General features: G+C 46.1%; 1 protein-coding gene, 2 long non-coding RNA genes and 1 pseudogene across 7 annotated transcripts; 3 read left to right on the top strand and 1 right to left on the bottom strand.

Moving 5' to 3' along the window:
• Positions 1–191,199: 191,199 nt before the first annotated feature.
• LOC146811975 (uncharacterized) lies at positions 191,200–887,780 on the bottom strand. Of its 5 annotated transcripts, none has more exons than XM_085618948.1 (11): positions 887,649–887,776; positions 687,941–690,757; positions 573,948–574,106; positions 463,021–463,143; positions 412,259–412,331; positions 378,038–378,161; positions 358,684–358,764; positions 271,183–271,351; positions 262,596–262,740; positions 203,606–203,718; positions 191,200–192,488 (listed from the first exon to the last, which is right to left on the bottom strand). In XM_085618948.1, exons 1-11 carry the CDS (start codon positions 887,649–887,651, stop codon positions 192,330–192,332), a joined length of 3,966 nt encoding a protein of 1,321 aa, XP_085475074.1. In that variant the 5' UTR covers positions 887,652–887,776; the 3' UTR covers positions 191,200–192,329. The 5 variants fall into 5 exon arrangements, with proteins under 5 accessions (XP_085475074.1, XP_085475075.1, XP_085475078.1 ...); XM_085618949.1 differs by having other exon boundaries at positions 463,021–463,140; XM_085618952.1 differs by lacking the exon at positions 203,606–203,718 and having other exon boundaries at positions 887,649–887,780.
• Positions 367,300–367,681, top strand: LOC146811977 (uncharacterized). The gene is made up of 3 exons (XR_014965855.1): positions 367,300–367,338; positions 367,432–367,501; positions 367,583–367,681. It is a non-coding gene; the product is annotated as an uncharacterized LOC146811977 (long non-coding RNA).
• LOC146811976 (elongation factor 1-alpha-like) lies at positions 510,455–538,307 on the top strand (annotated as a pseudogene).
• A 1,099-nt stretch (positions 887,781–888,879) lies between the features above and the next one.
• On the top strand, positions 888,880–915,546 carry LOC146811974 (uncharacterized). Its single transcript, XR_014965854.1, has 3 exons — positions 888,880–888,981; positions 895,892–895,999; positions 915,239–915,546. It is a non-coding gene; the product is annotated as an uncharacterized LOC146811974 (long non-coding RNA).
• The last annotated feature ends 71,466 nt before the right edge of the window (positions 915,547–987,012 follow it).

Raw genomic sequence — 987,012 nt, 5'->3', positions numbered from 1 at the left:
CTTGCCGGCCGCATTTCCCATCTCCAACAAGACGTGGACGCCACAGGATCCAGGGTGCTAGAACTGGTAGAACAGACAAAATCTCTTAATGAAAACACGGCCAAGCTGCAGGACGCATAACAAAATCACTAATCGCAACTCCACCAGGTCCTCTTGAAGACGGAGGATTTGGAAAATAGATCCCAACGGGAGAACATTCGGATTCAGGATTTAGAAGGAGCGGAGGGACAAGATCTGGGGCCCTTTGTGGAGGGCCTATTTCCTGAGATATTGAGCCCACGACAGATGAAGATCGAGATCGACGGGGTTTACCGGGTGGGCAGCCAACAACCCGGAGAACGACGGCGCACGAGGGATATCTTAGTCAAGTTACACTCGTTCACGAGGAAGGAAGCGATCCTACAAGCGGCACACAAAAAAGAGGAGACCTCCTTTCAAGGATACAAATGTGACCTGTTCCAGAATTTGTCCCCCTCCACGCTGGCGCGTAGGCAGTAATTGCGACCAATTACAACGAAACTGCGGGACAATAACATCCACTACAGATGGACCTTTCCCTTTGGACTGGCTTTAGAATTTAATAAGACTAGACACATCACCGAGCTGGATGAAGGTTTGCGCATTCTGGGACTCCTGCTACCAGCCGAGGAGGGCAGTCTGGCCCTAAGAAAGAGCCAAAGACATCACATGGCAAAGTGCGGCAGTGGCACACAATCCCTAAAGGCTAGCCCGCCCCAAGATGAAGATACTGCAACAATGCAGGTTCATACCAGGAGGAGATTCTTACCAAGACTCTTGTGTAGCATCCCATCGATATACTGTAACAGAGTGTAATTCTGCTGCCACAAGAATTTCTATACGACTCCCACGAGGTTCTTTGCTGCAGTGGACTCTGGTTCACGCCACTCACAGAGGTTATCCACATCATGAAGCATCCAGCACCCATGTCTGCGGGCTCTGACCATGACACCCTTTACTACATGGTGCTCATTTAAGGTCCAAGTTGTTTGGAGCCCGTTGGCTCTTTATCGTAAGGTTTATCTGATACTATGTTACTTTCCTTTGTTGGGGGGGGTTCCCGGTGATGGTACGGGGAATCTCACATGCACTCCAGACGCATACAGAAGGTAGACATCGCAATCACAGTTGGGGTGGACACGAGGGAGACAGGAGGCAAAGCGGTCAGGACAAGGGGACGGGGTTTTGGGAAGCAGACTACAGAAACACAGGAGACACATATTCTTAAAATGGTTTCCTTAGCCTCCTGGAACGTGAAGGGGTTGAGTTCTCCCCTCCAAAAGGCAAAAAGTCTGGAAATATCTCACAGATCATCAATTCGAGGTCGTAGCATTGCAAGACATGCACCTTAAAAGGTCAGACGAAAGTAGATTCCGCCAGTGAAACTACCCCTTAATCTATAGGTCCTCGGCCAATTCCAATCAAAGAGGGGTGGCTGATCAATTCCATACAGCAGCTAAGTTCTAACCATTAGAGGTCAAGGCCGATAAAGGACGGCAGGTCCATAATGGTAAAGGGGAAACTAAGTGGTAGACTCTGTACACGGGTCTCCCTCTACGCCCCCAACACAGGACAGGTAATATTCCTAACCTCACTTCTAGACCAGTTAAGTGGCTTTGCGGAGGGCCTTGTAGTTCTCATGGGAGACTTCAACCTCACGTGGCACGGCGCTCTAGATAGTACATACCCACAAAGGGGGCGTGGCTTGGCCGGCAATGAAGTCATTCATGTAGTTGCGGAGCTCCGTCAATGGCTCCCTTCCCTGGCCGCAATACTCCATCTACAACTGAATTGAAGGGGCCGCTGCCAGCCGCGGCTTATCCTGTTAAGGTCCTGATGCCCTAGTGAGCTAGAAAATGGACGGAACCAGTAAAGCACCGATACAGACCCCCCTGCCTACATTACTGCCGAGAGCGGCTCCAGGACGTTGAGTGCAACGAGGTACGTGGAGCCGGGGATTGTCCCCGCCCCCTAGGCCCCGATCTGTGCTGCGGCCCCGTTTCGCCTCCCAGACCTTCCACGATAACCCCAGATTCACCCTGAGTGACACTGTGAGGGGACGCGGAAAGGGTCCCGCTTGGGCCCGGACTGAATTCCACTGCTTCTGAGCTACTGAGCGGGGGACGCTGCTGCCGGCCATGGCTCCCAACGCGAGGCTGGGGTTTAGCTCCACCCACTGGGCCTAATCAGGTGAAATGGAGCTGTGTTGGCGTGAGGGCCGTGTCCTGCTGCGTGGACTCTGCGATCGCCAGTGAGGCTGATGTGGGAAGTAGCGGAGAAGGGGCTGCCATACGGGGATTGATCTAGCCCCCCTGGGTCCGGGGCCGGCGGGACCTGCCTAGTTACCTTCATGTCAGCGCCTAGCAGCTTAGCCACTAGCAGCACAGCCGAAGCACGCTTGCCCTTTTGGATTGATCTCGGTCCTTGCTAGTGGTGTATGGTAGATGGGGAATTTGATCACTGCTCCAGAGGCAGCAGAGAAGTGATATGTCCAGCATAGCGCTCGTTATCTGCCACTTCATGTAGTGAGGGGGCTGAACGAAGACTGGCACCGGGGTGCGACGGGCTTTCACCCACAGACCCGGGTGCAGGCAGACATGATGGTGGAGGCGGAGACAGTGGATCCCATGTCACATAAGCTGGATGCGGTGCTGGCGGCAGTTGAGAAACTCGGAGAGACGATGAATCAAATCCGTACCTCTTTAGAAGGTAAAATAGACAAAGTGGCACTTGATCTAACGCTGCTGCATGCAGACCATCGGAAACTTGCTGATAGTACCGCTGCCACAGAAGGGGAAATTGTGGAGGTTTCACCATGAGTATCTACGGCTGAGAAGAACATCCTCGATTTACTCAACCGGATCGAATTCATGAAAGATAGAGCGGAGGATGCTGAAGGCAGGGCCCGCCGCAACAAAGTACGCATTGTGGGCCTTCTGGAGGGAGTGTAAGGGAAGAGCACAGTAACCTACGCGGAAGGTTGGATCCGGTCGCTGCTGCCCGGAGAGGCCCTGTCCCCACACTTTGTTGTTGAAAGAGCACACACGGTACCTGCCAAACCCCCACCTCCGGGCTCGAACCCAAGACCATTTTTAATCCATCTATTAAACTACAGGGACAGAGACGCAGTTCTTCAAGAAACTAGAAAGTTGCAGGACATACAAGTGGACATCAACAATGTAATGATCTTCCCGGACTACACTTTTCAGTCCAGAAACAGCACCATTCTTACTTAGCGGTGAAGAGACACCTACGGCAATCTGATCTTAAGTACTTGTTGTTTCCTGCGAAGCTGACTGTCATTGCAAATGGACGGGCCTTTTTTTTTTTTTCACTACACAGGAAGGCGCAGAGGAATGGCTGGCTTCTTTCAACTCTTCACAAACAGGGCGCAGAGAACAACCGCCAGAGACCACTCTACGGCGCCGCAGATGGAGGCGGAAAGGGTTGCAGTCTTCTGCCCACCAGGTATCTGGCCTGACTCCAGAACAGATACTGAGCTGACAACTCAAGGCAGTGGTGAACATCAGCGAATCCCCGGAGGGGGAATCCGACTCACCTAGGGCCAAATAGTGATGAGGAACCTTCGGACGCTTTCCCCGTTTCCCAAGGCTCCAGCCTACTGCCACATGTCACTCCGCAGACCTCCGAGGACATTGCTTGAATGTGTGAATATTCATTGCTCACCTTTTCTCTCCTCCATACCCTGAGCGATGCACGGACCTTTTGGTCACGCAAGTATAAACAAATACTCAGTATGTTGTATCCGCACTGTAATGATTACGCCTTGTATTCATGCACAGGTCAGCATTGAGGGGTGGGTCCTGGAACTGTTGACACACTCTTTCCGTCAGCTTCGAAATGTATGGGAATTTTATGTATAATAAGCAGGCAGCGACCCCGTTCAGAAAAGAGTCTGGCCGGGGACAGGCTCAGCTATGCATGACGGTCCCCTCCTTTATTTTCTTTGGCTGTGCACAATAGCCTCCCCCAGACAGTAGCTGTGTGCTATTGCGTTTAAAGTTTTGGCAATTGCCTGTTACAAAATTGCTCTCATGATATTTTTGATTGTGAGTTGTTTTTATGTTTCTTCTGCCATCATTCTTAGACAAGGGTATGATTGTTGCACTGTCGGGCTCCGCAAAGAAGCACACACTAAAATGGTCTATACACACCCACTGCCATCTTCTCCCATCACTCGGCTGGATGAGCCCAGATGCGCCCCTAACGCTTGCTGGTTATAACGCCCATTAAAATAGGCACATGGAACGTGCGAGGCATCCACAGCCCGTAACGCCGCTATCTCATAAACTCCTATTTGAAACTTCATCACATACAAATAGCGCTTCTTCAGGAGACACATTTAGTTCAAACAGAAGTCACACGGCTCCACAGACGATGGAGGGGGCAACTATATGTGACAGGCTATTCTGCATACGCGTGGGAAGTCCTAGTGTGGGTGAGGCCGGGTGCTCCATTTAAAGTGGTGGATGCAGTGGTAGACGGGGAGGGCAGATATGTTATAGCTAAAGGGGTGCTTGATGGGAAAACAGTAGTATTGGCATCACTCTATGCACCCAATACTGAGCAGGCAGCCTTCTTAGATCTTTTATCGCAAAAACTGTCCTATGGCATGATCTCCCTATGATCCTGGTGGAGACTATTATTGTGTGCTGGACGTCTCCTTGGACCGGTCCTTCCCTCCCTTGCCTGGCACCGCCACACACACATCCGCAAAAGCGCTGGGGCACTGGGCACTACAGTGGCGCTTCTCCGATGTATGGCGATACAGAAACCCGCTAGACAGGGTATATTCCTATTACTCCGGGGCACATAGGCTACGCGTACGTTTGGACCGTTTCATGGTGTCAAACTACCTCCTACCATGAATTCCAGACTCCACCTACATAGGGCGTACACACTCTGATCATAACCCGCACATCATGGAGCTACAGTGGGAGGATGAGCTGTCACCAATCCCAATCTGGCGCCTTCAGCCAGATGTCCTATTGGACGCACCCTTTCGGGATTTGCTAGCTACCACTGTGGCACAATATTTTGAAGAAAATGCAGGTACAGCCACTTCGCCATTGGTGGAATGGGACACCCTTAGGGTGGTTGTCAGGGGACATTGTTTGGGGGCACAAGCAGGTATGCGCACACAGCTGGAGAAGGAACTCAACGCTTTAGAGCGCAGGCTAGCCACCACAGAGCAGGCAGACATAGATGACACCCAGGGGCAGCTGGGCTCCCTCAAGGAGGAACATGCGCAACTACTAGAGCGACCGAGATGCCTCAACTATGCAGCGCATTTGGCGAGGACTCACCATATGGGTGATAAAGCAGGCAAACTGCTCTCATGGCTCTTCCGTGGGAATGAGTCGTCGGCACCCAGAGTGTCGGTGAGGAAGACGACAGGGGAAATTGCATATATGCAGCGGGACATTCATGACGCGTTTGTGACACACTATCGGGATCTGTATAAGTCGCGTGTACTAGTCACACCCCTGGAGGTAGACATATCTGGACGGTCTAGACCTGCCGCAGCTAACACGCGCACAAAGTGAAGAGCTAAATGCCCCTCTCCACTCGGGAACTTCGAGACCGTATTTTTTCTCTGTCCAATGGGAAGTCGCCAGGACCGGACGGCCTGCCGACTGAATTTTACAAGGCATACACACACACACACACATTTTAGTACCGCAACTGTTAAAAGTGTACGAAACCGCGCTCGACGACGCTACCCTTCCTGCTATGCAGAATGAGGCTCTGTTGGTTTACCTCCTTAAACCTGATAAGAATCCCGACCTCTTAGGCTCCTATTGTCCGCTAGCACTCAGATTATAAAATTTTTGCATCACTATTAGCTAGGCGTCTCTCACCCCTTGTAAAAACGTTGGTGCACCCTGATCAGAATGGTTTTGTTCCTGCACGCTGCACCTCCCTAAATATACGTAGATTTTTTAGAGTGCAGCAGTACGCCATGTATACCTGGCCTCGTTCGGGCTGCCTGGTACTAGATTTGGGGAAGGCCTTTGATTCATTGGAATTGCTTTATCTGGCGTCTGTGCCGGGTAAATATGAACTAGGGGAACACTACTTGTATATGGTTTATTTATTGTACCAGCGGCCCACAGTTCGGGTTCGTACAGGCAAGTTAATATCAGATTGCATTAGAGTGAGACGAGGGACAAGTCAAGGGTGCCCACTATCTCCGTTACTGTTCTCCCTAGCTATGGAGCCTTTAGCAATGCTGCTCCGGAGAGATGGCGAAGAGTGGGGGTTACGGTTGGCAGATGGGCTACATGCCGTTTTCCTGTATGCAGATGATCTGTTGTTGTATCTACGGAATATCTCTGCAATCCCGACTTCCATCGCAGACATACTTAGGTCCTTTGGGGAGAAGTCAGGGCTCTGGGTTAATTGGGCCAACTCATACAGCGCTAACACACTAGAGGTAGATATCGCTCTAAATGGCACACCCCTCGCATGGTACCCCACCACATTCAGATATCTTGGCGTTTTTATATATCGCTCACCGGAAGACTTAATGGACGGCAATACGACAGCCATACGAGCTCAATCGCAATTCTGGAAGACGCTTCCGCTGAATGTAATGAGTAATATCACCTTGCTGAAAATGATTGTGCTTCCAAAACTGCTGTACTATTTTTCAAGTCTCCCACTTTACATCCCACCTAAGACATTCCAAGACCTGGAGCGACTATCCCGGGACTTAATATGGAATACAGGAAGGCCGTGTATCGCTTTGTGGAAGTTGTATTCTCCCATTAGCCAGGGCGGGCTGTCTGTCCCTAATATGGAACTGTACTATTTAGCTGCCCAGCTCCAATGGGCGACGAAGTGATTGAATGACAAGTGCCTGGATGACACAGCGACCATGCACCAGCCCTGGACCCTATCCTAGGTTTGTCATTTGTTCCATCCCATTTCCAAACTCCCGCGGCCACCACAGTTACACTTGGGATTATCCCATAAATGCTATAAAAGAAGTTTATATCTCACCCGCAAGACACTTCCATACGCCCCGATTCTACCGTTGCTGGGGACACCAAGGGGTAGGTTGGGTACCCCGGAGGCAGCCTGTTAGACCTGTCAGCCCTTTGGCAGTTCCCTCCTCATTTTATTATTTTTGTCCTTTTTCCCCTTCTCATTTTTCCTGTCTACTAAACTTTTTGGGGTGCTGATGTAGAGGTTCTGGGCGCCTTTTCCTCCTCACATGAGGAAGAGGCGCAAGATGCTCCACTGAGGTAGATAATGGGGGAAGGTAGGATTCACAAAATGGTGTCTCCAACTGTCACCTCAGCACCTGGGCCATGACTGCCATGAGAGGTTCCGGAACCTTCTGGGCCCCTCTGGCAAGTCAGGCCCAAGGTGATAAATAGAGGTGGCAGGGGGGCAGCCATTTTAGGTTAGTGTGAGGCAGCAGGTTAGTCAGGAGTAAGGCACGTGAGTGGGGAGGTGGCTGCGCTGGACAAGGAGTGGACAGATCTCAGGATTTGCCAGGGTATCTTCGTCAGTGACACCACCCTCAACCACCTGACCGATCCCTGAACGCAGCCGGGACTTGGAGATCCCCGTACCAGAGAAGGTCTCAAGGTGGTTTGAACCCCTGATTCACTGGACCTGGAAGTGAAGCAACGCCTGGGGCCGCCTACTCCCCGAATCCATTGTTACCTGGGATTGCAGGACGGGCTGGTTGTGGCCAAACCCCTTTGACCGATAGAAGAGGTGATCGTGCCCAAGCCCCAAGAGTCTATCTGGCCTCTGTCTGCCCCCGTGTGGGATTCGGCACCCGTTAACTACCCCCCCCCCTTTTCTTTTGTCCTGGGGTGTGAGGAGTGGGACGCAGCCGCAACAGGAGGACTGGGCCTTATTGTCCAACTTTCCCGAAGCCTCATTACCCCGTAATCGGACCAGGTCGAGTCCCTACCTGAAATGGACCCCATCGCAATGGTCGAGTGGCTGGTGGTCCACTGAATGGACTTGCGGAGCCCGGGGGCATGAAGAGGTGAGGGGCCGGGAGTCAGCGACTCCGTTGAAGCTTCGGCGAGAGTTACTTCAGGAAATCGTAGCGGAGGGGGCGGGCCTGGCCTGGAGGCCGCCGTCCTCGTATCACGTGAGGAGGGCCCGAAGCGCCGCCCTTCGCCAAGACGAGTGAGGAAGTCTGCGCCCTGTGTTGGTGTTAAGGGGGGAGTACAAGGAACATCCAGGGCCCCAACTCAAGTTACCGCGACTGGCTGGTAGCGAAGCCATAGCGGAGGGAGCACTGGTCCCACAGTTGTGAGGGACAACCTGAAGAAGCTCCCGGAGGTTTGCCATACAAAAGGGGAAGGATTCCTTGCTAAGGAGCAGACCCGACGCTCACGGTGTGAGGGGACAGCAGCTCTCATACCGGTAGAACACCGGGAGCGGAGGACATCGAGACTGGACCGTAAGCTGGGCCTGGTACAGAGGGGAGGGGGAGAGCGAGTTCTGTGAGGTTCACAGCTGACTGCAGGGGGCGTCATAAATATTCCTGCTAACTTTATTTTCTTGAAAGCCAAGACCTCGAGGAGATTAGAGCCTAAGTAGTTTTGTAAAGAAATGCACGGTTGTAATGGTTATTAATCTCTAGTTGCCAGGACTGTTACCATGGCTACCATGAAAGGCATTAGAAACTGTTATTTAATTAAGTTGTTGTGAGACATCCTAGAGGGTCCAGGTGTCGTACAAAGGCCCAGGGAAGTAGTAGTGGGGTGCCAAGTTGGAAATAACATACCCTGGGGAGAGGTCAAGTCATACTGAGAAATGCCAGACTGAGATGTGACAGGGGGGGTTAAGCTTTTGTTGCTGAAAACACTGTTTGAAAAGCTTATTGTGTACTGTAAGACCTCGTGTGCCTCGACATATAGGGGACTTTTGGAAATGTACTGATATGTTAATAGGAAATTGATTATCTGAGCCTAACAAGGAAGAGAGGTGTTAAAGTCTTTTTAATAAAGCTTTACATTTAATCAGTGTAGAGTCCTTTTTGGGTGAGGCTGCGCCAGATTGCAAGCTGGGTAGGATGCAAGCATGAGAAGCCAGAGGGAGGTGTAAGCCTGTTGACCCGAGCCAAGCTACCCCCAGGACATAGGTCCAACAGTTTGGTGCTCAGCGGTGGGATTACTTATTCAGTGCTTGCATCCGCTTAGTGGCAATTTTGCGCGCATCACCACCTACACTGAATTGTTTTGACTGGAGTTTTCTCCAGATTGTTTTCTAATTGGAGGATTTTTTTGAAATTGTCCTGTGTATGTTCCCTTCTTGAGTAAAGTTCCTGTGTTGGGGTCCCATCTGGCAGGATGGAATTCGAATTGGGTAGGCTGGAGGAGTATACGGTGGCCCAGTTGAAGGAGTTCTGCCAGGAACGGGGGGTATTCTTTAAGCAGGGGGCAAAGAAGACAGAGCTCCAAGCAAGCTTAAGAGCCTGGGTTATGGCCCACCCTAGCGGGAAACGGGAAGAAGAACCAGGACTAGATCTCCTAGAAGAACCGGAAGTCCTTCTACCCCCTGGGAGCGGTAATATGGACGTGGGGTCCAGGGCCCCATCAAGAGTGGGAAGTAGCGCCTCGGGGGGGAGCCTGTCCTCTGCTGACCTAGTTGATCGGAGGGAAGAGAGACAGCTTAGAATGGATCTGGCCCGGTTGGAAAAGGAGAGGGAGGAGAGGAAGTTCCTCCACGAGCTTCGCTTAAAAGAGTTAGAGCTCAAAGCTCTTCAACTTGGAACCCCCAGCAGTCCTAATGGTGGCAGCATACCGAGAGAAGTCTCGAGAGAGTCCAGGCCCTACCTGCCCAAAGACGTGGTTGCTAGCTATGGCATAGGGGATGATATTGTAAAATGGCTGGCTGCCTATGAGGTTTCTCTAAGAGCCCATGGGGTCCCTGAAGCCCAGTGGGGGGGTGGCCTGTATAGGTATATGCCTCCGGTGGGGAGGGATGCCTTGTTAGCGCTAGAACAGCCAGACCAGACCAGGTACCCCGTCATGAAGGTAGCCCTAGTAAGGAAATTCGGACTGACCCCTGAAAAATTCAGGCAGAGGTTCCGGGGTAGTCAGAAGTTGTCCACTCAGAATTGGGTGGACTTCTTGGACTATGCCCGGAAAGCCTTAGAGGGCTGGGTGCAAGGTAGTGAAGTCAAGGACTATGAGGGACTGTACAATTTAATCTTAAAGGAGCATCTCCTCGAGAAAAGTTTTCCAGAGCTGCGTCAGCACCTAGTAGACAGCAAGCTCACTAATCCCAGGAAGCTTGCAGAGGAGGCGGATATCTGGGCGAGTACCCGGGTATCCTCAAAAGGGACTGGAGGGAATTTCCAAGGGGCTGGACAGGGCGCCCCCCAGAAGAAAGGGGGGGAAGACAAAAAGAGGGAGTTCTCTAAAGGCCCCCAAAAGAGTTCACCAGGGAAGGGAGTAGGATTCCCTCCTAAGGTTGTTCCCCACAAACCCCCTTATCCTGACCGTGGTCAGCAGCCTAGGGTTGTCCGATGTTACGAGTGTGGTGAGGTTGGGCACTATAAGGGGGATGCCAAGTGTCCCAAGAGACCACACCCTCCCATTGGAGGAAAGACCCCTGGGGTGGCGAGTGTAGTGCTCGGGGAGGAGTTGCCCTTAGATAAGGGAGGTGAGTGGGCAGGGCTAACCCTAGTGTCCTTAGGGGATTGTGAGATGGTTCCTAAGACCCAGATGCCCTCAAATACTACTAAGTACAGGCAATGGGTCACCATCAATGCCCAGAGGGTGGAGGCTCTGAGGGACACAGGAGCCAGCATGACTATGGTAAGGAGTCAGCTGGTGTCCCCAGAGCAGGTGGTCCCCAATGTAGTCCACCCGGTTGTGATGGCTGACAACCGAGAGGGTCACTATCCGGTGGCCCAGGTTCCCTTTGAGTGGGGAGGGGTTGCGGGTCCTCTACGAGTTGCGATCAGCCCTGCCATGCCGGTCGACTGCCTGTTGGGAAATGACCTTGAACACTCGGCGTGGAAGGAGGTTGAGTTCAGGGCCCACATGGAAATGTTGGGGACCCCTGAGTGGACGTGTGCCCACACTCGGTCCGTGACCACCCGAAGAGGGGATTCACAGAGGTTGGAGCCTGGGACAAAGGCCCAACCAGCTGCCGGAAAGGGTAGACGGGGACGGGGAAAGCCTGCCCCGGCATCTGACCCTCCAAAGGTGGATGGGGCAACTAAGGTTGTCCCGGAGTCTACGGAGGGGGATGTAACGTCCCTGGAGGGCTTGCCTACCCCTGCAGACTGGCAGGTGGAGGGAGGACCTACTAGGGAAGAGTTTTGTCGGGCCCAGAAGGAGTGCCCTACCCTTGAGGGTTTACGGCGGCAGGCCGAAGCCCAGGCAGCGGGTAACGATTCGGGGAACTTCCACATATACTGGGAAGATGGACTCCTGTATAGCGAACCCAAGGCTCCGGTGCATGGTTCATCCCGGGCCTTGGTAGTTCCCCAGCGTTACCGAGCCTTCCTATTAGGACTGGCTCACGAAATACCCTTGGCAGGACACTTGGGACAAGACAAGACCTTTGCTCGACTTGTCCCTCATTTTTACTGGCCTCAGATGAGGATTACGTCCGATACTTTTTGTAGGACGTGTGTAACCTGCCAAGCTAGTGGGAAGACCGGGGTGAAGCTGAAAGCTCCCCTGGAACCACTGCCTGTCGTTGGTACCCCCTTTGAAAGGGTGGGCATCGACATTGTCGGGCCATTGGATCCACCAACATCGGCCGGTCACAGGTTTATCCTGGTCCTGGTGGATCATGCCACACGGTACCCAGAGGCTATCCCTCTGAGGACCATTACTGCACCTGCGGTGGCACGGGCCCTTATGGGAATTTTTACCCGGATGGGATTCCCCAAAGAAGTGGTGTCGGACAGAGGTACCAACTTCATGTCGGCATACATGCGGGCTATGTGGAAAGAGTGTGGAGTTACCTACCGGTTCTCCACTCCTTATCACCCCCAGACTAATGGTCTGGTGGAAAGGTTTAACAAAACCTTGAAGGGCATGATCCGGAGTCTGCCCGAGAGCCTGCGGAGGAGATGGGACATCCTCCTACCTTGTTTGCTGTTTTCGTACAGGGAGGTACCACAGAAGGGAGTGGGCTTCAGCCCCTTCGAATTGTTGTACGGGCACCCTGTGCGTGGACCCCTCAGCCTGGTGAAGGAAGGATGGGAAAAGTCTCCCAAAAAACTTCCCACGGATGTGGTGAGCTACATGCTGGCCTTTCGTAGCCAAATGGCTAGGTTGTGGAAGCAAGCTTCTGAAAACCTAGAAGCCAGCCAAACGGTCATGAAGGAATGGTACGACCGAAACGCTCACCCGGTGGAGCTGGAGCCTGGCCAGAAGGTGTGGGTGATGGAACCTGGAGAGCTTAGTGCCCTCCAGGATCGCTGGTCAGGCCCCTGTGAGGTGGTTGAGAAAAAGGGCAAGGTTACCTACGTGGTAGATCTTAAGACCCCCAGGCAGCCCCATCGGGTGCTCCATGTCAACCGCCTCAAGCCTCACCAAGAGAGACCCGAGGTCACGTTAATGATGGTGACTGATGGGTCAGAGGAAGAGGACAGTGAACCTCTTCCCGATCTGTTTGCGTCCCGAGAAAAGGATGGATCGGTGGAGGGAGTGATCCTTTCACCGTCACTTACTCCTGAACAACGGAAGGACTGTCGCCAGGTACTGGAGCAGTTTGCTTCCTTGTTCTCCCTTATTCCGGGAAGGACTCATCTGTGTACCCATGATGTGGACACAGGGGATAGCCCACCTGTGAAGTCCAAGTCCTACCGACTGTCGGATAAGGTGAAGGCTAGCATCCATGAGGAAGTTACCAAGATGCTAGAGCTAGGAGTAATTGAGCCTTCAGGAAGTCCCTGGTCCAGTCCGGTGGTACTGGTACCCAAAGCTGCCCCACCGGGCACTACCCCAGAACTCCGGTTCTGTGTGGATTATAGGGGACTGAATTCTGTGACAAAGACAGACGCTCATCCAATCCCGAGGGCGGATGAGCTCATTGACCGGTTGGGAGCTGCCCAATATCTCAGTACCTTTGACCTCACATCCGGGTACTGGCAGATTTCCCTGACGGATGGAGCCAAGGAAAGGTCAGCCTTCTCCACACCCGAGGGTCACTACCAGTTCTGTGTGATGCCCTTTGGGCTCAAGAACGCCCCTGCTACGTTCCAGCGACTGGTGAACCAGGTCCTCTCTGGAATGGAAGCCTTTTCAGTTGCGTACCTGGATGACATCGCTGTCTTCAGCCGCAGCTGGGAGGACCATTTGTGTCACCTTCAGGCTGTACTTCAGGCTCTGCAGCAGGCAGGTCTGACGATCAAAGCCAGTAAGTGCCAGATCGGGCAGGGGTCGGTAGTGTACCTCGGTCACTTGGTAGTCCGGGCAAGGTGCAACCCCTCCAGGCCAAGATCGAAACCATCATGGCCTGGGAACCCCCCAAGACTCAGACAGAGGTTCGGGCCTTCTTGGGCCTCACTGGTTACTACCGACGCTTTGTCAAGGGGTACGGAACCATCGTGGCCCCCTTGACTGAGCTCACCTCCAAAAAGCACCCTCGGCGGGTGATCTGGACCGAGGGATGTCAACAAGCTTTTGACACCTTGAAAAAGGCCATGTGTGCGGCACCTGTTCTCAGGGCCCCTGACTTCACTAAGGAGTTCATCGTCCAGACAGACGCGTCGGAGCACGGTATTGGGGCGGTGCTGTCGCAACTCAATGATGAGGGTCTAGACCAACCGGTGGTTTTCCTATCTAGGAGACTACTCCCCCGGGAACAGAGGTGGAGTGCAATTGAGAGGGAAGCTTTTGCGGTGGTGTGGGCTCTGAAGAAGCTGCGGCCATACTTGTTTGGCTCGCACTTCCTGGTTCAGACCGACCACCGGCCCCTCAGGTGGCTGATGCAAATGAGGGGCGAAAATCCCAAGCTGTTGAGGTGGTCCATTTCCCTACAGGGGATGGACTTTAGGGTGGAACATCGTCCAGGAGTGGACCACGCCAATGCTGACGGTCTCTCCAGGTATTTCCGCCTTAGTGAAGAGGACTCCCAAGGGGTTGGGTAGCTCTCCCCACTTTCAGCTGGGGGGGACGCGTGTTAGACCTGTCAGCCCTTTGGCAGTTCCCTCCTCATTTTATTATTTTTGTCCTTTTTCCCCTTCTCATTTTTCCTGTCTACTAAACTTTTTGGGGTGCTGATGTTGAGGTTCTGGGCGCCTTTTCCTCCTCACATGAGGAAGAGGCGCAAGATGCTCCACTGAGGTAGATAATGGGGGAAGGTAGGATTCACAAAATGGTGGCTCCAACTGTCACCTCAGCACCTGGGCCATGACTGCCATGAGAGGTTCCGGAACCTTCTGGGCCCCTCTGGCAAGTCAGGCCCAAGGTGATAAATAGAGGTGGCAGGGGGGCAGCCATTTTAGGTTAGTGTGAGGCAGCAGGTTAGTCAGGAGTAAGGCACGTGAGTGGGGAGGTGGCTGCGCTGGACAAGGAGTGGACAGATCTCAGGATTTGCCAGGGTATCTTCGTCAGTGACACCACCCTCAACCACCTGACCGATCCCTGAACGCAGCCGGGACTTGGAGATCCCCGTACCAGAGAAGGTCTCAAGGTGGTTTGAACCCCTGATTCACTGGACCTGGAAGTGAAGCAACGCCTGGGGCCGCCTACTCCCCGAATCCATTGTTACCTGGGATTGCAGGACGGGCTGGTTGTGGCCAAACCCCTTTGACCGATAGAAGAGGTGATCGTGCCCAAGCCCCAAGAGTCTATCTGGCCTCTGTCTGCCCCCGTGTGGGATTCGGCACCCGTTAACTACCCCCCCCCTTTTCTTTTGTCCTGGGGTGTGAGGAGTGGGACGCAGCCGCAACAGGAGGACTGGGCCTTATTGTCCAACTTTCCCGAAGCCTCATTACCCCGTAATCGGACCAGGTCGAGTCCCTACCTGAAATGGACCCCATCGCAATGGTCGAGTGGCTGGTGGTCCGCTGAATGGACTTGCGGAGCCCGGGGGCATGAAGAGGTGAGGGGCCGGGAGTCAGCGACTCCGTTTAAGCTTCGGCGAGAGTTACTTCAGGAAATCGTAGCGGAGGGGGCGGGCCTGGCCTGGAGGCCGCCGTCCTCGTATCACGTGAGGAGGGCCCGAAGCGCCGCCCTTCGCCAAGACGAGTGAGGAAGTCTGCGCCCTGTGTTGGTGTTAAGGGGGGAGTACAAGGAACATCCAGGGCCCCAACTCAAGTTACCGCGACTGGCTGGTAGCGAAGCCATAGCGGAGGGAGCACTGGTCCCACAGTTGTGAGGGACAACCTGAAGAAGCTCCCAGAGGTTTGCCATACAAAAGGGGAAGGATTCCTCGCTAAGGAGCAGACCCGACGCTCACGGTGTGAGGGGACAGCAGCTCTCATACCGGTAGAACACCGGGAGCGGAGGACATCGAGACTGGACCGTAAGCTGGGCCTGGTACAGAGGGGAGGGGGAGAGCGAGTTCTGTGAGGTTCACAGCTGACTGCAGGGGGCGTCATAAATATTCCTGCTAACTTTATTTTCTTGAAAGCCAAGACCTCGAGGAGATTAGAGCCTAAGTAGTTTTGTAAAGAAATGCACGGTTGTAATGGTTATTAATCTCTAGTTGCCAGGACTGTTACCATGGCTACCATGAAAGGCATTAGAAACTGTTATTTAATTAAGTTGTTGTGAGACATCCTAGAGGGTCCAGGTGTCGTACAAAGGCCCAGGGAAGTAGTAGTGGGGTGCCAAGTTGGAAATAACATACCCTGGGGAGAGGTCAAGTCATACTGAGAAATGCCAGACTGAGATGTGACAGGGGGGGTTAAGCTTTTGTTGCTGAAAACACTGTTTGAAAAGCTTATTGTGTACTGTAAGACCTCGTGTGCCTCGACATATAGGGGACTTTTGGAAATGTACTGATATGTTAATAGGAAATTGATTATCTGAGCCTAACAAGGAAGAGAGGTGTTAAAGTCTTTTTAATAAAGCTTTACATTTAATCAGTGTAGAGTCCTTTTTGGGTGAGGCTGCGCCAGATTGCAAGCTGGGTAGGATGCAAGCATGAGAAGCCAGAGGGAGGTGTAAGCCTGTTGACCCGAGCCAAGCTACCCCCAGGACATAGGTCCAACACAGCCCTAACGGCCTGGCATGCGGCAGAGCTCAACACATTGGTCGACTTATATAGGGATGGCGTATTATTTACATTTGAGACGCTAGTTGAAGACAATGAATTGCCAGCGGGCCAATTTCTGTTACACACTTCCCCCCCCTGAAGGCTCTGTCAACTGCCTGGGGAGATCTGGCAATTAAGCCACCGACACATCTGTTAGTACAATATTTACATGTAATGGGAGCGGGGTCACATGTGGTGCATTGGCTGGTGGAGGCATTTCTCACACACATGCTGAGGCTGATGCAATGGCTTAAAGTTAGGTGGAAGGCAGATAGAGGCCAGCCTTGGACAGACACGGAATGGGATGCTATATTAGCGAGTGCTAGGAACATACCCAGGAACTCTAGGTTCAAGCTTATTCAAACATATATCATACAAAGGGCATATCTCTCGCAGGATATGATAAATAGATACTTCCACATTGTCACTTCTGCATGTCCACGCTGTCCGCATCCTAATGCAGACTTGCTACATATGCTGTGGGCTTGCCCATCCCTTCAGCATTATTGGCGAGAAGTAGTCACAACACTAGCTTCATGCACAAACACGGTGATGCCATTGTCATGGGAAGTCTACCTTCTAGGGCTTTACACCAGATTTAAAAAAAATAGTCGCCTCGAGGTTCCGAGATCTGGGACTCATTACTGCAAAACGTCTCATAACTAAAAAATGGAAAAATGCAGTCCCACGGAAGATACTTAGTTGGAAGCGCTCACTCATAATATGGGCACAGGCAGAAAGTACGGCACTACATAGAGAGGAGACAGCAGGGCTTCGTAAGTTTCCCATTGCACAGAGTTGGGACATATTGCATGCAGCCTTACAGACCGGCAACCCGATAGCAGTTGATAATGCCTCATTAGCTAATCAGTGATAAACCCACCAGCCCCCAATCTCTCAGCCGAAGGGAGTTGACACGACTCAGAATCGGCAGAATGGATTCATGTCGTTCCCCCTGGCCTGCCATGGATAGCCACCTGCTATCCATGGCAGGCTGGAAATGTACCGATAATATATCTTTGTACTCAATCATGCACAATGGATATTGTTTGTATTTAATGGATGGCAGATGTTCTTTTTATGTTCTAAGTTTGTTTATTTTGAATGTTTTGGAAAATGAGATTTATTGGTATTCACTGGTGACCATTATTTGCACTTTATCATCATTCAAGTAATTTCTCCTTACTAAGCAGTGAATAGACGATAAGGCCAGACTGGCAAAGTTTTGTATGTATAGAGTATACACGCGCAAGATCCTGTCATGACTGCTTAGATAAGTTGTGGGGGCGTGGCTAAGATGGCCACCGCGACGGACGTGTCTAGCTGAGGCTCCGTGACTGGGCTTTCACCTTGCCCGGTTTCAATGAGCCTGGCTGGTTCTGGCCCACACCTGGCGGATCCTGGAGGCGCGAGGAGCCCGGTGCCCAGGTTCTAAATGCAGCTTTGGCCCTGCGGGGATTGAAATCCGGAGTTTGCGGCGGAGCCATAGCGGAGGGGGCATGGACAGTGTGGGTGCACTGGAGGAGGTAATCCCGGACCTCCGACCCTGAGGGAGCTGCCTGGGCGTTCCGGTGGACGGCGGGGGCGGCGGAGTGGCTGCTCACGGGTGCCGGCGCCCTCCTGCGGCTTCACCTGGCATGCGGCGGAGGCCCACCCCTGCTTGGGGCCCACCGAAGACGCACCGCGGCCCGCATGCGACAGTGGCAATCGGGGGGGGGGGGCACGCATTGTTGGGGAGCACCGCCTCCGCCTGAACTGGCCGCGGGGGACACGTCTACTGTCGGCCTGGAAGGCTGTGCGGCGCACTCTTGGAGGCCCTGAACGAGCGCCGGCCGCCCCGGAGGCAGGTGCATTGCTGGACACTGGGCGGCCACTGGAGCAGAGATGAGCCCATGCGACGGTGAGGGGGACTAGGTGCAACGCTATGACTATGCCTCGCAGGAGCTGCTGTCCCTCGCGGCCATAAGGTGGCCTGCCCGACTCCAAGATGACGGCCCACCTCGCTTCTGCCTAGCGGTCTGCACAGGAGAGCGGGGGCCCTAGTGGACGGGGCGACGATTGCTGAGGCCCAGTGGTGTTACCCCGGCGCTTGCCTTCACTGTCGCGGCCCGCATGGACTTTCTGGGAGCTGCGGGAAGCCGTGGAGGACTAGTGGTGCACTGACCCTGATCTCGCCTCTTGCTGCCGCGCGCCGGAGCGGGGCGGCCTCACAGCTGCGGCATCACCAGTCCGGGCGGGAGGATTTGCCCTGGAGACAGAGGGGGATGGGGCCCCCACCGGCAGGAGTGGCCGCTGATATCCCTGCAGCTGCGCAACGCCGGCGGACTCCATCACCGGAGCAGCCACACAGTTTACCGAACCCCCGCCTGCCCAACGGGCGACACTCACCTGCAGTGGCACATGACTGCGCAGCAACGGAACACAGTGCCAGGGGGCCCATCATCGGCTAAAACTGCACCTCGTCCTGTCATAGAGTCCTCTTCACGTTTGTGGGGCCCCCAACAGACAGTATGGGCAAACCCAAAGCGGCGACGCCGGCCCCAGGGGCTGCGTCGGGGGCTCCGGCCAGCCAATCCAGCGGTGCCTCCAAAGCCGTTGGATCGTCGGGGGATCACTCTATCGGCCAAGCTCGCGCTGGCGGCGATAGAGCAGTCGCGGCTCTCCCTGGAGCACCAGCTAGGCACCCTCACTATGGACGTCAGCCTCCTCCGCGATGATCATCGAAAGCTGTCGGATAAAGTCTCAGACAATGCGAGAGCGGTCGCCGACATCCAACCTATGGTGCAGACACACCAGGACTCTATGCGTACCCTGATGGGTCGCATGACCACCATGGAAGAACGCATTGATGACCTGGAAGGGCGGTCACGACGCTGCAACATTTGCGTCCTTGGTTTGCCGGAGGGAATTGAACGATCTGACGCAGTGGAGTATATGGAGACCTGGACTAAATCATTCACCCCCAGTGATGACCGCACAGTGTACTTTTCCGTCGAAAGGGCGCACCGAGTTCCAGCGCGCCGCCCCCAGCCGGGAGCCCCGCCGCGTCCTATGCTGGCCAAATTTCTAAACTTCAGAGACCGTGATGCGGTGCTCCGGGCGACTCGGCAGTCGGGACTGCTCCGAGTCGAGAATAAAATCATCATGCTCTTTCCCGACTACTCGCGAGTGGTCCAGCGTCAATGGGCGTCCTTTCTGGAGGTGAAACGATGCCTACGGGCGGAGAAAATACAGTACTCCCTGCTGTTCCCGGTCGTCTTAAAATCATACACGATGGCGTTACTCACTTCTTTACAACACCGGAGGAGGCGCATGACTGGGCGGACCAGAATTGTACCGCGGGCCACCGAGCGGAGCGCACCCAGGAACAACGCGTGAGAACAGCGGGCCCCAGAAGACAACGCTCGCGGAGGCGACCTCGTCCAGGTGCCCCCGCACCGCTTCCACATACCTTGGGGTCCCCGGACCTGGAGCAGATAGTTCAGGCGAGGTGCCAGGCCCTGAAAGCGGCAGCGGGCCTTTTTCCTGCCTCCCCAGCAACAGACCTTGAACGCGCCCCCCATATATTTACGTCGGAGGAGGAGGGGGACAGCGAGGCGACCCAGTCCGGGGTGGACTCGGTGGCTCTGCCCTCGGTCACTCCGCGAACGGCGGACGACCTGATATGACCGTACCCTTGCAATATGTTGAGCAATTACAGCGAGGGGAGATGCCCTCAATCCACTGCTACTGATAGCTCCCGCGCTGCGCGCTTCCCCTCTCCGCCTATGTGCCTACCTTTCCCAGATGCAAATCGGCAGACCAGCAGCTAGTCACAGATAGCTCGCATAGCCCACATGTTGAGACCCCTAGCGGACACTGGCCGACACCCCTATATTATGTTGATGCTCTCGCACCAATTGAGAGCTAGTTTGGACGTATCGCCTCTGACGATAGGTCCCCTGCATTGGGGCAGGTTATTTTCGCCTCACCCCAGTTTTACCTTCCCCTTGCACACACATCTTCTGCACTGTGTCCTAGTCCACAAGTTGCTGAGCAGCTGCACTGACATCTTAGTGGCGCGGGCATGGGGAGAATGGGTCAGAGCTGGGTACCTCCGGGGGAGCCCGCTGATCCATCCTACACTATACGCGCGCACTGATGGCACACACTGGTAAAACCACAATTCTTACACTGAATGTGCGCGGCATGCATACTGCGCGCAAGAGATACTCCATATATGCATACATCAAGCGCCACCAAGCACAAATTGCGTTTCTGCAGGAGACGCACCTTACAGCAGGGGAGGTAGCGAAATTGCGCAGGCGATGGAGGGGAACCATATGCGCCACAACTTATTCGGCCTTCGCCCGAGGCACCCTCATATGGGTACGTCCTGGGGTTCCCTTTCAAGAACAGTCACATATAATAGACCCAGCTAGTTTTATTACTAGGCCGATTGGATGGTCAGGCAGTACTACTGGGCAGCATCTATGGGCCCAATGCCGACAAATACATTTTGGGACGCGCTGTCTACTCCCTTAAGCACATACACACAAGTACCCTGGATCCTGGGTGGGGATTACAACTACGTGCAAAACATAGCACTAGACAGGTCCCATCCTCCCCATCCGACATCCCCCATTGTAGTGCAGGCAAAGCGGTTTGCAACATGGGCGCAACACTGGTCCCTGGCGGATGCTTGGCGAACCCGGAATCCTACCACCAGACTCTACTCGTTCCACTCACAACCTCATGACCTTAGGGTGCCCCTGGACTGTTTCCTTTGCTCCCCTACCATCCTACCTATCCTCTCAGACACTGACTATTTAGGTAGAACCATATCACACCACGACGTCCACACGATAACGATCCGGTGGCACCCGCCACACTCTCCTGTCCCTAATTGGCGCCTCCCTAGGGATAGTCTCGACGACCCGGTCTTTAAGCAAATTCTAGCGGACCACATCCGCCATTATTTCCAAGAGAACACAGGCACGGCCACTACACGCGCGCAGGAGTGGAATGCCTTCAAGCTCGTAATGCGTGGTACCTGCATTCGCCACATCACGGGTCCTGGAGCGGGATATCCAGAAGGCGGAACAAGCGTTAGCCGAGCTCACCAAAGAGACCAACCCGGCTAACGCCACGCCGGTTCAGATAGCTGGCGCCGAGACGCTGGCAAGTATGCGCCGATATAATTTCGCAGCGTATGCAGCTCGGGTCCATAAAGAGGGCGACCGGGCGGGCACGTTATTAGCATGGCTTGTCAAGCAGGATTTGATCCTTCCGCCCATCACGGCCATTCGTGACGCTCAAGGCACTCTGTTATACTTGCAGGACCTGATTCTCAAAGCCTTTCAGGAGCACTACACGCTATTATATGCCAGCCCCCTCCCCCCGGTATCGGACGACATCCTTTCCGAGTTTCTAGATCGCTTCCAGCTACCCCACATAGATCATGACACACGCCAAGACCTCGACAGACCTATCAGGGCGACTAAGATTAGGCACGCTATGAAGGCGCTAGCTACCCACAAGGCTCTTAGTTTAGATGGCCTTCCGCTAGAATTTTATCACGCCTTTGCGTCCCAATTAGTCCCCCAGCTGGAGTCACAATTCCAGGCAGCCTTAGACGAGGGGGCTTTACCCCAATCCATGCGCGAATCAGTCGTAGTGTCCCTTCTCAAGCCGGATAGGGACCCTCATCAACTGGGCTCCTATCGACCCATAGCCTTATTGCCAGCGGACTATAAAATTTACGGGAAGGTCCTGTCGGATAGGTACGCAACGGTCCTCCCGCAGCTAATCCACCCGGATCAGAATGGATTCGTCCCACGCAGGCATACCTCTTATAACATCCGGCGGCTGTTCCACGTCCCGGACCAGATACGGGATCGGTTTCCCCGGGCGGTATGTCTGGTGCTGGACCTCAAGAAAGCTTTTGACACTCTCTCGTGGGCCTACCTGTTTCGGGTCCTACAACGCATGGGCATAGGACCCAGGCTACAAGCCTACACTCAGCTCAGCTACTCCGCGCCCAGCTCCAGAGCGCGACTAGGCTCCCTTATTTCGGCCTCCTTTCCAGTCCGCCGTGGCACCAGACAAGGATGCCCACTCTCCCCCTTACTTTTCGCCATGGCGATGGAGCCTTTGGCGACTCTACTCCGCGCCGCGGGCGAGCAGTGGGGTATCCCAATAGGTGATTCCACCCACTCGGTATCGTTATATGCTGACGACGTACTTGCATATGTCCGGGATATTACAGCCGATTTAACTCCTATACTGCGTATCCTACACGACTTTGCGGAAGTGGCAGGACTCGGGGTCAACTGGCCCAAATCCACTGTCTATCCCCTGGTGCAGGCTATGCCCCACTGTCCAATACGAATGGGTAATGTGGACATCTCGTGGAGTCCCCAAGCGGTTCGCTACCTAGGAGTTAGACTATACCATACACCGCAGGATATATATGAGGGGAACTACCGCAAACTGCTGGGTAGCATTCGATCCTCTGTCCACTTTTGGAAAGACCTTCCACTGGCGGTCACGGGGAAGATAGCGGTCGCAAAAATGATCCTCGTCCCGTGCCTGATATATCAATTCTCCAATCTCCCGGTAGTCCCCCCCACGATCCCTATTTCGTGAGCTCGACAACCTGCTGGGGACCCTCATCTGGGGCTCTGGCCGCCGGCGTATTGCTCTGGCAAAACTGCAACTGCCCCTTGACCAAGGAGGGCTAGCGGCCCCATCATTTGAGGCGTATTTCTTGGCAGCCAGTTGCAGTGGGTGTCTCGCTGGACGGCGGGTCGAGCACAGAGGGAGCTGATCACTACGACAGGGCACATTCAAACCCCTACTATTCACCGCATGTTGTTACCAGGGGCAGCGCCGCTGCCGACTAAGCCCGTCCAAGTGATGACTGCGCGCGCCTGTTTGGCACGTATTCATCGTATGAATCGGGCTGCGCCCCTGTACTCCCCACTTCTTCCACTGATAGGGTTCCCCAAGGGCCGGGTACATTACACAGAGAGATTGCTGCAAATATGGACGGATCACGCCGTGACGGAGGTGGGGGCGTTATTTTTTGAGGGACAATTTCAGACTTTTGACGCACTTGTCGACGACTTTGAACTTCCCAGGGGACAGTTCCTACTGCATAGACAGCTCCTCACAGACTGTCGCAGGCAGTGGCGCGCGATTGACACAGAGCCCCCCACGCATCCGGTCATCCATGCGATCCTACAGATGGGGCCTGGGTGCCACTTAGTCACCTGGATCTACAAAGCCATACAGACTCTAAAACAACCCACACTTGCACCCCTCAGAGAATACTGGGAAACTGACTTCCGCAGACCACTACATGACAGGGAATGGACCAGGGCCCTTGAGCATACCAAGAAGGTATCCCGCAATTACCGCTTTAAGAATATACAATTGCACATCCTGCATAGGGCATACCTCACTCCCGAAAAATTACAGAAATATTTCCCTGACAGCTCGTTTGCTTGCCCCAGGTGCCTGAAGCCCACTGCCTCTTTCATACACCTGTTCTGGGATTGTCCGACGCTTCACAGTTACTGGCACGTGGTCCACACCGCCCTCCGCACGGTCATGGGGCTGCAGGACCTATATACCTGGGAGGCTAGCGCCCTGGGCATCCACAAGCGACACAAGCACATGAAAGTAGAGAGACGGTTTATTTCCTTGGTGCTCCTCCTGGCCAAACGGTGCATCACCATGCACTGGAAGACACCGGAGGGGCCTCCCCTAGCGGCATGGGTGGGCGCAGTCAAAAAGTGGGGTAAGGCAGAGGAAGAGCTACTCCGAACGGAGGAAGCCCAGGGACTTCGCAAACACCCGATTTCCCTGCCCTGGGCCATGCTACTGCATTCCTTCGCACAGGAAACGATAACGGTGGCGGGACCACGAACGATTGGTCCCTCCCGGGGCCCCCATGGGCCCACCCAGGGAGACGTACAGGGAGCCCAGACGCCCGGCGGGTCATAATTGCGCTCCCACCTCCCTCCTCCCCTCTTGCGCCCGCGTAATCCCAACAATATACCTTGCAATGGTATAGCTCTCAGGCGCAAGTTTAGTACTGCTCATCATCCGTGACACAGTGCACCCCCAGTTTATATATCCCCAGTTTGTTTATGGTTAACCTGTGGCTGCAATTCCATAGCCCCTATGATAAAATACAAAGGGGAATAGGCACACCCCGCAGCCCCTGCAAGGCGCAGCGACCACCACGCAAGCTGGTTGGGTATACTTAGGCATAGGCCTCGGGAGACTGTTCTCAGCTCATAGACAGAGTGGGGGCCCACATACCCTAGGCTCAGAAGTCCACACAGGGCGCGATTGAGCGCTCTTGCTTGTATGTCTATATCAATCGCATTACCAGATGTGGTGGTGTTTGTCCAATTATATAAATGCCAATAAAAAAGGTTTTAAAAAAAAATGACTGCTTAGATAAGTTGTGTCAAGAGTAAGAAGTGGATAGCAATGACACTCATTTACAAACTATGATGTAGCTACACTATGGGCAATGGCACACAGAGGCACTAGTACGATATATATGTAATGGTGAATGGCACCTTCGTGTTGTTTATATATTGCTTTGATGGATAATGCTATTCTGCACATGGGTGTGTAATTCTGATGTCGACATACAAATATTTTTGTACAGATTCGTGATGACCGTCATGTTAAAAAGAAATATGCCAATGAAGATATTTAAACAAAAAAATAGTACATACCCACAAAGGGCAGCTACTAACAACTTCCCCAAGGGTCTTAAGCAGAAATTGATGGCCTTAGATTTGAAAGATGCATGGCGCTCTCTATACCGCACTACTAAAGACTATTCATTTTTTTCACATGTTCACATGACCTACTCCACACTAGACCACATATTTATAAGTCAATCCATGCTGGGCTCCCTACAAGCAGCGAAAATGCTCCCAATTACGCTCTTGTATCATAGCCTAGTGACTATCAACATGTCCTAGGGCACCAGGGAGCAGGATAAACCGAGCTGGTATTTTCTGCTCGCAGTAACGAGGGATAGGGTGCTGAGGGACGAGTTGAGAACTGCCATTTCTGATTATTGTGATCTGAACCAGCCCCAGGCCACATCACCTCAGAATAATTGGGATGTGTTTAAAGCACTCATTGGAGGCAAATGTATCCAGCACTGGACAAGCGCAGGACTAAGTAACGAGAAGAGCTAGAGGTGGAACTGGAGAAGGTGGAAAAGGCCCACAAGAATGCTCCCTCCCGAACGCTGCAGCGCCAACTGAGTTTACTCAAGGGGAAAATCAAGGAAATTTATACCAACAGGGCGGAATATACCCTGCTGAGAGTCAGACAGATATCCTACGCTCAGGGGGGGGTAAGGTGGGTACACTTGGTGCGACAGCTACGTGAGAAAAGAGAGCGGGGTTATATTGGACCGGGACAGGACATTGACCCCTTCAGACAAGTCCAAGGCTAGCATCATTGGGCAATTCTATAGGGACCTTTACACTGGCTCTTTTGCTGATGCAGAAGCGCAAAAGCTATACCTAGACTCTGTAGATCTGCCCCCACATTTCATTGGCTGAAAGTAATCATTTAAATGCCCCAATCACGTCGGACGAAGTGAGGCAGGCAATTGCTAAACTTAAACTCCACAAAGCCCCTGGACCGTTTTGTAAAACGTACATGGCGGAACTTCTCCCTCATCTTACGGCGCTTTTTAATGCCATAGCGGATGACTCAACAGTATCCAGCTCAATGGTGGAGGCGGTGGTCACGGTCATCCCCAAGGTGGGGAAAAACCCTCAAAGCTGCGCCTCATACAGGCCCATTGCACTGCTAAATCTGGACACCAAAATCTCCGCAATATTGGCTTCCCGATTAGAGACCCTGATGCCCACACTAATCCACCCTGATCAATCCAACTTTATAAAAGGCAGACAGACGCACGATAATATCCGGCGGACTATCCATTTGATTGAAAAAGTTTCCAAATTTAACATTCCTGCATTACTGATAGAGCTGGACGTGGAAAAGGCCTGGTATAGAGTCATAATATCGGTTTAAATATTGATATGCCATAATATCGATGTTTAAATATCGACACATTATCGACCTGCAAGAATATCGTCGACCAGAATATCGACATGCAGGTAAGAAATATTGCTTTTGTTAATATCGAAGTTAGTAATATCGTTAGTCAAAATATCGTTTATAATATCGAAATTTGTTCTGTATTTTAGTATACGTGTTAAAAGTATAGTTTATTTTTCTAATGTATGTTTGAATTTTTTTAGAAGTAATTACTTTTATGTTACGTAATTTTTGCGTATTATAGTTCCGTAGTGGGTTGTGGGTTTATAGGGGAATAGGGTGGGAATTAATTTAATTATAATATATTTATTAACACATTTTTAGAAATTATTAATTTTTAAAGAAATTAAATATTGAGTTTTAGTTCCGTAGCGGGTTGTGGGTTTATAGGGGAATAGAGTGGGAAGTAATTAAAAAAAAGTATTTATTAATAATTGTAATTAATATTTTTGTATTTGATTTATATTAATTGTTATTTAAGTTATTAATTAGTTATTAATTGGGTATTAATTATTAATTATTGGTAAATATGGTGTTATTTTTTTAGGAGTGGGTTGTGGGTTTATAAGGGAGTAGGGTGGGAAGAAATTTAATTATAATTAATTAATTGATATTTATATATTGAATATTTTGTTGTGTTAAATATTTTATTAATTATTAATAGTTAATTGGTAAATATCTTGTATTTTTTTTTAAGAGGGGGTTGTGGGTTTATAGGGGAGTAGGGTGGGAAGTAATTTAATTATAATTCATTCATTAATACTTTTTATTAATTACTATTTGTGTATTTAATATTTCATATAGTTAATTGTGTTAAATAATGTGTTATTAATTGGTTATTTATTAATAATTAATTGGTAAATATGTAAATTGTGTCTATTTTTATGAGCGAGTTGTGTATTTAGAGGGGAGTAGTGTGGCAAGTAATTAACAATAATATATAATTTATTTTTTTAGATAATATTTTTAAAAAATTATTTTATAGTCCTAATAGTATGAATTAATTTATTACTCATTGTTTTTAATTTTTTTATTTATTGTTATTAGTTAATTAATTGTTTAATCAATTATGTTAATTGTGTCATGTTTTACAATAGTGGTGGTGTTATTTATAGGGGTATTTGGTGAGAGGTAAAATATTTATTATTATTTAAGTATTTGTTAATTAATGTTTATTATTTTGCTGGAGTGGGAATAGTAAATTATTCACCTCCGCTATCCAACACTTTCCCTATTTTTGCAGTTGGAGTGGGAATAGTAATTGTATCCCCTCCGCTATTTAACACTTTTCCTACTGTTGCAATTGTTGGAGTGGGAATAGTCATTTTCTCCCCTCTGCTATCCAATACTTTCCCTACTGTTGCACTCGTTGGAGTGGGAATAGTAAATCTATCCCCTCCGCTATCTTGGTTTCGATATTTTTGTACTTAAGTTTGTAGAGATAGGATGTCGATATTTTGTCCATCGATATTCTTGACACGATATTCTGGTAGGTCGATATTGTTGTCGCCGATAATATGTCAGTGATCCAAAAGGCCTTTGACAGGGTGGATTGGTCGTTCCTCTTCCTCACCATGCAAAAGCTCTGCTTTGGGGACCGTTTTCTCAGGATGGTTGGAGCAAACTATAGACATCCCCACTCTAGAGTCCAGATTAATGGTGTCTCGTCTCTACCATTTGAGTTAAGCAGGGGTACTAGGCAGGGATATCCTCTCTCTCCCCTATTATTTGCTCTCAGCATTGAACTCTATCTTCCCGATTCAAGCGAATCCAGAGATTAAAGGCATCCACTTTGGGGGTACGGAACCCAAAGCCTCACTCTTTGCAGACTATATTCTGATGACACTCACGGATCTGGGTCCCTCACTTCAGGCACTGCAGACAGAATTGGGTCAATTTGAAGGGGTGGCGGGGTTCAAGGCCAATCTGTCAATATCCTACATCCTGAACCTTACGGTCCCTGAACGGGCCCAGCAACTCCGAGACCAATCCTCCCTCCAATGGGCCAAACGATCTCTACAATACTTAGGCATCCAACTTACGCCAAAGATCGCTGACCTGTATAAAGCTAACTAGCCCACTTTATTATCTCCGGTCCAGGAAGAGCTTAAACACTGGAGGATAAATGCCATTAAATGACGCTGTTCCCCAAACTACTTTATCTATTCCAAGGACTCCCAGTTGATTTAGACCACAAATTATTACCCAAAATCCGCTCCCTCATCACTAAATTTATATGGCAGGGAGGTAGGGCAATGTTGCTATTCTATGTCTTACGACGTCCCGAGAGGGAAGGGGGTGTTGCCCTCCTGGATTTTGCACTCTATTACAAAGCGGGACAACTACGAGTGATGGAGTGGTCCATGCGCAAATCAGACAAGCACTGGCTCCATATGGACAGAGCGATAGTAGGCAGGGCAATCTGGGATGTGCTATGAAAAACAAAAAAAGACAGACCGGCAAACGCTTACATCTGCACCCTGACTTGCACTACCCTCAAGGTCTGGGATGAGGTTACGAAGGATGAGAGATGGACTACCTTCCCCTCACCATACACTCCCATTGATTTCAACCCAGATTTTCCCCCTGCAACGCGGGAAGGCCCTTTTGACAGGTGGAGGGAGGGGGGTTGTTTGAGGGTATCCGACCTCCATAATTTCGAGATACTTACATTCGCGAGCTGCCAGCGGGAATTTCAAGTTCTGTCCAGCGAGCACTATCATTATCTTCAACTCAAACGCTGTGTTTCCCAGCCACAGATGAGAGAAGCAGCCACTAGAGAGCACACACAACTAGAACTCTGGATACGGAGGGTGGGCTCTATGAAAGGGGCAATCGCTACACTCTACTCACTGCTATCATCAACCACATACGCTCTACATGCACGCTATCCAGCATTTTGGGAACAGGTAGTGGGGAGAGACCTAACCGAACAGGACTGGCTTCATATATGGACAGACATACCCAAACACAATCATTCCATATCCTGGAGGGAAGCCCACTATAAGACCCTGTTTGACTGGTATTTATACCCCTCCAAGCTCAAAAAGATATTCCCAGACACTTCCGAGCTCTGTTGGTGCGGCTGCAGTCTCCTCTGAGACTTCCGCCACATCTGGTGGGACTGCCCTGCAATACGACCCTTTTGGGATGAAATCCTATCGCATATTAAGGATATGCTGGGGTACCCCATCCCTACTTCCAGAGAGGGAGTGCTCTTAGGAATTGGAGACCCGGATCTTGAGCACCAGACAAGGGCGGATAAAGCTACTCTGCCGCTGACCGCGGCCCCCGCAGGGGGCCACTCGGCGGTCGGCGCCTTAGTGGCCCCGGGGCCCCGGTCACCCCTCCCCACTCCCTCCTTTGGGGGGGGGCGGGTGCGGGGATCCCGATTGTTGCCCCCCTCCGTGTCGAGGGCCGGAAGTGACGCGAAAGGCGCGTCACTTCCGGGCCCAGGTGTGAGGGGAAGACTATTTAGCCTTCCCCCACCCTCACTGGCGACCTCTTTGTCGCCCACCTCGCCTTTTTCCTCACCTCGTGCATCGCTCCGTCGTCCTGCGCCGTCCTCGTGTGTCTCCGGCCCCCACGGCTCTGTGATCGTCGTCGCCTCCACGCGCCTGATTGTGGTGAGTCTTGCAGCACCCACTCCGCCCCGGCCCTGTCCCTGGGCAGTGCCAGGTTGACGGGGCCCTGTGGCGAGGATGGCCACGGGCGGAGGGGATGCAAGATAGGGGCATGGGGGGCTGGGAAGGCAGGCATGGGCGGAATATCGCGCTGACTAGTCACTCGGAGCTGTGCCTAGGTTGGGGGTGCGGGCCTCGCATGGAGCAGTTTCGCGAGGGCGGCTGCCATTAATATGCGGTCCCGGCACCCTCTGTCGTCGGAGGGTTCCTATGGCCCGACTGCCTTTGGGCGCCAGGGACCCTGGCGCGTGCTTCCGATCGCGTTCATTACGGGTAGCGAGGGAAACCGGGCGTGGAGCACTCGTACTGGTTCAGGGATCTTGGGGCATGCAGCGTATCGCGCTCCCATAATGAGCGAGCGCGCGCAGCAGTGGAAACCAACCCCCCCCGTCCCGAGGTGTAACGGCTCGCTGTATGGGGGCTCAGTCCTGCACCGCAACGATCGAGCGCGCGCAGCACTGGAAGCCAACACCCCCACTCGTTGCATTGGGGGATTAGTCCTGAATCGCCCTCGCGTGGGCGCCCCCGCCCACAGGTGGGTGTTGCGGCAACAGAGCAGCTGTTTGTGGTCCGTCGGCGGCGCTGCCTCCTCCGGTGCACGAATCAGGGGGCGAGCCGCGAGGTCGCGTCCTCTTCTGTTATTCGGTTGAAACCACTTAATTCACCTGCCTCAATATGCGTGTAAATACGGTGCCGTGTGCTTCAATTCCTTCGGGTTGATTTCCCTCTAGATAATGCTTAGAGGCATAATATGCAAATATGATGCAAAGTCCGAGGCGCAGGGCCTCAATCGCAATGTGGTCTGTGTTTTGATAGTCCCGGGGCCGCGTCCTCATTAAGGGTTTCGGGGCGTATCGCTTAATCTCCCCGTGCCTCCATATGTTTGTAATTACGGGCTGCGCGCTCCAATTCCTTCGGGTCGAGCTCCCGCTAGAGGAAGGTTATAGATATGGAGAGGGAAACAGATGCAAGGACCGAGTTTCAGGTCCTCAATCGGAATCAGGTTAGTAATTGAGTGAATCTTGTAAACACGTCCGCATTATGTGTTTCGGGGCAAATCACTGAGCTCCCCGCGCCTGCATATGTTGGTAATCACTGTGCGGCGCGCTCCAATATCTTCGGGTCGAGTTCCCGACAGAAGACGCATTAGGCATGCAAAGGAATTCATATGCGAGGACCCAGGCTCAGGTCCTCACACGCGATTTGTGGTTGTAAACATGGTGCCTCCAGCGCTCCAATACCTTCCGGTTGTGCCCGCGCTACTACTTCCTGTGATCCTGGGCAAATCATTTAACCCCCCCCCCCCCTCCCCCCGTGCCTTGAGTGGGGTCCGGGTGATGACGCGGGGAATGTAGCGCGAATGTCAGAGAATGGGGTCCATTAAAAGAAATGGGCATACATTTAAATCACGTAATCTCCGTGATGAGGATGTGATTAAAACGGGTCTCTTTATAGTAAGCAATGCAACTATCAACCACTTAATGTAAATACGTGCCCAACAGCTGGTAAATAACTTGTCTGAACTCATTGCTATCGGAGAGGTCAAGCAAAGAATCGACCAAAATGAACACTGCTTTGTGGATCCTCTAAACCCTAAACTCTAAAACTGTGTCTTTTAACCAATATCGGCGAGAGAAAAAGAGGTTGTGGCGTAACGGCCAGAGCTGCCGACATTGGAAATAGGAAACGAGGTTCGAAGCCTCGGCGTCGGCAAAACATCCCGTGATTCTGGGCAATTCACTTAATCTCCCCGTGCCCAACAAGAAACAAGCATTTACGCGAGTTTAAACTATTCACGGCCCGATGTGTAAATTTAGACGGTGATTATGACATTCGAGCACCTGAGTGGCCCGGTGATCAAAGGCATATCATTTGGTTTGAATTACGTGCCTAGTGCCTGGTTGTGTAATGTAATTAGGGCACTCGGGTAAAGCGCTCAAATACCTTCGGGACGATGGCGCGCTGCATAAATATGCAACAGGTTGCTCCTGACACTCGCTCACGCAAGATGATACTTGGGAGCGAAGCGCCCAGTGCCTAGATTTAGAAGTTTAAATACGGCACTCATGTGAAGCGCAGCACCACCTTCGGTCGAGCTCGCGCAATTATGTTCATCCATCGAGATTGGTGACGGGGCGGCCGGGGTCCAACAGGAATTGGGGGCTGCCTAGAGTGCATAATCACGGAGTATTGGACTTGTCATGTAAGCTCTCCAATACACTTTGTGCTATGCAACCGGCGCTCTTGCAAAGCGCTTCAATGCGTTCGTGTGGAGCTCGCGTGATCTGGGGCATTCAAGCATGGTAATATTGTACTGCGAGACTTAAGTAAGGCGCCACAATACCTCGTGTCGATTTCGCGTTCGAACGCGATTGAGGTACTGAGTTACCAGTGCCTGGGTAGGGTCAATACGATGCTCATACGCGTGCAAAGTAAATGAATGGGGGTTCGACGGCAAAGAAGCCGCACAACCTGCGCCGGGGGAGCCGTTAGGAGATTAGCGTCGGTTCACGGCCCTAATACACCAGCACTGCAAGGCTGGGAGCTGCCTGGGTCCCCGCTGATCGCGGGCGGTGCAACACCTGTGGCGCTCCCTGGTTAAGGTTATCTCCCCCCCCCTCCCGCTGCAGTTGGGGGTGGGGGGGGCATGCAGTGGGCTGCGGCAGGCGCAATGGACCTGGCACGGGGATCGTTTAGTATGGTACGAATTTTGTAAGCTCCCCGTGCTTGAATGTGTAATGTAATAAGGTTCTCAGGTAAAGCGCTCCAACACCTTCAGGTCGCGTTCGCGCTATATAATTATGCAACATGTATTGCTGGCTTCCTATAAGGCAGATAAATGATACAAGTGCATGCATTGTTCACATACGCGATTACGGGCATTAATAAACCCCCCGCACGTCAATGGATAATCGGGTGCGGTACTCGCATGATCAGGTGCGGGGAGCTGGTAATATGGTATGAATGTCTTAAGCACCCCCTGCGTGAAGATGTAATGTAAATACGGTGCTCATGTAAAGTGCTCCAATGCCTTCCGGTCGAGTTTGCGCTATATAAATATTCATCATGTAATTGCAGGCTTCCTATAAGGCAGATACATGATACCAGTACATGCACTGTCCACATCACGCGATTACGGGTATTACGAATCCCCCCCCCCCCGCACCTCAAGGGTTAATCTGGTGCGGTGCTCGCGTGACCTGCCACGGGGATCGTGTTATTGGTACGAATCTCCTACGCTCCCCGTGCCGGTTTGTTTAATGTAGATACGGTGCTCATATAAAGCGCTCCAATACCTTTGGCATCGAGTTCGCGCTATACAAATATGCAATATGTATGTGCTGGCTTCCTATAAGGCAGATACTTGATACAAGTGCAGGCATGGTTCACAAGATTTTGCTCCAATACCTTCCGGTCGAGTTCACGATAGATAAATATGCAACAAGTAGTGGCTGGCTTCCTATAATGCAGACACATGATTCAAGTGCATGTATTACTCACAAGAATTTGCTCGTGCCCACATTCGCGCGCATTAGGTGATTCCGGGCATTACGACGACTCCTGCACATGAATGGTATTTGGTCGGTGCTTGTGTCCAGCGCTCTAATAATTTTGCGCGCATTACGGTTTGAGCTAATCACTAATCGACCGTGCCCGAATAGGTATGTAAATACGGGGCTCATGTACTGCACTCCCAACACCTTCGGGCGGGTCACGCTGTGCCTCTGGACAGATAATTATTATCCGCGTGCCTGATGATGTATGTATATCGGAGCTCATGAACGGCGCACCATTACCTTCGGATCGAGTTCGCGCTGTGGTTGTGACTCCGGGCAAATCACTGATCACCCCATGCCCAGATATGCATACGTGCTGCTGGGCCTGGTCCACCTGGACCCCCGAGGGTCGCGAATATGCACGCGTGCGGCTGGGCCTGGTCTACCTGCCCCCCCCCCCCGAGGGTCGCGACTCATGATCACACTTCCGTGCCCGAATATGTATGTAGATACGGGGCGCATGGACTGCGCTCCATATACCGTTGGCCGAGTCGCGCTGTGCCTGCGGGCAGATCACTTAATCTCTCCGTGCCCGATTATGTATGTAAATACGGTGCTCATGAACTGCGTGCCTATACCTTCGGATCGAGTTCGCGCTGGGTTTGTGACACTGGGTAAATCAATGAATATCGCCGTGCCCGAATATGTATGCGAGCTGCTGGACCTGGTATGCCCGGGTTCCCGAGGGTCGCGGACCTGGCGGCTCATGATCTCACTCCCGTGCCCGAATATGTGTGTAAATATGTTGCTCATGCACAGCGTTGCCATACCTTCGGGTCGAGTTTGCGCGACATAAAAGTGCTAATTACAGCAAGGGTCGCGCAGTCCGATCCCGACCACACGTGACCACGTGTCGCTCGTCTCCAACCTTTTGCTGAAAGGGGGCTTGGGTCGTTTGTCATTGTTGTTTTTGTCTCGACACCCACCCCCATTGCTTACGGCCTCGCCCTCCCAGGTGCATCAGTCCTTGGGCAGGGCGGACCAGTGTGGGGATAGTCCTAATGTAGAACGGTCATTGCCATGTTAGTAACAGTTAAACGCGGGTCGCTGCCGACAGTCTAAAAGAGGTATGCTTAAGCACGCAACTCGGCCCCGCCAACATGCTTATGTGGGCCGCCTTCAACGGTCACTGATATGGGGAACTCACACATATCTAACTGTAACCTAGACACCCGGGTGGGTGCCTAGTCGGGCAGGGCAACGCAACCGAGATAGAATGGTAGTTATTATCTAATGCTAAAGGAAGTCTGGATTGAGCCACTAGATGGTGTAGATATGGGTGCAGCTCAGCGCCCCAATCCCATTGAATTCGGGGACGCACTGGCATAGCGGCAAAAGAATAAGTGGTCACCACATAGCGCATCACTAGGGCCTAATCACGGCAAGGTTACCGGCGTGATTGTCCAAGTGGTTGCGGGTGCGCCGCTCGCGAGCGGATTGCAACCCGTGGTTTTCCTCTGTCTCAAATCGACCGATAGTTCATGGTTAAGCCGTTTGGCCTGCAGAACACTGAGCTGGGCTCCATAACCAAGAGTTAGGCCTGCAGGAGGATTAGCTGAAGGAACCATATAGGAATAGGTCCAGATGTACTTTGGGGGGCATTCCCCTGCAACCAAAGACAGATTTCGGGTTGCGCAATGAAGACCTTCCACCCGGCTGGTGGGTGGTATGGTTGTTATATAGCAAGTGTGCGGTCGTTCAAAGTTTGGTAAAGACCACGTAGAGCCCCAGGGCATCAGGGCATTATTGACCGTGCAGCACTCGCTACGTTCAGAATAGGGCCGGTATTTGCACCAAAGTCTCCGGTTGGTTCCCACAGACTTGTCTGCTCCCAAGGTTATCCTCCAGGGGTAGAACTTGACCTAAGGGGGTATTGCCTGCTTCGGCGGCACAAATAAGCGATAGCTACGCCGGGATGGAGTTACCATGCAGGTCCTGCCACCACTGGGTTCCCCCCAGGTGATGGGATCAAGTTAGGTGGGACCGCGAAGTCTACGGTTCTTGGGAAACTTCCTGCAGTAGGGCATTTAGCAACAGATAAGATACCAGCTTGTGAGTATCAGATATCTGCTTTCCAGCAGCTCCGTGCCCTGGGAGCACACGCGTTGCCCTAACCCTGTGGCCCTCCCACAAGGGAGCCGGGTAGCAAAACAAGTGAATAGGCTCCTTAGGCGGGCCTCTGGCCTTCAGCTGGGTGTAATCACCATCAATTGAAGAGAGGCCCAGGTAAAAGGGGCTTTCCGTAATGCTTGGAGGACCATTGCGGTTGGTGGCACCCCCCACCGGAATCACTGGTCGCGTACGGCAGCTGCAGGAGACTGGTGCTGCTGTCCCAATATCTGGGGTGTCAGCGGGGCAAATACAAGGGGACATTATGACAGCGCGCAACGCTTAAGCCAAACGGATTCCCGAAGCTGGTATGCCTATGGGATCATCACTGAGCGATCCGTAGGGGCATAATTCCTATAAGGTATAAGGGATGGTGGGCAGGGGCAAGAGTCGCCCCTTGCCCATGGTCACGCGCTGGCAGTGAGGTGCACTCCTGTGCCCCAGGTTAACTATCTGAGGGGACTGTACAAATGTTAAGTAACCCTTCTCGTCATAATAGTCAAAGCGGGCAGGCCCAGGATTGTGAATAGGTGTAACCTTCCCGCTGGGGGGCGAATAGTTATCGCACATCTTCACAGGCCCCTCTATTTCAACAGACCCCATCCGATTGGGATAGCGTCTAGGGATTGGGGACATAGATGGGGCCATCTACAATCCAGGAGCTATAGCTCACTGGTATGTCTTGGGCCTGTGGTTATAAGGGATCTCACAGGGTTTGAGTCCCGCCCAAAGGGGTTTGGGCTTTATTCGCCATGAGATGATCCGGGGGAATGTAAAGGGGTACTTCGACTTGGATGGAGTACACCTCTCCCAAAGAGGCATGGATCTGTTTTATTGGATTTAAGCGAAGCATTGGTGAATAGAGGGTGCAGGTAAAGAGCTAGGTTGGTGGGGGGCCCTGGCTGCGACGGTTAGCCGCCTCCAGGGCTGTGGCGGAGTTACAGGGCGATCTGGAAGCAGGCCGGTACAAAGGGTACCTCTGCGCGGCACCACGTGGTGCCTGAGCCAAAACGAGGAGCCTCCAGAGAGGTCCCGGAAGCCGGTCGGCGCCCCGCTAGGCCTGTGGGCGGTTGTGGGCCTGAACAACCGGGGGCTTGCTATGCGACGCTCCGCCCCGAGAGGGGGGGTGTGAGTAGAATCTCAACGGCACGTGATCGAAAAAAGAATCACTTGGGGGGCAGCACTTGCGGGTCGTTCCCGTGCTGCCCGGCTCATCAGGCGGGGCAGGTGAAGTAGATGGCCGCCTGCCCTTGGATCGCCCGTAAGATAACCCACCTATTACATATCCTGGAATTATGTAATAAATCCTGCAGCATTTGTTACCCAGTTACAACTGTTTCTTGTGTCTTCTTTGGGTAACCTAATTTGGGGGAGGGGGGAAAGCGGGGTGCCCCTGGGGGTACTATGCCGCTGACCGCGGCCCCCGCAGGGAGCCACTCGGCGGTCGGCGCCTTAGTGGCCCCGAGGCCCCGGTCACCCCTCCCCACTCCCTCCTTTGGGGGGGGCGGGTGCGGGGATCCCGATTGTTGCCCCCCTCCGTGTCGAGGGCCGGAAGTGACGCGAAAGGCGCGTCACTTCCGGGCCCAGGTGTGAGGGGAAGACTATTTAGCCTTCCCCCACCCTCACTGGCGACCTCTTTGTCGCCCACCTCGCCTTTTTACCCTCCCTACCGCTTACCCGGCGTGGTGTGGTGGGGTGGGGTTTTTGGCTGAACGTTTTAATGTTTTCTTTTCGTTGCAGGCGGAGTTACAGGGCGATCTGGAAGCAGGCCGGTACAAAGGGTACCTCTGCGCGGCACCACGTGGTGCCTGAGCCAAAACGAGGAGCCTCCAGAGAGGTCCCGGAAGCCGGTCGGCGCCCCGCTAGGCCTGTGGGCGGTTGTGGGCCTGAACAACCGGGGGCTTGCTATGCGACGCTCCGCCCCGAGAGGGGGGGTGTGAGTAGAATCTCAACGGCACGTGATCGAAAAAAGAATCACTTGGGGGGCAGCACTTGCGGGTCGTTCCCGTGCTGCCCGGCTCATCAGGCGGGGCAGGTGAAGTAGATGGCCGCCTGCCCTTGGATCGCCCGTAAGATAACCCACCTATTACATATCCTGGAATTATGTAATAAATCCTGCAGCATTTGTTACCCAGTTACAACTGTTTCTTGTGTCTTCTTTGGGTAACCTAATTTGGGGGAGGGGGGAAAGCGGGGTGCCCCTGGGGGTACTATGTGGTCGTGCCTTGGGGCGGTGAAAATCACCATTGCAGCAGCCTGGAAAAAGGAGGCTCCTGTGATATCACTTTGGCATTCATGGCTCTGGAGCGTCCTCACCATGGAGCGGAAGGCGGACATCTTCAGGGATGAATATAATTTTTTTTAATACAAATGGGGCCCGCTGATCACTTTCCTGTCCCTGGGCCTTTCCTCAGCTGTATGTCACCCTACTGTCAGAGCTATGCACATCTTTCAGTTTTAAACTAACGAATCTCCAATCCATTTTTCAGGCAGCAGTTTGTTACGAAAGGCCCGATATAGGGGTGTAAGGTTTCGCACAAAGTTTTTGCTCACACCTGACAGTTCACACTCGTACTGTAGATAATTGTCAACCACCAGGGAAGGTGGGAGGGACGGGCGGGTTAGGGAGGCGTTTTTCGTTCGTCTTTTTTCCTGTTGATGTAATTTGTCTAGGGGCTTCCCCCAATGTTGGGTTTTGGTAAAATAGACTAGACTTCCAAGGTATGGGGGGGGGGGGGGGCGCGAGGGACCTTTTCAACATTAGAAACTGAATCTTTATTTGTTGATTTTACACGCGGAGCATCCTGTATACTCTGCAATGTGTTGTACCCTTTGCAGTAGTCTTGTTGAATAAAAAGATCTTTCAAAAAACAATTAAAAAGAAAAAACGTTTTATAATACTGGCGGAAGAGCAAACCTATCTTATGGCATGTCAAAACTTGAATGTTTTCCATCTTTAGAAGTGGCAAGGTTTATTTTTCAAATACTTTTCACTCAGGAATTTCTGATCAGAATTTTAAAAGTAAGGTAGTGTCAGAATGTGAAGAGAAACGCTTGCCAGGGCCTTATTTAACATAGGATTCAGCTATTTGGTCTTCCCTCAGCAGTCCAGAGGGTAGATCTACAGGCTCCCAGGAAAAGTGTTATGCTCATTACAGTTTCTGCCTCTGGCTCAACTGCATAAGTTAGGCAGATGGCCTTTCCCACAGTGCCATAAATGCCTGGATGCCAAAGCTTATGCATTCATGCAATAAATGGAATGCAGTCAATAAAGCAAAAACAACCCTTAAATTCTGCTCTTCAGCCACACACCATCAAAAATATCCATATTGCTGTGCTTTTACAGGCTGGGAGGGGTGGGAAGCATCACAGAGCAGGGAGAGGGGTGGGTATTTGAGTGTTGGAAAGCAGGGAGATACAACTTGAAACTAAATGTACTCAAGATGTGCCAAGTAAAACAAATAAATGCGTTTCCTAAATTTGAGTAGTGTAAAGATACATGTCAGCCTTTCAAAAGAATTGTGAAGAAACTGTGCTCCAGAAAAGGGACAAACACAACAAGAGAAATGCCAGCCATAGAACAATAAGTAAGCTAATGTGTGTGTGTGAGATAATGAAGTCAACCAACAGTAAGCAATCATCGGACTCTTAAGCCCACTGTATGTTCACAATAGGGTGCGATCCGTTAAAAACCGGGTACGAACCGTCGGACGGAGCATATTCTCCGTCCGACGCGTACCCGGTCGTCAAAATCTACCAACATGGAATTACGATTCGCACGGAAACAACATTTCCTTACGAATCGTACAAAACCCCGACCGACGAAAATAAACATACAAATGCGATCCGGGAAAGCGCCGACCTGACGTCGGGACGCACGCAGCCTGCCATTCACGAACCAGGAATTACGATTCGCACCGACGTCATCCCGCACGGTGAATATTTTCCGGCAGCCAAAAACTGCCGGGAAATCAGGACGACGCGAACAAGGAGTACCAGTACGCGACGGACAGACAGGACGATGCGAACAAGGAGTACGCGACGGACAGACATGGACCCGAACCTACGTGTCATCCCGGCCCTCATAGCAGTCGACCTCCTCTACAGGTTACGACGCAGACGCCGCAGAAGGTCAGAACAACTAAGGGAGGGGGGAAGGGGGGGGTGGCAGGACCAGGGCAGGCCACAAAACCCCCACCAAAGTCACACAGCACACATGCCCTGGACATACCTGACTCCCAGGCCCTGGTCACTACGAGGGGGTGGGGGCGTGTCCAGCTAAGCCAGCGACCGCCACAACGGAAGTTCTTGACGCGAACCGGCAACACAACCAGACAGGCACGTCCCGTACCCACGCCTTAAGAGCGTGGGTATGAGTCGTACCACGCCCACACCTACATCACCCCAACAATGGCGGGACGGCTCGTACCCACGTGGCAAAGGCCTGGGTACGGCCCGCACAAGCATCACATAGCGTGGGGACGGATATGTACGGACCGTACCCCCACCCCGTATGCAAGGAGCGTACCCCCAACCCCAACAGTGTAAGTACGACACGTACCCTCACCTCGATTGCATGGAGCGTACCCCCCATGCCAACAGTGTAAGTACGACCCATACCCTCACCCGCGGACGTATGGAGCGTACCCCCACCCCAACAGTGTAAGTACGACCCGTACCCTCACCTCGAATGCATGGAGCGTTCCCCCCATGCCAACAGTGTAAGTACGACACGTACCCCCACCCATGTATGCAAGGAGCGTACCCCCAACCCCAACAGTGTAAGTACGACACGTACCCCCACCCGCGTATGCAAGGAGCGTACCCCCAACCCCAACAGTGTAAGTACGACCCGTACCCTCACCCTTGTATGCATGGAGCGTACCCCCCATGCCAACAGTGTAAGTACGACACGTACCCCCACCCGCGTATGCAAGGAGCATACCCCCAACCCCAACAGTGTAAGTACGACCCGTACCCCCACCCGCGTATGCATGGAGCGTACCCCCATGCCAACAATGTAAGTACGACACGCACCCCCAGCCACGTATGCGAGGTGCGTACCCCCCATGCCAACATTGTAAGTACGACCCGTACCCTCACCCGCGGACGTATGGAGCGTACCCCCCCACCCCAACAGTGTAAGTACGACAAGTACCCCCAACTCGATTGCATGGAGCGTACCCACATCCGTGTATGTCATGAGCGTACATATTGTGAAATAGGAGAGGTGGGTGCAGAGTCCTCCCAGCAGTGCCCTGAGACAGGAGGGGTGGGTGCCTATCACTCCCAGCAGTGCCCTGAGACAGGAGGGGTGTGTGCCTATCCCTCCCAGCAGTGCCCAGACACAGGAGGGGTGGGTGTAGAGTCCTCCCAGCAGTGCCCAGACACAGGAGGGGTGTGTGCAGAGTCCTCCCAGCAGTGCCCAGACATGAGAGGGGTGGGTGCAGAGTCCTCCCAGCAGTGCCCTGAGACAGGAGGGGTGGGTGCCTATCACTCCCAGCAGTGCCCTGAGACAGGAGGGGTGGGTGCCTATCACTCCCAGCAGTGCCCTGAGACAGGAGGGGTGGGTGCAGAGTCCTCCCAGCAGTGCCCAGACACAGGAGGGGTGTGTGCAGAGTCCTCCCAGCAGTGCCCTGAGACAGGAGGGGTGGGTGCCTATCACTCCCAGCAGTGCCCTGAGACAGGAGGGGTGGGTGCCTATCGTGCCCAGACACAGGAGGGGTGTGAGCAGAGTCCTCCCAGCAGTGCACAGACACAGGAGGGGTGGGTGCAGAGTCCTCCCAGCAGTGCCCAGACATGAGAGGGGTGAGTGCAGAGTCCTCCCAGCAGTGCCCTGAGACAGGAGGGGTGGGTGCCTATCACTCCCAGCAGTGCCCTGAGACAGGAGGGGTGTGTGCCTATCCCTCCCAGCAGTGCCCAGACACAGGAGGGGTGGGTGTAGAGTCCTCCCAGCAGTGCCCAGACACAGGAGGGGTGTGTGCAGAGTCCTCCCAGCAGTGCCCAGACATGAGAGGGGTGGGTGCAGAGTCCTCCCAGCAGTGCCCTGAGACAGGAGGGGTGGGTGCCTATCACTCCCAGCAGTGCCCTGAGACAGGAGGGGTGGGTGCCTATCACTCCCAGCAGTGCCCTGAGACAGGAGGGGTGGGTGCAGAGTCCTCCCAGCAGTGCCCAGACATGAGAGGGGTGGGTGCAGAGTCCTCCCAGCAGTGCCCTGAGACAGGAGGGGTGGGTGCCTATCACTCCCAGCAGTGCCCTGAGACAGGAGGGGTGGGTGCCTATCACTCCCAGCAGTGCCCTGAGACAGGAGGGGTGGGTGCCTATCACTCCCAGCAGTGCCCTGAGACAGGAGGGGTGGGTGCAGAGTCCTCCCAGCAGTGCCCAGACACAGGAGGGGTGTGTGCAGAGTCCTCCCAGCAGTGCCCTGAGACAGGAGGGGTGGGTGCCTATCACTCCCAGCAGTGCCCTGAGACAGGAGGGGTGGGTGCCTAACACTCCCAGCAGTGCCCATGGAACGCAAAGGGTGGAGTAGCCACAGATACCATGCCCACAAATGTCAGTCAGGTGCACAAAGACCCTGCAGTACATGTACCACATGTGTGCGAGGCTGGGAGTATACGCATGCATAGGGCCAAAAAGAAAACATGTACACATGAAGTCATGTCAATAGTCCACATACACAAGTACAATGACTACCAAGGATGCCACGAATGATGCAGGTGGAGAATGGCTCAGCATGCATGTGCAAAGTTGAAGGACTCCGTCACACACCCAGCTAATGTACACACAGCTCTGCGCTAAAGTCTGGGGACACCCTGCAGGGAAGAAGTCAGGGTACACAGAGGAAGGAAAACACCTTGGGACAATTGCAACATGCAGCAACTGCTTACATGAATTGAGAAAGCTAGCTAACACCGTGTGATGGCACACAGATCCCATGGTCCCCCCTATGAGCAGCACACTACTACATTTCCCACACACCCAACACATGAACACCACCCACAACCATGTAGCAGCCCCACCGACAGCAATGCCAGCAAAGCAGGAGTGTTCCAAGGGCAAAAAATAAATAGCTTTATTCAGCATGATCCAAAAACTGGTATGTAGTAAGTTCAATATTTACAAAGCCCATAGGGCAGTCCAGGAGTCACAGCTGGATGGGGGACACAGTGGGATGCGTGTCCCCTAGCTTGCCTGCACAGTTACAAGCCGTTGTCTTCCACAGGGGTGAGGGCATCAAGTGGGGGGGAAGGAACAGGCACCGCAGGGACAGGAGGGCGAAGGGTAGGCGACGTGGGTGCAGGGATGGAGGACTCCACCACAGGGGGTGGGGCAGGGCCAAAGGTGGATTCTAGGAGCGCGCTGCACACCTCGGCAAGGTCCTCCAGGGACTCCCCTGCACCCGAAGGAACCACAGGCCCCAAGGAGGGGGGGGGTCAGAGGGATGGGTCGCAGCGCCACTGGGGGAGGGTGTGGACAGGGGGGGGACTCAACCACCCTGATCGGGGACTTCCTTGACCGCTTGTGGGGTGGTGTCACTGTGGGGCTCAGGGACAGAGCGGCCATGAAGGAGTCTTTGGGGGAGATGTGGCCAGGAGAGCTGAGGGGAGGGGATTTGGAGGGAGTGGATTGGGTGGAATGCGGACTCCCACTCTGGCTGCGTGTCACACGTTTGCCCCCCGACCCAATGGGTGTGCCTACTTCACCCTGTGTGTGCGTGTCAGGAGGTGTGCGGCGGACCTTCCCTGCTGGTGTGGTGCCTGTGTCTGTTGTGGTGGGTGCATGCTTACGTCTGTGTGTATGTGGGACAGGCATGGGAGTGGGAAGTGTGGAAGGAGCAGGGGTAGAGGGTGGGACGTAGCGCTGCAGGAGACCCACTGCTGCAGTCAGTGTGGAGTCTATGGACCTCAGCAAGTTGCGTTGGTCAGCCTGCGATGAACGAATGCCCTCCAAGTATGCCTCCATGTTGTTGAGGACCTGGCTGTGGCCATGGAGGACATAAAGGATCGCAGTCTGACCAATCTGCAACTGCCGCTGGATGTCCACAGACTCCGCATTGGTGGCAGCAGTGGAGACAGGGGCAGGGGGTGCGGTGCCTGGCAGGAAGGAGACATGTGGTGATCGGGCACGTTGGGAAGGGACACGAGCAAGTGGGAGGCGGCTGATGCCAATGGAGGGGGCGGTGCGAGATGTAGGGCTGCTGTCAGATGGTGGTGCAGCCACCGCCCACTCGGAGAGATCATCCTCGGACCCGTCAGCTTCATACTCTGTTGTGCCAGTCGACAGGTCCCCGGGTTCACTCTCTTCCGCCTCAGTCCCACTCGAAGTGCCAGGCACGATGTCACCTCTGGCACTGGTGCTCGGTCCCTCCGCGCCGTCTGTGTCCATGTCTCCCTCCGTGTCCCCCGACGATGCTGTGGGCAGGGTGAAGAGACAGAAATTAATCATACACCTGTATACATATGTCACATGAGTCAAATCTACTTAGGTCACAGTGCATAGCCTGAAACAAAGGAAGAGTTACAACTACAAAACAAGGTACATATGTAGGCCCTGCAAGACACAGTTGTGTGACCCACCATGCCATGTAAAAACTATGGAGAGCATGACACAATAGCAAATGAGATGACATGGAATTTTGACTGAGGAGCAAGGCCCTGGGGACAATCCAGCACTGCATCTGCACCACACAGCGTGGCAGGCAATAGGGATGAGCAGGGACCACATCCAGGAACTAGAGGCACATGCAGCATAGGTAATACTGATAACATGCCCACCCTGACTGGCACAATGCACCTTGAGTGTATGTCCAGACAAACATCACACACTGGCCAGTCCTAGCAAGGAGATGACAGGTCTTGAGATGTAGGCCATGCCCGCACCACCCACCCCCTACATAAGACAAATCTGTGGAGACACAGGAAGCACTTACATCTCTTAGTCAGGGTGAAATACACATGGGATGCAAAACAGCAATATTGCACACAAACTACCCAAGGTGCGCCTGTCCAAATAATCATGTACAAATGGGCATCATCAAATGATTGCAACCAGACACAAAGGCAATGGCCACCGTGAGTATGTAATTGGAAAATCAGCTCAGGCTGGACAGTGGACACTTGTAATACATCTCACGTCAATATACATGGTGCCAGGGGACAATGGCACAGAGCACAACCTATGCTGTAGACACAGAGAATGTCGACATTCTCGGATTACACACATGATACCTAGGAAAAGATGCCCCTGGGGACAGTAGTGGCCACACAACTCCATGCTCCTGAATGGGAATGACTGCAACACACGCTAACATCCCTGCACTATGCGTAACGCACAATCATGCACATCATGTCACAGGCCACCACATGGGACATGCCTGCTGGAAGGCCTCGCACTCGAGAGATTAACTCCCATGTCTGGAATCAGCATTAGTGCCAACTGACATGGAACCCACAAGTCCAGAACTGGACAGGGCACAGGCAAGGTCACTAAACCTGTTACACACCACCCCCACACATGATGCTGCAGGCATTGTACACTTGGAGAATGTGTCAGGCTACATAACCTTGTGATGGAGTGACTACACACAGACCAGGGAACACATTGCAAGGAGGGGAAGGGAGGCAGGAGAGCCCTGCAACACTGTGGGTAACAGGATCTGCACAGCACCATAAACCCTGGAAGTGTATCCATGGAACAGTACACTTACAAATGCTGGTGAAACACAACAAACACACACATGTACCTACCCCCTTCCGGCTGCTGCATCTCCTGTAGGCGCCTGTCCAAGTCAGGAAAGACCACCGCCAGCACACGTTTCTGGATGTGGGAGAGACGGCGGCGCCCGCGGTTCTTATGGCTCTCAGGTGAGTCCCCCAGCAGGACCCGTGCGATCCTCCGCGTCCAGCACCGGATATCCTGCCAGCGTTTCCTCACCTGGGGCAGGCGCCGCTTCCAACCATCCGCACTCCTCACGGCACTGACGGCGTCCAGCCATATCTTCTCCTTGGCAGAGGTGTCTACCTGTGAGGATGGACAAGTGACACTACATCAATACACCTGACACATGTCACAGGGACACAGATTAGAACACATTTGCTGTTTATAACAAGGCATAGTATGCATCCAATGCATTGCACCTATGTCATAGGGACATGATCCTCTGGGGGAAGGCCAAAAGCAGTACGTGCCATTGAAAGGACACAGGTGGAATGAGGGCAACTACACAATCAATGATCCAGGCTCACACTGTGCATCACACCCACCCCTCCTGTCTCAGGGCACTGCTGGGAGTGTTAGGCACCTGCCCCTCCTGTCTCAGGGCACTGCTGGGAGGACTCTGCACCCACCCCTCCTGTCTCAGGGCACTGCTGGGAGGACTGTGCACCCACCCCTCCTGTCTCAGGGCACTGCTGGGAGGACTCTGCGCCCACCCCTCCTGTCTCTGGGCACCGCTGGGAGTGATAGGCACCCACCCCTCCTGTGACTGGGCACTGCTGGGAGGACTCTGCACCCACCCCTCTCATGTCTGGGCACTGCTGGGAGGACTCTGCACACACCCCTCCTGTCTCAGGGCACTGCTGGGAGGACTCTGCACACACCCCTCCTGTCTCAGGGCACTGCTGGGAGTGATAGGCCCCACCCCTCCTGTCTCAGGGCACTGCTGGGAGTGATAGGCCCCCACCCCTCCTGTCTCAGGGCACTGCTGGGAGACATCAGGCATTCCCCCCCCTACAGTACATAGCATGTGTGTCACACCTGGACACAATGGCAGAAGTCACAGTCACAAAAAAGGGACACAGTCTGTGGCAGTGGACACTGCACTCACCTGATAACCTGGTCGCCCATACAGCATGGGAGGATCACATCCACCAAAGCCATGTTCTCCTCCAGGGTGAATGGCTGTGACCTCTCCACAGCCCTTGACATGGTTCCAGGGAATCAGTAGCAGCAGCTGGGTCGTGGAATACAGAGATGTGCAGGCAAGTGCTCCCTCATGGGACCTGGCTGCCTTATATCTGCCTTGCTGGCCCATCTCATGCACAGGAGTACAGAGTGATTGGTCACTCACATTTGCATCCTATGTTTCCTCCAATCCCTTCAAACCTAGCAGTCTGTGGGTTCTCAATCTGTTTTTTTCTCCTGCATGATGTCAGCCCCACACATTGCAACAAAGTAGATTCATTCCAACTGACTTCTGCCGTGCAGCTTCCTGAACAAATTCAAAATTTGAACTTGGTCTCCATGACAACCAGCATGCATGTAGGCCTTAATACTTGTCCCTCATGTGTCCCCTATGGAATTTGGAGCTTCACACACCGGTACGGTGCGTTCCGGGGCCCTAGGGCACCCCAAATGCATAGCAACGGCCCGTACACGCGTGCCTACGTTCACTATCACTATGGGTGTCCTCGCGTATGCGTACTCGTAGTGGTACGGGCCGTACACGTGCCTGTACGCTCCCTATCACTACGTGTACGCATACGCGAGAACACCCATAGTGATATGGAGCGTACAGGCGTGTGTACGGTCCGTACCACTACGAGTACGCATACGCAAGAACACCCATAGTGGTAGGGCCGTACACGCGCCTGTACGCTCCCTATCAGTATGGGTGTCCTCGCGTATGCGTACTCGTAGTGGTACGGGCCGTACACGCGCCTGTACGCTCCCTATCACTACGTGTACGTGAGGACACCCATACTGATAGGGAGCGTACAGGCGCGTGTACGGCCCGTACCACTACGAGTACGCATACGCGAGGACACCCATACTGATAGGGAACGTACAGGCGCGTGTACGGCCCTACCACTATGGGTGTTCTTGCGTATGCGTACTCGTAGTGGTACGGACCGTAAACATGCCTGTACGCTCACCATCACTATGGGTACACATACGGCAGCACTCCCATAGTGATATTGGAACGTACACAGGCCCTCTTAGCAGCAGTACGGCGGTTTTCACACATCACAGTGGTGACAGGCAGCACACAGGAAGGAATAAGGCGGACATACTTGTCCATGGATGGCCATCAAGGCATTGTCTGTGCATTACTACATGTCTGGGGCACAGGTGTGACAGGCTGTGATGTGGAACATTACTCCTGAGTCGAGAAGGCACCAGATGTATGATGAGATGTGTACAGATGTAATGTGTGACGGTGCAATGTGTGCCAGGCATGCCCTTGACTCCTTTGACATGTGTGCATGTCGTACTGCACACTTGGGATGAGCGTCACTGGCATGTCACGGACACCAACACACGGAAGTGTCCCCTGATGCCCGGTACAGGGGTTACCACACCTGACTTGTCACTACCCACGGTGCACGATGTGACTATGTCATGTATGTGTGGGGGTTTCCCATTAGGTTGATGTTGGAGCACCCTCAAAAGCTGCAGCTGTTGCAGCAACCAACATGTGTCTGTGTGTAGATTGACATTGCACACTGTTCCGCACACCATGCCACATGTGGTATCGGATGTGAGGAGCGTATGTATGCATGGGACACAGAGTAGCGTAACAAGGACATGTCTGCATCCTCTCTATGAATGTGTGGTGAGTCATGACATGTGCACCTTCATGGCAAGGTGTGTGGGCTGTCCTAGTGTAATGTCATGTGACCTGTGGCTCTAGTGTTCCGCTACCAGTCTCTGCAATCGGCATCCTACTTCTGCTGATGTGTTGGTGTATGTCACTCCTGTGTTGCGTCTGGCTGTTCACTTGCACTGGGACACAGCTAATCCCATGGCATGGCATGTGGAGGTTCTCAATCTCCGTGTGTAGCTGGGTCTTGATTGGAGTGTCAGCTGCCAGCCATACGTGTCCAGGGCATGTGGCACATACCTGACTCCGTATGTAGCATATGTGTATAGACAGATTAACATGTGCTCAGTACAAATTATTTGTTGTTGTGGGGCACTCACTCTTCCTTGTCACTTCCAAATTACTGCAGAGCGCCGCCTCTTCCCCGAGCAATTCCGGACTTGGCTGCCATGCGGGAGAATGATCGTATCCGGTGCTACCGCTTCCCCCAACGTTTGATTCTGGAGTTGACGGCGAGACTGGCACCACACCTGCAACCGCTGCACAGGTATCCTACGGCACGGACACCCAAGCTGAAGGTAATGGCAGCCCTACATTTTCTAGCCACGGGTACCTTTCAAAATACCATAGCTCATGTTGGTGGCATGTCCCAGAGCATGTTCTGCCGTGTGCTGCATGATTTCTTAGAGGCCATGTTGATTCACCTGTATGACTTAATCAAGTTCCCAACCCCTGAACAGTTGACTGGGGTCAAGCGTGGATTCTATGCCCTGGGAGGGATGCCCCATGTCATTGGGTCCATAGATGGGACACATGTTGCTTTGGTACCACCACACGCACAGGAGGTAGCGTACCGCAATCGGAAGCACTACCACTCCATCAATGCCCTTGTGGTGTGTCTCTCCAACATGGTGATTTCACATGTCTGTGCTCGTTTTCCAGGATCAGCACACGATGCCTGCATCATGAGGCGTAGCAGGGTGCCTGAAATGATGATGCAGCTGCGCAACGAACGAGCATGTGTTGTTGGTGGGTACAGTCTGTCTGTCCTGTATTTTGCATAGCCTACCAGCACGACCGCTTCACCAGTTCTAACGATGTCCATGTGCTTCCCATGTAGGGGACGCTGGCTATCCCAACAGGCCATGGCTGCTCACACCTCTCCGCAACCCCATCACGCCGGCCCAGCTCCGCTACAACACCGCCCATGGCCGGACAAGGCAAGTGATAGAGAGGACGTTTGGCCTGCTGAAGAGCCAATTTAGGTGCCTCCACAAGACCGGCGGCGCGCTCCCATATGCCCCTGCGAAGGTCTGCAAAATCTTCATGGTCTGCTGCATGCTGCACAACATGGCAGTTGAGAAAGCTGTGCCACTCATCCTGGATCAAGATGACGAGGACCATCCACCCGTGGAGGACGAAGGGCTTGGCAATGGGGCTAGTGATGTGGAGGATGTGTAGCCGCAAGAGGACATCCGGACTCGGCTCATACGCGACTTCTTTGCTTAGTGGTGAGTACCAGTGTCTGAGTGTGCACACATTGCTCCACGTGTGGCATGTGTTGTGATGTGTGTCTCCACCTGCATGTATGGCACGTGAGTCAGAGGTGTGTGTGGGTGTGTCACTGGAGTGATGGTGGCAGTGATGGTTGTATTTCCCCAGTCATAATTGTGAACTAGCATGTTGTCATCCATACATGTGTCGAGTACATGCACATGCAAGTGGCTGTGCTTTTTGTGGCTGACTTCTTGTGTGTCTCTCATCCCCAGGTACTTGCGCATGCCGTCTGCTGGTTGCATTGTTGTGGCACTGCTATTCCTCATGGACACGTCATCGTGTGCTGACTCAGCGTAACACGCACGGACAAGTTTGGAAGTCTCCTTAGGGTAAGGGATGCATCAGGGGTGTATTGGGTGTGGCAGTTGTTCACGATGTATGCACACTGCCCCTGTCGATGTTTGGTTCCTCTGCAGCCATGTAGCATCACCATGGGACACGACATGCAGCTGTGTACACCTGAATAGATGGTCTGACTGGTTGACAGTCATCAGTGATGGGATAGTGGATTGTGATGATGGCATCAATGTGTGTAACACTGCCCTCGGACACATACGGTTTGCATTGGCTTGACATGGTGTGGGACTTCTACATCAGCGGATCAATGGTGTATGGCAGTCTCTCCGTGAGCAGCTGTGGGTGTTTAGCTGTTGGCCGACAATTGTGTGCCAGTTCCATGGCTATCACGCATTTGTGCTGCCGAAGGGGGGTGCCAGTGTTGGACCCACATGTTACTCCACATGAAGTGTTCATGTGTACTTCAAGTTGCCTCTGCAATCCCGAAAACATGACTAATAAAGGTGTCCCTATGCCTCCAAGGTGCCTCTTCTCAGTCAATGCTGGTGTGTTGCCACGGTGCATCCAGCATGTCTGGCATGGTTTTCCCTGATAGTGGCTATGTGTCTATGTGTCGAGTAGCAAGTTGCAAGCTGTGTGTGTGGGCTGAGACTGTGTATTGTGCATCATGTCCATGACTGTGTGGGTATTGTGACATGTGCCATCCCCATGCATCCAACGTTGGCCAGGCCCCCATTCTCTGCATCCACCGGACTCAGGCTTGCAGGACATGGTTCTGCCACCTGTCTACACATACCTGGGTGCCCCCCAGGACACTGGACTGGATCCCTGACCTCTGCGCATGACTGTTGCTGTACTCAATGTGTCTGTCAGCACGGTTGTGCGGCCACCCCCTCAGCTGGTTAGGCCCATCACGGGTGTGTATGGTGCTCCATGTCTGTCTTGCCTAATACACTGTGACCCGTGTGTCCTGTGCCAGACTCAGGCCCCAGGGTGTGGATGGTTGAAGTCAAAAGAGAACTCAGGCATGTTTAGACTTTACAAGACACATGTAAGGTAATAATGCAACCAGCAGGCATCTTCTCTTCATGGTGTGAATTTTTATTTTTGTGGGGGGGGTGGGGGGGGGGGGGGGTATGACGTGAGGGGCTTTCCGGGAGTTTGGAATCCAAAGTTCAGTAGGGGAGTTGGTGTCCTTGCCATTGGAAATCCTCAGAGTCCATGCCACAGTCTTTGTCAACATTGGTCAGACAGTGACCAGCAAGGCCATGTGGCAGAGAATGTCTCTTGATGCTGTGATGCTGTTGCTCCAGTGGGCCAGGTGCCAGGCCAGGTGTCCTGGGAGATGGTGATGTAGCGCCGACCCTCACGGTCCTTTCCGTGGACGACCCGGCCTCCTGCGGGGACCCTCAGAAGCAGGCCGTGACGATGTTTGGGATGCTCCATAGGATGTTTCCTCCTCCTCCTGATCCCTCCCTGTGGGTGGTGATGTTCTACGCCTTCTGGCACAGGGAGGGTTGCCCATGTTGTCGGCCATCCGACGGAGTGTATTGTGAATCCCCTGGAACACCGTCACGAGCTCAGCCTGTCTGTCCTCCATCCTCCGTTGGTGTTGCAGTTGACAGGCATGTTGCTGGGCCTGCTGGGTCTTTATCTCATCGAGGGTCCCCTTGATCTCATTGAGGGTGGACACAACCTGGGCCATGCCCGTGGTGTCCTGCCGGTATGTGTCCAGGATGTTACGGACATGGGAATATACCGGTTCCCCAGCCAACTGGTCAGGCAGGCGCCTCCGCCGTCCTCCACTCCCACCACCCCTGCCCACTTGCACCTGGCCTGCCCTTGTGGGCACATCGGGTCTCCGGGACCCCTGAGGGGTGGCATTGGCGTTGTCGCCTGCCTCCTCCTGGGTGCCCGGGACACCGTGTCCCTCCTGGCCAGCCTGGCTGCTTTGTGGTGGTGGGGCAGGGATCCTGGGTGTCTCCTGGGATGTGGCAGGAGTGGGGGTAGTGGTTGGCCCCGTTGTACCTGACGCAGGTGCTGCAGGTGGTTGGACACCAGAGGGGCCCGGTTGGTCGGGGTCGTCCACAGAGTGGTGAGAGTCGTTGCTGCCGGTGGGCTTGGCCTCCTGCAGATCCGGGTCCTGTGAGTCTTCCCCCCCAGTGTTGGGGGGTGAACCACGAGGTTGACCTGTGTGTGAGAGAGACAATGTTAATTTTGGTCCATGCAACATCCATGTTTCATGAGTTTCAAAGTTGGCACATTTCCTCCTGGAATTAGGATCTGTCTTGCATTCCACTCACAGTGCACTTGTGCATGGGTGTGTCCCTTGGGCACCACTTTGGCCCCTTTAACTATGTGTGGCACAGTCTTACTTGCTGCGTCAAGTGTGACTGCAGTCAGCAGTGGAGTGGGCAGGTGTGGCAAGCCATGCATTGGCGCCTTCCGTGTAGCACTGTACATGTGCACATGGAGTGGATCCACACACTTATATAATGCAGGTAGCTGTCGTGCTCGTGAACAGGTTGTGACATGGCCCTGTGTTTTGCCATGGAGAAGAGGGGTGGTTCTGGCACTGGCCACCCTTGGCTACATGCACGCAGTCTACCTGCTGACGAGCAGACATTCCCACACACCACACGGCTGATTTGCTCTCCCTGTGTCTCCCTCCCTCTCTGTCCCCCTCTCCCTCCCTGTGTCAGCCTCCTCCCTCTATCCGTGTCCCTGTGTCTCCCTCCCTCTCTGTCCCCCTCTCCCTCCCTCCGTGTGTCAGCCTCCTCCCTCTGTCCGTGTCCCTGTGTCTCCCTCCCTCTCTGTCCCCCTCTCCCTCCCTCCGTGTGTCAGCCTCCTCCCTCTGTCCGTGTCCCTGTGTCTCCCTCCCTCTCTGTCCCCCTCTCCCTCCCTCCGTGTGTCAGCCTCCTCCCTCCGTCCGTCTCCCTGTGTCTCCCTCCCTCTCTGTCCCCCTCTCCCTCCCTCTGTGTGTCACCCTCTGTCACCTCAGCCCAGCTTCCTGGGCACACACTGTTAACAGATCTTTGAATGGCCCTTGGCTTGTTGATGTGAGTTTGTTTCTGATCTCCAGGCACCCATTGGGTGTAGTGTGTGTCTCTGCGCTGCTGCTGTGGTGATGTGTGCTGCCACTCTTTCACAATGTTGGCTGTTCATTAGCTGCTGTCATGTGCAAAACAGTGCCTTCACCCCCATGTGTTGATGCAAGGCGTCCGCCATTTGCTGGCGAGTCTTTCCTGTGTGGGGACACACTGTTTGTCTAGCTGTGACCTAGGCCATATGGGCAGAGGGCATTGTTGTCTGCTTCTGAGTTGCACTATGTGAATTTTGGGGCCCACCCTCCCGCCACCCGGGTTACCGTGTCATGTGTTGGTGTCTTCTGTGGCCTGTGACTTGACATTGTCCAGCTGGGTGCATGGGGCATGGTGGCGGCAGTGGCATGTGCGTGTTCATGGAGTGTGGTTGAGTCATGCGATAGCTTGGGGTGGTTGCGTGCCTGTTTGTGATTTTGGTTGTGGATGACATTCCCCCCATGTGAGGTGCGTTGTTTGTGTACTCACCCGGGTCTCGGAAGTCCTAATCCTTCGACTGCCTCCACCGGCAGTATGGCCATCACCCTCTCCTCCCAGGGATGGTAGTGTACGGGTCTGCGGGACGGCCTCCTCCAGTGACGTTGGCCTGGTTGTGTTCGTCCGTCATCTTGGCTCGGACCCTCCTCCGCAGATCGTACCACCTGGCTTGGCATTCCTGCTTGTTCCTTCTGGTGTCCGCAACAGCATTCACAGCATCGACGATGGTCTGCCACATGGCTGTTTTTGCTGCCATGCTGGTCTGTCTGACCAATGTTCCAAAGAGCTGTGGCTCGACTCTGAGGATTTCATCGACAAGGACCTCCAACTCTCGGTTACTGAACTTTGGATTCTTGTTAGTGGGCATGGTGAGAGGTGTGGGTGTGGATGATGGGGGGTGTGTGTGGATGGTTGTGGGGGTGTTTGTGAAGGTGGTTGTGTGAAGGTGTGTAAGGTGTGGTGAAGCTTGTAGTATGGTGCTGTAGGTTGTCTGTGGTGTCTAGCAGCAGTGAGTCTGTTGCAAAGGCTCATGGTTTGTGTGTGTGGGCCCTTTTTATTGGTCCATTGGTGGGTGTGGCTGTGTTTGAAGTTTGGGTGGGTGTGTTATAAGGAGTGGTGGTGTTTTGGGCCTCTGTTTGTTTTTGGCAGTTGCAGGTCAGTGAATGTGTTTTTTTGGTGGTTGTTGGACATGTTTTGTGGCTTTGTGCCATTCGAATGGTGTATTCTTGTGTTGTTTTGGTTTGTCCTGGTTGTGTACGTGCGTTTTTAGCGTGTGTACGGTGTGTACATGGGCCATTTGGTTGTACCGTGCTGTCCTTGTGTGTGGCTTGGTACGACTCGTACATGCGGTTGTGATGTTGGGGCCTGGGGTGCGCTATGTACTTAGGAGGTTGTGGTGGTGGTGTACATACAGGGGGGTACGACACGTACAGGGGTGGGGGTACGACTCGAACGTACAGGGGTGTACATACACGGGGGTAGGACACGTACACGGGTGGGGGTACGACTCGAACGTACAGGGGTGTACATACACGGGGGTACGACACGTACAGGGGTGTACATACACGGTGGTACGACACGTACACGGGTGGGGGTACGACTCGAACGTACGGGGGTGTACATACACGGTGGTACGACACGTACAGGGGTGAGGGTACGACTCGAACGTACAGTGGTGTACATACACGGGGGTAGGACACGTACACGGGTGGGGGTACGACTCGAACGTACAGGGGTGTACATACACGGTGGTACGACACGTACAGGGGTGAGGGTACGACTCGAACGTACAGTGGTGTACATACACGGGGGTAGGACACGTACACGGGTGGGGGTACGACTCGAACGTACAGGGGTGTACATACACGGGTGGGGGTGTACATACACGGGGGTACGACTCGACCGTACGGGGGCTGGGGGGAGTGTTGGGCGCGTATGCGGGCACATGTCTCTCATGTTGCTATGGGAGTTCGGTGCGGACGGTGTTTTTTCCATACGGTTGTAACATCGGACGCACGGGATGGATCGTGATTCCGCAGTCGGACTTCACTTTTCACATTTGTACGGTAAATCGTCCGAGGACGTGTCGGACACATTTTCCGACCCGAGGACGTGTAGGGAATAATTCCCAATGCGATTCGTATGGTCTTTTTCCCATGCGAATCGTAATTGGCAGTTTGTACGGCACTTGTACGATTCGTACGGTAAAAAGACCGGATACGAGTCGTACGGGCTATTTTTTTACCGGATCGTGATCGGCATCTAGGTCTTTTGCAACAATACAGTTTGTGATATCTGTAGGCAAGTTTCAAAATGCACATGAAAATATGTGACATAATCCAAATATGCAGATGCCTAGAACAGAGTTTTCCAAACGTTTTAGAATCACGACCCAGGGACTAACACAACGTGCAGGGCAAAGTCCTCTGGCCGATGTTTGGTGGCTGCAGCTGCCACTCTGGACACCTCCAGAGTGCTGCTTGATGATTTTATACCAAAAAACACCCCCAATCATGGCGGGAGGTTATTCGTATTTAGGAATTACTAATAATTCCCAGCATAGATTCATTCTAATCAGATTCCGAATGAACTTAATTCTATTGATGTTGGTCTTTCCTGCTAATAAGTATACATTTTCTGACCTATTACCTTGCCCCTGTGATATATTGAAGCAGTCTGATCTTCATATTGCTTTATTTTGCACTCTTCTTTAAAATTGGCTCAAGCAAAGTATATTTTACCAATTTTAAAAAGCCATACTTTTAGACAATCAGGAGTAGCATTATATTTTTTTAATTCTCTCCCAGGCCCTTTTAGATGCTGCTCAGTTGTTGCTTTTTTATGGGCCTGCATGAGCATTAGGAAGACCCTGTTCTTTAGTACTGTCAGATAGTGACATGGCCCTCCGGTTCAAGAGTATTTACCTGGCCTTGCCTCTCAACACTTTTAGGCTCTGTCAAAATGCTGAGTTATTTTATCTTCTATTCTTATCCTATTCATTGGATTGAATTTCTGCTTGTACTTTGCACATTTGTTTGTACAAAATTGACTTGGGCTTTTTATGTGTTTTTATCCGGAACTGTATATTTTATTAAACAAATTCAATCTCATGTATTAATAATGATGTTATGTAAATGCACATTGTAGGCTGTAAAGCGAGCTGTCTTTTTTTTCTTGTGCTTTTATGGAATTATGTTTAAATCCGAATAAAGTTTAACTGAGTGCCGCAAAGGATCCATGGTCGTTCTGACTAAGGAGCAACTTGGGCTGTGGCCGCGGATTCCCCACGAGTGCTGCAGAGGATCCATGGTTGTTTTGCCTAAGGGGCAACTTGGGCTGTGGCCACAGTGATTGCAGAAGATTCCGGCGGGCACATCAAACCCCTTGTAGGGGCTAAGCGGCCTGTCTGCTTGCAGCACGGCCAACTATTTGGCCCTGGGGTGATCAAGTCACATTGTGCCATGGAAGTATCTTGACAGCCTGAGGCATGGGTGTGGGTGAGCTCGGGCATTAGGCACCTATGGGAAGGGTTGAGTGTAGGGCGATATGGAAGCCGCTCGCTTAGGAGTGGGTGCGGCTTTCTCCCCCTGCTTATAATTTGTAATCATTTGCAGCCATTTAAGGAGTTCTACATGCCTCTGAGAGTACAAAAATATTGGAGGCTACAAAACTGGACAGGCACAGTTGGATATCTGACGTCAATAAAGATGCTTGACAAAACAAATAAAAAGCAACTAAGGGAAAGTCCCAAGGTGTAACCACCGAACAGGTGAAACAGGCATTCCACAGCTTATACCAAGCTCTCTATAACATTGAGTAGGCTCCCTTAGATCTTAGACTCCTGTGCCTTCGACTCTCTCGACCTGCAACATACTGAACTCTTGGAAGACCCCATTACCCTTGCTGAGCTGAAACATGCTCTGAGGGAACTACCTATTGGCAAGACGCCCAGCCCGAGTGGGCTTCTCATCGCTTTTTACCAAGAATTCCTCTAGTACCACATGCAGACTCGATTTAATATGCTGACGTCAGATACAAACCTGACCCCTACGATCGCAGAAGCAGAAATTGCCCTTATTACTAAGCCTGGCAAAGATTTCTCCTTCTGTGACTCTTACCGCCCAGTTGCTCTCTTAAACAAGAATACTAAGATCTACATTAAGATCTTGGGGAATTGGTTGGAGTCATACCTCCCTGGCCTATTCAAACCGGATCAGGTAGAATTTATCTGCTATTGACAATGGGGGGGTAATATCTGTTGTATTGCACATCTGGTGTAAAAGTCCCACTGCCACAGCATCCCTTCCTGTTGTCATTTGCTTGATGCAGAGAAGGCTTTTGATAGGGCTAGTTGGCCATTCCTAAGTTCGGTTCTCAAGATGATTTTGGACTAGGACTGGGCATGATTGCTAACCTTATGGCCTCCTATTTCTCCCCAATGGCCACAATTAGAGTAGATGGTCAGCATACGAGGCCAATACACCTGGCGAGGGGCACTTAGCAGGGTTGTCTACTTTCACCCCCTGCTGTTTGGTGGTGGAACCCCTGGCCATCACCATCGGGCAGAGGGAGTCTATCGTGGGCATTCCTTTCGGCTGACGCCCCCACAAACTCAGTCTTTTTGCGGAGGGCCTCTTGCCCACTCTCACTCAACCTGCCATCTCCCTCCCAGCGTTGGTGCATGCTTTTACAGATTTTGAGCGGGTCTCCAGTTTCAGGATTAACATGCCCAAATCCCCCACTCTGAACCTCACGGTACCCAAGCCAGACCTCCCCGCCGTGCAATCTCTTATTCCTTTCCGATGGGCCCCACGAGCCATACGATACCTAGGTCTTAATCTGACCCCCACCTTAATGACCTGAATGCAAGTTAACTGGTTAGGATACTTCAAGTCCATCATCGAGGACATCTGTTGGTGGAGACCACTGCATGTGTCGTGGTTGGGTCGACTTAACACTGTCGACATGACTTTCCTTCGAAAGTTCATTTATCTATTCCAGACCTTGATCACCCCCATCCCAAACGATAGCATAGCACTTGTCCAGCGAGCTATACATACCTTCATCTTGGGTGGGGAGGGGGGGATGTCCCAACCTCTGGAATCTTGTTTGGCTCCCTAAATATGCAAGACCATGAAACGCCTACATAGTAACCCCTGCCACGACTTTCCTTGGGATCTGGGATAGGATGGCACTTTAAAGGGGCCTCACCATATTCCCCTCTCCAATTACTCCAGTTGCTCAAAACCCAGAGATTACAACGGCCTTCAAGGCTCACTCATTTCCCAGCAGGGGGGTGCGGGAGACTGCTGTACCTTACGAGACTTATGTGGGGGTGTGCCCATTAAATGCAACACAAAAAGATGATGGACGGAATGCTGAACATTGTCATACATTCACCTCTAGTCACAGATCTGGGTTTAATCCATCGTTATTTTGCTCGCTACACCATTCCAATTTGGACCCAGCCATATGCAAATCAGCTTTGACCCTGCCGCCGGAAACAGTCAAGCCCGAACTGCCTGGCCAGGTTCTCCATGGGCCGGAAAACAAGTACTCTAGGACCGGTTTTGGGGTATCACCTCTCAACAGCCAGGCTAGCTTGAAACCAGTGGTGTAGCAAGCAAAGGACTAATGTCTAGGCATACCCTTCCCACTAAGGGCGAAAATGCAACATAAAAAGATGATGGATGCAATGCTGAACACTGTCATACATTCACCCCCAGTCACAGATCTGGGTTTAATCCATGCCTATTTTGCTTGCCAAGGTATTCCAGTTTAGACCCAGCCATACGCAAATCAGCCTTGATCCTGCTCCCCCATGGGATCAGTCCAACCCGAACTGCCAAGCCAGGTCCACACTGGACCGGAAAACAAGCATACTATGACGGGTTTCCGGGTATCACCCCTCATCATCCAGGCTAGCTTGAAACCAGTGGTGTAGCGAGCAAGGAATCCACGTCTGGGTACACCCTTCCCGCTTAGGGCGTGACCATTAAGACATTGAAGCAAAGCAACATTCCAGGTCCCCGAAACAGCCTGGCTGTAATATTGTCAGATGCACCATTGGGCACTTCATCCTTCTAAGGTCCAGGGAGTACCGCGGCAATGCACCCTCTGAGACACTAGTCGGGGCATACAATGGCACAAAGAGCTTGATATTGAGCATCTATTGGGTACTCCAGCACTCTGTGCAACTGTGGCCTTACACATACAATTCACAAAGGCATGATGATACTACTCAGGGCATCTTCCAGAAGCAATGGGAAACACTTTGGCGGGACGTTCCCAAGACATACAGAAGCATGTTGCAGCACGAAACAGCGTACAAACTGAAGACAAGGTGGTACTGTACGCCGACTTGCCTTTGTATCATTTACCCAACCACCTCTCACCTATGTTGGCAAGGCAGTGCAGCCCATGGAGACTCATCATAAATGGCGGTCATGCTCTCTTATCACTATTTACTGTAAGGAAGTACTTGGCATATAAAAGGCAAGGCGGGTTTCCCCGTCCCGATTCCTATAACAAGGTTGTCCTGGGTGTCCACCCTGTAAAACTGGAAGCAATGACTCGCACTGATTGGCGCCTTATAAGTCAAATGCTTGGAGCTGCCAAACAACTCCTAGCTCTTCATGGGAAGAAACTTTCTGCTTCTCATATGGCCTAAAGGTTTACGCGCTCTGGTATGTCATGGCCATGGAACTCCTGTCCTATAAGATAGCGCACACAGACACAAAATTTTCCAGCACCTGGCAACTCCTGATTGACTACTTTACCCACCTGAAATACTCCTAATTTACACCGCTCAAGCTCATAGCGATACAACTCTTTGATTAGGCATATAATAATAATAATAATAATAATAATAATATCTTCTTTATTCGGTTTTTTACAATTTTAAAAACCATAAAAGAACAATTGTTTCGACAATGCAATACAAAATAAAAGAAAAAGAGAAAAAAAAAAACCACTAATCTTAAAAGGTGTTAGTTAAAACTAATCGAATATCATGTCATATAGCTTTAAACCATGGAATTACATAGTTTCGTTAACATAGACTCAGATCAAACTCCAGTTTACAGGTTATTCCTATGTTTCACAATACATCTTAGAAAGTTGAGGACATGATAACAGATCAATTCAGAGTCTAACATTTGTAGACGCAGCATCGCCGGGCGACATTTTCTTAATCCCCATCGCTTTAAAACAGGTAGTAACCAAACCTTCCTATGTGGATGATGAAATTTACAAAACAGAATAGTATGTAAATTTGACTGTGTTGATACTTCATCGCAAGGACAAAGGGTGGGAATCGAATCCCAACTATTTCTATCGGGGAAAGAAACTAATCTGAAAAAAGAATCTAATCTGAATTTTGTCAGCAACATTCTATGATAGGTGCTAATCTGTAATGTCAAGTATGGTTGAATGGAGTAAGTGATCTGAATCAGATTGGCATGAATGGCCGATGGCTTTGTCGCAACAGAGGTCATCCTCAAGGACTCCAGATGCGTTAACGCCAATTTTTTCAGCGTTCTCTTTGGGATTTCAATAATTTTTTTAGGGTCGGAATAATATTTCTCCAAGCCAAGATCCATGAGGAAATTTCTTACATAACATAACCATTTTATTTTTACAGAACGGTCTATGGTCATTGAGTCCGTCAAAATTTCCTGCGAAAAGACATTATTATCGGACGTCCAAATACGTCTCCAGAGCAATAGGGGCTGAATTCTTATCAAATCCTCGAGATAGGGGATTCCAAGCTCCAAATGGAGAGCGTATACTGAGGTGCTCGTTGGTACGGCTAAAAGAAATCTCAGGAAGTTATTTTCAGCAACCTGGAGGGCGCTGACCTCTGCGGATCCCCATACTCCGGCTCCGTAGAGGGCAATCGCCTGGCATTTAGCTAAGTAGATTTTTAGAAGGTCCACTGGGGGCCTTTTCCCTAGTCTCTGTGAGAAACTTATCAGGGACATTATTGCTCTCTTAAACAAGTGACATCTGGCCTCTACTGCTGCTCTCCAGTTGAGCCGTCGTCAATCATTACCCCCAGATAGCAATACTTCGTAGTCACCTCCAATTTTTGATCTTTGAGAAAGATGTTCTTTACTCGCTTCTTTTTTTCGCCCGGCTACCATAACAAATGTTTTTTTGACATTGACTTGTAAGTCCAAGCCGCCCATAAACTCGACATATCTATTTAGGGATTTCTGCAGTTCGCATGGGGTGCGGGCCAGAATGACCGCATCGTCCGCGTAGAGCAAGGCAGGTATCAAACGCCGTTTTACCCGAGGTAGGTCCAGAGCCCCCCTCATCATCTCCACCTCCAAACCATTTGTATACAAGGAGAAGAGGAAGGGGGCGAGGACACACCCCTGCCTGACTCCTCGCTCCACTCCGAAAGGCGCGGTCAATTCACCCGTCGTACCATTAGGCATATAGCGAAGCAGCCATGGTGGCGATGGCCCGCTTGCCCTCAACCCATTTATACCCCCCTTCTTATGTTCTTTCTCCCCGCCTCAAGGCCTCATGATATTTTGCCGATCATGAGCTATGTTCTCCTGACTGCTAATGTTCAATTGTTCACTTGCATTATCCCTTTACTTATGTGATGGCACATGCAGAGTTATCACACTTGACATGTGCCCTCGTTGAGCACTCCATGCTTGTGCAAGTCTGGCTGGCAAATACTCACTTTTTAGGTCTCACCTACGCAGGGCGCATGCTCTGGAGGAGACCTTTAGAAATCGATTCTGTTTTTCAGGCAAAAACGTGCACGCATTGCATTGCTTTGAATGGCAACGCGTGCACGTTTGGCGATTCCCTTGTGGGAGCGAGCTTTAAAACCATCGGTTTGTAATTAACAGATGGTTCCTGCTCGCTCCCGCAAGGGAAACAGGTGCAGGCCCCCTCCTCTCTCCCCTCCCCCTGCTTCCTCCGCCTCTCCTCGTCATTTTTACTTTCAGCACCAGGCGGCGCGTTTGTTTTTCATGCCTATGATTAACTAGCTCCGGTACTGTCTTGAATGCTCCTGGGGTCAGAGGTTAAAGATGTGCTATACAATGAATGGACTTTAGTTGCTGACTCACGGGGTGGAGGGCGCAGGGCCTCTGGCATTAATGACTAACAGTTGAGAAGAGCACTGCTTATTTAATTGTTTCAAATTCTAATTTTCCAAATCGGCAAAGCCGTCCACCAGTAGTGCTCTGATGTGTAACTGCAGCTCTTACTTCCTAACATTCCCTTTACTTCTAGCGCCCAGAAATCTTCTGGTGACAGAGCGCTTTCACAAATTAAAAAGTCTTGTTTATAGATGAACCGATGCTCGCACGAATTCTTAAATTTATATAGCAAGTATCGAGACGTTCTTTTGACGTGTTCAAGTTTGCTTTGCTCTTTTTAAATAGACTTCTGTATACGTTTTCGAAAATTCGTCACTCAAACATATATACTTGACCGACTCCGAGGGACATTAATCAGTCTTTCCTTTCTATCACGACCCGGGGGACGCATATTGGGCTTGCGTGTGCCATTATTTCAGCCTTCTCCGTTGCCCTTTAACCCTCTGCCCCAAAATTGTGACTTTTAAACTAAGACATGCATTGTGAGTGCCAGGTTTCGTCTCTGGTAAAGGTTTCCCATCCCAGAACTTTTCACCCTTTGTGCTGCGAGTATAAATGTGCTGGGCCAGCTAATCTGCTCCCCGGGGCCCACGGGCGTCATTGTCCGAATGTCCCGGTTATTGAAATGTGTGTAGGGTCCTGGGCCCCGGACCCTACAAGCATATGGCCGTGCGCAGCGGTGTGTGGCTTCTGTTGTGGGGCCGGCGTGTGCCGGGTCACAGGGGCCGCAGATGTCTGGGAGGGGCCTGGAGCGTGCCCAGTGGCTGACACTATAATCATGAAAGATTGCCAAATTCAATTTCCAAGCGGGCGAAGCTTTTTGGCTGCGCGCTCTGCGTCGATTTCTGGTGACCATATACAGATACATACCACGAGCCCGGGGTCTCTGCATTCTGGATTTTTTGTAGGAGTAAGCCTACAGCACATTTGGTAAGAGCACGAATTGTTTTCTCTAAGATTTTACGTGGAAAAACACTATCAAGTAAATCCGTAGGCATGTTTAAAAAGTAATTTGGAAGCAAGCGAGCTTTAGTTTCACCTTCTCGTCCTTGTGAAATGTCATGTGCACTTATCGGATGGAAGCAGTACGACTGTGCAAAACAGCAATTTATTTTCTTTCGCATTTAAGGAAAACTGATATGACACATCTTTAAGTTTTCAATGCGTGCTATTCGAGTGACATAGCTTCTTTAACCATGCTTTCATGTTTTTTTTTTATTTACCAGCCTCATAGTTTGCCTAAACCAAACATTATTGTTTATTGTAGAGTGTGAGGAGTCATTATAGAAAGTATTATCTTGACACACGCATTCATTTAAAATATGTTATTGAATTCGGTTATACTTTAGAGCGTTGACACATCTGTGTTGCCTAAAGTTTCAGTTTTTCTTTTTTTTTAAATTATTTTTATTATTAACATAGGGCATCAACAATTCGCATGATCTACACAAAAATATTTCTGGACATCACCAATACATGTTTACCTGTATAGAAGCAATATGTGGACCGAACTTCAATAAGTTTCAGACAACATTTCCGTAAAAGTTTCGTTTTTGATGTCATTAAATTTTCAAATTCGTTTCTTAAATTATTTGTATTTTTACACCCAACCCTTAAGCCTAGCTTTTCAGGGGCATGGCACGGACTTGTGTGGAGAAGCCTGAAACACCTGTGTTTTTTTTATAAATGTATTTATTACATGTGCATTTTTAGATTTTGGGGCTGTGCTTCTCCATTACCGCTTCTGTACAGTATTGCAGAAACGAGTTGTTTTGCAGCCCTGTGCCTTGTTACAAACCACATTACCAATAGCCAGGTCTGCACACGCTGCTTGTACTCTCTACAGGGCCATGTTCTATGTACCATCACATGTTCCAAACATGCAAACGGATGTTGGTTAAAAAAAAAAAAAACATGGGTAAATTAAGTGCAGGCAGGTAGATGCAAACAGCTGGTTTAAGTACATGAAAGACATGCAAAGTAAAATATGTGAACAAGAAGTGAATATGAAAATAAATGTGTTTTATTGCATGTGTGTATAAAGGTATGACTGGCACAGATCTATAGGTAGAAACAAGTGCTACCAGGCAGAGGCATTGCTCAAGTGTGAGCAGTTATCTAAAAGAGACCTCTTATAAACAAATGTTATGTCACTTCTCTCAACAAAAGTACATTATGTCACTTCTCGTAACATTTCGTCGGGCAGTCTGTACTTGTCACTCAAACCTTAATTCTACGGCCTTTTCTCCTATCTCCAGGGACAGCCCCAGGTCCCTTTGGTGAGAAGCCATGCAGCCTGCACTTAGGCACTTTGACAGAGGCGGTCTCTGATGACAGCTTGTTCCTGCAAGCTACTGCTGGACACAGTGAAGTTGACCCCTGCTGCCCCGGGGCATGGCCTTTTGAACTGATGGGGCATCAATGTGGGTACAGTTCCACTTCTTCCATCTTGAAGTTCAATCGTGAAGCCCCAGTTTGGTCTGTTTACCTCTTATTTTAAAGTGTTTTATTGTGGGAAGGAAAGCTATGTTTCTATATGCCGCAGTTTGTGATAGGTCGCGCAATGGCTTCTATAATCGGAGCTAGAAATGACCACACTTCTCATAGGCGCTAAATGGGACGGCTCATTTTTATTGTTAGTCCAAAACATATGGGCCTAACTCAAAAATAAATGAGAAAGTAAGCGCACTCAGGATTATTACTCCCAAACAAGAAATGTACTCACTTTAAGAATTTAGAAAAGTTTTCCAGTTTACTCCCGGAAACTCGCAGCAGTTTCAGGTTTCCATGTGCACTCCTGAGAATCTTGCAAATTCAGTTTTCGAATGTACTAATATAAACGGGTACGTTTTTGCAATAGAAAATCGGCAGCACAAATGTATAAGGGAAAATATGTTCCCTAGTTGGTAGAATATGTTTAAACCTCTTCTTTAATAACCCCCACCAATTGTGGTGTTCCCTTTTCATTCTAGAAGGAAGTTTAATTGTTACCCATAAACCGAATATCCACAAACGGGCGTGCACCCCCTTCCAGAGCATTCGTGCCCTGGAATGCTCACTAAGTTCCTCGAACAATCATTTGACAATCTTTGTGAGTAAATCTTTTTACTAGAACAACGGTTTCGGTGGCCCTCTAACACCAGTGATGAATGACATTATCCACTAATAATACTGCCAGTCGCCACTGGCTACCCCAGAATGCAGAGAGAAGGCCTCACAAACTGCACACACAAGTCATCTACCCGGTCCATCAGTGGGGACTATTAGAGCCATCTGAGCAAACTTCTTACCTCCTAATCCCTGAAAACATCTGTCAAAAGGTGGAAGGTGATAATTGAACTTTTGCAGAGTCAGGAGCTGCATTCCATTCAGTGTTCAAGACATTAGCAATCTTTCATCGTTTGAGGGATAAAATATGTAAATTATGCAGCAGACTGTGGGTTCAGTAACAAAAGCATGGGACCCATGACTATGAAAACAAGCATTGGCATAGCCAATAGGTCTCGCCTTTGGGACCTTAAACTGTTCAGTTAGCCAGCACAATATCGTTGATGCAACAACATTAACTATTACATAGGTAAACATTTATAAGGTCCCAAAGGCGAGACCTATTGGCTATGCCAATGATTGTTTAAAGTTGTACTTACTACCATGATACAGCAATACGGTGGATGCCTTTATATGCTATCAGCATGCTGTGTTGTATGTTCTTTTTAACCTGTCATTTAATTTATTAAAATGCTATAGTTATATCATTATAAATGTTTTATTATCATGTACTCTTAACTCGCCATTTGTCATTCAATTTGTTATGATGTTGTGCTTTTATGGGTACTAAGCTACCCGAATAAAGTTTATGAACTGAACTGTATGTTACTTTGATTTGTGAGAATATTCCCAAAAAAGAATTCTAGTAAAAACAAAAAAGACCTGAATCAATATAGCCCACAAAAGGACAGCTGGTGCCTAAAACATGTAGCATCATCACAAGGACATTACGTCATTGTTTTGGGAAAATCGGCGCAAATGATCTATCCACCAGGGGTACAGTGCAAGTTGGAGGCCCGTCAAAATACACCCAGGTTCACGATGATGATTATCAGAGGGGCTCGAAAACCATTACCTGACGCCGTGACACTGTCTGCTGCATTTTCCCTGGGCTGCTCACGCTGTTGGTCTCCCCCGCCGCCACTGCTACCGCTGGCCGCTGTGGGGGGAGACTACAGCTCCCAGAGTTCCCGGTGCCACTTCCTGCTACGGTGCAACGAGCTGCGCGCCCGGAGGCGCATAAATTACTGAGGCTTCCTCCGCGTCGCGGGACGCGCGCGGGCGGCGCCGGGCGAAGCCCGGGCCCGTTTGTGCCCGTTAGAGACCGAGTAAGGCCGGGCCGGGCCCTCCCCCTTTAAATTTCGTCAAAAGGTCAGTAATTCCTGGATATTTGAAAGTTGTGTGTCCTCAGGTACTCTTGATGCAGCGGCTCCAGCCCACCATGCACCATAGCCGAACAACATTCGTATAACTTGCACTGATGCTTGGAGCTTTGCTGCCTAATTGAACCTGTACGCAAAGAGTTGAATATTCACCACTGAAAGATGTCTACCGCACCAGTAACAGGCCGGAAGTCCCTTGTTGGTACATTAGACCAATTCTTGGTAAGAGTGTCCTCTATCTTGGACAAGGAGATTGATGTTACTGAGAAGCGTTTGTCGCTGGGTTCCCTTGCTAACAAACGCTCATCGTTGGGCTATCTGTCACAAGTACGTTCCCCTGTTCGTACCATGGAATCGGGAACTGATACCGGCATTGTAAGCCTTGTGCCGGACGACTGTGATATTAATCCCTCTTGCCATGACTCACCAATGTTTTGCATTCCAGAATCTGATGGAACTAATCTCAACACTAGACCAAAAAAGGGCTCCACTAATCCCCCACAAATCATTGGTGTGACGGAAAGTGTAAAGACTAGGTCTGCCACGAATCCAAAGGCTAAAGCTCCCACCTTAAACAACAAAGAAGCCCTGAAAACCTTGAAACCTAAGAGAAAGCGGAGAGAACCACTGGACGTTGGTCACACAGCAAAGTCCAGAAGAATTAGTTTAGGGGCCCCACCTGAGAATATCCCTGACCCCAAAGGAGCATCGTTAGCTAGTGGGAAGGAGAGCGCTCCTATGCTGTCCCCCTTGATCCCGCTCAAGGACTTGCATAATTTGGATGAAGACTTTTGGGGGAAATTGGAATCCATTTTTTATAAAAACCTGTCAACCAATTTATAGTAGGCTGGACAGAATTGAAAACAGATTGACTTGTCAGGAGTTGTTGTGTTCATCAACGCAGTCCCGGCAGAAACATGCTACCAGTAGCCGGGGGTGTGAAAAATCTACTGTGAAAACCCCGAATAAAAATGTCTCAGCTACTAATATCGCATCCACTTCCAACCCAATTATTGCTGCAACCAACCCATCTGACAAGGCCTTAGGGAACCCAATGCACACCTCACATGTAGGTAGCCTAGAGTGTGGGGGGATTATACAAGCAACAGCCAGTAGTAGCCATGTAACAAAAATAGTAGATAGGGCAGATTATAGTCTTCGAGCGACATTGAAACACCCAAATATTCACCTCCCCCCTGAGTCAAGCCCCTACGTTATAATATTGGCAGGAGTTAAACCCTTGGGCCCAGACTCTAGGGAGAACTACGGGGACCTGAAGAACAAGTGTGTGTATTGGCTAAATTCCAATCGCCCCTTACCCCAGAATGTTTCCACAGAAATCCTCTTTGCGCGTCGAGTTAATTGGATGGGCCCCAAAAAGAAAAACATAGCAGGAGATTGCGTAATAATTAATTTTAGAGATCCCAGGGCAGTTGAGCATATTTGTCACTGGCCAAACTCAAACCCTCGCACTCCCATCCTCTCCCTGCCTTTGTCCTACTTCTATGATAATCGCCAGTGCCCCAATATAGTGGATGTCGGCTACAGTGGTAACAACACGTGGCCTAGAAGCAACAGATATCCTAACGTGCAGATGGAGGGTATCATTTCCTCTGGTCTGGAAGACTGCGATTGACGACCAAATTCCTGCAGGTTTAGGAAACACTCGTGCAATATAGATGTAACCCATGCAGAAAACTGGGTAGCTTACTATACCATAACCAAGGATGACAACATTGATACTAACATAATTAATGAAACTTTACTGGACCAGCGCCAGCTGGGGGAAATATACCGGCCTCCAGCTGGGACCGGACTTATAACCCCACCGAATACCGATATAGCTGCAGCTGGTACATTTGGTAATGTCATGCTTGATATTTTAACTAATGGGAAAACTAGTAGTATCATCAACCTGACTTCTTTAGCAAGGGAAAGCTTAAGCCTATCACAAGGGCCTTCAAGCCCTCACAAGGGTAGACTGCAAGTAAGTGGCCAATTGTCAATAATGTCTTGGAACATAGCAGGCCTAGGTACAAAGATGGTAGACCCTGATTGGCTGGGTTTTATATCAAAATTTGACATGTGTCTCTTTCAAGAGACTTGGTTGATAGATCCCTTGATATGCAGTGGATTTCTCAATTATCATATCCCAGCTCTAAAAAAAGGAAGAGGTCGACCATCTGGCGGGCTAACAATATGGATTAAGCAAGACCTAGGATGTCAAGTCACCCAAAGTTCAAACATTAGTAACGATATATTATCTGTAAAGATTGCCTCAAAGGACGGGGTAAACCTCGTAATTTTTAATGTTTACGCACGAGGTCTGCCGGGGGGGAAAGAGTCTCCAGTAGTACAACTGCTGGAAGAATCAATTGACTCACTGCCCTCTAACTATCTACCCATTATAGCAGGCGATTTCAATACCTCGTTTGAGCCCCTGGATCACGATATAACTCAGCTTGCGGATGAAGAAGATGCAAGCTGGGGAATCCCAACCCTTGAGATAGCCCCAGTAAAAAGGTGGTCTGGGGCAGCAATCCAGCTAAGTGGATTATGTCTAGGGAGTCATTTGAGAGCAGCTAATGGCAGGAGCCCGTCCGACAAAAGTGGCTCAAACACTTTTGACAATGGTCGTAGGGCAAGCAGAATCGATTATTTATTGATTCATACCAAACTTTGGCCCTACTTCATAGATATGGAGGTAGTAAATAGAACCGAGAGTGATCATCACCCGTTGGTCTCATCATTTGATTCATCCTTACTTGGCGCTACAGAAAAGCCACAAATAATATATGAGCCAGAGCATCGCCTGTCTAACGACATGCGCCACCTAAAATGGGACCAGGTTGTAGATGACCCAGAAGTTTTATTAGCTATAAAAGGAGAAGTTACCCTTGCATTGGAAGAATTGAGCTTACCGGTCGAGGACCAGGACTTCCATCAACGTACAGTGGAAATTCACGCAAGGCTTTTTGCGGGCCTGCGGAAATATTTCCTCAAACCTGCCCCTCCCAGGAGCTCCATGCCGCAAAGGAAAGCGGGATGGTATAATAGTAAGTGCAGGAAGGCCCGGGACGAATTAGGCAGTGCACTCAAGCAGAAGGACCCAACATTCGTAAGATTAGCTAGGTCAAAATATGGGAAAACTCTCAAAGAGGCAAAGGTAACCTGGGAAAATGAAATTTGGAAGGACCTTCTTGAGGCCTCAAAAAATAAGAACAGCAAAGTTTTTTGGGATACCTACAAATGGGATAGGGGTGGTATAGCAGAGCGTCCTCAAAACAATGTGCCACAGAATGCTTGGATCGACCATTTTAAACCCCAATATGCCGCGCCCGCCCAAAACTTTCTTATTGAGACCTCTCCCTATGTATTCTACAAAAAGGCCATATTCACGCTTAAGGATGTGGACAGAGCACTAGATGGAGTAGTCAGAGGAAAGGCCCCGGGAATGGATGGTATCCCCGCAGACATGTTTACCAATGACAGAAGCCTCTGGTCTAGCTATATTATGCGACTTGCCAACGCAATTTCACAGGGGGCAGACATACCGCCTTCATGGAAGTGCGCTGAAATTGTCCCAGTATTCAAAAAAGGAGACAAATCAACCCCTAGCAATTACAGACCAATCAGTCTGATTGATTCGGTCCAAAAGATCGTAGGCCGCATGCTTTTAAACATAATTCAAACTTGGATGGATGATTATGACATCCTCAGCCCAATGCAGGCAGGGTTCCGTTCCCGGATAAGTACAATCGACCAAGTCTTCCGGTTTGTCAACTTATATTGGAAGACGGTGGTCTTGGGGAAGGGCGCCCTCTATGCAGTCTTTGTAGACTTAAAAGCTGCATTTGACTTGGTCCCAAGAAATAAGCTTTGGCAGGTCCTGATGGAGCTGGGAATAGCACCTGAACTTCTCACCGTGATCATCCGCTTGCATGAGGGAAATGTTGCCAGGGTCCGCTGGGGGGGCCCGGGGGAGGTGACAGAGGATTTCCCGGTTGGCAGAGGAGGGAGGCAGGGCTGCGTCATGGCGCCGACCCTGTTCTCGCTCTTCGTCAACGGGGTCGCCGGTTGGCTCTTGCGGACCCCCACCGATGCGCCGATTCTGGCAGGAGTGCGTATCCCTATCCTCATGTTCGCGGATGACACGCTGATAATTTCTAAGACCCCTGGCGGATTGCAGAAGGCTGTTGGGTGTTTTGAGGAATTGTGCGCAGAAAGAGGTCTGGAGGTAAACACGGGGAAGACAAAGTACATGTCCTTTAATGGATCAAAAACCTTTAGAGGAAAAATAATTATGAATAAGTCGCCCCTGGAGGAAGTGACATCATTTACATATCTGGGGATAACATTGCAAAATGATATGCGTTGGGGTTGCCAATTAGACCGGGCTGGCCTACAACATAAACAACAAGCAGGGGCCTTGTTGGCTAGATTTAAAACCTCACTAACTAAGCCAATTTCTCCAGTTTTAGAAATCTATGGTACTAAGGTCCTGGGCTCATGCCTCTATGGGGCCGAGCTCTGGGGCTTTAATAACTTGAATAGCTTGAAAGCCCTAGAAAATGCTTTTTTGCGCAAAGTCACAAACCTCCCTCCCAGCACACCACTGCGACCGCTATTATTGGATTTGGGCAAAAAACCCCTAGAACATCTGGTGAGGCTACGTCCAATATTATATTGGCGTCGACTCTGGTGTACTGATGAATTAATCCATTACAGGAGTGGCTTTAAAGATATCATAGACTCCGACAGGTCACAAAAAATATCATGGCTACAAGGGATAAAATCCCTTTTGGGAAGTATAGGCCTGACAGATCTCTGGAAAAAACCTGCAGACACCATTTTTCCTTCCAAAGAAAACTTGAAAAACATGTACTGGGAATGGGTATATAGATTGGAAACTACCCAAGGCCTTTCTACCCATTTAACAGCCCGCTTTTTGGATTTAAAAGTCCTTCCCCATCGAGAGGATTACTGGGATATCATTGAAAAAACCACTGACCGCAAGTTGTATTTCCAGCTGCGGGTGGGTACACTACCCATAGCAGAATTTATCTCTAGATGGGGGAGGCAAGGCAGTAATAATGATAAGTGTTACAGATGTGCTGAATCATGTGAGAATATCGGACACCTATTATTTTTCTGCCCAATGTACATGGCACCTCGTAAAAGATGGATACAACCCATCTGCAAGCTCTTTGGTATGAGAAGATATGCTATCGCCCTTCGTATCCTGTGCACTGATCCTACCCCTCCAATATGTATAGCTGTGGCCAAATTCCTAGGGTGGGCCTGGTGTATAAGAACAAATGCCCTGAGGCAAATTGCCAATTCCTCTTCTTTGACTTAACACATAATTGCATATCCTCCTTGGATAATCTACCGGTTGCTAACAAACAGAGTATTGGGATGTGAAAGCTACGTTTAGCTAATTTTTGTATATTATAAGCTGACATGTAAAGTCTTTTAAATCTAATTTTTACTACAAGCTCGTCGGCCACTGGAAATTTAATTGTAATTTTATCCTTTTAGGTAATTTATATGTATTTATATGTAATGTTTGTATGTGCTTTTATGACTTAATTGCCGAATAAAGCTAACTGAACTGAACTGATTATCAGTGTAATTAGGTGCAAGAAGGGAGAAACATCCTAAACAATGAAGTGTGAACAACGACTTACCTGAACAACGAAGTGTGAACAACGAAGAATCGCATACAACGAAGTCCTGTAACCACGAAGTCCTGAACCACGAAGTGCTGTAACCACGAAGTCAATTAGTAATGGGCAATTTAAAGTATTTTCGTTGTTTAGGAAGTCATTGTAAAAAAAGTAGTGGTTAAGCATTGGTCGTTGTTTAGCTTTCATTTTTTAGGAAGTCGTGGTTTAGGCAGTAGTTGTTCAGTCATACAATCGCAAGAAGAAGCACCCCGTCAGAAAGAAGATTACGACGCAACCAACTAGTTCTCTTAATACCAATGCGGAAGAGGCGGCAAAGGAGGACCCTCGGTTATCCATCTTAGTCATGACACAAGTCACAGTGGAGGCCCTAAACCTCCACTTTGAAAAGCTAGCGATTCAGGTAGGTTTATTAAACACGATGGCACTGTATGTTACCGGAATCAACGCCAAGTTAGAAACATTACTACACATTTCTTCCCCTTCAATGAGATCTGCCAACGTGGATTCCAAGGACTGTTCATGCTCTCCCCTTGTAGACAAGTTCACTACTGAGCATTTTGCAATCCTTATTAACAGAAATAAAGTATAATTTGAAGACTTTTTTCACCAACAGGCAAGACAAACCGTCCGAAACAACTAGTACAACAACAAATTACATTACTAGAACCACAACCCAATTTTTAGAACAACAAACTTTGGTGACCCACCTAGCTTCAACGGGTTGTGGGGCAATTTTTTATGTAAAAGTAGACATAATTTAAAAATGTTGTGAATTACCAAAATAATTACTAAATATTAATTACCGAAATAACATACACTTTACAATTTTTTTTGTGTTCCTCTTTTACATCATCGAACTGTGGCCAAAATATTGATCTACCCATTGAACAAAAGATGGTGAAATGCACTGGAGCTGAAACACTTTTCAGAGAGCTATGTTGGCATGTGGCATCTGCTTACTAAAATCACAAGGCTTCTGAAAAAAAAAAAAAAATCTTGGTGTTGATTGATACCAGTGCTTTGAGCAAATTTGAAAAACTCCTGCAGCAGAGTTAGGGTAAGGCCTCATATCCACATTGTGGGGGGGGGGGGTGAGGGGGGTGTGTGTGTGTTTGTCTGTGTCTGTGTCTCTGTGTGGAGTAAAAAAGCAGCAGAAAATAATACCGGAAGATTCACCTGGTGTCTTGCTTGGGAATACTTGCAAGAGTTTTTTGATCAAACATCAGCATTACAGTGCTTAATCTTTGCTTTTCTAACGGCTGATATATTCTCAAATATGTTTACAGTTAATTTACATTTTGTTGTGTAACAAATAAATGACATCCTAGAGCTTTTCCTTTCACACTCACTGTACCCCAGAAAGATTGTCACGTAGTTCACTTTAAAAACTCCTCTCACTTTGCAGTCAGTGAAAGAAAATTAAACACTAATCCCCATGTTAAAAGAATAAGCAGCAAATTGTTAAGCTATAGCCAGACATTTGACCCCTGTCTTTGCAGAACAGCAAATGTGACCAGATAAAAACATTTAAAGGCATCCTTATTTATTACTCTTTCGTGACCCACCAGCAATTGGCTGACAACCAACTAGTAGTTCGCAAACCAAAGTTTGGGAAACGCTAGCCTAGAATGTAATATGTTATGTATGAGGGAGTGGGGACCACGGAGCAGTTATATATATATATATATATATATACACATCTTCTTAAGTGTAGAATTTTGCCTTACTTCAGAAAGGCCTGTCAAGGCACTTATGAAAAAGAGACAGATTATGCAGCCTATTTACCTAGGCTACACTGGCCAGGCTCTCCATACTGAAGAGAAAAAAGGGGGCAGAATAAGTACATTTGAGATAGTTTTAGTATTAGTCAGTAGAAATATCGCTGACAAACCCTTTTTTATCTTTATGATAGAGATGAAGGAGCAGGGCAGAGTAGCATCATTGGCTGTCATTATATGTCTAAGAAAAAAAACACTGTGCCTTTAAGGAACCACGCACCACCAGTATCCCATCATGCATAGCAGGTGGCAGTTACTTCAGTTCTTTTTTCCGGCTCCTGCTGACAGGATCCTGGACCATTGAGCTCAACCAAATTGTTTTTTTTCTTCTGAATGCTTCATTGAATTCTTACTTTGAACGTTTCACTCGACGTCTTTTGTCTCCCCCTGCCTTTGTCTGTTTTTTCCTGACAGGAATTAACAGCATTTGGTCAAGAAATGACATCTCTCTTTGACAAATGCCCAGCTTGTGGGAGAAAGAAGGCCAAGACAAACCCCCCCGAGGTCTGTATCATCTGTCTTCCAGACAATCATTTTCCTGAGACATGCCAGCACTGCAGGAACTTCACTAGGAGTACCCTGAAAGACCGGGAGAAGATTTGTCTCCATGGGACTGAGGAGCGCAGAAGGCTGCAGTCTGAAGGTGGGACTTCAGGACTTGGAGAGGGTAGAACCTCTACCAAGTCTCTGTCTACAACTTCCACAGAGAGTCCCAGGAAGAGGGGAATGCAGAGACGACATCGGTCCCAGTCAACGTCTAGGACATTGACGTCGAGAAGAGGGACGGTGCCCATATGTTCGCCATTGATCCAAAACCAACATCTAGCAAGCGCCAGAGGACGATGTCGAAGACTCCAAGTAGGTCTCCGTCGAGACACTGGCAATTCAAGTTGACGTAGAAGCGGACAAGATCAACACTGAGGCATGGTGGACACCGATCGGCATCCAGTTGAAGACCGAGTTTGTCGTCAAAGCACCGAAGATCGCCGTCGAGGCATCGAACATCGCTGTCGAGGCACACTGGAAGCTCGACCTCGAGGCGCACCCGCAGATCAAAGCGCCGTCAATACTTGCCGTCGCGGCATTAGACGTTGAAGTCTTTATCTCCATCTTCCAGGCTTGAAGAGTCCAAGAAAAAGAGGAGGCTCCTCTATTCATCATCAGACTCTGAATATTCAAGAACATATTCTCCATCGTTGCAGCATTCACCAGTGCAGCCTGTATCACCTCCTTCTCCGCTTCCTCCTTCTCCGCTTCCTCCTCCTCCACCTCCACCGCCTCCAGCTCCAGTAAAAGCGCAGAGATCAAGGTCTAGCTCGCGCCATCACTCTAGACATCATCGCTCCTCTACTTCGTCCCAAAGATCTCTTCACCATCATCACCACCATTCGAGATCTTCTACATCCACAGGTCAATACTTTGACTGACTCTCCACTGCCACGAGTCTCTCTGGTAGATGATATCTCGACTTTCCAGGAAGTCTTAATAACGGGTGCTACAAAACTGAATATCCCTTTATCCATGCCAACTCCGATGACATCAGTCATTTGGAAATGCTTAAACAAAAATCTATTACTAGACCCTTGTTGCACCTGGTACCAGGCCTCCTTGAACCAGCCATGGAGCTCTTCCTTACACCAGAATCAATAAAAACAGCTCCTTCGAGACGTCCAAAAAAGTATTGACCTCTGGAGCAGGATCCAGCTTTTCTCCGCTCTGACCCAGCTCCATATTCGGTTATTGTGGTAGCGGCGAGACAGCATGCCATTTCTCCTTCATCCACCGTCCCTCCGGATAAAGAAAGCCGCAAACTAGATTCTGTGGCCCGCAGGATGTGCGGAACAGCCGCTACAACCATGAAGGCAGCTAGCGCTACTGCCTTGCTAGGCAGGTATGACAGAGCCCTCTGGGAGTCCTTAAACCAATTTCTGGACTATCTGCCCAGGGACAAAAGAGAGGACTTTACGGAAATCCTCAACTAAAACCTTGTGTCTCCAGAGAAGGGCTGCGACTACTGCTATGCATTTGAAGAATATTCTGGGTGCTGACCTTAGCCCGAATGGAAGGACCCGGTACTGGTAATGGTCCTTTCCCACCACGAACATCAAGAATTTGCAATGCTTTCTGGCAATTGGAATATGAAAGTACGCGTCTTGAAGGACGATCAAACAAAGTCAAGAAATGCCTTGTTTTTGTTGTTGGTGAGGAACTGATTCCACTGCCAATTTCTGTAAAAGGATGTTGACCTCCGCTTGTAAGAGAGGAAGCTGGAAGTTGGTTGGCCTCCTCTCTTACAAGCGGAGGTCAACATCCTTTTACAGAAATTGGCAGTGGAACCAGTTCCTCACCAACCACAAGGACAAGGCATTTATTCAAGATACTTTCTTGGCTTTGTTTGCTCGACCTTCAAAATGCGTACTTTCATATTCCAATTGCTAGAAAGCATTGCAAATTCTTGAGGTTCGTGGTGGGAAAGGACCATTACCAGTACCGGGTCCTTCATTCGGGCTAAAGTCAGCACCCAGAACATTCTTCAAATGCATGGCAGTAGTCGCAGCCCTTCTACGGAGACACACGTTTTTCGTATATCCATACTTGGACGATTGGCTCATCAAGGCTTCCCCCACTCAAGAGGCGCAGCTTTATTTCAGCTGTGTAGAAATATACCTTTTTAGGGGTACACTGGTGCAGGGTCACCCTTTTGTCCCCGGGTTCAAAAAACCAACAAAGTAGAGATCAGCACTGGAGTTGGGAATAAATAACAAGTTTATTAATCACTCATGAGTGGGATCACGCCTACACAGCACTGTCAAGTGCTGCCTGAGGTAGTACACTGAAGTCACAGAACACAGAGCTTATACACAGATTTTGTGCATTGTAAGCATGTGATCAGAAGTAGGAAGACACGTTTTAGAAATAGTTTTCAGCAAACCAGGACAGGTGAAAAACCACATGGTCAGCAAAGTGGGAGGGGGAGCAGGAGTGCTTATGGCAGTAGTAGATGATTGACATTTAATAGGTGTACTGGCAGCTACAAACTCTCAGCACGTACATTGCTTTTAGCTGAGTCAGGAAGTCAACTAAAATAGATAGCACAGGCAGGAAAAAAGACTAGCAGCAGAGGACGGGAAAATTACGAAGGAAACAAAATGGACACCTCAGCAAAAATGGCTGTTACTGATGCCAAATAAATATTACACGTTTTCCACAACTGGACTCGCGACCTCTTACAGAGATTGGGGCTTCAGATCAGCCCCAACAAATCAATCTCTACCCCATTACAGACCTTGCATTATCTAGGTGGCTTAATCGACACAGTAAAGGCAAAAGTGTTTCCTTCGGAGTAGAGACGCTTATCGATCCTTCTGAAGAGTCAGAGGCTCATGAAATCTTCCCATCCAACAGTCAGGACAGTTGCCTCTCTCCTCGGCTCGATGGCTTTGTGCATATTCCTCACATCGAATGCCCGTCTGCACATGAGACCTCTGCAGGAATGCCTCGAGGATCAATGGGATCAATTGACGGGGAATTGGGAGGACAGGATACAACTATCCCTCCATGTGAAGTCGTCTCTCAAATGGTTGTGCTCCCCATCCAATCTACTCCAGGGCACTCCTTTCCATCAGGAGATTCCTCCTCGACTATTGTCATGGACGCATCATTGCTGGGCTGGGGAGCGTATATGGACCATCTCCAGATCCAGGGGAAATGGTCAGAAAGGAAACTTAGTACCACATCAAACTCTTGGAGCTTTGGGCAGTCCATCTGGCATTGAAAGCTTTCTGATCCTCGTTCAACACCTCGTGCCTGCTTGTTCAAACGGACAACACAACAACTACCTCAAGAAGCGGGGGGGGCAAGGTCCAGAGTCTTATCCCGCGAGTCTCGGATGAACTGGAAGTAGCTCCTTGCCAGGGGCCTGACGATCACAACAGTACACCTCCCAGGTGTCCAAAATGCTCAAGCGGACTCACTCAGCAGAATCCTGCAAGAAAACCATGAGTAGGTCTTGCACGACGACTTGGTACTAGACTTATTTCAGCGTCGACTTGTTCACCACCACAGAAAACAGAAAATGCCAAAGCTTTGCATCAAGATTCTACCAGACAGGAACTCTGGGGAATGCCCTGTGGATCTATTGGTCCGGGAAATTTGTCTATGCCTTTCCTCCAATCTCCCTGATTCCGAAAGTTCTCACCAAATTGACTCAATCGTCAACCAGGATGATCCTCACAGCTCCGGAATGGCCACGCCAATGGTGGTTCACGGACCTCCTTCACCGGTCCATCTGTCCACATCTGCGGCTGCCATGCAGGCCGAATCTGCTAACGAAATTCGGAGGCCAGATAGTACAACCCAACCTCTCCTCTTTGAATTTGGTGGCATGGCTCCTGAACTGATACAGTATGGACATCTGAATCTGCCACAAGACTGCATGGAGATCCTCAAAGAGGCTAAACGACCTTCCATGCGATCGGCATATGCATTCAAGTGCAAGAGATTCTGCATATGGTGTTCTTCCAGAAACGTGGATCCCACTTCTTGTCAGGAAGATGTTATTCTTCCTTACTTACTTCACTTAGCAAAATCTGGCTTACAAATATCCTCGATAAAAGTCCACTTAGCAGCTTTGACTGCTTATAGAAAATGTCCCTCACAAATCTCCTTTTTTAGAATCCCTGTGATTAAGGATTTCTTAGTTCCATTATTTGGGCATCATGGTATCTCCCACTACCCTGCAGTGATGATGCTGCAATATTGACAGAATCACGGAAGGTCGGAGTGCCTCAGTCCAATTTCAGAATACCCTTACGTTGTCCCAAATTGAACGAGTAGTCGTGGCTAAGATGGTGTTTTTGTCACGGCGTCTGTACACTATGCAGCATTCGTTTGAAACTCTTCTCACGACGCTTGTATGGGCAGTGGCAGGAGTAGTGTGGCACATGAATTTCGGTTTTTGCCTACACTGGAGGGTAGGTAGGCAGTCCTTAATATGGCTATGGAATACACGGCCTCCTAGTTGCAGCATGCCGCCCATTGGTTGTCAGAGGGGGAGAACTGGGAGAAAGCATTTTGGACGATGAGACATGTGGGATTACTCTACCAAAGTTGTTCTTTTCGGGGGACGGAATGAGGCGTCGGTATCGTACCTCATTAAGCACGCAGCTTCTCTTTGGGGGATAGTTGTCAAGGTAGTGCTGAGTAGAGCCCCCTTTGCTTGGGAGTTTAACCTGTAGACCTACCAGGTTTTCGTACACTTGCGGAGTAGGTCGATGTTTCTGTATCCCAATGAGGACTTTATCACCTTTGAAGCAGCTCAGGATACCTTTGGAAATGGGCAATTTTTACCACATGCGGCCGTAAATCGTGTAATATGGCCCACGTTTCCTGTTGCACTGTCCACTTTACTCTTGTTCCAAGAGTTGTTGCAGTTGGGGGGGAGCATGCCACTTAGTCTCACACCTATATAGGGCCATGATCCCTGATAAACCTCGAATCCTATTCCCAACCAGGGCTGCATGGGAGGAGCTGGGAGTGCCCCTGGAAGATGCACAATGGATCATGACCTATTTTATTGTCCAAACTGTATCCTGAAATGCACAATTTAAGCTGGTCCATTTTAATTTCTTGTACTGTACATATGTTACTCCGGTGCTGCTTCAAAGGTTAGACCCTAGTAGGTATTTGTTACACCTTGCCTGGTGCTGTCCCCTGGTCAGCTCCTTTCGGGAATCTGTAGTGAGGTGGCTGGTCACGGTCTTTGGAGCTGCAATAGTGCAGGACCCGGTTGTTTGCCACTTGGGAGATGTTAAAAACCGTAAAGGCAAAAAGATGGCATGTAAATTCTTGCAGTTGCTCTTGCTGCTAGTGAAGATGAGAATCGCAATTACCTGAATGGGGTAGGTTGGACCTAGTGTGGATGGTTAGATGAAGGGTGTGAGTGAGTGGGCGGTGGCTAAAGAAGTACACTACCGGAAATGTAGACATGATAAAGTCGAGAATGACCTGCAGGCTTAGGGGGGTGCTGCTGACTAAATTTGTGGGACGGGAGGGGAGTGGTGGTCACAGGATGTGTTCTCTGAATGATGAGGTGCAGGCTCCTCCTGTCGGGGACAATGTGGCACCTGTGGTAAAATGAGAGGAGAGTGCTGGGGCAGAATACATACGATTTCTTCCTTCTTTTGGCTTTGATCTATGATAACCGATTACTGCATGTCAAATGCTTGGGTATGCCTGCAGTTTGTGTCTCTTTCATTTGTGTTGCTGTTTTCTGCTGTAAACAATAAATAAAGATCTGTTTGCCAAATTTTAAATGTTTTAGTACTGCCACCCCCACCCCAACCCCCCGTATTTTTCCTGGCACCTGCTTGAAGGATTGGTGCACAACTTTCCATGAAGGAGCTTGGATGGATAAAAGCTTTTTCTTTTTTTGTGGAAAGTTTCTTTAGGTTTGTCAAACAGCGCCAGAATTATTGGTAAAATAAAAAGATGTCTTACTATGTAATCTCTAATCTAACTAGAACTACACAGTGGTGACAGCTGCTGTGTTGAAAGTTTTGGGGTGATTCGTCAAGCTGGGACTGAGAAAAAGGGGGATCCCAAAACTCGTTTTCTCCATTTTAATTTCCATAGGAAACTTTACACACGGCTACAGCCCGAACTGCTGAACGAAATTACACTAAATTTGGCAAAAAGGTTTGTCTTGGTTCAGAAAGAACTCTTACTATTAAATGGTGTAAGTCTGTTCTGTAGCTCCTGAAAAAGTTTAACATTTCTCAGATATACAACTGGGTACGAGGAGGATCCGTGAACCCTCCCGTTTTCATGCATGCAATCTGATTGGCTGCCAACACTTCAAACCAGGAAGTGTTGGCAGCCATCTTGTGACCCTGATCCCCTAGGCCTGCTCAGGGGGTCCCTGCGGGACCCCTAGGGCCAAAAAAAGCGTTTTTTAAAAACATTTTGTGCAGCTTCGCTGTGGATCTGCAGATTCGGATGAAAGTTTTTTTCCCAGAGCAAAAGCTGGAAATGCAGGGTTCCATCAACCAACACACCCAGTGGAAACAGCATCGATTTGCCCTAATTAATCTTAAGAACTTTAAGCGTGCCAAACGTTTTGAGGTATTGTAGGAGCAGAGGTAAGGACTCCTGGATGTCAGTAAGATAAAGAAGGATGTCGTCCGCATAAAGAAACACCAGGTGATTTAAGTCACCCACTCTGACATTTTCTGTAGAATTTGGATCACTAGTGCCTCAAGCACTATTGAGAAAGAGTAAAGGCGAGAGAGAGGGCAGCCCATTGTGTACCCCCAACCACGAGTCAGAGCACAAGTGACCACCTTCACCCTAGCCGTCCGTGCAGTATACAACAGACGCACCCATGACCAATACTGTGCCCCACTGTATCAAGTCTTAGCAATATCAATATAAGCCACAGCCAATTCCTCTCGCCTACCCTCCGCTTCATAGTTAAACAGTTAGAACTTTAGTCAAAGTATGCTTTTTATGATGTGGTGTAAAGCCATTCATCTGTTTTAGAGAAATTTGTGTTTAAAAAGGTGCTCAGGTTGGCTTAAAGAGGTTAAAAAGTTAGGTATATCTGGACGGTTGGTCCTACAGAAGTCCAGTGGTACTAACATTTTAAAAATAGGGCCCTCTGATTGCCTGAGGGAGCTTTTTCTGCCATCTTGGTACTGCAGGACTGGTCTTGCGTTAACAAGAGATCTAATGAGCTGGCTGAAACACTGAACATTTTTTGCAGTTGACTTTACAGGACTCTTGGACCCGGTCCCCATGTTCTGAAAAGGTTTTAAAAATGGGATATAGGGGCAAGGTAGGGACACCCTTAAATGCAGGCACTTGTGGGGAGACGAGGAGCAGGGGCCAAAATTGTTTTTTGAAAACAGTACTACAATACTACCGCTGGACCTAGCACGGCTCTCCCGTGAAGTACCACAGTAGTCCGACAGGAACCGCTGTTCAAGCTTCACCCTCCCCCCATGCTGCTGAGAAACCATGTAAGCTTCCGCAAGGAAGCTTGCATAGCACCGTGTTACTATGTGGATGAAGATTGAGCAGCAGGTACCGCAGGAGTAATGAAATAGACGCAAAAACTGTAAAAATAAATAAATAAACGTGCATTGGGCATCTGAGAGGTGTTGGACTCTGGCAGGGTCTCACAGCCAACCCTTTGCTCTGCATGGCAGAAGGCCATGCATAGTGGGGGTTATAGTTTACTGAGTTAATTATAACTAGGGCTCCCGGTTTTACGGTATTTATTTTTTTGACATTTCCATCTGTATTCATCCATATTTATTTTTTGTCAGCTTTATCTGTATTTATTCATATTTACTATGGAGTTTGTGAAAAAAATAAAGCTGAAACTGGTCTATTTCCACGTTTATGTAACCAATAAATATGCAATCCTGGTTGAATGCCTGCCAGGTTTTAGTGATATGACAGCTGCAGAAGATAAATCAATGCACTTGTATGAAAATATGCACATTTCGTTATCAGCCTTGTGCATATCTACTGCTGTTTAAGCTTCTTTCCTAAAACTCCTTTCTTTTTTAACCCTGTTACCTATCAATCCACACAGTTATTGGCCTGGAAGTTATGGCAACGTGTATTTAGAATCACTCAGAAAGCACCAAATTTCAGTTTTTATCCACATTTAAAAATAAATACAGACAAGAAAATAAATGGTTTTCTGTCTGTATTTATCTGTAAAAAAATCAGTGAAAACGGAAAACAGGGAGCCTTAATTATAACTTGTGGCCTGCCATATACTGCTTATGACCTTACATATTACATCCCTCATGACAAGTTATAGGTAACTCAGTAAACTATAATGGGTAAATTTCAGTGTTTTTTATTTTTAATGTTAGTTTTTATCTTATTTTACACCTAACTAAGCATTCACTTTAACTGGTTGTTTTGTTAAGTGGCAGTTGCCACTGTGTAGTTGGTTATTGTTAGGACCTAGTTACCATAGAAGATTGATTTTTTTTTGTTTGCCAATAAACTTTGACACCATTTGATAAAACGTCACAAAACGTTGAAAGCTTTGGGGTTGTGCATCAAGCAGGGTTTAAAAAAAAAAGGGGGGAACCCCATAACCTAATTTCTCCATTCAATTTCCATAGGAAAACTTTTGATACCTGTACAGGCAAAATGGCTCAACAGAATCTTACCAAATTCATCAGAAAGGTAGATCTTTATCCGGAAAATGTTTTTATGATTTGGTGTAAATCTCTTCAGTAGTTTTGGAGAAATTAGTGTTCAAAATGTATAGATATCTGGATAGTTGGACAACAATTATACTCTTCTGATTGGCTGACGGGGCTTTTTCAAAGTGATCACTCTGGCTGGTCGTAACATGAAACTGAATGATGTGGCATCCATTACAGAACATGGGTGCTTGGTCCCCTATCTTTAAAATGCATCACCCCTTAGCCCTTTGGGGGTTCGCTCCTAGAGGGATACCGCTGGGGCCAAAATGATTTTTTCAATTTTTTCTTAGTCCCACTGTACTCCTGTGGGACTGTAAAAAAAAATATTTTTAAAAAAGAGTAGGCACCCTTTTTATTAAAAAAACATAATGTCCGTGGGTCTAGAAATGCCACCTCGAACTATGGTAGCATGTGTGCCTATAGTGCACCAGAGACTTAGCCTACACAGAAAGTCCTAACTAAAGAACGGAATCCCATTACTCACCGAAGTGACATGCTTCATCATCTGGGATCTCCTCCCGGCTGTAACTCCTAGTACAGCCTGGGGCTACAACCCCCTCACTGTGAGGGAGGAGCTCTGGGATGTTTTTTGATGTTATCCCTGGCTAGGGGCTATTAAAACCCAGGATGAAGAGCTGTGTATATTATGTAAGTGATGAGCGCAGTGCAACCAAATGTGGAAAGGTGAGCTAAAACTTACTAACAAGAGAAAAAAGACTTTTAATGGTTGTCTCTTGTTGTTAGGATTAAAAACAGGGTTACTGCAGTTTTAACATAATAACTGCAATGTTGGTCTACATGTCTCGGCTATCATGACCTAACAAGTGTCTAGCCTTCTTCAGGACCTAGATGTTGTGTGCTACTGCGTAATGTGTATCAAAAAGGTGTAACCAAAGCATAAATCAATGGAACAGATACAACCTACACCACAAAATATCTCTGCTGGAGGGTCATGGTGTACTGGTCAACCCGTGTAGAAAAAGAGATGCAAGACATCAAATACTTATGTATTAATTAAAGTTACGCATAAGTCAGTTGTTCTCACTAACTCTTAAACATGTGGGGCCATATGTAGGAAGCCCAAAACCGGTCGGTAACGGCCGATTTTCGGTAAATATCCCGTTACCGACCGGTATTCAGGCTTTTGGTATGTAGGGGGCACATTTCAGGATTCGGTAATTTACCGAATCGGTAAAATTACCGATTCGGTAATTTTACCGATTCGGTAAATACCGAATCCTGAAATGATATGTAGGGGGAGTGTGTGGTTGTTGTGGGGATTCGTTATTTACCACCAACTAAAAGTTGGTGGTAAATGACGAATGGCTGTGAAAAAGCATTTTTTTGCACTTTGAAGTGTGCAATGTGGCAGACATACATGCCCTTAGGGCATGTATGTGTGCCACATGTGCACACATGCAGGAATCAGGGGTGCAACAGGGTGTCACCCTGCCACCCTTGATTGTGCTCCCCCCATTACCGAATTGGTATTTACCGATTCGGTAATGGTAACTGGCTTCCCATTGATTCCTATGGGCCTCCTGGCCCATAGGAATCAATGGGAAGCCAGTTACCATTACCGAATCGGTAAATACTGATTCTAAATTACCGACCCATTCCGAATCGGTAAATATTACCGATGGATTACCTACATAGCATTTACCACTTCATAAATACTGAATCGGTAAAATTCGGTATTTATGAAGTGGTAAATGTTAGGCCACCTACATATGGCCCGTGATGTCTAGTGGAAACTTACCCGTAAATTACGAGTAAGGAACCTCACCTCACCTGGCAACAGCTCAGGACGTGAGGCACCGCGCTGAAAAAGAACAAAGCATAAACCAATGACAGTGTCAGATCCAATCGAGTGGTCTGACCTGTTTACATCAACAAACTGTGATTAGTAGAAAGGCTTTGTTAAAACAGGAAAAAGACCTACATGCAAAATGTTGATGTCAAGACTGAGTTAAAATAAATGGAACCCTTAATCCAACTACAGAATGTATGTCAGCTATGTAGCTGATTATTGTTTAAATGTATAAAGTATCATTGCAAAGCTATGCATCAGTGACACCAGTATAGTGCGTAAGATCGATATTAGTGTTGGCCATGATGATCAAAGGACAGTGTGGACCTATGTTCCAATATAAAGTGTACGTCCACGTGTGTGTTAGGGTAATAATCAGAGATGTGATGCTATATTAGCCACAGACATACCGTCCATTTAACTTCTCTTTATTGTGATCAAAACCCATTCATGAGTGATCAATAAATGCGGAAGACACCGAGACTCTCTAAAGTATTGGTGGAACGGTGTATCTTTAGGAATGTGTAACTGCTCACTAACCCCGCCAAAACGTGCATCAACAAACAAGCAGTTTTAATAAAACATGTCATGCGCCTCATGAGCGATAATACGACCTATTGGCATGTTCTACCTAACGCTCAGCCTGTTTCGGAAAGAATGTAGTCTATACGGGCACCTCGAATCCGATTTTCGAGGCACGAAGGAGGCAGAGCGCGTAGCGTGATTAACAACCTGCAAGTGGCAAAACTAGGGAAGTCTTAGCTCTCCGTCGGTACCCCGGGCTTCCCTCAAAGCTGCAACCGGAGGCCATGTGTAAGGATCCTACCCCTTCATTTTATACATGGAAGTTCCTCTAGCATGTTGATCTTCCTGTAGTCGCTCAGGAATGATGTCACTGAACTGATGGGAATCCTGGGTAGTGTAGTTTTCCATAACGACACAAACTGTCTCCCGACCGATACAGATAATCTCCGCACCACTTGAGGAGACTAGGTGACCTAACAACTCTGCTTGCATACGGGAACATAGATAAAATGTTCCGAATGTCAAAAAGACCTGACCTCAAAAATAAAGCGTTAGAGAGCTTATTAGACAGTCATTCGAATGCATGGGTGGTAAATATTGCACAATAGTACAATAAAGTTACCGGGTGTTGAATGTGCACATCAGTATGCCACGAACGGCCAATTTAAGTGTGTACATATAGTCAATGGCTTTAAGTCAACTGCACAAAAACGCTTTAATTATGAACATACACTTCTTTAAAACCATAGCGTGTCAGCATTCGTAAAGATTCTTAAGGGGTATGATTAGTAACAGTAAAGTTATACCGCTGTTGAGTGTTATCAAATGAAGACAAACGTGCCCAGAGAGCACACCACAATGGTCAATGTAACTCCCCTATCTAGCGAGCTGAATGTAACACCCCAATAAGCGAGCTGGAAAAATGGTAACCAAAGAATCTTAACATCGTTTAGATGGTAAACAAGGAGATTGTTATGATCTCGCATATGTCAGGGGAGGAACGCCCGTAAATCGGACTAGTTCATGCTCAAGTCATATTTAGATTACGCTTGTATCGAATGCTCCTGATGGGCGAAAGAACACATGCCAGGTCAAAAACTACAAACCTGCCACCCTGGTTAGAAAAGAACAGCCCGGTAACAACAGAGTGATTATAAAAGGGTCCACTGTATATTATCATTAAGACCTCTGCTGTCACTTTTGAGCTTGAACACCCAACGGTGTTCTTTTTGGAACAGAAATTTCATAACATCTGTTACATGAGCAGGAATGAAAGGTTGCTCTAGCACTGTCCAACGCAGCTCATCTGCTTTGTGTTTATGGGTTAGAAAATGACTGGTCAGCTTAGTGGACTGTTTATTGCACCTAATCGTGCTCTTATGCTCTGAAATGCGAAGTTTGATCGTACGGGTAGTCATCACTACGTATTTCAGTTGGCAAGGGCATGTTATAAGGTAAATGAGTTTATCACTGTTGCAGTTGGTATGCTTAACTTGAGACCATGGTCTATCAGTCCCCATATCTACCGTGGTGGTATGACTAGTTTGGGGATAAGCTGCACATGACCCACAAGGGTAATGCCCCTGGACCGGTGGCAAGTTCCACAGTGTGTCGTGAGTTGAGAGTATTGAATCTTTGTTGAATGGTCGTGTATGTACCAGGCTGTCTCTAATGTTAGAACTCCTTTTGAAAGCAAACAGAGGTGGAGGTATAGTTTCTTTATCGATGTTCAAAATACGCCAATGATTGTGAATGGCTTTTTGAATACCTTTCGATGATGCGCTGAATGTGTTCACGCACATGGAGTTAGGTGCTTTGATTTCCAGAAGCGCCTCCCTGTTGTTGTTGGATGCACGTTTCATAGACAGGCGTATCTGTTTTCTGGGATATTTCCTTTCTTTTAATTGTAAGGAGAGAGATTCTACGTGTTCAACGAATTTCTCTTTAGTTGAGCAGTTGCGTCTGATACGCAAAAATTGTGCACATGGTAAATGGTTACGGAGTGACCTAGGATGGTGACTACTATATAGTAATAGTGAGTTCCGTGCCATAGGTTTTCTGTGAGTTCCGAGCCATAGGTTTTCTGTAACGTTTACTCTGTAGTCCATCTTCCGTAGGGAAAATCCTAAGATCAAGGAAAGGCAAGCTATCCTTGCTCACATCTACTGTGAATTTGAGGAAGGCATTCCTAGAATTTAGCCATGCTCGGAATTTGTGGATGGTTGCCTCTTCACCTCTCCACACCAAAACAACATTGTCAATATACCTTTTCCATGTCAATATCTGATCATGGAAAGGGTTAGCAGAATTGAGCGTGTTCTTGTTCGAACAGATGGCCATAAAGATTCGCCATACTAGGCGCAAAAACGCTGCCTATCGATGTCCCCGATGTTTGTAAATAGATTGTGTCCTCAAATTTAAAGAAATTCTCTTTCATCGTCAATCGATGGGCAGCCACCCTGACTTCAGGATCACAAAGGTCTGCTATAGGGGTGACTTATAGGTTTTAAGTACAGTGACCCTAGATATAGGAAAACTTTCATAAGTGGTGCAAACACCAGCTTACACAGGCTGTAATGGCAGGCCTGTAGTTCCATTTTTAATGGTCTCCCATGGGTGGCATAATGCATGCTTCAGCCCATGGGGGACCTCTGGGGTACCTATGCCCTGGGTACCTTAGTACCATATACTAGGGACTAATAAGGGCACCCCAGTATCCAATCTGGGATGTACCTAAGTACTGAACATAACAATCTAAGGGAGAAAGCAGATAGACTGGGGTCCTGATTAGCAGGATCCCAGTCAGACTAGTCAATAACAGCGTAGCACCAGGCAAAACGTGGGGGTAACCATAAAAGTGGATCCTACTTTCCTACACTATTGTTCCTGTGGTGCATACAGTGTGACCCCTAGGAAACATTTAGGGTCTTTTGTAAGCAATACCATAGCTGGAGGTTTTGCTTTTCAGCTGATAGTAGGGGCCCCTTGTGTTTGGTGTTATGGCTGCATTACGTGGCCTGAGAAGGGTAAAATAAAGACAGTAACATACATTTAATATTGTTAATAAAGCCAATAGGTGTGTTTCTATATACTGATATTTTGACCACTTTACAAAGCCAGTAGGCTGGTTTAGTATATTGATGTGATAATTTCTTGATAAAGGCAGGAGGCTTGTCTTGTATATTGATGTGACCACCTGTGGCGCTGTAGAAGCAAGGCAGAGACTGTGCTCAGTATTCAGGTGCTTTATTTAACCAACAGAAAGTAGGTTTTTCTTTAGTTGGGATGAATAAAGGGGATCCTTTGCTGTCTGTCTCTTCTGTTCAGAGATCTGGAAGGATTCTTTCCTACTTCGTGTAGGGCTCTGCGATCCTCCGGACAATAGCAGAACAAAAAGAAAACACAAAACAAAAAATAACTATACGAGGTTGTTGCCCTAAAGGTTCTTAGCGTAAAAAGGGAAGGGTGTGAAGGGAGGCTTCACCCGAAGGTTCGCCACCAGTGTTGTCTATGCTGAGATCGCACTGTACTTTACGCACAGCCTTTTATGCTACACAAGCCGGACAAAGCCATATGCAAATCAGTATTGACCCTGTGCCCAATGGGAACAGTTCAGCCCGAACTGCCAAGCGAGGTCCTACCTGGACCAGAAACAAGCATCCTAGGACCGGTTTCGGGGCATCGCCCCCCCATCAGCCAGGCCATGGCATGGGGTGCAAAAAAAGATGTATTTAGGCCCAGATCTCTGTACTGGGGTGAATGTTTGACATTGTTCAACATTCTGTCCATCAGTTATTCTTTTTGCATTTGTCACCTCGAGTGGGACGGGTATGCTCAGACGTGGGTTCTGTGCTCTCCATGCCACTGGAGTCAAGACAGCCTGGATGATGAGGGGCGAAACCCTGAAACTGTTCTAGGATGCTTGTTTTCAAGTCAGGGCCGGACTGGCTGTAGCGGGCACCGGGCAATCCCCCGGTGCGCCGCACGGGTGGGGGCCGGTATTGGGCCCCTGGGGGCCGTTTTTGTTACAGGGCCGTTTTTGAAGCATAGCTGCAAAATCGGCCCTGTAACAAAATCGGCCGAAAACCGGCCCTGGCAAAGAGCTCGGCGGCACCCCCAAGCCCCAGGGGGGCCGGCCGAGCACTTTGCCAGGGCCGGTTTTGGGTCCCAGTCCGGCCCTGTTTCCAGTACAGGGAGAACCTGGGCTGGCAGTTCGGGCTGGACTGTTCCCATAGTGAACAGGGTGAAGACTGATTTGCATATGGCTAGGTTTAAACTGGAATGGCATGGGGAGCAAAAAAACAATGGATTGAGGCCCACATCTCTGTCCTGGGTGAATGTTTGACATTGTTCAATATTCTGTCTATCAATGGTTCTTTTTGCATTTGTCACCCCGAGTGGGAAGGATATGCCCAGACTTGGTCCCATGCTCTCCATTCCACTGGAGTCAAGCTAGCCTGGCCGATGAGGGGTGAAACCCTGAAATCGGCCCAATGATGCTTGTTTTCAAGTCCAGGGAGAACCTGGGCTGGCAGTTCGGGCTGGACTGTTCCCTCGGGGAACAGGGTCATGGCTGATTTGCATATGACTGGGTTTAAACTGTAATGGCATGGGGAGCAAAAAACAATGGATTTAGGCCCTGATCTCTGTACTGAGGTGAATGTTTGACATTGTTCAATATTCTGTCCATCAATTGTTCTTTTTGCTGTTATTCGATAGGCGTGGGTGCACTTTGCAGGGCCTGTCTGACCACGTATCTCTGACATGGGCTAATGGAGAGGTCACCGTGGGTAAATCCGACAGAATGGCACGAGTTCACGGGAACTCCTAAAAATAATATGGCAGTCACTGGTGTCATTTTTATCGACATTCTCAATAGCTCGTGTAGAGGTGTCATAGCATACATTGGTATTGTTTTTACCAATATTGACATGATTATGCATTCCTGGATCATGAAATACTTTGACATCACTTTTACTGGTAACAACATTGTTGTTTGTCCATGGTTTATGGCATCAATTGACATAACGACTGTATGCATCATCATTGTGCAGTCCTAGATTATGACATACATTGTATTTATGAACACTGACATTGTCATATGGGCATGGTCATGGGATACATTGGCATTGCATTTATTGATATTGTTGTTGGGCTTGGTCACATCATGGTACTCACTTACATCGTATTTACCCATTCCAACACTACATTCCGATACCATTAACAAAGGGGGGAGAAAGGACGACCCAGCCTACCTTCTAACCGCTAGTAGGGTGCGGTAAGTAGAGAGGGGGTGCTCTCCAGATGTCCCCTCTAGTGACGTAAGTGTAGGTGGTACCGGAACTCTATTTAACTCTCAAGGACCACTACGTTTTCTTTCCTGGAACATCGCAGGGTTAAAAAAAAACTGATGCTCCCTGAGTGGAACACTTTTATAGACGATCATGACATCTGCCTGTTTCAGGAAACATGGAGCATGGTGCCCCTTCATAAGCCCGGGTTTACCACCCACTTCATCCCAGCCACTAGATCAGGGAAAGGCCGTCCTGCGGGGGGACTCCACATTTGGATAGATGTTCATCTTAACCGGGTAGTTTCTTTTCACCCAACCCCCTCGATTGACATTCTGCATCTGACGATAAAAGGCCCAAAAAAAGATCCCAACTTGGAAATTTTCAATGTCTATGCCAGAGGGTCTTCTGGGGCTCAATTTTCCCCAACTATATTATCATTAGAGAGAGAGTTATCCCAAATCAGTTGTTATTGTGGCCGGCGACTTCAATTGCACTTTCGAACCTCTATGTACTCTGGATGTCCTGGGCACCGGGGACCAGGATACTAAATTTGCTATTCCTCCTCTCAGCTTGGCCCCAATTAAGAAATGGTCCCAAAGGGCAACGCAATTGTGCGCCCTCACATTGGAGCACAACCTCAGAGCCGTTAATGGCAGATCACGCTCTGATATCTGTGGGGCCAATACATACAATAGAGCTAGCTGCCCGTCCAGGATAGATTACATCTTACTGGACTTACGACTCTGGCACGATTTAGTTGACATGGAAATTTTACCTTCCCAGGACAGCGATCACAACCCGCTTTGTATGCTTTTAACCAATTCCTGGTCGGTCTCTAAACCTGTTAATGCAATGAAACTGACAACAAAAGAGGTAGTCCCCTCTCATTGCAACAGACGCCTCAAATGGCATAAGGTTGCACAAGACTAAGAGAAACTGTGTAAGATAAAAACTTTAGTAGAGCAGAAGTCCAGGGAGCTTGGTATTCTCCAAGAGCCCCCTATGGGTGCACAGAACTCCCCCTTTTTACATCAGTATCAAGATTTTATTGATAAAATGGGTTTTCTTCTTAGTATCCCAGATTCCCATACTTTTTTTTTTTTAAACTCTTTATTTTGAGATTATACAGCAAAATACAACGAACATTACACTTTTGTTGAGGCGGAGACACAGAAATATCAACATACCACTGGGTATCATACATTTGAGTCAATCGCTTGGTCATAGCAGTCCTCCCCTCCGATAGGGCCCCTCTGAACGGCATTATTGCCCAATAGGAATACCAGTCCTCCCTCCAAGCCCAACACATAATTCCAATCATCACCCCTCAGCAGCAAAAGGGGGCGATCTCTGGTCCTCATGTGCAGCGAGGTACCGCGTCAGGGGCCCCCAAATGTCAAGGGGCCGGGACACAGGTGGCAACAATTCAGCATACAGAAGAACATTTTCCTGACAGGTAAGCATATCCCGCAACCATTCCTTAAACTTAGGACTTCTCCCCCGCCCCCATCGACACGCCACACGACGCTTGGCAAGCAACAGAGCGCAAGCGACAAAGCGACGATCTGACTTAGGTATATCCCGGGTATATCCTAGTAAAGCCTGCAGAGGAGAGGGACGTAGCGGGGACCCCAGCATCTCGCCCAAGGCGTCGTAGACCCGGTTCCAATAGTCGTCTATGCTCGGGCAGGTCCAGGCCAACTGTAAGAAATCCGACCCAGGGGAGCGGCACCTATCGCATCGGTCATCATCACGGAGATGAAACCTATGCATCTGAACTGGGGTGCAATAAAGGCGATGCAGGAATTTATAATGGATAACCCGGAACCTACTACTCGAGGAGATCATCTCGGTTTGCAAACAACAGTACTCCCACTGTTCATCTGTGAAAACAGTGCCAATCTCAGTCTCCCAGCCGGCACGGGACCTCAGAATCTTCCCCCCGGCACGGTTATAGAGGCGCCGGTTAAGCGAGGAGACCATGTGCGATGGGGAAGAAGAGTCAAGAAGATAATGGAACGGTTCCAGAACCGTAGGCTCTGCCGGGAATGCCGGCAATATTTTCTGTAGTCCACTGCGAAGTCGAATAAACGCAAAGACCTCCAGAGGTGTAGGGACCACGGTTCCGAAAAGGAGCGAGAGGTCGCGAAACCTACCCTCATGGAATAAGTCACCCCAGCACGTGATCCCCGTTTTAAGTTTGATTCTCTGGAACAGGCCTTCTTCTAAAAGCGGAAGAGCTGGATGATACACCAGGGGCATCAGTGGGGAATAAAGGAGCGGCGCGCCCATGTGTCCAGCCAGTACACTCCAAGCATGCGCCGTGGCATGTACAGGATTGTGATCGGCACGAGACGAAGGAACCTCCGCAAGGGCCGCCCCCTCAAGCGGGACCGGATCCGCCAGCCAGTGCTCCACCGCTATCTGTGGCATGAAAGGGGAGGGACGAAACCAATAATACGCGTAGTGTGCCTGAGCGCAGTTGTAATAGAGTTCGAAATTGGGAATATCAAGGCCTCCTTGTATATACGGGCGCGTGAGCACGGACCACTTAAGCCGCGGTCGTTTCCCTCCCACACCAGGCGGATAAGTTCCGATCGCAATGCCCTGAAGAAATATCCACCCGGATGAAACGGTATGTTGAGGAATAGGTAGAGTAGTTTGTGAAGTATAACCATCTTTATAAGTGAGACCCGGCCAGCCATAGTCAGCGGTAATGTCAGCCACCTGACCACGCTCGAGCGTATAACCTCCAGAGCCTTACCGTAATTCATGCGCATCACCTCCCGTCGGTCCCTAGAAACCCACACCTCCAAGTACTTCACGTCGGTGTCGCGCCACTCCAGTGGAAAGTCGAGCGGGAATCTGTCGACCCCCTCAGTTTGGGGGAAGACCGCAGATTTGCCCCAGTTGATGTGTATGCCCGAGTACAGCGAGAATCTAACAAACTCCCTAAGTATAGGGTTTAAATGATCCCGGGTGTGCTTGATGTAAAGCGCGAGGTCGTCCGCGTAGAGCGACAACAAAATTTGCCTCTGTTGACACCGCAGGGACGCCGCAAGGTAATTCTGCCGGAGGCGGGACGCCAGCGGTTCTATCGCTAAGGCAAAGAGGAGCGGTGATAATGGGCACCCCTGCCGAGTACCTCTTGTGACCGGGAAGGGCTCAGAGACACGACCATTAATAAGGACTCGCGCCATGGGGCGGTGATACAGGATTTGGATCCATCTGGAGAAAGCTAATGGCATACCCATGTTACGTAGGATCAGATGGAGATAGTCCCACTCGACCGAGTCAAACGCCTTGGTGGCATCCAAAGAACACCGCCACTAGCGCAAGAGAGGGATCAGCATTGTTCAGGACCGAGAAAAGAGTCCGCAGATTGTGGGAGGTAGACCTGCCAGGGATGAACCCCGCTTGATCTGGCAGGATCAAGTCCCCAATCAGGAGATTGACGCGATTCGCTAGTACCTTGGCGAGGATCTTCACATCGCTATTAAGGAGGGAAAGGGGCCTATAGGAATCGCAGGAATCCGGGGGCTTCCCCGGCTTGAGAAGCGAGACTATCAGAGTCTCCGACATACTAGGTGGCAAAGAGCCAGTCTCATTCGCCTCCTCGAACACCTCACGCAGGACCGCCGCCAACGGGTCAATGAAGGCTTTGTAGTATTCAATAGGGAAGCCGTCTAGGCCCGGTGCCTTCCCCGATGACATCTGCATTATGGCTTCCTTGATTTCGGCAAGCCCTATGGGGGCCGCCAAGAGTTCCCGCTGGGCATTAGATAGCCATCCAAGAGTAAGCTCCGACAAATACTCAGACATTTCCAACGGCGACTCACGCCTAGATGTGTACAAGGCAGAGTAGTGTGTGACGAAGGAGGAGAGTATAGAGGGCGTATCATGGTACATAGTGCCATCAGGGGCTCTAACCTCCAAGATGTGATTGGCGCCTCGCGGAGGACGGACCACCCCCGCCAGAAATCTGCTGGGCCGCTCCCCCTCCCCATACGCCCGCGCCGTGAAATGTTTCCCCCGGAAGTGGACTTCTCTCTCCGCGGTGAGCTTGTACTCCGAGAGCTTAGTACGATATTCTAGCTGCACCGTGGGATCCTCCAGGAAATCAGGGGCAGTTTCTAGTACCCGCAGATCCTGCTCCAGGGAGGTCAGAGTGGTGCGAAGGGAGCGCAGGACCCCCGAGCCCTTAGAAATACACCCCCCCCGCATAGTGACCTTGAAGGCCTCCCACACCGTCACCACGCAGTCCACCGACCCCCTATTGCCGTCTATAAAATCCATGATCTCCTGGGACATTTCATGCTGGAAAAGCTCATCCAGGAGAATATTAGGTTGCATGCGCCAGGGGAGCGGCGCGCCAACCAGTCCAGTTCTAGCCAAAGTGATCAGCACAGGTGCATGGTCTGAAAAGGTACGAGGTAAGTGTCGTGCAGCCAGCAATGAGGACCCCAAGCTCCTTGAAAGCAGCATGTAGTCCAGCCGAGCCCATGTGGAGTGCGGTGCCGACCAGTGCGTGCCCTCCTGCGTATCCGGGTGAATACGGCGCCAGGCGTCGATCAGTAAATGGTGAGCCATCAAGTCAGAGATATAAGCCCGAGAGCGGGGGTGATGTGCGGTGTCTACATTGGAGCGGTCCAGAGCAGGGTTCAGAGTGACATTGAAATCTCTTCCCCAGATCAAGTGCGTACACCCTATGCCTAGTATGACTTCCCATAGGGAAATAAAGTGCGCAGGCTCGTCCAGATTAGACCCATAAAAGGACGCGATAGTGACCGTGGCGTTACCCCTCCGACCCCACACGACACAGAAACGTCCCTCGGCATCCGTTTTGTCCCCCAGGGGCACAAATGGAGTGTGTTTCTTGACCAATATGTCTGTTCCCCTAGAATAAGTGGAATACGAGGAGAACAGGCCATAAGACGCCCATCGGGATGCAAAGGTGGGTGAGCCACGAGGGTCCGTGTGAGTTTCCTGCAGCAACGCTATGTGTATCTGATGGCGGTCGAGATAACCCAGGAGCTGTCGGCGCTTGCGCAGGTCCCCCAACCCCCGTATGTTCCAGGCCAGGACATTGATCCTGCTATGCGGATCTCGCAGCATGTTCCCCTCTTCCTGCGCCATCACGCGGACTGGCATCAGAGTCCGAATCTAAGCATATCTCGCTGCCGAGCCTCGCAGCCCCGCCGTCTCTTCCCTCCCAGACCGAGAACGTAGCGCTCTGCCAGCTCCAGGCCCCATCGCAGGCACTGCCAGACAGCCAACCCCAACGTACAAGAGTGCATGGTCCAGTGTACAAGTGTAGTGCTGTATTCACATTCCCTCCCCTCCCCCGTTCCAGCCGACTCCCCCAACTCGTCGGAGGAGACCCTCCCAATAAACCATCCCTCCATCAAACAGTCCCTACCCCATCCCGCCGCCTCCCACCACGACAGCCCAATCCTGCCGGGATCCAGACCCCCCCCCCAAAACCCTATAGCGAACAAAACCAGTGTTGTGGGGTATTCCCTCTCAGGGTGACACCAGTGAGCTGGACCTACCCTCCCCTCTCCCGATATTTCACCCACTGCATCGCCCCCGCTAAGGGCGAGGAGCAGAAGTGGGGTGGGAGGGGGAGTGCCAAGGCAAACAGCAGCCACAATAACCCTACCAGTACCTCATAAGTATTGAGAGGCGGTACAAATGGGGCACTTGATCTCAATGCTCCCCCCAACCACCACAAGCTCCTCTAAAAGTCAACGGACTGGAATAGCGCACCCCACAGTCAAGGCAGTCCAACTTGTGGATTCAACCAGTCCATGTCTACAACCAGAAGGTGGCAGGAGCAAAAGGGAAGAGAAAAAGAAGCAGAAAAGGATGAGCTAGGAGAAGTGAGAGGGATGCAGAAAAAGAAGGAGCACAAAGGGATCATGACGTTAATACTCATCAGTCCGGAGCAGACGTCGGAGACCGGGACCCAGATCTCGCCCCAGGGCTACGCCGCGGGGACGCGGAGGGTCGCTGGTCCCTAAGGAAGTCCTCCACCTGTTGAGGAGTGCCGAAGAAGAGGGGTTTGATCTTGAGCTTGGCGGGATACAGCATTGAATATGGGATGTCGCGCTGCTGCAGCTTTTTCTTTACTCCTGCAAACTTGCGACGAGCCTCTTGCACCATCTGGGTGAAGTCCGGGTAGAACGAGAGTGTGGTATTTCCATGCTGGATCGGTTGCTGCTCTCGCGCCAGGCGCAGCAGGGTGTTACGGTCCCTATAGTTGAGGAACTTGATAATTACTGGGCGCGGTGGAGCTCCAGGGACCGGCCGGGGCCCCAAGGATCTGTGAGCCCGCTCTACCACCAGCTGAGGCGAGAAGGAGTCCCGTCCAAATTTATCTACCAGTAGGCGTTCTATGTCCTATGCGGCCGCCGCCACTGGATTCCGCAAGGCCAACCAGGCGGACGTTATTCCTCTGGGAACGCGCCTCCAAATCCTCATTCTTATCCGCAATGACTTTGAGTAGGCGATCCATCTGTGAGAGTTTAGTTGCGCCAGTCCCGGCCCCATCCTCCAGCTCCGAAATCCGACCCTCCGCCTCCTTCGGCCGCTCCCCGTGCTGATCCAGCCGGTGCACCACCGCGTCCAGCCGAGTATTCATATTATCGATCTTGGCGTCAATGGAGGTTAAACTCCGCTGCATGCCCACAAGCAGGGACTTCCAGACCAAGTCCTCCTCCTCACTGGGACCTGGTTCCCCTCCATCCGCAGTCTGGGCGCGCGTTTTTTTCTTTGGGGGGATGAAATGCAGCGTCGATTGTTTCGTGTCCGGTTTGCCCATAGTGTCTTCAGATGCCAAGATCAGTCCGTGCGGGGAGCGGGCTGTTCAAATCACGCGATTGGCGCCAGGCTGCGTACCCCCCGCCCCGCACCGCCCCTCCACACCAGCTCCAACGGGGGCACCTACGGGACCGTCCCCCAATGGCCGTCGGGAGCACCACACCCGGAACTCCAGCCAGGGAGCCCAATCCTGACCAGCGGCAAGTAGGAGCAGCCGTGCCTCTCGCGCACCCCCAGCCACTGCACCAGTCCGTCACGCACCTGCAGGACCAAGCAGAGGTCCGAAGAAGCACCCACCGGGCCAGGTCTCAGCGCCTTGCGCCAGAAAGGAAATCACGACGGGGTCGATACAGCCAGACCCAGCTTCTCTCCGGTCACAGGCGCACCTCCAGCGCCCCGCAGATGACGTCCAGGCGCAGGATCCCACCGCTCCTGTCCCCCGGAGCGCTGGCAAGGTAGGCGGGGGCAGCGGAGAGCACGCCGCCAGTCCCCTCGGCCCCACGACCCTCAAAACGGGCCTCTAGCGCATCCGCCGGCAGCAGCCCGCGTCCCCCAGGTGGAAGGGGGGGGCACTCCTCCGCCAGCCCCCAGGGGGGGGCACAGCACCGGCAGCAGTCTCAAAGTGGCAGCGACGCCGCGGCCCCAGCAGGCCCCGAGGATCCCCGGCCGAAGGTTGCGCCAGCGGCCGCCTCGTCGCTCCGCCCCGTTCACCAGGCTTCTCCCAGCAATTTCGGAAGCTGATCTCTCCGCCTCCGGATCTCCACTTCCCCTCAAATCACCACCGGACCGTCTGAGTGCTTCGCCTCTCACCGATGCGGTCAGTTCACCATTAACTGGCCGGGAGGATGATACTGCAGGATAAATGTTTGCCTGGCCGGCTGGAGCCTCACAGAAGCGCGGCCATGACGGTCCAGCGCCACCTAGCGCCCCCCCAGATTCCCATACTTACAAACCAATTAGTGGGTCCACCAACCTTTGGTATTCCAGGGAATGCAGGGTGATGAGACGTAAGCTAACAGCTGCCCTCCAAAGTAACAATATCACTATGGTTAGGCATGCGAGGAAAGAGTACGCCAAGACAATTGTGAAAGCCAAGCATATATGGGAGGAAGCGCATTGGCAGGATCTTCGATCCGCGGCTCTTTTGCGGGACGCTACGTTGTTCTGGGAACTTATTGATAAAGGCAGTCGTATGGGTGAGGCCCCAATTCCCAACCACATCTCTTCGCATCAGTGGCATACACACTTTACTAGTTTGTATAGTGTGGTTAATCCCCAGCCACAACTGACATCCGTCTCGCCCCCTACATCTTCTCAGGCCCTTCCATCAGCTGTGATTTCTGTGTCCGTTATGGACTCCGATCTCTTCAAGTCTAACGAGGTCTCTATTACCATCTCAGGGTTGTCTACCGGGAAGGCGGCAGGCCCGGATGGCATTGTGGGCGATCTCCTCCTTCACGCCCCAAAACTCTGGTCAGACTTCATTCTCGTTATAATGAATTTAGTTGCTAGAGGTCCTCCTGTCCCAGACTCATGGAAGGGCGCCGAAGTTGTAGCGATATTCACGAAGGGGAATAGGGAGGAGCCTGCCAACTACAGGCCGATAAGCCTAATAGATGTCATCCAGAAGGTGGTTGGCAGGGTCCTCCTCATGAGGGCCAGGACTTGGCTGGACGAAGCAAATGTGCTTTCTCATCTCCAGGCGGGCTTTAGACACAGGGTGGGTACGATGGACCAGGTCTTCCGGTTTTTTACGATCTACTGGAAAGCGGTTGTCATTGGGAAAGGGAGCTTATATCTGGCCTTCATTGACCTAAAGACTGCATTTGACCCGGTCCCTCGCTCCAAACTCTGGTCGGTGTTGTCTGACCTGGGCTTTCCTCCCTTGATTCTGGATATCATCATGCGCCTCTATGAGGGGAACTACGCAAAGATCAGGTGGGGTAACCAGGGCCAGTTGACAGACAGGGTGGCGGTAGACAGGGGAGTCCGGCAGGGCTGCGTGCTGGCCCCAACCCTGTTCTCTCTCTACATAAATGGGGTGGTCGATTATCTGATAGAGATTCCTTCAGATGCTCCAACTTTAGCAGGGAAAAAAACACCTATTCTCCTTTTTGCCGACGACACCCTCTTGATGTCAAAAAGCCCAAGCGGCCTACAAAAGCTGCTTGATAGGTTCTGCCAGTTTTGTGATGTACGAGGTTTAGTAATTAACACTTCCAAAACTAAACTAATGACACGATCTCCATCCAAACGTTTTAAGAACAACATTACACTTAATGGCACTCCACTAGACATCGTAGACTCCTTTGACTATCTGGGAATTCGGATCAATAAGTCGATGAAATGGAACGATCATATAGCTAAAATGTTCCTCAATCACAAGAGGGTGGCGGGAGCCATTTTAAGAAAACAGCGGCTCTCCTTTAGCAGACCAATTGTCCCGGCACTTGAGATTTATGACGGGAAAGCCTTGCCTTCGGCCCTATACGGAGCGGAGCTATGGGGGTTCGAGAACCTATCTGACCTGGAGAAATCAGAGAACCACTTCTTGAGAGGTTTGGTTTCTCTCCCTCTCTCCACTCCCCTGCTACCGCTTCGTATGGATCTGGGTAAACATCCCATTAGGGATATTGCAAGATTACGTCCACTGCTTTTTTGGGTCCGCCTGAGACGCACCCCTGAACTGGCTAGTTACGCCGACGCCTTGGATGAGATCATTAAGATAAACACAGGCACCAAGATTAAATAAATCTCCAACCATAAGCGATTGGTGACCGATATTGGCTATGGTGAGGCATGGCTTAACCAGACCCCACCGCCAAAACAAGTCATCAAAAAAGCATACTGGGTCTGGGTAAGGGGAGAGGAAGCAAGAAACCCTAAGAGGTTCTCTCACTAAGTTGTTTCTTGAGCACAAGCTGGTGGCAAAATCTGAGCAATATCTTGATTATATTCTTGGGTTGCAGGGTGGAATTGTCAGTCTCCAACAACTGCTGACTGCCCTGGGTGCCCTGCCCCTAGTGAATCCATTCCCCATTTCCTCTTTGCATGCCAAATGTACAGGGCGGCCAGGAGGAAGTGGCTCAGACCCATTTGCAGGAACCTGGGGTTTGAGAATTATAGGGTGGCACTCCGCTTCCTCTCAACCGATGCCTCGTCCCTGGTGGTGGTTTGCGGGGTAGCCAAATTTTTGGGGTGTGCCTGGTTGATCCGCTCTAAACTGTTAAAATCTCAGAAGAGCCCGGTCATTGGAGACACATGAGCATTGGTCCCTGTATATCTCGAACTGTTTCTATGTTTTATCATCTGCCTATAATCACTCTTTTTTAATCTTTTAATATTTGTTGTATATAAATGGATTTTAGGATGCTCGTAAATGTACATACTTTTATGATATTTTTTATATCGAATAAAGTTATACAACAACAACAACGCTACATTCCTCAAACAACCAAAAATATTAATTTTTTTAATCAGAGATGTAGAGTCTGTGCCCAATGAGGAGTACGAAAGGAGAGTTGTACATACTGCCTCAAATGTCTTTCCTCCCCTATGTGTGCCCGCTTGTTTTAAACTATAACACACAACGCAAGGTCTGGGAGAAACCATGAGTGTAAAAGATAACTGATGCTATGAACTTTAGTGCTATATATTTTCTGTTTTGACACCAGGATGCCAATTGTTTGATGTGTTTATTATCATCTCTCGTGCCTACAAACTTGATTGATTTTTCCTTTTCTACCAAATGGGAGTTATTTTACATTTGGGGGGAAAAGACCTGAAATTAATGTGCTGCTTTTAGTCAAATGTTTGATTTTTTTCTGTACCTGCTTTGTGTGTAATCTGTTCATTCTTGGTGTTTTTTAGAAATTAAAGTGGCATGGAGCTTCATGATGATGCTTGGGTGACGGTTGGCTGGTGGTGTGTGGGTGTACTTTGGATGGGTGTGCAGTAATATTTGTCTTTTCAATTATCACTGCAAGGGTATATATTGTCTCTAGAGAAAACCTATCAACCCTAGCTATTTGTATGCACTAAAAACTAGGGGGATTCCAGGGTGGTGTGCTTTTCATGTGTCCCACTGGATTTGATCATCCATGAGCTCTTGCAACCCTAATTGGTTAGAAACATTCATTTTCCTCACATTTCTGTGATTAAAAGTGCTGGAATCTAGGGCTCCCACACATTTCTTTCACCCAGCATTCCCCCATGTCTTAAATGGTACCTCTCTTGTTAGGGTGGACCTAGTGCACACAACAAGAAAGGGCCAAAAACGCAATGTGGAGATCTCAACACTTCCTATCAAAAAAACCATCTGATTTGGCAAGGTGGTTAGATGCAGTATTGGGGCCCTCAATTAGTGGCCTCCCTGACTTCCTAAAAGCATGGATTTTCCATGCATTTCTGTGATGTAAACTTCTGGAATCCACAAGGATCCACAAAATTCCTTCCACCCAGCGATCTCCCACTTTTCCCAATAAAAATGCTGGGACACTTGTGTGGCTGGGCCTATTGCCTGCAACAGGAACAGATCAAACCAGGGTCAATGGGAGTCTTTGCGGGGCCCTCTTCTGCTAACTTGAGTAGCTCTCTTGTGTACATCTCAGCCAACTAAACTAGATGTTTTGGTTGTTGAGTTAATATATGAATCTCAAAATTGAAAAGCATGTATTCAAGACTAAAAGAACATGTTATTTACCTTCAGTAACACTCTTTGTGGTAGAGACACATTCCTCACATTTTTAATGCTCCACCAGGTGTCAGACTAAATCTGGAAAATCTTCAGCAGTACACCAGCGGCTTTGCGACAACATAATTGTGCGCTGGATGTGACATGTGCGGGCCTATATAGGCGCCTGTCTTGCAAGCTGACATTAGTTGCTTTTAGATAAGTTTGTGCATGCAGAGCCATCAGACTGGTTGTGACCGGTGTGAACATTCCTAAATAGGGATCTTTTTATGTTGAGAGACCAGTTTACGGAACAGGAAGGATCAGTGAGGAATCTGCGGGTGGATAGAGCCACTACCAGAAAGAGCATGACCAAAGCTAAGTAACTTGCTCTTCTCTGAGACTTCTAACTGTAGATTTCTCACCTTTTGAATAGATGCCCAAGCAATACCACCTAGGTGGTAGGTATGTGAGCGAACTAAAACTAAAAAGTCCTGATGTACCGAGCGGACAAACCTCTCTACCTGGTGACCCAGACAGTCTAGACAATAGTGGCTTGTGAACAGATGTAGTGACACCCACATTGCAGCCTGGCAAATGCCAAGAACCAGCACCCCATGAGCGAATGCAGTGGTAGCAGCCTAGACCCTGGTAAAATGAGTTCTTAACCATCAAGGGGCACTTTTTGGCCAGTTGTTTCAGATTTTAATGCAGAGTATGATCCAGCAAGAGATGGGCCTGTTCTGACATCCTTGAATGTATTTCTTTGCTTCAGTCAACCTGATAAAGTGTTGGTAGTCCACCAGATACCTTTTCAAATCCAACCAGTGAAGTTGCTTCTCCTCAAGAAGAGTTAGGTGGAGTAAAGAATACCGGAATAGTGATGTACGGGGCAACATGAAAGGGAGTCACTTACCTTCAGAAGGAAGGAGGCTGGAGTCCGCAGAACCAGCTTGTCCAGGTAGACCGTGGTAAAGCGCAGATTAACAGAAAGGGCTTGCAACTCTGACACATTGTGCCGATGTAATAGCCACAAGAAAGACTGTCTTCTGGGTAAAAAGCCTGAGAGAACAACTGTGGAGGGGCTCAAAAGTCATACACGATTAAAGTGGGGACCAAATTTAAGTCCTATTAAGGCAAAACAAACGAAGAACTGAGGAACAGATGTTGTAAAACTTTAAGCAAACACGTTTTTATTTTATTTATGTGTCTTATAGAGCGCCCAAATCACCCCCAAAGGGGTATCTCAGTGCTAAAGTAGTGCTTGGAGCTCAGCGTCTGGTAGGTGAGGTGGATTACAGAGTCATCGAAGGGGATTGAAAAAAAAAGCACGGTTTTGAGAAGTCGTCGGAATTGGAGATAGTTGGTACATTTGCGAAGGTGAAGAGGAAGTTGATTCTAGTATGTGGGGGCAAGATAGTAAAATGCCTTCCCCCCCCAGTGCGTGATTTCTTTATCCGGGGAACAACAAGGAGAGATTTCGATCCAGACTGGAGTGTTCTGGAGGGCTGATGGCGCGTGAGACTATCACTCAGATAACTGGGGGGTTTGCCGTGGAGTGCCTTGTGTACTAGACAGCAGATTTTAAAGCGAATCCGTTTCCAAACAGGCAACCAGTGAAGTCCCTGGAGTAGAGGTGAGGAAGCGGTTCTGGCTGGGTAATTGGACACCAGACGTGCGGCAGTATATTGAACCACCTGAAGCCTATTGAGTGATGCTTCAGAGGCTGCAATCAGGAGGGCATTACAGTAGTCAAGACGACTTGCCACATGGGCCTGTAGCAGAGTTTCCCTGACTGTTAGAGGGAGAAAAGGAAAAGCCTTTTTCAAAAGACTTAATGTAAAGAAGCAGGTACCCACTGTGGCTGAAACTTGTGTTTCCATCGAGAGTTTCAGATCTAAATGCACGCCTACATTTTTCACCCCTGCCTTAGGGGTAGGAGCGGGACCTCAATTGGTGGGCCACCAATCTGGGGACCATAGTAAGGGTGCCTCTCCAAAGAGCATGATTTCCGTTTTACTGGCATTTAACTGGAGAACGTTGTTTCTCATCCATTCCGAAATTGCATTCAAACCTTCAGAGAAGGCTGACTGAGTGTTAGCAGAATTTCTGTCAAATGCCATTAGCAGCTGGGTGTCATCCGCATACGAAATGGGGATGAAGCCCAGGGTCCTCAGTAGATCTGTAAGGGGGGCCACATAAATGCTAAACAACGTGGGGCTCAGGCAGGCTCCCTGGGGCACACCTTTAGTCAGCTTTGATGTAGAGGATTGGAAAGTACCTAAAGTGACAGTTTGAGTGCGGTTATTTAGGAAATTAGCCAGCCACAGATAAGCTTGATTTTGAATACCAACATTTCTTAGTCTGGATAGAAGAATAGTATGGGATATTGTGTCAAACGCTGCTGACAAATCCAGCAGCACTAACAGTACCGCCTGTCCCTTATCTAGGAAATGTCGGAGGATGTCTTGACTGCAGCTAAAGCTGTTTCTGTACTAAATCTGGGGCGAAAACCTGACTGGGAAGAATCTAGACCCCGGTTGATTCCATGAAATCAGAAAGATGATGATTCACATGTTTCTCCAGGAATTTACTCAAGTAAGGCAGCAAGGAGATAGGATGGTAATTAGATAGATCTTCCTGAAGAGCATTGGGTTATTTCCGGATTGGTATTATTTCAGCAGTTTTCCATTCAGATGGTAGTGTGCCCGAGGTCAACAAGGAGTTAAGGATAGGGCAGATCAATGGGGCCAGCTGTTTATGAAGCAGCATGGAAGTCTTGGCAGGTAAAACATCCTGAGGAGAGACAGATTTGACTGTTTTCATGAGGGACTCCACTGTGTCAATGGTTAGAAGGGGGAAGCAATCTAAAAGGATTGCGGGGTTAGGGTGAGGAAGATGAAATACAGTGTTAGTTAGTTGGGGATTTTTATCGTTAATAATACTGTCAATTTTCTGAGGGAAGTGCTCGGCCAGTTTATCAGAGAGGTCTTGTGAGAGTGTTACATCATTATGGCATGCCTTGGGATTGATGAATTAATTTAAAATGCGGAAAAGCTCCTTAGAGGAATTTCCTGCCTGATTCAGCTGGGACTCAATATGTGTCTTGCGAGCCTTTTTTATATTTTTATGGTAGCGAGTCAAGCAGAGCTTATAAGCTTCTTTATCAGTTGCACTATGAGAAAACCGCCAGCGCCTTTCTAGCTTTCTACAGTGGCTTTTTTCTTCCCGTAGAATAGGAGAGAACCAAGTTGCTTGTGCTCTGTTCGATTTAGAGGGGAGGGATTTTAAGGGGGCTAGTTGGTCAAGTGTGGAAGTAACTAGAGCATTATAGTTAGCTAGGTTTTCTTCAATGTTTTCGGATGCCGAATATCTACTACTAGAAAGGATATTCGAAAAATGGCCAGGCGTTATTTTATGCCACTGTCTTCGCCATCTATGTGAAGATGTCATAGGAGTAGCGAAGGTTCTGCTCGCTTTTATGTGGAAGCGAAGTAGAGAATGATCGGTCCAGATAAGGGGGCAAGGAGCCTCGCAATATATGTTAGGGGTAGTAGTCAGAATAAGATCAAGGGTATGTTCCGCTAAATGGGTGGGGCCGGTGTTGATCTGTTTCAGACCAATAAAAGCTAAATCCAATAGAAATGTAGAAGCCTCTGCATTAGAGGAGACTTCACTGTGAACATTAAAATCTCCAAGTAAGAGGAAATTGTTAGAGGAGATAATATGAGGGGCAATCAATTCCATGAGCCGAACTGAGAAGTTCATGAGGGGACCTGGAGGGCAGTAAACTAGGGCCCCTTTCCAACAATGATGGGTAGATGAATATATTCTAAATACCATGATTTCAAGTTAGTCATCCCTCTGATGTTCTGTAATGGAAACCTTGTTTGATTCCTTATGGACTATTGCTATTCCCCCACCTATCTTAGCTAATCTATCACATTTGTGGATTTGGTAGCCTGCAGGGATGGCCGCCGTAATGGCGGGGGAGGAAGTGGGCTTCAGCCAGGTTTCTGTTAAAAAGAATAGATCTGTGGGCCCTGATAAAAGTAAGTCCCAAATCTCAATGGCATGTTTAGGAAGGGATCTGACATTCAACAGGAGGTAATGCCAGCCGCGATCAGAATGACACATATAATGTGGCTGAGCCTTATTAGCCGCTGGGGAATGTATTTTGTTCCCGTTATCTAGTCCATCATTAATTGATGAAAAGGTCAGGCTATTAAACTGGCACTTTATTCAAGCAAAACCAACCTCCAATGCTACTGGAGCCTTAAGGCAGCTGGAAGCGCAGGCCCCTCTTAGTGCTTTAAGCCTAAGACTAGAATAGGTGTATTTCAGGTTTTGTTTAAATTGAAGATTAGAAAGAGCAGGGGTTCTGGCTCCTGGCGACGGCAGGGTGCGGACGGGCGCAGACGGGCTTGCCTTAGGCGCGCCAGTGGCGTGTCCGCTCTCGCATGGTGCTTTAATAGGGATTCCCCAGAGGTAATGAGGCAGGGGAGGAGCTGCGTCCCTCCGCAACAAATCGGCACTAGGAGCTGCGGCGGACCGGGGACCGGCGTACAAGCAATCAATAAGGTACAAGCAAAATAACTAAATACTGTAATACAGTTGGCTAAGCTAACGTTTATTTTAAAAGATGATATGTGCAAATAGTGCTAACAAAGTACGAGTGAGAAATGGGAGCAGCAAGTTAGAGCAAAGTTAAAAAAGAAATGCGAGCAGCAAAATTAGAGCAAGGTTAAAAACAAAGTTTAAGAATCTGGCCCGCACTGACCCTCTAGTGCTAATCCGTGCGCGTCAGCTCCCACATGGTGCTTTTATAGGGATTCCCCGGCAGTAATGAGGCAGGGGGAGGAGCCGCGTCCCTCCGCAACAATAGGCACTAGGAGCCGCGGCGGACTGGGGACCGGCATACAAGCAATCAATAAGGTACGAGCAAAATAACTAAATACTGTAATACAGTTGGCTGAGCTAACGTTGATTTTAAAAGATATGTGCAAATAGTGCTAACATATCACAACCTATGATTTAAATAATTATGTCTGGTCTGGCAACCGTAAAAAGAACAAGAGAGCTGACAGGTACCCTTTAACAGTGCCCACGCAAGGCTCTGCTGAGCAAGGGACAACACAAACACAACTTCAAACAGTTTGGTGTGCAGTGGGTCCATCTGTTTAATAGAGCACCATGGAACACACTTATCCCTACGGCAGGCGTATAGAGATTTGGGATGCCTGGCTGCCACAATGACATGCACTACTTAGTGAGTCCTCTAAACTTTCCTCCCGTTCGCCACTGAATCTCTAAGCATGGAGGTGTTGGTTGCCCAGGTCCAGGTGTAGAACCCTGACAGCTGTTGCTACAGCAGATCCTCCCAAAGAGGCTGTGTGATTGAAAGACAAATGTCCAGGAGTTCGGGACACAATACATTGTGCCCAATCAGGGGGCCACTAGGATGATTTGGGCCCAGTTGGTCCTTCTCTTCTCCAGAACCCGGGTAGAACATGTATCTGCGGAAAGGTGTGCAGTAGCCCCGAGTGCCACTATATGTGGAACACACCCCAAGCGAGAAACACCGTGGAAATTCCTATATGTAATAGTGCTGAAATTGTGCGCTCTCGGACGTGGCTAAAAGATCGAGCCAGGGTTCTCCACACTCCTGGAAAAGACCTTGTACCACCTCAGAATGTAACTGCCATTCATGATCCACAAGGTGCTGACTTCTTAGTTTATCTGTTCTGGTGTCCAGGGAACCTGCCAGTTAGTGTCACCAGAAAAATTCCTTGGTGTTCTAGCTACAACCAGAGACAAAGAGCCTTCTAGCTCAAGTTCCATGATCCCACCCTGTCCTGCTTGATGCAGTACCTAATGGCAGAGGTGTTTTACGTTAGCACCCGAACCAGCTTCCCTTTGATGAAGGGCATTAAGGCTTTCAATGCGAAGTGGATGGCTCCGCTCCAAAAGATAAATATGGAGCTGAGCCTCTGCCAAAGATCAGTCGCCTCTGATGTCCACCTCTCCTAGATGGCATCCATTAACCAGAAGCAATGCATCGGCACCACTGTGAGCTGTGGGTGGGGTAAGGAGAGGGGTCTGCTGCTGACCTAGTCGCAGTGCTGCAGCACCGACTTCAAATCTTTTGCATTCTGCAACAAAGCCTGGTCCCCCTGGTGCGGTGCCCACTGGTACTTACGATCCCACTGCAGAGCCCTCATATGCCATCTGACATGCTTGACCAGCAGGATGCAAGAAGCCATCAGTCCCAGCAGCCTCAGAGTCATCCTCCCGGAGTTCTAGTGCAGACGTTGCCTGCATGCCCTGTACTCTGTCTGGGGTGGGGGAAATATTGTTATGTTATGTTATGTTATGTTAAGGGAGATTTGTTAAGCGCACTGTCACCATAAGTTTCCTGGCGCTGATAGACCACCGAGATTGTGCAAGAGGGACTTAGCGGGGGTGTGAAAAGAGCAGAGTTTTCAAGGATTTCCTAAAGGACAGAAGAGAGGGCTCAGTCTTGATGGAGAGTGGAAGAGAATTCCACACCTTGGGAGCCAGGTGGATGAAGCTGCGGCCGCCTAGTCTGGAGAGTTTGAAACGAGGGATGACCAGAAGCAGGAGGTTAGTGGACCTCAAAGTACGGGAGGGACAGTAGGGGGTGACCAGGGACTTCACGAAAGCCGGGGAGGGGCCAGTCCGGGCTTTAAAGAGAAGATTAAGAGTGAAACAGCTTGTGTCCACAGTAGCTCAGGTGAAGGGGGGGGGGGGTCGTCTGCGAAGGAGTCGGTGTGACTTCAGCTCATTGACAGAACCCCAAGGATGTCAGGAGTTTTGCCATAGTCTGGAGGTGGCTGACAACTGCCTCGGGCGAGCCTGCCTTCAAAAAACATTTATGGAGGTAGGGGAAGACTGGAACCCCAGACCTCCAAACATGGGCTACTACCAACGCCATCATTTTTTTAACACCGTGAGACGCTGGGAGCACTAAACTGAAAGGCTTGTGGCCTACTGTGACTCACCGTGCAGGACACGGATGTGGAAATAAGCATCCTTCAAGTTCAGCGCTACCAGCCAGTCTCCAGGGTCGGTTGAACTTGTCTTTCTGCAGAAAGGCATTGAGAGGGCGAAGGTCTGAAGTGGGACAGAGGCCCTATCCCTTTTCAGCACCAGGAAGTAGCAGGATTAACAACCATTATCAACTTCTGGAACCAATACCCTCTATATGGCTCCTTTGGCCAAATGAGCCTGCGCTTCCTGCTGCTAGAGCGACAGGTGGTCCTCCATCAGCTGATCTGGGTATGATGCAAAGTGTGGCAGGGTATGGAGTAGTGATAACGGGCTTAGCAATTTGCAGGACCCAAATGTACAAAGTTATAGTCTGCCACCCTGGCAGAAAGAGCCAGATCAATCCTCTGACAGGGTGGCTTTTTGCAACAGTTCATTGTCTTCTCCTGTGGGTACCGCAGCCAGGAGAAGGCTGGGGTGATTGTTGAACCGGCTGGGACTGTTGGCAATATTGTAAGCCCATACAATAGCCACAGAGGGGTCAAAACTGCTGGTGTGGCTGGTGCGGAGGAGTGGATAAACCAATGGAGTGCGCTGTGGCCCTGCTATCTTTGAATCACTTTGGGGCAGAGTCCGCTTTATCCCTAAAAAGGAAGAAGCCACCAAACATCATGTCCAAAAGACTGGCCTGATTGTCTCTGTAAAAGCCAGTGGACCGCATCCAGGCATGCCTGCAAATGTCCACTCTGGTGCCAATAGCCCTAAAGAGGGAATCAGTGGTATCTAGCCCACAGCAGATGCTGAACGTGGCCGCATCATGACCATATTGCATGGCCTGGGAAGGAATGAGCCAGGCTTCTTCCACGACCATGGGCAATACTTGGGCCACAGAGTCACACATGGCGTGAGTGTAGCGGCCAAAGAGGCAGCTCACATTTACTGAGCAAAGGGCCAGGCATGTAGAAGAAAAAACCTGTGTACCAAAGGTCTCTATCCCCTTCGATTCCCAGTTGGGAAGTATTGGAATGAGTTTGGGTTAACTGTACTGACAGAAGCTTGCACCACAAGGCTCTCGGTAGTGGGGGAGCTAGGTGAGGAAAGCTGTATTTCCTAGAGTAGTACATGCAGGTGAACCTGAGCAGGGTTTGGCTGAGGTACCTATTAGTGTACCAGGGAGAGCCTCATTGAAGGAGAGTAGGTGCTCAGAACTTGACTTGCCAGGCTCCAGCACCTCCGTCAGAACATTGGTTTTAACTTCCGGAATGGGGAGTTGAAAACAGAGCACCTCCGATGCCCTTTGCATACCCATAGCAAAGGAGGTGCTGTCTTCCGTAGCAGGTATCCAGACTGCTTGCATCTTGGAGATCCTTGTACTAGTTATCCTCTAGGTATAGCTGAATATTCTCATCCCCACCATCATAGCCCCTATTATCGGAGTCTGTGCTAAAACACTCATGAAAGACATGAGCCCTTCCAGCAGGTAAATGGATTTTGCCAGAATCAAGGGTGGTAAAGAGGTTGAGGCTCGGATAAAGGAGCATTCAGCCTAAGTCAGGGCGGCATTGTCTGTGTGTAGGACAGTGCTATAGATTGGCTGTTGTAATTTGGAGCCAATGGTGCTGGCATCAGCAGATCACATTCTGGTGTGGGTTGTGGCACCAAGGAGGGAACTGGTACCGAATTCGGTCCAAAACCCTGAACAAATCCAGGGGGCCTAACTGGCACAGAGGATGGACCCACCAATGGAAGCCCAGTTGGGAGGTCTTTCTGCTCCTTGGAGAATGCAGGCGCACCATAGAGAGCCAGCAAACTGTGACAAAGCCACCGCATCGCTTCCCTAAAGCCTTTAATTTGCTGCAATGTAGAAGGCGCCCCTGAAAATTCTGGTTGCCGCAGAACAACGGATGGATTAGACTCCAAAGCACAGCGACTTTGGGAGTGTAACCTGGCGGCAGAATTACGCCATGAGTCATCACTTGAAATAGAGTGGCAGGACAGAGCAAAGTCCTGCTTGGACTTCTTGTGCTTCTTTTTGATTTTGCTCAAGGACTTGGATCATGAAGATAATTGATCCCAGCGCAAGGTCTTGCGGTGCTCCTCCATGAAGAGCTTCTTTTCCCGATCTTGAATGGCCTTGGGGTGCATCAAGGCAGAATTACTGCAGGCCTGGGCATTGTGATCCGACCCCTGGCAAACCACGTGGGTCAGTCAAACATTTGTGTGCGAAATTCCCCTCACAGAGTTTAAACCCTGTAGATTTTGGAGGTCACATATTCCCTTGCATACTGCTTTTTAAAGTAGAAATGTTTGAAGTGCCTCAATGAGATGAGGAGCAGCTCTGAATCCATGTCTGTTGGTGCAAAAAGAAAGGAACTGATGTCAGTGCTCGTGGGTGGAGTCTATATAGGCCATGTGGAACGACATAGATGCAGAGCCACCAGCAGGCAGGGGTAATGCTGAAGATTTTCCAGTTTGACGCCTTGGAGAGTAGTCCAAAGGTGAGGAATCTGCAGTAACAAATCTTTATTAGAATGTGTGTATTGCATAACTGTGTGTAACTTGTAACCCGATGTTTGAAGAAAATGGTTGAATTTTGAAAAACTATTCAAAGCGGCTATATGAGTGATAAATCATGAAGTGTTGATGATACTAGTTACTCATTTTATTACCTTGGTGCCAGTGGCATGCAGCTGTGGCTGTTCTGTATTATCCATGTAGAGGCATTCCAAATAAATTAAGCCTTTTTATAATACTGCTGATAATCTTGTCTGATGTGGTCACTAATACAACGCTAATAATCTGTAACTCAGGATGATTTCATTGACCATAAGTAGCTCTTATTACATAAAAGGTTGGAGATCACTGCTATACCCTTTCTTAAACAAATGAATGAGTATAACTAATTTAAGTGTTTGCAAAAAAGAATACACAACTTTGTGACTTCAGGAACCAATTTTTCACCACGGATACGTTGGAAAACTGATATTTCCACACAGCTTTATTGTGATCACAATCTACAGTAAGAGCATAGATAGAATTTGAGTCTAAATAGTAATAATGTATTAAAATAAAGTGCTTCAAATCATTCATGTTGTTTCTAAGCGCAGCATGAAAAAAACAGAGGTCACCTTTTTGAGACATCTAATTAATTTACAAAAACTAAATTGAATAAGTGCTGAAATTAAATAAATACGTTCCCCCTTGGATGTGAAGTGGGGTGGGGTTTGAGTGGGGTAGGGAGGGGTATTTTATATCCAGTTCCTATGTGTCCATTTTGTTTATAAAGAACCACATTTTATGATTACTTTTCCCTAGCGACTGCCATCCAAATATCAGACAAAGGCATTTCTGCAACAATCTTAATTAGTAGATCAATTCTCATTAGGTGATCTCCCCTTTGCTACAATGTTATGCATTTCAGTTACCCCAGTCTTTCTTTTCAGGGGTAGGATTAATCCTTCCATTTTTTTAAATATTTATCTGGCTGCCAAGGTCCCAAACAAATTAGATGGCCATTAATTTCCAAACGGGTTCAGACCGGTACAGAGTTTCTAAGAGGGCCATCTTGGTGGTTATTTCAGTTCTTTCCCCGATCTCATTCTGCAGATTTTCTTTGATTTTGCTCCAATAGGTTTTCTGTCAAGGACATTCTACCATGTTTCTATATAGCTACTGTAATGTGAACTGGCTTTGGGGCTAACGTGTAGTGTATAATACAGTCTAAATGTAAAACATATAAAGTGTCTCATATTTTACCCTTCACACTAAGGTGCACCTTGAAAATTTGAAAGAGCACCTCTATAAGAAAATGTACACCTACTTGCTCCCATTTCTGTATCATGTAATCCAAATCCGCTTCTCCTGAAGGTTACAACACAAGTGGTAATAGACAATTGTGTTCTTCTGTAGGGTGCTGGACAGTGAGAAATCAAATCCAAAGTTGCAGATACTTTAAATATATATATAAAAACAAATCCTTTCATTGGTTATCCCGTACTTCACCACATATTATTTGGCCAAACTCTGTTATTCCCTTTGACCCCAGGCCCCGGCCCATTCTGAAACTTCTGGCGGCATGGGCAGATTAGACCATAGGAGTGAATATGAATGCCATTCAGAGTTCTGTTGCATTTTGATCACAGTGATACATATTTAACTCAAATATATATATATATACGCTCTTACAGTACATTGTGGTCACAATAAAGCTGTGTGAAAATAGCAGACTTCCAACGCATCCCTTAGTGGCGAAAAATTGGTTCCTAAAGTTGTGAAATTCTTTATGGCATGAAAACAAATGTTCCTGAAATATATTAGGGTGGCCATTTTTTATTATGGACCCTTTTAGTGACTGATCATATCATTTCAGCAATGACACCTAAATCTCTGTGTCTTGGTAAGTCTGGGTCCACAAACCGTTTTAAGTAGCACAAATCTGCCATCCGATTGTACCGTTCAAACTCCAACAATGTCCAATCCCTAGAAAACATGGCCCAGCACATCTTTATTCTGTATGCCCAACACCCCTTTCTAGGTCATATAAATTGATTAATCACTGAATTTGATAAACAGAAAAATCTGTTGCCTAAGTGACATGGGATAGCACAAAACAGGAAGAGACACTGCAGAAGGACTGCATTTCAATTAGGTTTACCCTTAACTATTAGCATGAATGGAAGGGAGGTTACATTTTTCAGCTGTCTTTGTATTTTACTAAGCAGCAGCACAAACGTCGGTTCATTATGATTTCATAGGTCCTTACTGACCCTTACCCCAAAGTATTTTAGGGGAAATTGGTAATTCCGATTCTTGGCTCTGCAGTGAGCTCTACTGTTTCTGCACAGAAAGCGAAACACCCTCCATCTTGCTTTGAAAACCTTTATACCCAACTACTTCTTGGACAAAGCTAGGCGGATAGAAAACCTAGGATACGCTCAGAGACCCTCACCATACTGTACAAGAAATGGGTATTAGAAGTCACAGACCTATTACTTAGAAGCCCAGGGAAATTTTATAAGATGGTGGTACCACTCTGAAAGGTGACTGCAATAGATCATCCCTGAGAAGAACCAAAACGCAGATACCCCTTTCTCCCTCCCCCCAACCCGGCATCTTTGCTACCGAAGTCCCACACTAGGTTTGAGATTATCACCACTGAACCTTCGACCAAGGCCTAGAAGATGGCATTAGTGACAGGACTTCCTCTGCTATACTCTTCATCTCTCAGAGTAGCGGATAACCCTCTCCGCCACTTGATGAATGAAATCAGTGTTCAATGCACATTGTCAAATGTCTGCATCATGGGCCTCATTCACCTATACCCCAACAAGAATATCGTGACCCATGATCAATTCTTACAACGTAGTGACAAGTCAATCCTCATTACTTACACATATAAAAGTACTTTGACGTATGACTCAAGAAGCTTTCTGGGGGTTTCAAGAAAGAACCTCAGGAATTGACACAGCTACTTAAGTCTCACGATGCGACAAGGTGGGTTTCTCGACTCTACCTTGTGGTACAGGGACTGCGCACAGGTGACTCATTGCATAAACTGGCCTGAGAAAGGGACCTCGGGGTGAGATCACAGCAACTAAATGGGCCTACTGCTGCTCCAAAACTCAACCTGTTTCATTCAATCTCTGCCTCAAACTTTTACATTAGAAGTTCCTCCTTCAAGCTTATATTACACCAGCCAAACAGCACAGGACTGACTCGTCCCCACAACTGCCAGAGTTACAGAGCTGTTTGGGCAGATTTTTTTCATTTGACATGGACGCTCACCTCTAGCCATTAATATTGGCATGATATTTTTCTGCACATTAACTGATATGACTGGTAGCAGAATAACCACAGACCCAGAGTTTGCCTCTTAGGATATGTGAAAATGGTGCCACCTCACATTCATATATATGGGGCTAAGCAAAGAGTAGCCATGTGCTGGTGTGGCAGGCGGCCCCTGACCATAGATGATTTGTTACAAGACTTGGGGCCTGAATTAGAGTTTGGCAGACCAGGTTACTCCTCACAAAGTTGACAGATATCCAGTCCACTGTATTACAAGTCTATTATATCTAGGCTGTCCGGTTTTAGGTTTAAACCTATAATAACTGATAAAACCCCACGGGAAGGGAAATAGCCCTCACTAGTGTAAACATATAAACACTGAAAAAAACCCTGCACAACTACAAACTAAATGCGATTCAAAGAAAGGAAAAGGAGAGTGAAAGAGTCATTTTTTATTTCCTCCTGAAGGGTCCAATACAATGTAACTTTGTTATATAAGGTAGCAGTAAGAAAGACTGGGCTAACATTCTGCTTGAGTATTGTTGTTTAGGGATGTCACTAAAATATTGTTTCTTCTACTTTTTTTAGTTTTGTTGTCTTTGGTGTAAAGATACAGGGGTTAAAAGCATGTTTTTGGTGTTTTGTATTTATTTTTTACACTGTAGAGAAACAGGAAATATCAAAATCATATTTGATTTTTTTGGCCATGTTTATTCTTTCACTGAGAGGAAAAATGTAGGTTTCATAAGAATCTTTCCCAATATGTACCAACACATTTACCCACAGAGAAAGGGTAAAAACCCTTGATACATCAGCCCCCCCATTTCTTGTGAGTCAGTATTGATAGGTGAATTGGCAAACACCCCAGGATTTAAACATTCAATGCAAGGTTTAGTGACAGGTATATGTGAAAAGAGTGCAGTCACAAAGCATCTGGGATACTGGTGAAAACATGACACCAGACGTTTGGAAAACATGGAATGCAGTGTCACTTGGAATGCTGCTGCAAAAAGTTCTTACCAAGTTCAACAAGGATTGGAGTGATATTGTTTCTATTTGCAGTGATTCAGCTACGTATGTGAAAAAGTTGTGGATGACCTGTCAAAATCGATACCTGAGCTGAAGCACTTCCCTGTAAGAGATTCTTGCCACTTGTTAGATGGTATGCTGAAAGCATCTTTACAATCTTCAGAGTTAATGAAGAATGCAATTGACTTTTTGCATTGTTTTGTTATTCGTGGAAACATTTCTCATTTTATGCATTGTGTGGCATCAAAGAAAGGGTCATCCCAACAGTGTCACTTAGCTGGTGGTTCTCAGTCCTAGAGGCCATGAGTGCTATATTAGCCATGTGGCAACCGTTTACAGAACATTTGCTGAGTGATGATGCCAAAGGCAAGAAATGTGAGGATCTTTGGTCACATATTGATAGTGATTTGAAAAAAAGTACACTCTACATGAATTCCTAGATTTTTACAGGAAAGCATTACTGCTGCAGTGGACATAATAAAAAACTAGAGTCTGAAAACACCACAGTCTACCAAGTGTTCAGTCTAATTGGTATAGATGTGAAACATCTCCTTGAGAGTAGGCTGGGCCACTTTTAGTGAATTTGGCACTGAAGCATGTTTCATATTTGAGTGTTTGCCACTTGGTAAGCAAAGAAATGCTGAGGAACAATTCAGGAACTTTTATTTTACAATGTATGAGAAATGGCCCTTCACCAACCATGGCATTTGAAGTCAGTGAAGCCTCACTGTGGTAGTCTGCACAATTTATAGATCCCTTCCGTAAAGAGAAATTTTCTCTGGAGTTTAAAAAGTGCTGCTTCATTTTTGACCACTTCACTAACTCTGAGGGCATATGCGCCCAGTTCTAGGCATATGTTGCACAACCTGTCGCAGAGAATCACAATCTTCAGGTGCACCAGTATTGGCATGGGAAGCTATGTCAGTGGCCAGAGTTAGCAAATTGTGTACTGGCTATTTTGCCATTGCCTATCTCAAGTGCCAATGTTGAGAGGGCCTTTTCACATATAAAAGTTTAGGTGGGAAGGAAAGAGTGAGCATGCATGATGACCAAAGACTCACAGAAAAAGTATCGTATGGTGTACTACGATAAGTTTGGTTTGTAAAAATGTATTTGGACCTCATATACACTGTACGTACACGGTCTATATACCATGCGCTAACAGTGCAGAAAGCAAGCAATAATAAAAGCAAAACATTCCATAAACACTGGAAAAACAGTTTCTGTTTTTAATGGCACGAAAAAGTGTAACCACTGTTTTTTTTAAGGTATTGAAATCATTTGAAAACACTGACAAAACCCCACCAGAATTTACCAAAAATAGAAACTGAAAACAGGAAAGCCTAATTATATCCAATGGCACTTGAAATACGGCGGACAGGATATCTGTCAGGTTTGTGATGGAGTAATCTGTCCAACATACTCTAAATCAGGCTCTTAATCACCTGTAATGACTGATCTGAGTAGTATGCTTCCTGTCTAACTGGTCACTTCCAGACCGCAAAAATATCTGTGGTCTGCTCATGATGTACCTGGCGCAGCGCGACTTAAATAACCCTCCTGCTCCGCCCACAGCAGGCACACAGAATGACTCCGTTTAGTGCTTAATATTCTTTGGAAATTATATTTGAGGGCTTCTACTTCTCTCCCCCATGACGAACCGGCTGTATGTTTATTGTCAGGGCTGACCTCCCCGTGGCTTGAAGACCTGATGCCTTTTATTTTGCTTACATGTATTAATACACTGTACAATTTTTTTGCTTTGTTACTGCTCTGATGTAATTCCTACTTTATACTGACAACTACAGTAGTTAAAAAATATATGTGCCTAATGGCTAGGGCGTTTGATCTCAAATCTGGGGAACCTGATTCGAGTGTCGGCAAGGATGCTCAGCATCCTGTGATTCTGGGCAAATCACTCAATCTCCCTGTGCCCAACAAAAAATGTATGTGTACTCATGTAAAGCAACTGGTGCTCAAGTAAAACGCTGTGATACCTAATTTCGGGTCGATTTCGCGCTATAGAGATATATATATATTTATATTCACTGAAAAAAACATAGGTTTCAGGTACGTTATAGTTAGGAATTAGCATTTCAAAAACCTTAGAAATTCACTGAAAAAACCATAGGTTTCAGGGGCGTTCTAGTTAGCTGGACTTTTCACTTGTACAAAACCATTGAAATTCCCCCGTTATAGTTAGTTCAGCTAACTATAACTTGCGCGCTCGCAATGCACTGCTGATGACGTCACATATTACATCACTCATGACATGGTCAGTAACATCACTCATGACATCACTGATAACATCATCCAGTGAATGCGTGTATTTCTGAAAATTACATATGTTTTATATATGTATATCTCAAAGTCGATGGAAGAATAAATGGGTATATAAGTGTCTAAATAGATGATTTGTTTATGAAAAATTGATTGTATAACTGACTGATTAAGTGTATCTTAGTGAATACATGGCTTAGTGAGTAATGTTTAAATATGTAAATATCTGTATCAGTCTCTCACTTTGTGTATAAGTGGCTGCATGGGTTGGTGAGTAGCTACATGAGTGTCTATATAGGTTATTAGTTGGTTTTTTGAGTATCAGTATGAGTGTCTGAGTGTCTGTATGGTTCGGTGGGGGGTATTACGTAGTGCATAGGTGCACGAATGAGTGACTCACTGTTTGTATGTGTTGAAGACAGCATGTGTGCAGGACTGTATGGGTGGATGAGTTTGTGCATGGGTGTGTTAGTGCGTGAATGACTGTCTCAATAGTGTCTTTATGAGTAACTACATATGTTTTAAACAAGTATATGTGACTATTGGTGTATATAAGTGAGTATATGTGAGAGTGAGAGATTGGAAGAGTTCCTGTATGAATAAGTATGTGTTTCTATAAGTGATTGTTTAAAAGACTAAGTATGTGTAAGTTTCTGTAGAAGTGTGGTGGTGTGTGTATAACTGTATATGCAAGTAAATGGATGTTTGATTCTTTATTAGCATGAGTGACTATGTGTGTGAGTAACTCTATGGATGAGTGGCGTTGTGTAACAGGATGTATAGGTGTATGAGTACATATGATGAGTGAGTACATGTATGAGTGACTGTATAGGACTGTTGGTGAATGAGTGGATGTGTATGTGGATCTTAGAATTACTGAATAGGTTGTTGTAACTGGTATTGGTAGGTCCATTGTTTTGAAAATTTTGGTTTCTATTTTTGAATGTGTGTATCAAAGGTTATATTAGGGGGAGAGGAGGTCTGCCACTCTATCACAAAGATGATGTCATCAGTGATGTCATAAGTGATGTCACTGACCATGTCATGAATGATGTAATATGTGACATCAGCAGTGCATTGCGGGCGCGCGTGTTATAGTTAGCTGAACTAACTATAACGGGGGAATTTCAATGGTTTTGTACAAGTGAAAAGTCCAGCTAACTATAACGCCCCTGAAACCTATGGTTTTTTTCAGTGAATTTCTAAGGTTTTTTAAATGCTAATTCCTTACTATAACGTGCCTGAAACCTATGTTTTTTTCAGTGAATTTCAAAGGTTTTTTAAATGCTAATTTCTAACTATGCCTACAGAGATAGGATGTGAAGAAAGAAGAAAAAAGGCACAGGAAGAAAAAAAAAATGCAGAAAGAAGCAACAGAAGTCCTCAAAGACAAAGAAAAGTGCAGGAAGAAGGATATCGTGCAGAAAGAACAAACAGAAGAGCAGAAAGAAGCCTTGTTGAAAAATCATCCTGTACCCTCAACTTTTTCAGACGGATACTGGTGGTAACTGAGTCTGACTAACCAGTTCTAGAGCTAGTGCTATGTTAAAAGACACTCAGAATACAGTGAAAACACCTACATACACTAGGGAACACTATGTGTTGGGGTCCATCTGTGATTAGCATGACCTCTCCTCTGTAAGCCCCTAGTATATAATAGGGCAGGGGATTAAAACTACCTCTTAAAATGCGCCACAGGGCGTGTTTGCACATGTCACCTCAGGCCCCGTCCCCTCCCTTCCCCACTGTGTAAACACGCCCTGTGGCCATTTTAAGTTGGGAGATTAAGTCCCCTTGAATCCTGAGGGTCCCTAGGGTCCAATAATCCCACTAGGTACCTCCAGTAAGCGCCACAGAGCTGCGTTGCAGAGAGGTGTAAAAAGTGGCACGGCCTGGACCACCTCTCTGTAACGCAGCTCAGTGGCGCTTACTGGAAGCACCTGGTGGGCTAGTTAGCCCCCAGGGGCCCTCAGGATTGAAGGGGAATTATTTCCCCAACTTAAAACGCGCCACAGGGCGTGTTTGCACACGTCACCTCAGGCCCCGTCCCCTCCCTTCACCACTGTGTAAACGGGCCCTGTGGCTGTTCTAAGTTGAGAGATTAAGTCCCCTTGAATCCTAAGGGTCCCTAGGGTCAAACTAGCCCACTAGGTACCTCCAGTAAGCCCCACAGAGCTGCGTTGCATAGAGGTGTAAAAATGGGCATGGCCTCAGAACACCTGTCTGCAACGCAGCTACCTGGCGCATACTGGAGATACCTGTTGGGCTAGTTGGCCCTCAGGGACCCTCAGTATTGAAGGAGAATTGATTCCTCAACTTACAACTGGCCAGGGGGCGCGTTTGCAGAGTGCTGCAAGGAGGGGGCGTGGCCTCTGGCGCGATGCCGGTCTTTTATTTATTTTATTAAGAAGGAGGGCTGTGTGGCCCCCCTTCTTTTTCTAATTTATTGGCCCTGGGGACTCCATCCCCAGGGCCTGCACCCTAATTTTTTTTGTTGAAAAAAAATTCATTTGGAAGGGGGCCGCGTGGCCCCCCTCCCAAGGCCTTAATCAGCCCCGGGGACCCCAACCCCCGGGTCATGGCCTTTTTTTTTTTATTATTTAAAAAAATATATATATTTATAGAAACACCTAGGACGTGCTGGACAAACCGTATGTACCTATCACCATGACAATGTGCGTGATATTCATTAAAAGGCGACTATGCATACAATGAATCCACGTGGAATGTATTTACACCGCTAGTGAAGCTCGGACGTGTTTGACGCCCTACCGTGCCTAATCCCGGCGCCCCCGCCGATGGGTACTCTCCAAGTAGACACCCTTGTCATTTATGTATACAAACATGGGTAGCTATTGACGGGCACATTTAATATACATGCACACCAAGCCATTCAAAGGGGATTCAACAAAAATTCGACCAAACTATGCAAGAAACCCCCCTCACGGTTAATAAAACACACATCCACCGCCGGAGGTGTAATACTTTTTATTTTACTCTCTGGAAAGGAGATGAACTTCACTTGAGTCACAGCGTGCTGCTGGCTGAGCCCAATGCTGTGTTACACCCACCAGTGCCCGCCGAGTGCCACACACCTCTGTGTTGTATTCCACCAGCTAGTGCGTATGTTATGACACTCTCTAGCCCATGTGCACTGTAACACCACCCCGTGAATGTCATGCCACACTTGCCTTCGCACGGGTTATATTGCCACATCTAACGTGCCTTCCTCGATGCCTGTGTTATAACGCACAGCCCTATGCCACACATATTACAATCTGGGATCCATATCTTTGTCACAGTGCATATACAATGTTACACTCCCCAGCACATATTTTATATTACAACTTTAGAGACTAGTTAGGTTACACAACACTGCCCTGTGCATATTGCACTCCAAGGGGCATATTGCATAGCACGCACTAGTGCCTGTGCTATCTCGCGCTCTCCAATGAATCTGTCATTGCGCACAATGTATTGCATATTATATTTCACGCCCCGGTTCATCTTATATCACACTTTTTGGTGCATAGTTTATACCATATACTAGATCTAGTTTTCATTTTCAATCGTGCTCTCTGGACTATGTTCTATATAACACTGCGTCCACCTACCCTTTTCACGGGCATTACATTTTGCGATGGGGGTGGAGGGTCAGGGAGTGTTTCTGCCAAGTGAGCCCGGAGTCACAGTCACAAATGTCCTCTTCTTCCTGAATAAAAGTGAGATTATGCTGTATACTTGTTCATATTTTAAGTAGTTCGCACAGACACACATTTTAAAAACAATAAAGTTCCTAATACCCACCTTCTCTGAACAGTTAGCTTGCTGCCCCATCCACCACCTCACTATCCTCTGTTGACTGAATCCATGGACTAGCCTCCTCCCTCCTGCCATGCATGGTCTGATGTGCTGCCACTGCCCTCCATTTAGCATGATGTACCAGTCCACTCCTCATGCCCTCCATTGCCCAATTCTATGGCCCATCATTTACCTCCTGCTTAGCCTCTGTGCTTAGCTTGCTGCCCCTATTCTCCTTCCCTCTGCCCTCCGATGTCTTTGTGCAGGCCCTGCTCCATCCTTTTTGCCCACCATGTTCCATGGACCTGCCACTCCTATTTACTCTGAGTGTTCTGTTGAGCTGCCACTCCCCTCCCACCTGCCTAGCATTGTCAGATGACTGTAACCTGTCCCTGCCACCTCCACCCTGCCTGTCCACATGACATGCCCCTATCTCCTTCCTCCTGTCCTCCATTGTCCATTTTACTGCCACACCCTTCTGCCCTCCCTGGTCTGTTGTGCTGCAACTGCTCCTTCTGCCTGCCCAGTGCATTCTGTTGTGAGGCCCCTTCCCCTGAACTCTCTTGTCTGTGCCCAGGTCATGACCCTCCCTTCTATCCTCCATGGACCTTTGAGCATGCCCCTGCACCCTCCTTCTTGCCCATCATAGCCATTGTGCTGCCACTAACCCTCCCGCTTGCCATGCATGGTCATCTGTGCTGCCATGGCCCCTCCAACCGTCCCTATGTGGTCAGCTAGCTGCCCCTGACCCCCTCCCACCTTCCCTCCATGGTCTGTGTGTATGCCATCATAGTCTCACTGTTGCTCTCCATGGTGTGTCTTGTTTCTAGTGCCCATCCTGCCTGACCTCCATGGTCATCTTGCTGCTCCTGCCCTGCCCCCGTCCCCCAGCTCTGTTTCCATGTGCAGACCCCTATTCCCTCCCTCATTGTAATGCCCCTGATCCGTCCCTTCTGCCCTTTATGGTCTGTTATGCTGCAGTTTCTCTCCTGTCTGTCCATTATGGTCAGCTAGCTACCATTGCCTCTTTCCCCTCTGTTCTCTGTTGTCCATGTGCATGGTCCTGTCCCCGCCCTATTGCTTTCTATGGATTGTTGTGCTGCACTCCCGTCCCGCATGCCCTGTGTGGTGTATTGTGCTGCTGCAAACCCTGATGCCTGCCCTGTAGGGTCAGTTTGGTGCACCTCTCCATGTCCCTCCTGTCCTCTGTTATACGAGTCCATGTCCCTACCACAATTCTGCCTGCCTACCATGATCCAATGTACCATACTTGCGAACATTTTGAACTTGGTAAGAGGGAGATTTTTTAAAAAAACTGGGGTATTAATTTACCCCTTTGAGTTACATTGAAAAAGAGGAGATTGTAGACAGGAGACAGATCAAATAAAGCCCATTTGAGCTTAAAAACATTGGACGTTTCCTGGCTGAAACGGGTCTGTTGGCATGTATGGTTGTACTACCACTGCCTCTTCCTTCCGCCCACAATGGTCTATTATATTGCCACAGCCTCACTTGCCAGTCCTGTATTGTTGGTTTGTTGCCCCTGCAACCCTTTCCACTGCCCTCCATAGTCTGTTGTGCTGCCACTGCCCTTCCTTCCTGCCTGCCCAGTGTGGTCAAATTGTTGCCTCTGCACTCTCCTTCCTGCCTTCAATTGTCAGAGCCCGTGCCCCTGGTCTCTGCCTCTCAACAGTATCCCAATGAACAACTAGATTGCTAACATTCTATATTTATTACAAAAGTGTGGAACGTCTGACGTCATCTTGATGTAAGCAAAACTGTAATACCTAGAGCATTTCCTTTAGAAATTACATATATCAGAGGGTCTTATTTGCATCAAAATTATGGTTAGTGCTCTAAAAAACTAAAATGAGGACATCTTTTCTGAGTTTTCAAATAGCGACAAACAACTTTTAAATTATTTGTAATCTTTATGTTTTTTTATACAGTTGACCACTTGATTAAATGTTGCACTGAGTGGAGAGGATGTGGTGGTACTTCCAGAGCTGCAGACTTTGCAAATGGGGAGATTCTGCTTCAGCTCAACATTCCGTGATTCTGGTCAAATCACTTAATCTCCCCATGTCTACAACCAAAATGAATTTGATCTTGTGTGATGTAACCAATGCTCATGTAAAGCACTCCAATACCTGACAAGTCTGCACTATATAAAACTGCAAATACACAACAAATAAGTGTTTTGCACACTTCTGTCATTGGGCTACATGTGGGCTACATCTGGGTGATATTTGTGCTGCTTTTAGGCTCTTTTGTCTCTGGTGGCCATCTTGGGAGATTTATTTGTTATGAAGTTTCCTAATTTCCTCATTTACTGCAGTCTCCTCAGTTGGAAATGCTTTCAGTTTTTTACTTTGATTCCATCAAGAAGGTATTCAGATATGTCACACATTTGCCATAAATTCTGAATGTTAGCACTCTAGTTGCTCATTAGATCACTGTAGTAAAGCTACTGCTCACCACGGAAGTCTGCTGCTGGTATTAAAAGTGTATGTTTCAGTCTGCATGTCAGAATATCTTTATGAAATAGAAGAGGATTTGAGAAGTCAAAATGTGCCCTAATTTTTTTTCTGCAGCACTAATCATAATTTCTATGGCAAAATTAACCCCCTCATTTTGTTCCTTTGTAAATTAAATGTTTTAAGTGTTACCACGTTATTCCAATCAAGATGGCTTCAGGTGTGCCATACTTTTGTCATAAGTAAGACTGTTAGCGCTCTAGTTGTTCGTTAGAACACTCTGGGACATTCTGTCATTGGGCTATACTTGGGCTACATCTGGGTGATATTTGGGCTACATTTGGGCTCTTTTGTCTCTGGTGGCTATTTTGGGAGACTTAGTTGTTATGATGTTTCCTAATTTACTACAGTCTCCTCAGTAGGAAATACTTTGTTTTTTACTTTGATTCCATCAAGAAGGCATTCAGATGTGTCACACATTTGCCATAAATTCAGAATGTTAGCACTCTAGTTGCTTATTAGATCACTGTAGTAAAGCTACTGCTCACCAGGGAAGTCTGCTGCTGGTATTGAAAGTGCATGTTTCTGTCTGCATGTCAGAATCTTTTATTGAAATAGAAGAGGATTTGAGAAGTCACTCAAAATGTGCCCTAATTTTTCTTTCTGAAGCACTAATCATACTTTCTATGGCAAAATGAACCCCCTCATTTTGTTCCTTTTTAAATTTAATGTTTTAAGAGATACCACTTTATTCCAACCAAGATGGCTTCAGGTGTGCCATACGTTTGTCATAAGTAGGACTGTTAGCGCTCTAGTTGTTCTTTAGAACACTCTGGGAAGCTGCAGTAGAACACAAAGGAATCAACTGACAGTCTCTGCCCTTGTTGGATGTACATGTTTTACTGAGAATGTCAGACTTCAGTCTCACATGACTGAGAAAGATAATGTGAATTTACAGAAAATATGCTCGCAGTTTAGCTTATAGATCACCTTCCAAACCTCTGTGGGAAAAGCATGAGAAAATAGTTCTCTCAAACATGATTCATGATATCACAGCAGAAGGCTTTTTCACATGGTAAAATCACCTTAGAACACACCACAATTCCTAAAATGAGTATGGTACCATCAACACATGATTTATAATGTAACTAAAGTCTTAAAACCTTCTATTAACTGCAAGGCTTTTTAATGAGGTGCTATCATGTATATTGGTCCCAAGATGGCTGCCAACACTTCTTGGATGAAGTGCTGACAGCCAATCAGATCTCACGGTGAGATGTGTGGTTAGGCTCCGCCCAGATATATATGCGATTTTACTTTTGATTATCTCAGGAACTACTGAACGGATTTACACCATTTAAGCAAAAGGCACGAGTCTGAACCGAGGACTACCTCTTTGCCAAATTTGGTGTAATTCCGTTCAGCACTTCCGGCTGTAGCTGCGTCAACAGGTCCTATGGGAAAATGCATGGGGAAAACGCGTTTTGGGACCCCCCTTTTTTCTCGGCCCCCGCTTGACGAATCACCGTGAAATTTTCAGGATAGGAGCGGACCGGAGCTGCCCAAAAGTTTGGAAAATTTCGCGAAGATTCATCAATCGACGCCAACGTTATTCCAAATAGAATGTTGCGGATTTCCTATGGAAAATAGGTCCTAACCATAACTACCTACTGGCGACTGCTGAAGGAGGTTTTTTTCAGTGAGAGGGAGCCGGCGCGAGAGGTGCGAGGGTTGAAGAACGCTCCTTCTCCTCGCAGCTCGTTCCTTGTTGTGTGCTGTGTTTCTGCTGTTTCTGCCCCGGTCTTTAGGCTTCTTGGGCAGGTGTGCCTTTAGAGACACAGAGCCACGGAGTCTGCCCGCTTGATCCTCTCCCAGGAGGGTGTTTCCCATAGGCCTGTAGTGGGCCTGTAGTGGCAGTGGAGGGGCGCGTCTGAGGGCAGAGTACATACCCAGGAGCGCAGGCTGCCTGAACTGAGCACTGTGCTAACCCAGAGCAGAACAGTGGCAGCGTGGAGGAACAATTTAGAGTTGTGAATGAGGGAGTAATTCGACTTGCACGGTCCTTTGTTTGGAGCATTTTCTCGGAGCACCGCCTCTGGGCTGCCCTCGTTCTCTGGCTCTCCTGTTGTCGGTCAGCACCCCCCCCCCCCCCCCTGGTTGGAGCTGGGGACTGGGAGCCGGAGCTGGGTGCTGGGATTTCATGTTGGACTGTGCCGGCGCCAGTCTGTACTTAACAGCGCGTCGGTGGCAGTGCAGCAGCGGGGAGCAGGAGGGCTCACTAGGTCTACCAGGGTCTACAGCAGCCCGCTGACGGAGAAGCTCTACGCCAGATACAGTCACCCCTGCCCGCCCGCTCTGGCGCTCCATTTGCCCTCACAGGTGACTGTTTTCATCGCCTCTTTCTGTGGAGTCCTGCGGAGTATTTCTGGTTGTTGCTTTTTCTTTGCCCTTTACCTTGCTCCTGGCTCTTCACTCCTCCTGCCGCCGCCATAGCCTTTTCCATCTTGGCACGGCCGCAGAGACGGGGGAGACTTCAAGGTCCAGGCTGCTCTACGGCAGGGCAGGGGGCCGCCTCAGCTGACCCGCGCACCTGCAGGCATTCTGAAGACGGTCAGCCCCCACTGGGGCGCGTGCGGGTGACACCGGACTAAAGCTTGGGCGGGCCCGTTCGAGATCGGTGGAGACCGGACCGGGCCACTTCTCTTTGTGTGACACTTTTTACATCTGAATAGCTGGGTTCATTTGTAAGTAGTTGCTTGCATTGTGAAATGTCAACACGCGAAAGTAGAAGCAAGGTAGCGAACCCAAGTGGGAGCTTAACAGGGACATTGGACAATTTCATTATTAGGGCAAATTCAGTTATTGACCAGGGGATCATCTTAATGGAGTGCCGGGTTTCTCAAGACCTTGCCCTGGCAAAAAGATCTTCTATGGGACATTTTGCTAACGCCCGCACCCCAGATCCGCTTTTACGATCAAACACCTTTGTCGCCCCCGTACATAGCCCGCTTACCCCCCAATCCCATTGCACCAACTGATCAGCTTCAATCCTCTATGGATACAGCGTCCACTTTGGTGCCCACTAGCAGTTTATCTGAAAAATCAAATACCAGGCAGACGCGAGGGAGGCGTCAAGGGGCTATATCGAAGAGGAAGCGGGGGTCAAATGCTGCTGCTGGAGGCAGGAAACTTAAACCTGCCAAACGAGCTCGCATCGGCAATACACCTCCAAAGGGTTTAGGCGCCGAGGATGTGCATCAAACAGAGAAAAGAGGGTCATCAACGCCGTCTGAAACTATCACAGACACGATTAAATCTGTTGATGCACCACTGGTACCGGAGGATTTAGTTCTTGCTAATCTGGGATCGTTGCTAAGGTCATCTTTTAAATCATTCGAAGATAGACTGACACAGATTGAGCAGCGGTTGTTCAACATTGAGAAAGCTACATTGGAAATTATGGACAAGATCAAGTTAAATGTGCTGTCTTTGGGTAATGTTCAAATGAATACCATACAGGGGGGGGGCTGTAACATATAAATCTACCCCACCTCTAGCACCACCCACTCTAAATGTATCTACAGCTGAACCACCTACTCCTGTGATATTACCCGCTAACAACTCAATAGGGGTCAATGCCATTATGTCTAAAGAAACCTCGCGGGATTTACCCGATGCAGGCCCCTCTGTGGATCTTAGAATTGATTTACCTCCAGAATCGAGCCCATACCTGGTGGTTTTAACTGGGGTCCCTAAATTAAGCAACCAGAAGGAGGAATCATTTTTGTCTTTACAAAATAAAACCATTGATTGGCTTAATAGAAACAGACCACTCCCCCGTAATATCTCCAGCGAAATCCTGATGGTGCGCAGGTTGTCCTGGGTGGGGCATGGGCCAAAAACGATACAAGGTGATTGTGTACTGGTGAATTTTAGTGACCCACGTACTGTGGGACACATCTGTAATTGGAGTCATCACAGTCATGGGTCTTCGATTCAACTCCACCCACTGTCATTTTTCTACCCTGCACCACATCCCTTAGATTCGGAAAGTGAATGGACCTTAGTAAAGCATCATGGTGCTGGGAGGGTGGTCGGGGGTCGGTATGTGAAATCGCATACACCTAGTCAAACACACATACTAAATAGGTATAGTAGTCTAGAAATGGTTGATTCACTCCACCAAATCAGGGATGAAATTTACGGGGCATTAGAACGTGGAAGCACTATAGACCACAAGGTAGCCACTGAGTCATGTACCAGCCAAACATCTTGTGCCCCCTTATCGCTGACGAGGGTCGCCATCGCAGGTAACAATGCCGATTCATTAGGGAATATGACCACAGCCCGAGTGCTTAACTCAGCTGCAAGTAAGGAATTAGCCTATAACGTTATTTCCTGGAATATTGCTGGGCTGGCGGGTAAGGTTAAAGATCCAGAATGGGTAGGATTTATAAGATCATTCCCGGTGTTCTGCTTGCAAGACACATGGCTGGTAGAGAGGGATATATTCTTAGAAGGCTATAAATGTTTTTTTGTGCCGGCTGAACCGTCATGTAGCGGCAGAGCAAAAGGGGGTTTGGCCTTGTACATTGACCTAGCCTTGTTCTGTGTTGTTAAAATAATAACTACCAACAACACTGACATTCAAGCAGTGACAATAAAAAGACGGAATAAAATGGTGACCCTGATTAACTTTTACAATGCTGTAAGTACAAGAGGGGAATGTAGGATTGTTGAACTGGGTGATTTCATTCGGAATCATTGTGAAAGTCTGTTCCACCAGATCCTCATTATGGGGGACTTCAATGTGCACCCTTGTGGGAACCCTATGAATACTGCAATGGGAACTTTAGGTTGCCATAGGATGGGGGGTCTTCACTTTGAACACTCTGGCCGGGGAGACATGCTGAACCAATTATTAAATGAATTTGATTTAATTTCCGCTATGTCTTTGGTTGATGTTTGTAGTTATCAGCCTGTTCCCACATTTAAAGGACATTCGGGGAAGGGGGGGGGGGGGGGGGTTTATTGATCATATCCTTCTCTCCAACGGCCTACAATCAATTATTTCAGGCTTTAAAATCCAGGAAAACTCATATAGTGATCATAACCCTGTATGTATCTCAATGGTTGGCAACCTCTTAAACTTACGGGAAAAGACGCCAACCTGTGGTGTCCTGAAATGCACGGATGGAAGGCGTCGCCTAAAATGGTGAATTCGGATCAACTATATGATAAGATCCATAAAACCTGTGCCCCCGAGTTATCATTATGTGTGTCTTCTGTATCCCTTCCCCCAGATATTCTCTTAGCATTTGACGGGATTGTTTTAAAAGTAGGTGAAATGTTAACTGTACCAACGTCGGGCCCTCCTTGCAGGGACCCCAAATGGTTTGACCATTCCTGTTCAAAAGTTGGTCGAGAGCTAAAGGTGGCTTTGAAGATTAGCCCCAGGGATCCCACATTGATCAGGTTGTTACGCCTGTCCTATAAAAAGGCCTTGGCAAAGCGCAAGGCAGAAATAAAGGACAAAATTTGGCAAGATCTGTTAGACCCCAATACCCTTTGTAACAGCGAAAGAGTCTGGGGTATTATCAACAAACCTGTGTTTGATATGGTAGGGGACAATTCAGTTGGCACCAATATCACTGAAGATGAGTGGGTATCCCACTTTAGTTTCATCTTCAACAGCAATATTCCTCAGATAGAGGTAGACAGAGGTGATCAAAGTGTAACTCTACCACTTTTTACAATTAGCAAGGTTGCGAAGGGTATTATGGGGTCAACAAGTAACAAAGCACCTGGCCCAGACGGTATGCCCCCGGATTTATTTAAATCCAAAGTATCTCTTTGGGCGCCAGTTCTTACTGCTGAGTTTAACACAGCTGCAGAACATGGCTGCCCCAGGTCTTGGGGGACATCTACGATAGTGCCAGTATTTAAGAAAGGTGACCGTAATAGAACTACCTGTTACAGGCCGATCTCGCTTATCGACTCTGTGGTCAAGGTAGTGGGTGGAGTAATCCTGAACAGGTTAACAGCCTGGGCCAATGAGCACGGGATCATCTCCAGAATCCAATATGGGTTTCGGCCTGGCCACTCAATAGCGCAATGCCTTAACCTGTACATGGTCCTAGGGAAATATACCATGGCTCGGCAAGGCACCATCCACATGGCGTTCCTGGACCTTTCCTCCGCGTTTGACTGTGTCAATCGGGGGAAGCTCTGGGAGGGCATGGGTGCGGAGCCTAATTTGGTTAACCTTCTGAGGGATCTGCATCAGGATACCAAGGCCAATGTGAGGTATTCACAGGATCTAAGGGTGTCGAGGGATTTTAGTGTTCATAGGGGTGTTAGACAGGGCTGCATTTTGGCCCCCTTTCTCTTTAATTTATATATTAATAATTTGGAGGAGTTTTTATTAAATACTGGTGCCGATTACCCCTATGTCGGCCGCAAGGGTTTGTCTGTATTATTATATGCGGACGACGCCGTCCTCTTGGCTAGGACCGCAAGAGGTCTCCAAACCCTATTAAACGCTTTTCATAGTTTCATGGAAGCTCGTGACCTATCGATTAACAACACTAAATCCTTTATAATGCAGGTGGGGCAGCGCCCTAAGAAACCGTATTTATTTAGGGTTAATCAGGAGAAGGTCTCCACAACCAGAACATTCTCTTATTTGGGAGTGTTGTTCGATGACCAGTTGAAATGGAGTCCACTACTCCAAAGGAAAAGGGGGGGGAGATAACTCGGGTTAACGCTGCAATATTTAATTTTGCCAGGAAAATGGATAATCGACCTATTGCTGCACTATTAAAGATCTACCAGGCAAAGAGTGTGGCAATAGGGAGTTACGGCAGTGAACTTTGGGGGTATGCGGCAGTTAATGATATCGTGGTGGCAGAAAATATCTTCCTGAACAATTGTTGGGGGTTCCAAAGGGGACTCCCAACCAAATAGTGCATGAAGAAACTGGTACACCTTTTATTAGTGACATTCTAGCACTACGGCCACTAACTTTTTGGTTAAAATGTTGGCTAAATAAAGATCTGATTTTAAATCACCTACTCCTAAGGGAAGCAATATCTATGGATAATATGCTTAAAATCCCTTGGCTAAAATATCTGAAAGACTGCTTTTCTGTTATGGGGCGCTCAGAACTTTTTTTTTAATCCTGAGTTGATTAAACTTGCTGATGTAGAGTTTGTGAGGAAAACCTTTTTCTTATCACGACAAATGAATCGTGAAGAGGTGGAATTAAACAAACTGAGTGTTTGAAAACATGCCATGTTGAAAACTACACTTTTAATGGAGCCTTATTTATCATGGCCCTTGTCGGGCTTTGAGCGATACCTGTTAATTAGGTTCCGGCTGGACTATTTTCATCTTCTTTTAACTGTTCCAAGGGGTTGTCATCATGGTCAAGTGTTACCAAACTGCGGCTGCGACAATGAGTCTCCGCAGGATTTGGTGCACTTTTTATTTATTTGTCCCTTTTACGATTTACCCCGGAGGTTCTATCTAAAGCCCCTTTTAAAAAAACTGAATTTTACCCAGGTTAGACCAGCCCTTTGTTATTTACAAATGTTAAACTCCGAAAGTACATTTTTTTTGACTGGTTTTCTAAAAACTGCCTTAAAACTCAGAAACAGCAGGGCGAGTTAACTGTCTAGAATTGCTGCTATTATGTTATATGATTAATTGTGTCTGTTGTTCTTAATACATATTTTAACACTTGGGTATTTTATCTCTGTACATCAAGTTTTTCTTTTGTGCATTATTTTTTATCTGTCATTCTGCTTTTATGGTTCTTTCTGTCTGAAAAACCGAATAAAGATTTCTATCTATCTATCTACTGGCGACTGCCAGTAGGTAATATAGACACCTTGCTACCTCAGAGAACTCTGACAAGATTTTGTTCTCTCTCCCTCCAGTTTTTTTTACGCAGCCATATTAAAGACCACGTCGTCTACGTATTAAGGGCCTCCAAGTAGACACCTATGGAGGAAGGTATAATTTCCAGTTTTCCACCAGGGGTTTGATGTACAGTGCAAAAGTGGAGCTAAAGGACAGTCCAAACTGGTACCTCTAGACATTGGTGTCTTGGAATTTCTCTTTCCATTAATATTTAAGCTGGCTGGGAAGCTTCTGTAAATTGATGCTATTCATTTAATAATCAAGATGAAGCTTCTAAGTGTTATCAAAAAGGCCCCTGTGTTGCTCAAATTCATCTGGTGAATTGCATTTTCGGCATCTAAAAAAGTAATCGGGCTGTTTTCCCCTCTCCCATAGATAGGATTATTGCTCTTTCTGGTATGACCGCTGCCTGATTCTTTTCCACCACCTATGATAATCTAGTGGCAGCAATGATTTTTCATATACATTTTATCATCTGCGTTTAGAAGCATGATGGTTCTATATGAACAGCATTTCTTTGGGTTCTTATGTGGCTTGAAACAACACAATCACTAAGTCCCTTTCGGGAAAGTGCCCAAATATCCCCGGAAGGTAACGTTTTAAAAACCTGTTCCAATTTCTCAGATTGATAGGAGCAGCTATAGTTTTATCCTGTTTCTCAGTCAATCTAGGCATCAAAATTTACTGGAGGCAATCTTCGATAGCGTTAGCATCTGATAATCAGGTTTCCTCCTACTGTTGTTTATAGTCTTAAAGGACAAAAAAGGTGGCAGATTTCATTCAAACTGTCTTCCTAAATCTAGATCTACAATGGCTATTTCCTTGCTCGATGCCTTACCTTAGATTGCCATGCCAGCAGCCTCCCAAGTTTTCTGTTTTCTGTGTATTACTTTGGTTCATAGTCCTAAACTTAACACCTGCTTTATCCCGTCAAAATGCTTAATTTCATGGTGCAATTTGTTTTCTTCAGACAAAGAGCACACTTCCATTTCCGCAACTTACTTGCATATGCAGAATATGAAATAATTAGGCCCCGTTTAGTTCATACTATCCTCGACCATTCTGGCATCAGTGCAGTCCTTGATTATTAAAAATAATAATTCTGCAACTGATTTTTAGAGGTAGTATCAAAGCTAATCTATTTTTATCAAGGAACAGATTGTTTCATCCAATGTCCCGACTCCTGTTTTTGAGAGGACTCCAGGTAATTAGCTGAGGCATATTTTATATGGGCAGCTGGAACATATCTAACCCAGCCATAATTGGAGCCCAAGGTTAGTAGTCTACTTTCAGTTTGAAGGTTACATTTCACTCATCTTCCACACTGACCGGGCTCTGTTTTCAGCAGCCTTATTTACTTTAAATCTTATTGCTATATGCTGATGTACTGCTGAAGCACATGGGGCAAAGACGGCAGATAGAAGGATTGTTGCATGAAGCCCAAGTTCCTTCCTACTCTTCCCAGGGAGCATATTTAGCCCAAAAAAAGTTCCCTGAACCCTCCTGCTGACTTACAAGGCTTACTAGAGGGACAAAGGGAGCAGCTGCAAGAGGAGACTGTAGCTCTGTAATAAATGCGCGTGGTGGCTCTGGGTGAAGGGTTTCTATGTGGCAGCAATCCAAAAGGGAGCAGAGCAGTGAATATTTGAACGGAACAGCTGTGTAGTGAAGGGAAGCAGAGGAGTGTAGAAATAGCACGCAGCAGTGTGAATAGAACGCAGCACATTACGTGCCTTGCTGGTCTTCTATGAGAGGGACGCCCTTAGGGGAAAGAACTTGCTTGGGTAAACACACATTGCTCAATGCAAGCAACATTGAATATACGAGACAGTCAAAGAGCCGAGTTATAGATAAGAGGTCTTGACTTTGAAAAACAGCAACCACCACTACTTAACATAAGTCACTTCTCAAAAAGAATGGAGATGATGTGGTCCGTCGGCTAGATTGCCGACTTTGGTTTTGGAAACCAGGGTTCGAGCCTCGGGGTCGCGTCCTCATCCTGTGATTCTGGGCAAATCACTTTATCTCCCCGTGCCTGAATATGTAATGTAAATACGGTGCTCATGTACAGCGCTCCAATACATTCGGGTCGAGTTCGCGCTATATAAAAGATGCAAAAAATAAATAAATAGAAAAACATTAGAGACTGGTGTTTGAACGGCCTAAGTTATTATTCTATTAGCTTCTGAGGCTACTCAATCTTAGCGTTAATGGGGAAAATTAAGAGAGGAAGTAAAAAAAAGTTCTACATAAATACATTTATAAACAAGCAAAAGGCCCATACATCTGCATAACTGCAAGAGGAACAATAAAGCCCCACAGATCCGATGAAGGGGGTAGCTCCAGATTTAATCACAAACTGGGCAAGGAGGGCGTGGAAAGAGGCCAGGGGCACATACAAGATAAGGAACTCCTGATGGACTTTTGACATACAATAAAAGCTTAAGACGTACTAAGACACTAATACTGGAACAAGGCAAACAGAAGTTGTCACAATTTGGAAGGAGATACAGCTATAGGTGATGGAGCTCAGAGCACCAGGCTGAAGCAAATATATATTGAGTTATCCAAGAGACCCATAATAAAATCATTAGCAGAACCCTCTTCTGGAACAGGTAAAATGATTGAAGAAACTGGATAAGACACCAGGGAAAGTATCAAAAACCAAACAAGCCTTTGGGAAACTGGCAGATCAGAACCGTATCTTTACATATGTCTTCTCATGACCGTAAATATACCTGTGTGGGCAATCAGCAATCACCAAGTGATCTACCGAGAATTTAGCAACCCTAGCTGGGTAATATGACCAGCTTCAAATTAGATTCAAGACTTCCATCTTTCGTACCATTGTCTAAAAAAGGTGAAACAGAAGGACGCAAAGCAGCCCAGGCAGAAAGAGGAGGGAAAATAGAGAACTGTTAATAAATTCTGGACATTCGAGTTTTCCACTCCTGCCACTATGCCATGAATGTGAGACACAGAGGCCCATATTTGTCAATTTCATGCAAAACAGCCAGCCACCTTGTTGCGCTGCATGAAAGGTATGAAATGTGCCGTATTTAACATTATACAGCGCATTCCTTTCCTTTCTTGGCACTGGCAGAATACAGCACACATAGAAAGAGGAATAAACGAGGAGAAATAAAGATATTTCTCCTCATTTCACCTCACCTGGGTGGCGTAGCTTTTTGATGCATTCCCAAGTCTAAAATGAATGGTAAATCTGTGAACGTGTCAAAATCCATGGGTGGAAGTGCCAAAACACCCATGCTCCACCCATGGAACACCTCTCTGAGGCAGACTAAAGCAAGGCAGCGATTTGTGCTGTCTTGCGTTACTCAAGATTTACCAAGCCATGCAAGGTAGTCTTTCATGACTTGATAAGTCTGACTTAGGTCTTCCATCACAAGGGCGAAGCAAAAGAAAATTGGGTACTTACCTGAAACTGTGATTCCCCAGTATTGGTATCTTTTATAGATTCACATTCTTGAACCATTCCCCGTCGAAGTAAGAGTCCCTCGGTTTCATAACAAGCAATGTGAAAAAGTACAATAGATAGATATAGCATTGAACCACAGTTATAGAGCATATGTCCTTTTTAAAAAGTACCTAATGTACAACCTTTAACCAATCAGGTTCCAGCAACAGCTATAATTTTACCAAGAGAGGCAGAGTTCCTCACAGTTATAGGCGCGAGTGTGCTATAGTAGATGTAGAGGAAAAGTTAAGCCTCACCAGGGAGGAGGGTGGGTTGCATGTGAATCTATAAAAGATACCAATACTGGAGAACCACAGTTACAGATGAGTAACCAATTTTCTTCTCCAGTATTAGATCTTTTATAGATTCACATGCTTGAATCTGAATAATCAGCGGTGAACATACACATGTATCTATCTCAATCTCTAGCTCTCTCGGTCTCTATATATATATATTCATATAAATTACCTACTGGCGGCCACCAGTAGGTAGTTCTAGTTAGAATCAAAGATTCCATGGGAAAAGCATTTTTTGTTTTGCTAATAACTTTATCGCCACTTGACGAATCTTCACATACTTTACACATAACTTCCCCTTTTTGGTTCAGCTGCTATGTTGAAAGTTTCGGGGTGATCCGTCTAAGTGGGGTCCGAGAAAAAAGGGGGGTCCCAAAACGCATTTTCCCCATGTTAAGTCTATGGGGGCTTTTCATTTTCTGAACACGACTACAGCCCGAACCGCTGAACAGAATTACACCAACTGGCAGAAAGCTAGATGTTGGTCCAGAAAGTGTGCTTTTTGGGATTTGGGGTATATCACTCCAGGGCCGAACTGGCCATAGCGGGCACCGGGTGTTTCCCCGGTGGCCCGTCAGGGTGGGGAACGGTTTTGAGCCCGCGGGGGCTGTTTGTTACCGGGGGTGGCAATATCGGCCACCTGTAGCAAAATCGGCCAAACCTGGCCTTAGCAAAGAGCTCAGCCCCACACCCTCCTGACCCCCAGAGGGGGCCAGCCGAGCAGTTTGCCAGGGCCGGTTTTGGTTCCCAATCCGGCCCTGAATCAGTCCAGTAGTTTCAGAGATATTAAAGATTTAAAAAATAGATATCGTACCCAAAAACCTACTGAAATGCTAGTGGAATTTGATTGCTGCCCACACTTTAACCAGGAAGTTTTGGCAGCGATCTTGGGACCAATATACATGACAGCACCTCATTGAAATTCAGTGTAGTGAATGGCAGGTTGAGGGTCACAAAAAGGAGAACGTATAAACGGTGATAACAGATTTTAGTTACAAAATATATCATTTGTTGATGGTACCATATTAATTTTAAGAACAGTGGTGTTTTCTAGGGTGATTTTGAAAAGCCTTCTGCTGGGATTTCATGAATCATGTTTGAGAGAAAACCGTTTTCTCATGATTTTCCCATAGAGATAATAGAATGTGCTCCAGAAGCTAAAATGCAGAGCATATTTTCTGTAAATTCACACTATCTTTCTCAGCCATATTAAAATGAAGTCTGACATTCTCAGTAAATCATGTGCTTCCAACAGGAGCAGCCTGTCAGTTAATTCCCTTTGGTTCTATTTCAGGCTCCCAGAGTGTTCTAAAGAACAACTAGAGCGCTAACAATGTTACATATGACAAAACTATGACACACTTGAAGCCATGTTGATTGAATCATACTGGTAGAACTTTAAACATTTAATTTAGTAAGGAACAAAATGCAGGGGTTCAGTTTGTTGTAGAAATTATGGTTAGTGAGGTAAAAGAAATATTAGGACTCCTTTTAAGTGATTTCTCAAATATCTTCCCCTTTTATTTCATTAAACAATTCTGGCATGCAGACTGAAACATGCACTTTCAACACCAGCAGCAGATTGCCAGTTAACTCACTGGTGATCAGCAGCTTTACTATAGTGTTCTAATGAGCAACTAAAGTGCTAGCATTCTGAATTCATCCCAAAAGTGTGGCACATCTGAATGCCATCTTGATAGAATGGAAGTAGAAAATGTAAAGCATTTTCTCCTGAGGATACTGCAGAAAATGAGGAAATCAGGAGCTACATAACCGATTAGTCTCCCAAGATGGCCACTAGAGAAAAAAAAAAAACCAAATATAGCACAGATATCATCAAAATGTAGCCCAATGTCAGAAAAGTGACAGTATTGTATAGCGCCGACTTGACCCGGAGGTATAGGAGTGCATTACATGAGCATCATTACTCAAGGACACATTAATTTAGTTTTTAGGCATGGGGAGATTGAGTGATTTGTACAGAGTTGATGCGGGAACTCTAATCTGGTTCCCCAGGTGCAAAGTCTGCAGCTCTGGCCGTAACGCCATATCCTCTCCCTTAAGTGTAACAAATAATCAAGTGATCAACTATGTAAAAACAAACAAAGATAGCACATTATTTAAAAGTGCTTTGTTGCTATTCGAGAACTCAGAAAATATGTCCTTATTTTAGTTGTTTAGAGCACAAACTATAATTTCTCTGGGAATAAGAGCCTCTCATGCAAGGGGGGCGCAGAAGCAATAAGTTGACCCTGCTGGGCAGGCAGGAGGGCAGTGGCAGCACAATGGACCATGGAGGGCAGAGGAAAGATGGTAAGGGCAGCAAACTAACCATGCTGTACAGGCAAAAGAGGCTGTGGCAACACGAAAGACCATTGAGGGCAGAAAGAAGAGGCAGTGGCAGTACAACCATACATACCAACAGACCCAATTCAGGCAGGAGACTCCCGATGTTTTTAAGCCCAAAAGGGCTTTATTCTTATCTGTCTCCTGTCTAAAAGCTCCTCTTTTCAATGTACGTCAATGGGGAAAATCCATTCCCCAGGTTTTCTTTTTCAAAATCTCCTTCTAACCAAGTTCAAAATGTTGGCAAATAAGGTACACTGGATAATGGAGGGCAGGTGGAATGGGGTAGAGACTTGCACTCGGATAAGAGAGGACAGGGGAAGATGGGCACTAAACTGACCTTACAGTGCAGGCATCAGGGGTTATAGCAGCACAATAAACCACACAGGCCAAGTGGGATCGCAGTGCAGCACAACAGACCATGGAAAGCAATAGGGAGGGGACAGGGCCATGCACATAGACAACAGAGAGCAGAGGGGAAAGAGGCAAGGGCAGCAAGCTGACCATACTGGAAAGACTGAAGGGATAGTTGCAGCATAACGGACCATGAAGGGCAGGAGGGGGGAGTGAGGGAATAGGGGTCTGCACATGGCAAACGCAGGCCGGGGGCAAGAGGGCAGGGCAGAAGCAGCATGCTGACCATTTAGGGCAGGAGCAGGCGGGATGGGCACTGGAAGCACAATACACCACAGAGGGCAACAGTGAGACAAAAATAGCACATACACACAGATATTGGAGGAGAGGGGGGTCAGGGGCAGCAAACTGACTACACAAGACAGGTGGGAGGGGATGTGGCAGCACAGAACACCATGCATGACAAGCAGGAGGGTTAGTCTCAACACAACAACCATGGTGGGCAAGAGGGAGGGGACAGGAGAATTCACAAAGGACCATGGAGGACCAAAGGGAGGGAAAAGGGGCTGGACACACATAAAGAGGGCAGGGGAAGGAGCTTCACAACAGACAGCGTAGGGCAGGCATGAGGAGCAGTTGCAGCAAAACAGAGCATGGAGAGCAGAAGCGAGTGGCAGCAAAATGGACCATGGAGAACAGGAGAGAAGGGATGGGGCATGGAACTTGGAAAGGCAGGGTGGAGGTGGCAGGGACAGGCGGACCCCATCTGAGCATGCTAGGCAGGTGGAAGGGGCAGTGGCAGCTCAACAGAACACTCAGAGTAGGTAGGAGTGTGGCAGGTCCATGGAATAAGGTGGGCAGAAATTAGGGAGGTGGGGCATGCACACAGACATCATAGGGCAAGTGGAAGGAGAGTAGGGGCAGCAAGCTAAGCACAGAGGCTAAGCAGGAGGGAAATGATGATGCATAGAATTGGGCAACGGAGGGCAGGAGGGGTGGGAAGGGACATCAAACCGAATGGAGGGCAGTGGCAGCACATCAGACCATGCAGGGCAGGAGGAAGGGGCCTTGTGCATTGACTCGGACAACAGAGGGTAGGGAGGAGGTGGATGTGGTAGCAAGCTAACTGTTTAGGGCAGGCTGGAAGGGCAGTGGCAGAACAATGACAACAAATGGCTGTGATGAGGGAGCAGGGTCACGGACTTGGACAATGGATGGCAAGGAGGTGGGGTGCAGGGGCAGCAAGCTTGGGTTGGGCAGCACAATGCCAGGCACTGGTTAACCCACCCACTGTGCATCTTACTTAGCGTTAAAAAAAAACCTTAGCAGTTCAATGACAAAAAACAAAGCTTACAAGAACGTTATAGTTAGGCTCAGACTTCATTCGCTAACTATAATTTATGCTCCCACGATGCACTGCACCTCACATATTAGATCACTCATGGCACTCCCATAGTAGATCACTCATGACATGGTCAATGATTACTCATGACGTCCCTGATGACATCTCAAAGGACATCACCGATGACATCATCCAGTGATTGTTAGTATATATGTTTAAAACTCAAACTTTTTTTAAAAAACACTAAGGTACTACAAAAGTACCATATACAGCCAGAAATACAAATTTGGTATTCTAGAACATCTCAAACTACTGAATGGATTTACACCAAATAAGAAAAAGCATGAACTCCGGATTAGAATCTACCTTTCTCCCAAATTTTGTGTAATTCTGTCCAGTGGTTCACGCTGCAGGACTGTCTAAAGACTCTAGGCAATTAGCTTGAGAAACTCACTTTTTTTAACCTCTGCTTATTTCTGTGCCCCCAAAACATTCCGTGCACAGCTAGCATCACAGGCACACCTTTTTGGGAAATGTTGTGAAGATTCACCATCTGGTGAAAAAGAAAAAACACGAAAAATTCCTTTGCCATCCAATAACCCATACCCTCCCGAACCCTTAAATATTCCCTTGCCAATCAGAAACCCATACCCACCCTAAACCCTAACAAATCCCTTGCCACCCATACCCACCCTAAACCCTTAAAATGTCCTTGCCACACAAAAACCCATACACACGATAAACTCTAAAAATTCCTTTGCGACTCTTTCCCTAAACAAATCCTTTACCACCCAAAAGCCTATACCCACCCTAACCTTAAAAAATGAACTTTCCACCCAAAAACCCATACCCAACATAAACCCTACAAAATACCTTACCCACCCAATAATCACCAAAAACCCTAAAAATTCCCTTGCCACCAATAACCAACCTAAACTTGAAAAAATACCTTACCACCAAAAACACACAACAATTCTAAAACACCAAAAACTCTAAAAATTCCATTATCCCCCCAAAACCCATACCAACCCCAAACATAACATTTCCCTTGCCCCCAAAAATCTACACCCACCCTCAACCTTAAAAATAACCTTGTCACCCAAAAACCCATACCCACCCTGAACCCTAGAAAAATCCCTTGCCAACCCTGAATTCAGAAAATTCCTTTGGCCCCCCAAAAACCTACACCCACCCTAAACCTCCTTTGGCACCCAAAAACCCATACCCACCGTAGCCCCTACAAGATTCCTAGCCACTGAAAATCCCACACCCACCTAAATGCAAAAAAATCCCTTGCCACCCATGGGTGGCATAAACCCTAACAAATCCCTCAACATTCAAAAACCTACACCCAGCCTAAACCCTAAAAATATGCTTACCGCCAAAATACCCACACCCTAAACCCTTAAAAATACATCACCAGCCAAAAACACACACCCTTCCTAAACCCTAAAAATTCCTTAACACCCAAAAACTCATACCCGTCCTAAACCATAAAAATGTCTCTTGCCCCCCCCCCTCCCCCAAATCGACAACCACCCTAAACCTTAAAAATTCCCATGGCACCCAAAAACCTATACCCACCGTAGACCCTACAAAATCCCTTGCCACCGAAAATCCCATACCCACCCTTAAGGTAAAAAAAATCCCTTCCCTCCCATAGAACCCATACTGCCCCTGACAAATCCCTCAACACTCAAAACCCTACACCCACCCTAAACCTTTGAAAATGTGCTCGCCACCCGAAAACCCATAGCCACCCTTAACCCTAAAGGTTCCCTGGCCACCCAAAACCCATTCCCACCCTGAACCCTAATATCAATATATATATATAACTGCTGAATATCACTGGTATTGTATGAGTGGAACCTGAGCCTAACAACTATAACGTCCCTGTAACCGTTATTTATAGTAGGTAGATATAGTTAGGACCTATTTTCCATAAGAAATCTGCAACATTCTATTTGGAATAACGTTGGCGCCGATTGACGAATCTTCACAAAATTTTCCAAACTTTTGGCCAGCTCCGGTCCGCTCCTTTCTTGAAAATTTAACGGTGATTCGTCAAGCGGGGGCCAAGAAAAAAGGGGGGGGGGGGTCGGTCCCAAAACGTGTTTTCCCCATGCATTTTCCTATAGGACCTGTTGACGCAGCTACAGCCCGAACTGCATTACACCAAATTTGGCAAAGCGGTAGTCCTCAGTTCAGACTCGTGCCTTTTGCTTAAATGGTGTAAATCCGTTCAGTAGTTCCTGAGAAAATCAAAAGTAATATATATATATATATATATATATATATATATATATATATATATATATATATATATATTCACTTAAAAAACCATAAGTTTCACACATGTTATAGTTAGCTGGACATTTCCCTCGTAAAAAAACCAATGAAATTCCCCCGTTATAGTTAGTGCAGGCAACTATAACTCACGCGACCGCAATCCTCTGCTGATGACGTCAGATATTACATCACTGTATTTAGACACCTATTTACCCATGTCTTCTTCCATTAATCTTTAGCTATACATATATTACAAATATTTATTTTTCAGAAAGACACATGTAATCAGTGATGTAATATCTGACGTCATCAGCAGAGGATTGCGGTCGCGTGAGTTATAGTTGCCTGCACTAACTATAACGGGGGAATTTCATTGGTTTTTTACGAGGGAAATGTCCAGCTAACTATAACATGTGTGAAACCTATGGTTTTTTAAGTGAATTTGCAAGGTTTATTAAATGCTAATTCCTAACTATAACGTGTGTGAAACCTATGGTTTTTTTAAGTGAATTTGTATGTTTTTTTAAATGCTAAGTTATGCATTTATTAATTTTTTTTTTTTCAGGTTTTTCACCGTGCGCAACGTGCGCACGCTGTGGGCACTCGTGCGCTTCGCGCACCGAGCGCCCATGAAGTATTGTGCGTACCGTGCGCGCACCCTGCGTATTTTCGTAAAAAAAATAAATGTTTTTTTCACCCTTGGGGGTCCTTCAGTGACCCCCTGACAAAGGCTAGGGGGTCAGGAACTGTCCACCCTGCCCCCTTTTCACGTTCTCCACCTTTGTTTTTCACTGCCTCAGACTGCGAGAGACAAAATGGCGGCCGCTACTTCCTGATTTCGACCGATTCGAATGTTTACTGACATCTAACAACCAATCAGAATTGCGCTCGTGCACGTCACCGTGCGCGCACCGTGCGCGCTTATAGATATATATGTACTTTTAACTGAAATTTTCTCAGGAACTACTGAACAGATTGACTCCAGATATTCAAAAGGCACATCCCTGACCTGAGGACTACCTCTCTGCCAAATTTCATGTAATTCTGTTCAGCCGTTCGGGCTGTACCTTGGACTAAAGGTCCCTATGGAAATATGCATGGGGAAAACGCGTTTTGGGACCCCTCTTTTTTCTCGGCCCCCGCTTGACTAATCACCCCGAGACTTTAAGGGTAGGAGCAGAGCGGAGCGCCCCACCTATTTTGAAAAATTCGCGAGGATTCGTCAACCGGCGCCAAAGTTATTCAAAATAGAATTTTCAGATTTCCTATGGAAACCCGGTGCTAACTATAACTATCTACTGGCGACCGCCAGTAGATAATATATATACACATATACACACACAAAAAACCACTGCTTTCCATATTCTACAGTCAATGTGTATGCATATAACATCTGTAGCACAGAGCATGCATGCATGCATTAATATATACGTATAAAAGAGCGGTTGGTGGGATTGAAGTTGAAAGAGGCTTACGTTATTGAAATAGGTGTCTGAGCACCGCTTGGCCCATGGCCACATTTGCCTTGTCTGTCTCATCTTGGCAGTAGTGCTTTGTGAAAGTGTGCCTGTTGGACCACAATGCAGCTCTGCAGGTAAGTCGATTGGACAAAATGGCAAAAAGAGCTTGGTATAGTGACCTTTTACCTTGTCTTGTAATGGCTTTCCAGCTTGTCGGTGGCAGAAAGCAATAGTGGAGGCTATCCACCTTGCAATAGTTTGGGCTACCTTGATAGGTTAAACCAAAGGGGCATGATGGACGGAGTGTCGATAATTGGAAGCACCCCCCCCCCCCCAGTCAACTGATCTGGGTTTAATCCATCATCATTCTTTAGCTCACTCAGCCACCCCAGTTCAGACATGGTCATATGCAAATCAGTCTGACCCTGTGCCGCATGAGAACAGTCCAGCCCGAACTGCCAAGTCTTCCCTGGACCGGAAACAAGCATCCTGGGACCGGTTTCTGGCTAATCAGCCATCGATATCGCTAACCCTCTTGGTGGAAGTGAGGGCCAACAGAATAGCTGTTTTCCATGTGAAGAATTTCAACTCAGATTTGTGAATTGGCTCAAATGGGGCTTTCATGAGCTGGCCTATAACCACGTTGAGTAATCATGATGGTTGAGGTTTTCTCACTAGAGGTAATGCTCAGAACAGACCCTTGAGAAACGGTTGGATAATCCGGGAGGACCATAATGATGGGAGATGGCGTCTCACCAGAGTGTCGGCATCTAGAGACTGCTGCATGGTGAACCCTTATGGAGCAATGTACTAATCCAGATCTAGCCAAAGTGAGTAGATACGGAACGATTTGATCTAGCAAAGAAGAGAAGGGATGAATGTTATTTTGTGTACACCAGAGGCAAAACCGCTTCCATTTGCATGTCTTATTAGTGGACTCTGCTCTTCCTTGGGCAAGGATTTGTCTACAATTCGAAGGAATATCTACATTGGCAAACTCATGGTACACAGGAGCCAGGCTGATGTGTAGCGATGTTGGATTGGGATGACGGATCGGTTCCTGGATCATGGTGGGCAGTGATGATATAGGTTGAGTGAAACGTGAGGTTGGTTGGACAGGAGGAGTTCTGTGAACCATAACTGCCTTGGCCAACGTGAGGCAATAACTAGAATTTGACATGGTTCTCCTTTCATTTTCTTGAGAATCCGTGGTATAAGAGGGATCGGGGGAAAAGCGTAAACATAAATTCTGAACATCTCAAGTACTGGCATTTCTTTTTCTCTCATGTGGGGAAGAGGTCTAACCTCAGTGTGCCCTAAAGGTGGAATAGTTTGTCCAAAGTGAGCTGATCTAGTTCCCACTCAAGGCAGGCAATGCTGGTTCTGCCTAATGAGTTTGCGAGGCTGTTGGACTCCCGGAACTTGTTCGCCTTCAGGGATATGCGATGTTGGAGTGCTCGGGTCCAGAATTGTTGAGCTTGAGTTGATAGTGCAAATGAGCGTGTTCCTCCTTGTTTGTTCAAGTAGAACATGCTTGTGGTGTTGTCCGTTGTAATGAGGACCGAGGAGGGTTTAATCTTGGGGAGGAAAGCCTTTAACGCCAGAGCAATAGCTCAGAGTTCCAAAAGATTTATGTGTACGTTTCTTTCCTGTGAATGCCATCTTCCGCTGACAGTAAGGTCCTGAAGTTGAGCACCCCAGCCTTCTAGGGGTGCATCGGTTGTGATAGCATAATCTGGTATCTGCGCCAGAAAGGAAAGACCTTTGGAAATATTGATTCCAGTGATCACCAGTGCTTGGTTCTTGACATGAGAGGGGTGATCTGAAAAAGGTCCTTGAATGAACCTTGTGCCTGAAGCCATTGTTTGTCCAATTCTTCTTGAAGTGGTTTCATCTGAAGACGGCAAATTGGAATGAGGTGGATGCACAAAGAGACATTACAGAGTAGAGATTTGTATGTCCAGAACGAAGTGGACTCTTTTGCGGCCAATGTTTTTGCTAATTGGTGAATCTTTCGTTGTCTGTCTTTGGAAACAGGCTTTGTTTCGAGCTGTGTCCAAGAAGTACCCAAAGAATGTTATAGTTTGGGTGGGCTGTAAATGTGATTTTTGATAGTTGATGGTAATGCCCAGATTGTGGAAGAGCATGAGGCAGATGGATGTTGCTTTGGACCCTTGGCGATGCGTTATTAGCCAATCACCCAAGTATGGAAATACCTGGATTCTCGGTTGTCTGAGATAAGCGGCTACTGATGCCAGGCCCTTTGTAAAAATTTGACATGCTGATTTTAATCAGAAGGGAAGGATGGTGAACTGATAGTGTGTGATGGCTACCTTGAACCTCAGAAACTTACGGTGTTTCTGGAGGATGGGTACACGAAAAATATGCACCCTGAAGTTACAGGGCCATCTTATGGTCTCCGGATTTGAGGAGGTGAAAAACTTCCTGGATTGTTACCATGTGCAGTGATTGCTTTTTTAGAGAATTTGTTTAATTTGCAGAGGTCCAAAATGGGTCGCCATTCTCCTAATTTCTTCCAAATGGGAAAGAAACTATAATAAAATCCCATTCCTCTCTGACCTTTGGGGACTACTTCTATTGCTCCTTTTTGTAACATGATGGACAATCTGTTGAAGAGCTGTTTGAGGTGAAACAGGTGGCCATTTCGAAACGGTGTTTGGAGGCCCATGGATGATCTCCAGAGTATGACCCCGTAAGAACATCAAGTACCCACCCCACTTGTCAGAAGTTATGAAGGATGAATTGATGTAGATGGTGAGAAATGTGACCTGCCAATTGTATAAGAGGATGAGGAGGGTAGTCGGCACTCTAAAGGGTCACAGCTTTCCATTGGAATCTCTTCCACGGGGAGGGGGTCAAACTTTCCTTCGTTGGAATTTTTGTACAATGCAGACAATTGCGGCCTGTAAGACTGCTGCAGTCAATTTTGGTACAGATGCTGATACAGATGTTGCGATGGATGATTTTGGGTTCTGTAAGACTGAACTCCGCCTCTGAAATAGTAGGTGTCTTTGCCCCAGGCTTCCCAAAAGGGCTGCTTTGGAAATTGTAGAGACCCAAGAGATCTAGCAGTGTCCTTATCTACTTTAATGGACTGAAGCACTTCCTCAACGTGCTTACCGAACACGGATTCCCAATTAAAGGGCAAATCCCAAATCTTTGCTTGTACCTCTGGAGGGAAGGAGGTAGAATTGAGCCAACCGTGTCTGCTTTGAACTGCTGCTCCTGCAAGCTGACTGAAACCAGTGTTTGAAATTTCAATGGCACAATCTATAATCTCTGCTGAGGTTCTCTCTTCCTCCTACAGGATCTTACAAGCTTCCAGTTTACTGTCCTCGGGTAACAGGTTGATATATGTGGAAAGGACTAACCACATCTGGCTGTCGTAGCGGGCAAGTATTGCAAGAGAGTTGGCAGCCTTCACTGTGGTGGCCGCTGTCGATAAGAATCACTTGCAATGCTGTCAAGCTTGCAATCTTCTTTGCCAGGAGGTGCAGAAAGTGGCGTGGATGGGTTCTTGGAGCAGCATTGCGCCGTCTGTGAAAACACTGAATCTGGTTTTAGTTGGCTGATAAGGCATGCAGGCGAGTCCTCAGGGGCATTATATTTTTTATCTAGTTTTGGAATGGCTGCTGAGACTGTCGCTGGAGTTTATATATTATCAGGCCTTCTTGCCAAATAAAATCAATGATAGAGATAGATCGAATAAAGTTTTTGGTGGGTTCCTTAAAATACTAAAGGAAGCAATCCGCTTACTTAGATAATGACGGATGATCAAATCTTTTGTAGCTCTCTCCATCAAATTGTGGTTTCCACCTATATCTTACGGTGGGGAATCTAGGGCTGGCGGGCATGGAGTGGATGGAGTTGGCATTATATATTCGTCCCACTCATGAGGAAGTGATGCAGAGTCTCTAATTTCAGCCTCCTCTCCCTCTTCGTTCGTGGAGATTTGATGATCAGCAGGAGGATCTGCAATAACAGAAGAAACCTGTGGAGTAGACGGGCCTTGGTCAGCCTTGATATAGTTGTAAGTGGTGTCCTAGGTGAAGGAGAATGATATGGAAAGCTAGGTTGCTGTCCTGCCGTTTTGCCAGCTGGTTCCGAAAATCTACCATAATCTTGTAGCATGTGTTGCAAGTTGTTCACCGGAGACATGGGCATTTGGATAGATTAGTGCTGAGAATAATGGGAATATTCTTGTTGGTATTTCGCCGCCTGCTAGTCCTAAGTGAAATAGTCCTGGTAATACTGCTCTTTCTCATAGTCTTCCTCACATTTGACGCAGAACTCAGATGGACTATGAACTATACCAAAATCCTCCTCTTCCAAATTGTCTTCCAGGTGATAGGATGGTGGAAGAGAGGGGATTTTAGTTGGTGATGTGTGAGATGGAAGGATCTATTTAGTAGAGGATATGAACGGGGGTGGATGGAATGATGTAGATGACATAAGCTGCACCGTGGAGTCATTTGTCATCGAGCCCTGCGCGGAAAGCACTGTCGTCGACAGTTCCTTCGTCAACGGTTCCCTTGTCGATGGCTCTCTCGACGGTTCTCTCGTCGACTGTTCCCTTGTCAATGTCTCCATTGTTGGCGGCTTCCTTTCTTTTGTCAACGATTCTCCCGTCGACTGTTCCTTGGGGGAGAATTCCATTGTCGATGGGACTTTCAACAAGTCCTTATTTTATCTCATCAACGGGGCTTTCGTTGATATGTGCTTTTTCAATGAGCCCTTCATCAGCGAATCCTTAGTGGATTTATCCAAAAGTGAGGAAAGTTTTGTTGATGGAAGCTTTGTCAAACAGTGAGTTTTCATTGTTGTAGACGAGTCCTTTAGCTAATCCCTTGTGGATGGAACGTTAGCAATACTATCTTATCATTATTCTGGTAGTTGAGGACAACAGTGAGGATGTCAGGATCATGGGCGACGTCGCCCAAGTGAATGTTGCAGTCGGCGTTGTACTCAACGATGGAGTCACCGTCGACATTGACACTGAGGAGATCTTGAAGCCTGAGGTGAGGACAGTTTTTGTAGTCAACAGGAGCAATTGTGAGGCTCCTTTGGATGGAGCCTGTTTATGGGAAGGAGATGTTGGCTCTTAGCGAACCGTCTTAGCAGTAAGTTTTCCCTTTTCTGAGGAAGATGTGAAGAACCAGAACCTTTTGGGCCTGGCGGCGCAGGGTACGCCCTATGTCTCCGGAGTTCACCTGCTTCGCTACACAGAGACACGGGACACTCTGTCGGCGATAGAAGATCAGATTTATTTAGCTGCAGCTAGTACAGTTATTCTAGAAGTACACAAAGTAGGTTCTCAGGAGACTGCCACTTCACTCTGTGGCGCATCAGATTAAATACTATACAACGATACAATTATTAACGAGATACACTCCCAGAGCATATAAGAAAGCGCCAATAAGGAAAGTTGGAAAACAAGGCGGAACCAATAGGAAAGGTTCGAAAACAGGAATATCAGATGACTCGAAGAGACCTCTCCTCCAACTGTGTTTGTCACCCCACCGTCAAGCTAATAGATTAACAGATTCATAACTAACTTGCAGGTGGCGAGACCCGTTTGTGTGTATTGGAGGACAGTCGTGAAACGAGAGAATGCTAGCAGGAGACAGTGAAGGCCAGTCGATAAGATAAAGTCAGGAAAGAATAGTGTGAGCCAACAGATAGTTGAAACAGGGATTAGAAAAGCCAGACAGGGATTAGTGTACTCGGCTAGTTCTAACACCAGCTTTGCAAATAGAGGCCGAGGACGTATTTCGACACCAGGCTACAGAAAAAGCAGAATAGACTTTGTTCGCCGTGCTGCCTGAGTGATGGCAACACAAAATGGCGGCGGGTCACAAAATGGCGGGTCGATTCGATCGTGATCGAAAATCGAAGTTCCTCAGATGTGGTTTCTTCAGGGTTGTGCAATGTTGAGGTATGGCAAGATTTTTTTCACAGCCTTGAGAGGGGATGGTGAAGTCTTTCACTACATCTAGACCTCTTCTTAGATGACAGTTTTTCTTTTGTGTCCTCTTTTGAAAGAGGATAGTTTTAAGTACCTGGAGCCCCAAAAGTAACCTGCCTTCCCTATCTTTAAATGTTTTGTGGGAAAAGATGTAGCAAATTTTGCAATCCCTCACCTTAAGCTAGGATCAAGGCAGTATATACATTGCTTGTGAAGGTCATCAATATGTAGTCGCTTTTTTCCACAGGTGTCACAGGACCTAAAAAGTCATTTTTTTTAACCTGTTCTGATATGATGTCCAGTCAGAATATCTGTAGATGTGTAGGTATGAAGAAAAGCCTGAAGAAAAATCTATTCAGCAATTTGAATAAAGTCGAAAACTGAGCAAAGGCGCAGGGAGACTCCTATCACACAACATGCAGTAAAAGAATCTGAGGAACTCTGCCTCTCTTGGGAGCATTCTAGAGGGTGCTGGTACCTGATTGGTTAAAGGTTAAACTTTATCCTTTTTTTTTTTTTTTTTTAAAAGGACAGATCGGCTACAGAACTGTGGTTCAATGGAATATCCATCTACTGTACTTTTGCACATTGTTATGATATCGAGGGACTCCTACTTTGTCAACAGGGAATTATTCAATCATGTGCATATATAAAAGATCCAATACTGGAGAACCTTGATAAATCTGGTCCTGACTTTGTAAACCTTCACATGTCACAAAAGAAAAGGATAAAGGCAGAGAAGTTGAAATCGCAAGCCTTACTAGAGCTCCGGAGGCTCATCAGCAAGCCCACAACAAAGATTTAAAAAAAAAAAAAAATTACTAAAGTTTTTGCATCTATTACAGCGCAGAGATATACCAAACAGCTCTGTGCATAAGCAACACCAGCCTAGCACAAACATCAAAGAATAAAAATACAAATGCAACAAAACAAAGAAAAAAACAAAAGCAGTAATCAAAATCAGGTACATGTTCATGGTTAAAATATGTGACATGCACATCTGGTTTATCCTTTACATGCTGTAGACTTGTCCATTTCGGGTGATTGTGAGGAAGCCCACAACAAAGATGAAACAAAATAAGAATGAAGTCAGCAGCTCAACCAGCAGGACTGATATGCTACTTGTTTACTGGAGGAAGGCTCCAGATTTACAGCCCTTTGGCAATCATCTGAATCTCTTTGCACAATAATCAAACTGACATGGACAAGTCTGGAGCAATAAAAAAACAAATAGGCATGACAGATCATCACCTGTGCCACAATACAAATGTATTTTAATCCTTTCTATGCTCATGACGGAAAAGTTCAGTCATGAGCCACGGTGGGTGTTTGCATGATGGTACCGTTCCGTAATGGCACCCAACCATGGGAGAAGTGCAGGCGCTCACCCAGGTGCAGCCCATCTACCCCCATACAGGGATGGCAGCAGAAGAGTTTAGGATGCTACCCGACCCCCCTCCCCCCCAGGAGCCCCATGATGTCTGCGCTAGAGGAACAGGTAGGTGTTTCCTGCTCCTTTGTTCTCCGTGCATCGAGAGACAGTAAAGAGTTTTTTCTCTTCCCCGATGTCTCTTTGCAGGAATTTCGATTGCGCATGGGGTCACTATAGTGCAGCAGGAATGCCCCCACTAGGCACAAGGGATTTTTTTCTTGTTGAATGGAACTGGCATTTTTTAGGTCTTTCTGTCCCCAGTGGGTGCAGAAAACCCCACTAGGCACCAGGGATTATTTTATTTTCCTTACAGGTGGAAGCGGCCCATCGGGTAAGAGTCACTTCCAGAGGGGGCAATTTTTTCTCTGCAGTTTTCAGATGAAGTGCCTGTTTTAGAGGAGGACATTGATGTGCCGGTAGTGCAGTAAGAGGCATCTAGAATGCAGCCTGGGGCTGCAAGGCTTCCCATTGGAAGAGCTGACCTCTGGGTTGCCCCAAGCATGATGAAGCCGGCATTGCCTGACTTTACTGGTGTCCCAGAGTGTAGAGTGGATACTGAAAACATTTTGCCTATACATTTTTTTCAGTTGTTTATGGACGATGTATTTTTGGTGGAAATTGTTGAGCAGACTAATTTGTATGCTGAATAGTATTTGAGGGACAGCAGTGCCAGACTTAGGCCCCACTCTAGGGCTACCCAGTGTACTCCAACAAACTGGAATAGTTGAAGTTCTTGGGTTTAACGTTTTTTGATGTGCTTGATAAGGAAACCATTGATGTCTTCATATTGGTCCACTAGTCCCTTGATAGCAACGGCTGTATTTTCGGCAATCATGAGTGGTGATCTGTATTTGCTTCTGCTTCGGTTGCTGTGTTTTGTCGATAATGGTTTAGCGTTGCCACAAGATCACCTGTATTGTGACCGTCTTTTTAAGAATCAGCCTGTTATTGACCACTTTGTAGATTGAGTCTTTGGTCTTGTTCAAGGGCCACTTGGTTATTAGGCAGTACATTCCTAGCAAGAGGACATGCAATGGAATTAAAATGTATATGATGCATGACAGTAGGACTGGATATGTCTATAATTTGAGGGGTGTACACGAGTAGGGATTCCAGAATTGTCCCCCCTGGTCATCTGTCCACTTTTGGATTGAGTGAGAAAATTGTGTGGGAACTGGTAGAGAACTTTTTCAACAAAGGTCACCATTTATATGTAGATAACATCTACACTGGAGTGCAGTTGTTCAGGGAATTGTTCAAAGTGGGCACAATTCGCTCTAACCATTAAGGTTTCCCAAAAGAACTGGTTTGTCAAAGGCTTGAGTGGAGACAGTGCAGTGCGTTGCGTAGCGAGGAATTTCTAGCTGTGAAGTTTGCAGACAGGAGAGATGTCTACATGCTGAATACCATCCATGATGAAAGTACTCCACCTGTGACTCTTTCGGTCTAGGTTGCTAAAGTGCACAAACCTGTGTGCATTTTAGACTATAATGGACACATGGGTGGTGTTGATATTGTATTACAGAGGTTGGAAACTTACGCTGGTCTTCGTAAGGCTTACATTTGGTAAAAGAAGTTGGCTATCCATCTTTTCCATTTGGCAACTTTTTATGCTTTAATTGCATTTAAGGATTGTTCTCCTGAGTCAACGATGATTTTTGTTAAGTTTTAGGAGTCTGTGATAGGCAACCTTGTTGTAGTGGAACAGGCAGGTATTCCTGGAGTTGGAGTGGTGGAGGATGTGGCTAGATTGAAAGATTACCACTTTCCCGATCACATTCCTTCCACGCCCACAAAAAACTTTCCCAGTAGATGTAGAGTCTGTTGGCGAAGAGGTACCCAGAAGGAGACTCGTACGTACTGCCCTGAGTGTCCTTCTAACCCTGCCCTGTGTGCCTGCTTGTTTTAGAATGTACTATGTAAGTGATGTATCATTTTACTCTGGAGACTGAGGGGAACGCTGGGTGGTAGGATCTTTGTGCTGGCGTGGTGATCCCAGACAGAAATGGGAGGAAAATGTGATTTTTAAAAATCTAAATTTGATGTTTGCAGAGGATTCTGGGTAAGAATAATGTTATATCCTACTTAATTGATTAACCTGTAGTCCAGCCCTGCTGCCACTAGCTGCTCAGCCAGAGCGTGAGATGGTCATAGAATGTTGGTGTGCCTGTGATGCATGGAATGCCTGGGTGTCTGAGTGGATGAGTGTTGGCAGTTGAAGATGGGCTGAGCAGCTAGGGAGGCTGCTCCTGGTGGGGCTGGTACCACACTAGGGTGGCTGGAGTAGAGACAGATGTAACCTGAACTGGAGACTGAATAAAGATGGCTTAAGAATACCTCCTGGCTCCAGGTGTCTTTCTACAGAGATCACAACATTTATTTTGGCGACGAGGACATGCACATCTTGGGGGATCCATGCAAGCCATACATCCTTGGACTCCCCCCGGCTGTCAAGTTTCCAGAAATGTCTGGGTTGGGTAGGTTTCCCAAGAGGGCCGCCGAGCCTGGGACCACAAACCCAGGTGACCCCCTGCAAATCCAGGTCGCTTTGTGATAGGTGTTTTGATGTCTCCACCATACGTTTTGGGCCCTTTCCTGTCATGGGTACTTAGCTCACCCACACAAGTGAGGTACCATTTTTATCGGGAGACCTGGGGGAACGCTGGTTGGTAGGAAATTTGTGTCAAGCCGGTGATCCCACATATTTCCCACACAGAAATGTGAGAAAAATTAGATCTTTTCAGCTAAATTTGAGGTTTGCAGGGGATTCTGGATAGGAAAACAGGGGATTCATGCAAGCAATACATCCCTGGACTCTCCCGGCTGTCTAGTTTTCAGGAATGTCTGGGTTAGGTAGGTTTCTCTAGATGGCCACTGATCCCACAATCAAAAATGCAGGTGACCCCCCCTTAGCAAACCAGGTCATTTTGAGATAGGTAATTTTGATGTCTCCACAATAAGTTTTGGGCCCATCGCTGCTGCAGGTACTTGGCCCACCCACACAAGTGAGGTACCATTTTTATCGGGAGACTTGGGGAAAATCTAGGTGGGTGGAAATGTATTACTCCTAGCAGATTCCAGAACGTACCATCACAGAAATGTGAGGAAAATGTGTTTTTTGTGGCAAAGTTTGAGGTTTACAAGGGATTCTGGGAAACAGAACCTGGTGATAGCCACTCAAGGCACCACATCTTGGATTTCCCTGGATGTCTAGTTTAAAAAAACATATAGGTTTGATGGGTTTCCTTAGGTTCCAGCTGAGCTAGGGTCCAAAATCCACAGCTAGGCACACTGCAGAAAAAGGGTCAACTTTCACTGGAAAAATGTTGCGCGTCCACATTGTGTTTTGGGCTGTTTCCTATTGCTGGTACTAGGCCTACCCACACAAGTGAGGTACCATTTTTATGGGGAGACTATAGGAAACACAGAATAGTAAAACAAGTGTTAATGCCAATTGACTTTCTTTGCATTTCTTCCTTCCAAATGTAAGACAATGTAGAAAAAATAAGTCACTTTGCAAAATGTCCTAATTTACATGCATGTATGGGCACCCACAATTTCAAAGATGTGCAAATAACCGCTGCTTCTAAACTCTATATTTTGTTCCCATTTTGGAAATATATAGGTTTCCTGGATACGATTTTTCCCTCTTTATATTTCACAAAATGAATTGCTACATATCCGGTACACAATGAAAAACCATTGCAAGACACAGCTCAGTTATTTACTCTGGGTTCCTTGGTGAACCTACAAGTATCCTCGCAACCACAAGGGTCCAGCGGACGTAACGGTATATTGCTTTAAAAAAAAAAATCTATCTACTTAGAAGAACTTACAGGTGAAAATGTTGGCACAAATTGCTGTTTTCTCAACTCAATTCTTTTCAATATTTTTTTTATTTTCAACTGTTACGTATAGAAATGTATAGCTTTCAGGGATCGGTTATTGCTTTCACACCCATATCTACCACCAACTAGGAGGTTGAAAGCACAAAAAATTGCAAAAATTGGCTAAGTCCCAGTAAAATGCCAAAGTAGTGTAAGAAATTTAGATTTTCTGACAAAAGGCTGCCTGTTCTTGAAAGCTGGGAAGATAGTGATTTCAGCACCACAAACTCTTTGTTGATACAATTTGCAGGGAAAAACAGATGCTTTCTTCTGCAGCACTTTTCCCATTTAAAAAAAAAAACAAAAAAAAAAGAATTTTGATGTTTTTTGGCTCATTTCTGGGTCCCCTCCAAGGGAATCCTCAAACCCTGGCTACCTTTAGAATGCTCTGGGTTGGGAAAAAAAGGACGCAAATTTGACGTGAATACCTTATGTGGACTAATGGTTACAGAGGCCCAAGCGCGAACTATCCCAAATAGCCAAAAAAAGGCTCAGCACAGTGTGTGTGGTGGGTATAAAATAATCTTAAAAATGCCTGCTGCAAACAATCCTCCAAGAAGCGAAGGCAATTAAAATAGCACAAAGAGCATGTAGCCATTTCTGCCCAACTTACGGAGGGTGATGCTCTTGATAATAAATTGAGGTTTTAAGTGTGGTTTATGGAGGCACCGAGGAGCAACTCACAGTTCTTGAGACTACTGTGCAAGAAAAAAGTGAAAAAACAGAAAACCGGTGTAAAGCCTTAGAACAAAAATACAAATACCTTGGTCTAAGGAATAATTTACGAGGACTCCTAACATAGGTATGATTAAGAGGAAGATTTGAGCAAATGTACAGGTGGCCGACTACTGGAAGAGTAGTAAAAAAAAAAAAAAAGATGGCGTAGGAGGCTGCACAGACTTCCCATATTTTCATACAGAAAGCCTAACATCATATTCAGCAACTTTCTCAGTGAACAGGAGGGTTTGAAATATTCACACTCTACCCCCCTCAAAAATAACTTCCAGAGTGCCACCCCATAAGATGGTAGAGAGATGGAGGAAAAATCTTCGTTGGGGGAAACAAGTCTGCAGGAGCAAACCGGTTAAAAGTTAACATGAAAAATTGTGGCGGCAGGCCACCTAGGATAAAATTATTAAGGTTTAATGTAAACATATTAATAAGAGAAAATGTGGCTGAAGCTTTGTAGTAAAATAACAAGTAGTGATGATGCAGTAAACCTATATACCAAGAAAAGGAAAGAATATTAAATTGTTTTAAGGGTATAAAAGGATGCAGAAAGTCCATTTCTCAATCAATCGTGTAGATTTGTAGAGCGCTTCTTGTCACCAATTAGGGTATACAAGTGCTGGCAGGGTACAGTTATTTAGCCATATAGCTAGGTCTTCAGGGACTGTCAGAACTCTGGAAGAGCTGGAGCAGTCCAGAAATGAAATGGTAACTTGTTCCATGCCTTTGCTGCTAGGCAGAAGAAGGAGCGACCTTCACATCTGCTATGTCAGACCTTCGCATCTATAGTTCGATAGTTCAATGAGGTGGGTCCGCAATTATACAGGGCCTTGAATTTGAGCTTCAGGAGTTTAAACTGGCATCTTTTCTGCACAGGAAGCTAGTGGAGTTCCCTGAGGTAGGGGGTGATATGGGTTTTTCTAGGGAGATCCAGGGCAAGTCTGGCTGCGATGGTCTGTATGGTTTGTAGTCATCAGAGAAGACAAGCTGCAACCCCTTCGTAGAGTGTTGCTGAAGATGAGGGCCTGGGTGATGTGCGTCTTGAGCCTTGGGGTAGCAGTTTGAATATCTTACGAAGTATGCACAGCATGAAGAAGCAGGAGGAGACAGTTGCCCTGAGTCGTCATTGTTAGCTTGTTGTCCAGAATGATGCCTGGATTGCTAGTGTGGTCAGTCGGGGTAGGAGTAGGTCACAGTTCTGAGGGCCACCAGGATGCAGCCAATGGTGAACTTTTGATTCTGAAGATCAGTACCTCTGTGTTGTCTATGATGAGCTTCAGGCAGTTGTCCTTCATCCAGTTGGAAAAGTCTGTCATGCAGTTGTGGAAGTTGGTTTTGGTGGATAAGTTGTGGATCGTCAGCAAAGGATATGCTGTTGAGTACATGGGTTTTGATAATGCTGGCCAGAGGGCTCATAAGTGTTGAAAAGAGTGGGGCTGAGTGAGAATCCTTGGGGTACTCTAGCTTTCAGAGGTGAAGGGGGGGCGGACCTTTTGTGTTCTTACAGTGAGAAAAGAAGGCGATCCATCTGAATGCGGCTCCTTGGATTCCTATGTTGTGTAGCCTTATGCTTCACTGTCAATTATGGTTAGGCTTTCTTGTTTTAAGTTTAAACCTATAATACCTGATAAAACCCCACCGAATAGGAAATCGCCCTCACCAGTGTAAACATAGAAACACTGGAAAAACATCTGCACAACCCCAAACTAAATGCCAGTCAGGGAAAGGAGAATGAAAGAGTCATGTTTATTTCTTCCTGAAGGGGACAATACATTGTAACTTTGTTATACAAGGTAGCAGCAAGAAAGACAGGGCTAACATTATTCCGCTTGAGTGTTGTTTTTTTAAGGATGTCACTAAAATGTTGTTTCTTCTTCCTTTTTTTTTAGTTTTGTGGTCTTCGGTCTAAAGATGCAGGGTTTAGAAGCATGTTGTAGGCCTTATTTAATTATTTTATAAACTGTAGAGAATCAGGAAATATCAAAATCATATTTGATATTTTGGCTATGTTTAATTTCTTTTACTGATAGGTAAAATTGCTGGTTTCATAAGAATCTTTCCCAATATGAAGCATCACATTTACCAACAGACAGAGAATGGGTAAACCCCATTGATACATCAGCCCTCTTTTCTAGCGAGTCAGTATTGATAGATGGTGAATTGCCAAACACCCAAGGCTTTAAGCATTCAATGCAAGATGTAGTGACAGGTATATGTGAAAAGAGTGCAGTCGACAAGCATCTGGGATAGTGGTGAAAACATGACACCAGACGTTTGGAAAATATGGAATGCCGTGTCACTTGGAATGCTGCTGCAAAAAGTTTTAAAAAAATTGGAGTGATATGGTTTGTATTTGCAGTGATTCAGTTACGTATATGAAAACGTTGTGTGATGACCTTTCAAAATCAATACCTGAGCTGAAGTGCTTTCCTGAAAAATGTCATTGACACTTGCTAGATGGTATGCTGAAAGCATCTTTACAATTTCAGAGTTAATGAAGAATGCTATTGTCTTTGAAGCCCGTTCTGGTGCACTGTTTTAATATCTACAGGAACTAAAACACAAATATTCTCATTGTTATGCTATGTGCGGCATCAAAGAAAAAGAGTAATTTCAACTGCAACATTTAGTCAGTGATTCTCAGGCCTTGAGGCCGAGAATGCTATATCATTCATGTGGCAACAGTTTACAGAATTTTTGCTTAGTGATGATGCCAAAAGCAAGAAATGTGAGGATCTTTGGTCATATATTAAGTTATTCGAAAAAAAGTTCACTCTACTGCATTCTTAGATTTTTACAGGAAAACAAGACTGCTGTAGTGGACATAATCAAGAAACTAGAGTTTAAAATATCCGAGAGTTCAACGCAATTAGTGTATATGTGAAACATCTCCTTGAGAGTAGGCTGGGCGATACTTTTAGTCACTTTAGCACTGCAACATGTTCCATGTTAGAATGCTTGCCACTTGGTAAGCAAAGATTTATTGAGGAGCAATTCAGGAAATTGTATTTTATAATGCAAAAGAAATAGCTTGCAATGATGCAGACACGTCCCTTCACCAACCATGGCATCTGAAGTCAATGATGCCTCACTGTGGTACTCAGCTCAAGGGGAATTTTCTCTGGACTTTCAAAAGTACTGCCTCATTTTTGACCGCTTCAAGAAATCTGAGGGCATATGCGCCCAGTTCAATGCATATGTTGCAGAAACTGTCCCAGAGAATAGCAATCTTTAGATGCGCCAGTATTGACATGGAAAGCTATGTCAGTGGCCAGAGTTAGCAAATTGTGTACTGGCATTGCCAGTCTCAAGTGCCAATGTTGAGAGAGGCTTTTCACAGATAAGTTTACAGGGGAAGGAAAGAGCGAGCGAACATGGCCAAAAACTCACTGAAGAAGTATTGTATGGCGTACTACAATAAGTTTGCTTCGGAAAAATGTATTTGGACCTCATATAAACTGTATGTACATTCTCCGTATACCATGCATTATCAGTGCAGAAAGCATGTGATAAAAGCGAAACGTTCCATAAACACAGGAAAAACACTTTTTCTGTTATTTTTAGTGGCGTGAAAATGTGTAACTTGTGTTTGTTTGAGGTATTGGAAACACTGCAAAAAAACCACAAAATCTACCACAAATATGAACTGAAAACATGAAAGCCTAGTTATGGGTATAGTAAAAACAGATGTCACCATGCTACTCAGTTTACGGATTTTGGAAGAATGGAAGGCAGAGTAAAAAAATCAGAGTCAAAATGCATTCTGTTGGAAACGCCCACTCCCACTCCGCAGGGTGGTGGTGGACTCCCCGAACACACTGTGGTAGCTTGGCTCGAGTGGTCAGGAAACAGGCGCAGTGCTAAGCATACAATATACCCATACAAGAACCATGCGTGCATCCGTTCCAAAAACGACTCTACATCGTAAAAATTATGAAAATATTCTTTCTTTATCTTTTTCTCTTAGTTGCTGATTGGAAAAATAAATAACTAGGTCAATCACAATATACAAGTGTCAATTAGTGCAGGTCAAATAAATATTGGCTGTTTGATGAAATAAATAGGGGTGATCATAAATAACAGGGCATAAATACAAGTGCAATATATACAGACAATTAAATACTTTGAGGCAATAAATACTGTACCAATAAATATTGTACACCAACAAGTCCTGTGGACCTATAAATATAGTGCAGCAATAAATAGATAAAAATTCAATAAATACAGAATCCCCAATAAATAATTACAAGTATACAGCACCCCTCATATAATCAGATGACACTTCACTTCTTAAGGGCTGATTTGGCCCAGGCACAGCTTGTAGGGTTGTGGAAGGCTTGAGGGGGGCTACTCCCTGGCTGGGACAAGGCTGAGGCCTAATCTGAGGTAGATCAAAGGGGGGAATACCAGTGCCCTGGCTTTCTCTCTCCACACAACCTCTCTAGGTTAGTCCCAGTTCACCCCTTGCACAGTCAGGTTGGTTTCAGCACCTCCCTAGCCCCTTAGAGCAGTCTCTCAGGTCTCCACAGGGCCTTAGGCGCCCTCTACTCCACTTACTGCCCTTTTTCTGATGTTCCGACGCCGCTGGAGTCGTGTCGACGCCATGAGGCGGTTCCGGTTCGGTCTCGGCGGCCTCGGCACAATGTCAGTTCTTTGACGACGCCGGTAGGCGGTTCCGGTCCGATGTCGGTGGCCTCGGTTCGATCTCGACCTCCGGTTCGACGGCGTCGGGCAGTCTCTTCACGATGTCGACTTCGGGCGGCTCCGGTCCGATGGCGCTCTCGGCTCCGATGACGTCAGCCGGCCTGGCCTCGATGTCGACTTCCGGCGACTCCGGGGTGCGATCCTCACCCCCGACCTCCGGTGCTCCTCCTCACAGGCTCCGGGCGACTCCGGAGTGCGATCCTCACTCCCGACCTCCGGTGCTCCTCTACCTCGGTCTCCGACGACTCCGGAGGGCGGACTTCACTCCTCCGATGACGCCGCTCGCTCGACCTCGGTTCACTTCCTCCTCGACCTCTGGTATTCCTCACGGCCTCCGTCGGCGCCCTCTCACGACCTCAGGCGGCTCCGGGTACGACGTCTGCTACTTCAGTCAGCGCCGCTTCTCCACCTCGGGCTCCAGGTCTTAGGCTACTCGACGCCGGACTCCAGGGAAACCAGTTTCCAGGTCAGGATCTTGCTGCTTCCTTGGTTCTAAGGCCTGTTCCTGCTGTCCAGGTCCTTAGGATAAGTTTCTTCTGTCTTCTTCCCACACAGGGCTATAGGCTGGGATCCATCAGTAGGGACAAGTATCAAGGGTGGGTTTATGGACCCCACTCCAGGCACAAGTTTCCACCCCTGCTGCTTCACTCCTTCCTCCTTCACTGTTGTGCTCCTCTCTCTTCACCAGTCAGGTGCCAACTGCCAGCTCCAACTGCCAACACTCTGTCTTAACCTCCCAACATTCTAAACGGTCTCCAACTGTCACAGAGTTCTGGAATCTCCTGGAATGTTCTGGAAGGTGCTGGTAGGTTCCAGTGGATGCTGGTGATGTCACAGGTGGCCACCATTTTGTGCTCCAGGCCCTCAGACAGAAGTTTCAGGGGTAGCTAAAATGGCTCCCTGAATCTGTAGCAACACTACAAAAAAAAATCTGGTGGTTCCCAAAAAGGAAAAATTCAAACAGGGTTTGAGGCAAAAGTGGGACAAAATAAATAATGATGAGGAGGGACCACCCAAAGGGCTGACAGGTCTAACACGCGTCCCCCCCAGCTGAAAGTGGGGAGAGCTACCCAACCCCTTGGGAGTTCTCATCACTAAGGCGGAAATACCTTGAGAGACCGTCTGCATTGGCGTGGTCCACTCCAGGCCGATGTTCCACCTGAAAGTCCATCCCCTGTAGGGAAATAGACCACCTCAACAACTTGGGATTCTCCCCCTTCATTTGCATCAGCCAACGAAGGGGTCTGTGGTCGGTCTGAACTAGGAAGTGCGAGCCAAACAGGTATGGCCGCAACTTCTTCAGAGCCCATACCACTGCAAAGGCTTCACGCTCTATTGCACTCCACTTCTGTTCCCTGGGAAGTAGTCTCCGGGATAGGAAGACCACGGGTTGATCCAGACCCTCTTCGTTGAGCTGCGATAACACTGCCCCAATGCCATGTTCTGATGCATCTGTCTGGACAATGAACTCCTTGGAAAAGTCTGGGGCCCGTAAGACCGGGGCCTCGCACATGGCTTTCTTCAATCTCTCAAAGGCTTGCTGACAAGCCTCCGTCCAGACTACCCGTCGAGGTTGTTTCTTGGACGTGAGCTCCGTGAGGGGGGCTACGATGGTACCGTACCCCTTCACGAAGCGGCGGTAGTATCCCGTGAGGCCCAAAAATGCTCGGACCTCAGTCTGTGTCTTGGGGGGTTCCCAGGCCATGATGGCCTCGATCTTCGCCTGGAGGGGTTGCACCGCTCCCCTACCCACCAAGTGTCCAAGGTACACTACCGACCCCTGCCCGATCTGGCACTTGCTGGCCTTGATCGTCAATCCAGCTTGTCTCAGGGCCTGGAGAACAGCTTGCAGGTGACGCAAGTGATCCTCCCAGCTGTTACTGAAGACGGCTATGTCATCCAGATAAGCAGCAGAGAAACTCTCCATTCCGGTGAGGATCTGGTTTACCAGGCGCTGAAACGTGGCAGGTGCGTTCTTGAGCCCAAAGGGCATCACACAGAACTGGTAGTGGCCATTGGGCGTGGAGAAGGCTGACCTTTCCCTTGCTCCATCAGTCAAAGAGATCTGCCAGTACCCAGAGGTAAGGTCAAAGGTACTTAGATATTGGGCAGCTCCCAGCCGGTCAATTAATTCATCCGCCCTAGGGATCGGATGTGCATCAGTCTTTGTCACTGAATTCAGTCCCCGGTAGTCCACACAGAACCTCAGTTCTGGTTGGGCACCCGGTGGTGCAGCTTTTGGTACTAACACCACCGGACTGGACCAGGGGCTGCTAGAAGGTTCAATCACTCCTAGCTCCAGCATCTTAGTGACTTCACTATGAATGCTGGCCTTCACCTTGTCTGACATCCGGTAGATCTTGGACTTCACAGGTGGGCTGTCTCCTGTGTCCACGTCATGGACGCACAGGTGAGTCCTACCCGGGACAAGGGAGAACAACGCAGAGTACTGCCCCAGGGCCTGGCGACAGTCCTCCTGCTGTTCAGGAGTTAGAGATGGGGAGAGAATCACTCCCTCCACCGACCCATCCTTTTCTTGAGACGCGAACAGATCAGGGAGAGGCTCGCTTTCCACGTCCTCTCCTCCGTCAGTCACCATCATCAAGATGACTTCGGGCCTCTCGTGGTGGGGTTTGAGGCGGTTGGCATGCAGCACCCGCAGGGGCTGACGAGGGGTCTTCAGGTCCACCAAGTAGGTAGCCTTTCCCTTCTTCTCCAACACCTCAAAGGGTCCTGACCAGCGATCCTGGAGGGCACTAAGCTCTCCTGGTTCGATCACCCACACCTTCTGGCCAGGCTCCAACTCCACCGGGTGAGCGTTGTGGTCATACCACGCCTTCATTACTGCTTGGCTGGCTTCCAAGTTGTCAGAAGCTTGCTTCCACAACTTAGCCATTTGGCTCCGGAAGGCCAGCATGTAGCTCACCACATCCTGGGGGAGCTTTCTGGGAGTTCTTTCCCATCCGTCTCTCACCAGGTTAAGAGGTCCACGTACAGGGTGCCCATACAGAAGCTCGAAGGGGCTGAAGCCCACTCCCTTCTGTGGCACTTCCCTGTAGGAAAAAAGTAAACAGGGTAGGAGGACGTCCCATTTCCTCCGCAGGCTTTCAGGCAGACTTCTGATCATGCCCTTCAAGGTTTTGTTAAACCTCTCCACCAGACCATTGGTCTGGGGGTGGTAAGGAGTGGTGAACCGGTAGGTCACTCCACACTCCTTCCACATTGCCCGCATATACGCTGACATGAAGTTGGTCCCCCTGTCGGACACAACTTCCTTGGGAAAACCCACTCGGGTAAAGATTCCCATCAGGGCCCTAGCCACAACAGGTGCTGTTATGGTCCTCAGAGGTATTGCCTCTGGGTACCGTGTGGCATGATCCACCAGAACCAGGATAAACCTGTGACCAGCTGTAGTCGGTGGATCTAATGGACCCACAATGTCGATGCCCACCCTTTCAAAGGGGGTGCTAACGACAGGAAGTGGTTCCAGGGGAGCTTTCAGCTTCACCCCTGTTTTCCCACTGGCTTGGCATGACACACATGTCCGGCAGTAGGTATCGGACGACACTTTCATCTGAGGCCAATAAAAGTGTGGGACAAGACGGGCGAAGGTCTTGTCTTGCCCCAGGTGTCCTGCCAATGGTATCTCGTGAGCCAACTCCAGAAGGAAGGCTCGATAACGTTGAGGAACTACCAAGGCTCGTGACGATCCATGTAGGGGTGCCTTGGGTTCACTGTAGAGGAGGCCATCCTCCCAGTAAACACTGTAGTTCCCTTCAACGTTCCCTGCTGCCTGGGCTTCGGCCTGTCGCCTCAGCCCCTCAAGGGTAGGGCACTCCCTCTGCCCCTGGCAGAATTCCTCCCTGGACGGGCCTCCCTCCACGTGCCACTCGGCCGGGATGGGTAGGTCCTCCAGGTTGGTAACGTCCCCCTCCGCAGACTCCTGGTCCACCACCTCCGGTGGCCTATCCGTCCTACGGGGTGGAGACGCCGAGGCAGGCTCCTCCTGTCCTCGGTTCTTCCCTTGACTGGCAGCTGGCTGGGCCTTTGTTCCAGGCTCCAGCCGGAATGAACTCCCTCTTCGGGTAGTCTCGGACCTTGTGCTAACACAGGCCCAGTCAGGTGTACCCAGCATCTCGGTGTGAGTCCGGTATTCCACCTCCTTCCAAGCGTTGTGCTCCATGTCATTGCCCAGCAGACAATCGACTGGCACGGCAGGGCTTACGGCAACTCGAAGTGGACCTGCAACCCCCCCCCCATTCAAAGGGAACCTCGGCCACTGGATAGTGACCTGTTCTGCCGTCAGCCATCGCGGCTGGGTGGAGTACATCGGGAATTACCTGCTCTGGAGACACCAGCTGGCTACGCACCATAGTCATACTGGCTCCTGTGTCTCTCAGAGCCTCCCCTCTTTGGCCGTTGATGGTGATCCACTGCCCATACTTTGCGGTATTTGCGGGCACCTGGATCTTAGGAACCATCTCCCGTTCTCCCAGGGACACTAAAGTGACACCCGCCCACTCCCTTCCCTTAGTTAAGGGCATCTCCTCCCCGAGCACTACACTAGCTACTCCGGGGGGCTTTCCTCCAGTGGGAGGGGGTGATCGTTTCTGACACTTCGGGTCTCCTTTATAGTGTCCAACGCCACCGCACTCGTAGCAATGGACAACCCTTGGCTGCTGACTCTGGCCAGGATTAGGGTTTCTGGGTGGGTTAGCCTTAGAGGTGAATCCTGTTCCCTTCCCTTGGAAGTTATTTTGGGGGCCTTTGGAGAACTCCTTTTTCTTTTCCCCTCCTTCTTTCTTCTGGGGGGCGCCCTGTCCGGCCTTTTGAGTATCCCCTCCAGTCCCCCTTGTGGACACCCGGGTACTAGCCCAAATGTCCGCCTCCTCAGCAAGCTTCCGGGGGCTGGTCAGCTTGCTATCCACCAGGTGTTGCCGCAGTTCAGGGAAACATTTCTCGAGTAGGTGTTCCTTCAGTACTAGGTCGAACAACTCCTCGTAGTTCCTTACTTCACTGCCCTGAATCCAACCTTCCAGTGCCTTCTTTGCATAGTCCAGGAAGTCCACCCAATTCTGTGTGCCCAGCTTGTGACTACCCCTGAACTTCTGTCTGTACTTTTCAGGTGTTAGTCCAAACTTTCTGATGAGCGCCAGTTTCATGGTGGGGTAGTGGGTCTGCTCATCCTCTTCGAGGGCCAATAAAGCATCCCTACCAGCTGGAGGCATGTACTTATACAATCCCCCTCCCCAGTACTTCACTGGAACCCCATGGGCCCTCAACGAGACCTCATAGGCTGCTAGCCACTTGGCGATGTCGTCACCCGCCCCATAGCTAGCTACTATGTCCTTTGGCAGGTAAGGTTTGGATTCCCTGGTGACCTCTTGGTTTTGGCTGCCACCATTAGGAACAGGTGGTGCTCCAATTCTTAGGATCTGAAGCTCTATCTCTTTCAGTCTTATCTCATGAGCCATCCTCTCTTTCTCCGTCTCATGAGCCAACCTCTGTTCCTCCTTCTCCTTCTCCAGCTTTGCTAAATCCCATGTGAGCTGTCTTTTCTCTCTCCGATCTGCTAACTCCACGCTGGATAAGCCCCCGCTAGAGACAGTGCTGCCCTTCCTAGAAAGTGTCCTGGGCCCTGCTGACAGGTTCCCCACCTCAGGTTGGTACATCTCAGCCCCCTCGGGGTTAGGCTCTCCATCCCTGTCTTCCTCCTCAGCCTTGCTTTCTCGGCGTGCCTCCCCCCAAGCCCTTAAGCTGGTTTGGAGTGCACCCTTCTTTGCTCCTGGGGGACAGTACACCCCCTCCCGCTGGCAAAACTCCCTGAGTTGGGCCACAGTGTACGTTTCTAAATCTTCCAGTACAAACTCCATCTTGCCCACTCAGGTTAGAGGTCAGGTTTTGTGCAGTAACAATGCAGGGGGGTACCTTTAGTAATACCTCCTCCCACCACCAGAGTAAATTTGGAAAAAACAAAAACCCACAATTTGGAAGGCCGCTGTGAGAAAACTCCCGGTGTAGGCCTATGGACTACCCACAGTTATTGTTGAGTATATGTAGGCACAGCTCTATCCCACCACTGAACACCAATTTATGTTGGAAACGCCCACTCCCACTCCGCAGGGTGGTGGTGGACTCCCCGAACACACTGTGGTAGCTTGGCTCGAGTGGTCAGGAAACAGGCGCAGTGCTAAGCATACAATATACCCATACAAGAACCATGCGTGCATCCGTTCCAAAAACGACTCTACACCGTAAAAATTATGAAAATATTCTTTCTTTATCTTTTTCTCTTAGTTGCTGATTGGAAAAATAAATAACTAGGTCAATCACAATATACAAGTGTCAATTAGTGCAGGTCAAATAAATATTGGCTGTTTGATGAAATAAATAGGGGTGATCATAAATAACAGGGCATAAATACAAGTGCAATATATACAGACAATTAAATACTTTGAGGCAATAAATACTGTACCAATAAATATTGTACACCAACAAGTCCTGTGGACCTATAAATATAGTGCAGCAATAAATAGATAAAAATTCAATAAATACAGAATCCCCAATAAATAATTACAAGTATACAGCACCCCTCATATAATCAGATGACACTTCACTTCTTAAGGGCTGATTTGGCCCAGGCACAGCTTGTAGGGTTGTGGAAGGCTTGAGGGGGGCTACTCCCTGGCTGGGACAAGGCTGAGGCCTAATCTGAGGTAGATCAAAGGGGGGAATACCAGTGCCCTGGCTTTCTCTCTCCACGCAACCTCTCTAGGTTAGTCCCAGTTCACCCCTTGCACAGTCAGGTTGGTTTCAGCACCTCCCTAGCCCCTTAGAGCAGTCTCTCAGGTCTCCACAGGGCCTTAGGCGCCCTCTACTCCACTTACTGCCCTTTTTCTGATGTTCCGACGCCGCTGGAGTCGTGTCGACGCCGTGAGGCGGTTCCGGTTCGGTCTCGGCGGCCTCGGCACAATGTCAGTTCTTTGACGACGCCGGTAGGCGGTTCCGGTCCGATGTCGGTGGCCTCGGTTCGATCTCGACCTCCGGTTCGACGGCGTCGGGCAGTCTCTTCACGATGTCGACTTCGGGCGGCTCCGGTCCGATGGCGCTCTCGGCTCCGATGACGTCAGCCGGCCTGGCCTCGATGTCGACTTCCGGCGACTCCGGGGTGCGATCCTCACCCCCGACCTCCGGTGCTCCTCCTCACAGGCTCCGGGCGACTCCGGAGTGCGATCCTCACTCCCGACCTCCGGTGCTCCTCTACCTCGGTCTCCGACGACTCCGGAGGGCGGACTTCACTCCTCCGATGACGCCGCTCGCTCGACCTCGGTTCACTTCCTCCTCGACCTCTGGTATTCCTCACGGCCTCCGTCGGCGCCCTCTCACGACCTCAGGCGGCTCCGGGTACGACGTCTGCTACTTCAGTCAGCGCCGCTTCTCCACCTCGGGCTCCAGGTCGTAGGCTACTCGACGCCGGACTCCAGGGAAACCAGTTTCCAGGTCAGGATCTTGCTGCTTCCTTGGTTCTAAGGCCTGTTCCTGCTGTCCAGGTCCTTAGGATAAGTTTCTTCTGTCTTCTTCCCACACAGGGCTATAGGCTGGGATCCATCAGTAGGGACAAGTATCAAGGGTGGGTTTATGGACCCCACTCCAGGCACAAGTTTCCACCCCTGCTGCTTCACTCCTTCCTCCTTCACTGTTGTGCTCCTCTCTCTTCACCAGTCAGGTGCCAACTGCCAGCTCCAACTGCCAACACTCTGTCTTAACCTCCCAACATTCTAAACGGTCTCCAACTGTCACAGAGTTCTGGAATCTCCTGGAATGTTCTGGAAGGTGCTGGTAGGTTCCAGTGGATGCTGGTGATGTCACAGGTGGCCACCATTTTGTGCTCCAGGCCCTCAGACAGAAGTTTCAGGGGTAGCTAAAATGGCTCCCTGAATCTGTAGCAACACTACAAAAAAAAATCTGGTGGTTCCCAAAAAGGAAAAATTCAAACAGGGTTTGAGGCAAAAGTGGGACAAAATAAATAATGATGAGGAGGGACCACCCAAAGGGCTGACAGGTCTAACACATTCAGAAAATTACTAACCAACAGCACACAATGTAGTCACATGAGGATGGGGGGAAAAAACATGTCTTTTGGTTTCATAGTTCCCAGCTTGCACACAACTGGGGTGGAGGAGGTTCTGATGAAAAGGCCCAGGGCTACCAAGATAAATACCACTGTGATGGGTACCCTGACAATATTTTTAATGTACAAGCTACTTATTTTCAGCAATCCTCTTTCTGGTACAGATTATCTAATCACAGATTCCTCTCCTTTTAAATAGAACTCCGGGCATCAGACCAGATATGTAAACTTTTCAGTAGTACCTCCATGTGCTACGAGATGGTGGCGGTTCTGCTACAGAAAAGACCTGCAAAGCCAATATAGGGGGCCACTCCCATGTGTGGACCTGTGCAGATTCCTAGCGTTGGAAGTTTTTTAATGGCCAGGGCCCAATTCACAGAATGGGGAAAATAGGCAGGTCAGTGAGGAATCTGTGATTAGAGTTTATACAACAAAGAGCACGACTGAAGGTAAGCACCGTGTTCTTCTTTCAAACTTCCAACAGCAGATTACTAATTTTTTGAATGAATACCAAAGCGATACCTATTCAAAGGTGGGTCTGTGATTTGGCTCAAACCAAAAGTCCTGTAGGACTGAGCCAGTGACATGCCCCTCCTGGTGAGGCTTATTGCCCAGATAATAGTGCTTTATGAGTGTCTGGAGGGATACCCACCAAGCAGTCTGACAAATGTCCAGGACAGAACTCCTCATGCCTAAGCAGTGGGGTCAGACTTGGGTATAGTGGAAATCAGCCATTAACACTTCCAGGGCCTGCTTCTTGGAATCCTAATCTTGATGCAGTCTTGATGCAGTCTGATCCTACGAGAGATGCCCCTTTTCTGCACAGATTTTCCCGTGTTTGCTCCCATGGACCCCATGAAGAGTTGATCTTCCACTATGTTTTCTCTATCTATGTAAAAGCTCAGTGCTCCTCCTCAGAGGGGTGAGAAAGATTACAGAATGCCGGCAAGGTGATGTTTGACAGAAATGGAATAGCATCACTACTTTTGAAAGAAAGGATGCCAGAGTTTGCAGAACCAGTTTGTCTTGGAATGTGGTGTACAGAGGGTTGACACAGAGCTTGGAGCTCACACACCAGCTGTGCTGATGTATGGCTTCAAGAGACAGTCTTGAGGATGTGAAGCTGCAACAGTCAGCTGTGCAGCAGCTCAAAGGAAGTACACGTAGTATTTGAGGACCAGGTTAAAATCCGCGCGGCATAACAAAGGAAGAAGGGAAAAAAGAAAAACATGTCAACAGATGATTTAAACAATGAGGGCAGGTCCAGCAGCCGTTACAAGGATGAAAGGTACTTTTTGACTGTGCTCTAAGCAAAGCCTTCCTAGGTGAGGGACAAAACAAACAAAAAAAAAAAAAAATCCGAAAGCCTGGCTGGAGGTCTATCTTTCTCGTACCACATCAAAACACAAATGTATTCTAACGGCAGGTATATACAGTTTGTTGAGGGACACCTGGTTGCCAAGATGACATCAACCATATCCAGAGGAAGGTCTATAGTGTTCCGCTGTCACCGCTCAATCTGCTACCATAAAGGTGGAGATTACAGCAGGCCCGGTGGAGGGATCCTCCAGGACAGGCTGCATGTTTGAAGGATAGAGGATCAAGCTCTGGATATCATTCTCTGTGCCTAATCTGGTGCCACAAGAATGACTTGGACCCAGTCACTCCTGATCTTCAGAGCTCAGGAGAGGAAAGGTATCCGCAGGATGGCATAAAGGAGCCACGAGTCCCACCATAGGCGGAACCATGTCTCAGAGAGAGAAACCTAGGGAACTCCAACACAGAGAACTGTTGACACTGCTTGTTCTTTGCAGTGTCGAAGAGGCCGAGCCAAGGTCCTCCCCATGCATGGAAAAGACATTGTACCACCTCTGGGTGTGAACTAACACTTGTGATCTGCTAGGCATTACTGGCTGAGTTTGTTTGCCTTGGCGCTCAAAGAACCTACCAGGTGGTTCATCACAAGGAAGATTACTTGACGGTCCAGCCATTTCCAGAGGCGCAGTACCTCCTGGCACGGGGTCCACACCCCACCCAGTTTGTTGCGATACCACGTAGCACTTATGCTCAGCACTTGCACCAGCTTTCCCTTGAGGGAGGGCAGGAAGGTTTACAATGCCAAGTGATGACTCAATTCCAGAACGTTAATGTGCACTCGGGCCTCTTCTGGAGGCCAGATGCCTCTGATCTTTAGCTCTCCCAGGTGGCCACCCCCAACCTACAAGTGATGCACCGGTCACCACTATTAGCTCTGGGTGGGGTAGAGAAAGGGGTCTGCCACTGACAATTGTGTTCGAGCAACCACCACTGCCGTTCTTTTGCAGTTTCCTACCAGATCTGGACATGGTCAGAAAGGTTTCTTGTTGTTGGGCTCACTAATACTTCAGATTCCACGGCAGAGCTCGCATATGCCACCTGGCCTGCTTGACCTGCAGGAAGTTCGGGCAAGGAGTCCCAGCAGCCTTAGAGACGAAAAGATGGAGGGTGAATGACAGGGGTCCATATCTTGGACTTCCCTTTTTGGGGGAAAAGGCAACAAACCAGACCATGTCCAGAATAGGTCCAATAAAATGGAGCATCTGTGGAGTCAGGGGACAGTTAGCCCCAGGATGTAGCTGTGTCGTAGCCATCCTGAATACCTATGATCAGTACAGGACAAAGGTCTTCTGGAGTACCTGGGAGAACCAGAGCTACAGGATCCAAGAGAATGGTAAGAGGCCCAAATGACAACCAAAATTGACCGATGGGTAACAAAATTATGGATAGAAAATACCCTCTTTCCAGAGGTCTCCACTCTTAGACTCCCTATCAGTGGGAGTAGTTATAAAAGCATTCGGGTTTGTCTGACTGGTGGAGGCTTACACCATCATGCTCTCAGGAAAAGCATGCAGTCAAAAAAGCAAGGTAGTCTGAGGCAGGACTATGGTCCCGCACAATTTGCTGATTCACCAGGAGACCATAACCGGGTTTGGCCCGTGCTCTAAAGAGGGTATCAGTCAGCACCTCTTTAAGTGTCAACAGGTGCTCAGTATTGGTTTGCCACAGCTGCAGGACTTGTTTTAGAACATTAGTTATGACCTTCAAGATGCAGAGCTGTAGTTCAAGAACTTCAACCGCCATCCACATAACCATCACAAAGGAGGCACTTTCTATTTAAAAGGTGGGGAATCTCAATCAGATACAGTGTTTACAACCAGTATATTTTGGAAACAAAGTTCTATCTCTGATACTGGAGAGCAGGTCTCCTAGTGCCATTGCTAAATCCTATACAGTTTTACAGAGTTGTGATGTTTGCTTCCCTCTGTGAACCCCCCCCCCCACCTTGTTGGGAGTCGTTACAAGGTTCTCTTTCCTGACAGCACTATTTTAACTGAGCCTGTTTTCAAGTACTCCAAATGTTTACAGATAAGTAGATGAAGGGAGAAAGATTGGAACGTGGAACAGTAGGTGGATTTTGGGCATTATTAATGGGAGATACAGTTTACCATTGGTGTCATGATGCTACTTTTTTTCAATTGGCTAGCCAAGGTACTTCCTCCGTACACCTAATATTAAAGCATTTGGGGGGGGGGCGACCAAGATGGCGTCAGACGCTCAGTGAAGAGCTCCAGCCCAGGTGTAAAATCGTGTATAAAAGGTGGTGCGTCTGCTCTGGGACACTGCGAGCTGCCAGACCCCCCCCCCCCCCCCCTGAATACGGCAGTGGGTCTGGAAAAGGCCTAAAAAAAACGACAACCAATCCAGGTGCGGCGAACACAGGTGCAAGGTCCTGGCTGAGAGAGTAGAAGTAGGGGAGCGTCAGAGAAGATGCAGCGCCCAAGACACTGTAACCAGAAGGCAAGGAGAATTCCCCTATCGCCTAGGAAGGCCCCGGACCAGGCAGGCTTATCATTGGCAGGACTGCCTGAGAACAAAAAAGGGTGGCTGGTGCTGCTGGGTTGCCTTCAGTAGCACTTGCGACAAGTCTGAATGTTGCAGGAGTGAGTGACCGGCTCGGGCTGAGGGAACAGAGGTCTGCAGGCACCAGAGTGGACATAGCGCCCTGGACACAATACGCAGAGGGAGAGGAGAGTGCCCGCGTTATCTGGTGGGGCCCTCCGAGCCACCTGGCACTGAGCTGGTGGGAGTGACTGGGACTCAAGCCAGGTGATTGAAGTTTTTAAACTGCCTTTTGGTGGCACATACAGCAGAGGCCACGAGAGACCCGTACTGTGCCACAGCGAGAGCGAGCAGTGTCACGCTGGGTTAGAAGAGGCACCCCGCCCTGTGCCTTGAGAAGCATTATGCTACAACTGAGCAAGGGTTGAAAAAATCCAAGAACTGGGAGAGGTGTGGGATTTGCAGAGCCTGAAAGACGTTAGGGCCAAGTATAGTGCATTTAAGGCACACAGTTGCACGGACAGCGAGGGGGGGGGGGGGGCTGAAAGAAAAGAGGCTTATACCTGGCACTGAGAGGAGGGCAATATATGTTACCTCTCTCAGGAGAAGAGGACTGCTGGGAGCCTACATGAGGACTCCCTGAACTGGGGTGTTTAAGTGCCCACTAAAGAGAGTGTTTGAAGGCCCAGGACTAGACAATGGAGTTAAAGTGGTGATGCGAGGCCTAACATGAAAAAGGAACTCGAAAGGACACTTGGAATGGGGTTCCTGGAGGAGTGGAAAGGGGGAGTTAGTCAAAGGAAGAAGGGGAAAAACCTGCCTTATGCCAGAGTTGAATGTAAAATGCTCTCACCAGGAAATTAAGCTCATATCTTGAAATGTGAGGGGGATGGGATCCTCTGTCAAACGCCATAAGATGCATAGTTAGCCTATAAGGAGAGGGGCACAGAAGTCAATAATTACAGTAATGGTATTATCTTTGGATACATCCTTTCTTCTATTTACACACTGGGTGGTACTTCATCACCAGGGGTGAAAATGCCAGGGAATATTTTGGATGTAAGCTGCAAATGATATCTAATACTACAGTGGCAGCTTTGCACAACATCACAACTCAGTTGGAAAGTATGCAGATATATTCAGAACAGACTAGATATGCAGTGGATTTTATTCTAGCCAAAAGTGGTGGTGTATGCGCAGTAGTTGGCGATCAGTGTGTAGTTGGGATCAAGAATATGGAAAAGAATATTACTAAACACATTTTAGATATTCTTGAAAAGGTCAAGGGAATGGATGGTGGAAGTGGGAGTTGGTCCCTCTTTGGCAGCTGGGGCTGGACCTTGAAAAAGTGATTTATCTTATTGTGGTATTGATGCTCTGCTGTGTCCTCATTTAGTGTCTCCCCTTTTGTTGTTCTTATTGTACCACTGCCTTCACACCCAAACAGAAAATATCAGTTCACGATACAGATGCTGCTATAATGCTTCAGAAGGATGTTGCTGATTTGATGAATATAGATGAAGGAATATTTGAGATCTCATCCCTCCTTACTGTTTCACTTTCGGATGTTGATGCTATGGAGTGTTCATAAGTATATCCCAATTTGCTATTCTGTTATTTGCAATTCTGTTCTTTTTTGCGATAGTTGAAAATGTTTTAGCTCATGCTAAAATGAGGATCTGTTAGAAAAGACCCGTGAATGCTTACGCTGTGCCCTATATAAGTTAGCATTCGCTGCACCATTTTCTGCTGAAACTAATCCTTATCAGTTTGAGAAAAGAACTCTGTTAAGTTTTGTATCTGAAATGTTAGTTTTGCTTCAGTAATAGACTTCATATTAATGCATACCTTTCTCACTAGATAGAGGCCCTCTCCCACTTGTCTGGTGGCAGGTGCAGTGTGAAGCAACTTTGGATTGTGCCAAGATACGAGAGCCGAAACCTATTTTTTTGAATTTCACTGTCCAGCTGCATCTGCCTAGAAAAGTCCACTGTGGGTGTGTCTTTGCCCTGCTATGAAATGTACTTAATGGATCTCTATGCTTGTTTATTTCAATTCCCTCTGTACCACTCTTCGAGACTGTCCAGACGGGGCTCCACTCTGAGTGCATCTGAATAAAACAATTATTGGTATATTCTCCATTGTTCTTCCAACTCTTCATTTGGTATGGAAGGCAGAGAGGCGGTCCGAGGTGACCCTGGTGGCCCCAAGCAGGTCACTTCCTTCACTGGGCTTTAGTGAATGGTTGAAGCTGTGGGAATGAATTGATGTTTGGAGGGTGCAGCACATAAAGCAAAAGGATTATGTTACTTACCCAGTAAGCATATGTTCTTGGCATGTAGAGTTGTAGATTCACATGCTTTGCATAACTCTTGCCATCTAGTGTTGGGGCCAGATGTTGCAAGTTGTTTTTCTTTGAAGTCTTTCCAGTCACGAGGTAAGGTGACTCCTCCTTTCGGTTATAGTGTGCATGGGCATCGACTCCATTGATTGTTTTCCCGCAAGAGGGTGAGAATGGAGTGAGTGTAGTAAAGAGAGGTCCACGGGTACGTAATGTAAATAATGAGAACTGCAACAACTACAGGTGTCCGGTGAGGTGGGAGGGCACATGTAAATCTACAGCTCTACATTTCAAGAACAGATGCTTACTGGGTAATTAACATAAGCCTAAGAGACATGTGTGATGTAGATACACCTGCTTTGCATATACTATATAGCAGTATTCCGCCAAAATGGTGGCTAACCAGTAGATGTTGCAGTTGTCTAAAAAAAAGTGTCTTTAGCACTGCTTGCCCTACATTGGCTTGTTGACGTGCTAATACATCCACACATTAGTGTTTGGTAATGTGTGGTGTAGACGCCGCACTACATGACCATGGCTTGCAATTGACAGAACATGTGCATACTCACAGGCACATGGACACCACGAGAAAGGCGTATAACAGTGCATTGGGGAGGCTGAGAACCTTGGACTTACACGAATATCAAGCTAGGGTACATGAGGAAGGAGGTAAAGCGGATAGATTATTAGCATGGTTAGTGCAGCCTCATTCTATGGGGAACGCCCATTACCCATATCAAAACAGCAGAGGAGGCAAGCTTATACTCACCAACGGCGATCAACGAAGCATTTAGCACATACTATGAGAAGTTATACAAGGGCCCCGGTAGCTCACGCGGAAGAGACTTTATACAAGAGTTTGTGACGCCATGACCCCTGAGGATGTTAGACGCTCAGGTGCAGATGACATTGGGAGGCCCGTCACGGCCCATGATATAAAAAGAGGCCATCCGGGAAATGGCTATTGAGAAAACACCAGGGCTGGATGGCCTACCGGTAGAGCTCTATGTGGCACTGTCAAACACTCTGGCCCCTAAATTGGAAGCAGTATATGCGGAAGCACTGGAAGCAGGCATATTACTGGCATCGACTAGAGACACGTTAGTGATACCTCTGCCAAAGTCAGAGCAAGTGGGGGTGCAAGTGGTGGGGTTCCAGCCTCCGTCTATGCTGAACGTCGACTAACATTTTGACAAAGGTTTTTGCCTCACACCTTTTACCACACATGGCATACCTAGTCCACGGTGATCAGAACAGGTTCATACTGCCAATATCTGTAGAATTTTCTACATTATGCACCACCCAGATAGGAGTAAATATCCAGACGTACTCATGTCAGTGGATTTGGCGAAAGCTTTCAATTCGATAAGATAGGACGTTTTGCGTGCCACGAGGTCTAGAATGGGGTTGGGAGCGGAGTGGACACAATGGATGAGATTACCATACTCGCCCCATGGCTTGAGTGAAGGTGGAGGGTGATATCTCATCTATATAATATATTTAGAGGCACTCGACAGGGGTGCCCACTCTCCCCACTTCTGTTTGCCCTGGACATAGAGCCTCTGGTAGAAATGTTTCAATTAGAAGGCCAGGGACTTGGGATACTATTAAGTAATAGAGACCTTAATATCTCACTTTACGCAGACGATCTATTATTATACTTAGGGGACGGAAATTGTGGGGTGAGTCGGGCGCTGACCCTCCTGGACTCCTATCCTGTCTTGGCTGGATTGCGACTGAATAAAACAAAAAACTGTATATTCCTATTAGTAGAAGGGACTCAGTGCCCAAGGGACTTGCCTACAGATTTATCTTGGGCTCCCTGCTCGTTTAAATATCTTGGAATACAGGTATTTCATGAGATGGAAGACCTGAAGGAGGGAAACTTGAACCCTGTTATGCAGTCCCTCAAGACGTGCGTCCCATTTTGGCGCTCCCCAAGACTTCCCATGATGGCTCGAATTGCACTGACCAACATGGTCATGCTACCCAGGTTACTGTACTACTTTGTGAATCTTCCAGTGGTGATCCCACCTGGGTGGTTCACGGGATTTAATACCTTGCTACGAGAATTGATCTAGAATGGGGGGGAAGAAACTGTTTTGTTGGCAGTCCTGCAGAGTGCCCCAGAAGGAGAATTGGGGCCCCAGAGTTTGAGCTCTACTACTTTGCAGCACAGCTACAATGGCTGAAAGTATGCAACTTGGACCTTTCAAACACTTTAGGCTCAGCCATCGAATGGCAGCACTTACTGGCGGGAATGCTACATTCGTCTGTGACCCAGGGGTATTGCTGTGGGCGGCAATTGAATGTTGGAAGAGATGCTGCCGAAGCATGATGGGCATACCGCTGTATGCCCAGAGTTTACCTATTGCGGGACTCCCAGGGTGGAAACCACCTGTATTGCTCTCAAAACTCACAAATGGGTAGTTGGACAGAAGCTGGCGCATTAACAGTGGGGGACTGCTGTCAGAACGGGGTATTAATTTTGCTAGCAGATTTCCTGGCCCAATATGACTTGCCTAGCGGCCAGTTCCTCCCTTACCATGCAGTAGTCAAAAGATTCACGAATCTTTGGGGAAGCGACCACCTGGAACCGCGGACACATGATGCGCTACAAGTGTTGGTCCCATTGGGGTCTGCCAGACACTTAGTAAAATAGCATTATAGAGCACTGATCAGTATGGCAAAAACACCTCTGGGGTGTTTAAGAGATCGGTGGAAGGCAGCAGTGGGAAATCAGGAGTAGTCTTGGGTGTCAAGAAGCCCGAGACAAATATCCAGAAATGCTGCAATCAAACTTATTCAATTATATTCATATGGTCCATCTTACACCTCGTAGACTAAACGTAATGCATGGGGGGAGCTGCTGGGCTGCCCCACATGTGGGCAAGAAGATGTGGCATTTATACACATGAACATGGGGATGTGAGGTACTGCAATAATACTGTGGCTCAGACCTTGCACAGATTAACCTAACACTAGCCCAAACGCTGCCATGCTCAGTGGAAGTATGCCTCCTTGGAATGTTCCCTAGACCAAAGGGTGGGTTCTAGATTTGTAGACCTAGCTTAGCCATGAATTGGAAAGCGCAGAAAGCCCCCCCCCCCCCCCCAAAAAAGTGTTGTGGGAGAAGGATGTGGATAGTTGGCAGAAGATGCGAGGAAAGGGCAATACAGCGAGGTGAAGCCAGAGACATTTGAAGACGCCCCATAGCAGAGTTATGGACTGATGCACGGGGAGAGCCTGGATTGGTAGACGAGATGAGCAAGGTGAAATAGATGGGCGTACAGAGAAAGATAGTGATATATCTAGAAGTCGACTAAACGCGGCGATTTAGGCTGCGTGTGGCATGTTGATGCGGACTCTGCCTATGCTTATGGAATTATACTTCCTTAATGATTTTACTGAGCACGCTTAAAAAAAGCTTTGTTTTTAAACATTGTATTGCACTTCTGTTACTGACCTGTTTGCACTCCCTCGTGACCCCGTTCCGTCCCGGCTTTGTGCAGTTTGTGCGGAGGGTCAGCTCGAGGAATCCCACTCCCTGCTCCGACACCACTTCCGCCCTGCACGCCATCTTTGCAGGTTAGCGGTCTAGTGCTGCCGAGCGTGAAGGGTATTTAGCCTCCGTTATAGCTCAGCCCATTGACTAAACGCGGCGATTTAGGCTGCGTGTGGCATGTTGATGCGGACTCTGCCTATGCTTATGGAATTATACTTGCTTAATGATTTTACTGAGCACGCTTAAAAAAGCTTTGTTTTTAAACATTGTATTGCACTTCTGTTACTGACTTGTTTGCACTCCCTCGTGACCCCGTTCCGTCCCGGCTTTGTGCCGTTTGTGCGGAGGGTCAGCTCGAGGAATCCCACTCCCTGCTCGCGACACCACTTCCGCCCTGCACGCCATCTTTGCAGGTTAGCGGTCTAGTGCTGCCGAGCGTGAAGGGTATTTAGCCTCCGTTATAGCTCAGCCCATTGACTAAACGCGGCGATTTAGGCTGCGTGTGGCATGTTGATGCGGACTCTGCCTATGCTTATGGAATTATACTTACTTAATGATTTTACTGAGCACGCTTAAAAAAGCTTTGTTTTTAAACATTGTATTGCACTTCTGTTACTGACCTGTTTGCACTCCCTCGTGACCCCGTTCCGTCCCGGCTTTGTGCCGTTTGTGCGGAGGGTCAGCTCGAGGAATCCCACTCCCTGCTCGCGACACCACTTCCGCCCTGCACGCCATCTTTGCAGGTTAGCGGTCTAGTGCTCCCTCGCCTCAGGTACTTAATGGCCATCTGGAGGAAGCGCAGCGGACGAGCGCCGACTTCGCGCCGAAGTCGCGCATAAGTCAAGCCCGTCTGCGCCCGTCCGCGGCCGACCAGGCCCAGGGCCCTGCCGTAATGCCCAATTCTATTCTTATTCCTCCACCGAGCTTATGAGACTTAAATCCTCAGGTCCCATTCCTGCCCGTGCTGTCAGAGCGGCCCAAGCATGTGGCATACGCATTCCTTCTGACCTCTCGGCACCGGACTTTGTGTATGACCCTTCCCCTTTGCCACCGCAGATCTCTGCCTCTTTACTGATCTACTATCTCAATACCCGTTCCCTCATTGGCCATCAGCTTGAGATTTTTCAACTACTGCATCAAAGCACCATAGATATCCTTCTTTTAGCAGAAACCTGGATCACTGAAGATTCAGCTCCGGATATTCTTGCAGCAATCCCTTCGGGATACTATATTATACACACTAACCGGCCTGCGGGGAAGACTGGTGGCGGAGTGGCGGCCATCATCCGCTCGACACACACCTTCTCCAAGGTTAAGGCAACTTCTATCCCCAAATCGGATTTTCTGGCACTGAAATTCATTTCCCCTAAATCGTCTTTCATTTGTGTTCTTGTATATCGACCCCCTGACTATATGCCTCTTTTCCCCAAACTCTTCAGCGACTCCATCGCCCAATTAGCAATAGACCACGCTAACCTTGTGGTGATTGGCGACTTCAATTACTGGCCTTCAGATGCCCACGAAAGTCAATTATCGGTCGAGTTTTCTGACCTTTTGAAAGGCATGAATCTTTCCCAACACATCCACACCCCCACTCATTTAAAGGGTCATATCCTTGACCAAGTCTGGACATCGGATCTTGATATCTCACCCCCTTTAGTCTTTCCTTGCCCCTGGTCGGACCACTATTTTATCTCTTTCTATCTTCATTTGCACATCCCGTGTCCTCCCCCCCGCATCAAGAATCTCATGGCCCGTAACTGGAAAAGAGCTAACCTGTCCGAATTCCATGACATTCTCGCTTCTACTGCTCCTATATCTCTGACCTCTCTTGAGGTTCAGGCAGCTAATCTTGAAGAATGGATACGTCAGGCTAGTGACAAAGTAGCCGCTCCAAACAAGATCAAAATTAAGCGCCCCATGACGCGCAACAATGGTTTACGGACCAACTTAAAGCAGATAAACTTGCCTTGCGGCAAGCTGAACGCCGTTGGCGTCACCACTATGACCCACAGTTAAAACTTGTCTATATTGGGGCTCTAAAAACCTATAAACAAGCGATCTTAACAGCCAAGACGGCGTACTTCTCCCAATTAATCCTGGACTCTAACAACAAATCGAAAGACATCTTCTCGATAGTAAATGAGCTTTCCTTGCCAGACAGGGTTACCCCTCAGCCCCAGCCGACCCAAACCCTCTGTAACGCACTAAACTCTTACTTTATAGAGAAAATAACAACCATAAGGAACAATATCCCTAACCCGGCATCTTCTGTCCCCCCCCCTCTTCCTCCCAGAAACATCAGTATCTTGTCGGAATTTCCACCTATCTCCCTTCAAGAATTCACCTCACTCCTTCTCAAAGTCAAGTCAGGTTCCCCTAATGATTGCTGCCCCCCGCAGATTTTGAGAGAGGCCTTTCTTGCTTGCCCTGGCCCCCCCCTTGCTTTATTAAACAACTCTCTTGCAAAGGGGGAGGTCCCTCTCTCTTTCAAGCAAGCCGCTATCCTACCCATCTTGAAGAAGTCTAACGCTGATCCCACTATACTTAGTAATTTTAGACCTATCTCTCTCCTCCCTTACTTAGGAAAAATTCTGGAGACCTACGTTACCCGCTGTTTGAGCTCTTTCATAGAGAAATCCTCTTATTTGGATCCTCAACAAGCGGGATTCAGACCCCTCCATTCCACCGAGGCGGTCACAGTAGCAGTCTTGGACACCCTCAGGAAGGGCGCTGACAATAATATATCTCAGGCCCTTGTCCTACTAGATCTCTCAGCGGCGTTCGACACGGTCGATCATACCATCTTGATCGACCGTGTCCACAATGCCGGTATCCAGGGAGTGGTCCTCGACTGGCTCAGATCTTTTCTCCATCAGCGATCACAGTCCGTCTATCTTTCCACTTTGTCCGCACCCTTTGTTTCCCTCCCTTGCGGAGTCCCACAGGGCTCGGCATTATCCCCGCATCTTTTTAATTTGTATCTCCAACCCTTATTAGCCTCCCTCCGAAACTCTCCAGCCACAATCTTTAATTATGCGGACGACCTCCAGTTAATTTTTCCTATTGACCCTCTTCCCTCCTCCCGTGTTAATTTTCAGACTACTATGCTGACTATCGCAGAGTGGATGTATCACAGCCACTTAAAACTGAACCCTACCAAGACCGAGCTTGTCTTGGTAGGTGGCACTAACCACCCATGGAATTCCACCTACTGGCCAACATCTCTGGGGGCCGCACCGACTCCCGTGCGTTCAGTCAAAAGCCTCGGGGTGATCATTTCGGAAGATCTTTCAATGAAATCGCAAATCAACTCGGTCACTTCAGCCTGTTTTTTCCATCTCAGGCTGATCCGTAAGATTAGCAGGTTTCTTACCAAAGATGCTTTGACCCAAGTTGTTATTGCACTTATTACCTCAAGGCTTGACTATGCCAATATGCTGTATGCGGGTATCCCAGCCGGTCTCCTTCATCGACTTCAGCTAGTCCAGAATCAAGCTGCCCGCCTGATTTACCACCAGCCCAAATATCAGCATGTTACTCCCCTCCTCTTTAGTCTGCATTGGCTCCCCATCTCCAAGCGTTGCATCTACAAATTGGCATGTTCCACCTTCAAGGCCCTCTCGAATGCAGCCCCTGCGTTCATCTCCTCGTGCCTGACTCGCTATACTCCCTCTAGGGCCCTTCGCTCAGCTTCTCTCAATCTCCTTGAGGTCCCCAAATTTAAAAGGAAGAAGCACGGTGGCTTGAGTTTCTCAGTCCAGGCTCCCTCTACCTGGAACTCCCTGCCACTCTCACTCCGCCTCTGTCCTCAGTATGATTCCTTTCGCAGACTTTTAAAAACTCTGCTTTTTCGTTCTGCATATGATTAACCCTCTCTCCTGAATCACGCTACTGGTCAATTGAGCGCCAAGAAACCTATGGTGATAGTGCGCGTTACAAATTTCTTTTAACATAACATAACATGTCTACAGGAAAACCGATATGAACGAAAAGAATACATTGAAAATGACACATTCTCTCCCCCCCCCCCCCCAGTAGTAAATAGAAAACAAGTAGGGCACAAGGTGGAGTCGAACAGACCAAATGCAGTCATAGGGGAATACCACTGAATACAATTAAATTACTTATTTTTTTCAGGTTACCAAGTTATTGGATCATCAGTATAAGATATAGCTATGAATCGTATGAATGTCTTCTATCTCCCCAGAATACATTTAACACAGTGTTAGAGCAGAAATGTATAGTTAAAAATGTTATGAGACCATTGTATTAGAGTACATGTAGAGGCCAGAATTAGAGAAACTATTGAATGTGGGGTTACAGATGAGAGATGGCACTCAAATATGCAATTACTGTATTAGATACTCCATTAGAAGTCTTGAAATGTTAACCACTAAGAGATATCAACAAAAAAAAAAACTTAAGTGTGGTGACATGGCGCAGTCGAGGCTAACTCCACAAGGCAGCGCAAAAGTTCTCAACTGAGAATCAAAGAGTCTGATCATGCCTACTCGACCACATTGTGCAATTCCTGGTTATATCAAGTTCCCACTGACACTCAGTTCCCTTAGTTGCCCCAATTTTCACCTTATGCTTCGTGCTAGCTCAATGACTGCACATTTAGATTTTGTAAATAGATAACCATACAAGATCTCACCTTGTGAGGAGACCGAGGCGCCAGGGTGAAACTGGAAACTTCTTCAGCAATTCCTTTGCACATCAGTAAGTGGCCGTGCGACTCCACATCGGGTCTATTGTGCCCCAGATGGGAAGCAGAGCCCCTACAGTCACCATCTACGCGCTCTCATCAGTTTCTTTCTGATCACTGACCGTGCAATCAGACGCAGACTTTGGAAATCCAATTATACCAGCCTGCAGATCTCTAGACTGGGATATTCTTAATAGGGACTGTAGGAGTCCATTCCACAGAATGGGGAGGAGGGTGTGTCACTGAGGAATTTGCAGTTAGAGTATCCACCAGAAAGAGTGTTACAGAAGCAAAGAAACTTTCTTCTAATGGATACTTATAACCACAGATTCCTCACCTTGTGCACAGATACCAAAGCAGTGCCTTCCGTAGTGGTAGACCTGTAGAATGACTCGGACCTGAAATCCTGTAGGCCAGATCGGGTGAAATGCCCTTCTTGCCGAACCTGGTTATCCAGGCAGTAGTGCCTCGTGAACATATGGACTGATGCCCATGTAGCACCCTAGCAAATGTCCAAGACTAGCACATCGCATGCCAGTGCTGATGTAGCAGCCTTTGCTCTGGTGGAACAAGCACTTAAACATTCAGGGAACTGTTTTAGCCAGCCCATAACACATCTTGAGGCAGAAGACAATCGACCAAGAAATGGTTCTTTTTTTGTACAGCCTTCCCCTTTTTGCCCCAGAGAAACCGACAAACTTCTACATTAATTACACCAAAGAATATCAAGTGACTGATCAGCTAATGTCAGGAATCCAAATTCTAGCTTAAAGAAATGTCAACTAGTAGGGGCTACCAATGGATACAGGAGACAATCATGTATAAAAAAAAAAAAGTTCTTAGAAAGTGCAATGACCAGTCTTGGACAGAACTGGTCAGAAAGCATCCCTTTAAGATGGCTGACAGCGCTATGGTTAGGGCTACAGCCTATTGCCAGTAAGCATGAGATCCTAAGCACAGCTGAGGCTCCCGCTCACCCTCAGCTGTGCTTCACAATGGATCACAAATGATGTTGGCAGGAACATGTTAAGAAATACAATACAACACAAGTGATTTAAAAAAAGAGATGGCTAATCAGACAGCTGTAAAACACGTCTTAACTGTTGCCACAGCAAGGACTTCCTTGGCTAGAGAAAGACAAAACAAAACGTCAGCTAACTCACTCTGTAAAGACTGAATCTTGTGGGAGGAATGCCATACAACAAACTTCTCCCAGTGTCCCGTATGGATGGTTACTTACCCTGTAAGGATCTGTTCATGACATGTACTACAGTAGATTCACATGCTCTACATACTCCTGTCATCTAGTTTGTGGAAACGTTTTGTTTGCTACAGCCAACCTAAACAAAGCCACTGTGCAAGACCTTGTTACTTGCTTCATTTGCAAAACTCCAATTTAGCATCCACTTCCATTAGGTTCCACCTTGATGCAATAGCTGCCTGTCTCCAAAATAGACAGCATCTTTCAGTCTTTCACTCAAAATTAGTCATTAAAGCATTCATGGAAGGACTCAAATGAGTCATCCCATCCTATATACATCCAGGACCCTTTTGGAACCTAAAAATTGTGCTTACTAGGCTCATGGTTAGTCCTTATGAGCCACTGCATTCCTGCCCCTTAAATTTCTATCATGGAAAGTAGCATTTTTGGTTGCCATTACCTCACTCAAGCGTGTTAGTGTGCGCCAGGCATTAACCTTAGAAGAACTCTTCTTTCAAATACATATAGACAAACTAGTTCTTCGGCCTAATCCTAAATTCCTACCCAAGGTAGTGCTGGAGATGGCCCTTTTTGCAGGGTTATCCCCAAAATTTGTGGTTCTTTCTCCTATTGCTCCTGACCTGCTGTTGTTGGTTATGGGACTCTGGGCACTTTACCACTGCTATTCAGTGCTAAAGTGCATACCCTCTGTGAAATTTGTATTATGGATTGGTGTTTCCATGATTGGCATATTTGATTTACTGATAAGCCCCTAGTAAAGTGCATTGAGTGTGCCAGGGCCTGTAAATCAAATGCTACAAGTGGGCCTGCAGCACGGATTGTGCCACCCACATGAGTAGCCCTGAAAAGGTAACTCAGGCCTGCCATTGCAGAGCTTGTGTGCCGTCTGGTACTGCTATGTTGACATAGCAAGTGCACCCACTTGCCAGGCCCTAGTCTTCCCTTTTTTTACGTGAGTCACCCCTAAGGTAGGCCCAATGTACCCCTATGGTCAGGGTGCAGTCTACGTGAAAGGCAGGACATGCCCTGATGTGTGTGGCATGTCCGGATAGTGAAATACTACCAATTTAGTTTTTCAATATTGAAAGGCTATCTGGCCTATAGGAAAGCATGGGAGTTAAATTTATAACCCCTTATAAATTTAACTTCCCATTGGGACCAGATAGGAAAATAAAGTTTAGTATGCCTGAACTCAGAATCTATAGAAGTAAACGTGATTTTTACATTCTGTGTTTAAAAATACCACTATTAGAAAGTAGGTATTTTCTTGCTTAGTCATCCTCTGTGCCTCTGCTATCAAGTTTATTGACTGTATGGCTTTGGAGTGACAGGGGCAGGGGATGTGCAGTGGCTCCAGAGAGTCTGGATGAGTCAGGGCTGGGCTGAATAAACCTGGGCTGCATTTAGAGTAGTGGGAGATTTCGTTGCACCTGAATGGGCCTGGTCTGCTACAAACAATGCTGTCTCCACCTCCTGCTGGGAGGCTGGGCCAGAGAGGACCAAACTGGATTTGACTAAGCACAGAAACTCTCTGCCTAGGAGGACAAAGGAATTTGGAGTATAAATATTGGGGCGCCAGACCCCAGAACTTTAGAACTCTTTTGGACCAAGAAGAATGCCAAGAAGAGCCGAGGAAGCTGTAAGGAGGAACTACCACTTTGCAGAGTGCTTTGCGGTGTTGCCCAGCAGTGGCTGCTTCGGTCTTGAGCAGTGAAAGGACTGGACTGAACTATCTACAACTTCTATATAGAGTTTCTCTAAGGGCTTGAGGTAGAGCTTGCCCTCTGTTCAAGAAGTCTCAGGAACAGCAAAGACTTCAAGTTCTTCTGCCATCAGCAATGGGGACTGTGTGTTTTGTGCTGCACCAGAAGAAAAAGAAACCCGACGCCGCTGATGACTGTGTCCTGAAAGCACTGCAGAGGGACCCACTGAACCGCAACCCTGGCCTCCCTGACGACGCCACCGGGCAGCTGCTTGCACCGCGACCTGTGGGCACCGCACTTCACACTATCTCGCTTCAAAACACCGCCTTGGTATCCACAGCACTGCAGCTCCATGCCGGCATTGAAGCCGCTGCTCAGATCGTGGTTCGAGGACACGGCTCATAAATTACACAACACACCGTCCTAATCCCGCACCGCAGCCTTGGCACACTGAAGCCGGCGCCATGGACTACAGTTCGTCAGCCGACAACAGCGCTTCAGCAACGACGCCGCCGCTGCTTGCACCGTGACCTGCCAGCACCGCAACGAGCACTGCATCACTTGGCCCCGCAGCCCTGATCACACCGACGTTGCTGGAAGACCGTCACCAAGCCACTGCCTGCACCGTGAAGTGAGGCCCCGCACGTCACACCGCTGCACTTCGCATTACAGCCCTGATGCCCGTCAATGCAGGAGCTCCTGATTTCAACTATGAGGTGTTCGATCTGCAACACATGTGACTTCAAAGGCCCGACTACTCCTGCACCAGCCTCCGGAATAGACGCCTGCGAAGGCTGGCCCTTCGGGGCTCACCGATAGGTCACCGATGCCGTACATTTCTAAAGGTACTGTTTTGCGGGTCTTCCTGACACCGTAGCTGGCCCGCGATCAGCCAGAACTGTTTGGATTTGTTGTTCACGACGCCGTGATAGCCCAAGACGGATCTATCGACTTCAAGGAACTGTATTTCAAGTCTATTTTAATTAGTGAAGATTTGAGAACTGTATGGTGGATTTTTATCGCTTTGGTCTTGTTTTGAATATATAAAAATATTGGATATTTTTGTAAACTGGTGTGGTGTCCTTTTGTAGTGTCTTCGCTGTATTACTGTTGGTTATGTGCAAATGCTTTACACACTGCCTCCAAGATAAGCCTGACTGCTCACAAGCTATCAAAGGGGTGAGACAGGATTATTTTAGGAGTGTAACTCCCTTATCCTGACTAGAAAGAAGGGTCCCTACTTGGACAAAGGTGCAAACCCTTGCAAACTAGAGACCCCCATTTCTAACAGGTAGTTTCAGTTTGATCTCAATTAATCCGTTGAGCTACCGGTCTTCAACCCTAACCCTGATTCTCTAGCAGAAAGAGCACTTCATACCTTAGACGTAAAAAGAGCACTCATGTTCTATATCGATCGAACCAAAACATTCAGAAAAACAAAGCAACTCTTTGTACCCTTTTCTCTACCATATAAAGACAACCCTATACCAAATCAGGCATAGCCAAATGGATAGTAAAATGTATTCAATCTTGCTATATTAACGCCAAAAGACCTTTACCAGCAACTCCCAGAGCACAATCTACTCGTAAAAATGGAGCGCCTATGGCTTTTTAGGACATATCCCCATAGCCGACATTTGTAAAGCAGTTACATGGTCTACCCTACACACATTTATTAAACACTACTATGTAGATGTGTTAGCACATCACAAAGCCAGTGTACGTCAGGCAGAGCAGTGTACCCTTTTTTTAAACTACTGCAACTCCCACACATTAGCCACCACTTCTAAGGAGGGACTGCTTTACAGTCTATGCAGAGCAGGTGTATCTACAGCCACACATTGCATTGAAGAAAGCATTTTGTTAGAGGGATGCCTGACTGCCAAGATAACACCCATCACTTTGGAAGATCAAAAGAAATAAACTGTCGCTGTTCAATCTCCATGCATGGAGGTACTGGTTATTCAGTTTCCGATGCAAGACCCCGCCCTGCTGCTGTGACAAAGTCCTCTCCAAGAGGCAGCCGGATTTGAGAACAGATGCTCATGGGTACCACAATCTCCTCCCTAGTCTGGAGTCGCTATGATGAATTGGGCCTGGTCTTTCCTGATCTTCAGAACGCTAAAGCCCCAAGCCCCAATCAAATAGTCTGCGCGTCATTGGCAGTGGTGAAGAGATTGAGCCAGATTTCTCAGCCTTGCTGGAAAATGCCCTGTGCCACCGCTGAGTGGTCATTGAGGCAACGCTAGCCGAGTTAGTCTGCTCTGGTGTTCAAAGATCCTGCAAAGTGCTATATGGTAAGGGAGATGCCCCGAAAATTCAACCACATCCAGAAGCAAACGGCCACCCTGCACACGCCCAAAACCCCACTCTGCTCTGTTTACTGCACTGTGGTACTGCAACAGTGTTGTATGCGAGAATCTGTACCAGTTTTCCCTTGATGGAAGGGAGTAAAGCTTTCAGTACTAAGCAAATTGCTTGCAACTCCAAATTGATGTTAAGGCAAGCTTCTGCCAGAGACCAGGCTCCTATGGCCTCCACTTCTTCCATATTACCTCCAAACCAAGCAATAATGCATCTGTCACTACAGTTAACTCCGGATGGGGCAGGGACGGGAGAGTGGGGGGGTCACTCTGCCCTCGGTTCGATTGAGTCTAGCAGCCACCAAAGCATCAGTCTAGGTATCATGGGCAGCATCAGACAAGGAGTTATGCCTGAAGTCGCGGCTGACCTCAAGGTGAGGTCAAGTGGCAGAGTCTGTATCGGGGCTGAATCCACAGATTGTCACTGATCCTTAGGAGCTCCAGATGGATCTAGTCGAGAAAAAAAATACTGTCCATGGCCTCCTTGAATTCCAATGTCCGGCAGAGATGCTGCAATGAATAAGTGAAGTCGAGGCGAACTGGGAGGAGGGGCAATCAGTTCTGGAATCAGAGACAGTTCAGTCTGGAGGTCCTAGAGACACTGTGCAACTCCGAGTGCTAGCAGTGACAGGACGAATGGGATCTGTGCTTCTGTTTCTTGCGTTTCTTCGACTTACCCGAGGAGCTCTACCTCGAATATTGGTTGCGAAATTGCATCCTTGGTTTTATACTGTTTTGAGATATATACTTAAACTTGGGATCTCGGATGGACTTAAGGTTCATTTTAGCATAGTTATCACACAACTTTATACCATATTTTGTGCCAGACAGACCTTGTGGGGTGTATGTCACTAACATCTGTCTGCAGAAATGCTTACATGGCTTGACCCCTGTCATTTTTGGAAGAGAGCTGTCCCTTGAAAACGTCTGTCAACTTAACAGGTTTTTGGAATGGTGCTCTGGATACATGTCAGAAAGCACAGAAAGAAAGGAACTGATGTCAGCGCGTGGAGGTGGTCACATCCAGGGCAGAACGCACCCGATGTGACCCATCGATGTGCTAGAGGATTGTTGAAAAAAAATGCCTTGGATCCACCCTGGCGCCGTGGGGTATGGACATGGTGAGGAATCTGTAAGGAGAAAGTATCCATTAGAAGTGGCAGTTTCAGGGTTGGAATGTGCACACTCACAAACTTATGTTTAAAAGGTATTCAGAAGAAATGCCTGCACTTCCTCTGCAAATAGTTCTGTATATTATAATGACCCCAATGATTTTTTTTTAAAAGTTTGCCCATAATTGGCCTCACAAATTTTCCAGTATTTTATAATACTGGCCCGCAAACATGCTTTATTAAAGAAAATGGTATGTAAGGTTGACCTTAAAAATTGCACCATATCTTTGACGAAACAGTCTGTAACCTTCATCTATTTTTTTTCCAAGTATCAAATACTTTTTGTGAACATTTTATTTTGAACAGTCATTAATTTGGTTTCCATTCGTCTGCATGCTATCAAGGAGCATTCTGGGAGCATTATGAACAGCCACAATAGTTTTATATTGCAAACCTGTGTAAATAATTTTACATTGGAACTGCTTCCAGTAAAGCAAGCTGTTCTTATTGCATACTGTATTGTGAAGGTTTTGTGTTAAGGAATCCTATATACAAGTTTGAACAACTTATCCATTAGAGTAAGTCTGGTCTTAGCAGCCGACAAACTGGTAGCTAAAGTTTTTGTTCTGTAGAGGGTGTGGCACTTTGTTGAAGGGAAAAATAAACATGAAGATTCGTTGTTCTTGACCCCCAACAGTGTGGCAAGGGCCGCGGGCGATGGAAATTTCCCTCCTAACCCCGACAGGACTCTTGATATGATGAGTGGAAATTGTTTCACCCTTCTTTACCTCAAGCCTTTTAGATTAGATTGTAATAGATTAGAATGTCAGACACATCCCAACCCTCAAAGCACAATATTGAAACACTGCCGAAATATGTCTTTTGTTACCACAGCAAGGTACTAGATTTCACAGTTATCCACTGGATAAACATTAACAAATATTTTACCAGCAGCTGTGCACTAACTTTCATTTTCTGGCATGTAGAAACAAGCGGTTTTAAAAACATCACTACTGGTGAAAGTATACGCTTTCCATAACACTGTTGCATATCACCCATAACGGAGTTTAGGCAGATCTTTAAGAAAAAATATTTAATTTATTCATTACAAAAAGGAAAATTCTGCACAAAAGAATTATTTTGACAACAAAAAAGTTGTAGTCACTTCCATACCAAAAAAACAAATGATTGGTGCAAATGCTAATTTATAAATAGGTCAGCTCATCAACCAATCAGTATTTAAGACTTCAGGGGCACCTAAACAGACAGCATCTGTATATCTGAGAAGTAAACTGATCACAGACCGGAGTTAAGCAAAGCAGACCTCAACAGAACTGACGTAGGCACCAGAGTTTAATTTTGGGAAACGGCCAATTCAACTGCAGAAGAAAAAATCTCATCCACTCAAAGCTTGAAGCATGGTGCTGACTTTACACTTATTTTATGTCACATCAGGAGTCAATGCGTACTTCTCGCTGAAGCATGCTTCATGTTTGGCATCATTTTGGAAGAGGAGTAAATTAATCTCTACAGCGGTAGATTTTGTATCGGGCTTTGTAATCCTTGCTCAGATGTTCCTTCCGATCCAGAATACGGGGTTCTGTTTAGTCACCTTTTGCTTTCATCTGTAAGCGGAACATCAAGTTGATGGTGCAAGTACAACATTGAAATTGATCAACACTTGGACATTTATGCTGGCCTGCTAGCCAGTGGAGTAGAATTATTCAAAGTAATCTGGCATGTTAGCTGTTCTTTAACTGTAAGCTGGGCATCACTGGAAACAAACCACACATTAACCTATGATGGGGGCCAAAGCATTTGATTTCGTGCACTCTAGAGGATTATGCAAATAGTTTGGATGTTTCAGGTCTAACACCTGTTACAGTGACTGAGTACATTACATTGTTAGGGTTTATGTAACTAAAATGGCACCTGTCGCCCCCCCCCCCCATCCCTCAAGCACAGGCACCAAGTGGTTAAAACTCTGCAGTAGATGGAATCTGACTTCATCAGCCTGGATTGAAGTGCCTATCAGTGAGGTAGGATCACACAAGAGTTTGACAAGAGCCCTTCTTGCTCTGGGTTGCACAAATAGTAAATCACTTCAAGAACCAGCCTCAAAGCTGAGAACAGCCTTGGAAACGCATAACAGTGTTCACCACATGAGGGCCCGGTCCGGTCACCCTAGTCCACAACAGAGCACCCATGTTAGATCCACAGCTCGATTACATCGTCAGGTTCCATGCCCAGCTGCTCAGGGGTGGACCTGGCAGTCAGTTTCTGCCCTTCAAAGAGAAAGGAGACCTTGCGCCCTTGCAGCCCCTTAGCTTGCTTGTACTTCTCCATGAGCACTTTTAGAGGTTCCGTCTGTAAAGAAAGAGACAAAGACTCAAGGAAAGCACAGAATGAGAAAAGAGGGCAAATGAGACATGGTGAAGTGAAGCATAATTAAAACGTACCTGAAACTAAAACTCCAGAATGTATGTTTTTTTTTTTTTTTAAAGGTCTACATGCTTTAAATTATTCCCAGCTGCCTCATGGGTAAATTATCTGCACATTAACATAATAATATTAAGGTTATCCATTTACCTCACATAAGGCTGCACTGGTCGCATGGTGGAAGAAAAGATACTTTCATCTACCCTTGCAGGTGGAGGAGCTTACTGCATTTATTGACTTGTTTTTTCATAGTCGACACTGAGGTGGATTGGACAGTTCTTCACACTCCTGCCACTACACTGCAAGATAACCTTAACCGGTTCACAAGTCGAAGGATGTGGGATTTCCATCTTGAATACATTATTGTTACAGCTATTTTGGCAGGCACCCTCCTGGGCCATATTTAATTTTTCCTATCTGCCAAACTTTGATGCATGTGCTGCACTTGAGCGGTCGGGTGCTGTGGACTCGAACCAGAACCATCAAGTGGTCGATCAAGCATAGTATGCTACTCAGCAACTAAACATGGGCACTGCCAGGTATGCTAAGAAAAACTGCATTTTAAATTATTATTATTATTTTTTTAATGAGTTCAGCAATAGAGAACATTGGTGACTGATGGGGTTTGTGTTTCATCGGCAGTGGTAATTTGGGCCACTGGACAGGAACCTATTTTGAGTAATTTTAAGAATGTCCAAATAATTGAGGTCTGTTACAACACCCAAAGAGGCAAGAGTTAATTTCTACAGTTGGTTTGTGTGTCCCCTTGTATCAGCATGGATCTCCCACATTTGCTTTAGAATCCTGGAGATATCCAGTCAATGGTTTAAAATGCTTTATATACTGGCAACAGATGACCATAGGTGTTGTGCAAGAAATAAACCAGACACTTTGCTCAAAGTTCAGGGGTGCGATGGGCATAGGTTATTTTGTGATCCTAAGTTACTTAAGTGGAGAAAGAGGTAAATGGGATTTCTTTTCAAAGCCATCGCCAAAAAAGACTAATGAAGTGATTGAGAGACACACCATCTACAGACCTTTAAGGCACTGGGTGAGTACGGCCAGACTTCACTTACTAGCTAAGAATTGCAAATTATGGGACCATTCTGGATCAGATTGTGTGCTCAACTAAGGAGTCACAAGATTATTTTTTTTTTAAACCCCCCCCCCCCCCCCTCCCAATACGCCATTCAGAAATAGGTATGGTTAATGCAGGACTGGAGCTGTGAATATTGCTTACTTCATGAAGCAGCAAATGGAGCGGGTCAAAGAAAATAAGCGGGGAGATCCCTGGTGTCAAGAGGTCAAGATCAAGGATGCAATTAGGCATAAGGAGAAAAAAAAAAAAAAGGACGACTTCAGGTATGGTAGAGAAGGTCCACTCAGTCTACTAGTGGTGTTTAGCTGAAGGAGGGTAATGGGTGCACGAAGAATGGGAATTTGGCCATGGTAAGTCAGAAAATAATGGTGCCTATTCACGAAGGTAATTCTTACAATTTGGAATAACTTCACACTCTGAAATGGTAAGTAGCCAAAAGTAGCAAAGTTATTCTAAAGGGTAAACGTGCATGCCTCCACCTGCAGAAACCGGGTGGTGGAGCCAAATTTACAAGAGTAAAGTTTCTACTAATAACTTTCAACATTGGCAGGGGTCTCTACTAAAGTGAGATCCCCGATCCGGTAGCACAGTGTAGGGAACATAAATAAGTTCAATAAAATTAGTGTGGGGGGGCGGAGGAAATAAAAAGTACAAAATGAGCACCAATATTTTATTAATGTAAAATTATTTTAAACCTAGAACAAATAAAATGTTACAGCACTACAAACAGTATATTCAATAATTCAATACACTAAGCTTTATTCGGTTAAAATGTGGCAACCATAAAAGCAAATGTACATATACAGATTCAATGTCCAAATTCATTAGGAACAGGAGTTTCAAAATGTCATTAAAACAACGTACAATTCCCAGCAAATCAAACTTAAAATAGATGTCACAACATACAAATTAATCGCAACTCTTTGTGTAAACAATAGACTAAAAGCAGCATTTCATAAACGATTGTTTAAAATAGACAATTCTAAAGTTCAAGAACAAGTCACATGGAGGTTGAAAGTACAAAGTGCTCTATTAGTATGCCCGTCCCATGGTCATGGGGAGACTGGTCACAATTCCAAATTCATTAAAAGCTGCAAAAAATTCAATTACAGTTCAAAATGTCATTAAAACATCATACTTTTCCTGGCATTAATGAACAAAATAAATGTCGCAGCATAAAAACAAATCTCAGGTTCTCTTAGCGTGAACAGTAGGCTCATAGCAGCATTAGTGGTTTTGGGGTTATATTTCTTGAACAGTGGTTTAAGAAAGGCGATTCTAAAATTCAGGTACAAGTCACATAGAAGTAAAAAGTGCAAGGTGCTCTGTTTAGTATGCCCATGTTTCAATGTGGGGAACGCTACTAAATGGTGGACAAGGCTAACCTCATTCTTGTTAAGACATATTGGTGGGAGGGTCATGACAAGTGTTCGATAGCTTTGAAAGCCATTGGTATGCAGATGGTAAAGCTGGTACATGGTTTGCTTCCCTACTGTTCTCAGCCTGCATTCTTTCTTATGGTACAGGAAAGTATTCTTTATCTCCTGTTTAGACAATCCTGTAACATCATTTGGGTTTTCCAGGATCATCAGATTGAATAAGTCTCTATAGGTATTACCTAAATATTTAAGCCAGGGAATCTTAAAACAGTTATCTAATCGCAGGCAGTCATTAATAGATTTAGTGAATATGGTCTCCTCTTCGGACCATATTGATCTCCACAACAGTAGGGGTCACAGTGCAATCAAGTCTGACAAATAATTGAGCCCCACTTCACGATGGATTAGTTTAGAGGAAGCAGAGGCCGGCAGGCATAAAGGCTTTTAAAGTTTTCCCTGGTTTGCAATTCTTGATTTGGGTGGTGGCCCCACACACCTGCCCCATATAATGCAACAGAGGCGCATCTGGCTTTATAGATATAGGCCATGTCTTTAATGCGGCGATCCCCCAGTTTAGAAGCAAACGTATAGTTTACCCGTCGGTGTAGTTTCGCAGCTTGAAGACTTTCTGGATTCACTATGCTGTGCATTATTCCGCCATCTAGTGGTTGGGTCCGGAATTGTAGAATTTCTTTTCTTTTTCGTGGCCCAGGTGGGCGTCGACATACCACCATTTGTTGTCCTTCGTGACGTCGACGCGCTTCCTCCAGAAGCTCCCACCTTTGGTCGCCATCTTCCGATTCTTTTTTCTCTTTCTTGAGCTACTTTTTTTATCTGACCTTGTAAAGTCTTTTCACCTTCTGCCCCTCTTTATCCTCCGGTCTCATCTTTCTGGCGGAGGAGGGTGGGTTCGCTAGTGATTCCAGAAAGTCTTCAAGCTGCAAAACTACACCAACAGGTAAGAAACTATACGTTTTGCAGCGTGAATCTTTCTGGATGCACTATGCTGTGCATAGACTTTGTAGCGGTTTGTCCTTAAAGTGGTGGTTGGGTGGAAGATGAGCACTGGTTACTGAAAATGTGTTGCAAGACCTTCTGTCCCACTTGCGCTTTTGTTCATTTGGATATCCACACAGTAGTGCTTAGTGAACGTGTGCACTGAAGACCATGTAGCCGCTTGGCAAATGTCTTGAATTGGTGTGTTTGCTAGAAACGCAATTGTTGCTCCTTTCTTCCTTGTTGACTGAGCGTGAGCTGCTCTTTGTAATGGTTGCACTGCTAGTTTGTTGCAAAGCAGTATGGTTTGTGCAATCCATAGTGCAATGGTATTTTTGGTAACTGGTCGTCCCAAAAAACTGCTGGCAAAGGATACAAAGAATTGCTTTGTTTTCCTGCACTCCTTTGTCCTTTCCATATAGTGCATCACTGCCCTCCTGGCATCCAGCGTGTGTAAGGCCCTCTGTGCTTTTGGAGGGTTTTTGGAAAAAACTCGGTATTTGAATTGTCTGATTGATGTGGAACTTATGTGAGATCAAAAAGGACTAGCCTATTTGTGAATTTACATACTCAAGACTGTAAGGCAGGGTAAAAACCATTTTGTTTGTTCATGAAGCCCTCACCCACCAACCTAGTTGGTGGCATGCTTTATCATCGTGCCCACCCAGTGACAGAGTGTGTCCCGGGTGTGCTTCGACGCCTGGATACAGCAGAGCAGGTATGTATCTGAGTGTGCAGTGTAGTGACGTGAAGGTGACGATTTAAAAGCTATGCAGGGATCTCAGTACCTGAGGGTAAATTATATTTTAATAACTGGGTCACTGCTAGCATTAAAAAAGGCTGTTGGATGTTATAGGAATGTTAATTAGGGTTTCCTACATCCAGGTGTGGTCTACATGTTTCAGCCAGGCCTTTATGATTAAAACTGGCTTTCCTCAGGACCAAGGTGTGTAGGTGCAAATTACTTAGATTTAAGTGATTGTGTAATTTTGAGAAATGTGTAGCACTCGCTAAGGTGCTTTACATGTGAGGGGGATTCCCTCTTAGAGCATTACTGGACATACAACAAGTATGACAGGACACACATACAGGGGAGAGTCTCAGTATGGTTACATATTCACAAGACAGATTGATTGCCGATATCTATTGTGCTGTGTAGACGATAAATAAGCGGCAAATGGTGTAGCCATATTGGTGGTATGGCTAAGGTGAGAGTTATCATATGTACACGAAGTTTTGTGGTGGGCTAAGCATCGTAAGCGCATTAACACAAAAAAACGGTGGAAAGTGCATGAAAGGAAGATTATCCTCACGTTGGCCTGTTGCCAAACATACCCCATGGAGTAGTCCGGCAGAGGAATGGACCCTGGGAAGATAAAGGGTCCTTAGGGGGTTAGGGACCTGTGGAAAAAGAGCTTACCCGGCTTGTAGCTGAAGCGCTTGGTTTACTCACGATTCTTACGGTCAGTGTCTGCGTTGAGCCTCCAGTCGACTCTGCGGCCTCCGTTGGGCTGTACTCGGCCGTGTTTGTGCTTTAAATGCAGGCTGCATCATTCTGAACACCTGTGCGGGGAAGGACAGAGAAGACAGACTGTGCGAGGACACGCCGGGTCATGGCTGTACTGCACATGGGCGGGAGAGCAGTGTATCCTTTTGTGAACATGCCCAGAAGAGTATCCTGCTGCGAGCATGCCCATGTGCGGGGGAGTAGTGTGCTCTGCTGTGAGCATGTGCGGTGCCGAATGTCGGCGCCTGCGCATTGGAATGGCTGGGTGAGCTGTACCCAGTGTACACAGATTAGTGTACAGTTGTAAAACAAAAGAGCGCTAACTGGGGAAAGAGAGAACTTAAAGAGCGCTGTGGGGTGCCAGGTGTGTTATAACTGGCCAATACAACAGGGGGACATTTAACACAGAGGGGAATCAAGAGTAAGAAATTCAGGTTTTTAGTGAGCTCCATGGTATGGAACGAGCAAACAGTGATCCCTGATACACCCACATCCCTGGTGTTTAATCTATCGAGTACACCTGTGACAGAAAGCGAAACAGCGGTCCTTAGTGAAGGCCTATCGTTTGTCCCTCCCACACAACTGGACAAATTCAAGCTCCATGTCGAACTAGCTGAGTTTTTTAGAAAGCTCAAACTTAAGGCCTTCTTTGAAAACAGTCCATGGTTTCCTAGGGAAGAAAATTCAAGTTACGGGTAAAGTATATTTGTTACTTTTGTAATCCAGTGCTGGGACATCGATCTTAAACAGGCAAGTAATTACGTTTTCACAGTTGGTACGATTTTTAAAGAAGATTTGTAGTTTGCAAAAATTGACAGAAGAAATTTCACAGAAAAACAGTGAATGGTTTCCTATGGAAGAAAATGGAGTTAGTGGTAAGTGCGGTTGTAAGTACTTTTCAGGGTCAGTGCTGGGCACCAAGATCCAGCACTGTGATCTCTCCTAATAGCAGGTGAGTATTTCCGTTACGCGGTTGATTTTAGGTGAATATTTTAAAGTTTAGAAACTCCACACTTAGAAGAAATTTCAAGAGAAACCAGTCAATGTTACCCTATGGAAGAAAAGTGAGTTATCGGCTTTTGGGTAAGTACTCGGCTGGCAGAGTTAAGGTTCTGGGCATAGACTCAGGGGTCTCCCACTGTCAGGTAAGTACAGTTGTTACACCCTCAGCGGCACAGGGGCAGCTGGGTGCAGAGTGAGTTAGGTCCAATGTTACCCTATGGGAGGCAGGGGGCCCATGGTTGGTGGCTGCTGACTAGCAGGCCACGCGGCTGTGGGAGCTGGGCTCCTGGTCACTTGCTCAGGGCAAATGGGGAAGTAGATCGGAGTAGAAGTTGCACTGCCAGGGCTGCAAGCTCGGGGACGAAGATTCTTTAGGTGTGACCACCACTTGGTGAGGTAAGTTGGGTAGTTGGAGGATAGGTAGGTACCCAGGAGTTGGGCACAGGGGGCCGCAGGGCGCCAGATGCAGGGGTGCCTTTTGGTGTCGGGAAATCTTACCCTCGGTTGATTGCAGTTGGGGGTGGTCCCTGGTTCTGAGGCTGCAGGCGTCAGGAGCGTCGAGGTGGGTCCTTGGGTGCCGGATTCGGGGTCACAGTCGCCGGGGGGACGTCCTCGGGGTCATTGTCCACTCCAGCACAGGCCAGGCTTGGCAGGTGTAGAGTGTGCAGGGTTTGCGGTTCCTGGCTGGTGCCAGGGGTTGGTTACTTGCTTTGAGCAGTGCCACTGCTCGTGGGAGTCCCAGATGCTCAGAGTCACAAGGTAGCCAGGTCCTCTGGGGTTTGTGAGGTTGCTGGCCACAGGAGGTGCCGGGATTTAGCAGGAGCAGGTTCGAGGGTCGACAGGCCGGTAGGGCTGGGGCCAAAGCGGTTGGTGTCTTCCTCTTGTTAGCAGCTGCACGGCAGGTCGTCTTTCTTCTTGATCTTTGCCGTTTCGGAATCTGGAATCTAAGGAAGGAAGGTTCAGGGTGCCCCTAAACACTAAATTTAGGGACGTTACAGGTAGGTAAAGGGCTGGGACCACTGGGTCCCTGCCCTGGGGTGGGTACACCCCCTATACTGCCACTCCTGTGGGAGGGGGGCAGTGGCCTAGTCCTGATTGGGTAGGGCTCCCCATCTTCAAGATGGCGAGAACCCGGGGATGTGCTTCACCTTGCCTCCCCCACCTGAGGGGTGGGGTTGGCAGGCTAGCACACCCCCTGTCCTTTCTTGGGGTTTCCGGCCAGTCTTCCCGCCAGAGAGGGGGTTTAGAACCGGTAGGGGACAGTTGCTGGGTACAGCAAGTGGCCTGGAGAAGCTCACAAAGGCGGCATGCCTTTGAAGCTTCCCCTGCCCATCCTGGGGAAGGAGACCTAGCAACTCGCCCAGGATGTGTATTGTTGCAGGCCCAGGAGAGCGGATGGCTCTCTACCCAGGGGTCCAGCAACATGTCTGCTGTGTGGCAGCCTAGGCAGCCCCTCAGACCAGACGTGGATTGTAGGTTAGGTTCAGGGGGCATCTCTAAGATGCCCTCGGTCGTGCATTGTACATTAAATTCTGCATTGGCATCAGTGCAGGTTTAATGTGCTGAGAAGTTTGATACCAAACTTCAGGCTTCAGTGGAGCCATCATGGTGCTGTGGAGTTCGTGTCGACGATCTCCCAGCACCATATACTCTTAAATGGCAGCACTGCACTTACAGTACCCAGGAATGGACCTGGGTACTGTAGGGGCACAGGGCTCATGCTCCTTTACCCACACCACTGGCATAGGGCACCCAGCTAGAGGGGTGGCTGATGTATGCCAGGGCAGTGTATGTTGTGGGCATGGCACACAGGGATGTGTGCCATGTCGACTCTGTTTTGTTCTATACCCAGGCACTCGCCCTGCAAGGGCAGTGTGTTTGTGTCAGGGTCTCTAAGGGTGGCACAATAAGTGCTGCAGCCCTTAGGCGCCTTCCCTGGTCACAAGGCCCTGGGTACCTAGGGTACCATTTACCAGGGCTGACATGTGGCCAGGGTTTGCCAAATTGGGTTTTAGGTTTCAGCATAGTTTTTAGGGAAGGAACATAGGCCCTGGGCACCTGATTGGCAGGAGCCCAGGGCACACTCAGTCAAAGTACATTCAGAAATTCAGCAAAAAGTGGGGGCATACCATGCAAGAAAGATGGCACTTTATCACAGTAGTCACCCTAAGGTCGGTAGCCCTTTGGTTACTGACCTAAAGACCCCTAAAACACCCACTAAATAAAAGTATTTAAGGGGCAGCCCTGAACCAAGAAGACAGATTAGAAGACACCCAGCAGAGGAGACTGCAGAGAAGAACTGACTTGGCCCCAGCCCTACCGGCCCGTCTGCAATTTCCAGAGATCCTGTCCCAAAAGTTGCCTTGTCCTGCAGCCAGTGACCTCCAGAACCCCTGGGAGAACGGACTGCCTTCAATAAAGACCGGATCTCCTGTGAACAGCAGCTCTGTTCAAAAGAAACACCAAGGACAGCCTGCCGAGGGCAAAGAAACCAGACGCCTGGAACCACCACTGCACCAGACGCCTACGGCCCAAATCAGAGTGGCCCACCGGTCCCAAGGCGGTCCCCCAGCGCAATCGATCCCCCACCCCTCCAGAGTCAGAGTCCACCGTGGGATGACCCCTCCAGGACATCCCAAAGGTCACCTGCAGCCTCTGGTATAGTATATACAGATGCAAAAACAACAGTTGATGGACAGAATGCAGAACAATGTCATACATTCACCCCAGTACAGAGATCTGGGCCTAAATCCATCGTTTTTTTGCTCACCATGCCATTCCAGTTTGACCCCAGCCATATGCAAATCAGTCTTGACCCTGTGCCTCATGGGAACAGTCCAGCCCGAACTACCGGTCCCAGGATGCTTGTTTCCGGTCCAGGGAAGACATGGCTTGGCAGTTCGGGCTGAACTGTTCCCATAAGGCACAGGGTCAGACTGATTTGCATATGGCCATGTCTGAACTGGGGTGGTGGAGTGAGCTAAAGAATGATGATAGATTAAACCCAGACCAGTTGACTGGGGGGGGGGGGGGGGGGGGGAGTGTTTGATTTGCTCTAACGTTCCGTCCATCATCCCCTTTGGTATCGCATAGTATATACAGAGCCAGCTTCCTACAGTGACTGAATGCTAAACCATTCCTCGCTGCAGGAGCCTAACCCTAAACTATGGCTGGCATTTGGTTATATTAATTGCCCCACCTGACTTTGAGTCCTAAGTACAGCCAAGCCAAAAACTGTAGAAATTAAATGAAATACTGCAGCCAGGTCAATTGAGACTCAAATGTGGAGTAAAATCTCACATTGCTTGAGAAGCAGGAATGGCACCCTACAGGTAAAATCTCTGAATCAAGTTGTAACGTGACCCCGCCCCCCTTTGTGCATTTTAAGATCTAAACTCGGCACTAGAAAGCTTACTTGCCCTAGACATCTAATGTAAGCCAGGTATAGTGCTAAAATATACAGGCTGTACCCACTTTGTTTAAAGGGTAGCAGGGGCTAAAGAGCTCTATAACAAGTGAGGCTGCAGCAGTTGACTTTTGGTAAATATCCTGAGAGTCAAAAGCCATTTCATTTTGACCTTGCCTAGAAAATGAGTCATTTTAGAGACATACCCACTTTAAAAAAGAAAAATAGAAAAATTAAAACCATTTAGAATTTTATTTTGTATGCCACTTTATTAATTTGTTAAGGTTTCCATTATCCTGCCTTTAAGCAACCCAATTTGAAAATGTTAGCTTTAATTTGCCGACGTGGCTGGGCAGAAATCCTTGGAACACAGAACAGCAGTCAACTCTGGGCTAGACTATTATAACTATTTCCCACGTACTCCAGCCTCGCCCCTGCTCGACAGTGAACAGTCAAAAGCTGATCATTTTACCAGGTATCAGGCCTTTGGACAGTTTTGAACACTCACAAATAAGTATCTCGCCTCCAGCTTTTGCAAGTTTAACTCGAAAAGGTATCAATCACCATAGTGTATCCTGTTGAAGTTGGGGGGGGGGGGGGGGGGGGGGTGACACTGAGGGGCCTTACTTACTCCATGGAGGGAGAGATGGCAAGAAAGGTGGTGCATTGAACTTACGTCAAAGAGCCTGGAACAAGGGTTTTTTTCAGCATCCAGGATGTAAAAGAATTCAAGCCTTTTGGGGCAGATTATTCTATGTACCCCAGGAACTTAGTGGTAGTATTGCAAAGGAAAAGGCAATTGTGGAGGAGTTGTGTCATGATTTGTTTAGGGAAATTAGCGAATCACTGGTGGGTCAACCATATAAACATTACACCCACCACTCTAAAAAGACTGCTTCTTGGATCTTAGATGACTGTTGCCTGAAGGAGAACAGTGTTATTCTTGCTCCCTCTGAATTCTTCAGCTCTAGGGGTCAGGAAAGTTTTCTGGATTTAATTCCATAGGTGGAAAAAAGTGACAGACTACTGCCAAAAGTTGCATCTAGCCTTTCTAAAAAGAGTAGAAAATCCCATGAATCTGAGGTCTAGAAAGCCACCCTCCAAGTAGGGGAGCACCAGAGAACTTGTAGGGAACCCCTACAAATGAGATATGCGGACTTTACATTGAGAACCATCCTGAAGGACATTTACTCAATCACTTCTGATACATGAATGTTTGCTAAAGAGACCAAAACTGTTGAAAGGCAGCACTTTTCTGAATGAATCACAATTTGTGTCAAAACAACCATACTGCTTACCTCTAGTAGCTGTATTTCGATAAAGAAAGAAACGTTTCAGTCTTTGATACAGGAAAACTCTCAATACGTTTTTCAATACCTCCTGGGCCAAACATCAGATGTACTTCATTTCTGAGCAGGACACTTTTATACTAGGACAGGGGAGGGTGTTTGAGGGAAATGACTGATCTTGTACACAGAGTGCAAGTGATTAACAAAATGGGAGAATAGTATCAAAAGGCTTCTAGTCAGTTACTCTACCTCCTTCGGACTCAAGAATGAGATTTCTCAACCCATCTTAACCTAGAACTTAAGACAGCTAAAAATTTACAGTACCCTAGGGATAGAGGCGCAACAAGGCTGCAACGTAATTTCTTACCCTCCGGAGAGTGACAGAAAAGTGAGACTGTTTCTCCTGTCCTTGAATCCTCAATGTTATGTCGTCATTGCCGTCTGGATTCTGCTCCATGGTTTGGGACAAAACTACACAATCTAGAGCAGAAAAAATACATTAACGATGTGCCACCTGTTTCTAAACAAAACACAATGTATTCCCAAACAATCGTCTATCCTGCTGCTACAAGGAAAAGTGACCAACAGGAAGTCACAGCTGCTGAAGAATTCAATGTAATCGATGCGTTTAGTTTGTCCATCAAGAGTAGAATGCTAAAGTACGACCCAGCCAAAATTCAGGTACCAGAGGAAGTGGTGCAGAATAAACCAGTGTTGCAATATCCCTTGAAAAGAGGTAGGTCACCATTACACCATGTCGTTCACTGAAGATTAGGAATTAAACAAGCAAAACCCGTACATATTGCACCAGTGACAGACTGAAGGTGAAAAACTGGTTATCTTTGCTCTCATTAAGATTCAGAAACACATGGTACCGTTCTAAAGTAGCATGCATCACCATCAAATGTAATAATGGCAATGAGAAAATCAAGTTAATAGCCCATCTATGACCAAACAAACTATAAACAATCTGGGGACAGCACCCTCTAGAACACTCCCAACAGGGGCAGAGTACCTCAGATTTTCAAGCTCAAGTGGGAATAAATAATCCTGAGGTACAAGGACAGCCTCTCCTGGGAGGAGAGTGGGTCGCAAGTAAATCTATGAAAGATACCAATACTGGAATACTGCAGTTACAGGTAAGTAGGAATATGCTACTTACCAGTATGCATCTGTTCTTGGCATGTAGAACTGCAGAGTCACACACTTAGAATAGTAGATGGCCATCTGGTGGTGGGCTTGGATGCTTGCAGGTTGTTGTCTTCGGAAGAAGTCTTTGGTTACGAGATAAGACCCTTGGATGACAGTGCGCATGGGCATCAACTCCATCGTTAGATTGTTTTTCGCCATGATGGGAAATGATGGCGTTTGTAGAAAAGAGAGAGATGTCCATGTGTGCTGTCTAAGTAAAACAATGCTGGAACAGATACAGGTCTCGGGGAGGTGGGTGGGCGTGTGTCTCTGCAGCTCTACATGCCAAGAACAGATGCATACTGGTAAGTAGCATATTCCGTTTGAGGCATATGAGCTGCAGATCGCACACTTAGGATAGACTATATAGCAGTGTCTCCCCTAGCGGTGGTCACCTGTATCGGTTGCAGCAGTTTGAAATAATATTTTAAGGACAGCCTGACCCACAGAAGCTTGCTGCTTTGCTTGCACGTCAACACAATAGTGTTTAGTGAAGGTGTGTGTTGTAGACCATGTGGCTGCCTTACAAATATCTTCATGGGGAATGTTTCCTAAGAATGCCATGAAGTCCATATTTTGCGTGTGGAATGCGCTCTAGGGGGAACTGTTAGAGTGCGTTTAGCATTGTGGTAGCATATTTGGATACATTTAACTATCCACCTAGCTATCCCAGATTTGGAAATGGGGTTGCCTTTATGTGGTGGAGAGAAAGCAAAGAAGGAATATGCTACTTACCAGTATGCATCTGTTCTTGGCATGTAGAGCTGCAGAGCCACACACCAAGGATAAGATCGCCATCTGGTGTTGGGCTCGGATGATTGCAGGTTGTTGTCTTCGGAAGAAGTCTTTGGTCACAAGATTGGTGACTCCTCCCCTGGACAACAGTGCGCATGGGCATCCACTCCATCCTCAGATTGTTTTTCGCCATGATGGGAAATGGAGTGTGTAAGAAGTAAAGAGAAAGGATGTCCAGGTGTAGTGTCTAATTAAGACAATGCTGGAACAGATACAGGTCCCGGGGAGGCGGGTGGGCGTGTGTGGCTCTGCAGCTCTACATGCTAAGAACAGATGCATACTGGTAAGTAGCATATTCCGTTCGAGTAATATGAGCTGCATATCACACACTAAGGATAGACTATATAGCAGTGTCTCCCCTAGCGGTGGTCACCTGTATCAGTTGCAGCAGTTTGGAATAGAGTTTTTAGGACAGCTTGGCCTACTGAAGCTTGTTGTTTGGATTGCACATCAACACAGTAATGCTTAGTGAAGGTGTGTGTAGTAGACCATGTGGCTGCTTTGCAAATGTCTTCTAAAGGGATGTTCCCTAAGAATGCCATAGAGGCCCCTATTTTACGCGTGGAGTGTGCCCTAGGGGGGACGGTAAGAGTACGTTTAGCTTTTTGGTAACATATTTGGATACATTTGACTAGCCATATGGCGATACCCGATTTGGAAATAGGGTTGCCTTTGTGTGGTGGAGCGAAAGCAACAAGCAGAACCAAACCTTTTCGGAAAACCAAGCAACTGTCGATGTAATAGAGCAAGGCTCTTCTAACATCTAAGGTATGAAGTGCCCTCTCGGCTACTGAGTCTGGATTAGGGAAGAAGACTGGCAGTTCCACTGACTGGTTTAGATGGAAATGGGAAATGACTTTAGGGAGGAATTTTGGATTCGTCCTAAGAACCACTTTGTTCCGATGTAGTTGTAGGAAGGGTTCTTCGAGAGTTAAGGCTTGTATTTCACTTACTCTTCGCAGGGATGTGATTGCGATGAGGAAAGCCACTTTCCATGTTAGGAACTGCAGTTCGCATTTGTGCATTGGTTCAAATGGTGGACCCATGAGCCTTGTTAGAACAATATTAAGGTTCCACACCGGGGAAGGCGGTAACCTTGGAGGAATGATTCTTTAAAGACCCTCCATAAATGCTTTAATGGCTGGTACCTTAAAGAGGGACAGGTGTTGTCTATTTTGCAAATAGGCTGCTAATGCCGCTAGATGTAGACGTATAGAGGAATACGCTAAATTACATCTTTGCAAGTGCAATAAATAGCAAATGATGTTCTGGATGGAAGCATCCAGTGGTTGTATGTCATTGTTAGCGCAGTAAATGGCAAATCGTTACCATTTTGCAGCATAGCATGCCCTAGTAGTAGGTCTCCTGGCTTCTTTAATGATATTCATAGTCTGGAGGAAGGTTGAGGTACCCGAACTCTAAGACTTCAGGAGCCAGATTGCCAAGTTCAGTGTTTGAGGATCTGGGTGTCTGATTTCTCCTTGGTTCTGGGTTAAGAGATCCGGGGAGAGATGCAGTTTTTGATGTGGAACTAGCGATAGTTCCAAAAGTGTGGTGAACCAGGGTTGACGTGCCCAAGTGGGAGCCACTAGGATAAGTGTCAGCGACTGTTGTTTGTTTGCGTACCACAAATGGAATGAGAGGGAGAGGCGGAAAAGCGTACGCAAATCTGCCTGACCAGTTCATCCATATTGCATTGCCCTTTGATCGTGGGTGTGGGAACCTGGCGGCGAAGGTTGGGCATTTAACGTTTTCTGGTGTGGCGAACAGGTCTATGTCTGGTTGTCCCCACTTTTGGAAGAATGGGAGTAAGACTTTGGGGTGTAGTTCCCATTCGTGTATCTGCTGTGTGTGGCGACTTAAGAGGTCGGCCACCTGGTTCTGAACCCCTGGGAGGTGTTCTGCTAGCAGGTAGATGTTTCGTGGAATTGCCCATCTCCAAATTTGTTGCGGCAGTTGGGACAGTTGTAGAGAATGTGTTCCTCCTTGTTTCTGTATGCAATACATTGTGGTCATGTTGTCCGTGCGGATGAGGACAGTTTTGTTTTGTAGATGCACTTGGAAGGATTTCAGTGCTAGGAACACCGCTAGAAGTTCTAGGTGATTGATGTGGAACTGTTTTTGTTGAGTGGTCCACCGTCCCTAAGTGGTGTGTTGAAGGAGGTGGGCTCCCCACCCCGTGAGATGCGTCGGTGGTCAGCACAACTTGTGGAAGGGGCTCCAAGAACGGCCGCCCTTTGGACAGGTTGATGGTGTTCCACCACTTCAGCGAGCGAAGTGAGCGGCTGTCCACCAACACCAGATCGGTAAGTTGTCCGTGGGCCTGATTCCACTGTTGTGCTAGACATTCCTGTAAGGGACGCATTTGAAGGCGTGTGTAGGGTACTATGGAGATGCAGGACGCCATCATGCCGAAGAGTTGCATGAACACTCTTGCGGGGAAGAGTGTTGGGTTTGAAATGTTTTAATCAGACTTTGTATGTTGGCTATTCTGGCTATGCTGGGATAAGCTACGGCTTTGGCTGTGTCTATGGTGGCTCCCAGGTATTGTTGTACTTGGGAGGGTTGTAGTTGAGATTTGGGATAGTTGATGGTAAATCCCAAGTTGTGCAGGGTTTGAATAGTGCGGTGGGTGTGGTGAACGCATTTGTCTAGAGTATTGGCTTTTATGAGCTAGTCGTCCAGATAGGGGAAGACATGGATTTGTTGTCTCCTGAGATATGCTGCCACAACTGCCAAGCACTTGGTGAACACCCTTGGTGCAGTTGTTACTCCGAATGGGAGAACTGTAAACTGATAGTGCTGACCGTCTACCACGAATCGTAGATACTTCCTGTGAGCGGGATGCATAGGGATGTGAAAATATGCGTCCTTGAGGTCTAATGTGGCAAGGAAGTCTCCTTGTTGAAGTAATGGAAGGACCTGTTGGAGAGTGATCATGTGGAAATGATCCGATTGTATGTACTGGTTAAGTAGTCTGAGGTCCAGTATGGGTCTTAAGGTTTTGTCCTTTTTGGGAATGAGGAAGTATAGGGAATATACTCCCGTGCCCTGATGTTGTAGTGGAACAGGTTCTATTGAACAAGTTACTTACCTTTGGTAACGATGTATCTGTAAGAAACATTAGTTAGTTAGATTCCTCACCTTAGAATATCCCCAGGCGTCAGACTGGATCCGGAAGATTTTTCGTCAGCAATACCCCTTGCGCGTCGCTAGGCGTCGTCTGCGGCTCCGCGTCAGTCGTCGGCGTCGTGCGCCGGAATGACGTCGGAGTACTTAGACGCCGCCCTCGCGCGCTGACGTCTGTTCTTGTACATAGCTTTCCGCGCCAGGAACGCAGAGCCATGCAAAGACCGACACTGGTGCCAAAAATAAAATCTAGGGGCCTGAAAAGGATAACCTTAACCCTAGATGTCAGTTCGCAGAATGGGGAGGATGGGTGGGTCGGTGAGGAATCTAACTAATGTTTCTTACAGATACATCGTTACCGAAGGTAAGTAACTTGTTCATCTGAAAGAAACACGTTAGTTAGATTCCTCACCTTAGAATAGATACCCAAGCAATACCATCCCCGGTGGTGGGTCTGCGAACCAAGATCACACCAGAAAGTCCTGGAGGACAGAACGGCCAAAGAAGCCATCCCTCCGGACTTGGCTGTCAAGGCAATAATGCCTGGCAAACGTGTGTAGCGAAGCCCACGTTGCCGCCTGACAGATGTCCTGCAAAGGAACACCCCGTCCCAAAGCAGTAGTAGCCGCCGTGGCCAGAGTAGAATGGGCGCGTAGCCCAACAGGAGGGTCCTTTTTAGCCAAGGAATAACAAATTTTGATGCACAAAACGACCCACCGAGAGATGGTCAGTTTGTGCACAGCTTTCCCCTTCTTAGCACCCACGTATCCAACGAAAAGTTGGTCGTCCACCCGGAACTGCTTTGTGCGGTCCAGATAAAAGGAGAGCGCACGTTTTGGGTCCAGACGGTGGAGCCTCTCTTCCTCTTTGGAAGGATGCGGAGGCAGAAAGAAGGTGGGCAAGGTGACAGACTGCCCAAGATGAAAGGGGGACACCACTTTCGGAAGAAAGGATGGACGAGGCCGAAGGACAACCTTGTCCGGATGAACAGAGAGAAAAGGAGGCTTTGATGATAAAGCCTGGAGCCGAGGTGATGGCTACCAGAAAAGCAGTCTTAAGCGTCAGCAGACGAAGAGGACAAGTATGAAGAGGCTCAAAGGGAGCGCACATTAGAAATGTGAGAACAAGATTCAAGTCCCACTGAGGCATTACAAAAGGGACAGGAGGGAACGTGTGAGTAATGCCTTTTAGAAAGCGTGTAACTACAGGGGACTTGAAAAGAGAAGGCTGATCAGGAAGCCGCAAGAAGGCAGAGATGGCAGCAAGATAACCTTTCAAGGTGCCCAGGGCAGAGCCCTGCCGGGCCAAAGAAAGAAGAAAGAGGAGGACCTCAGAAAGAGGGGCGGAAAGGGGATCCACAGCCTTTGCTGTGCACCATGCCACAAATTTGTTCCACCGGCAGGCGTATACCGTCTTTGTGGAGGGACGCCTGGCTGCCAGAATGATATCACAGACTTCAGGAGGCAAGTCAAATGGCATCAACTGCCGCCGCTCAATCTCCACGCATGGAGGTGGAGGCTGGACAGGTTCGGGTGTAGAACCGTCCCCTGCTGCTGAGACAGAAGATCCTCCCGAAGGGGCAGACGTATCGGAGGATCGGTCAACATACTGAGTAGCTCGGGATACCAGTACCTTCGTGCCCAATCCGGAGCCACCAAGATGACTTGGGCCCGGTCGTGCCTGATCTTCTTCAGCACTCTGGGCAGAAGTGGTATAGGCGGAAAGGCGTACAACAGACCGCAACTCCACTCGTGACGAAAAGCGTCGACGAGCGAGTGCCGCCTTGGAAATTCCAACGCGCAGAACTGCTGACATTGCGCGTTCTCTTCGATGGCGAATAGATCTAACCAAGGCTCTCCCCACTGCTGAAAGAGACCTTGCGCCACTTCGAAGTTCAGACGCCATTCGTGATCCATCATGCACCGGCAGCTGAGTTCGTCTGCTCTGGCGTTCAGAGAGCCCGCCAGATGTTGAACCACCAGGGTGACGCCCTGGTGTTCCAGCCATGTCCAGAGGCGCAGAGCCTCCTGACAAAGGGTCCACGACCCCACCCCGCCCTGTTTGTTGCAATACCACATGGCGGTGGTGTTGTCCGTGAACACCTGCACGACACTTCCCCTGACAGAGGGAAGGAAGGCTTTCAGTGCAAGTCGGATCGCTCTCAACTCCAACAGGTTGATGTGGAGACGAGACTCCGCCGGAGACCAGAGGCCTCTGATCTCCGCCTCTCCCATATGGCCACCCCATCCCAGGAGGGACGCATCCGTCACTACGACATGCTCCGGTTGGGGAAGGGAGAGGCTCTTGCCCTTGACTCAATCGCGGTCCGTGAGCCACCACTGCAACTGCTGTGCAGTGCCCTCCGAGATCAAGACATGGTCGGACAGGTTGCCGTGATGCTGGGCCCACTGAAACTTCAGGTCCCACTGCAGAGCCCGCATGCGCCGCCTGGCGTGATGCACTAGTAGGATGCAGGAGGCCATCAGCCCCAGGAGCCGCAACACTAGCCTGACCGAAACCCAGGATAGAGGCCGAAAGATGGGAATCAGGGCCTGAATATCCCGGACCTGCTGTTCCGGTGGATAGACCCGGAACTGCGCCGAATCGAGAACCGCTCCGATGAAGAGGAGCTTCTGAGAGGGACTCAGGTGTGACTTCGGCACGTTGATGGAAAACCCCAGCAAATGCAGGAGATCCGCCGTAGTCTGGAGGTGGGAGACGACTGCCTGGGGCGAGCCCGCCTTCAACAACCAGTCGTCGAGATAGGGGAAGACTGGAACCCCTGATCTGCGCAGATGAGCTGCGACCACCGCCATCACTTTCGTGAACACCCGAGGGGCACTGGTGAGGCCGAAGGGGAGCACGGTAAACTGAAAGTGCTCTTGACCCACCGTGAACCGCAGGTAACGCCGGTGGGCCGGCAGGACGGGGATGTGGAAATATGCGTCCTGCAAGTCCAACGCTACCATCCAGTCTCCAGGGTCTAGGGCAGCTAGAACCTGAGCCAAAGTTAACATCTTGAACCTCTCCTTCCGGAGGAAGGCATTGACGTTCCGGAGGTCCAAGATAGGGCGTAGGCCCCCTTTGCCCTTCTTGGGAACCAGAAAGTAGTGGGAATAACAACCACGACCTACTTCTGGGCTCGGAACGCGCTCGACGGCCCCCTTGGCCAAGAGGGCCGAAACTTCCTCGTGGAGAAGATTCAAATGATCCCCCGAGATACGGTGGTGCTGCGGTGGCATGGCTGGAGTGGTCGTCTCGAAGGGGAGGGAGTAGCCCCTTCGGACGATTTGCAGCACCCACCTGTCCGATGTGATGGACCGCCAGTGGAGCAGGTGATGGCGAACTCTGCCGCCCACTGGCGTGGAATGGGCCTGAAAGCTCGGACTAGGAAGGCTTTGAGGCGGATGCTGCCGGGGTGGATGTGGGCTGACCGCGTCGTCCTCCAGAACCGCCTCGGCGGAAACCACGTCCGCAACCGCGCGCAGGTTGGTTCTGCGGCTGGTGACTAGGCGTACGTGAGGAGGCACCCCTTCCTTCGCCACGAAAGGGGCGAAAGGCGGAAGTTTGCGACCGCGGGGCCGAGAGGCCCAAGGACTTGGCCGTAGCCCGGGAGTCCTTACAGCGATTCAGCGCACTGTCCGCTTTCTCGCCAAAAAGGCGAGTGCCATCAAAGGGCATGTCCATGAGAGTGCTCTGGACATTGCCCAAAAAGGACGTGGACCGCAGCCAGGCGTGACGTCTAAGCGCCACTGTGGTAGAAATTGCCCTACCCAGCGAGTCCGTAGTGTCAAGCCCACATCGGATAGCATGTCGCGCTGCATCCCTCCCATCGGCCAGAGCCTGGGTAAGTCGTGTCTGGACCTCCTCCGGACACAGGGGCAGCACGTCCTCCACCGTATCCCACAGAGAGTGGGAATAACGGTCCAAGAGACAGGCGGTGTTCAAAGACCGCAGGCCCAAACTAAGGGAGGACAACAGCTTTTTGCCAAACTGTTCCAGTCTCTTGGAATCCCGGTCCGGCGGAGCGGTCGGGAAGGAGGATTGGGAGGTAGAGGCCTGGATAACCAGGCTCTCGGGGGTAGGGTGTTGGGACAGAAAACTGGGGTCGCCCGGAGCAGGGCGGTGGCGCCTGGCGACGTTCCTGTCCAAAGGAGGAACTGTGGAGGGCTTGGACCAGGTGCCCTGCAGAACGTCAATGAGGGCCTCATTGAATTGCAGCAGAGGCTCAGTGGAGCTTGCTGCAGACTGAAGCACCTCAGTGAGGACGTTAGTCCTCACAGCCACGGCAGGTAGCTTGAGCCCAAGGGCTGCGGCCGCCTTGCGCAGCACCACAGAGAAAGCAGCACCCTCCTCCGAAGCCACAGTCGGAGGAGAGATGAATCCAGTGTCCGGAGAGGTATCCAGACCACTGGCCTCCCCCAGTTCATCTGCCCAGTCCTGTGACAGTTGAGCCTGAGCGGCCATAGGATCCTCGGATCCCTCCCATTCACCCCCATCATCCGATTCCTGGTATGCAGGAGGAAGGATCGGAGCCGGGCGATAGACAAAATGTGTCTCCAGCGGCGCCGAACGCGGCGTCCATCGACGCCGTATCGGCGCCGGGCCCGGAGTGGGGCTGAACCGGGGCTCGACGCCGAGCAGAGTCGGCGTCGGCGGAGGAGGCGTGACGAGGTCGACCGGCGTCGGCGGGGACTCGGGAACGGGTCCCTCGGGCGCTTGCGGCGTCGAGGCCGGAGCCGTCGATGGCGCCGGGGCCGGAGCCGCCGGCAGGCAAGGTTGCCCAGTCGGGTCCGCGGGGCCCGAAGGCGCGCCAGCGGGCGTCGACGGCGGAGCCAGGTTCCTCATGGCCGAGTGGAAGGCACTGACTTCCGCCGGCGTCGCGTCAGTCCCAGGGACCGGTGGGTATGGGGACTTGCGCGGCGCCTGCGGCTCCGCCGGAGCCGCGGGGGTGGAACCACCCTGACCCACGGCGAGTCGCGCGACCGGCGAGGGGAGTCCGAAGAGCGGTGTCGCCTCTTGGACTTCTTGGAGTGCTTCGACTTACCCGAAGACTTGGATCCCGACGACCGATGATGACGTCGGCTGCGGCTCCGCGACCGATCCTTGGACCTCCTCCTGGACCGGGATCGAGAGGGGCGCGGAGCCGAGTGGCGAATCTCGAGAAGCTTACGGGACCGCTCCCGTCTAGCCTTCGAGGTCAGGGCCTTGCAGTCCGAACACGACTCCGCGTCGTGGTCGAGGCCCAAGCAGTAAAGGCACCGGCGGTGATGGTCCGTAACCGACATCAAGCGGCTACAGTCAGCACAGGCTTTAAAACTAGGCATCCTACCGGCACCGGAGTGGAGACAAGATCAAAAAGGATCGAAAAAGTTAGTCAAAAAGTGACTAAAGGGGTAGCTCTCCCGGATCTGCGCTTACTGGCGCGGAAAAAAGAAGAACTGACGTCAGCGCGCGAGGGCGGCGTCTAAGTACTCCGACGACGTCATTCCGGCGCACGACGCCGATGACGGACGCGGAGCCGCAGACGACGCCTAGCGACACGCAAGGGGTATTGCTGACGAAAAATCTTCCGGATCCAGTCTGACGCCTGGGGATATTCTAAGGTGAGGAATCTAACTAACGTGTTTCTTTCAGATGCGTTTTTCTGAAGCAAAGACTGTATTTCTTGTTTGTGGAGCGTGAGGTGGTGAGACGTCATGGGATGGTGTCTGGGTGGTATGTTTGGGGGCGGGTTTATGAGTTAGAGGCAGTAGCCAGATTGGATCATTTGTCTTACCCACCTGTCTGTGGTGATGGTATTCCAGACAGGTAGGAACTGTTGAAGCCTGCCCCCGACCGGAGTGGAATGGTCTGGGGGGGGAGTGGTGGCAAATCACTGTTTGGTGGCTGTAGAGGTGCGGGTGTTGTTGTTGCCCCGTCCTCGGCCTTTATTATCGTTTCCCCGATACCCTCCTCTAAAATATCCTCTGTTAGGGGATGTTTGACCTGATGCTTTGAAGGTGGAAGAGTTGTCTGTTCCCACATTTTTGGAAGCTCCTCTATAAAAGGAGCGACGAAAGGAGCTTCTGGGTTGAGTAGACTGCAATGCTCCCATAGATTTGGCAGTCTCATTATCTTTCTTCATTTTTTCTAGGGCAGTGTCTACTGCAGGGACGAATAGTTGCTCCTGATTGAAGGGTTGAGCAAGAATGGAGGTTTGTACTTCCGGCTTGAAGCCGGAGATGCGCAGCCATGCGTGGCGTCTAAGCAATACGCTTGTGTTGACTGCCCTAGAGGCGGTGTCCGCCGCATCTAATGCACATTTAATGGAGGCATTGGATATTAGTTTGCCCTCTTGTATGAGGTCAGTGGCCTGTGTTTTGAAAGGTTCAGGCAGGTGTTGCAAGAGATCCTCTAGTTGATCATAATGGGCTCTATCATAACGAGCCAATAGGGCTTGTGTATTTGCGATACGCCAGTGGTTAGCCGCTTGAGCGGCAACCCTTTTGCCGGAAGCCTCCAGGAGTTTAGACTCCTTGTCTGGGGGCGGCGTGTCTCCGGTTGTTTGGGAGTTGGCCCGTTTTCTGGCATTTGAGACGACTAGTGAGTCTAGGGGGAGTTGCGCCTTGATGTACGCAGGATCTTGTGGCGCCGGTCTGTATTTTTTTTCTATTCTGGGGTTGAGAACACTGGCCCTGATAGGGTCTTTAAAAACCTCAGTGGCATGCTTTATCACTCCCTTAATCATGGGTAGAATGTGGACTGTTTTCTGGGACTGCTCAAAAGTGTAGAGTAGAAAATCCTCCTCAGGAGTGTCGGTGTGCATGGTGACACCATGAAACGATGCTGCTCTGTTAATAAGCTGACCGAACCCTAAATGGTCATCAGGAGGGGAGGGTTTTGAGGGGTATGGAGCGGGGTCAGGCACATCAGGCATAGGGTAAGTCCAGTCATCTACTGGTGCTGTATCCGGGAGTGTAAAGGGATCAGTGGGATAAGTAAAGAAATCTGTGTCTCCCCCTCCCCCAAAATCATCATCATCCTGTGGAGGTGGTGTGTGAGAAGGAGATGGTAGAGGTGAAGGCGGTGGGGGATGGAATAGGAGGTAATGTAGGAGAGGAAGGACGTATGGGTGAAGTGGCACAGTCCTTCTCTGGAGGTGCTGGAGGAGGTGTTGAGTCCAGCTTCCTTTTCTTGTAGGGCACTGCTGTGACATGTCCAGTTTTTGGATTTATGTAAATCCGTTTTTGCTTAGGATCAGGCCGAAAGAGTTCCTCAGTGTCCGAAGGCGGCTGTGGCGCCGACTTTTTTGGTTCTTTATGGACGTGTTTTGGCACCGAAGATGTTTTGGGTGCCGAAGAACTTTTCGGTTCCGGTGGATTTTTCAGTGCCGAAGCACCTTTCGGTGTCGGTGGAGATCTCGGTGCCGACGAGCCTTTCGGTGCCGGTGGAGATGTCGGTACCGAGTGACGTTTCGGGCCCGATGGAGATTTCTGTCTCGAAGCCTGCTTTGGTGCCGAAGGTATTATAGGCACAATGACATGAGGTTTGATCGAGCCCGAGCCACCTCCAGGCTTACTTTTCTTCGGAGCCGGGCCCGAGGGCAGGGCTTCCGAAGATGTTTTTGGATCGCGACTCGGCCCAGCTGGCAGAGTCTTGACCAATGTCTTTTTGGGTGGTGTTGGGGTAGGGGGGCTGGTACTCACAGGCTGCCCCGGATCTGAATCGTCGGCCTCGGACACGATCTGGAGATCTTCGGAGTCATCGTCAGGGACGTCCTGTGCAAAGATGTCTTCTGGTTCCGGAACCGGCTTGGCCATGATATGGCGTCGAGCTCTTCGGTCCCGGATGGTTTTTTTCGAACGGAATGCGGCGCAGGCTGGACAGCTGGATTCGTTGTGGTCTGGTGAAAGGCACAAATTACAGACCTCGTGGTGATCGCTATGAGGGAACTTTGCTCCACATTGGGGGCATTTTTTAAAAGGTGTCGTTTCCATCAGCCGCGTCCGGAGTCGGTCCGATATGGTTTGACGTCGAAATTATGAGAGTTGTAGTGATTGCTGTAAGTTTTCTGCTGGAGCGGAAAAAAGTTCATCCGAACCCAATGGCAGAAAAAAAACAATCTGAGGATGGAGTGGATGCCCATGCGCGCTGTTGTCCAGGGGAGGAGTCACCAATCTCGTAACCAAAGACTTCTTCCGAAGACAACAACAACCTGCAATCATCCGAGCCCAACACCAGATGGCGATCTTATCCTTAGTGTGTGATCTGCAGCTCATATGCCTCGAACCAATTGTTTTGCGGAATGATTTGGTTCTGTCAATGTAGTAAAGAAGGGCTCTTAACGTCGAAGGTATGAAGAGCTCTTTCAGCTACCGAGTCGGGATTTGGGAAGAACACTGGTGGCTCTACTGATTGGTTAAGATGGAACGGAGATGTGACTTTTGGAAGGAATTTCGGATTTGTTCTAAGAACCACTTTGTTACGGTGTAATTGTAAGAATGGTTCTTGTATGGTTAAAGCCTGGATTTCACTTACCCTTCTGAGGGATGTGATAGCGATAAGGAAAGCCACTTTCCATGTGAGGAACTGTAGTTCGTATTTATGCAGAGGTTCAAATGGGGGTCCCATGAGCCTTGTAAGTACAATGTTTAGATTCCACACTGGAGAGGGTGGTAATCTGGGAGGAATAATTATTTTTAGTCCGTCCATGAAGGCTTTGATCGCAGGTACTCTAAAGAGTGACAAGTGTTGTCTATTTTGTAAGTAGGCTGCTAATGCTGCTAGGTGGAGACGTATGTATGAGTATGCCAAATTACATCTTTGTAAGTGCAGTAAGTAGCAAATGATGTCCTGGATTGATGCATCCAGTGGGTTTATAGGATTGTTAGTGCAGTAAATGGCAAATCTTTTCTATTTTGCAGCGTAGCAGGCTCTAGTGGTAGGTCGTCTGGCCTCTCTTATAATATTCATGCAGTCTGGTGGTAGGTTAAGATAACCGAACTGTAGGACTTCAGGAGCCAGATTGCCAAGTTCAGTTGAGCTGGATCTGGGTGTCTGATTTCTCCATGGTTCTGGGTTAATAAGGACGGGGAGAGATGCAGTTTTTGGTGGGGCACTAGCGAGAGTTCCAGTAGTGTTGGGAAGCACGGTTGGCGTGCCCATGTGGGAGCTACTAAGATCAGTTTGAGAGACTGTTGCCTGAGCTTGCGTACCACGAATGGAATGAGTGGGAGAGGCAGAAAAGCGTACGCAAATCTGCCTGACCAGTTCATCAATATTGCATTGCCCTTTGACTCCGGGTGGGGAAACCTGGCGGCGAAGGTTGGGCATTTTGCGTTTGTGTGTGGCAAACAGATCTATGTCTGGTTGGCCCCATTTTTGGAAAAAGGGTATTAGAACTTGGGGACGTAGTTCCCAATCGTGGATCTGTTGAGTCTGTCGACTTAACAGATCGGCAATCTGATTGTGAACCCCTGGAAGGTGTTCTGCAAGTAGGTATATTTTCTGGGGAATATCCCAACTCCAAATGTTCTGTGCGAGCTGGGACAGCTGGAGAGAATGTGTGCCTCCTTGTTTTTGTATGTAATACATGGCTGTCATGTTGTCTGTCCGAATGAGGACAGTTGTTTTGGAGATGTAGTTGGAATGATTTTAGTGCTAGGAACACTGCTAGCAGTTCCAGGTTATTGATATGGAGCATTTTTTGTTGAGTGGTCCATTTGCCCTGAGTGGTGTGGCCGAGGAGGTGGGCTCCCCATCTTGTGAGCGATGCGTCCGTTGTCAGCACTATCTGTGGAAGAGGCTCTAGGAACGGCCGCCCTTTGGAGAGGTTTGTTATGTTCCACCATTTGAGAGAGCGATGTGTGCGGCTGTCCACCAACACCAGATCCGTAATTTGTCCGTGAGCCTGGTTCCACTGACGTGCTAGACATTCTTGCAAGGGGCGCATTTGAAGTCTGGCATAAGGCACAATGAAGATGCATGACGCCATCATGCCTATGAGTTGCATGAACCCTCTTGCTGGAAGAGAGTGTTGGATTTGGAATTTTGCGATAAGAGCTTGCATATTGGCTATCCTGGCTGGATTGGGATATGCTAAGGCTGTGGAGGGGTTTATGGTGGCTCCTAGATACTGATGTATGTGAGCAGGTTGGAGTGAATTTGGGATAGTTTATTGTGAATCCCAAGTTGTGTAAAGTTTGGATAGTTTGGTGAGTGTGTAGGACACACTTGTTGAATGACTTGGCTTTTATTAGCCAGTCGTCTAGATACGAGACGGCATGAATATGTTGCCGTCTGAGATGTGCTGCTGCTACTGCTAGACATTTTGTGAATAGTCTGGGTGCGGTTGTTAACCCGAATGGGAGGACTGTAAACTGGTAGTGTTGTCCGTTCACCACAAACCTTAAATACCTCCTGTGGGCAGGATGTATGGGAATGTGGAAGTAGGCGTCCTTGAGATCTAGTGTGGTAAGGAAATCGCCTTGTTGCAGTAGTGGGTGCACTTGTTTAAGAGTGATCATATGGAAATTATCTGAGTTGATACAGATTTAGGAGTCTGAGGTGGAGTATTGGTCTTAGAGTCCCGTCCTTTTTGGGGATTAGGAAGTAGAGAGAATATACCCCTGTACCCTGATGTTCTAAGGGAACTGGTTCTATTGCGTGCTTTTGAAGCAATGAGAGAACCTCTTGTTTGAGGAGTGTAAGATGGTCTTGTGACATGGAACGCTGTTTGGGTGGGTGGGGGAGGGGGGGGGGGGCGTAGTTGTGAGTTCCAGGCAGTAACCATACTGGATAATTTGTTTGACCCACTTGTCTGTTGTGATGGAGTTCCAGACAGGTAGGAACTGTGTTAGTCTTCCCCCGACCGGAGTGGAATGGTCTGGGGGGAGTGGAGGAAAGTCACTGTTTTGTGTCAGGGGAGGTGCGAGTGTTATTACCTCGACCTCGCCCCTTGTTGTGGATTCCTCTGTATCCGCCTCTAAAATATCCTCTACTAGGGGATGTGTGTGTGACTGTTTTGAATGTAGAGAAGGTGTCCGTTCCAATATTTTTGGAGGCTCCGCTATAGAAGGAGCGTCGAAAGACGCCACGTGGTTGGGGAGATTGTAATGCCCCCATGGACTTAGCCGTCCGTCTCTGTGTCCTTTTTCATTTTTTCAAGGGCAGCGTCTACTGCTGGCCCAAAGAGCTGTTCCTGATTGAATGGCTGACTAAGTATGGTAGTTTGTACCTCTGGCTTAAAGCCTGAGATGCGTAGCCATGCATGTCGAAGGAGCACACTTGTGTTAATTGCTCTAGAGGCGGTGTCTGCAGCGTCAAGTGCACATTTAATTGCTGCATTTGAAATGAGCTTTCCCTCCTGAATGAGGTCATTTGCCTGAGTTTTGTATTGGTCTGGCAGATGTTGTAAGAGAGTCTAATTGATTGTAGTGGGCCCTGTCATAGCGTGCTAGTAGGGCTTGGGTGTTGGCAATACGCCAGTGTTTAGCGGCTTGTGCTGCTACTCTTTTGCCAGAGGCTTCTAATAGTTTGGATTCTTTGTCTGGGGGTGGTGTATCTCCTGTGGTTTGGGAGTTGGCGCGTTTCCGAGCAATGGAAACGACCAAAGAATCCAAAAGGGAGTTGGCCCTTGATGTAGTTAGGATCTTCAGGAGCAGGCCTATATTTCTTTTCGATCCGTGGGTTGAGAACCCTAGCACGAACGGGGTCTTTAAAGACTTCAGGGGCAAGTTTTGTGACTCCTTTAATCATGGGCAGAATTTGTACAGACTTTTGATACGGTTCGAAAGTGTCTAATAGGAAGTCTTCCTCTGGTGCATCTGAGTGCATTGTGACGCAGTGGTATATTGCTGCTCTATTTAATAACTGTCCAAACCCCAGGTGATCATCAGGAGGCGATGGTTTTGAGGGATATGGCTGAGGGTCAGGCATGTCTGCTAAGGAGAATGCCCAATCATCCAGTGGAGGTGTCTGGATCCGTGAACTGATCATTAGGATCACCCCCATCCCCTAGGTCATCATAATCATCCTGTGGTGGTGGTGTATGAGATGGAGAGGGTGTAGGTAATGGTGGTGTAGGCAGAGGGGGTGGGATAGGAGGCAGTATAGGAGAGGAAGGAGGGATAGGGGATGTTGAAGAGTCCTTCCTATTTACAGGAACTGGGGCAGGTGGTGTGTCCAGTTTCCGTTTTTTACATGGCACCGCGGTGACATGTCCAGTCTTGGGGTTGATATAGATCTTTTTCTGCCTTAGGTCTGGATGAAAAAGTTCTTGTTCTTCAGGAACAGTCTTTGGTACTGATTTTTTTGGTTCCGATCGAGGTTTTGGTTGATCGGTAGCTTGTTTGGCTTAAGGAGGCATATGAGAGTCCTTAGCCGGTGGTTTCAGAAACGATGATGGTTTCGGTGCCGATGTGGTTTTCAGAGTCGAAGGTGTTATTTGTGGGCTTGGGAACCTTCGTTGCCGGTGTGTATTGGACTTGGTGTTTTTGGGGCCGAGGACTTTGGAGCCAATTTCCGTGCCGAGTGGTCTTTTGTCTTCGGTGCCGGTTGGACAATGACATGCGGTTTGCTCGGTCCCGAGCTACCGGAAGGCTTATGTTTCTTCGGAGCCGACCCCAGAGGCGGGGCTTCTGAATGATGTTTTCGGTCTAGACTGGGGCCAGCAGGCGAAGTCTTGCCCAATGCCTTTGGTTTTGGTGGGGTTGGGGAAGGGGCAGTAGTACTCACACGTTACCCAGGAGTGATGGGGTCGTCTGAGTAGTCTGTTCGGAAATTATTGGCAGATCTTCTGAATCTTCTTCCGGGACATCGGGGCCTTCATCAAAGATGTCCTCTGGTTCCGGAGCTGGTCTTTGTGCCATGATGTGGCGTCGAGCCCTTCGATCCCGAATGGCCTTTTTGGATTTTAAGGATGCGCAGGCTGGACAGCTGGACTCTTCGTGTTCCAGTGATAGGCACAGGTAGCAGACTATGTGGTGGTCACTGTGCGGAAATTTTGCTCCACACTGGGGGCATTTTTTGAACGGCGTCCTTTCCAAGAGCCGTAGGCCTCACGGCGTGGATAGGCCCAGCAGCCCGCGTCGACGTCCGGAATCGAGCCGAAGTAATCGATGTCGAGGATGAAGGTGTTCGATGTCTTGTTGAAGTTTTTCGCCTCGAAAAGCTTGGAATTGATATTTCCAACCGGAGCGGAAAAGTTGCATCCGAACCCAATGGCGGAAAAAAACAATCTAACGATGGAGTTGATGCCCATGCGCACTGTCATCCAAGGGAGGAGTCACCTATCTCGTGACCAAAGACTTCTTCCGAAGCCAACAACAACCTGCAAGCATCCGAGCCCAACACCAGATGGCGATCTACTATCCTAAGTGTGTGATCTGCAGCTCATATGCCTCAAACACTTATTTTCTTCTCCAGTATTGGATCTTAAATATATTCACATGCTTGACTCAGAATAGCAAGCAGTTACTGTATTTGTATACCTCATAGTATTAATGTAAATAGCAGATGGTGGGTAGAAAATATATACACATTTATAAGCAGTTTTAAAAATATATAAATATATTATCTACTGGCGGTCGCCAGTAGATAGTTATAGTTAGGACCGTGTTTCCATAGGAAATCTGAAAATTCTATTTTGAATAAGTTTGGCGCCGGTTGACGAATCCTCGCGAAATTTTCAAAACTAATGGGGCGCTCCGCTCAGCTCCTACCCTGAAAGTCTTGGGGTGATTCGTCAAGCAGGGGCCGAGAAAAAAGGGGGGGTCCCAAAACACGTTTCCCCCATGCATTTTCCCATAGGACCTTTAGTCCAAGGTACAGCCCGAACAGCTGAACAGAATTACTTGAAATTTGGCAGAGAGGTAGTCCTCAGGTGAGGCATGTGCCTTTTGCATGTATGGAGTCAATCTGTTCAGTATTTCCTGAGAAAATTGCAGTTAAAGCACATAAATATCTATAGCCGCGCACAGTGCGCGCACCCTAACGTGCGCGAGCGTAATTCTGATTGGTGGTTACATGTCAGTCAACGTTCGAATCGGTCGAAATCAGGAAGTGTCGGCCGCCATTTTGTTGTGGGTGCGAGAGCAACCGCCACTCTATCACAAGGATGAGGTCATGAGTGATGTCATGAGTGATGCCACTGACCAGGTCATGAGTGATGTAATAGGTGACGTCATGAGCAGTGGATTGCGGGCGCGCGAGTTATAGTTATCTGAACTAACTATAACGGGGGAATTTCATTGGTTTTTTACGAGTGAAATGTCCACCTAACTATAACATGTGTGAAACCTATGGTTTTTTAAGTGAATATATATATATATATATATATATATATATATATATATATATATATATACACACATATACACACACACACACACACACACATATATATATATACACCATGTCATGAGTGATGTAATATGTGACGTCATCAGCAGTGCATTGCGGGCGCGCGAGTTATAGTTAGCCGAACTAACTATAACGGGGGAATTTCAATGGTTTTGTACGAGTGAAAAGTCCAGCTAACTATAACGCCCCTGAAACCTATGGTTTTTTCAGTGAATTTCTAAGGTTTTTTAAAATGCTAATTCCTAACTATAACATGCCTGAAACCTATGGTTTTTTCAGTGAATTTCAAAGGTTTTTTAAATGCTAATTTTTAACTATGCTTACAGAGATAGGACATGTGAAGAAAGAAGAATAAACGCACAGAAAGAAAAAAAAGAAATGCAGAAAGAAGCAACAGAAGTCCTCAAAGACTAAGAAAAGTGCAGGAAGAAGGATACCGTGCAGAAAGAACAAACAGAAGAGCAGAAAGAAGCCTTGTTTCAAAATCATCCTGTACCCTCAACTTTTTCAGACGGATACTGGTGGTAACTGAGTCTGACTAACCAGTCCTAGAGCCAGTGCTATGTTAAAAGACACTCGGAATACAGTGAAAACACCTACATACACTAGGGAACACTATGCGTTGGGGTCCCCCTGTGATTAGCATGACATCCTCTGTAAGCCCCTAGTATATAATAGGGCAGGGGATTAAAACGAACTCTTAAAACGCGCCACAGGGCATGTTTGCACACGTCACCTCAGGCCCCGTCCCCTCCCTTCACCACTGAGTAAACACGCCCTGTGGCCGTTCTAAGTTGAGAGATTAAGTCCCCTTGTATCCTAAGGGTCCCTAGGGTCAAACTAGCCCACTAGGTACCTCCAGTGAACGCCACAGAGGTGCGTTGCATAGAGGTGTAAAAAGGGGCATGGCCTCAGAATACCTGTCTGCAACGCAGCTCCCTGGCGCATACTGGAGATACCGGTTGGGCTAGTTGGCCCTCAGGGACCCTCAGTATTGAAGGGGCATTAATTCCCCAACTTACAACTGGCCAGGGGGGCGCGTTTACAGAGTGCTGCAAGGAGGGGGCATGGCTTCCGGCACGATGCCAGTCTTATTTATTTTTTTAAGAAGGAGGGCTGTGTGGGCCCCCCTTCTTTTTCTAATTTATTGGCCCTGGGGACCCCATCCCCCAGGGCCTGCACCCTCTTTTTTTTGTTGAAAGAAATACATTTGGAAGGGGGCCGCGTGGCCGCCCTCCCAAGGCCTTAATCGGCCCCGGTGAACCCAACCCCCGAGTCATGGCCTTTTTTGTTTTGTTTTATTCTTTAGGAGGGGGACTGCGTTGCCCCCCTCCTCAGGCCACTTATGGCCCCGGGGACCCCATCCCCGGGGGCCGGCCTTTGTTTTTTATTATTTTAAAAAAATATATATTTATAGAAACACCTAGGACATGCTGGACAAACCGTATGTACCTATCACCATGACGATTTGCGTGATATTCATTAAAAGGCAACTATGCATACAATGAATCCACGTGGAATGTATTTACACCGCTAGTGAAGCTCTGACGTCCTACTGTGCCTAATCCCCGGCGCCCCCGCCGGTGGGTACTCTCCATGTAGACACCCTTGTCGTTTATTTATACAAATATGGGTAGCTGTTCACTGGCACATTTAATACACACGCACACTAAGCCATTCAAAGGGGATTCGACCAAACTATGCAAGAAACCCCCCTCATGGTTAATAAAACACGCATCCACCGCCGGATGTGTAATACTTTTTATTTTACTCTCTGGAAAGGAGACAAACCTCACTTGAGAGTCACAGCGTGCTCCTGGCTGAGCCCAATGCTGTGTTACACCCACCAGTGCCCGCCGAGTGCCACACACCTCTGTGTTGTATTCCACCAGCTAGTGCGTATGCTATGACACTCTCTAGCCCATGTGCACTGTAACACCACCCCGTGAATATGTCATGCCACACTTGCCTTCGCACGGGTTATATTGCCCCATCTAACGTGCCTTCCTCGATGCCTATGTTATAACGCACAGCGCTACGCCATACATATTACAATCTGGGATCCATATCTTTGTCACAGTGCATATGCAACGTTACACTCCCCAGCACATATTTTATATTACAACTTTAGAGACTAGTTAGGTTACACAACACTGCCCTGTGCATATTACACTCCAAGGCGCATATCGAATAGCACGCGCTAGTGCCTGTGCTATCTCGCGCTCTCCAATGAATCTGTCATTGCGCACAATGTATTACATATTATATTTCACGCCCCGGTACATCTTATATCACACTTTTTGGTGCATAGCTAATACCATATACTATATCAAGTTTTCATTTTCAATCGTGCTCTCAGGACTATGTTCTATGTACCACTGCGTCCACCTACCCTTTTCACAGGCATTACATTTTGCGATGGGGGTGAGAGTCAGGGGGTGTTTCTGCCAAGTGAGCCCGGAGTCACAGTCACAAACGTCCTCTTCTTCCTGAATAAAAGTGAGATTATGCTGCATACTTGTTCATATTTTAAGTAGTTCGCACAGACACACATTTTAAAAACAATAAAGTTCCTAATACCCACCTTCTCTGAACAGTTAGCTTGCTGCCCCATCCACCACCTCCCTATCCTCTGTTGTCTGAATCCATGGACTAGCCTCCTCCCTCCTGCCATGCATGGTCTGATGTGCTGCCACTCCCCTCCCACCTACGTAGCATTGTCAGATGACTGTAACCTGTCCCTGCCACCTCCACCTTGCCTGTCCACATGCCATGCCCCTATCCCCTTCTTCCTGTCCTCCATGGTCCATTTTACTGCCACACCCTTCTGCCTTCCCTGGTCTGTTGTGCTGCAACTGCTCCTCCTGCCTGCCCCGCGTGGTCTGTTGTGAGGCCCCTTTCCCTGAACTTTCTTGTCTGTGCCCAGGTCCTGACCCTCCCTTCTATCCTCCATGGTCCTTTGTGCATGCCCCTGCACCCTCCTTCTTGCCCATCATAGCCATTGTGCTGCCACTAACCCTCCCGCTTGCCATGCATGGCCTTCTGTGCTGCCACAGCCCCTCCCACCTTCCCTGTGTGGTCAGCTAGCTGCCCCTGACCCCCTCCCACCTTTCCTATATGGTCTGTGTATGCCATCATAGTCTTACTGTTGCTCTCCATGGTGTGTCTTGCTTCTAGTGCCCATCCTGCCTGACCTCCATGGTCATCTTGCTGCTCCTGCCCTGCCCCCTTGCCCCCAGCCCTCTGTTTCCATGTGCAGACCCCTATTCCCTCCCTCCTGGCGTGTCTGTTCCATTGTAATGCCCCTGATCCGTCCCTCCTGCCCTTTATGGTCTGTTATGCTGCAGCTTTCTCTCCTGTCTGTCCATTATGGTCAGCTAGCTACCATTGCCTCTTTCCCCTCTGTTCTCTGTTGTCCATGTGCATGGTCCTGTCCCCTCCCTATTGCTTTCTATGGATTGTTGTGCTGCACTCCCGTCCCGCATGCCCTGTGTGGTGTATTGTGCTGCTGCAAACCCTGATGCCTGCCCTGTAGGGTCAGTTTGGTGCACCTCTCCATGTCCCTCCTGTCGACTGTTATCCAACTCCATGTCCCTACCCCAATTCCTACTGCCTTCCATGATCCAATGTACCATACTTGCGAACATTTTGAACTTGGTAAGAGGGAGATTTTGAAAAAAAACTGGGGTATTGATTTTCCCCTTTGAGTTACATTGAAAAAGAGGAGATTGTAAACAGGAGACAGATCAAATAAAGCCCATTTGAGCTTAAAAACATTTGACTGAATCAGGTCTGTTGACATGTATGGTTGTACTACCACTGCCTCTTCCTTCTGCCCACAATGGTCTATTATATTGCCATAGCCTCTCTTGCCAGTCCTGTATTGTTGGTTTTTTGCCTTTGCCCCCCTTTCCACTGCCCTCCATAGTCTGTTGTGCTGCCACGGCCCTTCCTGCCTGCCCAGTGTGGTCAAATTGTTGCCTCTGCACCCTCCTACCTGCCTTCAATTTTCAGAGTCTGTGCCCCTGGCCTCTGCCTCTCAACAGTATCCTAATGAACAACTAGATTGCTAAAATTCTATATTTATTACAAAAGTGTGGAATGCCTGACGTCATCTTGATGTAATAAAAACTAATACCTAGAGCATTTCCTTTAGAAATTACATATACGAGGGTCTTATTTGCATCAAAATTATGGTTAGTGCTGTAAAAAACTAAAATGAGGACATATTTTCTGAGTTTTCAAATAGCGACAAAGCACTTTTAAATTATTTGTTAGCTTTATGTTTTTTTATTCAGTTGACCACTTGATTAAATGTTGCACTTAGGGGAGAGGATGTGGTGTTACTTCCAGAGCTGCAGACTTTGCAACTGGGGAACCAGGTTGGAGTTTCTGCTTCAGCTCGACATTCTGTGATTCTGGTCAAATCACTTGATCTCCCCATGTCTACAACCAAAATGAATTTGTTCTTGTGTGATGTAACCAATGCTCATGTAAAGCACTCCAATACCTGACAAATCTGCAAAAACACAAAGAATAAGTGTTTTGCACACTTCTGTCATTGGGCTATACTTGGGCTACATCTGGGTGATATTTGGGCCACATTTGGGCTCTTTTGTCTCTGGTGGCCATCTTGGGAGATTTATTTGTTATGACGTTTCCTAATTTCCTCATTTACTGCAGTCTCCTCAGTAGGAAATGCTTTGTTTTTTACTTTGATTCCATCAAGAAGGTATTCAGATATGTCACACATTTGCCATAAATTCTGAATGTTAGCACTCTAGTTGCTCATTAGATCACTGTAGTAAAGCTACTGCTTACCACAGAAGTCTGCTGCTGGTATTAAAAGTGCATGTTTCAGTCTGCATGTCAGAATTTTTTAATTAAATATAAGAGGATTTGAGAAGTCACTCAAAATGTGCCCTAATTTTTCTTTCTGCAGCACTAATCATAATTTATATAGCAAAATAAACCCCCTCACTGTGTTCCTTTTTAAATTAAATGTTTTAAGTGTTACTAGTTTATTCCACTCAAGATGGCTTCAGTTGTGCCATACTTTTGTCATAAGTAAGACAGTAAGCGCTCTAGTTGTTCTTCAGAACACTCTGGGAAGCTGTCGTAGAACACAAAGGAATCAACTGACAGTCTCTGCCCTTGTTGGATGTACATGTTTTACTGAGAATGTCAGACTTCATTCTCACATGACTGAGAAAGATAATGTGAATTTACAGAAAATATGCTCTTAGTTTAGCTTATAGATCACCTTCCAAACCTCTGTGGGAAAAGCATGAGAAAATAGTTCTCTCAAACAGGATTCATGATATCACAGCAGAAGGCTTTTTCACATGGTAAAATCACCTTAGAACACACCACAATTCCTAAAATGAGTATGATACCATCAACAAATGATTTATATTGTAACTAAAGTCTTAAAACCTTCTATTAACTGCAATGCTTTTAATGAGGTGCTATCATGTATATTGGTCCCAAGATGGCTGCCAACACTTCTTGGATGAAGTACTGACAGCCAATCAGATTTCACGATGAGATGTGTGGTTAGGCTCCGCCCAGATATATCTATCTTTTTAACTCTAATTTTCTCAGGAACTACTGAACGGATTTACACCATTTAAGCAAAAGGCACGAGTCTGAACTGAGGACTACCTCTTTGCCAAATTTGGTGTAATTCCGTTGAGCAGTTCGGGCTGTAGCTGCGTCAACAGGTCCTATGGGGAAAACGCGTTTTGGGACATCCCTTTTTTCTCGCCCCCAGCTTGACGAATCACCGTAACATTATCAGGATAGGAGCGGACCGGAGCTGGCCAAAAGTTTGGAAAATTTCGCGAAGATTGGTCAATCGGCGTCAACGTTATTCCAAATAGAATGTTGCGTATTTCGAAAATAGGTCCTAACTAGAACTACCTACTGGCGACTGCTGAGAACCTTTGGTATTTAAGATATCGGGGGAAAAGGTAGGCATAGATCCAATACCATCTGTCGAAAGGCATTCCCCTATGATCCTGGATGTGAATACCAACTTGCATAGAACTGGCATTTGCAGTTTGTTGAAAAGAGATCTAGAGCTGGTTTGCCCCAGAATGAGAAGATCATATCTAGCGCTGACTGATCAAACTCCATTCTTGGAGGCTGTTTCCAGTTCTGCTGCGAGATTGCTAGTCCTCGGAACATGTTCGGCCCGAAGGTTATTCTGTGTGTTAGCAGGCTTCAGATTCTCATCTTTTTTGGACAGCGCCAGTGATCTTGTGCCGCTTATTTTGTTTATGCATTGCATTCTGTTGGTATTGTCCATGCGATTAAACACAGAAGACCCTGCTATCATTGGCAGGATAGCTTGGAGACAGAGTTAGATGGCTTTGAACTCCAAACAATTAATATGTATGCTCTTCAGGAGCAGAGACCACTTCCCTTGAATTTACAGGTTCTGTAGATGACCACCCCATGTCTCTAGGGAAGCATACGTAGTCATTAGGAAGTGAGGTATTTGAGGTAAGAACGTGAGGTCCTCAGATAGGGGAGAGGTCTGGGACCACCAGGCAAGAGCTTCCATCATACAGGTGTGAACATTTTTTTTGTTTAAATCTATTGTTTTTGTTGCTGTTCCTGTAAGGTTTTAATTTTCAGGAGTGCAAGAGGGATGTTGATCGCTGAGGACATGATGCACAGAAACTAGTTTAACAGATGCACTGATTTTTTTCCTGTTTTTTTTTGTTTAAGAGCCTTCGTTGCTTGTCAGGGGATAGAAAGCCTTTGTCTTAGACAGTATCTAGTGTTGCGTCTCAGGAAGAAAACAAGTTACTAACCTGTAACTGTAGTTCTCCAGTATTGGAAACCTTCATAGATTCAAATGCTTGAATAATTTCCCGTCGTCGAGATGGGAGTCCCCGGTATATCAAAAAAGCAATTCTTAATGCAATACAAAGCATAAAAAAGGCCTAGGCCCATTTCAGTTTTGTAACCCATAACTCTTGTTTTGTAAAAGAGACCAAAAATAATAATTGAACCAATCAGGACCCTTCACCCTCTAGAACCCACCTTAGACCTACAGATTTGCGAGCACTTGTGCCCATGACAACCCTGTGCAAAAGACCAAAGGTGAGCCTCTCAGGGGAGGAGGGGGGGGGTCGCATGTGAATCTATGAAAGTTTCCAATACTGGAAAACTACAGTTACAGGTAAGTAACTTGTTTTCTTACTCCAGTATTGGAACTTTCTAGATTCACATGCTTGAATCAGAGTAGCTAGCAGTACGTAGCACATTTTATACTGCATGAACAAAATAAATTGTCCATTTGTAGGGAGGAACAGCTTTACCTGGGAAAACACATAAAACTCCCAATCGTTAAATATTCCATGCTTAAACTGTATAACCCTAAACAGCACAGAGAATAAACAGTTCTTTCGGAAACCACTACATTATAAATGTGTATACAATGAGAAATGCATTTGTTATAAAATGTGCATATTTTAACAGTAAAAAAGGAAGGAGGGATGAAAGCTCACCATCACTAGAAAAGGTTTCTCAGCACCGCCAGTCCCACTGCCACATCATTCTCCGCGGCTGCATCCAGGCAGTAATGCCTGGTGAAGGTGTGTGTACTCTTCCAGGTAGCGGGTTTGCATATATCCTGGATAGGTACTCCAGCAAACACAGCGGATTTTGATCCAACACTTGTCGAATGAGCACGAACCCGTGCTCCCAAAGGCTTTCCTGCTGCTTGATGGCATTATTGGATTTCACTTGAGATCCGCCGAGCAATTCCTCTTTTGGAAAGAGGATAGCCCTTTCTGGGTGCACTGAAGGATACAAAGAGCTGAGGCGATTTGCGAAAAGCTTTAGTTCTTTGTAGATAAAATTTTGGACAACGCTGGATATCCAGGAAATGGAGAGTCCTCTCCGCTGCAGTAGTCGCTTGAAAAAATAACCTATTTAGGATAAGAGGCTCATTCAAGTGAAAGTCTGATGTTACTTTGCGTATAAACTTTGGATTAGTTCGATGGACTATCTGATCCTCTTTGAACGGTAGAACAGCTTCCTGAATGGTCAGGGCTTGAATCTCCCCAAATCTTCTGGCCGATGTGAGCACCAGGAGAAGAGCCACCTTCCAAGACAAGATTAAGGTCTGCCATGTGAATGGGTTCAAATGGATGCTTCATTAGTTGGGATAGCACTATATTCAGCTGCCAGAGAGGTGGCAGAGTTTGACTGAGGGAAAGGTACGAAATAATCCTTTCATGAACTGTTTTATGATTTTTTCAGACCATAACGATGGTCCTGAAGAGGTCCTTCTATAACGAGATATAGCGGTTAGATGGACCTTTATTGATGCATGCGCTAATCCAGATTTTGCCAAAAGAAGGATGTAAGGAAGAATTTTATGAAAAGCAGATCTTAGAGGATGAATATTTGACTCCTGGCACCATAAACAGAATCTACTCCATTTTATCCTGTACGTCTTACTCATACTCTGTGCTCTGGCATTTGAGAGAATACTCCCGCATTCAGATGGTAGTTTTAGATGTTCAAATTGACCGTGCTAAACATAGTGACTTGCGGTCTGGATGAAGCACTTGTCCCCGCGACACCATCAAGAGAGATGGAATGGGCTGAAAGAGAATAGTTTGTGTTTCCGAAAGGAGAAGCTCCGTGAACCAGTGTTGTCTGGACCACCATGGGGCTATCAGGATCATTCTGCCCGGCTCTTGATCTTCGTGAGAAGACGTGGTAGTAGGGGGGAATCGGTGGAAAGGCGTAGGCAAAAAAGGACTGTGCCATCAAAAACGCATGCCCCAGGCAGCGACATTTACCAATAACCATCCCTCATAGCAGTCAAACCTACCGGCCTGTCTTGTAGCCATGGTAGGGCAGAGGGCAGCGTGAGACGCAAGTGAATAAATTGGATAAATAGGCATACCGGGTCTACAAACCACAGACCCCAGAGACTCCAAAAGAGGGAGAGGACGGCGCCCTGTCAGGAAAACCTAAAGATGTAACCCTGCAGGATATAATGCATGCACTAAACCAACTGAAGACATCTATTGGTATGATTTCTACAGATATCACACTCCTGTGTGCAGACGTTTACAAAATAAGTGACCGATTGAAAAGGTGGAATCCACGACGACAACTCTGTACACGGATACAGCGACGCTGCAAAGACAGATACAGACTCTGAAAAAGGCGCACAAACTACTGGAAGCGAAGCTGGACTACCAGGAAGGCCGCTCCAGACGTAACATCCACCTGGTGGGGGTTCCGGAAAGTGTGCGGGGTCCGGCGCTGGACCTCTGTGTGGACGAACTAGTCACTACTCAACTGCGACCAAAAGGATTATCCAGCTTTTCGGTGGAAAGCGCCCATAGAGTACCGTGTGGGAGACCAAAGCCAGGAGCTTCACCCAGGCCAATCCTACCTCGGATATTCAATTTCCGCGACCGAGATGCTATCCTGCAGGCAGCACGTATAGCACCCCCACTGTTAGTTGACAACAGCAAGATAGAGATATACCCGGATAAAACCGCGCTAGTAAACAGGAGATGACGCAACTTCCTGGAGGTGAAAAAAGAGCTCCGGAATAGAGAATTCAAATACGCAATGCTCTTCCCCGCGAAACTGAGAGTTGAAGCAGAGGGGAAAGACTTGGTTCTTTACGTCGCCGCAGGAGGCCTCAGACTGGCTGGAAGGCTGGCGCAAAGCCCAGGGATCCCGGAGATCGGCACAGACAAGCAGCCCAGAAATCCACAGGTTCGGAGACACCACACAAGAGAACCAATGGTGGAGAAACGTCCCAGACTATACAGGATGACTCAGACTGAGACTGAATCGATCAAGCACAGACACCAGTACCACGACCAACCCCAGAAAGAACCGAGGGTTTTCAAAACTCAGAGTGTGTTCACTCCGATGCGACACTGGAACATAGATCTCACAGCCAACGTAAAGATGATACGTGGATGATGGTGGACTACAGAGACTATGTTACTGAATACAATGTAGGCAGCCGTGGACATGTCATAGCATACAGGGAGAGACCAGGACTGGTCGCAATTGGCTCTCTCCCTCAGTACGCAAGTACACAGTTATGGGGACTAAGCACTCTGCTCAGTTGGGAAGGTGGGTAGTTTGGAATCCGCCGGGCAGGGAAGCAGGGGGGGGGGGGGGGGGGGGGGGGAGAGATGGGTTCAGTTACAGGGGTTGTTTAAATTGGTTCGGCTGCATACCAAATACAACAGGACAATACGAACTAACAGTAATGCATACACGCCTCACTTACTACGCGTTCCGTAGCGGGGTAACACAAGAATATAAACTTAACTGATGGGCGACAACACACACTATAGACCGTGACAGGAGTCTTGCACACCTCTCCGTGATGTCCTGGAATGTGAATGGGTTGGGGGACAAGATCAAGAGGTGGCTGGTCCTACAATATATTAAGAGAAAGGGACCGGCGGTAGCCCTACTACAAGAATCGCACCTGATGGGCTCCACCTGTAAGGCCCTAGACAGATGGGGATACAAAATGGCGGTGCATTCCGAATTCACTTCAGGGTCTAGAGTTGAGGTCCTAATACAGAAACGTTGCCCTTTAATAGTAATAAAGTCTTGGAAAGACGAACACGGCAGATTCGCAGCAGTCACGTACTAATGGGATGGAAAACCATATGACCTAGTATTGGTCTACATCCCATGGTCTCCATCGCTCCACCCTCCCAGACCTAGGTAAATTCCTGCTCGCTTATTATAGGGCGAGATTTCAAGGCAGTCATTAATGCACCCATGGATAGTGCCCCCCCCCCCCCTTCTCCCCCGAGACCCCGGTAACCCCAATTCCAAACTGCGGGATTTCATAAACGCGATTGGCTTAACAGATGTTTGGAGGACCAAACACCCACATGAGCGCCAATATACCTTTCACTCTGGGGCACACAACAGTTTGTCAAGAAGTGACTATATATTTACACTGGGGGCGGGGATGGAGAGGGTACTAGATATAGCACACCTACCTAGGGGTATATCAGACCACTCACCAGTATTGCTTATATTTGCCTCCTTCGTCCCAGGTAGGTACAGGATTTTCCCCCATATACCCACACTATTTAAGGAATAAAGACAGAGAAAAAACTAATCACAACCACGAAACGATACTTTGTAGAAAATGTTCACTTCGTGCCGGCGCAAACGACGATGTGGGAAGCATACAAAGCAGTCCTACGTGGCCAAGCTATATCACTGGTGACAAATCATAAGACAACAACGTCAACAAATCCAAGCGTTAGAACAACAGTTAGAGAGGGCAGAAGGGGCCCACGTCTCTAATATTAACGAAGATACCACCCACGGGTTTCAGTTAGCACAATAGGAATATAAAACTTATGTATGGAAAGAAACAAAGTCCAGACTCACGACCACACAGCACACCATTTACGAACAAGGTGATAAGGCAGGAAAGCTGCTAGCATGGCTGGATAAAAAGGAAAAAGCCAGCAGATGGATGGCACAGCTAGAAATAAAACAAGGGGTGATGGTAACAGACCCACAGGTCATAGTCGACAAACTAGCAACCCATTATGAACACATCTATACACCTACAGCCACTACCACAGAGGAGGAGAATATAGTCTTTCTTAAAGACATTAAAATGCATCGGCTAACCCAAGAGGAAGCGCAATCACTGGAGGTGGATCTCACGCAAGATGAACTAACACGGGAAATATCAGCCCTACATACAGGTACAGCCCTGGGACCCAACGGAATCCCGGTCGGATTTTATAAACAGGCAACTGATATTTTTACACCCCACCTCCTTACTATGTACACAGACAGTTTAGATAAAGGCGAGACCAATGCCTGGCATCCCACGACTCCCGCGCAATTGTGACATACAAATAGCTCAGGAAGGGTTTAAGTACCTCGGTATTTATATCACGTATCAAGACAGTTTATTTCTGAAAATCTCATGAAACCTCTGGCGCGTCTTCATCGAGATGTAACACTGGCGATCCCTGCTACTCACATTATTAGGCAGGGCAGCCCCTTTTAAAATGATGGCGCTCCCTAGATTTCTCTATATCCTGCAAAAAACGCCATTCCCGGTCCCACCGACGTACTTCATAGCAATTAACACTGAAGTGAATAAACTATTGTGGGATGGTAAGGCAACCCGTATTGCCATGCATAAGCTGGTCAAAAGCTGGTACGATGGAGGCGTGGCGCTCCCCCATTTCAAGACATACTACTGGGCATTGCAACTGGCAGTAGTGAATCAATGGCTAAACGCTGCTCAAGACGAACCGGCTTACCGCATGGACAGACATCTCCTGGGTGTAGATTGTATGATGGAGGAACTATACAATAAAAACAAGACAAAGAATATAACAGGACCCACAGCGCACACAATCAGGATATGCCATGAGGCGCAGAGAGAGTTGGGGTGAGAAGGAGTCCTGACGCAGGTGACGCCATTATGGGACACGAGACTATTAGGCAGACTACGCAACACCAAGGGCTTTAAGCAATGGGACCTAATAGGCATCTCGAAGATTAGAGACCTATGGAAAAAAGGTGAGATCATCTTTCCACAACATCAACAGTCCTATGGCCTAGCAAAATCGGAGGCTTATAGATACATGCAAAGAAGACTCGCACTCACGACGTTGATACCACATGGCACGCAACTACCAGAGTCGTCACCCCTAGAAGATAGACTCCTCACTGATCATATGATGAAAAGAGCTCTCATGGACTTATAAAAAAAATAATAACCGACCAGACACTAACCCTGAAAACCAGATGGGAAGCCGACCTGGGTGAAATAGATGAGGCAGAATGGCAGGAAGCACTGGCGTCCCCTAGAGAGGTAGCGATCCCCTCCAGATTCAAGCTAATACAACTCAGGGTTCTACACCGCACGCATTATACTAGAACACTGCTTTACAAACTACACAAGACAGACACACCACTTTGCCTCCGGCAATGTGGAGAAAATGGAACATTCTGGCATACAATCTGGCAGTGCGAAGAGATCACCGTGTATTGGAAGGCAATCATGTACACAATTTCACAGGTGACTGGAATAACGATAGACTTGGAACCGAAAAGATGTTTACTCAACATCTAGGAGCCTACTGATCTCAATCACGCAGCTCAAACTTGGGTGGCGTTGGGTATGACCTTAGCTAAAAGTAACATAGCACAATTATGGGGGGTCACACTCCCACGGTGGGTAGATGGTGCTGAGACATGGACGACTTAATGGTGACTGAAAAATCAGTATTTGTGCATAGGAGATGCCCCAAAAAATGGACACGAATATGGGGAAAGTGGAATTCATATAGGGGAAACATTTATGATCCCCCACAAGAAGACTATCAGAAGATACGGATTAGATGTTAACAGAAGATGTTGGTACGCTATATATCAATGTGGGCAGAAACGAAGGTGCAAAAGAAAATCCCCGAAATGGAGATCCAATTGTAGTATTTCATGATTCTGTAGTGATATGTTACGGTGATATATGCCGCAATGAACATGTATGGTATGGCAGCATTGGTATTTTCATTGAAAAATTAATAAAAATATATTTATTTTTTTATACGCATTCCCCCAGGATCCCTGTTGGTGACGCCAACTTGCAAAGAAGCGGCGTTTATTGTTCGGAGCCGTCGCAAATAGGTCCACTGTTGGCTTGCCCCACTTTAGAAAGATACTGTCTAGGGTTTTCTGATTGATCTCCCACTCGTGGCAGGTTCTGAAGGTTCTGAACTGCCCATTTGCAGATTCTCTGGGAATCTTGAAATTAGGGGGGGGATAGGGGGAGAGAGATCTCGTACCTCCTTGCTTGTTGAGGTAATGCACTGCTGTTGTGTTTTCTGTCCTGATCAGCACAGCAGAGTTCTTGATCCTCAAAAGAAAAGCCTGCAGTGCTAATCTCACTGCTGAGTTCCAAAAGATTGTTGTAAAGTTGTTGGTCTCTACTCTGCCATCGCCCACTGACCTGAAGGTCTTGAAGGAAGGCCCCCCCAACCTTTCAGGGAAGCATCGGTGGTGAGGACTTGTGGAGCCGGCATGGTAAGAAAGGAAAGGCCAACAAATATTTTGACGTTGGGTCCACCAAGACACTGCCTGCATCATACCTGGTGTGATTGTGATGACTTCCTCGAAGGATCCCACAGTTTGACGCCATTGACCGATCCAGTTTCTCCTGTAATGGGCACATCCTTAACCGGCAGAAAGGGATGCATAAAGACATTGTCCCCAGGAGTGATTTGTAGTGGCATACTGTAAGTGACTCTTCTTGTGAATGCCTGGGACAGAGATTAGCTTCTGCTGTCTCTCGAGAGAAGGAAAAGCCCTGTTTATTGTGGTGTTGAGAATTGCCCCTAAGAACGTAATGCTCTTGGAAGGATGAAGAGCCGATTTCTCCCTGTTCAGAGTCAGGCCTAATTCGGTGAAAAGTGTTGTGCATGCCACCGTGGATGACTGAGCAGCTGCGTGTGAAGGTGCTTTGATCAACCAGTCGTCCAGGTACGGAACTACCCAATGCCTTTTTCCCCCCTCAAAACAGCTGCCAGACACTTTGTAAAAAATCCTTGGGGCGGACTTGAGGCCAAATGGCAGCACCTTGAACTGGTAATGGCTTCCAGCTACGACAAATCAAAGGGACTGCCTGTAGGAGGGATGAGTGGGGATGTGAAAATATGCATCTTGTAAGTCCAAGGTGGTCATATGATCCCCTGGGTTTAGGAGTAGCAGAATGTCCTGAAGGGAAACCATCGGAAGGACTTTGAGATAAGTAGTTAGAGATCTCAGATCCAGGATACGACACCATTGACAAAAGTTCTTGAGGACCAGAAAGAAACTGGAATAAAATCCCCTCTGGGAGATTGGCACCGGTTCTATTGCTCCTTTTCGGAGCATTGTAAGAATCTCCAAGTGTATGAGATGTAGATGTTTGACTTCCTGACATCCCGGAGGAGTACAAGGAGGAATCTGAAGAAACTTCAATGTATGGCCAAAATGTATTAAATTGAGGTCCCGTCGGTCCGTGGTTATTTTTTGCCACTGGGAAAGACTAAAAGAAATGTGTCCTCCCAGGGGAACTTCTGGAGAGGAAGGAATAGACCTAGTCGGAGCCTGAAGCTCGTCACTGACGTCTTGAGGTGTCTTTTCCCTGACGCCCTGTTTTTCCTCTGGGGGTAGATCTAGAGTATGCCCCCGACTGTTGCAGTCGTTGAACATACTGCTGACGGTATGGTTGGGAAGATGTAGTGAAAGAGGGGTATCTGTATTGTTGGTATTCTCCTCTAAGATGGAAGTCCTCTTCCTCTGGCTCCTGTAAAGGGCACCTTCTGATATTGTAGTGTCCCTAGCGCTTTCGCTGTATCGGTATCCTTCTTGATATGCTGCAACGCACCATCTACATGCATTCGCCGCTCTGACCAACCGAGCGGACATTGAGGAGAAACGCTTACCAGCGTTATCTAGGCGTCTGCCTTCTCTATTCGGGGGTGCTGTAATGGGTGTCGATGGATGGTCTACTGCAGGCGCTCCAGAGGGTTAAGGAAGAACATACGAGGGGACAACCTGAGGGGTGAGGTGTGAGTCCAGGGTTGGCACTGGAGTCTGTAATCGGGTGTGGTCGTGTTCCATATTTTATATTTCATGTTCCATGCATGTATTGATTTCGCATCACTATCAATGGAGAAAAGGATAAATGCCGCTATAGGGGGATAATAATCTGTCATGCTGGACGAGATTACTGGGGAAGGCAAGTTGAGGGGCGGAATGGGGACACCATCACTTGCGCCGGTCTGAGTTGGGATCGTTGGGATTGTTGGGGGGTTCACTGTTTTTATTCTGCTATGTTTGTTTGGAAGTCCATATGGCACTAACGGAAGGACTTATGTACTGGACTCTCGACGCTAAGCAGTTCCCGAATAGGGATGTATTCCAGACACGGCAAGAACTGAACGCTATTCTTATGTTTAATCTGATGCAGCGGCTGTGTCTTGGACGGGTATAAGGCCCAACATGTATGCGGTGAGAACCTGTACTTATTGCGTTTAGATGCCATCATGTATGGAGTGTACACAATTCATGATGTCTTTCAAGTGTCTGTAAATATTCGAAATTTCAATAAATAAAAATAGATATAAAAAAAAAAAAATGGCCGGCGATGGATTTTTGGATTTCCGTTGTGCTGCTTGGGAAATAACGGAATCCGGTTTGGGATTGCCCACCAAACAGGCTGGCGCATCCTCTGGGGCCTTGTACTTTATTTCCAACCTGGAGTGTACAGGTGTTAGTCGCTGGTATCTTCATGACCTTAAGGCCTTACTTCCAAACGTGACTTATTGGGATGGCCCCCACAGACTTCCTATATGGCTCCTTAAAATCATATAAAAACACTGTCGCTGGCATAGGTAGGTCAAATCTTTTTGCAGCTCTTTCCATTAAATTATGAAATTCACCAATATCCTCTGGTGGGGAGTCAACCGGTACCGGAGAGGGAGAAGAGGGCGTAGGAATGAGGTAGTCATCCCATTCTCTATTAGGATCTGTAATTTATCCCTCCTCTCAGTCGCAGTCAGTAGTAACCGGATCCTGGGGAGGGATTAATGAAAGCAAACTCTGCAACGGTTCTGCCAGCACAGCTTGGCTTCTCATCGGAGTAGATGGTATGGATCATGGGCGAGGAACTGCTGATGGCATCTCTTGAGATGCAGGAGTTAGTGGAAATCTCTTCCTGTAGTCAGCTAACATGAATTGTAGGACCGTCAACAATTAGGACAGCATGCAAGCCACTTCCTCCTGATAACCCTGGCAGTATTGTATCTGAGGAGGGAATTGTTATTCGCCATATAACTCATCAAAATCGTCGTCCTGGCACTTTACATGCAGCTGAGATGGGCTACTTGCATAGCCATAAGGCCCTTCGTCTTCATCAGAATCCTGCTCTTCTAGCAGGTGAGATGGCTAAAGAGGCGTAACTTTGCTAGGAAATGTGATTTCAGATGCAATTCTCCTTTTCCTAGCGCTTTCTGACCTGTCCAATGTTTTTTCCCTCGTCGACGAGATCACCGACGACAGTCGAAGTTGCAGCCATCGGCGGTAACCTGGACACCATCAGCAATGGTCTAACCTCCGCCGACGTTGTTACCGTAAACTACTCCGCCGTCGTCGCTACTGTAATAGTCGCCATCGATGATACTGGCATCGGAATTGTAGTCGACGGTGACATCTTTGTCAACGGTAACCCCATCGACAGAGCTCCTAACCCCGCCGTAGACGCTTAAACAGTCTTTGGTAGTAGGCGAATCTCAATGGTAGTCGACGACGATATATCAATGATTTCTTCGTTGATGGTCCCGTCGACAATGAGGATTTAGTCATCATTTTTACCTCAGGAGGCACTGAAGGCTTTTTGAAAGAGTGCCTGATTTGCGGGGGGGTCTTAGGCGGTTCAGAACTCGCCTTTTTTTGCAGTTTTAGCCCCCGAAGCATGTCCCTTCCGCTCCTTTTCATGTCTGAGATTTTGACGGACTGCGCCCTTGAGTTGTCTTTTTAAGGGCTTTTCCTGGACACTCCTCAGAAGAGTGAGTATGTGGTAGTGATCTTTTATGGGACCTTCTGGATGAGAAACAGGAGGCCTCATCACTTTCACTAGAAATCCCCTACTTTCTGGCCTTCAGCCTTTGAAGCCATATCAAAAGGCGTCCCTCACGGTCCTTTAAGGTGTTACTAGAAAAGGTACAACATACCTTGCAGTCCTGTGCTTGATGGTCTGGATAGAGACAATAAATACAGTCCTCGTGAGGGTCATCAGTATAAAGTCTCTTCTTGGAGCAAGTAGCACAGGCTCTAAACAGACCCCTCGTTTCCGGACATAATAAAGTCAGAGTGATAACAAACCAGCACTGAAAATGGATCCTGCAGATGAAATCTGAGATGAAAGCTAAGAATACTGTCCAAAAACACTAATTAACCAGAGAAAACTGAGCAGAGCTCAGAGGAGACTCCCTATGTCTAAGGTTCTCTCAGGAGGGTTCGAAAAGGTGAAGGGTCCCGATTGGTTCAAGGATTAGGTTTGGTCTCTTTTACTAAACTACAGTTATGGTTTACGAAACTGAAAGGGGCCTGTTTGGCAGCAACATAAAGCGCTGCGGTGTTAATCTCCTGCACACAGGACACCTCGGCTCTTCACAGGCGGCCTTAATATTTTTTTACGTTTCAGCTCCTATCTTCATATTGGCTCCTTGAAGCATTCCTGCAACCCTCCAGAGCTATGCTCCCGACAGCCTGGATTTTTTTTCGAAGAAATGCAGTGACATTTGCTTCAAATGTCACGTTTCTCCCCACAGTTTAAAAACAGCATATCTCATGACTCCCGTCATCGAAGAGACTGTTGATTTGCAAACAGAGTGAGGTGCCCCCAAACCCCGCCCCTTCCTTCATTCACCACGCTATCAATGTATTTATCCACCGTGTCTACATGCTGCCTTATTTTTTACCAAACGAGACAAATCAGTGGATTATGATTCCGGAGCAGTCTTTGCAGGGTCCCCCCACCCCCTTTTTTTTAGGTGTTTCCGAGGTCAGTTGAGCGGCGGACCCGTGAGTGACAGCATACTATCTGTCGAAATAAGGTGCCCTTTTACAGTAATGTGACATTTTATGAGCCGGCTGACTGCTTTCATAACTGCGATTTATGAGCAAAATCCTGTGTGGCTGGAGGTTGGCTCGGGCGAGGGAAAGGGGGAAGAGGCGGGGCAGAAAAATCAGGGTGTGTTTCATTAGAGGCGCTTCTTCAGCAGGACTTGCTCTCAAGAGGCCGCTTCAGTGCGCTTCTGACCAGCTGAAAGGTCCTTGTACGCAGCGGATATGTGGATGGTGCTTGATGGTGAACGAAATATACCAATCTCGGTAAAGCTGATAAAATAATGCTATCTGTCGTTTGTACGAGGCTCTGCTCTGACGTCGTGGCCGTGACTGGAGGGATCACTGGTCTGGTAAACAAGCATTGGCATAGCCAATAGGTCTCACCTTTGGGACCTTATAAGTGTTTAGTTATCCATCACAATATCCTTGGTGCAACAACATCAAGTGTTGCATGGCCAAACACTTATAAGGTCGCAAAGGCGAGACTTATTGGCTATGCCTATGCTCGTTTCTGCTTTGTATTGGTTTAAGCATTGCTTTTTTGATATACCTGGGATTCCCATTTCGACGACGGGGAAGGATTCAAACATGTGAATCTATGAAAGTTCCAATACTGGAGTAACATTATCTTCTTGAATGAGGAGTTGATGAGCTTTGATAATTCACAAGGAGACAGTTAGGCTTTTGTCAGCCAGTTGGCGAGGAGAATACCTGCTGATCGTCCCTCCTGACAAAAGCTGCCACAGGGGCTAGGCAGTAGGTAAAAGTGTAGGAAGCCGATTTGAAGCCAAATGGGAGAACTTTGATGCGTGGGTTGGAATGAGGAAGTATGAATCCTGTAAATTCAGAGCAGTCATGTGGTGTCGGAGAGGGTGACCACATAAAAGGAATGTTTCTGGAAATACTGGTTTAAATCCTGGAGGTCTATGATTGATCAAAACTTCACTGTTTTCATGTGTACAAGGAAAAACGGAGAATAGAAGCCCGTTCCTTGTGAGAACGTGGACCTTTCTCTACAGAACCTTTGGTTAGCATACCTAGCACTCCCTTCCGAAGCAGATGGAGATGAGGTGGTCGTCCTTGTTTTGGTCGAGTGTTGGGTGGAAACTAACATCTGACCATATGTGATGAGTTCCAGGACTTTTGTCCAAAGCTATTTTCTGCAGTAGGTGTCAACATTTTGGAATTGTTTCTCCCACAGGTTGGTGTAAACAGCATCAGAATGTGGTCACTGTAGGTAAGCTAGCCTAAGGGCTACTGGGAGGATTTAGAAGTCTGATACCTCTGGTATCCTCCTTGATACGGATAAGTCTTTTTTGCAGGTCCCTCAAAAGGGTGTTCCTTTCGAAATTGTAATGTGCCAATGATACTGTTTGCAAGGCGCTGTTGAAGTGCTTGCAAACAGAGCATAGCCATGGTAAGGTAGTATAATGTTACTTACCCAGTAAGCATCTGTTTTTGACATGTAGAGCTGTAGATTCACATGCTTTGCATACTCCTGCCATCTAGTGTTGGGTCCGGATGTTAGCAGGTTGATTTTTTCAAAGAAGTCTTTCCGGTCATGAGGAAAAAGATTCCTCCTTTCGGTGATAGTGTACTCGGGCATTGACTCCACTGTTAGATTACTTTCCAGCAGAGGGTGAGAATGGCGTTCGTAAAGAAAGAATAGAGATTTCCACGCATATGTATTTAGAGTAAGAGAACTGCAACAGGTAGAGGTACCCGGGGAGGTGGGTGGGCACATGTGATTCTACAGCGCTACTGAAGTGACCTGGTTCCATAGGTTGATGTGACACAGCAGACGTAGCCAGTATATATCTTTAGGTTATTTATTAAGATAGTAAAGTCCATAGTATAGCCCCACCAGGAGCAGCCTGCTAGCTGCTCAGCCCATCCTCTCAACTGTCTCTCTCACACACCAACATTCTAGTCAGGTCATCATTCCACATGGAACACTCACACTGGCTGAGCAGCTAGTTACAATATACAGGAGAACAGTAAACCTTATATGAAGATACTACAATATCTCCCTTCTTTCCAATTGACAATAAATAAAGAACACTAAAAGTAGATAGTAACTAAACACAAAATATAAACAAAAGATAAATAGTCCAAAACCCAAGGGTAAGATGAATTAAACATACCACAAAAGGGAACCAGACTATAAAACGAAAGGAAAAGGATAAGAAAAGGATGAATAATAAGAATGAACTATCACCATCCTCCTCTTATATTAAGAATTTAAAGAAAACATTAAACTCACACACAATCCCCAACCTCCTCCTTTAATGAGACACAAAAAAAACGTTAAACTACCAGACGGAGATAGAAAAGGCACCACATAAGATACATAAAGGAGAAAAACCCTAAAACAAACTATAAAATGTATTGGAACCCAATACGACTTACATAGGTGGACCCAACCCCCCCTATACACTGAGTAGTTAATGGGATTAACCCAACACTAAAACGTAGGTGGGACTATTACCCCCTAAACACTGAATACTAGGTGGGACTAACACCCCCTAAACACGAAGTATATGGGACTAACACCCATTACTAACTTAATAGGTGGGACTAACACCCCCTAAACACTAAGTATATGGGACTAACACCCATTACTAATATAATAGGTGGGACTAACACCCCCTATGCACCGACAAGAGAGTCACAGCATGACCAACACACAGAATCGTAGACAATGTGCATCACAAAGTGACTAATACACACTACACGACCAACACAAAAAATGAAAATGGTACAAAATCAGAACACCACCATAAGTATGCACAAACATTCTCACTAGAAGTGCAGTAATAAACTGTGACCAAAACCATTCTCACTAGTAGTGCAATATTAAACTGTGACCCGCCGGTGAGCGATCTCTCACCCGAGTAGTGAGACACTGGATACACTCTCACATAGTGCACCCCAACATGAATTTTCCATTAGATAGCATCAAAGTAAAAAACTTTGCATACATATTTAACTGACAGTAAATTGGTTCCAAGTGACAGCAACCAGGCTCAGTAAAGAAGGAAAGCATAAACAAGCATTGCAAAAATGCACACCCACAGTTAAATGTACACAAGAATATTAAAAATTGCCACACACATATTGCATAGTGATACAATAAAAAACGAAGCTTCCACCATCAGACTCCAAGTACAGGAACCGAAAAGTGTGGATAAACTTCACTCGGACTGAAAACAAAAGAACATTGCAGTCAAAATCAAACTTGGCACTAGGTGGCAGCGTAACACTGGGCAGTGAATACAAGAAAGTACCTGAAAACAAGATTACACCATTAAGTACAATCCTACGCTGCACTCGAGAAAATAAGAGCTCCGATAACCCTTCCAAGTTTGTTTTCCACATTTCGATAAAGACATTTCTTCATGTGGCAGTATCTTGAAATCCTGGTGTGGAACGCGAAGAAGAAAAATAATATCCTGGAACCAGATGGTAGACACTTTGAAAATAAAACAACTTTCACTCACGGCCGGTGTAGAAAAAAAACAGCCTCATCCTAATTCACTTTGAAAACGACATTCCCGTCAGGCTTCAGGCTCCAAATAACCCTGTTGCATACGACGTTAGATGACGCCGTGCTGGGTGGTTGTAGGCGAGAAAGTGCGCCCAACATTGCTGCTTAGTAAGGCAGAGACGGAGGAGAAATCTTATGCGTCACTGAACACTGAAAGTCAGAGAATCCACAAGAAGGTGAGTGCGCGAGCTGAGCATGGCGCACTTTGTTATTTTAAACACCAACAGGACGGTTGAACTTCCAAAAGTGTAGGAGACGGCTGGGGCCCAAAATAGGAGTAAAAAAAACAAGAAGTCCACTAATACAACCGCAACAAGAATGATTGAGTGACAAAAATACACCAAACAGTTACCATACCAGACTTGCTTCATTTGAAGTGCAGGGCCATGTTTACTAATCTCTGCGACAGAAGTAGACATAGTCCACACCTTGATGGGAGGGAGCAGAAAGAGACAAAATGTAGACATTTTCTACGTTGTGCCCACATCTCGATATAATACCTTGCGCAGCCTGTAAAAACCTGTATCATACACAGTCATTCTTCAGGCACCTCCAAAGTCGCGCCAACACCTGGCAGTAGACAGGTTTATCGCAGGACAGCTGTCCATGTGAGTCTTGACGTGTGCTGCGCCCATGTAGCTTGCAGACATGTAGAAAGCCACATCCAAGTACTAGACTTTCCATGCAGGCGCAGAACTTGTGGGTGTACGCACAACCAAACGGTACAGCACGCTGTTGTTGGGGCTGTCCGCAATATAGGACAAACAGTACCACACAGGGATCTGGGGTTAGTAGCACTCCTCACCAGAAACACCTCTTCCGGTGACAGCTCCCCAAACACTTACTTCACGATCATCAAGTGGCCCTCCACAGTCCAACACAAAGAGACTGCAGGTACTTCTCCTACACGACTGTCACAGGGGCCAGCAGCCTTCAAAAGACACCAATCTTGGTCGCGAAGACATCCACAAGGAGGCTCTTTGACACAACACCTCGAAGTAAAAACTGGACTGAGGCAAACCTCTGTGCTGCGCTAGGGAACAGCTTGCAGCTCCACTCCTCACCCCAACTGGCACATGGAGGTTTGGACGACCGGTGTTGTGGTCACTGGTGGGGCTCACGGTGCCAGGTAGTTTCGCCAAATGAGGAGTTTCTTTTCTTCAGTCCAAATTTCTTCAAGACACACCAGTTTAGTTACACACCAGTCTGTTGAGGTTACACGCACGGTTTCTTTAGTCCAACTCGTCGCCAATTGAAGTGACCTGGTTCCATAGGTTGATGTGACACAGCAGACGTAGCCAGTATATATCTTTAGGTTATTTATTAAGATAGTAAAGTCCATAGTATAGCCCCACCAGGAGCAGCCTGCTAGCTGCTCAGCCCATCCTCTCAACTGTCTCTCTCACACACCAACATTCTAGTCAGGTCATCATTCCACATGGAACACTCACACTGGCTGAGCAGCTAGTTACAATATACAGGAGAACAGTAAACCTTATATGAAGATACTACAGCTACATTCCAAGAACAGATGATTACTATGCAAGTAACATTATCCATTCGAAGCATGTGAGCTGTAGATCACATGGTTTGCATAGATTTACAGCAGTATTCTCCCAAATAGGTGGCTAGCCTGTAGCTGTTGGAGTTGTCTGAAAGTGTGTTCCAAGTACTGCTGGGGCCACATTAGCTTGTCTCCGTAACCCATCTACATAATAGTGCTTGGTGAATGTGTGCGGTGTAGACTAGGTTGTAGATTTAAAAAATCTCAACTATGGGGATGTTTCCTAAGAAAGCCATAGTAGCCCCTATTTTGCAAGTGGAATGAGCTCTAGGGGGTATTATTAAAGTACTTTGCTTTGGATAACAAATTTGAATTAATTTAAAAATCCATCTGGCAATAATGGACTTGGATACAGGATTGCCCTTGTGTGGTGGAGCAAAAGCAACAAAAAGTTGTTTAGTTTTACGAAATGATTTTGTTCTTTCAATGTAATTTAAAAGGGCTCTTTGAACATTTAAGGTGTGTTGAACTTGTTCTGCCACTGAATCAGGCTGAGGAAAGAATACAGGTAACGTAACCGTCTGATGTGAGAGGCAGAAACTACCTTGGGTAGAAACTTGGGGTTAGTACGAAGTACCACTTTGGCTCTGTGAAGTTGGAAAAAAGGTTCTTCTATGGTTAGTGCCTGTAGTTCACCCACTCTCCCAGTAGAGTGACTGCAATGAGGAAATCGATTTTCCAGGAGAGAAACTGTAGTTCACATTTATGCATGGGTTCAAAAGGTGGCCCCATTAATCGTGTGAGGACTATGTTAAGATTCCATACAGGGGCAGGTGGAAGTCTTGGAGGGATAACTCAAGTCCTTCTAGTAAGGCTTTGATTACTGGCACTCTAAAAAGAGATTAAGTGTTGCCTCATTTTGTAGATATGCAGCTATTGCAGCAAGATGTAGTCGGATCAAGGTGTAAGCTAACCCCGACTGCTGCAAGTGTAACAAGCAAATGATATTTTGTATTGAAGCATCAAGAGCATTAATATTATTGCAATAGATAACAAAACGTTTCTATTTAGCTGCATAATATGCTTTTGTGTTAGGCCTTCTGGCCTCTCTAAAGATGTTCATACAGTCTGGTGGGAGATTTAGATAGCCAAACTCTGATTTCAGGAGCCAGATCGCGAGGTTCAGTTGTTTGGGATCTGGGTGTTTGATTTCTCCATGGCTCGGTGTGAGGAGACTGGATGTGAGGTGCAGTTTTTGATGTAGAACAAGTGACAGCTCCAATAGGGTTGAGAACCAAGGTATGAGGGCCCCATGCGGGACCTACTAGGATCAGTCTGAGGGATGTTTGCCTGAGCTTCTGAACCAGGCAGAAAAACGTAAGCAAATATCCCTGACCAGTTCATCCATATCGCATTGCCTTTGGAGAGCGGGTGTGGGTACCTGGAGGTGAAGTTTGGGCATTTTGTGTTTTGGTGTGTGCCAAAAATATCTATTTGAGGGACTCCCCAACTTTGAAAGTATGGGAGGAGAACTTGAGGGTGAAGTTCCCATTCGTGGATTTGCAGTCTCCGTCTGCTGAGAAGATCAGCAATCTGATTGTTCACTCCTGGGAGGTGTTCTGCTAGGAGATAGATTTTGTGTTGAATGGCCCACTTCCAAATGTCTTGAGCCAAGTGTGACAGTTAAAAAGAGTGTGCCCCTCTCGTTTTTGTATATACTACATAGCTGTCATGTTGACGGTACGAACTAGGACAGCTTTACCAACCAGGTGAGTCAAATGCTTTGAGTACTAGAAACACCGCTAGCAGCTCTAGATTTATGTGGAGAGTTTTTTGCTGTTGACTCCACAGTCCTTGCACTGTGTGATGTTGAAGATGAGCCCCCCCCAACCAGTGGACGCGCCCGCTGTTAGCATAGTCTGTGGAACTGGGTCTATGAAGGGCCATCCTTTTGATACATTTTGTGGGTTTTACCGCTGCAGAGAGGCATACGGGCGCTTACCAACACTAGGGCGCTTACCAACACTAGGGCGCTTATCAACACTAGGTCGGTTAAAAGACCCTGTGATTCGTTTCACTGACTTGCTAAGCATTCCTGTAGGGGAGGCATGTGAATCCTGTCATGGGGAACAATCATGATGCAAGAGGACATCATTCCCAGCAGTTCCATATACACTCGAGCTGGTAGTGAGTGATCTGAAGCAGGAGAACTAGAGCCTAAATATTGCAAATTCTGGCTGTATTGGGGAAGGCTAGAGCCCTTTGAGTATCTAAATTGGCTCTGAGATAGTCTTGAGTGTTGGAAGGTTGAAGATGCAATTTCAACATACCGTTCACACTGAATCCCAGTTGGTGCAATAACTGCATTGTCCTGTGAGTGTGTTAGAGACACTATGGATACGTACTGGCTTTGTTGAGCCAGTCGTCCAAGTAGGGGAAGACATGAAGGTGTTGTCTACTTAGGTGAGCAGCGACCACTGTCAGACACTTTGTAAAGACTCTGGGAGCTGTGGTGACAGGAGTACTTCGAACTGGTAATGATGCCCCGCTACCACAAATCTTAGAAATTTGCGATGAGCGGTATTGTATTGGAATACGGAAGAGGGCGTCCTTTAAGTCTAGAGTGGACAGAAAGTTGCCCTGTTGTAGGAGTGGGAGCACTTGTTGAAGTGTTACCAAGAGAAAATGGTCTGATTGTATGGAAAGATTGAATTCTCTGAGGTCAAAGATAGGCCTGAGAGAACCGTCCTGCTTGGGTATGAGAAAGTAGGAGTATACGCCAGACACATGGTATTGTAGTGGTACAGGCTCTATAGTTTCTTTTAACCCCTTCGATGCTCATGACGGAGCAGTTCCGTCATGAGAATCAGGGTTGGACTGTGCTTATGACGGGACTGCTCCGTCATGAGCACAGCCCCTGGGGGATTGATTTTGGCACCACTTAGGGGAATGGCAGCGGAAGAGTTTCCGCTGCCACCCCCGAGCCCTCCCACGCTTCCCCATGATGTCAGCGCGCGCAGCGCGCGCCGTCATCAGGAAGCACTGGAAATCCTTTCTTTCCAGCGCGTCCAGCGAAGGAGGTACGTGTTTTGCCTCCGGTGGGGCCAAATCAGGATGCCTTGAGGCATCGGGGGAGAGGAAAGAGTATTTCCTCTCCCCTGATGTCTCAATGCAGGGCATTCCTGCTTCACGATCGTGCACAGCGTCGCGATCGTGGAGCAGGAATGCCCCACTAGACACCAGCGAGGTTTCTTTTTTAAAAGGAAGCGACCCCTTGGGCAAGGGTCGCTTCCTATGGGGGCCAAATTTAACTAAGACTTTTCTGTCCCCCCCCATGGGGACAGATCGGCCATTTATTCTGCCATTTCTGGACCTGGGGGGGAGGGGGCAGAAAAGCCCACTAGACCCAGAGCTTAGTTGTGCAATTATAATGGAAGCGACCCGTTGGGCAAGGGTCACTTCCAGGGGGGCAATTTTGTTTGATTGGATATTCTGCCTCCCCTGGGGTCAGATCGCCTCGTTTTCTTGGCCTTTCTGCCCCCAGAACCCCCCACTAGACACCAGGGCATTTTGTAAAATATGATTGAAGTGTCCCCTTGGGCAAGGGTCGCTTCCAGGGGGCAATTTTGTTTTTTTTTAATCTGCATTTTTATTGGGCCTGCAGAAAACCCAACTAGACACCAGGGACTCATTCATAAAAATGAAATGGGAGTGACCCCTTGGGCAACAGTCGCTGCTAGGGGGCATATTGTTTTTGTATGCGCATTCTGCCCCCCCCCCCCCCCCCGGGACAGATTAGCCTTTCTGCCCGGGTGGGGGGCTGAAAACCCCACTAGACACCAGGGACTTAAATTTAAATGGAAGCAACCCCTTGGCCAAGGGTCACTTACAGGAGGCAGATTTTATATGTGTATTCTGCCCCCTCTGGGGGCAGATCAGCCTATTTGTGCCCTTTCTGCCCCCGGGAGGGGCAGAAAACCCCACTAGGCACCAGGGATTTTATTTCGTGAGTAATGGAAGCGACGTGGTTGCTTCCTGGGAACAGATCTGCCCCTTTTTTGGCCTTTCTGCCCTAGGCGGGAGGCAGAAAACCCTACTAGGGATTTATTACTTTTGCAAGGGGGCAAATTTCTGTCTGCTGATGAATACCCACCTGAGGGGCAGATTGGCCTGGCAGACAACCTCACCCGATCCCTTGGGCAAGATCACCCCCTATTTCTCAGCCCTATTTGAAGGCCCATCTGGCCGATTGACCATTTGGGTAGTAACATCGCATGTTAGAATGTTAATTGTTTTATTTTTTGTGAATTGCAATTGTAATGCTTTATTTTTCCTTTTTTGTTCTAGGTGAAGGCTTTTGCTCTTTAGACTGTTCCAGGTTGCGGTTTCATTACTGGTGGTTCTGCTGTTTGTGTAGTTGCATGTGTTTGGTAAGAGACTTTTTGTGTACAATGTAAATGAGTTTCATTTCTCTGCATGAATTTCTTTTTTGCAAATGGTGTCATAATAGCAGTATGTTTGGCTTCTGGTTTTTGAGTGTCAATCTTTTTGCATTTGTGCTCGATGTGTATTTGTGGTCTTGTGAGTAATTTGTTTTGTTTTTTTCTTTCTAGTGGGATATCGTCGGTTTTTGCTGTGTCTCTGCAGAGTAGGTGCTAGTGAGTGTAGCTGTCTCTTGTAAGTGAATTGTATAGTTTGAGTATATAGATCTTTGTGATAAAGGCACACATTTTTTTACTTAATTGTTTTGCCCAGTGTTGGTGGTTGTGGACTTGTTTGTGCAGTCTCATTTCTTAGTGAGGATAATGGCTAGCCGCAGGATTACTGCTCAGCAGGTTGTTGGTATGCTTTTTGAGTCTTCCTCTGACCATGTTTCAGAGAGAGACTGCATCTGAGGCAGAGGCGGCAGGGGACGATTCTGGCAGTGAGTTTTCTCTCCATATGGAATCATCGGATGATGAAGAAGATACTCTTAGTGTGGATGAAGTGCCTGTGTTAGAGGAGGAGATTGATGTGCCGATAGTGCGGCAAGAGGCATCTGGGCTGCAGCCTGGGGCTTTAAGGCTTCCCGTTGGTGTAGTGCGGCAAGAGGCATCTGGGACTGCAAGACTTCCCGTTGGTATAGTGCAGCAAGGGGCATCTGGGCTGCAACCTGGGGCTGCAAGGCTTCCCTCTGGGTTGCCCCAGGCATGGTGCAGCCAGCATTGCCAGACTTTACTGGTGTTCCAGGGTGTAGAGTGAATACTGAAAACTTTTTGCCGATACATTTTTTTTAGTGGTTTATGGACGATGTGTTTTTGGCAGATATTGTTGAGCAGACTAATTTGTATGCCGAACAGTTTGAGGGACAACAGTGCCAGTCTTAAGCCCCACTCTAGAGCTACCCGGTGGACTCCCACAAATCTGGAAGAGATGAAGATGATCTTGGGTTTAACTTTTTTGATGGGCTTGCTAAGGAAGCCATCAATGTCTTCATATTGGTCTACTAGTCCCTTGATGGCAACTGCTATTTTTCCGGCAGTCATGGGTCGTGACAGGTATTTGCTTCTGCTTCGGATGATGCATTTGGTCGATAATGGTTTCGCGTTGCCACGAGATCACCCCAATTGTGACCGTCTTTAAGATTCGGCCTGTCATTGATCACTTTGTTGACCGATTTTCTGAGATCTATGCTGCTGGGAAAGAAATTGCAGTAGATGAGTCTTTGGTGTTCAAGGGTCGCTTGGATTTTAGGCAAGACATTCCTAGTAAGAGGGCACGCTATGAAATTAAGCTGTATATGCTGTGTGACTGTAGGACTGGATAGGTCTCTAATTTCAGGGTGTACACCGGTAAGGAATCCAGGATTAACCCCCCTGGTTGTCCGTCCACTTTTGGAGGGACTGAGAAAATTGTGTGGGAACTTGGAAGAGGATTTAACAAAAGGCCACCATTTATATGTAGATAACTTCTACACTGGTGTGCGGTTGTTCAGGGAATTGGCCAAAGTGGACACTGTTGCTTGTGGCACAATCCTCTCACCGTAAAGGTTTCCCAAAAGAACTTGTTTGTCAAAAGCTTGTGCGGGGAGCTTCTAGCTGTGAAGTTCTCAGACAGGAGAGATGTCTATATGCTGACTACCATCCATGATGAAAGCACCGCACCTGTGACTGTTTGGGGTCAGGTTGCTGAAGCACGCAAACCTGTGTGCATTTTAGACTATAATAGGCACATGGGTGGTGTTGACAGTAGATCAGAGGTTGGAACCTTACGCTGCTCTTCGTAAGGCTTACATTTGGTACAAGAAGTTGGCTATCTATCTTTTCCACTTGGCAACCTTTAATGCTTTTGTTGTGTTCCAGGATTCTTGTCCCGAGTCCAGGATGACTTTTGCTAAGTTTCAGGAGTCTGTAATAGGCAGCCTTGTTTTAGTGGAACAGGCAAGTGTTCCTAGAGTTGGAGTGGTGGAGGATGTTGCTAGATTGAAAGATCGCCACTTTCCTGATCACATTCCTCCCACACCCTCAAAAGACTTTCCCAGTAGGAGATGTAGAGTCTGTTGGCGAAGATGTATGCAGAAGGAGACTCGTATGTACTGCCTCGAGTGTCCTTCTAACCCTCGGCTCTGTGCGCCTGCTTATTTTAGAATGTACCACACGCAAAATTATTTTTGGGAGCATCCATGAGTGGTAAAGCGAACTGCCTGGCCTCTATTGTTTAATATTTTTTGTTCAGTTTCAAGGTTGGCATTTGTGTAGTATATTTAGTTTGTTTGTGTTAGTAGATTTGTATCTATTTTCAATTTGTTGGTGTTTTCTTATTTATATATAAAAAAATCCTAAATGTGATGGTGGTGTGCGTGGAGTAGCACTTGTCTGGCGGTGTGCATGGTCTGGCGCTTGGCTGGCGGTGTGCATGGTCTGGCGCTTGGCTGGCGGTGTGTTTGTACTGGCGCTTGGCTGGCGGTGTGTTTGTACTGGCGCTTGGCTGGCGGTGTGTTTGTACTGGCGCTTGGCTGGCGGTGTGTTTGTACTGGCGCTTGGCTGGCGGTGTGTTTGTACTGGCGCTTGGCTGGCGGTGTGTTTGTACAGGCACTTGGCTGGCGGTGTGTTTGTACAGGCGCTTGGCTGGCGGTGTGGTGTGCGTGGACTGGCGCTTGGCTGGCGGTGTGGTGTGCGTGGACTGGCGCTTGGCTGGCGGTGTGCGTGGACTGGCGCTTGGCTGGCGATGTGCGTGGACTGGCGCTTGGCTGGCGATGTGCGTGGACTGGCGCTTGGCTGGCGATGTGCGTGGACTGGCGCTTGGCTGGCGATGTGCGTGGACTGGCGCTTGGCTGGCGATGTGCAAGTAGTGACTAGCTGCTGGTCACTACACACACTGCCAGCCAAATGCCACTCAACGTAATCCGTGAGCTGGTGTGGTTGCTGTAGGAATGTGGGCATGTGAAAGTGATGGGCTCTTGAATGGCGCTGTCTGCTGGTGTGAGTGTTGTAATGTGCTGGGCCTGCGGCTGGCGTTGTGAATGGTTTTGTATGTGTCACACGTATGAAAGGTGTATGAATGGCCTATAAAGAGGTCGGTGCCTTGTCGTGGCTTTACAGCTCACGAGCTGTGAGTCAATGGTTTAGTTTATCGTCCTTTCAATTAACAGTGCATTTCATTTTTGTGAACTCTCTGGTTAATACAACTGTATATACTGAATCATCACTCACCCTTGTGCCAAATCCAACCAGTATGTAGGTGTGCTTGAGGAATTGGTGGTTATGCATAAAAATGTGTCTTTTCTGTTTTTGTCAAGCAGGGTGTACCTTGTCCTTTTTTGTGACTGTTGTAATGTGTTGATTTTGTGCCTGGTGTAAATGGTCTTGTGTGTATCATGTATGAAAGGTGTGTGAATGGCCTGTAAAGCGGTTGGTGCCTTGAAGTGGCTTTACACCTCACGAGCTGCGAGTCACTGGTTCAGTTTTTGTCCATTCAATTATTGACAGTGCATTTCATTTTTGTGAAATCTCTTAATACAATTTTATATACTGAACCATCACTCGCCCTCGTGCCAAATCCAACCAGTAGGTGTGTGTGCTTGAGGAATAGATGGCTGTGCAGTAATCTTTGTCTGTTTTGTCTCTCTGCCAAGCTGTACATTTCATTTAAGAATAACCTAACTGTAGTTTTTGTCGTAAACTAAACACCCATGGGAGTGCATGGTGAGGTCTCTTGTGGGTCCCAACAAGTTATCTTACCCACAGTGTCCTGCAAACCTCAAAATGTGACTGACATTTTCATTGCATCATTGTGCTCAAATTTTCACACGGCGGAAAGTAACAAATTTCCAACCCCCCCAGCATTTTTACAAGTATCACAATAGAAATGGTACCTCACTTGTCTGGAAGGCCCAAGTACCCACGACAGGCAAGGGCCCAAAACGTAGTGAGGCAACATCAAAATTGCCCATCTCAAAACCACCTGGTTTTGCAAGGGGGGGGGGGTCCCCTGGGTTTTTGGCCCCAGGATCGGCAGCCATCTAGGGAAACCTACCAAACCCACACATTTCTGAAAACTTGACACCCGGGGCTTCCAGGGAGGTATGGCTTGCGTGGATCCCCCAACGTTTCCTTAACCAGAATCCCTTCAAACCTCAATTTTAGCTGGAAAAAAAATAATTTTCCACACATTTGTGTGGGAACGTTGTGGCATCACCGGGCGCTCACAAATTTCCCACCAACCAGCGTTCCCCCAGGTCTCCCAATAAAAATGTTGCCTCACTTGTGTGGGAGGCCCAAGTACCAGCGACAGGCAAGGGCCCAAAACATTTTTTGATGGGCAATGTTGATGTCGCCTCACTACGTTTTGGGCCCTTGCCTGTCGCGGGTACTTGGGCCTCCCACACAAGTAAGGCACCATTTTTATCGGGAGACCTGGGGGAATGCTGGGTGGTGGGAAATTTGTGTGAGCCCGGTGATGCCACAAAAGTGGGAAAAAATGTGATTTTTTCAGCTAAAATTGAGGTTTGCAGGGGATTCTGGGTAAGGAAACAGGGGATCCACGCAGGCCATACCTCCCTGGAAGAAATGTGTGAGTTTGGTAGGTTTCCCTAGGTGCCGGCAGAGCTAGGGTTCACAAACTACAGCTAGGCACTTTGCTAAAAAAGGGTCATTTTTCACTGCAAAATTGAGGTGTGACCACATTGCATTTTGCGCTGTTTCCTGTTGCGGGCACTAGGCCAACCCACACAAGTGAGGTACCATTTTTCTCGTAAGACTTTGGGGAACGCGGGGTGGGTGGAAATCTGTGGATCCACACAGATTTCAAAACTTTCCACCACAGAAATGTGGGGAAAATATGGTTATGTTTGACAATTTGTTAGGTTTGCAAGGGATTCTGGGTAACAGAACCTGGTGGGAGGCAGTCAAGTCACCCCTTCCTGGATTCCCCTGGGTGTCTAGTTTTCAAAAAGGTATAGGTTTGCTAGGTTTCCCTAAGTGCCAGCAGAGCTAGTGTTCAGAAACTACCGCTAGACACTTCGCAAAAAAAGGGTACATTTTCATTGTGAAAATGTGGTGTTCACGTTGGGTTTTGAGCCATTTCCTGTTGTGGGCACTATGCCTACCCACACAAGTGAGGTACCATTTTTATCGGGAGACTTGTGGTAATTCAGATTTGTAAAGCAACTGTTATTACCTATTGATTTTTGATGCATTTCTGCCTTCCAAATGAAAGACATGGTGTAAAAAAGTAGTCATTTTGAAAAATGACCGATAATTCTCATGCTAGTATGAGTATTCCCAATTTCAAAATGTGCAAATATATACTGTTTCTAAACTCTATATTTTGTTCCCATTTCAGAAATACATAGGTGTCTATCATACCGATTTTTCCATGTATACATTTTCCCACAATAATTGCTATATACCCGGAACATAATAAAAAACCATTGCAAATTGCTGCTCAGTTTTTGACTCTGGGTTCGTCGGGTTCATGGTGAACCTACCAGTCCTATATATCCCCACAACCAGGATGGTCCAGCGGATGCAACGGTATATTGCTTTCAAAGAGCTGTCATAATTAGAAGTTACAGGTGAAAACGTTGACAAAGGCTGTTTTTTCAACTACATTTTTCCTATATTTAACTGTTAGTTTCTATAAAGAAAACTTGATGGATCTACACAAATGACCCCTTGCTGATTTCAGAATTGTGTCTTTTCTAAAATGTATAGCTTTCCAGGATCCATTATTGCTTTCACATCCATTTCTACCATTAACTGGAAGGAGGTTGAAAGCACAAAAAATAGGCTATGTCCCAGAAAAATGCCAAAACTGTAAAAAAAACCAAAAAAGTTGGTTTTCTGACAAACGTCCGTCATTCCCTAAGAGCTGGGAAGATGGTGATTTCAACCGCACAAACCTTTGATACCATTTGCAGAGAAAAACCCAGACGCTTTCATTTGCAGCCCGTTTTTCCCCCAAAAAAACCAAAATGTTGCTGTATTTTGGCTAATTTCTGGGACCCCTCCAGGGGAATCCACAAACCCTGGGTACCTTTAAAATCCCAATGATGTTGGAAGAAAAGGACGCAAATTTGGCGTGGATAACTTATGTGGTCAAAAAGTTACAGGGGCCTAAGCGCGCACTACCCCAAATAGCCCAAAAAAGGCTTAGCACGGGGCAGGGGGTGAGATGTAAGTGGTTTGGTGACAGTTTGTGTGAACATGGAGAGATATTTAGAGGATTGTTGGTAAACTCCAGGCAATAACTAGAACAGATAATTTACAGTACCCATTTGTCTGTAGTTATTGACAGCCAGGAATTGGGAAAGTCACTGTTTGTGTTGGGTGTGTTGGAACCTCTACCTTAGCACCCTTGCCATTGTTACTTCTGTACCCCCCACTGAAGAAAAACTTAGAAGCAGAGGGCTGATTTTTGCCTTGTAGAGGCAGTGTGAGGAGGGGTTCTTGAACCCTCCACGATAGAAGGCGTTCCGAAAGGAACCAGGTCCTGAAGGTGACTTAAGTGCTCCAATAGATTTCGCCACCTCAGTGTCTTTTCATCTTTTCTAATGATGGGTCTACTAACGGGCCAAAGAGGTGCTGCTTGTCAAATGGTGTGTTAAGGATAGAAGCTTGAACCCCTGGTTTAAACCCTGAAATGCACAACCAGGCATGCCTTCTTAATATAACACTGGTGTTAATGGCTCTAGCCGTATTGTCAGCTGCATCTAAAGCGCACCTGATGGAATTGTTCGAGATGAGCTGTCCCTCCCGCACTAGGTCTTGAGCTTTGGACTTGTGCTCATCAGGCAGAAATTAGGGCACATTGGGATGCAATGGAGCAATTGCTCAATTTCATCACAATGTGCCATTTCATACCTGGCTAAAAGTGCTTGGGTATTGAAAATGCGCCAAAAGTTTGCAGCTTGGGAGGCTAGTCTTTTTCCCCGAGGCGTCTATCAACTTTTCTTTTGTCTACCCTAGAGGTGAGGATACTTGCCGGCACAGGATCATTACAAATGTCATCCACATGTCTAAGCATCCCCTGGAGCATGGGAAGTGTGTGCGAGGATTTGGGAACTACTAAGTGTTTCGAAAAGGAAATCTAAGGATTCCTTATGTAACTCGACCCCATGGTAATTAGCAGCTCTACTTAATTCTATATATCCTACAGTGTCTGGTGGAGAAGGCTTAGCAGGGTACAGATCAGGATTGTTACCTGTGTGAGAATTTGAGTTATAATCTCTCCAGGGGTCTGTAGGTGTTGGATCATTGTCCCCAGCCCCATCCCCATCATTCTGATCATCAGGTGTATATGGTGCTTGTGAGTCAGCAGGTGAAATTAGCAATGGTTGAGACTCAGGAGATGGTGATGGAGGAGGGTTAGTACCCACATTTTTCCTTTTTAAAGGAATGTGGTAAGCTTCTTCAGTCTCCGGTTTACCTTTGTGTGTCACTTTGGTTGTAATATGCCCAGTTGTTGGATGAATGCAGAGTTCTCTCTGTTTTGGATCCAGTTTTGAGGGCAGAATACTGAAACGTTGCTCTTTTGATGGAAGCGGCACATCTGTTTATTTCAGCGTAGAAGGTTTTGGTGCGGGTGTTTTGGATGCCGATAATTTCGGATGCGAAGACGTTTTCGGCAAAGGGCGTTGGAGCTGAGCCTAACTTCAACCCCAAAGGATTTTGGCTCTGTGCCCAATTTCAAACGACTCAGTATGTGTTTCGGTGCGAAGCTAGAAGGCGGGGTGTCGGAAACATGTTCTCTGTACAGACCGTGGCCCGCAGGCGGGGGTTGGACCGGAACTTTCTTGGGCTGAGGTAGACTCTGGGGCAAGGGAGGATCAGTACTCCTGGTACATTGCCCTTGCGGGATGTCTTTATCCACATCGGAGTCGTATTCGGAGACTGAGATAGGCTCTTGTTCTTCCTCGGCTCCCATGGCATCTGCGGTCTCTTGTTCTGAATCTTTGCCGAAGAGGTCCGGGTTGGAACTGGTGTGTTGGCTCTGCATGTCGCGACATCTAGCCAGACGGTCGCGAAGCGCCTTCTTCGTTCGGAAAGCCTTACATGCGTTGCAGCCCTGTTCTTTGTGATCCGGAGATAAGCACAAGTTGCACACATCGCGCGAGTCGGCGCACGGGAATTTCACGTGGTATCCAGGGCAGAATTTAAATGGAGTCTGTCCCATCTACTTCGAGGTGGACCGACACAGGTAGACCCAACAGCCTTCCACCAGCTCCCGGTCAAGAGATTTTCAGTAAATAAGATATGCGGAGAATGTAAATATGTGATCGAAAACAATACCGTTGAGAGTGAGTGTATTGCTAACAATGGAGACGATGTCCAAGCGCACTACCACCGAAAAGAAGAGTCACCTACCTCGTGATTGGAACTACTTCTTCAAAGAAAAATAACTTGCAAATATCCTGACCCAACAGTAGATGGCAGGAGTATGCAAAGCATGTGATCTACAGCTCACATGCCTCAAACAAAATATTCGGTGTCTTTGCACCTAAGGTTCTAAATGTTGTGGTCTTGAACCAACCTTGGCGTCTAAGGACCACTGACCCTGCCAGTTGTGGGAATCCTATTGACGCTCTCTCTATAGCGCAATCTGTTTGATGAGGAGGTTTCATCCCCCTGCAGCATCTTAGAATTTCTACCAGAACACAAAGGGCAGAAATCATGTATATGACAATGTCTGACCACATCTGGTGGTTATACCTGCTCCATATCGCCAGTGAACCTGCAGCCCAGTTGAGAAGGTCTCCTTGCTGGTTAGGCAACGTTATCGGTAACAGGGTTTTTCATGACTAATTCCTCCCAGATATATCAACAATCTGAATAGGAAACCACCAAAAATCATCTGGTGGGGAATACACTGGTTGTGAGCCTTCTCTTTATCACCAGATTTGAACGGGTCATTCTTAGAAAGCATGGCAATGTTTGATACTGGGATCATGCTTACATAGTACAGTGTGTAACCTTGCCAGCTCGTGAAAATGTTGTAGTAATCCTGTAACATTCCTTGTAGGTCTAGTACTGAAGTTACATAGACCTGACCCATGCTCTGAAGTTTGAGGTGGGGCGAAGTGGTGAAATTGCGGACTGTTGTATACATGTGCATTCATACAAGTCCCCTTAATTCTGGACATGAAGTTTGTGTTCTTGTTGACTACGGTGTTTGTCGTCCTTGGTATTATCGAGATAGTTGCAGACGAGGAGGACGTAGACTAGCCTGACGTCAAAAATGTTTGTTGTAGATGAAGCCTTCATTGAATGTAAAAATACGTAAATGTATGGTTTCTTATATAGCGCTGATCACCACTACGGCTATCTCAGCGCTGTATTCATACCGCTGAAGGAACCCTTCCTGGCTTTCCATGTGAGGTGTCCACTCCTGGGCACCTCCATGGTGAAGGCCAGGCATCCCAGCGCTGTTGGGGCCGTTGTGGAGATTAAGCAAGCTATTGCCCAGAGTTGCAGCGTGGGATCCATGATTAGAATAGGCACTGAGGCGAGAATATCCGGTCTGCGGAATTTATAGCCCGAGACCCTGCCGCGACGGGAATCGAACCCTGGTCCCGGACCAGTGCTCTGCATCGAGGTCTGCCGCTCTAACCATTGAGCCACACTTCTCCACTTGAAGAAGAGGCAGTCGTAGAGGATGCAGTCATAAGAAGCCACAGTAGACTGGACAGTCGTCGTAGACAACAGTCATTGACCAGGCAGTCATAGACCATCAAAGATGAGGCTGTTGTAGACCCTTGGCACAACCTTTCCCTTTGACCTCTCCTGCAAGATGAAAGGAATCTGCACCGTCCTCATCAGCAGTGACAGATTTAAGTTTCTGTAGTCCCAATAATAGCCTCATCTCTCTGAACCAGTGAGGTTGAGGAAAAGGTTAGACCTAATTTGTAGTCCTTTACCGTGTTTTCAGCTACTTTTACATATTAGTGCCAGGGTCAGAGAAATGAAACATGAAATATAATCTCGGATGATCAAAAAAGTAGTAATAGCTGGAGAAACTGAGCAAAGCTCCGGGAGACTCCCTTCACACGATGTGTGGTAGAAAATCTGAGGGACAGCCTCTGCAGGGAGCATTCTAGAAGGTGCTGTTGCAGGATTGGTTATAGTTCAAGTTTGGTCTTTATTTTTTTAAGACATAGATCGGCTACTACACTGACATTTAAATTTCCATTATAGCCTTTCATAGTGATACATGCTGCTTTATTATGGTACAGTGGTACTCTCACTTCGATGACTGTGAATGAGTCAAGCATGTGACTATGAAAGATTCACTACTGGAGAAGATATATTCTTCTGATGAATGTTAACTAGTATTTTTTCAGGATTAAGTCAGATAAATGAAAGATTTGTGCTGGCTTATCCAGTACTAAGTGCAGGGTGGACACATCTACACATTTCTACATTAAATCAGGTTGACCCTCCCATTCTGTGCAATTGGATCACTGGCAAGAAATTTACTGCCTTTTCATTCCTTCTCTGATGCATATCCAGGGTGAGTCTACAATTCAATACCAGTCTTAAATACCTGGACTGCACTTAAGTAGAAGCTGGGTGAGTGGAAATAGCTCAAACAATACAGGTACATGCCACAATATAGTGTATATATTTCAAGAGCACTAGCTAGATAGGTTTAGGTTTCCATTTGCTTCAATTTCCTTTCTAGTACATTTGCAGTAAAATAGACATTAAAGACAGTTGTGCATTTATTTTAAACGTGGATATTTGTTGGCTATCTTCTAGTTTAACACTGTGTAAATGAATGGTACAAGATGGTGGATAATAAGTTGAGATCCCTTTACACCCTCCTCCAATATTTCAAGCCATTCAGTGATCTTACTCAGAGGAATCTCCTGCTTCTCTTTTTGCACATCTTTCACCCTCTCCTCCGTAACAAGTTCCTGTACCTCTTGACAGCTTTTCAGCACTTCACTACTGCACTGATCTGTTTCACCTACTTCATGATTGATGCCACCATCAGTCTTTCTAACGTGTCTAGTGCTGGAATACTAAGAGCTACAGGGTCTAGCAGAGGAGGTATTGGACAAGAAAGACTGATCAGCCCTAACAGACAGGATATGTTTTTATTCATTTACATTATTTTAATGTATTGAAGCGGTTATTCTTAGATTCCATATTAAATGGATGAGATTTATTTAGTCCGAAATCAAAGAAGTCATGTTAACAACCACATACCAACCAACACGGTACTATCTGAATGATAAAGCAAACAGCGGAAACCTGAACCTCACCTGCTACATGACTGATCTGCAAGACAGACGCCAGCAAATAGAATGAAAGTGTAGGGCACGATAATCTATGTCACTATCAAACATTCACATCTTTTCCTAATGTGGTAGAGAGTTCTCTTGTCAAGAACCTGAAGCAACTAAAGCACGAGTGGTAGACAATGCTATAGAGGTGATGAGATGCTACATTTCATCACAGGGGGAGGGTTACGGAGTTGGGATGAGCTCGAGATGAAGACTACCAAGTTATTGAAAAGACCGACCGAGTGCTGCAGTAATGTTAAGATGGGGTGAGGATACCGTACAAGAAGTATAGGTGCAGAAACATCTTGGGCCAAGAGTCTAATGTACATGCCTGGGATCGGCGTGAAACAGCAGTCGGGCTGGGTCACCCTGTAGATAATGACATGACCCCCAAACCCTCTTACCTATAATATCAGCAATGGTGAGGTTTAGGGTGCGGGGTGTGTCACTAGGGCGCAGTTCCTCGTCTCGCAACATCAGAAGTATCTGACTGGAGTTCACCTTCAGTGTGGAAGCCATCTGATCTACTACAGTGTGAAGACTGTCAGACTGTAGGGGTTAAAGATGGACAGTCAGTGAGTAAGAGGAAAAAAATGGTGCCAGCATGGTCAGGAACAGCAAAGGAGCCAATACATTAGGACAGGTTGATCAGTAAGGAGACCAGCACAGTGGAAAGAAAACTGCAACAAAGAAAATAGCCTCACTGAGTAGCAATAAAGAAGTCTTTATTCGGCCAATCAAGGCCATAAAGAAAATCTACCGAAACAGCACAGTGAATTAAAACAATAAAACAAGAATTCAAAACAGCATAATCTGCTGCACTGAGAAATGTAACATTACCTAGTCATACAAACATATTAGGAGCAGCTTGTAGGTCAAACAGTTTAGCAGCAGTGATATAACGTGCAAAGTGTATAACAAATAATATCTAGTTCCGATGTTGACATGCTGTTTCTTGATATACAAGGACGTGTGTTTCCGTTTTTTTCCTTTATCCTTTTTATACTCATTTTTAACCTTTATTTGCATGTGGGATATAGGACATACTATATATCCCACAATGCACTGTGTTGGTAATAACATTCGTCACCTCATTGTTATAAATAGATCGTTTTTAATATTATGGCAGATTATATGGCCACACATTTGGCAGAGCACATTGAATTTTGAGGAGAATGCTTTGAAATTAGTGAAAGCACCCGAGTGTTTACATTACTGCCGATAATGCGCTCCGTGAACCGGAAGTAGTATGATGCACTTCCTGGCTGAGTAACGCGGAGTTAACTGTTAAAAACTGAGTCAGGAAATGCACGCTCTTCCTTCAGCCTTTATATATGTAAGAGATATGCTGAGATATTTGGTGAGTTGAATTATTGATGGGCAATATGGGCACCCGTACATCATTTCATTATGGCTTTTCCTATCGAGTGAGAGACGAGATTGTTCGCTTCTGCACACCCAAACCTTTTTTGGCACCCACATAGCCAACAAAGAGCTGAACGTCCACCCGGAAATGCTTCGTGCGGTCAAGGTAGGAAGACAGCGAGTCTCTCCTCCTCCTTGGAAGGTGCGGCAGAGTAATTAGTCTGTCCGATGTTAAAACTTTAGGCAGTAACGAGGGCTTCGCTCTAAGCACCATTTTGTCTGGATGGACCGAGAAGAACAGGGGCTTAGACGAAATAACCTGAAGCTCACTCTGCGAGCAGAGGTGATGGCAACAAGAAAGGCAGTCTTAAGAGTGAGAAGCCTAAGAGGACAGTTGTGAAGAGGCTCGAAGGGAGCGCACATAAGAAGTCAAAACAAGGTTCAAGTCACACTGAGGCATTATGAAAGGAGATGGAAGAAAGATTATTAAAGCCTTTAAAGAACAGACCTACAATAGGGGACTTTAACAAAGCGAGCTGATCTGGCAGCCGAAGAAAAGCAGCAATGGCTGCCAGATAGCCTTTAAGAGTGCCCAGAGCAGTTGACACTATTCAAGACGTAACAGGCTTCCGCCCGGACCGAAACCCTCTCACAGCCCTGCTGGGACATGTGGCGGAGGCACCCACAGGCATGGGCTGCTTTACGGTCATGATGATCCTCCTGGCTAAACGCTGCATTGCGATGCACTGGGGATCAAAAAACACACTTAATGTAAACTCATGGATTCAGGACATCTTATTGCCAGGAGCTGCTGTAGGCATACTGGGAATTAATGCCCACGGCGTCCAGACCCAAAGATATCTGGGCTCAGTTTGTCACATGGGCCCGCCACACGCAGTGCACTGGAAACCCCTGCGATTCCTGTACCAGACCTCACAGACCCTGAATCACCGCCCTCACCCATGCCCTCACTGGACACCACTGATTCGCTGAGCAACTTACAAGGTACCCCTATTACACTCCGACATGCCAGCGTACTATTTCAGGCACCACTGACATCTAGATCCAAGGGAAATGACACTGTCCCTATTTAAACTTACCACTCTCAGACTATGTATAATGGCTATAATGTACTACCTGCTATGTTATACTGCTGTCACTTTAAAGGAAAGTGCTTTTATGACCTATACGCTCAGGAGGGCCCACTGACCGAGCAACAACGATGGGATCCGTGCTGATGCGATGTACACAATGTTTGTATGATGTACATTTGATGTAAAATAAATAAACAATTTAAATTAAAAAAAAAAAAAAAAAAAAAAGGAAATGCATCCGTAGATGCTGGTTTGCTGAGGCTGTTTATCAAAAACATTTGCTCTCTTCAAAGCAGAGTAGAGTCCTGCTGGGCCAAAGAAAGAAGGAACAAAAGAAACTCTGAAAGAAGGGCAGAAAAGGGGTCCACAGCCTTTGCTGTGCACCATGCCTAAAACTTGTTCCATCGACAGGCGTATACAGTCTTCGCAGAGGGATGCCTTTACAGACATTACAGACTTCGGGAGGAAGGTCGAAAGCTGTCAACTGTCGCCGCTCAATCGCCATGCAAGGAGGTGGAGGCTGGACAGGTTTGGGTGGAGGACCGTCTCCTGCTGCGACAGAAGAACCTCCAGAAGGGGCAGTCTGATCTGAGGATCGATGGCCATGCTCGGGGTACCATACTCTTCGTGCCCAGTCCGGAGACACAAGAATGACTTGGGCCCTGTTACACTTGATCTTCAGCACTCGGGAAAAACGTGTACAGGCGGCAAGGCGTACAGGCGGCCGCAGCTCCACTCGTGATGAAAGGAGTCACCGAGCGAGTGCCGCCTTGGAAACTCCAACACACAGAACTGCTGACATTGCGCATTCTCTTTGGTGGCCAACAGATCTAACCAAGGCTCTCCCTACTGCTGAAAGAGACCTTGCACCACCTTTGAGCAAAGACGCCATTCGTGATCCACTGGACACTGGCAGCAGAGTTTGTCCGCCCTGGCGTTCAGAGAACCTGCCAGGTGTTGAACCACCAGGGTAATGCCCTGATGTCCCAGCCATGTCCAAAGGCGAGGAGCCTCTTGACAAAGGGTCCACGACCCCACCCTGCCTTGTTTATTGCAGTACTACATGGCAGTGGTGTCCGTGAACACCTGCACTGCCTTCCCCTTGAGAGAGAGAGAGAAGGAATGCCTTCAGTGCCAAGCGAATCGCCCGGAGTTCCAACAGGTTGATTTGGAGCCCAGACTCTGCCGAAGACCAGATTCCTCTGATCTACGTCTCTACCAGGTGGCCTACCATCCCAGAAGTGATGCATCGGTCACCACCGTGAGGTCTGGTTGGGGAAGGGAGGGGGAGCTGCCTCGGACCCAATTCTGGTTTGTTAACCACCACTGCAGTTGTTGCACAGTTCCCTCAGATCTGGACATAGTCGAAGAGATTCCCCTGATGCTGCACCCACTGGAACTTCAGGTTCCACTGCAGAGCCCGCATATGCCATCTGGCATGCTCCACCACCAGGATGCAGGAGGCCATGAGGCCCAGCAGCCTCAGGGTCAATCTCACCGAAATCCAGGATAAAAGCTAAAACATCGGTATCATAGCCTGAATATCCGGGACTTGCTGCTTGGGAGGATTGGCCCTAAACTGCACTGTGTCCATAACAGCTCCAATGAAAGGGAGCGACAGAGGGAGTCCGGTGTGACTTCGGCACGTTGATAGTGAACCCCAGGGAATGCAGGAGGACCACCGTAGTCTGGAGATGGGAGACAACAGGCTGGGTCGAATCCGCTTTCAACAGCCAGTCGTTGATAGGGGAAAACTGGAACCCCTGATCTGTACAGATGAGCTGCGACCACCGCCATCACTTTCGTGAACACCCAAGGGCACTGGTAAGGCTGAAAGGGAGCACAGTGAACAGAACAGGCTTGTGGCCTACCGTGAAAAGTAGGCAACGTCTGAGCTGGCAGGATGGGGATGTGAAAGTAGGTGTCCTGCAAGTTCAACGCCAGCATCCAGTCTCCAGGGTCAAGGGCAGATAGAACCTGAGCCACAGTTAGCATTTTGAACTTCTCCTTCCGGAGGAAGCTGTTGAGGGCCCAGAGGTCTAGGATAGGACGCAGGTCTCTGTCCTTCTTGGGCACCAGAAGTAGTGGGAATAGCAACCGCGACCTACTTCTGGCGCAGAGACCCTCTCTCTAGCTCCCTTGGCCAGAACAGCAGAGACTTCCTGGCGGAGAAGCACCAAACGATCCTCTGACATGTGATTGAAAGACAGTGGCACAGAAGGAGGGGTAGTCTCAAAGGGGAGGGAGTAGCCCCTTCGGACTATCTGCAAAACCCACCTGTGATGTGATGGATTGCCAGTGGGGGAGGTGATGGTAAATCCTGCCACCCACTGGCCGCTGATGGTCCTGGAAGGTCAGACTAAGGGTTTGGAGGCTGCTGCAGGGGGGAAAGGGAGGACTGACCTGCCCGCTGGTTCCCAGAGCTGCGTCGCTGTGTCTCACATCCGCGGCCACGCAGAGGCTGGGCAGCTTGCATGGACCGGTGGGTGGACTGAGCAGGATGTGGTGGGGTGCTCCTTTCGTAGCCACGAAAGGGGCAAAAGGCAGACTGTGGGGGGACAGGAGGACGCAGCAAGGCCCAAGGGACTGGCAATAGCCCGGGAATCCTTAAAGCGCTCCAGCGCAGAGTCTGCCTTGTCACAAAAAAGGTGACTGACATCAGATGGCATGTCCAGCAGGGTAGACTGAACATCCCCCGAAAAACCAGACGTCCTACCAGGCGTAGCGCTGAAGGGCTACCGACGTGGCAATCGTTCTACCCAGAATGTCGGTGGACTCCAGTCCACAGCAGATTGTGAATTTTCCTGCGTCCCTTCTATCCGCCACTGCCTGGGAGAGAATGTCCTGGGCCTCCTTCGGGAAATGAGGCAGCACTTGCGCAACCGCATCCCATTCTGGATGGGTATAGCGGCCCCAGAGGCATGCGGTATTCACAGACTGCAGTGCCAAGCTGGAGGTAGTGAACATTTGTGAGATGTTGTCCTGGTATATGCTGTTCACTAGTTACAGTGGGCACCCTGTACCAGTACACACAACCCCATATTGGTTATAGGTTAAAGACAACCTTTATTGACAGCTATCCCAGTGGTACCTATGGAGAGCAGCCTTCAGGCTAAGTCTTGAAGGAATGTAAAGCAGCTTGTTTTACCAGTCTATAATCTCTTGAATGGCTAAATGAAAGACAACCACACCAGGTATATATATAAAAAAATATATGTATTTACAACTAAACACACCCTCCTAGTCTCTTTATGAGGCTAGAGGTTAAAACACTTCAAGTATGACAGTAAAATAGCACAAATACACATCTGGCCCTAGGGGCCAGCCAAACCATATACTGAAATAGTGGTATAAGAATCACGACTTAACTAGACAAGGCCTAGAGCCTGTAGAATCGCTGGGACCCCAAGGAACCACCCAAGGTAGTGCCACAGGGGACCCACGGGGGCCGTGTGCAGTGTGAGAAAACAGACGCGAGATTAGATTTTTGAAGATTAGGGACACTTCGAAACGAACTAGGACCAAACTCTTTGGGACTTCGGCAGGTCTAGGGCCAGGGAAGCCAGGTGCATAGGTGTCAAATGGTGTTGGGTCGCGTCATTGAGGTCAATGGGAGCTGGCAAAGAAGTGCTGCTGCTGGGAAGATGCGAAGTGTCCGATGAGATCCAAGCCTGGATCAAAGAGAAGAACCTTAAAGCAGCGGGGACAGAGTCTGGGTCACTTGCCAGTGACCAGGAAGGCGATAGGTGGATGCCCACCGAGGTCGGGTGATTTCAGGTGAAGGAAGTGAAGCTGGACTCTTCAGCCATGAGGACCAGGAGGCGTCGAAGACGACCAGTAGCTGGACTCGAGCTGTCCCACGAAGGATGTAGAGTGCTGCAGCATTGGTGCCCGGATTGGACACAACATGCCCTGGCAGCAGCAACCCACACAGAAACAAGAAAGCTGCTTCAGTGCAGACCAGCAATGTCTGTGGGACTCACCACTTGGCTGGGAGTCAGGGCACGTCTGGAGCAACCAGGGAAGCCCAAGGAAATACAAAGTTACCCCCTCAGGGACCCACCAGTCAACGGACCAGGGATCGCGAAGGGACCTCGAGACTAAACAGATGGCGGCCCACGGTTCACTCGGAATGACCAGGCCGACAATCTTGGGTGGATTCAGTGCTCGAGGTGGGGGCTACAAGTCAGCCCAAGCGCCACTTTAAGAGACGGCGAGACGTCAATGCACTTGCAGAAGTGCACGGTGACCAGGAGTTCCGGTTCCACGCTACTCACGAGGGCTACGGGTCTCAGCTTTGCTGGGGACTCGGGTCGGCCTCTGAGATGTCTGGAAATCCTCTTCCTGGGCTGCAAATACTTCAGAGTCTGGTGACAACTTCGATAATGCAGACCGGCAAATAGCTTTGTTGGTGCCTGCCAAGCAGGGGAGTCACTCCTTGACCCCAAGGGAGATTTCTTCAGTCCTCTGGTCTTTAGCAGAGCGTCGTAGGTCCAGGATTCAGCTTCATAGTTTCGTCCAGGGTAATCTAAAGTCCTAAGGACTCATACTTCTACTAAGGTAGGGGGTTGGAAATACTTTGGGGACCCACCTATGGGAGGAGTTTGGAAAGAGTGGTGGCTACATCAATTTCCTTTGTTCAGTTTCGCACCAGAGCAGGGGCTGGAAGCCCCTGAACCGGTCTGAAATGGTTTATGCACCGGGCCACCAAATGTGCCCCGAGTGCAGGACTTCAAAGCACTCTTGGAGTGCTCCCACCCAGCCCCAATACACATCAGCGTGTCTGGGAGGTGGTTACACCTCCCTGTGACAGGAAACCTATTGTCCATGCCTCCCCTGCCCGAGTTTCCGACAGCAGCAGGAGGCCGGACCACTGTCTGTGGCTGCAGCATCCATTTTGTGATGCCAGGACTGTATTAAGTTTCTACCAGGTATACCAGTGCGGTCATGTCTCTCCCTCTAGAAGGGTGGGATCGTACTCCCACACCAGTTACTGGTGTGGGGGTATAATTCCAAGGTGTTTGACACCAAACACGGCATGTTTCCGTGCAGCCAGTCCAAAGTTCGCATTAACCGTTTGGTTATAATGCACTTAAGAGTATATGGCTATGTCTGAACTGGGGTGGTGTGGTGAGCAAAATAACGATGGATTAAACCCAGATCTGTGACTGGGGGTGAATGTTTGCCAATGTGCAACATTACGTCCATCATCTTGTGCGTTTTGCTGTTCGCCCTATGTGGGAAGGGTATGCCCAGACGTGGGTCCCGTGCTCACTACGCCACTGGAGTCAAGCTATCCTGGCAGAAGAGGGGTGAAACCCCGAAACCGGTCCTAGGATGCTTGATTCCAGTCCAGGGAAGACATGGCTTGGCAGTTCGGGCTGGACTGTTCCCATGAGGCACAGGGTCAAGACTGATTTGAATATGGCCATGTCTGAACTGGGGTGGCGAGCAAAATAACGATGGATTAAACCCAGATCTGTGACTGGGGGTAAATGTTTGCCAATGTGCAACATTCCGTCCATCATCTTGTGTGTTTTGTAGGCTGCACTACAAACAGCATCAGAGAAGGGTCTCCGAACGCTGCAGAGGGGCTCTGCTCATGCAAGGGGCACCCGCTCACATAAGAACCAAGCACTCTGCATTCAGGATTGATAAGGCCTGCCATAGGAGTGATGACTTCTAGGTTTATATGTGTGTATATGGTGAGATATAGTGAACCTATATCTCAGTAAGGGGTGCATGCACCACCTTACCCAGGCTGCAGTAGCAGACCTGCGGTGTCATTTTGGGTGGCTTTCCAGGGGTGGCATAATACATGCTTCAGCCCCTGGTAGGCATCTGGGGTACCTATGCCATAGGTACATAGTATACCATATACTAGGGGCTTACAAGAGCACCTCAGATCCAATCTGTAATGTACCTAAAGTACATAGAATCATTTTAGAGAGGAAGCAGCTAGGCTGGGGCCTTGAATGGGTCCTAGCCAGACTAAAGTAAAAAAAACAGTGAAACACCAGCTAAAAGTGGGGGTAAACATGTGAAGCAGATCCTACTCTCCCACACTTTTGTTGCTAACTCTACATGATTCCAGCATCTCAAAGTGGTCTACAACAGCCTAAGGGTAGTACAATGCAATATAGAGAACGTTCAGCATTTAGTCTAAAAAAATTGTCTTCCTCCAAGTAAAATCCCACCCAACAACCACTTTCAAAACAAGGCCAAGGAATGGCCTGATCATTTATTGATAATGTAATACATGCTTGAAAGAACGCAAGAAATAACACCTCAAGCCTCTGAGCTCTCACTGTAGAGCCATTACCCTATAGGAATAACAAGCACAGGAGTATCTTACCAATCCAAGATTCCAATGTTTAATGATGGAATATCTCTCCATCAGCCTCCGGTGTGGTCAGCGATTTCCCTCTCCCTGTTCTTTCCTCAAAATAAATGCCACTTCTAGTTCATAAGCTTACAACAGCCAAAGGCTTGCATGTTAAGCATGTGAGATGCTTGTAATACCATAACTTACCATCTGCATGGAGACTCTGTAAAGTTTGGAATGCCGCCGCACTTTTAAAGTGATTTCTTGTGGAACGCTGGAATCCACTAGGATGACTTCATCATCACTATCATTCAGTAAGGCTTGGCTGGTCGGTGATCGCAACATGTCTAGGTCTTTGAGTTTTGCATTTACTTCACTGGACGCAAAAAATGAAAAATTTCAGTTCAATAGCAAGGGCCGCTTACAAGGACTAAGCTCTACACATTAAAGAAAATACTCAGCTGTATTTCACCATTTGAAAAGATTACCTATTGACACTTCAGAAATGCAACAAAAAAAATATTGGTCATCAAGCAGACCTCATTCCACGATGGACACAACAAACGAATTCCACTTTTGAGCAAAATATTACAAATCAGTTGTCTTAAATACAAAGTGGGCAATAACCAAAACACAAGACATAACCACCCACCACAATCAGAACAGTTACTAATTCATCTCAGAAACCCTATTCATGGCCACTCAATCAGGTCTAAAATCTAAAGGGAGCGTCATGTCAAAAGCAGCTTTCCCCGTTCAGATAACCTATTTTCTCATCTGTCCATATACCTCTGAACAATGCCCCTGCATGCACTTGAATCTTTATGCCCTAAAACAGTGGCTCTTACACCTATCCAGTTAAGTGTTTATGGAAATGAACAGTTTACTATTCTTAGCAGCAGAGAGGAGTCCCAACAGGCATATCGAAATATTTCTTCCCCCGTCAAGAGACAATGTACTAGTCACTTGCTGTCCAAAAAATGAACCTGCATTGCCATGTGAAAAATAGTAGTTCTACTAAAGGTAAACATGTAGCAGCTCCATTTTACGCCAGATATACTAGTAATCAGCCAGAGTCCACATTTAGGGACATTCAAGTTCCACCCAGCGGTAGAACTTTAATTTCAATGCTTTTTCAAAGGATCAGTTACAAAATAAGTCAAAAAGGCAACTGCTGTTCTGGAGTTACGACCCTGGTGTGTGGGATTCATACTGCCCAACAAGTTTATCAAGTTGATGCTTATTGTGGGCATGAAGATGCAATTTTCTTTATTGCCTGAAGGTCACAGACCCTAGATTACAGCAAACAATGCAAGGGCTGTGACACTTTGGACCTCACAGCCAACCATGAAGGCTCTTGCAGTGCTCAATTTCAGCTGGTGGACCCCACCAGCACTTATTTATGAGGTGACTAATAAAGCTGCGTTGCAGCCCAGTTTCCCAAAGTTTAAAGCGAATGAGAGTGGCCTATGGGAGAGCCAAGTTGCTGGGTGTTTTCCCAGTCCACACTATACCATGTTAAACAAAGTAAAAAAAAAAATGCAAATAAAAAAAAAAAAAAACACAAGTCTTGGCAAGGCAAATAGGTTTCACATATGCGAGATTTCTGTGCTTTATTTTTTTTTTAGACCTGTTTCACATGTGCAAAACGTCTAAAAGTCAAGAAAATAATAGCAGTATGAGGCAACCAATGCGAGCACAACGTATTTGACAAGACTGGGGTTTACAGGCGCTGTAGAATGAGGGTTAAAGCAGTAGGCACACAAAATGCAGTTAATGATTGACAAATTAAGTACTTTTTACTTCTGAAAGTATGCATGTGTGCGCGTGCTTGCATATGTACATTTCCTGCACATTAACAGAAATGGATGGACAAGTGGATGGATGACGGATTGTGTTTACTTATTGTTTACTTATGTGGCTCAGTGCTTTTAAAAAATAAAATGAAACAAAGAAGGCATATTGCACACCCTTGGCTTTATGACCGGTATATTCTGTATTTGCAGGGAGTTATCCCAGGCCTGGGGCTTCATATTTAGTGGTCGAAATTTCACGCAAGCACTGGGTATATATCCTGTGGAGGCAGAGGGCGGAAGTCTAAAACAATTCTGCTGTTGTCATAAAAACGTAAACATTGAGTGTGAGAGAACTCACACAATGAAACGGATGTGTTTATCGCATTACATGCACATAAACCTGTTTGATACATGTTAATTGGATGAGCAGACTTTCAGCATCCAAGCTTTTTACAGCAAGCCAAAATCACTACAAAAACACCAGTACAGGCAGGATCTCAATTTTTTTTTTTTTTTTATCACCAATGGAAATATTGCAGGGGCATTAAACTAGCACACATTTTTCTCTTCTGAAAGAAAAAAATAAATAAATTGATGCTTTGATGGCATAGAAAGAAAAGTCGCTTACCTGTAATCCTGGGAGCATGCATGTAATATAGATTTTCACAGAAAAAAACATAGGTTTCAGGGGTGTTCGAGTTAGCTGGCCATTTCACTCGTACAAAACCATAGAAATTCCTCTGTTATAGTTAGTTCTACTAACTATAACTCGCGAGCCCGCAATGCACTGGTGATGATGTCACACACTGCATCATTCATGACATGGTCAGTGACATTACTGATGACATCACTGATGGCATCATCCAGTGAATGTGGTTTAGTTTGAAATTTAAATATGTAACCAATCTGTATTGAAGATTGAGTGGATATATAACTGTCTGAATGGAGGATTTAGTAGCGGTAAGTGAGTAATTAAAAGTGTCCCACTTAGTACATGGATTAGTAACTAAACTATGTGAATGTGTGCAGCACGGTCTGTCGTATAATATGCTGCATCAGTTGGTCACTAACTACATGTGTGTATATTAGTTATTGATTAGTTGGGTGAGTATTTGTATGGGACACTGAGTTTGTGTGTGGTTGGATGGGGTGTGTGTAACTATGCATAGATGTGTGAATGGTTGATTGACTAGGTGTATAGATTTAAGAGTGCATGTGGAAACAGTAGTTTGGGTGACCAAGTGTATTTGTGTGTTGGTGAGCGAATATATGTTTTAGTTGTACATCTTCAACGGAGTAAAAAAATAACAGGCATTGTATGTGAGAGTTGGTGTACATACATTAGTATGTGTAAGAGTCAGTGATTGTGAGAGTAACTATATGAATGAGTGTATAATTGTAATGGTGATGGTGATTTTTTTTAGCATCAACTATGAGTTACTATGTGTTTGAATAAATGAGGTGTTGGATAATTGTGTAAGTGAGTAAATGTAAGTGTGACTAATTTTTTTCATGAGCGAGTAGGATGACTGCATAACCGACTAAGATGACTGCTGATGTGTCAATGTCTATATATGTGTATAAGTGCATTTGATAGTGTTCTATTAATTAGCGACTGCATGTATAAATGATTGTTGTTGAATGGATAGTTGTGTGTGTAGACGTAGGAATCAGTGAGTGGGTATGTAGTAACTGGTATTGGTGTGTCAATGGTTTAAAATACGGTACTCTTTATTTTACAGTGCGATGAAAGGTTATACTAGTGTATGATGAGTTGTATCAGATTGTCACGATGATGATGTCATCAGTGATGTCACTGACCATGTCATGAATGATGCAATATGTGACCTCATTAGCAGTGCATTGCGGGCGCGCGAGTTATAGTTAGCAGAACTAACTATAACGGAGGAATTTCTATAGTTTAATACGAGTGAAATGGCCAGCTAACTATAACACCCCTGAAACCTATGATTTTTCTGTGAATTTCTAAGGTTTTTTAAATGCTAATTTCTAACTAGAACGTCTCTAAAACCTATGTTTTTTTTCAGTGAATTTCAAAGGGTTTTAAAAAGCTAATTTCAGTGTGAAAGTAGTTATACCTATTTTATTTTACTGATTTTTTACAGTTTAACTGTTTATTTATAAATATTGTATTCATTAAATAACATTTTCCGAAAATTAAAAAAAAAAAATTAAGAAATTCAAACTGAAATATTGATTAATTTTCTTGTTTTCATTTTTTATTGTAATCTATTTGTATTCATTTTTTTTCCGGAGTCACGCACTCAAAGCGTACACATCACGGTGGGTGCGCGCATTCTAGACGCCATTTTAGAAAAGTCGTGAAGGATCCGCGTACGTTGTGCGACGGCTGCGTGTTTTTCAGTTACGTCCTATACATTTAATATTACGTGATGTGCGTGATTTGGTATGCGACCGGTCCGCGACTCCTGCTCCCACGCATTTGCGACACATGCGTATTACGGTACGAGATGCTTGCGGGTCCCGCGTGACGTCATACATGCTGGGGCGCACTGGGTGCACGACTCCAGCAAAAAAAATCTATGTTCCAAAATGATATGTAGGTGTCTTTAATATACATATTAGGGCAAGAGATTATCTAAGATATTCATAAAAATATATTTGTACTTATAATAAACATATTTTTGAATATATATTTTCGCTTAGTCGGGTGCGTGCATCATGAGTGCAGAGAACCAGGTCAGCAGAGCCGTTGTAGAACCAGAGAACCAGGTCAGCAGAGTTGCTCTAGAGCCAGAGAACCAGGTCAGCAGAGCTGCTCTAGAGGCTGAGAAGAACAAGTTACTTACCTTCGGTAACGATGTATCTGTAAGAAACATTAGTTAGTTAGATTCCTCACCTTAGAATATCCCCAGGCGTCAGACTGGATCCGGAAGATTTTTCGTCAGCAATACCCCTTGCGCGTCGCTAGGCGTCGTCTGCGGCTCCGCGTCCGTCGTCGGCGTCGTGCGCCGGGATGACGTCGTCGGAGTACTTAGACGCCGCCCTCGTGCGCTGACGTCAGTTCTTGTACATAGCCTTCCGCGCCAGGAACGCAGAGCCATGCAAAGACCGACACTGGTGCCAAAAATAAAATCTAGGGGCCTGAAAAGGATAACCTTAACCCTAGATGTCAGTTCGCAGAACGGGGAGGATGGGAGGGTCGGTGAGGAATCTAACTAACTAATGTTTCTTACAGATACATCGTTACCGAAGGTAAGTAACTTGTTCATCTGAAAGAAACACGTTAGTTAGATTCCTCACCTTAGAATAGATACCCAAGCAATACCATCCCCGGTGGTGGGTCTGCGAACCAAGATCACACCAGAAAGTCCTGGAGGACAGAACGGCCAAAGAAGCCATCCCTCCGGACTTGGCTGTCAAGGCAATAATGCCTGGCAAACGTGTGTAGCGAAGCCCACGTCGCCGCCTGACAGATGTCCTGCAAAGGGACTCCCCGTCCCAAGGCAGTAGTAGCCGCCGTGGCCCGAGTAGAATGGGCGCGCAGCCCAACAGGAGGGTCCTTTTTAGCCAAGGAATAGCAGATTTTTATACACAAAACGACCCACCGAGAGATGGTTCGTTTGTGCACAGCTTTCCCCTTCTTAGCGCCCACGTACCCAACAAAAAGCTGGTCGTCCACCCGGAACTGTTTTGTGCGGTCCAGATAAAAGGAGAGCGCACGTTTTGGGTCCAGACGGTGGAGCCTCTCTTCCTCTTTGGAAGGATGCGGAGGCGGAAAGAAGGTGGGCAAGGTGACACTGCCCAAGGTGAAATGGAGTCACCACTTTAGGAAGAAAGGAGGGACGAGGCCGAAGGACAACCTTGTCCGGATGAACAGACAGAAAAGGAGGCTTTGAAGATAAAGCCTGGAGCTCACTCACCCGTCTAGCCGAGGTGATGGCTACCAGAAAAGCAGTCTTTAGAGTTAGAAGACGAAGAGGGCAATTGTGAAGAGGCTCGAAGGGAGCGCACATCAGGAATGTCAAAACCAGATTCAAGTCCCACTGAGGCATCACAAAAGGGACAGGAGGGAACGTGTGTGTAATGCCTTTGAGAAAGCGTGTAACCACAGGGGACTTGAAAAGAGAAGGCTGATCAGGAAGCCGCAAGAAGGCGGAGATGGCAGCAAGATAACCTTTCAGGGTGCCCAGGGCAGAGCCCTGCCGGGCCAGAGAAAGAAGGAAGAGGAGAACCTCGGAAAGAGGGGCGGAAAGGGGATCCACAGCCTTTGCTGTGCACCATGCCACAAATTTGTTCCACCGGCAGGCGTATACCGACTTTGTGGAGGGACGCCTGGCTGCCAGAATGATATCACAGACTTCAGGAGGCAAGTCAAATGGCATCAACTGCCGCCGCTCAATCTCCACGCATGGAGGTGGAGGCTGGACAGGTTCGGGTGGAGGACCGTCCCCTGCTGCTGCGACAGAAGATCCTCCCGAAGGGGCAGACGTATCGGGGGATCGGTCAACAGACTGAGTAGCTCGGGATACCAGTATCTTCGTGCCCAATCCGGAGCCACCAGGATGACTTGGGCCCGGTCGTGCCTGATCTTCTTCAGCACTCTGGGCAGAAGTGGTATAGGCGGAAAGGCGTACAACAGACCGCAACTCCACACGAGACGAAAAGCGTCGCCGAGCGAGTGCCGCCTTGGAAATTCCAACGCGCAGAACTGCTGACATTGCGCGTTCTCTTCGGTGGCGAATAGATCTAACCAAGGCTCTCCCCACTGCTGAAAGAGGCCTTGCGCCACTTCGGAGTTCAGACGCCATTCGTGATCCATCATGCACCGGCGGCTGAGTTCGTCTGCTCTGGCGTTCAGAGAGCCCGCCAGATGTTGAACCACCAGGGTGACGACCTGGTGTTCCAGCCATGTCCAGAGGCGCAGAGCCTCCTGACAAAGGGTCCACGACCCCACCCCGCCCTGTTTGTTGCAATACCACATGGCGGTGGTGTTGTCCGTGAACACCTGCACGACACTTCCCCTGACAGAGGGAAGGAAGGCTTTCAGTGCAAGCCGGATCGCTCTCAACTCCAACAGGTTGATGTGGAGACGAGACTCCGCCGGAGACCAGAGGCCTCTGATCTCCGCCTCTCCCATATGGCCACCCCATCCCAGGAGGGACGCATCCGTCACTACGACATGCTCTGGTTGGGGAAGGGAGAGGCTCTTGCCCTTGACCCACTCGCGGTCCGTGAGCCACCACTGCAACTGTTGTGCAGTGCCCTCCGAGATCAAGACATGGTCGGACAGGTTGCCGTGATGCTGGGCCCACTGAAACTTCAGGTCCCACTGCAGAGCCCGCATGCGCCGCCTGGCGTGATGCACTAGTAGGATGCAGGAAGCCATCAGCCCCAGAAGCCGCAACACTAGCCTGACCGAAACCCGGGATAGAGGCCGAAAGATGGGAATCAGGGCCCGTATATCCCGGACCCGCTGTTCCGGTGGATGGACCCGGAACCGCGCCGAATCGAGAACCGCTCCGATGAAGAGGAGCTTCTGAGAGGGACTCAGGTGTGACTTCGGCACGTTGATGGAAAACCCCAGCAAATGCAGGAGATCCGCCGTAGTCTGGAGGTGGGAGACGACTGCCTGGGGCGAGCCCGCCTTCAACAACCAGTCGTCGAGATAGGGGAAGACTGGAACCCCTGATCTGCGCAGATGAGCTGCGACCACCGCCATCACTTTCGTGAACACCCGAGGGGCACTGGTGAGGCCGAAGGGGAGCACGGTAAACTGAAAGTGCTCTTGGCCCACCGTGAACCGCAGGTAACGCCGGTGGGCCGGCAGGACGGGGATGTGGAAATAAGCGTCCTGCAAGTCCAACGCTACCATCCAGTCTCCAGGGTCTAGGGCAGCTAAAACCTGAGCCAACGTTAGCATCTTGAACCTTTCCTTTCGGAGGAAGGCATTGACGTTCCGGAGGTCCAAGATAGGGCGTAGGCCCCCCCTTGCCCTTCTTGGGAACCAGAAAGTAGTGGGAATAACAACCACGACCTACTTCTGGACTCGGAACGCGCTCGACGGCCCCCTTGGCCAAGAGAGCCGAAACTTCCTCGCGGAGAAGATCCAAATGATCCCCCGAGATACGGTGGTGCTGCGGTGGCATGGCTGGAGGGGTCGTCTCGAAGGGGAGGGAGTAGCCCCTTCGGACGATTTGCAGCACCCACCTGTCCGATGTTATGGACCGCCAGTGGAGCAGGTGATGGCGAACTCTGCCGCCCACTGGCGTGGTATGGGCCTGAAAGCTCGGACTAGGAAGGCTTTGAGGCGGATGTGGGCTGACCACGTCGGCCTCCATTTCCGCCACGGCGGAAGGCACGTCCGCGACCGCGCGCAGGTTGGTTCTGCGGCTGGTGGCTTTGCGGACGTGAGGAGGCGCCCCTTCCTTGGCCACGAAAGGGGCGAAAAGCGGAGGTGTGCGCCCGCGGAGCCGCAAGGCCCAAGGACTTGGCCGTAGCCCGGGAGTCCTTAAAGCGGTTCAGCGCACTGTCCGCCTTCTCACCAAACAGGCGAGTGCCATCAAAGGGCATGTCCATGAGGGTTGTCTGGACATCCCCGGAAAATGACGTGGACCGCATCCAGGCGTGGCGGCGGAGCGCCACCGTGGTGGAAATCGCCCGACCCAGCGAGTCCGTGGTGTCAAGCCCACATCGTATGGCGTGCCGTGCTGCATCCCTCCCATCGGCCAAAGCCTGGGTAAGACGCGTCCGGACCTCCTCCGGACACAGGGGCAGCACGTCCTCCACCGTATCCCACAGGGAATGGGAATAACGGTCCAAGAGACAGGCGGTATTTAAGGACCGCAGGCCCAAACTAAGGGACGAAAACAGTTTCTTGCCGAACTGCTCGAGTCTCTTGGAATCCCGATCCGGCGGAGCGGTCGGGAAGGAGGATTGGGAAGTAGAGGCCTGGATAACCAGACTCTCGGGGGTGGGGTGTTGGGACAGGAAACTGGGGTCGCCCGGAGCAGGGCGGTGGCGCCTGGCAACGTTCCTATCCACAGGAGGAACTGTGGAGGGCTTGGACCAGGTGCCCTGCAGAACGTCAGTGAGGGCCTCGTTGAACGGCAGCAGAGGCTCAGTGGAGCTTGCTGAGGTTTGAAGCACCTCAGTGAGGATGTTAGTCCTCACAGCCACGGCAGGCAACTCGAGCCCAAGGGCCTCGGCCGCCTTGCGCAGCACCACAGAAAATGCTGCACCCTCCTCCGAAGCCACGGTCGGAGGAGAAGTGAATCCAGTGTCTGGCGAGGTGTCCAGCCCACTGGCCTCCCCCAGTTCATCTGCCCAGTCCTGAGAAAGCTGTGACTGAACAGCCAGAGGGTCCTCGAACCCCTCCCAGTCGCCCCCTTCTTCCGATTCCTGATAAACAGGAGGAATGATCGGAACCGGACTGTAGAGATGGTAGGACTCAAGCGGCGCCGGATGCGGCGTCGGCGGACGCCGTGCCGGCGTCGGGTCCGGATGAGGGCTAAACCGGGGTGTCGGCGTCACAGGCGTCGGCGGCGCCGGTGACGGCGTCGGTGGTTCAGGCGTCGGCGCCGGTGGAGGAGTGACTAGGTCAACCGGCGTCGACTGGGGCCCAGGCAAGGGCCCCGCGGGGACCTGCGGCGTCGAGACCGGAGTCGTCGACGGCGCCGGGGCCGGAGCCGCCGGCACGCGAGGTCGCCCAGTCGAGTCCGCGGGGCCCGAAGGCGCGCCAGCGGGCGTCGACGGCGGGACCAGGCTCCTCATGGCCGAGAGGAAGGCACTGATCTCCGCCGGCGCCGCGTCAGCCCCAGGGACCGGAAGGTATGGGGGCGGACGCGGCACCTGCGGCTCCGCCGGAGCCGCGGGGGTGGAACCACCCTGACCCTCGGCAGAGTCGCGCGACCGGCGAGGGGAGTCCGAAGAGCGATGTCGCCTCTTGGACTTCTTTGAGCGTTTGGACTTACCCGACGACTTGGAGCCGGACGAGCGATGGCGTCGGCTAGGGCTCCGCGAGCGATCCTTGGACCTCCTCCTGGACCGGGATCGCGCACGACGCGGAGCCGAGTGGCGAAGCTCGAGAAGCTTGCGGGACCGCTCCCGCCTAGCCTTCGAAGTCAGGGCCTGACAGTCGTTGCACGACTCCGCGTCGTGGTCGGGGCCTAAGCAGTAGAGGCACCGGCGGTGGTGATCGGTCACCGACATCAGACGATGACAATCCTCACAAGCCTTGAACCCAGGCATCCTACCGGCACCAGATGTCGACAGACAAGGATCAAAAAGATTTAGTCAAAAAAGACTAAAAGGGGTAGCTCTCCCGGATCTGCGCTTACTGGCGCGAAAAAAAGAAGAACTGACGTCAGCGCGCGAGGGCGGCGTCTAAGTACTCCGACGACGTCATCCCGGCGCACGACGCCGACGACGAACGCGGAGCCGCAGACGACGCCTAGCGACGCGCAAGGGGTATTGCTGACGAAAAATCTTCCGGATCCAGTCTGACGCCTGGGGATATTCTAAGGTGAGGAATCTAACTAACGTGTTTCTTTCAGATCCAGGTAATCAGAGCTGCTCTAGAGGCAGAGAACCAGGTCAGCAGAGCTGCTCTAGCTGACACTGACAGACACTGACACAGACACTGACTACTCACACTCTACTACTCACACACCTCCACCTCTCTACACGCCCACATATGCACATCTATATGCATATGCATATATATATATATATATATATATGTATGTGTATATATATATATATATATATATACACACACACACACACACACACACACACACACACACACACACATATATATATAACCTGCATATCTATATAAATACAAATATAAATGCATGCATACATATACATATATGCATACATATGCAGGTTTTGTACATGAAAGTTTGAAAAACACTAATACAAGCAAAGCTAAAAAGCCACCTAATTACAAACAGAATTGCTTTAACTTAAACGAGGGCGAGACCTATTGCATTTTCAATGCTTGTTTACTTTGGTTCCAGCAAGAAGGCATTCAGATGTGTCACACATTTGCCATAAATTCTGAATGGTAGCACTCTAGTTGCCCATTAGATCACTGTAGTAAAGCTACTGCTCACCAGGGAAGTCTGCTGCTGGTATTCAAAGTGCATGTTTCAGTCTGCATGTCAGAATTTTTTAATGAAATAGAAAAGGATTTGAGAAGTCAAAATATGCCCTAATTTTTCTTTCTGCAGCACTAATCATAATTTCTATGGCAAAATTAACCCCCTCATTTTGTTCCTTTGCAAATTAAATGTTTTAAATGTTACCACTTTATTCCAATCAAGATGGCTTCAGGTGTGCCATACTTTTGTCATAAGTAAGACTGTTAGCGCTCTAGTTGTTCTTTGGAACACTCTGGGAAGCTGCAGTAGAACACAAAGGAATCAAGTGACAGCCTCTGCCTTTGTTGGATGTACATGTTTTACTGAGAATGTCAGACTTCATTCTCACATGACTGAGAAAGATAATGTGAATTTACAGAAAATATGCTCGCAGTTTAGCTTATAGATCACCTTCCAAACCTCTGTGGGAAAAGCATGAGAAAATAGTTCTCTCAAACAGGATTCAGGATATCCCAGCAGAAGGCTTTTTCACATGGTAAAATCACAGAACATACCACAATTCCTAAAATGAGTATGGTACCATCAACAAATGATTTATAATGCAACTAAAGTCTTAAAACCTTCTATTAACTGCAATGCTTTTTAATGAGGTGCTATCATGTATATTGGTCCCAAGATGGCTGCCAACACTTCTTGGATGAAGTGCTGACAGCCAATCAGATCTCACGATGAGATGTGTGGTTAGGCTCCGCCCAGATATATATGTGATTTTACTTTTGATTTTCTCAGGAACTACTGAACGGATTTACACCATTTAAGCAAAAGGCAAGACTCTGAAGCAAGGTCTACCTTTCTGCCAAATTTGGTATAATTCCGTTCAGCAGTTCGGGCTGTAGCTGAGACTAAAAGGTCCCTATGGAAAATTGCATGGGGAAAACACGTTTTGGGACCCCCTTTTTTCTCGGCCCCTGCTTGACGAATCACCCCGAGACTTTCAGGATAGGAGCGGACCGGAGCGGGCCACGAGTTTTGAAAATATTGCGAAGATTCGTCAACCGGCGCCAAAGTTATTCTAAATAGAATGTTGCGGATATCCTATTTCATCATGTTATAGAGATCTGGATACTCATGCTTGTAATGCACCTTAAAACGAAGATTTTGAACATTATTTAAAACTAATTGAGTATTTATGTCCATCTTGACCCTAGAATTTATTGTCATCAGGCATTATTGATCACAATTTTTGATCTTTTACTAAACGAGGAGCGGCCGAGAATTGCACCATCTATAGATTCAACTAAAGGTAAAATATTATAAGTAGCATCACATCCTAAACAAGCATTTACAATGCAATGGTCTCGGCAATATTATAGGTAGAGCTATTGGTATTGCTCATTATTTTTTTATCCCTAAATAAATGGCATTGTCATTTCTATTGGCATTATACCTGTATGTCCAATACATTTTAGTTGACTGATGAATTAGATATCATCATAGAAGCAAGATAGCGCCAAGTGTCCAGTAATGACCAAAGGCTACCTCTGCATTTCCAGAACTGCTGAATGGAAATATACACAATAATCCTGATCAGTTTAACGCTTGTTGTAGCGGAGAGTGCTGGGAGGAGTCAATGATGTGAAACTAGTCAGATACTAGTAATGAAGAAATAAGTGTACAACAGGCCAACACTTACTTTGGTACAATGTTGTGCAGATGAACGGACTCCTATAAATGTTGTATTGTTGATTTAAGAATTGCTGCAAAGCAAATAAACCAAAGCCATTAAGTGGAGAAAGAATGTGAAAAGCCACTTGTATAATGTAATATGATCACAGGCATTCATAATCCCTGCTATTTTCGAATTGACACTGTCGTGTTTGATTATATATGCGTCTAGTTCTCAATCAAAACGGGGGAGAAATGGGGGGGGGGGGGAGGGAGGCAATGACATTTGCAAAATATCTTGTATAATAAACCGACATTCAGGACAAATATAGGCCATTTATGCAATATAGTGCACTTACAGGCATCGCGGTCACTGCCAATTATGTGTTAAAACTGGCAGGATTTAGTATATCGGCGTGTGGTTCATGTTATTTAACTCGTGCCTTGTAACATAAATAAACGAAAATATAGACCAAAAATGTAAAGATTACAGCTTGATCACACGAGTTAAACCGAAAAATGTAAATGGAAAAATAAATCGAAATGTGATTAGTGATGATATGGGAGAATAATGCATCAGCAGTAATAGGTAAATCGGTTTGCGAAGCTGGCAGGTTGCCACGTACACCTATTAACAGCTAAAGAGGGTCAAATGGCGCGTACTTACTTTTCATTCGATTTCGGGACACCGGATGTGGGGTTCCTACTTTTCGTGATTACGTTCGGAAACTGAAACCAGTGTGTGCCGGTTGCGTTGTTTTAACCTGCAGCTGATGTGTCACGTGGTAAAGATTATCCTATCATCCGCGTCCTACATGTTTGCATGCACGACGATAAACAATATGCAATTTTGATATCTAGTGCTACTATGTAAAGCAATCAGTGGTGACTCCACATTTCTAATATGAAAAGTGGTATCGCTCCCATCATAGGAAAGCATACATGTCGATATTTTTCGCCACCTCTTTTGTGCTTGACGCCGTGGGTGCCTTGGGTGAGAGAGTGGGGGAAGGAAGGGGCTGAGCAGCGCCACGTCCCCTTACCGAAGAGAAGGATATTGACTTCAGCAGGAAGAACGGATATTGACTTCAGAAGAGACGCTGTGTCGATAGACCCTCGCCATTTCTCTGCTCACGGCCAGACGACAACAAAAAAATGGCGGATGGAAGCTTCGGAAATTTTTCGGATTCGGGGGCGTGTTCCTGCTGTTCTAAAAGGGCGTGGCTAAAAAGTGGAAAGAACAGCAAGGAACACGCCCCCGAATCTGAAAAAGACGGAGCCTATTTGAGGGACGGCTCTCTCCTCCAATGGCTGGCCTCCGTTTAGGAAGCCAGCCAATGGAGGAGAAGCAAAAAGAGAGGCGGGCTAAATAGCCACTCTAGAAAACATTAAATCTCCGACTTCCGGTTCTGCCTTTGGCAGACCGGTAGTCCTCGACCTAAAAATGTGAATGTTAGTTGTCTGTTGCAACAGAAAAACAAAATTATTATCCATGGTATTCCTTTGTAATTGATAAGACTAAGAACATCAGGCACAGCAACATAGGATCCTATTTGAGGATCCACGCATGATTAATTTTCGACTAATTAATTTTTTGTTTAAGTTTATTTTAATTTTGATTTGCATTTATTAGTTCACTTTTGACAGAGAGAGATTGCTTAACTATCAGCAACATGTACAGTCATTGTTACTCACACAATGTCCAGGTTGTTATCTCAGACCCTCTTGGTGTATGTTATCCTTAAATATAAAATTCCCTTAGGTATGTATATATTTTAATGATTTGTTGAAAGAGCGTTTAAACTATAGATCACAATTATGTATATATATTTTTTCCATTGTAGTAACCACTGGTATGAACATCCTGAAGAAGGCTTTGCCGAAACGCGTTATTTCATGAATATTGCCAGTGTCTTCAGATATGGCTTTGATTACATGTTCAACTGCATAAGGATAATGCAAATTATGATGAAATTAAGACTACCATAGATATAGTTGTATCTTTTATTTGCATTCGTGATATATATTCCTTCGGTTGCATTGTTACTTTAACGGACCGGCGATTCTAATGTATACAACAAATATTTATCATGTGCATTTATCCATGGAGTGAAATTAAGATTGATTGAATTGTAAATGTCTTTTACACAAATTACTTCTTTTATAATTAAAATCAAAAAACAAAAAGAGTAATAAAATTAAATATATTTTTTCAAGATGTGTATGTATTTGTGTTTCTAGAGTGTATAGGCCCTTCTAGGTTATTCTTGGCACTTAACCCGGTGCAGTGTTTTTCCAAAATGCGGATTTCCTATGGATAATAGGTCCTAACTATAACTACCTACTGGCGACTGCCAGTAGGATATATATATTTATTTTTTTTACACAATTCCTTCTGCACAAGGGAGGAGGCACACTCACAGATCGGCAATTCCATCAATTTATTTTCAAAACCGGACAGCAGTCCGGACTCGTTTCTGTCATTGCGACCTTTCTCCAAGGTAAAGTCCAGCATTAACATCATGGTAACCCTTCATCCGATTGCCTATATATACACAATCATCCAAATGGGTCCCCATGACAGCTTGCTCATCAAAGGGTGCAGGTGATCAGGCCAGAACCATGTCCTGTTATTATACAAAGATAACGCCACACTCCAGGAGTCTATTGCAGAGTTGTGTTAAGTGGGCCTCTCTTACCACTCCCCACACCAGCACATTTGGACAAAAAAGTCTTGTTCACATTTATATACACAATATATATATATATATATATATATATATATATATACACATATACACACACACCCATACACATTGCCACACAAACGCTCTTCCAGACCAAAGACCCAAGAGCGGTGGTATGTACACCGGCAGAGTACCGGGCTGCAAAACCCACAAAACACATCGTCAATACACACTCTCGTACTCTCAAGACACAAATGGTTCGTAAGTTTCAGGAATGTTTAATCTGCTTCTCCGTAACACCTTAATCACATGTAATCAGCTAAACAGTCTATATGCTAATACCAGGACAGAGAAAGGACACAGCCACTCAATAGATTGGTACATAGGTAGCAGCCATCTTGACATGTCAAAAAGAGTAACCATTTGTCCAAATACAAAGCGAAAATGCTTGTGACCCCATAACGCAAATATTAATCAAAACGCTAATTTTGTAAATACAAGGGTCTCACTGGATACCTTTTCAATCTAAATATACACACAATGAGAATTGTAGGCAACGACAAATACCACAGTATGCAGTCTCCATCGAGCAGCGGGACTATCAAGTTTGTATGGCGGCAATCTAAAACAGAGTGGGACCACAGTGACCGATGAACATAAAAGAGTAACAGGAGGTGTAAGAGAACCAGTGTTCCCAGATGTCAGATTCGGTTCTGCACGACAAGTCTGTTATAACGGAAAATAAGGTCATCTGTGAAACCTTGTGAGTGCTGTGTGTAGCAACAGTGCCTGCACTCAATACTTATGCCTCTATCCACCATGTTGGAATTACACATATCACAGGGAAGTGCCTGGGTGGAAGGAGCACTGAGCAGTAGTGTGTTTGGGTTTATGGCTGGTATTAAAAGCATGAGTGTACGTGAGAGGGTAAGAACGCTATCATTCTCCTCCTATTGTGATGCTGTGTAGGGGCAGTGCCATCGAGCTTTGCCTTGCTCATGGCAGAGCTAACTAATACTTGGGCTGGAAGGTGAAAGCACATGAACAGGTATGACAAGCCTGTGCTGTACACGACGGGCAAGTGCCCACATTTACCCAGCGAAAAAAAAATATGATACTGAAAATAACCAGGCAAATTGTACATGGACGTAGGCATCCAAAGGTGTACATGAAGTCACGTTAGTAGCAAGACAGTGCCTGTTGTTGGTTACCTGTACGATACATCATGGGTAAGTGCCCACAATTTACCCAACAAGAAAAATACTGGCAACTTGCACATCAGTGTAGGCAACCTATGGTATGCGTGAAGTCACGTATATAGCAGGACAATGCCCAACCTAGGTAACCAGGGCAGGCAAAACAAGAGAACATGGTAAAAACAGTGAAAAAACAAAATCAGACGCAAGGTGTGTGTTCTGGACTGAAGTGGCTACTACGGCCATGTGCCTCTGAAGAAAAGAGTAAGGTACCCATGAAGTGGAGCTACCAAGGCAGATTGTTTTCTTTGCACAAGGAAAGGAAGGGGCCCAAAGGAAAGACAATATATTAAAACCATAAAGTGAAAAGTGCATATTCTTAATAAAATATGAATAAAATACAATGTACAAATGATGTTGCAATACTTAGAAGCAAAACAGGTTAAGGTAGGGCATATAGGTACTATCAACAAATCAGATTTCATGTAAATGAATGCTCAGTTCCTCAAAGGTTGAGACCACCTGGGCTCTTAGTTTGAAACACAAAGATAAACTTCGATTACCGTTGTCTAAGTTTCAGTGTTCTATCACCAGCCCTGTGTGGTTTAGGGATGAGTTCTATTGCATAGTAGCTGAGTGGTGCACTGTTGGAGTAGTGGTGTGTTGCTGGAAATGTCGTGCAAACGGGTCTTGTTGATCACCATTGGTGAACGCTCACATGTGCTCCAATACACACTTTTTGGCAGGTTAAATAGTGTTGACAATATACAAGTTTGCACAGACACTCAACAACATGCACAACATATGGGGTGCTACATGTCAAGGAACTGTGTGATCTTTTTGGAGAACCCTTTGTCAGTGTTAAGTTCCTTTTTCATGTAGCTGTTTTTGCAAGCTTTACAGTGACCACAGGGAAAGATGCAGATTAACCCTTGATCCCTAGTGGTACTGTAGCTAGTATCAATGTGAACTAGTCTGTCCCTGAGACTGTGGCCTTTTCTGTAAGTGATACTGGGCTGCTTTTTAACAAGTTGACCAATGGTAGGGTCACTCATGAGTATATCCCAGTGTTTGGTGAGAATACCTTTGATCTCCCTGGCCCGCTTATTGTAATTGAGGATGATCCTGGTGTTATTCTCTTGGGCAGCGTCTTTGTTTTCTTTCCCTACTTTGGTAAAGTGTCTCCCTTCTCTGGACTTGTTCTACTTTGGTAATTGCTCTATTAAGGATCATTTGGGGATTACCCCTCTCTCTGAATCTAGTGGTCATGGTTTATCACTTCCAAGAATGCGGAGTTGGAACAGCAATTACGTTTTGCCCTCAGCAGTTCACCATAGGGTATACTCTATTTCAGGGGATCAGGGTGACTGCTAAGGGCATGAAGCAAGGTGTTGCCCGCTGTCTGAGAAACAACTTGGTGTGAATAATGTCTCCCAGGATCTCAACTCTGACATCTAGAAAATCCACTGCACTCCTGCTGACCGTTCTGGTGAGGATGATATTTCTGGTATTCACATTAAGTTTGTCAATGAATCTGTTGACCTAATCTTCGCTTCCCTTCCACACCATGAAGATGTTGTCGACATAGCGGAGCCATAATAAGGCTTGCTCCACCTCAGCGAAGGTGGGATTGTCCACGAAGACTTCCTCCTCCAACTGGCCCAGAAAAAGGTTGGCAAAGCTAGGGACAAAACAGGTCCCCCATGGCAGCCCCGAGGACCTATTTGTAGAGTGTCCCATCAAATAGAATGAGGTTATTGGTGAGACAGAATCTTATCTCTAGTATCATTGTGGTATGGGCTTTGTATCATGTGTCTGCTCTGCAGAAAGTGTTGGCACGCCTGCATGCCCTGGTTATGGTCTATAATGGTATACAGTTAATTTACATCTAAGGTAACCAGCAGGAAGTCATTTCCCAAGTGGGTACCTTCAAGTTTACCAAGGAAATCTGTTGTATCCTTCACATACGAAGGAAGATTAACAAATTCACGTAGGAAATGATAGACTTCTTAGGAAATGTTTTCGGTCGCCCACCCCTTGGATGAGAATGGTGGATTTTCCTCATCTTTGGTAAAAAGTATAGAATGGGATGGTCTTCCTTCAGGTAACAATACTCCTCCCACTCTAGTCCCCCTTTGTCTCTCCACTCCTTCAGTTTGTCCCAGATATCTTCTACACTCTGGAAGTATGCCTCCCTGTTGGACCATGGGTAGAACCGGCCATCCGTCAGTTGGCGTAAGGCCTCCTTGATATATTTCTCCCTACTCATGACCACTAGGTTGCCTTCCTTATCAGCCGGACGAACGATGATATTGCTGTCCTCTGCTAATGATCTGAGTGTTTGTCTTTGTGAGAAAGTGAGATCGTGGCTGCCTTTATCTGATCTTGTGACTGGAAGCAAGTGTCTGAAAAGTTTCAGGGCTCCGTCCAGCATCACTTTGTGTTTGCTTTGTTCGCCCTAAGTTGGCAATGTATGCCCAGACATGGGTCCCTTGCTCACTTTGCCACTGGATTTAAGCTAGCCTGGCTGATGACGGCTGTTAGCCAAAAATCGGTACCAGGATGCTTGTTTCCGGTCCAGGGAAGACATGGTTGGCAGTTCGGGCTGGACTGTTCCCATGAGGCACAGGGTCAAGACTGATTTGCATAGGATTGTGTCTGAACTGGGGAGGCAAGGTGAGCTAAAGAACGATGATGGATTCAACCCAGATCTGTGACTGGGGGTGAGTGTATGAAAAGTTTCAGCGCTCCGTCCATCACTGTGTTTTGCCTTGATCTTTAAACCACTCCTTCTGTCGGAATTTTATAAGGTTGGTCGTGACTACATCGTAAAAGTGGTCTATGTTGTCGTGAGCAAATGTTGGGCAAAATGTGGAGCGTGGTCTCAAGTGTGTTTTGGCAATGTCATCATAGGTGATATCCAGGTCATCAAGAATATTTTCAATAGCGGTATTGCTCCCTTCATCTACCATGCCCATTTCAAGTTGGTGTAGTGTGCTAAGGGAATCTATATCTCTAATGTAGGTCAGGATCTTTCTTCCTTGCCGAAATGCCTTGTCTGCTATGTGTGTTCCCCTCCATCAATATATGCCGTTTTTTCAATTTCAACTTGCGTATGAATTTAAAGTGGTCAATGAGGGTTTCTGCATAGTTGAAAGGAAGAGTGGGGCAAAATGAGAGACCTAGGAAAAGAGTTTTCTTGTCAACTTTGTTTAAGTGTCTTTCAGATAAGTGGATTATAGTTTTGTTCACCGTGTCCATCATGACTATGCTTTGGAGCTTTGCTTGTCTCATGTGTCCCCTTCCTCTTTTTCCACCTTGGTCTGATTCTTTTTCTTCTCTCATGATTCTGGCTCATCCTCTTCCCCTTCCTTGACCCCTCTGTCCTTTGGGTTTCGTTGTCAGTGTTCCTCGTGGTGCTTGTCGGCCCAATCGTAGGAGCCTGTACTCGTCTAAAAAAGTAATGAGGTGTTTATATCTCTCAACTGAGTGACTGCTAGATGCTGCCGAATTGCCAGTTTCATTGGCGCTCATAGTAGGGTCTTCAGAAAGAGAACTTCCTGATATTCTTGAAGACGGTCCGGTGCCAGGCATATGTGATTTGAAAACGTGGTCGTATTTCTTACTGAATGAGAGTATGTGGCCATATTCATAATCTTCACTGTCTGTGATTTCCACAGTTTTCTTTTTATATAATCCTGATGTTTGAGTTTGTTTCATATTTTCATTTCTTTGTTAAAGGCCACTGCCTCAATCGTTTTCTCTAGAACTTCATTAAGTACTTTGATGTCCTTAAGTAATTTCTCCCTGTCTAGCCAAGCGTATTTCACAAGGATTTCAAGCATTCTCCTTGAGCTTGCTGCCAAGTTATCTGCCCATTCCTCAAGCATTTTGGGGTCGGGTGTTTCTTAGGATGGGATAGTATTAATACGAAGGCCTCTGGATCTATACCCTTGTCTATGTAATCCTGTCAGGATATGGCTTCCCACCATTTTGAAACTTCAGATTTACGTAATTTTTAGGTCTCGCCTGACCCAGCCCTTGCACTGGCCTGGCGAGACTTATTGGGAGGGCTCCAAAAAGTGCTACCAAGTCAACCTAGAGCTACAGTGCATGTGCGCGGGTGCTGCGTTTTACCGCAATTACTTTCGCTTTCGGCCGTACGGCCGCTTTGATGTTTGATCGTGATCGCGATCACTTTCACGGCCACACGGCCGCTTTGCATAGCCAATAGGTCTCGCTTTTGGGACCTTATAAGTATTTAGTTACGCAACTGTTGCATGTCTAAACACTTATAAGGTCCCAAAGGCGAGACCTATTGGCTATGCCAATGCTTGTTCTAGTTTAATCGGCTTCTTTCCCTGTGGTCACTAAAGCTTGCAAAAAAACGCTACATGAAAAAGGAACTTACCACTGACAAAGGGTTCTCCAAAAAGATCACACAATTCCTGACATGTAACACCTCATATGTTGTGTATGTTCTGGAGTGTTCGTGTAAACTCAGATATTGGCAGCACTATTAAACTTGCCAAAAAACGTGTGTTGGAGCACATGAGAGCGTTCACCAATGGTGGATAACAATACCCGGTTGCACGACATTTCCAGCAACACCACTACTCCAACAGTACACTACTCAGCTACTATGCAATAGAACACATCCCTAAACCACACAGGGGGGAGATCGAACAATCCAACTTAGACAACGGGAATTTAAGTAGAACATCGAGCTTCAAACTAAGAGCCCAGGTGGTCTCAACCTCGATGAGGAATGGAGCATTCATTTATATGAAACATGATTTGTTGATAGTACCTATATGCCCTACCTTAACCTGTTTTGCTTCTAAGGATGGATTGCAACATCATTTGTACATTGTATTTTATTCACATTTTATTATGAATATGCACTTTTCACTTTATGGTTTTAATATATTGTCTTTCCTTTGTTTTCTTTGCAGGAGGAAAGGAAGGGACCCAATTTACCTTGGTATCCACATCACGAGCACCCTACCCTTTTCTTCAGAGGCACGTGGTGGTAGTAGTCACTTCAGTCCAGAACACCCACCTTGGGTCCGATTTTGGTTTTTCACCATGTTCGCCTCTATGTTTTGCCTACCCTGGTTACCTAGGGTAGGCAATGTCATGCTACATACGTGACTTCACGCATACAATAGGTTGCCTACACTGATGTGCAAGTTGCCAGGATTTTTCTTGTTGGGTAAATTGTGGTCACTTGCCTGTGATGTATAGTACAGGTATCTGAGAACAGATACTGTCTTGCTACTAACGTGACTTCATGTACACCTTTGGATGCCTACATCTATGTACAATTTGCCTGGTTATTTTCAGTACCATTATAATTTTTTACACTGGGTAAATGTGGGCACTTGCCAGTCATGTAAGCACAGACTTGTTATATCTGTTCATGTGCTTTCACCTTAAAGCCCAAGTATTAGTTAGCTCTGACACGAGCAGGGCAAAGCTCGATGGCACTGCCCCTACACAGCATCACAATAGGAGGAGAATGATAGCGTTCCTACTCTCTCACGTACACTAACACTTCTAATACCAGCCATAAACCCAAAAACTCTACTGCTCAGTGCTCCTTCCACCCAGGAACTTGCCTGTGGTGTGTAATTCCAACATGGTGGGTAGAGGCATAAGTATTGATTGCAGCCACTGTTGCTACACAGCACTCAAGGTTTCGCAGATTACCTTTTTTTCCTGTTATCACACAGAATTGTCGTGCAGGACGTTATCTGACATCTGGGAACACTGGTTCTCTTACACCTCCTGCTACTCTTATGTACAATCGGTCATTGAGGTCCCACTCAGTTTTAAGATGGCTGCCATACAAACTTGACAGTCCCACTGCATACTGTGGTATTTGTCATTACCTACAATTCTCATTGCGGGTATATTTAGATTGAAGTAGTTATCCAGTGAGACTGTTGTATTTACAAAATTTGCGTTTTGACTCATATTTGCATTATGGGTCACAAGCATTTGCTTTGTATTTGGACAAATGTTCACTCTTTTTGACATGTCAAGAGTGTCTGTGTGTCCATTCTGTATGTCCTGGTATTTGCATATAGACTGTTTAGCTTCACACGTCGAAACGCGTTACGGAGAAGCATAATAAACTTTCCTGAAACTTACGAACCAATCGTGTCTTGAGTACGTGATTCCGAATTGACGGCGTGTTTTGAGGAGATATACACACACACATATATATATATACACATATCCACAAACACCCCTGCTTCCACAGAACAACAAGGACACACACACGAAGTCTGTAAAATCTTCACCATAGATCTTTATTGCAAAGGGCTCTCTCGACCCTGCAGTAGAAAGACGCGTTTCGGCAGATCTCGCTGCCTATATCAATCTAAAATATGCCTTTACAATGCGGCAGTTAAATGGATAAAAAATGGTAAACATGAATGATGCACTACAAAGTCTGCTGCAGTTCTGGACCAATCATTTAGTTGATTATTCACTGTGCTGCCAGAGTGGGAGGAAGAACAAAAGTTACTTACCTGTAAACTGTGGTTCTCCAGTATTGGTGTCTTTCATAGTCACATGCTTGAATATTCCCCGAAGTGGGAGTCCCACGGTACATAACATAGCAATGTAGTAATAAACATAAGTCTAATGGGCATAAAAGAAAGTAAAACCATATAGTTGATGGATAGACATCTTGTCACATCTATAACACATTACTGTCATTCTGTTTTAGCCCACAATCCAGCCAATCAGGCGTCCGCACCCTCTAGAACCTTCTCCCCAGAGGCTCCGGCCCTCAGATTTTCGTAGCACAAGAGTGACATAATAGTCAAATACATGATAGGAGCCTCTGAGGGGGAGGTGGGTGGGTCGCATGTGAATCTATGAAAGACACCAATACTGGAGAACCACAGTTTACAGGTAAGTAACTTTTGTTCTTCCAGTATTGGGGTGTCTTTCATAGATTCACATGCTTGAATAAGAGTAGTGAGCAGTGATATCAGAATAATACAAGGTACATAAGAATCAAAGCAATAACAATACCCAGTTCAAAAGACTATAGGCATATAAAAAAATATATAAATAATAAATGTACCTTGTATACAGGAGGAGGGAAGCATCAGAGGCTCACCTTATTTAAAATGATTTCAAAGGACTGCCTGTCCCACAGCCTTGTCTGCAGCATCCAGACAGTAGTGTCTCGTAAAGGTGTCTGCTGGACCATGTTGCAGCTCTGCAGATGTATTGAAGAGGCACCCCAGCAAATAGCGCAGTGGATGAAGAAACCTTCCTGGTGGAATGCGCTTGAACGGTTGATGCAAGTGGTTTTCCAGCTTGTTGATGGCAAAAAGCAATAGTAGAAGAAATCCAGCGGGCTATAGTTTGTTTGGTGACCGGATGTCCCTTTCGCATCCGTCCGTAGGCCACAAAGAGTTGGTCATTCTTACGAATAGTAGCTGTTCTTTGAAGGTAAAACTTGAGACATCTCTTGACATCCAAATAATGAAGCGTTTTCTCTGCAGGAATTTGAGGATTTGGAAAAAAATTTTTTAAAACAACTGGCTCATTGAGGTGAAAATCCGATGGCACCTTGGGAATAAAGGACGGATTGGTGAGGAGTAGGACAAAGTCTTTAGTAAATTGAAGAAAAGGTGGTTTAGTAGTAAACGCCTGCAAGTCACTGACCCGGAAGGATGTAAGAGCCATGATTAGAGAAGTCTTCCAAGTAACATATTTGAGACAGACCTTATGGATTGGCTCAAATGGTGGTTTCATGAGCTGTGCCAATACAATGTTTAGATGCCAAGGTGGAGGTGGCCGACGTATCGGAGGAAACATTCGAAAAAGACCCTTGAAAAATTGTTGAATTACTCTGGACGAGGAACGCGAGTTGGAGCCATCTTGACGGAATCATGAGATTGCTGCTAGGAAAACTTTAAGGGTAGAGTACGAGAGGCCTGATTTTGCTAGGTGCAAGGAAAACGTTGTTCTGGCTTGGAATGTATAGAATGTACTTGAGCTTCATTGCACCATAGAACGAATCGTTTCCATTTGAGTTTATATGTTTTCAGTTGAAGGTGCTCTAGCCTGAGCCAAAACCTCTCTACAATCTAAAGGAATGTCCAAATTTACAAATTCATAGTGCTCAGGTTCCAAGCCGCTAAACGTAGAGATGCTGGATCGGGATGACAAATTTGGCAGTGTTCCATGGTCAGAAGATTTGGAAGAGGGCGAAGAATGATCGGGTCGCACTGAGACGGGAGCAGGAGTACCGTGAACCAGATTTGTCGAGGCCACCGGGGGGCTATATGAATAATATGACAGGGCTATTTCCTCATTTTCCGTAGAACCTTGGGGACTAGAGGTATCGGTGGAAAAGCATAAGCATATATCTTTGAGCAGTTCATCAAAAGTGCATTCCCGCATGACCTTGGTTGGGGAAGCCAACTTGCGTAAAACAGGCATTTGCGGTTCAGATATGTTGCGAAAACATCTAGATCTGGGAGACCCCATAATTGAAAAATGTGATCCAGAGTGGGTTAGTGCAATTCCCATTCGTGATTGGTGGTGGACGATCTGCTTAGGGAATCCGCAAGATTGTTAGACGCTCCCGGAACATGAACTGCTGTGAGGACGATGTGATGTTGAATCGCCCAGTTCCAAATTTGTTGAGCCTAAAGGGACAACAAGACGGACCTTGTGCCTCCCTGTTTGTTGATGTAGTGCATGCACGTTGTGTTGTCCGTACGGATCAATACTCGGAAAGCTTTCAGAGCCAGAAAAATGGCCAGTAACTCTAAAAGGTTGATGTGGCTTGTCTTTTGTTGAACAGTCCATTTGCCTTTTACAGTCAGTCCTTGTAAGTGGGCGTCCCAACCCTCAAGAGACGCATCGGTCATGAGGGTGAAATTTGGAGTGTCCGTCAGAAACGGACGCCCCGAGGAGATATTTTCCTCGTGATTCCACCATAAAAGAGCCCTCCTTAGTCGAAGTGTGACTCTGACTAGGTCGTTGAAAGTTCCTGAGACTTGAGCCCATTGTTTGTCCAATTCCTCCTGGACAGGTCTCATTTTCAGGCGGCAGTGAGGGACTAGAGGAATGCACGAGGACAACATCCCTAGGAAAGATTTTAACTGTCGGACAGAAACGGACTCTTTTAGATGGATAGAAATGGCTAGATTGCGAAGACGTTGACGTCTTTTGTGCGACACAAAAGCTTTCCTTTGCCTGGTATCTAAAATGGCTCCCAAGAACAGTCTATTTTGAGTTGGGAGAAACTGAGATTTGTCCATGTTAATGTGAAGCCCAGAGATTGGAAGAGGGACCTGCATAAAAGAGTTTGTTTGGATGCCAGTTCGAACGACTTTGCCTTCAGTAGGCAGTCGTTTAAGTATGGAAAGATTTGCACTCCTTGTAGACGAAGGTAAGCTGCCACTCGTGCAAGGACTTTTGTAAACACTCGGGGACGCGGAATGAAGGCCGAATGGCAGAACCTTGAATTGGAGGTCCTTTCCGGGCACTCTGAATCTGAAAAATTTTCTGTGTCTCGGCAGTATGGGAAGATTAAAATAAGCATCTTGAAGATCCAAAGTTGTCATATACTCTCCTCGGGATAGAAAAGGAAGTACTTCTTGAAGGGACACCATGCGAAAAGTTTGTGTTTTTATGTATTTGTTCAGGGCACTTAAATCCAAAATGGGGCGCCATTCTCCCGAATTTTTCTGTATGAGGAAGAACTTTGAATAGAACCCTCTTCCCTTCTGTAGTTTTGGCACCACTTCAATCGCGCCCTTTCTTAATATTTTCAGCTGATTCAGAAGTAATTTTAGGTGAGCAGGAGGGGGACCTCTTGGTGGAGTATTGGGAGGAATCTTTACGAATTCCATTGCGTGTCCCCTGCGCACAATATCCAGAACCCATTGATCGGTAGTAATTAGTGACCATTTGGAGTAGAAGTGGGAGATTCGACCTCCAAGTTTTGAAAAAGCGGGAGGATTTTGCGACGATGTGTGGTGAGTCATTGTTTCTTGGAGGAATCCTTCTCTATAAGAGTATTTTCCTCTGTATTGCCTGTAGGTGGAAGGAGAAGTGTGGCTCAATGGTTAGAGCGTCAGACCCTGATGCAGAGGTCTGGCCCGGGACCAGGGTTCAATTCCCGCCTCGGCGGGTCTTGGGCTCATAATTCCTCGGACCTGATTTCTCGCCTCGGTGCCTACTCTAATCATAGGTCCCACGCTGCAACTCTGGGCAATAGCTTGCTTAATCACCACAACGGCCCCAACAGCGCTGGGATGCCTGGCTTCACCCTGGGGATGCCCAGGAGTGGACATTACACAGGGAAAAGCCAGGAAGGGTTCCCTAGCGGTGTGAGTACAGCGCCGGGAAACCCCGAAATGGGGTAGCTGTGCGCTATATAAGTACAAACACATTTACAAGAATGCTGTTGCCTATATGACTGCTGATTCTGGGAGGAGTAGCGACTGACTGTACTGATTAGAATTTCCTCGAAAGGAAGTAGAGGAGCCACGACCTCTTGCGCCTCGAAAAGGCTGCTTTTTGAATTGTAAAAACCCAAGAGCACGAGCAGGGTCAGTGTCTTTTTTTAAAAACTTTTTTTTATTATTTTCATATTCAAGGCATAGACAATTCTGATACTTTAACCAAATACTTGGTGTTATAGAATCATAAACATCTCGATAAAATGAAAACAGTCTTCACGTTACATTTCCAGCTCCGTTTTCAGTGTCCGAGTCCTCCTGTACTCTTATGTCGGGGGGGTTCACAAATGTATCCCCTGTACTTATTCCAGGCCCCCCCATACCTTGTTCCATTTCCTCGGGCAGCCACGATTTATAAGCACTGCTTTCTCTGCCAGCATGGCCATATCAAGATCCCCACACCAGGCGGCAAGCAACGGCGTCTCTCTCGCACCCCATTTTTGTGCGATGTTGCGCTTTGCCACCAGTATCCCCATTGTTACCCATTCCTGTGCTGGGCGTGTAAGATCGTTCGGCTCCCACACATTTAAAATGCATCTTCTAGGTTCGGGCGCCAGCGATATCTCTACCACCTGTGACCTATTCCTCATCACTTTTACCCAGTATTCCATTATCTTGTGACATTTCCACAAGGTATGAAGGAAAGTACACCCTCCTCCCCACAGCGTCTCAGGCAGTACGGGTGTGGTGCCGACCCTATTGTGTGCAGAATATATCTAGTGTAATAAGTTCTATGTAAGATTTTTAGTTGCACTAGTCTGGACGGTATCCCCACCTCCCGTGGTGAGGCAAGCACCTCCCGCCATTCATGGTCGTCAAAATCGCCCACATCTCGTGACCATTTTCCCCTGAGTGCCCCGTGAGGGTCCGGGAGATTGTTCACTAGTTTGATATGTGAAAGAGGAAGCTCGTTTATACATGCAGTTTGTCAACAGCCTATCCTCTAAGGGGGTGGCTTCATGGACCTCCGTGCCGGGTGGTAGGGGCGCCTGCAGCGCAGGTCTAATCTGCAGGTATCTAGAGCATTCAGAGGACGCCAGGTCGTATTGCGCCCGGAGGTGCTCGAACGTGGCTATTCCTCTCTTATGCCACATATCACCCACTGTCGAAATTCCAATTGCATCCCATTTGTCAAAGCCCTTGCAGTGCCTCAAGCCGCCCAGCCGCTGTGTCACCCACAGCGGGGTGAGCTGGGTTATCTTTCCTGCCTATCCCATTTTAGCATGTGCTGCATGCCAGATGTCGACCGTCTGCCTAGTGGGTCCGAGTAATATCGGTGTACGCTTTCTGTTGTAAAGTGCGGACATCATGCCTTCAGCCCGAGCCCATATCTATCTGCCTTATAGGCGGGATTAGTCTGTGGAGCATGCACCCATTGATTAATAACTTTCAAGTGCGCCGCCCAATAATTTAGCTGTACGTCCGGCAGTGCAATGACCCTATCATACCACCCTTTGGTGAGCTTGCGCTGTGCGAGTTTGTTCCCCCACATGAGCCCCGTGACCTGAGCCGCAATGTGCTTAAAGTAGGCAGGCGGCACAGAGTATGGCGTATTTGAGGGCATACAGGAATAGAGGCAATGCCATCATCTTAAAAAGCGCTGCCTTCCCCAGCAGCGTTAGCAGAGTGTACCCCAGTGGGTGGCATCTCTTTTTAGACGCTCCAGGGGAGGCATAAGATTTTTCTTAAATAATTCATCTGGGTCCGCCGTGATGTAGATTCCCAAATATCGGAATCCCGCCACCGAGATCTGCAGTGGACAGTCCTCTGGGAGCTGTGGCGGCGGGCTCCGGAGCACAAAAAGTATTGATTTGGACCAATTGATAGTATAGCCCGATGCACTACCAAATTGATCACATAAATTGAGAAGTACCAGGATGGAGTGCCTGGGTGAGGCCAAATAAAGTAGAACTTCATCCGCGTAAAGCGATATACGATCTTCTCAGTCTGCTGTCCATCGCAGTCCGCGTATCTGGGACTCCCACCTGATCCATGCCGCCAGTGGTTCCAGCACCAGCGCAAATAACGGCGACAGCAGGCAGCCCTGACGCGTGCCTCGGGACAGTGGGAAGTCCTTGGATATGTGCCCATTAGCCGCTACGTGGGCCAGTGGCTTTGTGTAGAGTAGGCGCACCCACCCACAAAACCTTGGGCCAAACTCCAAGTCTGTCAAAACCGCAAATAAGAAGGGCCATTCCACCATGTCGAACGCCATACGGGCGTCCAATGACAGGATAACTGCTGGCTCCCGAAGATAAGCTATACGGACCATCACTCCATGCAGTCGCCTCAGATTTAACGCCGTGTTTCTACTAGGCATAAACCCCGATTGATCTGGGTGAACCAGGGTGGCGAGATGCGGAGTAAGCCGCAGCGCAAGGACCTTTGCTAATATTTTGGCTTTAGCATTAATTATGGAAATGGGGCGGTATGATGTACATTCTTCCGGGATCGCCACTATTGTGGCTACACGCTGATCCCGCGGGAGTTCTCCCTTCGCCAAGCTGTCCCGGTACATATTGAGTAGGTGCGGGGCCACTGTCTCCGCCAGCCTTTTGTGAAGTTCTATGGGGATTCCATTCGGTCCTAGAGCTTTCCCTGTCTGTAAGGAGCCAATTGCTACCTGTAGCTCCTCGGTCAGATCCGCCTCCCATGTGAGGACTGTCTCTGGGCGCAAGCTTGGGCATCGCGATATCCCCGATATAGGTCAGTGCCTCTTCCATTGTCATCGCTGACGGTGATGTGTACACCTGCTGAAAGTGCTGCGCTAGCCTATGTACTATGGTCCGTGGGTCAGCGTCCATTGCATTATCTGTCATTCTAAGCTGCGCTATCCACTTTCTATCTCGCTCCCTTTTATCAAGCCACGCCAACAGCTTCCCAGCTTTATCACCGGCCTCGTACACCCTATGACTCGTTGCCGAAAGTCTAAGTACGGTCACCCCCCTCAAATGTTCCCTATGTAATTGTTGTTGGAGGTGTAGGGTGCGGGCCGTGATGGGAATCAGGTTTTGTGAATGTTGTGCGTCAGCCTTCTGGAGCTCGGATTCCAAGGCAGTGAGTTCTCACCGCTGTTCTTGCTTATAGCCTGCTACAGAAGAGATAGCTTGCCCTCTGAGTACAGTCTTATAGGCCTCCCAGAGGGTGGACGGGGAGTGGACCGACCCTGCATTTTCCCTGAAGTATTGTTGTGTAGAGGTACGTATGGATTTTATGATCTTAGAACTTTCAAGTATACCAGGAATATGGGGAATATTCACCGCCTTCCCCCTTGGTGATACGTGTACGTTAAGACCACTGGCGAGTGGTCTGAAATACCTCTAGGCCAAATGTCAACTGAGTCTACGTGCTTGAGGCTCTCCGAGGAGGCTACAAAATAGTCTATTCTCGATAAGCTATTATGCACCGCAGAATGAAAAGTAAATTGACGCTCCATGGGATGCCGATGCCGCCAGGCGTCCACCAGCCCCATTGCCTCCAGAAAACCCCTCAGACGCGACCCCCCCCCCCCCCCTCCCCATCGCCCGCTCCCTCACAGGATGCCGATCCATGTCCCCGTCCACCACGTCATTAAAGTCTCCTCCAATCAGCAGTTCCCCTTCCGGGAGATCAAGGAGGAAGTCACTCAGGGTCGGAAGCACAACTGCCTGTAGCGCCGGGGGAATATACACTAACAGTAGGTTGATAAGAGTGTCCCTCCCATTGTCCCACCAGAGCCGCGAAGCGGCCATGTGCGTCCATCTTCTTTCTATGTATAATGAGTGTTGATTGTTTACGTACCAAGATACCCACCCCTCTGGACCCTGACGTGAACTCCGATTGGGCCACCATCCTGAACCCCCATCTGTCTAGCGCCCGACATGCACTCCCAGTGAGATGAGTCTCTTGCAGCAGGACAACAGCCGGGGAGCTTCGCTTAATGCACTGCAGCACCAGACCCCTCTTAATTTTATCCCCAAGGCCACGCACATTACACGTCATTAGTGTTAGGGATCTCTCCTTTGAGTCCGGCCTCTGCCCCCACTCAGTTGACTGCGAGTGTGATTGTCATGATCGTCAAGACGCATAATCAATAGGAGGGATGAGCGTGGATGGAGTCTCTGCCATCCCCATGTGAGGACATAATTTCCAAGTGCCTGCATACAAAACGTGAACAAATAAAACAAAACCATAACAAAACCCCACCCTCCACCCTGCCTAATTGCTAGACGGACTTCCAACTACCCGCCACCCCAACTTTGCAGAGCGCTTTATACCCATTCCCAGTAACAGTACTTCCGTGTCTGGGGGATTGTCCTTTTTAATAGTTTGAAGGGCATCGTCTATATGCTGGCCAAACAATGATTCACCATCGTAAGGCATGTCCAGTATTTTAGCCTGTACCTCCTGACTGGAAGACGTAGCCCGTAACCAGCCCTGACGCCGGAGGACTGCTGCACCATCCAAAAGACGGACGCCAGTAGAGGATACATCAATAGCGCAATCGATAGTTTCCGAAGAAATTCTTTCCCCGTCTTGGAGAATTTGTAATGCCTCTGGCCTAGACACTTCAGGGATAAGGTTTATAAGGCATGAAATGTCTGACCACGTTTGGCGGTCGTAACGTCGCAGGATTGCTAAGGAATTGGCCGCACGAACTGTAGTTGCATCCATAGTGGAATTTTTTTTCCTATACCCTCCAGGCATCGACCTTTTCGATCTGGCAGTGCAGACAAAGGAGACGATGGGTTTCTGGATCGACGCTGAGCTGCTTGAGTAATGATGGAATCAGGCTTTGTTTGTGAAATTAGACAAGCAGGAGAATTTGGAGGGGCTTTGTATTTTTTATCTATCCTAGGAAGGATAGCTGGAATGGAGTTAGGAGTTTGCATTAGCTTGGAGGCCTTCTTGCCAGATAAAATCGATAATTGGAATACAACGGACTTGTTTGAGGTTGATCCTTAAAATCATATAGGAAACAATCTTCCTCCCTGGTGGTCATAGGAAGGTGGAATCTTTTAGCTGCTATTTCCATGAGCAAATGAAAACCACCAATGTCGACCGGTGGAGAATCCAAAGGAGCTGGATCAGCAGGAGATGGCGTTTGTATTTGATAGTTGTCCCATTCAGAAAGAAGGGATCCGTCATCCAGCTCACCTTTGTCACCGTCGTCATCCTGCTAGTCAACGTCTTCCTCTATGATTTGAAGAACTGCAAGATGTTGGACTCTTGTCGCCGACGTAGGTGTGACCACTGATTCCTTATTTGAAAACGGCTGTGGAGGTACCTGCGGCGTTGGAGAAGTATGCACAGAACGTGGAAAACGGCGGTTGTAATCATACAACATATATTGGAGGTTGGAAATAAGACTTAAAGGCAGTTGTGCCATAGGAAGTTCTCGCGCCGGGTGTGTGTCACAAGTAGAGAAATCGTCCTCTTGTAAGTCGTCATCATTATCAGATTTCTGACACTTTATTAGAAGTTCAGAGGGACTGCGAGCAGCCCGAAATCTGTCATCCTCGGATTCCTCATCGTCAGATGTAAATAGCACCTCTGGAGGCTGAGAAGGAGCTTTAATTGGTATTAGGGTATACAAAGAGGAATGGTGTCGTTGAAGCAAAGAGCTTGAAGACTTTAGTGGTATCAGATCCTTAGATGGAGTCGTAGCCGAGCCACCGTCTAAGCCACCGTCTACGACGTGTGCTTTTTTCTATGTTTGCTTGCCGTCGTTGACGAAGTTAAAGGCACTGTAGACAAAATGGGTCTCACCTTAACAGATACCAACGTAGACGGTGAAGATGTAGACGACTAGATCATAGCCGGCTTCATAGACGCCGAAGTCGTCGATGTAGAAGCGACGGCAGCTCTAGTCGACGGAGAAAGCATTGATGAGCTAGTCGACGAGAGAGACTGTTTGAGGTAAAAACTGCACAGATGGAGTCTTTGGTGCCTGAGAATCAGATCTCGGGGGCGTAAAGGATTCAGATAGGCTCTGGGGGTGGGGGGGGGGGGAATCACCCCTTTTGAAGTTGAAGGTTGGGTAGTGGGCTTATCAACATGATGTTTCTTCACCACCTTAGGTCTTGAAGAAACCTTCTGAGAGTCACTTGTTCTCTTCAAGGAGGGAGCAGTTTTGATTGAAGACACTCTCCACATCTGAAAGAGGATTCTCTGAAGTCTTCAACTTCTGTAACCACAGAAGGAGACGCCCTTCTCGGTCTCCTAAAGTTTTCTGAGAGAAGGTCCTACAAATTTTACAATCTTTAACCTGATGTTCAGGGTATAAGCAATAAATACATTTTTTGTGAGGGTCTTCAGAATGAAGCCTTTGTTTACCACAACTTCCACAAGGTCTGAAGAGGGATTTCTTGGATGTAGACATCATAGAGGTAATCTTCTGAGGAGATATGAGAAGAAAAACTGAGCAAGCTCAGGTAGACTCCCTTCACACGACGTGCAGTAGAAAATCTGAGGGCCTGAGCCTCTGGGGAGAAGGTGCTAGAGGGTGCGGACACCCGATTGGCTGGATTTTGAACTAAAACATAATGACAGTAATGCGTTATAGATGTGACAAGTTGTCTATTCATGAAAACTCTATGGTTTTACTTTCTTTTATCCCTATTAGGCTTATGTTTATTACTACATTGCTATGTTATGTACCGAGGGACTCCCACTTCGACGACTGGGAATATTCAAGCATGTGAATCTATGAAAGACACCTCCAATACTGGAGAACTTTCAGTTTCAGGTGACAGACTGCATTGTATGAAATAAAACCTCCGTAGGTAAATGTCACAAATATTGTTCTTTTCCGTTTAGTAACGTGAGCTGTCACACATTAATCCACACTGAAGTATTCTTGAGTTACAGACTGGGATGTCAGAACTGACAGTAGCACAAACTCCCCCTCAGTTTACCAAAATGATCATCATCAAGCACGGCAAAAATCAAACTATAAATGCTGCCTACCGTCATGGATTCTCTTGTTTCCATTCAACTCTAAACCTTATCGAGGCAGCTCCTAGGATATAACGAATAGTTTCTTACCTGTCGGTGTAGTTTTGCAGCTTGAAGATCTTTCTGGATTCACTATGCTGTGCATTATTCCGCGATCTGGTGGTTGGGTCCGGATTCGTAGTCTTTTTTTTTTTCGTAGCCCAGGTGGGCGTCGACGTCCCACCATTTGGGGCACCTCTCGTGACGTCGACGTGCTTGCTGCGGAAGTCCCACCTTTGGGGCGCCATCTTCGGGTTCTTTTTTCCTCTTTTTTTCTTCTTTTTTTAACCCTAGGCGAATGATTAACTTATATGTCCATTTTTCTGTAGTATTTCATTCCTTCTGTCCTTCTCTGTTTTTCCCCCTCTTCCTCCAGCCTCATCTTCCTGGCGGAGGTGGGTGGGTTCGCTAGTGAATCCAGAAAGATCTTCAAGCTGCAAAACTACACCGACAGGTAAGAAACTATTCGTTTTGCAGCGTGAATCTTTCTGGATTCACTATGCTGTGCATAGACTTTGTAGCGGTTTGTTATCTTTGTGGTGGCTGGGTGGTAGATGAGCATTGGTCGTTGAATATGTGTTGAAGCACCTTCTGTCCTACTTGTGCTACCTAGTTCATCTGTATGTCCACACAGTAGTGCTTGGTGAACGTGTGCACCGAAGCCCATGTTGCCGCCAGGCATATGTCCTGAATGGGCGTGTTTGCCAGAAAGGCAATGGTTGCCCCTTTCTTCCTTGTGGAGTGAGCTTGAGGTCCCTCCGTTAGCTCCTGTCCTGCCCGATTGTGGCAAAACTGTATAGTTAGTGCAATCCATCTCGCAATGGTGCCCTTTGTCACTGGTCTCCCCATGAAGCTTGATGCAAAGGACACAAAGAGCTGCTGAGTTTTTCTGTGCTCCTTGGTCCTCTCAATGTAGTGCATCACCGCTCTCCTAGCGTCTAGAGTGTGTAGAGCCCTTTCTGCGTTTGAAGTTGGGTTTTGAAAGAAACTCTGTATCTGAATACTCTGGTTCAAATGGAATGCCGACACGACCTTAGGCATGAAGTGTGGGTCCGTTCTCAGGACAACCCTGTCCTTGTGTATCTGTATGTAGGGCTCTTGTAGCGTTAGTGCTTGCAGTTAGCTCACCCTGCGTAGCGAGGTTATGGCTACCAGAAATGCAGTTTTCATAGTCAACATTTGCATTGATGCCTTGTGTATGGGTTCAAATGGTGCTTTCATCAGCTCCGTCAGGACCACGTTAAGGTTCCATGCCGGCGGCAGCAACCTTTTAGGTGGCGCGATTCGTTTCGCTCCTTCCTTCCATGAATCTCTTTACTACCTGCGACGTAAAGAAACTTTCACCCTTCTCCCCTCTTGTGTAGGCTACTATCGCCGCTAGGTGTACCCTTAGGGAGGTGGAGCATAGGTTACTTTTTAGAAGGTGCGTGAGGTATCTCAGCACTGTTGAGTCCTTTGTCATTTTATTCTGCAGGCCTTTTTTGCCACACCATATTGTAAATCTTTTCCATTTTGCACTATAGCATTTGCGTGTAGTTGGTCTCCTTGCCTCTCGCAGCACTCGCATAGTGCTTGCAGGCAATCTAAGGTCCGCAAACTCTAACTCTTCAGGAGCCATGCCGCTAGGCTGAGGCTTTCTGGCTCTGGATGTAGAACCTCTCAGTTCTGCATGGAGAGCAGGTCCTTTCTTCTTGTGAATCTGTGGGGATTCCCTTGAGCCATTTCCAGAATTTGGGAGAACCACGTCTGCCTTGCCCACTGTGGTGCCACCAGGATCAGTGTCATGTTGCTGGTTCTGCATTTCTCGAGCACCCTGTGTAACAGTGGTATCGGCGGAAAGGCGTAGGCAAATGTCCTTGACCAGCTTATCCATAGGGCATTCCCTTGGGATTGCTGATCTGGTTGCCTGGATGCGAAGCTTTGGCATTTTGCATTCTGGCGTGTTGCAAATAGGTCTATTGTGGGAGTTCCCCATTTCTGGAAAAGCTTCTGCGTTTCGTTCCCATTGAGCTCCCACTCGTGTGAAGCCGAGGTCTGCCTGCTTAGCCAGTCTGCCTCCACATTGTCCTTCCCTGGTAGGTGAATCGCTAGCAGGTCTATCTTGAGAGGTATGGCCCATCTCCAAATCTCCTGTGCCAGAGTGGAAAGGGGGGAACGACTGTGTCCCACCCGGTTTGTTGATATAAAACATTGTTGTGGTATTGTCCGTTTGAATCAACACTCTGGTTGTACAGGTGCTTCTGGAATGCCTTCAGGGCTAGCAGGACAGTCTTCAATTCCAGGTAATTGATATGTCTGACCGCATCTGCTGGAGTCCACAGACCCCTCACTCTGAGTTGGTCCATGTGTGCTCCCCATCCCCTTTGAGATGAGTCCGTGGTGATGGTCACAGTTGGGCTTGGTGGTGTCAGGCTTTTCCCTGTAGTTATGTTGTCCCTGTTCCACCATATTATCTCTTCCTGCACTGCGTGCGTAACAACCACTAGATCTTCCCAACCTCCGCTTGCCTGTGACCATTGCTGTTGTAGCCATTCTTGGAATGGTCTCATGTGAAGTCGTACATTCGGGACCAGGTGGATGCATGACGCCATCATCCCCATGATCTTGCTCACTGTTCACTGTCAGAACTCGCCCCTTCTGGTAGAGGCTTGTCTCTCTCAGTAGGGCTTCTGCTCTCCTGTCGCTGGGCACGACTGTCTATGGTGTTGATTTTTGCTCCCAGGAAAATCTTCACCTGTTCTGGCTTCATTGATGACTTCCCCCAGTGTATGGAGAACACCAGGTTCGTCAGTGTCTTTGTCAGCTGCGCTGCGTGTTTCTCGCACTTTTCTTGGGTGTTTGCTTTGATCAGCCAGTCGTCTAGGTAAGGGTACAAATGAATCCCCTTCCTTCGTAGGTATGCTGCGACTGCCGACAGGCATTTCGTGACTACCCTTGATGCTGATTTTAGCCCGAAGGCCAGGGTCGTGAATTGGTAATGGTCCTGGTTGATGCTGAATCTTAAAAGTCTTTTGTGCCTTCTGTTTATTGGGATGTGCAGTTAGGCATCCTTGAGGTCCACGGTGGACATGAAGTCTCCGTCCCTTAATTGGGACAGCACCTCCTGTAGTGATGTCATTTTGAACTTTTGTGTTCTGATGTATTTGTTTAGGTATCGCAGATCCAGGATGGGTCTGAGATTTCCGTCTACTTTTGGTACCACGAAGTAGTTCGAGTAGACCCCTTTGTTCCTTTCCTTGTAAGGCACTGGCTCGATGGCTCTCTTTTCGAGCAGCTTCAGTGTTTCCTCTCTGAGTTGAGCAAGCTCCTGACCTGAGCGTTGCCTTAGTCTTGGTTTTCTGTTTGGAGGCGTCCCCTCCAAGTCCACGCAGTAACCGTGTTGTACGACGTTCAGTATCCACTTGTCCGTGGTTATACGTTGCCATTCCTGTAGGTAGAGTCCCAGCCTTCCGCCTACGGGTGTTGTATGTTCGTAGGCGATTGGGTCTCTTCTCCCCCTTGTTTTTGCATTGCGCCTCACCCCTGGGGGTATGTTGGGGGTGAGCGTCCCCATGCGTGCCGAGTCACTTCGATGAGGGTTGGTCACTCCCTCGTCTCCTTTGGCCACGTCAGTTTCCTCTCCCGCGAAAGGACTGGCCCCTTGGCTGGTACTGCCAGTTTTGCTTTTGCTGACCTTGCTGGCCGTGACTTTCACCCTGCTGTCCCTGCTGGAACGTCTGGTGCGATGTTCCCTGCTGGTTACCCCCTCTACCGTAGGGCCTTCTAGTGCCTCTTCTCATCCCCCTGAACAGTAGGGCCCCCATGGACCTTGCCGTCTCGTTCTCTTTCTTCAGCTGGCTGAGTTTTTCGTCCACTGTCGCCCCGAACAGTGTTTCAGCGTTGAAAGGGGTGCTTAATATGTTGCTCTGCACCTCCTGTTTGAATCCAGAGATTCTCAGCCAGGCCTATCTCCGTTCGGTGATCCCAATACCCATTAGTCTGCTGGAAGTTTCCGCCCCGTCCAATGCAGTTTTAATGCAGGAGTTGGCTATGTTTTTACCTTCTTCTACAAGGTGGGATGCTCTTTGGCAGTACTCTTCAGGGAGGTGTTTGACTAACTCCCCCATCTCGTCCCAGTGCTGGTACTGGTGTCGATTGAGAAGCGCATTGGAGTTCGCCATGCGCCAGTGCATCGCCGCGTTCCTTTCGACCTTCCTTCCAGTGAGGTCCATTCTCCTGCTTTCCTTATCGGGGGGTGGTCCAGAGGTCGCTGGCACGTTGGCCCTTCTCCTGGCCGTGGAAGCGATGGAGTCGGCAGTGACCGCTCCCTTGATGTAAGGCGGGTCCAGGGAGGAGTGCTTGTATTTCTTCTCCGTCCTGGGCGTGATGGACCGGCATGTTGCTGGCTCCTTAAAGGCTTCCTTCCCCTGGTTCATTACGCTTTGGAGCATGGGAAGGAACTGGCTCCTCGTCTGAATGGGGAGCAGGGTCTCGAGGAGGAAATCAGCTTTCGGCTTCTCCTCGTCCAGTTTTACCCCAAAGGCTGCTGCAGCACTCCTGACGACCATATTATACACCCCGATGTCGTCCGGCGGCGAAGGCCTCGAAGGATACGCGTCCACGGGCTCTTCGGGATTTTCGGCGTCGATATCTTGCCAATCCAGTTCGTGAGTGGTTGATGGCGCCGAGCCGTAGAATGACTGCTGGTCGGCCTCCTCGTCTTCGCCTTCATAGTAGGTGCCTTCTTCCTCCTCCTCATGATCTCTCGGCAGCCCTTTGGTGTAGAATTCGTCCTGCTCCTCGATCTCGACGACGTCCGTCGACTGAGTCGTTGGAATTCGGAATTCTTTCAATTTGGCGTCGAACTCCTTCCTCTGAAGGATGCTCTCCATCTCCGCTTCGAGTCTTCTCTTCTTCTCCATTTCGGAGATGCTTTCGACGTCTACCGCGGCTCTTTGACGGAGCCTGCGTCGACTCTGGCCTGTCTTTCTGCGTCGAACGGCCCACTTCGTGGGCTGCTTTCGACGAGCTCAGCCTTTCGGCGTCCTTCGGCACCAGGGAGTCCTTCTCGCAGGATCCGCTCGGCCTTTTGTCCATGGATCCACCCTTGGTCGTCCAAATTTTCGGCGCCGGTGCTCCTTTTGAGGACTTTGACTTGGATTTTCGAGAGTCTGTTTCTGGTTTTCGAGGCCCTTTCGGGGGTTTTGAACTCTACGATTCTCTTACCTCATCAGGCGTTTTCGTATCGGTCTCTGCGACCGTGAAGCTGTCGGGTCCTTCGGCGATGTCATCCTAGTCGGTGGAGAGGCCCAGATCGTAAAGCGACGGGGCCTTACCTTTGCCTTCCATGCTGAAGTTAGCTCTTCTCTGGCGTTCTCTCACTCGGAGCGTCTTCGGCGCGAAAGCTGAACAGGCGTTGCAGTCCTTGCTCGGGTGGTCGATCGGCAGGCAAAGGTTGCAGACCGGATGCTGGTCCTTCTGCGCGAACTTGTGGTGGCAGTTAGGGCAGAATTTGAATGGTGTCTTGTCCATTGCGCTCAGAGCCTCTGAGTGCGCATCCTCGAAGGGCGAAGAAAATTCCTGGGAATTCTTCCTTCTTCGCGTCCCGGATGTAATTTATTTCTCTGTTATCTCAGCTGTTTTTTATCGATGAAACTCGCGTTTCTCCTTCCTTCGATTGAAATCCTGGAGCTTCTCGATGACGATCCAGACCCAACGGCGGAAAAAAGAATCTGAAGAATGCGCCCTAAAGGTGGGACTTCCGCAGGCAGCACGACGACGTCACGAGAGGTGCACCAAATGGTGGGACGTCGACGCCCACCTGGGCTACGAAAAAAAAAAAAAAAGAAAAAAAAAAGACTACGAATCCGGACCCAACCACCAGATCGCGGAATAATGCACAGCATAGTGAATCCAGAAAGATTCACGCTGCAAAATTATATATAGCTCGCCGTTAATACAGCAAGTCCCATAATCCTTGAGGTGAGCTCTGCTTCGGTAATCATAAATCTTAACTGGCAGCACCATTAAAATTGTTCTTTGCAGTGTCGAGGGGGGCCCCCATGAAAGATATACAAAAAGGGGTTCACAAAGATCACCGCTTAAGTAATACTCAGTGCCCAGTCACCAGTTATCCATAAACAAATACACACACACACACACACACACACATACATGCCTGTGTTTATGAGCACAATGCTCTCTGGTTGAAAAAGAGAAAAAATTCAAAAAGCGCACCTGAAGCAACTACTCTGGCTGTGCTGCTTTTTCCTGTCTGCAGGAGTTCTTGGGAATTGGAGCATTGAGATTACACGGCATTAAGGGTACAGAGGAGAGATATTATATATGTGTGTGAAACACAAAACCAAAGGTCTAGTTGGGTTCAGAATTTACACAAACAAAGCTGTACAAGTTCAGCAGTTACCAAGAAACTATAACACGTGCCCCAAGGTAACTATAACTAGCGCCCCCGCCATGCAGTTCTCGTCAATAATTTTACAGCAAATGTTGCAGTGATATCAAGGAGGTCATACAAGTTGTCATGAGTGATGTAATATGTGGGGTAATTAGCAGTGCATGGCAAGGGCGCAAGCTAGTTACCTTAGGGCACGAGTTATAGTTTGACATAACTGCTGAATTTGTAGGGCTTTGGGTGTTTAAATTCTGAATCTAATTTTAACATCCGGGTAACTTTTTTTCCCCAGTACATTTTAAAGTTATGTTATGCGGGGGGGGGGGGGGATGAGGGAAGGCAGGCCCTGCAGCCAAACCCTGCATGCAGCCAACCCCACTTCTCGCACAATATGGCGTGGGGTGGGTTTCGGCCGTGCACAGCAAGGGGTTGGCTGTAGTGCCCTGTGCCCCCCATATGACAAAATGCATGGGCCAATGTTAATTACTAGCTTTACCACTTTTATTGATTTATCAATTTGGACCTAGAGTTGGTCTCTTCTCATCTTGGAGCTACTTAGATCCTGTACATAGTACCTTCCTCGTTTATGCTGCTTGTTTGCTATAAGAGTTTGTTCTTTGCTTACTATTTGTAAAGCGCTTCTGTTAGACTTGGCACAATTGGCGTGAGTCTCCCTTCCACTTTTTGCTGTTGCCTCATCTGTTTTTGTTGGTCTGGATGCTTTGGGCACTTTGCCACTGCTGATCAGTGCCAAAGTGCAAGTGCTCCCTATTGTAAAGTATGCAATGGATTAGCGGTTCCATGATTGGCTATTTGATTTACTTGTCAGACCATAGTAAAGTACACCACGTGTGCCCAGGGCCCGTAAATCAAATGCTGCTGGTGGGCTTGCAGCACTGATTGTGCCACCCATAGAAGCAGCTTGTAAAATATGGCTCAGGCCTGCCACAGCAGAGCCTGTGTGCAGTATGGGACTGCCATGTCGACTTGGCAAGTGCACCCACTTGCCAGTCCCTAAACCTTCCTTTTTTCTACATATTAGTCACCCCTAAGGTAGGCCCAAGGGCAGGGGGCATTGTATGTAAAAGGTAGGACATGCTCAGATGTGTGTGGCATGTCCTGATAGTGAATTACAGCCAATTTTGTTTTTCACTATTGCAAGGCTACCTGTTCCCATAGGCCAGAACGGGCAATTTGATTATAACATCTTATAATCCTAACTGGCCCAGGGAACAGGGTAGAAAGTAGAGTTTAGTATGCCTGAACTCAGAATGTTAAAATGCATCTTTTAGTTGGGGTGATTGTTACATTCTGCGTTTGAAAATACCACTTTTAGAAAGTAGGTATTTTTTTTAACCATCCAGCATACCTCTGCTTGGTTAGTGTATTCCATGTCTGGGTTGTGAGTGACAGGAGGCTGGAGAGAGCCTTAGCTCCAGCAGTCTGATGTGTCAGGGCTGGGCTGAATAGGACCTGCATTGAATACAGAGTAGGGGGCAGAGATTTCCTTTCACTGACCTGAGCCCTCATAGAATAGAGAGTAGGGGGAGGAGATTTCCTTTCAGCTACTTGGGCCTGGTCTGCTCTCAAACAATGCTGTCTTCACCTCCTGCCAGGAAGCTGGACAGAACTGGCTTTGACTAAGTACAGATACTCTCTGCCTTCAAGAGACAAAGGATTTGTGTGTATAAAAAGGGGGACCCAAAACTTTAAATCACTTCTGGGAAATCAAGAGGAATCTTTGCCAAGGAGAAGAAAACTGAGAAGCTGAAGGAGTATTACCGCCCCTGTGCTGTTTGCTGCCTAGGGTTGGCCTGCAGTGGTTACTTGCTGCCACGGAAGAGAAAAGGACTTTGAGGTTTGCTTGGTCATCTTGAGGAAGATCTCCAAGGGCTTGAACTGAGCTTGCCTCCTGTCTGAAGTCTCAGGGACAAAAAGATTTCACCACCAGCTCCCCCCCTGAATTTCCTTGCTGGGAATTCTAACCTACAGAGAGGTGCCTACAGCTGTTTAGGACCTCTAAAGACTGTCGCTGGAAGCGTGACGCAACGAGAAGCGTGTCGGCGGCGCATCAGTTGCCATCGCATCACCGAAGAAGCGTGCCGTCGCCGCTGTTCGCAGTCGCATCATAGACTAAGCATGTCGCATCACTGGAGAAGCGTGCCGCCACGGCAGAGGTCGCCATCGCATCACCGGAGAAGCATGTCGCAGGGCCTTTCGTGGCTCCAAAGTTAGATTGACGCACAGCCGTTGGGCGTGCACGCATCGCATCCACATTGTCGCATCGCATCAAAGACGCCATTTTGTCGCATCGCACCAGATCGTCGCATCGCGGCGCCAGCTTGTCGCATTGCACCAGATCACAGTAAGAAACACTCATCACCTGCTCTCCAGTAAGGAACCGACGCATCACCTCCCCTGTGCTGCAGTGAGGAACAGACACATCACCTCCCCCGAAGCAAGGAATCACCTTCACTGCAACCCTTTTGATTGTTTTGCGTGACGCATCCAAGGTACTTTGAGAGTAAAGTGTTGCATTTACCAGCTACATTGAACTAAGCTATTTCTACCATTTTAATGTCATTTTTATGACAGTATTGGCAATTTGTCGTTTGGTCTTGTGTTAATGATTACTTATTTTTCTAAACTGGTGTGGTGTCCATTTGTAGTGTTTTCACTGTTTTACTGTATGTGTTCACACAGGCTTTACACACTGCCTCTGAGATAAGCTGGTCTGCTCGTGCCAAGCTACCAAGGGGGTGAGCAGGGGTTATTCAGGAGTAACCCCCTTTCCCTGACTAGAAGCAAGGGTCCCTATTTGGACAAAGGTGTATAGCATTGCCAACTAGAGACCCCCATTTCTAACAGCTTCGATAGCCTCAACGGACATGTTCACGCTGTATTAAACTATCCATAAATAAAAATAAAGGTCAGTTCCCAGCAGGTGGGAGCATTTTATATGCTCCTGCCCGCTGAGATCAGACTTAGTGTTTGCTCTCGCTTGGGGGGCTTTAAAATTGCTCCTGCCAAGCGAGAGCAAACATGCTATGTCCTGGCAGTGGGCACATTTGGACGCAACAGGAGCCCATCCCTGGGGAATGGGGTCCTGGGGGCCATTAATGGCTCCGGGAAGAGGACCACACGGTCCCCCGGCCTTTCCTATCAACAACCAGGCCCGAAAGGAGTGGGGTCCCGAGGCTGAAGGCAGTCTGGGAGGGGTGGTACGACACCTCCCCTCCATTTTGTTTAGGTGAGGACCCCAGGGATGAAATCAGCACGGGAAGGGGCCAATGCGGTCTCTGGGAATTGGGACCAAACTTGGACCCCACCCTGTATTTTTAGCCCCCCCCCGGACCAGGCCCATCCAGGGGGCAAAGACAAGCGAACGCAGGCTACCACCTGTGCTCCACCCCCCCCCTCAATTTTGCCATGAGTTTGCAGCAACAAAAATTTGACTTTTTTTAAAACATTTTTGGCCCCCCTGGCGGAGTCCCTTTGGGACCCCCACGACCAGGCCTAGAGGGGGGTATTTCTACCCTGCCCCCTTTTTTTTGCCTTTTTTCTTGGTACTCTGACAAGTCAGAGTCCCTAGATGGCTGCCAACACTTCCTGGTTTGAGTGTTGGCAGCCAATTAGATCTCAACATAAGATCTGTTGGCTCCGCAAATGTAGTTGCTTTAATCACTCCAAAACTACTAAACAGTTTTACACCAGATCACAAAAGTGGTCTGTCTGGACCAGGAGCTAGCTTTCTACTTGGTGTAATTCAGTCTAGCCGTTCGGGCAGTAGTTGTGTCTAAAATTCCTGTTGGAAATTGCATGGGGAAAACACGTTTTGCACCCTCCTCCCTTTTCTCTGCCCCCTCGACGGATCAACAAAACACTTTTAAGACGAAAGCGGAAGAAAGTGCCAAACTAGTTGACACTTTCGTGAAGATTAATCTAATCGCGCCAAAGTTAACAAAACAAAAATGCTTAGTCTATGAAAACTAGGTCCCAATTATAACTACCTACCAACGACAGTCAGTAGGTAATGTATCTGCAGCCTAAACAGGCTAAAAATGGTCACCTTACATATTGAATTTATATTACAAGCTACACAATTACAGAAAATCGTGTCATTAATAAACAAACATTTGCAATGCAATAGGTCTCGCATTTACATGAGTTTAAGCTAGTGGCTTTGTAAATGAAAATGCCTTTTATTTAGGTTTTAAAAACGAACAAAAATAAAAGGCATTGTTATTTGCAATATCAATAGCTCAAACTCGCGTAAATGCGAGACCTATTGCATTGCAAATGCTTGTGTTTAGCTGTTACCATAACACCAATCTGTGTACAGGACAATACTGTGATCTCTTATTCTGCTAAGTGCTATAATCATTGTGACAAGCCTGTATGACTCGTTCCCTCCTCCTTTCTTTATATTATTTAGTTGTAACATCCAACATGTATTTTTTAAAAAAAAACACATTTAGAAAAAAAGTAGGGGCCGAACTTTCTTCCTGGGTCCAAGTGCAACAAAAAGGTGTTGTAGGTATAGGGATTCAGATACAGTTGCATTGCAAATATTTACCAAAATAGAATGGCACCCAATGTATTGACCTTGGAAGAGTGAAAGGCTGGGTTGGTCTTACTAGAAATCAAAGGCATCATTACTTGCAAGTCACTCTAGATACCAGATGAATGCTGAACTCACTTGCACATCTTTCTTCCAAACGACTTATTTTCGAATTTTTGATTATGCAAATCATGGCGTGCACAGCTAAATATGCAAAACAATGAAGCAACTCTAGTAGCCTACATAGAAAATGCTCCAAACGATTGAGCTGAAATTCGAGTAACAAATTACCCACTGCAAATTTAGAAGTGTTATTACGCAAGAAGTACGTAAACATAAGGCACTCCTATTTCTATACTGAAGCAGTGCCTAATTGAAGATCTGGTTGGGCGAATAAGAAGTGTTTGCTGAAAAACGATAGGAGAGAAGTGACACCATTTGTATTCCTTTTGTACGCCGGCTGTTTGACTAGCACCGGCAGCTCCGGCGCCACACAAGGTGAGGGGCACAGATACCACACAATCTACACGGTTTACATTCTCCGCTTCCCCCAAGAAAAGCGTCAGAATCTATTAAAATTATTGGGCGCAGATAGCAACATGACAAATCACAGGCCAAGAGGCAAGATACCTCCGAATGTATCATGGCCTACGGGGGCCTGGCCCATTTGCAAGCAAATGATATTGTGCGGATCTGGCCTGACCCGCGAGCATGCCAAACTGATGCAATTTCAGCCGTGGCGCACAGGATGCGGCGTCAGATGCCACGAACTCATGCTGGGTTTACTCTGACGAACTGCGCAGAGTACCCAGGTTGGAATCACCAGAGATCTTAAAGGGAGTCCGACAAGCCACGAATAATTGCAGTCCACTCACCCCACTGTACTCGATTATTCTGCACTCCTTATCTCCAGGGTCCGGGCAGCCGCAAAGAGGCAGGGGGGCTTACTTTGCAACTGAAACAAACTGTGCAGAGAATCAAAGGGAGTAGGTGGCTCAAAATAGAACGCTGCCGACTTTGGAGCTGGAGAACAAGGTTCGAGTCTCGGGGTAGGCTGTATTAAAAAAAAAAAACTCAGAGGGGGTAGTGAGACCGATAAAAAGCTACCTCTGTGTGCGTAGCTCCAGCCGCTAGTTTATATTTGTGTGCCTAAATAAAAAGCATTACACAATAAAAAAAACCACAAGCGCTGTGCTATAGCGCGGTACATGGCGGCCCGTGAAGCACGAGTGGCCTTGCTAAAGCAGAATGAGCACAAAAGAGCGCTTACCCACTAATAAAGGAGACATTGTAACGCCGCAAGTGAAAGATCCAGTCCGGATGGGCCATCCGAGAAGGAGACTGGGCGGTAACAAAGAAGCCTAATTTTGAATCAGAAGCCAACGTTTAGCATAAACGATGAAGCCAGCCAATAGGAATGATAGGCGGGGCTTCAAGTCCACTTCTGAAATCTCCGATTACAAGAAGCCTCGCAGAGCGAGCAGCGCATAACGCAGGTCTGCGAGACCTAAAAAAGGAGGTCAGTAAAATTCCCATTTAAAAGACTTTGTCAAAATGCCTCAAACATTGATGACCCTCAACGTAAATGAGGTAGCAGCAAGATTTGGGTCAAGGAGTGTGTGCGCATGCAGAGCATGCAAAAAATACAGCACAACATATTTTAAAAGAGTTTATAAGTGATGGGTCATCCACTAACTTCAAATGCAAAGACCCTCTAATGTGTCCACGGTTCTCACCAATGACCTGTTTTATTGACAGACCGAGAACAGTGTCTAAACTGGAGCTTAGATGTTGATCACCACAAAATGTCCTCGTGTTTAGCAAATGCCTCTTGATACCACCCACGGCTTTCCAAAATGATAATGTCCACCAGTGGTAGTTAAAATCATCAAATTACACAAAATGTACCATTGGACATCATGCTTTTTCCAGAAAATGCAATTTACAACTGAGAAACAAATACTGGCAAAGCCAACAGGCCTGGTCTTAACAAGCTGATGCAATGTTTTTTTATTGCAAGCAAATGCCACAAAAATAAGATATAAACATGCTGCTGCCGAGTGCATGCCACATTTCTCGAACAATGCCTCGCAAGTTCATACAACTGCTGAAACAATTTCTATTCCTCCCATACTGCTATGTTGAGGTCTGGATTCTTCTTTGCATTCATGTACTTGCATACGTCAAATACGCATTTAAACACAAAAACTGAGTTTGATGTTTTTTGCACCTTGGGCCGTATTACACATTGTTTGCACCCAACGCACCTTTCAAACCGTGATAATGCGCCTCATTATGGTGTATGTGCTGCCCCCAGGGAAGCCGTGACCTTGCGCTGCCCCAGGGCAGCGCATATATTTGAAAACACAGAGCAGCCGATCCATGTTATCACAGTGCAGGCAGCACCCACCTACACTTTCAAAGGGATTAGAGATCCCCTTGCACGCGGGGCAGTCCGTCACTGCACCCACCTGCAAGGGGATGTCTGGGGGGTCCATGGGACCCCCCCTCTACCCTCTGCAGAGGGCTGCTGTCAGGAGGTGCACTGACAGTGTGCCACCTTTTAAATGGCGCACTGTCAGCGTGCCTCCCGAGGGCTTCTTTGAATCCACGTCTGTAATATGGCGCGGGCGCAGAATTCCATCCTTTGCATAGGGCACGCCCCTATGCAAATGAATGCCCTCTGTTAGTAGCACTGGCGCTTTAAAACCAGTAGCGCTGGTGCACTTATAGAAGGGGATGCACAAGCGTCTGGGCCCCCTTCTATAATACCAAAGTGCCCCATGGGCCCGCAAAACGGGCGCAAACACACGTTGCGCCCCTGGGGCACCATCTGTAATACGGCCCCAGGAGCGCTCAGTGGGTCGACGTTAGAATAGAGCACTATGCAATGGGGGCGAATGTGAAGTCCCTGAAGTGGGGGAAGGTGATTTTTTTCTGGATTTTAGGGTTTTAACTAACAAAACCTAGAAAGCTGGGCATCAAAGTTTGGACTAAAAAAATAAAATAATTTTTTTGCAGTATACTATGTAATCAGCCAACTGTTGCACTCTGCTTTCCAACAGAGATCATATTAGCACGTTTTGTGCAATACAAAGCAATATCTAAATAGAACAGGTTGGTGTTTTGGTCGAGAGTCTGAACAACTTCCTCCGTAAGAGTAACAGGGATGGTGAGTGTCGTGAAGACGATAATGATGAGGTTCCCTCATCTTCATTACACTTCTTTTGGCAGCATTGTACTGAGCTGTTTGCCAAGCATTAGGTTGTTCTCATTCTCGACACTCAAATGTGCATTTCTTTTCAATATCCCTGGAAAATTCATATTGGCAGAGCCTTCAGTTTTCCACTGTTGCTTCTCTCCTAGAGGGATTGTAAAGACTTTCCAAGCAATGAACTGGGAAGAGCTCTTAGTTCACTCCTGATTCTCCTCCTCTACTCTGCGCTTTTCTTTAGATTACATTTTTCTTAACCAAATCCCCCCCCCAAAAGTTTGAAATATACAGAGAAAATGATCAGAGAGATCAGAGAATATTGATACACTCAAGAGGCACTCCTTAATAACAGAAATTGGGCAGGAACTCCTGCAAAACATATCAAATCAAATAAAAACTGCAAGAGATTTATCTTGGTTACTTGTGCCTTTGAGGAAACCCCTAGGCTCAAACTTAAAATATAATACCCATTTCAAAGTAACTACAATTTTTTGTTTGTTTTTTAAACTTCCAGCAGATTCTCACAGGACCCAGAAAAGCAATAAAAGACCCTGTGGGAGAGAGGTGACTGTCATTGGCTCTAATGGCCCCACAGGCCTACTGCGATAATGTGGGAGATCAAAAGAAATAAAAACAAGCGGGCATCTGATTGTTTAACTACTATGCACTTTCTGGCCAAAGTCCACATGCTATATAACAAGCATTGAAAATGCAATAGGTCTCGCCCTCGTTTAAGTTAAAGCAATTCTGTTTGTAATTAGGCAGCTTTTTAGCTTCGCTTTTATTAGTGTTTTTCAAACTTTCATGTACATAACATGCATATGTATGCATATATGTATATGTATGCATGCATATATTTGTATTTATGAGGTAGAGTAGTAGTAGAGAGGTAGAGTGAGCAGTAGAGAGTGAGCAGTAGAGAATAATAGTGTGAGTAGTAGAGAGTGAGTAGAGTGTGAGTAGTAGAGAATGAGGAATATGAGTAGAGAATGAGGAATATGAGGAGTAGTAGAGAATGAGGAATATGAGTAGAGAATGAGGAATATGAGGAGTAGTAGAGAATGAGGAATATGAGTAGAGAATGAGGAATATGAGGAGTAGTAGAGAATGAGTAATAGGAGGAGTAGAGAATGAGGAGTATGAGGAGTAGTAGAGAGTAGTAGAGAATGAGGAGTATGAGGAGTAGTAGAGAGTAGTAGAGAATGAGGAGTATGAGGAGGAGTAGAGAATGAGGAGGAGTAGAGAATGAGGAGGAGAGAGAGTAGCAGGGAGTAATAGAGAGCAGTAGAGAGAGTAGCAGGGAGTAATAGAGAGCAGTAGAGAGAGTAGCAGGGAGTAATAGAGAGCAGTAGAGAGAGTAGCAGAGTGAGTAGCAGAGTGAGTAGCGGGAAAGGGAGTAGCGGGAAAGGGAGTAGCGGGAAAGGGAGTAGCGGGAAAGGGAGTAGCGGGAAAGGGAGTAGCGGGAAAGGGAGTAGCGGGAAAGGGAGTAGCGGGAAAGGGAGTAGCGGGAAAGGGAGTAGCGGGAAAGGGAGTAGCGGGAAAGGGAGTAGCGGGAAAGGGAGTAGCGGGAAAGGGAGTAGCGGGAAAGGGAGTAGCGGGAAAGGGAGTAGCGGGAAAGGGAGTAGCGGGAAAGGGAGTAGCGGGAAAGGGAGTAGCGGGAAAGGGAGTAGCGGGAAAGGGAGTAGCGGGAAAGGGAGTAGCGGGAAAGGGAGTAGCGGGAAAGGGAGTAGCGGGAAAGGGAGTAGCGGGAAAGGGAGTAGCGGGAAAGGGAGTAGCGGGAAAGGGAGTAGCGGGAAAGGGAGTAGCGGGAAAGGGAGTAGCGGGAAAGGGAGTAGCGGGAAAGGGAGTAAGGGAAAGGGAGTAGCGGGAAAGGGAGTAGAGGGAAAGGGAGTAAGGGAAAGGGAGTAAGGGAAAGGGAGTAAGGGAAAGGGAGTAAGGGAAAGGGAGTAAGGGAAAGGGAGTAAGGGAAAGGGAGTAAGGGAAAGGGAGTAAGGGAAAGGGAGTAAGGGAAAGGGAGTAAGGGAAAGGGAGTAAGGGAAAGGGAGTAAGGGAAAGGGAGTAAGGGAAAGGGAGTAAGGGAAAGGGAGTAAGGGAAAGGGAGAAAGGGAGTAAGGGAAAGGGAGTAAGGGAAAGGGAGTAAGGGAAAGGGAGTAAGGGAAAGGGAGTAGCAGAAAGAGCAGCAGAGAGTGAGCAAGTAGAGTAGAGCTCCCAAGCCCAGGCACCAGGGGGCTTCTCAACCGAGAGCAGTCTCTGCTGCACTACCGAGCCCAGGCTCCAGGGGGCCTCTCAGCCGAGAGCAGTCTCTGATGCACTCCTGGTCTGTGTACCAGGGGCAGACTCTGCTGCACTCCCGAGCCCAGACACCAGGGGGCCTCTCAGCTGAGAGCAGTCTGCTGCACTCCTGGTATGTATACCAGGGGGCCTCTCAGCCGAGAGCAGTCTTTGCTGCACCCCCAAGCCCAGGAGGTCTCTCAGCTGATAGCGGTCTCAGCTGCACCCCCGAGCCCCGGCAGCTCACATCACACAGGGGCAGCTGCGCTGCTCGGATTTCAGGCCTCCGGTCACGTTTACATTTTTTTCAGATTTTGCGACTTGGAGCGGTGTATAGCGCTAGTGCAGGCGACGCAGGCTTCAGGCAGGTGTATTATTTCTGAAGGCCACGCCCCCGGTGCATGCAGCACGGGTCCTGAGCACCGCTACAGTAAAGTGGGGAGCATTGTGTTAGAGGCAGCTGTGTGAAAGCCGTGACATGCTCTGCCCTCACACAGCGCCACAAACAGGCAGAGTGTGGTGTTGTCACAGTACAGAGGAGCCCCACTTACAGGCCTGGGCCCTTAAACATTCCAGCGCGCACAGCTGCTCCTGACCCGGACTGCCCAGATGCCTGTCGTACTGCACCGTACAGTGCCGAGCACAGGTGGAGTGCTTCAAGCGCTAGAATACTGCCGCGATGACAACCCCGCCCCCCCACCCCCACCCTCCCCGCCCTACGAGCAGGGCATCCCAGAGGGCGTCCATCCTCAGCAGCGCTCACACGGCACCACCACGGGCGCGTTTCTCTTTCCTGGTGCGTTCAGCGACGTAGCTTCGGTCGGTGCAGCAGGTGCAGTGCCACCGGGCCCATCGGTCTGAGGGCCCACTGAACCCTGATTATTGGTGTATTTCACTGTTCAAACAGGAGCCAGTGGACCCATTTCATTCCTTGCACTAGGGTCCGGGGCACAGTGGCTGCGCCCCTGGGTACGTGGTACAGCGCCGAGGGTAGTGCTTTCCAAAAACCGATGCAATAAGACGCTCCGTCCTTCCATCGCCTAATACATTTATTCTTTTGTACCGTTGGCACCTGTTGGTTTCGAGGCACTATGCAGTATGAAATGGTTCAAATGCAGCAGTTCACAGTAGCCCGTTCATGTGTGGCGCTTCACAGAAGCTGGGAGTCAGTCCTTTGGAGAGGGGCTTCAAGGCGCTTGTTGGTTCTTTTTAAATCCAGTCTATAATTATATATTTCCTGTCTTCAAAACAACCTAAACTTGACAAACAATCCGCACATTTCTGGTGTGTTTGCTGTGGGGCTGGTCTGCCTTCCAGGGCTGTGGGCTCAGCGAGCGCTCCCGGGGGCAGGACGCGCCATGCCCGAGCCAAGCGGAGTCTGATCTCTGGAAGCGCACGACGCTTTCATCTCAATGCTGCTTTCGCGCCGTGAGCCCTGCGTGGGAGCGGGCGAGCTCTGACGCGGAAACCTAGGACATACGTGCGCTTTACAGCCAGAGGTGTGTCCAGATGCGGGCCCTTGCCAACCTCAGAGCTGGTAGAACCGGTGGTGTGCCCAGATTGCGGGCCCTTGCCACCATCGGAGCTGGCACTAACTGTGGTGTCCAGATATTGCGGCATAGCCTTTGGTGTTCTCAGAGAGCCCTCCAGTTGCACCTGCAGAGCTGGTAGTGTCTGGCAGGCTCAGAGCGCACGCCACGGCCTTCAGCGTGCCCAGTGTGCATGGCTGTGCCCTCTGCCAGTGCTGCGTGTACCCAGTGTGCAGAACCGTGCCATCTGCCTGTGGTGCACCTGGAGTGCAGTCTAGTGCCACCCGCAGAGCTGGTAGAGCCTGTTGTGAGCCCAGATGTATGTATGCATGTGCGGTCTTATATAGCGCTCAAATTACCCTTGGGCATCTCGGCGCTTGCATTGGGAACCCGTCCTGGTTTTTCCCTGTGAGATAACCCGTACTGGGCATCCCCAAGGTGAAAGTCAGGCATCCCGCCGCGGGGGGCCGTTGTGGAGATTAAGCAAGTTTGTTGCCCAGAGCTGCATAGTGTGAACTCATGCTGCCAGCCTGAGTCACCTACGGAGTGAAGACTGTCGAGGAGTTCACAGATGGTAAGCCGGAGCCATCTGCAATGCTGGCACAGTCTCCGTTGTGTCGCGGTAGCCCTGCCAGGCCCTCCCAGCTCTTGTCAGTTCGCATGTGAGGCGGGTTCAAAGTGCACTACAAACTCTGGGGTGAGAAACCAGATGAATCGCACAGTAAAAGTGAGTCTGCACAGCTTACATATAACAAGTGGCAGTGAAAGATCTGGTTTTCGTTGCTATGACAACGAAAGCATCGCAAGTCTGCATTGGACAGATGGCGAGAACAGCCATCTTTGTCCATGCAGGCGCGTGCATGAGCCCACGGCGGAGAATCGATTCCAAAAGGTCTGTCTGACGAGAGCAACGCATGCGCTGCTTTTCGCCAGGCAAGACCTAAAAATGACTAAAGAAAAGGTTTCACAAACCTATATTTAAAAGTAAAAAAAAAAAAAAGGAATGCGAGATAGTCAATAGGTTGCCATTCAAAGAATAACATTAAACTGGTACTGTGCCTTTATGAATCACAACACGCCCTGTATCCCATCATGGCTCACAGGCGACAGGCAAGGACGTTTTCACGGAGATTAGGAATCCTGGGAGAAGAATTTGAGAGCCGTAACTATTTCTGTCCTGGAAGGTGAAAGGGTTGCTTATGACTGATGATGATCACCCTGGAAGAGAACTAGGATTACAGGTAAGCAACTTTTCCTTCTCTTTCTGGGGATCCTCCGCAATACTCATAAGCACTAAATAGAATAGCAAGCCCATTCCACAAGAAGTGGACATGAAGTAACCGCTCCAACAACTACCCGAAAAGATTCCACAAAGAAGGCTCTCCTACTTCAGTATCTGCTTTAGAATCTGAGTCTAGACAATGCCTTGTGAAAGTATGTACAGATCAATGCGCCGGCTTTTCATATTTCTGAAATTGGTACATTTCTTTAAAGAGAAAAAGTTGCAGCCTTCTCTAGTAGTGTGCGCTTTAGGTCTCCTAGGCAAAGACTTCTTGGCTAATTGATATGAGAGAAGTATACAGGAAACCATCCACCTGGAGATAGTCTGTTTTGATGATGCCAACCCTGTTCTTATTGGGCCATAATTAATGAAGGGGTGATCTAACCTCCCAATGTCTTCGGTTTTAGCTAGGTAGAAATACAGAACACTTCACATCAAGAGAATGTAAAGCTCGTTCAGCTGCAGTAGATGGAGTAGGGAAAAGAAGTAGGAAGGAAGCTGGGATGAGTTCTCATCACAGCTCTATTGTGGCTCTTCAGAGTATAATGCCTAAATTTCACTAACCATGTATGCTGAAATGATGAACACAAGAAAAGTCGCTTTCCATGATGGATGCTGCAAAGAGGCTTTTTGGATAGGTTCAACAAGGGACCTATTAAATTGGAAAGGACAACATTAATTTCCCATGAAAAAGAGGTGATCTAATTGGAGGGAACACTTTAAGCCCATCTAATTCCTTGATCACTGGCATTTTAAAGAAGAAGTCTGATGGAGATTTTCTACAGACTGTAATAGCTGCGAGATGCACCTTAACAGAAGAAAATCCCGGGCCAGATTTAACTAAATGAAGATGCAGCATAACCATATCTTCACACACAATTGGATTGTGTATGTTTTGAATGCACCATAAATACTACCTCTTCCACTAAAAAGGGATATGATTTTCCAGTGCAAGGTCTTTTAGCCTCTTAAAAAGTCCATGCAGTCTAGAGCGCATCCCAAGTGCCCATATTGCCCATATTGGAGTAATTCAGGAGCCATGATGTCAAGTTCAGTGATGGAAGGTTGGGGTGCAGTATCTGTCCTCAGAGCTTGTACAGAAGATCTTGCCTGCATGGCAATCTCCTGTGTGGTTGTTTTGACAGGTGTAGAAGGTCTTGAACCACCATGGACAAGGCCATTCAGGTGATCAGTATCGTCCTAGACCCGGACTTGTACAATTTGATAATCACTGTTCGTACGAGAGGAAAAGGGGGCAATGCATAGAAAATTTTCCCTAATTAATTATAAGGGCATTCCCCTTAGACCGTGGTTGGATGAATCTGGATGAGTGATCTTGGCATTTGTGGTTTGTCTGAAACGACAAGGTCTTGCAGTTGGAGAGTTGTTTCCACTGGTCTTCTATGCATTGCTGCAGAGGTCTCCTGTGTAGTCTTGTGTGAGGCACTAAAGATGCAAGAGACCATTGACCCCCAGTAGGAATGCAATTTGCCTCGCTGATGGATTGCAAGCCTGTGGAAGATTGAGACTGCAACACTTCAGACTGATAGAAGTCTCTCCTCTAAAGGATACCCCATTAAGGATTGTGTATCAAGTGTTGCTCCCAGATAGTGTAGCTCTTGAACTGGACACACTGTCTACTTTCTGAAGTTGATCTGGAGACTCCGATTGGTTGATAAAGTTCGTCACCATAGATGGGGAAACATTATGAGAGGTCTGTCAAAACATTAATCCAACATCTAGGTAAGGATAAACCAACATCTGGTTCCTTACAGACACCAAGACCACAGCCATACATTTAGAGAATGTTCGTGCAAACAGATTTTAGGCCGAACGGTAGGACTTTGTACTGATAGCATCAAGATTCTACTTTGAACCAGAGAAATTTCCGATGTTTTGTGGAAATTGAGATGTCAAAGTAGACATTTCAAAGATTTATCAAACCCATCCAGTCTCTTTGATGCAGCTGTGGGTAGATCAAATAAAGTGCCAGCATTCTGAACGTTTCTTTTCATAGGTATTTGTTCAGAACTTGTAAAACTAAAATGGGTTTGAACTCCTGATTTGGTCCTTTCTTTCTTAATGGAAAGAAACCGGAATAAAACGCCAGTGCTTTTTTTTTTGACATTGTACCTCCTCAACAGCTTGTTTTTGTAACAGAATGTTGACTTTTCTGTAACAGGTCTTGTTGATATTGTGATGTTTTGTCAGTGGAACAGAAGGAGGAGGAGACCTGAATCGAAGAGACTATCCATTTTGAATAATCAAGAACCATCTGTCTTGTTACTAAGCACCACTCTTCCAGATGATTGTTGATACCCCTGTCCCCCTGCAAACTTACCCCTCCAAACCTTGCCCCGTGGCAAACCTTTTTGGAGCTGCGTCAATCCTTTTACTCTTTGTCTGGAGGAGGTGGCCCGCCAGTGCCTTGTGGGGCCTGCATATACACATGCTATGCCTACTCCTGCCATCTAGTGTTAAGGCCAGACACTGCAAGTTGTTTTATGATCGGCCTTGTGCATAGTATTTCCTCCCCTCTCGAGGCATTGCACATGTCGAACGCTTTGTTCCTTAGAATATTTGCTTCTGCCATCGGGCCCAGACGGACTGTGTCGAAGCTGTGAAGAATTAGATGCCACACGGCCTACGGGATAACCGAAGATAGACTACAAAATGAGACTTCCCAACATCCCAATAGTCGACCCTGGAAAATGTCAGTCTCTGGGTGATGGAGCCATAGAAAGAACGTTTCCAACGGTCGTACAGTCCTAGTAAGGCAAAAGCACTTGCCACCTCCACGTAAGATTCAGATGTTCCACACATCTTTTTACCTCACGGGTGACAAAGCGCGCTCTATAAATACTGATTGAATGGAGTCTATCTGCTCACTTTCCTTGTCAAGTGGAACCAAAAAGGAAGAAGCCGCAGAGTGATATTTCGGTGTGGCAGCCAGTATCACTTAATCAGGAGGACGATCAGCCCTGAGAAACAAAGGGTCCTGGTCAGGGGCTTAATATTTAAGGACAGAGATGGGACAGATTTTAATGACGTTGTTAGAAATAATTGCACTGCGGGCTCCAAGAATCCTGCAACCAGTGGCAGGAGTGGTCTTCTTACTGCTCTATGATTCAGGGTCTCAAATATAACAGTTGAAGTGGCTGTAGTAGTTGGAATGTTAGTTTAATTTAGTTGCATCTTTGACGAGAGCATCATTAAAAGTCAAGAAATAGTCTACTGGAGACACTCTTGCAGGAGGTGTGTTCATTAATGTAGGAGAATATTCTTGTACTGAGGAGCGAGAAGGCGTAGACCAGGAAGGTGATCATATTCTGTGCCTGGACACAGAAGAATGCTTCTCGGAGAGGAATTGAAGTAGGTCTTCCATCTCGTCCCGTGGGCCTCATCATACCTGGCCAATAGGCCCTGCATGTTGGCAATACTCCAGTGGTTAGAGGCTTGAGCAGCCACTTACCAGATGAGTCTATCAACTTAACTACTGTCTGGAGGAGGTGCATCTGCAGAGGTCTGTGAATTTGCCCTTGCCAGCATTCGAGACTACTAGCGAGTCTAAAGGCAACTGTCCCTTAATAAAAATGGGACCCGATGGTGGAGGTTTGTATTTTTTGTCAACCCAAGGTGTTAATATGCAGGCACGAACAGGGTCCTTAAAGATTATCAGCATGTCTCATCATGCCCTCTAACATAGATAGACTCAAACTTGTCCTATGTGCAGACCCTAGTGTCTCAAATAAGTCATCTTCAAAATACTTTTATAATTTAACCCCCATGTTAAGCTGCTGCTCTTGAAATCATCCCTTGATCAGCTACATCATCTGGAGAGGATTGCTTTGCAGGTTATAAATCTGGATTATACATATGGGGGGGGGGGGGAAATCAATATTATAGTCATGCCATGCGTCTGCTGGTAAAGGACCAATGTCATCATCCCATATATCCCACTTTGTACCGGTTATTTAATGTGATCCTGACTGGAAATGCACTGGGTTCCTGCTAATCGGGTCCTCAGTGCCAGATCTCTTCCCCCAAAACTGTACATTTGTTAACCCAATTACTAATACCTTTAGCACTCACTTTAAGTGCCTTGTAAATTGTACCCCTGGTACCTAGAACACTGGTGTAAACTAGTTCCCCCAGCTATATGATGGCTTCACTGAAGCCAGAGATATTGAATATCAAATAACTCATATTAAGCCCACACTGATTCCAGTTTGGGATTTATTAATATATGCACCCAAAGGGCACCTTAGAGGTGCCCACTGAAAACATACCACCTACGGCTCTTAGCCAGCCACTCCAGATGAGTTTGCCCCCCCAAGGGTGAGGACCTTTGCTCTCAGGAGGACAGGAACAAAGCCTGCTCCTGGAAAAGGGGGTGGTTACATCCCCTCCCAGAGGGTGACCTGCAAATTAGCATTCCAAGGCAGGGAGTTTCAAAGAGCCCACTGGCTTTGGTACGCAAATCTGGCTTTCCTCACAGGAGAGGATGCCGACCTCCATTGAGCAGGGCCCATTTGGTGCTTGAACAAGGCAGGAAAATTGGTAGTCAAATAGGTGTGTTACCTTCAGTCTATTTCGACCCTTAAGGTGGGCTACCTGAAGTGAAGAAGACATTTCAGAGTCTACCATCTTTGTGATGCAAACTTAGGAACTCTGGAACAGGGTTATGGCCACTTTCCACATGAAGTGGTCATATAGGGGCTGTAGTGACCCCAGGGGTAAGTAGCCCATTGGCTACTACCTTACTCTCCCCTAACGTCCCAAATTCAAGTATTTAGGGGAGCCCCTGGCACAAGGAAAGCAGATCCTATCGACCTGAAAGAAGACAGACATGAAGAGTCGCAGGAAGGAAGAACAGAAGAATCAGTAACCAACTTAGTGCCAAACCTGCCAGCCAGTCTGCTTACTTCGATAATTGCAACAAAATACAACTTGTCCTGCAGCATCTATGTATCCAACGCTGATAGAACTGCCAGCACTTTGTCCAAGAACCAAGAATTCCCAGGAACAGTGGAACTGCTCCCCTACACCTTGCAGGTACCAAGAGAGCTGTGAGTCTCCAAGACTGCAAAAACTTTATGCCGGACAGCACCTCTGCACCAGAGCCGCCTAGCCCAACTGAAGTGGGCCAACGGTGCCAAGGTGGTCCCCAGACTCGAACCCCCCCCCCCCCCCTCCCCCTCTGGTTTCGTCACTGGACTTCCATGCCACTTGCTGCCTCTGTTTGCTGGCCCCTCTACCGCTCCCGGTGACAAAAACCCAACGCCTAAGAACACCTCTGCACCCATTACCCCATGCGCCATGGAGAAGAGGACCAAAGATGTCCCCCACATTCGAGCATCGCAAAGCCTGAGCCCCCCGCTTGGTTTAGCCCAAATGGCCTACCAGTCGAAACCTACAGCCCCTTTTCACGCAGACTGATCCCCATTGACTAACATTGGACACCCGATGCTGTACTGCACCCAGCCACCCGGGTGCCACTGGAGGTGACCTGCTGTTGCTGCCTTGGACCTTGTCCCATAATCACCGTAAGTCCAGAAGATTGGTCTAGTAAATTGCTGTATGCCATTCTTGTTTTTACTCCCAGAGGATAACATTGCAGCTTTGGAAAACTAAATGCATTTCTCTTGCAAAACATACCTACCCGATGGTATTGATTCTGGTGCCTAAATATATATAAAGATGCAGGTTATTTCTTAGAAATTGGTGTGGATCTCCCTATTGAGTTGTGTGCATAATTTATTGGCTGTGAGTGTATTCTGCAGGTGTCGAACACTCCTCTCTGATATGCCTAAGGCTGCTCGGCCACACTACCCCCTAGAAGCATACCTTGGGATTGCTAGAGCAAGCCACTGCCCAATAGAAAGGGTATACCTATGCACTTTAGATCTACTAAAATGAGGTATATCGTGCAAAAAGTCATCTTCCTACAGTCTGCAAGTGTACGTTTCCGAGAAAGAGCATGTCTCAAACATAGAAGGTTCAAGAGTGTATTAGACAAAGGGAATTCGAGAGACAGAGACAGACAGACAGAGAGAGACACAGACAGAGAGAGACACAGACAGACAGAGACACAGACAGACAGAGACACAGACAGACAGAGACACAGACAGACAGACACAGACAGACAGAGACACAGACAGACAGAGACACAGACAGACAGAGACACAGACAGACAGAGACACAGACAGACAGAGACACAGACAGACAGAGACACAGACAGACAGAGACACAGACAGACAGAGACACAGACAGACAGAGACAGACAGACAGAGACACAGACAGACAGAGACACAGACAGACAGAGACACAGACAGACAGAGACACAGACAGACAGAGACACAGACAGACAGAGACACAGACAGACAGAGACACAGACAGACAGAGACACAGACAGACAGAGACACAGACAGACAGAGACACAGACAGACAGAGACACAGACAGACAGAGACACAGACAGACAGAGACACAGACAGACAGAGACACAGACAGACAGAGACACAGACAGACAGAGACACAGACAGACAGACCCGTTTACAGTGTCTTCTCCTATCTCAAAGTCAGCCCAGTAGTCTTTGCAATGAAATACATGTGCTAGGGTGGCAAACCATTCCAAATTTTGCAGTTTTGTCCTGCAATTGTGGCTCCTTTACCTCAGCCTACACAGAGCCACTGTTGATACCCATTGTCTAGTATTTTGGTTCCTAACCACTTTTAGCCCTCTCACAAGACAATCCACTGTCTTTCTGCCCTATAGGAGCTACGCAAGAGCCTCTAGGTAGCTGGGAAGGAGGACCTGCAGCACTGGGAGGGTGTAGCAAAGCACAACTTCGGGAGAACATTCCACTACTGAGATGCCACTGAGATTCTACTTGCCAACAAACAGCCCTGAATGAGAGAAGGAAAACCGGTCCGGGATCCTGTGCAGTGAATGGGTTCTTAGTGTTGGTTTCTTCCATTAAACATGCTTCCAAGTGCTGAGAAATATTTACAGATCAGTGAATACAAGCCCAGGGTCTGTGCAATTTGGGCAGGATCAAATAGTTTGTTAAAGTAGATCTGAGATTACAGTACACTGTTCTTTGCTAAAAACTCTACAACACATTTAGCACTATATTGCATTTGGTAGAAATACTAAGACATGGCACTTCTCTGTTCTCTCAAGTAATATCCATTCCATTTTTAACAATGCACTTCCTAGCAGCTTTTACACAGATTCTAAATAATCCCCAATTTGCCAAAGGGGAAGGGGGGTGGGGGGGGAGGAATATGTTCGAAAAGGGATTGCCCTGAATGGCTCCTGCGAAAATGGCTTATTGGCGTTTTTGGAATTTTTCTTCATGCCAGGTTGCTGCCTCTAAACACTTTAACTCTTGGAAGTTACTGAGTAGTTAAAATAAGTTAGGCTGTACAGGACACGATGGGCACTGCCTGTAGTGCAGCAGATGTACCTAAACCCATCTCAATTTTTCTTTAAGCCTAGCCATCTGTTACTGATCTGCCTCACACCGCTTTAGCCGTGGCTAATGGAAGACAGTGCACTGATGCACTCTGAACAAGAGATGTGCAGAGATGCCTATCCTACACCAACATTTGTTACATGATCAAGCGGGGAGATTAGCTGGAGCAATGGTGCATTGCACATTACCTCTTTAGCATATTTCGAGGTAATAATCTTTTTCTAACACTTACATAGCAGCCATCCTCCACAAAAAGGAGACAAACCCTCACCAGCTGGAAATTACCCCAAAAACATGCAAGCAGTTTGGCCCTACCCAGTAGTCTGGATTGATGGTAATCTCTCACCAGGCAAACAGGGAATAGGTGGGACCCTTTACGATATCTTTATTTGAATTCAGTCAGGCCTGTCCACTTAGAGCAGCGCTTCATACAACTGCCTCATGCCTTCCCAGGACCCAGACAACCGCCTCCATAATTTAGGAGGTGGGTTTGTTGGATTATATCTCCACCAAGCCTGTGTTTGCTGCACATATGTACTATATGTGTGTGCAGCATCCGAGTGCTTCCCAGGACTGCATATCTAAGATGCGAGTCTCTCCAAGTGTTTCTAGACAGTGACTGTAGATCTGTATACTCACTTGCAGGATGTTTGTCTTGAGGAGGTATCTGTCTACACTGTTTACAATGGGGGTGTGCACCTATATAAGGGATTTAATGAATCTGTGCTGAGGCATAGTGCATATGTACCAGGGAGTGCCTGTAGGCCTGGGCCAAGAGGGTGGAGGGTTGGATGTGTGTGCAGCAGTGCTATGGGTAATATAAAGGAATGTGTGTATAGGGGTTTTATGTCTGCAAATAGGTAAGGTCAACAAGGGAAGACAAGGGGAAGTCAGGAAAGGGAGAGAACGAACAGGGAAGGAAGTGAGAACAAAAATGCGAGAGCTACATTTATCGTTGTACTCCAGCACATTTGAGTAATAAGGGCAGATACCATATTTCATGCGTCTCTAGCATTATTGCAAAGCATCCCTTTTGTTTAGCAGGTTTAAAAAACCAAAATAAAAATATATTTATGTTTGACTGTATGATTAATGTAGGAAGTCAATGGGACAAGTAGTTTTTACAGTAGTTACTTTATTTTTCGGAGGCATAATGTACCTTGCACAAGATTTTAAAAAAAAATCTACAAGGCTTTTATCACCCCATATATGGTTAGCATTAACATTTTGGATTTTCTAGAACAATGGTATTCTAGTCAGTGGTGAGGAAGGATTCAGCTGATTCTAGGAACCTGTAGACTTGTTGGGTATTTTAGTACAGTTTCAAAATCCAACTAGTCTCTGAAGTTTCAGTTGCAGGTCTGAGGAACAAGAAAATTATTTATTGCAGCAACCTTGCTGTGATAGATCTGCTTATTTGTCCTAAACTCCTGCTGCAAAACTAGACATCTCAGTGGGGGTGAGATTCAGGTACAGAGTTTCCAGTCAAAAATCCCATTTTCATTGAAACCAGCCACCCAAACCATACGGAACCCAAATAATTAAGTTAATGGTAAAGTTTTCAAAGTTTGTGTCAGGTGGCTAAAACAAGATTGCCCACATTGCTGGATTTTCGCCTGGGCCTTCTCCACTGCCCTCGGGGCATTCAGAGAGTCAAAGACCAGCAAGATCCACCACGACGGAGACTTGCACGCAGGAATCGTGGCTGGGCCAGCACCCAGTATCCCGTGGAGTTATGGCAGCGTAAAAGCAGTATTGTTGACCAACACCTTGTGCCTCACTGATGCAGAGGTACTAGCGCTATGTGGTGAGTGGATGCCCACAACCCTTCTCCAGAGCTGTGTGGGGGGGGGGGGGGGGGTCTGCGGCTGTGGGCCATTGGAGTGCAAGTGAGGGGGGAGCTCAGACAAACTGAAATATAAGGTCTAAAGAAGTTGTAGCCAGCATCTGCGCAGGTACTCACCATGGAGGGAAGTCTCTTGGCAAGTGACTGGAGTCTGCAGTAACAGCACCTAGTCATGGAGGACCATCACAGGAGCAGTTCACTAAACTGACCAAGAGTGCAGGTGCTGATGTCTGCGTGGGACATTGCAGAGCTGACCTATTGATAACTTATCCACTCACATGGCTATTTCTAAAGGCAAGAAAGACCACAATTTGCAGAACATGCTCACAAGCTCTCCACTAGGAGGGTCAGTTATTGCAGCAACGTCAGACTGTGGAGGACTCCATGCAGAATGCCGCGTCAATCACAAAGGCAATACTTGAATCTCTCTTCAACCAACAAACAGCAAACAGCAACCTTTCTCTCAGGAGGCGCTGGAGGACAGTGTATAATCTTGTACAAAAGGGGGTGGTGATGGACGGAGCATCAGAACCAATCAAACTCACACCCAGTCAACAGATCTGGGTTTGATCCATCACCGTTCTTTAGCCCACTCTGCCACCCCAGTTCAGACATGGCCATATGCAAATCAGTCTGACCCTGTGCCTCATGGGAACAGTCCAGCCCGATCTGCCAAGCCATGCCTTCCCTGGACTGGAAACAAGCTTCCTAGGACCGGTTTCTGGCATTTCAGCCATCTTCAGCCAGGCTTGCTTGAATCCAGTGGCAAAGTGAGCAAGGGACTCACGTCTGAGCATACCCTGCCAACTTATGGCAAACAAAGCAGTGTCCATCAACTGTTTTTGCATTTGTCACCCGAGTGGGTCAGGTATTCTCAGACGCGAGTCCCGTGGTCTCCATGCCACTGGAATCAAGCTATCCTGGCTGAAGAGGGGTGAAGCCCCGACACCGGTCCTAGGATGCTTGATTCCAGTCCAGGGAGGACCTGGCTTGGCAGTTCGCGCTGGACTGTTCCCATGAGGCACAGGGTCAAGACTGATTTGCATATGGCTGGGTTCAAACTGGAATGGTATGGTGAGCAAAAAAACTATGGATTTAGGCCCAGATCTCTGTACTGGGGTGAATGTATGACATTGTCCTGCATTCTGTCCATCAACTGTTTTTGCAGTGTATAATCATGAGCATAATGAGATGGAGCACAGCAAGGAAAAAAAGGCAGCTCCAATAAGAGGTGGTGCTCCTGCAAGGCTCACCTCCACAGCCATGCAGAGGACCTGGAGAACCGCTCATGTAGAACCATTAGACTAAGAAGTGCCGATAGGCGCAGAGGGAACAGGCATTACAAGCTATGTGAAAGGCCTGCTCCGCCAGATCCTGGGTGGGGATGAAAAGGGTAACATCCAATTGGACAGGGTCCACCAGGTGGGAAACCCTGGAAGAAGGAAAAGTTAAGAATGTGTCCAATACTACTATATTTATAGGTTTACAGCATAAAGAAGCTTAGAAATGGTAAGATTTCCTGTTTCATTAAAAGATATGCCAATTGCAAGGACATGCATCACGATAAAAAGGTGCCACAGAAAATCTTTCACAAACCTTTTTTAAAAGGAAAAAAGGGGAATGAGACATCATTAGCCAATAGACTGCAATGCAAAGCATCGAAGAGAAAACTGCCACTGTGCCTTTGAGAACCTCACAATATCCCCGTATCCCATCATGCCTTACAGGTCACAGTTTGGTCCGGTCAGTTTTATGGAATAGGAATTCTGAGTGAAGCAATTGTTGAGAGCTGTAATGGTTTCTGTCTAGGGAGGTGTGAGGGTTGGTTGTGACTTTGATGAGGATTGCCCTGGAAGAAAAACTAGGATTACAGGCAAGTAACTTTTTCGTCTCTTCCAGGGGATCGTTATCAATAGTCATAAGCACTGAACAGAATAGCAAGCCCACACCATAAAAAGACAGAATAAAAACAGCTCCAACCATCAACCAAAGAGGATTTTCTAAGAAGCCTGCCCTACTGGAGTATCCACTCTGAAGTCTGAATCTAGACAGAAGTGTCTAGTTAATGTATGAACAGATATCCAAGTAGCTGCCTTGCATATCTCTCAAATGGAAAAATTCCAAGGAAGAGTTATGGTAGCAGCCTTTCCCCATGTAGAATGTTTTGGACCAGGTAGGGGTTTCTTTGCTATCTGGTACGAGCGACTAATGCATGATACAATCCATCTAGAAATAGCTGGTTTAGAAGGCAAGCCTGTACATGTTGGACCATAGTTTACGAAAAGACACCCTGACTGTCTTATGACTTTGGTTCTGTCTTGATAAAATTTCAGGACTTTTAACATTCAGAGAATGCAAGTACTTCTCTGCTGGCAAAGGATTAGGAAAAATATGGTTAAGGAAATAGTTTTGTTATTGTGAAAATCCAAATTCACCTTAAGGAGAAAACTGGGGCGTCTTCTTAACCACTATTACTATGGAGTAGTGTGCATGGTCAAGTGGCGCTTAGAGCCTGAATCTGACTAACACTACGCACAATAGCTACAAAGAAAGCTGATTTCCATATACGATGTTGTGAAATAGCTTTGTGTATGGGTTCAAAGGGCAGGCCCATTAATTTAGAGAGAACAGTGTTAAGTTCCAATAGAGGAAAAATTAACATAATTAACATAATTGGTGGGAAAATCTTAATACATTCTAGAAAATATTTAATCACAGGTATTTTAAATAAAAAAGGGATTGTGAAGGACACTTCCTGTAGGCAGTTCTAGTCGCAAGGTGATCTTTTATAGTAGAAAACTGTAAAGCAGACCTTGCTAGGTGAAGATTAGGTATAAGTACATCTTCCTGACTGTTCTGGATGCACCAAATGCAAAATCTCTCCCACTTGACGGCATAGGATTTTCTCGTGGAAGCACGCTTGGCTTCTTTTAGAACGTTCATGCATCATCTGGACAACCTAGATGGCCATATTGCAAGAATTCAGTAAAAATGCTGCTAAGTTCAGTGATGGAAGGTTGGAATGCAGAATCGGGCCCCCAAACCTTAACAGGAGATCCTGTCTGCACTGCAATCTCATGTGGTTGCTCCGAGAGGTAAAGGTCCGTGAAACACCACTGGCGATGCCATTCCTATGCAATCATATTGGTTTCGGAGCAAAAGAATTTGGCCAGAACTGTTGGAATGAGGGGAAGTGGTGGAAATGTCTAGATACATTTATTTGACCAGTCCATCAAAGAAGCAATCCTCTTTGTTGCTGGTTAGTAATATCTGGAGACGTAGTCTTCAAAAAAACAAAATTATTAAATGTCAGCAAATACATCTATTCGAGGATATCCGCCACCTTGGAAAATTTCTTCTATAAACTTAGTCATTTAGAATCCAGTTATGGTATTTTTGGGAAGGTTCGACTGAAGGTGTCCACTTCCATGTTTTGAGCACCAAGGAGATGGACAGCTGTAATTGTCAAGTTTCTTGCTAGAAGCCAATTCCAAATGGCTTGTGATTCTAGGTACAAAGATCTTGAATGTGTTAATCCCTGCTTGTTCATGTGATACATTGTTGTATTGTCCGTCTGAACAAGCAGAGAAGTAGTTTTGATTGCAGGAGAAAAGATTTTAAAGCTTGATGAACTTCTCTCAATTCTTAATAGGCTGATATGGTAGGCCTTTGTGCGACCATAACCCCTAGGACCTTAATTGGCCCAAGTGTGCTCCTCATCCTTGTAGGTAATGTATCTATGACTAGAGTGAGCTGGGAGATGCGGATGGAATTAGGTCGCTTTCATCAGTTTTTCCGATTTGGTCCACCATGGGAGCGATTAGATGGCGGACTGTGTTAGTTTCTTTTGATAGAGACTCTATCCTAACAGATGAAATCTGCGGAGTTGTTGGGTGAGGTGTTTGCATTAGAGGGTGACACGTTAGTTGGATTGATAAGTCTATCCTTCGAAGAATGCTTTTTCAAACTGCATATATATTATAGCTCCCAGATAATTCAAGTTTTAAACTGGGGAGATTGTTGATTTTTTTTTTAGGTTTACATGCAGACCTAACTGAGGTTGTGGAGACATGTTTGAAAATGGCTTGGTGTTTCGTCTGAGTATACTCCTTTTCTGAGCCAGTCTAGTTAAGGGTAGATGAAGTTTTGCTTTCTCAGATGTAATGGGATAACCGCCATACATTTTGCAAATGTTAAGGGAGAGGACTTTAGTCCGAAAGGAAGGACTGGAAATGCCTTGAGCCTGTAAACCTTATAAAAAACTTCTGATGCATGAGGATTGGAATGTGGAAGTAGGAATGTTGAAGATGTATCTATTACATCCAGCCCTCTTGATGTAGTTGAGGGTAGAGCTGATGAAGTGCAAGCATTCTGAATTTCTTTTCTAATGTACTAGTTCAGTACCCTGGAGGTCGAGAATGGGTCTCAATCAATGTTCCCTCTAATTATTTTCCTCTTTGTGCGGCAGAGTAAGGTCTCTGTGCGCTGCAGCCAAAGCTATGTGTGCCAAGAACCTGACCACGCGTGTAGACCAAGGCTTTGAGTGGGATGAAAATACTCTGGGATCTTTCAAAGGGGCGTAACCAATGCAATTAAGGGTGTGGCTTTCAAGCAATTACGCTAAAAATATGTGCATCGCATAGTGTGCCACCCTACTGATATTTTGTTGCTTCTGTCATTGCATCCAGATATATAATACAAGTAACATTACACCTACAAGAAGCCAAAACTATTGTCTTTGTCAATGGCTGTTTTTTGCATCAAGTTGTATATAATTTTGAAAATGCTTCCGCTCTTGTGGTTGGGGTTGTGGCTTAATGCTCGAGCTGTCGGTTTAGGAGATGGGTTTTTAGTCTCGGGTCAGCCTAACATCCTGTGATTCTGGGCAAATCAATAAAACTCCCCATGCATACAAAAAAATATATAATAAATCATGTAAAGCGCTCCAATACTTTTGGGTTGAGTTTGCACTATAGAAAAACTCGCTGCATTTCTTTTCTAAATGCGGTGTAGAAACCATAACAGATGGAGAAAGAATGAGGGAAATAGAGGGAAAGAGAACGAGAGGGCAGAAAGGAAGAATGAAATATAGGAAATATGAAAAGGAAGAAACTGCGAGAAGGAGAGGTCAATATAAGGTTGGATACAAAGGTGAAAGGTTTGAGAGATGGCAGAATAAAGTTATATTTGCATGGGTGGGTGCACGTAAGAATGGATTGAAGGATGAATGTTTGGATAGATGGATGGAAACCTTGATGGAAGGGTGAAAGGATGGGCGATGGATAAAAGGTGGGTGAAAGGATGGATGGATGGATTAGATGAAAAGAGAGACGGATGGGAGCATGAATAGACAGGTGAAATGGACGCTGGATGAAAGGCTTAAAGGGTGGAGAGATTAATAGATAGAAGGGATGAAAGCACCTCTTCTAGGGAGGACAGACCTTACTAGCTTCACTCTCCTCTTGGTATTTGAGGTACCGATCGAATTGGGGTGGGGGTATTTTAGTTTGCTTTTTGCCTACCCCTGTGTCCACAATACGTCATCGACAACAGCTAAAGGCTGTCTATAGGCGAGAACTGGAAAGGACTGGCTAGGGAAAGGTTTAAAGTTGATGGCCCCTAAGACCAAGGGCATGAGGGGCCCACAGCCATCTTTTACTACCAGATGATGGTTTTGGGAGTAAATCATTTAAATGTAAGGGGGTATTGGTTCTAATCTTGTGGAATGATTACTTCTGGCTTTTTCTTATGAATCATATGGCAATAAAAGCACTAACTTATTATTTATGTCTTTTGAACTTTTAAACAAAACAACCGAGAGGATGAAGGAAAGGCAATGTCTTTCGGATGTACAACACATGGAGCTTTTAGAGAAATGCATAGCTGACAATTTACGCAGCTCTCGGATTCTTCTACATGCGCCGCTGTAACATGGTGTTTACTCCGTGTCATACTGGAACCATTTGACAAACCTTAATTTCACACATTACCCTCCGCTTCCTCTTATCTTGAATGTTGGTGCTATAACTCTATCTGGCTCTGTGAATTGAATGATGTTAATTTACTTACGAGTTTCATGAAGTGAGTGTATAGTGCTTTTTGGAGAAATTGGTTTTGAGCTTTTTCTGCATTCAGTATGGGTCATTTGGATTTACATGCAGGCCTGCCAAGTATCACGCATCAGGCGTTATACTAACGCATTTCAGTGTGGTGGTCTGCATCACCGCACTGAAATGCAGTCACGCACAAGTATAGGGCCTGTTGGCTCTCAAATCCTAGCGCTGGCTGCTAATCATGCACTAATAATTCGGACTGAAACCAACGCTAGAGTGGAGCGTGCCATGCGCGCTGCTCCCGGCAGGCTTGGGGGCTGGTGGAGCTGCTTTGCAGGTCTAGCTGGTACAATGTAACAATACGATTCGCGCGGCGCCGCATTAAATGATGACTGACATCACATCCGGAGAGAACGGCGAATGGCTGCAGTTCTGGGGATTAAGTTGTGGGAGGCTGCAGCCAGTGGCACCTCGGTAAATTTTACATGAATAATGACCCAACCCATCGACCTGCTGCTGAGCCAGAGTCTTAATCGCGCCCGGGCGGCCGGCGTTTCTGAAGTAAGCAAAGTGAGTCAGTGGCTGCAGTGAGCTAGCTCTCACTCTGCTACTTCTAATAATGAAAATGGGCTTTTGCAAATTATAAAATCACTTAACACTCGCTCGTCAGCTACCTCTAATGCAGCTGAAGTACTGCAGTCAGTCTTTGCGCCTTTTCAGCAATGAAAGAGCTGCGTGACAGATTTACTAGTCACAGTACTAATCTCGTTTTGGGCCGCTCAGATCATGTATGAGACTTCTGCCAGTCCAACAAATTACTTTTAACAGTGACACAGCGGCGTTACAATCAGCAGAGCCTGGTGTAGCTCTGTGACAGCCTGCTTGTGTGATCTGTGCCACTGGCTGCATAGGTGTCGGCGCGCCGACCGGGGTGGACCGCTGGAGACATGTTTTGAAATACAGCGTCCTGGCTAGCTTTGACCTATATGGGTCAGCTGGGGAATTTTCAGACCCGACAGTTTTCTTTGTCTGTTTATTGCTGGAGTGTATGAAAAATGCTGCAGTCGTCAAGTGTGTGACACAAAAAATGAAGACCGTCAGAGAATTGTATATTTTAGTATTCAGCCTCTCACAACTGAGCTCGCCGTTCGGTGGTAATGTACCCACCTGCTTTTGAGCATTTACTGGCCTTGGTGAAGGGGCACTAACCTCATGACATCCTATGTGTCTGGCACATTCCAATGACATCGTTTAGAGAAAACAAGAATAGAAGTTACAGGCACGTGCTCTCAAAGTGCCCACGAGACATTAGTTTGCGTCTTTCCAGAGCCTTTTTGGGCCTTTGTGATCAGTTTGATCCTTTTAAGCTCACGGGCCTATTTGAAACCCGCTTCGAAACGCGAGGGCCTGAGCAGCACTATTTATAGCCCCTAGGCCTGGAACTCCCAGGCTTTTATTAGAAAAAACTCTAACGAAAGTCTCCCTAGACTGGTGACACCTAGCCTCAACCCACCCTTCACCATAAAGAACTGAAAAAAAATAAAAGAGACCGGTTTGCCAATGTGCAGACCGTACTGCAAGCTCACTCGAGGTACTTCTGATAGAATTACTAGTACATATCAGTCCAAAAAGTAAACATGAAGCCCCAGGCAGGCACTGCAAAAAATATTCCGAGTTATTTTTAATCTCAGTTTCCTGCCCGCCCGGACCCCAGGAGTTAATTGCCATTTGCGCCCCTGTGCAGAATTAAATAAACAGGAGGAGGCCAGTGTTCGACCAGTCACCTCCTGACCTTGACACTTGCTGCCTGCCCAACCCAAGTTGTGGGGGGTCCCCATGTGTTGTGTCCGGTCGGTGCGAGTCTGAGAGGAGGTGCTGAGTGTCTTTAAAAGGCACAAGCAGGGCTCTCGCGACTTAGCAGCTCGTCATTACGTGATCATTTATCCCAATTCCCAGCAGCTGCTGTATGCCGCCAAGCAGGGTGATGGACTCTAAGACACAACGAAGGTCCATGGCGCTACATTCCCAGCTACAGCATTGGGACTGAGACACTTGTTAAGTGTAAAAAATTAACATTAGGAATGTTCCTGCTGAAGGTCGAAGTTGAAGTTGTAACGTCATTGTTAGATATTTGTTTTACAGGTCGATTAGGTTACAGCGGTTTCTAGATCTTAAGGTGTTTCTTGTTGTGCACACGAGTGTAATTTCTGATATTTATAGGCTTCCCTGGTCATCACTGCTTGATTTTGCTCGCAAAAAGTGTCTCATTGTCGTTGAAATTTCTCTTAAATACACTAAAATTAGGAAAATGTCACACACAGCAATCTGACACCTTGGCAGCTATGCCCGCGTTTAAAACGCGAGCGGCGAAAAACAGCAATTTACCGGTTGCCTGAGGCATTTGTGAAAGTATTACTGTTAATCACAGCACCCTTCATGCGCTGCAATTAACAGGAATACTTTCACAAATGCCCACAATCAGCCCGCAGCTTCTCTCTATTGAGGAAAGACATGCATCAAGTCCAAACCCACGACGTGTGCTTTACACTCATGCTTTTTGACTTGCTGCATTTGTAATGGATCCTGGCTGCGGCTGATTGTGGGCCTTTGTGAAAGGATTCCGGTTAATCCCAGCGCCCGTCATGCGCTGCAAATTACAGGAATATTTTCACAATGACCTACAATCAGCACCCAGCTGCGTTGTATTTAGAAAATAAATTAAGCAAGTCCGAAAGCACGATGTGTAAAGCACACGTCGTGCTGTTGGACTTGATGCATGTCTTCTCAATAGAGCGCGGCTGGGTGCTGATTGTGGGCATTTGTGAAAGTATTCCTGTTAATTGCAGCACATGACGGGCGCTGGGATTAACAGGAATCCCTTCACAAAGGCCTCCGGCAACTGGTAAATTGCTGTTTTTCGCCGCTCGCGTTTTAAATGCGGGCGGCGGCGAGAATGTGTGCGCGCTTCACATGGGACACTGCGCGCTCGGTGCCTTAAAGGAGCGCGGGCGCGCAGGAGCGCACGTTAGAGAGAACATAGGTCTCAATTTCTATTTTGAGCCTTACTTTCAAACCAAAAAGTACCAGGAGTAGACTCCCAATTCTTTTTGATATGAAGTGTTGGAAGGCTCTGGGGAGTCGGCGGGTCACCCAGTGGGCCTCCTTACTGCAAGGAAGTAGCGAGCGCCGCTGAGAAGCCTCCTAGGAGAGGTCCTTCCCCTATGATCGTACTAGCCCAGTAACACCACCACACAGGACTCGACACTGGTATCAGTTCTCATATTTTTATCGGTAATTATCGTAGGTTACTTTGGCAATATGTACAGGTGGATCGAGGGATCCGAAAAGAGTCTATGTCCTTGTGGGGAAGGGGTAGCGGGACAGTCTCAGTACCAGCCTGGTACGGGGGTACCCTGCGCCCAGGTATTAAGCCTCAAGCTGGGAGGGACTCCGGGAGTCGGAGCGTCGGGTGCCGGACACAAGGGCGGCTCGAAGAGGTCGAGCCGCGACAGAGTCAGCAGGGCTCGGAGGGTCAGTTCAGCTAGCTCGAGCCGCGACGAAGTCAGCAGGGCTCCGATGGTAGTTCCGCTAGGTCGAGCCGCGACGAGGTCAGCAGGGCTCCGAGGGTAGTTCAGCGAGGTTGGGCCGCGATGGCGTCAGCAGGGCCCCGATGTTTCCGTGAGGATCTTATTCTCAGCAAGGTGGAGCCGCGACGCAGTCAGCAGGGCTCGGGGTACAGTTCCAGGCAAGAGTCTTTTCTCCGTAGGGTCAGCCGCGATCCGATCAGCAGGGCTCTCGACTCCAGGATACAACTGTCCTGGTGCGGGTTCGCCCCAGATATAGGTCTGGAGCCCTTTGATGTCCGGACCCTTGCGTCCGGGGGGCGGAGAGGCCGGGCTGGGAGAGGCCAGACGCCCAGCGGGAGAGGTGCCAGTGCCCAGGGAGGCCGGAGAGCGATCGTACCCAGGCGTTGGGGGACGGTTGGGGGTCCCATCGAAACTCCCCTCCTCCGGGATCGGGGGATTGGCCACGTGGTGCCCCCTGGCCGGATCTTGGTGCCTCGATGTCGGGGTTTCGCTGGGGCCGCGGCCGGGGGGAGCCGGGTCACGTTGGCTGGTGCAGGTAGAGGTGTACAATCCAGGGGGGACCCCGAAGGGTGAAAAGGTCCCCGGTCGGCCAGAAAAGGGGGCCAGGACCACGCCACGAGGCCGGGTCCAACATGAAGGAACCTCCTCCACTACATTTTTCTGTAGTAAATTGCTCATTTCCTTCTGTAATTGAGCTTGGTGATACAGCTATGTTTTTGTTGAAGGAAGAGATTAGGGAGGGTATTTGAAACGAAAAGAGTAACCATTCTGAATATTCAGAATCCATCTGTCTGTAGTTATTTACAGTCAGCCTGAAAAACAGGTTCCAATACGTTCACCTACCTTTCCTATCTTCCTCTGGATCTTCATGGAAATCCATATTAAGATTTAGGACTGTCGTGTGAGGACAGGAGAAGCAGGAGGTATTCCAGGTGATGTTACTAAACCTGGAGAATAATTGGGTGGTGTGGCTCCCTGTGGGGAAGCTGTACCAGAAAGCACAATATCTGGCATGTGATGTGGCATATGTTTGGGAGTGATCGGAACCTAGAGTGGCAGGTCTCTGGTTGGGACTCCTGTGACCATCTAGAAGCTCCATGGCAACAAAGATTTTGCTCTAGATGTCACTTTTGAAGGCTGGTGTGGCTTTGATGCCGAAGGTAGAGTCTTGCAGTCAAAGAAAGTGGCTTCAGCGTCGACTTAGAGGCCACGTCAGTCAACATCAAGGACATCTATGTAACAGGGGGTGTCCTAGACGTTGACTGAGTTGGTCTCAGCATCAATGGAGCCAGTCTAGACCTCAACGGGGTAGACGCCATTGACTGAAATTGTTTCGACATCGACAGATGTTGTCTTACCAGTGATGGAGATGTTCTCACCATCGACTGTTCGAGTGCAAACGCTGGGGTTCTTTTACCGTTGAGTCTCAAAGTACCTGATGGCAAGCAAGTAGGTATGTGTCTAGTCTTCGCTGCTATGCTCATCTATGTCAGAATTCTCCACACTGAACAGGAGTGATGTCTCTTCCTCAGAGGTCGCGGCAGAATCCAAAGTAGAAGCAGAAGCCGGACCGAGAAGGGTCGAGCTTTTCACAACCCTATAATACAAGCCTGGGGTGCGACTTCACCATCAGTACTGATGGTAGTACGAGGAGACAACACTATCCCTACTTTATCTAGGATACCGTATTTACACCTGCATGAGTCAACTTTGGTCTAGAGGAGGATCATAAAATACGGCTTCCAGGTTCTGAACAAAGAATGTGGGCAAATTAAAAGTAGACAGATTTTACTAACATCCATTGTGAAGAGGGAGAAAAATCCCATATTGTTTTATTGTCCTGAAGGTGGTTTTAACAGTTGTACCCTCCGAAACGCGTCGACGCTGAGCACTGCTGAATCCTACCACAAGGAACTACTGGAATTAATGGATTCTCACATTCACCAGGACAAACTTGATGTGAACTCTTGGATCAGTTAATGCAACAGCTTCTTTTCAGAACGGTGCAAAAAGGGTTCCCCGTTAAGATATCTTTTTTTCAGATACTTCAAAAAAGTGTTTATATACTGCACATATTGTTTTTAAATTGCATGCTAAATATGAACTTTGACATTTTGATGTGATGTGAATATAAACAGTAAGAAATTACAATTTGATATAAAGAAGAATACCTTTTCTATTAAAACAACTTTTTATATTAAGAAAGTGTTGAAGTTGTTTACAGGTTAAAGTAACCAAAGTGAGCCTGTGTTTTCATATGAGTGTGTGTGTATATTAGATTTCCAAGGGGAATTTTTGTTCTCTTCACTGTTCTTCAAAGTTCTTCTGTAGAAGTACAAGCCAGGAGTACAGAAATAAGGGATGTGGTCTTCTGTAAGGCACACAATACCAAACCTGTGGGAGCCCAATTGTGCCTTCTTCCCACATAAACTACCCTTCTCAATCAGTGAAGGCATTTTTAACAGAAATGACATTTTCTGTCGGGAAAAAAAAGCTTCACGCTCTTAAATGACAAAAGATGTTGAGTGAAAACTAACTATAAACTGCCACTTGACCGGAGATATTTCATCAAGTATTGTCTTGTTAGGGGTTGTTACTGTTGGTTTGGATTATGTTTCAGGGTTACATTCACAATAGCACCTCAACCTGTCACCCAACCCACTTTGAGGTCACACCACACAATACCAGGGTACTGATACGCTATGTTTCCCGCCCACCTCCTGGTACATGCGCTCCAGTCTCTTCTGGGTTTGATTTGGCTCTCTCACCCATTTCCACTGAAGAGGCCCCACATGAATGGCCATCTAATTTCTAGAAAAGCAAGGGGGTTGGGGAATGGGACTGGGATTCAATGTCACACAGTACTTCCAGGCAGCACAACTTGGGTAAATGGTGGAGTGGGGAAGTGCCCCTCTCAGAGAAGCACTTGTGCTTCATGGACCAAGGGGTAGTGGGTGTACACATCTGAAAGGTCCCCTGACTGACCAGGAGACAGGGCATGGGGACTGTACTCCCCATAACAAGGAATAAACTGGCAGTCTGGGACAGATTTACGGTGTGCAAGGGGTTAAAATAATACCCATCGGCGAAGGCCCCCCATCTTCACTAACTGATTTCACCCTGGGCATCAAAATGGACAGCTTCCTCCATTGGCAGCTCGCAGTTTGTAAAAGAATAGTTAGGCTTTTTGAAGAGAGGAGTAGGATTTCCTTGAATTAGACCGCATAAAATACTTGCATATGAGGCACTGGGTGACCTCCTTCCATTAAGCTTCATGCACAGACTAACACCATTTGAGAAATTGATCTACCTAAGGGACAAAGATAGCTGCCTGATAATAGAGTTATACCTCTTCAGGCACAGCCCCCTCCACCCCCTAACAAAAACAGTAGAAAGAAGGGCAGACAATGGGAAACCGAAATAGAGCTGACACATGCACACAGAGAATGAAAAGACCTGCCACTGCATACAGCACAGAGACTGCTTTCAAACTAGTTTCCTACTTGTATCAGACTCCTGCCCGGGTACAGAAATGGTTCCCAGAGCGCAGTCAAGAATGTTGGAGTGTATGAAGGGGTAAAGGCACTTCTGGGCATTCCCAAGCGAATGCAACAAACTGGCTCTGTACTGGGGGAAGGTTCTACATGATCATGCCGATACTTCAACAGTAAGATCCCACGCTTCCCTGCATATGTCCTCCTGTGGCTACCCAACACTTTAACAAACCTGTTGAAATCCCTGCGAGGTCAAGCAATCCTGTCCCTAGGGAACGGAGATTCCCAGACTACATTGCTTGGCTTCACAATCTGTTAAATAGTGGGTACTAAAAATGACACTTCGCAGAATATAAATTAGATACTTATCAAGAGGTCTGGGCCCCCTTTATCAAAATTATTTCCTATGAATTTAATGAGCGGATCGGCACCAAGTACTGTAAATTGCTACATTTGTTTCCTCCTCTGCAAGGTAGCACAGTGGACAACAATGATCAGTGGGTATGTAGTTGGAGGATAGTGGCACAAGGGGTCTAGGTTTTGATTCATGGCAGAAATTGTGGAGACACTTAAACTACCTTTATAACAAAAGAGTATGGGGGAGGGTTGTATGGTGGGGGAGTTTCCGGTTCGATTTGAAATCCTACAATATGTACATTTGGTGGAAGTCTCTGGGTTGTAGGCGATTGAGCTGCATTGCTTTTTTGATATTCTTCATAAAACTAATACAAAACAGAAGTGATCCATAAAGCCAAATAGGGTTCTAAATGCTTTAAAGTCTTCATAAAGTGGCAAATGTAACAGAGCGTGGGTAGGTGATAAGGAGGAATCCTCCATTTTCAGCTGCCTAGGTCTTGAAAAGTACAGTTCTAATTAATATTTTTAAGTGATAGGACCAGAGGATCACCCACAATTTTAAAAAGTTAACTCGGAACTGACCTTCTAGGCCTTACAAATCCATAATGCTGATTTCAGAACAGCCTGCTTTAGCCATCAGAACTTAACCCCACATCAGTGATGTGAAGTCACAAACTCCAGGACTTTCTGGTATTGAAGAAGGATATAAAGTTTATAGGGCAGGGTCTGTACAGTATATAGTTTGCGGAAGACCGACACAAATGGGTTCATTAGCTTAGGCAGTGTTAGAGTGAAAATGCATACAGAAAACTCCTGTACCACACTGCGATAGCAGATCTTGTGATGCTGGTTTCTAGTAGACCATTATATGTACTGCCAAGGTGCAGTGTTTACTGTACCAGGCAGGGGCATGTGGATTGTGGGAGACCTACTGTGGAGGTTGTACTGACCACCTTGCCTGGGAGCAATTTGAAGGCCCTAGGAGGATGACTGGTACCAGTGAGAGCAAGAGGAGTCTCTCCTGGGTTGGCAAAAACACTAAACATTAAGAGAACGACTGGTGCAAAATGGTAACATGTTGTGTAAGCCGGCTATTAGTGTATAAAAGGAGGGGTGCAGATGCCTTGGGGAAGTTCAGTCATGCAGATCTGCTGTCATGCTAATTCTATCGTGCAAGGATTGAATTCAGCTGAGGAATGGCGAGGTTGTGACCACCCTTAGTTCTTAACCATGTATTACTTCGAAGGCCACTTAGTACCAATTCAGTGAACCACGCAAAATATGTGCTGTAATAACATGTCGTAGCAGTCTAACTCAAATGCTAACATTAATTTTGTTTTTGTATATGTACAGTTCTCATTGGGGCAGTTGTTCTCCAGTCTCTATATATAACGTAATGAAATTATTTTTAAACTTACACTGTGCCCTCTATCACATAATTATGTTAATTCTGTGTTTAACTGTATATCTGAGTGATCTGTTAAGATTTGCGATGTGGTTGTCTGGCCCCAGCTCATAAATGCTGGTTGATTTTGAAGTTGGCCTGTGTGACAGTCAGCTTTTTCTGCATGAAGTGGCGACAAAAGGTTGTGCACCACACACTGAGGCTGCAGTCAGTAGGGGAGGCTTGCCTTGATCGGGTACACATCTTATAGCGGTAATCCCTAATATAATGGATAGCCCATACACTACCATTTTAATCTTCTATTCCCCGTTTCCGGCTGACGGACAGTTCTGCAGCATTGCCGGTTGCATAGTAACGGCATACAGATACTGTGATAGTTCAATCATATTGAAACCTGCAGCTAAAGGAGGTGGTATTGTTGTACAAAACAGAAATGATTATGATAAGGAGATTAGGAAACAAGTAGGAGAAGAAAGACACTATAAAAAACTAGATAACAATCCGTTGGTGACAATAAAGGTAGAGATTCTTAAACTAACCACAGAAGGCTTAGATCAAGGGTTTGTCAATAAAAAAAAAAAAAGAATTTGAGTATCTTAATGCAGATCATCCAAGAACCCCTGTTCTGTATACTCTGCCTAAAATACATAAAAATATCACCAACCCTCCTGGACGTCCTATACTTTCCGGCTGTGGTTCAATTCTTGAACCCATCGGAAGGTATATTGATTTCTTTATCAAGGATTACGTCCCGTTACAAGAAACCTATGTCAGAGACTCTATGCACATGATAAACTTGCTAGAAAATAGGCCATTTGATACTGAAAAAAACTGGTTGGCCACCCTTGACATTACCTCACTTTATACAAACATACCGCAACAGGAGTGCATAAGGTGATTCAAGATCTATTAGATACAAGACAAAGACCCACCCAGGTCCCCATCCAGTTTATTGTAGCACTTCTGCGGATTGCACTGATGCATAATTATTTTATATCTGAAGGAAAGTGCTACCAACAATGCTCCGGGACCAGCATGGGTGCAATTTTTGCCCCAAATCTAGCAAATATCTATATGGACCATCTAGAACACAAGTATGTCTTGAATAACACCAATATGTACTGCTCCAAAATCACCTGTTGGAAGCGGTACATAGATGATATTTTTTTAATTTGGTCAGATACCATCTGAGTTCAATGATTTTATTATGTATTTAAATACAGTACAACAACACCTGACATTTACTTCACCAATACACAAATCAAGTATTGCCTTCCTGGACTTAAACATTCCGTATGAAGAAGGAAAATTATATACCTCTTTGCACAGAAAACCAACGGAACACAACACTCTACTTGCCTACCATAGTCATCATTCACGTGCGCTAAGAGATGGTCTACCATATGGTCAGTTCTTACGACTACGTCGTAACTGTACGAAAAAAGAGGATTACATGAGAGAACCTAACACATTGCGAGAAACTGTTAGCCAGAGGGTACCTGAGGAAACTAGTAAAAAATTCTTTAAAAAGGGCTTGGTTCTGCCCTAGAGAAACATTACTTACTCCGAAAGAAAAATCCAAAATAAATAGACTGATTTGCGTTACAACTTTTGGGATACATACCAACCAAATTCGCAAATTAATAACAAAGAATTGGCACATCATAAAAAGTGCAGACCCTAATATTGATGTTCCCAAGTTTGCCTTTAAGAGAGGCAAAAATATGAAAGACCATCTTATTAGATCATCTTTGGAAACTCCTTTCCAAACGACCAGATCGCTGCGGTCAAACTGGGGCTTACCGGAGGTAAAAGGAAATTACAAATGTGGAAATTGTGTCGCATGTGCACTTACAGCAAATAAAGTTTGAGCATGGAAATGTGAACCAGAATCTTGAATTCTATGCAAATTGCAATACTAGAAATGTTGTGTATTGTATAAAATGTCCATGTGGATTACTCTATATTGGACAAACCCAGCAACCAGTTAAAGCAAGAATTGGACAACACCGCAGTAGAATTAGGAAATTGGTCCCTAACGCCCCCTTAGTTAACCACTTCCTGGAACAAGGTCATACAGCAGATGACATCCACTGGCAAGTAATAGACAAAGTGGTAGCTCCTACCAGAGGCGGCGATCTGTCACAGATCTTACAGCGACTGGAATGTCGCTGGATTGAACGCACTAATTCTATCGTGCAAGGACTGAATTCAGCTGAGGAATGGCGAGGTTTTGTGACCACCTTTAGTACTTAACCATGTATTACTTCGAAGGCCACTTAGTACCAATTCAGTGAACCACGCAAAATGTGCTGTAATAACATGTCGTAGCAGTCTAACTCAAATGCTAACATTAATTTTGTTTTTGTATATATACAGTTCTCATTGGGGCAGTTGTTCTCCAGTCTCTATATATAACGTAATGAAATGATTTTTAAACTTACACTGTGCCCTCTATCACATAATTATGTTAATTCTGTGTTTAACTGCATATCTGAGTGATGTGATAAGATTTGCGATGTGGTTGGCTGGCCCCAGCTCATAAATGCTGGTTGATTTTGAAGTTGGCCTGTGTGACAGTCAGCTTTTTCTGCATGAAGTGGCAACAAAAGGTTGTGCACCACACTGAGGCTGCCGTCAATAGGTGAGGCATGCCTTGATCGGGTACACCTCTTATAGCGGCAATCCCCAATTTAATGGATAGCCCATACACTACCATTTTAATCTTATATTCCCCGTTTCCGGCTGACGGACAGTTCTTCTGCAGCATTGCCGGTTGCATAGTAACGGCATACAGATATGTGCATTGCCCTTGTGTTTTGTGCCTCCGAGTTTCTTGCCGCGACACATTCTGGCGGTTTTTTAGCTTGCATTATTGTTCTCACCATTGCAAACGGGTATACAATTCTTTATGCCTATTGATGGTTTATTACGATTACACTGGCACTCTACACATAGCCATTCCCATTCACATCCCCGCTTCCGGGTTAAACGCAGCCCTTCTGCAACGTCACCGGTTGCTTGGTTACAGCACGCAGATACGTAGATCCAACCCTAGTTTCGCGCTCCTTAGTTTGGTCTGCCGCTTTGCATTCTGGCAGCGACTCACTTTGAAAGACCGCGTCCCCACCATTGAGACGGACGCTCTTCTGCTTCACTCATCAGCGGGGATTCCAGTCTACGTAATTACCGTATGACAGGTATTGACCTTACTTATAACTTACACACTACTCCGTAGAGATTTAATATCGTATAATAATGTTTGGCTGTAATTTCTTTCAGCGTACAACCAAATAGGTGCGCATTAAGAGGCACAATCACGTATTTTGGGTACCTTCACCAAATAAAGTCCTCCAACTTCCCTGCCAATGGAGCGTTATCAACAGCTCTTTGTTTTATTACATCCAATAATTACATCCATGAATGGAACGGAGACTCAACAGTAGTTCCCTGATCTCCCTACCTGACATCACCCTCATAAGGGGTAAGTTATTTCTGTTTGTGCAACTATCATCTTAGGATTCGGGCATGCCCTCTCTCTACCCCCGTTTTCCTGCCCTTTTTAATTTTTAAATATATGGATACCTGTATATGTATTCTTCTTACAGCACCCGGACGGGTACCCTGTGAGTTCCCTTTCTTTCACTAGACTCACAGTGTCGCTAACTTTTCTACATTAGGTGGTGCATTCAACTATTCAGGTACACCCTACTAGTAGTTTTGGCTAATATCATCCTTTCACTAAGCACTCGGTATTGATGGTATTATTCCATTCCCCTTTTAGGTGTCCCTACATCCTAAGGTCCTGAAGAGACCCTACATCCAATATAGGGTTGAAACGCCGTCGACAATTGACCATGGCGAATCACTATACAACACCTATGACTGTTGTGAATTATATTGCTTTATTCCAGATGGTCGCTGTTGTGTTTAAATTGAAACCTTGTATACAAGTCACAGTAAATGTCACCTTTAGTTTAGGTTCAATCACTTTTTCACTGGGACACCTTTTTATTATCTTTTTTATATGATGAATTGTTAAGCTTGTTAAGTGCAATTAATTGTGTATTTATAAACTGTTTATCTGTTGCCTATTTAAAAACATAAGAATACTATCATGCATTGTCTTGTCTGATATGTATAGCAAACTTTCTTTCTGACATCAAGTTGAACCTTTTATATCGCCATTTATTTATTTATTTAAGCAATTTATAGAGCGCGCAAATACCCGTGGGTGTCTCGGCGCTACGGACTGCAAGGAGTAGGTCTCATTGAAATGCTCATTGATTGAAAAGCCAGGTTTTTATGAGTTTCCTAAAGGTAGATAGCGTTGGGCATGTTTTTAGGTGTTGGGGAAGAGAATTCCATAACTTGGTAGTGGCAATGGTGAAAATCTTGTCACCCCAGGATGCCTTATATGTGCGGGGAACCCTTAGCAAGTTGGCAGTTGAGGAGCGTAAGGTTCGATTAGGCACATGGGCACAAAAGGCTTTTTCCAGAAAGTCTGGTCTCGTGTTGTGAATGGCCTTAAAGGCGAAGCAGAGGGCCTTAAACTTGATGCAGCTTGATATTGGTAGCCAGTGCAGATTCCAGACTACCGGGGAGATGGAGTTGTACTTAGGGGTGCCTGTTATTAGTCTGGCGGCGGCGTTCTGCACCATCTGTAAGCTCTTGATAATCTTTTGTTGGGCATTCATAAGCAAGCAGTTACAGTAGTCAATTTTTGAAAATACTAGCATGCTAACCAGTGTTTTTCCTGCATTTGGGGGGGAAGGAACGGTAGTAGTTTTTTAATCATTCTGAGAGTATAAAAAGATGAGACGATGGTGTTTGTATGAGCTAAGAAGGTTAGCTTGTCGTCGAATATGACCCCTAAGTTTCTAGCCTTGGGTACAGGGATGGGTGGAGGTCCCAAGATGGTCGGCCACCAAGTAGGAGACCAAGCTGGATGTAGTTTGCCAAATATCACTACCTCCGTTTTATCGGAGTTCAGCTTTAGGCAGTTCTCAGCCGTCCCGGAACTGATGGCAAGCATGCCAGTTTGAAAATTGGCTGCAATTGCTTCTCCGTCGTTAATTGTAAGCACCAGCTGTGTGTCATCGGCGTAGGTGGTCAACCTGATCCCATGGGTTTTAATTACCTTGGCCAGGTCCGACACGTAGATATTAAATAGTGTCGAACTCAAGGATGATCCTTGTGGCACTCCGCAAGGGAGGGTAAATGGGGGAGAGTTAAATTTGCCGAGACTCACCAGCTGAGAGCGATTGGATAGGAAGGAGGCCAAAAGTTCCTTCGCTTTAAGTTTGACACCTAAGTTTGAGACACGGTCGATCAGAGTGGCATGGTCGACCGTGTCAAAGGCCGCTGATAAATCCAGCAATATCAGAATTGCTGATCCACCTTGATCCAAAGTGGCTCTGATTTCATCTGCTGCCTTAATAAGGGCAGTTTCCGTCCCATGGTCCCTTCTAAAGCCAAATTGTCTCATCCAAAAGGTTGTTTTCTTCAATGAAGTTGGCTAGTTGCGTGTACATTATTATTTCAAAAATCTTGGCTGGGAAAGGGAGGTTTGTAATGGGTCGGTAGTTTTTGGTGTCTAGATGCTGCTTCTTCAGCAAAGGTTTGATAGTTGCCCTTTTCCAGGCTGTGGGGTAGATACCTGTATCGAACATGGCGTTGCAGATGTCTGCAAGGTTAGGGGCTAGTAGGTCAGGAATGAGTTTTAATACCGAGGGGGGGGCAAGGGTCCGTTGGGGAGACCGATTTTATGGTTTGGATGTGGTCTTTTATTAATTCAGGTGAGACTTGATGAAAGTGCGAAAAAGAAGGGGAGTTGTTGTTATTTTCAGGAAAGATTAGGTGATCGTTTTTTGATTGCGTGGTGAAGTCGTCGTATATTTTGCTGACTTTGTCTTGGAATGCACTGGCCAAGGCATTGCATAGGTCCTGGGTAGGAGCGGGTAGGGGATTTACAGTAGATCCTGATAGTTTAAGGACTACCTGAAAGAGACTCTTATTGGAATCTTGGGCTGCTTCTATTTGATTGGTGTAGTATTTACTTTTCTCGGTGATTAGGAGCTGTTTATATTGGTGGATTGCCTCTCTATAGCGTGTTTTATCGGAGATGTTATAATCTCTGCGCCAGTCTCTCGAGGTTCCTGCAGCATTGCCTTTCTAGTCTGAGGGTTTCGGAGAACCAAGGTGCTGAAGGAGAGGTTCTGTTTTTTGACAGATTTTTGAGGGGTACCAGTACTTTAAAGGCATTGTTCAGCCAGTCGGAGTATTTAGAGGAATGCTAGTGTAGGATTGACTGTGGGCTCATAGTTGGATGCTAATATTGTGCCATTGTGCCTTTGTGTATCAAATAAGTTGTCACAAGAGTTTTTCCATAGGAGCCATTGTTTTTTGTCTAGATTAACTACCCAGGCTCCGAGTGAGTAGGGCTCCCTGGTTTCTCTCTCAGGTTTTGATTAGAGGCATATTGTATCAGCTGCATGTGTTTCTTACTTTGTCTCCTTATTGATTTGTATCTGACTGATATTAATTGGGTTGGTTGCCAGCAACCAGTCCAGCAGAGCGTCCGTGCAAACTTACCAGTGAAGAACCAGGAAAGAGGTCCTGCTTCAAAACATCCCAGTGGTTTCTAAACTGGTCTAGCTTTTACATCAGCTGGGCTGCTGCGATCCCATGACCCCCGGGCAAACAGTGACCAGAGTAGACCACCATGCAGATCCTCACACAGATTAGCTGATCAGGACATCTGAAAAGAGCTGGACAAAGATCATCGGACAGTCCAAGTCTTTGTCAACCACAGGTCACACTAATAAGCGTCAAATAAAACAGACCTGCTCCCGCTATGAAGGAGAGCCACAACCAATAAGGATTTAGCCACTGGCATCACATCCTCCAATCTGTGTGCAGCAAAGTCTCTGGACAGAAATCTCTTATTTAAGCTGTTCTGGGACACTGGCAGTATGCATGAGAAAATGCAGTAACTCTGTCAGTCCCTAAGATGCAACTCTTCCTTTGTCCTTTACTTGGGGTTCCAGAGCAGAACTTCCCAGGTCAATTAGCTAAAGTGAGGCTATGGACTGCCCTCAGATCGTGGCCTACTACAGTGTAACAGTTGTCCCATGGGACTACATTAAATGCAATACCCTTTTTATGATTAGGCGGTATTATCCATATTTTGTCCATTCATTTAACATATGATAAAAACAAATTTGTTTGAGCGAAAAATAAATACGTTTTAGCAAAAAAGTACATTGTACAGTTAGTCAAGATACTTTTATTCAGCAGTATAGCCATAAACAGACATACCCATCAACAATTAAACACTGTAAAAGCACAATAGGAACAAGCATTGCAATGCAATCAGTCTCGCCTTAGGGACCTTATATGTATTTAGCCATGCAGCACTTTCGCCTGGGTGCTGAAACATCTACTGTTCTTTAACATGGAAGGAAAGTAAGCACCAAACTGCGTGACATCAGTTATGGGAACATGGAGGGAAATATTGCCTTTCAGTAGGAAATGGTATAGTCCAAAGCTCTGTTTTTAATATAAAATCAGGGCCTTTGGTGGTCATATCTGAAAAAATATTGTTGTTTTCGGGTGCTCATGGAAGTCAATTTCTATGGATTGGAAACTAGAGAATGTTAAAGTGACTCTGGTATTAAACTGACCTTTGAAGGTCATTTTCTATCAAGACAGAGGCAGTTGAACAGAAAAAGAAAGTCCCTAAACGGAAGCAGACAAGTACTAGGGCTGATCTCCAGAGTCCACAAAGTACATACACAAGTATATACTAAATTATATTCAAGAGGTTTCGAATGCTCGACCTAAAAAAGGGCAGTACAATTTGCACAAAAAAAAAAGCATAGCCTATTGCCCCTTCAGCCTAAACGGTTTTCACATAAATGAAAGTGGTATATTTATTTATTTTTCAATCTCTATTGATATGAAATTTAGTGCCATATATACAATGTTTTAACAGTGCTGAGGAAGCAGTGCTCGATAGTGAAGACATTTATACAAACAAGGACAAATGTTATCTGCCTACTGCACCATACTATGTCCTAATATATAGGCACTCACAATGTCACCATCCACATATTCCTGTAAGGTATTCAGAGTATCGCAAGGGCCTTCTCTATCACTTTCAGGCACCAGTAGTTCAATCAACTTAATCTATGCAAAAGTGCTTCCCATTGTCTACTTACTCTAATGCTCTTATCACCATCAATGTCAAACTTAAGTTTGACATTGATAACAATAGCGCTCGAGTAAGCAGAATGTGGGAAGCACTTTTGCAGAAATTGTCCTGATGAGACCAGACTAACTATAAATTGGTTGAAACGCTGACATTACTCCCTCTGGTATGTGAATTTTTACTGAAACGTTTGTGCAACATGGAGGAAAACTGCTCTGAACCAATAGAGGGTGCCAACATTCTCCCCCAAACTAACATCGAAGAACCAGCTTTAAGGCAGTGTTTCTGAACAAGGACATTGAAGCAGGCACATCCACCCTGTACAAAACAGCCTGCATGAGAACCATCATCTTGCACATCCAAGTACAGTGTCCCAGTGCACACTGCTACTTACCTGTGTTACTGTGAAAAACAAAGCTATGTAAGAAGCCCCAGTTGTTGGTGTGCAGAGTTTGTAGGGTATAGTCAGTAAGTATTGTCCCCATAGGGTAGATCGATTTAAAAGGCTGTTCATATAGGTCGGAACTACAATACCACCAACCTCCATTCCTTAAAGTCCGGAGCGAAGGGGGGGGGGGGAATAGAGAATTACTCCGACATGCCAGAAGAATTATTGTGGAGCACATCCAGTGAACCAGATTAATGTAGTGTTCACTGAGGATGCAAGGGAAGAGTAGGCCAGGAGAAGAAGATTTAAAGTAAGATGTGGTTTTACTAAGTATTTCATAGTCATTGTCCTGACATACCCCATTAATTACATACATTGGACTTTCAAAAGAACAGTCATTGCAATGAGTAGCTTCTTCTCAAAAGATCATCCTTACTTTCTTCATGGGGCAACCATACCATTTCATGAATTAAAGCTCGAAGTCAGATACTGAAAATGACAGCCAATTTCCATCACCTTATAACCATTGGTGACGCTGAGCCAGTCTAGTCCGAGGGTCTTCAGTGGGATTAAACAATTAGACAGAGGAGTTGAATCCATGGAGTTTACTGGGTCACTAGAAGGCAAAGAACTATCTGGGCAAAAAAGAAAGTCGTTGATTTACCCAGAAACAAGTGTCAAATCAAAGGGTGCAGTGATCGCACCACCAGAGGGAGGAACTGTGGAGGTGATCGAAGCAGCCCAGACGATGCAAATGAAGGCTGGTAATTGGCAACCATGTCCAAAATGTGTTCTTTGTGCTTTTCAACAACAGAGTTGCAAAATAAGGTGCTCTGCTCAGAAACAAGAACACTAGTCTTCTAAAGAAGCTAGACAGGCTTCAAAGGCTAGAGAACCAAGCAACCATAATGCATCAAAACCATTAGCAGCAGCACCAGATAATGCAAGTTTTGTAAACGCTCTACTGGTTCCCAATAGGTGCGAGAATACAATGTTCTTTGTATCGTGCACAAACCAGGCTAACAGTAGCTCAGGATATCTTCAATGAATGGTCACCCACCATCTACCCCAAAAAACTTTTTGCTTGGCAATTGCAAACCTTTTTTTCTAACAAGAAGCCTTCAAAGGGAACAAACCTGGAGATAGATCCATGGGAATACAGGTATCTAGACAAGAACATGCTGAACTCAGTTCCGAGGCTATAACCAAGCAAGGTTTCAGAAAAAACCTTGATAAAAGACTTGTCCTAGCAACCATTACACGAAACCCCACACATTTGGGGTAGTAAGGGAATGTGGCCTGGGAAATCTTTGTTCAGACTCCCATTCTGTGTCCCATCTATGGCCAGATGTAGGAAAATAATTTGCAGTAACTAATGGTCTGAATTGCAAAATCAGAGGCACAGACTATAAAACACCTTTATTCAATGGGAAAAAAACCATGAGCCATATACATTTCTGATACACAAAATGCTTTCATGGTCCTTTCGGAATCACAAATGGGAAGCAGCATGATGAATGCATCCCCATCCATTTACAAGTTGCAATCAGTGGTTTGAGACCACATCGAAATCACAAACCACTGATAAGACCACACCTCGGGGGTAGGTAACTTAACAGACGCAAAAGGAGGCTGTACCTAGTTCAAACTACACTAGAACTGATCCCACAAGCAGCGCTACATACAGTCACTAATATATTGCAAATGAAGCAACTCTGGTTACCTGATTTTCTTGTATGCTCGCCCCCGCCTCTTTTTCGGTGACAGTGATGCTGGTGGCGGAGATGGGGACTTGTCCCGTTTGCTGAAAGTAAACATTTTTGATCAGAAAAAATGTATGCTAGGCCTAATGAAACAATCCTCCACCCCCCCCCCCCCCCCAATTAACCTGCCCAGTCAGATCCCAAATAAAACAGAACACACAAATTCCCGTCTCACAGCCTCTCCAAACGTCACATCGGTTCTACCGGTCAGCCATCTCGTCAGACTTCCAAAACATCCGCACCCTTGCCTTATTCAACCCCCATGCCCTCTGATGAACTCCCTCCCCCAACTCCGAAAAAAGACAACTATATAAATTATACATACAGCCTCCCAGACCGGAAAAGGACAACTGTACAGTGGAAAAACAAAATGTAGCCTGTGCATCCAGAAGTATTTCCTCTCGATAACAGAAATCCGGGTAGGAGCCACCAACGGATTGAAAAATCTAGTATTTTACAGAATTTTATAAAGATGGCACCCAAAACCATTTTAGGATTACTCTACTGTAATAAAAGAAATTGAGCACCCAGGGTGGACGACTGGGGATGGGGAAGAGAATGTTAGAGTTGCACAAGTCAAAGGGTTGGAGTCTTCATGATGTTTATGTTGGGGAATGAGGGCAGCCATTAACTGTAAAGTTTATGAATACTAAGGGCTGGAATTTAAATGCCCAGTACATATTATTCTGTACAAATGAGGTAAGCATGATCTGTAAAAGCTCCTGGGGGCCTCCATCACACAGCCATGGAACTCAACAGGGCTCATAAGGTGGGGGCTGACTATCGGGAGGCATGGCAGTTGGTAGTGTTCCCTATCATAACTTGGAAAAACGTTTGGCTAAACTGCATTTTCCAGCTCAATACTCAACAAGCATTGGCATAGCCAATAGGTCTCGCTTTTGGGACCTTATAAGTGTTTAGTTATACAACTGTTGCAAGGCTAAACACTTATAAGGTCACAAAAGCGAGACCTATTGGCTATGCCAATGCTTGTTAATTTTGCATGTATTGCATTGGTTTTAAGTAACTTTGCAAATAAATAAACTTCAAAGACTAGATGCTGAGGCTGTGTTGGCAACTGTAACATGAACGTGTTTTCCGTGCAGGTATTGGATTTTGAAAACGCTGAATACATTCTTTTTTTAAATTGTAGTATTACATAGTGTGAACTTGACTGAACGATATTGTTGCGCTTTACGTGAGCACCAGTTACATTAAGCAAGACCATCAACATTTTTTATATGTAGGCAAAGGGAGATTAAGTGATTTGCCCAGAATCACAGGATGTTGAGCCAGCGCCGAGATTCAAAACTAAATCGCCCTGCCCCAAAACCTGCAGCTCTGGCCGTTTCACCGCATCCTCTTCCTCGTTCGACCTGGACGGTCTATTTGCTTCTAAGAGTCTCTCGGAAGGGATTTCCTAGTTTCAAGGCTGAAGCTTTGTTATTTAGAGACTAACATGCTTTTGTTTCTGGCTGTACCTACCGCAGCTGGTGGCACTAGGCGCTACAGGCACATACACACATATTGTAATTGCAGATGTCATCATTAGTAGCAGAGTGACACTCACAAGAGGGACTGCACCAAGCTTTTTTCTGCACATAACGTACGAACCTGCTATAATTAATGCAGCTGGTGGCACTATACATGCACATCTGTTGCAATTTCAGTTGTAATCAGAGAGTGATACTCACAAGAGGGACTGCACCGAGCGGTTGTCTGCATATACTACGAGCCTGGTATACATAATGCAGCTGGCGGCAATAGGCGCTATACACACACATCTGTTGTTGTAATCAGTCATTCATTCATTCTCACAAGAGGGACTGCACCGAGTGGTTGGTCTGCAGGGCCTCAGCCAGCAGCCGCACCCGCTCCAGGCTGCCCACCACCCCCAGGTTGAGGTTGAGCTGGGCCAGGGAGTGGGACTCGCCCAGGCCCAGGCAGACGCGCCCCAAGTCCCGGTCGGAGAGGCGTCAGCCCCGCAGTGAGAGCAGACGCACCTAGTTCTCCCACAGGCTCTCGACTACATCCATCACCTCGGCGCTGGACAGGCTCTCCCCCGGAGATCTGGATGGAGCTGGGCAGCATCTTCAGGGGGGTTTGGGCGCCTGCGGTGGAGATCTGTGTGCAGCCCACTGGTCACAGGCTCGACTCCTGGGAAGCTAGATCAGAGGGGTTATGCACCTGGGGCGGCGACCCGAGGTCAGGGGGTCCAGTTCTAAAATTATGGTAGTTCAGTGGAGTAATACACCCAAAGGAAAATCAAAGCAACATGCAGCTCAAATTCCAATTTGAAAGGCTGGTGGGTTAATGCACCTGCCACTGGGAGTTTAAGTAAATAAATCGCCAGGCGAGACATTAAAAACGGAACCGCCCACAAACAAGACGGCTTCACCAATTTAATACAAGCATTGGCCGCGCGGCCGTGAAAGTGAAAGTAATAGCGATCGCGATCAAAGCGAAAGTGATCGCGATCCCTAGGACAGGACGCGCTGTGTGGCAAGCACGCGAGTGGTGCGCGCGCAGCAGTGACTGGCGGCTGCGCACGTGCACGCTCGCGTGCACTCAAGCTTTAGGCCACAGGCAGCACTTTAAAAATCCCAAATACAAAAGGTCTCTCCGAGCCAGCGCAAGCGCTGGGGCTCAGCGAGACCTAAAAAGAACAAAAGCACTATGTTAGAGGCTGTTCGCAAAACCAGAGTATGCAATTTCACATGAACTATTGGCTTGTATAACCATCTACTTCTACGCAAAACTTCATTTTTTCCACCCTTCCTCATTCAAATAGTATGCCATACGTCGACTCAGTATCTGAAAGAACACAATGAAAAAATTAGCCCTTTCACAGAACTCCCCTCGATCAGATCTTAATGGCGCAGAGCTACCATTACAAATCATACAGACTAATGCTATCAGTAGTCAGAATAGGCCAATTTCAAATATTAAATCACCCCAAGCCTAAACACCACCCCCTTCGTTTCAGCCTTAGTTTAGTAGGTGCCCTGGGGTACCAATAAACCAATTCAGCATTGTGTTTCCCAGTTCTTCAATTGCATGTATTCGGTCCTCAAACATGAGCTTGGCATTCTATTTAACTAAACACTACGCTAGCAAATAAAGTTTATTTTGGATAAAGAAACACACACAAAAGCAAGTTTCATGAAACACCTGTGTTGGCCTCAAATCTAGCTTTAAAAAACAAAGTTTTACTACAAATAGGATTAGCACACAGTGCAGCATATGTAGACAGCTACTGTATTTCATGCATTTTTGTTAGATTTATTAGAAAGTGACGTCCACTGTATGCCAAGTACTTCCACCACAATCAACCAAGATTTAAAAAGTGCAGCAAATGCCCCGACAGGGTATCCAGGCGTTTAGGAGTCAAGTGTGGGCACCATCATGCTATGAATATCCAAACTATGCTGAAAATGATCACATTTATGCTATGCCATGCGGTTTATAAAAGATGGGCTCCAAGCGCCATGAATGCAGACAATATACTGCATAGGATCATCATTATGCAAATGGTTGGCACCAATGTGACAAGGATGCCCACAGTGTTGGAAGAATTGATAGCATTATGCAAGGACATTTCACCCCCACCCAATCAGTCAGTCCCAGTGGTATTTTGGTACCCAGTGGCGGCTCGCAAAGGTAATGCTGTGGGGCGGGGCAAGGTGGGGGGTAGGGGAGTCCAACATACGACAGCAAAGGTGAACGTAAATATCTGCCGTTGTACGTCGGACTCCACTACCCCCTCACACAGCCCTGCTTCACCACCCCCACAGCGTTACCTTTGCGAGCCGCCACTGGTGGTACCTGGTGGAGATGCTAGGCAGTCAGGTCGAAAGGTGCTCTGGGCCCACTGCTCAATCCTCTTGACTGGTAGACCTTGCTTATACACACGCCACTCCCCTGGTGACAAGACGTTTTTGGGATGGGAGGGGTAGCTTGTCATTAGATCTCGACAGAGAGCGAAGTCCTGAATAGTAGTCAGAGGCCGTGGAGACACCAATGCTGTAGATCCACGGTGAGCCCCACAAAGGTCAAAGCACAGACCGAAAGGGACAAGGTGGTCGTGGTACTACAGGAAGGTCTTCGGCAGCCCTCCTTGAACCAGTGGAACTCCTAGACACTCTGGAAAGTCTGATGAAGGATCGACTGGCTAAAGGGATGCTGCTGAGGGCGTGGACCTGCAGACAGTCACCCCCCCATGATGGCAGATGAGGTTGCTTGAAGTAGCCAGCCAGAGGGGAGACTTTGGATGAGCTCACGAAGGCTATGGATCGGGTGGTGGGTATTAATGGATGTTACATAACTTCAGCAGGAGAAAAGCCAGCAGGATCGGCTACGCTGGACCCCTATTTTTCATGCTGAATACAATACTAAGATTGAATCAAAGTTGGGTGAGGGGGAGACCGGTGCCTCGAGAATTGGGAAGGTGGGAGGTTGAATACTGTCAGCACGAGTTGGCGGGTGTGGGGGTAACAGTTGAAGGTAGCTATGGCTGCTCATTCTAGACAGGTGGTGCAATGGCGCTGGGAAAGAGGGGATGACTCAGAACACACATAAGGACAGGTGGGTTTTCAATCACTAGGAAATGGCATCTCCTTTGGTATCTCTTGGAATGTGAATGGGCTTGGGAGTAAATTAAAGAGTGTAGTGGTAATGAGATATTTGGCACTAAATTCACCAGACATGATCTGCAGCAGGAAACACATTTGAGAGGCGCCAATTGAGATTTCCTAGGGAAGGGCCTGCAGGCGCAAATCACTAATGCCACCAAGGGAGTCAATCACTAGATGAGTATACTAAGGAAACTTAAACCCTTTCTACCACAAACCGACTTAAAAATGGCGGTACAAGCCCTAGTGTTACCAAGATTGGACTATGGAAGCACAACTCTACGCGGTCTACCCAGATACAAGCTGGCCTCACTGAGGGCATCGCTTAACGATGCGGCCAGACTGGTCTCCAGAACTAAAAGAAATAACCACATTTCACCGACCTTGAAAGCTATGAACCGGCTGCCATACGAAGCAAGAATACACCTAAAGTTCGCCTGCATGACCCTCAAAGCCCTGCATAGCAATACCCCCAGTTACTTAGCACTAAAGCTAGAGCGTTCTGGAGGATGCAGGCAATTGCAAAGTGCAAGTTCACTACTACCAAAACCACAATGCTTCCATAAACAAAAAATTTTTTTAATTTTTTTTTTAAAAAAAAAAAAAAAAAAAAAAAAAAAGAACTGGTTGCAGAGCTCTCAGGGATCGCGCCGAAAATGTGGAACTCCCTACCGCCGGTGATACGTGGAATCCCCTCACTTACCTCCTTCAAAAAAGTAAAAATGCTTCTAATGAACAAACTCACCTCCTAAGACTTTAATGCGAAGTCTACTACTAGTCACCTATGCTACCCATTTATTAGGGTCTACCTCTTTTGTATTGATTGACGATTACCGAATGTACATATACTACCTCAACCTCCTAATGTTTAATAGCGGTGTGTGGATCATTCTTTATTGACTACCAGTCACCTATGCTATCCATATATCACTATCTATATCTATTGTACTGAATGGTGAATATCGATTGTATGTATAACACCTCAACCATCTAATGTTTAATAACTGTATATTGTAAAGCGCTCAGATACCCTTGTGGGTCGTGTTCGCGCTATATATAACTTTATAAATAAATATAAAGGGCCAGTACAATACAATAGTAAATGCAGGGTATTAGACTGGGGCCAGAATGGCTGGGATCCCTATTCGTAGATCCACACTGTTCCAGGTCACAAAAACGGTGGACAGACCCATCTGGATGCTAGGCAGCAGTAAGGGTGGGGAGGGGGGGGGCACAGGGAACATCTGGCTAAAGGGGGTGGTAATTGGAGTGCTCAATGCCCAGAGGTACTGTTGCTGGTAAGAACAACCTCAATATTACTCTCCATGGGGAAATGGATTACATGCTGCATAGGGTTGGGGCGTTGGGATTGGCAGGACGCCCATAGATTATTATTAGCTCGGTTCTTTGAGGGCCCAAGGATTGGAGGACCTCTGGTGGGCCTCACACCAGAGGGACAGACCGTGCTCACATGCAGCCAACGATGCCCGTTTATTAGCACACCTATATGACTTATTGGTGCCCGGGTCCCAACGATAGTTACAGAAAAACAAATACTTGACAAAGGACATATCAGACCTTTCCTCGATCCTCTCAGAGCTGAGGGCACCTAGATCCTTGGGCGCTGACGGACTAGGCCACCCGTGGCCAGATCCTGGAGGTGTCCAACTTGTACTTTCATGAAAATGAGGGATCGTGTCCTCTGGGGCAGCTTTCTGGGATGTCAATAAAGTAGTAATGTGAGGCCACATGATAGCCCAAGGGACGGGAAAGAGGGACAGACTGTACAGTTGAAGAATTGAAGAAGGAATTGTAAGACAGGAAGGCAGGCTACGTGGTGGCACCAGACTTTGAGCAGGCACCCCTTAGCAAGCTTCGGAGAAATATTGGCGCCTCGTCCATTAGGAGGCCAGGACACTTTATAGAGCATACAGCAGGCCAAAATTTATGAGACCGGATATACGGCACAAACGATGCTAGCCTGGCTGGCCATGAAGGAGGAGGATCAACGCTGGATTCCAGCAATTTGCATGAGGCAGGGGGAGCTGGCAAAAATATCTACGGCTACAGCCCGGACCCTCGCCAGACACCTAAAAGACTTGTACCTCGCGCCTCTAGTCATGCAGAGTAATACCTGTGCAATTGTGTGCGCAACCTCCCAGTGAGAATTCCGTAGGGAGGCCAGAAACTCACTAAAGGACATAAGAAAAAAAAAAAAGAAAAGTTATTTTCTACAGAAGTCGCAGAAGCCCTGGTCCAAATCAAGAGTTTGGAAGACCCCAGGTCCTAACTTATCTGCGCCCCCCCCCCCCACCCCCCTATATATTTTAAATGTGTTAAGGGTAAGGTGATCAAACCTTTTTAGGTCTCGCCTTGCGAATGCAGGGCGAAAGCGCCGTCGCCAGCGAGATCTATTGTTGCTAACTTGCCTCGGAAGTGGGACAGGAGATGGGAACGCACAGGGCTTTTGGCGGATTGGAGCCTGTGTACACGCACGTACAGCCACGCGGTGTGCACATCTCCTGTCCGCCTTCCGTCCTCAGCAGCCTCATGCACTTTCACTTTCCATTCCCCCCCGTTGGCTCAACGGAGACAGCTTGTTAAATGTCTAACCAGCGAACCATTGACTACTAAAAGTTAGCGATTGTTTAGCATCGGGAATTCTGGGACGATAGACTATAATATGTTAATGAAGCATTCAGATATACGCGACCTAGTAGTCGCAGACATCCACAGGTTTGCCTCACAGCTCAGGCTGCCCGCAGTCTAGAACTGTCCAGACATGGACAACAAGCTCCCTCCCGGTACTCCTGGCCACTGGCAGGAATTGCCCCCACTTTCCCCTAGGGATCTCCGTTTAACTTTCAAACCATCCAAAAGGTCAAAACAAGGATTCTATAGCAGAGCAGGATCTGCTGCAAGGTCCAAGGTGCCCCCTTGGTTGAGCACTTCTCCCTGAATAACCACACAGCAGATGACCTACAGTGGTGGGTTCTGGACAAAATCATTCTACACCCCAGAGGCAGTGTGGTCGCACTACTAAACCTAAGTGAATGCAGATGGATACACACTCTAGACTCTATAAACACAAGGTTAAACAAACTAGAGGAGACGTACAGACAAATGGTTAAACTTTAGACTGCACTGTACCTCACACATCAGCACTCGTGGGTCCCACTATTGTGCCCCCTTGTTACATAACCATTGGTTCTGAGTTTCATTGTGACATACTGCCCCTGGTACATTCGATTTTGATTCTCTGTTACACACAGTTTTTGGACCGGATACAACTACCCGATTATATCAAGAGCATTTTTATATTAACAAAATGTTTTAAAAAGCACGTATTATTGTCCTTTATTTTTCGCTGCTATAAATCGGTCCATGAACTTGTTGCATCATCGTTTATATAAATAATTGACTTTGCAAATTGTATGTTTTCCTCGTGTATTAATTGCATAATACCCGTCACAAATAGTATGTTTTCCTCGAATATTATTTTGCATAATTGTCACAAGTTTCATGCTCCAATGTGTGTTATTTACTTTTCCATATACAACACTTGAATATGTCCATGCAATGCACTTTAGCCTACTGAGCCTTAGCGTCTCACAGCCAGTTTATCGCTATTGCGTATGTAGCATTAACATCTTTCTCTACATCTAGGAAAACAGACATCCGCCAACTGAGTCATACGACGTCACTGCCATTCACACGCATTCACGCGCCCTACGCATGGCTCCCCGACAGGCTTAGTAATTGATTTCATTCTCCCGATTAGCAGCTTGGCTCCAGCCTAGGATAACCGAGCTACCACGCATGCACGTCTTCTCCTGCATGACGCTCCATGCGATTGCTACGGTAATACGAGCCAACGTGCACGTTACCCACACGCTATTGAGACTATTTATAGCCTCTGCTATTCCAGCCCCTCATTTCTGAAAACACTGACGGACGGAAAGATGCTCTAAATTCCAGATCACGGTGAGCAATAATTAGGGACTTTACAGCGTAGCGCGCTTCGCGCTCGTCATTTTAAACTCTAGACTTATGCCGTCCTCAATATCTTGTTTCTAGAAATACTTTGGACTGGCACAAATAATTTCCCAAACCGACTGGTGGATGCTTAACTCAATATTTCTATCAGGTATGTCTCAGCCCTCAGACTTGTGTTTCATTAATGAAAGCACAGTGGTCAGTCACTGATTCAGGTCTTCGATTTTCACAGGCTCCAAACCGGCTGGTGGAGTTCCTTCTGATTTATTCTCCCACACTTACCTGACCAAGAATCATTCATCGCAGGGTTAAGTTAGAATCTACTTTTGGGTAAGACTCATCGCTTTTAAGTAATATAGTGTCACACACCTTTGCTCTATAACACACCTGACTGTGCTCTTTAAATCAATCCTTAGGCTGCCATCTCTCCCCCTCCTGCCTTGAGGAAGACCCGCCTTGACGCATACACTTTTGCGCGATATACAGGGTCGAACGTCGGCGTATTACCTATGTCCACACAAAGCTTAAGAATACAGTCCCATTCGCCATTGGATTATTAAGCATGTGTAAAATAATAAGGACTTTATGAATTGTTTCCCCTCCGTCATTGTTTACAAATGGTTTTTGTATATAGTATTTTATCACCATTCACCACATGTCACTGCTCACCACAGTCACGTATTTCACATTTGCAATTGAAAGTGTAAATTGCGACAGCCTTTGATCAATTCTTGATCTTTTCTTAAAAATTTGATGGACTCATTTTTCTGGTGTGTATTATACTTTGTTCTTTGCAAATCATTGATTTTGATGCCAATAAGCTATTGCTATGTACTCCAAGTAATTGACCCCCGACAGAACCAAATTTCTCTTTTAAATACGTATACCCAGGTTCTGAGGGACACTGGGTTGCCCCATTACGTTTACATTGCATAAGATAAATAAGCAGCAATTAATACTTGTTTTCCTCTGGGACGTGACGGCGTGCCAGCTCATTGGCTGCGTCACCATCTTCATGTCTTCCCTCAGCTTCACGGCCGTCTTGCTTTGCTTGAAGGAACACAAGAACAGAGCAGTCACTCGCACTCACTACGGGCAGCTGCATGCTGCAAAACCTAACGTTTCACATACAACCCACGCGTCTCATGCAATGCCTTTAGGACTAATGCGGAGTTTAGTGCGCAAGCCCGCTGGCCCCTTGTTCAAATGGGTGTGGGCTTTTATTTACTGAGGAAAAGGCGACCGTGCGCAGGAGCACACGGGACGGAGTCGGTGTGTAGCTAGGTGATAAGAGTGCTTTCACAGCTGGCATAGGAGGACTGTATCCAAGGAATGAGCTCTACAGCAACCGGAGGGTGTGACTCAGCAGACATTGCGCAACCGCACGACAGACAGTGGCAAACAAGGAAGTCTGCGCAAGTTTACAGAAGTAGACAGCAGGAGCACTCTGGGGCGAAATAATGCTGCGGTCGGGTCGTGAAAACTTGAAGCATCTCAGAACAGCACAACGTGAGCGTCAGTGTGATGAGCACGGGGCGTTTTCAGTCAGGAAGTGGGATATAACACTTGAAAGATGGGGACTGTGCATACCGTACGGGTGCGCCCTGATGCAACTGTAAACAATTTAAGAATTTTGTTTCAAACAAATGAGCTGGTCTCAGTTTTTTTCCCCCAGCAGAAACTAAAAACTTTCTATACAACGCTCAAATCTGCACGCAACTTCGGGGCAGTGTCCATGTTTTTTTAGCACAACTGGGACTCGCCGAATTATGAGATACAATTCGAAACAGCTGCAGGCAGCAACCGCCATAGCTTGATAATATAGGATGACCAGATTCTCAAAACAACAAACATTTGCAATGCAATAGGTCTCGCATTTACGAGAGTTTGAGCTATTGGCATTGTAAATGACAATGCCTTTTATGTGTTAATTTTTAAAACATAAATAAAAGGCATTTAACAATGCCAATAGCTTAAACTCTCGCGAATGCGAGACCTATTGCATTGCAAATGCTTGTTATAATATTTATCATGAGGTCCAGCCATGGGGTGAAGTCACTCGAAATCTTAGAAGGGAAACGATTCTGCTAATCCACAAACCTGGGAAACCTCTGGAGGAGTGTGCCTCATATAGGCAGATATCCCTACTGCACATGGAGAAGTGTGGCTCACTGGTTAGAGTAGGCAGACCTGGAAGCAGAGGTCAGCCCACGACCAGGGTTCAATTCCCGGCTCGGCTGGGTCTTGAGTCCATAAATTGTCCATGGACTCGATAATTCTCGCTCCAGTGCATACTCGATTCATGGGTTCACACTCTGCGACTCTGGGCAATAGCTTGCTTAATCTCCACAATGGCCCCTCGCGGCGGGATGCCTGGCTTTCACCTTGTGGATGCCCTGCTGGGTTATCTCACAGGGGAATACCAGGACGGGTTCCCTAAGCAAGCGCTTAGAGACCGGTTGGCGATTTGCGCTATATAAATATCTGCACATTTACATTTACATGGAGACAAAATTATTTGCAAAGGCGTTGGCAACTCGTCTATTGCAGGCGATAGACGGCATAGTGGCCCAGAACCAGTCTGGATTCATGCCCTATAGGTCCACAAGATAATCTCTGGTGGCTCTTAGGTTGCCAGACAACTCCAGGTGAGGGAGGGACTACTACGAGAGATTGTTCGACTCCTTGGAGTGACCCTACCTGATGGCCTTTCTAGAACGTATTGACTTTAGTCCAGTGTACTGCGAGTGTCTTCTACCTCATGGACCAACGGAGAAGATACGGCTAAATGGCACATTGTCTGACGAATTTGTGCTGGGCATGGCTGCTCTTTGTGGTGGCAAACTGGATGCACTGCTGAGCAGCCTCTAATGGGACGGAGATTGGGGAAGACATGGTCTCCCTATATGCAGACGACCTACTTCTATACCTTGCGGAGCCAGGCCAATCCCTTTCGCATTCCATGGCGATCCTGTGGATCTTTGGGCTTTACACTTGCATTACGATCAACTGGGAAAAGTCCATAGCACACCTATTGTCGCAGTGGACGTCACAGGCGGATGTCCTGTCTCAGTGGGATGCCATTGGGTTTACCCATTTAGGAATATACTAGACTACGGACTGCAAATTGTGTTATGACATATGAGACGTGTGACACTGGTGCTGGCTCCCCCTTTCCTTACTAGTAAGGGTGGCACTATATAAAATGATTTACCTCCCAAGTTTCATTACATACTGCAAAATTCAATGGTCGGAGTCCCTTAACCACTTTTTTCAGGCATTCTCTAGCATTGAAGCATACTGCGGATTTCCCTTGGAACTCCGATGAGACAGGGGACAGATGCCTTGCCAGATTTAGAGTTGTACTACTGGGCTGCCCTACCTACTGATAGTAAACGATTGGTTCTTCACTGACAAGAGGGAACAAGCCCCGATGGCCGATAGATGGCAACTGTAGCCCTCTTACTTCACTTAATTGCTCTAAGAGACAGGAAGACGGACTACCCTTCTAAGCAAATGCTGTAGTAGGGTCTCCAGCTGGTCATAGTGGCCCCTATCATATCTAGCCAGCAGTGCTTGAGTGTTGGCTATGCGCCAATGATTGGCCGCCTGCGCAGCTACCCTTTTGCCCGATGCATCTAGTAACTTGGATTCTTTATCCGGGGGTGGTGCATCCCTGGAGGTTTGTGAATTGGCGCGCTTTCTAGCTGTGGTAACCACTAGTGAATCCAAAGGCAGCTGTCCTTTGATGTACGCAGAGTCGTCAGAGGCAGATCTATATTTTTTGATTCTAAGATTAGGAATCCTGGCTCGTAAAGGATCTTTGAATATTTCAGGGGCATGCTTAATGACCCCTTTAATCATTGGTAGAATTTGTACAGTTTTCTGGGACTGTTCAAATGTATCTAAAAGGAAATCCTCCTCTGTTGTGTCGGAGTGCATGTGCACACCGTGAAAAACAGCAGCCCTATTAATGAGTTGTCCAAAACCAATATTGTCATCTGGGGGAGATGGTTTTGTTGGGTATGGTTGATGGCTTGGGAGGTCTGGTAGATCTATTGGGTCGTTGTAATCCCAATCGTCTTGTGGTATGTCATCTGGATCCGTGAACGTGTGATTAGGGTCTCCCCCCTAAGTCATCATTATCATCACCTTGTGGTGGTGTATATGGTGGAGAAGTTACAGGTAGAGGTGGTGTAACAGGTTTTGGGAGAGGAAGGGGATTAGAAGGAAGGACAGGAGAAGGAGGCATAGGTGAAGTGGCACAGTCCTTCTTGACAGGCATTGGAGGGGTATGTGCTGTGTCTGACTTCCTCTTCTTGCATGGCACAGCTGTGACATGTCCTGTTTAAGGATTAATGGAGATCTTTTTCTGTTTGGAATCGACAGGATCCGGATGAAAAAGTTACTCTTCCTCGATAACCGCTTTTGGCGTTGTTTTTTTCGGTTCCGAGCGGGGCTGGATTTCATGCTCTTTGGCCTTAGGAGGCGTTTTAGAATCCTTTGGCTTGTTTTTCGGTTCCGAAGGCTTGGGTTTCTAAGCCGAAGTATGGTCTTTAGGTTTGGAAGTGTTTGAAGACGGTTTTTCTGTCGGCCTCGAGGTGTTGGGGGCCGATTTGTCTTCCAACGTCTATTTTGGAGCCGAATGTTCATTTGGCTTTGGTATCGAAGGCGCCGGTGGGACTATTACATGCAGTTTGCTTGGTGCCAAGCTACCGGAAGGCTTGTCTTTCTTCTTCGGAGCCGGGGTTTCTGAAGTGTGCTTTCAGTCGCGACTGGGGCCAACAGGCGAAGTCTTGACCAGTGCCTTCTGTTTTGGAGGTGGGGTTGGGGCAGTAGTACTCTCGTTGACCAGGAGTGATGGGGTCGTCTGAGTCTTCTGCCTCACACGATTTGTAGATCTTCGGAATCTTCTTTGGAGACACCTGGGCCTTCAAAAAAGTCCACTGGTTCCGGAGCTGATCTCTGCGCCATGATGGGACGTCGAGCCTGACGATCTCGAATGGTCTTTTTCGATTGAAAAGAGGCGCAGGCTTGGCAGCTGAACTCGTGTTCTGGCGAGAGGCACAGGTTACAACCTTATGATGGTCACTGTGTGGGAACATCGCTCCACACTGGGGGCATTTTTTGAACAGCGTCCTTTCCATGAGCCGTAGGAATGAACTGCGTTGATAGGCCTAGCGGCCCGCGTCAACGACTGGAATCGAACCGATGAAAGGCGTGTCGAAGATTGATGTTCGAATTCAATTCAAAGAGTTACAGAAAGTTATGCACGTCGGAAAAGTTTGAAAACAAAGTTTCAAACCGGTGCGCAAAAGTTGCATCCGAACCCAATGGCGAAAAAAAACCATCGGAGAACGGAGTCTATGCCCATGCGCACTATCGTCCAAGGGAGGAGTCACCTATCTCTTGACTACAAAGACTTCTTCCAAGACAACAACAAGGTGCAAGCATCCGAGCCCAACACCAGATGGCGATCTAATGCAAAGTGTGCAATCTGCAGCTTATATGCCTCGAACATTATGCTTCAAGAACTTTGTATAGCTGAACAGACCAATTCACTAAAAGCATGCTAGAAAAGATCTAGCTTTCTGCCAAATTAGATGTAATTCAGTTCAGCCGTTTGAGTTATCACTGTTCAATTCTTATGGAAAAATGAATGGGGATTTTAAGTTTTAGGACCTTTTTTCGCAGCCTCAGCTTGTATATCTAACTTGAAACGTTCCAGGAAGGAGCTGAGAGGATGAACTTTTGTTTGGAAAGTTTTGTTTAGATTCGGCAAACAATGGCAAAGTTATAAGCAAACCAAAAACTCCATCTCCTATGGCAACTAGATCCTAGGCAACCACCACTCTAAATGAATATACACACATATATATACACACACACACATATACACACACATTGAGAAAATGCCTCTTATTACATGGTTAGCCCCCCTCCCCTATTTGCCTGGAAATATGGTTCCCATTTAAAGTGCACAGGGTCCCTGCCAATCAGGTCCCCTGTGCCAGCGCTCCTTCCTTAGAAGCTGTACCAGTTGGCACTTCACACCCCCTGTAAGTCCTCAGTAAATGGCACCCTGGTACCTAGGGCATTGGGACTGAAGAGGGTCCCCTAGGGACCCCTCACCAAGGCCATGTACACTGTCACTGCAGCATGCATGCAAAGTAGACACTGCCAGTGTGCCATGCCTCCCAGCCCTACCTAAGCTACAGGTAAGTCACCCCTCTAGCAGGCCTTACAAGCCCTAAGACAGGGTGCATTGTATCTCTGGTGTGGCCACATCTGGACAAGTAGATATGCCCCAACAATATTTGAGTCTATTTTTAATATTTTCAGTGCCAGTAAAGCCATAGAGAGTAAATGGACTGGAAACAACTCTAGTTCCCCAGCACCATGATGGCTTTACTGAATTCAGGAGTGTTTGGTACTAAACATATCCTCCCCATAAACCAACACTGATGCCAGTGTGGCATTTATTGTAACATGTATCCAGAGGGCACCTCAGAGGTACCCCTGAAAACCTACCAACCTTGGTGTAGTCACAGACTGGCTTAAGGCAGACTGACACCACCAGACATGTTTCTGGATCCCTGGGTTGAGACCCTACTCGGAGGAAAGAACAAAGCACATCCTGAGAGGTGTCGCATCTCTTCCCCCAGCAGGAGCATAGTAGGTGAGAGGGAAGCTTGCAACCTCTGTAATGACTCCCAGCATCTGCTGCTAGCAGCAGATGGCAGCCCCCAATTCATCAAACCCCTATGTTTGGTGGGAGAACAAGCGGGAAAGAATAGGAGGTGTGCCCCTCTACGACAACTCCACCCATCTGGTACAGGAGGCAAAGTGAAGCACATTTTTCAGTGCACAACCTTTTGAACGTGGTGGGTCTTATCCAATCAGGGCTAGGGCTATTGCACCCCTCCCCCCAGGGAGGATGGCATAATAGTGGGTTTAAACCCAAGTAAATTATGGATGGAGTGCAGACATTTTTCAGACACTCACCCCCAGTCAACGATCTGGGTTGGATCCATCATAGTTCTTTAGCTCACTTTGCCACCCCAGTTCAGTCCCAGCAATATGCAAATCAGTCTTGACCCTGTGCCTCATGGGAACAGTCCAGGCAGAACTTCCAAGCCAGGTCTTCCATGGACCGGAAACAAGAATCCTGGGACTGGTTTCAGGGTATCACACCTTATCAGCCAGGCTAGCTAGTGGGCATAGACACCAAAGGAAAGAGATCCATTGGTCCCTCCCTGTCACTCACCTATAACACCCCTAAATCTAGTATTTAGGTGGCACCCCAGGACCCTGAATAAGAGCTGGACACTAGTGTTGCACCAGTGGAGAAGACTACAGGCACCTGCTGATTTGGCCCAAGCTCTACAGGCCTGTCTGCAGCCATAGACTATCCTGTGCCAAAAGACAAGTCTCAGATTTTAACCACCTACCCACCCCCACCCAAATACCATACAATAATTAGGCAGTTGGAGTCCCACACAACCAGCATTAATCCAAGTGAGGAATACTTCCAAGATGGAAAACCTGTACTAAAATAAAAATGAAGTTTCAGGAAAGAAAAGGGAGAAAATAAAGCCGATTTTAGATTAGGACATTATAGTGGGGTGAGTGGTGAGGTGGGGGTATTAACATGTTTCCAAAATGAAGTGTTTCATAGTAAATTGTACCTTTCATAAAATAACTTGTTTGGGAAAAAAAGGACTGCATTTCCCAGAGGCATAACTATCATTTGAGGCCCATTGTATCCCAATTATGGCGACTTACCCTCCCAAACCAGGAGCAGAACATTGCCCTTGCATTTATATTAAGGCCCATGGCGCTCTAGCTATGTTACAGGCATTGCTAAATCTATACTTGCAGGATATTTGTGTGAGGAGTATAGCTGAAAGATTAGTCCGAGTCAAGAATCCCTTATCTGTACCTGAAGCACCTGACATCGGTGGCCATTCGTCAACATATCCTCTGGTCACTCTGAAGTGGCCCAGACTGTCCCTGCTGCTTTCAGGTCGCTTCCTTCCAGAATCCAGGCTGGGATTCCACCGGACCCTTTTCACCTTCATGGCAGCAGTACTTCTGCACACTTCCTCCATTGAGAACGATGGCGGTTTCCTACACCACTCCAGGCCTATGCACCCGGCTTCCCTGGGATAGTTAACTCTGGTACCACGGTATCCACGGGTGGGGTGGCTCTTCAAACTCTTAAGTTCCAAAGGGTTTGCTCGAAGTCCTCCTAGAAGGGTCCTTAAACTTTAAAACTGTAACCGTGACTTTCCCATAGAATGGTACAGAGCCCGCGGTTGTGTTAGCACACTGCACCCGTCCTCCGTGGGGTCCTTATCTACTCACCTTAGGGTCACAGCAATTCTACATGCTCTAGACTGTCTTGACCAGAGTCGTGGTGGTTATATCACTATTTTAGTATATGGTTTGGTCTCCTCCTGGAGCCTGCTGTGTATTGTGCTACTTACATTTGTTCTATTGATCTCGTATTGTGTGCATTGTGTTCTATCGTTGTCTAGAAATTACCAGAGTGTTATATTAATAAATACTTTTTTTTATATAACTACTGAGTGGTTCTACTTTCATTTAATCAATATAGGAGATTATATTCTAGTAAAACAAGCTGCTTTACATTCCTTCAAGATGAAGCCTGAAGGCTTCTCTCCACAGCTACCACTAGGATAGCTTTCTAAAGGTCATCTTTGACCTCATACATCATAATGGTCGTTTGGACTGGTGCAATTTGCCCACTTTAATTAGTGGACAGCATATACCAGGCCAACTTTGCACAGGAGCAAGTTTAGTGGGCACCAGTAAAGTAAATGTCCACAAACTGAAGACTACATGACATCTTCCAGCTAGAGCAGCCTTTCACTTCAACAAACCGTTTATTCAATGCCCAATAAGTATCATGTGCAAAAAAATCTGTCCGCCACAGTAGGTAGACACTAAAAATCTAATCTGCCTATTACTGTGCGCACTCTCAAACAGAACAAATGCAACTGCAATGCAAACTATCCCAAAAAAACGGTACAATATGTGCAGTAACAGTAATGACTCCACTATACAAACCGGACAGGTTGAACAAAGCATCATTGAAAGTTCCCCTTGTGTGCACATGGAAAAAGAAAGCAGTGCTAGCAGCAGGGTCATCTTCATGCACATTAAGACTGGTACAGCATAGATATCAGCAGTGCAAACTTCCCCCACTCAAACATAACCGGTATCGCACATGCTGCAAACGTGTAAGCTCCCATTACAGACAAAGTAAACCACTTGTAGCAAGCTTTTATCACACAGGCACAGTATGGTAAGCAAAAGTTCACAATACATCCAAACAATACAAACGCTGTGCAAGCATCGCATACAAACCCCTCTCCCCATAGATGTCCAGAACATACATCAGTATAGCAAGCTCTCACTGACAACATAAGGTCTATGCTACTAACAGCCCTCTAGGGGTGAGATTGTGGACCTCAAATCCTTCTAGCAGAGACTGTCCATTATCTTGTCCTGTTCATTATTGCAGCGTCAGCGCTGGGTGAATGCAAAATGCACAAATACGGGTACCAGCATGCACATTAAAACAGTGCTTCAATATCAGGAGAACATATGTGGCTGGACAAATGAATGAATGCAAGAGCCAGTCACTAGATGGCTGCAACAATGCAAAGATGAGCAACCAAGTGAAAGGGTGACTGGTAACTAAGAGGATGTATAGATAGATAAGTAACTGCATGAATAGAAGCATCCGGGCACTGTTAGAAACCAGAGTCACTCGTATTGTCCAATGTATGTTCCATTTACAGGAGTCCTCTCTTCACCCTCCATGATTTCCCACTTCATGTTTCTCGCAATAGGGTGTAATATGGTTGCAAACGGTTCAAATACTTTGAGCAAGTTAGTGAGCCAAGTTGTTGTTAATGTACCTAATCTCCCCATCACAATTGCAGGCAAAAGTGCTGCAAATGTTGTAGAAAGGGTACTCTATAGGATGTCTAGGATAACAAGGGGTTTTGCGCTGTCCTATGCCATTATGTGACAGGAAAAAAACATTCAAAGTTACACCTAGATCACAAATTTAGGGAACACAAAGTGTTACATGCATGAGGGTAGCAAGGGTGTCAAAAAAAGCCATACAAGTCCATCTACAGATAAGTGTCGTTATCTAGTCAGCTAGTGTTGCAGCCACTCACTGCTTCAGCCATGAGATCTGCCAGTTTAGTCCATATCTCCCCGCAAACCATCCTCAACTCATTCAGTTGAGTTCGAACTCTGGGCAGTCCTCTCAGCAGTGAGGACAGATATCAGAAGTGAAAGTTTACATATTTCACGAATGTGGCTGCGCATCATTCAGCTCTTTTGAAGGGAGATTCCCAAAATAACCTATTTAAAGTGTACATGTTTCAGCCTTCCAGAGTGAGTCAGCCTTTACTTATCCCGAATTAATTCAGTGGAATTAAGTAAGAGGTTAACCCTTCTATAGCCAGATGGCTGACAAGCAAAAGGAAAGAGCCTAGCAAGTAAAGAATGAGAAAGGCAACAGATTTTTATGGGCAAGTGAAGCTTTAAGAGGAGTAGGTATGCACCCATGGGACAGTCAAGGAGAGTAGGACGCATGGAATTAAGACTGAATACTGGGACGCTATCAAACACCATCACATACTTTTCTGCAGAACTCATCTCGTGGGTTTCATCTTCTGAATCTGTAAGCTCATACAGCGGTAAGCTCTTCGAGCACTGGTGGGGCTGCATATTTGGAAGGGAGCCAAAACCATCGTTCTCCACATCTGTCAGAGAATGAGAAAACGTTACTGCCATTAAAGTATCTTACTTGTATTGGCTTGAATGATTAAAGATCAACATTGTGCATATCCTACCATACAGTAGCAGAGTCAGAAGTTAGTTCTTTTTCCTCACTTTGTAATGAGGCAGTTATCCAGGGAACTTCAGGCCTCGCAGCTTCATCCAATGCTTTCCACGCACTGACAATCACCAAGACAGCATATTTGTACCTTCTATCACTGCCTATGTGCATCTGGTGTAGGATTTAGGACTACTGCAGAACCTCTGGAGGGACGGTTGGGTCACATATGGCCATTAAAATGTAATGACTAAAAAGTACATTTGCAATTAGTTTCCTTAGCAACAGGATTCCTTTAAAGACCGAAATGCCATGCACAGACTCGCAAATAGTAGCTTATGTTAAAGACTTTAGCAGTCCATTTTTTCCAAAGCTTTATTCGACAATTTGTCTATAAGCAGATCACAATACAACATGATTTAACATTAAAATACAGTAAGTTCAAAGAATAACAAGCATTGGCATAGCCAATAGGTCTCGCCTCTGGGACCTTATAAGTGTTTAGCCATGCAACACTTGATGTTGCACCAAGGATATTGTACTGGATAACTAAACACTTATGAGCTCCCAAAGGGGAGACCTATTGGCTATGCCAATGCTTTTTTTTTTTTTAAAGGACAAGCAGTGCTATCAGGCTCCGGCTGCCACTTAGTCCTCCATATCCCATGTCGACGCTGCAGCCATCTTTGAGAGGGGTAGAAAGAGCGCGCGAGGGGGGGTAGAGCGCGAGGGGGTAGAGCGGTATAGAGGCTGTGAGACCCGTTGAGGCCCCCTTAAAAAAAACTGCCGGTGCTCAGACCCGGCCCACTTAAAGCCCTGGATGTATTCAAATAGTGCTTAGCAAGAGCATATCTCATATAGTAGCTCAGTGCATTGTGTAACTGCTGCTGAGTTTTATGTTCCCCCATAAGTTAGTCGAACTCAACCTTTCATCCTGTTGAGAAGCTTAGAGTGAGTACCCCTGAGCTGGGCAGCAACAGCACCTTTTTAAGATTGCAAAATAACTGCAAATTGGCAAGACATTTCATTAGTTCGATGGAAGCACACCAAGACTACGACTCCCAGAATGCACTTAAATTATTTGTATATTGTAGATTAGGACTAAACCGCAATGCTTGGCAGGCACAGAGTGCTTGCGTGCTCTGTGCAAATGACCTGTGTGCAACTGTATCACCAAGAAATGACACGAGGGAATGCTCACAAAACTGCTGTGAAGGTGTAGTGCGGGTGTTTGAGCAGTGCAACGAGTCGTGCATGGTGCACCAGAAAAGGTAGCTTCTGTTGAAAGAAAATAACTACTGGCAAGATGTTCTCCCAGAAACACAGAGTACTCGAATCGTAAGATGGGAATTGGGGTAAAGAATGAAGGGTAGGGATCACCGATAGCCAGCCTGGAACTGTTTCACAGATCGCCACCGTGGAGGTCCTCTGCATAACCAAATGAGCAATCTTTATTAATATAAATTACGAAGCATGTTTAATAATGCTGATGAGCCCAGTGCCATATTCATTCTCGGTTATAATGAATACAGTATATAGCTCAATCATATTTTAATGTGAATCGCGTCCAGGCACTGAAATCTGTGGTTAATGGCACACCTTATCCAACTCAGGATGGAAAACTGGGTGAATCCCACGAAGACAAGCTTCAAAACTTTAGGTTAAAAGAACGCTGAAAGCGTGCGCGGCCCGGACGGCAGCTAAATGCTGTTTATGTAAACTGATAGTGGAGAGGGCACGGGTCAGTATCATGGATACTGAAGAGTTACTGGGTCACAACAAAACTCAGACATAAAAACAGGACCCAAATAGCGTGCCGCTTACGGTTAGAAAGTGACATTCCCTTAAAAAATAATTAAGGTAATTTGAGAATGCCGATTGACCCTTACGGGAGTACCGCGTTATGGGCATTCAGAAGCAGAGCTATGGAGGAAAGAAATTGAATGAGAGGAGTCAAAGTAGGAATCTGCAAGCGGCAAAGCAGCTGTTATTCCAACATGCAGACAAGCCCGGGAGTGGTGCGTGCATGCGCAGTCTGCTCTTTTGGGAAGCACCTACTCGTGCTTGTGGTGCACCCCTGCGTGCTCCCGCAAGGTGGATGCCGCCACAAGCAAGAGTATGTGCTTCCAAAAAGAGCAGAGCGACGGCTAAAGGTCCTCCTATGCAGCGCATGCACACGGCGTAGGCAAGACCTAACAAGCATTTACAATGCAATGGTCTCGGCATTGGTAAAGTTAGAGCTATTGGCATTGCTCAGGACATTATTTTTGTTTATGTTTTTAAAACATTTAAAGAAACGGCATTGTCATGAGCAATGCCAATAGCTCTAACTTTACCAATGCCGAGACCATTGCATTGTAAATGCTTGTTATCAATAAGCCTGGGTTACCATGCAGAAACTCTTGTAACATGTTAAGCATATCATCATTTTGAGCAGCCTTTTTACTGCTTTTCTCATTTTGCAAACGTAGTTGCTCTGACTTTTACCCAAATCTAACAGACACTGCCTAGCTATACGTACATTCCCCTCTTTAGTTAACAAAATTAAAAAAAGTTTAAGCTAACTTCCATTTAAAGTGCTGGGGCCTCTGAATGTTGTTTTGAGACCGACGCACTGGGCAGGCCTAAGACTTGGCAAAGTACCCTTCATCCATACCATATATTTTAAAATCGGAGGCTTTACCCAGTATTATTCCTGCATTACCGTAATTCAGAATGGGATTTATTTTAGAAGAATAGTCTTAAAAATGGAACAACCATTTGCCTGCATAGTGTTGGTTAAATCGAAAAATACCATAACGGGATATTTTTTCTTGATTCAAAGCATACTGCATATGTTTGTCAAAATGTAACTTATTGTTAAATAGAACTCCCACATACTTATAAGGGTCCACAGTGTTGAGCTTTCTGTGCATTATTTAGTGTCCGGCTAAACGAACTATTCCTATTAATGTGCTTGACCTCGGGTTTTTAATAATAATACGTTTATTTGCCTTGCAAGACATTTCAGGGGAAATTAGCTGGCTTACTTGTACATCTGCAGTTCTATCAAGTTATGTAGGGTTGTCCAAATAAAATAGTGCATTCACTAGCCTGCGTTTAATGTAGGGGGGCTGGCTTGTGATTTCTTAGAAATTTCCGGAAGATCCCTTTAAGATGGGAGGGTGGGAGGGGCGGGGGACCAATGGATCCAAAAAAAACAGAAAAGAGAAGCAGGTACACATTAGATACAAAGCAGAATAACAGGAGCCAAGCAAATAAAACGGTGGCCAACAAACTAAGAAACCGACTGCCCTGCTGTACGTGATGGGTGGCCACTACTTAAGCACTGGCTGGCATGTATGGCAATGGTAGGTACACCTCTGACAGAGAATGGCTCATTGGTGCGTCTTAGAGCTGGCAGAAAAGTGTTGGTTGGGCTGTGTGTCTATGGCCCAGCAGCTCCCCCTGCAATAACCTTTTAGAGAAATTCATGATACAACAAAACACGCATTGACAAAGTCAAAAGTTTGGCAGCCAAAGACAGTTTTATTGGCTTTATCAGTGCTTGTTTTATAGCATGGCATCACATTTTTTAAATAACTCACTTATTTGCTCAATCTCACCTGCTTTCCATGAGCAGAAAACAAGCAGGTGTTGCACTCCGCACCTTTTGTTTTTATTAAAGTAATAATCTGGTATTTGTATGGCGCTTTTACAAAAGTGCTTTGGGTCGAAGATGGAAAGGAACATGAGTGGCTCAAATTATGGCTGCCATGCTATCAGCTTGATCTGGGGGTGGGCATCACAGGGTCATTTTGTGTAACAGGAAAAATGTACTTTTTAATGGCTTCTTTGATTGTTCAGAGACTCTGGCCTCCAGGAAGTTCGTAAATACAATCTCTTGCGGTGCAAGGGGGGAAGAAGGATGAAGAGAGAAGGATGGAGAGAAGGAAGGATGGAGAGAAGGAAGGATGGAGAGAAGGAAGGATGGAGAGAAGGAAGGATGGAGAGAAGGAAGGATGGAGAGAAGGAAGGATGGAGAGAAGGAAGGATGGAGAGAAGGATGGCTGAAGGTGAGAAGGGTGAATGGAGAGAAGGATGAATGGGTGGATGGAGAGAAAAGATAGACTGATGTGTGGATGGAAAGAATGGTGGATGGAAGGATGGAAGAGGAAGGGAGGGAGGAGAAGGATGAACAGGGGGAAGAGTGGATGGAAAGAAAGATGGAGAGAAGGAAGGGTAGATGGAAAAGACAGAAAGGTGGATGAATGGCAAAATGGACAGAAAGGATGGAAGAAAGCATGATGGAATAAGACAGACGAAGGACGGAAAGAAAGAAGGACCAAAAGACTGAAAAAAGGATGCAGAGAAGGAAGGAAATGAAAGAATTTCAGAATCCCCTAATGGGGGCAATCTCCCGAGCGACTGGAAGCAGAGCATCCGGTAACACTGAGTCGCCTGGTAACCCTAGCTTCAATGCCTAAAGTGGCTTCATGAAGTTCTGAAAATAAGAGAAACAGACCTTTGGTGCTGGGTATTTTGTCTGAGGTTCAGGGGAGATGTGGACTCGGAAAAACAGGGGATAGTCCCGGAGAAGGTGCGATCACAGCTCAGGACCTAGAAATTGGATCCATTTTAGCACCCACTTGTCCCGCCCCCTTGCCCTCCTGTGACTGAGGGGAAACAAAGGCTTTGTGTGTTCTAAACAAACACACAGGACAGCTCTTTAGATAGAGTGAGAGATCCCTCGGAAACACATGGGGGTGGGGAGAAGGGGGGGGGGTTGTAAGGAGTGGGGCAGGGAACGGACGGCGCCCGGAAGAAAGGTAGAATTGCATAGACGACGATGCTCAGCACGCGCTTTACGCGCACCTACCTCTATGTGTCATCTGCGGTTTGGGTGGGACAAAGAATTTGTAAACCAGACATTTGTAAGCGACCCCTGCGAGGAGGCAGAAACCCCCTGGACAGCCTCCCTCTGCGCCGCGGAACTGGTGTGTTTGAGACCCAGCGAGGCCGCCTCTCCTCCCGCTTCCGCACGAGGTTTGTTTGTTGGGAATTACAGCGTTCATCACGCTTTGCAAAGAGCCCTCTGGACTGGCGCCGATCGATGGCCGCTGTGGTTTCGGAGAGCTGGATCCCTGCCACCGCATCCATTAACCCGTGCACGGACGCACAGCCCGCGCTGGGGGTTGGGAACCCCGGGGTGCAGAACCCGGTAGGCCGCAGGCTGTTTAAAACGGGGATCTCTTAGTTACCCACACATCTCCACAGCTGAGGCATTAACTTACCCGCGGTCTGAAGCGACTGAAATCTTGGACCTGCAGAGAGATGACAAGCAGGAACAAGCATTATCAAGCACACCACTGCATAAGCACACCACTGCCTTTCTCCGAGGCGAAGCAGAAATGCCTCGGAGAAACGCAGTGGCGGTTTCGAATTCGGGGGCGTGTTTTCCTTTACTCTCCTCTTGCCATTGGCTGGAGGAGATAATTAGACTTCTTGAAAAAAACACGCCCCCGAATCCGAAAAGGACGGGGCCTGTTCAGAGTGACGGACCTCTTCTCCAATGGCTGGCCAGCATTCAATAGGCCAGCCAATGCAGAACAGGGGAGAAGAGGGGCAGGTTCAAGCCCCTCTTCTCCAAGTCATTAAATCTCGGATCGAGACTGCGCAAGCGCAGCCTTCGAGCAGAGACCTAAAAAGCGTTAAAATTACATACAGCAAACATGATCCAGGTAAAAAGCATTATTGAATTTAAAAAGAGTGCATATCGTATTGGTATTAAGAGCCATAGTGGGTATAAATAGCGTGGGGAACTTTTTTTTCAGACATCGCCACAGATATATAACTGGAACACAGTCAAAGTTTGAGGTTTTTAGGTTTTGCCTAGCGAACGCAGCGCATGCGCTGCTTCGCCTTGACGAGACTATTGTTGTCGGTTTGGTGCGCGAAGGGAGACAAACCATGTGTGCGCCCAGACAGGCGATGTGCATACGCATGGTGTCTTTCTGCCTCACATGCTCCCACCGCACGCTCCCACCGCGCGCTTGATTCAGCTTTTAGTTTCACAAGGCAGATACGCACTTGTTTTCCTCTTGCAGTTTCCAAAGTGCATACATTTTACTCATAATTTCACCGAATTAGTGCACGAACTGCAGGGAACACAACTCGGAAACAGTAAGCAGTGAAAGCCTCTGATTCAGAGCGCGTGCGGGCCTGTGGCAGCCATGGGGCTCCGTGGATTCTTGGCCACCTCGCCTGGCAGGTGTACGGTGTCTGGCCCCTGCCTGCTGTACCACCGAGGCAGCAAGATCTGTGGAGGGTTGTCGTATCTGAACCCTGGGTGTCCCTGGTGGAGGGAGGCTCCTTCCAGGACGCTTGGGAGGCCGGTGCGTGGCGGTTCTTCACTCTCCTCGCACGAGTGTGGTCCGTCCTCCTCCGAGCTGCCAGGCACCCAGCCAGTGTGTGGGCTGCGAGGGCATGCAGAGGTGCTGCTCTGGAAGTGTCAGTTTGTTCTGACTGCTCTACCTTCGTGAACATGGTACGAGCCGAAATCGATAGGTTTGTCATACCTGCGTGATGTGTCAAATTCCCACTGTCAGAACTATTTCCCACTGCACATCAAGTTTGAGGTGGGGAAGGCCACAAATTAAGAGGGAGAATCGGGAGAAGGGTCTGACTCTGCTCTTAGAGTCCGTAGACTAGCCGAGCCCTGAAAATGTTTGCTATGTAAATTATAAAACAAACATCTCATAAAAATATGACAAAGTCTCTTAAAAATTCAAAAAAGCGTATTGACGAGTGGAAGCTTTGACATTAACATGTCACATTATAGCACTGCACCAAGAACCACTTATTAAAAGTGTTTTAAATGTGAACAATTAGCAGTGGGTCAGGTGGTACCTGGTGCAGAAAATTTAGTCTAGGTGTTTAAAACACTTATTTTTGCCATTTTGTCACCCCTCAGTGATTTTTTTTTGTCATCCCCTGCTTGACAAAATGGCCAAAATGTGTATAAAAGACATTTTTGCCATTTTGTCACCACCCCCCCCCCCCCCCCCAGTGACGTCACCCTGGGTGGCCCGCACCCACCTTCCTACGCCACTGACAATTAGTGAACTAAAAAGACGGACTGTTGTCATGCAAACCCTGTATGTTGCACAGATTATTATGAGGGCTGCTAGAATTATGCAATCCGGTGGCTTTTTGCCTGATTATGGGTTTGCCACATAATCCATCATCTTCTACACAAGTGGCAGATTTTAGCTGTTTCTAGCTAAAGTGGATCAAAAGTTAATAAAAACATGGAGACGTGTTTGTGCATAGTAGAAGGCCCTTTACTAAAAGGTTCACTGGTCATCTTTTACTTGCTTATTTTTGAATTTGGTTGTTAAACTAATATGTGGCACATAATTTGCCTTTTGATTGCCGCTTGATTTAGCCACCAAACTACATAATTTGATGCTTCACTGCTGCATAATTCTAGTGGCCCCGATTATTATGGAGCAACAGTGTAGTCTATTAAATGAAATAACTAACCGATGCAAGACCTGTTGCATTGCAAATGCTGGTTTAAATAGCATCTGTAGTACGAGATCTAATTATCCACACCCAACTTAAGAACTTGGCTACTGCTATTGTAATACATGGCAGTGTGTCGGTGCACAATATTCTTAGAGCAATGCTACTTGTTCTGGTACTCAAGTTCCTGCAGGTTGGTGTCAGCCACGCTTTGCGAGGGCCAGAGTAGGCAGGGAAAACGAACAGGACGTGGGCATAGGACTATTCCAGTGCCTTGCAAAAGGGGCATTTACTACTGCTGATTTGGCCCATTTTGCTGTATATGTTAACGGCAAGGTTTCCACTCTGAAATGGAAGTACAACTTCCGATTGAAAGGTTTGGATACAACGTCCCAGTACAGTTCCAGGCTTGGCCAAGGCTTAACTGTTAAAAAAGCCCCGGTTAGCGTTGAACTGTCACGATCTGTCTCTATTGAAGTAAACCAATTGCCAATATCTTTTTATAATCTCTTTAGAGGGGAATTGGCAGTCATAAGATCAGGTTCAGCTTTCCCAACTGCATTTCTTCTCTGGACCGACTCAACATAGTAATGCTTTGCTAACTTTGCATGTGACGAACAAATCAGTGCACTGTATCTTTTCACAAATGCAGATTATATAACCAGCATACATAGTTTACTTTTCCAATCATGACAAGTAGAGCGTTGAGACCCAGGGTCAAGTACCCGGTTTGTTTGATATGCCACCAATACTCTGCTGAGTTTTGCCTCATATTCCTAGTTAAGAGGGACAATACAATAGGAGTATAGACCAGCCTAGCCCAGTTAAAATAAAAAATATATGTTAAGACTAGGACTTTGGTCTTATTTGCGCTTACTCCATAGGACAATTAACAGGTGAATAGAAGGATTATGTTACTTACCCTGAAAGAATCTGTGCCCGACATGCAGTGCTGTAGATTCACGTTCGGCATACTGCTGCAATGTAGTGTTGTATCCAGATGGGGGCAAGTTGTTTTTCTTCAAAGAACTCTTGGGAGTCACGAGTGAGTGACTCCTCCTCTTGGTGATAATGCGCATGGGCATCAACTCCATTGTTGGATTGTTTTCTCGCACGCAGGTAAGAATGGAGTGTGCAGTAAGTGTAGTAAAAAGATGTCCAAGCATAGCAAAAAAAGATTAAAGTAACTGCAATGGCCACAGGTGTCCGGGAAGGAGGGTGGGCGCATGTTAATCTACAGCACTATATGCCATGAACAGATGCTTATAGGGTAAATAACCAGTTTGAGGGATGTGTACCTGTAGATACACATACTTTACATAGACTGTAAACCAGTGCGCCTCAAAGCGGTGGCTAAACTGTGGGTGTTGTAGTTGTTTTAAAGTGTAGGCAGCACTGCCTGTTGTACATTAGCTTGTTGGCATGCTAGAACATCAACACAATATTGGTTTGTGACAGTGTGTGGTATAGACCATGAAGTTGCTTTACATATACGTCAGCTAATGGGATTTTGCCCAGGAAAGCCATAGAAACCCCTATTTATCAGAGTAAACAGCTCCAGGTAAAATTATTTTTGGCTTTAACGTAACATGTTTGAATACTCTTAACTATCCAGCTGGCTATGCTGGATTTTTGAAATTGGCTTTCCCTTACGGGAGGCGAAAACGCAATAAAAGGTTGCTTTGTTTTTCTAGAAGTTCTAGTTCTGTCAATTCTGGTTGTGGAAAGATTTGATTTGTTAAGATGAAATGTGGGAGCCGACCTGTTGGAGAAATTTTAGGTTGGTGTGAAGGACCACCCTTTCCCTATGAAGTTGGAAGAAGCGTTCTTCCAAGGTTAATGTCCCAAGCTCACTAACAGGTCATAGTGATGTAAAAGCAATTTGAAATGCCTTCAAAAGAAAAATTGGAGGGGGCAGTTAAGTAGGGGTTCGAATGGAGGACCCATGAGTCTTGAGAGCAATGTTCAGACTCCAGGAGGGTGCAGGTGGATCCTGGGGAGGAATCACTTAAGATGCTCCATGAAGGCCTAAATAACGTACTTTGAATAAAGACAGGTGTCTATTTTGCAAATATGCACCGACCGCTGCCAGATGTAATCTAATGGATGTGAACGAGAGTCCAGAGACCTGTGAATGCATTTGATAAATGTTTTATACGGTGGCTTTAAATGGATTTGTTTAGTGTGACAGTAACAAACCAATCTTCACCATTTACCCACGAAGCATGCCCTTGTGGTAGGTCTACAAGCTTCGACAATGGGCATACATTCAGGTGGGAGACTGAGGTAGCTGAATTCTATGACCTCATGAGCCATATCGCTAGTTTGTCTTGGGATTTGGCTGCCTGATTTCACAAAGATTTTGATTGAGATGGCCCGTTCTGTAGGGAAGTTTCTGGTGGGGTACTACTGAGAGGTCTAGTAGAGTTGTAAACCAGCTACTATTATGAGAGCTAGAGATGTGTGCCTGAGTTTCCAAACCAGAAACTGAATGAGAGGGCGCAGAGGAAAAGCATAAGCAAATATCCCAGACCGATTCATCCAAAGAACATTGCCCTTGGACAGTGGGTATAGGAACCTGGAAGCAAATTCCAGGCATTTTGCGTAGTCTGTGGTTGCAAACAGCTCTATTTGTGGAAGTACGGGAGAAAGACTTGGTGGTGGAGTTCCCATTTGTGGACAAGTTGCCGCATCCTGCTGAGGAGGTCAGCAAAATTGTTGTCGGTTTCCAGAAGGTGTTCCGCTGACATACGAATCTTGTGATGTACAGCCCAGCACTAAATGGTCTGAGATAGGCGGGAGAGCAATTAAGAGTCTGCCCCTCCCCTCTTTGTAGATAATACATGTTTTTTGTATACTCAGTCTAATAGGACAACCTTGCTGATCAGGTGAGATAGGAACACTTTCAATGCTAGGTGAACAGCTTGAAGCTCTAGGTAGTGGACGTGGAGAACTTGATGCTTGCTAAGTGTCGATTTCTGCAAACTTTAAATATTCTTTAAAAATCGTATAAATTGTGAAAACTTAATTACTTACTTGTTTTGGATAAATGTTCCAGTACTGAGTCTAGGCACCCAGTACTGGATTACAAAAGTAACGAGACCATACTATACCTGAAACTTGAATTTTCTTCCATAGGGAATCATTGACTGTTTTCTATGGAATATTTTCTAAGTGTCAGCTTTTAAAATAGCAAAATATGGTCTAAAAATCATAACAGTAACTAAGTCTTTTATCACTTGTTTCTAAGTACTGTCCCAGGACTGAATCTAGGATCCAGTCCTGGAATCACAAAAGTAATCCTAAAAGTAATCGATTGCAAATAACTTGAAACTTCCATTGAACTCAATGCATTATTATGTTTAAAGTTGTGTTGCCTATTGCAACCACTTGTAACTTTCTACAAAAGCCAATTGCATATTGAAAATTTATATAAAGCATCTCATTCTGAGAAAGTATATTTTAATACCTATTGTTGGTTCTAAAATAAAACAAGCATATATTTTTTTATATATAAACCATTGGCCTAGAGTTCAGTTATTGAGTGTGTGAGACCATTTGCTGACTGAGTGTGTGCAACAAATGCTTTACACTGTCCTCTGATACTGCCTTACTGCTCGACCAACCTACCACTTTAGAGAGTAAGGTTATATCTAACTTAAGCCTCTGCCAAACCTTTGGGGACTGTGGACTCTGTACACCCTGTACCTATTTGAGAACAGTATATACAGAGCCACTTTCTCACACTTGGAATCCCAAAGACCCTGGACTAAGGTCTTGTAAGTGTGCACCCCAGCCTGTGAGGGATGCATTCGCTGTCAGAGTAATGTGGGAAACAGGGTCTAGAAAAGGAAGCCCTTTTAATAGGTTATTGTTGGTTCACCACTGCAGAGTGATTAGTGCGGTGATTTATTGTTGGACTTGGCCCCTTTTGCAGGGTCATCCCTGAACTTTTACCTTACTCCTGTATTTTCTCCGACCTGTTTTGGTTGGTTTTATGACTCTGGGCACTTTACCCCTGCTAATCAGTGCTAAAGTGCATATGCTCTCCCTATTATAAATTGATGCATTGATTAGTGACTCCATGATTGGGTTATTTGATTTACTTGTCAAACCCTAGTAGAGTGCACCATGTGTGGCCAAGGCTTGTAAATCAAATGCTGCTGGTAGGCTTGCAGCACTGGTTGTGCCACCCACAGAAGCAGCTTGTAAAATGTGTCTTAGGCCTGCCATTGCAGAGCTGTGTGCAGTCTCTGACTGCCATGTCGACTTGGCAAGTGCACCCACTTGCCAGTCCCTAAGCCTTCCCTTCATATCAGACACCCCTAAGGTAGGACCAAGTGCAAGGTGCATTGTAAGTATAAGGTAGGACATGCCCTGGTGTGTGTGGCATGTCCCAATAGTGAATTACAGCCATTTTCGTTTTTCACTATTGCAAGGCTACCTGTTCCCCATAGGCCAGAATGGGCAGTTTGATTATTACATCCTATAATCCCAACTGACCCAGGGAACATGGTAGAAATTCGAGTTTAGTATGCCTGAACTCAGAATGATAAAATACATTTTAGTGAAGTTGGTTTTACCAACATTGTGTTTGAAAATACCACTTTTAGAAAGTAGGTATTTTCTTGCCTAACTGTCCAAGCCTGCCTCTGCTAGGTTGTGTATTGTGTGTCTGGTTTTGTGAGTGACAGGGGCTGGGGGAATCCAGGATAGAGGGCGAGTCAGCACAAGGCTGAATAGAGAGATCTGCATGTAGAGTGATGGGAGGAGTTGCACCTGGGTCTGAATAGGGCTGTGCCTTCCCTCCACAATGCTGGCTCCACCTCCTGTCGCGCGTCTGATGCCCCTGGCCTACACTGTCAAAGGAAAGAAGGAGTCCTGTAAACAAAGTGCTCCAGGACTGACCAGAACTGGTTTGGACTAGGCAAAGGATTTATGAGTATAAATACTATGGCCCTGACCCCAGAACTTGAGATCACTTCTGGAACTACAAGACAAACCTCTGCCAAGGAGCAGAACCAAGGAAGCTGTAGGAGTTGGACTGCCCCCCTGCCAGTGTGCTATTGGGTTGGCCTGCAGTGGTGTCTTCATTGCCAAGGAGAGAAGGAACTTGAAGAAATTTCATCATCTTACAGAATATTACTCCAAGGGCTTGATTTGAGCTTGCCTACTGACCGAAGTCTCAAGGATACCAGACTTCACCCCTTCTGTTTGCCTGCATCTGTAACTTGCTGTTCTAGTTGCTACAGAGGGAATTTTGCAACACCGACTCTGGTGAACGACGGCGTCGTCTGCACCGAAGTCGTGAGCGCTGCTCCAACTTGCAACGTAGACCCGACGCCGGCCGCCCTGCCACATCGACGCCAGCGAACGACATCGTAAGCCTGCCATAGCCGTGAGTGCTGCTCCGACTTGTGACGCCGGCCCGACACCTGCTGCTGTGCCGCATCGACTCCGAAGCAGACATCAATGTGGAGCCAATTGTCGACGTGGGTGGTCAAGAATCCATCGACATCATACGGAACCGTGGTTTCGGCGCCATCGTGACGTCAACCCCTCTCTGGTAAGGAACCAACGCCTCCCCTGCCAGTGCAAGCATCCAGGTCCCGATGCATCATCTCCCCCGAAGCAAGGAACAGACGCAGCAGCGCCGACCCTCCACGACGCAGTGAGCTGTCTTTGTTTTCCCTTTTCCAAGGTACTGTTCTTTGTGGGTCTGTTTGGACTCCGAACCAGACGCCGCGCACCTCACGGTCGGCACCGTACTTTGGGATTTCTTGGACCTAAACGTTGATAACTCCAGTTGGGATTATTTGTTGCTAAAGTCTGCTTTTAAGTGAAGAACCTATTTTTGAACCATTTTTACCATCTTGAAATATTATTTTGATTACAGTATTGTGGATTTTTGTAGTTTATGGTCTTGTGATAAATCTATATAAAGAATCCCTATTTTTATAATACAACCTGTGTGGTGTCCATCTGTAGTGTTTTCACTGTATTACTGTATGTGTTCACAAATGCTTAACACACTGCCTCTGAGATAAGCCTGTCTGCTTGTGCCAAGCTACCAAGGGGGTAAGCAGGGGTTATCCAGTAGTGTAATCCCCTTTCCCTGACTTAGAAGCAAGGGTCCCTATTTGGTCAAAGGTACCTACCTCTGCCAACTAGAGACCCCCAGTTCTAACATGTATCAACACTATCTTGTAATTGACCATGTGATTGAAATAACTGTTGCGCTAGGCATTCCTGCAATGGGCACATGTGTAGCAGTGAATGGGGCACTACAGAAATGCAGGAAGCCATTGTGCCTGTTCTTACTGTGATTTGCTGATTGTGTTGAAGTTGGAATAGTAGTGTTTGCAAATTTTGAATTCTTGTTGTACTGGAACAAGCGAATCCTAGTTGTGCGTGTGAAGGATAGTTCCCCGATGTGGCTGAATTTGTTGAGGTTGAATGTGAGATTTTGTTCAACTGATTCTGAAACCTAAGTGATGGAGCAGATCTATGGTAGCTCAAGTGTGTTGCTGGCATAGAGGAGTATCTGCTTTAATGAGTCAGTCATCCAGATAGGGGGAAGACTTAAAATGTTTTGTCCGCGCATATATGCTGCTACAACTGCTAGGCACTTGGTGAATACCTGAAGGGCAGTCGTGACCCCAAAAGGTAGTACTTTGAGTTGGCAATGTAATCCTGCTATTACAAATCGTAGGTGTTTGCGATGAAAGGGAAGGTGAGGGAAGTCACGGTTGTTGGTGGGTGTTTCACCGCGTGGGGAAGCACCTCTGTCTCTACCTTTGGAATTGTTGCCCCTGTAGTAGTCTTTGTAGTAACCTCTGTTGGAGAAATACGGATTCTGGCTACATTGGTAAGAAGGAGACTTTTGGAGTTTCGATTTTGGAGCCCCCCACAGTAGCTGTAGCAGCAAAAGGAGCCCTAAGGTGTAGGTGTCTGAAGGGCCACCATGGACTTTGGCATTTGTCTTTATTTTTCTCTAGGGCCTCGCTGACCTGGGGCCCAAAGATGTTCCTTATCAAAGGGTACATTTAGGAGTTTTTTTTGCACCTGTGGCTTGGAGCCTGAAATGCGCAGCCAAGCATGGCGGCGGAGCTGAATGCTAGTGTTAATTCCTTGTGCCGCTGTCAGCCGAGTCTAGGGCACTACATATAGGTGTTTGATGCAAGTTTGCCCTCTGCGACCCAGTTTTGTCCCCTTTCCCTGTGCTCATCTGGAAGATGTTGGAGGAGCTCCTCCATTTTGTCCCAATGCGCAAAGTCATACCTAGCCAGTAAATCCTGTGAGCTGGCGATATGCTAATGGTTTGCAGATTGGTCTGCCTCTTCTCTGCTGTGTCAATGCGCTTGCTCATCTTGTCGGATGGGGGGGTACATCACCGCTAGCTTGAAAGTTTGCTCTTTCTGGTGACTACCAGCAAGTCTGGTGGTACCTATCTTCTGTTATAAATGGAATCGGAGGGAGAAGGTTTGTATTTAACTATATAATTTTTGAAAAGGTCACCTGTGTGACGTAACATACCCTTCAGCATCGGTCAGTATTGGATGCTCATATGTGTAGATAAGGTTTCAAATAGGAAATCCTCTTCTAGGGGTTGTGTAGTAAGTCATGAAAAGAACGGGCCCTGCCTAGTAACTCCTGATATGTGGTGGAATCCTCAGAAGGTGATGGACATGTAGGATAGGCCCGGATCAGTGTCCCCTAGAGGATCCACATCATATGCGTTCCAGGGATCATCATATGATGGTGTTCCAAATGTGTCATCCACTGCATTGTGTCCCCTTATGTCATCACTCGCTATTTCCTGAGGTGAGAAGTCTAGGGGATCTCCAACAGACGATGTGGAGATTGTGAGCTTTGTGGTGGTGGAAGTGGTAGAGGACAAGTGGCTTTCTCCATCTTCCTCTTTTTTGGCGGAGTAGGTAAATCCATTGCCTCTTGAAGACAGCGGTGTTTTTGATGGCAGTGTTCTAGCCGGAGGCTTTGTGAGGATGCATGCAGTCTGCCTGAATCTGGATTTGCTTATGTTTAGTGTCCAATTTCTCCAGCAGTCGATGGAGAATCGGTTCGACTGGCGTTTCAGCAGTCTCTTAGCCAGCCTCGGAGGTTTCATATCCGAGCAGTGTTTGTGTTACAGCGCCAAAGTTCTGCTCAGTGCCAAAGCAGCAGGTGTGGAAGATTGGCTCGGCACAGATGGGTAGGTAGGTGCCTGGGTTCTCTGTTCCAAAGGCTTTGGCTGAGGCTTCGGAGCTTGTCGTGGAGCCTCTGGATTCACACTGTAGGCGCAAACGTGGAGGTCAGCAGCGGTCAGCCAACACTGGACATGAGGTCAGGATCACAGGGAAGACTTCACTGCACAGGTGAGCCACTCGGGCCGTGGATGTCCGGATCCAAGTGTCACATGCACACCCTGCACCCAAGTCCTTGGATCTTGTTTCTTCTTGGACAGGTCCACTGTCCAAGGAAGATTGGAGAAATTTTCGAAGCCCGCAGTCCTCCCAGGGTTTTCAGAGGTTGCAGGCTGCAACCTCTGGTAAAGACAGTCTGGTATGGCTGGGGAAAGACAGTCATTTGCAGTCTTCTCTGCAGGGTCGTCTTCCTTCTTAGGTCCTCGCAGATCTGGTTTCTAGGTTTATGAGGAGCCACCTAAATACTAAGCTTAGGATGCGTTTTAGGAGAATAGTAGGTAGGGCCAATTGGCACCTAACCTAGGGTGCCTACACCATCTATTATGCCACCCTCCTGCGAGAGGGGACATAGACCTAGCACTAATTGAAGGGGTCTCCCCATCTTCCTGGTGACGGGGACTGAAAGGTGTGCTTTACCTCTCCTCCCCCACCTTAGGGGTGGAGGATGGAAGAGGTGGGCACACCTATTTTTATCTTTTCCTGCAGGTTTTCCCACCCAAAGAGGGGGGGGGGGGACACCAGGGCTGCCATCTGCTGCTAGCAGCAGAGGCTAGGGGTCCCATTAAAAAGGTGGGAGGCCTTTGATGCTTCCCTCTTCGAGCACTGTCCCATCCTGGGGGGAAGAGGAGTGACACCTGCCCAGGATGGGCATGGTTTCTGGCCCCAGAGAGCAGGGGCTTTTACCCAGAGGTCCAGAAACATGTCTGGTGGCGGCTGGCTGCCTACAGCCGGCCAGAGACCACACCAGGGTTGGTAGGTTTTCAGAGGGCACCTCTGAAGTGCCCTCTGGGTACATGGTACAATAAATATCACACTGGCATCAGTGTGGAGTTATTGAAAGGAGTAGTTTGGTACCAAACACTCCGTTGTTCAGTAAAGCCATTGTGATGCTGTGGAACTAGTGTTGTTGCGTTTCCTACCCATGTACTCTATAGGTTCCCTGGAACTTACAATATTTGGAAATGGACCTCAATATTATAGGGGCATATCTACTCATGCAGATATGCCCTCACCAGTGGTATAGTGCACCCTACCTTAGGGCTGTGAGGCCTGCTAGAGAGGGGACTTACCTAGGCCTTCAGGTAGTGTTAGCTGGCATGGCACACAGGCAATGTGCCAGGTCGACTTGGTTTTCTTCTTAACAGGGGCATGCAAGCTTTAAGGCAGTGGCATAGCCCCAGTGAGGGGTGTCTCAGGAAACCCTCTTCAGCTCCAAAATCCTGGGTACCCAGGGTACCATTTACTAGGGACTTACAAGGGGTAGAGGTACCAATTGGGGATTTGTTTTTAGGGAAGAAGTACTGGCACATGGAACCTGGTTTCCAGGAGACTGACGCATTAACAAAGATTTGGTAACTCTCGTGACTAGGATGAAGGGCGTGATTTTGTGCTTCCTTTTCAGCACAGTAATTATGGCACCACTGGGCCTCAGCAGAATTTTACATTAATTCCTTGACGCAAGTAGTGTGTGTGAGGAATCCCCCACTACATGTTATAGGTGACATTGGTCTGTTTCTTTGTCCTTTTGGAGCCCTTGAAGCCTATCAACATTTAAATCCTCCATCCAGTCAAGGGTGGACTCTGGTGCCCCTTTCTTAGTCCTGATGGGGTTGAAACTTAGACTACATCACTGCCCTATGCCAGTTTGATCAACAGTGCTTGCTTCACTGTGATAGTGTATTGCAAACAATGGCCTTTTTACTTGTCTGAGTGAAGCCGGCTCTAATTGTAATGCATTTGATGTCACTACCTTTCTCTTTCACTCCCCTAACCCTCACAAAGCGCACCTTACTATTTCCCCTTTCTTTTCCCCACCTGTGGGGCACTTAGAATACACTGTCCCAGATTTATTCTGATTCTAATAGGATTAAATAATATTGAACGCTTTATTGTGTTGTGTAATTTGAATTAATGTCAGCTGGCATTTAATTGAGTGTTTTTTGAATTGTAAGACTGAGACCACTCCCTTTCTGTACTGTATTCTACCCAGGACTTGTCTGGGTTTACCCTTTTGTGTAACTGGCCATGCTATCCAGCAGCTCACCATCTACTCACCCTCTTGAGATCCTCCTTAAATGCAGCACGAGCAGACACCTAATCACATCTCTACAGGGCAATGCGATCAGACACTAAAGATGCTCTTCACTGGGCCATGACGATCTTGAAACTAGACACCGATTGGAGATGCAGACTTAGGCATGGATGTAAACTCAGTTTCCAGTAATGCCCACTTTCGACTCGTACATTATATTTTTCTACAGATAACTTATTTATTTGACCCCCACTGACCTCCATAGACTAGGCCAGTCTCGCCCAGACACATGGCCACGCTGTGACACTAGTGGGGTCGACTTGATGCACCTGGCATAGTCATGTGACACAATATACTCCTTCTGGCAGCATGTGGTCGAAGAAATGGTGCAGAGGAGGTACATATAAAGCGGAGTAGAAAGGATGACAAACTAGAAGTGATACACGTGTCGTGCATTGATAGACAAGCTCTTATCCCCACCTCTGAGAAGTCAGACAGACTCTGGCACCAACATAGAAGAGGCTGAGCAACAACATCTATATTAGGTATGGTACTATCTGGACCCGGGTCCAGTGACAGCGCACAATCCTGGGAGAGGGAGACATACTCGTCCCATGCTACAGTGGTATACTTCATAATAAACAACGAATATTATTTATCAATGTATGTTATGACCAAATGCTTTTTGATTGAAAGTTGTAGGTTTGGTAAAATGAAAAATAAAGTTTAAGAAAAAAAAAAAAGGTATGCGGACATAAAGTTTATTCCTCTGTCTGCTACTACCTCCTTTGGAAAACCAACACTAGTAAACACACCAAGCAGGGCCTTTTCCATCACTGGGGCAGTGGTGGCCCTTGAGGGAATAGCTTCAGGGTACTGTAGGAAGCTGGCTCTGTATATACTATACCAAAGTGAGGTATAGTGTGTACAGAGTCCAGTGGAACCCCAAAGGTAGGCAGAGGTAAAGTTTGAGAGCACCTCACCCTCTATTAGCGGTAGTGTGGTCGAGCAGTAAGGCTTTATCAGAGGACAGGGTTAAGCATTTGTTGTACCCACTCAGTCATCAAATGTATTCACACACTCAAAGACTGAACTTCAGACCAATTATTTTTGTATAAAAATATTCTTTGTTTGCAATGGGGCACCTCCGGTTTGCAAAGGCACTGCAGGCTCGGGGACAAGTCTGGGTGCGACCACCACTTCGAGAGGTAAGTTGGGATGTTGGGGGTTGTTTAGGCACCGTCAGTTGAACCACCCAAGGCCGTGGGGCTTCGGGTGCAAGGGTGCCATTTAGGGTCGGATCTTCTGGTCACGGTTGGGGGAACCTTCCGGATATAGGCTGCAGGCGTCAGATGGAAGTTTGAGGCAGGTCAGGGGTCGCTGTGGAGACCTCGTGGTTTTTGAGCTTGGGTCGTGGACGGCAGGTGCAGAGTGGTGTGGATTATTGGTGTCCAGCCTGAGCCAGGGGTTGGGAATGAACAAATCCGGTGTTCATGGGAGACACAGACTTTGTGGTTGAAGGCAGGCAGGTCCTCCAGGGTTTGAGGTTGGTGACTGCAGGACACCGGGATTTCACAGGAGCAAGTTCGAGGTGGAAACAGGCCTGTAGGGCAGGGGCCAAGTCAGTGGGCGTCCTCCTCTGGTTAGCTTCGGCACGGCTGTTCGGTCCTTTCTTGAAAATTTTTCTGGGCTGAGGAAGCAAGGTTCAGGGTTGCCTCTAAATACTAGATTTAGGGGTGATCCAATTGGTCCCTTCCCTGGGGTGGGTACAACTCCTATTATGCCACCCTCCAGCGGGAGGGTGACATAAGCCTTTCCCTGGTTGGCCGACTCTCCCCCCCCCCCCCTGCAAGATGGTGGGATTGGGAGTTGTGCTTCACATCGCCTCCCCCACCTGATGGGTGGAGTTGGCAGAGGTGGGCACACCTCTCTTCCTCACTTGTTTTTCCCGCCGGTTCTCCCGCCCAAAGTGAGGGTCAGAACCAGTTGCTGAAAGCGGCAAGTGGCCTGGGGAAGCTCACAAAGGCGGCAAGCTTGGCACCTCATCCCAGGATGTGCATTGTTTCAGGCCCCCCCAGAGCAGCAGGCTCTCGACCCAGGGGTCCAGAAACCGGTCTGGTGGTGGCAGCTGAAAGCAGCCACTCTGCCTGGACACTAGTGGTGGGTTCATTGTCAGGGGGCATCTCTAAGATGCCCTCTGTGTGCATTTTTCATTAAATCCCACACTGGCATCAGTGTGGGTATAATGTGCTGAGAAGTTTGATATCAAACTTCTCAGTTTTCAGTAAAGCCTTTATGATGCTGCGGAGTTCGTAATGACAAACTCCCAGCACCATATACTCTTAATGGCATTAGTGCACTTACAATGTCTATGACTTGGCTTAGACACTGTAGGGGTACAGGACTTAAGCAACTGTACCCTCAGCACTGGTATAGTGCACCCAGCTAGAGGGGTGACTGATCTATGCCAGGGCAGTAGGCTGTTGGCATGGCACAGGGATGTGTGCCATGTCAAGACTTCACTCTGTTCTACATCAAAACACGCAGCCTACAAAGGCATTGTGTGAGTGTGAAGGTACAGCTCCCCCCCCACCCCCTTCCACGAAATCCAAAGTGACCATAACCATGGGATGGACTGGCAATATTGCTAGCATCAGTGACTGGATATGTTCTTCCATTCATGTACTGATCGGAGTAAACTAGCTGCTGGGTCACCGTGGTGACACTAGGCCTGTATCCCTCAAAGCCTCTATCCTGGACCCATTAATCTTGGGAAACTGCCTGTTTTGTCATGTTATCTGGCCAGGCAGCACAGACTAAGTATACCTCTCCCTCAAACACTAATGTTGCCTCAGTCGGGCTATTGACATAGTTAGGCCACACCTTGGATCCCATCTGGTTGGTAGAAACTACAGGTACTGCAGGTGGGCTAGAGGCATATTCCTTGTTTTACAGGGAAGATCTCCAGTTCTGTGTCCTACTGCTTAATAATCATGACATCAAGCCTTGTTGAGATCTCAGTTCTTCCCCTGATACCCACCCTTACACTCTGTAGAGACTCTGGGCCCCAGCCTCCTGAGCAGGGTTTGGGGGCGTGTAGAAGACTCTTGATTATTTTTAGTCTTTCCCTCTGTCTCGGGGGGGGGGTCATTTTTGCCTCTTACTTTTGTTCTTCCCTACCAGTGTTAGTTTTGGTGACCCTCGTTTTGACCCAGTGGTCTGCCCTCTTGACCAGTGCTGAATCTAGATCCCTCAATCAGGGAACCCTTCATGACGTCATAGGATGTAGCCTTTTTCTCATTAAGTGTCAGGAGCCTATCACTGCACTTTCCTGAGACCATTTCCCACAGGATAACACTCCACAGCTTCCTGTGAACTTGTACACTAAGACAGGCTCTTTCAAATGCAATGAACTACTTAGTGATAGCATCACCCTAAAAATATTTAGGGTCAATCCTTTTGGGGATTTTGTAGTCAAAGTCTACCACCCTAATAATTATTGTGCTGCCACCAGATATGGGTCCTATGACCATCTCAGCTCTTTTTCTGATGACTAGGAGTTTAGCTTCTAGAGCTATCCTCTTGGCCAGTTTCTGAAGATCTGCCTTTTCAGTATCTACCTCATCTGGGACACTACTGGGATATCTTGCACCAGAGGTGTTTCTATCTTAGGTGGTAGTGATGGAGTTCTTAGCATGTGCTAATCTCATACAACAGGTGTTCTCCACGACGCATATAGCGGGACACACCTTAGATCTGTTTTTTTCCAACCTCTCTGCTATTGATATAGAGACTCCGATCCCTCTGACTTGGTCAGATCATTATCTGATCCCTTTTGGGTTTACTTTGCCCAGCCGGGGGCATGCTAAGGGTACTCTTTATTCAAAAGAGAAATTGGAAAAACCTGAACGAAGAGTATTAAGCACTGTTTTGCAGGACACTTACCCCTGCTTATCCGCTGACCCCAATGCAGACGCAGCCTCCATACATCAATGGATTGCTACTGCAGTAGACTCAGTTGCGCCGGTTAGAATAGTGAAATCTACTAGACTGTCCCCCCACTGCCCCCTGGTTTTCTTATGCCCTTAAAGAAACAAAAAGTAAGTGCAAAAGATTGGAACGCCAGTGGAGATTGAGTTAAAATGACTGATCCAAGGCATCCTACAAAAAAAGCATTAAAAGATTTCCATAAAGACATACAAATAGCCAGGAGGGACTATATCGTGACCCGCATTCAGAACGCAGACCATTCCTGTAGTGAGGTTTTTAAAGTAGTTCAATCCTTTTTAATCCCAAGGCGTTAGAGACCGAAGTATTACCATCCCTAGCCTTGTGTGAAAGAATTGCTAGTCACTTTGAAAATAAAATGTTAAAGGTTTACGACTCCTTTGAGCCGTCTGAGGCAACTATGGCAGCAGACATCCCCGATCACGGCGGAGGCACCTGTGCTTATCAATTTCACTCCAATATTACCTCAGGATGCCCTAGCTGTAATCCAGAAATGCCGATCAGGCGCTCCTGATGATCCATGCCCGCCCAAACTGTGGGAGATATTATCCCTGACTGACGCGCTACTTCAGATATGGAACTCTTCTCTGGATACGGGCATCTTCCCTGATAAATGGAAATATGCGACACTTCTCCATCTGAGGGAGAAACCAAATGTGGATCCAGATGATCTTAGCAACCTTAGCACTATTTATTTACTTTCCGCCCCAGGTAAAATGCTGGATAAATTGGTTCAGCGCCAACTGACCACTTTTATTGAGCAGAGTGGGGCTTTGCATGTTACACAATTGGGTTTTCGGGCTGGCTTTAGTACGGAGACCGCTCTACTTGAAGTAGCAGAGTCGGTAAGATGGTCATGGGATTCAGGAGAATCAGCTCTGTTGGTGCTCCTGGATCTGTCTGCGGCTTTTGATACCGTGGACCATTCCATACTGGTCCAGAGACTACAAGGTGTAGGATTTGGGGGAGGGGGGGTTCTGACCTGGCTGACATCCTATCTGAATGGGCGCACTCAGAGGGTCGCCCTTAAACCATTTGAATCCAATGCAAAACAGCTCTGGTGTGGTGTCCCTCAGGGCTCAGCCCCGAGCCCCCTACTCTTTAACCTCTACCTAGCCCCGCTATTCTCTTTGATTGCCAACTGGGGAGTGAATTCGATTTCTTACGCCGATGACAACCAGTTGATTTTCTCATTTAAGGAGCAGACGGTAGAGGCTTTTAAGAATTTTAAAGGTTGCTTGCGCGACATAGCTTTATGGATGAATTCGAATAAATTAAAGCTCAATGCGGGGAAGACTGAAGTTCTGTTTTTCAGCCAGGGCTCAGTCCCTGATGCAGATTTATGGTGGCTGCCAGAAATGGGCCCACCACCTTCCCCCGCCAAATGCATTCGGAATTTGGGGGTGAGATGGGAGTCTGACCCATTTTCTAGCCCAAATGCAGCAGGTCTCTGCAATCTGTTTTAGTAAATTAAAACATTTAGGGAAAATTTTGCACCTTTTACCGGAAGACTGCCGAAAAATAGTAGTTCATGCCACAGTCACATCTAGGCTGGACTACGCCAAGGGCCTGTATCTTGGCCTTCCCAAATATGCCACCCAACGCCTTCAGATGATACAGAATGCGGCTGCGAGACTGGTTTGTCATATACCATTTCAACACCATGTCTCTCCGCACCTTCAGAAGCTCCACTGGCTACCAGTGGAGAAAAGAATCATTCAAGGCCATGACTTTGAATGGAAAATGCCAGAGATATTTGAAAGATAGACTAGGTCCCTACAAGCAAAACCGTGCGCTACAATCCAATTCCCATACATTGCTGCGCTCTTCTCGCTTTGTGAAATCACGCATGGGCGGTAGAACTTTCACGGTCAGAACGGCCTCACTGTGGAATGCCGTGCCAGGTCATCTACAGCAGGCGAACTCTGAATCTTGTTTTCGCAAGGCTTTGAAGACGTGCTTTTTAGGTCAGATTAATAATGGGAGGTTGCTCTTTACCCTCTCTACACTATGGTTACCTGATGTTTTAGTGCCGGGACACCCCTGCTTGGGGTAGCTGTTGCGCTTTATAAGCTTTGGTAATATTCATTTATTATTTGTTTTTTTTAATTATAATTATTTTTTATTATTTTTATTTTTTATTATTTTTATTTTTTATTATTTTTATTTTTTATCATCATTATTATTGTCATCCCCCTCTACCTCCTTTTCTTCCTCATTCGGGAAGTTCTGCTTACCAGGACATTGTCATTATCTGCCAGCAACTGCTGGGGATGGGCTTTATTGAGTTTATGACCCATGGCAAGTTTCTATACTTAGCACAAATCTTTAAGTTGAGAAACTTTAAAATGCGCATAGGGACCCAGGCTGAGGTCCTTGCTGGTCCCTGCAGCAATAGTCATGATGTTTGTAGTAAGTGGGGTGTTAGATTTTTTGTAAACTATTTCTAAGTCCTAAATACTTTATGGTTTATGTTTATGAACAGTGGGCGACAACCAAGGCCCTAACACAATTTTTAATGAATTCTAACTAAATAATTTTTGGAATTCCTCACTGAAATCAATTATCAATCAAGTGGTACAAAAAATTTCAAAAAGTCTTCTACCCCACCGATGCACCACCAATGTAGAAAGCTGGCTCTGTAGATGATATTGCCACTAGGTGATAATAGCGGGCAGAGTCCAGGGGTTTCCCAAATTGTACAGGGTTCAATGTAAAACCCAAAGTGTACTTTGTGGTAGTATGGGCAAGCAGCCTTGGGCCTACAGAGGAGTGTAAGACATTTATTGAACAGTGATCAATAATGGACAAGAAGGAGATCCTGACCAATTTTAGAAAATTACACTTTGTGCTTTGTTTTAAGACCAAGATCTTCATAATAAGATAAGTATGTTTTTAATTGAAAAATAGACACTTCAAATATTTTCATAACAGTTCAATGTTATCCTATGGGGGAAACAGCGTTGCAGTTAATCAGCTAAGTGCGCAACTTACAGTTCAAGTCTTCAGGACCAAAGGTCAGTAGTGGGCGAAGAGTGGGCAAATACCAACACTGTACCACCAGCAGCATGGGGACGGCCAGGTGCAGAGATCAAACTCGGAGTTCGGCCCAATGCATTAAAATGGAAACAGGGGGTCCTTGGAGCCATGATGCTTGCAGGTAAGATGAACGGTTTCAGGGGCCAAGCTTTGGGTGTTAGGATCTTCACGGGGGGTTCACAAAGCAGCACCAAACATACACCACCAGCAGCACCGGTGCAGCCAGGTGTAGGGTGCCAACACAGCGTTGGGCACCCAATGCAAACCTATGAAGTTTATTCTTTTTGAAACCGGTTGCAGGCATCGAACCAGAGGGTCCAGAGAGAGCACCAACAGTACAGTTAAGTTGAGGTGTTGGGGGTCACAGGGGGACTGCTGGCTGAGCTCACCAAAGTGGGTGCAGGGGTGCCCTTAGAATTCGAAAATCGTACCGGGCCCGTCGTATTGGGGGGTGGTATTTGACCCTTCAGATTCATGCTGCAGGTGCTGTTGTGGGGGTAAGCCAACGCTGGATTCAGAGTCCTGGTCGCTGGGGAGACTTCATTGGGCTGATGGGCCACTCAGACTTGGGCCGTGGGTGTCAGGTGTAGAGGGAGCATGAGTCGCTGATCCACCTGGATCCGGAGTTTTTGTTCACTTCTGGACAGGTCCACTGTCTACAGGAGATTGGAGTCTTTGTTGAAGGTAGCAGTCCTCCCAGTGGTTTTAGAGGTCGCTGGCTGCAAGACCGTTTGCAGGTTAGTCGTTGCTGAAGACAGGCCGTACGAGCTGGATCCAAGGCAGTTGTCCTCTTCAGTCTTCTCTGCAGGGTAGTCACAGATCTACTTTCTAGGTCTCGGGAGCCACCTAAATACTAAGCTTAGGAGGAGTTTTGGGGTAGGTAAGGCCAATGGGCACCTTACCTGGGGTGACTACACCCTCTATTATGCCACCCTCCGGTGGGAGAGGAGGATAGACCCAGACCCGATTAGAGGGGTTCTCCATCTTCAAGATGGCGGAGAATGAAACATGTGCTTCACCTTGCCTCCCCCACTTTAGGGGTGGAGCTGGCTGAGTATGGGCACACCTGAATTTTTCCCGCCGGTTTTCCCCACTCAAAGTAGGGGGTGTAAACAAAGGACTGCCATTTGCTGCTAGCAGCAGAGACTGGGGGTAGCATTACAAAGACAGCAGCCTTTGAAGCTGCTCTCCTGGTCGAGCACTAGCCCATCCTGGGGAGGACGCATGACACCTCTGCCCAGGATGGGCACCGTTTCTGGTCCCAGAGAGCAGGGGCTCTCTACCCAGGGGTCCAGAATCCTGTCTGGTGGTGGCTGGCTGCCTACAGCTGTCAGAGACCACACCAGGGTTGGCAGGTTTTCAAGGGGCACATCTGAGATGCCCTCTGGGTACATTGTACAATAAATCCCACAGTGGCATCAATGTGGATTTAATAAAAGGAGTAGTTTGGTACCAAATACTCCTGTGGTCCGTAAAATGATCATGGCGCTGTGAAACTAGAGTTGTTGAATTTCCAGCCCATGGAGTCTCCATGGTTTCACTGTATCATCTCTATCATGTCAGAGAACCAGGTTTGTCCAATTAGATCATGGCATTTGACTTTGAACTTGTTCATCTCGAGCGGAATTAAAAGAATCTGCGGAAAAGCATCAACAAATTTCCCTGACCAGTCTATGGACAGGGCATTCCCATGGAGTAGCAGTGTGGTGCCTGGACACAAAGGCTTAAGGTTTTTTTTGGTTTTCTGGTGTTGCAAACAGGTCGATCTCTTGGGTGCCCCACTGTCTGAAGATCTCTTGGAGCACCTGCGTCTAGTTCCACATTAGAGTGATGTGGCTACCTACCTGCGTAGCCTGTCTGCTTCTTTGTTTTTTATTCCTGGCAGATGTATTGTAAAGGAGATTCCTCTTGAAATGTCCCACCTTACTTAAGATACAACATCTAGTTAGATCCCAGCCGGACCGGACTACCGACGCAAATACAGCAGCACAGATTTTCCACCTGGATTAAAAATGAAGTGAATCCCTTGGCCCCTTCAAGATCTTCTCTAACAGGCGGAACAAGCCGTGGTTCTCTGAGAATTTAAGAAATCAAAAACCGATCTGTAGAAGGAAGGAAAGGAGGTGGAGATTGAAGTATGACTCCGCTGACAAAACACTGTATAAGCAATCATGGAGTATAAAAAATTATTACGGGATGAGAAAAACAAATATTTTACTTCAAAAATACAACAGGCAAAGAACTCAACTAAGGAATTGTTTCAAACAGTGAAAAGCCTAGCCAAACTACCAGAGCCTCCGAAGATGGTTGGCAGTAATGAATTCTGCAATATATTGGCTGAATTTTTTAGGGACAAAGTGGAGGCAGCATATAAAGATCTTAGTGGATATGGTAATACATTGATTGACATGTCCCTAGTTGGCTTGCCAGCCTCTCCTGCCCACCTTCTGACCGGTTTCTTGCCTCCTCCCATAGAGCAGATTATTCAAGTGGTTAAAACGTCTAAATCCGGGGAACCGCAAGATCCCTGCCCCCTAAAATATTGCATTTGGTCCCGGAAATGAGCAACTATGGGTCCTGTTTAAAGGGATAATCGAGTCCGTTATTTTTCTTGCTGCATGAAAAAATGCTTCAATTTTACCACTTTTGAAGAAATCTGAGCTGGACCCAGTTGAGTCGAGCAATTACAGACCCATTTCAAGACTACCCTTCCCCACAAAAATATTGGAGAGAATACTTCGTTTGCAACTCTCATCCTTCATCTCCTCTGTGAACCTCATGGATCCAACGCAATATGGGTTCCAGGAGGGACATAGTACAGAAACTGCCTTGATTATGGCCACCGAGGAACTAAGATCTATTTTGGATGAGGGAGGGAAGGCCGCATTGATATTATTAGATCTATAAGCGGCCTTCGATACCGTGAACCATACTATTTTAATCAATAGATTATCAGAACTGGGTATTAGAGGACCGGCCCTTAAATTGTTGAACTCCTTCCTCTGATAGATTCCAATCAGTTGAAGCGGGGGCTTTTGCTTCAGAACAGTTCTCACTCCCGTGCAGGGTGCCTCAGGGTTCTGCCCTCAGCCCTATGCTGTTCAATTCGTATGTCTCCTCTCCGGCCAAGATCATCTGGCAATGTCGGTTCTCAGTGGTCTCGTACGCTGATGACACCCAATTGGTGGTGTCAGTTTCCAGCAATATGGAAGAGACTGCAGATCGTTTCAATGTTTGTATGTCTCTGGATGAGTCTAAACTGCCTGAAGCTGAATGGAGGGAAGACATTGGTCCTCTTATTGGGCTCAGAATCCTATTTCTGGACACCTAGATGGTGGCCAACGTGCCTAGGTGACACCCCCAAGACAGAAAACAAGGCCATAAATGTAGGCATGGTCTTCGATGACAAACTGACCTTCAAATATCAGATCACCTCCCGGTCTTCCTCCATTTTTTTCATCCTGAAGAGGATTAGAAAAATACGCCCCTTCATTCCACCGGAGTCAGTAAAAAATCTGGTGACAGCACTGGCAATGTCCAAACTGGACTATGGAAACGTGCTTTATGTAGGGATCCAAAAGCAGCATCTTCAAAAGCTACAACAGCTTCAGAATGCAGCAGCTAGATTGCTGCTGGATATTCCAAAATTCAAGCTGGTCTCACAGAAGTTGAAGAGCCTACATTGGCTCCCGGTGGAGAAGAGAATTATATTCAAAGCACAATGTTAAGCTTTTAAGGCACTCCATGGGGTAGGCCCTGACTTCTTGAAAAAGCAATCGAAATGGTATACACCAACCAGAAATTTGAGGTCGGCTCATTGCAATCTCCTCAAAAATGCCCAGATTCAAAAGAGTTTGTTGGGGTGGAAGAAGTTTTATTTCAGAAACCATTAAAACCTGGAATGTGCTTCCCGGTGAGAAAGAATTGTCCCACTATCCTGGCCTTCAGAAAAGCTTAAAAAACATGGCTGTTTGTAAATTAAGTTCAATTCTGGATTGCGTGGAAACCTTTTTCCATCCGGCTCAAGCACCTAGACGCCGTTTGGCATTTGTGCGTTATATAAAATCTACATTGTGGTGGTTAGCCTTCTGGATTTGAACAGCCTTTCCGCTTACATGTGTCTGAAAGGGTCAGTTGGTTGACCTCCTTTGCGGCTACAGGGAAACAGGCTGCAAGAGATCTTTTTCCTTGAACGAACAGTTGCAACTGGAAGAGGACAGGCCCATGCTGGTGGCCTCTGCTGGAAGTGAGACCTGAACCCCACCAAGTCCCTGTGGTCCTGAGGGCCTATGGGATGCCCAGGACTTATTCTACAATGTCTGAAGAATCTGAACTTGTAGAAACTTTGGACTTGCAGAGCCTACGTAGGACCACCAAAGTCAATCTAGCCAAGGCACTGCTACACTGGGCAAGAAATTCAAGTTGGCTCTGTCCAGAACATTCTGCTGCTGGAAAAATTTCAGCAGACGGCCACAGGAAGCCTATCACTTTGGTGCGACCTTCCCAGATACAGCCTAGGCCCACTTGAAAATTCCATACTCCAAAAAAGAGACTGTGGTAACATAGAAAATTTACCCAGGTGAAGTAGCCAAAGGTATCAGACTGAACTTCCCTGGGTGCAAAATTGCAAATATTCACACTGAGCTTTTCCCAGCCAAAATCAATGGCTTAAGCAGGACCTTGTTTAATGGCAATTTGGTGTTGAGCGGACTTCCTCAGAAACAGTCTGCAGCCTTTCCCAGTTGAAGGACTTTGACTTCCTTTCTGGGACGAAGGTCTAAGAGAAAAACATTGTCCGGGATGAACTTTCCTGGAGTTCCCAGTATCGCAGTAGACCTGAAATCGCACCAAAGTGTTGCTGGGAAGAAAAAGTCCTCTTCATGGTAAAGAGGTGTACCCCTGCCCTGAGTGCCCAAACTGTAGTCTTGTTTGGCTTCCTAATGCCGATTTTTTGTTATAGACCAACATGGATCATGAATGGGTGCCATGACACAGCCCGTCTCACGGACTGGCGTCTTGTTGGACCAGGAGGGGCACCCAAAGAGCTACTCTCGGTGGTGGAAGGCTACTGGCTTCACCAGGAGTTAGTGTTACCACAAACAAATGATGGACGGAATGCTGACAAGGCAAACATTCTCCCCCAGTCAAAAGATCTGGGTTAAATCCATGGTTCTTTTGCCCACTACGCCACCCCAGTTTGGACCCAGCCATATGCAAATCAGTCTCGACCCTGTGCCCCATGGGAACAGTTCAGACCGAACGGCCAGGACAGTTCCTCCCTGGACCAGAAACAAGCATCCTGGGACCGGTTTCAGGATAGGTCACCCTTCTTCAGCCAGGCTAGCTTGAATCCAGTGGCACACTGAGCAAGGAACCCACATCTAGGCATACCCATCCCACTAGGGGCGAAAAGTGTTACCGCAAACAAATGGATAGAATGCTGACAATGCAAACATTCTCCCCTAGTCAAAAGATCTGGGTTAAATCCATTGTTCTTTTGCCCACTACGCCACCCCAGTTTGGACCCAGCCATATGCAAATCAGTCTTGACCCTATGCCCCATGGGAACAGTCCAGACCAAACTGCCAGGCCAGGAGGTCCCTGGACCGGAAACAAGCATCCTGGGATCGGTTTCAGGGTGTCACCCTTCTTCAGCCAGGCTAGCTTGAATCCAGTGGCACAGGATGCTCGTTTCCGGTCCAGGGAGGAACTGGCTTGGCAGTTCGGGCTGGACTGTTCCCACAAGGAACAGGGTCAAGACTGATTTGCATATGGCTGGGTCCAAACTGGGGTGGTGCGGTGAGCAAAAGAATGATGGATTTAATCCTGATCTTTGAGACTGGGGTTGAATGTTTGCATTGTCCAGTCGTCCATCTGTTTCTTTTGCATTAACTATGAGTTAAGGACCACAAGCCAGGTGGTGGCAGCATACCCTGTAGTGATCATGACCCTTTATCCTGTGTCACTGGAGTGATGCCTACAAGCTCAATCACCTTTTAAGCTTTCCGCTGCTGTGTGCTTAACTCACCCTTCGCATACATCGGGTAGATATGTAGTACTGCATAGCACAAAAGTAGTAACTGCATTGGTTGTATGTGTTTTAGTTTCAGAATAAGGTTCAAGGGTTCTGTCCCTGGATGTAATTGCCTCAAATCCTGTGTTGAGGGGAGGCTATTCGAGGTATTGAACCTTTTATACCTCAATTGACAGTTGGAAGTATGGGAGTACATCCTCCTCCATTTGTCAGTATTCTTCCATTAACAGACATGGTAAACAGTTCTAAGAGGTGATTTTGAATGTTTATTTATTTGAATATCCGGTACTCCTTACAAAGTAAGGTACAAAAGAGATCCTACACAGCCGACACGTGTTTTGCCCTACAGGGGCAATCAAACCGGGCTTCCTCAAGGCTTTCATAATAATCCCATCAGGTTTTTAAAAATCTGCTAGAGGTAAACAAATCTTGTAGCACAAAACTCATTCAGCATGTATAATTTCTCTGCTGTCTGTCCAGCAGCATACCTCTCAATTAGATTCTCAAGTGATATGTGAGGAACTCTTGTGTACCTTACTTTGTAATGAGTACCGGATATTCAAATAAATACATTAAAAATCACCACTTGGAACTGTATACCATGTCTGTTAATGGAAGAATACTGACAAATGGAAAAGGAGGTACTCACATACTTCGAATTGGTTGTGTGTGTGCCTGGAAAGGGTTTAGTACAGGGCGAGAGCAGTTCATGTGAGATTAATGCACGGGCCTAGTGTATGCATTTAAGGAATAGATGACATGAAACATGTAGTGCTGCACAGAGCGTGCGCAATGCAAGCGGGTGTATGTGTGCAGTACAATACATGAAGGGTAAAGTGTTATGCAATGCACAAAGGTAACAGTGCTGGACAAAAAGTGTGCTGTGAATGTACAGTACATTACATGGAGGGCCGTGGGTCAAATTGAGAAGTATAGGCATACCTGATGAAGACATGAGGAGGAGAGGAAACCCTGAGACAGATTGTTATTACTGCATTCAGGTTAGCTGGATGGGACACACTGGAGCGAAAAGGAAGACTGCCTTTACACTTCAAAAGACTGCTCTTTGATTCAGTGATGTGTTCCAGGCCCTTTCCTTGTGATCTCTCTCAGGAAGAGAGATGGGGATAAAAGAATCATAACGAGTAGGTCTGGGATTAACATTTTGATGCACATAGAACTGTGGGCTACATCCAGGTGTGAAATCTGGTCTCTCACATGAGTGGTGGTGTGGGACAGTACTCTTCGGAGTCTTGCCTGCTATGACAGACATCTTTCAGATGCAGAACCATAACATAAAACTTCAAAGACTTCTCAGACCCTAAATCACATTTGGTGTCTGGGAAATGACTACAAGAAGGGTGGTGGGGGGGGGGGGGGGGGGGGGGGTTTGAGTCACCTGACCGGCAGACTGGGTTGTGTGAGAAGGGGAAGCTTTGCAAAATTTCTGCCTGTGACTAGGCCTGAGGGCAAAGGCCTGCTAGTCTCCTTGCTGCATGAGGGGAAAATCACCCAGGGCACAACAAAAACCTGCCCAGGAGCACCATCCCCCGCCTGCTTGCTAGGACCAGTGTGCCCTGTAAGGGAAAGGTGAGCACTGGAGAGAGCAAGGTGATTTTGGGGCAGAGCTATAAATTGCTGAAATTGGTGATCCCGTATGCCAGGAGGTGCAGCTGGTACCAAATTGGCCTAGGGATCTGGTAAGTACCCGGACTGAAGGAGCACTGCTGTGAGCACCGAGTGGTGCCTGCATGCAGTGATCTGCACCTGAAGTCCCTTAGGTCACGAAGATGCTGCAGAGAATGTCGTAACCTCATTGTGATACTCCGGCTCCTACCCGGAGCTCGAACTACAATCCCCACCCCCACGCTAGGGGGAAGAGCATCTTACCTTGTGTCCACCGAGAGGGAGTAGTCCTGATCACTGGAACAGACCAGCAACTCTGCTTGACAGGGAGAGACTGCACTGCCACCTCTTTCGATTGCAGAGTTGTGATCGCCAGAGGAGAAGGAACTCGCTGCACATCTGAATCCTGCCTTTACCACTCTGGCGTTAAGACAGACACTGGGCCTTTAGGACCCCAGTGGACTAGCTGCTAACTGGGCTGGAGCACCATAGACACTTGACTACTTCTTAAATAGTCAAAGGGAGAACTCTAGTATGGCACAATAGTTTGCAATCCCTGGATGTGGCAATCATTGAATGGGGAAAAACACAGAACACGTTACACAAAGGAAGGTGGAACATGGATTTGCCTATCAACTACTAAATCCCCAGCCTGTTTTATTGCTTTTGAATGTTGTATACCTTTGCACGTGTAGAGTTAGAAATAAAATAATCCTATTTTCCATAACAAGTTCACTGACCTATAGCTACATGCCCCACGGCCCAAGCCCCAAAAATGTCTAGACTGCTCTGCAACAGCTACCACTAAGTCAGAGGCAGTAGGGGTGCTTCGCTCAGTTGCTCAGGACCTATAGTAGGCCTGGCCCTGGGACATCAGAAGTACAAGGCCTCAATGCCTGCGGTTTGGTCCATCAGCCCCGCATGCCCGTGGACCTCTAAAAAGTGTTTTGACCGGTCCCATAAGCGAACAGTAATTACTGACTGGCGCTACATTTTCTTTGAACTTTTAAATCTTTAAAAATGCATAACTCTGGTTCCGTTTATTGGAGATTTGTCCTCTATATTTATAAATTGCAGAATCATTTTTACTGTGTTGAGTTTTTAGCAGTCTTGCTACTCCTAAAAGCTTTACACATTCTTACCAAGGTAAGCCAGTTTGCTCTGTGTGATCGTTTGCAGGAACCTTAGTCATGAACTTGTTATGTCATTGCAAACACTTGTGGTGGTCTACCATCCAAATTAATAAATACTTCTATTTCTTACAATATGCAATTGTCTTGTACCAACTTGGTCAATGGTGTATTGCCAGTTGACTGCTGCTTCCTCCAAACACCAGCCACAAGCATTACACTTACCTTCTGAGGGCTCCTTTAGTTGTTTAGCCAGCGCAGTTATATCACCAGGGTTAAGTTTCAAACTGCTATTGACCTGAAACAAGAAAAGGTACACCATCCCAGTGCATAGGGCACATTATTATACTGGAATTATGCAGAAAGTCGTACATTCAAAAACATTTCATTTTTGTAAAGTCGTTCAGAGGATGCAGGCAGTAGATCCAGAATATGCCAGTGTTGTCAAGCGGCAATCAAAAAGTTGGTAAAAACATTGATGGTATAATAGATGCACATTTTCCACAGTAAAAATTCAGGTTAAGGAATTATAAGCAATATTAAACCCAATTGCACACTGACAAAGGGCCTCAGTCTCATTTGCACAAGGATGGATGAGAAACATGTACTAATGAAGCAATGAATGTATAAATCCTTGGATGTTTTTTCCCCTAAAAAATATTCATTGAATAAAATAACAAGCTTCAAGCCCTCCAGTGAGCCCTACACCCATTAAATACTTAGAAGTACATTACCACTCTTTGGAAAGCTAATAGCAGAAGTACTTCAAAATGTTATGAGGGCAGAGATGCATGGGGCAATAAAATGGTGGGATTGGGCAGGCTCCTACTTCATAGGAATTTGTAGGCCTTAGTCACCCTACTGCAACCGCTATACAAATCTTATGTGGGATTTAATATAACCTTGCCTTCTAACACTGCCCTATTAAAGTAAACAGTTAGATTATCCATGTGGGAACAGATCACTAAGAAAGATTGTTATTCCACTTGCCTTTCTGGGATGCCAGGTATTCCCTGAACCCTGTGTACTACATACACACACTAGGGCTGCCAGAGAAAACATGCTTTTCTTGATGAAGGATGTAAACAGTGGGAGTTTATAACGGGGACAAATGGGTACTGTGCTTGGCCAAAAGTTATGCTCCACTGTACATGGCTGAAGGCTGTGCGGTTAATGTGGGTCAGCTGTATCGAGATGGTTTGACTTTGGGTGTGGTTGTAGAGCAGGCCTTGAGGACAATCCTCTTTAGGCACAGGTGAGGGTGCATGTAGCATATGTTGACCATGTGCATAGAGTGGTCTGTGAAAGTTGATAGGGGCCTTACTAACCAACCCTTGCTGCACACAGCCAAATTGTGGGACGAGTATGTCCAGAAGTGGGTCCCGTGTTCTCCATGCCACTGGAGTCAAGCTATCCTGGCTGATGAGGTGAAACCCCGAAACTGGTCCAAGGATGCATGTTTCCAGTACAGGGAGGAGCTGGCCTGGCATTTTGGGCTAGATTGTTCCCATTGGGCACAGGGTCAAGAATTATTTGCATATGGCTGGGTTCAAACTGGAATGGCGAGCCAAAAAACAGCGGATCCAGGCCCAGATCTCTGTACTGGGGTTAATGTATGACATTGTTCTGCATTCTGTCAATTATTTGTAATTGTCCTTTTTGCATGTGTCACCCAGAGTGGGAGACTGGTATGCCCAGACGTGGGTCCAGTGTTCTCCATGCCACTGGAGTCAAGCTATCCTGGCTGATGAGGGGTGAAACCACGAAACCGGTCCTAGGATGCTTGTTTCCAGTCCAGAGAGGACCTGGCCTGGCATTTTGGGCTGGACTGGGGACAAGACTGTTTGCATATAGGTGTGGGGAAAAAGGAGAAAATATCATGGGATGGATGGAGGGATGGGAGTGGCATAGCACGACACGGCTCTTGGATCTAACTGGACTCTGGATGGAGGGACCACTGAGCCTCTCTCAGAGTATTGGTGGTGGAGGAATGGGGGGGGTGGGTGGAGGGGGAGGAGGAGACCAGGATGTTGGGAAGCATAATGTTAGTACAGTGCTTGGCGTGGAGACCACTTGTTTCACCAGTCTATGGGTTGTGGGGAATGAGGTGTTTTTTGATGTGGCTAACATGTAGACGCTTTGATGCGGTTGCGATAACGGACACGCTACCTGTTTTGTATTAGTTTATAAATGCAAATAAAAAAAAAATATATATATATATATATCACCAAAACTGCCCAGCAGATGAGGCCGCAGCACACAGCAAGTGAAGGCACAACCTTTATTTTCCACAACAGAAAGTTTACGATTCCGTTTTTTATTCCTCCTGGCCTGACGCGTTTCAAAGGGTGTCTCCCTTCTCCTCAGAGGCCCCTTGTGCAAATGGATTTCGTGCTGCCACAAGTTCCCTGCATGTTTTAACGTTTCTTTTAATTGGCACCAGGTGTGCCTTCTTCGTTCCATTCAACCAATGCATGCTGGTCCTTGTGGTAAAAATGATGCAAATGTAACCCTCCAGTGGGTCCCAAGAGTCACAAGTCTTTTAAAAGAGTTAATTCAAGCCCCGTTTGGGACCCCGAATCGTACGTTAACTGTTGAAATTAATATATAATAATATAATCTATATATATATATATGTCTTCCACAAAGCCACTGAAGAAAGGATTAGGTTCCTGAAACGAGTCTGGCACGATAATTGAGGTCGTTTTCATGAAGTGTTCCTGCTGGCAAGCTGTCATTAAAGATATTCGAGTACAATTTACCTCCGTGTGGCTTGATTCCAAAGTGGGTTCCTGTTTAATGTGGATATATATATATTTTCACTTAAAAAACCATAGGTTTCCCACACGTTATAGTTAGGAATTAGCATTTAAAAAACCTTGCAAATTCACTTAAAAAACCATAGGTTTCACAAATGTTAGTTAGGTGGACATTTCACTCGTAAAAAAACAATGAAATTCCCCCGTTATAGTTAGTTCAGATCACTATATGTCCACCTAACTATAACATGTGTGAACCCTATGGTTTTTGAAGTGAATTTGCAAGGTTTTTTAAATGCTAATTCCCAACTATAACGTGTGTGAAACCTATGGTTTAAGTGAATTTGTACGTTTTTTTAAATGCTTAGTTATGCAGGTTATTTTTTTTTTAAAGGTTATTCACCATGCGCGCACCCCGCGATTAAAAAAAAATGTGTTTTCACCCTTCGGGGTCCTTTAGGGACCCCCTGACAAAGGCTAGGGGGTCAGGAACTCTCTACCCTGCCCCCTTTTCACGTTTGCCACCTCTTTTTCACTCTCGCACCAACAAACAAACAAAATGGCGGCCGACACTTCCTGATTTCGACCGATTCGAACGTTGACTGACATGTAACCACCAATCAGAATTACGCTCGCGCATGTTAGGGTGCGCGGCTATAGATATTTATGTGCTTTAACTGAAATTTTCTCAGGAAATACTGAACAGATTGACTCCATACATGCAAAAGGCACATGCCCGACCGGAGGACTACCTCTGCCAAATTTCAAGTAATTCTGTTCAGCCGTTTGGGCTGTACCTTTGACTAAAGGTCCTATGGGAAAATGCATGGGGAAAACATGTTTGGGGACCCCCTTTTTTCTCAGCCCCGCTTGACGAATCACCCAGAAACTTTCAGGGTAGGAGCTGAGCGAAAATTTTGCGAGGATTCGTCAACCGGCGCCAAAGTTATTCAAAATAGAATTTTCAGATTTCCTATGGAAACACGGTACTAACTAACTATCTACTGGCGACCGCCAGTAGATTATATATATATATATATATTTTTTTAAGGCTGATTTGCATATGGCTGTGTTCAAACTGGAATGGCATGGAGAGCAAAAAAACAATGGATTCAGGCCCAGATCTCTGTACTGGGGTGAATGTATGACATTGTTCTGCATCAATTGTTCTTTTTGCATTTGTCTGTATATACACCAAAAAGGAGGTATAGTGTGCACCGAGTCCAGTGAGTCCCCAAAGGTATGGCAGAGGTTAAAGTAGAGAATACCTTACTCTCCATTTAGTGGTAGCTGGGCTTAGCAGTTAGGCTTATCAGAGGGTAGTGTTAAGCATTTATTGTACACACTAAAACAAGAAATGAGGTCACAAACTCAGACTAAATCCAGACCAATTGGTCGTACAAAAAGTTGTTACTTTGTATTACTAGAACCAAGAATCACTTAGTGCCGTACAGTTTGTCAATGTAGCAATACTTTGATAATGAAGTAATGTTTTGTATATGCAGTTGTATATTTTACAGTATTAAGAATATTTTCTGTAAATGTCAATCCAGTACAGTTATATGCTTTTGTAGTGATAAGGTTAGACAGTTTAATGCAATAGATAGAATTACAATGCAATCCTATGGAGGAAAACAAAGTTAAACAGTTTGCAGGTAAGTACTGTACTTACTTCCCCAGGCTTGGGGGGGGGGGGGGGGGTTTAGGACAAGACGGGGCAAGGCTCAAGACCAGGTAGGTACTGCACCACCAGCAGCACTGGGGCAGCCGGGCGCAAAGGTCACTGGGCCCAATGTTATCCAATAGAGCCGAGGGGTGGTACCTCGAAGAGGCACAGTTTGCAAATAGGTACCCGCGGGTCCTAGGACAATTGCCCCAGGGGTTGAAGTGAGCACGAGAGGGCAACAAAGCAGCACCAAATCTACACCACCAGCATAACAGGGGCAGACGGGTGCAAATCAGCCTCAGGCGGCCAATGCTTTCCAATGGAAGTCATCTGTTTTGGAAAGAGACTTCAGGCTTGGACCAAGAGGCTGGACAAAGGCAACCAACCGCTAGGCAGGTAAGTTGGACAGCTGGAGGACACCTGAGCACCATCGGCTGGGCTCCCGAAAGTCGAGGCGGAGGATGCCTGGGTTCCTTCGGGGGGGGGGGGGGGGGGGGGGGGTGTTTGAGGGGCAACTCCGTAAAACAAGTTTTCAATATTGCCTCCTTTATCCCTGGACTGCAACTATATTCACATTAGGATGTGAACCTGTGAAAAGAGCACAGTGATTAGCACACTGACAAACCAAATTAGAACAATACATTGTTTAAGGCAAGGATGCGTTCTAGGGTAATTGTCATTGGGTTTACATTTTGCATACTTCCTCACTAAATTTAAAGCATACTTACCCACAAATTCAATGATACTGGACAGTACTCATTAATGCAGTCATTCAGCTAAATTACTCCTGGGTTACATTTGCCCAAAAAACTAGATACAATCAAATGGGTTTACCTCATAATACATAGAAAACAATGTGATTTAGGCATGAGACAAGACCCAATTATGTAGGTTCTGAATAGACAGTCCTTTCAGGCGGTGGTGCCCTACTGCCTTTGGGGAAATGTTTAGTAAACACAGCAATTAAACAGATAGCTACTTAAGGTTCAAGCAGCAGCTAGTGGCTAATTGAAATTTAAGATTAATGGGGGTACAGACACCACTAAAAATGTTGTACATCTAACAACTGCACCAATATTTGTAGCAAAGGCCCACTTCAGCTCATATAGGGTAAAATAACAATGCAAGATAGACAACCAGGGTCAACCAGGACAGAATATGCCCCAGCAACAAAATAAAAATCAATACTCCTAAGCAGATCCACATTTACAAATTGGTGCAGTTTTGAACTTGTAAAGACAGACATGTTGTATAGATGTTTGCAAGGTATGGGAGAGACCCATGCATTTGTGCTTGTTGCAGGCAACGTTTTGCAGTAATCAGAGAAATCAATAGCCAATGCCAGCACATAAAACAGGCAGAAACAAAACAAAAACAAAACAAAAAATGTATTCACATATTGATGGACCGGTCAGGCCAGCCCTTTGGGCACTGTCAGATTTCCTTATTGGCCAGTATAATACTGCAGACCGTGTTGGTGCATGCATAAGAACTAATGAGCAACCTGGTGAACAGAATATGGCAAGAAATCGATCTATACTGTCAATTGAAAATATATCCAATACAGTGGGGAGGAAGGAGGGGTGTTGCCACTCTTTAGTTACAGCTGGTCAGAATTTCCAAACTAAGCTTTGTTACGCTAACAACTTTAATGCAAATTGTCAAAAACAAAATTCACCCACCTTTGCTTCTTCATGAAAGACTTCACAATGGTCCATCAAGTAGTTTCAAAGAAAAAAAAGGGCGAGGGTGTTGAGGAGGCAGATGGGATTTTCCATGTTACTTGCGAACGGAAAATTTTGTTTCTCAATGCAGACAAAATGGCTACACAGAATTACACTGAAGTTGGCAGAAAGAACTTTGTACCAAACCAATACACAGGATTTGAGTAAACCTGTTCAGAATTTTAAAAAAATAGGTGCTCCGGTCCAGATATGCTCTGACTGGCCAATATAAAGGCAACTAGTGAATCCTGATTGGCTGGACACAACACGAACACTAGGTTTTGGCTGCCATTATAGGACTCGTGGGACATGGTCGCCATTTAAATGCATAGTAGTGAATGGCAGATTGAGGGTTATAAAAAGGAGTATGTAGTAAAGAAGGTCCATGCAGGTAGGATGTAGGTTATGAAGTTTTATTGAAGATAGTTACTTGTAGATAGTTCCAGTACAGCAGCTAGTTTAGTTCTGTAGAGTAGCCTGCTTGCTGCTCAGCTCATTCTCAACTGACACTTCAACTCACAGGCACCCAACATTCCGAAGCGCATCACTCCAACATTCCATTCAGCACACAGCACAAACACACTGGCGGAGCAGGAGGTGACAAAGGTATAACATTAACATGGGCAGGATACTACATATCCCCTTTCCGTTTACAACAGAAGAATTGATGTGGTTACCTGAAACACTATGAACCAAGAAAAGGAATAAAAGAGGAACACATATGCAGCTGAGAAGATAGGTGGAAGGAAGAGGAAGCAATAGATAAATAAGCAGATTGATATGACCCATCCTCCCCTTCTGTAAATATAAACAGAAGAGAATACTAATGTAAGGCATAAGAAACATGAAAAAGACTGACGAAAAAAAACACCAATGACTAACCCCAAACACCCACTGGCCAGACAGGCATGCAAGAAGGAAAGACCTAGCACAACCCAAATTGAACACTAGACTTACACCCAAACACACAAAAAGGAAGGATCTCCTAAACATAGTAAAAAGAGAAACACTAAAAAGAGGGAGAGACTATGGACAAAGGAAGAACAGCAACCATAAATAGTCCAGATACCAAAGATGAAAAAAAGATGTAATATCACTAGGATAACTGAACAAGTTCGAAAACAGAGGAGAAGAATAAACATACAAAAAAGTATAAATCATCCTCCCCATTTACAAAATGAGAAGTTATACAATGGTAGCATAACGTTGCAAGTAAAATGAACAGAAAAGTCTAGGCATAGACTAAAACAAAACAGTACCTCAAACAGGGATAGATAATGTAGACGATGGGAATGAACCCAATAAGACACCCTGTGTGAGGGTAAACGTGTACAAGAAGGTGGGACTGAAACCCATGACCTACCCCCAATATAAGGGAGGAAGCAAATGTACATGGGACTGACTCAGTAAGGCACACCCCGGATAAGGGTAATGATGGAACACTCGTGTGTGAAAATGGGACTAGAACCTATTACCTAACCATAGCATAAAGGAGGTAAGGTAAAGTAAATGGGACTGAACCCATGACCTATCCCCAGGTATAGGGATGTTTAGCTACTGTAATTTGGAATAAAACCCATATCCTACCCTAAAAACAGAAGGTGGTAAAAGGTAGTGTAAATGGGACTGTGACCCATACAGTGATACCCTGAGTGAGGGTAGAAACTGTAAATAACCATGTAGGCAAATGTACAATAAAAGAATGGGGTAGGAAACCCATTCCCATACCTAATTTAAGGGAGAGTACAGTGTTATGTACATACAGACAGAACTTAACAGTGAATAAACCATGGCGAATATGAGCGACAAAGCAACTACTCATCACAAAATAGAACGAATGTAAAACAGCTTTCAGAAAGTTGTTGTGAGTATAGTCCATACTGCAGTAGGTAATCCATAAGCTATGTTGACTGAAGAGGTTTGGGGTGAGGTGTCACTGCAATCCTGTGTGAAAACACCAAGATTATAGTGAGCAAAGCCTGCCTGTTGCTGATTGAGATGCGCGTGTACTCTCAAGAAGTTGCCACTTGCGGGCCAACAATTAGGCATCCAATGTCCAGTGTGCTTTATACAGTCATAAGACAGCATGCGGCGAGGACTTATCAAAACCTATGGTGCACACACTTGAACCTCTGAAGATTTGAGACAGACGTCAATATTATGCACAGACGCAGACGTGCCGCTAGTCTGCACCGTACACTAACACAAGACTTAATCTGAAACTCTTGAAAATGGCTTCACGTACCCTACACACTCCCGGGTGGTTCCTGGCACGTTCGTGTAACAAAGCGCCCTAGAGCAGCTCAAGAAGCTGCCTAGCAACATTCGAGGCTTCACACGACGTAGAATGTTGAGGCATGTCAGCACTGTGGGTCCTCATCGGCGAGAGGATTCACGCGGCTTCAAAAACGAGGTAAGAAGCCCATGCACAAACTGCCATGGCAACTGTAATAACGGCAAAGCGTCAACACGATGAGGAGAAATAGTAAATACACAGACAATAAAATTAAGTTTGTTAGACTTGGCATCTTTTGGCGTGTTTCCCCTAAGTTTCTGCTTTCTGACCTCCCGACTTTGATTTGTTTTTGCTGGCATAGCGTTTATGCACACTTTTCGCAGTGCTGATCAGTGGCAAAGTGCAAGTGGTCCTGTGGTAAAATATGTTATGGATTGGTGTTTCCATGATTGGATGTTTGGTTTACTTGTCAGTCCCTAGTAAAGTGCACCGAGTGTGCCAGGGCCTGTGAATCAAATGCTACTCATGGGCCTGCAGCACGGATTGTGCCACCCACGTGAGTAGCCTGGAAAAGGTACCTCATACGAGCCATTGCAGAGTCTGGGCGCAGTTTGTAACTGCCATGTCGACTTGGCCCGTGCACACACCGGCCAATCCCTAACCTTCCTTTTTCTTACATGTCAGGCACCCCCAAGGTACCCCTGTGGGCAGGATGCAGTGTATGTGAAAGGCAGGACATGCCCTGGTGTGTGTGGCATGCCCAGATAGTGAATTACAGCCAATTTCGTTTTTCCACTATTGCAGGGCTACCTGTTCCCCATAGGACAGAATGGGAAGTTTGTTTAGAACATCTTATAAACATAAGCCCGGGGAATTGGGTAAGAAAATTAAGTTTAGTATGCCTGAACTCAGAATCTAAAGATGCATCTTTTAGTGAAGGCGATTACTACATTTTGTGTTTGAAAATACCACTTTTAGAAAGTAGGTATTTTCTTGCTCAGTCTTCCTGTGTGCCTCTGCTGGAATGTGGATTGCCTGTCTGGGTTTTGGATGACAGAAGGCTGGGGAGCAGGAGTGGCTCCAAATAGTCAAGGTGGGTCAGGAAAGGGCTGAATAGGCCTGGGCTGCAATGGGGGAAGGGGAGGAGATTTCCTTGCCCCTCAAAGGGCCTGGTCTGCCTCTGACAATGCAGTCTCCACCTCCTGCTAGGAACTCACACCAGAGAAGGTAGCACTGGTACTGGCTGGGCACAGACACTAAGATCAAAGGATTTGGGGATATAAATATTGGGGCCCAGACCCTTGAACTTTAGAACTCTTTTGGATCAAGAAGAGCTGGAGAATCTGTGAGGAGGAACTGTGTGCTTTGGTACTGGGCCTGCAGTGGCAGCTTCGGTCTTGGACAGTAAAAGGACTGGACTGAACTTTCTGCAATCTGCCTTTGGGTATCTCCAAGGGCTTGAGGTAGAGCATGCCCCCTGTTCAAGAGGTCTCAGGAACTACAAAGACTTCAAGCTCTACTGCCCTCAGCACTGGGTACTGTGTGTTTTGTGCTGCAACAGCAGAACAGCAACTAGATGACGTGTCTTGAAGGCACCGCAGAGGGCACCGCCGCAACGCAACCCTGGACTCTCCTGCTGACGCCGCAGAGCTGCTGCTCGCACCGTGACCTGTGGGCACCCCACTCCGCCCCGCTTCACGAAGATGCCTTGGTATCCCAGACGCCGCGCCATGCCAAAATAGACTCCGCCGCTTGCACTGTGGTTCGAGGGCACCGCTCGTAAAGTTAAGACGCACCACCCTCATCCCGCACCGCAGCACTTGGCCTACGGACGCCATCAACTCCAGTTCGTCAGCCGACAGCAGCACTTCAGCAACGACGCCGCTGGTGCTTGCACCGTGACGAGCACTGCCTTCATCTCGCACCGCGACCCTGGTCTCACCGATGACTCCATCCGATTCCCCCACCGAGCCGCTGCTCGCACCGCGACCTGAGGGCACCACACTGCACTTCGCACAGCAGTACCCGACGCCAGTGCTCCGGACGCCATCAGAGAAGAGATCGACATGCAAAACGCGTGTGACTTATAGGGCCCTGACGACTCCTGCACCAACCCCCGGACGGACGCCTGCGGACGCAGTGTTTTCGGAAGCTCAACGAGGCGTCATCGACACCTTGCATTTCTAAAAGGCACTGTTTGCTGGTCTTCCTGACACCATAGCTGGCTCGTGACTAAGTGGCTCTGTATATACTGTTCCCAAATAGGTACAGTGTGCACAGAGTCCACAGTCCCCAGAGGTTTGGCAGAAGCTAAAGTTAAATATAACGTTACTCTCTAAAGTGGTAGCTTGGTCGAGCAGTAAGGCAGTATCAGAGGACATTGTAAAGCATTTGTTGTACACAGTCAGCAAATGGTCTCACACACAAGAACTGAACTCTAGGCCAAAGGTTTTGTATAAATATATAGTTTTATTTTAGAACCAACAATAGGTATCAAAATATACTCTCAGAATGAGATGCTTTAGATAAATACTTTAATAGGCAATAGACTTTTGAATGCAATAGTTACAGTTGTTGCAATAGGCAACACAATTTCAAACAATACAAAATTGAGCTCAATGGGAATTCCTAGTTCAATGCAATTGATTACTTTTTGGATTACTTTTCTTACCACAGGACTGGATTGTAGATTCAGTCCTGGGACATTTCCTGTAAATAGTTGAGTAAAAACGTTTTGGTTACAGTTGTGATTTAAGGATTATTAATGTATTTTAAAAGTGGACACAAACTTTCACATAGAATCACCAATGTTATCCTATGGGAGGAAATTCACTTAGCGGGTAAGTGGGGTTATTGTTACTTTTTCTAACTCAGTGTTGGATCCTGGATCCAGCACTGGGGCATCTCCTGTAAACAGTTGAAAGAATGTGTTTGTTATACAGGCGATTTTTAAGGAATATTTGTAAGTTTGCACAATCGACAGAAGAATTTCTGATGAAAACCAGGCAATGTTATCATATGGAAGGAAAATCAAGTTATAGGCAAGTACGGTTGTAATTACTTTTCAGGGTCAGTGCTGGGCACCAAGATCCAGCACTGGATCTCTCCTGATAACAGGCGAGTAAATTAGTTTTCGTAATTCAGCTGATTTTAGATGAATATTTTAAAGTTTCAAAACTCGACACTTAGAAGAATTTCCAAGTGAAACCAGTCAATGTTACCCTATGGAAGAAAAGTGAGTTATCCGTTTTTTGGTAAGTACTCAACTGGCAGAGTTAAGGTTCTGGGCATAGACTCCGGGGTCTCCCAGGGTCAGGTAGGTACAGTTGTTACACCCTCAGCGGCACAGGGGCAGCTAGGTGCAGTGTGAATTAGGCCCAATGTTATCCTATGGGAGGCAGGGGGCCTTTGGTTGGTGGCTGCTGGCTAACAGGCCACACGGCTGTGGGAGCTGGGCTCCTGGTCACTTGCTCAGGGCAAATGGGGGAAGTAGATTAGATTAGAGTAGAGGCTGCACTGCCAGGGGCACTCGGGCGGCTGGGTGCAGGGTGCTTTTGAGCCGTAGGGCGCTCAATGGATTTCAACGGAGAAGCTCAAGAACGAACAAAGGCTGCAAGCTCTGGGACCATGATTCTTCAGGTGCGACCACCACTTCGAGAGGTAAGTTGGGTAGTTGGAGGATAGGTAGGCACCCAGGAGTTGGGCACAGGGGGCCGCAGGGTGCCGGGGTGCCTTTTGGTGTTGTGAAATCTTACCCTCTGCTGGTCGCGGTTGGAGGGGTCCCTGGTTCGGAGGCTGCAGGCGTCAGGAGCGTCGAGGTGGGTCCTTGGGTTCTGGGTTCGGGGTCACAGTCGCCAGGGGTACGCCCTCATTGTCTTTGTTCACTCCAGCACAGGCCAGGCTTGGTGGGTGCAGTGTGCAGGGTTCTCGGTTCCTGGCTGATGCCAGGGGTCAGTTACTTGCTTTGAGCAGTACCACTGCTCGTGGGAGTCCCAGGTAGTTAGAGTCATAAGGCAGTCCGGTCCTCCGGGGTTTTTGAGGTTGCGGACCACTGGAGATGCTGGGGTTTAGCAGGAGCAGGTTTGAGGGTCAACAGGCCGGTAGGGCTGGGGCCAAATCAGTTGGTGTCTTCCTCTTGTTAGCAGCTGCATGGCAGGTCTTGTTCCTGGATTATCTTTCTTGTTACGGAATCTGGATCTGAGGAAGGATAGGTTCAGGGTGACCCTAAATACTAAATGTAGGGGCGTTACAGGTAGACATAGGGCAGGGACCAATGGGTCCACTCCCTGGGGTGGGTACACCCCCTATCCTGCGCCACTCCGGGGGGGGGGGGGCAGTAGCCTAGTCCTGATTGGGCAGGGCTTCCCATCTTCAAGACGCCGAGAGCCCAGAGATGTGCTTCACCTCACCTCCCCCACCTGAGGGGTGGGGTTGGAAGGGGCTGGCACACCCCCTTTCCTTACTTGGGGTTTCCGGCCAGTCTTCCTGCCAGAGTGGGGGTCAGAACTGGTAGGGGCCAGTTGCTCTCAAGCAGGTCGCTTCCCACGCTGCTGTACTGCTCCAGGTCATAATTATCCTGTTTTCTGTTTTGCTGACTGTATTCGCTCCGATTGTGCCCTTCTGTTGTGCATTGCCTCAATTCCTTTTTCCCCCTCCTGCTTCCTTTCTGTGCCCCGTTCTGCCCTCCGCTCCCCTCGCCATCCCTTACCAGTTTCCTGCCGCTGCATCCCTGCGGCCACGCCCCCCCTTTTCGCCGCCCCGCTTCTGCCTCCCAGAAGCTCCTCCCTCCCACCTTCCCTCTTACGGAGGCCGTGCAGTGGACGCGCCGGCGCACCTAAGGCAAGCCCGTCTGCACCCGTCCACGCCTGGACCGCGCCCAGCGCCAGGACCCCTGGCCCCCACGAACGCCACGACACCAGACGCCGCTACGATGTCAGCACCCTCCACACACTCAACATCGAACGATCACACTTCTGCTTCCAGGCCGCCCCGAAGCACACCAAAGGACCCTTTTCCTGCCGGAACTGCAGCTTCACCAGCATCCGGCCCGCCAAACAACCTACCAAAAACCCAACCACCTCAGATGCAACCTTCTCAACACTCACTCCGTCCGCAAACATGCCGTTGAACTCTGGGACCTACTCTACTCAAACACCCCAGACGTCGCCTTCCTGACGGAGACCTGGCTGAACCCCTCCTCGGCACCCAACATCGCCATAGCCATCCCGGAAGGCTACAAGATCACCCGCAAGGACCACACCAATGGAGTAGGAGGAGGAATCGTCAACGTCCACAGGCACACTCAAAGTATCAACAAACAGACGACACTCCGCACAGCCGAACACCTGCACTTCCAGATCCACACCGATCCCAACACCACCCTTAAAGGAACCCTCATGTACAGACCCCCCCCCCCCCCCCCCGACCCCGGCCACAGTTCAGCGACTCAATCGCCGACTTAGTCAGCACACACGCCCTCGCCTCCACAGACTACATCCTCCTCAGGGACCTGAACTTCCACCTCGAGAACAACAACTCCAACTCTTCCACCCTGATCTCCAACCTCGGACTCCGACAACTCTGTACTACACCCACCTCCTCCGCAGGCCACACGCTCGACCCCATCTTCTCCGCAAGCCCCTACGTCTCCTTCAACCACACCACTGCACTCCACTGGACCGACCACCGATGCATCCACTTTACCTTCAGTAAACCCATCACGCACCACCGCACTCAGTTGCCTCACCGCTGCTGGAGCAAAGTCACCGAAGAGCAGCTATCCACAAGCCTCACCCAGAGCCCTCCCGCAGACCCAGCCAACCCTGACGCCGCCACCCACAACCTCAGACAGTGAATCGACGACTGCGCCAACACCCTCGCCCCGCTCAAAAAACCCTCCAACAGCCACACCAGCAAGAAAGCCAGCTGGTTCACTGAATACCTCCAGGCCTCCAAGCAAACCTGCCGAAGGCGACAGAAGAACTGGCTCCGTGAATGAACACCGGGAATCTACACAGCCCACAAGAACGCCACCCGCAGACACCATCACCTCATCAGATCCGCCAAAAAGGCCTTCTTCAAAGACCGCCTAGACAGCAGCGCACACAACAGCAAAGAGCTCTTTAACATCATGAAGGAACTCTCCAACCCCAGCGCCAACACCAACATCCCACCTTCACAGACCTGTGCGACTCGCTGGCCACCTTCTTCCAGACATCCACGACAGCCTCAGCACCGCGACCGCCCTGGTAACGACCGAGACTCCCCACGACCACCATCCGGTCCAACCGTCTGACCTCCTGGACCAACATCAACAACGATGACATCATCAAGATCATGAACTCCGTCCACTCCAGATCCCCGTCAGACCCATGCCCTCACCATATCTTCAACAAAGCCAGCACCACCATCGCACCGCATCTCCGGAAAGCCATCAACTTCTCCTTCGAGACAGCAACCTTCCCGGAGAGCTGGAAGCACGCCGAGATCAACGCCTTACTAAAGAAACCCAAGGCGGACCCCAAGGACCTCAAGAACTTCCGACCCATCTCCCTGCTCCCCTTCCTGGCGAAGGTCACAGAGAAGGCCATCAGCAAACAACTGACCAAATTACTAGAGATGAACAGCATCCTGGACCCGTCCCAGTCCAGATTCTGCAGCAACCACAGCACCAACACTGCCCTCATCACCACCAACGACATCAGGACCCTGCTAGACAACTGAGAAACAGCGGCCCTCATCCTCCTGGACCTGTCAGCCGTCTTCGACACAGTCTTCCACTGCACACTACGAACACGCCTCCACGACGCCGGGATCCAAGAGAAGGCCCTGGACTGGACCACCTCCTTCCCCTCCGGCAGAACACAGAGCGTCTGCCCCCCCCCCCCCCCCCCCCCTTCCGCTCCGAAGCCACCGAAATAATCTGCGGCGTACCACGGGGCTCATCCCTCAGCCCAACGCTGTTCAACATGTACATGGCACCGCTCGCCCACGTCGCCAGACTGTGCAACCTCAACATCTTACGCAGACAACACCCAGCTGATCCTCTCCCTCACCAGAGAACCCCACACCGCCAAAACCACTCTCCAATAGGGAATAAAGGCCGATTGGATAAGAAACAGCCAACTGAAGTTGAACTTGGACAAGACGGAGGTCCTCCTCCTCGGAGCCACCCCCCTCAGCCTGGGACGACTCCTGGTGGCCGACCACACTAGGAACAGCTCCAATGCCCACCAACCACGCATGCAACCTGGAGGTCATATTCAACTCCACCCTCTCCATGACGTCAACGCAGTCTCCTCCTCCTGCTTCAACACCCTCCGCATGATCTACAAGTAGATCCCCACTGAAACGAGTAGGACGGTCACCCAAGCCCTCGTCAGCAGCAGACTGGACTACGGAAACACCCTCTACGCAGGAGCCTCGGCAAAACTCCTGAAACTGCTCCAACACATCTGGAACGCCTCCGCACGCCTGATCCTCGACATCACTCGTCACAGCCACATCACACCCCACCTGAGAGCCCTACACTGGCTTCCCGTCAACAAGAGGATAACCTTCAAGCTCCTCACCCACGCACACAAAGCACTCCACAACACCGGACCAGCCTACCTCAACAGCAGTCTCCGCTGCTACACTCCCTCCCGCCAGCTCCGCTCTGCCGACCACGCCCTCGCCACTTCCCCCGTATCTGAAGAGTGACCACCGGTGGCAGATCATTCTCCCACCTCACCGCCAAGACATGGAACATCCTCCCCATCCACCTACGGCACACCCAAGACCTACTGACCTCCAGAAAACTCAAGACCTGGCTCTTCGAACAGTAGCACCATTCCCCTCCCCTTAGCGCCTTGAGACCCTCAAGGGTAAGTAGTGCGCTTTACAAATGCTTGATTGATTGCTGAGTACAGCAAGTGGCCTGGAGAAGCTCACAAAGGCGGCATGCCTTTGAAGCTTCCCCTGCCCATCCTGGGGGAGGAGACCTAGCACCTTGCCCAGGACGTGCATTGTTGTAGGCCAAGGAGAGCGAATGGCTCTCTACCCAGGGGTCCAGCAACATGTCTGCTGTGTGGCAGCCCCTCAGACAAGACGTGGATTGTAGGTTAGGTTCAGGGGGCATCTCTAAGATGCCTTCTGTCGTGCATTGCACATTAAATCCCACACTGGAATCAGTGCGGGTTTAATGTGCTGAGAAGTTTGATAACAAACTTCAGTCTTTAGTGTAGCCATCATGGTGCTGTGGAGTTTGTGTTGACGATCTCCCAGCACCACATACTCTTAAATGGCAGCACTGCACTTAGTTCCCAGGAATGGACCTGGGTACTGTAGGGGCATAGGGCTCATGCACCTGTACCCACACCACTGGCATAGGGCACCCAGCTAAAGGGGTAGCTGATGTATGCCAGGGCAGTGTGTGTTGTGGGCATGGCACACAGGTATGTGTGCCAGGTCTACTCTGTTTTGTTCTGCACCCAAACACTCAGCCTGCAAGGGCAGTGGGTGTGTGTGTCAGGGTACAGGGCCTCTAAAGGTGGCACAATAAGTGCTGCAGCCCTTAGGGGCCTTCTCTGGTCACAAGGCCCTGGGTACCTAGTGTTCAGTTTACCAGGGGCTGACATGTGGCCAGAGATGCCAATTGGGTTTAGGCTTCAACAATTTTAGGGAAGAAACATAGGCCCTGGGTACCCGATTGGCAGGAGCCCAAGGCACACTGTTAAAAATTGTTGAACCGTTAGGGTGCAAGATAATCTCCTTTGCTGACGATACTCAGCTGATGTTCCCAATCGGTTCGAATATAGAAGATGAGAAAATCCGATTTTCGGCAGGTGTGCTCGCCATCTCCAACTGGATGACGGAGAACTGCCTCCAGCTGAATCCTAGCAAAACCGAGGTTATGCTTATGGGTAAAGCCTCAACCATCTGGACGGTTAACTGGTGGCCTTGTCAGCCGGGAACTGCTCCCATTCCAACTCAATCCGTGAAAAATCTTGGATTAAAACTGGACCAGACACTAACTATGAAGGATCACATTGCGGCCACCATCAGGCCTTGTTATTACAGCCTACGTCTTCTACGCAAGATACTTCCTTATTTGCCTATTAAACATCGTAGAACCTTGGTCCAGGCTACGGTGATTTGTCGCCTTGACTATGGGAATGCGCTGTTGGCTGAAGTAGGAGAGACGCAGCTTGCTAAACTGCAGGTGATACAAAACACCGCGGCAAGGATGATTCTGAATCGCCCTTCAGGCTCCTCCTCAGCCCCCTTGCTAAGAGAGCTCCACTGGTTACCAGTGAAGAAGCGATCCTTTAAGATTTGTTGCCTTACTTATAATGCCTTAAACAGCAAAGGTCCCTATTTGCAAAAGAAATTTACAAAGCAGGTTTCGGGCTGTAACCTCAGATCCAACTCATTAGCTCTTCTAAAAGTCCCCCAAATACGTCTAAGTCGTACCGGGGGCAGAGCCTTCTCGTACCTTGCCCCACAGTACTGGAATCAGCTCCCCATGGCCGTGCGCAAATGTACCTCGTACACCGTTTTTTAGGAAACATCTAAAAACCTTTGTTTTAATATATTCATCAATTGCTGCCGGTTTTCCCTCTCTTCACTAGGTAAGCCCCCGGGTGAGACGTGCGCAATAGAAATATTTATAACATAACGTAACTCAGTCAAAGTACGTCAGCAATTCAGCAAAAAGTGGGGGCATACCATGCAAGAAAGATGGCACTTTCTCACAGTGACACAGCAGTCAGCCAGAACTGTTTGGATTTGTTTGCTCACGAAACCGTGATAGTTGCAGCCTTTGCACAAACCGAGATGGAGATATGGTGTCAAAGGCTGAAGACAGGCCAAGCATAACACAAATGGCTGCACCACCCTGATCCACTAAACAGCACATCAAATCAGACGCTGCCAGTAGAGCAGATTCAATGTTGTGGTTCCTTCTAAACCAGTTTTGAGAAGGGTCTATATGTTCCTATGACAAAAAGGGCCACCTAATTTTGTACATTTCTAATGGAAAGGCTTTTAGTTTTGCAGCTTTGAATTCATCAAGAGGGATTCAGATGTGCCATACTGGTCATAAGAACAGAATGTTAGCATTCTACCAGTTCATTAGAACACTGGAAAACTGCAGCAGAGCACTGACGAATGAACAGACTGCTGCTTTAAAATTAAATGTTTTACTCAGAATGTTAAACGTCATTCTCATGTGGCTGAGGATAGCATGTACGTCTAGAAAATACACTCACTTTACCTTCTGGAGCACCTTCCATAACCTGTATGATAAACTCATAAGAGAAAAAGTGATCTTTCAATCATGGCTGATCAAATCATAGCAGTTGGTCAGCATTTTTCACATGGTAAAATCACCTTAGAACACAGCACAATTTCTAAAAGGAGTATTGTACCAACAAATGAATTATGACTAAAATTGCAGGTTGTTTTGTGCAAGTGTAGAAAGCAAGAGTTGCGAGTCAGTCCTAGGGTACAGTTAGAACGCTACTGTGGGAGAGATGCAAGAGTGCTAGGATATTCCTCTGTAGTATTGAAGCACAAGAGATCAGCCACGGTTTGGAGCCGCTGGGGACTAAATCACACAAACCCTAGCTAACTCATCACTTGTTTTCACTTGAGGAATATAAGAAAGCGCATTCCCCTGATGTGCAAGATGTGCCCGGCCCAAGGGCGGGCCCGCACTGCAGTCGTCAGTTCCAGGAAGAGGCAGGCCAGCCTCGTGGGTCCGATCTCCTACCTTTCGCACCGCCAGCAACTGTTGCTGGAGCTCAGTGAGGCATTCCCTGAGGCAGTCCATGGCATTGGATGAACTGTGACCTGGATTCAGAATATAACTAAGTGTGGATGATACTTCAAAGCTCACACAGGACTAGTGGAAAGCAGGGTACGGCCAATTAAACACTTCCCTTGTTAGTTAAGATAGGCCACCCTGGCCGCTCGACATACTGTCCACAAGGGCTTATGGAGGGCTGTATTATTCACCAATAGCCCCCAAGCCCAGTAGGCAGCCACCTGCCTTTTAACCCGTCAAATTGTTTTGCCTCCATGAGTGGTCTGGAGTCATTTGATTGACTGGGTTCCATCTACCAACCATCCTCTGCCCCGCCAGCCAGCCAACAGTTTAGGTCAATTTGCAACATTATCCATTTTCTCAGCTGGTTACCGCCCCCCCCCCCCCCCCAGATACCAGATTGTCTACAGGAATCTTGCGAGGTGAATAACAAATTCTTCCTGGAAGATTATAGGACATACTTTTTACCATCAGTGCCTTCGATGGCAGGTAGGGCCATTGGGGGTTTGATTACCTTTGTGACAGTGGGCTGTTAACTTGGCAAGGGACTCCATGGTATTGCAGGGACTGATATCTGCCCCAGGTGTGTTCCCATGTTTGTTGGTAAACTTTATCAACCGATTGTAGGAAACTGGCTCTGTATGTGATATACCAAAGTGAGGTAAAGTGTGCACAGAGCCCAGTAGAACGCCAGAGGTAAAGTTAGCTAGCACATCACTATTTGTGGTAGTGTTGCCGAGCAGTAAGGCAGTATCAGAAGACCGTGTTCAGCATTTGTTGTCCACACTCAGTCAGCAAATGAATTCACACTCTCAAAGACTGAGCTTCAGACCAATTGCTTTTGTATGAACATATTCTTTTATTTTTTAGAACCATCCAACCTGGCACAGGTAAGCAATAAATACTTCACAGTAGTAATGCAGTTTGCTAACAGTTTGAATTGTAATTGTATATGCACTTTGTTTTGACTTACAGTATGGTTGCAGAGAAATGCAGTACTTAGTAAATACAGTACATAGACCTGAATGGGCTTTTCCACAAAATACCAGGTAAGTTACTTTTCTTACTCAGAGTAGTATACCTGGATACTACTCTGGGACATATCCTGTAAGCAGTTAAGTAAAATCGTTCTGGTCAAATAGTACGTTTAAAAAAAAAAAATCTTAAGGTTTTCTAACTCCATACTTTTCCCCAAAAAACAGTCAATGTTATCCTAGAGAGGAAAATAGTGTTATCTGTTTTGAGGTAAGTATTTGGTAGTGGGAGTTGAGGTTCTGGGGGTAGACTCAGCGGTCCCCCAGATTGAGGGATGCACTCTAGTTACACCCTCAGCAGCAGCAGGGTGCAGAGTGCTGAGGCCCAATGTTATCCAATTGGGGAAAGGGGCCTCCAGTTGGTGGCTGCTGGTGAGCAGGCCACTAGGTTGTGGGAGCAAAGCTCCTAGACTGTAGCTCAGGGCAAACAAAGTAGCACCGAAGGTGCACCCTCAGCAGCACTAGGGCGGCCAGTGGTGCAGGGTGCTGTTTCGACATCCGGCGCCCTGTTTGCAATGGGGAACCTCCGGTTTGCAAAGGCACTGCAGGCTTGATGAGGAAGGTCTTCTGGGTGCGACCACCACTTTTAGAGGTAAGTTAGGGGTTGGTTAGGCACCGTCAGTTTGGCCAGCGAAGGCCATGAGGCATCGGGTGCAGGGGGTTCCCTTTGAGTTCGGATCTTCTTACCAGCTCCTGGTCGCGGTTGGGGGGGGGGGGGGGGGCGTTTGACCTTCCAGATTTAGGCTGCAGGCTTCGGCTGGAGGTTTGAGGCAGGTCAGGGCTTGCCGGATCTTGTGTTAGGATCGCCAGAGGGACCTCCTTGTGGCGTTTGCCCACTCAAGCCCGAGCCATGGGCGGCGGGTACAGAGAGGGGCGGATCCGCGCTGTCCGGCTGGAACCAGAGGTTGCAGATCAACCGTGTCTCCTGTGAACACCGGAGTTGTTAAAGGCAGGCAGGTCCTCCAGGGTTTGCGAGGTTGCTGGCTGCAGGACAATGGGATTTCGCAGGAGCAGGTTTAAGGTGGAGACAGGCCGGTAGGGCTGGGGTGAAAGTCAGTGGGCGTCTTCCTCTTGTTAGCTTCTGCACGGCTCTTCGGTATTCCTCTTGTAGTTGGTCTGCTTACTTGGTTCAGGGATGCCCCCTAAATACTGTATTAAGGGAGCGTTTTAGAGATAGAGGTCAGCAGTCAATGGGCTACTGACCTTAGGGTGACTACACCCTTGGTGTGCTCACCCTACGTAGGGGAGTGAGCATAACAAAAGTTATTTACCTGTAAACTGTGGTTCTCCAGTATTGGTGTCTTTCATAGATTCACATGCTTGAATATTCCGTCGTCGAAGTGGGAGTCCCACGGTACATAACAAAGCAATGTAGTAATAACATAAGCCTATTAGGCCTACAGGAAAGAAAAAACCATAGAGTTTATGGATAGACAACATGTCACCTTTATAACATATCACTGTCGTTATGTTCTAGGTCAAATCCAGCCAATCAGGTGTCCGCACCCTCTAGAACCCTCTCCCCAGAGACTCAGGCTCTCAGATTTTCGTAGCACAAGAGTGACATAAAGTCAAATACAAGGAAGAGCCTCTGAGGGGAGGTGGGTGGGTCGCATGTGAATCTATGAAAGACACCAATACTGGAGAACCACAGTTTACAGGTAAGTAACTTTTGTTCTTCTCCAGTATTGGGGTGTCTTTCATAGATTTACATGCTTGAATAAGAGTAGTGAGCAGTAGTAGCAGAATAATACAAGGTACAGAAGAAGCCAGATAGTAGTATAGACAGTGCAAAGATTATATGCATAAAATCGACGTCTATATATATATTCACTTAAAAAACCATAGGTTTCACACATGTTATAGTTTGCTGTACATTTCACTCGTAAAAAACCAATGAAATTCCACGTTATAGTTAGATCAGGTAACTATAACTTGCGCGCCCACAATAAACTGCTGATGACGTCACATAGTACATCACTCATGACATGGTCAGTGACATCACTCATGACATCAATGATGACATCTGAAATTACACATTGTGGATTGCGGTCGCGCAAGATATATATAGATATATATATAGATATATTACCTACTGGCGGTCGCCAGTAGGTAGTTATAGTTAGGACCACGTTTCCATAGGAAATCCGCAACATTCTATTTTGAATAACTTTGGCGCCGGTCGACGAATCCTCGCGAATTTTTCAAAATAGGTGGGGCGCTACGCTCCGCTCCTTCCCTGAAAGTCTCGGGGGGATTCGTCAAGCGGGGGCTGAGATAAAAGGGGGGTCCCAAAACGCGTTTTTCCCATGCATTTTTCCATAGGACCTTTAGACAGGGCTACAGCCCGAACGGCTGAACAGAATTACTAGAAATTTGGCAGAGAGGTAGTCCTCAGGTCAAGGAAGTGCCTTTTGTAGGTTTGGTGTAAATCTGTTCAGTAGATTCTGAGAAAATAGCCTTTAAATCAATATATATATCTGAGCCAGCTTACGGTGCGCTTACGGTACGCTTACCGTACGCGTACGGTGGCGTGCGCGAGCGCGATTCTGATTGGCTCTTAGATCTTAGTAAACATTCGAATCGGCCGAAACCAGGAAGCGGCGGCCGCCATTTTCTCTCTCGCACTGAGAGTGATGTTTAAAATATAAAGCACAAAAACATGTAAAGGGGCTGTTTAGACAGCTCCCACACACATAGCAATGTTGAGGGAGTCCCCAAAGATCCCCAAAGGCCAAAAACGGAATTTATTTTTTCGCTAATTTCGCTGATTACGCTTACCATACGCGTACGGTAAAAAATTATTAAAAAAAAAAATCCACACTCTCCCCACCCCGTGTGCAATTGGAGCCCGAAGGGCACCAATTGTGCATGGCTTATTAAAGAGGAGTTAAACTAAAATATTAAAAAAATAAAATAAAAATTATCCACACTCTCTCCACCCCGTGTGCAAATGGTGCCCGAAGAGCACCATTTGTGCATGGCTTATAACATACGAAAAATTAAAATATTACCTTTCAAAACGAAGTGCATCATATGTCCTCCATGTGCGCGAAGCGCATCGTGCGTACATGGCCCATCTAGCGTAACGTGGGCACGCGGTGCGCGTAGCGCACCGCGTGCCCACCGTGCGTGCACGGCACTAACTGCGTAAAGTGGGCGCGCGGTGCGCAAAGCGCACCGCGTGCTCACTGTGCGCGCACGGTGCGCGAAGCGCACCGTGCGCGCACGGAACGAACTGCGTTAAGTGGGCGCGCACGCCACGAATGGCGTAAAGTAACTTAGCATTTAAAAAAAACGTACAAATTCACTGAAAAAACCATAGGTTTCACACATGTTATAGTTAGCGGAAATTTTACTGATAAAAAACCAATGAAATTCCCCCGTTATAGTTAGTGCAGGCAACTATAACTCACGCGACCGCAATCTTCTGCTGATGACATATGTCTTTATGAAAAAAAAATATTTGTAATATATGTATAGCTAAAAATGTATGGAAGAAGACATGGGCAAATAAGTGTCTAAATACAGTATTCGCATCAGCAGAGGATTGCGGTCGCGTGAGTTATAGTTGCCTGCACTAACTATAACGGGGGAATTTCATTGGTTTTTTATCAGTAAAATTTCCGCTAACTATAACATGTGTGAAACCTATGGTTTTTTCAGTGAATATAGATATATATACACATATATACACATATATACACATATATACACATATATACACATATATACACATATATACACATATATACACACACATACACACACACATACACATACACATACACATACACATACACATACACATACACATACACATACATATATATAGAAATAAATGTACCTTGTATGCAGGAGGAGGGAAGCAACAGAGGCTCACCTTAATTAAAAAGATTACGAAGGACTGCCTGTCCCACAGCTGTATCCGTGTTGTCTGCAGCATCCAGACAGTAGTGTCTCGTAAAAGGTGTGTGTTGGACCATGTCGCCGCTTTACAGATGGCTTGAAGAGGAACTCCAGCAAACAGCGCAGTGGAAGAAGAAACCTTCCTTGTGGAGTGCGCTTTCACAGCAGCAGCGAGAGGTTTTCCTGCTTGTTGATGGCAAAAGGCAATAGCAGAGGATATCCAACGTGCTATAGATGGTTTGGTGACAGGATGACCTTGCCGCATGCGCCCGTAGGCGACAGAGTTGGTCAGTTTTACGAATGGCCGCAGTTCTCTGAAGATAGAATTTGAGACATCTCTTGATATCCAAAGAATGAAGTGACTTTTCTGCAAACGTCTGAGGATTAGGAAAATGTTTTCAAAACAACCGGCTGATTGAGGTGGAAATCAGATGGCACCTTCGGGATATAGGCCGGATTGGTGCGAAGCAGAACAGAGCCTTTAGTAAATTGAAGAAAAGGTGGGTTAATGGTAAAGGCTTGCAAGTCACTGACCCGGCGAGAGGATGTAAGCGCCAGGAGAAGAGAAGTCTTCCAGGTGACATGTTTGAGGCTGACCTTATGTATAGGCTCGAAAGGCGATTTCATCAGCTGCGCCAATACCATGTTTAGATGCCAAGGAGGAGGAGGCCGACGTATCGGAGGAAACATACGAAACAGTCCCTTGAAGAATTGTTTCATTACTCTTGACGAGTAAAGTGAGTTCGAGCCATCTTGGCGGAATCGGGAGATCGCTGCTAAAAAGACCTTAAGGGTAGCATATGACAGGCCTGATTTTGCGAGGTGCAAAAAGAAAGGTAGTAGTTGTTCAGGCTTGGAATGGATAGGATGAATTTTGACATCACTGCACCAGGAACAAAAGCGTTTCCATTTGAGTTTGTAAGTTGACAGTAGAGGGAGCTCTAGCCTTTGCCAATACTTCTCTGCACTCCAAAGGGATGTCCATATTCACAAATTCAAAGTACTCAGGTTCCAAGCTGCTAAGTGTAGAGACGCAAGATCGGGATGGCAAATTTGACCGTGTTCCATGGTCAAGAGATTCGGAAGAGGACGAAGCATGATTGGGTCGCACTGAGACAGAAGCAGCAGCTCCGTGAACCATATTTGTCGAGGCCAACGGGGGGGCTATTAAGATGAGCCGACAGGGTTCTCTCCTCATTTTCCGTAGGACCTTGGGGACTAGAGGTATCGGTGGAAAGGCGTAAGCATACATTTTGGACCAGTTCATCAAAAAGGCATTCCCGCAAGACTTTGGTTGGGGAAGCCAACTTGCGTAGAACTGGCATTTCCGGTTCAGGTAGGTTGCGAAGAGCTCCAGATTCGGGGGACCCCATAGCTGGAATATGCGATCCAGAATGGGTTGGTGTAATTCCCATTCGTGATAGGTCGTGGAGGATCTGCTTAGGGAATCCGCGAGTATGTTGGACGCTCCCGGAACATGGACTGCAGTGAGGGCGATGTGGTGTTGAATCGCCCAATTCCAAATCTTTTGGGTCTGAAGGGACAACAGAACGGACCTCGTGCCTCCTTGTTTGTTGATATAATGCATGCACGTGGTGTTGTCCGTTCTGATCGATACCGTGCTTCCATAAATGATGCTTCGGAAAGCTTTCAGAGCCAGAAAGATGGCCAGTAATTCTAACAGGTTGATGTGTCTTGTCTTTTGATGAACAGACCACCTGCCTTTCACAGTAAGACCCTGCAGGTGAGCGCCCCAACCTTCAAGAGAGGCGTCGGTGGTGAGGGTGAATTGTGGAGAGTCCGCCAGAAAAGGACGCCCCGAGGAGACATTTTCTTCGTGAGTCCACCATAGAAGAGCCTTTCTGAGGCGAGGAGTGACTGACTAGGTCGTTGAAATTGCCGGAGACCTGAGCCCATTGCTTGTCCAGTTCTTCTTGGACAGGTCTCATCTTCAGGCGGCAGTGAGGGACTAGAGGAATGCAGGAGGACAACATCCCTAGGAATGACTTCAACTGTCGGACAGAAACAAACTTTTAGATGGATAGAGGCCGCTAGATTGCGAAGACTTTGTCGTCGTTCGTGCGACACAAAAGCTTTCCCTAGAGTTGTATCCAGAATGGCTCCCAAGAACAGTGTTTTGAGCTGGGTGCAACTGAGATTTTTCCAAGTTCAGCGTGAGGCCCAGAGATTGGAACAGGTAGCTGCACACCAGGGTTTGTGTTGACGCTAGTTCGAAGGACTTTGCCTTCAGAAGGCAGTCGTCTAGGTAGGGAAAGATTTGGACTCCCTGAAGGCGAAGGTAAGCTGCCACCGGTGCAAGGACCTTTGTGAACACTCGGGGAACCGAACGAAGGCCGAACGGCAGGACTTTGAATTGAAAATCCCGTCCGGCCACCCTGAATCGGAGGAACTTTGTGTCTTGGCAAGATGGGAAGATGAAAGTAAGCATCTTGTAGATCTAGGGTTGTCATGAAATCTCAGTGAGAGAAGAGGAAGGACCTCTTGTAGGGACAACATACGAAAAGTTTGTGTCTTGATAAATTTGTTCAGGGCTCTCAAATCCAAAATGGGACGCCATTCTCCCAACTTCTTCTGAATAAGGAAGAACCTTGAGTAGAACCCCCTGCCCTTCTGTAGTTTTGGCACCACTTCGATCGCGCCCTCTCAATAAAATGTTTAGCTGAATCAAAAGCTCCTTCAAATGTGCAGGAGGGGGACCTCTTGGTGGAGTATTTGGAGGAATCTTTAGGAATTCCAAAGCATGTCCCCTGTGCACAAGATCGAGAATCTATTGATCTGTGGTGATTTGCGACCATTTGCAGAAGAAGCGGGAGATTCGACCTCCAAGTTTTGGAGGAGTCCGTGAGTGAGGGTAAGGAGAGTCATTGTTTCTTTGAGGAGTCCTTTCCTCTGTAGGAAGATTTGCCTCTGTATTGCCTGTAATTGGAGGAATTTTGCTGCCGATACGATTGTTGGTTCTGCGAGGAGTAGCGGCCTTGTCCTTGCCTGTACTGGTTGGAATTGCCTCGAAAGGAAGAAGAGGAACCACGACCTCTTGCGCCTCGAAATGGCTGTTTTTTGAATTGTAAAGACCCTAGAGCACAAGCTGTGTCAGTGTCCTTCTTGATTGCTTGAAGGGCATCATCTATATGTTGGCCGCAAAGGGATTCGCCGTCGTAAGGCATGTCCAGGATCTTCGTTTGCACTTCTTGACGAAAGGACGTGGCCCGTAACCAGCCCTGACGCCTGAGGACTGCAGCGCCCGCCAAAAGACAGAAACCAGAAGAGGACACATCGATGGTGCAATCTATAATCTCCGAAGAAATTCTTTCTCCCTCTTGGAGAATCTTCAAAGCCTCTGGTCTGGATGATTCGGGAATAAGATTGATCAAGAAAGATGAAATGTCCGACCACATTTGGCGATCGTAGCGGCATAAGATCGCCAAAGAATTGGCGGCGCGTACCGTGGCCGCCGCCATAGTGGACATTTTTTTCCCTATACCATCCAGTCTGCGACCTTCATGATCTGGAGGTGCAGACACAGGCGATGAAGGATTTCTGGATCGGCGTTGGGCTGCCTGAGTGATGATAGAATCAGGCTTCGTTTGCGAAGTCAAACAGGCAGGAGAATTTGGAGGAGCCTTGTATTTCTTGTCAATCCTATGAAGGATGGCTGGAATCTAGTTAGGGGTTTGCATTATTTTAAGGCCTTCTTGCCATATGAAATCAATGATTGGAATGCAGCGGACCTGCTTTTGAGGTTGGTCCTTAAAGTCCTATAAAAAACAATCTTCCTCTCTAGTCGTCATAGGGAGGTGAAATCTTTTAGCCGCTCTCTCCATGAGCAAATGGAAACCACCAATGTCAACTGGGGGAGAATCCAAAAGAGCGGGATCAGCGGGAGAAGGTGTTTGGATCGGATAGTTGTCCCAGTCAGAAAGGAGGGAAGCATCGTCAAGCTCACCCTCCTCCTTGTCAGCGTCATCATCCTGGTCCTAGACAACATCCTCAAGCGTGAAAAGAGGAACCCCAAGAGATTGTTCACGAGTCACTGGCGTCGGTGTGACTACTGGTTCCGTATGAAACACAGATTGTTGAGGTGTCTGTGGTGTTGGAGTGGTATGGCCAGACCGTGGAAAACGGCGATTATAATCAAGCATATACTGCAAATTGGAAATCAGGCTTAAAGGCAATTGTGCCATGGAAGGTTGCGGAACCGGATGAGTGTCATAAGACGAGAGATCCTCTTGTCGCAAATCCTCATCATCATCAGTTTCCTGACATTTAATCAAGAGCTCGGAAGGACTGCGAGCAGGCCGAAATCTGTCATCCTCATATTCATCATTGTCAGATGAAAACAGCAGCTCAGGAGGTTGCACAGGTGGTTTGAGTGGCATGAGGGTCTCCAGAGACAATTGCCGACGTTGAAGTAGAGAGGTTGATGTGTCCAATGGTAGCAAAGCCAGAATTGGAGCTGTAGCCGTCGTTGCCGGTGCTGAAATTCGCCGTTGGGCTGCTGTCGACGACAAAGCCACCCTTCGACGACAAAGCCACCCTTCGACGACAAAGCCACCCTTCGACGACAAAGCCACCCTTCGACGACAAAGCCACCCTTCGACGACAAAGCCACCCTTCGACGACAAAGCCACCCTTCGACGACAAAGCCACCCTTCGACGACAAAGCCACCCTTCGACGACAAAGCCACCCTTCGACGACAAAGCCACCCTTCGACGACAAAGCCACCCTTCGACGACAAAGCCACCCTTCGACGACGAAGCACCCTTCGACGACGAAGCACCCTTCGACGACGAAGGGTGCTTCGTCGTCGAAGCACCCTTCGACGACGTCTGCTTTTTCTTATGCTTGATACTAGTCGACGACGAACTTAAAGGCAACGTCGACAAGATGGGTCTCACCTTCACAGATACCAGCGTCGACGGTGAAGACGCCGACATGATCATTGCCGTCTTCAGAGACATAGATGCCGAGGTCATCGATGTAGGTGCAACGACGGCAGCTCTCGTCGACGGAGGAAGGCTTGATGAACTAGTCGACGAGAGAGGCAGTTTTTGAGGTAAAAACTGCGCAGCTGGAGTCTTAGACACCTGAGAATCAGATCTCTTGGGCGTCAGGGAAACAGAGACTCCTGTGAGGGGAAATCATCCCTCTTTAAGTTGAAGGTTCTCCATGCTGTTTCTTCACCATTTTTGGACGAGGAGAAACTTTGAGAGTCAGAAGACCTCTTGAAAGAGGGAGCAGTTTGGATAGAAGACACACTCCACATCAGAAACAGGATTTTCTGAAGTCTTCAGCTTCTGTAGCCACAGAAGGATACGCCCCTCTCTGTCCTTCAAAGTTTTCTGTGAGAAGGTTCTACAGATTTTACAGTCCTTAACCAAATGTTCAGGATACAAACAATACATTTTTTGTGAGGATCTTCAGAATGAAGTCAGTTTACCACAGCTCCTACAAGATCTGAAGAGGGATTTCTTGGTTGAAGACATCCTAGACTCAATCTCTGTGAAATATGAGATGAAAAAACTGAGCAAGCTCAGGGAGACTCCCTTCACACGACGTGCGGTAGAAAATCTGAGAGCCTGAGTCTCTGGGGAGAGGGTTCTAGAGGGTGCGGACACCTGATTGGCTGGATTTGACCTAGAACATAACGACAGTGATATGTTATAAAGGTGACAAGTTGTCTATCCATGAAAACGATGTTTTTTCTTTCCTGTAGGCCTAATAGGCTTATGTTATTACTACATTGCTTTGTTATGTACCGTGGGACTCCCACTTCGACGACGGGGAATATTCAAGCATGTGAATCTATGAAAGACACCCCAATACTGGAGAATCCCTAATCCCGATTGTAGAGTGCCTGCAATCTGCAAGATGGTGGGCACTGAAGAGTAGGCTTCACCTCGCCTCCCCCACCTGAGGGGTGGAGTTGGCAGAGGTGGGACACCACCTGGGCTGGCTAGATTTTCCCACCTGACTTCCCGCTGAAAAGGGGAGACAGGAAGGGGGCCTGCTCCTGATAGCAGAGGCTGAGGGTCGCATTACTAAGGCTGCCAGGCATTTGAAGCTCCCCTGCCACAGATGGCTCTTCCTGGACTGGGGAGGCGTGAACACATCCGCCCAGGAAAGGATTTGTTTCTGGGCTCAGGGAGCGTAGGCTTCCACCCTAGGGGTCCAGAAACATGTCTCGTGGTGGCTGGCTGGAGTGTACCAGTCAGGGAACAGGTTGGACTTGGTTCCTTTTTTTTGGCTAAAGTTCCTTAAACTTTTTGCCTTCCTCCTAGACCTTTTTCTGACATTGTGTTGCCGACAGATGCTTTGGGCACTTATCCACTGCTAATCAGTGTCAAAGTGCAAGAGCTCCGTGTATAAAGTTATGGTAATTGGTTGTCAATAATTGGCAGGTTTGTCTTACTAGTAAAGTCCCGAGTAAAGTGCACTATGTGTGCCAGGGCTGGTAATGCAATTGCTACTAGTGGGCCTGCAGCACTAATTGTGCCACCCACACAAGTAGCCCTAAAGAGAACTCAGGCCTGCCACTGCAGTGCCTGCGTGCAGGTTGTTAACCGTCTTGCTGCCCTGACAAGTGCACCCATTTGCCAGGCCTTTCCCTTCCCTTTTTATGCACATCAGACACCCCTATAGTAGACCCAAGGTACCCCCCCCTGGGCAGGGTGCAGTGTATGTGAAAGGTAGGACATGTACTGAGGTGTGTACCATGTCCTGACAGTGAAATACTGCTAAATTTGTTTTTCACTGTTGCAAGGCCATCTTGCGCACAGGACAGAATGGGGAATGCTGTGTCACATGTTTCCAGCATATCTTCCCATAGGCATAAGATGGAGGGATGGAGTTTAGTGTGCCTGAACTCGTAATTTAATACCACCCTTTTTTGTGAAGATGTTTTTTAAATGGTGTGTGTTCAGAAGCCACACTTTTAGAAGTAGCTGGTTTCTTGTCCTAACCATCCAGAGTGCCTCTGTCTGGTTGTGTATTGACTGGGTTTGGATGTGACAGGGTCTGGGTAGTGTCCTGACACCAGGCAGGAGTATGTGAGACAGCAACAGGCTGGCCTGCATTTGGTGTGGTGGGAGGAGTAGCCACTTTGAAGCGCAGAGGGCGGTGCTGCTGCCACAAAAGAATGGCTCTACCTCCTGCAGAGTGTCTGAGGCCCAGACCCGGACTATCAAAGAAAGAATGTACGCACTGGCAGGAAGATACCCACGTCTGGTTTGGACCTGGCTCAGAGCCCCCTGAACACAAAGACTTCAGAGGCATTTAGGGGAATAAATGTGAGAGCTGAAACCCCTGAACTGAAGACTGAGCTAAAGCCTGAAGGATTGAAACTGCTTGTGATCAAGAGAAACCTCTGCCAAGAAAGAACAACTGAAGAGACTGAGGAGAAGGAGTGCCCATGCTGTGTGCTCTGGGGCTGGCCTGCAGTTTGCTGATTTTACTGAGGAGAGGACAAGGGACTTTGCTGAGTGCTGTGTTCCCCTGCTTGAAAGGCTTTGCTGTGTCCTGAAGTAACTGGTCTGCAAGGGCCCGAGAGGAGCAGACTCCGTGTTGTGGCAACTCAGGAACATAAGTTTCCAAGTGTGTCTCAGCGACGCTGGGTGCGTTTGCTTTTTGCAGCCTAAGACTTTCGTGAGAACTGCCCCATGACCGTGTGCCCCGGAGCAGTCTTGCACCCTGCTTTGATCGACAGCGTGACCAGAAGTGCTGTGATAGTTAGCCATTGGCCCAGACAGTCGTCCCAAGAGGGGAGTCGTGAGAAATCACCGCTGCCGGCCCGAGCCTGCCTTTGCCAAGGAGAGGCTTGTGAACCTTCACCATCGTGGGTCCGAGGTTCTCTGCCCAAGATCAACAGAGTCACGCCAGGAGCCGATCAGCTCCGAGGCAGTCGCCTGGTAGCCCGACTCACTGCGAGGAGCAGCCGCCACCAAGCCACATCCACACAGCGTGACGCCCAAGCCACGAGGAGAGAGAGACTGCAACCCCCCAGGTAATGCTCAGTGATCGTGCGTATGTCGCCGCGTGGGGCGGAGCGCATGCTACGAGAGACTGGTCTCGGCCTTTCCAATCTTTGCAGCACGAGCCTCCGCTCAAGTCAGTATCGTGGGCCATACTCGCCGAGTGGCAGTACCGGGGTCAGATTGTGGAGCTGCATGTTTCCTTCGTAACAGTATTGGGGCATATTTTGGCAGTTGCTGACAGTCAGCCATGAGTGGCAGAGCTTCATTAGCACCGTGATCGGTGCCGAACTGCATTGTTACTTGCAGTTACGATCCACATTAGTACTTGCATCACGAACTGGATTATTAATTGCTTCTACGATCCGCATTAGTACTTGCATTACGAACTGCATTATTACGTGCTTCTACGATCCGCATTAGTACTTGCATTTCGAACTGCATTATTACGTGCTTCTACGATCCGCATTAGTACTTGCATTAAGGACTGGATTACTTGCTTTTACGATCCGCATTAGTACTTTCATTACGAACTGCATTATGTGCTTCTACAATCCACATTAGTACCTGCATTACGAACGGAATTACGTGCTTCTATGATCCGCATTAGTACTTGCATTAAGGACTGTTTTATTTCTGCATTACGAACTGCATAGCATTGCATTAGGACTGCATTAGACCATCATGAACTGCACGTTGATACAGCAAGACCCTACAGGTTATTGTTGGCATAATAACTGACCTAGTGAAATATTATGAATACGCATATGCTGGATATTTTTATCATTTGGTCTCAGTATTTCTTCTGGATAAAGAGACCACTATTTTCCTAAATCAGTGTGGTGTTCATTTGTGGTGTTATCACTGTTACTGGGAGTGTGGTTGCACATACTTTACACATTGCCTTGGAGATCAGCCTGGCTGCTTGTGCCAAGCTACCAGGGGGTGAGCAGAGTTTATCTAAGAGTGTGTCCCTCCTTTCCCTGACTAGAAGCAAGGGTCCCTATTAGGACTAAGGTATCTACCTCAGCCAACTAGAGACCCCCATTTCTAACAGAACCCACCAGAGGCAGATCGTTTTTCAGGGGATAGATAGATGTACACACACACACACCCCCTCTAAGGGTGGCACAATAAGTGCTGCAGCCCTTAGAGGTCTTCCCTGGTCACAGTGCCCTGGGTACCATTTACCAGGGGCTGACCTGTGGCCAGAAATGCCAATTGGATTAGTTTTGGGAAAACACAGGCCCTGGGATCCTGATTGGCAGGGACCCAGGGCACCGAGTCAAACTGCATCATTAGTCTGGTAAAAAAGAAGGGGGGGCGGTTACAACAACAGAAACTCAGCTTCTCACACAGATGCCAACAAGTCTAGGTGTATGGTGGCAAAGGGACTCCACTTCATTCATTCCAAGGAAGGTTTGAAGCTTTGTATGTTATTGAAAACTCATAATTTGGTTCTTACCATGGAGAGGTTGGTGAACTCACCTAACCAAAGTATTGTGCCAACCTTTAAAGGGGGGGTGGGGGGTGAACTTCTATTGCTGATTTTATCTTTGTGTCTGCACCCCTATTCTTTGCATATCACTGATTATAACATTGTCCATTGCCCTTTCAGTGACCATTATGGGTTCCAGAGTAGTGTTCTACTTGCCAAAAGCACTTTATAAATGCAAACCTTTTCCCCCCTCTATCCCTCCGCTACCCTTCTCAATCCACATAACTGACTAACCTATCCACCAATCAAATTACTTTCAGATTTCAATATACTAATTCAACACTAATCCTTTAAGGGTTCCGGAGTAGCGTGCTACTCGCCGAAAAAGAGCTTGGACGCCTGGTCAGAGGTAGTAAGCAAATGCTGTTACAATACGATCAGCCTTTGTCCCTGGAACTCGAGGGATTCATGAACGGCATTAGCCCACATGGGGGTATCCGCAATGGGCTCCTTCTCTTTGACAAGGTAGGAGACTAAACTGGACCCAGGTAGACCCGGTGGCCTTTAAAGTCACTCTAGTCCAACGCAACTAAGGTGGTAGCAACCTATTTGGATGCAAAGGCAGTCGAGAAGGATATGGCGCTAGCTTTCGAGGGCACTGCGAGCAAAACAAAGGAACTGCTGACTGTGCCCTCCATCAATCAAGGCGGATAGGCAACACGGAAATGGTTCGACAGTGTCTGTCCCAAGTACCTTCAGCAGCTGAAGCTTGCCCTGCAACAGTTACCTAGAGACAGGAGCCTTGTGGCAGCTAGAAGGCAGGCGTACAAGCAGGCAGCTGCCATACACAAATATACTCTTCAGGAACTAGCATGGGAGGAGTTAAGTCTAGGCAAATGGGAGACAGTTCTCATTTTTGAAGAGTAGTGAATAGACCCTATTTTGCTGATGGGACAGACCCGGTCATCTGTACCCACATATCTGATCAACAGTTCGACCACTTTGCAGGGTTTTACAATGTGGGTGATAAGGTAGAGTAGAGGTCCCGTGGTCTTCACCATGGCAGAAGTAACTAATGATCTGGTCAGATGCTAAAGATATTCTGATGGACGTCAAATACCGCTTTAGAATAAGGAGGTCCACACTGGACCAATGCTTGAACCTTCAACTATAACAAGCATTTGCAATGCAATAGGTCTCACATTAGTGAAACTTTGAGCGATTGGCGTTGCAAATGTTTTTTTGTTTTCCTTTGGTTAAAAAAATATCCCAGGAGTAGGAGAAGTATTTTTAAAAATCCGCAAAGCAAGGAAAAGGTGCAGTACCACAGGCTATAACTAGGTGTACCTATGGAATTGTAAAGGGACCTCTATTAGCTACATAAAATATTGCACCCTTAATGCAATTATAAACAGAAAAAGTTGCAGCTGAGCATAGGATTCCATTTGTTTTTTATTGCTAGCTTGCGTTTTAAAAAGGCACCATTTAATTAAACAATGGTGCATTTTTAAAATGCAAGCAAACAAAAAACTAACTTCAAATAAAAATAAATGGAAAAGTACGCGGAGCAGCAATCTTTATAATTGCATTAAGGGTGCAGTATCTTATGTGGCTAATACAGGTTCCTTTACAAATCTACAGGGACAACCTAGTAACAGCCTGTGTTACTGCATCCTTTCCTTAAGACCTATTACAGGCATTCCATTACCCAGTGGCTGAAGGAAGGAGCACGAACATTTATTCCTTCATAAGTGGAATTCCTGTTCTTTTTGCTTAGGCTACAAAAGGCTAAATAAAATGCCCGTGCTTGTTCCTAAAGCCACTGGGTAATGGAATTTCTATATTTGGTCTTAAGGAAAGGGTGCAGTACCACAGGCGGTTACTAGGTGTCCCACTAACAGGCTGCGATAGTGCACTCTTTCCTTAAGACCGAATAGTTAAATTCCATTACGCTGTGGATTTTCAAAACCGGAAGTTTACCCTTTTCTTAAGATCTGTTAACTTCTATGTTTATGTAGAAGTAGCACTTCCACAAAAAGCAGTGATGAAACATAAAAACCTGTCAAGACTCAAAACACTGAAATTAACCCATATGGCCATAATAAAACAAGATAATTGTGAAAGTCGGATGCGCCTGTCGACTATTAACTTTGAGATAGCGCGTTAGTCTTCTGAATATAGGAGTTCGCCATACTTCCTCATGCAAGTGTCTAAGACTAAAATTTTACGTAACTAGTCTACATCATTAAGTCTACGGTAGATAAAGCGGCCGTTCTGCCAATAACCACTCGTACTAAAACGTGAAATCCCAAACAATGCGCCAAAAGCAAAACCTTAGATTGCGACGAAAAGTGGAGTACGCTGGGGCTTCCAGTTTGAACACCCCTCCGGTGTGTTTGGTACATCTATCTCATAAGGGCTTCCTTACCCCCAAGGGATGATAATGGGCGACAATCAAAGGTGGTTAGCCCCTCTTAGATGCCACAATGTCAAAGGAACATCACATCTAGTGCCTCCCACTTGGTGCCTTGTTCCATTGTTTATGAGGTAGAGCATGGGGGTTGCAGAGGAGAGCCGGAAAGATATCAGTTCCAAATTATATGCAAACATGCACAATTGTATGTTATGACGACGACTGCACCGCTGAGTGCCTAGCGCACCGCTTTATGAAACACTACGTGCTTCCTGAGGGGGAAACCATTCACCTCCTTATTGCACTACATCTGGCTGACTGCCCTATCATGCCGGAGGGGAGTTCAAACACAAATGTAAACATTTTCAAAGGTCAACCCAGATTGGTTTTAATACTTTAAAATTTAGAGATCCCGAACTCTACAAACCTTTCCCACACAAGTGAGGAGTTAATACTTTTATAAAAGTCTGATTGGCCGCACTCTGCTCGTCCTACCAGCGTGTTACCCCAAAGCACTGTGGTCCATGAAGTAGCGTCGGCGAGTACGCCTATGCCAAAGTTTAAAGTGAAAATGAGTGTCGCGTTAGCCATCCCTGGACACGTGTTTCGAGGTAGTTGCCTCTCGTCAGCAGGGAGTAGGTGTGTGTGTGGGGTTGCTGCGTAGGCTGCCATAAAAAGTATTCTCAGGTAAAGTACCACTCAAGGCGCGCAGGTGCGTAGCCATGGGCTCGTCAGCCCCACCGGCTCAAGGGAGCCTGAATATAAACAAAAGTCTGATTGGCCGCACTCTGCTCGTCCTACCAGCGTGTTACCCCAAAGCACTGTGGTCCATGAAGTAGCGTCGGCGAGTACGCCTATGCCAAAGTTTAAAGTGAAAATGAGTGTCGCGTTAGCCATCCCTGGACACGTGTTTCGAGGTAGTTGCCTCTTGTCAGCAGGGAGTAGGTGTGTGTGTGGGGTTGCTGCGTAGGCTGCCATAAAAAGTATTCTCAGGTAAAGTACCACTCAAGGCGCGCAGGTGCGTAGCCATGGGCTCGTCAGCCCCACCGGCTCAAGGGAGCCTGAATATAAACAAAAGTCTGATTGGCCGCACTCTGCTCGTCCTACCAGCGTGTTACCCCAAAGCACTGTGGTCCATGAAGTAGCGTCGGCGAGTACGCCTATGCCAAAGTTTAAAGTGAAAATGAGTGTCGCTGGTAGGACTAGCAGAGTGCGGCCAATCGGATTTTTGTTTACATTCAGGCTCCCTTGAGCCGGTGGGGCTGACGAGCCCATGGCTACGCACCTGCGCGCCTTGAGTGGTACTTTACCTGAGAATATTTTTTGGCAGCCTACGCAGCAACCCTACACACATACCTACTCCCTGCTGACGAGAGGCAACTACCTCGAAACACGTGTCCAGGGATGGCTAACGCGACACTTATTTTCATTTTAAACTTTTGGCATAGGCGTACCCGCCGACGCTACTTCATGGACCACAATTCTTTAGGGTAACACGCTGGTAGGACTAGCAGAGTGCGGCCAATCGGATTTTTGTTTACATTCAGGCTCCCTTGAGCCGGTGGGGCTGACGAGCCCATGGCTACGCACCTGCGCGCCTTGAGTGGTACTTTACCTGAGAATATTTTTTGGCAGCCTACGCAGCAACCCTACACACATACCTACTCCCTGCTGACGAGAGGCAACTACCTCGAAACACGTGTCCAGGGATGGCTAACGCGACACTTATTTTCATTTTAAACTTTTGGCATAGGCGTACCCGCCGACGCTACTTCATGGACCACAATTCTTTAGGGTAACACGCTGGTAGGACTAGCAGAGTGCGGCCAATCGGATTTTTGTTTACATTCAGGCTCCCTTGAGCCGGTGGGGCTGACGAGCCCATGGCTACGCACCTGCGCGCCTTGAGTGGTACTTTACCTGAGAATATTTTTTGGCAGCCTACGCAGCAACCCTACACACATACCTACTCCCTGCTGACGAGAGGCAACTACCTCGAAACACGTGTCCAGGGATGGCTAACGCGACACTTATTTTCATTTTAAACTTTTGGCATAGGCGTACCCGCCGACGCTACTTCATGGACCACAATTCTTTAGGGTAACACGCTGGTAGGACTAGCAGAGTGCGGCCAATCGGATTTTTGTTTACATTCAGGCTCCCTTGAGCCGGTGGGGCTGACGAGCCCATGGCTACGCACCTGCGCGCCTTGAGTGGTACTTTACCTGAGAATATTTTTTGGCAGCCTACGCAGCAACCCTACACACATACCTACTCCCTGCTGACGAGAGGCAACTACCTCGAAACACGTGTCCAGGGATGGCTAACGCGACACTTATTTTCATTTTAAACTTTTGGCATAGGCGTACCCGCCGACGCTACTTCATGGACCACAATTCTTTAGGGTAACACGCTGGTAGGACTAGCAGAGTGCGGCCAATCGGATTTTAGTTAATACTTTTATGTTGTGAGCAGTGCCAGACTAAGACCCGAAAGCAGTCCAGAACATTTTGTCGGAAGAGCCCTCGTGCTGCACGTAGCGAGGGAGAGCGAACACTGCAAGTCCCAGGGACACCTATTAACAGAATGTTGTGCTGCACCCTTTCTTTGAGCCCTTATATTTAAATTCTATTACCCAGTAGCTTTAGCAACGAGAGCGAGCATTTTACACCATTTTGTTTTTAGGCTTTTGTGGAATACTGGACTTTAAAGTTCAAGTGGGCCATTTTGGTCAATGCTAGAAAAGTAAATGGCTGCCACCATGTTGAAAGGTCATGCAGACATTGATGTGACGGCGGCACCCACCATTAATGTGCATTTACTTGTAATGTAATAAGGCACTGCACGCTTTAAGTTAAAGTGACAAATGCAAAAAGAACAATTTATGGACAGAATGCAGAACAATGTCATACATTCACCCCAGTACAGAGCTCTGGGCCTAAATCCATCGTTTTTTGCCCACCGTGCCATTCCAGTTTAAACCCAGCCATGTGCAAATCAGTCTTGACCCTGTGCCTCATTGGAACAGTCCAGCCCGAACTGCCAGGCCAGGTCCTTCCTGGATTGGAAACAAGCATCGTAGGACGGTTTCGAGGTTTCACCCCCTCAAAAAGCCAGGATAGCTTGGTTCCAGTGGCATGGAGAGCACGGGACACGTCTGGGCATACCAGTCCCACTAGGGGTGACCAATGCAAATAGAACAATTTGACAGATCCTTGTGACTGGGGGTGAATGTTTGCATTGTTACACATTCCATCCATCAATTGTTTCTTTTGCATTTGTAGCCCTAAGTGGGAAAGGTATGCCCAGACGTGGGTCTCGTGCTCACTGCACCACTGGATTCAAGCTAGCCAGGCTGATGAAGGATGATGCCCTGAAACTGGTCCAGGATGCTGGTTTCCGGTCCCAGGAGGACCTGGCTTGGCAGTTTGGGCTGGACAGGGTCAAGTCTGATTTGCATATAGCTGGGTCCAAACTGGGGTGGCGTGGTGATCAAAAGAATGATGGATTAAACCCAGATCCTTGCTACTGGGGGTGAATGTTTGCATTGCTCAGCATTCTGTCAATCAATTGTTTATTTTGCTTAAATTAAAGTGAGGCATACTGAAACAAAAACGTGGTAAGCAAATAGAAAAATATTTGCAATGCAATAGTTCTCGCGATACCTATGGCACTGGGAAAAAAGTGGCCGTCATGCCTGCAGTAAGAAAAGCTCAAGAAAATAGCGCTTACAGACCAACACGTAAAAGGGCCAGTCCCCATGGGAGGTTACAAAGGAAGACATGGAGATAGAAAGGAGGGATTAACAAGCCTATTTACGAATCAGAAGCCAGCATTTAATGACAAGCCAGTGACAAATATGGGTGGACAGTGGGCGGAGCTTGTAATCCATACTCTAGTACAACAAGTCTCGCAGTGCAGCGCATGCGAGCAGACTCTAGGCTCGACCTAAAAAATTACACTGTTGCCTGCCCGGAATCCCTTCATTTGGCTTTCACTGACCTTACGTCCGCATTCAATAGGGTAAATCGTGCCAAGTTGCGAGCCTTTTTGCTTGAGCTAGGGGTGAAGACTAAATTGGTGGCCTATTGGCAAATTTGCATTCACACCTCTGCATTCGTAATACATGCGCTGCGTGCACCAGGTCCTTTCCAACCAGCATAGTGGTGCGGCAGATGGGGTGGTGCACTGGGGTACATCCTTTCACCTTTTTTGTTCATCCTGTACATCACTAAGCTTGAGCAGGCTCTTCTCGGCTCAGGCAGGCTGCCCTAGGTTGGGCTTTAGGTTGCTCCCGGTATTGTTATATGTCTAAATGGCCTGCACGGTTTGAGTATTGCAGCTTCATGATGAATGTGTTGCCTTTACGGATAGTCTTTACCTGGGAGTGAAATGTACGAAATCCCACATTTTGGTCATAGTTCCACGGTCTACCAGTTCCAAGAGCTTCATGGTGGGCCATCACACCCTGGGCAAAGTCTTGTCTTATGCATATCTAGGGGTGTTATTGGCAGTCAAGAATAACTGACAGACCCTGAGAGCAAAAGAGCGGGACTTATTAAAACTATGGGGACTGTGGCCCGTTTTGCTCATACCTACGGCTGCAAAAATGTCTATGCAGGACACCTTAAATTTTGTTATGTTTTGTGGGTATTTTAGCTGGCCCAGAAAGATTCCTACTACCACTGCGGAGAACACCCCAATGTACATTTTATTTGTTGTGAGTTTTCTAAGTGCAATCATAGTATCTATGCACTTCCAACCTGACTGAATATCATTTGCATATATCTGGCGCTGTCTTAACTTGTTTTTATATTTTTATGGAGTTTTTAATATACATGTGTTTTATTCACATGAATTTATATCTTTGTATTTCGCTCTTCTTAGGATTGCTGTGTACAACCGAATAAAGATTTTGATGACTAAAATCGGTTATCACCCTTTATATGTGCTTCTCTTTATGACCCTCAAAACTTGATGTTTTCACCCCCCGCCTTCTCGGGGATTCCTAAACTAATCAGCCAAAAACTTTGCAGGAAAGAGTGGAAGAGGCTCAACTTTGTGGAAAGTTGTGTACATTTAAATGGCACCAAAGGTATTTGCAAAATAATAAAAACTTTTACTACAGAAACTCTGGCCTAACTAGAACTCCAGAACCACGGGGGGGGGGGTTGATTGAAGTAGAAGCATTAGTAAGCAACGCTGTGACAGGACATGGGTCTGGTGTTAGGTGGGTGAGAAAGAAGTAATCAAGAGTGAATTTTGAGAACATACACTATAGACAATACTTGAACAGTACAACTTTGATATTAAACTAGCTTTGTTCAGCCAAAAGGTTTGTTGCCGAAAGGGTGGTCCTTCATCTTTCCGATTCACAGAGGTTTTTTTCAGGAAGTAGAGGGGTATGGCTTGATGAACACCAAGGATAACGGAAAACGTACCTGGAAGGAAGATCCAATACAGGGGAGATAAATGGCTGAGTGTGTAAAATCTGGATGGTTTCAAGACTAGCTGGGTGGTTCAAAGGTTGGAGTTACGAACAGTAGGTGCATGCAAACGCATGTGAGTGAGGTACCTAGGAGCAGCCCTGTGTAGAGTCTATAGCAGTACTAACGAGAGCTGCTCGGCTGAACCACTAATTTAGGTGGGACTTAATTACTTAAACCACTCTTCTCCCCTAAATTCACAATTTACAGTGGAATAAGTACACAAAAGCAAGTTAGACTACAAAGACTGGTATACTACAGCAGTCTAGCTTGCTTTTCTTAGTGTCTGGTATATTTACCTTAGCAGTGGTGGAAACATTCACATTCTCTGGCTGAGCAGTAGAAAGAAGTTCTCTGCGGTAAAGGAAGGAAGATTTTTTAGGTCAAGCCTGAGCCAGCACGCAAGTGTTGCTCTGGTGATGATCAGTTGCAGTACAGTAAGGGAGAGAAGCCCAGCCCACTGCCCTGCCCATATATTTTATTGGTCTGTGTCTGTTTTACGCAATTGCGGTCTTCTGATTCCTAAATAGGTTTGTTAGTCCTTCCTTAGCACGGGCATGTCTATTTGTAACCTCCCATGGCTACTGGCCCCTTCCTTGACTTTGTTGTTACACGGTACATGTACTATTTTTTTTATTGAGTTTCTCCTACATTAGGCACAACGACTTGCTTTGCTTACATTGAGCGGGCTATGCCCGCTTTCACTTTTGAAGCAGCCGGGACAATGGCAGCAGATTGTTTGCAATGACATAGGTCTATAGCATTGCAAATATTTTTTTAATTCACTTTAAAAGGGTGGGTTTACGTGACCACTTGCCTTAAAAAAACATAAGGACGCATCTTTGTCTTTTTAATTCGAACATGCTCAGGACTGCCATAAGCACTCGGAATTTGCCGTCAACTAACACTCGGAATTTGCCGTCAACTAACAAATGCCTATTTGGTAACCTACATCTTTGCTCTATTTTCGGCCTCGCACAGTTTGTTTATTCTGTGGCCGTTCTCAACTAATCACGGCACAAGTTCACTGCGCAGCTTCTGATTAACCCCTTCCATGCTCATGACGGAACGGTTCCGTCATGAGCATCGGTTGAGCTGTGCTCATGACGGAACCGTTCCGTCATGGCCCCGCCCGCGCTCGAACCCTTCAGCACCGCGGGGGAATCCACGCCGCGCTGAAGGGTAACAGCTGTGGCAGTAGTCAGGGCACGCAACTCCAGGTGACGTACAACACTATTGGCTGCTGACGCGGGGCTCCTATCCCTGCCAAGATAACGGGGATGAGGAGCTTCCTCTGCTCCCAGGTTCAACGCCTGACACTGACCGGCGTAGTCTCGTTTCTGTTCCAAACCAAGCCGGAGAGAGATGAAGAGGAAACGGCACCAGAGGGCAAAGACACGAGCTTCTGTACGAAAGGTAAAGGCCAACATACACTGCCCAGTGATTGCAGCTGCACAGGAAAGCACTATATCGTGGGTATGTGAAGGGGGGGGGATGGAAGTCATGGGGTTGTCAGGCAGGAGTCTACGATGGCAGTGTGTGAAGATCAGAGGTGGTTATGGATGAGAGGACAGGCACTTTGGAGCATCAGTTGTTTGAAGTATCTTACTGGCGGAGTGAAAGAGGAGCGAAACTCAGTGAGTGTTGTCCCGGTTCACTTAATTTTACAACCCCTCCTTCCTTGGTCCCCTCCACCCGGGTGAAAATACAGTTTCTTTGTGAAGCCGGTTTTTCTTCCATTGCTGTACCAGAACTTCCTCTGAGAACAAGCATTTGCAATGCAATAGGTCTCGCATTTATACGAGTTTGAGCTATTGGCATTGTAAATGACAATGCTTTATTTAAGTTTTTTTTTTTTTAAACATAAATAAAAGGCACTGTCATTTACAATGCCAATAGCTCAAACTCGTATAACTGCGAGACCTATTGCATTGCAAATGCTTGTTTTCCTATGTGTTTACTTTTGTAAAAGCCCCTTTAAACATGTTAAAAGCTAATGCGCTGGTCCTGCGATTGCTGCAAACGTAAAGAAATAGACAAAAAAAAATGATGTCTTTACTTTTGAAGCAATCACACTACGTTTTAGCTTAACTGCCTTAACATGTTTAAAGGTAAAGCGCGGGAGCCCCGAATGTTTTTCTATTTAATTACTGATCCGAGTTCTAACTAAAATGAAACCCAAGTGCAAAAACGTTTTTTTTTTTTAATGAAAACTGGTTTGGAAAGCACCCGCTTTAGCTTACGATGTTTACGCGTAAAGCGCTGGTACCGCCAATGTAAAAAAAAAGTTGATAGGGAAAAAAAAGGCATGCGACCGAGTTCAGCAATCGCAAGGAATAAAAGAAAAGCGCGGCCACCATTATTAGTGCTCAGGCGTGCCGTGCTGGTTAAATAAACAAGCATTTGCAATGCAATAGGTCTCTCTATAAAAGTGTGAGCAGTTGGCATTGCTAATAATAATGCAACACTAGCTATTGGCATTGTAAATGATAATGGCATTTATTTACGTGTTTGTTTTATAAAATAGATAAAAAAAGGCATTGTCATGAACAATGCCAATAGCTTAAACTTTTGCAAATGCGAGACCTATTGCATTGCAAATGCTTGTCCCTTTGTTTGCTGGAGTTATCCACAATCCTCGGCCCACGCACCCTTGTCATTGACATCATCAGATACGTCATCCTCAATGGAGATCACCCAAATACTGATTAATATAATTTCTCTTTGGGCTTTTAAACGTGTCTGTCTGCTGGGGAATGTAGATATTTATTTTTCCTACTATAATGTTATGAGTGCACATTGGTATTACTGTCTGCAGGCCTGCGGTGTTGGTGCCAACGTGAGAAACATTTAAACGGTGTCACAACGCGTTTGTAGATCGCCTCAATGTTGGCAATCTTTATTACAGCTGGGATTTTGGTGTTATTTTAGGTCTGCACAAATGTGCTTTTTTTCCAACCTTTGCAAAAGTTTGTAGCAACGTTCAATGAGTTAGTGAAGGTTTAGCTTCGTGACATTAGCATAAACATCGTGACACTGACAAAATATTCTTTTTGGCCGCTAAAACTGTTCTGAAGAGGCATTCTTTGCAGTTTCTAGTTAGGGTTCTTGTTTAGATTTGCCTTTTACATAGCTGTGAGCTAGTGATTTTCCCGAATTGTGATTTGTTCTCGACTTCATCTTGTTGCCTTCGCCCTATTAGAGAGCTCTTTTCAGCTGTCTGTGCAGTGCAAGTGATGCCTCTCCCATCGTCACAGGAGGCTGCAGGCCGACCCTGATTGACTTCACCGGACCACCTAGTCTCCGTGCTTAGCCATCTGTGTGAATGCGACAGGGCAGACCGCGTGAGTGGCGCCAGCGTGCGGTGATGTCTTTGTTAGGGGTGAGATGTTCCTGCTGTGACATAATAGGGGAGTGGGTTGGATGTGGCAGACCACCTCTGATGCTGACTCCCAATGACAGATACATGAGCCAGACGCACGTCAATACAGATTGCAAGTGACTCTGCCGGCGCTAAAGGTACAGAAACATTCTCAGCTGCTCTTCAGGTATCCTGGACACAGAAGAGAGTTTCAATGGTAAACCTCATAGCCAATAGGTCCCGCCTTTGTGGCCTTATATGTGTTTAGCCATGCAACCGTTGATGTTGTTGCACTAAGGATATTGTGCTGGTTAATCAAACACTTATAAGGTCCCAAAGGCGAGACCTATTGGCTATGCCAATGATTGTTTTTTTTTTGCTCCCCTTCTCTCGGGCAAAGTTTGTTGAGGAAAAATGAGTGCCATTGGCCCCACCTGCAACCACAGATTGAAATTACACCCGGTCTCCATTTCAGTGCCGCACCTACCCTCACATAATTGCAGACGTAACAGTATGTTTTATGCTCAGTTGATTTTGCTTCTGCGCTGGAATGTTGGACTCATCTTGGAAAGGGGATTATTTATAAATACGGGCCCAGCGAGATAGCAGCAGTTTGTGTGTTTATGTCAACGTTTCATCGTGATGTAAACTTTCGTGTAGGTTTCTGACGGTGCCTTTAATCAAATCTTAATTAGGCAACAATTGTGCTTCCACCCCTTGGTTATTACCGACACTTAATGACTGGTTTGCGAGTTTACAGCCAAGGGGAAGGCATGGGTGACTGAAGTTTGAAGAAACAGCTTGATTTAACTGCAGTGGAGACTGATTTAAAGGGGGCGCTCAAAAAAAGAAGGCTGGCCAGATTGATGTGCTTAGCAGAGAGATGCAAGTGTCTGGAGCTCATTTGAGGCCCAGCTGCATAGGAAACGTCTCCTCGCGTTGTCCTCTGTCGGTTTACCGTGTATTTTCTTACCGGTAATAATACAAGACATTCCCTCGGTTATTTTTATTACGGGAACTGTATCGCTTTGATCCAAGCCGAGATCTAAAAGACAGCCCATCAATATAGCGTGAGAGAAAATTAAGAGCACAACAACCCAGCAGCATTGTTAAGATGAAAAACATGTTAACGTGATGACTATGTGCCATAATTTGCTCATAAATGAGGAGAAATGTATTTCCGCCTCGTGCAACCCGCAGGAAGTTTGTGTTCTGAATACAGTACTGGCGGCATGAGGTGTGTCTGAGCATTTGTAGGATTATTGGATCAAAGTGGTCGACCTCCTGTTGGCAGTCGTATGCTGATCCCTCCCGCCTGCCCATGTTCAGAGGCGACTTCCGAGTCTTTTAATGAGGAGACCGTGCTTTCCTTTCTCTAGGTCTGGCTGGAGACTTCTTTGGTAAAACTAACCTAATCACACAAAAAAGGAAATAAAAAGCAGTATAGCTATATGGGCTTTGGTGGCACCCCTTTGTTGAACATTTCTTTAGGAACATGTGATTAGGCAGCAGTTATGTCAGTCTGCCCGTGAAATAGATTCCTGGCTCATAAATAGTAAAATATTGTTAATGCAGACCCCATGTTCAATACAGGAATGAGGGTCTTTTTATGTAGTTACTTCGTAAACAAGAGCGCACTGAAGCCGACGAGGAGGGAATGGGAGGGGGGAGTGGGGGCGGCACAGTGGTGCGGGCCGCAGTTGTAAAAGGCAGGGAGAGGGTGAGATTGAGAAAGGGAAAGATAGGGATCAAAGGAAACAAGGACGACACCTAGATAGACAATAACAAGCAAGAAGGGAGTGGCAAATGGTGTGCACTTTTATGTCCTCAGTGGCCACGCGGCTCACTGAGGACATCAAAGCGAAAGTGATCAGGCAGTGCTTTTCCGGCTGCCAAATGGTGCGCGCGCCCGGCCGACGCACATGCACTGTATTTGGAGGCCTGAAAAGCCACGGTTTGCACTTCCAAAACTCGCTTACTATAAGTCTCGCCAGAGCAGCGCTAAAGAGCTGTCTCAGGCGAGACCTAAAAAAAAAAGTAAGAGTTGGCATGCTTGGAACTTTTGGCTGAAAGTTGCGAGGCGAGTTGTTGACTGCTACTTGAGTAGTGTCGTTAGTGACAAATGTTTGCCCCCATGTAGCAGGCTCCTCCTTGTCTGTGTGCTTTGGGTTGCATGCTTCGCTGCAATGCTCCTTCAAAGGCCTAGACTGCACTTCACACAGCTGTGTGTGTCTCAGTACAAACATCAGAAGTTTCACACCTCCGTGTTTGTCTCCCAACATGTGTTCCTCGCCCGTCCCTTTCTTTCTGGAGAGAAAGAATGTTCCCATTGCCTAAAGTTGCGCATTTTCAGTTTTGCTGCATGTTTTGGTATGCCAATGTGACCCACTTTGCTCGGTTGTGCTGGTTTTAAATGACTCAGTTGAACTCTGCGAGTGGTTACGTCTTCGGATGTTTGACATCGAATGGGGGCCGCCTGTTACCAGACATGGCCTTTTGGGGGGGGGGGTGTTGTGTGTGATAAGGATGATAATGCAGGCTTGTGCTCATGCAGGCCATGTCATTTGTACAAATCTTTTAATCGAAAACATTGTGCTGTGATTTGCTCGAGATTTTTTTAAGTATCAGCTAGTGGTGCCGAACAACATAGTAAAAACTTTTGGTGGGAGGATTGTGATAGTCGTTGGCAGGAGAGAGGGGTGTGAGAGACAAAAGGTTTGATTTAAGGAGTTATTAAAGTCTTGTTCTTTTAGCAATAACTCGTGCTGGACATTTGGGCTCTATGGTGACTGTAATTTCCTTGCTAAGCTATATCGAGTCTCAACCTTTACGCCACCTCCTTTGAGCCGGACTTGACCTCTCAATCACGCTATAAGAGAGGACCAAATAGGTTTGTAGGCCGCTTTCCTTCCCAGACCAAGTACCCAGCCTCTTGGTCCATGGGAAGCACGTGTAGTCTCTCATTCAATATTTCTGGGTGAAGCCACGACACTGACCTAGGGAAAGGCGCTGGAAAACATCTTTAGAGCAGAGCACCCTTCTATCTCACATTGCTGGGGATTTCACACTCTTTCTTTTATTCCAGAGTATAAAAAAATATTTTCACTTGTTTCAAAAGATTGCGAGACGCTTGCACTGCTGCTCACGGACTTAACATCACAAGCCAAGGCAAGTCTGCAAAGGGCGTGTGAGGAACGGAGTCACCTCGTTAAAGCAAGGAGGGCACACTAATGCTGCACAGCCGAGGCACAGCCTGCACAGAGCACGCTCCCATCATAGACGAAGACTGCAAGGAGAAGACCCAGACCACAGGGCAGCATGGAGAAGACAGCAGGGGAAATGAAGAACCCACAAAGATGAGGAAAGCCACACCTACACTGCCAAGAAATGAGGGAGGCCAAAACAAAAATAATTTACAAGAGCTGAAGGTCCAAGACAACCAAGAAGACGGGAAGGCCACAGGTGACGGGACACCATAGGTCCTATGGAAGTTATGTCGTCACACATTCTACGTTTGATTATAGCATTCTGAGGCCCCACCTCCTTCCTCGCGTAATTTATTTTAAATGTGTTGGCAGGTCTGCTACAGCTTGATGCCACAGATTGAATGAATGTGCTGCTTTGATGTTTTCTTAGTATTATGTTTTTACTTGCAATCCCTCACTCTTAATGCACAAAACCAAAGACGTTTGAAAAAGGTACTGTGTTTTATTGATTTAATTGCTTCATTTAATGCAGTTTTAAATGTGCAATCTAAATCAACCCGCCGCTTGCTTTAAGTGGTATTTACTTTGGACGTGTTTTAAGCTGTGTTATTCCTGTAATTGCTAAAGAAAAGCATATAATTTGAAATAATGAAAATGGCACTGGCGTCTATCGCTCTCTCATCTTCTGGCGTAAAACAGTCTAGTTCGTCCTGCCCTGGACAGAACACGCAGAGTGCTAGAACTATCCAAAATGAATACGCTTCAGACCCAAGTATGACCTTTTGAAGTGGTGCACATTTTCCAAACTAGGCTCTTCGACCAAATTGTAGGCGCTGTCCTTCCCACTTTTGCCTCTTTGTTTCTATAGTGCCTAGAGACGATTTGCGTGTGCGCTCTATGCTTGGTAAATGCCAATACTGATTGAAAGAGAGATGAGAAAGGTTGTTTCAAGGAGGAACAAAGATGTGGGGCAGTGAGGAAGTGGACCCCGCGTGGAAAGGAGTAATAAAAAGCCTGCAAGGAGCGCAGGAATGTCACAGTCAGAAACAGGAGTATAGCTGGGAGAACACTTGGAAGAAAGGAAAATGCAAGGAGAACCAAAAAAGACTGCTAGAAGAGGGTGAGAAGTTGAACAAAGTGACGCTGGGTGAGATTTAAGCCTTCCAAGAACAAGCGGCCGTGAAAGTTAAAGTGATCGCGATCAAACATCAAAGCAGCCGTGCGGCCGGAAAGTGAAAGCAAATGGTGTGCAGGCCTCCAAATGGTGCGCGCGCCCGGCCGGCGCACGTGCACTGTATTTGGAGGCCTGAAAGCACTAGTTTGCACTTCCAGATCCCCCATTTACAAAAGCTCTTGCGAGAGCAGCGCTAAAGCGTTGTCTCAGGCGAGACATAAAAAGGTCCACTGGCTCTCAGTGGATGTCATTCTAAGCAGGGATTGATGTATTCAGTCATGGAGCAGTAGGCATTCATCCTGCGCTGTGGAGTGGCCGGTGCCTTGGGCAGCAAGCCATACAGGAAAACGTATTGTTAGTTTAAATCCATTGGCTACATTTAGTTTAATAGAATGCTTTCTACTTGCATTTGTACAGTGCTTGCTATCCATGCAAAGGAGTTACTGTTTTTCGGCAATATGCATAATACTCAAGTATCCCCAGAGACTTATGGGCTCTAGGGGACTTTTAAAAGGGGCTCATATGAGAATAGGTGCAAAGTAAATACTCAGATTTATTTCCCCATGGTTACACAAGTGGGTCAAAACTAACTAGGACTGTGTTTCGCTGGTGTCCCAGACCACAATTTAAGTCTTAAAGACATTCCGGATTATGGTATTGTTTGCAGGTGCCATCTCGCTTCATGGAAAGTGCTGACCTGATTAATCTTTCCAGATTTCTGAACAGCCCAGTTTGTTTTGTAGTGTCTTCATCATTTCCCCCGAGTGAGGGTTGAGTCGCAATAAGTGGATGGGTCAATTCAAATGTCAAAACAATGAAAAATAGGGCTACCAGTTTAACCAAAAAATAAACATTGTTCGAAAACCAGACTGCAAGAGCCTCTTCAAATGAGGAAGGATGCAAATCACATTAAATTGTCGAGATTTTAAATAATTTGTTATCTCCAGAGCATACTTTATAAACTTCTTCCTAGAGTAAAGTAACGTTTTTAAAAAAGACCAGATTTCTTCGAAATACAAGGACTAGAAGGATGGTGCTCTGTGTTGGTAGATTTTTTATCATGCCATCAACAGAACTTTACACTTTTATTCCCCATTTTATTGTATCATTATTCCATTTAGAAATATAAAATTATCTTTTTGATTATATGCTAAACAGCTTTAACTTGTTTCGATTTCCTTACATACAATTGGTAATATGGCCAGCTTGTTAGGTCGAGCATACCACCTCCGCATCACTGCACCACCAACGCAGCACCACTTCAGTGCAGCTCCACCTCCTCATATCAGCGCATCAACAAGTTAGCCTCCCTCAGCACCACCGGAGCACCAGCGCAACACCACCTCAGCATCACCACAGCACTACTTAAGCATCAGTGCACCACCAACGCACAACCACCTCAGCACCAGCACAGCACCACCTCAACAAAGCATCAGCACCACCTCCGTCCTCAGCCCCATTGCAACACCTGTGCAGCCCCACCGTAGCAGCGCCTTAGCTATACATAATGGGGCTGCTGCAAATACAGTTCATCTTGCTGGGTAGAGGACCGTTAAAGAACCTTCTTCCCTTGTTGATGGGAAGTTAAACGTCACAGTGGCACACCCCTCCACCCCCAACTCTTGTTGGGCTAGCAAGAGGCTGGCAGACCTTTCCTAAACTTTGGTAAGTTTTCAAGGCCAATCTCCAAAAGCTGGATTTAACAAAGGGTGATAGGCTGCCTTATACTAGATGTCTGTCTGATAACTATACCTTACTGATACAGATCTGGTTAAAGCGCCTTACCTTGTTTGAATAGATGGGGACAGTGGTGATCTCAGAGGGGTTGAGGATCCTACGACGTTTGACACGTGGACCACTAGGCATTTTGGTGCGTATTATCTCCACGTCGCTGTCACTGCTATCCTGCTGAAGAAAAAACGGTTTAATGGGTTGATCAGGTTATATAAATAAGTGGATCATTTATGTCTCACATGACAAGCAGGAAGTTTACAGGTCTAGGCAGGAAGAAAGCCAGGTTGAGGTATGTACACTAGGAATTCTGTGGGTTAAAGCAGAACCTGTGTTCAGGAAAAGGCAGCAGGCATGGAGAGCACATGAAAGAAAATGGCAGGTTAAACACTAACAGGAATAAAGTAACCGGGTGGAGGCACAAAATCTGCACACAATGGCAAAGACCGGTGTAGTGTGTAGGAAGCTGGCTCTGTATATACTATACCAAAGTGAGGTATAGTGTGCACAGAGTCCAGTGGAACCCCAAAGGTAGGCAGAGGTAAAGTAAGATAGCACCTCACTCTCTATTTGTGGTAGTGTGGTTGAGCAGTAAGGCAGTATCAGAGGACAGTGTAAAGCATTTATTGTACACTCAGTCAATACTGATCAATTTTATGAGTCAAGCACATTGATTTACCCTCTCAAAAATAATATTTAAAGTGAATATATCAAAATCAATTTACAACACACACGGGCAAGGCGCCTATTCAAAGAACACATGACATCACAATACAAATTACATAACATTGACAATCTTCTTCTTTAATCTTTATTTCGACTAAGTAAAGTCATTAAAGAAATACAATACAAGTACAACCAAATTTTCCACAATAAACAAACTTCTAGGGTGAAAAAGGTTACATCTTCTAGAGAAAAATCTATCGGAAATAAGAACCACATATGATACAATAAAAAATTCAAATCATCAAAAGTTCTTCTGATATTCCATACGGCAGCTAAATACTTGCTGACAGCAAATACAGTAGGGGGGATAAGTCAGATTTCAACAATCGGTAGGCATCCAAGTGGTGCCTGAAACCCCAATTTCTGCAGATGGGAATAATCCACTTTTTCCTTGATTTCAGATAATATGGACAAAAAAACATTAAATGAATATCATTCTCCAGCTCGCTAGTGCAAGCTGGACAATTTTTGGAAGTAGGTGGGTGCCAACTACTGGTAAGGGCTCTGATTGGTAATGCATTATGTCTCCATTGGAGGAATAGTTTCCTAAGACCAATGGGATTAATGTCATCCAAAACTGTCTCCAACTTGTAATAGTCCTTCACTGTTAGGAAGGTAGTAGACCTAGGCCCCAAAGTATTAGTTGCTAGAGAAACAGTCAAATTTCGATCATAATATAGCGCAACCAAGCCTTTGCGGGATATAGAACTGCATGCCTCATGAGGATTTGCCCACAGGGCCGATAGGCCCAACCCCGATAGTTCGTCCTTTATATACTTGAGCCATGGAATTTTACGTAAGGCTGTATGTTGATAAAGCTTCATGAACTCACAACGATAACTCAAAAGTTCAGGGGTTGTCCAGAGTCGTCTCCAGAAAGTGAGGAGCTTCACACCTAATACTTCCTTTATTGGTCTTAGTCCCAGATCAAGCCTAAGGGGAAGAAGTGGTGTACTCCGCGGTAAAGCGGCCAAGTTCCGTAAGAACTGGTTTTCCGTTGCAACAATGTCGTGGGCGCAGTTGTTGCCCCACAATTCACCACCATATAATACTGCGCCACGCGCCTGCAATTTATAAATTTCGAGTGGCGAGCCAATAGGATGTATCATGGATTTTTTCCATAAATTCAAGATGCCCCCCGCCTTTTGAGATAGCTTTAAATTAGATTTTATCTGATGGTGAGTCCATGTCATCTTTTCGTTCAGGGTCAATCCCAAATACTCGAACGTGTGAACTCTCTCAATACTGGTACCATGGATAACAGGATTGGGGCGAGTTGACCTAGGAGGATTAAAGATCATAAATTTTGTTTTGGCCGTGTTGATTTCTAGCCCCCGATCAGCACAAAAGGAGACGAAACCGTCCAAGACTCGTTGGGCACCCATAGGTGTCTTAGCAAGTAATAAGGTATCATCAGCAAACATAATAGCTGAGATACCTATACCAGCGAGTCGTGGAGCATCGCGATTTGGTACTTCATTCAGGTGGGAGATGAGTCCATTTACGTAGAGGCAAAACAGGGTCGGTGCCAGGACACAGCCCTGCCGTACCCCCTTTCAACGGGGAGGCTAGCTGATAGGCCTCCTTCTCTCCCACATCTGACCTTTGCAAAATTATTGGTGTGAAGGCGCACTATAATCTGCAAAAGAGGTGGTGGGAGGCCTAGTTCCTGCAACACAGTCCAAAGTTTCGTGCGTGGAACCAGGTCGAAGGCCGCACGTAAGTCAACAAAAATAGTATAGAGTGAGCCCCCCTCCACCCTGACTGTCTTCCAAAAGAGCATGCATAATCTAAAGATCTGATCAGTTGTTGAGACGCTCTTTCTGAATCCAGCCTGGTAGGGGCTCAGGATCTCAAATTCCTCCATCCAGTCCATGAGATGATCTAGGATCAGCCTTGAGAAGAGTTTCTGGGCAACATCTATCAGACAAATAGGCCTGTAGTTACCAGGGAGCAAAGGGGACCCCTTATTGAAAATAGGGACAACTTCTGCACCCGACCATGTAGGGGGAATTGGCATACCTCCGAGAATCGCATTAAATAATGCAGTAAGATATGGGGCCCAGACTCTGGGTTTGTGTTTGTACAAATCACCAGGGACCCGGTCCAGACCGGGAGCTTTGCCCGCAGGAAGCAGGGATATAGCACGTTGGACCTCGCTCAAGGTAAAATTGCCGTGCGTAGCATCACAGCGGATAAATTCAATTGAAGGGGGGTCCCCCCTGTAGAGAGTGTTAAAATGTTCTTCACAGATTACAGGGGCAATATTAGGATTTACTGCTAAGACTGGTTCCGTTGCGCCAGTGGACACAATCAACCAGAATCTCCGTGAGTCTCTGCACTGGAGGGCAGATGTTAACCTGTCCCAATTTTCTGTTGCCCACTCAAGTTTGGCATGGTGTATTAAAATCCTATAGTTACGTCTCTTTTGTTGTATATCCTCCCTGTTGGCTTTCTTTTTTATTGCATCCAGCAAATCACTTTTAGCCGATCGACAAGCCCTGTTATACCATTGGGACCGTCTACAGGTCCTTTTAGTACAAGGAACAGTTGGATTAAGTATATCAGCTAAGGTGGAGAATAGCTCTTTATTAACCTCTGCCAGTTTTGGACAGTAATCAGGGGAAGAGTGCTGGTCCATAAGATTTAGAACATCGTCCAGTGCACGTCCAGCCCCCACATAGACTTGGGAGAGTTCTCCTTGATTGCCGGCCAATTTAGCCCATTTAACTCTGCGTTTGTTGTTAGTCAGAGTAGCTTTGTTCGATATCAAAGATTTGGGTTCTGAGTGTGGGTCATCGGGACACAATCCAGATAGAGATAAATCCAGTATCAAGGGATTGTGATCGCTCTCGCCCCTGGAGACCACCTCAAAGTCCAAAACTCTATTCCACTCCTTACATTGGAGAAAAATGTAGTCAAGTCTAGCCTCCCGCCCTGGCTTGTTAAACGTAGGCCTTGAGGGATTATCCGAAGTTGTTCGGCCATTACAGGCCCTGATTGAATGGGTCATCGCCAGGGAGGTGATTTGGACGGCCAAGGGAGCCCAAGACCTAACCATTGGGCCCGTGACCTGTGGGATGTGCAATATTTCATCCTCATCTTGATTTGTTTGGTCCACCAACCCCTGGAGTGGTTCAAAGTGGGAATTAAAATCTCCCGCTATAAGGAACATTATACCCTCAGGGATCTTGGATAAAACATTGGATAAAACATCAATTACCCCAGATTCCGCACATACATTCACGGGCCTAGAATACACATTAATCACGGCTAACTTCGTGCCAGGAGACCAATCTAACAGCAAACAGAACATCCTCAGAGCCAGTTTCTAGAATCGTAACACTGCAGCCCAGATGTGTGGCAACCCAAGTGGTTAGGCCTCCTGATGGGAGGCCTCTACCTCCCCACACAGCCGGAATAGAGAAGGTAGCAAAGCCCACACGATGGCATTCTTGCCTTGCCCATGTCTCCTGAAAACAGCATATATGATGGAGGTCTATGAAGGAGCCCCACAGAGGGCAATCGAGCTTACTAGCTAAGCCAGCTATATTCCACGAGAGTACTTTATGTGTAATTGATGAATTTACGGTAGAATCTAATTTTTTTTTTTTTTTTTTTTTACACAGAGGGTTCACTCGGGATCATTCATAAAACATACAAAAAACAATAACCCTAAAGAGGTTATTCGTACTAGTGTCCCCCTTAAAAAATGATGGCCGATCCACTTAGAGGTAGTCCGACGTGAGACACTGCATGGCTAATAAACTAGTTGGCCTAGCTCTAGCGTAACAAGATTTTGAGAATCGCCATCAGTCCTGTGATGACTCCTTCCAAGTGTCGACGTGACCACGTTTCAGCCTTATCTTCTTAAGCCTCTTCAGGACAGAGGTTATGCAATACTAAAAATAAAATACCACAACATTACTCTCATCCAACACTACAGTGGGAGTATGTTGGCTGATCAGGTTGACTGCCCAATATGCCAAAAGCACCTATATATCACAGTGCCACCAAAGACCATTAAAACCACACGAATATCACACCAAAGTGTGCCCAAAAATATGTATGCCAACCACAGCTGCCGTTTATCACCATAGACGTGTATCTATCATCCAAAAAGCAAATTACTACACTACATGCAAATCCATCAAAATAAGTGCAACCCACCTCTACAAAGTGAGTGAAAATCAACCTAAACAAAGGGCGGAAACACTTACAGGTATACAACTTCAAAAGTAGGTTGACTATCCCTTGCTAGATGGAAGTTATCCACCGCCGCCCGAAGGCATCCGCAACACGCGACTGCCGGCGTGTAGGACGTGGAAGTACTCTTCCCAACACCACACCGTCCCGCCCACCAAAGGCCGGGACAGAGAGGACTGCGCTAAGGACACACTGTCCACCGGAACATAGTACAATAGCAAAGAATAATCTCTAAATACTCTTTATGTGTAGGGTCTTGCGGGTGACGGGAAAGGTATTTTACCCGCAAACTGGGCCGATTTAACAAATGGTGTGCTTGGCTTTTGTAGGTTTAATTTGGAAGGTTGCCGAGGGATCAGTATTAAACTCTTGCAGAGGGGGTGCCCCACCTATTAGGAAGGTAAGCCCCTTTTTATGGTATTATAGGCTATGGATAGATTTGGACCAGGATTGTGAGCCACCTGCCCAGGTTTGTATTTGTTATCTATAGGTTGAGCCCCCTGGTCACTGTAATTTGTTTCAGCATGAGGAACCTCGCGCGCCCCAACTAATGTGAATATGCAAGTAGTTTTTGAGCGGTCACGGAATGTGTGGGTGTGTACTAACACGGATTAAGATATTTGAATTTGGGTTTTAGGTTGATTTTCACTCACTTTGGAGAGGTGGGTTGCACTTATTTTGATGGATTTGCATGTAGTGTAGTGATTTGCTTTTTGGATGATAGATACAAGTCTACGGTGATAAACGGCAGCTGTAGTTGGCAAACATACTACCTCTAAGTGGATCGCCCATCATTTTTTAAGGGGGACACTAGTACGAATAACATCTTTAGGGTTATTGTTTTTTGTATATGTTTTATGATTGTCAATGTTATGTAATTTGTATTGTGATATATGTCATGTGTTTTCTCTTTGAATAGGTGCCTTGCCAGTGTGTGTTGTAAATTGATTTTGGTATATTCACTTTAAATATTAATTTTTGAGAGGGTAATTAAATGTGCTCGACTCATAAAATTGATCAGTATTGATTCCTTGATACCTTTTGTCCTTTGTATATAACTACGTGTCCATACCCAGGTATTTAAGGGTTATTTGGGTATACCTCTGTTGCTTTTGCTAGTACACACTCAGTCAGCAATTGAATTCACACACTCAGACAACTTCTGACCAATTGTTTTTGTATGAAAATATTTGTTATTTTATTTTCTATAACCAAGCAAGCCTGGCACAGATAAGCAATAAATACTTTACAGCAGTTTAACAGTTTGAAGTGTAATTGTATATGCACTTTGTTTTGACTTGCAGTATGGTTGCAGAGGAATGCAATACTTTGTAAATACAGTACATAGACATGAATGGGCTTTTCCATAAAATACCAGGCGAGTTACTTTTTAGATTACTTTTCTTACTCAGAGTAGTATACCTGGAAACTACTATGGGACATTTCCTGTAAACAGGTAAGTAAAATTTTGGTTAAATAGTTTACAGTAATAGTTCTACAATTCTGTTTTGAGGTAAGTAATTGGTAGTGGGAGATTAGGTTCTGGGGTAGACCTGCGGGTCCCATAGGGTCGAGAAGGCACTCAGGCGGCCGGGCGCAGAGAGCTGAGAGCCAATGTTATCCACTGGGGGATAGGGGGCCTCCGGGTTGGTAGCTGCTGATGAGCAGGCCACAAGGGTGTGGGAGCCAATCTCCTGGTGTTAGGCTCAGGGCAAATGGGGGATCCGGTTTAGCCCACAAAGAGCACCCGCAGCGGCAGATGGGTGCTGTTTTAGCATTGGATGCCCCGTTTTCAATGGGGATTTTTGTTTTTAGTTTTCAGCTGCAGGCTCAGTCCAGGAAGACTTCCGGGAGGAACCAACAGCTGGGCAGTTAAGTTGGGGGGCTTGGGGAAGTAGGTGCACCTTGGGTTCTTTTCTCCAGAGCACAGGGCAGCTGGATGCAGGGGTGTCTTGAGGTCGGATTTCACCTTACCAGGCTACTCGCGGTTGGGGGATCTCTGTGCAGAGGCTGCAGGGGACGTTGGGGAGTCCTGGAGGGGTCAACCCAAAGTAGACTACTCTGGAGCGCTGGAGGACCTCGCTGGGCCTCTTGAACTTGGGCTGTAGGAGACGGGTGCAGAGGTGGTTCCAGGCATCTGGTTTCTTTTTCCTCAGCAGGCTCTGAGTCTTTCATTGGTGTTTCTTCTGAACAGAGCTGCTGTTCAAAGGAGATCCGGTCTTTGTTAAAGGCAGTCAGTCCTCCCAGGGGTTCTGGAGGTCGCTGGCTGCAGGACAAGATTTTTGTCACATGATCTCTGGAAACTGCAAAGGGGCCAGTAGGCCAAGGGCCATGTCAGTTGTTCCCTGCAGTCTCATCCTTTTTCTTCTTAGGTTGCAGGAATCTGCAATCTTGGTTCAGGGCTACCCCCTAAATATTGTATTTAGGGGGCGTTTTAGGGGGTCTTGTGGTCAGTAGCCAATGGACTTCTGACCTTCTGGTGAATACACCCTGGGTGTGCTCACCCCACCTGGGGGAGTGAGCACAATCCTTAATCCTCATTGGGGAGTGCCTGCCATCTGCAAGATAGCGGGCACTGAAGAGAGGGCTTCACCTCGCCTCGCCTCCTCCACTAGAGGGGTGGAGTTGGCAGAGGTGGGCACACCTGGGCTGGCTAGTTTTTCCCACATGTCTTCCCGCCAAAAAGGAGGGGAGACAGGAAGGGGGCCTGCTCCAGATAGGAGAGGCTGGAGGAAAGGCTTTGTTTATGGGCTCAGGGAGCAGCGAAGGCTCTCACGCTAGAGGTCCAGAAACATGTCTCGTGGTGGCAGGCTGGTGTGTACCAGTCAGGGAACCCAACAGAGGCTGGTCGTTTTTCAGGGTGCATCTCTAGGATGCCCTCCGTGTGCATTTTTCATTAAATCCCACACTTGCATCAGTGTGGGTTTAATATGCTGAGAAGCTGGATACCAAACAGTTTTCAGTGTAGCCATTATGGTGCTGTGGAGTTCGTAATGACAAACTCCCAGCACTGCACTTACAATATCTAAGAATGGACTTCGACACTGTTGGGGTACAGGGCTCATTTACCTGTACCCTCACCACTGGTATAATGCACCCAGCTAGAAGGGTGACTGATCTATGCAAGGGCAGTGGGTTGTAGGCATGGCACACAGATGCGTGCCATGTCGACGCTTCACTTTGTTGTGCACCAAAACATGCAGCCTGCAAGGGCAGTGGGTAAGTGCAATGGTACAGAACCTCCAAGGGTGGAACAATAAGTGCTGCAGCCCATAGAGGTATTCCCTGGTCACAGTGCCCTGGGTACCTGTGGTAACATTTACCAGGGGCTGACCTGAGGCTAAAGATGCCAATTAGGTTAGTTTTGGGGAAAGAACACCGGTCCTGGAAACCTGATTGGCAGGGATCCAGGGCACATCAAGCCAAAGTGCATCAGTAGTCTGACAAAAAAAGTGTGGGGGTTACTACAACAGAAACCCACTTTCCTACGCAGTGGCATCACGTTTACTGTTCTGTGTAAGAATGCAGCTTTAACTTAAATTATTTAAATCGTTCCACTCCAACAAACCCAACACTGTCCCTACAGCCTGCACACAATTACCCTAGCACATAAATACCGTTCTAAACTACCTGTCAAGCACCATACAGCAGGTCAGGGACAGTTTAAACAATAGTGTTTACCATTCCAGAAGCAACTGAATGACCCAAGCATATCTTCCCAACTGTGCCCCAGTGTCTGTCTCATAGGTAGCCATCAAGGAAAGGGAGAACCTTTTGCTCTCCAGCAGGGCAGTCTGCGCATACACTTAGTCACAGAAAATAAATCATTTCATTAGTCTGAATTGACCCTGACTGGGAGCACTGGAGCGGGGGAACTAGAAAACAGTTTAAGGGCAAGGTGTATGCATCCAATTGAGCTTAATCATTCCATAAGGGAAACGGGTACTCAGCAAATCACATCGCAGGTTGACAAACTCTGTCTTCAGCTTCCGATGTGCATTTGGGAATGCCAGGAATGCACATGTTTTTGCACTGGTCTAAAACTTTAGACTGCATAATGCATATTTTGAACTTAAGTTAATTGCTGCCAAAACAAACCCAGCTTACACCTTGCAGATTATATGCAAGCTATATAACAATATTGGAATTAGACTATGCTTCAATTACTTACTGGTAATTGCATTACCCTGAGATCTTCCCTCGCTTCTATTCTTTACACACTAGGCATTCCAGCCTCACCAGACACCCATACCACGTGATTTATTAATCACTAGATAAAAATCCCCCTCCATCCTCCTGTAATACCACAATCTGAAACATCAATGACGGTTGGCCTGGACTACCAGGGAGGGATGGAATTAACAGAACTGAGGGAAGAGGACTACGAGTAATGCAATTACCGGTAAGTAATTGAAGCATTACCTTCTCATCCCTCCCTCGCTTCCCTTCATTACACACGACATGTACAAAGTCAAACAGGACAACCAAACTGGAAAAGTACACAAACATGTTTGTTTGAATAACAGACCAAAAGGAAGAACCGCTATTCAGGCACCATAGCGGACAAAACCCTGGAACCAAGACCCTCAGACCAGTCAACCACCTGAACTATCTAGTAATGAGAGGTAAACTTAAAGGGGAAGCCTAGCGGAATGACCCTGACCCCCCTCCCCCCCTCCCCCCCCCGCCAGGGAGAAACCTGACCAGCAGTCTTGTAGGCCAGAGAAATCGGGGTCGGAACCCACCGACTCAAGGAAGTGGAAGGAAGCAACCCCCTATTCACTGAACCAAAATTCACCAACAGGGAATCGGAAATCCGAATGGAAGCAACCCGCTCCAAACAGATCAGGAGAGCCCTCCTGACATCCAAAGGATGTAGCTGCACCTCAAACTTGGGAGGAGACTCAAAAATCGAGGACAGAATCAACTACTGGTCCCAATGGTACAAGGAATCACACTTGAGATGAAAAGGCAAGCCTCAAAATGATCCAGTCAGTCATCAAAAACCCTACAAAAGGGATGCTTGAAAGACAAAGTGCATACCTCACTCAAACGCCGAGCAGAGGAAATAGCCACCAAAAAGAAAGTCTTAAAGGACAACAAACGCAAATCCACAGAAACCAGTGTCACAAACAGAGGAGACATCAAGGCCTCCAAAACCAAAGACCGATCCCACAAAGGGAAGCGCTTCTGAGGAGAAGGAAGAACATTAAGCAACCCATTGAAAAAAGACGCCCCACCAAACCATCGGGATCCGACAGATTGTCCAAGAACTCCGAAAAGCCTTAATTGCAGCCCACTGTACCGTACGGGAGGAAACCTTCAACCCCTAAGAAGCTCTGTCCTACAGAAACAGCATCACATCAAAGGTAGAAGACATATGATCCAAACCCTTATCACGACACCTACTGAAAGAACGCCTGTGCTGTAAGTAACATTTGCAGGTAGTGAAGCGCCAAGCCACCTGCAGAGTCTAGGTCGAACTAGCCGGAACCCCCCCCCTTATACAGCAGACCTAAGAGTTCAACCTCCAGGCCGCCAAGCGCATCAAGGACAAAACATCCTGCTGCAACACAGGAAACACCAAGGTAGAGGGAGTCGGTGGTAACAACCACTACAACTCTGTCTTCATCTCCACAAGGAGAGAACCAAGAGGCCCAATGCCAAGCGGGGGCAATCAGAACAGACTCGCCCAACGTCCGGACCCCGAGAAGTAGTGAAACGGGATAAAAAAACATTGAAAGAAGCCCTGAGGCTAAGGCAGGAAAGAGCGTACACCGCCCAAGCAGAACCCTCCTGACTCCGAGAGCAAATCAAGGGCACTTTGGCATTGAGACCACTCGCATAAAAGGTCCATCACAGGGACACCCCAGCGCACAACGAGTTCCACAAACAACTCCTGATGGAGGAAAAAAGCCACTGATGATGGAATGGCTCTGCTGACAGCATCCGCCAGAGTATTGGAGACCCCCTGAATATGGATCGCAGACAGTGCCAACAGGTGGGACTCCATCTAATGAAACAACTTTGCCACCAGAGCCAAAAAAGGGTACCTGGCCCCCCTGTGTGTTCACATAAGCCATCGTAGTAACGTGGTCAGTCCTGACCAGAACAACTGAACCCCTCAGAAACTGAGAGAAGGCCATCAAAGCCAATCATACTGCCTCCAACTCCCTCCAATTCGAAGACCTCCTGCTCTGAGACAGGGACTAATAGCCCTTGACCCAATGTACACACATCCAGGCACCCCAAGCAGATAGGTTGGCATCCGTTGTGACAACAAAGGGGGCAGGAGGAGCAAGAGACACCCCCTGCAGCACATGATCCCTGACAAGCTACCAAGCCAGATCCCTCCAGATCCAAAGGGAAGACAGGAATCGGTAGAGGGAGAGGGGGGGAGGGGGGGAGACCAATGCACCAGGATGTGAGCTATTAGTTTGTGCAAATGAAAGCGGGCCCAGGGAACCAGAAACACCATCTCAGCCGGATCCGCTAAACTTGGAGCCAACGAGCACCCACCTAGACGAGCTGGGACAAAAGATCCAGAATGTGAGACTGGATTTTTGACACCCGAACCTCAGGCAAGGTGACCACACCCAAATGGGTACGAAAGCTTGCCCCAATAAAGAGACGGTCCTGGGACAGAACAAGACAGGATTTTTCCAGATTAACAAGAAATTCGTGCTCCTGTAAAATGTCCAGAACCACCCTTGTGTGACTGTGCCAACATGGAGGGAGCATGAACCAACCCACCGTTGAGGTAGGGATGAAGAAAAATACCAGACTGTGGACCAACGGAGACCACAGTTTTCCGACGACCCCCTGAGGCAGACTTCAGCCTGAATGGCAACACAGCGAACTGAAAGTGGCAGTCCCACAACGCAAATCTCTATGTTCCAATGGCTCTGGATCATCAGAAGATTCAGAGGTAAGCATCCTGGAGGTCTATGGAGGTCACAAAGTCCTGGACACCGACCAATGGATTTATCTACTGTTAAGTCACAATCTTGAAATTAACGTTCCTGACTCACCCATTCACCATCTAGGTCTAGAACCAGTCTGAAACTCCCAGACACCTTCCGAACCAGAAAAAGAATTGAATAGCAACCCAGTCCCTGTTCTTCTAATGGGACTGGAACGATGCCCTTTTCCAGAAGAGCCGGAACCCCATCCAGCAGAGCCTGCCTCCTCCCTGGTTCAAGGCTGACTTCGCAACTGCCAAGTATGAGGACTTTTTCGGCTGGACCTTCCATCGATGGGCCAAAAAAGGCTTGGAGGACTGACTGGAGGATTGAAAGGAAGAATTTCAAAAGCGACGCGAGTAGGAAGAAGACAAAGCCTTCCCCATGTAAGTAGGAGCATGCTTCCAATCCTTCCTAGATCTTCAGGATAGTGGACTTATCGGACACGTCCTCCTTCCAGTCTTTCTGCCACAATTCCGCCACGACCACGGAACCAGTCACAATGGCAGAAGACCTCAGAACATCCGAACACATGTCCGCCAATAATTTGAATTGTTGTTCCATGTGAACCAGCAATTCAGAGCAATCCGTCTCATCCTGAATCGCCTTGGCCAACTTCTCAAAGTCCGAAAGCAGGGACTGAGCCACATGAGCAGAATAGATACTGGTCTTCAAAGTTAAATTCTCTGCAGAGAAAGCTTTATGCGCCCCATCAACTTTGTCCGTAGCGCCAGAAAGAGAACAATCCTCAGGATTAATAGCCGTACGACCAATCAGAGTGGCCAACATGGCGTCCACCCTAACAGGTGGAGAGTCCTCCTTGCCCCCCCCCCCCCCCCCGCCCGCCCCCCCCCCTTCCTCCAGAGAATACAGCTTCTGCAGAAAGGGCGGAACTGAAGAGCGTTCCAGGTCACGCCATTCACCAGAGATCAAGTCCTTGATCCGGCCATTAAATGGCATGGCAAGAAGAAGACAGCACATGCTTGAGTTTATATGTACGTTCCACCACCATAATGACAATCAAGCTAGCAGCGTAGCAGCTAGACACAGGTATACCACCCCCACCCCCCCCCCCCCAGCCAGTAAAGGACCCTTGTCATGCCCCTCAATGAAGTTCTTATGTTGTAAATATGTAATCTATGCTTGTACGATCGAAATCCTATTGTGTTTTTGACTTCTGTGTGACTACCATCTATTGTTCATCTTACTTTTTAATCTTCCTCGTTTGCATTTCTAACTTGCAAATATGTACATGTCCTCATGTAACGGTCTTAGTTTAATTGCGAAGAGCTCCAACTCTTGGGTAAAGTCCGCGCTATATAAAATTGCATTAAATAAAAAAAAAGGACAGACAACTAGGAAATATGCCCCAGTCCCAATATGCATGGGCATAACACAAACCAATCCAACATTTACACGAAGGTATGAAGTAATAAAAAACGGTCTGCTCCGAGGCCCGTCGTGAAATTGCATTCCAGAAACTAGCAGCAGAGGAGCAGCTCTTTCCCCACGCTGCAGCTTCCCAAGGCTGGCCTCCGACCCGGAAGCACAGCCCCAGAAACCCTGAGCCGGCAACACCGTCATCTGGACTCAGCCCGATCAGAGTAACGCTGCAAGGAAGGGAGTGCACCGCGACACCCTGACACACCGCTCACTAAACCCCCACTCCTGCCACTTTAAAGTGCAATGTATGCAGGGCTCACTGTACCACAGCAGAGCGCTCCGTGCAACCCGCTTCCCCTTCAGTTTGAACACTAGCTCCCCAAGAATTGTCCAACAATGAAACGTCCACGACCTCACCCCCTCCTTCCTATTACTGTAACCGGACTGCCCACCACAACTTCCCCAATGCCCTCCGCCACCCATCATACACCTGCCTTTCCTCAAGTAATCCACTCCTAATTTACTGCGTCACTGATTATACCAGACCCCTTTTGTCCAGAGGTCTCCGTCAGGCCTCACCTCGAACTCTTGAAATTATAACCTTACAACGCCAAACCTACCTCCTCTAGGACGTCCCGCTCCACAACACTTTCGGTAGAATGCAATGATCTGGCTTTCTCCGCCATGATCCCCGGATCCGCCATTTGTTGACCTGTCCTAGGTCCCGCTCTCGAAATCCTTAGCGGTCATTGGTGACTGCTTCTGTCACCTACGCTATACTAGTTTGCCATTGGCAAGCTCCGAGTTTGTTATAGTTAAACATCCTCCCATTGGTCACCCAGGATTGCGGTCCCAATGTTTTGACGATTTAGCATAGTTGCTATTTATAGCAGATACGAAGCCCTGTTGGTCGTTTTGGGGCTGGATTTTCATTGGTGGTTCTTCTAAAGCACTCTGGGAATTTTAGTTTACGATTTATGAGAAAACTTTCTATTCGGCCTGGTAGTGAATCACTCGCCTAGCTGGCAAGTTTTATATGCAATACTTTCGTCCTTTCGCTGCGTTAATGTGTGATATTTTAAGGGTTCGAGTGACACTTTGTGAGTAGCAGGAAGTATGATCACATAATAAGGCCGATTTTTACATATTAGCCCCTTTTGTATGCGATAGTGTGGAAAATAATTTACAACCGGTGCAAGGCACATGATTGAAGTGTACACACAAATTCTATGTCAGGAAGCGGAGGCGAGGATTATGCATTACTTTCTACACTTTTATTTCACAGCAAGTTCAAAGGTTATAGGCAAAAACACATGTCCTTGAACTACAACTCCCATGAACCTCGGGAGTAACCATGGTCACCTACAGTCCAATCCCAGTCAACATTAGGCCATATAACACTGTTGTTGCTGTAGTCCTTCCTCTTTCTTCACTGCTCAGTTAACTCCCTTCTCTGTGATTGTTTGGGGTTAGCTAAACGGGTTGTGGTTGCTTGTTCATTGCCTGTGTTCATTTCTTGTATTTACGGTCGCTCTTCGCGAGCGCTTTATTTAGCGGGTCCTCCCGCTCCTTTAGTCTGCGCGGTAGGCTTGTAGCCAGAGCGTGTCTTTTGCTTACAGCGCGTGTGCGCTAGGTGGCGGTGTTTTGCGCCGTCACCGCATCCGTCGCTCCACAGCGCCCTTCGCGCCGCTTGTGGACGATCCAGCGCTGAGGGATAGGAGCGCTTCTGCTCGTGCCTGCATTCCCTCGCCTGACACCGCCGCAGCAGTAAGCTTGACAGGCTTAGCCCTTAATTTGCATTTTCAGCCGATCGCGGCTCCTGACAGTCACCGCTTCGGGTGGCTGTGTTTCAGGGCACCGGCGATGGGGCGGCCCCCCCCCCCCTTATCTTTATTGGGACGTCTTTATCTGAATTGGTGCCCTTCCCTCCTGGAACATGCAATCCCAACGGGAGCATGATTATTTACCCTCTGTATCCTCTGTGGAGGAACGGGTTCCCTCATCGCGCATTCCTCCAGAGGTGGACAGGTTCCTCTCTTCGGCCATTGCCCAGGCGCTGGCCCCTCTCCAGGACAGCATGAATAAACTATCTGCCCAGGTCTTCAAAGGCACAGGGATCCTGGAGGACGGGGGAGCCGGGCCTAGCGGGGTGCTAGCTGCTTACCCGCGTAAGGCTCCTAAGCGTGACGTGGTGCACCTGGAGGGCTTCAGTCGCCTTACTGAAGCTTTCCATAAGAGTGCACGCACGCTACGAGACGCACCCTACTGGGAGTAAGACTTGCCCGGAGTTACCGGTGACTATGTCACCACGGAGTTTGACCCCGGTGAGGGGTTCCCCGATATGGGGGAGGGCGATGGCGATGACAGGATTCATCGGATGACCTTCAGGACTCCAGCAGGCCCTGCCGTCCGCAATCTTCCGCCTCAGATGCGGGGGAAGGGGAGGCCCCCGCAGATATGTTTGATCCAACGTGTATTTTCAAGCCCAGGTCCGCAGAATGGTTCCCTGACAAGAAGGTGGCCAACTACGTCGCCCACAAGATTAGAACACCCCTCGACAAAGTGAGGGCGAAACTTCGCTCGGAGTGCCCTAGGCCTTCCCTCCCCAATAGTCACATTAACACCTGAGATGGATCCCAAATTATGTACCTTTTCTCGAAATACATGAAGGATCCTAAAAAGGGGATAGATCATGGAGAGCCTGCCAAGACAAGCTCTTGAACGTGGTTGGGCCGCTGACCAAGAGCAACCGAATTGGCGTTGAGAGCCAGGGAATCTGGTCAACCCCTTCCCACGGACGATGTGGCGGGATGGGCACAGAGGGCTATGTGCTTCCTCTGCAATGCCAACTGTGTCCTCTCGGCTGACCGCAGTCGATCCCTGTTGCTTAAGATTTATCCCAAACTCTGGGAGCTCTCTTCTTAGGAAGCAGGCCCCATAGCTCAGGGTTCCTTATTCGGCGACCCTTTAGTCAGGGAGCTAGGAAAATGTGTCTCTACCTTCTCGGCTTTGGATAAAGCGCAAGCTTCGATGAAGATCTTTCCCAGGAAGGTTTTTGGCGGGGCCGGACGAGTCAGGGGTCGCTCCTCTGGCCGACAATCCTCCCAAGGCCCTAACAGACAACAAGCCAAAAGGAACAACGGGTGGCACGACAGCCGCCAAGGGACTTTCTATCCCTCTCGAGGCGGTAGAGGGACGAACACCCGAGGGCATGGAAGAGCACAGAACAACTCCGGTGGATACAACGGTAAGCACTACTCTCGTCTCCCATCCGATTGGGGGGGAAGAATTGCTCAGTTCTTTCACGAGTGGGCAGGGCTCGCCTCAGATCCGTGGGTGCTGGAGACCGTAAGAGGGTTCCATATAGATTTATACGGGACGCCGGTACAGGCCTCCCGTCCTCGCCTGCTAGTATTCTCCTCACAGGACGAAGCCCTTATAGATCAGGAGGTGCACGATCTTTTATCCAAAGGGGCTATTTGTCAGGCAGATCTCCACCCCAGAGGTTTCTTGAGCAACATTTTCCTAGTAGAAAAGGAAAAAGGCTTCCGTCCAGCCATCAACCTCAGCTTTCAACGAGTGGCTGGTTTACCACCACTTCAAGATGGAAGGGATCCATCTCCTCAGGGATCTCCTTCAGGGAGGCTGGCTGGCTCGGCTAGACCTCAAAGACATCTACCTCTCGGTTCCCATTTTTCCCCCACACTGCAGGTTTCTCCAATTCCAGTGGAGAGATCAGTTTTTCGAGTTCCGGACCCTGCCCTTCGGTCTGTCAGCACCTTGGTGCTTTACGAAGCTCCTCAAACCAATGGTGGAACACCTCCGGACATTGGGCATCCGGCTGATCATTTATCTGGACAATGTTCTTTTGATAGAACAGTCCAGGGAGCAATTGGTGGCTCATTTGGAGACCACCATCTCCTCCTCCAAGCTCTTGGATTTACCATCAACCGTCAGAAGTCGGATCTCACCCCGCAGCAGAGCATGACATTTTTGGGTTTCCGGATAGACTCCAGGGCGGCGACCCTGAACCTCCTGTAGCAGAAGATTTGCAAGATCAAGAAAGTTACGAAAGGTTCCCCGACGGGACAGGATATCCTTACGCCAGTTGGCCAGGATATAGTTTACTTCCTAGCTGAACTGTTTCAGGAAGGGTTGGCCTATTGCACCATCAATTCCTTCCGATCTGCCATCTCTGCACGCCATATTCCTGTCGACAGGGCACCTGTGGGGGAGCACCCCTGGGTGTGTAAGCTCCTCAAAGGCATCAGGATTTCTCTACCTCCCGAGCCCCGATACGCAGGCCTTTGGGACGTCAACCTGGTCCTCCGCTTGTTGCTATCCTGGCATAATAATCAGTATCTGTCCAGAAAGGAGATCTCAGCAAAACTGGCAATGCTACTTTGCCTTCTCTTGTAAGAGGGCGTCGGATGTAAGAGCCCTAGACATTACTGCTAGGATTTTTACCCCCAAAGGGGTTACCTTCACCATCTCCAGGAGAACAAAGACTAGTAAAAGGTCAGTAACTTATCCTGCTTTCCCCGATTCTCCAAAATTGTGTGTAGTCAGATGCTTAAAGACACGAGGACATGACATTGGAGGTATGGCCTCCGGGGGAACAGCAGCTCCCGATTGCCATTAAAAAAACCTTTCAAAGCGGTGTCCTCTCCCACCATTGCTCGATGGGTCAGATGGATAATGTCAGAGGCTGGCATAGATTCTAGAGAATTTGGCGCACATTCTACGAGGAGGGCTATGGCTTCCAAGGCCATCCACATTGGAGGGAGGTTGGAAGACATTATGAATGCGGTGGATTGGTCCTCTGAGTCAACTTTTAAAAAGTTCTACTTCAAACCAATCCATGAAGCGGCTGCATTGGTGGTAAGCAAGCTTTAAAAATGCATAATCCTCGCCTCCGCTTCCTGACATAGAAAGATAAATTTCCTAGTTAGCACAAAGGAAAGTTTCAATTCAATTAAGGACGCGGAGGCGAGGATTATCACCCCCGGGCAGGTTATACATTCGCCTCCCACCCTCTCAGAAGGGATACAATGCTTATGGGGGAGTGCAATACACCAGGTCCAGTCTCATCAGGGAAGTACTATTCTTTACTCTCTATGAGGTTCTCCTGGTCTCATGAAAATGATGTTGTCATGATTGTTTCTGTTGCTCAAATTGCTAACTGGTTTTATGGATAGAGAAAATTATATATGCATTGCGACTGTCATGTTTATCCTTTGTTACGGATTCTATTTTGATTACCTTGGTTGTTTGATTGAATTGCGGCCCTGATTATTGTGCCCAAGAGAGTGCTCAATATCTTCTTAATATCCTCCTAGATTCAGACTCAAGGACGGACTAAATTTTGGAGGGCTTAACTTCCTGCAGCAGAGAAAGAGGAAGGACTACGGCAACAACAGTGTTATATGGCCTAATGTTATGGACTGGGATTGGACTGTTGATGACCATGGTTACTCCTGAGGTTCATGGGGAGTTGTAGTTCAAGGACATGTGTTTATTCCTATAACCTTTGAACTTACTGTTAAATAAAAGTGAAGAAAGTAATGCATAATCCTCGCCTCCGCGTCCTTAATAGAATTGAAACTTTCCTTTGTGCTAACTAGGAAATTTCTCAGTCTAACCTTTGCATTTTCTAGGAGATTAGTTCTAGTTGTGTATGTTGTCCCATAATAAAGTAAACCCCTTTTTAGGTCTCGCCTGGTGTTGGAGCACGCACACCCTCCTCGCCGGCGAGAGATATTGTAAATAGAATTTCTAAAAGGGACTCCAAGCCCCGCCCCTCATTTCCATTGGGTAGCGTCAGTGTTTACGGTAAACGCTGGCTTCCCATTGGAAAGGAGGGTTTTTGGTTGCTGCCCTGTCTGTTTTTTGGACGGCCCCTCCTGACACAATCGCCTGCTTTCCTTTGGTCGTAAAAGATTTCTCATCAGAGGCTCTGTCAAGCTGACTTCATGGCTGGAGCACGCGCCAGTCCAGCTCTCTCATTGGGCGTGTAGTGACTGATCACGCTTCCTTCACGCCTAAAGTAAACGTGCAGTCGGCACACAAGTCACTCGCAGAACGGCAGCCCCTTATCAGGAATAGTGGAGGTTGGGCAAAACTTCGTAATGAAATTCGAAGGCGCGTATAGTTTGGCAACTCCATTAAATGGCATGATACGTAATCAGCCTGAATATTATTCAGTTAATGTGGCTGTTTTCTTGGACAGGTTGAGCAGTAAACATGATTATTCTGCGCTCTTAACAAAGCGGGACCAATCACAGCCAGCGGGCATTTTTGCCCTTTCCGATATCACTTTAAGGACTCACGCGAAAACATGCTATTTGCTGCCATCTACTGGTCATAGATTCACTGTTGGGCTCTGTGAGACTGCGTGTGAGTATCATTTAAACATAATCCTGTCAGCACAGACTCAGAGTCCTGACACTAGATGCATTTTTGCTTTTCAGACCGGCAATTACCTTTCATGCTAGTTAAAACACTAAGAGCGCTCTGACTGGAATCACAGGTCCAGCTCGGTTTTATCACTTTAGAAGGCTGCATTTAAAAACAGCATTTGCATGCCAGATTTTATTTTACATATATAGAGAGTGGAGTGTATGTGAGATAGAGGGGTGTGAAGCACACAGACACCAACCCACCAGCAGTAACATGCGCGCGCACACACAGATAGAACACCTCACAGACAGCAGATAGTAAAAGCAGAAACACTTACATTTAGAGCACAGAGACACTGCTGGGCGTTTGCCTTTGGGCTATCCTGCTCTGGAATGGCTTTCAAGCTGAACTTTATTGCCCCAATAAGTTCCCTGGGCCGAGGCTCCCCGCTGCCTTCACACTTACGTCCACTGTAGAGAATTTACACTGCTTGGGATAAAAAGGTTACATTGTGTCTGGAAACTGAATTAGGTGCTCAACAAACTTTTGAAGTTGTCAGATATCCAAGAACGCTCTGTTTTTTATGGGGTGGGGCGCGTTTTACTTTGTACATTTGTCTTAAGAAATAGACTAAAGCCTGGCCTTTTCACCTGTCAGTGCAAGTCCCAGCGAGCGTTACACAGAGCAGCGCACTCTCGTGTTTGTGTATATAAAATGTTAATACTTGGTTTAGCTGAGTGACACCTAAAAAGGATAGATAGGCCCTGCCTGCTTTGGCTAGTCACTCGCTGCCTTTGCCCCATACTGCAGACAGCTTATGAATGTATTTTACGCGCTGAACACACTCCAAGGGTTGACAATAGTCTACGGAGGAAAAAGGCATGCAAATCAATATTTGTTGGATTGCACTAGAAAAAAAAATAATATATCAGACTCGCAGTGATATAGTGCGCTGATTTACGCTGCGAAAATAAAATATCCAGGGTTCAGGCCACGGCCAAATCGTACTAAAGACGTGCTACATGCTCTTCCGTCAGGGCGCCTTAATTTCAGGTGTCCATAAATGTATCATGGAATTATTTTATCCTGGCAGGCGGCATGCAGCTGCAATTTTGGAATACCTAAAACAGCGTGGAGTTTTCATCTGCTCAAGTAGCCAAGCGCAGCGGAACTGCAGGGTTCACAGAGAGCTGAACAGGAGGCACGGAACGCAAGGACAGCTTCTGCTTTGCCAATGTACGGCACCACAAGAGCTAGAACCCTGTAAAAACACTGATTTCTCAGGGTGCATTTAAATTCTCCATCAATGAAGGCACAGGAGACCGGTTACTAATTATGGCAATCTTAATATTTCGTTGGTATAAATGTGTAAGAAGTGCCACAGAAACCGGGTGTATGTCAGTGTTTGTGAGATATTGGTATTGTTAATGACCATGCCATTTATCATTGCAGGTTTATTTTAATCACATAAATAAGAGGCATTATAAAAAGGCATTGCCATTTACAATGCCAATAGCTCCAAAACTCGCAGTTGCAAGATCTATTGCATTTTCAATGCTTGCTTTTAATCCCACTCACACATGCCAACATTTTAGAAGAGTGAAGTGGGAGATTTAAAATAAATTATAATCGGGATAATGTATTTCTACCATTGACTTCTATTGAAGTAAAGGCAATTTCCGGCAGGAGACAGCCAAAAGAAAGTCCTTTCTTTGCTTTCAAAATGAAGACTCGCCCGCATGAATCGTGCCCATTTACAAGTATGCACTCTTTAGTGATTCAGTATTACCTCATGACAATGGTCAACTTCCTCTCTTTACTCAGCTGCCAAGTCCCATTAATAGTGCTATGACTGATCGAAGGTAGGCTGGCACACCAGAAGCAGTAGATGGCTAAAGTTTGCCTGCAGGCCCAACCCCCTTACTCCCCAACTGAGACCACGAGGCTCCCAGTGCACTAAGAATCTATCATTTAAAGTAACTTATCAGCTCTGTAACGCTGACCAGTGGCTACCCTCAACAAACACAAGTTCAAATCACTCTTCAAATCAGCAGATTAACGGAATGCATACATTACAATAGTACGAATTACTGAATTAAAATGTTTTGTAAAAATCAAACAGCTACCAAAAAAAAGACATCCAGGCATGAAGCACAAATGACCATGTGTTAGACTTCAAATCAAGGAGCATTTATTTAGTGCACACATCACCCGAAGGTCTCATGGCGCTGGCGAACGACTCCCCTGTTATCAGCAAAAAAGAGAGCTAGTGTTCAAACAGCCAAGTTTTTAAATTCCGGCGGAAACAATTATGGTCAGAAATAGTACGTACATCTGGAGGCAATTTGTTCCATAGAGTGGGAGCAAGAAAAGAAAAAGCCCGACCCCCATTTCTGACAGTACGTACAGACTTGACATCTTTTGCCGTTTTCCCCTGAGGTTTTGCTTGCTGACCTCCCAGTTTTGCCTCTGTTTTTGCTGGAGTAGTGTTTCTGCGCACTTTTCTCATGGCTGATCATTGGTAAAGTGCAAGTGCTCCTGTGGTAAATTGTTTTATGGATTTGTGTTTCCATGATTCGATATTTGATTTACTGGTTAATCCCCAATAAAGTGCACTGAGTGTGCCAGGACCTGTGAATCAAATGCTACTAGTGGGCCTGCAGCACTGATTGTGCCACCCACGTGAGTAGCCCTGAAAAGGTACCTCAGACCTGCCATTGCGGAGTCTGTACACAGTTTGTAACTGCCATGCCAACTTGGCCAGTGCACACTTGCCAGTCCCTCACCTTCCCTTTTCTTACATGTCAACCACCCCCAAGGTAGGCCCAAGGTAAGCCTGTGGGCAGGGTGCAGTGTATGTGAAAGGTAGGACATGCCCTGGTGTGTGTGGCATGTCCTGATACTGAATTACAGCCAATTTCGTTTTTCGCTATTGAAAGGCTACCTGTACCCCATAGGACAGAATGGGGAGTTTGTTTATAACCTCTTATAAACATAACTGGCCCCGGGAATTAGGTAGGAAAATAAAGTTTGGTATGCTTGCACTCAGAATCTAAAGATGCATCCTTTAGTGAAGGGGATTTTTACATTCTGTGTTTGAAAATAGCAGTTAGAAAGTAGGTATTTTCTTGCTCAGTCATCCCGTGTGCCTCTGCTAGAAAGTGGATTGCCTGTCTGGCTTTTGGATGACAGAAGGCTGGGGAGCAGGAGTGGCTCCAGATAGTCTAGGTAGGTCAGAAAAGGGCTGAATAGACCTGGGCTGAAATGGGAGAGGGGGGAGGAGATTTCCTTGCCCCTCAAAGGGTCTGGTCTGCCTCTGACCATGCTGTCTCCACCTCCTGCCAGGAAGTCACACCAGATAAGGCAGAACTGGCTGGGCCAGACACTCTGTGCCCAATAGATCAAAATATTTTGGGATATAAATATTGGGACCCAGACCCTTGAACTTTAGAACTCTTTTGGATAAAGAAGACTGCCAAGAAGAGCTGGAGAAGCTGTGAGGAGGAACTACCACTTTGCTGTGTGCTTTGCTGTGTGCTTTGCTGTGTTGGCCTGCAGTTGCTGCTTCTGCCTTGGGCAGTGAAAGCACTGGACTGAACTTTCTGCAATCTACTTTGTGAGTTTCTCCAAGGGCTTGAGGTAGACCCTCCCCCCCCCCCTGTTCAAGAAGTCTCAGGAACAGCAAAGACTTCAAGCTCTTCTGCCCTCATCACTGGGGACTGTGTATTCTGCTGCAAAAGAAGAGAAGTAACCAGACTATGTCTAGGACGCCACTGCCGACTCAGTGCCCTGAGGGCACCACCACAACGTCACATGACAACCCTTGTCTCAGACGCCTGCTGACACCACCACTGAGCCACTGCTTACACTGCAACCTGTGGGCTCCGCACCGCCTCTCGACTATGAAGCTCCAAGCCGAAACGGACACCGCTACTTGCACCATGGTTCAAGGGCACCGCTCGCAAAGTCACACGATGCACGCTCTCCTCCCGCACCGCAGCCTTGGCCTACCAATGCCATAAACTCGAATCCATCAGCCGACGACAGCGCTTCGGCAACAGCGACATCGCTGCTTGCACTGGGACCTGCCAGAACCGCGACGAGCACCGCCTTAACCTCGCAGCGCGACCCTGGTCTCACTGACGCCACCTGATGCCGCCACCTAGCCGCTGCACGCACCGCGACCCGAGTTGGCTGCACTGCTGCCCTTCATACCGCAGCACCCGATGCCTGCACTCCTGACTCCAGAGAGGAGATAGATCTGCAACGCGTGTGGCTTAGAGGGCCCCGGCGACTCCTGCACCGACCTCCAGAACAGACACCTGCAGACGCTGTGCTTTCAGAAGCTCAACGAGAGGTTGCCGGCACCCTCCATTTCTAAAAGGTACTGTTTGCGGGTCTTCCAGACACTGTAGCTGGCCCGCGACACCACGGTCAGCCAGAACTGTTTGGATCCGTTTGTTCACGACGCCGTGTTATACCTCAAACGGAGCTATCGACATCAAGGAACCATTTTGCAAGCATATTTTGATAACCGAAGATTTTTAAGTACTGTATTGTGGATTTTTATCGTTTTTGGTCTGGTCTTAAGTATATACAAATATCGGATATTTTTCTAAACTGGTGTGGTGTCCTTTTGTAGTGCTTACACTGTATTACTGTTGGTTATGTGCAAATGCTTTACACACTGCTTCTAAGATAAGCCTGACTGCTCGTGCCAATCTACCAAGGGGGTGAGCAGGGGTTATTGTAGGAGTGTACCTCCCTTATCCTGACTAGAGTGGTGGTTTCTGCCTGGCTTTGGCACATGCCCTAGCCTACCACATTCCATTTCTAACACCAAGACATAATTAGTTCATCATACATCCACTTGTTAAAGTCTAGGTCGATCTACACAGTTCTCTTCAGAGGGGGATAGGTCTTTCTAGTAGAGTGAGCGGTGAAAGGAAACAAATCCCTGGTTCGCATTTTGATGCAGTGTAACCAATGTGACTACACATTAATTTACTGGACTTCTTTGGGGGTGTGCCCAGGCTGAGCTCCAAGATTGCCACTTGACGGTGAAGCTCCAGAGCTGCCGCAAGCTAATTACAGCCTTTCCCCGGCTCACTGGTGTCCTTTTGGCAGTGTTCGGACTGAGATGCCCCCTGGCTCACGGAGGAACCTAGGAGGCTGAGCGGTGATCTGGACACCTCTGCGGTGATGCAACGGCCCTCGCTGTCGGCGGCCTGACAAGTCCCTTAGAGGCCCCGAGAGGACAGGGATCATGAGCGAGCCTGAGGCCAGGGTTGCAGTGCAGACCTGTGACAGCATAACAGAGCACTCTTATCTGGATAGTCGTTTAGCAGACGGGCTGCGGCGGTGAGTGCCTCTCATTTTACAAGTTGCTGCTTTCCCTTGTCTCGACCTGGCTGGGTCTAATAATCAGCGCTAACTGTAAAGTGCTGGGAGATGGGGCGGCGATATGAATGAGGGCTTTCCCTCCCACTGATATAGGTGGAGGGTTGCCTGCACTGCCCTCCGAGTCCTCGCTGTACTGCTTATCACCTTTGAGCCTCCGGACGCTGTACTTGTGACCGGTTTGGGGCCCGCTCATCACACTTGAGTCGGTGGACCTCACTACAGTACTTGTCCCCCTCATCTTCCGGACGCTCACACCCCGATGACGCTTTTCCTTGCCTCGTGTGTCACACAAACATCAGTTTGTTGACCTACCTTGATGCTTTGCCCAATGTGTTACTTACTCTGGCAGTGCCCTGTATATACTCATAGGGCATGTAGCGGGCATTATATTCCTAGGCAAATTACCACCTTCAACCAATTCTATCATCCTGATCCCGTCCCACATTAGCACAAACCGGTAACTTGGTCCTGAAGATGACACTAACCTACTACGGATCAAAACGCCGTTGACTTCCCAGACCAACTTTTGGCACTCTACTCTGGTTCACAAATTGCTAAAACCCTTATATAACTTGGGTAAATATTTGTTTGGGAACCAAAAGTACCTAGTAAATATCTTCACTTTGCTCACTCTGCACCGTTCACCGCCGTGTCACCTCCGCCGTTCACCTAATGCGTCATGAACACTTAGGTGCGCATAGTTACTTTCGGGTTATACCCACATTTAATGAACAGTGCCGATACAATGGTTTCTTCTGTTTTTCACATTATCTATCTATCCATCTGTAGGAGAGTAGGGTCTGCAATCCTATGATCACCCAGATTTTTGGCTTTTGCTTCATTGGTTTACGACTTTCTCCGGCTGTGGGCCTGCCAATCAGACCCACAGCCTAGCTGTTCTCTCTCGAAATTAACACACATGTACGTTAGGTGCATCCACTAATTGGAACTGGGCCGCCTTGTCAGTCCCTGTCTCAGCATACCACAGGTATCCAGGGCATCGGTGTACCCAGGGCCTACCAGGGGCTGAAGCATGTATTATGCCACCCCTGGAATGGCCGCCCAAATCTGACACAACTGGCTGCATGACAGCTGGGGCCACGTGGTGTAATCACCCGTTGCTGTAGGTGTAGTATTCCTACACCTAAACCCTAAAATGGACACATGGATTCCTATCAGTCACTCCTATAGCAGGCCTTATCAATCCTGAAGGCAGAGTGCAGGGAATCATGTGGGACGGTGCTCTGGCGCGAGCTGAGCCCGTCGACGGCTTGCGGAACCAAGTCCTAATAGCCGTTCCATGGTGACGCGGGCCAACTACTTTTAATGCATTATAATCCTTGCGGTTATTTGCTAACTTTGGCATCGCATCACCTATACATGTCGAGTAAGGTGTCATACGAATGGGAATACGAACCCCTCGCCAGTCCTGGTGCCGGGGTTAGCATTCCCCCCTTTTAGAGGGACACAACATGGAAGTAACCTTGAACCCCGGTTAAAGTTGACTCAAGCCTCAGCATCACAAAATGGATGCTGCCACCAGACACAAGTCTGACCTCCTGCTGCTGGGGGACCTTCCAGCAAGGGGAGCTTGGACAAAGGGTTTCCTGTCGAGGGCGGTGTTAGCACCGTCCCAGACAGGGTTTGTGTATCCCAGGTAGGCAGGGCTGAAAGGAAGGTGATTGCAAGTGGCACCCCGGTGCTCACTGTGCATAGCCCGGCTCAAACCAGTTTCGGGGGCACACCAGCCCCTGAGCTGGCGCGAAGCCGGACAAAGGACAGGGGTGTAACCACCCCCCTCCTGGCTCCACCCATAGGTAGAACCTAGTCACGGGCCAGCCCCTTTTCTTAGAATAAAGGTAGGAGCGAGTCCCCTTCCCAAATTGGATAATCAGATAATCGGATAACTCCGAATCACGAACTACTTTCCACGAAAGGAACTCTTGACTATTTCTGAAGACTCTCCCTTGTGGCTAAGGAGTAGCCACCCTGCACCAGCAGGCACCATCTAAGCGCTTGCGGTTTGCTGTAAGTCTCCTACGGATCAAGACTGCCCAGCTCGACGAGACCCGAGTCCCTGCCATCTCTGACCTTTTACCTACCTCATCAGCCCAGCTGAGAGTCGTAGGTGTGACGAGACCTGCGGGACCGGCTATCTTCAGAACCTGCACGACGCTTATCTAGCACGCCCACCGAGGGACCCTCGAGTGAGTGCACCTAGGGTTTGAGAAGCCCTAACCCTGAGCAGCTCCAGCATCGAAGTCTGCCTCCCCAGCATCCCCGAGATCTGCGTGGGGGCCCTTCCGCTCCTTGTTGTTCACCGCGTTGTTCGACCACTTGCCGACCGGCGTGTGGCCCTCTTCACGACGCACCACGATTGTTTCATCACTAGTCTGGTTGCTCCAGACTGGCTCTTGCTCCCCTTCAACAGAGGAGTACCACGGACCCTCCTGGTCCACTCCCGACGCCATCTTGACTCCCCCGCTTGGGTTGCCACTGCCAAGATCCGCTGCCCCTGCCTGGGCCCAGCATCATCGACAGCAGACACCTTCGTGGGACAGCTCGCCCTCCATCCTGGTCGCCGCCGCGCCTCCTGGTCCGAGGAACAGCCGAGTCCGACGTCACCCACTCACCTGGTCGAGGTGACTTCAGCCGGTACCCTCCTGGTACCCACACGATCGCTGGCTAGCGGTTGAGAACTGAGTCCCCTCTGCTTTCAGGTTTCCTTCATCACCGATCCAGGCTTGGATCGCTCCGAACATAGTCACTGGTCGCCTGCCAGCAACTTCTTCTTTCAGGCTCCTGAGACTACACGAGGACTCCCGACATCTTGCCGAACTTCACGCAGCCGCAGCCTCCGGGCTAGGTAACTCGAGCATCTCGGTGCTCCATCGCAGGTTCGCTCTACAAGTGTCCAGTTCCTTTTTCGTTTAGTCCCACTGATCGGATCACTCCGGAATCAGTACCTCCAGACTCTAACCATTCGCATTTCACTGTTAGTGTAGATGGTTTCTCGTGCCCCTCGGGCATTTGTGTAAATTGTGCAACTGAAGTATTTTCCTAAGAGTTTTGTAGTGTGCTTAGCTCCCTGACTCCTAAAGAGCCAGGGTAGTCTTGTTATAAATAAATATCCTTTTATTTTCATAACAACTTGTGTGGTGTCCTTTCACTTGGTGTTCAAGGGGTATATGTGATGGTAAACAGCTGGCTTAACACGCCCTCTAGAGTTTAGCCTAAAGACTGCTCGTATCCACGCTACTAGGATAGCTGGTCTAAAAGGTTGACTTACAACCAATCATCAATAAGGGTCGTTTGGAATGATACACAGTGATCACTAGAATAGTGAGCACTACATATCAGGCCAACTTCTCACACCATCTATCTATCTATCCCTGGCACATAGCTTTACCTTGTAGTCTCCGTGTCCATTCTTTTTTTGCAACTATATGTGCATGTTTGCTTATTAGCCTACTAAGTATTACCGGTTGACATTGTTTCCGTTACACATATTCACTACCCAAGTCTCAATTGTGTATACGGGTATACTCGCTTAGTCTGATCTCTATACTTTTAGAAAGTAGGCATTTTCTTGCTTAATCATTCTGTGCCTGTCTGTGGAATCCACACCTGGTATAGATTGTCAGGGGCCGTTTGTGCATTTACTCCAGATACTCACACAAAGTGAGCAGAGTTGTGCCCTGCAATTCCGGATGGGTCTTCCTGAGCTAGAGTAGTGAGTAGAGTTGTCACTGACACCTGAATAGGGCTGTCTCCCTTTCACAATGCTGTCTCCACCCCCTGTTGTGTGGCTGTACCAGCGAGGACAGAACTGGTTCTAGTAAGGCAAGAAATACTTTTCTTTGAAGTTTGCCAACTTTAAAGCCTAAAACTGGTATAAGTATTGGGGCTCTGACCCCACAACTTTACTTTAGAGCTCTTCTGGAATAAGGAACCTGCCAAGAAGAGCTGGAGAAGCTGTCAGGAGGGACTTCCACTTTGCTGTGTGCGTGGGTGTATTGGCCTGCTGCTTGCTGTTTCTATCTTGGGCAGTGAAAGGACTGGACTGATCTTTCTGCAACTTATTGCAGAGTTTCTCCATGAGGTTGAAGTAGAACTGGTCTCCTAATGGAATATTCAGAACAAAGACTTCATGTTCATCTGCCATCAGCACTGGGGGCGGTGTGATTTTTGCTGCAACAGAAGAAAAACTGCAATGCATTTGCCGGCTCCATGACCTGAAGGCTCTGCCCGGATCATCGTCCTGCTTTACAACGCAACCCTGGTCTCACCATCACCACACGATGCAGTCTACGACGCCGCTGCCTGCACCTTGGTCTGTGGACACCGCTCGTGAGATACAATAAGCATCGCCCCATGTCACACTGCAGCCCTGGGCCACCTATGTCTGCGCCATCGACTCCAGCCTCTACCAATGATACTGCTTTCACCGTGATCTGTAGGCACCACACATGGCATCGGCCCGCTTCACATCACAACCTTGGGTCTACCAACAGCTTCAGCCACGACGACATCACTGTCTGCACAGTGGACACCTCACATCTCATCGTCCTGCTTCACACTGCAGCCCTTTGTCACGGATGGCAGACGCAGTCCACAAACCACTGCCTGCACTTTGACTGGTGGGCACCGCACGTCGCATTGTTAGACATCGCATTTCAGCCCAGACACCAGCGTTCCTGACTTACTCATGAGTTAGATCTGCAATGCGTGAGACTTCAAAGGCCCGATGACTCCTGCACTGAACTCCTGAAAAGACACCTGGTGACGCCACCTCTGGAGTTCATCCCAAGGTCCACGATGCCCTGCATTTCCGAGGTACTGTTTGCAAGTCTACCAAACACCAGAGCAGGCCCACAACCTCGCTGTCGGCCTGAACTGTTGAATTTGTTTGTTCACGACATTGTGAATGCCCCAGATGGAGCTATCAAGTTCAAGGGACTGTATGTGAAGTTGATTCTTGCAATATTTATATTTTGTTTTATATAGCGGGAACTAGACCCGAAGGTATCAGAGCGCTTTACATGAGCACCAGTTGTGTTACAGACGGGCACACTCATTTTTGTTATATTACTGTATGCTGGATGTTTGTTTTGGTCTTGTTTTACGCAGAAATATTGGCATTTTCTAACACAGGTGTTATTTTGTATTTTCACTGTATTACCGTGTGAGGTGCAAACGCTTTACACATTTCCTCTAAGATAAGCTTGACTGCTTGTGCCAAGCTACCAAGGGGTTGACCCAGGATTATTTTAGAAGTCTAACTCCCTTAGCCTGACTAGAAGGAAGGGTCCCTCCTTGGACAGTGTACAAACCTGCAAACCAGAGACCTCCATTTCTAACAACCATCAGGTACTTTGCAAAGGAAGAATAGAATATGTACTGCTTTTATTACTCCATTTGGCTGCTTTAAATTCTGCAGAGTGCCGTTTAGATTCACTTCAGCAGCAGCTGTTTTCCAACAGCTTGTGTTTATATTGGTCAAGGACGTTAAAAAGGAATTTTTTTTTATTTTTTAATTATTATTATTTTTTTTTAAGTGTTAGACCTGACAGCCTTGGGGTTGTCTTCCCAACTTTTTGCCTGCCTCCCTTTATTTTCTGACATTGTTTTTGCTGGTTTTGGGACTGCGCACTTCACCACTGCTCAAGTGCTTGTGCTCTCTCCCCTAAACACGATTATTGGTTTAAACCCCAACTGACAGATCTAATTTACATTTAAGTCCTTAATAGAGTGCACTACACATGCCCAGGTCTGTAAATTAAATGCTACTAGTGGGCCTGCAACATTCATTGTGCCATCCACTTCAGTAGGCCTCCAACTATGGATCAGGCCATCCATTGCAATGCCTGTATGTGCAGTTTTACACTGCCACTTTGACCTGGCAAGGTAACCCTCCTACTGGGCCTAGACCTCCCCTTTTTATACATACAAGTCATCCCTGTGGTAGGGCCTATCTAACTCACAGGGCAGGGTACAATGTATTTCAAAGGCAGGACATGTACTTGTGCATTTTACATGGCTTGGTAGTGTAGAACCCCAATCCCAAACAAAGTTCACCCCAATTAGACCAGAAGGGACCGAGTAGTTAACACTTGTAAAAAACAAAATTCCCTCATGTGTCAGATTCACTAAGCTTACAATAGTTTGCACTGAACCAAAGTCTGCACTTCAATATAAGATATCGTGACTAGTCTATTTAGACAAGTATATTTTTATTTTATTATACGCCAAGTAGCCAAAGACCTGCTTATGTTTGCAATGGTTTTTAAAATGTGTTAAAAAATCATCCTATGACTGATTGGCAATACATGTTCAACAAAGCATTTCGAGAAAAAAGTTATACATAATACTCGCATCAGTTTTATACATTCAAAGAAAAACAAACATGATAAAAAACATATCAATACATTAACTCAAATGATAATGTTAAAGAACAATGTGTCGACGCAGCATTTCAGTGTATCTTATATTTTCTCGATACCTTCTTCAGGACGGATATGACATTCGTAACTTTTTCATAAAATTCATAAAAAACAGACCGTACATCTAAAAATAGAGAAAATACAATTAAAATTGATTCTTCTTTTGAGGAAACAGACTTTGTACTGCTTAGTGCATTCTATATTCAATTCTCGTAATACTAAACTTATTATCAAATCCATTAAGACTAGGTTGGCAGTTACTAAAGGATCTTAGCTACTGCATATACATTTATTCCAATATTCCAGGTGTTTTGAAAGAACTTTGAAAAATTCACCCGAATAAGTATTTGCAGGGAAACTCCAACTATGCAACCACCTTTAAATCGTGTTGCACCTATTCAAGGATATCCTTTTCCACAGATTATCTTAAGAGGCACCCTAAAATTAACGGACCTATTATTCACATATCCCTTATTTACGGTTTTATTATCCTGGTCTAGAAACCTTAACTTTGGACCTAACCTGAAAGCCCTTAAGTAAGCAACCACTTAGGATATGTTGTCCAATGAGTTGTACACCTATTTAAAACATATTTTCTTACTTATATTAGTCTTTGGTTACTTGGTGTATAATAAAATAAAAATATACTTATCTAAATAGACTAGTCACTATATCTTATATTGAAGTGCAGGCTTTGGTTCAGTGCAAACTATTTTAAGCTTTAAGCTTAGTGAATCTGACACATAAGGGAATTTTGTTTACAAGTTGGTAGTGAAGAACTCAGTTTTATTTTTCACTACTACAAGACCCATCTCTCCCATAGGATAATATTGGGATTAGATTATTTTAAGTGCAATTCCCAATTGCAAAGAGACTTCAAGTCTGAGGTCGTTGGACTCAATTTAAAATCACAACTTATGGCAAAGTTGTATCTTAGGTTACAGTTTAGCAGATGCCACTTTTAGAAAGCTGGTATTTACTTACTTTAGCCATTTGGTACCTGCCACCTGTCTCCGTTCGGGCTAGGTGACAGTTGGAGTTTGTGCATTCCCTCCAGACAGCCACACACAAAGGACGCATAGGTGTGTCTTGATGAGCGGGAGGAGCTGGGCACAGCCTCGCACTTACCCCTGAATATGTCCTGTCCACACACGCAGGGCTGCATATCGCCCTGTAGTGAGTCTGGAGCCAGGGCAGGAAGGGAGGACCTCTGTGCACTTCAAATATTTCTTTGAAGTCTTCCCCCACTATAAAGGCACAACTGGGTACAAGTACTGGACCTCTGACAGCATAAATCAGCACACTTCTAGACCCGTGAACACTATGCCAGGAAGAACTGCTGTGCTGCTGAAAAGACTGCCACTCTGATCGACTGCTGCTGCTTTGCTTGACCCTTGGCTTGCTGAGCTGATCTGCCCTGCTGTTCTCCTGCCTGGGGGAGAAGGACTGAACCTGCATCATTTAAACCCAGAGTAACTCCAAGGGCTTCGCCTCCTGTTGTAAGTTTCAGGGATATCAAAGACTTCAACTACCTGCACCTGGACTCTACAAGCTGCGAGTGTCCTTCCAAGTGGGGTCACCCCAGTCCTGGACCCTTTGAAGTGAGGCATATGAACCCATGCACCTCTGCCTTTGCGTGAGTCCGAACCAGTGCACCCTCATCGTTGCATGGAGTGGACCCAGTGCATTGCCTTCAGAATCAGCGCACTGCAATCTGAATCAAAGCATCGCCTACTGTGGAAGCAGCAGCCGAACATCGCATTGGGTACCAGCACTTTGCACTGTGAACCGTCGCAGTTGCATGAAGAAAAACCAACATGTCTCATCAACTGCGTGGCTCTACATAGATGCATCACTTTGGCTCCACCTGGCATCTTTGTCAACGCAATCCGGATCAAGGTACTTTTACTCAGCGGGCCCAAGTGGGTCCCTGTGTCCGGCCCGCGCTCGGCCTGAACTTTTGACTTTGCTCCAGTCCAGCACAACCAGATAACTTCTTTAAGCACTTATTACTTCTAAGGGCCATTTTACATTTACTCCTTAAAATTTTTTTATTTCTACTTGGATTTTTGTTGTTTTGGTCTCGTTTCATTCATAAAAATTAAGCTCCATTCTTTCTAAACTGGTGTGGAGTCTGTGTGGTGTTTTTACTGTTAGTGTTTGAAGTGTTGCACAAATACTTTACACATGGCCTCTTACTTTAAACCTGGCTGCTGTGCCAAGCTACCACTGGGTGAGCACGTGATAATTTAGGGTTTGTGGTGACCTCCCTTTACTAGGATTGTGGTTCCTGCTTGGACAGGGTGCATAACTGCAAGCCAGAAATCCAATTTCTAACAGGAAGATATTAAGCATACTACAAGCCAATGTTAGATCTGATAAATTCAAAAAAGTTACATTTGCACCAAGCTTAGCATCAAAAATGGTTTGTAATGGAGGGAAACCCAAGAAAGAACCGATTGAAAGTATAAAGAAAGCCCTAGCACCTAAAAATAAGGATGTCAATTTTTTCAGGTTTAGCGGAGTTATGCAAAATGTGTTAGAAATTCAGTGGAGAAAGCATGTGATTAGACAACTATTGAACACATCACTATTTTTGTGGAATGCACCCATCAGCAAGCTTTTGAGGAAATTAAGGAAGACACAAGTAACAACTCCATTGCAAGGTTCTGACCCACATATATGCACTATTGTGACTACTGATGCGAGCAACACAGGATTGGGTGCTGTCCTATCTCAGAAAGGAATGTATGGTCCAGAGGTAGTTATTGCCTTTGCAAATAGATCTTTTCACCCCAGCAGAGGAGTACTCGGGTATTGAAAGACGCTCGTGTCTGGAGTTTGGAAAAATGTAGGCAGTACAGTTGAGGGTTTTAATATTAATGAGAAGTGAACATAAGCCACTTGTTAAAGTCCTTACTTCACAAGGAATGGAAAAAGCAACTCCACGTATTACAAGAACGTCTGAGACTACTGGATTATAGTTATACAACTGAATATTTCCAGGTACTAGAAACAGTTGCAAATTTCAAGTTGCCTACTAAGATGGTACCACAAAATGTGTGAAGAATGTAGGGTTGCTGTGTGGAAAAAGTCAGAATGCTCTATAGATAAAGATGTATGGTGTTCTAACATGTCAAGGAATGTAGTTGTTGCCGTTACATTGTCACTGGATGCCCCAAAGAATAATTGAATAGTAAATACAGAAATACTGTGAGTTAAGAGATGAATTAAACATTACTAAGGAATGTGTGTGATTAGGATCACAGGTGATGCCACTGCATAACTTAAGAAATAAATTGGATATTTTCCATGAAGGTATTTTTAGGGTGCTCAAAACCAAAAGGAGGGTCACAGACTGGATTTGGTGGACAAGAACAGATATGGGGTTTAACGATTGGTGAGGGAGGAGTGTGAAAATTCATAGAAGTCTCAAGAAACATTTAGACCACCGTCATGTCCTATGAAGTATCCCAATATGCCTTCGGAAAAGTTTGTCAGTGACATCAAGACACCAGTGAGGCATGAGAAGGAAATGTCTGTGCCATAGTGTTGGTGGATATTTATTCCAAATGGCCTTAAGAGGAGTTCACATAAACTGTTAATACTGTCTAGGTCTATGTAGGGGTATTTGTAAAGCGCAGCTGCTACTCCAAGGAGTGTTCTATTTATACTATTGCTGTTATCAGATTTATGGACAGGATTTTTTTTAAAGGAAGGATTGACAAAGCTGGTTATTAGTGACAATGACAGTTTGAGGCAATCAAGAAATATTTTAAAATGAAAGGCATTACACACAATACTACTAATTATCACCCGTCTGGCAATGTAGAGACTCAAGAGTTAAGAGGAGTCCTACAATTGTCTAGGAAAAATAATTTTGATTGGGAATGGGAGCAGGCAGAAGCCCTATCTGTCAAGTGCATCCATGCCATTTTTTTAGCTCTTGCCTAGCGTCGCAGCGCGCATGCGTTGCTCGCTTTGCGAGGCATATGGTATATACTATAGCGGGGAAGCTTTGCGTAAGCTCCGCCCACTCTCCACCCATCTTTGTTTGGCTTTCATTGTAAATGCTGCCTTCTCATTGGGTTTTACCTTGTTAGTCCGTCCTCCTAACATCCATGGCGTAATTTGTACACAGAGGCTATTGGCCCCTTTACTCAACGTTAATTGTTTTCGTGTCCCCCCCTTACGCAATCTGTGATATTCACCAACCCCTCACCCCCCCCACTCCATTTTCTGCCTTTTTGCCCGCCCGCACTCCCGTTTAAAATGCAATAGAACTGGCGTAAATGCGAGTCCTATTGCATTTCAAATGCTTGTTTTTAAAATAGTGCGCATTAAAATGCAGGCGCTGCCTTATATGGCACGCATGCACCAAAAGTCCGCGCGCTCGTGGATTACCTGGCTGACCCGGAAGTTGTTAGGAGCGGGTTGACTCTTCAGGCGTTTGCTGCGCTTCATCAACGCTGCTGTTTGCACATCCTAAAAGCTGCCCACCATTGCGCTTCACAGATGCTGCCGCTTTCACATCCGAAAAGCTGCCTACCATGACTGTTGGCAAAGGTAGGAGTGCTGTACGCAGCACAGCAGGGCCACGGGGGACTTGTTTTGAGGGACAGTTGACAGGCAGTAGCCTGTTATGGATCCTCACCTAATTATCTCTGCAGTTTGAAGTTCAGAGGCGTATTGAAATTAGCAAAGTGATTTGAGGGAAATAAATTCTATGTGGCCGCGTGAATGCAGCACACCTTGCGTAACTGGTGAGCGCGTGATGTATCGTGCACCATGTTGGGGATTTGTTATGCGTCAGTATTTTTTGTGAAAGGGGTAAGTTTATATATGTTCAAAAGGCTTGTGTTTGAGTTCCATGCCGATTAAGTCAAAAGCCGCTTGTGACGTTTTGTTTTTCTGTTGAAAAAGTTGTAAATGGAAGTGAAACATTGGGGCTAGGCGGGAAAGGGGCTTATAATGGAATCCATGACATTTATGCAAGTGTCCAGAGTATTTTTGTTAATAGGTTGGTATATGGAAAAGGCACGGATTGGCAGGAGACAATCGCAGCTATCTGCGTGCTAATACAATTTGCTGCCACACCACATATACATGTGTAAAGAGGGAGGGGGGGGGGGATTTTTTTTTCAGTGTTTGGAATTCCATAGGCTTCGTAATTGAGCCCTATGCCCAATACTGTTTACATGCTTCCTTGTTTGTTGAGGAGAGGAACACGCAGGAGTTTTGCACGCTGTCTTCACCTGTCCCGCCAGCCCGATAGCTATTGTTTCCGACAAGGGGTCAGCAGGAGTGCCGGTCATTACTGGCTGACAGAAGCCATGTCAGATAGGCGCTGGCTATTGCAACATCGATCTTTTGTACAGAGGCGGGCAGAGTTCTGCAAGTTGTAGTCATCCCTTCCCATATGCCTGTTTATGATTTTGTACTAGTAAAACTAAAAAAAAAAAACTCAGGGTCATCCTCGTTTCCTCTCTTTTGAAACCCCTCACATTCCCCAACGGTCGCTATTTATCTCCCATGTATCTTTTTACTTACCCTCTTTCGGTCTTCTCGGCCCCATCTCTTCCCTTACATATATTTCATAATTACATATTACATCTCTGCCTTGCCTGATAACTTCTCCCCACCCCATCATTTTCTATTGTCCCCTTCTTTCATCCACTGTTTTCACTTTTCTTTATACATCACACTAAAGAACAGAATTTGCACTGAGATTTCCATAGAGGCCAAGAAATTGGTGAACTATGCAAAATATATTAAAAACAAATCTCTCCTCCTAATTCGCTTTATAAAATCTATTACAATCCCTTCCTTAATTTTCCTCTTTCATCCCACTGACCCTTTTTCCTTCATGTTCACTTCTCCTGCTCCATTTCCTCCTTTTCAGTCTCCTTGTTTTACGTTTCAGTGTCACTGAGAACAAGTGCTCTTTTCATCCGGTTATAGCAGTTGTGTAAGGCTAAATAAAAACAGTTGATATAACACCTAGCGAAATATTCTGCATAGCTAAATACTTTTAATGTCTTAAAAGCGAGACCGTTGCATTGCAAATGCTTGTTTGGAGGTAGTTCCCCTTTAGGCTCTCATAACGTCTTAAATGGTGTCCAGTCTACATTTTCGACTTTTTCCTGCAAGATCCTGAGGATTGTAAAGGTGCCCAGGGTTTGGCGATTCCCCTTGTAGTGTAGGGAACAGAGGAAATAGCCAAAATACAAATAAATATTTTTGGGGCAAAATGAGAAAATGGCGCTTTGTAAGAAAGCATTTTTTTACATAGCATTTAAATCAACAAAATGTTTGCTGTACTTTGATCACCACCTTCACAGTGGTCAGGAACAAGCAGATCTAAAACTATTATTTTCACAACAGTTTCTGCATTTTTCGAAGTAGTTCATTTTTCCAACTTTTTTGTGGTTTCAACCTACTTGCAATTTGTGGTGGAAACTGGTTTATCAGCCATGGTGATTCTGGAAAGCTGACAACATTCTGAATTTACCATGGGTTCATTAAAGTAGATCCTCCAACGTTTGCAAATTTTTCATTATTTTTGTTATTTCAAATATTGGTTTCTTTGGGCAATGATGAAATGGGGACAACGTTTGCATCTGTAATTTGTCACAATGGCAGATTTACAAAAGCAATATACCCTAACACATAGCTGCTAAGGTTTCAGTTTGCTTTGTGACACATTTACATAATTTCAGTGTAATGATGAGTGACATTTAGGATCAATTCTGTTTATTAATATAGTCCACATAAATACTCAGCTTTCCGCGTACAACCCAACAGGACCGGCCACATTCAATGTTTTGGATTGTTATTGGTGCAAGTGTATGTTCCGAACAAAGACTGAGGTTTAAGTACAGTAACTAAAACAAGACAAAAAAGATAAAAGAACCCCACCCTCCTTCCTTCCAAGCTGCTACTAAAAGGGGAGACAAGTAATGGTCAAGTAGCCCGTGACCAGGGCCCACTCTGCTACCTTGAACAGCACCCATCAATATTTAGGAGGGGTGGGGTTAGGCTCAGGAATCTAGCTTAAGATGCATAGATAGGATGGGCAGGACAACTACCTAAATTCACTAGAAAGAATTGAAATAAAGAGGCCAGATTTCTGAATAGGAGGAACTCCCAGGAGTGACCGCCAAGGATAACTTCTTCATTCCCAAAAGGTGCCACAGTTGGTGCAAAAAGCAGTGTGGTCCAGTGTTTTTTCAGTGTCCTAGAGAGAAAACACCGAGGTAATGTCAACGTATTTGGGAGCCACAGGATAGCGTATGCTGGTAATCGTGGGATAGTTTTGAAAGCAATGTCAATGTCACCTATGACTCGCTCCCAAGATCTAGTGAGTTCTGGACAGTGCCATAGGAGGTTAAGCAAGATTCCGGCACTCCTGCAACCTCTCCAGCAGTCTCCTGAATAGTCCAGATTCAACTTCTGTAATACCAATAGGCTATTTTATATGCCATTTTGATGTTTGTCATAGTGTGTGCCGTGTGATTGACTCTATAAAATGTCCTCCCACTCCTTATTCGAGAAGGATCTACCCTTCTCGGCCTCCAACCGCCTCTGACCCAGAGTCCGCAGTTGGGGCCCTGTCCTGCTTAAATGGGCATAAATCTCCAAGACCAGCCACTTAACGTCTGCTGTAAGAAACAACCATTTTTTAAATGAGTCATCAAGCGACTAGCTCCCGGGTGCATGTCAGGACCTAATACCCTAAAAACGAGAACTGGTACGTTTCAGTCAGGGAGTAGCCAAATTTAAGTTTGTCAAACGAGATGAGACCATCCAGATCAAATAAGCAGCCAAGGTGCTTACAAGCCCCCCCCCCCCCCCCCCCCACCCATCTGCAAAAGCTGCCCTGCTCCATCCCGGGAGGAAAGTCTGGATTAGTGAAAAGAGGTGTCATGGGTGAAGGATAAGTGGTTAGGCCAGCTATGACTGCCACTATGTCTCATAATTTCAGGGTTGCACTGGTCACAGGTGATGAGTAGGGTACGCAAAGTCCTATGACAGCGAGGCAGCCACATCTCCTTCCAAATCGGATTGCCAGCCACAGACTGGTGAATATAGACCCAGTGCATCTCAGAGCAGTGTCTATTCCACTTAATGAGGTAGAGGAGCTTGGCAATAGCACGATAGCAAGGGCACCCCTCCTGTTTTGCCCATTGCAATAAGTGTTTCTGGAGCCTAGGTTTCTTGCCTCCCCTTATGAAATTATTGCTGACTAGTGGGACAGAGTGAATTGCTCCAGCAGGCGGGGTCAGCAGGAGTGTTTGAAAAATATAAAGGGTGAGCAGGAATGGACATCTTAACCACTGCGTTCAGACTGAGTTATGAGAGAGAGGCAACTGGTGCCATGTTGCTAGATCGTTGCGAATCTGTGCAGCCAGAGATGTGTAATTTGCCACCACAGTCCTAGGTAGCATTCATGCCAGGAAGAGACAGCAATAGGCAAGGCCCTCGGTCACCCATTTCAAAGCAAAATGCGCTTTCAGAACGTGTTTAGTTTCTTGGGTTACCACAAGATCAAAAATCTGGGACTTCTGCATATTGACCCAACAGCCCGAAATTGAGCCAAATGTCTGGAGCTCTGCTGCGATCGCCGTAAGAAGTCAAGGGCTTTGTGATCGAGAAAATAACATTGGCATATATGCTAACCAAATGGTGTCTGGGGCCAAATGGGATCCCAGTGGCTATAGGGGTCTCTCAACCTTTGCGTCAACGGCTCAATGTAGAGCGCAAAAAGTGGGGAGAGCTGGCATCCCCATGTGCCACAGGGGATGGGGTAGTATTGGGACTGGACTCAGTTAAATCTGACCGCCACCTGGGGAGCACTATAAATACACTGAACCCACTTCCCAAACCTCGCGACAATGACAAATTACTTCACGTTCTCAAAAAGATGCCATTTTAACAGCTTTAATAAACATGAGATTCAACCTCAGAATTCAAATTGGGAATAACCTTATATAAGTCAAGAGCTTGACAGACCTACAGTAAATGGGGTGGTCTATTTACTGTAGGAGGTAACCAATATTACACTGGACGTTTCGGACATACGTTTGTAAGCACAAAGTTGGTCTTTGAGTGTGTAATCAAAAACTATTAAAAAGCCCCTAAAAAAAGAAACCCAATTTATCACTATGATACGCAGCCTGGTACTCTTACCCAGATCTACAACGTTTGGCTTACCAGCCTGTGGGTGCAGGGCCAACAAACTTCAATCATTTGTAGCGCACACTACATACCCACGAGGGTCTCAAGGCACTGGGAGAGGGGGTGGTGGGGGGCCGCTACTGGTCAAACAGCCAGGTCGGGAGTAGCCTCCTGAAGGTGAGCAGCCTTGGACGCAGCGATAAAGTGCGGTTTTATTTTACTTTGATTGTAAATTGTATTTAGAAAATATTTATTGCGGGGTGGGAGGGTCCGGGGCTGAACTCCACTGCGGAGACGGATGTTTTGCAGGAACTTCGCGTTCTCTGCGGAATGCGGAGTATGCAAAATTCCACAAACTCCGCCAGCGGAGCGGAGTTCAGTGCCCAGGGTTAATTGCGACGCCCTGCTGTATTGCTGCCAGACGTTGTGTGGAGTGCTGCTAAAAGAGGGCCTACAAGCCCCAGAAGGCTGTGCTCTGGAGGATGGGTCTTACGCCGTTTGAACCCGAAAGGGACTCACTCTGCCTGTGAGTTCTGGGAAAATGGAATGAGATGGCAGTAGTGCCACAAGGTACTACCATGGAAACTTTCCTGGTAAGAGCTGAGGGGATTGACAAGGAGATAGAGCTTGTCACCCCGCCGATTGTCACGCTCCCCAGTTGCTGGTCATCATTCCAGCTTCCCCAGCACCTTAAGGGTTAGTACAGATCAGCCTGAGGAACAGGTAGAGCCAGGCTCGGGCCCCTTATTTCCCGGTTCTAGCACCATCGGACTGGGGGTCGACGCAAGATGGGGCCAGGTAAAGCAAGGGGGAAAGGTGTTACAATGCAGAGGGTTGAAAGTTCCTTGCCCGGCCTCCATGACCACAGGGGACATGGGTGTGGAGCTTACCCCTACGCCATGAAACACTGGGGTGTGGAGAGGTCCTGGAACTGGGCAAGGGAGTTAAAAGAAAAAGGCCTTTGACCACGACTAAAGCCAAATGCCTCAGAGCAAAAGGGTTGGTGCCAATGGCTAATTCATTGCTAAGTGTAACCAAAGGAGATCTGGAGATATTGGATTGCTGGATGGGGTCATTACTAGCAAGTATGGATCTGAAACTTAACCCTATTGTGCAACGTTTATCAGCCATTGAACTGGAACTCCTCAGGTCACGATAGGATAGGCCAGCGGAGGATATAGCTGTCCTGAGTAGGCCGAGCAGGCCAGGGGAGCGTTTGGCTCACGACCAGTCGGTGCCAGGGCTCTTCAACATGTGCCCAATGGGCAGAGCTGTTTACAATCCGAAGTTTCTTTTAGTGTCTCGGACAGAAGAGAATCCAGTCCCTCCCGATTGCGAATGGACTTGAATCTCTCAAAGGGCGATGCTGTGGAAGCATTTGTGGATTCGGAAAGCTCCCAAAATAAAATCCAGACCTGTTCAAGGTGATCAAATACCCTACGTGAAGAACAGAAAAAGGGGGAAGGACCCTGTCAGGAGTCATGGGCATCAGTGTATCATGAGACAAGACAGATGCAGAGGCTATCGGATATAGCCCTATCCCCAGAGTCTACCCCATATGTAGTGGTACTTAGAAATGTTCCGGCTCTTCCTCAGGGTGGCATAGAAGCCTTCGATCAACTTAAGAATAATATTCTACACTGGCTACCTCGTAACATGTCTTTGGGTCCAAGAATGGAGGGTTTTATTAACATGGTTCGAAGAGTCTCGTGGGTTGGAAAATCCAGCAAATATATGGAAGGAGACTGCATTGTAATCAACTTTAATAGGCCTCATCTGGTAGACAGGCTTCTGCATGCAGTCATGCAGAATAATCCCCGTGGCCATGTATCATCTATAGAAGCCCTCCCCTTGGGTCACTTTTATAGCTCCAGGAATAGAATAAAATCATCTGGGAACTGAATGACTATTTACCCGGTTCTACCACTGCAACGACAGCCTTGTAGACAGCCAACTCAAGATACCTCCCTCTTTAACCGATTTGCTCCCCTGGATACCTGGGATTCTTGTGACTGACTTAGTGATAAGAATCGGGCAGTTATCTGTTATCCCTGTGATTATGCCTGCTCCAATTGGCACGAGAGAAGGAAGGGCATGTAAACTTGCTTCATGGAACATTGCCTGGATAATAAGTAAGATGTCTGACCCCTTCTGGTGTGCTTTTATAAAAGGTTTTGAAGTGATATGTCTCCAGGAGACATGGGTCAGCACTAATAGTATTTTCCTTGAGGGATACAAGACCTTTTCTGTGCCTGCAATTCCTTCAAAAGCGTGAAGACATAAGGGTGGTCTGATTATTTTTGTTTCCTTGGACGTAAACTGTTGTATGAAGGTGCTGCCAACGGACAACCCTTGCGTGCAGGGGTTATTTTCAAAGGGATCTGACAAGCTGCTTTTATTGAATTTCTATAATGCTATTACTCCCCTAGATGTCTAATATTGCTAGGTTAGTTTATAAATATTATGATATTGAAGTCTAATCAAAATGGTTTTTGTTATGTTGGTGGGAGATTTCAATCTTCATTTATGTGGGACAACAGCTATGTTATATCACCTTAATATAGGATGTCCATGTTGGGCGGGAAGGCATGTAGCGCATTGGAAGCAGGGTGAATTACTTAATACATTAGTGGAAGAACTGGCTCTGACTATGGCAATGTGTCTGGAGGATAGTAAGGGAAGGACTCTTGTACCCACCTTCTCAGGTAGGGGGGGTGCATCTCATATGGATTATATTTATGTGTCTACTCCCTTCCTCCCTTTTCTGATGGAGTTTAATTATGGAGAGTATTTATAGCGATCACAATCCCTTATATGCTACAGTGAGTTGGTTCAAGTTAAGGAATGATAGATCGAAAAGAGAAAGGAGATCTCTCAAGGTCACAGATCAGGGCAGAAGACCAAGCTGGACCCAGATCAAACTGGAACCTTTCTATGAGTACCGCGCAGCCAGGTGTAAAGATGAATTAGATATTTGCCGTAAAAGGCAGGATGTGCTGGGGATCATCCAGGAGGCATTTGCTTTTATTTCCGGTGTAATTTGGGATCGCCTAATGGCACTGCCCAGGCACTCAAATGAACATACCCCAAGATGTATTGAGCACAATTGTTAGAGAGCAGCAAGGGCACTGAGGAAAGCGTTCGGCACCAAACCCAGGGACCCAGTCATAGTGAAAACTTGTCGAGGCCAGTATAAGGTAGAACAAGCGAGGTGCAAGGCCGAACTCAGGGACGAGGCTTGGACTAAGCTTGCAGAGGCCAGTACCCTAAAGAACAGCTAAATGTTTCGGAAAATCGTTAACAGCCCTTTTTTGGCAGGAGATACTGGACTGGCCCTGGATGCACATATAACAGAGGAGGAATGGGTTGGATATTTCCAGAAAGTGTTTTCTAGTCAGATTGAACCGCGGGCAGAGGATGGTTGGGGAACTGGAAAGTCTGCACTGGTTATTTATGCTGAGGTTAAAAAAGGTGTTTAGGGACTGTCCAGAAAGAAGGCCCCTGGTCCGGATGGCATACCCCCTGTTTTTAATCTAATCCTCAACTGTGGCTGGCTATACTTACCTCTACGATTAACAATGCCATCAGAGACTCCTACGTCTTGGGCGATTTCTACCATCATTCCAATCTTTAAGAAAGGAAATAGGGACAGCACCTCTTGTTATAGGCCCATATCTCTGCTGGACTCAACAGTAAAGTCGGTGGGTCGCATTTTATTGGAGAGGTTAACCACTTGGGCGGACGATAATATACTGGCAGATATCCAATATGGGAGGTCAACAGTAGACCAATGTCTTAGCCTGTATGTGATTCTAAATAAATACACTGTCACGCTTCCGGGCACGATTTACCTGGCCTTCATGGATTTGTGGTCAGCATTCGACCGGGTGCATACAAGTAAACTTTGGGAGACACTTCAGTGCATGGGAGTAGATATTAACATTATCCTCTTTACAGGAGCTCCACAGGGATACTACAGCGGTGGTTCGCTATACTAATGATGGCAAAGTATCCAGTCAATTACTGATACAGGGAGGGGTACAACAGGGATGTATATTGGTACATTTTTATTTAACTTGTATATTAACAGTTTAGAGAAGTATTTGATAGCCACACACGCAGATGTCCCCCGGGTGGGCCAGAGTGGCCTGCCTGCATTATTGACGATGCAGTTCTCATGGCTCGGACTGCGAGGGGGTTGCAAACATTACTCAACTCCTTTGTGTCCTTTATGGAAGACCGGGACCTGCTAATTAATTCCAAGTCATATGTGATGCAGATAGGTCAAGGGCAAACCAAATCCTTCAATTTTAAGGTAGGGACCATCCCTGTCCCCAGGACAAATATTTTCTCCTATTTAGGAGTTACACTGGATGCTAAGCTAAACTGGTGCTCTCGAAAAAAGAGTAAGCAGGGGGTCTCCTTTGTGCCATTGCAGCTATTTTTAATTTAGCTTCCCGTCTGGGTAAAAAAACCTATAGGTGCCCTACTACAGATTTATAGATCCAGGTGTGTATCTCAGGTTATGAACGGTTGTGAAATCTGGGGCTACACTCCCCACGAGGAGCTTCAAACAGTGGAAAAGTATCCGAGACAACTGTTGTGTCCCACAGGGCACTGCTACATATATTGTCCATGATTAATTGGGTGTGCCCTATTTTACAGACTATCTTTCTTTACGCCCCTTATTTTGCAGGCTAAAAGTCTGGTTGAATGAAGGGAGTACCCTTAACAAGGCGATATTAAGGGATTGTCTGGGTCTAGATGGTGCTCATCATATACCCTGGTTCAAATATACACGGGATGGATTTAGGAAATTAGGTAGGCCCGTCCTCTTCTGCACTCCTGATATAATTAGTAGTAAAGACCTGCCCTGAGCAAAGAAATCCTTTTTTAGATGGAGGGTGGTGGAAAGGGGAGAATGAGAGCTAAAGAAGCCTAGCGTGCGAAGATGCAATCTTCTGAAAACAGTCCCCATCATGGAACCTTACCTTTTAGGGCTCCCTAGCTCATATGACCACTTTTTATTGACCAGATTTCGTCTTGATTTATTCCATCTTCTCCTTGCCCACCCTAGAGGAAGCAAGAAAAGCGAGATCTTGCTGCCCTGTGGCTGTGATGGTACGTCTACAGGACATACTCCATTTTTTAATGTTTTGTAGCAATTACGAGATGCCTAGGTCGTCCTTTTTTATCTCCATTTTAAAGCAAGCCAATTTTAAACAAGTGCGACCCGCTTTTACCTTTCTATAAATGCTTTCAGGGAGCACTGTGTCGCATGTTCTTAGCTTTTTTAAAGGTGGCAGTAAGTCTTAGAGCAACATGTGATTAATTACCAGGGGAGGGGAGAAGGGGATATGGAGTAAAGTGTACAATTCTTAACCCATTTTATTGTAAACTTTGTGTTTGGTGTTGTATTTTTGACTCATGTAATTATGGGTATTGGTGATAAAAACCATAAAAGACGGAAATTTATTACAAAAGCCGAATAAAGTTTGATTGAGTTGCACATTCAAGGATCCCCAGAAACAAGAGATGCATTTCAAAATATTTATTTTTAAAATAGTATTTAAACTCCAGGATGTAGTGCATACAATATTGTTTGGTAACATCAAAAGATGATAACAATTTGAAACAGCTACTGTCTTTCATGAACTGTGTAAACCTGAAAATATTGTAATATCGTAGCCCTTAACATCCTCAATGTGGTATCTCTAGCCGCAATAATATCTCCAGCAGATGAATAAATACTAAGCTTATTTCAAGAGTCAAAGAGGTGGTGTGCATACTTGGGACAAGGTAGGTTATCTGCCTGGGGTAGCTGGTCAGCTATTCCATGCACAAGTGCAAGGAGATTGAATCTGTCAAAGAACACAATCCTGGCACTAGTAAGTGAAGGCAAAATGCTTTGCAGAGACTTGCAGAATCTTGCCGGAGCCTAATTCGGTGAAGGTGGAATCTGGTGAAGTGCCCAACTGGTTCTGTGCTTGGATTAGTGACCCGGGTGAGGTTTCTCTTTCTACTGATCAGTTTGTGGAGCTCATAAAAGATTGACCACTACCTTTTAGCCTTCATTGCAGAATCAAATTAGGATTTGAAGACAAGATCTAATTGGACTAAATCAGTGGGATGCAAAGTCACCTGTAAAAAAAGCCCCAAAGAATTTGTATAAACTTTAGATCGTGTTTACTTTATCTAATTCTAAAACCTTGAGATGTAAATTTTGACAGGATGTACTAGACGTGTGTCATCTGATAGTGCAGCAATTCAGGCTAAAGGGTGTTTAAAGTAACATTTTCAAAGGCTAACTAAAAACGAAACAGTAGCTAAAATACGTGTTTAAGAACTTCAAACTTTCTACTAAAACAAACAAAAAAAAGCCTACAAGCAAGTGATTAAAATAAATAAAATATTATAATTTTGAAGGGGATTGGTCATGACATGACATTCCTGGATTAACTTCTGAACTAAACAATCACTGAATATGTTTTTGCATGAGCTTGATTATCATAACTTGACAAAATTACAGAAGAGAATATGCTAGAAACGTGCATTTGATGGAATCAAAGTTCATCACTTGGTTGCATGTCTAATACATGTTTCCGTAATGAAATGAAAGGGGTCTCTGCATTGGCGGACAAGATTTATGACAAATGAAGCTGCAACCCATATGGAGCGCTCAAACTTGCCTTAGGCAAGCCCACTGTACGTTTCTACTGTGCAAATGCACGGCGTTTTCTCTTAAATGAATGTTTGAGTGAGTGCCGCCTTATGCAAACAATTGAAAAAATGGGGCGACTTCTCACCCCAATGCCGAATGAACAGCGATATGTGCATACCAATGATGCCACAAATAAGTGCCCGCTTAAAACATACTCCGTAACAGTCCAGGTAAGCTAGACTCCTAACCCAGCATGATGGCTCCCAGAAATACAGCAGCCCTCTCCACCAAGCACATGATATGCAGGCAACCAGAGAAAAAAAAAAAAAGGGTCACTGCCGATATTAAAATACTGAGGAGCAATGAGACCTAATGGAGACCTCTAGCCGCAGATTCCTTACCTTATTCCCCATGCATCAGATTGGATTTGGAAAATATTGCACAGTACCTCTGCATGTCGTTAGGTCGTGTCGTTCGGCTCCACCCCAGCGCCGTCGGCATGGTCCGTGCCGGAAGTGATGTGTGCAGTGCCTACATAGGCTCCACCCCAGTGCACAGACAGTTCTTTTCTTTCTACTCCATCAGGGCAGATCCAGAGAATGATACCGCCGTCCAGTTTTTGGACCAATTTGTTGACATTTTGTTGACTCTTATTAGATTCGGCTCCCAGTGTGCAGGTGTTGTCACCCAAAAAAACCTTGGGGCTCCTGTCACAGACTGACATCTGTGACAGACCCCCGTCTTGTGTTGTCTTAGGTGCCTGGAACTGGGCCATGACTTCAAGACCTGTGAAAAGTGTTTAACTATGAACCACAAGGCGCAGCAGGAGCGATCCCTGAAGCTCCTGGTCGCCCAATGCCAATCGACACTGCAAATATCCTGGTCACAAGGAAGGTCTTGGGCATGTTCGCAAAGCCGTTCAAGGCACTCATCATTTTGCTCCTAGTCATCAGGTGAGTCCCACAAAAAAATCTAAGAAATCCAAGAAGCCACTCTTGGCCCCGCTCCCACGTGTCAGCCGTGGGGCCTTCCAATGATTCCGCTCCATGCCTAACCGCATTTCCCAGAGCCAGAGTAACCCCCTGACAAACTATGTGTGTTTTATGAGGCCATGCACCTCATATTTGGGTGGGCTGACCTGTTGAGCACCTTCGGCCCTATGGGTTTGGCAAGTGCCCCTACTGGATTCCCGCTGGTGGGTCTACTTTCAGCACCAGTCGGGTGCCCCTGATCCAGTGCTGGATCCCAACCGCCTCTGCTCACGAGACCATAACCTTCCCTGGAGCCAGTTACAATGACATTGTTCCTGGCGCCGCTGACATCCAACAGTGGAACCAACCATCCCACCCGACTCAGATATAAAGCTGGATCGGCATCGCCCAATGTTGACTCCAGCACTGACTGGAACTCGACCTTCCGAGTTGAAGGGAGGGCCTTCTTACTTTGACTTCTGCTCAAGACAAGAGCAACCCAAATGTCCATGCGACCTTGGGTATTGAAACAAAGTTTAAGCAAGCGTTCACATGGAACTCATTCAGTATACAGTAAGAAAATGAAATCACTGTCATGAATAAATCAAGAGAAAACCAGCATGCTAAAATTACTTTAGAATAATTGAGTTGAATTTATTGTACATAAGAATACAGTTAAACATTGAAGAATCAGTGTAAAGTGCGCATTACCCCAAGTGACATACCTTAACAAGAAAAAGTTGTGAAAACAGTGTAGTACAGGTGTATTGGTGGGATCAGACAGCCATATACAGTATTAGTTTCTGAAGACTACAGGAGCACTAAGGAAGGTTAAAGTAGTGTTCTGGTAAACAAATTGTGGAAGTGTTGATGACGATTTGACCCTGTTGAAACAACCGTGTCTCACCAGGTCCTACAGCATACCCCTCTATAGACTGCCAATACAGACTTGCTGGTCCTCTGTGCGGGGGGGGCTGGGGAGTGCAGACACCACTGTCAGGACACCGCTTTTGCCTAACACGACGTAGGTGGTGGCGCCTGCTCCCTGCAAACAGCATGACAGACACAAGAGGGTCACTGAGGATGCACTTATGTCACCAAAGGCGGAGACTACCAATGTCACCAACTACTTTCCTCCTGCTGAGAAAATAAAACCACCGGCGCAGGGTGAATTCACGGACACCATGGCACTAACGATAGACTATCTAATCTTCCCAGCGAGAGTTCAAGACGGAACTGCGCGCAGAGCTTAACCAGGACATCAAAGCCTCCATCGAGCAACTCAAATCGGACCTGACTGCCCGGGTGGCCACGCTCCAGCAAGATGTGGACTCGGTAGGCATGCGAGTGCTGAATTTAGAGACCCAAGACCTAGACAAGCGGACTGCGGCTACACAAGAACAGATGCACGATCTCCAGAAGCAATTACAGCTCGCACTGCTGAAGTCGGAAGATTTAGAAAACAGAGCCCGGAGACACAACATTCGGATCCGGGATCTGGAGGAGGGAGTGGAGGGGCAGAATCAGGAGGCCTTCCTTGAGGGTCTCTTCGTGGAGATTCTCAGTCCACAACAGCCCCATATTAAGTTGGAGCGGGCACACCGGCTAGGGAGACAGTCTACTGGAGATCGACGTCAGACAAGACATTCGTGGAATTCCACTCCTTCAAGGTAAAGGAAGCAGTCTTACAATGTGGTACTTTGAAATTTGGGACCGCGTGGGAGACAGGGCCCTACCCCTGTCTATTCCGGTATCAGCGAACCGCGAATGGACAATGCGGCATGTACAAGCGCTTTGTATAACGTTTTATCGATAAATGCACTTCATATACGATATTACATATTGACTTCGTGGGTTCCATCTTGGAGCGGTGGCCATCTTATGGTTGCCCTCACATAGGCTACACATTATGAGCAAATACGGGCCTTTATAACACATGTACTTTCTGTTTGACTTCTGTGACCTGTGCAGCTTGGCTCCGCTGCCCCAGGTCAGTTCGGTCCCACGAGCTCCCCGTCCTACGGCCACCTGTGATTAGCATCAGGGTTTGACACACCATAAAGCCTTTTCATCCCACACGAGCCTCCGGCTAATCTCTTTCACACCTGACTCTTCCTGCTTTATGGCGTGTTTTCCAAACAGGAGATGCCCGTGTTTATTGGGGCCTGTTGATATCTGATGTGGGATCTGAGCCTCGCTGGGTAAATAATTGTGGGCTGGCTTAACTGGAATTTGGGATGGTCATCATGACTCTGCCTTTTCGTTTGTAATGAATACATGTAAATGACCATATCGTAAAACAAGGAATGTGTGCCTGAAGCATGATATTTTGTATACAAGGAGAAGGCCGTTTCTGTAATTTTTAAGCAGTCTCCTGAGAACATACATTGTGTTGTACTTCTCGGATACCTGTAATTGGTCTGCAGCCAATAAATCGATCTTTGACTTCACCCAGAAGACTGTTTCTGTAGGTCTGAAACAGGAAGAACCCGAAGTCTTAGGGTGTGTTCCCCTGCACCGCTGGGCTTTAAATTCCCAGTACTTCAACAAGAGGCCCGGAAAACTAGTGACATCTCCTTCCAGGGATTTCGCTGCAGCATGTACCTAGATCTGGCACCCGTGACACTGGGGAGGAGGCAACAATTCTGGCCTTTCACAATGAAACTCCGCGATGACCTCAAAGTACAGATGGACGTATCCGTTCCGACTGAGCTTTGAATACAATAAGATGCGCCACATCACTGAACTCGAGGAGGGTCTGTGGGTGCTGGATCTCACCTCTGGAGATACCGTGACCACACGAGACACCAGGGGGAACGGGCCGAGGCAGCCACAAACCTGCAGTGGAGCACAAGCCTGAAGGGAGGGCATAAATGACCAACGCTCCCAACGGAGCTTGCACACAAACTGTCAGCAAGGAAAGTTGCAGCATACTTCAAAGAAGGGGAGGCCTCACCGGGATAATGAACTCTCAGGGGACATTGCGCGGGGACAGGCCGAAGTAGTTGAACACTCGTATGCATCATAAGAACCATCATTTTAGGAGGGAGTGGTGTATCTCCCAGCTAGAGCGTCTTTGAATGTTCAGTGCACGCCCTGGGGACATTAGCCGAAGTCCTTAAAGGATGCCGATGCATGCCCTCAGCTGAGCACCAATCAATGGAGAATTTTTGAGAAGCCGCGATGGGCGCGGACAGGGACTCCGGTTGAGTCACCCCCCCAACATGCCCAATCATGTGGTAACCTACACCTGTCGAAGTTCCAGTTTTCATCTGATACAACTGGATGTTGGTATTGTTGGAGTTTTTGTTTTTGTTGGAAGGCGGGGTGGGCATGGTGGTGGCTTGCAGGATACAGGACATCGGTGGACAATGTTTGTTTTATGGGGGGGGGGGGTGGGGGGGGAGGGGAGGGTTTCGGGGTTAGGTTGGTGGTGGACAAAAGATTTTCCATACACTCAGTATTTGGCCCACATGACTTGGTGGGGAGTTAGAGCGGGAGGCCCAGTGGCTAGGGGGTTGTAGAGCTAAAATTGGGATTGATGACCAAGTAGATAGGTGGAAGGAGGTAGGAATTAAATAACGTAATGGTATGGTCTATTGTGTCATGGAACATATGAGGAGTAAACGCCACTTAAAAGGTCAAAAATTTAGAAATACCTAACGGATCACAGATTTGAGATAGTGGCACTACAGGAGACGCACTTAAGCCATGCAGAAGAGTCTAGGTTATGCCACAAACAATACCCCCTCATATATAGGTCCTCGGCCGCTACCAAACAAGGTGTGGCGCTCCTCTTCCATAGCTCAACCAAATTCCAACCAGCAGCTGTCAAAGCCGATAAAGATGGCCGGATAGTCATGGTGAAGGGGACATTACGGGGGAGAACCTGCACATTTGTTGCAACATATTCACCTAATGTAGGCCAACCCACTTTTTTGACATCACTTCTAGACCAGGTAGGGGAATTTGCAGAAGGTCCGACGACCCTATTGGGAGATTTTAACCTTACCTGGCAGGCAGAATTACAGTACCCACCCACACAGGACAGCTACAAGCTCCTTCCCTGAGGGGGCCACGCAGACTCTCCACAATCTCAGACTTTGAGATGCCTGGCGTACTCTTTAGCCCGCTACCAAAGATTACACTTTTTGCTCCCACATAGACCAATCTTATTCTGGGTTTGACTATGTTTTTATTAGCCAGTGCTTGTTGGGTTCCCTCCAGGAGGCAAAAATTCTCACTCACGATCTCCGACCATTGCCCCGTTTCGATTTGTTTGAGTTGGGGGCCATGCCGCGCCCGGGACCCCTAGGTGGTACTTTCCGATCTCCCTGACGAGAGACAGGTTGCTGAGGGAGGCAATTACAGATTTGTATACACTAAATTCACCCCAAGACACTTCGACATTCAACAATTGGGACACCGTCAAGGCGGTCATAAGAGGTAAATGCCTTGTACTCCATACCACCTTAACTAGAGAGCTTGGAGACAGAGCTAGAACGGGTGGAGAAAGAACATAAGGGCACACCATACAGAGAAGGGCAACGCAAACTCACCGCCCTCAGGGGGAAGATAAGATCGATATACAACAGGGTGGAATATACCTTGTCACGTTTACGACAGATCTCCTACACGCGGGGTAACAAAATAGGTAAACACCTAGCCAGACAGCTTAGAGAACAGAGAGAAAAGGAATACATCGGGGGTATACAAAATGGGGAGGGCATCACGCTGCACTCAGACACTAAAAATACCAATATATTCAGGGAATTCTATGAGAAATTATATACAGGGGATCCACGAGACGAACAAACAAACTCAGTACACAGTCACTGAAGCTCCCACAAGTCTCCGAGACCTGGAATGACGCCCTCACTGCTCCTATAACTCAGGAGGAAGTGAGAGCGGCAATTAAAGTGCTTAAATCCAATAAGGCACCGGGTCCAGATGGCCTGACGGCCCAATTTTTAAAACATTTGCGCCTGACATTATTCCCCACTTAAAGCAGCTCTTCAACCACATGGCTGAGGAGGTAGGGGTGACCCCATCTATGGCAGAGGCAGTGATCACAGTGATTCCTAAACCGGGGAAAAATACCTCCACTGCGCATCCTACTGACCCATCGCACTCCTGAACTTAGATGCTAAATTGTACTCTATTCTGGTGGTGAGACTGAATGACCGGATGCCAGACCTAGTCCATCCTGATCAATCAGGCTTCATACAAGGCAGGCAGACAAACTACAATATACGGAGAATACACTGAATTGAAAAAGCCAATAGACGTCAGAAACTGGCAATGATAGTGGGCCTGAATGCTGAAAAGGCATTTGGCAGGGTGGACTGGGAGTTTTTTTACCACGCTACAACACTTTGGCACCAAATTTATAAATATGATCAGGGCCAACTACGTACAACCCCGCTCTAGAGTGCAAGTTAATGGGACTGCATCCTCCGCGTTTCCCCTTCCAGAGGGACTAGGCAGGGGTGCCCATTGTCACCCCTTCTATTCGCGCTAAACATTGAACCCCTGGCGATCAGAATACGGGAGTCTCAAGAGATAAAAGCAATTCCCTTTGGGGGAGAGACAAAATCTGTTTGCAGACAATGTGTTCCTGTCCCTCACCGAACCAACAACCTCACTCATTGCTCTGCAGAAAGAACTGACCCTATTTGTGACTGCACCGAAAATGCCATCTACTCCATGCTTCCTTGGCTCAGCTGTGCAAATGTGCTGCGGAAATTCACTGCCACTGCATTATACTTGCAAGCGCTCCGGGTGGCAACTATTACATGCTCACTTGAAATGCCTATCGGCTACACCTTTAACCTCGTGGTATGAGGGCCACTAACGTTCTGGCCCTCGGCAAGGATGCTCCTACTTGTCAGTGAGCTGGCCGCCCTCACAGACCGCATGACTGTCTTATCCCCCTGTCTCGGGACCAGCACTAGATTGTTCATCCGGTACAGCCCATCCCACTGGATGTAACCTTCTCCTAGTCATAACAAGCATGGAGTAAACAAATAGAAAGAAAATGGCAGGCCACTCTTTCTATTGCTTTACTTTTGCAGCAATCGTGGCACTCGCGCTTTAGCTTAACATGGCTAAAGGTAAAGCACGTGTGCCGCCAACATGAAAAAAAAGTAAATAATTAGAAAAACAAGCGCGGCCGACTAAAGTGAAAGCGACCACGCTGCAAATAGAAACAAGCTCCCGCCATTGTGCAAAGGCAGCCGGCTTGTTAATATTTGGATCGCGCTTTCACTTTAGTGCGATGCAAAAATAAACATGCGGCCACCCTTGCCGAAGGGGACTGAAAAAAATAGTTACTGACTAATGAAGGAGACAGAGTAACGCTGCGAGTAAACGATCCAATCCGGATGGGCGGTCCCAAAAGGAGACCGGGCAGTAACAAAGAAGCCTCATTTTCAATCAGAAGCCAGCCACTAAAAAAGATGGGTGGGGATTCAACTCCACTTCTAAAACCTACCCTACTACAATATACCTCAGAGCGGACAGCGCCTGCGCGCCGCAACGTTAGGTCTGCGAGGCCTAAAAAGGAATGTAGGCACAGGAGTAAATAGCCCCACAAGCGGTTGTGCCCTAGTTCAGCATGCTATTGGTGCTGCCATGGTGACCTCACACTAGGGAGCCGGGGGGAGGGAGACGCGTGACAGAACTCAGTCACTAGGGGCGCAGGTAGGTCCGCCTATTATCAGTGACAACTGAGGGGATAAGCTGGTTAAAGAGCTGGAGCACAAGAGGAAGAGTGGTGGCGGCTCCAGCACGGACATAGACAGTCGGAGAGGAGGTAAGTGCAGTGGAAATCTTGGTTCTCTAAAGGGATATTCCAAGCCTTGGACGAAGTGGACTGGCTCATTGGTGTAAAACAGCTTAACACTGGTATAAGAAAGGGGACTATTCATTAATTGAATGCTGTCGCACCCCCCAAAAAATATGAACATCCAAACAACGAAAGGGAAGTTGAAAGGGGAGAGAGAACCAGAGCCAAATGGGAGAAACCAAGGGGCAGAATGAGATGGGAATAAATGATGATCCTATAAAGGGGGTGAGAAAAAAAACCATGGAGGCCTTAAACAGCCCTGCCAAGAGGGATCCTGGAGGGTTTATTAGCATGTCAGTAACTGAATTCATAAAAGATATTGTGGGGAAGCATTTTAACTAAAGGCAGATACAAATTGATAATCTATAATAAGAGGACAATGCAACTAACAATGTAAGTGAAGATCAAATCGGTAACATGAATATTATAAGATCAGGAAATTAATAGATTATGTATTGATGAACTGAAATAAAATGCAACTAGAACCAAGGTTTTCTTATTTCACCCCGAATATTTTCGCCTGTCTTTGATATAACAAGTCATGAAGTAGCTATTGGAAATATAGGAGGGTGGAGGGTGGGTGAGATTAAGCTAGTATATATAGGTTCTAATTTTAGCTTGGAGGAGATATGGAATATATTTAGGCAAAGCCCCATAATGGATAAGAGTGGATCAAGAGAACAATCAAAATTCCTCCCTAGTTCTGGAAATGTCAACTTAGTCAACGACAGCCATGCTCGATATGTTAATATTGCAAAAAACACTGCAGGGTATCCTTGAAGTGAGTATTGAATAATTACATTTTGCATTTCCAGAAGCTGCAAGGCATCGTTGATGAACTAAGACAAATAGATTAGCGTGTGCCTATTCTACTGCGACCTGTGGAGGAAAATAGGGAAGTAACTCCACAGGAAGAATCAGAGGGGAAGGGGGAGGCCGCGCCCAAAAAAAAAAAATACAATACACCAAAAGTATACATTTCCAAACATCTGATACTGCTTAAAAATAAAAAAATAAAAAAAGGGAAACTACTATATATAGCCATATGGAAAAGTGTGGAAAATGCAAACAAGAGTGAAGTTGGGCTGAAGTTGGGGGATAAGTGAGGCAATAAGGGTAGAAGAGTGGGCACAGAGCTCACAACAGCACAAGTAATAAGATGGAGGTTAAGACCTCTAGAGGATGTGAGTTGAAAGCATCAGTTAAAAGAACAGGAGAGAATGACGGAAGAGGAAATAATGTATGGGTATTTGAGTGGTTGCAAATGGATACAAGTATTGGCAAAGCCAATAGGGCTTGTATATGTGAGAGCTATTCGCTTTGGCAGTGTGTTTTAGCTATGTTGTACACCAGTGTGGCTGCTGTTCAGCATGGCTAAAGGTTAGTGGTGTGGGGTTAGTTAGATGGGGGGGGGGGCGGGGAATTGGGGCGATCACTGTGGTAGATTGGAGTGGGGTAGATTGAACTGGGGTAGAGTAGGTTGTGGTAGAGTGGAGTGGGATACATTGGGGTAGATTGGAGTGGGGTGGATTGAGGAAGAGTGGATTGGGGGTAGATTGGAGTGAAGTAGAGTAGATTGGAGTGGAGTAGATTGGGTGGATTATAATAGGGTGGAATGGAGTGGGGGTGAATGCACCTTTATATAGTTAGAATTTAGTTGCCGCTGATCAATCTAGAATCCCCAGAAGATGATTGCAACCCCAATCCCCTTAGTCGCTAGGACTCTGACCTCACATAGAACAAAAGAACTAAGATATATCGAAGCATAAATAAATCAGCCTTCTGGTGGAGACCCAGGAAATAAACTGCATCAGGTGTAATTACGAAATTTGCAAAGATCAGTGGGAAAGTTCGCACCTGCCAAGCACTGAAAATACTATTCAAATTAAGGACGCTGATATCCGCCCTCAGATTCCCCAGAGTGCACCCCATATATTATCCTGGAAAATGTCCCAAGCTAGCAACTTCCTCCTCTGAAACTCATGCCTCTTTATTAAACAAAGTGATCTATTGGCTCAGGAAGCACTCACAATGAACCTGCAGTTTGTATGCAGAGATCCACTCTCAGAAGAGTCTCCTAGGTTGGCCACATGTAAAGACCTCTTCAGGGGACTGCATAATCATTTTAAAAGACCGAACTTCAAATGAGCAATGTTACATTGTTAACATCCTCGAAAAGCAATGCAAGGGAATATCAATGCTCACCCCTTAGGCTTCTTTAATGGCTCACTAAGGGACTATGAGATCATTGTTCACTCAGGAATTAAAAACAGGACGTTGTGATCCAAACATACTTCTGTTGTGCAAGCTGCAGGTCTCTAGTAGATACGAGGCTTGATCATCTTTGGAGCAGGCAGACTAACCAGCCAGCTGTTTCCAGGCTGCTTCTAACCACAAACACCAGCCTCTCTCATGGGGAAGATTTGTCTGCTGCTAGGTGGGCTCTGTTCTGTCAAGTTTAAATGTTACATCATGGAACAAGGCGGGCCTGAAGCCCAAATTGCATAATCCTAATTGGTTTCAATTAGTCAAGCATTATGAGATTATCTGTTGCCAAGAGACATGGGAAAAGGATCAGAGACTTTATTATTCCCCCTTTTGAAGTGCAGCAATCCCATCACTCTCAGGAAGGGCCAAGGGTGGTCTGATATCTAGTTTTGTCAAACTTGTCAGCCCGACTGTGCAGGAACTGTATTGTACACCCCACTATTAAATATTTTTTAAAAGCATCAAAAAAGTTTCATCTTCTACCTATACATTTGTATCATAACGTTTAATTCCTCCATGACAAAAGAAGTTGATTTGCCGATATCTTACAGCATGTAGAGAGCAGGCAAAACAAGGAAATTTAGATAATGTGGTTAGGGGACTTTAACATCTGCATACGCTGCTCTAAAACCATGGTGACCTGTGGTTTTCAGAAGGATTTAGATGTACCACTGCCGCACCCTAGACAGACCCCCTATGGAGATGCTTTGAATAGGTTAATTTTGTCAAAGAAACTTATTATACAGGATTTTAATTCACTTAGTAATACATTAGCCCCGACATTAGTCGCAGGGTCTTGCAGCACAAATGATATGCTTTTTTCATCAGACCTACTACCCATCTTTTAGAAATGAGGTTTTAAGAAGCTGTATTAGGGACCATAACCTGCTTACTCTGCAGTTGTCAATGGGGCTCACTAATACAGTCAGGCTTCACATACTGCCAAATAGACCAATAAGTGTGAAATTCGTATTAAGTGGAACCAGGTAGATCGGGATCAATTTATGATCAATATAGTGGCAAACAATGAGGCATCCACTTTACCTCCTCTAAGGACATTCAGGCATTTGCTTCCTTAAGGGTCCATATAGCAACACAACTAACCATGAGAAAATCCGTTAAACCAAGCAGCCCTAGATGGTTTAATGGAGTATGCTCTAAAGCTCATAAAAGTTTAAAGTCCGCTCTTGGGAAAAACCCATAGGGTAAGCTAGAAATAGTGATTGCTAGGAAAGCCTACAAAGGCGCCATCTCAGCTAAAAAGGCTGAAATCCGGCCAAAGAGTGGGAAGACTGATGCAAGTAGCCTAAAGGTTTTTTTTTTATAATTTGTTTATTTACATTTTCCAAAGAAATGACATACAAAAGAGATAACAAAGAAAAAGAAAGTCGGTCAGGATCATAACTTACATAATCTGTGGTAGCACAAGGAACACATCAATCAATAGGAATATCCCCAGTGGTTAGTACAGGTCTAACAAATAACTCATGGTATACAGCCACATCTACACTGCTGGTTTCGACCTTACAGCAATTGTCATGAACAAGTAGCCTAAAGGTTCACTGTGCCTTTTGGAAAGAAATTCCACCCCTTCTCAAGCAACGAAAGACCAGATAGAGGCGGTCTTTTCCGTTGATGCTCGAGTAGCACACTTTTCCAAGATCTTTGCTCCCAGTAATTAGTCAGCCTCTTTGGAGAAATAAATCATGATCTTAAAGCTGCTGTCCTCCTGAGTCATTCAGTTTGACCTGACCAACGTTATTGTGGCTATTGAATGTTGTCCTACAGGAAAAGCCTCAGGCCCGGATGGAACATCCTCAGACTTCAAGAGCACCCTCAATTTTGGGCCGTCCGTTATTGCAAATGTTTTGAGAGCAGCCACTGTAGGCCCACTGGTCCCAACCATGAGGCAATAATTGTACCTATATTCAAAAGGTGGGATAAAAGCCAGCCTTGCTGTTATCCTCCTGTCTTATAAGATAGCATCGTAAAAATATTGGCCAGGGTTAGGTTGTCTAAACTTGGAGACCGGGGTCTTGAAAATCCAGTATTGTCTGATGTACAGTTTGGGTTTCGTCCAGGGTTGGTTACAGTGAACCAGAGTGTTAACCTTTATCTTATTACCCAAAAACATGTCAAGGCTAAGAAGGGATCTATACACTTGGCCTTTCTGGACCCAACGGTGCCTTTGACATGGTCCAACGGTCCAAACCTTGGGGCATCACGGAAGGCATGGGGATGGACAGGGCACTGGTTGATTTACTCAGTCTGTCTGGTCAACTCTTAGCCAAGATCCGTTATATAGCAGGGAGGGCAATCTTTTGCTAAAATTAATTTTAAAGTAGGGGTATGCCAAAGTTGTGTATTGGCTCCCTTTCTATTCTACATTAACCTCTTGAGTGCTCATGACGAGCTGGTCTCGTCATGGGCCGCGGTTGCGCTGTGCCCATGACGAGACCAGCTCGTCATAAACCCCGCCCGCTAAAGAAATGCCCGGCACAGGGCGGGGAAAGGGGCGGGCACTCAAGGGGTTAATGGCCTAGAAGAGTTCTTCAGATGTAAAGGTAAAGACTAGCCCAAGATTGGCTCCTGCCCAGTACCAATAATTTTGCACACGGACGATGCAGTTCTCAAAGCCAGAACCGAGAATAGACTGCAGGCTCTGCTGGATGCCTTTAACACCTTTTTGGATGGCTTTGGACTAAAGAAATATTTAGCTAAGTCATTTATAATAAAGTGTGGACCCAGGTTTTCTAAGTCCAGAAAATTCTGCCTTTCTGGGGCAGAGATTGTTAAAGTCCAGAGTTTTTCTTACTAGGGAATTTGATTTGATTCTGCAATTAACTGGAATTTTTTGGTAAAGTTTTCAGAGAAGTGTTCAGAGAACTGCTTACTCAATTTTTCGAGTTGCAAAAAAACTAGGGCACAAACCGGTCAAAGAACTAGTCTATATTTTTAAACTGAAATGCCTTTCCATTGGTACTTCTGGAGCAGGAATGTGGGTTATATGGTCTCTCCAAAAAGAGAAACACAATTAATTTACACGTAGACTCTTGGCTGTTCCCCAATCAGCACCACCAACCTTCTGTCACAACGATATGGGTCTCGGCTTTATAGAAGAATACATTTAATTACAACCTTTATTATGGCTACGATTATGGAGGAAACCTGAAGCGCATTTCTCGAGTGCCATAATGTCAGATTGACTTTAGATAAGGTGACTGACATACCATGGTTGCTTAAGGTTAAAAAAATATAAAAATTTGCACTTGACCTCCTCTGCAATCAAGGAACTGTTTTATACGCAATGTTTTCCTGTGCATTTGACAAATTTGCAAGCTAGGAATCCATAACTTCTCGGAATCAGACTATAAACCCAATGCCAGCACTTTATCTCCAGCTCATTTTTACTCATGAAGTTTTTTTAATGACTGTTTATTGTAATGTATTGTAATGTATTTAGTCTCTGCTATGCACTTTTATGGCTCATTGTTGCAGATTAAAGTATAACTGTCTTGACTGAGCGTAGATTGGGCGTATGATAGGAGGGTGGAATGGAGTGGGGGTAGATTAGGTAGCTTGGTTTAGGGTAGATGTCTAGACTGGTGTGGGGTAGATTGAGTAGTCTAGATTGGAGTTGGATAGAAGGGTGTAGGGTAGATTGGATTAAGGTGGGGTAGATGGGGTGTATTGGAGAGGGGCAGATTGGATAGGGTAGATTGGAGTAGTATAGTTTGGAGTGAGTAGGGTAAATTGGAGTGGGGTTGAGTGCAGAGGATTTGGGTGAAGTGGGTTGGATTGGACTGGTGTAGACTTAAGTGGCATGTGGTGAGTGGAGTGTGGTAGATTGGGGTGGAGTTGGATGGATTGGAGTGAGATTGGAGTGAGATTGTGGAGTAGTGGGTTAGATTAAAGAGGATTAGAGTGATAGATTGGATTGGGGTAGGGTGAGGTAGATTTGAGTGGAGTAGATAGTAGATCGGAGTTGGGAAGATTGTGGGGGGTAGATTGGGGTGGAGTTTGGTGGGGTGGAGTGGGTTACATAGGAGTGGGGCAGATTGGAATGAAGTGGGGTAAACTGGAGTGGAGTTGGATTTGAGTGGTGTGGGGTGGGGTGGATGGGGTTAGGATGGAGTAGATTGGAGTGTGGCAGAATCAAGTGGGGTAGATTGGAGTAGGATAGTTTGGGGTATGGTAGATTGTAGTGGGGTAGATTTGAGTTGCATGTGGTAGTTGAGTGAAATGGGGTAGACTGTGGTAGATTGGTGTGGAGTAGGGTAGAATATTGTGGACTGGGGAAGAGTGAAGTATTAGAGTGGAGAGGAGTTGGAGACTACAATGGATGTTGCAGCGAAGTATATTGGGGAGAGGTAGAGTGGTGTGGGTTGGATAGGAGAGAGGTACATTAGGGTGGGGTGGATTCAGGTAGATTGGATTGTAGCGGAGGGGGCAGCTTTGAGTGGGGTAGACTGAATAGAGTGGGGTAGATCGGATTCTAGTGGAGTAGATTGGAGTGGGATAAATAGGAGTGGAGTAGGTTGATGTGGAGCTGGATAGAGTGATGTGGGACAGATTGGATAGGGTAGACTGGAGCAGGGTTGTTTGGAGTGGGGTAGGGTAGCTTGGAAAAGGGTTGAGTGGGGTGGGTTAGCTTAGACTGGAGTTGGGAAGATTTGAGTGGCATGAGGTGCAGTGGAGTGTGGTAGATTGGAGTAGAATGGAGTGTGGTAGATTGGGTGGATTGGAGTGGTGTAGGTTAGAGTGGATCAACATTGGAGTGAAAAACATTGGGGAGGAGTAAAGTGGGGTAGCTTAGGGTCGAGTGGTAGACTGGGTCAATTAGACACGATCGATTGGAATGGAGTGGGGCAGATTTAAGTGGGGTAGAGAGGGGCTGATTGGAGTCTGGTAGTGTGGGGTGGAGTGGGGTAGGTTGGAGTGGGTTAGATTTGAGTGGAGCTGGTTAGATTGGAGTGGGGTAGAGTGGAGCGGGGTGGGTTAGATTGGGGTGTATTGGAGTGGGGTGTATTTGGGAAGATTGGGGTGCATTTGGGTAGATTGGGGTGGGGTGGATTAGTATGGAGTGAAGTCCAGATTGGTAAGGAGTGGAGTGGGCTAAATTGGAGTGGGGTAGATTGTGTGGATTAGAGGAGGTTGGAATGCAGTGGGCTAGATTGGAGTAGGGTAGATTGGACTGGAGTAGGGTAGAGTGAGGTGGGGTAGAGTGAGGAGGAATAGTGGGGTAGATTGGAGAGGAAAAGATTAAGGTGGATTGGAGTGGGGCAGATTGCGGCGGCGTGGGGTTGAGTTGAGTGAGGTAGATTGGAGAAGAGTTGGACAGATTGTAATGGATTTTGCATTGGGGTAAATTGGACGGGGTGGAGTGGGTTGGATTGGGGTACATTGGAGTGGGTGGATTTGGGCTGATTGGAGTGGGGAGTAGTGGGTAGACTGGAGAAGTGTTGTATATTGGGGTAGATTGTAGTGGAGTGGGGTAGACTGGATTGGGGTGCTGTGGAGTGGAATGGCATGAGGTGGGGTAGAGTGGAGCTGTGTGTTATGGAGTGAGTGGATGGAGACAAGTGGGGTGTTGCAGAGTGATGGAGAGGAGTGGAGTTGCATGTCATGGAGGGTCATAGAATAGAGTGCAGTGGAAGGGCATAGAGTGAAGTAGAATGGCATAGTGTGTATGCATGGTGTGGTAGCGCACTGCCATTACAAAGAACACATTTTCAATTGAAACCACCATTATATTTGCACTGAAATATAGTTTTGCTGCACACAACGATAATGCATGCAAATGTCAACTAGTGTATTGATTTATTTTGATTGTATTCAAATTTGTTTCCACCACACTTCAGGATTACAAAAACAGTGCTTCATTTGTACCAATTCAGATATATTCTAAAACATCAGCACAGTTTGTGTGCTAGAAAAATACTTCCTACACCCTCTCCTCTTACATGGGTACTCAATAGGATTGTCACATTCTCTCATTTTGAAGTCAAAGAAAAATGAAGACCAAGCTCCCTGGAAGAGAGCCAGATATTAGACCTGTCTGTATGTATGCACAGCAAATGAGACAAAAAACAATTTTAAGGCCTTTTTACAGAAAGTGAGTTTATGAAATCTAGTAAATAAGGTTTGAGCAACAGGAGGGACAAACTCAAGCTGGATAGCCTAAAGCAAATAAAGCCAGTATATAGAAAGCCAGAAAATAGGAGTTACAAACCACAAGGCCAATGGTAGGCAACAGGCGGAATAAATTCCTAGGTCAGCTTGTCCAAGATGTCTTTAGCAAACCAGACAGCGTGACCTAAAAAGGTTTAGAGCTATGAAGTCAATTCCTCTCAATAAATGACAATTATTGCACCCCATTTCAAAATGCCCAAGCTTAAAAGCAATAACTTCAAAAGATAAAACTAGTAGGGATGATTAGTAGCAAAGATGGGAGAGAAATACAGTGATGCACTTCTCAAAATTTGTTAAAAAAGCCTTCGAAAAATCAGAGAAAGATACTAAAAGAAGGTATAAAGTTAGTATCGGAAAGGGACATAGTAAAATAATTCACATTAAGAACAACCTTTGACTAATCATGCCAGACTGGGAAAACAAGTGAAGTTAAACAGACAAGAAAAGGATGCGTGATGGGTAGAAAATAGCTATAGAGGATCACTAAGTTGCCATTCCATTGAATAGTCCTAATGAGTATAGGAGTATATATGAAGAGGAGACTCAATGTGCATCCCCTGTTGTGAAGAAATCTGAGGGTTTGATGGATCTCGACTAAGATATAATTAATTCACACAGCCTGTTCGTTCAATCATGGAATATTTGTCGTTTGACTAGAATGTTAAATGTTAGATTTAGAAATTGTTAATTAAATAACATAATCACATAGGATTATATGTTCACAGAAGACAAGGCTGTGCAATGAACCACCAGCAATAGATTGATTTCACCAGGTCTCAAATAAAGCCAACAGGCATGGGTGGTTGCAAACACTGTTGTACGCAAAAATCACAATAACTTAATGCTATCAGTAAGAAGCAATTAGATTGTGGCTTGCCGGGAGCATTTATGTAATCTGGATATGTACATTAATATTTACACATTCACAATGATTTTCCAAGTAGGCAATGTGGAAGAACATGAAGCTGAATTTACAGCATTTAAGGAGGCTATAGAATGGCTATGTTTAGGCAAATGCACAGATTTGGTTTTGTTACGGGGAGACTATTCATAAATTGGGCCAGGGAATTTGCGATTGATATTAGACATCTTATCCGCATATAATATTAGATCTGCAAGCTTCCCAGAATGGTCTACAACAGCATGCAATACAGCTTTGGTTAATTTTTTGGGATCAAATAGGAGGTTATGCAAAAATGGACGCACTGCCATAGCTCAACCAGCCAGGCATACATTTACAGCCGGGAATCAAATACTTCGACTGATTACATATTCTATGCATGCTTGATTTTTTTATACAGTCAAGAGATTTACGGTAAAATAGATTTGTGGAAGTGACCATTATCCTCTGCATTTAGAGCCAAGTATATATGCTACTATGAGTAGAAAGTAGGTCCTTTTCCTAGAAGACTTACAACTAGGATCTGCAAAAAACAGTTAGAGCTGGCCATCTTTCAATAAAAGCCAGATATTCTACTCCAAGAAAACATACCCGATATCTAAGGGTTGCATAATAATGTTTAAGGGTGGAGTTGCCCTCTAAGGGGAAACAATCGAAAATAGCACAGGCTGTAATAAGGCAAGTAAAGATATGGTAGAAGAGAAAATGGTAGAGAATATTTGAGATAAAATAGTATTATAAGATAAATACCCTTCTGAACAGCACCAAAAACAAATACAACAATTGATAAGCAGTAAGAAAAGGATTTATAGGGAGCTGTATTGGAAACAAATAATTGAAGCACAGAAAATACAAATATTTTGGCAGCTGGTACAGCATGGACCAGGTAGGTCTAAGAAAAATGAGCTGTGTAGTGGAAGAGGCATGGGTTTCATATCTGGAAGAGATATATGGCAGGGGAGGGGAGTGCACAAAGAGGAAAGTATATAAAGTGATTTTCCGTTGATATTTTTGGTTAGAAATATTAAGGATTAACCAGAGCATTAGGTCCAGATAATGTACCCACCATTATAGTTAAAACAAGTGTGGATTGGCGGGCAACATTTTATTTAGTGTTTCAACAAATATATATATTTCCTGAAAATTGGAAGGTTGCAGTTTAGACCAATCTTTAAAAAGGGTGGGGCAAAAAACAAAAACCTTAAAAGTTACAGGTTAATAAATCTACTTTGATGTAGGGGACAAATTGTTTTCCAAAATAAACTTGGGTAAGCTGAAGGAATGGGTAGAAACTAAACAATTCCCATAGAAAAGTGGGGCTTAAGGCGGGACATTCTACAATAGACCAGCAACTTTACTAGCAACACCAGGACTGGTGCTCTTGATGGAACTTTAACGATGCCCTCTGGGCGGAAACCAAAAACTGTTCTTACCGCAGTGCCCGAGCACCTTTGGCTGATGCCCAGTGGAGCTATAATATGCAGCTATAGAGGAGTTTGGCTCTGGTTCACCCCTCGCCCGGCCCCTACCCAGCCGGACATCAGACCGTTCTCCTCGCCTCCCCGTTGTGTTTTCCTACCTGCATTCCCTACCCCTGTTTACCAGTACCCCTCTACCTCTTCACTCCCCGTAAGCTTCATGTAAAGCGCTCCGATACCTCTGGGTCTAGCCAGTGCTATATACAACTTTGCTAATACTGCGGTGCCCGAGCTACTTTGGCTGATGCCCGGTGGAGCTGTCATATGCAGATATAGAGGAGTTTGGCTCTGGTTCACCCCTCGGCTGGCACCTACCCAGCCGGACATCGGACATAGTTTCTCGCCTCCCTGTTTTCCTACCTGCATTCCCTACCCCCATTTACCATTCCCCCTCTACCTCTTCACTCCCATAAGACGTGTGTATCAGCCAATTATCTCACATTATGTAACCTCATGTTTTCTTTTTCCGATGTCTATACTTGTTTATGCAACCTGTAACTCACTGATCCTCATGTAAAGCGCTCTGATACCTCCGGGTCTAGCCAGCGCTATATAAAACTTTGCAAATAAAATAAAAAAATAAATAGACCATTGGGCAATTTGTTCTGCTGCTTTGTGGTTCTTAGAGTGCCATTTGACAAGGTGGATCGGGAAACTCTATGGACTTTTTAAAAAAAAGTTTAGAAGTTCTATTAAACAGAATACACCATCACAAGAGACTGGACACAGGGTATTAAGAATCCAATACATAGTACAATTAACAATGAATTACATTCCATCACACATCCCGGCCTACTATTTAGTGATCCACCTTGTGTTGTAGTCCTTGTGCTATTCACTGTGTTTCACCCCTGTATGCTTCACATGCTGACCAAATCTTTTCCCATTTTGCTGGGCATCCTCTACTCTGGTAGATCGTTTTTTCTGCCTGTTGGCACCAATCTAGATCATTTTGCTAGCTAAATTCTCAAGGGGGCCTCTTCCCCAGTTTCTAGCAATATTTTTTTTTACCACAGCCGCAGCCATGTTCTGGTATGTGCAGGCCATTGAATTTCCCTGGTCACTCCCGTTCGGTGCCACCAGGAGTCTATTCCAATCTGCTGTCCTGCCACTGATCCGAATCACCCCACTCCAGTACCGCTGTATCACTGGACAAGCCCAGAGTATATGGAAGAAGGTACCTCTCTCTCTCTCCGCACCCCCAGATGCAGTGGTCCAAATCGCTCCAGCCCAGTCTATACTGGAGTGTTCTAGGGGTATATGACCAGTGTAGAATCCAGAGCCACACTAACCTGAATCTTGATCTTATGGCAATCTACCTAGGACTTTGGATGGCTTCCCTCCAGTAGTCCTAGATCTGACTCCCAGGCCTCCCTCAGAGGTACCAAGAGGTCCGGGGAATTATTCATGATCTATCGGTAAGTGAGGGACACTGCTTTTTCTATCATCAGGTCTAACAGTAACCTGTCTTCCAATGGAGAGGACTCTGGTAGTATGTATCCTACTATATATTTCCTTACGGCATGCCTGAGCTGAAGAAAGCAAAATCTGACTCAGCTAGGTGATATTCTGTCTGCATTTCCTCAAACTTGATCATTGAGTCCTTTTTCCATATGTCCCCCAACCGTTCCACATCTATAAGGTGCCATTTATGAAATCCTTGCAATTGCCCCACTTCCCTCAACATGTCACTGTCCCATACTGGGGTCTGTTCATTCAGTTTAGTCTCCCACTCCAACTTTTCCGTGGTCTACCCCAAGCTCGTATCACCTGTGTGTTCATGGGTATGCTTGCCGGACTTTTTTTTTTTTACAATATAGGGCGTTTAAATAGTTCCCATTCCCCATGGCCTGTCTGTTCACCTGGTAAGCCGGTGCCAATACAGATGAGAAAGCCCATTCATTATCAACTGAGATGCTAAATAGTAACTTAATGTCAGGGATCGGAACCCGCACTCATAAACCCCTTGTTGTAATTTCCTTAGTGAAAACACATGGGAACCCCCCATTCCACAGTAGATTTAGAAGGTCTCCATTTATTGTCTTAAATACGGACTTGGGGAACCGATGCGGTAAGTTTTGCAGAATGTATAGCAGGTGGGGGCACCATCATCTTAAAAAGGACAGCCCATCCCATTAATGAGACCAGGAGCTTCCACCAGTGGGCCACATGTTCGCGTAGTCTCATCCACTGTGGGTTCAAATTCAGTGTCAGGAAGTCTGCTCCTGATTTGGTAATATTTATTCCCAGATATCTGAATTTGTTCCTCTTCAGTGCTGCACATGCTGACGTAAGTGTTGGTGGTTCCCACGTCAGCGGGAATACCAGTAACTTAACCCAATTTATCTGGTAGCATGAGTAGCTGCTGAATAATTAGAGTACATGCATGAGTTTATGAATTGTCTTCCGTGGTTTATAGGCGTACAACAGTATATCATCTGCATAGAGGGAGATTAATTCCTCCCCTCCTCCAGTGTCAATCCCATACACCAAAGGGTCATTGCGCACCCATGCACCGAGTGGTTCCATTGCAAAAATCAGAGGGTAGAGTGGGCACCCCTGACCCGTCCCTCTGTGTATTTTAAAGGGCCTGGATTGTTCCATTTACCCTCACCCTTGCTAGTGGGTCGCTGTGCAAGAGGGCTATCCATGCCCGAAACCGCGACTCGAATCCCAACCGGGTGAGAATCTCGAGCAGTTATGGCCATTAATTACTGTTGAACGTCATACATGCATCCAGTGCCAGTACCGCCGCTGCCTCTGCTTGTCTCTACGCTATTTTGTGCATTACTCTAAAGAGCCTTCTGAGGTTGAGGCTAGTGCTTCTATCCTGACTGGTCCAGGTGGATTATTGTTGAGATTACTGGTTGTATTCTATTTGCTAAGGCCTTAGCTAGTACCTTAGCTTCTAAATTAATCAGAGATATTACTAACTGCAGAGCAAAGCACCTTCATGGGACAATCTCAGGCAGTACAGGAACATTTGGCCCTCTGAGCCTATCCTGGGAGGAGTAGGAATCTGGTAAAAAGTGTGCATTGAAAACTGTGGGCTAATATGATGGAGAAAGTGGCAAAACCAAACGAGTTACTGTGGTGTTGACATAAGACCCAATGTCCACTCAAACGGAACCGAATAAAAAAAAACAAAAAAAACACTAGCACCTTTTAAATGTAGTTCTGCCTTCCAAGGCACGACTAATTTGAAGGATTAGTTGGTTCATTCCAGGTCCTGGAAGACAACTATGAAATCTGACAGGCTTTTTTTTTTTTAATCAGTTTTTCCTGGTCCATTTTTTTCGTGACCCTTACCTTTTGAGTGAAAGCATGATCCCTGCTCAGCAAATTTGAATGATTCCTGTTTGAGTGAAAGCATGATTGTTTAATGAGAACTAGACAAAGTTCTTTTTTATGCTCGACCGACTTGGTTGGGGCAGGATTCCCTTACGATGTCCTTTTGTAGATATTAACGGCAATTATCTCACGTATATGGGCTCTTGACCACCATGTGATTTCAGGGGTTGAGTATCTGTGCAATCAATGATGTCTGGTTTTTTCCAGCCTCTTGGCTGAATTAATGCAAAGGTTGAGATGAATTTTCTGGCTCCCTAGAAGTCTTTTGTTCGAAATGCATGCCATCTTTTCTAATGATGTGTTGCAGGTGGTAGCAGTAAACCATAATTCTTTCACATCTGGTTGGTATGTATGTACACCCCTGGTGGACATTAGGTAAATATACATTTTGTGATAGAGTTTTTTGATAAAGTCAATTTCCATAGCTTAATTGTTTGATGACCATTATAACGAGTCTAGGTTGGCCTTCCGTTTTATGCTTCTTTAAGATGCAGTACAAAATGGATGTTTGCATGGCCCTCTGGCCCTGAAAAACGTGGCTTAAGATGTGGTGGCAATGAAACAGGTTGGCATTTCATAACTATTGGTCAGAACATGAATTGGTGTTAGTCATGTGCCAGAACCTGGACGATTAAATTTATGAATGGGTTTTCTGTACGTATATTTAAACAATTGTTCTGTCGAGTGAATACGTGCTTTTATTTTATTAGAGGGCCTTTACCCAGACACCACTAGCAGGGTTTCAGTTGCAAGAGTACTGCAGATTTTCCACTTACCTCCATGTTTGGATGAAGACACCAACTGAGGGTTAGTGTTTTGGTATCTTTCAGGCATGAATTTTCAGTGCCATCCCTTGGCAATGACGAGAAGCAGGTCATAGTGGAATTCGCTCCCATTGGCACGTGGTGGACATTTTGCAAGAGTCAACTCCTACTTTTATGCAATTGAGAAAATGTATACCTGGTGAGATATTACGTTTAAGTTAAACACCTCTAATCTTTTTGAACCCGATGACACTAGTTAATCCCTACGCTTTGAAGTCCTATTTCTTGGACCTAATTTATCTGTGAAATAAGATCTTTTAGGGGTGTGAGAAATTGGAGTCTTTTTGCTATAAAGTATAGCAAGCCAAAACCCACAAATACCCGCACAAAGACTGAAAACTTTGTAAAACCACAAATGAATGAGCAAGAACAGGACTCGAGATATTTAGAAGTGGAAAATCTTGAACCAGTTTTAAGCAAACCTCTTGGCAAAATAAGGAATGGCTCCCATATATACAGGCCTCACTAAATCCAACACTCAGATTAGAGTTGTTAAAGCTTAGAATTGGTTTATTACTGTACCATGAACGGAAATGTGAAAAAAGCAGCCATAGACATTAATGGGAAATGTACCTGGGCAGTAAATGTGATTGTTAGCTCATTTTAGAATGCCAAATGTTACTTGAGCTTCATAAAGTCTTTTTTAGATAAGTTGTTTTAAATATGGTATTTTAGAATGCAGACAAGCATTGGAGCTTTTAGGGGAGATTAAATATCTAGATACATCATGTGCAATAGGGAGATTTTTGGTAGTGCTACTAGAATTCTCAAAAGTGTTTTATCTTAGTTAATAAACAGAAGGGTATGTGTAATAGGAAGACCATTTTTAAATCTAGGAAGGAAATCTTGTATAGTGTACAATGGTATGTATGTGATTTTATAGTATATTGTATAATGGGATTTGTGTAGGTTGTTTTATGGTGGTTTAAAGACCAAGGTCTAATATTACATCAGTCAAAAGATAAGTTCTGCAACTATCGCGCCATCTGCTATTTTGCTACCTGCCAGGTGCCTGGGCTTGGTGTGCATTAGAACTTCAGTACCTTAGTTCTACAGTTCTTTAGGATTGTTGACCTTTCCTCAGGTCTGTAACAGCCACCAGGCACTGGGCACTAGTCGCAACCTGCTGGGTTGATGCAAATATATTTGCAGCTGCAGCTACTATCAGCTTCTGCCATCCTCTACAGTCTGCCTTCTAATGTCTGGAGACTACGGATTGCAGTTCTTGGTCAGCTGTGTGGGTGGAGGTTGCATCTGCAAGACCAGGGAGAGGTAAATGGGCATTGTTGCTGGGTGCTGTGAGCCGTGTCATATGCTGTGTCATGCTGCAGACTTTGTGGGCCTAATGGACCTGCCAAACCCTGCTGAACAGTTGTGTTCTGCACTTGAGCGTTGGATAATTTTATTAGCAGTGCTTCCTGCTCCAGATGCACAATTTTGTTTTTCTGGCCTTTGCCCTGGTCTTAATCTTGTGCCTTTGTCATCCCCGAGCTCTGTTACAAGCGCATCGGTGGCAAGTCCTGCCTTTGGACGCTGCTACCAAGGTCACGGTCAGGACACCTTTTGGGGTTTCTGGGTTTCCTGCTTCATATCAGTCATTTGTTTTACTTCTGTTCCCTCCATTGCTTATTTGCCATGGCGAAACAGAAGGCTACAGAGGAGCGTGTGGGGGCCGGTAAACAGAAAAATCCTAAGAAAAGTCATAAATCTGCCGAGGACAACTGTGTATTTGACAGAACTGATGATTTATTGGTGGATTGTGAACGGATCCCAACTCCAGACGCCACCAAACCTCCCTCTTCTATTGTTCATATTCTTCCAACTATTAGTGTTCAAAATAGTTTATTAAGTTTTATAATAAACAACTGACAATACAGAAAATCGCACTATGAAAATACCCAAAGAGAACACATGGAAATTGAGAACAATTAAATATCAACAGGTACAATATAATATAAAATATTACTGAAAATAAAAAGGGGGAAGAAACAGGTATACATGTTTACATATGTTATCATTAAAATACAGCTATCAAATTGGGACTAAGTTGATATAACACTAATTATTTAGAGAGAAAAATAAATTTCAAGAAAATAAATAATCAATAGGTTTCCAAAATAGATAATTATGATGAATACCATTCAAAGATAAAAGACCTCCTCTTCTAGTAAAAATAACCCATGCCCACCAAACATGGACAGATAACAATGAAACATCTTCCCAACATGTTGTAATGGATTTTAAAGCTGCTGATAGATGGTAAACCTTTTAATTTCCTGTTAATTCAAGTAATTGAGTAAGAACGACAGATTTACAAATTAACTTAAATGAAAAATCTTCATGAATATTAAGTATTTTTCTTACAATATTCCAAACTTCAGTCCAAAATGTAATAACAGAAGGACATTCAAAAAGCATATGTTTTAACGAACCAGCATGCAAATTACAGTCCCAACAATTTGAAGTTGAAAGAAGTTTAGCTTTAAACAATCTCAATGGAGACCATAGACAATTGTATAAAATATAGGAGTTTGTTTGATAAAGCGAAACAGGTAACCATCCTGAAATATTAAGCCAAATAGTTTTCCATGTTTCATGAGATAGAGATATTGAAAGTTCATTATTCCAGAAAGTTGAAATTATGTTAATGTTTTTACCTTGAAATGCAATCATCTTTATATACAATATAGAAACACCATGAGATAAAGTAGATACCGTTTGAATATAAATTGATAAATCTGATTTAGTATTAGAAGGTATATTTTGAGGAAATTAATCCAATATAGAATTGCATAGAAGTTCATATTTTAGGACATCAAAGGAAGGTACATTGAATTGTGTCTGTAAAACATTAAAGGAAATAAAAGCATTATTATAGTAGACATCTTGAAGATAAAAAATACCAGCTTTAATCCAGGAGTGCCAAAATCTGACATTTTTAGCAAGTTTTATATGTGAATTATACCATAATGACATATGTTCAGTAATGGACATGGGTGATTGAAAAATTAAATCTAAATCATTTAATATTAACTTAGTGAAATTTAAAATAACATTTATGAAAAAATATTGATTTATTGGGCAGAGTTAACAGAGTAGGTAAAGGAAACTATTCTATTAAACCGCTTTCTAAAGAAAGCCATGTAGGGGAATAATCAAATGAGAATGATTAAACCAAAAAGAACTTTGTTTTAATATAAAAGCTTTATGATAATAAAAACGTCTGGCAAACCAAAACCTCCATTACATTTAGCCAATTTTAGTTTTTTATATCCAATACGAGGTGCTTTATTGCTCCAAAGAAATTTTGAAAGACGTTGATCTACAACTTTATAAAACTTCATAGGAAATTGAATAGGAATCATGGCAAGGGACTAAAATGTTTTTGGTGCTAGTAATTTTTGTGGAGTCCATTTTTCCCCACCATTAAAGATTAAGTGAAGACCATTTAAATATTTATCTTTGATGTAACTTAAAATAGAATCACAATTTAATGATAATGTAGTTTTCATAGATGAAGAAAAGAAAATGCCTAAATATTTAAATTTCTTTGCAAAATTATTTCCTTCATGGGTAACATATCTGGGGTGCAGTGAATATTTATTGGAAAAAAAAAATCTTTGAGTCGTGCCAATATTTTATTCAGAAATCACAGACGGGGAATAACCAGAATGTAAGTCACAAAATATTAGAACATCAGAACAAGTGCCAAGTTCAGCCTCCCTTTCCTGTGGAGGCTCTTGTGATGGACCCTAATGCTCAGTACCCAGTCCCTGATCATAGAGTGCAGGTGGCGATCCGAGACCAGAGGATTCTTGGTACCCAGTGCCATTAGGGCACCTGGGTGTGGCTGGCGCTACTTCTTGCCAGAGGCCTTGATTGCGGACTTTGCCAGCACTGGCAGCCTTCTTCTCAAACGCCTTGATAACTGCGACAGCTACCGTCTGCCTCATGTCACGGACAGCAAAACGGCCAAGAGGGTAGTTGGAGAAGCTCTCCACACACATGGGTTTGCCTGGAATCATGTCCACAATGGCTGCATCTCCAGACTTGAGTGCTTTGGGGCCATCTTCAAGCTTCTTTCCAGATCTGTTGATTTTTTCCTTTAGCTCAGCGAATTTGCAGGCAATGTGAGCGGTATGGCAATCCAACACAGGGGCGTATCCCTGGCTGATATGGCCAGGGTGATTCAGAATGACTTGGGCTTTGAAACTCCCAACCTCCATCGGGGGATCATTTTTGCTGTCAACGGCTACCTTCCCTCTTCGGATATCTTTCACAGACACGTTCTTCACCTTGAAGCCAACGTTGTCACCTGGGAGAGCCTTCACCACGGCCACCTCATCTACAAGTGTGGGGGCATCGATAAGAGAACCATCGAAAAGTAGAAGGAGGCAGCCGAGATGGGCAAAGAATCTTTCAAGTACGCCTGGGTGTTGGACAAGCTCAAGGTGGAGAGGGAACGTGGCATCACCAACTCCCTCTGTAAGTTCGAGACTGCCAAGTATAACGTCATCATCGATGCCCCCGGGCACAGGGATTGCATCAAGAACATGATCACCGGCACCTCGCAGGCTGACTGTGCGGTGCCGATTGTTGCTGGCGGCGTGGGTGAGAGAAGCTGGTATTTCCAAGAACGGACAGACCCGCGAGCACGCCCTGCTCACCTACACCCTGGGGGTGAAGCAGCTGATCATTGGTGTGAGCAAGATTGACTCTACCGAACCCCCCTACAGCCAGAATAGTTTCGTAGAAATCATCAAGGAAGTCAGCACCTACATCAAGAAAATCTGTTACAACCCAGCCTCAGTGGCATTTGTGCCAATCTCCCGCTGGCATGGGGACAACATGCTCAAGCCCAGCACCAACATGGCCTGGTTTAAGGACTGGAAGGTTGACCGTTAGAAGATCTGCCAGTGGGGTCACCCTGCTCGAAGCCCTAGACTCAATAATCCCGCCTACCCGTCCCACTGACAAGCCCCTGCGTCTGTCCCTGCAGGACGTCTACAAGATAGGAGGTATTGGCACAGTCCCAGTGGGCCGTGTGGAAACCGTTATCATTAAGGCTGGCATGGTGGTGATCTTTGCCCCCAGTAACTTAACCACTGAAGTTAAGTCTGTGGAAAAATTCAGTTTTATTAGTATTTAACTTATAACCAGAAATCTTGGAATAAGATGAAATCTTGTCAAATAAAGGAGGGAATGAGAATAAAGGGTTGCTAATAAATAAAAGTACATCTGCATATGCTACCGTTTTTATAGTAACCTCCTTAATATTAATTCCTGAAATATTACATTTCCTGATGGAAACCAGCAAAGGTTCAACAACAAGAAGAAATAGGAGCGGGGAAAGGGAACAACCTTGTCTAGTACCTCTGATAAGAGAAAACGGATTGGAAATATGTCCATTAATAAATAAACGAGCAGTAGGAGTAGAATAAAGAGCAGATATCATACAAATAAATAATCAAAATTAAATGCTAGTAAAGTACGAAATAAAAACTGCCAATGAACTTTGTCGAAAGCTTTCTCAGCATCTAATGCTAGTACTCCTGATGGTAAAACTAAAGTGGACCCTTGTTCCATAACCTGTAGCAAGTTCTTGTATTGTTGGCAGAATATCTATTTTTCATAAACCCAGACTGATCCGGATTAATAATAGAATCTAAAACAGAGGATAACCAAGTTGCAAGTATTTTGGCATAGAGCTTACAATCTTGATTTATTAAGGGAATTGGATGGTAATTTGATACAAGTGTAGGGTCTTTATTAGGTTTGGTAATTCAACAATTAAAGCCTTGGTAAAAGAACCTGTAGTACTCCCTGTAGAACTAAAAAAGGTAAATAGTTTAAATCAGCTCTTCTGCTAAGGATTGAATTAAACCCATATCGAAGTTTTGGCAATTGTAATCTATATTGAGGGTCATTGCAAGTAATAAAAAGTCGCTAAAATTTTGCAATTTGTTTATCTAATTCCTTAATTTTTGCATTAAAAGTTTTGTTTTCATGTGCCATGAGAGAAATGGAGGCTTCCGTAATATATGCTTTAAAAGCGTCCCATGTATTCACCATGGAAGTAGCGCCTTCTGGGTTGAGATGAAAGTATTCTTGAAGAGCATTTAAGATTTTCGATTTGTTTTGTTCATTAAGATTAGTGTTCATTCGCAATCTGCATTGGGTTTTGATATTTGAATTAAATTGTAGAACAAAGGATATTAAGGCGTGATCCGAAATATCAATATTACCAATGGTAGGAGTAACCACAGAATTATTTAGAAATTAATAGTAAAGTCTTGAATATAAATTATGTGGGTTAGAGAAAAAGGTAAACATTTTTTCCGTAGGAAAATGTAATCGCCAAATGTCTACCAATTTTGTAATTTTAAGAAAAGCTAAAAAAAAAAGCTAAAAAAAACCAGAGGTCAAAATTTAGTGAGAGAAGATCTATTAAATTATCAGATAGAAGGTTGATATCTCCAACTATAAGAGGAACGTTACCCAATTTGAGTAATTCAGAAGTTAAATTTGACAAAAACAGGATCAGCCGTTGGACCATATACATTAAAAACAACTGAATCATGAATTTTAATTTTAGCTAGGACGCATCCACCTTCTGCATCTGATGATTTACTTAAAATTTGACAATGTAGTCTTTTTGCAAAAAGAGCAACACCATTTTTCTACCCAACAAGGAGGAGATAACAGTATCAACCCACTTTTTTTTCATATAATCCAAGACTCAATATGAGTTTCCTGTATGAAGCAAATATCTGCTTTACAACTTCCTAAATAATCTAAAATTCTTGTATGTTTTACAGGATGTCTAAAACCCTTAACATTTAAAGAAATTTTAAAAATATGAACATTAGCCATAGTAAGTTAAAGACGAAAAAATTAGAGGAAAAAAAATTGAACATGACAAATAGTATCTCTAGAAAGGGGTATAGGGAAAGAGAAAACGAAAAGAAGACATACTAACATAGAAAAGACGACAACAAATAGATGTGAAAAGCACACACACTTCACAAGCATGACCAAACCGTTGGAGCCCAGTGTGGAAAATATAGTAAAATTAGTCAGAAATGAGGAGCCTAGCGCTTGACCAAGATGGCCGCGTGAGCCTTGAGCTCCCGCGACCCTCGCGTCCTCCTGCAATTATCCTGTCCTAAATCCTGATTCTCATGCACTGAATCCTGCAGATGAGTCACAGCTGGGGCGACTGACGTTGTCCGGGCTAAAATCGACCACCGGGAACCGAAGTTGTGCATGGCGGAAGATTGCGGCCTACCTCCGAAGGATGCCCGGCCACTAATTGAACAACAGCGGCCTTGGGAGGTGTGAACTGGCGGACGGGTGCCGCTGCACTTTCACTTTCGCTTTCTCGCCCTTTGATTGCTCAGGCCCGGGGGTGCTTCCTGCCGATCCCCCGATATCTGGGAGACCTGCACTCGACCCTGGCTGGCTGTTGACGTCCTGGTTGACCCGGTTTCCTCTGGCTGAGCAAGGGATGTCTTTGGTAACTGACCGCCCCGCTGTTCGAGATGTCGACCAAACCGGAGGTAGACAAGCCGAAGTCTAAAGCTACCAGGCGGGGAGGCTATACCCAATCCAACAATATGGATCGCTATGCCCAGCAGAAGGGATCGCCTGGTGGCTCGGGACAGTCGCTGGAAGCACAGAAGGCTGATCCATCCCCAGCCTCGGAGTTATCATTGCAGGATATCAAGGGGGCGATTGAGGGGATGCAATCATCGATTGGGCGACAGTTCGAGGCCCTGGCGCACAAGGTGGACATGATTTTGGTCGATGTCAACTTGATTCGCGCGGACCTGGGCAAAACCAATGAGCGGGTCAAGTCCCTGGATCTCAAGACCACTGGCCTCGCAGATGATGTCTCGGAACTCCAGGCTGAGGTTCGCAAGTTGCGGACCGCGAATGACCTCTCGACCCGCCGGCTCGAAGACTTTGAAGGCCGGGCCCGACGCAACAATGTGCGCCTAATCAGGGTCCCGGAAACTTCGGGGGAGCTCTCTGTGGATTTACTAGTCGAGGACTTGGTGGTGAACCATCTTGCGCCTAAGGGCCTCGGAAAGTTTTTTGCGGTGGAGCGGGCTCACCGAGTGCCTGGCGGGAGGCCTAAGGTGGGAGCCCCCCCGCGGCCGATTGTCGCCCGGATCTTTAATTTGAGACAGAGACGCTATCCTGCAAGCATCGAGGGTGACGGGCCCGGTGCCTTTTCAGAATGCCTCTGTGAGCTTTTATCCTGACTTCACCCAGATGGTGCAGAAGCAACGGCAGAGTTTCCTGGGGGTGAAGAGGCGGCTTAGGGAAATGGACCTGAAATATGCCATGCTTTTCCCCGCCAGGCTGCGTGTGGTGTATGAGGATCGGACTTTCTTCTTCGAATCGCCGGACATGGCAGGGGACTGGTTGGATGCGCTCCCTCGGCGACAACCCGGCGGGGACCGCGTGGTTGGAGCGGAAGGCGACTGGGATGAACAGGAGTGATACCTCCGGTATCGGTCTGTTTGGACTCAGCCCCGGACAGTGACTCGCACTCTACTGCAGTAATGGGAGGGCGGCGGGGGGAAAGATAGGAGCTCTTTCCTCCCTTGGGGTACTTTTTGTAGATTTGTTTTTGATAGGGCGACAGGCACACTGCAAGTTGGGGGGGCTTTGTAAGCTGACGCAGGGAGGGGGGGATTTGGGATGTTGGAGTTGTTGGGGTTTTTTTTCTTGCAAGGCGTAGTAATTGTTGTCAGTATTGTCCGATTGTGGTTCTCCGGGGGGTGGAGGTCCCTTTGTGTTTGGGGATGGGGGAATAGGGGCTTAAACATAGTTAGCTGGCATGTTAATGGCTTGCGGGATCGTATTAAACTGGGGATAGTCCTGCAATTCTTGAAACGGACCTCGCCAGATGTGGTCCTCTTGCAGGAGACCCACCTTATAGGAAATACGTGTTATGCACTTAATAGAAAGGGTTATAAATTCATTGCTCACTCGGGGTTCTCCTCGGGCTCCAGGGGTGCGGGCATACTTGTTAGAGCTTTCCTACCATTTGAGGTTGACTCCACCATTGCTGATGATAGGGGGCGCTTTGCGGCTGTGGCGGGGAGGTGGGAGGGCAGAACGTTGGTATTGGTGTCTGTTTATGTCCCTCCTGCCCTGCAGGCCTCCACGTTTGCTGATCTGGGCAAGGCCTTGTTGGAACTCCCTGAAGGGATGCTGGTGGTGGGAGGAGACTTCAATGCGGTTGGATCTGGATTGCTCGATAGGTACCCGCCCAGGGACACCGGGTGGGCTCAGAAGTGGCTTCCTGACTTTATAGATACTTTTGGTCTGGTAGACTGTTGGAGGCTACGGCACCCCACTCAGAGACAATATACCTTTCACTCCGGGGCCCACTGTAGTCTCTCTCGGATTGATTACTTGCTCACTCTGGCTGCGCACGCCTCATTGGTATCTGAGGCTAGGCACATGGCACGGGGTATATCTGATCACTCGCCGGTGTGGGCCCGTCTGGATATTGGCCGGGTGGTGGGGGGCAGGGTGGCTCCCATTAACCCCTGGTACTTTCGTGACCCCAAGCTGCGCAGTGCGTTGTTGAAGGCAGTTGATCACTATTTTCAGGATAATCAGGGTTCAGTTGAATCTGCGGTGTCCTTGTGGGAAGCGTTTAAGACTGTATTGAGAGGGGAGGCCCTTTCCTTGGTAGTGGCCGCCAAACGGCGGAGAGACACCGAGGTGACACAAGTAGAGGACGAGTTTGCGGCTTTAGACGTGGCCTTGGAGGAGGAGGTTGCAGCAGCCACACTGCATAACTTGAGCTTGAAGCAATTGGAATACAGGGATCTGGTGACAAACGCAGCCAAGACCCTCAATAGGGAGCAGCAGGGTCGATTGTACGATGTCGGTGATAAGGCCGTGAAACTGTTGGCGTGGTTGGATAAAAAAGAAAGTGTTAATCGAGTGGTGCCGGAATTGTCGATGGATGGGGGAGAGGTTGTCACTGACCCCGATGGTATAGTCCAGTGTTTCTCGGACTATTTTCGTACGGTGTACACCTCGGTTTCGGATAGGCCGACTGAGGACTCGTGCGACCTTCTGCGTGATATTGCTCTGCCCTGCCTTTCCGCCATAGATCGGGATGACCTCGATGGTGATATAACCGTTGACGAAGTGGCGGGTGCTATCCGTGCGTTGCGCTCGGGTAAGGCCTCGGGCCCAAATGGTTTGCCGATTGAGTTATATAAGCTTCATCCGGATAAGTTGGCTCCTCACCTGCGCGCCATGTTCGTGGAGGCGCGGGTGAATGGGTTTCTTCCGCTCGATCAACGACTGGCGACTATTGTAGTGATACACAAAAACGGTAAGCCCCGGGATAAGTGTGGTTCCTATCGGCCGATATCACTTCTCAACGCCGAGCCGAAAATCCTTGCCAAGATTCTTGCTAACCGCCTGGTCCGGGTGCTTGGAGATTTCATCCACCCGGACCAGTCGGGCTTTATCCCACACCGTAACACTGCACTGAATCTTAGACGCCTACATGGAGTGATTGCTAGGACGGGCACGATGCGAGAGCCGGCCGTTGTGGCGGCCCTCGATGCCACGATGGCTTTCGACACGGTTGAGTGGGCATACCTGTGGGCTGTGCTAGCTAAGTTCGGCTTCGGACCCGGCTTTGTAGGCTGGGTGAGGTTGCTTTATGAGGGACCCCTGGCTAGCGTCGTGGTGAACGGGCGGGCGTCGACACCGTTTGAGCTCGGGAGGGGCACCCGGCAGGGCTATCCCCTGTCGCTGTTATTGTTCGCCCTTGCTCTTGAACCGCTGGCGGCGTGGATACGATGGCACCCGGATATACGTGGGATTCGTTGGTCGCCTGGCCACGAGGACCGTATTTCGCTTTACGCCGACGATATTCTGTTATACTTCACCTCGCCCAAGAAATCTCTCATAGTGGTTTGTGACGTCCTGACTTCTTTCGGTAGGAACTCTGGTCTTGTTATTAATTGGGGTAAGTCATACTTGTATGTCCTGTGTGGGGATGTCCCGCCTGTCCCGCGAGACTGCTCGATCCAGATCGCCCGGCAGGGCTTTACGTATTTAGGCATCTATATTTCCACTGACCCCACTTTACGATACGAGAAAAACTTGCTCCCTCCCTTGGCACGTTTGCGGCGGGACGTGGCGGGCTGGCGGCGGTTGCCGCTTTCCCTCCTTGGCCGCGCCGCCCTGTTTAAAATGATGTCTCTTCCCCGTTTCCTCTATGCCTTACAGAATACTCTAGAATTGGTCCCGGCCAGTTATTTCCGTGAGGTTGAAAGCCTCCAGCGTGCGCTATTGTGGGAAGGGCGACCGCGCATAGCGATTGCCAAGTTGACGCTTCCGTGGTATGACGGGGGTATCGCGCTTCCAGACATTCGACGCTATTATTGGGCCACTCAGTTGAGCGCGATTAACCATGGTGTCTATGGTCCGGCGCTGAGCCCCGGCTACGCCATGGACCGGCGGTTGCTGCGCGGGGGTAATTACCCCAGAGCGTTGTACTCGAAGTCGCTGGACTCAACTCTTACGGGGCCCACCAGGGTGGCCGTGCACGTGTGGAAGGTGGCGACAGCTTCACTGGGCTGGAAGGATAAGCTCACCCTTGCCACCCCGTTGTTTGATTCCGATATTCTGGGTAAGCTTTGGCATACAAAGGGGTTTGAGAAATGGGACCTCATCGGTATATCCAGGGTTGGAGAACTTTTGGTTAAGGGTAGGGTGAAGTCATTCGAGGAGCTGCAGAAGGAATACGAGCTAGGGAGCGCGGAGTTCTTCCGATACGCTCAAGTGAGTCACGCCTTGCGGTCAGTCCTTGTAGAGGGGGAGACGGTGCCTGAGTCCTCTCCGTTAGAAGACCGGATCCTGGATGGCCATATGCCAGAGAGTACTGTCTCTCATCTATAAGAAACTAATTAACGTTCGAGCAGATCTTCTTCTAGGGTTGCGCGATCAATGGACTAGGGACGGCCTCGAATTAGATGAGGATTGGCAGTATGCAGTTTCTTCTCCCAAAGAGGTCGCGATCCCTGCGCGCCTGCGGCTGGTGCAGCTTAAAGTACTCCATAGAGTTTACGTGACTGGGCCCAGGCTGGTCCATATGGGTTTCTCTGAGGAGGGCTTATGTAAGAGGCTGTGGTATGGTGGGCACCTTCCTACATATTTGGGAATGCGGTGCGATCATGGAGTTCTGGAAGCGAATCCACGATGTGATGGGGGAGGTGACGGGCATCGTCATGCAGCCTGAGGCGCGGTGTTGTCTCCTGAATGTTTGGGGTCCTACCGACCACGACACGGCACAGACTCAGTGGGTGACCCTAGGGAACATGGTAGCCAAGCGCGACATCGCTCGCCTGTGGGGCTCTACTAGGCCTCCTACATTGACAGCGTGGATGGAAAACATGGATTGGAGCATGTTTAGGGAGAAGACAGTGTATTGTGCTCGAGGGCGCCCCCAGAAATTGCACACCGTATGGGGGCAATGGAACCAGTACAGAGGGGGCATATGCCTGCCCCCAGACCCCGACCCGCCTGAGGAGCAGCTCTCCCCTTAGCATTCTTTCCGGCTATGTATTCCTTGCTGGCATGTGTTTGCCTTCCTGAGTCTCTGCCTTCCCCTCCTTTCCCTTACTATTGACCTGTGTCTGATGGACGAAATGGGGCTCGCTCCCCCTGTTGGGAACCCTTTTTGTGCTTTAAGTACTTATTGCCTTGCTTGTGTTTGGGTTTGTGTTTATTTAAAACGGAACCTTTCTGATTCTTCTATCAGTGAAATGTGGACGCTCATTTGTGTTGTGTTTCTAAAGCTGCCGTACCTCCGGGTTGTCGGCTGAATAGCTGTGTCCCTGACTTAAAAGAATAAAGGTTTTATAAAAATTAAAAAAAAAATTAGTCAGAAATACATATTAAAGCAATGCTCAAGTAGCAGAATTATGCTTATCCATAGGGTGCTGTGAATGTTGGTCCAGGAACGATTTCAAATCTTCCGGACGTTGGAAGGACCTAGAAAAATACAGAAATACATATTAAAGCAATGCTCAAGTAGCAGAATTATGCTTATCCATAGGGTGCTGTGAATGTTGGTCCAGAAATAATTTTAAATCTTCTGGACGTTGAAAGGACTTCGAAAAAGTATCTTGCCAAATTCTCATTGTTGAAGGATCAAAGAGACCATATTTAAATCCAGGACTTCTCAACTGAGGACAAAGGTCAGTGAATTCCTTATGAGTCTTAACAGGGTCTTTGGCGAAGTCTTGGTGAATACATTTTTTATTGCCATTGACCATTAAGGAAGGAATTTCTTGTGCTGCTTTCCTTATCAAAACCAAATGATGACAAAAACTTAAAAATTATTTTTCTTGGCTTCGTGTGATAAGGATTTCGCCGAGACGAAATCCTATGTGCTTTATCGATTTAAAATTTCTCTGGAAATTTGAGGTTTAAAAAGACCAGGTATCAAATTCTCCAAGTATAGTCTGCAATTGGAACCTTCAACATCTTCTGGCAAATTAAAAATACACCAATTGTATTGCCTATTATGATTTTCCATATCCAGGAGAGCAGACCTAGGAGAGATTTTTGCAACAAGTGGTATAAAAGGATCCATTTTTACTTTGTCTTGTATTTTAATTTAATTATCTGAAACTTTCATTGACATACTAGCCATATCTTTGTGCAGCCTTTTAATCTGACACTATAGTATCAGTGTTAGCACGAAGTGCTTGAATTTCTTCAAGAATTAAATTTAAGGAAGGTTCACCGGATTCCACCACTTTAGAATTTACTGGAGGAGAAATTTGTTCCTTCCTCTTATTATAAGGCGTTTGCGCATTTTTATTCTCCATTTTCCTATTGTAAAAGTCAAGGATGTAGATCGATGTAAAGTGAAGGAAAAGGAGATTATTGCAGGAAAAATGCTTGAAAGGAAAAGCTGGTGCAGCAGCTTAAACAGACTGTTGGAGTGGGTAGGCCAAAGCCAGGCCCTTTCCTGAGTATTAACTCCACCCCCCTGACAGGAAATCTGGGCTGTACCTTGAAGCAGAGTACGAAGATGAAGCAGGAGGAAAAACCGCCACAGCAACAGGTAAGCCTTCAGAGCGCTGCTAAATTCATTTTGAGCAAGTTTGACTGAAAATGCGCAAAAAATCATCGAAAACAGGCTGTTCTGACGTGGAGCTCACCGGGAGGCTGCCATCTTGAATCGCTCGCACGTCTCTATTCTTCCATCTTTTAATGTAGCGAGAACCCAATTCTGGGGAGGTTTTTGGAAATCCAGGGGACAGGGGCAGGGTGAGGAACAGACCTCAGTTGCTCAGATAGTACCGTGTTCGTCTTCACTAAATATTATTGCATCACCTGTGCCCTCTTCCCCCTCTGCTCTTAAATACTTATTTCAATGTGGTTGATGTGGCAGACTTCGCTTGCAGAAATCGTTTTACTCCTTTGAGCGCTACACAAGCAGATCGAAATACCCAACAAGAGCATTCAATGGCTGAAGGAGACTAGTTAAAGTCTGTAGTCCGGCGTTGCAGTAACAGTTTTTATCGTCTGGCTTGACTGCACAGCGGTCAGATAATTATGTGACAAACAGGAGCGGCTTTGGTTCCACCCACATGGTAGGAGCCAGGAGTATGTTTCGATTGGGCAAGAGATGTGTGCTTCCACAAAAAAATGTTCTTGCCCTCCAAACAGCTGTGATCATTTTGTATATTTATCCATCTCCATGAGATTGAACATTCAGGGACACACAACAATGTAAAGCTATTAAAGTGGCTTTGAGAACTTGATAATTTATGGTGTTTCTCTGGCAGCAGCCCAGATGGGAGGAGGGTAGACTACAACCTACATGTATTTTTAGGTCTGACTTGACAGTGCAACTGTCACTTGACCTTTGAACCTACACTAATATTTTACATTTTTCATTCTACACAAATACATATCCATGCTATCTGCTTGTAATGATTCACATTACCATAAAACATTCAATTCAAGCCAGGCCTATTGGAATTGCCAATGCTTGTTCTAACTTTTGATCTGTTTGAGTTGAGCATTTTTGCAAGTGTGGCTAATTTAGATTTACCCAAAACACCATTGCTGCACAATCTTGCTTCGTCATTGCCCTGAAGATGAGCCAGCATTATAAATAGGGTTTCTGGGTTAGCTATTGCAATGCATCAAGGAGATGAACGCCCGTATTGCGGAGGACACTTTGAATAATAGAGACCCGCCGGAAAAAGAAGAGGAACTAAAGCCTCGGGGTGGTGGCACTCCTCTGCACAAAAGAATTATAAGAACGCAATACAGAACGTAGTCCTACCGACACGGACAAGAGATCGTTGAGAGGGATAGTACTCTACCATTGAAATAATAAAGGTAGAGGAAAATCCACAGAACTGTTGCGCAATTAGCAGGAGGACAAAATCGATGACTATGCAATAACTTTATTTTACAATAAGGAATAAGACTAATAAAGGTGGGAGACAGAATCATTGTGTCTTGATAAAGATGGTACTATCGATCTAAAGCCATCGAAACGCGTTGACTGTTGAAAGCACAATCAAAGGACCAATACAGACAAATCAAAAAACAGATTTATCAATGTATAATACACTGTAATTTAGAGTCCAATATGATGTGCACCTGTAAAGAATAGTAGCTATGTCTTCCATTTATGTCTGTCTCTCCTATGCTGGTCATAACTGTTTTGTTATTGTACATAAACTATTTGATTCATCTGTATTTTATGATGCTTTTTTTATAATTTTTATTTGAATGATCATGATATGTGATTTTATTTGTTTCAAAATGACAAGGAAAATATTTTTCTAAATAAAACCATTTTTGATATAGATTTTGGATATAGCATTCAATGTTTTAATATTGTAGGATCAAGGGAATTCTTCTTTTTTCTGGTTACAAGTACCTTATTTCCCTTGAGTATTTTAAGGGATCCCTCTCCTTTTTTTCTACTATCAAGGAGATCTGCACAGGAACTCAAGATTCTGTACTGGTATAAAAGCAGAAGAATCCTTGCCCGACATGCCCTCTGCAAACTGTCTCAACAAGAAAACAATCAACGTTGCACTAGATTGACCCACAGCAGCCATGTGCAAGCTGCTAACAGGTACCCTTCCACTGTAACAAAAAGACACTAGAGAAAAAAACCACACTGCTTTCATCACTTCAGACTAGGCTTCTCCCGAACCAATATCAGTGTGACAGCAGCATAACATTGCTAGTGCAAACGTGTGATCCAGTGTCCCAGACTAGAAAAGACATGCACTGCAACAAGCATGGGTAGATGCCATCAGTAGTAAAACTAGCACTGGCAATGCTAATAGGTCTGGCTTATGAATAAAGGTGCCTTTGGGTCACTGATGGGTATAGACACTCAAACAAGTTACTTACCTTTGGTAACAATGTATCTGGTACAGACAGTCTAGCCACATATTCCTTAAATTGTGAGTTCTCCCCAGGTGTCAGTCTGGATCCAAAACATCTCAACAGTACCTCTGCGTGCTTCGGGGTGGTGCCACATGACCCCTACACAAATAAAAAAATGGGGAAAGAAATGGTATGATAATACCAAGACCCTTAAGGAAAAGGCCAAAAAGTCAATGAAGCACAAGTCATGTGGGAACACTGCGAAGAGGGGCATAACAGTAGACAAGAGAAATACCGCCAACACCCATAACCATATACCTGGAGGAAAAGGTGGAACTCCCTTCACCATATACCAAGAGAAAAAGCTTCATATAAGGTCAGGAAACTAAACCAGTTGAACTGGAGGACCGCATCACAATGGGAGCAGAAAGGAAAAGGGGGGGGGGGGGGTGGAACACTCCCACACCAAAGGTCATAGAATCAATAAGTGAACTAAAAACACCAAGCACAAACCTCAAGGTCATTCGCAGAGTGGGGAGAATGGGCGGGGTGTTCAGGAATCTACGGCTAGACTAGGCTTCTACCAGATACATAGTCACCGAAGGGAAGTAACTTGTTCATCTGATAAAGGCATCTAGCCGCAGATACCATACCTTGTGAATTAGATAACAGCCAAAAACTCTAGGAGTGTCGGGGCACCCATCCCACAATAGGTCCAGATGACAGATTAAAATCGGCCACACCTCAGAGAAAAACTATGCGGACGAGCTCACTTGTAAAGGTGGTAATGACCATAGCAAAAACACAAGCAAGCAATATTCACCAGGAGTAAGGAGCATGTTTCCTCAGGCATAGTGGTACCAAAGTACAGATGCTCAGTAACCCAACTTCAAGGATGATAGGCATGGATCCAATTAAAATGAAAGGCTAATTGACACCACTGGAACATGGATATTTGACCACTAGAAGGGGCAAAGGAGTCTGCAATGTCTACAATAGAGGACTGTGCCACCAGACTAACTAACCAGAGGATGGCATCTATCTTAGGTGAAAGAACATGGCCACTAGTGGAAAGAAGAAACTAAGATATGAAGAAAGTGTGAATGGCATCCGTCCAAGCACAACAAAATAAATTAAGTCTCCATCACCAGGTGGGAAATAGATACGTAAATAGCACAGGACACTTCCTCTGAGCTACAGCACCAGTCCAAAGAGGAGATCAGGCAATCCCTGCAAGGAAAAACTGAGTCTGGGGAAAAAAGGAGGAATTAAATCCTACACAAAATTACCTAAGACAGGATGCCGCATGTGAACCCTAAGAACAAACAATGGGTACAAAAAACACACGAGGCTCCTGCCCTGAAAAGAGCAACAGAAGAGTCCATGTGCGTGACCAATCCACAAGATGGAAACAGTCAACAGGGGAAAAACTTTACAGGATGGAATGCGTAAAAAATCTCTGCAAGAAAACATGTTGCCATTGTAACAACCGAAGGATAGAAGGAAACACCTCCAAGGGAGTGTAGAGCAAAAACTGCATACCATGGATACATGATGGCTCCCCCAAGGGGGGGGGGGGATTAGAGGCTGCCAAACGAACTGAACCAGGAAACAAGGTTTCCAATGCAATAATAGGACAGGATAAGTCTAGAGGCACAGTTCAGGAACAGAAGAAAGGGCAATAAGTCTGAGTGGTCAATATCACACATCACAAAGCTAAAGGGAATTGCATGATAAGGGATTCACCAAACAGACATCTAAAGAACCCCACCGGCCAGTAGAAGGAGACCCTATGCAGTGTCTCATGACAGGAAGCTAGCCAGCAGCACCAGAAATCATGATAGACACTGATCAGGCAACCAATGCCAGAAAACGAAGATGCAGCATTGCAATACCAAAGAGAAAAAAAAAATGGGAGGGGGGCAAACTAAGGGTCTGCCCCACCCCCTGGACTAGCCTTAAACCTACGTAAGGCTCCATCTGCTTGGGCTCCAAAAAGATGAACCCCACCAAAGCTGTCAAGCAAGGCTGCCTGGGCAGATTCTGAAAATCCAGATGCACAAAGCCAGGCATGCCAGGCGCAATGCAACAGCGGATGCCGTGGCTCGACCAAAGGTATTGGTGGTGTCCATTCCACAACTGATGAGCAGTTTGACCACCTGGTGACCATTGAAAATCAACTGGGTCAACTCGTCCTTGTTAGCCTCTGGGAACAAAGGTAAAAGCTGTACCAGGGAGTCCCACAAGGCATGGAGAAAACATCAGGACTCAAATCGTGTTGGCGCGTAATGCTGCACTAGTAGGGAAAAATGCATTTCCCGCAAGTATCCAGCTTGACTGGCACTGGGGAAGGTGCACCATCTCAGGGGACGCCTAAATGGCCTGGATCAAAAAGCTGCGGTGGGTCAGCTGACAGATGAGGCAAGTGGGGTCCCCTGTGGCAGAGCAGTATTTGTGGGCAAAAGCACGGTCCACTGGTACACTTTACTCAGGTTTTCCCGAACCCTCAATAAAATATCACAGTGCCTCACAAAAGGGAAGTACTGGTTCAACCCCCGACTGGTCGAAATGAAGGACCTCAATAACCGGCTCCGTAGCATTCGCCATTGTAGGTAGAGTGAGATGCAAGACAGCCACTCTTTAAAACATTTGCTTAAGAACTGGCTTCCAAGGCAAGGCCAGGAGGTGACTAGAAAGCAGGGGGGTGAATCTAGCCCGCTTGCTTTGCCCAGCTCAGCAATACAGCTATCCAACATAGGAGCCACAAGCATTGGCTGCTCCAATGGGGCTATCCTCTCACATTCTTCCCCCAACTGGTCCTGTTAAACCTCCACAGAAACCATTGGCGCTAAAAACTGCTCCATAACCGGTGCTGTACCGACATCTGCCAGGGAAGGGGGAAAGTAGTCCGACGACGTTGGCGCAGATGCAAGGAGCAAATGTGAAGTAGACCCCACAAAGCTTACAGCTGTGTCATGCACTGACTCTGGGTCGGAGTCATCTGGTGCTGTGGAAATAGGAACCGGCGGGGCAACTGACGTCACGTCAGTCAGACGTTACTAGTGTAGGTCCCGAAGGACCATGCACCGACGCCTCGGTCGGTGACTGGAACGGCCAGAGGGCGAACCCATTGGCAAAGACAGTTACTGCACCTACAACCTCCTTTGGGCCCGCAGGCGCTCCAGAGGGAGACGAGGGCCCAAAGACAATATGGAAAGCCTTGTATTAGTCCTGCATCTGGTTCTAGATTACCCTGGCTCCAGAAAAAGGCAGGAGCTACGCCGGACCAGAAGTAGAAGTCTCCACGATCCACCCCACAAGTCAATGGAGCCACAGAGGTCCATGACTGAACTCTTGCGACCGCACTTGACATGAGGTAGCTGGAGACTGGGAACGCGGACGTTGACCACAGGGAGAAGAGCGGGGCTCACAGAAAGGACCCCTGCCATCAGAAGTTGCATGTGCCTCTCCCGCAGAACCTTAGGCTTCAACCGCTGGCAGGCATCACTGAGTCGTGGTGCTCACACAAGCGCCACATGCAGATAGAATGTGGGTCCGTACCAAACATTTGACGAGCACAGGACCACAGGACTTAAACCTAGACTGCATAGGAATTTAGCACACTGTTTCAGGTGAAAAAAGCTCATCACAGCAGGTGGAAAACTGCTAGAGATAAACTACTGCGAATCCACGCTGGCGTAGACTTGTATGGCTCCATTGACGTCATATCCCAGAGCTGACGTTTTACAGAGCCATGTGGTGCTGCCCCCGGTGTGCGGAGGTCCTTCTGAGAAAACCTTTCCTGATCCAGCCTAACGCCTGGGGAGAATTCACAAGTTAAGAAATCTGCAGCTAGAAATCTATCAGATAAGCATGAGACACATACTGTCACTCATGTTAGTACTCATGCATCCATCCACTGAGGCATCATTCCATTCACCCTCTGACAACCACAACACAAACTCAACACATGAAAGTTGATAAAAGAATACAAGTAGAAAAAAGAGCATGCTGCTTCTAAACAGTGTGCATACGTTTGCACTAACAAAACACTACATAGGAGGGGTGTAGGGCTTGCAACGGTATAGGAACTAGTGTATCATTTTAAAGTTAAAGGATGGCCGCCACATTTAGAACAAACATTTTGGCTATCTTGGAATGGTCAACCAGGATACCCTACTGACATCAGCATTCCATAATAATCCCCTGGTTTAGAGACAGTGGCTTCATGGAATGCGGCACACTGAAGACGAAAACAACCAGTTCGCACTGCCTGAAAAGCTGTATCACATTAAGAAACATTAGGGATTAAAAGAGAAGGACAGAAATGAAAAGGGAAACTATAAAAGGAGAAAAATCTGAACGAAAGGATTGGCCAGCCAGCCCTCACACTCAATCAATCACTCATTTGTAGGTGGGTGTACACGTGATTAGAAAATATTCACTGGGCAAGAGAGCCAATGACCGATGTGGACTGAACCATTACCCCATGGAGTTGTGTAAATGAAACCCATACAGACCACTGGCAGAACAGAGTGGCTCCATAGGCCCTCTATGTAGCTACATGGATATATATTTATATATGGATGCCTGGATTAGTTCGTTTTATCATGGCTAACATCCAAGATAAGATTCTTGCAATAATTTTTAAAGTGCATTTATTCTTCCGAGGGTTTGTCAGAGGCAGTAACCAACACCAAAATCGTTCCCAAAGGTAATCGGACATGGAGTATCGTAACAAAATGCCTATCTATAGCCTTTAATTCAGAGAACTAAAAATCCACCTTTAAATGTCTTGATTTTAACATATGCTTTTCACAGTCAATAGGTCAAGCACAATGATTTTAACACAACTTTTCAGAAGCAGATTAGAAAAATGAGAACAGACCTATTGGTTTCCTAGTAAACCAATCAGGCCTGTAACTGTTGACAAAGGCTTATTACCATAACAGACTTCGTGTACTAAGCATAAGCTTTGGCAAATGGCAACCATCAGGCATATAGTGAAAATTAGTAAGGGCCCGATTCACAAAGGTATACTTCCACTTCTTTAAGGTTAATACTATGTGGTTTTCACATAGCATAGGGAGTGTGGATCTTTTCAACTTCACACTCCCTGTACTTGTGTGCGGATGTCCAGAACACTGCACTCAGATATAGTGGGTGTGAAGTGGGGAAACTCCACACAGTTTGTGAATACCATACTGTAGCAAACGTACACAAAAGTGTAAGTTTACCTTTGTGAATCAGACCCATTGCATACAGAATTGCAGTTTGCAGAGCAAAACATTGTTTTCTAAGACAGTCTAACAAGGATTCTAATAGTAAACATCTTCTACACCCACAGGGTCAGTGGGGGTAACCAGCACCAAAATGCTTGCCTACTACGGTAAACAGAGAATCAATGTAACAAAATACCCATCTATAGGCTTTAACAGAGAAATCAACTCTTAAATGCCTAGACGTTAAAAATGCTTTTCACAATCAGTGTCAGGCCTACTGCCTTTATTGTAACCTTTAATTCAGCCTATAACCTTTATCATTAGAATATCACCATAAGCAACTCTGACCAACTGTGTTGGTTCATAAGCTTCCCACCATTAGGTACACTGCAACGAAATTAGAAATATGTACAAAATACAGTTGTAAAAACAGTAAAAAATCCCACTAATGGATCACAATGAGGATAACTGCATTACAAATAGTCTATGGTTTGTTCAGGTGGGTCACAAGCACCAAAACTCTTGACTACAGTAATCTACGAGATTTCATGCAACAAAATGGCAGCCTAGAGGCTTCTTTAGCACAGTGTAATATGAATCACTCCTTAAAAGTGGTTTGCCTTTGACACACTTTAATATAAATAAGGCCCACTTGCTTTGCCACCTGTTCACGAAAAACAGATCACATCTAGGGCCAGATGTACGACCATTCACTTTTGCGACTCAAAATTTGCGACTCGCAAAAGGGAAATATACAACAGTGTCTCAGACACTGTTTGCGATTCCCAGTGGGGTCACAAATTGCATGCCTCATTGATATTCATGAGACTGTTGCAATTTACAACCCTATTGTTAATGGCTCGCACTTAGATGGTGGCCTGCTGGGGTCAGCAGACCACCATGTCCAACTGCTTTTTTAATAAAGCATTTTCTTTTTTCCAGCCCGTTTTCCTTAGAGGAAAACGGAATGCATTTGAAAAAGAAATTACACTTTTCAGTTTCATTTAAGGGAAGGCAGTGGTCCCTCGGACCACTACCTGCTCTTAAATATTTACGCACTCATTCCCAAAGGGCTACCACCCTTTTGAAAAAGCTGGTAAGCTGCAATTGTTTTGCGGTCGCAAAGCAACTGTACATTTCAGTCATACTCGCTTTTAGGAAGGGACGCCCTTGGCACGCCCCTTGATAATATCAAGTCACAAACCATATTTTGCGAGTCGCTAATAGGTTAGCGACTCAAAATATGTTTTGTACATGGGGCTGACCAATTTTGTGGCTGCAAACGGGCTAAATTCCCATTTTTGACCACAAATAACATTCATACATCTGCCCTCCAAGGTTCTGACCTAACTTCTCAGCGAACTGTTAAGGCCTCTATCTAGCCTTTACCAGTGGCTTGACACTATATGCAAACCAGGAAGCACGCAGAAGCTGGCAACCATTAGGCATGCATTTCTACAATTTTAAACATGTATACATTACAATTTGCAAAATACAAAACGCCTCTCAATAGGGCCGAATAAGAATCAGTGAAATTCTACACAGCTTGTCAGAATAGGTGACCAACTCCCAAACCGTTGCCTATTAAAGCAATCTGAGATTACTGTAACCGAATAACTTTCTACGGCCTATAACCTAATGAATTAAACAATCCATTGTTAGACGCCTACTGACTTCCATATACTTTTAACACAATAAGCCTGCCCTACTGCCTTTGTAATACCTTTTCATAATAAACATGTCAGACCTACGGCATCAGCATTACATTTCCCTACACACCAATCAAGCCTATTGCAATTTTTGGCATGTCACCATAACCAACTGAGGCCTACTCTACTCATCATAAGCGTCTATCGCAGCAGGCATACAATCAAAATTGCATGTATAAAATAAATTAGTTGGTAAGGCAAAATAATCTCTTAACAGGGCTTGACAAGGATTCTCAGTGCAAATCTTCTGTACTAATGTCAGAGAGTAACCAACACAAAAACCCTTGCCTACTAAGGTAACACGAAATTCATGCAACAAAAAAACTATTAGAGTTTAATTCTGATAACAATGCACCCTTAAATGCCTATTGATATTAACCTATGCTTTTCACAATAAATAGGTTAGGCCTACTGCCTACATCATAACGTCTGATAGTAAACAATCAGGCATATAGACTTGATCATTGGCTTGTCACAATAACCAACCTAAACTCAATGTTTTCAGCATAAGCTTTCCACAAGGCAAAAATCCGGCATAGTCATAAAAGTACAAATATTTACAAAATGACAGTTGCCAAAGCAAAATACTAGCTCTCCTAGGGCAGCCTAATAAGGATTTGTCAGAATACCTTTCAAAGGACCATGGGGTACACAGGTGCTACTGGGCCCAACCGTGGTGGTTGCGGTCTTGCTTCTGATGTCCCAGGTCCTGGCCTCATATGAATCCTGACCAAGTACCCCTTCCGCACTAGACTGTGGTAGCTGGGGATAGAAATCAAAGGCTTCTTTGTGGGAATGGAGGGGCATGTAGATACAGATGTATGATGGCTCATATCTCAAAGTGCACACAGTACAAAGAATAAATCAATGTCCAGACAAATACTTGCTTTAATATGAAAAAAGTTATTTAATTTCTAACTACACATGGAAAGGAACAATACTCCAATGCAATACCACTCCCATTGAGGTCGGGGCTATAGTCAAGCAAATCCCTGTCCCACCTTCTAAATGTTTGGGGTTATTCCCCATTCAGTGGTAACTGCATCCAGGAAATGCATAGTAGGTCATACTCAAGAGCTCCCCTTTGGCTCTTTATTAGTAAAGTGATCAGTTTTAACAGGACAGTTGTCGATTCTCTGAAATTGGATGGGGGGGGGGGGATCTTCTATATCATGGTTAAAATAAGTTTGCAACTTGGACGATATTGGCCTTTCAGAATTATTTGGTGCCCCTGGTATAGTTAATAAAACTAGTAAAAAAGTGGTTAAGGAGAGCTCCCCTGATCATATTTCTCTGCAGATTCAGGACGTAGCTGATAAGGACACGATTTGTCACTATTATTCCATGTTTGCAATGGGCGACATCCCCCTGTACCTTAGGTTAAAATTAACTCTGGGAAAGGTCACTACCAGTGGCATTAACAAAGGCCCCCACAGTGCATGGAGGCACCCTCAGCACAGTACCCTGGCCTCCGCTCCTGAGTCCGGCCCTCCATGTAATTTTGAAGGGGGCCCCTCAAGTTTCGTTATATGCAACTGTTCCCTCCTATTTAGATTCAGGTCAGGGATGGTCTGGTGCTAAGCATGCTTCTATGAAACAAAGTGTATGGAGCAAGGAACTACCTCCCAGTCCTTGTTACGGCAAGGAAGAACAATCCTGGTTCCATTTTCTTTTTTGTGGTTTTTGTCAATTTTTTCAGTTGAGTCTTAAACCCTTTTTGAGAAAATTATCTTTCTTGAAATGTAGGACGGCGTTAATCCATCTTCAAATCTTAAACAGCCCAGACATCCATTTACTGTATGTGGTTTACTCAACATGGCCAAACAAATGGATAGGAGGCTATAGGGCTCTTTGGCTGCTGTTGGTCCTGTATTCTTTGACAAATTGCTGCATTTAATGGTTTTATCTATTGTATTGCACTTTGATTAGTATTTTATTACAATAAATGTGCCGTTAAATTTGTGCTTTTATGATCTTTAAGAACGAATAAAGATTTATTGAATTGAATAGTTAAGTGTCTATGGCAGCGCAGCACCGTTAGTGGCAATTCCCCAGGGGCCCCACAGAAACCGTTCAGATCTTACCAGCTCCAGGAGTATAGAAGTGTTCACTGGTGCAGTGAGTGCCAACTCTATGGGTGCTCCAGTGTCCAGATCCGGTTTGGCAAAGACGAGCCACATGCAGTTTATTCAGCAGGCACTTTCCAGGCACAGGCTCTCATTCGAGCCATGCTACTGGCTTGTCAAGTGATTGGAGCTGCTCCAGCTCAGTCAACACAAGGTAAGTTCTCTTTCCTTAAGTAATGGGATTCTCCGGCTCCTGACTGGTGCTCTGGAAAGGGTGGGACTTCAGCAGTGTCGTGCGATCCTCAGGGAAGCAGTCAGGTGTGGTTGGTAGGCTTGACCCACCGGTCAGAGCAGTAATGTCCTAGTGTGGAACTCAACTGAAATGCTTGGCCTCTTGAGAACTGGCAGCCCTTCTGACATACAGGGTTGCAGCATTACTCACAATCAGGCACAGACACTTCTGGTGCAATCACCCTCACAATGCTGGAGCGGGTAATGCAAAATTGTTGTGTACCCTCCCCATTTTGCATGTTTATACTAATTAGATTAATTAATATCGAACTAATGGATTGAAGTGGACGTTACTAATCAACCTTATTAATGACTGAAATACACTTGAGATGGCTTTGCATGACTATTAAATCGTAAACTAAATTATGTACGCATACTGAGACAATTAGAATTTTGCATGATATATGTTGCTTTTGTGATTTGTGCTTTATTCAGTAAGTATAAACCGCTTGAGTGTTGCTTTCTGCTAGATAACTACACACATATGGGTATTAGAGAGGGAATAACATTTATTTAGTCATTTCTATGTATTACGTTTTGTGTCTTTTGCTTAAGTTGACCATCTGGGCCTGCCACAAAATGGCTGCCTCTGGTATCTAACCCGACCATCGATGCTTCATGAGGTTTGGGTGAAGTGCGCCTGCGCTAACGCCAGCTACAGTGGCCTCGTCATGACCCTAACTAGACTGTACCCACCAAGGTCGTCCTGTGAAGCAAGCCAGCTTTTCAGAAAGAACAATAAGACTCCTTTTTAAGCCGGAAAAGCAAGACTGATGAACAAAGAAATTGTGTGAAGCCTGTCAGACGATTTTCGATTGACCAATCAGAGGAGCTGAAGACCCATTTTTGTTACAATTTGTCAATGATTTTTACTATAAATTATGGTAGAATAGAGAGGTTGGCGCGGGTTCGTTTTTGGCTTTTCTCGATTGCCTGACGTTATGCTGACGGAGAGGACGGTGACGCTGCTGGACAGCTGTTTCCCTGAATCTTTGACGGACTGAATTAATGCCCAAACTCCCGATGAACTGAAATTACTTAATTTTATGGGCATAGATTTGCGAGACTATCAGATTTGACATAGAGGACGACGATTAGCCAGAATAGGCAAATATGATTGGCGACTTGATTAAATGAATGATTTGCATTAATTAGATAAAGATTGAATTGAATAACTACAGAATGAGTTGGGTTGTTTATTTATTGAAAATTTATTAATGAAAAGGTAAATTAGAGAATTGGAAATCAACCTAAACCTGCAACTAACTGATCCATCCCGATTGATGAGGGGAATACTAAAAGGTGAAGTTCAGGGCCTAATGAGTATCAGAAGGTTGCGTAGATTTGTTGCTCATTAGGGTAAAAAGGTAATTCCTTTCATGCCATCGTTTTGAAGATCATCAACTCCCAAGAAACCGATTAATGGTGAGTGAATGTTGGTGTTATGGGCTCCACCAGCGAAAGTTTGGATAGTGTATGTATGTGAGATCTTTGGTCTGTGACGGAGGGAGGGATTTTGTACTCTAGAGCAGTTTTTCTGGTAGCAGTATGATGGTTAGTTTGTTTGGTGATTATTGCTTGTACATTGCTTATTGGTTGGTATTGATTTATGTACTAACACTCTATGTTGAGTTGTGTCGAGTTCTATGTCGTTAGCACGGTTTCTGGGATGTAGGAAGTCGGAAGTTTGTAACGGTTCCATAGTAGAGCAGAGGTAAGTGCTGCTCTCGGGAAAGACGGAATTGTTGTTGCCCTGTAGGCACACAGGGGAAACGTGTGACAATTGAAGTTGCACGATGCATTGTCTGGGTTCAATTCGGTTGTATCGTCGTGTATTGCCATTAGAGACATTTTCTGTGTGAGAGAAGAGTGTATGATAGCAAAGGTTACCTGTGAAGTTCTGGTCTTAGGTACCAGGGATCTAACTGGCATTCCGAGAACGCTCATCACTCGAAAGGTAATAGGTACTCTGAGCTTGTTAGAAGGAGAAAGGAGAGGCAAGCGCTGCTTTGTCAACGTATGTCTTAATTCTGTAGTAGAACAGACTGTTCGCTGTTCGAGAAAGACAGGATTCTGTGTGAATGTACTACATTTTTCTTGTGTGAACGAGCGTGAATGTAAAGGCATTTGGGTTAATTGCGAAACTCTGGGTTTATTTCTCAGGAGCATTGGGTCGCCAACTATGTGTCTTAAATACTAGAGAAACAATTAGCTAATGCTTGTTAGAAGGGTGAAGTAGAGGGATGTGCTACTTTATTAACGGAAGTAATGATTCTGTAGTAGGGCAGAGGTAAGCGCTGCTCTCGGGAAAGACGTAATTCTCGTGAGAAAGGTCTTTTGCTATTCTTTGGTTAGTGAAGCGGACAATGGAGACGTTTCTATGTTGTTACTAACAGAGTTTTAGAAATTGAACCAAAAACTTACTGAGCAGATTTGTAAAGGAGGGGCAGACAGGAGCAGGAGCTGCCGCAGTGGCTACTGATGTCAGAACGACCGCGCTGGGATTGGACAGTTGGTCAGAACTGTGAAACGCTCCGGATTGGTGCGTTAGTGTACGCTGCGCTAGGAGTGGAGAAATACAGGGGGACGTAGACGCTCCTTATTGGTGCGTTGGTGTGTGTCGCGCTGGGATTTGAGGATTGTAACAGTGACGTAGACGCCCTGAATTGGTGCGTTAGTGTGAGTCGCGCTGTGATTGGATAGAAGAGCGGTACAGTTGTAAAGAGAGACTAGCGACACACGGAAAACAAGAAAATGTATTACGATCCACCAGAAAAAGAGAAAAGGTCATGGTTAGGAAGAATCAAGAAGTTGTTTAAGAAGGACAAACCGGTCAAAACTAGGGAAGGACAGTTACTTCCTCCATCGAAAACCCCCACATCCTTTATGATTGCGAAATATGGATATCATACTTGTATTTGGTTAGACAATTGGTGGAGTATTAGCTTTTCCAGAACATGGTTCATTTAATTCGGCTGTTTTGAGAAATTTGAGAGAGAAAATTATGAATTTAGAACCAAGACCTAGACCGACACAGTTTGAGGCTTTGACGGAATGGGAAGACGAAATGCATGTACAAGAGAGACAAAGAAATGGTAGAGGATATAGGTACCTGTTTGGTAGACCATACAGACATGAAACGCATAATGATCGAATGAGAAGATGGCGGGATGCAAGTATGACTGAGGGTTTGTTCCCTGTAAGAACTGCAGGCGAGAATGAAGGACGAAAGTGCGTAGAAAAGAGGCATAATGTGGAGTCGAGAGGGTATGGAGTGAAGGAGTCCGAGGATTATGTTCTTGATGATGTGTTCTATAAGAATCCACCACCGTATCGACCAGAACCAGAAATATTAACCCCAAGTGCCCCAATGAGAGAAACACTACAAATCATAAAATCGGAACCAGAATCCCAAAGTTTGGGTAAAAACAATGCTACTAGAGAAGTAGAAAAGAGATTGGAAGAAAAAACAGATGGAGAAAATTCTGTAGAATTAGCAAACACGACCCTAGAATTAACTGCGAAAATAAGAGAATTGACTAAGAATCTTGAAGAGGTAACTGTTCCAGTAACGATAGGTCCAGTAATGCCCATTTTTGACAAACAGAAGGACATTGAGCATTGTTTGACAGTCCCTTATAGAAGTAATAAACCTGCTGAACAACTAAGAGTGAGTCAGAATGAGAATCTGTGGAGACAGACTAGGAGTATAATTGAACCGAATTTTTCAAATAACCAGTTTGTAGGTCAGAACTGTGCAGAAAGACGTATGACAATGTTAGTGTGTCAGAAATACAAAAAGATTTTGGACAAGGAAACGTAGAAAAACCAGTAGGGCCATCGACAGAGGAGTTAAGTGAATGGCTAAGAAGCTTGTAGAGGAAAGATTAAGAATCCCAATCAATTGATGTGGCCAAGTTACGAATGGTATTGGAAGAATAGTAGGGACTATCCCAACAGAAAAATTGAAAACCTATCAGGATGAAGAATTATTTGTGCAAAAGTGTGACCTAGAGAGCGAAAAACTTACATGAAAGGTTAGAAGTGGCAAATGAGATGGGTATTGATATTGAAAAGGTAAAAGCCTTACAGAAACCCTATCGAGTAGATTTCACTGAAAAGGATATTGAAAACATGAACACAGGACGAATAGGTCAGATTAAGGACATAATCATTTTATTGAGAAAATGGGGAGATGTGGATAAATGGAGAAGCAGGTGATATAGAAAACGTGATGATGCCTCAGCTAAGACAATTTCAGCATTTCATGTAAGAGAAAAGGAAAAGGTAGTGACAGAATGCCCTATGAGAGAGATTCCAGTAGGAGGATATGTACATGTCCCATGGACGAGACAGGATATTTTGTCTTTTACGAATGATTTCCCTCGACTGCGTGAAAAGCCCGTCAAGTGGGACAGGCAGGTAGATAGATTTGTAAAATTGTCTAAAGTACTATGGATTGATTTGAATAGTCTATTTGACATAATTGTACCAGCAGATTTATGGACAGAGTGCAAGCTCATGATAAATTGGCCAACCCAGGAATATCCTAGGGATCCTAAAACAGGAGCTCCAGACCCCGAGGTAATAAAGAAATATGAACAGGTTATGGTATATTTTGAAAAACAAAGTGCCCCCTAAAGAGACAGATTGGGTAAAAATTGATCGAACACATCAAGAAAGTAAAGAGTCAGTACATGCACATTATGAGAGGCTAATACTAGCTTTTAAGCAGTTTAGCGGAGATGAGAATCTGAGGGAAAAGGATTGGAGTCATTTTGTATACAGATTTGTATATGGTTTACGTCCAGAAATTGGAGAAATGATTAAACAGCATACGGTAGATTGGCAAATCAAGAAAATAGACGAAGTATTGAGACATGCTAAATATTTCATTGATGAAATTGAAGCAAAACAGCGGAAACTAAAAGAGAAGGCAATGTGGGCACAGGTAAAAGTAGCAGAGAGACAAGAAGCACAATTGGTGGAACAAGCAGGGTCAAAGCCGAAATTTAATCCTGGGAAAAATAAAGGGAATATTGAGGAAGCTAAAAAGAAATTTCCGTGTCATAATTGCAGTAGGATAGGGCATTGGAAATCTGAGTGTAAATTTCCCCCAAATACTAACAATAAAAATCCATCATTGAACCCACAGGTGCAGCATGAGGTGAGTGGTCAACAGCAGCAAGTTGTTACCCCACAGAATCAGGTGCCAAACTGCCTTTTCCACAGAGCAGAAACTCACAGAAGTATAGTAGTGAAACGAGATTCTACAATGAAGAACAGGTAAATAAGCTGCCACGCACTAGCGCTGTCTCGCAGTATTGGCTGCAACGCGATGAAAGTGACTCAGAAGAAAATTATTGATGGTACGCAAGGGAGGAAGGAGAGTGCGTACTTGGCGCAACTCTAGAAGTAGACCAGACAGGACCTTTTGTAGATGGGAAGGTTAATGAAAATATTACTTTCCTAGTGGATACTGGTGCTACTCGATCAACTGTTAGATCAGCTGATATTAAGAATCTTCCTCTCTTGGATGAAACGATTCAAGTAGTTGGTGTGTCCAACAGACAGATTAAAACATATCTTACAGAACCAGTGAAAGTTAGCATAGGGAAATTTTCAGAAATGCACCGCTTTGTGGTGTGCGACACCAATCCTGTGAATTTATTAGGTAGGGACCGGTTGTGCAAAATGAATTGCACTATATTCTGTACTCCGGATGGAATAGATTTTGAAACACCGGATGATGTACTGTATAAGATGACCATAGCTAACGGAGAAAATGAAGTTACTGAAACATATGCTGTATTCAACCCTGATGAATTACCTAAAGAATTGACAGTCTGTAAAAGCAGAAGTTTGGTATTTCACTGGAGAAGATGTAGGGCTAATGAGAAATGTAGATCCAATAAAAATAACAGTAAAGGAAGGAGTAACATATCCAAAGGTTGCGCAATACAAATTGGACACCTGAAATAATTGGAGTAAGTCCTGTAATTGAGAAAATGATCAGGCAAGGAATTTGAGAAATAATGAGTAGTCCATGTAATTCACCGATAATGGGACTGAAAAAGCCTAATGGGAAATTCAGGATAGTGCAAGATCTGAGAAAGGTGAATAAAATTGTGGTATCATGTTGCCCCATTGTCCCCAATCCATCAGTGATCATATACCAGATTCCCCATGATGCAGAATGGTATACAGTGATTGATCTGTGCCATGCTTTCTTTTCCATCCCATTGCACCACAACAGTCAGCAAATGTTGCATTTCGTTTTGGTGAGCGTATTTTGGCATGGTGCCGAATCCCACAGGGGTATACAGAAAGCCCCTCAATATAATCAGTTATTGAAGTCTTTGGAGAGTCTAGAAACTCGAGAATTCAGTGTTAGTTCAATACATTGACGACCTTTTGGTGGAGTCAAAAACACGTGAAGCCTGTGCGGTAGACACGATAGCGTTGTTGAATCATTTGGCAAATGGAGGACTTAAAGTGTTCCCATCAAAGTTACAATTTTGCAAAAAGGAAGTACAGTATTTAGGACATAACATTGAGAAAGGACTAAGGAAAATAACCATAGACAGAATCAGAATTATAAAAGGAAAGAGCTCCCATGACTCAGAGGTGAGAATGTTTTTGGGAATGGTTGGATACGGTCGTCAGTGGATCAGCAACTTCTCTTTGATTGCAAAACCTTTGGTGCGATTGACGAAAAGTGATGTGAAAGATCCCATTGAGTTGAACAAGGAGGAATTGGCAGCATTTAGAAAATTTAGAGATAGTTTGTGTGAAGCACCTGCATTAGGTATGCCTGGCTACGAGAAAGAATTTGAGTTGTATTGCAGTGAGAGAAATAGATGTGCACTTTGTGTTGATCCAGAAGCATGGAAAACTGAGACCAATTGCATATTTTTTATCAATGCTTGATCAAGTAGCTGTAGCTTTACCTGGATGTTTGAAAGCGGTGGCTGCAACATGTCGAAGTTTGGAGCAGAGTGAAGGAATTGTGATGGGATATCCATTGAAAGTGGTTGTACCTCATGATGTAGCGATCCTGTTAACAAGGAGTCGTACTCAGTATATGACAGTCGGCTGACTAAGTATGAAAAGGTCATATTGGGTGCAACTAATGTGAGTCTTGCAAGATGTTTGAATGTGAATCCTGTAACATTGTTGCCTGATGCCGAAATTGTGGAAGTAAGAGATGAAGTAGATCATGATTGTTTGGATGTACTTGATTTTTGTACTAAACCATGACCAGATATAAAAGATGTACCTTTGCCAGAAAGGGATTTTGTGATGTTCGTTGATGGGTCATGTTTGAGAACAGATGAAGGAGTGCTGAGTGCAGCGTATGCAGTATGCACAGTCGCAGCAGTAATAGAAGCCTCCTATCTGAAAGGAGTAAAATCGGCCCAAGTAGCAGAACTCGTGGCTTTGACAAGCATGCAAGATTGGGAAAAGTGTAAGAGTGACTGTGATAACTGACAGCCAGTATGGCTTTGGAGTGGTCCACGACTTTGGCCAACTATGGCTACAAAGAGGTTTCCTGACCGAGTGGAACTCCTATTAAGAATGCTGAAGTGGTTGGAAAATTGCTTGAGGCGATACAGCTGCCTAGACAATTGGCTGTTGTAAAATGTGCTGCCCATAGTCAAGGTGGTGATAATATCGCCACAGGAAATTGATATGCAAATGACATGGCACAGTATTCTGCACGTAATCAGAATTCGGTCAATCGGGCTAAGGAAAAAGAAAAGTCTCCTTGCTCATTGAGGTTTACTAACATTGTAGGAACTTGGGAAGAGGTAAGACAGTTTCAAGAAGAGGCAGGAGATGAGGAAATGAAACAGTGGGTAAAAGCAGGATGTGCCCCAAGGGAAAAGGATCATGTGTGGGTCTATCGAGATGGAAGACAGTATCATGGCCAGGGACACAGGGAGAGATGCCATGATCAGGTCATTTAAGCAGACCTGGTACAATGCAAAATTCAGACTTGTAGCAGAAAGTCTGTCAAAGATGCCTAAAATGTTAGCAATACAATCCTGGGAGAAAGACCGTGAGTCTGGGAACAATAGGTCGAGAAGGAGGGCCTTTCACCAGAATGCAATTGGATTTCATTGAAATGCCTCGCTGTAACAGACTGAGGTATGTTTTGGTAGTGGTCTGCCTATTCTCTAGGTGGGTGGAAGCATTCTCAACAAGGAGAAATGATGAGATGACAGTAGCCAAGCTACTGCTGAGAGAGTTCATCCCTAGATTCGGGTTCCCAGTGACAATTTAATCAGACAGAGGACATTTCCATAATGAGATTGTAGGATTAATTTGTGAAGCATTGAATGTACCACAAAAACTATATTGTGCCTACCGACCAGAGTCTTCTGGTGTGGTTGAACAGATAAATGGTACTATCAAAAATAGAATATGGAAAATGTGTTTGGCCACAGGTATAAAATGGCCTGATGTCTTGCCTCTGGTACTCATGACTATTAGATCAATTCCAGACAGAACTACAGGATTAGGTCCTCATGAAATAATCATGGGACGAGCAATGAGACACATGTTCATACCAGTCAACAAGCTGATGACTAACTGATGACATGATGTTGGAATACTGTAAAGGCCTGGCTGACGCAGTTCATTCTGTGTTTCATCAGGTTGGACCAGATGCCACCACACTTGAAAAGAAGCCAGCCCATGATCTGAGACACGAGAAAACTCTGAAAGGGGTGGAAACAGAACCAAGTCTAGCTTTAGTCACAAGAAGTAGCTCTCTGAGAAGATTGCAGATTTCTGAATCCAGCGATTCCGGAAATGAATAAGCAGCGCAGGGTTCTAGAAAAGAACAGAAAGAAAAGAGGGAAAAATACTGAAGAAACAATAAAAGAAATTCGTGAAAAGGAAGTACCAGATGAGACAAATTCCACCGGAAATAACAAATTTAAGTGAACAAGGGACAGGTACAGAGAGAGAGGGACAGATTTCTGCGGAAGAACCCCGAGGAGGTGTAGGGAACTGCAACATCCAGTTAGGTGAAGGGACAAGTAGTCAGCAGGAAGATTGCGTGTCAGATCCGAGGAGGGACAGAAGTAGGGAAAACAAAACAAGTGGTGGAAGTAGAAATTGTTGAAAAGACAAAGCAAGTTGAGACAGAGTCTGAAGAGAGTGAAAATAGAATACCTGAAGATCGAGTTCTAAGAAAGAGCTTGGAGGAATGAAAAGAACGACAAAGGAAGTAAAGTAAAAAGAGTTGCAAAGGATGACGTTTGGCCCAATAAAATAAGGAAATTGAGATAGACTGACACGAGTGAATTCACCAAGAGCTGAACAGGTGAATGAAGTAACAAGTCAAGAAAAATCAAAAGACGACAAAATAACTGAGAATAAAGAGAGTAAAAGAACAATGAAACCTAACCAGAAGTATAAGTCACCAGAATGGACGTGCGTGGCTCTGCCTGAAAAGGGAGAAGAGGCAGATAGTCAAGGAAATCCAGAGGAGACCGTACTGAAAGTGGTTGAAGAAGAAGAATCGGAAATCCTGAGAGTTCTCTTGTCTGACATAGGAGAAGAAGAAACGGAAATTCTGTATTTGGATGACGAGAGGAAAGTGAATGATGAGATGCTAAACTGAATAAATCAAGAAAGTTGTTGATGAAGAAAATAAGAAATTAAGTCAATATATAGATACTGGTGTTAGAGCCTTAGGTTTGAAAGACTAGTTGTAAAGTGAAAAGAGGCCAAGTCAAAAGACACGGTCCATTTAAACAAAGATGGCTAACATAGATAGTAGCAAAGATAGATGTACATTCATGAAAAGATGGTGTAAAATGTGTTGTTGTACAGGATTATTAATGCTTTTATGGAGCATCCTTGCTCTGGTCATTTCTTTTAAGGTCACTAGAGATACATTAGAAGGACATAGTGAGAATACAACTAATATAGTGAAGATTCCAGAGGTAGTTCCAACTAGAATAGATAATTATTTGCTTAAAGACAGGTCAATAACAGATTTTTCTAATAATGTGTTTTCAAAATTATTGTATGAATATGTAAAGACAATGGATGTAAGGGACTGCTACGTATGCATGCAGTTACCTGCCTCTGTTTCAGAAGGAGTGACTTATGGAACAACATTTAGTGTAATAGCTAGTTTATTTTATCAGACAGGGAAATTAGAATATTATTTTTCAGATGTAGATAACATTTTTGCGCAGGTTCCTTCTTTTAATAAATTAAACAAGGTAAAACCAGCTAAAGGATTAGGTGAATTTTTCTTAGAAACGAAAGAACATTAGAATTTATTTTTAGAAACAATTTGACGTGCAGTTTGAAGAAAGAGGAAAGGACATTCTTAGACATGGTTGAAGAAAGGAGACTGAAAATGCTAAGAAAGGCAGCAGAAGGGAAAGTGGAGAAAACAGTCTAGGATGTAGAAAGAGAAAAACCACTTGAAAGGAGAAGCTAGTCCAACTATAGCTTTAAATTGGCCTCAGAAAGGGAAATTTTTTATTCGAAGGAATCAAACTGTGTATGATAATTATTTTTTAGGTAATAGTGAGTGCCATGATACATATCGAATCATGGGTGAATGGGGATTTAAAGGTGGAAAAGATCCAGTCTTTCCTGGATTATATTTTATTTGTGGTAACAGGGCATATTATCGTTTGCTAGACCATTGATATGGCACATGTTATGTAGGCCTGGTCTTTCTGAATATTTTTCATATGGATAGAGGAGAAGATGGTGTACATATTTTAAGTAATCATTTAGCGCGTAGTAAGAGAATCTTGGGCAGAAATTGTAGGTGACATTTTTGGAGCATTGATACCAGCAGTGGGAATATCTCTGAATGCAAACAAAATTAGAAGACTTTCAACAGTAGTGGATCGCTTGTCAACAAGCACTGCTGGAGGATTCTTATTGGTAGACACTGAAATGGTTGCCATGCGTGCTATGGTAGTGCAAAATAGACTTGCCCTTGATACATTATTGGCAAAAGAGGGTGGAGTCTGTGGAATGCTGAAAGTTCAACATTGTTGTACTTACATTCCTCACGAAAGCAAAGATCTGAAAATTTATATTAGGAATATTACTGAATTGCATGATGAAATTGTACCACTGGAGGTTGAAGGTGTTTGGGAAAAGATTGGAAAGAAAATAGCCGCTATTAAAAATTTTAGTAAAGCTTGGTAGTACATTTGTAGGCAAAATATGGGTTCCGTTAACATGTGTAATTTGCATAATAGTGATAAGATTAGGTTGTATTTGTTGTAAAAATAGTAAAAACAAGAAAAGAGTAAAAAGCGAAAAATTAAGAAGAAAAGATAAGTAACAAGAAAGGGAAATTGAAGAGATAGAATTGAAAGAGTGGAAGGAGAGTATGTATGAATCAGCAAAAAGAGAAGACGTAGGTGAAACTGAATTATGATTAAGAGCAAGAAAACATTTTAAAGATTCCTTAAAGATACAACAATTTTTTTTGGTTGATATGGTGATAAAATCACCAAAGGGGGATTGCTGGAGCGGGTAATGCAAAGATTTTGTATACCCTCCCCATTTTGCATGTTTATACTAATTAGATTAATTAATTATAATCAAACTAATGGATGGGGTGGAAGTTACTAATCAACCTTATTAATGACTGAAATACACGTGGGTTGGTTTTGCATGACTATTAAATCGTAAACTAAATTGTGTACGCATACTAATGCGACAATTAGAATATTGCATGATATATGTTGCTTTTGTGATGTATTTGTGATTTGTGCTTTATTCAGTAAGTATAAACCGCTTGAGTGTTGCTTTCTGCTAGATGAATACACACATATATGGGTATTAGAGAGGGAATAGCATTTATTTAGTCATTTCTATGTATCAATTACGTTTTGTGTTTCTTTTGCTTAAGTTGACCATCTGGGCCTGCCACAAAATGGCTGCCTCTGGTATCTAACCCGACCATCGACGCTTCATGAGGTTTGGGTGAAGTGCGCCTGCGCTAATGCCAGCTACAGTGGCCTCGTCATGATCCTAACTAGACTGTACCCACCAAGGTCGTCCTGGGAAGCAAGCTAGCTTTTCAGAAACAATAAGACTCCTTTTAAAACCGGAAAAGCAAGACTGATGACCTAAGAGACATTTTGTGTGAACCCTGTCAGACGATTTTCGATTGACCCATCAGAGGAGCTGAAGACCCATTTTTGTTACAATTTGTCAATGATTTTTACTATAAATTATGGTAGAATAGAGAGGTTGGCGCGGGTTCGTTTTTGGCTTTCCTCGATTTCCTGACGTTATACTGATGGAGGACGGTGACGCTGCAGGACAGCTGTTTCCATGAATCTTTGACGGACTGAATTAATGCCCAAACTCCTGATGAACTGAAATGACTAAATTTGATGGGCATAGATTTGCGAGACTATCAGATTTGACATAGAGGACGACGATTAGCCAGAATAGGTAAATATGATTGGCGACTTGATTAAATGAATGATTTGATTTGCATTAATTAGATAAAGATTGAATTGAATGAGTTGGATTGTTTATTCATTGAAAATGTATTAATGAAAAGATAAATTAAAGCATTGGAAATCAACCTAAACCTACAACTAACTGATCCATCCCGATTGATGAGGAATACTAAAAGGTGAAGTTCAGGGCCTAATGAGTATCAGAAGGTTGCGTAGATTTGTTGCTCATTAGGGTAAAAAGGTAATTCCTTTCATGCCAGCGTTTGGAAGATAATCGCTTCCCAAGAAACACAGATTGATGGTGAGTGAAGGTTGGTGTTATGGGCCCCACCAGCGAAAGTTTGGATAGTGTATGATTGTGAGATCTTTGGTCTGTGACGGAGGGAGGGATTTTGTACACTATGGTGGCCCCTCCTTCACCCACACTATGGTGGCCCCTCCTTCACCCGCACTATAGTGGCCCCTCCTTACATACAGGGACACTGATCTTGTAGGACACAAGTCCCACGTTTCTGGCCCAAATAAGTTCAGCGATGGCCCCCCTCAGGCAAAATGGGTCATCGCAGTGCGGTATTGTGGGCCTGGTGCTTACCGCACTACTTTTTTCACAGCGGAGATCCCACAACCCTCTCCCAGCATACTGAGATTGCAGAACCGCTCCAGCACATGGGAAGCTACCTGATCAGTAGTAATTCAAGCCTTGCTCAGTGAGTTGTCTCTGTAGAGCTCCCCACTGGACCGCACTCCCTCCAATGCTCTTCCCTTCCTCAGAAGGCACACTGGTCTTGACAAGCAGGCAGGTGCTGGTACTCCAGGCCAAGTGATCTTGATTTTTCCCTGGTCGATTTCCTCTCACCTAGCAGGGAGACTAGCAAGCCTTGGTCCCCAGCCCTGGTCACAAACAGAAGCCTTGCAGAGATTCCCCTTCTCACACAGGCTGTCTGGCTGCTTGGCAGATGACAAAGTCTGGGGTCTCAATCTCCCCTTATTATAATCCCTTCCAAAAACCCAAATGTGACTTACAGTCTGAGGTTTTGAAGTTTTGTTGTGATTCTGCTTCTTTTGAAGTGCCCACTTCTGTTTTTCTTCTTTCCCCTTGAAAGGAGGTCTGTCACAGCAGGCAGGACTATGAAACTGATTGACCCACAACACCATTCATGGGATTGACCAGAGTTTACACCTTGCTGCTAGCCACAGTGATATGTTCATCAAAGTTTTAATCCCAGGCTCCCAGCCCTACTCTTTATGGTTCCCTTATCAGCCCCATCTCCTTTCCTGATATATGTCCAGACCCCTTTCTTGTGGTTGATCTTTAAATCAAAGCGCAACCTTTTGAAGTGCAAATGTCCCACCAGCTCACAGGAATGCAGCAACACAAACATGCCTGAGGGGATTCCTCTACTCATGTTTCCACCAGGCAGTCCTAGGCTTCCCAAAATGGAGACCAGGGTCCTCCAGATAATGTATCAGTGTAATCACACTTAGGGCATCATTATGATGTTGGTCAGAAAGCAATCTGACCAACTCCTTGTTGGAATCTATTCCGACCAACTTGCCTCCAGCAAGTTCAACCGACCGATTACGATGTTCCTGAACACAGTTTGGAAAGTCTCCCATTGACTTCAATGGGCGCCTGTGTTCTTCTGACCAACAAAATAGGCTCCCATTGAAAAGAGGGGTGGTTGCGGAAAACCTTGCACCCTGTCGCAGGCACCCCATGGTGCCTACCACACACTGCATGGTTGTATGGGGGGTTCCTTGGGTACCCCCATGGGCCCCAACCAGAGGCCTCCGGGTGAAGGAGGCCTGCTACGGGCCCCCAAAGTGAGTTTGACAGCCGTTCCGTGTCCGACCACTTCAGAAAGGATGTCCAAATCCAACATCGTAATAAGTCGGTCGGAAACACGGCCAGTAGAGCTGTACAATTCGGCTTCGACCGACTCAGTCTCCGAATGCTGGTCGGAATTGATTCGGACTGACCGAACGGTTACCTTTCCATCCTAATCGGTCAGTCAAATGTTTGAGTCTGTCAGAAACATAGGTTCCAACACGGTTTAGAAGAATCAGATTGCCATTTGGAGCCTTTCAGACTATCGAAAGGAAGCCCTTAGTGTGCATGCACAGTACTTACTGTCCAGCATTGTTACCTTCATGCATTGTACCATTGCAAGTACACATTCAGTCTGCATGCACTGTTCTGCACAGAAGCTTTTCTATACTGTACCAGGGTGTGCCATTTGCAAACACAATGCCAGCAGACACCCATCATGTACGTGCTGCACAATACTTCACCTTTCATGTCCTGTACTTCACACAAGTACACATACACCCTGAACATGCACTACATCTCATGTAATATTTCCAACAGGCATATATACACTCAAGTGCATGCACTAACCACACATACTGCACAGTACTCCTCTATCCCAGTACTGTACCCTTCCAAGGCACACATGCATCCAGCACGGTTTCTACTTCTGCACTGCGCAGCACTCCATAGCTACCTGATGTAGGCCAAGCACGAGTTATGCTCACATCAGCAGAACTTTTGAAAGTTGAATGAGCCTTTAGACATCACTCCAGTAAGAGTAAAAAGAACCACTCACTACACAGTATGATGGCATCACTTTGCTTCTGCTGGTTAACTCCTTGCAAAGGTGGTGACTTCCACCATTGAGGGTAGCGCTTTGGGCGTCCCCCAGGTCCATCAAGACTGCAATTTGTGAGGCAGACCCATGTTGTGGCTCACATGCATGATCAGTGTTCTACTAAAACAAAAAAAAACAGCATTAGGGATCCAAACAGTACAGCAGGGCAGGGGTACATGTCTTTAACCAGGCAGAGGACTTTTCCTTCCCAATGGGGTTATTGCAGTGCCCATCTTATCCATAGTTAGTTTGGGTATATCACCAACGCCAAACCCTTTGCCTGCTACAGTAATCTGTGAAATTCCATGTAACAAAGTACTTGCCTACAGGCCACAGTGTAATAACAATCCATCCTTAAAAGCCTATTATCTTTAACACATGCTTTTCACAATAAGTAGGTTAGATCTACTGGTTTTGTTGAAACGCTTCAGAATAGACAAAAACCTATGAAGTCTGACATGCTTCTGAATAAGCAGATGTAGCCTTTAACATTGGCTTTAGTCTTTATCCAACTCTGGTCTGTTAAAGTGCATATAAAATGGCAACCATAATGCATACAGTTCTAAAATTACACATATGTAGCCAAATACAGCTTGCAAAATATACAAACCCTCTCAACAGGCATTAACCAGAATCGATTAAACACCTCCGGGTTTCTCTACAGTCGATGACCAACGCCAAAACCTGCCTACTAAGGTAATGTGATATTCCATATATAATGCCTACCTGTAAGCTTTACTATAGAGTAATCTGTAGTATCTTGGTTATAGTGCTGTTCTGGTCATTCACTGCTCTACCATTGGAACACTGGAGAGGATGTAATATGGAATGTTGATCTATGAAATCCACAGTTGAAGGGCTGAGCGCCTTGCTGGCTGCTCCTAATGGGGCTGAATTACTGCTGTATTACTCCTGTACTATTGATCTACAATACTCCTAAATCATCTCAACCAGCCTGGAGTGGTCACTACAATTTTATGGCGACAAGTTGAACCAAAGAATCTGTTTCTGCTACCTCTGAGGACTTCAATTTCAAGTCTGGAGTACCTTCTCTCAACCTCTAGCTTATTTGCTGAAGTTAATTTCTTATATGGCTTCCTGAGATCTCATGAACTCTTCAAATGATGCGATGTGGTCAGTGACTACTACTTGTTGCTTCAATTTCTCGCTTGTCATCTTTCATTGCTACATTCCTCGGTGACAGGCACACCTGATCTGCAAACGATTTAAGATGTCATTTGAGGTTGTTTAAAGGCACAATTTTTATGTATTTATTTTTTTTTAAACATCTTTACCTGGTTTTCTTTCTTTCACAGCTGGACACGTTTAGGATTTTAACTGTAACAGGCATTTTCAATACTGTTGGTCTGATTACAATGTTGGGCTCCAATCTAAAATGTTCCAGAGGTTGGCCAGCTCGGGTGAGAATTCGCTCACCGGTGTATCAATGGTTTGATTAGGTTCTCCTCTACAGAGCATATTTACTCTTGATTTTTACAACGTTTGTAGAGTTGAGGTATCCTTGTTTAAGGGATGGGAGTGGGTTTTAGTCCCATTTCCCCTCTTACACATTTTATTCAAGGGGTCTGTCCCATGTCACGTTGGAATGGGTGTCCGCTCCATTTCCAGTTCATTGCAGTTAATTTACATTGCACAATATTTTTAGTGTAGTACAGTGCACAACAGTTTTACCTTCACAGTGCACAATGTCTAGGTTTACATGTTACCCTACATAGGGTGTCTAAGGTTTTTACCTTCACACAGTGCACAATCTTTACCTCAACACGAGGTGTCTCGCAGGGGTTTTATTCCCGTCTTTTCAGCGCACAGGATTTTAGTCCAATCTTTACAGTGAACATTATCCTTACATCCACACGAGGTGTCTCAAGGGTTTTTGTCCTGCTACTCTAGTGCACAACGTTTACCTCTCCACAAGGTATTTATCTCTTGTTTAAGTGCACACCTATCTAGGTTCACATGTTTTGTTGCTTTTGTCCCGCTTTTGCAATGCACAATCTCTTGACTTCTCCGGAGGTATGTTTGTTGGGTCTCCCCTTCATCTTGTGCATAACACTGTACCTCCATTTGAGGTGCGCCCTTACACGAACATGACATTACACATGTCATTACATTATTTATACCTTCACTACAGGGCACGTTCTTACCTTACTTAAGGTGTCTAGTGTGGGTGGTTTGTTTTATTCTACAGTGCACAATAGTTTTATTTTCTTTTGTGGTTGCCTCTGCACGTTCATATTTTTCCCACATGGGCGTATAGTTTGGGTCTTGTCCATTACCTATACTGCATTGGTCCACGTTAGACTGGGCGTTTTACACTCAACTCGGTTTTCTTTTTCATTCTCAACACTGTAGCCCAGTTCTTTTCTATTTGGTTTTAACTCAAATGTTTATTATATCATGGAGAAGTAAGAGTTATATCATCCATTTCTCTTCTTCTCGGTCATCTTCTATTCTCCTGATATGGATTGCTCTCTTGCATACTTACCTGGCCAGTTGGTGTACAGAGAGTATTCATTGATAGTTTCTTTCTTTATTTCCTTTTCCCATTTATAGAAAGGAGGATGGGAAACAGGTTATATATTCATCTGTTTCTTTAAGACTTTTGGTTGTTTTCTTTCTTTCTACCTCTGCTCCGTTTATCCCTAGTACTCTCCTCTCTATTTTGTTCTTCTAGCTTCTACATATTATTCTTTATTTCGCTTTTCGTTTGGAAGAAAGGAGGATATGTAGTATCTTGGTTATAGTGCTGTTCTTGTCGTTCACTGCTCACCCATTGGAACACTGGAGAGGATGTAATATGGAATGTTGATCTATGAAATCCACAGTTGGTGAAGGGCTGAGCGCCTTGCTGGCTGCTCCTGGTGGGGCTGAATTACTGCTGTATTACTCCTGTGCTATTGATCTACAATAAATACTCCTAAATCATCTCCACCAGCCTGGAGTGATCACTACATAATCCCAATCCACACTAAATGCCTATCAATTTTAGCAAATACGTTTCACAATAAACGAATGAGGCCTAGTGCCTCTATCATAAGGTTTTAAAACGATCAGGCCTATAGCCATCATTGGCTTTTTCGCCATAACCAACTTAGTCCTGCTGTAGAGTGTAACACTTGCCACAATCCAAAAACTGCAATACAAGTAGTTTAGTGGATATGACCAATTTGGGTCAATCAAATCCTGTACTCCAGAGGAACATGTGGGTGCAGCCTAAACCCTCCTCTCAGTAGAACTCAAAGCTCTTTTGTTGAGTACATAAGGTCTGGTGACAGTTGCACAACTTGCACTTTCAAGGTGGACCTAAAGAAAACATGTAGATTAAGGACTGCCCACATCTGTGCTGCGGCTGCCGAAAAAAAAATATTGTAAGTTATCTTGTTTTCCCAAGACATTTTAAAAGCAATACAATCACGTGTGTGCACCCCTGAAAATTCACGCTCAGACAGCTAGGTAAACAAAATGATTACAGCTGGTGAAGCACCTTTTTGGTAATTGTACACAATTTATGCCCAATCAAAGCACATACTCCTGGCTTCCAATATGTTGGCATAGCAAAGCCCCTCTAGCGATTGCCACATTATTTTCTGGTGATGCTATGTTCTCAAGCTAAACCATTTAAAAAAACGAGGGCAGGAAACCAAAATAAAATCTATACAAGCAATTGCACTATTTAAGAGGAAAATACCCAACAGCCCAAACCAAAGATTGTGATCTTCACTACGGAGGACATTCATTGGGAGGCTATGCATAGCTACAACCTTCGAATCATGCTGTAAGGGGTTGTCTTTGCCCACATCCAAAACTCTACAAGCTTTGCCAAATGACAAGCACACAGTATCTGGTATCAACGAGAGAGTGAGGGATGGAACAAAAGGAACACTCTTGGCCCCCCAGTCTAAATCGTATAAACAGAAGTGTAGTTTCAAACAAAAAGAGCGAGCTTGAAGAATCTCATTAGAATATTTAGGAAAGCCCTCACTCACAAACCTAGTTGGTGACATGCTTCATCGTGCCCCACCGGGAGAGGCTGAGTGCCTCCCCGGTGTGCTGCAACGCCAGAGTTACTGCAGATCTGGATTTGTGGTGAAAGGTGATGGTGTGGTCAAGTGTTTTAAAAATTAGGATTGTGTCCAAAAAGAATTTTATTCAATGGCCAATCAGACACACTAAAAACAGTGTGGGAAATTGTGGCTTAATTAATTGTTCAGCTAGTTCTTATGGTGTGGGGTCGACATGTTTCTGCCCAAGTGGTGTAATTTACCAGGCATTCATCAGGACCAATAAAACGAAACCTCGGCAGTATGGGCGCGCTAAAGCCCACCCTGACCTGAGGACGTGAAAGTGAAAAATAGTGAAAAGGTGCAATCAAAAATTGTAAGTGGTCGCTCTTATTGCAGAGAAAGTGTCAAAAGTTAGAGCCAAACAGATGGACTCCACGCTTGTCAAACTGTCAGTAAAAAAACATTCACGATTCCATCAAATCAGAAAGTAATGAGGCCATTAGAGGCAGAGTCAATTCCAGGGCTGGGGTACCCCCTACAGCAAATTATGAGAAAGGCATTCGCAATGGAAGATACTGAGGTGCAGAACCACACTCGGCGGCCCAATGTCCGACACAAAATAAGACCTGTATGAACTGTGAGAAATCCAATCATTTCGCCGGTATGCCTAGGTGAATTCAGAGGAAATAGCATGCATCCAAGTGGAGAACTCTACACTCAAAAACAAGAATGCAGTGAGGAGGTGCACTATACACAACTGCAAACAACTACCACCGTTGTCTGTCCTGATCAAGAACTGGTCTTTAAAATCTTTCACAAAAACCCAGAAAGAACTGATGAACGCCACCTGTAAATTTCAGATCCAATGCCTCATTATAAATCCATTTATACAGAGCTTCCATGAATGTTGTAGATAAAAAACATTCAAGCAACTCCTGCACGAGGTTGCCGCCCACCTGAACATGAATTTATGTCTGGCGGCATAGCCCTCCATTACCCTAGGTGCCACAATTATAACCAACGTTACTTAGCGTCTTAATCTGGACTAAAGTATTAGTAACCAAACAGGCACTGGCCCCTAATTAGCTGCACAGACGCTGAAGAATTAAAATGATCTCATTCGAATACAGCACGGACACCTAGAACACTGGTGACATTGTGGGAGAATTTAACTTATTCCAAGGACTGGGGCTTTTAAAAGCAAAACCATTTCAGATCCAAAGACCACAAGGTCAAACCCATATTGCCAAGGCACCAAAGAAATTAATTCTATCGCTGACCACTGGAAGTGAAACAGCAACGTTTTTTATAAACAGTCACTGAAAAGATCTGGGCCACCACCCTGAATGTCCCTGTGGTTGGTACAATAGAGCCCAAGCTTCGCAGTGCATATCTGCATAGAAATGAGATTACCAAATAAAGCAATCAAAAGGGAACAGCATTTCACCTCCACAGTTGGTATCCTCAGACTTGAACTGACCTCACCGACACAAATGTCTCAACTTTGAAATATCTTCAGGGATTGAGATATTCCAAAATGCCATCAAGAACGCACTATCATGACTAGATTAGTTCAAAAAGTAGGCAATGACATGCTGAATCATGTGAAGAAAAATCACTGACCACTACCAATGCAACTGCAAACGAAAGTGTGACTGCATTTACTCTACGAGAAACATTTTTAGTTAACAATATAAACCTTTATGGGGGGGGGGGGGAAACATGGCGGCGGCTAACTAGGCTGCTGCGGCGCCCCGAGGCGAGCTCCCGTCGGAGTTGAACCCACCTCGTCATGCGATGAAGTTATAACCGAAACTTGATGTTCAGAGTTGTAGGGTCTGCGATGGAGATTGTCAGGGTTTTCAACATTCCATTTTGAATCAAGAAACACGCATTTCGGATCGGGTTTGTTTTCACCAGGCGGTTGTCCCTTTAACGAACGCCGAAGATGCAATACTGTGTTTCTCCATTAGACGCCCCGCGTTACGTTGCCTGCCTGTGTTCAGTCTTCAGCTTTTGCCTGCGTGGCTCCTCTGGATGGTGCTTGCCGAGTTTTTCCTCCCCATACTGGCTCCGTGTGTGTCATTTTTTCGACTGTGGCGAGAGTGCTTCAGTGTTCCTTGAAGAACGCCCCCCAGGAGCTAATTTCCGGCCAAAATTCGTTTTCTTCATCACTGCAAGTGCCCCCGGGGAAGCCGAGGCTGCGTCTGTGGTCAGCCGCGCTGGAGCTAAGGCGGGGGAGAAAGGTGCGGAGCCTGGTCCAGTCACGTCGAGGTACTGCCAATGGGGCTAGATCCAAAGTCGTAGCCACTAAGGACGCGTCAGGTGGGTTGCAGAAGTCTGTGATATCGCCTCCTCGGAGAGAAGCCGAGGGAGGAAGGTTGGCGAAAAGTTTGTCTGTGGTGAGAGTTCTAAGAGTGTTAATACGCTGGCTGAACTGCCGCCTGGGCCTGAGGTTTCTCGTGGGGAGTTTGTTGACTGTTTACTTACCGCTGATGGGGAGCAGGTTATTCAAGAGTCAAGTGAGGTAGTTTCACAAGCTCTAGGTACTGTTCAGCATTCTCAGTTTCTGGTCAGAGGGAAATCTTATCTAAATACAGAAGTCAAGGCTAGAGGGAGCAAACAAATCTAAATCCAAAGTAAAGGGTCCTAAGGTAGTACTATCTTTAGGATCCAAGATCACTCCATCACTTAGATCTTATTTTAAAGCGGTCCCCCAGATTCTCAATCTTGTGGAAGATCATAATATGGCAGGGGTTTTGATTGTCCCAGACACTCTCCCCTCTCCATCTGAAAATGGGTCATTATCCTCCCGCACACCAGCTAGGGACGAAGCCACAGAAGAGGGATCGGCTACACCGCTACAGTGTACCCCACAAGTGAAAGACCTCGAAGAAGCCGGTACAGGTCAAGAGGTGGTGTTGGGAGCTCAGGCATCAGGGGGTTTGTCTATCATCGAACAGTGTCCTCCCTTGAGTCCCTCTCTAAACCTGACAAGGTCCGCAAGATCCAACTCCGATGTACAAGTGGTAGCGACATCTGTGGTGGAAGGGGCAGCTGGTGGAGAGTGTCCGGATGAAGTCAACATCAAGGCTCTGCATCAGAATGCTTCTGCTGGTGTTATTACTGCCAACCTTGAGGCGGAATCTTCCATCTCTGTCGCCTCGTTGTTGGGGATGTTTTCTGCGCTCACGATGGAGATTAGGAAGGGGTTTTCTGAGTCTTCTGCAAATCAGTTAGAGATAAGGAAACACTGAAGCTCTGGACAAGAAGATTGAGGGGTTGAATGTCAGAACAGGAGCTTTGGAAGAGACCTCTGCAGCACTCTCTACTAATATGAAAGCAAGTTAAGGATGATATAAAAAAGCTTACTAGAGAGGAGCAAAGTCTAAACGAGAGATTGGAGTCGTTAGAAAATAATGCCAGGCGGGGGAATATACGGATCCTCAATATTCCGGAAGGTTCTGAGGGCTCTGATATAAAGCATTTTATTTCTGTTTTGTTAAAGGAGTCCCTGGGCTTAGAGCACTCAGTAGAGGAGTTAGCCATGGACATACAACGAGTCCACAGAGATCCCTTTCGGCGGAATCCCCAGAGATCGAAGCCCCGTAAGATTCTGGTCAACTTCCATACGTATGTGTTGAAGGAGCAGATTCTAAATTTGGCATTAAGGCAAAAATCTCTTGTGGGGAGTGGGTTTACTTTCTTAGTTAGGTCTGACCTCTCTAGAATTACATTGGAGAAGCAATGGGAGTTTGGGAGGAGACTGGACGCTTTTAGGAAAGTAGGAGCAACAGCTCAGCTCATGTTTCCGGCAGCCATCAAAGTGATGCATAATAATCGGATGTATAACATCAGGTCAGTTCAGGAAGCCGATGAGCTTTTGTTGATTCTAGGCAAGGAGCATAAATAGTCTAAATATGCATCGTTATAACCTTGGTGTCTCTCTCCTGATAAGCCTTATGGACCGCGTTCATCTTTAACATATAGGTCTAGCCTCCTTACTTTGCCATATTTTTTTACAACACAAAAAATGTCTCTCTTCCGATCTCCATGCAGCTAAATTGGCCAAAGTTAAGTTTTGGTTACTTATTTTTTTTATTTTTTTTTACTGCCTCATGGGTGGGGGCTTACATCATCGACGTATATTTCATATCTTATTTTCCATCGCTGGAAGGGAGGGGGTTCTCTTTGACGGGAGCCTTGTCAAGGGGTGCTTCTACCGGATCATTTTCCGGCTAGATAACACAAGGGTTTTCCAAGGGGGGTGGGGTAGCTGGGAGATGTTTCACGGGGGTAGGAGGGGGGTTGGGGGGTGGCAAAAATATAAAATGGTCCTCATAGCTCGAAGCAGTTCTATTAAAGATGGAAGTAGGCATATATTGATTCAGGAACCAATGCAACAAACGGTAATCTTGGCTTTGTTTTTACTGTTTTTTCCCTTTAAGTATGGGTAGTGTAAAATATATCTCCTGGAATGTTAATGGCCTCCGCACCAAGCCCAGAGCTAATAGAATCATGCAATATTTGCGGGATTTGGATGCGCAGATCTTGGTGCTCCAGGAGACACACCTAACTCACACGGAAATGCTTACCCTTAAGAAAAACAACTGGATAGACTTTGCAGTTTCGACTACCCAAACATCTAATACAAGAGGGGTCTCAATTGTATTTAAAAAAGGAGCTAAAGCTAGGCTGATATCACAGGCAGTTGACCCAGGTGGCAGATGGGCCATAGTGTCAGTTGTTATATCTGGTAAACAAAGTACAATCTTAGGATATTATGGTCCGAATCAGGACGATCCCTCCATTTTGGAATCTATATTCTCACATTTGATTACCTTCCCTGAACCCATTATCTTGGCAGGCGATTTTAATATCGTACTGGATCCTCTGTTGGACAAATCACCCAATAATAGATCCTCTGTTTTTTCTAAGACGAGGGCCCTGCTCCAAAGCGCCATGAAGCAATATGGGTATGTTGATATCTGGAGAGCGAGGTCGGGGCAACAACAAGGGGTCTCTTTCAGGAACTATAAATATCACCACCAGTCCAGAATAGATTTCATCTTAATAAGTCTGAGGCTGGTGGATTCCGTAAAGAGTATTAGCTACCTCCCATCACATCTGTCGGACCATGCAGCGGTAGTAATAGAGATTGCCAGTTTGAATAAAAAGAGTTCCACCACATGGTCTTTTGACCGGTCTCTTCTCTCATCAGTAGAGGATATTACTTTTCTTAAATCAGAAACCCATAATTTTTTGATTTCCAACAGTGGCTCAGCTACGTCTAGGATAATCTGGGACTCGTTTAAAGCTTTCTTGAGAGGGGTTATCATTGGGAAAGTTTCATACCGTAGGAAGTTGCATAGAGAGGAAGTCACTTCTATTGAAGATCAGATATCTCAAATACAACAAGATATAGATTCCAACTGTATGGATTCCGGTTTAGATCTGCCCACTCTCCATAATGAATTAGTGACTTTGAAGGGTAGTCTGAGTTCTTTATTAAATCTTCGACTTCAACAAAGATGGGAAGCCAGTAAATTGGCCCATTTTGAATACACTGAAGGGGCTGGGAAATTACTGGCCTGGAAAACCAAAACTGATCTGGTGCGGAATAACATCGCTGCAATAATGGTAGATAACATCATCTTCTCTTCAGATGAGGACATCAGGGCAGCCTTCAGAGATTACTTTCAAGTAATCTATGAGGAGGATAAGCAGATCTCGCCAGAGTCTGTTGAGGGTTGGTTAAGGGACATCAATTTACCTTCACTATCTGCCGAGCAATCTCAATCTTTAGATAAAGCTATCACTGAGGATGAGGTAAGATCTGCCATTAAAAGAAATAAGAAGGGGAAGGCGGCTGGACCCGACGGTCTGCCGGCAGAAATCTATAGAGCCCTAGAAATAGAATTAGTTCCATTCCTCACCGTTCTTTTTAACCAAATCCTACTGGAAGGTCAGCTTCCGCCAGATTCCTGGGATAATGCCTCAATCACCCTTATTCTGAAGCCAGGGAAACCAAAGACGGCTTGTGGTTCTTATAGGCCAATTTCAATCCTGAATGTGGATTACAAGATCTTTACCACAATCTTGGCATCTAGGTTGGCTGTGATTGCGCCTCTGGTTCTCCATCCGGACCAAAAGGGTTTCGTTAAGGGGCGACAATTATTCGAGCTAACCTATGATTTAATAGGTGCCATAGATATAGCATCGGCTCGGACCCTTCCCTTGGCCGCCCTCACGTTGGATGCGACCAAGGCCTTCGATAGAGTTAACTGGGTGTACCTGTCGGGGGCCTTGGCTAAGTTTGGCGTGGGGGATGGGATACGTAGGGCAATTGGCTTGTTATATCATAATCCTGTAGCACGCCTCTTGGTCAATGGAGATCTGTCTGACCCGGTTACCATCACTAGGGGGACACGGCAGGGCTGCCCACTTTCTCCCCTTTTGTTTGATTTTTATATCGAACCCTTTGCGCAACAACTGAGGGAGGAGACTTCTATTAAGCCATTCTCGTATAAAGGGTGGGTGAGGAAAGTAGCCCTATATGCTGACGTGCTTATTCTTACCTCAGATGTTGGCTCTGCACTCCCTATAATTTTAAAGATTGCTCGTTCATTTGGTCAAGTCTCCGGTTACGAAATTAATGATACTAAAACCGAGATGCTTGTTTGGAAGCATGAAGGGCAAGCTATAGACTTACAAACGGGCTCCTCGATGAGATATTTGGGTCTACAGATAGGGAAGGACATAGAAAAAATAGCTCAAGTTAATTTAACATTGGTAGCTAAAGAATGCCGTAGGTTACTACACTCATGGTCTCATATCCCACCATCTTTAATTGTGAGGGTCAACTTAATCAAGATGTCGATCCTTCCTAAAATTTCGTTTTTGTTTTGTACCATTCCCTTGCACTTGGATTATTCTTGTTTAGTTAAATTGCAGTCAGACATAACATCTTTAATCTGGAACAACAAACAGGCAAGGATTTCTTGGAAAAAGCTTAGAAGGCGAAGGGACAAAGGGGGTTTGGCAGCCCCGGACTTGAAATTATATGCTTGGGCCTTCCAGTTAACTCATTCCCGCATGTTAAAAATACCTACAGACTACGGGGTGGGTCTAATGTTTTCAGCCATGTTAGAAGGGGAAGAAGCTAGTCAATCAGCCTTTCTATTTAAATTCGGCAACCCCAAGTACTTCAAAAAGATCAAACTGAAGGTACTACAAGGCTTGGCAAAATTATGGGCCGAAGTCACAAGATCGATAAAAGTAAGCTACTTTTGTGAAAGGACGCCGCTATGGGGTCTCCCTAAAAACCCTGTTTGGCTTGAAGACATTCTAGCGGCTCCAATAAGAGACGCAGGCTTAGAGGTCTGGGGAGACCTTTTTTTTGACAGGGAGCTGCTTTCATGGGAACATCTTCTGGCTAAGATCGGCCCTAATCTGTCAAGACTTAAATACCTTCAAATACATAGTTGGACTCAGGCCTACAAATCTCAAGCCTTAGAAAGAAATAAGTTTCCACTTGGAGGATATAGCCTGCTCATAAACAACTTGATGAACAACCCCGTGGGAAAAAAGGAGACCTCACAGTGGTATAATCTTTTGTTGGAGGAAACGGATGGAGTCTTTGATCTGCCTGATTCACTTTGGAGCCCTTCAATCTCTGGCCCAAACTTACAAAATCTTTGGACAGACTCATTCGGCCTTTTGTGCAGCATAGTTAAGCCTTCTTGGTTACGGAGGAACCACTTGCTAACACTGCATAGGGCATATTATTCTCCTCTTAGACTATCTAAATTTTCCGAGGGTAACTCAATTGCTTGTTCCAGATGTGGGTTTCTGGCGGCACCAGACACCCATATGTTTTTTGACTGCCCCAGTTTAGTGTCATACTGGGCAGCTATCAGTAACTTTCTAACTACTTCATTGGGTGTTAAAGTAAACATTGACTTACCTCTTGTGATCTTCGGGATTTTGGAAGGAGCTCAAGGTGCAGCCAAAAATTTAGTGTTCTATACGATTTTGTTGGCAAGAAGGGAGATCTGCAAGAAATGGAAGGACGTGTCCCCTCCTTCCTTCGGCGAATGGCAGGCCTCCGTCATATATACATCACGTATGGACCTGGCTAGGGCTGGTAATCAGAGCAAAAGAGCTTTTTGGTATTTGTTGCCATGGGTACACTGAAATACCCGGGTTTTTTTTTTTTTTTTTTTTGTTTTTTTTCCCCGGGTCCGATGATTACCCTATTATGGTGTTCTAGCCATTTGTACCATACCTGGTCCTAGCCCGGGCTGACTTGGTTGCCACTTACACCAAGGTGGTTTACAAGAAGGGAAATGCATGGTTCTTCGCCTTCCAAGATTGAAACTGCAATTGCTGAGGGATATTTTCTACTCACTTCCTTGGTCATACATCCCTGCCAGTTCTTTTGAACTGAGACAGCTGACTGTAGGGTAATCTGGTATGGCACTGAAACCATGGTAGCAATGAGGACAAAAAAAAAAAAAAAAAAAAAAAAAAAAACAATATAAACCTTTATGGGTATGTATTCTTATGACATTGAGTCTGTGCCAATATTCAAAAGATCAAGAAAGTGAAAGACCCACAAAATGGATCAGTTTTCTTGGGATGGTTAATTACCAAGGGCGATTCAATCCAAACTTAGCCACCTTCAGGAAGCCAATGAAGCAGTTCACACAAGCCCATAATACAGATGCTGTAGGACCAATTTTGTTTGCAATCAATGAATCAGAGCATTTATAAAGTGCACTACTCACCCGTGAGGATCTCAAGGCACTGGGGGTGGGTAGGGTGCTGCTACTGCTCGAACAGCCAGGTCTTAGGTAGCCTCCTGAAGTTAGGTCCTGGGTCTGCCCAAGGTGGATGGGGAAGGTGTTTCAGGTCTTTGCGGCGAGGTGGGAGAACGATCTGCAGCCGGTGGTGGCTCTAAGTATGCGGGGGATGGTTGTGAGGTCGGCGGAGCGGAGTTGGCGGTTCGGGGTGTGGAAGAGGAGTTGTCTGTTGAGGTATGCCGGTCCGGTGTTGTGGAGTGCCTTGTGTGCGTGGGTGAGGAGCTTGAAGGTGATCCTCTTGTTGACGGGGAGCCAGTGCAGGTTTCCTAGGTGGGGTGTGATGTGGCTGTGGCGAGGGATGTCGAGGATCAGACGTGCAGAGGCGTTCTCTATGCGTTGTAGTAGTTTCAGGAGTTTGGCTGAGGTTCCTGCGTAGAGGGCGTTTCCATAGTCCAGTCTTCTGCTGAGTGCTTGGGTAACCGTTCTTGTTTCGATGGGGATCCATCTGTAGATCTTACGGAGCATGCGGAGGGTGTTGAAACAGGAGGATGAGATGGCGTTGACTTGCTTGGTCATGGAGAGTGTGGAGTCGAGGATGAACCCCAGGTTGCATGTGTGGTTGGTGGGTGTCGGTGCTGCTCCCAGAGAGGTCGGCCACCAGGAGACGTCCCAGGCTGCGGGGGTGGAAGAATGAAGACCTCTATCTTGTCAGAGTTGAGCTTCAGATGGCTGTTCATCCATTCGGCGACGGCCTTCATTGCTTCGTGGAGGTTGGTTTGGGTGGTGACGGGGTCCTTGGTGAGGTAGAGGATCAGCTGGGTGTCGTCGGCGTAGGAGATTATGTTGAGGTTGTGCAGTCAGGCTACGTGGGCGAGAGGTGCCATGTAGACGATGAACAGTGTCAGGCTGAGGGAGGATCCTTGGGGTACGCCGCAGATGATCGGAGGCTTTGGATCGGAAAGGCGGGAGGTAGACACTCTGGGTTCTGTCGGAGAGGAAGGAGGTGGTCCATTCCAGTAGTGCTCAAATACAAACATCAGATACTCTCAGATGGAAAATGAGGCTTTTGTGATCAAGTGAGGTTGCACCCATTTATCTATTCTTGTCTGGACAAAACTTGTGTAGTCACGGAACACAAACTAATATAATGTTTGCAGGATTATCCCCACCAAGAACAGAGGACAAACACTTTCCCATATATACAAATCCTCTGCACACGTTCAAAAGTAAATACATAAAGTTACATAAAATAGCACAATAATGCTTGTCTTTATATTTTAAGATGTCTTCAATTCAAGATCTTTAAGCCTTCTTAGCCGACACGTGTTGTCACTGTTACAGGGGGATTACCCCGCGACTTCTTCAGGGAATCTATTAACAGGTACTTGTTCGTGTATGCAATGGTAGTAAGAACACTTTACTTTTCAAATTGACAAAGTGACTTCAGTGACTTGTGTGAATTTTTAAAAATGTGAATAGAACTGTGTGGAAATTCATGTGAAACTGGTGTTGTACATGCTTCTTGTACAGCCTTTGTGCATCCATATATCAATGGGGGAAAGAAAGAACAAGCAAAGCCCCCAATCTTTTTTTTATTGCTCTAAAACATACTGGTACAGTTGGTGTTTGAGACTCCCTTATAGGAGTAATCCTGTGGTTGGCAAGGTGCAGGCATGCAATCAACCTATTTAGTTAATATATTTTGTTATATTCGTGGCGGAGTAGTGCTCCCTCATGCGGTCACTAAATAGTAAATACATGCTGACTATATTGTGCAATCAAAAGGGGGTGGTGATGGACGGAGCATCAGAACCAATCAAACACTCACACCCAGTCAACAGATCTGGGTTTGATCCATCACCGTTCTTTAGCCCACTCTGCCACCAGTTCAGACATGGCCATATGCAAATCAGTCTGACCCTGTGCCTCATTGGAACAGTCCAGCCCGACCTGTGTGTAATCAAACATGTATAACAGAATGTATTTTGTTATAATACAATAACAGAGGTCAGTTTCAAGTAGTCTCGAACAGAAAAGGGCCCATCAGCTATAGAGTGGCAGTCGGTACATTCTAATAAGGTGTACTAGGTACCATGAAGGATCCTCCTACCTTGTTCCGGTGTTAATTCCAACCCGGAAGGGGTTCCTATAAGTTCTGCTCCTGGAGAGGAAGACTAATTAGTCACTTGTCCGGTAAGCTAAATATGCTTCCAAATGTAAGGGAGTTTTTTTTTTTTTTTTTTAGAAGAGCTGCCCCATCCTAAGGTAAAATTAACATTGGGGAGTTTTTTATAGCGCAAACTATACCCGATAAATCAGATATCGGAGCTCTTTACATAGCACCAGTTTTGTTACAGAAGGACACATTCATTTTTTCTTAGGCACGGGGTGATTAAGTGATTTGCCCAGAATCACAGGGTGTTGAGCGTTGTGGCCGAGACTCTAACCCGGTTCCCCAGCTTCGACATCGACCGCTCTAGCCGCAAGGCTACATCCTCTCCCCAAACATTGTATTAACATTATCCCTTACTCCTCTGTCCCGTATTAGGACTCTAGTAAGTCAGTTTCATCATTCCTTACTGGCAGTATTAGGTAGAACCCTTCGGATCCCCAGGCCGTGGCGTGTTCGCCGCGCAAATCAGCAGTCTGCAGCCGGCCACCCTGTGTTGTCCTAAATAATGAAGCATGAGGGCGGATTAAGCTTGTTCTGAACCCATTTTGGGCACCATCTTGGAATGGTGTATTGGGACGCCCGGGGCACTTCAATCAATCTTATTGTGAACTAGAGGAATGTCGGTGGCAACAGGCTGGTGGAAGGCCCATAAGATTAAACGCTATCTGCTAGTAATCTGTGTCTGCAGGGGCACATGACAGCATTGCGGTGCACTACCATACAAGTGCGACATTTGTGACTATGTGTATGTGGTGTTTATACACAAGTATATCCTTATAAGATTTCTCTTGATATCCAAGAGCTTGGTCGTTCTGACCCGAACTAGTCAGCATGATAGTGTGTTTTGGGACATGTGATCTGTGACAATGTGATAGTGAATTTCATGACATAACTGGGTGAACCTCATATTTAACTATAAATTCTTAGACTTGTTAGTTGGTCTCAATTCTCACTAGTATTGGATCCAAAGCATTTTAGGAAGTGTAATGCAATGTGAAAGGGAATTCTGTGACAGCTAGGTGGGGACAGTAGCATTTAGTCCCAGTTCCTTATTGTACAGTCTACAACATGTTAAGTCTTGAGGTCTCAATTCCTCACTGTACATAGTCTACAACATGTTGAGTATCGAGTGCAAGTAAATCCCTTCTTTAATACGGAAACAGTCATATTCCAGCATTATGTAGTCTACCAAAAATAAGTAGGGATGATATGAGCACTATATAAACTGTGATGGTGTACATAGTCCACAACATGTTAAGTCTCGAGGTCTCAATCCCTCACAGTATATAGTCTATAGCAAGTTAAGTATCCAGTGCGAGTAAATCATTTAATACAGAAACAGTCATGTATTGCAACAGTACGTAGTCTACCAAGAAAAGTCGGGAGGATCATGGGAGTACTCTATAAACTGATGATGGCATGATAAAATATGTAGTGTACGTTGAGTGTAACAGGTGGTTACATTTGTACACTCTATTGTTAGGTCAACTAAATTCTGTCAGTGGCCCATCTGCACATGGAACAGTGGCCACATTTGAAAAAGCCCAAAGTTTACTGGGTAAGCCAGTTTGGTGTTTGTTCCACTTTTGGGTAGCTAGTTACGGCTGAGAATATTTTAAGCATACACCCCTGCGAAAGGTAATCTCAGGCCTTGATGTTGTAAATCTCTGCAGTGTATGCTGCCGTAAGTGCCAATGTCTACGCATACTGCGTGTTAGTGTGTTTGCGTGCTTGTTAAAATCCATAATTAAACGTACTGTTTTGTTCTCTTTTCTGGTTGGTTTAATGGTGTCTTGTCGACTGATAGACTGATCTTTGGCCCTATGTAGAGTTCTCTTAGCATACCCTCTGCGTGAGAATCTAGTGGCCATTCTCTATACAATCCTTAAAATCCAATTCTGTACTGCAATTGCACCTGCCACATGTGAATTCGCCACATGGGATAGCATTAATCTGGTCACCTGGATGTGTACTTTAAGCATGAAGGGTTGCGTTACAAGCTGCTGGTTTCCTAAATAGTCTGCTTTGGATTTTAGTATCTAGAATGAAGAGTTCAACATCCAAGAATGTGACATTCCTCTGACTGTACTCCAACGTAAATCGGCTGTTTTTGTCATTGCTGTCAAGGTGTGTGAAGAATTCAAGAAGTTTTTTGGTGGAGCCTGTCCAAACCATAAGAGTCGTCTATGAATCTGCCCCAGAATAAGATTGAATCATTCCAGTTACTACCCCATTCGCTACAAATCCATTGTTCTTCCCATCTGCCCATGAATAGATTAGCATACGAGGACAAAAACTTTGAGCCCGTAGCCACCCCTTGTTTTTGTTTATACCACCCTTCCTTGAAAAGAAAGACATTGTTGTCCAGGATAAGTCTAGTCATCTCTAAAAGCATTTGTGTGCTCCCAAAGGCTGGTCGATCTACGGCCTAGAATGTGGTACAAGGCCTGTAGTCCAAGGTCATGTTTGATACTTGTATAAAAGTGCTATGACGTCTAGTGTTACGAGTCATACCATCCTGTAATGTCTGTGAGGGTGCTCAGAATATGCTTGGTGTCCCTGATGTGTGATGGTAGGTTGCAGACAAAGGGCTGTAGGAACTTATCCACCTACTCAAATGCTTTCAGGCTGCCCCCATACCAGATATTATTGGCCTGCCAGGGGGAAAAGGAAGATTTTTGTGGATCTTGGGAAGAGTATATATGCAGGGGTATCTGGGACGGTCTAGCATAAGGCAGGTGTATTCATTTTTGTTCAGGAGGCATTGGACATGCCATCCCTTGGTTTGGTGTTGATGAGTTTTACAAGGGACCAGATAGGATTACAAGGTAGAGCTTCATAGCAGGTTACATCATTGAGCTGGGATAATATGTCCTGCTCATAGACTGCACTAATCATTAGGACCACGTTGCCCCCCCCCTTATCCACTTCTCGTAGTGTGATCCCCTCGGACTATAGTTCAAAAAGTGCATCTCTCCTTTGGTGAGATTATCCCTTCTGTTGGTGTAATGTGCTTGCATGTAGGAGTGTTTGTCTAGGTCTAGTAAAACCAACTTCTGAAAAATGTCCAAATTGCTGCCTGCCCGTAGCTGCAGAGTCCATTTTGATTTTTCTTTTAATCCACTACTTGTGTTGGTGTCCATATATACATTCAAATCACTTAGTACCCTATTCATAGTGTAAGGGTCACCACCTTGCTCCGATATGGATAATAACATGCTCGTACCATATACTTCTTGTATAGTTAAATCACTACAAACTAAGTCAGAGTAATTGGTCTCAGGTGCTTTATTCATTACAGGATTGAGTGCGAAGATTTTTTTTCAATCTCATGTATTTGAATAAGTCTACCTTGGTTTTGCATAAAACTACTACATTTGTAGGACAGAATCCCATCCCTTTATGTAAAAGTGTGCTCATTTCTATACTGATCGGTTTTCCCGTCAAGTTAATTACAGTTACATCATTTAATTCTTCTTGGTCCAACTCTTCGTTTTCATGTAGCCTCTTCCTGCGCCTCTCCCTCTTGCCCCGTCTCGTCCTCCTGGTGTAAATGGACGTTTATTTCCCGATTTCCTCTATTCATCCGAACTTTCCCTTCAAAAAAGGATTTTCTGTGTGGGTCTCGTTATCGCCACCTTTCTTGTTCTCTCGCTAGTGCGTGCCGTGTCTAGTGATGTGGAGCTAGAGCTAGCTGAGATCGCCTCGCTTGTGTTTTCAACTGTTACAGATGGGAATAATAAATGTAACCACTTTGAAGTTCTACTCTTTCCCTGCCGTTGCAGTCTGGAGTTGTAATAGTACATTTTTCCTCTCTGAAGTCAAACGCTTTCTCTATTCTTGCACATATTGGAGTGGAAATAATACGTTTTACTCCTCTGAAGTGCACAGCTTTCCCTGCCGTTGCACAGATTGGAGTGTTGGTTAAGTTTATTGCATAGTTAATAAATAAAAAGAAAAAACAGTGCATAATATCAAATGCTTTTAAAACCGTAAAAATGCATAAAAGCTTAAATATATAAAATGTTACAGTTTATCTAAGTGCAGTGCAAAAATGCTTGCTTATGCAAGCCAGTGATACTCTTGGCCTGGTGCTTTAACGGGTAGTGTTTGTTATCAAAGTCCACCCTATCCTCTTCGTTCTTTCCTAATGTGGTGTCAGCTTGCGACTGTACTTCTGTGCTGGTTGGTGGCATTTCCTTTCTGCTAGCATAAGGTATATTACTAGTCTGCAGTTCAGTTGGTGGTCTCCAGGTCTAAAGCCAGCTGACATCTCTTGCCTCCACAAGTGAATTCCCCTTTGGTCAGAGGAAGCCTTTAGCAGCAGCCTCCTTTCCTTCAGCAGCTCCTTGCAGGTACAGAGCAGGTGCAAAAGATCTGCTGTTTTTGTCGCACAAGCGGCAGGAAGTTAGAGTCTGGTCCCTAAGCCAAGGTTGAAAATTGGAAGGGAGTATGCCCAGGTAGTAACTCAGAAAATTTGTTGTAAAAGTACTAGGATAACCCTGATTAAAATAGTGGAGGTACAGGAGATCCAGAAATCCATAGTTGTTTAAGGTCATCTAGGCGTGGGCTCTAGCTAAAAAGGTAGCCTTATACTCCACAAGTGCGAGCTGTTTTATGGCTTCACATGCCAGTTTTTTAAAAGCAGAGAGTGATGGATGTGTGTGATCCAAAGTTGCAACAACCCAGTTGCTGCCAAGAAATTCTGAAGATAGCTTCTTGCTGGTGAGGTATCTCTGTAGGAGTTCTTGCCAAAGTAGTTGATTTAAGGTGAATGGGGCAGCGTTCCTGATCTTATTCCAGAGATTTTAGTAGGCCGAACTCCAGCCTTATCTGGGCGTGAGGTAAAATTTGAGTCTGAACAGGATTCTGTATGCCTTGACTAAAATGCTATTCAGGAGCTTGGCATCTGCCTCGCATTGATTCGCGGTCATAGGAGAGTTTAAGAATTTTGGCTTGTGTGACCCTTAGGAGGGGGCTTAATGTGGGCCCTGTCAGTTTGGATGTTAGGTTTTTTTGTGTTATTGCTTGTGGAAGCCCTTTCTTTTTGATTTCTTCTGACAGGCAAAGAGTCCTTCTTGGTCTATGATGCCTAGGTTCTTGTAGTCATCTGCAGACTGTACGTGTTGCCCAGGTGCCAGGTCCGTGGCCTTTTCCTCTTGTTTTCCCCATAGTTGGCCTTTAGGTTATTCTCCATGGCATAGTCCTGTATTTTATTTAGGAGATGTTGCAGGCCCACCTGGGTGTGGCTGGCCAGGACTACATTGTCAGCGTACAGTAAACTTGTTAGGGGTTTGGGAACTGCCGTTTAGTTCCAGCGTCCAAAAATAAATTGAATAAGGTGGGAGCGAACACACCCCTGCTTCAGTCCTTTTGGGGGGATGGCGGCAGACGTGGCCCACACACGTAGCCACGAAGCGCCGCTCAACTCACCCTATGCTCTGCCCACTTTGTTTCCGGCTCTGGTTCCTCTGCTGCTGTTCTCCGAGTCGGAATGGCTGCCAGCTCTCCTCTGTGTGATGGATTGGGATTTGGAGGCGTAAAATATACTTGTGCTCTTTCTGCAGTGAGGACGACGTGAAAAACCTAGTCTTATTCTGCTGTTGACCGCTCGGCGTTTGGCTCCGACGCTTTATCTAAGGCAGTGCTCCTCACGTGGAGCCCTGCAAGCTGAGACACGCTGTGGCTGAAGTGTTGCCATTACAGCCGATGAGCAAAGGTGCATTTCTCCTATGCGCTGGAACGGACATTGGCACCGGTAAGACTCAGGTGGCCCTGCTATATGGATCTCTCCCATAGAGTGGGATGTGCAAGGGAGCACTGAGGCCCCCCCTACTTATTTTTCTGCACTGTGCTGGGTCGAGCGAGGACCTCTAGAAAACAAACAAATCTGGAACCAGATGAAGGCTGCAGCAGCAGTAGTGTGGCGGAGACTCAGCATTTCAGCATTCTTGCCTTGAATGTAGCTCTGTCTTATCAAGGAGGTGTTTTTTTGGGTCTACCATGGACTGGATTTGATGGACACAGACCCATATCTACCTGCCAGCTGGTTCGCTACCTGCTACTTTTTGGGCAGGTTGGACTGAGTGCTGAGTGAAGTACACAGTCCATTAAGAGTTTAGGGAAACACAGATCAAGCGTCAAGCATTAACTAAGCTGGAGTATCAGAACTCGGTGATAATGGTTTGGTGTTCAGTCTCAACCAGGGGGCTTCCTCCATAAACACTGCATGGACAATCAGATTTTGTCAATCCTAGTGTGCGTGTGCAGATCATCCCTGATCTACTTATTTAACATCCCTGTTCTACTTTTCTGAAATCTTGACACTGTTCCATCCATAAAAATCAGAGATGCGCACAAAACAAAGTAAGACAGGTGAACCGAAAGAAACTTCAGAAATGTCTGGGCAAACACCTTCTCCGGCCCCAAGGGAAGTGTGCAGAGGTCAGAGGAATGCTCAGCAGAGGATGGAGTTGAAGGCTAAGGCTTTGGCCAAGAAGGAAAAGTCGGAGCAGAATGTGCTGAATGACATCGGACGAAGAGGAGTATATACCTGATCAGGTAATAGACCAGAGCTGCCCAGATCAAGTCTCAGGTGGAGATAGAGGGACTTAATGAAATTTTGATTAGCCCTAAGCAATACCCGCTCTTCCATAAGCACTCGTCACATCAGAGTAAGTCAAAAGACGCGATGCAGTCCAGTTATGAGGAAACAATAGGCCCAGCTCAACTAGCTGAAGCAGCTCAACTAGCACAACCAGGTCAACCAGCTCAGCCACAATCTGACGCAAGAAGCGACAAACCCTCTACGGCCTGGCTGCAGTGTTGTCACTCCTATTCAACGTGAGCAAGCAAAAATGCAGCTCTTACAAGGCGCAGTAAGCGGCAGTCACGGTATTACTGAAGAGGTTGAATCTGATCCAGAACCAGTGTCTTCGGGAGGTGAGATAAACGGAGAGGACTCTGTAAAAAAATGCTGGCAGTTTCTAAAAGAGATCAGGGATTTTAAAGTATCTCAGTCACTCGAGAATGCACACATTCATGAAAGACTGACTAAACTGGAGGAGAATATATTCAACATCCCAAAAAGATTAACAGAAGTCGAAAGTCTTATCTCCGACCTAGAGGATAATATCTCAGCCATGCAGCAAGACATGCAAGCCCTAAACAAAAATATCAGATAGAGTTAAAACTCCAGGACTTCGGAAACTAAAATAGACTATCCAATCTACGCCTGGTTGGAATACCTGAAGGCTCCGAAAGTGTTGAAATGGTAGAGTGGACTGGGTCACTCCTGAGGAAAGTAATGCCAGAGCTGCAAGGAGATCTTACAATTACTAGGGCTCACAGAGTCCCAGTACAGAAACAATCAAATGCTAAATACCCGAGTACAATCCTAATGAACTTTGCAGACTATAGAATTAAGGATAAAATATTAGGCACAGCAATAGCAAAAAGGTATTTCTCCACTACAGAGATTCAACATTTTAAAACATTTTCGGACATGTCCGCAGCTTCAGCACGCAGGCAGAAGGATTTCGTGAAGATAATAGATTCTTTCAAAGGGAACGGAGCCCAAGCAACAATTGCTCAACAATCTAAGCTAAAGTATTGGCCAAAGGATTTTTTTTATTTTTACGGATACCCACGAAGCTCAAGCTCTTTTGGAAGAACTATCTGCTACCCAAGTAATATTGTTTGAGATACACAGTAGGATGAGATGGCAATAGATTAGTCGTATCAATGCATAATCAGTCATATTAAGGGCAGGCATGGGGTGAACTTGAAGGCGCATTGGGATGGAGCAAGATGGCATCCAGTAAAGAGTGGAAGGAGGAAATGGTGGGTAATTCCGTCCTCCAGGGGTGGGGGACCGGGGGGGGGGGAAGGTGGAGGTGCTCAAGCATTCAGAAAAAAGTTCTTCCATGGAGATTTAAATTCGGATGGGGCAAAACTTTACTGCAAGGTTTATTGTTCGTTATTATACGTACTTCATATACCTCCTAGGCACTTTATGCTAATCAAATCATGGGATATTTGTTTAGCGCACATCACTCCAAAGTCTCATGACGCTAGCGGACAACTCGGAAAGGTTAGCTTGGTTAGTGCAATTAGATGTCAAACAGCCATGTCGTTAACTTCATGCAGGAACAGTTATGATCATTGATGACGCGTCTGTGTAGGGGCAGTTTGTTCCAAAAAGCCGGGGCAAGGAAGAAGGATCTCCCTCAGTTTTTGGTGGTATGAATTGAGAGTTGCAAGAAGTGATTGGTTACTAGATCTCAAAGTTCTGCGGGGTTGGTACCAACTTAACTTCTTGGCCCAATAGCCCAAACCTCTTCTGTACATATTTTTGTGCGTTAAGCAGAGAATCTTAAAACATATTAGTTTTCTGACAGGCAACCAGTGTGGGAGTCTCAGGTGGGTGCAGACTGTGATCTTGGCGGTAGATTGAGTACTAACCTGGCTGCAGTATTCTGCAGAACCTGCAGCCTTTAAAGAAGGTCTTCATTCATTGATGCCAACAAGGCATTTCCTTAGTCCATACGGTTAATAAGGAGTCCCTGGACTAAAGGTTTTCTGGCCTCCATCGGAATCCATTTAAAAACTTTGCGTAGATTGCGTATGATGCCACAACAGGAGCTAATTAGCTTATTGATTTGGTTTTTCATTGATAATTTCTAATCCATTTGAAATCCTAGGTTCCGTACTGTGTGTAGGAGTTGGGCAGGGGCCAAGATTTGGAGGCCACAAATAATGTGACCAATGCTCATCAGCATTGCCATAGAGCATGATTTCAGTCTTACCTCCTTTTAATTGAAGGTGATTAGTGCTCATCCACCCGTCAATGTGGGCCATACAATCTTTAAAACGTGACTTTGTTTCCATTGTATCTGGGTCAAGAGTGATCAAGATCTGAGTGTCATCGGCATACGATACACCAAAGCTGTAAGATCTGATCACCTTGGCCAGTGGGGTCAAGTATAGATTAAGTGTCGGGCTTAGAATAGAGTCCCGTGGCACTCCCATCCTAACTGATCTACTACAAGCAACCGTGTTTCCCATCTGTACTGCTGTAACTCTGTCAGTTAAATAGCTCCTAAGCCACTGTAGGGACTTCCCCCTGACACCAATCTCCCAGAGCCAATGTTCAAGAATGCTGTGGGAGATGGTGTTAAAAGCTGCTGATGGATCAAGCAGTACGAGACTAGAGGACTGCTCTGTCCAATGCCAACCTGATGTTATCAGTTACTTTCACCAGAGATATTTCGGTGCTATGGCGGCCCTGAACCCAGATTGTGAGGGGGTCTAACAATCCCTGGCACTCAAGATGGACAAAGAGCTGTTGATTAACCAGTGACTCGAGCATCTTCCCAAAATTAGGTAGCAGCAAGATTGGACGATAGTTAGAAGGGAGTTTAGGATCTGCGGTAGAGTTCAATATTGGCCTGACTCTGGCGGTTTTCCATATCTTTGGTACCTTGGATTGTGACAGTGACCTATTAAATAGGTCAGTGAGGCTATCTAACAGCGCCGGAGCTATGATTGGAAGGAATCTCGGTGGCACATGGTCTGTAGGTGAACCAGATTTTATTTTTAACATGACTTAGGTCACTTCGGAGTTATACTGGACAAATTCATCCAGGATAGAGGGGGCCTGAAGCTGTCAAAGGAAGGTTTCCTGAGACTATGTCTTTGGGGGGGGGGTGGGGGGGGGGGGGGGGGAAGGAGTTATGGATTGCAACAATCTTGTCGAAGAATTTGGAAAGGGAGTCAATCCAATCTTGTGAAGTGGGGACTGGTGTTTGAACAGGCGGTGTTGTAAATTCTTTTAAGATTTGATAACGCTCCTTATTGGAGTTTGCTGCCTTCTCGATCCGATTTAGGAGAAACAGTTTTTTTGTTGATCTAATGTTCTCCATATAATTACAGTGGATACATTTATATGCTTCACGGTCTGTCGGGTCTTTACTTTTTCTCCATTTCCGCACCGCTGTCCTACAGGAAAACTTTGCAAACTTTAGTTGCTCCGTAAACCAGGGAGCGGCTCTAGATTTAATTTTTACCCTTGTAAGAGGGGCAATTTTCTCCAGTGTATTAGTTATTTTTCTCTCAAGGGAAGTTTCTGCCTGATCGATTTCGACATTAGCTATGTTGGGTAGAGCTAAAATAGGTTGTAAAAAGAGATATGGTAACTTTATGCCATGACCTTCTCAAGATTAGTTCATTTCTGTGGTCAGTTTTGACGGTATGAGCTGCAATAACAAGTTTTAATAGGTCATGATCAGACCATAATAATGGAGATGGCAGCTCAACCTTAACCTCTGTGGAATTTGTGAATAGGTCAAGCGCGTGACCAGCAGTGTGAGTGGGCCCTATTACCAGTTGAACTAGTCCCATGGTACTCCTATTTGTGATTAGCTGGTCTGTGTTCGGGTCCTGTAGTAATTCAGCACGATAGTTAAAATCTCGTATTAAAAGGAAAAGATCAGAGGCCAATACACACGGGGCGATTATATTGAGTAACTTGTGTGGGAAATCGTTTTTGGGGCCTGGAGGTCTACATACCAATGCTCCTCTCCATACACCTCCAAACGGACCCTCCATTTTAATACATAATTCCAATGTGTCAGTACTTGTGGTTTCTAAGGGGGTAATACTCCCACCAGGGGTAGTGACTATGAGTAGGCCTCCTCTATTCTTTTTTCTGTCCACTCTTATGTTATATTGTGGTGGAAAAGCAGTGACCACGTCTGTGGAGACATACTCATGTAACCAGGTTTCCGTGATGAAACAGATGTCTGGTAATTCAATGTCCATGAGGTTCCATATTTCAACAGTGTGTTTAGGAATGGAGCGCGCGTTGAAGTATATTGCTTTTAGTGGTTTTGGAATTTGTGATTCAGGTTACAAGGTGTTTGGTTTTTTTCTCAATGGGACTGATTTGTTAAGACATGTTATCCCATGCACCGTGCTGGTAGTTGTCTCCCCTAGTGTAACTGTGTGTCTAAGATAGGGATAGTTTAGATCTTTCAAATCCTGACTTTATGGTGACTCACCAGGTTGAGGGAGGAGCAAAAAAATAAAATAAAAGGAAATAGAAGAACAAGCAGGGGTCCTGGCAGCGGTCTGGAGCGGAAGGGGGCAGATGGGCTTTCCTTTGGCACGGGCGCGCCACTGCATGTGTCAGCTGCCCTGCCCCGCCTTTTGTAGGGCTGGAGGCTGGCTGCGAGAACTAGTGTGCTGACTGCACTTCCGATCGGCAAACCGGAAGTAATGTTTGATGCCTACTTGTCCCTCTGCTCAATCGGCACAGCCATGGCGGACCGAGGACTCAGGCAGCTGTTTAGAGAGGTGGGTAATTTCCAGAAGCTAAGAGAAACCTACAGCGCGATTAAAACATGAGTGGAAGCAGCACTATTTTCGAAAAGCCAGATAATAGCTATTAGTTATATCCAGTGGTCTGATTTAAAAACAGTTAAAAGATGGGCGTATTGCCTGGGATTGAAACCCTCGTAGCCTACACTTACAGGGTGTCCGCTGCCATATTATTCACATCATGCACTTTAGACATTTATGCACTCTTTGCACTTTGTATTTTAGCTGCTATGAAATCTGCTCAATGCTAAATTTGAACGATAGACGGCTGTTTTCTAGGGAGTATTCCTGGAGGCTTTTAATGATTATATATGATCAAGCATGGGGCACTTTTTACAGTGTTGAAGTAGTTCGAAAGTATGCTCGCACGTGGCACTTATCACAAGTACTGTATTTTTCGTGTAGGCATGGTTTCTATCTCCATGCTTAAGGCTTTGTTTTATGTTAGCACAAGTCACTTTAAATATCCCAGTTACTGTTAGATATTTTTCTGCTGCTATTTTGTACTTCAGAGGCCTGCTCTGTGCACCAGGATATATATTTTAGATCACATTTAGATGTTTATACAAGCATTAGGGACCAGAGAGGTACGGGTTTATGGGGTGCTTCTATCAGAGTAGTTGGTAAGATAGCATAACCAGGAGTATGAAAAGTCTAACAATCTTTTCTTTTAATGCTAACGGTCTTAATAACAAATGCAAGACCCATGCAATTGAAAGCTGGCTCAGCGAATATAATCCTGATGCTATCTTCCTACAAGAGACTCATTTTCGGAGTATGACTGACAAGTAAAATTTAAGAGTTGGGCAGACTTTCATTTTTCATCTAATGCAGGGAGTGCACAGAGGGGAGTGGGCATATATGTTGGTAAACGCGTGCAATTTCAAGTAAAAACAATGCAGACGGATCCTGGGGGGAGGAGATAAGCGTACGTCTATCGAAAACTAAATCAGTTAAATCTCACCCTGGCCACAATCTATGCACCTGTTTTTGATAACCCACTCCCACGGTTACAGCTTAAACAGGCCCTATCTTGTATTCCCCGACCCATTATATGGGGGGGGGGGTGATTTTAACTTTCTTCAGGACCCCCCCCCCAGTTGATTCCTCGAAGAAAGATCGAAAACAAAATAACCTCAGGTTTCAATTGCTTTGTCTAGCTGTAAAAAGGATCTATACTTAGTAGATAGATGGCACCTTCAAAATCCAGGAAAGTGCGATTATTCATGCTTTGTCAAAATATGATTCGGCATCTAGAATAGATTTCTTCTTGACTTCATACAACCTTACTGTCAATAAGTATGATCATATTTCAAATGCCTTTTCTGACCATGTCCTAATTAAAATAGAAATTGTTCAAGGCTGGGAGGGAAAGCGCCTAGAAGGTGGTATTTAAATTTAATCTGGAAAAGGAGTCCTGGTGTACAGAAATAGCCAACGAGATTAGTGTCTTTTTTCCATAAATAAAAAGAGTCCGCTCCAACTAATGTAGTTTGGGATGCATTTAAGGCTAAGCTAAGAGGTATAATTACTTCGAAAGAAATCCCACAACAAAGAGCAAAAAAGAGAAAAGACTAAAGATCGAGGTAAGACTCGCCAGGTGAATCGGGAGTTTATTAGGGATAGAAATTTTAATACAAAACAAGAGCTACTCCAGGCAAAAGCACAAGAGAGAGTATTATCAACTAGGGAATGTAGCAAGTGGGACTTATCTTCAGACAGTGTACGAAGAGAGCGAATATACAGGGAAGCTCTTAGCATGGCAGGCAAAAGAGAAACGGGTCCGAAATAGAATTGAAAGTATTCGGGATGAGCTAGCCAAATCGCGACTAACTAGAACCGAAGATATCGTGGCACCTTTAAGCACTACAAGGGAATCTACGAATCAGACCATCATATGTCCTCTGATGATATTATAGGCTCTCTCCATAATTTGCCAATCCCCCACCTAAATAGGGAATTCAGAGAAGAACTATTAGAAGAATTCACAAATGAAGAACTTGAAATAGGGATCAGGTTTATGGCAAACTGTAAAGCGACTGGCGAAGATGGTCTGCCAGTCAAATTTTACAAAAGATTCGCCTTTAGCTCAACGCACAAATTTTAAAACTCGCTAAGCACTTAACCCCTTCGCCGCGGCGGGAATTCCGCTGCGGCGCTGGGGGGTGCGGTGGGGGCAGCGCGGTGGCGCTGTGCTCATGACGGAGCCGCTCCGTCATGAGCCACGGTTAAGCTGTGCTCATGACGGAACGGTTCCGTCATGACTCCGCCCAGTTGCGTTGTCCCCCCGCACAGGCGGGGAAACAGCGCCGCGAGGGCGGAGCGGCCGCCAACGGTCGTGGCATGACGGAACCGTTCTGTCATGAGCACACGGCAACCGTGGCTCATGACGGAGCGGTTCCGTCATGAGCGGGGAAGGGGTTAAGGGCGGTGAACCTCTGACATCTTTCCATACAGCAGTAGTGGTTAGCGTTCTGAAGGACAAAAACAGGGAGAATGTTAACTCTTACAGACCCATAAGCCTCCTCAATGTGGACTATAAATTTTTTACAAAGCTACTTCCAAACACTTAATAGAATGGTGGGCTCACTTATACAGTCGGATCAATGTGGATTTGTAGCTGGGAGACTGCTTTCTACAACACAATTTTTAATAGAAGCATTAGATTATTTTAATAAAAATAAGAGAGGCTCAGGTGTGGTTTTTAGATGCTGAGAAAGTGTTTGACCTTGTATTATGGCAATGTTTATTTTGGGAAAGTTTGGCTTTCCAGAAGGGTTCACACAATTAATAAAATGCTTATACAAGGATTCACAGGCGCAACTTCTAATTCACTCTATAAATGTGGGGACCTGTCAAATAAATAGGGGTACTAGGCAAGGCTGCCCTCTATCCCAGATTTTATTCGCCTGGTTTATAGAACCCCTGGCAATAGCGATCAGACAGAAAATGGCACATGCTGCTCCCCTACAAGAGATGACTAATATAAAAGTATTTGCCGATGATATTGGTCCTTTTACTAAATTCCAAAGAAGACACCCAAGAGGAAATCCCGGGGATTTTTTCTGAATCTCAGGCAGTAGGAGGCTATAAAACAAACAAGGCCAAGACTGAAATCTTACTGTGCAATTGCTGCACCGATTCGCTATTGCCAAATTTTAGATCAGTGTACAATTCTCGCCCAAGCATATCTAGGGATTTATGTGACGGTGAAAGTAGAGGATCTATTCCAATTGAACTATATCCCGTTGATACATAAAGTTAAATGCCTTTTAACACGATGGAACCAACTCTCACTATTAATACCAGGCCGTATGGCACTCACACGCATGTCTATTCTGCCTCTATTCAATTTCTTTTTATTCGTAGCTGCTCCGTGTGCATTACAAACTTTTTTTTTTTTTTTTTTTTTTAAGGAGATAGTTTGTTCTCATCCTTTTTATGGGCTAACAAAACACCTAGGCTGGCACTTTAAATTACTCTATTCAAGAGGGAGGGTTGTCACTTCCAAACATAAGAAATAACAATTATGCCAGTTTTGCGCACCACAGCTATAGATTTTTCTTTCAATCAGACCCACCCTGGAGGTAGATAATGGTTTTTGGGAATAAGATATTAATGGAGAACATTTTAGATCCAAGAATAGTTAAGTACACCAAGTACAATATAAGACTCTCCAATGGATTTTTAAACAAAAAACTCAACTGCTAGCATATTATAGCATCCCCATAATAAATGATCCAACGAGGCTGTCTCATCTTTACTCGGGGGAGAAGGGATTACTATAAACGGGTATTTTAAGAAAATGGGAAGAGAATGGATATATGCAAGTTAGGGAATTTGTTAACTAACTCCTGGAAGAAATGGCCAGAGATAGAAATTGGGCTCCTTCACTCTAAAAATGTGCTTAAATGGTCATTCATTAATATAAGACTTTTTGGAAAATGTCGATGCCAGTAGTATAAGTATAGGCGTAAGTGAAGCTTTTGAAACCCCGATACAACGGTCAGTTAGCGCATGGGTGAATATCTTTAACGATAATAAATCTATCGCCATTTATGAAAAAATTCGAGAGATGGTGGAAAGAAAGAAGAGCTACAGCTTCCAAGAAAAACTTGGAATAGAATTACCAAACTAAATGCAACAGTAATAAGAGGTGCTAATTTTAAACGTATGCAATTCTATACAAAATGGTTAATTTATAGGACACCATTCTTCTCGCATAATATATACACAAATTGAAGATGGGTGCTTTTGCTGCGCTAAAGGATGTACCTGGTCACATCGTCTGGGATTGTCCCAAAATTGGAAATCTTTGGGAAGAAATTGAAACATCTTAGAGCTACCATAGATTACCATCTCCATTGACAAATATATTGCAGTATTGGGTGGCTCCTCAAAAATGACATCAAGCAATGCACAAGAAGAATGTATATATAGGCCTTAGTAGCAAAATCTTTAATCCTCCAAAACTGGCGCAGCACTAAGATACCTTCCTTTCAAGCATGGAGAGCGAAACTTAGTCAAGATAAAGAATTCGAGAGAAGATGTGCATTAAGATCAGGGTCATCTAGGAAGTTCAAGGAACTTTGGAGCTCCATAGGTAATTAGTCCGGGTTCTGGGGGCAAAGACTTAGCAGATAGTATAACATGGTGGGGGGGGGGGGGGGGGGATTTTAAGCAGAAAAGCTAAACCCTGCAAAGTTTTATGTTCTCAGGTTATACTATGTGACCAATTCTATTCTGTATTGAGCACTTAATATGTTTTTTTCCTGGGCCTCCTGCATTTAGGTAATTTGCCATTCTTTATGGACTTTTTCTGCTAAGAATCATAGTAATTGGAGGTTTTCTTTTAAATTAACATCTCTTTATATTGTCGCAATGTTAAATGCAAGATATTCTGAGTACCTATACACTAAATGCTTTGCACTATGCACTTTACCCTGCAGTTTCATACTGTATTTTGGGCTGAACTCTCAAAAATATTTTTTTTAAAAAATGTTTGAGAACCCTGCATGTCCAGGCCCTGTGACAAAAGGCAGCCCCCTCCAGGCTGCAGCTGGGCAGACATGTGTCACTTCCACATACATCGCCGGCAGGCACGCTAATGTCAGAAATATCCTGTGGACAGTTAAATTGTATAAGCTTAATACGACCATTTGTTGAAACCTGATGTCAATATTGTAGGGCATGGGCCCATTCTTGGTACCGTCCCCTTGGTCCTCATTGTATTTCACTCGCAAGGAGGCCAGACCTTTGAATCTTCCTACCCTATATACTTGTCGCATTTCACTCACAAGGACAGACTTTTGAATCTGGTAGCCCTAAGAGCCTTACATGCTACTATAATGCACTGTCGACCATTCTCCATAGACAGGTTCCATACCCCCTTTTTAAAAAAAAATATCTATTGCATTTTTAAATTTTGTGACAGCCTGAGGTCATCCAGCATACATACATATACGGATCAGTATTGCAAAAGTACATATAGCTGAGGTGCATAGCAGGAGTATGGTTACAAAACATGTGTACGTATACGCCTCTATAGGTGTACTATTCACAGTTGCATTTTACTCTTCCCGCACTGCGTTGTTCCATTCTCTTATTTACAGATGATAGCGTCGCACATTACATGATTCCATTTAAGTATCACGTGGAATGTACAGTAGTAAATCACACGGGGGCTATGCATATATGTCCCCCTCAGTATAAAACTAGGAAATCTGCAAAATGTGCCAATAAGATGTATATGCTGTTCCACTAAATTAATAACTTGCTAAACCAGCTACCATCAAAAACATATCGCAACTGGGCATGAATTTGTGCATCTTGTACATCATATTATGTTGGCTCGACAGGGTGGCACCATGACTCATACAAGGAATGAGGAGCTTGGCGCACTAGATAATCGGTCGAGGACTTGGGTAGGTTCATGGCAGCGGGTTCAGACCATGGACATGCTCCACTATAGGCCGCAATGTCAATAGCGGATGTCGCGCGTCCATTTACTTGGGGCTTTTAGCATTCGCGTTAGGTGACATCAGGGGGGAGGGGGGGCATGTCATTGTTCCCGTGTGTGAATGATGTGAGCATGGTATCCCAGTGTTTCGCTATCGGATACTAGCGGAGCCCTGCTGTTTCCTCCGTGTAGTGTTGTGCTTTCTGCATGTGCCCATACCGTGAGTGATCTTTCCCAGCTGACTTTCGGGGGGGGGGGGGGGGGGGTCATTGTACTTCCACCTCTACATGATCAGTTGCTTCGCCAGTATTGGTCCCAGGTCTCGAAATCTGGAGGGGACTATTCTTCTTGGACCAGGCATATAGCCCCAGTATACAGACCTCGTGTGTGGTAGGGGTGTGTCAGTGCAGGTTGCATGGGCCGTAGTTACTGCGTGCCAGTAGAGTTGCAGGGAGGGGCAGGACCAGAGCATGTGCAACAGGTGCGCGTTAAGCTGCTGACCGCGCGGAGGTGGTGATGATGTTGAAATACTTATTTAGGTCATCATGCGAGAGGTATGCTCTCTGTATTATGTATGTTTGTATAAGCTTACATTTGGAGCTTCTCTGTATATATTAGGAGCTGGCGAGGATAGCACTCCATTCCTTCTCCATCCACAGTTGTCCTCTATCCATTTCCCAATGTGTGCGAAGACTCCGCATGGGTTTCAGTGCATGTGTAAGCAAAGCTGTCACCAGCCATTGTACTGTGTGAACCCGCACCCATTATGTGCAAGTACTGCAGCAGCAAGTGCATTGTCGGTTCGGTCGTCATGTCCCCCCCCCAAGTGGCCGAGAGGGCCCTTGTGAGAAGTGTGCAAGCCAGTCTTTCGCCAGTGCCTCAAAGGAGAGCAGGGAACCGTCCGCGTAAAGGTCGCCCAGCATATCTATGCCTGCTGTGTGCCAGTGTGTTAGAACCTCCTCGGAGGTGCCCGTACTTCTAGGTGTCCCCGTGAGTGGCAGTATCGGGGCATATGGGATTACGGTGCGCGTGAGGTGCAGGCTCCTTTTGTAGCATTTATGCACCAATTCCAGGTGTATTTGGGATGAGCGTGGGGGCATGGCAATGCGGTGGAATAGATGGTAAATTTGAGATTGGGTCCAGGGCTGCTTTAGGGTCGCCATGTCCTCTAGACTCCTGCCACTCATACACTTCATCACCCATTGTAACTGGGCCGCTAAATAGTATAACTCCATGTTAGGGATTGTCAGTCCTCCCTGGCTAGTGAGGGCATATAACTTCCACAATGCAATCCGGGGCCTGCCTTTGTTCCAGATTAAGCCACGAAACACATTACAGCTCACTGATAGCTCTGGTTAAGTTTCCTTCCAGTATATCAACGGGCGATCAGTATATGAAGACGCCAAGATAGCGAAACGTAGCGGGGTACCACGTGAGAGTGCATCCATTTAGGAACACATCCGTCACCGTGTCTTTGCTAAAGGGTTAGACTCCCGACTTGGCCCAGTTAACCTGAAGGCCAGACACCTTCTCAAAGTCCCTGAGCACGTCCGCTATGGTCGTGGGGATGTCATGTATATCACACACATACAATAGCAGATCGTCGGCATATAAAGAAACAGCATGTATCCCTTCTCCCAACTGGACGCCCCACGCTTCACCATCGCTGCGGAGTAGCATCACCAGTGGTTCCATCGCTAGAGAAATGAGTAACTGGGATAGGGGCATCCCTGGCTCGTACCTCGTCTCACTGGAATGGGGTCCAAAATGAGCCGACCGGTCCAGACTCGAACAATGGGTCGTTGGTAAAGCAGTTGGACCATGCTCATGTAGCGGTCCCCTTGATCGTATTTGTGTAATACTGCTGCCAGATCGGGCCACTCCAGGGAGTTAAAGGCCTTCTCCAAGTCCAGTACTAGGCAGCCAGAGCGTGGCCATCTGTGCAATGCATATATCTGTACCCGTAAGAACCTGCGTATATTAAGCGAGGTGCTTCTGGCGGGGACAAAACCATTCTGATCAGGGTGCACCAGTGCTTTTACCAATGGTGATAAGAGCTTAGCAAGGATAGATGCAAAGATCTTGTAGTCAGTGTTCAGGGGGGCTAGTGGATAATAGCCTTGGGTTTCAGGGTTCCTGTCAGAATGAGGAGAGCGATCAGCAGCGCTTCATTTTGCGTGCCAGTAGGTGTCATCTACCGCCGTCTCACACTTTTAGCAACTGTGGTGCTGGTACATGTGCATAGGCCTTGTAAAATTCTGTTGGAGACCATCAGGACCCGGTGACTTCCCGTTTGCCAACGAGAATATGCCGTCCCGGACCTCCTCTAGGATAGGATCATTCAGTTCAGCCCTTTGGTCACGCATAGGATGCGGCAAGGTGATTCCCTCAAGATAGAGTTGCAGCTCCATAAGGGTAGCCTGTGCGTGAGATTTGTATAAGCCCTGATAATGCCCCACGAACTTGCGATGTATGTCCCGCTGCGTGTACACTAACCACTCGTTCTGTGCTTACTGATGCCACAGAGGTCGACGACTCGTCCTGACGAATCAGCCACTTGAGCAGTTTACCCGCTTTTTCCCCATGTGATGCGTTCGCGTTGAATGCGCTGCATAATTAAGGCATCATAGCCATTCTAGCAACCAAGTGTGCTCCTCCCTGTGATGTGCAAGTGGTCTTGGGGACCCCTCAGTCACCTCCTGCTCACTGGATGCCAGCTTTCTCTACAATGGTGAGATCTCTCTAGCTGCATGCGAATGCCTGCTTGCGCTCCCAGACAGTGCCCCTTCACGACCACCTTGAGGGCGTCCCATTCTAACAGTGATGACAATGTTGTGCCGGCATTTTCATCAAAGTATTTTGCTACGGTAGTAGCTAACAAATCACGGAAAGGCACGTCAAGCAAGGCGTCTGGCTGGAGGCGCCAGACCGGGATCGGCTGCACATCCCCCCTCCCACTCTAGCTCCAGAACATGTGGGTTTTGGTCGGAGCGCGTCCGCCCCATGTAGTGCGACCCAGAAACATGGCAAGAGATCGCTGGATACCATAAAACGGTCCAAGCGTTTATGGAGACCATGCACACCTGAAGAATACACGCTGTCTTGCGGGTTTCTATGCTGCCAGGCGTCTGTTATGTACCACTGTGTGTTGCCCAGTTATTTAACGCTTTCAAGGCAGTGTGCGTGGCTGTGCCAGGTTGGGGGGGGGGGGGGGGGGGGGTGAAGGAGCGGTCCAGCGAGACTTCTAAGACGCTGTTGTAGTCACCGCCTAACACCATGGGGGTATCCTACCATGCAGCCATTTTGTGAGAAACCATTTCCAGAAAAGTGGCTTGATCCGAGTTAGGAGCATACAGTGACACAAACCACCGGCCTTCCGTCCAGAGCACCCTTGACTACGACGTATCTGCCCCCCGCATCTATTAAGGAGTCTACCACCCAGAAGGGAGTCCCCGGCCTCACCCACATCAAAACCCCTAGTGTATGCGGAATAGCCTGTAGCGTATAATTGCCCCCTCCACCTCCTGTGTAATTGTGCCACTTCTGGTTTAGGCAAGTGTCTCTTGGAGGAGAGCTATTTGTATGTGATGACGTTTTAGATCTGGAAAGTTTATACCGGCTCGATTGGCTATGTATACCTCTCACATTCCAAGTACCTATCTTAATAGGTGCCATAATGTATGACTAGCAGTATCGCGCAAGTCCTTGTCAGGCCGATGGTTGTGTAGAATCGAAGCATTCTGTGTGAAAACGATGGCAGAGCCTGTGTTACCTTTGAGCCAACAGCCTGACTACTATAACTCAGTGCATAAATGGCAAAAAAACATATGGACTATATTCAAAGAAAAAACCAAAAGGGCGAGTGTGCAACAGGCAACCGTCCAAACATGAAGCAAGAGCAGCATGCAACTAACGTCTAGAGGGTACTATCGCGCACAGCAATCTACGAGGTGTCGGTTAATGGGGGTCCGTCTCCAGCAGCTACCCAGACCGCTGGCCAAGCGTGTGTGGGTCAAGGCCACTGCTCAAATGTCATATGTGATGTTCCCATGAGGGGGAGGCGACAGGAGCCCGTTTACACTGGGACCGGACTACAATCATGACCCCCGCCACCCGTTTGCAGTTAGAGCCCAAGCACAAACACAGTTCTGACAGTGGCAGCAAAGGGATGCATCATGCAGCCTGAACACTGGTCCATTATACTTGCGTATATGGTGTCATGGTCTTTGTGGTTAGGGGGAGATGTGAATAAGCAGGAGTTTAGACAATGTCATTAGAGGTCTGTGGAGTGACCTGGGGTAGTTCACAAGAGTCTTGTGAAGCAAGAAAACTGTCCGAATGATAGTCTTCACTTGGTGGTCTTTGCTGATCAGAAGTAGTTAGCCTGTTCATCCTGTGTCTCGCTAATTGCCGCCACCACCTGTAGGGTCTGGAGCTTGGCCGCTCAGTATCAGTACTGGAATTGGAGCAAGGGACCGAGAGTTCAAGAACTGTGTTTTCTTCTTCCCCCTACGGAGACGGTGTGGGGAGACCACAGGGTTCAGCTCTGTCCGGTGGCGGGGTCCCAGACCCCCGTGGAATCATAGGTGTCGAGCCAGTCCTCCGCCACTCCGAGGTGGTGAAGTAGTGAGTTTTTTCATCTGCGATCACCCTCAGCTTTGCCGGAAATAGCAACAAGTACTTGATTGTATTGCCAGAGCCACCTTTTTACTGCCATGTAGGAGTATCATTGTTTCTGAACCTGCAGTGTGTAGTCCGGTAAAAACACGACTCTGTGGCTGTCTACCTGTACACCATGTAATTTGCTGGTTTCTTGGTGTACGGCATCCCTGTCTCTGTAGTTCAACAGGCAGATTAGAAGCGGCCTTGTATTGGAGTCTGGGGGTGGGGGCCTGGCTGGCACTCTGCCCTTTCGACGACAAAATGTGGAGGGATTCCCCAGGCAGCAATGTTCGGTATAGGCCACTGGGTCTTTTCCTTCCGACCCCTCCGGGAGGCCCACCACGTGGATGTTGCACTGAGCCCGGCCTTCAGCATCCTCAGCCCGTTCCTCCAAGAACTCCTCGATTGAGAAAGCCCCGAATGTGCTTTCTGCCGTGGCCACTCGTGTGGAGACATCAGCAATGACATCCTCCGCAGTGGTGGTGCAGTCCTAGAGTTTTTGGTGGTCCGCATGGAGCAGAGTGAGATCAACAGCCACCTTGTCTATTTTACCTTCCAGAGAGATGCGGATCTGGTTCATGGTCTCCCCAAGCTTCTCCACCACTGCCAGTACTGCATCCAACTTGAGAGACATCGGGTCTGTCGCTTCCACTCCTGCCATTCTGGCTGCCTGGGCTTGGGTTTGCGGGGGTGGGGCTGATGTGCCCCCATCACTGGTCCTTGTGCATCCCCCACGCGACAAGGACCTCTGGGCGCTCTCTCAAAGGGTCAGGCAGCAGGTAGGGCACCACCGCTGCCTTGCACGCACAGTCACTGATGTGAGCAGCAGCGTCGGCCTGGTAGGTGAAGTGTGCAAGCGAGAGTTGCCGCCATCAACGCCACCTGGTTTTTCTGGTCGTGCAGCACGCTCCCTGCAGGCAGAATCCCACAGGATGTGTGGCGGTATATCAGCGTCCACCGGGCGTCCCGTGTATTCTGTCCCTGGTGCTTCCACCCTGCACGGCTGTAGGCGCTCACTGCCGTCTCCCACGCCTTCTCCGCAGTCTTGCAAAATAGGTCACAGGTGGGGCAATGTGGGGTGAGTCCCAAGCACAGCATGGCCTGGGGCTGATGGTAGTTGAAGCAGATGGGGTCACACCACACCAGAAAAGCACCTCACCTCAGATGGTCACCACTTCCAGTGATAGTGCAGCGCCAGCCTGTCCCGGCCTCAGCAAAGGCATTTCCCACTAGGTACTGCGCCACGAGTCCAGGCCCAGTGGGCAGAGCCAGTCCCAGGTGCAGCGTAGTTGGAGCCTCCCAAGTTTGTGGAGACCTGCCGGGCAGCCTCCGAGGCGGAGGGGTTTGCTGCGGTTTCTCTCATCCGCCGCTGTCCCTCATTTCACCAAACCATCAGCCCAGCTCCCGGTGTATTCGTGGGAGTTGGCGGCTCCTACGGATATCTGCTAACGGAGCTATGTGGCCAGGGAGGGGAGCTTGCGACGGAACTCTATTCGAGCACATCCGACTCCATTGCTGCATGGTTCCATACCTCCATTACCACAGGTCAGCAGAATGGCTGCAAATCCCAAAATCGCCCTGGCGGTATTTCATAAGCAAATTTTATCACCTCAAAGACCATAGAGCTGCTCTAATCATATAGCCCACAATGTGAATTATCCCTGCCCTGGACCATAGGGGTCTATCCATGATTTCCACAGTCAATGAAAACCTCGGGAGCACCCAGAGCTGAATCTCAGGAGCACAGGGGCTGCATCAGCACTTTGTCTGATAGCGCTTCCCATTGTATCTTGCTCCCTGCAGTATGATCCAGATAGTTAGGACCTTGTAGTGGGTTAAGAATATATTTTCGGACTTCACTGGGGGAGAACACAGAGTATAAAAGTACTTGCACGATGCTCCACGACTGAACCAGCCTGCCGCACTCAGTCTTTTTACCTAATGGCTTATCTTCAAAGTCTGCCCCCCCAACTCCCCTTCGCCTAGGGAAAAGTATGATGTATCCAGGGTGACCCACCTTTACTCCCCATATAAGTTGAGTTAAAAGTGTATAAAGTTACCAATCTAAGGACTAATCTGCAAACCCGTTTCATTTTGTAATTTGTTTTATGATCTGGTGTATGTTATACCCCCCTGTGTATGAAGATAAGAGACCCAATAACTTGAGTGAAAAGGTGTGTTTAAATACATGATCAAATATCACTCTAGTTCTTTCTATTTCCACATTTGATTAACTATTTAATGCACTGTTTACTCGATTAAACGCAAATTGATAATTTTTATTAACAAAGATTTTCTATTTAACATATTCCCATGAAACAGTGTTGCCATTTACTATACAGTCTATTTTGGCTAACTAAATGTAACCATTATTTGATCAAAGAAATAATTGTCAAACATAGTGTTGTCTACCAAATTATATAGCAGGGGCACAACAATTAACAATTGGCATGATATTTTTTTTTTAAACCTTTATTACAAATTTCAATAGACATACAGGTATGCGCCTACAACCTCCGGGCCGGCCGCTAGTAAACAATAAGGTCATAAACATAGGTATAAACACAAGCAGCAAGCAGTGTAGGTCCCAAGGATCCGAAATATCATTTGCGGCTATAGGCCTTGACATCCCAAATGACGGTTTCATTTTAAATGAAAAAAGAAACAAACCCACAAGGCGGCAAAAGTCCAGGTGACATTATGTGCTCCCCTCGGGAGGGGCCTACCAAACTACAATGGAAGGAGGGGGGGGGGAAGGGCAGGGGGCAGAGACAAAGGTATCCCGATAACACAGAATTATGGAGATGCGCAGACTAGGGAGACAGGGCCTCAGCAGAGTCACGCGTTAGGGGCGGGGCGCAAATCCCGCCACGATAGGAGTTCCAGGGGCCCCACACCTTTACCCATTTCCCAGGCTTGCCTCTCGCCACATAGACAGTCTTTTCTCGGAACATACACCAATCCATATTTTCCTTCCACACCGAAATCGTGGGTGACCTCTGGGAGCCCCACAGTTGTGCTATGTCACGCTTGGCCACCATACATCCCAATGTCACCCACCACGTTTGCGCCACCGTGTAATCAGTCGGCTCCCAAACATTCAACAAACACCTCCTCGCCTCGGGGAACGCAACATGCGTGACCGTCTGCAATACTGCATGCACGCCACGCCAGAACCGAGTTACCTTCGGACATTCCCACAAAACATGGAGGAATGTCCCAATCATACCACACCCACGCTTACACATCCCATCCACCGCATATCCCATACGCATCAGGCCAGGACCCGTAACATACACCCTGTGGAGTATCTTGAGCTGGACGAACCGAAGGCGGGCCGGTATGGCCACCTCTTTCGGGGAGGCCACCGCAGACACCCAATCCTCGTCATCCAGCTCCAATCCATCAGCGACCCATGCCTCACGAAGGGCGGCCAGCAGCCCCGAGCGATCATTGACGAGCTTTATAGATTAATGAAATAGAGTACTAGATAGGTATGTGCCGGATAGCACTATCTTCCAATGGGGAGCACTCCGGGATGGACGTGACCTCCGGGAATACGGAGAGCAACGCATGACGAACCTGCGCATACCGAAAGTACTCCGTCATGCAATTGGTACTCCGCTTTCAGCACATCGAACGTTTTAAATCCCCCCTTCGTCCAGAGATCCCCTAACCTGCTAATGCCGATCGTGTCCCACTTTTCAAAGCCTTTCGTCGTCCACAAACAACCCAATCGCTCGGAAGCATACAATGGTGTCGCCCGGGTCAACCGATCCTTCCACCCCATCGCCGAGTTTGCCGCGTGCCACACGTACCGCGACCCGTGTCGGACCCGTCAACCGCGCGTCGAGCGATCTGGAGTAGAGCGCCCTATTGTAGTCGCCACCCGGCAACAACAATTTGTCCATCTCAAAAGCCGGATTAAGGGCAGGCCCATAAAGCCCGCGATTTATCGCTGCCAGCTGGGAAGCCCAATAATAACGTTTGATATCGGGGAGGGCGACCCCCCCCCCCGTCGTACCACGGGAGCGTCCGCTTCGCAAGGGCGATCCGCGGCCTCCCATCCCAGAACAGTTGGCGCTGCAGACCCTCCACCTCCCTAAAATAGCTAGCCGGCACGACATCCATTGTGTTTTGTAAAGCGTATAAAAACCGCGGCAAAGACATCTTAAACAGCGCCGCCCGGCCAAGCGGCGAGAGTGGCAAGCGCCGCCAACGCGCCACATCCGCCTTCAAACGTTGGAGGGGGGGGGGGGGGGGAAGTAAATTCTGTGTGTATCGGGCCGCTGAGTCCAGGGTAATAAAAATTCCCAGATACTTGAATCCCTGGTGAGCGACCTGGACAGGGCAACCCCGCGGGAGGATAGGAGCCTCTCCAAAAAGAACATAAACACAGGACTTAGCCCAGTTGATGACTAGGCCGGAGTTACGGCCAAAGGAGGACAATACATCCACCAACACAATCAACGATTCACGCGGGGAAGCGAGATACAAAATAATATCGTCCGCATAGAGAGAGACTCGGTCCTCATACTCTGGGGTCCATCGGAGACCACGAATCGAAGGGTGCCACCGCAGCCACTCCGCCAGGGGCTCCAAAGCGAGCGCAAAGAGGAGAGGCGACAGTGGACAACCCGGACGCGTGCCCCTGCCCAACTCGAAGGTAGCCGACACTCTACCATTCACCACCACCTGCGCCAGCGGTCTAGAATACAGCAATTTCACCCAACCGATGAATCCCGGGCCAAACCCAAACTTCTCCAGCGTCGTCCAAATATATGACCACTCAAGCGTATCTAACACCATAGTGGCGTCCAGGGACGCCAAAATGGCCGGCTCACGTATAAACGGAACCCTAGCGAGCACCCCATGCAGACGCCGTAGGTTAAGCACGGTGTTGCGATGACGAATAAAACCGGACTGATCCTGATGGATCAGATCGCACACCACGCCAACCAGTCGATTAGTCGGCACCTTAGCAAGGATTTTCGGTTCCGCATTCAAAAGCGAAATGGGCCTGTAGGACGTGACTCGATCCCGCGGCCTCCCCTCCTTATGAATAACCACGATGGTGGCGAGACGCTGGTCCAGCGGGAGAGAACCCGCCGCCCGAGCCGCGAGAAACATATCACGAAGAGGAGGCGCTAAGGTATCCGGCCGCAACTTGTACAATTCAATGGGAAGGCCATTAGGACCCATGGCCTTGCCAGAAGCGACTGAGCGTATGGCCAGGGCGATCTGCTCAGACGTCGGAGTTGCGTCCATCAACAATTTATCCTCCTCCGAAAGGGAAGGCAACCCAATATCTTTAAGCAGGACGCGGGAATCCTCTTCTGGGCGAGAAGAGACCGGGGAGTACACCCCGCGGAAATACTCTGCAAAGCAATCAACAATTTCCTCGGGATCAGTAACACACCATCCACTCTCTCAACCAGCGGCACAACTCGACTCGCTCTCTCCTTTTTATCCAGCCACGCAATCAGTTTTCCAGCCTTATCCCCCATATCATACAGTCGCCCCTGTTGCTCCCTACTCATGCCCTTGGCCGCTTCAGTGACCAGGGCCTTGTAGTCTGCTTGTTTGAGTCTGAGAGCATGCAATTTGTCCTCCGTGACACCACGATCCAGGTCACCCTCCAACTCAGTAATTTCAGACTCAATACGAGTCACCTCCTCCCGCTCGCGCCTCTTGGAATGGGAAATGAGGGACAGGGCTTCCCCCCCCGGAGTACCGTCTTGAACGCCTCCCAAAGAGAAACAGCAGACGAGACCGATCCCACATTATCTTCAAAATATTGCTCAAGGGATTTAATCAAATCTGCACGAATTGTGGGATTACGCAGGTACCAGGAGTTGATCGGGACCACCCTCCCCTCCACCCCCTGGAAATATCGAAGTGTAACCGAAGCAGGGAGTGGTCTGAAATACCCCGGGCAAGATGTCGCACCTCCCCGATCCTCCCCGCCTGGGCCGCTGGCATAAGAACATAATCAAGTCGTGAAAGACTACCATGGGCCCCGGAGTGGAACGTGTACTGTGTCTGTGCAGGGTGTTTTAGCCGCCAACAATCCACCAATCCCAGGGTGTCCAAGAGTCCAGACAACCAAGTTTGGGCCCGGGGGAGGTCCCTGGGGGGGTATCGATCCTCTGCTCCGGAAACCACAGCATTAAAGTCCCCTACAACCACTAGAATCCCCTCTGGTAGCCCAAGAAGAAGGCGCCCCAAGTCGGCAAAAGTAGTAGTCTGCAAACCCGGCGGGACATAAATAGAAACCAAAACAATCACTTTACCCTCCCATCTGCCCACCAGTGCGGTGTAGTGCCCCCTGTCATCATGGATCACCTCGTCAACCTCCAGCGGGAGCGAGGTTTTAACCATTATGCCCACACCCCTCGAATCAGAGGTGAAGCCCGAATGAGCCAGAAGGCGATAGCCCCGCCTATTCATAGCACAGAAGGAATTACCAATGAGGTGTATTTCCTGCAGAAACACGATATCGGGTGAGATCCGTTTTAAAAACTGCAGGACCACCCCCCGTTTTATCCTGTCCCCCAGTCCGTTAACATTCCAGGAAAGAAGTCTGTCCCCTACCCCCCATCACAACCAGCTCCAATCACCACCCTCCCAGAGAGCACTTTAAGTATGAAACAACAATAATCCTGCCTTGTGGTACGAACAATACCCAACCCCAACCCAACATTCCAAACAAAACTCCCCCCACCCTGCACCCCTGCATGAGCCCAAACAGCCCCCCCAACTTGCAGTGTGCCTGTCGCCCTTGCATGAACTAAACTACAAAAAGACCCCCCTGGAGGAGGAAAGAGAACCCCCTCAAGACACACCACAACCTCCAAGTGAAGGAGGACAAAGCACGATAGTCAAGGAACCCTGAGCCCAACAAAGAAGTGACATCAGAAAGTAGCCCCAGTGTCAATACATTAGGCCCGGTCCGGTGGGCACTCTCCACTCGCGGCCCCCAGTCCCTCTCGATCATGTCCCCTAGTGTCCAACCAATCCCCCGCCGCCTCCGGACGGTCAAAGAAATGAGAACGACCCTCGGATTCCACCCATAGCCTGGCCGGGAAAAGCATGGCGTACTTCAAGTTCATGTCTCGGAGCCGCCGTTTGACGCCCATGAAACCCAGCCTCTGCTTCTGGACCGCTTGCGTGAAGTCAGGATAGACGTTCACCTCAACGTTCTCTAGCTTAAGCGGCCCCTGCACTCTAGAGGCTTGTAAAATCGCATCCCTATCCCGAAAATTGAAGATACGTGCAATAAGAGGCCGCGGAGGAGCTCCAACCTTCGGCTTGCCACCAGGAACTCTATGGGCCCTTTCCACAGCGAAGAATTTGCTCAATCCCCGAGGCATCAGACGATTGGAAATCAAGTCCTCCACAAAGATCCGCAGCCGAATCCTCCAATCCCTCAGGCACTCCGATAATGCGGACGTTGTTCCTCCGGGCCCTACTCTCGGAATCCTCCAGTCGCCGATCCGTGAGAGCACTGGCCTGCCAGAGCAGCCACCTCAGTAGTGAGACCCGACGCTATGAGGGCCAAAGAGTCAACCCTATCATTTGTCTTGGAAAGATCAGCCCTAACAAGGTTGACATCGATGAGAACCGCGGTAAGTTTGTGCGCCAGGGTGTCAAACTGTTGACCCACCGAGGTCTTCATCTCCGCTATGGCGCCCATGATATCCTGCAAGGTCAGGTCCGTTGGCAAATCCGGGGCATCCGCGGGCCGCTCTGGAGACTTGTGCGACCCGCCGGGAGAACCTTTCGGCAGGGTGTAGCAATCCATAACGTTGGCCTGGGTAGAGGCACCACGCCGGGCCGATTTGGCCTTCAGCCTCTCTCCATCCTGCTTAGTCGCCATCGCCCTGTAATCCGTGCACCCACGAGTCCAGCGACGGGGGGGCGAACAATCGAGGCCGAAGACCCCAGAGGTCGCCTCAGGAAGGCGGAACGGGTCCCCGCAGAGTAGGCAGGGTCTCCCAGTCAGCCAACCACCACACTCCGCGAAAGAGCCGAGATCCCACTTGTGATGATGGCGAGAGGGCTCGAAAGCGAAAGTGAAAGTGAGGGGTGCGCGCCCCGCCAGGCTCGTCCCGCCGTTATTCACTTCACCACTGGATCGCCCCTCAACTCAAGTCCGGGGTCAGAGGAGAAGCAGGCCGCAAACTTCAAGCGAAGCCCATCACGGCACCCGGGGTCCTATTCGAAAACGGAAAACGGGCACCACCTCGGCTCAGGTTCACAAACATAGTCCTCTCAACCAAATCAGGATGAGGACAGGATAGATGTAGGAGGTCGTGGAGGTCCTCAGGAGCCTCGCACCTACGCGGCAATCTTGGTTGCGCGCTAGGCTCCTCCCCCCAATTGGCATGATATTAATATCTAAAATGGGGCATAGCCAGACTTATTTAACCTTCTCCAGTTGAAATGTGTCCAGACTTATTTGTGGGGTCTTTTGAAAGAAAGTTGCTAATTAAACCTTCAATGTTATTAGAAAGAATACTCATAGCTTGTACATGGAAGTAAGATCAATTTTAATGTTAAGTGGAAGCTAAATTCTCTGGGAGTAAGTGAGCCTTCAAGATAAATTTGTTTGGTCTTATTCACTTTATATCCTCCTACTTCATAGAAATTAGCTATTAAATGTAAAAGCCTCTATTAAATGTGATCTCTGGTGTATAAACCACTTCGGGCCTTGTATGTTGGGATTATGTAAACTGTCGCAATGGAGTATACATACCACTAACATAATGGTCTTTGACTCGAATTTATACATGGGCGGACCTTCGGTTTGGCTTCGGCAGTGACTACTCAACCACCACCATAACCGTCAGAGAAATGACTGTCCGCCCACCCAATCAGTATGACAGATGAATAACCATTTTTTTTTACTTTCCATCACCGCCCAGCAAACCCTGGCAGTGAAGGACAGTAAAATGCAAACAATGCTCCCCCGGCAATGGGAGATGACTTCAAGCGAGGGGAGAAATACTTTTTTTATTTTCAGAAAGAAAATCACATTTTGGGATTTTCTTTTTGTAAATAAAAAAAATACAGTTTTCTGATTTAGCTTTGTACCAAACAGCGATATGCATCTACAGGACCTGCAGTGAAGGAAACTATTATAAATGACCGCAAGCTTGGCCACTGCCATGGGGATGGAGTAATTTACTCCGTCCCCATAGCAGAATGATGAGCCATCCATCAAAATATAAATCAGGCCTTAAGTCACTGCATAAAGTTTGAGCTTTGAGGAGCCATGGGTTACGATCTTCAACTCTGTCGTTGCTATAAAAGCTATTGCTTCAATTCAAAGAGCGCATAAAATTGGTGAAAGGGGACAACTCTGCCTGGACCTTTTGTAATTTTGATTTTCACCATGATCTTCGCATTTGTTATATGCATAGCTGTTGCTACTGTATAGAGTAGAGCTAATAATCCATTTTAATCTCAGAACTGCAGGTGCCAATTTTAAGCACATGCAATTATATGCTCAATGAGTGGTATAGATGAATAAACGTAACGCAGATATTTTATCAAAGTGTCAAACGTGATGCTAAAAGGAACATGGATGCATACGATTTGGACTTGTAAATGTTCACACATAATCTGGGAAAAGATTCTGAAAGTTATGTCAAATAGTTGATCTATCCAAAGATCACGTAATACACAATCTACATTATTGGGTGGCATCTAGGCATTAGGGGCTATGATCTAAAACTGCGAGACAAGCGTTGCCTATTGCTATCTTGATAGCTAGATTCATTATTATAGCAAACTGGCAATCGCCAGAACTGCCCTCTGTTACAGTGGGTTAAAATAAATTGTACACTGCATTATAATGAGATCATTTATGAGAAACATGTATGTGCAGTGAACTAATTAAATAAGACATGGTCGGTCTTTGAAAATTATCTATAAATAAGCTGTAATGAATTGCTATCATATTTAGTGAACTTTGACGTAAATGGTATGATTAACAAAATATGAAAGTATGAATTTAAGTGTTTTTTTCTCTTTTGTTCTGTATTGAAATATTAGAGCTTTCTATTCTATGTAATGGATTTTAGTCTGAAAAGAATTTAAAAAAAAACTTTAAAAAAACCTGCTTCAGTCCTTTGGTTGTTGGTACTCCTTCGGAAAGGAGTGAGCCTGCTCCTAGTGTCACCTGTACCCATGTGTGTGTTTTTGTAATCAGCATATTTACTAGAGCATGGGGAATTTCCCAATGGACCAGTTTCCCACACAGCCTTGCCATGTCTATGTGGTCAAAGGCAGTGCTAAAATCAATAAAACACAGGTGTAACGTCAGGTTAGAAGCCTTTGCCTCATCTATGAGTAGTTGAAATTGCCAAGATGGTCATGCCTGAAGTTTTACAGAATCCCCTCTGGGTTAGTGATATTATTGCATTCTCTGCTGCCCAAGATTAGTTCCTCTAGCACAGTACCTGCTAAATATTTTGCCTTGTTGTCAATCAACGCCAATATGCGATAGTTTTTCGGTAGGTATTTCTCACCAATCCACAAAAGCAGAAATTGTTGAGCCTTTCCTTGTAGCTGAAATTATACCAATGGATATGGATATATATAAAAAAACACACATATATACATATATATAGATATATATATATATATATATCATGCTCAATCCCCGCCTCTCCTCCCTTTCACTCTCGATCGGGTGCTCGATAGTGCGGTGACGGAAACTGCACGGATCTACAAAATCCACAGCTCACGGCACAAGTTAATGGACCAAGCACTCTCAGGAACGGGTTTCCCAAAGTGTATTGGGTTCTTCACACGACCAGACGCGTATCGGCTATCGCCTTTGTCAATGGTAGCCGGCGCCGGTGTGAGACACACTTAAATCAATGTTCACTGTTAACCAAACAAAGGACACCAACCATGCTTTGGTCACTGGTGTCGGCCATTACTGAACATGTGGTTTGTTACAACAAAGTAAAGTAAAGTAAATAAATCAATCATGTAATTGTGTTTATACATACATTTAGCCCTGAATGGGCTTAAGTGTGCATCTTGATATTTGTTTAAATAAACACAAGTTTCCACATGCATATCAACCTTAATTTCCGCCCTGGATGGGCTTGAATTCCTTATGCTCATCAGTATGTTGATTAACAGTGATAATCAATAGTCGCATGTATCTATACTGATAGATTGATTCTAACCTTAATACGATACTGGTACTATTGATACAATGTAGACCTATTTACATAAAGAACATGCAGCAAAAGTAAGTGTAAACATATTTCTTACAGATGCACTGCCATTTCCTCACCACTGTTGAGACCTCCTGGTTTCTTAGTCTGATTGTCAATGATGTGTCTCGACTCTAACCTACATAATGATAGCTTCCCGTTTCCCCCTCTAACATTCAAATGTACTTGGTCAATACAGAAGAAACTAACCTGATCCCTGTTGCTTTGGTGGCACTCCTCGAAGTGTCTGGCCACAGGATAAGTGGGATCCCTGTTTTGTATTGCCCTAAGGTGTTCCAGAATTCTTATCTTGGTGGGGTGGATCGTACTGCCGATATAACGTAGGCCACACGGACATACCAAACAGTACACCGTGTGGCTGGTGTTACAATTCATCAGGCTTTTGATTTTTATGGGTTCTTTTACTCCTGGTATTGAGTATTCTAGCATCTTTTTGCTGTTTTTACATGCCCTACACTTAAGACATGGAAAGAAACCCACCACGCCCCCAAAAGGTGGAATTCTCTCATTCCCACAATGACTCTGGACTAAAGTATTTCTTAGGGATCTTGCTCTCCTGAATGTCATTAAGGGTACTCTAGAAAGGTCCTTCCCTATTGTAGGATCTGACCTCAAGATATGCCAATTTGTTGCAAAGATTTTTCTTATAGCAGAGGCATCTTCCGAGTAACTGGTGATCATCCTAAGATTGTTAGTTGCAGCAACCTTAGGTACATTGCGATCACCACTCACTATGAGATCTTTTCTAGATTTATCTGCTTTGGATTTTGCTTCCTCCAATGTATCTTTGCAATAGCCTCGGGCCTTTAGTCTATTCATGCTTTCTACTGCTGCTTTTTCAAAATCGCACTTGCGTGTGCAGTTCCTTTTTATCCTGAGCAGTTCACCATACGGGATACTGCTAATAGTTTTCCCTGAGTGGCAACTGCTAGCTTGCAGAATAGAGTTTCCTGCGGTCGGTTTCCTGTGCAAAGATGTGCACAGCCTTCCATCCGCAGAAAAGACCTTCAGGTCTAAAAAATTGACAGTTTCCTTGCTGACTTTGCCTGTAAATCTGAGATTCAAGTTATTGTTGTTTAGGATTTGGATATACTCTCTGGCTGACTGTTCTGTGCCGTTATAGATAATAAAAAGATCTATATATCTACTCCAGCTTATTACATTGCTGGTCCAGGCCACATTACATTCTGCCCAGGCTACCTGCTTCTCCCACCAGCCCACGAACAGGTCCGCGTAACTGGGGGCGAAGCAGGTGCCCATCGCAGTACCGTGAATTTGTTTGAATAACTGCTCCTGGAAGAGAAAATTATTATTTCCCAAACAAAACTCCACAAATTCCAGTATCATTTTGTTGTGTTCAGCCATATTTATCGATCTTGTACCCAAAAACCAATTGACTGCTTCAATTCCCTGTAAGTGGTCAATGCTGGTGTATAAACTTGATATATCAAGTGTGATCATTACATAGTTCACATCCCAGATTAAATTCTCCAATTTAATCAAAAAGTCTTTAGTGTCTCTGATGTAAGAAGACAATTTTTTTACAAAGTCAAAACGAAAATAGTCCACAAACCTGGACATGTTCTCGGTTAGGCTTCCCAATGATGACACAATTGGGCGGCCTGGTGGACAGGTTGCATGTTTGTGCAGCTTTGGCAGGTGGTAAAAAGTCGGTATGCGAGGGTATTTGCATTCTAAGAATGCATACTCCTGTTTATTAAGCATGCCTCTGTGGAGCCACTTATTCAGCAGCGTCCGATGAGCGTGAACACTCTTCAAAGATTCTTTTTGTCACCCTTACGTAATTGGTTTCATCATTTAGTTGTGATAGGGCCTCCTTTATATAGTAGTCAATCGTCATCAAAACTACATTACCACCCTTGTCCGATGGTTTGCAAATAATGGTCTTGTCCTCTTTCAAGTGCTTTATTGCTTGCCTTTGTAGTTCCGTTATATTACTTTTACCTCTTCTTTTAGTGTTTGAATTACGGAGTGTTTGAATTACGGAGTTTTAGTAATTCCCTAATCCCACTGTCCATAAATACATCTATGGAGTCCGCTGGCATTAATGGACAAAATTTCGAGTTTGGTTTGAAGGGGCTGCCTGGATTGATCTGTATCACTCCTGTTTGATTAGTATTCAAAGTTAATGGTTGGATCCATGTCGTAAGGTTACCTTCATCCGCCAAATCATTCAATACAGCTAAGGTCTCAATATCGTCAGCTGTGAGATTGTCCGTATTAGTTGTGTCTTCCGTTATTTTTGTTGGGGCTAGGCGTTCTTTGCCTTTGAAGTATTTTAATAACTTCATTTTCCTCCCAAATTTAAAGTCAATTTTGGTTTGTGTGTATTCAGAGGTTTTGGTTGGACAAAAGCTCAGACCCTCCTTTTTTAAAAGGAGGGTACAGGATTCCTGCCTAGTCTTCCACCCTTTGTTTGAACAGCGCTTGTGGGATGTCATTGGGGCATGGCCCCTTCCTTTGGCAATTTTTTGCTTTATTAGGTGTATGCGTGAAGCCCTGGATCCGTGCTCATTTACGTCAGCTGTGTCAAGTGTGTATGACATTGTTCCCCTCTAGTAGGTGTTCTGTAATGGGGTACTCTGGAATATTCCTGGTTTATCCCTTTTTTCACGATTTGGTGGTTGAAGTGATCCCTTAAAAAAAATTACCCAGGTCTCCTGAAATAAGATGCAATGGTGTGGACACATCTTGTTGACCGTTCCCCTGAAGTGTGCACGGTCACTGAGGTTTATGTCCTGTAGTACATTTGCCCAGACCTCATACTCCCGCTCGGTTGATTTCCCACTTCAGGTTTTTGAGTGAAGTTCTTTGTCGAAGAAGTGTATGGAGAGTTGTTCGCCAGGTGGTGTTGCAGAGAACTTAGTGCCAATTAGATTTGCTTTATTTGGTCCCGTTGGGCTTTTGTAATCACTTCCCAGGCTGACGTCCTGAAAGAAGTTTGTTTTGGGTGATGTGGCATGAGATCTGTTATTCTAGCAGTGAAGCTTTCTTATCAGACTATGTGACCGTTTGATGCTCCTGTTTGAACTTGTAGGTGGTCTATTGCGGACACTGACCGGATCTGTTTGCTCCCTCAAATTTGATTCTCTTGAAGCTAATCGTGTAATTGGAGTTGGGGTCCAGGGCCACCTCCAGGCATCTGTGTGGGGGTGCAGTTGCTAAGAGGAGTATTTCTGGAGATCGGCGGTCACAGTCTTCCTTGTCCCCCAAGAAGAATGCAGAGATGCAGTGGAACAAGGTTGACGAAAGTGTAGTCCGGTGTTGAACAAGTAGCGGAAGAGTAGTAGATGGCCACCAGTGGCGAGTCCGCAATGAATCTTCCATTGGGTGCCCTGAACATGAGATGCTCTAGATCTAGTAGGCATCTGCTTTTGCCATTCGTTTTCACCTGGGAGTTTCCACTTTGTGCTGGTACATTCCAGTGTAGGGATTGGTTGCGCACTTCCACCAGCGACGTACCTAGGAGGTGGTGGTGGTTCAGATCCCCTGAGAGAATAAACTTTGGTGTGTTCGACTCATTTAGGTTACTTCATAATTGGTCGAGTCAGTGTTCGAGTCTTTTGCTTTGCATTTTGGGTGGATGTATACGTTGACCATTACTTCATCTTGTGATCCAGAGGGAGAGGGTGGTCTTGACTGATGGTGGCCTTTATGGCAGGTTCCAGTATCTCTGCTAAGGCAGTGGATAGATAGGTTGCAGTCCTCCTGATAGGTGACCGAATCTCCCTCCCTTTACTGCTGGTGTTGCAAAATACATGAATCCCCGCAGGTGGAACTGATCTGCCAGCCATGTTTCTTGAAGCATTATATCAAACGTTTTGCGGTACTGTAGGAACTCCGGATCCAATTTTGCTTGGCAATCCGTTAACACTCAATGAGCAGAGGCGGAGGGTGGTTTTACTGCCCGTGATGGCTGCGTCCTCCTGTGGATGTTGTCATTGGTTGTTAAGAAGGGAGTTAATAGTTCATGTTATCTGCCCGAGGTCTGGATGCATGCTTCGTGGTTCACGGTGCTGCCCAGGGCTTGGTTGGTTGATTGCTTTGCCACTGGGGCAGTCACCACAAAGTGATGACTGCCTCAAAGCCTCCGAGCACTGAGCAAGTACGCCTGGTTGGGCTAGTTGCTACAGTGCCCTGACTGGCTCCAAGCAGAGGAGAGGGAGAACCTGAGTTGATTAGAAATATTTATTCCACGTGCTTTGAAGACGCAGTGCTCGTCTAGCACTTTGAGTAACTTTTGCCATTATCCAGGTAGCCTTGATAGCGTCAGGCTCCGAAAGGGCTGCAGGGCGGATGAACATTAGAGTAGATCGTTTGAAATTAAGTCCGCTAAGTTTGGGGTGGCCCATAACCTAAGGATATTCCCGCTGTTCAGAACGTCATGGTTCCCTTTGGAAATGTACTCATGCTTGCCGAGTATGGTGTTTGTAGCAGGCTGCATGCTTATAGGGGTCCTGTGGTGGAGGAAGGGGCACTCGGATGGGCTGCATGTCTAATCATGGTCTATCTAGTTGGGTTTGCTCCTGCGATTTTCCAGTATTTGCATTAGTGATTTCAGAGTCGGTTTTGGGCGGTCCTACGAGTACCTGCTCAAAAGCGTGCTTCCTCTGGTGTATGGTTCTGGACTGAGGGCTGCCAGCTGCGCCCTGTAGCTTTACCTGTGACTGGGCCTTGGGTGGTAGTGCCAATGCTTATGCTTAAACAAACCTTGAGGACTGTCCGTGCACCACTTGAGCCTTTGTTAGACTGCCCTGCTGCCCAGAGATCTCTGGCGTCTGCTGAACCATCTCTCAGTCAAAGTTTCCTCCCAGGTTAGGTCTAGATGGTTTGGGGCCTGGGGGAGGGTGTATACAGTGGAGGGCCCAGTGGTGTATCCTGGTGCTTGATTTGAATGACACCTATTCCTGTGTGGAGAGTTCTTGCGTGGTGCGACTGCCCTAATGCCGGAGGGGATTGTACTCCTGGCGTGGCACTGGGGGACGTACCACTTGGCCAAATTTGACTGTTCTGTACTCGTAGCTTCCAATTTTGGGGACCTGATTAACAGAACAAGGTCTCGGTTTGATCTGGTTGGCTGAAGAAAGGATAGAAGGCTGTTTGATTTGAGAGCGTTTTCTAGTTACAGCCTTTCCTTCCTTGCTTGGCATTGGGCTGTGCCGTGCGGTAGTGGAAGGACCTACTCCCTCCAGCTGATGGCTTGTGAACTTCCACCCATTGTTTAACCGGTTGGTACTTCTACGTTCTGGGCCTGTGTGAATGCTTTCTTGGTGAGGATATGCTAGAAGGAGCGGTCTGTTTTAGATTGTTGAGCAGAGCGCTGAGCATGGAGGAGAGTACACAGTTTTATCCATGATGGGGCCAGATCCACAGCTTATTTGCACCTCAGATTGAGCTCTTTATTAGGCAGTTAAGATCAAAGTTTCTCGTCAAAACCAGCCACAAACAATGGCAAGGAATTAAGTAGGGTCAGTTGAATGTCCATCTTATCAAGTTGGTATTGGAGCGCCTCCACAGAGCTGCATCGTGCTCAAGAGGGATCCCCATGCAGTGCCGGACTGTGATTTGGTGGATCTGCAGTAGTGGTTCCCCCTGTGGTGTCCAGGTAGTGTCCTGCTAAGTTGCCACAAGGCCTTTTGGTGGGGGAGGCACATGTAGCAAGCCTTGCGGGTAGGAGGCCAGCATGTCCTCCCATTAAGTATTCAGCTATGAGGACCCCCAACTCATCTTGGTGTTCTGGGTCAACTGAGCCTTGGGGAGTGGGTTGGCACTGGTGAGAGACTGGGTCCCTGATGGTGTGGAAGCATTGGCTTTGACATACCGGGTCCCAGAGGCAGTGCTGGTTATACTGTAGTGAGTAAAGGTAAAGGCTTCTTCTGGCTGGAGTTCTTGGTTGGTGTTTTTGCACACCCCTCTCGCTATTTGAAGCTTTTATGTGGTTGTTTATGTTTAGGGGGTCTCCTGGTTTTTGCCCCTGGAGAGTGCCTTTGTTGGGCTTGGTTGATAGGAGTGAGAGCACGTTGACGGAGGGAGATGCTAATGAGGATGCGGATGGTTGATCCGCCTTCTGTTAATTTGTTGCTTAGTGATCAACTGGGCTAAAGTAGCCTGGATGCTCGGACTGTGGCGTGGTTTGGTCTGTGGGGTTTAGTGTTGCAATGGTTGTCATGTGCTGATTAGAAAAAGAAAGGGCAGGTGGTTTGGTCTGCGATGGTTCGTATTATAGTGGTTGTCGTGTGTTGAGTAGGCAAAGGTTAGCAGCGGGGTCTCCATTGAGCTCATTGCCTGCCTCTTGGGGCCGAGAAGAACATAAAATCGGATTCAGCTGTAGGGGCTGAAGAGGGGTCTGCAGACCTTTGAGAGCGACGTTGCTTGAAAAAAAAGTGGAGCCAGCATCCTTTAGGAAGCAAAATGGAGTGAATTTTTGGCTGGGTTAGAGATTGTGTACATTTCTGTTCAGCCCCCTCCGTGCAGGTCATTGCCATATCTTTCAATTTCGGCTCAATTGCAATTAATGGCACTTGTGTGCTGGGTTGAGTAATGGACTAAACAAAGTGAGGAGCACAATAAAGAAACTGAGTGAGTCTAGAGAAGTTTTTTGCACATCCTAATGCTTAACAAAATATTTTTTTGCAACACACTTCTTGACAGCAAACGATCATATGATACAGTACTCTTTCAGATTTACTTTCAGTTTTAATAACAATCTTCCAAATAAAACAAGACGACATGTCAGATGAACAGCCTACGCGTTTCGTCCCTATTTTCTTGGGACTTCTTCAGGACAATTAAACCTAAAAGTATACACAAAACACCACATAAGAACAATCGCCTACAAATTAATTTACAATATCAATAAATACCTTGAGTTATAATATGAATCCATTCATTTTAATTCATTGTGCAAATAACAGATACATCTTTAAAAAGTAATTACAAGAACATGTACACACATTTTAAGTACTCACACCAAATGCTCTCATGTACAATAAAGTAACTTGTTCCCAATAAATCCTTGTTTCTCTTATTTCATTCACTTATCTGGGTTTGCAAATTGTATATGCATATACATCATACACATCCTTTAACTTTCTCTTAACACTTTTCTGATTGGTAACAGCCACCATTGCTACCAATCAGACAGCTCTTCAGTTTCTCAACATGTACCTCTCTGGATTAAAAACCTCATCAGATTTAGTTCAATCCTAAATTTTCTGTCATATTTAATTAGTCACATTATATCTAGCACATCTTAGGGACATGCCTTAATTTTCCCCCATTTCTCTTTTCTACACCTATTCTGCCTTGGTAGTGCCACAAGAGTTTATTCAATTATCTAAAGTCCTATTTAAGTCAAATTCAAATCAAAGCTTACCAATGTTCTTTGTAGTAGAAAGCCTTATATTTAATCACCAGTCGCCTGTGGGATTCCTCCCATCCACGCATTAAGACCTGGTTGTGGAGCCACAGTGTTCAAATTAACAATTCCAAACAACCTTTCTATAACAAATCAAATACTATACCTTCATATAACTTCATTGCTCTTACCTCATACAACTCTTTTATAGCATCAAGATCTGTTATGCACATCAGCAATACGATCAATTCCATCTGTGGTGTTCCATTCCCCTCAACACTGTTGGGAAAATATAACCATGTCATCCACATATACCTTGTAAGTAATAACTAGTTTAGCCTCAGTAGTCACTCTACTACGGCTTACCTATCTTTCCGTAAGCCTACTCGTCTTCTAATACAAAACAGAGTATCAACATAGAGGTCCTCCAATTTCAGGCCCCTCTTCTATCGGTCTTATTGCGCATATCCGCCACCAGTAAAACAAGTAATGCTCTCCTAAAATGAAGGAAGCACCCAGATTAACTACACCCTTAAATGCGATTCACTATTTCAGAATACAAACACAAACTCTAGCTATCTAATTCCAACAAAGAAAACAGACATCTTCTGAATGTATTTTTCCCTACTTCAAACTCCGCGGCATATAGCATCGTTATAAGTCAAATTTCACAATCCGCGTCACAATTCAAGCACTGACTTTAGTGTTTTAAGCACAATGATCCTCTAAGCATGTCAAACAACTTCCTCTAGCACGGAGGGGGCCGAACAGAAACATACAGAATCTCTAACCCAGCCAAAAATTCACTCTATTTTGCTTCCTAAAGGACGCTGGCTCCACTTTTTTTCAAGCAACATTGCTCTCAAAGGTCTGCAGACCCCTCTTCAGCCCCTACAGCTGAATCGGACTTTGCCTGTCTCTTGGGGCCGAGAAGAACATAATTAGCTCAATGGAGACCCCGCTGCCAACCTTTGCCTACTCAACACGCCCACCCCAAGCCACAGCTACACCTCAGGAAACTCCTCCGACTACCAGGAGATGGCTAAAAGGGAATGTAAGTTCGGAGGGAAATATGTTCAAGCCCGCCAGTATGGGAAGGGTGAGAGACCAGGGAAAGCTCTTGCGGCCCTGATCCACCCCCAAGATTCTCAAACACCATACTGGAAATCTCCGACAAGGAAGGGAACATTCACAGTGATAACCAAAATAGCTGCAATTTTCAAACAATGTTACTGTGCCCTGTACACCTCAGACAGAACACACCCCGTCGACTTCACCCCTTTCTTTGATGACACCGCCATCGCCTGGCTTGGGGATAACCAGAGAGAATTCCTCCTAGCGCATCACAAGGATGATGAGATTATCTCCGCCACAATGCAGTTACAGTCTGGCAAAGACCCTGGCCCGGATGGCCTGCCCGCCGAGTTCTACAAAACATATTGCTACCTTCTCATTCCTGTCCTGCGTCATGTTTATGAAGAGGCCAGAGAGACTGGTATACTCCCGCAATCGATGCGGGAAGCGCTCATAGTTTCCCTACCCAAACCAGACAAACCACCTGCACAGTGCGATGACCACAGACCTCTCTACCTTATCAATGTAGACACTAAAATACTAGCTAAACTCATTGCAAACCGCATCAGCCCTCTCATGACCGCCCTAGTTTTCCCTGACCAGTCGGGATTCATTCCCAGCAGAGGCACCTCCTCATAACCTTCAGACCCTATCCGCTGTCCTCCTAGATATTGACCCCGATATGAACGTGGTGGCTTTCTTTGACGCCACCAAGGCGTTAGATTCCCTTGAATGGGACTACCTGGCATTCATCCTTCAGCTCATGGGCTTCCCCGCCCCTTTCCTAGCGTGGACTAACCTACTTTACACAGACCTACAGGCCAGTGTCCTGATCAACAGAACCAAATCCCCCTCCCTTCCACATAGCCAGAGGCACCAGGCAGGGGTGACCACTGTCCCCTAGCCATTGAGCCCCTTGCCGCTAAGGTCTGCCAACATTATCTAGAATATGCCCTTATTTACCCTGAACGACAACTCCTGATTTCCATGTACGCGGAAGACCTCACCCTCTACCTGCGCAACCCGAGAGACAGTCTACACCCCATCTTTCGGTTGCTTATCTTCTTTGGCCACCTCTCAGGTGTCAATATTAACTGGGAGATATCCCAAATCTTTCCTTTAACTGCTGCAACTCCGCAATACACCACAGACTATCCCCTTGCATGGTGTGAGGACACAATTAAGTATCTGGGGAATGTCATCATACGAGACTGTAGTGCCTTGATGACGGCCTTGGATCTCCTCACCGATGAAATCACCAGATGGATCGCTATGCCCATCTCCATGTGCGGGAGAGCCTCACTCAAAGATGGTAACCCTGTCCAAACTGCTTTACCTCTTCATCAACATCCCCTATGCCCCCAGTAGACACTTTTTTCAAGCCCTCAAAACCCAACTCATTCGCCTCACCTGGGGAGGGAAAGTAGCCCGACTGCACTGAGACACTCACACGGCCCTTTAGCGAGGGCGGTTTTGAGACACCGGATCTGGAATTGTATTTCAGCTCTGCCCAGGCCCGTTTTGCGGTATACTCGATGGACCCCCCCTACATTGCCTCACTTAGCAGTTGAGGACGGTTACACGTCCCTAACCCCCTACTCCGCATACTTAAGCGCACCTGCCATTCCGTGCCACTTGCTTCCTCCATGGTGGGTTGCACCACTAGCGCTTAGCATGACCTGGCCTGCCGCCTTGACATCACCACACTATATTCCCCCTTGCTGCCTATCCGTGGCCGGCTGGACCTTCTAGTCATGCGGGAGGGTGGATGCTGACAGCTCCTCCGCAAGCTTGGGATTCAAACATGGGGTCAGCTATACACCAATGGCACATTCCACACTAGTAATTCTTTGGAACCACCACGCCCACCCCCTTAGCACGCTTTTACTATATTCGATTGAAGCAGGATGTTAGAACCCTCACACCGTGATTCCCACAGGAACCTACACTCGCTCCTCTGCACACTCCTTCAGAAGGACACCCCGCACATGCCATTTCTACGCTCTATTGCACCACCCAAAAAGAATGTGAATATGACCACCCCCAGGCTAGGACTCGCTGGGCAGCAGAACTAGACTCCATCATGGACGACCAGCGGTCCTTCTGCCGCCAACAAACCGGGAAAATATATGCTAATAGACTACGCATCATTCACTATCGCTACCTACACCGCCTCTACTATACTCCAGCGCGCCTGATGCGCCTCCACCTTCACGGCAGACTGCTGCGATCTATGTGGGAGCGAGGGAGCCGACTTCAGACACTTAGCCTGGGACTGTCCCCCCCCATTCAAAGTTACTGGATGGAGGTGTTGGGAGCGCTCGACCGCATGACTGGACTACACATCCCCAAAGACCCTCTGGTCACACTACTAGGCTATACCGAAGCGCTGACCGCCTCACTGAGGAAATACATCTCTGGCACTGCTGCTTGCCAAGCGAAGGGTGGCCTGCAGGTGAGGACGGGGGAGAGTGGCTAAATTTTAAGTGTGGCTGAATGATCTAGTCTATTGCCAGGAACAGCTAACCTCCTATGCCGAACTCCTCCCACCATCTTCCCGCCCCAAAGACATTTGGCCCCCCCTTCAGTCATATCCTTTTGAGCAGGCCAATATCGATGACCCAGATGTAGGACCTTCACCGGCCACTTGATATGGTCCTGGTGCAACAAATGTTCTATACCATCACACATCCGGATGTGGTCCCGCAGATTGTAGTTAAGGAGGTCAAACCTGTAAGACACGTGATACACTGCTCAGATTCTCATGTATTGTGTTGCAGGTCAATTTGTAATGTCAAATTACAATAATGCGGAACTGGTCATTTGTGAACGCTGTACTCTTTACTGAAATGCCAATAAAGACATTTAAAAAAAAAAAAAAGATTTTCTTGCTGCGGTTTGTGATGTGCAAATGCTGTGTGCTTGGGGTTCTGCATCAATTTTTTTTATTTTTTTATAAAAATAGTTGAGACTTTTATCCAGCATAGCATATACAGTACACAGGTAGATACATGCTTAAAAAAATAGCTGTGGTAGCATGTAAATACATAACCATGTCTGTATCGACATACAAAGTATCAAGCACTTTAACATCGATCATTTGTAACAGACCCACAAATGTAATCAGGGAACTCGTCTGAGTAAACTGAATCCACAATCTCTGCTTCATAATATTTATTCATCGTGTAGAGGTGGCCAGATACTACATTCCACTGCTGGTTTCGTGGGTGGTACTTATGGAATTGGCCTGGTGCGCAAGTAGATACGCCTTTAGGGGGTCCTAAATATCCCAAGGGCGGTGGGGAGGAGTTCTGCATATTTGAATGTTTGTTCCTGCCAAAATATGTCACTGAACCATTCCTTAAATTTGGGTGCCCTTTCCCAACCCAATCTACATGCTATTCTCCTTTTAGACAACAGAGACCGAATGATCAAATTTTCGATGCGCCACAACCAAATTCTCCGGGTACCCTAAAAGGGCCAGCAAGGGGGAAAGCTGGGGCACCATGAAGTCATCTGCTCCAATGCTGCAATCACTTGTTGCCAGTAAGCCTGTACAGCGCTACAATCCCAGGCAAGGTGCAGGAAAACCGCTGCCTCCATGCCACATTGGTCGCAGTGGTAGTTATTGCGCAGCTTAGATCTACGCATTTTGACCGGGGTGTAGTAAGTGCGGTGCAAACATTTTTTTTAGTGTGATGCGCAAGCGACTACTAGATGAGATTTGTTCTGTCTGAATGCACCAATATGTCCATTACTTTTCCGTGATTTCATGCCCCATCTCAGCACTCCATTTGTCTCTAGCAGCGCAATGGGTTGAAGCCGGGTTGGTGTAAAGGCTAGGGTATAGTGTAGAAACTAAATGTGAGGCAGTATCATTGGGTAATATTGTGCCCAGTGGGGCGATCTCTTGAGCTTCCATTGGGTATGCAGGGGTGTACTCTTAAATACCTAGTCGCACCTGGACATATAGAAAAATATCTATGGGAGAAAGTGGTTTTGAAAACAGCTGCTGCAGTGTACGGAATTTTCCATTTAAATATAGATCCTCCGCAAGTGATATCGTATTTAGCTTTATTTTTTTTTAAAAACGGCTTCCTGTAAGACTGGCATCTTAGGGTGATATACCAGAGGAAGTAAAGGGGAGTATAGCATGGGGGCTTGGACATCTGGCATTGTGTTGCCATGCTTTCACCTCGCAGACAGATGTCGGGTCAGCCACTCACGGCACGGTTGCAGTCTGTATGGCACCCTCCAATGGTATGGGATCCGCCAGCCAATGTTCCGTCGCCACTTGCGGCAAATATTTAGGGGGATGGAACCATTAGTGGGCATAGTGAGCCTGTGTGCAAAGATAATGTAGCTCAAAGTTACGGATATCAAACCTTCCCTGGGAATAGGGTCTAGCGAGTATTTCCCACTGCAGCCTGGGCTATTTGCCACCACAAGTCAGTTGTATCAGTTCCGAGTGCAGTGCGGAGAAGAAATGTCTGCCCGGGTCATAAGGAATATTTAAAAAAGGTATTGTAGTTTGGGGAGAACGATCATTTTTATGAGGGAGGTGTGTCCTGCCATGGAAAGCGGGAGAGCAATCCACCTTGTTATACAGCTTGTGATGTTCTCCAATGTCCTGCTGTAGTTGAGACGCATCATCTCCTCCCGATCAGCCATGTGTATCCCTAGGTATTTCACTTCAGCAGCGCACCTCTATTGGGAAATAAGGGGTAAATGCCGTAACCGAGGCAGTGAGGGAAAATGAGACTTCGCCCAATTGATATGGATTCCGGACAGCCCCCGAAATTGCACAAACTCCCGCAGGAATGGATTGAGATTGTGGTGTGGTTCTCCAACGTATAGGGTGATGTCACCCGCGTAAAGGGAGTGGAGTATTGGGCTGAGAAAGCAGCATAAACCGTATCAAGATGATGCTGCCTAATTTTGGCCACAAGGGGCTCAATAGCCAGCGCAAAAAGGAGAGGAGAGAGCTTGCATCTCTGCCGGGTGCCTTGAGTAATGGAAAAGGGAGAAAGTAGTGTGCCCATTAATTAGAAACTTTGCTTCCGGAGCAGTATACAAGAGGCGTATCCATGCCAGGAATCCTTTAGGCAGCCCCATACATTGAAGTATGACAAAAAGGTAATCCCATTCAACGGAATCAAAGGCCTTTGTGGCGTCTAAAAGACCACCGCTAGAGCCAACTGCAGGTCTACATTTTGCAGAATAGAGAATAGGGTATGCAGATTATGTGAGGTCACCCTACCTGGAATGAAACCAGCCTGATCCGGTAGGACTAACTTCTCCATTAGCAGGCTGAATCCGTTGGCCAATATTTTGCCGAGGATTTTCGCAAAGTTATTGATCAGAGAAAGAGGGGGTTGGAGTCACAAATGTCCGCGGGTTTACCAGGCTTCAGGATAGAGGTGATAAGAGCCTCCCTCATCGAACCCGGAAGGATTTCTAGTTACCGAGCCTCTTCGTAGACTTGTTTTAGTACGGGAAGCAATTGATCAATGTAGGTTTTATAGAAATCAATGGGGAGGCCATCAGCATAATTGCAGCACGTATCACCATGTGAGGGGTGCTGCAAGAAACTGAGCATCACCTAACCAACCCAAAGCTATGTCCTTCAAGTATATTGAGTGGTCAGGAGGTTTGGTTCTACAAGTGCTATATAAATCGGCATAAAACTCGGCGAAAATACTAAGAATATCAAGACTGTCTATAACGTGTAGCAGCATTATACTGGATTTCAAGGACGTAATTGGAGAAGCAGGGAAGGTGAACTCCCATCGCCAAGGCTCTGCCTGGTCTTTCGCCCGCCACGTGTTTGCAAGCCGTTAAGTACTTCACCCGAAATAAAGCTTCTTTCTCAGCAGTATCTTTGTATTCAGAGAGCTAAATGTTACCTGCTGAGGCCCGGAGGCATCCTGCCATAGGCCACCTTCCAATTTCTTCAGTTCCTCCTCAAGCTTCCGCAGACTAGGTCAGATGACACGGAGGACACCGAAGCTCTTAGCAATGCAAGACCCCTTCATTGTGACTTTGAAGGCCTCCCAAACCTTTGCCATGTGCATAATGGAGCCTGTGTTTTTCTGGAAAAGTTCAGTGATTTCTGTTCCCAGTTCAGCCCTGAATGCAGTGTTCAACAGAGCCTCTGGCATGAGTTTCCAACATCGTGGAGTAGCAACCGAATTTGGGGGGGGGTGAGATAGTCATACGGACTGGGGCATGATCAGAACAAGTTCTGGCTAGGTGCCAGACATTTATACAAGGGACAACACCTCGGGAAACAACCCAGTAATTTAAGCTAGCCCAAGTTGAGTGTACCGCTGTATAGTGTGTGCCCTCTCTCCCGCTCGAGTGCATGTCTCCACACATCTGTAAGTCCAAGAGCAGAGTACATGTGCCAATGTGCCGTGTTTTGGTGTAGTGGTGAGGGAGAGGGTTGGATCCATCAGTGGCGGGGTGACATGCTGTGTTAAAGCCCTTCCCCAACAGATAATGGGAGTGGAGCCTCCCTTAAGAATTTGTCCTCATAACGCAGTGAAATAATCTGGGTCATCTACATTCGCCCTGTAGCAGCACACTAGTGTGACAGATTGTGTTTCCAGTGTACCCTAAAGCATGCAGCTCCTCTCCAGTGAATCACGATACGTCCCACCCACAAAGAAAGGAGTATTCTTTAGGATAGGATAGCCACTTGTAAAGCGCGAACGAATGCCGAAGAGTCTTGGCGCTGGTGGGTAGAGAGAAACAGATCCATCTTAACACCGGCTCACATCAAAAAGCCATGTTTTTAACATTTTTCTGAAGACTTGACGACTGTTAGTTTCAGAGAACCAGGAAGTTTGTTCCAGAGACTGGCAGCATGAAAAGAAAAGGCTGCTGCCCCATCTGGCTTTCCTGACACGGTTTAGCTTAAGGAGGGATTGAGAGGAGGACCCAAGTGCCCGACCTGGGGAGTAGGGAATAAAAAGCTTCTGAACCTCCTTAGCTCCCACCCCAGACACAGCCTTGTGTACTAGGCATAGAGCCTTAAAATCTATGCGCTGCTGGACTGGGAGCCAATGAAGTGCCCCGATTCCCTCAGCGATCGACTGACCTCTGGGAACGTCTAGCAAGAGTCTGGCTGCCGCATTCTACAGGATCTGCAGTCTCCTCATCAAGGTCTTGTTTATTCCTAATAGCAATGCATTACAGTAATCCATTCTGGACAGCACTAAAGCTACCACCACATTCCTGCGAAGATCAAATTTAATAAAAGGGAAAATCTTCCGCAATGTCGTTATTAGATAAGAGCAGGACGAGACCAGGATACTGACATGCGCAGAAAAATTAAGCTGATTATCGAACACCACTCCCAAGTTTCTGACCTTAAGCACGGGACAGGGGCATTCACCAGCCTCTGCTCGCCACCAGGAACCACTCCACACATGATTTCCCTGGCCAAATTCAATTATCTCCGTATTGAGAAAGTTCTCTCGCATCCAGCTCATTATTTCTGACAGGCACCTATGAAACTTCATAGCCGTGTCATTGGCTTGTTCACCCGCGGACACGATTATCTGGGAATCATCAGCATAGGAGATAATTGTGAAGCCATGTGCCCTAATGAGCTTGGCCAAGGGGGCTACATAGATGTTAAAGAGCGTGGGAGATAAGGCAGAGCCCTGTGGCACTCCGCACGGTAGGTGATAGGGGTCGGACTGCAGACCATCCCACGACAAGCTCTGCTCCCTGCCCTCCAGAAAAGAGGCTAGTAGGGCCAATGCAGAACCCTGGACACCAAACTCCTGGAGCCTCCAAATCAGCACCGTATGATTCTCGGCGGCCTTCGATACCGTGAGGTCCAACATCACCAGGACTGCCCGACCTCCCCGTCAACTATAGTACGCACATTTTCTGCTGCCATCAGAAGTGCTGACTCTGTAGCGTGCTGGGCGCGGAAACCATGCTGAGAAGAGTCAAGCAGATCGTGGGCCACCAGATATGCCATCAGGGAGCGATTAAGCTCCCTCTCCAGAATCTTAGCCGCCATGGGCAATACAGCAATTGGACGATAGTTTAAGACTTGAGGGTCTAGTGTAGGTTTTTTTTAGCAGAGGCTTGCTCTCTTCCAGCTCGAGGGGTAGCGACCAGATTGCATTGCTATATTCATTAACTGGGATAGCTCCTCTGCAATCACCTTGGCAGCAAGATGAGACTGATGGCGGGTACGGATCCAGGGGTGATCCTGAATTGATTGAAATGATCAACCTACGAGTTTCCTCCACCGTAATGGGGGCAAACTGAGACCCGTGTTACCCCTAGGGCCGGGTTCCTGCCTCTGATCGCTCCACTCTGAGCTGGGAGACATACTACTAAACTCGTTATAGATGGCCTGTACCTTTTCCTGGAAATATACCGCCAACTTTTGGCAGGTTTCCAGGTCAGGTCGGTAGGTGTTATCCTGCGGAGGTTTAGCCAGAGCTGTTATAGTCTTAAAAAGCTCCTTGGCAGAGTTGCCAGCCTCGCTAATTTTAGACTCAAAATAGGCACTTTTGGCTGCCACTATTGCTTGCCTGTAGGCTGTAAGAGAGCAATTATAATGTGCTTTGCCCTCGACACTATAGTCCCTTCTCCACAACCGCTCAGCCCTCCTACATGTACCCTTCAAGATCTTGAGTTCGTTGTTATACCAAGGCGCGGATAGTTTGGTTCTTCTGGAGCCCAGTGGCTTCTGAGGAGCTACTATCTCCATCGCGGCCGCCAGCCAATCCTTAAAGAGTATCGCCGCCTACGAAATATCATTAGTGTAGGATGGGCGTGAGCCACCCAGGATAGGGAGCAGCTTCTCAGTGGTCACCTGAGACCATGGTCTGATCATGCGTTTCTCTGCCCTATGGCCTGAGGGAATGAAAGATATTCCGGTCCCAATAATAAAATTCACTGCCTTATGATCAGACCAGGGAAATGGCATAATATTAGCCACCTTCAGGTCTAAGTTGTTGATAAAGATGCCGTCTAAAGTATGTCCCAGACTATGAGTGGGGCTTGTGACTACTTGATTAAAATCGAGTGCAGCTAGGTAGTCAATTAGCACCGACTGCTCCGCGCGTTCTAGATGATAATTAAAATCACCAAGGATCATAAAAGGATGGTGATCCATCCGGGATTCTAAAAAATGCATAAGCATTACAGGGAACGTGGACTTAGGGCCAGGCGGACGTTAGACTAGAATTCCTTGGAATTTGTACATATTAGCTACATAGATGGTAAGACATTGTTTCCGCGGGGAGATCAAGATGAGTTTCCACACAAATTTTGAACTGTCGAATGAACGACAGCTATTTCCCCCCCCCCCCCCTCCCTTTCTTGTCCAGTCCATCCTGGAAAGAGACAGCATAACCGCTAGGTAAGGCGATGTTCCAGTCCGGACCGGATGTGTTGTCCGTCCAGGTTTCGGTTAAAAAAAATTAAATCATACGCCCCATTCTCAATAAGATCATAAATTTGGTAGCAGTGTTTATGAAGCGATCGAACGTTCAACAAAACACAACTTAACATTTGGGGCGGTAGAGTCTTCCTCAAAGGAGGGGTCATTACTCCACTCTTATTCGCTACCTCTCCTCCATGCTGCCTATCAAGCAGTGTCCTCCCACCAGCCTCCTTACGATACTCCAGAGACTGGACAGCACAATTGGTACAGGCTCTTATCCCCGAAACCTCCTGACAAAGATCCCAGTCATGGGGCCTGCATAGGGAGTTGTTCAAAGCTAACAGCTCACCTCTGCTGTATGGGTACCAAGGGGCAGGGGTCCTGGCGCCGGGCGTGGACCGGGCGCAGATGGGCTTGCCTTTGGCGCGCCACCGGTGTGCCCGCTGCGCGGCCGTCCCAACGCCGTTTTAATTTTAAAAATAGCCACGCCCCCCAGCTGACGCGTCGAACCCAGGTGCAATGCGGGCCCGCCTACAGACTTAGCAGGGAGAAATAGGCGAAAGAAACCTTCCCAGTAAGCCCAGTGCTGTGCAAATTGGCAATGTGCAAAGGATAGTGCCAGCGATATAAAAATATAGGTAACGATAGTTAAAAAAAAAAGTACAGGCAGCAGCAATGTATCACAGTAAAAGCTTTACAATCTGGTTAAAACACAATGAAAGTGGTAACACGCTGTCCTCTCAACACAACGTGTGCTGAGTGTGACCAGAGGCAAAGCGGAGGTCCCTCTCTACAGATAAGAATCACTTTGCCCCTGGAGTACATAAGAGTATGAGGAGAAGTCTGTCTGTAGCCCTCCTGCTGGCGAAACCAGGAGTACGGTGTGGATTTAAGTGTGTTTCTTGCAGCATGGCAATGTGAATTTGAGGCTTAGAGATATGCAAGTATTAGCCTACGCTTACGGGGATCCCCCAATCCCCCAACGTTCCACATGAGATGTAATTTTAGCACCTCAGTGTGCGGAGTCATAGTCGAACGGTGTGTATATACCATGCTTTGGTTTAGACAAGGCTGTGAATATATCTCTAAATGTGCGCTTGCATGTCTACCTGTTGGATAATGATGAAGACTTGAATTAACAATACCCATCCCACCCCCTCCTACAACACTCCCCAGTTGTGCTGGCATTTTGCTGCCCACCCAGAACCCAACCAAACCTTGTCATTACAGACCAAATCAAATACCCCAAAGTGATAGGGGGAACAACCGTGGCAGGGGGGGGGGGGGGGGTCGCTATCGGGCAACTAGGTTCTCCTTCTCCTATAGCTGTAGGGACAGCCTCCCAGTGTCAGGGAGAAGGAGGGTACTTGGCATTGTGAAAATTATTATCGTAAGATAACGTGCCCGCTGCCCAAAACTCGTGTGTTTATTTCACATATCACTCATCTGCCTCTGATCATGGACCAAGCGAACAAGTCATCTGCAAGACGAGGTGCACTCTGGCAGCAGTCCACAACAATATGTCGCCGTCCAGGCACCCAAAGGTCAATATGAACCACAGGCAGAGACAGCTTATGGTGCATTATATCTAGTGGTTGCAGTCATGACATCACGATTCAATCTGAGGTGGGTGAGGGAGATCTGGAGAGGCGATCCTGGGACTCACGATGTGAAGGGTGCGCCTTCATGTTCTTGAGAAAATCATCTACCTGTTGTCCAATGGTGAAGAAAAGTTGTTTACCCTGATATACAACTCGCAGACGTGCCGGGTACATGAGTGCGTATTCAATTTGTGCCTTCCGACGCTTTTGGTTGGCCGGCAGAAATTTACATCTCGCTTCTTCAACTGCAGCCGTGAAGTCAGGATAAAGTGTGAATTCTGTGCCATCAGAATGTAGCGTCCTTTTCTCTCTGGCTAGTTTCAGCTCTACATCGTGATCCCGATAATAGAGTAGACTGGCTACAATCTGGTGTGGAGTGATTCCTGGAGGAGGCCTGGGGCCTAATGTTCGGTGTGCCCTTTCCACTATCAATTGAGAGAAAAAGGCCTCGGCGCCAAAGGAGTCTCGCAGCAGGCGTAATAGAGAAAATCTTCCATGCGCCCAGTGTTTGTGCTCTCCGGGATCCCAATGACGCAGATGTTATTACGCCTACTGTGCACCTCCAAATTCTCATTTTTGGCAGCAATTATTTTGAGAAGTTTGTCCATTTGCGCTACTTGTTGCTTCACTTGAGACTTAGCATCTTCGTTGTCGCAGATCCGCTGTTCCGCCTCAGATTTGTCTGTCGTGCTGGTCTATCTTCTGGACTATAAAATCCACACAACTGTTCAAGAAGTCCATTTTGCTTGAGATGTCTGTAAGGCTGTGTTTCATGGCCAGTAGTAAGCTTTTGATATCGTCTTGAGTTGCCGGTGGCGCCTGCGCTTGCTCTTCGTTGGGCTGGTCTGGATCTTCTGAGCTGGAATGCGTGGCAGCCTGTTTGGTTTCATAAAAGCTTGGATTGCAGACTATCTGCCTTCCCCATTGTAGGAGTGTGTTGCACTGTAGGTAGAGCAACCGGAGGGAGCCGGAGCTGTGTTGCACCAGCAGGGGATAAATGGAGAAGTGTCAGGGAAATGCTGTCGCCAGTGCTCCAGAGTCAGGTGAGTCTTTTCTATCCAAGCGTCCGACACCAGCAGCGTTCCGCACCCTCCTTAGCGAGGACAGATATTTCCTTGAGGCCAGGGGAGTGGTGAATTTTTGCTGCACCCCTAAGTCAGACGCAATGAGGATGGGGCACCATGCGCACAATGGACGAGTGAAATGGAGCCCCGCAGCCACAGAGCTCCAGAGGGCTGTAACGCTGGACTAACCTGTTTTGAGGGTAAGTGGAGAGATGCTGTGATGGCCAGTGGAGATAGCCTGGCAGCGGCAGTGAACCTCGTTGCACCGTATATTGGCACTGGTGCAGCAGACTCCAATATAAATGTCCCTTTCTGAAGAATCGAAGCTGGCAAACAAGTGAAAGCACATACACTGGCAAGCAAGGAGGATAGCGAGAAATGCTGGCCAGCGCAGGAACGGAAGATCCCCTTTACTTTGCCAACAGAATCTGTTACAGCATAGATATCGGCGGGAAAGCGCCGATGAAACAGCGCTTAAAATCTTTAGCAGCAACTACTGCCTCTTACCGCTGCCACGTTGTTTCAAGGGGTGAAAGCAGCGGGATGTGTGGCAGACCGGCAGCTCTCGTACGCCCAGGCAGCTCCGGGTGACGGGCTGGTAAGCAGTGCGATTCCGCTGAGGCACAGGTGCCACATGGGGATCCCGGGGCTCGCGTAGCTGCTACGGCCGGGCTTGCCACCACCTGTGCACCATGCCAAACAAGCATCCATGGCATAGCGCAGCACAGGATTGTCATGCAGTGTCCGCAGCGGCTGATTTTGAAACTGGAGCCGGGAAGTAAGTTTAGCCACACACCGCAGCCACTTTTAGCAAGATTAATGTGCATATAAACAGCATAATTGGAGGATCATGCCGCCAAGCAGCAAGATCCTCACAAGCTTGCGGCCATCTTGGTTGTGCGCCACCTAGCACCCCCTGCATCTGCTAGTTGTAGTATCATAGGGCAGATTTGAAGAAGATATTTTTATCCCGGCTGTCTGGACTGGTTCTCCATTTGCGCTCCTATTACTGCATTTTGTCAGAGTTCCTGTTTACCAGTGGGCCTGTGGTCGGGCTCTTGCTGTTGGGTTGGATATTGAGGGTGATGGCACATGCAGTGAATCAGGTTTTGAGGTACATGATGGATTTCAATAAGTTGCTAGTGTGCTCGGACAGGCACTTGGGGGTGGAAGCCCAGTCCAGTTATTCTTTTCCAGATGAACGTGCTGGTTTTGATAGGGGTGTGAAAGTCTGAAATGTAACTGGCAAAATTGGTGTCTGTTCTTTAGTTTGTGTACAGGGGTCCCACTTAGGAAAAAGCTGGCTGTGATGTGTACCTTGAATGCTAGATGTTCCATGTAGCTGGTGGGGTGTATGTTTAGGTGATGTAGCTGGTATTTTTGTATGATGGCGACTCCACCTCCAGACTTGGGCCGATTGTCTTGTCTGGCGATCTTTTAGCAGTCAAGGATGGCTGTAGCAATGCCCTATGCAGAAGTTGGGATTAGTCTTGTGAGGAAGAGCAAGCCTGGAGTGTGGTTGTACAGTATGTCCCATATCTCCGTGACGGGTTTGGTGTGTGAGCAGGCGTTGGTGTGCATGCAAGTGTGGCATGTTATGTCGTTGGTTTGTGTGAGCAAGTGGCTGGTAGGTGTGAGTGGGTGATGGTGTAGGAGTGGTGGGTGTGGAAGAGTGCATGAGAACTTACAAGAGGAGCATGTGAATGCTCCCTTCACGTTGTGCAGTATGGCAAGTGGCAGCTGGGTATATGAGTGCAGAGGAGCACACCTGGGAATTAGTGGTTAAGCAGAGAACCAGGGTTCCTGGCACTGAACCTCTTGAACACATCTGCACTGTGACCACCTTTAAGTAGGTCCTAGGAGAGGGAGGAGCACAAGGTACATTGGGGGGGATGGGGGATGGAATTTGCTTGTTAAGTCTAACACTGCTGTGTGTATCATACTTGTATGTATGTTTTTGCATTTGTCTGACCAATTATAGACTGGATTGTTTATAATCAGGATCATTTCCCTTTTTCTAATTTTTGAATGATGAGAACGATAAGACGGCTATGTGATATTTCACCAACTTAGTTTCTTCTAATAGTTCTGCAAATGCTTCTTGTCCTATCTGCATTTCCTATACTTTTTGAACATTTGAGGTATCAAAACTCAAAATCTAAAGCTCTTTAACTTAATCAGATTAACAAGAGAATTGATTGAAAACCATGTACTATTGGAGTGTGTGATCCATTGCACAGCTGAGGCTAAAGTACTATTTGTAGCCAAGGAACTAGTTTCTTTAGGATTGTCTTGTAGTTTCCACGAATTTGTAAGACCTGCGCATTTGGACAACAATCCTTGGGTGAGGTGCCTAGACTGATTTTAATCACCTCCGTAAGATATATTGCCCTAAAGACCAGCTAGCTCACAGCGCCACCATGAGCCCCCCTAACCCTAACAGGGAGCAAATGGTTTCTGGCAACCACTGAACATGACAACCCTGACCCCTCAGGGATCATGGTAACAGATCAGAATCTAGTCACTTTTGTTCTCAGAGGATTATACAGAGAATTCACAACATAACGTTTTCAATATATTTATTGAACCAACTTTATCCTCGTATCATATACATGTGCTGTGATAATCAGTAGACCGAAGCAGATGAAAGTGATCACGAGCACCGAAAGAGTAAATAGCAGATATAGTTCTACCATGGTGCTAAGACAGTGTATATATGCAGGCATAGAATACAAAGTAGTAATCAGGCATACTCCTACTATGCAAACCCTAGGCTGTGTATGAAAAGTGTGTGTAGGTGTAGAGCAAGAATCCCCCCCTCCCCCCCCCTCAGGGATGATCCAATCCCCATTACCTGGCGGGGAGAATTTAGGACCTCATACTGGTCATGAACTGGACGCCCCTCACGGAGATGTCAAATAGCTGCATGGTGAAGTCTCAGCATGCAGGAATCATTTGTCAGTTGAAGTGCCACCTCTGCTATTCCTATGAGAGGTTTATTATTTAGGGAGGAAGAGGTGTGGCGCAGCGGCCAGGGCGACTGACTCCGGAGTCCGGGTATCACGGTTTGATCTTCGGCGCCAGATTAGCCTTGCACCATGTGACCGAGCAATAGCTTGCTTAATCTTCCCGACGGCCCCCAGCGCCTAGTGACCCTTACGGGGGATTGATCGCGCTTTACAAATGTGGATTATTATTATCCTTGTGATGTACGTATAGATTAGCAATGTTATGGATATGTAGATAGCCCTGTCGCCCCATGGATGAAGACCGAACGGCATTTGTACCTTGTGTGTGAAGGCCTTGTACTTGGTATTCAAGACATCGTGCTAATGTAACGCGAAGCCAGATGTAGAACCAGAAGTAGTTTCAGAGACACTCCTGCAAATTGTCACATGTTAATATGTGCAAAAGGTCAAAGCAGTAATGTTATTGCGCAGAAGGAGGACAATGTAAGAAAATGAGCAGCTAAGTTACATGGGCCTAACCCAGGCACATAATAGGATATTCATTAAGATATTAGGCATCTAATTTATGCTATAGCCTTCCTCATTAAATAGCCTAGGTGCTTTACATATTAATTTCTGTGGTAGTTCAATCCTCCATGATGGTTTACCAACAATGAAGAAACTGTTATTTGAACTATAAAGATATGTTCCAATCCAGCTGATATTGTATTGCTCAAAAGAGTTCTGCATAATAGCTACTTTAAATTCAAATGGTAATTTGCAAAAATTGGCTCCCCCCAAAGCCAGTACTGCATAGGAGTTTTCAAATATATGCATTAATGTGAACTGAAGCATACTGCTGAGTGAGACAGAAATCTGAAATGAACATGGAAAGTCATTGATGTATTTGCAGTAAGGGCAAAAGCACAAAATGGATGGACTTTCCTAAAGTTTCACAAAAGACATCAAATTAACAATCCTTCCAAATTAACAATTTGAAAGCCTGTTGTACGTTCACTGGATACAGCTATAAACCTACACGATGCTTCAATAAAAATGGATCTTTACGTTAAGGGCACAAATCAAAACAAAATTCAATTAAGAGCCATCTGTCATGTCCATTGCTAAGGATCATACTGGACATTCAATTCTTAAGAGCATAATGCATAGTTACTAACAAAACTACTTACAAACATGTACAGAATATGCTGCTCTTTCAGAGTTATCCACCAATGATAGTCAAAGTGCCTAATGCTTGACAATATAACAAGAGGAAAAAATTGAAGTCTAAACAAAAAGTGATGAAAAATGAAATGCATCCTCCCATACACAAATATGAATCAAAAAACATTGAAAGAATTAGTGAATATAAGGAAATGATCCAGAGCTGAAGTTGATAGCAGGAAAACTCCCACCCCTTGTTTACACTTGACCATTTCTCTTTAAAATCTGTTTATTAAAACGTTTTCCAAAGAACAGTAATCACCACAAGCAGAATAAAGCACTGGTTAAGTTTTACGGCATTGAAAGTTCACTACAATACTAAGAAGGATGGGACTATGGGTAGGGGTAGTCATTCAGCAAGCTCCTTTGTGCAAGGAGCAAACCTACAGTAGTTATAACATATGGAGAATTTAGGTAGCGTTAAACAAAAGTAAACTGAAGTGTTGGAAGTTCGCAGATAATAACCAAGTTGAAAAACATTTGGGTTAACAAAGTAACCAGGGAAGGGGCAACCATAACAGGGGATAAGGAGGGGGGCAGGGGTAAGCTTAGAGTGCAGTTAGAGGGGTCAAGTCGAAGATTTAGGGTGAAGGAGAAGCCTAGTCAACCATGTGTCGGGGGGTTGGTTGTGGGGCCTAGTGTAAGGCAGGAGAGAGTCATCAAATTGCAGAGCCCACAGCCGAGGGGAGTCTTGGGGAAAGGGGGGGGGGGGGGGGGGGGGAAGCAAGAGTACCTTAGCCGAGAGAAGTGTTGAATGAGCGGCTGCCAGGTGTGGGCAAATTTAGTGTCTGTGATTAAGACATGCCGGAGACGAAGGAACCGTGTCAAGATAGGTTGGGGGTTCCAGTAGAGGGCTATAGATTGTCTTGCAGCCCCCAGCATCTGTGCTATGAGGTGCCAGTCAGAGTGGGTCATAGCAACAAGCCGAGAAAGCCTAATGCCTAGTAAAGTCACCATGGGAGAGCTTGGTATGGGAAAGCCCATGGTGCCCTTAATGTGACTGAGGACGTCTTGCCAGAAAAATCACCAGGTTGAGGCAGGTCCACCAGATGGATAAAATCACCTACTGCAGTTTGGCATCTCCAACATATCGGGCAGAGGTTTGGACATTTCTTCTGGCGGCGGGTACCATCACATCAGTTTGTAAGCTGATTCGCGTTGGGGAATGCTCATGTAGATTTTTTGAATCCCACGCCAGAACCGTTCCCAGCTTTCTGGTGTGACCTCCTCAGCATCCGTATTCTATTTTCTTTGGTATGTGTGGGGTTGGATCTCGTGCGAGTGTTTTAATACTTTATATGGGCAGGAGATGTCCCTGCGAGCCCTCAAAGGCCCGAACCAGGGCTTCAAAGCGGATGAGTGATCTAGTTGCTCCATGTACGGAGTTGGGGGCAAGCAGCCAGTGACAAAGTTGGCAGTATTGTAACCGAGGAAGCTGCAATATGAAGAGTTTACACTGTTGAAGTTTTAAAGGCGTTACCCTGAAATAGGCCCTGGATTGTGCGACAGTCACCATCTGACCATGATAGGAAGGCATGTAGTTGCAAGGCTGGCAGAAAGGTGGTTACATGCTATGGGGGTGTTGGGAGGTGAGAACAATGTTATGCCATTAGAGACCGCGAGTTTGCCCCAGATATCAAGTACTGTTTTCATAGGGGTAGCTATATATGCACTGCGGGGGCGAGCCGATCTGAGCAGCCAAGCTAGGTCCCACAGGAGCCTGTAAGAGACCGTGCAGGCCATGTGGAACCAGTGTTTTTCGCTATCGCAAATGACCCATTCCGATCTATAGCGGAGGTGACATGACTAGCATAGTATTCTAGGAGATTAGGGCATGTCATGCCTCCGTGGTCATGGGGAAGCATAAGTAGTTTATTTGAAAAGCATGGGCAACCTTTGCCCCATATAAAGGCATTTAGATCTCGTTGGAGAGCCTGGATGTCTACCTGTGGTATCGGGGTGGGAAGAGTTTTAAATAAGTAGAGCACTTTTGGAAGGAGGGACATTTCAATTGCGTTGAGGCACCCCAACCAAGAAAAAGGGAGATTCTTCCACCAGCGTATGTCTTCCCTTATGTTGCATCTACACGATGGCCGTTTGGCCTGGGTCCAAGAAGACAGTGAGGGGGTCAGGTTGAGGCCTAGATATCGTATAGAGTGATCAGCCCAATGTAGAGACCAGGGCCTGTAGTCAATGCACCTCTGAGGTTGAGAGGGTAAGATTTAGGGAGTGGGATTTGGCTATATTAATCTTGAACCCGAGGCTCTTTCAAAAGTCTGCCATTAATACAAATTTGTGTGCTTGGGCGAACATAGCGAGCCATCAATTTAGAGATCATGACTGATTGGGTGGACTGGCGCTTTCCACGAGCGGTGCTACACAAAATTTACCTAGGCCTGAACGCCTTCTCCCCATCTAGGGACACCAGGCAGGCCGGGATGTTTCCAATCTGGACCTTTTCAATGAGATGGGCTATGCGACGTATGTTTTCGGACAAATCCCACTTGGTCTGAGTCTATTATACCAGGGAGCTAGGATTCAAGATGGTTTGTTAGGATCTTGGTGTAGATTTTCGCGTCCGTGTTCAGAATAGCAATGGGCCGGGATGATGCTCAGATTGAAGGGTCCTTTCTAGGCTTTGGGATGAGTACCATTTCTGCTTCTGACATTGTGGGGGTGAGGCCCGACACTTCAGAGAAGCTGTTGAAATGGCTTAAGAGATGGCATGAAAGTTGGGGGAGAAAAGTGTGATAGAAGGCAACCGCAAGTCCGTCCGGTTTAACCTGTTGGGAGCTGCTTCAATGCCTGTCAGTTCATCTAGAGTGGTTGGCTTGTCCAAGAGCCGTGCATGGGGAGAGCTAAGAGTCTCCCAAGCGCAGGCACTAAGGAAAAAGGCAATCTCCTCTGGCGCATGAGGGTTGTCAGCGAAGAGATCCTTGTAGAAGTCGCAGAATGGCAATCCTTTATCGCGCTCTGAGGTGGCCCAAGAGCCATCAGCCCGCTTGATTTTAGAGATGAGCTCTTGTGGCCTGGGCTCGCAGGCTACACGCTAGGCAGGTGCCCACTTTATCTCCCCCCCAACGTAAAATCTGTTAAAAGACAGGGAGCGCTCTGCTTTGTTGGCATGATGGAGAGGCAACTGTCCCCGAAGCATAGTGAGTCACTTCTTATTTTGAGCAGAAGGCAGCTTTTGATCTCTATGCTCTAGGGCCTTAAGGTCTTTAGAAAGATTTGTTAAAACATGGCGAGCTTCTTGGGATCGGGCAATGGTAATAGAGGAGATAACTCACAGAATTGTTGCCTTGAAGGAATACCATCTAATGGTTTCGGCTGGTTCCGGGGTGTCGTTTTAGATAAGGCCTCAATCTCCCGGCAGAGGTCTGCTAGGTCCATTGGATCCCGTAGAATGTGGGGCGGGAGCCAACAAGGAACGAGAGTGGTATGATGTCTGCTTGGAACGTTACAGCGACATGGGCGTGATCCAATAAGGAGATGTCAGATCTCGGCTGATTCCATGGAACGGATCAGAGAGAGAGAAAGCAATAATCCATCCACGTGTTTGATCAGTGGACCCAGGTCAGTGATGACCCTCCTCAGGGCCGCCAACATAGCACCGGTGCCTTGGTATGTAGGCAAGTTCTGCTCCAAGTCCGGAGCCCATACCAGATTGAAATTTCCCCCCCCCCCCCCCCCCAAGTAAATAATCGCTTCTGCCAGGGGGACATAGCTGGTCGCCCAGATGCGTCCTCAAGAATGCATCCTGAGCTTGGTTGGGTGCGTAAATATTGAGGAGGGTCAGAGGTTGGGTGCCAAAATGCCCTTGGACCGTTAGATAGCGGCCTTAGACGTCCCGAACCACCAAGGGGGGTGCTCCCTCCCAACATGGCTTTCGTCAATATTACGACCCCCGCAGATTTAGAAGAGCAAGCCCAATAATGACATGGGTATTTGGGGTGCGTTATGAGGCGTGAATAAGAGGTGACTACTTGAGTTTCCTGAAGGAATATAATGTCGGGATCTTGTAGGAGTAGATCGCGCCTGACTTGTTGCCTCGTTAGGGAAGTTAAGTCGTTTTACATTGCGAAATGTAATGGATGGCGCTGCAGTCATCACGGTGGGGGTTGTGGTGAAGAGCGTCAGAGCAGAGGGTGACTAGGCTGGATCATGAGCGCATCGTGGGTGTTGGGGACAGGTTTGTAGAGCCATACCACACAAGTCTGGCTGGATGAGGTGCTCCCAAAGTGGACAGTGGTTCAAGAAAGTTATGGGAGGTCCCCTGTAATGCACTCACTCCTGGAGAAATGTAAGAAGAGGGGAAACTAAAATCAACAAGGGCCTATGTAGTTCAAGGTCATCCTGGAACAGCTCCGTCAAGACAGGAGCCATTCTGAAGAAGTCACTCTTTTAGAAGACACTGCAGTTGTGCGGGGCACATTAATTAAAGACAGCTGTCAGATGGTCTCTGGATCCAGCAGCCAGTCTAAGGGTGCGACAAAGGTCACCAGCTCAGTCGGCCTTTGTGTATTAAAAGGCATTTTAATGCGTTTTCGTATATCAAATAGAGTTGCATCAACTGAAGAGGCCACCAGGCAAAAGGAGAGTATGAGACAGTATGGGCTCAGTGGGACAGGTCATCCTAAGGCGTTGTACTGGCATAGGCCTCCCTAGGCATCCAGAGACATGAACCTGTGAGTAGGGATAGAGAGGTATGGACATTGAAATGTCAGGCATGATTCAATATGAAGCTGCGGGGGAGCAGGCATGCGAGTCTCGCTCATGGTGCCGAGATGTTTGATAAGGTCTTGTTTTGCCTGAGAAGTCCTGTTGACCCTCTGCTCCGCGGGGGACCCCTCCTGATGTGTATATAAGGTCGGCTTCTATTCGAGGTCCTCCAGTTGGAGATTGACATGCTGATCTTAGAGCTGTTCCATGCTGGGCCAGAGACTCATGATCCTCCGCTCACATGTCCATCGTGCTCTCAAGGTAGTCAACACTGCCCCCGATCTCCATGACGTCTTGACAGATTTCCCGTAGGCACATTTTGAAGCCATGTTTGAGAGATCCGATTTCTGCCTTAATTTCCTGGAGAAATGAGCTGATAAAGGCCTGCATGTTCAGGGTCAATGATGAGTCCTCACCAGCTGTGCCCCCTCCTGGGGAGGGGGTTGGATGCAGACGGCAGTGGAGGATTGGATTTCAACCACAGGGAGACCATTGGATTGTCCTTAGCCGGGGTAGGGACTGGATCTTAACCGGGCTTAGAGCAAGGCATGGCCAGGCGTGCAATCTCAGCAGTTTGTGGGCCATGTTTGGAAGGTGAAGCGCTGATGCGACCTATGCAGCAAGAGCCCTTACGACGCCCGCAGATCCAGCGCAGGCCAGGGGTTGAAGGGGCGGCAGTCCCACGGGGGTCCATGTAAGGGAGGCAGGTCCAAGGTACGGGAGCACCCAGCGATATCCTGTCAGGCGCAGGACTTCCCAACAGGGGGTATGCAACGGAGTGGAGTGTATTCACCAGGCATGGCAGAGCATCAGAAAGAAGCAGGGGAGGCGACAATTGGAGGGTGGTTAATTGAGCAGGAGTCCTCCTGTGTCCAGTACGCTGATGCAATGAGGTCTATGCCAGCTATCCACCTCAGCCTGATGAGTGAAGAACAAGGCTTCCAGAGTCCAGAGGGCCCGGTGTTGGGAGGCGAGGACTGAAGAGACCTGGCCCCCTTGCAGGCCCAAGATGGTGGCTGCAGGCGGCGCGATGCTCCTTCCCCCGGAGGTAGGGGGCCCGCTGCATGAACCCTGCAGCCGATCACTCCCGCCTCATGCAACTCAGGTTGACAACCGCAAGTGTGGCGGGGGTCGGTGAGGAAGTTTAGGAGTGGCCGGGTGCAGCATCACCCACCGGGGAGTATTCCAAGTTGGTGCGGGGGGGGCTCTCTGGTGCAGTCACCCCATGATGTCAGCAGTGGGGCACCGCAGGATCCACAGGGAAATTGGTCTGCCCCCGGGCCACAGCCCCGGCAGTGTGGATGTATGGTTCGAAGGGAGCAGGCTGGCCATCAGGCCAGACAGACCCCCAGCTGGCCCTCACAGCAGGCAGATCAGGTTCCCGGTCCGGCAATAGTCCCAGGATGCTCCAAGTGGTCGGGATGGCCCCTCAGACCAGGTGATGCCAGGTGCCGGGAGATTAAAGGGGGCAAGCCCCTTCACGTAGCTTCGCATGTGAGGTCTAAGATGCGACTGAAGGTGGCAAGGCACTTCCCTCTCTGGGTGCCAAAAGTGGACCAGTTGGCCCCACTATCAGATTTCTGGGCAGCAGCAGGTGGGAGATAGGCCCCAAGTCATATGCCCACAACTAAGCTCAGGAACCGGTGGGCAAGGTTTAGCAGGTCAGGGAGGAGTGGAGACTCAAGGTATGCCTCACTCCATTCATGGCTTGGCCACTGATGAGGTACAAGTTACTTACCTTCGATAACCCAATTTGGCAGACTAGTCAAAAATTCCCTACCATTTTAATATACCCCAGGCGTCAGACTGAATCTGGCAACTTTTTAGCAGTGCTAGTGTGCACTGGAGGGTGGTGCCTTGCGGCACTGCATGGACACCGTTCCACTCTAGAAAGGACATGCGGAGCCTTGATAGGCACCACTTCCACAAGCTGACAGTTGGTTTTGATAAGAGCCATGCCCAAGACGCAAAATCTAAAAGCGAATTGGCAGACCGTGTGCAGATGGACTCCATCCATATGGTTCTTTCACAGAACGGAGAGGATTGGAGTGTCGGCGAGGAATCTGTGGCTAGATAGACAACCATTAAGATCGGTAAATGAAGGTAACTGGTTCTGATCGAAACCTCGCCGCAGATTCCCCACCATTTGAATAGACACCAAAGCAATACCTAGTCTGAGGTGGGTCTGAATGGACTCCAACCAGAAAGCCCCACAGGACTGAGTGGGCAAGATGGCTCTCCCGGTTAACTTGACTGCCCAGCCATCAGTGTTTAGTCAATGTGTGGAGGGACGCACATATAGCTGCCTGGCAAATGTCTAGGTCAGGGACAGTGCCAACACAGTGATAGCAGCTTTGGTCCTGGAAGAGTGAGCACAATACTTCCAGAAGCTTCTTTTTGGCCAGTGCATAGCAGATCTCAATGCAGAGCACAACCCAGTGGGAGATCGATCTCTTCCGCACTGCCTTGGCTTTCACTCCAGAGAACCCCTCAAATAGCTGATCCTCCACCTAGTTTCCTTTGATGTGATCTAGGTAGAAGCTAGGTGTTCAAGGGGGTCCAACTCTAGGGTCTCTTCTCAGAGAGGTGAATAAAACGCCAGCAGCGTGATGGTATAACCAGGTGGAAAGGTGCCAACTTTCGGCTGGAAGGATGCCAGAGTCCGCAGAACCAGTTTGTCAGAGAAGGAAGAGTATGGCACTTACATAGTCCGAAGTCCACTGACATGCTGTGTAGAAAAGATGGCAATGAGGAACAGTCTTTATAGTAAGGAGCCAAAAAAGAAAACTAGCTGTGAAGCAGCTCAAAGAGTGCACATCAGATAAGTCAGAACTAGACTAAGGTCCCATTGGGGCTAAAGAAAAATGGAGCGGGAGGGGGGAAGAATGGGTGTTGCAGCCCTTTCAAAAACTACATCCCAACCTTTGGCTTAAATGAGGGCAGATCAGGCAAGCATTAGAAGGCCACAACGGCAAAAGATTACCTTTAACTGGACCTATAGCAAAGCCTTCCAGAGTACGAGCCAGAATGAATCACAGAACAGATAACTTTGCCTGGAGTAGGTTAATCTGGCGTGTGCCTCACCAAGCCACAAACAGGAGTAGGTTCGTCAAGGGATAGCTGGCTCCCAAAATGACAATCACCTTTTGGGGGGTGGGGGGGGGGGTTCAAGTTTCTCCCCATTTGCAGAAGTTCACACCCACTCGGAAATAGCTGGCATTTGTGTTCTGCTAGAAGTAACCAGCTGAGCTTGTCCACCCTCTGGCAATCAATGATTCTGCCTGGAGGTTTACTTCCAAGGAAAAGACCTTGGTGGCCCAGCCCTTTAGAGAGGCGCAAGACCGTCTGGCAGTAGGTCCATGACCCCCCCCAGTTTGTTGCAGTAACACACTGTGGTAGTGTTTGTGAGCACTTGTATCTGCCTTCCCTTGATTGACATCAGGGAGGCTTTCAGCGCCAAGCAGATGGTGCTCCGCTCCAGAAGGTTGATGAGGAGCCGGGACTCTGCCGGAGACCAGAAGCCTCTAATCTCCACCTCTCCCAGGTTTTCGCCCAAACAGAAAATGCAAAGCATTGATCATTGTCCGCTCTGGGTGGACGTCAGACATGCCCCCTCCCTGAACACCCTCAAGAACTGGCTCTTCAGCTAAACAGATAAGCACCCCCCCCCCCCCACAGCACCTTGAGACCCTCACTGGTGAGTAGCGAAATTACAATTCCCCGATAGATTGATGAAGGGAAAGGAGTCTGCCACGACCAAACTGTGGTCCAGTAACCACTGCAAATCATTTACATTCTCCTCTGAAATCTGAACACGGTCCAAGAGGTACCCTTGATGTTGGGCCCACTGAGATTTCAGATCTCCTGTGCAGCCCACATATGCCAACTGGCATGCGGACCTGCAGAATGCAGGAGACCATCAGTCCCAGTAGCCTCCAAGTTGACCTCACAGAAATCCAGGACAAATACTGAAAGATTATGATCATAGCCTGAATGTCCCGATTCACTTTCCTGGGGGAAAGGCTCGAAACAGAACTGTTTACGGTATGGTATCCATGAAGCGGAGTATCTGTGAAGGAGTCAGGTGTAACACTGGCACTTATAGTGAACCCCAAAAAGGACAGGAAGCTTGCCGTAGTCTTAAGGTGGTGCATGACAGCATGGGGGCGAGCACATGTTCAACAGCCAGTTGTTGAGGTAGAAAAGACTGGCACCCTTGATCTCTGAAGGTGTGCTGCCACCACCACTTTCATGAAAGCAAAGCTTTCCGACTAAAATGGAAGGAAAGACAGGGCTTGCAAAACTGGAAGAACTGAATATCTGCACCCCATGCATCTGCAGTTTGAAATTTAAGAGACTGTTGGAACACCCCTCTGTGAACAGTACCCAAAAACAGTCACCCAGGAGCCAAATGTGGAATAAGTCAAACTTATGATTTAACCTATTCTGCAGAGGCTAATTGGAACCTACAGAAAATGTGTAGTGAGGTACGAGACACGCAGGCCCACAGACAGTAATATTTCTAAAACTGGTTCTATTCTCGAATTAAAACAAACCCTGCTATTTATATGAAGGTTGAACTGTGAGATGTTCTACGTACGATTATGAATTGAAAAGTAGTATTGATTAAATTATTTCCAGATCATGATACAATATATCCATAAGCATTTTTGTATATGATTGAATTCATTATCATTAGTCATTTGCTTGCATTGTATCTTATTAAAAATGATTCTGTCCACATGGAAACCGTACAAGAATGTGTTTTCCCTGAAGAGATATCAAAAAACTGTTGAGTTCTAAGCTAACCTCAGAATATTTGTTTAGATGTCAAACTTTATTCAATTTGAACATAGCAAGTCATTAAAGTACATAGATACATTTTATACAGCGTTAAGGAAAGTGTGGATTCTTCCACTTTTAAAACGGGGGCTAAGGCAACGCCGCCCAGCCTTGCTCAAACTGCAGTTCTCGGAAACGAACATGTAGCTTGGCTCATAGCAATGTTCCTGAAGAAAGCACTGCATTTTAGAAAAAGTATGTTATGTGAGGAATTCTAATTGTGATTAATTACTATGCCGTTTTACAGATTGATTTTTATCACTGATTTTTTAACTTTTATATTGAATTCGTTATTCTGTTATTTTTCTACGTGTATTAGGAATTGCTTGTATTTTTATGAATGTCTCAAGCTTTTATGATTGTTAAAAATTGCAGTCGAATAAAGGCTTCCTTTACTTGACAGATACAAATAATTCAATAAAAAAAAGCCAAAAGGCAGTACAAATTAAACAAAACACCATTTTCATGTGAAGGAATCAATTACACCAGCTAAAACCCAAGAATAAAAACAGACATTACAGGTAGGTAACAATTTAAGATACAATAATGCTGGTCTTGCCTGGATAATGGATTTTGACAAGAGGGGACATTTAAACCTTTATTGTAATCTAGTAATCTGAGGACAGATAAAAGGAATGTAAAGAATCCAGCGCAGCTGCCATTTCACACGTGCAGATCGGAGGCTCAGGGTATATGCCAGCCAGAAAGAAGTTGGAGGAACAAATGCAAAAGAAAATAAGTCCGAAGCATTCTCTGATAAACCGGCATGTCGAGTGAAATACATTTATATCTTACACACGGATTTGTTCATGGCATAACAGGCATAAGACCTTAGTATATTTAGTACAGAGTCAACCATTTGGTCATGCGCCTTGGAAAGAAAAGCCTGTTTGGCCCACAAGAATAACGCCTTATAGAAATGATCTACAAAAAATAAAAATAAAAGATTGCGTCTCCCCAGGCCGCTCAGTGCGTTTAATATAATGCAAGTCAGGGGATATGATACCAATAATTCAGGCCCAGGCATTCTTTTAGAATCCTGTTGAAAGGTCACTTTCCATCCAGACAGACAAGCACAGTAATAAGTGGTGAATATGGATGTGGTCAGAAACATAGCCCTCATCTAGTTCATCATGCACACAGTAAACACCTTTGGGTATTCTCAGGATCCTCCTAAAGAATTTTTTTCCTGCAACCTGAATAGGGTGCAGGCCTTATATCCCCAAATCGTATAACTGAAAGACACTGTAGGTGCATTTGACTTCAGATCCATAATGGATTTAATGTGTATGCGACCAAGCACCTAGAAAAGGAGTCTCTAATGGGAATTAATCAGAGTAGCCAATAGTATAGTCGTTCAATAGAGCATGCCAGTTTAGTTGAGGGTCCAACAGAAGGCCCTGAATCAAAAGTTATCCGTTTTTCCAAAACCATGCCCGTTAATTGAGGTATTTTTACTTTTGACATTCTTGGGGCCTATGACCATAACATTGGATTTTGCTAAATTAGTTTGGAAACCCTGACTGTTTATGAAATCGATCTAGCAGGTGCAAAATACAATTGACTGCAAGCCGTTAAAGACCATCGTTCGTGGAGCAGCTTAACTTGGCTCCGCCTTAACGTGAGTTTATGCAAATTTACATTTATTTTGTGTGCACTCATTTTCTAATAAACCAGAGGGATTTCAAATGTATTTCTGAAATGCTCCAAGATACTTGGGATTCTTTAACGTGTGCATACTAATGTTAAGTAGAAATGTATTTCTTGTTCATAGTTATACCAATGTTTAATAACATAACTCCCAAATATGTAGATATGATTAATTCCCTACAATATTTCATACATGTATTAATTGTGAAACATGCATGCACTGATATTCAAACGCCTAGTTCACTTCAACTGCGGTGTTAAATTTGCGTAACCAAGGGCTTGAAGCTTCTGGATTTCGAGGTTTAAAATTTCATGTGAGAATTTCTGCTTGAATGTTCTCTTCTACAGGTGCAGATACAAGGCTTTGGTAGCTAGAATAAGGCATGGATTGTAGCGATAGCAAGGTACAGGAGGAAACCTTCGCAAGAAGATGTGATAATGAGGTGAGAGACAAGTTCTCATGGTGGAGAAGGGACACGCCAGGATAAATGAATGTGCTCAATCAAGTGTGTGGGAGAAGAGTTGAATGTTGCTAAATTCTACCTAGGACGATGGAAAAGTGATGACAGGGTATTACCCCAGTAAACTAGATTAGAGATAGTAATGACTAGGCAGGAGGATTGAGTTGTCCAAAATATCCTTCAGATTCCGTTTCTTATCTTCTGTATTGCAGTCACCAAGCTCTTGGCGTGATTCCTGTTCAGACTGAATTTCATTTGGAGAGTCAGATTCATTCTTGTAATACTAGATTTTCTAAAATATGCTTTTGAGACTCATTTACATTAGTGTGTTTCAGAGTCTGTAAATACCCTTTAGCTTGCTTCAGTATTACTATTTTTATTGTGGGATTACTTTGTTACACTTATTGAGATAGGCAATGTATGCTTACTCCCTCTCACCTCTAAAGCACAAATGAAGGTTTACCGACCAAGGGCTGAAAATCTGCAGGATTAGAGCATTTTCACATTGTAGCATAACAAGGATGGCTCCTTGAAGTATAGGGAGGTAGAAAATCCATCCTAGACTAGGTAAACCCCAGCCCATAGAGATTATGGCCCATTTGAGGATTGGCGAAGTTCCAGTGGTTCAGAAGACCGTGGCGGTTGCAGCAGAGAAGTGAGTATTAACAGGGTTGTGTTGCAACTGTTTATATGTTGTTGCGGGTTGTATGAAAATGGTATGAGGTCTAGCAGAGTAGTTGGAGTATTGTGTGAGTGGGTTTAAGTCTAGGTTATTGGGGCGACATGACTTAACATCCTGGGATGATATTGAACGTGTAGAAGACCCTGTATTGTGACTGGTCTTCTAGAGTTTTGTGGGGTCTGTCGTGAGACAGTCAACAGCCCAATTGCGATAGAGTATAACTATACGTCAAAGTTGGAAATCAGTGCTGTGAACCTTTTGCGCAGAGGGAAATTGTGCTGATCAGGGTGATTACCCACATGTCGAGGTTTTATTTATGTGTTCAAATACAAATATTTTAGGGTGATTGCATTCTGTTGATTTTTTTGTAAAGCAGACAGTTGATAGTTATTTGTAGTACAAGGTGTGTGTGTAGGTGAGGAGAGTAGAGTGGATGTGGAAATTGTAAGGAGAGGGTGAGCCGCTGTTAGGAGTGAGTTTGGTGCCAGTTGCCACTCTGAGATTGGTGGGCTGGCGTAAAGCTGTGTAGTTATTGGTTGTTCACGTCATGGAGTGTCAAACGGTTATCAGTGTTATGATACAGCAATTGTGTAGAAAAAGTTTTGAATTTGAAATATTCTGAAATCTTTTGCTAACAAAATTGCTGAAAATTTGGAGGATTTAAGTTATGTGAGTGGGTGAGGGGAGATGTGGAAATACCCATTATAGACAGAAGAGGCACTACCAGAAGATCTGGCAGGCCATTAGATGGTGATAAATGTATGGCTTCACACTTTTATTTGGCTCACTCAATGACAAAAGATCATAGAGGAAAGGTGCACTGGTGTTCCCAAGCTATGGTACCTTCAATCTGAGAGTCATAGAAAATGTAATAAGAATTTTATATGAAATTAAACCGGTACCTAGACCTGCCCAGTTTGAAGTGCTTAACGCTTGGGAGCAAGCAGCACATACTGGACAGAGGGAGGAACAGGGCAGAGCTGGAAAGGCAGTGCGGACATATATTGATTTTAGATGGGATGCAGGAAAGGTGGAGAAAGGACATGATAAAGGGAGTGAAGCTGTATTAATCATTAGCTACCGAAGAAAGTAGGACAGGGAGGAAATATGAGAAGAGCGAGAAGTCGAAAAGGCTCATGAGAAAGATGAGGAACAGTTAAGGATCCCTTTGAGCGCCCACCGCCGTATAATGAGCCTCACCAGATGGGTGAAAGCACTAACATGAGTGGACAGCCGGGAATGGCTGCCACCCCAGTACATGTGAATTCTAATGCGATGGGGACTACGCCTGTTAATGTGTAACAAAATGATGGCAGGATGCTCAGGGATGGGTGCAACGGACAACTCCACAGTCCCCAATGCTCCAGACGCCCTTACTGCTCTGGTTACTATCAGTCCAGTGGTTCCTATATACAATCCCAATTCGGCCGAAAACGTAAGACGGAATTTGGCTCTTCCAGTCAGAAAACTCTTTTTCGCCAACACAATGTAGGGATAAAAAGTATACTACAATTAAAAAAAAACGTTTCACAGTATTACAGCAAAGTTAAAATGTAAGATGTTAAAAACCAATTACATTTAAAAATACAAGTTCATAGTTTACACAATAATAAAATCCTTTCATTTTTGGGGACATAATTTTAGTTGATTTTACGTCTTTTAGTGCAGATAATAAAAAGGACGCCAGAGAGAAACAGATAAAAGGGTCCGGTAATAACTGCAAATAGAGGGCTACACAACATTGTTTAACTTTCATTTTACACATAATAGGGATGATAAATAGTTCTTTCATCACAGTAAAATTTACAAAAGAACAAAAATGGTATATCATTGTTGGAAATGGCCCTTTTTGCAGGGTCATCACTAAACTTTTTGCCTTCCTCCTGTATTTGTTCTAACCTGTTTGTTGGTTTTATGACTCTGGACACTTTACCACTGCTGATCAGTGCTAAAGTGCATATGCTCTCCCTGTGTAAATAGGACATGTGAATTGGTATATCCATGATTGGCTTATTTGGTTTGCCTTTTAGTACTTAGTAGCGTGGCCTGTGTGTGCCCAGGGCTGGTAAACCAAATGCTGCTGGTGGGCCTGCAGCGCTGGTTTGCGCCACCCACAGATGCAGCTTGTAAAGTGCGTCTCAGACCTGCCATTGCAGAATGTGTGCAGTCCAGAACTGCCATCTTGGCTGTGAAGTGCACCCACTTCCCAGCCCCTGAACCTTCCCTTGGCAGCATGTAAGTCACCCCTATGGTAGGGTGCATTGTATGTGTAAGGCAGGATATGCCCGGATATGTGTAGCATGTCCTGGTAGTGAATTACACCCAATTTCGTTTTTCACTACTGTAAGACTACCTGTTCTCCATAGGCTAGAATGGGCAGTTTGACTATTACATTCTATAGTCCTAACTGACCCCAGGAACATGGTAGAAAAACGAATTTAGTATGCCTGAGCTCAGAATATTACAATACATCTTTTAGTAAAGTTTTTTTATATTCTGTGTTTGAAAATACCACTTTTAGAAAGTAGGTATTTTCTTGCCCAAGCCTTCCAATGTGCTCTGCGGTTGTGTATTGGCTGTCTGGTTTTGGAGTGACAGGGCTGGGGAATTCCAGGAGACAGTGTGAGGTGTCCCAGTGGTGAATAGAGAGATCTGCATCTAGATGGGTGGGAGGAGTTGCACCTGGGACCTGAATAGGGCTGTGCCTTCCCTCCACAATGCTGGCTCCACCTCCTACTGTGCGTCTGATGGCAGACCCCCTCTTTCTGAAAGGAAGGATGCAGCCTGGTAAACAAAGTGCTCCAGGACTGGGCAGAACTGGTTCTGGCTGGGTTCAGTGACTTGTAGCTTCTGAGAACAGACTTTTGGTGTATAAATATCTGTGCGGAAACTCCTACAATTTGTATTGCTCCTGGACAACAAGAACCTCTGTCCGTGTAACTGAAGGGTTCGGCAGGAGGCGACTGTCCTTGTGCTTGTGTGCTGTTTCTTGGATTGGCCTGCAGTGGTTACTACTGGACTTGGAAGAGGAAAAGGACTTTGAAGGAACTTTTATTTATCTTGCTACAGCAATCACCCAAGGGCTAGAAGAGAGCTAGCTTCCTGCTGGAGTCTCAGGCACATCAGACTCCACCACCAGCCTCCTGTTACCTCCCAGCGAGGATTTCTATCTGCAGGTGAGGCTCCTGTGAGTTCCAGGGCCTCTAGTTCTACTACAGAGAAGAGAGTGCTGAGAATCGTCGCTAACGTCCGTTTGCGAGCCGCCGCAGCTGAAGAGTAAGAAAAATCATTGCGCTGCTGCTGAGGGCTCGCTACCGGAAATCGCATTGCACGTTCGCGGGCTGCCAAAGGCTCGCTAACCCGAAGATCGCATGGCACGTTTGCAGGCCTCCAAGTGCTCGCTAACCAAATGTCATCGCATAGAGTTCATCGCTTCACGACATTGCAGTGCGTCCGCCATTTTCATCGCATCAAGATAGTCGCTCCCTCGCGGAGCGCCATTTCTTTTCATCGAAACAAGATCGCACACGCAACAGGCTCGACGCATCATCCTCCCTTGCGGCAAGGATTCAACGCATCGCTGGTCTCGCATGAGGAAAATCATTGCTACAGCTCCTTTGCGACATTTTGGCTGTTTTGCTACAGAATCCGGGTACTTTGTAAGTAAAAGGGTCGCAGAGACCACTGCTTTGTACTGAACTCCTCTTTGCACACTTTGAACTATTTTTGTAGCATTTCATGAATAACCGTATTTTACAGTATTGTGGCTTTTTACCGTTATTGGTCTTGTGTTAAGTTTATATATAAAGATACTTATTTCTCTAATTACTTGTGTGGTGTCCCTTTGCACTGTTCTTCACTGTGTTACTGTGTATGGTCATAAATGCTTCACACACTGCCTTTGAGATAAGCCTAGCTGCTCGTGCTACCTTACCACAGGGTTGAGCAGGGGTTATCAAAGGGTGTAGACCGCTTACTCTGACTTAGGAAGAAGGGTCCCTACTTGGACAGTGGCCAGCCATTGCCAACTAGAGACCCCCATTTCTAACAATCATCCTGTACGGATCGCTCATCACAGGCACAGAATGGAAGGTCAGAAGCAACAAACATTACGGGGAAAACCCAACATAAGTGGAATAGAATTTAAACGAAACCTCACCAGAATGTAAGTGTGTTGCAAATTTGTGACAAAGGATAAATGTTATGTTTGAATCCATTAGAATTATACTAGGGGAGGTCAGGTATGTTTTAACTGTTGACAAATTAATATTTTTGGTCTCCCTTCTCATCTGTCGATTAGATAATTGCGCCTTTAAGTCAATTTTAAATATGGAAGAACAAATAGGGTCCAAAAAAAGGTGGTGTAGCCAAGCTGCCTTCAATGTCGATTCAACATAAGTTAGCCAAGTATTGTTACCTACCCCATCTAATTTTAAAACATCCTTTATAATGTCTCGTCAGGGCAAGGGTCTCCTTTCGCCATACTGAGTGCCACATTAGGATTGGGGCCATTGCAATTGTCAGTTATATAGGGGGCCTGCAGTTCCATGTGGCACTTCTAATTGGCATATGACTTTGGTAGCGAAAGGACTTTTAAAAAAATTATCTTCAACAACCTGCAATTTTGTACAATCTCTCATTCCCCAAACAGCTGCCCCATAAGTGGCAGTAGATAGTCTTCGATTGATACAGATTATTAAGACTATTGGTCTTAAGCAAGTTTTTTTTAAAGAACTTATTTAAGGCCCACATGGTTTTTTTTCCTTCTGAATTTCTCTGTTAGCAATCCTCTTTTGCCAGTTTGATTGGGAATCAAACATAACCCCTAGATAGTTAAAAGAATCGACAGCCCCCAATTTCCCCCCTTCGGTAATAATTTGTAGGGGATTACGTTTTGTGCCCGCTACTAAAATAAAAGACTTTGTATAATTAACTTTCATACGTAGATTGCTCATAAATTGTGTATATTCCAGGACTAGACGACGAAGGGCGTTACTAGTGCGAGCTAAAAACACAGCGTCATACGCATACAGTAAGATTGGCACCTGTGCTGAGTTAATATCAGGGACATCCAGAGTAGAATCCAGTAGTGCAGATTCTACTCCGTTGGTGTAGAGTACGAATAGGAAGGGGGCAAGAAAGCACCCCTGCCTCACACCTCTTGCAATTTTAAAAGACCTGGTGCACTCACCATCCTTCCCATAACGAAGACGGAATTTTGCTTTACCAATTAAACCACAAATTTAAAGAATGCGCCTATAAGCTCAGGGGCGGGAGGATTTGTTCCCTTAGTTCCCATGAATGCAAATGCAGCCCATCGATGTATCGGCCTAGATTTGGATCTTTAAGAGCATTCCAGAGATTAGCAGAGATAGATACGATTACATAGGAGTCATTTCCCCAATGTAAATAGTAGGAGACTTAGGGAGAAGGAATGCAGAGAGCTCCTGGGGGAACAGCCTAATTTGAATGTCCAAGAATTGGATGTGTGGTTGAAAACTTTGAATATAGTGTTGAATGGGAATGGAAGTACAGAGTTGAATCAGGGAACAATCAGGTCAACAAAGTCAAATTTGCTGGATGTGCCTAAATTGAAACTGGATGAGATAAGTGGAACTCTTGAACTAGCTCGTATAGATGTATTACAACCAAATGAACAAGTAAGACAAGCAAGACTAGCTCACGATAAATTAATCTACTTAGCAAAAAATTAGGAGGTAGTTCAGTAATATGTTTTTTTAGATCATTGTATTTTAAAGAGATTGAGACGCAACATAAAATCCTACAGCAACGCTGGATATAAAACAGAATATAAAAGACAATAAAACCATTCCATCCAAACAAAATCTGTCTTTTAAAATGTCAGTGGATTTAAAGAAGAACTCCGCACAGGTTAATTTGTCAGTTTGACTGGAAAAAGATTGACATGCAATAAAATAATCGCCCCATAGCACACATCAAGAAATATTATTTCAACCAATATTTTAATTGTTTGCCCCCATCCCCAATATCATTTTGTGAAAATGGGTTTTAAAAAAAGGACTTGCGACGGGCTAAGAACCCCAAACAATCCACTAGGATGTGAATTGAATTCCCTTGTGTTAAAGCCGCAATTACATATTTTCCCCTCATTTAGCAGTAAACCATGACTTCCCCACATCAAGACTTGGTTAACCCCACATGTACAGCTCAGGAGACTTCGGCACATCTTAGCATTTGGAAGTCTACAGATAAGGAAAGGTCTCGTCATCTGTCCATGACTTTAACAAGGAGACAGATTGCTTCATCCGGAGGTAAATAAGTAGTCTTTTTAGGCACCTTCCTTCAAGGCCCCAACTCTTTTTGCTCTTATGCTGACCTTTGCACCATACTGAAACTGTAGCCTTATAGCCCGATAGAACATCAGTACAGGCCACAGTATGGTATGTGATGAAACGCGGTCGTTGTAATGACATGCGATGTATCATCATTGTAAACGATGTTTATTGTAGTGTCCTCATTGTTATAGGCATCCTCTAGAAGTTCCACCCACTCGTCCTACCTCATGGAGCCTGGTTACTGTCCCTGAGAATTTCCTATCCCACTCTGTACCAACCTCCAAAGTTTCCTCATATTTTTACTCCATAGTCTCAATCATTGCTTCCCAGCATTTTTCATGCAATAGCTTGCCCCTTCTTCCTAGTGACCACATTTATACATTCTCTTTATGCTAAGAAGGCGTGGTACCTCAATTTTATTCCTGGAGTACCTTAGATATTTTCAAAGCTTCTGAATATTACTTTAAAATTCTACATTTATTAAACAAGCTATTCCTGGCCTGTTTCAGGTATTTAAGTTTAATATGCGTAGTGTTGAAGGCAGTAACTTCTATTTTTAGGCACACAAGCCAAAAAGGAGAGGTTTAGAGCAGATCAAGGCTCTCCAACAGAGACACTGGCTCGGCTTCTCGGATCAGGACCAAGAACATGAGTACCAGGTTTGAAAATAGAAATTCAGGAGTGGATTCAAAGTATTCGACTTTGGGATACATTTTATAAATGGGAGGACAAATGGTCAAGGAAGAAGGGCTCCTTTTAAGAGAAGGGAGCAGGTGCCACTACTTTCCCCCCTTACGGGAAGTGGCAAGCAGGGGTAATGTTAATTTGCCATGGAGCAGAAGTGATTTGCATCATTCATAAAGGACTTTCCGCATTTGAGAGAAACCTTTTAGAGTGGTATAAACATGATCAATTTGTGAAGATTTCAAAGACACTGGACTGATTTGAATACCTTGTTTGACTGTTGTCCCAAGAGTCTTTTGGTCTGCCTGTAAAACAGCTATGGGTTGGCCTGAAAGGGAGCCAGAAAGAGTGACATGGCCCATCAGCCATTGTAATGAAAAAGTATGTTCAAGTGATAACTTGTTTAAAAGCTAAGGTGCCGCCACAGAATATTGATTGGGTTTAGATAGAAAGGACAACCCAAGAACCAAAGAGATGGCGCATTCATTTTATGAGATTGCTGTAGGCTTTTAATCAGTATAGCGGGATGGAAACATTGGAATCTAAAGACATGGGACAGTGTCTAGATGTGTGAAAGGATTGAGATGTGAAATTAGCATGATCCAACAACATTTAATATGTTGGCAGAATAAGCCCATTGATGAACTTTTGCATTTTGCCAAATACTGCTATGATGAGATTGAGATTAAACTGAAGAAAGTTCAAGGAAAAGCGAGTGATTGTGCAGATGAAGGCAGCTCATAGGGGTAATCAGAATCAGCCCTAAGGGAAATGTGGCCCAGATGCTGGATGTTCTTCAGCAGGGCACTCCTATGACGCCGGGTGGAGGAGGTTCAGTTAGATTGCAGTTGAGGTATCCTTTTTGAGCAGAGTACTGGGATTGATGTGGCTACCCTCATGAAATGTAATCCAGGTCATAATTGAAATAGATTGGGGCATTGGAAGTGAGAATGTAGTCAGTCCAGCTAATCAGGGACAAAATTCAAGGTTTGCCCAGCCTCAGAATAGTAACCCCATGTAATCACAGAACGGACACAGGCCTCAAAATATAAACATGTTCCAAGGTCTGATGCAAGTCCCACAAACCCCGATGCCACAGCAATAATCTCAGATTTCATTCCAATCCGATCCCGAACACAAGAATGCTTTCCAGAACCAAAATGTAGCTCAGCAGCTTCCCATGTTTGAGACCAAAGGATATGGCTCCGACCAGTCCTCCTGACGGTGCCTGAGAGGGGAGGAAGATTGTACACTTTGAGCAGTCTTAGAGGTAGACCATAGTGGCTCATTTGTAGATGCTGAAGTAGATTGCCACCAAGTCACACGTGTGATTGACACTGGTGCTACCCACCCTTTTGAGAGAAGAAAGGAAATTTCAAGCCTACCCCTCTTGGGAAGACGATTCAAGGTTGCTGGAGTGGCAAATAAGCAGATGTCAAGTCCTGTGACAGAAGATGCACCTCTGAAGATGGGGTCCTTTGCTGCAAATCAGTTTGTGGTGTGTGATTCTAGTCCGGTCTATATTTGACTCAACTTGTTAAGCAAGTTAAATTGCATAATTTAGTGCACACCGAAAGGCATAGAACTACAGACTAATTTGGACATTACATTCAAGTTAAAGAACCCAGTTGGTGAGCTGCCCCTCAATCTTAAAGATGGAAACAATGGAAGTTTGGGATTTCTCGGGGAAGGTAATTGGCCTCTTTAAGGAAGTTGCGCCTCTCCGGATACAAGTAAAGCCTAATACTAAATACCCAAGATAACCGCAATGCAATTTGCCCCTAAAAATGGTTGCTGGTATCACTCCTATGATTGAGAACATGACCCAGCAAAGGGATTTTGAAAAAAATAATGGGGAGTCACTGTAACTCACCCATTGTAGGACAGTAGAAGCCAAGTAGTAAGAACCGCATCATGCAGGACCTGAGAAAGATAAATTGGATTGTGGTTCATTGTCCCGTGGTACCGAATCTAGCCATGATATTTCCGATTCCAAGAGAAGCTGAATGGGTCACTGTCACTGACATTTGCCAGGCATTTTTCTCTGTACTGTTGCAGGAGGACACTCAGTTACTCTTCACTTTCTAGTTCAGCAGCCGTGTTTTGGCATGGTGCAAAGTTCAAGGGCACACAGTCCTTTCATCTTAAACCAGATCTTGAAGAGAATCGGGAGTACTTGATCATGCCCTGCAATTCAGTGTTGGTCCAATATATTGATGACCTACTGATTGAGGAGTCAAACACTGGAGAAGCTTGTAAGACTGATATTACTTAGCTCAACCATTTGGCTGAGAATGGACATAAAGAGTGTCTGAATAAATTGCAGTACTGTTTGACAGAAGTCCTGTATCTAGGGCATCACATTGTAAGCAGTGCAAGGAAGGTTTCGCAGATAAATCAATGGTCATGCAGATTCATCTGCCAACGACTCAGAAAAGTCAGGGTGTTTCTGGGAATGGTGGGCCAGCTGTTGTCAGTTGATACCCAACTTTCCATAATGGCGAAGCCTTTACAGACGCTGGCACACAAGTATGTGTCAAATCCAGTGCCCTGGGACAAAGACGGTTTGGTTGTGTTCCTAGAGTTGAGAAAGCCTCTGCTGTGCCCCGGCTCTAGGAATGCCCGATTACAACAAAGCGTTTGCTTTTTTGCAGTGAGAGGGAAGGCTGTGCTCTCAGTGTTGACACAATCATAGAGGTGCTAGGAGGCTGTTGCATATTTTTCAGCTAGATTAGATCCCGGCGATGCAGCGCTGCCTGGATGTCTGAAAACCGTGACAGTCACAGGTATCCGTATTGAAATGTGTTAGAACCTTATTATGGTCACCCCTGGACTGTCTAGGTTTCCCATTCTGTTGAAATTTTGTTGACTAGAACTAGACACGGCACCTGATGAATAGCCGCCTTACTAGGTATTAACTTGCCAACGCAGTAAGGCCCCCTGGATAAAATTACAGCACCTCTCCCAGAAGAGCCAGTGGTGATTGATAGGACACAGAAGCACTAAGTCACGCTGTAGGGGGCCAGTCAGAGCCTGAAACAGCACTTGATCAGTTTGAGAGGGGGGGGGGGGGGTCTTGATGAGATGACCGGTGAAGGAGATGGAGAACCCTGCCCTGTGGTGATAAATGAGGAGTCCGACCTTAAAGGACCTGGTGCTACAACCACAAGTGACGGCACAAGAATGTTGACCCAGGAGGCAGGAGAGAGGGAGACTGAACGTGAACTCCCAGTTATTCCTGAAACATCTGAAGAACCAGGCCAGAGTGGTGGCAAAGGTGAGGGGCCTACTTTGAGGTCGGAGAGATCAAGGGTGCCTTGCAGGATATATTCTTCTCCTAAATGGACTTACCTGGCTGCAAATGACCAAGAGGGAGAACCAAGCGGAATTTAGAACAAAAGCGGAAGCTCATCTGCGGTTCACGGACTTTCTGTATCAACTACATCTACTTGACCTTCCTATTCCAAAAAGAGCTAGTCATGTGAGACATGCCTTCGAGATGTTCGATTTCCCTATGTTGGATCCCACGGAGTTTGATGGAAGTGCATGAATTGTGTTCTTGTGTGTAAATCTTTGATAAAATGTTTATCACCACAATATTTTGGAGAGAACTGCTGGTGGTGAGGGACTTTGTAGGCTATTTGAAAGGGATAAGATGACTATCTAGGCCCGAGAGGAAGAATACTACATTTAGGGTTGCACCATGAAGAACGTGGTGTAGGGTTACAGAAGTCGCATGAAGATTGTACATTAACACTGTTGCATGCTACAAACTTTAGTTTTTCTTTTTACACAGATGGAGACTGACTGGGAAGCCTGATGCTGCTATTCTCCACCTATTGGTTTGATTTTAGTGAAGTATGGAAACTGACCAATATTACCATAGATGTATACTAGGGATTTCCTTGTTCATTATAGTTAAGACTACAAGGGATTCAGAACTCTGCTGCCAGACTACTCCTGCATATCAAACCGCGACCACATCTCACCTGCCTTGAAAGCCCTGCATTGGTTACCGGTTGCCAGAAGATCAACACTCAAGCTGCTTTCTACCACCCACAAAGTGATACATGGAATGGAATATAAAAATCACCAAACATTCAAAGGAACCTCCTCTCTAAAGGGGCACCTCACCTCAAAATCCCAAGATACAAGAAAAACAATGGGTGGCACATCCTTCTCTGTTCAAGCAGCCAAACTATGGAACTCTTTACCCCCAACATAAGATCCACCGATCGCCTTTTCTTCAGAAAACGACTCAAGAATTGGCTCTTCCCCACATAAGCAAACAAAAATTTACTGCATATCCCTCTGTATATAAGCATTTATTTTCATTATAGACATGTACCTATCTTTGTGTATGGCTTTGTATAAACACAGAATTATTATGTTAAAAAAAAAAAAAAAAAAAAAAAAAAGATTAACTACAATAACACTTGAAAACCGAAGTTTATATGGTGCATCTTTGGTCTACATGTACTTGCTGCCATTGTGCATCTATGTACCTTCCATGTACTTGGATCGGTGTTACTTTTCTCCTGAAAAAGCATATCCAATGCACTACCTTATTTCTCATCCTGTTCCTCCTTTATGTATCTATATACTTTCAATGTACTTATGGATCTATACATTTATCACTTTCTTCTAATGTAGCATTTCCAATGCACTACCCTATTTCTCAGCCTATACTTCTCTCAATATATCCTCTACATCCGCTCTCATCTATCCCAAACCCCATACCACTACTATGATCCCTAAAATAACCCTTGCTAGACTCTCCCCTACTCTAGCCCTCCTTGCATCATCTGATACCTCTTACTATATAACCAAAACAGACTAACGTTCACTTCCCCAAATTCCATATTCCACTATACTAATTCACCACTAATCCTTTACGGGTTCCAGAGTAGCGTGCTACTCGCCAATAAAGCATTTCAACGCCCCATCAGGGTTACAAGCACTATATTAATGCAAACCTTTTCCCCTTTCTACCCCTCCCAACCCTTCTCAATCCAAATAACTGACCAACATATCCACCTCAAATTACTTTCATGTTTCACCATACCAATTCAACACCAATCCTTATGGGTTCCAGAGTAGCGTGCTACTCAACAAAATGCTTCAAAACCCCATCAGGGGTAGCAAGCGCTATATAAATACAAACCTCTTTCCCTCTTATCCTGCCGCCTACCCTTCTCCATCCAAATAACTGAATAACATATCCACTACTCAAATTACTTCATATTTCACTATACTAATTTTCAACACTAATCTTTTATGGGTTCTGGGGTAGCGTGCTACTCACCAGAAAAGTGCTTCAACACCCATCAGAGGTAACAGGTGCTATATAAATGCAAAACTTTATTTCCCCTTCAATCCCTTCGCTATCCTTCTCACTCCAAATAACAGACTAATATCCGCCACTCAAATTACTTTCATATTTCACCATAGTAATTCACCACTAATCCTTCATGGGTTTCCGGTGTGCTACTTGCCAAAAAAAAAAAAAAAGGGCTTCAACACCCCATCAAGGGTAACAAGCGCTATATAAATATAAACTTTTCCTCCTCTATCCTTCTGCTATCCTCCCGAATCCAAATGACTAACCTATCCACCACTTGAAATTACTTTCATATTCCGCTATACTAATTCAACACTAATCTTCTATGGGTCCCAAAGTAGCGTGCTACTCGCCAAAAAAGTGTTCACGCCTCGTCATGGGTAGCAAGCGCTATATAAATGCAGTTACAATAGTTGCCATGCTAATGGTTACTAGTAGGGCTTTATTCCCCTGCATCTAAGGCCAATGAGGAGAAAGTGAAGTCTAAACCCAATTCAATTGTTGATAGAAACCTTTATTCATTAGATGATTCACACTTACATACAGATTATACATTAAACACTAGATTGCTTTACAAATATGTCGACACCATGGACTTCAGGGATTGCTACGCAAGTTCATGAAGGGCTCTTTACACCCAGCATTCATGGACTTGTCAAGTGCTTTCTACACGGTCAACCATGCCAAACTAAAACATTATTGGTGATATGGGGGTGGAGGAACCTCTAATCACTCTTTTGGAGACTGCATTTGAACAACACAGTTAAGATTCGGTATGGTCCTGGGGCTGAGTGTATGCCATCTATAGTTTCAACTGAGGGGTATTTCCCAGGGATATGTCCTGGCCCCTTTATTTCTTATATACATAAATGATCTAAATCCCATTTACTGCAAAAGAATATTCCTATGCTTCTCTATGCAGATCCCTTTATTCTAGCGAGGACAGCCAATAGTCTGCAAAAGGATCTTGAAGCCTTTTTTGATTTCATCTCTTCCCTAGATTTGCAAATGAACCATTGTAAGTCCTTTACAATGGTATGTGTGCCAAAATGAACCAAGTCTAAAACTTTTCAGATCCAGGGGAACATGGGAGAGAAGGTACCAAATATTTTTTATCTGGGTCCCCTTTTTAATTCACAATTAAGTTGAAATCCATTGCTGGTGTTAAGGGCTCAGCAAACTAAGCTGTAGAAGCATTTTTTTATTTGCAATACAAATTGGGCTACAGACGTGAAAGAACGGATAGCTTTTTAATGCTAAATGCCAGTCTAGTGCCACTTATGGGGGCTGGAATGTTGGAGAATTATTGGCTGTTCTAGACTCCAAACCTTAGAAAATGGCTTCCTCTGCAGACTCTTAATGGCACCCCATGGAGCTTCAACTCAGTCATTCGGAGGTGGGCTTAACATTGGAGGATTGTGTGGATCTGGCTTCCCTGCTTTTGTGGATAAAAATCTTGCTAACAGAGGTGCAATTTTCCAGACTCATCCTCTGGGATTGTCTGGCTCTGGACAATGTGATAGCATTCTTTGGTTTGGTTGTACAAGTAATTGTTTCAGGGAGCTGGGGTTCAGTGAGTTCTTTGAAGAGCCAGCCAAAATTCCACATACAGCCAAAACCTTAAGACGGTTTATAATGAACAGGCCCAGTTCAAACATTGTGTACATCTTTTCAGTACATCTCCTTGGTAAACCTCGAAGTTGTGGCTTTTAATGAGTAAATGTAATATTTTCCATTTCATTAAAAATGTCCAATATAGATTTTGACTAGAACCCAATTCATTATTGTACACTTCCTAGTGACATTTACTGTTCAAGGTGGATGGTGTGATCACATTCCCTCATGCCCGTGTGATGGTACTTCTAGACAAGGCACTTTGCACTTTCTACTTTTTGTGCACTTTATAAATCTCCAAGAACAAAGTTTAGTGTGTTTTGCACACAAGCTCTTTTCATTCATATTCTGAAGGTTTTGAATGTTTTCTATCTTGAAACTCCTGAAGTTTGTTTTGCTTTTATAAGTTTTTAGAGAAGCAGTTTATATTAGGAAGCAGTATGGTTAGTACTTTTTCCCTGTATGCCCAGATCATGGTTTTATTGATTTGATGAAGTCTGTTTTAATTGATTAATTGGATCTATTTAACTGATTAATTTAATATGTTTATTCTTTCGGAAACTTTGTAGGAAAGAGTGAATGCGACCATACCTTTGAAGCCAGGGCCCAAAAGAAAGTGGTCTGCTGTAGTTAAGCTGTCTACTAGTACAGCAGAAGCTTTGTTGCTTCCAGATACCAAAATGGTTATGATTAGGTCAATGGTTTTGCAGAACAGACTTGCGTTAGACATCCTTCTTGCGAAGGAAGATGGTGTGCTGAATGTTGAAAGTTCAGCAATGTTGCATCTATATTCCTGATAAGGATTTACAGAAGTACATTAAGAAAATCAGAGGGATTTGAGTGGATTGACAGCAACAGGTGCATGGTAGGCAATTGGAAATTATGGAGTACAGTTGGAAATTGGTTTGAAAAATTGGGAGGTGGAATAGTGGGTTCTATCTTGAAACCTCTTGTGAATATTTAGCTTTGTGCAATAGTTGTACTGGTGTCTTAAGGTGCAAAGATTAAAGGCAAATGAGGGAGTGAAGAAAGGTGGGATGTTTAATTAGGAGAAACGTAGCAGTTATGATGACATGTAGTTTCCAGAAGAGCTTAGACAAAAGGTAATAGAGACCATGAGGCTTTTAACGGTTAATCTGATGAGATCCAGAGATTTTGTGATGGCTTGATTCGCCATCAGATGGGGGTTCGAGCAGCTGAACTTTGCTCCGTCCTTACACATCACTTATTTACATTGATTTATGTAAATTAACATTTATTTTGTGTGCTCTAATTTTCTCACAAGTAGAGCTACAATGGTTCTGTCGGGGAGACAGCAATTACATTGTAAACAAAAACTAATCCGGTTACGAATTTCATATATACGACTTGTATATACGACTCCGCTTAACCAATGTGCTGGAAAGTAAAAAGTGGGCTAAATCCTAGCACGCAACACAATATTATTGGTATATTGGAACACAATAGTATACAATTGTAAAGTGTCCTTGGATGTGAGCGCACACATTCAAGGACAATTTGCTTAGACTGACTTCTAACCTATTCCCGATTCATTTCAACTCACTATAGGCACTACTTTGCTGTGTTTTAAAGGTGAATTATTCACTTTACCTCATCTCAGAGATACTACTTACCTGAGCCCTCCTGACAAGTGCAGATCTTTCTGGCAGCCTCCACTCAGCGAGGGACGCCAAGGGATACCTCCCACTTGCTGGGCTGTCCTTAGTCCTGAAGACCCGCTATGACGCCACACTAACGCGTTATCAGGGTCGAAACGTCGACTATGGCACATGGCTCAGTCTTAACAAATCTCTTGGTGAACACTATTGCGCGGCCCTGCCACAACCAGAAATATTGACTTCATTGTTTCTGACCATTATCAATTTGTACATAGCTTCACTCTTGTATATATACACTGCACTACCAGCACTGAGCACCCACTCACTTTGAAACCCTGGTCACTTTAAAACCCTGGTCACTTTACAATTGTGCCTCACCTTGACAGCCTTTTGAAAAATGTATTTTTAGAATTTTTTTGTGAAAAATTAAAAACAATTTTGCAAGCACTTTGTAATTTGTTGTACTATTGTGTTCCAATATACCAATAAAATTGTGTTGCTTGCTGGGATTTAGCCCACTTTTTACTTTCCAGCATATTGGTTAAGCTGAGAGTCATATATACAAGTCCTATATGAAATATTCGTAACCGGATTGGTTTTGGTTTACAATGTAATTGCTGTCTCCCTGACAACCATTGTAGCTCTACTTATACTTCTCCAGGTTCTGAGGGACACCGGGTTTCCCCCATTGCATTTATACACTAACTTTCTAACAAGAAGGATTTCAGATATATTACTGAAATACACTATGTTAAACTTGGGATTCTTTAACCTGTGCATATGAAGGTTGAATAGAAATATATTTTTTGTTCAGTTATACCAATGTTTTATAAGGTAACTTCCAAATATATGTAGCTGCGATTAATTCCCTATAATATTTCAGACATATATTAATTGTGAAGGCCATGCACATATATTCAAAACGCCTAGTACACCAACTGCTGTGTTAAATCAAAGAACTTTATTCGGACAAAGTTTTGCCCAAAAAAGTGATTAACACATCTGATAAAAGAAACATTTCCTAAAAATTAAAAAAATCGCACAAATCAATAAGATGTGAGGGAGGCAAAGTAAATTTTAGCAGCATAAATAACCGTATAGTGACTCGAGCCCTTACGGAAGATCTTAAAAAGGAACCAACATATAAACTTCATCTGATAATTGCAGAGCAAATGGAAATGCAACTCTAGACTGCCAGATGTTATAACATTTTTTTAACCAGGATTAAAAACAGCCTGGTGTACATTTCAAAAATTTACAAAAAAGAAAGCTTCCTTGTTTGGCCTCTTTTTCCATATCATGGCCATGGAATAGCAGCTATGTTTCGCTGAAAGCAAGAGTTACACCAAGGGAAAAAAAAACCAAAAAAAAAAACCCGGGGGTCTTTTACAAGAGTCTGAATATAATTGAGTTTCTTATTAGTGAATGCACATTTATGATTTGTTATTTGGAGAGGGATCATTACCTCGTGTGCTGAATTGACTACCTTATGAGTGGATCTCCTTTATTAAGAGGCGACCATTGTTTTCTATTTTTGAAGGGGGTGTAGGAATGTAAGAATATATTTGTGATGTTTATCTATTTGTATTGACGTTTAGCTGTTTGAAAGAAGAAAATAGATTAAAATATTGATGACTAAGAATCAGTATAACCAATCATGAAAACGAATGAAGATCACTAAAAAAAAAAAAATGTATAAAAGATGTGCTTGTGGTATGTGACCGTTTAATATTTGACAACAGGACTATGTACTGTTCATAAGGAAATAGAGTTCCTTAGATGTTAAGAGATATTTTTTCCTCCTTGCCAACTTGCTTCTATGTTGTGAAAGCAAGAGGTAAGCACAGCAAATATTAACAGTATCGGCTTAGTCGAAATGAGCGTTCTACCACCCCGTGGCTGCTAAAGATAATTGGGGCATTTAGGAGCGGCCAAAGACACCTATGCCTAGATCTGCGTTTTCACGTCCATTCTATTTAAATGTGACTTCTCAATCATAAAAAGCCAATGCAACTTTATTAACTGCTGTTTAATTAGCGTAACCAAGGGCTTGCAGCTTCTGAATTTCGATGTTTAAAATTTCACTTGAGAATTTCTGCTGGACAGTTCTCTCCTCTGCAGGTGCGGATACAAGGCTTCGGTTGCTAGAGTAAGGCATGGTTTCTAGCAATAGCAAGGTAAGGGATAACATTTTGGCAAGACGACGTGTTAACGAGGTGGAAGAGTTGACATGGCTGAGACGGCACATTTAAGGACAATCTAATGTGCTCAACCGAGTGTGAGAATAGTTCTTGGTGTGCTCCTATTCAGACCGAATTTCATTAGGAGATCGATTCATTCTTGTGATACTATATCAATATTTTTTGACTCATTTATATCAGTTTGGGTCTGTATTAAAACACTTCAACTTTCTTCAGTAGTCATAGTTTTATTGGGACTAATTTGTTACATGGCTATTTAGATATCTAATTTACGTTTACTTCCGCATACTTCAAGCACAGCTAAAGGTCCACCAACCAAGGGTAGAAAGAAATGGCAAGATTAGAGCGTTCTCATCCAAGTACAAGCAATGCAGGCACTATCCTTCCCCGAACCTCCAAACATTGTTCCACCATGAAAGACTCCAGCTGCTTAATGTATAAAATAAATTGTCTACTATATAGCCCTGGCAGACACCTCTTCCCAGTTTAAAGTGTGGCATACACTCCCAGTCAGAGCCATATTTTAGAAAAAGCCTCAAGCGCAGCGTGAAAGTCATGCAGCCAAGGACGTCATCTACCCCCATGGACTTCAGCACACAAGGAGCATTGATCTATTGACCACTTCAAAGGCCAGGGTGACGTCCATGAAGGCTAGGTGAATGGAACCTCCTTTAGCAGTAGACTATTTATTATTCAGTAAATAGAGGTTCAAATTCTGTTCGATCGTCCTTCTACCTGGTCTAAAACCATATTGAATGTCTTAGCATATTCTGCTACTCGGCCCACTCCGTCAAACGGTTCAGAAACACTTGACCAAAAATTCTCACTTCAGTATTAATATCCGGGAAATGGACCTATAATAAGCCAGATCAGCTTGGTTTCCTTTTTAGAAAATCGGCACAATCACTGATTTTGCCAAGCAGGAGGGATATGCCAATGTGTTGCCGCATTTAAGTGTAAAGTCATTGGGTGCCCAGAAGTCTATACAAGATTTAAAGGAGGCCTGCAGTATTATACTGTCTCCTGGCCTCCTTTGCTGCTGCTTGAGATCTCAGTTTATGGGGTGGAACAGTCAATAAGGCTTTAAGGCCTTTAGAGTAATCAAACCATTATGTTCCATCGTTAGCTGGCCTTTTCCCCTTCCTGGTAAGAGCGGACTGAACTACTGAGCAGATGTTAGAAAATGAATCCATAATATCTTGGTCAGCAGCATCTGCCTGTAGTCTGGCTGCAAAATCATTACCACACATTGCTACCAACTTCAAGAAATAGTCTGGAACAACCTTAGCCTAACTTATCCTGCAACCCTAATCCTTTGGTAGTAAGAAAATCCTGTGTTACAAATACTTATTACAGAGTCACACCATCTGAATTCATTGGATAACTGCTTATGATCACTATGTATTCAAAAAGATATTAAAATTGTGAGATTTGTCTGGAGGTCCTAGCAGGGGATGCAGCTACTCATATCAAGCCAATAAACCAGAGACCGGTGCTGCTTCTATAAGGAAGGAGACACTCCCTTAGCTAGACGAATCACCTGAGAAGTCAATAGAGTGACAGATCTCACAGCCAGATCACACATCACAGAGGAACTCTGGGTAAATATGTAAATTGAAATAATTAACTAAAAAACAATGAAATGATACAAGTAGATTATTATTTTAAAATAAAGTAAATATTTATTCCCCTTATGTACTAAGACAGCACAGTCACAGAGATGGAAGTATTTGAATAGATTAGAAGGGATATTGTGCCCCCTGGCAGATATGTCCTGGATGTACATGTTTGGCATGCACTCCAACAGCGGGCATTCAGAGCAATTAGGTGATCAGGAGCGCTTGTGCCCAGTCCAAAGCATACCTCAATGTGCTAGGATTTGCAAGGAGCAAGCCCACAGCCTGATCTAACAGGCCATGTCCCGCCACCATAGAAGGGAAAGTTAAACTGTATCCACTAGTCTTGTGTTTTCCTTGACTCAACTTATCATTTAAGTGACAGGTCTTCTGGTTCCAGACCCCCTTAGTCTTCAATTCCCAATCTACAGTTGTCCTTGGTTGGAAATGGCCATTTTTGCAGGGTTATCCCCAAACGTTTTACTTCTTCCTCCTATTTTGTTTCCTGACGTGTCTTTGTTGGTTTTAGGACTCTGGGCACTTTACCACTGCTGATCAGTGCTAAAGTGCATATGCTCTTTGTAAATTGTGTTATGGATTGGTGTTTCTATGATTGGCATATTTGATTCAGTGGTAAGTCCCTAGTAAAGTGCACTGAGTGTGCCAGGGCCTATAAATCAAATGCTACTAGTGGGATTGTGCCACCCACTGAAGTAGCTCTGTAAAGGTAACTCGGACCTGCCACTGCAGAGTCTGTGTGCAGTTTGTAACTGCCATGTGCACCCACTTGCCACACCCTAATTTTCCCTTTTCTTACATATAGCGTCACCCCTAAGGTAGGCCCAAGGTACCCCTGTGGGGAGGGTGCTGTGAATGTTAAAGGTAGGACATTTACTGGTGTGTTTAACATGCCCTGGCTACCTGTCCCATAGGGTAGAATGGGAGTTTATAACATCTTATAAATATAAGTTTCCATTGTGACAAGATAGGAAAGTAAAGATTAGTGTGCCTGAACTCAGAATGTAAAAATGCATATTTTTGTAAAAATGATTATGTTCATTCCCACACAGAGGAGCAAGTAGCCAATTCACTTTGGCCCGTCTGTACTCCCATTTGCGCCCATCTCTTTTAAATACCTAGGTAAACAAATATACAGGGGTCCACAGGAGCTGCTGGATGGCAATCTCGTATGGGCAGTCAAGGCACTTAAAGCTCAAATAACCTTTTGGACTTCACTACCACTCAGTGGCAGGTAGAGTCACCATCACAAAAATGGTCATGCTCACAAGACTACTCTATTACTTCACTAATGTACCAATAGTGATCCCACCTGCTATCTTTAAAACTCTAAATACACTCATGCTAGATCTAATATGGGGAAGGGGATGCAGGAGAGTATGGCTCTCGAAACTCCAGATGGGAACTGACAAGGGGGCATGGGAGTTCCAGATTTAAGGGCATATTGCTATGCGAGCTAACTGCAGTGGTTATACTGGATTGCAGATCATAACTGAGAAGGTGGCCTGGTATATGCTGTCCACCAATTAAAGTGGGCACCCTGTACCAGTCCACATGACCCTTAGGATGTATGAGGTCAGAAAACCTCATTGAAAGCTATCCTAGTGGTAGCCATGGAGAACAGCCTCCAGGCTTTATCTTGATGGAATGTAAAGCAGCTTGTTTTACCACATCACCTCCTGAATGACTAAACGAAGGAGAACCACACAATAGTTATATAAAATTATGTATTTATTAATATAACACTACTATCCTCTACATGAGGATAGAACAAAGCACACAATACTGGATCAATAGAACAGTTGTACATAGCACAATACTCAGCGGGCTCCCGGGGGAGACCGAACCATACACTAAAATAGTGTTATAACAATCACAACTCGACTAGACCGTGCCTAGAGCACATAGAATCGCTGGAACCCCAAGGAACCAACCAAGGTGATTACACAGGAGACCCACTGAGGACGGGTGCAGTGAGGAAACACGACCACGTGCTCCTTACCACTATGGGAAAGTTGCGGTTGCAAAGTTAAAGTTTAAGGACCCTTCTAGGAGGACTTCGAGCAAACCCTTTGGAACTTACGAGTTTAAAGAGCCACCCCACCTGTGGATACCGTAGTATCAGAGTTACCTAACCCAGGGAAGCCGGGTGCATAGGTCTGAAGTGACGTCAGAAACTCTAGTCGTTCTCTATGGAAGACTGAAGAAGCACAGCTGCCATGAAGGTGAAAGGGTCCAGTGGAATCCAAGCCTGGATTCTGGATGGAAGGAACCTGAAATAGGGGACAGAATCTGTCACTTCGAGTGACCATGGACTCGAGACAAATTCCCACCGATGTTCAGTGCTTCAGATAAGGGATGCTGGACTCTGCAGCCACAAGGATCAGGAGACGTCGAGGATGACCCGGAGCCAGAGGTGAGCTGCCCCACGAAGGATGTTTAGTGCTGAGGGGTCTGTGTTTGGCGGGAGCACCAACAAGCCTTGGCAAAAGCAACCCATGCAGGAAGGTCAAACAGGTTACCTAGTGGACCAGAAAGGTCCAGGGGACTCACCAAGCAATGGGGAGTCAGGCATGTCTGGGGCAACCAGGAAAACCCAAGAACAATCAAGATAACCCTCAGAAGGACCCACAGGCTGAAGGACCAGGAGTCGCAAGGGGACCTTGAGCAAGATTGCAATGCAACAGCCCACGGAGCACATGGTGCAAATACTGCTCAGGGGTCCAATGCAAAAGCTCAGAAATTGCCAACAAGCATATGCACTTGAAAATGGACGGGGTTCACAGGGGTTTGGGTTACGCAGCCCCCATGAGGGATACTGGCATCAAACTCGGTGAGAGGGCAGATAAACCTCGGGGAGCTTCAGAAACCTACCTCCTGTGTTGCTGAAATCTTTGGAGTCGGCAGGAGCAGCTACCGGTATGTTGCGCTATAGGTCCCTGCAAAGCAGGGGAGTGACTCCTTTACTCCAAGGGAGATTCTTCCTTTGTCTTAAGTGCCCCACAGGTCCTGCATGGCGTCTGTATGAGGTCATAGCACAAACTAAGGTTTGGATGGAAAGGAGGATGAATTCAAGCCCAGTCGAAGGTCCAGCGAAGTCCAGGTGTCCAGAAGGTCGAAGGTTAGTGGTTTCTTTGTAGAATCTTGTCCACAAAAAAAAAACAATGTCCTGTAGCAAGTAACCCATTTTATACCCACAGGAGAGGGTTGGACAGATTCAGGGGACCCTCCTAGGGGAGGGGCAGGACAGAGCTACACCCATGTCCTTTGTCCAGTTTCATGCTAGAGCAGGAGCCAATGGCTCCCAGAACTGGCTTGTGCTGGACTATGCACAGGAACACCAAATGTGTCCCCAGTGTAGACTTTCTGGCATTGAGTGCACCCTACCCAGCCCCAATACACTAAATCCTGTCTGGGGGTGGTCACACTTCCCTGTGACAGGATGCCTATTGTGCCGCCTTCCTCTGCTAGAGCTTGGTTCAGCGTTACAACAACCAAATGATGGACGGAATGCTGACAATGCATACATTCTCCCCCAGTCAAGAGATCTGGGTTCAATCCATCGTTCTTTTGCCCACTACACCACCCCAGTTTAGACATGGCCATATGCAAATCAGTCTTGACCCTGTGCCTCATGGGAACAGTCCAGCCCGAACTGCCAAGCCATGTCTTCCCTGGACCGGAATCAAGCATCCTAGGACCGGCTGAAAGCCCGAAACCGGTCCTAGGATGCTTGTTTCCAGTCCAGGGAGGACCTGGCTTGGCAGTTAGGGCTGGACTGTTCCCATGGGGCACAGGGTCAAGACTGATTTGCATATGGCTGGGTTCAAACTGGAATGGCATGGTGAGCAAAAAAACGATGGATTTAGGCCCAGATCTCTGTACTGGGGTGAATGTATGACATTGTTCTGCATTCTGTCCATCAATTGTTGTTTTTGCATTTTTCACCCCGAGTGGGAAGGGTATGCTCAGACGGGAGTCCCTTGCTCTCCATGCCACTGGAATCAAGCTATCCTGGCTGACGAGGGCTGAAAGCCCGAAACCGGTCCTAGGATGCTTGTTTCCAGTCCAGGGAGGACCTGGCTTGGCAGTTCGGGCTGGACTGTTCCCATGGGGCACAGGGTCAAGACTGATTTGCATATGGCTGGGTTCAAACTGGAATGGCATGGTGAGCAAAAAAACGATGGATTTAGGCCCAGATCTCTGTACTGGGGTGAATGTATGACATTGTTCTGCATTCTGTCCATCAATTGTTTTTGCAGAGCTTGGTTCAGCAGCAGGAGGGCCGAAAGGTGTCTCTGGTCGGCAGCATCCATTGTGTGCTGTCCGGGTCGAGAAGGCTGGCACCGGTGAGAACACTGACCCCACGAAGCTTGCTTCAGAAGGGTGGAATCATACCTCCCACACCAGTTACTGGTGTGGAGGTATGATTCCAAGATGTTTGATACCAAACTTGATAGGTTTCTATGCAGCTGTTTGAGATCGCATTTACCGCAATGTTATAATGCACCTCTAATTATATGTCCTACGGAGACAGAGGCACCCTCTCACATAAAACCCAGCACCCTGTTTTCAGTATTGTTAAGGCCTGCTACAGGGGTAACTTCTAAGTTTTAAGTGTAGTGACTATAGATATAGTGAACCTATATCTAATGTAAGTGGTACCAGCACCATTTTACACAGGCTGCAGTAGCAGACCTCAAGTTCCATTTTGCATGGCCTCTCATGGGTGGCATAATACATGCTTCAGCCCATGGGAGGCCTCTGTGGTACCTATGCCCTGGGTACATGGTGTAAGATATACTAGGGACTGATAAGGGTAACCCAGTATCCAATCTGGAGTGTGCTAAAGTACATGCAGGCCAATTTAAGGGAGAAAGCAGATCGACTAGGTTCCTGATTAGCAGGATCCCAGTCAGAGTAGTCAAAAACAGTGAGACATTAAGCAAAAAGTGGGGGTAACCATAAGAAGCAGATACTACTTCCCTACAATAACCTCCACGAGATAGGGATGACGCAGCAAATAGACTGAGGTACCATTCATACCTTGTTGCCCAGAGGGTGGACTCCATTCACGGCTCCCACACTACTGAAAGTAGCCTTTACCTACTGGAAAAGAGCATTACAATACACTGACCAGGTACTCCTATACACCCCCAATGTCCCACTAGAAGGGATCCCCACACCTACAGGAGTAATCACTGCCAAGAGCATCTCCAGGTGTACACAGGAAGGTGTGAACAATGTTGGGATGCTGTTTGGGGAAAGTATGTTACTAGATCACAAGAACTTCGCCATGGGAGCAGTGTCCCCAGGTCCCTTTAAATTCTGCATGCAAGCATTACCAGATTACATTAAACGGAATTGGGTGCCAGATCATAAAGAACCCCCAACACACAAACTAGGCATACACTATACCTTATGGGTACATATGGGCAACGAGTGTCACTTGATTCAGTGGTTTTATAGAGGTATCCGTTCCCATGCGGCAACCTCCCTGGCAGCGTGGCAAAGTGGAATGCGGCCATCAGGAGAGAACTGTCAGACAAGGAATGGGACTCCCTCCTTGAGTATCCCAAGAAGGTATCCCTTAATGCCAAATTTTTATTCATTCAATACATGGTGCTGCACAGGGCCTCTTTAACTACATCGATTAAGTAAAATGTATCCAGAGGCAAGGACTGCTGCCCACAATGTCTTGCACATACAGCTGACCTGGTGCACATGTGGGCCTGATCACGTCTGGCTACCTTCTGGGCTACAGTTATAAGGGTCCTAGGGACTAACTAGTATTGCCGGAGGAGCTACGGCAAAATACTGTATACTGGGGCTGCGACATGACCACAAGAAACAAAGTACAAACCTGATTTGCTAATTTAGCCTTGATACTAGCAAAATGATCAATTACCATGAGGGGGGGGGAAGTCTGCGATGCTTCCTGCGATCATCAACTGGAATGGGGAGAGCCTAAAGAATGGCGATAAGGAGGGAGGAAAGTAGAGGCCTGCGGAAGACGCCAAATTTTCTCTGGGATGGGATGCAAAGCTAGAACTATTAATAACCTTTGAACCCCCGCCAACATGATATAACATGGGGAATAACTATATAGTTCATACTAAAGTCGGATGTACAGAGACAGAACCACCCAATTAATACCACTGTGGGAACATATGTAGCTGCACGCGATGCAGTCAGGAATACATGTACAAATATAGTAGAACCGCGCACATTATTATCCTGCAAGAGGATAGGAGTGAGTCAAGGGGGGTAGGAAGGGAGTACAGTCCATAGGCCTAGGGAGGAGAGTAGGAAAGTTATGTTAACATGAAGACTGTAAATATACCCACTCTAGGTACTGTTATTGTGGTACCTATACTTGTAAACATGGTTGGCACGGCTGTTACACCAACTGAAGCATATGCAAATAGCCGTGGTAGATTATTCCAGCCAAGAGCAATGGTATGTAACCTATAACTACATAGTTTACCATGTGAAGATGTTTTGTATGAAAACCAATAAAATAGGTTTAAAAAAATGGTGATTTTTATGTTCTGTATTTGAAAATACCAATTTTATAAAGTAGGTACTTTCTTGCTTTGCCATTTTATGCGCCTCTGCTGATTTGTGTATTGACTGTCTGGCATTGGAGTGACAGGGGTTGGGAAGATGCATTCTCTCAGATGGCCAGCAAGGGGGGGGGGGGTTGATGTGTCCTGCCTTTCCTGAATAAGCCAGGCCCAGGCTAAATAGACCTGGGCTGCATTCAGAGTAGTGGGGGGAGATTTCCCTTGCACCTGAATAGGTCCCGTCTGCCTTGGACAATGCTGTCCCCACCTCCTGCTGGGAAGCTGGGCCAGAGAGGTAGAACTGGTTCTGGATGAGCAGACACTCTGCCTGAGAGAACAAAGGAATTTTGAGCATAAGTATTGGGGCCCAGACTCCAACACTTTAGAACTAGCTGGAATCAAGAAATCTGCCAAGAAGAGCTGGAAGAGCTGCCAGGAGGAGTACTGTCCATAAGCTGCTGTTGCTTTTTTGGGTTGAACTGCAGTTGCTGCTTCTGCCTTGGGCAGTGAAAGGACTGGACTGAACTTTCTTTGCTTGTGCTGAGTATCTCTAAGGGCTTGAAGGCGAGCTTGCCTCCGTTCTGAATTCAGGGACTGCGAAGACTTGAACAACCTCTGGGTACCGCTTCTGGAACCGCTGTTTGTTGCCACAGAGAAGGGAACTGCAACATACTGTTATTGGCACTGACAGCACTGCAGAAGGCATGGCCCCACCTCGCACCACAACCCTGGTCTCACCAATAACTGCCGCCACTGAGCCGCTGCTTGCACTGTGACCTGTGAGCACTGCACTCCTCACCACCTCGCTTCACTATGCCATCCTGGTCTCAGATGCTGCCGACTTTGACACCCGTGACCACATCGTGGCTAGGGGGCACCGCTCGTAAGATTTGATGCACCACCTCGTTCCACACAGCAGTCTCGGCAGACTGACCAGCTCCCGCTAACCGGCTGTCACTTGCACCGCAACCTGCCTGCACCGCATCAAGAAACTCCTCGCCCTGCACCATGAGGCTTGGTCTCACCGAAGCAGTCTGGGCGATAGTCACTGAGCCGCTGCCTGCACTGCATCGAGAGCACCGCACCGCTTCAATTTTACAATGCAACCACAATGGTTGCCATGACTGGTTCGCACCAACGTGCCAGCCGCAACGAGAAAGGTACTGTTACTGAGTCTGTCCACACTTTCGCTGGCCTGTACCGACACGCTCAGCTAGAACAGTTATTCCGTTTTCAGCATCAAGGTAGCCACTGATAGTGTTACTGACTCATACTGTGTTTAAGGTAATTCTGCAATTTTAAAGATATCTGGCAAAGTATATATTTTTAAAGTACTGTCTATTGGATTCTTATAGTTTGGTCTTGTTTTAGATATATAAAAATATTGGATCTTTTTTTTTAACTGGTGTGGTAGCCTTTTGTCGTGGCTTCACTATTACTGTTGGTTATGTGCAAATGCTTTACACACTGCCTCTGAGATAAGCTCGACTGCTCGTGCCAAGCTACCAAGGGGGTGAGCAGGGGTTATTTGAGGAGTATATCCCCCCCCCCTTATCCTGACTAGGAAGAAGGATCCCTACTTGGACCAAGGTACCTACCTCTTCCAACTAGAGATGCTCATTTCGAACATCCCTCTTATAAAAAGTAGCCAAAGTCGAGCATTTCCTGCTTTTCTATATCCCGAGAGGGGAGCTAAACCACACCTAAAAACAGTCCTATTAAACATTAACTGGACAACTGAATGCCTTTAGGCATGGCTTGCGGGAGGGCCTGCCTGCTGCACTCTAATCAGATGTATGCCTGTAGTGGGGTACCAAACTGGGGCAGGTATAAGGGAGTATGGACACTGCTCTTGCAGCCCCCAGAAACAGACCACTGCCTTCTAAAATTGCACACACTGAAAACGTAGATTAGCCTGCAAAGTAATTTGCAGACAGATGTATGCTATTGTCATTCAAATTACAAAGCAATCTTGCACACAAAAATAAATACACAATAGCTATTCCAGGCGCATGGAATAGTGACAGTTTTCGCAGATGTTGATAGTAATATACATCAAAGCCAGTCAGATGCAATAGATTAGCGATACAATTATGAGGAAATTGAACTTGTGTCTCGTCAGTGACAGAGGCAGCAGCATCAAGCACTTCACTAGCAACCAATTGAAATAGCAGTATTTAATTAGCCAATTCCCAACCAGCCCAATATTGTGATCACATCCACTCCCCAACCACCAGCATAAGGTAGAAATGCTGTAAGGTATTACTTGAGCTTGAAGAGCCCAGATGTCCTGATCTAGAAGCTCACTACCCAATATATAAAATCCATTCATTGCAGGAAGGTTTGCCGGGGGATTTGAGGCAAGATCAGAGAGCACTACGAGCGCCGAAAAGTTTATTCTAAGGGAAAATGTGTCATCTCAAAGACGTACACAAGGGTATAGCTGTAAGTTAAGGGACTTTTGGGACGAGCGAGATAGCGGTGTCAAGAGACTTGTGTAAGTGCCCCAGGAGGCAGATTATGTTCAGGAGACTTCGATTGATGGCAGTCAAATTTTGGGCATATACAAGAAATCTAAATTTAAAGGCATATGTTGCAAGTACCTCATTCCCAAGTATTTCCCCGAGCAATCAGCGTTTCTTTTTACCTACCGCTTCCGCACAATTAATGCATGGGCTGGGTTCGGTCTCCAGAAATGCCTTGCTGCACATCTCATCACTGCTCTCATCAGAAGGAATTTCTTGATATAGTCCACTGGTCACACTGCAATCCAAGGCACTGCTCAAAGTCGTATTATGGATGAGTTCCTTGGAGTCCTTTTCATTACATGGCCTCTGATCACAAAGCTCCTTTCCTGTGTCCTTACTAGGTGTGATTATGGGCAACTGTATGAGAGTGTCAATTACAGACATGCCCTGGGTGTCCTCAGGTGGTACACTCTCACCGGTAACACCAGTAGTCTGCTTTGATGGAGCATTATTACCATGACCACAGAGTACCAACTGTGATGGGGTGAGTCGACCATGAAGTGCCTGCTGGCCTAGTTTCCGCCTCTTGAGCGGACAGGCCCGTTGTTTGCTGGCGTTCTTATTGGACCTCCTACATGAAGACTGGATTGGTTGGTTACCAACTGTGAGGACTGGCTGTAATGTTGTGCTCATACAAGTCATGTCTTCAGTGGGCTGTGTTGATTTTGTAGTGAGAGAACCTTTGGGGTCTGACTGAATAGTAACAGCCAACCTACGCGGGTCTTCCTTGGTTAATGGACCAATAGTGCAGTTGTCGGAGTTCTGCTTCAAAGCTGGAGCACACATTTGCACCCGCAATGACTGGCACCTGACTGGCATCCATGGGGCCAGCTGCATTGGCCGGACTTTGACAGGACGACTGGGCTGCACAGGGCTGCTTGCAGACAGTATGCTAAGGACTGGCTGTGTTGACTTGCTCCCAGCAAAGCTGCTGAGGTCTACTGTATTTGTGTTACTGGCTGGGTTTTCTGGACTAGTCTGCACTAGTGTGCTACTGGCAGTCGTCTGTATGCTATTGATCATGCTGCTTGGAGCCTTCTGCAGTGGGGATGCTCCACTGTGACCGTTTGATGTCCTTTGTATTGGTGTGGTACTCACTTGCCTGCACAGGGCCTTCTCCATTGTAGAGTTTCTAGTTGGAATATAGAAAGCTGGTTGCACTGCTGTGCTACAGACTGAGCTGCATGGGGTTCTCTGTGTTTGCATGCTAGCAGTAGTGTTGCTAGATGAATTTTTTGTCTCTATAAAACTAGCTGAACTGCTCGAGGTCATTTGTATTGGTGTGGTACTGGCTGGGCTGCTTGTGGTGGGCTGCAGTGGTGTGCCACTAGCTGGACTATCAGAGATTGGCAGCCCTGGTGTGCTACTATCTGGGCTTCTTGGGGCTGTTTGCATGTGTGCGCTATCAGATGGGGTGCTAGGCACGGTTTGTCTTTGTATGGTAGTGCTGGTGGGGGCTGCCTGCATGTATGTCCAACTTGCTAGGCTGCTTGGGATGGTCTGTGTTGGTGTGGTAATGGTTGGCCTGCCTCGGGCATTCTGGATCGGCATGCTAGTAGCTGAACTGCTGGCAGATGGCTGTACTGATCGGCTCTTCCCAGTACCTTCGGGGTGTGGCTGCTGTGGTGCCATGTCACTAGAATTACTAGAGTTTTGCTCCATCATTGCACCGAAAGAAGGTTTTTTACTAACAGGCATCCAGGGAGCCAGCGGCCAGTGCCTGATTTTTACAGGGCCACTCGGTGGTGGTTTCGTTTGAGTGCCAGTGGTAAAGTGTCGGACTGCCTGATCCGGTGTTGCTGTACTGTTGGTATCTGCTTGGATTGGTGTATTAGTAGACAGAATGCCTGAGGCAGGCTCGCTTAGAGTATTCCTTTCTGTCTTTACGCGGTCTGTCTGCATTGGTGTGCTCCTAGCTGGGCTGCTCACTGCTGGTGTCTTCAGATTAATGGCTGGGCCATTGAGGGTAGGCTCTGTTGGTGTGCTGCCTACTGCAGTACTTGGAGCTTTTGGTACTAATCTGACCTCACCAGTACCGCTCAGAGCAGGCTGGCTTGGAATCGCCAAAGCGGTGCTTGCTGGGGAGTTCAGTGTTGTACTACTCACAAGGGTGATTGGAACTGACGGCACTGGGGTATTACTGGCCAGGTGGCTGGCAGATATCTCCGTCAGGGTGTCCCTAGCAGGGCAGCTGATAGTTATATGTGCCGATGAGCCCAAAACACTTGCGGAGGTTGACTGAGGATGTGCCCTTTGAATCAACCCTCTGAAACATAGTTCCATGTGAGCAAGATTAGAAGGTTGGCAGGGCTTTGATTCAGTATGGGCGTCCTTCACTTCACAGCCCTCAATGAGTCCCTTGGATCTATTACTCTGCCTGCTTGTAGGAGGTGCACTGGATCTAGTAACTATCTGTGACCCACTATTCGTTGTAGAGCACCGGTTCCCCACTCGCCCTCTCTGGTCAGTAACTCGCCCTTTCCATGGGCTTCTGGATTTGTTGGAAGGGTTCCAACAGTGCTCCGCCGCCACTGGGGCACGGTGTGCTTTCAGCTTTTGAATTGCTTGCATGCTAATAGGACCGCTGGGCCAGTTCCTTGGTAGATCGATTGGTGTACCTAGGCAAACTCTGGGCCAGTACCACTGTGGAAATGCAGGGGTGCTCTGGAGACCTCTGGACCGGTTCCATGTCTGGTTCACTGGTGTGTGGAAGGGACTCCAGGGCCCTGCAGAGTGCGACTCCCAGACAGTCCCACCAGCCCCTCCTGCACTGTGTGTGCCAGAGACTCCCCTTGGTCCTTGTGCTACAGGTGTGCTTAGGAGGCCTCTGGACCTGGTCAGCGGTGGGTTTCCCGTTGTGCTCTGGTGACCATTGGATGATGAATTCCGCTTGGGACATTTGGATCCAGTCCGTAAGTACTGATCACCACGAGGATGGGCCTGTCAGAAAAAAAGTAAAGAAAGTTAATCTGATTGCTATTTTTCATTGACAAAGCTCACTAAATTGTCAATATGGCTGTAAGCCCCCCACCCCCCCACCCCACCAGATACAAATTAGAGCCCGGTAGAACAGCTTGTGCTAGTCTTGCAACTCCCAAATCAAAATGGGCTATTTCGGTTGGTGACTACCTTGCCATTTAGGACTTGGCTACAAAAGGTGGTTCTGAAGCAGTCTCTATTTTCCTCCCCCCTGCTTTGCAACCCTACTTTTACACTTCAAAAGTGACGAACCAATTGCAGTACACAATGGCTATTCAGTAGTGGACTAATCTCCAGATTAATAAAAGCAGGATTTTGTCACGTGAGGACCCCTCCAAAGCCCGCGCCATCACGCAATCGGGCCCTGGAGAGCTCGGCACGTGAAGGATGATCACGTCTTTTTGTTGCATATTTATATAGCGCGAACTCGACCCGAAGGTATTGGAGCGCTGTACATGAGCACCGTATTTACATTACACATTCAGGCACGGGGAGATTAAGTGATTTGCCCAGAATCACAAAATGTGGACGCGACCGAGGCTCGAACCCTGGTTTCCAGCACCAAAGTCGGCAGTTTAGCCCACGGACCACAACCTCTACCCTTACGATCCAGGACACGAGGCACAGCGAGAGAACAGATTCTTATTGGGAGTATCACTGAATGGGCTAGCAATGCAGTGATTTAGGCTTCTGAGGGACAAGATCAGTCTACACTTTATTATTCTTTTTTTTAACTAAATCCCCTTATCTTTTAGGGAAAAGGCAGCAAGGCATGGTGGAGTGTGCAGATGCTGGAAGCCGTCCCCCTGGCTCAGGTTCCACTTTAAGCGATACAAACAATTTCAGAACTGGGCATTTTCTCCATCTTAACCACAGAACCCCAAAATACAGGTTTTGGGACTGCAAAATAATTGGTAAAATCCACCCTTCTTTCTTTAGACTACCTAGAATAAACCTGGTTGATAAAGGATTAATTCTCGAGCAACAATCGGAAGCACAATTTAGAAGCCGCTACAGAATCGTTAGCCAAGAACAGCTGTTTCAGTGAGCAGGAAAAATAGCACAAGTATTGAGGTTGGGAGAAATGAGGTTTTAGCAGGCAGTGTGAAGCTGTAGTGCTCATTGCAGAGTCTTTCTGTACCGATACCTGCAGTTAAGAGTATACTGGATTCTTGGGTAGAGGATGAGCAGTCAACTTTGAATCTGGGGAACCGGGTTCGTGTCTCGGCAACCACACAACATCTTGTGAGACACTCAACATCTTGTGATTCTGGGCAAATCACTTAATCTCCCGGTGCCTAACAAAACAAGCATTTGCAATGCAATCAGTCTCACCTTTGGGACCTTATATGTATTTAGCTATGCAGCCTGGGTGCTGAAACATCTACTGTTCTTTAACATGGAGGGAAAGTAAGCACCATACTGCGTGACACGCCAGGTATGGGACCACAAGGAGAGAAATATTGCCTTTCAGCAAGAAATAGTATTGTCCAAAGCTCCGTTTTTAATATAAAATCAGGGCCTTCGTTTGTCAGATCACTGAAAATACAAGATTTCAAAAACATTGTCTACAGGTGCTCGTGGATGACAATTTCTATGGACTAGAATCTAGAGAGTGCTAAAGCTATTCTGGTATTTTACATACCTCTGTTGGTTTTCTTTGAAGAAAGTTAAATAGAGGTAGTTGCCATAAGTAAAAAAATGAAAGTCCTGTACACACCCACGTGTTATATACAACGCGAACAAGTACAAATGGTCCTAAATATACATCAAGTAAAATGAGTCGGTGCTGCAGCCGAGCTTAAACACTTGGTGGTAGGTTAGGTGGGCGCTATTGCCGCATATAGTAAAGATCATTGTTAAATTCTCCCGCCGGACCGCCCTTCAAACATGGGCCGTTTCTAGGTGTTTTGCCACCCTAGGCAAGAATTGAAAAATGCCGCCTCTCCCTTTTACTACCATCACTCTCCCCCTGTCATCCATTTTGCGGTTTGATTTCAAATAAAAAAAAAATCTTTTTGCCTCCCTGTCTTGTTCAAACTTCACACCACATCAGGTCTTTGTGGCACTGTACTTCCGCCTTTTACTTCTGCACAACTATTTATCACAAAATGTATGGGGCAGGTGGGTAAATATTTCCCTTGCCGTCAAACGCCTCTTGCTCAAAGTGGGTTGCTGTACTCTACTGCGTTACTGGATTAGTACAACAAAAGAGATGATTGCCCGTGTGTGTGTTGGGGAAGGGGGGGATTGGGGATAAACCTGCAGGAATTTGGTTAAGGACAAACACCACAAAGAAAGTAAGTGCTTACGTCACCCATGCACAGCTGGTCTATTTTTGGTTTTTCTGTGCAGAGCCTGGAAAGAAGCTCGTCTCATACTTCACGGTGCATGGGCGAGCCCTTTGTCCAACAGGCGTAGGCCTGCTACCATAAAAAAAAAAACTCGGTGCCATCCCGCCACATCCTGCAGGGTGCTCACCCAAACACCACCCCCAAAAGGGGACACAAAGAAGAGCTCACGCGCCTTTGTTGATAGTTACCATGAGGCCCTGCAGATTGGAGGACGTGGTATTGGCGGGTGGCTGAAGCTGCCCTATCTAGGGACTGCAAAAAAAGGTGAGCCGGACACATGGGGGAGGGGAGCAACAAAGTGCTGCGGAACTCTCGTAAACGTGTCTGCTTTAGGACTGTGGAGTTCTGGTCTAACTCAATGCAGGGTCAAAACACGGTAGCATGTACAATCTGTATGGAAACCTTGAGAACTTAGCAGGGGGCCAGCGGGTTTGAAGAAGCTGGAGAAAACCTAGGGGAAAACTGACATGAATGGGATTGATACTTCCCCAACCCAAACGACCTATACATAGTAGCATTTCATTACATTTTGCATAAGGTTGGGCAAAAATAAGAACCACCAGGCTTCTGTAGTACTTCAAGGAGACCAGTATACCTCTGGCATGTACTGGCCCCGGAGATGCCTGATGTACCTATGGACTGGGTGGGAAGAGCACTATTAAGAACAAAGCGCTGTGCCAGCCCTGTAAATGTGAGAGCGCTACAGGAGAGAATTGTTTTTTTGCTTTCCCCTAGCAAGTGCAAACTGCAAAAAGTTATGCTTGCAGTTTCCAAAAGGCCAGTGCCTTATAAGAGTCAGCTGTGCAACTGACTTGTCTCACACACACATATATATATGTCGTTATGAGATCGGAAATTATATATTATACATATATATACATATATATACATATACATATATATTACCTACTGGCGGTCGCCAGTAGGTAGTTATAGTTAGGACCCTGTTTCCATAGGAAAACCGCAACATTCTATTTTGAATAACTTTGGCGCCGGTCGACGAATCCTCGCCAAATTTTCAAAATAGGTGGGGCGCTGCGCTCCGCTCCTACCCTGAAAGTCTCGGGGGATTAGTTAAGCGGGGGCTGAGATAAAAGGGGGGTCCCAAAACACGTTTATCCCATGCATTTTTCCATAGGACCTTTAGACACAGCTACAGCCCGAACGGCTGAACAGAGTTAAATGAAATTTGGCAGAGAGGTAGTCCTCAGGTCAAGGAAGTGCCTTTTGTAGGTTGTGTAAATCTGTTCAGTAGATTCTGAGAAAATAGCCTTTAAATCAATATATATATCTGAGCCAGCTTACGGTGCGCTTACCGTACGCGTACGGTGACGTGCGCGAGCGCGATTCTGATTGGCTGTTAGATCTTAGTAAACATTCGAATCGGTCGAAACCAGGAAGCGGCGGCCGCCATTTTGTGTGTTTCACTCAGAAAAAAAAGGGTGATAACTTGAAAAGGGGGCAAGGAAGAGAGTTAGACCCCATAACATTTGAAAAGGGGTCAAAGAAGGACAGAAAAGTACAAAAAATTGTTTTATTAATTTAAAAAAAAATCGCGGGGTACGCGTACGGTAAGCTCACCGTACGCGTACAGTAGAAAAAATATAAAAAAAGAAATGCAGATTTAAGTGTTTAGATATTAGGGGGCTCTAAAAAGAGCCGTTGTGTTTATGAAGTGATTTTTTAGTGGTACCTACAAGTAAGTACCGATGCAGAGTCTAAGGTTCAAGAGGAAGACTCTGTTCCCTTCATCATTGAAGTGTACACCATCTCCTCTATAAATGTCTTGCATGTCGTAACGCAAGTTGTTGTGGTAAATGGAACCCATACCATAGTCTCGGAGGAAAGCAGAAACAGATTTGACGTGCTTTCTTGCTTTGTCAATCTGTGGACAGAAATGATTGGACCAGTTCCATTTTTGCCTTTGGCATATGTTAGAAAACACAAAGGCAGTTTTAGGGAAAAGTGAAAACAGTTGTGCAAAGGTCTTCTTCATAAGCATTTCCAGACCTAACCCAGTCAAAGTGCCTAGGTCATTGCCACCACAGTGCACTATTATGAGGTCAGGGTGTTGGATTTGCATGAAGGATTTCACCAATGGCATCAATTGGTGCCACTTTAACCCTCTCTGACCAATCCATTTAATGTCTACATTTGGCAAAGCAAGGTCTCTCACCATACCTGTTTTCTCTGCATACTTTTCACTCCAGAAGACATAGCTGTGCCCTACAATCCACACGGAACATCTTCAAAGGAGAACTGGATGCACTCAGGAGGTGTAATTCAGTAGAATGGTAAAAAGAAATGAGACAGTTTGGAAATGGAGGCATACATATATTTTTTTTTTTTAAAAGAACTGATTGGCTGTTTCATACCATTCTACAAAAAAAACTAGGCTGTATGTGTAAATTTATAGAAGCATGTTTTGTATTGGTACAGAAAAATGTGTTACCAAAGAACAGTACTATGGATTTGCTGTTAGGTTTGAAAAGTCAGGCACTCCTGCTCTTTGGAAATGAAACATTGTTTGGTGAACTTCTGACCTAACTCTACACAGCAGTGTTTCAAGAGCTGTTGCTATGGTAGCAGGCAGAAGTCAAGTTGGGGGAAGGGTACTAGGCAGAAGTCAAGTTGGGGGAAGGGTACTTTTGGATAAGGGTTGGTTTTCAACCAATAGAAATGTGTGATTACATTTGAAAAAAGGGGGAAGCACTGAGATTTGAAACTAACATGTATATGTGTGGAAAAAGAGAGGGAGATTTTGCCATTATCTGGTTCTGCTGAGAGGAGAGGTGTACAGAACAGAGATCCTGGCTCTGATAATCTGCTGTTTGAGTGCCACATTTCTTTCACAGCTAACTAATTTTAAAGGTGAGTTTAGAGTTTGAGAGGGGATGTATATGGTAAATTAAGAAATTAATAATAGAATTGGAATTCCTTTTGTTGAAGTTGTGTTTATCATTTTCTGTTTTGGGAGAAATTTAAATGTGAGGAACATGTAAAATAATATGGACTATGTTTTCACCATAAATTAAGGTGTACTGGTATAAATAAGGAATACTTTAAGGGTTTGAGGTTGCACTCAGTAATGCAAATACATTCAGCATCAGTAAGGCTGGTTGCCCTTGCTGGAGTGTAGTCAGTCACCCAGGCTACACATGTTGTTGGTCTCAGAAAGCTGTTTGGTATTGCTCTGGTGATTTTACATTTGCATTAGATGGAAAGGGGGAGGTATTTTTTTCTGCAGAAGCAGACTCTTAGCACACTGCCAGCTGCATATCCTGAGGAATCATGCATAGTATTCACAACCGAGTGGGGTTTGAGGTTGCAGTCAGTAATGCAAATACATTCAGCATCACTAAGGCTGGTTGCCCTTGCTGGAGTGTAGTCAGTCACCCAGGTTACACATGTTGCTGGTCTGAAAATGTTGTTTGGACATGTGCTTTTTTTAAGAATCTGAAAAGTGGATTCATAATGTGTCAGTCTGTAAAAGTACTTATCACTTGCCAAAAAAAAGAGTAGTAAGTGTGCTTTCAAATTGGCAAAGAAATTTCGTTTTCTGACTAATATGAAAACATGACTGTGTGCAAATAGGAATTACAGGCAGAGATTTATTGCGTATTGCTCTGGTGATTTTACATTTGCATTAGATGTAAAGGAGGAGCATTTTTTTTATACAGAAGCAGACTTAGCACACAGCCAGCTGCTTATCCTGTGGAATCATGCACAGTATTCACAACCGAGTGGGGTTTGAGATTGCAGTCAGTAATGCAAATACATTCAGCATCACTAAGGCTGGTTGCCCTTGCTGGAGTGTAGTCAGTCACCCAGGTTACACATGTTGCTGGTCTCAGAAATCTGTTTGGTATTGCTCTGGTGATTTTACATTTGCATTATATGGAAAGGGGGAGCTATTTTTTATGCAGAAGCAGACTCTTAGCACACACCCAGCTGCTTATCCTGTGGAATCATGCACAGTATTCACAACAGAGTTGGGTTTGAGGTTGCAGTCAGTAATGCAAATACATTCAGCATCACTAAGGCTGGTTGCCCTTGCTGGAGTGTAGTCAGTCACCCAGGTTACACATGGTGCTGGTCTCAAAAAGCAGTTTGGACATGTGCTTTTATCAGAATCTGAAAAGTGGATTCAAAATGTGTCAGACTGTAAAAGTACTTATTACTTGCCAAAAAAGTAGTAGAATGTGTGCTTTCCAATTGGCAAAGAAATTTCGTTTTCTGCCTAATTTCAAAGCATGACTGTGTGCACACAGGAATTGTTTTTTGATATTTAATTTGTGAATGTGTTATTGTGATTTTCACTTCTAGGAAAGGGGTACTTAGTATTTTAAGATTTGAAAAGATCATAAAAAATGTAGTAATATATTTAAATATAAAAAAGGAATTTTTTTTTTTTAGTTTTTTTCAGGTATTGCTGAAGAGCAGTGAACAAAATTTAAGATGCCTACAAAATCCAGAGTAAGGAAAAACCACAAAAAAAAAACTATATTTGAAGACAACTGGAGGACCTAAGTTAGTTGGAGATGCTCATGTTGGGAAAAAGAGAAAGTCTTCTGGTAAGCAGACAAAAGATTTTTTAAAGAACATCTTCAAAAAAAGGAAAAATGTACAAAATGTCTGTACTGGAAAGAATGTTTTCAATAGAAAAGAACAGGAAAAAATTGAGAATTTAGTTAATGCAAATATACCTTCTGCAATAACAAAGATTAACTTAAACAGAAAAACAGCGTTTAAAGAGATACGTAGAAAAATGTTTCAGAGAAGAGTTATGTCCAATTTGATAAAGGATGTGAAGAAATAAGAAAAAGGCAAAATATTACAGGAGAAAAAAAGAAATTGAAGCCATTGCAGCAAAGGCATTAGAATTAAAAAGGAAACTATTCATTTTAATTTTGAATAGGATGCGTACATTAGATAAAATGGTTAATGTACTGAAATCACAAAGCAAAAGGAAAAGAGTAGTGAAAAGAACAAACTTTTGTAAAGTGTTTTTAGGAGAATGGATGCATAGTTCAAGTAGTGAACCTTTTTTAATGAAGAGTTATTTTCAAAGTAATAGTTTGCTGCATGCAGTTGACACCAGAGGTCGTGCTTATGAAGTGAAAAATGGTTGCATAATGGAGAAGGAGATAATGGTTCCAAGAGATGAGGTACAAGTGATGGCGGATGAGGCTATGGGGAGACGTCCTAAAGCCCCAGTGTACACTTGGAATTGTAGTAGTATTTGCACTGTGCGTCAGGAATCTATTGATAAATTTCGTGAGTTTCTAAGAGAATATAGTAAAAAAAGTGTAAAACAGAAGATTAAGGTGCTTCAAAGTCTAGATCCATGCAGAGTGAGAGAATACTGGTTTGCAGGGTCATTCTCTGGCTTGTCTATCTAGAAAAGTGTGTAATAGTGTTTTCCATCATTTTAGGATGCTGGCTGTTCATCATACTGAAATGAGAAAGTTTGAGACTGTTGTATTTTGCTAAAAGTCCAGCAATAAAGTTAGATGAATTGAATAGGGCTCTGTTCCGTGGATCGGTATCAGATGTAGAGAAGGTTATTGATGAAATTCAGTTTTGTTACTTTGGTCCTGAACAAGACGGTGCAGAAAAGGACACAGTAAATGAGGAAGTGGAAGAGAATGTAGAACCCTCTGTAAGTAAAACATTTAATGATCACATAACAAAATTTGCAATAATCTCTAATGAAAGACCAAATATAACTTGTATTTGTTGCCGCAGAACTCATTATAGAAAACAAACTAGGAATGTTGATCTCTACAGAAAGAGTGAAAATAAAGATAATTATAAGTGGAAGGATTTTGCCACATATATATTTCTTGAAAATTGCTTTGAATTGGGTGAAGATCAGCGTATTTGTAAATACTGTTACAACAAGTTAGAGGAAAATAGAATGCCGACCAGAGCTGTACATAATAATTTAGAATTGGAAGTTATTCCTGCCGAACTTTCTGAATTAAATACATACGAGTCTATACTTATTCAATGTGTTCATCCGTTCCAGACCATAGTACGTATGGAGCCCAAAACTGGTAAATTACCTCCTTCAGATTTACTGAGAGGTTTAAAAAGGTAGAGTGGTGTATTTGCCCTTGGATTTGAAAAAAAATATGGAAACTATTGATGCAGATACTTTGGAAACTGAACCATTAGTTATTCTGGTTAATGGTGTACCTACAAAGAATAAGATTTGGCAGGAGCTGGTAGATGTACGGAAAGTACAAAGAGCAAATTTGTATTTGAAAAGGAATAACAAATGGTATGAATCAATTTATATAGAAGAAGAAGAAGATTTACAAGAAGACACAGAAACACCAACTGGACAAATTGAAAAAGTGGACAAGTCAAAGGAAGAAGAAATTTATGAACATTTTAGCATACATCCTCTACATTCAAAAGAAGTTATGGGAGACAATATTGATCTGTTTCAGATGAAGAAAGCAAAAGGAACTCCCGTGAGTGTATGGGAGGAGAGCTTGGAAGCTCGATGTTTTCCCCAGCTGTTTCCTAAAGGAAAAGGAGGACGATACGATGAACGTCCAGAACAGATTCCAGCTTCTGAGTATCGGACTACAAGACTATATGCTGAAGATCCCAGATTGACAAAGTATTCCTTATTTGTTCCATCTTTTATTTGAAAGCGACTTGTCTGCACTATCTTATGCAGTAAATCACATTTTAAAAAGTGGAGTACATTTACAAAATGTGTCTAAGGATTTTATGGAGAAAGTGCAGCACCGAGATGATCATTTGGAAACACAACTGATCAATCTGATGGCTTGTCAGTGTGGGACAAATTAATATTGGTACCGACGCCATGGTGAATTAAAATGCATGTTACGGAATTTAGGAACACCAACATGGTTCCTTACCCTAAGCTGTGCTGAGTACGCTTGGGATGATTTACTGGATTTTCTACGAGAGGCAAATTCAAACATTAAAAACATCGAATACAAGACAGCAGGAGAACTGTGTTCATTGGATCCAGTTAATGTTTGCAGATATTTCAATCATAGATTTGAGGCTATGATGTCCTTCATCTGCAATAAAAAAAATCCACCTCTTGGAGAAGTAGTGGATTTCTTTTGGAGAAAAGAGTACCAGGCAAGAGGTGCTCCTCATATTCATATGCTGTTGTGGATCAAGGATGCCCCAAAGTTTGGAACAGATACAGATGAAGCAGTGTTATCTTACATTGAAGAATATGCAACATGTGCTATACCAAAAAGCACAGAAGAGAAAAAGTTAAAGGAGCAAGTTTTACGTTTCCAAAGTCATCGGTGTGGAAAATATTGTCGACGGAAATACAAGAGCAAAGATAAATACTACACTAAATGTCGATTTGGATTTCCTAGACCTGTTCTTTCAAATGGAAGAGTAAACAGTTTTATGTCATCTGTGAGACATACTATCACAAGAAAATCACCTAAGAATACCTACAACCTAAAAAGAAAAGAAGAATCAAAAAATATAAATGACTACAACCCAGTCATTTTATCCATGTGGAATGCTAACATGGATATACAGTATGTAGCTGACAATTCCATTGCTGTTGCTCGATATGTAACGTCTTACATTACTAAATCTGAAAAAACTGAATTGAAAGAAATGTGGGAAGAGATTTCTCACGAGAAGACTGTCAGTAAGAAGCTGTACAGTTTCAGTTTAAAGATGTTATCGCATCGAGAAATTGGATCCTACGAATGTTCAGATAGGTTATCTTCTGCAAGTCTCTACTCGAAATCAAGAAGAAGAATTTGGGCAAGTTTAGGCCTTGCAGCAATGAGAAATCGGGTACTGAAATCTGTTGGAGAAATTGAATATTTGGCCGAGAATGACCCAGAAAGTACAGATATTTTGAAATCAAACATGTTGGACACATATTATCCAAAAAGAAGTCATCATCTGGAGAACATGTGTCTCTATGAAGTGCTGCAGAACTACATTTATTCACGGAAAGCCGCAGAAGACAATGGAAAATATAAAGTCATTGGTGAGGAAGGATGTTTGGTGAAGCAAACAAAAGGAAGTTTGATAAATCACAGGAAGCTGAGTTGCGACACTACTGACAAAAAGGAATTTTACTACTTGGCTCTTTTACAGCTGTTTAAACCATGGCGTACAGAGGATGAACTACTGGGAGAATTTCAAAGCTATGAAGATTCATTTAATGCTTGCAAAGACAGCATACAATGCAGTACATTCTCAACTTATCTGCAAATGTTAAATGAAGAAATTGAACAGGAAACTACAATTGCAGCTGAAGTAGCTAGAGACAGTTCTCAAGACAGCCAAAGTTCAGGAACACTCAGTCAAGATCCCCTAGGACAACCAATCGTTGAAAATGAAGCATCAATAGCCATGAATGAAGTGGAAACGGCTATGAATCAAGCTCAAGAAGAATTTATAGACTTACAAAATTTGGAAAGACAACTGAATGAAGAGCAGCAACAAATTTATGAAGAGATCAGAAGCAAAATTGATCACGGATTTCTACATGAAAAAAAACAGTGCTCATGCACATCATTTCATCCAATCAGGATGTATGTAAGCGGACAAGCTGGAACTGGAAAAAGTTTCCTAATAAAAGTCATCAGAAGCTACCTACAGCAAAAAACGGATTCTACTTTGTCTTGTGTGGTTACTGCTCCAACTGGGTTAGCAGCATATAACATAAAAGGAATCACCTTACATCGTTTGCTAATGTTACCAGTGGAGCATGAGAACAAAATACAATACAACAAGCTAACTGGAGAAGCATGCTTGGAAGTTTCAAGAGTATTGAAGAAGATGCAAGTTCTCATTATTGATGAGGTGAGCATGGTATCAAACTTAATGCTTGCCTTTGTGCATTTAAGAATGCAGCAAATTCTAAGGACAGACTATGACATGTTATTTGGTGGAAAACAGGTCATAGTTTTTGGGGATCTTCTACAACTTACTCCAGTTAAAGGACAACCAGTGTTTAATACTGTGACACATGAAGACACAAAGAAGTCATTGGGAAGCATCGGTAAAGCAAATATTTGGTCCTTTCAGTACAAGGAACTTACTACTAATATGAGGCAAGCAAACGATGAAGAATATGGAAGTATTCTGAAAGATATCAGAATTAGACTACTCACAGAAGTTGGCAAAAAAGCATTACAGAGTCGGCTGCTACATAATTTATTTCCAAAGGAAGAAATAGTTGCAGAGAAGATATACAAGAACATTGCAGAAAAGAAAAGTGTCATCTGCTTAATGCCAACTCTACGTGAATGCTCAATATTCAATGAGGAGCTTTTAAAATTGGAAAAGGAAGATATCAGGAAATTGGAAGCAGTGGACAAAATTCAGGATGGAAGAATTACTATCACATTAACAGGCACACTGAAAAATAAATTGGATTCACTAGAGAAGAACATTTCCAAAACAGCTGGATTAGAAAAAAAAATCTATGTTTGCATGAACTGTAGAGTATTTTTAAGGAGAAATTTGGATGTTGAAAAAGGTTTAGTTAATGGAGCTATGGGAAGAGTTGTGGGTTTTATTAATTATCAGAAAAAAGATGGAATTGAATGTTTAAAAATAAAATTTGATCAGATAGAAGTTAAAGACATTTGTCGTTGTTCAGTTCGTTTCATGCTTGTGAAAGACTTATATGTACGTAGGAAGCAGTTTCCGTTTTCTCTAGCATATGCTGTAACTATTCACAAGTCTCAAGGATTGACTGTAGATTGTGCTTTTGTGAACATTGGTTCAACTGTGTTCAAAGAAGGTATGGCTTATGTAGCTTTGTCACGAGTGAAAACATTATCTGGTTTATTCATGATAGACTTTGATGATTCAAAAGTTAGTGCTGATGCAAATTGTGTAAAGGAGTATAATAGATTAAGAAGAACCTATGCTGCTCATTTAGGTCAGTATCCTGTGTTGGAGAAACGTGTAGTTTCTCGTAAAAGGAGAAATGAGAATATCTGTAATGAAGATGTAGAGAGGAGGAAAAAAAAGAGTAGTGATGTAATTGCAAGCAAAAAGAAAAAGGAAAATGAAGAAGAGGTTGTAGGATGTCATTTTGAAAATAGCTCTGGTGTCAACTGCTACGCTAATGTAGTGCTGAATGTTGCATTTTATCTGGAAAGTGTGCAAGAGCAGATAACAGTAAATCAGAGAAAAAGATTCTGTTCTGAGTTGAGTCTCCTTTTTCAAAAGCTGAGTAATGATAAAACTCAAATAGAAAGTGCTACTGAAATTAGAAAACTTTTAGATGTTCAGGACGAACACAGTTCTCAAAATGTACAGCAAGACGCACAGGAATTCTTGATGTTTTTTCTTCAGGTACTGGAAGAAGGGGTTCCCATTGAAAATATGTTTGGTGTCTCTTATAAATGGGAACATAGTTGTGAAAACTGTTACAATACATGTGGCTCTAATGTGGATTCTGAAAGGTTTATTTATTTAACATTGCCAGAGAGTAAAACAGTCACTTTTGCTAAATTAGTTAAAGATGCTAATCATAACATGGAATGCGGTGAGTGTCAATCTGAAATGTTTTCAACGTTAATTTTAAAGGAATACGGACAATATGTAATTTTAATGATGCAACGATGTAAAGCTGATGGTTCAAAATTGGATACTTTAATAAAGAAGTTTACAGGACAGCAATTATCAATTTCAGGAAAAACTTTTGTAACAGTTGCAATAATTTTCCATGAAGGACCTACTGTTACTTCTGGACATTACACAGTTTATCTTAAATGTGAAAAAGGCTGGACACTGTGTAATGATTCCCAATTGATTTCCAAGCAACGTTTGCCTTTTGATTTAGCAAATTACTATCTAATCTTCCTGAAACCTAAATTTTAGAGAGACTTGGCAAGATCTGTACAAAACAATTTTACCATTTTATTGGATTACCATTGGAATTTTCAAAACTAATGATTTTTCAAATTATCATTTGGCCTAATGGAAAGGTAACAAATTGTAATGTGAACTTTTTAAATTTTTAATGAAACTTTTGAAAACCAAAAATTTAGACAAAATCGGTAACGTCTGCACAATTTAAATTTTGGAGTGTTATTGGATTGCCATTGGAAATTTATTCAAAAAAGATTTTTAAAATTACTATTCGGCCATGAGGAAAGGTAAACAATTCTATTGTGGACTTATTTAATTATTAATTAATCTTTTGGAAACCAAAATGTTAGAGAATCGGTGAGATCTGTACAATTTAAACTTTGGAATTTTATTGGATTACCATTGGAAATTTAATCAAAAAAGAAATTTAAAATTACTATTTGGCCTAAAGGAAATGGAACCAGATGTATTGTGGAGTTATTTGAGATCTATTTTTGTGATTATACTTCTGAAACAAAAATGTCTGACGGTATTTTAAAGAAATAAGTATTATTAGATGATATTTTTTTAGAATATTATGCATTTCTATAATGTTATGTGTAAGTAAAAAGAGATTGTGGGCTTTTTTAAAAAAATCTTTGAGATTATTTTTTTTTGCCCGCTGTTAAATGATGAATGCAATTGCTTTCACAATTTATAGTGAAATGCAATATATTCTGAAAACAGCAAAAAAAAGGAAAAAAAATTTTTGGGGAAAAATATGTAAATACGTGTACTGTGTTATATATTGATTTATTAAATATTAATACTTTTTTCTTTTTTTTCCAGATTGTGAAAGAAAATTTTCAAAAAAACCAACCATTTTTTCAAGTAATTTCAATTACATTTTAATTAAAAATTAAATTGTTGGGTGGGTCAGGTAACTGAGAAATTAGAAGGTCTCTTTCTTCCACTATCTCAAAAAGATTTTTAGTATTTAGTTATTAATTCCTCAAGGATCTTGAGATGTGGTAATTGATTTTTAGTGTTTTTAAAAAAAAAAAAAAAAAAAAAATACGCTTATCGTACACGTACGGTAAAAAAAAAAAAAAGTTGAGAGGTAAGGTTGGCTCTTAAAAGAGCCGTTGTGTTCATGCAGGGACAGAGGAAAGGAAGTATGGGAACATTAGCTGGTTGGACATTTGTGCTGGTCTATTTTGTTGTTAATGAGGGAAACACTGGTCTCCCTATGAACAATTAGACCATGGCAAAATGAACACCGCATAGTAACCCTACCAAACCGAGGGTTCGTTTCCAAAGGATCAGAAAAAGGTGAATGTGCCCCCACAGATGAAGGGAGTTTCCGAAGAAGAACTCGGCTGAGCTGCTGTGGATGTGCTTGGTTGACTTACTCTAGGGTTGCCCCTAGTATGTCTAGCATGTGTCCTAGGGTGTACGTCGTGAAGGTGTCTCAACATTGTGCGATTCCCGAAGGAATACTTCTTGTTGGGATTACCTCGCGAAAGTACACGCTGGCACAGCTTGCAAGTCACCAAGGCAGCATTGACTTTTTTCTCACCCTCTGGAAAACTGAAAAACTCCCATATGAAAGAGCTCTTCTGTTTCCTCTTTCTCTGCCTGATGGTGGTGCTGCTAGCCTCACTCAGTAGAAGAGTGCTGGTCTGCCATCGTATCACAAAGACAAGTCAGCTCCTTCTCCTAAGGGATCACAAGCAGAAATGAGGGGAATGGGTGTGGTGTAGGAGAGTTCTAGAACTGAAAGTAGTTTCAACCAATCAAAAGTTGTGTTTCATGATCACATGACCCACCGTGCGCGCACGGTAAAAGTACGCATGCGCGTAAAAAAGACACGCGCTCGCGCGCATGCGCAAAACAGTCACTCCACAACACTTCCGCGTAACATGCACGTGTAGCGTACACGCCTACGCGCCCCACGCGCAGTACGCACGGCTACGCAAATTGCGTAACTATACGCAGAGTAGATAAATTACGGACATTGCGTAAACTGTACGCTTACCGTACGCGCACTAAAAAAAAAAAATATATTTTCTATGTTATACTAATATATCTTACCTGTTTTGTAAAAAAAAAAAAAGAGAAAACTTGATATATTGCTGATTTTTTTTAAAAAAAAAGTGTTTTAAGAGAATAAAAAGTTTATAAAAAAACGTTTTTAAAAAAAAACACATTTAATATAAGAATTTATAATAAAAAAATCATACAAAATCAATTAAAAAAAATATGGGAATCACATGTTATAGGTAGGAATTAGCATTTAAAAAACCTTGCAAATTCACTGAAAAAACCATAGGTTTCACACGTTATAGTTAGGAATTAGCATTTAAAAAACCTTGCAAATTCACTGAAAAAACCATAGGTTTCACACACGTTATAGTTAGGAATTAGCATTTAAAAAACCTTGCAAATTCAGTGAAAAAACCATAGGTTTCACACACGTTATAGTTAGCTGGACATTTCACTCGTAAAAAACCAATGAAATTTCCCCGTTATAGTTAGTTAAGCTAACTATAACTCGCGCGCCCGCAATGCACTGCTGATGACGTCACATATTACATCACTCATGACATGGTCAGTGACATCACTCATGACATCACTCATGACATCATCCATGTGATAGAGTGGCAGACCTCCTCTCACCCTAATATAACCTTTGATACACACATTCAAAAATAGAGACTGAAATGTTAAAAAAAAATGGACATACCAATACCAATTACAACAACCTCTTCAATAATTCTAAGATCCACATAAACATCCACTCATTCACCAACAGTCCTGTACAGTCACTCATTCGTGTACTCACACATCATATGTACTCATACACCTATACATCCTGTAACAATGCCTCTCATCCATAGAGTTACTCACACACAGTTACTCATGCTAATAAAGAATCAAACATACATTTATTTGCATATACAGTTACACACACCACCACACTTACTTCTACAGAAACTTACACATACTTAGTCTTTTAAACAATCACTTATAGAAACACATACTTATTCATACAGGAACTCTTTGAATCTCTCACTCTCACATACACTCACTTATATACACCAATAGTCACATATACTAGTTTAAAACATATGTAGTTACTCATAGACACTATTGAGACAGCCATTCACTCACTAACACACCCATACACACACTCTTCCACCCATACAGTCCTGCACATATGCTGTCTTCAACACATACAAACAGTGAGTCACTCATTCATGCACTACGTAATACCCCCCACTGAACCATACAGACACTCAGACACTCATACTGATACTCAAAAAACCAACTAATAACCTATATAGACACTCATGTAGCTGCTCACCAACCCATGCAGCCACTTATACACAAAGTGAGAGACTGATACAGGTATTTACACTTTTAAACATTACTCACTTAGCCATGTATTCAATAAGATACACTTCATCAGTAATACAATCAATTTTTCAAAAACAAATCATCCATTTAGACACTTATATACCCATTTATTCTTCCATCGACCTTGAGATATACATATATAAAACATATTACATTTTCAGAAAAACACGCATTCACTGGATGATGTCATCAGTGATGTCATTTGAGATGTCATCAATGATGTCATGAGTGATGTCACTGACCATGTCATGAGTGATGTAATATGTGATGTCATCAGCAGTGCATTGCGGGCGCGCGAGTTATAGTTAGCTTAACTATCTATAACGGGGAAATTTCATTGGTTTTTTACGAGTGAAATGTCCAGCTAACTATAACGTGTGAGAAACCTATGGTTTTTTCACTGAATTTGCAAGGTTTTTTTAAATGCCAATTCCTAACTATAACGTGTGAAACCTATGGTTTTTTCAGTGAAATATATTATATATATAATTTCCGATCTCATAACGACTCACTTTTGCAGTCCCACAATTTTGCATAACTCCAAATTGCCAGTTCGCCTCTGCACACCCTAGTGCCAGTTGGTTGGCTGGCCACGGAGATGCCCAGCATGAGCATATGGATGCTCATCGTTCGGTAACATCGGGAGGGAGGCGGTGGTCATACTCACCTTGCAGAGCAGCTGTTGTCCGCTGTGCTGTTGCATGGCCAGGAAGGTGGGGGTTCCCCCTCCAGTGGCTCTAGCAGCAGGTAGTTGCTGATGCACTAGGAGGCGCCGTGCGGAAAGCTGGGACTCTCGGGAGGGGTGGGCAAGCCCAGGATGTGGCTTAAGGCATCGGGGGAGCGGGTGCTGGCAGGCTCCTCCAGCGCTGTGTGTCTGGTCTGCGGCCTCCCATAGCATGCAAGAAGAGCATGGGGTTCGGCCATGGTATGCTCATGGGGACTTCGGCTGCACTGCAGTCTCCCGCTGGGTGTGTGATATGGCTCCAGCAGGGAAGTTTTCCCAAGTGGTGGCGGGTTCGGGGAGTGGTTCGAGCCCCGAGACTAAAAATGAGATTGCAGTCTTTTGAAATGAGACCTTCCAAAAGTTAACACCGTGCAACAAATGTAGCAGAAAAATATGAGGGACATTTGGTTCACAGCGGCCGGCAGCAGTAAAGCTAACAAGCATTTGCAATGCAACAGCAGTCACATTTACACGAGACCTATTGCATTGGAAACAGGATTGCGGGTGAGAAGGCACGAACGGGAGTGTGAGGGGGCCCAAGAACAGACTGCAGGAGGGGGGGGAAATTGACGGAGCAGGGGAACGTACTAAAAATTCTGTACCCCCTTCGAAGATAATGACCTCAGGACCTTAAAACTACTAACGGTTTGAATGCATGAAATAATCAATAAGTTCACCTTTAGACACTACACATGGGAAACTGGCATTTGCAAAAATCTAATTTACCAATGTGAAATTAAATTACCATCGGTTTGTGATTCGTGTAGAAAACAGAAGTAAATTGCATGTATTTCATTGGAGTAAAAATATTGTGGCAAAAAGAATGCAGATTGTAAGTAAAATGGCTTTAAATGTAGCTTATGCTAGGTAACACCCAACACGGGTCATTAGAATGGTGGGTGGTAAATAGAAGAGCTTATTTTCTAGGTCTAATTTCCGCTATGTTTTCATATTAGTTCCGTTTGGGCCTGCTAGGCCTCGCTGAGAAAATGGCAGCTGCCGAGAGATGTGATTAAGTGTAACAAAGATGGCCCCCGTGCATGAGCAGAATGGAAGTTTGTCACAAGTGTGTGGCCTATGCCCGGAGTGAAAGATGTCCCAGACAAAGTGACCTAAGGCAAGAGCTGTGCAAACAATCCCTGCCTGAATGCATGGGAACGGATGAGAAACTTGAACTGCAGAAGATAATCCAGTGCATGACCGATGGAAAATTGTTGCAAATATATTAACAAAGTTCCGATATTTTAACTTTATAAGTCACGAGAACTGAACATGAATGTATTATTCACAGAACCGGTTTAGGTAATGAGGACAATGGAGGTGACCATCGCCACCCCTCCAATGGACCAATCAAAATGAATATAGCCCCTAAAAAGGTTTCAAATTTGGGTATAGCAAGTTAGTGAAAGGGCATAAAAGTTGTGCTTATAATGACATTGTGGCACTTGCTTATTCTACTATTCAACACGTCGGTTGAGACGATTTTCTTCCTGATGCTGAAAAGACTGACAAATTGGAACTTCGAACTTTGATGGGGAAAGGACAGACCGTCGCGGGATTCTATCCTGGGAGGGAATACGTCCGAGGAGGTTAGAGGGAGTCAGTCAGTTTGGGAACCTATCCTGTAATCTGTGGGTCATGTTCTGGTAAACCATCCTGGTCATCGCACTAAGGCCAAGGGTAATTAGTATTTTTTGTTTTTTATATCAATCTTTACTTAAATGCTTGTGAAATTATGGTCTATAATTTTGTCTAATAAAACTTTACTTATTCAAGGAATCTAGATACAATTTCATGCTAACTCAAACTGATTCTGGTTATTAGAATTAAAGTTATGCTCCATAAAAGTTAAAGGTTTTAATTGTGATTGAGCTGGATTTAATCGCCAACAACTGATTCCTACTAGTTGGTCCATCGATCCAAAACAGCGGAGTATCTTGATGTTTAAAACCGAAAATTCTAGAGTAAAATGTACATAATGTATATAGTTATTTAGGGAAAAATAGTATCAAGGTACCCTGTAGGTCTTGCAGCTCGCCACCTTATCACTGAACCAGAAAAAACTGAGTGGTATGGATGTTTTCGGTGTTCTGGGCTCCACCGATTAACAAGTGGTGCAAGGGTTTTTCCTGGGTTGGTGACGTTTGTAAAGGTTTTGTTATAGCCGTGCTGCATCAGGAGCACTGGAAGAAAATAGTAAAGGGGCCAGTAACCATGGAAGGAGACAAATGACATGGCCGTCATGAGGCGGGACTAACAAGCCTAAAACCAATCGGAAGGCAGCATTTAGGACCTAAGCCCATGAAAAAGATGGGTAGAGTGAGCGGAGCTTCCACGCCATACTGAATACTGCATGCCTCGCAAAGCGAGCAGCACAAGCACGCTGCTGCTATAGTTGGGACCTAAAAAAAAAAAACACAAATGTGTCCATCTGTAACTAAACTGGTGCTCATGTAAGGTGCTCTGATACACGACAAATCGGGTATCAGTGCAAAATAATGTTCAATAACCAACAAAAAGTAAAGCGGGTGGCAGATGAAGGTTCTCCAGTTAGCAGGGAGGCCATAGGACTGACAAGGGTTAGTGGGCCTACACCACGGTGGTTGGATCGATTAAGTTCACCACTGGCGTCCTGGGATCCATCCTACTGTAGCCCTGCACGTATAACCTTTTCTGCACTCTACTCTCAGGGCGACAGTGTGAGTATTAGAGCTCAGAAACCAGTCACAGCCACAATTTCAATGTACGGCCAGTGCTGGTCTCTTTCAAAAATAATTTAAACCTCCAAGCAGGGCTCCATATTTCACGATTCAATCCAGAATAAAAGGTAGCGATTCTGGTTAGGACACTTATGCTATGCCCCTTTTCTTTCTCCGTGCTACCTCCCACCTGGGGGACCCCAAGGGAGTCACCCCTCCCTTCAATTATGGAAGCAGCATGAATAAAGCTCATGTACAGAGTCTTATGCACCCCAACTCCAATATGAAATTAATTCACTCCTTTGCTCAAGTACTTACCCCTGGTGGTGTAACTGGTATAAATTCAGTCATTAAAACCTTTGCACTTGTCTAGCACTATCTCAGCAGGTTCATTTCACAGCAGGCAGAGGCCTACGGTGAACATATGCACTCTGAGGGCACAGCCCGCATCTACATATGTGGCATCCGAAATTGCTTTAGTGTCAATAGGCAAGTCCAGAACACTGCCCAGTTGTGGGTTCAGCAGTTCCGGCCAGGTCTAGCCAGCTGTTTAACACAGTGGCAGGTGTAAGCCATATCCAGCCTATATGATCACCAATGATATAAAGTACAATGGTTCTGTCGGGTATGACCAAGCAATTACTTGGTTTATATTTTTTCATGTGGTCCTCTTAAATATAATTTCCTTTATGATTAATTTCTTGTTGATTGATATACCTAGCTTCTTTTTATTCAATCGTAAAACAGTGACAATACACAAATCACGATGGAATCAGATTTGCTGGGTGGCAGAGTATTCTTTATATATAAATTGCATCATTTATATTATCACCCATATAATTCTTTTTAGCGAAGCAAGGCTACCAAAGTTGTAAACATTAAAGTGAATTTGTGAATCAGTGACATGGTGACATAAGTGACACAATTAGTGCGTAGTATATACAAAGTGAATACAAAAATTCTATATAAAAAGTAAAAACGGGCCAGTATCAGAGAAGAACAATGACACCGATTCCAAGGATAACTCAAGTTCTTTATGAAACCGGGTCTTGAACTGGGCCTAGGTGCTGTCGACATTTCAACCCTATATATGCGATCTTAAATAGTCATGCGGGTCTTCATCAGAACTTAAAATTAACAATGGCAACCTAGCAATTAGTCTAGGACTGCCTAATATTCGCACATTGTAGAGCCGAATCACTCATCCAATGGAATTTCTCGAAAATGAACTTTGGCTACGAGGCTCAGTTGGTTGTTTAGTAGCCGTCAAATCCAATTTGGAGCAGATGTCGTGTGAGAAATCTAACAGCGTTCGACAATAGCAACAAATTGCTTCAAAGCAGTATTGAATCCTGCCACTCGGCCACCTTTTGTCAATGTGGGAAAGCCACGGCTTTCCCACATTGACGAAAGGTGGCCGACCAACTGAGCCTCGTAGCCAAAAAGTTCATTTGAGAAATTCCATGGGATGAGTGATTCGGCTCTACAATGTGCGAATATTAGGCCGTCCTAGACTTATTGCTAGGTTGCCATTGTTAATTTTAGGTTCTGATGAAGACCCGCATGACGAGTTAAGATTGCATATATAGGGTTGAAACGTCGACCGCACCTAGGCCCAGTTCAAGACCCGGTTTCATAAAGAACTGGAGTTATCCTTGGAATCGGTGTCATTGTTCTTCTAATACTGGCCCGTTTTTACTTTGTATATAGAATTTTTGTATTCACTTTGTATATACTACGCACTAATTGTGTCACTTATGTCACCAGGTCACGGAATCATGAATTCACTTTAATGTTTACAACTTTGGTAGCCTTGCTTCGCTAAAAAGAATATGGGTGATTGATTGATAAAAATGATGCAATATATATATAAAGAATACTCTGCCACCCAGCAAATCTGATTCCATCGTGATTTGTGTATTGTCACTGTTTATTTTTTCATGTGGTCCTCTTATATATAATTTCCTTTATGATTAATTTCTTGTTGATTGATATACCTAGCTTCTTTTGATTCAATCGTAAAACTAAGTAATTGCTTGGTCATACCCGACAGAACCATTGTACTTTATATCATTTATACCCAGGTTCTGAGGGACACAGGGTCACCCCATTGTTTATGAAATATATGATCACCAAAGCAGCTGCAGCCCTAACTGGGCTGATATTCTGCAGAACAGACTTGAAACAAGTATTGTTGGGAGACGCTTTACATCACAGTTGCTACCGGCTTTAATCGGTCTGCTTTTTCTGGGCACTCCTAATCAGGCACATACTGGCTTCACCTCCTAGACAGGCTCTCTTCCTGCAGAGCCAAGCAGACTCCTTCCCTCATTCTGTAGGCATGCAGGAGTCCAGGTATTAGGCAATCCCAAAGTGCAGAAATCAGGTGATTGCCCGACAGTCTCCCAGGAATGAAGGGACGACATCAGTACTGGTCCCAAAGCAGCCCTTCAAGTGCCCTGTGGAGCACTCCCTCTGTTCCAGTTCCAAGTTCCTCATGACCAACAAAGTAAGGTGGTGTGGGTCACACTTTTATTATACACATTTTTTAAACCGGAGAAGTGGATCCACTGCCTCAAATTTAGAACATTTTGAATCATCCTCTTTTTAGATTCCAGTCTTAGGCTGTGGCGTAGCTAGACCTGCTGCCACCCAGGGTGGCCCCCAAGTATGCTGCCCGTAGCACATAGGAGCCGGGGGGGGCGCTCGATGGATGACTTGTTCCGTGGGGGGGGGGGGGGTGGTTAGTCTATAGATTTGCTCACCTCCTCCACCACCCGAAAAAAATGCTGTGTAGACCACCCCCCCACCTCCCTAGCTACACCACTGCTTAGGCTCCTCTCCAGAAACATACTTTCTGTAAATTGAGGCTTCTCATAGTAAGTAGAACTGAGGCAATCTTCAAACTTAAGGCAGTCACAATATAGTGTGAGGTTTCTGAACCTTGCGGTCATCCGCCTCTGAAGCAATAATTGAGCATGGACAAAAGGGCAAGCATGACCCTAGAAATCCCAGTCCTGTGCTTCACACCCCTAACATCCACCTACTTTAGCTTGATGCTAGGCTCAAAATAAAATGCAGAGAACATTCACATCCCAACAAATGAGCTATCTACTTGGTGGTAAAACGTGCATGAGATTGTACATATATTCAAGATTGTGGTCTTTGTGGTCATGCCCCAATATCGGACCAAACTGACAAATGTCAAAGTAATAACAATACTGTTGCAATCAGATTTAGTTCCCCTGCCCCTTAACCCGCAGACTCAATGTGATTTTTGCATGTCTGCAGGTTCCACATGATCCATATAGAAAACGCACAATCCCAAAGCAGATTCCAAGGAGTTATTTGAATATTTTCTAAGCGCATCATGATGGGCAAGGTGTGAACCAACTGTACATAAAGTTGTCCACTTTGAAGTCAGAGGAAATGTGTATTGGTTTTCACCACATCCCAGTGCCTCAGTCTTCGGTTTTTCACCTGGCATCAATATTGTTATTTTCTTAGTTAAAGAACAGGTAGATATACTAAGAAAATGAATTATTTGCAACTCAGAACAGTTGCACCCAATGAGGAGGTATTGGTTAATGGGTAAATTAACTCAAGGGATTGGGGTAGTAGATGGTGTAACAGATACGTGTTCTACTCCATGCCTCTGATCTGTACTTCGCTTGATGAGCCACCATCCTTAGTTATCATCCACAAGCCTAGGACTGCCAATCCGTCTTTGTCACTGAATCTGGACCCCTCCTATGCAGGCCATGAACAGCATTTTTCTTGAGCCCTTCAAGAAGTTTTTTTCTGTTGAGGATCTTCGACTGTTCAATTGTTTTCACCTTTGTGCACCTATTACCACTGTCGAGGGTACTTACAGTGAAAAAAAAAAGGCTTCAATATGGGACACGTCTCATAAGACTTGACGTATTTGCACAAAACATCCATTCCTAGCTTCAGGGCAATCTAGTAGACAATGTACAGATTTTCATACTGCCCATCTGGACACCACCAACGCAGGATGAGAAATGGTGGGTACAATTCTGGGGACCCTCTGTTTTCCCTGGCGATCTCTACCAAGTATTTGTACAATAGAGCATACGGTGTCCAAACCTTTTCTCCACAACGTATAACCTCCCAAAACTCCCCCCACCAAATACTGGGTCTGCCATTACCGACTGGGGGCGTCAGCCATGGTGCATTGGCTGGGCCTACTGCAGTCAGTGGTGTACAAGTCTGACAGCAACAAAAAAAAAAGCAGACTTTGCAAGCACTAGTAGGATTGGGGGACCATACTTCATTGTGCTTGCCACGATGTGGAAACCCTCATTGCGGATCTCACTGTGGCTCAAACAAAAACCCACCATCCAAACAAGCAAAGAACCCACCCCTTGTCTTGAGGCAGATGTGGGTCAGATTCATTGCAGATCGGAGTGGGTGATCTTCGTTCTAGCACCAAACTGAAGTGCTTTGGTTCTGTTGCAGTGAATGGAGACCGGTTGTGAATTTTCGCTCCAAGCCAACACAGGTGCTACATTTGTTGCAGAAGACCACAGGAAGGTTTAGAGTGCTCAGGACCGCTCCATCTTCAGTTAATCTGGATTCTAGGCACACCCCATTGCCTGACAGTGTAGATCCTTGCCTAGTTTGCAGTGTGCAGCTCCCAGTTTTTCCTGCCTCAGATCCTTGCAGTTCTTTTTAGAGGTAGAACCTTTCTTGTACAAGAATGCTTCTGATAGAGCGCTTTCATCACTATTTATGGGTGCACCATATTCATGATTAAGGCTATATATATTTTTAATGTGTGCAGTGTTAATGATCATTAAGATGTATTCAGTAGAGTTAGTAAAAACGGTCACTATATTGAAATATTATAAAATGATAATGTATCGTAATGCCTGCATATAAAGAGCAGGACAGTCAGTTACATTAAATATTTTATTTGCATTAAAGTTGCCCACGTTCCTAGGCCGAAGACTACTTGTTTTTGCATCTCCTTGGCTGCATGAAATCCAGGTTTACGAAAAGCAGCAGTGTTCTCATCCTACTGCAGGTGAAGGAATGCCAACTCATTTCAGATGAAAACCGATACAAGGGACGCTTTGAAGATTGTTGGAAGCCCGCCACCCCAGTTCAGACATGGCCTATGCAAATCAGTCTGACCCTGAGGGCAAGATGGCGGCGGCTTGTTAGACCGCTGTGAGGCAGCTCCCAAGCCAGCGCTCTGAAAAGCAGAGTAGAGACGAAGAAACAAAGATGTCTCGCTTAAATTAAGTAATAATGGAAGTAAAAGGACTTACCCCATTCCTCGCTGCTTTTTAAATCCCAGATGGCGACCCTGGCGTGATGTCTGGGAACAGAGCGGAAGATCGACTCTTGATGTCTGCACCGGACCCGAGTGCACTACAACTACGCTTCTCATTTTGTACTTCTCTGATCGGAGTACTTGTGCTGCGATTTATTGCCCGTGTACAGACCGGTGGGGCAGCTACGCGAGTGAAGCAAGACGGACCCCTAGAGCTAGATCAACCGGCTCGGCTCTCGGACACAGCTCCGCCTTTACGGAGTGTCTCCTGTGTCATGGCGCCGAAAAACGCCGCTACGATAGCCGCTGCTGCAGCCAAGACTAGAGCAGCGAAGCAGGCTCTTCCTGACAAGGAGTTGGCTGCAAAGCGAGGCGGCACACGTTTGTAGGGCAGCGGCGATTTTACCGATCGACGCGGGAGTTGGAAAATCAGCAAAGGGCTCAAGACAACAGCTGAATACGCCCGTAGCTGGTCCATCTGTGATTGAACTGCTCCGAAAGACTCCCGCTCCAGTGTCTGTTCCGGTCCAGACCCCGGTCCCCCCATCACAGAAACCAGCAGCTCTTCCATCAACCGCGGATGTCCTGAGAGCTATTCCAGGGTCTACAGTGACACCTAGTGGGCAAAGTCAGAATGGCATAACCGAGGATATGGAAATAATGAACACTAGTACAAATGCTTCTATAACTATAGGAGAGGACAGCTCTGTGATATGCAAGGAGCCTACAGTTGCATTGGCAGGAATACTAGACTCTAAGGCTGGGGCAGACCCTAATGCTGGAATAGAAGGTATGGAGAATCTTTCCTTATGTGATACTCCTGTTTTTTTCTACTGTCTCGTTAGCTTCTTCAACATTAATGATACAGACCACTTAAGCAGGCTTACCAGCGCCAGCACCAGTAACAGTACTTGAAGCTATACCAACGGTCCGTAAAACCCCAATGACTGTGGCTGTGCAGGTAGGGCAAACACCGCAATACCAGCCCATATGCAATGCTCTAGAGAGTGATCTGGGGACATCAGATCTTAGAGACACTTCAAAAAATCTGGGGGATTTGCTGGAGGTTCCTGATGGCAAGGAGAAAACCGATGGAGACGAGATAACCCGATCCTACCGACACCGACAGGGATCCCTCAGACTTCTACTCAATATCAGAAGGGATAGAAGATGCAAGATGGTCAGATGACTTTGAACTTGACATTGAAACTAACACTGGTTCCGAGACGGAGAGTGACCACGAGGTGAGAACGGCAGAATCAAGGGAAAATAAAAGCTACCATACGGAAGAAAAGGGCCCAGGGGTTGACTTGGGATTACTCCCCCTCTAATGCATTGGGGTCTCAAGAACATGCCACCGGCTCCTGACCGACAACGGTGCTCTCCACATCAACAGGATGCTACGCTCTCCACGGTGATGGATACAGTCCTCCAGGCTATCGCCTCCCATCGAGAAGAAACATCAAGGGATGGACGCAAAGCACAATTAGCTCTACATAAGGTTCAGAGTGTAGTGCGTAAATTGTCAAGATCAGTTAACACCTTCAACACCAGAATGACAGAAATGGAAGACCGTATCGTCATTAATGAGGCAGAGGCTACAGCCACACAGGAACAAGTTGAACTACATGAAGCAGAACTAAGTGACGTCAGATGGAAGCTCGAGGACATGGAAAATCGCCTACGACGTAACAACCTACGCGTCCTTGGAATACCTGAAAATATTGAAGGTACTGATATCCGAGCCTTCATCATCCAACTCTTTAAAGATACACTTCCTGAGCTCTCTTCATGGAACTGGGAGCATGAGGTGCAACGGGTGCATAGAATTCCAATCACCTTGAAACCCACTAGGAAGCAAGGAAATTATCCACGAGCAGTCCTTGTATTTTTTGTAAACTTTCTTCTCCGACAAGCTATTTCAGATAGAGTCGGGCCAGAAGCTCGACGGACTAGGGATTCCATCTCCTATTTTGTGAGACCGGATTTTTGCCACACTACGGTGGAAAGGAGGTGGCGCCTGCGACAACTTATCAAACCCTTTATGGAGAAGAAAGCACAAGTCTACCTTAATTGAAAGTTCTATACAATGGCCAGACCAAATTTTTCACTTCTGAAATAAAAGCCAAAGAATTTTTAGACAGTCTCACTTAATGGCTTACTAGCGATAAAGCCAGTATAGATGACTCTTTAAGTGGTCATCGGTTGAGAAATAGAGAAAACAAAGAACTCGAATGCTGGACTTGAGAATAGTGAGAGGAGAATAGAGAGCGTATTGGACATTACTGAGATTTTATATAGATACATTAGATCAATTTGTCTCTATATTTTCCTTATTATCTTTCTTTTTCTTCCTTTTTTTTTCTCTATGTTTTCTATGTTTATCTTCAGTCTAAGTCTGGTTTGGGAGCGTCTCTCCATCACTAAAGACTCTTATAGAGTCTAATTGCCTCACATTACGAGTGGGGGAGGGTTGCAGGGGTCTGGAGGGAGTGGGAGGGGGAGGGAAAAGCGGGGGAAAAAAATTGCAAAAATGAGCTTGATCTGTAGTATAAGAAACTTTAAAGGCTTTTTGGTTACTCTAATTTCTTTAAGTGATTGGAGTCCTATATCATTTATTTTGATTAATCAGAACTGGGAGAGGAATATCAATGTAAATATCGAATTTTAAGTTGGCAAAAATAAAAAAAATAAAAAATAAAAAATGAAGATTGTTGGAAGCAAGAAGGGAGTAAGCCTTTCCGTGTGGCTTGCCTGGGTGCCAAGGCCAACTGGCTGAACAAAGAACTTAAAAGATATGAACTTGTCACATAGAAAAAGTTGCAATGGAAAGTTACCAGGATGACTCCGTAACAATCGAATTCAATATTGTATGATGTTCAGGGACAGAGCCTAAGACTTCTGCTAGCTTTCGGAGAGAAAGGAGCATCTGAGAACGAGCTCCTAGCCTTAAGTGCTTCAACCCATTTTACGCGAGTACTTCCTAGGAAGTCTACACGTGCTGACACCTTTGAGGCTTGATAGAAGGGTACTAGATGGTAGGTCCTGTTAGTATTGTGTAGGGACAGATTTGTTTCATTTCCCCATGAAAAAGAATTTGGACTCAGTCTCCATTTTGAGTTGGAACTCAATTGTATTCCTTTCATGCCGAATTACTTATTTGTAGAATCAGCTCTGTATTGATTTTCCTATACCTATATATATTGATTTTGCGATGTGTATACATCTTATTTTTGGTCTTCTAGTAAATTGACTAACCTTACGGAAGGAGCCTGTGGCCTTTTCAGGTACGCTAAAGAGAAGTAATGTTTGAAGTGTTTCTTCTCCTCTGCCAATTTTAGTAGGTAAATAAAAGACCATCAGCACCAAATTCAAGGAAGCAGACAGGGGTGTAATTTGGCTTAACCAAATGGTAGCAGAGGATGGTTTACCACTAAAAGGTAAGGGGAAAAGAGAAATAAGGTGTGGAGTAGGAAGAATAGAGGGTCGGATGCGGCAGACGGAACATCGGCGACAAATGGCAGAGACCGGCGGACGTTGATGGTGCGACGGATACAGGGGTGGCGCGAGTATGAAAGGATTCTGTGTGGTGTTTTGTTCGTGTGATGTCTTGCGGAGTTGGGATGCATGTTGAGTAAATGTGGTTGTTGGTACTGGTCTGAACACGTGCAGATCAGGTATTTGGTGAACGGGCTCAAGAGAAGTCCAAGATCCCGGGATAGTATTGTACAGTAATTGTCCGAGTAAGTTGTGAGAGTTGTGAAGCGCCATCAACTATTCACTTATGTTCCCGCACTCGCACAGAGGCCCAACACATCACGGTGAGAAATCCCAAGTACCGGGGGTAGATTACAGTGACCGTGATTAACGCAGGTCAGATCACAGCGAATGCGTGTTTGTGCGGGCGTTCTATCGATCTGTAGTGGACAGACAATTACTTGTTTTATGTAGCTGTAAGTTATTCTGACAGTGGTAGGACCAGTTACTTGGTTAATTACTTTGGGTTCTACAGTTACTTGTAAAAGAATGTGTGAGCGAGTGTATGAAGTGCAATTGTAAAGGCGGGTGAGCCGCTGCAAGGAGTAAGCAGTGACGTCAGTGCGTGCCGCACTGGGATTGGTCAGTTGGTGTAACACCGCGCTGGGATTGGTTGCTCTGTGTCCACAGTTGAATATTGGATTGTGAATTGCAAATTGATCGATTTTCATGATGCGTTGTTTTTGGGTGTTGCGAGATCTGTGCAGACACGACACAGGGGTGGTGGGTCGGAGAGGAGGCTCCGCCAGAGGACACCCCAGCACATTATATGGCAACAAATGTGGGCTTGCATACGATCGTTTGGCTTCAGAATTGGCATAAAATCAGAGAATGAAGGGCAATTAGCTTTCCCTCGATATGGGTCTTTCCGTCTGGAGGTTCTGTATCAGCTGAGGGGGGTGATTGCTTCCTTTAAGCCTCCACCTCGACCTACACAATTTGAAGCATTAGATGCTTGGATGAGAGCTGCATTAGCGAAGAGAAGAGAGGCTTCACAGGGACAAATGAGGAAAGCGATGAAGGCATATCAAGATGCTAGGTGGGATGCACAGCTGAAACGGAGAGTAGACACCATAGAAGGAGAGCGAGTATCCTTTCCGAATGTTAGCCAATGGGTCAGGGGACAAGAGTAAGACAGCGGACAGTGATACTGATAGTTTTCTAGACCGGCTCTTGGCAGAACGCACTCCGTGTGACTCTAAGTCAGAGGCAAAGAGGTTGAATCCAGCAGTGGAGACTGTAGGAGCAGATCAGTTGGGCTCAGAGGAACAGGCAACAAGAGTCAAAGGAAAGATTGCGATGGTACAGATACCAGGTGGATCCAGTGGGATGAGGTACTCAAATTGAGACAGCACAACCTGTAGGGAACATGCAATTACCAGATGCTTTGTCAGTTCGTCACAATTGGCCCGGTGGTCCCTGTATATACTCCTAGAGAGACAGAATGACAATCAACAGTATACAGGTGAAAGGGAAGACACCATGTCTGGAGGCAGCCTTACAACTACTGGAACAGGTTTAAGTCAGGTACCCGTGGATTATAGTACTCCACTGCCTGCTACTGCAGATTCGGCAAGGATGGATAGTAGGTCAGAACGAAGACCGACAGGAGCCTTAGCAAATTCTAGACCTCCGAATGTGGGTTCAACCAGTGAGGGATACAATGCAGTCCAGAAAGGAAATAATGAGATCAGAACCTCCTAGGGTACTGTTTGAGCCGTAGGTTGTGTGTGCAGGTAACCACTGGCAAAGTAGGAGCAAAATCGTTCAGCCTCAAGGAGGGAAGGGGCCATACCAAGGAGAACACAAAGCTGTGACAGAGGACTCAGAAAGGGAGAGGAACCAGAAAGTATAAGTGTCCTAAAAGCCCCAATGTTAGATGTGGTCAGATTAAAGGTGGAACTAGATGAAGTGGTTGAAGGGAATTTGCCGTTAGAGAGAATTGAGACATATGACCCAATTAACTGGTATTTGTAGCCAAAGATATTACTCGAAAGGCAAAGAGGGCTTATGATGCACTATGGCAGCTAGCACGACGATATGAGGTTGATTTGACAAAGACTAAGATGATGCAGGGTTTGTGTAAGCTAAATTATACAGACAAGGAGGAAAAGTGAACTGTTTGATTGAAATCCCAGATCAGAGAACTGCTAATAGGAATGAGAGCTTGGAAAGAAGTAGACCGATGGGAATAAAGAAGGGCCAAAAAGAAATGTGCTAAGACTGGGATAGGTACCTCACCGCCTCAGGTGGGAAGGACGGGAGCTGCAGGGAATTTTCCCTTGAGAGAAGTCCAGAATGGAGGGTACGTACATGTGCCATGGAGCAGGGGCGATTTAGCTGCGTTTACAAATGATTATCCTTGGCTGACGGAGAAACCTGCTGAATGGTACAAGCAAATAGACCGGTTTGTTAAGATTTTGAAGGTACTGTGGACTGATTTAAATACTTTGTTTGACATTTTGGTCCCGGCAGATCTATGGGCTGCATGCAAGATTGCTATTGAGTGGCCAACCGCAGAACCTCCTAGAGATTTGGTAACTCATGGTCCCTCACCTGATGTGATGAGGAAATATGAGCAAGTGATTACCTGGTTGCAGTCTAAAGTAGCTCCACACATTGCAGATTGGCTTAAAATAGATCGTACGACTCAGGAGCCTAAGGAAACAGTGCATGATTATTATGAACGATTGTTGCTGGCTTTTAAACAGTATAGTGGGTTGGACACTATTGATCAAAAGGATATGGGACAGTTCGTCTGAAAGTTTGTGTTGGGTTTGAAATCCGATAGTCTGATACAGCACAACCTGATATGCTGGCAGAATAAGTCAGTCAGTAGATGAGATATTACGATATGCCAAGTATTGCAGTGATCAAGTAGAATCGGCACAAAATAAATTGCAAGACAAATTGATGTTGGCTCAGTTGAGGAATGCAGACAACATGCATGGGATTGGAGGAGGAATGGGTCGAGGCAGAGGAAGTGGTAGAGGTATGGGTCAACAGATGGTAACCCAAACTGGTTAGGGACGAGGAAGAGATTTGGAAAGGAATACAAGTGAGTGGGTGGCACAACAAAAGAAGGTAACGGCCTGTCATTGTCACAAGACGGGACACTGGAAGCGCCAGTGCCGATTGAATCCTGCTAATCAATTCCAACATGAGGGAGAGGGACACATGTGCGAATGTATACAGACAGTGACTAGACCTAGGTCCATGTATGGGAGTTGCGAGCCGCAAGTACAGGTGGCACAGCCTCGCAGACTACCCATGCATAATCAGACATACCATCAGATGCCGTATTTTGAAATACGAGACAGATCTGAACAACCTCAGTTCTCTAGAGTTCCAGGGGGGGTGGGGGTGGGGGGGGGGGGGGAAGGTGCAGGACGAATGCTCTTTAGATGCGGTACTGGAGGTAGATCAGAGTGGACCTTTTGTTGATGCAGATGTCAATGGATGTCCTGTTACATTTTTATTAGATACAGGAGCTGCACGATCCACAGTAAGAACAGATGTGGTCCCAAATGTATCGATTCAAGTATTAGGGGTCAGCAATTAGAAGACCACCAACCCTTTAACAAATGCATGACCTGTGACAATAAGGCCATTCCAGGATAAACACCAGTTCGAGGTGTGTGATACAAGTCCAATCTGTCTATTGGGACGTGACCTTTTGTGTTAATTGAATTGTAATAGCTCATGCACTTCGAGAGGTGTAGAGCTGCAGACTGATGCCGATTTCAAAATAGCCAACATGAGCAGGTGCGCAGAAATGTTTGTGGTTCTCAACAGCAGAATTGCCACATGATTTGCGCGATTCAGTTGATCCAAAGGTGTGGGATTTCACAGGTGAAGAGATTGGGTTAATCCGAAGGGTGGAACCTGTCAAGGTACAGGCGAGACTGAACGCAGAGTTTTCACAAACCCAACAATATACATGGTCTTCAGAGACAGTGACTGGGATAACTCCCGTCATAGACTGATTGCACTGGGCATTTTAAAGGAGATCCGAGGAAGTCCCTGCAATTCATGGATCATGGGACTACAGAAGTCTAGCAAAAGTATAGAATAGTGCAAGACCTGCGCAGGATTAATGAAATTGTGACTCCACGTTGTCCTGTGGTACAGAATCCGGCTGTTATTCTCTTTCAAATATCATGTGACGCAGAATGGTTCACTGTCCTAGATTTATGTCAAGCATTTTTATCCATACCATTGCATGAAGAGAGCCAGTATTGGTTTTTGTTCCGGATGGGCGACCGTGTCTTAACATGGTGTAGAATCCCTTAAGGGTATAAAGAAAGCCCCTCCATATTTAGCCAGTGTTTGAAAAAGAATCTTGAAGGGCTGGATATGCCTCTGAAATCGACCTTTTGGTTGCCTCAGAGACAGGGGATGCATGCAGGAAAGATACAGTGGCTTAGTTGAATCATTTGGCAGAGAACAGACACAAGGTGTCCCCAAATAAATTACAGTTTACCTGAAGTTCAGTATCTGGGACATCGTCTTGAGAAAGGGAAATGAACGGTGTCACAGATCGCATAGAGGCGATCTTGCAAATGGGAACTTCGAAAACACAGAAAGAAGTCCTCCTGTTTTTGGGCATGGTCGGCTAGTGTCAGTGGATCCCCAACTTTCCAGTGCAAGCAAAGCCACTGTTGAGATTAACATGAAAAGACAGTGATCCAGTACCATGGGATGAAGAATGTTTGAGAGCCTTCCATGAGCTGCGAGAAAGCCCCAGGTCTTGGAATGCCAGATTATAACAAAGCGTTTTAGCTCTTCAGCTGTGAAAAGGAGGGGTGTGCATTAGCTGTCATTGTACAGACACATGGGGGAGCCCGTAGACCAGTGGCTTACTTCTCTGCTACGTTAGATCCAGTAGTGTCTGCTTTGCCCCGATGTCTAAAATCAGTTGCTGCAACAGGTGTCAGCATTGAAAGCGGTGAAAGCATAGTGATGGGTCACCCACCGATTGTATACGTGCCTCATTCAATAGAAATATTGATGACCAGAACGAAAACCCAGTATCTCACTAACAGATTGACCAAATATGAGCAAATTATTTTAGCATCTGAAAATGGCACGTTGAGACGTTGCACCACTCTGAATACCCCTACGTTGTTACCCCTTCCCCAAGAGGATGGCGATGACAATTGTGAACAGCATGACTGTCTAGATATCACTGAACCATCTACCAAACCCAGACCTGACATTGATGATGAGCCTTTATCTGAATGGGATCTGATCCTTTGTTGATGGTTCATGTTTAAGAGACAATGAAGGGTACTTAAGAGCTGCATTTGCTGTATGCACCATCACTGGAGTGGTGGAAGCTGCCTGTTTAAATAGAGTATTGTCTGCTCAGGTAGCCGAAATTGCCCCGCTACGTGCCTGCACTATTTCAAAAGGAGTGACGATTTATACGTACAGTTAATACAGGTTTGGTGTAGTCCATGATTTTGGTCAGCTGTGGTCTCAGTGGGAATTTTTAACATCCTCAGGGTCTCCGATACGAAATGGTGAATATGTACGTCAGTTATTGAATGCTCTACAGAAGCCCAAAGCTACAGCAGTTCTCAAATGCGCTGCTCACGGGAGGGGAGAAGATTGAGACAAAGGGAAATTATGCTGATGAAGTAGCTCGCTTTTGTGCTATACATGCATGTGTTTTAAATGGACAATGTACAGGAGAAGGCACAGAAGAGACCGAGCTCAGCATGATGTTCGGTGTAGCTGATACTTGGGATGAAGTGAAGTGGTTGCAGGATGAGGTCTCAGAAGAAGAAACTGCTTTGTGGGTTAGAGCAGGGTGTGAAGAGAGGATGGCATTTGGGTGTCAACCGATGACAGCTGTACTCCAACTGTTTGAGCCCAATGGCGAGGCAGATTCATGGGGCAGTTCATCTGGGACGAGATGCTATGGTGAGTGTTCAGGCAGACGTGGTTCAATCCTTGCTTCCGTGTGAATGCTGAAGTAGTGTGTCCCAGATGTGTTACGTGTCAGCAAGTGAACGGTGGTTACAATGAGTCACATTGGAAAGTCAGGAGGTCCTTTTAATAGGATACAATTGGATTTCATGGAGATACCAAGATGCAATAGGCTGAGATATGTTTTGGTGGTGGTTTGTATCTTGTTGGGTTGAGGTGTATCCAATTAGACGATGCGATAGTCTCACTGTGGTAAAGCTACTTTTGCGAGAATTGATACCACGGTATGGGTTTTCGACCTCTGTGGAAACAAATAGAGGAACACACTTTCATAGTGAACTCATGAAACTGTTGTGTGCTACCTTAAACATAGATCAGAGATTGCATTGCAGCTACAGGCCTGAAGAGTCTGGTCTGGTGGAGCTGGTGAATGGCCCAATCAAAATGAGTGGCTAAAGTTTGCATCGACTGCATTGAAATGGCCAGATGATCTTCCTCTAGTGCTCATCAGTCTGCGTAGCACTCCTGATAGGAGAACTGGGCTTTCCCCCACGAGATTTTAACTGGGAGAGCTACGAGATTGCCTATGGTACCTGCTACAGCCTTGATAAACATCACTGATATGGTGTTGGATTATTGTAGAGGATTGGCTGATGTGGTCAATTCTGTGTCCCACCAGGTCGAGGCTGCAACTGCATCCACCTCGAGAGATCTGCTGCATGATCTAAACCCGGCGATTGGTTGTTCGTTCGGAAGCATGTGCGAAAGCTGCCTTTATGCCCATTGGAGAGGACTGTATCAAGTAATACTGGTCACGATTACAGCTGTGAAGTGCGGAGGGCTACCAAACTGGATCCACACTTCTCATACCCGCAGAGTGCCAGAGCCTGTGTAAGAATCGTTCACCCCTCTGGTTTCACAAAGAGCAATGGAGTTAGAAACCCTAAATGAAGCAGAGCCAGGGGTGAGCGGCTCAGGTGTACGTGAAAAGCTAATAGAGCAAAAAGAAAAGGGACAGTCTGCTGAGGAGCAGAACATAGAGCCTGAGGTTAACGACATTGTAGAAGTACCCATGGAACCAGACCTGAGCGAACGGTGTGGTGCAGAAGGATAGGACGAAAGGGAAGTGCGTAGAACAAGTGCGGAAGCAGAAAAGTGGCCAACAAGAAAGGAAAAGCTGAATAGAAGGCTTACCTCTGAGAAAAATCTTGCTCCCATTCCTGAGACAAAAGGGGGTGGTGATGGACGGAGCATCAGAACCAATCAAACACTCACACCCAGTCAACAGATCTGGGTTTGATCCATCACCGTTCTTTAGCCCACTCTGCCACCCCAGTTCAGACATGGCCATATGCAAATCAGTCTGACCCTGTGCCTCATGGGAACAGTTCAGCCAGAACTGCCAAGCCATGCCTTCCCTGGACCGGAAACAAGCTTCCTAGGACCGGTTTCTGGCATTTCAGCCAGGCTTGCTTGAATCCAGTGGCAAAGTGAGCAAGGGACTCACGTCTGAGCATACCCTGCCAACTTAACTGGGTGTGAGTGTTTGATTGGTTCTGATGCTCCGTCCATCACCACCCCATTTTGTACCGCCCCATTCCTGAGACGTCTGAATCTGAACAGAGCAAACAAGACTACGGACTGGATGAGTTGAGGCAATCCAGAAGGAAAAGGACACAGTTTCAAAAGTATGCCTCTCCTGAGTGGACGTATCTGGTTGCAGATGCAGAGCCCGAAGAATTCCGGAAGATTGTGAACTGAAACAGTGAGCTACGGAGGGGACACCCTCTCGATTAATATCCAGCTGTTGGTTCCAGGAGTTGAGGCCTTTGGAATACTGACACTGCAAGTCCTGAATCCACCCAGGCCGAGTGCTTTGCGATTCCTGAACCTCAATCAGGTTGTTTTCCCTTCATTTGGCCAACAGCTCACTGCCTTTGAGTTGGGAGAAATTGGAGCTGAAATTCTGCAAATGGTTCTCAGAATACTCGGCTCTAACCTCATTAGAGATGAGGCTTGAACTGTGACCGAAGAACACATTAGGACTTAGAAAGATGATAACCTAGCCCCAAGTGGAAGAAGATTTAAATTAGGGCTTTTCACTTAGAGAGAAGAAGTGAGGACTAGGGCTGTCTACATCTCTACGATAGGCTTAGTATTGATGAACTGAATATGGAACAATTTGAAGAAAGAAAAGACAGACGATTGTGAAACGAAAGTACAGAAATGGAGAAAATAACTAAATGCTTCCTTAAGTGCTTCCACTCCAGCAGGGAAACCATGGCTTCCGAAACATCAGTATGCAAACAGAATTGCATTATTGGTACCCTTATTGCGATAGTTATGCTTGTCATAGTTGTGGTGATTGTCACGGTGAGAAGTTGGTCTGGTATATGCGGTCCACTAATTATAGTGGGCACCCTGTACCAGTCCAAACAAACCCTTATTGATGATCGGTTAAAGACAACCTTTATTGAAACCTATCCTAGTGGTAGCTATGGAGAGCAGCCTTCAGGCTAAGTCTTGAAGGAATGTAAAGCAGCTTGTTTTACCAGTCTATAATCTCTTGAATGGCTAAATGAAAGAACCACACCAGATTTTATATATAATGCAATTATTTCTAAACACCCTCCTAGTCTCTTTATGAGGCTAGAGGTCAAAACACACAAGTTACACTACAAATAGGACAGTAAAATAGCACAAATACAAGTCAGGCCCTAGGGGCGAGCTAAACCATATACTAAAATAGTGGTATAAGAACCACGACTTAACTAGACACAAGGCCTGTAGAATTGCTGGGACTCCAAGGAACCACCCACGGTAGTGAGACAGGGGACCCACGGGGGTCGTGTGCAGTGTGTGAACACAGCCGCGAGCTCCCGATAGCTTCTATGGGGAAAGTCACAGTTCGATTTTTAAAGATTAAGGACACTTAGAAATGAGTCAGGACCAAACCCTTTGGGACTTCGGAAGTTCTAGGGCCAACACCCACAGGAGCACTGGAGTACTCTAGTCACCTCACCCAGGGAAGCCGGGTGCATAGGTGTCAAATGGTGTCGGGTTGCGTCGTCGATTTCAATGGGAGCTGGCAAAGAAGTGCTGCTGCCGGGAAGATGTGAAGTGTTCAAAGAGATCCAAGCCTGGATCGAAGATGAGAAGAACCTGAAAGCAGAGGGGACAGATTCTGGGTCACTAGCCAGTGACCAGGAAGGCGATAGGCGGATGCCCACCGATGTCGGGTGATTTCAGGTGAAGGTGAAGCTTGACTTCAGCTACGAGGACCAGGAGGCGTAGAGGACAACCAGGAGCTGGATTCGAGCTGTCCCACAAAGGATGTCGAGTGCTGCAGCATCAATGCTTGGATTGGACACAACAAGCCTTGGCAACAGCAACTAACGCAGAAAGGAGAAAGATGCTTCAGTCCAGACCAGCAAGGTCTGAGAGACTCACCACTTGGTGGGGACTCGGGGCACATCTGAAGCAACCAGGGAAGCCCAAGGAAATTCAAAGTTACCCCCTCAGGGACCCACTAGTCAACGAACCAGGGATCACGAAGGGACCTCAAGAAGCACAAAATTGCAGCCCACAGGTCACTGGGTGACTAGGCCGACAATCTTCAGTGGATTCTCTGCTTGATGTGGGGGCTACAAGTAAGCCTAAGCAGGACTTCAAGAGACATCGAGAAGTCAATGCACTTGCAAAAGTGCACGGTGACCAGGAGTTCCGGTTCCATGCTACTCACGAGGGCTGTAGGTCTCAGCTTTGCTGGGGACTCTGGTCAGCCTCCGAGATGTCTGGAAATCCTCTTCCTGGGCTGCAAATACTTGAGTCCGGCAGAAGCTTTGGAAATACAGACCGGCAAAATGCTTTGTTGGTGCCTGCCAAGCAGGGGAGTCATTCGACCCCAGGGGAGATTTCTTCAGTCCTCTAGTCTTTAGTAGAGCGTCAAAGTTCCAGGATTCAGCTTCAGAGTTTCATCCAGGGATATCTAAAGTTCTGTTTACAGAGGTTCCTTACTTCTACCTAAGGAAGGGGGTTGGACTAGCTCTAGGGACCCACCTATGGGAGGATTTGGAAAGAGGAGTGGCTACACCCATTTCCTTTGCCCAGTTTCACGCCAGAGCAGGGGCTGGAAGCCCCTGAACCGGTTTGAGCTGGACTATGCACAGGGACACCAAATGTGCCCCCAGTGCAGGACTTCAAAGCACTGAGTGCTCCCACCCAGCCCCAATACACATAAGCCTGTCTGAGAGGTGGTTACACCTCCCTGTGACAGGAAACCTATTGTCTAGGCCTCCCCACCGGAGTTTCGGTCAGCAGCAGGAGGCCAGACCCGCGTCTGTGGCTGCAGCATCTATTTTGTGATGCCAGGGCTCAATTAGATTTCTACCGGGTATACCAGTACTGCCATGTCTCTCTAAAAGGGTGGGATCATATCCTCACATCAAGAACTGATGTGGGGCATGATTCCAAGGTGTTTGACACCAAACACATGTTTCCGTGCAGCCAGTCCAAAGTTAGCATTAACCGTTTATGATATAATGCACGAGAGTATATGATCAGGCTGCACCACTGACAACCCCAGAGAAGAGATTCCGAAAGCTGCAGAGGGGCTCAGCTCATGTCTGGGCACCCTCACATAACCAAGCACCCTGCCTTCAGGATTGATAAGGCCTGCCATAGTGGTGACTGCTAGGTTACTATGTGCAGTGATAGGTGAGGTATAGTGAACCTATACCTCAGTAAGGGGTGCATGTACCACCTTACCCAGGCTGCAGTAGCAGAACTGTGGTCATTTTGAAGGGCTTTCCAGGGGTGGCACAAAACAGGCTTCAGCTCCTGGTAGGCCTCTGGGGTACCTATGCTCTGGGTACATAGTATACTATATACTAGGGACTCACAAGGGTACCCCAGAATCCAATCTGGAGTGTACCTAAAGTACATGCAATCAATTTAGAGGGGAAGCAGCTGGGGCCCTGAATAGCAGGGTCCCAGCCAGACTAAAGTAAAAAAAGTGAAACACCAGCAAAAAGTGGGGGTAAACATGTGAAGCAGATCTGACTCACCTACAGTCACATCTTCGATTGGGTCTCATGATGTTGAAAAGAAAGAGGAACAATATACCCTTACCCCTCCTATTTCAGATAGAGATGCAGAAAAGGGTCCATCCATGAAAGAAAGAAATGATCAAGGAAACTAGTCGCAGATTACATGTAGATCTGTCAAAGGGTGACTTCACGTTGAATGCATATGCTCGCTTATTGTATGAATATGTAGATATCATGGATGCGAAAGACTGCTATGTGTATACAATTGCCAGCATCAGTAGAGGAAGGCATACAATACCATCATTTGCCCTGGACTTATGGCATCACATGCAGTGTGTTAAGTAGGTTTTATAGCAAGGTACATTGAGTATTACTTATCAAATTATGATGTGGTACTGTCTGAAGTCCCAGTCCTGAAATACCTGAACAAATACGATTACAAAGAGGTAGAGCGCATGTCTAAGTATTTCGTGCCTACCATTACTTAAGATACGTCCTATGCCCATAGACATAATTTAACCTACATGTTAAATGTTGAAAAGAAATTAGTAGACCAGATATGGGATACACAGGCAAACTCTGTTTAGACCAGATCCAAAGCATAAGGTAATACCATGGACCAAGGAAGAATTAGATCATAAGGCAAAAGGGAGTTCAGGACCCATAGCATTAGACTTCAAGCAAATAGGAAAGTTGTGCATCAGACATCCGTCCATATATTATGATAACATTTGTGGGTGAGTGATTGTGAACACATTTTTATTATTGAAGAATCCATAAGAAAAGCACTATTGGATAAATTGACCATAGTGCCAAATGTTTATTTCGTGTGTGGAAAGAATGCCTATGTGAAATTGCCCAAGAATTGGTATGGAATATGTTATTTAGCCATAGTGTTTCCCAAGATTTTCCATGTGGATGATTTATGGCCCTTAAAAAGAAAAAGATCTCATGGAGGGAAACTGGGTGTAAGTGCTGGAGAGATCATTGGTGATGTGTTTGGAGCCATGATACCTGGTTTAGGTGTGGTTTTGAATGACGTGAAGATCTGCAAATTGGCAACTATAGTGGATAAAAACTGAATACAGCACAAATCCTTTTATTAGTTGATGGTAAGATGTCTCGATAAGGGCTATGGTTCTTCAAAATAGTCTTGCTTTAGATGTCCTACTAGCAAAAGCTGGGAGTCTAAACATTTGAGAGTCCAACAGTGCTGCACTTTTATTCCTGACAATAGTCGGGATAAGGAAGTATCGCTAATATCTCAAATATCCATCAGGAATTGTGTGATTTAGCTGCCGATGGTCTCTGGGACCAAATTGGCAAGGGTTTCAGGAAAATTGGAAGTTGGTTTGGAAGTATGGGACAGGGAATAATGGGTTACATCTTAAAACCTATTATAATAACTCATTTGTAGAATTGTCCTAATGGGAATTGTTAAAGCATGTAAGTGGCAAAAATCCAGACACCAAGAAAACGTTTTTAAAAAGAGCAGTAAATGGAACGACTGCAGGACAGTCATTACCAACACCGGAGAGGGTTAGAGAGATTTAGACATGGACAGCAAGCTACCTCTACTGTTTAGGTCGGTCTATTCTACAAAGAGAAAATGTCTGAAGAAAAGAATATTGGTATTATGACACTAGTCATAAGAGGGGGGGGGGACTGATAGTGCTTTCAGCACTCTATATTTATGGGTGCACTATATTCATGATTAAGGCAATATATGTTTATTTTTTATTTGAGTTTTATATAGCGCTGGCTAGACCCGAAGGTATCCGAGCGCTTTACATAAGGTTCCACAAAGTTACAAAATTACATCAGTGACCAGTTACATCAGTTACTAGAAAAACATTTCAAGAGCGTAAAGACAAGATAAAAGGAGCTTAGAAGGGACAGGGGGTAGGAGGGAAATAGGATGGAGAGATGAGGGAGAGTCTGCCCAAAGTCTGGTTGGGTAGGTGACAGCCGAGAGGGAAGTCCACAGCCCATCTCCCCCATAGCTACCAGGTAGCTCCACCAGGCATCGGCCAAATAGCTGGGTCTCAACGGAACATTAAGAAGGGGACAAGAAAATGGAGCATAGAGGGGGAAGGGGGTAGGGTAAAGGGGTGGGAGGGAGAATGCGAAGGCGAGACGACGGATAGTCTGCCCAAAGTCCGGCTGGGTAGGTGATGGCCAAGGGGGCCATCTCCTCTATAGCCATCAGGTAGCTCCACCGGACAACGGCCCAAAAACTAGGTCTAGCGCCAACATAATGAATGTTACAAGTTCAGGAAGAGACCAAAAGTCGAGAGTCCAAAGATGGGCTGGTGGAGCTGGGAGGAGGCGGGGAGGGAAGGAAACAGCAGGGAGACGCAGAAAAACAATGTCAGATGTCCGGCTAGGTAGGTGACGGCTGAGGGGGTGAACCAGAGCCAGACTCCTCTATAGCTGCATAGGACAGCTCCATCAGGCATCAGCCAAGGTTGCTCGGGCTCCGCAGTAAGTAAAACAGTCCTGGTATCTGCCCAGTAGGCCTCGTCATAGTTCCAATGGAAAACACCAGTCCTGATGTTACTGGGCAGTGCCGTCCGCAACTTCCTCCATCTAGCCCCTGGTCAAGAGTGGTGAGAGGAGACGTGGAAGCAACTCCTTCAAGTCTTCCCTCCGCGTATGGCAGAGCCAGCACTTTTTTTTTTTTAATCGTGTCGCTTCACCTGCATTGTTCCCTCTTGCTAGTCATTTCACCACTTCCTGGAGGAAATACCTACTGTTTCAAAGAGGAATAAGCTTGTGCCCCTCCCCAATTCTAAGGACTAGGACCAGCACCTGCGAAGGCCAAGGCAGGTAATCATACTTTCCGATGGGGGATGGCGACCTTAAAGCTTCCGGTGGCCAACACCTCCTCCCCCCCTCCCCCCTCCAGTAATCCTGAATGTAGGAACCCAAAGGGGCAGCCAGATTCAATAGGGGTGCTGTAAACACTGATGGCACGTGTTACCCAACAGTGCTGGTCAACAGATCAAAAACCTGTCTCTACACGTAAGAAATATTTCAGTTAAAGCACTTCCCTAGTACAGTTACAAATGGCAATGTATGCCTAAGGTTTAGCAACACAGGTACTTGCATTTACAAAAGAAAGTCCATTAATGCTGTATGTTCATCTTTATTCTTTGTATGCGAAACTTCCCAGCAGCAAATAAGTGAAAAACAAGCCAACACGTGTTTACCACAGTAGGTATTCAGACTTTGTCAAGGCTGGTCAAATCAACGTAAAGACAGTGCAGAAAAACAGGGGCAATAAAAACCACTTACCAATGTACAATTTAAATCGTGGTAAAGCGTCGTAACAAAGATACTAAGACACCCTTCAAATACTTGAGTAGTCGTAGAGAATCTCAATCTCAGTGCATCAGGACCCTGGTGTTGAGGAAACTTTATATATTTTCTTGCACCATTTTATAATGAGGGACTCTTTACATAGCTGACTACTTAACTCTGATAGGTTAACCAAGTCTATTATACTTGCTCCATCATTCATATCACACCTATTCCTCTTCCTGATTTGTCACATTGCTCGGTGCAACTTGGTCTTCCGTAAATTCTTGGCTCCAACATTTGGGTTCTCTCTTTTTTCCTTTGGTTTCTTCTTGTTTCATCTTCAACAAATTATGATTTTCTAGAGTATCTTTAGCACATCTAAAATGCATATAACAACTTATTTGTTGAATAACTGCTTATGAAGTCTCATTGTATGTATATACTTTCATCTTTTCCCAGCCTTGACAAAGTCTGAATACCTACTGTGGTACAGACGAAACACGTGTTGGCTTGTTTTTCACTTATTTGCTGCTGGGAAGTTTCGCATACAAAGAATAAAAAGAAGATGAACATACAGCATTAATGGACTTTCTTTTGTAAATACAAGTACCTGTGTTGCTAAACCTTAGGCATACATTGCCATTTGCGGATAGGATTTGTTGCGGGTTGAGTGATGAGTCACTGGTTGTTTACGTCTCGCTCGAGTACAAACTGCAGAGAGACTTCGGTGGAGAGAAACACCCCCCTCCCCTTCCTTATCCATATGCTCTCTACTACACAGCGTAGGGGTTAGTCGCATTTCGTTGTGTTTGTTTACTGAACTAAAAAGTTAATACGTATTATGTTGACTTGAGATTGTCAGACGAAGTTATTAAACTAGTTTTAAATACTTTTTCAAAAAAGTGTTGAGCCCAAATTTTTTTTATTTTAAAAAACACATCTTTGCCATTTTGTCACCCCCCCCCCCTGCCTCTGATGACACCCGGGGCCACCCGCCCCTTCCTATGCCACTGAATCCAGTAATATAAAATACAAGGCTTCCAGGGTTGAACACTGTCTGGGAGGAGCTATTCCAAACTGAGACCCAAAATGTGTTGTACGCATGATCACTTGTCCGGGTAGTTCCAGATAGATTTGGTTGGCAATTAAATGGGCACAGAGTTTACAGACAAACTAACCATGGCAGAGAGGATACCAAGTGAACAGTTACTGAAAACTTACCAAGTAGTTTTATCTGACATGCATGTAACTATGAAACAATGGGTCTACTAACTCCAGACAAGAGTCAAAGGACTTAAGGTGTACTGGACCAGATGCAAAAGTACTTACGGTTTTATAGCCCCCCCCCCCCCCCCAAAAACTTTCTACTGCAAAGTCTACAGGCTAAATGAGGTAATACAAGAGTTTCCACTCCAGTAAGGGTGTACTCTGAGAACCACGAACGTGGCTCAAATAAGCAAGTCCTCTTGCAACCATCCTCAAGAATTCACAATATAATGCACTTTTGAAATGCAATCTAGAATTGCACATCATTCAGTGAATGAGCACTTTTGAAACTAAGCCTTATATTGGTTGCTTGACGACTTTCAAATGAGAACATTACGCTGGTGAGACAGCTAAAGCCACCTTAAAAAGGAATACACTCTTATTAATCCAGAAAGGGCTTTAGGTCAGTCCCCTTCAGCCATTGCATTGAGAGTCATTCATAGTGGAGTTCAGGCCATAAAACAGTATAGAGCGGAAGACTTTTGACCCCTTTAGCCAATAGATTGTAAGCCATGTCAGTTTATCAGCCTTCAGAAAAACCATTTGGTGTCACAGTATAAGTGGCGGTATTTTACGGATTTGTTTTCGGATTGTTCCTTGTGGTTATGAAACCATAGAGTAGTCATTGATCAGCAAGTGACTCACGTCAATCTGAACCTCTCCGATAAAGCTTTCCACTCCAAGCCTGCCCCATCTTCATCACCACTGCCAGTGCTTTTCAAAGCAGAACACCCAACAGCAAACCTGCATTAGGCCTTTCATATGATGAGGCTCCAATACATAACCTGACAATGCCAGCTTCACTAAAATTACCATTCATACCACTGCCATCAGCATTAAACCACCATGATTTCTGTGAACATTCCCATCACTCACTGCATCAAGGACTACCAGCACTGCCCGTACCTTTTCACCACTACTACCAAGGATACCACCACATTTGTGTTTTTGTCCAAGATCATTGTGTGCTTGTATGTTACAGACCTGCCTACATCAACTCCCGCAAACTGCCAAATTGTTTTGTGTCACAAAAAGACAGACCTGACCTATTGGCATTGCACACTTAAAACATCCCTGAAAACCAGCTTTGGCAAACAGGAGATGGGTTACTCATCCTCTCAATGGGTTGAGACTAGCAGACTTGAATGGAACTCTTTAGACACTGTGTGAATTGTGTTCATTGCCACCACGGCTTACAGGTGTTCCCCACAAAACTTCATAACATAGTGCCTCCACTTTGTCTAACCTCATGGCCATTTAATTTATGAATGTGTTTAGTTTTAGACTGATGGAAAAACATTGTGGTAGATGCACCAAGATAAGTAAGAGTACGGAAGAGTACCCCGTAGTACTCTTACGTACTCTACTACATGTTTGTGAATTACCCTCATCTCAGCACTGGCAAATAATTGTCAATTTCCTTGGGTGTAAACCATTTTTGGTTTATTATGAGCACTTGGTTACTCAAACATCGTACCTCTTTGGTCTCTTTGAACAGCCCTAGAAACTGTTGGTTGGCATATTAAGAAAGTACCTAATGTGTTAATTTGCAGAGTCATCGTTTAAGATGCACTATTCATGTGGTGAGTGCTCAAGATATATTTTAATGGGTTTGATCAAGGAATCCCCTCTTAAAACCAGGGAATGTTTTTGATGGGTGAAAACGTGGGATGGCTGCAATATAGATGTACCTGGGAAGGGTATGCCCAGAATGCCACTTGTTTAAAGCTAACCCGGCTGATATGGGTGATACCCTGAAACATGTCCCAGGATGCTGGTTTCTGGCTCAGGGAGGACCTGGCAGGTCGGCTGGATGTTTGATTTGTTCAGCACTCCATCCATCATCTGTTCTTTTTGATAAAAACAATCTCATATGTGCGTGAGCAGAAGAACGATTGATATAACCCAGATTTCGACTGGAAGTGAGTGTTGGGAAGGTTTCAGCACCCAGTCTATCTTGCTGTGTTTGCTATGTTCGCCCTAAGTGCCCAAGGGTATGCTCAGACGTGGGTCCCTTGCTTGCTGTGCCACTGGATCAAGCTACACAGGCTGATAGGAGATACCCAGCAACTGGTCCCAGTATGCTGGTTTCCACTCCAGACAGGACCTCGCCTGGCAGTTCGGACAGGACTAGTCCCATGGGGAGCAGGGTCAAGACTGATTTGCATATGGCTGGGTCCAAACTGGGGTGAGATTGTGAGCAAAAGAACAATGGTTTTAACCCAGATCTTTGGATTGGGGGTGGGGGAGGTGGGAGAAGTGTTTGAAACATTTCAACACTCAGTCCATCGTGTGGGCACGGTTTTTATCAACAGAAACAAGGAGATGCTGGGTTGTGTATTTTTTACATAATAAACCAAAGCTATTCCTGTGACAGAAGGACCAGGAATGTGGGGAACTCTTCAAGTATTAATTTTCATTATTATAAGCCTCCAGTGGCAAGTCTGTTTCAAAACCTCTGAACAAGCATTTTCAATGCAATGAGTCTCGCCTTTGGGACCTTATATGTATTTAGCTGTGCAGGACAGTAGCCTGGGTGCTGAAGCATCTACTGTTCTTTAACATGGAGGGAAAGTAAGCATAGAACTGCGCGACACCAGGTATGGGAACACAGCGAGAGAAATATTGCCTTTCAGTGGGAAATGGGATAGTGCAAAGCTCTGTTTTTAATATAACAGCAAGGCCTTCGATGGTCATATCTCTGAAAATATAAGATTTGAAAAAATAAAACTAAACAGTTGGTATTGAACAGCCTCAACCAGACAGCGACCTCCTGACAGAACCGATAAGTACCTCACACCGAGCTGGGCATGGTGGCACGGTATGACACTCCAGAGCTATAACTTTCTTTTGCTCTATTGTAAAGCGCTCTGACACCTGGGTGATGTCCGCGCTATATAAAAATGCATAAATAAATACGGTCTGCGGATGAGGGGAGACCTCAGCTTTCACATAAAGACTAGTACATATGTAAAAAAAACTTTTGGGGTATGGTGACTTGCTGCTGACCCCTCGCCTTCTGCCGGTCTCTTCACTTATTTAATTATTAAAAGCTCCACTTTGCTTGAGAATCCTTTCTCCAGGGGCTCAGGTCTCAGTAGTACAGCAGGTGCAGTGGCACCGGGGACCCAGGAGTGTTAGCAGCCCTCTGAAACCCAATTATGATAATGTGACTATCCAACCAGCGGATAGGGAGGCCTGTGTTGCTGCCTGCCCCAAGGCCTGTGGCACCTTTCATCCTCCATCGCTTCTCTCCTCCGCTCTAGCTCTACAAATCTCACCAACCCCCCTCCAGGAAGCTAAAATGGCTTTGCTGATACCAGCGTTGATCAATCTGGCGTCTCTGTGGGAGTTATCGATTTTAAGCCCTGGATATAGTTTAAAGATGCCAGCCGACAGTCTCGGGACTCTGGGGGAGTTTATGGAGGAGATTCAACCCCACTCACAGATTCACCAAGCACTACCCTATCTGCTTGGCCTGTCCGGGTACCCGTTCCCAGATCCGGCTCCGACGACACCAGTCGCTACTGTTTGTGTTCTACCAGCTCTTGGAATCCTGCTTTGGTGCCACAGGGCACTACAACATGGGTCTGTTTAACTCCTTTGGAATCACGCTCTTCGGTACTGAAGTAGACCCAGAAGTTTTAAAACTGCAGCATCTGTCGTCATATTTTAATAGGCTTGATTGAAGAAGCTGCTTTTGAATCTCGTGCAGAGGATCACACGGGAGCAGTGTGCCCATTTGGTGCTTTGCGGGCAGGCCCGGCTCCAGGAAAAATAATTTGGGTGGGCCCAATTTGTCGCTTCTTGTGGTAGCCTACAAGCATTAGATTACATCATACCTACTTCCAAACAGTCGCCATGATACAACAGATCGATTGTGTGCATACAGAGCATGTGGAGAATTATTTGAAAATAAACCCTCAAATTCCAACAGGCCAGGCTTCAAAACAAGTACTTGCATGCCCGATTATCCACTTTTCTACCATGCCTTTCCTGTGCACCTTATCTCACAGCTGACCTTGGGCTCCAGCCCCATATCAGCCACCATCCAGCTCCAATTACATTTGCATAGAACTTATTTTGTAAAATCACCTCCAAACTTAAAACATTGAATATAGCAGTAAATATAATTAGCACACACTTTATAATATGTCCCATAATTGCTCTAATGACCAAAATGATAATTAAATACAATCAGAAAGGCCATGAAAGGGCCAGCTTTTGGGCTAGTGCGAAAGTCTTCTCTGGCGCCCCACCAATTATCACTTTCTCTGCCGATACCATTACTACCACCCTCCAACAGTGCCTTTCATCTCTCCATAGCTCCTCTCATTTGCATTTAATTTGTTGAATGCTACTCAGTGTAGGGTGTCACAGTACTTTACAACAAGCACACATACAGCGACAATGAATCATACAAGTAAGAAAAACTCAGGATTTAAAGCATACCCCAGTGGTCGAAGTTTGGCTCTACTAATAAAAATGTATATCGGCCCAAACTTTTTTGCAACATTAAAATTATGAAAGACTGGGGAAGTTCTAACTATATAGCAACACAAAAAAGTGAAGTTCTAACTATACTATTAATGTTTGTAAGCAGGTCTATAATGACAGTTCATAAGCCATTGTCCTATGTTAGGATTGTAACTTTTGAACTGCAGGTAACAAGAATGTGACAAAGGCAGTAACCCACTGAGCTATCCACATAAAATACAGCTTATCTGCATTTCAAAACTACCAACAGGCAAAGGATTGCTCTCCAGCAAGATTAATCACCAGTTATCTGGACTTTTATTGTCTTGCATCCATGGCCATGATAAGGATAACAATTTAAATGAAGCATACACAAAGTATGTGCCTTGCTGGGCCTGTGCAGATCCAAAAAGTAAAAACAAATATTAACACATTGTCTTACCTACTCTGTCAAACTGTCACAACCTGATCTGATAAGCAGCTGCAGGGGTCCGGAAAGGTTAATCAGAATAAACTTTTTTTCTCCAGGCTGAACAGAAAAGGAAATATCCAGGCAGCGGATGGTAGGCAAAAGTTACTTGGCGCCAAATAATTTGTCCCATTTGCCATGACCCTATTGTTCCTGCACGACACACCCCACCTGTCTAAAAGGAGTGGAGTGATTGGGCTTGGGCTCACAGCCATCCCCAATCACAACTCCCAGAATAGGAAGAAAAACAAAGTTCGGAGGAACGTTTTAAATTATACTGCCAATTTTCTATTGGCCTATGTCCTCACTGCATGGCCCAAGGCTCATGTTTGGGTGGGCCTGGCCCACCTGGCCCCCCCTCTAGAACCGGGCCTGTTTGTGGGGCTGGTGTTACACTTTGTGACTGCGTTTGCTACCAGTCCCAGCCTAGCTCTGGTCCAATTATACATGTCATTGAGTGCCATGTTAGGGACTGGCACCCGCCGGTATGGTTTCTGAAAGGATGAGTAGGTTCTTAGGGCTTTGAACTTCAATCACCCCAAGGAGCGCGGATACCATCTCTAGGTGCTATGCCGCCATACTATTTGCAGGATGTGTCAAATGGTAGTATACGACTAAATAGAAATATAGAGGCGCATGTACTCTCAACTTAAGAGTGTTTGCCCCTGAGAAGTGCCAGTACTCTCCTGTTAAAAGTATTGGAGCAGTGCTGAGAAGTGCAGATACTCTCCCTTTCAAAGTAAAGTAGCACTGGACAATATCTGTCAATTTAAAACACTGGCACCACCTCTTTTAGTAGTTTGGTGACACCCAGTGTTTAATTTGTACTTGTGGTTGCTTGCAGGTGGTGGGTACCAGCACTCCGTTTTTGGAACCAAGACTTACTTTGTCATCGGAAAGTCACCCGCAGCAGGAGAGAGCATGTTAGAAGGGGTAGGTAGGATGGAGAGAAAGGTGGGGAATGCTGCAACGAAGGTTAAACTCAGGGTTGAGAGGAACCTACAAGAGTGAAATAGAAACCGGAACTGTCGGGTGATTGAAGAAAGTGGCACGGGGTGGAATAAAAAACTAGGCACCCTCTGGAGTCAGCAACCCTGCATTCATTTTAAAAATAAACCTCCGATGATAACCCGTTGCTGGGTAGGAACCGTACTTTCAACTAGCAGAAGATGGAACTGCTTGTTAAAATACTGAGCATTGGGCATTTCATGAGAAGGTCTCCGGAATGCCAATCGTTTCCAAACGGTTTGGTTATTCACCATTAGGCCAATATGTTGTGATGTCACGACTGACAGGGGCACGTGCTGATGGAGGCGGCGAAGCTGTACCAATATGTCGAAGCTTTTGTTCCGTTCACTGCTGTTCCAGTGCTGCAAGAAACGGTACAAATACAGCAAGCGCCTGGAGTGCGCCCACCTCATGCGGTGAATAAACGATGCGCTGGCGCCTCTGGAATGAGAATAAATCAATGTCTCTTAATATAGGATATAAAATGTAGTATTCGCTTCTCCTCATACGGGTAGAGAGTGGGTCAAGAAAATAAACTAATAAAAAGTGATTTGGCGAGGGAGAGCGAAAGGTGGCCAGAGTGAGAAATCGAGGAAGGAAGCGAGGGTATACAAAAAAACCATTTGCAATGCAATAGGACTTGCATTTATGGAAGACCTATTGCATTGGAAACAGGAGTGTGGGTGGGCGAGAAGGCACGAACGGGAGTACGGGGGGGGATGGGGACAAGAAGGCACAGACTGTTGGAGGGGCATGGGATGAAAATAGTGTTCGGAGTAAAAGGGCCAGTAGCCAGTCATGAGACGATACTAACAAGCCTAAAAGCAATCGGAAGGCAGCATTTAGGAACGAAGCCAATGAAAAAGATGGGCAGAGAGTAGGCAGAGCTTCCATGCCCTAGTAAATACTGAATGCCTCGCAAAGCGAGAAGCGCATGCGCGTTGCTGCTGTAGGCTGGACCTAAAAACGTACCTAACATTATGGGTGATCTAGAAGTCAGTGGGTCAAATGTCCTTCAAACTCCGGTTCTTGCTCATGCACCTCCAAATTGTGTATAAGATTTGACATCAAGTGATGGTCCGTATAACGTGAAAGTATTGTGAATCATGACTTGTGTACATATAAACAAACTATACATGCTTGTGACTGAAGCGTAACAAACACTGTGCAAAGAGTTATCTTTTGTGGGAAACTGGGCAATCTGTACGAGTTATCCCTTGCAGAATGCATTCTGGGTACTTTTCAGCGTTTATGGTTTTATCTGGAAAAAAACTAAGTTTGATTTGAAAGACTTTATAGCCAAAAAATAAGGGGGTCTGGCTCCTTACTGGGGCACACATAATTTGCATTACTTACAATGCTTCTAATGGGGAGAGAAACAATGCGACAGTAAGGAATTGCTTGGTCCTTTTTCAATTCTCTGTAGCTTATATACAATTAAACCTAAAGGACCTGTATTGTTAACACTTAGAGTGCTGTTCATGCTCAGCTTCAATGTTTACGAGATTAATACAACAAACACTACATTAACAAAACCAAGTGGCTAGAGAGGGGAACCTACAGATTGATCGCTCTGCACAGCAGCATCAAGCCACCACACATTCAACAAAAAGGTGTTGAGTTAGGAAAGTAAACACTAATGTTTTCTTCCACATGAATATGCTGGTTGACCTGTAAGCTCGGCTGTCCAAAGATACGCACCCAGCGGGAGAAATTGGTAACTTCACCAATTCGAGAGGTTTTGTGGTTTCCAGACATAACCCCTTTGTTAGGTCTCGCCTAGGCGGCGCGCATGCGCTGTCTCTCCTAGAAATCCAGTAATCCGCATCAGTGGTGAAACTCCGCCTATTGCCTTTTTATTGGCTTGGTCACGGTCAGCTTAAATCTTTTGCTTTTGACCAGTTACTGTCTTTTAGTTCTTCCTTTGCTTGGGAATGCCCATGCAGCACTGCCTAACTACTGTAAACCTGCCACTAGTGTGCTGAAGTATGCATCTTGGAACTATTTTTCGTTTTGGTGTCGTTCTTAATTTGTTAGTGCATGGTATTTTTTTTTGGGGGGGGGTGAATGGTGAGTTTTAATGCTTGCATTTGTGTTGCGATGATTTTAGCACCGATTAGCAATATGCCCCCACAAACAGATTAAGGGAAACAGCCCCCAGTATCGCAAATCTTGGCAGCTCCTTCATGTTGGTGACTTATGAGCTTTTAGTGTTGAATTTGTAGCAAATATTGTTTCAGGAATCTCATCAGGCAGCAGCTTTAGGGATTCGAGTTTGCTTTCATATTACTGGGCATATGGAAAAAACCTTACAATTTCACAGAGCTCTACCTTTCGAAACAAAATGCAGTGTGCCAAGCCAGAATGCTGTAATAAAAGTAAAGCAAACATGTGAACAGTTTCTGCGCTTCATATTTTAATTTTTCTCTGCCAATCAGTATGCAGTAATAACAGAACAATGCCTAGGCACACAAGTCAGCAATGTACGTCTGATGTTGGTGTACTACTCAACCTGCAGTAAGCAGGTAATGCGCGCAATTCTGCTCTTCACACGGCCCCTTGTACTGGTCACTATGCAGTAATCTTGGTAGACTGCACACATGATATATGCACGTTTTGCATGCCACATTTTTGTTTTGCGCATCAGTCAGCATGCAGTCACTGCGAAAGGGATGTGGCCTAGTGGTAAGCGATGCGGACTTTGAACTGGGACAACATCCTGGCTTCTGCCCAAAGTTGCGTGATTCTGTAACAACTTGGAACTCCCGTTCCAGTTTTAAAATTTGCTCAACGTGTGATTTTGGGCATATACTTTACATTTTTAAGATGCAACAAAAATACATGTGCTCAGGACTGGAGCAGAAGCGGTTATGTTGATAAGGTGATAGTGCTAAGCACCCAAAAATATTGGCTTATATTTACCAATGCGCTCTTCCTACATGTAAAATACCACTACATAACATGAATGCCTGGAATCTGGATTAAATCCTGGTTTTCTATAAACATACTGAACGCCTTTATAAAATAAATGTAGTCCCATGTACTTTGGGGCCTGTGTGGCATCCATAAAATCAATTGTAAATTTTAAAATCCTTTACGTGTGTAGAGTTTGGTTTTTGTACCTTTCAGCTGTAACCTACAGTTTTTGCACGTTGTTTTTAAGTTACTGATCTGCATCTCACAGATGCTGAAGACACAAATATTAGGATCTTTACAATGAGGCTTATTTACACTCAATTAGCTTGGCTTCCTTTCGTAGCTGTAGGGAACATAATGTTTCACATTACAGCAGACTTTCAAGCTCCTGTTTTCTTCTAAAACAAATACTAATACAGTGGGATTTATTCACAGCAACAAGAACGAGCGTAAAAACAACGTTATTGTTTTAAAAAACAAAGTTCGAATTGTATTGCCACAAAAAAGTGCATTTTTTCTTTGATAAAACTAATTTAGTTTTTGGGTAGCTGCAAACCTAAAGGGATAACACAGCCCCTGTACTGGTCACTATGCAGTAATTTTGTTAGACTGCACAAGCGATATACCCACGTTTTGCATGCCAAATGTTTGTTTTGTGTATTAGTCAGCATGCAGTCACTGCGAAAGGGATGTGGCCTAGTGGTAAGCGCTGCTGACTTTGAACCAGGACAACATCCTGGCTTCTGCTCAAAGTCGAGTGATTCTGTACCACCTTGGAACTCACGTGCCACTTTACATCTGAACTCCACCAATCAGCATGCAGGAATAACAGAACAATGCGTAGGCACACGTCTGCAATGCAAGTCCTTTTGGTGCACTACTTGACCTGCAGTAACCAGGCAATGCGCGCCATTCTGCTCTTCACACGGCCCCTTGTACCAGTCACTATGCAGTAATCTTTGAAGACTGCACACGCGATATACCCACGTTTTGCATGCCACATGTTTGTTTTGTGTATCAGTCAGCATGCAGTCACAGCGAAAGGGATGTAGCATAGTCTTAAGCGCTGCTGACTTTGAGCAGATGCCAGGATGTTGTCCCGGTTCAAAGTCGTGTGATTCTGTATCACTCAGCACCACCTAAACACCAGCACAACACCAAAGTATCACACAGAACATCAGCATCACTCTCACACATCAGTATCAATAAATAGCACCACAACATCACTAAAGACCACCTCAGCATCACTCTGCAACACATCAGCAAATTACCACCACCACAGCACCACATAAGCACCAACACAGCACAACATCAATGCACCTCTAACAGTGCAGCACCAAATCATCAAAAGCACAGCACCACCTCAGCTCCAGTTTACCAACACATCATCAGCACAGCACAACAGCACCATCAGCATCATCAGCGCAGCTCCACCCAGCATCAATGCAGCCAAAATCCAAAAGCAAATCAGGACCAACACACCACTTCAGCAACAGTGCTGCACCACCTCAGCAGCATTGCTCCACATCAGCATCATTGCAACACCAGCAGTGCAGCCCCACATCAGCAACAGCACACCCATGCCACAGAAGCAATTCAGCACCAAAGCACAACTTCAACATAAGTGATGCACTACACATGCATTAACTAAAACAAAGCCAGCTCAACATTACAAAGAAACACAGCTGCATAGCAGCTACACTGTTCTACAACATAGCTTAAGACAAAGGCCAAACCAAAACATCTGGCTAATCACTTCTAAGGTCCCAAAGGTGAGACCTATTGGCTATGCCAATGCTTGTTACTCTTAATGTGGTAGGAAAAGAAAATGGAACAAAAAATGCAAGGCAGATACAGGGACTTAAGAGCGAATGCACCTTTCAGTGTATAGCAATAGTTTAGACACAGGAGCATATCAGCTATGTTTTTGGAAGATTGTTTTTCCCCAAATCTTGTTTGAATGGTTTCAATCAGGTGAACCTGTATAAGAATGGCTCAATAAGAATGGCTCATGGGCGTCCACCCCTCTGCTTTTAGTGCCTTCAGACTCTTGTTTAACCATTGCACATACTGTATTTCCACACCAACAGTCCATTGATATAGAAGTTCAGCACTGGCTACTCTAGAATTAGTCATACAGACTAAAAATACAGATACAGGAAACCCTGAAATGTGAAACTTCTGTTTGGAGATGAAATAAAACGATACATGAACTATACAGACTAAATAACACTATTGCTGCCTAATCCAGGTACTTTGTTGAAAGCAGCAAAGTAGTCGCCATCACAGGCTTTGCTAATGTAGTTTAATTCCACGGCTGAAGAGGACATCTCAAATTGGACCATGCAAACTACAACCGAGAGGTGGAACAGAGTAATACAATGTGTCTGGGTATCCAGAATCTAAAATGTCCCCGAGGTTGACAACAGGTGTTTAAACGGTTGCGGCTGGATTGGAGATAGGGCCTCTAATCTACAAAGAGTGAAGGCATGCCCACTCTTCCCACATTATAATTTCCGCACTGTAAAATCTACTTGCCATCTTCTCGAAATTAAGCAAACTCACTTCGGATAAATGCTGAACAGCTACAAATCCGCTGGTACCATAGCTTATATGCTATTCAATTGCCCTATGTTCAAAGCATTCTGAACAGAATACCATTAACAAGATCTTTCATATTAACCTCTTCTTTAACTAACATATCCCTGGGTCCTTGGCCCTACACACCACTTCCTACATTAAACAAACAAGACCCTGAACCCATTGATCGCCTAATAGTCATAAGAAATATGTGACTGGAAAACATAAAAATCTTTCCTTCCATACATGGGCTTGGGTCTTCTTTACTATAAGTGCAATAAAGTATACAAAAGTGATTAATTGAATACTTGAATTAAGCTGAGCTACTGGAAATTACTTGGGCCCCTATCCCACTCCATCATACATGCACACGGTTATGGTGGCGTCTAGTTGGCAGAGGTATGCATCTTTATCAAAGTAGGGACCCTTCCTTCTAGTCAGGATAAGGGATTTACACATTTTAGATAACCCCTGCTCACCCCCTTAGTAGCTTGGCATGAGCAGACAGGGTTATCCCAAAGGCAATGTATAAAGTATTAGCACCAAGACACCGTAACAGTGAAAATACTACAAATGGACACCACACCAGTTTAGAAAAATAAAGTCTGACACAAGACAAGACCAAAATGACAAGTCCAACATACACAATTCAAAATGTGACTCTGAAAAAGTATTACTGCAAAACTACAGGTCATAGAAACATAGCTCAAATCGGCGCTTTTAAGACGTCATGACAGGCACAAATCCAAAGTACGGTGCCGACCATGGAGTCATACAAACCCCCAAGTAACAGTACCTTGGAAAACGAAGTCAACAGGCAGTGCACGTCATTGTGTAGGTGAGGCGTAGAGGCCAAGGCAAGGTGGGCTCCTTACAGCCACAGGGGAGGCAAGCTGTCAAGTCTGAGGTGAGGCGTTGAGTCCAGGCTGACATCGGAGGTGAGGCGGCAAGGTGTCTGTTAATCAGTGCAGTGCTAATAAGTTTAAAAAGTCAGATTGTTATTGGGATCACAATGCCAAGATGCAGGCGCTGGTGGCAACAGTCATCTGTGCGAGCGCTGGTGGAGAGATCAATAACTTACAGGCATCACTGACGGCGGCGACTGAGTCAGTGTTTTTCTTGGGTTGCAGCACTAACCACACGATTCCAAGGGCCGAGGAACTGGAATTGCCACCCATTGTCAATCATAAGACCAGCAAAGGAATCCAGGTGCTGTTTAGCAAGTTGAAGGGGAGGTCTAGGTGTCCCGAGACTTCAGAACAGGAGGCAAGCTCTATTTCAAACTTATGGAGAATCTTCTTATGCAGTACACCACAGCAAAGCAAAAGTCCAGTTCTCTCCACTGCCCACAGACAGAAGCAGCAGCTGCAGGCCAACCCAGCAAAGCAACAGACAGCAAAGGGGCAGTACTCCAGACAGCTCTTACTTGCAGGGTCCTCTTAGTCCAGAAGTGATCTTAAGTTCTGGGGTTTTAGGTCTATGATTTATATCCCAATTTCTCCTTGTAGTCTGTTGCAAGAGTTTGAGCTCAGTAAAAGCAGTTGTATTCTCCCTGGCCCAGCTTCATTACAGGAGGTGGACACTGCATTTTGCAAAGCAGACAGCGTATTGAGGTACTAGTTAAACTCCTCCCACCACTCTAAATGCAGAAAGGTAGATTCAGCCTGGCTAGGAGTCACTCAGCAAAGGCCAGGCACACCTCAACCCCCCTTGATATGGTCTAGAGTGAATGCACATCCCCTGCTCCTGTCACTCCAAAACTTGTCAATACACAGGATGGTTAAAAAAGAAAAAAGTCCACTTTCTAAAAGTGGCATTTTCAAAGAATTTAAATACCACCTTTTCTAAAAGATGTGCTGTTCAATTCGGAGTTCAGAGAGCCTACACCCCACATCTCTAGCTGTTCCCAATTGAATGTTTGTGAGAAGCTGGCCTGGTATATGATGTCCACTATTGTAAGTGGGTACCTTGCACCAGTCCAGACAACCCTTATGGTGATTTAAGAGGTTTCAGACAACCTTTGAAAGCTATCCAAGGGGTAGCTGTGGAAAGTAGCCTTCAGGCTTAGTCTTGAAGGATTGTAAAGCAGCTTTTACCAGAATACAATCTTATAGTATAAATTAAATGAAAAGAACCAAACAGTAGTTATACAAATATGTATTTATTGCATAACACTACCTAGTACGTTACAGTATCTCCCACATGGAGATAGACAAAAGACAATACTTTAGCAAAGAAATGGCAGAAAACCACACTAACATACAGCAGGCCCTGGGGGGACCGAACCACATACTAAGAAAGTGGTACAAAAGCCACAACTTGAGTCAGGACAATGTTGAAAGGACACAGAATTGCTGGGACTCCAAGGAACAACCCAAGGTAAGTAGACAGGGACCCAACGGAGTGTGTGTGCAGTGCGTGAACACGACTGCATGCTCCGTACAAGTCTTTGTGCAAGTCGCAGTTGGAATATTAAAGATTAAGGACCCTTCCAAGTGGACCCTGAAGAAACCCTGTGGAAGACAGAAGGTTGGAGCACCACCCCACCCGTGGATACCATGGTACCCAAGTTACCTATCCCAGGGAAGCCAGGTACATAGGTGTGAAGTGGCGTCGGAAACTTCAGTCGAACCCAATGGAGCACATCAGGAAAGTTACACTGCTGGAAGAGGGAAAAGTGTCTGGAGGAATCCAAACGTGAATTCTTGGAGTACCTGAAAGCAGAGGGGACAGAGTCTGGATCACAAGAGTGACCAGCGGCTAGGTAAACTAATGCCCACAGATGTTGGGTGCTTCAGGAGGGATGTCTGTGACCTTTACTCTGCAGCTGTAGGGACCAGGCGATGTGGAGGATGACCAGGAGCCAGATAAAAGCTGTCCCACAAAGTATGTCAAGTGGTCTGTCCGACAGGAGCACCAACAAGCCTTTGCAAAAGCAACCCACGCAGGAAGTCAAGAAAGTAAGGTTCTGACTAGCAAAATCCAGGAGACACCACAAGCAGGGGAGTCCGGGCAGGGCCCAAGCAATCACGGAAGCCCAAGGAAATCAAAGGGTACCCCAAAATGGACCAACAGGCCAACTGCACAGTAGTCACGAGGACCTTGAGCAGTTCACCAAAAGAGGCAGGCTCCGATGCACACTGTGCGGTGTTGCCAAAGATTCTGGTCACAGGAGGTGCTCTGGGTTGGGGCTACTTGGAGCCCGGAGATCTTACAAAGATGTCAGCAAGCCATTGCAACTGCAAAGGTGACACCATACCCAGGGCTTCTGGTATTGCAACCCCCACTCACTCTGCTGGTCTTAAACTGGGTCAGAGGGGAGAGCAGGACTCTGGGCTGAGTGAAACCCCCACCCGAGTTGCAGAGCCCACGGAGTCCGGAGGAGCTCGGGGTCTGCAGACCGTTTATCTTGGTTGCCGTGCCCACGAATGCAGGGGAGTGATTCCTTCACTCCAAGGGAGATTACTTTGTTGTCCTTGATGCTTCACAGTCCTTGGAAGGTTCTTGGAGGATGCACAAGCACAGATGATGCAGCAGACTGGAAGGTAGACAAAGTCGGGCCCGGACTGTCGAAGTGCAGTGGTTTCAATTCTGAATCTTGTCCAAGACTAATCTAAGGTCCTACAACCAAGTAAGCCCTTAAGTACCCATGGGAGAGGGTTGGAAAGATTCAGTGGAGAGTCTCCCAGAGGGGAGAGCCTCCCAGAGGAGAGTCTAGACACGGAGGTTACTCATGTCCTTTGTCCAGTTTTGCGCCAGAATGGGAGCGAACTGCTCCCAAGACTGGTTTGAACTAGACTATGCACAGGGACACCAAATTTGCCCCTCCTGCAGGTTCAGACGCTGGCAAGTGCACCCACCCAGGCCTAATACACTAAATCCTGTCTGGGAGGTGGTCACACTTTGTGACAGGATACCTATTCTGCCTTCCCCTGCTCGAGCTTGGCTCAGCAGCAGAAGGGCAGAAATGTATCTGGTCAGCAGCAACCATTTTAAGCTGTCCGGGGCTACAAGGCTGGTACCGGGAACACTAAACCCCATGCAGGGCACTCCTGGTGGGTGGAATCATACCTCCCAAACCGGTTACAGGTTTGGGGGGTATGATTCCAACATGTTGACACCAAACAATAGGGTTTGTTGTAGCTGTTTTCAAGATGGTCATTAAGTGGTCTCCTAATGCCCCTCTAAACTAGTATATGGCCACTTCACTGCCAACCCGTGAGAATGGACTCTGTAGGCTGCAGGGGTGTCATGCTTGTGCAGGGGAACCCTATCAAACCAAGCACCCTGCATTTGGGATTTTAAAGGCCTGCTATAGGGGTGACTCATATGTTTTAAGTTCAGTGATCCTTAGATATAGTGAACCTACAGCTAAAGTGGTGCAGGTACCAACTTACACAGGCTGCAATGGCAGGCCTGTAGTTCCATTTTGAATTCTCTCATGGGCGGCATAATAAATGCTGCAGCCTATGGAGACCTCTGGAGTACCATGTTCTAGGGTACTCCAGTATCCAATCTGGGGTGTACCCAAGTACATAACAGTTTAGGGAAAAGCAGATGACTGGGGTCCTGATTAGCAGGATCCCAGTCATACTAGTCAAAACAGCATTCCATCAAGCAAAAAGTGGGGGTAATCATAAGGAGATCCTACTTTCCTACAATGTTACACATGTAAAATATTACAGTGCAGCTCAAATGATAGCATATGGGACAGACATTTTCTTCCCACAGTCAACAAAATGCACAGTATTTCACTATGAGGACATGTAGAACATCAGTACATGTCCTACCTTTCACATACACTGCAACCAGCCCGTTGTGGTACCTTGAGCCTACCTATGGGGTGCCTTACATGTAAGGAAAGAAGGATCGGGGCTGTGCACTTGCCAGCTTAACCGGTCAGTGAAAGATCTCAGACAAGGCTACTGGTGTGGGTGGCACGATCAGTGCTGCAAGCCCACTTGTAGCATTTGATGTACAGGTGACATACAGTTCACTTCACTAGGGACTTCCCCCGTCAACCAAATATGCCAATCATGGATAACCAATTACAATTTACACAGGGGGCACTTGCACTTTGATACTAATGAGCACTTGCAAAGTACCAAAAGCCTCTAAACCAGCAAAAACGAAATCCAGGGCACAGTAGACAAGCATTTGCAATGCAAATAGATCTTGCATATGTGAGTTACAGCTATTGACATTGTAAATGGCAATGTTTACCTAAACGTTTTATTTTTGGAGTGAATATATGTAGTGTGCAAAATCTCTTGGAAAGGTCCTGCACTTCGTAATAAATATATTGAAAGACGCAAAGTGTGGATTGTGTCAACAATTGCTTGGCACGTACCTCATGTGTGAAGTGTCGCCACACGTGCACATCATGGTGCTTTACTAATGCGAAACTCAATAAAAGTAGTGCTTACAGACTAACCAACGTGATCGGAGCATGTGAATCCGAATCCCGGCTTCTTTAATTGTCTAGACTATTTGACTCTCTCCTGCATCTTGGTTATCCCCCAAACACTGGGAGGCAATGAAATTTGCCAAGGGGGCGGGGGCTTCAGGGGTACATGAAAATGTATTCATTGCCTAGTTGCCAAAGGTCGCCTGGTGCCATTAGTTAAAAGTGTGCAGATTTCATTAGGATATTAAGAGTACTTTACTTGCATCTATGAAAAAAATAGACATTAACTAAACAAAATGCCAGAATGCGTGTCAGTTTTCAGAGTGTTTTAGACAGTACTGGTTGCTTAGTTTCATTGCATTAATTTTTGTATTTACTCTTTTACACAGCATCCAAAGTAGGTTACCTAAGCCCAGAGTTGTTAAATGACCCATAGAAGGGAGTGGTTTACATTTGAGCAAATGTGTCCAAATGTAATTTTGGTAGTGCCATGGAATGATCAGCCAATGAGGTACTCGATGAGCAGGTATTTAACTACACGTTCAAAATGTACGGTATTGTGGCTGTTTGTACACAACCACCTCTGAATGTGTTTAACACAGAGCTTCATCTACGAGACAGTGCTCACAGAGGGGCGACTAAAGCACAGAACAAAATGTATTCATTTATCCTGAGTGAAGGCACCCGGAAGGCTTAGGTGCCGGCCCGGAGAGGCTAGGGATCCCAGCGCTTCTACACTCTGCTGTGCTCCTCACACAGCTCAGAATCTGCCGCTTCTGCTAATAGGTGAGGGGGATGAGGTTGGGGCATGCAGGAGTTACCGGCAGATTTCCAGGACTATTGAAAGTGATTCTGACTTGAGGCAAAGGAGACTGACTCAGTCAATTTCTCTACCATCAACCGGGCTCACGGTCATGTATCCATTCATCTTTGTTAGAGGTGCGCGAGCCAATATATTTAATAGGTAGAGCCAGCCGGAGACGAGCCAAGTGTATCCGAGCCAGTGGGTGAGCTGTGAAAATGATCCGCATGTTATCATACAGTAAACATGTAAATGTGAAGTCTCTTCAGAATTCAAAAAAGTGCATTTATTTAGCTCGTCACCTCAATACACGAATTATAGCACTGAATTGAGAGGAAGTTATTAAAAGTGCTCGTTTTAAGCGCAAGTTAAAACATTGCCGCTCCTCCCACCCAACAACGCCATTTGTGAACTAAGGTGTCAGTTGTCATGCATACCCCGAATTTTGCAGAGTCTATTTAGAGTAACATTAAAATCTAGTTCATTAAACACGAGAAGTTTTTGTACAGCACGCATCTTGAACTCGCATATTTCAAGGTGGCAATAATAAAGATGAAAACTGAAGTGCCGGCAGGCAAGAAAACACGAACGGGAGTGGGGGGGGGGGTGAGAAGTCAGACTGAGGGAGGGGGCGGTGGGGTGGGGAGACAGAAGAAAATAGTGTTAGGAGTAACGGGGCAAATAGCCGTGGCAGGATACAAATGATGAATGAGGGACTAACAAGCCTCAAACCAATCTGAAGACAGCATTTGAGACAAAAGCCAATGGGCAGAGAGTGGGCGGAGCTTTCACACTAAAGTATATACTGCATGTCACGCAAAGCGATCGCAGCGCATTTGTGCTGCAACGCTAAGCGAGACCTATATGCATCTGTTAACGCTTGAGATGGGATTATAACATGTAGCGCTCGTGGGCACTGCATGCCTCATTCGTTGGGGGTGAGAAAACTGATATCAGCGTTGGGGGTCATGGCAAGATAAGAGCGATGCAATGAGGAAAGGTGGGGAGGCGTGCCGACATCTCTGCTCAGAAGATGCCAGCCCTCCGAGTGTAGTGGCACCCCCTCACCACTGCAGTGGAATGAAAGGGGGGGGGGGGGGAACAGACCAGAAAGGTAGGAGGTAACTGGGGAGGGACATATTACCAACTCTGAGGACCTACTGCAGCAAACAGTATGTCCAAATGAAACATGGCGCAAGCTCTCGGGGGTATCAAGGGGGTGAGCTAACTATTTGCCCAGAGCAGGTGGTATGTTTAGTCCATGTGAAGCTGGTGGAATTAGAAGGGCAGGTAGCAACAAAGAACATGGTGCCTGTGTCACATTGGTGCTCAAATCATGACCCGTACAAAAAATGAAAGAGGCTGAAGAGAACGTATGTGGCTTTTAGATAAGTGTCAGCTGTTTGGGGAGTCACAATGGGTGGCGTTGATTTGGCCCAAGAGGTGCCCGAATCTCAGATTTTTTGGGAGGTGAAAATGTGGGTGCCCCTTTCTTCCTCAGAAGCCAAAGAGGTAGGGACCAGATCTGCCACAGCCTGCAGAGCTTTGGCATTCAGTGATAATTTGCTCCAGGTCAGGAGAGCCAGATGAGCAGCACCAAGTAGGGCAGCATAATATAATCCCCTTCCTTCAGTGTCACCCATTTCAAGGTCCACGCGCTCGCATGACGAAACTATCCTCTGGGAGCCTGGGTCCATTTGCATGCTGGTCAATGCAGTCAATGCCTCAATCGGGTCGGTGAAAAAGGTGGTGCCCTGAAAGATCTTGAGGTGCGCTGGAAACAGCAGCGAATACTGTAATCCCTGTTGGCAGATGCATCACTTGACTTCCATGAAGGACAAGCACTGGCGCTGCACGGCCCTGGTGTAGTCGGTATGACCAGATAGTCTGCCACCCAAATTGTGCACTGAGCACTGCATCCCCATCGTTGAGATGCAGGAATTTCACAAGCAGTGGCCGTGAAGGAGAGCCTGGAGGTGGGCCCTTTCAAGTGAGAAAAAAGATGTGAGCTCCTGTGCTGGGATGAAGAACTTGAACCGGGCCTCCAGGTAAGTGATGTGATCCAACCCCTCGGGCAAACTCAAAATTAGAGTGTTGCTTCTCCGAGATCTGCCTTCCATGTCATCTGCCTGATTCTCCAGCTGCACTACATGGCTCTGGAGGTCATGCAGGGCCCCCTGGTGATCCTGTGCAAGTGGTTGGAGAGCAGAGAAGGATCTGACAGCAATCCTGACTGCAAGCTTTCGATGGTCATATGAGAAGATTAAGATCATGACCATGGAGTGCTCTATAGCAGCCAGCACTTCGTCCAATTTTTCTCAGACATTGTAGGGCAGCCGCAGGGTCTCTCCCCCCCCCCCTCCCCCTTCCCCATGGGGTGCCAGAGGCCAAAAGGAGGTGCAATGTTGGAGCTGGTTCCCCGGGCCTGGTGTTGGAGTCTTCACATACTGTGGGAGGATGTGTACTCCGTTTCAACTGTGGCCCGCCCTCAGCACTATGAACACAGGTGTGCCCCTGCCCCCAGGCAAGCCAGGAAGTCAGTTCAGATGGGGAACACCATGTAGGTGGGAGCGGACACTGTGCCAATCACGTCTAGCCACGAGAGGCCGGGAGCAACTGGAGGCAGCCCATCCCAAATCCACAGGGGTCCTTCCACTAGGAGGCAATCACTCAAGCAGACAGGAAAGCATTGCCTGGGCTCAGGAACGGCGACATCCAGTGTCCCAGCAGAGGTGCGCCTGCCTCGATTGTGGTGCCAATCACTGGGGGAACACCGACCCGGGAGGCAAGTAGGAAGTCCCCTTTAACAGTAGGCAGGATGTAAACCAGCCAATACCATGAGACAAGGCGCAGCCCCCCCCCCCCCCCCAGTAGTAAGGCCTTGCTCCGTGCCTCAGACGTGGCCCACTTGTGCAGCCCAGTGGATAAGGTAGAGCTACTCCTCAACCCTAAATTGTGGCATTGATCTAGAGCCCAGTAAGGGAGGGGGCCAAAGTCACAGTCCCCCCCCCCCCCTCCCGATGTCTTATTGCTGGCCTCTGGCGCATCTGATAGTCTTGTGCTGCCCCCCCACACCCCAATGATGGCACTGAACGGGGGCTCAAAGTGAGTGGTCCACATGTTGGGCTCTCTCCAGGTATGGCACGACCCCGTCCACTCCGCAAGTAGTGGGTATAGGCCTCGCAGAGTCCTCCCCCAGTGACTGCCACTCGCTTCAGATCAGGCAGTAGAGAGGGTCCAGTGCAGCACCGCCTCACAGGGGGGGGGGGGCGGGGATGATGGCTGCACCACCCGTAGGCCCTCTGGGAGGGCTGGGAACAGCTGCACCTACTCACCACCCGAAGTACCACTGTCTCCACCTCTGTGCCTCGATACAGGTGTCAGGACTGCTGATCTCACAACCAGGCTCCGCACAGGTCTGTCACAGGAGATGCTAGTGCTGTCTGGCCGCCACATGCATCTTCCCAGCAGGCAGCCGATACCAGCCAGGAGGACAGATGTGCAGGAGAGGGCAGGGGCATCCCACCGGCCCAAGTATAGTACACTGTGGCCCACGGCTAGCTGGCAGCCCTCATCCACATCTCTGCAGTCAGCCCCGCATTGTGCCTTGAGTCAGGCACCGGGTCAAGGGATCCCACAGCAGGTCCCCTCTTGGGCATTTCACACAGGTCAGGCATTGTGGGGAGCAATTAGGCCATGCGAGTGCCTCATCCGTGTCTGAGTCTGCAGCAAACAGGAGTAAGCGGTACCGGAGGCCATGAGGTTTAAAGCAGCGAGGGTGCCCGGCACTCAAGGGGCCCCAGACATCACCCCAGGCACACAGTCCATTAGGGGCCAGGTGCTGCCATATTGGTTGCGGCCCAACGAGGTCAAAGTAGTATTCTCTTCAGCTGCAGAGGTCCCGGCTCCCAGGTCGCAGCAAAGAATGGGGCTCAGGACAGCAAGCCCCTCACAGGCGCTCAATGATGTCAAAGCAAACACAAGGAGATTATGGACGAGTGCAGAAACTTTTGACACTCACCCCCAGTCACAGATCTGGGTTGAATCCATCATCGTTCTTTAGCTCTCTTCGCCAGCCCAGTTCAGACCCAGCTATATGTAAATCAGTCTTGACCATGTGCCTCATGTGAGCAGTCCAGCCCGAACTGCCAAGCCAGGCCTTCCCTGGACTGGAAATAAGCATCCTGGGACCAGTTTCCGGCTAACCGCCCTCATCAGCCAGGCTATCTTGAACCCAATGGCAAAGTGAGCAAGGGACCCCACGTCTGGGCATACCGAGCCAATTTAGGGTGAACTAAGCAAAACGATGGACGGAGTGCAGAAACTTTTCAGACACTGATCCCCAGTCACAGATCTGGGTTGAATCCATCATCATTCTTTAGCTCACTTCGCCACTCCATGTCGTCACACTGCCCTGACAAGCGCTGATGGTCGGGCCAGCTTACAGAGCTATAGGCAGACTCGTCCACAATCTTGGCTGGATCTGCATTTCTAGATATTAAAGAAAAAAGATTTATAATTTGAAAAATGTTTAATTTTCAAAACTACTGAACAGATTCACACCAAAATATTTTCTGGACCAAGATCTAGCTTCCTGCCAAATTTGGTGCAATAAGAGCAGTTCGGGCTATAGTCGTGACTAAATTGCATGGGGAAAATTAGTTTGGTGATCCCACTCTCTCGGCCCCCGCTTGACACATCACTGAACGTCTCCAGACAACACCTGAAGTGAGGGGCAAACTAGTTTTGAAAACGTTGCCAAATGGAGCCAAAATTAGCAAAACAAAAACGTTTTTCCTATGGACACTAGATCCCAACTGTAACTACCTACTGGTGACTGCCAGTAGGAGATTTATAGATCTCAAACGTTCCAAACCACCTTACCCTGCGCACTCTCGTACAGGTGCCTGATCGCATGGAGGTGAACTCACACTAAATATCACTGCTCCATAGTCACTCCAAAAAGGAACGTGCACATTTTTCATTCAAATTAACAAATTCCCCCTGTGAGTGCAGATTCCTTTTTGAAGTGACTACGGAGCAGAACACACACACACTCCTTCCCAAAAGTGCCTCTGATCTTAAGGAAGCGAGTCCACACTAGAAAGGTTAAACCCTTTTATTTAGGCAGCTGCACATCAAGGCTGGTATTAAAAACAATTCTCCACGTGTTTCAAAGCAACAGTCTTCTTCATCAAGGGGCAGGCAGCAAGAGACGAAAAAAACTGCAACCGTCACTTCCCATTTTATATGCTCTCTCCAGTGAGGCATACTGGTCGTAGTTCAGTTTACCCCCCCCCAATCAGTGGGGGTCCGCACAGATGCCCCCGTTTAATTCCTGGTGACTACTGGTGCTAAATGGTTTGACGTATCCCAGCAAGGCAGGTAGTGGGGACGAGGTCAAGTCGGCATCCATCATTAATGCAAGGTATTGAAAAATATCTTGCCAATACCGCAATATGGGGCACGGTTCCATACTAGATGGGCGAAATCAGTCTGTTCCACCATGCACTTAGGACAGGCGTGGGTTTTGGTGTATGCTCTATGCAAGTATTTATAGTGTAGGAGCTGATTCCGATAATTGATAGAAATAAAACCGGTCTGTTTGTAACAAAACATCCATGATAGTAAATGCCCCAGATCTCTTCCATGATGCGCACTCCCATCGGTGGTCTGAGCATCTGGTCCAAGGTATATAAATCAAGACCAAGTGAGGGCCATCAGCAGATGTAAGAAGATGGCAGCAGAAAATCAGCCGGCTCGGCTGTGGCGGAACAAAGCACAGGGTACATGGATGTTTATCTTGCACGGAACATTTTGTTCTCCCACTAGCCCATCAAGAGTGCGCACTTGGGACTCTGAGAATAAGTCCCCAACCGTGCACAGTCCATATCGGGTGAGTTTGTTTAGTTAAATTTTCCAGGGTTGAAGACAGCCATGGATCATTATTGAGGGGCAAGTGCGCAGAGTATAGGAGGCTAGCGTTTAATTAGCACCATAGCCATTCCCAGACCCAATATGTGGTCTGTAGTGTATTTGTGGGTGATCTGGGAAGGCCACGTGGGATATTGGTGTTAAGAGAACAGGGACTAGCCTGCAACCATTCGGGTTTTAGGTATTGTAATCTTGCGTCGGGTAATACCAAAATTATGTATAATGCATCTGAGCCACTAGATAATATAAATAAAAATCACGGACACCGAAACCCCCATGCTGATAGGGCATCGTGCGTGCTAGCCATTTAATATGTGCCCGGCCGCCGGCCCAGACCAGTCTTTAGCATGCCTTGCAATATATCCAAAAATATAGCAGCAAGGGGAATAGGGATGTTTAGGAAGAGATTTAAAAAGCAGGGCAACACCACCATTTTGATAAGGAGGATCCTGACAGCAATAGAAAGTGGAAGTTGGATCCATCTGTGGATTTGAGTCGACAGCCGGTCCATCGCCATGTCATAATTGAGGCGAACGACCTCAGATACAGTGCGATGTAAGGACACCGAGGTAGCAAGGGGGCTCATCACACAAGCGCAGGGGATAGTCTGAGGCGAATTGGTTTGTTGCATCTGTCAGCGGGAAAATTTCCAATTTGCTCCAGTGGATTGCCAACCCAGAGAAAACCCCAAACTGAGCAATCTTGGAGAGGAAGATTCACACCGGGGTCCCTGACAAGCAGTAGAATGTCATCTGCATACAGGGAGGCCAACAATGGCCCGTGATGAAATCTCAACCCACGTTGCATATAGCACTCCTGCAAGTGGCACACAAGAGTCCATGGCTATGATGAACAGTAAAGGCGATAACACCCTTGTCTGGTAAATATGCCATTTATTTGGAGCCTAACCACAGGGTCCGTGTAAAGTAAACGCACAAGATCAATAAAGCCCTTAGGAATAGTTTTCGAAGGGCATCATATAGAAAAGACGACTCTAGTGAATCAAACACCTTTTTGGCATCTAGTATAGCTGCGGCAGGGAGGCTGGGATCTAATTGATTAATGACGGCGAAGACCTGCCCAGGTTCTCAGATGTAGATATATTTGGAACAAAGCCAGACTGGAATGAGGAGATCTGCTCCACCAGCGATAGGTACGTCACCAGGACTTTGGCCAGTATTTGATCTTTCTGATTTAGCAGTGATAGAGGTCGATGAAGCAAATTGACTAGAGGGTTTACTCGGCCTCAGGAAAAGTGTTATAACAGCCTCATGCATTGAAGGGGGAAGCTGTCCATTTTCAAGAGACTCAGAATACACCTCCAGCAAATGGGAAAGTAATAGAAATGTATGTTTTGTAGAAGATCGTTAGTCCGTCAGTACATGGAGTACGGTTGCCATTGAGATCAATGGCCTGCGACAGCTCCTCCGCTGTAATAGGGGCGCTAGAAATTATGCGGATTGTTCAAGCCAAACCATTGCCACCTCCTCAAGATAATCGGTGAATGCTTCACTAGAGGGGGAGAGCGAGTGGTGTATGTGTGTGAATAGTAGGCAAGGAGAGTAGAAGCGATATCAGCACTGGGTTTATGCACTACATCCATGTGCAGTTGTGTGATAAAACGGACTGGTGCGGAGGGCGAAGGAGCCTGGCTAGTGTCCAGCCCAGCCATTCGCACTCACCATATATTCTTGCTCACGCATACTTGCCAAGATAATAGACCTCATGAGCTGCAAGGTCTTTGAACTCAGCGAGGAGTTACACACTGGTGCAGTGGGGGGGGGGGGGAAATCTGTTGGCATGCTCCTCCAGGTCATGCAGTGCATCCTCCACTGTCTTAAGATCTCGGGGGATGGCTTCGAAGCACTCCGGCCTGCTTAGCAATGCATATGCCCCGTATATTGACCTTAAAGGATTCCCACAGTGTGTCATGCTGGAGCAGAGAGCCGGAATTAAACTGAAATTATTCAGCTATAGCGTCCCGGATATCTGTCTGGAATACATCATCAAGTAGGGCTTCAGCCGGGAATTGCCAATGGTTAGATAGACGCGCCACACCAGGGAGAGAAAGCATCAGCAACACTGGCAAGTGGTCTGATAAGGTACAGGAGAGGTGCTCCAAAGCGGGCGTGTATCAGACTGGGAAACCAGTACCAATGGTCTATGCGAGACCAGTTCCTGTGTGGGCCGAACAGAATGTAAAGCCTGTGTCAGAGGAATGCAGGATGCGCCATGCATCCCGCAGTAATGAGGAATGCAATAGAGTATGTAGTGCCTGAAGAGTGCAGTTTAGTGATCTGTTCCCGGCCCGTTGTGTCAAGTGAAGGGGTTAGGGTGAGGTTGAAGTCACCTCCCATTATGATGGAGTCAACCGCGAGTTTAGCAATATGCGCAAAAACAGTGGTGAAACATTCTAGCATGTCTGTATTTGGTGCATAGATGTTAACTAGAAGAATGTTCCGTCACGAGAGTGCCCACCACAAGAAAATATCTACCATTTGGGTCTGTAATTACCTTGTGTGCTTGAAAGGGAACCGTTTTGCGAATGAGTAAGCATGCTCCCCTGGAATATGAGCTGTAGCTGCCAAAGAAACTGTTTTCCCCCCAGTTGGAGGCAAATCGATTAAGTTGGGGGCGTAGTGGGTCTCTTGCTGAAACGCCAGCTGAACGTTCGGTCTTGTAAGGTACAATAGTACCTGTCTTTTCTTAAGGGGTTGGAAAGGCCCCCAACATAGCATGACATACTGGTTATCTCCAACCCCTGGGGGCCATTAACGGTCGCTGTAATTGTAGATCTGGAGTTGGAGTGAACATATTGCGATGAGAAAGCACAAGTTGAGTGGAACCATAATACATACGGTCGCCTGAAAGAAAAACACAATAAGGAACTGTGGAACCTATAACAGCCCAAATCCTACCCCGCCCACAACCCACATCGGATAACAACCCAACCAATATCCGGTGAATTCCATATCATCTGATTAACATTAGGAGCTCTCCTTGGGGGAGGCAACGCTCGGAGACAGCCGCAACCATAGTGTTGGAAAGTTAAATACAAAAATACACTTGTGTACAGTCAGCAAAACACCAAGGGTTCGTGAAGAGAGGGTGCAGTACATAGAAGAAAGTTTGCCACCTTACAAGCAGTTATTTTAGGTGCCAAGGATTCCAACAATGTTCATGACAGCAGAAGGCGATTGAGACTGGGATGCGGCTTCCAGGCCCTCCTGGGAAGGAGAGCTGGACTGGTGCTGCTTCCAGCAGTTGATCGCGTCAGCAGGTGCATCGAAGATGTGATTTGTGTTAAGGGTGAGGCGAAGTTTCGCTGGGTATAAATTCGCATATTGGACATTTGCTTTCTGCAATGTTTGCTTAATGTCTTGAAATGAGCGGCGAGCTTTTTGTACTAGGGGGTAAATTCTGGAAAGAAAGTGGGACATGCCCTGATGCTGGATGGAACCCTTGTCACGAGCAAGCCGCAGCACAGTGTCTCGGTCGTGGTAGTTCAATAGCCGGGCTAGGATTAAGTGAGGAGGGATGCCAGGAGCAGACCTGTGCGCCAAGGCCCTATGCAGACGTTTGATTGCAAATGTAAAGGTAAAGGCATCCTGGCCGAACAGAATTGTCCGTAACTGCTCCAAATAACCAGCCATGGGATCCGTGTTGATAGTTTCAGCCACTCCAGGTATGCGAATGTTCCGTCACGATCGTGCCTCCAAATCTTCTGCCTTGGAGGCGACCGCCTTAAGGAGACGCTCGGTATGGTCCAATCTCTTGGCAATGGTAGGTTGGGCGTCTTCCAGCACAGATCTACATTGTTCAGTAGCTTCTATGCCTGACTCGTGGCGTTCCATGTGATTATTTATAGATCGGATCCACCCATTAAGGATTACAGTGGAGGATTACTTAAATCCAGAGTCCTGTGCATTTCCTACATTGGTTGGAAGCAGTGTTTCTTAAATACCCCTCAGACCAAAAGGGCCCTTGGTGTCATGCTTCATCATAGGGGTCTTCGCGCCCCTCTACAGGACGAGACGTGCTGCTACCTGCGAATACGCAGGAGCACTGATATTATTCACTATGTGTGGTGTGAAAGTGGGTGAGAGTAAGGGTCAGCAGTGAGTGATAAGTGAATGTTAAAAATTACCTAGCTCCTGTGGGGTAGAAAACTTTAATATTCCATGGTGCCGGTATTGTTAAAAAGGTGCGAGACGGAGGTATGTTGTGTCAATGTACAAAACCGGTGTGTGTCAACATGTTTCGAAGCGTGCTGCTTCTTCAGGACAGGTCAACAGATCCCTACCCTACACATAGCATGTATGACAAGGTCATCAATGGTTAAATACTACATAAACAGGTAGTGAATGCTACATGTATGAGAACAGTGGTCTCAATCTAAAAGACAATACTAAAAAGGAAATTCCTGAAGTGTAATCTGAAAGAAACTAAATATTTAAAAACGTCAGGTATGCAAGGCATTCCGTGTGTAACAGTAGTGAGCTGCAAAACTGATATAGACAGTGCTTATTATTGATTTAGGTGTGAATTAGTCGCACTGGTGCAGTGTCCTGTAAAAAAGAGAATACAAGATGCAAACATTTAACAGAAAGCACACACTACACAAAAATGCTCCAAGGTACTCCTTGTTGTGACTGGAGAAGTAATGTTATTCATTAGTGAGATAAGAAATGATGCAAAAAGGGGAGGGGTTACATACTTGTATGGAAGGCGGGTGCCTCATGAGCCTTTCAAGAACAAGGGGAACAAGGTGCTAATTGCACTCTGTAGATAAGAAATGTAGGCATTAGACTGGTCTATAGTCCTTTAGTTGCGGAAAAATAAAGGTTGGTTTCCCTGATGCCGCTATGCCAAACTTGCATGTACCAGGGTACTACCTTGTACGGACGTCCCCTCCTCGCGGCTCCGTGGATATGGTCAGGCCGCGAGGAGCTCTTATTTATATTAGACTTAATTGTCTCGATTTCCCGCTATGGGTGGTGTGTGCGTGTTAACCAGAAGGGCCTGCCCGATTGTTTGCTACTTGCGGTCCACAGCCTAAGTTGCCCCAGAAGTGATGCATGTGAAGCATCTCTGCTAGAGTCAAAGTCAGGAATGCCTTAGTTGACCAGGAAGAGGTACGCGCGAAGCGTCTCGACTAGCGTGCTCACCTCCCAGTACATACGTCTCACCAGGGTAGTACCGCTCTAATTGCCCAGAAGGGTGAAAAAAGGGGGGGTGGGGAGGGAAATCTCCGGTTGATAGCACAGAAGCAATAACTTTTAATGCTCAATTATGTTTGTGTGTGAAGCGAGCGCTTAATACAAAATGCCACAAAAAGGTATTCTAGTTGAGCGGGCAAAAAAAATAAAAGCAATCAAATTTAATTGAAAGGAATTCGTATAGAGTTTCCTCTTGATTATTGTAGGATATGTTTTAGGAAAAGGAGTGCTTGGCTAACCAGAGAAGGAAACTATGTTCTGCCATAGATAGGTCGTCTGGAGTTAATTTGGTTCGCGTGTATTAATTACTGGCAGTCAAGTATTTCACAGGTCGTGATTGAAGATAATTAACGTGGGACACCCAGGAGGTAGGTGTTCGTAGGGAAATCCAATACTGATTCATTCCAGGAGAATTGGCTTCATGGTAGGTTATCATTGAGGCCCTCTATGTGGGTGCCAAGACAGAACACCCATCATTCTCTAGCAAACAGCTTTCGGATTGTATTTGCTCAATGACCATCCATAGTAGATCGTCCACAGTATGTGCTTCTGACAGGTAGTGCGACGCCATTTTTGTTGTGCTATTTTTGCATTGGATGTTGCTCCCATGCTCCCCAATGTGGATTTGACTGGAAGTGATGCTATTCCAACGTACTCTAACATGCAGGGACATGTGATCATGTAAATGACGTTCCGGCTCTTACAATTCTCGAATCTTCTTTGTTCCCACTCACTGCCGTTCCTAAATTTGATCAGTCTACTTTTCTTGGTGAGATGGCAAGTGCTGCACGGATGGTGACAAAGGGGGTGGGAGCACACTGACTTCACATCGCAGCGTCATTACCTCCGAGCATCGTGGTAGATGTAGTTTATTGTTTTTGGCACAGGACAAAGTTCAAAAAGTTTCTTGGCTCAATACCATAATTTTCAAAGCGTATCCCTAGACACGCGTTTCTGGATTTCTCAGTCATCAGTAGGGAAAAAATAGTAGGTTGTTGGACATGCTGCCGCTTAATTTTCTCAGGCACAATTCCACTCTGGGCATGCAGGCGCTCCCAAGCTCGTCAGCTCAAGCGGCTCGAGGGAGCCTTTTAAATTATGAAAAAGGGGGTGGGAGCACACTGACTTCACATCGCAGCGTCATTACCTCGGAGCATCGTGGTAGATGTAGTTCATTGTTTTTGGCACAGGACACGGATGGTGGCCTTGGATGGGTAGAAGAGTGGGGTTCTCTGGTTGCGACCGTGCCTGAGCGGGGCTGGTGTGAACGAGCAGGTCTTTCAAGTTTCTCCCCCATGTGTGTGCGAATAGTTTTTCTAGATTCAACTTGCCACCGTTTAGGATCCTCCAGTATTAACAATCTTTGATATTTGGTTGGAATGAGTGTTAAACGTCAGATGGGTCTGTCCTCCTGATCCTTCTGTACCCCATCTTCCAAGAGGGCCTCTTATTGCGGGCCCTTTTCATGGCTTTGTCAATGATTGATGAGATATTACCGATTAGAGTTTTATTTTCAAATCAGAGGCTTGTGTTTTATAGTCTGCCAGTTCTGTGCAGTTCCTCCGTAAGCGGAGAAACTGTCCGTAAGGGAGATTGTCAGAGGTGATGCGGGTGAAAACTCATAGTAACAGTTTCTAGCAGTCGCTTTAAAATGTGTGGTAGTCTTCAGTGTGTCCCCGTCCGGGTATATGTTCAGATCTAGAAATACCAGATTGTCCCGTGACGTTGGTGAATTTAAGAAATCCATTTTGCTGGTTAAGCCATATCATGAAGGTTTCAGTCGATGGGATATCGCCTTCCCAGATGACCAGCACAGTCAATATACCTTTTCCAGGTTGAGGTTATGCCAGAAAGGGTTGTCATGATGAAGGATCTTGCTAGTCTCCAGATGGTGTACGTAGAGACCAGCCAGGGTGGGAGCGAAGGTGTTCCCCATGCCTCTGTAGGTAGAATGTGTCCTCATAAGAAATTCTTATTAAGGGCCAGGGAAAAGCACTCCATTACTAGATTCTGTGGTGTTTGGTAATCCCAGGTGGTCAAGTAAAGGATCTCCTCAAGGTTAAGTGTCTGGTCGTGGGGTAAACTCGTGTAGACTCCACGTCGAGCCATAATTGCAGTGGTTTACCAGGGTCAAAAGTGATGTCTTGCAGCAATTGTAGGACTGCTTTAGTGTCTAGAGTAGGTTCAGTTTTTTTTAATTAGGGGTGAAGGAAAGCGTCTGCAAATTTTGATTTAGGCTCTAGTATTGAGCCTATGCCAGGGACTATTGGGCGGCCTGGTGGTTGTTGCAGGTTTTTGTGCATCTTAGGGATGGTATAGAAGTATGATGTCCTAGGAGAATTTTTAATCAAGAATTCTGCCTCCTTTTTAGACATCCAGTTGTGTGCTGATGCTTCTTCCACCATCCCCGTGATCTGGATCCGTAAGGATTCTGTGAGGTCATCGTGGAGTGTTAGTTCTGTCCCCCAGAAGTTTCCTACATTCATTGTCATACGCCGCTGTTGTCTGGATCACTATCTCCCCACCTTTATCAGCTGGTTTGATGATTTCTTTGTTGGTCGATAGCTGTTGTATGGCTGCTCTCGACTTTGGAGGTGTTCTGGAAATGGATCTGGCCATCTGTGGGAATCTGTCCCAGTTCTTCCACGACTGCCTTCTCAAAGGCCAGTAATTCGACTGGTAGTGTAGAGTCCGGTGGGGTGAAGGTTGATTTTTGCCATAAGCCTGTGTTGGATGATTCTGCCATGGTGGTATCCTTCTCCTTGAAGAAGGTCCTTAATTTCAATTTCCGTATGAATACTTGCATTTCCGCATGAACCTTGTGTGAAAAGTTGGCCTGGTATAGGCTGTCCACTAATTATAGTGGGCACCTTGTACCAGTCCAAACAACCCCTTATGGTGAATAGGTTAAAGACAACCTTTATTGAAAGCTATCCTAGTGGTAGCTATGGAGAGCAGCCTTCACACTAAGTCTGTCTTAAAGGAATGTAAAGCAGCTTGTTTTACCAGTCTACAATCTCGAGTCACTAAATGAAAGATGTCCACACCAGTATACATATAAAATGTATGCATGTATTCATTACTAAGCACATCCTCCTAGTCTCTTTATGAGACTATGTCAAAATACATAATTTACACTTCAAATAGGACAGTAAAATAGCACAAATGCACGTCAGGCCCAAGGGGCGAGCCAAACCATATACTAAAATAGTGGTACAAGAACCACAACTGAACTAGACACAAGGCCTAGAGCATCGCTGGGACCCCAAGGAACCACCCAAGGTAGTGACACAGGGGACCCACGGGGGCCGTGTGCAGTGTGTAGACACAACTGCGGGTTCCAGTTTGCCCATAGAGGCTATGTCGCGGTTGGAAATTTAAAGATTAGGGACACTTAGAATTTAGTCAGGACCAAACCCTTTTGGACTTCGACAGTTCTAGGGCTAGCACCCACAGGAGCACTGGAGTACTCTGGTTACCTCACCCAGGGAAGCCGGGTGCATAGGTGTCTCTTGGTGTCAGGTCACGTTGTCGATTTCAATGGAAGCTGGCAAAGAAGTGCTGCTGCCATGAAGAGAAGTGTCCGAAGCGATCCAAGCCTGGATCTAGGATGGAAGGAACCTGAAAGCAGAGGGGACAGAGTCTGGGTCACTTATCAGTGACCAAGGGCACGATAGACCAATGCCCACAGATGTCGGGTGCTTCAGGTGAGTTGATGAGTGTCTTGGCTCTTCAGAAACGAGGTCCAGGAGGTGCTGATGACAACCAGGAGCTGGATTCGAGCTGTCCCATGCAGTCTGTCGAATGCTGCAGCATCAGCGACCAGATTGGACCCAACAAACCTTGGCCACGGCAAGTCACTGGGAATCAGAAAGGATGGCGGTGCAGACCAGCAAGGTCTGGGGGACTCGCCCAGCGAGGGTAAGTCAGGGCATGTTTGGAGCAACCAGGAAAGCCCAATCAAAAGAGGAGTTGCCTTAGTGGGGACTTACTAGCCAACGGGCTAGCAAATCGAAGGAGCCTCGAGCGGTCGCACTGGAAACGGGCCCCCGGGTCACTCGTGGAGTGGAGGCCAGAGATCTTCAGTGCATGAGGTGCTCAAGGCTGGGGCTACTCGGAGCCCAAAGCACAACTTCGAGGAAGACCAGGAAGATGATGCTGCATAAGTTCACGGTGTCCAGGGGTCACGGTTCCACATCACCCACAGGCCTCAGCTTTGCTGTGGACTCAGGGTAGCCTCGGGGAAGTCTGGAACGCCACCTCTGGTGATGCAAAGACTTCAGCATCCGGCGGGAGCATCAGCGATGCAGACCTGTCAGTTGCTTCTTTGGTGCCTGCCAAGCAGGGGAGTCACTCCTTGACCCCAAGGGAGATTTCTTCAGTCTTCTAAACAAAGTAGAACGTCAAAGGTCCAGGATATATATTGCAGAATTTTGTGCAGGGTAATCTAAAGTCACAAGGACTGGGTTCCCATACTTATACTAAGTTTGGGGGTTGGACATACTCTAGGGACCCACCTTTGGGAGGGTTTGGAAAGAGGGGTGGTTACACCCATTTCCTTTGTCCAGTTTTGCACCAGAGTAGGGGCAGGTAACCCCCGCAACCGGTTTGAACTGGACTATGCACAGGGACACCAAGTGTGCCCCCAGTGCAGGACTTCTAAGCACCAGAGAGTGCTCCTGCCCAGCCCCAATACACATCTGCCCATCTGGGGAGGTGGTTACACCTCCCTGTGACAGGAAACCTATTGTCCAGGCATCCCCTGCCAGAGTTTAGGTCAGCAGCAGGAGGCCAGACCAGTGTCTGTGGCAGAGGCATCCATTTTGTGATGCCAGGGCTGTAGAAAGTCCTACCGGGTTAAACCATTGTGAACATGTCTCCCTTTAGAAGGGTGGAATGCCACCCCCGCCGCCAGAACTGGCGGGGTGTAGTATTCCAAAGCCTTTGACACCAAACACGACATGTTTCCGTGCAGCCATCCCAAAGTTAGCATTTACCGCGAGGTTATAATGCACTGAAGAGTAGAAGGTCAGGCTGCACCACAAACAGCATCTGAGGAGGTACTCCTAACGCTGCAGAGGGGCTCTGCTCACATAAAAACCAAGCACTCTGCCTTCAGGATTGTTAAGGCCTGCCATAGGAGTGACTTATAGGTTTTATATGTGTGCGCAATGGTAGTGATATAGGTAGCCTATACCACTGTAAGGGGTGCAAGCACCACCTTACCCAGGCTGCAGTAGCAGACCTGTGGTGTAATTTAGGAGGGCTTCCCAGGGGTGGCATAATACATGCTTCAGCCCCTGGTAGGCCTCTGAGGTACCTATGCCCTAGGTACATAGTATACCATATAATAGGGGCTTATAAGGCACTCGAGAATCCAATTAGCAATGTACCTAATGTACATGGAAACCATTTTTAGAGAGGATGCAGCTAGGCTAGGGTCCTGATTAGCAGGGCTACAGCCAGACTAAGGTCGAAAAACAGTGAAACACCAGCAAAAAGTGGGGGGTACCCATGTGAAGCAGATCCTACTCTCCTCCACCTTGAACTTATCTATCCTGTTGGTTGGTAAAAAACCTTGTCCCTTTTCCAGGACTTTTCTTAATCGGTGAGTTCACACCGTTCGGTTCACCACTAGTTGACCCCTTCGGCTGGTGGACGCTTGGTTGTTCAGTGAGCCAGTCATGCTCCTCGTCGAGACACGTGGGTTCTCTTCTTCCGTTGTCCAAAGTACATTGTTGCCTCTCCTGTTCTTGCCCTGTCGGGTCCAGGCCGTGACCCCAAAAAAGGCAGCGGTCCATAGTAGTTGTAGTCATAATCGGTTGCCTATTGGTACTGGCCCCCCCCCATTGGTGGTGGTCGATATGGTGGGAAGGCAGTTTGTCCTTAGTAGTTACCCCATCCTCTCCGTCTGGGATTGTAAGGTCGTTGATATTGTGGCTCACCTCTGGTTCCTATACGAGTTTTTTCTAGAGTTGGAGCTGTTGGTACTTGTGTCACTCTGCACTTTCCTGGTCACTGTTGATGTCCTTGGTTACGTAGTCATCTCGTGTGTACGGGTACACTTTCATGGCTGAAGCAGGCTGTCCCCTTTTTTAGTTTGTTAAACTTACTTTGAGTGTGACCTCATATTCAGTCATTTGTTGGTTCAGTTCCTCCAGACGTTTCCTCAGTACGGTGGGTGATTGATAGCTCTTTAGTTGTACCTTTAATTTCTGAATGTCTAACTTCAGTTCTTGTGCCAGTCGAGTTGCTGTCTTTATAATTAAAACCAACCAATCACGGGTACAGTGCCACGATACAAGTGACAAGTCCTCCTTGAATGATTTGTCGTTCTGAAAGATAAAAGGTTTGTTGCGGACAATCTGGCCCTGTGGTGCACCGTTAGCCCTCAAGTACTCAGTCATTAGAAGGCCATGTAGAGCGGTTTTGATTTGGGTTCTTCTTAGGTTGGCGGCCTATCTATGGCAGAACATAGTTTCCTTCTCTGGTTAGCCAAGCACTGCTTTTCCTAAAACAGCCTACAATAAATCAAGAGGAAACCCTATATGTATTCCTTTCAATTCGGGGATTTTTTTGCCCGCTCAACTATAATTCCTTTTTGTGGCATTTTGTATTAAGTGCTCCCTTCACACCTAGACATAATCTAGCATTAAAAGCAAGTGCTCCCATGCTTTCAATCGGAGACTACCCCCTTTTTCACCCTTCCGAGCAATTAGAGCAGTACTACCCTGGTGAGCTGTACGTACTGGGAGGTGAGTGCTCTAGTCGAGACGCTTCGCGCATACCTCTTCCGGGTCAACTAAGGCATTACTGACTGACTCTAGCAGAGACGCTTCGCATTCATCACTTCCGGGGCAACTTAGGCTGTGGACCGCAAGTAGCAAACTGAATCGGGCAGGCCCTTCCGGTTCACACGAACACCGCCCATAGCGGGAAATCGAGGCAATTAAGTCGAATAGAAATGAGAGCGCCTCGCGGCCTCTCCACATATTTACGGAGCAGCGAGTAGGGGACATCAGTACAAGGTAGTACCCTGGTACATGCAAGTACGGCATAGCCGCATCAGGGAAACCAACCTTTTTTTCCGCAACTAAAGGACTATAGACCAATACAATGCCTACATTTCTTATCTACAGAGTGCAATTAGCACCTGGTCACCCTAGTCTTTGAAAGGCTCATGAGGCACCCGCCTTCCATACAAGTATGTAACACCCAACCCCCCTCCCCTTTTGGCATCATTTCTCATCTCCCACTAATGAATAACATTACTTCTCCAGTCACAAGGACTACCTTGGAGCATTTTTGTGTAGTGTGCTTTCTGTTAAATGTTTGAGCGTCTTGTATGGTCTTTTACAGGACACTGCACCAGTGCGAATAGTTCACATCTAAATCAATAATAAGCACTGTATACATCACTTTTGCAGGCCACTACTGTTACACACGGAATGCCTTGCATAGCTGACGTTTTTAAATATTGTCTCTCTTTCAGATTACACTTAAGGAATTTCCTTATGGTATCGTATTTTAGATTGAGACCACTGTTCTCCTACATGTAGCATTCACTACCTGTTTATGCAGTATTTAACCATTGATGACATTGTCATACATTCTATACGAGTAGGGTAGGGATCTGTTAACCTGTCCTGAAGCAACACGCTTCGAAACATGTTGGCACAGGAGGTCTTTTACAATGACACAACATACCGCCGTCTCACACTTTTAACAATACTGGCACCATGGAATATTAGTTTTCTACTCCACAGGAGCTACGTATTTAACATTCACTTACCACTCGCTCTTGACCCTTCCTCTCACCCACTTTCACACCACAGTGAATAATATCAGTGCTCCCCCGTACTCGCAGGTAGCAGTACGCCACGTCCCGTAGAGGAGCACGAAGACCCTATGATGAAGAATGACATCAAGGGCCCTTTTGGTGTGTGAGGGATATTTAAGAAACACTATGTGCTTCCAACCAATGTAGGAAATGCACATGACCCTGGATTTAAGTAATCCTCCACTGTAATCCTTAATAAATCCTATTGTTTATAAATAATTGCAATGGGAGGTCAAATCCACCCTTGGTGTTCGTGTAGGACACCTCTCCACTCCCTCTTTTGTTAATTATGGTTCCATGTGATTATGCACATCAAGTCTGACTGACAATGCATCAAAACCTGCATTGATGGACTTTAAGCCAGTGTGTACTTCCCCCATGACTGCTGCTATTCCATCAGATGACGAGGACTCCGATTTGGAGGAGCCAGGGGGGTCTCAACGTGGTGGATCACCGCCATATCCCCGGCATGGTGTCTTGACGTCGAAAGAGCTGGCTCGGTTTAGGGTCGCAGTGCCCCATGGCAATGTGCAGGCTGAGTACAGCTCAACCAGAATAGGCAAATGCAATGTAGGCACAGATAAATAAGATGGCACAGTGTCTGGGCTAGCACTATCACACTGCCCATTCCCCAACGCGTACTCACTTATCAGGTTACCGGCCCACAGCATGGGGGTGTGGTCATAAATTCGCTGATGGCAGGACACGGTCTCCCCCTTAGGGCCCCAGCCCTCCAAGGGCCAGTTCTACAGGTCAATGTCAAGAATTGTCAAGGTAGTGAGTTACTCATTCAGCACCCTGCTAATCCAACATAGCGACAAAATACTGCACTAGTTGTATCAAAAAGGCTCCATCCATTTTGGACAGCTCCGCTGTTTGTTTTTTGGTGTGGGGAAGCAACTGTCTTTCATTGAGCTGATGCGAGAGCCAGAAATATATGGCAATAAACTCCCCACCACAGCCCTCCGGTGCTCAATTTGAGCCGGTGCTGAGCACCGGCACCTAATTGTAAACACCACACTTGGGGCAGTCTGCCACAAGGTGGCGCTGCTCATGTAATTTAGAGATGAGCAGTATAACAGTTTAGGAAAATACACATAGGCTGTCTGGTTTTCGGTTTAAACCTATAATTAATAAAACCCCACCGAAAGGGAAATAGCCCTCACCAGTGTGAACATATAAACACTGAAAAAACACCTGCACAAACAAAATAAGTGCCATTCAAAGAAAGGAAAAGAGTGAAAGTCATTTTCTTTTCTTCCTGAATGGGCCAATACAATATAACCTGGTTATGCAAGCTATAATCAAGAAAGACTGGGCTAACATTCTCCTTAAGTTTTGTTTAGGGAGGTCACTAAAATATTGTTTGATCTGCCTCTTGCTTTTTCGGTTTTGTGGTCTTTGGTCCAAATATGCCGGGTTAAGAAGCATGTTTTAGGTCTTGTTCAATTATTCGTAAGAATCTTTCCCAATATGGGCCATCACATTTACCCACAAAAATTGGGTAAAACCCCTTGATACATCAGCCCCCAGTTTCTAGTGAGTCAGTATTGATAGTAGGTGAATTGCCAACACCTCGGGCTTTAAACATTCAATGCAAGGCTTAGTGAAAAGTATGTGAAAAGAGTGCTATCACCAAGCATATGGGATAGTGGTGAAAACATGAGACTTTTGGAAAACATGGAATGCAGTGTCACTTGGAATGCTGCTTCTATAAGGTTCTTCCATGTTCAACAAAGATTGGAGTGATATTGTTTGTATTTGCAGTTATTCAGCTACGTATATTGAAAAGTTGTGTGATGACCTGACAAAATCGATACCTGAGCTGAAGTGCTTACCTGTAAGAGATCCTTGCCAGTTGTTAGATGGTATGCTGGAAGCATCTTTATTATCTTCAGAGTTAAGGAAGAATTCTTTTAACCTTTTTGTCCATTCTGGTGCACTGTTTTGTTATGCACAGGAACTAAAACGCAAATCTATTTCTCATTTTGTGCTTTGTGGAGCATCTAAGAAAGTCATCCCAACTGTGTCACTTAGCTGATGATTCAGTCCAAGGGGCTGTGGATACTATATTATCCATGTGGCAACAGTTTACAGAATTTTTGCTGAGTGATGCCAAAGGCAAGACATGTGTGTCTCTTTGGTCTCATATTGATAGTGATGTGAAAAAAGTACACTGTACTGCATTCTTAAATTTACAGGAAAACTGCTGTAGTGTTCATAAAAAAGAACGAGTCTGAAAACACCCTTGTCTGCCAAGTGTTCAGCATAATTGGTGTATATGTGAAACATCTCCTTGAGATTAGGCTAGGCAACATGCTTAGTGACTTAACTGCAACATGTTCCATGTAGAGGGCTTGGCACTTGGTAAGCAAAGCAATGTTGAAGAGCAAATCGGGAACTTTAATTTTACAATGTATTAGAAATGGCTTGCAATGATGCATAGAAATGTCCCTACACCAACCATGGCATTTGAAGTCAATGAAACCTCACTGTGGTACTCTTACAAGACCTAGATCCCTTCCATAAAAGGGCATTTTCTCCGTAGTTTCAAAAGTGCTGCTTCATTTTTGACCTCTTCAATAACTGAGGGCATAAGTGCCCAGTTCAACGCAAATGTTGTAGAACTTCCCCAGAGTATCACAATCTTCAAGTGCACCAGTATTGGCATGGAAAGCTAGGTCAGTGGGCAGAGATTGCAAATTGTGTACTGGCTGTTTTGGCATTGCCCTTCTCAAGTGCCAATTTAGAGAGCCTTTTCAGGACGAAAAGAGCAAGTGCACATGACCAAAGACTCACTGAAGTATTGTATGGTGTACTGCAATAAGTTTGATTTGCAAAAATGTGTTTGGACCTCATACGCTGTACGTACACTGTCTATATACCATGCACAATCAGTGCAAAAAGCAAGCAATAATAAAAGCAAAACTTTCCATAAACACCAGAAAAACAGTTTGCTTTTAGTAGTGCTAAAATGTGTAACCACTGATAACCACTGAAAAACCCCCACCAGAATTTACCAAAAATAGAAACTGAAAACAGGAAAGCCTAAATATACAATAAGACATTGCTAATACCCACCAACCTAGCCATTTTTAGGTCTCACCTGAGCCAGTGCGCATGCGCTGCCCTGTGATATTTTGTAAGGGGGCTTCAAAATCTGACCACACGCTTGTGGTTTGTTTTTGGTCAGAGGCCTTTGCGCGAGTCTAAGAGACAGCAAGCAATTGGGCAAACGCGGGTGCATGTCCCGCCTTTGCTCCACCCATGGCCTATTGCTTGCGGTTACCCGCACAGGCACCATCTGTTTTAAATTATGTCCAGACGCATGCGTGAGAATTCAAAACTGATCTCGTTGTGGCGCACGTGCCCCACTCGCGTGCTTGTTTTTGTTGGAGACATCTTTCCCTTTCACAACGCTTCTTCTTTAAATGCGTTTCAACATGGCGTGCAGTTTAAAGCTCCGTATTGGGCTGGCTTAGAAATACTCGGATGCTTCTGACTAAGTTAAGGATTGGCCCTATATAGATGCGGCTTCTGGTCATTAGATCTATGTTATTTAGGGACTCCGCAGTGTATGTGTTTATATATAGTATGTAACATATGTTATTTAACATATGGTTACGCTGAATAAAGTGGCTTCATATTTGGGATCGTTCAACACTTAATAGCATGCCGCATTTGAGATTTAGCCTCCACTATGTTTGTGCGCGCAGTACGCCTCATAAAGATTTCCATTAATGGGTACTATTTTTTCCGTTTTCGGATGCGGGGTCTTATTTCCATCATGCCGCATCTCTTAATGAGGAGCCTTTACTACAGTTACGTGCACAATATGCAGTTTGTGATTGAGCACTGACTACGATCCTCACTACTGGGGACAGCCTTTAATTCAACTGCTGGGCACTGTGGTCACCCTAAATAGATGCCGCGCACTACATGTGCTTGAATAGGTGATCTACACATTTCTTAATATCAGCTTGCTAATGGTGCTTTCACCTTTTTAGGTCTGCCTCTCGTATCCAGCCCTCATACCACCTCCCTCCAGAGTGCGTTTTCTTCCCTCGGTTCTCACCCTGCCTTCATCCCTCTTCCACCCGCCCTTTGTTTGACCTTTCCGCCATCTCATTCCCCCACCACTCCTTTTGTTCTTATGTCAACCCTTTATTCCCCCTCTTGTCTTTTGCTACCCACCTCTCACCTGATCATTTCCTCCCCTCAAATCCTGCATGCCCCCTTACCCCTCCACTAGAACTCTTCCCCAGCTTAATTTTCTCTGCCCCTCCCCATCACTATTTTCTACACTTCTCCTCCACCTTCCTTCTCTTTTCCTGTTTCTTAACTCCCATTCTCTTTTTTAACCCCTCTCCATCACCAACTCTTCTCCCATCATTCTCTTCATTTCTCCCTCTTATACACTTTTCACCTTTTCCTCTCTACGAACCCTCTCTCTCATTTACACTTTAGCTTCTTGCATGTCCTACCCAGGAGGCCCGCCTCACTCCACTATCCCTTTTCTACCCCCTAGTCTTTACATCCTCTGCCCCTTCGCCCCATCTATTCCTCTTTTTTTCTAATATCTCAAAAGTTTTCTAATATATGATGCAATGGCTCTCGTAATATAAAACCACAATCTTATCTCACTCAGCCCCCGCCCTTCCACACACTCACCAATTGCAGACTAACATTGGCAAAATTAGAAAAGTCAATGTAATAGCTCCCGTCAGCCATACATATTTTAGGTATGTTGCAAAGCGCCTAATGGCTCCTTCCAGTCCCTTCGGAGCGCTCATATCTATACATATACGTGTATTTCAGCGTTATAAGTAAACAGTGGCACAGCAAGGAGAATTCCTCCCACTGCAACTGTTTTGGTAGTAAAACAGGCCTAATTGGGGTGCTGTGGGCCCCTCACGCGCCATTCCCCCAGGGCCACAGCACCTGCTGCACCAATGAAAGCCGCAAATCTGTTCAGTATTATGAAAGCGCTCCGTCGCTCTAATGGGATTTCGTGATCTGGGGCTTGACCGGTCGTGGGTGCAGGGAACTGCTACAAGGCTTTGGTGTGGTTTCGCGGTCAATAAAGTGGCCACAAGCAGCCAGAACTGGCAGGGACTCTGATCAGTCATGTGTCTGGATAGAAGAACCAACACCACCAATAGAACAGGCAGGCAATAGTTGCCAACATTCTCCTCCCCCCCCCCCCCCACAAAAAAAAAAAAATGTTTTAATAAGGTTCTTCAGTTATGCATATCTTAATTATAGAAAAGGTAACTGAGAAGTTGGCCCGATATATGCTGTCCACTAGTTATAATGGGCACCTTGTACCAGTCCAAACAATCCCTTATTGGTTACAGGTTAAAGACTACCTTTATTGAAAGCTAGCCTAGTGGTAGCTATGGAGAGCAGCCTTCACGCTAAGTCTTAAAGGAATGTAAAGCAGCTTGTTTTACCAGTCTATAATCTCATGTCACTAAATGAAAGATTCCAGACCAGTATATAAAATATATGTATTTATTACTAAACACATCCTCCTAGTCTCTTTATGAGACTAGGTCAAAACACATAAGTTACACTTCAAATAGGACAGTAAAATAGCACAAATGCACGTCAGCCCTAGGGGCGAGCCAAACCATATACTGAAATAGTGGTCTAAGGACCACAACTGAACTGGACAAGGCCTAGAGCCTGTAGAATTGCTGGGACCCCAAGGAACCACCCAAGGTAGTGACACAGGGGACCCATGGAGGCCATGTGCAGTGTGTGAACACAGCCGCGAGCTCCCGTTCGCTTCAATGGGGAAAGTCGGTTAGATTTTTAAAGATTAGGGACACTTAGAAAGGAGCCAGGACCAATCCCTTTAGGACTTAGGAAGTTCTAGGGCTAGCACCCACAGGAGCACCGGAGTACTCGCGTTACCTCACCCAGGGAAGCCGGGTCCATAAGTGTCTTTTGGTGTCGGGTTGCGTCGTCTATTTCAATGGGAGCTGGCGAAGTGCTGCTGCTGTGAGGATGCGAAGTGTCCTAAGAGATCCAAGCCTGGATTGAAGACGAGAAGGACCTGAAAACAGAGGGGACAGAGTCCGGGTCCCTAGCCAGTGACCAGGAAGGTGATGGACAGATGCCCACCGATGTCGGGTGATTTCAGGTAAAAGAGGTGAAGCTTGACTTCAGCTATGAGGTCCAGGAGGCCTAAAGGACAACCAAGAGCTGGATTCGAGCTGTCTCACAAAGGATGTAGAGTGCTGCAGTGTCGGTGCCCGAATTGGACACAAGCCTTGGCAAAAAGCAACCCACGCAGAAACGAGAAAGATGCTTCGGTGCAGACCAGCAAGGTCTGTGGGACTCACCACTTGGTAGGGAGTCGGGGCACATCTGAAGCAACCAGGGAAGCCCAAGGAAATTCAAAGTTACCCCCTCAGGGACCCACCAGTCAACGGACCAGTGATCATGAAGGGACCTTGAAACGAAGCACAAAATTGCAGCCCACGGGTCACTCAGAATGAGCAGGACATCAATCTTCAGTGCTCGAGGTAGGGGCTACAAGTCAGCCCAAGAATGACTTCAGGAGATGTCGAGAAGTCAATGCACTTGCAAAAGTGCACGGTGACCAGGAGTTCCCGTTCCACGCTACTCATGAGGGCTGCGGGTCTCAGCTTTGCTGGAGACTCGGGTCGGCCTCAGATGTCTGGACCTTCTCTTCCTGGGCTGCAAATACTTCAGAGTCCGGCAGGAGCTTCGATAATGCAGACCGGCAAATTGCTTCGTTGGTGCTTGCCAAGCAGCGGAGTCACTCCTTTACCCAAAGGGAGATTTACTCAGTCCTCTGGTCTTGAGCATAGCGTCGAAGGTCCAGGATTTGACTTCAGAGTTTCCTCCAGGGATATCTAAAGTTCTGGTTACAGAGGTTCCTTACTTATACCCAAGGAAGGGGTTGGACTAGCTTTGGGGACCCCACCTATGGGATGGTTTGGAAAGAGGGGTGGCTACACCCATTTCCTTGAAGCCCCTGAACCGGTCTGAGCTGGACTATGCACAGGGACACCAAATGTGCCTCTAGTGCAGGACTTCAAAGCACTCAGAGTGCTCCCACCCAGCCCCAATACACATAATCCTGCCTGGGAAGTGGTTACACCTCCCTGTTTCAGGAAACCTATTGTCCAGGCCTCCCCTGCCGGAGTTTCGGTCAGCAGTAGGAGGCCAGACCTGGGTCTGTGGCTGCAGCATCCATTTTGTGATGACAGGGCTCTATTAGATTTCTACCGGGTATACCAGTACTGCCATGTCTCTCCCTCTAGAAGGGCGGGATCATACTCCTACACCAGTTACTGGTGTGGGGGTATGATTCCAAGGTGTTTCACACCAAACAGGACATGTTTCTGTGCAGCCAGTCCAAAGTAAGCATTTACCGTTTGGTTATAATGCACTTAAGAGAATATGGTCAGGCTGCACTACAAACCGCATCAGAGAAGGGTCTCCGAACGTCGCAGAGGGTCTCTGCTCATGCAGGGGCACCCTCTCACATAAGAACCAAGCACTGCCTTCAGGATTGATAAGGCCTGCCATAGGAGTGATATATTATCTACTGGCGGTCGCAGTAGATAGTTATAGTTAGGACAGTGTTTCCATAGGAAATCTGAAAATTCTATTTTGAATAACTTTGGCGCCGGTTGAGGGATGCTCGCGAAATTTTCAAAACTAATGGGGCACTCCACTCAGCTCCTACCCTGGAAGTCTCGGGGTGATTCGTCAAGCGGGGGCTGAGAAAAAAGGGGGTCCCAAAACAGATTTTCCCCATGCATTTTCCCACAGGACCTTTAGTCGAAGGTACAGCCCGAACGGCTGAACAGAATTACTCGAAATTTGGCAAAGAGGTAGTCGTCAGGTCAGGCATGTGCCTTTTGCATATATGGTGTCAATCTGTTAAGTAGTTCCTGAGAAAATTGCATTTAAAAGCACATAAATATCTATATGCGCGCACCGTGAGCGAGCGTAATTGATTGGTGGTTACATGTCAGTCAACATTCGAATCGGTCGAAATCAGGAAGTGTCGGCCGCCATTTTGTGTGTTGCGTGTGTGACAGAGAAAAAGAAAGGTGGAGAACGTGAAAAGGAGGCAGGGTAGAGAGTTCCTGACCCCCTAGCCTTTGTCAGGGGGTCCCTGAAGGACCCCGAAGGGTGAAAAAAACATTTTATTTTTTTTCAAAAAATCGCGGGGAGCGCGCACCCCTAGCCGCCATTTTGGGTTTTAGAGGCAGAAGAGAGTTAAAAACACAAGTGGAGAACGTTAAAAGGGGGCAGGGTAGAGAGTTCCTGACCCCCTAGGCATTCTCAGAGGGACCATGAAAGACCCCTTAGGTCACAAAAAAAAAAAAAAGGGGGTGCGCGCACGGCGGCAAAAAACCCCCAAAAAATAGAATAAAAAATCAAGTTCAAGTGTTTAGATGTTGGTTAGCTCAAAAAAGAGCCGTTGTGTTCATGGAGTGTTTTTTTGTACCTACAAGTAAGTACCGATGCAGAGTCTAAAGTTCAAGAGGAAGACTGTTGCCTTCATCTGTGAAATGTAAAAACATGCAATGCCTTGCATGTTGTAACGCAAGTTGTTGTGGTATATAGAACCCATACCATAGTCTGAGCAAAGCAGAAACAGACTTATTGACGTGCTTTCTTGCTTTGTCAATCCGCTCCGCCAGATTAGCATACAAAAAAGCTGTAAGGATGGCCAAAAAAAACTGGGATGAGCAACACTGGCTTGATTTAAAAAGCGCCTGCCATACTCGAGATTCCCGGCTATTTTGGAACATACTTAAGTGGGGCAGTAGTGGGCGGCCTGATAGCCCCTCCAACTACGTTTCGCAGACAGAGTGGGTACAATACTTCAAACCCCAATATGCTTGTAACATCTTGTTCAACTTCGCATGGGCGCCAAATTATGTTTTTTACTCCCAGGGCCCCTTTCGCATCCTAGATGCCAGTAGGGCTCTATGCTCAGTTACCAGGGGACGTGCCCCCGGCCAGGACAGAGTTCCTTCGGACGTCTTTCTCCACAATAAGGAAAACTGGAGCAAGTATATAACCCTATTGGCCAATGCTGTGGCTGCAGGCGCGCCAGTCCCAAAATCTTGGAGGGGGGCAGTTATACCTGTATTCAAGAAAGGCGACAGGACGCTCCCGGGAAATTATAGGCCAATTAGCCTCATCGATTCCATACAAAAGGTGGTAGGGAGGATGGTCTTGTATCAAATACAAGAATGGATGGATGATAATATTTGTCACCCTTCCAAGCTGGTTTTCGGAAACTAACCAGCACGGTGGACCAAGTCTTTTACTTTATCCAGCTCCTATGGAAGGTGGTGACATTGGGGAACGGCAGCCTTTATGTAGCTTTTGTTGACCTAAGGGCTGCCTTTGATCTTGTTCCACGACAACGGCTGTGGGCAGTCCTAGAAAGGCTAGGTCTCCCCAAAGAAATTCTGACAATGGTGATGCGTCTGCATGAGTCTAACTATGCTAGGATTCAGTGGGGTGGGACGGGTGAAGACACATCTGAGTTCCCGGTTGAGCGTGGTGTGAGACAAGGTTGTACTATGGCACCCACGCTCTTCTCACTTTATATTAACGGGATTGTTGAACTTATGCTTTCTGTTAATACCGACGCTCCAAGGTTGGCCGGTGTTTCCATCCCCATCTTAGTTTGCAGATGATACGCTTATTGTATCCAGGACTTCTAATGGTCTGCAAAAAGCCCTTCGCCTGTTTGATGAGTTTTGCCTTGATCATGGCTTAGAGGTTAATGTGGCAAAAACGAAGTTCATGGCCTTCAACCCTCATAGCAGCTTCCAAGGGAAAAGAGTGTTCATGAATGGGCAACCCTTAGAATTAGTAACCAATTTTACGTATCTTGGATTGCAAATCTCAAATAAAAATAATTGGCGCCGACATCTTGAAGTGGCCTCCCTACGATTTAAGCAGATAACTGGTGCTTTGACCAGGGAATTTAGTAAGTCATTCACGAAACCAATAAGCCCAGTTTTGCAAATTTATGAAGCAAAGGCCCTAGGCTCTGTCCTCTATGGGGCAGAACTTTGGGGCTTTGATCAGCTAGCGACTTTGTCAAATGTGGAGCACAAATTCTTGCGTAGGATTACCGGTCTTCCTCAGAGTACCCCTCTGATCCCACTTAGGTATGACCTTGGCAGGAGGTCCATTAAGGATATCGCAAGACTCCGTCCGGTTTTATACTGGCGGAGGCTTTGGACAACTCCCGAACTTTCCCACTATGCCAAGGGCCTGAACGACATTATAAAATCTGATGTTTTTCACAAAATTGAGTGGTTGAAGAATTTACATACGTCCTTAAAAGACATGGGTATGGAAGGGATGTGGACTGACCCAGCTTCTGCCCAGTTTCCATCAAAAAGTTCTCTTAAAATAGCATACTGGGCAAGAATTGATTCCCAGGTTCTGAGTAAAGCATCAGGGATGTCTGGGAACTTTTTGGAGTTCAAAGACTTTCCCTATCTTGAACAATACTGGGATGTGGTGACTAATGTGGGAGACAGGAAACTCCATTTCCAGTTTAGAGCTGGCTCTTTGCCTCTCAGATCTCTGACTGGACGGTGGGCCGGGAACTCGGAACTGCAGTGCCCTGCATGTGGGGCTGCGATTGAAACATCTCCCCACTTTCTATTAGTCTGTCCGGCATTTGCCGTTCCGAGGCGTGTTTGGCTTACACCAGTGTGTAAATCTTTTGGCACAAGGAGCAGTGTTGTAGCTCTACGCATTTTGCGCACTAGCTCTCTGACATTAGTTTCTGTCGCATTGGCAAAATACCTGGGCTGGGCATGGGCATTGCGGAGAAAATCAATCAAGCGTACCTTTGTTGGTCCTTAATGAATTCAGTATATGGGGCTTCCCTATTTTTTTAAGCTGTATCAGGGATAATTTTTATCCAAAAATTTTTATATTATATGTCAGTCTATTGAAGTGTTTAATGTTTTTTTTAACTAGGCTTTTTTTTTTTTTTAATAAGGTATTTTGATGTATTTATTGAAATGTATGGTTTTAGGTACTATGTTTGTGTCTTTTATGATTGTATTTTCTAAATCGAATAAAGACTGATTGATTGATTGCTTTGTCAATCTGCGGACAATATTGGACCAGTTCCACTTTTGCCTTTGGCATATATTAGAATATACAAAGGTAGTTTGGGGAAAAAGTGACATCAATTGCAAAAAGGTGTCCTTAACAAGCATTTCTAGACCTACCCCAGTTAAAGTGCCTAGGTCATTCCCACTACAGTGCACAATTATAAGGTCAGGCTGTGGGAGATGTAGAAAGGATTTCACGAAAGGCATTAATTGGTGCCACTTTAACCTTCTGACCAATCCATTTAATGTCTACATTTGGCAAAGCAAGGTCTTTCACAATACCTCTTTCTGCATACTTTTCACTCCAGAAGACATAGCTACGACCTACAATCCACACTGAACATCTTTCAAGGAGATCTGGATGCACTCAGGTGTCTTTCAGTAGAATGGCAATATGAAAAGAAAGATAGTTGTGAAATGGAGGCTTACATTTTTTTTATAAAGAACTCATTGGCTGTTTGACCATTCAACACTAAAAACTAGGCTGTATGTTTAAATTTTTAAAAGCATGTTTTGTATTGGTTCAGAAAAATGTGTTCCCACAGAAGATTACTTTGGATTTGCTGTTAGGTTTGAAAAGTCAAGCACTCTTGCTCTTTGGATTAGAAACATTGTGTGCTGAACTTCTGACCTCTGCTCACACCAGTGTTCCATGACCTGTTGCTATGGTAGCAGGCAGAAGTCATGTTGGGGGTAGGGATCATTTGGAAAGGGTTGAAATTTGCGTTTCCATTTGAAAAAATGTGGAAAGCACTGTGATTTGAAGTTAACATGTATATGTGCGAAAAGAGGGAAAGATTGCCATTTACTGGTTCTGCTGAGAGATGTACAGCTCAGATTCTGGCTCTGATAATCTGCTGTGAGTGCCACATTTCTTTCTCAACTAACTACTTTTAAAGGCGAGTTATGAATTTGAGAGGGGATGTATGTGGTGCATTTTGATATAAAAAATAGAAATGTGATTGTTTTAAAGTTGTTTTACATTTTATGTTTTGGAAGATATTTAACTGCCTTGAACTTGTAAGATATTATGGAGTATGTCTTCACCTTAAGTTAAGGTGTACTGGTATCACCCAGGAATACTGTTTTCTGCCTAGAATCACACCATGAGTCTGTGTGCACAAAGGAATTGTTGTCAGATTTAATTTGTGGTGGTCTGGTTCTGTAAGACTTGCATTCGTAGGAAAGGGGCAGCTTGTTTTCTTGAACTGTGATGGCTAGCATTCAGCACAAATCGATATGTCACAAATGAGAGGCAAATGCCAACACATTTGAAAATAACCGGGTAGATTTTCCTTACACTCCTGCAATGGGTGAGGTAGATCCTACATGTTCAAAACTCCAATTAACCCTTACCCCACATGTACTCTTACATACATCTCTGCAGTCTTCATGCAGTTGTGCAAGCGTCCATGCAGATCTTGCACCTGACAATACACAGTATCCAGAAGCACGCTCTTAGCACACAGGCAGCTGCTTCTCCTGCACTCCCATGCTAAGTATTCAGCACTGTGTGGTATTTTAGATGAGTGTGTAACGCTACCACATTCATCACCAAGGCTCATTTCCTTTGCTCTAGTCTAATCACTCGCCCAGGTTCCACATGCTCATGGTCTCAAGTAGCTGTTAGGACATGTGCTCTTTTCTGCCTCTCTAAACTATAAGGAAAATGTGTCAGGCTGTTACAGTAATTATCACTTGCAAAACCACAGTAGTAAATGTGCTTTGAAATTGCCAATCAAATATCGTTTTCTGCCTAGAATCACACCAGGAGTCTGTGTGCACACAGGAATTGTCAGATTTAATTTGTGTAGCTTTTATTGTGTAAGACTTGCAGTCGTAGGAAAGGGACAGCTCATAGGATAGGATTTGAAAAGCTCAAAAAATATAGTAATATATTTAAATTACATAAAGGTATTTTTTTTAGTTTCTTTCAGGTATTGCTGAACACTGAAATAAATTAAAGATGCCTATAAAATCAAGAAAGAGAAAAGAACAGCAACATCTAAATGTGAAGACAACAAAAATTAGTTGAAGCACCTCATGTTGGAAAAAAGAAAAAGTCTTCTGGTAAGCAGACTAAGGATTTTATAAAAAATATCCTCAAGCAAAGAAAAAATGTAAAAAGTATATTCACTGCAAATAGTGTTTCAAGTAGAAAACAAGACAATCGACAGAATATACTAAATGCTAATGTACAATCAGAAGTAAGAAAGAATGACTTAAAAAGAAAAATAGATTTTAAAAACATTCGTAGAAAAATGTTTCAGAGAAGAGTGATGTTCAATTTGCTAAAGGATGTGAAAAAATATAGGAAGAAAAACATATTGAATCAATTGTTGCAAAGGCTTTGGAATTAAAAAGAAAACTATTCATTTTAAACAGGATCCGTACTTTAGATAAATTAGTGAATGTAATGAAGTCAAAAAGCAAAAGAAAAAGAGAAGTGAAAAAAAAAACTTTTGTAAAGTGTTCTTAGGAGAATGGAAGCATAGCAAGTACTGAACCATTTTTTTAATGGAGAGTTATCTTCACAGTAATAGTTTGCTGCATGCAGTTGACACCAGTGGTTGAGCATATGAAGTTAAAGATGGTTGTGTAATGGAAAAGGAGAAAATGGTTCCAAGAAATGAGGAAGAAGTGTTAGCTGATGAGGTTATGGGGAGACGTCCTAAAACCCCAGTGTACACTTGGAATTGTAGTAGTATTTGTACTGTACGACAGGAATCTATTGATAAATTACGTGACTCCAAGAGACTATAGTAAAAAAAGTGTTAAACAGAAGATTAAGGTGCTTCAAAGACTAGATCCATGCAGAGTGAGAGAATACTGGTTTGCAAGGACATTCTCTGGCTTGTCTTTCTAGGTAAGTTTGTCAAAGTGTTTTTCACCATTTTAGGATGCTGGCAGATACTGAAATGAGAAAATTTGAGAGAAGATTGTATTTTGCTAAAAGTCCAGCACTAAAGTTACATGAGTTGAATAGTGCTCTGTTCCGTGGATCTGTATCAGATGTGAAGGTTTGTGAGGATATTGAGTTTTGTTACTTTGGTCCAGAGCAAGAAAGTGCAGGAAATGACAGTTATTGAAAATGTGGAAGAGAATGTAGAACTCACTGTTAGTAACTATCATCTCTAATGAAAGACCAAATATTACTTGTATTTGTTGCCGGAGAAGCCATTATAAAACTCAAACAAGGAATGTTGATCTCTATAAAAAAAGTGAAAAAGAAAATTCTAAGTGGAAGGATTTTGCTACATATTTATTTCTGGAAAATTGTTTTGATTTGGGTGAAGATCAGCCTCTTTGTAAATACTGTTATAACAAGTTAGAAGAAAATAAAATGGCAGCTAGAGCTGCACATAATAATTTAGAATTGGTTGATATTCCGGCAGAACTTAGTGATTTAAATACGTATGAGTCTATACTCATTCAATGTGTCCATCCGTTTCAGACTATAGTTCGTATGGAGCCCAAAACAGGTAAATTACCTCCTTCAGATTTACAAAGAGGTTTAAAAGGAAGAGTTGTCCATTTGCCATTAGATTTGAAAAAAAATATTGAAACAATTGATGCAGATAGTTTGGAAACTGAACCATTAGTTATTCTGGTTAATGGTGTACCTACAAAGAAGAAGAAAATTTGGCAGGCGCTGGTAGACGTACGAAAAGTACAAAGAGCAAATTTATATTTGAAAAGAAATAATAAATGGTATGAATCAATTTATATGGATGAAGATGAAGAAGTTTTACTAGCAGCCACAGGAATACCAACTGGGCAAACTGAAAAAAGTGGAGAAGTCAAAAGAAGAAGAAATTTATGAACATTTCAGCATACATCCTCTTCATTCTAAAGAAGTTATGAGAAACACTATTGATCTGTTTCAGATGAAAAAAGCAAAAGGAACTCCTGTGAGTGTATGGGAGGAGAGCTTGGAAGCTCGTTTTCCCCAGCTGTTTCCTACAGGAGAAGGTGGACGATATGATGAACGTCCAGTACAGATTCCTGCTTCTGAGTATTGGACTACAAGATTATATGCAGAAGATCCAAGATTGTCAAAGAATTCCTTATTTGTTCCATCTTTTATTTGAAAGTGACTTGTCTGCACTACCTTATGCAGTAAATCACATTTTTTAAAAACTGGAGTACATCTACATAATGTGTCTGCAAAGGATTTTCTGAACAAAGTGCATCAGCGAGATGATCATTTGGAATCTCAAATGATTAATCGGATGGCTTGTTAGCGTGGGACTAATTAATATTGGTACCGACGCCATGGAGAATTGAAATGTATGTTACGGAATTTAGGCACTCCTACATGGTTCCTTACCCTAAGCTGTGCGGAGTATGCTTGGGATGATTTACTGGATTTTCTTCGAGAGGCAAATTCAAATATTGAAAACATCCAATACAAGACAGCAGGAGAATTGTGCTCATTGGATCCGGTTAATGTTTACAGATATTTCAATCATAGATTTGAGACTATGATGTCCTTCATCTGCAATAAAAAAAATCCACCTCTTGGAGAAGTTGTGGATTTCTTTTGGAGAAAAGAGTACCAAGCAAGAGGTGCTCCTCATATTCATATGCTGTTGTGGATCAAGGATGCCCCAAAATTTGGAACAGATTCTGATGATGCAGTTTTATCTTTCATTGAAGGATATGCAACATGTGCTATACCTAAAAGCACAGAAGAAAAAAAACTTTAAAGAGCAAGTTTTACGTTTTCCAAGTCATCGGTGTGGAAAATACTGTTGACGAAAGTACAAGAGTAAAGATAAATTCTACACAAAATGTCGATTTGGATTTCCACGACCTGTTCTTTCAAAAGGAAGAGTAAACAGTTTCTCAGCTGTGTGACATACTATTACAAGAAAATCGCCTAAGAATACCTACAACCTAAGAAGAAAAGAGTCAAAATATATAAATGACTACAACCCAGTCATTTTATCCATGTGGAATGCTAACATGGATATTCAGTATGTAGCTGACAATTCTATTGCTGTTGCTCGGTATGTCACATCTTACATCACTAAATCTGAGAAAACTGAATTGAAAAATGTGGGAAGAGATTTCTCACGAGAAGACTGTCAGTAAAAAGCTATACAGTTTCAGTTTTAAGATGTTATCGCATCGAGAAATTGGGTCATACGAATGCTCAGATAGGTTATCTGCAAGTCTGTACTCCAAATCCAGAAGAATAATTTGGGTAAGTTGAGGCCTTGCAGGAATGCGAAATCGGGTATTGAAATCTATTCGAGAAATTGAATATTTAGCAGAGAACGAACCAGAAATTACAGACATTTTGAAAACAAATATGTTGGACACATATTGCCCAAAGAGAAGTCATCATCTTGAGAACATGTGTCTCTTTGAAGTGCTGCAGAACTACCTTTTTAAACGGAATACCACAGAAGACAACAATGGAAAATATAAAGTCATTGGTGAGGAAGGATGTTTGGTAAAACAAACAAAAGGAAGTTTGATTAATCACAGAAAGCTGAGTTGCGACACTACTGACAAGGAATTTTACTACTTAACACTTTTACAGTTGTTTAAACCATGGCGTTCAGAGGATGAATTACTTGGACATTTTCAAAGCTATGAAGGTACCTTTAATGCATGCATACCATAGAATGCAGTACTTTCACAACTTATGTACAAATGAACAAGAAGCAACAATTGCAGCTAAAGTAGCTAGAGACAGTTCTCAAGACAGTCAAAGTTCTGGGACGCTCAGTCAAGATCCTCTAGGACAACCAATCGTAGAAAATGAAGCTGCAATAGCCATGAAGTGGAAACCGCTATGAATCAAGCTCAGGAAGATTTAATAAACTTACCAAATTTGGAACAACTACTGAATGATGAACAAATTTATGAGGAAGTCACAAAACAAATTGATCATGGATTACTACATGAAAATAAAGAGTGCTCATGCACATCATTTGAACCAATCAGAATGTATGTGAGTGGACAAGCTGGAACTGGAAAAAGTTTCTTAAAGTAATTAGAAGCTACCTACAGAAAAACTGATTCAACTTTGTCTTGTGTTGTTACTGCTCCAACTGGGTTAGCAGCATATAACAAAAGGAATTACCTTCCATCGTTAGCTAATGTTACCAGTAGAGCATGAGAGCAAAATACAATATCACAAGCTAACAGGAGAAGCATGTTTTGAAGTTAAGAGTATTGCAAAAAATGAAAGTTCTCATTATTGATGAGGTAAGCATGGTATCAAACTTAATGCTTGCCTTTGTGCATTTAAGAATGCAGCAAATTCTAAAGACCGACTAGGACGTGCTATTTGGAGGAAAACATGTTAGTTTTTGGGGATCTACTGCCGCTCACTCCAGTTAAAGGACAACCAGTATTTCATACTCTTACACATGAAGACACGAAAAAGTCGTTAGGAAGTATAGGTAATGTGAATATTTGGACATACTTTGAGCACAAATAACTCATTACCAATATGCGGCAAGCAAATGATGATTATGCAAGTATTCTCAAAGATATCAGAATTGGACTACTCACAGAACATGGCAGAAAAGCTTTACAGAGTCAATTGCTATGTAATTTGTTTCCAACAGAACAAATAGTTCCAGAGAAAACATACAAGAAAATTGCAGGAAAAAATACTGTAATCTGCTTAATGCCAACACTACATGAATGATCTATATTCAATCAAGAACTTTTGAAATTGGAAAATGAAGAGATTATAAAACTGGAAGCTGTGGATAAAACACAGCATGAAGGAATATTATATTGACATGCAAATTGACAACTAAATTGGATTCTCTAGAGAAAAACATATCGAAAACAGCTGATTTAGAAAAGAATCTTTATGTATGAACTGTCGAGTAATTTTAAGACGTAATTTGGATGTAGAAAAAGGTTTAGTGAATGGAGAGATGGGTAAAGTTGTGGGTTTTGTTAATTACCAGAAAAAAGATGTAATTGAATTTTTAAAAATAAATTTTGAACAGATTGAAGAGGTTAAAGACATTTGTCGTTGTTCAGTTAGTTTCTTGCTTGTGAAAGACTTAGATGCAGTTTCCGCATATGCTGTAACTATTCACAAATCTCAAGGATTAACTGTAGATAGTGCTTTTGTAAACATTGGATCTAGTGTGTTTAAAGAAGGTATGGCATATGTTGCTTTGTCACGCGTGAAAAAAATATCAGGTTTATTCATGATAGACTTTGATGAGTCAAAAGTTAGTGCTGATGCAAACTGTGGAAAGGAGTATAATAGATTAAGAAGAAGCTATGCTCCTCATTTAGGTCAGTATCCTGCGTTTGAAAAACTTATTTGTCGGAAAAGGAGAATTGAGAAGATCTATAATGAGGATGTACAGAAGAGTAAACAAATAGAGACTGATGTGATTGCAAGCAAAAAGAAAAAGGACAATGCTGAAGAGGTTGTTGGTTGTCATTTTGAAAATAGCTCTGGTGTCAACTGCTACGCTAATGTAGTGCTGAATGTTGTATTTTATCTTGAAAGTTTGAAAGAGCAGATAATACTAAATCATGAATAGATTCTGTTCTCTGCTGAGTTTTCTTCTTGAGAAGCTGAGTAATGATAAAACTAAAATAGAAAGTGCTTCTGATGTTAGAAATCTTTTAGATGTATGTTCTGGATGTACACAGTTTACTCAATGTCCAGCAAGATGCACAGGAATTCTTAATGTATATGCTTATGGTACTGGAAGATGAAGGGGTAGAAATAGAAAATAGGTTTGGTCTTTCTGATAAATGGGAACATAGTTGTGAAAACTGTTTGAACACATGCAGCTCTAATGTGGATTCTGAAAGGTTCATATATTTAACATTACCAGAGAGTAAATCAGTGACTTAGTACATTAGTTAAAAATGCAAATCACAACATGGAATGTTCTCACTGTAAATCAGAAATGTTATAAACGTTATTTTTAAAGAAATATTGACAGTATGTAATTTTAATGATGCAACGTTGTAGATCTGATGGAACAAAATTGGACACTTTAATAAAGAAGTTTACGGAGGAGGAGCTTTGCGCGCATCCAAGATGGTCGCGTGAGCACAGGGCTCCCCGGACCCTTGCCGCTCCTCGCAACTTATCCTGACATCCTGGATTTGTGGACGGATTCTGGAAGATGAACCTTGGCTGAATCCATAACTCTTTTCAGAACGTAAATCGGACCCGGGAGACCTGAAATACAGCGTCTTGCATTTTGGAGGCCCACCTGGAAGCTGTGCCCGGTGCTTTGGTGAACTGTGGGGCCGGGGAGTAGTTGAACAACAACGGCATCGGAGCCTTGCCAATGACCGCGCCCCCCACTTCCAGTTTCACTTATGCTTGGCCTGATCGAGGAGCTACTTCGCGCGGCTGGGGCGTCCTCTGGCCTTTGGACTGATTTGTGCTTCTCAACTCTTCCGAGCGGGCTCTCGGACAGTCTGTGTCTGATCTGCTGGCGCCCCTTTGCCATCGGTCCGGGCGGACCCCTCTGGTGAGCATCGCTCAACATGGCGGGCAAGGGGGATCCCGAGAAATGGAGGACCAAGACATCCCAGCGTGGGGGACCAGTCCAGAGTAACATGGATCGTTATACCCAGGGCAAAGGATCCCCCGGGCCAGCAAGTGCCGTCGTGGAGGACTCCGGTGGTGGCCCGTCCGTCCCCACGGAATTGTCGCTGCAAGACGTTATGTGCGCCATCAACGGCATAAGGGAGACCATCGCCCGGCAGTACGAGGCTCTGGCCCGTAAAATTGACACGGTTGCCATTGATGTTACGTTAATTCGGGCAGATCTCTCCAAGACTAACGAGAGGGTTCAGTCGCTGGACTGGAGGACATCCACTCGTTACGGATGTATCAGACCTCCAGGCAACTCTTGGCAAACGACACGATGTCCCGGCGGCTGGAGGATTTCGAAGGTCGGGCACGACGCAACAACATCCACGTCATAGGTGTACCGGAGACTTTCGACAATCGTCCGGTGGACCTCATGGTCGAAGATCTCATCCTCAATCATCTTGCTCCTTCAGGCCTGAGTAAGTTCTTCGCCGTGGAGCGTGCCCATCGTGTCCCGGGTGGTAGGCCTCGACCAGGAGCCCCCGAGGCCTATCATTGCAAAACTTTCATTACAGAGACTGGGATGCGATCCTGCAGGCCTCGAGGGTGCACAGCCCAGTTAAATATGAGAATTCCTCCGTTAACTTCTTTCCGGACTTCACCCAACTCGTTCAGAAACAGAGAATGGGCTTTCAGGGGGTGAAGCGCCGTCTGAGATCTGGAACTCAAATACTCTATGCTTTTCCCTGCCAGGCTTCGTGTGGAATATGAAGATCGGACTATCTTTTTTGAACGCCCTGACACCGTAAGTGACTGGTTAGATTCCCTGCCGGACCGGGGCGACCGATCTGGGCGTACTGGCGGTGCCGAGGGCAGAGGGCCTCTGCAGGAATGATTCTTGGTCCTCCACTTTGACATTTCCTTCTGCGCCCAGCCAGGTTCTACTTCAATTGTATATTTCGTCTACTAATGTTCTGTATGGGTGCGGGCGGGGACGGGTCCCTTTCCTCCTCTAGGGTCTTTTTGTAGCATGGGATTGTTAGGGCGACAGGCACACTGCAAGTTGGGGGGGCTGTATAGTCCGCAGGGTGGGGGGAGTTGCAATGGTGTGGGGGTGGGAGGGTGACCGTGGTTGTTGGGTTGTGTGTTTTTTCTTTTCAAGGCGGTGTGTTTGTTCCCTTTCAGGTGTCTGGCTGTATGCCCGGGGACTCCAGCTTCTTGTGTTTGGGGGGACGGGTTGAAACTGATGTCTTGGAACGTCAACGGATTGGGGGACCGTATCAAACGTGGGGTTGTGTTGCAATATTTGCGCCGATTGGCTCCTGATGTGGTATTTCTTCAAGAGACGCACTTGGTGGGCAATGTATGTCATGCCATGAACAGGGGGGGCTACCGACTGGTTGCACATTCTGGCTTCACCACTGGATCCAGAGGGGTGGGCATCTTGCTGCGATCTTCCCTCTCGCTTGAGATTGACAAAGTCACTCTTGATGAGAGGGCGCTATGAGTCCTTGACTGGACGGTGGGAGGGGCAGACTTTCATTGGTTTCGGTCTATGTTCCCCCGGGCCTCCAGACCTCCACTTTCTCTGATGTGGGCCGTATGTTACTTGAACTTCCTGATAGTCTCTTGCTTGTGGGTGGGGATTTTAATTCCGTGATTTCTGGCGAGTTGGATCGTTACCCTCCCAGAGCCCTCTCTGCCGCCCAGGCGTGGCTCGGCGGGTTCTTGGACACTTGGTCTAGTGGACTGCTGGAGGTTGATACATCCGACACAGTCAGTACACATTCCACTCCGGGGCCCACGGGAGTCCCGACACAGTCAGTACACATTCCACTCCGGGGCCCACGGGAGTCTCTCCAGACTAGATTATTTTCTTATGCCCGCGGCCCAGACCACCCGGGTCCGGGAGATTAAGCACCTGGCCCGGGGCATATCCGATCATTCCCCATTGTGGCTCCTCTTCGATACTGGGATGCGATCCGCCGGGTGGATCGCCCCCATTAACCCCTGGTACCTGCGTGACCCCAAGATTCGCAAGGGTCTCATTAAGTCGCTTGATCAGTATTTTCTTGAGAACGAGGGGTCCGTCTTGTCCTCAGTGTCCTTGTGGGAGGCTTTCAAAACGGTTATCCGAGGGCACGCCCTATCCCTGATCGTGGAGGCTAAGAACGGGGAGGTGGTTGCGTTGGAGGCTGAGATATCTGGGTTGGAGGCTGCCTTGGAGACTGGTGTCACTCAGGACGGGCTCCACGCCCTCAGCCTGAAGCAGTTCACATATAAGTCTCTTGTTACGGATGCTGCTCGGACAATGTATAGGGAACAGCAGGGTAGACTGTATGATGCTGGGGATAAGGCGGTTAAATTGATTGCTTGGCTCGATAAGGAGAGTGAATCGAGTGGTCCCCGTGCTTCTGACGTCGGAGGGAGTGAGTGTGACTGACCCTGGTGAGATTGTGGAGTGTTTTGCTGACTACTTCTGTGCTTTGTACTCCCCTGTGTCTGCTAGAGATGAGGCTGACTCTCGTCACTTGTTGAAAGATTGCTTTGCCCTGCCTGTCGGTGGATGAGCGCGAGCAGAAAGATGCCCCATTATCGGTCGACGAGATTGCTACCGCGATTCGTTCCCTTCGCTCAGGCAAGGCTATGGGCCCCAACGGCCTCCCTATTGAACTCTATAAACTGCAACCGGATAAAATTGCGCCATTTCTCCGTCGTATGTTTTCGGAGTCACTTGAACTTGGTTCTCTCCCTGATGACCAACGTCTGGCCACTATAGTCGTGATTCCCAAGGACGGTAAGCCTCGGGACCGTTGCGCCTCGTACAGGCCTATTTCTCTGTTGAACGCCGAGCCGAAAATCCTTGCCAAGGTTCTTGCTAACCGCCTGCTTACTGTCATTTGTGATCTGGTGCATCCGGACCAATCCGGTTTTATCCCGCACCGGAATACGCCCCTTAACTTGCGGCGCCTACATGGCGTACTTGCAAGGGCGGCATATCTTTCAGAGCCGGCCATCTTGGTTTCCTTGGACGCCACGATGGCCTTTGATACGATAGAATGGCCGTATCTTTGGGCCGCCCTGGCAAAGTTTGGCTTTGGGGCGGGATTTATTAGTTGGGTTAAACCTATATGCTGCTCCGTTGGCTCAGGTTGTCGTTAATGGGAGGGTTTCCCGGCCTTTCGTTCTTGGGAGGGGCACTAGGCAGGGGTGCCCGTTGTCTCCCCTGCTCTTAGCTCTGGCACCGCTCGCGGCCTGGCTTCGTTGGGAACCGTCGATAAGAGGGATCCAGTGGGCCCCTGGCTTCGAGGATCGAGTTTCGTTGTACGCGGACGACATTCTTTTGTACCTCACCATGTAAGTCACTCAATGTGCTCTTTGACATCCTCACTTCCTTCGGCAAGAACTCTGGTTTGATCATTAACTGGTCCAAATCTTGTGTCTATGCTATATCCGGTGGCTTTCCTCTCTTGCCTTCTCGTTTTCCCATTAAGGTGTCCCACTCCAGCTTTACGTACCTGGGGGTGTACGTCTCATTGGACCCGGCGGTCCGCTACGAGCATAATCTCCTCTCTCGACTTCGGAGGTTGAGGTTAGACGTGGCCCGTTGGCGTAAGCTTCCCTTGTCTCCCCTTGGTCGTGCGGCACTTTTTAAAATGATGTCTCTTCCCCGATTCCTTTACGCACTTCAGAACTCCTTTGATATTATTCCGGCGGCCTACTTCCGGGAGGTGGAGAGCTTACAAAGGAGACTTGTTTGGGACGGTCGTGCACGTATTGCTCTTGCAAAACTGACTCTCCCCTGGTATGACAGGGGCATTGCGCTCCCAGACATCAGGAGGTACTATTGGGCCTCCCAACTATCTACTATTAACCATGCAACGTACGCACCTGGTCCGAATCCGGCTTTTGAAATGGATAGATTTCTGTTGCCTGGCGGCAACTTTAACAGAGCGCTTTACTCTCGATCGGCTGGAAGGAACTTTAACGGTCCCACTAAGATTGCAGTGCGCTTGTGGAAGGCTGCGAATGTGGCCATGGGCTGGAATGATAGTTTGACGGGTGCGACTCCTTTGTTTGCGTCTGAAAGATTGGGAAGCCTCTGGACGACGAAGGGCTTTGAGCGTTGGGACATGATTGGCATCAGTAGAGTGGGTGACCTCTGGGTGAAGGGTGCAGTTAAATCCTTTGCTGCGCTGCAGAGTGAGTACGAATGGAGTGAAAGGGAGTTCTTTCGGTACGTTCAGGTTCGGCACGCCCTGCTCTCGGCCTTCGGGGCTGAGACTGCAGTCCCTGTGTCTTCGCCACTCAAGGACCGCATACTCGACGGTCACTTGCCCGACAGTACTATTTCCCTTATCTATAAAAAACTAATAAACATTCGGGCGGATCTCCTTGTGCGTCTTTGGGAGGCGTGGATCGGGGATGGTGTGGAACTGGACGATGAGGATTGGCAGTCTGCGCTGTCCTCCCCTAAGGAAGTGGCCATACCCGCGCGTCTCCGTCTTGTCCAGCTTAAAATTCTCCACCGTGTCTACGTGACGGGCCCTCGTTTAGTTTTGATGGGTTTTTCTGAAGACGGGCTCTGTAGGCGCTGCTGTGGGCTCAGCGCCACTTTTCTCCATGTTCTCTGGGAGTGCTGTGAGGTGGCGGAGTATTGGCGCCAGGTGCATGCTGTCATGGAGTGCGTCACTGGGGTCGCTCTGTGCCTGAGGCTCGCCGATGTTTGCTGAACGTGTGGGAGCCTAATGACTATAATGCGGCTCAGACTCGGTGGGCGGCCCTTGGGAACATGATTGCTAAGAGGGACATCGCACAGCTTTGGGGTTCCCGGCGGCCTCCCACCGTGTCAGTATGGAAGGAGAACATGGATTGGTGCATGTGCAGAGAGAAGACTGTATGTGGCTCGGGGTAAGCCGCAGAGAGAAGACTGTATGTGGCTCGGGGTAAGCCGGGGGCGTGGGGTAGAATCTGGGGTCAGTGGAACGCGTACCGAGGGAACATCTGCACACCCCCCCTCGTGGACACATCTGATGCTGCCTTGTCCCCCTGATCCTGGAGGTTCCCGGATTATTACATTTTACCTGTAGATGGTTGTGGCTCTCCCGTCGCCCCCACCTCCCCCTTGATCATCCTCATTGACCTCCCGAGGGTGGAGTATGTAGTGTGTGGTTCCCCGGCTGTGGTTAGACGCCCTTTCGATGGTTTCCGCCTTGCTTTTTGGTGTTATTTTATTTCTTTCTTTGTTTGTATTTCTAAAATTTATGTATCCTGATAACCTCTGAGGTGCACTCAGTACTTTGTTAATTCGGCTGAGCCCCAGGGGGCCTGTTGCTGCCTTGATGTTGTTGAACATGTATATATTAGCGGCCGGCCCTGGTGGTTGTGGCCCATGTTTGTATTGATTTTTTATGTACAATAAAGGTTTTCGCAAAAAAATAAATAAAACAAAAAAATAAAGAAGTTTACAGGAAATCAATCATCAATATCAGGAAAGACTTTTGCTGCAGTTGCAATAATTTTCCATGATGGACCTTGTATAACTTCTGGTCATTACACAGTTCATCTAAAATGTGAAAAAGGCTGGACACTAATGATTCACAATTGATTTTCAAGCAACGTTTGCCTGCAGAATTACCAAATTCCTACTTAATTTTTCTAAAACCAACATTTTAGATACAAATTGCAGCATCTGAAGAAACCATTATTTCGATTTTATTGGATTACCATTGGATATTTCACCTAAAAAGGATTTAAAAATTACCATTTGGCCTCATGGAAAGGTAACTGTTTCTATTGTGGACTTCTTTGACAGATATTATTTTGGTGTATGTGCTTAAGCAACAAGATTTACAGACTATATTTATTACAAATAGTTATTGTTCTTAGAAGATATTTTTAATATATAGGTTACATTTCTATCAAGGTATGTTTCAAAGGATAGATTCAGGGCTTTTTTTAAACAATCTTTCAGATTGTTAATTTTGCCCGCTGTTAAGTGATGAATGCAATGGATATCACTATTTTCAGTGAAATTCAATATATTCTGAAAACAGCAAAAAAAAGGGCAAAAAATTACTTTGTTAAATATGAATGTGTACTGTATTCTAAAATGTATTGCTAAATATGACTCTTTTCAGATCGAGAAAGAAAATTTAGGAAATGTAATCCTTTTCTAGCAATTAAAAAAATACATTTATTTCTAATTAAGTTATTTTGTTGGTCAGGTAAGTTTAAAATATCTGCATTTCTCACCCCTTCACTTTCATGCTCCCTTTTCTTCACTTCTACTCACTCTGCTTTTCTCATTCCCCTTCCCTCTCTCTTCTTCCTCTACTGCTCTTTCGTAACTCCCTCACTCCTTCTCTACTACTCCCCTAGGTTTACTGCCGCCATCACTATTTTTTCAACCATGTTTCTCTCCGTTTCCATATGTCTCAGTCATTCTAACTGCCTTACTCCTCAGTTCCTTGCTCTGTCTGTTTGTCTCTCTCCCTTTGTCTTACCCTTAATTTCCTTAACATCTGTTTCTACCACTTCTCTCCATCACTCATTTTCCATCTATGTTAATTTAACCTTCTCCGTCATTCTCCTTCCCTCACCTTCCCTAACTGTCACTATCCTTTACTCCTAGTCACTCCAATTCTCCTACTTCACTTCCTCCTGTCTGTATCTCACACATTCATCTTTTCACATTCTTTCCTTCTCTCCCTCTCTCCTTTGCCCATTGAAATCCTGACTCCCTTTCTCACTCCAGTTTCCGAAATCCTTCCATCCCCTCACTCCCCATCTCTCACTTACCCTTACCCCCTTTTCTAATCCTCATACCCCTTCTCACCATCACTCCACTTCTTACTTTCAATCCCTTTACCCTGCTGTACTTCATCCGCTACTCCCTTTTCCTATCTCCGTCCCTTACTCCCCTTTTCTCACTCCCCCTCCATCACTCTCCATTACTCACTGCCATTCCCTTACTCATTTACTCTTCTTACCTGTATCCTCTACCCTTCGTCCTTTTGTTGGTCAGTCTTTCACTTCCCTTTCATGACTGATCATAATTTCCTTTTCTCACTCATTCTGTCTTTTCCTCCTCTTCACTCAGTCATTTCAATCATTCTTGTATACACTACACATTCATTCAATCAAAATAAAAAACAGTATATTAAGAATATAGCTCTTTTTGGAGGAGAAGTGAAGTGAGTTCTTACAAGAACTTTTTTTGGTCTTTTTTTGTCTTATATTTTTTTTTGTTTTCAAACAATTTTTTGGGGGATCTTTACAGCACCAAAACAAAACTGGGAATCAAAAACTGCTCAACAGGAAAAAAAAAAAGACCTGGAGCATGTGTGCTGCTGTATACGGTTTTCAATTAAATTTATGCTACTCTCTCCGTAGCAAATTACCTCATTGCACATATTGCAATGAATGTGCACTTTTTGGAACAGGGGCCGGATGTCAAGAGGCCTGGTGCATGGTGAATCTGCAGCCGCAGATGATGTACTCTGCTGAGAAGGTCCAGATGGATGGTTCTCCATTAGGGCTCTTGTGGTTTCATGAGCGAACAGAATTGGATGCATTGATTTAAAATGCCTGAGCATGCAATAAATGCGGAAGGATTATTTTTTGGCCGGATCCCCTCTAGACAGGACACTTCCGCAAATTGTACAAGTGACCTTTGGCGCATTCACTTTTTTTTGTCCATCTGGAAAAGTGAAATAATTCCAAATGAAAGAGTGCTTCTGTTTCCTCTTTCTTGGTGGTTCTTGAAAGGTCTCCTCACGGTCTGAAGAGGACTGGTGTTCTGCCATTTCACTGGAGTAGCTCTTCAGCAACCTTCTCAGGAAATTAGTAGAAAAAGTGAGGGGAGTGGGTGTGGTGTTTGAAGATTCTGAAACAAACTAATATGAACCAATGAAGAGTGTTTTGTAATCACATGACTTGCCGTGCGTGCACCGTACGTGCACGGAGCAGGCACGCATGCGCACTCGGAGCAGGCACGCATGCGCACTCGGAGCACGCACACATACGGAGCACGCACGTAGGGCGTATGCGCGTACGGTGCATGCGCGTAGGGCGTATGCGAGTACGGTGCATGCGCGTGGGGCGTATGCGCGTACGGTGCATGCGCGTGGGGCGTATGCGCGTACGGAGCACGCACGCAGCACGTACGCATGCGCACTCTGAGCACGCAGGTGCACGCACCGTACGCGCGCATGCCCGTATGGAGCACGTGCGCACGGAGCACGCACGACGTACGCATGCATGCCACGTGGAGCGCACACAGTGAGCGCCCCGTCCGGCCACTGTCAAAAATACTTAAATTTTTTTAAGTGTTTATAAGTTTATAGAAGATATTAACTATGTTGTTCAACTTTATCCAAATTAACCTCTTCAGTGCCCCGCCCTGTGCCGGGCGTTGAATTAGCGGGCGGGGTTCATGACGAGATAGTCTCGTCATGGAGCACGGTTGCGCTGTGCCCATGAGACTCTCGTCATGGGCACTGAAGGGGTTAAAAAAAAAAAGCTGAGCCATTCAATATTACAGGATACAGTCAATCTATAACTATATACATAGGTAGTTTATTGTAAAATAATTATATAAAAAATATAAAAATACATACATAAATTAGCATTTTAAAAAACCTTACAAATTCACAAAAAAAACCCCTAGGTTTCACACATGTTTTAGTTAGCTGGACATTTCACTCGTAAAAAAACCAATGAAATTCCCCCGTTATAGTTAGTTCAGCTAACTATAACTCGCGTGCCCGCAATCCACTGCTGATGACGTCACATATTACATCACTCATGACATGGTCAGTGACATCACTGATGACGTCATCCATGTGATAAATGACCACATCTTCACACCCTAATCTAACCTTTGATACACCGACTCAAAATTTCAGAGTTCCATTCTCAAAACCATAGATGCTCCAATACCAATAACTACATACCCACTTATTAACGGTTAGGTCTACATACACCTCCACTCATTCACCTGTACAGTCACTCATACTTACAATGACTCCATACAAGACTATCATATGCATTTATACACCTATATAGACACCACCAATCATCCATAGAGGTACTCACACCTAGTCAGTCATGCAAATAATTACACTCCCATTTACTCACCTATGCGGTTATACACACTCAAGTTCACTTAATCATAAAAATAGTACCACATTATTACGCTCTTATAGAATCATTGATACAAGCATACACTCATCCATACAGTCACTCACAATCACACACTATCGCATCTACCCACTTATATACTTACACGCACATATACTGCCTTTCACATATGTAGTTAGTCACAAATGTACCACTGAGATATACATTCAATCCCTAACACACCCATACATACACTCAACCATACAGTCCATCACAGATGCACTCTTAAAACCATGCACCCATAGAATCACCCACTCATCTATGCATAGAGTCACACACACCCTACCCACACAAACACTCAGGAACCCATACAGATACTGAGACAAGCAATCAATAACTCATAGACACTCATGTAGCTATTCCCAAAACCATGCCGACACTTATACACCAACATAGACATTTACACAGTTTAGTCACTAGTCTGCATGACTCACATAGAGTCAGTTACGCACCAGAGAAAATCATCCATTTACACACTTGTACACCCACTCATTCTTCAACAGGCCTTTCCCTACATATATATAAATATAAAACATATTAAAATTGTTCAGAAACACTCAATGGATGATGTCAGTGATGTCATTTGAGATGTCAGTGATGTCATGAGTGAGGTCACTGACCATGTCATGAGTGATGTAATATGTGACGTCATCAGCAGTGGATTGCGGGCGCGTGAGTTAGTTAGCTGAACTAACTATAACGGGGAAATTTCATTGGTTTTTTACGAGTGAAATGTCCAGCTAACTATAACATGTGAAACCTATGTTTTTTTCAGTGAATATATATATATATATATATATATATATATATATATATATATATATATATATATATATATGAAAAACGAAAGGTTGCCCTCTGAGGAAAGGCACACACCCGGGAAGTAAAATCCTCCTTCGTGAGGACAGCAGCAAAGCCAGCCTCCACCTCCAACCAAGCGCCAAACATGTTTCGGACATTACTCCTTGATCACTGGCAATAGAGGACAGACAACAGCAAGTAGTGGGAGGCGCCTCTTTATTTGATAAAGTCCCGCCCCAGTGGGCGTTGAGGTCTCGCTTGTAGGCGTGTGCAGTGTTGCACCCTGGTTATCGTAGTCCCACTGTTAATATATCCGTGTTGGTGCTCTTGGACGCCCTCCATTAAAACAATATTCACCCCAGTGGGTTTGGTGAGAGGAAAAGGCTGCCTCCTCTGCCAATAACAAAGTCACTCACGTTTGGGTACAACCCGTTCCAGTCAGGTCTCTGGATCAGCAACCCTGGATCCGCTGTATATGCGGCGGGGCCCTTCCGCGACCGAGCAGGCCGCATAACATGAAAAACGAAAGGTTGCCCTCTGAGGAAAGGCACACACCCGGGAAGTAAAATCCTCCTTCGTGAGGACAGCAGCAAAGCCAGCCTCCACCTCCAACCAAGCGCCAAACATGTTTCGGACATTACTCCTTGATCACTGGCAATAGAGGACAGACAACAGCAAGTAGTGGGAGGTGCCTCTTTATTTGATAAAGTCCCGCCCCAGTGGGCGTTGAGGTCTCGCTTGTAGGCGTGTGCAGTGTTGCACCCTGGTTATCGTAGTCCCACTGTTAATATATCCGTGTTGGTGCTCTTGGACGCCCTCCATTAAAACAATATTCACCCCAGTGGGTTTGGTGAGAGGAAAAGGCTGCCTCCTCTGCCAATAACAAAGTCACTCACGTTTGGGTACAACCCGTTCCAGTCAGGTCTCTGGATCAGCAACCCTGGATCCGCTGTATATGCGGCGGGGCCCTTCCGCGACCGAGCAGGCCGCATAACATGAAAAACGAAAGGTTGCCCTCTGAGGAAAGGCACACACCCGGGAAGTAAAATCCTCCTTCGTGAGGACAGCAGCAAAGCCAGCCTCCACCTCCAACCAAGCGCCAAACATGTTTCGGACATTACTCCTTGATCACTGGCAATAGAGGACAGACAACAGCAAGTAGTGGGAGGTGCCTCTTTATTTGATTTGAACGAGAGGGGCCTGAGCTGTTGGTACATATTGGAGATGTTGCAGTAATGTGATCACATCACCCCACCCACTGGGGTAGACATTTGAACTTTGGGAGCATCAAGACGCCCACTGGGGTAAGCACCTTGCAATGTTTGTGGGCAGGAACTTCATATACCAGCATGCCTTGCCACAGCCCACATGGGCGGGACTTAACGTGCAATAAATACAGGTGCGGACAATGAAGTCTTGTCCTCCTTTTGTGTAGCCAGTGAACAAGGGCGGTATTCACGCCCGAAACGCGTATGGCAAGTCAGAGGGCGGGTGTGGTCCATGCTGTTACACCACCGCCGGCAGCAAGTGTGTGTCAACCCTCTCGAGTGTGAGCCTCTCATCTTGGGCAACCTGTTTCTTAATATTACGCGACTCGTCCGGTCGCTGGGAGGCCCCGCCGCTGGCTCTGGCGGATCGACACTGCTCAGCACTAGAGCGGTGATTTGAACGAGAGGGGCCTGAGCTGTTGGTACATATTGGAGATGTTGCAGTAATGTGATCACATCACCCCACCCACTGGGGTAGACATTTGAACTTTGGGAGCATCAAGACGCCCACTGGGGTAAGCACCTTGCAATGTTTGTGGGCAGGAACTTCATATACCAGCATGCCTTGCCACAGCCCACATGGGCGGGACTTAACAACGTGCAATAAATACAGGTGCGGACAATGAAGTCTTGTCCTCCTTTTGTGTAGCCAGTGAACAAGGGCGGTATTCACGCCCGAAACGCGTATGGCAAGTCAGAGGGCGGGTGTGGTCCATGCTGTTACACCACCGCCGGCAGCAAGTGTGTGTCAACCCTCTCGAGTGTGAGCCTCTCATCTTGGGCAACCTGTTTCTTAATATTACGCGACTCGTCCGGTCGCTGGGAGGCCCCGCCGCTGGCTCTGGCGGATCGACACTGCTCAGCACTAGAGCGGTGATTTGAACGAGAGGGGCCTGAGCTGTTGGTACATATTGGAGATGTTGCAGTAATGTGATCACATCACCCCACCCACTGGGGTAGACATTTGAACTTTGGGAGCATCAAGACGCCCACTGGGGTAAGCACCTTGCAATGTTTGTGGGCAGGAACTTCATATACCAGCATGCCTTGCCACAGCCCACATGGGCGGGACTTAACAACGTGCAATAAATACAGGTGCGGACAATGAAGTCTTGTCCTCCTTTTGTGTAGCCAGTGAACAAGGGCGATATTCACGCCCGAAACGCGTATGGCAAGTCAGAGGGCGGGTGTGGTCCATGCTGTTACACCACCGCCGGCAGCAAGTGTGTGTCAACCCTCTCGAGTGTGAGCCTCTCATCTTGGGCAACCTGTTTCTTATATATATATATATATATATATATATATATATATATATATATATATTACCTACTGGCGGTCGCCAGTAGGTAGTTATAGTTAGGACCCCTTTTCCATAGGAAAACCTCAACATTCTATTTTGAATAACTTTGGCGCCGGTCGATGAATCCTCGCGAATTTCTCAAAATAGGTGGGGCGCTACGCTCCGCTCCTACCCTGAAAGTCTCGGGGGGATTCGTCAAGCGGGGGCTGAGATAAAAGGGGGGTCCCAAAACGCGTTTTTCCCATGCATTTTTCCATAGGACCTTTAGAACGAGCTACAGCCTGAACGGCTGAACAGAATTACTAGAAATTTGGCAGAGAGGTAGTCCCTAGGTCAAGGAAGTGCCTTTTGTAGGTTTGGTGTAAATCTGTTCAGTAGATTCTGAGAAAATAGCCTTTAAATCAATATATATATATCTGAGCCCGCTTACGGTACGCTTACCGTACGCTTACCGTAAGCGTACGGTGGCGTGCGCGAGCGCGATTCTGATTGGCTCTTAGATCTTAGTAAACATTCGAATCGGCCGAAACCAGGAAGCGGCGGCCGCCATTTTGTCTCTCGCACGGAGTGTTGTTTATCAAACATGATGGCCAAAAACATGTTACGGGGCTGTTTTGACAACTCCCTCCCACATAGTCATGTTGAGGGAGTCCCCAAACATCCCCCAAGAGCAAAAACGGTTTTATTTTTTTTTCGGCAATTTCGCCGAGTACGCTTACCGTAAGCGTCCGGTAAAAAAAAAAAAAAAAAAAACCTATCCACACTTACCCCACCCCCTGTGCTTTTGGTGGCCGTAGGCCACCAAATGTACAGTGCTTATTAACAGCTAAAAAAAACTACATTTTGGCAACATGAAATTATAAAATCGAAATAAAAAAACACTATCCACATTGACCCCACCCCCTGTGCTTTTGGTGGCTGAAGGCCACCAAATGTACAGGGCTTATTAAAGTTGATAAAAACCGTGCACGGAACGAACTGCGTTAAGTGGGCGCGCACGCCTCGAATGGCGTAAAGTAACTTAGCATTTAAAAAAACGTACAAATTCACTGAAAAAACCATAGGTTTCACACACGTTATAGTTAGGAATTAGCATTTAAAAAACCTTGCAAATTCACTGAAAAAACCATAGGTTTCACACATGTTATAGTTAGCGGAAATTTTACTGATAAAAAACCAGTGAAATTGCCCCGTTCTAGTTAGTGCTGGCAACTATAACTCACGCGACCGCAATCTTCTGCTGATGACATGTGTCTTTATGAAAAAAAAATATTTGTAATATATGTATAGCTAAAAATGTATGGAAGAAGACATGGGCAAATAAGTGTCTAAATACAGTATTAGCATCAGCAGAGGATTGCGGTCGCGTGAGTTATAGTTGCCAGCACTAACTATAACTGGGCAATTTCACTGGTTTTTTATCAGTAAAATTTCCGCTAACCATAACATGTGTGAAACCTATGGTTTTTTCAGTGAATATATATATATATATATATATATATATATATATATACATATATACATATATACATATATACATATATACATATATACATATATACATATATACATATATACATATATACATATATACATATATACATATATACATATATACATACACACACACACACACACACACACACACACACACACACACACATATACATACTCAGGCTGCAGTAGCAGACCTATGGTGTCATTTTGGGTGGCTTTCCATGGGTGGCATAATGCATGCTTCAGCCCCTGGTAGGCCTCTGGGGTACCTATGCCCTAGGTACATAGTATACCATATACTAGGGACTTATAAAGGCACCTCAGATCCAATCTGAACTGTACCTAAAGTATATGGAATCATTTTAGAGAGGAAGCAGCTAGGCTGGGGCCCTGAATAGCAGGGTCCCAGCCAGACTAAAGTCGAAAAACAGTGAAACACAAGCAAAAAGTGGGGGTAAACATGTGAAGCAGATCCTACTCTCCTACAGTAACAAAATGGCAACACTTTACTATAACTTTACTACACACAAGCCACACTTCTCTACAACATAGCTGAAACATTAGCACGGCCAATAGGTCTAGCTAAACACTTACAAGGTCCCAAATGAGACCTATTGGCTATGCCGATGCTGGTTAGGTTTGGGGACCTGGAATAATCTGAACTGTCGTATTTACAAGCAAGAGCTGGTTAATAGTTGTTTTGGCAGCAATGAAAAGAGCGATGGGTGGTACAAGCTGCAGAGGTCTCCTGGTCAGAGCCCTGGCACTTAATATTCTAAAAACTAAGCACTGCAGCCCTCTGGTCGGCTGGCATTCCCAGGCAGAGCACAAACATGGACTCTGCATCCACAGGCCCACCGCCATCTGAGTTTACAATGCGGCCCCCCTCAGCGTGCCCAAGACCCCTCCCTCAGGCTCACCCATGGCCCCTGCGGAGCCTCCGAGGACCGCATCAGGTCTTGGGGAGCAAGGGCTGCCACAGTGCTGCCGCGGTGTTCACTGCTCCACCATAAAACCCAGACTGCTCCATGACCCGGCAAGCACGCCAAGCCTGTTACCACGGTCGCAGGGCTTGCGGCGCGTGGACAGCGGATTGATTGCGGCGGCTCCGGAGAGGAGATGGTATAACGGAAAAAGCATGTAATGAGAACCGATGTTCATTTTCTAGAAAGGTTTAGCTTTTCTAATTAAGTTTCCACGCAAAATAAACCTCAGGTTGCTCTGGGTGCCTCTTCATATGTTCCCCAAATTCTTCCCCAAAGCACTTCTATTAACATTCCTGGATTACAGTGTTAAAAAGTGTATACCTAAAGCATACAATATGTATTCTTGGACACATCCGGCCACTAGCAGAGATCAAACAAAAATAGTTGAAAAGGGAACATATCTTCGTAACACGTGGCCAATTATAGATCGAAATTTATTTGGAAGACTTAAGCCTATTTTTAGAGCTATAAAATTAACACTCCATTTCATTAAGAGACTCATTCATACTCCTATACTTTTCCATAAAATAAATAATTGCTAAACGTTGGTCCTGCTCTTACCGGAGTGGACTGTGGCAGGGGATTTCATCTATGGCAATTAAACGGCCCCCCAATGTCCTGTGCACCCACCAGAATAAATTCTTATAGCTGCACCAGGAGCTTCCAGTAAAGAGGCCTAGGGTCCATTAACTTCTGCATTTCCTCGAGATTCCGGTTTATTCATCTCCACAGAAACAAATTAGAAAAGTTTTTTTTTTTAATTCTCATCTTTGAAAACAGATTGCTTACTTATTTTACCTTAAATGTTCAGTTTGTGGGAATGCTCATATAGGGCCATATGTAGGTAATTTATATTTACAGATTCTTAAATACCGAATCGTTATTTATGAATCGGTAAATATAATGTAGGTAAAAAAAAAAGGTAAATTTTACCGATTGGGTAATATTCGGTATTAACTGAATCAGTAATAAGGAATACCTTCCTATTCATTCCTATAGGCCTGGAGGCCCATAGGAATGAATGGGAAGCCATTGACTATTACCGATTTGGTAAATACCGATTCGGTAATGGGGGAGCAGATTCAAGGGTGGCAGGGTGTCACATTGACACCCTGTTGCACCCCTGAATCGTGCATGTGTGCACATGTGGCGCACCTACATGCCCTAAGGGCATGTATGTCTGCCACATGGCATATCTAGAAAAGCACAAAAGTGCTTAACAGGTATTCAGTATTTACCACCAACCTGTAGTTGCACTTGAGTGCACCCTACATAGGATTTGAGGATTCGGTAATTTACCGAATCGGTATTACAGATTTCTTAAAATACAGATTCGGTAAATTACCGAATCCTTAAAACCTGCCTCCTACATTGGAAAAGGCTAAATACCGGTTGGTAACGGGAAAATTACCGATTTTCGGCCGTTACCGACCGGTATTTAGCTATCTACATTTGGCCCTTAGTTCTTAATCTATTGAACAACCTCCTTGATGACTCACTTTCCATCACCGCTGCAGAGCGCTTTAACACGGAAGAAATGGGACTTTAAAAAAAAAAGTGGCAGTCATGTGACATGCACCACTTTTTAAAGTGTGCTCCATGTAATTAAAATCTTGAACAAGTCCCAAGTGGTCCACTCAGGAGCAGATGCGCTTTTCTGGTACATGTTGCTCAATATTTTCACATGCAAGACTACAATTAGCAAAAAAGAGAAGGAAACAGGAAGCTAGTCACTGCACAGAACTATGTGGGATAACCGTTCAAACCTAGTCACTGTGCATAAGGGAGATCTGTTTCACAACCAGTCTTAAGAACGAGGGTTTAATGTTATAACAACGCATCATTTCAGCATTTCTTTGGAAACTAGACATGTGAACAATATAATATTGCACTTGACACTAATTCACTTTGTAAGCACTATCCACGATAGTTGCGAGTACCCAATTCAAAGGTGTGCAGTTTATGAACCTCAGAAGTCTGAGCTGGCGTTGCACATACCCGTCGATAACAAATCAGCGAGCTTTAGATACAACTATCTTGCCAACTTGAAGATGGTCCAGTGAGAAGGCCTGGGTACTCCAGTGCGTCAGACAAAACAATTGTTGCAAAATGCATTTTTGCCATTCAAAGAGCATCACCCAATGTGGTCAGGTATATAAAGTCTACAGAGAAGTGGAGGAGGAACACTGATTGAGGGATTTGGGAGAATCTAGCAGGTGATAGGTAAACCTGGACGGGTAAAAAAAGCAGCTTGGGGCTGCATTCCACTGCAGCTAAAGATGCAGATAATGACAACTTTAAACGTTGACAGTCAGGCCGAAGGAAAGCATGTCAGCAAACTGCTATAAGCTATAGAATTTTTATGATAAAAGATGGGGCAAGAAATTAATTAGCAGCTGTCACGAGATGGTCACAAGAAAGTCACGAAGAAGAACGTAAAGCAGCGCAGACTGAAAAAAAATAAAGCGACCGTGAGATAGTGACAGACAAATAAAAAAAGAACGCATTGACAAGAAAGATCGTAATTGTACAGTCACCAGTTCACCAAAAAAAGTGCTCTATATGGTTTCTATTTCTTTGGTCAGGGAATATTGGTTGACCGCATTGGTGCCAACTACGAGGTCCCACAATTTAACAAGCATTTTCAATGCAACAGAGCTCACATTTTTGAAAGTTAGAGCTATTGGTGTTGTAAATGGCAATGAGTTTTACCCATGTGGTTTGGAGTGTAGTGGATGTATGAATAGACTCCGCTGCAGCACTGTCCAACGGACTGAGAATGAGGAATTACCGCTGGGTCCAGAGACAGCTGCAGCACCGTCCAGAGGACTAACGTGGAATTACTCCTGGGAACAGAGACAAGGCTGCATCACTGCCTAAAGGACTTAAAATGGAGGCGTTACAACGGGACCAGAGAAGCATCTGCAGCACAGTGTAGGGGGGACTAAGAATGCAAACAGCAACACAGCTTTAGAAGTGTCTTGAGAATTTAAAATGGGAGAGTTAGACAGGACCAGAAAAGCAGCTAGCAGCACTGCCTAGAGGACTTAGAATGAGGCATTACTCCTGGAACCAGAGACAGCTGCAGCACTGCCTAAAAGACTTAGAATGAGGAATAATCGATGAGACCAGATATGCAGGTAGCTGCACTTTGGAGGACTTAAAATGTGTGAATTACCAACTGGACCAGAAAAGCAGCTAGCAGCACTGCCTAGAGGACTGAGAATTAAGAGTTGCGCACCAAAGTCCTTGGACAACAGTTTAACAAATCCATCGTTTCTGCTGCTCTCCTACAGTGGTCAAGAAAGTAAACAACCCTATGTGAAGCTAGGCCCTTTTATTAATGCTGCTTCTGCTGGAGGAGCTTCCAAAAGGGCTGGGCCGTGTCAAGCTTTACTCCAGTTTCCGCAGGAATGTCATTCAAATGAAGATACTCAACCTCTACTGTCACCTATTGTACCCAGAGTCAAAGTCCCAACAGTAACCCGGGGAAGCAGGGAGAAATCAAGGAGGAAAACAAATGGTCCCACGTCGCATTCCACTCTGGGACAGAACCAGTCAACCAAGAGAGAGCTGAAGGATTCCCTTCTTCGATGTGTTCTGGTAACTCGTAAGAAAAAAAGGTGTTTGTCTAAAGCCATGTAACAGGCCAAAGTTGTTCCAAACAAGGTTCTCTGAGATATTCTATAATCCACTGTACTATATCCACCTTAACTTCAGTCAGACCTAACAGTATTCCTTAATTGTTTTAGGAATCTCTAAAATTTAATTCAAGGATCAGCAGCAAGAACAGACCTCCATAAACTGAGCCAATGTCAGATTATAGGAGATTACACATTATAGGAGTCACTTTCTAACTAAATTCAGCGCAAAAAGCGCCGTTACGGTTATTGAATTTATGCAGCTTTTTTTTTTTTTTTTGAAAATTTTATTGAACAATAAATCAATTACAAGCATGGGCCTACAACCACCAGGGCCGGCCGCTAGATTCAGAAAGGATCATACAGTTCTTAAGGCAGTAGTCGACTCCCGGGGCCCAGTCCCGTACACGACTCCGGATAGTCCTAAGGAAGCAGGATACATAGGTTTAACATAAATAACAAATAAAAACAAAAGGCGAGGCATAAGGACAAAAAGTGTGGGTCAGGCTACCTCCGGGGGACTCTACTTCAGACCTTCAAATAGCTATCAAGAGGAAGGAGTACTGATAGGTCGGGGGGGGTCACGGGAGAGGAACGTCTATATTCGGTTATTCCAAAAGTCGCAAGGAACCATCAAGGGTCAGGGGGACAAAGCAATATCGGTGTCCCCTAGGGGGGGGGGGGGGAGTACAGATACCCCCACGATACGTGTTCCATTGCCCCCAGATTCTACCCCATGCCCCAGGTTTACCACGAGCCACATACACAGTCTTCTCCCTGAACATGCACCAGTCCATGTTCTCCTTCCATACGGACACGGTGGGAGGCCGCTGGGAACCCCATAGCTGCGCTATATCTCTCTTGGCAATCATGTTCCCCAGGGCCGCCCACCGAGTCTGAGCCGCGTTATAATCATTGGGCTCCCACACATTCAGGACACAGCGACGCACCTCTGGCAACAGCGCAACCCCGGTGACTTGTCCCATGACAACATGAACCCGGCGCCAGTATTCAGCCACCTCGCGGCACTCCCAAAGGATATGGAGAAAGGTGGCACTGAGCCCACATCCCCGCTTACAGAGCCCGTCTTCAGAAAATCCCATCGAGACCAAACGGGGACCCGTCACATACACCCGGTGGAGAATCTTAAGCTGGACCAGGCGGAGACGGGCTGGAATGGCCACTTCCTTGGGGGACGACAGTGCGGACTGCCAGTCCTCGTCGTCCAGTTCCACCCCATCCCCCGTCCACGCCTCCCGGAGGCGCACCAAGAGGTCAGCCCGATTATTGATAAGTTTTTTATAAATTAAAGAGATAGTACTGTCGGGGACATGACCATCGAGTATGCGGTCCTCGAGGGGCGAAGAAGCCGGGATCTTGGTCCCTTCCCCAAAAACAGAGAGCAGGGCATGCCGAACCTGGGCGTAGCGAAAGAACTCCCTTTCCGTAAGTTCGTATTCGCTCTGGAGCGCCGCGAATGTTTTAACCGCACCCTTAATCCATAAGTCTCCCACTCTACTAATACCAATCGTGTCCCAACGTTCAAACCCCTTCGTTGTCCAGAGGCTTCCCAGTCGGTCGGAGGCAAACAGGGGAGTAGCACATGTTAATCGCTCACTCCAGCCCATGGCTACATTGGCCGCCCTCCAGATCCGTACCGCAATCTTAGTAGGGCCCGTAAGGGTCCGTCCAGCCGAGCTGGAGTAAAGTGCCCTGTTATAATTTCCGCCGGGAAGCAGGAATTTATCCATCTCATACGCCGGATTCAAGCCAGGCGCATACGTGGCATGGTTAATGGCCGATAGCTGTGAGGCCCAATAATACCTGCGAATGTCGGGAAGCGCGATGCCCCCGTCATACCAGGGGAGTGTAAGCTTTGCCAGAGCGATACGAGCCCGTCCGTCCCACACCAGTCTCCTCTGCAGGCTCTCCACCTCCCGAAAGTAAGACACAGGAATGACATCGAAGGAGTTCTGAAGTGCATAGAGGAATCTGGGAAGGGACATCATTTTAAACAGCGCTGCCCGACCCAGCGGGGACAAGGGCAGCTTACACCACCGAGCCGTGTCCTCCCTCAAACGCCGAAGTGGAAGCAGGAGATTCTGCTCATAGCGACCCACCGGGTCCATCGAGACGTATATTCCCAGGTATTTAAAGCCGGACAGAGATAATTGGATCGGAAGCCGAGGCGGCAAGAGAGGAGGGTCGCCGGAGATAGGATAGACACAGGATTTAGACCAGTTGATCGTTAGACCCGAATTTCTCCCAAAGGAAGTCAGAACATCAAAGACGAACATTAAGCGACTGCCGCGGCGAGGTGAGATACAGGAGAATATCGTCTGCATACAACGAGATCCGATCCTCGAAGCCCGGGGCCCACCGGATCCCTCTGAGCGAGGGCTCCCAGCGGAGCCAAGCAGCGAGCGGCTCCAGGGCAAGAGCAAAGAGCAGAGGGGACAACGGGCACCCCTGCCTCGTACCCCTACCGAGAGCGAAGGGCCGAGAGACCCGACCATTAACCACCACCTGAGCCATGGGTCCCGTGTAAAGAAGCTTCACCCAGCCAAGAAATCCTTCCCCAAAGCCGAATTTGGTCAAAACAGCCCAGAGGAATGGCCACTCGATGGTGTCAAAGGCCATCGTGGCGTCTAAAGAAACCAGCACGGCCGGTTCGGAGAGGTACGCCGCCCTGGCGAGGGCGCCGTGAAGACGCCGCAAGTTAAGAGCGGTGTTACGGTGAGGGATGAAGCCGCATTGGTCAGGATGAATCAGATCGCAGATGACGCTCAACAAACGATTGGCAAGGACTTTGGCCAGGATTTTAGGCTCTGCGTTTAGCAGTGAAATAGGCCTATAGGAGGCACAGCGGTCTCGTGGCTTACCGTCCTTGGGGATCACGACTATCGTAGCCAGACGCTGGTCGTCAGGAAGGGAGCCTGCCTCAAGGGACTCCTGAAACATACGACGGAGGAAGGGCGCGAGTTTATCCGGGCGCAACTTATATAATTCAATAGGCAGACCGTTGGGACCCATCGCCTTGCCCGAACGAAGGGACCGAATCGCAGATGCAATTTCATCTACAGACAAGGGGGCGTCCAGCTGCTCACGGTCTTCGACGGACAGGCAGGGCAAAGCAATATCCCTCAGCAGAAGGCAAGAGTCTTCCTTGTCCCTATCAGTCACCGGGGAGTACACGGCCCGGAGGTGGTCAGCAAAACATTCCACAATCTCGCCAGGCTCAGTCAGACACACTCCATCCGAGACACGCAGCTCCGGGACCACACGATTCACTCTCTCCTTATCCAGCCACGCAATCAACTTTCCCGCCTTGTCCCCGGCATCATACAATCGACCCTGCTGCTCCCTATACATCTTTTGGCAGCGTCAGTGACAAGAGACCTGTATTCAAACTGTTTCAGGCTGAGGGCATGGAGCCCGTCCGGAGTGACACCCGTCTCCAAGGCCGACTCCAGCCCCGAGATGTCAGTCTCCAGCTTCACCACTACCTCACTCTTATGCTTCTTAGCCACCACTATCTGGGAGAGGGCGGGTCCGCGGATTACGGTTTTAAAGGCTTCCCACAGGGACCTTGCGAACGACACCGACCCCTCGTTTTCAAGGAAGTATTGGTCCATAGCCTTAACCAGACTGTCGCGAGTCGTAGGGTCTCGCAGGTACCACGGGTTGATGGGAGCGATCCGCCCTGCAGACCGTGACTCGGTGTCAAAGAGCAACCACAGCGGGGAATGATCGGAGATACCCCGCGCCAGGTGCCTAATCTCTCGTATCCGACCAGTCTGTGCCGCGGGCATAAGGAAATAGTCTAACCTAGAGAGACTCCCATGCGCCCCAGAGTGAAAGGTGTACTGACATTGGGTCGGATGCATTAATCTCCAACTATCTACCAGACCGAAGGTCTCCAGCAGTCCACCAAGCCATGCCTGGGCAGCGGGGAGGGCCCTGGGTGGGTGACGATCCAGGTCACCCGAAACCACCGAATTAAAGTCCCCGCCCATAAGCAAAAGACTATCCGGAAGTTCAAGCAGCATTCGACCCAAGTCCGCAAAGGTGGAGTTCTGGAGGCCCGGGGGGACGTAAACTGAGACCAAGGAAAGGGGCTGCCCCTCCCACCTCCCAGTCAGACACACATAGCGCCCTCTGTCATCCGAGATTACCCTAGTGATATCCAACGGAAGTGAGGATCGCAGGAGAATGCCCACCCCCCCTGGAACCAGTTGTGAAACCAGAATGGGCAACGAGGCGGTATCCCCCCCTGTTCATTGCATGACAAACATTACCAACCAGATGCGTCTCCTGGATAAACACCACATCAGGAGTCAGACGGCGCAAATACTGCAGTACTACACCCCGTTTGATACGGTCCCCCAACCCATTGACGTTCCATGACATCAGCCTCAACCCGTCCCCCCCCCATCCAATAGATCAAAGGCCCCCCATTCAGTAGCACAGTTCCCGAATCTGGACAAAAATCAGTACCTCGCCCTGCAAACGAAAAACACACAGCAAAACAACCCCTCCCTCCCCCCAACCCCCCCCCAAATCCAACTCCCCCCACCCTGCACCCCTGCGGGCCAGAAAACCCCCCCAACTTCGATGTGCCTGTCGCCCTCCTAACCCCATTCTACGAAAAGACCCCGGAGGAGGAAAGGGACCCGTCCCCGCCCGCCCCCCACACAGGTCCTAGCGAGACAAAATGAACAAAAGAAGTAAAACCCAGCTGAACAGTGCAAAATGGCAGAATCAAGGACCAAAAGTCACTCCAAAGGGGACCCGTCACCTTCGGCGCCTGCAGAGGGCCCGGGACGGCCACCTCTGTCCGGCAGCGAGTCCAGCCAGTCACTCACGGCCACAGGAGAGTCAAAAAAGGCAGTCCGATCCTCATGTTCCACTCGGAGTTTTGCAGGGTAGAGCATAGAGTACTTTAGGCCCAGTTCACGGAGACGACGCTTCACCCCTGGAATCCCATCCGCTGTTTCTGGACAAGTTGGGTAAAGTCCGGATAAAAGTTAATGGATGAGTTCTCATGACGAACCGGGCCGTGGACCCGTGAGGCCTGCAGAATCGCATCTCGGTCTCTATAGTGGAACAGTTTGGCCACGATAGGCCTCGGGGGGGCCCCCGGCCGCGACCGCCCGGAACTCGATGGGCCCGCTCTACGGCAAAGAACTTGCTTAGGCCTGCAGGGGCCAACTGTTGGAGGATGAGTTCCTCGACCAGGAGGTCAACCGGGCGGTTGTCGGAGGACTCCGGTACGCCTATGACACGGATGTTGTTGCGTCGGGCCCGTCCCTCGAAGTCCTCCAGCCGCCGAGCCATATGATCGTTGACCGCCTTAATGTCACCCAGCGCGGCCTGCAGGTCCGACACATCCGCACCAAGGGTGGAGGTCCGCGCATCGAGAGCCTGAACCCTCTCGTTAGTTTTGGAGAGGTCTGCCCGCATTAAGGTGACCTCGATTGCCACCGTGTCGATTTTACGGGCCAGGGCCTCGTATTGCGTGGCGATGGTTTCCCTGATGCCATCAATGGCGCCCATGATGTCCTGCAGGGAAAGCTCCGGAGAGACGGTCGTGCCACCGCCGGCGGCATCCGGGGGGGGGGCGGTCGCTCCAGGGGACCCTCTGCCCTGAGTGTAGCGGTCCATGTTGTTGGCCTGGACCGGTCCCCCGCGGAGGGAGGCCTTAGTCTTACGCCCCTCGGGGCCCCCCTTGCCCCCCATGTGGTCACGGATACCGAAGGGGACCGCCGATCAAGAGTCTTAGGGGCACCGGCACCGCAGACCCGCGCCTCACCAGGGACCACAAGAGAGCGGTGCGGGGGGGACCCAAGGCGATGGGCACACTAGTGGCAGGTGGAGACAAGGCCTCGTGCAGAGGCCAAGGAAACACCTCGCCACATCAAGTGCGTTCGCAGGCCAGCCCCCTGAAGTCCGAAAGTGAAACCGAAAGTGGTAGAGCGGCCACTGGCACCGCACTGCAGCCGCTGTTGTTCAATTACGCCACGGCTCCACGGTTCACCCTCGCCCCGGGCACCTCCGTCGGGTGGGTCCCAAAAGTTCGAACAACGACAGCTCAGGATTCCCAGGTCCGATTTGAGTTCTGAAAAGAGATACGTGCTCAGCTGGTCTTCATCTGCCAGAATCCATAAACCACATCAGGATATTCTCAGGATAAATTCCGAGGAGCAGCAAGGGTCCGGGGAGCCCTGTGCTCACGCGACCATCTTGGATGCGCGCTAGGCTCCTCCCCCCGTGGATTCTTATGCAGCTTTTGTGTTATATTCCTTTGCTTTTAAAGAATAGTCCCCAGGGGGGCTGGAGCCCAAAGCCGGAGTAGCAGGAACTCAAGACGCTTAGGACCGGTATAGGAAACCCCGCCGCAAGGAAGCAAACGCTAAATGAGCAACGACCCGGAAGCACAGGTAAGGGATGAGGAAGCAGATTACACTGTCCCAAAGTAGGAACACGAATGGTCTCTACTTGGGAGCAATGAGTGTTTGGGCTCCACGGCCGGCTCCAGCGCATGACGTTAGCAGGAGCCAGACATATGTAGTTTGCCGGTCGTGTGCGACCGGCAAACCGGAGGCTGAATTTCTTGCTGAAAATAGGGACGGCGTGTCCAGACTGATGCAGCAAGCACATACCATGCATCTACACAAAATGTATGCATTAGAGCAAGTTCAGCATACTGTCATAGTGAACTGCATGTTCGGAGCCAATCCTGCGCTACCCTAATGCAAATATGGCCTTTGAACCTTAATATAAAAATGGAAATTCGATCCAGACAAATTATCTTCAGATATGCAGTGATCAATTACTGAGTTTCCTTGTGAAATAAAGACACTTTCTGAATTGCTAGCATGGAGGGTTGTGATAAATTAAAATAAAGGTTAAATACAACAAAGTATCCTGTTTAAGGATCAGTATTGTCACGTTTCAATGACAAGCCATGTCTAATTTAAGCCACTTTGCCGTTTTCAATATCAGAGCTTTCACAAAAATAAATGTAAACGCCAATGTCAGTAAAAAAAAAAATCATGTCTCAAAACTGTAATGATCTGGTCTTAGCACATACGTGTCTGAAAACACAGCAGAACAGTAACATGTATGCTGCACATAAAGTAAATTACTGGTCAAAACTGAATGCCCGTTTCAGTACAATACTTGAATTTATTTGAACAATTGCTTGGTTACTTAAAACCCTTGCAATATTTACAGAACATATATTTACATAGTAAGTTAAGATCTCAGTAAAATGTTGATTTATCAAATGTAACATTAGTCTAGTAGTAGTTTCAACTTAAAATTGAAAAAGCTGATACGCGGAAACATTTCAATTTGAGTATATGCCCATAGATTAAAATTCGCCGCAACGGCCTACCAATTTAGTATTGTCATTTGATAGTAACATACACATAATGAAACCAGAAATGCATAATGAGGCAGAGTTCGAAAATAAAACCTGTAATATCCAACTACTTCTAATGGAAGGAGGGAACGTAGGTCAAGAACATTTAAATTTGTTGGTTGTCCTTAAGGGGATTCAGTTAAAGTCAATAGTTCAACCACTAGTAATGTTATGGGACTCTAGTTTGCTTCTAATTATTTGGTAAACAGTTAAATTGCTTCTTATGTCAAAAACACGGAGTGATTTTCATGTTCCTTAAGTCTGTGCTGTTTGGTCAAATTCCTACTGAAAGTGGAGCAATTTAGTGGAGTCCCCTGGATCGAAGCAGGCTAAACTAGCCTGTCTTGTTCGTATTCCTATTTAGTTGAAAGCTTTTGTTAAGTGGTTGTCTTTCTTCCCTTACAATGTGGAAGGAACTAACCAAATGCAAAAGATCCTCCTTGCTGCTCCCACAGAGGTGACAAGTGACGGGTAGACTAGCCCATTGGCAGGGAGCCATATGTTCTTTGGCTGGTAGTAACACCAGCCGACATCTTAAACACTGCTGCATAATAAAAACTGGATAGCCGGTGGCAAAGTAGTCTTGTGGTGAGACGGACTTATAATTGTTTAGTGTCATCCACCCATGTGCCCTTTGAGCGAATATAGTTTTATCTTCTGTTGCGGATTGAATTTTAAGAGACTTCTTTACTAAGCGTTTAAAGGCCTGTTGGTCAATTGACATTTCCCAAAGCTGGACGAGACCTGTATGCTCAAGAGACTTTTGCAGATACTCTCTGCCTGGTGATATATGGCGATTCTGTAGCTCATCCCACAGCATATAATTTAATGTTTTCAATTCAGCTTTCCTGATTTTATTCCAGCATGTTATGAGCAATGCCTGGCTAGTGATTGCTTGACAAGTTCGAATTAAAGCCTTAACTGGGGAGGTATAGCTTGGTAAAGAAAATATAATCCTATAAGGTTGGGAGACTATGTTGTCCAACGTGGTTGCATCCTGCCCTCTTAAAGCCTCACTTCCATATGTAATTGTCGGAAGGAATTTTGCTCCGACTTCCAGTAGGGGCGACAAAACTGGTCCAGCAACCTTTTTCTTCAAATGTTTAAAAGTTGTAGCTAAAACCAGGCCTTCCTTTTTGATTGCCGCCTCCTTCTGTGCAGAAAAGTTGAGTTTTTATATCTACGATTACTCAGAGATATGTATTCGGCTGTATTTTTCAACTGCTCTTTACCCATAAACCAAGCTCGTGCCTTCTTAACGTTGTAACACAATGTTTTCTTTTTCCAGTAATTAATGTGCAAGACATTGGTATGCGAGTATGTAGACATTGTATCAATAAGTCGTTGGAGCCCCACCCAGATGCAGCACATCGTCGGCATAAAGAAAAGAGGATCTTGAATTTGCCCCTAGTTTCGGGGAATGGGGGTTGCATGAGTGCAGCATTTCCGTCAGATCCGCCAGAAAAAGATTAAATAAGGTTGGTGCCAAAACACAGCCTTGTTTTAGACCTCTGGTAGTTTGAATTTTCAGAGAGCGATGTGCGCCAGTTACTATTTTAACTTGAACCCATGTATCAGTATGGAGCATTATGTTTAAAAAAAAGTTTATTCAACAATCACGTAGAAGCAATTCCAAAATCTACTCAATATCAATGGAGGCATGACAATCATTCATATTATTCAGTGTGAGGACTTTTCAGGGAGGGAGCAGGTCATCCAATTCAATACTCTGGGTTGGTGCAAATGTCTCCAATAGATCTTGGATTTGTGAAATGCCAATAGCTCAAACTGCATAAATGCGAGAGCAATTTCATTGCAAATGCTTCTTCCTTTAGCGGGCTGCCGCCCTCTCTGGCAGTTTTCCTTTGTTACGGAACTCGTTACGGAACTAGTTAGCCCACTGGCCTTTTTTTGGCTTTTTGGTGATCCTTGTGTGCTGGGGTGTTTGGACAGGGTGGTTGTGAGGCTCAGTCCTGGGCATTGGGGGGACAGTTTGCTTTTATCATCTGTTTTGTAGGTTTGTCTTTTGCCTGCAAAATGTGTTAGGCAGTGGCATTTCTTTGCTTGGTGTACTGTGAAGTGGATGGATCCAGTGGTTTTTGGGTCTGAAAGTGGTTCCTGCGACCCTCGGCTGATGGTTTGGCAACTGTGGCAGAGCAGATTAAAGCTATCGTGTGGAACGTGCACGGTCATTCCTCCCTACTAAACATCAGAACGTCCTAGCTTATTTGAAACAGAGGTGGGTTCAAATTGCGTTTTTACAAGAGACTTCTAGAATCTGAAAGCTGAGCTCTCCTGGGGCGTTGGCAGGGTCAACTTTACTCCACCACTTAATAGTTTTCTTGCGCTGTGCCCTTATTTGGAACAGTACCTGGGGTTCCTTTTCAGTTGCAAAGGGGCAGTCGTGGACCCGTATGGTCACTATTTACTGTATTGGGTCGGTTGGATGGTGGGGATGTGGCGTTTGACGAATGTGGACCAGTTAGCGTTCCCGTTAGGATTGCCCCCCCCTCTTATTGCTCCTGGTGCCATACTTGGATTGTTGGGGGTGACTTCAATACTGTGGTGGACGTTGGCTTAGAGTGCTCCCCCATGCGCGGTGCCCTGGTGGCTAAACTGGCAGACATGCTCCATGTGCATAGGCAGTCGAGTGGGATTTGGTTGATGGTTGGAGGAATCGCAACCTCGCGCTCTCCTGTGTACTCCTGTTCGGGGTTGCACTATCTTGAGGTCCGGCTCAATGGGTGTAGGAGAGTGGCATCGACTGCATAGTTGCCCCCAACTTTTTGCTGATGATTTGACGGTTTATGACTTTAGCCAGGCTGTGGCCCTGCTATCCAGGACCCCAGCCTCTCTGCTTCCTCTGTTAAACGATGTGAGTACCCTAGGTACCAACCAATTGGATGCTGGGCATGCCCTACCAGTCCCTTGTAGATGGTACCCTAGGTACCCAGGGCATGGGTCCCTCAGTAGGCCTACCAGGGCTGCAGCACTTATTGTGCCACCCTGGGACAGCCATACAAACTGACACCACCAGACCACTACTGTAGTCTGGGTAAGGTGGTGCTAGCACCCCTTACAGGGATATAGGTACCCTATATCCCACCCCATTACAACACATATACTCTCATAGGTCACCCCTATGGCAGGCCCTGGTAATCCTACAGGGCTGGGTGCCAAGGTATGTGTGAGGGGGACCCCTACGTGAGTAGGGCCTCTCTGCAACCGTCGTAAAAACATTACTGGGTTGTTTGTAGTGTAGCCATACCATATACTCTTAATCGCATTACAAGTCTATTGCGATAAGGCGATAACTTGAGAATGGCTACACAGAACCATATCGTGTTTGGTGTCAAACATGTAGGAATCATACCCCCAGTCCAGCCATGGGCATGAGGGCATGATTCCCCCCTGCTAGAGGGGCGATATGGGAAAAGCGGCAGAATTTACACCAATTTAAAAGTGCACAAGTTTCACAAAATGGCTACTGCCCGCCACCTACACGACCCTGGCTGGCTGTTGCTGGGGAAAACCCCAGCCTCGCCAGCTGGACAATAGGGCTCCTGTGGCAGGGAGGTGCTAGCATCTCCCCAGACAGGATAATGTGGATTGGAACAAAGTGGGTGCACCAAATGTCCTTTCAGAGTTGCACGTAGGCAGCTGCAGAGACCTGATTCTGCATACACCGCCTGGAACCGGTTCAGGGGCATCCTGCCCCTCGCCCAGGTGGGAAACACACAAAGGGGAGTGGGTGTAGCCACCCTTTCCCAACTCTACTCTGATTGGCAGGCTCTGATCTGGACCATCCCCTAATCTTGGGGATAAAGGTGAATAACGTGGCCCCAGAGCCTCAGATTAATCTTGAACTTTACAGTCTTGACCTTCGACTTGCTGCTGCCCAGCTGACGGAAGAAATCTCCCCTGGGATAAAGGAGTTATCCCCTGCTTGGCAGGCACCTTAAACACTGCAAAAGACCCGGTTGGAACTTTGCTGCTCTAACGAACTTCGATGACTTCCAGCAACCTTGAGGTGGGTTTCCAGTGCATCCCAGAGGCCAGTGAGTGTGCTCAACGAGTTTGGGCACCGTGGACCGCGTGGGTGCAGAGATCCCCAATACCCCAGGACACCGGCCACCTCTTGCGTAGCACACGACCCTGACCAGTGGGGAAGTTGTGCTTTGGCCCGGTCGAGCCAACCACTCTACAGCAATTGTGCCAAAGACCAGCGCCCTAGCCCCCTCCGGTGGCCCATGGGTGCCCTTTTACGTACTCCAAATTGCCGCCTCCTGCGGTCCCTTGTCTCGACTTGTGGACCCTAGCGGAGGTCTATTTCAACAATCAAGAGTTCCCCTGGTTGCTCCAGGCCTGCTCTACAGTCTCTCCAAAGGAGACCTCTCCCAGACCTCGTGGGTCTGCACTGTAGCTGATTTGTTTATTCTTCGTGGGTTGCAAGGCTTAGTGGATCCAATCCAGACACTAACATCGCAGCGACCCTCATCCGACGTGGGACAGTCGCCCTCCGGAAGCTGGCCTTCCTTGAAGCCTCCCGGAGCCCGTGGCTGCAGATCCAAGCAACAGCACCTCTCACCTGAAGCACCAGACATCGAAGGGCTCCTTGCTTTGAGCCTCCTGGTCACTGTGCCGTGACCCAGACTCTGTCCCCTCTGCTTTCAGGTCCTTCTCTACAATCTTCACATCTTTGATCTTCACAGCATCGACGCTTTTGGCTAGGAGCACTTTTGACTATTTTCACATTGAAAATCAGCCCGCGACCCGACACCAGAATCGACCTATGCACCCGGCTTCCCTGGGGCAGGTAAAGGTGGTACTACGGTACTCCCGAGGTGGTGGGCTTTTCAAAAGCTTAACTCCAAAGTTTTAACTTTGTACAACTGCTAGAAGTATTTTTAATCTGTTTATTTCAAACCGCGACATTCTCCATTGAGATCCCGATAGCAGCTCTTTGCACTGCACGCGTCTCCCGTGGGTCCCCTTCCTCATAACTGTGGGTGGATTCTGAAGGGGCAAGCAATCCTGAATGCCCTAGGCATTGCCTGTAGAATTGTCCTGGTTCTTATACCACTATTTTAGTATATGGTTTGGTTCCCCCCCTGGGGCCCATTGATTTCTGTGCTATTTATTGTGTTTATAAATGCTTGTTTGAAGTGTAACTTTGCCACTAGTCTCATAAAGCGACTGGGATTCTGACTAGAATAAATACATATATTTTATATATATACACACACCTGTGTGGGCTACTCTTTCATTTGATTATTCAAGAGGTTATTATGGTAAAACAATAAGCTTAACACTCCTTCAAGACTTAGCCTGAAGGCTGCTCTCCACAGCTACCACTAGGATAGTTTTCTAAAAGGTTGTCTTTACCCATCATCAATAAGTCGAATTGGACTGGTGCAAGGTGGCCATTATAACTAGTGACCAGCATATGCCAGGCTAACTCTCACAATGAGGTATAAACCTGCTTAATGCTGTATGGTAGTTCAGCGGGAACCAAATACTTGAAGACATACTGACCACACCCCACTTATGTACATTTCAATGGTCCTTGCTAGAACAGCGGTCCCTGCCTTGCACCTAAAACCAGCGATGTTGGGGTATTAGGCTTTCCGAATCTTACTGGGAGACCACATCACAAATTTCGGGCCTGATAACATGAACTCCGCATCATCGGTGGGAGTTGAATGAGAAGCTATAAAGGTGGTGCTTAGGGGTTATTGTAGCTCTAATAAAGGGGGTGTACAGTCCAAACTACGCTTCAATACTCAGCATCAGGAGATAGAGTTTAATGGTGTCCCGCGCAAGTTGGAGTGAACACCAGATGGGAGGTGCAGAGTACTAAAAGAAAAAGGAGAAATTATTTGAGATGTCGAATGCCTGTAGCGTTTTGACTACAGAACATATGTGGCCAGGTCCCACACTGAAAGGGATAAGTTTGGGAAGATGCTGGCATGGCTCCTAGAGGCTGACACCCGGGGCATATCATACTCCAAGTGTGCAACTCTTCATGGTGGGATGTCTTCACTCAGAGTGGGATCAGTGAGATGTTTTACCACCACTATGTTGAGTTGTACTCAGCAGTGCCCAGGTGATGTAATGCGGACATGCGGAGTAATATTGAAGACTCCACACCGGTTTCACTTGAATCTGAGGTGGAGGACAAGTTGGGGGCAGATATCACTGAACAGGAAATCTGGGATACAATTAAGGACATTGTTAGGGAGAAGGTGCCCAGCCTAGATGGGCTTCATAGAGCATATGCTCCGGTCCACAAAATTGTGGCTCTCTTAAATGATAATCAATGGGGTCTGCTCTTGTCTTTGCACGAGGCTGCTATTGCGTCACTTCCAAAGAAAGAAGGTCCCCCTCTTACTGGATTTCTATTGCTTGCTCTCCATGCTTAACATGGACTACAAAATTCTGATTAAAGTATTGACTGCTCGCATGCTTCCCTATATGTGCTCTCTGGATCATGTTGATCAGACTGGTTTTATCCCCATGCATAGCAGTATGCTTAATATTCGCCAGCTGCTTCTCACTTTGGATCAATGTGAGATTGCCTCAGAGGGCAATGGTCCTTTTCGTTGATATCAGAAAGGCTTTTGACTAGCTCTGGTGGGAGTTTTTATATGCCACCCTGTTCCAGCATGGGCTTGAGCCTCGCCTTTGTCAGATGGACAAAGGCGACTCCTCTACACTCTCCCGTTTGCTAGTAACCACCAGTTCTCTGATATCAGAAGCTTTTGCAGTAGAGCAGGCCCCCAAACAGGACTGTTCCCTTTTCCCCCTTTTTGTTCACTTTGGCAATGGAGCCATTCACTCGTACAGTGTCTAGGCCACCACTATTGTGAACTGCGCCACGCTGGCGAATGTACATTCCTTTCGTTATAGGAGTATATATTACTCAATGCGAGGGGTGAGGGCGAGCATATACAGGGGCGGTGATGGCGTTGAAGGAATCTGGCCACCATTCAGGGTTTGAGGTTAATTGGCCTAAGACCTGCGTTTATCCACTTTGGAAGGAAGTAGCAGAGTATGCGTCTGCGTGCAGCCCCAGCGTTGTGGTGGAAGCAATACACTATCCGATATTTCAGGGGGGGGGCTCAAATTATCGGTCGCTGGATTTGCGGTTTGATGTCAACTATGGCTGTGCATTTGCTGGTCTCTGGTGATCAGTGGCATTTTGGACAGTGTTGCCGCTTTTTGCGAGTGGTAAGGTTACTGTATCTAAGATGGTGGCCCTGCTCCATCGCCTGTGTTTGCTCGCGGCTCTTCCACTTGAACTGCCCCGGAAGTCTTATGGAAACTCAATGGGATCCGGTTGTCCTTATACTGGAGTACATTGCGTTGCCATGTGTTCTGGAAGTTGTGCCTACTGGTGTTACAGGGTGGTTTGGCAGCCTCTGATCTCGAATTATATTATGGCAGGTCAGTGAAAGTGAGTGATTTGCTGGAGGTCCTCCCTGTAGGATGCTGTAGGCACCTCAGAGTGGTTCCTTGACAGAGGAGCTATTCACCAAGAATTTGATAAGGCCTTACCTTGAATGTGCTCATAAGAACAGCAGTGTGTATGGGCCTGGGTCCTTATGAGGAAGTGTACCACGACTCTGTATAAGTGTAAACTCAAGCTCCTGGTGGCTCACTGCTGTAGGTAAAGAGGGGATTGGTCTGTTCACCACTGGACAACACCCAGGGTCGCAGTATTGTGTGATTTTTGTAGGTGGTAAATTGCATCTCGACTCTTCAGGGGTCCTACAACCTCCAGTGGTGCATTTCTTGTTGCTGCACAGGAATTGAGAGTGGTGGAGCTCAACTACACTAGCAGGGTAGGGAGCATTTGATAAAATGCAGGGAGTGTTGTGCGCACATATAACATTGACAAAACACTGCACATTAAATGAGCTAAAGGATCACAGGCATCAAATGCAGCAAAACGATGGCCAGGCTGGCACAAGGGGTCTGATTTGTTTATATATGCACCTACATAGTACTGCCCTGTGTCAAAACATCTTCAAGGTGCTGAAATAGCTCATCTGCCCTTTAATAAAGAGTATTTGTTTAATTCCATGTATTCTACCTAACTCCATAACACAATCCCACTTCAAATTTCCATTACATTCAATACCACATAATCACTATCCACATAATTCCACAGCACACGATTCAACTACACAAATCCAATCCACACCACAATTAAATAATCCAACCCACATAATTCCACTACACACCTCATACATACACTCACATAAATAAAAGATTGCCATTTATAATGCCACTAGCTCCAACCTAATGATAGACCTATTGCATTTCCAATGCTGGTTTATTGTTTGTGCCTTCCAAATGTAAGCCAGTGTGCAAGATTAGCATTGCAAAATGGCCTCCGATTTACATGCTAATCTGGGTTGACCACTGCTTCTAAATTCAGGTGCCCATTTTGGAAATATACAGGTTTCCTTGAAACCTATTTTTCACTCTTTATAATTTTACCATATGAATTGCTGGTAAATAGCCTTTACAACAAAGGCTGAACCATTCAAGCTTTTACCCTGTATGCCATTACAACAAATTTGGTTGTAAAGGCATGAATGGTAAAGGCATGTATTACCCAATTAAATATTACCGGTCGGTCAGATTTTAAAGGTTTTGGGTGGGAAAAAGTTTTTGGATAGCAAGGGTGTTTAGGGTGGCTAAACACACCTTAGTCACATACCTAGTGACAAGGGAGGGAACAGTCACCATGAGTGTGCAAAAATATTTAGCGGAAGCTGACAGCTAAGCAATAAAAGCCATTATATAAAACAAGAGAATCCAATTAAAAAAGTTATGTATCAATTTTTTTGAAAACTTACTGAGTGGCAGAGGGGCATATTGGACTTGGAAGAATATAAATACCTAAAAACACATCCAATCATACCTGCCATTTACTTTCTGCCAAAATGCACAAAGATCTGAATAACCCGCCAAGCAGACCAATAGTGAGCTTGATTGGTGCCTTGTTGGAAAACCCCTCCAAATTCATTGATTTTTTCCCCCCCCCGATAGGTTATGAACCTTACGTCGCCCTTAAGAGATTCACAAGACTTCTTGAACAGAATAAACAAACTCCCATGGAAATCCAACTACTATATGGCAACTGTAGATGTCCTGTCACTGTACACATCAATATACCATAAAGATGGTATTGAGGCATGCAAGTATTATCTACAAACTCATTCAAGCTCCCTATTAGAACAGACCTGTTCGTTGATGTGATTTGTCTTACCATAACATGTTTATTCAACAAATATATGCAAGTGCAGGGAGCTGCTATGGGAACATGATTCACCCCAACATATGCTAATTTATTCATGAGTCGCTGGGAAGCAGAAGTGGCCTAGAGTGCAGCAAATAAAAGTAAGATGGAACAAATGATTTTATGGGTAAGTTATATCGACGACCTCTTCCTAATTTGTGAAGGGGAGAAATATCGAGTGCTTTTTGACATCCTTGAATCAGACCTATTTGAATTTATAATTTATGTTAGCTATCCAGGACAAAGAAATCAATTTCTTGGATATTTCAATTCACATCAAAAGAGGATTTGCTTGAACATGTACAGGAAACCAACCGTACCAACAGTATACTTCATGCCAACAGTGGAAACCCCTTACCTTTGAAATGTAGTTAGCGTGTTTGGATATGTATTACGTCTACTGTGCTTCTGTGCATGATTTAGTCAATTTAGTGCTCGCCCACACACGGTCATTTGGTGTGGCATTGGTGCTTGTGTAAGGTTTAGTTTATTTTCTGTGCACTCACGCGGTAATTGGTTTTCGCACGTCGGCCTTTCCCTCTACCCAAGGGGCCAGACTTCGGCCGCAGGAATGTTCCACTCCTTCGCAGCCATTCTAGTGTGGTGCAGTCCTCCCACCACCTGAGGTGGCCTGACTGGCGTCACCAGCCGGCGGCGCGCACTCAACATTCTGCACATTCCACTCATTCCTGGAAACAGAGCAGCAGCGCCGTGGTTAAGAGCCTCGTCCCATCTGAGGAAATATGCCCGCATTAGCAGGTCCGTTGTGCATTGTACCAGGTTTTGATCGCACACCCTGTGAACAGGGTCTGTAGGGTTGTAAACCCATTAAGAAATCTGTATTTGTACAGGCTACTCGCCTGCTGCGACCAGCTTTCAGACGTGTTAAACAGGGTTGCAGGGTCCCGGGCTCTGGCCCCCTTTTAAAAGCTAGGTTGGTCTTCCCTGAAGTAAGTTTAGGCTGACACCCAGCCCCTCATCGTTAGGCATACCCTGCCATTACTAAGCCTGCCTGCTCTTTAGTGGGTTTAAGCCGCATTTGTTCCACATATAGAGCGTACCCTACAGAATGAATCCCTATATGGAGGACCCTCCTCAGTTTACTCCCATGGGATGACAAATTCTATGATGCAGTGGACACATCTTTACACAGGGAGGTTTCTGAAGCTGCGCCCCCCCCCCCCGGAACAACACCTTTTGCACCAGATTGCCCAGGCTTGCAACAAACGGTCACCATCCATCCTGGGTACCGTATCCCCAGCCCTGCCTTATGCACACCCCCCCCTGACTCAACCGCTAGCAAAGCGCCCCAGAAAGGCGGGAGCAGATTGATGCCTTTGCTAGGCTTAAACAGGCTTTCCTGTCCAACACTATTCCCCCAGCACTTACTTCGAACCCGGCAGATGGGAATCACAGGGACACAGATGAGGATGCAGGCCCCTCCCGAACCTGGCTCCCCTCCTCCCAACCCCCACTCACCCACCTGCTGACCGAAAAACAACCAGGGCACCTTCACCTGAGGTCTTCTGAATGGGCTCCCTCGGACAAGGTCACATCCTATGTGGCGAGCTGCATGTGGAAGCCCCTCGAAGGATGCCTGCAACTGCCTCAGGGTGGAATGTCCCGCCCCTCTTTGCAAAGCAAAGTGGCCCTAACACCAGATATTGACCCACAGATGGCCACCTTTTTACAGAAGTTTAAGGACCCCAAGAAAGGGATCAACAGATCCTGGCAGGCTTGCCAGGACAAGCTGCTGGACATTCTGGGCCCACTCTCAAAGATCCTGGACATTGCGGAGGAAGTGAAAGCTTCGGGTTCTTTTATCTCGCCAGATACCCTGTCCTCATGGGTGCAGCGGTTTTCTTGGACAATTCCAACTGTGCCTTGTCTACTAAGTCAAAATATGCAACAATGTCTCAACCGGATTCGATGAGGAAGGCAAATACACATGTATGCACACAACATTACAGGAAGGAAAACGGGAGACTCCTGGTAGTTTGTTCAAAAGTGCTCATGGCATATATTTGAAATCGCAGTTCATACAGAACAGTTGTATCAGCACTGAGCATAAATTGCAAAGGCAACCCAATGGTTCTTGGTGCACGTTGTGCTCGTGAAAGTGACGGCACAAGTGACAAGTGAAACAGATAGCGCAGGGTGACAAAGTGATGAATATATACAAGGATCAATGGTTCAACAAAAATGGTTATTTACAGAGATTGATCACGAGCTTGTACTTTTTATGGACCAATCTCTGTAAATAACCATGATTTACAGCAGCCAGGTGAGCCGCCCAGTAATATTTTTTGATGTCGGGGAGGCGGATTCCCTAATCATACCAGTTTAAGGTCAGCTTGTTTAGCGAGATAAGCAGTCTGCCTTCCCAGAGCAGTTCTCTGTAGGCCTTCCACCTCCCTGAAGTATTGTGCAGGGACTGGGTCCAGGGAGTTTTGCAGTGCATACCGAAATCTAGGCAAGGACATCATTTTAAACAGGGCCACTCTGCCGGAGAGGGGAAGCGATTTCCATCTAGCAATGTCCGTTTTGAGTCTACGCAAGGATGGGAGAAGGTTTTGGGCATACCGAAGTGAGGGGCCGAGCGAGATACCAAGGTATTTGAAGCCATCTGTGTGGGGCAGTGACTCCGGGGGGGGGGGGGGGGGGTGGGGGGGGGATTTATCCCAGTTGACAGTGAAACCAGAAAACCTGCTGAATATTGCTAATATATCTAGGACTACTAGGAGGGATTTGGTCTGGGAGGCCAAATAGAGCAAGATATCGTCTGTGTATAGGGAAATGCGGTCTTCCCAAACCAGGGACGATCTCAGCCCTCGTGTTATGCGATCTTGTCGGATCCGAACAGAGGGCAAAGAGGAGTGGCGAGGGCGGGCACCCCTGGCGGGTTCCCCAGCTAGGCTGAAGCGCGGCCGACAATTTGTTGACCACCACCTGGGCCAAGGGCTCCCGGTACAGGAGATGCACCCACTGCACATAGGTAGGGCCAAAGCCCAATTTTGCAAGAACTGCCTAAAGGTAGGGCCATTCAACAGTGTCAAATGCCATGGTAGCGTCAAGGGACATTATCATAGCTGATTCTTGGATGGTCGATGCTCTTCCTAGCACTCCATGTACTCTACGTAGGTTCAAGGCAGTATTTATGTGGAGCATAAAGCCAGATTGGTCACTGCATATCAATTTAGTTATTACCTTAATCAGGCAGGTAGCCAGGAGCAAGGCCAAGATTTTGGGTTCGCATTGAGGAGGGATATCGGCCTGTATGAGGCAGTCTGTCTTGGGCTTTCCGTCCTTATGTATAGTGACGATAATGGCTATTCTCTGTTCCCTCTGTAGCATCCCAAAGTCTCTAGTTTCCTCGAACATCGATTTTAGAAATTGGGCAAGTTTATAGGGCCGCAGTTTCTACAGTTCAATTGGGATACCGTTCGGTCCAAGAGCCTTGCCAGATTTTACTGCACAAACTGCTTGCGCCATTTAATCTACGGTCAAGTCACTGTCCATTAAGTCGTGGTCTGTTGGGGAGAGAGGGAAGCTGAATGTCCTGGAGAAGGTCAGTTGAGTCCTCAGTGTATGAGGTCACTGTCTAGTACACTGTGGAAATGTGCAGCGAACCGGTCCACTATTTGTGGTTAAGTGAGGGAAGCACCTCCCTAAACTTTGAGTTCCTGGACCAGCCTGCTTGCCCAATCTTTGTCTACCCACTCTATTAGCCTCCCAGCTTTATCGCCCAGGTCATAAATTCTACCCGGACGCTCCCTGCCCAAGAGTTTGGCCTAGTCTGTGACCAGAGCCTTCTAATCATGCGGTTTTAAACTCAGGAGATGGAGCTTTTCCGGAGTCACCAGTTTCTAGTTCACCCTCCAGTCAGTAAATGTCAGCCTCTATGGCGAGAACAGGTTTGTCTTTTTTCACGCCTTTGATTAAGGACAGAGCCTGACCTCGAATTACGGTCTTGAATGCCTTCCACCGGGACTGGGACGAAGATAGAGCCCACGTTTTCAGAATAGTGATCCATGGTTTTGAGGCGATTTTTGCGGAGTTTTGGGTCTCGAAGATACCAGGGGTTGATGGGAGCTACTTTACCCACACCGGAGAGTGGTCAGAGATGCCCCTGACCAGGTGTCTGATTTCATGTATGAGAGGCTTGTGCAGCCGGGAGTAGGCAGTAGTCTAGGCAGGAAGACAGTTGTGGGCACCCGAGTGAAATGTGTGCTGTATCTGGTCAGGGTGGTATATTCTCCAGCCATCCACTAAGCCCATAGTGTCAAGAAAGTCAGGCAGCCAGCGTGTAGAGGGTCCCATCTCCCTGGGGGGGGATAACGGTCTAATGTGCCTGAGGCAAATGTTGAAATCGCCTCCGAGGACCAGGAGGCCATTAGGTACTGTGAGTAAAACTGTACCCAGCTCCGTAAAGCAGTCGCCCTGGAAGCCCAGGGGAACAGACCGTGTAAGTGTGCCTGAAATCCCAGAGTACCTGCCCCTCATCTGTCCATTTGGAGTCCACATTTAGGGTGAGGGAATTCTTAACCATGATGCGGACCCCTCTGGAGCCAGAGGTGAATCCAGCATGTGCCACCATTTTGTACCCCCCCCTCTATGCATAGCTTTGCAGAGATTACCAACCAGGTGTGTCTCTTGTAGGCGAACGATATCCGGGGCTTGCTGTTTAAAATATTGGAGAACCACGCCATGTCTGATTTTGTCCCCCAGCCCGTTGACCTGCCAGCTCAATATTTTAATGTTTGTGCCCCATGCTGGTCATAGATTAGATGGCTGATGGCCAGGGCCTCTGCGATGGTAGTGAAAGAATACCGATGTACCAACTGCAATGCTGCATGAATAACCCCCCCAATCCAACAACCCCCCCCTCCAACTGCCCCCCTCCCCGCTGCCCTGCACTCTGGGCTCAAAACTGCCCGAAGTAAAATTGGAGTGCCTGTTACCCTGAAAGATAACTAGTAGTAGAACATGAAGGATGTGGAAGTCCGTATTCCTATCCCCCCCCCTCCAAAAACAAACTAATGAATCCCCTTTGTGGGTCACACACCAGAGTTGCAAGAGTGTTATAAAGTGGAATCTGGCCACCATGTAGCATGTTACCAGTCTTAGCCAAACAATAGTTCTCCTGCCATGCAGAGATCTGGTGCCAATATTAGTCTTGTCGTCCGTATGCTTGAGAGGCCACCTCACCCCCAGCACAGCGTTCCTGGGAGGTCTGTTCCACACAATAGTCCAGCCAATCCGCTACTTCCTCCGGCTGCTCGAAGAACCAGGTTTTTCCTTCAGCTTCCACTCGGAGACGCGCTGGGAATAGCAGAATCCCTTTTCCCTTAGTATTCATTTCACCGCAGTGACCGATCGCCTTTGCCGCTGCACACGTGTGAAGTCCGGGAAAAAGGAAATGTCGGCATTTAAGTGATGTGCGGTCCCCATTCTGGCGTTTGAGGATCACGTCTGTCTCTGCAATGGAGGACTCTCGCCCTTATTGGCCGTGGGGGGGCCCCAGCTTGGGTCGACCACCTGGGACCTAGTGGGTCCTTTCAATAACAAAAAACTTGCTAAGGCCTTTAGGTTTCAGATGGTGCAGGATAAGCTCTTCTATAAAGAGGTCAGGGGCCTACCCCTCTAACTTTTCAGACACACCTAGGATGTGCAGGTTATTGCGGCACAGGTGCCCCTTGTAGTCAAGCTTGAGTTTGGTGGCTTTGCGGCAAGTTTGCATGTGTTGCAGTTCACCCTGAAGCTGTGGGACATAGTGTACCAAGCTGGAAGTGGTGAGCTCCACCTGTTTGACATTTTCATTGAGTTTGGTGAGGTCTGCTCAGATGAGGTTGACCTCAATAGCCATGTCCATTTTGTGCTCTAGCATGGATTGGCCAGTCGTGATTGCTTTCATGACGTCCTTTAGTGACTGTTCCTGATACTCCCCTCCATGATCAGCGTTCGTGCCACCCCCAGACTGCTGGTTGGGGAGCATGTCTTAGAGGAGGGTGAATTGATCAAGCCTGTTCATTTGTATAGTTTTAGGACCCTACGCCCCAGTAACTTTACCTTTCTCCATTGCCATCTTAGTTCGCCGCCGATATTCTATCGGTCAGCGTGGTCCTGTGACCGGTCCGTATCGTTGGCCCACACAGCGCAGCTATTCAATTCAGTCTGTCTGTCACCAGGTGTATGCTGGCGGTGGAACAATGAGGAACAGTGGCGCCCCCACTTTGCACCTGAATGGTCCAAGCGATATGTGGATGATGGCCAATGTAGGTAGGTTCCAGTGCCCCCCAGACCATCTTGCAGCCCTCTGGCACTGGAGCAACCAGATTTGGGGCAGGGGGACGGCCAGGGCCTGTAAGGTCGAAGTCAGCCCTCCCAACTGGGTTGTGGGAGACTAGGGCTGCGTCTGGCCCCCACCACCTGCCACCTCCTGCTGGGCCTCTGCGTGGCGTATAAAAGAAAGCTGCCACCCTGTTGTCTGCTGGGCCCCTGCAAGGGTCACTTGGTTATTGCTGCAAGGTCAATCTGTAGTGGGGAGTGGGGAGAGGATCCAAACTGTCGCCTCAGCTGGGGCACCATGGGACCCCCTCCTGCCTTACCTTTCCTCAGCATGTCCCCAGCTCTGTGCAAAGGACATTACCAGGCGCGGCCCTCAAATATGCCGCAGGAGCCGCTCATCTGTAACAATACGCTCAGGTCAGGGAATGAGGCGGGGGATCACGACGGAGATGTTAGCGGCCGCTTCTCAGCCAGTCTCAGCCCTGTGGGAGGTCGTGCCTGGGGGCCGCCAGGGTTTCAGGCCGGGTTGCAGTGTCTGAGTAGCGGCAGAGTCCTCCACTCGAGTCCCCGGCTCAAGGTCCTGCTTAGGCCCACAGCTGCTGCAGCCCGGAACCCACGGCTCAGACGGTCCTCTGACTGGAATCAGCTGAACAGCCCCCGCTCACAAACGGGTGTTTCCTCGCTTCAGGGGAATTCGGATGATGCCCAGGACGGAAGGAAGGAAATGGTTCACAAAGCTAGGAAATAAAGCAGCCATTCCGCTCCGGGTCTTAGCAACACCTACAAACTTCTTGAACTTCTTCCTGAAGTTCCTCAAGGGGTCCCACAGTGTCTCAAACTTACTCCAAGGGTCTGAAAGCTCCAAGATGGTCCTTGAAAGTTATCAGTTCCCACAATCCGCTGGTACAAAACCCTTACAACCCCACTGATGGTTCTCCAAGGTGTAGATTTAGTTGGTGATGTTCCAGTGGAGCTCTTTTAACCTGTAGCTTTCAGGGAGTCCACTCTTTAGTTCCTTTTTCAGCAAAATAATCCACAGGGCTGCAGTTTTAGATGGTGCAGTTTTCAGAGGTCAGGCCTTAGAAATCTTTGCACAGCAAAACATCACAGCAGGGCACTTCTTGCTTCAGTAAGTTTCAACCAGCAGATCTGGAGGGCTCTGCCCCTCTCAGATACTTATTCCAAGTTCTCTGGGTCATGCAGGAGTTCACTTCTGACCAATGGGAGCAGGGTAACTCAAAGATGGGACCACATCCTATAGAGTGGCATTATTTTGTCCCAGAGTGCATCAAATCTTCCAAATCCATATTGGGTGATTTTCCAGCAAGGAGGTAAGAGCTGCCTAAACACACCCCTAGGATGGCTAATTTACTTACTCTCCCCCTGCATCTGCTCATACCTTCCTTAATCCTACCATCTGCATGAAGTGGTAAGTTCAGAGCCATAAATGACACTGGTCTTGGTTCTCTTTGGAGACCATGGTTTACGACCCCTCACTTTGGCCTGGCATTCCTATGGAACAGCACACTGCCCTCCAAGCAGAGCTGGTCAATCCCAGGGGCTTTTTATCACCTCTACAAGGCAGCCTGGCTAATCCACTTAACTCTGACCAATCAGGGCAGACCACTGGAAGGCTGAATTTGGACTTACAAACAAGAAAGTCTTATAACTTCTTGTACGTACACTTTAGGAGAAATTCAACAATTATATTGTTGGATTTAATACCATTCTGGGAAGTCTTTGAATGGTATTTTGTGCCCTCTCCATGTATGTATGTATGTATGTATAGATATACTTGTATAGCGCAATGACTGTCACCCAAAGGGCATCCTGGCGCTTAGACTGATGGAGAAAGAAGCCTGCATGAAAAGAAACGATCCACTGTATAAGAAAAATTACGTCGCTCTTGGGAAAAGGTGAGTTTTCAGGGCTTTTTTGAAGGAGGGGAAATCGCCCGTACTCCTCAGTGCAAACGGCTGAGAGTTCCACAGCCTTGCTGCTGTGAATCGAAAGGACCTGCCTCCCAAACGAGTCCTTAAGATTTTTGGAACTACAACCAAACATGCCGTGGCGGAGCGGAGAGACCTACGCGGGACATACCACGAGAACATTTTCTGTAAGGGAAAAGGGCCTTGTTCATGAAGAGCTTTAAACACCAAGCAGAGGGCTTTAAATTCAATCCGCTGAGGGACAGGTAACCAATGGAGGTCCCTGAGCGCAGTAGTGGAGGAGTCCGCGCGCTGGCGTGACAGAGCCAGTTTAGCCGCCAGATTCTGCACGCGTTGAAGTTTACCCACCAGGGTCACCGGGGCTCCCAGAAGTAGTGCGTTACAGTAGTCAAGTCTACTTAGGATGGTACTCCGCACTACCTCTGGTCTTGCCTGCGCTGGGAGAAAAGGCAAGATTTTCCTTAACGTGCGAAGCAAGGCCATGCATGTGGCCACTGTTTTATTAACAGAAACATCCAGTTGAAGGTTGGAGCCAAAATAGACTCCCAAGTTCCGCACACAATTCGTTGGTAAACTGGTGCCCTGGAAGGATGAAGGCCAGAAGTTCGATGGAAAAGGCCTCGGGGTGCTGCCAGATGGGCAGTATAGGACCTCAGTTTTAGAGCTATTAAATTGCAGAGAGTTGTGGCACAGCCAGTCTGCCGTAGAGGTCATGCAGCGATGGAAGGTCTCTTGTGACACCGCCTCCTTACCCTCAAACGAGAAGATAAGTTGGGTGTCGTCCGCATAGTTAGTAACTGCAATGCCGAAAGATTTTATCAGCTTAATCAGGGGGCGGAGGTAAAGATTAAAAAGGATAGGGCTAATGGCTGACCCTTGAGGCACACCCTGACCAACGCTTCTGATGGCTGATTTGAACGGAGGAAGGGCCACTACCTGGTGTCTATTATCCAGATAAGACGTCAGCCAGTCCAGGGCCAAGCCAGTCACCCCCACTTCCTCCAGCCTCCTGAGTAAGATCACATGGCTGACCGTATCGAACGCGGCCGACATATCTAGCAGCACTAAAAAGGCTGCCCGACCTTGGTCGGCACGCGTCCTGAGGTCATCGAGCACGGTCACTAATGCTGACTCTGTCCCATGGGCTGGTCTAAATCCAAATTGAGCCACATCCAGACAGGCATTACTCTCCAGAAAGCAGGAAAGATGTTTTGTGGCCCATTTCTCCAAGATTTTGATTGGAAAGGGGAGAAGGGAAATGGGCCTATAATTGGCAGGGCAGGAAGGATCCAAGGTTTCCTTTTTAAGGAGAGGAGACACCACTGCCAACTTCCAGCAATCCGGTACTCGCGCAGACCTGAGGGATTGGCAGCAGGTCGCGAATAATGGCAAGAAGAGTTCTGTCCGGAATAGCTTCCAAAATTTATGAGGAAGTGGATCAAGGGGAGAGCCAGAAGAGACGCTGGCGGCCAGAGCACTAAATTCCTCAAAGCATGGTACCGGGAAACAATTAAGGCGTGCTGAGCCAGCATCACCCTCCCTATCCGATGTCAAGGTAGAGGTGAGCAAAGGCTGAGTGCCAGAGCTTGATGAAGTGTCAAGATTGCTTAGGATGGTAGCAATCTTCTGCTCAAAAGCCTGTGCCAATGAGTCGCATAAAAATTGAGATGCAGGGACAACATTAGCGACACAGGTAGGGTGTGAGAGATCTTTAACAATTTTGAACAGCGCCTGGGATTTATTTGCTGCCGACAATAGGGAGTCCTCTAGGAATTTAGCTTTGGCACGTCTGATCTGTGCTTTATAAGTTGCCAAAGTTCGCTTATAGCAAGCTCTGTCTGAATCCCGGTATTGTTTCCTCCAAGCACGCTCCGTCCTCTTGCACTGGAGTTTAGATTGGAGCAGTTCCTCTGAGAACCAAGGCATTGCACGAGTGGGTCTATCTCTGATTTTGCGAAAAGGAGCTAGTGAATCTAGTGAAGCCACAATTTGCTGGCTAAGCATCTCATAGCTAGCGTCCACGTTGTCTCCTAACGAGAAGCCCGACGGCAGCAAGGCCGGCAGGGGGGACTGCTTCACAAGCTTGGACCACTGTCTACCCACCCTAGTAGTGCCTAGGCTACCTTTCTTCATGGAGTCGGCGGAAAGAGAAAGGGTAAAGTGAACCGATGCGTGATCTGTCCAGCATTGGGATAGGATTTTCCGAAGAGCTACATTCTCTGTATCCGCAAAAATCATATCTAAGGTATGACCTTTTGAGTGAGTTGGCAGGGTAACTAGCTGTTTCAGCTGTACATTACTACAGGCCTGCTCCAAATCTTTAAAAGCAGAATCCATTGGACCATCTGGCCATAGGTTGAAGTCTCCCAATACCAAGAGTCTGTTATGGGAGTTGGATAGGTCATAGATCAGGTCGATGAGCTCTGTTACCTCTGATAAGGAGCCAGCCGGGGGTCTATAGCACAGCAATCCATAGTTATTAATTAATAACTACCTACCATGTTAACCTAACAGGGGATTTGCAATGGGAAAAATGACTTGGGCCTTACAAAGACGTATTTTATAAGTACTTGTCTTAGATCTACAGGAACCCCAACCCCATGTGAAAATAGGGGAGACTTTAGGGGTTCTGAATCTGTAGAAATATTGTAGATCCTCCCTCTACAGTGCTGCTAGCATCAAAGTCGAATTTGAGTAGCACTGTACCACAATGTGGGGTGTGAAATGTGAAATTTCACTTTACCCAGGCATATAAAAACCTCATTTTATAAGGGTGTACGTTATAAATATGTGACCCCCCACTCCTGGGATACCTAGGGGAGATCCTGCGGGTCCCTAATATGCCAAAACATTGTAGGTTATGCATTTATTTTTAAGTGCCCTAAACACCAAAGTCGAGTTTGGGCACATTTTATTTTAAAATCAGTCCTGGCACCCGGTGCAGCTTTTAAACTGACCTCAGCCTTTAGCAGTGCACACATGCAAGTGCAAAAAGTGTTGCTAGCCTCTAAACTGCCATGCCCCAGGGTACTAGGGACTTCTGGTTAGTTTCAATCCCTTGCCCTATCATATACTAGAGGCTTATAGGGTAGGTCATGCCAATCACAGGGGTACCCCACCATACCATTGTGTACCCTAGTGTATGTAGGTGTTTTAACTGTATTCTAATGTGTTTTTCAGCATAGCACTGGCCCTGAATTTTTGGGCTTCTCTGGCAGAGGAAGGTCTGGCTTACAGATCCACCATTTTGGCTGGTCATGTAGCAGTGGATGGATCCCCATGGGGGGGGGGATATCCTTTTGTTTATAGCTCTTACGGGGGAGAAGGCATTCCCTTCCCCCAGAACGGAGATATTCGACCCTCTGGTATATGAACCAGGCCCACAATCTTTTCCTCCTGGCAACCAAATGGATTCCTCTCTGGGAACGAACTTTCAGCAAAATTAACCATGCTCCTTTGCCTGATCTCTTGTGGGTGGGTGTCAACCTCAGGGCACTGGATGTCCGACAAGATGATCTCCCCCTCCGGAGTTACGTTTTCTATCCATAGATGGCACAAAACCCATCTCGTATCTGGCCTTTCCAGATTCTCCTAAGTTGGGTGGTGTCCTGCCTCAAGCCTATGAAGAGATGTTGGAGGTCCAACCTAGGGTGAGCGACAGCTCCTTATTGCTCTGCGAAAACCACAGAGCTGTTTCCTCCCCCACGATTACTCGGTGGGTGTGATGGGTGATGCAGGAAGCAGGCATTGACCTGAGGATGGTTGGAGCCTTCTCTACTTGAGGGGCAATGGATTCTAAAGCATCCCCCTTAAGGGCTCGTTTGGAGGATATCCTGAACACTGTAGACTGGTCTTTGGACTCTACATTCAAACTGTTTTATTTCAACCCGGTTCTGCAGATGACCCACTTGGTGGTAAGCAAACTTTAAACTACCATAATCCCTGCCTCCGGTCCGGGCATAGAATGAAAAGTGTCCTAGCGCTCGTAAGGGAAAGTTCTATTAAGGATTCTGAGGCAAGGATTATCCCACCCAAGATTTGCCTAGATCTGGAACCTCCTCACCCTCGTTGTGGAGCAAGTAAATATTCTGAAGAGATCTCTAATCTGTATGTTTCACACTGTGGTTACTTAGAGTACATGGTTACATAATCTTCGATTTCAGGACAAATCCTTAGCCATGGCTGTGTCCTCCAATAGGTCATTTGGCTACAGGAACAGACGCAAGCAAACAAGAGTCATTAATTACCATTTGAGACTGATTTCGCGCAATGTAAGAGGAAAATGGCAAGCGACTATGATCCAGATGGTGCTACCGGATTGGTGGAAGATGGACGGACGATCTGCCTTTTGGACTCTGTTTTTTGTATTATTCCCAAGGTTATGAGAATGATCGTTTATTCAGTTTTACTTTGAATGGCTGCTTGTCAAAGTGAAGAAAGAAAAGCATAATCCTCCCCTCAGTCCTTAACAGAATTAAAACTTTCCATTACGATAGCTTGGATATTTCTCATACAGGAAAGGCTGCTGCCGTTTTAGCCCTGCAAGAATAAATACCGAAGAGGTTGCTGTGCTCAAAAATAGTCTGATCTCTACTTGGCCCTTTTAATTTCATTGGGACCTTCTTTACAATAGCACTATGTTTTGTTACAGTATATAGCTTATTTCCACAATAAATAGACTATTGCTTTCTTCTTTCCATTTAAGCATTTACTCAAATTGTTTTTTTATTTCAATCCATTATGATACAAATCACAATTCATTGAAACAGTCTTACTAAAAGCTGAAAAAAGGCTAAGACAGAAGACAATACATTCAAAAGTTAAGACAGGAATGTGATACACATGAATAAATAAATCATAAATAATTATTAACAATGGATATTCAGTGTTTCATAGGTTTGATCACAGGGCCCCATATCTGCATCCCCAGCTTCCACCTAAATCAGCTTTTAAGAGCATATAAACTATATTCAAGATGGTATAAAATCTAGCTCTCCACAGCTCAAAAGTAAGGGTGTCCTGCTGTAGCCACATAGAAGCACTACAGAGCCTAGCTACAGCCGTGGCTAGGAACATCAAATAGCAAAACTTGTGCTGGCTGCCCCACCCTTAAATTTTCATCCATCCCTAAGCATAGTAGAGGCCGAGATTTATGGCTGCCCCAGTTATTTCAAAGAGAAACTGCTCTATATGCTCAAGGAGATTGGTCAGGTTACCGCATGAATAAAAGATACGTACAATGTCTGCCACCTCTGCTCCACAGCGGAAACATTTCCCACCATTTAGCCCTCCCCATTTGACCATTTTGGCGGGGGTATGGTACAAATTAAACATGGTCTTATAGTGCTGAGACCACAAGTTAGCAGACATTAATATCTTCCCTGCCAGATTGATAGCTTGCTCAACTCTGGTACCCTAACCTGTTGTCCCACTTGAGATTTTGGGCATCTAAATCATCCTTCTGAGTGTCAAGCAACAGGTTATATAAGGTGCCGATGCAGGAGTTATTTCTAATAGCCTCAAATGGATTCAGCTCTATCACCCGTCGTCTTTTAAACAAACCCAAATTTGTAAGACTTAAAAAGACTTTGGTCTTAGGCAGCTGAAATCCATCAGCTAACGGCTTAAGATGCCAAGCTCCCCTGGATATAAAAATCACTAATGTGTAAAATCCCTTTACTTCTCTATCTGTCCATAGTCCTATCCCAAAAGACCGACGGGAGTAAGCCTGAAGCAGATGTGGGATTGTAATACAAAACCCATTCAATTTGATAAAGTTTCCGTATGGCCTTCCAAACCTCATAAGCAGTGCTTAAAACCTTGAACCGAGTTTTTTATAGTAACTAAATACCAGCATTGGTAATAAGCGGCTCTCGGCATCAGCACCCAGCAACATCTAATAGATGGGGATTCAGCAGTATTGCAAACCTCTTCACCAGTTAGTAAGATTCACATAAGAATACAGGCATAATACAGCGTAAAATTCGGGACTGTGCACCCACCCTTCTCCCGAGGTAGCGTCATAAAACGCATTGCTTTCTGGGATTTCCCTTGGACCCATAAAAACCTAGCACAGATCGACTGAAGTAATTGCAGCTGGACTCGGGTGAGTTCTAGTGGGGCGGATCTAAAATAGTATAAAGTCTTGGGTAAAATCATTTTAAGAAGATTACATCGCCCCAACCAACGACAGGTGCAAGCATTCAAAACGGTCTAGTTTCACTGTTAAAATAGACCCCCAGTTATCCTCCACCAATGCTTTTAAACATGTCCTTAATCTAAAACCCAGGTATGATACCTCGTTCATGACCCTAGGGTTATTACTATAGTCTTGATTTATGCAAATAATCAGGGTTTTGGACACATTGAGTTTATGGCCTGAAACAGCCAAATCTATGTGCCAGCTGTTCTCTCAGGCATAGCAGTAATAGGGTTAGATGTTACAACCACTACATTGTCTGCATACACAAGCACATGATATTGCGCTTGCCTACACGTAATAGATTCAATCCTCCGACTCTGCTCTAACATGGCTAAAAAGGGATTGATGTACAATTAAAACAATGGGAGCACAGACATCCCAGTCTTGTATCTCTGGTGACGCGTACAGGTTCAGACTCTAATCCCATCATACAAATTTTAGCAGTAGAGGTTAGATATAAAATCTGAATGGCTTTAACAAAACCTGTGCGAAAGCCTAGCCATCATAAAACCACCCATAAAAAGTCCCACACGACCCGGTCAAACGCCTTTTCAGCATCTAAAAGGATCAAACTGAGTTAATTACCCTGATTGTTGGCTGCGTCTAGCAAAGTTATTACCCTGTTAATATGGTTGACTGTGCTCCTCTCGGGTATAAATCCATGTTGCCGTATTGACACTAGAGAATAGATGACTCTAGCCAACTGGGTCGCCAAGATTTTTGCATAGACTGCCATCGCAGTTTAAGATTGGGTTGATAAGAACCCGGATGACTTCTCTTTTTCTTTCTTAAACGATTATGCTTGCCTCATCCCATGATAGTGGCGCCACACCCATCTGTGCTTGTTGAAAAGTAATTAACATATCCCTTTGTTACTCCTGAAAAAAAGTTTTAAATACCCAATAGCAATCTCTCGGGTCCCGCCACTTTACCATTAGCAAGACTGTTAATGGCCGCCTCAAACTCCTCCATCGTTATTGTTGACTCAAACATATCTACATCCTGCTGGCTCAACATTTCACAATTAAGATTTTGCAGCAAGGTCTCACTTGCCTGCACAACAGAGCAGTCTCCTGTGTACAGACCCTTAAAAAAATCATGAAAAACACTGAGGATCACAGGAGGGGTATCTAAGGGAATAACCTTGTGTATCTGTCATAACCTTGATTCTTTGTGCGGCTTCCCTTGAATGCAGCCTTTGCGCCAAACATCACCCTGCTTCTTCACAATACTCTTAACTCTGTTCTTTGAGTGTATGTTTAATGGCTATTGCTTTGCTCCACTGCAGATTAATTTTGGCCTTACGGCGTGAGAACTCAGTTTGCAGCAATGCAATATCACCCTTTGCTTGCATTCCCAGCATAAGATTCTCTTCAGCTATTGTAAGCTTGTATACAATTCCCGAGTCGCTAGCTTCAGCTGCCTCTGCTTATATAGCCCAAAACTAAGAGCTCCCCCCTGAACCCAGCCTTTAAAGTTTCCCAAATGTAGCTACATGTGGTAGAGTTGCGATTAATAAGTTGAAACTGCCTGATCCAATCATTCAGGTGTACAGCGAATGTTTCATCCAGCAATAGATTCCTATCAAATGAGAAGGATCTGGCCTTAAAACCTGTACTAACTGCCTGAATATCAAGTACTAAGGGTCATGACCTGCGGGAATACTTTCATTTCAGCTTCTACCAATAATGCTGTTGGAATAAAAAAAATAATCTAACCTAACTAATTTATGATGCGGTTGGGAATAAAATGCAAAGCCTGGGTCAGGACCTCGTAGAGCGGCCCAGGCATCGACCAACCCGTGAGCCACCACCAGGTGCTGAAGAGCCTTAAACACTTTGGGTTTCCTACCCTTTAACTTTTTGTCTGACTACAAGCTCTGGGGTTCCAAATGTATATTAAAATCACTGCACAAAATAAGAGGAGTCTGCCATGATGCCATTAACCATATACTGAACACAGTGCATCCAACATTCCCTCTTGTACATTCAATAATGGCCCAACGCCCTTGTTTACCCGCCAGAGCTCTTCCAGACTCCTGTACAGTACTTTTGGCTAGTACCACTACCCCTCGGTTTGTTGTGTGCATATCAATACAGAGTATCCACGTTCAGCTAAAAGCTTTAGTTTTCACCATGGAATATGGGTTTCTTGTATACAGATAAGGTTGGACCACCCGAAGCTCCGCAGCCACCCGTCCTCTTCCCATAATTATTCAGCCCACATACATTAAAGGAACAAATCCATAATCCCAAGTGACGTTTCCTATCCCCAATCAAGTGTCAATGTTTCTATTCCTTCTAAGACTATGTGATTGGATTGTGTACACTTTTAAGCTATCATGGATTGTTTTAACTTGTGCCCCCCCACCCCCCAGTGCACCCACCCTCCCCCAATACCCCACCCAAATTCCCACTGCCCCATCCTCCATCAGCTTTAGCCAAACCCCTGTCCCCCTCCCCCCCACCCTTACCCCGAAAAGAGGCTTTAGGACCCATGGTCCCCGAGATGGATCAAGCTCCTGCCCCCCAGATTACCCCGTCCCGCAAAATTAGAGCATACTTCTTAGTGCAGTATCCCCATCACTAGAATCCTAAAGAGGTAAAAACACACCCCATAGAAGAGCATAAAGAAGGGAAACCAAAAAAGCAAAGCCCCAATTAAGGCCTCTTATACAAACAGGATACTGAAATCCATATCCCATTTTATAAAGACTGCAAGTGTTACATTGATGAAAGTACTCTGGCAGGTATGTAATCCAGGAGCCGTCAAGTACTCTTTAACCTGAAGTTCTGTAGTGAAAAATCGAATTTGCCCATTAAATAGAACTTTGAGTTTGGCTGGATTTAGCAAATAGGCTTGAGCAGACTTGCTTTGAAAAGGGGTAATGAGTTGCTGTAATTGCCATCTCTTCTCCACCGTCAGGGAACAATAATCAGGGCGTACAAAAAATTCCATCCCTTTCCCAGTTTTTTCGATCTGGGCGTGCTAGATTATAGACTGTTACGAGCCAAAAAGTTTAGATTAGAATTGCTCCTGGTCTAGGAGCACTTAGTCCTGGTCTTGTACGCTGTATGAAGGGAAATCTTCGCTCTGAATCTCCCGATTCCAATCCCATTGCGACAGTCCTCGGAAGGCCTCAGAGAAGAGATCAATGATAAATTTACAAGCATCTAACCCTTCTGCGCACTCTGGAATCTCCAAGACTGTTGAGTCAAAGACTATTTTCAAGGTCTGTCAACTTCCACAGAGTTTAGTCTTTCGATGCACGCAGTGCTTCTGTGGCTGCCTTTTGCGCCGCTAGCTCATCCTCCAAGTTGGAGATCAGTGTTTGCCTTGTTAAATCTTTCAACAAATTCTGTACATGATTTTGCAATCCTTCAAACAGGGTTCTGGAGTTTGACAAGCCCCCTGATTGCACTGGCTCTCAATACGCGTCTCACTATGGGCCATTATACTCCGATACATGACCGCCAATGAAATGTCCTCTTATTTCTCCAGCGCCTTTTTACATGGCTGCATCACGATGGTCATGCCACTTGCCCTGGATTCGGCTAGAAAGGAATTGTCCCATAGCATGGCATCGGTGTTTACAGTAGCTTTGAGATTTTCACCTAATTCACCTCTTACCTACCATTCTTGGACTGCTTTCTGGTGTGCCCAGTGTATCCGTTTCCAGATCCTCCAGGTGGGAGCTAGTTATTCTGCTATGGCCACTGTCCGGGGAGCCCCTCCTACTGTTTTGGCAAGTAGTCGGATCGGTCTCATCCTCAGAAGTATCTGAAGGGTCAGAGAGAAAAAGTTGTCCCCTGAATCAATTTCCTTTACTAACCTCTCAATGGTGTCATCGTATTTTTCCACTTAGCCTGTCCACATTGGAGGGTTCATCCTTCTGCCCATCCATTATGATGATTGCAGCTGGGAAATCTTTACCGAGGCCATCCAATATAAATTGTTAAGTAGCCAGATCTCTTGGATCAACAATAGTATCACTTTTCCTACTGTCCATTTTTGAACCCCTTTTTCCTTCATTCAGGGTAGTGATATTGACAGGCGTGCCCCCTAGTTTGACAATCCCCCTTCAAATCAGCATCCTTCTGTCCAAAAGCAACATTTGGAATCCCCCCTTACCAATTTGCCCATTGATCGCCTTGACAGGGCAAGCGTGGGGAGGGGTATGCTGCTTTCTCGTTTTCCCCAACAGAAATAAAGACGGCACAGTCCGCTTACCGCTTGTGTCCCCATGTGTGCTCTTATCCCGGGTCTCCCATGCTGCAGTTTGCACCTCCACATGAATTTCCACTAGCTGCTCCTCCACTTCTCCTAGCATCCATCTGGTTACGGACCTTTCCACGTCTAGCCTTTGGAGGCCTTACCGCGGGGGGGAGCCGCTAGGTAGGCCCCACCTCCAATCATTAGCCTCCTTGCGTGCAAGGACCCAGAAGACTGCCACACAAGCTCCAAGAGCCGCAGCACAGGCAATCGAGACGCTGCCGCAGCAGATCGGACACACCTGATCATACCACTCCAAGAGGAGTTTTGGCCTTTATTTTATCTTCCTTGCTTTGCCGCACATTGCTGTCAATTTGTCATATGAGGGGGATGTAAAGTGCAATGAGCGAGGGTTTGGGAGCTCTGGCTTACATGACCTTCCGGGCGGTTGCCATTTTGCCACCCCCCCCAATCGTTTTTTCACCCGTGAACTGGAAATCAGAGTTCTGTCAAACAACAACCATTAAAAATGCAATAGGCTTCGCCTTTTATTAAGTTAAAGCCATTTGTTTTGCTATATAATACCAATAGCAAAGCAAATGGCTTTAACTTAATAAAAGGCGAGACCTATTGCATTTTCAATGCTTATTTTTTTAGCTATATGTCGATTTCAAAGCTTTGCTCTCCATCGCAACCGGCTGCAACGCCTCAGGATGGCTAGTATAGGGGGTGAGCCGGTGTATTCAGAACTGTGCTCTATCTTGCAAACCTCAAGGCTCTACGAGCCAGCAGACGCCATGCCTGTTAGAGCCAGCAGCCCTCTGGCATTTAGGGCCAACACCAACTTTAGGCTGCAGCCTCCATGCACCAAAACTGTAGGTATCCAGGCAAGGCAGCTTCGTAGTGTCAAACTACTCACCTGCCGATCTGCCTTACCAAGGGGGTAAAAACTCACGCCGCAACTATGCCTCTTTACAGCCAGTAGAGCGCGTGCCCTTCCCACCTTGCAGCCCTAATACAGCAGCCACACCACCCCCCTCTGTGTAAGGGTATCAAATGGCTCCATCACAGCGATAACTCATTGCCCCAGTCCTGGATCTCCATTCCACAAATGCATTCTGGGAGTTGACGTTTTCGCTCACTGAAGTTTACCCAATGTAACTAATCTAAAAGATTACATTGTAAAATAAAAAAGCAACCCTGGAGCACTTTATCGCGGAGTCACCTAACCTAGACCGTAACATGCTCACCGTGTAGCGGTAAACACCCCATCCCCAAAATGTCATTACTAACCTCATCACAAATCTCTTGTTTTTCACATCAACCTTGTCCAGGGTGAGCTTGGTAGAGAGACATTTTACTCTGCCACGAACAGCTGATGCAGCTAGAAATTCAGACTTCAGACCTGCACTGCACTCCCTCACGGGACCGAATACACCACCCTCTCCCTGCAGGTCACCTTAAGCAAGTGTAAAAATTCAAGGCCTCTAAGTCCCGCCTGCTCGTTCATCCGATTGGGTAAATGGAGGCACATCTCACATGATATACAACTCGATTGGTTCATTCGGGAATCAATTAAGAGGAAGGATAGATAAGGTAGGTTGCGCAAGCAGCTGTCACGTTTGTCACGGAGCTCGGCAGCATACACTCAATGAACGGCACGCACTCATGGCAATAGAAAGCGGGGGCGCGCTCTACTAGGGGATGCACATTTTATTTTTCCAAGCCAGTAAATAAGATGAATGTGTCAGAGTACCCCGACAAAGTAAACGGCGGGGTGTCTGTGACATGGTCGCACAGCCGTTCGCCATTGCTCCCCCATATTTACTTTGAGTAAAGGGACCTCATAGCTTTCTATATAGCGCCCTCAAATACAGTACAACTAAATACATCGACGCTCCGTAACAGAGCGTTCATGGGTAGTAAAGGGGCGGGGTGGCTGTAAGACTACACGCAGATCTCTGGGCCCCTGCTCCAGCGGGGTGAGAACCATCCCAGTTGGACTGACTGGCATGACTGGTCAGTTATCTTTATGGGGCCATGTGTTTAGCCCCATAAAGATAAAAAAAACTTTTACGCCAGCAGTAAGTCAGGGCAGCCAGTCCAACTGGGACGGCTCTAAAAGAGAAAAGTGTACGTCACTAGACGCTCTTTTCCAATGGCTGGCCACCGTTTAGCATAAACGGTGACGCCAGCCAATGGAAAATAGGGGCGGGGCTTAAAGCCCACTAGAGAAATCTCCTAAAGTCATTAAATCTCGCCAGCGAGACTGCGCATGTCTGCGCAGTCTTACGCCAGGCGAGACCTAAAAACTGTTCCATTGGGTGACTGATATGCTGCATTTCAGAATTTTGTCAAACCATACCAATTGCATTCAAACCAATATGACTTAGTTCTTGGAATCTAGCGAGCTCGGGTGCTACAGATATTTAAAGCAATTGCTACTCTGGGAGTTTGCAAACTCCAGGTCAGCCTGTAGAGTTACCTGAATAAAACACCGACATATCTGGGTGAAAATTACAGCTTCTGAGTGTTACTCTACATTGCGCTCCATGTGTAAGCAATTTTGTATAGCATTTGCAAAATTAGTTGTGGGCTTAATATAAAGGTGTAAATTGGGAACAAATGTTTGTGTAATTCTTGGCCAGTATGATACCATTTTACATGGGCCAAGTTAAATTACTTGACGATATGGGGTTTTGAGTTGAAGGTGGAAGGTGTTGAAGTAGACACGGAGAACTGAATGATACATGCCACCTACATTAAGTGATTGGTCAGTTCTCCTTTTAATGCCTAGCTAGAATTACCAATAGCGGTCTTTCCAGTCTCATGTAATCAGTGGGTGAGAAGCCTTGCATTGGCAGGATTGCAGGGATTCCATTATTTTACCTTTATGTGTAGTATAGTTACATGATTAAACGTAATAGTCAACTTAAATATCGCAAAGCTATTAAAATATATAAGAAGGAAATTAAAACCGCCCAAGCACTACTATCAGGGAAAGATTCTCTGCAAATTCCCCTCGGGAGGTATTTAAAAATGCAAATCTCCTCACGCCACCTATTGTTATTAATACAGACCATGCGCAACAACGGTGTGACCAAATCGCGGACTTTTTTGCAGAAACAGTTCAGAGCATTTATAACTCTTTTCCACTGGCTGTTAGTCCACAAATTGAGGGATTAAGTGGTGGAGTTAATCTCTTGCCCCCCGCTCCACTACTGGAGGAATTTCCCCCATTGGACCTCCAGATTTTGCAAAGATTGCTGAAAGAGCTTAAATCAGGCTCTCCTCTGGACGCTGCTCCCCCCAGTATCCTTCAAAAAGCAGCTGAGGCAGTGTCACCGGTCATATTGGACTGCATAAATTAGTCGCTTTCAACTGGGCTGATGCCTGCTCAATGCAAACATGCGAGAGTCAAGGCCCTTCTAAAAAACATAATCTTGACCGAGGGAACTGGGGAAATTATCGCCCTATTTCCATGTTGCCAGGGGTCAGTAAATTAGCAGAGAAATACCTTAACAGGATTTTATCTGCTTTTTTAGAAAATAACTATCAGCTGCATGTTACCCAGACTGGTTTTAGACCGCAACAGGGAACAGAAACGGCTATACTGGCGGCGACAGAAGACATTAGGAAAACTCCTGACAGTGGAGGCTGCGCTGATCCTTTTGGACCTCAGTGCAGCCTTCGACACTGTCAACCATCATGTTATGCTTCAGAGATTAAGGACTGCTGGAGTGACAGGGCTGGCTCTTAGGTGGCTTCAGTCATTTCTGCAAGATAGGGTTTTCGGTATTTGAAGGAGACTGGTCATCAAAGTATCCCGTTGACCTGTGGGGTGCCTCAGGGATCGCCCCTGAGCCCCACGATGTTTAATGTTTATATGAGTTCACTGGCAGAAGCCATCTTCCCTTTTGGGATACAGGTGGTTTCTTATGCCGACGATACTCAATTGATAGTCTCCTTGAAGCAGCCAAATCACTGAGACCCTGATCTTGCAGCTTGCCTTCAGGTGGTTTTTGATTGGATGAGCAGCTCTTTCTTGAAGTTGAATGGGTCTAAAATGGAGCGTATGCTCTTCGGGAAATCGGCTCCCTCTGATATTCACCATCTGTGGCCCAGCTGCTTGGGTGCTCCCCCAGTCCCAAAGAGCTGCGTTAAGAGTCTAGGAGTTTGGATGGATTGTAACTTGGATTTTAAGGTATAATCACGTAAAGTAGCAGCGAACTGTTATGGACTGCTCAGGAGATTCAGAAAGGTACTGCCATTGTTGCCTTTTCCAGCAAGACGTTTACTTGTACAAGCTATTGTATTGTCGCGGCTGGATTACGCTAACGTGATTTACCTTGGAGCCCCTCTGGCTACAATATGTCCCTAATCGTAATCATAGGTCAGGGAGCAAAGGCTTAATTGCTGTACCTAAGATCAAACGTGCTCACAGTGGAGGCTGAATGTTTTCATATAATGGGGCCAAATTGTGGAACAGTATTCCACTACATTTACGTTCTGAACCAGATCGTCTGCCGTTCAGAAAATTGGTGAAAACCTTTTTTCAGTAATTCTTTTGTTCCTCACTGAGTGCCCGCTAGCGCTGGGATGCCTCCGGGTAACCACGCGCTCTATAAATATTCTCTCATTCATTCAAATTACCACGGTCTAAAGTTGGTATGCATAGGTTAGAAAAGTAAAAATAAATTAACACATGACCCATTGCGAAAAGCAGGAAATAAAGCGGAAAGGGCAGAAGTGGACACGGGCCTTTGCACTGAAATGCACCATTAGGGTGGGTATGCTCATGCACACAAAAATGCTGTCAATGACACAGGCAATGGCTTAAGTATGCCAATTGTTCATGCTGTGGTGGGTTGATGTGTACTTTCACCAATAGCATTTTAAAAAAATTTTTTATTGAGTTTATACAAAAACAGATTGTATAACCTACACTTATCCACAAACAAGTTTGCGGGGCATACCGTTAGTTACATTTCCGCTAGTGTTAAACTGTAGTCCAACACCATTAGATGGCACGCGGTTGAGCTCCGTTCTAATCGTGCAATTACATTTCTCTAATTTCAAGGTTTTCCCTCATATACCCACCGATGGAATTATACCTAAAATGTGCATTTCCATTTTAAATAATTGAGCATTTCAGGGCCAGGGTCGGTGGGTCCATGTTGGGAAAATTGTAGAAAAAGGACTATCTTTATATGCCACCACAAAGCAAGGTTTGCTGCATAGATACCAGTCGATGATATGAACCAAATGATCTGAGACTAGTGCAGCTTGTAACAGGTCCAGAACATGTTTCAAGGATACCAAAATAAAACTGCTAGCATCCACTGCTGGAATCCCATACAAAAAGATTATGCTGAACCAAGATAAGCCATGACAACAACACAATCTTTATATTTTAAATACACAGTATGTTTTAAGGTTGCAAATCCTAAATACACAAATACTCAATTTGAATAATTACAAAAATCTACCAAAAAAAGAACCTAGAAGTGCTAAAAGGTGTCAAACAGGATGAAATGAATGCGAGTCTACAGCTTTATAGTACCACGAAAATGCAATTTAATATGTCAAAGGGCGATAAGATACTTGGGTTGCTATATTTAGCCGAACAGCTTATTAGAGCTGATAATCTAGAGGGAGGATTGTTTAGAACACACACATATACACACACACACACCAGGTCTTACTGTTTTAACACATACGCATTAATTTCCGTGCTCTAGTTCTACTCTTCAAAGCCGCATAACTAGACACAGTTGATCCAATATTCCCACTGTTATCCACAGAACGCTAGGGCTCCATTGCATGGTCTCATTTTATGTTGAAGGAAAAAGATGTAAATAACGTTTCCGGATGCCTAGTGTGTGCTGGCATAACAGGAAGTAGAAGATTGTTTCTAGCCCCAAAGCGTATTTACGTAGTCCTGCTACCTGTATTGGCTTCAATGGCCATCTATTAACAGTCGACGCAAGGGGCAGAGTGCTCAGTCGAAGTTTCAAATTACGCGCTCGAGAAATTTCATCCAAGTATGTCTCAAAGCTTTGATCTGGTTTATACTCTAAAGTTTCGTATTAGCTGTGGGCCTGCAGGGCATGCTTTTAATTGAACTACATGAGACCAGTAGTGTGTTACCAGTTCAAGAGCAGCTTTGGAAATATTTCCCAGTTTGATTCATAGATCTTCCAGTCTAATGTTATGGAGAAGGCTTGATATACAAGCCAACCACGGCACAGAACGATCATTGATTTTTCATGATAAAGTAAAGTGATTTATAAGAGTCAAGCTCCTCTTTGGTCCAAATTCGAATCCAATATTTTATAGGTATTAAATGAAATTGAGTCCTCAATTTTCTGTATTCCTATCGGTGTTTCACAACCCAGATTCAGTTTTTGCCGAAAAAAGCTAAATGATCTGAAGTGATGGAATTTCTGTACTCAAATTGCTGAACCATATGGTCAAGCAGCTATGGCTGTCGTTTTGTATGCTAGGGTAGCAGAGCTTATCAAGTGGTTTCTATAGGATTTTGCAAATCATAGTACTGTACGTTGGGCCAGAAAAGTATTACTTTTGAACACCTGAGGAGCCCACAACAGTTTACTAACCAGACAGATACCCAGATAATCGATGGTGGTCAGAAGATCGAGTGACTGGTTATAAACCCTGAAGGTCGCTTTAAGTTTAATCTCAATTGAGAATCATACTTTGTTTTTCCAACATTAATGGGGAGACTTCTAGAAGAATAGAATAACTGGAACCTGGCTAAGAGATGGTGCATGGATAATTTTTTTTTTAGTATTGTATCATCTGATAAGCGCAGTATTGGCTTGCTTATTTTCGGTAAGTCAGTGTTGGTCCATTTTTATAACAGTTTAGAAATAGTGTAATGATGAGAAAAAAAAATGGATTTAAGACCAGATCTCTGTACTGGTGTGAAAGTTTGACATTGTGCAGAATTCTCTCCATCAATTGTTCTTTTTGCATTGGTCACCTTGACTAGGAGGATATGCCCAGACTTGGGTCCCATGCTCTCCATGCCACTGAAGTAAAGCTAGCCTGGCTGATGAGGGGTGATGACCTGAAACTGGCCAAAAGCTTTTTTTTCCAGTCCAGGGAGGACCTGGTCGTTTGGTCTGGACAGTTTCCATGGGGGACAGGGTCAAGACTGATTTGCATATGGCTGGGTCTGAACTGGAAAGGCATAGGGAGAAAAAAAAAATATTTAGGCCCAGATCTCTGTACTGGGGTAAAGGTTTGACATTGTGCAACATTCTGTCCATCAATTGTTCCTTTTGACTTTTGAAGGATAGCAGGTTTCGAGCAAATGATTCTCATTACTTGGTTTCCTGTACACCATCCCTGCCCAAAATCTGCTTGAAATGGGGATAACATCTTTTTCTATCATCCAATGGTCTAGGCGGGACAATAACAGTTTCCCCGAAGTCTTTCCTACACCATTGTAGGAGTGAAATTAGACTTTAGTTCTTCGGTTGATCTCTAGACTCCTTTTACAATGGGACAAGTGTTGATTTCTCCCAAGAGGATGGAATCTTCATAAAAATAGATGCCAGGGCAGCTGGCTAAAAAGAGTAGCTTCAGTTCCTACTAAACATATCCTTTGGCATCCAACTGTGTGCACCTCTGCGGACTCTTGCTGCATGCCCCCAAGGCCCCCTGCTCTTAGAGGTGAAAATGTGCTGTGTGCCTCTGCTTTCCCCTACAACTGTGCTAGAGTCTTGTGAAGGAGTTTGGGGCCTAAAAGGCACCTGTGCAGGGCTGCTGTAGGAAGTTTAAGGCCCGACACCCCTGGAGTGCTATTCATGTATCCTGTGTAGCACCGGCTGCCTGGTGAAGTGGCAGCCCTGTAGTGCAGGCAGCCAGTAGCGGCCTGGCCACATCCAAAGTGGGGAGGCAGGACGGGCAAGAGGGAGGTGAAGAGGGTTTGGGGCAACCCCTCTCCCCCCAAAAAAACAAATTTACCTTGCAGCTGTCTAACCCAAATCACTTCATTCTGGTACTAAGCACAGGTTCCCAGCCTGCCCTGCTGCCAATCCTGAAGCTGCTCTCGCATGAGCAGCTTCGGATTGGCCGGAGCACTGGCAACTTTCACTCCCAGGCAGACTGGAAGCCTGTGCCTGCTTTCCAGCCACAACAATACAGTTGGGACTAGAGAGCTTCACTGTGCATGAGGGGGTTTGGCTGGCCTGAGACGGCTGGCCCAACACCTCATGCCCAGTGAAGAGTGTCCACCACTCCCACACCAGCAGGGTCATGCCCTAGGCCTGCCACCAAGACTCAATCTTGGGGGCGGGTCCAAAGGATTTAAATAAAATAATAAAAAGGGTTTAAAACCAGTTTTATTTTCTGCTGGTGGCGGGGGGGGGGGGCAGCGCTCCTCTAATGGAGCGACTGCCCCTGCTGGCAGAGACCCTGGCAGAGCAGATCAGCAGTGCTGTGGTGCTCACTGCAGAGCAGGGGCCACCCAGTGGACCTCTAGAATGGTGGAGCGGGGAGTGGTGCGGGTCCAAGTCCGAATCCTGTGAGCCTCTGAGAGTAGCCGATGGACCTCCTGATTTACCAGCCGGAGGGAAGGGGGGGTTGTCAGGCCATGCCACAGTGGTTAACACAAGAGTTCTGGCTATGGGCTACCCTAGTCCCCCCCCCCCCCCACTGGGCCTTTCAGGAGAGCTGAGTGGCAGCTGTGACGTTTGGCTGGCTGCAGGAAATTGATCATGACTGAGGGTCCTTGCGTGTAACTGGACTGTTTGGGCTGGGGAAATCACCCAGCTCCAGCAGACGTTTGCTGCTGCGGCTTGGGGAGAAGTAGAGAATTACCCCTAATAAAAGCCAAATAGGCTTAATGGGCATCCTATCCCTGTTAATTCTAGCCGGAGTAAGGGTAAAAGATTTGGGGAAAATATCCTTAAGTCTATCTGAAATTCATGAAGGTCTCCTCCATTCTGGGGTTAATAGGCAAGGAGTTCCAGAGTTTAGGTGCAAGGTAGGTGAAGGAGCTACCTCCACTTCTGGCTCAGATTCTGGGGACACCCAGGAGATCAAGATTGTTGGACCCAATAGCTCTATTGGTCCAATGGGGGGTGTGACCATCTTATGTAGGACACGTGGGTACACTTTGTTTTGCCTTATGTGTTGAACAGTACCTTGAACTGCGATCAACTTATGGGCAGCTAATGTAGAGTTTTAAGCATTGCAGGTGCTGACTTTTCGGGATACCTAACAGTATTTGAGCAGCAGTGTTCTGAATTATTTGAAGTTTTTTGGTGGCAGAGATTGGGATGCCCAGATAGAGTGAATTGCCATAATCAAGGTGAGAAATATTCAATCCTTTAATCACAATTCTTCGAAACTTCAATGGGAGCTATTTCTTTAAGTCTCTTGGGAGGCTGAAACAATCGTCTGCCACATTTACTTGGGAGGCCATGGAAAGATGCTTATCCAAAGTGATCCCTAGGCTCTCAGCATCCAGCTTGGGGGAGAGAAGTTCTCCTGGGGAAGGAGGCCAACTAATTTGGTCTCAGAGTGTTGGGCTATTTCCAACTACCATGACCTCTTTTCTCCCCATTTAGATTCAGGCAGCTGGTTTCCATCCTATTTGGCACCTTCTTTGGGCAATTGAGTCTGAGGTGTGGTCTAGATCGGGAGAGAGACAATCATCAGGGTATCGTCCACATACAATACCATCATGAAACTAGATATATTTAAGAGCGGACACACATTTAGTGTGGGGCTGAGAGGAGCCCTGTGGTACCTCGCACTTCAGCTGAACTAGTCGGAGGAATAAGGTTACCTATGTTTAGTAGATTGTAAGAAGGTAGCTCTCTAGCCAACCAGAAGCTCAAGCTGGCTTTTCCTTATCAAATAGAAGATACAGGGTGTAGCCAGGAAGCCTATCTTACCTAGGTGTGAAGCTACGATTACAAACACTGTTGCTTATTTCAAGGTACTAACTTGCAGCAATGGTGTTGGTCCAGGAAATGCGGACACAAATACCTGATTCCTTCACATTTTAGTTTCAAAACAGAATCAAACACTTGCAGTGAGGAAAAGCATGGGAACAAACGTGGGTGGTAGTGTTTGGGGGGGTGACATGTAGAAAAGGGAAACCATCCGTACATACTACCAATATACCATCTGCAGCACTGGACAACATTAAGGGTTACATACAAGTGAGACTCCCAACCAAGGGATACCACTCTCGATCTATCCAAGCACGACTTGTGGTGGGGTGTGTGGAAGGTTGGGCTCCTAATGAAGTGACCCAGTCACGGCAAATTTACAAATCAAGAGCAGGTAGGTAGTTTTGGGGCTGAGGCACAGATAAAGACTTAAGCTAAAACTGTTCAGCAACCAGGTCACTGTCTGGTTATTGGAACCATAGCCACTCATAAGACTTCACACAGAGTGCAAACTTATTGCCTAAAGTCTAATACTCTGTTGATGAGATATGGACTTAAAACCCATGAAGCACCACTATTGTTCACGAGTATGCTGCACAGGAAGTACTCAGTCATAAGAAAGTGAAAAGCAGAATGGCAAGCTACTACAATACCAGGGACTTGTCTGTGCATGAATTGTCTGGATGCAGGAATTCCCATCAAGCCTTTGCTTCACAGCAAAGGCCAACTTGCTCACTAGACTCCACCTGGTTGGGTGCAGGTTTTTAATCTTTGGACATGTATTGAGCTGAGTAACTAAAGCATTGTTAATCATAATGCAGATAGGCCTGCAATAAAGGGATAAAAGCCTTTGATATATGTTCTAGCTGTGGCATTACTATTCTCCATGCAGTAGAAACAGCAACATTACTCTTCTGTAAGAGATGGAGTTTTGAGGTCACAATGCCTACTGCTGGAATTTGGTGAACAGATTGCGTTGAAATAAAGCAGTACTCTTCAAGAAGTATGCAAAGCTGTCAGAAGATCAGCTTTGCATTTTAAGTGGTGTACTTAAGGCACATATTGAAAAGTACTTCATAGTATATACTGGATAAATGCAAGAACAAAAGCCAATGTTCGCACCTCCACGCTCTAATTCGCAGCCTTATCCACTCTAGATCTACAATACATCAAACTAAACTCTAGTTTCAAAATAGATGGTACTGGCATGGTCTACAGTGCAGAGGCAAGATTAAGAAACGAAAAATGGTCAATTTCACGAAGACCGTGCAGTACAGATAAGCAAGGTCAATCAGCTCTGCAAAGCATACCCAAAAACAAAAAGTCCCTTTGAGGCCAAAAAAGACACCGGAAGATCAAGAATGGATAGAATCCACTTTGCTTGTAACAATAAAAAGCTGACAAAGCTCTGGCTGATAATCATCTGCAAAAAACAGCCTAGTGATGGACTAAGCAACGTTCCACAGCACTCATGGTTAAAATGCCATAGATCACTAGGTTACTTCCATGTACCAAATTGTTACCTTGAGTATAGAAGGCACTTTGCTGCCTTTAGAATACCATAGGAAATATCAAGGCAGTGCCTAATTTGAGCTGGTTGCTTCCAATGCTCCGCTCCAGTACTTAATCAACACCGGTTCTTTTCATGAGCACCAGTTAAGGACACATTCATGTTTCAGGCATGGGGAGATTAAGAGATTTGCAGAGAATCACAGGCTGTTGAGCCGACCCCAGACATAACCTGGTTCATCAGCTTAGAAGACAGCTCTGGCCATTAGGCCACATCCTCCCCACTTTCATGGTTACTAGTTGGTTCTGTTTTAAGAGGTGACAACAGGAGAAATGGGCTGGTGGAAGCTGCCTCCTGATGAGCCCCAGCACTTATTTTTTACAAATTAACCACTGGATCAAGGATTGCATTGGGACAGAGGCAATTGCACCCTAGGCTCAAAAGGACTTCCAACCGCCATAGTCAAACAGCAGCCCAAGTATTGGACAGAAACCTTTCATAACATACACTAGCGCTGGTGAGGTTTGCAGAAGGTTCTGTGGCGCTCTACAGAAGTACGCTTGAAAGTGGTCGTGAACTTCTTTGTGTGGTGCTTTGAGGTGGAGAGCTCATCTTCTCCTTAGTTGGACGAACAAAATCACCCAGTTTGTACAAACAATTGGTTTCCCCAGCACAAGCTAATGTCTACATGCATTCCATAGATCCCACAAACAATTAACTTTGTATTTATTAGGTTTATTCTCATGTTATTGTTTAGTTCTTTTCTGAGCCTCTTAGCCAACACGCGTTTCGTCAACCATGGCAAGTGGTCGAGACTTCCTCAGGGATAAAAGCATATGTATTTGCGACTAAAACATGATCTTTTTTTCTAACAATTTGAAGTATAGGTGACATATGTATATCAATCTTCCTTTTTATTCAGGTGACTGTGGCAAAGAGTTATTCCCCAGGAAGAATTTGCATCCCAATTTTTGCAAACAGTCTTATTTGGTTAATCTCATCATTACTTGTTTTTTATCCATGTCATTTATCGAACAGCCGGCTTAGTTTAGACATTTGTATTGACATTAATTTCTATTCGCTTCATACATTATCTTTTTTGTATTTTACATTGGTCTTGGAAAAGTGCTCCTTTGATGAGATCAATTGAGTGCCGATGCGTTTTGTCCAAGTAATATCAATCAACATTTTATGCAGCCCAGTAGGTGTTTACTTTTGACCCCCTAAAATCATGTACCCGTTTCGTCTGTATGTTTAGTGTGATCTGAAATATATTAAGTACAGACAAAGTTTCAGTCAACTGGCCATAATTTGTTATGGAAATCCTATTATAATACTATTTTGTTCGGTGTGTGCAGGCCATGCACCTACCTTTTAACCGGTTGTTATTCCTTCCCGGTTTCCCCAAATAGTTGCTAGTTTTAGATAGTTTCTCTCCCACTCATATCAGTACTATCCCTTATTTACGGTCATCCGTTTTACCGCCTTCTGAAAATTTTAATAAGATTGAGTTGGTCATGGCCAAGTTCTTTATGTATGACTAACCTTCTAAGCTCCCTAATCTGCAAGTGAAGCTCAGACATCTTACCAGAGTGTTTGCTCGTGCAGCCTTACATCGTTTCAGCGAGTATGCTTTGACAGTTCCCCTGGTGAGTCTGCCTTTATGAGAAGGAGCATGGCAATAGAAAGTGGACTAACCATGTAACATCTATGTTTACATGGTCCCCATTTTGAAACTGTTGAAACTAGTTTCTCCATTCCTTATTACCCAAAAACTAGGTTTAGTAATTCAGACTATGTCTAACCAATGATATAATCCCCAATTTTAAGGCCGAAGTTGCTAACGGAAAGAGGCCATTTGTATGGTCTCCAACAGGCTGACCATGTCTATTTTTTTTACACAACTATAGTCGCCATCTTTGAATGGCCACCAGTAAGTGCCTTCATTGAAGCCCAGCATGCACTTCAATGGAGGTTAGTCGTCTGTTGTGCTTCAAATGATTTGACATTAATGTAGTGTCCCCTATAATATTAAAGCTAATTTCAGTATGTTCTTTCTCCAATTAAGTGTTTGTATGTTATGGGTAAACTAAAAATATGGTGCACGTTTACCAAGACGTGTAGGTACCCAGCATCTGTATATTCAGACAATCAGTCTGTACAAATCCTTAAATATTCATTACACAACACATTTGAAGTGACTTATCAAAATAGCAGCGGCAATGAACAGCCTTCACATTTTTTAAACATTACAATCTTTTAGCACAGACATAAGTCTTATCCATTTCTTCGACACTCCTATTCACCCAGAAAATACTGAAGCTCATGATCTGTGTTAAGACCCATTTAAACACATCTCAAGTGTAATATCCACATAGCTTCCTTTCTTAGGGCGAGTTCCCACTTTCCTCCACGAAGGTCTCTAGGAATGTGCTCCATACCGTAGAAGGTGAAAGATCTGTGTGCCCCTTGGTGTCACAATTTACAATGTGTGCGGCTATGGGGTATCGAATGTCATTTTGTTAGACAGCTCTCATAGGTTCGTTTATTCTATCCCGGAGAGACCTTATTGTACTGCCTACATCACATATTTAGTGTTGCAGTTGATATTTGATATCCTCTCAAATCTTTGAGCTCTCCAAATTACCTTTTTGTCTGCAGCCCATTTGCAAGTAACAATGACCACAGTTATGAAAGCCGTGTGTGTTCCTGCAACCAATGTGGTTGTGGGGTATGAGTCTGGTAGCTGGGACTAAACAAATCTTAGAGAAATTCCCTTGGGGAAATCAATCAGGTTTGAGATAAATACTTCACATCGTTTCCACCTGGAGGATGTGTCAATGTTAACCCATGATTTGTGTTAGTGTTTGAGCAATTGCAACAGTCCGTCACCATGCGTATCTTGTTTGTGTGGTCTTGTTTTCTACATTTGTCCTTCAATGTATCAGTTCTCCATCTTGGATATTCTTCAGTTAACTTTTATTAGTGTCTTATTATAACCTCTATTAATCTGGAGTTCAAACTCCACCATGTCTGCAATTATGTTGTGCACGTACCAACTCTCCATATGGAATGGCATTGATCTGGTGTTTGGGGTGGCAGCTGCTAGCATGAAGTAAAGCATCGCAGGAGCTTGGCTTGCGGTATTTGCTGTGTATCCGGTCCTGCTCTATGCAAATTTCTACATCCAAAAATACCAGTCTATGTACTGTGTTGGTATGTGAACTTAATGTTGCTCTTATTGCTGTTTAAGTGATGGCAGAATTCATGTAATTTATCAGTAAATCCAGTCCAAATCATGAGGCATTCGATAAATCTGCCCCAGTATAGGATTAATTTGTTTGATTGTGAACCTTTATGTCCCTATATCCATTCCTCCTATAGGCGTCCCATGAACAGATTAGTACAAGATGGGGAAAATCTCTAGCCCATGGCCACTCCGTCTTCGCTTGTAACAATCATTTTTAAATGTGAATACATTAGTTAGGATCAGTCTTCACTTCCACCAGCATTTCTGTATGTTCCAATAAGCTCGCAGATCCTGTATTTAACATACGTTTTAAAGCCTGGATGCCCAGGTTGTGCTTAATGCTTGTGTATAGTGAAAACGTCTAAAGTTACTAAAGTGGTGTTAAGTTCCCATATTATATCAGCCAATAGGTTCAAGATGAGTCTTGTGTCCTTTATGTGTGATGGTAAATTGGACACCATCAGTTGTAGAAAAATATCCATTTATTCTGAAAGTCTTTCAGTAGGTCTCCCTATGTTAGATATTGGTCTCCCCGGTGGGAAAGGGAGGTGCTTATGTATTTTCGGAAGGGTGTATATACACACATGGAAATCTAGGGTGGTTTATTTTGAGGTACATGTATTCATGTTCCTCTAAGAGGCATGCATCATGCCACTGCCTTAGTGAGTGGTTGATTTTGTTCATGAGGGCCCATCTTGGGTTGTTATCCAGTTTTTCATAGCATATTTCATCATTAAGCTACGAGTGTAGTCATGTTCATATTCTGTGGTGTTCATAACTATGTAGCCCCCCTTGTCAGCTTAACAAATAGTCACGGTATAGTCCTATTTTAATATTTTTAGTGCCTTCCATTCCCCTTTGGGGAGGTTGTCAGGTGTACCTTGACATGCTACTTTATTCAGGTTTAACTTGTCCAAATCGTTTAAGACTAGTTTGTGAAAAATATCAAAATTGTTACCCAAAGGTAGATTGGGGGTCCATATTTATTTCTTTTACTCCACTGGTAGTACTATAGTCAATTTGTATACTTAAGTCCTCCAGAACTCATGGTAGTCTTTGGGTCCCCCTCAGTCTGTTATTGAGAATATTGTCCTTGTGCCATAAATATCTTGTATAGATAATTCGCTCAGCATAATATGTTTAGATTCTTTCCTTGGTTTCTTGAGCTGTGGGTTGAGAACAGTGTTTAATTTTTAACCGTCTGATGAACTTAAAGACATCTATTTTCATTTTACAAATATCCCTCCATTATTGGGGCAAAAGCTCATACCCTGCAACACTAAATTGTGATATATGCAATTGCATGCAAGTGTAATTTAAGATATGTAGGCAGTACAATAAGGGCTCTCCGGGATAGAATAAATGAACATATGAGCTGTCTAGGAAGGAAGCTATGTGAATATTACACTGGAGATGTATTTAAATGGATCTTAACACAGATCATGAGCTTCAGTATTTTCTGGGTGAATAGGAGGTTTAAAGAAATAGATAAGACTTAGGTCTCTGCTAAAAGATTGTGATGTTTAAAAATTGATATTAAAAAATTTGACTGAAGGATGTTCATTGCCACTGCTATTTTGATACATGTCACTTCAACTGTGTAATGTAATGAATATTTGAGGATTTGTACAGACCGATTGTCTGAACATCTAAAGATGCTGGGTAACAGCACATCTTGGTAAACATGCACAATATTTTTAATTCATCCATAACACATAATGGGAGAAAAAACACTGAAATTAGCTTTGATTTTGTCGGGGACATTACATTATAGTGTCAAATTTTTTCAGGAACTGAGAGGGCTAACATCCACTCAAAACGCGTACTGGGATTCAATGATAGCACTTACTGGTGGCCATTCAGAGATGGCGACTATAGTTGTGGAAAAATAAATACACATCAGCATGATGGAGACAATACAAACCGCCTCTTTTTCCGTTAGCAACTTTGGCCTTAAAATTGTGGATTACATCATAGGTTAGACATGTATAGTCTGCAGTACTAAACGGTTTGTGCGATAAGGAAAAAAGAAACTAGTTTGAACACTGCTTCAAAATGGAGACCATGGAAACAGATGTTACATGATTAGTCCACTTTCAATTGCCTTGCTCCCTCCCATAAAAAAGGCCTAATCACCAGGGTGAACTGTCAAAGCGTACTCGCTGGGATGATGGAAGGCTGCACGAGCAAACACTTGTGTAAGATTTCTGAACTTCCCTTGCAGATTAGGGAGCTTAAAAGGTTAGATAGTCATACATATAGGATTTAGCCTCAACAAACTCAATCTTAACATTTTCAAAAGGTGGTAAAACAGATAATTAAGGGATAATTCTAATATGATTGGGAGAGAAAAACTATCGAAGACCATGAACTATTTGGGGAAACCAGGACGGAATTACAACCGGTTAAAAGGTAGGAGCATGGCCCGCAAAGACTAAACGAAATAGGATAGTAGGATTTCCATAACAAATTATGGCCCGTTTACTGGAACACTGCCTGTACTTACTATATTTCAGATAACACTAAACATACAGACGAAAGGTATAATATAGGATTTTAGGGGGGTGGGGGGGTCACAAGTAAACCAATATTGGGTTGTGCAAAAGGTTGATACTACTAGAACAAAACATAGGCACGCAATTGATCTCAAAGGAGCATGTTTCAGAGACAAATGGAAAATACAAAGATAAAACGAAAACTTATGTATGAAGCAAATAGAAATGAATTCAATGATGTCAATACAAGTGTCTAAACTAAGCTGGCTGTTCAATAAATATGACAATTAAACAATTTAAGATAAGATTAACGAAACAAGAATGTTTGCAATAATTGGGATGCAAATTCTTTCTGGGGAATATAACTTTCTTTGCCTTGTGTATCCACTACTGTATGACATAACCAGTGTTCATGGGTTACCACAGTCACCTGAATGACAAGGAAGATTGAAATAGACACAAATGACACCTATACTTCAAATTGTTAGAAAAAAGGATCATGTTCTAGTTGCAAATACATATGCTGTATCTTTTAGCCCTGAGGAAGTGGCGGCCACTTGCCATGGGCGACGCAATACGTGGTGGCTAAAAAGAGGCTAAAATAATAACTAAACAAGAACATGAGAATAAACCTAACAAATACAAAGAGACAAGAATTGTTGATATCTGTTATTTATCTAACACATGTTGACATTAGTGTGCGCTGGGGAAACCAAACATTTCATAACGTAGTCCAGCAATGTTTAGTCATGCTAATTACACCTGCATCTTGGTGTTTATCAATACTTTAACCTATATATAACAAGCATTTGCACATGCATTAATTTTCTCCTATGTGATTAATAAGCTATTTTTGGTAGAAAGTTGTAGCTTGCGTGAGTAGTTGTACAATGTAAGTTACAGAAAGTCTGTTAAAGTTATGACTATGTATAGAATGGCAATATAGTTTGTTAATAGTGGTATAGTGCGGGTATGCAAGAACAAAATTGAATGAGGGAAATGTAATTGATGTGATAGCAATATGTGTTTAGAAGAGTTCTGACAACTTTTGGTCCCAGTGCCACTGCACCTGCTGCACCATTCAAATCATGATCCTATTGGCCAAAGTAACTGCACTTGTGGCTGCTTGTGTCATAGTAAAATATAACCATATTTGGTGTTTAATGGAGTCATGAAAACCTTTGGTTCCTGCACCATTCAAGTCACCATCCTATTCCCTGCAAGGTAATTGCACTTGTGGCTGACTGTTTAGTGATAAATTAGCATAGGTCTTCTATATTAACTTTATTTTTAACGTTCGTGTTTATTACAACATTTAGAATTGGATTATAATGACCAAATAGATTAAGTTGAAAAAAACTTAATCGGAGAATACCTACAAAGTGCAAAGAATGGTAATGAGGCATGAATATGACATGCCACCAACATTCTAATGCTAAAGCATCTGCTTTACACAACTAAGTAAAAAAAAACATTCACGCATACTGTTAGAAGGGTCTGCCTTTTCCTGGAAAGATCTTCTTGACAATGAATGGGGCTTAAACGGTGCCAACAGCTTTAGTACAAGTATTGTAAAGGTGTGCAGAGAGGGGAAGTTTTAAAAAAAAAATTGAAGTTCGACAAAAGCGAATTAACAGCAATTCAGCAATGGGAACTGGAGAGCCCCCTTTAAGATGTATGAAATACTAGAGATTTCACAAGCACAGTGCAAGACCTGAGCAGGTGAATCTTAAGAATGCCCTTCCTCTAGCCCAAACTGGTTGTGTTTGATCGCATTCCTGGACAGGGAGTCCAAATATTTTGCCAGCTTTTAAATGGTCAATCTAGTGTCCAAGGCCCAAATAACAAATTTCAACCCAACCGGTTTTAAAGCAATGGCCAGTACCAATGACAATAGCACTATCCATGGTATTGGAAAGGCATTTACCCCCCCAAAAAAGCATTTGCAATGCAATCGGTTTAACATTTGTGAAAGTTAGAGCTATTGGCGCTTGTACATGACCATGTTTAATTATGGTATTTTGCTTGCAGTGGAATTTAGTAAACATGAGTTAGAGCTATTGGCGTTGTACATGTACATATTTTGTACTAGTGTTACGGAGTGGAGTGGACGTATACAGGGATGGCCAATATTGCATGCTCAGCCTCACCATGTACATGTACATATTTTGTACTAGTGTTACGGAGTGGAGTGGACGTATACAGGGATGGCCAATATTGCATGCTCAGCCTCACCATGCAGCTAGAAAAAATACAGGAGCAATGCTATTATGTGCCTCTACACCCGTGCCATAACATGAAGACTTTGACCACAACGAAATATGTAGGGCTCTTCAGAAAATACAAAAATACTGTTTTCCAAAATGTTTCAAATAATTTGTGGTTTCTAAAGTATTTAATATATCATGTGTACTGGTCTAACACATTTGAATCTTTGCTTAAAATAGTGTAACCTATATAAAAATAGTGCTGCCACAGTGAAAGTTTAAAAAATATTGTGCAAATCTGCTGACTTGAGCAATTACAAATGATATATTTTGTATTTTTTGATAATTAAGTCTATTTTTTGTGCTTACACACCCATACTACTATAATACGAAAGGACAATATTAGATAGCACCCAGTCTAAAAAAGCACCGATTTTTTCCATCCTTTCTGAAAGCTCGAGTCCCTACATTTTACACTAACTTTCCAATGTAGTTGTAATGTACCGTCTGTACGAATTTAAAAATAATCTACTTTTCTGTAGAAAAGGGAGAAGCAAAGTACATTAACAAGGAAATACTGCTAGGGCAAGAGTTTTAAAAAATCCATTGTTAAGCATAATTGAGCTGGTCCTTCCCATGCCATAGAATCTGCTTTTTCACAACAATAGGCAACAGGTTAATAAAGTTGTAAATAAAATCATATTGAACACCTGCCCCATGTTCCATACAAGCTTTACTCCTTTTCACTGTGCTTTTCTCACTTCACTATTGCTGCATTAAAGCCACAGATTAAACTTCAGGTATGTTTAAAATGTTATAAATTGCACAACGCAATTAAAGTGTGTGCTGGTAACAGAGCAAAATTTGTGCTAGTACCAACTTTTGAAAACTCCTGCACTTTGTGCTTCACCGGACTGGAAAATAGGCAATCCAATTGCTTGTTGATAAGACAGTGACTCAATAGCAAAAGCAAGCATTTAGGAAGCAACTGATACCAACGAGTCCTGAGGCTACAAGGCACTTTAGGTCTCGCGAGCCAAAGGCTCGAAGAGACATTTTATATGTGGGATTTTCAAAGTGCTACCCACAGTCTTTTGGCTGGCCTAAACCTTGAGTGCACAATCACATGCACGTGCACAGCTGCTCCTCTGCTCATTGCATTCCCCCTCCCTTCTCACCCAGCCCTTTGATGCTCTGCTCGATTACTTTCACTTTTGCCGCTTTGATGTTTGATCACAAACGCGATGACTTCCAAATTAAAGTAAAACAAGCGGAGCGTGGTGCCCGCTTCAGGGAAAACGCTCTGTTTATTTAATTTTTACTTTAATTCAGAGCTTCTCACCTTCTCCTTTCGGGCGAGCACGTCTGAAGCAGATTTTATGATTCTCTCTCAATAAACTGTGTCTGAAGTGCGATTAATGGCAGCTGAAGGCTGCGATCACAAATATGCCCACGCGCAGTGGGTCACTGAGCTCCTTGTTGAAACACGGAAATAGAACTGGACCCCTCCCTCTTAAACACTCCTGATTGTAACGCCTTGAGACTTGCTCCAGAGCCTGCTCCAGGCACACAAGGACGCCTCAGGACGCTATGGTGACCCAGGGTTATAACGCATGTATGTGCATGCATCACCAACGTAGCATGATGCAGCTGCCATTTCGTTTAAAATTTACAGTTCCAAGATTGCGAAAGGCACTTGCATGGGTAAATGAAAAAAGTGAACTTAAAAATGTGTGAAAGCGATGTTTAATAAAGAAACGGACCAGCAGCAAAACCACTCGCCATTCTAAGAGACTCAAATGATCGAGAGGTTGGAAAACCAGTGTACTCAGCAGAGAAATCATGGTTGCCCCACTTTCTTTTAATCACCATAAGTTTGAGGTTGCTCATTAGTAGGGAATACAATACTCTCCTAATGCCTTATCTGAAAATGCAGCTTGCTCATAGTGAAGCCTCTGCGTTTTAATATTATTTCTTTGGCTTCGTAAAGCTGGCCTTTAGCTATAATCCTTCCCTTATTATGCTACATGCCCCTTCTAGTAAAAGTAATAAGTTAACGTTTTTTGAACCGGCGTTAACCTTGCAGTGAAAGCACATAATCTGTTGGCTTTCACCCAGCTTCATGTTATGCTTGAAAGTTGTGTTTCCAACATTTTCTCATTAAACTGAAATCGGTGTGTGCAATATGAGAATGCTTTGCTTGCATTTCGAATTAAAGCCAATAGCCAGGACTCATTTACACATACAAATCTTACTCCTGCCAAGGTTCCAAACCTATTTTTAGGGTAGAGGTCTGGTCTAACACGCGAGAAGTGCATCTTGGGTTTAATTTCTGCATGGGTGTGCAGTGCTCTCCCCTGGTGCAGACCTCGCAAGCCATGGGATCTCCCTGGGTGTAGTAGGTCTTTTGTGCCAGGGAGGTTCTGCTCTTCCCCTTAACTTCTTACTGCGAAGGCAGTGACATCTTGCCTTGAGAGCAGACTAATTAATTGACGCTGGTGCTTGCTATTTCTCGGTCTGAGGTTCTCAAAGAAGAAATGGGTTGGAGTTGCTGGGTCTGTTTTCTTCCTCTCGGAGGTGTGACCGAATCTACAAGGGCCACTTACTCATACCAAGAGTGTCAGCCAGCAGCACTTTAAGCACTCAATGTAACTAGCAGAACGGTGCTCAGCAAGTGCTCTAGAAAACGTTATGGGCCCGATTCATTAAGCCCTTTTCGTTCGCAAACAGTTTTATGGTCATAAAATGATACTCAACAGGGGGAAATGCACTCTGAAATTAACGGTATAAATGACCACAAGAACACAGAAATAGGAGGAGCAGGAAGGCAGTTTGACATGGGAGTTAGTAAAACCCAAATTCATTAACTTTCAGCCAATAAAGTCTCTTTTCCAGCCCTTTCCCACCCTAGAACCAATTAGATTTGCTCCAGCAAATGGCTGAATTTAAACAGTTTCCGGGGTGTGAAGGTGAGGGGACCCTCCCCAATTTTCATGGGGGTGTGAAGGAGGGGTTTTCTCCATGCCAAAAATACAACTGCATATTTTTGCCGCCGTTTTAGTGTGCAATTGTACCCATGCTCAAAATTTGCATGTGGAAGTAGTGACTCCTAAAATGTCACATGACCTTGCCAGTCGATTGTCTGATAGACTGATTGGCATGGCCTTCTCGGTGTAGTAGAAGCAATCTTTGTGAACAGCGAAAAGTAGAAAATCTGCGCCTGTTCATAGGAGTGTTTTTACGAGCACAGATTTTCCACTTCCTTTTGTAAATTGGTCCTACTGTATTCCAATTGGACTTGCTTAGCTGGAGGAGAAAGCCGTGAAGTTAATTTTTCACCTTTGCCCTTGGCACCGGTTACTAGTGTTTTAGAATCAAGAGGGATGTGTATACTCCTTTGTTTATATAGTTTGGAACTCAGTTTCTGAACTCTTCTCTGCCGGTGATGCCCATCGCACACTGATGTCTGGATACAAGTAAGGGATTGGTTTAGCACTACATACCATACAGCAATGTATGAGTACTTGTAAGCATGTAGGGCGTTAGGGAGTTTGTGGTTGGCAGTTGGCATCAGTCTCCTAAAATGCACTGTTGATTACAACTTGGGTGGAAGCCCACTGTGTTGGGAAATAAGGAAGAGATCGCCTTTAATACCAAAAGGCCAATTGCACTCTTAATTTTCTTAGTGCTTGCCCCCTTTCGCTACCAATGCTACTCATAATCAACTCACTTTCCATTCGTAAGTGGGTTCAATTTAAACCCCCAGGATTGTGAGCACATAAATTGTATTAATTACCAACCTTTTTGTTTCTCAGATGTACATTTTTGTCCTTTATTACAATAAACAATTTTCCGACCAATTGCAAACCACTGTACTGACTCCAAGACCCTACAGCAAATGAATAGTTGTCAGGAACTTCGCTAGCCAATCCACTGACACGAGGTCCGCCAGCCAATCCAGGACAATCGCGCTTTTTCCATCTCAAATAAAATATGTTTTAGCTTACTTGATTGGTTGTGGACACCTTGTGACGCAAAGGCTAGTCTTTTTAACCGTAACATGGAATAAATAAGAGTAAGTAAGTTAAAGGCAGAACAGCAAATTGCTGTGTTTTGGTCGGTGCTCTTATTTAATGATTCCTGACTATGTGACATTTAACGTGATATTGATAGCGACCACAAACGATAAGCATTTGCAATGCAATAGGTCTCGCATTTACACAAGTTTAAGTTATTGGCATTGTAAATGCCTTTTATTTATGGTTTAAAAACAAAAATAAAAAGGCATTGTCATTTGGAATGTCAATAGCTCAAACTCGTGTAAATGCGAGACCTATTGCATTGCAAATGCTTGTTTAGAATGTGCCCTATTTTAACTATGCCCGGCGTGTGTAAAGCACAGTGCAATAGGTTCAACTGTGATGGACTCTGCGGTTTTAGCACCCATCAAAACAACGTGGTGAATCGTGGATACCGGAACTTCATGCACTCTATTTTAAAGGACAAGAACCTCAATGCTTTCCCCTACACAGGCTCACTGCAGCCCAGTATTCCATCTGTTGCCCAGCAGGGCTCACCTGTGGCATGCATTTCATTTAGATGTTCAGTTTTCAGCTAAGGAACAACAAGACCTGGGCAACAAGCCTGTAAGACTCCACTCCCTTAATCTGTTGACCAGCCTTTGTGATCCTCTGCAAACCAGTATCGCCATGTTGCTTAGTATAGTTATATGCAAGAATCTCAAGAGCCTAGAAATAGGCTAACCCACAGTAGTGGTGTACTATGGATTTTGTATAGTGTTTAAATACCGAAAGAACTGGGTGCTGCTGGAGACCGGATGAAAGGGTGTTTGATAGCAAGTACTACCTGATATGTACATGTCTGATGGATTTATGGACCCAATAAGCCTCCAACAGAAATTCCTGCAGCTAGCACTGCTTTTGGATGGGCTGCTGCAGAGGCCACAAGTGGTTCTGCTGCATTATTTTGCCTAAAGCCATCCTCATCCAAGCCCTTGCCTTACTTTTCCATTATAAAAATAGGGTTGCCAATACCGAATGGGAAACAAAACCCACGTGGGATACTACTTGAATCTGCCATGGAATTTGTTTAAGGGGTTCATGGGATGGCTCGGGTCACCAGATTAAGCCAGAGTTCATTTTATAAATCAGTTACCAAGTTCCTTACTTCAACACTTTTGCCTGAAGCAAAAACTACAACAGAAAGCACTTGCTAACAAGCATTTGCAATGCAATAGGTCTCGCATTTACGAGAGTTTGAGCTATTGACATTGCAAATGACAAAGCCTTTTATTTTTGTTTTCGTTTTAAAAACATAAATAAAAGGCATTGTCATTTACAATGCCAATAGCTTACTCACGTAAATGCGAGACCTATTTGGATTGCAAATGCTTGTTTAAAAGGCAAGTAAGGCACCATTTTGTGGATGTGCGTCTGTGAGAGTGCTGCCTGCAGATCCCCTTTCTGGTCTGGTACCGTCATGATACTTGGTGCATTCCTGCTGTCACCGTTTACCAGCCAGGGTACGGCCAGGTTTGTAAACAGACAAGGTCAATCCAACAGGCAGTGACTATGCTTTACATTTATTATTTTCTGTTCTATATAGCGAGAACTCGGTCCAAGGGCTTCTGAGCGCTTTACATGAGCACCAAACTACTCACACGAGGTCAAATGCATATGTGTAGGCTCGGGGAGAATACGCGGTTTGCCCAGAATCACACAATGTGGAGCAGACGCAGGGTCTTGAACCGGTTTACTCCGTTCCAAACTTGAGCGCTTTGCATGAGCACTAGTTACGTTTCACACAGACACATTAGTTTTTGGGAGGCACGGGGAGATTCGGTGATTTGCCCAGAATGACAGGATGTTGAGCGTGTCTGCCGAGACCCAAACCCAATTCCCCAGGTTTGAGGTCGACCCGCTCTAGCTGTTAGGCCACATCCTCTCCCCCTCGCAAGCTGTTATGTTTAGCAAAGTTATTGGGAGGTGTTTGAGGGTGTTAAGAGTCCAAACTTTGGATGGTAGAGCGGGCCTCTAAAAATTGATATCTGTGCCTAAGACTGCAGTTTTAACTAGTCACTTCCAACTCAAACCCTGAGAGTTCCATACTTTATTTGCCGCTGTTGCTAGCAGTTGTCAAGATCACACAATGTGTTTAAATTGCCGATTTCAAACCCTAGCCTGGTAATGTGTACCAGCACAATAACACAACAAGCTGAAGTATGTTTTCAGAGGTGCTGGAGGGTGCTTGCCGCAGAAGTGCTATGACCTGTGCACTCGTAAAATGGGCACAAAGAGGAAGGCAAGAGAATCAAGGGGCTGTCACCGCGCTGTTTCGCGATAAATTAGGAAAGAATCTCGGTGTTTAACATCTTATAGGCCTGTGGCTTTGACCCGCGCGTTTCCTTCTATCTTTGGCACTGAAATTCAGACGTTAGCAGCACTCGTGGAAAAAGCACAGCGCCTAGACTCCAGACCGGGGTCTTTCGACCAGTTCAGAGACGCACAAATGGAATTATTTCCCGCACCAAGTGCTGCTCTCTGCACCTCGCCAGCTGTGAAAAAATTAGAACGGGGTTTCGTTCCAGTGAAATCATTTACACACACATGCACACTTAATGCTAACACATCAACTAAACACGTTACCACTACACACACAATTGCATTTACCTCACACTCCCAAAGACGTAACTACGTACAATATATATACAAACACATCACACACACATGCGCATATATATGAAATGCTATGCTTAGCGCTGCTTTAAGAAAGGCACCCATCCAGGCACTGCATGCAGAGCCTTGCGTGGCGGGTATTTGTAGGAATCTAGTTTCAGGTAGGTTCAGTCGCACTTATTGCCACGATGGCCGTTTGGTACCTGTGCAAACAGGCTGTGTCTGGGCAGAGGCTGGTGGGAGGGAAGGGGTCGGGGCAGCTGGTCGGGAGGGGGATGAAAAGATGGGGGTGGAGGACAGGTGAGTAGAGATAATTGAAATAGTACGCAGTAAGTCAAGGGGAGATGAGAAAGAGCACGGTGTGTAGGGGCATATAGATGCAAGGGGGAGTACAGAAAAAGTCAAACACATGGCAGTGAGGTGGGTGACACTTTGGAAAGCCGAGGATGTTCTCTTGTGCAGCGCTACGAAGACACTAGCGGGGTTTAAACGAGGGCAGGAGAGGGGCTGCAGGTCTGAGCCAGACTGCTTGGGTTCTTCCAGGCCCATTTTATAAGACTTTGGTAAATCTCTTCAGACTTCCATGCCCTTAACCAAGCACTCATTCGACAGCATCATGCCTGTATATGGTCATTGAACTACGAGGTGACATGCTTTTTATAATGTGCAATTGGGAACCCATTCTCCTATTATAATAGCATTATATTAACCGCTTGTGTATCTAGCTACACAAACTGCATTTCCGGCCATGCTTAAATAATGGGTAGTACACAACTCAGCATGTTACCAGTTTAGCACCAGCGGAACTAACACAAGCACCTGAATCCCCTGCGTTCGCATCAAAAACATGAAGCGCAGGAGCTCAGATGGAAATACAACTCGAGAGAGTGTGATTTGAGGGCTGGGAACCGGTCCAAGCTTTCCTGGATTCTGTGCCTCGGACTTGCACACTGGAGAGATGACTTGGCGAATGCTGGAAGGGCTCGAGAGGGGGCAGTAGGTCAAACACTGAGCCCCCTCCACGGTCTAAACCAGTAGTTCCCCCATGTTCATCGGCAACCCGGAGGACAAGGAGCTGCTGCTTCTGGGTGCCTGGACACATCCGGAATGAAAAAGGGAGGGGTGAAAGCAGAGCAGCTACACGCAAGCCAGGATTTAAAGGTGCAGGCACTTCTCAGAAGTGCTCAATGTCAATATTAATTAAAAGAACATTGCGTGTGCCACAACAGACTGGCATTCGCGGCAACTGAATAATGGTTTTCCGGACTGGGAGGATGTGAAATCACGGCAGAAGAGAGGCCACAGAGGAGTTGGAATAAACAGAGCGGGCGTGAAAGCACGGCGGGAGAGACGCCAGGGACCTAGGGAGGGGGTGGAACAAACGGAGTGGGAGGTGTATGTGCGAGCGCAGACAGTGCAACACGAGCAGTCTGCACATGCACTCTACAACATAAAAAACAAGAGCGCACTGAAGCTGACGAGGAGGGAGTGGGAGGGGGGAGTGGGGGCGGGCATGCTTTACGACGCGTGGATTCTGCTTTAACAGTGCATTAAAGTAGGAAGGGAAGCGGCCGTACGGCCGCGAATGTGAAAGTGATCGCGATCACGATAAAACATCAAAGCGGCCGAGCGGCCGCAAAAGTGAAAGACAACGAGTGCTTTCAGGCTGCCAAATGGTGCGCGCGCCCGGCACACATGCACAGTAGTTGGCGGCCTGAAAGCACTCGTTTGCACTTCCAAAAATGCTTACTATAAGTCTCGCCAGAGCAGCGCTAAAGCGCTGTCAGGCGAGACCTAAAAATGGACGATCAGACCCAGAAACCCGATGTCCTGCGAAGACAGTCAACTGACAAGTTCACACTACTCCGTGTCTCCTCAAAGGCCGTGGAGTCCCAGGCTGTCGGACCAGTCCCGCCTCCTCCTGTAGACCCCAGACTGTGAACTCTTTCAGCTGCAGCCTGTTAATATCTTCGAGATGGAACGTTGTTTTTTAAAGTTTCTGCACAGCGGTAACTGTGCCAGAAGAGGCTTCATGCACACATACCTGCAACAGGCAAAATTTGTGGTGCTCTCAGGAGCAGCCCAGTTGTCTATTAATAGTAAAGATAACAAAAACACTGATTGCCTGTAACTGACATTAGATGTTCAGGCCTCTGTTGAGTCATTGCTGTTAATTACTCTCTCCTTAATGATGGGCATAACCAAAGAGGCTGCAGAACGAAGGAAAATGCAACGCCTTTCGCCACCTGCCCAACAAGGCCATTATCTAATATTTTGGTAGCACATAAGAGTAAAATCCGCATGATAGGAGGTTGGCACCTGATAATGCACTCGAACTGCCTCTGCGGATGTTTAGCAGTAGTTGGCCAATGCTCTCGGGAAGGGTGCCAAGGGCTAAACACCGAAAGAGGCAGGACTTATGCATGCCCCTTGACAAATGGAGAGAAGACAAAATGGAGCAACGATGCCAGCAAATGGGAAGCCTATGGGCTGGGCTGTAAGCCACCAAACAAATACAGCACGGCTCATTAAAGACAGCCCATGTGCGCCATCTAGAGCAGAGACGAAAAAACACTTAAACTCCTGTTGTAAAGTATTTGACCGCGTGAACAGGAAATATAACTTTGGTAAAAAACTGGCGACACGGCACATACCACCCAGTCTTTTGCATGCAATATACATCTCTTGAATACAGACATTGGGCACAAGTCAAACTCTGCAAAACCACTCACGCTTTGCTAAGATTTACATACAGAGAGCTAAGCAATGTGTGTACTTGCTCTAATTCATTGCATTTATACATCTGACTTCAGGTCCCAATTTGATAATGTGGACTCTCACCCATCAATTGACTTGGCACATCACAACTTTGGTTTGCTGATGACATGGTCCTCTTAAATCAAACATGATTTGGCCTTCAAAAAATGCTAAATGCTCACTTTTACAAGGTAAAGAAACTGTCAATCTAGAAAAACTGGTTTTGAGAAGGAAAATAAAACAAGCATTTGCAATGCAATTGGTCTCGCCTTTGGGACCTTATATGTATTTATCTATGCAGCACATTAGCCTGGGTGCTGAAACATCTACTGTTCTTTAACATGAAGGGAAAGTAAGCACCAAACTGTGTGACAAGTTATGGGAACCCGGAGAGAAATATAGCCTTTCAGTGGGAAATGGTACAGTCCAAAGCTATTTAATATAAAATCAGAGCCTTCGGTGGTTATAGCACTGAAAATATAAGACTGATAAAAATTATTGTCCACGGGTGCTTGTGGAAGCCAATTTCTATGGATGGGAATCTAGAGAAAGCTAAAGTGATTCTGGTATTTTACTGACCTCTGCTGGTCCTTTTCTATTAAGACAGTTAGAGAGGCAGTTAAACAGTAAAAAATCCCTAAGCGGAAGCAGACAAGTCCTATGGCTGATCTCCAGAGCCCACAAAGTACATACACGTACAAGTATATCCTAATATACAAGTGTATACTGCTGTATATACAAGAGGTCTCGAATGCTCGACCTAAAAAGAAAAAGCGTAAAGTATCTGAGAGATGGGAACTTCATCAAGAACTTGGATGTATGGCTAGATGACTGAGGGCATTCACAGCAACTCAGCTCATTAAAACCAAAGATATCCCTACTTCTTTCCTTACAGGCCTTATTACGCAAGACTATAAATAATTCATTAACCCAAATGGTAAAAGTTATTAAAGCAAATGTATCCCTATGATTCGATATGGAACACAATCATTCTCAGAAATGTAATGCTTCACCAAATACTAACCAAAGCAATTTAGTTTATTTATACTCCTGCAAAAAGCTTCACAGGTTGAGAGTGTCGGAATTTAGCCTCATGGAACATGTGGCCCAACAATCAGCTTTTTAAAATATATACACATGCACACATACATGTATGCACAGGCCTCAACCCTGAAACATTGAATTTTGTCCAAAATGTAATACGGTTTGATCTCGAAGAACTCATGGTCTTTATTCCTCTGCAGTCCTAATATTTGTGATCTGAACACTTTTGGAAACAGAAGCTGCTACATAATCTACCTCCCGCCCAAAAAAAAAAAAAGTTGAACCAGCTACCCAATAGGAGCTCCATTACAATAGACAAAAGTTTAGTAACAGGAGCCACACGTATAGCAAATTCTTGTAAAACCCTTTATCCAAAGATATCTAGCAGAAATGCTTAATGTACATTACAAATTTAGATTGTCAATTATGCTTTAGGTTCAGGGCACAAGTTGGGGGGTACATGTGGGTGGACAGCATCCACCCACTATTTTCCCAGGTGGATGCCGTACACCCTGCCAAGAAGTTGGGCCCCACTGAATGTACTTAATTTGTCCCTGTGTGATTTTCAAACACCTGTACACATTCTGTTTTCCCATATAGTGCTACTCATCCTAATGCAGTGTGTCAGCAAGCTTTACACCACACTTACATATAACATTTAGAATCCATCATATGCATTTGTAAATCATTGTACAGGAGGTGTTACATGAAAACAGTGTGGATTACAAGGTGTAGAAGTCACATCTTCCATAGCTGACTGTGCTATATTGAAAGGTTTACAATGCAACTGCAAGTAGCATAATGATCTCTGTTCAAAGCAGTAACCCATTTACCTAGCTACATAAAATAAAATCTGTCATCCTCATGTTACATGTGCTTTGCATTAACCCTCTACGCTACTTTGAGTCAAAACTGAGGCGAGACAAAACAGATTTTTCCAGCAAGTGTATTAATCTCCAGCCAGAGTTTTTTTACCATTATTATTCATTCACATTTACTGGAAAAAACAGACATCAGCAAAAGGTGCCTTAACCCCATAAGATATTTTATAATAGTCTTTGCAAACAAATAACCAGAACAGATTTACTGTCCGTCTACTTATTGTTGCCATTTTTTGTAGCAGAGTTTAAATAAAAAATTTATCAGTTGAAGACCAGATTTTGCGTCAGTGTTAATTCACTTTTACGGCACAAGCCTGACGTAAAATCTGTTTTGGAATTTACAATACCACACATTGCCCTGCCTTACCTTGCATCAGTTAAGCATTATATGGGTGGTGCTAGGGGGCCCCTGTGCATACATAGATGTATTTTGATGCAGAACCATACCTACAAATACTTGTAAATATAGGTTTGCACCACTCTGGTGAGTCTACCCAAGGCTGGTGTAGGAAGAATATATAAATTTCACCTAGTTATTATCTCTTCGCATGTATGCTGCAGTACACATACAAAGGAAATAGCCTTGTAGAATAGTTTTTGCGTGGCTTTAGGAAAAACAAATAGACAAACTTTTGTAGGGTTCTATTGCTGGATACCAAGGTCACAATCACTTTTTTCTCTCTACCCTAAAGTTAACCTGGAACAATTCTTTATCAGCCCCTTTTATGCATTCATCATTGTTTTTAGGTTGAGCCGAGGCAGAGTGCATGCGCTGTATGCATGCGCTGTCTGCAAGTCCTGCTGTACTGAATACAATTACTTTATCCCCGCCCGCTACTTACCATTGTCTTAGTGCAGCATCACTCTTTGCTCGATCTTAACTGGTTCTGCAGCCGAATGGTCACTTCCGCCCAGGGCCAAGGAGCACTGGTGAATTACTGCTGCTGACTGCGGCCCCCGCAGGGGGCCACTAGAGTGGTCGGCGGCCTAGTGTCGGCTGGGCACCGGTCACCCCTCCCCGCCCCCTCCTGGGGGGCAGGGACTCCGGCTGGTGTCCCCCCCTCTCTTTCCTGCCCGGAAGTGACACGAGGGGCGTCACTTCCGGGACTCCTCTGGGCGTGGGGGGGGGGGGGGGGGAAGGCTATATAGCCCTCACCCACCATGCCGGCGACCTCTTGTCGCCCCGCATGCCTCATGGAGGGGCTGCTTGCCGTCCTGTCCAGTTTCGTCATCCCCGGCCTGGTAGTGCCTCGTGCGACATCGCTCACAGTGAGTGCGGCTCCACCCCCCACCCCGTCCCTGGGCCTGTCCCAGGTGGTTCAGGGGCCATGGTGCGGCCTGCCATGGGCGGGGTGCGAGCTCGCTGCAGGCGCGCGTGGCGGGGATGCGGGCACTTTATTTGTGCTAGGCGAGTGCCCCTCGTAGGGCAGTACTTGGCTGCTCGAGGTGTCCTCCGGAGTGGCCCTTGGTATTTGGCAGCAGTGTGGGGGTTAATCAGTTGTGCAGCTGCGGATGGCGGCCGTGTCCCAGGGCCTTCCCAGAACAAGAGGACACGGCTGGGGCTCTGGGAACTTTGCCATTGTCCGGCGCATTGAACCTGTGCATTCCCTGCCAGCATCAGAGCTGTACCGGGTGCTCGCGGGGGTGCTGGGCGGGACAGGGATTGAAACAGATGTGGTTGGGTGGCAACGGGCTGACCCTGGTCCCCCCCCTTCCCTGTTGGGCCCCGACTTCGGCATATTACCACTAGAACGTGTAGGATGGGACAAACTGCAATCTGCCAGTCCCTTACGTTCTTGGGCCCCCGCCGGTGGGGTATTACCGGGGCTGCGCGGTGGGGGGGCTCCTCTCACCGCTCTTCCATAATCAGGCACTGGAAGCTCCAGAGGCGATGCAGCATGGAGCGGGCCTGACCGCCAGGCAACGAAACGCACATGGTAGCCGGCCTCAGTTGCCATGCTGAGAGCCCGGCGCGGAGCTACAAGTGTGGCGCGTCTTTGATCATAGTGAGGTTCCGGATGCGGGCGTTTCATAGCTGGGCCCTTTGGGAGGGAACGCCTGGCGTGGGGGCGATAGTAAGCCCGGGGTTATGCCTTTAGCAGGGGTAGGCCTGTGGCCAGCCTCCACAAATACGCACTCCTTCGCCAGTGCACTCGGTACAACTCACAAGGAGCCGTTGTGAAGGTAAAAGGCTGGCAGAGTGCCGTCCAGGCTGTATAACCAGCTGAACTAGTTCGGAGCTGGTCTTCGTCTCCTCCATGAGGTGGAAGGCGTTGGGCCAGATTATTCTCCCCCCCCCCCCCCCATTTCATCCTGCCTCCGGCCAGGAACCGTACAGACTGGGGGCACGGGTCAGAGCGAGGGAGAGAGGATGGCATGAACCGGTGTGGCAATTGGATTTAGGTCGTGTCATCCTCAGCTGGCAGTGTGGAGATCTAGCGCCGAAGCCACATCTTTGCCTAGCAAGAGAGACTTTGGTGCAGGAAACCAGGGTTAGAGCCTCGAGGTCGCGTCCTGTGATCCCGGGCTAATCACTTAACTCCCCGTGCCTGCATAGGTTATATAAATACGGTACTCCTGTGCAGCCATCGACTCTGGTGCAGGAAACCAGGTTGAGCCTCGAGGTCGCGTCCTGTGATCATGGACAAATCACTTAATCTCCCCCCGTGCCTGAATATGTAATGTAAATACAGTGCTCAATGTGCAGCTGCTCACTTTGGTGCAGGAAACCAGTGTTCGAGACTCGAGGTCGCGTCCTGTGATTCTGGGCAAATCACTTCGTCTCCCCCCGTGCCTGAATATGTAATGTAAATGCAGTACACATGTACACCGCTCCAATACCTTCGGGTCGAGTCCACGCTATATAAAAGATGCACGAGCAACATTGTAAATGTTGAGAGCAACATTCCCGGCAGCAGTTGGGCAAGTTACCGGAGAAGAGAGGCGTTTTGCCACGTGATTTGCAACGGTGCCTGATCTTGAGCGCCACGATTCAATACTTTATAAGAGGGAGTTTGTGATGAACATTTAAGGATGCCTTGCTGACTGAATGTCTAATCTAGAATTGTTGCTTCTATTACAGAAGACAGTCACTAGTTCTAGGCTTGCCCAGGTTGCAAATGGTACGCCACAGGTTGGCACAGTGGCTATGTTGTACAATCACTAAGCCTGAAAGAAGTGGAAATATGGAGGAGATATGATCGAATTTATTTCCGTTGTCGTGTGCTGCACTGTTGGACTAATATTAGGCCATAGATGAGCATGTCTATTTAACAGTTCCACAGTATCAATGTCAGCACAGTTTACTGCACGTGTTTGAGCAGCCACGACATGAACCATGCTTCGCAGACGCCTTCACACATGCACACAATTGGTTAGAATTTGTTATAGGACCACTCAATGCAAATACAGTTAGGGGTACAGACCGAGTGGGAGTTCTTTCCAAATTATGGGGTTGACTGTTGGAGCCATCGAGAGAATTCGAACTATACCGGCAGATTGCATCACAGGTCCCGCTGCCCTAACCTTTTTCTGAAATGTGCATGGGGAGGCTGTTATTGTTTTCTTGACATCCAAACACCCAATGCTTAAGGCCTCACGCTCCCAATCGCATTAGCCTTGGGCAGGACAGACCATAGTGGGGATAGTCCTAACGTTGAATGGTCATTGGGCTAGGAGAGGAAACAGTTAAAACATTGAACGCTGCCCACAGTCCAAAAGAGGTTTGCTATAAGTCCGCAACTCTTCCCCTCCAATGTGCGTATGTTGGCCTTTATCTGAGCACGGTGTTAAGATGGGATTGACACGTAAAGGAGCAATTTACATCGGTTTGTCCTTTTGTGTGCATGTTTGGCTCATGGGGGGTGTCCATGAACCCGGGGTGTGGCAAGTGGCGCAGTCTGTGGGCTACTGCTAGCCAGGCCTATCAGTAACGGTCACCATTGTCCAACTAGTCAGAGCTACAAATTGTACAGCCTATAGACTACCGTACACGGGTATGTTTGTGTAATTACTGATATTGAGTGGTCTTCTGCATGGTTTGGTTTTGCTTGCAGGAAAGTGCCAGTCATAGGCCCTTAACTGTCACTCAGTTGCACAGATATGGTGAAAATCACACATAGCAAATTGAAACCTAGCCACCCAGGTGGGTGGCTAGCTCTTGGAGGGCAACGCAACCAAGCTAGAATGGTGGTTTATTAACTAATGCAAATAGAAGCATTGATTAAGCCAAAAGATGGGTGTAGCTTAGTGACCCAATTGTATTGAATACAGGGATGCATTGACATAGCGGCAAAAGTCTAAGTGGCCACTACATAGCGCCAACTAAGGCTAAAATCCCATCACAAAGTTTACCGGTGGAATTTGACCAAGTGGTTGCTGGTGCACCGCATGCGAGCGAATTGCAAACTGGCGCTGGGGACAGCCTGCCACGAGTTGGTGCTGGCTGTCTGTTGTAGAGATGACCCAACAGGTATGGATCAATGCACTTGGCATTAAAATCCCTGTTGCCAGCTGAACAAGCCATTCGTATAGTTTGAGGGCTTGGAATATGCGCAAGTATCATGCCTGCACGAGTATCAGGGTTGGTTGTGGTGTTACTATGAGGGACAGCATGGCAGGAGCAAGGTGTAGTGCGATAGGAAGTGGTCGCCTGCCATGAGTCCTGGCATGTAGTCACACAATTGTCAGGTGTTCCGTAGAACTGCCTTGCGGTATGAAGCGCACGCCAATTTCTAGTTGTGCGCAATTGGGTTCTCTAGGTACATTTACCGTGAATAGCTCTAGGTCGGAGATTGTGTGTTACTCTGCCTACAGTTGGCATTACGGTACGTCTGCCTTGGTGGTAACCGGACATGGTATTTGTCCTGGACTTTGAGGAGCGATTCATTCAATGCTTTTCTTCATAGAACTATTCTCACCAATGTTATTTCAGTGTTTGAGGGTACCTCGGTCTCCAACCCACCAATAGTTAAAATTGTTAATCCGATGACTTGCTGTCCACCGGTCCTGGTTCAAGACCGCCTCATGGCGCCCGAGTTAAATCGTGGACCATGTAGGTTTCAATTGTTCAATACCAGTTATGTCTGGGCAATCAACCCGATTGGGTCGCAAGTGATCACTCAGTTGGTCATTGTTTCCCAGAACCCCCGCCCCAGCATCCGTGCAGGTCAGTGGGAACAAGAGGGGCCTCCAGAGAGGTACACCTCCTCTTTAGTTGTGTGGGTCCCAAAGAAGGCAGGGACTGTACATCTCCCATCAGGGGGCCTTAAACCATAGCGGGTTCTCCTTGGATGTGGCACGGCTGTGTACGGCTGTCCGTTTGTTTGCAATATATATCGAGGTGTGCATTTAAACGCAAGGTGCTAGCTCGCATTAATGGCAGCAGTCGCACATGTGATGTGCGTGTGAGGGGAACCAACCACGGCCTGGCGGCAACCCACAAATGTATTTGGCTGGGTGGTTTGTCCAAGCAATGCAGCGTGAAGCAGGGCGGGGCCTGTGCTTGGCCACGCGCAGGCCTGATGTTGCGGGACGGGGAGGGCCGCGCCGCCCCACCCCCTCCAACCACGTTTGTGGAATTGGCCGCGCCACCGGGGCAGGTGTCACTGCACTTCCCGTGCTTTGCTGACCCATTGGCCTTCCGATTACTCTGCGACGCTCCGTCACTGGGGAACATGTTTCCGTGGGCTTGCCGTGCAGACGGTGCATGCGCGGGCCAATGGCGATACTATGTTTCCATACGCTTTGAGTGCTTCTCTGCTCTTTGGGAGAACGTTTTCCTTTGCTACCCTTCACTCCAGATCGGAGATTTTGCACCCCATCGGTTCGGCAGTCTTGAGCAGCTTCCCGTTTGTCACCATCAAGCGCCTGAGACTGAAGCAGCAGGAGAAACGGATGAATTATTGCCAGAGGATCTATAGTCCAATCAGCATTCCGTGCACTTTATACAGTTTTCCTTCTCCGCCTCACTGCCGCCAACCCTCCCACTCTCCCGCTCGATCTACTGTAGCGAATTGCATTGGTCTGTACTGTATCGGAAAAGCATGCACTAATGAAAATGGTTTCTTATTGCACATGGGATGTCTCGGGACTTACAGCATTTACTGAATTCTAACACAATTAACACCTTAAGAGGACCATCCAGAGTAGATTAATTGTACATGGTTAGTGGGGATCGGTCAAGTGTGTTTTTTTAATTATGGTACCCAATTTAATAATGGTCCATGCTGTTTAATGTAATTACTTCGCTCCTGCTAAGTATATTTGTGGGTGCTTGTATGTGAATGAGTGTCCCGAAGGACTTTGCGGTTTTTCGGTCAAATCTAGGAAGCCCTGCTCTTGTCTGTTTCCATGTATTCAGCAACCATATAGTTTTAGTTCTCTACACGTTTTATGATGTTGCTGCCTAATCTCCCCGTGTGCCAACATCCCCCCCACCTCCGGTCGCTCCTTGTTTAATTTCACTTTTTCCTGTGACAGTCACCACAACTACACACACACACCCACTTGTTGCCTTATTAACTGCTATATTTGTTCAATATACATAAATAGGAAGCTCATTAGTCCAAGATGGCAGCCGCATGAAAGTCATTTTAGACCTTTGCCTCTGTCTATGGCAGAAGCAGTTATTGGAGTATTTACTGGGGCAGCATTCTGCCCCAGAACCAATGGCACAGCAAAATGCGAGTTGCAAAATTCAAAGTGTGTAAACTATTTCCGTCCTCATTTTCATACTTTTCGTTTTTTTCTCTTAAATTCTTTTGTTTTAGTTCCACACGTCAGACATCATGCCAATTTGCTAAGTTCTCATGTTCAGGTTCGTCCATCCGGACCTTATTCCAAGAACAAGTATTTCCCAGCATGCTCCGCTGTTGGAAGCCAAGTGCGGTGGGTGCGAGCATTGGCGATTAGCAGTTCTTGTGTTGATGTCGGTACGGGTTGGACATTTTAAAAGTTGGGAATTAACAGAATATGGGAACGGTGATGGATCAAACCCAGATCTGTTGACTGGGTGTGAGTGTTTGATTGGTTCTGATGCTCCGTCCATCACCACCCCCTTTTGTACCGCTTTGTTCGCCATAAGTTGGCAGGGTATGCTCAGACGTTGAGTCCCTTGCTCACTTTGCCACTGGATTCAAGCAAGCCTGGCTGAAGACGGCTGAAATGCCAGAAACCGGTCCTAGGAAGCTTGTTTCCGGTCCAGGGAAGGCATGGCTTGGCAGTTTGGGCTGGACTGTTCCCATGAGGCACAGGGTCAGACTGATTTGCATATGGCCATGTCTGAACTGGGGTGGCAGAGTGGGCTAAAGAACGGTTCTGGATCAAACCCAGATCTGTTGACTGGATGTGAGTGTTTGATTGGTTCTGATGCTCCGTCCATCACCACACCGTTTTGTACAGATCTGAGTTACAGCAGTGGTTGGAAACCTCCCACCCCCAGGTAATGAAATGGATTAGATTGGCAAAATGACCCGAGACTCAGTGCATTTGTGTTTTAAGATAAAACCATCCTCAGGCCATATTTATAATAAATCAAAATCACTATGTTTTAAATATTGCACTTTTTATCTTTATACATATCCATTTATAATATTGAACAACATCATGGGAAATAAATAGACAACTCTTCACAGGGTCCCCTGAGAGTTTCAGAAGGAGTCAAGGTCAACCACCACACAGGACATTGCATCAAACTACATCTCCTACAAGGTAAACTCACCAGCTCCCTCAAGACAGGAAGCCTAGGCCAGCAAGTTAGCTGGTGCCCCAAACCACCATGCCTGATCCAACCCAAAGAGGATCCCCTGGCTCTCGTAAGAGAGCTGGATCTAGGCAACGAGGCCATACTGTGGTCTGTTGGTGCAAGTACCATGCCCAGGGCATCCCCAAGGCCTTTAATGTGGTGCACCAGAAGGTCATGAAGTGCTGTAGCGCACGCCCCGGTCCTTCCCCAGGAGCCATAATACTTCAGTCTTTGCTTGAGGTCAGGCTTAAAAAAAAAACCTTCCTGAATTAGTCTGCCCTTCAATTACTGCAGCCAGTGTGTCAACCTGGTGTGTGCCCAACCAAACAGGACACCTACCCTTCAAGCTTGCAGATAAGGTAAAATCCCATCAATAACTACACCTAGTGAATCAAAAACCTCCCTGTTGCTACTAACTTGAGGTATGGGAGGGTGAGCAAAATAATTTATTCGGGCTAGACAGCTGAGCAGAGTCGCGTCGGCCGGTGTTCGGGGCAGGCCAAGCAACAACGTGGTTAACAGGAGGAGTTGCTCTGTTTCCAATCCGTTCACATGCCCCTGCAGTACCCCAGGCGACCCTGCTAACCGTGGCAACCAATGGCTGCCATCCGTGCTTGCCTGCCGTTGCGGGTCACCTTTTTTTTTGCTGATTTATATAGCGCGAACTCGACCGAAGGTATTGGAGCGCTTTACATGAGCACCGGTTACGTTACACAAGGACACATTCAGGCACAGGGAGATGAAGTGATTTGCCCAAAATCACCGGATGTGGACGCGAAGCCGAGGCTCGAGCCTTGGTTTCCAGCACCAAAGTCAGCAATCTAGCTCACGGACCACATCCTCCCCCACATATATGACATTTTCAAAATGAATCAGGCAGTTGCGGCTGGTCGGATCCGCACGCGTGTGTGGGGCTCACCATACCAGTACACATGCGCAGCTTTGAAGACTGGGCAGTAGAAATAAAACCCACCACTGTCCTGTGAATTTTTTTTACTCTTCCTCGGAAAAATGCATCCACTGCTTAATTAGAACAGGTGCGTCCCATTTGGCACTCATGTTTTGGGACTGGCGCTTATTTTTTTCAGACTGACCGAGGGCAAAACCATAAAAGGAGGAAAGAACTAGAGGAGAAAGACTAGAAAGCGGTCCTAAAAGGAGGACAGGGATACACAAATACCTACAAGAGTGAGACAGGAAGAGTCTGGTGCTAGATGAAAGACATTAGGTGGAATCAAGATGACGCAGCTTTAATTTTCAGCATCCTGACCTTTGAGTGTACCAGATGCGTGTTTGAGCACAACGTTGGGTTCCGGTACCAATTCCTTTACAAATTAAGCACTGGTTGCATCCTGCGCAGGTGGAAAAACCCCAAATGCAATCTTCGATTTTGACAATTGCATGATCATTCTCTTCACCAAAAGTGTAATGGTTTTGGAATACGCATCTGTACTGTGAAGTCCTCAGAACCATTTCAGACCAAAGAAAGAGCCAGTGGGAATGTACCTATAACAGTCATAACTACTTTGACACATCTCCCTAATTATTACCATCTGCCCAGACTGCAAGCGTCCTTCTCACCAAAAAGGGGTAGAAAATTTGGGTTGCAGAAATTCCAGGCTATACAGGCAAAAAATAAATATAGACTCCCTCTCGTTGAAACAATGTCATTCCCCCTTCACTAACCAGGTATCATGAACGGTCTGGGCAGCCCGGGGATTCCAAGGCGAGCTCTACCGCCAAGCTTGAGATTGCAAAACCCCACTTCCACGTAGCCGGCTGACACTAAAGCCGATCTTCCAAGCAGGACAGAGCCAAAGCTTGAACTAAAAAGACCAAGCCCCTGATAAAGCAACCATCACCCATGTTCCCTCAAAGGAATAGTGATGTCCGTAATGCTCAATGAACAGTTACCACAATTGCATCCTCATAACCTACACTGTAGCAAAGGCCTTCATTTTGTTAGATGCGTCTGCCCTAATCTGTAATGAATGGGACGAGAAACCAGATTTCCTGCCGCATCCTTCCTCTGAAGCGCTCAGAAACCATCATTTTAAAGGGTCCCTCGCTTGCTTTTTTTCATCATAAGCCCCAACCAGTTAAGACCGGACTTCCTTCAGCATTAGACTGGTGTATGAAAGGTTCATCACATCAAACGCCATGATGAGTTAGTGAAGAGAAGGTCCTATACCCACTGAAGCTCACTACCATCAGCTGGGCACAGCGGGTACATTTTCACTAAAGTAAGCACAGCATATGAAGCTGCCTCTTACTTTGTGAAGTACTCCTGAAACTAGAGTGCGCATACTAGGCTCAGGAGTAATAGGTCAGTCAGACTGGACGTGGTATAGTCCTTGAGGAAAATCATAAAAGACAGATTGAGGGTTTATAATAAGGTCGAAAACTCTACAAAAGTTCAGAAGACATCAGATACTTCAGAGAAATGCAACTACACAGCGACTAAGCAGAACCACACCCAGCCTGGCACCTATAGCTAATATGGCTAGGCAGCAGCAGTTTACAGGTTAGGGAGTTGCAGCTCATACAAAGTAGTTAATGTGAGATTGTAAGTGTCACAACACTGGGGGGGGGGGGGCAGATTTATGTTCCCTGGCGCATCCCTGCAAATCAGCAGAGATGCGCCAGGGAAGATGCGTCACACAAGTTTGCTCTTGCTCCACCGCAGATGCGCCGCATTTACAATGTGGTGCATCGTGGCGCAAGGACAAGCAGATGCGTTGCATCTGCCGCCGTAAGGTTCGTGGAGTGCTGAAGTTGTGTCGCAAGCGCAACGCAACTCCAGAACTGTTCCAACCTGTCCCATCCCTAACATGGTGTGTCATGCCTTAAACCTAAGCAGCCGTAAGGATTTGACGCACCAGCATCGGAAAAGTGACTGGTAAATTTTCCGAGGTAACGCCCACCCTGCATACATTAAACCTGGCTTGGTTTAATGTGGCAGGGCTTTACAACGTAACGCATCTCCCTAGATGCGTCAGGTTGTAAGTCTGTCAGAGCATGGTTGTTAGCTTTGAGCCACCCCCTAGCTTTGAGCTGCCGCTGTGTCACAAAAGGGACGCAACGGCGGCAAAAGTAGCACACAAGTCTTGTAAATCTGCCCCTGGACTGGCAAAAACCGGAATGGCTGGCTGGTGCGCTCCCACCAGATGGTGCAATTTGATAAGTCTGCCAATCAATCTTTGGAAGAGAAGAGGGGTCAGCCATCCAATCCATAGCATTCGCGTTCTTTCGACACGTGGAGTTAAATAAAGCAAGGCAGGGCTGTTAGACGCAGTCAGCGAAATGAATACCCAGATCGGGGAACATTTTGAAATTAAACTACACCTCAGAATAAACAGAAAACTGAACATTCATTTAAGAGAGCTTGTGGAAGACAGAGCAACACTATCACGAGTAAGAAATGGCAGGGACAGAGCCTATGCGAGGCTTGGGTCTCCAGAGTAGGCATGACCTCACTGGTGCTCTGACCTACCATAGCAATCGGCCATTCCTACGCTTCCTCCGCGAAACCCTCCCGGTTCAGTGCTAGAAACAGCAGCGGGTCGTCGCAGCTCCTTAAATTGAGGCCAAACGCTGCCGAGCCCCAGGTGTGTCTGGGTGGAGCCAGACCCGGAATTAGGGGAGGGGAATAAATCTTGCTATGTCTCGAGTCGAGCGTTTTTGAATGTGAGGGGATCTTGAGAGCCAGGTACCAACTCAGTTTGATATATTTAAACACTATCCCTAAAAAAAGTGACGCTGAAATCTCGAGTTTCCAGAAATTATGCCCGATATATGTAGACGATACTGGCCTTATACAAAGCTCGCATTCTGGTAGTTGTAGTAATACTACGTGGATCAGAAAATAATGCCGTGTGAACGAAAAAGGCGCGACACGCAAAACACTAACATGTGGCAAGTACAGGCGAAAAACACCCTATATTTATTTGAATTTGATACAATATGACAAAACACTTTACGGGCATTTCAGGTCAGACCACTATTGCAAAATATAATTTATAGTCCACATTTTGTAAAATGTACTCAAATCATAATTGCGCGCGTTGCCTTTCTAGTGCCATATTAAATACATTGCATGTGCGGTGCGGTTTCGTGGTCTGTGCTAGTTTTGCAACTTGTATTTTTAGCAGCACACGTTGTCTCTTATTCATGCGAGAGCGGGTAGTGTACATGTATTAATCTGAAAGTGTGCCTATATTCTATTATATCTGATTAGTGTAGGGGCATCTCGTGATAAGTGTGTGGTCGTCCGATGGTTGTTGTAATGCTGTCTGACAATGTATGTTTGAGTGTCTGATGGTGTGAGACATCATAGCTCGGTGACGCTGAACATCCTGTGATTCTGGGCAAATTATTTAATCTCACTGTGCCTAACAAAAATAAATGTGTCCTCATGTAATGCAACTGGTCTATGTGAAGTGCTCTGATACCTGATTCGGGTCAAGTTCGCTCTATAAAAAACACACTCAAAAATAAATCTGCGTGTCACCATGCTAAGGGTCATCTTATTACATCTTTGTTTTTTATCCTATTTCAGAAATAAAAACATTACCAAATTACATTTATTTTTTCTTAACTGCTGATATGTTTTGAAATATTTGTAGTTCATTTACAGATCTCTAAATATTGTGTTTAAAATGTTATAAAAAAAACTGACATCGTATAGCCTTGTCTTTCACACTCCTGTATCTTTCCAGGTGCATTGTGGGAACTGAAGTCCCAACATCCTAAGGATCATATCACAGCTTCTTGACCCTTGGATTGGTGTTTTGGGCACCTAAACACCCGGAAGAACATTGCTGGAAGTAAGTGTAAAAGTGTTACATCACGGGTGGCCATAACTCTTGACTTATTCGTGGTCCAGTGCCACCTTTTTTAACCCTTTGAGCGTTATTTGCTTCTAAGTGTTAGTTTAACTTTTAATCTTTAAAAATTCATATCTCTGGTTCCCTACATAGTTTTTGGGGCAATTTGGTGTAATTATAATCATAAAAATATTTTATAATTTTATAAATTGGGTTTGTCTTTTTATTGTGTGTTGTGTCTTACTTATTTATTGTATTGGTGTTTTTAAATGATTTACACACCTGTCTCCTAAATTAATCCTGCCTGCTCGTAGCCAGCTACCAAGGGTTGTGGTAGGGAATAATTTATTGAGACCTTATATTGTGATTTTGGCCCTATTACTAGTGGTAGGTAATTACCAACAATTACTAATAAACTACCTTCCAACATTTAAGTTCAGCTGTGAGGATACGTACTTGTGTTAAATGTACTTGCTTTCACCCTTAACGAGACCTTGACCGCTATTAATTATTGCATTCCAGCTTGTGCCCCACGACCAGATAGGATCCCAAATGATTTATATAAAGTAAATCCAAAGTTGTGAGGCCACAAGATTAACATTTTATCTGGTCCCGGATCCCATCTCTAACTGACATAACTTGGCAACTGATAAGTCAACCTGGAAGCAAACAGATCTACCTGAAAAAATTCCCATCAACCTCAGAATCCTTTGAACAATATCCTCTTTTAATTTCCAATCACTGTAATCTATCACATTTTGTGAATTCCAATCATCTATCACATTCTGCTAGTCTGGCAAATATTCTGGTTTCACATCTATTTTGTGCTCCAATCAAAAATCTTACATCTCTTTTGCTAAATCCTATAATCTCTTTGATCTTCTTCTTCCCAGTTGGCTTATGTATGCTACCACAGTCAGGTTGTACATCTTTAGCAGTACTGAACTTTCCCTCAAAGTGCTCTTGAAACTTTGAAGTGCAAAATGACCTACTTGCATTTCCAAAACATTTACATGTTCTTTCTTCTCTACCAGTGTCCAAACTCCACGTGTTTTCTGACCTAAGCAAGATGCTCCCTAATCTAGATTGCTCACATCGTCTCTAAAACAAAATCCGGGTTTGTCCCAAATATAACCCAACCATTCCAGGCTTCCAAATTTTCCTTGCACCAAACTAATTTCTCTCTTGCATCCTTGCTGATGGACATCAGGTACCGGTACCACAAGCCCTTCACCAGACCCTGAGTTTTCCCCTGGAGATCACTTCCCATTTGCGAATGCCGTACCATCCTTCTGAGAAGGGTGGTAAACTGCGAGTGTTTTGCAACTGCGATTGCAGTCGCAAAACATTCATACATGGGTTTTGGAGTAACTATTAGGGAGGTACGCACTTGCAACGCCCCTTCCTAATAGCGAGTTTCTAACCCTATTTTGCGAGTCGCTATTTGATTAGCTACTCGCAAAATAGGGTTGGTACATGGGCCACACGTTTTTTGCGGTTGTAAACGGCTCTAAAACCCCTTTGCGACCACAAAAAACGGTTGTACATCTGGCCCTATATCCTTGGTATGCTGTTATGACAGCGAGACGAGTCGACTGGCTAGGCCCCACGCCAAAAAATCTACCGGGAGATTGCATTATTGTAAATTTCAATAGACCTAATGTGCTTGCCCGTCTGTTCTGGGATGCTACTGACATTAAGCCAGGTGGGGTCCGTGTGGTTCCTTTGGGTTATTTTTACCCCCAGTCATTTCCCCCTAATTCACCCTTATGTGTTGGTGGCCACCACGATGTTCTGAGATATCCAACTGACTCCTTAACTCGACCCTTACAGTTACCAGGCTCCGTCCAAAGACGTACTGACGTCATTAGTCTAACAAAAAGGGCTCCCTTGGAATTATCAAATAGGTTCACAGCCTTATCTCATTTAGACGAAAACGACTGACTGGCCTGCCATGCTGCTCCTAAACCACAGCTGTACGGAACACCTGCTGTGGACATGGGAGCTGGCAAACCAGTTAAAATCATAAGCTGGAACATTGCTGGGCTTCGTTCGAAGAGGGCAGACAATTTATGGATTGAACAAATTAAGGAGTATGATGTTGTAGCACTTCAGGAAACTTGGGATAGGGAATGTAATTTTTGGCTAGATGGATATCTATCGTATTTTGTACCTGCTACCGCAACAAGTTCTGAGAGAGATAGAGGGGGCCTTTTGTTGCTGATCTCTGTGAAACATATAGGAATCGCTAAAATTCTAAACACCTCTTCCCCGAATTTCTTAGCCTTGGAATTTACTTCCCCAAACAATCACAAAATTGTGTATGTTAATTTTTATAATTCCCCTTGTGGTACATATTGTAATGAAAATATTACTGCATTGGCTAAGTTTTTAACGAATTATAAGAATGGTCAAAACACTTTTGTTCACTTAATTGTTCTCGGTGATTTTAATGCTCATCTGTGTCAGCTGAATTGTCAATACAGGGATAGAACTGATACTGATTTCTTGCCCTATGTACATTTTGAACACTCCTCAAAGGGTGCTGCCCTAGAAGATCTATTGTTCGGTGTTGAACTGGCTGAACCAGAGTTCTTCGACACTAACGACCGGGTAGCTACCTATAGTGCCAGGAACAGCAACACTATTATAGATTTTATTTTTATCTCTTATGGGTTGTTGCAAAATGTCATTTTTTATAACGCAATTCACGCTGCTTTTAGTGATCACAATCCAGTTTTATTAGAGCTACGTAACAATAATCCATACCTACTTAATGTTAATACAAATACAAATCTAGTCCCCCCCGTGGAATTATCCGCTCAAGATCAGGGGAGAAAACTTAAATGGAATAAAATAATCCCAGAGGCTTTCTATATTTCACTGAGTGATAAGGTGGGCAAGGAAATTAACAACTGCCTGGACCCATTAAGGTGGGGTGGAGACATTATATCCTCCTTTGACTCAATATGTCAGCAGGTAGCTGTAGACTTAACATGTAAGTCACCACGTAAGGAGCAAAAACCTCATGGTTGGTTTGATCAAAAATGTTCAAAAGCTCATAGAGACCTACTGATGGAATTGAAAAAGAGTCCTAGAGATAAAGCAGAAGTCGCCAGACTAAGGAAACACTATAAAATGACTGTTGAGTCCCGCAAGAATGTCATAAAAAAAACCGCCTGGGACTCCTTGTATGACAAGTCCAGCCTTAAGAACAGCTCTAAATTCTGGGAAATAATTAATTCCCCCCTTTTTAATGACAAGGAAAACACCCCGCTTGATTCAAATATATCTGAGCATGATTGGCTAACCCATTTTGGGAAAATTTATGGTAATGACCTCCCTGCAGATGTCTCTGCCCCGATTGTATGTAACCAAGAAGACCCCCCACTGAGATTCACTGTTAAAGAGACACAAAAGGCTATCGAGGAGACGGTTGCTCATAAGGCCCCTGGCCCTGATGGAGTACCTGCCGACTTGTTTAAGGCACATTCTAACATCTGGTCCGTGGTCCTCACTAATGTATTTAACATGGTCTGTATAGATAACAGCAGATTACCTACATCCTGGTCACGAGCTATTATTGTCCCGATCTTCAAGAAGGGCCAGAGGGGGGATCCTAGATGTTATCGGCCCATATCCCTATTGGACTCGTCCTTTAAAATTCTAGGAAAAGTCATTTTGTCTAGGATTTCCTCTTGGGCTACTAACAATGACATCATTTGTAATGCTCAGTATGGTTTCCGAATAGGTCGAGGCACCGAAGATCAGTGCCTGAATTTGCATTTAATAGTTAGCAAATATACTGTAGCCACAAAAGGTGCAATATATCTGGCCTTCATGGACCTGTCCACAGCTTTTGACCTAGTTAATAGGTCGAAGCTGTGGACAATGCTCCTGGAGTTGGGTTTAGATCGGGCACTGGTGAGCTTTTTGGCGGAGCTACACAAAGATCTAACAGCGGTTATCCGCATAACTCAAGACGGGAAGTGTTCTGCTGGCCTCAAGTCTGGCAGGGGAGTTCGGCAGGGGTGTATTTTGGCCCCAATGCTTTTTTCTCTGTATATAAATTCACTGGGTTCTTCCCTGACGTCTGCATCAGCGGACGTTCCTTGTATGAGAGGAACTGCTGTCCCGGTTCTATTATATGCTGATGATACGGTGCTGCTCTCAAGGACCCCAATAGGCCCACAACATCTGCTAAATTCTTTTGGGGTCTTTATGCAAAATCTGGACCTAGTTACTAACGTAGAGAAATCCCACGTTATGGCCATAGGGAAAGGCAGCAAAAATATGAGAACACTTTCTTGTAATGGCCAAATAATATCGAGAGTGAAAGTATTCACCTATCTTGGTGTAGTGTTTGATGACAGAGGGTCTTGGGGTTCTCAAGTTGCTAACAAAGTAGCAGCCGTGAAAAGATCTTCGGCGGCTATATTGGGTTTCGCCAAAAGATTGGGTAGTAAACCAGCTGAGGCTATATTGATGATCTATAAATCCAAAACCCTAGCCATAGCAAGGTATGGGGCAGGTATCTGGGGCTATAAAGATCTAGCACCAATCCAGAGAGAAGAAAATAAATTTCTTCGCTCTGTTCTGGGTCTCCCCCAATCTACATCATCCTTTGCAACCCATATGGAGCTCGGGATAGGGTATATTACGGATGTCTTAAACCTGGCACCACTCCTACTCTGGATTAAAACCTGGCTGAACCCGAACCTTAAACTAAATCATAAGATCATTAGAGACTGTATGGAGAGGCATGGAGTGGCGGACATTCTGTGGCTGTCTTTCATCAAAACTTCTGCAGCATTTTTGGGTCGCCCTGAATTATACTCAAACCCGGAAAATTTAATTAAAGAAGACATTTTATGGGTAAAAACTCAATTTATTAATCTACGTGAATCAGAACGAGAAGCAATAGAAATTATAAAGCCTACAGTTAGGTGTCATTTTTTGCTGATCTCGTCTCTGTCAATTCAACCCTATTTGTCCATTGTCACCAGACCCTATCATCGGTGGCTCCTAACAAAATCTAGATTTAATCAAGTTCATTTTTTGTTGGGAAATTATGAAAAGTGGTGCCACACAAATGAAAATGTGCCCTGTGACTGTGATCATTTCTCTGATCAGGACCAGACACATTTTGTATTCTTCTGTTCTTTCTTCTCCGAAAGCAGGAAAAAGTTTATTAGACCGCTGCTAAGGGAAAAGGGGTTTGTACAGTTTAAACCCGCATTATGCTATCTCCAATTAATGGAGACCCCTTTAGTAATGTTTGGCGTAGCCAATTTCCTGATTGCCTGTATCCGGGGTAGAAGAAAAAGACTTAACCCAAATGCAGGTCCTGGTCTTGTAACCGCCTATTCGAGTACTGTATGAGATAATTTTATTTAACCAGCCTATAACACATGAAATACTGGGTTTATGCACCTGTTATATTTTGTTATCAAATTCTAGCTTGTGTGGATTTATTGCTAATGTATTTTAATATTCAAAACTTTTTAACTACATAAAATGTTCTGGAAACTTTTTAACTTTTTAACTGTATATCTGTATAGTATACTTTTATGATTTTTATTTAATCGAATAAAGTGTTTTTTGACTTGACTTGACTTGACTAATGCTGTCTGACAATGTATGTTTGAGTGTCTGATGGTGTGAGACATCATAGCTCGGTGTCTGTACAAGTGTGTGTTGGTGTACACAGGTGTACAATGGTGGTTTGTGTTTTTGATGGTGTGTGCTTGTGTGTGTGTCTAATTGTCTTCGTGGGTGTCTGATGATGTGAGAATCTGATGCCATGCGTGTGGTCATTGATTTGTATGTGCGGGCATTAGAATTAGAATGTGTGTGGCGGATATTTGACGTGGCTGTATTGGCATTTGATGGTGTGTATGTGTCTATGTGGGAATCTAATGGCATGTGTGGTGACTGGCTGGCTGCTGTGTATTTGGCTGTCTGTGTACAAGCGTCTTATGGTGTGCTTGGGTGTCTGATGGCATTCTCAGGTGCCTGATGGTATGCATGAGAGTTTTGTGCATGGGTGTCTGATGGTGTGTGGAGATGTCTGATGAGTGTGTATAGGGATCTCATATGTGTGCGGGTGTCTCGTGGTGGATATACGAAGTGCTGCTGGAACAATTTTTGGATTGTGGGTGCGGGCATCAATGTTGCAACACTGAAGTCATAGCGATCGTGAAAAATCCAAGCGTCACACAAAGAACAAATATAGCAAACAAACCATGCCAGGTGGTAAGGGTGCGGTATGTAGCCAGTGGTGGCTTTTGGAGCACAAGGTCTCAAATACATTACATGGTCAGTAGCGCACTGTCATTTTTAGAAAGCCTTTTTTTCCTTTGCTATGGCAACACCATTAACAATTTAACTGATAAAACTATGTAATGCACAAAAAAAAAATGTGTGGAAATCGAGCTTCAGCAAATGTTTATCGTTTAAGGGAGAGGAGTTGGCCTAAGGGCTAGGGGCGATCGATCTGACCCTGGGGAACTGGGTTCGAGTCTCGGCAATGACGCTGAACATCCTGTGATTCTGGGCAAATTATTTAATCTCACTGTGCCTAACAAAAATAAATGTGTCCTCATGTAATGCAACTGGTCTATGTGAAGTGATCTGACACCTGATTCGGGTCAAGTTCGCCCTATAAAAAACACACTCAAAAATAAATCTGCGTGTCACCATGCTAAGGGTCATCTTATTACATCTTTGTTTTTTATCCTATTTCAGAAATAAAAACATTACCAAATTACATTTATTTTTTCTTAACTGCTGATATGTTTTGAAATATTTGTACAGTTCATTTACAGATCTCTAAATATTGTGTTTAAAATGTTATAAAAAAAAACTGACATCGTATAGCCTTGTCTTTCACACTCCTGTATCTTTCCAGGTGCATTGTGGGAACTGAAGTCCCAACATCCTAAGGATCATATCACAGCTTCTTGACTCTTGGATTGGTGTTTTGGGCACCTAAACAACCGGAAGAACATTGCTGGAAGTAAGTGTAAAAGTGTTACATCACGGGTGGCCATAACTCTTGACTTATTCGTGGTCCAGTGCCACCTTTTTTTAACCCTTTGAGCGTTATTTGCTTCTAAGTGTTAGTTTAACTTTTAATCTTTAAAAATTCATATCTCTGGTTCCCTACATAGTTTTTGGGGCAATTTGGTGTAATTATAATCATAAAAATATTTTATATTTTTATAAATTGGGTTTGTCTTTTTATTGTGTGTTGTGTCTTACTTATTTATTGTATTGGTGTTTTTAAATGATTTACACACCTGTCTCCTAAATTAATCCTGCCTGCTCGTAGCCAGCTACCAAGGGTTGTGGTAGGGAATAATTTATTGAGACCCTGACTGGACCTTATATTGTGATTTTGGCCCTATTACTAGTGGTAGGTAATTACCAACTATTACTAATAAACTACCTTCCAACATTTAAGTTCAGCTGTGAGGATACGTACTTGTGTTAAATGTACTTGCTTTCACCCTTAACGAGACCTTGACCGCTATTAATTATTGCATTCCAGCTTGTGCCCCACGACCAGATAGGATCCCAAATGATTTATATAAAGTAAATCCAAAGTTGTGAGGCCACAAGATTAACATTTTATCTGGTCCCGGATCCCATCTCTAACTGACATAACTTGGCAACTGATAAGTCAACCTGGAAGCAAACAGATCTACCTGAAAAAATTCCCATCAACCTCAGAATCCTTTGAACAATATCCTCTTTTAATTTCCAATCACTGTAATCTATCACATTTTGTGAATTCCAATCATCTATCACATTCTGCTAGTCTGGCAAATATTCTGGTTTCACATCTATTTTGTGCTCCAATCAAAAATCTTACATCTCTTTTGCTAAATCCTATAATCTCTTTGATCTTCTTCTTCCCAGTTGGCTTATGTATGCTACCACAGTCAGGTTGTACATCTTTAGCAGTACTGAACTTTCCCTCAAAGTGCTCTTGAAACTTTGAAGTGCAAAATGACCTACTTGCATTTCCAAAACATTTACATGTTCTTTCTTCTCTACCAGTGTCCAAACTCCACGTGTTTTCTGACCTAAGCAAGATGCTCCCTAATCTAGATTGCTCACATCGTCTCTAAAACAAAATCCGGGTTTGTCCCAAATATAACCCAACCATTCCAGGCTTCCAAATTTTCCTTGCACCAAACTAATTTCTCTCTTGCATCCTTGCTGATGGACATCAGGTACCGGTACCACAAGCCCTTCACCAGACCCTGAGTTTTCCCCTGGAGATCACTTCCCATTTGCGAATGCCGTACCATCCTTCTGAGAAGGGTGGTAAACTGCGAGTGTTTTGCAACTGCGATTGCAGTCGCAAAACATTCATACATGGGTTTTGGAGTAACTATTAGGGAGGTACGCACTTGCAACGCCCCTTCCTAATAGCGAGTTTCTAACCCTATTTTGCGAGTCGCTAATTGATTAGCTACTCGCAAAATAGGGTTGGTACATGGGCCACACGTTTTTTGCGGTTGTAAACGGCTCTAAAACCCCTTTGCGACCACAAAAAACGGTTGTACATCTGGCCCTATATCCTTGGTATGCTGAATTTTGATAATGGGCTCTAAAATTTGTTGGTCGGAAGGGTGCCCTCTCCTACCAGCTCCACCATGAAAACTACTATTTACGAATACTCTGCGCCATGTCCAAACTGGGTAATGTTTATTCATATTTGTAAGGGACCTTACCATCCCATCTCCGAAAAATAGCCCTTTTGCATCCTCACTCAGCTATTTCTTAGCAAATTCACTCAACTTCGGATTAATACGCATAAGCAGTGACTTACGCCTCTCAGCTAAAAGGCCTGTATTTGTATTGCCTGAAAAGCAAAGCGCATGCTGACACCATCCTCATAACAGAGAAAAATCCAAATCAGTACCCTTTAAAAAGGCTTCCTCCACAGCATCAAATATCTTTGCTAAAGGGCCCAGGTTGTCCAACGCCTTATCCTGGCATAATTTCAATGATTTTTCTAGCCTCGTCTGGAATACTTTGACCCTGTCACCAGGCAGGTCGCTCCCCCCATCCGCCACGCAGCCCCCTGTGGGTTGAACCTCCGTTGCCGCTTTTGCCGCCTGACTGCTCGCTCCCTTTTTTATTCTGTACCCCTGCGCTTGGCTTTCTGTGCCACTTTGTTTTTTCATTCTGTGCCCCTGTGTTTTGCTTTCTGTACCCCTGTGCTCTGTTGTCCCTCTCCCGCCGTCTTTTCCCGCCGTTTTTTCCCGGGTTTTCCCCCGCCGCTGAGCCCCTGCGGCCCCACCCCCTTCACTCCCATTGGCCGCCCCGCTCCCACCTCCCAGCTGCTCCTCCCTCCCTCTGCCCTCATATGGAGGCCGCGAAGTGGCCGCGCCGCTGGCGCGTCGAAGGCAAGCCCGTCTGCACCCGTCCGCGCCTGGACCGCACCCAGCGCCAGAACCCCTGGACCCCGCACCCCCGCAACACCAGACTGCACTAAGACGCAAGCACCCTCCACGCACTCAACACCAGACGAGACCACCCCTGCTACCGGGCCACCCCGAAACGCACCCAGGGGCCTTTCACCTGTCGGAACTGCAGATTCACCAGCATCCAACCCTCCACACCACCAGCCAGAGAACCCAACCACCTCCGCTGCATCCTCCTCAACACCCGCTCCGCTCGCAAGCACGCCATCGAACTCTAGGACCTCCTAGACTCCACCGCCCCCGACGTCGCCTTCCTGACGGAGACCTGGCTGAACGCCACTTCAGCACCAGACATCGCCATAGCCATCCCACAGGGCTACAAGATCTCCCGCAGAGACCGCACCAACGGAGTGGGAGGAGGAATCGGCGTCATCCACAAAGACTCCATCAAAATCTCAACGAACACCGATGACACCCTCAGCACCGCCGAGCACATGCACTTTCAGATCCACACCGACCCCAACACCACCCTCAGAGGAACTCTCATCTACAGACCTCCCAGACCCCGCCCACAGTTCAGTGACACCATTGCCGACCTCATCAGCGCCCACGCCCTCTCTTCCACGGACTACAACCTCCTCGGGGAACTGAACTTCCACCTCGAGACCAACAATGACGCCAACGCCACCGCCCTGATCGATAACCTCGCCAACCTCGGACTTTAACAGCTCGTAACGACACCTACTCACGCCGTTGGACACACGCTCGACCCCATCTTCTCCGCAAGACCCCACGTCTCATTCAACCACACCACCGAACCACACTGGACCGACCACAGATGCGTCCACTTCACCTTCAGAAAGCCCACCACACACCACCGCACCCAACAGCTACCACGCCGCTGCTGGGGCAAGGTCACCGAAGACCACCCACCGACCCCACCGACCCAGGCACCGCCGCGACCAACCTCACACAGTGGATCAACGACTGCGCCAACACCCTCGCCCCTCTCAAGACCTCTACAACCAACCACACCAACAAGAAAGCCGCCTGGTTCACCGAGGACCTCCGGATCTCCAAGCACACCTGTCGGAAGCTGGAGAAGAAATGGCTCCATGACCGAACACCAGACAACCACACAGCCCTCAAGAGCGCCACCCACAGACACCACCAACTCATCAGGACCGCCAAGAAGACCGCCTTCAAGTACCGCCTAGACAACAATGCACACAACACCAAAGAGCTCTTCAGCATCGTGAAAGAACTCTCCAACCCCAGCTCCAACACCAACGACATCCCGCCATCTCAAGACCTGTGCGACTCCCTGGCCACCTTCTTCCACCGCAAGATCACCGACATCCACGACAGCTTCAACTCTGACCCCCCGCACCCACCACCGAGTCCACCACCCCTGCGACTACCACTCGCACCAGTCACCTGACCGTCTGGTCCAGCATCAGCGACGAAGACACCATCAAAACCATGAACTCCATCCACTCCGGATCCCCATCGGACCCCTGCCTTCACCACGTCTTCAACAAAGCCAGCGCAACCATCGCGCCCCACCTCCGGAAAACAATCAACTGTTCCTTCGAGACAGCAACCTTCCCAGAAAGCTGGAAGAACGCCGAGATCAACGGCCTTTTGAAGAAGCCCAAGGCGGACCCCAAGGACCTCAAGAACTTCCAGCCCATCTCCCTGCTCCCTTTCCCGGCAAAAGTAACCGAGAAGATTGTCAACAAACAGCTGACCCGCTACCTCGAAGTTAACAACATCCTGTACCCTTCCCAATCCGGTTTTCGCAACAACCACAGCACCGAGACCGCTCTCATCGCCGCCACTGACGACATCCGGACCCTGATGGACAAAGGAGAAACAGCCGCCCTCATCCTCCTGGACCTATCAGCAGCCTTTGACACAGTCTGCCACCGCACCCTATCAGCACGCCTCCATGACGCCGGTATCCAAGAGAAGGCCCTGGCCTGGACCACATCCTTCCTCTCTGGCAGAACCCAGAGTGTCCGCCTCCCACCCTTCCGCTCCAAAACCACCGAGATCATCTGCGGCGTTCCACAGGGATCCTCCCTCAGCCTGACGCTGTTCAATATCTACATGGCCCCCCTCGCCCATGTCGCACGACAACACAACCTCAACATCATCTCCTACGCCAACGACACCCAGCTGATCATATCCCTCACCGAAGATCCCCACATAGCCAAAGTTAACCTCCACAGAGGAATGAAGGCCGTAGCCGACTGGATGAAGGACAGCAGACTGAAGCTGAACTCAGACAAGACAGAGGTCCTCATTCTCGGACCCATCCCATCAGCCTGGGACGACTCTTGGTGGCCCACGTCACTAGGCACAGCCCCGGAACCTGAGGAACTTCGATTTTCAATTACGATCGAATCGACCCGCCATTTTGTAACCCGCCGCCATTTTGTGTTGCCATCACTCAGGCAGCACGGCGAATGAAGTCTATTCTGCTTTTTCCCGTAGCTTGGTGATGAAATCCGTCCTCGGCCTTGTTTGTGAAGCTGGTGTTTGGACTAGCCGAGTACACTAATCCTTGTCTGGCTTTCCTAATCCCTGTTTCAACTACCTGTAGGCTCACACCATTCTTTCCCGATCATATCTTATCGACTGGCCTTCACTGTCTCCTGCTAGCATTCTCTTGTGTCATGCCTGTCCTCCAATACACACAAACGTATCTCACCACCTGCAAGTCAGTCGTAATCTGTTAATAAATTAAGTTCGGGGGTGGGATGACAAACACAGTTGGAGGAGAGGTCTCTTCGAGTCATCTGATCTTTCTGTTTTCGAACCCTTCTTACTGGTTCCGCTTTGTTTTCCACTTACCCTATTGGCTCTTTTCTTCTTTGCTTGGGGCGTGTGTTTTGTTAATAATTCTGTATTGTATGATATTTAATCTGATGCGCCACAGAGTGAAGTGGCAGTCTCCTGAGAGCCTACTTTGTGTACTTCTAGGATAACTGTACTAGCTGCAGCTAAATAAATCCAATCTTCTAACGCCGACAGAGTGTCCCGTGTCTCTGTGTAACGAATCAGGTGAACCCAGAAGACAGAGGGCGTACCCTGCGCTGCCAGGTCCAAAAGGTTCTGGTTCTTCAATTGGCGCCCAACGTGGGGCGGCTTCAGTGGTACCGGTTCTGCTCGAAGGTCGTGAGGAACCTCGCAAGAAAATTCCGGAGGGTTCGCGAGCCACACTAAGCGACCCCTGTATGTCGAAAGTGGTCCGAAGGTCTTTTGCAGCACGGTTACTCCTTCCTGACGGCTACTGGCGACCGCTGCCCTGACTGCTGCCCGGCTTTGGCCCATTCCTTTGGTGATGTATGGTAAAGCGAGACGATAGACGGGCCTCTGTTGGTGGAAGAAGACGTCCTTAGTTAAGTTAAGTATTTTCGTGGGTCGCGCCCACAAATTTTGGTTCTTTGTTTGATGTCCTTAGGTTACTTAGATTTAGTCCTTGCAAAGACTAAAGCCGAGGGTAAGTGCATTTGTGCTGCGTAAACTGAGTTTTACTCCCTTGAAGTTTGTGAACAGTCCAGAGACATTGCGAAATGCCTGGTCTGACTAAGTTTGGAGGAATTTGTTGTCTTGGTTGTAATAGGGACTCCCGACTTGAGGACTCTTGTCCGATTCCTTCGGTTGGAACTCCCACATATGAGCTCTACTCGAAACATGGTATCGGCCCCATTGCCTTTAACGAGACATGGACTCGATACACAAAGAAGGATGGTGTTCTTAAATGGCCAGAAAATGGTAGTTTTGACCCTGATGTGTTAGATAATTTGGAAACAGTTTTGTTCAAAAGAAAAGCCCGGCCGGCAATGTTTGACTCTCTTCGCCTTTGGCGTAAGGAAGCCAAACAGAAAGAAATTAAACAAGCAAAACGAGCTAGGAAAGCACAGGGTATGACGATTATACAGGTTGCCCAACAGTTCAAAAATGATGAAATCGACAATGCGACTGAAATTTCAGAAAGACAACATCGTATGACGATAGATAAATGCTATCCGGTGTTGCCTGTTTCTCCTTCTGATAACAAGAAAGATATAGAAGAAGATCCCCTAATGTCCCGTTTATTGAGGTTGCCTCCGCCCTATGCGCAAAATGCTAATGTGCCTCAGCCGTTACAGCCTACTCAGTTGTTGGTAGTACCTCCGCCGGTTCCGGCTCTTCAGCATTTGTGTTGGAAGGCGGACCCCGAGGAGTCGGCGAGACCACTCAGGTGGGGGCCCCCACACTGTACGAAGTAGCCGAGCGCCGTAGAGAAGCCTCCTGGGAGATCCTTCTCCTAATATGTACTAGCACAGTAACACCACCACACCGGACTCAAGGAGGTTGTCTCAAGATGAGCAATTCTTTATCAGCACTTAAAAGGTTACGGGATCAATATGTACAGAAAAGGGGGATCAAGGGATCCACAAAAAGTCTCAGTGTCTCGTTTTAGGAGGGAAGAGGTAGCGGGACAGTCTTTGGGAGGGGTTTGGTACGAGGGTACCTGGGGCCTAGTTCTTATCCTCAAGCTGGAGAACCTCCGGGTCTCGGAGGGGTCGAGCCGCGACGGCGTCAGCAGGGCTCTGGCGTTCAGTTCGTGGGGAGCCGCGACCAGGTCAGCGGGACTCTCAAGATGGTTTCTGCTCAGCTCGAGCCGCGATGTCGTCAGCAGGGCTCCGAGGGAGGTTTCAGCGAGGTTGGGCCGCGACAGCGTCAGCAGGGCCCCGATGTTCCGGGGGACTCCAAGGTTTCAGCAAGAAGGAGCCGCGACGCAGACTGCAGGGCTCGTGGTGGTTTCAAGCAAGGGTTTCTTCTCCTAAGGTTGGCCGCGATTCAATCAGCAGGGCTCTCGACTCCGGGATACAACTGCCGGTCGGTGGCGGGGTCGCCCCAGATATAGGTCTGGGGCCCTTTGATGTCCGGACCCTTGCGCCCGGGGGGCGGAGAGGCCGGGTTGGGAGTGACCAGACGCCCAGCAGGAGAGGCACCCGGCCCAGGAGAGATGGAGGCCGATCGCACCTCGGTGTGTGGGAGTGGTTGGGGGTCCCATCGATACCGCCCTCTGCCAGGGCGATGAGGTGTTCACGTGATACCCCCTGGCCAGTTCTTGGTGCCTCAATGTCTGGGCCTTGCTGGGGCCGAGGCCGGGTTGAGCGGAGTCATGAGGACTGGTGTGCAGGGTCACGTGGTAGGCGGCAAAATGGCGGAGCCCCGAGGTGGAGGTGACCTCGTGCGGCCCGAACGGGTAGCTCGTGGGGGCTAGGGCGGGGAACGGGCCCAACCCCCGGGAAGTCAGGACCACGCCACGAGGCCGGGTCCAACAGGCGTCCCCCCCAGCCGAAGGCAGGGAGAGTCACCCATCTTCTTGGGGATTCTCCTCGTCAAGGCGGAAGAAGCGGGACAGGCCGTCCGCGTTGGCGTGGTCATTGCCGGGTCGGTGCTCAACCGAAAAGTCCATCCCTTGCAGGGCAATGGACCACCGCAGCAGCTTGGGATTCTCGCCTCTCATTTGCATTAACCACCGCAAGGGCCGGTGGTCGGTCTGGACCCGAAAGTGGGTACCGAAGAGATAGGGCCGGAGCTTCTTAAGGGCCCACACTACGGCGAAGGCCTCGCGCTCGATGGTGCTCCATCGTTGCTCTCGGGGCAGCAGCCGTCGGCTGATGAAGGCCACTGGGCGGTCGAGTCCCTTCTCATCAACCTGAGACAGGACGGCCCGATCCCATATTCGGAGGCGTCTGTTTGCACGATGAACTCCTTACTGTAGTCAGGGGCCTGGAGCACAGGGGCAGTGCACATTGCTGCCTTGAGAGTCTCGAAAGCTGATTGGCAGCGGGGAGTCCAGTGCACCTTCTTGGGCTGTTTCTTCGAGGTGAGCTCTGTGAGAGGCCCAACAATGCTCCCATAGTCCCGGATGAACCGCCGGTAGTACCCAGTGAGGCCCAGGAAGGCCCGCACAGCGGTCTGGGTATTGGGGGGTTCCCATGCCTGGATGGCATCGATTTTTGGCTGGAGAGGGGCCACTTGACCGCTTCCCACCTGATGGCCCAGGTAGGTCACCGATCCTTGGCCGATCTGGCATTTGCTGGCCTTGATCGTGAGCCCGGCCCTTTGGAGGGCGGCCAGGGTGGCTTGGAGGTGAGTTAGGTGCTCAGCCCAGTGGTTGCTGTACACGGCAATGTCATCCAAATAGGCCGCGCTGAAGGCCTCGAGCCCGGCCAGAACCTTGTTTACAAGTCTCTGAAAAGTGGCCGGGGCGTTCTTCATGCCGAAGGGCATCACCCGGAAGTGGTAATGCCCATCAGGGGTAGAAAAGGCGGATCTTTCTCGGGCGCCAGGGGTGAGCTGGATCTGCCAGTACACGGCGGTGAGGTCCAGCGTGCTCAGGTAGCGGGCGGACCCCAAGCGGTCGATGAGTTCGTCGGCCCGGGGTATAGGATGGGCGTCCGTCTTGGTCACAGCATTCAGGGCTCGGTAGTCTACACAAAATCGTAACTCCGGGGGATGGCCGGGGGCTGCGGCCTTTGGTACCAGGACGACAGGGCTGGCCCACGGGCTGTCGGAGGGCTCGATGACCCCCAGGGCCCGCATCTTCGCTACTTCGGCCTGGATGCATGCCCGTACTCGGTCGGGTACCCTGTAGGCTCGGTGTCGCACGGGGGGGCTGTCCCCGGTGTCGACGTCGTGGATGCACCAGTGGGTCATCCCCGGGGTGAGGGAGAAGAGGGCTGCGTAGTTCTGCAGCAGTTGTTGACAGTCGATACGCTGCTCCGGGGTCAGGGAGGAGGCGAGTTGGACACCTTTGATGGATCCGTCGTGGACGTCGTTCTGTAAGAGGTCGGGTAGGGGCTCGGAGTCGTCCTCGCCCCCCTCGTCGGTCACCAGCAGCAGGCTCAGTTCGGTCCGGGCAAAGTGGGGTTGGAGCCTGTTAGCATGTAGAACCCGGAGGGGGTTCCGGGGGGACTCCAGGTCGACTAGGTAGGTGACGGGGCTTTTCTTCTCCACCACCTTGAAGGGCCCGGTCCACTTGTCCTGGAGGGCGCAGGGCTCAACAGGGGCCATGACCCAGACTTGCTGGCCTGGCTCGAACTCAATGGTAGAGGTGTTCCGATCGTACCACCGCTTCATGTCCTCCTGGCTGGCCTCGAGGTTGGCTTCGGCCATGGCTCGGAACTTGCGGGTCTGGTTTCGTAGGGTCAGGAGGTATCGGTAGACGTCAGGAGGGGCGCCTTGGAGCTTCGTCTCCCAGCCCTCCTTGACCAGGCTGAGCGGTCCGCGGACCGGATGTCCGTACAATAGTTCAAACGGGCTGAACCCCAGGGACTTCTGCGGGACCTCCCGATAGGCGAACAGGAGGCATGGTAGTAGGACATCCCATCTCCGCCGGAGGGGCTCTTCCAAGCCCTGAATCATCCCCTTCAGGGTTCTGTTAAAGCGCTCGACCAGCCCGTTCCCCTGAGGGTGATAGGGGGTTGTGAATTTGTACGTGACCCCGCACTGTTGCCGCAGGGACCGCATGTACTTGGAGATGAAGTTTGTGCCCCGGTCGCTCACCACTTCGTGGGGAAATCCCACCCGGGAGAAGATCCCCATTAAGGCCCGGCCCACCACGGGGGCCGTTACAGTTCTTAGCGGGACCGCCTCCGGGTACCGGGTGGCGTGGTCCACGAGGACCGGGATGAAGCGGTGGCCCAGGGCGGTCCGGGGGTCCAGGGGCCCCACGATGTCGATCCCGACCCGTTCGAACGGGGTGCTGACGGCTGGAAAGGGCTGGAGGGGGGCCTTGACCCGACCCCCCATCTTCCCGCTGGCTTGGCAGGTCTGGCAGGACCGGCAGTGGTGGTCCACGTCTCTCCGCATCCGGGGCCAGTAGAAGTGGGTCACCAGACGGCTGTAAGATTTGTCTTGCCCTAGGTGTCAGGCGAGGGGCACGTCATGTGCCAGGTTGAGAAGGAACTCCCGGAAGCGGAGGGGTACCCCCAACACGCGGCTGGCCCCGAGTTCTGCCATTTTCTGTTCACTGTACAATAGGCCCTCGGCCCAGTAGACCCAGTGGGTGCCGGTCTGGTCCCCGTTGGCTTGTGCGGACGCTTGTTGTCGGACCCCTTCGAGAGAGGGACAGGACTGTTGCTCGTGCTGGAACTGCTCTCGGGTGGGGCCCCCTTCGTGGCGCCATTGTGCAAGTTCTGGTAGGGCGCCTAGGGAAGCAATCTCTTCGGGGGAGGGTTCAGTAGGTCCAGTGTCGGTGTCCGCCTCCCCCTCGCTGCAGGCGGGGGGTGGTGCAAGCCCCTCGGGCTGGGCGGCACCGGGGGCCAGGGACGAGCGGGGGGCCTGGGCGGTCATGGACCAGGTGATGGCGCAGGCCCATTCGGACAGTCCCAGCATTCGGAGGTGCTCTCGTCGCTCCACTTGAGCCCAGGGGGAACTCTCCAGGTCGTTCCCCAGGAGGCAGTCTACTGGTGCGTCGTCGCGGACAGTCACTTTTAGTAGGCCTGTCACCCCTCCCCACTCGAAGGGGACCAGGGCCATCTGGCACAGGCTTTCGCTGTTGTCGGCCGCCGGACGGGGCACAGCACATTTGGTTAGAATCTGTTCGAGGGTCACCAGGTGGCAGCGGACAGCGGTGACGCTGGCGCCGGTGTCACGAAGGGCTTCGGCCCGTTGTCCATTGACGGTGACCTGCTGCCGGTACTTCTGGGTGTTGTTGTTTGGGATGGTGGTGCGGGGCACCATTTCTCGGCGGCCCAGGCAGACCAGGGCCATGGCCGCCGGCTCCCACTCGGTGGTTCCTCGGTCGAGGGTTTCTTCTTCTTCTTCTCCTTCCCCCAGGGCGGCGGCCGCCAGCTGTCGGGGCGGGGGCCCGCCGGCCCGCTTCTTCGGTTCAGGGGGCAGACCGGATCGCTGGCATAGTGTCCGGTTTGTTGGCAGCCGTAGCATGTTACTGGGGGCCGTGGTCCGGTTCTGGCTGGGGTCGCCCCTCTTCGGGCTGGGCTCGGGGAGAGGTGTTGCTGTGGTGGCCCTCGAGGTGGGCTCCTGGGGGCCCCGGCGGGGGAGTCCCGGTTCCTGTTCGGCCCTCCCCCTCCACCGCGTTGGCGGGGAGGTCCGGTGGGGCTCCTCTGGTACTCCCCCATCGAGTTCCGGGGGACTCGGGTGTTGACCCATCGATCGGCCTTGACGGCGAGTTTTCGTGGGTCGGTCAGCTTGCTGTCGAGGAGGTGTTGCCTCAGCTCCACGAAGCAATTGTTGGAGAGATGTTCCCAAACAATGAGGTCGACCAGCTGCCCGTAGGTGGTGACTTTGCTACCCTTGATCCATCCTTCTAGGGCCCGGCTAAAAAAGTCCACATATTCCACCCAGGTAGTACCCGGGATCTTCTTGCAGTCTCTGAACCGCTGGCGGTACATTTCCGCGGTTAGCCCGTAGCGGGTGAGCAGGGCCTCCTTCATGTGGTCGTAGGAGGTCATCACCTCCTCTGGCAGCTGGAGCAGTGTGTCTCGACCTTCACTAAGGAACCGACCCCACAGGCCGGCGCCCCAGTCCTTTCGGGGCACCCGATGGGAGGTCATGGCCACCTCGTATGCCTTGAACCATTGTTGGATGTCGTCATTCTTATAGTACTCCTTGACGACATCTTTCGGGATATGTACCTTGGCCTCGGCAGGCGGTAGGGTGTCTCTATTACTGGGGGTGTCGGTCCCCCCTTGCTTTGCTTTGATCTCGAGCTCTTTGAGACTTCGCTCGTGCTCAAGGGTCAGTCTTTTTTCCTCCAACTCTCGGTGCCGTCTCTTCTCTTCTATCTCCTCTTGTAGCCGTAGCTGCTCTAGGGCCAGTTTCTTTTCCGCCAGCTGGAGTTCGCCGTCCAGCCGCAGTCGTGCGAGCTCTAGTTCGTGGTTCCGGACCTTCTCCCGCTCTCGTATCTCCCCTTCGGAGAGGCCGGTTTCTAGGCTATTTCTTCTTCCGGTTGCCGGAGTCGGTGCGGTGGATGTGGCCACAGTCAGGGGCAGGGGACCTTCTTCCTGGGAGGGGCCTGCCTCGGCCTCCAGCCAGGTCCTCAAGGCTTTCTGCATCTCCTCTTTGGTACCTAGGCCGGTGGTTGCAATGCCCTTGTCCTTGCAGAACTGTTTCAATTCTTTGTGCGTGTATTCCTCCAACCGTTCGGGCTGGAACTCCGTGGTCGCGTTGTTTTCTTGGTTGCTCATGACTTCCGTTTGTCTGGATGGTTAGCTAGTGGGTTACTGGCTGGTACGTACTGCGTTCGGCTCGGATCCCGTCGCTGGCCACCAAATGTTGGAAGGCGGACCCCGAGGAGTCGGCGAGACCACTCAGGGGGGGCCCCCACACTGTACGAAGTAGCCGAGCGCCGTAGAGAAGCCTCCTGGAAGATCCTTCTCCTAATATGTACTAGCACAGTAACACCACCACACCGGACTCAAGGAGGTTGTCTCAAGATGAGCAATTCTTTATCAGCACTTAAAAGGTTACGGGATCAATATGTACAGAAAAGGGGGATCAAGGGATCCACAAAAAGTCTCAGTGTCTCGTTTTAGGAGGGAAGAGGTAGCGGGACAGTCTTTGGGAGGGGTTTGGTACGAGGGTACCTGGGGCCTAGTTCTTATCCTCAAGCTGGAGAACCTCCGGGTCTCGGAGGGGTCGAGCCGCGACGGCGTCAGCAGGGCTCTGGCGTTCAGTTCGTGGGGAGCCGCGACCAGGTCAGCGGGACTCTCAAGATGGTTTCTGCTCAGCTCGAGCCGCGATGTCGTCAGCAGGGCTCCGAGGGAGGTTTCAGCGAGGTTGGGCCGCGACAGCGTCAGCAGGGCCCCGATGTTCCGGGGGACTCCAAGGTTTCAGCAAGAAGGAGCCGCGACGCAGTCTGCAGGGCTCGTGGTGGTTTCAAGCAAGGGTTTCTTCTCCGTAGGGCCGGCCGCGATTCAATCAGCAGGGCTCTCGACTCCGGGATACAACTGCCGGTCGGTGGCGGGGTCGCCCCAGATATAGGTCTGGGGCCCTTTGATGTCCAGACCCTTGCGCCCGGGGGGCGGAGAGGCCGGGTTGGGAGTGACCAGACGCCCAGCAGGAGAGGCGCCCGGCCCAGGAGAGATGGAGGCCGATCGCACCTCGGTGTGTGGGAGTGGTTGGGGGTCCCATCGATACCGCCCTCTGCCAGGGCAATGAGGTGTTCACGTGATACCCCCTGGCCAGTTCTTGGTGCCTCAATGTCTGGGCCTTGCTGGGGCCGAGGCCGGGTTGAGCGGAGTCATGAGGACTGGTGTGCAGGGTCACGTGGTAGGCGGCAAAATGGCGGAGCCCCGAGGTGGAGGTGACCTCGTGCGGCCCGAACGGGTAGCTCGTGGGGGCTAGGGCGGGGAACGGGCCCAACTCCCGGGAAGTCAGGACCACGCCACGAGGCCGGGTCCAACAATTTGCCTCCTCCAGTACTACCGCCCTTGCCGGTTTTACCATTAGTTTCAGCTTCTCAGCCTTCATCTCCTGATCTTAGCTCTCCTTTGCCTTCTGCTCCTCCTGTGATTTCTAGTTCTCCTCTTGATAATTCTCCTAATATTCTGTCTACAGTTCTAATGTCTGATTCACCATCTATGCGTAAGCGTCTCACAGATTCTGTCACTAGTATTTTATCTCCTTTCTTTGGAGCTCTTAATGCGTCTCCGGCTTTTGCTCGAAGACAATCTCGTAGTCAGTTCCCAGAATTCGAGGAACGAGAGAAGCTAGATTCTCTGGCACGAAGATGGATCAAGAAGGGTCCACAATATAGTATGTCTGATATTATGCCTACCTTTTTGCAATGGAATGCACATACGCAAAGGTATGTTTTTAATGTAATGTGCGATATTCTCATTAAAGAATGGGAAGATGTGAGTTCGAGTCCGATCTCACAAGATTTGTTAGATGTCCAAGCCGATTTTGAAAAAGGACTTATTGTAGGTTCCAAAGTTGAGGAAGCTGTAAGGACACTCATCTCCTATAGAACCTTATTGTTCTCTCAGATTTTTCTTGATTCTGATCCGTCGGTTAAATTGACATCGAAAAATTACCCTATGAGAGAGGTTCCGCCAGTATGGAAGGAAGAGGTTGCGGGAGTAGGTGCTAATCCAGCTATTCCAGCTCACTTTCAGCGTATATGGGTACATGTACCATGGAAGAGATCTGAAGTTTTGGCCCTTAAGCAGACTCTACCAGATCCCCGTAAGAACCCTGCAGGTTATTATAAAGAATTATCGCAGACAATTGATGCTTGTATTATGAATCTGGCGGATATTGATATGTTAATGGGTAATGTAGTCCCACAGACAATATGGGCTAAGATTCGTAGAGAGGATCATGCACAGGAACTGGGTGCTACTTGGGATGTCATAGCTGATACAGATAGAGATCAAGTGGGTGGTGCAAAGTCTGACGCCTTGATCTCGGAGCTTCCTGGTAGAATCATTACGTTAATGAAAACTATGATGCCTGCATTGAGAGTGAATTGGGATAAGCTAGCAGCATGTAAACAAAAGAAAGATGAAAGTGTCTCTGATTTCTTTACTCGTTTCGAGGAGACATTTATTGATCATAGTGGTCAGGACATGGCTACAGAGGGTGGACAGCGACTATTCGTGGACAAATTTGTATTCAATTTGCTTCCCGAGCTGTCACACAAATTAAAGGATTCAGAAAGTTCTTGGGCTATTTCTTCTTCTGCCCAAATATTGGCTACTGCACAATATTACGAGAATAGGGATAAAGAAGAAAAAGAAAAGCAAGAGAAAAAGACGAAAGATTTCAAAACGAAGGTTCTCTTGCAGCAAGCTTATCCGCCACGTTATGTTCAGCCCCAGACTCAACAGCCACCGCAGTTTCAGAGATTGTATCAGAAACCTGAGCCATACATTCCGCGACCTTTGTTAGGTCCTAATCAATGTGCCTATTGTAAAGAAGAAGGTCATTTTAAGAACAGTTGTCCGGTTTTATTGCAGCGCAATGGAGCGTCATCTGCTCCACGAGGTCGTGCTGGCCTCCAGTCAGCAAACAGAGGTAGAGGTCGAGGCATGTTAACTCAGGAACAGCGTGCCCTTCCTTCTCCTAATTCCATGAACTACTTTGATCAGCAGAATTTGAGATCCACTGAATATTATAATGAGGACCATTATGTTGAAGGCGAAAATGAGAGTCTCCATGCCAACTAGGACAGCCATGGACAAAGTAGAGGAGTTGTGCCAATCCCAGTAGATCAAAATGGCCCTTATGTCAACGTCACTACTATGGGTGTATCAGAGCCATTTCTTTTAGATACTGGAGCAATGAGAAGTTCTATTATTCATTCTAAACTCCCTGGGGCACCTTTGTCTGGCTTAACGAATGTTTCTGTAGGATTCTCTGGCGCCCCTGTTCGCAATCCGGTTTCTTGTCCTTTGCCTATTTCCGTGGGTCCTTATGACTTGGAAGCTTCACTTCTGTTAACGAATGGTTGTGGTGAGAATCTGTTGGGTCTAGACCTATTGAAAAGAATGCATGCTACAATATATTGTTCTCCTTCAGGCGTACATCTCACTCTAGGTCAGAAGTTGATCTCCCCAATGTATCTGTCTAAAGATCAGTTTCCTCCTGAGTTGCTTTCTCTTCCGACAGCACTTTGGGCCACAGGTCCGAACGATGTGGGTTGTCTTGAGATACCGCCTTATGTTGTTACTCTCAAGCCCAATGTTGAATTACCACGTATTCCACAATATCGAATTTCTGCTGAAGGTGAAAAGGCGCTTTTAGAAATCATTCATGATCTCATTCGGAAGGGTGTGGTTGAAGAAACGAGAGGCAACACATGCAATAGTCCTATTCTTCCTGTTCTTAAACGTACTGATCCTTCTCAGCCTCCTGTGTACCGGTTTGTGATTGATCTGCGAGAAGTAAACAAAATTGTGATTCCACAATTTCCTGTTGTTCCGGACATTACTGCCTTGTTGACTATGATACCTTCCACAGCGACTTGGTTTTCTGTTATTGATCTAAAGAATCCCTTCTTCAGTATTCCAATTGCAGAAGAGAGTAGGGATATTTTTGGTTTTTCTCTTGGAGGCCGAAGCTTCCAATTTAAGTGCGCACCCCAAGGGTACTGTGAAAGTCCCTCCATTTACAGCCAAGCTTTGAAATGTCATCTTGATACTTTTCACTTGCCGTCTGGTGCTGCTCTTATCCAATGCATGGACGACTTGTTAGTCGCTGCCGATTCAGAAGATATCTGTAAGAATGTCAATGTTGCACCATTGCGTCACTTGTTTAACCCCTTCCCCGCTCATGATGGAACCGCTCCATCATGAGTCACGGTTGCCGTGTGCTCATGACGGAGCGGTTCCGTCATGCCACGACCGTTGGCGGCCGCTCCGCCCACGCGGCGCTGTTTCCCCGCCTGTGCGGGGGGACAACGCAACTGGGCAGAGTCATGACGGAACCGCTCCGTCATGAGCACAGCTCAACCGTGGCTCATGACGGAGCGGCTCCGTCATGAGCACAGAGCCACCGCGCTGCCCCCCGCACCCCCCAGCGCTGCGGCGGAATTCCCGCCGCAGCGAAGGGGTTAAGCTGAAACACAAGGTTTCACCTTCCAAACTACAGTATGTTTGTCAAGAGGTTACCTACTTGGGTCATCTCCTATCAAAGGAGGGACGACGATTGACACCAGAGCGAATTCAGGCGATTGCTCGAATGTCAGTACCATCCACACAAAGGGAAGTACGTGCTTTTCTGGGAATCACTTCTTATTGTAGACAGTGGATCTCTAACTTCTCTTTGATTGCTAAACCTTTGTTGGCACTCACTTTAAAAGATACGCCTCAGCCCCTTCCTTGGATTGAAGAGTGCCAAAAGAGTTTCACTGATTTACGCACTGCTCTGTGTTCTGCTCCTGTACTGGGTACCCCAGATTACACTAAGCCTTTTACGCTGTATGTTCACGAGAAAGAAGGTTGTGCATTATCAGTATTGACACAGCAATTTGGAGATAGACAGCGGCCATGTGCTTATGTTTCGGCTACGTTAGATCCCGTAGCTAAAGCATTGCCTAGTTGTCTCAAAGCCACAGCAGCCGCAGCGATTTCTATCCGACAGTCCGCTGGGATAGTGTTAGATAACACTCTTATTGTCATGGTGCCACATGCAGTGGATACCTTACTAAACAGAACGAAGAAACAGCATCTCACGAGTGCACGTTTAACTGGTTACGAGCTGACGCTATTGGCTAGTCACGTACACATCAAACGATGCAATACTCTGAATCCAGCCACTTTATTGCCCCTTCCAAATGAGGAGAGTGTTGAGGATCACCATGACTGTTTCTTCCGTACTGAGGAAGAGACAAAAGGAAGGATTGATTTAAGAGACACACCGTTAGAGAATCCAGATGGGACTCTATGGGTAGATGGTTCTTGTTTTAAGATGCCTAATGGAGATACGGTTTCAGCCTATGCTGTAACTACTTTACATACGATTGTGGAAACTGCACGTGTTAGACACAATTCAGCGCAAGCAGCAGAGTTGATAGCACTGACGAGAGCTTGTGTCTTATCAAAAGAGAAAAGAGTGAACATGTACACTGACAGTCAGTATGCCTTTGGTGTCGCGTTCAATTTTGGGCGTCTCTGGAGAGAGAGGGGTTTCCTAACTTCACATGGCACTAAGATACAGCATGGTCAGTTAGTGACTGATCTCCTTGAGTCACTTGCTTTACCTGTCCAAATAGCGATAGTGAAGTGTAGTGCTCACAAGAAGATTACGGATGATGTTGGACGAGGAAATGCATTTGCTGATGAAACAGCAAAGAAAACAGCGAGAGATTCAACGAGTCGAATGTATATGGCAGGTCCTGCGAATTGGGTCAGAGAGAGAGGAATGTGTGAGAATACAGTGGAAAGCGTGAAAACGATTCAGAAAGAGGCTACAGAAAGAGAGATAAGCAAGTGGAGAGAAAGTTAGGGAATGTTAGATGAGATGGGTTGTTGGGTAGAATTATCCGAACATCAACGTTGGTTGTTACCGGATGCTTATGTACTCCCAGTGGTTACTATGGCTCATGGTCCAGCTCACCTTAGTGCAAAAGGCATTTGTAAACTCCTAGCTCCAGTTTGGCAAAATGAAAGTATCCCGAAATGTGCAGACAACGTAGTAAAGCATTGTATTGTTTGTCTGATGTATAATCCAGGAAAGGGACCCCCACTCCAGCAGGTCACTTTGCTCCTCCGACATACCCATTTGAAGTGTTGCAAATCGATTACATTCACATGGATCGATGCAACAACCTCAAATATGTTCTGGTGGTAGTATGTGCCTTTTCAAGATGGATAGAAGCATACCCTTTGAAAGACAATACAGCTTTATCCACAGCCAAAATCCTTCTGAAAGAGTTCTTTCCCAGCTTTTGATAGCCGCACATTGTCTGGAGTGACAATGGGAGCAAATTTGTTGGCCAAGTCATGCAGAAAGTTTGTGCAGGTCTTGGAATCAAGCAAAAGTTCCATCCCCAATCAGCGGGTTTAGTAGAATGCTACAATGGGACCTTGAAGTTAAAATTAGCGAAGATTCAAGCAAGTACGGGACTTAATTGGCCTGATGCTTTGCCGTTAGCTCTGCTATCCACCAGAACTGCAGTACACTCTCGTCTGGGACTTAGCCCTTGCGAAGTGGTGTTTGGCCGTCCGGCCAACGTATGGGGAATACCTCGTCCTAAAAAGTTCTCAGATTTGCCCTACCCAATGTTAATTGACTATTTGCATGACCTTACAACTAAATTGCATGTCCTTCATCGACAGGTTCAGAGTGATTTGCCAGAGGCTTCCACAGATCCAGGTCACTCCATCCGACCAGGTGACTGGGTCTGCATCCGAAATTTTCAGAAGAAAAAGAATTTGGAGCCCAGGTGGCGGGACCCCGAATGGTCCTACTAACGACGAGGACAGCAGTTAAAGTTGAAGGAAAGAAACATTGGATTCACGGTGTGCATTGCAAGAAAGTACCTTTGCCCTTGCCTTTTGATCAGTGGGTTCGTAGAGGGGTTGGTGACTGCGAAGGCGAAACAGTTCCACGATTTGTACCCTTTAGCGATGCACACCTGAATGGGACATTGTCTGAAAAAGAGGACGATGACATTTTACAGGGAGCAATTCCATTGCATCGTCGCTTGAATACGACTGAACCAAGAACATTGTTTCAAGATCAGAGTGTTCTAGGGAAAGAGCGCTACCACCTCAGGCCCAGACCAAAGAACAATTGAACTTTCTTCTTCTCCCTTGTGTAGTGTTCTGTTTAGGTTGCAGGGTCACGGTAGGAGTCTAGGTCACGACCTGAGTAGTGACAATAGGTCTGCAGGATTTCCAGTGTCATAGGATGGTTGAGTATCGTGACTTCAGTGATTGAGGTAGATTGCCGTGAGCATCCACTAGTGAAAATGGAAACTACACCAAGTAATAAAGAGAGAAGAAATGAAATGAAGAAAGCATCTTGTAAAATAATGTACAGTCGTTACAATGTAACTCTATGTATTTTGATATCATTATGTATTGCTTCGGCGATTATTGGTTGGATAGTTTATGTTTTACAGCCAAGAAACACCTCCCCTTCCTCCTCTTTGCCTTCTTCTACTATCTCTCCACACCTCTTTCATACTTTTCCTTCACATGAACTTGTCAGAAGAACTGAGTATTACAACAATTCTTTTGTCCAACTATTACACCAGCATCAATTAGTGATTAACACAACTGATTGTTGGGTATGTGGTCTTATGCCGCATACTACTGAGAAGGGAATACCATTTCTAGTTCTTCCTTTCTCCTACGAGGGTTCTGCTTGGGCATTCTTTGTTATTTTCTCAAATGCATATCAAAGTAAATTCAGACGGTCTGTTGCTTCACAAATTAATTATCCGGATTTTAGTCATAGTTCTTTGATTAAGGGTATGGTAGTTATGGCTAAAATCATGGAGAATAGCAAGATTTCTATCGATGAAAGAAAAGCATACACCAATTGGAACGTCACCCAATACATGTCGAGTCTTAATAATAAAATGGGAAAGGAGAAATCCTCACCAATCTGGACTGTACCGCATCAAGGTAACTTCTGTTTAAAAATAAACGATCGCTCTTCTGACACTGCACCAAAGAGTAACTGTTCCTACACATACATTTATTCCTCTCTGAACTCACCTCCTCTAGTACCGTCTCAAGGCACCTATTTCATTTGTCATGATAGAGCTTATACCTGGTTGCCAACGGGTTTCTCTGGTACCTGCTACATAGCTTTCCTTCTTCCTCCTACTTACACTGCTTCTGCCAATTATCACCGAACCCGTCTCAGTCGAGGAATTATTGACTCAAAAGACACCACGGGACAAGAAGGAGGAGATTTCCTTAAAGGTTTTCTTCCCTTCTGGGGTCCAATGGCCAATAGCAGAAATATAAGGCAACTGGTCCATGTTGTAGAAACTACAATAGACATCACTGTAGGAGCCTTGAGTAATATCACGGCGGAACTACAGGCGGATCGTCTTATGACCTTGCAAAACCGAGTTGCCTTAGACTTTATTCTTGCCGATCGTGGTGGAGTATGTAAATTGATCGGGTCAAGCTGTTGTATTTTCATTCCTAATGACGCTCCGACAGTATACCAAGCTATTTCCAAGTTGCATATAATCTCTGAGTCTATTCATCAGGACGAAGGAGATTGGTCCTTAACGGAATGGTTTTGGGGACTACTGTCCAAATGGGGTTGGAAAGCATTGACATTCCTTGGAATAATCGTGACAATCGTATTTTCCTGTTGCCTTTGTATGCACTGTGGTCCCGCTATCTGTGATCTTTGTGCTACCATGTGCATTTCAAGACCCAAACCTCAAGTAACAGAAAACATAAGGATGATGTTACAACAACAGCTTGATGATCTCATGGCTATTGATGTGGACTCAGATTAACGTGAGTCTATCTTGCCTGAGTTCTGGCAAAAGGATGGTCTGAGGAACTTCGATTTTCGATCACGATCGAATCGACCCGCCATTTTGTAACCCGCCGCCATTTTGTGTTGCCATCACTCAGGCAGCACGGCGAATGAAGTCTATTCTGCTTTTTCCCGTAGCTTGGTGTCGAAATCCGTCCTCGGCCTTGTTTGTGAAGCTGGTGTTTGGACTAGCCGAGTACACTAATCCTTGTCTGGCTTTCCTAATCCCTGTTTCAACTATCTGTAGGCTCACACCATTCTTTCCCGATCATATCTTATCGACTGGCCTTCACTGTCTCCTGCTAGCATTCTCTTGTGTCATGCCTGTCCTCCAATACACACAAACGTATCTCACCACCTGCAAGTCAGTCGTAATCTGTTAATAAATTAAGTTCGGGGGTGGGATGACAAACACAGTTGGAGGAGAGGTCTCTTCGAGTCATCTGATCTTTCTGTTTTCGAACCCTTCTTACTGGTTCCGCTTTGTTTTCCACTTACCCTATTGGCTCTTTTCTTCTTTGCTTGGGGCGTGTGTTTTGTTAATAATTCTGTATTGTATGATATTTAATCTGATGCGCCACAGAGTGAAGTGGCAGTCTCCTGAGAGCCTACTTTGTGTATTTCTAGGATAACTGTACTAGCTGCAGCTAAATAAATCCAATCTTCTAACGCCGACAGAGTGTCCCGTGTCTCTGTGTAACGAAGCAGGTGAACCCAGAAGACGGAGGGCGTACCCTGTGCTGCCAGGTCCAAAAGGTTCTGGTTCTTCAAACCCACGGACCACGCACGCAACCTGGGGGTCATCCTCAACTCCACTCTCTCCATGACCAGGCAAGTCAACGCCGTCTCCGCGTCCTGCTTCAACACCCTCCGTATGCTCCGCAGGATCTTCAAATGGATCTCCCTCGACACGAGAAAAACCGTTACCCAGGCCCTCATCACCAACAGACTCGACTACGGGAACGCCCTCTACTCAGGAACTACAAACAAGCTCCTGAGACGACTCCAACACATCCAGAACACCTCTGCCCGACTCATCCTCGACATCCCCCGCCGCAGCCACATCACACTCCACCTGAGAGGCCTGCACTGGCTCCCCGTCAACAAAAGGATCACCTTCAAGCTCCTGATCCACGCACACAAAGCACTGCACAAAACAGGACCCACCTACCTCAACAACCGACTCAGCTTCCACACCCCCACCCGAAGCCTCCGCTCAGCCAACCTCGCCCTCGCCACAGTCCCTCACATCCGAAAAACCACCGCCGGCGGCAGATCCTTCTCCTACCTCGCCGCCAAGACCTGGAACACTCTCCCCACCATCCTACGACAGACCCAGGACCTGCTGGCCTTCAGAAGACTCCTCAAGACCTGGCTCTTCGACCAGTAGCACCCCCCCTCCCCAGCGCCTTGAGACCCTCTCGGGTATGTAGCGCGCTTTACAAATGCATTGATTGATTGATTGATAACTCAGGGTTCAAGTTTGGTGTCAAAGTCACTTTTTCATCTATTACCGCCTGGAACACTTTGCCAGAATAATATTTATTGCCTCCTTTTCCAAGGACGTACGTAATATTGCCCTGGTCTACTCTGATATAGCATCAAAAGGAGGGTCAGAGGGCGCTTGAAGGTCCAGCATACAGGCCCCCAAGGGATCAAGTAAGCAAACAAGGTATGCAGTTCCTAAGTAAAAGACCAAGTAAGTGGGAGGAGGCTAGGTTGGTCTAATACCCTGACCCTATGGTGGAGACAGGGACTCTCCCATTTTGGGAAGGAGGGTCCTCACACACCCAGCTGGGTGTCATGGCTGGGTGTCATGCTTCATCATAGGGCTTGCTCTTCATCAGTCCAGCGCTGCAATGCCTGACCGGCACCCTATGAGGGACTCTTTATCGGAGATCTTTTTATCCCAGGCCATTGGGTGCAGTGCGGATGAAGGGCCTAGTGGTGTAGATGTGAGTAAAGATGTGCAGGAGTAGTGTATGGGAGGTTAAAAGGTGGGGGGAGTCCAGAGGTGCTCTAAATTTAATTTAATAAGCGAGCCCACTGGTCCCAATTAAAAACTAGATATGTGGGCCACCTCTGAAATAATGTCCAGTCGTGGCTACAAGTTAGAGGTCAACATGTTTTTTTTGCCTTGTGTGTCTGGAGGATCACATGGCAATTCTTCACGACCAGTTTATATGTACTATCTACACAGTGTATGGTTCGTAATTAGTATCACCAGTGAACCATGCACTTAAAACAAATTCTATCAATAAGGTACCTGTTGATTGTAGGCCAACCTGGATAAAATAGCAGAAACAAATGATTTACAGCAGTATGTAAGCATTTATTTGCATAATTGTTGTTGCAGAATAGTTTCCTCAAAATCTCATGCTCTACTAAGTTAGTAAAGAACTTCAGTGACATTTAAAGTGTTTAAACAATCAAGGGCACAGTGACACACGTGAAGTATAACCATTGGTAGAGTTAGTAGTGGTGGTAGAACAACCACTGTGTTATATGTATAATTATGGCAGTCACACGATTTGGGTGGCTTGTTGGCTCCTTCGAACCTGGGTGGGGGCGAACGCTAAAATTATTAGGAGGTGGGCGCAGATTATTTTACACCCCCAAATCCCCAGGCACCACCACAAGCTCTACCTAGCCACTGCATTCCAACTAGAAACATTGCACCTGGCTCAGCATCCCTGCATCAGCTGAAGATAATATCGTGGAATGTGGCTGGCCTAAGCAGTAAATTGTCAATCCCCCACTGGAACAAACTAATTGAGGGTTTTGACATATGTATTTTCCAAGAGACCTGGAGCCTGGTTCCTTTATATATATCAGGTTATGCTTGCTTCCACTCTCCAGCAACAACTGTAGGGAGAGAGCACCCTTCAGGGGGACTGATCATTTGGGTGAACATCGCCCTGGGCTGTCGAATTATCTGTCAAACAAGTTCCAGCCCAGACATTTTGAGGTTCCACATCAGGGGGACAGTGTATAATTGATCTGTTTAATGTCTATGTGAGGGGGACCAAAGGGGCCAGACCTTCACCCACCATTTCAGCATTGGAAGAAAGCCTAGTCAGCTGTTCGCCTCTCTCTAGAGTTGTGGTGGCAGGAGATTTTAACTGCACCTTTGAGCCTTTGGATAAAGAGGACTTGGTTCGGCCTGAGAGCAGCTAACGGAGGAACACCATCCGACAGACAGGGTGCAAACACATACAACAGAGCTAGCTGCCCGTCACGTATCTACTATATTTTATTAGATGTGAAGCTCTGGGAGATTTGATAGATATGAGCGTGGGCACCACCACAGACAGTGACCACAATCCCCTTTTCCAAAGTCAGATGGGGGAAGGGCGGTGAAATTTCAAAGGCCATACCTGTAGGACGGGGTGTGCGTCAAGGCTGTGTGCTGGCGCCTACACTCTTCTCATTATATGTTAATGATATACCTATCTACCTAAGGGACTGTGACCATGACTCCCCGAAATTAGGAGATGAGGCGATCACGGCATTACTTTTTGCCGATGATACGATTCTCATCTCACAGACTCCAAAGGGTTTACAAAATTTAGTGAATTCCTTCAATAGCTACTGTGTAGGGAAGGGGTTAGAAATAAATGTATCCAAAACAAAATATATGTCCATAAATCCTCAGAAGTCTTTTAGGAAGAACTTGGCCTTAAATAATCAAAAACTGGAGTACGTGGAGAGTTTTAATTATCTAGGAATTATGCTGGATAGTACGCTTTCTTGGAAGGGGCAGTTGGAAAAAAGTAAATTATCCTTAAAACAAAATTCGATAGCTATTTTAAAAGTGCACGGCAGTAGTCATTCTAAAGCTATTACACCGGCACTTGAAGTATTTAAGGCGAAGGCCCAATCAGCGGCACTTTACGGTGCTGAGGTATGGGGGCATTCTTGTAAAAGCAACTTTGAGAAGGAAGAAAAATATTTTATACGTAGGTTGCTTAAAATACCAATCAGAACCCCCCTAGTCCCAGTGTTCCTGGATATTAATCTTAAAAGGACAGACTATCAAGCCATGCTAAGGCCATTACTGTACTGGGTTAGGTTATGGACAACCCCGGAGTTGAGTGATTATAAGAGTGGATTGATAGAAATAATCCGGATCGATGGGTATAAGAAAATTGCATGGTTAAAGCACATTTTCCAGTGGTATAACAGGCTAGGGCTCTCCCATTTATGGGAAGAACCACAGAATATGACGCCGCCCCTCAAAAAGCTTGTAAAGTCTACTTTCTGGTCTTATGTCAATGGTGAATTATTTCATAATTCAACGATTGGCACATTGACCCAGAGATTTTTTACTATAAAGGACATTCCTGAATTTGAACAATTCATGGATGAGATAGGACCACCACTAGCAAAAACATTATATCTGCAATTTAGATATGGGGTCTTACAGACTTCCGCAAATACTTGCAGGTGGGGGGGTAAGAATGCCAGTGGGCTGTGTGCCCTTGCTTTCAAGAAGCAAAAGAAGATGATGTCCATCTATTGTTCTTCTGCCCAGTCTATAAAAAATCAAGGGACCGTTGGATCAAACCCTTATGTAAAAACATGGGGGTTAGGTCTTACAAAGAGGCAGAACGTATACTCAAGTCAAATACCTCGCAACTGGTAGTGTTTTGTACAAGTAGGTTTTTATTCGATGTGTACCTTATCAGGAAACAGATCGGTTGTAAGTTGTAATGTACCGATGCAGTCTGCACTTTTTCTTAGCCCTGTTAGTTAATATAAAATTAACTGATTCCTTCTTTTTAACGTGTTTTTAGAAAAAAAGTTTTTAAATCTGGCTTTTTAAATTAAATTAAAATGTATGTCTTCGATTTGAATGCAGTAATTGCACAACCGATGAGGTAGATTAATTGTTATTCGCCCCATTGTATGTATTAACTTGAATATTTGGTCTGTGTATTTGTATACAATTGTTGGAAATGTCTTTTTAATGTACTTCTTGCTTTTATGGCTATATTAGCCGAAATAAACCTTAAACAAAAAAAAATAATAATCCCCTTTGTGTAACCTTGACTCCCTTGTGGGATGTTTCTTACCATCTCGAGAGCACCTTACCCTTAACCACTACTAGAGAGATTGTTCCTTCTAATTGCAATAGATTCTTAAAATGGCGTAAGGTAGCTCTGCAAGAATCTAAGATCGCTGGCATATGACAAGACCTGGCCGTAAGCATATCAGAGCTCCATGCTGCAGCCTCTGACACAAGAAAACTGTAGACCAATTAGTTTGATCGATGCACTGCAGAAGGTCTTCGGTAGAGTTGCGCTGCAGAGGATAAAACTATGGGCAGAAGATGAAGCAATCATTTCTCAGTATCAAGCCGGCTTTCGGCCTTGGGCTGGAATGATTGACCAGGTGTTTAGGCTGCTACTTATCTACTGGAAAATAGTGGTAATCGGCAAGGGCATTCTTTATCTTGCATTTAATGATTTAAAAACTGCCTTTGATCTGGTCCCCAGGAGCAAATTGTGGCAGACACTCAGAGATAAGGGCACCCCCCCTTTCATCCTCAACCTGCTGGCCCGGCTCCACGAGGGAAATTAGGCTCAGGTTAGATGGCGGGCACAAGGCCAGCTGACAGAGCGGATCCCTGTTAACAGGGTTGAGTCATGGCTCCCACCCTGTTCTCCTTATATATGAACAGGGTGGTTAGTTTCTTGCAAGAAGACCCAGCCGATGCACCAACCCTGGCGATCAACAAGGTACCAACCCTCTTGTCTGTTGAAGACACCCTGCTGGTGTCTAAGACCCCAGCAGGGTTGCAAAGATTATTCAATAGGTTCCAATAGGTTCCAACTCTTCTGTGATACCTGGGGGCTGGTCATCAATAACTCAAAAACTAAGTTCATGGCATTTAACCCCCACAAATCCTTTAGAAGCAGTCTTCCCTGGAAAGAATCGGTACCTTTTATTATCTTGGTGTCCGACTCTCCGACAAAATGTCACGGAAGCCCCACCTACAAAGATGCTGAAGGGGCACAAATGAGTGGCCGGAGCACATGGGAAAGAACATCGCTCCTCTCATAGTTAGGCCAGTCGCCCCAGCCCTCTTGGTTTACAATACCAAAGCAGTCAGCACAGCTCTTTACGGAGCCGAGCTATGGGGATTCGATAATGTTGATGACCTCCACAGACCCAAGCATAAGTTCCTTAGGGACCTGGTGATGCTGTCCCACAACGTTCCACTTACACCTCTAATGTTGGACATGGGCAGGCGGTCGATCGGTGACACAGCAAGGCTGCGCCCACTGATCTTTTGGCCTCACACTAGGCGGACCCCTGAGCTTTCTAACTATGTCGAAGCCCTTATTAAGGTCACATGAATAGACGCTGGCCGCAAAATAGGATGGATCTCAAACGTCAGGAAAACAATGTCAGCCCTGGGTTCCAAGCGTATTGGAATAGGCAGGAACCACCAAGCAAAGAGGAGCTTAAGTGGTTGTATTGGGAATGGGTGGACTGCCAGGAAATCGGCAACCCCTATGTGGGCAGATTGACAGCAGAATTTTATTTATACAAGCAGACTAGATGCCTAGAACCCTTTTTAGACATAATTCAGGTCCTGAGGGACAGAATGCTGGACATCCACTTTATGTTCGGCACATTTCCTGTCTGCGTGACAACTGCAAAATGGCACCCACCCAAACAGACATCAAAGGATTGCCCATGGTGCAGGGCCCGATGGAAAGTGTTGCACATGTTATGTTTGCTTGTTCGGCATACAATGCCTGAGGTCTAAGTGGCTGAAACCAATTTGCCGACAACTGGGCACACTGGACCATCGGGCTGCCCTGCGCATTCTCAGCTCTGACACTTTTTGCGTGCGGCATGGCTAAGTTTCTCAGTCATGCATGGCTAATTAGACGAAAAGCCTTGTCAGGAGTGGCCTAACACCGTACTGAATGAAGCTGAGATGAAATTATTACAGTGTTTGCAGGCCTCTTAGTTACTCACCGAGATCACATTTTATGCACATGCACTTTATACTTGATTCTCCCTGCTGTCATCCTAATGAGGGCTTAATCTATTGTAATTAGACATGCTTTGGCAGTTCTCTACTGGGCCCATACTATGGCCCACACTACGAGTGACTGTCATGCTTCTTTCTTCTAATTTTTTTGACCTCATTTTATGCATGTGTTTATTGATGAATTATATAATAAGCTTGAACTAGCAGTTTTCCACACCCACACCTCTCATTGAGGGTGCAATAGTGTATTTTTATGGCTCCCTGTGTATATTATTTTTTACCATGTGGCTGTATCATGTTTATTCTGTATATTTTAATTATCTAAAATGTTTTTTATAGCTTTTATGACACTAGCTGTGGAAATAAAGCATATATACATACATACATACAAAATTATTAACGTCTTGAATGCGACGAAACAAAGGGAAAAATAAAAGAAAGGAAGGACAAGTTAAAGGAACAGAAGGAGAGAGAGCAATGGTTAATGGAGACAACCCGGAGGAGCAAGGAAGTCACGGAGTAGAAGGGCGCCGTTGCGATAGTGAGCGGTGTCCTGCTAGAGTAATAAAAAAAGTGTTACTTACTGTTCAGCAGTGGCTGACTAGCCAAGTACCTACCCCATTCTCCGCCTGTTCAGAAGCGGGGGCTTGCTTGCGGAGGCCCGGATTAAGTACCTTCTGACCCGAGCGATGGCCGCACAGGCTCCCGGAAACCAAAAAGCGTCATGTGACGCTGGGTGCAAGGATGTGGCAGTGTAGTGCCCAAGGCTCCCATGGGCGTTGATGGGTGCCATGTTGGGTGAGGGAAGTGGCCGATCTAAGGCCCTGGATGACGTATCGGATGGCTGTAGGGCCATGTTGAGATCGAGGTCCAGTACTCAGTGATAATCCCATTTGAGAAAGCGTGTGAAATGTAAAGAGAAATCAAAGGCACACTCCAGATTCCGCATATCTCATGTTATAAGAGCGAATATGGCAGCCATGGGAGTAATGTGGTCGCTGGAAAATGGAACCACTGGATCCTAATGTGTGGAGTGCCGTGGGTCATAAGGACTAGTTTTAAGCTTTTTCAAAAACCAACCAATAGCAAAATAACTTGATCAGAAAACATATTGCACAGGACAGGTGATGTCTGTGTCAGAGGGCTAGCTAATGGAGGTGGATTGAAGGGGGCTATGCTAACCTTTGCAGTGGTATCCTGGGATAAAGAGAATGCGTGCATTATCTGTTCACTTCGGTCCACGGGATATTTGCGTTCAACCCCAATGTGTCACAGGATAGTCTGAAAATCCAGCGTTCCATTTTGAAAAGGGCTTGCTTGCACAGGTGGTATGGCGCTAATGGCAGCGGATGTTACTTGGATGTTCCATTATTCTGGTCTTGGCCATCCTAGTGGTTATGCCTATGTAGCATAGTTTACAGGGGCATGTCGAGGTGTATATGCAGTTGTTCATGTTGCAATTCATATGTCTCTTTTGAACGCATTTGAATGTGGTAATTGGATGCAACTCCTTAGTGGAATCTGTAAGGTTGCATACTTTACATGAGCCACAGGGAAAATGGCCTGTCACAGGTGGAAGACCTCATAGTGGGCGTTAGTTTTGTAGGGTGTTTGGTTGTGGCCTAGTGTGAACAAGGATATCTTTGAGGTTCCTAGTGCGTTTCAATGCGAACCTAGGTAGTTGGAATGTGAGATCGCCTGTTTGTGGGATATCCAAGTGTCTCATTATGACCTTTTTGATTCTGTTGGAATTGGGAGTAAAGGTCGTGACACATGTCAGCGTGTCTTTGGTGTCGGTATTGTTTGTGTTGTGATCTATTAGTGCCTCTCTATTGTTATTCCAGGCTCACTTTCTAGCAATGTTAATCTGATGTGTGGGTAGTCTCGTAGCCTCAGATTGTGAGTTAATTTATCAGCTTCGGTATTGTAGTCCTGGACAGTGCTACAGATGTGTCTCCGCCTTAGGAACTGCCCGAACAGTAGGTTCTCCCTCAATGCTTCTCGGTGATGGCTGCTATATAGGAGACTATTACAATCGGTCGGTGTTTTGTAAACTTTGGTGCTTAGCTGACCCTCATTAAGGGTGATCATTAAGTCAAGGAAGGGTATTCTTGTGTTGGATATAGTGTTTGTGAAGTGGACAAAAGTGTTGAGAGTATTCACCCACCCACTGAATTCCTCACATGATGACATATCACCTTTCCAGAAGATTAGTATGTCATCAATGTATCTGCCCCACAGCAGGATGTTGTGGTATAAGGGTTTAATACATCCAAAATGGGTTTTTTTCACAAAAGGCACCATGTAAAGGCAGGCCAAGCTTGGAGGGAATGTACTTCCCATTGAAGTACCTTGTGTTTGATGGTATAGTTGGGTTTTGAAATAGAAGAGGTTTTGGGTTAAGGTGGCACATTCCATAATGAAGTGTACTGGTGTGGGGGATACACTTGTTTCAGGTAGAAGGGCTGCCTCTACCCCCTCCAGTGTTTCTGCTTGGGGAATATTTGTGTACAGGGCCTCCACATCTAGTGTCACTAATAGATCAATTTCCAGGGCTGTGTCAGGCGTAGCACGTCCCTGGTGTCTTTAAAAAAGAGGGAGTCGTCCACACAATGGGTTGAAGGGAATGATCACAGAAGCGTGACAGGGGTTCAAGTAGTGAGTCAATACCAGAGACAATGGGTTGGCCTGGAGGTGGGATTAGTCCCTTGTGGATTTTGGGGAGGACATAGAAGTATGGTATTTTAGGTCCCCTATTGATAAAGAAGTCTGCTTCCTTTTTACTAATCCACCCCTCTATCTCTGCAGTACAGACCATGGATGTGATCCTAGTTGTAAGGGCACCTGTTGGGTCGTTGTTGATAGGGGTGTAGTAGTGGCGGTTAGCTGACTGCCGGTAACATTCTGTGTCGTAGTCTGTTGTCGCCATTATCACAGTAGCACCCCCCTTGTCTGCTTGTTTGCTAGTAATCTTTGTGTTGTTGATGTCTTGCTTCGCCTTTCAGATAATACAGAATCTCCACACGGTGGCTTAAACCCACTGCAAAGCAGGAGACATTACACAGCAACACCTTTAGAAAAGGGTTTTATTTTACAAAATGCAAAGACTCTCTTTTTAGACTAAGGATTGGGGTTTTATTTTACACAATGCTCTCTAACAGAAAGGCTTTCCCAGATGCCAAAATAACAACATTCAAATGTATTTAGAGATATATATGTTTATATGCAAGCAATAATAACACACTTGGAAATGCAACAGTTAAATGCATGAATAATACTGATGAATATACAAGCAGCAAATAATATGAGATAATACTCAAGAAAATATAATATGCTGGACGTCCTGCAAGAGATCAGAAAAATAGATATAAACTAGATACATCAAATGATTACTTTGGACGTGCACCTCACTCAGTCACACATCACAAAGAAAATACCTCAAATTATCAAAGCCACTAGCAACACATCACAACGGCAATAATCAAAGCTCAAACACCTCAAATGACCACAGTCACTGGAACCACGCATCACAATGGCACTAGTCAGAAACAAATCACCTCACCCGTTTGTCACTCGACATCCTTGCCAAATCTCGCTGGGGGGCCGTTCACAGCTGGCTTGGACTCTCAACCGGGACTCAAGTTCCATTTGTCTTACAGCAGTACATCTACTCTGTAAGTGAGTGCCCAACTCAACGGTCAACAAACACAAGCTTTATAGTCTCAAAACTCGCACTAGAAGGTTCGAGAAAACTTACCCCCGGCCAGAGGAATCTTACCAGGCCTGGCCAGCTTCCAAGCAAGCATTCCCTGGAAAGAAGGGGTTCCCACATTCCCTCTCCAATCTCGCATATTCCTGCCTTTATCTTGACAAAGCTCACAAAAGCCTTCCAGGATGCATTAAACAATCTCTCACAAAAACAATCCTTGAACGTGATTAACGCAAACGACTTGCAAGCATTGCTGTGCGCGCAGACAATGTTCAAGCCAAGCAGAGTGAGAATTCAGGATGACATGAGGCCATGTCAAAGCCAATAGTAAGAACTTCATAATTCTACCAATGTACAACACAATGCACATTTGTGCACCACTGTTTATAGCATCACATACTTCATCTCTAAATGTACAACACAGAGCACATTTGTGTACCACTACTTACAGCACTGCACTTCGAGACCAAAAAATACATTCCACACCTCCCTCTCCCTCTCATGCTTTCAAATGCACATCCCACATGTTCTCTTCTTGACAAGGCTGTTCTATTCCGTGACAGCTCCCACTGAAAGACAGCAAGATTACAAGAAATAACCTGTAAGCGGAGCAAGGCATATACAGGACCGTCGTACATACAGGCTAGGGTAAAATGACACACCAAAGTCAATTAAAATAATGGTAGTCAAAGATCATCACAGGGTGTCAGATCACAAAAGTGCCTCTAGCACTACAGTTGGCTAAAGAGTTGATTGCTGCAGTTTCAGTTGTAGAAAGATTGTGAAAGGTAGACATACTGTTTCCTCAGGACACCTCACTCAAATACCAGGATTTCATTTGGTACTTGACCGGCATGAGGAGTAAACCTAGAAGTGTTATGTAGGCCAGTGTCCTCTTGTGGATGCTGAAGTTTCTCATGGAAAAAAGCTTTTAGCTGTATCTTTCTGAAAAAGTTGTGTAATTCACAGTTGTCCTGGAAGTTATCCTGTTTGAGCGTGGGGACATACTCGAGACCTTTCTTAAGGACCTGAGTTTCTGTTATGGATAGGGTTCTCTGGGACAGGTTGACAATTAATTTCTCTTCCCTGTCTGGCTCCAAGTCTGTACAAATTGTTGAGGTGGATCTTGCCACTGAACTCGTTTGTTTCCTCTACTGCGCCCTCTTCCTCTTCCTCTGCCCCAGCCTCTGTCTAAAAAAGGTGGTGTAATGGCATGGGGGTAGAATTGTTGAGGTCCCTGAGGGAACATGGGGTACTGCCAGAACGCGGGACCCTGAAATTGTGGTCCCTCATAGCCATGGAAAGGGGGACGCGGATCCCGTCTGGTGCCATTGCTACCCTAGCTGTCATTGCTGGAATTACTGTTAGAGGAATTCCTCCTGCGGGATGGTTGGTTATCGTCTTATGAGATGTCCCCTCCCATTGGTGTGTAGTCATCTTTGAGGTAGGGATACACCTTCTCCTTGTCAAATTTGTTTATGTCATTTTGTAATTTAGTTATTTTTTTGTTTCATTAGGTATTCCTTGTATTCCGATATGTCGATATTAGTCTCAGCCAATTTGTTCTTATAAGCTGTTATCAGGATGCCTGTTTTAAGGGCTCATTCTGACATCCAGATTTTGATTAATAGCGCATCAGCATGATGTTTGGCTGTATTGATTATCAAAATGAGCCAGTCCCTGGTGCATTTCCATGTAACCAGAGACCATTCTTTCTTGAAGGTGGCATCTTCCAGGAATAATGAGGGAAATTGCTAACTATTAGGCCATTGGGTTCAATGTTGGCCCTCAAGTATTCGGTCATAATTGCTCCGTGGAGCGTGTTCTTAACCCATTCTTTTTTCATTGTGGTTAGAGACTGCCAGTCACTGGATTGAGTGCCTGACGCAGTACTGCTGTCAGCTCCTAGTAGTGATGGGGTCCTAAGGATTTCAGCCACCATTTCATCTCCAAAGGTCAGTTCTTGGTTGCCTTCCATTGTGTTAAAGCTTCTCTGACCGGGGAAGTCAGAGAGGTAAAGGGAATGCAGGGGGAAGGTCTAAAAGCCAGGCAGGATGTGCCCAGGTCAGATGGGGTAATTTCAATAGACTATTCCAAGGTAAAGAAGTCCCACGGTTGTAAACCATACTCAAATATATCAACAAAAGGAAGGACAGAGGGCACTTGAAGGTCCAGCGTACAGGCCCCCAAGGGATCAAGTAAGCAAACAAGGTATGTAGGGCCATATTATCAAGGAATGGCGATAATGGGCTTGATAATATGCCAGGTTCACACCAGAACCTGGGCTTCTATGGGAATTCTCCAGGGCATATTATCAAGTCCATTAAAGCCACTTTAGCGGCAGTTACCTGGCGCCGAAGCGGCGATAATGTTATCGCCGTTCCTTCATAATATGGGCCGCAGTTCCTAAGTAAAAAAGCAAGTAAGCGGGAGGAGGCTAGGTTGGTCTAATACCTTGACCCTATGGTGGAGATAGGGAGTCTCCCATTTTAGGAAAGAGAGCCCTCACACACCCAGGTGGGTGTCAATCCTTCATCATAAGGAATGTTCCTCGTCAGGCGGGCGCTGCAATGATTGACGGGCACCCTATGAGGTGCTCTTTATCTGAGATCTTTTTATCCCAGGCCATTGGGTGCAGTGCGGGTAAGGGGCCTATTGGTGCAGATGTAAGTAAAGATGTGCAGGAGAAGTGTATGGGAGATTAAAAAGGGGGAGCTCAGAGTTGCTCCAAATACAATTTAATAAGCAAGCCCACTGGTCCCAATTAAAAACTAGAAGTGTGGGCCACCTCTGAAATAATGTCCAGTTGTGGCTACAAGTTAGAGGTCAACGTGTTTCCTGCCTTGTGTGTCTGGAGGATCACATGGCAATTCTTTAGGACCAGTTTATATGTACTATCTACACAGTGGATGGTTCGTAATTAGTATCACCAGTGAACCACGCACTTAAAACAAAACCTATCGATGAGGTACTTGTTTACTGTAGGCTAACCTGGAGAAAATAGCAGAAACAAATGATTTACAGCAGTATGTAATCATTTATGCGCATTATGGTTGTTGCAGAATAGCCTCCTCATAATCTCATGCCCTACTGAGTTAGTACAGAACATTGATGACATTCAAAGTGTATGAACAACCAAGGGCGCAGCGACACACGTGAAGTATACTAGGTCAGAAAAAACCTCCCTTTGGGTTGTCTAAAAGTATACCATCATGGATACAATATACATTCATTCACATCAAAAAATCACCAACGAGTATGACAGAAGCCAAAAATTTAATATAAAATTGTTTTATTCAATGGATCCTTAGTTTAAATAAAAAGATAAAAACACAATATAAACATAAATCAATTATGAGCATAACATTCATAAAATAATCCTCATAACATTCTAAATAAACCACGGGAGAAAGCAGTTAATAATGCAGTTTAAAATTTACAACACACAAAGCGCCAAACCGATGTTCATTGCAGGTTCAATATTTCATAGTATATTGTTGTTATTTTATAAATGCAAACCAATTTCGATTTGGTCATAAAAAGTAGCGACACGTTTTGGTGGATTAAGCTGATCTGACCACCTTCCTCAGGCTTAATAATACAGTGTCTCCCAACACTTTCATCTATTAAAAAAACATTATATAAGACCTAAAATTCAGAATTGTCAAATCAATACTTATTATATACATCAAAGCTTAAAACATAAGGCGTCCTTATGACCTGCGGCACTCCACACATTAGGATCCGGTGGTTACCTTTTTTTAGCGACCACATTACTCCCCTGGTTGCCACATTCGCTCTTACAACAAGAGATATGCAGAATCTGGCATGTGCCTTTGTTTCCTCTGTACATTTCACATGCTACCCATCTAATCTGTCATCGAGAGCGTTAGATCAGCCACTTCCCTCGCCCAACATGGCGCCCACGTCACTCACGGGAGCCTTGGGCACTACACAGCCACATCATCGCACCCTACGTCACATGATGCCTTCCGGGTTCTGGGAGCCCGTGCCACCATCACTCGAGTCAACAGGTACTTAATCTAGGCCTCCGCCTCTGAACAGGCGGAGGACGGGGTAGGTCCTTGGCTAATCAGCCACTGATGAACTGTAAGTTACACTTTTTAAATTACTCTAGCAGGGCGCCGCTCACAATCGCAATGACACCCTTCTACTCTGGGACTTCCTTGCTTCTCTGGGATGTCTCCGTTTACCATTGCTCTCTCTCCTTCTGTTCCTTCAAATTGTCCTTCCTTTATTTTATTTTTCCCTTTGTTACGCAGCATTTAAGACGTTAATAATTTTAACTTTCGCCCCTGCCTTGGTTTGAAGGAGCCAGCAAGCCGCCCAATTCGGGTGAGTGTAATAATTATACATATAACACGGTGGTTGTTCTACCACCACTTCTAGCTCTACCGATGGTTATACTTCACGTCACTGAAGTTCTTAAATAACTCAGTAGAGCATGAGATCATGAGGAGGCTATTCTGCAACAATGATTATGCGTATAAATGCTTACATACTGCTGTAAATCATTTGTTTCTGCTATTTACTCCAGGTTGGCCTACAATTAACAGGTACCTCATTGATAGGTTTTGTTTTAAGTGTGTGAGTCACTGGTGATACTAATTACAAACCATCCACTGTATAGTTATTACATATGAACTGGTCCTGAATATTGCCATGTGATCCTCCAGACACACAAGGCAAGAAACATGTCGACCCCTAACTTGTAACCACGACTGGACATTATTTCAGAGGTGGCCCACACTCTAGTTTGTAATAGGGACCAGTGGGCTCGCTTATTAAATTAAATTTGGAGCACCGCTGGACTCCCCCCTTTTTAACCTCCCATACACTACTCCTGCACATCTTTACTCACATCTGCACCACTAGGCCCCTCACCCGCACTCCACCCAACGGCCTGGGATAAAAAGATCTCTGAGTAGGAGCCCCTCATTGGGTGCCCGTCAAACATTGCAGCACCGGCCTGAAGAGGAGCATGCCCTATGATGAAGCATGACACCCACCTGGGTGTGTGAGGGCCCTCCTTCCCAAAATGGGAGACTCCCTGTCTCCACCATTGGGTCAGGGTATTAGACCAACCTAGCCTCCTACTGCTCACTTGATCTTTTACTTAGGAACTGCACACCTTGTTTGCTTACATAGTCTACTCTGAAACATGGTCCAAAGGCCACCAGTCCTTACCTCTGGAATGTCTCATATCCTTTGGATCAAACAATTTTTCCCCAACGGGTCAACCACCATTATCATATCCTTTATTTTATTCTTAGTATTCATCACACTCTCCTCAACCAACCCATCCTTATAGTCTAAGTCTAGAATGTATTCATCAAGATCTTCGTTCGATCCTTCTCTCCGCATCTCTAACTCCTCTTTGAGATTCATTCCTCTCTCAATGTGAAACTGACTCTTCTGTGTGCCGCTTTGGACACCTGTTCTCAGTGAGCCACTTTGGACTCCTCTGTCACTGGATGAACCATCCATATGTCTTTTCTTACCGAAGTACTTTCCACCAGGACCTTTATTTAGATCTTCTACATCTGATATGGAGAAATACTCCTCCTCATCCACATTACACCTATCTCTTTTAACCAAAACCTTCCTAACACAGATGCCTATACTTCCTTACTCACCATTTTGTTTCCTATCTCCTACTGACTGGTGGTCTCATTTTGATTTTCACTCATACTGAAATTTAACTATCACTTACAGTTCGAAAAATTGTCCTATCTATCACTTTACCTTCCTCCTATAACAAGCTTTTATTTTCTCTACTCACCTTCCAATTTTTTTACTTGTCACCAAACAGTTTCAATTATGAACAACTCCCCGCAGCATAAACGAGGCTCTGTCAACCGTTCTCGGCAGCAAGCGCTCCTACCTAGTGTTATGCTGTCATAGAAATGGTTTTCCATTCCTACAGCCAATAGAAATAGGCCACGCTTTTATGAAATGCCCAACTTCCTTTATAAACACTCTGCTCGCCCTCATTGCCACTGAGCGGCATACAACAAAAGTGTTGTACGCCCTGACCCATTGCCCAATCATGAAGCGTGCGTCACTGCACTACGTCTCATGCGCGCACTGCTGTGTCTTAAGAGCGCAGTGAGCAGCCAAACTCCCTTGTGCTGCAAAAGATGATCAACCGCCCCCCATTCTCGAACCAACTCACAGCTCAGCGCGAAGCAAACATGTTGTTCAATTTCAACTAGTAAGTCAATCTAACGCTAAATACTTTGCCTCCTATACCATACTTGAAAAATTGTGGGTAAAACCCTCAAATTGCTTTGCTTTGTTATAAACAAACCCTGTACACCACAATTAACATAGATTCATATAATATACAACAGTCTCCCAAATTTAAAAACTCCCAAATAAAAACACTCTTTCCCAAATAATAGCCATACATTAGGCACAATTAACCTTCATACATATATCAGCATTCAAATTAATCACCAAAACATTCTTAACAAAACTCTATATGCTTATCTACTCAGAAGCAGCAAACAAAATAGGAAGATGGCGAACATGGAGACTTTTTAGGGATGAAAGTTCTAAACTACATTGTGATTTGTTTTGAAGTTCTGTTTTAAAAGCTTTTAAATATGCTGCTCGGAAGGAGTGAATATAAGTTTATGAATAATGATAGCCTCCTGTCTTGCCATAACATTTAGTCTCATTACATACTATTTGGTGCCCAGCTGGATAGCTTGGATTAGTAAAGCTTTTAAAGACCACAAAAATACCCTACCTTGTAAGGGTAAATGTTCTGTTTCCCATAAAAGACCTGGGTTTTGTTTAGCTGAGCATCTCCCAACAGGGAATACTAATCCTGGTCAGATGAGAAGAGGAGAAAGGCCTAGCCCAAGACGAGATATTTTCTAGGAGTGATTTCTCTAAGCAGCTGGGATTGAAAGACAAAAAGTAATTCTGACAACAATGGTCTTCCAGTCGGGCCAGAGTGCAGTCATTTCTTCAGATATGTGAGCAAACTGTGATCGACTAGTGGGCCGGTAAGTGAATGCCCTCGGCTCGGAATCGCAGAGGCGGCCTTACTAGGTTGGGTGCCTCTTGCGGTCCCGTCCTGTGTGCCCAGCTTGTCTCTGTTTCTACCCCCGCGCCCTACTCGCTCATAGCCTGCCCATAGTTTGTCCACGGCTATAGATACAGCCTGCTTCTCACAGCTTCTCATAGCTCTTTTGTTTTACGACAGTCTCAATAACCTCAACAGCGGAAAGGGTGGCAAGCAACCCCCAGCCCCCAACACTGGGAGGGGATCTTGCAGAGAGAGTGGTGCTCTCAAAGGCTTTTGTAAATTGGGGAAACTGCACAAAATCTCCCTAAAATTCAGAGGGTGCGTGGAAGGACAATTTAGACAATCTACAATGCAACCAAGGAAACTCCCTCGGAGAAAGGGCACCACCCTTCGAGCCGACACTACTCAGGACCCACCTGGAGAGCCTCAGCAGTTGTTATGAGAGAAATCATCATCATCGTGAGGCCAACTGTCACAAGTATGGATCAATTAGTTTTTTAGTAAAGTCTCACCTCAGTCACAGATCAAGACCGGCCCAGTCCTTCTTGTGATGACGCAGCCTGGGCCAGAAGCGCAGGCCCACGCTCAGCCTCCCTCTTCCAGCCCCGCCCCTACTGACAGACCATTTCTTCCCGACTCTCGCTCCTGTTCCCCCAAGGCCCAGGTATCTCCCGAGAGTCACCAGCAGTCCAGGCTTGCTCGGGCTGGTTCCATTTCAATCCAGGTCGCCTCCATCAATTCATTAAGAGCCTGTGTCCCTGGTTCCGGAGATCTCACTGCTCTAGATTCTACAAAACGTACTGCAACCAACTTGCAAGCTTGAGTTCATGACAGCAGTCGGCTCGCTTTCTCACTCCTTTAAGAAGGCAGCGGTGACCCTGTAGCAGGTCATACACTCCCGAGCCTGTCCTGTTTGGCAATCTGGGAGCTCCTTTAAGTGAACTTACTGACTCTCTGTCTCCCAGCAAGAGGTTTGCGTATGATAGCCCCTTTAAACCGAAAAACCTTTCTGATCGGCTCCTTGCCTCCCTAGAAACCCGAATTGAGGCCTCCCTTGCGCAATCCCTGGGCATCAGCTCCAGGCGCGCAACACCCATTGGACTCACGGGGCTTCAGCCCCCCCCGTCGTGTGTGGCAGCCCGGGATGAGACACCTTCCCGGGCAAAAAAGAAGCCGCACCCGAGCACTTCACAGGTCTTTAAAAGACCATTTGCATGTTAATGAGGCCTCGCTGTTGTTTCAGCCCTTCTAAGAGCCCCTGCAGCTCCACTCTGCCTATTGCTTAAAGTTCAACCCCCCCGAAATTTTTGCTCAGCCCCCCCCCGAAATTTTTGCTCAGCCCCCCCCGAAATTTGGCTCTAGTTGCGCCTCTGATCAGCTCTCATCACAACTCTTCCAACGCAGCGCAAGCTGACAGGGTCTCGCCTAAAACCCTGGGTCCCATGAGTCCCCTTTCGATCTCTCTGACGTCCTTGCACGTAAAACAAGACTCTATTGCAACTGCCTTATTATGGCAATCTCAGAAAATGGACCTTCAGATCGATTTAATTCAAACTTTGGCCTCGGCCTTGGCCGATTTGGACTCTAGGATAAGTTTTCTTGAAAGGCCAACAGGGCCCTCCGATGGCACCAATGCTTGTTCTTGTTCTCCATTAATCAATAAACTCTCATTCCTTCCAGAAAGTTTGGGCTCGCTTTTGGACAGCATGAAGCTTCACATTAACAGCAGTGACAAACCTAAACTTTTCTAAAAGGCTCAAAGTGGGTCCTCCTTCAAACAGTCTTCATTCCTTGTAACTAATGACAAATTGCCATCACTCAGAAGAACCATTTCTTCCTCTTCAGACTCAGATCCCAAAGAGTCTACTTCCTCCCCTCCTCAGCCAACGGGGACCGGCATCAGTGACCCCAAAGCTGGCCCGGCGCCTCTTAGCGCCCTTTGTCCGACGGCCACTCCAGCGGCCTCCATGCAGTCCCGACTCGTTGATCTAGCTCCCTTAACTTTCACCCTCTTGCCCGCCAATCTCCCATTAAAACCACCAATTTCTAGAAGGGACAAAAAGAAACTTAAAAAACAAACTAAAAAACAACGTCTCGCACAAACGGAGATCTGGGCTAGTTGGAGCAGGGGCTACTATTAAATCAGATTCTGAAGAAAAGGGTTCTCCCATTTTTCCATTTTTAATCAGGTTTCAAAAACAAAAACGACAATCTCTGACTCTAGACCGGCTCTCACTGACAATAACTACTTCACCGATAATCCTTTGATAAACACCCAGGAAGCCTCTAAGGCGATTTCTTTTGCCCCCAGCGTCACTGAGTTGTACTCAACTATCACGAAGCCTGGGTTTTCGCCAATTCAAACTACGGGGGCACCCCCACAAGGTCAATGTTTGGGCACGCAAGATACTACTGTTCAGTCTGCAGGGAAAGCCCCAAACTTATGGAGCAGTTTGAACAAGTGTTCGGGAAACATCCGCCGTTTCACATGTTACAACTGTCTGTGGCCCAGTGGGCCTTTCTTTGTGTGACCCAACAGTCGATTCAACTAAAACCCTTCGGGCTTATTCTCCACAAAGGCCAATGCCTTTTCAGTCCCAACCGCCACAGGCCTCGGTTGAGCAAAGTCAACTTGAGGGGAAATATTTCTTATCTGACGTCAAACCTTTTCACTTTAAGGCCCCTCAGTTCCCTCTTGACGCAGATGGGTTGCAGAATAATCAAGGCCCTGAAAATCAGGCAGATCTTGTTTTTATTCCTCACTATGCTCACAAGGGCCCACATGATATTCTTAATAGAACCAATCTTTTTCGCCTATTCAAGAACGTTCCAGTGCTTAAGGGGATAACTTCCTCTGATCTCATAGCAGTCAAGTTTGTCCTAATACCGGGGAAAGAGGTCTTGGAAGTAACTGTAACATCATGGACACAAGAATCTCTAAGGGACTCAATTCTTGGGGAGGCCAGGTTTTTTTCAGACTGGGGTATAGAACTCTGGGTCCCTCCTCAACAAAAATATCCCTACGTACTTCTTCAGAATGACCTAGCGAGACCTCACAGAAGTGTCCTGAAAGGGTCACGGGGAGCAACCCACGATTGACTGCCAGATGCATCAAAAGAGGACAACTTTCTCAACATTTCATACAACAATAACCAATGCTCGGTCAATCAATCAATCAATCAATTAGGGGGGATATAGAGCATGCTACTCACCCATGAGGGTCTCAAGGCGCTGGGGGGCAGCTCCAACTCAGTCGAAGAACAAGGTCTTGAGGTCCTTCCTGAAGGCGTACAGGTTCAGGGAGCGTCTGATGCTGATTGGGAGCTTGTTCCAGGTCTTGGCTGCGATATGGGAGAACGCCCTTCCTCCTGCTCTGCTTATGCGGATGCGGAGATCTCTGCTAGGGCCAGGTCGGTGGATCGGAGATTCCTTTTGGGTGTGTGGAAGTAGACTCTTTCATTGAGGTATTTGGGCCGGTGTGGTGGAGGGATTTGTATGTGTGGGTGATAAGCTGGAAGGTTATTCTCTTCTCGACGGGGAGTCAGTGTAGGTCGTGGAGGTGTTGTGTCATGTGTTCGGCCGAGGAGTCCCGAGCGCGAGTCTGGCTGCGGCGTTCTGGATGGTTTGGAACTTGTGCAGGAGGGTCTTTTTGATGCCGGCATAGAGGGAGTTTCCGTAGTCCAGTCTGCTGGTTATGAGTACGTGAGTGATGGCTTTTCTGTGCTCGGGGGGATTAATTTGAAGGTCTTTCGGACGATGCGGAGCGCGCTCGGCACACGCAGCTGCATCTGCTCCAGTTTGGGCCGAGGGGGTGAAAGGGGGTGGGGGTTGTTTCTACCAGAAGAATCTATAATAGAGGGGTATGGATTTTCAAGTTTTTGGTTTATAGTTGTTGCAAACACACATGACTGGTAGGGACAGGATTCTAGGGGATGTTGTCCTCTCATACATAACATGCCACATGACCAACACTTGGCATACTTTCCACCAAGTACATCCCCGGCAGTGTATGAAAAGCAACCACTCTGCAGCCTACTCATGGCGACGGTATTAAAGCAAGCTTACCTGCCACACTAAAACAAGATTTGGCCGCGATTTCGCAAGACGCGCGGCCGCGAGACACGCTCTGTGGAGGGGTGAGCAAGACAGAGAGGCAGAGAAAGGTGCGCGCACGGGATAGCGAGAGGAAAGCCATATGGCACCTCTGCTCGTAAGCGCGCGCCCGCGCACATGCACGCAAGCTGTAGGCTGGGCATGGTAGCATTTTTTGAAGCCCTTACTAAAAGTCTTGTCAGACCAGCGCATGCGCTGGGTCAGGCGAGACCTAAAATTGAGTTGGGCTAACCAAGGGATTTTTAAATTTGCAACTAAATTAGGTAACCAACCAATCAAGGAGATGGTAACTATTTATAAAGCTAAAGGTGTAGGTACCACCATATATGGGGTGGGTCTTTGGGGCTACACCAATAGTATGGCACTGCAAAGGGAAGAAAATTGCTTTTTGAAATGCCTGCTGTTTTTACCATCATCTGTATTGTGGAAATGTGCCTTTTAATGGGCACACTGGTGCAGGGGTCACCCTTCTCTGTCCACGGGTCCGTAGACCAACAAAATAGAGATTGCCACTGAAGCTGGAATTCAAATAACAAGTTTATGTTTATTAATCACTCATGAGTGGGACTATGTCCACACAGCACTCTCAAGTGCTGCCTGAGGTAGTACATTGAATACAGAGACCATGGTGCTTATACACAGAGTTTGTTGCAGAGTAAGCATGTAGTTACAAATAGAAGGTACAAGCCTACACAGGAATAGTTACAGCCAGACATGGGCAGATGGGTAATCACTTAGTCAGCAAAGTGGGAGGGAGAACAGAACTGCTTACAACAGCACAAATGATTGACAGTTACATCTTTAACCAGGTGCATTTTAGCAGCTACAGGCCTTTTCTCAGCACATACATTGCTCTGGCTCAGTACAGAAGGAGTTAGCTAAAGCTGATGACACAAGCAGAATAGAAGAGCAAGCAACAGTGAAGACGGAGGAATTACATAGCTAACAAAATGGATGCCACAACCAAGATGGCTTCAGCTTATGCTAACGGAAATTATTTCAGATTTCCACAGACGACCCTTTTAGCATATGCTGAAGACATCTTCGTAAGCTTTTGAAGGAATACGAAAAATATCATTAACGTCAATCTGCATCATTTAATTCATTTCTTGATCACTTGCTAGTCAGGCATTTACATTTTTGACATTTTGCTTAGTCGGTATACAAGAGGTACAAGTAGAAACACAAAGGGAACAAAGCATTGGGTCGCATTGAATACATTGGCAATAAATAAAAAGAATCGCAACAATTATACATAGGGCTGATAAAAGTTTCCAGTCCCATACAGTAAACATGTTCCATAGCCATCCAGTCAAAGTCCATGTCCCTGAATCCTGGTGGATTTCAGTGGCTCTTTTGTGTATTTTTTTGTAAATTACATCAAAAACAGAAGGGGCGTGGTCAGGGATATAAACGCAGCAGCTACTCCCGAGAATGCGACATGCACCACCACGTTCTGCGAGGAGACATCAAGAACCACCCTATTTTGGAGGGCCACAATTCTCGCAATTTGAAGTTGCTCTGTGATGTTACCAAGCGCCATTGCTGTCTGATTGGTTACAGCCTCTACAACTCGTGTCAAGCATCTGATCTTTCGCCTGTTTAAGGCCGCTCCAATAAAGAAGAATAGTCCCAAATTAAAGTCAATATACTGCTGTAGTGCAGTATCAGTTTGATCCACCTCATCATTATTTATTGTCCTCTTAAATCTATTTTTGGAAATGTCATTAAACAGTTTATAGTCTTTATGATAGGATGCAGGTGTTAAGAACACAGGTGGAAGCAAAAAGGATACATAGCAACTTCCTGACCACCCAATAGGTAGATGATAATAACCTTTAATTCCGCAAATGAAATAGGTGTTGTGTGAAGACAAAACATTGCTATTGTTCATTCCAGTAATATTTAACACTTTAGTACAGTCACTTTTTCCCACAGGGATATTGCCAATACTGCTCACACAGAGATCCGCTCGAGCTTTAGTAACAGCGATAACAGGAGGTCCATTACCCTTGATGATTCGAGTGTTGGGGTAAACATAGTGTGTGGAGGAATTTCCTTGACAATACTCCTCCATTTCCCATACAGTTCCTTTAGCTTGTGGGTCTCCTTTCTCATCAGGGTAACAGATTTTATTCAACTGAGTGTTAAGTCTTCCTACATCAAAGTTAGTAATATTGGCGATATGAGAAGCCCACAATAGTGCAAACCAGGCTCTGCAGGAGCCATTATGTGAAAATGGCAAAGGAATAAAAGGTGTTCCTCCCTTTTTCTGATGAGCTGGCATCATTCCACATACCCAGCAGTTGGTAATGTTTGTAGCATTGTGTGTATGGTCCAACATCTAAATGAAAGTGTTATTGAGGTAGGACATTCTGTGCTTTCGCTCATGATAAAGTAAAGTGAAATAGTGATGTTCAATGGGGACAGGACTAGTAGCAGTCAATAGATTTCGGACAGGAGCTACTTCCCCTACAATCCAAGTTATTGTAGCGATGACAACAACAGCCAAAGTGAGTCCATTAGCAATCATAGTTTGTTTATTACAGATTCTCGCAGCAGCCGGTTTCTTCTCCTCAACCATATTCATTCCGTCGTCAAACAACAAAGCAGATGGTGCCCTAAGGCCCTGGGCAGGCGTTGATTTCTTCACTAACATTGAGACAAGTAGTCACTAGTAGACTACCCCCCTTTGAAGTCAGTCTTTAACCACCCAGGACAGTGGCTCAAACAGTCTTTTTCAGCAACAAAGTGTCTTTCTTCCTCGGTGCAGCTGATATCGGGATGTACCAGGAATCGTGTGGTCCGGGAAGACTTCCTCAGATCCTTCAGGTGACGTGGCATGTCCTTTCTCAGTGACCATGATATTGCGGTGATCTGCCAACGCAGCTGGGCTCACTAGGTCTTGCAACACTTTTCGACAGTGTGTCGCATGGACCCAGTTTTTCCGGTTTGTCACTCGAACTGCAGTCCTGGTAGCCAATAGTACCTGCTCCGGTCCTTGCCACCTCGGTGCTAGGGAGCTGGTTCTTTGGAAGGACTTTATTACCACGTAATCCCCAGGGTGCAAGCAGTGGCCCTCACCTTGCGACCTGTCTGGAAGAGTCTCCCGAACCTGTTGATAAATAGAAGACAAACTGTCAGTCAACTGAGACAAATAGTCATTCATCAATACATAGGGTACATCATGTACAGGGCGTGGCTTAGCAATCCCCCAAATATTCTTTGGCCTTCCAAAAAACCCTTCATACAGTGTGAGGCCAGATCATGTATGTGGTATCGATCTAATGGATAGCAATGCTAGAGGCAGCGCATCAGGCCATTTCAATGACGTGAAGGCTTGTATCTTATCCAATTTCAATTTCATAGTGGAGTTATATTGCTCCACTAGCCCTGCTGATTGTGGGTGAAAAGCAGCATGAAACTTCTGCTTAATTCCCAATCCTTTCATGAGATACTCAACAACTTGCCCAATAAAATGGGGTACGTTGCCACTCCACAAAATTCGACAAATGCCGAAACGGGGAAAAAAACTCCTTTAGGAGCACCTTTGCTGTAGTAAGAGCTGTATTATCTTTCGTAGAGTATGCTTTCACCCACTACCAAGACATACTTCAGGTTGTTACAGCGCTGAAGCTGGATGTAATCCATTTGCAGGACCTCAAAATGTGCAGTAAGTATTGCAAACCCTCCTGTTTGTGTTTGTGTTCCCTTTCCAGGATTATACTGGAGACAGATCAGACAGGACTGGACTATTTTCTTAGCCATACCGACAATCTCGGGATGATCCCAAACTTGCATAAGTTGCTTTGCTATTGAGGATGCTCCAACATGTGCCGGCCCATGTGCCATGTGAATTATAAGGTGTTAATAGGCTGTGGGTAACTTCCATTCTGTCATTTCTTTATTCCTCCAACAGCCCTCATCATCCAATGTTTCCTCCTTGGACCATTGGTCTAATTTGTCAACAGAAGCAGATTGTTGCTTGTCCAGCACCTCTTGCCTGGCATCATGCCAACGCTCAGCGTGTGACTTAACTACATACATAGATGTGGTACTCCGCTGCATTGCAGTCTCACGAGCTGTGTAATCCGCAAAGGCATTGCCTGCTCCTATTTTATCGGTCACTTTCTTGTGTGCGCCACACTTAACAATTGCTACTTTCTTAGGATAGGTCAAAGCAGTAAGGAGATTATGGACTAATTCCCCATGCATTTTCTGTGTCCCATGTGAAGTAAGAAAGCCTCTTTCTTTCCAAAGTTTCCCGAAGTTATGTGCCACGCTGAATGCGTATTGGCTATCAGTGTAAATGTTAACAAGCAAATCTATACTAATCTCACATGCTCTTGTCAGTGCTATCAACTTGGCTGCTTGAGCTGACTTCTGTGGGATACGAGCTGTCTCAACTACTGTCTGAAGTGCTGTAATCACTTAAGCGTTTTGCAAACTCAAGGGGAGTGATTCTGTTAAGGACCAAAAGAGGCTGGAATCAAGTCAATATTATGAAGAAAGGGTACCTCTTGGACCATAAATTGTTTCAATTTTTTTATTGTACAAAAGGTCTACGTTCTTTACCTTCGTATCTGCTCTCATTATGAGCTGAAATGATTACAAAATACAATTCTACTGGGAAAAAGACATGCATAACCGTTTCATAACATGTGCAATAAAGTTCATACGAACAGTATCTTATGTATTCATCAGTACACCATTTACTACAGTCTTTTGTTTTGACTTTTTTTGAAGATCACATACACATTATTACATGGTCATATCATACTTCACAGATTTGTGCATGTATGCTAATCATTGTACAATGCATGCAAACTTTTTTTTCGTTCAAAAATATAAAGAATCAAAGCAATAGCAAATTGTAAAGTCCAAAATTAGTGACCAGTATTTACATGTGCAGCAATGATAACAACTTGTTGTGTCCTACTTCTTTTGATATATGTACCAGGATAAAGGAGCCTAACTATCCTTAGTACTAGTCATTTAATGGTCCAAATAGTTTGGAGAACGGAGCAAGTCTCAAGATGTTGTTTAGCAATGGGAGGGAAACCGTCTTGCTTTGGTTGTCACCTCGGTTTGTATGACCTTGATTTCAATTCGGTTTCAGAGTAGAGACAAAAAGGCTTCTGGCCTCAAAAAAGGGTTGGGGTAGTGAAAAGTGTGCCGATGCGTTTCGACCTTCGTGCAGGAAACCGTGAGGTTTCAAAGAAGGTCTTCCTCAGGGCTAGGTTTTGTTGGGGTAGGACGCTGTGATTTAAAGAAAGAAAATGAAGAAGTGTGAGTGCCTAATTGTAAATGCTAATTGAGGTATGGGATTATTTTAACGTCAGGAAATGTCATACCTATTGAGGAGCAAGTGTTCTCCTACATGGTAGATCACTCAAGCATCTGTTTCTTTTTATTTGTTGGGCCCAGACCTGCCTTTCCAGACATAGTGCACGCTATCTACTAACAACCTGCTAAACAGTTTTCCCTTTCCCCCCTTTTTTCCCTTCTCCCACACTTGAATTTTAATCACAAGAATCCAGTTTAGAAGTAGAACAAACACCAGTGCTTCTATTGTCCTATTCACACTGCACGAATAACACACTTTTAAGAATTCCAAATGTCAGAGCCTAAAACATTGAGCTATCGTGAGGATGAGATAGAGGAACTTCTTAAGAGACCGTCAAAACGTAACATTGGAAATACAATATCGAATCCACAGCAACAATCAGAGTTGGAGAGAATCACGAGGTTGAAGAAAAAACAAATTCGTACTGCATTACATGGGGAAGTTCTACTTGAGCATTTAAGAGCAGGGACTATTCCCATAGGACTCCAGGTCAAGAATGTATCTGTAATTTTCGTGGACCAACCAGTATATTTGGGGGATTTCAGCCACATTGGGACAAAATGCTCCAGAGACTGGATGTTTCTTTCTATTAAAACAGCGGAAAGACTAAGCCAGGAAGAATTAGAACTTCGAAAAGAACTTGAAGAAGCATTTTTGAATAATGTGGCGATTGAAAATGCAAAGGATTTACTTACCAAATTAGAAAAAGAAAACACGATCTTTAAAAAGAACAATGAAGAATTTAAAAGGGCAAAACTACAAAAGGATATCTTGGATTTCAGTGAGATAAAGACATATCCTATCTGGAAAAGGAGTATTACAAACAACAAAGTAACACCAGGATTTTAAAGACATACGGAGGAAGAAATAGGAAACAATTACAACTTTTTCGGATGAATCATCTTACTCAGATCATTCAAGTGACACAGAACCATCCACAAGTATACGAAGTAATAAACAGGTACGGTTCGTTTGAGGACAAGATTCTTTTTTAGGACGAGGCGGCAGCCGCCCCAGAACAAGGACAAGAAACGTGCAATGGTACAATCCCAATCAGAATCCCAATCAATATCAGGGAGAGGTAACAACACGAAGGAACACCTACAGGTGGGGAGCAGCGAGATCAGCCCCATATACAACTTAACCAAGCTTGAATTAAGTACCACTGAAGTCCAAGTTCTAACAGAGGGACTTTCCTTTATACCATAAAAAAACAGATATAAACCAAACCAAGTTGGAAATCCTACAACTCTTTCGTAAAATGAGGCGTAAAGCATTTTTTGCAGATAAACCTTATAATCCGGACAGGAGCTACTCCGGTCTAAAAGATCAATCAACCTTTTTTCCACCTTCTGGAGGAGTCCCTTTGGAACTATTGGCATTCGAAGAAAATGTCCTAAGAGATCTGGATATTCTAGGAAACAAACGTAAATTCACAAAATGGAATATGACAAAATCTGAAAAGGAAGCTCTGGAAAAATAGAAAAATAATCAAGAGATTATAATAAAACCGGCCGATAAAGGCGGAGCCATTGTGCTTATGGAGAGAAAAAACTATGAATCTGAAGTATACCGCCAATTGGCAAATACAGACCACTATCGCAAAATTGATCAAGATCTTCCAAAAATAGTGGAGAACAAATTGACATCCCTGGTTCAACAAGGTGAAAACAATGGATGGCTGTCTAAACAGGAAGCCAAATTCCTTATCAATCAAAATCCTAGGATGCCTTTAATGTACGTGCTTCCCCACATCCATAAAAACAGCACAAACCCCCCCGGGAGACCAATTATCTCGGGTGTCAACTCAATACTATAGAGACCAGCCAAATATATTGACACCTTTTTGAAGCCTCTAGTAAGTTCCACACCTAGTTACATAAAAGATACAATGCAGGCCATCACAAGGTGAGAACTTTGATCCAGAAAAGGAACTCCTAGTGACGCTGGACATAGTCAGCCTTTATACGAATATACCTCAAAAAGAAGGCTTGGAAGCCATGCATTACTACTTAGACAAAAGAACATGACCACACAACATCCCTACGTCATATTTGGTGGAAATGGGAGAAATATGTCTCAAGTATAATTTCTTTCAATTCAACGATAACCAGTATTTGCAAACTAAAGGCACCGCGATGGGATGTCCTTTCGCTCCTGAGATGGCCATAATGTATATGGCACTCTATGAAGAACGCTGGATTTATAACAACAATCCGTTTGATGGGCATATAAAAACATGATGGAGATATATAGATGACATCTTTATGGTCTGGAGAGGCCCGCCACAAAGCCTTCAGAATTTCCACAATTGGTTGAACCAAAGAAATCCAAATATCCAGTTTACCCTGAATTCGAGCAATAAGGAAATTAACATTCTGGATCTAATGGTAAAACATGAAGATGGTATCCTAATCCCCTCTCTGTTTACTAAAAAAACGGATAGAAACACGTTACTCCATTTCGCCAGCTTTCACCAAAGGAATTCGAAGGATAATCTCCTGTTTAGTCAATTTTTGGGAATAAGGCGCTACTGCTCAAAAAAAGAAGACTATTTCGAAAACGCAAAAATATTGCTGGAAAAGCTGGTTGAGCGAAACTACCCCCGTAAGCTGACAAAACAAGCGATGAAAAGAGCTTGGTATATACCGAGGGAATCCCTTCTAACACCTAAGGATAAACCGAAAGAGATACCTTTGGTCTGCGTGACCACCTTCTCCGGTTCTACCAACGAAATCAAAAAGATCGTGAGAAAAAACTGCCACAGTGTCAAAGGACTTGATATGTTCAAGGAAATGCCCATCTTTGCCCTAAAAAAAGAACAGAAGTATTAGAGACCATCTGGTGTGTGCGAACACCAAACTGAAAAGGATTCAACCCACATTACGAACTATGCTTGCACTGCCTCCTGTAAAAGGACACCATCGATGTGGCAATTGCAACTCGTGTGGTAGAACTATTGAAAGGAGCGTCTTCTCCTATGGGAATAGAAGCATTTCCCACGAAGAATTTACCAAATGCAACACGTCAAATGTGGTGTATTGTGTAATATGCTCGTGCAATTTGGCATATGTTGGGAAAACAACACAACAAATAAAAACACGAGTGACCCAACATAGACCATGAATCAAATGTAAAGTTTTGACAGCCCCTATGGTAAAACACTGCATAGATCAAAATCATGGACCACAAGACATAAAGTGGACAGTATTAAAACATGTGACAGGTCAGAATACAGACATACTATTGGCTAGTTTCGAAGCCAGATATATTCTCAAACTTGGTACCACTGATAATGGTCTGAACGAACTTTCAGAAATACTGCACTGTTTTTAAATTGGGCCAGTTCTTGTACAAGCCACATAAACTTCAGAAACATCAACGCTGATTACCCCTGTGCCTTTGGGAATACCATTTTATCTTAGTATCCCTCCGGCCGGTCTCTCGCTGGAAATTATTCCGCGATTCTATGATGTATACGTAGTTGTAGTTTTAAGTTCCCGGAACCTACATACACGTAACCATAGAAACTAAAAAGGAAGTCAGGCACCTTCCCTTAGTTGATTCATGCTTTTCCGTCTCCACGCGTATGCGTCACCACGCAACATCAACGAAAAGCCAATCATGCAATGCAGACATAATCACGCAATATACGATGTAGATGCCCCCGGAACTAAATGCCGAAACTACTAGGCGAATCCTGATTCCGAGTCACGGTTTGCAGGGAAGCATGCGGGCAAAGCACCAAAATTTTAATTCGAACTCAGAGCACGCTTCCTCCCTTTCGCTTTCCTCCCTTTCGAAAACCGCCTTAGTCCCGGCATGTACCAACACGCGCACGCTATTACACAGCTACTCGTGGGTAGAGATACACTACCTTTCCTCTATGCACACATAAAAGACTCCACATTACTTTGATATGTTTATGCCCAATTAAAACTCCACTCATTTGCCAAAACTTTCTCTATCTTCCTCATATAGCGACCACAAGCTGCAAAAAGTGAATAATGAGCTACAATACAGATGCTTGAGTGATCTACCACATAGGAGAACACTTGCTCCTCAATAGGTATGACATTTCCTGATGTTAAAATAATCCTATACCTCAATTAGCATTAACAATTAGGCACTGACACTTCTTAATTTTCTTTCTTTAAATCACAGCGTTCTACCCCAAAAAAACCTAGCCCTGAGGAAGAACTTCTTTGAAACCTCACGGTCCCCTGCACGAAGGTCGAAACGCGTCGGCACACTTTTCACTCCCCCACCCCTTTTTTGAGGCCAGGAGCCTTTTTGTCTCTACTCTGAAACCGAATTGAAATCAAGGTCATACAAACCGAGGTGACAACCAAAGCAAGACAGTTTCCCTCCCATTGATAAACAACATCTTGAGACTTGCTCCGTTCTCCAAACTATTTGGACCGTTAAATGACTAGTACTAAGGAAAGTTATCCTGGTACATGTATCAAAAGAAGTAGGACACAACATGTTTTTATCATTGCTGCACATGTAAATACTGGTCACTAATTTTGGACTTTACAATTTGCTATTGCTTTGATTCTTTATATTTTTGCACGAAAAAAAAGTTTGCATGCATTGTACAATGATTAGCATACAAGCACAAATCTGTGAAGTATGATACGACCATGTAATAATGTGTATGTGATCTTAACCCCTTGTGTGCCCATGACGAGCTGGACTCGTCATGGAGCACAGTCGCGCTGTGCCCATGACGAGTCCAGCTCGTCATGAGGCATTCCCTGGGGTATCCCTCTGGTGCGGGCACCAGAGGGATTCCCTTTTACTGCAAATAGTCTCGGGAGCTGGGGAAGAGCTTCCCCAGCTCCCGAGGCCCCCCCCCCCTTCACTGTACTGACGATCGGCGCGCACGTCGCGCCGACGTCATTACAGTGAAAGTGAAATTGAAATGAGCCAAGAGGCTCATTTCAGGTTTCACTTTGTACGTGCTCAGGGGGCTATCTCAGCCCCCTGAGCACGTAGAAAGACGGGAGAGGTATCGTTGGAAAGGGGAGAATCTCCCCTTTCCAATGGTACCCCTCCCCAGTGGATCCCTGCTTGGGGCTAGTCTATGGACTTTAGTAACTTAATAAATACGCTTAAGATCTATCCTGGCTACGTCTGCTGTGTCACATCTGCTGCAGATCGGCGCATATAAATTCTCCCTGCTTCCACGGACAGAGTAAATCTACAGTCACACACGCAGTCACACATCATACGCTAGGGCCCATATCACTAAATTCACGCTATTACTCTATCCACACTGAATATAGAAGAGAAAACCTAGACCAATCTGCATCTACAATGAGGTCAATGCGACCTTAATGACATTGCCTTGAGTCATGATTTTGAACATAAGAAATACATTTGAAACTCAATAAATGACAAAGAATAAACACCCGACACTGTAATTCAAACAAAAGCTTGTTTATCTAAAATTAATTCAAAATTAAAGTCAATCATTAGCAAAATCGTTATTCTCATAGTTACCTATTCTAGCTAAATGGGACAGGACAGGTCTCTCGGTAAAGTCTCTCAAGCCGCCGTCCTCAGCATAGGAAACGTCCAAACGCGATGAAAGAATGAACCAGCGAACGAACATGGACCCTCTCTAGTCTAACATACTTATAGTATATGTTGCAAACAAAGGTAACAAACAAATGTTAGATATCCGTTGAGCCACTGAGCAGAGCGAGCAGGAAAGGAAGTCTTTAGATACATTAAGAAAATCTCTGCTCAGGAAAAATCACAAAAATAAAAAGACGGAAGAAGGAAACTCGAGTTTGCAAATGTTTCTTTCGAAAATACTCTTCCTTGATATCTTAGCAGAGCCACTGCAGCATTGTCATTGTTCATTGTGACTTTATCCTTGTCCTAGGGCAATTGGACCCGTTCCCGGAGCTGCTGTCCTCACGGAAACCCTTTAAACCAGGCAAAGGCTGTGGTCAGGTGACTCTCGACCATGTTCAGCAAGGCCTCTCATCAAAATTCGATCACTCGAGCGCAGGCTGTAAAAGGCAGCCATCTTTATCTAGGCCAAAACGGACCATCTTAATTAAAAGAGACAAAAACAACATTACCACATCATAATGATTGTACAGTGTTAAACCCCTCTAATACCGTTATGTGTATGTACTTATCTAGCCTTCTGCAACACAATAAAGCATTAGTACACGTTATTTTAAACGCACAAAACACAAAACAAATAGCATTTGTGAATAAACCGCACACTATTATTAAGCAACATATATGCATCCCACGTGTAGTTTCTCTCATTAGTAATATTGATTAGTCCAGACAAAACAAACTATTAATTAATCGTTACTAATTAGTGTTTTAAAATCAAAATATATAGACGAAACTGGAGCTCAAAACTCGATACATTTTCAACAGAAAACTCTGCTCCAGCAATCCCCCCTTTGGTGATATCTTATCACCACAAAAACCACCCAAAAAAGAAAGATTTTGTCCCAAATTTAGGAGAACTTGGAAATGTCTTTATGACACAACATTAAACACCAGATTCTCTCACATCATCCCTCCTTGACTCCAAGTACACACTCTCCCTCAACTCTTCTAATTCTATTTCTTGTAGATCTCTCCTTGACCTCTTTTGTCTCTTTTCAGCATTGCTTCTAACTATTCTCTTTTTCCCTCCCCTGTTTTTACAACACAAACACCCCAATCTTAATATCAACAAAGCAACAATTATGCATGTCAAAGGAAATAATACTTTACCAATAATGGTACTACCTATTCTAGCAATAAAACTCTTAACAGCAATTATCTTATTAGCTATTTTAGTCCAGACACTTTCAGCTTCAAGTGGTACTAATTCTTCATGCAAATCAGTAATATTTTTGATATAGACCTTTAGGTCTCTGCTTTCGTCAGGAATGTAAGTGCAACAATGTTGAACTTTCAGCATTCCACAAACTCCACCCTCTTTGGCCAAAAGAATATCAAGGGCAAGTCGATTTTGCATAGACATGGCTCGTACGGCAATCATTTCCGTATTCACCAAGAGAAACCCTCCAGCGGTACTTGTCGATAAACGATCCACCACTGTTGACAGTTTCCGAATCCCATATGCATTCAAAGAAATTCCCACTGCTGGAATTAAAGCACCAAAAATGTCACCCACTATCTCTGACCAAGTTTCTCTCTTAAAACGTGTTAGTAAATTAATGTGTTCTACATCTTCTATTCTATCTATATGAAAAATGAAAAATCTTTGGAAAGACCAGGCCCACATAACATGTGCCATACCAATGGTCAGGCAATTTGTAATAAGCCTTGTTCCCACAAACATAATACACTCCTGGGAAAACTGGATCTTCACCACCTTTAAAACCCCATCCTGTTGCAATAAAATATGTATCATGACACTCACTAGTCCCAACAAAATATGTATCATATTGGGATTTCCTCCTGGTAATGCATAGCTTACCCTTCTGTGGTGCATCTAAAGCCAAAGTCGGACTAGCTCCATTTCTCAACTCCTTTCCCATCTCAATGTCCCAAATTGTCTCACTCATTTTATATTTCCCTGCCTTCTCATGCATGCTCTTTCTCCTTTCCTCTACCATGTTTAGGAAAGCTTTCTCCTCTTCTTTCAGACTGCAAGTTAAATTGTTTCTAAAAATGTAATCTAAGGTTAATTCTTCTTTTTCAATAAAAATCTCACCAAAAATGTTAGCTTCTTTAGCCGGATTCAGCTTTTTATCCATAGGCAATTGCCCAAAAATGTTATCTTTGTTAGACATCTCATAATCTATTTTCCCTAACAAATAAAAAACACTACTTAGCACACTACAAGAAATTCCATACGTAGCTGGTAAATGGTGATAAGTAACACCCTCTGAAACGGATGCAGGTAATTGCATACATACGTAGCAATCCCTAACTTCCATTGTCTTTACGTATTCATACAACAACTTTGAAAAAACATTACTAGAAAAATCATTAATTGACCTATCCTTAGGCACATAAGTGTTACTAATTCTAGTTGGAACTACTTTTTGTGAAGTCTTCTCTACATTGGTCACATTTTCAGTATGTATTCCTAAAGCGTCTATTGTAACTTTAAAAGTAACTAATAAAGCTAAGACTCCCCATAATAGCATTAATAATCCAGTACAGCAGCAGCACATTTTACACCATCTTTTCAAAAAGGCACATCTACCTTGATTATTCTCTGTGTTAGCCATTTTACTACTTCGGCAGTGTCTCTTGACTTAGCCTCTTCTACTCCACTACTGAGTTTTTAGAACTCTAGATTATTTTCACACAACTAATTTCAGATTTTCTCTTTTCACTTTTCTCCAAGTGACTCCTTTAGTTCACTCAATTTGGATTAACATCACTTTTCACTTCTTCTTCAGCAACATCAAATTGTATCAGATCATCAACAACATCCTGTGCATCCGACTCTTCTCCAATGTCAGTCAGAATAACTTTTAGAATTCCAACAGTTTTCTCCTCAACCACTTCTCGTACGGTCCCCTCTGGATTTCCTTGACTTTCTGCCTCTTCACCTTCAGACAGTGCCACATACGTCCATTCCGGTGACCTATACTTCTGGTTAGGTTTTCTGATTCTCTTGATCTCCTCTGGTTGCTTTGTAACCTTTTGTTTTTCACCTTTTGTTTGATTCTGACTAGACACCTCGTTCACTTGTTCAGCTTTCGATGAACTTGCTCGTGTCAGTCTGTATCGTAACCTCTTTATTCTGTTGGGCCAAAGATCTCCTCTTACAACCCTTTTTGGTCTCACTTCTTTATTATTTCTTTCTCCGATCCAAGTTCTCTTTCTCAGAGCTCGACCCTCTGATTTCTCATTTTCACTCTCATCTGATTCTGTTTCATTTGCCTCTTGTTCTTCAACAATTTTCTTTCGCTCCACAGTCTTTTCCACTACCGATTGAGACTTCCCTAATTCTGTCCCTCCTCGGGTCTCCGACACGCAATCTTCTTGCTGTCTACTTGTCCCTTCACCTTGCTTATCAGGAATGTTCCCTACACCTCCTCGGGGGTCTTCCGCAATCTGTCCCTCTCTATCTTCTACTGACCCTGCTTCTTCAGGTGTAATCTCAAGTGGATTTTCAACCTCTTCATCCGATTCAGGTGTAATCTCTGTGGAACTGTTCCCTTCTCTTCTACTGCTTGTTGGAACTTCAGGCACTCTTACAGAATCCGATCTCTCCTCTGAGACTCTCAATGTTTCTCTTGAAGCCTCTCTTGGAAAGGGAAAAGAATCACTCAACTCTCTTTCACCTTCACCTCTTTCAGGATTTCTTCCCCTTCTCACTGGTTCAGTTTCTGCATCATCACTGGAATCTGACTCTTCAAAATACTCCTTACCAGTCCCATCCTTTGGATTTGGAACTCTCAGAGTATGACTCGCATGCACCCAATTTTTCACACCGGCACACTTTACTGCAGTTGTCGTAGTCAGAATGACTTGTCTCGTCCTTCCCCACCTTGGAACCAAGCAATTTCTTCTCCTGTGCACCTTAATCCTCACCCAGTCCCCTGGACTCAGATCATGGGCTTGCCTCTTCTCAAGTGTGGTAGCGTCTCCTCCAACCTGGTGAAACACAGAATGAACTGCGTCAGCCAGGCCTTTACAGTAATCCAAAATCATGTCATCAGTTATTGTCATCAACTTATTGACAGGCACAAATGCATGTCTCATGGCACGTCCCATTAAGATTTCGTGCGGACTCAAACCTGTGGTTCTATCTGGAGTAGACCTAATAGTCATCAGCACTAGAGGCAAGATATCAGGCCATTTCATTCCAGTGGCTAAACACATCTTACCAATTCGGTTTTTTATTGTGCCGTTCATCTGCTCCACAACACCAGAAGCCTCTGGTCTGTATGCACAATGTAGCTTCTGCTGTATGCTCAATGCTTCACAAATTAAACCCATGAGCTCATTATAGAAGTGTCCACCTCTATCAGACTCAATGGTCACTGGGAACCCGTACCTAGGAATCAACTCTCTTAACAGTAACTTTGCAACTGTTATTCCATCATTTCTCCTAGTCGGATAAGCCTCCACCCATCTTGAGAACAAACAGACTACCACTAGAACATACCTCAATTTGTTCACTTGGGGCATTTCAATGAAATCTATTTGCATTATTGTGAAAGGACCTCCTTCTCTGCCTATTGTTCCTAGACTCACTACTGTCTTTTTCCCAGTATTGAACTGCTGACAAATCAAACATCTCTGACAGATGCTCTCTGCAATCAATCTGAACTTTGCATTGTACCAGGTCTGCTTAAAAGACCTGATCATCGCATCCCTACCCAAATGTCCCTGGCCATGATACATTCTTGCCATTGTCGACAACATTGAATTAGGCATGACTGGTCTACCATCTCTGTAGATCCAAACATGATCTGTTTCTCTTGGGGCACAACCTGCCTTGATCCAATCTCTCATTTCCTCATCTCCTGCCTCATCCTGCAACTGTTTCACTTCATCCCACGTTTCTAGGACATTAGTAAACATCACAGAACAAAAAGACATTTTCCTCTCTCGTGCCCTATTAATCAAATGATTGTTTTTGGCACAATATTGTGCTATGTCATTGGCAAATCTATTACCAAGAGTAACAAAATCATCTCCTTGTCCATGAGCAGCACATTTCACAACTGCTAACTCTTTAGGCAGCTGTATTGCCTCAAGCAATTTCCCAATCACTTCAGCATTCTTTATTGGAGTCCCACTCGATGTCAAGAAACCTCTCTGTAGCCAAAGCTGGCCAAAGTCATGAACGACTCCAAATCCATACTGACTATCAGTCATCACAGTCACTCTCAGATTTTTCCCAATTTTGCAAGCTTTTGTCAACGCCACCAATTCAGCCACTTGAGCAGATCTCACTCCTTTCAAAGACGAAGCTTCCATAACTTCTGAAACCTTGCACACTGCATATGCTGCACTCAACACACCATCATCAGTTCTCAGACACGATCCATCCACAAACAGCACATGATCACTCTCAGGCAACGGTAAATCTCTTATGTCTGGTCTTGGTTTTGTGCAATAGTCCAGCACATCCAAACAATCATGATCAACATCATCTCCAACATTCACATTGTCAGCATCCGGTAACAACGTTGCTGGATTCACATTCACACATCTCTCGAGAGTCACATTTGATGCTCCCAGAATGATTTTCTCATATTTAGTCAGCCGACTATGTGACATGTACTGAGTCCTGCTTCTTGTCAAAAGAATTGCCACATCATGAGGTACGAACACCCTTACAGGATATCCCATTATTATGCCCTCACTCTGTTCCAAGCTTCTGCATGTAGCAGCTACTGCTTTCAGGCAACCTGGCAAACCCACAGCTACGGGGTCAAGTGTCGATGGAAAGTACGCAATCGGCCTTCTCAGTTGTCCGTGCTTCTGAATTAACACTGAAAGTGCACACCCATTTCTCTCACTGCAGTACAACTCAAACTCTTTCTCATAGTCTGGCATTCCCAAAGCAGGGGCTTCACACATTCTGCTCTTCAGCTCTTCAAATGCTGCCATTTGTTCTCCATCCAGTTCCAATGGGTCTCTCACCTCACTTTTGGTCAACTTAATCAGCGGCTTTGCTATCAGGGAGAAATTACTTATCCACTGACGACAATAACCCACCATCCCCAGAAACATCCTCACTTCTCTCTGGGTCATCGGGGCTCTCATTCCTCTGATAATTTTGATCCTGTCATCGGTCACCTTTCTCAGACCCTTTTCAATATTGTGTCCAAGATAATGCACCTCTTTCTTGCAAAATTGCAATTTGGCTGGAGATACCTTTAACCCTCCATCTGCCAGATGATTCAGTAAAGCTATGGTATCTACTTCACAAGCTTCACGTGTCTTCGATGCCACAAGTAAGTCATCGATATACTGCACTAGTACTGAGCTTTCAGGCATGATCAAACTCTCCAATGACTTTTTCAACAACTGATTGAATATCGAAGGACCCTCTGTATACCCCTGTGGGATACGACACCATGCTAAAATACGCTGGCCAAACCGGAATGCAAAAATCGGCTGGCTGTCATGATGCAATGGAATTGAAAAGAAAGCATGACACAAATCAATCACTGTGTACCACTCAGCATCATGAGGAATCTGATACAAAATCACTGAAGGATTTGGCACAATGGGACAACATGCCACCACAATTTTGTTAACTTTTCTCAAATCCTGTACAATCCTGAACTTTCCATTAGGTTTCTTCAGCCCCATTATCTGTGAATTACACGGGCTACTCAGTAACTCTCTCAAAACACCCTGTTGAATCATCTTGTCAATTATAGGAGTTATTCCCTCAATTATTTCTGGTGTCAGTCTGTACTGTGGGATATTAGGGTAAGTGATTCCCTCTTTCACTGAAATCTTCACTGGATCTACATTATTCATCAATCCCACATCTTCTCCAGTAAAATCCCAAACAGCTGTTTTCACTGTGTGTCTCAACTCCTGAGGTAAATCATCTGGATTAAACACAGCATATGTACCAACAATCTCACTATCTCTATTATCTAGAGTCATCCGGTACAAAACATCCTCATCTGGTGTCTTAAAAGCTATTCCATCCGGAGTACAGAAAATTGTACAGTTCATCTTGCACAATAGGTCCCTTCCTAACAAGTTCACTGGACTGGTGTCACAGACAACAAATCTGTGCATGTCTGAAAATTTCCCTATTCTTACCCTTACTGGTTCGGTAAGACGAGTCTTAATCTGTGTATTGGCTACACCAACTACTTGGATTGCTTCGTCCGAGAGAGGAAGATTTCTAATATCTGCTGACCTGACAGTTGATCTCGTCGCTCCTGTGTCTACCAAAAAAGTAATACTCTCCCCATTTATTTTTCCATCTACAAATGGTCCTGCCTGGTCTATTTCTAGAGTTGCACCAAGTATGCACTCTTCCTCCTCTCTTCGGCACCGTCAATAGTCCCCTTCAGACTCACTCCCCTCATTCTTTAACCAGTACTGCTGTACCAGGTTAGAACGTCTCGGTTTGTTTACCTGCTCATCATTGTAGAATCCTGAGTCCTGGTTATACTTTTGGGACCCTCTATTCTGCGGCAAGGGCGGTTTTGGCTCTTGACTCTGCTGTCTGACAACCTTCTGCTGTTGCTGCTGTTGATTACACCCCTCGTTCTGCACCTGTTGATTTAAGGGTTTACTTTCATTACTCACTAATGGTGGATTGGTACACTCGGATCTCCAATGCCCCAATTGTCCACAGTTGTGACAAGGGAATTTCTTTTTAGCCTCCTCTAAATTACCCTTTCCTTTCCCCGCATATCTGGGTCTAATTCCTGGATTATTTGCCTGTTCCATCAACTGTGCTTCTTGTCTTTCAGCAACTTTCACCTGAGCCCACATTGCTTTTTCTTTCAGCTTTCTCTGTTTTGCCTCAATCTCATCACTGAAGTATTTTGCATGTCTCAAGATTTCATCAATCTTTTTACTCTGCCAGTCAACCGTATGCTCACGTATTCTTTCACTAATTTCAGTTCTCAGGCCATATACAAACCTGTAAACAAAATGACTCAAATCCTTATCACCCAGGTGTTCATCTCCACTGAACTGTTTAAAAGCCAGTATCAGCCTTTCGTAAAAAGCATGAACTGATTCTTTTGTTTCCTGATGTGTTCGATCTATCTTAACCCAGTCTGTCTCTTTTGGGGGTACTTTATTCTTCAGGAATACAATTACCTGATCATATTTCTTCATGACCTCTGGATCTGGTGCTCCTGTTTTCGGATCTCTTGGATACTCCTTAGCAGGCCAATCTACAACTATTTTACACTCAGCCCACAAGTCTGCTGGAACAATTATATCAAACAGACTATTCAGGTCAATCCACAGCACCTTTGACAATTTCACAAACCTGTCTACCTGCCTATACCACTCGACGGGCTTTTCTCTCAGTCGAGGGAAATCATTCGTAAATGATAAAATATCCTGTCTAGTCCATGGGACATGTACATATCCTCCTCCAGGAATCTCTCTCATAGGATAAGCATCCACTGTTTTCTCTTTTTCTCTCACAGGGAAAGCTGAGTAAGTCCTGTCCACTGAATCTTCCCTTTTCTTGTACCACCTATCCTTCCACTTTTCTACATCACCCCATTTTCGCAATAATGCAATCATTTCCTTAATCTGTCCTGTTCTGCCAGCACCATTTAGATTTTCAATATCTTTATCAGAGAAATCCACCCTGTAAGGCTTCTGCAAAGCTTTCACCTTATCCATGTCAACCCCTTGTTCACTCGCTATTGCTCTTAACCTGTCATGTATATTCTTAGCCCTCCAGGTGATGCTCTTACACATAAATAACAATTCTCCATCATGATGGTTTTTCAGTATATCTGTAGGAATTGTCCCTGCAATAAGCTCCTCCAATTCCATGCGCAACCTGGCTACATCAATTGCCTGTGAATCTTTATCCCTTTTTTGAAGAACTTTCAACCAATCATTCAGATCTTCAGCTGTTATTTCAGTAGACTTTTTCACTGCACCCACTTGTTCTGTCATCCTCTGTGGTTCCAAAATTGTTCCTCCCAAACAACCAGTATTCAATCCTGAATTAGGCTGCACATCTAATCCTCCACTACATGTGTCATGTCTCGACTGCCTTGAATCATTTCCTCCTGTTCTCACTCTTGATTTCTCCAAAGTACAAGTACCAACCAAACCATTTCCAACATAAGGAACTGTCAAATGATTTTCACCCATTCTTTGTTTATCAAAAATAGGCACAACCGGACCAATAGTTACAGGCACTGTAACTGCTTCAAGATTTTTCGTCAGCTCGCGAATTTTCTCAGTCAGCTCAGATATAGTTCTGGCTAATTCTCTTGTTTTCTCTTCACTGACTCGATTCTCTCTCTCTCGCTCTCTCTCTCTCTCCCTTTCCATGAAAGAGCTACTATTTTTCAGATCAGGTGTCACAACCTCAGTTTTAATAATTCGCAAAGTATCTCTTACAGGAGTAGAAACTGGCGTACTCTCTTCTGGTTCTGGTCTATACGGAGGTGGTCTCTTGTAAATCATGTCATCCAAGACCTCATCCTCATAATCAGTAACTCCGTACCTTCTCACTTCTGTATCAGGCACCTTTTCTGCACCTTTCCTCCCTTCCGCTTCATAAACAGTCCTCATAGGATATAATCCCTCTGACATACTAGCATCTCGCCATCTCCTCATTCGATCATGATGAGTTTCACGATCATATTTCCTCCCAAAAAAGGACCTATAATTGCCTCCACTCCTCTGCTTCTCTCGCTCATGCACCTCATCTTCCCATTCCACCAACGCCTCAAACTGTGTCGGCCTTGGTCTAGGCTCTATACACATCATCTTCTCTTGTAAATTTCTCAACACGGCCAGATTAAATGAACCATGTTCCGGAAATGCTAGGACACCATCTTCCTTAGTATACTTAGCCCAATTATCCAACCATATACAGGTATGATACCCATATTTCGCAACCATGAAGGATGCAGAAGTTCTCGTCGGAGGTAGCAATTCACCTTCTCTAGTTATCACATTCTTATCTTTGTCGAACCGCCTTTTTATTTTACCGAACAAAGATTTTTTCTTCCTTTCCTCCGGTTGGTAATACATCTTAACGTTTACCAATATTCTCTAGTCCCTTCCGTACAGTTGCGAATCTCTACCCAATAACAGCGCGACTCACACCAACGCACCAATCCTGGAGCGTCTACGTCACTCTGTACTCCTTCCAATCCCTGCGCGGCTCGCACCAATCCTAGCGCGAGCACTATTCTGAGTCACTATCCAATCACAGCGCGGTCTGAATGACGTCAGCAGTCGCTGCAGTTGCTTCTGCTCTGTCTCCTGTCACTCGTCTACCCCTCCTTTACAAAGCCCTTTTAGTAGACTTCGTTTCAGATTCTACAAAATCTATTAGTTACAACATATAAACATCTCCATTGTCTGCTTCGCTAACCACAGAATAGTAAAGAAAATCTTTCTCACAAGAATCCCGCTTCTCTCTAGAACAGCGCTTACCTCTGCTCTACCATGGAACTATTACTTTCGTTGACACAGTAGCACATCCCTCTACTCTGCCCTTCTAACATGCATCCATTAACTGTTTCCTCTAGGACTGCTCCAAAGAGTTTTACAATCAATTAAATGCTCATACATTCACGCACTTTCACACCAGAAAATTTAGCACACGCATACAGAATCCTGCCTTTCCCGAGAACAGCGAACAATCTGTCCCACTACAGAATTATAACACGCGTTAACCAAGCAGCGCTTACCTCTGCCCAGTCCTTCAGACAAGCTCAGAGAATACCTATTACTACTCCAGCAGTAAGCTTTAACGGCGAACCTTACGGATCCCTGGGACTTAAGACCAAAGTTTCACAGATAACCTTCGCTACCATACGCACTCCTTTTATACCGAAAATATGTCCTTAATAGTAACACACGACGATGTCACTTATTCCGAACCCAGATAATGTGACGTGCAACTTCAATTGTCACACGTTTTTCCCCGCATACGTACAGGGCCAACAATCCCGTTTTTCCCGAGAGCAGCACTCACTTCCCTCTGCCCTACTACAGAACTGTCACCAGCTCCCAAGTTCCAGAAGCCGCACACACTACATAGAACTCAACACGACAACCTCAACATATAGTATTAGTACATATACCAACATTAATCAATAATCAATAATCAAAGCCTATGTACAAGCAATCTAATCAGATCAAGACAATGATCACAACCATCATACTGCTACCAGGAAACTGCTGCAGATCGGCGCATATAAATTCTCCCTGCTTCCACGGACAGAGTAAATCTACAGTCACACACGCAGTCACACATCATACGCTAGGGCCCATATCACTAAATTCACGCTATTACTCTATCCACACTGAATATAGAAGAGAAGACCTAGACCAATCTGCATCTACAATGAGGTCAATGCGACCTTAATGACATTGCCTTGAGTCATGATTTTGAACATAAGAAATACATTTGAAACTCAATAAATGACAAAGAATAAACACCCGACACTGTAATTCAAACAAAAGCTTGTTTATCTAAAATTAATTCAAAATTAAAGTCAATCATTAGCAAAATCGTTATTCTCATAGTTACCTATTCTAGCTAAATGGGACAGGACAGGTCTCTCGGTAAAGTCTCTCGAGCCGCCGTCCTCAGCATAGGAAACGTCCAAACGCGATGAAAGAATGAACCAGCGAACGAACATGGACCCTCTCTAGTCTAACATACTTATAGTATATGTTGCAAACAAAGGTAACAAACAAATGTTAGATATCCGTTGAGCCACTGAGCAGAGCGAGCAGGAAAGGTAGTCTTTAGATACATTTAGAAAATCTCTGCTCAGGAAAAATCACAAAAATAAAAAGACGGAAGAAGGAAACTCGAGTTTGCAAATGTTTCTTTCGAAAATACTCTTCCTTGATATCTTAGCAGAGCCACCGCAGCATTGTCATTGTTCATTGTGACTTTATCCTTGTCCAAGGGCAATTGGACCCGTTCCCGGAGCTGCTGTCCTCACGGAAAACTTTTAAACCAGGCAAAGGCTGTGGTCAGGTGACTCTCGACCATGTTCAGCAAGGCCTCTCATCAAAATTCGATCACTCGAGCGCAGGCTGTAAAAGGCAGCCATCTTCATCTAGGCCAAAACGGACCATCTTAATTAAAAGAGACAAAAACAATGTTACCACATCATAATGATTGTACAGTGTTAAACCCCTCTAATACCCTTATGTGTATGTACTTATCTAGCCTTCTGCAACACAATAAAGCATTAGTACATGTTATTGTAAACGCACAATACACAAAACAAATAGCATTTGTGAATAAACCGCACACTATTATTAAGCAACATATATGCATCCCACGTGTAGTTTCTCTCATTAGTAATATTGATTAGTCCAGACAAAACAAACTATTAATTAATCGTTACTAATTAGTGTTTTAAAATCAAAATATATAGACGAAACTGGAGCTTAAAACTCGATACATTTTCAACAGAAAACTCTGCTCCAGCACATCAACCTATGGAACCAGGTCACATCAGGAAGTTCCAGTCTTTCTGCCCACCCCGGAGGGCAGATGGTGGCAGTGGCCCCTGATCTGCCCCCTGGGGGGGCAGAAAGCCCACTAGGCGCCAGCGAGTACGCAGGCTTTTTTATGCGTGGGGGTGGGGGCTGCCCAAAATGGTCATGCCAGTGCCCCCACCCCCACAAAAAATAGCCACAGTATTTCTGCCCCTTTAGGGGCATATCAGGATGAAACCCCCTTCCCCGATTATCCCCCAGGGTGGAAATTTGTGTCAGCCCGGTGATGCCACAACTTTCCCACACAAAAATGTGTGAAAAAGGGGATTTTTTCAGCTAAATTTGAGGTTTGCAGGGCATTCTGGGTAAGGAAACGTTGGGGGATCCAAACAAACCATACCTCCCTGGAATCCCCCGGGTGTATAGTTTTTAGAAATATGTGGGTTTGGTAGGTTCCCCTAGGTGGCCGCCGGCCACCGGGCCAAAAACCCAGGTGACCCCCTTGCAAAACCAGGTCGTTTTGAGGTAGGCAATTTTCATGTCGCCTCACTACGTTGTGGGCCCTTACCTGTTGTGGGTACTTGGGCCTCCCACACGAGTGAGGCACCGTTTTTATCGGGAGACCCGGGGGAACGCTGGGTGGTAGGAAATTTGTGTCAGCCCGGTGATGCCACAACTTTCCCACACAAAAATGTGTGAAAAATGTGATTTTTTCAGCTAAATTTGATGTTTGCATTGCATTCTGGGTAAGGAAACGTTGGGGGATCCACGTAAACCATACCTCCCTGGAATCCCCCGGGTGTCTAGTTTTCAGAAATGTGTGGGTTTGGTAGGTTCCCCTAGGTGGCCGCCGAGCACCGGGCCAAAAACCCAGGTGACCCCCTTGCAAAACCAGGCCGTTTTGAGGTAGGCAATTTTCATGTCGCCTCACTACGTTGTGGGCCCTTGCCTGTCGGGGGTACTTGGGCCTCCCACACGGGTGAGGCACCGTTGTTATCGGGAGACCCGGGGGAACGCTGGGTGGTAGGAAATTTGTGTCAGCCCAGTGATGCCACAACTTTCCCACACAAAAATGTGTGAAAAAGGTGATTTTTTCAGCTAAATTTGAGGTTTGCAGGGCATTCTGGGTAAGGAAACGTTGGGGGATCCACGCAAACCATACCTCCCTGGAATCCCCCAGGTGTCTAGTTTTCAGAAATGTGTGGGTTTGGTAGGTTCCCCTAGGTGGCCGCCGAGCACCCGGCCAAAAACCCAGGTGACCCCCTTGCAAAACCAGGTCGTTTTGAGGTAGGCAATTTTCATGTCGCCTCACTACGTTGTGGGCCCTTGCCTGTCGGGGGTACTTGGGCCTCCCACACGGATGAGGCACCGTTTTTATCGGGAGACCCGGGGGAACGCTGGGTGGTAGGAAATTTGTGTCAGCCCGGTGATGCCACAACTTTCCCACACAAAAATGTGTGAAAAAGGTGATTTTTTTCAGCTAAATTTGAGGTTTGCAGGGCATTCTGGGTAAGGAAACGTTGGGAGATCCATGCAAACCATACCTCCCTGGAATCCCCTGGGTGTCTAGTTTTCATAAATGTGTGGGTTTGGTAGGTTCCCCTAGGTGGCCGCCGAGCACCGGGCCAAAAACCCTGGTGACCCCCCTTGCAAAACCAGGTTGTTTTGAGGTAGGCAATTTTCATGTCGCCTCAATATGTTTTGGGCCCTTGCCTGTCGCGGGTACTTGGGCCTCCCACACGAGTGAGGCACCGTTTTTATCGGGAGACACGGGAGAACGCTGGGTGGTAGGAAATTCGTGTCAGCCCGGTGATGCCACAACTTTCCCACAAAAAATGTGTGAAAAACGTGATTTTTTCAGCTAAATTTGAGGTTTGCAGGGCATTCTGGGTAAGGAAACGTCGGGGGATCCACGCAAGCCATACCTCCCTGGAATCCCCCGGGTGTCTAGTTTTCAGAAATGTGTGAGTTTGGTAGGTTCCCTTAGGTGGCCGCCGAGCAACGGGCCAAAAACCCAGGTGACGCCCCGTGCAAAACCAGGTCGTTTTGAGGTAGGCAATTTTTATGTCGCCTCACTACGTTGTGGGCCCTTGCCTGTCGCGGGTACTTGGGCCTCCCACACGAGTGAGGCACCGTGTTTATCGGGAGACCCGGGGGAATGCTGGGTGGTAGGAAATTTGTGTCAGCCCGCTGATGCCACAACTTTCCCACACAAAAATGTGTGAAAAAGGTGATTTTTTTCCGCAAAATTTGAGGTTTGCAGGGCATTCTGGGTAAGGAAACGTTGGGGGATCCACGCAAGCCATACCTCCCTGGAATCCCCCGGTGTCTAGTTTTCAGAAATGTGTGGGTTTGGTAGGTTCCCCTAGGTGGCCGCCGAGCACCGGGCCAAAAACCCAGGTGACCCCCCTTGCAAAACCAGGTAGTTTTGATGTAGGCAATTTTCATGTCGCCTCAATACGTTTTGGGCCCTTGCCTGTCGCGGGTACTTGGGCCTCCCACACGAGTGAGGCACCGTTTTTATCGGGAGACCCGGGGGAACGCTGGGTGGTAGGAAATTTGTGTCAGCCCGGTGATGCCACAACTTTCCCACACAAACATGTGTGAAAAAGGTGATTTTTTCAGCTAAATTTGAGGTTTGCAGGGCATTCTGGGTAAGGAAACGTTGGGGGATCCACGCAAGCCATACCTCCATGGAATCCCCCGGGTGTCTAGTTTTCAGAAATGTGTGGGTCTGGTAGGTTTCCCTAGGTGCCGGCAGAGCTAGGGTTCAAAAACTACAGCTAGGCACTTTGCCAAAAAAGGTTCATTATTCACAGCGAAATTGAGGTGTTTCCACGTTGCGTTTTGCGCCGTTTCCTGTCGTGGGCCCTAGACCGACCCACACAAGTGAGGAACCATTTTTCTCGGAAGACTTTGGGAAATGCGGGGTGGGTTAAAATTTGTGGATCCACGCAGATTCCAGAACTTTCCACCAGAGAAATGTGGAGAAAATTTGTTTTTTTGGCAATTGTTTAGGTTTACAAGGGATACTGGGTAACAGAACCTGGTGGGAAGCAGTCAAGTCACCCCATCCTGGATTCCCCTGGGTGTCTAGTTTTCAAAAATGTATAGGTTTGCTAGGTTTACCTAGGTGCCGGCAGAGCTATGGTTCAAAAACTACAGCTAGGCACTTTGCCTAAAAAGGGTAATTTTTCACAGCGAAATTGAGGTGTTTCCACGTTGCGTTTTGCGCCGTTTCCTGTCGCGGGCCCTAGGCCAACCCACACAAGTGAGGTACCATTTTTCTCGGAAGACTTTGGGGAATGCGGTTTGGGTTAAAATTTGTGGATCCACGCAGATTCCAGAACTTTCCACCAGAGAAATGTGGAGAAAATTTGTTTTTTTTGGCAATTGTTTAGGTTTACAAGGGATTCTGGGTAACAGAACCTGGTGGGAAGCAGTCAAGTCACCCCATACTGGATTCCCCTGGGTGTCTAGTTTTCAAAAATGTATAGGTTTACTAGGTTTCTTTAGGTGACGGCAGAGCTATGGTTCAAAAACTACAGCCAGGCACTTTGCCAAAAAAGGGTCATTTTTCGCTGTGAAATTGAGGTGTGTCCACGTTACGTTTTGTGCCATTTCCTGTCGCGGGCACTAGGCCGACCTACACAAGTGAGGTACCATTTTTCTCGGACGACTTTGGCAAATGCAGCGTGGGTGGAAATTTGTGGATCCACGCAGATTCCAAAACTTTCCACCACAGAAATGTGGGGAAAATGTGTTTTTTTGGCAATGTTTTAGGTTTGCAAGGGATTCTGGGTAGCAGAACCTGGTGGGAGGCAGTCAAGTCACCCCATCCTGGATTCCCCTGGGTGTCTTGTTTTCAAAAATGTATAGGTTTGCTAGGTTTCCCTAGGTGCCGGCAGAGCTATGGTTCATAAACTAAAGCTAGGCACTTTGCCAAAAAAGGGTCATTTTTCACAGCGAAATTGAGGTGTTTCCACGTTGCGTTTTGCGCCGTTTCCTGTCGCGGGCCCTAGGCCGACCCACAAAAGTGAAGTACCATTTTTCTCGGAAGACTTTGGGGAATGCGGGGTGGGTTAAAATTTGTGGATCCACGCAGATTCCAGAACTTTCCACCAGAGAAATGTGGAGAAAATTTGTTTTTTTGGCAATTGTTTAGGTTTACAAGGGATACTGGGTAACAGAACCTGGTGGGAAGCAGTCAAGTCACCCCATCCTGGATTCCCCTGGGTGTCTAGTTTTCAAAAATGTATAGGTTTGCTAGGTTTCCCTAGGTGACGGCAGAGCTATGGTTCAAAAACTACAGCTAGGCACTTTGCCAAAAAAGGGTAATTTTTCGCTGTGAAATTGAGGTGTGTCCATTTTACGTTTTGTGCCATTTCCTGTCGCGGGCACTAGGCCAACCCACACAAGTGAGGTACCATTTTTCTCGGAAGACTTTGGGGAATGCGGGGTGGGTGGAAATTTGTGGATCCACGCAGATTCCAGAACTTTCACCAGAGAAATGTGGGGAAAAAGTCTTTTTTTGGGCAATTTTTTAGGTTTGCAAGGGATTCTGGGTAACAGAACCTGGTGGGAGGCAGTCAAGTAACCCCATCCTGGATTCTCCTGGGTGTCTAGTTTTCACAAATGTATAGGTTTTCTAGGTTTCCCTAGGTGCCGGCAGAACTATGGTTAAACAACTACAGCTAGGTACTTTGCCTAAAAAGGGTCATTTTTCGCTACAAAATTGAGATGTGTCCACGTTACGTTTTGCGCTGTTTCCTGTCACGGGCACTAGGCTGACCCACACAAGTGAGGTACCATTTTTCTCGGAAGACTTTGGGGAACGTGGGGTGGGTGAAAATTTGTGGATCCACGTAGATTCCAGAACTTTCCACCAGAGAAATGTGGGGAAAATGCGTTTTTTTGGCAATTGTTTAGGTTTGCAAGGGATTCTGGGTAACAGAACCTGGTGGGAGGCAGTCAAGTCACCCCATCCTGGATTCCCCTGGGTGTATAGTTTTCAAAAATGTATAGGTTTGCTAGGTTTCCCTAGGTGCCGGCAGAGCTATGGTTAAAAAACTACAGCTAGGCACTTTGCCAAAAAAGGGTCATTTTTCACAGCGAAATTGAGGTGTGTCCACGTTGCGTTTTGCGCCGTTTCCTGTCGCGGGCACTAGGCTGACCCACACAAGTGAGGTACCATTTTTCTTGGAAGACTTTGGGGAATGCGGGGTGGGTGGCAATTTGTGGATCCATGCAGATTCCAGAACTTTCCACCAGAGAAATGTGGGGGAAATGCGTTTTTTTGGCAATTTTTTAGGTTTGCAAGGGATTCTGGGTAACAGAACCTGGTGGGAGGCAGTCAAGTCACCCCATCCTGGATTCCCCTGGGTGTCTAGTTTTCAAAAATGTATAGGTTTGCTAGGTTTCCCTAGGTGCCGGCAGAGCTATGGTTCAAAAACTACAGCTAGGCACTTTGCTAAAAAAGGGTAATTTTGCATTGTGAAAATGTGGTGTGTTCACGTTGGGTTTTGAGCCATTTCCTGTCGTGGGCACTATGCCTACCCCTACAAGTGAGGTACCATTTTTATCGGGAGACTTAGGGTAATTCAGATTCGTAAAGAAACTGTTAATACCTTTTGACTTTCGATGCATTTCTGCCTTCCAAATGAAAGACATTGTGTAAATAAGAAGTCATTCTAAAAAATTACTGATAATTCTCATGCTAGTATGAGTATTCCCAAATTCGGAAATGTGCAAATATCTACTGTTTCTAAACTCTATATTTTGTTCCCATTTCCGACATACATAGGTGTCTTTCATACCGATTTTTCCATGTACACATTTTTACAGAATAATTACTATATACCCGGTACATAATAAAAAACCATTGCAAGTTGCTGCTCAGTTTTTGGCTCTGGGTTCGTCGGGTTCTTGGTGAACCTACAAGTCCTATATATCCCCACAACCAGTAATGTGCAGCGGATGTAACGGTACATTGCTTTCAAAGAGCTGTCATAATTACAAGAAGTTACAGGTGAAAACATTGACACAAAAGGGTTTCTGACAAAAGTCTGGTATCCCTAAAAGCTGGGAAAATGGTGATTTCAGCCCCACAAACCCTTTTTTGATAACACTTGCAGGGAAAAACCCAGAAGCTTTCATTTGCAGCCCGTTTTTCCCATTTTCCCCCCCAAAAACTAAATTTTGCTGTATTTTGGCTCATTTCTGTGACCCCTCCAGGGGAATCCACAAACCCTGAGTACCTTCAGAATCCCCATGATGTTGGAAGAAAAGGACGAAAATTTGGTGTGGATACCTTATGTGGTCAAAAAGTTACAGGGGCCTCAGCGCGCACTACCCCAAATAGCCAAAAAAGGGCGTGGCACAGGAGGGGAAAAGGCCTGGCAGCGAAGGGGTTAAAAAAAAAGTCAAAACAAAAGACTGTAGTAAATGATGTACTTATGAATACATAAGATACTGTTCGTATGAACTTTATTGCACATGTTATGAAACGGTTATGCATGTCTTTTTCCCAGTAGAATTGTATTTTGTAATCATTTCAGCTCATAATGAGAGCAGATACGAAGGTAAAGAACGTAGACCTTTTGTATTATTAAAAAATTGAAACGATTTATGGTCCAAGAGGTATCCTTTCTTCATAATAGTAATCACTTAAGCAGCAGATGTAGTGCCATCAGGCAACTTCAGGCAAGAACCATCAACCCATAGTTCTCCATCAACATTAGAGAGAGGTGTATCTTGCAGGTCAACACAACCCTTTGTTTGTTTTTCAGTAAGGGATATACTGTCATATAACTCCTGAGACTGAGTAGCTGGAAGTGGCAATTACGTAGCAGGATTCAAAGTCAAACATCTTTTCAACGTGATATGAGGGGCCAAAAGTGTCAATTCATATCCTGTCAAGCGGGCACTAGTCAGATGCTGTGTGTTCATTTGATTTAACAAGGCATCACCTGAATGAGGTACTAACAGAAACAATCTATGTGACAAGACTATTCCCTCACTCTGACGTATGGACACAGCCGCTGCCGCCACCGCTAGGAAACATCCAGGCAGCGCGCAAGCAACTGGATCAAGGACAGCCGAAAAATATGCACAAGGACGTTGTTTATCACCGCGTGTCTGTGTTAAAACCGAGAGGGCACAACCTTCCCTCTCGTGTACGTAGGGTGTAAAAGTCTTAGTGTAGTCTGGAGTTGCTAATACTGGTGCAGAACAAAGAGCTTGACGTAGCTGTTGGAAGGCATTCTGGCATTCAGTAGTCCATGGGAGAGGCATCGGAGTGTCTTTAGTCAAAAGGGCCAACAAGGGTTTATAATGTTCGAAAAGCTAGGGATCCACTGCCTACAGAAGGAAGTAAGGCCAATCAATGCACGGACGTCCTTCTGAGTACGGGGCACAGGAGTACCTAAAATAGTCTGAATGCGATCTGTGCACGTCCCTCCTCAGACAAGAGGTGACCTAAATAGGTAACATGCTGTCTACAAAATTGAAGTTTCTTCCGAGAGAATTTATGATGATGAGAGGCAAGGAATGATAACAACAACAGTGTTCCTTCTTCACACTGTTCAGGGGTATCGGCCACCAACAAGATGTCATCGACATATTAAATGAGAGCCACCTCTTTTGGTACAGGAAAGGAATCAAGCTGCCTTTTCAATGCCTGGCTATAAATGCTAGGACTCTCTGTATACCCTTGTGGAGCTCTACAGAATCTGCATGATCTATAATTCAAAGTGAAGACAAACAAATAACGGCTGTCAGGGTGAATAGGTATTGAAAAAAATGTGTTCTTTAAATCAATTACACTAAATGTAGTAGCATTAGGAGGAACCATAGTAAGAAGTGTCGTAATGTCAGTGGTATTGAGGAACCACAGTTTTGTTAACCTCTCATGAATCAATAATGAATCTGTACATTTTAGTATCACAGTCTCTTTTCAAAATAGGAAGAATAGGGCTATTACAAATGTTATAAGGAACTTCTTCCACAACTCCCACCTTGATCAAATCTTGAACAATGTGTGTTAATGCTTCTTCGCCTTCCCGAGATATTTTGTACTGAGGCAATCGAGGCAATGAAGCACCTTCCTTCACTTGAATATGCACTGGTGGAATAACCATTTGACCCACATCGGAATCTGATTTAGCCCACAAAGTACTAGGTAAGCATGCCAGAGTAATATCCTCTTTAATGAAACAAGACCTCTCAACCATTGGATAGTTATCATTTAAGACAACACGCACACCTTCTGGGGAACAACGCATTGTAGCAAGGAACATATTTGAGCATATCGATACCCACAATGTTATCCGGCCTGGTAGGGGAGATCAAAAGTGGACATGCTTCAGTGAATTTATCAGGACTAAATGCAAGTGGCTGTGACAGTGGGTTAGATGTAGGTGTCCCATTGAATCCTATCGATGTTATCATTGTGCCAGACAGGGGAGCCCTAGGAACCAATTTTTTAAAAAAAGTACTACGAGTAGCTCCTGTATCAGTGCTTTAAATGGGCCGGTACTCACCGGTACTGAGTACCGGCACCTCTGATTTTTTTTGCCGTCAGTACCGGCACTTCTCTGTAGCCAGAGAGAGTACCGGTACATGATCAGCACGGCAGGCACAGATTAGGTTTTCCTTCCAGTGCAGGGCAGATGCAGCTCTGCTTCCGAGGAGCTTGTAATGAGTTCATCTGTTTTAGTGACATGAACGCATTTCTCGTGGGCTTTGATATGTGCTGCAAATGGTACAGAAGTCATTAAGTATGATCATATCTTGCCTTTTGACCCGCCCCTAGCCCCGCCCACTTGACACACCTCTTTTTTAGTGAGTACCTGCACTTATTTTTTCCCATTTAAAGCACTGTCCTGTATCAACCAGAAACTGATCAGTAGAGCCCAAGACATTTGCATCAACATAAGGACCTTTCTGATCTACTGGGACCTCAAACGGTTCCTTACCCCATCCTAGGCATTCCTATGCGTAATCAGAATCTGCAAGACCGTCAGCAGAAAGTCATACATTTGATATTGGTTTTGTCTATCAAAGGTATTAGAGTAATTTGGTCCGTGCTCAACTGCCTCAAATCTAGGACGAGTTCTTTGCCGCCTCTGTTCCCAACATTTCCTGGGCATCCTCTAATAGTTCCCCTAGCCATACTGCTGACCTCGCAAAAGGGGGCATTCAGAACGCCAATGTCCACTTTCTTTACAATAAGCACACTGATCAGAAGACAAAGTTGATCGAGAGAAAGGGGGTACTCCAGGCATATATAGTGCACGTCTGCCTCTACCACCACCTCTGAATGGTGGACTATATACTTTAGCTAACATAACTTTCGTCTTTAAATCCTTAACCTTCTTATCCTCCCTGCCTTTGCTTCCAATTCCTGACACTCGTAGTACTGGGCCACAGTCAAAATGGAGACTGGGGAAGACGTAGTCCACGAACTCTCTCTGGCCTTCAGGTGACTAGCTATTTCTGGTAACATGTTAGTGAGAAATTTGTCAACGAACAAATGCTTACCCGTGTCATCTGCCCACTAAAGTCATGGAATGTCTCTTCAAATCGTGCAAAGAAATCTGAAACTAACTCATCCGGTTGTTGTTTACAGTACGCTAAAGTAGTCCAATCTATTTCCTTAGGGAGAATAAGAGTTTTCAACTTAGTCACAATAGCTTTGGGAAGATCTAAAATCTCCTGCTGGGGTTTCTATGAAGGCTCCCTGGCCGCATCTATTTTTTCTAAACGTACCCAAGTATCGCCACATGCTACATTATCATCTATTTTCCGAATCGTTCTCCAAATATCAGGGGGCAAAATAAGTCCCAAAAATATATCGCTATCTGGCAAGGTCATTGTGCAGGAGCTAATGGCTCCTTCCACCTCCTCATAGAAAGTGGCAGGATTTTTCCGCGGATCGGGCAAAGCGGCTTTAAGAGTCATAACATCCGCTCTACTCCAAGGAGTATAAACCCAATTATAAAGAAAATATCCTTTTGCATCATCTTCATCTGTTCCCGTACCCTTTGGAGGAACATACAAAGGCGCAGCTTCGCGCATTGGTCGTACATTAACTTCAGTACTACTAAATCCATTATCTGTTTCTGGAGCTTCTACTATATGTTCTGAGGGTTGGGCTACTTGTACAGTTTTAGTTTTACCAGCCGCTTTTTTCTCCACTTTTAAGCAAAATGTGTCCTCTGGTAATTTAACCACTCACCTAATTAGATCAGGTATTTTTGAACTAAGAAAAGTTCCATCAATTAATTGTTTATAATCAGAATTTATATCAGTGGGCTCTAAGTTTGTAGAAAGGTTTCTAAAATTAAGTATAACTTCCCAAGCGAACTTCTCTGCAAAATATAACTGCTCTAAATCTTTCCACTGCTGAACCAGCCCTACAAGGTCTGAAGCAGAAGTGGTCCCACGAGTTTCTCTGTGAGCAGTGGATCTGATAGTGGCTTTTTCGTCAACAGTCAAAGTAGAGCAAATCTGCCACCCATCATGCTTATCTAAATCTTTATCATCCGAAGAAAGATGTTCTTCGTCGGAAAGATCATTCTCAGGAGCAGAGGGAAACTTATAAGGGGGCAGGGGTCGATCTAATAAGATGGAATCATCCTGAGGTTTATTAAATATGAGAAAGATGGGGCGCCTAATAGGGTACTGACCAGTTACCTCTAAACAAGGCTCCCTTTCCTCTTTTTCTTTTATTGCCTTCATCTCTTTATTTTTTAATTCCAATGCTTTTTGATATATCAATTTTCACTGTTCTTTTTCTGCTATAGCTTCTTCTTTCTTCACTCTTTCTTGCACATCTTTCTCCCACATTTGTTCACAATAAAACATATCGACTTTTTCTCTTGAATAAACACTGTTCTACATATTGAATCTTTTTAAAGTCAAATGACCCATTCACAGGCCATCGTAAATCAGGATCCTTTTACATATATTTGTTCCACAGTGTACTATACATTATAGAAGAAATACCGTATTTAATAAACATATGTCTATTAGGTGTCTCCTCTGGGGGATCTGGCTGGCTTCTTCCTAAATCCATATTGGTACCACCAAGACAGCAACACAACCTACGGAGTGTGTTGGAAACAGGGATGCTACCAAGTTTTTGTAAAATATTACTTTTCCAAAATATTCAAAAGTAGAGAAAAATCTCCACATAACCTGCCTTTATCTTTTGCAAAAAATAAATCAAACAAACAAAACCTGAATCTTGGCCAAGCAAACAAGGGTCCCGCTTCAGCGACCTTACCAAATAAAAGTCTCCAACCTCCAACTGCCAATCTCTTGGTCGACTTAATGGTCACTGCAAAAATAACGCCAAAGGATACCTCAGTCGGGACCGGCCAACACCTGGAGGGTCAAATCGAGAAAAACGGAAAAATCACTTCGGCTGCAAAGACAAGGGTCTCTTCATGCAGGACGTCTCCTCAGCAATATTCCACTATTCCGTCAATACCACTCCTTTGGACGGCCACGTCCTCAATGAGGCCTCACGTTTCGGGCGCCAACTGTGGAAATGTGCCTTTGCAGGGGTCACCCTTCCATGCCCACGGGTCCGAGGACCAACAAAATAGAGATTGCCACTGAAGCTGGAATTCAAATCAAGTTTATTAATCACTCATGAGTGGGACTACGTCCACACAGCACTCTCAAGTGCTGCCTGAGGTAGTACATTGAATACATAGACCATGGTGCTTATATACGGAGTTTGTTGCAGAGGAAGCATGTAGTTATAAATAGAAGGTCCCGGCCTACACAGGAATAGTTACAGCCAGATATGGGCAGATGGGTAATCACTTAGTCAGCAAAGTGGGAGGGAGAACAGGACTGTTTACAACAGCACAAATGATTGACAGTTACATCTTTAAGCAGGTGCAATTTAGCAGCTACAGGCCTTTTCTCAGCACATACATTGCCCTGGCTCAGTACAGAAGGAGTTAACTAAAGCTGATGACACAAGCAGAATAGAAGAGCAAGCAACAGTGAAGACGGAAGAATTACATAACTAACAAAATGGATGCCACAACCAAGATGGCTTCAGCTTATGCTAACGGAAATTATTTCAGATTTCCACGGTATAAAATACCATCATACACCATGAGGTGGGGTTGCAGTTTTTGGGGATACCCTGATGGTAGGGCCACTGTTATTATGGGCATCAATCTGGAGACCGGAAAAGATGGTGTTTACTAGGTCAATTAGTTTAGATTGTTTAAATTTGGATGACGCTCTGAAAATTCCTTGGTTGTTTTATATCAATGCCACTTTGGGGAACCTGTTTAATATGTCTGTATGGTCAGATCCTGGAAAGATATTGACCATTACAAAAAAAGAGATCAAAGATTCCTTCTTGCTACAAAGACAGAATCTCAGAGCAAAATCGGACTCAAATAAATCAACCATAGTGTTATATAAAACTTTTATGTTAGATGAGGGAGCTAACAGCTATCTGCCACACGTGGCTCACGCACAGCATTGCTTCCTTTTACAGAGATTGAGATGTGGTATTTCACACTATTCTGTCACATTTCCTAAACTGAAATCACGTTCCCCAGATTCAATACCATGTGCGTTTGACATACAGAGTAAACAAAGCATGCTGCACTTTCTATTATTCTGTAAATTTGACTGTAGTTTTAGATGTTTTTATCTTAAGCCTCTGTTTTGTTGCCCATTATATCAGGTCCAGCAAAATTGCAATGACATTTCTGGTTACTCTAGAGGATCCATTAACATGCTATAATGCTGCTCTGTTTATTTTAAAATCGATTAATGCAAGGAAAAGCATTGTGCTATAAACTAGAAATGAATTATTTTAACCAATTGGTATTTTTAAAATGTGCAAAAAATGTAAATATATTGTATTGTGTGTACTTTTATGGCTGTTTTATTTTTAATAGCCGAATAAGGTTTTTGAATTGAATTGACTCTGCAGCCACGTGGACCAGGAGATTTCGATGACGACCAGGAGCCAGATGCGAGCTGTCCCATGAAGGATGTCGAGTGCTGAGGGGTCTGTGTCCGGCTGGAGTACCAACAAGCCTTAGCAAAAGCAACCCATGCAGGAAGGTCAAGCAGGTCACGGTGTAAACCAGCAAGGTCCAGGGGACTCACGAAGCAATGGGTAGTCAGGGCATGTCTGGAGCAACCAGGAAAGCCCAGCATAAATCAAGAGGACCCTCAGGAGGATCCACAGGCCGAATGACCAGGAGTCGCGAGGAGACATTGAGCAAGATTGCAAAGTACCAGCCCACGGAGCACTCGGTGCGAGGAGGCCGGAGTTCTTTAGTGCAAAAACTGCTCAGGGCCAGGACTACATGGAGTCCAATGCACAAGTTTGAGAATCGCCAACAAGTATAGACAACTGCAAATGGACACGGTGAACAGGGGTTCAGGTTATGCAGTCCCCATGAGGGATACTGGCCTCAAACCTGCTGAGCAGGCAGATCAATGTCTGGGACCTTCGTAACCCACCCCCTGTGTTGCTGAAATCTTCGGAGTCCGCAGGAGCAGCAGACTGGTCAGTTGCATTGAGGGGCCTGTAAATGCAGGGAAGTGAATCCTTCACCCCAAGGGAGAATCTTCTGTTGTCCTTAGTGCACCACAGGTCCTACACAGAGCCTACATGGAGCAAGGGCACAGACAAAGCTTGGAACGGAGACGAAGTCGGGCCCAGTCGAAGTCCATCAAAGTCCAGAGTGTCCAGGCGGTCGAAGGTCAGTGGTTTCTTCTTGTAGAATCTTGTCCACGTAAATTCTAAATTCTTACAGCCAGGTAAGCCCTTTTGTACCCACTGGAGAGGGTTGGACAGATTTGGGAGACCCTCATAGGGGAGGGTCAGGATAGAGGGGTGGTTACACCCATGTCCTTTGTCCAGTTTCGTGCCGGAGCAGGAGCCAATGACTCCCAGAACTGGTTTGAGCTGGACTAGGCACAGGGACACTAAATGTGCCCCAAGTGCAGACTTTCAGGCAATCTCAGAGTGCACCCACCCAGCCCCAATACACTAAATCCTGTCTAGGAGGTGGTCACATCTCCCTGTGACAGGATGCCTATAGTGCTACCTTCCTCTGCTCGAGTTTGGCTCAGCATCAGTAGGGCAGAAATATGTCTCTGGTCGTCAGCATCCATTTTGTGCTGACCTGGCCGAGATGGTTGGCATCGGATAGACCAGTGACCCCAAGAAGCTCGCTTAAGAAGGGTGGAATCATACCTCCCACACCGGTTACCGGTGTGGAGGTATGATTCCAAGGTGTTTGATACCAAACACAATATGTTTCTATGCAGCCTTTTTCGAGATAGCATTTACCATGAGGTTATAATGCACTTCTACCTATATGTCCGGCTGAGTCACAGACAACTCGGGAGAATGATCTCCGAAGGCTGCAGAGGGGCTCTGCTCATGCAGGGGCACCCTCTCATGTAAAACCCAGCACCCTGCCTTCAGGATTGATAAGGCCTGCTTTAGGGGTGACTTATACATTTTAAGTGTGGTGACCTTTAGATATAGTGAACCTATGCCTAAAGTAAGTGGTGCAAGCACCAGCTTACACAGGTTGCAGTAGCAGACCTGTAGTTCCATTTTGCATGGCCTCTCATGGGTGGCATAAATCATGCTTCAGCCCATGTGAGGTTTCTGGGGTACCTATGCCCTGGGTACATGTGTACCATATACTAGGGACTGATAAGGGTGCCCCAGTATCCAATCTGGTGTGCACCAAAGTACATGCATAACAATTTAAAGGAGAAAGCAGATAGACTGGGGTTGTCACTGCTCGAGGGTGTCTACCACCTTCTATCCTCAGGAGCGAAGCTAGATCCCACCTTCCCCGAGGATACTGCAAGCCCCCTAATATAACATAACAGGAAGCTCACATGTATCCCCAGGGAGCGATGAGCAGACTCGGAACTTCCAGGAAGGAGACACAGCACAGGAGTGGATATTATACTATGAAGCACTAGTAGATGCTGAGAAAGAGAAAAGAACGTACAATCATTAATACATTAACACTGCATATATTAAAGAAGGTGATGTATCTATGCTTGTCTAAAGAAAGGGAGGATTGTGTATGGTCTCAACTCACCTTTAGTATATGCAAACTCGGACCCAATGTAAACAAAATAAGACAAGAAAGTATTCTCCAAGTGAGGCTTGTGCACTTGAAAGTCTAAATGCAATTTCAGTCTGCAACACTTGTAGCTCAAGGTAAGGGTTCGACTTGTGCAGTATTATAAACGCTGTGTCCGAGGGATAAGGAAAGTTTGGGTTCCTCAGGAAGCAGGAATGAAGTGAAGTAAATAGTGCAACGCAGGAATTGCTATGTCGTTCAGAAATCTCCAGAGCAACTATCAGCAGGAATTTAATTACACTCGAGTGCGTTTGTGGTTCCACCTCAACAGCAGTTTACTCGCTACTTTGATTGTTAGAGGTGAAACGAGTAATGAAATCGCCTCAGCAATTAATTCGCCACATACTGCAGTGATGAGAAGACGTAGGTAATTGAATGTCTCTTGTTATTTCTTTTACGAGCGAGGCCGCTCGCAGCAGTTTGTAGAAATGCTGAGTATCTGAGTCACGAAGAAATTCTCGTTCCGATTGTGAAAGAGGAACCAGCTTGGTGAGCCGAAGCACTCGGTAGAATATTTGCAGATACGTGGATTTTCAAGTCGGAATCCAAACGGGATACAGTTCCAAAGTTTTTCTTTGATAAGTAACAGGATACCTGAACGAGGACGCCGCAAGTGGCGTGCAGGAATTCGAACTCGAATATCACCAGCAAACAAGTCGAATCAATCAGGACAGGCAGGATTCCCAATGGAAAGGAGAAGCCAAGCAATGAATGAGAGGGCGGTTCTCTATTTGAAGGCAACAAGTGATTTGATTTGTCGTCAGGCATCATGAGACCACACACAATCATACTAACCATCCCAATGCATTATGGTATTAGTAGTGATATGGGAGAATATGTGACAAAGCTAGGAGTGGGATGTCTTGCGGGTAACAGTTCTCCCCCTTAAAGGTAGCCTAACCGGGCGAGGTTTGTTGGGGTGTAGGGCATGAAATCTGCGTACTAGCAGAGGTGCGTGCACATGTTCTGCTAATTCCCACGTTCTCTCATCTGCGGTGTAACCTACCCAATCTATAAGGTATTGCAGTTTCCCTTGATGTCTTCGGGAATCAATTATTTTTTCGACCTCATATTCGAGTTCTCCTTCCACTGTAATGGGAGGAGGGAGAGGTTCAGGACAAGAAGGCTTGACATATGGTTTCAATAAGGAGATGTGGAATACAGGATGTATTTGCATTGCTTGGGGTAACTCGAGTTTCATCACTACAGGGGAGATAACCCTTACAATTTGGTAGGGCCCTATATATCGGGGTTTTAATTTTCTAGTCCCTGCTAAACGAAGGTTCTTGGTTGCTAACCACACTTGATCCCCTATTTCATATTTAGGGCCCTCTTGTCTGTGTTTATCTGCTTGTGTTTTCATTTGCAATTTAGCTTCGTGTAGTTCTTTTTTTGCCTGATCCCAAATTTCCTGTAAATTCTTGTGATGCTCTGTAACTGCAGGGATTTCTGATAGGGATACTGGAAGGTGTAGAGGCAAACATTTTGGGTGATAACCATGAGAAAAATAAAAAGGTGAAATCTTGGTGGCAGAGTGCATGGAATTGTTGTAGGCAAATTTAGCGAGGGCTAATGCCATAACCCAATCACTCGAGAGGGTACTTAGTAAACATCGAAGGTATTGCTCTAACGTTTGATTTGTCCTCTCGGTTTGGCCATCTGTTTGGGGATGGTATGCAGAGGAGAGACAATGATCTCTGTGTAAAGCTTGACACAACCCTTGCCAGAATCTAGAAACAAATTGGGACCCTCTGTCGGACACAATGATCGAAGGCAATCCATGTAAACGGACTATATGTTCTATAAAAATGTCTGCAAGTTCTCAGGCCTTGGGCACCTGTTTTAATGGAATAAAATGAGACATTTTGGAGAGCATATCAACCACAAAAAGGATCGCTATATATCCACTAGAGTTAGGCAGGTCAGTGATGAAGTCAAGACTGATAGAGTGCCAAGGGGTTGGTGGGATAGGTAATGGTTGTAGGAGTCCAGCAGGAGCACAGTGCAATGATTTCTGTCGAGCACATGTGGGACATGCCCCCACAAACGTAAATACGTCCTGATTCATTCCCTTCCACCAAAACCATCTCTTGCATAGTTGAAGGGTCTTTTCTTGACCCGGATGTCCGACTAAGAATGACACCATTGAAGGATGGTTTCACGGATTTCTTCAGAGGGTACATATATACAATTGTCATGGAAAAAGATACCGTTCTCAATTTTATTGAGGGGATCGGATAACCAATCTGCGGGAGATATCGAGGAGTATTCCCTAGAGAGTTTTGTCATGATTGAGTCAGGGACCTCTTGGTTCTTGTCACCTATGGCTGCTATTTTGCTATCAGGGATGATAGGCACGGGATTGTCAATGAATAGTTTGGACTCAATACCCAGTCGAGATAAAGCATCCGCCTTACCATGTTTGTTTCCAGGACGGAAAGAAATGACAAAATTGTATCCACTGAAGAAGGACACTCATCGCATTTGTCTTGGTGTAAGGGCTCGTGCTGATTTAAAAAATTGTAAATTACGGTGATCGGAGTAGATCGTGATCACATGAGGCGAACCAAGGAGATAATGGCGCCATTCTTGAAAGGCTAGCTTGATGGCTAAAAGCTCTCGTTCACCAATCGTGTAGTTTTGCTTAGCCGGGAGCAGGGTTTTTGAGAAGTAGGCAATGGGATGGAGCGTTCCCGACTTGGTGTCTCTTTGAGACAGTATCCCTCCCACAGCATATTGTGAGGCGTAGGCCTCGATGAAATAAGGTCGTGTCTCATCAGCATTCCTTATTATGGGGGCAGAGGTGAATTTATCTTTTAGTTCCTGAAAAGCCGTTTCAGCGGCCTCGTCCCATAGGAAGGGAGTTCCTTTCTATAGTAGTCTTGTGATAGGACGAATTAGGTCAGAGAAATGATCGATGAATCTCCTATAGAAGTTAGCAAACCAGAGGAAGGATTGCACTTCCTTCACGTTCTGAGGACTTGCCCATTTGAGGATGGCTGATATCTTAGCTGGATCCATTTGTAAACCATCCGCAGATATCACAAACCCTAAAAAGTCAACCCTGTTTGCATGAAAAGGACATTTGTCTAACTTGGCAAATAAGTGATTGTTTTGCAGACATTGCAGAACTGTCTTAACATGGGCTATATGCTCTTGTTCAGTTTGGGAGTAAATAAGAATATCGTCGATGTACACGATTACGAATACATCTAGATACTCTCTCAAAACTTCATTAATAAAGAATTGAAAGGCCGCGGGAGCATTGCATAATCCGAAGGGCATTACGCAGTACTCATACAGTCCGAATTTGGTACGGAAGGCAGTCTTCCACTCATCTCCTTCTCGTACGCAAATCAAATGATAGGCCCCACGGAGATCCAGTTTGGTGAAGATTTTGGCCTTGCGTACTTGATCTAAGAGAGTAGAGATGAGTGGAAGAGGGTATCGATTTTTTATCGTCACCTTGTTTAAGGCGCGGTAGTCCAAGCATGCTCTTAAGCCACCCTCCTGCTTAGGTATGAAAAAGATGGGTGAGGACACTGGCGAGGTCGAGTGGCGGATGAAACCTTTCTGAAGCATATCATTGAGATATTCCTGCAAATATTTGGTTTCAGGTTCCGTAAGTGCATAGATTCTGCTAAGAGGTAATTCTGCCCCGGGGACTAGGTCTATTCTGCAATCAAAAGATCTATGCGGGGGCAATTCCACTGCCTTGATTTCATCAAACACAGTGACAAAGTCTTGGTATTCTACCGGCAGAGTAGAGGAATAAGTAGATCCTGCACAATACAAGGGAACGTGCATCTGTATCATGTCTTGATAACAATGTTCGATACAATAAGTTGAATTCAGCGTGAGGGTTCGATTTCCCCAATCTATGTTGGGGTTATGCTGTTGTAACCAAGGAACTCCCACGATCGCCCCAAAAGGAGGAGTGTCAATCAGATCAAAAATTATTTTTTCCGTATGTCCATTATCACATGTCATAAGAAGCTCTGGGGTATGGAACGTTACTAACCCCGAGGATAGAGCTGATCCATCATTAGCTCTTACTTTTTCGGGTTCTGATTTCCTGATAAAATCAATCCCACATGATTTGGCTAAGGCTATGTCAAGGAAATTGCCAGTGGCTCCAGAATCTACCATGACAGATAAGGATTTTCTATGCTGCGGGGATAAGATAAGTACTACCGAAATGGTCAAATGTCTGGAAATTAGGGAGAAAGTATTTGCCAAAAAGGGTGAGACCTGTGGACAAGAGGGACTTGGAAGAACGGTCTCATGATCTTCCAAGTCTAGGAGTTTTCCGATTGTACTACAGAAATGGTTTTGTTCACAGGAGACTTCTTTCCTGAACGGGATTTGACAGGACATTCTTGGGCATAATGCCCTTCCTTCCCACAATAGAGACATAGATTCAACTTTTTTCTCTTGTCTTTTTCTTCTTGTGTTAATGGGCCTCTGATGCCTCCGATTTGCATCGGTTCACTGGTGTCCTTTAAGTCTTTCTTCTCTAATCTGGGAATCGGGGATATTCTACTTTGACCTTTTCCCCTTTTCGTTCATGCAGTCTGTGTTCCAATTTTACTACTAGATCTATGAAAGATGCACAATCTTCAGGGGAATCTACAATTTGGGACAAGATGTCTTTTAGTTCATCCCTCAACCCTCGGTAAAATAATAAAGTTCTCTTAGCCTCAGGCCATTGCGTCTCAGTAACGAGTCTGTTAAACGTTGTTATATAGGTTAGTAGATCTTTGGAACCTTGTTTTAACCCAAGTAGCTCGTTATCGCTAGCCTGCATATAAGAATGTCTGGCAAATAGGCGTTTCATGCTGTCTTTAAACTGAGTTAAGTTATACAAGATAGGGTCATCATTTTCCACTAAAGAAACGGCCCATAATGCAGCATTCCCCGTTAGGTAGGATATTATGAATGCTACTTTTGCAGCGTCATCAGGAAATGCCACCGCCTTACTGAGAAACTGTAAATAACACTGATTCATAAAGACAGCGTATTTACTGCTATCACCAGAGAATCTCTCAGGCATGGCAAATGGTGTTTGGGGAGCTGTTACTACAGTGACATTCACAGGGGGGGGGCGTCGTGTTGTCTAAGGTAGATGTACTCGGGAAGGAAGGAACCTGAAAACGAGCAGGCTGACTATAGGGTTTCTTATACGGGGATCCACTGTCTACGACTATTGGTTTCTGACTTCGTAACATGTCTATTTCCAAGACTAGTCTTTGGTTTTCTGTTTTTACCTCTCTAAGTTCAGTTTGTAAAGTAACTAATGCAGCAGCGAGATCCGCCATGGATAGTTCAGGAGACATAGGAGTAGATACTCCTGGTACCAGAGTCTCTTTATCCATACTTCGCTCGGGGGATTTGTTTTTTAAAGTGGGCTTGGCTTTCTGTCACTGCTCGAGGGTGTCTACCACCTTCTATCCTCAGGAGCGAAGCTAGATCCCACCTTCCCCGAGGATACTGCAAGCCACCTAATATAACATAACAGGAAGCTCACATGTATCCCCAGGGAGCGATGAGCAGACACGGAACTTCCAGGAAGGAGACACAGCGCAGGAGTGGATATTATACTATGAAGCACTGGTAGATGTTGAGAAAGAGAAAAGAACGTACAATCATTAATACATTAACACTGCATATATTAAAGAAGGTGATGTATCTATGCTTGTCTAAAGAAAGGGAGGATTGTGTATGGTCTCAACTCACCTTTAGTATATGCAAACTCGGACCCAATGTAAACAAAATAAGACAAGAAAGTATTCTCCAATTGAGGCTTGTGCACTTGAAAGTCTAAATGCAATTTCAGTCTGCAACACTTGTAGCTCAAGGTAAGGGTTCGACTTGTGCAGTATTATAAACGCTGTGTCCGAGGGATAAGGAAAGTTTGGGTTCCTCAGGAAGCAGGAATGAAGTGAAGTAAATAGTGCAACGCAGGAATTGCTATTTCATTCAGAAATCTCCAGAGCAACTATCGGCAGGAATTTAATTACACTCGAGTGCGTTCGTGGTTCCACCTCAACAGCAGTTTACCCGCTACTTTGATTGTTAGAGGTGAAACGAGTAATGAAGTCGCCTCAGCAATTAATTCGCCACATACTGCAGTGATGAGAAGACGTAGGTAATTGAATGTCTCTTGTTATTTCTTTTACGAGCGAGGCCGCTCGCAGCAGTTTGTAGAAATGCTGAGTATCTGAGTCGCGAAGAAATTCTCGTTCCGATTGTGAAAGAGGAACCAGCTTGGTGAGCCGAAGCACTCGGTAGAATATTTGCAGATACGTGGATTTTCAAGTCGGAATCCAAACGGGCTACAGTTGCAAAGTTTTTCTTTGATAAGTAACAGGATACTTGAACGAGGACGCCGCAAGTGGCGTGCAGGAATTCGAACTCGAATATCACCAGCAAACAAGTCGAATCAATCAGGACAGGCAGGATTCCCAACGGAAAGTAGAAGCCAAGCAATGAATGAGAGGGCGGTTCTCTATTTGAAGGCAACGAGTGATTTGATTTGTCGTCAGGCATCATGAGACCACACACAATCATACTAACCATCCCAATGCATTATGGTATTAGTAGTGATATGGGAGAATATGTGACAAGGCTAGGTGTGGGACGTCTTGCGGGTAACAGGGGTCCTGATTAGCAGAATCGCAATCAGACTAGTCAAAACAGTGCAACATCAAGAAAAAAGTGGGGGTGGCCATAAGAAGCAGATCGTACTTTCAAACACCAAACTCCACCTGGGACTTTAAAAAAAAAAATCAGTAACAACTGCTCTGAGAACCGACAGGAGACTGGGACTTACCTGCAAGCTAATACGACGAAGATGCATCAATGGTGGGATTGACTTTGCCACTGCTCCCACTACGTTTCCTCCACAGCAGCAAATCCTGTACAGCTGGAGCTTCCGATGATGGTATCCAACTTCATGGAGCTCTCTTTGTCTATATCCTGCAGCCTTGTCTTGCTGGGTGAATGCGAACACCAGAAAAACTTCTACTTCCGAAGGTAGAAATCTTCACCAAGCGTGACAACGACCAGCACCCCAATGTTGATGACAATCCTCCTTGGCCTGAGGAACCAGCTCCTTTCACTCTCAGCTTTTCCTGCCCTTGTCAATAACTTCACTAAGACCTCGTCCAGCGCTTCTCCATCTTTGACCTATCCTTGGATACAGCTTGGTGCCTTGCCCGCAGAGATTCTACCTTCACATTAACTTTTTCAGAAATTTCTTTTAAAGACGATGGTAAGCTGAAACTGGGCCCAATTCACACCTTATATTTGACCCATACTCCATCATGGTCAGCCTTAACTTTTGACCCGGTCTCACGTGACCAGATACCCACAGTAGGCATTTTGATCTTTTAGGCACCTTTTTTCACTAAAATAATTTTTAATTCATAACTCCGGTTCTACTGATTACATTTAATTCATTTTTGTGTCTTTTTATTTACTAAAACGTACTCTTTTTCTAAATTGATGTGGGATTTTTCATGTGCTGTGTTTTCACTTTAGTACGCATTGCACCTATGTTAAGACTAGCTCTTTTGTGCCAAGCTACCAGAGGTTGAAGCACAGGTTAATTTAGTGACTTTTTGTGCTTCAGCCTGACAAGGATTGTGTACATTATTTGAGTGGGGCTTCCACCACTCTCAACTAAGAACCCAATTTCTTATAGTTAATGTTGGTGCTTTTTATTAGGATGGCTGTATTGATGTGTGTGGATTAACTTTTAACTTTTAAGGTTCTGAGAGCCTGATACCTTACTCCCTAAATTACGGAGTATGAGACTTAATCCTAGTGTGTTGTCTCTGAATTCGGGTTGGTACTGTCTTACACCTGCTTGTGTCCTATTCTTAGCCCCTAGGGATTAACATGGGGTAGCTGGATTGCCTTATAGTTAGAAGTAAGAAGTTAGCTTTTGTCCATAGTGGATGTTCGGGAGAACCGATTTAGGCAGTAAATTGGTGAGGATTTTCACCTGTAAGTCAGTGTCATGTGTGAAAAAACTGTGGGTTTTAAGTTTTAAGACTCTTTTTCTGAGCACAATGATATTGGTCAGCGATAAGTCATTAACAGGCACATGCATCAATGTAAAAACCGGTCGCAAACGGGCAGATTCTCAGAATCTGCCCCTTTGCGACCGGTATTTTTGCATTTGGGATGCATCATCCCAAATGCAAAAATCGCAATTTAAGGAATCTCTAAATTGCGATTCCTTAAATTGCGAATGCATTTAAGGAATCCCAAATTGAGATTCCTTAAATGCAATGCATGAAAGTGAAAAAATTAGTGATTTCGCTAATAGGGGGAGCAAATTACCATGAAGTTGAACTTCATGGTAATTTGCAAAAACTTTGAAAAATGCACTTTTGTGCATTTTTCAAAGTTTCATGTTGGACACACACATGCCCTTAGAGCACGTGTGTGTGCAACATATGTGCACAGATCAATTTCAGGGGTGCAATAGGGTGTCATTTTGACACCCTTGCACCCTTGAAATTGCATGAGCAATTTGCGAGTACCTACTGGTACTCGCAAATTGCTCATACAATTTCCAATTCATTCCTATGGGCCTGGAGGACCATAGGAATGAATGGGACGGCATTCCTTAATTGCGACTCGCAATTTGCGAGTCGCAATTAAGGAATTTGTAGGAATCGCTATTTTTATAGCGATTCCTACATGCATAGGCTTTTGCAATTCCTTAATTGCGATTCCTTAAAAATAGCAATTAAGGAATCGCAAAAGTCTTTGTTGATGCATGTGCCAGTATGTTTGTTATTTTTGACTAAATATATGACAATAATTTTGGGGTAGACAATTAGAAAGGAATGAGGGTGTCCCTTCACTGGATGCTCAGGGAAAGGCAAATGAACAAGTAAATTTGAGGCTAAGAGAGGGGGAATGGGGCAATGTAACATGCAATAATTTGCGATCATGTTGTGTTGCAGGCGCAAGTCCTTCTGATCCCATAGTTGGTAGTCCGACTCTGCAAAAACATTATTAAAGCAGTAACAGCATTATATCTCAACCTAACAGGGGA

The sequence above is a fragment of the Triturus cristatus genome, chromosome 7 (assembly GCF_964204655.1).
Source record: "Triturus cristatus chromosome 7, aTriCri1.1, whole genome shotgun sequence".
In the NCBI taxonomy this organism is placed as follows: domain Eukaryota; kingdom Metazoa; phylum Chordata; class Amphibia; order Caudata; family Salamandridae; genus Triturus; species Triturus cristatus.
Note: the sequence above shows the minus strand (reverse complement) of the source record. Positions and strands in the feature narration are given on the sequence as shown.

Excerpts from the sequence above, each read along its gene's own strand:
- LOC146811975 (XM_085618948.1), bottom strand. Across the intron at positions 574,107-687,940 it reads GCATTAATTGTGCGGAAGCG|AACACTGATCATGCATGTGA; the intron begins GTAGGTAAAAAG and ends TTGTTTTAGTAG. Across the intron at positions 192,489-203,605 it reads TTTCTGTCACTCTCCGGAGG|ACGGAACCTCTAAAAGTGCT; the intron begins GTAAGAAATTAC and ends CTTTCTTTACAG.